The sequence below is a fragment of the Chrysemys picta genome, chromosome 2 (assembly GCF_011386835.1).
Source record: "Chrysemys picta bellii isolate R12L10 chromosome 2, ASM1138683v2, whole genome shotgun sequence".
NCBI lineage: Eukaryota > Metazoa > Chordata > Testudines > Emydidae > Chrysemys > Chrysemys picta.
Window position 1 is genome coordinate 272,438,580 of NC_088792.1, and position 1,153,433 is coordinate 273,592,012.

General features: G+C 42.9%; 4 protein-coding genes and 1 long non-coding RNA gene across 28 annotated transcripts; 1 reads left to right on the top strand and 4 right to left on the bottom strand.

Annotated features, from left to right (window-relative positions):
- Positions 1-15,263: 15,263 nt before the first annotated feature.
- Positions 15,264-125,505, bottom strand: LOC135981824 (uncharacterized). Of its 2 annotated transcripts, none has more exons than XR_010599010.1 (4): positions 125,365-125,505; positions 124,175-124,238; positions 38,291-38,343; positions 15,264-15,750 (listed from the first exon to the last, which is right to left on the bottom strand). It is a non-coding gene; the product is annotated as an uncharacterized LOC135981824 (long non-coding RNA). The 2 variants fall into 2 exon arrangements; XR_010599009.1 differs by lacking the exon at positions 15,264-15,750 and adding an exon at positions 32,204-37,867.
- A 71,925-nt stretch (positions 125,506-197,430) lies between these two features.
- CYRIB (CYFIP related Rac1 interactor B) lies at positions 197,431-354,661 on the bottom strand. 11 transcript variants are annotated; one of them, XM_065586140.1, is made up of 13 exons: positions 354,247-354,661; positions 273,778-273,857; positions 260,494-260,530; positions 241,019-241,101; positions 223,857-223,978; positions 220,464-220,569; positions 215,454-215,590; positions 206,553-206,630; positions 205,903-206,019; positions 204,135-204,214; positions 202,845-202,971; positions 201,438-201,508; positions 197,431-198,231 (listed from the first exon to the last, which is right to left on the bottom strand). In XM_065586140.1, exons 4-13 carry the CDS (start codon positions 241,089-241,091, stop codon positions 198,168-198,170), a joined length of 975 nt encoding a protein of 324 aa, XP_065442212.1. In that variant the 5' UTR covers positions 241,092-241,101; positions 260,494-260,530; positions 273,778-273,857; positions 354,247-354,661; the 3' UTR covers positions 197,431-198,167. The 11 variants fall into 11 exon arrangements, with proteins under 11 accessions (XP_065442212.1, XP_065442215.1, XP_065442218.1 ...); XM_065586143.1 differs by having other exon boundaries at positions 260,498-260,530; positions 354,247-354,557; XM_065586146.1 differs by lacking the exon at positions 241,019-241,101 and adding an exon at positions 242,105-242,187 and having other exon boundaries at positions 260,498-260,530; positions 354,247-354,381.
- A 4,720-nt stretch (positions 354,662-359,381) lies between these two features.
- On the top strand, positions 359,382-363,597 carry LOC101951039 (elongation factor 1-alpha-like). Of its 2 annotated transcripts, none has more exons than XM_005288827.5 (7): positions 359,382-359,754; positions 359,912-360,091; positions 360,756-361,052; positions 361,441-361,591; positions 361,913-362,169; positions 362,546-362,780; positions 363,263-363,597. In XM_005288827.5, the coding sequence occupies exons 1-7, from the start codon at positions 359,479-359,481 to the stop codon at positions 363,379-363,381; spliced, it is 1,515 nt and encodes a 504-aa protein (XP_005288884.4). In that variant the 5' UTR covers positions 359,382-359,478; the 3' UTR covers positions 363,382-363,597. The 2 variants fall into 2 exon arrangements, with proteins under 2 accessions (XP_005288884.4, XP_065442210.1); XM_065586138.1 differs by having other exon boundaries at positions 359,417-359,754; positions 362,546-362,724.
- A 5,501-nt stretch (positions 363,598-369,098) lies between these two features.
- Positions 369,099-706,407, bottom strand: ASAP1 (ArfGAP with SH3 domain, ankyrin repeat and PH domain 1). Of its 11 annotated transcripts, XM_008165162.4 has the most exons (32): positions 706,191-706,385; positions 682,869-682,978; positions 607,527-607,613; positions 596,136-596,265; positions 516,697-516,769; positions 502,519-502,664; positions 497,048-497,122; positions 496,664-496,713; positions 489,843-489,972; positions 488,935-489,020; positions 486,237-486,312; positions 480,160-480,246; positions 474,108-474,208; positions 469,985-470,054; positions 459,362-459,449; positions 454,993-455,041; positions 442,379-442,542; positions 440,485-440,618; positions 432,089-432,180; positions 430,299-430,485; positions 428,049-428,134; positions 423,998-424,113; positions 423,630-423,697; positions 420,782-420,889; positions 412,614-412,842; positions 399,637-399,690; positions 395,311-395,472; positions 388,576-388,642; positions 384,048-384,106; positions 380,994-381,496; positions 377,138-377,260; positions 369,099-372,769 (listed from the first exon to the last, which is right to left on the bottom strand). In XM_008165162.4, exons 3-32 carry the CDS (start codon positions 607,583-607,585, stop codon positions 372,695-372,697), a joined length of 3,447 nt encoding a protein of 1,148 aa, XP_008163384.1. In that variant the 5' UTR covers positions 607,586-607,613; positions 682,869-682,978; positions 706,191-706,385; the 3' UTR covers positions 369,099-372,694. The 11 variants fall into 11 exon arrangements, 10 of the variants coding, with proteins under 10 accessions (XP_008163384.1, XP_065442202.1, XP_065442204.1 ...); XR_010599012.1 differs by lacking the exons at positions 682,869-682,978; positions 706,191-706,385 and adding an exon at positions 648,736-648,956 and having other exon boundaries at positions 381,073-381,496; XM_065586130.1 differs by lacking the exon at positions 682,869-682,978 and having other exon boundaries at positions 706,191-706,407.
- A 199,582-nt stretch (positions 706,408-905,989) lies between these two features.
- ADCY8 (adenylate cyclase 8) lies at positions 905,990-1,084,995 on the bottom strand. Of its 2 annotated transcripts, XM_065586150.1 has the most exons (18): positions 1,083,302-1,084,995; positions 1,037,414-1,037,563; positions 1,006,121-1,006,251; positions 1,000,682-1,000,793; positions 986,263-986,390; positions 975,887-976,045; positions 969,676-969,946; positions 960,627-960,824; positions 953,641-953,741; positions 941,984-942,185; positions 937,463-937,552; positions 935,056-935,228; positions 929,314-929,395; positions 921,849-922,007; positions 918,498-918,644; positions 910,934-911,026; positions 910,209-910,323; positions 905,990-906,496 (listed from the first exon to the last, which is right to left on the bottom strand). In XM_065586150.1, exons 1-18 carry the CDS (start codon positions 1,084,193-1,084,195, stop codon positions 906,009-906,011), a joined length of 3,693 nt encoding a protein of 1,230 aa, XP_065442222.1. In that variant the 5' UTR covers positions 1,084,196-1,084,995; the 3' UTR covers positions 905,990-906,008. The 2 variants fall into 2 exon arrangements, with proteins under 2 accessions (XP_065442222.1, XP_065442223.1); XM_065586151.1 differs by lacking the exon at positions 960,627-960,824.
- Between the last annotated feature and the right edge of the window lie 68,438 nt (positions 1,084,996-1,153,433).

Here is a 1,153,433-nt window from a genome sequence, read left to right on the forward strand (position 1 = left end):
CCTTTCTTTTCACCATTCATTCAAGCAAAAAATCGTGCTAATATTTGTCTGGCATAAGGTTTTGCAGACCAGCAAACCTAAGCAATTTGTAAAGAAGTAATTAACTTCCTTAGAAATTGCTTAATTTCCTAATCATAAAAACACAAAGTACAAATAGCACAAGCTCTCTCATTAGAGAAACGACCTTGCAGCTCTCTGCATTGTCATTCTGCTAGGCTAGGCTGTAATCATTATAATTTAGAGTCCTAATCATCATTCTTTACCCACACCTCTCTAAAGCAAAATTCCCATTGGACCAAATCCTCAGTTTCAGGCGAAGTGGTGTAAATCTGAAGTAGCTGTTGAATTCCAGGTGTGAGAGCAGTATTCTGCTCACTGACTTCAATGGCAATCTTTCCTGAGTACATTGTGCTGTCCATGGCCCTGTCTGTTCTTTATTAAACAACCATCTACCTGTTGCTGATTATCACATTCTACTCTGCCAGTTTCACCTGTTGTCAGGAATCCAGCACAGAAGGCCTCTAACTGGGAGTCATTGAAGACATGAATTACCCTGGGTACAACAATAACATATGGAGAGTGAAACTTAGCATCCTTTTAAAGGCTCCAACTGTGCAAAAGCTAACGCGAGTAACAGGGAATAAAGATCTCTCTCTGTGGGAAGCTGCAGTATTGTGGCTGCAGACGCTGTTTCAACTGCCTTCTATAATGGACTGTCATATTCCAAGGGTTTGTTCCAGAGTCTTGTCTTTTGTATTCCAGTTATTAGTTATTAGTTAATGCTTGTGTGTGAATTGCCTAATAAGGGCGAAAATAATTCTGATGTAACTCCTCTGAAATTAAAGGAGTTACACACCAGGGCAGAATATAGTCCACACAATCTCCTCATGGGTCAGAATCCATCACTCTTATTCCTGCTGAGTAGAACCTATCTCCCAGAGTAGTTCCATTGGTTTCAGTGGGACTTCTTGCAGGGAAAGTTAATATTCATAATTAGTACAGGGCTTTGATTCCTGTTTCTATGGTGCCATACATTATTTGTTTTAATATTGATTTTTATTTTTATATTTGTCTTATGGATTTCTGCCTATGTAAGAGGTACATTTTAGGCACATCCTAAGCCACTTGACAAAAAACAGAATGACTGAGCAATTTATTAACATAGAATCGTAGGACTGGAAGGGACCTCGAGAGGTCATCTAGTTCAGTCCCTTGCACTCAAGGCAGGACTAAGTATTATCTAGACCATGCCTGACAGGTGTTTATCTAACCTGCTCTCAAAAATCTCCAATGATGGAGATTCCACAAACTTCCTAGGCAATTTGTTCCAGTGCTTAACTACCCTGACAGTTAGGAAGTTTTTCCTAATGTCCAACCTAAACCACCCTTGCTGCAATTTAAGCCCATTGCTTCTTGTCCTATCCTCAGAAGAACAATTTTCCTCTCTCCTCCTTGTAACAATCTTTTATGTACTTGAAAACTGTTATCATGTCCCCTCTCAGTCTTCTCTTCTCCACACTAAACAACCCAATTTTTTCAATCTTCCCTCAAAGGTCATGTTTTCTAGACCTTTAATAATTTTTGTTGGTCTTCTCTGAACTCTCTCTAATTTGTCCACATCTTTTCTGAAATGTGGCACCCAGAACTGGAGACAATACTCCAGTTGAGGCCTAATCAGCGCGGAGTAGAGCGGAATAATTACTTCTCATGTCTTGCTTACAACACTCCTGCTAATACATCCCAGAATGATGTTTGCTTTTTTTGCAACAGTGTTACACGGTTGATTCACCTTTAGTTTGTGATCCACTATGACCCCCATATCCCTTTCTGCAGTACTCCTTCCTAGGCAGTCATTTCCCATTTTGTATGTGTGCCACTGATTGTTCCTTCTTAAGTGGAGTACTTTGCATTTGTCCTTATTGAATTTCATCCTGTTTACTTCAGACCAAAATAAATAGTAGGGCTGTGGGAGAATGCAGTGTCCTTAAACAAATTTTCCACTTTGTGGTCTATTTGGTAGAGGTGATCTCTAGTCTGCACTCCTCAAAAGGCACAGAACTGAAAATATTATAATACTGTGTTTTCACCTACACCCATCTTTCTAGAATGTCCAGTGCACTGAAATGGATTGCACAGGACTAATGTACTCTACAGCAAGAGTAAATAGAATTTTCTTTCCTCTAGGGTTCCACAGAGATTCATTTATAGGCAGTAATTGGTCCAAAATTCCACCACACATTTTAATGTTACCAAATCCACCATTCTGCTAGTTACTTACATTAGTCTACAGTGAAGCATCAGCTGATCTTTAATATCATAATGTTTACTGAGACTGTTTAGTCTCTATATTTATCCAGACTGCACTCCTGCCCATCAGCTACGCTTTTCTATGTCTCAATGTTTGAATCCCTCAGATAGAATTCTCAAACCCTGTTTTGGAGATGAAGGACATTGTGCTAAAACTGAGTCCTTGGCCTTGTTAATTCATTCACCAAAATGCTACTGTGTAGGATAGCCAGGGCAGAATGGCCTACATGCTGTACCACAGCACTGGCTGAACTTGAGTGATTGAGGAATAAACAATCAGAGCAATTTGTTGATTTAAATGAGCACAAGTTATGCTAAACAGTGGTTTACCAATATATCAGAAGTCTAATTTACTGTGTTCAGAGGCACATATTACTCAAGACGAAATGGAAGTTCTGAACGCTCTCAGTTCTGATGAGCGCCATATGTTTTTTATTGAACAGCTAAAGAATAAGGAATCCAAATATCAATTAGCTGTTAACTTATACTTTACAGAATAATCCCATTGATTGTAGTGCGGTACAAGCAAACCTCATTGGTGTAACTCAACGTTTCAAAGACAGCGATACAGTTGTAAAAGTACAAAGGCAGTTAAGTATTATTACTGGGTATCAGATACCCGTAAATGTGTAGATTAACCCAATATGCACCTTTAAAAATCAGTTAGAACATTGCCAGATGTTCAGGCAAATGACATAAAATTACAGTACAAAGGTCTCTAGGAACTTCAGCCAAGAGTGTTTTATGTCAAAGTTGCCTTTGTGTGCATGTGTATGTACTTATAACTAAAAAGGAGTATTTAATGATGAATAAGGAAATGTGTATATGCCAAGTTTTATGCAAACCACCTCCCGTATTTACTGAAATTGGTGCAACAGCAAGTGGCTCTGACAGGTAACCAGTTAGCATGTTAGGATGCTCTCCTGAGAGAGCAAACAGATTAGCGTTTCTCAGCTGAGACACAGTATGAATTAGAGGGTCAGGTTATATTGGTTTTAGTTTATGGACGTGTCTGTTGTATACTTAGTGTGTCTTGGCTCAGGCTGGAATTATTCTCTGGGAACGGATGGTACCTACTGGACGGAATAGCTTGGAGGAGGGATAGATGAGTCTCTTTCTAATCTTTGGGCTTCTTCAGTTCTGGAATTCTAGTATGAGCTCATCCAAACTTTGAACTAAAGAGATGATAGAGAATGAACCAAGCAATCGATGAAGAGGCATCCCCCATGAGCGTTCCTGCTAGATTTACTGTTCCAATTAGCTGTTATTACACATGTGAACCACTTGAAATTAACTGTGATAAGAGCCTGTTGTGGAGTTTACTAACTGCAGTCTCTGAGAGATAAAATTTGGGGTCCTGCACTGAAATTACCTGTTGATTTATTCATTTATCAAGACTCCTGAAATAAGCATGTCTAATTGCCCTCTTTATTAATACTTCTAAGAATGTTTAGAATTTTACTGCCATTTAAACAAGAGTTCCAAAAAGATACAGTATCAATTAATGGTCTTGTTAAAAGTCAGATGGTATTTTTACAACACCAGCAGAACTCCCTGTTACACATTAGACACCTTGGAACAAGTCTTAAGTGCCAAGAAGAAAAGGAGTGCTCATGTTTTTATTTGGAAAGGTCCATTGCAGTGATATGCTGCCAATACTTTAACAAGGGACTCCCACAAGAAATCTCTTCCTTAGCCTAATAAACCCCTTCTATCAGGGGTGTGTGGGCTCACTCAGGGAAGGGGATGAAGGACAAGGGAATCCATTCCTTTATTTTCCTTTTTAATTTTTTTTTTCATAACCCCAATGAAAGAGGCAGTTCTACTTGCCAAACAAACTGGTACTAAATGCAATCGCTGGAAATGTTTATATTTTTCTTCTACAATATGCTGAGCATACAGCACAGTGTTCCACTTCTCCAGGGATCAGTGAGATGGCTCAGGAGAACTGCACAGCTAGCCAGGTGGAATTAATGTACATCATCCCTACCTCTTCCTTCCCACCCCAAACACTCACCAATCCTAGGAGGGAGATTCTGAAAATGTAATACAGGCTGAAGCTATATGAACATTTGCATGGGCATGTCACCATCATTAGAGGGGAACCCCAGAACCACCATCAGGTGGGGGAAGCCCTTGGCAGCTTGATTCCATGAGCGCAACATTGCTTCAGAGTCTGGGCAAAGTACTGGTGCAAAGTCCCAAAGCCTCTTTTAAATCCTCTGAAATCTGAGTTCTGGGGACAGAGCCCCCTTGTTCATTCCATAGAGGAGCAATCTCCACTCACACACACATTTGCACCCCATGGAACCTTTCTCTGTCCCTAACCACTTACTATGTTTTTTCTGCTGGAAGGGAAAATCCTCCCAACCCCTAATTACTTTGGGCCTTATTCAGTACTACTTCTTTCTCAGGCACCACTCCTGTTCAGCTGCAAGGGGAGGTCAGTGAGATATTTACAAAGTAACGGGACTGGGCTTTGTACAGCAAATTTAATTTAACAATCAAATTCATGTCGTTTCAATATTGGCCAATGAAATCCTGCTTATGTTTACTTGAGACAGTTTATTGAAAGAATACTCTGAAATTTAAATTGCTGGATGCAGTAAGACAATTGAAGATAATTTTTTTCCCTGTGAGCTGATCATGTAAACTTCCATGAGCAGTTAAAGCCAGAGATTCTGAATAAGTCACATGATATTTGAGAACCACTTAAGAGATGGCAGTAGGAATAAACCAATTCTTGTGGCCCTTCAGGGCAAAGCAGGCAGTAAGTTCATGTACAACCAATATACAGGTAGGAACAAGGGGCCAGGTCCTCAGCTGGTGTAATTCAGAGTAACTTCATTGAAGTCAATAGAGCTCTGGCAATGTATGGCAACTGAGGATGGGGACCACAGTGCAGATGTCCATTGTGCTTTCCCACTCTTGTTGCACAACAACTTGAGAGAAATGTATGAGAGAGAAGTAATTCTACAAATGTGTTTAGTGTGGGGGAAGTAGGGACGGTTTTGCATTAGCCGCACCGTCTGGGCCACCAAAAAGAGGTGGCTGTAGGATTTATGAGATTATGACTTTGGTGGAAACAGCTGTTCAGAGAATCCCACATGAGCTAATTCAGTTTCTTATCCCCTACTATGCATACAGACCCCAGGATGTTTGTTGTGCAGAGTGGTTATTTTTATTATTCCTCTGCATGCAGTTATAAGATGTGCCCTATTCCTCTTCCGTTTGGTTGCATTTACTACGTTAAAAAAAAAAGACAAGATTATAACAAACGATCGGCAAATAAACCTCCCCTAGAGTAATGGGAGCAAGCCTCGTGGCTTAAAGGAACTCAAACATACCATCTCTTCCCAGCCATTTAGCTGAGCACTCTGGGCCTGAGCCAGCAAAGTACTTGAGCCTGTGTGTAATTTCAGACACATGAGTCACCTCGCTCCAGTGGTACTACTCATGTGTGTAAAACTCAGCATGTGCTGAAGTGCTTTTGCTGGGTCAAGGCCAGGGTGCTCTGCATCTTTCAGGAGCGAGCGCAGAAAACTTGAGGGACTTCCTGTCCAAACCTTTATTCAGGCAAAGCCCCTGGGTAAAGCAGTTGGGCCTTATTCTTCAAGCCGAGGGTCACCAAACGGTGATTCTGATGGACCAGCAAGCATAGGTGGCGAGTTATATGGGTCCGTGGTGCCCGTGTTCCACCAGTATTCAGGAACGTGGGCCCAGCTCCACCAGTGTTTGGACTTGTATTTTCAGAGCCGTCCCATCCATAGAATGGACCGGGGCAACCGCCTTGGGCCCCACACTTTGAATTAGGTCAGTATAAATACATCCCTTCGTGGATAGGGCACTGGACTGGATGCAAGGATTTTGGTTCAATTCTCGCCCCTGCTACTAGTTTTCTGGGTGACTTTGGGCAAGTCAGATGCCTCCCATGCCTCTGTTTCCCTATCCGTAAAATGGGAATAGTGATACCTCCTTTATAAAGCAATTTGAGATCTACAGATGTAGGGCTCATAAGAGCTAGGTATTATTACCATATACCAGTACACTGAATTGTAGAGAGAAATGATTTGTCAGAGGTCAGATAACAAGTCAGTAAGAGAAATGGGAATAGAATCCAAAAGTCTTGACTATTAGACCTCTACTGTAACTACTAAATAATCCTTTGCAGTACACACTTTACCTTGAAAACTTTGTGTTCTAGTTTATAGCATCCAGTACAAGCTCTAGTTTTCGCTATAGTGATATGTGAATTTTACTTTTTAATGAGTGCAATTTATCTAAAATTTCACTTAGTTTTTAAGTAATTATTTCAGAAATCCTAATTACTTTAATGGAGAAGTTTTCATCTGTCACTTAAGATATCATCATCTGACAAGTGAATAAGAGAGGCCTGGTGTTTGTGAAATTCCAGACATTGTCTGTATTTAATTCAGTTGAAGCCGCATAATACTTGGGACTAGCTTGTTAAGATGTAGAGAACAAAAAAAAAAAAAAATTAACTAATCGATAGCTGGAAATGGAAAAAAAGTGTCATGTAAGGAGAGCTTCTATAACAGCTCTGAGCAGTTAGAACAACAAGCCGCTAGTTGGCCATGTTCAGAAAACATATATCATGGAATCATTGTCAGAATCCTATGTTCCTAATTCCTGCCAAAACCTAAAAATTGCCAGTCTACAATTACAGCTGAGAATCTATTCGCAGAAATAGGCCCCAGTCCTGCAATGAGCTCTGCCCAGACAAACCACTGCACTGAACTCCAGTGACTTCTTCAGGGCTTCATGCAGATAAAAGGGTGGGATTCATTGCAGGATCAGAGCCATAAAGCAAGGTTCTGTGACATGCTCGGTACGCTCAACCCTTACTGAAGCTTCTCTTATTGGGTCACACCTCTAGTCATGGTTTGCATCATCCTCATTGTTCCACCACCTACGCCCAGACTCAAAAAACGTTCCATGGCCTTCTCCCACTATCTTGTGCCTTCTTCCACTGCACCTCCCAATCCCAGCCTTCACCCTCGCCTCATGCACTCCCTGTTTCTTCCACAAGGCCCAGTGGTATAAACATTGAAAAATGATCAGATTAAGAATGTGAAAAAATAAATGCAATCCCATGCATACAAAAATCACGAGTAAGGCCCTCCAAATCATGAGATAATAAAATAAATGTTGGGGTTTTATTTACCTTCTGGTTTTTGAGTCTTTAGTGGGGTTCAAGCTTTTCCCTTCAACCACAAAGGCCAGAAACTTGTTTTATTTAAAATTAAAGCTGACATTTTCACATAATCACGTGACTCCAGGGGCTGGGGCTTTTAAAAATTGCCTGATATCATGATACCCATGATAAAATTGCAAGAATGGGCAACACTGTAAAATTGTCTACAGTGACTCTTTCCTCGGTGTGTCCCAGTGCACCTCCTCCCTCAATGTCGCGCTTGCAGGTTATAAACTCTGAGGCAGGGACTGTCTTCATTTTGGCTGTACAGCACCAAGCACTTGGCTGGCACATAAATAACAGCCACAATGTGAGATTAGGCCATTTGGCACCTAGTAGGATGAAGCCCTCCTCCCCTTTCCAGAGACCCTGCAATATGAAATCACTTCCTCCTAATGCCTATATTGTATTCTGAGGACCCCAGATATGCACAAAAGCCTCTGTTACAGGAAGTGACTCCTCTCTGCCCATTTGCTCTTTAAATAAATGTCTCTCAACCAGCAGGATTTAAATGGAAGCCAAATGGGGCAAATTGCACTTGGTTCCCACTGCCTGGCTCAGTCGAAGCATGCTGAGTAACTAGTGGTCTGTGGAGTGGTGGTCTACAGGGAGCTGGCTGGTCATGTGATACTCCTTCTTTCCAGCTGAATGAGACAGAACAAATGAGAGGAGGAGATGCCACAAAGAGCTGAAGCAAACAGCGTGACTAACATTTTCAACATGACTAAATGCTGCTTGCACTTGCTTGCACTAATACCCTCCTAAGGCTGGCCCGTGCATAGCAGTTGCTGTAATTTCCAGAGGGATGTGACGTTATTACATATGGAAGAGGAGTAGGTCTCTGCAGTCACCCATGGGAGAGGAGGTTAGCTTCGGCAAGAAAATGTCACAATTAATACGTTGCCCACACTGCAAAAATTTGGGAACCCCCATACTCTCGATTTTGGTGCTGTACAAGTACATTAGCTGATAGCTAAATACCTTGGGCCTAATTCACTGGCACATCCTGGTGGCTTTGTATTGCTCTAATAGCACAAAGAATCTGTAAACCTGGGTTAAGCAACCATTTGTTGTCACTATTTAATTTCTGTATTACTGTAGCACACTTGAGGTTGGGACCGGATTGTGCTAGGAGCTATACATAATAGTTTCTGCCCTGAAGGGCTTACAGTCTAAATAAAGAACACAAATCAGGGGAAGATAAGTAATTATCCCTGTTTTACATATGGGCACTGAGGCAGAGATTGAGTGATTTGCTCAAGATCACTCAGGAAGTCTGTGACAAAGCTTACAACTGAACTCAGTTCTCCTGAGTTTCAATCCAGAGCTGTAAATGCAAGACCAACTTTCCATTCCCCTAGTGGGGAATTCTCCAGTGGCATAGTGCCTCCCTAGCAGGGAGTGTGGCCAGCAGGAAAGGGACAATGCTATTCATGAGGTTGTGGGAAACTGGTGCAAAATGGAGCAGCCCAGAGAGTGCTCTAACATGCACCAGTAAGCAGACCTGCCCAGAAGAGTCTTCAAATCAAGGGAATGTAAAGGTTGCTTTCAGCCACCTTTGCATCCCAACCTGGGCTTGTGTTAAGCACTGTTTGGTTGAACCAGAGAATCTGGTCTCTTCTTTCCTGACTCACATTTTCACTCTAACATTTAAGCTTGAGTGCTGCTTTTAGAGATTTGTACATAGCTGCATATTGTGCCAGGAGTCAGGACGTCCTGACATTAGTCATGACAGCAGACTCCCATCAGACAGCATCATTTGCTGTGAGTGTGGTCAACATGAACCCAGAAAAGTTCTGCTCCAACAGCCAAGGAGATACAGGAGAGCAGATCATTAATTATTCCCCTTCCCTCAGAAACTGAACAGGAAAATAAATAGATAAGCATTGTTGGACCCACCGCAGCAGAGCCTTCTGGTGAGTCTATCCATTCAGAATTCCTGGAGCTTCAGCTCCTAGCACCTATGTGACAGGTAAAGATCAGTTAATGCCCCTCTGACAGAAGATCACTGGTTTGTGCTTCTTCACTGATTTATTCTCAAGTCCTCTTCTCTATCATTTTGTATTGCTCTCTCATAACTTAGGATCTTCCCTCCCTGTGTTTTATATTTCCTGTTACTGTCAGATGTATTTATTTCAGATTCATTTTTTATGAACACCTCATCCTTCCTTCTATAAGATCATCCATTCCTCTCCCATCCCTCCCTCCCTCCCACAGTGCTCTGTTCCTACCTCCCAGGGCTCCTTGATAATAAGATCTCTCAGCAAGTTAAGGAGTCTTCAATTAGACTGTAGCTTTCTCTCTAAGACAGCAATCATAGAAGAGCCCCAAGAGTTCCAATTTCTCCTCCTCCTGTTTTGATGCACTGATTATCCTCTTGTCGGATCAATAGCTCATCTACTTCTAGGGGTATTCTAGCACTCTGATGCTAAATTAAAACAGATAGAATCAATCCTCAGTTAATTTCCCCAACCAAACAATTTATCTCTCTCTTCTGGTCCTCCGTGTGGCTAGTGTGAATTATATAATACTGACACGCCATTAGGCCTCCCCAGACAAAGTAAGCGCTGTTATAATGCTGAATTACCCTTTTTATTAATAAGTCTCAAATGTGACGAACAGGGGATTTGTTTTAGAATGTTGCATAGACCCTGGCTGAACTTGTTCCAACACCCAGGCCTGGTACTGAATAAATCTCTAATTAACAGTGGCTTTGGGTTTTTTTTTAAAGTACTCGAGGTATAAATTTGAGAGTGGTTTTAAGCTTAGTGTAAAAGAATATTGCCGTTAATTATTTCAGATCAATTGTTATGCTAATAGTAAACAATTGCTTCTCTCCTTACTGTAAATTAATATACCATAAATAACGATAAAGGAAGACACTATGTAACAGTCTTACAGGGAGCACCAAGATTTAGTGCTTAACCCGCTTTTAGAGATGTGGAGTTTGATTCTCCACTGCCTTGGATCTTGTGTAGTGCTTAAGTTCTTCCCTAAAGCACCTGCTTAAAGTTAAGTAGGTGTTTAAGTTGCAATGACGGCAACAAGACGTAAGCACTTGCTTAAAGTTAAACAAGGACTAAAGTGTTTTCCTGAATCGGGGCCTGTGTGAGAATGTGAGCTGCAGAGGAAACTTTCAAAGCAGAGAAGTAGGGCCGGATTTTCCATGGCTGGCCCACTGTGTAGTCATTTACATCTGTACAAAGGGATAGCGAATTGTATTTATACTATTAGCATCGGGCTGAGTGGAAAATTCTGATTTGGTAATGTTTTACCCCCACTTTGCACAAGTGTGCATGGTGGCGTAAATCGGTGCAGCTCCATTGAATGAAGCAATTCTGATTTACACCAGCTGACGATTTGGTCCACCAGGGCTGGGGCAGTGAAGCATCATGCCCCAAATCACCTAATTTCTCCATTGAACATTTAGGACTGAACCGTTCTCTTATTACACATGTGAATCGCTGGGGTCAAACCCTGACTTAGACCAGCTCAGGGTCTGGCCTCTGGGCTCTTAAATGTCATGATCTTACAGGTCATCCAATCTTTGGCATTTTGGCCCACTTCTATTTGATGGTTATCTCCTATCTGGGAAGCACTACCCAGCTCTTCCCTTGTCCTGAGGCACTTGTTTGACTCCATTACAGGTTTATGCGCACAGGGGGTCTTGTTTCCCCTCAACAACTGTGGATGCATAATTCTTATTAATGTCAATCAGAGAGGAGGAGACTAGTTCTGAGCTCTCAAAAATCACAGAAGTCCATGATGCAGACAGCAGAGAGCAAAATATTTTGATTTTGCTAAGTCAGTGCTTTTCGGTTTTAGACTCTACTGTATAGGCAGCTGTCACACTCCCGGGCTGAGCTGAGCTCCCTCTCCTGCATGCTTACCAGGCAGCTGTGTTCAGACCCATGCAATGGATCCGTGTGCTTCTAAGCTCCCCTGGCTTTGGGTAGGCTCCAGCCAGAGTCTGGCGTCTCAGGGTGTGTCTACACTGCAATTAGACACCCATGGCTGGCCCATGCCAGATGACTCGGGCTAAAGGGCCCAGGCTAAGGGCCTGTTTAATTGCAGTGTAGACAGTTGGGCTTGGGCTCAGGCAGTGGTGCTGGAACAATCTTTAGAGGGGGGGTGCTGAAGGCGGAAACCATGTATGTGGGTTGTTATTACTACTTCAAGCCAGGGGGTGCAGTAGCATGTCCAGCACCCCTAGTTCCAGCACCTATGGGCTCGGGCTGCAGCCTGAGCTCTGGGACCCTCCCACCTCGCAGGGTCCTAGACCCTGGGCTCCAACGCAAGCCCAAATGTTAAACAGCCCCTTAACCTGAATCAGCTGGCATGAGCCAACCATGGGTTTTTAATTGCAGTTTAGACATATCTCAGGTGCAATCCTAGGCACAAACTCTCTGTCTGGTGCTGCTTCTAGGGAATGGGACCCTGTGGTCCAGATGCCTTGGGCCTCCACGATTGGTGCTGACCTCCCAAGACACCGTAGTGGTTCTAGCACACCCTCCCCGGAACTACACTCTCCTGGATACTCTGGTTTACAGTTTAACCTTCCCGCCTCCTTGTTCTGCTCAGTGAGAGAAAGCTTCCCAGAGCAGGCCTTGTTCTTTTATAACTTTCCACTCCCCTTTGTCACATGACCCTCCTGGGCAACCTCAAAGCCTATGTCACATGATCAAGATTCCGCTCCAAGTGCTCTTTTGTTTAAAGTCTGAACTGAAAAAACTGGTTTCGTGCAGCTCAGCCACCCTCTCTGGAATCAGCTCCATGTGTGGCCAGAGTAGACCTATTCAGATGTTAATGAGACTTGACATTCCTGCAATCGCTGTCTAGATAGAGTCTGTGCAGTATGTGATGCAGTCCCTTTTAGCAAATGGCTGATTCAATATACATCAAGGCATTCAATGACACAGCAATTCCATAAAATCAGACGGAATTCAGAAGTTTTACACAGACAAATTCTACAAATCGTCACAGTAATGAAAGCATTTCAACTTGAGAATGGAGTCTAATGATCAGAGCAGAGGGCTAAGAAGTATCGGTCACTGGCACATTGTATGGTTGTGATCAGAGCACTTAACTTCTGAGCTCCAGGTTCCCCAACTCAGTAAAATGGTTTCAGTCACAGGCCCATCACAGAGGTGGTGTGTGTGTGGTGTATTCAGATATGCAACTGTAATACCTTTTTGTTTTCTTTGTGCTGCACTTTTAAATAGCTAATGTCTCTGCTGTCTGGTGATACGGACAACCATTTTGTGTTCAGTTCAGTGCAGACTGTTACAGAGAAGGCACGTGCCTTGTGATCTCTCACATTTGTTCTTTTAATCTAAACTAAAAACCATTACAGCTGAAAATATGAGAGTCTACTCTTTGTATGAAGCAACATAAGACTGTGAGACTTTGTGAGCCACTTGTAAAGTATTTTGAGATCGGAGATGCAAAGTATTAGCATTATTGCTGTTATTTCTAGACAATATTCTATAATGTTGACTTTTCCCAGCATGTCTCGGATGCTTACACCACTTCTAAGCTCCGTCACATGGCCTTGTTTCTCAATCAAGAGAGAGAGATGGATATTGTGCATTCTAAAAGTAAAATAAGGTTTAAATTTGCTGTCAGAACTTTAATTAAAACACTTATAGATCAACTTTACCATGGCAAATTGTCTGTGCCACTATTACTATAGCAAGATGAATGTTAGCTGTGAAAACAGGCAAAGTGCACTCCCCTAGACTAATGTGTAATTTCATAGCCATTGATTTTTTACTTTGAAAATTCTCCCACATGCTCCTGGGAATTGGAACTTGTTACAGGTGACCTGGCAGCAGTGTTAGCAATTTTTTAAACCTTTTATGAATGTGGGAGATCAGTTCTTTGGCCCATTCAAGTTTTACCTTGGCCGTCATGACCCATAAATACTCACCTTCCTGGTTCTGAGCTAAAGGCTAATATATGAATGACTAGATTTAAGAGATAATAGTTAATTTACAGCTTTGACCTTTTGGGGTATTGGAGAACAAAAAAGCTTTTTAAAAAAAAAGACTATGGGGGCTAATTTTGCAGTCAGTCTGAGCACAAGACGTCCACAGAATTTGGGGGGATAAAAAGAGAAGGCCACGACCTCACCTGGTGTAAATCAGTTTAGATGCATTGACTCCAGTAGTGCTGTGTTGACTTACACCAGCTGAGGTGTATTCTGAGACTTCCGAACATAAAAAACTGCCATCAAATTGACAGCATATGTTCTGTAGCATGCAACTCTTACTTAGAATGGTTGCAGAGGTTAGTAAATGGACACGCTCAATGAGGAAATTAACATTTTTAACAAACTCAAAGTTAGGCTGAGCACTGCACAGTCTTTAAAGTTTTTGTCTTCACAACCTCCCTGTGATGTAAGAAAGCACTAATATCTCTATTTTACAGATGGGGTACTGAGGCATAGAGAGGCTGTGTGACATGCCCAAGGTCACACAGGAAGTCTGTGGTAGCGGAGGGAGTTGATTGGCTAGCATCCTAAGCAGTGGCCCATCCTTCTTCTCCAAGAGAGTTGACTTTGTGGCTTTCTAGTAATGGCTATGCCTGCATGACTCTCCTCACCAGTAGTAGCTCCCTCTGATCAACCACAATGGGGCAATTAGGAGGGAAACACAGGGGTCAAGAATGGCCATAAGAAAGGGAGATGAAAGAGGGAGGAAAGAATGATTTTTTAAAATATAAAAAAAATGGTGGCCCTTTTTGGAGGGGTGCTTATTGCTTCTTAATTGTACGGCACTGAGGTACCATGGTGATGGACACATGACAAGTGCCTGTCGCTGGACCTCCAGTTGTGGTCCAGCTGTAAAGTATTAAGTAGAATGGCTGTAAATTGTGATTGTGTAATTGTGTTCATGCTGTCGAGAACTGTTAAGAAAACATGTGACCAACGAGGGGGGGCATATAATATCTGACCAAGCTGCGGCTGGCATGGGACTCGAAGTGGGAAGGAGGCCTGGATTTCTGGGGGAGCAGTTTGACCTCTGGCCTAAATCAGAGCAGGGTTGCTTTATCTTACAGAAACTTACAATGGCCCCATTTAAAGTCTTTGGGCTGAATATAAGGGTGTCTGAGTGAAAATTAATAGCTTGTGATATACAGAAGGTCAGACTCGGTGATGTGATAGTCCCGTCTGGCCTTAAATTCTATGAAACTATGAAATACCGCAAGGCATGCAGGAGCAGTGTATGCTTTGGTCACGCCCCATCTACCCCTCAACATGTTCCCGCTGTTAGAGGGGCTGGAAGGGGATAGCGTAAAACCAACGACACCAGCTTTCATACCACCCAGGAATTCTTGTGTTCCAGTGGGATCTCCAGCTGGCCACATGGGCCAGCTTGAAGCTTGCCTTGTGCCCCAGAGTGGTGCAAAGAGGCCTCCCGTGGTGCGAGGCTATGTCCCTCAGTACATACCAAAGTGCCTCACTGACGAACATGCAGCACATTTTGGGCCTGAGTCTGCTCCCATATACACCAGTTTTGTATTGGTGTAATTTCAACCCCCTGATTTACACCAGCATGAGATCACAATCAGGCCCAGCAATTGTTTCCTAAGGAGCTTCTTTACTGTCCCTGATTCTGGCCCGTTGGAAGATGGCAGGAGAACCAGGTGAGAATACGGTCATCCAGAAACCCGCCACGGGTAAATCATGGTCCTTGTTATTACAGAGTATTTAGGGAATTTTTATTTATCATTTGTATTGTGCTAGTGCCTAGAAGCCCCAGTCGTGGACCACGACCCCACTGTGCTAGATGCTGTACAAACACAGAACAAAAAAAGTGGTCCTGACCCTCAAGAGCTTACAAGCGAAGTATAAGACAAGAGCGACAGGAGCATACAGACAACCTACAGAATAGTACCAGGGAACAAAGAGACAGTGTTAGTCATCATGATTGGCAGTGGCATCTGCTGAAAGGGAAATAAGTGTTGTGCTGAATGTGCCACTCATGTCACTGTCTAATCTCCTGGGTGGAACTGGCTAGAGAACTGTACATACAGATACAGGGCGCTCACTTTTTTTTTTCCTCATGATGATAAAAAGGTTCAGATCTGTCACCTGATATCCACATGTAGACAGAGTTTTGGCAGCTGCCAGAGATGGTGCATGCTGAAGTCTCAGATCTTCAGGGCAGCTGTTGTTTCTCCCTGGCTCAGGTTTGTGGCCACCGTACGTGTCCTTTGTTGTACTCCTGTGCAGTATTAAAGATGCAATATTCAGTAGGGGCTATTATTGATGCATATGATTAATTGTGTGCCTGTCCAATGACTACGATCTGATCAATCAATGTTTCCAAATACTGCAGTTTTTGAAATATTGTAATCCACTCCTACCTCTCCCCGAAATCAGATTTGTCTTTTAAAATCATGCTAATTTTCACTGTATATTTTTAAGGACAATTACCTATTCTACGTCTTATTGCTTAGCCTAAGTACACTTGATGGGGCTTGATATTGGAAAGCGTGCAAAAGTTATGTGTAAAAGTAATGCATAAAACAAGCAAGCAATAGCTACCCTCTGGGTTAATGTGCTGTAGCAGAACACAGCAATTCTGCTGAGTCCCACAAGGATTAGCCCTACAAAGTATGCAGCTAAAGATGCTCTTTGATACCATGCAGAGCAGGTTTTCCCCAGCACAGGCATGCCTTTCCAAGCCTGTAATATGATTTAACGTATTCAAATCAATAAAGCCTTTGTTGGGAAATAGAACTCTGTGTTCTTGTGGTGGTCACTCATGACCTCACCATATATATTTACCTACATGTCATGCAGTGAAAGAGAAGCAGCAGGGCCCATAACCCACAAGGCTGCACCCTATGATATTTAGGTCTGAATCCGGGTTTGGATTTCCCCTGTGTTGTCTCTGCTGGTCTATTTAAAGCCCCAGTTGAATTGCGGGATGATTGTCAAAAACATTAAGGCTGATTTACGGCCAACCCGTGGAAAATTGCGGAAAAGTAATAATGGACCTTATTATTTGCAGTAATAAAGTCCATTATTACTTTTCCATGATTTTCCGCAGTCAGCTTCCCAGGGCTGAGAGTGGGGAGTCCAGAGCTGACAATAGGGGCTCCCGCTCACAGCCCTGGGGCGGCTGTGGCTCCCGCTGTCGAAATTGCGGTGAAAGCCTAATATTGTGGAATCAACAATGTCCACAATATGGCAAGTTAAGTAGGACCTTAGTTATATTTGTATTACAATGGCGCTACAGGACCCACTCAGGAGCAGAACCATCTTATTGTGCTAGACCTTGCACAAACACATAGTAGGTGGCCGTTGCTGCCTTAAAGAGCTTACAGTCTAAGTAGGAAAGACAGACAGAGGAAAACTATTATTCCCATTCTACAAATGGAGAACTAGGACCCAAGAAAGACGAAGGCCCAGATCTTCAAAAGGTATTGATTTCAATAGGAGTGAGACACCTAAATACTTTTGAGGACCTGGGCCTAAGTGACCTGTCCAAGGTCACACAGAAAGTCTGGGACAGAGCCAGGAATTGAACCCACATATCCTGAATCCTAGGCCAGGATCCTTTAACCAGAAGATCCACCTTATTTCTTGGTCTCTAGTGGCACAGATCACCACTGGGCTTTTCCTTGGCTCTGTGAAGCCATAACACAAAGTGAGGAAGACTGCCATGTTTCGGTTCTTACAAATGTCCCATATAAGGACCCAATTCTGCACCCCCTCAGTTCCGTGGAAGTTGTGCCATAGACTTTGATGGGAGTAGGTCCGGCCTGAGGCCCAAAATGAACTCTTGGAGGTTGTAATGCTTAGACAATCACACATAAGCATTGAGTTAATGGAGGACAAAGTGGATTTGTAACGGACGCAGGGTAAACAGTTGACACCAAGTAAAACAGGGGGGCAATAAAAGGGCTAAACGGTAGCTCTTCCAGCACAGCCTCTCCTGGGTGAATGGTGAAGCAGTACCGTGCCCCAAGAGTCATTGTACCTGAAGTGGGATAGTACTTCCCAGTTCAATCACTGCACCACCAGCTACTCTCTGTGCTTGAGTGCAGGCTGTTAAAAGGGAGGGTGGCTCTTTCCCATCTCTCCTTACCACTATTAGTAGTATCCTCTCCAACATGGATATCAGCCTCCTGCTGTCTTGAACCCCATGCAACAAAAGGGCTTTAGTTGTGCCCAGCCCTTGCACTGGTGCACAAAAAAGGCGGTGCAATTTACCCTCTTTGCCTCGCACGTTGAACCCAGGCTGGGCGTGATCTTCTCTTTTTATATTTAATTTGTTCTTTACTTTGCCAGGTAATTAATTGTTAATCTCAGGTAACTGTTTATTAGCAGTGGTGTTGGGATTGGGATTGGGGTAGAGTTTTGAATGGAGCAGAACCAAATGTAATTTGCCATGCTTCTCCTGCAGACAGACCACTAGTTTTCTGCATTAGGTTTGGGGGTTTCAGTTAAATCAACATAGATTTTCCAGAGCACTCCAAATGAGCATCACTCTTACCACTTGTCTTGTCCCAGGAACTGGAAAATCTTACTCTAACAGCTACCCTGCGGGAACCTTCCCATCTGTCAGCTGACAGCAGGCATATAAATCTAAGTGCAAAAATAAATAGCTAGCTTTCATGATTCATGCACACACAAAACTCAGCCAGCAGCCTGAGGTTTTGGGTGTACATTGATGGTGGGAAGGAGTCAAATTCCGAAGTGGCATTTCTATGCTCTGAAATCATCAGCAAGATTTCTACTAAAGTTAGAACCAAGCCACCCTAGTAATAGTTCTGATAGACCGGCCTGTAATTTACCCAAGTCTTGTCTGTTTGATTTACACACAGGCCTGCATTAGTGCCTGATCCTGCACCACTGAAGTCTGTGGGAATTCTGCCATTGACTTCAATGGGACCAGGAGCACAGGCTTAAAGCAATGTACCTCCGTTCCTCCCGCAAGCTCCTGGACCCGTTGGGGGAGTGCACATCCCTTAAGATGCTGAGGCCTGAGTTGATTGGGCTTTGTCACATGGTTGAGGTCACATGATCTTTCTACAGGTTCCCTGATTGGCTGAGCCTACCCCATGCACTGAAAGGGCCAGCAGTAAACATCCTGATTTGTTTTCACAGACCTATGTGGGAAAGAGGGCGGAGGCTCCAAAATGAGGGAGTGAGGTTTTTTTTGATATTCGCCAAAGATGCTGGATGTAGTTAGCATGCTATCGGTCCTCCCTCAAAGACAGAGGATCCCCAAGGGGTAGATAGGGTGCAGGTCCTCCTGGGAGAAGACAGAATGGTGTGGACATGGATGGCGCTAGGCCTGTGAGGGCCTCTATAGGTTTAGATATATTCAGAGGTACAATGTCTGCTATCGTCGAGGAGTGTGGCCTAGGGCCTCACTTCCTTCTGTGCCACCTGCCAGGGAGCTAAGTAAATGGCATAAGGGTTTCTGCTCTGGTGTATTCTTCTCCAGAGGTCGAAAGGCTTTAAGAATTGCATCTAATGGAGAGCTCCTTTGCCTCATAAGGCTGCAGCCTTAAAAGTCGTAACAGAGCCCTTAATGCCATATCTGTTAAACTTTAGTAGGACTATTCCAAAGTGCATCCAATTGCACATGAGCATAACATTTCCCCAAACATATGACGAATAGTTGAGCCAGGTCAAAAAAACACTCTCCCCATCCCATCTAGAACCTCAACCTCCAGCCATCATCCATTTCCAGAACTGAATTTGCATCTAACTTTTTATATTCCTGGAATATTTAGATACATTTATTTTCTGTAGGAGATTTTGAGCCCAAGTGCCCATTACACCATGAAAATAGCTAATCTTGTAGTATTACTTCATGGTCAGTGAGAATGAACAGATGATGTAGCTGTATCATTTGATAATACTCTTTCCATTCCACTAGTATAGGGGTAGGCAACCTTTGGCATGTGTGCCGAAGGCGGCACACGAGCTGATTTTCAATGGCACTGCCCGGGTCCTGGCCACCGGTCCTGGGGGGGCTCTGCATTTTAGTTTAATTTTAAATGAAGCTTCTTAAACATTTTAAAAACCTTATTTACTTTACATACAACAATAGTTTAGTTATATATTATAGACTTATAGAAAGAGATCTTCTAAAAACGTTAAAATGTATGACTGGCACGTGAAACCTTAAATTAGAGTGAATAAATGAAGACTCGGCACACCACTTCTGAAAGGTTGCCAACCCTTGCACTAGTATCTCAGGAGGCTGTTAAACAACAGCTACTAAAGCTAGACATTTTTAAATCGGCAGGTCCAGATAACTTGAATCCAAGAGTTTTAAAAGAACTGGCTGAGGAGGTCACTGGATCATTAACATTGATTTTCAATAAGAACACTGGGGAAGTCCCAGAAGATTCAAAGAAGCTAATTTTGTGCCAATATTTAAACAGGGTAAATAGGGTGACCCAGGTAATTATAAACCAATAAGTCTGACATCGATCTCAGGCAAGATAATGGAGCACTTCATACAGGATTCAATAAATAAAAAAAATTAAAGAAGGATAAAATAATTAATGCCAGTCAACATGGGTTTATGGAAAATGGATCCTGTCAAACTAACTTGATATCTTTTTTGTTATGGGATTATAATTTTGGTTGATAAAGCTAATAGTATTGATGTAATATACTTAGAGGTCTGTAAGCTATTTGACTTGGTACCACATGACATTTTGACTTAAAAAAACTAGAATGACCAAATTAACATGGCACACATGACATTGATTAAAAGATGGCTAACTGATAGATCTCAAAATATAACTGTGAATGGGGAATCATCATCTAGTGGATGTGTTTCTAGTGGGGTTCCATGGGGATCACTTGAAAAACATCGCAGAAAAACATCATTGATAAAGTTTGCAGATGACACAAAAATTGGGTGAGAGGTAAATAATGGAGTGGATAGGTCACTGATACTTAGTGATCTGAATCATTTGGTAAGCTGGGCACAAGCAAACAATATGCATTTTAATATGGCTAAATGTAAATGTATACACCTAAGAACACATAGGCTATACTTACTCAATGGGGACTCTCCTGGGAAGCAGTGACGCTGAAAAAGATCTGGGGGTCATGGTGGATAACCAGCAGACCATGAGCTCCCTGTGTGACACTGTGGCCAAAAGAGCTAACGTGATCCTGAGATGCATAAACAGGAGAATCTGGAGTAGGAATAAAGAGGTTATTTTACCTCTGTATTTGGCACTGGTATGACCATTGCTGGAATAATGTGTCCAGTTCTGGTGTCCACAATTCAAGAAGGATGCTGATAAATTGGAGAGGGCTCAGAGAAGAGCCACAAGAATGATTAAAGGATTAGAAAACATGCCTAATAGTGATAGACTCAAGGAGCTCAATCTCTTTATTTTAACCAACTGAAAAATTAAGGGGTGACTTGATTGCAATCTATAAATACCTACCTGGAGAACAAATATTGATAATGGGTTCTTCAGTCTAGCAAAGAAAAGTACAAGAAGTTGAAGCTACACACATTCAGACTAGAAATATAGTGTACATTTTTCATGGGGAGTGTAATTAACCATTGGATCAACTTACTAAAGGTGCTGGTAGATTCTCTAGCACAGAATATTTTTAAATCAACATTGGATGTTTTTCTAAAAGATCTGTTCTAGGAATTATTATGGGGAAGCTCTATGGCCTTTTCTATACAGGAGGTCAGATTAAATCATAGAATCATAGACTTTAAGGTCAGAAGGGACCAATATGATCGTCTAGTCTGACCTGCACAACGCAGGCCACAGACTCTCACCTACCCACTCCTGTATCAAACCCTTAACCTATGTCTGAGCTATTAAAGTCCTCAACTTGTGGTTTATAGACTTCAAGGTGTAGAGAATTCTCCAGCAAGTGACCCGTGCCCCACGCTGCAGAGGAAGGCAAAAAAACCCCAGGGCCTTTGCCAATTGCCCTGGAGGAAAATTCCTTCCTGACCCCAAATATGGCAATCAGCTAAACCCTGAGCATGTGGGCAAGACTCACCAGCCAGACACCCAGGAAAGAATTCTCTGTAGTAACTCAGATCCCACCCCATCTAACATCCCATCACAGGCCATTGGGCATATCTACCGCTAATAGTCAACGATCAATTAATTGCCAAAATTAGCCTATCCCATCATACCATTCCCTCCATAAACTTATCAAGCTTAGTCCTGAAGCCAGATATGTCTTTTGCCCCCACTGCTCCCCTTGGAAGGCTATTCCAGAACTTCACTCCTCTGATGGTTAGAAACCTTCGTCTAATTTCAAGTCTAAACTTCGCGATGGCCAGTTTATATCCATTTGTTCTTGTGTCCACATTGGTAGTGATCTTAAATAATTCCTCTCCCTCCCTGGTATTTATTCCTCTGATATATTTATAGAGAGCAATCATATCTCCCCTCAGCCTTCTTTTGGTTAGGCTAAACAAGCCAAGCTCTTTGAGTCTTCTTTCATAAGACAGGTTTTCCATTCCTCGGATCATCCTAGTAGCCCTTTTTTGTACCTGTTCCAGTTTGAATTCATCCTTCTTAAACATGGGAGATCAGAACTGCACACAGTATTCCAGATGAGGTCTCACCAGTGCCTTGTATAAAGGTACTAACACCTCCTTATCTCTACTGGAAATACTTCACCTGATGCATCCCAAGACCGCATTAGCTTTTTTCATGGCCATATCACATTGGTGGCTCATAGTTCTCCTGTGATCAACCAATACTCTGAGGTTCTTCTCCTCCTCTGTTACTTCCAACTGATGCATCCCCAGCTTATAACAAAAATTCTTGTTATTAATCCCTAAATGCATGACCTTGCACTTTTCACTATTAAATTTCATCCTATTACTATTACTCCAGTTTTCAAGGACATCCAGATCTTCCTGTATGATATCCCAGTCCTTCTCTGTATTGGCAATACCTCCCAGCTTTGTGTCATCCGCAAACTTTATTAGCACATTCCCACTTTTTGTGCCAAGGTCAGTAATAAAAAAATTAAATAAGATTGGTCCCAAAACCGATCCCTAAGGAACTCCACTAGTAACCTCCCTCCAACCTAACAGTTCTCCTTTCAGTACGACCCGTTGTAGTCTTCCCTTTAACCAGTTCCTTATCCACCTTTCAATTTTCATACTGATCCCCATCTTTTCCAATTTAGTTAATAATTACCCATGTGGAACCATATCAAATGCCTTACTGAAACCGAGGTAAATTAGATCCACTGCAACAGAGGGTCCTGTGGCACCTTTAAGACTAACAGAAGTATTGGGAGCATAAGCTTTCGTGGGTAAGAACCTCACTTCTTCAGATGCAAGACAGTGAGGTTCTTACCCACGAAAGCTTATGCTCCCAATACTTCTGTTAGTCTTAAAGGTGCCACAGGACCCTCTGTTGCTTTTTACAGATTCAGACTAACACGGCTACCCCTCTGATAGATCCACTGCATTTCCTTTGTCTAAAAAATCTGTTACCTTCTCAAAGAAGGAGATCAGGTTGGTTTGGCCTGATCTACCTTTTGTAAAACCATGTTGTATTTTGTCCCAATTACCAGTGACCTCAATGTCCTTAACTACTTTCTCCTTCAAAAAATTTTCCAAGACCTTGCATACTACAGATGTCAAACTAACAGGCCTGTAGTTACCCGGATCACTTTTTTTTCCTTTCTTAAAAATAGGAACTATATTAGCAATTCTCCAGTCATATGGTACAACCCCTGAGTTTACAGATTCATTAAAAATTCTTGCTAATGGGCTTGCAATTTCATGTGCCAGTTCCTTTAATATTCTTGGATGAAGATTATCTGGGCCCCTCGATTTAGTCCCATTAAACTGTTCGAGTTTGGCTTCTACCTTGGATGTGGTAATATCTACCTCCATATCCTCATTCCCATTTGTCATCCTACCATTATCCCTAAGCTCCTCATTAGTCTCATTAAAGACTGAGGCAAAGTATCTGTTTAAATATTGGGCCATGCCTAGATTATCCTTAACCTCCACTCCATCCTCAGTGTTTAGCAGTCCCACCTCTTTCTTTGTTTTCTTCTTATGTACCTTAAATGATCGCAATGGTCCCTTCTGGCCTTGGAATCTATGAATCTATGACTCTAAAATCACTATTCTCACCCAGGCTGTGACTGCACACACAGATTAACCCCTTCTATGCAGAATTATCCAGTGTTCACACACAATTGCAGTTTTGCATGTACACACCTCACACAGTCAGTTGTGCCTCAAAATTGCAGAGCAGGCTTGCTCACTTTGTATATATTTTCAACTTCATCTGAAATGTTTCCATCTAGAACTGATTTTCAAAGGCGTCTTACGCTTTGAGACTCAATATGAATGTTAGGAGTAAATCCTGTTATTTCATGCCTGGGCTCAAGGCTTTGCTGAGCAGAGAAATACTGTGGCTGATTAACCTAAAGCCTGGTTCCTTTCCACATTTTCACCTGAGTCCTCTCCTTGAGCAAATACAGTCCAGCTGCCATTGTGCCTATATCAATATAGGTTAGCTTCTAGTCTATAATAAATAAGAAGTCAAGGAGAAGCAAGGAGAGGCTCTGGCTAGATTATGATAGTCTTATATTAAGCAGATAAGGCGGGTTTACTGTGACTATTACCTCTATTGGTATTTCCTTTGACTTTTGACCTTCTTTGATGCAAAGGCTCTGGTCTCCTCAAAGCCAGCTGCCTCTCTCTGAAGTGCCCATAGTGTAACGTGATACCTGAGGAAATGGTACCGAGGGTAATTAAAATGTTTGTTGACTTTGGTACGGCCCACATCAGTGAAGCTGTCCATAGGAAGCCAGTATTTACTTGTTGATTAAGTGCCGAACAATTAAGAGACTAAGGCTAACAGCTTGGTACATAAAGCCATCAGCTGTCCTAGAACTTAATGCTTCATTTCCCAGGTGTCCACTCTTTTCCCCATGGACTAAAGCAACAGTCAGTAGACCTGGGTATGCACAATTGAGGCTGACAAGGGCAGGAAATAAACATCTATATATGTATCATTTTTTTTTTATTTTGTAGAATACAGTGAGCATAGTACATCGTTCAGTGAGACTCCAGAGATAAGCTATAACAACTTTTGAGTGTTTAGAACCTTGTGGGATTGGGCCCCTTGGTATCTATCTGATGGATATTTATTTAAATCACACACACAACTACATTAAAAGAACATTAAGGCTGCAAAGTCAAAAATTAAAAGTTAGGAAATACCAGAATTAAAGTTGCCGGGGCAATCTTATTTTGGCCCTTTTATGTGAATGCATTATGATACCGCCTTTGCTGCACTGGTGCCTGGAGCCGCCCCTGATTACAGAGAAATTGAACAGCATGAAATCCTCCACACTGCTCTATGGAGCAGGCCCAGAGGCACTGGAAATCTACAATACAATTCCAGTGAAAGCATGAAGACAACCGTTGACCAATCTGAATTTGAATAGTTAACACATGGACTAATTAGAGACTGAATTATTTGTGGTATAAATGATAGCCAGGTCAAACAAGGTTATTGCAGAAATGGACTTGTCTTTGCAAAGAAGAGTAGATATTTGCAAGGCGAGTGAAAACTATACTTCCTACATGAAAGTGTTAGCAAGAAACAAATGGAATGAAGGGAATCTGATTTAAAATGCACAACCAGGCATAAAGACACAATGCAAAGGTAAATGAATGGCTTAGACCAGATGTCCTTGCAGAAAATGTGACAGCAGTCGCAACATGACACGAAGTTCTCCAGCACCGGGGGCCTGGGGTCATGCATGAAATAAAGGAAACCATTCTTCAAGTGTGTTGCTCTCTCAGCACAAGTTGCAGAAAAATACAAAGGAAAATACATGCCTGAACACATACCTGAAGGACAAAGTTATACTGTAGGAGCATAGTTCTTTGAATCTTAGTTTAGAAAGCAAGGTTCTCCAATAGATTTGTGACACTGGAAATAAATTAAAAGACATTGCAGCTGAGTGCAATGTAATTATCATCTTTAATTAGTATATCACAGTAGTGTCCAGAGGCCACAAAAAAGATCAGGCCCCAGTTATACTAGGCATTGTAAGTGACCATCCCTGCCCCAAAGAGCTTGCAGTCTAAACAGACAAGAGACGGGAAGGGAAACAGGCACAGAGAGAGGAAAGAAGAGATTTCCCCCCCCCCCAGTGTATTCTGGGAGGATTTTAATGTCTCCTTCCTCTGAAGTATCAGAGATGGCCACAGCTGGAGATGGGACACAGGATGGGGAGGGCCAGGGCTTGGAGGTGTCACTGAGTATTCTCTCTCTCGGGTGCTGCTTGTCTGGCTGGGTCTTGCTCACATGCCCAGGGTCTAACTGATCGGTATATATGGGGCTGGGAAGGAATTTTTCCCCAGGTCAGATTGGCAGTGACCTTGGGGGGGTTTCACTTTCCCCTGCAGTGTGTGGGTGTGGTTCACTTGCCAGGATTATCTGGATGTATCTCATTTAATCATTTCCTTGCCACTGCGGGGCCCTTGGGCATTGGTGAACTTTGGTCCCGCCTATTCTCTGCCAGTCGCACACAATAGTCTAGTCTCCTGGGGGCTGTAATACTTTGGTCTCGTTTTGGTTGTTGGGTTTAGCGTGCAGGTGCTGAGTGGCGCTGGTGGCCTGTGATAGACAGGAGGTCAGACTAGATGATCTGGTGGTCCTTTCTGGTCTTAAACGCTCTGACTCTATGAAGTGACTTTCCCAACGCCACATGCTGGTTATTAGCAGAGCTGGGAATAAAACCCAGATCTCCTCACTCCCAGCCCAGTGTCCTGTCCACTGAACACCCTGCCTCTTGCTCTATGCACAGCAAATGTAGTCAGAAAGACTAATCTTTGTGCATGTAGCAGGTGCAAAACAAACCCATCCAGCAGAGCCACATTGGCACTTCTCCGTAAGGACAGACACCACTCAGCTAAGCTTGAAACAGTGGAACAGGATGGCTTGTGTGCTTCCGTTGAAGACAGTCATCTAATGCAGGTAATTAAACAGGTGCATAACTTGTCTATTGGCCAGAATGCAAAAAATTGTCTGAAAGAATTTGATGAGATAGGTGTTCAAAGGACTGGGATTCACTAAGCATAAAATCTATCATATTGGTGGATTCCAGTGAGCCACAAAAATACATGCACCACATTTTAGCACAAGTGAAGGATTTATCTAGGTCCAGAAGATTCAGATCACACCATCCTGGGTACCTGCTGGGAACAGCTGAGAAGGTCATGCCTAGACTTCAAATTTCAAGAATATTTTCAGTCTCAGGTGCAAGCCAGGAGTTTGGGCCGGCCCAATTCAAGATAGAAAGGGTAACACTGTGCACCTTCAGCTCCCCTCTTTCATAGACAGAGGGGAGATTTTCAAAGGCCTATGAAAAACGAAGGACCCTTTCCTCCTTAGAAGTAGCTGCTCTAGATCAGGTCTGAGAACTGGGTCTGCTGGGCAGAAGGATGCTCTGTTTACAATCTGTGATGTACCTGTCCTGTCAAAACATAAAGGGCTTCAGTCTGCAGGGATGTCACTTTGCTCTTGTTGGTATCAAGACCGTGGGTGTTATCTGGGGTTCTCTGCTCAGTGTTCCCCACCCCCACCTCCCGGATCTCTTGTTTTGACCATGTGACCTGCTGCCTCATCCCTGTTTATCCATTCTTTGTTCTGGGTATGTACTTAGGTCCTGGGTCCTCTCCCTTATCTGAGAGGGTGGACTGTAGAGATGGGCTCTGCTCTCCAGTCCCTGGATTTAAATAGGCCGGCACCAGTCCTTTCCTCAGAGCAGCGGGCACTGTCTGAGGTTCTCTGCTCAGTATCCCTTTCTGGTTCCTCATTGCAGTACCAACTCCCATACCTGCCCCTTTCTATTTTTCCCAAAGAGTAAGTTGGTTTCCATCCTTCTTGGTCTCTCTCTCCTCCTCCTCTTCCTCAGGGTAACCCATGAGGCTTTTGTGGCTGCCTTCCCAGGTCTCTCTCTCCTACTAAAGTCAAAGAAGCTAAATTTACTACGAATATTTTTTAAAAGTTAGACACATTTGTATTGTTGTACAGCATCTCCCCCTTCCCCCACTTCTAAACCACTGGACCCTTTTCATGTGCCAGCTGCTGCCCAAATAATTCACCACTGAATTTTCACACAACAACCCTGGTTGGTCAGAGCTGGGATCAACAGGCTGTGCAAGAATGGAAGTAGGCACAGAATTACTATTGTCGAATCAATCAGCATAGCTGTTTGTTCTAAATTTGTTTAAAATGTTTCGTTTACTATTAGAAGTTGGCCAAGTGGTTTAAGTATGCACGTCTGACAGCAAGGGGGGAAGTGGGGGAATGAGATGTTCCACACAGTTGCTTGAATGTACAACACTCCAACCGTTCTCTGATCTCACCTGTGGAGAGGCATTTCGACTGAAGTCAATGCAGTTGACTGGCAGGTTAAAACCAGTTGGCGAAATGAGAATCTAATTCCTACTGTTCAACGTTCATTGGAAAGTGAGGGTCTGTATTGACCTCTGCTGAAATGAAGGGTGCAAATAGCATCCCCCTACCCCAATGAGAGCCGTTGTGAATGACTCTTTCTGTAACCTTAGTTGCCGGGTTCTTTGTTTCCAACGTAAATAATTTTGAGCAATACAACGAAAGAGGACACTGGATTTGTGTGGAACATAGGTAGCTTTGGGATTAGAATGAGCAACATCTCTCCAAAGTGAGGCCCTTTTGAGAGCTGTGTCAGTGAAGGGCAAGAAGTGTATTATTCTCAGCATCCCCTAAAGCTTCCACCGTGGGAGGGTAATGTTAGCTTGTAGCTAGGACTCCATTAGAACCTTGCCAATGGAGGCTACCTGAGGAATATGCCAGTTTTCCAGTCCCACCAAGTATGCACCAGCACCTTTCGGCTTCCTGGGTCTTGAATTAGGCCCAGGGTACTTATATGGAACCATTGTGTCTACAAGGAAACAAACTGAGATTGAATGTATTTATTTTTAAGAAGACTTTTTGCTATACATCCACCTATCAGGAATCAATACCTGCCACCCGTTGAACATTAGTGAATGAAGGTCACACAGGTTGTTTTGATCGGTGTGATTAATTGTATATGGTCAGTTCAAGTATATACTGTCACTGGCCAAAGGTGGCAATAATGCAAATTGGTCAGCTGGGAATAAACATCATTCATTCTACATGACATGAGGAATAAAGGGCTATTGATGGCTATGGATTTACAGAGCATCAAAAGGCTAACTTGGGTAAATTTTATACTGATGTAGCAATAATGGTGATCAGTTGGGGTTTAAACAGCTTCCTAGAGATATGATTAAATAATTAAGATGAACGGCAAACACATGTACCTGCTGGCTGGCTTGCAGGTACCATACATAGCACTACAGCTCAGTAATAATTGACCCAGTGAATAGCAAGGGCTGTATGCACCGCCTTTTATCATCACCTGCAATTCCTGTTGAAGCCCAGGGTAGTTATGGGGCAGAGACCATCTTTTTGTGCTGTGTTTGTACAGCACCTAGCACAATGGGGTTCTGGGGCACCTAGGTACTACCACAGTACAAATAATAATAATAAAATAAGTTTCCTTTGTAGACTGAGGGTTATATGTGGTTCTAACCTGTACTGTATTTAGTGTACAGGCATCTGTTGCTAGATTTTTCTCTTGATTAAGGCTATGTCTATACTTAAAAAATACAGCGGCCCAGCTACAGCACTACAGTGTAGACACTTACTATAGCAATGGGACAGGTCCTCCCATTGGTGTAGGTAATCTACCTCCCCGAGAGGCGGTAGCTAGGTCAATGGAAGAATTATTCCATCGATCTCATGCTGTCTACACCAGGGGTTAGGTCGTCTTAACTACATCACACAGGGGTGTGGAGTTTTCACACCCCTAAGAGACGTAGCTATGCCAATGTAACTTTTCAGCGTAGACCAGCCTTAGTACAGATAATCAAGTGAGACCTAATCTGGGCTCTTTACATCCAACTACATTTATTTTATTTTGGAATTGTGCCGTAAATACAAAGGACCTTTACCCATGGCACAAGGTGCCTAACACTTATCTAAAATAACAATCATAACCAGTCATGAATTACCACACTGAGCATAACAAAGCATGATCTCCTCACAATCTCCATCCTAATCTTCCCCCACTCATTTGTTTCTAGGGAGGAGCCTGGGAGAAGAGACCAGGACTGTAGCATGGCTAGAAGGTTGACAAATCTGAGGTCTAGAAAACCCAGGTTGGAAGCGAATTCTGAAGTGTGGGAGCTGTCACAGGGAATGCCCCTATCTATTAAGCCAGGAGAGTGTATGGGGCAGGGAGAGGGGATCAAGTGCCTTGGGTGACTGCAGCTGTCATGGTATCTATCACACAGGGAGAGAGGCAGTTTCTAGAGCAGCCGGGACCTAAACCATGTAGGACTGCAGAGACCAAACCCAACACCTTAAACTTCAAGTGAATTAAACTGTTTCACAAATATTTTTTTCCTCATTCTCCCAACCCCCCTTTTTTGGGGGGGGAAAGGGGAGACAGCCAAGGAGAAAAGGGAGAGAGTGTTTAAAAATACCTTTGGGCAGGATTCTGGGAACCTCATATCTTTACTCAAGACTTCTACTCCCTATGTTTCATCCTCTCCCATCCTGTACTACCTAATAAACAGTGTCCCATCACCCAGTTCAATGAAGACAGGACACGTGGGCACAATGAGCAAAAGCTGAGATGGAAGCTCTCCAAGGGCCTGCTCCAAAGCCCTCGGGAGTCAATGGAAATCTTCCTATTGTCATCAGATGGCTTTGGATGAGATCCTTACAGCCTGTCAAGGCTGCTTCTCCACTTTGAACTTTAGGGTACAAATGTGGGGGCCTGCATGAAAACTTCTAAGCTTAACTACCAGCTTAGATCTGGTCCACTGCCACCATCCCAAAGCTAATTCCCTTCCCTGGGTAGCCTTGAGAGACCTTCACCAATTCCCTGGTGAATACAGATCCAAACCCCTTGGATCTTAAAACAAGGAGAAATTAACCATCCCCCCTCCTTCCTCCCACCAACTCCTGGTGGATCAAGATCCATCCCCCTTGGATCTAAAAACAAGGAAAAATCAATCAGGTTCTTAAAAAGAAGGCTTTTAATTAAAGATAAAGGTAAACATCATCTCTGTAAAATCAGGATGGAAAATAACTTTACAGGGTAATCAAACTTAAAGAGCTCAGAGGACCCCCCTCTAGCCTTAGGTTCAAAGTACAGCAAACAGAGATAAACACTCTAGTAAAAGGTACATTTACAAGTTGGAAAACAAAGATAAACTAACACGCCTTGCCTGGCTGTTTACTTACAAGTTTGAAATATGAGAGACTTGTTCAGAAAGATTTGGAGAACCTGGATTGATGTCTGGTCCCTCTCAGTCCCAAGAGCGAACAACTTCCCAAACAAAGAGCACAAACAAAAGCCTTCCCCCCCACCCCCCAAGATTTGAAAGTATCTTGTCCCCTTATTGGTCCTTTGGGTCAGGTGTCAGCCAGGTTACCTGAGCTTCTTAACTCTTTACAGGTAAAAGGATTTTGGCGTCTCTGGCCAGGAGGGATTTTATAGTACTGTACACAGGAGAGCTGTTACCGTTCCCTTTATAGTTATGACAGAGCCCAACAACAAAGTCTGTAAAAGCGGGTTTAATACTCTTTGCATTTTCTGACTAGCTGAGAAGTGACTCAACAAGCAGTGCTTGAAAAGGTCTTTGGCCATATATAACCGCGTGATCTTACAACACTTTTTTTCCCTTCTACTAACAATAGGAAAAGTGCTATGTAATATAACTTTCCAATGGGATTGGCAAACTTTTTATATAATTCAGTGATGGAGTGTGTCCCCTGGTTATGATGAGGACCTGGGAATCAAAACGCCTGGGTCCCATTCCCCCACCCCACAGGGGTGTATAATAAAACAGACAGTATAACAGAGTTGGAGTTATACTGGTGTGAGAGAACAGGGCCCATGGAGTCTATTTCTGATTGCATCTGGCTTGCTGTGTGTTTGCGCAAGTCACTTAACTGCTTGGAGCCTCAATTTACCCATTTGTAAAATGGGGATAAAAGTACTTATCCTTAACAGAGTGTTTTGACAGTTTAATTAACTAATGTTTATAAAGGGCTTTGAGCACCTATGATGGAATGTGCTCTTAGAGTGGAAAAATGATTCTATTACCCTCAAAAACTGGAAGTGTTAAGAAAGCTGCACAACTTTTCATGGCCTATGGGAGGAAGGATAGCTCAGTGGTTTGAGCATTGGCCTGCTAAACCCAGGGTTGTGAGTTCAATCCTTGAGGGGGCCACTTAGGGATCTGGGGCAAAATCAGTACTTGGTCCTGCTAGTGAAGGCAGGGGGCTGGACTCGATGACCTTTCAAGGTCCCTTCCAGTTCTAGGAGGTGGGATATCTCCATTAATTTAATATGCAACTAAAGCTGCCTGAGCTTGCCTGATAGACTGACATGGGGCCTGTGTTGAGATTAGATCCTTGCTGTAGGCACAGCTCAGAAAGCTCACTTCTTTCTTCTTCATGGCAACAAATGTATATCTAAATATCCAAATGCAGCTATTGTGCAGGTGATATGTACTGAGAATGAAGTGCCTTGTGAGACAGTCTTGTTTCAATTCATATTTTATTCACTGAATATTTTCCAGCTAAAATACAAGCAACATAAGAAAGCAAGTCATGGAATAAAAGATCATTGGCTCAGTTACTTGACAAGGGAAAGGCTTGTACTAACACATCAAATAAGTGCTGAACAGTGTAGTCAGTGTTAATATGTGGCTTTGAAATCCACGATCAATTTTTGCATTCTCTATTATTTTGTTAACACGGGTCTGTCTAGGTATTTATAGCTCACTTGTCACTGCCATACCAATGTCAAGGAACTGAACAAATATTGTCAGTCAGAACTAAAACAACTTGCCCCATTTAATCTATCTACCTACCTAGATCAGCTTTAGAAATTTACCAGCTAAGGCACAAAAATGTCTCATTCCCTCCTCCCTCACGTCCTTTTTAGCCTGAGACTTGATGATGGCGAAAAAACAAATGATATTTTATTCACCCCAAGTCAGTGGCTTAGTTGAACTTTGCAAGGCTAATATAAGTATAGCTCATGCAGGCATCCTACAATATCTACTCATCATAGCAAAGATTAAAAAGAATTAGTTGCTGTCCAGTAGTTTCCTCTCCTCTCTTGGTTAGGTCATATTTCGAGGAGTTCTTTGGGGAAAGACAACTTAGAGAAGGAAAATCTCACTGGCCATGTTAAAGACCCCTCTGCTGGGGTAAGGCCTTCACTAAGAGGTAGCCAGAAAATTTTTCTTATCATGACTTTAACTAGCATCTCTAGTCTGTGAGTCACCCCACTGGCAGCAGATGACATTTTTTCTTGCTTCAGTCACATCTAAATCAGTGAAACAGGGATGAAGTCTTTCTGCAGAGAAGGAGCGTGAGGTGCTGGTTAAATCAGTCTTGTAGTTCCATATAGCTGTGGTTGTGGATTGGCAACATGCACTCTAGGAATATGCAAGGTTATGAATGCCTTTTATCTCATGTTTCATTTTGCGAGACTCCATGATGCATATGAAATGCAAACACTTTATCTCTGTAGCTTCTTACAGTAATAAATTGAGTTCCCTCCAATATTCCACTGTCATTTTATGGATTCTCTCTTTTTAGTATGGTTCATTCAGGAGTGCAAACTGAAATTATATTGGATATTAAGAGTGTTAAAAGTCAGCCACAGCTCAGGTGCGTCTTTCTGATATTTCAAAATTAAGGAGAGTGTGCCATCTAGAGGGTGAGGCATTTTGATCTATTTGGAAAGTGGTTCTCAACACTGCACATTACAAATTAGGTGAAGAGAATTAGACCAAACAAGAAAGCGGTCTGATGGTTTCTTTCTGACTGAGTCCTGGAGGAACAGTAATTTTCTTATTTAAATTGTGTGAGCTGAAATACCCAGTTTAATTAAGCTGCGTAGATCAATGGCTTTCACATTTAGTGGAGGACAAAACTTGCTAAGAGAGTGTACACATTTGGAGCAGATACAGTAGATTCAGAATATTGAGAATCATGATTATGACCTCTATGTGTTAAACCCATAAAGCCTAATCCTGTGAGGTGCTGAGTGCGGCTTGCTGTAATTAAACTATTCATCTTGAATCTCCTTGCACACACACTCACAGACAGGCACAGTTCTCACGTATTAAAAATGCTGCACAGAGAAAACAGATTCAGAGATACCAACATCCCACTGAGGGCCAGGTACAAGGTCATGAGCAACCTCAGCTCCCATTTAATTCCAATCCGGCATACTACAGTTCCATTGAGTCTCAGGCTTTTGCCCTTCAAACTCTCTTTTTTATTCTGAATACTATATGTTAACACCGGAGAAAATGTCCATTGTGCTGCCCTGGGGACCCTGGACATAGGACTTATTCGCTGCCATTTATCAGCATTGTAGTGGTGGACACACAATCAAGAGACCTAGTGTCTCGGCTTGACCTTGCTGCTTGTTAGCTGGGTGACCTGGAGCAGGTTATTACACCTAAATTTTCAAAAGTGGCCTCTAATATTTGGTGTCTCCATTTTTGGGTGACCAACTTGTGTCATCTTAGCCTTGGTGCTCAGCAGCTACTAGTACATTTGAAGTCAGCAGGAACTGTGAGTATCTGGGTAAAACAGACCCAAGCTATCTCAAACTGAGACACTCACTAGTAGCCACTTCTGCAAAATGTGGCCTTAATCTCTCAAATAAACTTTGCACTAACATTGCCTTAAGATATGTTGAGAACAGGAACTATTATAAGTCACCAACACTTACCTCTGCCTTCCATCCTTACTAGGCAACCCTCTGCTAGCTAATAGTTCTTGCAGAAGTTTAGTCGGGTGACCGTGCCAAACCTTGCTAGCAGTGGAAACTTTTCACAGAACCCAAGTCTTGCTTTGCACCCAGAATGCAGGGAATACTCTTTAGCTCCATCGAGTGCCACTACAAATTTCCTCCATTCACTGTATTCTCGCCATGTTGGACGTGAAACGAGCTTTCTATTGCTACTTTCCACAGACCATTCAAGGCACATTGATGAGGGGTTACTTCCTGCTGCTTCTCATAAGCATGCAGTTGGGAGAGGAATGCAGTCTGAGCACCTGGAGTCCCCTGAATTCTAATCCCAGGTCTAATGATGATTCTGCAGCACTGAGCAAGTCACTCAACCTCTATGTTTTGGTTTCCCCGCTTGTTAAATGGAGATGATATGTCCCTTCCTCACCAGGGCATTAGGAAATTTGTTTCAAAAAAGCTTTTCAGGGGAAAAAGCAATAAGGGCCCCATCCTTGGGGGTGAAATTTCCCCTTGAAATCATTTTCACTCTTTACTCAGCATTAGTCTTTAGTTCAGACACAAGTAAACGATACAGCGTAATTCTTCATGGCAAAACAAACACATAAAAACAAACAGTGCAGATCAGTCCAGTCCTTGGAAGGGCTGAGCACTTCAGCTCAGAGAAACTTTTCTTCCTCAGCACTTTTCTGTCTTGTGTGTATTGTGATCCAGGCGCTAGTGTATTAGGTGGTGCCTGTATTATTTTCATTAAACAGTTCCTAAAACCACCAAGCAACCTGTGCTTGCAGTCACTTGGGGGTGGAAGAGAGGGGAGACCAAAGCAGCAGATCAGTGGGTTTTTCATGACTTTGTCAGTTTTACTGTGAGGATCTTATGTGAACCACTCAGATATTAGTGTTCCATGGATGCTGGCTTGTATGCAAAAGGAAACCTGCTCTGGATACAGTTTTCAACTGCTTTCATTCTTGCTTCCATGGTTTTTTAGTCTGCTAACTTTGCAAGCTTGTGTTTGCATTCTTTAAATCTCCTAGCATAATATGGCATCTCTTTCCATACTATGGTTTCAGGCTACTGCTTGTACTATGTCACAGTCTGTGCAGTCCTAAATAGAAAATCTTCCTGCTTTCGTCTGTCACTTAGCATAGCAAGGAGTGGCATGTATACACAAGGCAAGCAGGTGTGGGCCTGACTTAAAGCAATGCCCTCCCCCCCCCCATGGATTTAGGGTAGTGCTTTGCTGCTAGAGGTGCTTTTTTGGGATGAGACATAAGCCAAGGTTCTGAACGCTTGTGGCCATTACAGATTATGGGCCACTTTTTGTAAAAGCGAAGCTGTCAGATTTGTGCCCTGGCCAGTTTCTGGCTGCACTGATGTATTGCCCATTTTCATTTGCCCTCCTACTTCAGTTAAACACCAATGAGCCAAATTCAGAAGTGAGTCTGAGGGGTAGTCTATATTAGAAACGGTGCACCAGTGCAACTATATTCATGTAAAATCAATCTAGTTAGGCCACTCCAAACAACTCATGTAGGTGTGATTAAACTGATTTAGCCCTTGCTTAAATCAATTTACTTTCATTTGGCATTTTACCAATGTAAGATAAATGGACTTAAGTGAGGATTTAACTGATTTCAGTGCAACTTTGTGAGTGGTTTGCACTGGCGTAACTAGATCTATTTTATTTCCTTTAGTGGCATTGATACAAATTTTTAATGTAGGCCAACAAAGAACTTAAACATGTGCTTCACTTTAAACATGATGCCCATAGTTCCATTGACTTCAATTTCCACTATTTTAAAGCTCACTCAATTGTAAACTACAGCCACTTGGAATCTCTTGGACTCCATGGGCCAGATGCAGAGACCAGTGGAGAGGAAGTGTGAGACAAAGGAAGTTCAAGTCTGAGCTGCTGTAAATTACAGGAAGGGCTAAATTCTGAGGTCACTTATGCAGCTGTAAACCAGGGCAGAATTGAGCTCTAAGGTAGAAGGTACAAATCACACAAGCTTGGACTCCTTTAGACTCACAGTCATGGCCTACAAATATCTACATGGTGAGGACATTTCTGTTAGTGGCTGGCGCTTTACTCTAGCAGAAAAGGGCATAACAAGATACAATGGCTAAAAGCTGGACAAATTCAGACTAGAAATAAGATGTTCATTTTTAACAGTGAGGATAAATAGCCATTGGAACAACTTACCTATGGATGGAGTGGTTTCTCCATCACTTGAAGTCTTTAACTCAAGACTGGATATTGTTCTAAAAGATACGCTATAGATCAACCAGAAGTGATGGGCTTGATGCAGAAATTATTGGGTGAGATTCCCCGACCTGTGTTATGCAGGAGGTCAGACTAGATAATCATAATGGTCCTTTCTGGCCTTAAAAAAATCACTGACCCCTGAACCATAATGGCTTATTAGAGTATAACTCACTGTCTGTGCCAACCCCCGTCACCTAGCACCAGCACATTTGGTTGACTGGGTCTAAATGTCTGTTAAGGAGCTGTACACTTGCATGATAATGGTTCAGAAGAAAGGATTGGGGCAAAAACAACTTATCAGGAAGTTGTAAGAATCGAAGTTAAACTAGACCACTCTAACATAGATCTTCTTATAATCCTTCATCTCCTTTCTACGTAAGCTACATCAGCTTCAGATCCCGTACACTAATTTACACACTAGTATGTGGGACGCTCAGAGTGTGTCCTAAAGATTCCTAACTTAAATCAACTCATACACCACTTCTGAATTTGGCTCAGTCTGCTTCCTATCCAAAGTGTTGTGTAGTGCTGATGTGTGCAGTTATACACCTGCTGCATCCTAACCTGGAAGTGACAGCACTTCATTGTGTGAAGCAATTCCTGTCTCTGTTATTAATTAGTAGTAGTACTATTTACTATTTGTATTGAGGTAGCCGCTAGAAGTCCAGCCATGGACTAGGGACCCCGTTGTGCTAGGTGCTGTACAAACACAGAACAAAAAGACAGTCCCTGCCCCCAAAAGCTTACAGTCTAAGTATAATCGTACTTTCTACAGTGTTTTGAGAGTGAAAGGGGCTATGTAAGAGAAAACTGTTATTTATTATTAATGGGCTTCTGTCACAAGAATAGGTATTTCTAAAGTTCTGAGATAAAAGAACTCTAATGATGGCTTTAAAGGGTGTTTTATTTTTTATTAATGGACTTTAATGAGACTGCGAAATAGGCTGGATTTCTCAGCCTCAGCTAATATTTTGCAGTTGTAGCCTTAAGTCTATTTTTTTCAATTGAAACTTCCAGAATGTACACTTTCTGTTCAGCTTTTGCAACTTCCTATGTGAATGAAATATCCCCTGACCAGAAAACCCTTCCACATCTCTTTCAAAAATTCACCTCAGCAAATGTAACATCCTCACCAGAAGGAAACTCAGCTCATAAAACATTCTACTGCTTTCCTTTCTGTCTGGCTTTCTTCAGGCTTCATTCATAAAAGAGAAAAAAAAGAAAAAGTGACAGTTGATTCAGAAAGTTGTAAACACTCATCCCTGGCTGAGGTGTGGATGGCTAGTGTTGCATATCTCTAAGGACAACACATGTCTGTCTTTCATACTTGACAAATCATAACGGCCACTGTTATCAGCCTACAGTAGCTTCCAAATTCCTACTTGTCACTGAAATTCTTAGAAACCATGACACTGTGAGGGGGAAAAAAAACCACCAATCATTCTTATGTGGCAAATGTTCAGGTCCAATCCTGCAAACACTTGTTCAGGTGAGTAATCCTTGTGAATGCAAGTTGTCTTATTGAAGCCACTGGGACCTGAATAAGGGTATGCAGGACTGGACTATCGATCAAGGTCTTTATAACAGCTCCCATTAACTTATTTATTATTTGTATTACCGTAGCAGCTAGAGGCTCCAAGCAAGATCATCAGAGTTCCATTGTCCTGGGCACTGTACAAACACAAAATAAGAAACAATCTTTGCCTTGAAGAGCTTAAAAGACAGATAAGGAGAGTATTATTAGCCCTGTTTTACACATGGGAAAATGAGGCACAGAGATTAAATGACTTGTCCAAGGTCACTCCGAAAGTTTGTGGCAAAGAATTCAGCCCAGCTCTCCTGAGGCCCACTCCAGTGGCTTGATTACTTGATCCTCTTCAGCACCATCTGTGTGGAGGCTTTAGGGCCTGGATGTAGTTAGGCCCGTACGTCCTTGTTTTAGGCGCCCAGTTTTGTTTCTGCCTCTGAGCATGCGCATTGCTGCCTCCCTCAAGTTACTCGGCCACCTATCTCCCACCTAAGCCCCAGAGAGATTTACCAGCCAGGGAAATAGAGGCGTTTGGCCCAATCCAGTAGGCATCTTCTGAGCACACCTACTAGATTGGGCCTTTTAAGCAGGTTCACATAATACAGCCGGAGAGAGGGGATGAAGAGGACATGCCTCGTAACTTTTAGCCCAGTGGTTAGGGTACTCATCTGGAATGTGGGAGACCTCCAGTTCAAGTCTCCCTTCCTCTTGAGTGGGAGAAAGGATTTGAATAGGGATCTGCCATCTCTTACATGAGTGTTCTAACTGTCGGGCTATGGGATATTCTGATGTATTCACCCATGATCTGGGAGACCCAGGAGCCAGTCTCCCTGCTCCAATGACTCTTTACTTGAACCAGGAGTGTCCCATGCACTAAGCGAGTACTCTAATCACTTGTCTAAATGTTATAAGAGAGCTCTCCGTCCTCAACTTCTTGCTAAAACAGCATAGGCGCCTAACTCCTGGAGAGAGTTCACAGCCAAGACTCACTAGCAGACACACACATCTCCCTAAACCCCGCACTTAGGGGTCTATCTCCTTGAGGGGGTGTGCAGGGATGACATGGTATTTACCGGAGGTAGTTTTTACCAGGTGAAATCATGGTTTTTACCACCCTGGGAAAAACTAGTTAGTCCCAGTTTAAGGCCTTTTTCTATTTTAAAAACTCTTTCATTAATGCACACCACGTTACACGTAATTGTAGCTACATGTTCAAATTGTGGTTACATAAGGCAGTGGATTAATTTAGGGTTGTACAAATAAAAAAGTAGAACTGCAGTGGGCGTAATACTAACATGTAATTATAACATTGAACAGCGGAATGTCTGTATACATTTTGGTTCGATATTTTCTCAAGGAAGTTGTACATGTCATGACTCATATTTCAGTTTTCAGTATTATACAGGCCAAAGTCAAAGCCATTCAATGATATGAAAACGACAGTAATGCAGAGTTGTAGGCTTGAAGCATGCAGCATCACTGACTACCTTCCGTGGTCCTTTTGGCCATGCAGCATTCTGTAGCAGAAGATGCACTTTGACATACTGGATAGACCGAGCCTATTCCTCAGTTTTGAATGGTGGTATCCAAAGTTTGAAGATTTATTCTATGCTTGAAGCAATTCCCCCCCCCCCCCCCCAGTTTCTTGGGCTAAACCAGGTTCAAGCCAATTTTTACTAGCAACCTGTGCTGAACAAGTTTTTCACAGGAAATTGCCAACCCCAGGGTTGTGGTTTAGCACACACCTTTGTCATTGACATCTTCCATTGGCTAGCTTAGGCGGCTCCTTGCCTGGCATGCTGGGATTTGTGAATCACAGTCAAAGGCACCTATCTTTCCCCATTCACTGTATAGGATCCTGGGTGCCTAACTTTGACTTTGTGAATCACAGTGATTTTTCTAGGTGCCTGAGCCTCAGAACACCCAACACCTTTTGTGCATCCTGTTCCAGGTCCCTTGCATTTCCCTACCTCCATATTCAGCTGTGTGACTCCAGAAGAGCTGTGCTGACAGGGCTTCCATAGCTGGCAACTGGTTCTGGGTCCGTACCCTAAGGGGAATTTCCATTATGATGGTCATAATGGGGGTGGAGGCTAGAAAGTCTCTGGGTATATTCTATTTCTGCTGTGAATGCTAGTGAGTTCAAGGGAGTGAGGGTGATGCGCACATCTCCCTGCACACCAGCAATACACAAAATTAAAATGTGTTCTCAAACACACCAATGTAATTAAAAGTGCTGGGTCTATGGGAGCAAGAACTTCTGACTAATGCTACCATGCATGATCCCATATTGCACTAAGATAATGGGGAAGCAACGCTGGCAAATATTGTCATGCATTTCCCAATCAGCGCCAAATAAATTTTGAGCCAAACCTGCCAACATAAAAGACAGGGACCGTTTAAAAAAAAAGGAACCCTTTCTCAGCAGTAATATGAGGATACTTGATGATGAGAATGTTACCGGGAGCGCACCAGACAGTCAAGCAATATGAGCAATGCCTTCGTTCTGGATTTATGTATGCAGGTATGGTGGATGGGAGGTACTGTAGATTGGTGGTTAATAGCATTGTGAGTTGAAAGATCTAACTACTATTCCCAGCTCCACCACTGCCGTGCTCTATAACCGACAACTGAGCACCAAAGCACTAAAATTAGAGATCACTTTGGAACATACGGGCCTAAAACCTCTCTGTGCTTTGATTGCACTATCTGTAAAATGGGCATGATAGCAGTTCGCAGGAGTGTTGTGTGACTGAACGTATTAAGGTTTGTAATGTTCTTTGAATCGATGGCCAGATGATGCAACAAGTTATCAATATACTTCCTACATCACTGCTTTCCACATTTGCTCCAACTCATCATCAGAGCAGCCCTGGGCAGAAGCAGCACAGAGCATGTCAGCAAGAGCAGAGTTAACCCTGATTAGCTATTGCTGCAGAGAGGGGGGAGGAGGGGTGTTGCAGACTTTGCTCCACTAGCTCTGGCTTCTTTTGAATGAGCTGGGACTCTCAGCAGGCACCGGGAATTTGTGGAATGTTGAACAGCAGGATTAAGCCATATAACTCACAGACATGAATGATATCTAGGAAGCTGGAACCCCACAGATAGCAGTTTCTAATTAGGCCCCAGAGCTGGCAAACAGCCTTGTCATTCTTGCTGGCAGAGAGGAAGTAGGAATTGTTTGCCTTGCACTTCTAGGGTCCTAGTTTTCATTGAGAAAAATGAGAGTGTGTTTGGTACCTGATAGATTATCTTTCACTGGACAAAAGTGTAGCTCCCGGTGGTTTTTTTATTTTTTTTTTTCAATGACTTCACTGTCCCACTGACTGTAAGGTTACTTCCCTTCCTCACCTCACTGGATCCTGTCACAAGTTTCACATTCTGAATAAAAAGCAGAAACTGCCGGGCTGAATGAAACCACTTCTTATTTTCAGTGTTTAGCGTTTCCAACATCCCCACCCCCACATGGCCTGTTGTTCGTTTCAAGATCTGAAACCCTTCCCTCATGGTCAGGAGCTACTGAGAGAGCTAAGGTAGTTGGAAGTCTTTTATGGATTTTGGCCTGAATGCACAAAGGGAGTTTGGTGTTGTGATCCCTCAGCATTGTCACGCCTAACTTTTAGGTGCCTAGAAAATCGCTGAGATTCACACAGCCTGAATTTGGCACCTAAACTCCTATACAATGAATGGGGGAGAGAAAGAGGCACCTTAGAGTGCGAGTCACAAAAGCCAGCATGCTAGGCAGGGAGTTGCCAATGGGAGATGCTGACCAGATGGGTGTGTGCTAAAGATAGGTGCCTAAATCCAGGCCTCTCTCATCGTGGGATTCTCAGCTGCTCTCATACTCTCTTTTAGTATTAGGCACCTATGCTGTTAGCAAGAAGGCTAACGGGGAGGGAGAGGAGCAATAGCTTCCTTGTAAGTTTTAGCCCAGTGGTTAGGGTGCTCACGTGGGATGTGAGAGACCCCAGTTAAAGTCTCCCCTCCACCTTAGCAGGATAAGGGATTTGAACAAGAATCTACCACCTCAACGGGTGTGTGTTCTAACCATTGTGCTCTGGTATATTCTGATGTGGGGCTCCTCAGGCTCTCCTGAGATGGGTGCACTCTGGAAAAAGAATTAAGGCATCATTGGAGCAGGGGGACTGGCTCCTGGGCTTCTCACATCCTGGGAGAGTGTGCTAGAGAGTCATTCTCATGCTTCTGTTTTCTCTCTCTCTCTCTCAAATGACTCTGAAAGTGAGTGAGGACAATAGACCAGTGGTTAGAGCACCTGAGAAGTGGTACCTCCCAACTCCCTTTTAGGTTGCGAGGAGACTAGAACTGGGAGTCTCCCACATCCCAGGTGAGTACCCTAAACACTGGGCTAAAAGTTACAAGAGATCTGCTGCCATCCCCAGCTGTTTTGTGGGAACTCACCTGAGGGGTCTGATCCAATAGGCGCCCTCTGAACACGCCTACTGGAGTTGGCCCCACATGCAACTTCGGTGGAGGAACACCTACCTTCCCCTGGTTTGTGACTTTCTCTGGGGCCTAGGTGGGAGATGGGTGGCCGGGTGTCTAGAGCAGTGGTTCTCCACCCAGGGCCCGCAGACCGCTTGCAACCCAGTTGACACATAGCTGCGGCCCATATGACATCCTCAGGGCCATACAGGTACTGGATACGGCTACTTAACAAATAGAGATCTCCATATCCAGCCCACAATGGTAAATGGGTTGAGAACCACTGGTCTAGAGGGAGGCAGCAGTGCACTGCCCAGAGGCAGACACATAGGTGCCTAGGGAACTTTTACTGTAAAAACAGAGGTGCCAAGGGATTTAGGCACCACAAGGTTCAGCCGGAGTTTTGTGTATCGCTGTGGTCCCAATACTGAAACTCCAGCACCTAACTCTTTTTGTGCATTCAGGCCTTTGCTCCTAGAAATGCTTGTGTGGTTCTCTGTGACCGAGTATCTGCGCATAGGTTGAAACTGTGCTTGTCTTGTGATACATAGGAAGGGCAGGACTGTGGCATTCAGCCATGCCTGTGTTGGGGTGGTGCATCAATGGCTGCTTTAATCTAGACACAGGCACCTTGCCTCCAGGAGTGCTTGGGCAGCACAGGTCTCAGCAGTTCCGGGTATGCTCTAAAAGCCATCCTGAATTCTCCCCACAGTTTTTAACAGTAGTAAAATGGCTTGAGTCTGTTCTTGCTTACCCCAGGTTTACATTGGTGTAACTCATCTGAATCATAGAGTTTAAAGCCAGATGGGATCATCAGATCATCTAGTCCAGAGGTGGGCAAACTACGGCCCACAGGACCCTCCTGCCCGGCCCCTGAGCTTCTGGCCTGGGAGGCTAGCCCCCAGCCCCTCACCCACTGTTCCCCCTCCCCCGCAGCCTCAGCTCACTGCACTGCCGGCGCAATGCTCTGGGCAGCAGGGCTCTGAGCTCCTGGTGCAGCACAGCTGCAGAGCCAGGCCTGACCCGGTGCTCTGTGCTGCACGGTGGTGTGGCTGGCTCCAGCCGGGTGGTGCAGGTGCCTGTCCTGGTGCTCTGGGCGGCGCAGCTGTCGCGTCGCCAGCCACCAGTGCTCCAGGCAGTGCGGTAAGGGGACAGGGAAGTTCGGGGGGGTGGTCAGGGGACGGGGCGGTCAGAGGGCAGGGAACAGGGGTGTTAAATGGGGGCAGAGGTCCCACGGGAGCAGTCAGGAAGGAGAGGGGGGGTTGGATGGGGTGTCAGGGGGCAGTCAGGGGCGGGGGGGTCTGGGGGCGGTCAGGAAGAAGGGGTGGTTGGATGGGGCAGGGGTCCCGGAGGGGCAGTCAGGAATGAGAGGAGGGGTTGGATGGGGCAGCGGGGGGCAGTCATGGGTGGGAGGTTCCGGGGGTGGTCAGGAGATGGGGCAGGGGGATGGATGGGGCAGGAGTCCCAGGGGGCCATCAGGGGGCGAGAAGCAGGGGGGGTCAGATAGGGGGCAGGGGCCGGGCCATGCCTCCCCTAACCGGCCCTCCATACAATTTCCAAAACCCGATGCGGCCCTCAGGCCAAAAAGTTTGCCCTAGTCTGACCTCCTGTACATCACAGACCACTAACACCACCCAGCACCAGCACAATAAACCCAGCAACCAAAATGAGACCAAAGTATGACAGCCCACAGGAGACTGGACTATTATGTACCACAGGCAGAGAGTAGGAGGGACTGAGGTGCACCCGTGCCTGAGCTCCCTGCAATGGCAGGGAAATAATTGAGGCCAGATTATCCTGGCAAGAAACCTACACCCCATGCTGCAGAGGAAGGCAAAAAAGCCCAAGGTCACTGCCAATCTGACCTAGGGAAAAATTCCTTCCTGACCCCACAAACTGTGATCAGTTAGACCCTGAGCATGTGAGCAAGAACCAGCCAGCCAAGCACTTCATTGGAGCTACTCTGGACTTGCACCAGGGCAACCACACACCATCTCCCTAACGCAACCATGAAAGGGGTTTCTTTCCCCTTGTCCCCCGCCCTCCGAAAAGAGACCTAGGGTGGGCTTCACAAAGTATTTAGGCATCTTACTGTCAACAACTGGCTGGCTGCTGGCGGAACCAGCCACTTACCGAAACGGCCAATAACAATGCTGCAGATTTGACACAAATTGAATCAGAAGATGGGGGTGGGTGAAAATGAGCTCAATGGAATGTCAGGAGAATCAGCGCCTGTGTTAGTACGAGCAGGGGCAGGCCCCTAGTGAAGTGAATGATCACTATATGCAACTCTTTGAAGGGTAAACACCAAGGAGGGAAAGGAATTATCCAGCACGGTACACAAGTGAATAACTAAGAGAAAGGGGTTTAATTTAAGAATGGAAGAGTTTGATCTGAATATCAGGAATAACTTCCTGAAAGTGAGGAGTCCTTGACTGTAGAACAATGTCCCAAGAGAAATGATGGAAGACACACCTCTTATGTTGCCCCTCCCCCGATTATTTATTCGGTGTTTTGAGTTTATTTGTATGGCACTACTAGCATTCTAGGCACTTTGCAGGCACAATGAAGCTGTGCTCCCTGCACTGAAAACATTACATATAGTCAGTAGGAGAACGTCGGACAGGGTTTTTTTTTAATAAAATGCCTTTTTTTTCCATCAGAAAAAGCTGATTCATCAAAATCAAAACTTTTGGTGGAAACATTTTGGGTTTGACAACATTTTCTCATATCTGCAAGGGAGATTCTGTAAGAGAGAGAGAGACCCCAGAATAGCCAATAGCCCAGGGGTTAGGGCACTGATGTGCGGGAACCAGATTCAAATGGCTGCTCAGAATCCGGCAGAACAAGGGCCTTGCACATAGCTCTCCTAAAGCACAGGTGAATGCCTTAACCACTGGACTGATGGCTAGTCCAGAGGAGGGTTCTCCCTGCATGCTTTTTCACAAAACTATTTGAAAGGGCTTATTTTACGTCTGTCGTGGCACGAAAACAAATTTCAGAACTGTACAATTTTTCACAAAACAGAAGTTTTGCTTTCCATCCACTTCTAGCCAGTATACAAACTTGCATCAGGCAGAAAGGGAAAAAAATGAAGAGTAATGTGCTTGAATGGGAAGGCTAAGTACAATGTCTTGTTAATTTCACAATGTGTGGAGGGGCGAGAGGGGATCTGTGCACATCTTTTTCTGTTACTTAAGGCGTGAAGCTCTTTAGGGTTTACAAATCATGTACAATTAAAACCATACTGAATAAAATGCTAACGAGTGCAGTGTAAGGAACAATCCAGCACTGCCAGTGAGATGGATTAGATTATGGACAGTAATAACTCTTCCATCTCTAATGTTTGTGAGTCGATGGAATACGTGGCGTGGTACCAATTAAACATAGAGGCCTGATTCTCATCTTTTTTTTACACTGATGCAGATCCGCTAACTGCAGTGGAATTACTCCTGGTTTACACCATTGTAAGTAAGAGTAACAATTAGACCCAAAGTCTTTCAGTAAGATTTTCCAAGCAAAAGCACTTGCTCTGCAAATACTGATGATTGGCATTTAAGTTATATACCAAAGGGGCCACGTTTCATATTCACACTCTATCCTCAAATCCAGTGTCAGACTGCAGAATACTATCTTACAGTGAATACAAAGGAGGTTTAAAGTACTAGGACTTAGCTTTGTAGTGCAAAGCTGGCTAACTGTATGTCTATAAGGTAATACCTAGGGCACAATCCTGCTGTGGAATATATTCCCATACACTTTGCTAGACAAACTACTGCAATTATGTATGTTCAAGAGTCAAATTCCACTGTGCTTCTTCTTATTTATTCTTTGTATTACCTTAGTGCCTGGGAGCTCTAGTCATGGACCCCTTTGTGCTAGGCACTGTATATTAACTTTGAACCTGTGTATAGCCCACTGAAATGAAGTGTGCCAAGTACGTCAGCACTGTTCAGGCCTGAGCCCTTATAGAACAGCATCCTGTTATGAGTGGAGAACGTCTTTCTTGCACATAGAGATTGTTCTCCAATTTTCAGAATAGTAATTCTGGCAGTCAATATGCTTATTAGCAAATGACTGTTCTTTATTGGTACTAAATGAGGCTCTTAACCAAGCTGAAATGTGGGAATGTAACAGTTCATTTACAAAGTTATCCCAGGAGAACACAGATAGTCTACAAAAATACACTGTTTATATTCAGTCCATTTAAATGAGTAAAAGGACAGCCCTGAGATTATGCACTGAATTTACATGTAGACTGGTCACACTTAAAAAGCGGCCAAATTGCCTCAAATAACTAAATAACATTACCTTACAATACTGCAGATACGAGGTACGCTTTATGCTAAGTACAAGGAAGTAGGAGAAATACTGCAAATACTGAGATAACCTTATCTGTTTAAAGTGAAACTGGCATATTTTTAAGGGTGACCATTGTACAGAGCATAGCTCTTATGGGGGAGAAAAAACATGATGTTCATTTTTTAAAAAATCAGTTAAAATTATTGGTTCTTGGCTTTCTACTGTTAATATTGCTAGTCCCTCTGCTCCAAGTCAGTCAACTGCCATCAGGCAGATTTTCTTTCTCCAATTTTAGGACATTAAAAGTCAATGGATCAAGTTCATCCCTATTGTCTCTACTGATTTCAATGGATTTACACTAGGGATGGACTTGGTTTGATATGTGAGGGGATCCAATTACACAATTGCTTTTATCCGTCCAAAAAACCCTGTAAGATGAATGATTTTTCTAATCAAGCACATATGAATTAAAATAAACCAAAATGATAACTTCCTATGGCCAAAGTCTGCTCTTGGATATGGCATACTTGATTCACCTCTCAGCCACCCCAATCTGGCACTAATGTGCAATGCAACATACAACCCATTTGAATATAAAATGCACCATTTGATATTATCAGTCTTGAGTAACCATGCAGTTAGTCAATGGCATCTAATCTGTACACATTTCTACTTGCAAAATAATAGATTAACAACATTCCTATGCACAATTACTAGGAGAACCTTGCGCCTTGTGTCATAGTCTTAAATGTCTGACATTTCTCTGTAGGAAAGGAGGGATGTCAATGGCTAAGAGTTAAAAATCAAAGGTTAACTCCTGAATAGTAATGTCACTGGGAATTGCAGATGCTAGGGATTTAGTCCCAGGTCTTTGCACTTTTTATCTACAGAAAGAGCCTGATTCTAATTTGTATCAGTCTGCAACGAGTGTAACTCCACTGACTTTATTTGAATTACTGCAGATTTACAATGGTGTAAATGAAAACAGAATCAGGGCCTTCATGTAAAAAAAAGACTTGTATGTAAAACCAGAAATAACAATGACATGACAGAAGAAAATGTCAAAATCTGCACCGCTTTTTAATACAAGTTATTAACAAAAGTTGAGTGATTAAAAGACTGCTCTAACTAGCAGCGAACGATCACTGTTATGTGTTACTTCAGCTACGACATCTTTCTTCAGCTGTGCGTGGGAAAGCCAAACAAATGAAAATGAAGATATTTATTTACACAGCATCCCCAAGAGTTGGCATGATTGACAACACTGTACATAAAGGTGCTAACTCACGAATCAATTTAACATTTCTTGACTGCAGTGCAATCCAAGGCAAGTCTGAATAGAAGTGGAGAGGAGGTGTGGGTTTTTGGGGCAACAGCTCCCCCTAATGATTTCTTGGGTTTAGTCTGTTGCTTTTGGTTTTACTGACTTAAAATCGAATTTGAAAATTTAGGAGCTGTGTCATTAAGATCCAAGTGAAGAAAGAGAGCCACTTACAATCCAACCTAGATCCAAGAGGAACTAGTGTTATTTATTATCAACAACTGTTAACAATTAGTAATGTAGGAGTATTTTAGTAAGTCATTATTTAAATAAAACTAGTTAGTAACTGTTTTTTTTTCATTGATGCCTTATCCAGCTATCCAGGAGAAGACTAAGCATGAATGGTTACCAGCACTGGTGAGCCTAGAAAGCATTTGGCCTTTGAAACCAAACCACAGGAATTAGCTGTGGTTGCAGTATTTAGGCATATTAGCTTGAGGGTTATGCAGTACTTACACTAGAGAGGGTGAGCAGCTGTTTCTAAGCAATTCTGGTCAAATTCTGCTTGGTTACAATTGTCTCCAGTGGCGTTTCCCTGGTGATTGGAAATTTGGCCCGCTCCTCAGAACAGAAACACATTGTTTGTGTCACTGAAATGCTTTTCTCTCCTCTCATAATCTCAATATAACACTTTAAAAGCCTGATCGGGCTCTATTGAAGTCAATGGGAATGTTGCCATTGAGTTCTACGAGAGAGTACTGAGACTCAATTCTCCACCAGCAAGTTTCTTTAGTCACAAGTCCAAGAACTATAATCATAAAGATGAGTTAGTAATTTGCTAGCAATATGTCAAATGTCATGTCTCGACTCCTGAGGGAAAATGCCCACGTAAACCACAGCACAAGAAACCAAGCCCATTGGTTTCTATTTCTTACTCTGGCAAAGGCTTGGGGAATCTCAGAAGTCTCCTTTAGTAGGAGACATTCAAGCTCTTACCCTCTCCTTCCCCCATGCTGGAAGAAGCTGTTTGGCTGCACTCCACATGGTGATCATCAGGTAGACATTTAGGGTCTGATTCTCCACTGCCTTGCAAATGGTGTAGTCATTTACACCAGTGCAGAGTGGATGTAAAACTCTAAAACTGTGATCTGGTAGCACTTCACACTCAATTTGCACAGGCATAAATTAGTAACAAGAAGCAAAGCAGTAGAGAATCAAGCCCCTACCCTGCAGCAAAAAGTGATAGCTAGAGACAAATCCCTGAAACTTTTACATATATCAAGCAGCACTTACTCACATGAGTAATGCCATTTACCTGAGTAAGTGCTGCTCCATTTGCACAAGAGTTACAGAACCAGACTCTGATTAAGTAAAAAAGGAGGAAAATTGCTACCTGAAATACACTAGTGTAAGCTCCATGACCCCTATCTTTGGCCAATTTGCTGAGTATAGACAGCAGGACTGGGGATTTAATTAGTATTAGCAAGTTGCCTAGATAGCAGTTAACTAAACAAAAGCTTGCATTTAATGTGTGTGTGTGTGTCTGTGTGTGTGTGTTAATTGAAGATTACATGCTCTTTTTCACTTAATTTACACTGGCTGGAGGAATTTTCCTCCAAATTTCCAAAACAATGCATTTTTGAGAAGAGACCACTCATGGAAAAATTAATCACAAAAGGATAATTTTTCCAAATTTCATATGGGACTGAGATATGCAGATTAATAATAGAAAAGACATCCTTCTCTGCAGCATTCGGTACCAAGAAAATCCTACAGAGTCCAGTGTCCAAATACCCCATCCAGCTACTCAAATCAGTCCTTACCACAGGCAACTAAATTCCCATTTGATGTATCTAGATTCCACTTTGGGATTTGGCTGTCCTGTTAAGGTGCCAACCTCTGAAAACTGAGGCCTTGGCTACACTGGCGCTGTACAGCGCTGCAACTTGCTGCGCTCAGGGGTGTGAAAACGCCCTCCCCCCCCGAGTACAGCGAGTGCAGCGCTGTAAAGCGCCAGTGTAATCAGAGCCTGCAGTGCTGCACGCTCGCTCACAGCGCTGCAAGCTACTCCCCTCGGAGAGGTGGAGTACTTGCAGCGCTGCGAGAGAGCTCTCACAGCGCTGGCGGCGCGACTACACTCGCGCTTCACAGCGCTGCTGCAGCAGCGCTGGGAAGTCCTGAGTGTAGCCAAGGCCTGGGACTCTGGTATTATTAACCCTTATATTCACTAATCCCAAATTCTTCACTCTGTGCAGAAAGTTCTTTTTAACACCATGTGTGATAGATGTTTGAAAACTAAGAGGTCACACTAGATGATGATAATGGTCCCTTCTGGCTTTAAATCTATACAAACATGATCCCATCAATCATGGACTAAAGCCCATTGATCTCATGTTTACCTTTTACACCATCTCCAGGAAATCCTAACCAGCTGCAGTGAGTGACACTGGATGGAAGACTCCTGCAGAGAAGGCTGTAGTGTCCATGTCTTTTGGCTGTCCCTAACAAATGGCACTGCCCTCAGCAGTAACTTGTACAGAGGCAGCAGAAAGAGAAGCTAAACAAAGGGTCACAAATGTCAATAAAATGCTGCAAAAGAGCAGAACTGAGATGGCTTCTACTGGAGAGTCACACACAATGTTTTGACTGGGCTTCTGAGAGGGAAAGGCAGTGATGTATCATGGGAAAGGCAGTGATGTATCATGAAGTAATTTGTATTATGATGAAAACCAAAAAAATAAACTGACATAATTTGAAATCATAACATCCCAGATTCTGTTCTCATATTTGTAAAAGAAGGATTACTTCAGAGTGGACATTCTAAGAAGCTTGTCTTTTACCATTAGTTGATATCTGTGATAGTCCCTGTACATAGAACGTGGGATTTCTGCAAATATAATAAACTTTTACATGGCTAAATTGACAAATGCAGCTTTTTAAGATTGCCCTCTGCACACAGCATATCTTATTATTCATTACTCACTGAGCACTGTCAACGTGCTAGGTGCTGTTCGGTGCAGAGTAAGCGCCCTCCTTCACTCTGGATTGGATGGGCAATGCAATGCAGATGTGGAATACACCTGATGATCAGAGTCTAGTCTCAGAATGGTGCAAAATGTTATTTTTTGCTTTTCGTTTTGTAGATCGATTAGTGATGAAAGCTTCTTGGACCTATACATTTTGGAAGGAGTTATAATAAATACCTGAGAGACACAAAATCTGTTGTTATTCTAGCTTCTGTTGAACAGTTGTTTGTTACATTCCCTTCTCAGAAGGGTTAATTTTTCTTAACTGCTTCCTTCAACCACTGGGCACAGATTAGGGGGAGCCACAAAGGACACAGTTGCAGCTCTCTGGGACTGGGGTTAATACCCACCCCAGGCTACCATAAAGCCACCTGAATTCATTGGAGCTACAGCACTGTCCTACACCAGCTCCCTGAGAGGTAAAAATAGCTGTGGGATTGGAGAGGCTCCCCATGTTTGTTCTTTGAGGTGCACTCCCAAATCCACCTGAAAACCAACACACTTGGCAGTCAGAACCGGCCACTCCAAATCACTTGAACAGCTCTATTGCAGACAAAATAAATCACTCTAGCAAGCTACACATAACCTGGAATGTTGGGATTTTCCAACATGTAGGGCCAAGTGCTCCGCTGGTGGCAAATGGCATGGCTGCACTGAAGTCAATGGAGATGTGCCAATTGACAGCAGCAGAGAATCTGGCCTGTAGAATAGTGAAAACAATGTATGACTCTATGGAGTCGCATAGATGCCTCGCCTAAAACATTTCTAGCCTCCTCTGCCCCTCCAAGTGCTCGCACATATGAGAATGTGCTAATTGGCACTATGGGCCCACATAATGACCATAAAAATAGTTCATTAACCACCCTCAGTGGTGCTAAAATAGATCAGGTATCAGCAGCAGCACCAGCAGAGAGACAGTAAATCCATATATCTATCTAGGAGGGCCCCCATTGTTGTAGTGCCTGAAAGTCTAACCAAAGTCAATGGGTGTCTTTCCACTGATGTCCATGGGCTTTGGATCGGGCCCTGTCTGAAGAAAAGCTGTGGTGATAGTTACGACTACAGCTGAACACCATAAAAAGACTAAAGACTTTTGTTCTTGCTGTTCTAGTAAATGGCGAGAACTCCCAAACAAACATTCCCTTCTTCCCATTTGGGAAGTAAACACTATCAGAAGGGCAATAATCACAACAGTTCCCCCTTCACATGTCTCCAATTTGGATGTGCCTGTCATTTAAAATTTCCCATTCAAAAGTCTACACTTCCTCGAAGCCTGGTTGCTTGTTACATTAAAGCCAAAGATTGTGTAAGCTGCAACATTCAGCTCTGGATCTGAGTTTTCAGTACCCTCAAGCTCCAGGGGTGTTTAGTTAGACCCCTTGGTTTAGTCCATTATAAAGGTAAGAGCCATTTTCAAAATTCAGAGCTATATCTGAATTCTGGACTTGGACCCCCCTCCCCCACAAAGGTTGGTTTAAGTAGTAACCAGTTACATTTCTCTGGCAAATCTGAGGGCAGAAAACAGGCATGTCACTGAAGATTTCACAAGTTCACCCACTTCTGCCAAATCCAAGAACAAAGCACAAATTCACCACACTTCAGTACATGAAAACAGTAGAGGACACAGTGTGCCTGTAAGGCACTGACTCACACTGGTGACAGGGCACAGTTGCATCACCCCACTGGGAGCTGTGTGAGGCATGGTACCCCAGAAAGTCACAGACCACCCTGGCATGCACATGCCTGCTACTTCACCCCGCTTAATGGGGTTCAGTGTACATTCCTCTTCATGGCTGACATCCTCAGCTGGCCAGTACAGAGGAGGGAAAAACTATGGCTTTGTCTCCTCCATGCCTGTTGTAGTGGCTGATGCCAGAAGTAGTCCTTGTGCTTAGTAGACTAAGGGTACGTCTACACAGCAATTAAACACCCATGGCTGGCCCAGGTCTTCTGACTCAGGCTTCTGGGACCTGGGCTGCAGGACTGTAAAATTGCTGTTCAGACATTTGGGCTTGGGCTGGCGCCCATGCTCTGGAACCCTGCGAGTGGGGAGGGCTCCAGTCCAAGCCCAAATATCTGCACAGCGATTTTTAGCCCCGCAGTCCAAGTCCCACAAGCCCAAGTCAGCTGGCCTGGGCCAGCTGCGGCTGTGCTGTGGGTCTTTGAATCCAGTGTGGACATACCCTGTAAGACCTCAACTCTTCCACCCACTCATGGGAGCGTGCATGTGTCCTGAGCATCACTGGGCATTAACAGAAAGGGACAGGTTTTTAAAGGCATTTAGGTGGCTAAGGATACAAATAGTGCACCCCATGGACTTTTCAATCTGTATCTTTCGACACCTAAATGCCTTTAAAAATCTGACCCAAAGAAACACAGAAAGTTGTACCTTCATACATGATTTTTTTATTATATTTTATTTAATCAATCCCCTCCCAAAAGCAAAATCCTTGCCTGCCCCTGGAACTGGATCGTTATCTGGAAACCCAGACTTCACAGAAATGAGCAACATGGCATTTGTAATGAGAACAAGACAAACAAAAACCAACTGTGAACACTTTAGTGCCACTGGAGCCATTAACCTGTGTGGCGTGTAAAAGGAACTGGCAGTTCTGCCTCTCCTCATCCGGGAAACAAAGCGAATGACGCTCCATATCAAGCCGCTCGCCTGACCGTTACATCAACTTCAAGCTTCTTTCTCACTCTTGCCCAGAAACTCATTACATTATGTAATTTATTAAGTAGGCAACAACTGTGGTTATTTCTTTGATGGAACTGTTCAGCGTAACTGTAGAGTAACAAAGAAGAGCCAGGGAAAAAATATCAATTAAAGGATGGTGCAATCCCTCAGGATGACACACCACAGAGCAGCTAAGAAGTTGCAAGGAAGAACTGTAGATGCAATGGAAGAGATGTGATGACATAAATGGCCCCAGAGTCTTCAGGTAGCTCTTGAAGATAAGGGTGGTTTCCAAGGCCTGAGGTTTGGCGTTATATAGAGAAGCTAATGCACAAAATGTCTCAGGGAAATAGAGCAAAAAGAATCTAAGATGCACTTAAAGCAAGGGTCTGCATAACCCAAATGGATTCCACATTTTTAAGGAGGGGAGAAGGATGTGTGTGGTTCTGCACAAACAGTTCTGGCCTGGTGCCAAATAACTCAGCTAAGTGAAAAAGTCAGATCCACAGATTAAGTGGCCAAAAAGAAAAGATGGTGAAAAGTGTCCAGAGGAGTACATGGTGAAATCCTATTGCCATTGACGTCAATGGCAAAACTCAGTGCGGCCAGGAGTTCACCTACTATTTGTGACCTGTATTGTGATAGCAACCAGAGGGCCCAGCCAAAATCAGTGTGCCATTGTGCTGGGCACTGTAGAAACACATACAAAGACCCAATCCATGCCCTAATAAGCTTACAACGCGAATGGGTGAGCTATGAAGGGTAGGGAGAGAGGGATTGAATCACATATACACAATTTTATAACCATATATGCATTTATTATTGTAAGTGTAGCTGGCAGTACTGCCTTTTATTAAGTTTATAAATAAAGTGTTAACTATCCTCATGTGTCTGTCAACCTAGCAGCCACTAATTGGCGTATTTCTTATAGTCATTGCAGCAGAGGGAGGGTGTTGAGGTGGGATTTAAACAGCAGAGGCTAGTGGCCTTACGGATGAGTTACATGCTGAAGGTGTAATATGGAAGAAGGCAAGCAGACCTTTTGTCAAAAGCATTTGAACCACAAACTGTCTCACAAGTTGGTGAAGACCCAAAAAATCTGTAGCAAAACCTTGTTTCATTCCCACAGAGGGGCTGTGATTTAGCTCAGGTAGCTTTCATAACATAACGGTTTTCTTTGTGGAAATATTTGAGCAATTTCCCGCAAACTCGAGCCACCATGCCAGCCTTACAGCATCCACGCTGTTGTCTAGATGCTTAATTCACAATACTGCTGTGTGCAAGCGGTCTGGTTTCTGACTATCTTGGATAAGAGTAGTCGTGTAATTCCCACAAACCACAAGTGACAAGGTGCAGTGGGAGATTGGAGGGAACTTGTTTCTTCTGTTAGTAACCACAGGAGTTTCTCTAAGTCTCTTGTGGTTAATTCCTAGAACAGGAAGTTGGAGAAACTTTAGGTACAGGGGACTCTGGCTCCCAGTTTGCTGTGCCCACCCATCCAGAGGTCAACTGATTAGAAGAGCTCTCAGAGTTACATAATGACATTTCAGGGTTGGCGTGGGGCCCCTTCAGAGCGAAGTTCTTTTTTAAATAGAAAAAACATAAGAAATAGAATTTTCTCTTTGTTCTCTTAAGCTTCTATTTATTTATTCATTTAAAATAATGTTAAAAACACCATTCAAGGGGTCTGGATACGCTAACACATCATTAAGAATACAATAAAACACCATGTGCATTAATCATTTCAACAGGAACTCAGCTAGCCAGCCACTTACAGAGACTCCTTTCTATTCCTTCATTGCGGGAAGCATTCCTTCAGTCCTTTCCAAAATCCCTCTCAAACCAATGTCTTGCAACATGACTCAGATTGGTGGTAGGGCCTGTGAAGGGGCACACCCTCACTCTAGTAGAGAGGAGGCTAACAGGCTCTTCTGGGCTCAGCCAGCAGGAATCAGGCGCACCTGTAATGCTTGCTCAGCCTGAAGGGAGGAAGCTTAAAAAGGGAAAGGCTGCACAGAAAGGGGTGGTGAACAGGAAGAAGACTGCTGTACCTCAGAGACTGCTACCACAGAGACAGATCAGCCAAGAGGGAGACAGTTGCAGACCTCACCACTCCTGAGGCTGCACAGACCAGATATAAAAGTGAGGTGACCCAAGACAGGTCAGACCCTAGTCCTAATTAAAGACACTATACCATCTGAGAAGTACTTGTGGCACCTTAGAGACTAACAAATTTATTTGAGCATAAGCTTTCGTGGGCTAAAACCCACTTCATCGGATGCATGCAGTGGAAAATACAGTAGGATGATATATATACACAGAGAACATGAAAAAATGGGGGTTGCCATACCAGCTATAATGAGACTAATAAATTAAGGTGGGCTATTATCAGCAAGAGGAAAAAAAAATTTGTAGTGATAATCAGGATGGCCCATTTTCAACAGTTGACAAGAAGGTGTGAGTAGCAGTAGGGGAAAAAATTAGCATGGGGAAATAGTTTTTACTATTGTGTAATGACCCATCCACTCCCAGTCTTTATTCAAGCCTAATTTAATGGTGTCCAGTTTGCAAATTAATTCCAATTCTGCAGTTTCTCGTTGGAGTCTGTTTATGAAGTTTTTTTGGTTGGAGAATTGTGACTTTTAGGTCTGTAATTGAGTGACCAGGGAGGTTGAAGTGTTCTCCGACTGGTTTTTGAATGTTATAATTCTTGACATCTGATTTGTGTCCATTTATTCTTTTGCGTAGAGACTGTCCGGTTTGGCCAATGTATATGGCACAGGGGCATTGCTGGCACATGATGGCATATATCACATTGGTAGACGTGCAAGTGAACGAGCCTACTGTTACTCACACCTTCTTGTCAACTGTTGAAAATGGGCCATCCTGATTATCACTACAAAAGAAGAAGAACTATCGGGGCGCCAAGTGGCCAAGGCCATTGTGAATGAACAATTTATAACGATATTACCCATGAAAGGCAGGGAATGGGTGTAACAGCACCACAGCATCAGATGTGGTGTGGCTAATGGAGGACTTTGTAGAAGGATCACTAGAGGCAGAATCCCCCAAGACATTGGCGGCACAGGGGACAGACCAAAGAGAAACCCAGGAGGGCGAACCCAAACCAGTAACAACCCCTCTGAAAGATCCGACCCCCAAGGAAGTCCTCCCAGATGGTCAGACCGCACCTTAGACCAGGGATAGTCCAAGGGGGTCAGGCACAGACATAACACTGCCAGTGGGACAGCCAGGCACCTCAAACAACTGGTATAGGACTCACAGACCAGGGTCCAGGCACTGCTCCACAGCCAAGTTCACCCCCACCTTGGAAAGATCCTGGAAACACCAGCCCAATAACTTGCTAATCCTGTGGGCAGACAGGACCTATGAAGAGGGAGTGCCCTCTTATGGAATGTGAATATGCCAGGGGTTGGATGGCAGAATCCCACGCACAGAAAAAGATTCCCCCTAAATTGAAAGTATCAGTGATGGTCCAAGGAAAGAGGGTTCAAAGACTCTTGGACTCTGGCTACAGCCAGATGATGGTTCAAGCCTCCAAAGTAGGAGATGTCAACACCCCTAAAAATACAATCCACCTGCAATGTATGCATGGTGAAGTCAAAATGTGCCCCAGCCAATTTTTACAACTGACAGTGGGGACACATACCACAGTAATAATGGTAGCGCTTGCCAAAAAAGTTGATCTACCCCATAATCATAGGCCGATGGATGTGAAGAAGATCCGATGGGATAGGAAATGTGAGGAAGCTTTTAGTGAACTGAAAGGGTGACTATGCTGGGCACCAGTACTCTTCAGCCCCGATTTTATTTCCTGTGAATTTGTACTGCACACAGATGCCTCAGACATTGGACTCGGAGCTGTGGTCTCACAAGACTTCAGAAGAGAAGAACATCCAATGCTATACCTGAATTGGAAGCTATTCCCTAGAGAAAAGGCCTACTCAATTATTGACAAAGAAGGCACTAGTGATCAAATGGACTATGGCTTCCTTCAGGTAATACTTGTTGGGTAACCTTTTCTCCTTGATCATGCTCCCCTACACTGGATTCACCCCATGAAAGACATAAACCTTCATATAATGTGATAGTACCTTGAGCTACAGCCCTATAGGTTCAGAGTGCAACACCTGGCTGGAAAGAACCACGCTAACGTCTATTTCTTTTCATGGGAAATAGGTGACAGAGACAATCCGCCCCACGACTGCCTTTCTAATTAGAGGGGTGGGGTATGTGAAGGGGCACACCTTCACTCTAGTAGAGAGAAGGCTAACGAGCTCTTCTGGGCTCAGCCAGCACTAATCAGGTGCACCTGTAAGGATTGTGCTGCGTGGAGGAGGGAAGCTTAAAAAGGGAAAGCCCGCTACAGGAAAGGGGCGGGGAGTGAACAAGAAGACCGCTGCACCTCAGAGGCTGCTGACCACAGAGCCAGATCAGCCAAGAGGGAGACAGTCACAGACCCCACTGCCCCTGAGACTTCATGGACCAAGTATAAAGTGGGGTGACCCAAGAGGAGGGGCTGGAGGCAGACCCTCATCCTAATTAAAGACACTAAACCAGCTGATAAGCCAAGCCTCAAAAGACTACCTAAGAGACAGACCACCTTTGTCGTTCTTCTCTTTTACTCTGATTCCCCTCTCCATCAAGGGAAAGAGATATAAAAGGGTTTTGTTTGTTTGTTTTTTTGCTGCTTTGTTTTGGTTGGAGAACCCCTCACTGCTACAAATGGGGGAAGGACATTGTAAACAACGCATACTGTGGTAGCGCCCAACCCCACACAGTTCCAAGATGGGGAATAAATTCCAGAGTCCTCCTAGAGAACACCCTGCCTGCTGACCCCGCTCTTTCATATTGAGGGAAATCCAGTAATGCTGATGGCAGCTGTGGCACGACTGACTTAGTGCTTGTGAAAGAAGCTAAATTAAGAGCTGTAGCAATTGAAGCTTTCTACATGAGTGACATTCTTATGTAAGCAGAGGGCCAGTGTGATGGCCACCATCCTGGCTGATGCCCTGAGGACTGAAAAGGAACTTCCTAAGATAACTGCATGAGCTGCTATAGCTTAAACCAGGGGTAGGCAACCTATGGCATGCGTGCCGAAAGCAGCACGCGAGCTGATTTTCAGTGGCACTCACATTGCCCAGGTCCTGGCCACCGGTCCAGGGGGCTCTGCATTTTAATTTAATTTTAAATGAAGCTTCTTAAACATTTTAAAAACCTTATTTACTTTACATACAACAATAGTTTAGTTATATATATTATAGACTTATAGAAAGAGACCGTCTAAAAACGTTAAAATGTATTACTGGCACGCGAAACCTTAAATTAGAGCAAATAAATGAAGACTCAGCACACCACTTCTGAAAGGTTGCCGACCCCTGGCTTAAACTAAAGAGCCACAACTCTGAAGCTGGCAGTTGACACAACTCTTATCCTCTGTGTATTAGCACGGCGGGGGTACCTGTACCACACACACTCACTAGCACAAAGCCTATGCAACATTTAATCCCCCTAAATGGGGCTGAAGTAGGATTGAAGAAGTGCTGGCCCGCCACACACAGGTGAATTTGGGTCTTTATCCATCCAACATGTACTATGCAGTATGGGCAACTGCAGTGAAAGCAGACCTGGCCCACATTGTACAACTAGGAAGCCTCAGTTCTGATGTGAAGAGGCCACCTGTAGGTGGGAGAGGAGAATTCAGTCTCCAAGCCCATTTGCTTCTTGGCCTCTCTACCCAGACTGACTGACAACAAAGGTTCAGAGGGCAAGGTTCAGGGTTCTCGTTGGATATGGGAGCTGTAACAGAACAAGTGCAGTTGTTCAGAGCTATCATAGCATGGCAATAATATTTTTACAACCCGAACACTTTTCCACATAACTCAAATACCACTGAAGGGATTTTCCTCAAACTTTCCACAATGATTTATCTTACGGCAGAGGGTAAGCATGGAAAAACATCATATCAAAACAGAGTGAGTTCCCTTCTGGTTTCTTTTGTCTGAGGGAATAGCTCTTCTAGAATTATTTCAGGAATTTAATTTCTGCTAGGAGTAGATTGAGTTAGTTTTTTCAGTAATGCCATTGCATGAGGAGGGCCATTAGTTGCTCCGAAATAAAAGCAGAACACAACTAATATGCCATAGCAAGTTGCTAGGCATAATGTTGTTATGAATACCCTGCACGTAGGTGATTGAGAAAAGTTCCCTCTTACCAGAGAGAAAAAGATAAACTGCTCTGAAAAAATGCTGAACTGCATCCTAATGGAATTCTTGTGGAGTTATATATTACAGCCACACAGATGCCACACCAATTCATCATGATTAATGTTATCACAGTGAATCCCATGGGTTCCAATAATGGTTGGCCACTTATTGTGAAGTGTTGCTGAATAGTTATTTTGCTCCACGTGCTAAACACTGAAATCCTTTAAACACCACAGATGGAAGATGCTGATTACATTCACCTTCGAAGCATGCAAATATTTTCTCTCTCTTTTAGCTACTAAGGCACATGTATTTTCCATGGAGTTCTCAGGAAATTAGCCACACAAATCCCATCAGTTGTCATGAGAGTTGTGTAACCAATTCTTCAATAATCACTCTTAAAAATAAGTCATGTTCTATAATGTCAGTATATTGGGGGGGGGGGGCTAGTGCAGATGTGGAATATGACAGAATTCAGTGGTTGATACCTATTTGTCTGACCCTTTTATTGACATAGCCATACTATTATGTCTATTACGGTACTGTATAGAGACCCCCAACATGCTAGGCACTGTAGATACACACAGTAAGAGACCGCCCCCGCCCAAACAGCTTACAATCTGAATAAGCAAGACAGGTATAGTGTGAGAGAAGTAACAGAAGAGTGAAGTGACTTGCCCAAGGTCACAAAGCAAATCAGTGCCAGAGCCAGAAATAGTACCCAAGTCTCCTGAGTCCCAATACGCTGGGCCACATCGCTAAGACCTTCAAGTCATTCCAGACAGACCTTATACATAGGGCAGTGGCGGCTATAGTTTCACTGCAGGGTTACTCTGACATAGTTGAGCTCCTAGGTAATAATGTTTGGGTGGTGCAAAGTGGAACCAGGATAATCCAGAGTGTAGCTAGTGTTTGCTGGGGTAGTGGGGTCAGGGGGCTGGTCAGTAATTCTCCCAGCGGAGCTCAGGTGTGTTTTAAATCTGTCTTCCCTCCTCCAGGCAGAAACAGCAAAGTCAAGCAGAAACAAAAACACCACCTGCCTGTGCTAGGTGAATCACCCCTTCTTAGTAATTTATATCTCCCTGTCCTGTATTTTCTGAATTCAGCTAAGCCATTTAGAAAGTTCCTGGATCCGTTGTCATCTGTTAAATAAAGGAAAGAGTGAAAAACGTGGAATATGACCTCAATAAACCTGTTCAATACTAAGGTAGATCTATATTGATGAATGCTCGAGCACTGGCCTGCCACTCAGGAGAGCTGGATGCACAAGTCACTGAGATCTACCGATGGAAAGTGCTGAATGAAAGGCAGGAATGGTGATGACGACGACATGTTTGAGCAGCTTGTTACGCAACTTCAGCTACGTGAATAATGTCACTGAAGTCGACATACTTAGATCTACTTACGGTGGTATCTTCACTGACGGCTGATGCTGTCCCGTAAACTCCGCCTGCGCCTCTTGCCCTGGTGGCGTACCGGAGTGGACGGGAGAGCGCTCGGTGGTCGATTTATCATGTCTAGACTAGATGCAATAAATCGACCCCCCACTGAATCAATCGCTGCCCATCAATCCAGCGGGTAATGTAGACAAGCCCTCATCAGTAACATGGCCACCTCCACTCATGCTGATTAGACCCCCCACCCTTCTCTCTCTCTCTCTCTCTCTCTCTCTCTAACCATGCTTTGGGATAAGCTTCAGAACAAGCACTTATCTGAACTAAACCTTCAAACCATTTGATTATGTTAAGAAATGTGGAATGGCAGAACATGCAGCATTGTAGACACCAGAGCTTCTTATTACAGCTCATCACCTATTATCAATAATAGTGACATACAAAATGAAAACAAGAATAGGTTTGGCATGGTAGCTTACAGACAGGTTTCTCAAAAGGTTTAAGCACAACCTCACATTACAATACAAGGAATAGTTGTTTTTTTAAAGAACGTGCTTTTCAAAACAAGTAAATCAAGAAATGTAAGTGTCACGAAAGGGAGAAGTTCAAAATTTGTCTTAAGGACTGAGCCAATAACCATTACAGTGCTTAAAATACCCATAACAAGATGGACGAGGCAACTTGAGAGTACGTTTCCCCTAGTGTGTCCATAGCTATGTTTACAGCTGCTGCTGTCAATATCAAAGTATTTTCTTCATGAAAAATCATAATCACAGCCAAGGAATATTTCTTATTCCTAGATCTATTATTGTAATGACTGGAAAATAGCTGGGTAAATAACTATCCTCTCAGATTTTCAGTAATTACTTAAGTAACTCCTCATAAACACAGGAATAGAGAAGGCACCATAGAAAGTATTATACACACCCTTCTACTTCCCATGGCCAGTGTCATCTCAGTCACAACTAATGTGGTTTTTAACTATTCAACTTAGTAGATGAGTCAATGGAGCTTTTGAAAGAGTCTTTGAACCCAGAGACTAATTAAGAGGACGTTCCATCAGAGGAACAACAATGCATTCTACCACCATCAAATGATCCATGTTTAGAGATGAACATGGACTCACCTACCCCCCAGGGACAGTGATAGACTGTCAAGCCAAGGAAGCAGTCAGTCAGATAGTGCAAGACTACCCCCTGCTGCTCATTGAAGGGATTGCATTAGTAACATATAGGCAATTTTTTTCACCCTACCAGACAGAGAAAAACGGTTACTGTAAGCAAAGAAGAGGAAGGTGCAAAAAACAGTTGGGAAGTGAAAGATTTAAAAGGATTCAGTCAAACTTGCTTTCAATTTCAGTTAGTTTTGCAATGGTTATTTTTATAATCTGAAAATTGCTCTGCACAAGTACTTTCGTTTTTCAAATATAAATTGGCAAATATGGTTGGCTTTTTTGGATTTGCATTTATTCTCCTTTCTTCTCTATTAATCACCCAGATAAATATCCCTTATCAGGTGAAACAATACAAGCATGCTAGAAGAGTGATTTCAGATGTCTTTTGCCAATTTTGTACTGCCTTTTGTGAAAATAAAGGAGGCTCTACATTTATATATTGATTTATCTTCCCTGCTGTATTATATTCCCTCTTCTGATTCTTAATTCAGGCTAATACCTTGCATTTCTTCAGTGCTCTTCATTCAAAGAGCTCAATGCACTTAGGTTAGTACCTTACTCTTCGAATAGTCCCACAGGGTATTGCTTCATGTCAATAAAGGCATCAGGATCTCGCTTTTAATCAATTAAGACGCAGATCATCCTTGTGTAGTAAGGAAGTATTATTAACCTATTATTCCAGATGGTGACACCGAGACACACAGACAGGTGATGGATCGATCCCAAGGTCCAAATGAGAATGTCCCACTGTGACTCCCACTGTAGTCCTGTGGTTTGGGTACTTACCCAAGAAGCAAAGAGGTGCTGGTTCAAACCCCTTCCCTGAGAAGGGATGGGCATCTCAATCTCTTAGGGGGAGGGATAGCTCAGTGGTTTGACCATTGGCCTGCTAAACCCAGGGTTGTAAATTCAATCCTTAAGGGGGCCATTTAGGGATCTGGGGCAAAAATCTGTCAGGGATGGTACTGGGTCCTGCTAGTGAAGGCAGGGGACTGGACTGGACTCAATGACCTTTCAAGGTCCCTTCCAGCTCTATAAGATAGGTATATCTCCATATATTATCTTTCCCTTGTCTTCAGTGGACTTTGAATCGGCCCTATGACTTGTCCAGACATAAAAAGTCTGTAGCAGAGATGAGAATAAAAGCAAGCTCTCGTGAGTTCCTATCCTATCCCTTCCATAACATTATATGGAAAGGCCCTCCAATCAGTGATTATGAGCTTGATTTTATATAGCAGCTTTCATCCAAATTTTACCATTTGTACCACTCATACATGTGCAACCAGACTTTGTCCAACATCAATGTGCAGCCTCTTCTGGAGCATTTGTTTACCAGCACACAGCAATGCTACACAGCTGTTTATCGGCCATACATTCCCCAACCTTCATACAGTACAGGGTGGAGCCAAAGACCATTAACTTTGTGAGGAAGAGTTGTAGGAGGCAGAGCTGATAGAAAATTAAACTGTATTTTCTCTCTCTCTCTCTGTCTCTCTCTCTCTCACACACACACACACACAGACACACACACACCCCCATTAACATCTGCCCTATTTAATTAACATAGCAGACATCCTGAATGTATAAAAGGGGAATGTGGCCTGATGAAAAGGGAGGCATTGGAGAACAGACACTGTATACTACATGTGGACTACAGTCAATTGTTCAACTTGTGGCCCAAGAAGCATTGTAACATTAATATACTGAACAGGGTGAAGTAGAAGAATAACACCTACAATATGTCAGTCACGAACCTAGTGATCAACGGAACAAGAGCATGGAGCCAGTTCCTTACATGCAGTTGGGCCCTTCCTAATCCTGTGGTGCTTCAACCTCTGTGCAATCTGCAGCATACATACGTGCACAGCCACAGGACCTACTGCCCAGTGCAACTGCTGTCAGGAGCGGCGCTAGGCTTTTTGGCACCCTAGACGGGGGTCCTTCCACGCTCCCAGTCGTCGGCAATTCTGCGGCGGGGGGGTCCTTCCGCACTCCCGGTCTTCGGGGCACTTCAGTGGCAGGTCCCGGAGCGAGTGAAGGACCCACCGCAGAATTGCCGCCGAAGACCCGGAGCGCGGAAGGACCCCCCGCAGCCGAATTGCCGCCGAGGGCTGCAAAATGCCACGCCCCCAAATCCTGGTGCCCTAGGCGACCGCGTAGGTCACCTAAATGGAAGCGCCGGCCCTGACAGCTGTAATGTCACATCACTGCCAACAAAGCAAAGATCTTTGCTGGTGACACCTTCTTGTGTGTGTGTTTTCCCTAAGAAGCAGAAGACCTAGTTCTAGGACATGAAGTGACGAGTAGCCCTCATCCATTTGGAAGCACAAGGAGGAAATTTAAGTGAGATGAATTCAAACTGAAATTTAAACAGGACGCAGAGAGTTAACACATCTACTTTTTTGGCAACTTTAACAACCGAGTTTAACAACTGGTCAGGACCTCATTTTTGTGAGTCATCTAAAAATTGGCACCTTCACCAGCCCTCTCCTTGTAACACTATACTGCAGTGTTGGTTCTTTGCTAATTCTGGGTAAAGAGTTCCTTTCTGCTGAATCATTAACTCCAGCATCACCTAAGCTTTCACTAGAGATCGTCTATCTGCACTCTCACCTCACTTGACCCTGCTTAGATTGTGAACTGATATTACCACCAATAAGGCAGTGTGGTTGCTAGGCGGAGAAAGCTCATAAGGTTAGATAGCAAACTGATTTCCCTCACAGAATATGAACTATTACAATTCCATCGCCTCACTGGTTGTATAGTACTTGTAACAAGAGCATTAAAAATACTTTGCTGATTATGCTAATAGTGGAACATCTCATTCTGATTATCAAAGGTCTGATCCTGTAACGTGCTGAATATCATCAACATCTCCCTTCCTCCCCCATGGCTTCAGCATTCACATGAGGTGGATCCAGCCCTGGTATTTTGTGATTCTCCTCAAATGCCATGCCAGTGTGTCTGTCAGAACTCACTCTCTGCAACTGCATCTTCCTGCCCCATAATGAGTCATTGAAAAGGGCAAGCAAACTAGGGCTCTGCTGAATACCAACTAACCATGAATTGCACTACAAAAAGTGAGGTAATAATTCCCTTGTGTCAAAGTATCAGAGAAAGACATCTGCTAGAATGATCCATCATGGCAGGCTGATGTTAAGTCTAAGACCAAGTAAACAAGCAAGCGAGGCCATCCTGTTATGTGCCTCAGAGTTTCCAAAAAAAAATAATAATAAAAATTCAAAGGATACCTGTTTACAGTCCAGAGATGTTTTTGTTGGTCTTAGAAGCATTGTTATGACAAGAAGGAATGTGCAGCAGAAAATGAGACACATGGCATAATCTCATGGTTCATTTTCTGCAACTAGAGGTAAGTAGTAAAGAAAGGGTCCATTTTCATCGAGAAACTTTTCTGTATACTAGAGTATTTTGTTTATTATTTTTATTGATTGATTCTGGGTAAAATTATCAAAAGTTCCTATGTGATGTTGGCCCATATCCTCAAATGTGTGTAGGTGCCCAAGTTCCATCTTCAAAGGTGATTTTGGCTCTCTAGGTAACACTATGAGGCTTCGGTGCCTAAGCGTGCAATTAAAAACCCGCAGCTGGCCCATGGCAGCTGACTTGGGCTCACGAGGCCCAGGCTAAGGGGCTGTTTAATTGCAGTGTAAATGTCCGGGCTTGGGCTGGAGCTTGGGATGTAGGACCTGCAAAGATGGGAGGGTCCCAGGGCTCGGGCTGCAGCTCAAGCCGGAACGTCTATACCACAATTAAACAGCCCCGTAGCTCAAGCCCTGCGAACCCATCAGCTGGCATGAGCCAGCTGTGGGTGTTTGCATTGCAGACATACCCTGAGTCACTTAAGCACCTTTGAAATTTTTATCCTATATATTTATAATGATGGTATAATATCCATAATGTGCTCAGCACTGTACTGTAGAAAAATCAAGCAGTACCTCCCCCGAGGATTTTAAAATCTAAAAGACAGGCTCACAGAAGATGGGCCATACTGGGAAATCCAAAGGTGGGGATAACTTTAGATGGCATTTTCCCTTCTTTTGTTTATAATTATTATGACTTCATTTCTTATGAAAAAGTGGGGGATTATTTTCATTCTATATAACTTTCATTCTGACTCTAGTGTTAGAAAACAACACACAGTGGCCAGTCTTTTAGCTTTAGTGAGTAGGGAATAAAGACAAAGACTGTGTCTACACTAGCACTTTTGTTGGTAAAACTTTTATCGGTCCAGGGTGTGAAAAAACACGTCCCTGACTGACATAAGTTTCACCAGGAGAAGCACCGGTGTGAACAGCACTACATCAGCAGGCGAGCTCTCCTGCCAACATAGCTACCGCTGCTCATTGGGGGTGGTTTAATTATGCTGACGGGAGAGCAGCTACACAGGAGACCTTACAGCAGCATAGCTGCCGCGGTACAGCTGTGCTGCTGTAAGGCCTGTAGTGTAGACATAACCTAATTCTATGTCCTGGTTAGTAGTAATATTTAGAAGGGGGGGGTGAGTGGAATCAGTAAGGGCTTGTCTACACAGGGATACCCAGAAAAGTCAATCCAAATTAACTAAGGATGTGAATTTAAAAGTGCTTAGTTAAACCACATGAAACCTCTGTGTGTATCTCTCATTCTGATTTAAAGTGGCCTTAATTCAGTTTAACGTAATTGAAGTGAATTAAAGTAAACCAAATTAAGACAACTTTCATGCTAAGAGCGCCCACACAAGGGTTTCATGTGGTTTATCTAAACCACTTTAAATTCACACCTTTCATGAATTTGAATTAATTTTCCTGAGTATTCCCTGTAAACAAATCCTAAAACAATATCCAGGTTCAGAACAGTGTAGTTTTCACAGATTCACCAATACAGGATAAAGAGGGGAGGTGTTCATCAGCTTCAGTGAATGAAATGCCGAGGAATGGCCCCCTCCTTTATCCTATCTGTCCTAATTTAGAAGTCCCCAATGATCCATAGTGAACCAACTCTGGATTTAGCCTCACGTGGGTTTTGCGTCAGCATGCACATGGGACCCTACTCGTTTTACAGTTAGTTGATGAAGAGCTCTGGTTTCCAGCCAACTCAAGACATGTGGGTGTGGTTAGCATGAGTTTCTCTCATGACAGTGTACCTATTTAGAGTTTTAGAACTGCACTATGCATGTGTTAGCGCTCAGAGAGTTTGAACTCTCACAACCTCCCAGACTGAGGACATGCCCTCTCTTAACCTTACTGCAGAGCAACTTGGGTTTACAATTCTTTAAATCATGATGTAGTCACTTTTTCATTCCTTGGAGCAAAATAGGGAAGTAAAGGGTATGTTCCACAAACTTCAATACTACTTTGCATTTTTACTGAATCGCAAATTGCTTTGTTAACGAATTGTTAGCTGTTATTTATTCTGTGATAGCGCCTAAGAGTCCCAGTCATCGCTCAGGACCCCATTGTGCTAGGCTTTGTACAAACACAGAACAAAAAGACCATCTCTGCCTCAGAAACCTTACAAACTAAGTAGAAGACAAGAAGCAACAGACAGACAGACAAGCGGGTACAAGGAAACAGTGAGACAATATTGTCCTCACAACAGCCCTGTAAGGAGGGCATTATTATATCCATTTTACAGGGGAAGGGGGGGGGAACTGAAGCACAGAGAAGTAAACTCACTTCCCAAAGTCACAGAGGGACAGATTCTGTCACTCCTGAGTAATACTTTGCTCCTCAGATAGTCCCATAGAATTCAGAGGGACAAGTCCAGGGGGAAGATACTGCTCAGGGATAGAATCAAAGCCAAGAACAGAACTTATGATAATTCTTATGCCTTAGCCACTAGACATGCAAAACTCAACTGGACCTTAACTGTGGAGCTGCAATAATAGATATCTGGTACAGATATAGCTACGTGGAGAGAATAAATGTTAGTGTGATGTAGTAGAAAGGTTTAGTTGGCAAGAGTTCGGGATGATGACATCACTTACAGGTGGTGAAGCACAACAGAATTAGGCAGGTCAGCACAAACAAGTGCCAGAAAAAAAATCTATACCTCACAGCACACCTTTCTCTATTATAGGTGGGGCTGGTAGCCCTACCTATTATTAAGATTGCCCAACACTTTCCATTATAAGACCCTGTTTTCAGTTGCTTATAACTTTGCCAGGCTTTAACTGTCTGGTCTGGGCTGAAATTTTCCATGCCTCACGCTTAATTTGTCGGGAAAATTTAACCCTAAACTCTTCAGCACCTTTTCTAAGAACAGCGTTAGCAATCCTATGCTTTGGAGAAGGGACTTGAATTTTGTCAGGAAGTGGCCTTTGTGTTAGGGACGTGCCTTTTGCCATCCCTATGAAAATCTGCCCAAGTGATAAGCCTTTGAAAAAAATCACATTATACAAATGATAAGTAGAGTCTTCTTAGCTACATTCCCTGAAGTTTCTGTCCACACTGGGCATGCTGCAGCTCAGGGCTGAGCAGGACTTTCCCTGCAAGTACAGCTCTGAGTTACTGCAAACCGTGCCAGGTTTGGGCATTAGAAACGAGAACGGGGAGGTTGTCAGTCATGTGGACCCAGGCAGCATGGAGGAAGAAGCTGCCTGATTCACATGCATAGGGGAAAGAGCCAGATCTGTGGGGTGAGGGGAGGTAGATTGGAACAAGTACCTGTGGGAAGAGAATGTAACTGGAGGCTGGAAGCGGACAATGGGACTGGCTGGCAAGGAGTCTCGCACCAAGAACAGGGGGAAGGGACTGAGACTGAGAGATTGGGGGTGGAGGGAACTGTGACTGCCTAGTCAAGGAAATTGGAACAGAACTAGTGGGGCATTGGGAAGAAGGGAAGAGGAGAGAGATCTGACAAGGAGACAGGATACAGGTAAGAGAACTGGGACTGGTGGCAAAGAGACTGGAACAAGGAACCATGGCGGGATTGGACACAGAGATTGGAGGAGGAGCCCAGCGAGGGAGATTGGAACTGAGAGCCAGTAGGGATAGGAAATGTGGGCATGGACTGGGACTGGAGGCCAGGGTAGAGGAAATAAATAAAAATAAAATAAATTAATGGAGATATCCTATCTCCTAGAGCTGAAAAGGACCTTGAAAGGTCATCAAATCCAGCCCCCTACCTTCACTAGCAGGACCAAGCACTGATTTTGCCCCAGATCCCTAAGTGGTCCCCTCAAGGATTGAACTCACAACCCTAGGTTCAGCAGGCCAATGCTCAAACCACTGAGCTATCCCTCCCAGATCAGTTGATGAGCCAATGGAGGGAAGGCTAGAGCTTTGAGTGGCTGGCCAATGAGATGGGGGCTGGGACACTGAGCCCAGATGGGGAGACTAATGCAGTGTACACATACCTCGTGACAGACTGGGCAAGGTGACTGGACTTGGATGAGAAGTCTGAGGAATGGAGTCCAAGACCGAGAAGCCGTGGAGAATCAGATTGGGACAAGGAACCAGAGGTGGGGAAGAAACCGAACTGCGAAAGGCCAAGTTTGGAGAGGAAAGGCAGAAGGAGTCAGGTTGTGGGAAATGGCCAGAAGAGACTGTGCCCACTAGAGAACATTCCCATCTAGAGCCTGAAATGGAACCTAAGATTCCTGAGTCTCACCATTCTTTTGCTGAAACCCACTGGCAAAGACTCCCATCCCTCTCTAGTGCTGGTCCATAGAGAGGATGACAACCCACTACTGCTATCAGTTACTCCTTTAGCTCAAGAGTCAGAGGTCTGTGCAGCAGCTCTAAAGGTTCCAACCCTGCTGATGGTCCATGTGGGGCTCAACATGATGCCACAGAATGGAATTTCTAGTTTTTTAGTTTGCTTTTTAAAAACCTTAAAGATTATCAAATGAAGTCAATGGGAGCAGTATTCAGCACCTCTGAAAAGTAGGCCTGTGACCATTGAAGCACCTGACTTTACAGGTGAAGGGACACAAAAATAGTCCCAATAAAAATCAGATGCCTCAGTGGTCACTCAGCCTGATTTTCAGAGGTGCTGAGCACCTGCTTTTCCCATTGACTTCATTTGAGACTCTGGTCGCACACTTTTGAAACTGCGGCCCCAGGAATCCAGTTGTACTGGACATGCTGGAGGAACAGAGCCGCAGCAGAAGAGCATGGATATCCTTTCACTGCCCTAGGACCTTGTTCCCTCCCTCTGACTTTAGGTCTCACCTCAAGGAAAAGTTAATTTCTGTAGAAGGGTTGTGTAGAAGGAAAGTAAAGAACTGTGTAGCCAGGAGAGGAAGGTGGGGAGCAAATGAAATGTGTTCAGCATCACTGATTTCTGTCAGAAGACGTGAGGCAGGGATTAATGAGGCCTCCTTTGTGTTGGGAGGGGTTGGTGGGGAGAAGAGGTGTTCTGTACATTGAAAGTGGTTTTCAAGGGTTAAAATAAAGGAAAATATTTAAAGGGGTTCAAAAATGCTATTTTTATTTTAAAAAAATGTAAAAGTTACTTTTATATATAATTTAAATGACTGTAGACAGTGTTAGGGTATGTCCACACTACCCGCTGGATCGGCGGGTAGCAATCGATCTATCGGGGATCGATTTATCACATGTAGTGTAGACACGATAAATCGATCCCTGATCACTCTCCCGTGGACTGCTGAACTCCAGCTTGGCGAGAGGCGGAAGCAAAGTCGATGGGGGAGCCGTGGCAATCAACTCCACGCCGTGAGGACGCGAGGTAAGTCAAACTAAGATACGTCGACTTCAGCTACGCTATTCTCGTAGCTGAAGTTCCGTATCTTAGGTCGATAATCCCCTCTAGTGTAGACCAGGCCTTAGTTATATACAACTCAGGTTAGAAACAGCTACAAAATAGAAAAGGTGAAGGTCAACTATCAATCCTTAAAAATTAGAGAAAAAGCAAAGGCTAGGAATATTAAATACCAATCAGCCAGGCCAGGGTGACACATTTAATAAACAAATACACGTGAATAAAAGCGAGTGTTAAAGTGACAGCCTTTCAATACTAAAAAGCTGCCCTGGGTCTGATCCTCCATTGCCCTGCAATTTCTGTAGTCACTTCCACCTGTGCAAAGAAACTGTAAAATGGGTACAAAACATCTTTTGGATCTGGTAGTATTTTATAACCACTTTGCACTGATGAAAATGACTGTGCAAGGAGCAAGGGATCAGAGAATGAGGCTCCAAGCCATTAAAGTCCTAAAAACCAGAGCTTCCTATCACTGGTGATTTTTACTAGCTTCTCAGTGGGACACACTACATGTATTTCTAGCCCCGGAAGACTTTGGGATAACAGTGTTAAGTTGTGATATTACTATGAATCAATAAGTTATTTTACATCATTAATTATTAGTATTTATTCCCTGAACACTCCATAGGGAACCACATGATGTCCAGACATATAAAAAGCTATGTTCCTGGCCCCTAGAATCTTAGGCCCAAATCCTCAAAGGTAGTTAGCCTAGTCTATACCTAAACTTGCTTCAATTTAACTGAATCAGTTTCTTAGATATAGCTAAACTGCTGCAAACCTTGGTATGGACAATATTAAATTGGTTTAAAAGTAGCCTAGATCCATTTAGCGTAAATTGATTCCTTACGGAAGTAAGCTAAACCAGCATGAGCCACTCTTAAACCATTGTAAGATTATGCACAGAGGGCTTATTAAATAAGTTCTTATTTTTTAAAGAAATGAATTTGAAATGTATTTATTGTGGCTGGTCAAAAATGAATTTGCAAAAATTTCCAAATTGTTTTCAATTCAAAGGGTTCAAAATGGACCCATTTTTCTATTTATACCTTTTGTACCTTTCTTGATTTTTAAAAATATTTTTCAGTGTTTTTCTTTTTTCTTTTTTTCCCCAGTGCAAAAACAACAACAATTTTTGAAAATGATTGTGGGGAGCTGAGGGAAAAGAATAGGAGGAAAGAAAAGAGGAAAGAGAGAAAAGAAAAGAAGGGAAAACCAAACAATGGAATGGAAATGAAGCATTTTTAAAAGTACTGAAAGATTTACTTAAAAAAACAGAATTTTCACACAAAAATTTGAAAATGGAAATTTTTTTGAAAAAAAATCAATTTTGAAAGAAGCAATTTGGGGGCAAAATAATTCTTGTTTGAAAAATTTTAACCAGCTCTAGTCCCACAATTTTGCTACTTGACTCAATACTTAGTTGCAGCTGCCTATATATTTATAGTTTATATTAATAAATCGACCTGTATGACTTTTAAAATCCTGTCAGATAAATGCTTTTTCATGTGTGTCTGCAGGTCCAGCGTGTGTAGGAAGTGCTTACGCTATGTAGTTGGGCACTATAGAAACCCCCTGGATAGACAGTTAATTGTGCTGAAACCAAAAATAGCAATATCTGTAGTAAGAACCAAACGATGAAGGGAAAGGTTGATGCAGAGAGGTGCTTAGTGCCTGTGCTTAGCACCAATCAAGGTCAAACCTAAAGTAGTTTGCAGCTGGGGACTCCCTCTACCTGCCCCATCATCCTCATATACAAATCTAGGAATCAAGCTCTAGGAATCAAGCTTCCCTGACAAGTAAAGAGATGGTGTGTGAGAGAAACAGAGAGAGAAGAGAGAGAGCATATTGTGCCTGTTTACATCTCTGCTGGGACGATCAAGGGTGTAACTTCTTTCTAATGACAGGAAGCTGCCAGCCTCTTATGTAGTGGACAGTTTAGATAAGCTGAGTGACTGGTGGGCTCCAAGTAGTTTGGTTGGGAGCAATATTTGTGTTTTCTTGAGAGGCTGGATGTTATCCGTGTCCTTCCTCGAAATTCATTGTTTGTTGTAGGGCTAAAGTTAGTCCATGGTTGGGGTGGTCTGGTCTCTCTGTTGTCATATGCTTGTTTTAAACAGTCCCTTTTTTCCCTCCGCTAGTTGTGAGGAATCAGACTCAAAGGGGTTTGCATTGCAGCCTGCTGATGGTAGTGAGCAGATGAAGACAATGGTTCAGTGAGATGCACAAGCTCAGACCTTACTGAAGTAGCAGAATACTCTGCTGGTTAAAGCACAGTATTAGCAGTCAGAATACCTGGCTCTAGTCCTGGCTCTGCTACTGAGTTCCTGCCTAAAGTCATCTCTGCCCCTCCTGACTGGTTGCTTGACCTTGGCTTGTGAGAGGAGTTGAGGCAATCTTTAAGTGTACGCTTCTATATTACATTCCCACCATATCCAGCAACACTTTAGCTCTATTCCTTATATTTTCTCATTATTCTAAAAGCCCCAACTGGTTGTGGGAAATGCAACATGCAGTATCTTTGTTCTTTGTTCACATATTAGTAAGGATTTAAAAGTATCAAAAATCAAACCCAAAATTCTATCTCAAGCTAACACACAGGCCTATATACTAACAGGTATATTTCAAGTGTTTTCATAAAAGAATGATAATAAGCAAATGTTATAATCTTGCTTTGTTTCTTAACATTTACTTTTGGTTTGACAAATTTTACCCAAGCTAAGCCCATATTTCGCATTCCAAGTTCACTTAAAAACTCACATTGACTTCAGTCAGGTGCTTTGCATGCCAAAGAACTGTAGGATGGAGTCACCCAAATATAGTCTAGTTGTGGACTACATTGCCGTATTTACAGTCTTGTTCTGTCTTCTGCAAGATTTAGAACTCGCCATGACTACACCAGCCAAACCTATCCCAGATGCAGGGTGACAGCACACTGTCTCCTAATGGTTTATTCTGGCCCTTGTTGCACCTACTTTCTGTGGGATGTGGTGTCAGTTCCCCTCCCAGGCCCATGGGCTTCCTTGTAGCCTTAAATATACCATTCAGCTTAGCTAACTCTTGTACCCACATTGTTCTCCTTTCTATACATTTTTCAAGTCTCTGGAGCCTGACTTTTAGCATATGCTCCACTTTTTGGTAAGTGCCTATTTACATGCTCCTGTCCTGACAACAACATAGACATGGTCTACACTAACGAGGTAAATCAATCTAAGTTATGTAAGATACGTAACTTAAGTTGATGTAGCTTAGAGCGACTTACAGCGGTGTCTACACTGTGCTATGTTGACGGAAGACACTCTCCCATTAACGTAGCTTCTGCTTCTCAGGGAGGTGGAGTACTGAAGTCGATAGGAGAGTGCTCTCCCATCAACTTATCACGTCTTCACCAGACCCACTAAATCGATGCCCACTGCATTGATCACAGCAGTGCCACTTTATCCCGTAGTGAAGATAAGCCCATACTTGTGGCAACGCAAAGTAGCAAAGCAACTGATTTGAGATATATGTCTGCAATGCCAAATCTTAATTACATTTGCGTAGCAATATTCAAAATGACTTTATATACTCCTTGCAACAGGCAGACAGACAGACAGATGTGAAACCTGTCTTACGTGAGCATTCAAGGAAACTATAAAAACTGGTGTCTTAATGGAGCTCATCTCCAAATAAAAGTAAAGCAGGATTGTATAATGGGGGTACTATGTAATTATAACAACTATTTGTCTAATGGGAGTGAACCAGATGAATTTTTCAATATTGATATTAATTATTAAAGAATAATAGAAAAACTTAACTCAAAGCAATTCACTCATCGATAACTGAAATGTTTTAAAGTGTACTTTTCTTTTCTTGCCTTTTATTTTCTGCAACCTTATTACAGAAAAAGAGTCTGACACTGTATGTCCCAGTAGTGGACGAGCCCTCCCTGAAGCATTTGTTTCTTGATACATGGTGGAACCAGTAGCCTGAAGCTAAAGGAGAAAAGTTTTAGGCTAAATATTGGGAAAATATCTTAATAGTCATACCAATTAAACTGATGAGATACGTGTCTGAGGCACCATCACTACACATATTCAGCAATGGGTTATAGGAGACAGTAGTAGATGTTAGCCTTGCAAAAAGACAGAGTGGCCTCATATGACCCAATTCTCTAAGGTCTCAGTCATGCACCATTGAAGTTAACAGAGTTTTGCCACTGACTATAATGGGAGCAAGAACAGACCCTAAGGACCAAAATCTAGAGAGATGCTGAGTACTTCTAACTGGTGCTAAAGTCCATGGGAGGTGCAGATGCTTTACAACTCTCAGGATTTGGCCCATAAGACAATAATCGGAGTCCTAATGCACTGGATTTGGGGAAACACACCATCAGTAATAAGAAGTGAGCATCTGATGCAGGTGTGTATAAGGTACATTCATTTCAAGGATTAGCCAACACTGAGTAAGACAGACACTGAAATTACCTCAACACCTTGGAGGAGGTGCTGTTTTCTCACTGAATTACTGCTATCACTTCAGCCTTCCATGTCCTTTAGTCTTTACCAGTCATTTTTGATGCCAAGCCAAGTGGGCAGGGGGGGAAGAGGGGACTGTTAAGGAGGGCTGACGGGGGCAGCAACCTCTTAATTCAGTTAACGATTGCAGGAAGTGGTTTGTCAGTTTAGAGGTAGTCCCTGCTCAAAGCCAGTGCCCTTCTCAGAAATGAACTTGCACTTCTCTAAAGATAGATTGTGCAAAACACCAGGGGGCCCTCGGGAATCTACAGCCACAATTCCCCAGACAAGGAGTTCCAGAAAAGAATTGAAATGGCCCCACTTTGTGCAGCTGCTCTGTGGACTAAACCAACGCTCAGTGGAGCGGGTCTCTTATGCAAGTTCTCAGGTTTCATATCCGCAGTGACCAAATTTTGTTAAAAATACAGCAGCTGCTCATGTCACTTTTTTCCATGTAATCTTAACTGTAACTTCCAACTGCACATGCATTTGCTGAAATTCTGTGATATTAATGAGCTGTTCGCAGAAAGTGTGGAAGATTCCAGCTTTGACTCTGAAGAAACAGGTGCTGATTGTGTGATAGCCAAATAGATTAGATAAGACAGTTTGCAAACCATAGCAAGTAATCAATCCACTAGGTGATGTTCAGAACACACTACTGGAGCAATGTGACTGGTCACCTGTGTTCGATTAGAATTGCAAAAAAATAGGCACTTGGTATGAAGAGAGATTGTGTCTTAAGGCAACCACTCCAGGGATCCCCTTTGAAAATAAGGAGGAGATGATTGATATGAGAAAGTATTAGGTCTTCTAGTCCATCCTCCTTGGAAATGCAGAATGAGTACCTTCATCATAGTCTAAGCTAAATACTTCTGTTGTGAGACTATTGCATTCATTGCTAAAGAATTGTTCCTGATAGTCCATTTAATGATCAAATTGTGTTCTTACATAGTGGGGTAAATCCAGTAACTCCATTCATTTCAATAGATTTACTCTGAATTTACACCCGGATGCCTTGAGAGCAGACTCATGCCCTACATTTTCCTTTATTAATTTTCATCTCAATGCTCCTAGATAGTTATACCCCTCCCATTATGACACGTTAAATATATGAACTGCCATTCTGGGTCAGACCAGTGGTCCATGTAGCCCAGTTACCTACCCATGACTGTACTGGCAACATCACAGGAAGAAACTCTGGAGCAGGCCCAGGGAACATCTCCTCCTAAACCCCATTACTTAGAGGTTGATCTAAACATCCCCGCTCTCTCGCTCTCTCTCACCTTGATTTTTATCCGGTTCAAATATTAGTAGATGGTTATCACATCTCAATGACAGTGGTGGTATAGGTGTGAATTACTCACCAGTTGCGCTTCTGCCTATCCAGAATGAATTTATTTGTTGTTTTTCTCCCCATGAGAGTATTTTTGCTCTCCTGCAGCCCAAAACATGAATGCAAAAGTTTTAAAAATTAAAACTTAAGGGTGGGGGTGTTTTTAAAAGTTAAAAATTGTAATTTAAAAGTTTTTAAACAGTGTAAGATAAAGCTGGCAGACCAGATTTACAGCAGTATAATTCTACTGGATCAAATTCAGGGGTGAGTCTAAGATAGTCATAGAAGGATTGAGCCCAGGGAAGCAAGGACGAACACAAAGTTATATAGTCCTTTTAAAAATCTGACAGCCAGTTCTGCTCTCAGGTACATCAGTGTAAATCTCGAGTAATTGTATTGACCTTAACAAGTTACTTGAGATTTCTACTGCTTTAACTTAGAACAGAATTTTGCCTATGAACTTGGTTGCATTGCAAACTTCGTTGCATTGTAGAGTAGTGCAGAGTTCTGCTGCTTCCTACCCTTGGACTAGAAGTCCAGTCTTTACTGGGCTTTTAGCTATTGCCAGGCTGAGAACAAGCATCAAAATGTAGATCTGACTCCTGAATTTGGAGGCAACTTCCAGTGGGGATAGTCCCTCTGCCCACCACCAGCTTGTTACTCTTCTGGTTATATCCTCTCAGGGTACATCTACACTGAGAAAAATGATGTGTTCTTAATTCAGTTTACCTAACCCCCGATAACTAACTTGGGTTAAAACAGCAGCGAAGACATGGCAGTAGGCTTTTCACTTAGGTCAGCAGCCCCTGTTCAATCAAGCCTCTCAGGCAGCCTGAGGCTGAACTCAAGCGGCTAACCAGATTTAAAAGCCAAGTTGCTGCATCTGCGCTGTTATTTTAACCTGAGTTAACTGACCCAAGTTAAAAGCGGAGTTGCTATGTCTGCACTGCCATTTTAACCCAAGTTAAGGGTGCACCTTTTTTTTTGCAATGTGGAGAGACCTTCACTGTGGCTGAAGAACTAATGCATTTTCAGTTTCTCCTTGCAACTCCAGCTTTTTGTATGCAGTTACATCACCTCTCCTGAGCCCTAATCCCTGGTGGCAGCACTACACAAACAGGCTGACTCGGTCCATTGACATTGTGCAGAACTGGCCATTAGACATTTTGCAGGGAAATAGAGACAAATACTGTGCCAATAGATTTTCTCTCTAAAATAGCGAGTCTCAGTGCACTTTGATATAAGGATTTCATAGCAATTCATAACCATTAAGTAAGCCTCCAAATTAGCTAATTAAAGCTACCTTCACTCCCTGTGAAGCAGGTATTAGCATATCACTTCCAAGCCTGTCTCCCAACTTCACTCTTTTGATCCCTCAAATCCCATACACATCTACCAGGAAACTGTTCAGTCACGAGCCACCAAAGATACCTGCCCCACATCACACTGGTAGCTGCACCACCACTACTGGTAGCCTGCAAACTTGCACTCTACATCTCCCAGAGAGGTTCTAATAAAAACAGCACCAACAACAAGTCACTGCATTCACTGAAAGCTAGACTGTGCATTTCGTTACTCCTCAAAGGGGCTAATGCAAGGAAGTGTCAATAACATAGCTGAGGGTTGCACAACCTCCCCTGCAGCTGTGAGTCTTTGAATCAATGGCTTGTCTGCTACTGTTCACTCCTTCCATAACCTCCCTGCCTTCTTATGGAATAATTTAGCTTTTGTGATAACTCATAAAATAATCATATGTTGAACCACTGAACACTGGGATTTTCAGGGTTCTGTGGTGGATGAATCAGATGAATGAATGAGTGTTCTCAGCCCTTCCATGTCCAGCTTTGCTAGTCAGGGTCTGCTCTTGCATTCCTCACTCACCCAAAATTCCCACATTAGGCCCCAGTTGTGTAATTTAGCCAGAGATTCTCCCCTTCCCCCTGCATCCTCTGTACAACAGAGAGCTGGCCACACAGCAAGAGAGGAAATGAACAACATCTGGTGAGATTCCTCCCTCTCGTAAGAATTGTGAGCGAACAGCTGTGTCAGGCATTTCATCCAGCTCTGGAAGAGGGAAAGAAATCCCTTTACCACCCCCCCTAATTCTGGCATTTGCACTGGCCCTGAAAGATAATCTTTGGATTTACTTTCCTGAAAATATACTGGAATTGTATCCCATGTAGGGAGGACATCCTTGCTGTGAATATATATTTGTTTTTAAGGCGGGGGGAAGTTTGTTTAAAAAATATATTTAGTATTTTGTTATATTTCTAGTGCATTTAAGCCCCATTCTAACAAAGCATTTAAGCATCTGTGTAACTTTACGTATGTGAGTCATATCATTGGATTCAATGAGACTACGCACATGTTTGAAGTTACACATGTGCTTAAGTGCTTTGCTAGATCAAGGCCTCAGTGCTGATAAAAACTGCTGGACTGACAGTCCTGGAACTTGGAGTCCCCTTCTTAGTCACAGAATGGACGCAGGGCAGCAGCAGCAGCCATCAGACAGGTACAGCACGGGCAATAGTAAGGCAATTTTCCTCTCTCTGCCCAACCAATATGCCTCCACCCTGACTCGGAAGGACAGAGCTAAGTCTAGGGTTGAGAGTATTTCACTCTCTGTGGCCTGTTCAGTTCCTGGCACTGCTGACACTGCCAACAAGTCGCCAATTAGTCCCAATGGCCATGGTAGTTATTGTGATGTAGGCATTTGGCCACGGAGACCCACCACTTGATTTCATATGATTCACCAAAGAGTCATTAGAGAACAATGATGAGCTCGCACGCTACCTCGGTCCTGGGACAGTTGAGTGTCAGGCCAATCCCCCAGTGTAGCCTGCAGCCGCTGGAATTATTCTCAAGTAAGTCAGCGGCTAACAGCCCCAATGGGCCACTGTGCTAGCCAGAGGTCAGCAGAAGTCTCAGCCATCTTTTCTCTGGCCACACTGCTTATGCCAGGAGCAGGTGCTGAGGAGCAATGTAGGAGGTGTTACACTGGTTCTACACCCTGGAGGACCTCTTCACTGCTGGGCAGGCTTTCGGCCTAGATTCCACTAGTGTTATGGTGCAAAGCAGAGACTCTACACCCACAGTCATTACCAACCTGACCTACTAGTTGAACTGAAAAACAGACAAATACATTGGACAGACAGACAGACTTTGGGCCAAATCCTGGACCCTACAAGCAGACCAAGTGTCTAGTCTGTGTGCTGGAGATCTACACAGGGGCTGCAGGCACACGCCCAGCCCTGTGCTCTAACCACTACACCACATTGTCAGGGATACCTAAAGGCAACCAGCTAGTTAGGTTATCTTGATCGTCATCATTTCCCCTCCCCCCCGTCCCAATATCATCCCAGTTGTCTTTCATGTTTAGATCTGGTCATGCAACTATTCCAGCCTGGAAAGAGAGAAAAACTCGGAGGAAGAAGGGAAAGGAGTTTTTCAGCACCACTGAGTGGGCCAACATCGTTGAAATCTGAGCTCTATTGGCATGGTGCCTCCATGAGGAAATGTGGACTGCAATGTTAGATCTCCCCCTTTCCCAGCATCAGCCACCCACACCTACAGACATATGCAGAGCCCCCACCAAAATGGTGAGATTCATTACTGTAAAAGGCATGAAGAATTTAGATTAACAAGAGAAAGAGGGAGGCAGCTAATAACAGGCAAATATGTAATCAAAGGAAGTAAGCTGTGTTATTAAGATTAAACTATAGACCAAAGTTTTGCCAATAAGCCGTGTAACAGCATGGGGTTATGATTTCATCATCCACGTTGCATGATAGCAGATAATGAATAAAACATTTGCATATGGGTTCAGACAAAATATTACTGTCTGGGTAAGTATACAAATGTCTCACATCTTCACAGGTTTTTTACTTGTGAATGCAGAGTTAAAGAAGGGGAAAATAGCAATGACAATAAAGCATACTTTTCCATCTAAAGTAGGAATTGAGCAACTAATCAGTGAGAGAATTTAAGCAGGGTGTGTGTTTTTGTAAAGTTGTCACTTTTTTATCCTTATTATTTATTTTAACAGCATCTGTCTTATACAGCCCCTATTACTATAGTGCCTGAGTTCTTCACAACCTCACTGGGAGATGGGCAGTGCTTTTTTTGCAGATGGGCTACTGAGGCACTGAGAGGCTAAGAGACTAGCCTAGGATCATACAGGCAGCCTGTGGTAGAGCAGGGAATTCAATCTAGGTCTGCTAAGCCTTAGGCCAAACATCCTAACCATCAGACCAAAGCAGCCTTCCTTCTTAAAGGAACCACACAATGTTCATGGCAGAGAAGAAAAAAATGCCAAAAAATAAAAACTCAGACACACAGGAGCGTCTGCTCCAGCCTGCCACAAATGAAATTATTGGGTGCTTGTTTTGTTTTAATTTAAAGGTGAAATATAATTTGGATTTGTGCCTCCGTCCTGCAAGCAATTATGCACATGTGTAGCTGTACTCACATGAGTAGGCTCTCTGGTTTCAATCGCATGCTCAAGTATTTGCAAGACTGGACCTTAGTTTCTGCTCAGACTGAAATGACACACAGAGCATCTGTAGTAATCACAGGATGGCTATGTTGAGGGGTGGCGAGTTGATGAGAATTAACCCCCTTTTGCTGCTTCCTTCACTTGCCACTTGCCCTGATTTTTGCGTCAGGGAAATCTTGCATATCTTGGACTGGCTTCAAGCTGTGCAGGCCAACACGCAGCCAAGAAATGAGGTTGGTCTATATATAAGACCCAAAAAAGAGTCACCAGTTTGGGTTCACATGAGGTTAGGACAATGTTTAACATATTCAATTCATAAGGGTTTGCATCTCCTGAATTTTGCTTTGAATTTCAGGAACTAAAAATCACAAATAGAATCTCAGCCAAAACCACATTTTACATGATTTCCACCCAAAACTATAAATCAGCTCATCAGAGCCACTTGAAACTTGCTCAAAATTTTGCCTAAATTGGCTTGAAACTTGGTGGGACTTGTTCAAAACTCAACCTAAGCTCTCCAAGAGGTTCGGAAACCTTGGTAAACCTGCCCCAAGGATTGGGGTCATAATTGAAAGTGAAACCAGGGCAGTTTTCTTCCGCCTGCACATCCAAAGGAGGACAGAACTCTTCAGTCTCAAACCGCAAAAGGGAAAATAAAAGTTTCCCAATGTCTGTTTTGGGAACTAGCGATAAAAATACTTTGTATAACAAAGCTCTTGTCGATACATAGTCATCGTCCAGGTTTCAGCGCTGTCAGATCAGGGAGATCTATCGCAAACTCTAGAATACGCAGGCAGATGGTAAGTAGACTGTGCAGATTCACTATTTCCCAAACCTGCATTGAGCGGAGGGATGTCTCTTTTGATTGCTGATACTTTCTCTCTTTCTGATTGACATACAGCTAAGAGAGGTAAATATTCTGCATACAAGTAGGACAAAAATAAATTCACGGAGGAATAGGATGACCAAACAGCAAATGTGAAAAATCGGGATGGGGGTGGGGGGTAATAGGAATAAGAAAAAGACCCAAAAATCAGGACTGTCCCTCTAAAATGGAGACATCTGGTCACCCTATGGAGGAACGAGGGCTTCTATATTGCAAGCTGCTTAGTACCCTCAATGTCCATTGAATTCAGTGAGTGTTGAGATTGCTCAGCAAGTGCCCAGCACCTTACAGATTAAAACCTCAGAAGCACGTGCATTACTCTGAATCAAGGACTGTGTGTGATTTGCTCTGCTAGTCTCTGAAAATCTAACTTGAGTCACACATGTAAAGATAATGCTCAAATTTGAATGGGTAAAAAAATCCACTAACAGTTCAGAAGCTTCCAAACTACAAAATGTTTTGTTTGTGTTATTTTTATCAGCAGTGTAGGTCTGTGTGTTATTGGTGTGTGTGCTTTGAATAAATCACCTTATTTATTATTCAAATGAAAAAAAAATGCTCAGGCTCGCTCCTCCCGCCCTTCCTGCACCCACCCCCAGTGTCCCCATTATTTCTAGTCCAAAGATTATACGATACAAAAGTAAGGGTATTAAAATAATTCTGCTTTTTTTTTTTTTTTGCAGTGTTGTTGTAGCTATGGTGGTCCCAGGATATTAGAGATACAAACTCTTCTTCAGGTCTGGGAAAGGAGAAGACCTCCCACTTTTTGAAGCAGAGCCTGCCCCCTTCCAGTCCTCTTCCCCACCCCCCGGTCAGGTCAGCAGCTGGTGGAGCCCAGCTGGGGAGCTCAGGTAGTTGTGGGAGCTGCATGGACCCTTCACCTGCCTGCAGTGCGGGGGGAGAGGGGCTGAGAGCAGCCCCCGGCCTGTGTCCCCACCCCCCGGGCTTCCCGCCCAGCCCAGGGCAGGTGCAGGGTCTGCAGCTTCGCACTAGCTCACCACAGCCGTCCGCTGGGCTCTTACTCCAACCTGGCTCCAACTGGGGGTGGGAGGCTCGAAGCCGCAGACCAGCCATGGAAAGAGCTGCGTGGGCAACTGTGGAGAGCTGCAGACCCCCCACCTGCCCTGGGCAGGGTTGCTTGGGATGGAGACATGGGCCAGGGGCTCCTCTAGGCAGGCCCCCCACCCAGGGCAGGTGAAGGGTCCGCCGTGGCTCTCCACAGTTGCCCACACGGCTCTTATCATGGCCAGGCTGTGGCTCCGAGGTCCTGCCCCCCGGCTGGAGCCAGGTTGGGGAGAGCCACGTGGGCAGCTGTGGGAAGCCTGGGTCCCTCCACATGCCCTGGGTGGGGGACCTAGGGGGATAGGTCCACGGGCAGTGGGCTGCTTTTGGCCTCACCCCTCCCTGGGCAGGGGGACAGGGGAGTGGGCTCCCCAGCCCTGATCCAGCTTCCAACGTGGCCGGGGACAAGGCCTCGCCCGGGGGGGGAGGGGCAGAGGAGGTGGGGGCAGGGCCTTGGAGGGGTGGGGTCTCCAGCCACCGGTCCCCCCACTTTTGGGGATGCTCCCACTCCCTTGCTCTGTGTAGCTTGAAAGCTTGTCTCTTTCACCAGCTGGAGTTGGTCCAATAAAAGATGTTATCTGACCCACCTTGTCTCAGCTGCTCTTTGTTATTACTAGAAGTATAGCAGTGAGTTAATGACTTAGTACCACATGGCATTCTGATTTAAAAAGTAGCACTATACTAATTCAGTGTAGTACACATTAAATGGACTAAAAACTAGTTAATGGATAGTTCTAAAAAAAAAAGTAATTGGTAATGGGGAAACATCATCAAAGGTGTGTATTTCTAGTGGGATCCCACAAGAATCTATTCCTGGCCCAATGCTATTCAATATCTTTACCAATGATCTACACCAGTGGTTCTCAAACTTTTTTTTCCGCGGACCACTTGAAAATTGCTGAGGGTCTCGACGGACCACTTAATGAGCTTTCCAAATGTTGTTTGTACCGTTAGCTAACTATTGTAAAGCGCTTTGGATAAAAGCACTATATTAAAAAAAAACTTTATAATAATAAACGTTTTTTGTTCTACAAATAAAAGCACACAACCCATATTTTAATATCAGTAGTCTTACCTTTCTAATGCGATGGATGTGCCCTCTCTTCCCCACCATGGCAGACCCCGAGCTGGGGCTGGGAAGGAGGAGGGTCTCTCCCTCTCTCTTACACTGCAGCAGCCCCCAAGCTGGGACTGGGAAGGAGGGCCATCTCTCGCTGGCAGCCGCAACCCTGAAGCTGGGGAAAGTCATCTCTTTCTCTGGCCACTGCAGCCCTGCACATCCCAAATTCCCCTCACCCCCTCTTCTCACCCCAATGCCCCCTCCCATCCACACCCTATTCCCCCCAAGGCCACCACCTCACCTTACATGTGCGTCTTCTCCAGGGTCCACCCACCTAATTAGTGGAGCCACGCCTGCACGGCTCCACTAATTAGGTGGGTGGGTGTGCGGCCGCCCTGGCACGCACCCTAGAAGGAACTATCCGCGGACCACCTCAATGGAGCTCCTCCATGGACCACAGTTTGAGAACCTCTGATATAGAAGAAAATATAAAAGTATGGATGGTAAATTTGTAGACGACACAAAGATTGGTGGAATGGTAAATAATGATGGGGACAGGTCAGTTACACAGAGTGCTTGGTAAATTGGCCTCATTTGAACAACACACATCTTAATATAGCCTATGCAAGGTCCTACACCTAGTAACAAACAATATAGGTCACACTTACAGTATGAGGGACTGTATCCTTAGGAGTCATGGTGGATAACCAATTGAAAATGAGTTCCCAGTATGATGACGTGCTTCGATGTATAAACAGGGGGATATTGTGTAGGAGTAGGGAGCCGGTATTACCTCTGCCTATTGCACCAGTGAGACCATTTCTGGAATAATATGTCCACATCTGGTGTCTACAGGTCAAAGAGTTTGTTGAAAACCTGGAAAAGGTTGAGAAAAGAGAGGCAAGAATGATTCAAGGCCTGTAAAACCTGCTTTACAGCGAGGCACTTCAGTTCTGTGGGAGTAGAAAGTTGGCAACCCTAGTTAACCTTCTCCTGGACCAGTCAAATAAACTGAAAATCTTAACACCCTTGCCCCTCCCCTCCTCCAAGGCCCCGCCCCCTGCTCACTCCACCCCACCCCTGTCGCTCACTCTCCCCACCCTGACTCACTTGCTCATTTTCACTGGGCTGGCTCAGGGGGCTGGGGCTAGGGATGCGGGCTCCAGGGTGGGGCCAGAAATGAGGAGTTCAGAGTGTAGGAGGGGGCTCCAGGCTGAGGCAGTGGGTTGGGATGCGAGAGGGGGCTCCGGCTGGGGGTGCAGATTCTGCAGTGGGGCCACAAATGGCAGGTTCAGGGTGCAGGAGGTGGCTCCGGGCTGGGGAAGAGGGTTGGGGTGTGTGCGGGGGTGTTGAGGGCACTGGATGGGGAGCCAGGGATGAGGGATTTGGGGTGCAGAAGGGGGCTCTGGGCTGGGGATGAGGGGTTCGGAGTGCAGGAAGGGGCTCTGGGCTGGGGCAGGGAGTTGGGGTGTGTGGGGGGGATGAGGGCTCCAGCTGGGGTGCGGGCTCTTGGGTGGGGACTGAGGGGTTTGGGGTGCAGGAGGGTGCTCTGGGCTGGGACTGAGGGATTTGGAGGGTGGTAGGTGGATCAGGGCTGGGGCAGGAGGTTGGGGCATGGGTGGGGTTTGGGGGTGCAGGCTCTGGGCGGCGCTTACCTCAAGCAGCTCCCGGAAGCAGCAGCATGTCCCCCCTCCAGCTCCTATGTGGAGGCACAGCCAGGCAGCTCTGAGCGCTGCCCCATCCGCAGGCGCCGCTCCTGCAGCTCCCATTGGCTGCAGTTTCTGGCCAATGGGAGCTGCGGGGGTGGTGCTTGGGGCGGAGGCAGCATGCAGAGCCCCCTGGCTGCCCCTACATGTAGGAGCTGGAGAGGGGATATGCTGGCTGCTTCCTGGGAGCTGTGTGGTTCAGAGCCTAGCAGGAAGCCTGCCAGCCCCGCTGTGCGGCGCCATCAACTGGACAGTCAGCTGACCGGAGCTGCCAGGATCCCTTTTCAACCGGATGTTCCAGTCAAAAACCAGACACTTGATCACACGCCATAAGTACCTACTTGGGGGGAGGATTTCTGATAGTAAAGGGATCTTTACTCTAGCAGACAAAAACATAAAAATTTCCAAGGGCTGGAAGGTGAAGCTAGACTGCTTCAGACCAGAAATAATGTGTACATGGTTAAGAGTCAGTGCAATTAACCATCGGAAAAACTTAACAAGAGAAATGTTATATTTCCCATCACTTAAAGTCTTTAAAAGAAGACTGGATCTCTTTCTAAGAAGTGCTATAGCTAAAACAGAAGTTCTGCTCTTACCCACATGCTCAGGGTCTAATTCATCACCAAATTTGGGGCAGGAAGGAATTTTCCCAGAGGTCAAATTGGAAGAGATTGGGTAGGAGTTCGCGTTCTTCTCCAGCATGGGACATGGTTTGAATTAGAGTAAATGGTGGATTCTCTGTAACTCGACATCTTTATATCAAGACTTGAGAACTTCAGTAACTCAGCCAAGAGGTCATGGGCCTGCTACAGGGGTGAGTGGGTGGGTGAGATTCTGTGGCCTGCAATGTGCAGGTCAGACTAGATGATCCTGCTAGTCCCTTCTGGCCTTAAAGTCTAAGAGTTTATGATGCAAGAGCTCCTTGGTGGAGTCAGGTGGCACCTTAAAGACTAACAAATTTATTTGAGCATAAGCTTTTGTGGGTAAAAAACCCACTTCTTCAGATGCATGGATGAATCTGAAGTAGTGGTTTTTTACCCACGAAAGCTTATGCCCAAATACATTTGTTAGTCTTTAAGGTGCCACCAGACTCCTTGTTTTTGTGGATACAGACTAACACGGCTACCCCCTGATACTTGAGCTACTTGGTGAAATTCTATATCATGTGTTATTCCAGAGGTAAGACTAGAAGATCATCATCATCCCTTTTGACCTTAAAAATATATGACTATATTAATCTATAAAGAAAATGCAACACTCAGTGCATAATTCTTGTGTCAGTTTAATGAAAGATTTTCATGGAACAATTTATTAGGGTTTCTCCAAAGCTCACTGAAGTCAGTGAGAATATTTACATTCACATCAATGGGAATTGTATTGAGACCTTATTTTCTGTAACAATCACCATTGCTTGAGCTGTTTTCATATTGCCTTTTAATGCAAAGATTCTCCTTGGCAGTCCCATAATGTTCTCATTTCCTTCAGGTGTGCAGATTGATGACAGAACCATGCTGAAATAAGAGCTAAATGAGGTGAAAATATATCCCATAAAAACTCCCATTAAAGAGTTTAAAGAGAGCCTTCCTACTGCTCCGACTTGGATAGCTCTATTTTATTCCTTCCAGGAAACAGAAAACCCTTAATCCAGTAAGAATGCAGCTAGAATCAAAGAGCAAGAGGTGGCATTAGGTTGCAAGAAGAAGAAAAAAAAGAAGAATTTTACAGCACACTTGGAATGAATGGGATATCGTTATAGCCACGGCATAGCTCCAGAGCCCTCAGATAGAGAGCAGAGCGGATATGAGAGAACAATACAATAAACTGGCAATCTATGAAAAAATCCATGATCAAATAGCACTGGGTTACCGTAATGTAACAGACTATTGAGTGCCTAATGACCCAGACTCCATTAGGAAATATATGCATAAAAGAAGTACATGAACTGCTTGTATTCAGCCATAATTAACTAAGAAATTTGAGAGAAAGAATCAGCTTGAGAACAGCTCACTCTCAAACAAAGACTCCGTCTCATCTGTAAATCAGATATAATTTATTCCCCAACTCCATCTCATGTTATTTATTTTCCTTTTTTTAAAAATCATATCCTGTTCAGTATAGCATCCCAGATTATGGGGAAGTGATGGTTTGTGTCAGGTACAGTGTGTGAATTCCACAGCATAGCTTAGACTACGTGAATGGTTGTATGGTTCTCTGTTCATGCTTGTTTATCTTCAGTTTCAGTGCAGTGTATCTGGCTGATTTTTTTTATTGCTATGTTAATGCAAATGTAGTAGGTCGCATTCTGCTCTCATTTACCCTGTGCAATGCTACTAAAGTCAATGCAAGATAGAGAAGAGTAAATGAGGGCACAATTTTGCCCTAGGTCTATGTTTTATGGTATCTGCACAATAAGGTGTAATATACACATGTTGAATTTGCTATATTTTCATATATACATGCATATCACAATAGAACCATTCTGGGACAAATCCTGAAAGGTACTGAGCCTCTGACAACTTCCTTTCAAGTCAATAGATAGGGGAATGCATAACAGGACCTCAGCACATCTCAGCATTTGGGCCTGTGTCATTTTTCATGTGGTGTTGTCCAATGAGAGTTTTTCTTTGCACTTAATCTGTTTTGTGATTTTCTTATATTCATTGATGTTGCTAACACAAAGAGACAAATACATAGAGTTCATTTAGCATCCAGAGACACTCACATTCAAATAGATATTGACTGGCTTGGAAGCCAATAGCAATACAGGACCAAGGGGGAATATAGTTCCCCATCGATTGACCTGAAGTTGGAGGTTAAGAGGAACATTATATAATGAAAAGAACGTGAGCTAACATGATGGGACGAGCCTGTAAAACAACATTTTCCTTCCACACCCTGTGATCACACCACTATGCCTGGAATCAGCCTTTGGATTTGGGGGAGAGTCTTCAAAATGATTCTTTGCTTCCTCCTAAATTTTCAGACAGCCATCGGCCATGTCTGCTACAAGCATACAGCCAAGATGCTCATGCTGGGATCCATGCATAGTTGTTAACACTTACTTTTAAATGTCAAGGGACAAGTCTCCAGGTCCCGGATAATAAGCCCATTGAAGTCAATGGGAGTCTTCTATTGGCTTTGGATCAGGCCCTAAATGAGCTGTTAGGGGAGAGGTGGCAAGGGAAGGGTGGCGGCTGGGTCCCCATTCACCAAATGTTAGATTTTCTCTGTCTTCTTCTGCAGTTATTTAACTACAGAATCCAGCAACACAAACACCATAATACAAGGGATCAAGAACCCAGCCCTTTGCCTCAGATGTACAGAAATACAAGAAACTACAACCAAATAAAGGAGCGTATGTTAAATAGAAATCACCAATCCCCTTAAAAGTTCTGCATGTGCTTTGTTTATTCACTTCCTCCCATTCTTTATCCCCTTCCTCTCCTTCCCTTCTCTGACACAGTGTATGTACCTAGGCACCACTTAGGTTCCCCTTAAACCTTATATTGATCCCTTGACCTGGCTCTTGTTTTGGTATGTTGCAGCTGCATAAACCTACTCACAGGAGTAAATCAAGCAGTATTGGGGCCACAAGGCAGCAGCAGGTGATATTAGGAAATTGAGCTCAGTTGCCTTTCATAGAAAATGTCGTCCCACCATGAGGCCACACTGCAGTCCCCATGCAGGTGTGCCTGGAGTACAGAGAGGTGATAAGGTGCCTTTTCTCCACTTTAAGCCCCACCATCTCTGCCATGCAAGGGCTACAAGTGCAGTCCTTTCTGCATGCAGGCACTGCTCAGTACTTGCTCTCAGAGTCCTGCCTCCCAGCCACTCTCAATGGCCAGAGTTGCTGCCTGGCCATGGAGGGGAACATGTGCTTCCTCCTTGCAGGAGTTTAACATTAAGCGTTCTCCCTCTGCATGCCATGCACCTTGGGAGGCATCGTTTCTCCCTCAAGTCCTAATGCTTCCTGGTGACCTTGGGCCTGCACTTGACATAGGACTGTGGCCTAAAACCACAATAGAGCCCATAGGAACTTGGTGTATAAAAGGCTTCCATTTCATAGAATTCATTCTCTGCTTTAAATAAGTGTTTGCAGAGCAATTCCATTGTGAATTTCCTCCCCCCCCCCCCGCCCCCGTCTTAATTCCAGGGTTGATAAAAGGAACTGCAGCCCCACCCCTCACCCCCTTCCCAACTGCCCTGGTTTGGACCAAGCTGTGCTTTGGCAGCAGAAAGGCTCTCATCTCCAAACAGATGAAACCCCCCAGTTCAGTAAATCTGACATATCACACACTGTGGGAACAGAGGGATTGACAGAGGGTTACTCTGTGCTGAGGATTCTCTGGTGTGATTGTTCTCTGTCTAACTTTAGAGTGATAATATCGTCTAATTATCGCTAGAGTGATCTGTTCTGAGGGTGTTTTTTTACTTACCCCTATGTGTGCCCGGGTCTTTGGGGATTCTAGGTGTGTCTATTGGCTGCACTGTAGACTGAGCTTCAAACATATTAATTACTCGTTTGGGTGCTAGCATCTACTGTTGGTGGATTTTAACTCCCTAGATATCTTAGCTGTGATTTTGCAGGGTGGGGAAATACATACTGATCTTTTCTCCAACATCCCGAACCTATGCGTGGACTCTTCCCTGTCCTCAGATCCAAGAGATGAGGTGCAACACTTTGAAGATATTATCCTGAGGTACAAGAGCCAAATCCCCTTTTCTTGCCACTGATTCCACGCTTGTACTCAGCAGCTCCTTCCCATCCTGCGTCTCAGAAAGATGCTACGGTTCTCAATCATCCTTGGCTGCCACATCATCCCACTATGCAAACTTGTGACATTGCCAGGGATCCCTGCAGCCAAATGATGGGAATGCTATTTCCTGCCACAAGAAACGGAGCTGCTGCAGCAGATGTTTAATGAGTACCCTTTCCCTAAGATTTGTGCTGACGAGGGCTGTGTAATCAGTTTGCATCAAAAAATGACTGACCTGAACTTTTACTCAAAAGTCAAACTAACTGACCTAGAGATTGGTTTGAGAAACTGTGAAGTTTGCACTGAGAGCAGAGGTTTTGGACACTGAAAGATTAATACACAAATGCAGCACTACTCTGACAACAACATTACAGCACAATGCACAAGCCCTTTCATGGAATGCCTTAAAAATAATGCTAAGTTATCACAGCACAACAGAAGCACAGTGAATATAATACTAGCATATAATAAACAAGACTCAATTCATGGTGAAGGTTGCTGGCAGTGGTAATCCCACCTGTAGTAGGGGCACAGTGATGCGAACTATCCACAAACCCTGCTTTGCCAAGGTAAGGCATAAAACATTTGCATAAATTCTCCAGATTTCTGAACCTCCTGCTTGAAAAATTATTACACAGGCAGATATTTCTCAAACTGTTTGTAGCAAGAATTCCATCAATTCATTTGGAATTGGCTCATCAAGTTGTATGACTGGTCCCCTGAGTTAAGTGATATTTTTTCTGTTATTTGATGTGATCACTTACGCTTTTTAAAGTACAGCCTCTAACCAGATTTGTTTGCACCCAGAATGAATTTCATTCTGTGCCAAACTCATCCAATTCTTTGATTACACCTCAGTTTTGGGCCCAAATGTTGCAGTTCGGGAAACATTCATACAAACAAAAACATTCATTCGGGAAAAGCAAACAACAAAGGGAATATAAACAGGCCAGATCTGTTGCTAATTCAGCAAGCTGTGGGTGGACAGGTTTTTACATTATTCCACCAGCTCTCATATGTACAATAACATGACATCACGTGAACCTACTACTATCCTAGGGACTGAAGCATAGCCCATTGAAGACAATGGGATTCTTTCTATTAACTTAGTGCATTTTAAATCAAGCTCTTAGTTAAAACTGTTGAATTTTTTGTTTTGTTTTATAACCCTTCTTTGTAGAGCACAAAGGATTCCTACCCTGAATTACTGAGTGGTGATATAGGGTGGGAATCAACCCCATTAGGCACCCTTTTCTTCTACCAGCTATTCTTCATGTTGTATCGCCCTTCAGAGGCTGATTCTTCACTATGACGCACCTTTTGCAGCCATCCACACCTGTGCAATGCAGGTGTCAAATGTTACCAACTCATAATGCCAGCGTTTCCCCGTGCACACTTTGGGCCTGAACCGCCATGCAAATAATTGAGGCACTCGCTTCACTTTAGATTGATTGATAAAATGGAATCAGACAAGATGAATTTTGATCCCCTTTTATCTTTGAATGCTTCGTGTTATGAAAGAGCATTAGATAACATGTCAGGTAATGTATCATGTCACATTCCATGACTGTTTGATGCCATTTAATGCAATACATTCTGGCATGTCATGATGTGATGACACAAAATGAGAGAGAAGCCAAACTGGCAGTACCTGTTACCCACTCTTAACCTTTAATCAGTGAAAAAAACAAAGCCAGATTCTGGTTGTCCCATGATCTGCTTATTCCCTAAGTTTAAAAATTAAGAAAGTTTGTGCTGGGCGTTCTTCAGTCCTACGTCATTATGAAATGTTGAGATGGCCAAAGTATCTATGCTCTGGACTTCATCAAAGATTCAAGAAAAGAATCTGAGAAATCGTCTGAAAAATGTAAATCATTGTTCCCAGAGTGTCCAACTGAGCTGATATTCTGTGCCTAATAAACTGCAAAGCCACAGGTGTAAGGAACCATAGGAAAGAAAAGGCAGGAGAGATCAGATGGAAGTACCTAGTATAATGGGGCCCTGGTCCACTTGTGGTGCACCAAACAGAAGATCTGTACACAAAGGCCATGCATAACCAATGCAGGTTTGTGAGTATTGGCGCAAGGTGAGAAGTAACAAGCAGGACAAGGGAGTAACCTAACGGTTAATGGGCTAACCCATTAACCTGCCTTAATGGAAGCGCTGCTGGCTGCTGCCAAATTAGTCCTGCCTAGTAGTAGGAATAACGTCTAAAAAAGAGGAACACAGAGCTAAGGGTCTCCTTAACTTGACGAAGACCATACCTGAGACCAATTAGACAGCAAAAGTCACTAACATGACACCAAGCTCCCTGCTCCTTTCCAGAACCACCCTCAGACTTAACTTTACAACTCCCCATAACATTCTTAGCAGAGATCATCTCCACCCACATCATTTGGATCTTATATCCAAATTTCAAACACCTTGCCATTGGGGTGAGTTCAGAGCCAGGATTCTGATTCAGCTTTTTCTCTATCGAAATCTAACATACGCTGTGCCCTCTTTTACCAACTACACTGCATTAGGCAGTACCCTTGAGAAATCCACCTATTGGTAAGAATGGAATGTCAGAGGTTGCTCCTCTTTTCTCCTCACTTCTCTTCCTTCTCCATTCTTTGCTTCCTCCACTGATCCTGCCTTACAGACACCTCGTTTTTGTACCTTGACTTTATTGCACTTCGCTGAGCTTTGAAATTACACCCCTAGAGGTAAGTAGGTGACACAGTGGGCAGTATTGGTAGGGAACATAAACAGAACTAAAGAAACAAGACAGGTAGTAATGATTATTAGGATTACTATCAGTGATTTGTATTCCTGTACTACTTAGTAGCCCCAACCAGGATTGGCACTAGTGATGGTCAGAAAATGGGTTTCTTTTTTTGTGGAAAAATTTCAACAAACAAAAATATGTTTTCCATGGAAAATTTTGACTTTTAGTCAAACAACTGAAAAGTTTGGGGCTGAAAACTTTGGTTTTTGAGTTTGGGGTTTTTTGATAAAAGCTGAACATTTCCTCAGAAAAACTTTTATCTTGCTACATGTGCACAACTTAGCTCTGAATATCACACCTGCATTGAGGCAAACAATATAGCTCAGTGTGTGAAAAAGATTTTAGAACTCAGATTGTAATATTGGCCTGACTTTGTCTTGGTTTGTTCCCACACAATCTTACAGAACTCTGGAAATAAACTGTGTAATGGTATATTTTCGTTAATCATCTCCACTGCTGTAGAAACATTACACTATCTGCAGAAAATGTTTAGCTTACAGTGTGAGAAAGTGAGAGAGAAAATCTCTAAAGTGTCTGCCATTAAAAATGGCAATGAGCATATCTAGTTATATCATTTAACAGCTGGCAACTACGAATATGATATGGCAGATCACAGCTAGGCTGGACTTACAAAGTCCATTTTGTTCAGAGCTGAGCAAAATTGCAGAGATTCCTTGCGAGAAAAGCTGAGGGAAACACAGAGTTGGCCAAAGATGTGTTTTCTTCTGTTGGGATATACATTGCAATTAGTATCTTTATTTCATTCTGACATATTCTTCCATGAGTTTCTTTGGTGGAGCGAAAGAACTAGCCAGTCTCCAGTAGAGCTGGGGACCGAACAAATTTCAGAAGAACGCCATGTAATCACATAAAGAAAAGTGCTGAAATGATGCAATCAAATTCCAACATGATGGGATTAAAAAAAGACATCTGAGAACCATTGTACCAAGTCAACAGAGCAACTGGAGGATTTAGGATAAAATATCTGTGACTGGGATTTAAAAGATGGTTGTGAGCAAAAATATATACATCAAATATTTTCAGTACAGAAGAGGATGTGGACCAGACACGTGATTCTTGGACAGAGCTAGTGACATAGCTCAAAGCTTCAGGATTCTTGAAAGTGGTGGACTTTCTGGGCCACACCTCTGTGTCAAAGTGATGAATGAGCTAAACCAAAACAAAAGATATTCTCCCATCTCTGAGCTTTGGAGTGATTCAGAGCCAGATCAGAACTTAGCAGCCAGGGCCTGCCTGTCTGTTAAAGATCAAGGTGTTTTCAATGCCCAGTATTTTATACAAATCGGGTGTTGCTTTCTGTCTCCTGGAGTGATACCATTGCAGCCCTTGGATGGTCAATGTTTGGATGCCCCCGTTGTAACAAATGTAACTCACATATTCTCACAATGGCTTTCTAATTCAATTTGATCTGAAAATTTTCGTTACAAATCATTCAGTTTTTATCAAATAAATGGTCCATGATTTAAGAGTGATGATCATTCTTATTATTTAATATTTAAATTACTGTGTAAGCCTGGCGTGACATGGGTAATTAGACGTGTGAGGCCCTATTTTTTAGGAGACAGGATTAGGGAGGTAAATGAATCAGCAGGCTGGAAAACAGAATGTCAGTAGTCGCTAAAATAAGGGGGAACACTCAAAGAACCATTTACAATGGACAAGATAACACTGGATACCATAAGTCAGGAATGTAAAGATGAGGTAAAGAGTAAGTCATATATGGACAGTGAGCGGACAGAGCATACAGGGATTGGCTCCAACAAAGTAACCAAGTTAATCCCAAAACGTGTGGTGCAACGTATAGTAAATGCAATGTAATGTGTAAATACATATAAAGGAAGGGGTTTGCTGTGTCACTTTGGATGTAAAATATGCCCTGTATCCACGCCCTACGCCTGCGTCTGATCACCTCAGCATAGCTTTGCTGTATGCCAAATAAAGGAACCAGAGTAATGAGACTGGAGTCCAACTGAGTTCTTGAGAAACTGAGTGGAAGAGGTGTCGGGGGAACCCCAACATAAGGTAGCATTCAAAGACCCCCAGCCAAGATCTGGATCCCATTATGCTCAGCGCTGTACAAACACGTATGAGGACACAGTCACTGCTCCCAAGACTTCAAAAGCTAAGACTAGAGTTTGACTTTCTCACAAGAGCCATGTGAGGGGCAGTGTGTAGCTGCACTGCCTCAGGAGCAGACCTGGAACTAAGTCATGACTCAGAGTGTCACAATCTGCAGTCCAGGTTCCCCACTTAGTCCTAGGGAGAAATAATCTGCACTAGCCCGATACTTGGTACAGATTACAGTTCTCCTACACTGAGGTGCCCTTCCCCATAATCTCTGCCCACCTCCACAGGCGGGAGAGTAGCACCCCCATGGAGTCTGATATCCCAGCTGCATCCCTGGGCAGGGGACCAAGAGATGCCTTATATCCCCTTAATTCTTGCATCACAGCCTCAGACTAGTGACAATCTAGCCCTAAGACAACAAATGATATGTGAATGGGGAGAGAGAGACACTCCGATATATACCGTGTATTTTATATATCACACACACACAAACTTGCAATTCTGAAAATCACAATAAATAAATGAAGCACACATCATCTATCCCCATCTGCCTCTCAACTCCTGTATAATATTCATATTAGTAGCGTTATCCTCTCTTTTAGCTCCATACCCAAATTTGTTTTGGCATTGCTGCAGTGTTCAACAGCACATCACCCAAGGGTGCGCTGCTGGAAAATTAACTTATGTAGTATATGGAATACAGTAAAACTGTGAAACCTTAAAGGACCTATACTGTGCATATTAGAATATTAATCAAACTAAATCAGGAGCCTTTCAGTTGTATTGATTTCCTTTTATGTTAGGTTTTTAAAAAAGTGAAACTGATCCTATTGCAGCTGAATGTCCTGATCTTACGTTCTGTTCCTAGGAATCAGAAACTGGTTGGAAGTGTTTGCTTACGTAGATCATACAATTACCTGAATCTCAGGGATACCAATTACTGTCCTTGTGCTGCTGGAAGTTCTGCCTCTGGAGGAGATTGAAATCAAGACCTTGCCCATCAGAGCAGCAGCATAAAGCCCAAGAAAGAATACTCACATTTTATTGTATCGAATCGTATCAAGGTGGACTGGACTTTGTGCACTGAAATATACCATACCTTCCAGCTGCAAGGAAGTAACTAAAACCTGATCACTGTTTCTGCATGTCTGTTCTCAGGAAGGTCTGGTTGCCAGCATTAACACTGCAATGGATGCCAGGATTTCAATGTAAGGGAACACTTAAATTACATTACAGGGGTCATTTTCTTACAAAAAGTTTGATCAGCTTCTGATTCATTATAACCAATTCAATCCTACCGTTCAAGTTTTCTGTTTGCAAAACTTTTCAAAAGGCATTGGATTTCCTTAGCTTGATGCTTCCTTTGTTTTTATTTATTAGCAGTCATACTTACTAAACAGCGTGTCACTTACTAGCTGGTATGACACCTGTGAGTTAGAAATCAAGGTTGAGATTCTCAAAGCTGCCTAGGGAATGTGGATGCTTCATTCCCATTAGTTTAGAGGGCTTTAAAAACCTCCATCTTCCTCAGTCATTAGTTAATATAAAGAAAGAAGAGATCCAGAGTTAAATTCTGCTCAATGTTAGATCAGAGTGGAGTAACTCCACTGAAGTAATTTTGATTTTATAAATGGAAAAAAATAAAACAATATGGACCAGATGGTGAACCCTTGACTCAGAATAGTGAGTAGTTATTCACTTCGGGCCAGATTCTGATGCCCTTACTCAAGCTGAGTAGCATCGTTCTCCTCATCTAGGCCCAAAGAAGTGGGCCTAGATCTAGGCCTACTTGTGGAGTGAGGTGCTAGTCAATATATCAGACCTTCCCCATAAACTGTCCCGCTGAAGTGAGTAGGTTTACCTGGGTGAGTAACTGCTCACTAATAATGGTTCATAATCCGGTGCTAAATAAGGGCCTGATTCATAGATTCTAAGGCCAGAAGGAAGCACTGTGGTCATCCAGTCTGACCTCCTGCATAACACAGGCCATAGCATTTCATCTAGTAATTCCTGCAGTGAACCCAATAACTTGTGGTTGAACTACAGCACAGCTCTTAGAAATATTTAAAGACTTCAAGTGACAGACCTTACAGTGAGTAGCACCTACTGTACCTTCCACTGAAATCAAGGGGCTGTGAGTACAGTGAGGTATTATTCAGTGTGAATACGGGTGGCACTGTTGGGCCCTGACCAAATAACTGACATCAGTATCCAGCTCTCACTCGGAGTTCCACAGGAGGGAACTTACAATACACCGGCCCTGATTCTGCAATCCTTACTGTCCGAGACAGTGCTGCCTCGCTCAAGGACTACACAATGGAACTCCGAGCAACAAGGGGTGCCAGGCTGCAGGGAACGTGGCACTCTTACATCAGAGTCAGTGCTGACCCCAGTGCACCAGCATGACGCTAGGGTTTGGTGAAGCAGTATCATAGACTCCTTGTACAAATAAGGGTTGCCAGGGTGGACCATAATCTTTTATATCACTCAGATTCTGCTACTTTGATACACATTGAGGAGCAAGTTACCCAGCCAATACTCCCATTGACGTTCACGGGACTCATGGAGAAATGTGCTACTCAATGTGAGCCATTAGTGTTTTGATTCATATACTCATAGCTTCCAAGGCCAATAGGGACCATTGTGATCATCTAGTCTGACCTCTTGTATGACACATTCCATAGACCCCCCCGCCAAATAATTCCTTTTGGAACTAGAGCACAATTTTTCAAAACTTCTGACCTTGATTTAAAAATTAATGGATTGACGTTATAACCTCCAATAGGTTTCCTCCGCCCCCACACTATTGCAGCCCTAAGGGTGGATTGTTCCTGGAGCAGGAATTTTTTCCATCCTTGTGAGGCTCAATTATTTCCCACACAAGTTCATTTTTTTTATTTTCTTACCTCATCATTGGGAGCAAGCCAAGCTAGTCTAGAAACTGACGCTGAAAGAGCCAGAGTAGAAATGGCAATAAATAAACAAACAGGGATGCCTCCTCCTTTCATCCATTCCTCAAAGCCTCACAAAGACAGGTCATCACTGAAGATTAAGCCTTGGAGTTCAGGGGACCCAAAGGCTGAGGTCAGCCTCCTGCTAGGATCCTTCGTCTTGTCTTAGCTCTTCATGGCTTGGGAAGTAGATGCCATCTCTTTCTGCCCCCCTACCCCCCGACCTTCTGCCACATACAGGCTTAGGCCGATCTTTGAAAATTAAGGGAAAAAAGAAAAGGAAAAAACCTCCGGTTCTCAGCTTCTGACAAAAGATGAGATTAAAGTGTTCCTGGACAAGCCCAATAAAAATGGCTGAGAGGAAACCGTGACATGAAGCAAATGCAAATGGATCAATCATTCAGTCATTTCAGCTGTCTTTCACTAAGACATCTGCAGAAGAAAGAATTGTAGAAAGAGTGAATTTTGAAAAGGGGGTCTCTTCCTTGCCTTCCTCCTGTTAAAAGCAGCCCCATACAATGGCCTTTCGACTGTAGTTAAAGAAGCCATATGTAGGGGCAGAAGGTGGCTCATAGGATACTGTCAATTTGGGGGAGGCTTATGAAATCCACAATAGGAATAAAAAGGATTTTCATGTTATTTTTTTTTAATTCAGTAAAGAGAAGTTTGTTTTTCTAAATTTAAAACATTCCCTAACATTTTGTGAACCAAAGCATGTCAGTGTAATACACCACTCTCATGATTTGTATTATAGTAATACCAAGAGGCCCCAACCAAGATCAGGGCCCAGTGTGGTAGGTGCTGAAAACATGTGTAGTAAGAGAGAATTCCTGTTCCAAAGAGCTTTCAGTCTAAAAAGACAAAACAAACAAAGAGTGAGAGAAAAGAAGTTATCATTATGGTTACCGGTATTTTCCAGATGAGGAACAGAAGCACAGAGAGATTAAGAGCCCAGAGCAAGGTAACAGAAAGTTTCTGACAGAGACAAGATTTGAACTCAAATTTAAAAAAAGAAAAATCAGTGTAATGTAAGTTCTTCAAGGCAGGGGTTGGGTCTATGTTCCATTGTGTTTACTGTGTGGGCCATATTCCAACATCCTTACTTACAAGTGAGTAATAGTATCTTATTCTGAAACCGCTGGACTAATTGTGGAGCTATATATTCATAAATTCTCAGGCCAGAAGGGATCGTGATTGTCTAGACTGACCTCCTGTATAACACAGGCCATAGGACTTCCTTGAGTTAATTTCTGTGTGAACTAGGACAGATCTTTTAGGAAAAAAAAAAACGTCCAATCCTGATATTAAAATGTCCAGTGATGGAGAATCAACCACAATCTTTGCTAAACTGGTATTTCCTAATGTGTATACAGTAAATCCATCAGAATCTGGCCATCCGTTTATAAAACACAGTGGAACTGTACAGCATGACATAAATGATTTTTCATGACAATGTGGATGTTGTGGCTGGGGCTTGGGCTGGCTGTCCTAGTCCAAGCCCACCTGATCACCTGGGTCGGAGCTTGGGTGGTCAACCCATGCCACTGCCTGTGTCACAACATCTGCACTGCTATTTTTAGCGCTTTAGCTTGAGCAGAGCTAGGATGAGTCGGTGCTGGGAGGCATGCTCCCAGCTACAGCGTTTACATACGCTTTGACACTAAAAATTCATTTTAATCTGTGGAACCTGCTAGACGTCTGCAATGTCATTTGCAGCAGCAGCTTTCATTTGGATTAATCATTTGCTGACTCTGTTCCCTTGTGTTTAATTGTCTACTAAAAATCTGACAACAGTTAGGCAGAGCTGAGACCACTGCCAGTCATGCTGGCCAATACTGTCTTGTTGACTCTTTGTGCTCCCATCTGTCTGTCTCTCTCCATCTGTCGTCTCTTGTCTTATACTTAGATTGTAAACTCTTTGGGGCAGGGATGGTGTTTTTGTTCTGTATTTGTACAGCACCTAGCACAGTGGGACCCTGATCCACAACGGGGGCTCCAGGCACTACGGTAATACCAATACTGTAATTATTCCTATTCAGCCAATTGACTTTTTTTGGCTGCAGCAGCACATTTACACATTGCACATATTCGGGGAGGTGGTTGGATTAGCCAGCTTCTGAAATCTTCAGACCAAGTGTGGATGTCTTTCGATGGGTGTGTCTACACTGCAACCAGAGATGTGCTTGCACTCATCCAGACATGCCTGTGCTAGCTTTCATGTAGATAGCACAGCTAAAGATACCATTGAAGGTGTGGCAGCACAGTCGTAATCTGGGAACATGAGTCTGTACCCAGGGTTAAAGGTGGGCTTGTACTCACTGCACCCCCACAGCTTCACTGCTATTGATAGCCATGCCAGCTAGATTAAAGCTAGTTTGGGATTGTCTACGTGAGCTGCCATCACACTTCCAATGGCAGCACAGATGTACCCTAAAAGGTACGCACAAAGTACACCACCGATTATTGGGACTGATGAGGGAATTAATAGGTGAAAGCCAATGATGGACGGTTAGGCAGTATGCTGCTAAGATTTACTTGTCCGAGTTTGGGTTGGATGCATTCCTTATAAGTAACAAAATTATCAGTTGAGGTTTCCAAAGCAGACTAAGGGCTTTAGCCATGCAACTCCCATTGAAATTGATGAAAAGCACAACTGTGACATTTCTACTGACACAATCTAGGTATTCGACACTGCCACGTGACTATGGGATATTCTGAATATTGGCAATTAAGATGTCACCAGCCACTATGCCAATCCCATTGTACAGAAACCATTAAATCTACCAGCCGGCAACAACTTTCATTCACTATCGACTTGGGCTGCACGTGGACTGATGGGAAGGTTGCTCTATCATATTACCAGCCCCTTAATCCATCATGTCTCAGGGGCCTAGTTCTTCTCTCTCTCATCCCAATGTAACACCATTGAAACCGAAGTAGACAGCCTGGATTTTAGATGAGTACGTAGAAGGGAAAATATTAACAAAGCTGTGATATTTCAAAAAGAAACGGGCACATTAAGGAAATAGTGTTGTGTCACAGCTAAATGTGAACCAAATTCTACATTAAAGGATTTTGCACAAAGTGTACTAGCAAGCAAGAGCCATTACACTTTCTGTTCCCCTGAGTATCAGAAGACCCATCACATGCACAGCAACAGTTATGTAATAGGAAGCAATCATTTCCGGCACTTTCTACATCAGCATATTATATAATGAACACATTGATGTGGCCCTGACCAACGACTAAGCCACAGAGGGATGCAACACTGGCAAGTAGATTTATAGCTTCTTTTTTTTTTTTAATGGTTTTAGTTCCAATAATACTTTGCCTTTCTACTGCACCTTTCACCCAGAAATACCCAAGTGCTTTGCAAGCCTCCCCTCATTTCACTTTGCAACATCCCCAGGCAGTACAGTACATTGATATTAGTAGCCCTCTTGTATGGAGAGATAAACTGAGGTAAAGAAGGGAAGAATGGTCTTGTGACTAATGCGCTGCATTGGGATTCAGAAGAGCTGGGTTCATTTTCCAGCTCGGTCACAGACACCCTGTGTGACTTGGGCAAGTAACTTAGAGCCAGATTTTCAAAAGTATTTAGGCACCAAGAGATGCAGATAGGCACCTCGTGAAGGACCAAAAGGACTTACACACCTAACTGCCATTTTAGGTCCCTAAATCCCAGATTCAGGCCCCATTAGGATTCACAAATCCCCCGTTCAACTGCCCCGAAACCCTGTAGGCACCTAAAACCACTTGGCACCTAAAATTTTGCAGTAAAAGTTCCCTAGGCACCTCTGTTTCTGCCTCTGCATATGCTCACTGCAACCCCATGCCAGATGTCCCGACGCCTATGCCCCAGAGCAATGCACAAATGGGGAGACGTTAGACATTTCTCCACCTAACTCATCTGTAGGGTCCAATCCACCGTTAGCGTGCTCAGGTTTCACTTACTGGATCGGGCCCCTACAGACAAGCTTACACAAAACTGTGAAAGGAGCCCCTCCCTCATAATTTTTAGCCAGTGGTTAGGATGTGGGAGTGACCCAGTTCACGTCCCCCAACCACATGAGGGAGAGATGAGGTTTAAAGAGGGATCTTCTACCTTTCAGGTAAGCATCCTCGCCACTGAGCTATAGGCTATTCTGATGTGGGTGGCTGTTGGTTGCTGGTACACTTTGTACAAAATTCTTTACTGTAGGATTTGGTTGGCATTTAGCTATTACACAACACAATTTCCTTTGCATGTCACACTTCCTTTTGAAATATCACATCTTTATCAAAAACTTCCCTTCCATTTACCCCGCTAAGCTGTTCCACTGTGGAGAAATAAGTACAAAAAATCATTGAAGCAGTGGAGTCCTCTAACCACTTGGCTACAGAGTCAGTATGTTGGCTTGCTCTCTCTAGCTCAACAAATCTTTCATTGTTTATCCACAGTGCAAGGGCTTCAACACTGGGCCAGACAGAGAGCAAACCAGTATGAGAATGATTCTCTAGCCTGCTGGTTACAACACTCGGATGGGAGGCCCAGGAGCAAGTCCCCCTGCTCCAATGAATCTTTTTAAAGATATTTATCCACAGTGGAGCAGCTTCAACTGGAGAGACATGGGGACATGAGAGGTAGTAGATCCCAGTTCAAATCCCTTCTCCCCCTCAGGCAGAGGGAGGATTTGAACCAAGGGTTATTCACATCTCAGCCTTGTACCTTAACAACTGGGCTAAATGTTATGTGGGAGCTCCAGGTCTGCCTCTTCCTCCCACACCTTGCTACAATGGCATAGGCACAGCACCAAGAGAGGGTTTGCAGCTAAGAAGCCCAAGCAGAGGGAGACTTAGGGCTGGTCTACACTAGGGGGTTGGGAACAATCTAAGATATGCAACTTCAGCTACGCTAGTCGCGTAGCTGAAGTTGAAGTATCTTAGTTCGACTTACCTGGCAGTCCTCATGGTGGCAAGTCAACCGCCGCGGCTCCCCCGTCGATGCCGCTTACTCCTCCTGCCAAGGTGGAGTATGGGCGTCGATTCGGGGATCGATTTATCGCGTCTAGACGAGACGTGATAAATCGATCCCCAATAGATCAATTACTACCCACCGATCCGGCAGGTAGTGTAGACGTACCCTGGGGTACCTATTTTGAGAGAGGAGCAGGGCTTAGCACACACCCCTAAGCTTGGCATCTCCCATTGCTAGTTTAGGTGAGGCATTGCCTAGCATGTCAGCTTTTGTGAATCCCATTCTAAAGCTCCTACCTCTCCCCATTCGTTTTATAGGTAGCCGAGGCGCTGAACTCAGTGTTTGTGAATCCCAGTGATTTTCTAAGCACTTACGTTTCCTTTGTGAATCTAGCCCCGGATGAGGTTTTCAAAAGCACCTAACCTGGTGTCTAACTCCCACTGTTTTCAAAAATCCCATTAGGCACCTAGCTGCATCTTTAGGGGCCTAAATACCTTTGAAAGTCTAGGTCTTAATGCCAAGGGCTACTCACGTGTTTACAGTTACACACATGCTGAATCCAGGTCATAAACTCTCTGTGCCTCAGACCCCTCCCCCTCCCAGATTGTGAACTGGATACAAAAATTGTCTTTTTCATACCTTTTACCTGTCTTATCTACTTAGATTGTAAGGTCTTCAGGGCACTGACTGTGCTTAGAACAAGGACCCAATCTCAATTGAGGCCTCTAGATGCTACTGCATTGCAACTAACTGATATTAATAAACTATAATAAAATAAATAATCATAATCATAATTAATAAAGCAACTTGCCTTTGGGATGCTGTCATTATTTAATAGACAATCGCCATTTTGAATAGGGCTAATCTATCTCTTGCAGGGCACCAAAATGATCCCAAAGCAAAATTAGGCCTGACTCCATGTCACAATAGCATAATGGAACAAGTTTCTCTCTGTCTGTCTCAGGTACCGTAGTATCTGATTGTTCTGTTGGAGAAGACTGTGAAGCAAAATGTAAGAAGTAGCCACCCTTGCAATCCAAGCCCTGCATAAAATACAGTCCGGTGTGGTGGCAATATATATGGATGGTCAACTACACACATTGGTCCCAGTCCTGCTCCTAGCAAAGTCAACTGAAATTTGCTATTATTGCCAGTGGAAGCCAGATTAGGCCACTCAAAAAATATCATTCCTCCCACTTGGCTAACAACCAGAAATGTGTGAGTTTTAGTATTTACATGCAATGACAGCATCAAGTTTGACAAGAGACAGAGCAAAAACAGAGGGCAGGGCCGGCTCCAGGGTTTTGGCCGCCCCAAGCAGCCAAAAAAAAAAAAAATAGCCACGATCGCAATCTGCAGCAGCAATTCGGTGGAAGGTCCTTCGCTCCAAGTGGGAGTGAGGGACCGTCCGCCGAACTGCCGCCTAGGGTGACCAGATGTCCCGATTTTATAGGGACAGTCCCGATTTTTGGGTCTTTTTCTTATATAGGCTCCTATTACCCCCCACCCCCGTCCCGATTTTTCACCCTTGCTGTCTGGTCACCCTACTGCCGCCGAATAGCTGGATCTGCCGCCCCTCTCCGGAGTGGTTGCCCCAAGCACCTGCTTGCAAAGCTGGTGCCTGGAGCCGGCCCTGGCAGAGGGGCTTTGATTCTGGAAGGCAGTTTCCCCCTTCCCCTCCTCCCCCCTTTCCTCCCACCCCCTCACCCCGCAGAGTCCCCAAGGTTAGGCAAACTATTTTCATATTTGGTTTGCGAAGGCAGGACTCCCGGAAAATTGCATTGTTTTATGTTAAAGATGCATTCACATCTGCTCACACACCTCTAAGACATTTACAGGTGATCTCACCCCCCTCTCGGTCACATTAAATGTACCGGACTATTCCAGCTAACAATCAAACCCTTCTGAAGGAGCAATGCTTATAGACCGTGCAGGCAGGATACACTCTTAATTGGTTCCCACACACCACTGAGTATTACTTGGGCTCATTGCTGCTGTGTGATATAACACAACACATCAGAATATATTTCCACTGGTGCCTGCTGATAATGTGACATGGGAAGTTTAAAATGTATGCGTCTGAAGGACATAATAAAGTAATGACAAAGAGGGTGAGCCCAGCGAGTTAGATGTGCTTTTTATATTGTACATGCAAAACCAAACCAAAATTAAGACAGGCCTAGATTGTGGCTCCACCAAAGTTTGGAAGATGGAATGGCCTGTTGCACAGAGGGTTGCCGTTGATAGTACATCTCTGAATAATAAATAATAAAATAATAATAATAATAGGAGCTGTGGGTGCTCACATCACCCTCTGACAATCAGATCCAAGGTGACTCAAACAGGGCACCCAAAGATGGAGGAAGTCAACATCAGAGGCTGCTTTTGAAAATGTGGACCTGAATGGGACTCCATTGCTCTGGACCTTGTGTAGCCATTTACATTGCGTATGCCAGCATGTTCAAAGCATGTGTTAATGCTGCCGGTTCAGAGTGGCTGTGCTTTTACACTCCTTTGGGACAGATTTTGGGCTGAGGTGGAGCAATGCACAGTGCAGCTCAGGAAGGGATGGTTGCAAAGGTGGCTTTAAGCCAATCCTTGTGCTCCTTTCATCATGGGGCCATCCTGGCATCAGTCCAGTCCCTGGAGGGAATTAGAGCAGCCTGAAGTGGCCATTCTTGTGAGTGAGGAAACTGCTGGGTGTAAGGAAGTACTGACAATGCCCCCCCTTCCCCAGCCACATCCGCTACACTCACAGCCAGATTGAACAGGTGGATTAGAAACCACTATGGCGATTCTGTGCCACCGGAATTTTCCCCTAGCCTGGGGGGACTTCCCCATTGGCTGGCTAGGCAGGCTTTAGGGCTGCATTGCCCCAGTGGATGAGCACAAAGCTTAGTGTAACAAAGCATCAAGCTCTCTTTTCACAGGTGTAAGAGGCTGATCCAAAACTCCCATGGATTTCAGTGGGTTTTGGATCAAGCCCTGCATTACTAAAGGTAATGCAATGGAGAATCAGGCTCAGGGTGTTTCTAATGCTGGCCTGAGGTTATATGGAGCTTCCCGTAAAAGCCAACCCCGCTACACACACACAAAATCACTACCTACTTTAATCGCTGCTTGCCTAGGAAGCTTGGATGCTTAAGAGCCAACCCTACCACTTGTTTTAAATGTCCTTTGCTATTTTTAATTTGGGCTTCCTGGAAGTTGTTGGGCTGACAGCCCTGGTGATCCACAGGACAGGACTGTGTGATCAGCAGCAGTGGCAACTTCTTTCCGTGACCCTGGAAACACCTCCAGCAATTAAGGGCATAGTTCACTTTCTGCAGCTCATTTAGTCCTTGGCCTCTCTGACGAAGCTGCAAACAGTGCTGCTAATTAGTGTCAATTTTGCTGGTGGGTTTTGTGACGGGGACACTTGTTTGCTGGGAGATGGACATAGACCACCCAACTCATTTCACGTAACCCAGCCGACAACTATTAGAGTATAATCTTCATTTACGACCAATCAGGGGTGGATACAGACCAGCAGCCTGGAAGTGAAAAACGCTATATCCTATTACCAATCCCTTGAGTCACCGGCTCAAGAATATTCATTTCAACTGTGGTGTTGATTCTCCATTCACTGATGCCAGCATAAATCAGAAGTAACGCTACTGAAGTCAGTGGAGTTACACTAATGTGAGAGAGAGCAGAAATCCACGCTATTCTGGGCTGTTGTTGAAAAGTTCTGCAACTGCGAAGTGTAATTCGATTTAGCTGAAATCTCTAATGATTTCCAGTCAGCCCTTTTCATGTCAAGTCATCTGTGCAGGATAGTTTTATAAGCTGATAACAAAACATAACTGGAGGCCAAAACACCCAGCTTTCTGTGAGGTTGGCAATTTGTAGCATGAAGCAACAAGAGGAGGGGAAGTGTTTATTTTATCTCATGTAAAGATTAAGAACACAGAAGTTGCCAGACTCATCCACCTCAGGGGCACAACAATGAGCAGAGGTTGGCTTTGGTAGCCTCGATTTGCATATTGACCCCTACCCCCATGCTGTCCCTGCCTGCAGATGGCTACAGTCAGCTGTCAAATGAGAGAAGATTGGGCATTTCTTATGTGTATTCAAGTGGCACCTCAAAAGCTCAGACAAACACATGTATTTTCAATCAGAAGGCACACTGCCCAGCACTGGCTAAAAACTTGGCACTATGAAGGCTTTTCAGGGTCTCCTCATCTCAATCAAATACGAATAATTCTGTGCCAGGACCCCTTCCCTTACAACCCACCCGCCCCCTCCCCCGCCCCAGCCAATTTAACAAGATTAAATCAGCAGATTCTACAGACATATAACAAGGCCTATAGAGATTACTCCTAAAACTGACAGAATTTAATCAACAATGAGCACCTTTTTGTAGACTCATGGGGCTATCCCCCAGAAGTCTACAAACAGTAGAAATTTTTTTTCTAGTAAATCTTATAGGATGGTCCAAAATACCAAATGTTATAAGAATTTTTCATAAGGATCCCACAACTCTTCACCTAGCCGGGACTTAGTGAGATGCTGGATAGCTCAGTACAGGTTGCGGGTCTAGTTTGGGAACAAGAATGTACAAGGTCTTGTCAGTGGTCCAACAGCCCGGATCCCCTTAATATCCCACACTACACACAGGACATAGATTGATTGTGCAATCCTATTTAGCCAATCTTTGGGGAACTCCCCCCCAACTCACCCCTTACATCAAATTCATTTACACTGACTTTATCACCCCCAAATACACGCCTGAGTTACTTTCTCCATCACTCACCTGAATGTCTTTAATTCCTCTGAAATGGGTTCCCCAAAGTGAGTTTGTTACAGACATTAATTCCCTCCAGTCTAAATACCTAGAGCCATTTTAATACATTGTCTTCTTTATGATTATTAATGACAATGACCAAGCACAGCTGCTGATCTCAGGTGTCGGAAAATTGGAGACACAGTCTCCAACCACGCATGTCCAGATCTGCACGCTACGCAGGCCTTCTGTGTACGATCTGCCCTGCCTGGTGTGGAGAGAGGGGGAGGGCAGCTTGGCCTCTCCTTGGGCTCCCCACAGAGAGCTCTCCAGGAAGGGGGCACACCTGACTACATCACCCCCACAAGTTCTAGATCTGGGCTGCATAACAGTGTCCATGGAGCCCCTCTACATTGATGACTCACCCCACAAGGTTGGAATATGTTGTGGAGGGTCCCGGAGGTGGCCCTACCAAGGGTGAGTCTGGTAATAAGGCTCCGTTGAAGCAGCACTTGCAGGGAAGGGGGTGAAGCGGATCCATAGCCCTTGAGGATCTGGGGAAATCTGTGTGGCTTGTGAGTGAACCCACATCTCCTTCCACAAGGGGGCAGCCGCCCTTCCCCAAGTTGTGCCTTTTAGCATATAGAAAACTTGACAATCCTCCTCCATCTTCTCTGGAGAAGAGGGAGAGCAGGCTGCTTTAAATTCCCTCAGGAGTGGCTCCCAGTTAATCGCTCTGCTCTTTGTTCCCGAAGGGCTGGCAGCATAAGCTTGCACTACACATCCAGCTCTCCATTATGATTAACTCCTCAGTCACAGAGCGGGACATAAGCATTCATCTCAGCAGAGCCAAACGCAATCAGCGGCCAGCACCCCCAATGCCATTTATCACTGCATTTTACGTGGATGAAATGAACAACAGGTGTCACTTGTGCGTGGGAAGAATGATTCATTAAAGCCGCACATTCTTAAAACCACTAGGTTTTTTAACGAAAAGCACTAAAACCTTTTTGTTTCCCCTGCAGGGCCAGCTCTCCCATCTCCCCACCCTGCCCCTCAGTCGCCTCTTTGAAAGGAACATGAGGCCACAGAGTGTGCTGCATCTCCACGAGGCACAACTCACACATGCCCAGCTCAAGGGGATGTGGTGGGTTGGGGCAAAGGTGGCTTTAGGTTACCTTTTCACGCTTGGGATTCTGAGCTGATGGAGGGCTGGTGCAGCCTACGGTCCAACTTAGAGAAACATCAGGAATGGCTCTAAGTTACAGCAGCCCTGACTGGACTGCCTATGGGCACCTCCATGACTCAGGACTGCCCAGAAACCCTGTAGTAGCAGGCTATGGAGACTCCAGGCCCTGCCCCATCCTGACACAATGACTGCCACAGGTGCCATCCTACACTGAAGCTTGTGAGCAGGCCTGTGTAAGGTTGCCATAGGCAACCCTACACAGTGTCTGCACTGGGGTAAATCTCCCCCAGCTGGTAGCAGTCCTTGTACACCACCATAGCTATATAGAGAGGCTGCAGCAGGGGAGAGAATCCCTCCTATGTTCACCAAAAATGTCAGCTCTGGAGCCACCTTCAGAGCCAATCCAATTGCAAATGTGTTTCAAAGAAAAAAGCAGTTATCAGCAGAACCAGGAAGGTTTCCAGATCACTTGTAGACTTTAAGTCACACCCATATACCTCCCATACATATCCAAAAAGTCAGCCCTGTCCTTTGTCTGATTGACTTTTAGCAGTAGAGTAAGTGAAATGGAAAACAAGAAAGAACAAAAGCAAAGTTTCCATGAGAGAGAGAAAGAGCGCAGTGTGTGTGTGTGTCTTGCTCTGTTGAACTGCCTCCCAGAACTATGGTCTGTAACCCGTAGGCAAGGAAGGCCTCTGCACATTCCAAGGTGCAGTAGACAGAAAACAGGGTCATAGTCCCATCTTGCAGAAGTTTCCCTCTGAAAAGGAGTCACCTGAAAGTGAGAGAGAAAGGGAGTGAGAGCATGCCTTTAAGAGAGAAACAGGACCATAGAAAGAGAGCAAGCCACGCAGGTTGGGTCTCTGCCTGCAGCACTGAAGTCCATAGGAATTATTTGTACCCAGCAGAAAAATGGGGCCCACAGCAAGGATGGAGAAGCAGGTACCAGGATGGAGAAGAAAAGGAAGAGAAGATCTGTGGCAAGAGGAGATCCCAGCTCACAAAGAATTTCCACTGGGTCTACTCAGTCAAAGGGCTGCAGTTGCAATTCTTTTTTTATGTCTTGGTCTTTATGCCACAAGATGTGAATTAATCCGTTTACTCATGAAAGTGGGAATTTTTTTAGTTACATTATGAGAAATGCAAAAAATGTTTCTGTGCATGTTGTGACAACTAAACAATGGCCCTTATCCTGAAAGCAGTCATGCACATGAGTAATTTTATATCCACAAAGGATCAGCACCAATGGCTCTAATTGGGATATCACTTACCCTACTTTTAGACCTGCACAGCTCCACTAACTTCAGTTACTCCTGATTTACACCGATGTATATGAGTTCAGAATCAGGCTCAATGGTTCACAAAACACTCAGAATGTTTTACAAAGTACATAAAGCGTCAGACCCCTAAAGCTCTCTCCTGTTTCCAGAAAAATCTAGGTTGATTTTTCTAACTGATTTCTCTAATTTTCTAACTGTGTACTGTACAATTCAATGACACTTGTTAGCATGACAAACTATGTAAGTGTTGCCTAAGTGTAAGACAAAGTGAGGCCTCTCATGGGTCGTCTGACTCACGTGGGATAGAGGTACATGCCGTGTTTGGCGACTTGATCCCTTGGATCCATTTGTGATTACTGTCTGCTCCAGGGACAGGTTGTTACTTAGCATGATGCCAGCTCTCTCTCTCCTTTCCCCAGCACCAGCAGTATTTCCTCATCGCTTCCTTATCATAAGAATTCTCTTATGGTTCCTGATAATTTGAGGAAACACCTTTCTCGCCCTAGAGCAGAAAGGGCATTTCACTGTGGTGAGACACCAGTGAGTGTGATAATATTTGATAGTGGGTCTAGGAGTTCCTAGAACAAAGGAGAGACGCTATTTTTGTAGCGCACACGTGTGCAAATGTAAATAGAGTGATTGACCTTTCAGTGCTATGTATCAATAAGCTGGGGTGTTGCTTGAAACAGTTGCGTGGCTCCTGTTCTCAAAATAACTAACAGACAAGGCCTAAAGATGCCTGGAAGTGAATTTAGCTCCTAAACTCAGATTTTCTAGTACTCAGAATAATACATTAGTCTAAATATCAGGGTCACATCTATCTGTCCCTAGCTTCTTCTGCATCCTCCATCCTTGTGGCACAGAGACATATGTAACTTTTATCACAAACTGTAAAAGACCTGACATTAATGGGAAACTTTTCACTGGCTTCAACTGGATTTGGACTGAGCCCTAAATGTGATGACATATGCTTTATATGCTTTTTTTTTTTTTTTAATGAGCATACAGCTGCCTTATGTACATAATAGGTGAGGGGAAATATTTTTTAGGTGAGTTGTCAAAGGTTAACCTGGATCTCCAACAAGAAAATATGGTTGCCCCACTTGTTTGCAGCCATAAATAATTAGCCATGGGCTCTGTTCCGATGTGTATTTCTGGGCACTTAGTCTGAGAAAAGCCAGAACGGGAATTTAGCAAAACAGTAGGCTGAATGGGCAACTCATCCTTTTGGTATGGACACAGAACCAGAAGTGAAAGGGTGGCTTTGCTATTCAGCCTCGTGGCAGACATCTGAACAAGGCCTTGCACTGGGGCCCGGCTCTGATTTCACGGAGCCTGGGTTCACTCGGGTGTATTTCCACTGATGTTGGTTTCCTTGCCCCTCCAGTGCACACAATTGAAAGCATGATCAGGGGTCAGGTCACCCTCTTCCCACCGGGAGTCACGAGGGCTCAGCCTGTCTCTGGCACCAAGGCATGCACTGCCACACCCACTCTTGTCAAGGAGGTTTATTAACAGAGGTAATCAAACAAACAGAAAACAGTCTTATCTCAGTCCTTGGCCCCGGGGCCACTCCTTCCAGGGGTCTCTGGCACTCCTGCTCCTGGCAGCTTCCCACCTTGGTCAGCTCTGCTCCCTGCGTGGAGCAACACCCTCCGTCCCTGGCTCCAGGGACCCACCACAAGCACTAGCTCCACTCCAGCATGGCTTTCCCTCCCCAGAGCTCAGCCTGCCTCAGTCAATTCCTCCTCCAGCTGTCCACTAGCCGCCCTTAATAGGCCCAGGTGTAGCTCAGCCCTCTTTAATTGGCTGGATTGGATTTGCCTGCTCTTGTCCAGGGGAGCTGGGCTTAATCTAGCCACAGGGTCCAGCTACCTCGTAACAAGGGGGCTTTATAGAGTGAAATACCCTCACACTGTACCATCAGTGGATGTGGAAGAGGCTACAGGGCTCACCCCTCAACCTGGTGGATCCCCAGGGCCCTCTCTACAGCAGCCCTGTGCCTGCCTGGCGATGCAGCTCTATTTAATCCATCCTCCCAAGGATTCCCACCCCTAGCCACAGTGGCCACAAAATCTCCAGTGGGCTCTCTGGGGAAGGTTAATATAGGTTGGGGGCAGTATAACCTATTCTGCCTAAAAATTGGGGCAGGAAGGATGATGCTAGCAGGCAACACAAGATCTGCTGTCCCTCCCAGGCTCCACCACCCCCATACGCAGGCTGGAGGATAAGTAGAGATAATACCATGAAGACACCTACGCCACTTTTCCCCAGGAACAAGCAGAGACCCCTGCATGGGGTGTCCCCTCCTTGCATGAATCTCACGTGTGTGTGTGGTGGGGGTGGGGAGGGAGACAGGTGAATGATCCAGGCCAGATCAGGCCTGAGGTGTTTAAGTGCAAGTCAGCAGCTGTCTAGTGGGTCACAAGTGATTGTGTTGTATCTGGCTAGGAAAAATTGGATGTTCTAACAACCTGGGATGATCCAGAACACAAACCAGACAAGTGAAATACAAACACACATTTCCCCCGATGCAGTAAACGCTGGAGGACAGCGTTTTGATTCATTTCCCTATTCATCTGAATAACGCCTCGAATAACAAGCCTGCATATCTCGATCTTCCATTTTCCAAAATTCAGGCTCACCCTAGCCCCCATCAGACAGCAGCAGCTGCTTTTGCTGAGACACTAGACAGCAGGCAATTTCTCACGGGATGATGATGATGAAATCAGCTGTAACTGTCAGGCCTGCCTTCCCATTCAAATGCCTATGCTGCCATCTACAGCCTCTTCTGCTTCTCAGGAGACTTTGACTCGTAAAAGAACGGATGAGAGAAGAATCCTAATTTAGAAGCAGAAGGCATAATCGTGCAAACCCTGGCTCTCATTGGGCCCGATCTTACTCCCATTGACAGTGAGGGTGAAAAGCCTTTTGAGTGCTTAAATTATTCGTTGCAAACCATTTAACTTGGGAATGTAGGTGGATTTTGTGCATGTGCACGTGTGTTTGTTTCATAATTAGCCGATAAATTAGTTTCCTGGATATATAACCTTTAGGATCCAGACCCACAACTCATTCTATGGCTAAGCAAACTCCTCGCTGCTTATGGTAGAACAATATGCGGCGGGGGGTGAGGGGGGAGTTCCACTCCATAAGAGAGCCTCATTTTCACACGTCCATATGTTTTATTAAGGGAGATAGAGTCTTATGACTAGGGATGTAATAAAGTAATAATAATAAATACCTAGCTCTAATATAGCACTTTTCCTAAGAGGTCGGTATCATTATCCCCATTTTATAGGTGGAGAAACTGGCACAGAGGGGAAGTGACTTGTCCGAGGACACTCAGCAGACCAGTGGCAGAGCTGCTATTGAAAACCAGGTCTCCTTGTGAGGCTACACCACCTCCCTGTGGCAATGTATGTTTTAAATAATCTGATTCTGCAAATGGATACATTTTCATAGATATATAATAAAGGATGATCATCCCGCCCCTTTCCCCCTCCCCCGTTGGGACTCAGTTGGTATCTTGCAGAAATAACATTCCAAGGTAATTAGAGTAACTATCTATTTGATAGCCCTAGTAAAGAATGGATGAGTGCGTCTCACTTTGCCATAGTAAACATTGCCCTTTCTTGCTGCAAAAATGTAGCCAGCTTTTTTAAAGGTCGCTGTCTGGTTAGAAATGATGGGGCAAATTTACACTTGATGTAACTTCAGTGAAATTAATGCATTTACAGAGGGATTAATTTGGCCCTATCCATATTGGGAAATAAAATGCCCTTACCTGTGGGGTAACAATTGGTAATAACGACTTTGATCATTCAAACTGAAAAATCAAATTTAAAATTTTTTTTTTTTTTTTTTTTTTTTACAATTTATGCTGTTTATTTCGGTGTTCGGGGGGGTTGTTTGTTTGTTTGTTTTGTGGTTTGGGGGAGGTTGTGTTTTGTTGGGTTTTTTTGTGTTTTACACACTGGGACAGTGAAACTAGACCGTTTTACTTTAGCATCAGAGTTTCTAGTTAAATTCACTTTCAGGGTGTCTTACAAACGGACAAAGAAATATTTGTTCTTTTTTTATAGCGCTGTTTCCATGTTGAATCTTAAAAAAGAAATCATAGAAATATTGATGTTTCTATCTTGTAAAACCTTCTTTGGGGCAAAATTTCACCAGTCAGCATCCTTTTAAAGTCAACGTTGGTGAAACTCTTTGAATGAACTTCTGTGGCCTGTGCTATACAGGAGTTCAGACTGGATGATCTAATGGGCTCTCCTGGCCTTAAAATCTATTCATCTATGTAACTTGAAATCTCACCATGATTAAAAGTAGTTGCAGATACTATCCCCTAATTGCCCGGTCCATGTTTGTGCTTTGCCACCACTTTTCCTTCATTTTAAAATAGTGCTGTGATTTTTAAGTTGATGGTATCCCTTTAAATACAGATGTCTTTTTAAAATTTTTATATTCTTATATGTTCTTCACAAAACAATAGTGTAATACATTGGCGGCCCCCTAGGACTTCAGGGTTCTAAGTATGTTGTACAACAAGTCCATTCACAACTTTGTAGATGCCTGATCCTCCTGCTTCAAAAGCACAGCCCTCTACCACTTGAGGAAAAGGAGAACTGCTGTGAGCTGATTGCAGTATGGGACCTATGACACACAACAGAGCCATTCTAATTTCATCCTGTAGATGGCAGTGGTACACATACACACTAACCAGCACATGATTCTGTCTACACAGGACACGTTCAATAGTAATTTGTATTAGTGCGTTAGGTATAATTTTACAAAATAAGTACTTTCCCTTTTTGAACAGCTAAAACGAACCTCCATTTATTTTAAAGGTACAATACATAAAAATAAAGAATGTAGACTAGTGAACTGATTAACAGCTACAGGCACCAGACACAATGCCTAAGAAAACCTTTGATTTTGTGATGCTAAATATCATGTTTTCTTGGTTGGCAACACAACCCCAGATCCTTATTAAATGTTCACTGTTCTGGATCCACAATGAATCTGTGAATCAAGGAAAGCCTGGGGCCAAAGAAACCATAAATTGCTGTGCCATAGGAGACTCCCACTAGGAATTTAAACACAATTCACAGCTAGAGTTCACAGCCTGTCAATCACATCTCAGGAATGTGGCAACTGGTCAAAGAAATGCAGAATTAGCTACAGAGCTGTGAAGCCCCATCACATGAAAGGCACTGCCAGTTCGAAAAGGATTTCAGATTCCAGTCTCACGAATGGAATTTCAGATGACTGCACCACACTAGGTGGCTGGAGGATTGTCACTAGAGAACTGAAAGGAAGCCAGTGTAGGAAATGCATTTGAGAAGCAATTAAAGTGACATATACAGTACTAATGAAACTAGAGCTTTGAAATATTGTAATGTGTGTTTTCTTCCAAACTGTGCTCAAATTATTCAGAGGCTTGTGAAAAAAGTACACTACATGCATGCATGTGTATGTACTCAGCACTACCGTCTACTGCAGAGGTGGCCAACTGGTGGCTCCGGAGCCACATGTGGCTCCTCTGAAGTTAATATGCGGCTCCTTGTATAGGCACCAACTCCTGGCTGGAGCTACAGGCACCAACTTTCCAATGTGCCGGGAGGTGCTCACTGCTCAACCCCTGGCTCTGCCACAGGCCCTGCCCCCACTCCAACCCTTCCTGCCCCCTCCCCTGAACCTGCAGTGCCCTCGCTCCTCCCCCTCCCCCCCAGAGCCTCCTGCCTGCCATGAAACAGGTGATTGGGAGGTGGGGGGGAGGTGCTGATTGGTGGGGCTGTCAGTGGGTGGGCGGCACTGGGAGCGGGCTGGGGGAGCTGATGGGGGGCTGCTGACATATTACTGTGGCTCTTTGGCAATGTACATTGATAAATTCTGGCTCCTTCTCAGGTTCAGGTTGGCCACCCCGGTCTACTGGATGGAATATGTCTGACCTGCCCTAACTTAATCCACATATGTATTTTCATGCTGGGATTTTCTAAAGCATTGGTCTAACCTCTGGTCCCATTCCAGCGAATGAGAGTTTTACTACTGATTTCAACAGGAGCCGAGATAGGCCAGTGCTGAATGTGTTTGAAAAATCCCACCCTTAATGTTTATTTTTGAACCATCTCTAGATTTATAAGGGGCCCCTTATGTTTTACTACGCAGCACAGAGCGGAGAAAAAGTCCCATAACCCCATGCAAATAGAGATAGAAGGGACTGAACAAAACTGAACACTGGATATGCATCCCCTTCCAGCAGAGGTGGCAGCCACACCACTAGACAAACTGTGACAAACCATGTGCCCAGTGGGCTGTGTGGAAAAGTCAGCACAGCTAGCCAGAGACAGTGGGAGTCATGGGACAACTGGGCTTCCTGATCAAATGGCAAACAGAGGTGGAGCATTAAAGTGAATACAGCCTGAGACAACACTGATCCACACTTCCAATCCATGCGACTCTCCCATCAGAAAGGTCACAATGCACACCCCTGCTCTATCAGCCGGTGGCAGCATGGGAACCGAGACAAACATATTACCAGTGCTGGAATGGGAAGGAAGAGGAGTTAAGAAGCAGAAGGCTCCCCACTTTTGTGTGGTCTCTGCTGTCTTTTGGGGATCTTTCCCAGCATGTTCTTTGGAGGACAGCCCCTTGACCCTCCAACAATAGAGCTAACCCAGCCCCACCTGGGGAGCAACCTGCACAGTCAGGAGGGAGAGTTTTTGAAACAAAATTAATTGTTTTTACATACTTTTTTTAAAGTTAATAAAAGTCCAAATCAGAATGAAATGTTTCCATTCTATTGAAACAAAAACATTTCCAGTGACCCAAAACAATGTTGACATCTTTGTTTTTTGTTCATTTTGGAAGGCAAGAAATTTCTAAATCACAGCATGATCCATGAAACAGGAAATCTGGTTCCTGCCTGGCTCTATCTGTGCATTCAGTGACAAATTCTGGAGCCCCATTGAAGCCTGATTAAAGCAACCTCGTGCAAGGAATCTCTATTGCGGCAGGACCCTCTCTCCCATAGTGCTCAGAACTTCGGAGCAGTCACTCTGCAATGACTGCTACAGCTGATGGGGTCACAGTAGCATGCCCCTCCACCTATCCACCCCACATACCGAGTTTTGCATCCATGTCATCAAAGTCCCACTGGCCTTGACCCCCTTCCTTTCCTACTGGCCTTGACCCTCTTCCTTTCCTAGTCAACCTCCTGTCCTGCCTTCAAAATGTGCCCCCACCCTTCAGCCTTCTGTAGCCTTTGGAACAGTGGAAACAGTGCAGCTTCTCTGTGCAGGGCGAGCAGGATTCCTCATGGAGGACTGGGGGCCTACCTAGGGAAGGTGTGATCTCTATGCTCATCCATAAACATTTCCCCTCCACAATAGTAGAGGACTGGTAACAGCAGCTGCAGGGGCAACTGCAGCTGTGAGGCAGCTCCATTGACACTCTTTGTCCTATCAGAGGTGGTGAAAAGATTCCCCGGGTCTGTACAGAACTCCCCTGTACCATGCCAGTGTAGATAGACTTGGTCTGCGAACATCCCTCTGACTTGGCACCAACTGTATTACATTTGCCTATTGCAGCTTCTACCAGCTGCCCTTTAAAGTGAGAATAAAAAGGCCCAGCATACACAATCCGATTTTTCCTGGTCATTCATGCCACTAGTTTTCCCCTCCCCTTTCTACCCCCAGTGCAGGGAGCTAGCTCCTGCATCCTGTTTTTCAGGACACTTTTCTTTTAGAGAAGAGCCGCAACAGAACCTCAAGAGATCTGGATTCATGGGCGGCTCTCAGCTACTACTATAATGGATGCTATATAGCTAACTAGCTAGAATCCCATATCAGAATTCATCCCCTATGGCTTTGGTTCCAGGTTGGATCCAGGACTGGAAGGGGCCCGTTTTGCCAACATGCCGCCAAAAATTCTCATGAGATATCAGGCTAAGATTGCAAAAGGTTCATAGATCACCAGATCTTGAAAGATTTCTACCATTTGCAGCCAAACTCTTGTGAGGACAGCTTGAATCTGAACCCAGATCTTTTTCTTGCTTTGGCCAGACACTTGCCGTCACAGTATCCAGACACTTGCCTTCACAGCTCACCTGTCTACTTTCTTCTGCTAGTGGGCATGAATGTTTTTAGGCCATCCCTGCCAGAGGCTGACTTGATTGCGGCCAAGAAGGCCTCATTCCCAATCAGATCCTATGCTCCATCTTGCTCTTTTCTGTTTCTTTCAGTTGCTACCAGGAGTTTCTTATCTGAACCATGAAGGAGTTTCTAGTGTCCCGGTGATATGAGCAGTTAATGCATTTTCTGGGAACCCAATGGTGAAGTGTGTTTTTCAAGGACACGCCTCCTTCCAAATACAAATTCTGTGAATTAACCACCGGGCTGTTTATCGCTTCTGGCCCAGCCCTGATCAATGGCGATGAGTCTGACAGACTCTGACAGTGAACGTCTGAGCAATGCCATCAAGCACAACGGGCCCGGATAGTTTCCAACTCGGTGGTATAAGTCAATTGGGGAGCGTTCCTACTAGCCACGTCGCCAGGGCCGGGGCAGTGCTGAATAAGCTGTGGAATTCAGTGTAAAAGGAACAGATAGGATTCTTAATAGGTAATTATTTCTTGTGTAGCAGAGGTATGGACAGCGGAGGGACAATGCAAGACATCAACACCAGCCTTTCGGCAGAATGAGGACAGTATCAGTATACAAAGCTGGCCCTGCCTCACTGCCCAGCGTGCCCCCCTTCGTGGGGGTGTTCTGGGATCCAATCCCCGGTGTGAATGCCTCATGTCATGGCAGCAGTCTGTGACAGGATAAGCAGCAATGTCTAGCAATGCAGATGCCCCGATCCTCCATATAAACTCCCACACACGTGCAGGGCCGGCTCTGGCTTTTTGGCCGCCCCAAGCAAAAAAAAAAAAAAAATCAGGGCAGCCAGAACGGCAAAGCAAAAAAAAAAAACCTGCGGCGCGGCCGGAGCGCGGGTGCAGGGGGACCAGCTGGGGGGGGAGGGGAGGGAGCGGGCGGGAGAGAGAAAGAAGGGGGCACCCAGGGCTACAGCAGGGGCACTGCCACACGGTCCCTCCCGCTGCGCCGCCTCCTGCCACCTGCCGCGAGGGCTCCGCTCCAGTTGGCGGGGAGGGAAGGAAGAGGACTGCCCTGCAGGGCGCTCTGGTTCTCCGCGCCGCCGCCCCCTACAGGGCAGCTGGAGCGGAAAAAAAAAAAGCATCCGTGCCACCCTAGGATTGGGCAGAATGCCGCCTCGAACAATCTGCCGCCCCAAGCACCAGCTTGCTCAGCTGGTGCCCAGAGCTGGCCCTGCACCCGTGTACCCCACTCCCTCACAACACAAGCTCTGGAAAGCAAGGGAATTATGGCTGCCGTCCCTATCAGCACAATATCAATCTCCAGGTGTTAACCCAGTACCGTTAACACCCTCTCTGCCACATTCAACTTCATTTCACCAATACTAGCCCCTTCGTTGCACAAAAACAACAAAAATGATGCTGCGGTGTACAGACTTAGCACCAGCACGGAGTCCCCCCGAGGGATCAGAACAATGGAGCCACATGCCCACAATGGGACTGGTGCACATAAGCCTTTAATTCCCACATGACATCCTGCAAAAGGTGCGCATGTACTGACATTCACACATGCACACTGTCTCAAAGGGAGCAACGGGCACCAACACTTACTCCTGTGCCACTGCAACTGAGTTCAGTGGATTCTGCACGAAAGTAAGCAACTGCCTGTGCGGTTTCCTTTACTGGACTGGGAACCTAATTTTCTAGTTCAAAGCATTAATATGTTAGCACACAATCAGTCTCCAGACACTGCATGCAAGCCCTGCTTAAATCCAACTGGTACTTTTCTCCAGGCTTGGTAGCCTGAGCACAGGCAATGGATCTACTGATGTAAAGTTTGCTTTGAAATACATTTTTTCAGTGTAACAGTCACTAACAACAGCAAGGTGGATGACCCTGCTGTCTTGGAAAGATTAAGCTGCGTGAAATTGCAATCACTCTGTCATGACAATATCTTGTGCTGACACAGGGGGCCTGAAAAGGCAGTTCTTAGCACTGGCCAGTTAAGCTAAGTTCAGACAAAGGTCAGCTCTGAGGCCTATCAGAGCACAAGAAAGGAGCTAATGCCAGAAGCCAGCCCTCACTCATAACAGATTCCAGCTGCTCTTGTACCGACCCCCCCATTTCTGCTGCTTGTGGGGGGACATCTTCACATGTGCTTTACAGAAGGCAAGGTCAAGTGGGTTTCTGAAAATGAGGTTCTCTAGATGTCAGAGGCAGGCAGGCTTGTTAAATAGAACAGAAGAGCTTCTGTCACTTGACTGGCTGCAGTCAGTTTGAGGGGTTAGATGGATAAGAATGCCATCTCCACACAGGAAGAAACCCTGGTCACAGATCCTGGTCGCCTACAGCGGAGAGGTACATTTGTGACCCTGGAGATTTGAGAGTTACCCTTTCTTCGTTCAGAAGTTAATGGGATACACAAGCAAAGCGTATGAATACATGATCTTTAAAATGTCGTCACAGTTTAACTAATTCATCTTTCTTGTTCCCTCTGTGATGTAGGCACCGGGCTCTCGTTTCTGTTTTAGAGGTGAGAAACCTGAGACAAGGTGGTTAATGGTCTGGTTTTCATAATCAGGCCACCGGTGATTTACCTTCCCCAGACTATATGAAAGTGTCCAATGGGACTTTGTTGCCCAGCTCCTTTAGGCTCCTTTGAAAATCACAGCCAAGTCTCTTTTCAGTGAGGTGCCTAGATATTCTCAAGAGCTCAGAAAACAGTGTGGCCCCCTTCTTCTGACACCAGTGCCCACTCTGACACAGGTGTCACCCCTGTGCTGAATGGTAACAGATGTCTGGGGCCTTGCAGGTTGACTTCCCACTGGAGGAGAAATCAGTGATGCAGAGTCTGGGTACATTCTAAGTGCAACTTGCTTTATTTACACATATCCACCAGTCTTGGAATGGTGGTGGTCAAACAGCATGCAGGGCAATTCTTTCTGTCAGGAATCTCAGCCCAACACCAATGCCCAGTTCCCAAAGAGGAACTCTGCCTCCAGAATTTACTCTAATTGGAACCCCAGGCTAAATGCAAACTGTCCTGCTGCTCACACAGTATCCCCTCTCCCAGAGTTGCTTCTACATAAAACCTTGCATAAGCCAAAAACTGAGACCACAGCGTGTCTTCTCAAGAGTCAAAACTTGCTTGCACACTAAGAAAACAAACTAGGAAGACCATGTATGCTACTTGGTAACACTTGTCATAACAACAATAATCATGCTTATTCCATTGATTATTTAAACAGGTTGAAAAATATGACCCACTCCATTGACTACACACATTTATTTAAAATAGTTTGAAGACCTCAACATGCTCAGAATTTTTGAATGTGCCCACAACTGACAGGGTGAGTCTTGGGCTCATCTGGCTCTAAGCACATAAGCTTAGCAGCCGTTCATTGAAGTCCTGGCTTTGCAGATGACACAAATATGATCGATGAGATGTCAGGCCCCTAAGGGACCTCATGCTTCCGGGTGTTAATGTGCAACAAAGGCTTAATGTTCAGCGAAAAAGACAAGAGAAAACTCAGCTCATATGGCCACATGCATGTCGGCATTTGACATCTGACCTTGTGTGACAGATACAGGTCAACAGAAGTTATCTTTTGGGATATTGGAATGTCTTTTGGATGAATGTAATAGCATAGATTGTCTTAACTTCTCAGCCCACCGACTAACAGGATCTTATCTGGTACTGCAAGAAATTGTTTATCTTTACTGGAGGAGTGGAAACAAGCAGACGCTAAACTAAAACAGATTTTCCCACTCTGTTGCACCAGTTCTTTGGCAGCGTAACTTCATTGTAATGAAGCTGGAGAGTTAGGCTTAAAATCTTCAATCCAGTCCTCGACACGCCTCATTACTTTATGGCACCAGAAATGTTCAATGCCGTTGGCCCAGTTGCAAGCCTGTACCTATGTCATACTATAACAGATCCACAGCTGATGTAAATTGGCATTACTCCATTAACTTCAAGTTTAAAACTAAAGCCTAATGATTGTCTGGTTCCGAGTGGGGAATAATTACTTGGCTAGATCCTCAGCTGGCGTAATCAGTGCACCTTTATTGAAGTCAATATACTATCCAAAATCAGAACAATGGTAGTTTAGGAGATGTTTATATTTTAATGGACTCTTTTCCTGCTCCCATTCAAATAAACAGTGACAAATCCTTCTTAAGATTGCTGTGAGTAACCGGGGCTTTGGGCAAGTGGTTGATACTGTGCAAAACATGTGCACAAAACTGAAGCCCTGCAGAACTCTCTAATTATGTTATAAAGTCAGGGCCCCATTGAGCAATCCGATTCTCATGGGTGGCCCCTTATGCCCATGCAGAGTTCAACTGGGGGATCGGGGCCTTAATACTTAGACAAAAGCCTCACCAAGTTTTGCAAATTATTTGAGTGACCTGTGTCCTAAGTGAAGTAAAACTGGGCCAATTTACAGTGTCGAGTGGAACACACCACAGTTTTTCACTGAGTTAAATTATGAGCTTATTTAAATTGGAACCCAAAGCAAAGCTCAAAGGCTGGCAGGAGCTGGCTCTTCTCTTCCAAGAGCAATTAAATTCAGCTATATCGCAGAAGGAAAATAATTGTGCGCTGCTAATATGTCTAGTGCAATTTTGTTACCATGTGACCAGACAAAAAGTCTTGGTTAACTAGTGAAAAGTATGTGATCTTACAAGAAAATGAATTGTGCATATTAATTATTATGATGTTGTATTACTGTAGCACTTAAGAGCCCGCTGTACAAACACAGAACAAAAAGACAGTCCCTGCCCCAAAGAGTTTACAATTGCGGGATAAGAAATGAGACAACAGGTTGAGACAGACAGATGATACTTACTCCTGCCTGGAGTGTAGGGGACTGGACTAGAAGATCTCTCGAGGTCCCTTCCAGTCCTATGATTCTAGGAGTATAAGGTAACAATGAGACAATCTTGGTTGCAGCAGCAGCAGCCTAACTGTTGTCAAGTGTGTTGTAGAAATAAGGTTAAAGGAGAGTTAAGGAAAAATATGGAACACTTCACAAATGTGCATGTCATATAGAATATAGTTTGCTTGCAGGGAAGAGGGATGGTCTGGAGACTAAGGCATAGAAGTGGGAGTCAGGAAATCAGGCTTTTCTTTCTATCTTCTCTGTCAAATACTTTGTGTGTCCTTGGGAAAGTTACATAACCACTCACTGCCTCAGTTTCCCCATCAGCACATTGAAGGTAGCAAGACCATACTGCTCTCACAGGTATGTATGTTCGTGCAGTGGCCGTAGCTACAGCAATGAGTGCCGTAGAAATGCCAGTAAATAAATACAGAGTAAACTGGTATATAGCTTAAGTATGCAGTAGACTGTCACCAACTTGGTAAAACTATTGCAACACAATGGGATACAAGCAGAAGGTGAAAAAAGGAATGTGTTATGCTCATTTTGACAGCACATACACTGAGGTCCCTACCCTTCTTTGTATGCATCACATAAGGACAGCCATAATTGTCCTGTGCTGAGTGGACCAGAGACTGCCCTGTGTGTTCCTGGGGGTGGGAGGCGGCGGGACCATGGCCTGTGAGGAGCAGACGACACCATTACAGGAGTTGGTGCAGTCTGTACATCCCTGCACCTCACCCCTGCAACAAGATTCTGTTGATGGATGTATAATTCATCCCCCTGCTTCCCAAGAGGTAACGTACCTCTGCACCAAACCTAATGTACAGCTGAGCCTTAAAGCGATCTAGCCCTAAAATTAGAGGGATACATAGAAGATTAGCATACACCCTAAACAAATCCCAAAGTGTCACCCACAAAAATAAATGTTTCAAGAAGAGAGGAAGAAATAAGGGTTACATGAGTCGTGGGCAAAGCACAGCTGTGTCCATTTAAAATGGAATTTGGATCCACACTTTCATTTAAAGTTTACATTTGTAGTTGCCCCTTAGTTTGCATCCAAAACTGGAAGAGACAGAAATTTGCACATGCATATGTGGGGGGAGGTGGGGAAGGGGGAGAGATAGAATGATCACGAACAAAACATTTTTCCTTACCTGCCTTTCCATTCATCATGGGCTGGTTAGGAATAATGCAGTCCAATGCCACAGAAAGAGTTTGTAAAGTGCTTATGAAAAGGTCAGAGGCTGTGCAACGCTTACAACTGCAATAAATAACTTCGGTTGACAATTTTTGCCCCACTACCCATGACTAACTGTGATCAGTCCTGTTCCCACTTATAAAACAAAACAGTTGAGCAAATTATTTACCTGGAAAGTAGAGGTGTGGGAACAGGTTCAAGAAAGAGAGGTCAAACATTCAGTTTGCCAAAATAATCATTTCCCAGTGTTAAGACAATCGTCTAAACCATATAGCAGACTCTACATATGCTCATTGGATCTTAGCTAAGTGTGTTCAGCATGCGGAATAGATTATACTCCATTTAAACAAGGTTCCTTTTGCATTTGTACATGTAATTAAATACATGATAAATCCGTATGGTTTGGGTGAATTTGTGAACATGTCATTTTAGTAGAGCTGGTGGAAAAAGGGCAATTATTTTTCTCAAGATTTTTTTTTAAGTGGGAGAGTGGAGTTTTTTTGTTTGGTTGTTTGGATATTTTGCTTGCCTTTTTTTTTTGTTTGTTTGTTTATTAATTTCTCACAAAAAGGTTTTGGTTTCACAATGAAAAATGAAAATCCAAATAGCTTTTTGTTTCTGAAAACTATTTCTGACAAAAAAAAGTCTGGTTTTGGTCAAACTATTCAGTTTTCAAAATGGACATTTTTGTTGAAAAATGTAACCAAAAATGTTTCCGTTTTTAATTTTCAGATATTTTGTTGAAAAACCTGAACATTTTGACTTAAATTAAAGTTTTCTCCCAAAATTGTAAATTTGGTCAAAAATTCATTTTATGATGAAAAAAGGTTTGGATGAACAAATTTGGACCAGTTCTAGATTTTATATATAAAGGGCCAGATTTTCTTCAAATGCAGGTCTCCAGTTTTTGAAGGCAAAAATTGTGGTTGGTAAATAATTGCAGGTGTAATTTTGTGAGCACAATTATGGTAAGTTAACTGACAAAGTCACTAATTTGCAGGTTACAAATTGTGAGTATGAATAACTGCAGCTGAAAAATTGTGCCTGTAAAAACTTCATTGGGGCTGGGTTGAATATTTGGCTTTGTGTCTGTATATGTGTATGGTAAACCATTTCAGAGGCCAGGACAAATTTGCTCTCCTTGCTTTTATAGCCCTCTATGCATTTGCTTCAGACTAACTTAAGGCCTTTGGGTGGGATTTTCAAACCCACAACAGTGAGTCTCATAATCCGGGTAAACTGACTTGGGCTCGCTGGGCTCATGCCTCTGGGCTAAAAATAGCAGTGTAGACATTCCCACCTAGGCTAGAAGCTGGGTTCTGAAACCCGGCAAGAGGGGAAGATTCAGAGCCTGGGCTCCAGCCCGAGTGGGAACATCTACGCTGCTATTTCTAGCCCCATAGTGCAAGCCCTGCAAGCTTGAGTCAGTTAACCCGGGCTTCGAGACTCGCTGCCGCAGGTCTCTTTGCAGTGTAGACATACCCTAAGGCATACAAATTAGGTGCTTTGGAAAACTTCACCTTTTTGTCTTGGTCTGCTCCCCTCTGCAGTACCTTTGGCCATCTAACCTAGACCTCCTCTCCGTCCAGGCACACAGTCTCCCCACTCTTCGGGCTCACTCCTACAAGGCACAGAATACGCTCTTCCTGATCCAACAAAGCACTTAAGCAACAGAATAGCCTCAATGGAACCAATGGGACTATGCCTCGGTTTCCCCCTCAGTAGACCCATCTGATGAAAAGCACTAGGAACCAGGGCTTATTATTATCACTAATAAAAAGAAGCATGACCTTAAGTGCTTTGCTGGATCAGTGCTTTGCTCAGCATCTGTCAGGATCCGGCCTTTAAAGCAATAACCTCATCTTATGCGGCTCCTGCTCTCTGGAATAGCCGGACTCTCTCTCTCTTCATCTCGTTGTAAGTTTTGCTGAAAATATACATGTTTCTGTGCCCATGCCTCTTAATTTGTCCCTCTCCATTTAAGGTGGTAAATTCTATAAATCAATACTGCAAAGCAGTTAGTTTGGGATATGGTTTGTATGAAAGACGCTCTATCAAGCCGTGCTGTTGTGTGTCTCTTCGCAGGTAATATTTTGCCATCTCCAGCAAACGATTTGCAGCTACTGTATAAGCAATGTCCAGTTGCTTGCACTGGCACAGGACCACACATTCGCTCTCTCTTTCTCACTTTAACAAATTGAAACCAGTGGGACACAAAGCAAACATGAGCTGGGCTCCCATTCACTCACGAAGGTGCCAATAGTATTTAATGGGCTCAGCCCAGAGCAATCTCTTTAAAGTGCACTTTATATTTTTTCCGTTATCCTGCAAGCTTTGTATTTCAGTAGCCACCAATGAAGTAAACAATTACATTGCCAGCAAGCAACCACTGCTGTGAACTGAAATCAGTCCATGACTTTAAAATATATATCAAAGTGTGGAAAGACATCTCTCATTTCTGGACGTATTCCTGCTTTATGTGGGTTCACTTCCAAATGTAGGAGGAATGTGTCATGGAATAAGAGGCTGAGACAAGAGTTCACAGCTACTCTAACAAGAGTTAGGTCCATCTTGATAGTTCCTCTGAATTACACCTGTCCTGTACTTTTAGAGTGTCCCATCTGAACATTCAACTCCATTGCTTAAGCAGGAAGGAATATGCCATTTCACCTCTTTAAACACATACACTCAAACAAATACACCTGCTTAGTTACCTGTTCATATATATATCCCCACCAAACACACCCTTAAGTAGTTCTAAAGCACCTGTCACCTTGGGGCTCATTCACACACTGATGCCTGATAGAAATTAAAGTTTGCAGAACCACATGTTACTCCACCATAGAAAGAAGTACATTGTACAAAAAAGTCACGCCTTGATGTTTGCAGTACACTGTGCATCTGAGCTTTATTGTTTGCATAATTCAGGACCTGATCCTGAAATTTATTCAAGCGTTAAGCACCCTCATCTCCAATGAAGCACATCGGGCATAAATTGTATTTGTTTACATATTTCTGATGAATCGAGGCTGCTATCACATATTTCCTCTTACCCAATGGGATGTATCTGGTGATTCCAGAGTAGGTGGACCCTTCCCATCGTTAACACCTACCCACCCAAACATTTCCCAGATAACACTGTACTGTACAAATTGATTTCCTTTCTGTGGTGAGCTCAATTCAGGGGCTCAGTGGGGCTCCTCATGGGCTATGGGATCCACCCATGTAGACCCTATTGCAGATCAGACCCTTATTTGTTTCAGTAGAGTGCATAGCACCGATTGCCCGTTACTACCGGAGGCATTCATACACAGTTATTGCTATTCACACGGCTGGGGCACTCAGAGACAGCGCAGCCACTGCTAGATCGGATCTTTGTGGTGTGAAGATTACCACACCCTCGTGCAGCTTGCTAGCCAAGATATAGGGAGGTGGAGCCGAGATGCCACCTCCTTTCCCACCAGCACAGAAAGGGAGTTGGGATGGAACAGCCCCTGTGCTTCTCCATGCACAAGGCCTGCAATTCTGCTGGATCTTTCTGTGGCCCACCTGAGAGAGGAGTGGGAAGATTTCTTCTGCCACCTTATGCATACATGTCAGGGCCACGAAAAATCTGGCCCTTCATACTACATGACTAACTACAACCAAAACAGTGTTCTGTCTCCTCTACCATAGATTTAAAGCAACTCCACAGATTTTTGCCAAGAAGATTATTGTTCCTGAGAAACAGGTAGCACACCACAAGCCCCCCGGCAGTAGGTTTCCAGCAGTCAGGACAGTAAATGATCAGTGGAAGAACTTACAGGAATGTGTGAAGTGGATATTTCCAGTGTGCCTGTAAGTACCTGACTTAACAATAGGCCAGAGTGCTACTAGGCATGGTGTCTGAGAAGTGCCAATTCTTTCCTGCTACTGAAATTCAATGGCACAATACAAACACATGCGTTTCATATGCAACTTGATGCCATCCTGGCTGCATTAGCCACAGATCCCGGATTTCATGAAACCTGTCATCCGTCCTCTGTATGACAAGTAACTAAAATATAGCCAGAGATCATAGAGAAATGTTAGTATTAACAGGTAGGGAGGTTGATTACAAACAAGCAGTTAATTTACAGGCTAAGGCTCTGTGTACCATGTCAACCTTAAGGGTTAATTTTCCTTTAAGAGGTACAGAGGCAAAGTAAGCCCCTGGCAACCCTGGGTCACAATCTCTGCTTTCATATGCTTGTAAATGATCAGGTAGGAAACCACTACCAGGAGGATATTTGTCTCCAAGGCTACGGTTATCATCATAGGCCTATTGGGTGTATGATACTCATCTCCCCCTGTGTCTGCTACAGGCGCCTAGATAGAGGGACTTAGTCCTTTAGCTCAAGTTTGGGGGCTGTGTCTTTTAGCTCTAGAAGTTTCAAATTCAACCTCTGCTGACATCCAAGATGACAATTGTTACAGCTAATATAATAATTGAATAATCCTACCTGATGATAAATTCATATATCCCCGCTGGAAAGGCAACCTGTATATGTCCCATGGGCTTTATACAACCCCCCCCACACACACACACACACACACACACACACACACACTCCAGTCAGAGCTCCTGAGCATGAAGATTAAGGAAAAGGCTGGCCTGGACATTTCAAGGTGTGACAATTACTATAGCAGTTCTCTTCTCAGACAGCCCGTGATCAATTCAGTCAGACCTAGTAACACATACAGTACAATATCTGGCAGCACTCATGTGGTGTAGGCATTACCCAAGAAAAATCAAAGCAATGGGAACAGACTGACTTTCTGGATATTTTAACTACTGAACAACGCAAGAGCGGAGGGAGGATGGGGAGCTAATCAAAAATATGATTCTGTTGTGAGATCCAGGCCTGGAAAGCAAAATGCATCATCTAAGAGCTCTTACCAAAACCCACACCTCTCTTCTTACATCCCTGGCACTGATTTATTAATGAGACACCATGTCCTGGGGACAGTCACACATGTGTTTCACATTGCCATTGGTTCTGTTTCCCACACATCTCTGCTGTATGTGACCATTTGAACTTGATATTTTACCACACAAAACAAATTCCCTTCAGCATTCTAATAGCTGGTGTCCGAAAGAGGTGGACTATGTGACTTAGAGTTTATCAGAACCAGCCAGCCATACCAGCGCATTCTTTTACCTTATGTTTTCTGGACTAAATTAGATTTGGATAGAGGGGGGAAATGATATAAACAGCCTACACCTTGGCCTAAGATCCCTTGTTTTGTCTTCATCTGCAGTCTGTGGGGTGTGCTTAATACAGACAATTAGAGTCAGTAAAGAGGCTTCTTACAGCATGGAAAGTAGGCCAAACATCTCTTTGATACACATTACAGTTAGATTTAACAAGATCCAAATCTGCCACTGCGCCAACTTTAACCTTCTCTTGCTGTACAAAGATCTGGTAAATGGGGGGATCAGTAGCTATCTACGTTACTTAGATGGCACCAGTAGCACAGTATCTGCGCACGCCATGATCTTTAACATATTTGTCCTCACACCACCCCTGTGAGGCAGGGTGGGGCTAGGATTCTCATTTTGCAAATGGTAAACTAAGGCACCGAGCTGCAGCAACAGGCCTCAGAGCCTGGGTCTACAGACTTGAGCTTGCACTACAGACACAGAAACCTGGTGAGGGGAGTGGGTTTCAGACTCTGAGCTCCGGCCTGAGCAGGAGCATCCACACAGATATTTTTAGTGCCATAGCGCAAGCCCAAGTGGAGAGATCTAGGGTCTGAGACTAGCTGCCATGGCTTTTTTTTTTTTTTTTTTGCCATGTAGATGTATCCTAAGGGCATGTCTACACTGTGATAAAAAAAAAAACATGGCACCAAGTCTCAGGGTATGTCTTCACTACCCGCCAGATCGGCGGGTAGCGATCAATCCAGTGGGGATCGATTTATCGCGTCTAGTCTAGACGCGATAAATTGACCCCCGAGCACTCTCCCGTCGACTCCTGTACTCCAGCGCCATGAGAGGCGCAAGCAGAGTCGGTGGGGGAGCGGCAGCAGTCGACTCACCGCGGTGAAGACACCACCGTAAGTCGATCTAAGTACGTTGACTTCAGCTACATTATTCATGTAGCTGAAGTTGCGTAACTTAGATCTATCCCCCCACCCTAGTGTAGACCAGGGCTCAGAGGCCAAGCTGACTCAGGTTTGGGCTGCAGGGTTATACAATTGCAGTGTAGATGTTCCGGCTCAGGCTGCAATCCGAGCTCTGAGACCCTGCCCCCTGGTGAAGCCCCAGAGCCTGGGCTCCAGCTTGAGCCAAAACGTCTACACTGCAATTTTATAGCCCGTGTAGCCCCAGCCCGAGTCAGATGGCCTGGGCCTACCGTAGCCATGCAGCGGCTCTTTGGTCGCAGTGTGGCTATACCCTTACCCAAAGTCGCACTGGAAGTCTGTGGTTGAGCCAAAAACAGAATGCAGTTCTCCCAAGAGCCTTAACCACATGACCCAGGCTCCTGACTTTTCTCTCCATATTTATTGCTGCCAGCCTCTGTGCTTACTCTTGCCTCCCAAAATAGAAAGTAATCCATATAGCCTCCTCTTTGCCCTCTCTGTCCAGGCACTGTTACAGCGTGTCAGTTGATATACCAAATGCTCTGTAAAGGAGCATACCATTAGCTAGGGATTGAATTCACTGAGGTATTATCCAGCCCTGGAATTCCAGGACTGCAGCATTGCCAGTGCCAGCATTCCAGTCTGCAAAATTTCAGGCTCTGGATCCCAACGCTGGAGCTCAGTCAGAAAATAATTATATGTTGGCTGGCTGGCTTTGCAGACTAGAAAGCCAGCTCTGAAATCTGCATGCTGAATTATAAGAACTTTCAAGATCCCAGGAGAAAGTAAAACTGATCCTGATACCCCAGGATTGAAGAGTCTCTATAATATTGCATGCCCTGCTGCAAACAACTGCTCACCTGTTTTACTAATCAATATATAATCCATGAACGAGGACAGGGGTAAACTCATGCAGATAGATAAGGATGGAGAAACAAAATCTGGGAAAGCATGAGTTTTGCAGCCATGAAATAATAAAGAGGGCACAGGGCCACTCATCCCTGCGTAACCCAGCCTATGCGCAAGAGAAAACTTAAGTAGTAACAAGACAAGAATACTGCAGTTTTCCAACACTGCTTTGTAGCATGGGTGGAAAGTGTAATACACTGGTCTAGCAGGACAGATTCCTGAGGGATTCTCCTTTAGAACTTCAAGTCTGAGTTTCCCAACAAAGAAAAAAAGACCTTCCTCTTTTCCTTAGCTGGATAACTGTTGTGTAAAGTACTTAGAAACATGCAAGAGGTTATGGGTACAACTGCAGCTAGAAGGTGTAATTCCCAGCTCAGGTAGATATACTCACATTGTCTTTGTGATCAAGTATGCAAAAAATAGCAGTTTGGCCATGACAGCACATGCGGCGGCTCAAGCTAGCTGCCTGAATACAACCCCATCTGAGATCTTAATTACATGCTTGGTTGGCTAGCCCAAGTTACCACCCATGCCACCACAGCCACACTGCTATTTTTAGATGCTAGCGCGGAGCAGAGCTAGTGCATGGATACCTCCCAGCTGCAGTGTAGACATACTCAAAGGAACAGATCCTCAGCTCATGTAAATTGTCACAACTCCACTGAAGTCAATGCAAGTCTGGCACTTTAACCAGATGGGGAGATAAAAACACTCATATTGATGCTGGAGCGGGGCATAAGTGTGTTTGTGATGTGATGAAAAGTAGATATGGGCACTAAGGGCTGGTCTATGCTACCGCAGCAAGTCGACCCAAGTTCCGCTACTTCAGTTATGTGCATAACGTAACTGAAGTCAATATCGCTTAGGTTGACTTACCGCGGTGTCTACACTGCATTGGGTCAATGGGAGACGCTCTCCCACCGACTTCCCTTACTCTTCTCGGGGAGTTGGAGTACCAGAGTTGACCGGAGAACGCTCTGCAATTGATTTAGTAGGTCTTCACCAGACCTGCTAAATCAACACCGCTGCATCAATCGCAGCAGTGCCAATCTACCTGTAAATGTAGAAATGGCCTAACAGAAAATCGGTGGTAGATGGAGTGCCTCAACGAAATAAATACGTCATTAGAAGTATTTCCATATTTTCCAGAGATTTTCGGGGACAAAATGTGATCTGATAAATCAGAGAGAGACTAGTATATCAAAGTGGCCAACACTAGCGAGATGGGAGACAAACTTTCAAAGTGAACTTTGAGTTTATATGCAATACTTTATAAAATCCATGGTTTGTTGTCCCTAACTCCAAGAGGAATTATCGGCCAAGCTTGCCAGGCCATACACTCAACAGCATTTCTCTATCTGTTATATAACACAGTAACTTTTGAAAACTGTTTCTGATAAATTCCAAAGTTTCCAGGAATATGCTAGGGATCATTGGGCAGAACCTTATTGATTTTGAGGAAAGTCAAAAAAACAAAGGAGGCATAATGGGGGATTTATTGAGCTTCGTTCCTCTGGTTAGCAGAGCCACAGCTTCAAGCACCTCTGCAATTGTCTGTAGAGCAAAGAACTGGTTGATGTCACCCATGAAGGTCTACGAGTATAACAATAACCCTATCTCAGGTCTGTCTATTCTGCCAATGAAGTTTAACATGCAGACACCCTGAATGACTTAGTTATCTCCCAATCAGAAAGAAGACAAATAATAATGTAGGGGGAAGGGTGGTGTGCACACAGAACCTGGGAAGGGGTGGAGGACCCTGGAATGTGGGACAGGGGTACACAGGTCTCCTGCTACGGGGGTGGGGGCCAGAATACAAGACTCTGTTGTGTGGGAGGGATGAGAGAATGGGGAGCACACAGAGCCATTGATATGGAAAGAAATTGGGGAGCCCTTGCATACATCAGAGGGGATGCTGGGGGCACACAGAGCCATGCAGGGAAAGAATACAGGACCCTGTTGTATAGGGGGACAAGGGAAGGAGGTATGGGGTGAGATTTGGGGACCCTGGCAACAATAGGATTGGGCACACACAGAGGCTTGATTGGAAGACTCTGGCATGTGGCAGAGGAGGTATTAGAGGGCACACAGAGCCCCAGGCATGAGGGTTGCACTGAGTGGAGTTGCAGGGAGTCCCTGAAATAGAGGGAGATGGGCCACCATTCCAGAGATATAGTGGGGAGAATGGAGAGACGCAAGGAGCCCGTGGTGTGTGCAGAGAGTTCAGTCAACAGCAGCTATGAAGTGTGCGACCTCCTAGTGACTAACAAGCCTCTGTGATGCTGAAAAATCTTAAATCCCACTAAAGACACCACTCAGCACCTTACAAAACTGGGTCCGTAATTAGTAGCCATGTTATGGCTGGGAAAAAAGTCCAGGCAGCTATTACTATAAATAAATTAATGGAGATATCCTATCTCCTAGAACTGGAAAGGACCTTGAAAGGTCATCAAGTCTAGCCCCCTGCCTTCACTAGCAGGACCAAGTACTGATTTTGCCCCAGATCCCTAAGTGGCCCCCTCAAGGATTGAACTCACAACCCTGGGTTTAGGCAGGCCAACGCTCAAACCACTGAGCTATCCCTCCCCCTGCTGTAACATTATTTCTAAGATATTTTGAAATACATCCAGAGGGAAATCCTCTTTTTGGGGGTGGGTGGAAAGGCTGAGGTTGGGAATGGACTAGCAAGACATATGGGCAGCAGAAAATGACAGCATCTGAGAGGGGGTATCTAAACCTGCCATAAAGTGGAATGCGCAGGAGACATGCAGAGTAGGGTCACTGATTGTCTGGGGGAAATGATTTATTTCCCTCCCCCACCACAAATTCGGGGCCAAAGCACCTCAGCTGGTATAAATCAACCAAGCACCTTTGACTCCAATGACTCCATGCCAGTTTACACCAGATGTGGATCTGACCCAACTGTTTTCAGTCTAAGTGCATCTTGACAATGTTATATGAACGTTCAATAAAATGTTTTTTTTAATTAACTTATTATGTATCCCTCCATTCCAGACCATGTCCTATTTTGGAAATGTATTTAAAACTCTGCTTAGCAGTTTGCGGTCGAGTGTCTTGCTGGGACAATGGAATTTCCATGAGCATATCAAATAGAGCTCTAAACATTTTCTTCTTCTGCCTCTGGATTTAAAGATTGCTGGCTGATTAATAAGCAGAGAAATCCTCTTACCTGACTAACTGTAAAAGCAATACTCTTCCTTTGCTTCTAGGCTTGAGGGTTATTGCAAGTGATCACATCTTTAAAGGGAAAAGTCAGCTGCAAAGAAACCAGAAATCACAAAAGGTTTCAATTTTGTGCTTGCGTATGTGTGCGTGTCCACAGGGCTACAGGCTGCATGAAAGAGAAATGAATGAAGTAAATGACACCAGTCCAAAAGGGACCAATTCTCCCACACAGCTCTGAATCAACAGGAAAGAAGTGTCTCTCCTGCTGCTCAGTTATGCTACTTTGAAAAACAGATTTTTTTCTCCCAGAGAGACAATTTACTGTGATCCTTGAGGATGCCGGTGGAAGATCCCCATGAGCACATCGCTGGCTGTATCAGCTACTCTTCAGTGTTCTGCAGATGTTGCACGTTCTTCTAAAGCTAGTGCTGTTAATAAGCTGGAGCATACATACACCTCTACCCCAATATGACGCTGTCCTCAGGAGCCAAAAAATCTTACCGCATTATAAGTGAAACCGTGTTATATTGAACTTGCTTTGATCCGCCGAAGCGCTCAGCTCCGCCCTCCTGGAGCACTGCTTTACTGCATTATATCCGAATCCATATTATATCGGGTCACGTTATATCGGGGTAGAGGTGTACGTGTAGTTAACTTATAAGCAATGATTTGAATATAGGCCCCGATTCAGCAAAGCACTTAATCACATGCATAAGTACTTTGATGAATCAGGGCCATAATAATGTAAAATCCTCAAACAGTAACAAATGAGTGAAGAAGGTTTCCCAATTAGACTAGTTTCTGATAACAATATGTTAGGAGAGCAAGGCTCAAAGGGTTTGTACATGACAGCACAACCCCATCATAAACTATTTGAGGTAAGCATATGCAATAGAGAGTCATCTTGGACTGGGAGTCATAACTCTGGGCTCCAGTAGCCATTTTGCCATTGGCTCATGCGTGGCCTATGGTAGGTCACGGAGGCCAAATTTTTTAAAAGGCATAACTAGGGCTGTTGATTAATTGCAGTTAACGCATGCGATTAACTCAAAAAAAATTAATCACGATTAAAAAAATAATCGTTAAACTGTTAAACAATAGAATACCAATTGAAATGTATTCCATATTTTGGATGTTTTTCTACATTTTCATATATATTGTATTCTGCACTGTAATTGAAATCAAAGTGTATATTATTTTTATTACAAATATTTGCACTGTAAAAATGATAAACAAAAGAAATAGTATTTTTCCAGTACTGTATTCATGCAAGTATTTCATACAAGTACTGTAGGGCAATCTCTTTATCATGAAAGTGCAATTTACAAACAGATTTATTTTTGTTACATAATTGCACTCAAAAACAAAATCATGCAAAAAACTTTATAGCCTACAAGTCCACTCAGTCCCACATCTTGTTCAGCCAATCGCTTAGACAAACAAGTTTGTTTACATTTACAGGAGATAATGCTGCCCGCTTCTTATTTACAATGTCACCTGAAAGTGAAAACAGGCATTCGGATGGCACTTTTGTAGCCGGCATTGCAAAGTATTTACATGCCAGATATGCTAAATGTTTGTATGCCCCTTCATGCTTCAGCCACCGTTCCAGAGGACATGCTTCCATGCTGATGATGCTCGTTAAAAAAATATTATGTTAATTAAATTTGTGACTGAACTCTTTGGGGGAGAATTGTAAGTCTCTGACTCTATTTTACCCACATTCTGCCATTATTTCGTGTTATAGCAGTCTCAGATGATGACCCAGAACATGTTGTTCATTTTAAGAACATTTTCACTGCAGATTTGATAACACGCAAAGAAGGTACCAGTGTGAGATTTCTAAAGACAGCTACAGCACTCGACCCAAGGTTTAGGAATCTGAAGTGCCTTCCAAAATCTGAGAGTGACAAGGTGTGGAGCATGCTTTCAGAAGTCTTAAAAGAGCAACACTCCAACACGGAAACTACAGAACCAAACCACCAAAAAAGAAAATCAATCTTCCACTCGTGGCATCTGACTCAGATGATGAAAATGAACATGCGTCGGTCCGCACTGCTTTGGATTGTTATCAAGCAGAACTCATCATTAGCATGGACGCATGTCCCCTGAAATGGTGGTTGAAACATGAAGGGACATACGAATCTTTAGCGCATCTGGCACGTAAATATCTTGCGATGCCGGCTACAAGAGTGCCATGAGAACATCTGTTCTCACTTTCAGGTGACATTGTAAACAAGAAGCGGGCAGCATTATCTCCTGCAAATGTAAACAAACTTGTTTGTGTGAGCAATTGGCTAAACAATAAGTGGGACTAAGTAGACTTGCAGGCTCTAAAATATTACAGTGTTTTATTTTTGAATGCAGGGTTTTTTGTTTTTTTTTACATAATTCTACATTTGTAAGTTCAACTTTCATGATAAATAGATTGCTCTACAGTATTTGTGTTAGGTGGATTGAAAAATACTATTTCTTTTGTTTTTTTACAGTGCATGCCCCCCCCCCAACTTTTTAACGTGGGCATACTTGGGAGGGGCAAAGTGTGGTATTGCCCCCCTAAACTACAAGCCTCAGGCAAGCGTGGAGCGGTGCCGGGAGCACCCCCACTGCAAAGCGCAGCCCCTGCCAGCACTGCTCCAGGCTTGCAGTTTTGGGGGCGGAGGGCAACGACATTCTTGAATTGTGGACACCAGAACTGGGCATGGGATTCAGCAGTAGTCACATCAGTGCCAAATACAGAAGTAAAATAACCTCTCTACTCCTACTTAAGATGCACCTATGCACACTGTTTATGTACCCATGGATCGCATTAGTCTTTTTGGTCATTGAGTTGCACTGGGAGCTCATGTTCAGCAGATTATCCACCATGACCTCCAAATCTTTTTCAGAGTCACTGCTTCCCAGGATACATGAACCCTATCCTGTAAGTATGGCCTACATTCTTTGTTCCTAGATGTATACATTTACACTTAGCTATTTTAAAATGCATATCGCTTGCTTAGGACTGGCTTTCCAAGCGATCCAGATCACTCTGTAACAGTGACCAGTCCGCTTCATTATTTACCACTCCCCCAAATTTTGTGTCACTGGCAAACTTTATCAGTGATGATTTTCTGTTTTCTTCCACGTCATTGATAAAAATGTTTAATAGCGTAGGACCAGGTCCTTACAGGACCTCACTAGAAATACACGTACTCAGTGATGATTCCCTGTTTACAGTTACATTTTAAGACCTATCAGTTAGACAACTTTGAATCCATTTAATGTGTGCGTATAATCTTGATTTTATATCTTTCTAGTTTTTTTATTCAAAATGTTGTGAGGTACCAATCCAAACATCTTACAGAAGTCTAAGTATATTAGATAAACACTATTATCTTTATCAACCAAATTTTTAATCTCATCAAAAAAATATATCAAGTTAGTTTGACAGAATCTATTTTCCACAACCCCATGGTGATTGGCATTCATTATATTACCCCTCCTTAATTATTCATTAATCAAGTACCATATCAGCCACTCCATTAGCTTGCCCATGACTGATGTCAGACTGACAGGCCTATAATTTCCTGAGTCAGCCCATTTACTCTTTTTAAATATTGGCACAACATTAGCGTTTATCCAGTCTTCTGGAACTTCCCTATTGTTCCATGTTCCAAGACATATTGAAAATCAACCTTAATGGACAGGGAGCTCCTCACCCAGCTATTTTTAAACTCTTGGATGCAAGTTATCAGGACCCACTGATTTAAAAAATGTCTAATTTTAGCACCTACTGTTTAACATCCTCCTGAGACACTAATGGAATGGAAAGAGTGTTATCATCTTCATATGATATAACTACATCATATTTTTTTCTAACTACAACTTTTCTGGATTATTATTGACAATTCTAGCGTTTCTGTCTAGTAATGGACCAGTACCATTGTTAGGATTATTTTTGTTCTTAATATACTTCAAAGACTCATCCTTATTGTCCTTAACTCTGCTGGCGCTACATTTCTCCTTGTGTCCCTTTGCTTCCTTTATCAATTTTCTACAATTCCTAGCTTCTGATTTATATTCATTTCTATCAATTTCCCCTTCCTTCCATTTGTTATATTTTATTTTATTTTTATTTTTCATAGCTGTCTTCACCTCCCTTCTATATCAGATCATCTTTTTGGCATCTAGTAGTGTTCTAAAATAATTCTCAATTATCATTCACATTTTTCTGATTAAATTCTTCCTCCCAGGTGATTTGGCTCATAAGTGTTTTCAGCTTTTTAAATTGGCACTTTAAGAGCACCAGGTTATACATATTACTTATTTGGACTTTATTCTGTTTTCACATTATAAATGTGATTGAGACATGATCACTTGTACTTAAGCTACCATTAATCTTTAGTTCTGAGATCAGTTCCTCTTTATCTGTCATGTGAAAGGAATGGTTTCAAAGAATTTTTGAACTCAAAAATATTCAAAAAGATGTTTCAAAATTGTAAAGACATTTCATTTCAACATTTTTAAAAACACACAAAAAACAGTTTTCCTGTTCAAAAATACTTTTTGTAACAAAAATGTAAATTAATTAATAGTAAAAAAATAAAATATATTTTAAAATGGACAAAATTGACACAAAATATTTTGATTAACCCAAACCAATTCTTTCCCCCTTCCTGGATCACAGAAATTTGAGATTTTGACTTTTTCCCAGTTGAGAATGGGAAGATTTTTTGTGATGTCTCAAAAATTCTCACAGGACAGGAAAACCATTTCCTGCCAGCTCTAGTCCTTCTGTGCAGGCAACTCTCCAACTATTCCAACTTATCGGTATATTTCAAGACCTTTATGCCTTGTCTACACTAAAGATAATTTATATGTTCCTCTAACATACCTATAACATAACACATGTCCATAAAAGTGCTCCAGAATGGTAGATGGATGCCAGGATTTCCCTACACTGCCCAATGGGGTGTAATTCCCCCCACCCCCCGAATTTCCCCAAAACCCTCCCCCCCACAGTGGTCAACTAGTTACATGCAGTGTTGCCAATTTAGTCATTGGTTGGAAATTTGAATTGAAATTGAAACATTAATACAGACTTTAAAAGCATATACAGTTTATGATAAAATATTTGTACCTGAAAAAAGTATAATAGGTTTGAAAAGTATGAACAATGAATAGTTTCTTCACACAGCTGTTGTTTTTTCTGCCAATGTTGGCTCATTCATTTCGGCAATGTTGGTCAACCTTATAATTTCAAATGATGATTTGTAAGCAAGGTCTGAATGAGCTCTCCCCTGACAGCTAGTGATGAGCCAGGGGAAGGGGGAAGGCTTCAGGACCAGACTGTATTTACATGAACTCACCTACTCTGCCTAGGTATACAGCCGACAGAGCTGGGTTGCCCAAATGACCAATTTTGGCTGGTGTTGGGTTACAAATCACTTTAGTCTTGAATGTGGGGCTCATGAAATGTTGTTATCCTTATTGTATGAGTAAAGGGCAGCAGAACTGTACTTAGCCTGTCCTGATTGAGGGGGACACCCTCAATGCATCATTTCTGCCACAGCTGAGCCCTGGCACCTCTAGGCTCGGCCGTTCATAGCCCTGGGACCTCTGGACTTGCCACATCAGTTATGAAAGTAACAAACTTGCTTGAGCCCTGGCACCTCCTTCATTACAAATTAAGCACTGGTCACCCTCAACTGAACTGCACTCGCTAAGCAAGGGGTTTGGATGGCAGATCCCACTGGAGGTGGCGCGGGGGGACAGAGGTTTTGCTTGGTGGTATGGGCTATGCCTAAGAGACACATGCACTATTTGACTTGCCCCTCTCCCCTATTTAAAGATAGAGCTTATTAGGCGCCATAGAGAGTCTTTTGTTTTGTTAAGTGACCACTAGAGCTGAAATAATTAATAATCTGGTCTAAGTGTTTAGACCTGCTGCAGCTCAGCATTTCTGTGGAAAAGCCAGCCCAGCCTGCACTCACTGTGAGGTTCTCCCACTGAGAGCTGAAATCACTGAGAGCTGGGTGGAACGTCAAGAGACTGACTCGCAGGGGTCACAGTGGCAGGTGGCAGCAGAAGGTGATGGCGCAGGGCCACCAGCGATGGAGTGGTAGAACAAATGGTGGTGTGACAAACAACAGAGCCCAGAGTGAGCGGCCAGAGCGAGTGGCGAGCAGCTGCAGGAATGAGCGAGGTGCTTTTTCCCCTGCACCCTCCCAGGATGGGAGGTGAACTCATGCAAAAGCACCTCTGAACTCTGGGTCTTCACTGACCAAAGCAACAACTATGAGTGGGGTGCGGTAGAGGGAGAAGGGAGGGGCACATTAAAGGAACATTTGTTTATTGGACTACGTTTTAGTGACTTTGCTCCAGAATGCTAAATTTGTGACTGAGAAACTTATGTAAATATACATTTCCTAGTAGGCCAAGATTTTTAAAACGCATTACTTGCCAAGGTCAATATCTCACATTGTTCCTATCTTGAGAGGTCGTTAGCTTGTGGAATTTCTGTACTAAACATTTTTATTATATTATAATTAATTTTTACATAAGAACGGCCATATTGGGTCAGACCAATGGTCCATCTACCCTGTCTTCCCGCAGTAGCCAATGCCAGGTGCTTCAAAGGGAATTAACCGAACAGGGCAATTATCGAGTGATCTATTCCCTGTCGTCCACTCCCAGCTTCTGGCAAGCAGAGGCTCTCAGAGTGTGTTGTTGCATCTTTGCCCATCCTGGCTATAGCCATTGATGGACATATCCTCCATGAACTGATCTAGTTCTTTTTTTAACCCGTTATAGTTTTGGACTTCACAACATCCCCTGGCAAAAAGTTCCACAGGTTGACTCTGTTGTGTGAAGAAGTACTTCCTTTTGTTTGTTTTAAACCTGTGGCCTATTAATTTCATTGTGTGACCCCTAGTTCTTGTGGTATGTGAAGGCGCTTATTCACTTTCTCCACACCAGTCAAGATTTTATAGACCTCTATCATATCCCCTCTTGGTTCTCTCTTTTCCAAGCTGAAAAGTCCCAGTCTTTTTAATGTCTCCTCATATGGAAGCTGTTCCATACCCCTAATCATTTTAGTTGCCCTTCTCTGTACCTTTTCCAACTCCAATATATCTTTTTTGAAATGGGGCGACCAAAACTGCACGCACTATTCAATAGGTGAGCAAACCCTGAATTTATATAATAAAAGTGGAGGAGCTTGGTTTGCCAGACAAATCAGCAAAGCCAATGCTGACAAACTACGTGAAAAGGCTGCAAAACACCAATCCTCTGGACTGCATCGACATGCAGAAAACCTTATAAGCTAGTCATTGTCAAAGCCAAGTTTAGAAGTACTTAACGAGGATGTGAAAAATGCTGGAGACACAACACAGTTTATTCAAACAAACATGGCTGTGGCATCATACTTTCTATTTAAGCAAGAGATACCACACACTACAAACTGGAGGCCAATGTTAAGTGCATTGTCATTTGTTAATCCTGAAGTTGGACACTGGTTCTGACCAAGACCCGCAAATGCTCACTATCTTTCTGCAAGAAATTCAACTGACTGGTTAGAAGCATGCAGTGCAACACTGAAAGACTCAGCAGGTCAAAAAGTGAAGAACTCTCTCACCACATTCAGAAAGTGTGCATATATGGCTGATGAATGAACTGATGCAAATGGGTATCATGTTATCTTGATGTCAGTGGTAGGCCAACAGATGAATTTCTAGATGTTCAGGTTATAGAAGACACATCAGCTGCATCTCTGACAACCCACCTGTTAGAAGAATTAAATGCTTGTAAATTGAGTCCCAAAGAGATGGCTGCTTGTGCATTTGATGGAGCTGCAAACTTCTCTGGAAGACATAGAGGAGTACAAGCTTTGCTCATTTAAAAGTGTAACTCTAAACTCTCCTATACACACTGCAGAGGTCATCTACTCCAACTAGCACTAGTACAAGCAGCAGGATCTTCAAAAGGCATTTAAAAAGCTATAAATTTAATGTCTTCATTATACTTTTTTTTTCAGCAAGAGTCCAAAAGGACTGAACATCTTGGAAAATATAGACGATACACTGGGACTGAAGTTCAAATTAGTCCATCCTGAGAAAACCTGCTGGCTTTCTAGTGAGCGATCCTTGGCAGTTGTCTTAAAATTACTGCAACCATTATTATTGGCTTTGGAAAATATCGACCATGATGGGACAGATCTAAGTAGTGAGGCTGGTGGACTACTTTTGCTACTAAGTTCAGAGACGACAATCGCCATTCTCTCATGTAAGTCTACTGTTGAAACCACTTGGGCCATTAAACAATGCCATCCTGTCATCTGCTCCAACAGTAGCAGAATTCTGTCCAGCAATGGAACCTACACTTGGATCAATCAGAGAGATATCCATTGAAAATGTACTGAAAGAAGCAAAGACTTCAATTCAGAAGTTGACTTATTGGGGCACTTATATTGACTTCTTAAATGAAGAGGGCAAGAAGTGTTAGTTAAGCCAGCTGAAAAAGTAAAGTACACGGACTTGATTCTTACATCTCTACAACAGCAACTTCGGTGTTCTATCAACCTCTACGTAGTTTTTATAGATGCCTGTCTTATAAAACACCTTCAGTTGAGTGGAGTGAGGCACTACCAGCAATGGGGCTGCCATGTGATCAGGAAAGAATAGAGAATTTGAACACAGAGTGGAATATCATACGATGAATGAATGAAGATTTAACTTCAACTTCTTCTTTATCATCACTAGAGGTTCGACCCATTTTTTGTGCTATGTTTCCTGGGATGAAAGAAGTAGGAATTCATCTCTTTCTAGTCCCAGTCACAACAGCTACAGCTGAGCAACGCATTCTTTTTCCTCATTGAATAGGAATTTTGTGTTCTGAAAGAAGTCACCTTCTGCCTGATCATGAGCATATCATGAAGGACTGGAAGTACTGGACACATGAGAAGCCACCAAAAATGAATGCACTGCATTCAAAAAGTTCATTAACAGAGTTGTGCAAAGTTACAACAAGAAACCAAGAAGGATGTAGATATAGTGCTTCATAGTAGTTGTGTGTAGCCAACTTTAATTTGTGTGATGATTTAAAAACATGAGTTAAATCTAATAAAATGGTCGTGAAACATTTTTCAGCTGTACTGTGGTGCCATACAGCCCCCCTTCGCCTTCACTGTCTCTCCCCTCATCGGTCCTCACACACACACACCCCGTATTTTTCAACTCCCCCCCCCAGTTTCCATTCCTGGGGAAAGCACGGGACAGGTGGTCACACCAGTACTATGAGTAACCTTGTTTAGCACAAAGCTAAGCACCTTGTGGTCTTCCACTTTACCAACCTGAACCGGCACAGTGCCAGTACAGAAGACAAATGCTGGCCTAACAGCCCCAGAAGTGCAAATAGTTTTCCCATTGCTATCCCACAGTGCCCCAGGCTAGTCCACTTTCTACAGCATCACAACACCGCCATGAACTAGATTAATACCAAATTATCTTCCCAGTTTTAGAGATAACCTCCTTGTGCCACAGTTGAACTAAGTGACAGAGCCAAGGCCACATAATCAGTATCAAAAAAGGAGACAGCATCAAAGCTAGGAATAGAATCCAGGAGTCCTGACACCAGACCATTACTTTCCCACTGCCTATGGAGAAGAAACCCATGAAGATTCTCTGCTCTCTTTATTTTATACTTCTGCAGCCTCTTAGTATACTGACCATCTCAGGGCTACTGCAGAAAACAAAACACAAATAAAATTACTTCCCCATGCAATACAGCTTGCAGCAATTTTTCATGAATTATGAGTGTCTATGAACCTTCCTCTTCCCATGGGAAGCATAGTAACCTTGACCATCAAGATGTCTACAGAATCACCCAGAGGCTTTATATACCCTGGATGTAGGCGGTCCCTTGAGATTTTGTTTCTTGCAGAACTTCCTCAATGCCTTTTGGCAACACAAAAAGTTCTAATGCTATACATCTCCGCGTCTTTGATCATCCTCAAATTCTAAGACGGTTTAAAAGGAATCAACAGCATCAGCATGCATCCATTTGTGGATGTAGAACGCGAGCAGCGGACAGTGCAATTTATTGTGGGAGGGGCCAGAGGGGTTGAATTCATGAATGACCCACCACGACGTCAGAGGCGTCTCAAAACGTTGTTAAAGAGAGACTAATTCATCTCATTCTGCAATAATGGCTGTGCCTGTGCAATCACAGTGCCATTTTACAATGACCCAAACATTCTATTTTGCTCATCTTAAAGCATGCAATTTGTACTCTGTTCACTTGTAATATATTTGACTGAAAAAGAGAAGCTCATTTTCTGAAGTGTCCATCATACCAGTACCGTGTTTGCCAGGTGTGTTGGGGCTGCTCTGGTTTCACATGGTGAATAATAAGGAAAAGTAATAAATGGTTTTGAGGGTTTAATATCTTCAGGGGGTTTTTTTCACATTAGCCTGCATGTAGTAACAAATGTCAGTTACACCCTACAGACTCAGACCAAGAAAGAGATGCAGAGAGGCAAAATCCAAGTCCATATTAGCTTTCTATGCACATCAAAATATGCAAAGACAGCAAAATTTAGGGTTGAGTAGGACGAGGAGGACTGTTCAGTTTGTGGGTTCCTGTTTGCAATAATGACAATGTGTGTGTGATTTTCTTTTCTTCTCTTGAGTTTGAATACACAGTTAGCAGATGCTTATTTAACTCACTTCAAGATCTTGGCAGAGAGCCTTAATTTTTTTCAGATGATAAGTGTAGTTAGAGTGGATCTACTTAATCACTTCAGTAAGGACAGAATGACCCACACTCAGCTTCTGATCTGATTTATAAAACAATTACATGAAATAGAATAAAGTAGTGGGCTGATACGATGGTGGTCCACATAATGTTCAAGCACAAGACTCAGAAGAGAGACAATGCAGCCTAACTGGACGGCACAGAGTAAGGATCCTGCCTTCCCTGTAACATCAAACCTGTATGTTAAAGTCACAACATTAAATTTACAACTGTAGAAACCAGTTCAAGCAGGGAAGGATGGGGTAAAATGGAGCCCAGCTGTGCCATCCTTGCCTCCAGACCCAGAACTATGCAGGGGAGACCCTCACAAAACTATGAGGACACTCGGACTCATACAGCGTCCATCCACGCCTCCCAAATCATCGTAGTTCACTCTGGGTGTGTGCTTCTCCCCTTTCCCCTACCCTGTGTCTGTGTAGTCCATCTGGGCTGTAATATCTTTCGGGCAGGAACTGTCTCTTATTCTATGTTTGAACAGTACCCAGCACAAAGGGGGTTCGTTCTCAGCTGGCCACTAGACACCGCCATAATACACACGATTAATCAGTTCATTTCACGCTTCCTTTTTGACAGGCCTATGTGACCAGTTTCCCTTCCTGCTGACTCGGAGACTGGTTGCTCAAAGAGCGGAGCTTCCTCAATTCCCACTCACTTTAGTAGGTATTGAGAGCCCTCAAACACTTCCGGGAGGCACTTAGTACTTTGTAGTATTGGCCCCCTACTAAACGTATTGTTGACATTATTCCAGTAGGCTAATGCATTCATCCAACCACAGCAGGGTGTCTCCCAGGCAACGCTGAGGATCTAGTTTTAAACAGACCTATGCAGATCAAGTGCTTTGTCTTTAGCAGAGAGACAGGAATATTTAGTAAAGGTGATTTTCATGTCTTTTGTTACCATCCTTTAAGGAATCCATGGCCACATACATATGAGGACCACACTCCTCAGCAAAACAATCTCTTTGGGTGTGTCTACACTGCAATTAGGCCAACAGCAGGTGTTTATGTCAGCTCACTCGGGTTCATGGGGCTTGAACTGTGGAGATGTTTAATTGCAGTGTAGATGTTTGGGCTCGGGCTGGAGCCTAGGGTCTGTGACCCCACGGGTAGGGAGGATTCCAGAACCCGGGCTCCAGTGCAAGCCCAAACATCTACACCGCAAATAAACAGCCAGCTGACACAGGCCAGTCGTGGGTGTTTAACCACAGTGTAGATGTATCCTTGATGCCTCAGTTCCTCATCTGTAAAATGGAGCTAATATAATACTTCCCATGTCTGTCTTATCTATTTAGACTGCAAGCTCTCTGTGGCAAGGAATGTATTTGTACAGAACCTAGCACAATGGGCCTCCAATATTGGTTGGAGCTTCCAGGTACTGCTATAATATCAATAATTAATGATACTACTAGGAACAAGGGGAGGAGATTGAGTATATAGGCCCAAATTCAGGAAAACACTTAAGCACGTGCTTAACTCTAAACATGCACATGAATCCAATTAAATTAAGCACATGCTTAAGTGCTTTGCAGATAGGGATTACTCTCCGGAATAGGAGCTATAATTAGGAGGATAAAACACAAATAGCATGTGCATTGCGCCTGCCCAGTGAAAGGAAACAAAAGGGGCTTTCTGCGTGAATGGGCTTTGCTGCCCATCAGACACCAGATGATGAGCACAGTACAAGAACCAGAACTGAACTCATTTCAGTGAAAACAACTACATTTACTAAGCTTTTGCTTTTCAAAAATGACAGTCACAAATATTTACCAGCAGCAGGGGTGTTCTCCTACAAGCTCTTACTGAAAACCTGATCTTCCTATCTCTTGAATAACATCCCTGATTCATGCACTGAATGCTGCTTCCGAGCCTAAATCCATTGATCCTTGACTAACCGGAGAGACTGTGGCTGAGCGACACACAGCACGCTCTCTCCAGTCTGATCCAATGGAAATATTCTCATGGACCACAATGGATGCTGCATCAGGCCTTTATAGTCCAAGGGGTGAGCCCCAAAAGCTGGGAATTTAATCCACGTTTCCAACATGGCACAGTGCACAGCATTGCTAGCCAATTTTTCTGGTTTCTTCTTTATCTGGTTATTTACTTCTGAACTGTGGTAATAATCCCATCTACAAATTCTTTTATATAGGTTCATAGGTTTTAAAGCCAGAAGGGGCTATTAGATTATCTAGTCTGAGCCCCTGTATACCACAGCCCATCCCATTTCACCCCGTCACTCCTGTCCTGAGCCCGCTGTGCGGGATGAAGGAGAAAATGTTGGGTTTTCTTCCATGTAGCTAAAACCAATGAAACTCCTTGTTCCTAAATTCCAGATGATCCCTTTAGGTGCTTTCATTATTGAATCGCCAGCTCATTTACCAGGACAAACCGTGCGTTTTGGTCCCTGCACAAAAGAGCAGCATCTCCAACCAAACCTTGCAGCCCAAGCGCAGTATAATTAATTCAATCTTCCACTACTCAGATGTTCTCCTGACTGAAAAATCAATTCTAATAAGGAGCCTTGGGGGAAAAGTGTGTTGCTGTCTGGTGTCAAATGGACTAATTTTAACCTGCTATCTAATGACTTTCAGACTAACAGGCTTTAAAGAACCTACAAAGCCAACAAAGAGGTTTTTAAGTGTCCCTTTCCCAAACAGCATTCTCGGCTGATGAAGGCATCTAAATGCATGAGGATGCATTTTTATTCCAGCTCAGTCTCTCCATCAAGAATACTGGGTGCAAAGACTGAAGTGCCAATTGTATTTTAACTTTGTCAGCCATTAGACCCGGGTGCAGAGAAGAGCCAGGTAATGCAGATTTGAAAGACCAATCTCAGCCACTCAGAAACACTAACAGGTTCTGAATTCATTGCAACCTGTGAGGAAATTGAGCTTGGTGTCAATGTGTGCTCAGTGAATAGATCTGCTCCCTGCACAGTTGCAGCCCAAAGTGCACATAAAGTGTTAGGCTATATTTAAAAGAGGGTGAATAACAACATGACTTTTATCCACAACACCATTGCTTAGTATCCCTCTACTAGCTCCCCCATCTCCACGGCATCAAACAAAAGCTCCTTGTCTTCGCCTTTAAAGCCCAGCATGATTTGCGCCCCCCCCCCCATCAGATCCACTAGCTTACCAAGTCCCAGTCCTGCTTAGCCACTTCTCACTCGAGCACCTTTGTGCTTCTTCTCCTGCTGCCTACCCAAGTGTGAGGCAAACTCCCCCGGCAAAATCTGTGAAGCAGCCACATTTTATCCTCTTTCAAATCATTCTTTAAAGCCCACTGTTGTTGTGATGCCCACAGATCACTCCGGCCTGCCATCGGTTAGGCACGTGGCAAGCGGTGCCATTTTGTTCTCTGCTAAACTCTATTCATTTTATTGTTACCTGAGCCTTCCAACTCATTGGTTTGGTTTTTCCACCCCTGTTGTGAGCTCTCTGGGGTAGGGACTGTCTTCTTTGTTACATGTCTGAAGAGTGCCTTGCACAATGGGGCCTTCATTGTCAAGGGAGGCTCCCCGTACCATTAGACTATAAATAAATAACTATTACTGTTATTACAGTCTATCCTCACTTTGAATACTGCCTTCATGTTTGGTCACTTCATCGCCAAAAAGGGCCTAGCTAAAAAAGTCCAGATAAAAGTAATAACAACAATTAGATGCATGGGAGAGAGGGAGTCATTAATTTACTCCTGCGCGGTAGATATCATCCTCATTTTATTACATGAAAAAACTGGGGCACAGAGAGATTAAGCAATGTGCCCAAGTTCCCACAAGAAGTGTGTGGCAGAACTAAAAAACAGAACTCCAGTCTGTTGGCTCCTAATGCTGTGTGCTAAGTGGGAATTTTCTGTAATATTTTTATGAAGCCTGTTTGTGCCTCAGTTTCCCCTATACAGAGTAATGTTACCCAGTGGGTGGGAAAGGACTCTTTGCTCTCAGGGCAGGCTAAGAGTCATAGGTATGAATGTCACCTTACTGTCTGGGTCACTGGGAAAAAACTAGCCCAGGCCGACCTCATATTAATGCAGAATCCGTGAAGACAACGGCAAAGCCAGTCACCAAGACACTGAGACCTAGCAACCAACAATCCAGAGGGAGATGGCATTCCCCAAGTCTCAGCAGGGAAGCTGAGTGATATTCCCCAGCTCAGGAACAAAGAACTAGAGAGGAGTGAGGTAGGGGGGATAAGTGTTGGCTGATGGCAGGAGTCAGGGCTCTCACCTGGGATCTGACAAAGGAAGTCAGACCGAGAGACAGACAGAGATTGAACAATGGAGATCACTACAGGTTGGCCGGGCTCTTCACTAAGCAGAATACACCTGGGCTATACTTTAACCTTCCTTTCTCTATGCTCGCTTAAGGACTTCCTATGCTGTGTTCCAGTCGACTAATAAATCCTACATTTTGACAACTCTGTTTGAGTGTCACTGCAAATGCTTGCTGCCATCTCCAGAACGAACTGAAGTGAAATGAGACCCCCAGCTGAAATATTGTGAACCTTGTTTTATTGTGTAATTGTGAAAGTGTACTAGTGTTTTAAGACTTGAAGAGTGTAAGTAGCGACTAATAAAGGACATATTTAAGGAGACGGCAGAGATATCTATTGAACCCCTATCTATGCACCAATATAAAAGAAATACTGTTACTTCTTTTGCCATGCTTAACACATAATGTTTGATGACTTTCTACAACTGCGGAACATAGACGTTTGCTCTCCCTACTACTGTTTGTTTTCCCCTGTAGAAAATAAAGGATGCCCCCAAAGAAGCCTGCAGGAGCTCAGTATTGCAATCTGGTTTGCAGCAAGGGGCAAATTTGATGGGAAAATATCTGTAATAGAACATAGACCTGTTGAACTAAAGGACTAGGGTTAACGTTCTAAGGCTGTCACCTACTGTAACACAATTTAATACTGGTCCACCCAATGTTGTTGCAGAGTTCAAGTTTCTTGATAATACATTTCAGTTATTTTTTAAATTTAAAAGTTTCTATACAGTTAGAGGATATGATTTTTTGATTTGCTTATATAGGGCATGAATAAATACAGATTTATAGATCATAGCGTGCCAATTTATCGTCTTAGATAACAGGGATAAATCATGTGTGCAAATTGTGCATCAAAGTCGTGAAATGGGCTACAAATGCAATAAAAATAAGGTATTCAAAAGTTTAACAAATGGAGGGGGGTGCTGAAGATGCTCCTCGCCTATGGAGCCATTTGGTCTAGGTCTGGCCCTGCCAAGCAGTCACACCTAAATGCCAGCTAGAACAGATTGTTTAGCATAAGAAGTTAGCATGTTTTAAAATGGACCATTCAAGGTAGAGTGCCTACAGCGACACTGCATACACTCAGGACAGCAAGCTGTGTTCCTTCTTTTTGCCGGAGGGGAAGGTAAACCTGTGCATATGGACTTTACTTCGCCCTTCACAGATTCAAACACAGCTCATTGGTGCTGCCAATTTTCTCCACTGCATAAAATCTCCTCCTGATAAGCTTTTCTGAGTGGTCTCTCATGCTGGCACAAACAGGGCATGTATGGCATTTTGGTTTGTCTGAAGATCTGAGGTTATGGTTAACTTCTGACAACAGTGAGGTTTAAAACATTGTAAAAGAACAAGTTAGATTTTTCCTCTTGGCAAAGTCACATGATGTGATTATGATGTAGCAGATACTCGTTGCATAATGGTTGTAGAGTGCAGCCGTATTTCAAATCAGAACTGTTTGGTTTTATTCCACCTATGGTAATAAACTGACCAGTGTGTGTGTGTTTTCACACTGCCGTCTCCTAGTTATTAAGCTGAACTTCCTAGTTATTTGTCACAGGTCCTATCCCATTAATACTTAGCAAAGATATTCCTCAAGCAGTGAAGGCTGTGTTCATAGAGCAGAAGGATTAGATTTGAGTAGAGATGGCTGGGAAATGGTTTCACATCCCATGAGAATATTTGAAATTTTGAAAAAAATATGTCCCACCCGGAATCGGGACAAAAACCAAAAATCTTAAACATTTTTGCAAACCAAATATCAGCTCAGATCAACTGAAATATTTTGTTTTAACAATGCAGAAACATTTCGTTTTGATTTCAAACTTTTTTTATTTTTTTTTACTATAAATTAACTTAAATTTCAAAACAAAGTTGTATCAATTTCAAAAAATTAGAATTTCTTTGTTTAGAAAATATTGAAAGTCAAGGGTCTTTTGATAATTTTGAAAATATATTTAAAATTTTTTGTTTAAGAGGGAAATTTGTTCCAACCATTCTTTTCCCGCGAACAGTTTCAGTTTCAACGAATCTGCATTTTCCAAGGGAAAAGCCTTTCATCAAGAAATTCCCACCCCGCTCTAGATCTGAGGTTTAGCCCCACTGCTGCTGTGAAGCTCCAAGTGTCCAGGACACAACAAGTATGAGCTCAACTATGAGCTCCAAGGTGACCTCTGGCCAGGGCCGGCTCTACTGTTTTTGCCGCCCCAAGCAGCGCGCCAAATTGCCGCCACGGACGGACGGGGCAGTCCGTGTGCCGTTAGGGCGGCATGCGCATTTCCGCGGCGGCGGCAATTCGGCGTCAGTTTCTGTCTTCAGCCGGAAGACAGAAGCCGCCGAATTGCCCCCGTGGGCAGCTGAAGACAGAAGCTGCCGCCGAATTGCCGCCGCCACAGAAACGTGCGTGCCGCCCTAATAGTACACACATTGCCCCCGCCGTCCGCGGCGGCAATTCGGCGCGCTGGTCGGGGGCAAAAACACATGGACTGCCGCCCCTGGCAGATTGCTGCCCCAAGCACCTGCTTGGAACGCTGGTGCCTGGAGCCGGCCCTGCCTCTGGCTACTTGCTTAATGCAATCCCACTAAAAGGCTAGAATGCTGACTGCAGATCACAGCAGTGTCTGTATCCAATCAGTCTCTTTCAATCTCTCCTGTTGGAGCCATTCCACTTTGTATAAATATTAATTGAGCCAGAAATGAAGATTGACTCTATAACCTGGTGGGTAGGAGCCCTGCGCTGACTGATTCAGTTCAGAGACCTGAGCTGGGTTCTCCCACATCCAAGAAGACTGTCCCAACTACTGGTTATTCTGGGGCCTCTGTCTCTCTTGTTTTTTCACAACAAATTTCAAAAGGCCTCATTTTCCTTCTGCATTGGAATGAAAACAAACTTCAAAACCTAGCACACTTTTGCAAAACAGAATTGTTGTTTTCCAGCCAACCCCAGCTACTGCCCCTAATGCACGTTGTGGGTCATGGAGAAAAACAAATACATATTCTGTGGCAGCCACTTCTTATGCCTGATGGCCTTACAATGCCTAGCCCATCATGACAGAGTGGGAAGAGGGTTAGGCAGGGGCACCACACAGCCTCACAGTTCAATTCTCTCTGAGCGAAACCATAAAATACCTTTTCTTCTCCAACAGGAAGCAGCTCTTTCTGTAGCATTGGGCTTTGCATTGTAAAGACACTGCTGGCCATGCAGCACTCTAGACTATTCTAGCTATTTCTTCATCAACAAAAAAATAAAATAAAAGGGGGGGGTTGTTATTACCACATGAGAACTAATGTGTGTTAGCTCGCCCACACTAAAAACACAGCAGGCACAAGTCGCTGCAGTTTTTACCCTGAGGTAGACGAGGCAAGGTCAGCCCTGGGCAGAAGGATAACGCTGACCTTGCTTAGTTACCTCATATTAAACACTGCAGGTTTCTTGTCTCGACTTCCGATTTTACAAAGAAACAACTATCACACATTAGGTATCCTGGTGTACGAACTCCGTCGTTTTGTCAGTGAAGACAAAGACTTGGACATAATGAACCAAACCTTTTCTCCAGTGCAAACATCAAAGGGGGCTGGACACAATCCAGCCCATGGTACAACAGACTGGTTGGGCCTGATTCTGAGTTCCCTTGCACTGGTGTCAGTCAGAAGTCAAGAGAGTTATGCCTGATAGGAAAGCAGCATAGGATGGGAATCATGCAGTGTGTCTGTACCTTTCCGTAGGTATAAATGGAAATGCACCAGCTGCTGTTACTAACCGGACCTTAGTGCTGTTTCTTTCAGTGACGTTACATCTCAGAGCTTCAGGTTTCTCGACAACCCATCTTTGCGGGATAAGCCTTGTGTCCTTTTGTACTTGGCTTTGAAAAGGCCAAGGAGGGAGGGAGAGTGGGGCATTTTCTTCGCTCAGTGCCAGCACTGCTTTCTCTGGACCAGTATTGCTGACAGAATCCTGCTGGGGTGAAGGAAGGAAGGAAGGAGGGAGAGACAACAGAATAGCATGAAAGGAGAATAGTGGAGCAGAAACGGCAGCAGAACCTCACATTAACAAAGGTACCTGCTATATACCTGGCTGCAATGGCGAGACTCTGACTGCTAAGCCCAGGCCAACGCATACAGAGACCATGAGGTAATGTAAACAGGTTTGAGGGAGGTGGTAGACTAATGTCAGATACCTTCCTATACCGCAGCTTACTGTTCTGCTGTGGTACACACCAGAGTTGAGACTTTACATGCACACACACACACACACACACACACAAGTTTAAGCTGATAAGCGAGTCACACAAAAACTCTAAATCTATATTTTTATCTCTGTATGTGTGTGTGTACATACATGCATAAAGTTTACCTGTAACCCTTGAAACAAATGTAAATGTTGTCAATAGCAACTCTTTTTAAAGACAACACTTCAGTAGCTTTCCCTCCAGGTTAGTACTTGTTACTTTCACAAGTTCAAATATAAAATATAATTAGGTGCACAAATGTACATGCACTCCCCTAGGGCTCGTCTCTGGGTGATTTACCGTTGCCAGGCTCTGTGGAATGGTGTCCAACCCCTCTGTAGAGCACACAAGCTTCTTAAAGTTGAGAAACAAATGATAATCCCACAGTTTCCTTCAAACTTCCTTTGAGTGTCTGCAAGGACAGGCTGCAGCAAAGCCTTGTCCTTTTCATTTCCAGTGGGTGAGTGAGCCTGCTGTCTAAATCCCACAAACTGGTAAGCCCTTGGTACACAATCATTACAGCAGACCTTTGTCATCCTCACCCTGCTTCACCTTACTCCCACTCCTATTTATGAACTCTTCCCCCTCCCCTTGAGCACCCATGGGTTCCACTATCAGGGACTGGCTCTGAGTGTGCCCTTCCAGGCTGCTTGCCCACAATGGAAATCATCCAAGTAGTTTCAAACAGCTCATGAGCAGGTTTAGGATTTGCCACACCCAATTTCTGAATGATTCTGGCTCATCCAGTGGAGTGGCCTCACCTAGCTCTGGCAGTTTGCATACACAGAGTCCTTAAAACAAAATAAGAAACTGTATTTTCCATACTGTTTTTTTCCCTTATTTACACTACTAACTCCTGAAATGCAAGCGTATGGGTTATAGTAACACAGCATGCTGCAGGCAGTTCTAGGCATTCTGTTGGGTAGGGAGCCTGGAAGATACTATTAGGTCATAGTATAAACTCAGCAGGCAGAATATTGCAGTAAATACCTATTGGTTTGTTACAGTGGACTTTTACCTCTTCTGTACCCTGCTAGAACAAGACAATGGCCCAGACTCTATGAATACATTATTGGGGGAACTTTTCCTGGCCTATTTATCTCAATTTTTATTTGGGTTTCCCCATCAATGAATTTTCACTGATGTTGAACAGAGGGAAACCCCAAACCCAGGGGAATTTTAAATGAAACTGTATTAGTGCCATTCAACCCGTCCTCCCTACTCCATGAGATATGTTAGCAAATTCAGAGATAGGAAGAGCATGTAAACAGTATTTCTAAGGCCTGGCAAAGGACTATGGAGGAGATTTTCAAAAGGAGCTTAAGAGAGTTCAGCACCCAATCCCCATTGATTGAGATTTAGGCATTGGAGTTGCTTGAATATCTCAGCATGCATAGAATCATCTAATTGTAGGACTGGAAGGGACCTCAAGAGGTCATCTAGTCCAGGCCCCTGCACTCAAGGCAGGACTAAGTATTATCTAGACCAGGGGTAGGCAACCTATGGCACGCGTGCCGATTTTCAGTGGCACTCACACTGCCCGGGTTCTGGCCACTGGTCCAGGGGGCTCTGCATTTTAATTTAATTTTAAATGAAGCTTCTTAAACATTTTTAAAACCGTATTTACTTTACATACAACAATAGTTTAGTTATATATTATAGACTTATAGAAAGAGACCTTCTAAAAATGTTAAAATGTATTACTGGCATGTGAAACCTTAAATTAGAGTGAATAAATGAAGACTTGGCACACCACTTCTGAAAGGTTGCCGACCCCTGATCTAGACCATCCCGATGGGTGTTTGGAGACTTTTAAGAGCAGGTTAGACAATGACAGAGATTCCACAACCTCCCTGGGCAATTTATTCCAGTGCTCAACTACCCTGACTGTTAAGAAGTTTTTCTAATGTGTCCAACCTAAACCGCCCTTGCTTCTTGTCCTATCCTCAATGGTTAAAGAGAACAATTTTTCTCCCTCCTCCTTGTAACAACCTTTTATGTACTTGAAAACTGTTATCATGACCCCTCCAGTCTTCTCTTCTGCAGACTAAACAACCCACTTTTTTCAAGTTTCCCTCATAGGTCATGTTTTCTAGACCTTTAATCATTTTTGTTGCTCTTCCCTAGACTTTCTTCAATTTGTCCACATCTTTCCTGAAATGTGGCGCCCAAAACTAGACACAATCCTCCAGTTGAGGCCTAATCAGTGTGGAGTAGAATGGAAGAATTACTTCTCGTGTCTTGCTTACAACATTCCTGCTAATACATCCAAGAAGGTTTGCTTTTTTTGCAACAGTGTTATGCTGTTGACTCATGAGTAGGGCTCTACCAAATTCACAGTCCATTTTAGTCAATTTCACGATCACAGGATTTTAAAAATCATAAATTTCATGATTTCAGCCATTTAAATCTAAAATTTCACAGTGTTGTAATTGTTGGGGTCCTGACCCAAAAAGGAGTTGTGCAGAGGGTTTTTTTGCAAGGTTATTGTAGGGGTGATTGTGGTACTGCTACCCTTACTTCTACGCTGCTGCTGCTGCTTCCTTCAGAGCTGGGCAGCTGGAGAGTGGCGGCTGCTGGGCGGGAGCCCAGCTCTGAGCCGACACCAGCAGCAGAGCAGAAGTAAGGATAGCCTGGTATGGTATTGCCACCCTTACATTTGCGCTGCTGCCTGCAGAGCTGGGCCTTCAGTCAGCAGCCGCCACTCTCCGGCCGCCCAGCTCTGAAGGCAGCAGCGCAGAAGGAAGTGTGACATGATATGGTATTGCCACCCTTACTTCTGTACTGCTGTTGGTGGGGCGCTGCCTTCGGAGCTGGGCACCTGGCGAACAGCTGCCACTCTGTGGCTGCCCAGCTCTGAAGGCAGCACCAAAGTAAGGGTGGCAATACTGCCACACCCCTAAAATAACCTTGCAACCCCTCCTGCAACTCCCTTTTGGGTCAGCACCCCCAATTTGAGAAACACTGGTCTCCCCCATGAAATCTATATAGTATAGGGTAAAAGCACACAAAAGACCAGATTTCACGCGGGGAGACCAGATTTCATGGTCCGTGACGCGGTTTTCATTGCTGTGAATTTGGTAGGGCCCTATTCATGAGGAGATCTGTAAGGCCTTCTATCCACCAAACACAGGACAGCAGCAAAACCTTTTCATACTTTTATTAAAACCAGCTCGCAGAGGTCTTCCCGGGGGTATGTCAACTCATCTAGATACTTGCCAAGACAATGACTTGTTTATACTGCTCCATATACTAGATCAGTGTTTCTCAACCTGGGAGTCGTGATTTATTCGATCATTATATGGTAAAATGAGAAAGTAAGCAATTTTTCAGTAATAGTGTGCTGTGACACTTATGTATTTTTTACGTCTGATTTTGTAGGCAAGTAATTTTTAAGTGAAATGAAACTTGGGGCATGCAAGACAAATCAGCCTCCTGAAGTGGGTATAGTAGTGTTGAGAACCACTGTTCTAAAGAATATGCAGATAGGCAGAACTCTCTCCCGTCACTCACACATACATAAGATGGATATCAAACACTGATTGGGCAATGTTGCAGAATTGTATTGACAAGACACCCATTTAATTTAACGAGCTATTTCAGTGTTGGATTGTAGCTCTTTTTCCTGCATAAGTTTGGGTTCTATTCCAGCCTCCAGCTCTTTTGAGGTTAGCCCATCATTAACAATCTAAAAGTCCCATTGACAGTGTCCCCCTCATTCAGGGATGGAAGAGATCCCGTGTAACGAATTTTGACAGGAATTGCAGAGAGTTAGGTCCAGATCCTTCAGGGGCATTTAGGCACCTAAGTCATATTGAAACTAACAAGGGCTTGTAAGAGGATGAGGGAGGGGTATCTTACCCATTCAACCCTACCACCTCCCCTCCCAGAAGAGTCTATGGAGGTGGTTTTCCGTAATAAGAATCCAAAAAATGTCAAGGAAGATTTGTTTCATCAACACAGAGCCTGTTTGGGCTCCTCCCTTAGGGGAGAAGGGGACCCAAAAACAAACTTAAAAGGGGAAATTCCCCAATCATTCAGAGTCCCAAAAAGCCTGTCCCAGGGCCTGGCTCTTACCTCAGAGCCTGGGTGAGCAAAAAAGATTTCTTCACAGAGTCTCTCATATCACTTCTTTTGAGGTGACCCGTGCCGGGTTTGGCTTGCAGCTGCCTTGCTCACAGCTGAGTCCCTTGCAGCTTCTCAGAATCAGTCTTCCCTACCCCGCACTCCAAAACCACTTCAGCTCTCCTATGAGGAACCTTCCCCAGGTGTCTCTGGCTGGCTCATTTAGCAAGCCTGCTCCAGGCTTCAAGTCTTCTGAAGCAGCTCTTTCACTTCTTTGCTTTGAGGATTTGGGCCCTTGGCACCCAATTCTCACTGAATGTCAGAGGGAGCTTGACATTGAGCTCCCATAAACTCTTCTGAAAACCCCAGACATTAAGTTAATCTTGGAGAACTTCAGTGTCCATTGACTGACCTTTGTAACACATGCCTGCCACCCTCTGCTACTGGAGTTAGTGGTTAACTTATTTTGGACAGAAGACATCACCCTTTCCAGCGATGCTTGATTATCTTCAGGTGACATTACCTGAGAAAAGTATAAATAATTTTGAGCCAATGTTGAAATGCCAGACTATATTGACATTTTGGGCATCCTATGGTCTGCAATTAAATTAACAGAGTGTTTGGATGTAGCCTTAATGATTAAGCATTTGGGGGCCAAATTCAGAGGTTAACCGATTACATTAATTGTTAAATTGTGTGACTGACATATTGAATGGGCTGAAAAAATGTGAAATTATACCAATTTAGGCTCCTTTAATTTCATTGTGGCTTAGTCTATGCTAGAAAACTTTTCTAATACAGCTGTACCAGCATATCCTCCTAGTGTAGACATAATTTATACTGACAAAAGAGGGCCAGTATAGCTTATACCAGTTTCTTGAGTGAAATAAATTCTAACATCAAAAGGACTTTTTGCAGTATAACTGCATCTACACTAGGGCTTTTGCTGGTATAGAAATATTAAAAAAAAAAAAAAAGAATCACACATCTAACCAACATTTCTTTACCAGCAAAAGTTTCTTCTGTGGATCTGGCCTTAGAATCACCTTTAAATCTGGCCTTTTGTGTGTAACAATTTCCAGCTCATGGAGAAGACGTGTATTCCCATATTATGTGACTGAATTATCCCAGTGTGGTTACAAACCCTTTGTTCCTGTGGCATGGAGTAAATTATTTACTCCACTTAACTGTTCATTAAGGAGTAGTTGAAAAGGTATCTGTATTTGCCACACTGAATTACCAGCATCAGAAAATTAAATGATTCCATATCACAGATTCAGGGTATTCTTGTTCATTTAAGTTAAACCACTCGTCGAACACGTTTGGGCAATGGCACTGCTTCTGCAGCAGAATAATTACTACAATTGTCACAAATTGGTAACTCAGTGGGTGACAGGGTATAGCACCATTCGTTCAAAAATGAGCTACACAATCCATGCAGCGCTTTAAAATCATCTCCTTTGCTTTGCTGAATAAATATAACTGGAAGTCTTACACTTTATCCTACTTGCTGCGAAGCTTAACTTCTTGTTGTTCCCAGAGCACTTTGGTACCCACTGAGGGAAGGTGCTCCAAAAGTGCAAAGGATTATTTATTCTTATGACTATTCTCTCTTCAGTTTGTTTCATAGAATTCTCACCCTGCTAAATCTGAAGACCTTAAAAGCAACCTGTCATGGGGCGCACCACTCACCGCTGTCTGGCGCCTCCTCCTCGCCACTTTGGGGATTAGCTTGAGGTAGAGGACTTCCTTCCACGGTTGCTTTCCCTCATCTTGACTGCTGTTCCACTCTCTCCTGGATCTGCAGTTCTCGCCTCCTGACTGGGCCCTCCGGCCAGGTCACTTAAGTCCTCCCCTTCCGGGGAATCACAATCTTTCCTGACCCTGCTGTCTTTTTGGTGTCTCCCACATCCTTAACCACTACCCAATGGCTGTTGGGGTGGACGGGACCCAGGCCCATCCACTGCTAAGGGTCCCTGCCCAGGAACCCTCTGAACCACAGTCACCTACTGCGTTCCTTTACTTTGACTACCACTGCATTTCTCTAGGCCATTCCCCTGTGACCACAGCACCCTACTCAATCCCAGCAGTGCATCCGGATCTCCTTCTCTACTCCCCAGGTCCCTGCCTGCACTGCTCTGTCCAAGGTACTACAGGGTTGCAGCTTACTAAGGACACAAGTTCCCAGCAGCCATTGATCCTGCTCTGCCCTGCAGCTCTGCTTATATGGGCCTGCTGGGCCTGGATAGGCTGCTTCTCACAGCCCACCCCCCCTCCTATTGGTCGCTTCCCTGCCCGGTCTCCCTAGGCCTCTTAACCCCTTACTTGCCAGTGTGGGGTGGACGCCCCATTACACAACCATCAGGCATATTCAGCAGGCTGGTTTGCATCACTGTATCCCAACTCTCATCTGAGCTGTGTTTTCCTTGCGTAGCTCAGGGTTCAGTATGCACAGCAGGCCTCTGGCAGATATTTACTATATTTTAAAAAACAGTCTATTATAGCCTGCGCTGATGAATTTTCTGCTACCGGTGAGTTGGGAATTCAGTTACCCAGAGTTTCCCTGCTGGTTGCAAAACATAATGGGCAGATTTCCACAGCAGCAATGGATGAGTCAGGCAGAAGGGGACAAAATGTTCCGCAACCCTTCCCTGCCACTATACACAACAGCGCCTAAGCTGCCACTGCAATTAATCATAAAGCTATCAGCACCTGGAGCAACTTCTCCAGTGAGCCATTTCAATTATGGAGGCAGATAATAATACCAGTGAAAACACACAGGAACAATGTACTACAGATGAGTAAGAGAGCCTGCCTGGGACTAGCTTAGCATGTCAGCCCTTTTCTTGTTGTGAAACTTAGGAATCAGATTAATTTCATTACAAGCAGAAAGCTATGACTAGAAAAGCAGTATGGTCTACTGGGTAAAGCCATGGCCAAGCACTCAGGAAACTTGGGTGATATTCCCAGCTCTGACACTGACCAGCTATATGACCTTGACTGAGTCCCTTCTGCCCTCTGTGCTGCTGTTTACCTTTCCACTTTCTGTCTATTTATTTAGATTGTTTAAGCACCTTGAGGCAGCAACTGTCTCTTACTGTGTGTACGTACAGTGCCTAGCACAAATGGACCTTGATCTTTGTTGGCATTTATAGGTGCTACTGAAATGCAAATCAATAGTAATAAAAGTCACACAATAACTTTTTGATACTCGTTTAAAAGGTTTTGTATCAGTATTTTTAATTTTTTCCTACCAGCAACCATTCCACATTGGCTAGTCACATTGTTACACCTTTGGCTCCATTCAAATGCTTTGGCTTCTGTTCCTGGATTTCAAAGTAATTAAGGGATATTCATGAATTAATCCTCACACTATTAGAAGTGAAACACGACTGTCCCACTTTTCCATCTGGGGGAAACCAAGGAACAGAGTCAAAGGCAACAGAAGAAGTTAGTTAGTTTCAGAGCAAAGATTAGAACTCAAGGGGTCCTGGTGCCCAGCTGAGTGTTCAGACCATTAGATCATCTTAAATTCTGTAAACTGAGGTAGAAAGGATCCTGAACCTGCACCGGGATCCACATGGGCAGATCCCTGAAGCAAGGAACTACGCCCAGGTCCTCAAAGGTATTTAAGTGCCTGACTCCCTTGATTTCAATGGGAATTAGATGCCTTTATACCTTTGAGGATCTAAAGAACATTCCATCAGAACAATTTAACTTCCAGACAGAGGACTGGAAAAAAGGAAGACGGATGCTCCTTCCCCCCAAGTACTTAGCACAGGATGTTACTGGAGATGATGGCAACAACTGGAGATGATGGCAACAACTTGGTGCAACCTTTATTCCAAAACTTGTGTCAATACTGGCTGTAGAATAATGGGCTGTGCAAGCAGGTGCTATACTTTATTCTCTCTGCTTATTAATTTGGTAATGCATAAGGACAGTCCTACTTCAAGCTATACTTAGCAGCATGACAGCAATCAACTATTTATGCTTCAGACATGCATAAATAACACACTATGAAGCATTTATCGGCCAAACTGATTTTTCATGAGTATACGCATCTGCCCATAGGTATCTGTGTCTATACACTGGTTGCATTAAAAGCTGTGTTTTGATTGTGCCTAGTTTGCCTACCGAATCGGATCACACCTCCTCCGTGATCTGTTCTCATCGTTATTTACCACCCCACCAACCTTTGGGTCATCTGCCAACTTTGTTGGTAAATATTTTATATTTTCTTCCAGGTCATTGAATATTGAAAAATATCGAATAGCACTGGGCCAAGAACCAATCCCTGCAGGAGTCCATTGGAAACACCCTCACTCATTGATGACTCTTCATTAGCTCTATCTGCACGCGCACACAGGCACACACACAAATGAGGGCTCTCTTGGAAGTTTCACCTTTGACTTCAATGGGAGCAAGATTGGGCACTAGAAGGTTGAATATGCCAGAGTTTTTGCTCATTCAGTTTAACAGGAAATGTTCTCACTCAAGCAGGGTTTTGCTACAAAGGAAGATGATTCCAATCAAAAACCCTGTACAATACCAGAGGAGAAGTACTCACCTGTGAATTCTGAACCCACTCCCAATTTCCTATTATTATTGCTGGGAACACCAAGCCTCTGTCACTGGAAGAGCAAAGATGCCACTCCAGATATTGTTGAAAATTTACCGAGCAGCATCATGTCCAGCAAAGTAATTAATACAACCCTCAATTTGGCTTCATATGTATTTCATCTTAGTAAATCATTGGGCCAATAACTTTGACAAGGCCATTGTATTTTCCTTATTGAATTTAACTGAGGCAGCGGTTCTCAAACTTTTTTTTTCTGGGCCCCCTTTTGAAAATATTTCAGGCTGTGACAACTCCCTGCCCCCCCAAAAAAGTAATAGCAAATTACTGTACAGACTCACAGGAGCACTAAGTGAAGCATGGAATCTTTATTCCTACAATCAAAGGCTCCGAAGCCTCTCCAAAAATGTAAAGCAACAGTTTTAAGGAATAAATACGTGGAAATTTAATAAACATGTTTTCTGAAAAAAAAAATAGAAAAGAGGATACAGTTTGGGGAGCTGGAAGCCTTTTTCAGTGATTGTGGCAATAACAACAACATTGTCCAACCTGTGGCAATACTCATAGCATTGTCCAAGGATTGTGGCTTTATACACAACTATGTGCAAACAAGTATCTAGACACTTATTGTGAGGGATTCTGATGTTTTGATAGGGATACCACACGTCTGGGTTTTCCTGGACATGACCTCTTTTTTGATCCTCCAAACTCCATCCGGGCGGATATTTGGAATATGAAAAACTTTCCTGAGAGTCTACAACCACTTCCATGGAAGTTATGGGAAATGATCTGCTGTTAACAGAGTCCTACAAAATGTATACAATCCAATGTCCCCACAAAAGAAAGGGTCTTCAGCCAACCTCTGGTCTCCTGTGAGTGGCACATCTTTGGCTCAGGGCTTATAATTTCTCTACCCTCTCCTCCTTTCCAAGGGAGGGAAAAGGGGTCTATGTCCCTTCCATGAAATGGGTTGTTAGTACAGGAGCCCAGGCCCTCCCTCTCCACTGGGCGATCAAATGCCTTACCCATGATCAAAGGGTATTAGATCAAAGGGGTCTAGTCTTAGGGAAAGGCTGGCCTCTCCTCTTAGGCCTGGGGTAGTTGCTGCTAGCAGAATCTCTCTGCAACCTGGACTCCTGTTGCAGCCTTATTCAGGATCTCCTGAGGTAAGTCTCTTGTTCTCTGCTGTCTTTCCCCCTTCTGAGCTGTCTGGCTCTGTGAGTGGTGTGTCAGTGCAAAGCTGCCTGCCCTAGCCAAATGGGGACGGGAGCATGGCTCCGACTCACTCAGCTGAGCAGGGCTGTCAGTCCACTCTCCTGGTGTCCAGTAACCTGGACATCTTCTCTGTTCTCTGTTGGTAGGGGAACCTAGGCCTACCTCCTCCACCGGTTCCAACTCAGGGCCCTCAAGCTAGACAAGGAGAGTCAGGGCTTGCTGACTCTGACAGTCCCCTGAGCATCTTCCTACTTTCCCTCAGGCCTCTGTAGGCTCTTCAGTCAGTTGGCCTGTTTACCCCTTTCTGGGGTGTTGTCCCTGGGCAGCTCTCTAGCAGTCTGCTGACAGGAGTTCCTTTCTCCTGCCTGCTCACTTGTCTTTAGCCGCCCCGCCCGTTTGCTTCCCAGCCCTTTTCTCTTCCCATCTGCTGTTAGCCGGGCCAAACACCACCCACCCCATTGTAGGGGGAGCTCCTGCCTCCATTCCCTCAGTCTTCCTATTACAGCTGTTCCTTGGCAGCTTCTCTTTGTCAGGTTTCTCTTTCTTGTTTCAGTGCCGGTATTCTTCCATTCCCATTGGTGGCTACACGGTGGGAGGAACCCTCGCTGCACCTCTGGTCCAACAGAATAGCAGGGCTCCCTCCGGTGGATGGAGTATCTTGGGTGCCAAGGCAGGGGGGTTGATCCTAAATTGGGTTGGGGGAGAAGGAGAGAGAGAGAGACTCATCCAGATGGGGTCAATCTCAGAGGAGTTGCCGAGTTTCAGCAGGGGTCCCTTTACCAACTGGGGTCAGTCTCAAATGGGAGGAGGCTCATTTCTTCAGGAAGCCCCATGCTCAGCTTCTATCAGTGTCACTCTTCTATTGGGTCCCATTTCCCAACTAGGTTTCCTTACCTTTCTGGTGTAGCAGCAGCTGGTAGAGCCAGTAAATCCCCTCTCTGGCCTGCTGGCTGATGTTCTTGCCTGGGTCACTGATGAACAGACCCAGATGAGCCACGAGGTTCCCCATCTTGGGGAACTGTGCTAAGTTCCAATGGAAGGGAGAGGAGAGGGGGCTGCATCAGCATTCTACCATCAGCTCCCAGTCTCCCCTGGACCAGGAGACTCCCTTCCCCAAATCCCTCTGTAAGAGACACTGTGGGAAAGGAGCTAGAGCTAGATCTTAGTTCCTTCTGCCCCCAAAGGAGCCTGGAGCAAAGGGATGTGGAGAAGGGACCTAAGACCAGGCACAAACCTGGCTGGAGCATGGTACAGTGCATGGTCCCCTTACAGGCCCATTGTCACCACTAAACCAGGAAAAGAAGGATGGCCCATTGGGTTGCAAGCTAGGAGGACAGATTGGAAAATGGATCATCCAGTCTCTCCTTCCCAGTACTCCCCAACACTAAGGTAAAATTGCCCCCTGCCCCTCTTCGTCGTGCTCACCTCCAAGATGTGTTGGAGCCTGTCTGTGTCTGGGGACTCTGCCAGAGGGTCTTAGCATGGCAGCCAGGAGGTCTGCCAAGATCTTGTGCAGAGCCTGCAAAAGAATGGAAAGCCATGGGTCAGAGTTAGGGAAACTGGGGGAAATTCTCCTCCCTGTCAATATCCCACTGCTCGGGGTATCAGCATTGAGATTCTGAGAGGTGGGAGGCTGAGGGGTCCCAAAGGATGGCCCAAGTCACCACCAGAGGGGATCACTCTCAGAGAACTATTCCAGCCCCACCTCTTTGTGAGGGCCTCCTACAATGAGAGCAGCATTTCCCCAGCCCACCCCCCCAAAAAAACCCAAATCTACTTGGTGGAGGGAGGGAAGCAGGGAAAGGGGGAAAAGAAGCAAGAGAAAGAAGAGAGGGAAAGAGAAAAAGAGAAGCCAAAAAGGACAAACCCCAATGTCCCCAGTGATTCTATGGGACAGAGTCCTAGGTGGGAAATCAAATTCTGCCATCTTAACCTAGTGATTTCTTTGCCTAGAATTCAGCTGGCACCAGGTGGAACAGACTGAACGGGAATGAACAGGTTCCAAATCTCTCTGAGGCTCTTACCTTCTAAACAGGGACTACAAAATCAGTAGTAAGGCAGGAGAAAACTCCAAAGAGGTTCCTCCTCATGCTCACGTATGTGAATCATAATTCTCTCTCAGTCCTCAAGTCCCCTGCAGCAAAGCAACGTGGGTCTCTGAGGTTGCCCCTTCCCTGCACCTCTGTCCTGCCTGGCTGATATCAGGGTCTTTCTGTGAGGTCACCACCTCCCTACCACCTTTGCCCAATAGGCTGAAGTCCAGCAGAAGGCCTTAGTGATGTCACTGCCACTGCCACTGCCACACCCACCCCTCTCCAGCCAGGCTGATGTCCTCCCCCTGGCCAGCCTCTTTGGAGATTTGAGTTGCTTCCCCTGGCTCACCCCACTCAATGACTGTGGGTCAAGCTGGCTGCACAGTAAAGCATCAGAGACTGCTCCCCATGCCACACTCAGTTTTTCACAAATTAGTAGATTTTAAGGCCAGAAGGGACCATTAGAGCATCTAATCTGACCTCCGGTATGTCACACTAGCTAGTTTTTGACCAAAGCACATACCAGAAAAGCATCTAGTCTTCACTAGAAGACATCAAGAAATGGAAAATCCACTATTTCCCTTGGGAGTTTGTTCCAATGGTGATTCATCCTCACTGTTAAATATTTGTTCCTTATTTCTAATATGAATTTGCGAGGTTTCGCCTTCCAGACACTGGGTCTTATTATGCCTTTCTCTGTGAGATTAAAGATTGAGCTCTTTCAATAGCTCACAAGAAGGCATTTTTCTCCAGCCCTCAAAACACTTTATGGCTCTTTGCTGCCCCATCTCCACTTTTTCAATGTCTTTTAAAAGTATGGACACCAAAACTGGATGCTGTATCATCTCCCTCCTGCACTCACTATTCTGTTTATATGTCTAAGGATGGCTTTAGCCCTGTTGGCCACGGCACGGCTCAGGGAGTTCACATGGAGTGGCTTGCCCTGTATTGCAGCCTTCAACTACCTAAGGGGGGTTCCAGAGAGGATGGAACTCAGCTGTTCTCAGTGGTGGCAGATGACAGAACAAGGAGCAATGGTCTCAAGTTGTAGTGGGGGAGGTCTAGGTTGGATATTAGGAAACACTATTTCACTATGAAGCACTGGAATGGGTTACCTAGGGAGGTGGTGGAATCTCCATCCTTAGAGGTTTTTAAGGCCCAGCTTGACAAAGTCCTGGCTGGGATGATTTAGTTGGTGTTGGGTCCTGCTTTGAGCAGGGGGTTGGACTGGATGACCTCCTGAGGTCTCTTCCCACCCTAATCTTCTATGATTCTATGACCCCTACATCCTTGTCAGAGTCACTGCTTGCCTGGATACAGTTCCCCATTCTGTAGGTGTGAGCTGCATGTTTTATTGCTGGGTAGATGACGTTGCATTTGGTGCTGTTAAAGCTTGTTTTGTTTGAATGGGTCCAGTTTACCAAGTGATCCAGATCGCTCTGTATGACTGCCTTGGCCTCATCATTATTTACCACTCTGCCAGTATTTTGTCACCCACACATTTTATCAACAGTGATTTTATGTTTTCTTCCAATTCATTGATAATAATTATTTTTAAAAATTAGTTCTTGAGAGCCTCTTCAGGCCCTTAGTTCCAAGTACCTTCTCCCTACAGCACAACGGGGAAAGCCCATCCAGCCCTGCTGTTACATAGGGGCTAAGCATAGAACAAACAGATGCTTAGGAGCTGTGTTCTCCATAGGCTCTGAACAACACATGGTGGTCTTGTAGTGTAGACATGCTCCAACTGTGTCTCAGTCTCTCACCCTGTAAAATGGGGATAATAAATGAAACCTTGATTCTCTCTCTTTTATAGCTGGAGAAACAGAGGCACACAGAGGTGAAGAGACTTGCTCATGGACACACCACCAGGAATAGAAAATGGCAGCTCTTCTCCATATCCCTTAACTCCACATCACTGCAGAAGAAAGATATTCTGTTAGCCATCTGGCTCGAATGCATGTGGATGTCTTTCCAAAAGTCGTGCTCTGGCTCAGTCACATGTTATGGGTTTGATGGAGGAACCACTTGGTGACAGTCTGTGGCCAGGTCAGACTAGCTGGACATAATGCTCCTTTCTGACCGTAAAATTTATGCATCTATACATTTTCCTGCTGCTAGTAAGGTAACTCTGGTCATATTTTCTATCATTCACTTTCAGTTGGAATAATAAAGCAATATTCACAAGCAAACTCTACGCAGGGAAGTTTATCCAGCATTGGCTCCTAATACATAACACCAAATTAGCCTTCTTCCTGCCTCCTTTACCACCTCCTCCCCCACTCTCTCTTCTAATGAACTACCAGCAATTTGCATTAGTACAAGGTAGAAGCAGGCAGAGTTATATAAAGACAGCGTGGGAGAGAAAGGGTGAGTTAGCAGCAGCTACAGACTGATTATAGCGGCCTCTGTTTCTCTTTATTAATGAACAATCTCACAGAGGGTTGCATATATGTAGCCCTGGAAGAGCAATTCCATGTTGTCTGCATCCATAGAGTAGTGTGCTGTTGTAATATTTCACAGGCTAAACAGCATCAGGGTGGATTGGTGCTTGGATAAGTGACCGCTGAAGAGAACAGTGTGCTGTTAGGAGTACTGTGGATGTTTTAGTAGGAAGGAATTCTGTTGAATTAGTTTGAAATAATTGTCCCAGCAGGGTGCTGTTAGACATGCAGCTTTTTGGAAGAGATGGAAAATGATGCTACTGACCTCGCTGGTGATCAAAAATCCTAATCCCAGTCGCCTGGCCAGATGCCAATGTAAGAAAGCTCCAATCTGCCTACCCAAACCCCCTTTGAATATAGTATGCTTTGTTAAATACCTGTCTTCAACAGTTTTTCAACAGCTCATGTTAATGCTGCATAACTATCAGCTTCCACCCAAGAGGTAGCTGCATTTCAATAGAAGATAAAATGGTTCCTCTTTTATTAATCTGATTCAAAACCCAGTGAAGTCAGTGAAGTTGACAGAAAGACTCCCAGTGAGCGTTAGCACAGGTCCTATATGCATTAAGGAGCGCCTTATGAGATCACAACCTGATCAGACCTTTCCAAGAGTTACTTTGTATATGAAGAGCCTACTCTAAAGGCTAATCCTATGGTAAGGCATTTATCAGCCTTCTGAAGCTCCCTTGATTATGTCTGGAATGGATTTCAAGGCAGCGAAAAAAGCAAAGGATTCTGGAGTTTAGACACTTCTATGAAGGGCTTCATTGTAAAACAGGAAAGAGAATGTAAAGAATATCCTACTCCTTTAAGGGGCGAACACAAATACAACTGGCCTTCTCTAAGGTGTATGAAGCCAAGAGCAGAGCAAAAGTCTAAAGTGCGTGTGGCCCTGGTCCCTTCTCTTGCCTATTTCCTAGAGATTCTACCACCATCATTTTTCACTGCCAGATCACCGTACAGTACGTTCTTCTTACAGCGCGGGGCGGGGAGAAGGGAAGAGGATAGAAGAATTAAATCCCCACAGCTGGCCAAGCTTTGCAACCCTACAAATCAAGTCATTCAGGACATTAGAGAGTCATGGTCAGGGAGGTAATATCTTTTATTGGACCAACTTTCGGTGGTAAGAGAGACAAGCTTTCAAGCCACACAGAGGTCTTGAGGAAAGATATGCCAAGTAGCAGGGCCGAATTTAGGGGCAGGTTCTAGACCTCTGTAGGATCACATGGAACCTTCCAGACTTTCTGAGAACCTCCTAGAATGTTGTCAGCCATGATCTCGTGGGTATATAAGGGGCAGGGTGTCGCCCGTCAGTCAGTGAGATATAGGAACGAACTGAAGTGAGAGCCCTGCTGCGATATTGTGAACTTTGTTTTATTGTGTAATTGTGAAAGTGTACTTGTGTTTTAAGACTTGAAGATTGTAAGTGGCGACTAACAAAGGACATATGTAATGAGAAGCTGGAGATAGCTATCAAACCCCTATCTATGCAACACTATAAAAGAAATACTGTTACTTCTTTTTCCAGGCTTAACACATAGATGTTTGATTACTTTCTATGATTGCGGAATATAGACTTTTACTCTTCCTAATACTGTCTGTTTTCCCCCATAGAAAATAAAAGATGTCCCCAAAGAAGCCTGCAGGAGTTCAGTATAGGAAGTGAAAAGCTCAATTGCAATCTAGTTTGCAGCAAGCGGCAAATTTGATGGGAAAATATCTGAAACAGAACACCACAGACCTTTTGAACTAAAGGACTAGGGTTAACATTCTAAGGCTGTCACCTACTGTAACACTATTTAATGCTGGTCCACCCAGTGTTGGTGCAGAGTTCAATTTATTGATGTTAGTACGTTTCAGTTATTCTTAAAATTTAAAAGTTTCTATAAGCTTAGAGGAAATGATTTTTTTATTTGTTTATGTATGGCATGAATAAATACAGATTTACAGATCCTAGTGTGACAAATTTATCATCTTAGATGACAGGGATAAATCACGCATGCAAATTGTACATCAAAGTTGTGAAATGGGCTACAAATGCAATAAAAAATAAGGTATACAAAGTTTAATAAATAGAGGGGGGCACCAAAGACACTCCTCGCCTGTGGCACCATTTGGTCAAGGGCCATCTCCCAGATAGTGGCAACTGTTGTGTAGAGAGGAAGTAGACTGTTTACCAGTGTGTCATCTCAAAATAGGAATAAATGATGTGATAGTAAAAAAAAAAAAAAAAGACAGTCTCTTTCTACACTGCAGCTCTACCAATGGTAGTATCAGTGTGCAGGAAAATGCACACAAATCTTCCTACCGCATACAAGATGCATGAGCAACATGTCTATCATCTGCACTGACACCCGAAGCAATCCCTAGTACACACCTTCCTTTGAAGCTTCTGGCTTTGACCACTGTTGGAGACAAGTTACCAGAATAAGTGGACTGATGGACTGTTATATTTGTTCCTACAGTTGCTTCCAATTGTTTACAAGCAATGTGATATCTAATTACATGATTTCTCTACTGTCGTGTTAACATTTTAATTGATATTAGTACAAGCAAATGCAGTGAAGTTTCTTTTAAGGAACCCACAAATCAGGTGGTTTTGAATCAAAACGTTGAACAAATTGTGCTTGAATTTTTATGGTTAGTTAAGTGATCATTTCAGACATGAAAAGAAAGTGTTTTTCCCCAAACCAAACCACCAAAGGAAAATTGCTGCCACAAAAAGAGAGGGAGGGAAGAAAGAAATATGGTGGAAAATGCAAAATGTTAACGCTAAATTAATTTTCATTTCTTTCAAGAAATATACTTACCTTTTCCCAACCAACTCTACTCTCAGCAGTGACATGCATTATCCTCATTTGACCTTGACACAGCGCCCCAGTGTCCCCCATGACAGCTCTTGTCCATAGATCCATCCCTTGTACAGCTGCACTCCCATCTCATGGCCCTCCAAAGAGCCCTACTCTCCTTATGGCCCCGGTGTACAGTCCAGATTGCCACGATCCTCCCACACTCCACAGCATGCCTGCCAAATTCATTTTTAAATGTATATGTAGATCAGCGCAGGTCCTGGGTTAGTGCAGTTTTCACAGCACCTGTTTTCAGAGCTGTGCCTAACCTCACAATCTAGCCTCAATGAATAGTAAGACAGTGTGGAATAAAATGGCAGCGGGAGGGGAGGGGAGAGAATCCACCCACCGCACAGTATCCTGGGTTTTAATTTTACCTTTCAGTATGTATCTGTGAACTTCCGTGGATGACTAATTACCCAATTTCTTCAAAAACGCCAGTTAAAAGCACTGATGAATTGATGTGATGCCCAACATTTAGAACAAGTTAAAAACTTTGCAAGAACACAGCAGTAGAATTTCCCCCATCAAAACTTTTGGGGATTTACTTCGCGGCCGTATCCCTTTGCGGAAAGGGTGAAAGAAACCAAGCTTCTGTCCGTCAAATCCGTTTTAAACTCAGAGAGCCAGACTAATAATATCCGTATCTAGTTTATCAGCTAGATCTTTTGCCTTATAAACCTTAAACACAGAGTCTATTGCCATGTGAACATCCCACAGGAATACTATTTCATTCTGCGTGTGCCTTGCTATCACACAAATAATGCTGCGTTTGACAGAGCGACTCATGCCAGAGCTTGTGAGTCTAATCCCAGAGGAACTGAGGCCTTTTGCAACAGCTCTGTCTACCAAGGAATTGATAATTAAAGTTTCACTCTCTTAAAAGACTCTTCATTTCGTGACTTGACGCTTTATGTTGCCTTCAAGTGACTTCTGAGAGGCTGAGCTCAGACATTTGGAGAACAATTCAATTGTCTCCTTTGAAAATCCTGCTGATGTAAGAAACTACAACATACAACATCCCAGCTGCAGGAATTTCCGTCCCTGAATTCTGAATTAACCCACGTTCTTTGTTTGTGGCTTGAGGTGACACTCCCAGTGCACAAGGGAACCCCCTTTTTTATCTGAAATGGTCTCCAGAACCAAGGATTTAGATTACTAAGAAATCATTATTTCTGACTTCTTTACCTACTTGTAGCATTTACTTGTAGCATTGGTTTGGTAATGCAAAAATTACAGCACAGGTTCGATTTCATTTTGTGTCCCAGTTCGGTATTGAGAGCTGCCCAGATTTTAAGCTCGTGGTGATGCAGCTTAGTCTAGTTGATAGGACCCTAGACTGACCACGGGCAAGTCACTTCTCCTCTCTGTGCTTCTGTTGCCCCACACACCCTTTGTATGTTTAGAATCTAAGCATTTTGGGGCATGGGCTCTCTTTCACAACGGGTTCTCTAGGTACTTCTGCAAGACAAATAATACTACTGGCATATTGACTGATGAGAGTCAGTACTACACAAACATATATATCAAAGACTCACGCTATCCCTTATTGGTGAGTCTCCATCCAGGCCCTGGCATGCTGCCACGGCTCTTCCCTCTTTCTCTGCACAGTGAGACCTGCCCTCATGACAGAGGTTTATTGTAACCCCAGCTTCACTGGAGAGCAGAGACTGTGAAACTGGAGGATCAGTGAGCTTTTTACAGAGGAGGTCTTGGCCGGGTAAATTGGTACAGTTACTTAAAAGCAGGGCTGGCTCCAGGCACTAGCGTTCCAAGCAGGTGCTTGGGGCGGCAATCTGCAAGGGGCGGCAGTCCGTGTGTTTTTGTCCCCAAGCAGCACGCCGAATTGCTACTGCTGACAATGGGGGCAGTCCGTGTGCCATTAGGGCGGCACACGCGTTTCCGCGGTGGCGGCAATTCGGCGGCAGCTTCTATGTTCAGCTGCCCGCGGCGGCAATTCGATGACAGCTTCTGTCTTCCAGCTGAAGACAGAAGCTGCCGCCGAATTGCCGTCGCCGTGGAAACGTGCATGCCGCCCTAACGGTGCACGGACTGCCCCGGCCATCCGCAGCGGCAATTCGGCGCGCTGCTTGGGGCGGCTAAAACACTGGAGCCAGCCCTGTCTAAAAGAGGTGATTCAGTGCCATATCGAAACCCCAGTCAGGAAGACCGGGATCTGCACAACAATCTTCTGTATTTTCATCAATGCCAAGAGGCACATTTGGAACACCATCATCCAGAGTCCAATAGGTCCTATTTATCGTGTGAAGGCCACAGTTATGTTGTAATTCCATTACAGTCAGCAACATCATATGGAAAATATACATATGGGGATCTTTTTAATTTTCTGTTAATTTCCCACTTCCCTTTCCCAATTACTTTAGCAAACTAAAAACTGGGTTCTATCAGCCATGTTTAGATTCTAGCCCCACAGAAGCATCCCATGAAACTGAAAGATGGCAAACGCAAAACTGATACAAGGACATTTTTTTCACACAATGTTCAGTGATCCTGTGGAACTCATTGCCACAGAATATCACTGACACCAAGAGCTTAGCAGATTCCTAAAAGGATTAGCCATTTAGATAAATAACAAGAATGTCCAGAGTTGGTATAGTAAATATTTTTAAAATAAAGTGGAGGGGATATAAATGCTCATGATTCATGTCTACCTCTAACTATTGGGCATTAGGAGGAAATGTACCCTGGCTACAGGTTATCCCTTAATTGCTTAATGCAGGATTTCTTGCACCTTCTTCTGTAGCATCTGGCACTCACCACTCAAACACTGATCCAGTATGACAGTTCCTATGTTATTAGAAAAGTAATTGTAACTAATCATTGTCTGCTCCAAACATCTGTATAGATTCAGTCTATTGTACAAGTGAGGTGTGTGTATTTTATATATATTATGTGTAGTCTCTAGTGCCCTCTACTGGAGAATGACAGACTGTCTTAGCTACCATAGGAATGTTCCTGCACAGAAGTCTGCAATTCAAATCCTTTAATGGTGCTGCATAAAAGTGGAATGTTTAAAGCCCATAATGCAATAGTGTAAGTGACCAACCACAACCTATTACAATACACTGAGACCTCCACTTATTGTATGATAACTTGCTTACTTTATTATTGCTTTATCTCATCCTCCTCCATTTCTTTATCTGATTCACCTAGTGCATCTTGTCATTACCTGAATGGTGAGCTCTTTTCTTAATGCATGGCTGTAGAGAGACCAGAACAACGGGGCCCCATATGGTTGGGACTTTTAAGTGATACTTTAATACAGATAATAATAATAATGAGACCCTGAGGCATAACTGACATCTCCTAGGAACTACTGCAATGCAAATAAATAATAAAAGTAATTTTACATTTTCTTCATTCACAGTCCCCCAGGTGCTTGTCTGCATGTGCATTACCCACACTCAAAAATCAAGATACAAAATGTTTCTTAGAAGTATTTCCTAGAGAAGTTGTGCAGATGTTGCTGGGGTTTCTGAGCTCGACGCGCTAACATTTGTTCTGAATTCCTGGCTTTATCAAAGCTTCAGATGCTGCCGGTATCAGAACTCCGCTCGCCTGCTATCAGGTTTCATCTTCTATTATATCCCCTTGAGTGGGGTGGACCTCATTTCTAAATGTCTGGAATCTTCATTCTGAACAGGAAACAGCACAGACCGACCAAATTCCAATCCCATGATATAACATTTCTGAGCCACTCCTGGTACGGGTTAGCGGAGCACTGAGCTGCTCGCTGTAAATGTAAAAATACTGCTAGGATTAAGGATTCCAAACTACTTGTATACAATCAAAATCCAGTGTCACTTACTGTCAGGATACTCCTAGCACCCAGGCAGCATGAACCCAAACTGGACATGTTGCATCAGGCTATGTGCAGTGATTAATGATTTTTGAAGGGCTCAGGATGGAAAAGAAAGCAGGCCGAATCCCAGAGCAGAATGTAGGCCCTCAGCAGTACAGAGTTACACGGTCTGGCTAGGGTAGTTCTGAAGAATGCATCTCCACAGTACCTGAGATCATCCTATCACTTAAATTCTACATGGATGGGCACCACAGGACACTTTAAGATAGCTGGAGAGTATCTGAATGCCGAACGGAGTCACTTAGTTTCCCATAGTACTCCCCAAGATGACATCATAGCTGATTCTTCCCTCTCCCAGCTCATAGAAGAGGGCCTTCTGTGATTTGGGCCTGAAGGTCTTGGTCTCCCACTGGCTGGGTCTCAGGCTTTCAGACTTGAGCCTCCCATTCGACCAGTTCTTCACCTTCATCTTAATAGTAAATGGAATTCAAATGGTCCTGAATGGTGTATAAATTATTTCTGAGCATAAAATACCTTTTAAATGGCATTACACAAAATCAGCACCCTAAAAAGTTTCCTTAGACCAAAAGCATATCAGAATCTGAGCTCTGCCGGCACCTTGTCAGCAGTATCAGCAAAGAGGCCAGGGATGAGTGGGCAAAAAAAGATTGCCCCTCCAGGTCAGGGTGGAGGCCTTTAGGCAGCGTACTTTGGGGTTGTCTATCCAGCACCTTTCATAACAACAAAATCCACTAGATAAAAACTAAGTAACATATCCGCTTAACAGAACACTTCCAAATGACTTACAGATCTGTAGATGCTGACACAGAGATATTTGATTTTTTTTAAGAATATGATTATTTTAAATGGTCTTGTCACTTTACAATACAGACCTGGAATTTGTCTGCAGCACCAAGAGCTCCTCATTTGCAGAATCAGAGAATGAAGCAAGTTGTGGCACTGTGTTGAAATGAGGAGGAAATAAAGACAGTGATGGATCACGGAGCCTCTGAAAGGAAAAGTTGCACTATAGTAATTTATGGGAGGGAGAATTCGTAGGTGGGACAGCCACTAACAGAATGGTGGCATTTAGCCAGTAAAAGATCGCTCACTTCAATAGAACTCTACTGCCATCTTCAGGACAGTCAGTTTCTCTCCACTGCGAAATAGAAATTTATTGAAACTTTGAGTTGTTGTTTTTTTTAAGCTATTTTTATAGGCTGGAGAAAGCTTTTATTCCAACACTATAATTATTCCTGTTGCATGTTATCAACGTTTGTTAGATCATGCTTTTGTTCAACACTCTCCAACCTCTGAACTCTAACTGCCAGAAACTAGTTAGGAATCTTTTGACTTAAATTGAATCACAGATTCCCAGAAATCTGAGATGGGAAAGACCTATTTACGTCATCTAATCCAGCCCATCCCATGATGCACTGTCCTCCCTCCCTCATATCAACAGCAAACAACCCAGTGTTTTTCAGGCTGTGACGTTGCACTCCATATGTTTTATGGAAATATGCTTATGAGTGTGAATATGATGTAACTGGAATATGCTTTATGCAAAAGGTCTCTTGTAAGGTATCATTACAAAGCTTATAATCTACTGAGTGTGTTCATCCTATTTATATTCATGTATCATTCTTGTATCTGAAACTAGAAATATAAAGTGTAACTTTGCAGATATGGGATGATGAGCAGTGGCTGCAGAACTTTCGAATGCGGAAGGCCACCTTCCAGAAACTTTGTGCAGAGCTTTCCCCTGCCCTGCAGTTCAGCAACACAAAAATGAGAGCTGCTCTGACAGTGAAGAAGCTAGTTGCAATAGCTATTTGGAAGCTTGCAACGCCAGACAGATACCGGTCAGTGGGGAATCTATTTGGAGTTGATGTGCTCCAAGTGTTCAGGGCCATTAATCGACTTTTGCTACGAAGGGTAGTGAGTCTGAGAAATGTGCAGGGCATAGTGGATGGTTTTGCCATGATAGGGTTCCCTAATTGTGGTGGGGTGATAGATGGCATGCATATCCCCATCTTGGCATAAGAACATAAGAAAGGCCGTACCGGGTCAGACCAAAGGTCCATCTAGCCCAGTATCCTGTCTACCGACAGTGGCCAAAGCCAGGTGCCCCAGAGGGAGTGAACCTAACAGGCAATGATCAAGTGATCTCTCTCCTGCCATCCATCTCCATCCTCTGACAGACAGAGGCTAGGGACACCATTCCTTACCCATCCTGGCTAATAGCCATTAATGGACTTAACCACCATGAATTTATCCAGTTCTCTTTTAAACTCTGTTATAGTCCTAGCCTTCACAACCTCCTCAGGTAAGGAGTTCCACAAGTTGATTGTGCGCTGCGTGAAGAAGAACTTCCTTTTATTAGTTTTAAACCTGCTGCCGATTAATTTCATTTGATGACCCCTAGTTCTTGAATTATGGGAATAAGTAAATAACTTTTCCTTATCCACTTTCTCCACATCACTCATGATTTTATATACCTCTATCATACCCACCCTTAGTCTCCTCTTTTCCAAGCTGAAGAATCCTAGCTTCTTTAATCTCTCCTCATATGGGACCCGTTCCAAACTCTTAATCATTTTAGTTGCCCTTCTCTGAACCTTTTCTAGTGCCAGTATATCTTTTTTGAGATGAGGAGACCACATCTGTACGCAGTATTCGAGATGAGGGCGTACCATCGATTTATATAAGGGCAATAATATATTCTCAGTCTTATTCTCTATCCACTTTTTAATGATTTCTAACATCCTGTTTGCTTTTTTGACCGCCTCTGCACACTGCGTGGACATTTTCAGAGAACTATCCACGATGACTCCAACATCTTTTTCCTGACTTGTAGCTAAATTAGCCCCCATCATATTGTATGTATAGTTGGGGTTATTTTTTCCAATGTGCATTACTTTACATTTATCCACATTAAATTTCATTTGCCATTTTGTTGCCCAATCACTTAGTTTTGTGAGATCTTTTTGAAGTTCATCACAGTCTGCTTTGGACTTAACTATCTTTAGCAGTTTAGTATCATCTGCAAACTTTGCCACCTCACTGTTTACCCCTTTCTCCAGATCATTTATGAATAAGTTGAATAGGATCGGTCCGAGGACTGACCCTTGGGGAACACCACTAGTTACCCCTCTCCATTCTGAGAATTTACCATTTATTCCTACCCTTTGTTCCCTGTCTTTTAACCAGTTCTCAATCCATGAAAGGACCTTCCCTTTTATCCCATGGCAGCTTAATTTACATAAGAGCCTTTGGTGAGGGACCTTGTCAAAGGCTTTCTGGAAATCTAAGTACACTATGTCCACTGGATCCCCCTGGTCCACATGTTTGTTGACCCCCTCCAAAGAATTCTAATAGATTAGTAAGACACGATTTCCCTTTACAGAAACCATGTTGACTATTGCTCAACAGTTTATGTTTTTCTATGTGTTGGACAATTTTATTCTTAAATATTGTTTCGACTAATTTGCCCGGTACAGACGTTAGACTTACCGGTCTGTAATTGCCGGGATCACCTCTAGAGCCCTTTTTAAATATTGGCGTTACATTAGCTAACTTCCAGTCATTGGGTACAGAAGCCGATTTAAAGGACAGGTTACAAACCTAAGGCTAGGTCTACACTACCCGTCTGAATCAGCTGGTAAAAATCGACCTCTCGGGGATCGATTTATCACCTCCCAGCGGAGGTGGGAGTAAGCGCCGTCGACGGGAAGCCGCAGAGGTCGATTTTGCCGCCGTCCCTACAGCGGGGTAAGTCGGCTGCGATACTTTGAATTCAGCTGCATATCTTAAATCGACCCCCCCCCCTTGTAGTGAAGACCTGCCCTTAGTTAACAGTTCCACAACTTCACATTTGAGTTCTTTCAGAACTCTTGGGTGAATGTCATCTGGTCCCGGTGACTTGTTAATGTTAAGTTTATCAATTAATTCCAAAACCTCCTCTCGTGACACTTCAATCCGTGACAGTTCCTCAGATTTGTCACCTACAAAAGCCAGCTCAGGTTTGGGAATCTCCCTAACATCCTCAGCCGTGAAGACTGAAGCAAAGAATCCATTTAGTTTCTCCGAAATGACTTTATCATCTGGCACCAGACCACCTTGCCAAAGAGTACATAAACTGAAAGGGATACTTTTCAATGGTGTTGCAAGTGCTGGTGGATCACAGGGGGCATTTCACCAACATCAACATAGGATAGTTGGGAAAGGGTCATGACGCACGCATCTTTAGGAATTCGGGTCTGTTAAAAAAACTGCAATCCGGGACTTTCTTTCCAGACCACAAAATTAACATTGATGATGTTGAAATACCTATAGTTATCCTGGGGGACCCAGCCTACCCCTTGCTCCCATGGCTCATGAAGCCATACACTGGCTATCTGGACAGCAGTATGGAACAGTTCAACTATAGGCGCAGCAAGTACAGAATGGTTGTTGAATGTGCCTTTGGTCATTTAAAAGGGCGCTGGAGAAGTTTACTAACAAGGTTGAACCTTCATGAAGAGAATATCCCATAGTTATAGCTGCCTGCAGTGTGCTCCATTATATTTGTGAAAAAAAGGGGGGAAATTTTCCGCAGGGGTGGGCAGTTGAGGCAGATTGCATGGCAGCCATTTTTGAGCAGCCAGACACCCAGGAAATAAGAAGAGCACAGCAAGGGGCGCTGCGAGGCTTTGAAAAGCCATTTCAGTAATGAGGCACAGTAATGTGAGCTGCTTGTCTGCATTGTGCTTTCCGAAACCTTCACCTGCCTTGTATCACTGTCCCTGTAAAGCCAATGCCCCACCCAAGCCCCCTGCTTCTACTCAATAAAGAACATTTACTTCTCAAATCCATTTACTTTATTTAACAAACATAAGTAAAGAGGTAGAACAGAAAGGTTGCAGGAGAATCCCGTACCAATGTTGACTGGCCCAATCCGGGGCTATGAGGATAATCCACGCCCCGTCTGCCTTTACCTTCTGTAGGACCCTGCCTATCAGGGGGAAGGGCGGGAAGGCATAGAACAGGCGGCCCAACCATGGAATTAAGAACGCGTCCGATATCACCCCTTCGCCCTCTCCCACACTGGAGCAGAATCGTGGGCATAGGCAATTCGGGACAGTGGCGAACAGATCTACCTGGGGAGTGCCCCAGTCTAGGAAGAGCCGCTTGGCCATCTCCCTGTGTAGAGACCACTCGTGTTGTTGGGAGAAAAACCTGCTTAGGTGATCCGCGAGTGTATTGCGCTTGCCGGGCAGGTGAAAAGCCCTCAAAAGGATGTTGTGGGCTATAAAGAACTCCCACAGGAGCTGGGCTTCCTGGCACAAGGCCACGGAACGCGAGCCACCTTGCCTGTTGACATAATACATCGCGGTCGTATTGTCTGTGAGGACTCTGACCACCTTCCCCACTAGGTGCTGACTGAAGGCTACACACACCAGGCGCACCGCCCTGACCTCCCTGACATTTATGTGCAGGGACAATTCCGGGGGTTACCATCTGCCTTGGGTTTTGAAGCTCCCCACATGGGCTCCCCATCCTAGGTCCAAGGCGTTGGACACCAGATCTAGTGAGGAAGGGGGTTCCCTGAAGGGGATACCCTGAAGCATGTTGCTCGGAGGGACCCCCATTGCAGGTCAGCCACTACATTGGGTGGCAACGTGACGACCTTGTCCGGGTTGTCCCTGGCCTGGGAATACTGGGAGGCCAGCCAGAGTTGGAGGGGCCTGATCCTGAGCCTGGCATGTCGTACCACGGAGGTGCATGCTGCCATATGGCCTAGGATTTGAAGGCACACCCGTGCCATCATCACTGGGAAGGCCGTGACCGAGGCGATGAGACCTTTGAGCATCTCAAACCAGTCCCGGGGGAGGGAGGCCGTGGCCCCCAGGGAGTCTAACAGCGCCCCTATGAAGTGTATGTGCTGAACTGGGACCAACATGGACTTTTCCTCGTTTACCACCAGGCCTAGACCCGTGCAGGTGTCTAGCAGGAAGGCCATCTGCATCTGCACCTGGGACTGAGACTTGCCCTTGAGCAGCCAATCGTACAGGTAGGGGAAGATCTGCAGCCCGTTCCTTCTGAGGTGGGCTGCAACCACCGCCATGCATTTGGTGAAAACCCTGGGGGCCGTAGAAAGACCAAAGGGAAGGACCGTAAACTGGTATTGGTCTGTCCCCACTAGGAAGCGGAGGAAGCGCCTGTGGCCCTTGAAAATGTGGATATGGAAGTACGCATCCTGGATGTCCAGGGCTGCGAACCAATCTCCCGGGTCTAGGGAGGGAACAATAGAGGTCTGGGACACCATGCAGAATTTGCAGCGAACCAGAAACTGGTTGAGATTCCGGAGGTTGAGGATGGACCCGAGTCCATCTTTCGCCTTTGGGAGCAGGAAATACCGGGAGTAAAACTCTTTGCCCTGGAATTCCCGAGGTACCCTCTCCACCGCATCCAGGGTGAGGAGGGGAGTCACCTCCTGAAGTAAAAGGAGGGCATGTTCCGGGTCCCCCGGGGCATCCCAGGACAGATGATGGGGCGGTGAGATTGAGTCGAACTGCAGTATGTAACCCTCAGAGATAGTACTGAGGACCCACCGGTCCAATGTTATATGGGACCAATGCACTCTGAAGGCCGATAAACGGTTGCCAAAAACCAACTTTATTAACTGGGGGGTTTCCCTGGCAACAGACCAGGTGGCCCCCCACAAAGAGTCAAAAATGCCTCTTGCCCTGCCTCTTGCCCTTCGAAGGTCCAGGGCGCGGACTCCACCACCAGTGAGTTCGGGGTAGGGTGAGTGTACAAATACTCATTCCCCTTTGTTGGCACAAAGTATTTCCGCTCTGCCTTCTTGGAAATGGGCGGCAGAGAGGCCAGGATTTGCCATAGTCCAATAGAAATGTTGGCTACCCCTTGGTGAAGCGGTAGAGCCACGTGGCCCGGTGCCGAGGAAGTCACGATATTAAACAAATTGTCCGACGGCTCCTCCATCTCCTCCGCCTGGAGCTGGAGGTTGGTGGCTACACGCCGGAGGAGCTCCTGATGAGCCTTGAAATCCTCCTCAGAAGGAGGGGAGGTGCCGCTATGGACTCGTTTGGAGCCGACGAAACGATTGGCACGGCCCCGAAGGCATCGGGTGGTGCCGGTAGGCCGCACTCTGCGTCTGGGCCCGGGTGTGGTGCCGGTGGTTCAGTACCTGAGGACTGCTCTCGGTGCCGAGGGCGCTTGGGATGCCCCAGCCACGGAGCGGGGTCTCGGCGGTGCCGGCGCCTGGGGCCACAGTGCCCACTGGCACCACTGTCCTTGCCATGGTGCCCCTTGCCACTGAGCCGTCTGAGGTCCTACCGGGGTTACATGTTCGTGGGGGACAGTGCGGCCCGGGGAAGGACAGCTGGGAGCCGAGGCGGAAGTGACTGAAGAGCGCACGGTGCCGTAGGAGCGGCTCGATTGATCCCGGCCATGTCGGGTCCGGCCCCGGGATTTAGACCTCGACGACGATGAGACATACACGTCGGAGGTGCTATCTCTGGAGTCCCCTCAGTGACCGTGGCTACAACGCCTTGGTGCCGGTGATTGTCGGGATGCACTCTGAGCATGGCGTGCTCCGTGGTATGATCGGCGATGCCAATGGCGTCGAGACCTGCTATCACTGCAGCTGGACGAGGAGCATTGACGTTTTCTGTCCCAGCGCCTGCGGCCCCCATGGGCCAAGGAAGACTTCGGCGACTCGGTCCCAGGCGACTCCGACAACAGAGTGGAGGTCTGTCGCGGGCTACGGGAAGGCCCCGCGGATCGAGCAGGGACCTCAACCTCCGACCTGGCCAGTGAGGGATGGTGGGCGCCCAACGGCGGCTTCCCTCAGGACCGGGGCCCCAACTCAGGCGGCCCGCTCGGTACCAGCATGACGAGGATGTCGCGCGCTGCCTGGGCTGCCTCCGGCATCGACGGAATCCTCAGCGTCGGGAAGGCATGCGCGGACGGGGCTGGACTACTCCGCTCCACACAAGTCGGAGGTCTGGGTCCTGAGGGGGATCATGGGCTGCCCAACTTGGGTCCGGCCTCACCCCTGTCCTTGTCTCGGCGCCGCTGGATCTTGCCCTGTTTTTTGGCAGGGGAGCGGTGCCGACTGGTGGATGGGGCTTCGCTCCGCACCGAGGACGTTCATGCTTAGTCCGGGGCTTGAAGGACTTGCAGATTTTGCGGTGCTCACTTATGTGAGCCTCGCCCAGACAGCGAAGACACTCGGAGTGTGGATTGCTTCTGGGCATGGAATTGCGACAGGAATCGCATGACCTGAAGCCTGGGGCTTGGGGCATGCCCCGAGCCAGGCCACTAACTGTAGAACTACTAACTGTCGAAGATCGTACCTAGGGTTACCATATTTAAAAAATAAAAAAAGAGGACACTCCACAGGCCCTAGCCCCGCCCCTTTCCCACCCCCAGCCCCGCCCCAACTCTGCCCTAACTCCCCCTCCGCCCTCCCAGCCACGCGAAAAGGGCTGCCCGAGCGCTACCGGCTTCATGGTTTGCCGGGCAGCCTCCAGACCCTGCGCCCCTGGCCGGCGCTTCCCCAGCGCAGCTGGAGCCCGGGAGGGGAAGCACCCAGCCGGGGGCGCAGGGTCTGGAGGCTGCCCGGCAAACCATGAAGCCGGTAGCACTCGGGCTTTGGGCAGCCCCTATGTCTCCAGACCCTGCGCCCCCGGCCAGGCACTTCTCCTCCCCGGCTCCAGCTGCTCTGCTCCGCCCCGGACTCAGACTTCGGCTCTGTTTAAGAGCCAAGCTGCCCGAGCCAGCGCTACCGGCTTCGGGCAGCCCCCTTGACTCCGGACCCCAGCCACCGGCTGGGCACTTCTCCTCCCCGGCTCCAGCTGCTCTGCTCCGGCGGCGCAGGGTCCGGAGGCACGGGGGCTGCCCGAAGCCGGTAGTGCTGGCTCGGGCAGCTTGGCTCTTAAACAGAGCCAAGGTCTGAGTCAGGGGCGGAGCAGAGCAGCTGGAGCCGGGGAGGAGAAGTGCCTGGCCAGTATTTTTCCCAGACATGTTCGGCTTTTTGGCAGTTCCCCCCGGACGGGGGTTTGATTGCTGAAAAGCCGGACATGTCCGGGAAAAACCGGACATATGGTAACCCTATCGTACCACTAAGGAAAGACGCTGCAGCAATGCTGGAGCACAAGTTCCGACTACCTTCACTGGCGGCAAGAAGGAACTGAGGGTGGGTGGGAGCACGCAGCCCCCTTTATGGCATGATATAGAGGTGCCACTCCAGGGGTCACAGCGGGGCTCCCCCACTACGGGTACTGCTAAGGGAAAAACTTCCGGCACCGGTGCACATGGCAAGCACGCACACCTACTGTGGAATACACATGAGCAATCACTCAAAGAAGAACAAGGAATACATCTTATGATTTAGCAAGACATGTAGGAGCCTGCCTATGGACAGAGCTCTAAGGGCTAGTCTACACTTGCAATGCTAAAGCGCTGCCACGGCAGTGCTTTAACGTGCCTTGTGTAGTTGTGGCAGACAACTAAAAAACCCACCTCCACAAGAGGCGTGGCTTCCAGCGCTGGTGCACTGTCTACACTGGTGCTTTACAGTCCTGAAACTTGCTGCGCTCAGGAGGGTGTTTTTTCACACCCCTGAGTGAGAAAGTTGCAGTGCTGTAAATTGCCATTATAGACAAGCCCTCAGGCTTCCAGACCATGTGCTGGGCAGCTTGTGTTTGGAACAAAGGAAATATAAGCTGTCAAAGTCAAGCTGTGTGGCAAAAGACTATAAAATGCAACTGCATCTTCTCCATATTGTCTTCAGTCCTGCTTCTTGTCTTCATTCTTGCTTATCTCTGGCATAACCTTTCTACAGAGGAAGCTCTGAACAAAGGACTGAATGACCCATCCAAGCTGTGGGTGTACCAGAGGGACTTTCAAGCCAGCAAACTCACCAATACTTCTAGGAACCTGATATATGGACTTTGAAGTGTTTGTATGTATGTGACTGTTTTACAATTTAACAACTCTCTTCTTGTTTTTTCTTTTTTCTTTATAATAAACCTTTAGTTTTAGACAGTAAAGGATTGGCTGGCAGCCTGGTAGTTTGGGTAAGACCCAAACCTATACTGACCTGGCAATGTGGCCGAGCCTTTGGGGACAGAAGAACATTTTGTATAGTGAGCAGAGTTTTTTAAATAACCTCTCACTGTACTGGACCTAGGTGCTGACTGGGAGCCGAAGAACTGGAATGCAATAAAGGGGCTGTGTGATTTCTTTTTTGCTTCTTGACAACCAGTGTGGGGGATCAGAAGCACAGCTTGTGACGGGTTGGGGAGTTTAGCTTCAGTGTTGTCCACAAGTTTGGGGAGTATCTGCTCTCCCTTTTGCAGCCTGTCCTGCCCTAGGCACCCTGGGTCACACCATTGACTTAAATTGTAGCTGTGAGTGCTTAGAACTTCTACAAATCTGTCTCCATGTATCTCGCATTAGGCACCCCAAAAAGGAGAAACATACAATTAGATTATTTATTGACATTAGAAAATGAATGAAAAGTTTGGTTTAAATGATTTGCCCAGCATCACACAGGAACTCTGTGACAGAGGTGGAGATAGAACTCACTTCTTCAGGGTGTCATAAAATAATCTTATTTATAGGTTCAGAGATTCCAAGGCCAGAAGGGACCATTGGGGTCATCTAGTCTGAACTGTATAACACAGGCCATAACAATTCCCCAACTTCACTAGTTCATCCCTTTAATGCACCCAACATTTTCTGGTAAATAAAATCCTGATGTGGTTTATGAGCAACAGAACAAAGGCAAAGATGAACATTTGTTTTTCAATAGCATTACTGGGAACAAATGATCCCAAAATAAAAACTAAGGGCCAAAACATTTTTAACCCAGCCTCCTTTTGTACACACACTATTGTGTTTTTAGCACATTTTTAAGCACTATCACTTGCAGTCACATAAAATAGTCTTAAAAACACATGCAGAAGTGTTTTCCTGTGCAGAGGTGCAGCTGTAACAACCCACTGTATGTGTCACTGGGGCAGCGATGGCTCCAGGCACCAGCGCTCCAAGTGCGTGCTTGGGGTGGCAAGCCGCGGGGGGCACCCTGCCAGTCCCTGCGAGGGTGGCAGTCAGGCAGCCTTCGGCGGCTTGCCTGCGGGAGGTTCACCGGTCCCACGGATTCGGCGGCAATTCAGCAGTGGGTATGCCGAAGCCACGGGACTGGCGGACCTCCCGCAGGCATGCCGCCGACGCCGCAGGACTGGGGACCTCCCGCAGGCATGCCGTCGAAGGTTGCCTGCCTGCCGTGCTTGGGGCAGCAAAAAACCTAGAGCCGCCCCTGCACTGTGGAGGTGTGAACTCTGGTTCTTCGGCACTAAAAAACATGGACCCATGCCACTTGAACCAAAGGAGTAACTCTAGTGGCTGGCAGACGTAGAAATCTGTAATCCTATCATGTGGACTAAGCCACATAATAGAGGGACAGAGGCCACATACTGTACTGGTTATTCATGCATGCAAATGGAAAGCATGCGGTAACCATTTAAATGCTGGTAGTTGCAGTCTGCTTGCCCCCTGTTCCAAAGTCAGTGAAATACACCTCAGATAGCTCTAGGATTAACAGGAACAACTTGCATAAAGAAAATATCATTTGCAAGAGGCTGGCAGCAAAGTGCTGAGTGCCGAACCTGTAACTCAGAGACACCAACATGCCTCCAGTTCAGAAGCTGAACAGCTGAGGCAGGCCTGCCAGATGGGAGAGGGACTAGCAAAATCAAAAGCATGCCAGTGGTAATCTGTCTTCCCAGCTGCATATGCCAAGAGCAATCACAGACCAGAAAGGTTGGAAAGAGAAAGGAAAGCTCTAATTATTCTCAGACTGCAAAGGAATGATGTTTAAAGGCAGAGATTGGAGGGAGAGCAGAAACTAAGAGCTGTCCAAAGCAGTCAGATTTAAAAGGCCTCATTGTTTTAGTCAGTACTCTTTCAGGCAGCACAGAAAGAAAAACCTGATACACTGTTAAATCCTTAAACCATAGCTTCCCTGCTGGATTTACTCTCTTCTAATGTCTCAAGCCTTCTATAATGAGATCTTAAATGGGGCTGACAAATTATACTTTAAAACATGCTCTCCAAAGAGGGGTTTCCTCAAATATGCCTTATTTCCAGTAATAACACGAAGCAACAAAGCACACCAGGGAGTGGGATTGTGTCTCCTGAGATTATTACTGGGTAACATTCATTGTGACAAGGCAAGAGGCAAAACTAATTGCTGCTGATCCTTGATGGTGGTGAAATCATCAGGATGGCAAGCTTTCAGGTACCCACGATGCGATTTCAGCTGTGCTGTCAGGAGGGCCCATGCACACATCACACAGAAAAGCTCCGGGTGACAAGCTAAAGGAGTAGAAACCAGGGGTCAAATCCATCTGTGGGGTAAGCAGTCAGTGTAGTGGATTGGATTTGATTCATCAGCTCCTCAGCAGGTGTCAATCAGTTCAGCGCCACTAAGGCTGCCTACAGAAATACTGTTCTGCTCTTCTATAAACCCTTTCCCATGTATCATGTATGCAGTGTAGAAGAGACAGTTCCCTACCTGTGCTGTAAATGTAGTTCTTCTATTCTTCCAGATGTGAGTGAAGCCATGTATACCACTCAGGTGCATGCACACACCCCACTCATCAAAGCCAGAGAACTTTGCTTAGAAGTACCCTTATGGGAAGAGCTCACACTCTCCAGCCTTCGAGCCCCTCCCTATTTAAGCAAGCACCACCCCAATCTCCCTCAGTTCCTTAGCACCCAACATTAGGAGTTGGGACTGATACAGAGGGGATGGAAGGTGGGTTGAGGAATAAGTCTGCACTCCCATCTCAAAGAACAGGTACCCGTCTTTTCTTCTTTGAATAGTTGCAGACATGTATTCCACTCAGGTGACTCACAAGCAGTATTGGTAGGAGGTGGGGCTTGGAGTCTACTTAAAGAGCAACTGCAGAGCTGCTTTCCCAAAATTTGCATCTGATCTAGATACTGTCGTAACAGCATAATACTTGGTAAAAGTATGTATGGAAGACCACGTAGCAGCCCTGCTGCAAATCCTCAATGTTGAAAAGTCACTGAGAAATGCAATCAATATCACTTGGGCCCTCGTCGAATGAGCTCGTAACCTCTGTGGAGGCGAAGTCCAAGCTATCCCATACCCCATTGTAACAGAAGAAATCATTTGCGTGGAGACCGCTTGACCATTCATAAGAACATAAGAATGGCCCTACTGACCGTGGCCAATGCCAGGTGCCCAGGAGGGAATGAACAGAACAGGTAATCATCAAGTGATCCATCCTGTGTTGCTCATTCCCAGCTTCTGGCAAACAGAAACTAGGGACACCATTCCTGCCCATCCTGGCTAGTAGCCATTGATTGACCTATCCTCCATGAATTTTTCTAATTCTTTTTTGAACCCTGCTATGGTCTTGGCCTTCGCAACATCCTCGGGCAAGGAGTTCCACAAGTTGACTGTGCATTGTGTGAAGAAATATTTCCTTTTAATTTGCTTTAAACCTGCTGCCTATTAATTTCATTTGGTGACCCCTAGTTCTCGTGTATTGAGAAGTAGTAAACAACACTTCCTTATCTACTTTCTCTACACCAGTCATGATTTTCTAGACCTCAATCATATCTCCCCTTAGCCGTCTCTTTTCCAAGCTGAGAAGTCCCAGTCTGATTAGTCTCTCCTCATATGGAAGCCGTTCCAGACCCCTAATCATTTTTGTTGCCCTTTTCTGAAACTTTTCCAATTCCAATATATCTTTTTTGAGATGGGGCAACCACATCTTCACACAGTATTCAAGATGTGGGTGTATCATGGATTTATATAAAGGCAAAATGATATTTTCTGTCCTATTATCTATCCCTTTCTTAATTATTCCCAGCATTCTGTTTGCTTTTTCGACTGCCGCTGCATATTGAGTGGATGTTTTCAGAGAACTATCCACAATGACTTTCAGATCTCTTTCTTGAGTGGTAACAGCTAATTTAGACCCCATTATTTTATATGTATAGTTGGGATTATGTTTTCCAATGTGCATTACTTTGCATTTATCAACATTAAATTTCATCTGCCATTTTATTGCCCAGTCACCCAGTTTTGAGATCTCCTTTGGTAGCTCTTCGCAGTCTGCCTGGGTCTTAACTATCTTTAGTAATTTTGTATCATCTGCAAATTTTGCTACCTCACCGTTTACCCCTTTTTCTGGATCATGAATATGTTGAATAGGACGCGTCATCTGATCTGCAAAGGAAACCAAGTTGAGGCAATGAGCAAAATTGCTTAGTTCTTTCATATAAAACATCAAGCAAAATCTCACCTCCAAGGAAAGAAGACGTTGTTCATCGTATATTGTCTGGTTATGATGAAATTGTTCTCTCACTTTAGGCAAAAGCTTAGGAAGAGACCGCAAGACCACCTTATCTTTAAAAAGCTAAAAATACAGAGGGTCCGCGATTAGGGCCTGCAGCACATTAACTCTACTCGCGGAAGTCACGGCCACAAGAAATGCTGTCTTTTGGCACAGGAGACACAGAGAACAAGTTGCCAAGAGCTCAAATGGAGGACCCCGGAGGACACAACCCAGTGTTAAGATCCCACTGAGGAATCACTTCCTTCACAGGTGGAAAGAGACGAATGACCCCTCTCAGAAATCTGATTGCCAGCATGGGGGGGAGGGGGGGAGAAAGCTCAGTTGTTTGAGCATTGGCCTGCTAAACCCAGGGTTTGAGTTCAATCCTTGAGGGGGCCACTTAGGGATCTGGGCAAAATCAGTACTTGGTCCTGCTAGTGAAGGCAGGGGGCTGGACTCGATGACCTTTCGGGGTCCCTTCCGGTTCTATGAGGTAGGATTGCCATGAAGTTTGAGGAAACTGATTTCCCTTGGACCAGAGGATGAAACATTGAAATTGCCACCAAGTGACAGGCCAGAGGACTGAAGGTGTAACAGGTACTACAAAATGTCCCAAATGCAAGCTTGCATTGGTTGAATTCACTGGGCTAGGGGTGAAATAGAAAAAAGCTTTCCATTTAGCCAAACAGGTAGCCCTAGGGCTTGCTACTATTAAGTAGTACCTATCGAACAGCTTCTCAACATCACTCCTTTTCCTTATTTAACTGCAGCATCCATGCTGTGAGGCACAGAATGTTCAGGGCTGGATTTGAAATCTAACCATGATACTGAGCCAGTCAATCGAGATAAGAAAGAATGGTTGGATGAACAAAAAGACTCAGGTCAGAAAAACATTGCCTTGGACAACCATGTGTGATCAGAATCAGTCTGGTATGATCCATCCTCAACTTGAGACTGACCAGAGGGATGATTGGGGTGTTTTTTTTTGGGGGGGGGGGGAAGCATACATCAGCATCAATCCCCAATTCAGATGAAACATCAGTAAAGAAACCTGGACTGAGACCATTTTGAGAGCAAAATTTGTGTTGTCCTTTGTTGCAAACAGGTTGATAGCAGGAATGCCCCATTCTCTGAAAATGGACCTCACCATACTGGTCTTCAAAGACCACTCGTGATTCTGGGAGAAATTCCTGCTAAGATAATCAGCCAAGTGATTCTGTAATCCTGGGAAACAAGCAGCTGTGGGAATGATGTTCTCTTTGATGCAGGCCTGCCAGAACTTTATTGCCTCCTACCTAAGTTGGATGGATCAGGCACCTCCCTGCTTGTTCACATAAAACATTTCAGTGTTGTTACTGGTGAGTATATGAATTGTACCCTTGATCTGTGCTCAAAAAGTCCTGAACACATTGTAAATGGCTGGCAGGATGTCTCTATGAAAGGTGCTTCCCGCTCTGTCCATAAACCTTGAACCTTCAATTCCCCCAGACGGGCTCCCCAGCCTGTGGTGGAAGCATTGGTAAGTATTGTCCTGGTTGGAGGAGGACAAACAAAGGGAACACCTTTGCAACGTTGACCTGATCCATCCACCAGTCTAAGGAGTCCAGGACCGGCAACTGCATCTGCACCAAACTGTCCAATGACTGATGACTTAGGAGATATACCAGTTTCAACCAACCCTGAAGAGAACCAAGATGTAAGCTTGCCGTGCTACGCCATGTAAGTGCATGTGGCCATACAACCTAACAGCTTCAGGCATACCCAGATCGTAGCTGAAGAATGAGAGCAAAGAGACAGACACAGGTGACAAATTGCTCAAAAACATTTGTTCAGTAAAAATACCCTTTAACTTGTAGAGTCTAGTAGGAACCCAATGAACTCTGTTTTTTAAAGTTGGAATTAATGTCGACTTTCCCTGATTCAAAATCAGACCCAGAGAACCAAAAAAAAACATAATGTGAACTGGAGATGCAAGAGGACTTGTTCTCTGGACTTGCCCCTCACCAACCAATCATCCAGTTACCAAAAAAAACCATTAATTCCTTTTTTTCTGAGGTATGCTGTCACCACAGCCATGCATTTGGTAAAAACACATGGAGCTGAGTATAGCCCAAAGTGGGGCAGTGTACTGATGGCATCGACCTACCATAACAAATCTCAGAAACCCGTGGCTCAGAAAAATCGCCACATGAAGTAAGCATCCTAAATATCCAGGACAGCAAACCGGTTGTTGTGATTCAGCGTGGGAAAAATAAAAGCTAAGGTTGACCATCTGGAATTTCATGTATTTGATGTACACTTGTTGAGACCGTGGAAATTGAGAATAGGGCTCATCACTCCATTGGACTTGGGGACCAGGAAGTACTGGGAATAGAATCCTTTTCCCTGATGCTGCAGGGGGACATCCCGTATAGCTCCTGAAGCACACAGAATCTGGACCTGCTGAAGGAGCAATGGCTTGTGAGAAGGGATGTGGGAGGGGAGGTGGGAAATGAGGGATGTGCAGAAATTGTATGGCATAACCCAATCTCATGGTGCTTGGGACCCAATTGTCCATAATTACTGTGTCCCAAACACTATAAAAGTGAGACAGCCTGTCCCTGAACTGAGGAGATTGGGATGGGGAGGTCACAACTGGAATGCTGTCCAGGAAATGACAGTCAAAATGGCTACTTGTTTAACATTGCTAGAGGTCAGGTTGGCCGGTTAAAATGGACCCAGAAGGTCTTCTCCTCTGTGACCTATCACTCTTCCTGGAGAAATCTTGCTGCCCAACAAAAAATGGAGAAGTCTCAGAAGAACTGCTGTGAGCAGTATTGCTGCTGTTGTTCCTGACCTCCATAATCATGTCTGTTTGGGGCTAGGGAATAAATCCCCAATTAATGTAATGTAGGATGGGAGTCTTTAAAAGAATGTAAAGTCTCAGCAGTTTTGTCAGAAAACAAAACCCAACCAAGTCTATGCTCTGCTGAACCTCATGAACAACACCGGAATTCTATAACCATGAGGCCCTTCTCATAGTCACAGCTGATGCCATAATATTGGAGAAAGCATCTGCCACAACCAGAGCTGATTGCACTGACATTTTGGCCACCAGATGGCCGTCTGCAATGAACACCTTAAACATTTTCCCGGAGTATTCTGGCAACTTATCAGTGAATTTGGACACAGCATCCCAACTGATGAAGTCATATTTAGATAACAATGCTTGCTGATTTGCCGTGAGCACCTGTAATGATGAAGTTGAATACATTTTTCTGCACATCAGCTCCAGCCTCTTAAGAGTCCCTGTCCTTACGCGTGGACTTGCTTCTCCCCCACTATGATCTATTGTTTGCTGCTGCTACAAGAGTTAGGGGCTGCCTGGGTATAGAAGCACTTGAAACCCTGCATAGGGACATAATATCGTTTATCAGTACACATTGCTGTAGGTGGCAATGAAGCTCTTCCACAAGGACTTGGCTCCAAAAGAGCTTCATCTATCTGGAGAGCTACACACTAACATGAAAATCAATGTGGAGATGGAGGATGGAAGAACAGTCAAAGACTTAAGTACCGAAAGAGACATCACACTTCCACTCAGCAGCGGAGCAGATAGTGATACTGAAGCTGGAATCTGAACCGATCCTGAGGATGAGGTCTGCACTGAAAGTATTGTTGGTCCTGACGATATCGCCCTCAACAACAGATCCCTCAGTTCTGAAAAGAAGGCAGACCTGAACGCTGCATGCTGCACCTCTGGTGGTGCAGAATATGGTACCGGCAAACAAGACAATTCTGTGACCAGATCAGATAGCGCTGAGGACACAGCCAAAGCAGAAGAAGCCATGGCAGCTGAGTGCTCCTGGATCATTGGAGAATCGGTAATGGATAGGCAGAGCAGGTCTGATACTATCTGGTATACCAATGGCGCAGAGACAGTCTGTGCTGACACCAATGTCACCAGTACCAGACTCAACAGATGCCCCATGGCTAGTACTAGAACCAACACTACAGTGTCCAACTGATCTTGATGCAGTAACGAGGAGCAGTTAGATGGCTTAGCTCCATCCCAAGTATCTGAGGAATCATGGTGTCAGTCACCACTCCTCTTAGAAGACAAGGAGGAATCTCTTCGAATCCTAGAATGGTCTCAGTCTTGTGAGACTTCTTCCTTGGAGAACCAGAAGGAAAGCAATCCCTCTCTTCCTCCTAAGGGAATTATCAGAGCCAGGGCCTGGAACAACATCTCATATTGCTTTTGAAGAGCTCTGCAAGTCTACATAACCTGTGGAGGTTCCCAGTGACAAAGTGGGTCTCGAGGCCTGCTCCAGAAAGCACTGCTTGAGGTGCAAGTCCCTCCAACTTGCGTTTTCTTCTTGAATGACTTGCAGATGGAGCACCTTTTTTTTTTTTAAATGTGCCCCCTCCCAGGTGAAATAAGTACCCAGTGTGGGGGTCGCTATGAGGAATAACCACCCCACACGGCAGGCAATATTTAAAACTTAGTGAGGTCATTACACCAGGCTAAAAACTGCTACTGACTACCATTAACTAATAAAAACTTAAGGGTACTGCTAAACTGACTTACTATATACAACAACTCCAGAAACTCTGGACAGAAAGAAGCACGAGGTAAACCCCACACAGAATGCTCTGACAGGCCATGGGAGGTGAGAAGGAACTGAGAGGACTACAGGGCAAGAGGTTACTGCTAAGCAAAGTTCTCCAGCTTCGGTGCACTGGGTACTTGCAGATCTGAACGGAACACTCATCTGCAACCACTCAAAATAGACCTCAGCATTTTTCCAGTGGCAGCTGCTAAAAAGAATCCTGAAAAGCAACAGAGTGAATAGCCAGCTCTTTGTAGATGTCTTACACTTTGCTTTACTAAGGTTCTTGGGCAGCAGTACAACCAATGAAAACAACAACAAAAAGTCTGCCAAAAAGAAAGAGCAATGTTGTTGGAATGTCATTCTAATGCATTTTTTCTTAGCTTTTCCAGATTTATGTCACTGAGCTATCAAGGAAAACAAAGGCAATAAGTAATCTGGTATTATAAGAAAAGGTCATGGATTGTTCTGAGAGAATGTGTCGGCTCTTTCAGCAAGAAAGAAACTAGGGGAAAGTATAATGAGTTAAGAGCACTATCTAGCTGGGATGGAAGGAGATGCAGCAAACACAGTTAGTAGCAAAATGATCACTTGAGGGCCACAGCTTCTTGTTTCTATCACATTTGAAGGGCCATCTCCTCTTCCCATGTTGGGAAAGAATTTCTATAGGACAACCATGCTGCCCTGGGGAGGTTCCAATAGGGACCAGGCAAACACAAAGGAAGGTGCTCCTGGAGAAGGGGTTGCTTTTGCCTTTTGTACCATTTTCTGTATCACAAAGTTTTATGCCTGCACATTGCATCTTAGGGAGAGGATGAGCCCCATACTCTCCATAATTGGATGGCTGCTATTGACTTATTCATGCTCTTCTAGCTAAACAGTCACGATTAGGGACTTCACTCCTCCAAAGAAATCTCATTGTTTTGGTTCTGCTGTGACCCACAGATTACAAACTCTCTCCAATATTTTGTTGTATGACCGTTTTGCAACTTTCTTCTCATCTGAGAGCAAAGACTGCATAGTATTTTTTTGAATGCAGGTCTCCTGGTAGGAATCCCTGACATCTAGTCATCAGTTTAAGCCTTCCGATGCTTGGAACAAGCTTCCTTCGACAATCAATATGCGGTGTGTGATGGGTCACCTGAGTCGCATGGTATTTCTGCCTTTAATTGTAAGACAAGATGAGAACAGATGGTGAAGACCAGCCAGCAGATACTATTATTCCTGCACAAACACCCTTGTTTGCATGTGGATATGGGCATTCGTTCAAAACCAGCCATTCCCCAAGTATCTGTATTAACAAAGACTTGTTCATGTGAATGTTCACAAACATGAGGTACAATCATAGTCAAGCTAACAATAGCTTTACAGATTTCAAACTGCTATCAAACAAAGCTTTTGATCAGTTCAAACAGCTTTAGTCATGAAAATTTTCTAGATATTTTCTACAGAATAAACTTTTATTTTTTAAAAAAAAGTGTTTCAATCCCTTCTAGTTGGGAAGGTTCACAATATAAAAAGGTACAGTTATGTTAATTAAATACTACATTTAGAATGTGACATTTGTGAAGTTGCCAATAAGCACGTATAAGGGTTAAAATTTGAAGGATTTTTTTAAAATGAGAAAAGAGTTTATTCTATGCAAATGCCTACTTTAATCTTTTGTAATGGCTGAGCCATTACAAACATTGAATCTATCTCCCCTTGTAAGTATTCTCACACTTCTTATCAAACTGTCTGTACTGGGCTAGCTTGATTATCACTTCAAAAGTTTTTTTTCTCTTAATTAATTGGCCTCTCAGAGTTGGTAAGACAACTCCCACCTGTTCATGCTCTCTGTATGTGTGTATATATATCTCCTCAATATATGTTCCATTCTATATGCATCCGAAGAAGTGGGCTGTAGTCCACGAAAGCTTATGCTCTAATAAATTTGTTAGTCTCTAAGGTGCCACAAGTACTCCTGTTCTTCTTTAATCTTTTGATAATTTTGCCACAGATTATCAAATATTAAAACAATCTCAACTAAACACTCTCCATTCTGCCGTCCCCATGAGTACTGTCTTCTCCATTTCAAACAGATTTTAATTTTGGGGCGGGGGGAGACAGGATGACTTCTGTGTTTTGAATAGTGCTAGCACACGCACTGTTTAAATTTTAAAAAAATACACATTGTAAGTTTTTTCCATTGTTCTTTACTGGGAGAGCACAAATGACTATGGGACACAGTGAAAGAAGACTGTGATGTTTTGGGCTGCTCGGTTAAAGAAAAACTCCTGGACTAGCTGAATTAACATGATTTTTTCCCATCCCTCACTTGTATGATTGTAATGGGATTAGGAAATAACCCATATCATACTATATATTGTAAATCAGGGATCATGTTAGGCTTAACTAAGCACTGATTCCATTTCAGGTGATTACATGTAATGAAACAGCAGCATAGTTTTCACTATATAAAATGTATATATTTACTTTTCTGGTAAAAAGCCAAAAAAATCATGGAGACGTCTCACTCAAAACACTGGTAAAACAAACCACGCTTAGAAAAATGAAAGCTGATTTTTATTATTTTATCCACAGCCAATCATTTGACATGAACATGCATACGTAATTTTGCTACGCACACACCACATTTTTTAACGTTAGTTATTAAAGGTTAAACATACAACATACATCCTTACAAAAATGAGTCAAAATGCAAACGTAACTTTTAAACAAAACAGTCTTTACTTATTTAAAAAAACTTTTGTGTTGAGTACCATTTTGTACAAACACAGTTAATTTAAACAAATCTGCTTTTATGTTTCCTCATGGTTGCACATGAAAATAAGCCGCAATAGAAAATGAAGTCATTGAGGGTTTTTTTAAATAGCAGAAATAGGCAGTTTTGCCATGCAGAAGAAGCAATATTAAATATTAGTTTTTCAAAAAAAGAAAAAACCACAAGTTTAAAAATATTTAGTTCAAGTCACAGAACTTTCCCCAGTACAGAGAAATCCAAACGCAACGCATAATTAGCTGCCACTTAAGGATGGCTGTTCTGAAAAGTACAAATACCTTCCAGAATTGATCATTTTCATTGATTTGGCACAGAAAAGAAGTCTGAGCTTACTTAAGAACAAGAAAGTGATTAAAAAGGGAAAAGAGGAAGAGAGAAGAAAATAAAAAGCAAGAACGAATGAGATAGTAGTTGCAATCACTAAAAAAAAATCTGTGCATCTCAGTCATTGCAGAATACTGTCTTCTGTTTACAGCAGGTGCTAATTCCAGGTAATTGTTATTGCAACATAGATTTAATTTGCTTGGAGGTAGTCTCATCATTCAAATGCTTTGTTGTGTACCTAAGAATGAAAAAGAATTTTTTTTTTACAAAAGCACATTTACAATTCTGTTCTTCTACAATAGACAAAGCAAGTAATTGACGGAACAATACCAAATTTATTGTTTAGTTACAGTAAACCCTCACCAATGATTGGGAGATCTATTTATGTACTTCCTAACTAGAAAAGTGCAGTAATTCTCATTGAAAGTAACATATTTCTATCTAAATTTATAAAAATACTAAACAGATAATGTTACTCAAGATTATGTCCAACTGTTCTGTTACTAAAGGAGATTTTAAATGGATACGTACATGGATTTGGGTAAAAACCTCAGATCTCCTTTGAGTTGGATAGACTAGAATCAGTAAGGAACACTGACACATTAGAGACTGTTAAACTGTCAGTCAATGACATCTAAAATGTGTAGGTCTGGACTGAGATTAAGGTTTGATGATGATGCTCTACTTGAGTAAAGACATAAGTTTTGGGAATTTCCTACTGTAAGCAAATGGCTACTTATAGAATTTCTTATTCCTGAATTCTGTTTAATGCAGTAGATAACACTGAACTAAACATTTATATTTACATAGTTCCTATATTTGGAAAATGTGGAAGAAACATTTAATATGGGTAAATGGCAAGTATTTAAGTGAGACCATTGTATGCGTGAATTACTACAGGAATTATCTAAAGTGTGTTTAATCTCATAATTGATAATGTATATGTGCTTCAAATTAGGTGGAATACAAGGTAACAGACATTTAAGTGTATTTATGTGGGGACTGTTCCTGTTCTATCATCACTGGAGGAAAACTGAATTTAATTCCTGGTCTAAAACGCTTTTCTTTTCTTGTACCCAGCTCGCTCGCCTGTCTTTTCCCTTTAATTTTATGTTCACCAGATAATTGTTTTTTGCTATTTATATTGGTTATACCAGTAGCTCCTTTGTACAGTATGTTCTTTTTTATTTTTATGATTGAATGTACTGAAATTATGTTCAAGTGTTTTGTTGATGAGTGGGGGCATGCTTCTGATTCTTTCCCCCATCTCAGGACCTGAGACGCTCATCTTCTGAAGCCCCACCTCTGGAGTGTCAGAAGGTTTCTGGAGGTGGAAGGAATGGAGCAGCCACTAAGCTGCACTCTTCTGCTGACGTTCTCAAATTTCCAAAGTAGATTTTAACAATGATTCAAGCAGCATGAACATTTAGGGGCCTACCTCCCCCACTTTAAGGCTGCTACCATGCAACCCTTGCTGCTGCTAGCTCTTTTCTCAAAGCAACAGGACAGCTGCACAGAGCAGCTTTCAGGACATCTGATGATTGGGGGCTGGGGGAGGAGCTGGCTTTTCCACAGGGGACAAGAGGAAATCCCCACTGATGCAGCATGAGTTGGAGGACAAACTGAAACATCTTACTCATTTTGGACATATTTGGCACATCAAAACTTCTGACTACAAAATCTGGCTAGGATCCTCTAATGACAATGAATCCAGCAGATATTTTTGGCTCAAATTTTCATTCTGACTGCAAGTTGTGCACCCCTGCATAACTAAAGAATCTACTATGCACTGAGGTGCACCATTTCCCCAAGTATCTATCTATAACAGGGGCGGGCAAACTTTCTGGCCTGAGGGCCACATCTGCCCCCATTCAACCCCCCTGTTCCCTGCTCTCTGACCGCCCAGACCCCTATCCACACCCCTGCCCTCGACCACCATTTCCCCAAGTATCTATCTATAACAGGGGCAGGTAAACTTTTTGGCCTGAGGGCTGAATTGGGTTTCCAAAATTGTATGGAGGGCCGGTTAGCGGAGGCTGTGTCTCCCCAAACAGCCAGGCGTGGCCTGGCCCCGCCCTCTATCTGACCCCTCCTACTTCTCACCCCCTGACGGCTCCCCCCGCCCCCCCCGGGACTCCTACCGGGCAGGAGGGTCCCGTGGGTCGGATGTGGCCCGTGGGCCATAGTTTGCCCACCTCTGATCTAGAAGGTCAACATCAGAGTATTTTCCAGTTCTATGCAAACACTGGCCATTGTTTATCTTTAAACAATAGGAGAATATTGTACACAACCAAGTTTATTATCTATGTATAACACCCCAGTTATTTCATATTGGATTTATACTTTACTAAACTCACATTTAGACTACAGCTTAAATTTATTCCTGTAATTTAAATTTGTTATGCTAAATTATTAGCCACTTGTCTGCCTGTGATTCTACGTTACACAGATTTTGAAACTGGTTACTCTGATTTGTTGTTGTTGCTATCCTAGTGAACAAATATAGTGGTGCTTTCTTCCTAGGGCAACTGTAAACACAAACGAAGTCAGATTTCAATCCATTCTAATAATGTACGTTCTGCACAATAAGAGGACTAAGGTTTTCGGAGATCCAGAAGGATTATACTTCCTGACATTCTATAACAGATTTAAAAGTAGCCATACTTCAACAAAAAAACTTCAGAAACACTTCAAAGAGAAACTGCAGAAATAAAATTAGTTTGCGAATTTAACACCATTAATTTGGGCTTCAATAGGGACTGGGAGTGGCTGGCTCACTACAAAAGCAACTTTGCCTCTCCTGGAATTGACACCTCCTCATCAATTACTGGGAGTGAACTACATCCACCCTGATTGTATTGGCCCTGTTAACACTGGTTCTCCACTTGTGAGGTAACTCCCTTCTCTTCATGTGTCAGTATAATAATGCCTGCATCTGTAATTTGCACTCCATGCATCTGAAGAAGTGGGTTTTTTACCCACGAAAGCTTATGCCCAAATAAATCTGTTAGTCTTTAAGGTGCCACCGGACTCCTTGTTATTTTATCCAGTGATAACTCTCACCTAACGTACACAGATGTGCAGTTAGGTGGCTAACTGACTATGGAAATGGGCAATACAAATGGTATATGAAAGTTCCATGTTAGTAAATGCAAATTTTGAACCAAAAAAACACCATAAAATAACATGATGAACAGCAGGTAAGCTCACTGGCAGTCGGAACCACGGAGCAGGGAATGAATGGGCCTGAAGACTTGACTATTGTTTTACCCACAAAGGTAGTCAACTTCATGTTAGGATCAAGGCACACTAGTGAGGAAGCCTGCAGAACAGAGGATCATCTTTTATCTGTTATATTGATAGAAGACTTCATCATCCAGGTGTCTCTGTTTAGCACCTTCTAAAAAATTCACGTTAAAATTGTTTCAAGTTAAAAATAAGTACCTGAGAGCATTTAGAAGGCCTTCTACGCTGTTAGGAGGCTGGTCTTTAAGGACTTTGATGCATCCTTTCATCTGGAAATTAAAACAAGTTAATACTCTATATCATGTGAACGCCATATAAAAATAACTTGCAAAAAATATAGTTCCCCAAGGCCTAACACTTAACTACTTTAAAGGACTGCAGAGAAAAGTACAAATGTACATGTTATTCTTCTGGATATTAGAAAGGTAGCAAACATCTAGGACTCTGAAATCTTCCCTTAATGTACAAAGGCTTATCTAGTTATTTGCCATCACACTGAGAATTCCACACATCTACAAGCAGTGGAATAGCTACATCAAAATCCGCTGTATTGAACTGAAAGACTTTTACCTTAAGGACAATATAAAAGGTTTCACAGGGTTTTTTTCTGGTTTGTTTTTAAAATTAATACTTGTTTTGTCAGTGTGCTCAGAACAATACAGAATAAAAAACCCTGACCCTGGTCCAAGTTCCATGGGACAATATTTCTTTTGATGCATCTACTACACATTTAACAAATAAAATATACATGCAGTAGTATAAATCCAACAGAACATTTCAATTACAGAACAAAAGGGGGCAAAGCTGAAGGTTGGAGGACAGTGCAACCAATCCAAGTTGGTTTGGATGATCAGGAGGGATGAAAAATTATGTGGTCAGGGGGGACACACTGGACCTACTAGCCCAGGGGTTGGCAACGTTTGGCATGCGGCTCGCCAGGGTAAGCACCCTGGTGGGTCGGGCCAGTTTATTTACCTGCTGACATGGCAGGTTCGGCCAATCACGGCCCCCACTGGCCGCGGTTTGCCGTCCCGGGCCAATAGGGGTGGCAGGAAGCTACGGCCAGCACATCCCTCGCCCGCGCCGCTTCTTGCCGCCCCCATTGGCCCGGGACAGCGAACCGTGGCCAGTGGGGGCTGTGATTGGCTGAACCTGCCGCGTCAGCAGGTAAATAAACTGGCTCGGCCCACCAGGGTGCTTACCCTGGAGAGCTGCATGCCAAACATTGCCGACCCCTGTACTAGCCTTTCATTTGCAGATATTCTAACCTTGGTTATTTAAATGATAGATACATTGTGTAAATAAAGTATAATATTGTTTCTGGGTGTTATCTGGATTCCACTGAAATTCACTTTCTACCTTAACTCTTAAGATGCCTTTTTGTGCATCTGAATGTATATTGTGGATTGCTTGCTGTGTGACATCATGTATACGGTAGGCTGGTAGTATATGCCAACCAATTAGGAGCATCCCAGAATGTACGTATGCTTGTTATTGATTTATTTGGATTCAGAAAATTCATATTACAATGGGGGGGGGGGAAGAGAGAGTCTACGTATAACTTTGGTTTAAACATCCAAAAGCTATGAGCAACACAAAACTTACATCAATTTTTGAAGTTTTGGCAAAGGCGCCCACTGGATGCACATGGTCGTAGAGTATGATGACACCCACCATTACCCTCAGACAGAACGATACTGTTTCCTCATTTGTAAACCTGCTTCTGTACTCACTGGAATTTTAGAACACAAAAATATCTATTATTATATTAAACACCAAAACTGGCCTTGGTCTTTAACACTGGAAAAAAGGTCACTTAGGAGGGGAACCTTCTAAAAAAGGAAAGTTTCTTCAGAGAAAAATGCAACTATTTTCCACCAACACAGAAGTCAAACCATTGCTTAGAAAGCCCATTATTTGGAAACTGGAAGAATAAATCTCTCTCAAACCCAAACTGGCATATTGCTGTTAATTTCAGGATTTTTTGTATTAGCTGTCTTGGCTTCTTCCAAACAAGCGAACATTTAGTTTATACCCAAAGAAGAAAAACACAATTCACTTGTGATGTATGCATGGAATAAGGATGCCAAGTCTTTATGAGCAAGGCTTAACTGCTTGTCTGTCAGTGGCACAAATTGTCCCTGAAGTTCAATGTTTGGAGTCCCTCCTTATACCCTCCAATAAATCGTGCACTGTGGTATTCAGCCCAGTCCTTGTGTTACTACTCCATTCCTGAACAGCTATATCAATAGGAGCCTCTTCAGATCCGGGAACAGCTGGCTAGAAAAACTTAACACACGTTTGACTTTTCCTTCACCTGCCAATAGTTTGTCACATTTACAGTAGACTCAAGTAGCCCAAGCCTGCAAGTTGTTATATTCAATATGCAAACAAGGACCCAGGCAGTAGACTTGGTGGAGCCACCATTCACCCATTGAATTTTCCTTTCATGTAGTGGTTAACAAAACAGGAAAGAACCATTATGTGCATTGCTCAAGCCATTTTTCAAAGCACGCTCTAGGCAAGTGTGCTCAAATTTTTATATTTTCCTGAATTATGCATGACAAAGGCATTTACAAAGGTACTGAGAGATCTGCTAACTTTCATACCCATTCTACTTTTAAATATTAAACAATATTCTCAGAGAAAGTAGACAACGGGATGTGTTTAGTGCATGAGACAAATAAGCCATAGCAAGGCTAGAAAAATGTTATGGAATGTAGTAAAAAAATATATATATATTTGGCTTCCATTTTGTTGATTTTCCTATTTTTTCCCCATTCATTTTATGCATTATGGATTATGCCTTACATGCATACCTATATTTTCTAGACACGCTGTGCACAAGAGGCCTATAAATGAAGAACTGAATTTTGTCACTCAGCTCATACTTACGGGGTTTCCAACATGACTCTGCACACACTAGCCATGGTGCTTAAACAATCTGTGGTATTTTCGATTGGTAAATTTTTATTCTGTGAAAGGAGAAATAAGTAATTCTATTCAGTATATTGAAAGTGTAATACTGTAAAACCTAGTACAATTCGAGGTCAGTGAGCACTACCTTAGACTGAGTGCTCTAGTTTAAAAACACACCCACACCCACATCTTTAGGGGTTAAGAAACACTGCAGTACTGGTAAACCTAGCTTTACCAATAAAGCATTTACAATCAGTTGTTTTAAAACCATAGTGATTATACCATTTCCACTATTACAGACACCAGGCCTTATTATAGTTTCCATTTTTACATAGAACTTCTCATTGATTTTTGGGGAGTTTATTTTTGCTATATTGATTTCAGTGGGGAGCTTAAACAGTGGCATGACAGGTCCATTGAGAAGGAAGAAAAATGTGACCTTAAAATAAGATTCTCTGTCTTTGACTGGAGATCATTATGTATTACAGTATTAAAAGTACATTATTATTCATTTGAAAAAGTAACATATTTTGTTTAAAAAAACTGTATACACCTCTACCCTGATATAATGCGGCTTGATATAACATGAATTCGGATAGAACGCGGTAAAGCAGCGCTCCCGGGGGACGGGGCTGCGCACTCTGGCAGATCAAAGCAAGTTTGATATAACTTGGTTTCACCTATAACGCAGTAAGATTTTTTGGCTCCCGAGGACGGCGTTATATCGGGGTAGAGGTGTAGTTTTAAAAACAAAGGTTGATTTTTCTTAGTTGCACATGGGAAACTGTGGTAATTAGTGAGCCAAGTCAATAATAGTGGTGTTGTGGATATCATGTCAGATACGTCAATAGGTAGTTCCAGGACAAATGGGAAAGTAATTGGATACTTTGATCATATTCCATAACAGGTTCAAGATTTATTCTAACACACTTGTGTATCTAATCAAGTTTATGCTTGTATTGTTGTAATTACATTTTAACTTCTATATTTACCAGAATAAAGCTCTCCTGGGACACTCTCTTCAAAAAAAGCACATCACTTCCTTTTAATTTGCTGCTTAATTTCAAGCAGAGATATTCAAGCCCAATTTGTTTCACTCTTTGTTTCCAGAAACCCTTTTCAAGTATGGATATATGATTAGAAAAAGTGACTAAAAATGCAGATCATCAGACAATGTAACCAAAGGCACACCACCACCACAGGCATGTTTTTACTAGTAACAGTATAGGCACAGGTATTGGACAACAGCCTACAACAGAACTGTGGGAAGGCCAGCTGAAACTTATTCTACCATGCACAGCATCAGCAAGACTGGCTGTATCTAAATTTCTTCCGATTGTGTAAAAGGCAGAGATTCAATTTACAGATTGTAAATTACAGGCTTGTATACACGGTGCCAGCAAAGCCCAGTAGAGGGTTGTGATTTGTAGAGTGTGCTAATGTGCTGCACTGTAACTGCCCTGTGTAGATATGTAGACTGCTGGTGTGCTCTAAAAGGCACCTAGTTTGTGTTAACGCAGTCCTGTGCGGTTAGAACACAGAATTTTAGAGTGATCTATAAATCATTCCCCTCTATCGCTCTGGTGCACTTTGCTGAGCCAGGTAGACAATCCCTAAGTCTTCAGCAAATTGCACCTGGGACAGAGATTCCCACAGTAACTTCTTAAGAGTTGTCTTTCAGAGCATAGCTGAATTTTACAGTGCAATATCCAAGTCAAAGAAAAACCTTCTCCCATATGCTTACCTCTGACACAAATTTTGTCGTGGCATCACTTAAGGTTTTCAACATTGGCGTCGCTTCAGCATAAAATAAAGACATTCTGTTTGCCAATTCGTTATTTACTTCATTTTCACCCTCTGCCTATAAACAAAGATACAAAATTATATGTACAGTAAAAGCTTTGTTATCTGGCATGTTGGGGGAAAGGGGGTGCTGGTTAGTCAAAAAATCCAGTTAACTAAGAGGGAGGCAATTTGGGTGTGGGAGGGGGTGTGGGCTCTGGAAGGGAGTTTGGGTGCGGGAGGAGGCTTGGGGCAGGGGGCGTGGGAGGGGTTTCAGAGTACCAGATTCGGGCGGCTCCCAGCCAATGGGAGCTGCAGAGCCAATGCTCAGGGTGGGGCAGGGCAGCGTGCAGAGCCGCCTAGCCACGTCTCCACTTCTGGGGAGTCATGCGGAGCCAGGTAGGGAATCTGCCGGCCCTTCGCCAACTGGACTATAAACCAGACTTTCAATGAAGATCAGAAATGCCAGTTTAGAGAGCTTTCCAGTTGGTAAAGTGCCAGATAACACAGCTTTTACTGTAATTGTTTGTACCGTAAAAAACTGGATAAATAGTACTAGAAAGACAAAGAATTGAGCATTTAAATGTTTTTTCACTTCTAGAGGTTACCTACTGGAACATTATTAATCCTCATACGGCTCAAAGTTCTTCTGTAGTAGCTGAAGTCATTCTGTATAGCAGGATTTGTCATCTACAAAAAGTGAGAAAATGAATATATTTTAGTGACAGATGCTCAGTTAGGAGCCGACAACAAACTTTATGGAGATATAATACTAAGAGGTATAGAGCACACTCAACTGTCATTGAAGTCACTGGAAGTATAGAGCACCCAGTACCTTGCAAGCCCTGGATGTCTTTAGAACAGAGGTTCTCAAACTGGAGGTCCGGGGGGAGGGGCACAGAATGTATTGCAGGGGCATGAGCTTTATGGGGGGGAAAAAAGCTTACTGTGCACATTTAGAGCTGGGCAACCGGAGAGCTGCAGCTGCTGGCCGGGTGCCCAGTTCTGAAAGCAGCACAACTACCAGCAGCAGCACAGAAGTAAGGGTGGTATGGTATAGACACCCTTACTTCTGCGCTGCTGATTGCGGCGGTGCTACCTTCAGAGCGGAGTGCCCAGCTGCAGCTCGCCGCTCTGCCTTAGGAGCTGGGCAGCTGGAGAGCAGTGGCTGTTGGCCAGGTGCCCAGGGTAGGGGAGTGTAAACTACTACAGACCCAAAGGAGGGGGTAGGATTAAATAAGTTTGAGAAGAGGAGGTTACTCACCTTGTGCAGTAACTGAGGTTCGAGATGCATGTCCCTAGGGGTGCTCCACTCCAGGTGATGGTGCGTCCCTGCACATCTGCTTGGAGAATTTTGCAGCTGTGCCCATACAGGTTGCACGCACATGGTGCCTGCCTCATGTGCCATTGGCACTTCATCTAGCTTGCGCGCAACCCGGAATCCTCAGTTCCTTCTCTACTGCAGAGTCTACTTTAAACTCCGAAGTAGAGAGGAGGAGGATGGGTAGTGGAGCACCCACAGGGACACACATCTTGAAGAACCTCAGTTACTGCACAAGGTGAGTAACCTTCTCTTCTTCTTCGATGATGTCCCTGTAGGTGCTCCACTCCAGGTGACTGTAGAGCAGTGCCCTCCTAGGATTGTAGGGGCTTTGGAGTTGGTAGGATAATTGCCGATAATACAGCTCAGCCCAACCAAGTATCTGCCTTAGGGCCTTGTGAGATTGCATGATGTTTGGCAAAGGTGTGTTCGGAGGCCCCAGTGGTGGCTTTGCATATGTCTATAATTGAAACGTTTAGGAACACTACTGACACTGATATGATCTAGTAGAGTGAGTCTTCATCCCTGCTGGAGGTTATGTGCGCCTTTTAATTGATAACACAGGTGAATGCATCCAGATATCCATTTAGAGAGTCTCTGTGTGGATATGGAGGTACCTTTAGAGCTTTCTGCGATGGATATAAAAAGTTTTGGTGAAATTCTAAATGGCTTGGTTCTGTCCAAGTAGAAAGAAAGCTAGTGCTCTTCTAATGTTGAAGGTGTGCATCTTAGGCCTGGTCTACACTAGGGAGAGAGAGGGGGAGGGAGGAAATCGATCTAAGTTATACAACTTCAGCTATGTGAATAACGTAGCTGAAGTCGACATACTTAGACCTACTCACTGAGGTGTCTTCACTGCGGTGAGTCTACTGCTGCCGCTCCCCCATCAATTCTACCTATGCCTCTCGCGGTGGTGGAGTACAGGAGGGCGCTCGAGGGTCGATTTATCGTGTCTAGACTAGACACGATAAATCGACCCCTGCTGGATCGATCATTGCCCGCCGATCCAGCAGGTAATGTAGACATACCCTTAGCTTCAAACATGTTCTTGTATGGTTTAGGAAAGAAAGTTGGAAACTATACAGCTTGATTAATGTGGAAGGATGCATGTACTTTGGGGACAAATTTAGGATGGGTTTGTAACGTGATTTTATCTTTAAAAAAGTTCATGTATGGTGGATCTGCCACAAGTGCCCCGATTTCTCCCACATGTCTAGCTGATGTGATTGCTGTTAGGAATGTCACTTTCATGGATAGGTATAGTAGGGAGCAGTTTGCTAAAGGCTCAAATGGTTTCCGAGTGAGGGACATTAAGACCAAGTTTAAGTCCCAGGGTTGTGTGAGTGCTCTTACGTCTGGATAGATGGTTTGGATGCCCCTGAGGAATCGCTTGGGTGAGCAAAGATTGTCGTGTCGTTGATTTTTTTGGTGAAAGGAGGTGATACGGCAAGGTGTACCTTTATTGAGCTGATGGAAAGGTTGGATTGTCTTAATTCCAGGATGTAGTCTAATATCAATGGAAAAGGTGCAGATGTTGCATTGGTTTGTCTGGCAGTGCACCATGCTGTAATCTCTTCCACTTATATAGGTAGGTGCTGCGTGTGGTATGTTTTCTACTGTGGAGTAGCACCCTCTGGACCTGTTGAGAGCAACTTAGTTCATCATTAGAGAACCATACAGGAGCCATGCCTTCAGATGTAGCATCTTTATGTTCAGCTGTTGCATTTGGCCCTCTCATTGTGTTAATAGGTCCGTCCAGAGAGGGAGTGTGATTGGGGCACATGACAACATCCGTGTTATGTATGGATACCACACTTGTCTTGGCCACGTGAGGGCTATTAGGATGACTCTGGCTTTGTCGGTCCCTTTTCTTCCCTGTATTACTCTGGATAGTAATGGTATTGGTGGGAATGCATAGAGAAGGTCTGTGTTCCACCTAGTCAGGAATGCGCCCCCCATCGATCGCTTCCCCAGACCTGCTCTGGAGCAGAATTTTAGACACTTGGTTTTGCGGGCAGTCAAGAACAGATCTATTTGTGGGTGGTCCCATTTTCGGAATATGCATTCCAGTATCGCATCGTTTAATTCCCATTCATGGTCCTGGTGAAAACGTCTGCTGAGTTCGTCTGCCGTGGTGTTCTGGCATCCAGGTAGGTAGGAAGCTGAGATATCAATATTGTGTTGGATGCACCAATTCCAGAGTCTCATAGCCTTGGTACATAGTGAGTGTTATCAGGCTCCCCCTTGCCTGTTTATGTAAAATATGCAAGCGATGTTGTCAGTCATTATTCTTGTGTTTTGGTTTCTTATGAATGGTAGGAAGTGGAGGCAGGCACTGTGGACAGCACAAAGTTGAAGCAGGTTTATGTGTAGCCTTGTCTCGGGTGTGGACCATAAACCCTGAACTGTGCCATGTTGCATGTGTGCTCCCCACCCAATTAGGGATGCATCCATTGTGATCATCTGTGATGGAGGATCTTGTGTAAACAGGATCCCCGAGCAAAGGCTGTGTGGTTGAGTCCACCAGGCTAGTGAGTCCTTGACCTTGGGAGGGCATTGTTAATCATATGTTTAACCTGTGTTTGTTTGGTCTGTAGATGATTGTTAGCCATCCTTGCAGGCAATGAATGAGCAAGCATGCGTGTTTGACCACACACGCGTATGCTGCCATGTGGCCCAACAGTGGTAGGCATGTGTGGGCTGTTCCGCACTGTGGATATGAGTGTCTTTATCATGTCGAATCTGTCTCGTGGAAGTGATGCCTTCACCGTCACCAAGTTGAGGTAAGCGCTGATGAATTCTAACTGTTGAGCTGGTTCTATTGTTGTTTTCTTTTTGTTTATTTGTAGACCAAGACTCTGGAAGCAATCTATCATTGTTTGGGTAGAGCGAATGGCGTCCGATCGAGTGTGTGACTTCAAAAAGACAGTTGTCGAGGTAAGAAAATATTATTCCTTGTTTTCACAGGTACACCGTTACTACCACGAGGATCTTTGAGAAGACGTGAGGCACTGTTGACAGGCCAAAAGTTAAAACCTTGTATTGATAGTAGTCTCTGTCCTAAGTAAATCTCAGAAAATGCCTGTGGGCAGGATGTATGCTAATACAAAAATAAGCATCCTGCAGGTCGATGGCTGAAAACGAGTCCCCCTGCTCCAGCGCTGGTATTATTGTTGTTACAGTGACCATCCTGAACCACTGCTTTCTCATGAACTTGTTCAGTCACCTGAGATCGAGAATAGGTCACCATCCCCCATTTTTCTTTTGTGTTAAAAAATAGTGGGAGTAAAATCCCTTCCCCGTGTTGTGCGGGAACAGTCTCCACTGCCCATAACTGGAGGAGATGATATACCTCTTGGCATAGCAAATATTCATGAGAGAGGTCCCTGAAGATGGATGGGGACGGTGGGTGGGTGGAGTGTAGATATAGGAAAGGAATGGTATAGCCCATTTGGATGACTTCTAGGGCCCATTTGTCCATGGTGATGGCAGCCCATTTCAGGTAGAATGGGAGCAAAACTGTCTCCAAATAGATGGGTGGATGGCGTAAGCACTGGAATGTGGGAGAGGTCTTCCAGATCCTCAAACAAGCCTTCAAATTTATTAGAGGCAGTAGGTTTAGATGCCGCTGGTGGTGATGGACATCATCGTTGTGGTCTCTGTTGTTGTTGTTGTTGGTGTTGTTGCTCGTAAGGCCTCTGGTGTTGCTGTGTGTATTGTGTTGGGGCAAGGCCAGATGGCTACAGTAAAGTAGTGAGGAACAGGTATGTTAGCCCCAGGCTAAACAAATCCCTGGTACCATGGTAACCAAATGGCAGTTGCTCCAGGTTAATCAAGACACCTATGGCCAATTAAGATCCTTCTAGAAAGCAGTGGAGATAGCTAGATTGATTGGGACACCTGAAGCCAATCAAGGGCTGGCTAGAACTAGTTAAAAGCCTCCCAGTTAGTCAGTGAGGCGCGGGTATCAGGAGCTATAGGAGGGAGCCGCGCTGTTGGAGGAACGAAGCAGTACAAATCCATATCAGGTGCAAGAAAGGAGGCCCTGAGGTAACGGTGAAGGAGATAATGAGTGGGGACTGCTATGGGGAAGTGGCCCAGGGAATTGTACACGTCCTATTTCCAAAAAGTCAGCTACCATAGCTGCTAATTTTAGGGTACCCGGGCTGGAGCCCGGAGTAGAAGGCGGGCCCGGACTCCCCCCTCCCCTCCCTGATTAATCACTGAGACTGGGAGACAACAGAGACTATGCGAGGGAGGGTTGCTTCTCCTCACCTCCCTTGTTAGCTTATGATGAAAATGGCTCAGTTAGCTGTGACCCTTGCCTCTAGAGAGAGAAGGGCTACGTGGAGGGTCACAGTGAGCCTCTGAGGCTAGCAAAATCCGCCAGGAAACGCAGGACCCATGGAGTCAAGGACAGAACTTTGTCACAGTATGTTGGGTATCTATTCCTCTGATATGGTTGATACTTGTATTGTCTCCTTCTTGTGGCAGGTGTATGAATGCAGAGGGACTGGAGAGTGGCCCGAGAGTCCTTCAGAGTGTGCATTACCTCATTGGTTTTGGCTGCAAACAATTTTTCTCCATCGAAGGGGAAATCTTCGACTATATTTTGCATCTCCCATGGGAATGCTGAGGAGTTAAACCATGAGGCCCGTTGCATGACCACAGCTGTAGTGGTGGACCTGGCGGCCATGTCAGCAATGTCTAGTGAGGCCTGTAGAGCCGTGCATACAATCATCTGTCCTTCAGAGACCGGAGATTTAAATTGTTGCCCCTTTTCCTCTGCGATCTTCCTAATAAAGACCATAAATTTGCCATAGTTCCTGTGGTCATATTTGGCAAGTAGTACTGCGTAATTTGCCACTCTGACTTGAAGCATGGATGAAGAGTACACTTTGTTGCCAAATAGGTCTAACCTCTTACTCTCTTTATCATAGGGTGGATCAAAAGTACTGTTGTTTACCCCTTTGGTTGACTGCAACCAGAGAGTTGGGTGCTGGGTGTGTGAATAGAAATTCTGATCCCTTCGAGGGAACATAATATTTTAGATCCGCCCTTTTGCAGGTAGGAGGTATGGTGGCTGGAGTTTGCCACACCATCGTGGCAGATAGCCCCATTGATTGGCAATGCTCTCTTGGAGGAGTAAGATGTCTAAGATATCAGTTAGCTCATGTTGAGTTTCCAGCACTTCCTCCAGAATAATTCTGAGCTCACTGACAACTCTTTTGAATAAGTCTTGGAAGTCATCCACCATGGTTGGTGGTGGAGGCATAATAGCCTCGTCCAGTGAGGAGGATGAATTGTTGTTGGTTGGCGAGGCATCGGGAGCACTGTCTTCTTCTTGCTCTGCCATGGATTCATCTGTCTCTGTCACTACAGTCTCTGAAGGTGGAGGTGAGAATCTGGCGTCTTCCCTACATGGGCGTGGCACCTGCTGTAGTGTCTTTTGTAAGACCCCCCCAGGAGTTCCAATATGGCCAGTGACTAGGCTAGGGTATGGCTGGTGCCATCCATGGGTGGCTATACTATGGTGGCATGTCATGAGCATATGAGGATTGTGGTCGTAGGGGTCCAGTAGCCATAGTCCTGTAGCTCAAGAATAACTGAAACTTAACTTGTCTAAACTCTCCTAACTCATTAATTTATCTAAACTTATCAATGTGAAATGAAGGTTTTCATCGGGACTGCTGAGCTCCGTGTCAGGCCAGGGATGGTTGAGAAGGAACTGAGGAGTCCGGGTCGCGCGCATGCTATATGACTCGCCAACGGCGCGCGAGGCAGGCACCGCGCAAGTGTGACCTGTACTGGCACTGCTGCAAAACTCTCTGAGAAAAGGCGCAGGGATGCACCATCGTCTGGAGTGGAGCACCCACAGGCAGATCTCTCGAAGAAGAACCACTGCTTTAGAAGTACATAGAGCACGTAAGATTTCCTGCTTTGATCTACAGAAATTTTCAGAATAAAAACTATGTGAGAGAAGAGTGGATGTTCTGATCTGCTCCAGTTTGCCAGCCTTATTGCCATAGGATTAGACCACTATGTCTAGACCATTGCTACTTGGTTTTTGGGAAACTACAGGTACATGGAAAATCAGATAGATAGATACATACACACATACATTCTTATCCTATCTATCTATATTACCAGAGGTAGAAACTTTCTCTTGATGAAGAGCTATGTCAGACTAAAATGGGGACACACGGAACCACAGAAATGTAGGGCTGGAAGAGATCTCAAGAGGCCATCTAGTCCATCCCCTTGCACTGAGGAAGGATTAAGTATACCTGTACATGGTTGATATTAGTCTTGAGCAACTGGAATAATACACGTCTTTAGGACTTGTCTGCATTACAGATTTTTGCACCTGCAAAGGAATGTTCAAGTAAACACTCTGTGCAGATGCACTACACCAGGATGACTTACTCCCGGAGGTAAGTCACACACTGGCATGCACCTCACTTTACAATGAAGCGGCACATGTACACTGTCGGGTTTGCATTGGTGTAGAAACAATGGTACAAAAATCCCTAATGCTGACAAGCCCATAGTTTGGAAAATATCCCCAGTGCACAATTACTTGTGGACAAAAATAAACTTGGTTCCAGGAGTATTTTTTGTAAAGCCAAAATTAAAATTGGTATTTGGGGGCTACTGATTCCACATGAAGATAAGAAAACAAATATTTTTTATTATTTGTATTATAGTAGCAACTAGGGACCCCAAGAAAGATTAGGCTCCATTGTTCTAGGCACAGTACAGCGTTAGCAGGTCTTCACTAGACACGCTAAATCAACCCCTGATGCATCGATTGCATCTATTGCCAGAGCATCAATCCTGCGGTAGTGTAGACATAGTGTTACAGACTGTACTTGCCTGAAGAATTTACAGAATTATTGATGGGTCTTGACATTTCCATTATGTTCAGACTTCATTATCAGGATCTAACACATTATCATTAATATTTATGGCAAGTAAAAATTCTGTTTTCGTGTTCAATGTTAGCAGGCAGTTTGAAAATATTCAAAACAGAAAAATGAAAGGGATTACATTTCGAATAGGTTTTGTCTCCCAATATTTTTAAAGTCTATTTTCAAAAATTAAACCTGGAAATGGATCAGGCAAAAATAGTTCTTGTTCTTTTTCAATCAAAAACAAAAATATACAGAATTTCAAAAATGTTGTTTACCTGCTTACATGCAATAATTTTTAATTTAAAGGCAAACAGTTTGAGATTTAAGCACAATGAAAGCACTCTCTCTGTAAAGAAATCACAGAACAGATATATATGGAGGAAGTTCGCTTCATGCAAACTGTCAAGAGCCAGGGAAACCCACAGACCATCCATTTCAGTCATAAGTTTCCTAGCTTTTATTAATTGCTTTCTTCTCTTTTAATGTTCGTTAAATATTTCTTCCATGTACTTAATTATATTAACTATTTTCAGGAACATGGGGCCAGATTTGAGGCATGCAGCTACTTTGTACCACGCTGACAGTGTAACCTGAATCTACAATCAGTTTAATCAGCCCAAGGGGATTTCACCTGTGTATGGGTGAACTTCAAATGGCAGAGAGCCAATTTATGGGGCTCTTATTCTTTTGACCACTCTTGACATTGCAGGGAAAGAGGCATGGTCAGATGAAAAGGTCATGTGCTATACTAATCCTCGGCTGCATTTTCAGTACCCTCTAGCTGTTGCAGCCTGATGTTAAAGTAGCCATAAGGGGACCTAGCCTGCATACAGCTGCAGCAGGACCAGGGGAGTGAAAAAAAGTGAGCTTTAAGCTTTCTTTGCCCTCTCCTCACCCCTGACATTTGACTTGTGCAATTCAACCACATTCCAGAATCTGGCCCATGAGTGTTGACAATTATATACAACTTCTATTGCACTAATGAAGCAATTCTCAATATTTCCATTATACTTGATGAATGCTAGCATTCAATGAAAGAATTAACTTTTCATGATCTAGATAGAGTATCTGAGGATTTTAAGTATTAAGAAGCATCACAGAGGGACTGAAGCAAACATCATTCTTTTTACAGATAGGGATATCAAAAGTGATTAAGAAAATTGCCCAATGTCACACAGAGTCTGTGGCAGTGTCTGGAATGAAACCCAGCTTCTTTCAAACCTCAGTCCTGGGCTCTTTTTAGTTGAACTGCCTATTTAAAAATGCATGGAAATTTACCTTGAGCTCATCAAATCGGAGTGTGAAATGAAGAATTTCTGCAAACTGCTTAGCAAGAGCCTGCTCTCGCTCCAGGTGCTGAGTTGGTGAATATGGGGTGCTTGTCAGGGCTCCCAATAGACCTCGCAATCCTGCTTCTAAATTAAGAAAGAAAATCAAAACATGTGAAAGGGTATCTGCTTCTACTATACATTAGTAGTTGACTTAAAGTGCTAAAATGTATGGTAATTCCATGATCTAAAGTGATTTTAAGATCAAATACGTTATAATTGGTTTTCATGGGGCATTTATACTGGAGATTACCCATGAATTGCTATTGATACAGAGCTTATATCTGACTGGATTCTACAGTAAACTAATTTTTCAAGTTGTTACATGACTACATTCAGTTTTTGTTTGAAATTGACTCTACATTGATAATGTCAGTCAATATTTCTATATGAAAAGCTATTCAATGTTAAGGAACAGAAATTAACAGTGACGACAAAATTTCCCTATCTTCAAAGGCCATATTAAAAAATTGGAAATGCAGCTAGTAGTTAAAGAGGCCAAGCAGTAATCTCTTAAAATTTGACAGGATATGTTTTATTTAAACAAACAAAAAAAACCCCACAACAACTGTATCATGAAATTATCTACTTAATTAAAAGATGCAGTTCTAAGTATCTTTCAATCCACTAACCCAGAATGGAGAACTCTTCTGTCGGTTGAATATCTAATGAAGAAACTTTTAAACCTTAGCAGTAACAAGTGAGAAGAAGTTAAGTTAATAAGTGGTCAGTTTCCTATGTTCTTTAGGCATGTTTATGTAGACCTTCAAATGTTTTTGCTCTACAATTTTTTTCGGGGGTTGGGGGAGGTAGGACTGTGAGATGAGATTGCCTGAAGAATGCAGAGTTTACCTTATTCATGAAATATGATCCTGCACTTAGCACTGATTTGCTAGTAATTGTGGAAGTGATATATACTGTTCAATAGACAGAGCCACCACAAATAGTTCTGAAAGTTCTATGGCTGACGCAGTTCCAGCTAAACATACAAGGGACACTTTGATATATTGGATAATTACCATTTCTTAATACTGTAGTTCAAAGGGACATTCTGAAATCATCTCTCTCTCACCAACAAAAGTTGGTCCAATAAAAATATTACCATCTTGTGTTTCTAAGGCCTGTAAAACTAAGTTAAGATTTCACTTTTTAATGGATTATATTTTTTCATTGTCAGGTGCAAGAAGATGCTACATTTTCTTGGAGACCACAAGAGGTTTCCAATGACTGTATGCTAACATACAAGGAAAGTTCATGGAAACATATTCCTGCAAGAAGCACAGTATGGTGAGGATGACATATTTTATCCTTCTTTTCAGTGGTGTAACTGGTTTGCCTCTACAACAGTGGGCAACAGAGCATGTTTTAAAGTAAGTGAAGCACCTCCTAGAGGACAATCAAACACAATTTGATCTGTGAATCCCCTCTAAATTTTCTTACTCAAAATCTAAAGTTGAGTGAAGTGATGGTTCCATGTGCAGCACAGAAATCTGAAGTAAGTGGAATCTCTCAATGGGATTTTGATGGGAAGTGCTATGGCACATTCCATATAGTGTCTTGGACCTGTTTGGTGTTATGAGTTACTTTTGAACTTAGCATAGTATCTCTGATCATGATCTTGAAACAGAAAGATATTGGTAGGAAAGTGCATAGTAGCTGATCAAGCCATGTTTGTACACAGAACATCTGGCTTTTGCCTTGCTTCTGTAGAAGCACATTATGAATGGGCATTAAATTGTAATTCAGTGATGTACTCTCAAGTATACCAATTTACTCACTATCCGATATTCTTCCCTGGCAGATGTGTCACTCTCCCTGGGAGAACTGCTGACCGCTGTGGTACAGAGTATTCTTAGATCTCTCTCCCCTTCAAGGTCATGTAACGAGTCTCCACTTATTGAAGAAGGAGAATGGACTTTGTGAACGCCTCTGGTTCTACCTTATTTAGCTGGGCAATTGTCATCACATCATACGCTACAAGATGTTTGTGCAACATGCTCTTTAATAGTTTTTATTGTCAGTCAGAATGTTGTGAGTTCTAGTGTTTATGCTCATCTTTTTCTCCTGGCAAGATCAAATGCCCTGCGCTGAATGCTGTCTAAGATGGACTCCTCTGTGCAAATAAGGCTTGCAGGTAGTTCCTATGTGGGAGACAGTGGTGTTACATCCCTGACCATCCCGGCTAATAGCCATCAATGGATCTATCCTCCATGAATTTATCTAGTTCTTTTTTGAAGCTTGTTATAGTTGTGGCCTTCACAACATCCCCTGGCAAAGATTCTACAGGTGGACTGTGCATTGTGTGAAGAAATACTTCCTTTTGTTTTAAACCTGCTGCCTATTAATGTCATTGGTGACTCCTAGTTCTTGCATTATGTGAAGGACTATATAACATTTCCCGATTTATTTTTTCCACACTAGTTAAGATTTTATAGATCTCTATCATATCCCCACTTAGTCATCTCTTTTTCAAGCTGACAAGTGCCAGTCTTTTTAATCTCTCCTCTCATGGAAGTTGTTCCATACCCCTAATCATTTGTGTTGCCCTTCTTTGTATCTTTATCAATTCCAATACATCTTTTTTGAGATAGGGTGACCAGATCTGCATGCAGTATTCAAGATGTGAGTGTACCATGGATTTATATAGAGAGGCAATATGATATTTTGTCTTATTATCTAACTGTAATGAGGCAGCGTGGCCTCCCTCCGAGCAAGAGGGGGAGGAAGCACCCTCTGTTCCCAAGTGGGCGGAGCCAGTTCTGACTCACCTCTCCCACTGGAAGGGGGTTACAGGAAGTATAAAGGGTGGGGCCTCCAGCTCAACTGGTGCTGAGACATTGGGGAAGGCAGACAGATCCTGTTCTTTTTTGGCCACTGACACTGCTGCCGAGCCCAGCGGCACCCTGCTCACTGGGGAACTTGCATCCACCATGGATCTGCCAGGACTGCTGCTGGCCACCTACCCAGACGAGACGGAGGACGCGCCGCTGATCTAGGTACACCCCGAGGGGAGGGGAGGAAGAGGCCCAGAGACAGCCGACCTCCGTCGGGCTGTAGATCTGCCTGAGGCATGGTTGGTGTGTTGGGGCTGGATTTCCCGCTGACCCAGCGGTGGACCACTCCGCCATTGTTAGGACCGTGGGTCGGAGTCCAATGCAGTAGGGAGCACCCGGACCCCGCCTGCCATCCCACCCCTGGGGTGGCAGCCTCCCCACACCAAGTCCAGTGGCCTGTGTTCGTTGGTCGCACACCAGAGCTAGGACGCCCAACTACTGGATTTGCTCCGGCTCTGCATTAAGAGCCCTGAGCTGATCAACTATTGGGTTGCTCTGTCCCTGCTTCAAGGACTCAGAGCTAAGTGACTGCTGGGTTTGCTCTGGTTCCTGCCAAAGGGACCCACCCCACCTGCTTAAGAAGTCCAGGGGTTATAGACCGTTGCCTATTTAGCCCCCCACCTAAGGCCCCAGGCATTCACACTCGGGAGAACCTGTTTCTGCCTACCGGCCAGAAATGATTGCCTATCTGGGGGTTTGGCCCCGTTAGGCCAGTCAGGACATTAACACCTAACTTGCTAATTACCCTAAGAGTAAGCAGAGATCCCGATGGCGTAGTGAGGCAGTGTGCCCTCCCTCTGACCCAGAGGGGGAGGGACGACCACCCTTGACTACACTAACCCTTTTCCTAATGATTCCTAACATTGTTAGCTTTTTTGACTGCCACTGCACATTATGCAGATGTTTCCAGAGAACTATCCATAATGACTCCAAGATCTCTTTCTTGAGTGGTAACAGCTAATTTAGATCCCATCGTTTTGTATGTATAGTTGAGATTATGTTTTCCAATGTGCATTACTTTGCATTTATCAACATTCAATTTCAGCTGCCATTTTGTTGCCCAGTCACCCAGTTTTGTGAGATCCCATTGTAACTCTTTGTAGTCTGTTTTGGATTTAACTATCTTGAGTAATTTTGTATTGTATGCAAATGTTGCCATCTCACTGTTCATCCCTTTTTCCAGATCACTTATGAATATGTTGAACAGCAAAGTACCCAGTATTGACCCTTGGGGATATCACTATTTACCTCTCTCCACTGTGAAAACTGACTATTTATTCCTACCCTTTGTTTCCTATCTTTTAAACAGTTACTGATTCACGAGAGGATTTTTCCTCTTATCCCATGACAGCTTACTCTGCTTAAGAGCCTTTGGTGAGGGACCTTGTCAAAGGCTTTCTGGAAGTATAAGTACGCTATATCCACTGGATCACCCTTGTCCATGTTTGTTGACCTCCTCAAAGAATTCCAATATACTGGTAAGGCGTGATTTCCCTTCACAAAAGCTATGTTGACTCTTCCCCAACAAATCACATTCACCTATGTGTCTGATAATTCTGTTCTTTACTATAGTTTCAACCAGTCTGCCTGGTACTGAAGTTAGTCTTACCAGCTTGTAATTGCCAGGACTGCCTTGGGAGCCATTTTAAAATATTGGTGTCACTTTAGTTATCCTCCAGTCAACTGATACAGAAGCTGATTTAAATAATAGGTTATATACCACAATTAGTAGTTCTGCAATTTTATATTTGAGTTCCTTCAGAACTCTTGGGTGAATACGATCTGGTCCTGATGACTTATTACTGTTTATCAATTTGTTCCAAAACCTCCAAAAAGACATCTCAATCTGGGACAGTTCCTCAGATTTGTCACCTAAAAAGAATGGCTTAGGTGTGGGAATCTCCCTCACATTTGCAGTGAAGACTGATGCAAAGAAATCATTTAGTTTCTCCGCAATGGCCTTATTGTCTTTGACTGCTCCTTTAGCACTTCAATTGTCCAATGGCCCCAGTGATTGTTTAGCAGGCTTCCTTCTTCTGATGTACTTCATTTTTTTGCTGCTACTTTTTGAGTCTTTGGCTAGTATGAAGGATATCAATTCATTAGTTTACCACCTTTCAACTTACCTAGCCTTTGAGAAAATTCATAGAATTTCTTTAGCTTGCCTACTAGTGGAACGACTGCACCCCATGCCTTCTCCTGCAATTTTTCGTCAGCGGGATGCTGTATTGCCTTGAAAATTGAACACATAGATAAAGAAAAAAAAAGTCACACCTCGCTTAACAACAGGAATCAAGACTAGGAAAGTTTTCTTTCATTCAAAATATGTATTAAAAGAGGTTGATCAGTGGTACTGATGGAAAACAAAAGAAGGGAGCATTATTCTTTAGATTGTGGGAAGAGAACAGTTTCTCCCGACATTATGGTTGCAACCAGTGTCCTATTATGAGTCAGATTTTCATTGAAAATTATAAACTGGTGTCTTTCATCACATACTGTACCTGTTATGCACATTCTTTACACATACACAATGTGAAAATAATTAAGCACACTTTATTATCATAATACTTTATAGGATGTAAACACTATTATACAATTACTTATATGTAGATGATTTTTAAGTTGCCTAAAATCCAAAAAAAGAAACAATTTACACAGTACAATCTACTTGTTCAAAATAACTGCTTTAACGGGATACTCCAAGGGAATGAGTTTAGCCTAGTTTAATGATCATGGCTAGTACACAGAGTTAGTTTCAGCTACAGCAATCAGTATCAGGTAATGGGGAGAGAGAACCAACCACCTTTAGCTCATGGAATTTTTATACAACCAAGTCAATACTCCTGGAAGAATATGACACCAGGGAAAAGTGACTAGACATCTCAGGTAGTTGAGATTTTTTGGTGTTCTGACAGTAGCGCTGTGTCAGAACATTTCATATATAAACATACTATATTAATTGCAGTTAGCTTTGCAGTATTTTGTCACATTTTATAGGAAAACATCTGTTCAAAAAATTAACTGTATAATTGAGTTCTAGAATATTCAACAATGTCAATCAAGAACTACATTTGCTTGTATTTGGAATTTTGCTTAAAAGAGGAACACTATTCAAATATTATCTGACCCTATTTGTACTTTTCAGATCATATAATGAGAAATTCAGATATGTTATTTCATGCAGAATTTTATTATAAACAGTATATTTAATTCTATAAAATTATTTAGAAACATTTTACTGCAGTAAATATTAAAGTTTAGAGTAATTTCCTTTCTCTCCAAAACTAACAGGAAGCATAATGCATGCAAACAATCTTATTGATTTTTTTCCCCCCCGTATTGTAAGGTATTTGGGGAATTTAATTTTCTTTTAAAATGTTTCCTAGTCTTAACCTTCCCTTCCCAGTCAACTTAGATGAGAAGTGTACATATATCACATATATCTTAGAGGAAGGATACTGAAATTTTGAAAATAGACACTCTTGGAAAGAGTTGCTCTGTAAGATACCAACAGGCAGGAAGTTTAGAAATTCTAATGTTCCGGCATAATATTTGTGAACTGATACACTTATTTTCATGTCTAATTTATACTAGTTACTACATTGTTTTACTTCTTGTTCACTGTTTTCTTACATGTCTTGCTGCAAACCTTGTGTTTCAGTCATTACTTTTGAACTAATTATTATTTGTAAAAAATGTTGGCTGATTTCTAACAGGGTGGAGGTATAAGATGGGAGTTTTTGTATTAACACTCCACTTCTCTCTCCTTCCCTGGTTCTCATCATTGTGGACTCAGATTACTCAGTGGTGTCCCAATACAGTAACTCCTCACTTAAAGTCGTTCCAGTTAACACTGTTTCATTGTTATGTTGCTGATCTATTAGAGAACATGCTCATTTAAAGGTGTGCAATGCTCCCTTCTAACGTTGTCTGGCAGCCGCCTGCTTTGTCCACTGCTTGCAGAAAGAGCAGCCGGTTGGAGCTGGATGGTGGGGGCTTGGAACCAGGGTGGACCGGCAGCCCCCCATCAGCTCCCCTAAGTTCCCTGTGCAGCAGCCGCCCAGGAGGCTATCAATTGCCGGGCAGTTCAGCTGTCCCTCCCCCCACAGGGTACAAATATTTGATAATGGGCTCTTCAATCTAGCAGAGAAAGGTATAACACAATCTAATGGCTGGAAGTTGAAACTAGACAAATTTAGACTGGAAATAAGGGATAACTGGAATGGCATAACTTTTTAACAATGAGCGTAATTAACCATTGGAACAATTTATCAAGGGTTGTGGTAGATTCTCCATCACTGAGAATTTTTAAATCAAGATTGGATATTTTGCTAAAAGATCTGCTCTAGGAATTATTTTTGGGAAAGTTCGATGGCCAGTACTACACTGGAGGTCAGACTAAACTGTCACAATGGTCCCTTCTGACCTTGGAATCTATGAACATTGAGGTTGTGCTCAGCTTTGCATTAAGAGCTGTTCAGGTCTGCAAAGTTTGACTTTTTTCTAGTCTATATTTCTTTTAAATAAGTTGGACTTAAGAGCAGACCAGAGAAGTACCGTGTGGTGCCTTTTTAAACTCCACTGATGGTGATGTGTATATAAAATTAGTTAACAGGTCTAGGCCATTTCCACAGACCTTTAGTTACTTGCAGTAAGATTACCTCTGCAGAAGGGTTGTCATATTGGCTTGGCTGTGGACAACTATAGGACTTCATATACTTTTGGGGCATGGTGCATCGAGCTGAGAACTATGAATTCTCTCGGAATGTGAGGACTTCCAGCTCCACCGTTTTATTGGAAGCAAGGAACAACTGGAACAAGCTATTAGAGAGGGAAACCACTACCCCAAATCTGATTCTAGTTCAGATAGGACTATTACAATGTATTATGGGGGCATTTCTTGTCTCTCAAGATTTGCACAGCAATTTTTCTCAGCAAGCAAAAAGATGGCTCCAGCCCTGCAAACTCACCTATGAATCTGAAAGGCAAGTTATGTTCTTTCTGGCTCATGCATTATTATAAGTAATATCTGCAATTTCATCTTAGTTAACAACCCTTACATGTGTGGTCAGACAAAATCTTCTATAGTCTCCAACAGCTGTGTTAGCTTGCAGTGGTAAACAAGAAATAAAAAAGTTGTTTTAGTCAGTCAAGTCAGCAAATGTTAATGAATACACACAGAAAGCAGATCTCTGTCTCAGGTTAGTGACCCAAGATCCAGCAGCAAGAATCCTGTTAAGATAAAAGCTTTTGAGGAAACATCTTTTTATTACTCAACTATGTGCATTTAATATAAAAGTTATTGAAGACAAATATGGTAGCCAGTGATTTTTTTTTTAAAATCACATTTTAAAGTAGAACCATACTTCAAAGTAATATTTTCATTTCAGATTATTAATACAATAGTTCCTGCCAGAGAAGCTGAAAATCAGTGCTTATCTATCTGTTCCGGGTTATGTACACCAATAACACTCTATAGAATTGTGTGTATGATCACAAAATATTTAACAATGCTTTACCTCTCGTATTTCGTGGCCAGCTCCTCTGTATGACTGTAAGTCTTCCAGGATTCCTTCTGCATCCTTTAGCACTACATTCACCTGATTATAAATTTCCTTTTCAGATTCTGTAGGCTGGGCATCTAAACAGTAGGAGAGCATATTAAATAATTTAACTTAGTGAGTTTTTAAGAAGTCCACCATGATCTACAGGACAAAGTTCCTAATGAATTCTTGTATAACTAACTATTATTCCATTTACTGCATAAAGCTACCACGATATCTCTGAGAAACTTTACAAAGATAACTACAGTCATGTATATTCCCCCATCATTGTTTGGATTTGGAACCTTTCGTGTATGAGGTATACAAGCAGCAGGGATGTTAAAACCTTCCAGATTACCACACATTATTAACCATGGTTAGTTACCATTTTAAGGGTTTTTTATTAAAATTTACAAGTTTTAATATGTTTTTATTTATCAAACCATACTATGATTTATTTTCACCTTTAGGATGCAGTAGGAACTCAGTGGAAGAGCCATAGGTGAGTTATGGAAAGACACACTGATTAAGGATACACTAAAAGTGTTATAAAACAAGGTAGTCTTATCTACTTTCATTTTTAAAAAATTGCACGCTTTTATATATTTTAAGTTTTTGGGAGCAGGAACTGTATTTGTGTGTATTCTTTATAGCCCTGTGCCCGTTCTCAGTTCTGAATGTATTAAAATATAAATGCCGATTAAGGGCCAGTAATCTAATTGGTCATGAGAAGATCCATTGTAACTGTCTCAAAGACAGATGCAACAAATTGTTAAAGCCACCTGTGCAGACTCTCCTGTATACTGTCTATAATTGGGATATATTGTTATCCCACATAATAGGATAATTAAATCTCTTTCTTTCAGATACAAGACACTCTCCATCTCTGGGTATCATTTAAGTAATGTTATATTTGCCTAATAAACAGAAAAATAATTCATAAGAACAATGTATGTTTTAAGAAATGTAACATTTTTGTGGTCTAACAAGTTTTTTTTTTGTTTTTTGTTTAAAATATTTAGGAGTATCATCCCTAATCCAAACGTTTTATTTCATAAATTATTTATCTGAGGTGAGATCAGATTGTGAGAAAAAAATTTATAAAAGAATACAATTTTGGATCCTTTTATATCCCTAGCTGGTAATTATGCTGTCAGAAAGAAAAGCTATTCAGACCAATGAAACCGGTCATTACTTCTGAACTCTGCAACTGTAACACTGACACTATTTCTTAGCTAGCTACACTGGCAAAATGAGTTAGGAAATGGTAAATTAATCTAAAATTTTCAAAGTACAAAATCCAGGTAATTATACTGACCAAATAAAAATTATTTTTCTAGGAAGGATTATCTGCAAACAATTGATCACTAATGCTTATATTTCATGCTTTAGGTGCAGCTAGGACTGTAAAAGTTTAATGTAACTAATCAAAACCACATTAAAGGTAAAATAGTGTCAAGGATCTTCTCTCCATGATGCAAATGTATAACTCCCGTGAAAGTTGATGGAAGTTGCGCACATCCGTTAATTTTACACATTGTGGAAAACGCTCCTAATGCATGGATCATGACTGAACAAAAAGGTTACACACACATTGTCTTTCTGGTTTTGGTATATTCAGTTTTGTTAAACCACAAAAATAGGACATCTATGTTAAGTGTATAAAAATGGGGCATTGTTAGCAAGTGCACCTAAGTAGACCTTGCAACAGTTTATTAATACTTAACATTTCAATATTAAGAAGTGTCTGAACACAAGGAAGCTTGCTGCTCCCTTTCTAAAAGGAAAAAATAGCACCACATTGATTAGGCCTTGACTACAGAAATAACTGGCCAACATTTTTGAGACTGTCATAGAAAAGTCAGATTTATAATTTTGAAAGCTGCTGAAGACTGCTGTAAGAAATGAAGATAAAAAATGGGGGAAAATAGCAGACAGGTAAGCAGCAGTTTATTATTAATAGTTCATGTACAAACATGAAATGCTACAGTACATGAAATACTATAGGACAGTACAGACTAATATAAAGCTCTGTAGCATTCCAGAGTATTTGCATGGTTAAATAATTCAATCAAGACTTGCCACTTTGGTTCTCTTATACTGAATACATCTCCTGTAACCTTAAAGCTTTTCCATTACTCTTCCTTGCTTCACCCTCCTTATAAAGGGTGCTCCTTCTAGATACTGACAGAGTAGAAGAAGGATTTGTGAAGATACTAGCCAATGTCAGAAATTCTACACAGAATGGATATGCTGAATTGATGCATTAGGGTAGATTATGCTCTTCATTTCTGAAGTCATCTGAGGTGACACCACCTAGATATTCATCTCTGGGGATTGGAAGTAGAGCTGTTTCAGTTAAGGGTCTCTGGCTAAGGAGCTTGTTCCCTCAGGATGGTTCAGGCAGTGAATGAGGAGAGGGAAGGATATTTATGCTGCAGTTCATTTTAAAGACAATCATTTAATGACTGGTTGAATTTATCTAAATCTAAAATTTATTTAATCATGCACCCAGAACAGGATGAGGGGTTGATACAATTATTCATTCTAAAGCAAAGCTGAAAGAACTCCCACTCTTGCTTATATAACAAGATCAGGATTCTATATTTCCCTTGTAACACCTGATGACAGCAAAAACATCCAAAGCTCTCTGAAATGTTTAAACAGTTGAGGTCAATTGTTTCTGGGGGAAATTACAACCTTAGATCTTTCAGGTAAACAGGCTAACTTCACCTTATACTTGCTGTTACCAATGCAGTCCTGGGATGCACAAACAGGGGAAACTTGAGTAGTAGAGAGATTATTTTACCTCTATATTTGGCACTGGTGTGACCACTGCTGGAATACTGTGCCCAGGTATGGTGCCCATATGTCAAGAAGGATGTTAATAAATTAGAGAGGACTCAGAGAAGAGCCATGAGAACGATTAATGTATTAGAAAACATGCCGTATCGTGATAGACTCAAAGAGCTTAATCTATTTAGCTTAACTGAGAGAAGGTTAAAGGGTGACTCGATTACAGTCTACAAGTACTTACACAGGGAACAAATATTTGATAATGGGCTCTTCAATCTAGCAGAGAAAGGTATAACATGACCCCATGCCTGGAAGTTGAAACTACACAAATTTAAACTGGAAATAAGGTGTCAATTTTTAAAGATGAGAGTAGTTAACCATTGAAACATTTTACCAACGATTGTGGTGGATTCTCCGTTACTCAGAATTTTAAAATAAATATTGGATGCTTTTTTAAAAGATATGCTCCAGAATTATTTTGGGGAAGTTCTATGGCCTGTGCTATACAAGAGGTCAGACTGGGTGATCACAATGGTCACTTCTGGCCTTGAAATCTATGAATTTACGTTTCTAAATTAGAAGCTAGAAAGACTGGCCCATTTATTTCAAGCAACTGATGAGTTCTTTTAGAGCTAACCTTCAATGAATTTTAAAATATAATTGGTATGGGAATGCACTAGATTCAATATATATCTAGGAATTCAGAAAAACTATACAGTATTGCATTGAAGTAATAAGAACTAGTAAGAATATGAGCGCTGTCACACGGGCTGAATAGTGGTTGAAGGACAGTACATAAGAGTATGACAAACAGTTTATCAAATACCGGGGATGTGGGTGCCCATTGTAGTGCCAGAAGTGAATCTAACTTAAGAGGGACAAGGATTATTTAGGATAGTTTCAACAATGAAATTGAGCAACAAATAATTTACGCTGCATATCAGTAAACACTTCCCTAATGTCAAGTTCTATTGCACTGTGAAATATTCTCCCCAGAAGTAGCAGCAAAGGAGCCAGGAAAGAGAGCTGTAAAAAAGGGGAGGTTAAGTAGGAGTTCGTAGGGGAGAGAAAGAGAGAGAGAGATGGGGGGGGGAGGGTTCCCACTCTTCTTGACAGGAACTTAGGAAGGAAAGCTATGACTGCTACAGAGACAGCAGTGCTAGTGACCCAAAGAATGGAAGAAACAATTAAGATGAGTGGATGTGGAAGCCATGGGATTTACATTATTCTGGAGTGGGTATCTGGAAGCTGCTTTGCTTGTATAAAGCGCCACCTGAAGATCTGAGGTTTGGAGACGCAGCTAGAAACTATGGTTCAGTTTTGAAGGGGATTGGAGTGTATGATGAAGGGAAGGAGAGAGGAGGCTGAAGGGAAACCTCAAGACTTGGAGATGGATGCTGGACCACTGTGAGGTAGACTGCTGGATGAGGAAAGTGGCCAATGAAAGCATGCGACTATGAGAACAAGGCAGAGGAAAAGATTGGCTAGAGCAGTGGTCTCCAAAGTGGGGTGCGCGCAACCCAGGGGGTGCGCAAGAGGATCCTTGGGGGTGCGTGGCAGGAGGAGCGCTTTTTGGGGGGAGGGAGACTCTGTCTATTCAGGCAGGAGTCCGAGCGGCTTTTTTTTTTTTGCTTCATCAGTTCGGGTGGGAGTCCGAGCGGCTTTTTTTTTTTGCTTCGGCAAAAATGGTAGAGCTGGTGCGGCAGGGGGTACGTGCTCAAAATTTTTTTTTACTGATAGGGGTGCGCAATCACTAGAGAAGTAGAAACAGATATGAGGAATAGCTTACTGAGATGGAAAATAAAATGGAGAGACAGGCAGTAACAAGATGAGAGAGCAAGGAAGAGAAGAGCTCCCTCCATTTTATTTATTTATTTATTTTAGCTAATCCTACAATAAGAGGGAAAGACAATGGAGATAGCCAGAATTCAGAGTCCCAGAAAGAAAGAGGATGATGCACAAAAGACTGCAAGTGAGAAAAGAAGACAAGAAGACTTGCTGCTAGAAAGAACAGAGAAGGGGGAAGGCTGGAGAATCGCACCCATACCAGAAAGGGGCAGGTCTACTAATTGGGGACTTCCTACTAAGAAGAGGAACAGACAGGCCTGTAACCAGAGCTGATCTCAAGAACAGAAGGATGTGTTGTCTGCCAGGAGCTAAGATACAGGACGTGGTCCTGAGGCTAAAGAAGATCCTAATGGAAGTGGGAAAGAATCCACTGATTGTCCTTTATGTCAGAACAAATGATACTGCTAGTCTTCCTTGATGCATCTCAGCAAAAACCTGTGCCAGGCTGGGGAAGACACTTAAAGAAATGGAGGCTCAGGTGATCTACAGTGGGATTCTACCTGTCCCTAGAAAAAGAGAGAGATGAGACAAGATTATGGTTATCAACAAATGGCTTAGCCAATGGTGCTATAAGGAGGGCTTTGGGACATTCAGCCACTGGGAGGCATTCACAGACAGAGAACTGTTCTTATGGGATGAACTCCACCTGAACAGAAAGGGAAATAACTTCTGGGATAGAGTTGGGACAACTGATAAAAAAAGCTTTCAACTAGGAATCTGGGGGAGACAGTTGGGAGATACTCATTATCTCCACACGTGATGCTAATACTGAATGGTAGGAAAATTAAGTAAAAGATGGAGAAAGGAACAACAAAGGGTAGGAAAATAGGCAACAAGAGGAAACAGTGTCAATATGAATGAAAACAACAGTCAGGTAGGCTGTAGCTAGTTGGGCAAGGAATCTGGGTAAGGCCAAGCAGAAACAACTAAGATGTCTGTACACCAATGCATTGAACACAGGTAACAAAATGGAGGAATTTGAATTACTGGTGCAGGAAGTGAAACCAGATATTATAGGGAAAACAGAAACATGATGGGATAATAGTCGTGACTGGAAAACAGATATTGATGGGTATGTGCTGTTCAAGAAAGACAGAAATAAAGGGAAAGGAGGTCAAGTAGCATTGTGTATTAATGACGAGGTAGACTGTAAAGGAATTAAAAGTGATGGAATGGAAAAATGGAATTTGTTTGGGTCAAAATCACTTTCTTTCCCAAAGGTAACAAAAGCTCCAGTAGAATAGTGCTTGGGGTCTGCTACAGACACCCCCAAGATCCAATTTGGATATGGATAGAGTCCTCTAATATTTTTAATGACATAAATACTACTGGGAATTGTGTGATTATGGGAGACTTTAATTTCCCAGATATAGATTGGAGGACAAATGCTACTAATAATGGTAGAAAACAGATATTCCTGGATGTGACAGTTGACAGATTTCTTCACCAAATAGTCATGAACCAACAAGTGGAGAAGCCATTTTACATTTAGTATTGGTAAATATTGAGGAACTCTCAGAAAAAAGTTTCCTGCTTTTCGTAACTGTTGTTCTTCGAGATGTCCTGCTCATGACCATTCCATTCTAGGTGTGCGCGTGCCCACGTGTGTGGGTGTCGGAGATTTTTTGCCTTAGTAGTATCCATAGGGTTGGCAGCGGTGCCCCCTTGAGTGCTGTGCTCATGCGCTGGTATATCAGGCGCCGCTGAATCTACGCCCTCTCAGTTCCTTCTTGCTGGCAAATCCAATAGGGGGCAGGAGGGCAGGTAATAGAAAGGACATGAGCAACATATCTCAAAGAACAACAGTTACGAAAGGTAGGTAATCATTTTTTCTTCTTCAAGTGCTTGCGCATGTCGATTCCATTCCAGGTGACTCACAAACAGTGCCAATGGAGGTGGGTTTGGAGTTCATGGTCTTGCAGCACTGCCCTGCCGAAGCCAACATCATCCTGGGCCTGCTGGGTCAGCGCATAATGGGACGTAAATGTGTGGACAGACGACCAGGTAGCCGCTCTACAGGTCTCCTGGATCAGCACCTGGGTGAAGAAGGCTGTAGATGATGCTTGAGCTCTAGTCGAGTGTGCTTTAACTATTGCCGGTGGAGGCACACTCGCCAGCTCGTAGCAGTATCGGATGCAGATTGTGACCTTTGTTCCTGTCTGCCATGAACAGCTGCGTTGACTTACGGAACGACTGTGTCCTATCGATACAGATGGCCAGTGCTCTCTGGACATTCAGGGCGTGCAACCTGCGCTTCTCTTCTGATTTATGGGGCTTCAGAAAGAAGACTGGTAAAAAAGTGTCCTGGTCGATATGAAACTGGGAAACTACCTTGGGCAGGAACATCAGGTGCAGTCGCAGCTGGACCTTATCTTTGTAGGAAACCATATAGGGTGGTTCTGACTTAAGTGCTCTGATCTCAGACACTCTGTGGGCAGACATAACTGCCACCAGGAACGCAAATTTCCAGGAGAGAAGGAGAAGAGAGCAGCAAGCCAGAGGTTCGAAGGGAAGCTCCATGAGCCTCGACAGCATGCGATTCAAATCCCTGGGAGGGACAGGATCCTGGACGTGAGGATAAAGATGCTCCAGACCTTTCAAGAACTGGGCCTTCATGTCATGAGCGAAGACCGACCTGCCTTGGAACAGAGGGTGGAAAGCCAAAATAGCAGCTAGGTGGACGCTGACTGACAACAGGGACAAGCCCTGAAGTTTGAGGTGCAGAAGATAGTCCGGAATCACCTGCAGCGAGGCCTGCGAGGCCCAGATGTGCTGATCCGAGGCCCAGCACATGAATCTTTTCCACTTAACCCAGTAGGTCGCTCTGGTGAAGGGCTTTATGCTACCCAACAAGAACTGTTGCACCCGGGTCGAGCATTCCTGCTGTTCCACATTTAGCCATGCAGCCGCCACGTTGTCAAGTGCAACATCTCCAGGTTCAGATGCGGGAGACTGCCATGGTTCTTGGACAGTAGGTCTGGCTTGAGAGGGAGCCGCAGCAGCTAGGCTAACGAAAGGTCCAGCAGCATCCCGAACCAGTGCTGGCGAGGCCACTCGGGGGCTATCAGGATAACCCTCACCCTGTCCTGTTTGATCTTCACGAGGACTCTGTGGGGTCAACGGCACTGGCTGGAAGGTGTACATCAGGGCTCCCGGCCACGAACGCAGGAAAGCATCTGACAGGGAACCCTTGTCCATCCCCTGGAGTGACCAGAACACATGGCATTTCCTGTTCTGGTGGGACATGAACAAGTCCACCTGGGCAGTTCCTCACTTTCCCCTTGCCCAATGATCCATGGCCCTTGTTGCTCAGTGCCAGGGAGCCATGCTTTTTGGTCTTCTTTTTGGACACCAGCAATGGGGAATGGTGCTAGGGGTGCACTGCACACCGAGGCCGAGGTACTTGGCGAGTCCTGGCAGGGCTGCACGGAGGTCGGATGCAGGGCAGACTCCCTGAGAAGAGTCCGTAGCCAAATAGCCCGCTCCTTTTGTGTGCAGAGCCAGAAGTTTTTACAAATTCAGCACTTCTCTCTAACGTGTGATTCCCCTAAGCACTTGAGGCAGCTGCCATGGGGGTCACTTACAGGCATAGGTCTGTTGCAGTCCACGCAGGGCTTAAACCCAGGAGTCCGGGGCATGCACCTCCTGGGGCGAAGTCCCTGCTGGGACCCTAACTGCTAACTACACTTAACAACTACTTAACACTAACTACTATAAACAAACTATTTATAAGGCCCTAAGGCTCGAAGTCAGTAGACGAAAAACCGCTAGCCCTTGCAAGGCAAGAAAAGGTGCTCAGACTAACTACCACGGGAGGTAAGAAGGAACTGAGAGAGCATAGGGTCAGCGGTGCCTGATATACTAGCGCATGAGCGCGGCACTCAAGGGGGCGCCACTGCTGACCCTATGGATACTTCTAAGGCAAAAATCTCCGACAACCACGCACGTGGGAGCGTGCGCTCCTAGAATGGAATCGACATGAGCAAGCACTTGAAGAAAAACTGCTTGTAGAAGATAATCAAAGCTATGTGCACACTACCACTTACTGTGGTATAACATACGTCACTCAGGGGTGTGACTAAGCCACCTCTCTGAGCGACGTAAATTACGCCAACCTAAGCGTCGGTGTGTACAGTGCTATGTTGGTTGGAGAGCTTCTCCTGCTGACATAGCTACTGCCACTCGCGGGGGCTGGAGTAATTAAGTCGACAGGAGACCTCTCTCCCATCAGTTTAGAGTGTCTGCACTAGCAGTGCTACAGCGGTGCAGCTGCACTGCTGTAAGCTCTGTAGTTTGGTCATAGCTTTAGTTCAAGTGATCAAGAGTTAATTCAGATTAAATTAAACAGAAGGATAAACAAAACTAAGTCTTCAACTAGGGTCCTTGATTTCAAAAGGGCAAACTTTAAAAAAAATTAAGGGAATTAGGGAAGTGGACTGGACTGAACTGAAGACCTCAAGGATCTGACTGTGGAGAAGGCTTGGAATTACTTTTAATCAAAGTTGCAGAAGCTATCTGAAGACTTCAGAGTAGCAGCCGTGTTAGTCTGTATCCGCAAAAAGAAGAACAGGAGGACTTGTGGCACCTTAGAGACTAACAAATTTATTAGAGCATAAGCTTTCGTGGACTACAGCCCACTTCTTCGGATGCATATAGAATGGAACATATATTGAGGAGATATATATACACACATACAGAGAGCATAAATAGGTGGGAGTTGTCTTACCACCTCTGAGAGGCCAATTAATTAAGAGAAAAAAAACTTTTGAAGTGATAATCAAGCTAGCCGAGTACAGACAGACAGTTAGATAACAAGTGTGAGAGATTCAATGTTTGTAATGGCTCAACCATTCCCAGTCCTTATTTAAACCGGAGTTGATTGTGTCTAGTTTGCATATCAATTCTAGCTCAGCAGTTTCTCGTTGGAGTCTGTTTTTGAAGTTTTTCTGTTGTAATATAGCCACCCGCAGGTCTGTCACTGAATGACCAGACAGGTTAAAGTGTTCTCCCACTGGTTTTTGAGTATTTTGATTCCTGATGTCAGATTTGTGTCCATTAATTCTTTTGCGTAGAGACTGTCCGGTTTGGCCAATGTACATGGCAGAGGGGCATTGCTGGCACATGATGGCATATATCACATTGGTAGATGTGCAGGTGAACGAGCCCCTGATGGTATGGCTGATGTGATTAGGTCCTATGATGATGTCACTGGAATAGATATGTGGACAGAGTTGACATCGGGGTTTGTTACAAGGATAGGTTCCTGGGTTAGTGGTTTTGTTCAGTGATGTGTGGTTGCTGGTGAGTATTTGCTTTAGGTTGGGGGGTTGTCTGTAAGCGAGGACAGGTCTGTCTCCCAAGATCTGTGAGAGTAAAGGATCATCTTTCAGGATAGGTTGTAGATCTCTGATGATGCGCTGGAGAGGTTTTAGTTGGGGGCTGAAGGTGACAGCTAGTGGTGTTCTGTTATTTTCTTTGTTGGGCCTGTCTTGTAGGAGGTGACTTCTGGGTACTCGTCTGGCTCTGTCAATCTGTTTTTTCACTTCAGCAGGTGGGTATTGTAGTTTTAAGAATGCTTGATAGAGATCTTGTAGGTGCTTGTCTCTATCCGAGGGATTGGAGCAAATGCGGTTATATCTTAGAGCTTGGCTGTAGACAATGGATCGTGTGGTGTGTCCTGGATGGAAGCTGGAGGCATGTAGGTAAGTGTAGCGGTCAGTAGGTTTCCGGTATAGGGTGGTATTTATGTGACCATCGCTTATTAGCACAGTAGTGTCCAGGAAATGGACCGCTTGTGTGGATTGATCTAGGCTGAGGTTGATGGTGGGATGGAAATTATTGAAATCATGGTGAAATTCCTCAAGGGCTTCTTTTCCATGGGTCCAGATGATGAAGATGTCATCAATGTAGCGCAAGTAGAGTAGGGGCGTTAGGGGACGAGAGCTAAGGAAGCGTTGTTCTAAGTCAGCCATAAAAATGTTGGCATATTGTGGGGCCATGCGGGTACCCATAGCAGTGCCGCTGACTTGAAGGTATATATTGTCCCCAAATGTGAAATAGTTGTGGGTGAGGACAAAATCACAAAGTTCAGCCACCAGGTTAGCTGTGACATTATCAGGGATACTGTTCCTGATAGCTTGTAGTCCATCTTTGTGTGGAATATTGGTGTAGAGGGCTTCTACGTCCATAGTGGCCAGGATGGTGTTTTCTGGAAGATCACCGATGGATTGTAGTTTCCTCAGGAAGTCAGTGGTGTCTCGAAGATAGCTGGGAGTGCTGGTAGCGTAGGGTCTGAGGAGAGAGTCTACATAACCAGACAAGCCTGATGTTAGGGTGCCAATGCCTGAGATGATGGGGCGTCCAGGATATCCAGGTTTATGGATCTTGGGTAGCAAATAGAATACCCCTGGTCGGGGTTCTAGGCATGTGTCTGTACAGATTTGTTCCTGTGCTTTGTCAGGGAGTTTTTTTAGCAGATGGTGTAGTTTCTTTAGGTAATCCTCAGTGGGATCAGAGGATAATGGCCTGTAGAATGTGGTGTTAGAGAGCTGTCTAGCAGCCTCCTGGTCATATTCCAATTTATTCATGATGACGACAGCACCTCCTTTGTCAGCCTTTTTGATTATGATGTCAGGGTTGTTTCTGAGGCTGTAGATGGCGTTGTGTTCTGCATGGCTGAGGTTATGTGGCAAGTGATGTTGCTTTTCCACAATTTCAGCCTTTGCACGTCGACGGAAGCACTCTATGTAGAAATCCAGTCTGTTGTTTCGACCGTCCGGAGGAGTCCACGCAGAATCCTTTTTTTTGGAGTGCTGGTAGGGAGGATTCTGTGGGTTAGTATGCTGTTCAGAGGTATGTTGGAAATATTCTTTGAGTCGGAGACGTCGAAAGTAGGATTCTAGGTCACCGCAGAACTGTATCATATTCATGGGTCTGGAGGGACAAAAGGAGAGGCCCCGAGATAGGACAGACTCTTCTGCTGGGCTAAGAGTATAGCTGGAAAGATTAACAATATTGCTGGGTGGGTTAAGGGAACTACTGTTGTGGCTGCTTGTGGCATGTAGCAGTTTAGATAGTTTAGTGTCCTTTTTCCTTTGTAGAGAGGCAAAGTTTGTCAAAATACTCAAAAACCAGTGGGAGAACACTTTAACCTGTCTGGTCATTCAGTGACAGACCTGCGGGTGGCTATATTACAACAGAAAAACTTCAAAAACAGACTCCAACGAGAAACTGCTGAGCTAGAATTGATATGCAAACTAGACACAATCAACTCCGGTTTAAATAAGGACTGGGAATGGTTGAGCCATTACAAACATTGAATCTCTCACACTTGTTATCTAACTGTCTGTCTGTACTCGGCTAGCTTGATTATCACTTCAAAAGTTTTTTTTCTCTTAATTAATTGGCCTCTCAGAGGTGGTAAGACAACTCCCACCTATTTATGCTCTCTGTATGTGTGTATATATATCTCCTCAATATATGTTCCATTCTATATGCATCCGAAGAAGTGGGCTGTAGTCCACGAAAGCTTATGCTCTAATAAATTTGTTAGTCTCTAAGGTGCCACAAGTCCTCCTGTTCTTCTTTTTATCTGAAGACTGCATCCCAAGCAAGGGAAAAAAATTGTAGGGAAAGGCTGCAGACCTAACTGGATGAACAAACACCTTAAATAGGTTATTAAGAGAAAGCAGAAAGTCTACAAGGAATGGAAGAAGGGATGGATCAGCAAGAATCTCTTGGAGGTCAGAAAGTGTAGGGAAAGTGAGAACTGCCAAAAGCCAAGCAGAGCTTGACCTTGTGTAGGAAATTAAAACCAACAGTAAAAGGTTCTTTAGCAATACACACAAAAAGAAAACAAGGAAAAAAGGAGTGGGACCACTAAGCACTGAGGATGAGGTGGAGATTAAAAATAATGTAGACACGACCCAACACCTGAATGAATATGTTGCCTCCGTTTTTAATAAGAGTAATGAGGTGCCTGAGGACAGTGGTAGGGTGACTAATGGGCATAAGGATATGGAAGTAGAAGTTACCACATCCTGTGTGGAAGCCGAACTCAAACAGCTTAATGGGACCAAATTGGGGGACCTGAATAAAGTCCATCCAAGAATATTAAAGGAACTGGCACATGAAATTGCAATCCCAACTGGAAGGATTTTTAATGAATCCAGGACCCCGGGGTCATACCTTCTGATTGGAGAATTGCAAATAAAAATACCTATATTTAAAAAAAGGAAAAAGAACACTTATCCAGGAAACTACAGGCTTCTTAATTTGACCTCCATTGTATGCAAAGTCTTAGAAGATATTTTGAAAGAGAGAGTAGTTAAAGATATAGAGATAAATGGTAACTGGGATAAAAAGAACGTGGTTTTACAAAAGGTAAATCATGCCAGACCAACCTGATTTCATTCTTTGAGAAGATAACCAATTTTCTAGACAAAGGAAATGCAGTAGATCTAATCGATCTGATTTTCAGTAAATCATTTGATACAGTTCCACATGGAAATTAGTTGATTTGGAGAAGATGTGAGAACTGGTTAAAGAGAAGACTACAACAGGTCATACTGAAAAAGAGAACTGTCAGGCTAAAGGGAAATTACTAGTGGAGTTCCCTCAGGGATCCATCCTTGGACAAATCTTATTCATTAATGATCTTGGCACAAAAAGGGGAGTGTGCTAATGAAATCTGCGGATGATACAAAGTTGGGAGGGTCAGCCAATACAGAGGAGGACCAGAATATCATACAGGAAGATTTGGATGACCTGAAAAACTGTAGTAATAGAAATGGAATGAAATTTAGTAGCGCAAAGTGCAAGGCCATGCACTTATGGACTAACAACAAGCTAGGGATGTATCAGTTGGAAGTGACAGGGAAGGGCAAAGACATAGGTTTATTGGTTGATTACAGGATGACTATGAACCACCAATGTGATGTGGCCATGGAAAAGGCTAATGAAATCATAGGATGTAGCAGATGAAGTACCTTTTGTAGAGATAGGAAAGTGTTATTACCATTATACAAGGCATGGGTGAGACCTCCTCTGAAATACCGCGTGCAATTCTGGTCTCCCATTTTTAAGAAGGATGAATTCAAAATGGAACAGGTGCAGAGAGAGGCTACTACGATGACCAGAGGAATGGAGAACCTATTTTGCCAGAGGAGTCCTAAGGGGCTTGGCTTGTTTAGCCTAACAAAAGAAAGGCTGAGAGGAGTGATAAACACCAGGGAGGGAAAGGAGTTATTTAATTTAAGAGCCAATGGTGGCACAAGAACAAATGCATATAAACTGACTGTCAACGAGTTTAAGCTTGAAATTAGATGAAGTTTTGTAACCATCAGAGGAGTGATGCTCTGGAACAGTGGGGGCAAAAAACCTAACTGGTTTCAAGTTTGAGCTTGATCAGTTTATGGAAGGGGTGGTAGGATGAGATTGCTCAACGGCATATGGCCCATCCACAACTGCTATTAGCAAATATCTCCAATGGTTGCAGATGGGACACTAGATAGGGAGGGCTCTGAGTCACCATAGGAAGCTCTTTTCCAGGTGTCTGGCTGGTGTGTCTCACCCATATGCTCAGGGTCTGATTACCATATTTGAGGGTCGGAAAGGAATTTCCGCCCAGGTCATATTGGCAGAAACCCTGGTGGGTGGGGGTTGCCTTCCTCTGCAGCATGGGCCATAGGTCACTTTCTGGCTTTAACTAGAGTAAATGGTGGATTCTCTGTAATGTGAAGTCTTTACATCAAGATTTGAGGACTCTGGATTCTATTTGTTTTTCATCTTTACTTGTTGAGTACTAATCAATATTTGCTCTTTTGAAGCAATTACACCAACCTATAAGGTGCACTGTCATCACCCTCTACTGCCTTGTTCCAGCGGCTCCTGTATGTGCTTTCACAAATAATCACACCATACTGTCCCCACTATAGCTCTGCCCGTTACACTGGTAGTCTTATAATGTTGGTGCACAGTAGGGTGACCAGACAGCAAGTGTGAAAAATCATGACGAGGGTGGGAGGTAATAGGTGCCTATATAAGACAAAGCCCTAAATAGCGGGACTATTCCTATAAAATCGGGATATCTGGTCATCCTAGTGCACGGACATAAGTAGAAAACAAAAGGCCACTATTGGTTTTCAGATATTTAAGGAGTATTACAACAATGCCAAGTTTAAAACCACCAGTGTTGCAACACACTGACAATATCTAAAGGGAAAGCCAACAGCCCATCATACCAACTTCCTTGATATTCTCTTAGCAATCTCACTGGCTTTCAGAGAATGCAATCAGTGAAATCTAGCACCAAACAAAATTAAGTCTGGAAGTCTCAGAGACTGGCGTACAAATCCATACTACATCTTTCAGGTTCAGCATGTATCCTTAGAAACCCTCATGGAGATTAACTTTGTGCTGTGTACTGCATTATCTGATAATATGGGTGTTAAACAACTAACCTTTTCAAGAGGTCATTGTGAAGTGTGTTTATAGGCCTGAATTATACGGAACGATGACCCAAAAGTAGCTTGTTTTGTAACACTGATGGGCCAAACAAACATAGCAGCTAGCAAATTTGTATTTAATATAAAGCTTCCTCACTTGCCCATATAAAACACATTCAGTTTATCAAAAGATCAAGTGCCAAGTCTTGAAGTATAAGATCTTGACTGTATCAAAGCCAAGATTCTGTAAATGCAAGCCATCTGAAACAGAACAGAGAGAATAGAGAGAGGCATGGACACAAAGTACAGCTGCAGAACCAAATGCAAGTTCAAAATGAACAAAGTACATGACCTAAAATTCAGCCATAATATAAGCTGCTTCATTTGATTGCATATGTAAACGCTTTGTGTCAGCAACCTGCTTATCCCCATGCCAATTACCCTTTTTCATGCTGAAAACATGCACTTTGCAATAGAACTGATCATTTTAAAAGGTCAAAACATTTTAAAAACTTAGCACAGATTTTTATCACATTTTAAGTTTGCGGATGTATGATTCTTACCACTAAAGTAATTTGATGAAGTGCTAGTAAATAGCCTAGAGCGTGTGGCGTGCATCTTTATTCCAACATTCTGATACATAACTCAAAAGCTCCAACAGTTAATATATTATCCTGAGACTACATGATAATTCGTAAAGTATATTAATAATATTAAAGAATTTAAACCAAAGAAATTATACATAATAGGGAACTATGCCAAGATAAGGAACGTAAATAATTCAGGAAAGTCAATACTTGTAAACTTCAACAATAAACGAAAGACAAGGTTAGATTTAATTATTCTTCTACTGTTTTAAAGATTAAATTTAAACTTTTTAAACTAGTTTTTTCACATTAAAACCAATACAACCAAGATGGCATTGTTTGGCCAAAAAGGGGAAATTAAAAAAAAAATGGAGAGTGCACTTCATATTTGCTCTATATCAATATTTGCTCTCAATATTTCACTTACATATTATTGATTATATTTTACTAAAAGGGCAACCTTCTTTCCCCACAGATTAATACCATTAGTCTGCTTTTTTCATGTGCTTTGGTGCACATCTAGTAAGTTAAATAGCAAATCAGTTAAACATGCATAGTAGCAGCCAATAACACTTACCTGCCATTCTTAGCCCATATTATGTCATGCAATGTGAAGCAAACAAAAAGCAGAAATAATCAAAAGATATGTGAACCTTTCAGGACATTTGGCACTGATCAGGAAAGGAGATTTTTTTCCTTGCTAAAAATTACAGAAGTTCTGCATGTGGATCTGGGGTTGTTTTTTTTTTGGTGAACTGTAGGAAGCACTTCTGTGCCTAGTCAAGTTAGGTTCACATGTAATGTACCTTTTACATGCTGCTGTTAGAGAGTTATGAATGGCTTTTGTGAACTGATTAGCATGGTTAGCATACCAATGATTGTTTCAGTGTGTATTGGTATAGTGTGGAAGAGGGGATTCACATTAGTATTCTAGTTCTGGAATCTGTAAGCAAGTTTTGGCAAGTCATTCTACGATTCTTTTTAAGTTATGACATTTTGAGAGGATTATTTACTTCTATGTACTTAAACGGTTTTGGTTTTTTTTAAAAGGGATGAACGGACCATTATATATGCAGGCTCTTCAGCTGTTTTGCAATTAGTGAAGTCTCAAATTTACAAGGCATAACCTAAGGGGCAGATATTTTCTTTAAAATGTATTAATGTCTAGAAAAGGCACAAAAACATATCAGATCCCTATATCAAAAGCATTATCTAATACAAACTCACTTCTGGCTTTTTTTTTTTTTTTTTTGTTGTTGTTAAGTTAAGCCTACCTTTGTTAATCTAAATATAGTGGGATATAGACAATTATTTTATTTTCCAATTGTTCACAAAAGTATTCATAACTCGGTCATGCAAAGTAGTTAGAAGGATAGCAAAGTGAAGACATACGTTTAGAATGAGACATAAATGCAGTCTACTGCAGGCAAAGAGAAATAGATATATAAAATCATCTTCTCACTTTCAAAATCAAGGAAAAAATTTGGCCCCTGCTCAAGGTCTGTGCATGTCAAAACTTTAAGAAGGTTCCCCATGTTAAGGTACCTGTCAAGACAAGAATGAGAGAAAAGAGAATATCCCTTTATAAGAAGGAACAGCCCAAATGTAGTAGAATGAAGGTGGTGGAGGTGGGGGGAAAGTCCAAACAGTTCCATCAGACATAAAACCATCCTTCAGGCTCCTGCTATGGTGCATGCTGGTGGAGGGTGATCCCCACCTCCAAGGATGTGGATTTCCTGTAAAAAGTGACAGACATGTGTCACCCACATCTTCATAGTCTCTCCTGTGAGAAAGAAGAAGAGCTCCAACCGAAGGCCTTATAAGTGAATAAATTCCATCTCACTGAGCCAGTGTCCTGAGCAAGTGTCTATGTCTTCAAGGATAAGTATCCTATATGCAGCACGGCTACTATGTTAATGTTGACTCAGACTGTGTTTGATGATGTGGAGGGGTGGAGAGCTTTATTTTTTTCCCTTTACAATTTTGTTAAAGGAGAAACATCATAGAAAGCTGCATCCGGACACTTTTTTCATTTCAGTTTAATGTGTACAAAAAACATAGCACCATATGTGATCCTAGAGATCCTGTGATCTTTAGGTAATGCATCTGAAAATTAACAGGTGCGACTCCCAAATTCACTTCCATTCATGAATTTAAATCTTGGGTAAAAACAATACTAGCCCTGCTATGAATGAACAAGTTGGAATCAGACAGGGATTTTACTGTTCCTTCATACAAGTCTGTAAATTTCACTAAGGCACACTGACAGAATTTTTCATTGTATGGCTAGTTGATTTGCAGGCAGATGAAAGGACATCACTGACCAGAGAGACCCAAAATGATTAAGCACATGAAAATCAAGAATTACACAGTAGCATGATGGTGGCTTGGCTCTACTGAAAAAAAAAAACAAAACAAAACATGCAACCCTTTCTCAGATTGTGCTTTTGCAACTGATGTTCCCTTCACCTTCACTGTGGTGGAGGGCACACGCAATCCTACTGTTACCATTTTAAATGCACCAGCTGTGAAGGGCTGAAAGACTTACTTTCAAAATCCAAGAAAAAATGTGCTGCATTGTGGTCTATGTCCCTGGTTAGCACTTTAATGAGATTACCCATGCCAGCAAACCTAAAAATAAAAATGGCAACATTGTTTAGTTCCAGTAATAGTTTCCTTTTCTTAAGCAGAGGACTGGGGTCCATTTATGGCTGGCTCCTTTGTGGTTTCATACATGTGCTGATTCACCAACTTGTGGCTTGGACAGGGCTAACATGCACTTTGTGTAAGTGCCATTTCACCTATCCAGTCTCAGAAAGAAGTGGTTAACGAAAAACAAGGTGGCAATTATACAGAAAAACTAAATTCTGCCATTATTTGTATCCAACTATGACAAACATATGTATCCAACTATGGAAGAGCAAGGAATAATTCTAGCATTGTAGTTGCTTAATGCTGAGTAGTGTGTGATTTGCAGTGTCCCATGGGGTGGTCAAAACTGTATCACAGGCTGGGTGGAATCATGGTGTCCATTATAATACAATTTTCTTCCTCCCTCTAAAATCCAGAAGAAATGCAATTCTGGCTAGAAATCTAGTAGGAGTAATCTGCAGCAAAGGACAATTCCCCCTCCCCCCCAAAACTGAAGTTAAATTGACAAGCCAAGTAAGTTAAACTTTATTCCCCCAAAATATGAGCTAATCATATCTGAAAGATTCTTCTTATGCTTCTCTGCTGCATCTTAGCTAAAACAAACAGAGTGAAAGAAAGATTAATTGTGGTTTATTAGATTCATCTAGTTGAGACATAAATCCACATGATGAAACCTCAAACATTACCAGCAAATTTTAGAAATAATTAAATGCTTAAGTAGGAATGCCAGAATGGCCCATCATGAAAGGGGAGCATTTTCAATGCACATCAATAGTTCTAAGACCCACATATAGCTCACCACCACCAGCCTGCAAACATGCTTTGGCAAGATCTGCAGAACAGCAATGAGCATGAGCCAACCTAAATTCAATGGGGTGCTTTAACAATGCTGCCGCTACAAGGCCCAAATGCCAATACTTACTACCAGAACTATCCCATTTCAGGAGCGTCACTAAACTAAAACATGTGAGATGTGGATTTCAAGCACTTAAAAATAAAAATGTTAAACTAAGGCCAGATCAATAGTCTGACTTATGGGTTCAAATGGAAGGAGCCAGGAAGGAAGTTGATTGATCTGCAATTCAGTGAATGCACTTGTATAAAAATCACAGAAATCCAGTGTTTTTCATTAAGGTGCTTTAATTTCTTTAATCATGGCAGCAATGTTTATTTGGAGAGGGAGAACACAAGACAATTCACTCTGAATTATTAGTGACCTGTGGAGTACACGATTGAAGCAGCAGCCAGGCAAGCCGTTGGATCTCATAGTGCTTGGAATCAGGATAAGGAATGTGTGTAATTTGGAAAGAAGTCAACTAAAAAGACACTGGAAACAGGCCCACTACTCCTATCCATCTGATTAGATAGTACCCCAGACTGCATCAGATGATGTGAGAAGCAGTGGGGGGAAATTAATCCAAAACATGCGCAAGGGCATAGGTGTTTTCTACGAGCTCTACTTACAGTGTTTTGTTTATATAGGGGTAACAAAGCAGTTCAGAAGCCGTTTACAATAAAGTCAGACAGAAGGAAGGCAATTATGAAATTGTTGGACAGTAATGAGAAAATCTCTCTCCATAGCCAAGATTTATACATGCTGCCCAATTTTAGCCACTCTCTAAAGTCCTCAAAAATAGGTCACATGCACCTCAAATTTTGAAAGTCTGATCCATATTTTTGCAATATGGAACTTGAGAAGTCAAATAGCTGGTAATAATCTTTTGAAAATTCTCCCTCTCCTTTGTGCCATATACCTCATATCAAAATACAGCTTATCTTAAAAACTCCATACGAAGTTTATTTTTAAGATCTCAGCAAGATATAGTACTCAAGACCAATAAGGGGAGCAATAGGGGGCAAAAAACCTAGCTGGCTTCAAGATTGAGCTTGATCAGTTTATACAGGGGATGTTATGGTCAGACTGACTACAATGGCATGTGGATAATCTGCAATTGCTAGTAGCAAATATCCCCAATGGCTAGCGATGGGATACTATATGGAAAGACCTCTGAGTACTACAAAGCAGCGGTTCTCAACCAGGGGTCCACGGGGCCCTGCAGCTGAAGCCCCGATCCCTGGCTGTCCCCCAGGAGGGCTGAAGCTGGGAGGCGAGGTGCTGAAGCCCTGATCCCCAGTGTCCCCTGGGGGGCTGAAGCTGGGAGGCGGGAGGCTGAATCCGGGAGGCTGAATCCTGGAGCCCCGAGCCCTGGTGCTCCCTGTGGGGCAGAAGCCCTGAGCCCATGGGCAGAGTTGGGGACATGTAGGGCACTGCCCCCCCAAAAAACTGCAGCACCAGAGCACGGCATTCCAGGGGGCAGCTCCACACCTCCCCCTCACAATCTCCTCTCCCCGCTCCCTGGCCACGTCAGAGGCAGGAAGCCGGAGCCGGGTAGGGTAGGGCAGGGCAGCTGCTGCTCTGGCTGGTGCCATGGAGGAGGCATCAGTAGTGTTCCCTCCTCTCCTGCTGGTGCTCCAGGTTGAAGTTGCTCCTCAGCTCCCAGCCCCCTTTGCTCCCACAGAGGCAGCCGATAAGAGCCCGCCTGGGTGGGGAGACCCGGCTCCGTAGCTGGCAGAGCCCTCCGGGAACAGGGACTGTACGGGAGTCCTCCCAGCACATAGCCCCTAATACCTCTCTCCCTATACCCTGAGCTACATCCTCCCTGCACCCTGAGCTGCCCCCTACCCACACACAGCCCCTAGCTATCCCCTCCCTGCACCCTAAGTTGTTTTCAAACTTTTTGAGCTAAGCCCCCCACCTTTGAGTTATAATTTTTGCCTGAAGTTAAGACAATAATGAACATGTATTTTAGTAGGTTAAAGTACCCCCAACCCAAGGTAATTTTTTGGCATTTTTGGCTCTCAAAAGCTTGTTACCATAGAATAGATTAATTTATTTCCCAGCTTACTGAAAGGTCACCAAGATCTCTACAAATATCACTACAAATGGTTTCCTACTGGTTAATATCTCATTAGAATTTGCTACGTTTCAAAGAAACACAAACTTGATAGTTACAAAAGTAAACATAAGCACTTATTGACACTTCTGAAAGTCAGGTCACTTATTCAGGTGCCTAAATATGGACTCAGAAGCCTAACTTTAAGCACCTGTTTAGGAAAATCTTGACATTATTTCAGCAATGTAGTTAGACTCATGTTTTGAGGTGTTGTTGAGACGGATTGATTTTTTCCTAAATACACACACACTTTCACAATGCTCCTGGCCAAAACATCTGAGCCTGTCACAAATTTTTGACTTTTTCCTCAAAACCCACTTGTGAGGCAGGGAAGTAAAATGAGGATAACTACTACATGCTTACCTCACAAGTGTATTCTGAGTACATATTCATTGTTTGAGAAGTGCTCAGATACTACAGTGATGAGCACTATAAATAAAATGAATTCATCCTTAGAGTTTCAGATGGGGAATTAAGACAAAGTGTAACTTCCCATTGTCACACACAAAGTTTGTAGCAGAGCCAGAAGTAAAACTCAGATCATCTTCTGAATCCCAATCTAGTGCCTTAGTTAAAAAATTATTCCTCCTCTCAAATGCTTATGTTGCTGCATAACTTAGGACACTTTTGTTACCTGCTCAAAGAGAAACAAATATTTAAGTTTAACTATACATAATAAATATCCTTATGCACATCCTTAAGCCACCCAAAAGTTCCCTCCAATACTTTCAGTTCTAAAATTATATATATTTTTGTTTTCTGACTTGTTTTGTTTTGGGCCAGACATTAGTTACAGAAGCAGGAATTTTCTGCCATCATTGCAACCACATGGTCAGATTAAGTGGGTCTGCGAGAGTGTACTGCTAGGTTGAGAAGATAAATATTCTAGGAAAAATCTATAGCCATCATCTGAGGGCAGTTTTAAAAATTGTGGACTGTTCAATAAAATCCCTTTCTCTTCCTAAAATAAGCTAGAGGGGAAATACAGTTTTGTGCCTAACAACTCCTCAGTCACAAGTGTCTTAATATAATAGATTTTCATTTCCTGCAGGAATCTACTGTTCCAAGTTTCTTTTCTAGGAATAAGGTTAACAAATAAAACTGTTGCCATGCTTCATTGAAGCCCTATGGTGAAATATCACAGAACACATGCTGGATTTATAAACAGAAATGTGATTACCTAAAGGTAAACTGCTTAGTGCACTTTTCCCACAAAAGAGAAGCACACATAAGGAATTCATCTTTCTCAATTTCTACTCTGACCAAATATAGCCAGAAGTAATGTGCTGCACAAATACAATGATGCCTGGACTTGTCATTTTGTGCCAGTTAGAATTTAGAGATGAGCAGACTTCTCAGACAATGAATTCATGAGTAAATAGAGCGTTTATAAGATATATTTTAACTATCAGCAGAAAAAAAATCTTTATATAGCATTTGCTCAGACAACCATTATGATTCCTTATGAAAGGCCTAAAACTATATATATTTTAAATTTCAGTTTAAAATTAGAAGACAGATAGGCTTGGGAACAAATGTTCGTTATTTAGACACTAAATAGTATCAACTAAATGAAAAATTGTTACGCAGAAACAAAAGACAGTCAAATCAGAAAATATTTGGTTTTGCTAGCTAGTTTCAGAATAAATGTGAAAAAAATTACTTAAGGCTCCCAAAAGTTTTCATAGTATATGAAGTCTGGGCTCTTGAAAGAAAGTAATGCTTTCTGCATTTCATAACAGTGGATTATGACCACAACTCCCCACTTTGAATTCTCAAAAATTTAAGCCATCTAGTAATGTTCAGAATATTTCCTGATCAACTAATTTTCAATGCATCGAAAATATAGTATAAAAAAGGGGGGGGGAACCTAATATACTTCAATACATAGGAAAGGCTAATTTGCTTTTTAATAACTGTGTGCCTGTCTTATGAACAGATAGGAGCTTGGAGTTTACAGGAGCACCAACAGCCCTAATATAAATAATTTAGACAAAGGCCCAAATAGCTATGTATTCTGAAGAAAAAAAGGAAAGCCTTACCATCATACAACAGTGAAAAAAATATACTGTATTCAGCTTTCAAAAGAAAAGGCTGCACCCAATTTAAGTGCCCCAAAATGCAGTAATTACATGCTCAGTTCAAATACTGATATACACAAGGCTAGGCAAAGTTGGGCTAAATCAGTTCCTTGTTGATTGATCTCAACAGAAAACTAAGGAGTTACAGGAAATGGCGCTGGTGATTTGAGAAATAGCTTTCTTCCTTCCATGTCTGCACTGATCCAATGGCCCAGAATGGGATTAAAAGACACTATGCTACCAAAGGCAGGGGAAATGGTTTTGGATGAGATTTGCAAGGAGTGTCTTGATCATTAGGAAAAAATTCCTTGTGCTCTTTATAAAGTCTAGAGATATGAGTTATGGTCCTGGCCAAATTCAAACAGTTATATTTCAACTACTAAAATATCACATCACGTTTTACAAAATACTGTGTTCTTTACTCTTTCTTTTCTTAATGTGTGTGTTTGCTAAATATACACAGTTGTTTTGTTTCACCCTAAGGTAGATTCTATAATGGGACCAGTGATACTCAATTTGTCAAGTGTTTTGGGATCTATTAGGATGAACAGTGCTATTATTTATATTAGCGTAGGACCATGGACCAGACTCCCACTGTGCTAGGTGCTGTACAGAGAAAAAAGATGGACCTTAGCCCAAGTTGCTCATAATCTAAGGGCTGGTCCACACTAAGCCCCCAGTTCGAACTAAGATATGCAACTTCAGCTACATGAATAACGTAGCTGAAGTCGAAGTATCTTAGTTCGAACTTAAAGGTACTTACCACGGGTCCACACGTGGCAGGCAGGCTCCCCTGTCGACTCCGCCTACACCTCTCACGGAGCAGGATTACCGGCGTCGACGGTGAGCACTTCCGGGATCGATTTATCGCGTCTAGACAAGACACGATAAATCGATCCCAGAAGATCGATTGCTTGCCGCCGAACCAGTGGGTAAGTATAGACGTACCCTTAGTAAAAGACATGAGATAAACGGATGCAGACCGGGAGAGAAGGGGAATACAAAGAGTCATCATGATAACAGTGGTCTCAGCACACCAGCAGCCTATATTATAAATAAGTGCAACATTTCTTAAGCCAGTACTGGTCACTTCTGAAACAGGATGTACCAGCAATGCCTGTTCATAAGTAGATTTGGAAAGATTAGATTTTTATCAGTAAATGTCAGTAAATATTGATTTCACCATACACTCACAAACCAACAAAAAAAATTCCATCGATAATAACTGAAATTTACAGATAGGCAAAGTTAGAAAGATGTTACTTGAGAATTTGATATAAGGGTATTTAGACATGTGATGCTGACAACTTGTGTTTTATAGGTTGCAAAGATTTAACTTTTTGAATCTCAACATCTGTCTTCATTAAATAATTGTCTGACCCGCCCATAATTTCCCACAAATTTGAAAATGTAAAATCTATAAAAAGGAAAAAAAAAAGGCTTTGAACCCATAATTTTGCACAACTCAGAACATTTTAATTGATAAAAATTGAAAAGAGCTTAAAAAAATAAACCTATTACCCATCAAAATTATTTAAAAAAAATTTAAAATTGAATTCTGCCAAGCCTCTCCATAAGAGATACTATCTATCATCACTGAACTTTACTTTTTTTAAAAATAGCAATTACAGAAAAGCCAGTCTTGCAGAGCTATGTAGTGCTGAAAGGCATCAAAAGTTTCAGAGCTCTGTCCATTATAAGGCTAACTCCTCTCGTTCTAAGTGAAAAGTTGCTGAGCTGCACTTTGTTGAATTTGAGCTTGAGTCCATCATCATATGACAGTTCAATCAATTCTTTCTTTTCCTCAGCTGAGAAGCCATCTGGCAAGGTGTCTTCTATTGAAAATAGGTCTCTGATCCTTACCTGGGCACCAGGCAACTTGAGCTCCAAGCTGCTCTTATTCCCAGTTCCCCTCCAGTTCCCCCTGAGCCAGAGAGCTTTGCCAGTCCCACTGCAGTCCCTGGAATCTCTGGAAAGTCTTTCCTCATGTGCTGATCTCAACTCCTTCCCGGGGTTCAGGGGCCCCACGGCCCTCCAACTTGGGCTGTATTGTGATTCTAGGAGGCTTCCATCCCAGGGAGCCTCTCTCCTGACTCAGTGCTCCCCTGCAATTGTCCTCTCCAAGCTGTCTGCCTTCTTTCTCCTCCTGGGAGTCACCTAACAGCTGGGTTGTATATTAAAGGAGGTAGCTACCTGATTAACATCTGGCCCATTCTCCATCTAGTCTGCTGCTCCCTTGAAGCAGATCTCTGTTTCTACAAAGGGTCTATATATTATGGAACAGGGATTAGCTGGCCCTGGGTTCCAATACTCCTTAAAGGGGACAGTCATAGTGTACCACTTTCAACAAGCTTAGGTCTCACAGTTTGGGGACTGCAAATGTATAGCATAACTATCATACTGTGTGTGAAGATCTGCAACACCAAGTTTTTGAGGACAGGTAAGAATGTCATACAGGCCAGAATGATGTCTCTGAACTAATCATGTGATTTGGGGACCAAGTTCCTTGAGTCTGTAGGTGCTCCAAATGAGCTCTCCAACCTGTCCCTTGGGTTCCAAACACTAAGCCAGCTCTGCAATAATATGTTGTGGTATTAAGACCCTCTAGTCTGTCTGACATTTCACCAGATAATAGACTGGTCTGAGCCAGTGCTGAAAGTCTGGCAAGTGTCATCAAATCATGTACATGAATGCCAGCATGTGGCCTAGCACTGCAAGACATGTTCATATTGTTGTAGCTGGTTATGACAACTAGAGAATGAGTGAAAGCTTGTAGTGATTGGAACCTGCCCTTGGGCAGGTATTCTTTTTCAGATCTGGAGTCAATCGAGGATCCTATGAACTCTATCATATGTGCTGGGGTAAATGATTATTTTCAGTTCTCTAGAAAGCTCAGCTGGATGAAAAGGGGTAGAGCACATTACAGGTTTGTTACTGCCTCCCACTATGATATACCTGTCATCTGGCAGTCCTCCAAGTATGGGCAAATGCGGACTGCTACCACAGCAAGGCATTTCATGAAGACCCTGTGTGCTTTGGAGAATCCAAATGGCAGTGCCTTGTACTGGTAATGATTTGACTCCACTGTGATACCCAAGCACTACCTGTGGGCTGGATGGATGGCTACATGGTAGCAAGCATCCTTTGAGAGCCACAAATTAGTCTTGAACCTGACAGGAATAAAAAGATTGAGGCAACTGCTACCATCCTGAAACTGAAGTGGTATATACATTTGTTCAGTCTCTTCAAGTCTAGGATAGGACAAAGACTCCCCGTTTGTACTTTGGAGGAAAGTACTAATGAAGTAAAAACTTTTCCATATTTCTGTAGAATCTCTTCTACGGCTCCTAGATGAAGTAACAAGGGCACTTTTTGTAATAGGCTTTTGAGGGAAGGGAGATACATGTGGAAGTGAATAGGATAAGAAGAAGTTACTCACCTTGTGCAGTAACGATGGTTCTTCGAGATGTGTGTCCCTATGGCTGCTACACTGTAGGTATATCTGCCCCCCCACACCTCTGATTGCACATTTCAGGTGTTCAAAGGGTGGTCTAGTTAGGGTCTTTAGAACTAGACTGAGGTCCCATGTTGGAGTTTGGTGTCTGGTGTGCAGGAATAGTTTTCCTATGCCCTTGAGGAATCTTCATGTTTCTGGATGGGTGAATACCAAATATCCATCCACCTGCTGGTAGAAGGCCATTATGGCCCAAAATGTACTTGGAGTGAGCTAAGAGAGAGACTAGCCCTTTTAACATCTAGTATATAATGTAGGATTAAGGGAAAGGAGGAAGATGTCAGAGCAACTTGTTTGGAACTGCACCAAATTTGGAATTGTTTCCACTTTCGCAGGTAAGTGCGATGAGTCATAGATTTCCTACAGTGTAGTAACACTTCCATCACCTCCTTGGAGCAGCAGCTCTCTCTGTGTGGGAACCACAAGGAGCCAAGCCTGAAGCCGGAGGATCTGTAAGTTGGGCTGATGGATCTGTCCATCATTTAGGGAGAGTAGGTGAGGATTGGGTTGAAGAAGAATTGGAGGACACATTGCTAGCTATGTCATGCACGGGTACTACACTTGTCTCGGCAATGTGGGCACAATCAGTATAACTCTTGACTTTTCCTGAATTATTAATAGGACCTTCGATATCAGTGGGAATGGAGGAAAAGCATATAGCAGGTCTCTGCCCATTGAAGGAGGAAAGTATTTCTTAGGAACTGTTTCCCCAGTCTGGCTCTGGAACAGTAGCGGGGACATTTCTTGTTCCGGTAAGTAGCAAGCAGGTCTATTGTTGGGGTTCCCCATCAACTGAATATGTTGTGAAGCACTGTTGCGTTCATTTCCCATTCATGATCATGCCCAGTCCCCAGAATCACGGGGGTGTTCACCTCCAGCTTCCCTCTCAGCCCCACCCTGTTCCAGTAAGGAGTCAGACAGTGACCAAGATTGCAACCTCTCTCTGGCCTCATACCTCTAGCTGCCTACTTCCAGTTATTTTTACTGATTTAATTTACAAACTTAACTCAATATTAGTGAAAACTGAAGTTCTTATTTTTTTTAAGATCTCCTCAGCATTACTGTAGATTAGAACCTCAGAGTTAAGAGCAGCAGAGTTATGAACTGACCAGTCAACCACACACCTCATTTGGAACTAGAAATACACCATCAGGCAGCAGCAGAGACAAGACACACAAAAAAAGAGGCTGTGTGTGTGTGTGTGTGTGTGTGTGTGTGTGAATAAAGTACAGTACTGTGTTAAAGGTAAACTACTAAAAAAATAAAGGGAAAGTTTAAAAAAGATTTGACACAGTAAGGAAACTGTTTCTGTGCTTGTTTCATTTAAATTAAGATGGTCAAAAGCAGCATTTTTCTTCTGCATAGTAAAGTTTCAAAGCTGTATTAAGTCAATGCTCAGTTGTAAACTTTTGAAAGAACAACCATAATGTTTTGTTCAGAGTTTCGAACATTTCAGAGTTACGAACAACCTCCATTCCTGAGGTATTTGTAACTCCGATTCTACTGTACTTTTTTCTGTTGCCACAAAGCTAGCAAGATAAAGCTAGAGAGAAAATAAATGCTACTACTTAATCACTCAGTCCACAAAACTCTGACTATCCCTGTGAAGCTGCCCATAATCCCTCCTGGTACTCAAGGTATTTTTCCCAATGCTTAGGCCACTGGAACAGGTTGTGGGAAACAGAAGGGCTAGCTAAGAAAATGGTTTCAAACTTGACCTACTTTCAAAAAATAAGACATATGGAATGCCACATTTGATTACAATGATTTGGCCCATTACAGCCTTATGGGGCTGTATGATGCTGAGTGCAATGTCAAGATCAGACAAGCGGAAAGCAAAGGCATATTTTCAAAACAAAACTCGCACGCATGCCCTTCTCATGCTGAAAACACCCCTGACAGATTTCAGTTTTTTTACTGAATCCAGAGGAAATTTAATACAAGTACATGATTTAACCAAATTCCCAAGCATTACAGACTGATTCTCTGAGGGGAACTGTATATTAAAGTACTTTGCTCTCAACGGGTGAACAACAAAATATATGCTCAATGAATGATAAACCCCGTTTTAGTATTTATGTAAGAAAATATGAGAATCAAGAATGGTGCCAAATGTAAAAGATGTGAGGTATAAAATTGCCATGCTTTTAACTCAGATAATGTACAAATACAGGAAGATATATTTGTAATCAATGAGGCTGTTTAAAGAATAAATCAACTCATCTTTGTAGAGGTAAAAAAGAAAATACTAAAACATTCCTGTGATGGTTTACTATTTGCATTTAAATGCACATTAACACTGACAGCTATGATGTTTAAAATCAATAGCAATGTTCAATATATTTAAGGTGTTGTGCTTAATTACAACCAGTTACCTTAAATCCAGGCTCGGTATTCTGGTTGAGCTTCCTCTCCCAACCCTCAGACATGCAAGAATACATACCATTAAAAACATGAAAACCATTTATTTTCTTTGTTGGGAACTGGATCCTATGGAAGTTTTTAAGGCAGGCAAGCATTTGTAACTGAGCATCCCCTCATCCCTTCAGCGTGCTGTTTGTTTGGCCTCTGGAAAAACAGCATGCTACCAGTTGGAAAGACACATTCCACAACATCACATACCTGATAGACCACCCATATCACAATAAAAAGGGCAGAGACTGACAGACAGCTGGAAATCAATTTGGCAACTCTGTCTTTTAAGGCACACTGAACATGTTTTTATTAGAATGTATCACAAATAGATAACCAGCTCTTCCCTGCTTAATGAAGAACAGTTATTTTCTGAATATATGATGTCCCAGAATTAGATTAGTCAGCTAATGGCCTGAGCATGACATCAGAAAGTAGCTTCCCAATTGGTCTGAATTATTTGCTTTCTTCCCTCATGAAATATACAGTTTGTGATTGGGAGGGAAGAGAAAATGGGAAGTTGGGGTTATACTCTGAAGCTTCACCACCAATATTGTGGAATTCAGAGGAGCTAGCTACATTCAGCCTTCAAGGCTGATGGCAGGCTCCAGGAATGCAGAGAGATTTGTAGGCAATCATACTAGTTAATCCTTTCACAGAAAGGGTCCAGAAAGATCTTAATATTTTACTTGGCTCTAAATGCAGTCCACATTACTGTCCCAACTCCATAGCTATTTCCCCCCCTCTCCAATGGAGCCATATGAAGGAACAGGAATACTAAAAAATGTAACCATCTCCATCTACTGAAACACGCTGAATACTAGTATTATAGATGTTACCTAATGAGGTTCGCCTAAGGGAACTAAGGATCTAACGTTGTAACTCAGGGACTGCATTGTGCAAACAAGCTTTAACGTCCAGCTTGGAAAGGATTATTCCAATAGATTTTTAGTTGAACATCTAGCAGCTATTCAGACACTTCTACAAGCTTATAAATAAACTGCTCAACTGCTCATTGAGAATGCTCAATTTATAGAGTCGAAAAAAACCAGACCCCTACTAATGTTTATAGATACTATTAATTTAGGCTGCGTAACCACTCAACAACAGAGATGCAGGTTTAAAATCCAATGACAGAACAGCTCTCGTGGAATTTTTATTTATTTTTTAACACGGAAAAGATGTAAATTTAGAGTTATGGACATTTACTTATTTCAATGCATGATTCAGATTTAAGAATGGAATCTATCATGAATTTCATATGAGCAACTCAGAAATCTATTTATGCTTTAGCTATTTAATAAACAAATTACTTAGAGCATATTTTACTGTTTAATATTCTCACCATGGAATTTAAGTTTTGTGTATTCTTTTCCATGACTGACATCTAGTGGTACCTCTTAAAAGAACCACTACAAGAACTCCATAATAGTTTTCACACAGACCAGTTTTATCTTGGAACAATATTCTACTAAACTACAATGTTTTTCCATAAGTGGCCCTTCAATTCTGCAGTTAGAATAGTTTATGCATTGTTCTTTGACAAGAAAAATATTGCATTCACTGAAATTAAAGCAGTAATGGAATAGGGTTCACAAAAGAACTAGGCAAATTCATGGCGGACAGGTCCATCAATGGCGTCCCTAGCCTCTATTTGCCAGAAGCTGGGAAATAGGTGACAGGGGATGGATCACTTGATGATTACCTATTCTGTTCATTCCCTCTGGGGCACCTGGCATTGGTCGCTGTTAGAAGACAGGATACTGGGCTAGATGGACCTTTGGTCTGACCCCGTACGGCCATTCTTATGTTCTGTTCAAATTGTTATCTATTTGGAGTGTTCCTCATAAGAAGTTTGACATCAGATTATAGGACTGCACAGCTGAGCCGTTCTTTACTAATATCGGAGTTGTGAATAAGTTTCCTTCTAATTTCAGAGGAAAGTAAAACATTTGTTTTTACTTAAACTATTTTGATGGGAGTGACATTTTTTATAGTAGTATTAATAGTCTCTCATGTGGCAGAGTTTAGGGGTTCAAATCACGGACCTTTCTTCCCAGGATCTCCTCATCATTTGCCAGCGGAAATGGCTTAGTGAGCAAAGCAACACCTAGATTCCCTGAAATCATAGTTTCAAAGTTTTGGCAGGATTGATTCCACTCCCTTCATTTTGAAAGAAAAATGGAATATCATGTTCTTTCTTGTGTATGAATCACTGATGAGACCTTGAGTTGAATATGGTCTATTCTGTGCAGACACTAACGATTCTGTGGAACTTTCTTCAAGAATTGGAGAAGTGGGGGCCAGCGGAAGGCCTCATGTACACAGGGAAATTGGCTAGCATAGACATTGCAGAATAAGAAAAGTTCACCATGTAGACAATGCTGCGGAACAGAAGTCACTTTTATTCTGGAATAATTACTACGCTTTGTGAACTGACTTACCCACAGCCAAAAACTGGATGCGGTTCATCTTGGAGTGTGTAAATCCAGGGTTAAGACAGACTTGACTATTAACAATGTACTTTTCCTTTTCATAAGGACATGAGCTAAAGGATGTACTCTCTATCTTACCTCCAGATTTCTGTTGGTTAGGTGTTCCAAACACACATTTTGCATTTAGTTTTGTATTTGCATCATGATTAAGTTGTATTTTTTTTTAAGATGAAAAAGTTATTCGCCAGTCCTTAATAAGTTAAACAGTTTGTACTGAAAGATAACAGATCTAAATAATTCTTAGAATAAATAAATGGAAAAGAGGAAACAATTTTTCAAAGTTGAGTTCAATGCCCGGTGTAAACAGTAGTAATATTACACCACCAGTCTTAGTTACAGCACATTTACATTCAAGTGCAAGCAGTCTGTGCCTTCAGGTTTCAATCTTTCAAATAAAAATTCTCTTGTAGTACTACATCTCCACCTGGAGAGGTCATTCATTTACAACTTGACCTTGCAGACCAGGGGAAATACTCATCACAACATCAGAGAAACAATCATCATAGTAGATTTTTCTCTGCATATCCCCAGGCATGCAGTTCCTCTTCTTCTGCACGGTACACTGTGTCAGCCAAGATCCTGAAATCACTGGTACCACCTTGTGACATTAATACATTTGTTTCCTTTCAAAGACACTTAAAATTTCTTCATTCTATTCGTGTTTTACACAGTCATGGGAAAAGTATCAAGAAATTCATAAATAGAGCTGCAAGACATATTAAAAATTTTGCAAGGTGCTTTGGAAGGCTCAGTGATTTAGACTGGGATACAGACCTTCACCCTTGATCCAGATCAGGTTAATAGCCAATGAGAGAAATCAGACCTGGTCAGTAGATTTGAAATAAATTGATGGGTTTAGTATATTTTCTAACGGATGGGTGTCCAAGGTTATAGAGCCCATACTACATACTTGATAGTTACAGCTGTAGTGTTAGCCCAAAGGCCATACATTAAGTGATTAAGAATACCTTCTTCACTTTTAGAAGTGACACCTTCACAAAAGGGATGAGGTGGGAAAGCTTGCCTTTTCTGTGGCTAAATTTTGTAATTCTCAGTGCAAGGATTGTCTTACTCTCTTTGTAAAGTGCTATGCATATTTACTGTGTTTTACAGCAGTAATACAGGATTTTCTATTTCAGGGCTGCCAGTCTAGCACCTTTATTGAGCACTAACCACTCCTTTAAAAAAAATCTAACACTTTCACATCATAGGTTTATCCATTTAAAGTTTCAAACTTACAAATTTTTCCTCAAGACATCATTCAGAAAAAATTTCAAATGTTTTCACTCTGAGATCTATTATCTACTGATTTATTGCATTTTTAGTGTGAATTTCACTTATCTAGAGGAGAGGAGTCATTTAATAACTTTTATTCCAACCATATCTTCTTGGAATCAGCAAAACTCCCAGGAGACTTAACTTTATTTCCCCACCCAAATGCCAGTCTAAGTGCCCAGCTATCCTGACGCTAGATTGTGACCTGAACATTCATATTGCCTCAGGTAAAAAAATGTTATTGGAACAGTGGAAAGTACATGAAGGTTTCTGTCCACAATGCCTCACTAATCCTGCGATCTGATCAAGTAATGCAAACAGTGTGTTGTTTCTATGCACCGTAGCTAGAGAAAAAGTATTAGATAAAACTACAGCAAAACAGGAGAAGATTCTTCAAAATAAATGAAAACCCTTAGTTCACTCTTACCAACCACCATCACAGATCAAAATGGTCATGACTGTGATATCGATAACCACCTATTTAATTATGTAAATACCTCGTTTCCGTATTCTAGCTCCCAGTCCTAAGTTTTGTTTGTATATCAGCCCAGTAAAGAAGACACATTCAGTATTCGAAAGTTGTTTTTCTATACATTTAACTATCAACCTTTGAGAGTTAACTAGGAAATATACAGGCCAGCTCCAAGGACAAGAGAGCACTTCAGCTCCTGTAGCCTTCAGAGCCAAGAACCTGAAAAGGTGTGGTTCAATTTTGGTATTGGAAGTCCATCAGATTGACTTGTAGAAGGTCTCCATTTCCAGCATACCTACTAAGTGCAGTCCCATTTGTTTGGCAGAATTTGGATGAGACTGAGCCAATACATCATGATAGATTCCAGCTATGATAACTGTTGACAGAGGCAGCAGGTTACGTTTGGCTCCTGGAAGGATATTGCTTCCATTCCCAAAATCAAAATTGGAGATTTTCAAATACTAAAATAGCTGCCACAAATCTTTGGGGGACTCAATATGAGGATTTTGAGGCTCATACTTTTTGCATCCATAAAATAGGGCAAAAGCTACAGGGATAAAAGCCATCCTTTAAAATGTTGGCCCAACAGTACTCCACTTTTTAAATTTGGGTTGCAGCTCTAAAAGAAAGACTTCATCTCCAAAGGAAGCCAGTGTTTTATTGATTAAAATATATGAAAGCTTTGAAAAAGAGTAGAATTAAATGGGAACACTAAAGATTTTTAACACTTGGACTTTCATATTTATACTTTAGACTCTCAGGAAGCCAATTTATGTTCACATTTAGACCTTGCATAGGCCATGTTTTTCCCCACTGTCATAACTGCCAAGAACAAGTATAGGCACTTTCACTGTCTTATCTTCAGTTGACAAGAACATAGTTATTGGCTAATACTATAGGAATTAATTTGCAACATTATATTTTGAGAGGTTTTGTTCTTTATTTGATATGGCAGCTCACTTACTAGGAGTCTGGTCCTTGGACCGTGCCAAGTCACTACCATGGAGGGCAGTTTACACCCTTCTTCTGTAAAAGACTTCTTTACGTTTCCCTGTATACATTCTAAAGCAAATATTGAACAAGTTCTCTTGACCTACATATATTACTATTTCCTCATAATCCTAAATTCCACCTACTTGTGATCTTGTAGACTATGAAAATATTCTCTGCTTTGGATATCTGATTTTTAATAAGGAGACAGCCAATATCAGAACTTCCAGGAATCTCACTCCAAAGCACTTAAAATTACATTTAGAGGCGTCAGCGATATATCAAACCTTCTTGTAAAAAAAACGTGAGACAAGTATGCAGACACAAAAAGGTTTAACCACCTTTTGATGTGTGGACAATGTATATACATAAAAAGCTCTTTTCCATCAAGAGGAGAAGAGACTATAAAAGTCAACAACTGAAAAAAAAAAAAAAAGATCAGGAAGCTAGGCACGGATGAGTTACCAAATATGGGGTGAGAACACTCAGTTACTTGCATGGTCACACATTACTGAACTGAAGTCTCCCAGGAATTGAGATGAACACTTAACATTTGAAATAAGCAGATATCTAAAAATCAGTTAAATTCCTCGCCATTACTATATTACACTGCGCACCAATCAATTAGTTCACTAGTGACTATGTTTTTACAGTATTACTAGTAAGAACTCAAAACCGAAGCTGAAGAATGGAAAGGAAAGATGGACTTATGGTTCAGGCACTGGACCAGGACCCAGGCAATCGAGGCAATTCCTAGCTTTGCCACAGACTTCCCATGTGACATTGGGAAAGTGACATATCCCTCAGTGCCACACTTCTCTATATAGAACAATCTCATAAACTATGTTCCTATCCCCCTACATTCTCATTCCTTAAATAAGACAGTTAGTTTCACTGGCAATGAAGAGACTTCTTGACACTACTCCCAACACTAATCAGACAGGTGCAGGTAATTTTCCCCCCTGTGATTCAAACACTTTCTTGATGATGCATCAAAACTAAGAGGTAAGGTTCATTTTTCTTCTGTCCGGTGCCAGTGGTATCTTCTTCAGCATCTCTAGCTAAGAGACAGCCAGCACTGTTGGCACAACACCAGATAAACATGGAGGTGCAATACAACGATGTTCTATGTGCTAACTTATATGACTGCAAGACAAAAAGCTAAAAGGGGTGTGGACTTTATAGTGCACACCCCTTTCCTCATTTCACAGAATCTTAAAAAGGTGGTAGAAGATGTTGCTTGTTTTGAAGATAAAACATCTGGTTTAGGAAAGATCCTAAAGCAGATGCAACTGTAGCCACATTAAGAAAGCATTTTTAGTGTGTAGCAAAGATCTGAAGCAATTAGTTTTCTCTTTGTGTAGGTCTTCCAAAGAGTTTAAGAAACACTGCCCTTGAAGGTCATCATCATTTTTAAAGGCTATCAATGATTTACATGCTCAGAGCCCATGTTTCTTTAAATGAAAGCTATTTCGATGAGCTTTCTTCAAGTTATCTTCTTATTCCTTCACTGTTAATTAAGTTGAAGACTGTGTTAGGATGTTGAAGGAGCAATGCAGAAGCAAAAGACTCCTTTATCTGTTTTCTCCCTGGCAAGATGCTGTATAAAGTGAATCTCAATGAAAACAATTAGTAGATCAAGCATATTTATACTCTCTCCTACCTTCTGAAGGTTAAAAGTAAGACAATGAATAAGTGAGAGAAAAGGTAGGTGGGGTAATATCTTTTATTGGACCAACTTCTGATGGTGGAAGATAAGAAGCTTGTATCTTCCACCAGCAGAAGTTGGTCCAATAAAAGATATTCTTTCATCTACCCTGCGACCAACATGGTTGCCATAGCACTGCAAACAACCACGAATAAGTTTCAGGCATTCTTTTCTAGTCTGAAAATCTAAGTAATTCCCAATGAGCTTTGTACATTTCTAAAATTAAAGTAGCCAGTTGGAGCTTTTCCTTCAAGATACAATTAATGCTAGCTTAACAATATTCTTCCATTTGCTATCTTTTAAAAGCTTATAGTTTTAGTTCCCTTGGCCAATTCTCTCCCCACCAATGCACTTACACAGTGATAGATAAGTTACAATTCTTACCTACAGCCAGTGCTGCTCTCTGTTTTTGGCTCCCCGTCTGTAAAAAAACAAACATACATTATGAAATAACATTTTCTGCATCTAGATTTTATAAAGCATTTTAATAAATATTAAATGGTTATAAAAGCCTACATTTAAGATGTTTAACACACACCACCTAGCTTTATAAAAAGAATATATATCTGTTTGATCCACTGTACTATTCTCTTTTGAAACTGTTGAAAGTATAGAACACCAGCGGTGAACAGTACTGAGACCTTTTACAAGTGTGGGGGGTTTTTAACCAAGGGCTCAGTACCACATGCTAGTTCGTTTCACTGATAGATATCAGAATAGACCAAGCAGTTCTGATTATTTTGCAACTCGGATTCAAAATCTGTTTTAGAGGCGTTTGCTAGCTTTAATGTAGCCATTAGTACACATATGCCATCATTATGTTAATCTCTAGGCTCTCAATACAAATAAAGGCAAAAGTTTTCAAATACTGTAAGAGCCTGAGAAGCTTTAAAAGACACTAAATATCATGAGACTCTTCTGAAAATAGAACATCAGAAGGTCTGGCTCCAGTGCTCAGAACATGCTTCTTTTAGGAGTCTGCACCCGTGATAAATAAATCAAAGGGTTACATCTGTGCAACATCAGAAAGCATGTAGTCTTTTGATGAAGACAGTAATATGAGCGACAATTAAAGTGAAGCTAATTCCATTTTTTCATCTTTTAATACAAATTTTACTACTTCATCTGCTATAGCATCAAAAACTCCTAATCCAGGAAAGTCTTCAGATGTTCATCAAATTGGTATTAAGACATTTTTGAACAGAATGTCCAACGACCAGAAAAACAAACCTGACTGTATGTTTGCTAGAGCTATTTATGCTAGCAATACATAATGTCATATGGCTGAAAATCCTTATATGCTAGAATTTTTTCATAAGTTGTATCTAATTTACGAAGTGTCAAGTAGGAAATGGTTGCAGGAAGTCTTCTGAATCCCAAAATGGACAACGTGAAAAAGAGTTGGTGTTCTTATTGCACAAACTCCTCACATGTCTTTAGTGTCTGATGGATGGTGCAACATTCACAAGGAGAATGTAAGCAACTTCATGGTGGTAATTCCACAATCAATGCACAACTGAGTTTCATCGCATGGCTCAATATATTGCTGACCAATTAAAAAATGTAATCAGAGAACTTGTCCATTGAAGGTAATTTCAGTTGTGACGGACAATGCAGCTAATATGAAAGCTGCCTGGCTCTGTTAATAAATCAGTATCCAGACCTTGTGTGTTATGGATGTGCTGCCCAGATAATGCAGCTTTTCACTGGTGATGTTAAAGATCTGATAACTTTCTCATCATGTGTCAAAAGTGAAAAGCATTGTCAAGATTCTCAAAAAACAAACATTTACTAGAAGCCATTTTTCATCATCACTTAGTACAGCCCTTGATTTTATCCACACTGAGTGAGCCATGTCATACTCAATAGGAAATCTCTATTAAATATCTCAAAGATGCAAGAAGGCTCTTCAATCAGCTGCTGTTGAAGAACGATGAGCTGGATGATGCCCCCAAGTATCCACACTCACATTCTTGATGACAGTAGCTTTTGGATGCGAAACTCAAAATTCATTTCACTGCTTGAACCCATAAGCTCAGTCCATTCAGAATATGGATAATGATAGTTCTTGAATGTCAAGAAACATATTTGTGAGAGTACTGAATACAATCCACTTACAAAAGCTAAAGAGAAAATGACAACAAAATAATATTACAGAAAAATCAAGTGATCACTCCAATACATAATGTTGCCTACCTTCTGGAGCACATGTTCAGGGCCAAGACCTTTCTGATGATGTATTTGATTCACACTGTGACCTCGTGGTGGCTTTTGCCAATTTAAAGGAAATAGAAACTAGCAATTCTGATGGAGGTAGCAAATTATAAAGCAAAAAGTCATAAAACAATTTGAAATGCAATCCCAGCAGTTGAATCAAAACAGTTTGCTCCTTCATCACGCTGGAAAGGGTTGTGTCCTCCATGCTCTTTAACTACAGTGGCAGAAATTCTTTTTAACACTTCAGTGTTCAACTGCATATGCAGAAAGAAACTGGTTGGTTTGGGGAACCATCCATTCAAAAACCCAAATAGACTGAAGACCTCCACTACTGGGAAACTGGTGACCATGAATCAGAATTTATGATTAGAGAAGAAAATGGCAGATGAAGATTTAACTCAGTATTCATCTGATGAAGAACAAGGAGATACTGATGACGTCAACAAAGATATAGACAAAGCAGTTGAAGCAGATAAAGAGATGATAATGAAAAACAAGATGCTTGAAGAACTGGCCCACCACTTACCTAGTATAATTATCATCAAAGAGGCTGATAAAGGAGGTGCTGTTGTCATCATGAACAGGTCTGACTACCAGAAGGAGGCTGCCAGACAACTCTCCAATACCAAATTCTACAGGCCACTTTCCTCAGATCCCACTGAGGAATACACTAAGAAACTGCACCATCTACTCAGGACACTCCCTACACTAACACAGGAACAAATCAACATACCCTTAGAGCCTCGACCGGGGTTATTCGATCTACTACTCAAGATCCACAAACCTGGAAATCCTGGACGCCCCATCATCTCGGACATTGGCACTCTCACTGAAGGACTGTCTGGATATGTGGACTCCCTACTCAGATCCTACGCCACCAGCACTCCCAGCTATCTCTGTGACACCACTGATTTCCTGAGAAAACTACAATGCATTGGTGACCTCCCAGAAAACACCATCCTAGCCACCATGGATGTAGAGGCTCTCTACACAAACATCCCACACACAGATGGAATACAATGATCCCTCACTTTCACAGACCTTGGGAGGCAGGCCAGTCCTCGTCCACAGACAACCTGCCAGCCTTAAACATATTCTCACCAGCAACCACGCACCGCACCATAACAAACTCTAACTCAGGAACCAACCCATGCAACAAACCTCGATGCCAACTCTGCCCACATATCTACACCAGCAACACCATCACAGGACCTAACCAGATCAGCTACAACATCACCGGCTCATTCACCTGCACGTCCACCAATGTTATATATGCCATCATGTGCCAGCAATGCCCTTCTGCTATGTACATTGGCCAAACTGGACAGTCACTACGCAAGAGGATAAATGGACACAAGTCAGATATCAGGAATGGCAATATACAAAAACCTGTAGAAGAACACTTCAACCTCCCTGGCCACACAATAGCAGATGTAAAGGTAGCCATCTTACAGCAAAAAAACTTCAGGACCAGACTCCAAAGCGAAACTGCTGAGCTCCAGTTCATTTGCAAATTTGACACCATCAGATCAGGATTAAACAAAGACTGTGAATGGCTATCCAACTACAGAAGCAGTTTCTCCTCCCTTGGTGTTCACATCTCAACTGCTAGCAGAGCACCTCACCCTCCCTGATTGAACTAACCTCGTTATCTCCATACTGATTTATACCTGTCTCTGGAAATTTCCATTACTTGCGTCTGATGAAGTGGGCATTCACCCACGAAAGCTTATGCTCCAATACTTCTGTTAGTCAAAGGTGCCACAGGACCCTCTGTTGCTTTTTACAGATTCAGACTAACACGGCTACCCCTCTGTTACTAGAATAATATGTACATTTAAAAAATGCCTGGTTTCTTTTATAGTTCCTATGTTTGTTTTATTTCTGTTTAATTTTTCTTTTGTAATTCTTCAGTCTTTACTAACATTCACATTTAAATGCTAACCTAACATTTTGTAATTGGGCATAAGTTTCTAAGGCCAAGCCTACTAGAGACCCTGAACTCCTACTCTTTTTTGTTACTGTTCTAATAAACTAATGGTTTAAAATATTTGACCATTTTTGACCAGTCAATCGACCAATTATTTTTGGACCAGTCAAATGCCCAACACTCAGCAGGGAGATTATGATAACCTTCCCTTTCCTATCATTCTTCCTTCTTATTGATGTGTTTCTTGCAGTCTGACTTCCCATTCAGACCAAAGAATGAACTAGAATGTTAGTCAGCTTCTACAGCACTTCAATGGAGTTGTCACAGCAGTTGACAAAGGATTCTAGGGAGCGCATATGGCTATTAGGAGGAGGAAGCAGTGAACCATTTGGGGTACACCACCCTCCTTTAACAAAAGAAAACTGTTCCTCAAACAACCTATGGTTTCACCAAAATCAGGAGACTTAATATAAATGACAAATCTGTAAACATAAGAACTCTCTGAGCATCAGACATTGTATCACTGTAAATAGTAAAAGCTTACAAACCTCAGCTGAGGAAACATGGATTGTGCCCAGTGTTTTGGGGGTCATTAATGTTATACTGGGAACTGCTCCTGCCAATCAAGTCAAAGCAATTCCTGTATCTGATCATACATTTAGTTAATTAATTTATGACATGGCTGAAGATGTTCAGGAACGGTTTAGGAGAGTACAGGAGAACCAGTAATTTTCAATATAGATGAAACTACAAATGTGTCTTTTGCCCAACTTTTAACATTAGCCAAACATTAGCTCAGTCTGAATGGGAAGTATCCATACATTAGGACTTCTCATTTTAAAGTCCACTGATAAGAAGATGTGCTAAAGGATAAAAAGAAAATATTTACAGCTTTCCAACAATCAGTTCTTGCAACTGGGTTGGACTGGCATCAGTGTTTTACTATTTGATGGTGTCCAAGCTATGCCAGGAAAACAGCTACCTGACTAGAATCCAACTTACTGCACTGCAAGCCAATAGGACATGTTCAATTCAGCAGGAAGCTTCAGAGATAAAGAAGATTCCAGTGAAATTGAAAGAGATACCTGATAAGCTACTAAAGTTGTGAATTGAAGTAAAAGCATCAAGGCATGCCTCTTCGCTATTTTGTGTGCATTCAGCAGCCCCTCTACTACATCAAAGCTTGCTGGCTTTGAAATGGAAATGTTTTGTAATCCCTTGTTTAAGCTCAGATATCATGCAAAGACTTTCCTTGATGAATACGTCACTGATCAGCATTGGCTTGCATTGAATGTTTCTCTCCAGAGATGTGAGATGATGTGTGTTTTCTCAACTTGGGTAACATGGCCACCCTGACCTTTCCACATTGGTAAATGGGAGCAGCCTTGTCTAGAGGGATAAGGAGGACTCAGAGTAGTCCCTATACAGAAAATGGGGTCCCAATATAGAAAAGGTTGAGGAGCACTGTGTTAGTGATTTGCAGAAAAAGAGCTTCCTTTAATTTTAGTTCATGTCCCCTAGTTTTGAGATTAGAAAGTTAATACATTTACCTATATAAACCCTTTGGCATGTTAAAAAAGTAAGATTTGATATGAAGAGTTCAATAGCTGAATAACTATGGTTATTAGCACACACAATTACCCTGTGTATCTGCATAAACTATGAGTCTAGGAGCAGAACTGTGCATGTCACATGTTTAAAGTCAGGCCCCTAGAGGATAAAGGAACCATAAACCTGCATAGGGCTTATTATGAAAAAGCAACAGCACTTCCATAGTTAAAATATTAACTAATCCTATTAGAGTCCTTTTAGCTACCCACCACCCAATAACTTTGGCTTGAAAATTGCCATACTTACTCTGAAGCCAAAAAAGCTATCAGATTTGCTACAAAATTGGAAGGAGACTCAGACATTTGTTGCAATACAGAAAAGTACAACGTTGTTATGAACTGGGTGAAACCTTATAGGTTGGGTTAAAACCCCATTGAAGTCGATAACTGAATGGTGGGTTCACATCTAATGTAACTGTAAACATAAGGCCCCCCCCCACAAAAAGTGTGCATGAATCCACCCAGGAGCTTTTGGGCTGAGTATTGTTTTGATTAAGTGTACATGGGAGTAAAGCTAGGGAGCATGCTTTTGGGTCTGGTGTTGACTAAGGAAGCTTGGAGGGCTGGAAGCTAAGAAACTGCTCCTTTTGATCTTAGTTCCTTCTGTGTTCAGAGACACAGGACTTTGTACATTCCTTGTAAATAAATAAGACTGCATCAAGGAAACACCAGACTCCAATTTCTACCACCACCTGGAACATCTCCAAGCCTCTGAACTTTGATTAACTGCTCAGTCAAAAGGAGCAACAGTATCAAAATTACTTCTTAAAAACACAAAAAGCTATAAAAATGCTAAGAATGGAGTAATTAGAAGTTCAACAGAAAAAAGTGACCAAGAGCTCTAGAGAAGAGAGAGATTCTGGAATATAGTACTACAGGAAGTCTCAGGTTAAAAGTCTGCAGAAGGACTGAAAGATAAATCTTCTATGCATCTGATGGCAAGATAAATTGTTTGCATTATGATATACTATTTCCAGGAGCATGTACACCACACATACTAGTAGGAAAGTACACCTGGAACTAGGGATGTAAATAACGTGTAAAAGCAGTAACCATGTAACCGATTAAAATTCTATCGGTTAAACATTTAACTGGGGAACTGGGGGGTAGGGTGCTGCAGCACCCCCATGTTTTACATGGGGCCCCACTGCTAGCCCTGTGCCTGGGAATCCCTCTTGGCACGCCCGGCAGCCAGGCGTGCCAGCAGAGTCCCGGGTGCAGTGGCAGCTGGGACCCCAGCTGCACGGCTGCTGCCAGGGTGCAGGGCCAGCCTCTGGGGTGCTAGGTGGGGGAAGGCCAGCCTCTGGGGTGCCGGGCAGTGCCAGCAGCCAGGACCCCAGGCGGAGTTTAATTGTTAGCAGAAAAATACCAAGTGCTAATTATGCCCAGCTCTAGATGAACATATCCAAATTTATACAGTTAAACTAAATGGAGTCAGTTCCAAATATGAAAATAGCTGCTTACGGTATAACCCAAACTATGACTTATAGTTAAATACCTTATTTAACTCTACTCCTATGTGCTATTCCCAAAAACACACCTTTATTAGAAAAACAGTAACTGAGTATTATTCATTCTTAAGGCTCCTCAAAGTGCTACCAAAAAACCCCAGACATAGCACAGTGAAGTGCAGCAAAGTATGGGATATATGTTGGCAACCATAAACATGGCACTGCACAATAGCGGAGAAGGAAAATTATGGCCAAGGACACAAGACAACGATGTACTCTTATGAGCAGTGTCATGGAACCCTGAATGCACAAATAGGAGCTCTGTATTATTTCCATCCCAAATATGCTCAAATGGTAAATTACATGGTACTCAGCCTACTGTGAAAAGATGAATAGTTTAAATTCACTGCATTGAAATATAATTATGTGCTTCCAAGGAGACTATTCCAGATCTGAAGCTTAGATCACTAGGATATCTCCTGTAGCAGTACATATGCTACTTTGCTTTTAAAGAACACTTACTTTTAGACACTACATGGGTGTGGTGTTTTTTCAAATATTAAAGGATTTTATTACAACAATTTAGAACAAAAAGGAGCTCTTATTCTTTGGAATTTAAAGGAGAATAAACTACAAAAAAACAAACTAAAAAAAACTAAAAATACTTCAGTTGAATCTAATTTGAACATTTGCGGTTTAAAATGATCCAGTGTTTAAACATTTATCAACAGTGGAGCAGTCTGAATGAAAAATTAGGGCAAAAACCTCAAGGGTCTTACTGTTTCTCCTTGCTTCAAGAATTGTCTCTCCCCAGTGCCTTCTATGACCTGACTTATTATGGGGAGGGGGGATGAGGAAGAATCAGGTTCAGGGGGATGATCCATGTGGTTGAATCTCCTCATTAGCCAGCTCAGCCTCTTCTCTGCCCAACCTAGCTGCTCTAGGCAGACAGGTATGAAAAGGGGCAGGGACGGGGTGATGGTGGTGGATTGGATAGGAAGCTAGATGAGCCAGCCAACAGTCCTAGCTGAAGGGCTTTCACCTGGCCATAAAGACAGGAGCAAAGCCACTGAAGGAAACAGCAAGGTGGAGTTAGGATTCAAGAGTTGAAAGCCAGGAAGATATTTTTCTGTCCACCTGCAAGCACAGGATCATGACCCACAGGTTGGCAAACTCTGCTTTAAGCACACTACACCAGACAGACTAACCACCAAGAAAACATCTGACATCATAGCATACTACTGAGCATGTGGTTAAGCTCAACTGCAGGAGTGCGTCAACAGGACATCATACTTATGTCTCACATAACTTGCAATTGAACACATGGAGAGTAGCTGCATTGCCTGGGAACTAACAGCATATGAAGATTTTACTTCGTTTTTTTTCTAACTCATTCTAAGTAGGAACTGTTTAATTTTCACTGTTTAAATTTTAAAGAGGCGTCCCTACTTATATTTGAATATTACGACTCTAAGCAAAGGTTTGAATTTTCAAACATTTGGTATAACACTATTCAAACATAATTCCTTCTAGTTTAAAGACTGCTAAAAATGTGCTCCCACACTAAGAAACCAGAAGACAAAGTCTGCCCAAAATTAATTTTTAACACTGAGATAGACAAAAAATTTACGAGTGGAAATAACGACAGAACTGCAGCAGGACTGTGGGGCTAAAGTATGCAGTGAATTAGTATGGAATATGAGCCATATTCACCTCTAAGAGCAGTCACAATTGAAAGTTAAGTCACTTATTTGTGTAAATATCAAAAATTCATCTTCCATCCCAGGACCTCTGAATACTTGTCAAATCCTTGGATAAATTCTGCTCCTCTTATTACATAATCAATCCAGTGACTTCACATATACTATTAAGGGGATGAATATTTGGCTTAAAAATTGCCTCACTACCCTAAGGAATAGGTAAGTATTATTGTACACATTTGACACATGGGAAAATTGAACCAAAAATGGAGGATTTCCGAATGTATACAGTGAGTCAATGACAGTGCCAGGAATACAACACAGAGTTCACCACTTTAGCTATTAAACCAAAGTCTCAGACTCAAATCCATTATATTAATTTAGCACATTTATACATCAAGTAAAAATGCTAGAGAATGCAATAGCAGGGCTGCTGCAGGTGACGACTGGGGTACATTGATGCAGCTGTGTGTTGACTACATCTGGTGTTCAGGGCTATTAATCCCTCACTTTTAGAGGCACTACTTTCATTCAAGGTTTTAAATATACCCACTATGACAGTATCAATAGCACAAGTCACATCATTAAACCAGTACAGTTGTGACTAAGGATATTGTTTGTACATTCAGTGCCTACAAATATACCATTGTTGTTTGACATATTAGATGAACACCAGATACATTTATTATGTAGTTTACAATATTAACTGATTTACAGAAGTACTACATTTTATTATAGAAAATAAGAACAGCACATAAATATGCCTAAATCTTTTGGGGTTTTCCCGGTGCTCAGCTCAGATACCCGCATTTCTATAAAATGTGTGTGTGCTGGAAAGACGTTCAAAATTATTACAATGCAAATGAGCAGGCAAGTGTTTTATGGTAAATCTTTTCTAAAAATAATCCATGCCTTTAAAATTTACAAGAAAATTGCTTCCTATCATCCAGCTGCTATGAAGCATTTTGATTTAAATTCAACCAATACTACAAGAACCATACAAACAAATCAACTCCACAAGCTGTCTACATAAAATAAAGTATTTTTTATGCTTCATTGTATTAGTGTCCTAAAATTTGTATTGGTGTCCTAAAATACTATCAGAGAGGATTATTTCTAACTTGTCATGCTAATATAAGACAAAGTTCAAGTGGTTTCACTACCCTGGGAAATAAATATAACATGGGATTTTCCACATATTTCTAGTATGCAATACTATCATTCTGTAGCTTGCTGGCATGACTTTCAGTGAAAAATTATTGTGTGTGGTACTTTGCAACAGAATTTGAAATTCTACAATTAGTATAGCTTACTACATTTTCCATCTTGCACAAAAATTGAGGGATCTGTGCAATTCAGATTTCCTTGATGATAAAATACGTGCTCTAATAAACAATTTTTAAATATTGTTCATCTCTTATTTAGAATCTATTTCCTGATTTACTAAAAGGAAATATTTAATGTTATGGTGTAACAATAAAAGAGAGCCTCATGTTATACTTCTGGCAACACAAATGGATTCTTCTTTTAGTTCCCCACCAATTAAGCCAGAGAATTGTCTCACAAAGTTATCAGTCTAACTATACCTCTACCCCAGTATAATGCTGTCCTCGGGAGCCAAAAAAATCTTACTGTGTTATAGGTAAAACCGCGTTATATCGAACTTGCTTTGATCCACCGGAGTGCGCAGCCCGGCCCCGCTGGAGCGCTGCTTTACCGCATTATATCTGAATTCGTGTTATATCAGGTCGCGTTATATCGGGGTAGAGGTGTATATGGAAACTCGTTATCATATGCAAGATTGTGAGTATTGGACAACACTCACAACATCCGTTCTGAATGAGCTATTTTGCTACTTTTTTTTTCTTGTTTTAATTGTTTTGGGGAGAAAGGGAAAGAAGGAAGGAAAGGGAGGAAATAAAGGCTTGTGCTAGACTGAATGCAAGTTAGAAAGTGACCTACAACAATTTTTCACAGCTAAATAAGAAGGGGTTTGTGCTGAATACTTCAATTGTTTTGGAAAAAAGGACATTTCACACACAATTTAAAAATTTCAAAGGAAAATGGTACACTTTAAAAAAGTTTGTTTAAAGAGTCAGCACACAAGTTGTAAATGTGTTAATCCTTGATTATTATGCTACCAATGCTAGGACACAAGCTGCATAACATGTTTAGAGCAGTTTGTACAATGCACCATAATAGATCAGCACATATACTCATCATTACAAATGCACGAAACTTCAACTATTTCTGGTAAACTGGCTACATAAAAACAAATCTTTAACAACTTCTAAAACGTGGGCAAGTCACAGGGTTGCAGGTGATGAAATAAAGCGATTTATAAAATGATTACAAGAAAGAATGACCATTCCTGGATTTATGCCCTCTGAAGTAGGAGACATAATTACAGAGATCACAAGTATTCAAAGAGGAGGGAGCATCTTTTCCCCCAATTAATGTCCATAAAATTCAACCTTCTATATTCTACATAAGTATCAGCTACTACATCAAGTAAACAAGGAACAAACATATTTAAGATTCATGTATAATTTTGCAGAAAATTAATCTTAAGCAGTGGTTCCCAAACTGGGGTTTGTGAACCTCTGGGGGTTTTTGAAATGTTATGGGGGTTCTCGGGAAAAAATTCCCTAATGACGGACAGAGCTGTCCCTAGGGACTCCGGGCAGCATGGGGCCAGCAGCCCAGAGCCCCTGGACTCCCAAGAGCTAAGCAGATCAAAGCAAGCATATCTATCACACTGATGAGATTTAAACTTCAGGACTCCTTATAAAAAATGGAAAGGGAGGTGGATATTTTTTGCTATTTTTAAAATTAAATAGGCAGCTAGTCTTGTTTTTAAAATTATTATGAAGAACAAGTTTAAGCTTTGTTGTAACATGCGTTGTTTGCGTCGACTGTTCAAGACCTGAATGCTTGTGTAGGAGGACCTCTGAGTTGGCTTCTTAAATATCTTCATGCTGTTTCACATCGGATACTCCTTAATGAAACATAGGAGCCTTCTCTAATAACAGGCTTATTCAAAGTGATACAAGCTATGAAGGTGAAATGTTGGAAGAGTGTGGCCGTTTTCAAAAAGTAATAAAAATACTGTAATGATAAATAATAATTACCAACAACTAGTGTGTAATAAGCATGTTATAAAAACAAATTTTATATTTCCAAGATCACGGCTTTTATAATTTATACTCAAGTAAAGGAGAAAATCCCTGGAAATATTCATTTTTAGGAGTGGGTTCGTGAGACAAGACATTTTAGTGAAAGGGGTTCACAGGTTGTTAGAGTTTGGGAACCACTGATCTTCCTCTCCATCCCACCTATAGTAAAAGTTACCCAACCACTTCCCATTATAAAACTCTTTTCAGTTGCTTATAATTTTGCCAACCAAAATCTTTGAGCAGAAATTTTCCATGCCAAGTGTCTGCCCCAGGCTGATTTATTTAAGTTTCAGCTAAAATGGTTCATCCATCTGTCAGAATGAGTTCAGGGAAAAAAGTTGTTTTGCCCTCTCTTTCATCCTGGAGATCTTTGCAGTACAGTGTCACCATTCATTCCTGTCCATGGCTTGCTCCTCCAATAAATCCAGACTGGTCACCTTCCTGCACATGATGTCCCACCATGTAGTTGGTGGTCGACCTCTAATTCTTATAAGTGTTCCAGTGAGACGCTTTAGAGCTTCTACGCTAGGCCAGGCGCCTTTCTCTCTGTTTCTCCTCCACCCTAATCCTAGGCCCAGTTGTCCACTCTCCCTCTGGATTAAAAGACTCCCACAATCAGCTAGTTTACTTTGTCCCGTAGCTCAAGCAGTAGCAATCTGTGCTGACATGCTGAAGGTTCAGGATTCAAACTCCGGTGCTGGATCACAGTGAGGGGCTGTTACAGTTGTATATATAAGAGAATTTGTTTTTACCATTTTTTCTTTAAAAAGCCTCAGGAAGTTGCATATAACACACTACATTTAAAGACTGTTATTTAGGTTGCAAAGACAAGACACTGAAAAGTTAGGAAATGTCAGCTTTACAGTTGCTTGTGCAATCATAATTCTGCCCCCTCATGCCTATGCATTATCATATACTCTTTAATTACATGATCACATACTATTTTTGCCACAGTGGCTCATTCAGTACACAGGGTGGAGACACAAACAAACAGAAAATACATTTGCCTGTGCAACCTTATTTCTAACTTACGAGTGTTTGACTAAATAACTTTTTTTAATGCAGTTTTTTGTATGTGATTTATATCTACACTACAGGAAGGGTAATATTTTGCCACATACCAGTAGACATGTGAGGTTTGAGGCCAAATATCAGAACAATAGAATACCTAAAAAAAACTGAACTGTTTATCTTCTTAAATATAGCTATTTTATTCTCCACCTCTGAAAATGCATTACAGATTTGATATTCCAGCATTAGTTTTATGTTACTACTTCAACTATGCAATCTTTGTGCAATGCGTTTTGTATAACAGATGTTCAGAGAGATGCAAGATGTCAGGGGTCTAGGGAATGTAAAAATTAATCTTATCAGGCAGACTCTAAAAACAATAAAGGAATAGTTACTATTATTTAGAAAACCCACCACCACCTAATAGTTCCCAATATAAAGGGTTGAGTGTCAGTGGATAACACATTGATCTTTAAATTTAATTTGGATTCAATGAAGTGTAAAATGCTATTCTTTCACTAAAAGGAAGATAATTAACAGTGTACAAGCAAGGACACCTGAATAAATATTTACCAGTTGATGAGATCTTCTTGAGGTCTTAATGGAAAATTCCAACTCCTTATGGAGTTGATGTAGCAGCTTGTCTTCAGAACCTGAAGAGAGAAACAAAATTAAAAATAAATGGCACATGGTCTAATTCAATAAAAATACCACAATTAATTTTTATAAACTGTAATGTACAGTAACAAAATTAAATTAATTACAGGTTGTCAACTATTTTCATGTCAAGGAACCAATATAATTATTCCATCTTAAAAATAAAACACAGACGACATGCAAAGAGGGATAGTGAGGTATGGAGGAACCTTGTTCCTGCCCTAAGCAACGTCTAACAGCAAGGGAAGAATTTGGACTCAGAAGAAATGCAAATAAGAATCATGATATTTTAAAGTTGTTCATGGAAGTGGAGCAACATCGTGAAATCCTTATCCTACAAATACACATAACTTGAGTGTGACGCAAGACCACAGTTCCAGCTATCTTCAGTTGCCTCAGGAATAAAACTATAGGACAAAAACATTGAGGAGGCCTATGTTATTTCAAGTTGGATTGGTAGTAAAATTGTACAGTACTGAGAACCATTTAAGTGATATCAGAAAACTGATTTTGAAATACCAGCTACAAGTTATACACCTGTGAGATGACTATCAGTTTCAGTGAACTGACAACTTCTTTTTACAATAATTACTCCATTTGTAAGTCAGAAAACTACTGTATCTTGTAAATGATCTTGCTCAAGAGATTTCAATTGCCAGTACACTAGACTATTGCAGTAGCTACAGGTAAACTCACAAGTCTCTGACTCATGATTTAGCACAGGATGTTTGATAATGGGAACTCTCCCTCACCAAAATAAAAAGACAGGTTTCAGGGTAGCAGCCGTGTTAGTCGGTATCCTCAAAAAGAACAGGAGTACTTGTGGCACCTTAGAGACTAACAAATTTATTAGAGCATAAGCTTTCGTGGGCTACAACCTATGCATCCGAAGAAGTGGGTTGTAGCCCACGAAAGCTTATGCTCTAATAAATTTGTTAGTCTCTAAGGTGCCACAAGTACTCCTGTTCTTTTCAAAATAAAAAGAATCAAAAAATTCAAGAAAAGAATTTTTACTAATTAGTTCCATGAGTCACCACAGGCAGCTGGTGAACCACTACAGTACCAGCAGCATGAAACAATCTGTGGCATTAAATCTGAGCATTACCCAGTGAAGTTACTATCAGTACAAGACAGCTGACAGTTTAACAAACACCATCACACAATAAAGTGTAGTACTCCTGGTTATCAAATCTCATTTACAACGTAGTATATCTTTCCATTAAACAGATTTTTTTCTATGTGCTATTTTACTGATAAGGCTGATTTTACAGCAGTAAGAATGACAAATACATTAACACATACGTTTTTATATTGACTTTTTCTTCATGAAGACACTCTCAAAATTACTCTAATACTCCCCTCTTTGAAACACTGAAGTTTCAAGTTTATATTCGGATTATACAGGCCTTAAGTTTCTAATTTGGTTTTATATAGGGACTCTTTATACAGGCCTCTTGAAAGCACTCAAAATAATGACAAATACACACACACACACTTTTTGGCATAGCAATTAGATAATGGACAATGGATTGGCAACAGATTTATCTCTCACTCTTGCAGATTTACTAGGCCTTTTCACCTTTGTTATGATCTTAAGAGTCTAAAAAAAATATCCTGGACATTTAGTTTAGTCATGCATAGCAGACACCTCAGGGCAACTGAAATAGTTAAAGAAACACAATTAAAAGAGAAAGTTCATAGTTTCAGGCACAACATCTAACCTCAGAATCACCCTGCCATTTGCTGGAGTTTAAAAAAAAAAAAAAAAATCAAATCACATTTTCCTATTTTTTAAAATCTGCCCCCCCTCGTTGTTGTATTCAGCCAGTGAAATAAAATGTTATGCTTTTATGCCCCTGTAGTAAAGTCAATTATGTGCCACAATGAAGAATTCTTTGTGCTAACATCAGAAAAATGCATTTTAAAAAGCAGAAGTTAAACAAGTCCGAATATTCTATTATGTGACCAAGTTCAGCTTGACTCATTAATCCAAGTTATCATCAACATGCTTTTGGTTCATTGTGTAGGCATAAAACTACGTTCAATATTACATTGTATGAGATCAGCTACATGACAAATGTTTTCTACATTAGTAAACCTGGACAACCTGTAACAACAAGTACTCAACACAGAACAAAAACATTTTGTTTTACATGTAAACTAAGATTTATTACATACTCCTGAGGGAATTCTGCGCCACTGCGCAAGCACAGAATTAATGTCCCCTGCAGATTTTACACTTTCCCCACAGAAAAATTGATTCCTGCATCTATCAGTGGTGAAAGAACAGGTTAAAAACTATTCAGAAAAACTGGATATGAGTCCCTGGGTCCGGATCTAATGCATCCGAAGGTGTTGAGGGAGTTGGCTGATATGATTGCAGAGGCATTGGCCATTATCTTTGAAAACTCGTGGCGATTGGGGAGGTCCCGGAAAAAGACAAATCTAAATATAAATCTTTAAAAAAGGGAAGAAGGAGAATCTGGGGAACCACTGACCGGTCAGCCTCACCTCAGTCCCTGGAAAAATCATGGAGCAGGTCCTCAAGGAATCCATTTTGAAGCACTTGGAGGAGAGGAAGGTGATCAGGAACAGTCAACATGGATTTACCAAGAACAAGTCATGCCTGACCAACCTGATTGCCTTGTACGATGAGATAATTGGCTCTGTGGATATGGGGAAAGCGGTGGATGTGATATATCTTGACTTTAGCAAAGCTTCTGATGCGGTCTCCCACAGTATTCTTGCCAGCAAGTTAAAAAAAGTATGGATTGGATGAATGGACTATAAGGTGATAGAAAGCTGGTTAGATCGTCAGGCTCACTGGGTAGTGATCAATGGCTCAATATCTAATTGGCAGCCGGTATCAAGCGGAGTGCCCCAGTGGTCTGTCCTGGGGTCGGTTTTCTTCAACATCTTTATTAATAATCTGGATGATGGGATGGATTTCACCCTCAGCAAGTTCACGGATGACACTAAGCTGGGGGGAGAGGTAGATACGCTGGAGGGTACAGAGTGACCTAGACAAATTGGAGGATTGGGCCAAAAGAAATCAGATGAGGTTCAACAAGGACAAGTGCACAGTCCTGCACATAGGATGGAAGAATCCCATGCATTGCTACAGGCTGGGAACCGACTGGCTAAGTGGCAGTTCTACAGAAAAGGACCTGGGGATTACAGTGAACGAGAAGCTGGATACAAGTCAACAGTGTGCCCTTGCTACCAAGAAGGCTAACGGTATATTGGGCTGCATTAGTAGGAGCATTGCCAGCAGATCAAGGGAAGTGATTATTCCCCTCTATTCGGTACTGGTGAGGCCATATCTGGAGCATTGCGCCCAGTTTTGGGCCCCCCGCTACAGAAAGGATGTGGACAAATTGGAGAGAGTCCAGCAGAGGAAAACGGAAATGATTAGGGGGCTGGGGCACATGGCTTACGAGGAGAGGCTGAGGGAACTGAGCTTAGTCTGCAAAAGAGAAGAGTGAGGGGTATTTGATATCAGCCTTCAACTACCCGAAAGGGGGCTCCAAAGAGGATGGAGCTAGGCTGTTCCCAGTGGTGGCAGATGACAGAATAAGGAGCAATGGTCTCAGGTTGCAGCGGGGGAGGTTTAGGTTGGATATTAGGAAAAACTATTTCACTAGAAGGGTGGTGAAGCACTGAAATGGGTTACCTAGGGAGATGGTGGAATTTCCATCCTTAAAAACTTCTAAGGCCCAGCTTGACAAAGCCCTGGCTGCGATGATTTAGTTGGGGTTGGTCCTGGGGTTGGACTAGATGACCTCCTGAGGTCTCTTCCAATGCTAATCTTCTATGATTCATGACAGACTAAGCCTGCTTGCCCAACACCTGGATTGGGGAAGGGTGGGGGTGCATGTGGAGCCATATAGATGTGCTAATATATTAGTAAGGATTCTATTGTCAAAAACAATTTCCTGAATCTTTTTTGTTATATGTTACAGACATAGTTGCTGACAGGTATTTTGAAATAAATTACCAAAATACACTGCTACCCCAGTATAACGCGACCCGATATAACACAAATTCAGATATAACGCGGTAAAGCAGCGCTCCGGGGGGCGGGGCTCCGCACTCTGGCGGATCAAAGCAAGTTCGATATAACACAGTTTCACCTATAACACGGTAAGATTTTTTGGCTCCTGAGGACAGCGTTATATCGACATAGATATGCAATTGAAAAGGTGTGATTATATTGTGTTGCTTTGACAAATAAAATATGCAGAATTTTAAAATATTGTGCACAAAATTCCCTCAGTATATTACAGGCACTAGTCCATAGTACTACTGGGCTCTCCCAGCCAAAGAACAGCTTTATTTTTTAATTTTGGTGCCAGTTCTCTCTCTCTCAGAAATAGGAACTCATGCACCAAATTTCACATTAAATAATTTTTCAACCTGAAGATTAAAATTACCAATTCTAATCATCAAAAGAAGTTTGGGGGAGGGATTTTCTAGATTAATGGATTTATTGTGCATGTTAAGGAAAAGCCAATTTACAGACAAGACAAAGTCAGGGGCGGCTCCAGGCACCAGCGCAGCAAGCGTGTGCCTGGGGTGGCAAGGCCGAGGGGGGTGGGGGGTGGGAGGAGGAGGCATGCCGGTCTTTGCGTGAGCAGCAGTCAGGGAGCCTTCGGCGATGTTTCTGCGGGAGGTCCGCCAGTCCTGCGGCGGGTATGCCGAAGGCGTGGAACCAGCAGATAACCCGCAGAAACGCTGCCGAATCCACATGACCGGTGGACCTCCCGCAGAAACGCCTCCAAAGGCTCCCTGACTGCCGTGCTTGGGGTGGCAAAAAACAGCCTGGACAATCAAAACAGCCGCCCCTGGACAAAGTTATCCAATTTTCACCAATATATAGGAGGCACATTTGAGATGTAGCAGGCAATAGTACAAGAAAGGTAGAGACAGAGAAAAATCATGTATTAGATTTGGGTGGCCTCAACAACTTCCATCAGCAAAAACACAATCTGCACAGAACGAAAACGAACACACTGTATGACAAATAAACACAATTTGCTGTTCTGAATATTTTGTTGTCTGAAGCATTGATTGTTGCTGCCCAAGAAACTGATGATCTAACAGAGTGAGCTAAGATACTTTAAGGAGTTTTGGTGTCTAAAGAGTTCTGAATAGCAGCCCTGAAAATTATCTGTTATAACGCTCAGTTGCATGTTGACAAAGCTCTGAGCAGCAGAGGTACTGTAGCAGTCTGCAGACTCCGAAGATGACATGGCATCAATTTGCAATTAGGTCATGTATGACTGGTTATTTGCACAGCCTTAAAAGCTAGAATTTTTCTTCTAATAAAACCTAAATTCCTGCAGAAACACATGGCTTAGATCCCTTTATGCTAACCAGGAAAAGCATCTTACTGACTACTGGAGAATGGATTTTTCAGGTTTTGCTTGAATGTATCCCTTTAGAAACTAGAACACTTCTGTTTTGAATTTAAATTGGAACAAGGAACTCATTTTTACCCTACTGCCAATTTTTTCTAACATTACTTCATTTACCTTAGCTCTGATAAGATTAGTGTATTGCTATTTAGATATTTTAAAAATGACACTGGAGGTTGCATGCAAAATAAACCTTAATTAAAAAAAATCAGTTTTCAATCTAAACATTCTCCTGCAATTAGGAACACAATGTAACAAAGGAAGAAGTCAAACTGAATAGACTGTTTTGATTGTCCAGGCTGAGTTAATTGCAAAAAAGTCTACAGTACTTTTGATAACATATTTAAGGAAAATCTGTTAACCTGTAGTATCTTTTCAAATCAATATTTAAGTGAACAGAAGGAATTTTTAAAAAATATAGGTTAACATGGCATTCATTCAGTAAATCAAGAAACTGTTTTGTAAATGTCACAAAAAGATTAGACATTTATACGAATTAAAACAGCAACTTCATATTACTGTAGGTCAAAGATTATCAATGCTGTATTCCAGGGCATAGGCTCATTATAATAAATTGATGCCCAGAAGAAATCACCATCCACCCCTCCTCCAAAAAACCCAGTTGTATAGCAACACATAGTTAGTTGATATATGGTGTTTTTACACTTTTTTCTGAAGCAGCTAACATGGACCTGGTGGGAGTCAGAATGAATTACTTAGACCACAAAAGGTCAGAACTATAATTATGTTTTAATTAACTTTTTTAAATTGGTAAACCAGTTACTAATTTCTTAATAAATTAAAACTACACCTACAATATTGCAAAAAGAAGAACAGGAGGACTTGTGGCTAACACGGCTGCTACTCTGAAACTCTACAATATTGCATTTACTTATTTTAATTTCTTAGATTAATTTGAAGTAGTAAAGCTCAGGCTAATTATTTTGTTACTGCAAGTTCATCCCGTTTTAACAATTCAAAAGTCAGCTAGTCACGTACTCTAGATTCTTGCTTCCTAATGAGCTTCACTAAAAAGATGTATGTAGATTACAAAAGTGGATGTTTGCAGGCGGTTCATCTTTTCAAAGCAAATATCACAATTGCAGTTTTGCATAGCTTATATATAGTGTTAGTAACGTAAGTCTCCCTAATTCTCATTCTTCGTGATCGGTCACGTTTCATGTTTAGTGTGTTTGTAGTATCAAAGTGTCTGTCCAGTACAGATCAGCATGGTCAGTAGTTGGAAGCACTCCCTGAAGGATTGTTTGGTCTGTGGGCTGTTGCCATATGTGACAGAGTAGAGACTGGAGATCCTTCTAATAGATGAGGCCTTGGTTCCATGCTCATGCTTTAAGGCTACTGATGGATCTTTTTACCTTAGTCCTCAGATCTGAGCCTTCAGTCAGGTGGAATGAGGATCACTCAACGGCATAGATTTCTTTTAGCTGGCACAAGGCTTAAAACCCGGAAACTGAGGCATACCCCAGTACTGAGCATTGATACCATGTGACTAAGAGGGAACTAACGCTCCAGGAAAAACATAAGAACGGCCATACTGGGTCAGATCGAAGGTCCATCTAGCCCAGTATCCTGTTTTCCAACAGTGGCCAGTTCCAGGTGCCCCAGAGGGAATGAACAGAACAGGCAATCATCAAGTGATCCATCCCTTATCGCCCATTCCCAGCTTCTGGCAAAACCATGAAATTATCTAGTTCTTTTTTGAACCCTGTTATAGTCTTGGCCTTCACAACATCCTCTGGGGCAAGGAGTTCCACAGGTTGACTGTGCAGTGTGTGAAAAAAAATAATTCATTTATTTTAAACCTGCTGCCTATTAATTTCATTTGGTGACCCCAAGTTCTTGTGTTATGAGAAAGAGTAAATAACATTTCCTTATTTACTTTCTCCACAGCAGTCATGATTTTATAGACCTCTATCATATCCCCCTTAGACATCTGTTTCCAAGCTGAAAAGTCCCAGTCTTATTAATCTCTCCTCATACGGAAGCCGTTCCATACCCCAAATTATTTTTGTTGCCCTTTTCTGAACATTTTCCAATTCCAATGCATCTTTTTTGAGATCGGGTGACCACATCTGCACAGTATTCAAGATGTGGGTGTACCATGGATTTATATAGAGGCAACATGATATTTTCTGTCTTATTATCGATCCATTTCTTAATGATTCCCAACATTGTTAGCTTTTTTGACTGCTGCTGCACATTGAGTGGATGTTTTCAGAGAACTATCCACAATGACTCCAAGATCTCTTTCTTGAGTGGTAACAGTTAATTTAGACCCCATCATTTTATATGTATAGTTGGGATTATGTTTTCCAATGTGCACCACTTAGTAAGTGATGTGCTGAATTCTGCACCAGGTTTAATTCATTTTTGGTCTCAGTGCGTAGCCCCATTTACAGGACATTATAATGATCTAATCTTGAGGTGCCAAAGGCATAGCTACACATAGCAGGTTCTGCAACAGAGAGACTAGGTTGCACTTGCAACTACACCTGACAGGTAGAAAATCGCTGTTGTCCATAGCAACTACCTGAGTACCCAGGAACAAACCAAAAGTTCACATGCCTTAAACTGTGCACCTATACTCCCTCTATTAGGAAGGCCAAATACAACAAGCAAGAACTTCTTTATAGCACAGAAAAATTTGAGAAACTAAATTAAAAACAAGAAGTAGCCTTTGAATGGGAGACCCCACATTTTGCATTTTTAGGAAACATGCAAATCTGAAAAGAGTAAAAGAAAAAAAACTTCTTCAATTAGGAAGAGGTTCTTTAGGTCAGGAAACTGTGTTTGGGTTTGGTTTTTCTGTTGAAAGCCAATGTTTGTTTCTATTTTTGGGAGGATGTTGTAGTTCAGAGATCAGCAACCTTTGGCACGCAGCCCATCAGGGATATCTGCTGGCGGGCCAGGCCGGTTTGTTTACCTGCAGCATCCGCAGGTTTGGCTGATCGCAGCTCCCACTGGTTGCGGTTCGCCGTTCCAGGCCAATGGGGGCTGTGGGATGCGGCGGCCAGCACATCCCTTGGCCCACGCCACTTCCCGCAGCCACCACTGGCCTGGAACGACAAACCGTGGCCAGTGGGAGCTGTGATCAACTGAACCTGTGGATGCTGCAGGTAAACAAAACCGTCCCGGCCTGCCAGCCGATTTCTGATGGGCCGTGTGCCAAAGGTTGCTGATCCCTGTTGTAACTGGTTCAGAAGATGCCTTGTTACTTTCTATTTCTAGAGCATGTTTATTCCAGCCTTCTCAATATCAGAGTGTAGAGTTTGTTTCTAGATTTAGAGCACTGGAATTCCACAAATGAATAGAAAATATCCATGGCATCAATTTTATCTGACCAATGATTAGAGAGGTAATCTTAGATAATTAACTGTTCTGAGATCTCCTATGCAACAGCTGAAATGGGCAATCCTGCATATCTAACATTACAAGCCCTTAACTAGATCATTGCTAGCATGAGCCAAAACAAGCACTGCCTACTAGGGAACTATTTTCTTTTCACTGCCATTCATGAACTTTTGCAATTTATCATAGACATGTCATATGGCAAAAGCATTGCAAAAATATAGAATGATTTATAAACACATATACTGTAAGCAAAACTCCTAATAGATTTTCTTCTACATGAGGGGCACTCTTGAGGTGCCTTGGCCTATTGATAAGGGGCAGAAGAAAACAGTGGATGTGGATAAAGTTACATGACCTTGGATCAGCTCCTCACCAATGTAAGTATAGTCTCATGACTCTCGGTAAACTGGAACATTACCAATTCGTGGCTAACACAACCATCACTGAACAGGCCAAGCTGAGGAGAATGACAAAGCAGGATCATTTAAAAAAAAAAAAAAAAAATAGAACAGATGCACTTTTTATTTAAATTAAAGGTAACTAAATAATAAGAAACTTATATTTTACATGTACTACAGCTTAAGGCATAGGACTTAGTCTGGCACTTGAAAGTCAACAAGAGGAATTGAGTCCATATGATGGGCCCACACCAATCATGAACATTTTAATTTTCTACTATCTCTGGTAATATTGTCTGCTTAAGAGCATGGCAAATGTCAGGTTGGTTTACATTCAGTGTAGTTGTAAGCTGAATTGGTCTCAGGATATTAGATAGACAAGGTGGGCGAGGTAATATCTTTTATTGGACCAACTGCTGGTGGAGAAAGAGAAACAAGCTTTTGAGTCGTACAGAACTAAACTCAAATTTCATCTTGAGATACTACTGTACTATATCTGTTTCACAAGGTATTTCCATGTGTACATGATTGCCAGCAACACAAATGTCAAATGGAGGAATGACAAGTCACCAGTTACAATGAACAGAAGGGTTACTTTACACAGTAATTTAATGCAAATGTTCTTCTGCTACTAGAATACCTTTCTGAAAATATTTATACCTTGCCTCTTTATAAAGAAATCAAGTCCTCCCTTCTTCAATGAGTATTTGCCTACACAGTGACGATTCATCTATCCAGTACCTCATTGTGCGTTTAGATATACAGTAATATAAGTAAAAGCACTTAGAAATTGGTATTTGTACCTTTTACCAAGCACTTAGATGTCTTACATCAACAAAAGATTTAAAAGAAAAAGACAGGCTACCAATAAGGGAACTAGAGTCCTATCCCCAACATTTATCAAGCCTAAAAATTTTCCAAAAGTTTATCCAAGTCATTCTCGATCTTGGAGAACGCTGGAGGGAGCATGTTCCAAAGCCGAGAATCGCTGACTGAAAAAGTGCTTCCAGACACAGAGATTAATTGCAGCGGCTCTAAAAGAAAGCTGCAGTCGCAACGCCTTACACAACAGTCGCAATGCCTTACACAACAGTTTTCATTCAGGCCTCTCTGTTACCAGAGAGGCTTGACTACTGCCATATTGCTAGCAATACAAATGATGGTTTTATGGTAAAAGCACTGAACTGGGACTCTGGAGACTAATACCACAACCTTCCTGTACGATCTCTGGCAAATCACTTCAGTTTTGTGTCTCAGCTCCTCATCTTTAGTGGGACCAATGCCACTTCCTTTCTTTGTCTTGTTTATTTAGATCACAATCTCTTTGAGGTAGGGATTGCCTCTTATTAGGTGTCCATGACAATATCCAGCATAATGGGACCCCCAATCTTGGTGGAATCTCTATATTACATGTTAATAAATAATGATGGTGCTGACTAAAAAACAGGACTGGTTCAAGCTTGTAGCTAGTACACTCAATTGATCTGACTACAAGTACTAATTCCGTTGGAGAAACAACAGAACTTTAAAGATAGACTCCATCTCAGATTTCTCTAAACTCAGTTTATTAGACCAATATATCACAAATTACCTTCATATCCCATGCTACTCTTAGTCACCTAGGTACAGATAAACCAGAAAACCAATCCTTTGCTAATGAGTAGTCAAAACAATCAGACGCTTGTTGGAAACTCTGGACCTGGACCTGCAGACAATCTGAAAGTTAGCACTCAATGGTGAAAATGGTTTTTGCACTGCTGAAAACAAAATTGCCTCTGCCTTTTTCTTATACAAATATAAGCATCTGAGACAGAGCACCAAACAATCCTAGGCAGTAATAGAAGAAAATACTTTGCTAATGCACCATGGGAAACTTAGAAAGTTGGACAAACTTAAGAGATCAAAAATGTGATGAAACTTTTTTTTTTTTTTTTTGGTAGGAGTGGGTAGGGAGAGAAAAAAATATATATATTGGGAATAAAAAACTTTTGTTTGCAAACTCTGCTGGAACCCTTACTATAGCACCCATCTCTGGAAGCAATTCCTACTTGACACGATAGGCTCAGATCTGAGGACTAAGGTAAAAGATCCATCGTAGCCTTAAAGCCTGGGCATGGAGCCAAGGCCTCATCTATTAGCAGGATCTCCAGTCTCTATTCTGTCACATATGGCAACAGCCCACAGACCAAACAATCATTCAGGGAGTGCTTCCAACTACTGACCATGCTGATCTGTACTGGACAGACACTTTGATTTTAAAATTTTATTAAGATGTTAAAAAAAAATTGTGAACAGAGTTTGAGCATAGAAATTTCTGGTTATCAGGGAATAAAATACAGATTATCGAGGGTGCAAAATTTGGCTTAAGATCAGGTGGCATGAAACACACTAAACCCACCCTTACATTATGGACTAACCACCCAAAGCCATCGTTAATTTGCTGAATAAACTAATACAAAGGTAGCTAAATTTTAAACTAAACGCTACTAACTGTAAAAGTAGTCTAGTTCCATGACTATTCTCACAGGCCAGAAAGTAGGGAACTGCGGATGTGTCAAGTGGGCCTTCTATAAGCTAGAGTTCGTAGTCATCAGATCCTAACTAGGTGTGGTACAGTAACTCCTCACTTATCGTCATCCCGGTTAACATTGTTTCGTTGTTACATTGGTGATCTATTAGAGAACATGCTGGTTTAAAGTTGCACAATGCTCCCTTATAACGTTGTTTGGCAGCTGCCTGCTTTGTCCACTGCTTGCAGGAAAAGCAGCCCGTTGGAGCTGGCTGGTGGGGGCTTGGAAGCAGGGTGGACTGGCAGCCCCACTATCAGCTCCCTTAAGTTCCCTGTGCGGCAGCCGCCCAGCAGGCTATCAATTGCCAGGCACAATTCAGCTGTCCCCCCACAGCCGTGTGCTGCTCCTGCCTGCTTGCTGTGCAGGGGGTGTGTGGGGAAGAGGGGTGCTAATGTCAGGGTGTACACACACTCACACTCTTTTGTCTGGCGAAAAAAAATTCTCTGGAACCTAACCGCCCCTATTTACATTAATTCTTATAGGGAAACTGGATTCGCTTAACATCGTTTCGCTTAAAGTAGCATTTTTCAACAACATTAAGCGAGGAGTTACTGTACTGTTATTGACAGTTCTGTGTCTTGCAAGGATGATGCACTGTTCCTAAGGTGATGCTGCAATGGCAATATTTGAAGAAGCACAGATTTTTTTTTACCGAGATTATACCATATCCTAATTATATTATTAGGAGAGAACTCACAGCAAAAACAGGAAGCCAATTCGGGGAAAACTAGCATTCACACTGAGGAAAACACCATATTAGTAACTCAATTTATCTAATCTTATTAGTTCCTTTTACACATCTGCTTCGAACTAGCAAAGAAATGCATGGAAGGTAGTTGAACTACACGTGGTACAAGAAGCAAGTTCTGAATAACCCCATGACAAAGGCAGATACAGTTACAATGTTGGGCAATTCCTTTATCGGATATGTAAGTGGCATGCAATAGCTGCTGAAGCAGCCTGCTCCGCCTAAAATATTACAAGTGCTAGTGCTTCAGACACTACCTTTACTACTCAAACATCCTTCTGGAAAAAAGTGTACTTGTGTATAGAAGAAGAAAAAAAGACCACTGGGGGACTAGTTAACATGGATTTCCTAAAATAATTAGTCCAACTTATGTCTACTTACAGCACAACTATGTTATCTATGGCAGTAGTTATGAACCTTTTTCCACCCAGGACTAAAAAAAAAAAAAAAAAAAAAATTCAAAATCCCATATGTCTGTGGCCAGAAGAGATTGTGGGTCAGGGTCATGGCAACTAAGCACAGCTTGTTTGAGGTGCTGGGAGAAGATCTGCTTCTCCCTCCTCCACTGCCTGTGGTGTTGTGCTCCAAGAAGGTTACCCTTCAAGTTACTTTAAGAGATGGAGTGTCACACATTGGAGTTTGGCAAAGCAGCAGGGAAGGAGGGAGTAAGCTTCTCCTTTCCTCCCATTCTTCACTCCCACTGAAACCTACCACCTGTGTGAATTTTACTGGATTCAGCTTGTTTCTCAACTAGAGGAGTGCAATCTAGTGGCGACCCCTTGTCACTTACCTTCAGGTTAAACCTTACTGCTTAAGGAGCACTGATCTATAGGAAGAAGTTTTAAATGTAGTCTCTAATTTCAGATTTTGAGCATGGTGTCAAATTTAAAAGTTTGCATGAAAATTTCTCTCTGGCAGAATGGTATCAGAACTAAGGTAGGTTGGGGGCTTCATTCGCCCACTCCATCCAATAGTCAGATGGAAAAAAAAAGGCATAACTATTCAGCACCAGAAGACAGACATTAAACAAACAAAATCCTGAGAGTACATTTAATAAGATTGTTAGGTTCAAAATACCACTAACCAACAACCATTTTTATCATCCAGTCTCAGAATTCTAGGGAAGGGGCAGGGAGAGAGAGGAAAATTTACCTTACCTCATTTCAGTTCCAACCCCTTTTTGATAATTTTAAACCATCTTTCTTTTTTATCCTTCTGACCTACATATAGTGGCAGATGTGTGAACATTTAACTGCTTCCACATAACTGACTACAATTTTACCCGAACAACAGAAACCTATAATGGGAACACAGGAATTCCCATACAGGATCAAGTCCAACTTGCTGACAGTGGCCAATACCCAGATATTTGAAAGGAAGCCCTTTATTCTTAACTTCCTCCAGAACCCTTGGAATTATATCATCTGCTCCTCATGGCTTGTTGCAAATTTTAGCTATTCTCTTGCCACCGCAGTCTCACAGGGCTTTGACTTTATTCCTGAACAGTAGTAGTTCAGAGAAGTATATGTTCAATATTCTGTAGTAAAGACTAATGTTCCTGGCAAGTAGGGAGATTCTAACTTTTATGATTAAGAAGATAACTTTCCAAATGTGCATCAATACATTGCTAGTTTCCTGGGGCAAACTGATTGAGTGATTAAAAAACTGCTGCTCATAGCTTTGCTAACCAGCAACAGAGTTAAGGTAACAAGACCTGGTCAGTTTCACTCCTGTCATTAAAAAAGCCGTGGGCAAAAGTAAAAACTACAGTAAAAGCTTTGTTATCTGGCATTTTGGAGGAATGGGGGGTGGGAGGGGTGCCAATAAGTAAAAAATTCCAGTTAACTAAGAGGGAGTGAGTTTGCGTGTGGCAGGGGGCTCATGGCTGGGGATTGGGGCACTGGAACTGGGTGGCTCCCCACAAGTGGCAACATGTCCCTGCTGCTCCTAGATGGAAGTGCGGCTAGGCGGCTCTGTGTGCTGCCCCCACCCTGAGCACTGGCTTCACAGCTCCCATTGGCCAATGGGAGCTGCGAGGGCAGCACCTGCGGGCAGAGGCAGCACGCAAAGCTGCCTACTGTGTCTCCACCTGCAGGTGCCACCCCCACAGTTCCCATTGGCCGCGGTTCCCTGCCAATGGGAGCTGCGGAGCCAGCACTCAGGGTGGGGTGGGGGCAGCGCACAGAACCGCCTAGCCGCACCACTGCCTAGGAGCAGCAGGGATATTTCACCACAAGGTGAGCATCGCCCGGATCCGACACCCGGCACCCCCTCCTACACCAAAACTCCTTCCCAGAGCCCACGCCCCATACACCCTCCTGCACTCCGAACCCCTCGTGGCCGTTCCTCCACCTAGGAGCAGCAGGGACATGTCGCCGCTTCCAGGGAGCCACACAGAGCCAGGTAAGGAGCCTGCCGGACATTCAATGAAGATCAGAACCGGATATTCAATGAAGATCAGAAATGCCAGTTTATAGAGCTTTCCGGTTGGTAAAGTGCTAAATAACACAGCTTTTACTGTATTAAGAATGTCAGTTATTACCACTAGTGCTTGGGAAAGCTAGGAAAGAGAGCAGCAGGCAGCATTGGAACTATTCACAGGAGGAGTAACTAGGCTGGGGGGGGGGAAAAATTTAGCAGATCCCTTGAAGGAATCCCAGCACCTTATGTAGCTTGACTTCACCAGGACACAGCCCCAGGTTCTCACTGGCAAGCTTTCCAGCCCTCTTCTCAGTCTTTAACATTAACCTGTAGCTAGTAGTCTGTTTAAAAATACATAAAAAAAATCTAAGTCATAGACTCATAGAATGTCTGGGTTGGAAGGGACCTCAGGAGGTCATCTAGTCAACCCCCTGCTCAAAGCAGGGCCAATCCCCAAACAGATTTTTGCCTCAAATCCATAAATGGCCCCCTCAAGGATTGAACTCAACCCTGGGTTTAGCAGGTCAATGCTCAAACCACTGAGCTATCCCTCCTGAACACCATAAAATCTGAAGAAGGAGGAAGTGGCTGTTTATGGTCTTTCAAGAAGAGAAGGGATTACAGGATGAGGGCCATAATGCTTGGCTTTTTGTTTTGTGCACTGGCAGCTAGGATCTTTGATATTTCTAGAAGCAGTGTCAGAACAAAATATTTATTAATTTGTTAAACTGAGCCAGATTAAGGAAACTATAGTAGGCTAAAAAGTCTGCCTGCAATTATCTTTGAGTAAAAGGGAAAGGTAATCTATAATCTAACCATTGTTCCAGATTGATGAACAGGCAATCTAGTTTCAGTCTTGGGACATTCCTTAAAATCTTAGTCTGGTTTTAATACACCAGAGATACCCACAAAGAAGAGTAATCTGAGGAGAAACTACCCGTCAAACATTACATCCTTCAAGCAGAGAAGTATAAGGATGAAAACCTAGACATGTCATTTCTGTACAGACCTTGAAAGTTAGTACATCATCTTAACATGGAAAGGCTGCCTTGCCATATGTGAAAGAATAAGCTTTGATTAACTAAAAAGTGAGCATTCAGCTGAAAAGATTCCTAAACATGAAGAAAGAATCTCACTGTTTTGATATCCTAAAGCACTATCTAGAAATGTAACACACTTAAAAAGTTGGGCACTAAGGCCCCCATTCATACATATTGCCACTCACATTAAACGTAACTGTTTACAGATCCCGCCTTATATCCATCACAAAGCATTACTTTAAAATGCTGTCTTTTGTTGAAGTTCTTCCTCATAGGAATGCATCTTTTAAAAGTCACCTGAAAAAGTAAACTTATCTAAATCCAGATTGAAGTATGTAAAACCACTCTACAGAAGTCTATCTTCACACATCTGGAGATCCGTGGACCCAATTCTATCAATTTCAATGGATTTTTTTTTTTAAGACAAAGTAAGTTTCTAGCCCTTACAGTTGCAAAGGTAACCTTCCACACATGGAGTATAAATTGATTTAGTGACAACTTCTTATGTCAGTAGATGGACATTAACAGTATATCTCCAACTGCTCATAGCTTTCTCCAAGTTCCAGCAAAATGAAAACTTCATTCTGAAGCATGAACTGGAGCTATTCACTGAAGAGGAAATAAAGAAGGTGGGGTGAAGTAGCAGAGACACATGCCCATCACAACAACTATGAGGATATGGGATTAGAAAAAGCAACACCTCAGTTCTCCTCCCATCCAGCAATGAGAGGGAACTGTGATGGAGCTTCAGATTTATCACACACCTATTAGTGAGAGGTGACATGAAAAATAAAAAATCCCTGAGTGAGATCTAGGGACAAGCCTTAAACTTACACATTTCTACTAACGTCAGTCTGGCTTCCGTCAACACCTGTTTTAGGAGGGTTTTGGTTTTTTTGGCTTTTTTTTATACTCATGAAATTCTCATACATTTATGAAACCGCAAGCTAAAAGCTATTTTTAAAGCTAACATATAAATATGATTTAACATAATATTGAGGGTTCAGGTTCAAATTGCAAAACCTAGGGAATTCAGAAATTAAAGCTGTTATGCTAACATCTCTGAATGTTGCATGAACAATTCCCAACAAACAAACCAGCCTTTAACGCAAACTTATGGAAGAAATGAAATACGATGAACACTTGTGTTACTTGAATGTAACTGTAAAAGATTAGAGAAAAATCCTTTAGTTTATTTGCTTTATTACATACAAAAAATGTTATGAGCCTTAAGTTTGAAAAACACTCAAAAGTTAGAAAATGCCAGAGTTAAAACTGTACATGCAACCTTAATTCTTCAACCTGGGCACATGATTTAGTATGTAGTCTTTTGTTACATGATCAACAAAATGATTAGGGTTACGAAGGGCAACAAAAATTATTAGAGTATGGAACGCATTCCGTACGGGGAGAAATTAAAAAGACTGGTACTGTTCATCTTAGAAAAGACATGACTAAGGGGGGCTATGATAGAAGCCTACACATTCATGAATAGTGTGGAGAAAGTGAATAGGGAAGTGTTATTCACCCTTTCACATAACACAAGAACAAGGGGTCAACCCAATGAAACTGACAACAGATTTAAAGGAAATAAGTACTTCTTCACAAAACAACCCAATCAAACTGTTGCCAGGAGATATTGTGAAGGCCAAAAGTATAAGATTAAAAAGAGAATTAAATAAGTTCACAAAAGATAGTCCATTGATGACTATTAGCCAACACGGTCAGTGATGCAACCCAATCCTCCAGGTGTTCCCAATCCTTCAACTGCCAGAAGGTGGAACTGGATGACAGATAGGGTGATCAGATAGCAAGTGTGAAAAATCAGGACAATAATAAAAATAATGACAGAGGATGGATTGCTCAAAATTGCTCTGTTCCGTTCATTCCCTCTGAAGCATCTGGCACTGATCAGTTTCAGAAGACAGGATACTGGGCTAGATGGACCATTGGTCTGACCCAGTATGGCCATCCTTATCTTGTTCTTATCTTCTGTTCTTATCACAAGAACTCTAAATTTTCAGTCCTCAGTTATTTAAACAAGACGGTCAAATCTAATTCTAAATTTAAAGATAAAATGATTTTGTTATAAAACATTTAAAATAACACAGTTCAAGAAGCAGGCCCAATTTACAATGGAGGAGAGAAAATATTCTCTTTTCTTATAGAATAATCATTTGAATATATCTATTTGGTGTCAGATCTACTGAAGAGATGATGAATGAACTAAGATTAAACCACATAAGAAAAAGAGGTTTTGTCAGTGCACAACTGAACGGGCTAAAAGAATGTGCTAGAACAATGTGTAAATTTTTTCAATCCCACACAGCACTGAACACAAAACTATACCAATTACTCAATGGTAGCTATCACAATATTCTGCGGTACAGTTTAAAAGTGCAATTATTTCATGTTGTACTGTCTTTGTATATATGTATAGGAAGAGCTGAGTATGCACCAAGATTGAATTTAAAAAAAGAAATCAAGCTATCATATTAATAATGTTCCCTCTACCAAATCACTTTAATGTTTCAATTAAGATTATGCACTACATGTGTCAATAATTTGTAATCTCAAAGAGATACAGCAAGTAGCTTTATTTTCATATGAATAGGGAACCACTGCAGAGGCAAACTATCCATTTCCTATTGGTTATCTCATTAAACAGAGCACGGTCTGCAGAGACTAAAGAAGGCAGGCCAGTGCATACACCTTGAGCTTCATTGAGACAACTCAACGGGTCAGTACAAATACACCTCTACCCCGATATAATGCGACCCGATATAACATGAATATGGATATAGCACGGTGAAGCAATGCTCAGGGGGTGGGGCGGGGCTGAGCACTCCGGCAGATCAAAGCAAGTTCGATATAACGCGGTTTCACCTATAATGCGGTAAGATTTTTTGGCTCACGAGAACAGCGTTATATCGGGGTAGAGGTGTACTTGATACCTACCACATCATTAGGATGCAAAACAGTCTCTTTCACAAGCCAAACTCCTGAAAGAAGTCAGAATTACACTAACTTTCCTACCCAAAACATTTCATGTTGAAACTGGTACAAATCTGAAACAATGTATAAATTGACATTACTGCTTGAGCCAAAATGCATGAGTCAGGTTAACTTTAGAAGCTCTTACTAGTTAGCAAAACAGTATAGAATGAGGATAACAATTTCTATGGCTACTTTTAAATATTACAGTAACAAACTTGGGGCAGAATGACAAGGTAGCACAGTCAAAACTATCATTCAAGGGAGAGTATAAGAAAGACTACTTTCATAAAATACTGTGTTTTTTAACACTATATCTTGATTACTTTAAAGTAACAGAATAAGATTGAACTAATTAAATGGGTTCTAGAAATCAGCAGTTCTCAATCAGGGGTCCAGGGGGGCCACAAACTAGTTTCAGGGGGTCTGCCAAGCAGGAAAGTATTAGACTCACTGGGGCCCAGGGCAGAAAGATGAAGCCCCACCACCTGGGACTGAAGCTGAAGTCTGAGCAACTTAGCTTTGTGGGGCCCCCTGTGATGTGGGGCCCTAGGCAACTACCCTGCTTGCTACCCCCTAATGCTGGCCATGGCTTTTATATGCAGAAAAATAGTAGTTGTGTCACAGGTGGGCCAGGGAGTTTTTATAGCATGATGGGGGGGGGGGGGAGAAGGGGCCTCAAAAAGAAAAAGATTGAGGGCCCCTACTATAAACATCAAGTTGAACACTACTTTGTTAATAATCCAACAGGGCATAAGCAATATTTGATGGAAAGGGCAAGGACTGACACCAAAGATTAAAAAGTTAAAGAATTTAACCCAATGATATTATTTCACAAGTTGCCCCTCCATTACTGAAGGACTGCTTATCGAAAGCAAAACTTACAAGATTGGAGTTTGTGTAAAGTCAGACTCAGAACCAACAAATGCCAACTCAAAACTTAAAAAACTTAAACCTCTTGGACAGCTAAAAACAAACATTCCAAGCAATATTTACTGCTGGAGAAAACAACTGTATTTGGTCTCTCTTTTATGAAGCATAAATATGACTAGTAACTTTGGAAAGAGGAAGATCAAGATCAAGATCAATACACTGAAATTTTGATAGTTATATAAACATAAGATTTAAGTTTTCACACTACTTGAAAAACTTAACAAACAGGAATCACTTCAACCAAATCAAGTGTAGCCCATCTCTGGCTGCAGAAAGTGGTATTTCTAACTGTAAGTGGTCAGGATTTCAAGTTAAACTTCATGCAACAGACAGAGTCAATAGCCAGGCTTTATATCATCCATGTAAAGAGCAGCAACTAAAATGGTGGTACGAAAAAGTACTCGTACAGTTGAGTGGAATGCTGACATCTTTAGAACGTAATCATTTGTTTGAGAGTGAGCAGGCAATCCATTGTCCAGTGACTAGTATACTAAAGTTCCAATCTTGATTGGGACCTTTAGTGTGATCATAAAGTAACACCACATCAAATTTGGTGATGTGGCAGTGGCGCCAATTAGGAGGACTGGTGAGGACATATGCCCCCCCCTCATCCCCAAAGGTTTTTGCACTTGCTCAAATTTCCATAGATCACAGAGCCCTGGGGTGGGGGGGGCATGGCATAGCCTGACCACTTTTAAGCAACAGTCCCATACTAAATCAATCCGTCTGCTGCCGGAGCAGTCCAGAGTATTGCTCCAGCTTTGTGGTTGTAACACCACTGAAATTTGACCTAGCCCATCTGTCCAGATAGAGTAACCAGGCCAAATGGTGTTGCAACCTGGCGCATGGGGAATCTGTTCCTGTACAGCATGGCGCAGGGGAGTCTGCTGACAACTTGACTCATGGCAGCACTGGCTCACACACTACAAGGATAAGAGAGCTGGGAGACTCCCTGAGCCAGGAAGACACTGCATCCCTGCAGGAGGTGCAGCGGGAGGGAAATGAGCAGGGCCTGGAATGGGTTCCTGCCAGGGACGGTGGCAGGGACTGGAATTTCCCACTCCCTCCTCCCCGCCCCCAATAAATATCTGACATGGCGCCACTGTTGTGAATTGGTTTGTTGTTTTATTTAAGGGAATGGGAAGTAAATGTTCACTTTTCTTCCATCTAATAGAGCTATTCAGATTTAAATTAACAGCTTTGTCTGGTATTTTTAGTGCAGTTGTATTCTATGTATTCAGAGTTCTTTTCTGACTAATCATTAAAATAATATGTTATTGGTTTTTAACCCTGTTGGCCTTACAAAGCCAAACATAATAGAGCATGAGCATGTCAACAGAATTGCTAGATTTGGTTGCAGAATTGTTATTGCTGATGTGGGGCAAGAGACACTCAGTTTGACTTGTAGATAGATCCCTGTATGGGTTTGCAGGACCTGGCAGCAAAACAAACCATGTTTAGTAGATCTGATATGGAAATCAATTAAACCAACATAGAGCACCACACTACCATTTATACAAATCATCCTTCAAAATCAAACAGCACACATTAAAATGACAATCAATCATTTGGCATCCTTAGTGACAAAATAGCAACAACTGCCACTGAACTGATTAGGTGGAAAATGAACTTCTTCCCAAGTGTTCCTACATGAAAAGAGAGAACGATTCAACTTTACATCTAGTATGCTTCAGTTATCTTGTCAATAGTATGCAAGCTCATGAGCCTACTGGCTCCATACACTGTTTTGCCCGACATATTAAGCAAGGTAAAAAAATTTTAAAGACTCACTCCAAACTTGAACAAATTGATCTGTAGCACTGAGCAGAATGGATTCCAAGAGTGAGTGCATGTCCTACTTAGAAGATAAGAACAAAGCCAACATGGAGTGAGAACTGCAGCACTTCAGACAGAGTCCTGTTGAACAGGTGAGATTTGTACACGAACATGTCATTGCATGACTATTCTAATGTGTTTTTAATTTCAGTTAAGGGCCTTATTCTTGGTACATCTAGATTTTTTTTTCTTTTCACACCTAAATATTGGCTACTGATCAAAAAAGACCCCCCGCCCCCAAAAAAGGAAGGAAAAGAAGATGTACGCAAAGAGAGTAGTATCTTGATCTAATCTACTTTCTGAATTTTGAGTTTTACGCCTGCCAAATTCAGTATAAAATTATTGGACACATTTCAAAAATATGTTTCAAAAGGTGATATTTTACATACCTGAATATGATATGAGGAACAGTTAAAATTCACTCAAACCCTGCAGGGCAGTAAAGTGCAGAGCTTTCTGTATTTCAAAAGCACAACAGCAGCTCAGTCAATTCTTGGCAGACACACGGAGTATAAGAATCTCTTATATCCTGCACATGGTGTCAGCCTTGGACTCATTCACATCTGAGTAGAGAGTACTTTCACGGTAGAATTTTGACTGAGAAAGTTTACACAAAGAGATAAGAACTTCAAATAGTAAACCACTGATTGAAACAACATCCAGTATTTTGGAATACTGCCAGATGGCACAGTCTAGAAAAAGTCTTGTGCTGACACATTGAAAAGGTGGTCAATTTATTTTTGGGATGAAAGGAGGCTAATCCAACACTAGTGCTATTTGTACAACAGATTAACAAACAAGCAAGGATTTAGGAAAGTTGCTTAGCCACTGTACCTATTATTCTTTAGCTAGCCGGCTAGCTGTAGGCAGAATAGCATTCTACCAACAGAGAGAAGAGTTCCTCTATTTTGTTGCTCACAGTTCAAGTTTCGTAATCTGCACACAGGAAGTATGGGACTTCAGTTTCATTCTGCTTCAGAGGATGGAAGGAAATAACCTGTCCCTATACTTAAATGGAAGAATGACAAGTATTGGTACAGAGGTGAAATTGAGTTTTATTAAGGAACTTAGTAATAACACTCCCCCTTGCCCAATGCCCCCAACATTCCTTTCCAGATGGGGTTAGCAAAAATTTAAGCTGATGAGAATTCACTATTCTAACCAGTCTCAAACCACAATTGCTGGGAAAGATGTCGTATACTGGAGCATATGCCATGGATTAGGCCCGTTTGTGGATTTGTTCCTCACATTCTTTAAAGTGGAAGTTGTGTAATTTTGCAGTCTTATGCTCCATTTAAACTACTGCAATTGGAGGAGTTCATGTTTATATTTCTAGTGCTGCAATTAGTGACCTTACAGATGACAAATCCATAAAACTAAGGAAATCCATACACAAAACTATAATTTAAACTTTTACTTGGAGAAATTAGTTACAGTGGTATTAGTTCTATTCAGTAATAGTGCCATTGTTGAAAGCACTCTGCAACAGTTTGCCAGAAGTTCAGTTTCACATTTCCTTCCTTCTACAAGAAAGAGTCATATCCTTAAGTCTGTTTCCTTTTTAGAAAGCTAACACAAACTATATTACAAGGAAAACAAGTAATCTGTAATGAGACATTCTGGTGTTCTAGAGATCACACAGCACTACGAGGAATATGGCCTTTTACATCCGAAAGTTCTTTAGCTACTGCTCGTCATTCCAAACCTACATTACGATAAGATTCCACTAGTTAGTACTCATTTCTCAGGTCCAAAAGTGGCACTCCACTGTCTGCAGCTGCTCCATGAACACCACTAGCAACCTTGAATTGTTTTTCGCTATATCCCTTAGCACAGTGTTCTCAACCAGGGGTACACGTGCCCCTGAGGTACAGAGAGGTCTTCCAAGGGGTACATCAACTCGTCTAGATATTTGCCTAGTTTTACAACAGGCTATTTAAAAAGCACTAGTGAAGTCAGTACAAACTAAAATTTCATACAATGATTTGTTTATACTGTTCTATATACTATACATTGAAAAGTAAGTACAATATTTATATTCCAAATGAATTTATACTCACATGTAAAAATGAGAAAGTAAGCAATTTTTTCAGTAATAGTGTGCTGTGACGCTTTTGTATTTTTACGTCTGATTGCGTAGGCAAGTAGTGGAGATGAAATGGAGCTTTCTGCCATATAGATGAAACTTGGGAATACGCAAGACAAATCAGACTCCTGAAAGGGTTAGGGCCAGCTCTAGGATTTTTGCCGCCCCAAGTGAAAACAATTTTGGCTGCCCCCCCCCCCCCATTTTTTTCTTACCCCACCTCCGGCCACCCCTCAACTCCGCCCCTTCCCCAAATCCCCAGCCCTGCCTCCTCCCCCCAGGCGCTCAAGCCTCGGAGGGAGGAAGGGAGGAAGAGGGAGAAGCAGCGCGTGCGCCGCGGCCACTCAGGGTCTGATTTGCGCGCCTGCAGCCGCTCGGGATCTCCCCCTCCCTCCCGGGTTTGAGAGCCTGGGAGGGAGGGCGAGCAGCAGCAGCGGAGGTGAGTTAGGGCGGCCGGGGCACATTTTTAGGGGCGGCATGGCCTGCGCCAGAATGCCGCCCCTAAAAATGTGCTGCCCCAAACACCAGCTTGTTTTGCTGGTGCCTAGAGCCGGCCCTGGAAAGGGTACAGTAATCTGGAAAGGTTGAGAGCCACTGCCTTAGCAAACTGTCCTCAAAGGAATCTTCATGTCCCCCGTTGTGGCAATACTTCTTGTGGGTCTGCAAATACAGGAGAATTGCATGTCCTATACTTACATGTTCACGAGAATAGTGCATAGCTCCGCAGGCAGACACCGAAAAGTGATGCATGGGTTTGAGAGATTTTTTAAAAAGGCATCTAAAATAGACGATACGTATGGCTTTATGGGATGGAGAAAGTTGCATGCTGAGATCTTTACCCCTAGCTCCCAGAGATCCCTAGGTGAATCATTTATATCTCAACACATTGCAAAAATTTGCAAAAAGGAATTGTGCCGACAACGGCACATGGCACACTGGGATACCTACCCACTGGTGCACTGTAGTTTGCATCAACATAAGCACTCCTGGCAAGTACATGCAACACCAATGCCAGCAGTCAATTATGCCAGCATACAAAGGATATATGAACTCGGGCAGCTGTACACAGACATAACTTGCATCGACCAAAGTTTGTAGTGTAGACGTTGCTTTAAAAAAATAAAAAACTATATGGCAGGAAGCTTCATTACAACGATCAAAGAATTCTTTTTTATGGGCTACACAAAATAATTACTATCCTTCACAGAGATCACAACAGTACTTTATGAGCTGAACTCAACAAAACAGATCTCTTGTTTCTAGACACCCTTTCTAAAATATTAAAGCTTACACATATTTGTAAAAGGTTTTTCCAATCGCTTTGGAATTTCAATGGCAGACAGTGAAGCTAGATCAACAGAGTCTCACTTTGCATCAACTCTGCCAGAATTACCATCACTATGGTGAAGATGTGAGGGACACTGACAAGTCCAAATCAACAGAATTGTAGGCACTGGAAGAATCATTAGGCCCACAGTTAAAACATGGATTAGTCCCCTCCCCAGAAAGACAGCTGACCTGTGTTCCAGGGGTGCTGTAAATGGAACAAGGCAGTTTTGACACCATAAACAGATTTACACTCATCTACATTACAGATGTTTTTTAAACCATGTAGTGACATTGCTGACTCCACACATGACATGATTCACATATGACTCCTATCCATGCTCCATAGCTGCTCACAAGCACGGCTGTAGAACAATAAGATTCCAAATGCTGATCTGCTGCATCAACCGGACTGCCTAATTGTGTTTGGGCATGTCGATTACTCTATTCTAAATCCTCTGGATCAGTGCAGAAAGACACCCTGAAGTGCACTGTACAGTTCAAAGACACCTACAGTCCTCTGCTCTTGACTCCAGCAGCTAACATAATACTTGATGGCTCCCCTGGTTTCCTGCACAAACACTGAACAGCACACAAGATATGTACTAGCAAACACAATTTTCACATGAGTTAGCCGAAACCATTCAGAATCTGATTGAACATAACACTGGGCATTTATACAAGTTATTTTTATTACCATTATACACCGCTACCTCGATATAAAACAACCCGATATAACACAAATTCGGATATAACGAGGTAAAGCAGTGCTCGGGGGGGGGGGGGGGGGGGCTGAGGCTGCGCACACCAGTGGATCAAAGCAGTTCAATATAACGCGGTTTCACCTACAACGCGGTAAGATTTTTTGGCTCCTGAGGACAGCGTTATATTGAGGTACAGGTGTACCAATAAACTTCTCATTGAGTGATTAAATGTCTTCTGTTTTGCAAGGTACAGATTCAGTAAATACAAGGAGCAGGATTATCTTTATTCCAAAAGAGCGTAATAGTGGTGAGAGAATTAACTGCTAAGGTGCTGGTCTAGAATGTGAGGACATGGAGGATTTGCCTACACGGTGTTTTAAAATCTGCAGCAGGTTGTCTTACCACATCTTAGAGGTAGACAGGGGACTAAAAGAACCAAAGCCCAAGAAACCAAGAGCAAGTTCTCCTCAAATTTAAAACGTTTAGGACAATTAAAGGGCAAAAGACAAAACAGATTTTCAAAACTATTCCCATTGACTGAAACATGATTTGTTTGTTTTTTTTAAATTAACAGCAACTTAGCCTTGGGCCAATGCACAGAAAACAAAACATTATAATACATCTTTAAAACAATTATAAAATATTAAAATACATTCAGATTAAAAAAGACAAACCATTATTCTGTGTATAAGCATCTTGCCACTTGCCTTTTAGCAGCTGGCTGTGACTAACAGTATCCTAATGCAAGAGGACAAGGGGCTTATTAGTATGTGATAGTGAGTTTCAGCTGGCCTGACCAGTTCAGTGTGCCCTAATTCATAAATGTCAAACTGATGTGTGTCATAAGAAAATAAGAATGGCCCTACTGGGTCAGACCAATCCATCTAGCCCAGTATCCTGTCTTCCAACAGTGGCCAGTGCCATGTGCCCCAGAGGAAATGAACAGAACAAGTAATCCTCGAGTGATCCATCCCCTGTCGCTCATTCCCAGCTTCTGGCAAACAGAGACTAGGGACACCATTCCTGCCCATCCGGGCTAATAGCCATTTGATGGACCTAGCCTCCATGAAATTATCTAGTTCTTTTTTGAACCCTGTTATGGTCTTGGCCTTCACAACATCCTCTGGCAAGGAGTCTCACAGGTTGACTGTGCATTGTGTGAAGAAATACTTCCTTTTATTTGTTTTAAACCTGCTGCCTATTAATTTCATTTGGTGACCCCTAGTTCTTGTGTTATGAGAAGTAGTAAACAACACTTCCTTATCTACTTTCTCTACACCAGTCATGATTTTATAGATCTCAATCATATCTCCCCTTGGCCGTCTCTTTTCCAAGCTGAAAAGTCCCAGTCTTATTTATTGCTTCTCATACAGAAGCCGTTCCATAACCCTAATCATTTTTGTTGCCCTTTTCTGAACCTTTTCCAATTCCAATATATCTTTTTTGAGATCGGGCGACCACATCTGCACACAGTATTCAAGATGTGGGCATACCATGGATTTATATAAAGGCAACATGATATTTTCTGTCCTATTATCTATCCCTTCCTTAATTATTCCCAGCATTTTGTTCGCTTTTTTGACTGCCACTCCACATTGAGTGGATGTTTTCAGAGAACTATCCACAATGACTCCAAGATCTCTTTCTTGAATGATAACCGCTAATTTAGACCCCATCATTTTATATATATAGTTGGGATTATGCTTTCCAATGTACATTTCTTTGCATTTATCAACATTAAATTTCATCTGCCATTTTGTTGTCCAGTCACACAGTTTTGAGAGATCCTTTTGTAACTCTTCAGTGTGCCTGGGTCTTAACTATCTTAAGTAATTTTGTATCATCTGCAAATTTTGCCACCTCACTATTTACCCCTTTTTCCAGATCATTTATGAATATGTTGAATAGGACTGGTCCCAGAACAGACCCCTGGGGGACACCACTATTTACCTCTCTCCATTCATACCTACCCTTTGTTTCCTACCTTTTAACCAGCTACCAATCCATGAGAGCACCTTCCCTCTTATCCCGTGACAGCTTACTTTGCGTAAGAACCTTCGGTGAGTGACCTTGTCAACAGCTTTCTGAAAATCTAAGTACACTATATCCACTGAATCACCATTGGCTACATGCCTGTTGACCCCCTCAAAGAATTCTAGTAGATTGGTGAGGCATGATTTCCCTTTACTAAAACCATGTTGACTCTTCATCAACAAATTATGTTCATCTATATGTCCGACAATATTGTTCTTTATTATAGTTTCAACCAGTTTGCCCAGTACTGAAGTCAAGCTTACCAGTCTCTAATTGCTGGGGTCTCCTCTGGAGCCCTTTTAAAAAATTGGCATCACATTAGCTATTCTCCAGTCATCTGGTACAGAAGCCGATTTAAATGAAAGGTTACAGGCTACAGTTAGTAGTTCTGCAATTTCACATACAAGTTCCTTCAGAACTCTTGGGTGAATACCCTCTGGTCCTGGTGACTTATTGCTGTTTAATTTATCAGTTTGTTCCCAAACCACCTCTAATGATACCTCAATCTGGGACAGTTCCTCAGAATTGTCACCTAAAAAGAATGGCTCAGGTTTCGGAATCACCCTCACATCCTCAGCTGTGAAGACCGATGCAAAGAATTAATTTAGTTTCTCCACAATGGCCTTATCGTCCTTGAGTGCGCCTTAAGCACCTCGATCGTCCAGTGGCCCCACTGGTTGTTTAGCAGGCTTCCTGCTTCTGATGTACTTAAAAAAAAAAAAATTTGCTATTACTTTTTCAGTATTTGGCTAACTGTTCCTCAAATTCTTTTTTGGCCTTCCCTAATTATATTTTTACACTTCATATGCCAGTGTTTATGTTCCTTTCTATTTTCCTCACTAGGATTTAACTTACACTTTTTAAAGGCTGCCTTTTTGCCTCTCACTGCTTCTTTTATTTTGTTGTTTACCCACGGTGCTCTTTTTTGGTTCTCTTACTATGTTTTTTAATTTGGGGTTTACGTTTAAGTTGAGTCTCTATTATGGTATCTTTAAAAAGTTTCCACGGAGCTTGCAGAGATTTCACTTTTGGCACTGTACCATTTAATTTCTGTTTATCTAACCTCCTCAATGTTTAACTAACCTCCTCATGTAAGGTATCATTAGAAAACTAACACCACAATGATCATTAGTATTCTTGGATGGTTTCTGTACAGTAAACGCCCAAGGGACTATACAAATATAAAGGAAACATGGAACTAAAATACGTTTTGTTAACCAGATAAGTCTGGGGAGTGAGTAAAAAGGTTTCTCCCAGACAAAGGACAAGCCAATGCCTCCAGCCAGGTGACAGAGTCAATTAGTAATTACACATCAAGTAGCCATTCATTTGCACTGAAGAGGGCAGGAATAGATTGATTTGCAATTTTGCAAACACCAGCACCAGAAGAAACCAGCATGGAACTTCTTTCCCCACCAGACTCCATGTTTCCTTACTCACAACTCAAATGAATTTTATTTTGTGGGGTAACCTTCAGAAAGATCCATTCCAAAGGTTCACTGGAGGGAAAAGTGAAGGGCAAAAAACCTCAAGTTATCTTTCACCTAGAAAGACAAGGGGAACCAGCACTCTGTACTTCTGTCAAAGGTTCTGACTGAGTGTCAGTCATGCTGCACAAAACGGAGGCTGTACCTTGCTAGATTAAGTTTTAGACTTTTAAATGAGTGTTTTTCACTTTTATTTTCTTGTAACCATCTGTACCTTTATTTCTTTTACTTGGCATCACTTAAAATCCTATCTCCTTTTGATAATAAACTTGTTGTACTTTTAATTTAAGCTGGGCTTGAATTGAAGTGATTGTTAACTCTGGATAAAATGATAAATTGTGCATTCGGTGTCTTTAGAGGAGCATATGAATCTTATTATTTCACTGAATGATCCAGGAAAGGGCAGAGTAGGAAAATTCAGGAGTAGGAAGATGCTGGGGTCAACTTGCCAGGAGTAACAAAAAAGATGGTGGATACCAGAGTGTGGCTGGGGCATAACAAGCAGGATGCTGGAATCAGAGTTGCTGGTCCATGGCTGCTTATCAAAGACACAACTCAATATATGCTCGTATGCTGGCTGAGAAGACCCAGACAAGGGAGATCCAGCAGCAGTGCAATTTCAGGCACCCAGAGTTACAGGGCAGGCAGTGACACAACCCTCACTGGTCTGGACTGCACCCCAGAATGTGACACTGACCATGTAAATAGGGTAGGGGTACCATATTTCCACAATCAAAAAAAAGAGGACACGGGGGGGGGGGGGGAGGGAGAGGGAAGAGAGGCCCCGCCCTAGCCCTGCTCCTGCCCCACCCCCATCCACTCCCTCCCACTTCCCACCCCGACTGCCCCCCTCAGAACCCCAACCCCCCCTGCTTCTTGTCCCCTGACTGCCCCCTGCTGAGAACCCCCCACCCCTAGACCCTGCCTGTCCCCTGACTGCCCCGACCCTTATCCACTCGCATGGGTGGCAGGGTTGTAGAAATTTTGGTGGTGCCCAGAACCCGCCCCCACCTGCCTAAGGCTCTGGGAGGGGGGTTTGGTGGGGGGGAGGAGGTCTGGGGTGCAGGTCCTGGGCTGAGGATTAGGGTACAGGAGGGGTGCAGGGTGCAGGCTCTGGGATAGAGTTTGGGTGCTGGATGCAGGCTCCGGGCTGGGGCAGGGGGTGGGTGTGCAGGAGGGGATGAGGGGTGCAGGCTCTGGGATGGAGTTTGGGGGTGGGAGGTGGTGCAAAGGGAGGAAGTTTGAGGGCAGGAAGGGGTGTGTGGGAAGGGGGAGGGGTTTGGGAGGAAGTTTGGGGATAGGAGGGGATGCAGGGGTGAGAGCTGTGGGGCTGAGGATGAGGGGTTCATGATGCAGGAGGAGGCTCAGGGCTGGGGCAGAGGATTAGGGTGCGGGGGATGAGGACTGGGGCTGAGGGGTTTGGGGCGTTGGAGATCAGGGCAAGAGCAGCCTGTCTTCCCATTAGTGGATGGGGGACGCTAGGACCCGGGGGCAGCAGACAGCAGTTGGCTCTGGCAGTACAAGCAGGCAAGGGAGAGGCAGGCGGGGGGGCCCGCGTGGAGGGGGAGTGGCGGGGGGGGCCGCGCGGAGGGGGGGCGGGGACCCATCCAACACTCCCCCTCTCCCTGACTGTCGTCCTCCCCCGGACTCCCCTTACCATTCTGGCTCCACGTGTTTGTAAAACACGCTGCCGGGTGGGTCGGTTTGTGTGTTACACAGGGCTGCAGAAGAGGGAGGGGGGAGCAGGGGAAGTATCTGGGTAGAGGTGTAGTAATAAGCAACTGGGATATGGCAATTGTGTCTAGTTCAAATGTCACCTTGGTTCCACCTGTTAAAAAGACTGATGGGTATGCCAGATAGTTAGTTTGTATAATAACATGCTTAGTAGGACCTTTATAGCTCTCCATTTTCAATCCATGGAGACAACTTACTTACAAGGCTGATATACTAACTAATGAAATGCAACCGCCTCTATCCATGTGGTTTAGGGCAGGTGGAAGAGGTCGTAGAAAAAGGTATCCAGGACAAAACCCACAGAAAGCCATTTTGACCTCAAATGACAATACAAATTACAATGTAATAACTAATGGAATAACCGCGTTATATCGAACTTGTATCTTCTATTCTTGACTTCATTAGGGATTTCACATTTTTAAAGTTCAAATCTAATAATTTCCAATTCTGAAAGGCCTAGAGTACACACACAATCTAGTCCTGCCATCTCCAATTTGCCCCACATACGGTCCCTATCAAGAGAATCAAAGGATGATTTTAGACTGACAAAAGCTGCATACAATTTTTCCCCTTAGAAGGCACATACAGTATACTCCAAAAACCCTATTATTTGAACCTCTGCATTATTCGAATTCCTTCCTTGTCCCACAGAATGAGACACATGCTCTCTGCAGCATGTACCTGATGCTGGAGGACAAAGAAGGGATGTGGAGAATGCAGAGGTTCAGATAATAGAGCAAATACCTCTGGCCAGGATTGCAAGGAGGAGGAAGAGGATGAATCCCCAGCTGCAGGGGAGGTTGCTGCGGTACCCTGTAGCAGCAGAGCTGAAGAGGGCTCCCTGTGCTGCTGTAGGGCTGGTGAGACTTGATCCCTGCATGAAAAAAGCTCTTTTTGGTAGTCAGAACAATCTGTAAATTATGTAGGATATTGTTTAATACACTACAGGATACACTTGCATCACTAAGATCTAAAAATTGAAAAAAGTTATATTATTTTGAAATTGTCAGATAAATTATAGCATTCTTTCGATGAGCCATAGTTGCATCTTTCAGCAAAGGCTATTTGCTAAAGTGGTACACTGTAAATGTCCTCATTTAACTAAATATGTTAACAATTTAGAATTGAACAGTTTGCCGATAACTTTTTTGCTCAGCGACCTCTGGTTGATTGGAGTTCTTAGTAACCATGAGATTCCAGCCCCGCCATGGAAAAATAGAGCCTGCTGTCACAGAAGCAACCTTCTACTGGTTTGGAAAGAAGAAAAGGGAATGAAATCTTGTGCAGCAAGGAGTATATGTCAGATGGATTCTACCATGGGCAGGTCTGCCCTGACAGTGAAGGGATCGCTAGAAGCACTAATGTCATTAAACAAGAGAAGCATTACCACCATCCATTATCCAAATCTGTTAATATTCAAGGTTAGAACTACTACTAGTGATAAACACTATGTTTGAGAAGGTGGAGACAGAAAAAAAAAGGAGGTCAGTGACAACGGAAGAGGAAGAGAAAGATGTGCAAAAAGGCAGTTTCCTGCTCAAGGGACACACTGTCTCGTCAGTTAAAAACAAAAAACTGTCCTAAATACAAGTCAAATGCAATGTCAGAAATACAAAGAGCAACAGGCCAGATTAGAATTCTCTGATCCAAGATAAAATTGGAACATAAGCGCTACTTTCCAAGTGTTTTCTAATATATTAAAGAGACAAAATGGTTGAAGTAATCTCTTTTATTGGACCAACTTCTGTTAGTGAAAAAGAGAAGCTTTTGAGCTACACAGAGTGAATCTTCCGGTCTGGGAACGGAACTCAGAAGATATGTCTACACTGCAAACAAAAACCCACAGCTGGCCTGTGCCGGCTGAGTCAGGCTCACACAACTCAGGCTGTTTAATTGCAGTGTAGACTTCCAGGCTTGGGTTGCAGCCTGAACTCTGGAACCCTCCCACCTTGCAGGGTCCTAAAGTCCAGGCTCCTTCCCAAGCCCAGAAGTCTACACTGCAATTAAACAGCCTCACAGCCCGAGTCAGTTGGCACAGGCCAGACATGGGTAATTGCAATGTAGACATACCCAAAGTGTCACAGCTAAATACAAGATAGAAAAGATTGTTTAGCATAAACAGTTAACACATATTCTAAGGGACCATTCAAGGTAAAGTGGCCCCTTAATACCACTGCAGACCTAGGACAAAAAAAGGGAGGTTAGTGGGTCACAGATTGTTGTAATAAAACATAAATCCCATGAAAGACAAGGTGGACCACTTCACCTTGAACGGTCCCTTAGAATATGTGCTAACTACTTATGCCTGTTCAATCTTTATTTAGCTATGACCATACATTTCCCAGCTCTAAAGAAGAGCTTTGTGTAACTCGAAAGCTTGTCTCTCCCACCCACAGAAGTTGGGCCAATACAAGATATCATCATGTTGTCTCTAATATCTTGGGACCGAGACAGCTATAACACTACTGCATACGTAAATCCTAATGTCTTTACTGAGTTCATGAGTCTTAGTGTTTAGCAAAGTTACGAATTTAAGCTCCCAGGCTCATCTTTTGAAGGTCTTGAGCAGGTTTCCTTTAAGGACAAGGACTGAGAGGTCAGACATGGAGAAATCGTTTTGTTTTCTGTACTTCTGTTAGTCTCAAAGGTGCCACAGGACCCTCTGTTGCTTTTTGTGAAAAGTGTTCACCCACGGATGATATGGTGTTTTTGTCTTTTATCATTTTTCTGTGGCAGTTCATCCAAGAGTGTTGTGAATACCTGGTTTTACCAACATAGTTGTACACCACATGTTGCACAAGGAACGTGTAGGACCCACTGATATTGAAAGATGCATTGGGGGGGGTATTGATCATTGTAGCAGTGGAGATATGTCTGAAGATTTTGCATTCTTTGTTATGGAAAGGTCTGATGCTTCATTGAGTTAATGGGTCCTGGTCTACAGGGAACTTGCTTTGGCTGATGAGCATGGCAACACTGGGGGGTTGTTTGAAGAAGGGGTTTAGGAAAGATTTCTTTGAGAATGAGTTGTAGCTGTTTAATGAAACCCTGTATGATTCCATTGTGGGGTGGTGGTGACAACGAGGGGTTGTGTGGTCAGAAGGTTTTTCCCCCCTATATTGAAGCAAGTTCTCTTGGGGTATTTGGGTGGCTCGTTCCACGATGCAATCTACATCTCTGGTGGAGCTTCCTTTTTGGTGAAGGTGGTTTTAAGTACGTTAAGGCGTGTATCCTGGACTTTCTCCTCTGAGCATATTCTGTGGTATCTGTGGGCCTGTCCGTAGATAACAGATTTCTTGCTGTGTTTGGTGTGGTTACCGGGTCTATGATGGTAGATCGATAGTGAAGGTAGATTATATTGTCATTGGTGGAATATGGCTTCATGTTGACGGACTTCTGAAATGAAAACCCATATACTGATAGAGAGATCATAGTCTTGGTGTAAGGATGAGGCCTTTTCCTGTAGCAATATTGTAAGGTCTGAGGCTTTTTTCTTCAGCCATATTAGGAGGGCAGCAGTCATGAGCCACGAAGCAAAAAGTCACATCCTCACATTCCATCTAAATTACATTAAAACAATGTAATATCGGGTTATTAAGAAGGCGATCCTGCCTAACAGTACCCACCTTCGCCACATAAAAAAACAACTTCAGATGGTTAAAGAAAACTTTGTTTGATAAGTGATTTCTTGCCAGACAGAATGCTAACAGTTGTGACAGTAAAATCTATTCTTCTATTGTTTTGCATTTATGGTCCCTACTTCTCTATTGTTTATCTCAGGGGTTGGCAACCTTTCAGAAGTGGTGTGCCCAGTCTTCATTTATTCACTCTAATTTAAGGTTTTGCGTGCCAGTAATACATTTTAACCTTCTTAGAAGGTCTCTTTCTATAAGTCTATAATATATAATTAAACTATTGTTGTACGTAAAGTAAATAAGGTTTTTAAAATGTTTAAGAAGCTTCATTTTAAATTAAATTAAAATGCAGAGCCCCCCAGACCGCTGGCCAGGACCCAGGCAGTGTGAGTGCCACTGAAAATCAGCTCGCATGCCGCCTTTGGCATGCGTGCCAGAGGTTGCCTACCCTTGGTTTATCTGTATGGTCTCTGTCTGGTGCTTTGATTGTTTCTGTCGCATAACTAATTTTGCTAGGTGTAAATCAACTATGGTGGTTGAGTATGACTGGATAAATAACTATTTTATAATGTGTTAGGATTGGTTAGAAAATAGTTTAGTAAAATGATTGATTAAGATATAGCTAAGCAAAACTCAAGTTTCACTCTCTAAACTGGGGTCCAAAAGGAAGTTCTTTGGAACCAACTTAAGGACACAGCCCCAAGATCAGAGCTGTCAGATCTCGGCACCCTGCAAATCACACCATGCAGAAGCTGGAGTCCCCCGATGACCTAATCCTGACTGGCCATCAAGAAAAGTTCACCTGCCTTATTGGGAGTGGTGAGCATTGTATGCTTAAAGTAACAGAGGGTCCTGTGGCACCTTTGAGACTAACAGAAGTACTGGGAGCATAAGCTTTCGTGGGTAAGAACCTCACTTCTTCAGATGCAAGTAATGGAAATCTCCAGAGGCAGGTATATATCAGTGTGGAGATAACGAGGTTAGTTCAATCAGGGAGGGTGAGGTGCTCTGCTAGCAGTTGAGGTGTGAACACCAAGGGAGGAGAAACTGTTTCTGTAGTTGGATAGCCATTCACAGTCTTTGTTTAATCCTGATCTGATGGTGTCAAATTTGCAAATGAACTGGAGCTCAGCAGTTTCTCTTTGGAGTCTGGTCCTGAAGTTTTTTTGCTGTAAGATGGCTACCTTTACATCTGCTATTGTGTGGCCAGGGAGGTTGAAGTGTTCTCCTACAGGTTTTTGTATATTGCCATTCCTGATATCTGACTTGTGTCCATTTATCCTCTTGCGTAGTGACTGTCCAGTTTGGCCAATGTACATAGCAGAGGGGCATTGCTGGCATATGATGGCATGTATAACATTGGTGGACGTGCAGGTGAATGAGCCGGTGATGTTGTAGCTGATCTGGTTAGGTCCAGTGATGGTGTTGCTGGTGTAGATATGTGGGCAGAGTTGGCATCGAGGTTTGTTGCATGGGTTGGTTCCTGAGTTAGAGTTGTTATGGTGCGGTGCGTGGTTGCTGGTGAGAATATGCTTAAGATTGGCAGGTTGTCTGTGGGCGAGGACTGGCCTGCCTCCCAAGGTCTGTGAAAGTGAGGGATCATTGTCCAGGATGGGTTGTAGATCACTGATGATGCGTTGGAGAGGTTTAAGCTGAGGACTGTAGGTGATGGCCAGTGGAGTTCTGTTGGTTTCTCTTCTGGGCCTGTCTTGTAGCAGGAGGCTTCTGGGTACATGTCTGGCTCTGTTGATTTGTTTCTTTATTTCCTTGTGTGGGTATCGTAGTTTTGAGAATGCTTGGTGAAGATCTTGTAGATGTTGGTCTCTGTCTGAGGGGTTGGAGCAGATGCGATTGTACCTCAGTGCTTGGCTGTAGACGATGGATTGTGTGGTGTGACCGGGGTGGAAGCTGGAGGCATGAAGGTAGGCGTAGCGGTCGGTGGGTTTTCGGTATAGGGTGGTGTTAATGTGGCCATCGCTTATTTGTACGGTGGTGTCCAGGAAGTGGACCTCCCGTGTAGATTGGTCCAGGCTGAGGTTGATGGTGGGGTGGAAGCTGTTGAAAGCATGGTGGAATTCCTCCAGGGTCTCCTTCCCATGGGTCCAGATGATGAAGATGTCATCAATATAGTGTAGGTAGAGAAGGGGCATGAGTGGACGAGAGCTGAGGAAGCGTTGTTCCAGGTCAGCCATAAAAATGTTGGCATATTGTGGGGCCATGCGGGTGCCCATAGCGGTGCCACTGGTCTGGAGGTATATATTGTCACCAAATTTGAAATAATTGTGCGTGAGGATAAAGTCACAGAGCTCCGCAATAAGTTGTGCTGTGTCATCATCAGGGATACTGTTCCTGACAGCTTGTATTCCATCTGTATGTGGGATGTTTGTGTAGAGAGCCTCTACATCCATGGTGGCTAGGATGGTGTTTTCTGGGAGGTCACCAATGCATTGTAGTTTTCTCAGGAAATCTGTGGTGTCACGGAGATAGCTGGGAGTGCTGGTGGCGTAGGGTCTGAGTAGGGAGTCCACATATCCAGACAGTCCTTCAGTGAGAGTGCCAATGCCCGAGATGATGGGGCGTCCAGGATTTCCAGGTCTGTGGATCTTAGGTAGTAGATAGAATAACCCCGGTCGGGGCTCTAAGGGTATGTTGATTTGTTCCTGTGTTAGTGTAGGGAGTGTCCTGAGTAGATGGTGCAGTTTCTTAGTGTATTCCTCAGTGGGATCTGAGGAAAGCGGCCTGTAGAATTTGGTATTGGAGAGTTGTCTGGCAGCCTCCTTCTCGTAGTCAGACCTGTTCATGATGACAACAGCACCTCCTTTATCAGCCACTTTGATGCTAATGTCAGGGTGGTTTCTGAGGCTGTGGATGGCATTGCGTTCTGCACGACTTAGGTTATGAGGCAAGCGATGTTGTTTTTCCACAATTTCTGCCTGTGCACGTCGGCGGAAGCATTCTATGTATAGGTCCAGACTGTCATTTCGACCCTCAGGAGGAGTCCATGTGGAGTTCTTCTTCCTGTGTTGTTGGTGGGAGGGTATCTGTGTATCAGTGCACTGTTCAGTGTTATCATGAAAGTATTCTTTGAGTCTGAGACGGCGAAAGTAGGCTTCCAGATCACCACAGAACTGTATCATGTTCGTGGGGGTGCTGGGGCAAAAGGAGAGTCCCCGAGATAGGACAGACTCTTCTGCTGGGTTGAGTGTGTAGCTGGATAAATTGACGATATTGCTGGGTGAGTTAGGGGTACCCCTGTTGTGGCCCCATGTGGCCAACAGAACTCCACTGGCCATCACCTACAGTCCTTAGCTTAAACCTCTCCAACGCATCATCAGTGATCTACAACCCATCCTGGACAATGATCCCTCACTTTCACAGACCTTGGGAGGCAGGCCAGTCCTCGCCCACAGACAACCTGCCAACCTTAAGCATATTCTCACCAGCAACCACGCACCGCACCATAACAACTCTAACTCAGGAACCAACCCATGCAACAAACCTCGATGCCAACTCTGCCCACATATCTACACCAGCAACACCATCACTGGACCTAACCAGATCAGCTACAACATCACCGGCTCATTCACCTGCACGTCCACCAATGTTATACATGCCATCATATGCCAGCAATGCCCCTCTGCTATGTACATTGGCCAAACTGGACAGTCACTACGCAAGAGGATAAATGGACACAAGTCAGATATCAGGAATGGCAATATACAAAAACCTGTAGGAGAACACTTCAACCTCCCTGGCCACACAATAGCAGATGTAAAGGTAGCCATCTTACAGCAAAAAAACTTCAGGACCAGACTCCAAAGAGAAACTGCTGAGCTCCAGTTCATTTGCAAATTTGACACCATCAGATCAGGATTAAACAAAGACTGTGAATGGCTATCCAACTACAGAAACAGTTTCTCCTCCCTTGGTGTTCACACCTCAACTGCTAGCAGAGCACCTCACCCTCCCTGATTGAACTAACCTCGTTATCTCCACACTGATATATACCTGCCTCTGGAGATTTCCATTACTTGCATCTGAAGAAGTGAGGTTCTTACCCACGAAAGCTTATGCTCCCAGTACTTCTGTTAGTCTCAAAGGTGCCACAGGACCCTCTGTTGCTTTTTACAGATTCAGACTAACACGGCTACCCCTCTGATACTTGTATGCTTAGTGTGTGCATCCTATTTTGGTGATTGTTAATAAATAGCGGTTAAGGATATCACTGTGTAAGGCTCTTTCACTGGTAAAAGACCCCGTAAACCAGCAAAAGATTAAGCCCTGAGCTCTAGGAACTAGGAAAAGAGGGGGTGCCTAAATCAACCAGGTTACACCTTAAGCTCTAGGAAGCAGGTAGATCTGGGTGTCCTAGAATGTGCACCTTGAGCCTAGGAACTAGGTAGAGATAGGGTATCCTAGAGTGTGCGGGTAACAAATTTAGGGTAAAGTTTGGTGCCTTATACCTTGAGCCCACAGAAGGGTGAACGTGGGTGCCCTAGACTAGTGTGTGTGTAAGAGAATTTTGTGCGGGTAACATTGGTAATTAGTGAAGTGGGAATTAGCCAAAATTTTAAGGAGGAAAAACATTATAGGGAATGACTAGATGACTTAAATAAAGCCACTTTCACTAGATGCCCCTCTGGAGTCAAGGAGAGTGCAAGGAAAGAAGATAATCGGTGCTTATGAATTACTGGAGAAAGGGAGGGAAAGCAGATTTCTTAGCTAAAGAAGAAAACTCTTAACTGAAAATAAAAACATTTCTAACACTTTAGAAAATTGAATAAGCCTAAAAAGGTTAAGAAATGTGTGAAACACCACGAGGAGCAAGAAAGCTGCGAAGTCAGCTATGTTTAATAGAAAGGAATTAAACAATAAGCACAACATTCAGTTAATATAATTGCTTACCTCTGCTACATGCAGTGAAGAAAAAAATCTAACCACCTTTCCTCTATATAGTGTTCTGTCAATAACAGTGTCAAGGATAATTTAATTCAGTTTTTGATGGTGGTATTTAAGGCCATCGTTGTCTTACAATAGTGCTACAATACATTGAATTGCTAAGCCATAATTGTATGTTCATTGATAAAAGTGACGTTATTAAAACTGCAAAATGAGCTATATTCAGTCACTAAGCTATCTAACAGGACTAAAGTAAATGCTTTATTTTTAGGAAAGCTTGATTTTGGAATCAGGAAACAAACTGTTGCTCTGATCATTAAAGCTAGTGTTTCCCATTTGAAGGAAGCTTTTGATCACATTAATAAAAGTGCTTTTGCAAATTAAAGCATTTTAATACTGAACACTTGACATGTTCTGAGTAAGTTAAAACTATCTTTTCAACAATCTTGAAAAAGCTTGAATTGTTTTAAGTTACACAGGATGCTTTTTTAGTTCCCCTTTTTGAGAATTTACACATACATAAACAGGACAAAATGGAAAAACAGTATGCAAACCATTTTGTCAATACTGCAAAGGCAGCAAACATGAAATTTAAGGTAATAAAAATGAACCAAATGCAAACTTAGTGTAAGTGTCATAGTTTCAGCAATGTAAAGGGTATTTTACAATGAATGCACACATGCCCTTTCCAGAGTGAAATGACTATTGCCCTCACAAAATTATCACAACTACATGACTAGAGTCCAAAAGCAAAATCTCTCTTACATTTTCAGCAACCCCCTTTTTCTGGAGTACTATTAAGTCATACAAATTTGTAGAGTAACTAACATCCAGGAAATTTAACATTTTATTCACATGCTTTACATAAGAGCTCAAATTATTGTCTGAGACGTAGTAATTATTTTATTTAGTTCTTTTTGTCCTCAATTGACACAGGTACATGCTTTCTTATGGGCGTTCTATACATAGAAGAGCAACTTTATGTTATTAGATTGACAAGAAGAATGCCATACCCTGCAGCTTTATTTCATACTTTCATTCTCCTACGACTATGTGGAAACAAGATTAGTTTGTTTTGATTTGCTTTTTAAAATCATGACATTGTTCATTCTTAATGCTACCATACTCATTTCATGCCTGACTCACCCAGAACTATCTATGTTTCAACATGTTGCTTTTTATGTTCCTCTATAAACATGTCATTACAATCCCTCACTTGCACTAAAGAGATTTAAAAAACACATAAATCCACCCATTGAGATAAAGATAGGAAGAACTGACAGAGCACATAACTCATAAAAAGCCTAGAATGGTAAGACCAGAAACTAGAACTTGTGGCTCTCACATTGAATTGTTTATATTTTTCTAACCATACTGCTTTTTACATGAAGTTCCTTAATTTGAAAAAAACACCTTCGTCTGCCACAAATCCAGTGTCAGATATCAGTAACCAGCTATGCTCAGAGATCCAGCATAGAGGTAAATTTTTCATAGCAAAACTACAATTACTATTACCCCCTATTTCTCCAATAGGATAGTGTTATGCTTTTAAAACCATTCACTAGCAGTGTGTAGGAAGCTTTCACTGGAAACTGTGAGGGTGTAAGCCAGTTTCTGCAGCGTTTAATCTTTTATGCAACCAAATTTTTTTAGCCTGTAAGGTTACCAAGATAACCTTCCAAAAATGAACTGAACATAAGTCTTCCCTGTCACTGCTCATAGTTCTGCCAAGTGCAGTAGACTGTAACAATATCCAGGTCAGTTTCATGTGTTGTTTAGAATCCTGTGACCAGAAGTGAAATTGTTAATAATCATGTCAATTTCACACAAATGCTTCTGAGCAAGGAACAATAGGACAGCAACAGAAGACACTAGAGTTACTCACACACAAAGAGAGAGGACCCAGAAATGAAGGATGTAGGAGAAAACCAAGCAGAGGCTCACTGAGCTTGATTTACATACAAAAAAGCCATGTTGAAATAATATTAAGATTGCAATTTCCTAGTTTAAAAATACCGGGGGGTGGAGGGGAACAAAATAGAAATTCCATCACATCACATCCTACTGATACCCATATGGTTCATCAGCAGGGTTGGAACCTTTGGATTCATCACACAGACCTCTGCCACTTGAACTAATAGAATAACTGATAGCAGTAGCAGGTGATCACAAATTGGAGAAATGGTCTGAGTTAAACAGGATGAAGTTTAACAAAGTGATCCACTTTGAAGAAAAAATCAGTTTCACACATACAGAATGGGAAGAGACTATCTAGGAAGGAGTACGGCAGAAAGGGATCTAGGGGTTATAGTGGACCACAAGCTAAATATGAGTCAACAGTGTGATGCTGTTGCAAAAAAAGCAAACATGATTCTGGGATGTATTAACACGTGTGTTGTGAGCAAGACACGAGAAGTCATTCTTCCGCTCTACTCTGCTCTAGTTAGGCCTCAGCTGGAGTATTGTGTCCAGTTCTGGGCACCGCATTTTAAAAAAGATGTGGAGAAATTGGAAAGGGTCCAGAGAAGAGCAACAAGAATGATTAAAGGTCTTGAGAACATGACCTATGAAGGAAGGCTGAAAGAATTGGGTTTGTTTAGTTTGGAAAAGAGAAGACTGAGAGGGGACATGGTAGCAGTTTTCAGGTATCTAAAAGAGTGTCATAGGGAGGAGGGAGAAAACTTGTTCACCGTAGCCTCTTAGGATAGAACAAGAAGCAATGGGCTTAAACTGCAGCAAGGGAGGTCTAGGTTGGACATTAGGAAAAAGTTCCTAACTGTCAGGGTGGTTAAACACTGGAATAAATTGCCTAGGGAGGTTGTGGAATCTCCATCTCTGGAGATATTTAAGAGTAAGTTAGATAAATGTCTATCAGGGATGCTCTAGACCGTATTTGGTCCTGCCATGCGGGCAGGGGACTGGACTCGATGACCTCTCGAGGTCCCTTCCAGTCCTAGAAATCTATGAATCACCCTCACGCCCCAGGCTTCTTGCCCTGACTTCCAGCCAGGAGCAGAGTCCAGTCTCCTAGCTCACCAGGGGAGTGGGGCAGCTGGGCTCTAGCTGCCCGGCTTTGTCAATTTCATGGCTTCTCTGTGAAATTAACAAGAACCATAGCCAACAGCCAATGTAAGGAATACAGTTTCTAAAAAGACATTGGGTCATCCTAACTACACTGATATAAGCCCTACGCTTCTTGTTGAAGTTTTATTATGTTGTCATACCAGGGCAGTTACATCGGCGGGCGGAGCATTTCAGTGCATACACTTCCACTGTTTTGTCGACAAAAGTCACTTCTGTGGACAAAGCTGTGTAGATTTCAAGTCCCAGATGCAAAACATGGGAACACTAGAGCATTTCAAAGAAAAGGTCACCAGAATTTATTTATTTATTTATTTTAAACCATAGGCTAGACATATATTTTACCCTAGTCTCACTCTCAGGAACAGCTGAAGTGTTTTAGATGAATTTTTCCTGAAAATTCAGCCTGACACAGACACCAGGCATGGAAAATTTCAGCTCAAAACAGAGTTTGGAAAAGTTTTAAGCAATTGAAAACAAGGTCTTATTATGGGAACTGTTAGGCAACATTAATAACTGATGGCACTACCAGGCCTTCCTATAATAAATCCCCGAACAGTATACTTTTATGATCCACATTTATCAAAAAGCCACTATGATTAAACAACTGACAACTTAATTGCTTAAGACTAATTTCATTATTGTTAAAAAAAAATGAAAACCTTAAAAAAAATAAAGCTCCCAATAAAACCATCATTTATTTTCTTGACTATAAAAGATACTGCAAAAACTTTCATTGACACTCAGACAGGAGACTTCTACTGGCCCACATTACTTTATTGCACTACCGCTAACAGAACACTAAGCAATTCATTCAACCATTTATTCAACAGTGACGTAAAAATATTGACAATTAAGCATTTTTAAAAGGTAATATCACAATGAAATGTCATACAGCAGACTCTCCATATTGATTTTAGCAAAGTAAGTAAAGATTCAGACATATTGTATGTTTAAACAGGGGAAATGCTTTTGTCAAATACACAGCAACCTTGGTTTACTATGTAAATTTGAAACAGGAATGTTTTTCTTTAAAAAAAAAACGTTTATGCCAAACTCTAAATTACTATTCAGCTACATACTGTGTAACTTAAGTCATAATGATAGGCAACAATTATTAACAGATTATGTATTTAAGGTAAACCTTTAACTGTAACATTTTATTTCTTCCAGGTGGAGAATACATCTCATAAGGTTCTAAAGTGCTATACAAGTTTAATGCACATTTTATAATGCCATACACGCTGCCATAGCATTTCCAAGGCTTGCTATATTTTGAATGAATACAGTAAAGTGACAGATTAAATTTAATTTTATTTTGGACTCTGATTTTGGTAATCTTTCACTGGCCAAGTGTGCATATATTTCCATAGTTATTCATACCACATAGCAATACAAGGCTAAGATAAGTGGATAAGTACTATACGTGCTTATGGTGCCTTCCAATTAACCTCAGTTACCTACATTCATAGAGACATTGCGTTAAAATGCAGCAAATTAAAGTAGATGGAATTTTAGCCCACTGTTGCACCCTCAGACACAAAAAAAGGCCAATTTGTTATACATGGAAGGAGGTATAAAGACACTAGAATAAAGCTCAAAACTCTAGACCAGGGTTTGAAAAGTCAATTCAGTGTAGGGAGTGGGAAATATCCCCTAATGAACATGAAAATGGAAGCTAATTTCTTAAAATTAAGTTCATTTAAAAATGGATTTTAGCCGTTAAAAGTCGCAAAAATAATCTTCCCACTATAAACCTGCGCAGGTCTGCAGACAGACAATTAGAACTAATGGTATTTGGTGCAGTAATCACTGTAATAGTTCCAGAGATAATAAAACTAGCTTTGTATCTCAGCACAGGTTAAGAGACAGAGAATGCCTCCCTTGACCAATAGTAAGAAAGACTACAGTCCCTCTTTCCCCAAAAGGTTCTGTAAGGACAGGGACCTACTGTAAATGTGGGCAGAGGAAGAATCAAGAGACCTGAAGGATGCCAGGCATGACTGCAAATCCACTTTGTCATTTTTCTTTATGTTCAAAATTACATCTTTGCTTGATCAACCTACTTCACACAAAAAACCCCAAGCCCTTTCATCGAGTCAGCTGCTGCTCTACTGTAGCTTTCGGGAATTACTCGTTTATTTCCGTGTAGCACATATCAGAAAAAATCCTTCACGTTGCCAGTTCATGCAACTCAATCCTCAAGTATACCAGCAAAAAGAGAGGATTCTGACAACCAGCAGACAGTTCTGTACAGAACTACAGAGGTCTCAGAGCTGACTTTAGGAGTCAGTTAAGGTATGACAATGGAATTCATTTACAGGATTTCCCATGTTAAGGAAATGCTAAGGCATTTAGGATAAAACATTTTTCTGGGAAAGCAAACTATCTAACCGACTTTCTCATACGAGAAAATAATTATGCCAATACTATAATTTTGCCTGATGGACAGTAATGCAGTACGGTAGTGGTTGTTGACGGAATTCAGCTTTCTAATTAAAGATACCATCTGCCATCAAAACCAGACCTCCGGATTTTGGGGGGAGGGGGGGTAGAGGCTGAGGGAAAGGAATGTTTTTGCATAGTACATTATTTTTGTGGAGGTAGATCTGAATTAGCTAAGGTGAATTTATCTTACTTTCGGCAGCAAACAGAAGTAAGACACTATCCACCAGCGAAGATTTTGTATGGTACTATGAAAAGTGCGGCAGGTCAGTCACCATTTGTTAACTATGTAAGTTCATAGTAAACATAGGCATGACAAAAAAAGACAAAACTAAGCATATCAATCACACTGATGTGTTCAGTTTGGAGAAGTTACATTTTCGTGAGGCTAAAAAGGACACACGACACCTTAAAAGAAGATAAGCTAAGCAAGGTAACAAAAAGCCTGGTAAGTAATAATAAAGTTATGTTTTTACTATTCCCACAGTTAACCTGATCCAACGTACCAAACACTTTAAACAGGATCAGGAAAACCCTCATTTAAAAATATTAAATCTCCATCAACACTTGCAATAGTATATAGAGGAAACCATGACCAAACCAAGGTAAAGGCCATGATTACTTGGTTACAACTTTTCTCACTTTCCTCTACTACTTACAGGGACATTATCAACTTACACTTGTGCCTGAAAATATTTTACCTACTATTGTTCAAGCGAGAAAAACACTTCTGTTTATGCTTTTGGCCTGCCTTATGTAACTAGTGTCATTGTTTCTTCTATGTGGGCATTTTTTCTTTGTATGAGTCTTTCACACTGAAGTTATTCAAGTAGGCAAGATGGAAGAAGAGCTGTTTGAAGTTTCAGGAGAGAAGCTCAATCAAGAGAATTTGTGTTCTTGAAAAGTGTACTTAAGTATCCTGGGAGAAAGATCTGGAGAACTGAAAAGAAGAACTCAAGGCGACAGTGAAAGAGGTGGTAGGAGTACTGTAGGACCAGCAATTAAGTAATAAACGGAAAGGAAAAGTGTATACTGCATGTGTTTGTCCCTGCCAGCTCTATGGTTTGGAAACGGTGGGACTTACAAAGATGGAAGAAAAGAAGATACAGGGAGTAGAAAATAATATCCTGAGAAGAATGGCAGGCAAACAGATGGTAGACAGTGTACATGGAAGAAATTAAGAGGAAGATTAACTTGGGACTCTCAGTGACAGGCTGGAGAGCACATGCTGAGGTGGCCTGAACATGTGATAAGACAGGGAAGGAGGACAGGACAGCAAAAAGGGACATGAAAGACCAAAGATACAATGGAAAGACCGTCAAGAGAAGTTTGTAGGGGAAAAAAAAAAAAAAGACCTAGGAACCTGTGCCATGGACTGGAAGGACTGGCAAAGAATTGTGGGCACCTTCGACCCCAAGCAAATTGGACAAGGAGTCAACGTGGGTCTTTCACGTAATAGGGGAAAGAAATAGATTATTAAATACAGGAAAATGTGACAACCCATAAAAATTGTCTAACAAAAGGGAAGGTGTAATACCTATAAACATTAGCTGAGCAATTTTAAAATTGACTATATTCAAGTTGATAGAGATAAGTAATAGAGCAGGGGTTGGCAATCTATGGCACATGTGCCAAAGACGGCACGCGAGCCGATTTTTAATGGCACGCTGCTGCCCGCCGGGGTCTGGCTCAGCCCGCTGCCGAACCCCGGCAGCGGGCCAAGCCGGACCCCAGCAGGCAGCAATGTGCCATTAAAAATCCTGCCCGACCCAGCCCACTCTTCTCCGCCCCCCGCCTACCACTCTCTCTGGCGGGGACGGGAGCAGAAGCAAGCTTGGTCCTGCCGTCCGGTGCTGTAGGGCAGGCTCCGCAAGCAGCCAAGCTTCCCCCTCCCCCGCCTCTTCCCTTAGCGTGCTGCATGGAACCCCGTCTCCTCTCCCTCCCTGCCGCCGCTGGCCCTTGCAAGGGAGGGGAGAAGAGCAGCCCCAGCGCCCTCGCTGCTCAGACCGGTAAGGAGGTGGAGAAGAGGCAGGGGGAAGGAGGGTAGGAGCGGGGCATATCCCTCCAGCCCCCTGCCATGAGCCGCTCAGGGGGCAGGGAGCACCCCCATGATCCCAGCCCACCCACCCCCAGCCCTTTGCCCTGACCCCCGCAGCCCCCTGCAACCGCCTCACACCCCATGCCCTGACTCCTGCACCCCAGCTCCCTGCATCCCCCCCACACCCCATGCCGACTCCTGCACCCCCTCACATGCCCCCAACCCTCTGCCCTGACTCCTTCACCCTCCACACATACCCAGACCCCACACCCCCCTGCCCTGACTCCTGCACTCCCCACACCCCCCTGCCCTGACTCCTGCACTCCCCACACATACCCAGCCCCCCCACACCCCCTGCCCTGACTCTTGCACCCCCCACATCCCTCCCCGAGCACCAGGTTGGTAGCAAGCTGAGCGGGGCCAGTGGCTGGGATCCCAGCTGGCAAGGGGCCGGCAGCCAGAGCCCCAGACCGGCAGTGGGCTGAGCCACTCGGCCCGCTGCCGGTCTGGGGTCCCGGCCCCTGGCCCCGCTCAGCCCGCTGCCGGTCTGGGGATCTGGCTGCCGGCCCCTTACCAGCTGGGGTCCCAGCCGCCAGCCCCGCTCAGCCCGCTGCCAACCTGGTGTTCTGGCTGCCAGCCCCTTGCCAGCCAGGGTTCCGGCCACAGGCCCCGCTCAGCCCACAGACGCCCTAGGTGAATGGAACCCCAGGCTGGCAGCGGGCTGAGCAGGTCGGCGGCTTAAGATCAGCATTTTAATGTAATTTTAAATGAAGCTTCTTAAACATTTTGAAAACCTTGTTTACTTTACATACAACAGTAGTTTAGTTATATTATATATAGACTTATAGGAGAGACCTTCTAAAAAACGTTAAAATGTATTACCGGCATGCAAAACCTTAAATTAAAGTGAATAAATGAAGACTCGGCACACCACTTCTGAAAGGTTTCCGACCCCTGTAATAGAGCATAAAAGGACTAAGTAATACTTAAGTCTCTAAACTACTTGGGTTGCAATCTATAACACAGGCACGATACTCTTCCTTATGCAACTTTATTTTGTATCTTTATGTTATTCAAATGAGACTTGAAATTAGCTTGAGTTGAGACAGATAGATATGCAGGTGGCTGCTCCAGATGGCAGGAGCTCCAGAAATAAAGCCGGCAGCCACTCAACCTTGCTTTGGGGTCTGTACAAGTTTTCTGTGGATTCTAGATCTCAAGACCATACATTTTAAGAATCTGCCTGAGCATTCTGAAATATCATTACATCCCACACTTGCCACATTCTCCCCCCGCCCCACCCAAACAATCAGTAAGAGTTTGCATTATCTAGGGGCACACAAAATCAAAGCAGAAGAGTTTCCTTTAATGTGAAAAATATTCAAACTAAATACATTTTTTCAAACAATTATAATTATGATAATTTTAACTAAATACTTCATTTTGGAATAATTATAAATGACTTCTAGTATTCTCCCTCATTCAAACTATAGTTTAGTATCCTATTATGTGTAATACAGGTCACTACGTGCATCCCCATTTTCATCTGCAAATGCTAGAACTGATTTTGCCAGGTTATTGCAATATGCCATACTTCCTTGGCATGCACAGAACATAGCACATGGCAGTATGGCATTGTTACAGCCACCTCTCGTCGATTTACAAGGTGCACTGCTCTCACAGGAGCACTTGATTAACTTCAAAGTGTCTGGAGGAGCAAGTGCAGCATTCTGCAGAGGCAACTGTGTACTTGTACTCAACTAATGCATTCTGCTTGCTTCTGTAGCTATGCTAGATCTTGCAACAGTCTTTGTGCTGACACCATTGTACCTGTAGAAGACAAAGTCTATATCACCTGCTGCTAACTTGTGTTCAATGTAGACTCTGAACCTTGTCAAAGTCCTTGATGATATCACTTGCTGGCCAGTATAATACCCAAAGAATTATGGAACTTCAATGACTGTGGAGATAACGTCTTGTGAAGTATGTCTAGTTGACACCTCCATCTGCAGCTACTTCTTTAGTTTAGACTTGGCCTTAGCAATCCTGTAACCACAGTCAATGAACAGGGACATTGGTACAAGAAGCCAGCTCATGTGACAAGATATTCTTGATGTGACCCTTTTGAGAATTTGCTTGTAGGCCTATCAGTCTTGAATAGATAAGGTTGGTGTCAAATACCTGTGTTGGACCAACCAAGGTGTCTCTATCATCCTTGGTATTGTGTTACAGAACCAGGTGGGCTAGCTATGTTCAAATTCTTGCATTTGTTATGTGTCAACTGTGCTTCACCTACACCAACTGATGGTGGTGCCACTCTAAAAACAACGTTTACTCTTGCCTCCGAGCGCTTAGGGGGATCCAAAGGATCCACACACAGTTCTAGCGTCTTACTAATGGCTTCTCTGTCCATTGCATCTGCAGCAATCCTTGACCTCTTGGTGTAGCTCTTGTATTGCATTCGGTGTATGTTTGGTTTATAATCTGTTAATGTCTTTCATTGTCCAGTATTTGAAAATTATTTGTCATGAGTGAATACGTAAGAACTTGTTGAGTGAGCATACTCAGAGTACAAGAAGAATATACCTCATGTCTCAGTTCGGGGAGGGAGGTGATGTTCCATATGTTTTGTATACACTGCTAGTACAGTTAGCTACAACGCACACAACAAAACACTAGTGTGACATTTTCATTAAAAGTAATTGCAATTCAATAAAAGTGGTTTCACTGTCACGTGAATCAGGAGGGGGTGATAATAAATGCTCATATTTCAGAATGCTCAACAGTGACAAAGTGTCATCAGGCAGTTTCTTTTTTATGTAGGGTCTTAAAATACGAAATACACACACACACACACACACACACTATGGACACTAAAACGAAATACTGCCAAAAACTTGTATTTGGCTACCAGTCTCAGTTCTTGAGTGTGAGAAAGTATAATAGGGTAAGTTTAAAACAGGCCCTGAAATTAAATTGAATCTCATGAAGCTAATGCTAGGATTCATTTGGTCATGCTACTTTGAATTCATGAGAAAGTGAAGAGTAAATTTCTGCATATGCTGGAGAGTGGAAACCTTTGGTGAGCCCGAAGCAACAATAGTGCAAGCAAAAAGAACTGAAGGTGTAGATGAAGATTATAGCAAGATTTTCAGATGTGACGGAGAATACTTCATTTGCCCAAGAGAAGTATTCTGCTAGATAAAGACCGCGAATAAATAATTAAAATAATTCAGGTTTATTATCCTCCAAGTAACTAGAAACCACCACTAGTGTCCCTCTAAACACTATCTTCTAAATGGCAGAGTCAATTTCTATCACTGTATTGCTCAATAATTCATTAGTGCTCAATAGGAATATTCCCTGCCTCTCTGTGTCTTTACAATACCAAAACCCAGTATCTGTCCTGTGAGTGAGGTCTACGAACTTTGTTCAGGGTATTTGCTGTTGTATCAAAACTATCTCCATATTTTCCCTACAATATTTTTAACTTGCTTTACCATGATTTATTTGGATGGCATAGTCACACAATGGTCCACTATAGTTAAAGACAACACAGCAATTTTTAGAGGAGGAAAGCTTTTGGGGCAGAGACCATTTCTTACTATACAAGTGCACAGCACCTAGCACAATGGGTTCTTGATCCAATTAGAGCTTCTGAGCTTTTTTTTAAACACAAATGCATTTAATGATAAGAAGAATACCTTACTAACAGCTTTCTGCTTACTTACACCCGCATCTTATAGTTTGACTTAGGTAAAAAGTTTTTCACTTTCTTATTAAACACTTGTTATTGGTATGGAATAGTACCTCTATGCCATCCCAAAAGTGGATGCATTTTAGTGGTGAAGCAACAGTGTCTCTGCAAAGCACTCTGGAATCATTCCTCGTAAAGATACTAAAGAAAATGGAACCCTGAAAAACCTCTTAAATCTGTGCATTTTGGTAAAGAGCAATTTACCAGGCAGAGCACACAACCAGGAGGATATTTGGATTCAAGTTCTAGCCCTGCCAATAATTTACTATGTGACCTTAGATAACCATTTAATCTTTCTTCCCCAGTTCGCTACCCACCCCAATTCATAAAATGGGGATAACGCTGTCCTAACTCACCGGTATATTGCAAGTCTTACTTCATTAGTGTTTGTAAAGTGCTCTGAAGTACTAAGACCATAAACAATTCAACAATTTTCCAGTTTTGTGTAAAGAGACAGCATGTTCAATTCATAATAGGAGAGAGTATGGAGTAAAATGTAATGTAGGTGAGAATATACCATGACTGAAGTTACAAAATTATTTTCCTGTGTAATAGGGGGAGGATCAATGCACAACTGAGAACAACAATACTTTGCACTTACATAGCACATTCCATCAGAGGCATTAAAAATGGTGTACAAGTTTTAAATGAACAATGAGACTTCATCATTACAGCAAAACACCCTGACATCTGTCAAACTATTACTGCCATCAAGGCCTAGGATGCTGATGAAGTTGCATAGAAAATGCAAAGGGAGAAAAATACCAAGAAACTTCACAGCAGCAGTCTACATAAAAATATTTTAGCTGTTAAAAAAGTCACTTAGTATTTTCATGAGCAGTGATTCAACTGCAAAGTGACAAACAGAGGCTCTGAATTACATTTCTTCCACATATTCTTAAATCAAGTAAGAGAAAATTAATGTCCTGTGAACTGGATTTTATCATCAGTTCCATTTATTAAATTTTTTTTTTTAATTATTACTTTCCTTTCATGGTTTAGGAATTCACCTGAACCCTAGATAGAATTATAGCCCTGTGAGTCAATCACCTACTACTACAGATAACATTTTATTATGCTGTCTAAACTTCAAGATATTACCAATACTACCATAAATCCACAATGAGTTATGTATTCTAGATAAACCATTGCATATTTTAGTCTTAGCTTTTTAGAGAAACTAGATATCCCTTCAACAAGCTTAGCCTTAGAGGTCAACAGCAAACGTTCATACTATTCTTCCATTACTACAAATCCTGAAATGATCTATGTATCTTGGATTCTGTGGTGTGACTACAGTGCCCCAAATGCAAACGGGTTCAAGTGAAGGCCATTTAAATTAAATAGAAAATGAGGTTAGGTCACTAACTACTGGCACAAGTAGACAACTCCATTAACATCGATGGAAATGTGTCCACTTACATGAGTGGGGAAATTGGCCAATGTCTGATATTTGGAAGGGAAAGAAGATTAAATCCTTTGGGAATGGATAGATCTGGGGTACCTTTTTATACATGACAATTTATACAAACTAGTGCAGAGGTTTCCAAATTCTTTTTTGCTGAGCCCCTCTTCATAGATTCATGTCCCATGCACACACCCCTCTCAGGGGAGGGGTGCCCAGTACCCACAGAGACTTGGGGGGAGGGGGAATGCGGAGAACCACTGCATTCCAGAGGCAAAGTAATCATAGATCAACATGTGACTACTGCAGTTTCTTGCATAGTCAAAATACTGATTTAAAAAAAAAATAAGAGGGATGAACAATTACACACCCCTGCTGCCTCCTCTAAGTGTCATTATTAAGTGCCTGCAGGGCATACACGGAAATAAAGCAGGCAGTGGAGGAGAGAGTGTCCAGGCAGACTGTATAGGATGATGAAGACAGTGATGAGCCTGGAAGCCAGTAGAGTGAGAAAGTGATGAAGGTATGGTTGAGGGTGTGAGAAGAATGATAGGAAGGAAGAGAAAGAAGCCAGGTTTAAGGGGAGAGTTGGATCAATGTGTGAGGAAGGGAGGAAATGAATAGAAGGATTAAGAACTTTGATAGAATACTCAGTGAAGAGAACACAACAGGAAGGGATGAAAGAATTGGAGTTCAGTGAGGGTCAGCGAGAAGTGATGGGATTTGGTCACCAGTGTTTGACTGAGAGCAAGGAAGCAGATGCTAGGAACCGGGCCCCGGGCAATAGGTAGAAGATCAGTGGAGAGAGAGGATAGATGACTGGGAGGTTTGAACATGGGGTTAAAGAGTGGTCTGTGATGGAAGAACTGGCCAAGAGGACAGTCAGGGAAGATGTAACTGATGAGAGTTGGCTGGAAAGAGGAAAAAAGAAGCTGAGGGAGGAGAACTAGGGTCAGTGTGGGGAGTCAGGAGGAAAAAAGTAGAGGGTAAGTAGCTTAGGATAATTGGCAGTGGAGCCAGCAGGGTGAGGCAATAGATGGAGTCAGTGGGGCAGTTAAAGGAATAAGAAGGAGCACAGTTGACTTAGGATGGAAGGCAGGTGTGTTTGAGTGGGGGGTGTTAGAAAGTGCATGCATGGATAGTGAGAATAAGGAGAGTGGGGGGTCCTGGTCAGCAGGGAGATGACGTGGGAAACAGCAGGAGGGCATAGGAGAGGAATGAAAGGATAGGGCCACTAAGAAGATGGTGGGGAAAATCAGTGTGTATATGTATGGCAGGGAAGAGCCAGCTTGGGCTCAGGGAGCAGGACATAAATGGAACTCAGGGGACAGGGCTGAGGCCAAGTGAGGGTGATGAGGCAGCTGAGGTAAGGAGTCAGTGAGGCAGGTATGGAGAACAGAAGGGGGGCAATGGGGAAAAGGGGGTGAAGCTGAGGTCAGGGGAGGACAGTGAGGGAGGTGGGTATAGGGAGTAGAGGGGGTTGGTGGGGGGGACTGAGATGAGGGAACAGGGTTGGGGAGCTCAGTGAGAGAAGCAGGTATGGGGAGCAGAGGGGGTTAGTGGGGCTGAGGTGAGGGAGCGGGGTCAAGGGCAGAGAAGGTCAGTGGGGGATGGGCGGGACTGAGGTGAGGGAGCAGGGTTGGGGAAGATCAGAGAGGTGACAGGTATGGACAGCACTAAGGTGAAGGAGTGGGATCAGTGAGGGAGGCGGTTGCGGGAAGTAGAGGGGGTCAGTGGGGGTAGGAGCAGGGCTGAGGTGAGGCAAGGGAGTGGGGTCAGGGGAGGTCAGTGAGGGAAGCAGGTATGGGGAGCAGAGGGGAGGTCAGAGAGGTGACAGGTATGAGTAGTGGAGGGGGTCGGTGGGGCTGAGGTGAGCTCTATGACAGAGGTGGATTTGGGGAGCAGAGAGGGTTGATGGGGGCGGGGCTAAGGTGAGGGAAATGGGGTCACGGGAGGTCAGTGAGAGAAGCGGGTACGGGGAGCAGAGAGGGTCAGTAGGGTGGGGGCAGGGCTGAGGTGAGGGGAGGTCAGAGAGGTGACGGGTACGGGGAGCAGAGAGGGTCAGTAGGGTGGGGGCAGGGCTGAGGTGAGGGGAGGTCAGAGAGGTGACGGGTACGGGGAGCAGAGAGGGTCAGTGGGGTGGGGGCAGGGCTGAGGTGAGGGGAGGTCAGAGAGGTGACGGGTACGGGGAGCAGAGAGGGTCAGTGGGGTGGGGGCAGGGCTGAGGTGAAGGGAGATCAGAGAGGTGACGGGTACGGGGAGCAGAGAGGGTCAGTGGGGTGGGGGCAGGGCTGAGGTGAAGGGAGGTCAGAGGTGACGGGTACGGGGAGCAGAGAGGGTCAGTGCGGTGGGGGCAGGGGAGGTCAGAGAGGTGACGGGTACGGGGAGCAGAGAGGGTCAGTGCGGTGGGGGCAGGGGAGGTCAGAGAGGTGACGGGTACGGGGAGCAGAGAGGGTCAGTGCGGTGGGGGTTGATTATCGCGGAGCGGAAGGAGTCGGGGCGAGGACGCAGGTCCCGGGAGGAGTGGCGGCGCTTGGAGGGGGAGGGGCGGGTGCCGAGGTCACTGACGACGGGAGGGGATGGGGGAGCTGAGACGAGCCGCCCGCTCCGCCCCCGGCAGCTGCGCCCCGCCTCGCCCGCCCCTGACACTCACCGAGCCGCCCCAGCGCGGGCGTGGATGGACCCCGGAGCCGCCTCTCCCCGCTCGGCTCGAGGCAGCGCTGCGGCCGGAGCCCCGCTGAGGGGACGGACCGATCTTGGCAGCACCGGGCCGCCGCAGGGAACAGGCTGCAACCACCAGGGAGACCGTGCGGGCGTGCGAATGACCCGGATGTACCGGGGGCAGCAAGCAGGTGATTGCGCCTGCGCGCCGGTGACCTACACGCTGCGCATGCGCATGCACCTGCCTAAACTTTGCGTATCTCGGTCTCTGAACTGGTTTGGAAAGTGAGGCGGGCGGGTACGGCGACTAGTACACCCTCTTAAAGGCACAGCGACACCATTTTCGGCTGCAGAGGAAACCCACAGGCTGCTACCTATTAGCCTTAGCCTCCCGTCCTAAACTACCGGCATGAAGGCCCGAGGGGCAGCTTTGGGGCTGTGGAGTGCCCTAGCGGGGCTGGTCCCTGGGGACACTCGGGGCCTGGCCCTTTTCCAGGAGGGGTTCCTCCATCACCCCAATTCAGCCATCCCAGTGCCTGCTTCTAGGGGAAGGAAGTAACAGGATTTCTACCACATCCAGCGAGTTTCACATGAGGCCTGCAGGCCCCCAGCTTTGTCCCACACCTGCTCAAAGGGGCAAGGAGTCTTTGGCAGCAAGGTGCCCACCTTCCCCATTCCTGCAGGACCCTTGGGGGATCAGCCGCATGGGGAGAAGCCAAGCGCCCTGCGTCTCTGACAGACCTTATTCCAGTGCTGTTTAGTGCCTGCGTGGGGAGCACCTTGTATAACCAGGCCTTGCTGCTTTATGGAGGGTGACCAGAGGTGCTGATTTGATAGGAACAGTCCTGATAGTTGGGGCTTTTTCTTATATAGGCTCCTATTACCCCCCAGCCCCTGTCCCACTTTTTCACACTTGCTATCTGGTCACCCTAGCTTTGTGGGGCACCTGTGCACTGGCTTGATGAGCCAAAGGCAGAGATTTGCCTTTGTTGGCCCTAAGTAAGCAGTTCCCCAACTGGGAGTCCCACCATCAGCAGAGGGGGGTTGTGGTGATCCCCAGTGTGCAGAGGATGCCATTTTGCTCCACACAGCATGTCTTCATATATATGGTGCATGCAAGGTATACCCGGTGTGACCTCGCCCACACCATGTGTTCAAGGTCACAGGTGTGGAGGACACCCTTGTGTAGAGCAAAATAGCATCGTTCATGCAACATGACCTAGCATGGGTCATGTTGTGTAGAGGACACCATGTTGCTCTTCAAAATGCCATTCTCCATGCTGTCTGGGTCCCAGCCGGAAATTCTTCATTAAAATGAGGTTGTGCATCACACATATTTCTTCCCAAATAAATCGGATTGCAAGCTCTGGGGAAAAGGCCTAAATCCTGCAATGAGCTCGGGGCAGGCAGGGCCCCATGCTGGTGGGGGTGGGGGGTAGGGTACCATTGCAGAATTGCTGCCACAGTGACCAACCTAGCCTCCCTGTCTACTTGCAGTAAAATACAAAGCACATAGTAAGTAGAGTTTTAAAAAAAAATGTACTATTTTTTATAATTGTTTTAAAAACTTAAATGCCTTTTTAAAAATCTTCACAGCTACACAAACACCCCTTTAATACTATTTGCATGAAAACCAGTTCTTTGTCTCCTAGGAGTTCACTTGCTCTTTTCTGATTGTTCCTTGTTTGGAGTCATGAACATCCTTTTTTGACACAGTTACTGTGGAAATTGTTAGGTTGTCCCACACTGTGGATTAAGAGACTTCACATGTAGGCTAAGCTGCAGGAGCAAATGAGCGAAACAGAGATCCTGTTTTCTGGGCAGCAGCCACACAACAGGGGAAGAGATCTTATTTTTTTCTGATATCCAAGTAAAACATTTCTTTCAAAATGTTTCCCCAGAGGCCTTAGCTGGTCTTTAGAGTGGCTACATCTTCTGAAGCCAAACACTCTTTTATTATTTAAATTTGGCATTGTTGCATTACTAGCTCTATAGAGTGGTGGCCACACAATAGAATAGGCAAGCTGCCTTTAATGCCAAGAGTCTCAACAATGATAATTTCAAGGCTGCTAGCTTCTGTGCTGCGATGAAACCGTATGAAAATCAGGACAGGTGGGCAAAAGGACAGAAGTAGTGCAATGAGAAAGCAGGTGGCTGGCTCTAAGGCTTTAGTGGTTTGGGTATTCATAAACACAGCATTAAGATGAAAAGAAGCACTATGGGCAGGGGTGATTTGTTTTAGAGCAGGGGTGGGCAAACTATGGCCCGGGGGCCGCATCAGGCCCTTCAGACATTTTAATCCGGCCCTTGAGCTCCAGCCGAAGAGCGGGGGCCGGGGCTTCCCCCGCTCCAGGCGAGAAGCGGGGTTGAGGGCTTGCCCCGCTCCGTGCATGCCAGGTCTCCGCATGGCTCCTGGAAGCAGCGGCATATCCCCTTTCCACCTCCTAAGCGTAGGGGCAGCCAGGGGGCTCTGCACACTGCCCCCACAGCTCCCATTGGCTGGTAACCGTGGCCAATGGGAGCTGCAGGGGCAGCTCCTGCGGACAGGGCAGCGTGCAGAGCCTCCGGGCTGCGCCTCTGCGTAGGAGCCGGAAGAGGGACATGCTGCTGCTTCTGGGAGCTGCTTGAGGTAAACGCTGTCTGGAGCCTGCACCCCTGACCCCCTCCCGCACCCCAACTCCCAATTTCGTGAGCATTCATGGCCTGCCATATAATTTCCATACGCAGATGTGGCCCTTGGGCCAAAAAGTTTGCCCACCCCTGTTTTAGAGTAACCACACTGAAAGCTAGGAGGAGTGTAGCCACCAGGAAACTTAACTGGTTCAGCTACTTCCTCTTCAAAAGAGAGGAACACAAGTTTAATGCTGGAACTGTCAATAGTAATGAAAATGGAGTTCCCCTCAATCCCACTTTAGTAGAGAGAGTGAGGAACAGAAAACTCAGAGATTCAGATCATAGATATGTACTCACTTTATTATTACCATTGCTTCTGGCAGGACTAGTGCATATGTCCACTCATGCTGCTATCCATACTCTGATATACTATACAAAGCTTCTACACAAACTGGTAGGAACTAAGGGGTGGATCCACAAAAATACTTAGGCACCTAATTCCCATTTTTAGGTACCACTGCAATCCACAAAACTGCTCGGCTGTCACCTAACCTTGTAGGCCTCTACACTCACTCTGCACCTAAGTTGTTTTTTTTTTTTCCTCTGGGCACCTACACTGCAGCTTCACTCTAGGTGCCTCTATTCTGCCTGAGCAGGCTCACTGCTGCCTCAAGACAGGTGTCTGAGCACCTAAGCCCCTGAGCGATTCACAAACCAGGAAAGATTTGGCTGCCCAAGTCACATGTGGGGGCCTGATCTAGTAGGCAGCCTCTGAGCATGCCTACCGGATTGGGCCCCTCGGGCAAGTTCACACAAACACAGAATGACTGCCCCCTGTCCCCAGGCTCTTTCTCTGGCCCATTTAAATATGTCATTGTTTAATTAAAGCAGAACAACTTGAAGAGGAGAAATTGAGGGAGACTATTCCATAGCCTAGGGAGAGGCAATCACCTGAGAGGTGGCAGATCCCTGTTCAAATTCTTCCTCCTTGGGAGGAGCAGGGGACTTGAACTGGGGGCCTCCAACATCTTGGGTGTGAGCACCCTACTAGGTCAAAGGTTCTAAAGGAGGGCCTCCTCGCCCCTCCCCAGCTGTTTTGTTTCAGGTTCCTCATGCACCTCAGACAGCCAAGCACCTATCTTCCCCCAGTTCATGGAGCACTAGCAGAGCTAGGTGCCTCCCTGCAGCCCAGATGTAAATACCTATCTGAGAGGGGCAGGGCTCAGCACACACACCTCTGGTTGGAGTCTCCCATTGACTACTTTAAGCAGTTCCCCATCTAGCATGCTGGCTTTGTGGATTGCAGTCTAAGGCACCTATCTGTCTTCATTCATAGTACAGGGAGCTTAGGTGCTGAACTCAAGCTTTGTGGATCGCAATATTGTTCCTGTGACATTCTGGGCCCCTAAAAGTTAGCACCCTGACGGTCAGCATTGCAATACCTAAGTCCCTCCATGGATCCCACGCTTAGTGCTGTGCCTGGATACGTGGACTCAGTGCTGGGCAAACTAAAACCTTTAATATATATTTATAGTGGATCCTTGGGCTCAGAGTGGCTGCTTTATGGTGCACTGCTTGGCATACTTCAACCACAAAACCTGTCCAAACAGCGTAGGGAGGATCACTCCAGTGCAAGGGTGATCCTCCAGTGACAGACAGCCAACATGGGGGCTTCCATGCCACAAAATCCAACCTCCTGCTGCAATAGGCATAATTAGAGCAAAGGAGAAGTTAGCATGCCCCCTGGGCTATGCTGATCCCGGGCTTGGTTTTTGGTCCTTGTGGCTACTAAAAGCCTATGTACGAGCCAAGGGAAGGCTGTTCTAAAACAGCACAAGAAAGAAGAGATTCACTGAGCAGCACCAAGATCAGGGAAGCGCAAGGGATTTGATTTGTCCTCCATGCAGTTTGGATGAACCTAAGAATTTAGCCCATAATGTTCTCTGCTGCCCTCCTATGCCATTTTTTCTCCAAACTAGTTGATAAAAGTGGTGGCTGATAGGGGGTATGGGTACCATCCATCCTGAAATGCGCAAGTCAGTCTCAGATTTTCATGGATCAGTCTCATCCTACAGCTTGTAGAACCTTTAAAAAAACCCTCATATTTAGGGGCCAATCCTACTCCCACTGATGTCCAAGCCATCAATTTCAAGGAGACGCTGGATCATGCTTTCCGTTTGGGTTGCATGCAATATCATGGTTGAATGGTATCGTTATCAAATGACCAGATCCTGTCGTATCCTCATGGTGCAGATAGTTTGTCCCATTAAACACATGTAAGATCACATAACCTTGCCTGAGGGTTGGGGACTTGGGCTATTGAGGACATTGTAAGCAGAGCTGACAGAAGAGCCCTATTGAAACAATAGAAAGGTTTATTATAGTACTTCCACTGGAGTTTGCTGTTCTCAGAAGCTGTAACAATCATGTGTCCCAAGTTGGGCACTCAACTGAATTACTCAATATTAGCGGATACTGTCAAAAAGTAATCCCTAATGACTACAAAAAAGCTTTGAATACCATTAATTTTGCCTCAGATCTTAACCCCAAGTGTTCCCCTCTAGTATAAATGCCTCTGAACAGCTTCTTATTACAATAATAGTAACAGAGACCAAGACAAGACCACGCTTGCCAGTTAGTATCACATAAATGGTAGATGGCAATTGTTGCTGTCAGCTGCTTCATACAGCTGAACATCTCCAAGTTTCTTTTTATTGTACAGCACAACTCCAATGTAGGAGTCTGAAGACAGATCTGACAGTGAATTTGTGGTTTTACTAATCTGCTCTAAAATGTTCCCCAAAACTAATAATTAACTTATTTTTAAAATGTATATAAGTCCCAAGCCCAAGGGAGCCAGGCACCACGAACAGTTACTATCATTCTATTACTTTTAATTTTAATGGCAGCCTAAGGGAGAAAGTCAGAAATAATAAAAAAAGGGAAGTTCTCTTTTGTCATTTGTACACAGCAATCACAATCTGGTGCATTGTCCAGTAGTGTTTATCCAGGGGGCCCATTAAGTTTTCCATTACGTGTCTCAATGTGGAAAGCAGGCTTTTCCCCATATCCGGAGGTTTTTTTCATGGAGACAATTTTTTACTGTAAAATCTTAAGAACGAAAGACAGCAGTTACTTTTGCAGCAATCCTTTGTTATATGGGAGCAGTTCATATCACCTTCCTGCTACAGATAAAACGAAGGTTATGTTTTCCCACTTTCAGATTTCTCTGCTCCAGTCACCGTGTCTAACAGATGGGAGACTACTGAAGTAGTTGTCTTCGGACTGTATTGTCCTTTAAGGCTTTACAGTTTACACATGTAATTTCAGCAAGTACAAATCCTGCAATATAACAGATATTACCTCGCCAACCTTATCTCTTCAGAAATATAAACACTTAACAAAACATGAATCAACTATGTAAATTTAAACACGTAGAGACAAAACAAAATGTCAAGGTCAGATTGTCCTATGCTTACAAGAATGCCTATAGGGTTTTCCCCAATATAGTAACAGTACTTGACATTGTGTGTAGCCATTCACCCCAGGATATCAAAACGCTGTTTTTAAAAAGTGGCTATTATCTCCCTAAGACAGATGCGGAAACTGAGGCACAGGGAAATTAAGCAATTTACTCCAGCAAATCAAGGGTTAAATTGGGAAAAGACCCCAGATCTCCTGACTGCCACTCTCATACTTTAACCACCAGACTACGCTGATTGCGTCAGTCATTTCTTTTATACAATTACTTGTACCAAATGATTAGGGCAGTTCCCAAGTCTGGTGTGGCCAAGGCCCGAGGACAACGAATACAGTACATCCACAGCTAGTGGACAGTTCCTGAAAGTCAAGAGATACCCGAGGGTACGATGTTGGCCCATGATCAGAGAGAACGCTGATATTACAACAATACAGCTTCTTTGTTGTGATATCATCACTGCCTGTCTTCTGCATTTCTGCCTGCCCGTATGTGGTGGGGGAGAGAAGCAGACAAAAATTGGCAGGTGTTGAAATTGCACTACAAACAGGATTGTAAAATAACGATCAAGGAAGGCCAGAAGAGAAACTGCAGCTTTTAATTTAATTGTACTTTGTCCCCATTATAAACTAGAGCAACATCCCTGTGTCTTTGATTAGCTTGTGGAGCGGAGTACAATGCAGAATCCCTCCAGTAACTAGGGGGACAGATTATTATTGCACGGGAGGGTAATTCCTCATCAGATGTGCCACTGGGTTCTGAAAGCTATTGGTAGCAAAAGTGAAGTGCAAGAGTGAAAGAGAAACCAGTTTAAACAATGCTCTAGACAATTCAGCATTGTCCAACTCCGGAAGCAGTGGCTAGAAAGAAGAATTCAGAACTACAGGACCTTTGACTAGGTTCAAACAGAGGCTCAGTGATTCATTTTGGCTACAATCAGCAAGGGTGTGTTCCAAAGCCCACTCAAGTCAAGCCCACAAAAGTCCTTTCACATCAACAGCTCCAAAACTCTTTAAGCATATGCTTAAATACCCCCTATTCAGCAAAGCACTTAAGCAGGTGCTTAACTCACATTCAAGTTTCTAGATTTAAGCACATGTTTAAGTGTTATGTTGAATAGGAATGGACTGCTGAATCAGGGCCTCCGTGACCTCAGGAATCTTACTTGACCCTCCCTTCTGCCTTGGTCAGTTCAGCTGTAAACTTTGGTCAACAGCAAGGACCTCACCCAAAGCTAGATATTGTGGCTGTAGTGGGTTTTCATGTCTAGCCATCCACTCTCCCCCTTATAATAGTCTGAGTCAACAGTATTCCAACTAATGAATATATTCACTGTTACAGGCAAGGAAGAGACAACATTTTAAAAAGACAGGACTAATTACCCTCCACCAGAAAGAGAAAACTATTTCTATAAATCCTGCAGTCCTGATGCAGGCAAACTCCACTGATTTCAATGGGAGTTGTGTTGGCCTCAGGAAAGTAGGATCAGCTTTTAATTTGATTATGTCCTTCGCTGAAATGTTGTTGCTTTTTTAATTAGGTGCTGACTTCATCCATTAATAGAAGTTATTAGAACATCATTCTATGCATAATTGTTTTGACTGCGTCTAGTTGTCCTCCAGGGACATAGTCAGAGGATTACTTTAATTCTGCTCCGCTGTTTTCCCCTCTACAGTTTCACTTGCAACATCTTCTTTAGATCACATGAGCATTCAGAACCATTGTTTTTCAGTGGTAGACTAGCTAGGTGACTTAGTTAAAGGACCTCTGCTAAATGGCTGGGGAGAAGTATTTTCTAGTGCCAAGTCTAAAAGTCAGCATATAAGCACAAAATTCACCAAAACAATAATAGGCAAAGCCAGTTGTAACATGGGCATGAAACAGCAGTTCTCAACCTACGGCCCAACCAGCACACAGCTGTGGCCCATGTGACATCCTCAGGGCCATACAGGTATTGGATGCGGCCCACATGGGTAAATAGGTTAAGAACCACTGAATGGATTATGTAAGGGCCTGATTCTGCAAGCTGTTGTGTGCCCTCAACTCCTATTCACTTCAAGTGGGACCAGAGGGTGCTCAGCACTTCACAACATTGAGACTTGTTTCTGCCACTGTTCTGCTTCTGTGCCTTGACGTCAATTTGAAACACTCCCCCATTCCGGTCTTTGGATCCATCTACACTGCCCCCCCACACACACACACACTACCACCCCCAAAAATGTGCTCTTAACCGGGTTATCTAACCTGTTTTAGCTATGTCGAGTTAAAAGAGCAGTGAAGCCAGGGCAACTCAGCTTTTAACTCTCTTTAGCAGTTTGAGTTCAGCCCTAAGATTTCCTAGAGGCTTTAACTCGAGCTGCTAACCCAAATGAAAAGCTGAGTTGCTGTGTCTTCACAGCTACTTTAACCCAAGTAACGCAATGCAGGTTGGCTAACCCATGTTAAGAACTTTTTTGCGGTGTTAACATACGCTGTGTCCTGCTCAGAGAAGTAAAAGTGATGGGTTGATTCGCCAAAACCTGACATCCAAATGCATTTTCATTTATAATCTGAGCAGGGTTGAACACACAGCTTCTAAATGGTGGGGGAAAAACCCTCACAGACATTAGTCAGTGTCACCAGCCATGTGTCGATTTTTAAAATACACACAATATTCAATGCAATTTACATCAATGTGCTGCTAAGGGTCACCATCTAAAGAATACCATTAATTGGTGTAGGGAATTTTTAAAATAACCCCCAGTTTTCTATTAGACCAGACCATCTTCTCAACACAAGATCATTGTATCATTTTTCTGCAGATTATGGAATCCCAAACCACCACCACATAGTATATTTGGATTGAAACATAAAAAAGCATGTATTATTCACTATCTGTCCCAAGGTATCCAGCAAACTAGAAGCACAGACAGCCTAATTCTGTACTCCCATCACAGGCAAAATGAGTTTCACCTGCATAGGGAATATGGAAGCAGGTCCTTTTCGTGTCACATGATCCTTGCCAGGTGTCTCGAGGACAGACAGAACACAGAGTCAGGCCCTGATTCAGTCAAGGACTTGAGCACAGGCTGGACATTACAAAAGTGCTTTGTTCAATCAGGTGAGAATAGCAGAAAGGTGGTGTGAAGAGATGTCAGACTTCTCCATCTTCCCCTTCTTTCAGAACTTGAGCATAACGTCTTTGAAATCCTTACTACATACTAAACTTAAATCTGGCATCAAATTCAGCCCTTTAAAGTTTACAGTCAGAAAAGCGACTAAAATAGACATTGATATTCCATTTTTTGAAAGCTTAAGTATATTTAATAGAAGAGAAGATTTTTCTGATCAGTCTATAAACTCCACATAAGAGCTGAAAAATTATGCTGCATCCTTTCTGATTTTTTATCACCCGCAATAAAATTTATGCAGTTCAACCTTCGGTGAATTTTTGCTGACAAAGCATGAGGTATAATAGAATCCAGCAACTTCCCCTCTGCAACAGTGTTGGCTCTGTGTATATGCATTATCATGTAGTCTTTAATTACATGATAACATATCGTAATCCTAAGAATTTGTAACGGACTTCAGCTAGAGACTTTACTGCAAATATATCTATTCATTAAAGTCTTATTCCCTATTCTCTGCAAGTCTTGGTGTTCCCTACAATAGCGAATAATCTGAAATAGCATTTGGCAAATTCTGTTAGCGGAATTAATGACCAAACAACCCTTCCAAAGATTGATTTCTAAAGACTGAAGGGGAAAAAAAGGCACACACGGAGCTTTAAAATAAATGGATTCAGAATTACAGTTGTATGGATAATGTTCCTTTCCCGGTACAAAAGGAGAAAAATGAATATAGGCCCTTAGCAACTCAAAGATTTTTGTTCTATTTAAAGATGTTTACTACACAGCTTGGGAACTGCATTTCTCACTTTGAAGCAAAGTTATTCATTAATTGATAAGTGTAGCGACTGAACGTTGCCGTCAATCCAGAGTTAAATATTTTACACTTTTACCTTTAAAAACAAAAATGCCCTATTAGCTTTACTTGGCTCAAGAACAACACATGGAACTACTCTATTATTAATAATGTTTCCCCTTCAATAAAGCTTTTTGGACCTTTACTACTGTCTGATGACCTATTCATTGATATGTGGGGATCAGAGTACAATAAATTAGAGCACAACACTATTCTTTGGGACAGAATCCAAAAATAAACATCTATTTGATATCAACCCAAGGGATTTCCTAAGGGAATGAAAGCACAAGTCATCAGTGGTTTAGGAAATGAGACAAATCCATGTCTGAGGAGCAGATGCCTCAGGAGATTAGCAATGTGACATGGAGCCTTTCTCCTCTAGGTCATCAGTTCATATCCAGTCCAATAGTGACTGGAAGCCATTAAACATCTAATAGTTTTTGGTGGTCTATGTGGCACGAAAGTGGGATTCCTAATGGACAGATGTTCACATCACAAAGCCACCAATATCCTCATTGGGAGTCTCAGCTAAAAGGAATAAAACATGATAGACAGAGACTGAATGAACCACATAGGAGGTCTAGGGTAGAGGTACACTGATAGGATGTAGTAAGGTACCTTGCAGTGGCTGAGATGTTGCCAGAGCACTTCTGTTTCCAGGGCTGCCAGTCTGACTTTAGATTCCTTGCCAGCACTTAATTAAATAAAATAACTACATTTTAAGGCACTCTATTTTAACCCTTCTTCACTACCTTCGTTAGGAGAACATGGGGAACCTGACAAAGAACTTATCTCCAAACTTAGCACCCACAAATGGCATCCAAGCCCATGTCTACTGGGTCTCAATAAGTCTTGGAGAAGGAGGAGGAAAGGGGATGTGGTCTGCAAAACAAGATCATGCGTTATTCTTACACACAGTTCTGCAAATCCTAAGTCCCCAAAATGCTACATGCTGCACGTATCTAACCACATTCCAGGTCTGCTAGAGGAGACCAGAAGCAACATATATAGAGTGCCTCCCTGGGTATTCGTTAGAGGTGACAAAAGACCGCTGAGGAAGAAAGCTGGGGCACATGGCCTGCAGCACCAGGTAGGATAGCTTGATGGGCTCATTCTGGCACCATGCCCTTTTATCTCTGGATCTCAGATTCCTCCAATACTAGCTAGGGGATGCAGATTCATGGAATCTGCTGCTACCAGCCCTGAATTCAGGTGCATTTTCATACCCGCATTTCAGTTAATGGCTCCTTCACAGCACCTGGCAGTGACAACGTGGCCCAGTTTTACTGTATATTCTATTAGGGAGCAAGCCCATAAAGTGCCCAGGTTCCCTCAACTCCCATTGAATAAAAGGTGAGTTGAGTGTGGTAAGTCCTTGCATGATTCGACTCTTACTGAGCGGGTCAGTTCTGAGTACAATGGACTTAGGTACACTTATACAATACAGATGTGGGAAGAGTTCTTAAATCTATGATTGTTTATCATTTGAATTCTCTTCAGATTTACTTTCAGATAGTGATTCAACAGTTTACATTTAATTCCACCAGTCTAAAACCATAAACCTTAGAACTTTGTTATAAGAATTGTGTTCAGTGCTGCAAATGAACCATAATATTTTGTGGGGGTTGGAGGTAGGAATTCTTGCTCTTTAATAATTTGCACTGTACTTGTAGTGAGAAGTGAAATGACCTTTTCAAGAATATCAGAAAACTATCCAGCAACCAATGTTGCCACCCCCTTAAGAAAATTTCATAGGCCAGGGGTGCTGAAACAATTTGTATAGTGGGGGTGATGAGAGCCATTGAACCAAACTGTAAACCCTGTATATGATGGAAACCACTTCAAGCCAGGGGTGAAGAACTCCTAGTTCCAGCACCTATGTCAAAGGCTGCTTTTTGAACTATCATGCAAGCATTTCTCAGTAGAAAGTCATTCAAGTATCTCTAGAAGATTGGACGTTAGTGAAAAAGATCCCACTTTAACACTGCTCATTTCTCCTCCTTGTGAGAAGCAACTCCCTTCCTGAGGCTAGCCTCTCCAGGATCTGCAAGATTTGCTAAAGACAAATTCCCTTTGGCATTGTGGTCCAGCAGATACAGTGCTGGACTGGGTGTCAGGAAAACTGGATTCTATTCCTGACTTTCCCACTGGCTTGCTGTGTGACCTTGGGCAAATCACTTCACCTCTCTGCTGCTGTTTCTCCACCCACCCTTCATCTATTTACATTGTAAGCTCTCCAGCACAGAGGTTTCTCCCACTATGCGTTTAGACAATGCATAGCAAAGTAGGACCCCCAATCTCTTTTGAGGCCTTGAGGCATTAATATATGTAACCCCCAAGGAGATTACCTACATTCCTGGGGCTCTGTCTGCAGGCAGCTCAGGGAGAGGCCCACGGTCCCTGGTAGGGAGAGGGAGCCAAGGCAGATTCAGAGTCTGCCCGGCAACCAATAGGGAGTGAGATGCCCCTCCCAGGGAGTTCAGGAAAGGGGAGAAGCCATTTTTGAGTCAGTCTGGAGCCAGTCAGGGCAAAGGCAGAACTGGCTGTGTGGGGAGCTGGTAAGTCTCAGGCCTGCATGCAGGCTTCCCCCTGAGAACTGGCTTCTAGGGACCTGACAGCAGAGCCCTCGGCTGGGCTTTTCCTTCTCCACTGATGAGTCCCAGTTTGTAGAGTTTTGCTGGAAAACTTCCCCAGCCAGGCTGAGTTCGCCCTCCAGCTCCCTAGGTGAGACCGGTCACCACATGGTCAGCTCTGCTTTGGCTGCTAGTCCAGGGCTGCTGCCTGCTGTGTGTGTCTGGACGCTGGGCTAGGAAACTACAATATGGATTTTAGTACAGTTGTGTAATCTGCACCTTGAACCCTGCACCCCTTTGTGGTGAAGGGAAATCCTGGGACCAAAGCAGCCTGATTCCTGCCTGAAGAGGATCCCTGCCAGCATACAGCAGCCCCTCTGCAGTGACTGAGGAGTCCAGAGTCATCTCTGAACCTGAGGCTCATTCATGGAGTTTGTAAGTGCACCATCTTTTAGTCAGTCAGTCAGGGAATTTGTTTTGGGGACCCCCTACTCCCTGAACTGTGTCCTCAAGCCAGGGAGTGAGGGTTGGAGGATTTTATAACCTGCTGCATATTAAACCTGTGAAGGGATTTACCACCACCTCCCACTTGTGGGTCCTTTGGACTGTACTGAACCGCGTCAGCCACACTGCTAAACCACTGCAGAGAAGATGTCATGGTCATAGGTCATCAAGGGCCCCAACAAAGTACACGTACCAACAGGACACTTGCTACATCAAGTCACGTGACTGGGGAAAGTCACGGGTATTATCAGCGTGGGCACCGGTGACCCTAAAAATAGTGTTCTACCCTGTTATATTTGTCTCCAGCTTAATATAATTATTGTGTTGAATATATTGTATGTGTTTGTGTTATTTCTTGGAAGTCTCCAACTATCTGGCAAGTAAGTGGGGATTACCCTGTGGTTAAAATTTTCCTCCCAAGCTGTCCTGGTGACCCTGCCAGGAAGGAGCGAGGGGAGTGGAGGCACCGCCAAATAAATTCATAGGAAAAAATAAAGAAGATACACCCTGCTGAGTGGGTGGCGGGATCCGGAAGAACCCAGACCTGTCCCTCCAAATTTGTAAGCAGATTGGCATTAAAGAAGGTAACTGGGTGGAGAGGGGACACTACATATAAATAACAGCAACAAAGAACTTACAGTCTAGGGTGGAGAGAGGGAGAGTAGGATGAGGAAGGGAAGGTTTGCTGTAACGGGATCACTTGGTTACTCACGTTTGGTCCCAGTATGTACACAGCTAGCTATTTCAGTGCATTATCATCTATTGTAATGCATGCAGATGCTGGTGAAATGGGGTAAAGTTACACTGTGGTAGGGGAATTTGTCCTTCAAAACACCCTTAGTATTAATGGCAGATTGATCAAGCAATTTAAACTCACAAGGGATACAAACGCTTGCTCAACTATTTTCTCTTTTTGAAAAAAAGAGTCCAGGTTTTATTAAGCCTTTTAAAGGTCAACTGTATAGGAGAGAAGATGGGTGATGAATGTTTGTTTAAGATACATATTAGATATAATTTCTCATCTGTTTGCTCAGGAGACTAAAGTGACTTTATAGAAGTAGATGGTCAATATTTTAGAGTTCTCCATTTTATGTGTTTTGAGCCTGAGTTCTGCCATTATATTTGCAATAAAAGTCTACAGGACAAAAGAAGACCTTAAGGTAACACACTGTATTTCAGTGTTCTTTGTATTTAACCTTTTGTAAAAAAGGTGTCTCTTTCAAGTTGTAGGTGATACTTTTATTGATTTCAAGGTCCTAATCTTACAAAGATTTACACATGTGCTTAGCTAGGTGGATAGTCTTGTTGAGTTCAGTGGGAGTGCTCCTGTCCAGAAGTCTTTGCAGGATTGGGGCCAAAACTGTGCTAAACAGGAGTTTAAATTTATTTATGGTTTTGTTTTTTAAGAAGTGATTTGGTTTGTGAGCATCTGAGGGCAGATACTAGTCTGCCTCTTCTGTTTGGAAAGTGCCTAGCACATATTGTGGATACTACAGGAGTTAACTCGTCATAACAAATGGCCATAGCACAGCAAAATACCAGCACTTAGCTAATTCGTTCCAAAATCAAGAGAACCCTATGGGCTGGAGCGTCAGTCTGCAGTCTAGCCCAGAGTAAGGAGGAGGGGGTTATTGTGCTGTCCCTAGAGCAGCCTGGGAGGGAGACTGTAACTTGTGGAAATCACAATCTTCCCTCCTGGTATCACTGCAGCTTTAGGGATGGAGTCAACTGTGACAGGACTAGACCTAGCACGATGGGGGGAACATACATTGTGACAGGCACTGGGGAGGGTTCGGGGGGGGGGAGGGAAGGAGAATGGAGTCAAGGCCCCTCCCACCTCTGCCTCTGCGCAAGGGGGAACATAGAGGTTTAGAAGAGCCTGCTCCCCCCACCACCACCACCGGAAGCAGTGGCACAGCTCAATGGCACAAGGGAGTAAGGCAATATCTTATGCGCCGTCCCAGTGTCCAGGACAGGCCACGATTTAGCCCTATATCAGCTATCCAGAAAGCCATTGTATACATCTTTCCCTCCACAGCTTGTCTTCCCAGCAGAAAGAGATGCTGGCTACACCAGTTTCTGCTCCACAAAGCTTCCCCGATGTGTGACTGCAGAGCTGCCAGGAGGCAGGGATATGGCAACAGAGCAAGCCTTACTATGTATTGCCTATTATACTACCATTAAAAAAGAGCTCCCACTGTCAGTTAACGCATGGGGACTGCAGCGACTCACAGGAAATGGATCAGCCCAGTCCACTGAAGCGTAGGCTTCTGACCTGCTGTTTCTGAGAAGATACTGCCTGAATGTCCCCTGCTGCTGGAGCCAATGCTCTGTCCCAGGAGCTCAGACAAGGACAGGTGCTGAATTTTAGCACATCAGGTGGAGTGTAATGACTTGTTGTGAACCACATGCACAACATGCTGCTGCTTGAGTCAAAGCCACTTCAAGTTCCTCTCTGGCATTCATGTTGCAAAGAAGGCTGTTCCCTTCTCCCATGGGAATACATAAGAAGGATTTGCATTGCTTAGAATCATAAAAGGAAGTTACATTGACCGAGAATGGTACTTTCCTTGCATTGTGCACATAGGCTCATGACTGCTAGAGATAAGTGGAAGGGGAAGACCCAAAAGCCTATGCACTATGTAAATGATTCAGAGGCAGTTAATCCCTAAGAAAATGAGAACCTAGAAACACCACAAAGTCCACAACCACTAGGCAACAAGCTATGCAAAAATCCATGGAGCAAACTAAAGTTCCTCTTTGCTGCCTTTAACAGCGCACTCTCTCCAGCAGTTCTGGCCAAAGTAGAGAACACTGGACTGAATCCTGCATTCCTTGTGCATTCAAAAATCCCAGTGAGGTCCAAGGATATCGAAGGATTGCAGAATCAGGTCCATTATATGCGACGGGTCTGTAGAATCAAGCCCATTATATTCAACGTGTTCACTTGAGCAAATTCTTCCTTTTCAAGCATCCCGGTTCTCCTCCCTTGTCCCCTAGAAGTGGCTGAGCTACCATGAGAGTCTATGGAGAGAAATAGTCTTGATGTTGTATTGTTTGCACGAGAGATCAGAAGTGTCCAGTAGTAAGACACACATACTAGCAGTCAACGACAAAAAGCATTTTCAATCTGAATATAAATGAAGAGCGCAAACTACTGTGAGTGGCTAGGTCTGGTAATACAGTACACCAAGTAAGGCCCATCTTTTTGTTCTTTGTACAGCACCTAGCACGATAGGGACCTGGTCCATGACTGGGGCGCCTAAGAGCAACAGCAATACAAATAAATATTTTAGATGCACTAAGATTTATATTTTATACACACACATTTATCTGGTAAACACTAATCACATAAACAGAAAAACTGGAGGTGGACCTGAACTAACCCCTCCCCCCAAAATCTCAGGGTGGGTCTCCTTCCCTTCTTCCGCCCGAAGTTTTCATGGTGTTTGAAACCCACCTCTAACAGAAATTAATTTCAAACCAGCAACCACTGCAAAGATACTTGGTTCCAATCCTTAAATAGATATTTGAATAGCTTGTTCATTCATAGGGAATCTTACTAATGTTCTAATTTGATAAATTGTCTTTGGCAATTGCCTGTGGATATTTGTGATACATGGAGCATATTAACAAGAGAATGTTGCTCCTTACAGTAAATATTTCTTGAGGCCTCAACAAAAGCAGAGTGCCAGATGAACCTACTAATGGACAATAGATCATATTTTGGGGACATGGCCAGACCTTTAGAGGGAGCGAGCTAACTCAGGAGTCATCTGCAAACACAAAACGGCAGCTTCTGCCCCCATTCAGTTTGTTAGTGGCAAAAGGTTTAAGGAAACAAGTTTGGTTCCGTGACTTACTTTTTAACATGAGGCTGGTGAAAGGTTCCAGCTCTGAAAACTAACACCCCCCCCCCTCCTGTTTATGCTGGCAAAGGACACAGCATGCTCCCTACCATCATGTTTCAGCCCTGACCTGGAGTTGTGTGCTATAAATTACAAATTCATCCCTGCCATAACTCTATTGTCTCCAGTGGAATTACAGTAGGGGTTAAAATGGCTCTACGTCATCAGGAGTGCACAGAAGAAGAGCTCCTCCACCTGTTGGCTGCAAGGGGAGGGAGGGATTTGGTGCTGCACCTCACAGCGCAGAAGGCTCAGCCCCGGGGAGGAAGACCAAAAGATGGCTTTAAAGCCACCTTTGCACGACATGAATTCTGGGCTGGCTGGAGGCCAGTGCAGCCCCCAGCGTAAGTTGGAGCTACCTGCGAAGCTGCTCTAGTTTATGGCTGCTTATGGAGCAGGCCAGGCTTTCTGTAGCAGTCAACAAACCTCCATCATGACGCTTATGCCAAAGGCTGCCAGGAGGGCAATCTAGGGCTGCATACGCTTGCACCACAGAAATTATCCCCCTTGGTTACAGTGACTGTCTGACTTCTATATATCATCAAAATGGCCTTACTGGGACTGGAGTGGAGGCCAGAATAGGCCAAAGAGTATTTTACATTGCCTAAATAGTTTACTGGTGCAATAACATTGTTAGGTATTCGTGATAGACTGTCTACACCTGAAATAGAGAGTCTTCTCTCTCATTATGTGAGAAAGGGCATCAATGTGAACATCGTGATTGAGAAGTCAGCCCTCTGTGCAAACTTTTCAAAAGGGCTTTAAGATATTGTTTAACTTGATTTCCAAGTGACCCTTAACTCCTTTAGGCAGGTTGGGGATATAAGGAAAACTCCCAGAGGTGGAAGATCTGTAATGGCATGGCTGAATGAAGCTAACGTTACCTACTGGGTTTGTTTTTTGGTTGACTTTCAGGTAGTTATTAGTTCTTAGAGTCCAGCTCTTGGGCTTCTCTATGTCATGTTAAAGGACACGATTCTAGGAATCTTTGTCCCCAGAGGTCCCTTAATACAAGTATCTTGTGGAGTTAGTAATAGAGCTTTGCTTTAGGTTTGGTGTCTGGCAATGGCCTCCAATTGTTCTGTTGGAGGTAAGTAACAGCCCTGAGACTCTAGAGGAAATGTCCACCACTCTCCAGCTGGAAGGATGTGATAGCAATGCAAAACCATGGAGGCTGAAGGAAAGATATATAGGAGAGCCAACTATGTGTGTGTCGGTGGGAGGGGGCAAAAATCCAGAAACCTCTAAGAGAAGCATAGATTTGAGGAAAGATATAAAAAGGAGCATCTAGACACTGCCAGGCCTTCTGAAACTTTTTGTAAAGATACAGATCTCACCTGAAATCCAGTTACTCCCTTGCCAACATAAATCCCTTAATGTTCTAGACAACCTACTGCCAAGCATGTAACTAACCGTGGAAGCAATTGTTCAGCAGTGCTTTAATAATCTGCATGTTCCCTGAGGTTATAATTTAGTACCTTCAAATAAAGCAGTTTAAAATAAATAGTGCAAAGAAGAGGAAGTATACTGTATTTCCAGAGCAGTGAAACAGGAAGTCCAGCTCTGCTGTCAATTTTTGATAAGTCAGTAGTTCCTCCGTTGAGATTTCTTACCATCAGACATGGCAATGTTACAAATTTAGGACATGACTTCCAGTTGATCTGACTTCATTATTCTCTGTGTTTCAGTCACTAAAAGCTTCCTTCCCCTTCTGGGTTCACGGCTCCTGGGCCGTGCAGTAGTAAGGCTTACTGTAGGTCAGTGGTTTTCGACCTTTTTTCATTTGTGGACCCCTAAAAAATGTGAAGGTGCAGACCCCTTTAGAAATCATAGACATAGTCTGTGGACCCCAGTGGTCTGTGGACCACGAGATGAAAATCACCACTATATATTCTTTTTTTCTTAAAGGGCCACAGTCAAGATTGATGGGACACAAGTTGACTGACATAGTCCCATTTAGACAATTTGTAGCTCAGAAACTCAGATTGAAAGTGGTCAGTTTTCTCACACAGTTGTCCCACTAAGGTCAAATGGGTTGACTAATATTAGTAACTGCTGACCAGTATGGGTAAGAAGTTAATTGTGGTCCTTTTTAAACACGCCTTTGCTACTGCCACAAACAGTGCATGAATTACTATCCATTAACAGCACTCAGAAAATCGTGTTTAGCTTTATTTAGCATGACTGGTTTGAATTACACAGAATTGAAGCTGAAAAGCAAGTCCTTTCTGATGGAACCATTGGCAAGAGGGGTTAATTTTTAGATCTACTAATGCTGATGTTAAAATTTAAAAAGAAAAAAAAAGTCTTGCAAATAGTTTATGTATTCTGATTACAATGGACTGAGAGTTGTTTGTATATTGGTCCCCACATTTTGCAGTGAGTGATTCCAACTTTTCACAGTCCCCTTGGCAGTTACTATAACTGACCTAAGTATTTTGGAGGCATAGAGTGCATCTTAGCTTCTAGGGTTACAGTGATTATTGCTGACAGATTCTTTGTGATATTGCAACAAATTAGGTTGCAGGTTAGGTTTCCATAATACCTCTAGCATCTATATTATTGCTTAAATACAGAGGATTGCAGTCTAATGGTCTGAGAGCCAAGTGGATTCTGAGTCTGGCGGAGCTTCACTCTTACTGAGTCTCTCTCAATAAGAGCCAGGAAGAGAACCCAGGAGTCCCGATTCTCAGTTTTCTACCCTAGCTAGTAGATTTTATATCCTCCCTTTTCTAGGCAGCAAACTTTGAAAAATAAAGGAGAGCTCGCACATTAGGTACCATGATAATAAATACAATGTAGATCGACAAGAAGGAGAGATTTGTTGCAGTACTTTTGCAAGTAAGATGGGTTTTGATGTGCTTTTCGTTGTTAGAAATGCAGCACAATTCAATACAAACTTCATCAAACCAAAGGAGCCAGTAGGAGCAGGAGCCACACTGATGTATTAAACACATCCTACAAGGATCCTTCAGCATCTCTTGGGTGGAAAGATCCTAGAAGGGTGAGAACTTTGATATTTAAATGAAGGGGGAGTATAAGAGTATGTACCACAAAGAGCTTGTGGCACCAAAAGCAAAGTTAGCTTATGCCACGCCACAAAGGGTCTCAGATAGTACAAACCTATCTTTGCACAGAAGACGCTAAGGCAAGGACACTCCTTTTCCACTGGGAGACAAAGGCTCATGTTGCTGAATCCAAATTCCTGCTCCAGCAATTTCTAATGCATACGTATTGTCAGTATAAGTTTTCCAGCATTCTGAAGCAGTCCTAAGGCCCAGAATTGTGCTCCTATGGAGTTAAAGAATGAGTTGGTCATCTCAGTTCAGTTCCTAGTGGAACTGTACATCTCCATTACAGAAGCCACCACCACACTTGGCGCTTCCCCAGCAAAGCAGCGAAGGACTGTGCTTAGACACTGTAGTGATGAGTGCCATAGAAAAACCTACACATTAGATGATGAGACAGATCTGGCACACAGCCTGAATTAGCTTTGCACCGTAGGCCTTCTAGGTCAGGGTTGAGGCACAGTGACAGGGCATGGTGGGAAAGATCCTCAGTTGGTTGGCCTAGCTCCAATGAAGCTATCACGGCTCCAGTGATGTGTTACTCATGCGGAAAGGGGGCAAATCTTGGCCACTGGAGCTAGGCCAGTTTACAGCAATTGATAATCCAACCTATAGTATCTAATAAGATGTTCAGTGATATTTGTAGACAAACAGAATGAACTTTCCCCCCCACTCTGGTGAAGTGAGGGAAGAGATGTATTTTGTTACATGCCCACTGCAGTGCTAGGCCATGCTGCTGCAAGGCACTGAGACCTCTCCCCTTCCCCGACTTCAGTGTCCTTAGAGTCTCCCAATCATGAAAAGAGAGAATTTCCATTCAGAATTTCACTGGAGCTAGGCTGACTTATCCAGCTGTGGATCTGACCCTAACAGAGTTCCAGAGTAGCAGCCGTGTTAGTCTGTATCCGCAAAAAGAACAGGAGTACTTGTGGCACCTTAGAGACTAACAAATTTATTAGAGCATAAGCTTTCGTGGACTACAGCCCACTTCTTCGGATGCATATCAGAGTTCCGTGCACTTTAGCAAGAAATTCTCCCTTACACTCTCCAAAAACAAAACACAAGAAATACCTTGTTTGGGCCTCAAATAACTTGGTATCTGCCATTTATCCTACAGTAACTTTCACGAAGAAGAAATAACAGTTCATTAGAGTGACTATGGCCTTTCTACACCCTGCAAGTTGCATTAACTTCTAACTGGCCGCACTAGCTAAACCTCTTACATCTCTATCTGGCCTGTTCATATTTAGAGGCACAGCAGTAAGGCCTAATTGTTTTTTCTCAAGTCTTCCCATGTCTAAGCCTTATTCATTGTGCTGTTTGTATTATAGAAAATCCATTACATGCTCCTTACCAAGCAATGTAAACTACAGATCTTGTTTAAAGAAACATACTCCAGACCGTATCAGCAACGTTTTAAAACTGGTCACGAGCCTGATCCTGTTTCTACTGGACCCAGCGAACTCGTTGGCATGCTTGTTTGAGTAACATACCCCAGAGCTGCGATTACTTCTCTCTCTTGACACTGGAGAATCTGCATAATAGACATTTCACTGTTCCCACTGCACAACTGCTTACTGAAAGGCTTCTTGCACCTTCCTCTATGAAACCTGGTACTGGCCACTCTTATAAATAGCAGACCAGATGGACTATCTGGTCCAAACCAACATGGTAATCAAATCCCAGATCCCTTCAGAATTTATTTCCCCTTAGAACAAAAAAAAAAAAAAAATACAGGGTTAGTGATCCTGCTGTGATGAAAGCAGAATACCCCTTGATGCTTCCTATTCCTATCAGGCAACTGATGAAATGGCAAACACAAGACCTATTCCTCTTATCTTGTTAAAGGGACTTTAAAGAATGATCCATTTATAGAAAACGGCTCATTTATTCATTGGGAATCAGAATATGAAGTTCTAACCACAAACCAGGCGAATAAACTAGCTATAATTATTTTGTTAATTTCCTCTGTATTTCACCACCATTCCTTTTGAAATGCACTGGAGCTTCTTCCCTAGGAAAGAGAGGTGGCTTTTGCATACTGAAGTCACGCTTGCAGCTCACACCCTGCTGCTGTCCGGTCTCAGACAGGGAAGTACAAAGCCTCAAAAGCAGAAGTGCTTTTCTTCTCACAGGCCAGTCCAATCCATTTTTGGCTCGCAGGCTGAACTTCTAGCTGTGTTAGCCAATAAACAGGTGCAAGATTTGCATTAACAATAACAGATTGAAAGGTCTCAAACCCGGCATCTGCTCTAACATAAGGGGATAATCTGCTTTTATTCAAAGGAAATGTATCCAGATCAGTCAGTAATAAAATGGCCCTCCAACATCATGTCAGTCACTGCAGTCTGATACTTGGATAATCACAAACAGCCTCCGAGGAGCATGCACACACCCATGCATGCATGATGAAACATTAGCCTGCAACTCCTACCAACTGACAAATGGCAACCTATTGAATCACCAATTAATAACGCTGGGCTTCAAACTAGGATTTACTGGAAATCGCAGTGATTGAAACTAGGAACATTATCCACTCACTGGTGTTTCCTTGGGACTGACATTTGCTGTCAGGTAGGTAAACAGAATTAATCCCATTTTACAAGTGGGGAAACTGAGGCAGTCAAGCCAAGTGACATTAAGGTCACAGAGGGTGTCACTATCAAGGTTAAAAGCATAATTCAAATTCCTGCCCCCCAATCCTATGCTTAGACCACTAGGACATCTTCCCCATAGAAGACTATGCCTCTTTAAGTCCTATCTCCGCTGACGGCCCCTTTACAGTCCGATTCGTCTGTCATGTCAGCTGGTGTAAGTCAGGGTAACTCCACTGACTTCAGTGGAAACATGCTAGTGTAAAACAGGTGTAACAGAGGAGAATCAGGCCCCAGGGATCTGCAAGTGGATAGGTCCAGCCACTCCCTTCTTTGTAATTTACTTATTTGAGCCGTGAGCAGTCCCCATCAAATCCACTCTAGTGCCAATGGCCAAGCTTTCCATTCTTTGTACCTTATTTTATTGCTTGATCAACAAACTATACAAATCAATAGCCCACAATCCTTAGTTATTTTAAGCCCGAGGCCGGGAGAAGAAAATCCCTTTATTGTAAACAAACCTTTTGATTGACATTTGATTATTTGTGTATTTATGAACTTGCTTTTTTGCCATCTCCACTGAGTGCAGACAGCGAGGGCTCAGCATTTTGTAAAGATGCTCTACAAAAAAAAATCGATTGACTTGAATGCAGCAAACCCCTTTCTTTCCCTAACTCTGCCAGTTCCTCTGAGAAGCTCCCAAGCCATTCTTCTCCTAGTCTTCACTCGCCAGTTTTGAGAGTTTCAAACAAACGGTCTAAATGTCTGAGATCACATTCCCAAAAAGCTCTGTCTGAGGCACCTCCCCTTACTGCTCCAGCAAAAAGGAAAACTACTGGTTTGATTACTTAGTTTTATGCATCGTTTGCCATAATCCTACTCAACCTCCTGCACATCATCTGCCTTTGCCCCCAGAAAACTCTGGGACTTTTGCAATGAAAAATAGAGCTCTCCAGGTGGACATTTCAACATGTCACGGTATCCCCCACTCTAGCTAAGTTAATACTCTTTGAAATCCTCTGCTAAAAAGGTGCTGGAATAATATCGGGTTAATAAAGCTGCACGAACACCCCAATGAGGTGGGTAGATTTGAGCCCATGTTGCAGCCAAGAACACGAGAGCACTGTGACGTACCCAGGCACTGCAAATAAGAGGCAAAGCCAAGAATCCCCAAGAGTCCTGAACCGAGGCATAGACCTACTCTTCCAGCAGATAGAGAAATTTTGAACTCGAGTGCCAAGTGTAAGAGAAAGATCACCATGCAAGCCCAGGGGCTGCTTGTTTGTCTCTTTTTGGAGGAGGAGGGAGTCACGCCAGTGCCATAAAAAGAAAACCTTTCCACATCAACCTAACAGCTAGGGATAAAAGAGTTCTGGGTTTCCCCTATGTGAAATTTCCACCACTCTGACATTAGCAAAACCTCTTCCATCCATCCCTCCCCGACCCCACACCCAGTGTGAACCCAGAGAATTAAAACAAGCACCACACTAGACCCCAACCTGCATCCTGTGCACTTACAGTTGACTATGACCCCTTTCCGTCACCACCAGTTGTCCCCAATCCCCCACATGGGGGCTGGAACTCAGAAGCCAGCTATCAAAGGAACACTTCCTTTTATTTCCATTATAGCCAATCGAGGACTAGGAGCAAGGGATGGAGCAGGAGTCCTCATTCCTGCTAAGCAACATCTCCTGAAGGTGATGTTTTTTGGTGAAAGCAGCCCCACATTCAAAGTATCCCCCTCCTCCCAATATCATGGTATGTGAAGTACTTAGCAGAGAGGTTTGTATGACAGTGGTAAAAACAGAACCGCCCCCATCTCTTTTTCTCTCTCACACAAACCTGAAATAAACGTTTTTTAAAGCTGAAAGAGGAAGTCTCCCTTTAAGACATTAACACGATGAGGAAGTAGGAGAGTTCAAAGATCTTCCCCCCCCCCACGCCCCAGTTCCTCAAGGGTGTAGCAGTTGCTTTCCAGCCCCAAATTACACAGAGATTAATTAAACCAATGGTTTCGCCCACCACAATAGACCTAGCATTGGAAATAGCCCTTAGGTGGGGGGAGTCCCACACTCATCCCCAGGGCATCCTCACACACCTAATGAGCCATCCTACTCTCGGCCCTCAGCTGAACTATAGCCCGCCCATGTCAGATTGATTGCGTCTTCGGCTGGGTTTGATCCCAAGCCACTACACGTCTGGCCCCCCATGGACAGCCCATCTGTGCATTGCAGAGGCATGTGGAACTGAGGGTGGGGCAGGGACATTCTCGCCACTGCTTTTTTCACCGCATCCACCCAGGAGCGAAAATAGTGTGCCTGGCTCGGCTTCTCCCGTTGCTATTTCTTGCGAGAGGTGAAGCCCTTCATGCATATGCATCGTGTGGGGAGCGTCTCCATAGGGCGGCTCGGTGACGGGTATGGAGAACAAACATGCACACACCGGCGGATCTATAAACGCACATCTGGGGGGGGGAGACTTGTTTTCTCCTTGCACCTTATTTAGACAGATGAAGCACCATCACCTCCCCGCAAAATGCCAGCCCTCTAAATAATCCTTCGCCACACAGAGCAGCTCCCTCCCGCCCCGCGCTGCAAGTGAGCGGAATAGAGCCGCAAGATGCAATCAAGCGGATCGCACGGAATAAAATAAGGTCACGGTACCTTGCGCTGGGAGCGGAGCAAGGCGCGAAGTAGCCGCTGGAAGAGGCAGCAGCTGCCGCCAAATGCCAAAGGAACCTCTGGTTTCTGCACCAGTAACAGGCTGCAGCCCAGGCTTCCGGGTTGGTCAGTTTCAACGTCACTGCCACAGGTTTGCAAAGAGGCAGCGGCAGCGTGAAAAATAACTATAAAAGGAAGAGACACACGGGGGAGGAAGAGGAAACCCTGTTTACCTTTGAAAAGCTCAACTGCCCTGCCTGTCAGAAAAAGCAGATTCTTTACTAACCCTGCAGGGATGCACATGAGCTGGTCGGGGCATGTGCAGAATGGAAGCAGAGATCTTCCCCCCCACACACACATCTCAAAAAGCGGGGAGCGCTCACGGTGGTGACCTATCACGCTAAGGATTTGATCCTGCAAGCTGCTGAGCAACTTCTGGAAATACAAAGCACCCTAAACGCCCACTGGGAGTTGACTGGCACTGAGCACCTTGCAGGATGGTGCTGTGACGTTTAGTATTTGTAAAGCACTACCAGATCTTCACATGAGAAGTGCAATAGACAACATCTGTTTACTGCTGGATTTATTTCACCTGTAGTGATACTATGGGTGATAGTCAAGTCCATTCATTTTCATTCATTGTTTCTCAGACAGAAGAATGACCCACACTGCAGCCAGACTCTGATTTTTTTCCACTCACCTGAATGCACCCACTGAAGGTCTGATTTTCACAGCTCTACCTGAAGCCAACGAGCCTGATTCTCTTCTCTCTTACACTGGCCTAATCCAGTAACTTCAATGGTATTGCTCCTGTTTTACATTAAGGTGAGAGGCAAAATAAGCCAAATGAGAGTGTTTAGCAGGGCTGAAAATCAGGCTCTAAGCATCCTTGGAAGGTGGTTCTTGTGAATGGGACCACCAAGTCATATGTGTAGTGAAAGAATAGCATTGCCTGTCATGGATTCCACCCAGTAGCTACTCCTCTCATTACCTGTCAGGCTACATGCGACATGCTTGCAGGAGTTAATATCCAGTGAGCAGAATGGGGTTGAAATAAACCCCATCTTTCAGACTCTTAAGCGCAAAGCTAATTTTATGGACATGGGCTCCAATTTAGGAGAGCCCCTAAGCATGTGATTAAGTTCATCCCTATTAAACAAACACTTAAGTTTGTGCTCAACTTTAAACATGCTTAAATCCTACTGAAATCAATGGTACTTAAACTTATGCCTAAACAGAAGCATTCGCTTAAGTATTTGCTGAATCGGAGACAGGAGCAGCCCTGTTGAACTCAATGGAGTTCCTCACCTGTATTAAATTTGTCACATGTGTTAGTGTTTGCAGGATCAGAGCTGAAGGCAATCCGAGGTTTAGTGCTGGCTTTACAGAGCAGCGTTAGAGACTCAATTGGCTGGTTTTGCTGTTGACAGTGCTCGTGCTATAAATGTCAAGTCTTTTTCGCATGCTTGAGTATTACTGCCTTAGCACTAAGCCAGAATACAGTGCTGGCATAAGTAAATGCTACAAGTGAAACCACAACTGAAAAGGAAGGATTATGCGCTAGACACACCAACACGCAGGGGTTAGTGCTTGAATACAGGCAGTCACCAATGAGACACTAGCAACTGCAGCCTGCAGTTTTAATTTTTCTTCTCATTTATTATACCCTCTTGAAAGCTTTTCTATTAAAGAAATATTGACAGCCCCCTCTGGCTTTTCCTCTCTCTTCTGGCAGCAGAAGTCAGAGTAGCTCTGTACAGCTTGTTTCCTCATGTCTGCTCCAGCACAATGGCTGAGGTAACAAGGATCACGCAGAGCTCTAGAAATCCAGGAGAATTCTATCATGTCACCCTTCCTCGTGGAGCAGCACTTTGCTCCTTACATAGTCCCACTGATACAAATGGGAGCCACAGATGACTCCTTGTGAGTATGGGTGGCAGAATCAGGCCCACAGTTTGTTAATTCATTGTAGCAGACAAATTATCACAAAACCGTAGCCTTGTGGGAACAGCAAAGAAACAACCTTCCATCAAAATATTTCTCAATTCTGCAAATACTTATGCACATGCTTAATTTTAGGTACATGAGTATTTCCATTGACTTCAGTAGGACCACTCCTGTGTTTAAAGTTTAGGGTTTGCAGGACCTGTTGGATATTCTTTTCTGCATTCAAAATAAAACCAAGGTCCTGTCTGTCTATGGTAGTTAAGAACTTCATGGTACTTCCCCCCCATCCCATCCCCCAACCAAGAACAAGGATGTCAGACCCCAGCATCTTATTCTGATGCCAGTTTCTTAATAATACTACAACACTCAGAGGCCTTGATCAGGATTGGGGCTCTATTGTGCTCGGCAGAGCACACACATATGCTAATAGACAATCTCTGCTTTGAAGAGTTTACAATGTTAGGCCTTGATCCAGCAAGCCCTGATGCAACTAGTAAGTATACACACATGATTAAATTTCTACTAAGTAAAATCAGGTCTTTATATAAGACAAGACACAGGAGGATGTAACCAATCCTGTGAGAGAAGAACAGGCTTACAAAGATAGGAATGTGTGGTTAGAAACACTATGTTCACTGTGAGTTGGTTTCAAATCATTTAAAGAGATTTTTAAGAAGCATTAACAATATATGAACAAACATAGAAGCTATAAGTAATACCTAGATTGTAAACTCTTTGAGGTACAGAGCTGTCCTCTTACAAGTCTGTAAAGTGCCCTGCACACACCTGGTGCTATATAAATTATGCAAGATTTTTTTTAACATGGATAAGGCCACATATTTTCCCCTAATCTTCTCTGATCATTTTGCTGAAACTTTCCAAAAACAGTTCAACGTGAGGCAGATATCTGGTATGGAAAATTTCAGCCCAAACAGTTAAAGTTTGGCAAAGCTATGTACAAGTGAAAACAGGTCTTCTAATGGAAAGTGTTAAGGAACCTTACCTATAAATGTTGCTACCAGTGCTGCCTATAATAAGAATAATTTACATGGGCTCTGATCTTGCAACAGGTGCAGCCCTTGTAGCTCTCCACTGACTTCAGTGGGGTTCTGCAGTTGCCAGTATCAGCCCATGTGGATCCAGTCACAACATCCGAGGCTAACATTCATAGTAAATACTTTCCCACACTTGCAAACTGCCTGTGTATCATTCCTATATGGTCCCTTTCACCATAGTATCTGAGCTCATAATCGTGAATGGACCTATCCTCACAACTCCTCTGTGAAGTAAGGAAGAAATATTATTCCAATTTTACAGATGGGACGTGAGGCAGAGAAGCTAAGGCTTAGATTTGCAAAGGTACCTCACTCCCATGGATTGCAATGCCAATTAAGGACATAAATAGCTTTAAAAATCTTGTTCACTGTCACACTAGAGGGAATTGAGCCTGTCTTCCAAGTTCTAGCTCAGCATCCTAACCCCTGGACCATCTTGCTATATGAGCAGCTTGCAGTATCAGTACCTTGGCTATGAAAATTAAAGAGACTAAGGTGAATAGTCTGTACTTGATGCTTCCCTAGTTTACTCAGTTATATTACTTTGATACCATTTGCATTACGGTAGCAGCCAGGAGCCCTAATCATGGACTAGGACCCCCTTGTGCTAGGTGCTGTACAACACAGAAAAAACATAGGATCCCTGCCCCAAAGAGCTGCCAATCTATATAAATGTTAGCAGTAGATTGCATTTAAAATGTGTAAGAAAGACACCGTCATGGTAAAATGACATTTTAAGAAACCTCTTACACATGGGGGGGAGGGATAGCTCAGTGGTTTGAGCATTGGCCTGCTGAACCTAGGGTTCTGAGTTCAATCCTTGAAGGGGCCACTTAGGGATCTAGACAAAAATCAGTACTTAGTCCTGCTAGTGAAGACAGGGGCCAGTCCCTTCCAGGTCTATGAAATAGGTATATTTCTATAATTTATGTTAGAGCTTTAACATTACAATAATGTTTCCAATGTAGTCTACTTCCCACATATGCTCTTTATTTCATATTGCACTTTCATTGTCTCCAGCTTGGAAAATGAGAATAGGGGAGTCAGTTGTTCTTTAGGTCCCAATTCTGCAATCAGTTCCATGCCGACAGACCCATATCCCCACACAAGGCCCACTGACACCGAAGGGTAAGAACAGGACCTTTGTTGTGTTCATCTTCTAGGTCTATGCATTAGCACACTGCATCTGTGATTGATGGCAAACACTGCAGGGGACTGCTGAAATCCAGTGACAAACCATCTTTATTAAAAGGGTAAAAATATCCCAGGAACTGGGGTCCACGATTATTTAAAAATGTAAATATTGGCCTGAAATTATGTCACCTTTTAATACCAGAAAGAACACATCGCAGTGCCTTAATATGGTTATAGCACAGAGAATACTCTAGCAATACCCAAGGAGGAATCTGACTTTCCATGAAATTCTAGCCTCCTCTGACTGAAAATCAACTACTGGCTGCCTATACAGGCGACCAGTGGGCTTTGGAAGACTCAATTTCTTTTACTTAATTATAATGATGACATCTATAGATGTCAGGAGGTCAGACTAGAGCAGGGGTAGGCAACCTATGGCACACGTGCCGAAGGTGGCACGTGAGCTGATTTTCAATGGCACTCACACTGCCCGGGTCCTGGCCACCAGTCTGGGGGGCTCTTCATTTTAATTTAATTTTAAATGAAGCTTCTTAAACATGTTAAAAACCTTATTTACTTTATTTACAACAACAGTTTAGTTATATATTATTGACTTATTGAAAGAGACCTTCTAAAAACGTTAAAATGTATTACTGGCACACGAAACCTTAACTCAGAGTGAATAAATGAAGACAGGGCACACCACTTCTGAAAGGCTGCCGACCCCTGAACTAGATAATCATGATGGTCCATGCCTTCAGGCCCTAAAGTCTCTGGGAGGACAGTAGGAACAGCCAGTGATCATGGGGGAGGAAGACTCATATAACCTGGAAAAGTCCCCAGTGAAGTTGCCTGTGAGAAGAAGATCCAGTTATTCTCGTTGGGAACAAAGGCAGGGGCAGCTATTACCTGGGGCCAACTTGGCAGGGTTTGAGCTGGTTTTCTCTTTTAAGTAACTTTCTATCTACATGCTCACTCCGGAGCACTGGCCGAACACGGGGACACGAGACTTGCGCCGTGGGGGGACGCTGCTCTCTGGGCAGAGGCACCCGCACAACACAGGGCTTCAGAGGGGCCTGAGAGCCCAGCGGGGCCTGAAATGCGGCTGAGTCCGAGGGGAGCGGCCTGGCCCAGCAGGTGCGGGCCCGCGCCCATCAGCGCGCCCTATAAAGGCGGAGCCGGCGGCAGAGGCGCCTCCAGCGATCCCGGCAGGATGGGGGAACCGGAGCCGGAGCCGGTTCGCAAGACCCATATGAACATCGTGATCATCGGCCATGTGGACTCGGGTAAATCCACCACCACCGGCCACCTCATCTACCAGTGCGGGGGGCTGGAGCCCCGGCTGCTGGAGAAGCTGGAGGCCGCGGCTAGCCAGGTACACTCGCCCCCTTCCGTCCCCACTGCGGGGTCGCCCTTCCTCGGGCGCCCAGCGCAGACAGCCCCTAGCGGCGCGGCTGCAGGCCCGGGGGCCGAGCCGTCCCCACGCGGGCCCGGCCCGGGCGCCCTGACCGCCGCGCCGCTCCGCCCCGCAGGTGGGGAAAGGCTCCTTCAAGTTCGCCTGGGTGCTGGACAAGCTGAAGGCGGAGCGGGAGCGGGGCATCACCATCGACATCGCGCTGTGGAAGTTCCACACGCGCCGCTTCTCCGTCACCATCATCGACGCGCCGGGCCACCGCGACTTCATCAAGAACATGCTGACCGGCACCTCCCAGGTAACGGGGCCGGGGCAGCCGGGGCCCCTCCCTCGCCCCGGGGGCGGTTCGGCCGGCGCACCGGGCGGCGGAGCGGCCCCCATTCTGCCTCGGGATGAGCTGCGGGGCGGTGTTTCAGGGGGCTGGGGGGCTGCAGCCCCCTGGGCGCACGGAGCGGCCCCGAGCTGAGCTGGGGGTGGTGTTACGGGGGGCTGGGTAGGTTGCAGCCCCCTGGGCGCACGGAGCGGCCCCGATCCGGCCCCGGGCTGAGCTGGGGACGGTGTTACAGGGGGCTGGGTAGGTTGCAGCCCCGCCGGGCGCCCGGAGCGGCCCCGATCCTGCCCTGGGCTGAGCTGGGGGTGGCATTACAGGGGGCTGGGGGTTGCAGCCCCGCCGGGCGCACGGAGCGGTCCCGATCCGGCCCCGGGCTGAGCTGGGGGCGGTGTTACGGGGGGCTGGGTAGGTTGCAGCCCCGCCGGGCGCCCGGAGCGGCCCCGATCCTGCCCTGGGCTGAGCTGGGGGTGGCATTACAGGGGTCTGGGGGTTGCAGCCCCGTGGGCGCAGGGAGCGGCCCCGATCCGGCCCCGGGCTGAGCTGGGGGCGGTGTTACGGGGGGCTGGGTAGGTTGCAGCCCCCTGGGCGCACGGAGCGGCCCCCATCCTCACACGGTCCCTCTCTGCCCCAGGCGGACGCCGCGGTGCTGATGGTCTCGGCCGCGCCCGGGGAGTTCGAGGCCGGCGTGTCCCGGCAGGGGCAGACCCGCGAGCACGCCCTGCTGGCCTATACCCTGGGCGTCAAGCAGCTGCTGCTCTGCGTCAACAAGATGGACCTGACCGAGCCGCCCTACAGCCAGCGGCGCTTCGAGGAGGTGGTGCGGGGCGTCAGCCTCTACCTGCGCAGGATCGGCTACAGCCCCGCCGCGGTGCCCTGCGTGCCGGTGTCCGGCTGGGCCGGCGAGAACGTCACCCTGCCCAGCCCCAAGGTGGGGGATCCATCTGGGCATGGGGTGGGGGAGCCCAGGGCAGCTGCTGGTGGGAGGGACCCATGTGGAGCTCGGCTCCCTGGAGGGGCTGCTCCCTTCCAACAGAGCTCTGGGCCCTCTGCCATGCCTAGTGGGAGGGAAGGAGATGGGCTCTGCCTCCTGGGCCAAAGGTGCCACGCAGTTGGAGGTGTGGATGGCAAGGCGAAGTGCTGAGTGCTGCAGCCATGGGGGGAAGGGACAGGCCTACGGTCCCCCTTTAGGGTGAGTCCAGGGGGAACAGCCCCTCCCGTTGAGGCGAACAGCCAGACCTTGGGTCCCAGCCCCAGGCTGCATTTCCTTTATCCAAAGGCTGCCAAACATCTCCTTGGCTTCTGTCTACCCCCTGCAGATGCCGTGGTTCAAAGGTTGGAAGGTCAAACGGAAGGAAGGCTTTGGGAAGGGGCAGACACTCCTGGAAGCGCTAGATTCTCTCCTGCCTCCTGTGCGGCCCAGTAACAAACCCCTGAGGGTGCCTCTGCAGGACGTCTACAAGATCGGAGGTCAGTCCAGGCAGGAATGGGACCCTGGATATGCTGATTTACAGTTGGGTTCTGTATGGTGGTCTCTGAGGTGATGGACTGGCCCTCTGGGGGCAGGGCCCAAATCCTACATAAAGCATACTGAGTGCTGGTCTCTTGGCTATTCTGGCCTTAGTTAGTGAAGGCTCAACTTCATGAAGGAAACACTTGAGGGGACTCTCCCTCCTCCATCATCCTCGCCAGGATACTCCACCCTCCCTCAAACTAACTGGTCTGCTTGCTGTGCTGGTTACGGGCTTTCCACAGTCAGCTCTGACTGACTCTTCCCCTGTCTCCTCACAGGAATTGGCACTGTACCAGTGGGGAAGATAGAGACCGGCATCCTCAAGCAGGGCATGAACATCTCCTTTGCCCCTGCAAACCTCTCGGCAGAGGTCAGAACCATTGAAATGCACCATGAGCCACTGCAGGTGGCTTTTCCTGGTTACAATGTGGGCTTCAACATAAAGAACATTGCAGTCAAGAACCTGAGTCGAGGCCATGTAGCTGGCAACTCCAGGAGTGACCCCCCAGCAGCAGCAGCCCACTTTACTGCTCAGGTGCAGAGTCTTGCTTCTATGGGGCTTACATGGTTCATAGGGTGTTGGCCCTTCATGTGTGCGCAGCAGGGAGGCTACAGTTTGAGGGGTGTGACCTCTGGTAGCACCACTGGGAGGTCTGGAATAGGGGTGTGCATGTGTGTGAGGGGGGGGGGTCAGTCAGACTGGACTCTGCAGAATACAGTAATTGCTACAGACATTCCTCCCCAATGCTGGTGTCTGTTGGCTTAGGCCGCTTCTAGCAGTATCTGCTGCCCAATTTTGGGGGCACTGCTCTCCATAAATGTCTGGGCATTTAAAACTGCAATGAGAGGGTTGGGAAACTCCTAAAGCACAGATCCTTTGTTCCTGGAACAAACCCCTCCTTTGATCCTAGGTGATCATCCTGAATCACCCTGGCTTTATCAAGGCTGGCTACTCCCCAGTGGTAGACTGTCACACTGCTCATGTCACCTGCCAGTTTGCTGAGCTCTTTGAGAAGATTGACCGTCGATCTGGGGAGAAGCTGGAGGACAATCCCTCCATGCTGAAGTCTGGAGACTCTGCTACTGTCAGGCTTGTACCTAAGAAGCCTCTGTGTGTGGAGAGGTTTTTTGACTATCCCCCTTTAGGCAAGTGTCTGAAGTCAAGTCACATGGGAGATACCAAGGAGCTCTACTTATTTGCTACTAATCACATACATGAGATGTGATGAGTCACCTTAGCTAAACCCTAGAAGCTTCCATTTCCATGATCTGTTTATCATGGTCTGGTGTATTTTGATGGACTGGGCAGGGAAGTAGAAGCTGACTGTAAACTGTAGACTTCAGCTAAGTAACCTAAATAAACAGACTGTTACTGCACTAAAGGTAGCCTAGCAGTCTGAACTGCTTGAATTGTAACACTTGAGTCCAGTCATGGACCAGGTCCCCATTGGGTTAACGCTGTACAAACACAGAACGAAGATGGTCCCTGCCCCAAAGAGCTTAAACCTAATTATAAGATGACAGATGGGGGTAGGGGGCTGGAGGAAGTACCAAGTGACTGCATGAATATAAGCAGTAGCGCCGCCTTCTTAGTTTGAAAGGCAACTAAAATATTAACTTCATTTCAGGTCGCTTTGCAGCTCGGGACTTGAAGCAGACTGTTGCAGTTGGAGTCATCAAATCTGTGGAAAAGAAGCCTGCGGGTGTCACTAGAAAACAGGCGCAGAAAGCTCTGCTTATTAAATGAAATGGGTTCTTTTTTGTTTGTTTAAAACCAATTTAATTGAAAGAAACCTTTAATGTAATAAGGTTAATTTGAGATGGCCGTTTGTTTTGCTTAACTCCGAATTGGGATGATTGTTTTATGGTTGGTTCAGAGCCAGCAACATTATTTGAACATTAAAAGCCTCTTCATCTCAGAGGCCTGCATCTAGTTTAATAAAGAAATCATTTGAGAGACACAGCTTGGTGCCTCCTTCCTTATTTTAAGCTTCTAGAAAAATGTCTCCACTCTCCAGCTGTGGAGACCACAAAGGCAATCTGAACAGGTCTTCAGGACCACTTCAAACTACCACTTGCATCTATGTAAGTAGGCTTGACGGGTGGCCACAGCTTCAGGAGTCTCAACTACTTTAGAACACTCGGCAAGCCAGTATGAACCTCAGGGACCTTCTATGTAAAGGGCTCTCCACTCAAGAAGCAAGCTTGCATCTACTTGTGGGGGAAGCAGTAGCAAGAACTAGGATGTGATTCTAGAGGTTAGTGCTTCCATGAACAGCCATGTAAACTTTCACTAGATGAAAAGGAAGGTAGGATTAGATTTAAACTAGGGCTGTCAGGTGATTTAAAAAAAAAATTGATCGCACTATTAAACAATAGAATACCATTTATTAAATATATTGGATTTTATAAAGTTTCAAATGTATTGATCTCAATTACAACACAATACAAAGTGTACAGTGCTCACTTCATAATTTAATTACAAATACTTGCACTGTAAGAAACAAGATATAGTATTTTTCAATTTACCTAATACAAGTACTGTAGTGCAATCTCTTTATCATGAAAGTTGAACTTGCAAATGTAGAATTATGTACAAAAAATAACTGCATTCAAAAATAAAACAATGTGAAACTTTAGAACCTATGCATCCACTCAGTCCTATTTCAGCCAATGGCTCTGACAAACACATTTGTTTACAATTTGCAGGAGATAATGCTGCCCATGTCTTGTTTACAATGTCACCTGAAAGTGAGAACAGATGTTACCATGGCATTGTTGTAGCCGGCATCACAAGATATTTAGGTGCCAGATGTGCTAACAATTCGCATGTCCCTTCGTGCTTCAACTACCATTCCAGAAGACGTGTCCATGCTGATGACTGGTTCTGCTCAAAAACAATCTAAAGCAGAGCAGACCACTGCATGTTCATTTTCATCATCTGAGTCAAATGCCACCAGAGAAGGTGGTGGATGATGATTGATTGTTTATTTTTGTGGTTCGGGGTTTGTAGTTTCCGCGTGGAGTGTTGCTCCTTTAAGACATCTGAAAGCATGTGCCACACCTTGTCCCTCTCAGATTTTGGAAGCACTTCACATTCTTAAACCATGGGAAACCTGTCCTTTGGAATGGTGGCTGAAGCATGAATGGGCATACAAATGTTTAGCATATCGGGCACATAAATACCTTGCAACACCAGCTACAAAAGTGCCATGCAAATGCCTGTTCTCGCTTTCAGGTGATGTAAATAAGAAGCAGTCAACAGTATCTCCTGTAAATGTAAACAAACTTGTTTGTCTTAACAATTGGCTGAACAAGAAGTAGGACTGAGTGGACTTGTAGGCGCTAAAGTTTTAGTGTTTTGTTGTAGAGTGCAGTTATGGAACAAAAATCTACATTTGTAAGTTGCATTTTCAGGATGAAGAGATTGCAAGTGAGTATCTGTAAGAAGTGAATTGAAGAAAAATCATTTTTGCAGTACAAATATTTGTAATAAATATAAGGTGAGCACTGTACACTTTCTATTCTGTGTTGTAATAGAAATCAATATTTGAAAATGTAGAAACATCCAACATATTTCAATTGGTATTCTATTTAATTGTATTTAATTAACAGTCCTAGTTTAAACATAACTAGGGCAATTTTAAGAGTCTTAATTAAGAGGACTGTCTAGGAAGGAGTATGGCAGAAAGGGATCTAGGGGTTACAGTGGACCACAAGCTAAATATGAGTCAGTGTGATGCTGTTGCAAAAAAAGCAAACATGATTCTGGGATGTATTAACAGGTGTGTTATAAGCAAGACACGAGCAGTCATTCTTCCACTCTACTCTGCGCTGGTTAGGCCCCAACTGGAGTATTGTGTCCAGTTCTGGGCACCACATTTCAAGAAAGATGCGGAGAAATTGGAGAAGGTCCAGAGAAGAGCAACAAGAATGATTAAAGGTCTTGCGAACATGACCTATGAGGGAAGGCTGAAAGAATTGGGTTTGTTTAGTTTGGAAAAGAGAAGACAGAGGGGACATGATAGCAGTTTTCAGGTATCTAAAAGGGTGTCATAAGGAGGAGGGAGAAAACTTGTTCACCTTAGCCTCTAAGGATAGAACAAGATGCAATGGCCCTAAACTGCAGCAAGGGAGGTCTAGGTTGGACATTAGGAAAAAGTTCCTAACTGTCAGGGTGGTTAAACACTGGAATAAATTGCCTAGGGAGGTTGTAGAATCTCCATCTCTGTAGATATTTAAGAGTAGGTTAGATAAATGTCTATCAGGGATGGTCTAGACAGTATTTGGTCCTGCCATGCAGGCAGGGGACTGGACTCGATGACCTCTCGAGGTCTCTTCCAGTCCTAGAATCTATGAATTGACTTTTTTTCCCCTACCGTATCCTTTAGGGTTCTCTTTCAAAAGTCTTCCTTAATTTTAGTCTTGAAGAGGCCAAACTCTTACTTCTGGCCCCCCATAGTGTCAAATGCCAGAGAAACTGAACCAGCCTAACAAGGTGGTATTGTACTTTTACAAGCAACACTTTGTTTAGTATCCCTTCTAATCACGGATATTTTTTTACCTAAAGTCCAGCCTATGGTTCTCACTAATGGGTGTAATATGGCTTAGATCAGAGGTCCCCAAAGTGTGAGGCATGCTCCCTAGGGGGGACATGGAGGAGCATCTGGGGCAGGTGTGGTATGGCAGAGTCCAGGCCAGCCCCCAAAGTGGTGGGGAGGGAACACCACCCAGATCTTCCCCAACTCCTGGCCCGGTCCCCAATCTTGGCATGGCTCCATTCCTGGCTATGGGTGGACCCACACCTCGCTGCCAGCCCCCACTGCAGCCCTGGCTCCTGGCCCCCGATCTGGCCCCCTTACTCCTGTCTGCATCCACCCACGGCTGGTTCCTGGCCCTGGAGCAGGGGCAGGGCATGACCCTCAAGTTTGGGCCTGCTGGCTTAGGTGTTCTTGGAATAAACTTAACACAAGATATTTTGCATAAGTCTAGCATCTTTAGTTTTACCTGTGATCTAGTACAGTTAATCTTTCACAGCCGTTAACCTAAGATAACAATCTCCAACTTATGCACCTTTGGTACAAGCCTACTTGATAAAGATAGGCACATGGGGCTAGACTAATCCTCCACTCTTGGCTAGGAAGCTATAGCCGGGATTGTTGCCTAGTCTTGCAAGGGGGCTTTTCTGATGTGGCAGGAGAGTAGTTAAGGTTTTGTAGGTGCTGATCTGATAAGAAATGGAATCTTCTAAACTATCTACAAATGCAGACAAGTTTAAAATGCTTGCAGTCAAACTTTACTGATGAGCCTAAGTGAAAGAGTGGTTCTGGTCAATTTGTAGTTTCTAGACCAGCTGCCATTTGTCCTGTAATCATGTACGTTAAACCAGTTGTGCATTAGTACTAAGCTAATTTCTTGTTTATGACAGGTGCAAGGAAGTAATATTACACTAACAGCTGTTTAACAAGTGTTAATGTTTAGCTTTAATATCTCAACTTAAAGTCACCACCAAAGTCCACTGGTGCAAGTTCCCACTAACTCTGTGCTTATCACACATACTCTAGAAACATAAAGTTGAACTAGCCAACACTAAGCTTTAAGCCTATAGTTGTGCAATATTAGCAACTTCTACAGTATCCTGAACCTGCAGCATCTAATGGACCTTACATTCTAACAAGGGCCAAGCAGTCTCAGGGCCTCTCCTGTGTTTTGCAGTATAGCAATGTTGGTGTATTTTAAGTAGACTTACATGTCACAAATTAGTGTCCAAGTAGTCAGTGAATTTTTAGTTAGGGCTTAGATATATCTATCCACCAATTAACAGTATTTGTGTTTCCTGAAGTTGAAGAATGATTAGTGCTCACTGTGCACATGCCTTTAAACAGTTGAGGGCTTTCCCTTGACTACACTCCATGGCCATACTTACTTTCTTCTTGTTCTAACTAGGCCATTTGAAAAGTAGCATATGACTTACTACTTTGGGGGAGGTGGCTTGAAGGATTTATTTTCTTACTGAACAACCTCCAATATTGAATTGCAAACTTTTAACCCTTTATCTTTCAGTAGGTAATCTGTACAATAGGCTTTAAGTGAATACAGTAAATATTAAGGATTAGATTTAGTCTATATTTACAGCAGGCTTACTGCTCAGCAGCTGAACCTAATCACTGATTGCTATTGATCAGCCAATCATGGTTCAGCTTAAAACTTCCATTTTCTTTGCTGGTATTGAATAGGGTAAGCAGATCATAGAAATCTGAACAGCAGCCCGAGGAATTTCAGTGAAAAAATATTAGCTCTCTTGTGCAAGGAGAGGGCAGGCCTACTTCAAAAATTGAGCTCTAAGCAAGAAAGTGCCTGTACTTTTTTGCTGCAAGAGGATTCAAAGACCCTCTGCACCATCTGTCAAAAATTCTGTTCTTGCATTGGAAATGTCATGTTGGGCAAACCCTGTTTTGTTTTGGCCAAGGTATGGGAGGGATAACAGAATTATGACTGTTTAAAATTTTGTTAAAATACCTACTGAACTCAAGAGCCCAAACTATTAGGGAGCACAAGTCACTGTGAAAGAGTCAAACACTGCTTTCCTTTGAGTTAAAGGATGAGAGAATGTCAACCCCACTGTGTGAATAGGTCAGGGAAGTAGCAATTCAAGGCTATTAAAAGGAAATGTCTTATATAGGCTAATCAGTGAGACCAAGTGTCTAGCACAGTGCAAAGATATTGTACATTTATATGGATAACAAGTGTCCAGAGTTATAGTAAATATTGAACAAAAATTTTGCAAGAGATGCATCCTCATCCTGCCAGGTGTAGTCTCTCTCATTATTGAGGGTTAGAAGGGAATTTTTTCCTATGAGCAGGTTATCCCATAATTACTTGCTGCAGAGGTTCTTGCATCTTTCTCTGAAGTAACGAGTTACTGGCCACTATTAGGATAATTGGAGCACAGGAATTACCATACAGCCTCAACCCAATTTACCTAACAACAAAATAGAAATTTGATATCTCAGGCTGGGGGGAAAAAAGCAGAAAAAAAATCAATTCTTTTGTATAGATGGAAGAAAAGTGATTTTTTCCCCTTTGTAAGTCACCTTTACTGTAGATTCATAACCAATTGCTTCCCTTAGAATCCTAGCAAGCCCTCCATCCCCCCTGTCCAAACCTCTCTAATATCTCTGAAGTACTGTTTAATGGGAACCTTTCCCAGGGCATTACAGACTCTAAAGGGAGAGAGGAAATAGATACCACACCAGAAGTTCCATAGTAGTTGGGTTTCCCTGTTAAAATAATCAGCTATGAAATAGTTAAAAATAATTTCAATGACTGCTGGGCTCCAGATATCAATGTGACCCAGTATCTCTGAAAGAGCTATTAACTTTCAGTCTATCTGCAGCCACAGAAAGATGGCACCCTATTAGGGCACGTTTTAAATTTTTTCTTCACAATCAGAAGGGCTAGTCATTTTTTTAAATATTAACACTTTATTCTGCAGAAGCTGATGGGGCCATCAGAGAAGCTTAATTCCACCCATGAAATAATGAGTGTATTTTGATACTAGCACATGGTAGCTAAAAGTTTTAGGATAAAACTAAGTGCATTCATATTTAACAAATAGGTTACACATATACATGTATTATCAACTTAAAGAATACTTATATTGATAATTCAGCTCTCTACTCAATAGCTTAAAATGAGTTCTCTCTCAAAAGCCACCTACGTGAGATGTAGACTTTCCTCCTACAGGAGATTCCAACTGACAAAAGGGCCTTGTTCAGATGTCTGGGATCAACTGAATACATTTATTTCAAAGCAATTTTAAATATTAAAAAAGTAGAAATTAACACATACAGTACTCAAAAACTGTCACATTTAAATACATGTGAATAGACAAGTGTACTGATGTTTGATCTTAACATTCAAATGAGAAGTCAAAATTTTAACTACTGGCACTACCAAATCTGGTTTCTATACAACATGTTGATGTACTATGTAATAAAAAAATAAATAGCAATTGCTGTTCAACAGTAAAATAAGACATCATTTGCAGAACATCCCCATCCCATGGAAAAAAACTAATTATTAGCTATTTGTCTATAAAGATCTAAACTTTCCAAATACTATTTCATGTACAAAATTGCAGATAGTGGCTCATTGAGTTTAAATATAATATTGTACTTAAACTCAATCAATATAACACACAATGTATTTTTAGATTTCCTATGACCCACAATAAGCCAGGACAAACAGAACTCTTGTTCCTGATGGAACTAATCTCATGTTAACAATGCCTATGTATACTACTGCAAAGAGTGTACAAAAGAATAGACATTTGCTTCTACATCATTTTACATGTCTAGGTTTTCCTTATATGGTTAGCTTTTACCAGATTATTTTGAGATCACTTAAAAATACACTTGACCACAAAAGTGAATAGTTTTTCTTTCTTTAATGCAACTTAAAACATTGTATAATGGATAAAATGGAATGCTAAATAAACTCAAGTCCTGACTGCCTTCCATAAAAAACAGTACAAGTCTGAAATACTGAAACTGATAACACTGTGGATTAGATGTGAGCAGGCTCACTCACCGGTGTATTTGCTTTTGAATACACTTTTGTCATGACACTGATAAAGCAATAGTTTAAAAGCCACTTTCCAGTAACAGTTGATAAATATTTTGGAATATTTTTTCATGCAAGGTTTATTTGATATTTAAAGTTTTCATAACCATATAAATAGAATTAAATATTCACTGACTACAGCCTTGTAAAACCTGCACTAAAAATGAAAACTTTCAGAAGGTTTTTTTGAGTTGTGCTTTTATGAAATGAAAAATTGTCCCATGTAGCCAAGACTGTCTGCTGTAAAATATTAGTAATATGTACTGTTGCCAAAGTAACATTTTAAGCAATATAATACCAGTTCTACAAATGAAAATCATAGAACCTGATCAATATAGTTATCTGATCACAGACAATAACAATTTCATTCTGTTCCAAAATTAAAAATGATATAGAAAATGAAGTAAATTAAGGTTTTTAATAGTACATTAAATGTTGTGATTAGAAAAAAAGGAGACTAAGTGAATTAACTGCAAGGAATGTGTTTTTCACTAATGCAATTTTGTAACAACTCTGACGCTACCAGAAGTCAAATGCATCCTTCCAAAGACTTATTAGAAATTAATTTTATGGTAATGTGTTTGTTGGCTGGTGCTTGGAGTTAAGACTATGAAATACAAAGATAGTTTAATGAAGACAGTTAATATACAACTTGATACTAGTGATTCGTTTCTATAATTAATAGCCTGACAAACTGCATGAAAGGTTAACCTTTCACTCTGATTTTCTAAACAATTTTTTATACTGTAATAGTTTAAATTTATCCAGACAATAACATTGAGGAAATTTTACACTCGTTAATTATAACCTTCAGCAAAGCAGAAGACATTTTTTTTAAATAAGTGATTTTCAAAGGGAGCCAATTAGCTATAAATAAATACTGTTGCAAGCTCACATTTCAATCTGAATAGTTATCAAATTAAAATGTTCTTTTGTTTCAACTTAGCTATGTGACTACAGTACTATTCCTGTACAAAGACAGGTTTCAAGTAAGATTCTAAATCAGTGGTTCTCAACCTGCAGGCGGCCCAATTAGCACACAGCTGCGGCCCAGCTGTGTGCTAAAGGACGCCGGGCCGTGCAGCTGGGTCTGGGTTCCCGGCTGCCTGGCCGCCCAGCGTGGCGGAGTCCGGGCTGCCTGGCCTGGGTGGGGTCGACATCACTGGCTAGTCCTGTGTGGCAGGAGTCCGGGGCTGCTGACCGGCCCCGTACAGTCTGGGGTCCAGGGCTGCCGGCCGGCCCCGCAGAGTTCTGGATCCGGAGCTGCTGCCCGGCCCTGCAGACTTCAGGGCTACAGGCTGACCCCATGGGGTCTGGGATCAGGGGGCTACCCTACGGGTTTGGGGTCCAGGCTGTTGCCTGTCTGCCCAGCCACCCGGCCGCGCACTGCCCGGCTCTGCACAGCAGGGTGTGGGGTCCCTGCCACCTGGCCCCCTGCCCAGGACTCCACTCCTGGCCCCACTCAGTGGAAGGGTCTCTGGGCGGGAGGTAGTGGGTCTGGGGAGAGGGGGGCTGCTGTGGTTCTCAACCTGCGGCCCAGGTAACACATTTTGGGCCACATATGCAGCCTACAATGATAAACAGGTTGAGAACCACTGTTTTAAATGCATGCATAATATAAACAGTGTAATATTTTCTAGAAGTCCTTGGTTACTAAAAAATCAGTGAAAAACCTTCAGCAAATTTCACATACATATAAGGAAAGACAGTATGACTAATTTTAATCAAAATAAATTTTCAGATGGAAGTAATTTGTAACTGTCTTAAAGTGAGGTAATATCACAGGGAAACTGCAATCAGAGTTTGGCATAGGTCCACATAATATAAACATGAAATGCTGTATGCACACCATAAAATGCTACTGCTTTTCTGTAAAGTCAGTGAATATTTCTTTTGCTTTCAAACTTACATTTAACTGAACACTTTCTTTAATAAATACCAAAGTGGGCTTCATAGCTGTAAACTGTGTACACTTAATTGTAGGTTGGTTTTTAAGTGGGCCAAAACCATTCACTTTGAAAACAGAATCTTAACTCTGCTAATTATATAATTGAGAATACTGAGTTATTAGGAACAGTCATTTCTACAAAGTTACATGGTCGATGGAAACCTATGTTTGGAAAGCTGGCAGTTGATACACATTTTTAACAGCATAGACAGAGATGTAAGTGCTAGATGCCAAGGATGGCTTCAGCAAACCCAATAAGGCATGCCAGGTTCCAAGGCTACCATAATACTGGCAAAGGCAGAATAACACAGTATATTTACAATACATATAATTCACCTCATGAGGTGAACCTTAAATGAATTCTTATTTTGTAACAGCAGCGATATATACAATTGTGCACAGGATTACAGGGAGGCAGCAGCCGTTAGCTTTGGCTAAAAAGCCTGTCTTGCATGAAGGATGTGCAATGCTCAAGTTTTGAATTTTATTAATCTGACAAAATGTGCACAAAGGACACCGGGAAGACTCCTTTCCTCTCTGGCTGTCCTTCGACATGGCCAATCTGCAACAAAGGAGAAAAACATTGTGGGTTTCTCGCGTACTCCATATAACAAAACACTGTTCCTTGTGCATATCAGTACAAGTCTGGTGATGGTTCTTGGACATTTCACAGCATGCCACCTAAACCCTTGCCAAGGAAGCTACATTTTGATGTATGTTACTCTTCAATATCTCCCACTGTCAAAAACAGACATCAGAGTTTTATTTTGTTTTATTTGGATTAATATAATCCTCTGTCTACCTTGATTACAACAATATTTGGATATGTAAAGAGATCAATAACCACCACCAAACATTGTTGTAACTGGGATAAATAGGGGGACAAGTTAAATGAACTAGAACAAAAGGATCACAGTTGGAATGGGACATCTGGAAGAGTCACATATTCCACTGAACCAAACACAAAGAGGAGAGGTTCTCTTGGCTGTCAGATTAACCTATAGTTATACTGTATCTTGTAAGAGAACTGAATTAATGCTACAAACTCACTCCAGAATGAGGAATCTTGGGACTATCCTATCTTAGGAAGCTGACTGTGGATGAGAAGAGCAAAAGAGAAATCTACAAGTTTGCTAAAAATGGGAAGTTACCTGGAATAATTCTATAGAGGTGGGTAGAAGAAATCCTAGCAAAGCATTACATACCAAACATGGAAGAGGAGCAGGTAATAAAGGCCCCACCCCACAAGCAAATTGGAGCATCAATGATGTCTGTCACTCATGTTTACAAAAGGAACGATTCAACAAATTTCAATAACTTGGAAATAAGGGGAACAACCATACCACACACACCAAATTTGTACTGGAAAGAGTTTGCAAGCAATCCATAGCATAATATACATTCATAAAGAGGTATCCAAGCAGTTTCAAACCATGAATAAGTCGTCATCTTGTGTGTGGACATTTCACAAACTGGAGAAAAGCTAAATAATTTTTCCACTACACATAGTCTGCCCAACTCTAGTTAACAGTATCAGAACAGCATGCCTTGCTTTATCATGCAGTCAGTGCTTTTCTAGCTCTTAATACTTCTTTCTAGATTGAAGATTTACCTTCTGGTTCACTGTTTTCAGAATAGTAATATGCCTCTCACTGCTCTATAGGTTACCAAAATGGAGAGGGGCAATAGGTGAGCCTATTGTTACCCCCTATGGAGCCCAGAGTTTGAAGCAAATGGCCCAACAGCCCTCATCCCCCAATCCCAGAAGCACCAGGTGATTCAGAGTCCTCCTTGGAATTTCCCAGGGGAATGGCCTTTTAAGAAGGTTCCAGCATCCTTCATGAAGGAGAGACTCAGCAACCACTGCCAACAGTGTCAAAAGACGGGGCAAGGGGACAAGCAGAGGCTACCTCTCTCCAATGGTGCTAAGACTTTGGGGGCACATGGCCCCAGCAAAAGCCTTCTCTTTCCCAGCAGTACAAAGTGATGATTCGTTCACAGCCTTGGGAGCCCTGATGAGGTCCACAATTCTGGAGTTTGTCAGTTGTTTTGGGGTCTTGCTAGATTGACTTGGGTGTGTGTGGAGGGATAACTGAGTAAGGAGTCAGGTAATGGGCAGGCCTCAGTGTAACCTTCCCAGCCTCAAATTGTAGTTAGCACACCTTAAACTCCATAAATCATCAGCATACTTTCTGCCTTTTGTACCTGACATCTACAGGACTCATCCCTGTCCTCTGAAGAGCAGTAGAAAATGGGACCCTGATTCTAATTGTGGCCTTTGAGTGCTGCTGTAATAACACCACTGCCACAATATCTGAGTTCCTGCAAGCCATTTCCACACTCTGAAGATAGGCAAAATCAAGAGTTATCAAGTTTACAAACGGAATGGTCCAGAAAAGCCATAATAAATTCAGAAAAAAATTAGTGCTCCCATGTCATTACACAAATTAGGTAAAGTATCTCTGCTAGAGATTTGAATTGCCTAAGGCACAAGTCCTGCATTATTAAGGAGATGGAATAGATGACATAATAGGTCTTTTCAGTATCTAACTTCTATGACATGTCAATTTCTTCTTGGTTCACCTTGTTATACCTACATATGGACTGCAGAATATACAGGGCTCAATTAAAAATAAAAAAGACACTGTTCAGTGGTTTTTTGACAAAAATAGGTATTTTTGTTTGCAAAAGATGCATTGACATACATAGATGCAAGTGTCACACTGGGAAATGCAATTGTGCATACAGCTGCATCTTTTGCAAACAAAACCTTAGGTACACATTTCTGAAAATTAGGCATTATTTTAGCACTATCCATTGTTTTTAGCTTCCTACAATCCAAAAGCTAAATACATTGATGAAAGAGAATGAATGGCAACCTTAACTCCAAATTTCCTTTTGTCAGTCTTCACCTTTAAATAATGCATATGAAATGTAATTTTTTTTTAAAGAATATATAAATAAATTAAAGCAGATAAAAGAAATGTTTCCACATATACTGTAAGTGAATACTCGATGTTGGAATCACGAAGAGAAAAGAGCCATTAAACTGTTAGTTTGGCTTTGAATCAAAGACACATAAGTGATTAATACATTAGAAATCTGCAAGATGGATGGCCCATGACATATAAGATCCTCTTGTTTTTCAGTGTGAATGGAATTGTTACTACTGACATTCACAGGACATACAACATATCTATCCATTTATCAGTGATTCATTGTCAATACAAATTAATGAGGCACATCTATTGGCCTAATTATAACTGTGTGTCCAGACAGATAGACAATATAATGGACAAGTTCGATAAATTCCATTTTCAAGATCTGAAATTTCAGGATTATGTGGACATCCAGCAGACCATTTTCTGAGATTTCACAACTGTTTACTGATCTTTATTTTGACTGTATGTAATTATACACAGATTGGGAGAACAGCCATATGTAGCAGTGCAGTTACCTGCATTAGCATTGTAAGAGAACCTCTGTTTCCCTTCCCCGCTGTTTCCTCACTGTGAGGAAAAGAAACTAAAAAAAGCAAAATGTTTTAGCACCTTCCATCTGGGCACCAGTCCTTTAATATTTTGTTCTGAGTCTGAATTCTGACAGGAAATCCAATCCTAAGAATGGGTGTCTGCATGTAACTCCCTGTGAAGCATAAAATAATTGGATTTCTCAATGAAGTATGATTGGTCTGATGTTCAGGAGCTTTAAGTAGGTAATCAGCGAGAAGAAACACTGCGTCTGGCCCAGACCCGAGACATTATGGACAGCACTGCAGCTGGACTGGTGCACTAACACCTGCTGGGACAGTGCAGCAGTCGGAATTGCATTTTTATTGGTAAAATTTGTCTCATTTCCCTTCCTTACAGCTGCAGCCTCGGGAAGCAGGATTCACTAGGGCTTGGGAGGAAGCTAGCAGAGGATGAAAGAAGGATTGGGCCTCAGTCTAGGTTTGAGAAACCGTGAGGTTAGCAACAGATTGAAGATTGGATCAGGTCCAGGAACAGAGAAGCAGGGGAGAGGGATCCCGGAGGAAGACAGAGGGTAAGACAAGGGTAAACTGCAGAGTAAGGACAAAATTGATCAATTGCATGTAATTTTGGAGGGGAAACCAACAGTGCATGGGATTAATTACAACAATCATATTCACAGCAACTATTGTAACTAGCTTAATGTTGCTGGTGAATTCAGACAAGAACCACATTTTATCATTTATCAACAAAGATACACACAGTGTTTAAATGGAATGATTTGCAGGGGTCAAGAGGGGAAATTTGAGTCTGCCTCATTTGGTGGAAAGCTTCTGAATTCCAAAGGCAACAAAACATTGCATTTCAGAAGTATCTCTGAGGCGGGCAGGGATAGTTTTAGCAGTATCCAGGGAAGACTGTCTCCCCACAAAAGCAGGTAAATTCCTTGCCTGCACACACCCATTCTCCTTCAATTTGAACGCTGGATGCAAGTTTACATAAATGCGGTTGCATAATTTTTTGACAAAAGATGCAAACATTAATGCAAATTATGTACAACACATGGTATGTTGTCACTGCCCAGTTAGTTTCCTCTAGTCTAGGGTAAAGGAAGGAATCAAATAAAACTGGAATAGCAGCAGTACAAGAATCAAAGAGAATATAAGGGCTCTCAGTAAGTTCAATCATCTGAAAACCTATGAAATGGGGTCAGTTTTTGCTGCTGTCCCTAGTAGTTGCTAACACCATTAAGAATGGGTGTCTGCATGTAACTCCCTGTGAAGCATAAAATAATTGGATTTCTCAATGAAGTATGATTGGTCTGATGTTCAGGAGCTTTAAGTAGGTCAAATAAGGTGTAGCATATAGAAACTATGAGTAAGCTAGCTGCTACTCAGCTGAGAGTAATGCCCAATAAAGTGTCAATTATACAGAATTTTCATAAAAGCGGAGATACATACCCACCACTCTTGGTCCTCTTCACCAGTTACTATAATTATTTCTCCTTCAACAAATGTAAGCTCATCATCATTGTCTGCTTGACAGTCATAAATGGTCTTCACTCTCCTAACTTTGTTTTTCCCCTAAAAAGTAAATACAATTTTAGCTGAAAGAGCTGAGAAAAGGAATAAATATATAGAATTTAAATTTTGGGTTTTGGCTATGATTTATTCTACAAATCCAGTGCATTTTACCCATAGTTTGTATCTCTGATTGCAGGGGGAACCCTGCCTTCCTCATCTCCCTAGCCCATCATGCCACAGTGCCTTGTTTCATCAAGGTTTTTAAACAACTATATCAATGTTAGAAAACCTGACATCTAACTACTGCCTAATTAAATGATTTAGGCCCCACCTATACTTACTTAGACCAGAAAATAGTTTTAACAACGGTTCTGACATGGTTTTAGTCTATATACACTATCCCTTTAACGTGTATGAGAATTAAGAATAGGGCAAAACCAAATTGAAATCCAGTCGCCAATGAAATTCAGAAGGATAGGGGAACTGAGGAAGTTAAAGAATTCAAACCCCAGCATCTATACCTCTACTAAAGTTTTGGTTCCAGGTCCAGTGCAAAACCAAAATGAACCTATTCTTTGGTTCTGGAACAGACACAGACTAAATCTAGCAAGACAATATTTTCATGAAAATTTAACTCAATGGCAGCAATTCCAGATGAAGATCTACTCTAAGATGAGTGGCACTATTTTGGCCTGATCTCTCATGAGAATGGCTTGTGTTAACTATTCTGAACCCAAACACAATCAGTAGGTCTGATTCTACCTTAGACTGCCAATTCAGATCCAAACACTGCCCCTCTCTAGATGCACCCTGTTTTTCTGGGAACCGTGTAAACAGTTTCCAAACTTGACTACCTTGGAAGTATATGATCTGTTATTATACATCACATTTCAAACAACACTCAAAGACTAAAGGAAGGCAAACGATGATAAAAGCTTCAGAAAGCAACAACTAAGAAGAATGGTAAGCAAACCATGCAAGCTTAGTCCATAAGACAATGTGAGACTCAGAAAAAATAAGATTGCGGTGGAGATGGTACTTGTTTGCAAATATATAAAGGAATGTTGAATAAAAGGGAAGGGATCCATTAGTCAACACTGGACTTAATATGCTGTACTAAAAATCATATTAAATAAACTTCAAACCAGTTAGGCAACAGAGCAAACTATCAGGAGAGGTTGACAGTCACCATTAATAAATACCCAAAGTGAAAGTAGGCACCCAGATCCTAGTGATATTTATACACCATGAATAATGAAATCAATCATGAAATGATGCAGGGGAATGGACTTTTTCCACCAACTAGACTGTATTAATTTTTCTAGTTCAAGTGAATTTCTACAGAAAGTTAGATTTCCATACATGTCTCAAGTTATAAAGATGTGAGGGAAAGTGACTGACATTGCTCCAGGTAGTCCATGCTTTATTATTAATACATGGGTGACATTTTAATAATCTGCCCACTTTAACTCATTAAAGTGATGGAAAGGTGAATGCCAGCCTGAGGTGGTATATATCTCTGGAAAGGACTATGGGGTGGATTTTAAAGGAATGTACATTAAGAGCATAGTTTGGGGTTGTGATCTGTAAAGAAACAAGTATTTTCAAGGCATCTAATTTTTGCATCAAATGCAATTAATAATAATTTTCTCCCTTTATGCACCCAAATCTGTCACCCCATCCTAAAATGTCCCTGTATCAAAATATTCAGGAAGAGGTTTTGGTGCTCACAACCCACAATAATAGTTGCTGCTTTGCTAATTAATGGACATGACCCCTTCAATTTGTGCTCTCATTTACATCCCTGGCCGCCCCCCTTCTCTCTCTCCTTCCCTCCCCCTGCTAGCTGGGGCACATCTGCAGCACAGGGAGTCCCCCTGCACCCTGGCTCCGGCCGTGCAGCAGGTTTTTTTTTTGCTTTGCCGTTCTGGCCGCCTCGTTTTTTTTTTTTTGCTTGGGGCGGCCAAAAAGCCAGAGCTGGCCCTGGTGACTATTAGTACTAGGCGTAGTTTTAATGATACTGAGACCAAATTTTATCTTCAAATCCCATTTAATTCCTTAAATATTAGTGGTACTTTGTCATACCTACTGTATGCTTCTGAAATACCCGATTCCCTCAGACTAGTAAGAAACAAAGACTATCCCACAGATATTGGTGGCTGTCCTCATAGGTGTTATGTGGTGATGCAGCATTCCATCATCTTGTGGTGACAGAACACAGCAAGGGAACCAGATGAGACATGTATTTGAAGAGTTCACGTCTCTAAGCAGCTCCATTGTCAGCCAAACATATGAGTGTGAGCATGCATGCACAGAACCTGAAGCAGCGCAGACACACATTTCTGGTGCTCCCTCCTAATTTCTATATCATTTAGATTAAGCCAGAACAGCGAGTCTACACTGATGTAAAAACAAATATAAACGGAAGGCCCAGCAGTTCATCCTCAGAACATTTGGAAATATCTAGTGTGATTTTCTGTATTTTAGAAGATATTAATCAAAAGATTAATGGGTTATTTGCCTCTTTCCTCATAGAGGGAAGAGGGAGCTTGCAGTAGTGAGTTTCCCCCCTCCCTTTAAAGTAAGTGAATAGGCAACTCTTGGCTGGGAGACCTCTTGTGGTCCTTCTGCTGTCCCACCTACTGGTAGGAAAGCAAGGAAGTCCAAAAGACAAAAACTTCTGTTGATCTCACTTCAGATTACTCTGACTGGTGAGTCCCTGTCTCACCAGTCAGGCAGGAATGGTGAGCTGAAGAGAAAGAGTATGCTCTCCTAAACCCAGGAGAGGAGGAGGAGCTCTCCCCCTTCATTCAGCAAAGGAGAGGAAGCTGTGTATCCTACCTCAACCATTTGCATACCCGGCTTGCTGGATAAAAAACACTTCCTCTATTATTTTTTGGGTAGTTCACAGGATGAAAACCTTATAAAAGTATGTTTAACACCTCTTCTTTATCTACTTGGATTGTGAGATAAACAATAAAGGCAACTCTACAAGAATATCTAGTGTGTAGCCCGAATAAGTGTCTTAGTAAATTAGACTAGGATAAATTGTTCCTACTATACCTAAGTTTTTTAGATGTGAATTACATTGAAGTGTAGTGGCGAGAACTCCAGACTGGGTTCCAGTTCTGTTCCCAGCTTTGCCACTGACTTGCTACATGACCTCTGGCAAGTCAAAATTTCCCTCTGTGCCTCGATGGGCCCTTCTGTAAATACAGTGATACTTATGCACCTTTGTTAAGCATATAGGTGCTAAATATTTGAATTATTACATTGTCAACGTTGATTTTTTGTGGTTGACATTTTAAGTTTTGTAACAATTATTAAAAAGGAAGTTTAAAATAAAACCTATTAAACCCTTTTTTAAATATGTTCAAAATCAAATATATGTCCCAGTTATTTTATGTGTAGGAAACAGAGAGCAAAGAATTAAAGACAGAAAGCTTTACAAATGTTTCTAACTCCTTAATGCACAGAAAGCCACCACTTATTGCAGAAACATAATTTGCACCCTTAACACTGCCAAAAATACTCTGGTGAATTTAAGTTGAGTGCCTTGCTCTCAGGCATGACCTTTTATGTTTTTGTATTCCTTTCGGCATGCAATAGGCTTTACCATCAGAAGCATTATCTGTTGAAACCGTTCAAAAGCATCCATCTGTGCTCAAATTTGTGAGCTGTCACCTGTTTTGTGCACATAACTAAAGTGCAGTCTTTTTGCAAATTTAGCTTTAGGAGAACTTCAAAGCTTGCCATGAGGCTTTCAGCATGTTGGAATACTAGAACTACCCACCATATTTATTTTCCTGGGAAGCGGCACTGGGGTCTCTGGCAGGGTATGTGTCACATCATTAGAATCTTCAGATACTTGCTTTTGGACGGTATCTCTAGAGTGTACATTTGGAGAAAGATCTATGGAGTGAGATTTCTGATTTGCCTCTGAGGGTTGAGGCTTTGGTGATGATTCTCCAGCTTGAGTTTTAGCCAATACCTCTCCTAGCTGAGGTTTTGGAGGAAGGTCCTTCATTTGTGGCTTTGGCGGTAAGTCTCCAAGTTGTGGTTTTGGTGGCAAATCTCCTAGCTGAGGTTTTGGGGGTAGTTCTCCTGGTTTTGGGGGTAGTTCTCCAATTGGAGGTTTCTGGGCGAGTTCCACAGGCTGAGGCTTTGGGGGCAAGTCTCCAGGTTGTGGTTTCTGTGGTAGATCAATCGACTGTGAAGACTTCTGAAAGATTTCCAGGTGTTGATTAGATCTATCTATTGAAAGATGATGACTGGTTTCTATTTTTCTTAGTGCCACTAAAACAGAAAGCAAAACCAGGATATTTTCACATGTATTTCATGGACAGACAGAAAATCTCATTTCCCCATATTACATTTAAGAAGAATCTGAAATATGCAAGACAACTTCTTTTCTTCTAGAAAGATTTATTTCCTTCATACAAAATGTAGAAAGAGAATTTCTACTTCAGGCTAACTCCAAGAACAGATATCTACAATGAAAGAAGCTAAAAAGCTCAAAACCTAGCAGTTATCTTCAATAACTGAAGATGTCAGATATACTCTGAGTTACCTTTCACACATTTTAAATAAAACACTATTTCCCAACAGTTGAAATTAATAAGCAATATTATATTTGTGATTTAAAAGAAAGGATTGAAATTTAAAAAAATGATATTGCCTTGCAGTTTATCTACAAGAGGTGGAAAATACGCAGGTCCTTTCAATCAACATTTATTTTTACATTTTCTTAGTTTCACTGCTCTTTCTTCCTTAGACTCTTCCATTAAGTGTGCCAAGCAAAACTCGACTGGCATGACTGTACTTAGCTATATTATACAGGTATATAGGTATGAAGCCTGATACTGAGAGAGTAAGTACCACATCTTTTTGACTCAGAAAAAGGGATAATTTCATACTGTGTTAAACATTTGCTTTAAGGTCAAGCAACACTGTCAACACATTTAAACCTACCACAAAATAATATCACACATATACACTATTTATAATATAACCTACTACAAAAACACATTCACATTATATATGATGATCCTGATTTTTAGATGAGAATTGTGCCCACATTACTACAAGTAAGAGATGATTTAGTCATACATGTACATAAGAATGACTTCTACACACGTGATAACACATATGCAAATAAGGCACAAATTAACCAGGTTCAGGCTGAAAATCAGGCCAATTTATTTTAACTGCACTCCTGATATTAAATACATTTTTTTTAGCCCTCCAAAATGAGGGCTTCAAATAAGACAGAATATCAGATTTGTTGCTAGGTAACACACGCCTCAGAAAGGCTGGAACAACCACGTGCTATGGTTTGAGAGTTCTGTATATGGCCCAAAAGTAATTTCAGCCCATGATGACAGTCAACTCTAACCTAACTTTATACTAAGTGACTATTGACTTCTTTTGCAGTGACACCTGTCATCTCAATGACACCTTAAAAGGACACTGTTGAACTGAATTAATTTTCTTACCTGTAAAAAACTGAATTTTTAAAATTTGCATTTAGTTTTTGCCACTATAATGCTTTGCATTTCTCTTATCTTGCAGAATGAAGTTAGACTGGCCAGATTCATTCTTTGATTCTCCTACTTTGGAACAATACAGTTGTAATATCCATTGACACACACACACACACGTAAAATTGTGCTATATTGTATATGCTTACACTCAGTATGTTTGCTCACATGTGCGTGTGCGCGCGTGCAGGGGGGTATGTGTATTTCTCTGGTTTCTCCAGTTCTTCAGTTAATTCTGGCACATCACTCAGAGAAAGAGGCTTTCATTGACCACCTTTTCCTCCCAATCTTCTACTCTGTTTGTTTCTCAAAATGGTCCACTCTACAGACTATGTTTCAGAGTGGTAGCCGTGTTAGTTTGTATCAGCAAAAAGAACAAGGAGTACTTGTGGCACCTTACCGACTAACACATTTATTTGAGCATAAGCTTTCGTGAGCTAAAGCCCACTTCATCAGATGCATGCAGTGGAAAATACAGTAGGAAGAAATATATATATCTATATAAAAAGAGAACATGAAAAAATGGGTGTTGCCATACCAACTCTAATGAGACTAATTGATTAAGGTGGGCTATTATCATCAGGAGAAAAAAAACTTTCAAACAGTTACCTTCCTGTCAACTGTTTGAAATGGGCCATCCTGAACTTTGACAGAACAAAAAGGGAAGACTTTTAACCTCTCTTCCTGGCCCAGAACAACTAGAATAGGGGGATGTTTTTCAAAAAGAACCGAAGTGACTCAGGAACCTGAAGCACATTTTCAGAAGTGACCTAAGTTCCATTGATTTTCAAGTAACTTTTGTAAATGGGATTTAGGCTTCCAAGTAACTTAGACAATTTTGAATTTTTTTACCCCTAGATCTGTATTATTTAACATTTATATTGCAGTAATAACACCAGACCCCAATCAGTGTCATTGGTCTATTGTGCTAAGTACTGTACAAATACATGTGAATATGTGGTTCTTCTGCAAGGAGCTTATGATCTTGGAATAAATCAGTAATGAAGGAGGACAATGCAAATTCACAGATTCTTACTGATTTTCCTCCAGGTTCTGCAGGATTTCAGCTTTTGCACTAAAATATATGTTTAGTTTTTTGACAACATCCTTGCTGATTCAGGAAGCAAAATCCCTATAGATTTTGCCAGAATTTCCAGATGTTTTGTCCCATAAATAAATGTCTTTTGCTGAAAACACCAAATTTATGAAGACCCTTATGATTTATCATCACTTGTTTAATACACACACACACACACACACACACACACACACTTCAACTATGTATACATCTTTTAAAAAGGTCTTACCTTTTTGAGGTAGTTTAGGAAGAACTCTTGGGCCAAGTGCAGTCTTTGCAGACCCCATGCTAATCAACAGATATGAACTATCAGTACTTAAACTTACTGAACAATGAGTTTACTGTGTCCCATTTCTACTGCCCACCCACTATTCAGAAAAAAATATATAGTAAGAGTTTATGCATAGCCAGGACACACAATGTTGTCCATGAAATAGCCCTGAAAGGCAAAGCAGTGTTGGCAGTGGGCTTGGATTATTCAAATAAAGGAAAAAGCTGTGCAAAGCTTACACATTGTTAATACTGCGTGGCACATCTGTTCCATGGATAACAAGGTGTGCATACATGTATATTTAGAAAACTGCTTAAATTGAGAGGGCAATTCAACGGACAGATTTTGTTTAAAGAAGCAGCAATAAAAGCACAAGTCAAGAACTTAAATTAACACATTAAAATAACCATATTAAGTACATAGGTAATACAGTCCAAAAGCATGCAATTATGGTCTAAGATAGTCTATCTTTTGCTTTGGGTGCTTCACAGTTCACCCCATGTGTATACTATTGTAATACACACACCGTAGCTAGAGTATCACTATCTGTTATAGATAAGTTTGCCAAAACATTCCATCTGTTTTTTCAGTTGTGGATAACTTTTCAAAACCTTTACCAATTAAGCTCAAGTTTTTCAAGCTGGTCTTGGTCCAAGGCTGAAACTTTTAGAAAGTCTGAACAACAAAATTTGAGTAATTTGTATACAAGGAATATGAAAAAATACACACTCCCCAATAAAAATGCCTTATGACATTTTCTTGAACCCAATTTGCACAGAAACAATTTGGGGATTAAAAGATTAAATTTAGCAGGGAGATAACTCTTCTTGATAAATGTCTTTGAGAATTCTGGTAAAAACTGGTTTTGATTTGGTTAAGTTATGAGACTCTGAAAATTGCATTTTGTGCATGCTTCATAGAGAATGAAAGAGATTTCACAACCATGTGCCAACATGCCAAAGGAAGGCAGATTGCTCTCCGTCAGACAGATCCTCAGCCAGTGTAAGTTTTCATAGGTCCATTGACTTCAATAAGGTAGAGCTCCATATGAGTCCTACTGTTTTTACTCCATATTAAAATAATGAGTGAATGAAGCAAAGCTTTGATCTTCCAGTAAATGTTGCTCAGGGAAGTGAAAAATGAATTAAGCAATTTTTAAAGAAATTATTTTCCTTGCCCCTCTACTCTTCCTCCACTACTACTTAGTTCTCCTTTCCTCTATACTTCCCCTTTACTTGACACCCTATGTGAAAGTGCCATCTGACATGATAAACTGACAATGAACAGCATATTTGAATCATTCAACAAGTGAGATCATTTTCATGGATTTTTTTTATACAAGGACTGCAGTGTGTTTAAATGTGTAGTTTATTCAATAATTACTGTAATTTTTGTTTTTTTCTAAGGGTACACCACTTTCTGCACAATCATAGAATTATATCAATGCTTCCCTAAGTATAAAATTTCCACTTCAAGGGGTTACATGTTTTAAACTGGTAAATATGACTGGTATAGTACATATAAAAAGAGTAGTATTTTGCATTTAACATGTCATACGTGTCTAACATACAAACACAAGAAAGACAACAAAAACAATGTTCTAATAAGTTCCCACTATGAACCTTTTTTTAAGATCATGCATAGATGTTATAAGCATTAGACATATTCAGGAGAATAATTCAAGGATAAAACCATGTTGCAAAGAGATACAGGAACATAATCTCCTTGTGTGGTATAAAACTGTCCAAAATATACACTATTAAGAAGATGATGAAGGTGCATAATTTAAGAGATTATTATGGTTTTGAATATGGTCGGTCACCTTATGGAACATTCCACAAAATTAGAGTCTGAATCTTACATTTTAATAGAGAAAAACCACTGAACAAATATATTATCAGATTAGGGGATTTAACTACTGTATGTTAGTGAGCAGATACTGTTAAAATTGGAAGGGTTCCACTTCCCAGCTGACCCAAACACAATGGCTGACCATGTTAGTTCAGGCTACTGACCTTATAAAAGCATTTGCCTCATTAACTCAATATATTCCTAACCAAACTACTATTTGGCCTGTGACCAGACAAACACTGCCAAGAAAAGGGAAAATTACTGACCTATTATTCTGCTTTTCTGAAGCTATAATTCTGACAAACTTCTCACTTCTGGGTCACAGCTCCTTAACATGAGACTGTGGAACTCCACAAGCTCTTAAGTGTTATGGCACTTAAGGACAATGGTAGCAAGGTGGAAAAAAAAAAGCCACACTCTCAAGTGGCTGTCCTGCACCACCATGAGTTGAACTACTGCCTCAGGAATGTTTAGTTATTTCCAGCTGCCTGGGAGGCGAAGAACACAGAAAAAAGCAAGCCAACCCGGAGTTATAAAAAAAAAAAAAAGCCTAAAAATAAAAATCAAGGTGCAAAAATTCAGTAACACCTCAATAAAGATTAATGTAAAACAATGAGGACAGATGATCAGTTGAGTAAGAATCTTGTCAGAATATTTTTCAGTAAGCAGAATTCAATCAATCCTCTGATGCACAGACAGCCTCAATTCTGGCATTTGTTAACCTGTGAGTGTTTGATTTTGTAACATGAATAAAGATTTTTAGATGTAGTTTTCTACGTTTTTTTTTTTTAAATTAAAGAAAAATAAAAAAAAATTATGACATGCAACTTTAACAATCACATCACAACCACCTCCAAAAAACAAGTGGTCATCTGTGTTTGAACTTGGGGCTTCGCAATCAAAACTCAGTCCTCTATCACTTTTGCTAAAAGAGCAACTCCATTGGCTGGCAGTAGTTGAAGGGTGCAAGTTAAAAAAGTATGGATTGGACGAATGGACTATAAGGTGGATAGAAAGCTGGCTAGATCGTCGGGCTCAACGGGTAGTGATCAACGGCTCAATGTCTAGTTGGGAGCCGGTATCAAGCGGAGTGCCCCAGGGGTCGGTCCTGAGGCCGGTTTTGTTCAACAGCTTCATTAATGATCTGGATGATGGGATGGACTGCACCCTCAGCAAGTTTGCAGATGACACTAAAATGGGGGGAGAGGAAGATATGCTGGAGGGTAGGGATAGGGTCAAGAGTAACCTAGACAAATTAGAGGATTGGGCCAAAAGAAATCTGATGGGGTTCAACAAGGACGAGTGCAGAGTCCTGCACTTAGGATGGAAGAATGCCATTCATTGCTACCGTCTGGGGACCGATTGGCTAAGCAGCAGTTCTGCAGAAAAGGACCTGGGGATTACAGCGGACAAGAAGCTGGATATGAATCAATAGCGTGCTCTTGTTGCCAAGAAGGCTAACGGCATATTGGGCTGCATTAGTAGGAGCATTGCCAGCAGATTGAGGGAAGTGATCATTCCCCTCTATTCAGCACTGGTAAGGCCACATCTGGAGCATTGCGTCCAGTTTTGGGCTCCCCACTACAGAAAGGATGTGGACAAACTGGAGAGAGTCCGGTGGAGGGCAACGGAAATGATTAGGGGGCTGGAGCACATGGCTTACGAGGAGAGGCTGAGGGAACTGGGGTTATTTCGTCTGCAGAAGAGAAGAGTGAGGGGGGATTTGATAGCAGCCTTCAACTACCTGAAAGAGGGTTTCAAAGAGGACGGAGCTAGGCTGATCTCAGTGGTGGCAGATGACAGAACAAGAAGCAATGTTCTCAAGTTGCAGTGGGGGAGGTGTAGGTTGGATATTAGGAAAAACTATTTCACTACGAGGGTGGTGAAGCACTAGAACGGGTTACCTAGGGAGGTGGTGGAATCTCCATCCTTAGAGGTTTTTAAGGCCCGGCTTGACAAAGCCTTGACTGGGATGATTTAGTTGGTGTTGGTCCTGCTTTGAGCAGGGGGTTGGACAAGATGACCTCCTGAAGTCTCTTCCAACCCTAATCTATGATTTTTTTATGTTCCAGCTAGTATAGTGTTATTTTTTGCATTGATTCATAATGCATCAAATCAGTGGGTTATATATGCAAGAGTAGCTTATATTACAGACAGTACATCCAAATGCACAGATCAGTCAGACTGAGAAATATGTGGTTAAATGAATGAGACTTGTATATATCATATTAGGGAACCAGGTTCTGTTCCAAGCTACGCCAAGAGTGAACTTGTGTAATCTTGTGTTAGCGTATGGTAGGGGCACGAGACCTGGCTCAGTAATGAGGGTGGTGAAGTACACAGAATTATTTAGCATCAGCAGAAGACACGAGAATAAAACTCCTGGATCACAGCCTAGTGCAACTTTTTCTAGTTCCAATGGTATTTTGATGAGAGAAAACAGCAGCAGCATCTGCTGCCACAACTTCAGTTCTGCGTGGCTGCTTCAAACTGATTCAAGAGGTTTGGCAGAGCCTGAGAGCAAGAATGCATTGTATAGTTGGAATATTGAGAAAATTAACAGGTGATCTTCCATAGTTTATATATTAGCCACATCACGCACAACTTTACTATATGCAAATACATAAAATCTTACCTTGACTGCTGAGACATTCCCTCAAACTTGTTTGCAGTCTTAGTTGAGGGTGGACCCAAATCATTACCTAAGGGGATACAAATTCCTTAGACTTTTTAAAATGGAGAATAAAAGAACAGAAACATGTAGGTAGCGGCAGGGCCGACTCCAGGGTTTTGGCCGCCCCAAGCAGCCAAAAAACAAAACAAAACAAAAAAAGCCGCGATAGCGCTCTGCGGCGGCAATTCTGCGGGAGGTCCTTCGCTCCCAGTGGGAGTGGGGGACCATCCGCCGAATTGCCGCCAAATAGCTGGATGTACCGCCCCTCTCCGGAGTGGCCGCCCCAAGCACCTGCTTGCCAGGCTGGTGCCTGGAGCCAGCCCTGGGTAGCGGATATCATCATATAAAACAAAAATATGCAGCTTTCCCAATATTTTCCATATAAACCTAAGTATATTTAAATGAGTATTTTTCATTCATAGATTCAGAAATTTTAAGGCCAGAAGAGACCATTAATATAATCTATTCTGATCTCCTGCATACCATATGTTTGAAAAACTGTCATTGATAGCATCTATCTGCTGGCAAGAAAAAGCAAATCAGACTATAATAACTACTTCAAAGCATTTATTTTGTCTCTGAAACAATAAAAAAATACCACACAACATTGTCCCTCAACAATTTTGTTGGAAGGCACTACAAGGAAAGGGCAAAAAAAGAGCAGCATCTTGCTTTGGAAGTAACACACTCTTTTGTAAAAGCCATCATGAATTAGCCCTTATTCACACAACAAATATTGATTTTGTAAGGATTGTTACATTATTCTAAGAAACAGTCCATTTACTCAATTCTGCCAGTAAGTGGAGGAAGAAAAAATTGAAGTCAGAATATCCGAACCTTGAATATCAAACTTGGCTGCATAATCACTAAAATCTCCAAGTCTTGAGCAGTTGCAATTACAGTACCTTCTCTGTATAAGGGACCCAATTATCATCAACTCCTCCTACTATAACCCTATTCCTGAAGATCCTTAAGTGTGACATTAAAGAAAATAAAATTTCATACAGTAGAACCTCAGAGTTATGAACACCAAAGCTACCAACTGACCGGTCAACCACAATCTCATTGGGACCGAAAGTACGCCATCAGGCAGCAGCAGAGACCAAAAAAAACCAAAACAAATACAGTACAGCACCGTGTTAAATGTAAATTACTAAAAAATAAAGGGAAAGTTTATAAAAAATAGATTTGACAAGATAAGGAAACTTTGTGTGCTCTACCCTGTGATTAGATTTGATGGTGATCTGAGGTCTCTGCACTGCAAACTGGCTTGGCAAGCTCCACATCCGATATGAAGATTACGTTGAGATTTTCAAAACCATTCAGCAACAGCCTAATTGAGCTTCTGAAGTCAATGGTAAAGAAACTCCCATTAACTTCAAAAGGGAGCAGAGTTAGGCTAATCCTGAGCATTTATAAAAATTCCACTGTTAGAGTAGGTGGGCCCCAAGGCACAGTAACTCAGAAAGCGTTGGACAATGAAGGATTTTTATATCAATAAAAAAGCCTTTTTTTGTTTTGTTTTTTGCTGAGACCTGCCTGCTTGAAGACAAACTGTCCAGCTTGTAGTTGTAGGAGAAAGAATTTTCTGAGTTCTACGAAGCAATTTCACTCAGAACCAGAGTCAGAGAATCTGACTTCCTGACTGACAATGTTCAATTAGGGGCCTGAATAATTAACTGAACTATCCATCTAGTAATGAAAGCTTTAAAAGAAGAGTTTTTTTTGTTAGTTTGTTTTTCACTAGCTCTAAAATCTCGAAGTGTGTTCTTTGTGAGGGTCCCAGACTTTGGTTTACCGGGGAAGTGAAGGCAGCTATAAAAAATAAAATATAACAAATGGAAGATATGAATATAAATCAAAATTATTTAGAATTGTAGAAAATTGATAAGGGAAGCAAATGAACATAAGGAGAAAAGTATGGCCAGAAGAGTTAACAATAAGGTGTTTTTGAAATATATTAGGCAGGGCTTTGGAGCTGTGCTCGGGCTCCGCTCCAGCTCCAGGCAAAAACCTGCAGCTCCACTGCTCCGGAGCTGCTCTGTGCTCCACTCCAAAGCCCTGATATTAGGAACAAAAAGAATCCTGACAACGTATTGGTCCATTACTAGATTGAAATGGTGGAATTATCAATAATAATGCAGAAAAGGCAGAAGTGTTCAATAAATATTTCTGTTCTGTATTTGGGGAAAAACTGATGATACAGTCTCATCACATGGTGATGATAACACATTAGTATCTCTGGAGGATGTTAGCCAGAAGTGTAGCCACTGAATTTGACATTCTTTCCACTTTGTATGTTCAAACACTGTCAGCTAAAACCCAATCATCACATAGCTAGAAATAGTTTTAGGACCGTGAGAGGCAAGGCCGTGCAGCTGCATGTTTGCAGTTCTGCTAATCAGAATGGGAGGTTGGGACAAAGAGTTAAGCTTCCATGAAAATAGAAGGAATATTTCGACAGCCTTGGTTTTAGGTGCCTCTGACGTGTAAGTTTTATTGTTATGACTAGAAATGCTTTCGTGATAAGAATACTGAATTGTTATTGGCTGTTGCTATGGAAATTGTTAGCCTATTAGGGGCTATTATGATTTATGTGCTTTGTCTGGAGCAAATTTATAAAAAGTTTAGTTAGAAAGTGATCTTTGGAGCAGTCAGAGGAAGCTTTTTCTTGGGAAAGGATCTGACACCTAAGTTCCCCAGCAGCTAGACAGAAGGAGGGGGCCACCTGAAGCCTGGCTGCTGATTTCTTGAAACAATTTCAGACTTTTTGGGTAACTATAAATGTTTGGAATACTCCGAATTTACTGGCACAGTAGATATATACGTGTGTGTGTGTGTGTGTGCGCGTGCACGCTTGAGACCTAATTAAAAAGTAGTTTTAGGTAAAAGCATTTTGGTTTGTATCAATCATGTATCAGACGGAGGAGGTGTGCCCCCATTGATTTATTCCTGACATCACCTGGAGGGAAACAGTTAAATTACCACTGCTTTGGGTTCTGAAAACTCAGGGTATCAGAAGCTACTAAAGTTAGATGTTTTTTAAATCAGCAGGTTCATTTAACTTGCATCTAAGAGTTTAAAAGAGCTGGCTGAGGAGCTCACTGGACTATTATGTTGATTTTCAATAAGTCTTGGAGCACTGAGGAAGTTCCACAAGACTGGAAGAAGGAATATGTTGTGCCAATTTTTAAAAAAGGTAAAGGAGATGACCCAGGTAGTTATAGGCCTATCAGCCTGACATCAATCCTGGGCAAAATAATGGAGCGGCTGATACAGGACTCAGTTAATAAAGAATAAAAGAAGGGTAATGTCCTTAATGCAAATCAACATGATTTTACGGAAAATAGATCCTGTTAAACTAACTTGATAGCTTTTTTTGATGAGATTACAAGTTTGGTCAATAAGGATAATAGTGCTGACGTAACATATTTAGACTTCTCTAAGGCGTTCGATTTTGGTACCACACAACATTTTGATTAAAAAACTAGAATGATATAAAATGAACATGGCACACATTGAATGAATTAAAAATTGGCTAAAATTGTCTCAAAATATAAACAGGGAATTGTCATTGAACAGGTATGTTTCCAGTGGGGTCCCAGAAGGATCGTTTTTGGCCCTATTCTATTTAACATTTTTATCACTGACCTGGAAGAAAACATGAAGTGATCACTGATAAAAGTTTGCAATGACACACAAACTGGAGGAGTGGTAAATAATGAAGAAGATGGGTCACTGATTCAGAGCAATCTGGATTGCTTGGCAAATGGGGTGCAACCAAACAATATGCGTTTTAATATGGCGAACTGTGAATGTATGTATCTAGGAACAAAGAATTGTAGACCATACTTACAAAGTGGGGGAATGACTCTATTCCTGGAAGCAATGACTGAAAAAGATTTGGAGGATAATCAGCAGAACATTAACTCCCGGTGTGATGCTGTGGCAAAAAAGCTGATGTGATCCTGGGATGCGTAAACAGGGGAATCTTATGCAGGAGTAGAAAGGTAACCTTATCTCTATAGTGGGCACTGGTGCGATCGCTGGTGGAATACTACACCAGTCCTAGTGCCCAGAATTAAGAAGGATGTTGATAAATTGGGGAGGGTTCAGAGAAGAGCCACAAGAATGATTATAATGATAGACTGAAATAGCTCAATCTATTTATTTTAACAAAGAGAAGTTTAAGGGGTGACTTGATTACAGTCTATAAGCATCTACCTGAGGAACAAATATTTAATAATGGGTTCTTTAATCTAGCAGAGAAAGGTATAATACAATCCAATGGCTGGAAGTTGAATTTAAACAAATTCAGACTGGAAATAAAGTGTAAATTTTTAACAGGGAGAATAATTAATAATCGGAACAATTTACCAAAGGCTGTGATGGATTCCCCAACGCTGACAATTTTAAAATCAAGATTGGATGTCTTCTAAAAGATATGATTTAGGAATTATTATGTGGAAGTTCTATGGCCTGTGTAATATAGGAGGTCAGGCTAGATGATCACAATGGCCCCTTCTGGCCTTTCAATCTATGAATGCACTCCCCACTTTGTCCTGAAATAGCCCAAGGACGTGCTTCAGGGCATGCTGCAAAGCCTCTCTTCACTTCTCAAGTTTTTAAGAAAGCAGATGAATGTAACAGAGAAGTATATGAAACTTTCACTTTCATTGGGCTTTTTCATCTCTCATACTGGAATCTGACCTGAGTCTCAAATACAGATGACAGACAAATCAGTACTGGAATCAGACTGGGATCTAGTGTAAGCCCAAAGGTTGCTGACTGGACTAATTATATGGCTTTTATGTTTGTCAGAGATTTTAGCTTTAGAATAGGACAGCCATAGCAATCTGAGTAAAGTGTGAGTGACCCATTAAACATTTTTTGGACCTAAATCCTAAAGTTAAGGGGGCTTAGGGAAGTCCTGCCAGCTGGACTCAGTGCAAAGTAAAATCACATGGGCCTGAGATGCATTGTGTCCAAAAAGCTAGATTTGGCAGAAAAAAAACATTTGGGACATCTGTGATAGTCACTTGGAAATACCCCAGAAAAATACATCAATCTGTATTTACTTGCAGCAGTATCAAATGTTTACTGCACATAGCATTATGCTGACAGATACCGACGACTGCATCAATCACAAGACTTTGAGAGTGGGTGTGAACACATCCTTCAATCAATATAACTGTCAGGATAAATTAATCTGAACCCCTCCCATCTAAGAAGAAATGGTGTTGACTGGAAAAGGCATTTTTTGTTCAGTGGCCATTGGACTGAAACATCTCTCTTGGTATAGATTTTTTTTTTTTTTTTAAAAACACTGACTCAATGTATCATCAGTGCCAGACACTTTCACTAGTATCTGTCAGTAATGTCTACAGACTCTTTTAAATGGTTGATCAAAATATTAAATGAGGTTTGATTTATTGTCTCTTGCATACATGCATATTTACCTATAATAAAAACAAAAACAAACCAAAAAAAGCAGGTGTTGTGAATCTGCCCAGGAATTTGGACTGTGTGGGCAGAGAGTTTTGCCGAGTATTGTTTGTGGTCTGTGTGTATGTAGGCAGAACACAGAGAAACTGAAAACAGACCGGACAGAGAGAGACGCAGAGGAAAAAAAACGAGAAAGCCCAGCAGTAGCCGGCGAGCACAGCATGACACTGGAAAAAGCGAGGGAGTGAGCTTTTGGGTCTGTTAGCCAAAGAGGTTGTAACGTAAGAAACTGCTCCTCTTGTTCTTGATTCCTCCTGCGTTCGGAGAAACAGAGATTTTGTACATTCCATGTAAGTAAACAAGATTACATGAAAGAAAATGCAAGACTATCAATTTCTACTAGTCAAAGTCAAACTCTGACTAGCCAATCTGGTTGAAAAGGGGGAACCATAGCATTTTGCTTTACACCAATTCCTCTTCTCATTTTTTCTAAGCGCTTCTCTTCACGTACTGTACAATGCTGCTGGTGCACCCTGTAGTGCTTTAGTGAATATGCTACTATGCCAACAGGAGAGCTTCTCTTGTCAGCATAGTTAATTCACCTCCCTGAGAGGCGGTAGCTATGTACATAGTGCTGTCTACTAGGGAGGGGAGGTCAGTTAGGTCAGTATAACTATGTCGCTCAGAGGTGTGGATTTTTCACCCCTGAGCAATGTAGTGAAACTAATATAGGCTGTATTATAGACCTGGCTTTCAGCTAAAGAAGAATGTGGTGTGCTGGGGCTGGTTTTATGAAAGGTGGCAGCTTTCCCTCAGAAAAGATTTGTCTTTATCATGACAAAGGAATTCCTCTAAGAGTGTCAGCTATCAGGAGTAGGCAGGATTTACAAATAGAAGCAGAAGATTGACTGGGCTAGTTAGTCTTTACTATGAAAAGAAAGGGCCTATCTGGATAGGTCTGTAATAAATGTTTCTATAAAGTTTTTCTCAGTAAAGTATCCTGTTATACAAATACTTAATCTGTTTTTTACATCCTCCTACTGGCAGAAAGATGTAAACCCTGCAAGTCTCTGGACTGGTACAGGCAACATCACAGAGAGCCTGGGGACTTATTTGAGGATAGAACTGTTCTGAAATTCCACAAAATATAGCAGCAATACCAACAATGGAAAGATATCACTGACTAAGAGATGCAAGTAACATACATCACCCATCTGAAGTTTTGTTTTATTTTGCATTTCTACAACTCACCCCAAGGAATTGGGCCCTTATTCTGGGGTCCATGAGGTAGCGGGCTTGGTGGGTCAGAGAGGGTTCTTTTATGTCCAGGGGGTGGGGGAGGTGGTCTCTTCTTGGAAAGAGTGGAGCTGCCACTGGAGGGTTGAGTGCTTAGAGGAAGGGTTGAAGGTGGACCTGTAAAATTAACAAAAAATCTTTTTACCAATACAGAATGTGTAACATCAAAATAGCACCGAAGAATTAAAAATCAGAATATAGTAAAATGGAGCAAAGGACTGAAAACAAAAATAAGCCATGCCAAAACACTGTTGAGATTAATGACATACCCATCACCTTTTAGCCATTTTAATTGTAATTGGACAGTATGCAATTTGACAATAAATATACATATATTTTAAAATGTACATTCACATAAGGTTAATCACTACAGGATTTATAATTTTAGGCATTGTTAAAAACAGCAGAAAATGTTTTAAATCTTTATAAACTATTTATTGAAGATAAAGTACTTCAATTAGGGTTTAAGAATTACTATTTATAAAATCTCCATTCCACAATGAAACAACAAACTAAATCTTTTAGCATGCTGTCACTATTGTAGATTCAGAGATTCATATCATAGCTAATGTGACTAACAAGGTTTTTACAATTTTTTTCCTTTAGCAAACTTTCCTTAAATGCTGAGAAACAGGTTTCTGAAATAAATTCATTTTTCTATTGTTAATTGCTATTGTTTTTGTGTGGATTAAATATATAGTGCATGACAAAGTGTTAAACCTAGAGGATAAGAAACAAACATTACAAAACCCCATTATAAACATATATAATAGTACACTGGCATTTGTTTAGAAGGCTCAAAACACTCTTGCAGCTAATAAAGTAATAATGCATTTTTGGGCCATGATCCTGCAAAGAGCTCTGCATGGGCCTTTGGCTGGATAGAGCCTACTAGTCCGAGACTCTGTTCAGATGCAGGGATCTTCCCACATAGCACTTATTGCAAGATTTAGGCATTAAAGATAGCATCTATGAATACTTAATCATTCCTCCATTCAAAACATGTCTACATATACACTGAATATTACTTATGATTTAAATAATAATATGGTCTCTTGTTTAAGTCACAGAGTAGAACCTTGCTAATTTGCAGTTTGCTAATCTATATACCCCATAATTTGCACACAAGCAGTGCTGTTTCCTCCCCCCAGAAAATACAGAGCTCTGAGTGGATATTATGAAGACTATGTTACTTTTACAAGTGTACTGCAAAACGTGTATGTAAAAATAATGCGAACCAAATTACACGTCAAATGTGTGAACAAATCATTATAAATTTTGCAATGAATTATCCTTGCTATTTTTTTTTAAACTTATTCACCAATTCAGTAATTTGCAAGTCTCCCAGACATTAGTGCAAATTAACGCACTTCTTCTATACTGATTTTATCATTTAGTTTTTATGTGAATAACTTCTGTATCTTTTAAAATTTCAGTATAAAAAAAGCTAAAATATAGACAGTTTTGGTGCTATAAATCTGGATTGAGGATCCTGTAGACTTGTGCAACACAGAAGCTCTTCATTTTATTTTTTTATGAATGATTGTGTGAAGTGCTACAAACCAACAGCAGCTCAAAATATAACCTTAGAAGGACTTCAGTACTCATTGTGCTGCTACTAACGCTATTCTAAATTCACAGTTAATACAACATATTTGTTTGCTACACAAGGACAGAAGAAAAGAGGTAATTATTTGAAATCTCCACTTTGGAGCTACATGTGCTGACACATGGATCTGATAAATGCAAACCACTGAAGTTCTTACAGTTTTACCCCATCACTCCCTAGTGACCAATTGATGGAAGTGCATACCGTCTTTATCAGTCACTAATCAGAAGTTTCCTTCCAGCTGAACTACAGTACAAACAATCCAAGTTTCATTCAAAAAATGGAGAAAGTATCCTGAATTGGCACTGTATACTCTCATTTAAATTAAGGCAACATAAAGCTTCAAACTCTAGTGGAAGTAAACCGAGTAAGATCTCTCTCTTTTATGCAAAACAAGAACTTGACTAAGAATAAATATTTCAACAACCAAAAGTAAAATTAAATAGAAAAAACTTGTGACTAAAACTTAGATAGAGTGTACACATTTTTAATACCTCATGATACTAACATGTAGAGTGACCAGACAGCAACTGTGAAAAAACGGGACAGCGGGTGGGGGGGTAACAGGTGCCTATATAAGAAAAAGTCCCAAAAAACAGGACTGTCCCTTTAAAAACGAGACATCTGGTCACCCTACTAACATGTCTATAGATATCACAGAAAGAGTTTAAAACTTTTATAATTTTATAGTTTTCAAAGGTTCACATTCTAACATGTGAAACTTATGGATGGTACAATAGCAATAATTAACATACAACTCCTTTCAGTAGAAGCATTTCAAATCACGTTGCAAATTTTAAGACTTGCAACATACATTGTAAGGTAGGTAGGTAGGGATAGCTCAGTGATTTGAGCATTGGCCTGCTAAACTCAGGGTTGTGAGTTCAATCCTTGAGGGGCAATTTAGGGATCTGTGGCAAAAATCCGTCTGGGGATTGGTCCTGCTTTGAGCAGGGGGTTGGATTAGATGATCTCCTGAGGTCCCTTCCAACCCTGATATTCTATGATACCCATTTTATAGATGGCATAAACAGACACAGAGAACTTTTGCCTAAAAAACGGTTACATTGTTGGCTTGCAGAGACCACTGCCTATCATACTGACTAATTCTGTCTCATTGTTTCCTTTTTATTCCCTGTGTGTAGCCATTTGTGGTCTCTTTTCTTATACTTAAATTGTAAACTCCTTGGGGGCAGGGACTGCCTTTTCGTTCTGTGTTTGTACAGCAGCTAACACAACGGGGGTCCTAATCTATGACTAGGGCTCTTAGCTGTTACAGTAATACAAATAAATAATACTAATACACACAGTGACTTTCCCAATGCTAAAAATCCCAACCACTCTCCTGCTCTAATCACTAAACAACAACCCTCCTTTTAGGAAAGTAGTGGGTAACATTTACCAAAGATAGTTTCTTTTCAGAAAAATAAGGAATATAGGGAAAATCATCTAAAATATATTCAGGGCAATAACTAGTTTCAGAATGACAGAAAGGCAAATTGTTGGATTTTCAGGAAACACTTTTGAGGAAAAAATGAACTGCAATCTATAATTTATTACTGAAACAGGTGATAGAATCAGGACCGGCTCCAGGCACCAACTTCTCAAGCAGAGGGGCGGCAGGTCCAGGTATTCAGCGGCAATTCAGCGGATGGTCCCTCACTCCGCCTGAGAGTGAAGGACCTCCCGCTGAATTGCCGCAGCAGATCGCGGCCTTTTTTTTTTTGTTTTGGCTGCTTGGGGCAGCCAAAACCCTGGAGCCGGCCCTGGATAGAATGATACTAAGGTCTGTAATGATAGGTTTAGTACAGATTGAACCACTCTAGTATGGCACCCTTGGGACCTGACCGGTGCCAAACCAGAGAATATGCCAAACCACAGGAGGTCAATGCAGAGTGCCAGCGGGTCTCCATAGGTGCGGGAAAGCAGGGCTGCAGGGGGTGCTGCAGCACCCCCAGGCATTGCACCCAGAGTGATCCCCCGCCCGCGATCCCCACTGCCACCCGGGGTCCTGGCCGCCAGCCCCCTCCACGGGGGCTCTGATGCTGGTCCCAGGTCCTCCCCCTCCCTCCCGGGGATTGAACGCTGCGAATCAGCTGTTCGCGGTGCTCTGGAAGTGCTGGGAGGGAGGAGGAGGAATTGGTAAGCACGGGACTGCTGGTGCGCGAGAGGCTCAGGAGAAGGAGGGCAGAAGGGGGAAGTTGGCACTGGTGGATGCTCCACACCCACTATTTTTTCCCCGTGGGTGCCCTGGACCACCTACAGAGTCGGCGCCTATGCCAGACCACAGATGTTGCCGGACCAGGGAGTGCCGAACTAGAGAGGTTCAACCTGTACTGACAGTAATATTTTTATCTGCCCTGTAACTATCAAAATTCAGAATAGCATAAAGTTACACAAGATAAATTAGAAAACATTTAATAGAATATGTAATTTAAAATTAAATTTTCCAGCCTTAAAATATTTATCTATGCAGCAATTAAAAACATTCTGTGGTAAGTTACAATAATTGTAAGAGACCCGCAATTAACAGTGTGTGTACTTCAGCTTTTGTGGAGTTAGTACATGTTCTACATATTAATTTGTGTACCAGTGACAACATGCAAAGCTGTTACCATCCATCAAACAATTTTTTTTTATAGTGGGAGAACCTAAAGTATATATATTTTTACCACTGCATGAGAGGTATGGCAGAACCAGTATTCCAGTTAATGGTAGGACACGTACTGCAAAGGAAAGTGATAAGTTCGTATTAAAAATGGTACTTTCATAACATATATTGCTATTTTTTCCAAAATTCTTATGAGAAATATAAATTGCTCATTGGTATTATTTAAAAGCTCTGTTTGATTAGATTAATCATTTCAGACAATATCTTTTCTTTACTTATCAAGCTCTTACTGCCAACATTTGAGAAATTCTGATCATAAGCACACTACTACTCTTTAGGGCATGAGCAGAATAAACTGACTGAACATTAACTATACACTATACTTACAACAGTCAACTCTAAATTTGTCCTGTAAAGTGAGCCAAAACCTACAATTAACAACTTATATCAAGTTACTTCAGAGATTTTCATATATTTATAAGTGCGTGCCATCAAGTCTCTCTATTAAAAGTACTGGAAAATTAACAGTATAGCGAATCAAGACTAACAAAACAAGATATAAACAAGAGTGAAATAGCTCGTTTTACCTAAAATCAAAAACACAAGGCTCTGAAATACAACAAAACACATAGCTAGAAGCACTTTTCTTTAAAAATGAGTTGTGTATGCATTTAGTAAGGAAAGACTGTCATAATATAGTCTAAAAGCATTAAAGTCAGAGCTGTGCTTTCAATGTGTATGGGTTGACACACTGTGTTTTGCTCCAAGTTTGGAAATCGAATGCAGCAGCTCAAAATCCAAACAGACCTAAATTGGAAGGTTCTGATTAGGTTTTCTGATAGAAACTGGCAAAGCCACTTAAATTATCTTAATTTTCACCTAAAATTGTGAAAATGACCCATATTTGCCCCGAACCTTTACAACAGGACTAGAAGAACTAGCTGGCACCATTAGCCTGAATATTGGGTGTGTCACTAAACGTTTGCAGAGATTTAATTAAGATCAGTGAAACTAATGTGTTAAGCCATGCTACTCCTTGGCTGTCATTACAAAAACAACACACAAACCCTGCAGACCTATCAGACAACTGAAGCTTGTCAGAATTATGGAAATTGAACTTTAACTGACTTCCTCACTAAGTATTACTGAGGACTTGTTTTTACGTGAGAAAGTTGAGCCAGTTTAACTAAAGATGTGCTTTTTAAACCAATTTATTTGAAGTAGACACATTTATTTCAGTAGTACTTGTGGCACCTTAGAGACTAACAAATTTATTAGAGCATAAGCTTTCGTGGACTACAGCCCGGATGCATCCGAAGAAGTGGGCTGTAGTCCACGAAAGCTTATGCTCTAATAAATTTGTTAGTCTCTAAGGTGCCACAAGTACTCCTGTTCTTCTTTTTGCGGATACAGACTAACACGGCTGCTACTCTGAAACCTGTCATTTATTTCAGTTTAAACCAGGCTTATTTTGGTTTAGTTTAAATTAATTAAGTAATCAGTTTTAGCTAAACCAAAATAAGCCAACCTTTTAACAAAATAAGAATGTCCATGCAGGGGTTAACACCAGTTTAACATAAATAGGTATACCTATTTAACTTCAACTGGTGCAACTTTATCACATAGACAATGCCTAACCTACCCTTTTTCCTCAATGAAATGTGGGGAGCAAACACATCAACTTCAGCAGCTTTTAAAACTCCAGCTGAAAAGTTAGCAAACCAAAAGACCCAGTCTTACATTAACTAATATATGTAGAAATATAAAAGTAACTTGCAAATACATTAGCTAATACACACACACAAATGGACATACTGTAATTTATAAACCCATATACGTGTACACAGTTTTAAAAAATAAACCAAGTTAAGTTTTAGACACCAAATGCACTAAAAACCATGGGTAAGAGGGGGCATTCAGTACATAAATGATTTTTAACTTGCCTTCCTTCCCCCACACTGTAGGCTAGAACAGGGTTGAATTAGCTTATTTAAATGAAAAAAAAAATGCTCCATAGTTTGTGTGTACAATGCTGGTTTTGCTAGCAGTTGTGAGAAGGCCTTGAAAGAATATGGCTTAATTGGAAAAGCGAGGCCTGAAAGGTAACTGAAAAATAAACGGAAGAAGAAACCCCAGTTATAATATAGATAGTTAATAATAAGAAAAAATTGTGCACATTGAACCAGCAATGACCCCAAACTGGCCCCAACATGGTTTTTACCTAAGTTAGTAACAGGCAATGCCATCACTGGTTTATGAAAAGGGTACAAAAGGGTGAACTCCTGAAGTGTCATTGATAGTGCAAGACTGACTAAATTGGGTCTAATACTCCTGGGTTTAGCCCGTTTGTAAATATCTTGATCAAATGCTTATAAATGTTTTGTTACTATTTGGATGTAGTAAATTGCTTATTATTCAGGCTTTTTAGGCATGTTTAGAGCAATTGTATAAATACGATCAACCTTTGGATTTAATAAAGGAATTTGCAGTTAAGTTAGTGTCATCGTAATATCCCCTACATAAATAATAATAATTCCAAATAATTCCATTGTACACACAAACACACAAAGCTCAGATTTGCTGGTTTCCAGTTCACAGTGACATCTCAGCAAACACCATGGAACCTTGCTACTAAGGAACTTCACTGGAGAATGAAGCCAGCTTACGAAGGACTAAAGTATACAGCATGCTTTGGAAAAAATTTATTATATTTATATCCCAAAGGATACAAAACAATATTAAGAAACTTTTCAAAACGATGCCAGTTGCTAAATAATGGAACCCAACACCTACCTGTTCCTTACAGACTGGCTCCACGCTCTAGCACAGTCCCATGGTAGCTGTTGGAACCTTACAGCAGACAAGGAGCTAATGAGATTAGATTTGGGGGGAATGGAAATAATGGGAAATAAAATAAGTTTAAAATCATTTATGGACTGGATGCTCCTCTTACTCTTGTTATATGGGGCACTCAGCCCATAAAATACACTAAATATATTTGCAGATCACCTGTAATCAAATGGATGTAATATGTCTAAAATGAAAAGCAAAAATAATTTTTCTATAAAAATAACCATACATATTAAGGTGGTAATTTAATAGACAAAGCTCAATGATGGCAAATTAAGAGAGTAAGGAGGATCTGAAAAGGTAAGGTGATGCATTTTTTTCCTAAAGGGGGAGGGAAGGTGAGATCTAAAAATCAGTACCAACACATCTTTCTCTTCTTTGAGGGACAGGTAGCAGAGTCTAATTTTGTTTAGATCTATTAAATACTAAAATAAAAAACAAACAATGTTTAGGATAATTTATAGTACATTAGTAACCACTTTGAAGGTGATATTTCTATATTAGTGTGTGTTCTCAGTGTCTTACATATTAGAGTATTTGGACTTTATCTACTATCCTTCTGATCCAGCCCAACCTATTCATATAACCACTGGTGAATATGAATTTATACATAAGATTTTTTTCAATTGATGAAATCCTCTACAAGTCCATTAGCATGTACAATGATGTCAGCTGAAACTGACTCACTACACTGCATCTACTATGACTAGAGAGAAAGGCTGGTGTCTCTAGCAAGCTTAGACTGGTTTGACAGTTTTGAAAGCAAAGAAACATAATAGTTTAAATTTAACATTAACTTCGCTCAACCTCATTCACACTCTTACACCATCAGTCTGACATTACCTGCTCTCTAATGCTGGATCATAATGTAGGAGTCTGTGTGTAACAGTTTATCATCAGAAATATGCCGGTGTCCAAAATCTATGGTACAGTAATATGCTCTTTCAAATACATACATTTCTGTTTTGCTTGACTCATAGACTTTAAGGCCAGAAGGGACCAACATGATCATCTAGTCTGACCCCATGTATACTGCAGGCCACAGAACCTCACCCACACACTCCTATAAATTGTCCATTGCCTCTTACTGAGTTACTGAAGTCCTCACATATTGATTTAAAGAATTCAAATTACAGAAAATCCACCATTTACTCTAGTTCAAACCGAGAAGTGACCCGTGACCCAGGCTGCAGAGGAAGGTGAAAACCTTCAAGGGTCTCTGCCAGTCTCACTCTGGGGAAAAATCCTTCCTGACCCCAAATATGGAGTTAGACCCTGAGCACGTGGTCAAGACCCATCAGCCAGACACTGGGGAAAGAATTCTCTGTAGTAACTCAGAGCACTCCCCATCTAATGTCCCTTCTCCAGCCATTGGAGATATTTGCTAATAGTAGTCATGGATGGACTATATGCCATTGTAGACAACCTCATCATATCACCCCCTCCATAAATTTATCAAGCTCAGGCTTGTAACAAATTAGTTTTTTGTACCCACTACTCATCTTGGAAGGCTGTTTCAGAACTTCACTCCTCTGACTGTTAGAAAAATTTGTTTAATTTAAAGCCTAAATTTGTGATGACCAGTTTATAAGAACATGTATATGTCAACACCAAAGATTTACATCACTGCAACATACATAATAACGGCCATACTGGGTCAGACCAAAGGTCCATCCAGCCCAGTATCCTGTCTACTGACAGTGGCCAATGCCAGGTGCCCCAGAGGGAGTGAACCTAACAGGTAATGATCAAGTGCCATCCATCTCCACCCTCTGACAAACAGAGGCTAGGGACACCATTCCTTACCCATCCTGGCTAATAGCCATTAATGGACTTAACCTCCATGAATTTATCTAGCTCTCTTTTAAACCCTGTTATAGTCCTAGCCTTCACAACCTCCTCAGGCAAGGAGTTCCACAGGTTGACTGTGCGCTGTGTGAAGAAGAACTTCCTTTTATTTGTTTTAAACCTGCTGCCCACTAATTTCATTTGGTGGCCCCTTGTTCTTATATTATGGGAACAAGTAAATAACTTTTCCTTATTCACCTTTCTCCACACCACTCATGATTTTATATACCTCTATCATATCCCCCCTTAGTCTCCTCTTTTCCAAGCTGAAAAGTCCTAGCCTCTTTAATTTCTCTTCATATGGGACCTTTTCCAAACCCCTAATAATTGTAGTTGCTCTTTTCTGAACTTTTTCTAATGCCAGTATATCTTTTTTGAGATGAGGAGACCACATCTGTACGCAGTATTCAAGATGTGGGCGTACCATGGATTTATATAACTGCAATAAGATATACTCCGTCTTATTCTCTATCCCTTTTTTAATTATTCCTAACATCCTGTTTGCTTTTTAGACTGCCGCTGCACACTGCGTGAACGTCTTCAGAGACTGCGTGAACGTCTTCAGAGACCCACCATGACTCCAAGATCTCTTTCCTGATTAGTTGTAGCTAAATTAGCCCCCATCATATTATATGTATAGTTGGGGTTATTTTTTCCAATGTGCATTACTTTACATTTATCCACATTAAATTTCATTTGCCATTTTGTTGTCCAGTCACTTAGTTTTGTGAGATCTTTTTGAAGATCTTCACAGTCTGCTTTGGTCTTAACTATCTTGAGCAGTTTAGTATCATCTGCAAACTTTTCCACCTCACTGTTTACCGCTTTCTCCAGATCATTTATTAATAAGTTGAATAGGATTGGTCCTAGGACTGACCCTTGGGGAACACCATTAGTTACCCCTCTCCATTCTGAAAATTTACCATTTATTCCTACCCTTTGTTCCCTGTCTTTTAACCAGTTCTCAGTCCATGAAAGGATCTTCTCCCTTATCTCATGAGAACTTAATTTACGTAAGAGCCTTTGGTGAGTGACCTTGTCAAAGGCTTTCTGGAAATCTAAGTATTGTATACTATGTCCATTGGATTCCCCTTGTCCACATGTTTGATGACCCCTTCAAAGAACTCTAATAGATTAGTAAGACATGATTTCCCTTTACAGAAACCGTGCTGACTTTTGTGTGTTCTTCTGTGTGTCTGACAATTTTATTCTTTATTATTGTTTCAACTAATTTGCCCAGTACTGATGTTAGACTTACTGGTCTGTAAGTGCCGGGATCACCTCTAGAGCCCTTTTTAAATATTGGCGTTACATTAGCTATCTTCCAGTCATTGAGTACAGAAGCTGATTTAAAGGACAGGTTACAAACCATAGTTAATAGTTCCGCAATTTCACATTTGAATTCTTTCAGAACTCTTGGGTGAATGCCATCTGGTCCCGGTGACTTGTTACTGTTAAGTTTATCAATTAATTCTAAAACCTTCTCTAGTGACACTTCAATCTGTGACAATTCCTCAGATGTGTCACCGACAAAGAACAGCTCAGGTTTGGGAATCTCCCTAAGATCCTCAGCCGTGAAGACTGAAGCAAAGAATTTATTTAATTTCTCTGCAATGACTTTATTGTCTTTAAGCGCTCCTTTTGTATCTCGATCATCCAGGGGCCCCACTGATTGTTTAGCAGGCTTCCTGCTTCTGATGTACTTAAAAAACATTTTGTTATTACCTTTGGAGTTTTTGGCTATCTGTTCTTCAAACTCCTTTTTGGCATTTCTTATTACATTTTTACACTTAATTTGGCAGTGTTTATGCTCCTTTCTATTTACCTCACTAGGATTTGACTTCCACTTTTTAAAAGATGCCTTTTTATCTCTCACTGCTACTTTTACATGGTTGTTAAGCCACGGTGGCTCTTTTTTAGTTCTTTTACTGTGTTTTTTAATTTGGGGTATACATTTAAGTTGGGCCTCTATTATGGTGTCTTTGAAAAGTGTCCATGCAGCTTGCAGGGATTTCACTCTAGTCACTGTACCTTTTAATTTCTGTTTAACTAACCACCTCATTTTTGCATAGTTCCCCTTTCTGAAATTAAATGCCACAGTGTTGGGCCATTTGAAGTGTTCTTTCCACCACAGGAATGTTAAATGTTATTATATTATGGTCACTATTTCCAAGCAGTCCTGTTATAGTTACCTCTTGGACCAGATCCTGCGCTCCACTCAGGACTAAATCGAGAATTGCCTCTCCCCTTGTGGGTTCCTGTACCAGCTGCTCCAAGAAGTCATTTAAAGTATCGAGAAATTTTGTCTCTGCATTTCGTCCTGAGGTGACATGTACCCAGTCAATATGGGGATAATTGAAATCCCCCACTATTATTGAGTTCTTTATTTTGATAGCCTCTCTAATCTCCCTTAGCATTTCATCGTCACTATCACTGTCCTGGTCAGGTGGTTGATAATAGATCCCTACTGTTATATTCTTATTATAGCATGGTATTACTATCCATAGAGATTCTATGGAACATGTGGATTCATTTAAGATTTTTATTTCATTTGATTCTACATTTTTTTTCACATATAGTGCCACTCCCTTTCTCCCCCCGTACGACCTGTTCTGCCCTTTCGATATATTTTGTACCCCGGAATGATTGTGTCCCATTGATTGTCCCCCACTCCACCAGGTTTCTGTGATGCCTATTATATCAATATCCTCTAACACGAGGCACTCTAGTTCACCCATCTTATTATTTAGACTTCTAGCATTTGTGTACAAGCACTTTCAAAACTTGTCACTGTTTATTTGTCTGCCCTTTTCTGATGTGTCAAATTCTTTATGTGAATGTTTCTCATCTGATCCGGCCCATACTTTATCCTCTTCCATCCTCTGCTCCTGACTAGAACCTAGAGAATATCTATCAATAGACTCTCCTCTAAGAGAAGTCTCTGTCCGATCTACGTGCTCCACTGCAGCAATCGGCTTTCCCCCATCCCTTAGTTTAAAAACTGCTCTGCAACCTTTTTAATGTTAAGTGCCAGCAGTCTGGATCCACTTTGTGAGATCTTGTACTCAAATACTCTTTGTCATGCTGAGGACTTAGTTGGTTTGGAGGAAAAATTATCTAGGTTCCTCTGGAAACTTCTGCTCCAGATTTTCCCCTCTGCCAGGGTAATAGTTACTTCCTGAACACCCTTAGTGTTGGTAGCAGCCACTGGATTGCTATGGTGGCTTCAACAATGAGAGCTATTGTTTCCCCCAATAGCTCCCCACCAACAAGTTTTCATGCACAAGATGTCCATTTAGGATGAAGCTATTCATGATTGTAACACAGCTTCCTTGTAGCCACCAAATTGGAATCCATTGCTCAACAAAAAGGACATTAAGGATCTGACCAGGACAGAACTTGTGATGTCTTACTCCAAGCTAGGGTCATACCTTTAGACAACAAGCCACTTTTTTGCCACAAAGAGGGCATTCTTTGCTAAATGTATGAAGAACCTGTGATCTGAAAGGCTATAGCTGAGATTTGAAATTGCTGTGCATTGTCATCATTCCTATGGCCTATGGGTCTTTTGGAAAGAAGTCCCCTTCTGAAGATGTGGCTACATCTTTGATTGGTGGAGCTACTGTTGCACCACCTTAGGCTCCCCAAATTTATAAAACTTCTTTCATATAAACATTTTAGATTAACATTTGGTTTAATCAGGTGCCTTCATTTGGCTCTTATGAGGCCCTCAAAGGAGGCATTAACAGGAAAGCTTGTATCTAATAATGTTTGAAGGCGAAGATATGTTATTAATATTAATGAGTTCCTTGCAAGCCACTGACTGACACCCTGTCCTGAAAAAATCTTGTAGGTTGGTGGTATGTTTTGTTGTTTTGCACATGTGGTACTTCTTCCCCAGGCTGTTTACAGAAGGGAGGCAGTACATTATTCATTCTGACATAAGACTGCACAACAGAGAAGGTTACTGGTACATATACTTCAATTGTGGAAGTAGCTTGCTAGATGTCCCTGGAAGGCTAAAAGGCTGCTGCCTGCTCCCCAGGCTGGCTAGCATCCAAGAAAGTATTATACTAGGTTGCTCCTACTAGGATAATTTTGAAAATGGGAAGGGATTTTTTCATTTAACTCCCTGTAATCCCATGATGGTGCAGTTTTGTGGGGAGCCTCTGTTCTGGTCACAGACTGCTTGAAATGCTCCTAGGGCTTTAATGTGGAGCCAGCCTGTGGAGAGAGAGAATCTTTCCTGCCTTTCAGAGTCTGACCCTCTTTCCCTGGCAGAGCAAGGCTCAATCGCAATTAGGCTTCAGCCTGAGGCAGAACTGCATAGGAGGAACACAGGCTTCTCTGCATGTCCAGAGGGCATGGTGGAGTGGCAGTGAGCATGGTAAAGAAGACTGTCTGTGAAAGAAACTCTGCATATGACAAAAGCCCCAGCAAACACTCCCTCAGGAAGAGAAGACAAAGGAGGAGGAGGCTAACCCCATATTTCTTCCCCATTTGTTCATTACTAGTCGTCATCACTGCCTTGTGAAGGACATATTTGCTTCTGTCTTTCTGGGAGCCTATGGGATTTACAGGACTTACCCCTGAGTACCACGATTCATAGTGGGAGCAAGGAGAGCTGTGTAGGAGCCCTGCTTCTTTTCCCAGGGAGCTGAGGACCCACTTCACTATCTGGGAGGGATTCTGGATCCTTTCAGGATTTTTCCCACTCCAGTCCAGGTCTGTTACAAGACTTATCCCCTAAGCTGACCAGATAGCTTTCTCCTCATCCTTAGACTCTCTCCCCTAAAGCTCAGAAGCTCCTGATCAGGCTTTTCTGTGCTGGAGTTGAGAGACACTGGGGCAGGGTTGGGACTCATCTTGCTGGTCTGACTCTGAACCCCAAGCCCAACCAGTGCAAAGGTCGGCTGGCCTGACTCTGAGCCCCATGCCCTAATAATGCAATGGTCAGCTGGCTGGCAACTGGCAGGTCATAACTGTAGATCTTGTAAGTGCTGCCTCATGTAAGGATCACCGCTTAGATTTAAGTCTGGTGTTTTTAGGACAGCTCTGCAGAGGAGTCTAGCAGGAGGTGCTGCAGTAGCAGATCCAGGTGGCTGAAACCACTCTGCTGCTATTCATCTCATTGAGGGGAGGAGGGAGATAAGTCAAAACGGCATGAAAAATAATAATAATAATAATAATAAAGGCTTTAAAACTAGGGTTACCATTCGTCCGGATTTACCCGGACATGTCCTCCTTTTTGTGCTAAAAATAGCGTCCGGGGGGAATTTGTAAAGCACTCACAATGTCCGGGATTTCCCCCTCCCCCGGCACAGCAGAGCGAGCGGCTGGGAGGGCTGCAGGAAAGTCCCGGGCTGGACTCCGGAGCAGCTGGAGAGGCGCTCCGCCCTGCATTCTGAGCAAGTGTCTCAGCACAAAGTGCAGCCCTCCCCTTTTGCAACTGGGAGCGGTTTCTGCCATGCAGCGTAGCAAAACGGGAGCGAGAGCACTTTGTGCTGATACAAGGGCAGCTCTCCCCTGCAACCCGGTCCGGACCAGGGACTGGGTTTTGTTGTGCAGGGCCAGGGACCGGGTTTTGTTGTGCTGGGGAGCTTAGCCACGTGTCCGGCTCGCACAGAGCCCAACACCCTGTTCTGAGCAGCAGGGTAAAGGGGGGCAGGAGAAGGGGCAGGGAGGTTCTGGAGGGGGCAGTCAAGAAACGGGGGGGGGCTTTTTGGGGGGAGTGGAGAAAGTTTTGGGCAGTCAGGGTACAGGTAGGGGGTAGGGTCCTGGTGGGCAGTTGGGGGGGGGTCTTAGGAGGGGGCAGTTAGGGGACAAGGAACAGGGAGTCTTAGGTAGGGGGTGGGGTTCTGGAGGGCAGTTAGGAGCAGGGGTCCCAGGAGGGGGCAGTCAGGGGACAAGGAGCGGGGGGGTAGGGAGCTGGGAGTTCTGGGGGGGAGCTGTCAGGGGGCAGGGGTGGGGAGAGGGATCGGAGCAGTCAGGGGACAGGGAGCAGAGGGGTTTAGATGGGTTGGGAGTTCTGGGGGGGGCTGTCAGGGGGCAGGAGTGCGGAGAGGGATCGGAGCAGTCAGGGGACAGGGAGCAGAGGGGTTTAGATGGGTTGGGAGTTCTGGGGGGGGGCTGTCAGGGGGTGGGGAGTGGTTGGATGGGGCGTGGGAGTCCCAGGGGTCTGTCTGGGGGTGGGGGTGTGGATAAAGGTTGGGGCAGTCAGGGGACAAGAGGCAGGGAGGCTTAGATAGTCCTGGGGGGCAGTTAGGGGCAGGGGTCCCAGGAGGGGGTAGTCAGGGGACAAGGAACGGGGGGAGGGTTGGGAGGTCAGGGGGGGCGGGAAGTGGGAGGGGCAGGGGCGGGGCTAGGGCGGGGCTCCTCCCATCCTCTTTTTTGCTCGCTGAAATATGGTAACCCTATTTAAAACAAAATGGTTGGGAGAAACTGAACTACCAGCTTGCTCCATCACCGGAGACAGAAAGTCTGGTGGCCTTAGCTGAAGGGTGGGGCTTAGTCCTGGAGCCTCCAGCAACAACACTGGACCACCTCCGAATTCCACAGGAGGGGGAGCATTAGCCCATGAGTAATGGATGAAGACAGAAGCTGTGTAACAGAATGGCAAGGCTAGTTAGGCAGTCAATTGGCAACTCTCCTATATTTAAAAAAAAACAAAAAAACAAAAAAAACCAGGAAACACTAAAATCACCAATACATGACTAATGCTGCCCTTGGAACAGTATTTCCCAAGCATGGTATCTGAATCATGCAACTGGTGTTCTATAAAGCAAACAGAGACTACTGCGTCCAGTGTCACGCTGTACATTTTAATGAGATCTTTTCTTTATTCCTTTTGAAAATTGAAACTAAAGTAAGAGCCAAGAAAATGAAATGCAAATAGTTATGTAACAGCTTTGTAACTCAAGGGGGCAAATTCACTTAAGGCTTTTCGCCTCACATTATGCTGTTAGCCACTAAGGACATTTTACATAAGTCTAGTTTAAAAAACAAATAAAAATCAAAATAAAACAAACAAAAACAGTTTGTCTCTGTATAAGCTGCAGGAAAGAAAAAAGTAGAAAACTTGATGGTAGCAAAGCTTCAAGATTAGACTTAAGTGAATTACAGAAAACTAACAATAATATTCCATAGTTGAATAGCCCACTCCAAACCATAATGTTATGAGTATGGTATAAATGGATTAACAAACTATGAACATCTCTTACAGCAACAATACATCAGGTATGAAAAAAATCTTCAGGACTAATATAGTTGTAAGAGATTCTCTTCCCTTTGAAACACTATTATAAAATTTATTATTTCATCACAAAAAAGGCAACATTAACTATCTCATGGCTTTACATTAAGTGAACATGATGCTGATTACACAACTTTGGGTACGTCTTCACTACCCGCCATATCGGCGGGTAGCAATCGATTTATCCGGGATCGATATATCGTGTCTCGTTAAGACGTGATATATCGATCCCCGAACGCACTCACCGTTGACTCCGGAACTCCACCAGAGCGAGCGGTGGTAGTGCAGTTGACGGGGGAGCCGCAGCCGTTGATCCCGTGCCGTGTGGACCCCAGGTAATTCGATCCAAGATACTTCGACTTCAGCTACGCTATTCACGTAGCTGAAGTTGCGTATCTTGGATCGATCCCCCCCCATAGTGTAGACCAGCCCTTTAGCACAAACCCGTAATTCTTCTTCATAGATAATCCTACAAGACCAAGCGGTAGTTTCACTCAGTGAAGACCTGGGGACTCTTACTCAGTTTTAAAGTGAATATGCGGTTTGCTGGACACCTGGTGGAGGGCTTAGGACCTTCCCTTCCACTCCATTAGTGCTCAGCAGATGGGGAGTCTCGTATGATAAGTGGGGACCTCACCAGCCTGCTCATGGTCTGGCTGTCTTCTCTGCCAGAAGCTGCACAGCATTTTAACCTGAAGCACCACTCATTAGTTACCAAGATGCACCAGATTTGAGATTTTTGATTGGGTTCATGTCTAGTATGTACTATTAAAATACTGGGTTTAAATAACAAGCATAACATGAGCAGCATTATTTCTATATAGAATGAATTAGCTGCTTTTTAGAAAACAAAATTGTAGTACATATTTGTTATTCTTAACAATTCATGTTGGATGCAACTTAAATACAAATCTACTGTAAACTTTTCATTTCAGCACTGTAAAATGCAAGCTTTCAGTATGTGAACTTAATCAGATTAAAAAGCATTATACAATATGAAGGAAAAGCACACTAAATCTTGAAAGAACACAAAGTGTTCAGGTTGGTTACGATAACCATTGAACAATCATTTTTGTGAACAGACTTACCTTTGCCAGCATTTCTAGGAGGGAGAGGAGGAGCATCTGCTGTTGGAGAAGCTGGAGAATCTGTGCTTGTAGAGACAAAGATCTGATTTGTAAAGGCTCCGTAGGACAGTCTTTGTTTGTCTCTAGGAGTGCTAAATCCAGGCAGAGTCATTTTGTCTTGGGGGGAAATACTGGAAGAGTGACAAAAGCTCTGGGGTCTTGGAGACCGTTCTTTCTTTATAGGACTAGGCTATGAAAACAGAGAAAAATTACATTATAGCACAGATTTAGTATAGGAGGGACAATATATTCATCATATAAACATTTTGGAGTCCTGTAATTCTCAGCTTTGTTATCTTTTTTACAATACTATACAAAATGTGAAAGCCACTGTGTATATATACAGGAAGGATATACGTGTGTGTGTGTATGATTAAATACAGATAAAATATTTGTATGATTACAACAGAACTAGTTCCTGATATACATATAAACAGATACCAATATGACTTCCTTGCTTATTGTTAGATAACTTAAGCTCATCCCCATAAAGTATCCTCATTCGTGAAACTCCCACTCCTTTCACATAAATTAATGGCTGTGGCTTTAGCAGATTAACATTTACAAGTTGTAATTAGATTACTGGCACTGAAAACTATATATATGTAGTGCTATACAGTTATGCTATTCACCTAACTTGGCTTTTAACAAAATATTATTTAGTAGGTAACAGTAAATCTTCAGTTTGAATTGCACTTAAAATCCTGGCCCAATTGAAGTCAAGGGGGAAGACTACCAATGGGGCCAGGATATTAATTTAAAATTACATGTGATGCTAGAATGAATTATAAATGCATAGAGAAATAAAGGAATAACTTTTCAGGCAAATAAGTTTGGAATGGTTACTGCAGTAGCCATTTACAAGATGCTATATTTTCTTTTCCCAACATATGTGTCATTTTCTATTTTGAAGATCCCTAAGGTCCCCATTTTTGGTAATAATGGGGCAACTTCCAACAGTTTTAGTGTATTTCTCCTCATATCTGTGTGAGGTAGGGAAGTACTATTATCCCCATTTTACAGATGGGGAACACATCACCCGGAGCAATTAAGTGACTTAGCTAAGGTCACACAGGAAGTCTGTGGGAGAGCACAAAATTGAAACCTGGTCTCCCAAGACCCAGACTAGCACTCTAACCACTAGGAAATCCTTCCTTTTGCCCTGAATTTGGTTCTTTCATCACTCCTTTTCCTAGAACTGTGCAACACAGTTCTTGAAAAACAAACAGGTCTTTGTTGATGCAATAAGTAAAAACAAATTATGGATTTGTAGAAAGTTTATTTAACACAAAAAGTGCATCTTTTATGAATTAAAAAAACCTAACCTATTTCAATTTGGAGGCGGAAAAATCAGCATCAAAAAGGACAACTATATTGATTTAATTAAATTCATTTTCTTCTGGCGGCTACAATTAAAACTGAAAGTAAAAATGGGCAACTTTTGTTTTTAATTGCATACATGCATTTTACATTAAAGATATGTCCTATCTTCAATGTGCATATTTTAACATCTATGAATAAACATTTTAATGAAAGAAGAAATGGTTACCTACCTTTCCGTAACTGTTGTTCTTCGAGATGTGTTTCACATGTCCATTCTACTGAAAATGTGTGTGTGCCTCAAACACAGTTGTCAGAACTGCGGTACTCGTCGGGTAGCTCAAGCACCCTCTGTCACCACAGAGCCACTCCCTCCCAGTTACTTCTTATCCGATAGATTCCAACAGAGAGGGGAAGGAGGATCAGTCATTGAATGGACATGTGCTACATATCTCGAAGAACAAGTTACAGAAAGGTAGGTAACCCTTTTTTCCCTTCTTGGCGTGATTCATTCTGCTGTAGGTGACTCACAAGCAGATTAACATGGAGGCGAGCTTGGAGTCTATCTGAATGACTGTACAACAACCCACCCAAAACTGGCATGATTCCTGGACCAATGGGAAATGGAATAATGAGCAGCAAATGCGTGAACTGATGACCAGGTTGCTGCTTTGTACATGTCTCAAACAGGTATTTGCGCTAGGAAAGCTGCTGAAGCTGATTGCACTCTAGCTGAATGAGCCATTGACATTAGCTAACGGGTAGCAAAACAAACGCAAGAGGAAATCTAGGAGGAAATCTTCGGAGTGTAGCCAATTTACCTTTCACTCTGTCTGCAACTGCTACAAATAACTGTGCTGAGAATCTAAAGGGTATGATGCAGTCAAGTGGATGGCTAATCCCATCCTCAGATCCAGTAAACGAAGCTTCTGCTCATGTTTATGCTTGTGAAGCTTCAGGAAAAAAAGTTGACAAATAAACTGCTTGATTAAAGTGGAAATTGGAAACCACCTTTGTAAAGAATTTGGGTGAGGTTGGAGGTAAACTTTATCCTTATGGAAAACTGACTAAGAAGGTTCTGAAACCAAGGCTCTCAATTCACCGACTCTCCTTGCTGAGGTTATCGCAATCAGAAACACCATTTTCGTGGAGAGGTGGAGTTGGAAGCAAGTCACAAGAGGTTCAAAGGGAGGTCCCATTAATTTTGTTAGCATGATGCTGAGATCTCATGGGGAAACAGGTTCTTACACCCGAGGGTATAATCGGTCCAACCTTTTAGAAACCTGATAGTTATGGGATTGGAAAAAAGCAATCTATTACTCACTGGAGGGATGGAATGCTGAAATTGTTGACAAATGTATTTTAATGGAACTGTCAGACCTTGATGTTTTAGGAGCAACAGACAATTTAAAATATGGTTAATGGAAGCCTGCACTGGAGAGAGACTTTTCTGTTGAGACCATATAGAAAAACATTTTAATTTGGCCAGGTAAGTATGTCTAGTTGAAGGCTTTCTGCAATTCAAAAGCACTTCCTGAACATCTTTCAAGCAACTATTTCCACTATGCTAGCCATGAAGCATCCATACTGCCAAGTGGAAGGCATGTAGTTTGGGGTGGAGCAGATGGCCATGGTCTTGAGAAATCACATGTGAATTCAATGGAAGAGGTAGAGGAGGCCTCCCTAACAACACTAGTAGGATCGAGAATCAATGTTGCCAAGACCACGCTGGTGCTGTTAGTATGAGGCAAGCATGATCCTGCTTGGCCTTGAACAGGGCTCTGAGTAGTAATGGTATCAGAGGAAAGGCAGAAAGTATCTGTCAAAGACCCTGAGCTATGACCCCCATAGGAACAGAACTGATGGCACTTTCCGTTGGCCTTTGTTGCAAACAGGTCCATTTGGGGAGTTCCCCCACAGCTGGAAGATGAGCAAAGACCTGCTTAGGTGATTTGCCAATATGTTCTGTTCTCCTGGAAGGTACGCAGCTTCGAGGTGAATGGAATTGGTTATGCAGAACTCCCAAAGTAGAACTGCCTCCTTGTACATTTGGGACAAATGTACCGCTCCCCGTCTGATTACATAAAACAAAGTTGCTGTGTTGTCTGTTAAAACTAGCAGATATTTTCCCAGAATACATGGATGGAAGACCAAGTAGGCTAGATGGATAGCACATAGATCCCTGAAGTTTATACGCGTCCTCAGATCCTGTGACAATCAAAACCATTGCGTTTGCAAGATTCTGACGTGTACACCACAATACAGGGACGAGGCATCTGTGACTAAAATGAGATTTAGTTGGAGAAACAAAGGGAACTCCCATACAAACGTTGCAAGGGACTGTCTACCAGTCAAGAGAGGACAAAATTACCACTGGAATGTGAATCACTCTGTTTAGACGATTTTGACAGGGGACATACATTGAGAAATGTAACCAACCCTGAAGCCTCCTGAGGAGGATTCTGTCATGCTGTACTACATAGGTATGTACATATGCTGCCACGTGCCCCAAAAGTCTGGGGAAATGTTCACTGTGGTAACGGGATGTGCTTTTAGATCTAAGATGGTCTCTGAGTGTTTCGAACCTTGAATGGGGCAAGAAACACTCTGGTTTTTGTAGCATCCAGGAGTGCTCTGGTAAACTCTATTCTTTGCACAGATTTTAGAATTGGTTTGTCCAGACTGAGTAAGAACCCCAGTGCATTGAAGGTGGACTAAATGATGGTCACACTGGACAGCACTTGAGCCTCGGACTGGCCTCTCAGCTGCCAGTTGTGCAGGCAGGGGGAACACACAGATTCCCAATCTCCTCAGATATGCAGCTACCAGTACCATTTGCTTTGTGAAAACATATGGGGCTGAGAGTCCGAATGGAAGTACCATGAATTGACAGTGTCCCATTCACTACAAACCTGAGAAACTTCCCATGGTCAGGACAGATCACTCTGTGGAAGTAGGCATCTTGTAAGTCAAGAGCAGCATACCAGTTGCCCTGTTCCAGGGAAGAAATGATGGAAGCTAGGGTAACCATATGGAACTTTATTTTCTTCAGGTACTTGTTTAACTCTCTTAGGTCTAAAATAGAACTGAGACTGCCTTTTGATTTGGGAATAAGGAAAGAGCAGGAATAAAAACATTTTTCCCTGAGGAACTTTCTCTGTGGCTCCCACTAGAAGGAGAGATTGGATCTCCTGCTGATGAATGGTCTCATGACTAGTCCCTGAAGGAGTTGGAAACGAATGCAGGGAATAGCCCAGATCCACTATGCTTAGGACCCACCAATAAGATGTGATGTGAGTCCAAGCATGAAGGACTGGCAAAGATAAGGGTAGGACCAGATTGGCTTATAAGTACCGGTATGCTGCCTTTGAAAAACCTGTGAAAATGCATATTTAAACTGGGCCGCTGGTTGTCACAGATGACTTGGGGGGCTGTAGCCTCCTGTAATTTCTGCCTCTTTTTCCGCCGCAGGTCTTGGGGCCTCAGGTCTTCTGATACCTGTGAGCCTGATGGGTCCAGAACTGCTTCCTCTTTGTCACCTGTGTGTAGATTCCAAGTGACTTCAGTGTTGTCCTGGAATCATTTAGGTCAGTGGTCTCCAAAGTGGGGTGTGCGTGGCAGGAGGAGCGCTTTTTTTGCTTCGGCGTGGCAGGGGGGTGAGTGCTCAAAATTTTTTTACTGATGCGCGATCAAAAAAGTTGGAGACCGCTGGTTTAGGTTATGCAATCTATCGTCCATCTTTTCCAAAAAGCGGGACAAACCGTCATATGGCAAATCCTGGATGATGTGCTGTACTTCAGGAGAGAGACCAGAAGATTGCAGCCATGAACACCTCCTTACAGACATGGCAGATACCATGGATTGAGCTGCTGAGTCCACCGCATCCAAGCAATCCTGAAGAGATGTTCTTGCCACCAGCTTACCCTTCTCTATCACGAGAGTGAACTGCCTGGAGTCCTCCAGTAGCTGTCTTTAAATATTGTGAAGTTTTATAGACTCATAGACTTTAAGGCCAGAAGAGACCACCATGATCATCTACTCTGACCTTCTGCACACTGCAGGCCATAGAACCTATCACCCACTCCTGTAATAGACTCATAACCTCTGGCTGCGTTACTGAAGTCTTCAAATCATGATTTAAAGACTTCAAGTTACAGAGAATCCACCTTTTACACTTGTTTAAACCTGAAAGTGACCTGTGCCCCATGCTGTAGGGGAAGGCCAAAAAAACCCAGGATCCCTGCCAGGGGAAAATTCCTGAGCATGTGGGCAAGACCCACCAGCCAAACAGTGGGGAAAGAACTCTCTGTAGTAACTCAGCGCCCACACCATTTAGTGTCCCATCATACCATCACAGCCCCACTGGAGATATTTGCTACTAGCAGTTGCAGATCGACTACATGCCATCGTAGGCAGTCTCATCATACCATCCCCTCCATAAACTTATTAAACTAAGTCAAGCCAGTTAGGTTTTTTGCCCCCACTGCTCCCCATAAGGTGAAGTCATAGTGACACAGGGGAGCTTTCTGGTTAGTAATTCTAAGCAATAGGCCTCCTGTCAAATAAAGTTTGCAACCAAACAAATTCAGGCTCTTTGATTCATTACTCTTTGCTGCTTCTTTCACTCATTAGCTAGTGCCACAACCAAAGAGACTGGGAGCAGGTGAAATCAGAGATGTTCAAAACCCTTAACAAGGACATAGTGTCTCTATTCTGCCTGTGGAGGGAAGAAGGGGTCTGCCAAAGTTTTTTAACTGGTCCAGAATTGCTTCATTAATTGGAACTGCCACTCTGGAGGGCTCCACAGATACTAATATGTTCACTAGCTTGTGATATTTTTCATGGACCACTTCCACTTGACTGTCTATTTTAAGCAGTCCTTAGTGAGCCTTGTAATTCTCTGGTTGTGGAGAATCACTCGCCGTCTCTAAAGCCTCACAGGGTGATGAGGAAGAAGACGCACCATCGGTACACAGTGCAATGCTGAGGGAATGGCTGATCTGCCTCTTGCAGTGGAGGTGCTGTCTGAGCAATTTCCAGTTGCTCAGTACCGCTCCCGGTACCGGGCACCAGAAACCATTGTCTGTGGTGCTGATGATCTCTGGGTACTCTTGAGGAAGTCAACTCAGACAGGTGAAGAGAGGGCTTAACAGGAAGGGGGGACACCCCACCTTCCAGAATGGCCACTGACATAGTGGTGGGCCCCATGTTATGCAGGCCATTGCCCTTTGCGATGTGCCCACTGTTGGGACTGATGTGACATCCACGGACCTTAAGGCTCTTATGGAAAGTCAACTGCCTGTCTGGTATGGGACACAAAAGACCCCACTTCCAAATCAGACTCTGAGTCCCGTGATAATGGTGGAATAGAACCCAGGTGGACAGGACACAGGTAAGCTGAACCAGGGGACGGTGGTACTGGGGATATTAACAGTAGCTTTCCCCTGGAATATACAGGCCTTTTAGGTACTGGAAGTGGCATTGGCACTGCATGGTCTTGAGAAGCTGGTGCAGAAACTATAGTCACCAGTATCAGCTGAAACTTCCGGCATCGCCAGGGACACCAATACAGAAAGGTTAAACAATTCTCTGGCAGCAGCATTATGCCTCTGGCATTGTCGATACTGGAATTGGGTCTTGAATCCAGTGTATAGGAACATCAGGGGTTGGCCTCGACAGACCTGGCACAGGTTCTGGAGTTGACAAATATTCCCCCTTTGTAGTAGAGGAACACTCTGGGGAATGCTCTCCTCAGTATCCCTCTCAGAATTCTTGCTTCTAGCTGGCCTCAGTACTAAAGGTCTTGCTGTATGAGGTACTATGTCCTTGGAAAATCTGTCTCTTCTTCAGTTCCGGAGACACAGAATGTAGCACTGAAGTCATCTCAGGAGGCACAGTGCGTACCGAAGTTGCTGTGCTCGGCATCTGATGGCTCTCATGGAGGGCTAAGTGCCGCTTCCGTAAGGAGACACTTAGGTCTTGCTGCTCTATCTTTTTTAAAGGCGAGGTTTAAACCCTCTACAAATGTGACACTTGTCACTGATGTGGGACTCCTCCAAACATTTTAGGCAGCTAGGGTTTGGGTAGGGTGACCAGATGCCCCTATATTATCTGGCCCATCCTGATATTAGGGGCTTTGTCTTATATATGCAACCTATTAAACCCCTGTCCCAATTTTTCCACACTTGCTATCTGGTCACTCTAGGTGTGGGTCACTAACCAGCATCAGTTTGGCTTACAACGGGCAGGATTTGAATGACAGAGAGCGAGGCATGGTTCTAGCCCTAGTCCTGGGCCTGAGAATCAAATTTGGTCCAAAAAGACCTAAAAATTTAAACTTAAGACTAGCATGAACTATACACTATATCTAACTAACTACTAAATGAGAAACAGACTATATACAAAGAATGAGGGAAATAAACTTGTGATAGCAAGACTGGGAGCACTCCAACAGCTGTCACTGGTGGTAAGAAGGAACTGAGGAGGGTTGGGGGTGGCTTCACATTCTTACACAGCATGCAGTGCCGCACGGCAACAGAAGACACTCAAGCCACCCTGATGGGTACTGCTGAGAGAAAAAGTTTTCCGATAACTGTGCACTGAGTATCCTACAGTGAAATGCAGATGTGCAATTACTTGAAAAACTGGGACAGGATAAAGATTTCAGCATTAGTTTCAAATGGCTAAGTAGCAACTACTGAATTTCATATTAAATTTAAATTAAAAATATTTTCTTACATTGCCACAAAACTAGCCAACTTTGAGAACTTCTTGGAAACCCATGTCACACATTCAAAATTCACTTTTACCTTGTCATCTAAATCATCATCACTTTCATCAATTTCTTCCTGTCGAAGGTTCCACTCATACTCTACATGTACATGTGGATTTAGCTTCCCTGCCTTGGCTTGGGAAAGCTGAAAAGCAAAAATGTAACAGTATCAAAACGCTTATTGTTTTGTCAATCTCTGCTTCCTATTCCAAAAAGTGTGCAGTAAGAATTTTTAATATTTAAGAGTTTGAACAAATGGCAAAAAAACACTGTTTTAGTTTTAAACCCTTCTCCCTTCCCCAAAATTAAAATCACAAAGCCCAAGAAACAAAAACATCCACATAAACATTTAAATCAAATTTTCTTTAAAGCACTTATTAACCCATGGGAGTCGTCATATTTGACTTAAACATGCTAATACTTTTAACACAACAGAATGTCTGTATAAAGCAGCATACATCTGGAGAGTTCCTCTAAAAAACAATTTCCCCTTTTCTGTACAGCTTTTCAGGCCAAACTATTAGAGATTTCTAGTTATTTTTGTGTGTGCCATTTGAAGAAAGGAGCAAAGTAAATTTATAAACTGACACTTTCCTGTCTATGTACTTAGATGGCCCCCATCACCGTTGTATCAAAGCACCTTTTAAGACCAATATGAAGTTGTCATATCCTCCCCACACACACTACCACCTACACATGGAATGTCCTCCGAACTCCAGCTGGCCAGTCTATATGACTCGCTCAAACCCCACGCAGAGACCCATATCTTCTGTGCTGACCTTCAAAAAGCAGTTTATTGAAATTATGGGGGAGAATAATAAAACCTCTTATCTACTCCCTCATACTTCCCACTATGTGTGTGTGTTCTTTCACTTATTTCATATTGTAAGCTCTTTGGTGTTGAGGCTCTCTTGCATCATACAACAACATAAATAATAATTTGTATACTTACAAAGCACTGCACAGGGGTTAGGACATCTTACTTAATTTAACTTAATGGAAATTGTGTAGTTAAGGCTCCAATCTACCCAAAGAAAGTTTACCCATTGATTTATCTTCATCAGCACAAATACTTTGACACCATAACTTTTTACTTTATAGTTTACATCGATATTAAGTGTTGCCATTTCCTTTCAATTGTGAACTTAGTCCCACTGTCAGTTTTCAAAAGAAATAGAGAATTTTTTCTCTCCCCCAAATATGGAAAAATATAAAAACACATGAAATGATCAGTCTTATTTTTAATTAACCATGACAGTCTGAGTAGGTACTTGCAGGATTTCAATTACAATAATAAGCAAATGTAGTGCTGCTTAGTTAGATCCTCGATTTTAAAGGGTCATTAATGGCATCAAAAACTTTTTACTGTCAAACTGCCCCATGTCAACAAGCTAGTATATCTGATGGTTTATTGCTAAGGTTTTCATAGAGGGTACATTTATTACTACACAAAACCATTGTATACGCAGTCACAAAGTTAGCAGCCAGCCCTCACAATGCTGTTGTGCAGTAGCTCTTCTTTTAATGGATAGTGTGTCTGCAGCACTCGAAAGAGCACTGTGAGTAGCAGAAGTGATAGTATCTACCAGATGACTCAGGCTCACTGAGCTCAGGTTAAGGGGCTGTTTAATTGCTGTGTAGACATTTGGGCTCAGGCTGCAGTCTGAGCTCTGGGATCCTTTCACCTCACAGGATCCTATAACCCAAGCTCCAGCCCAAACCCAAATGTGTACACTGCATTTAAACAGCCTCTTAGCCCAAGCCCCAAGAGCCTGAGTCAGCGGGCACAGGTTTTTAATGGTAGTGTAGACATATCCTTAGAGGCCAGAAACATTTCAGCCAGTTTCTTTCAAAAGCAAGAAGGAAAAATTACTTACATGTTATTCTGCTTCTCTGAAAATGTCACCTTGCAGAATTCTCATTATTGGGTTTCTGGTCCAGAGGGAAATTCCCCAAGTTCTAACACTTCTGGCCCTTTCAGATACCTGTAGGTCTACTCAATGGCATTGCCCAATAAGAAACTCCTGTTATGTTCCCCTGGAACATTCTGACTGCATTTAGCAAACGAGTTCCCCTACAGGAGATGTCTAAGAGTTTTAACCATCGCAGCTCCAGCTTACTTCTTCTGTAACCCACATTGGGTGCTAGTTATCCTTACTTTCACTCACTGCACCTTAGTTTTTTGTTCTTTAGGAGCTCAATATTGATTGTTTCTATTTCTCATTTCAGGATTTCTGAAAATGGAGATGTCTAATTACTCCATCAACAAATACGTTCTGTGCTCCTGGCAGCAAATCTGAGGGGAGACCCAGACCTGACAAGCCTTGATATGTGCACCATCATTTTACTGGCCTGATTTGAGGTCCTGGCAGAAAGGCTGAGAGGGAGAACATGTGTCCCATGACATACAGTGAGGTGCAGCCAAGAGGTCTCAGATTGGGGAAGAGGCCAGAACTGAGAAAGATGCACAGCTCCTAACCTGGATCTATAAAAGTAAGCGCTTTAGCTGTGTGGGTTAAAATAGCTAAAACATTTCTTGTAGAAAGCATGCTTCTTCACTAACCAGTCATAAAGAAACTGGCTGGAATGTTCTGAGGGTGAAGCATATCTAGTAGGGAAGAGCCTTCAAGCTAAGCTACTGAAGACCCAGAGAATACCAAAAAAACAAAACAAAACACCACCTTAAAAGCAAGGTAATTTCCAGCCTGGAGATATGAAATCCAGGAGTGAGACTCCTGCATAGACAGTATCTTTAGAAAAAGAAACTTCTCTTCTTTAATTTGTGACAGTATTTAATTTTAAATATTTTAATAATTTCTGATTTATCTTAATTCTGCAAATGTTTTGAGATGTTGGGTGCTTAAAAAACAAAGTCTTTTTCTTACCAGTTCTTCACACTGAGTAGCTTTCAGTCTCTTTGCTATGTCCAGAGCTGTGTCTCCAGCTTGGTTTACTATAAAATAAGTTAAAAAGCGGAATAATTTTATATATACATTATGCTGTAAAACCTCTCTGGAACCATTCATTAAACTTGCAATTCTTCAAAAGAAAATATTTGAAAAAAATTATTTAAAGCCTATTTCCTAGCTGAATTCCTCTCTCAGTCTTCTTGATAGGGTTATAGATATGTGTTTAACACAATTTTCATTTTTGCTTGGTAAATCAGTTTTTACACACTGGTATACAAATAAAACTGGTTAAACTCATATTATAGGAACCAAACATTTCAGGCATCACATATTAGCGAGCTTACCTATATCAATAGTTGGTTTGCCTCTCAAAAGCAATTTCAAACATTCAGGTTTATTATATATACTGCAGTAGTGTAGAACTGTATTCCCCAATGCAGTTTGTTTATCCAGGTTTCCACTAAACAAAGTAAAGAAAAAGATGAGAAAAAAAATCACATACATGTTCAACCCCAAATTTGTCATCTGTATATTGTATCTTATTATGGACAACATACAGAACTTCTTCAAAGCAAAAGTGTATTTTAACAAGTAACTCCCCTTTTCAGTCTAACAGTAACTCTTGTTCTGTGTCTGCATTGCTTTCAGTGAAATATACTGTAGGAGTTGTGTGCCTAGGCAGGTGGCTCCAGAACCTTTTTTGAACAGTATCTGAAAGTTATAGGGTATGCATGTTTTCTCTGAGCCGACATTCCAAAGCCCAAGGGTATGTGCCCCGCTCTTTATACAGGTATCTTAAGTTCCTCTCTATTCACCATCAAGAGTGGTCAAACCCAACTCCTCTTTCTCAGTCATGTTAAATTATCAAATCTAACTTTGTATCTTAACAAGTACTTTATATTTAGGGCTCTACCAAATTCATGGCTGTGAAAAACACATCATGGACTGTGAAAACTGATCTCTCCCATGAAATCTGGTGCTCAGCCGACGACTCTTACCCTACGGAGGGCTCCAGCTGTTAGTCCCAGCAGGCATGGGGAGGGATGAGTCTTCCTCTTCCCTTGCAGGGGCCGCTCCCAGGGTGCATCAGACCCACCTCCAGGAACCTCCCCCAAGTGCAGGAAGCTCCGCAGTTCCAGCTATCACCTCCTCCCGGTGTAGGGAGAGGCTGCGGCTCCTTGAGCTGTCACCTGCCCCCACTGGAGCAGGAGACTCCCGGGAAAACTGGACATATGGTAACCCACCCCCCATACCCTGCAACCCTCACTTCTGCGCTGCTGCTGCTGGTGGTACCGGCTTTAGAGCTGGCACCCAGCCAGCAGCTTTCCTCTCTGGCTGCCCAGCTCTGAAGACAACAGGGCAGAAGTAAGGGTGGTAATCCCACGATCATCCTACAATAACCTTGTGATCCTTCCCCTTTCATCCCCCGACAGCCTTTTGGGTCGGGACTCTAAGGGTTACAACACTATGAAATTTCAGATGTAAACATCTGAAAAAGTGAAATTTTGACTAATTTTAAAAACCCCTGGCCATGAAATTGACCAAAATGGACAGTGAATTTGGTAGGGCCCTATTTATATTGTTAAATTTAGTTTAGGTTGAAAAGTCACAGCATTTCTTTTTCTTTTTGACCATTCCATTCCATTTCTGGTAGTTTTGTGTCACCTAGCACCTTGCCAAAAGTTGTGATCTTGTTTTAAAACAAGGACTGATATATGCCCCTCTTTTCCTTTGATCTTCCCACATATTTTTATCTGAGAGTGTTAAGCCTGATGGTGGCATACCATTTCCTTAGTGGGACTCTGTCAATGTCAAAAAGAGAAAATCTTCATTAATGCATTGTAAAGCCACTAAAGATTTTACACATGTCAGAAGACTGACATTTTTTTGGAATTTGGCTCCCTTGTGCATATTTTGTATTTTTTATTACTGTCTGCTCCACACAGTGACTAGAATAGAATCCTCATCTCAAGCTGAGAGACCTGCACGTTAGCCTTTGCGCTGAGGCAGCCTTTATTACTGCTGTGTCTAGCCTGGGCAGCTGGGCTCACTATATAATCAGAACATGAAGCAGCAGAGAGGCTTCCAACTTCTTTATTGGAAGGGATAAGAAAACCAATCCCCATCCTCATGAGGTAGCAGGAAGATTAAGCAGGAGTCATCAAGGACCAGCCCTCTTTCAGAGGCCCTCTTCTTCTTTTGCTGGAAGCCCCTGCCTGAAAACAGGGACTTGGAATGAAAGTGTCCACTGATACTGTGTCACTAGCATGACAGGATAATACTCTTCATCATTTCTGGACGTTTGAGTTTTAATATGTATATTTATGAAAATCAAAGAACAGCCTCAGGGCAGATCTAGACTACTGCTTAAGTCGATCTAACTTATGTCTCTCCCTCCCCATCCCCCCGAGTAATGCAAGTTTCGCGCTGTGCGCTCCCTCCAACATAGCTTCTGCTTCTCACTGAGGTGGAGTAATTATGCCGATGGGAGAGTGGTCTTCTGTCAGCATAGCGCATCTTCACCAGCGGCACAGCTGCACTGATGCAGCTAAGCCGATGTAGATCTATAGTGTAGACTTGTCCGCAGAAAATTATAAATGATTAGAAGACAAATATATAAGGTGGCTGACCAGTGTTGTTCATAACAAAGAACCAGTGGCTGGCTCTTTTTGTTGGAAAAGTGCACTCCAATTTTGAGTTTAACATGACAGAGTAATAACTGACAAAAAAAAAATCTGGCTATGCAGATGAGAACATTGACATAAAAGATCATCAAGTGAAGATTTCATAACTAAGCAGAATCAGTTTAACTAATCATTGTGTAAAGTATCAAACCATCTGCAAAAACCAACAATGATAATTTGCACTTTTAAAGCATTTTCCAATTGATGGTCTCAAAGTGCTTTGCAAAAATTAATAAATTAACCCTTAAAACACTTCTGCAAATGTAGGCAAGTAACATTTATTCCATTTGACATATGAGAGAAGTGAAGGGTCAGAAAGGTTGAGTGACTTGCTCAGGAACACATAACAAGTCAATGAGAAATCTAAAAATGGAACCCATTTCTGACTTCAAGACCTGTGCTTTAACCACAAGACTAAGTTTCCTCTCTTATACAGACTATATAAAGTGTGAAGTAGGTACTTGAGTTACTGGAAAGGGGAAGGGAAAACATGTATAATTCAGACTGTATTCTGAAGGTTAACAGGAAACATCAGCTGTGTTAGAAAAAACAGGCTGTGATGAGCCAACTGATCATCTCCTAGACCTTAATTACTACTACTGTGCTAAAACCCACAATTTGACAAGACAGCAGCAGCTCTTTGTTTTCTTCACTCAACAGGAAATCATTAAAAGTGACATAGGATCTATTTAGTCAGCTCATTGCACACACTGTGAAATCTCATATCAGAAATAATCATGCTGCATTGTATATGAATTGAGTTTATTTCCTTTAGAGTGTGCATTTTCACTAAGTTTTCCTTGCCCCTGTCATCACATCCACTCTACACCATAAAATATCTCAACAACCATTGATAGGTTGAAAACTTGCTACTTAACACTGCTACGCCATCTACAGTAGAACCTCAGACTTATAAACACCAGAGTTACAAACTGATCAGTCAACCACACACATCATTTGGAACTGGAAGTACATAATCAAGCAGCAGAGACAAAAAAACCCACAACTGTTTCTGTGTTTGTTTCATTTAAATTAAGATGGTTAAAAGCAGCATTTTTCTTCTGCATAGTAAAGTTTCAAAGCTGTATTAAGTAAATGCTCAGTTATAAACTTTTGAAAGAACAACCATAACATTTTGTTCAGTGTTACGAACATTTAAGAGTTACGAACAATCTCCATTCCTCAGTGTTCATAACTTTGAGGTTCTACTGTATTGCATTTTCCATAGTTTTAAACCTATTAAAATGTCCATCTTTTCCTAGGTTACTTTAATTCTTTTACTTCTCATTTTCTGAGAGAAAAAATGTCTATACCTTTGTTTTCACTGTCTTGATTTCCTTGAATTAAATTTTGGAAGCTTTCTTGCCATCTCTTTTCCGCATTATCTATTTGCATTGATTTTCCTTTGTCATAAAAGTTCCCTCAGTATTTTCGCTTCCCCCCTCCCCGACTCTATCATATAGTGTCTCTTTTCCTACATAGTTCATGTACCTAATGTTCATGTTTTTATTCTTTTTCCCTTTTTTATTGCTTTACAACACAAATGTCAACTCAAGTTAGTAATTCTATTCAGATGCAACATCAAAAATATACTAAGTAGTATGATCATTAATAAAAAACTCCATACAAAGCAATGTAAATGATGAGAATGATTTTGAATTGGTACATTTGTCATTAAAGTTATTCTGGTTAACAAGTGAGCAATCCATACCAGTTTTGTACAAGGAAGTCAACCAAATGAAGAGAGGTTTGGTCAGCAGTCCGGACGGCTAAATGAAGTGCTGTTTCACCTGGTTCCTAAACACATGAAAAAATGTACAAGATTAAACACTTTTTGACTCTCTTCTGCAAAGATTATCACGGTTAATCTCCTGCTGAAATATACTTCAATCACTTATATTTGTTTCTCACTCTTTATGGGTGCTTCATTTCCCAGGAAGTAATATCCCTTTCCTTTTGCTCCCATTAGTCTCTCCAACCAGCTTTCCTTTTGTATCAAGTCTGGTCTAACGATTGTGCACAATCCTGAAAACACTAGTAACCATTACTCCTAGTAACAACTGCAATTAGTCCCTTCTAGCAGGAGTATGTCCTCTCCCCATAAGAACTTGTAATACTGGGTCCTTAGACCGTAAGCATCTTCTGGGTAGGGAACCATATGCCTGTACCATATGACTGTAAAACTATGCACAACAAACTGTGATACCGGTGAAAGGATTTGATTGATAATGGTGAAATATACAAAGACAACAATAGAAGCCAAAAATTTCAAATATGAGTGCATGAATTTAGAGTCTAAATCAAAGCATTCTGATTTTCAAAGGAACTGAGCACTCAACTCTCATTGAATTCGATAGGAGCTGCGAGTGTTCAGGACTTCTGAAAAAAATCAGCCATTTTCCTATTGAAGAAAACAATGTTAATAGAAATATTGTATCATGATCAGCACTTAAGAAAACAGAATTACTATTTCATAATATACAACACACACAGACTTGCATGTATTAATGCCACCACCTTACATTTCTTAAGAATATTGTGCATTCAAGTTAGTCACTTTAAAAGGAATACACCTTGCAAGAATTGTGTGTCATTTTAATAGGGTGTAGTGTAGCTGCGCCTGGAATGTAGACCAGGTCATCAAATCGCTACTCTTTTATAATGTATTTATCAGACTGCTCTCTGAACATAACAGACACTCCTAACATTTAAACTATAAAAAGAACAGGAGTACTTGTGGCACCTTAGAGACTAACAAATTTAAATGAAATTGATGGATTTCCACTCCATACGGCTAAATGCAGTACCTTGCATAATGACAGGTTTCAGAGTAGCAGCCGTGTTAGTCTGTATCCGCAAAAAGAACAGGAGTACTTGTGGCACCTTAGAGACTAACGTTAGTGGTGTCACAAGTACTCCTGCTCTTTTTGCGGATACAGACTAACATGGCTGCTACTCTGAAACCTGTCATTTAAACTATAGTATAGAAAGAAAGAGAAAATATGCCATCATTATTTATTATTTCTTTTCCGGTAGTGTCCAGAAGCAGCAGTCAGGATCAAGACCTCTTTCTACTGGGCACATTACAAACATATAAAGATAATCCCTACTCCAAAGAGTTTACAGTCTTGATAGGGACAAAATGCAACTATTGGGTGCCGACAACTTCAGTAATAGGAATACCAAGTTGCACATACTAGCTATATTCATAACTTACAGGCTTCAAGGGTTTTTTTTTTTAAAAATACACATAAAATAAAGATTTTAATGGGCCTGTACCAAGCTATCCGCTGAGCCATTATCATTAAGTATCTTACTGTCTGCATTACAGAAGAGATGATTTTTGAGAAGTGATCTGAAGGAGAACAGATTAATGGCTTTGTGAATAGATTCAGGGAGGGTAATTCAGTGCACATGGAGCAGCAAAGAAGGTGCTTAACATGAATGCTGGAGGCTGCCACTATTGTCAGAGTAGAGGCATCGATTCACAACATGACACAGTCTGATAAAAAATAAAAGTTGGCAAATAAGAAGCTGAATTATGAACAGCCTTGAAGGTACGGACCAGAAGTTTGTGTCTGATGTGGAGAAAGGTAACCTGTTGGAGGGACTCAAAAAGGGGACACACATCAAAAATGATTAGGGAGAAATGTGGATGCCCCTGAATACAATACTCAGATCTGGTCACCACATTATTTACCTTTCAGACTTTTAAAATGTACTAGACTATTCTTTAAGCACATATACAAACATTCATAACAAATCTTTTAAACTGTACAGGAGAAGGCAAGAGAAAATACACTGACAGGAGGATAAGCCAGATCAGCTAAGATCTTTTTCATCTATGATTCTAATAAACGACATTCACCCATGTACTTATAAGTTATATCACTATTTTAATGGATGGCTTCCAAAAATAATGTTCTTAACTTACTCAGTATTGTTTATCGGATAAGCTTACCTGTCCAGGCTCTAACAGTGGCTCCATTAGCTCTACCCCCTCTGCATAGACTTGAATTAGTGCAAGTAAATCCCTGGATCTGACAGCCTCAAGTAGTTCATTCAGTTTAGCTGCTGCAGATGCACAAGTCTTTCTAGAAAACTTATGATCTACATACTTAGCAGTGATATATTCTTTACGTGCAGTCCTGGGGGGGGAAAAACAGAACTTGGTCTAGAATTCTGAGCAAAAGGGATCTCAAATGGACTGATTTTAAGCTTAAAATCAGAACTCTGCTTGCTTAAACTGAAAAGTCAGGACTGACTGTATAGAAAAAGATCTGATAACCCCATTTTATATATAATAATTTAATCACTATGCATGTGGCACACTATTTGCAAAAAAGAGGTCCAAAATGAAGTAAACAAGCATCTTACAGTATCCTGCCTTTTCAATAATACATGAGGTACAGCCTTTGATTTTGGGAATTCAGTTTAATTCAAAACTGAAGATACAGAAGACAATTTTCATAATAGGAAGATACATATTAGATGCATCATTTTGTTCAATTGTTCTTCATAATTTTTCTTGCACTATTAATAATCAAAAGACCAAGAAAGCAGATATATATATATGTACACATGTAAGATGCATCAACAAGAAAAATTATGAAGAACAATTGAACAAATTGATGCATCTTGCATGTATTTTCATATTATGAAAATCCCCTTCTGAGTCTTCAGTTCTGAATTGAACTGAGTTCCCAAAATCAAAGTGTGTAACTCATGTATATATATATATATATAGGCGCCAGGAAATAGAACATGATAATCTAACAGATTTTTGCCATTACTATTTCTGTGAGTCTATTTGTTTAAAACAAGGGTTTTCGCCTTTCTGACCATCATCTACTTGCCTTATAGTAACTGAACTGACGATATAAAACTGAGTTTACAACAATTATTTCCAAGGCAATTGAAATGTATTGTAAACAGAGGATTATGACTTCGCTGCATAATGAAGGAGAAGAAGGGTTGAGAAGAAAGCTCTTTTTCAAACTAAACATCTTCCATAAAAGTAAAGGGAAAACCAAAATTACTGTCCAATTACTGCTGTTTGTAGAAATGCCCTTTTTTCAAGATTTCCCTGGTATGACAATCCCACTTTAAAGTTAAAATCCAGATCCCAGTTAGTTTAGTGGCTGGTATGCATTCTATGGGACCTTATTTCCCCTGACTGCAATGATCATCTGGTCTTGCACATTTACAGAATAACTAAGCCACTACTTCCATACTCCTCAGGAGCTGAACTTCTCTGCATGACCTCCTCCGCCAGGCAGCAAAACAACACGAGTTCTGCTGCTTAGCTAGCCCCCACACCAGAGGAAAATGGGTCTGGATTCATCCATAAATTAATATGAAAAGTTTTATTATTAGTTAATCCATTAGAGTTTATCACATAAGCATGAATTACAAAACCAAACAAGCGTGGAAGATTCTGTAGCATATTCTAAGGAGACACAACCCATCACGTATGAACACTGTAACTGCCTGTGAAGTAAATTCAAGAGCAAATTTAAAGAGAAATAATGACTAGAGAAGGGATTTGGAATTCAGTAATGAGAAATTTAACAGTCAAGATTGGCAGGTGGAATGAAACAAAATTTTTTGCCATCCTCGGACAGCTTTTTCTTATTTACCTTCTCCCTTGACTTGATTATAGTTTAATATATCTCACTATGGAAAATCTATCTACACATATATACTCCATTCCAACTGTATAATGGGGAAGTGTTCATGTTCAGTACTTACATATCACTTGATGGAGTGGGTTTGGGTGAAGGACTAGGTAAACTCCCTTCCATTATATCATTAAAACAATTATTTCCTACATTCTTGGCCAGCTGTAGCAAAAACAAAAGCACGTGTTTTCATAATTTGCTATTGGTCTCAAATATTCAAATAAAACTTTTTTTGAAACAGTGAATTTTTCTTATTATTAGCAGAGGACAGTACAAATAACGAAACGCAAAATAAATGTATAGTGTTAAAGTTAAACGTAGGCGACGTCTACATTTGGAACAGGGTGTGCAATTCCCATCTCAAGCAGACTTAGTCGTGTTAGCTCTGATCGAACTAGCACGCTAAAAATAGTGGTAGCAGTTGCACAGGAGAGCCATGCCGAGTACAAATGTGCCTGGACCCTGTGGGTATGTACTTGGGCTAGCCCATTCTGCCACTTGCCTTGCTACTATGGCTACACTCCTATTTTTTAGCACACTAGCTCAATCAGAGCTAGTGCAATTATGTCTGCTCAAGACGGGAATTGCACCCCCAGCTCTAAGCATAGGTATAGTCTTAATGGATTGAAAAATATTCTTGTTACTTACCTTACAGTAACTGGAGTTCTTCAAGTGGGGACCCTATGTGTATTCCATGCTAGGTGCACATGCGTTGCATATGCCTGAAACAGGAAGATTTTTCATTAGCAGTGGTCGTTGGTCCACATCTGCACCCTCTGCCTCCTCATGCTCTGAATCAAGAGCATATGAGGCGGTGTGGACTAAACGTCTCTTCAATTCCTTTTGTACTATGAATTACCTTAGGAAAGAATCCAGAGGAGAGGGGAAGGAGGCAGGGTAGTTGAATACGTATAGGGCCCACACATCTTGAAGAACTCCAGTTATATAAGGTCAGTAACCAGAATTTCTTCTTTGAGTGATAGTCACTATGTGTATTCCACTTTAGGCGGCTCATAAGCAGTCCTTATTGAGGAGGAGGAGGAACTCTGCTGTATCACAGATTTCAGGATCGCTGTGCTGAAGGATGCATCTGCTGAAGATGCTTGTGCCAGGGTGTAATGCCTAGTAAAGGTATGCACAGAGTCTCATGTTGCTGCTCTACAGATTTCCAGGAGGACATCCTGAAGAGATGCCACTGAGGATACCTGGGCTCTGGACGAGTGGGCTCTGACACTGTGGAGGAGCTATTGCAGCCAACTCATAGCATAGCAGGATGCAACCTGAAGCCATTTAAGAAGTCTCAGTGAGGAGATATCCTTTCATATGTTCAGCAAAGGAGATGAATAGTCTAGGAGATTTCCTGAAGGGTTTTGTCATCTGCAAGTAGAACACTAAGGCTCGACAAACATCCAGAGAATGGAACTCCGTATCTTCTCTGGAAGGTATATGACCTGATTTAAGTAGAATTTGGAGGGAATCTTTGGAATTAATGTAGGGTGTTACCTCAAAGAGACCTTATCCTTATGGAACGCCCTGTAGGGACGGTATACCGCCATAAGAGACCCAACCTCACCAAACTCTTCTGGCACACATAACTGCAGTCAGAAAGGCCACCTTTATAGACAGATGAAGAAAGAAGCAGGAGGCTAAAGGTTCAAATGGAGGATTCATGAATGTTGCAAATATGAACAAAACTGAGGTCCCAAACTGAAGTAGGTTTTAGCACCAGAAGAAAGCTTAAGGCCTTTTGAAAAACTCACTGTCATAGAAAAAAGAACAAGGAGTTCTTGTGGCACCTTAGAGACTAATAAATTTATTTGAGCATAAGCTTTCGTGGGCTAAAACCCACTTCATCAGATGCATGCAGTGGAAAATACAGTAGGACGATATATATATACACAGAGGAAATGAAAAAATGGGTGTTACCATATTAACTATAACGAGAGTAATCAGTTAAGGTGAGCTATTATATCATATCATACAGTGGGTGAAGACCAAAAAGTTCTCCACCAGAGGAAGGAAGGCATTAATTGTCACCAAATGCATTTGCAGCAAGTTGAGGGACAGACCTGATGTTTTTAAAGAAAGAAGGTAGTCCAGAATGGGTAGTATCTCTGAGCCCTGCGGAGATACAGTAACTTCTCACTTAAAGTCATACCGGTTAACGCTGTTTCGTTGTTATGTTGCTGATCAATTAGAGAACATGCTCATTTAAAGTTGTGCAATGCTCCCTTATAATGTTGTTTGGCAGCCACCTGCTTTGTCCACTGCTTGCAGAAAGAGCAGCCCGTTGGAGCTAGCTGGTAGGGGCTTGGAAGAAGGGTGGACCGGCAGGCCCCCATCAGCTCCCCGCTCCCCTAAGTTCCCTGTGCAGCAGCCGCCCAGCAGGCTAGCAATTGCCAGGCAATTCAGCTGTCCCTCCCCCACTGCCCTGTGCTGCTCCTGCCCTCTGCCTTGGAGCTGCTCCCAGGAGCCTCCTGCTTGCTGGCGGGGAGGGGATAGGGGTGCTAATGTCAGGGTGTCCCTCTCCTCTCCCCCGCTCCTGTACCCCCAGCTCCACAGAGCGGGGAGGAGGACACACGGCAGGGCTCAGGATGAAGGGAGCTTGCTGGCAGCAGCTGCTATCTCAACTTGCTGATCTCCTTAAAAAGGCAATGTACTTAGAGTGGGGCCAGTGTAATTAAAGGGGCAATGCACGTCTCTCTCTCTCACACACACACACACACACACACACACACACACACACTGTGTGTCTCTCTGTCTCTCTCTGCCATGCTGTCTCTCTTCCCTCCATTCTTGCTGCCTTGTAGAATGTGAGGCTACATTAACAACGTGTTAACCCTTGAGGGCTCAGCCGAGTGCTAGTTCATCATTTAGCAGCAAGGCATTCTCTGGGAAATATCCCACCCTTTGACTTCACCACCTCAACCAAACTTCATACTCATCATTGCTGTGTACCGTAATAAATTGTTTATTTAAAAAACTTATACTGTGTGTGTATATATATACATATATAAAATATAGTCTTTTGTCTGGTGAAAAAATTTTCCCTGGAACCTAACCACCCCCCATTTACATAAATTATGGGGAAATTAGATTTGCTTAACATCATTTCACTTAAAGTAACATTTTTCAGGAACATAACTACAATGTTAAGCGAGGAGTTACTGTATCTGATGGCGTTGGCACAGATGGAAAAATCTCTTATTTTGCAGCATAACATTTTCTTATAGAGACTTTCCTGCTATTATTAAGGATGGATTTTACTGCCTTAGAACATGAACTCTCTAAATTCATCATCCATCCAAATACCGAGCTATTAGACAGAGGGATGCTGGATTAGGATGGATGGTCTTGCCTTTGTCTTCAGTCAGCAGATTAGGAACAGCTGGTTTTGTATGCATGGACTTGAAGCTATCTAAAGGATGATCAAAGCTACCTCGGCCACCAGGGTGCTTCTAGGATTATTGATGCTGTGTCTTGCTTGATTTTCCTCAGGATTTGAGATAAGCGGGGAATGAGTGGGAGAGTATACATTAGCATCTCCTATCAGCATATCAGGAGTTTTGTCCCTGAGCTGCTCCAGAAGGGTAGTCTGGGCATTTCTTGTTTTCTTCGGACACAAAGGCATCCACAAAGGGAATTCCCACTGTCAGATGTGCTGTACCACTGAGCTGTGAAGCATCCAGTCATGGTCTCTATGGATGTTCCTGCTGAGGCTGTCCCGTAGGATGTACTCCCACGGGGTTCACTGCTGAGAGACAGATCTGGTGTCTGATCAGCTTGATCACTTCCATGCAAAAAGGCATAGATTTCACTCCTCCCTGTTTGTTTATATAGTATACTATAATCATAGTCTTCGTGGGCTAGAACCCACTTCATCAGATGGTACATCTGATGAAGTGGGTTCTAGCCCACGAAAGCTTATGCCCAAATAAATTTGTTAGTCTCTAAGGTGCCACAAGGACTCCTCGTTTTTTTTTTACTGATACACACTAACACTGAAACCTATAATCGTAGTATCTCACATGACCGGAACATACAGGGTATGGAATCTTTTGCAGGCTTTGTGTACTGCTCGCAGTTTTTTGTGAATCTTGGATTCTTGCTGGGTCCAAGAGCATTGAACCATGTTTGCCCAGATGCACACCCAAACCCTAAAGGGAGGTATCCATTATTTGCTTCTTTGTGGATGGACAGGAAACAAAGGGAACCCCTACACACACAGCTTCTCTGTCTTCCCATCAGATGAATGATGTCAGAATACTGTGGGGAAGTGAGACTTGCTTGACCAGGCTATCCCTGTTCAGAGCATAACCACACCTGGAAACACTGGAGATGGAGCCTTGTAAAGGGAGTCTCATAGGTACAGGGCCATGTGGCCTAGGAGGATCAGGCAGGATTGCACTGACATCTGAGGGCTCAATCAAAGATAGATGATGAAGTCCCTCAGAGCTTGGAATCTGTCCTGGGGTAAGTATGCTTTGGCTGTAATTGAATCCATAGCTGCTCCAATAAAGTCTATAATTTACATGGTAATGAAAGTGGTTTTTTCTAGGCTCCCTAAGGATTGAAGGACACTGACAAGGGATACATCATTGACTGCACTTCTCGGTATGATCGACCCCTGAGCTGCCAGTTGTTGAGGTAGGGAAATATTGGAGTGACCTGGTTATGAAGGTATGCCGCCACAATAGATAGTACACCTTTGTGAAAACCCTCAGGATGGTTGAGAGACATAAGGAAGTACTCCACATGGATAAAGGTTTAGGTCCACTATAAAGTGCAGGAACCTCCTGTGTGCTGGACAAATGTGTATGTGGAAATAGGTGTCCTTTAAATTGAGAACTGCAAACCAGTCATCTTTCTTCAAAGAGGAGATTAGAGAGGCAAGATGACCATTCTGAATCCTTAACAGTGGATGAAGACATTCAGTTGTCTGAGATCCAGAAAGCGTCTCCAGCCTTTCTTCTTTCTGGGGATCAGGAAACATCTTGAACAAAACCCCCTTACCCTATACTGAGGAAAGACAAACTATATAGCTCCAGCTGGAGCAGGGAGTCTACCTACTGTCTAAATATTCTCCCATGAGAGGGGGTGCCTGAAAGGAGACAGGGAGGGATGTTTTCTGGTAAGGATGAACAGAAGTTTTATAAGATATCTGGTGGTGACAATTTCTGGGACCTATTAATGCACCATGATATGATGCCATGCTGGGGAGAAATGGGCCAGGTGGCTACTGAATGATGTGTGGGTGCAGGAAGGCTGGTTTGTGACTCTCAAGGGTCCTGTCAAAAAGATTTCTTGGCAGGAGCCTGGGGCTGGTGAAAGAATGACAGAGACATTCTGTCTGATGCACTGCACTCTGGTGCTTCCTGGAAGGCTGATAGGCCCTTTTGTAGTAAAAGAGCTGAGAAGTGGGACATTGCTTATACAGTGGTTGCGTGGAGTATTTTCTCCAAGGTGCTAGAATGCATATACCCAGGAAGCAGAGAATTGCATGACGTCCTCGCAAATATGTAATGACTCATCCATTTTGTCACTGAACAGGTGGTTGCCCTCAAAGGGAAAATCTTCCAAAATGGCTTGAACTTCCTTTGGAAACCCAGAGGACTGGAGCCATGAAGCTTGTCTCATGACAGCAGAAGTCGCCATGAAGTGAGAAGTGGTGTCTGCTGTATCTAGAGAAGCTTGAAGGAATGATCTAGCTATCACCTGATCCTCATCAATCATGGCTTGGAAATGCGATCAAGCTCCTCAGGTACGTAGTTTGTGAACTCAAAAAACTTCTTATAATTAATAAAATCATTCTTAGACATCAAGACTTGATAATTTGTAATGCAAAATTGTAGGCTAACCAAGGTGAAACACTTTCATCTGAAGAGGTCTACTTGTTTCATGTTCTTGTTGGAGGCAGCAGACTTAGGTTGGTGTAGTCTGTTACATTCAGTGATGGCCTATACCACTAGAGAGTTCGGTGTGGGGTGTGAAGGTAAGTTTTTCGTCCTTTTAGAAAGAACAAAGAATTTCTTCTCCATTCTTTTCAGAGTGGGGGGGCACATGTGACTGGGTTGTGCTAGACCTTTTTTGGCCAGCTCTAATATAGCCTCATTGATTGTAAGTGCCATCTTGCTAGGGCCTGCACTCTGAAGGATATCTAGCAACTTACGAGTGGTATCCTGAACTTTTTCCAGGGGAATCTGGAGTGCTTCTGCAATTCTCCTCAGGAGATCTTGGAACTGCTTAGTCACCGGATGGTGATGGCGAGGCAGGTGCAACCACCTTATCAGGAGATGAAAACAAAAACGCTATTGGGGAGAGTAGGTCTGTTGGTTCAAGCTGCTCCTCCTCCCCATGGTGTTCCTCAGTGGGCAGGGGTTCTTCCTTATGAGGGGACTCCTGTCTGATCCTCTGTACCCAGGAGGTCTTAGATGCAGATCTCAGTGTGAAGGACCATATGGGTAAGCAGGTGGTGCTATGGGGAAGGATACCACTGGCCCTGAGCTGGGCAGGGTCCTGTGGGATAGGGTGGGTGCTCAAGAGCCTCTGGAACCTCTCTTGGGGGTAATCTTGTATCTTGGTACTGTCGGTGGACCCACTGTCTCAGTCTCAAACTTTCTGGAAGAATATGAGTCCTCAGATTGCACTGGTGGAGCTGCTGGTACCAGTTATCTTGTAATGCCTCAGCGGATCATAGGTACCAGCAAATGACCAGCGATGTGAGAAACTCTCTGCTGATTACTGGCTCCGAGAGGATTGGTGACCCCAGGTCAGAATATTCAGCCAGGTCATCAAGCACAGTACATCCAGTCCTTGAGGAAGGTGAGCAGGAGGAGCTTCTACCTCTTGGCAGAGCCAATGGTGCTAATTTAGATCAGGCAGTGAGAGCTGGTACTGCTGAATCCTTCTTCTTGCTGTGGGACAGTACTAGCCGTGTGGGCAGCTGCCTTCTTTCCCTCACCGATGCTGATGCTGGCCCTGGCCCTTCAGCAGTTGGTAGTGTCAGAGCACTCTTGGTTCTCAGCACTGACGAGACAAGCCCATGCTTCCTGTGAGCTCCTGACACAGCCACAGCAGGGTGCAGAGTCCCACCAGACTTTGAGGCCACAGGGGAAGAAGTCCACTTCTTGGATCATGACTTGGGAGGGGATTTCTCTCGTTTTTTGAGAGAGTGCTCCCAGATGCTCTGCCTCCTAGTCTGTAGCTCTTCCCCCTGATGATCTGGAGTCTGCTAGCACTATGGCTGCATGGGTACAATAAGGTGCCTCTGGCCAATGCACAGAGGGGTCTGATGACCCAATGTTGAACTGGATCATCAGGGAGAGTTCCACCAGGAATCTTCTGAATTGCAACACTCGATATTGCTGGGTTCAGAGAGGAAATGAATGACAGATGCTGCACTTGGAATGGATAAGGCAATAAAAACAAGTATTGTGCAAGTCACTAACCAGGAAGACCCACGGGCAGGCTACACAGGACTTGAAACTGGGGATCTCAGGCATACTAAGTACCCAAAATGAGGGGTAAAATTCCTACTAACACTATCTAGCTAAATACTAAAACTAAGTAACTAGAAAATGGTAAACTATTTACAAAAAACTGGAATTTGAAGCAGGAACATTAGCAAAATTATAGACACTTGGAGAGGTTCCATCTCAGACAAGGGGTGGTAAAAAGGAACTGGAGAGGCGGTCAGTCAGCACCACCCTTTATGCACTCAGTTCAGAGCACAAGGAGGCAGAGGGTGCAGGTGTGGACCAATGAACACTGCTAATGAAAAATCTACTGGTCTCAGGCACAGGGTGTGCATGCGCACCTCAAGTGGAATACACATAGGGACCATCATTCGGAGAACTTCAGAATTACCTTCTCCTTAAATCCTAATAATTTGTACATGTTCTCTCCCCCCCACTCATAAACACTTTTCACAGTTTCCTATGCAAAACAAATCTTTTTCTAGGTCAAACATATTTTGTTTGAAACATGTCAAACTTCACTTTTGTCTTCTCCTACATCCAGTTCACAGCATCTCTTATCAGTGCAGGATCTTTCCCTCCAAATTACAGTTTCATTCAATGCAATTTAATGGCAACATTCTGCACTCTCTTATAGATTGCAATTAGCTTCCCTTTCTCTTATCATGCAAAGATTTTGTCAGTGGCTTTTGATTCAGGATCAAGACTACCTAACGAAAGGTAATATTCGAAGTATATCAATACTGACAGCAGCAAATAATACATCATTAGGAAAAAAACTTGATTCACTAAGAAAATAAAATTGATAAATGGACAAAAGTATAAGTAGTACAAGATAAATCCTTCTCCACAGTACTAGCAAAATGTGAATATACATTTTTCTGCAAAATATGTCCTTTAAAAAATAAGTAATGGTACATTATTCTATATCTGGAAGTATCCCTTATATGCTGAGTATCTGACTAAAGATATAAAAACTACAGAGACTCACCAAGAGTTCAGACGTTCCTAATTTGTCTAGTTCCAAAGACTGGATTCGAGAAATATGAACACCCATTTCCCTATGTATTCCAGAACACTCTATACAGGTTAAAATGCCCAGGTTCGTTGACAACCAAGTTGGATCTGTAGAAGAGGTTGAGAAATAAAATACTCAGCAAATATTAAAAAGAGTGAAAGTTATATTCTGTAAAAACCAATATTCCTCAATGAAAATGACTCCTCTTAACAAAAGCAACTTAATTATGAATATCTCATGCTTTTTTTCAAAATTCATCACCAAACTGAACCAAAAAGTTAATAAAATGCATTTTTCCATGAATCAAATTAAGTTTGTATATTCTAAAAATCCACCACCTATCTACAAACATCTAGGCCAAAATTTTCAAACCCAGGTGCCTAAACACATATTTAGGCACCTAAATGTAGTGCCCATCCCCCATATTTATCCATTTTGGCCTTAATTTTTAATGCTCAAAGTGTATTTTTTCATAAAGGATTAAATTAAGAAACATTTCACTATGGATGGAATGGACATCCATAGAGGTAACCTTTAAACTATAGGGCTGGCCCAGAAATAGTGCTCTGCACTGCCATGTGAGCATCCCTAAGTTTAATACCCAAATAGTTCTCACATCATGAATGTTGCAAAATGAGCATGTTCAATGCGTGACAGTTGTTTTTTTTCTTGGAAAACTTAACAGCAACAACATGGGCAGATTAGACAAGAAAGACAAGTGGTTCAAAATGAGCCTCATTCAGTCTTCCTTGACCAGATAATTAAGTGCCCACTACGTGAAGTCTTGAGTCAAGAGTTTAGAGCAAAAAGAAAGAGGAGAGATGCTTGGGACTTCATTAAAAATACAATGTGGCAAAGGTTAATAAAAAATGTTTCCCCAGATTTCCAGAGATTTAAATTATAAACTACAAACTATTTATCATCTTTCAGTATTTAAAAAGCAGTATTTTTCTATGGTTGCAATATTCTACTTACATATCTATCAATCTAAGCATTTCTAATGTACCCATCATTGTAGAATGTAGCTACAAGTATAATATTGGTATCTGTTACCTGCCAGAGATATTATTCTTCTATCTATCCCAGTCCTCCATTCTGAGGAACCTCCTTATGATATGAAAGCAGCAGCTATCAAGCAGTATAAACTTAGTAGCCCAACAATGATTTATAACTCTTAATTGTCCTCAAGCTCAGACAAGGGAAAATGACTGACCTGTAATTCTGCTGCTCTGAAGATATCATTCCGAAAGGATTCTTACTCTGAGTCTTTGCTTCCTGGCACAAGACTGGGAAAACTACCAAAGCTCTGAAGATTTTTGGCACCGATGGGTAAAAGGATAAAGCACAAACCAGGACACCCTATTGACAGTTGTGTCAAGCGCTTAGCTTAATTGCAAACCAATAAGGGGGTGGTTTGTGCATCGCCCTATTACCATTGTCCTTAGGGTCCAGAAATTTTAAGATTTTTGGCAATTCCACGCATCTCATGCTATGAAGCTGGGATTCAAGAATAAGACTCCTGGAGGATTACATCTTCCTTAATCACTGCCTAAGCACGACTCACTTCCAAGTAGCTTACAAAAACAGTGATGCCAAGCAATTTCCATTCCATTGCAATAAGGATCTGGAGAGAGTGCAACAACATCAGCAGTTCAAATCCCACAATGGGGCTTGAACTGCTGAAACTGAGTGCAGATAACACGCAACAGTGATGAATGAGACTTAGAACACTTGCTCTTTTAAACTAGGGTTGAAGGCTAAACTACATATTGCTTAGAAAGTTAATCTGCACTCTAAAAACTTTTTTAAAAATAAGTTATTTTGCTTGAAATAAGACATTTGGTGACATTCATGTAAATTAAGATACCTGGTGATCCACAATCACAACAGACTTCATTTCCGGGTAATCTCTGTATATCATCAATAATGGCTTTTGTTAGATCCTCTAAACTGTTTTCCCCTGTGCTCTGCTCTCCGCGGAATGCCATGTTTAATGCTTCTTCTTTACTGTTAGTCAATACTGATATCCATCTAGTATAAAATGAAGGGTTTTTATGAAGATTGTTTTGCAAATACAACTTTACCTATAAACTATAGCAAGCTTGCAGGTGAAAGAACAGGGTAGACGTGGAGGGGAGGCAGTATACTGGGGGAGAGACTGAAAAGAAAGACTGGGGGAAGGGCAGAAGTAAAACAAAAATGAGAGAAGGAGGAACAAAGTAAAACAAGGGGAAAAGATTTTTAAATTGCTCATCAAAAAGTGTTTGAATTAATGTACTGGAACAATGTGTACCATCATATGTAATTCCTGGTTTCTGCAAGTGGGTTAGAGCCTGGGAGTGGATAGAGACTAAGGGCCAGATTTGGAATGTAGGTACCGAGGTACTTTTGAAAATATCAGTAGGCGCTTATCTGCATCTTTAGCCACCTAAATTCTTTAAAAAATCTGGCCCTGAGTTTTTCTCTATAATAGCCCATATACAAGGACTATGAAGGCCAAACAGACGGGACAGGTCAGAAGTAAAAATGGGACAGGATTTTAGAAAAGAAGAGGAAAATAAGAATAGAGAGTAATGGAGTAACAGTAGTGGCCAACATTAAGACTGTAACTGGTAAAATGTGATCTTACAGATATCAACCTGCAACTTAGTCAAGTTAAAACAAATCAACAGAGAGTTAAAAGTTGTTTCAGGTATTATACCTGTCCTGAGTCTACCCACGGATTTTTAAGGGTTATATAACAACATTTTTAAGAGTGTATTTCTCTCACTTCCTGTTGTGTGAAAGATTCAAACTAAGAGGGGACATTGACTAACAGCTTTTACAAGGGAGTTAGAAAAAATGGCTACACATTAAGTGCTGTCTAATATATCAAATGAGAAAGCTGAAAAAACAAATCAAAATAAGAACAAAATCAATTTTTCCCCCCTCCAATCTCTTTCAGCTACAGTAATTGTTTGTTACTTGGAGCTAAAGCAGATAAAATAGCACATTTCTGTCTAAAAATGCTCTAGCTCCTCTTAACCAATTTCCTGCTTAGATATTTCAACTTTCTATACTCAGTGTGTGATTTTTTTTTCCAGTGTGCTGTAATGTCTAGGTTCAACTGAATGGATTGATGATGAAACTTTAGACTTAATTTCATAGTTTCTAGATTGCAAATACTAACACATGTGAGTAACTTTAGAGACATAAGTAGTTTAATGGGGAACTCATATGACTAAAGTTACATCATAAATGTTTGCAGAATCAGGGCCTGAATTTGTATTTGCACTCACATATGCCCTTTTTTGTTTTGTGATTAATGCACAAAAGATGAATCTGGGAACAAACTGTCTTTCCAAAGAACTTGCAAAGGAAGGTTAGTAAAAGCAAGCTTAATATGTCCCCTTCCCTCCCCCTGGGAAATGTAAGCATTTCCAATATTTTCCCTCTATAGTTCTGTGTATGGAAACATGTGCCACACATAATCTGAATTTGTAAAGTAAAATATATAAACACACTCTAGGTGGCAGTCATTTGCAATTTTGCTGATGAAGACCAGTTTGAGAAAGAAAAAGGAAGTATTCTTGGTTTCTGATATTAGCATAATCCAGATAAATTTAAGTAATGTACAAACTGAAATATTTGTTCATTTAGAAATTGGCAACTGGCTTAAAGGACTTGTCAGCAGCTACAGTTATTATAGTTCCAATTTAATTGCAATTAGGATAAATAGATTAACATCCAACCTCAAATGTACAATAGCAATTTAAAAAATCAACTTTCAATCACCATCAGAAGTAATGAAAATTAGAAGAAAAATTGGATGTGTGAGCTGACCACAGGTTTGATCTAGAGTTTCAAGCATTCTTTTATTTACTACAGTTACATACAGCAATAACAATTCTCTTTTTATTCCTTTTAGTCAAGGAAATGAAAAATTCCATATAGCTGCACCTGACACAATCTCTGAAAAATTCAGAGCACAAAGTGTCATACTGTGTGCTGTAGCTAGAGATTATCAGCAGGGCCAATTTAACACAAACATTCATGCCATTTATATAACAAAATTGCTCATTAGCACTCCAAATGACAGAAATATAATATACACATTATCCACTGAAGAACAACTCCCTCTCCCAAAACCTCAAACCAGTAAAATGGCATTTTAACCCAATATGATGATATTACCAAGTGTCCTATGGTTCTCTATTTTAATCATAGCTTTGTTGTTTTGTACAGTTTCTGTTTGAAGTACACAGAATGCTTCTGCTTCACTGTATGAAGCCACTGGACTCAATGTAATATGCAAAGATGATCAGATATAAATTTGTAGTGTTAATGAGAATCAGTTGCACAGTTGTCCAATCTTATTATAGGCCAAGGTTCTGCAATCTCTACCACAATTAAGTAGTTGTCCAGCTTCCATGTTGTTTCTTTTCCTCAGGTGTCTAGATATTGGACATCTTTCTGTTTTCTCCGAGGACTCCCTTATTGCCCACAGGTTTCTGTCATTGGTCTGTTTTGGGGGCAGCGTGCTGAGCCAAGTAGCCTGCTAGGCTAGACTGAGAACTTGCTAATGAGGTTCTAGTTTGCTATCCTTTGATTCCTAATCCCTTTAGGATCCCTTGACAAGATGGCAGGGCTAATTCAGGGAGAACAGGAGTTCATAAAAACAGCTTCTAAGCAACTAAAGGAATTAGCAAACAGGGAAGTTTTGCAAGGGAGTTGAGAGAGGGACTGTGGGACCCAGATACACCTAATAAAAATCCTTTAAACTTAGTACAATAACCCCCCCCACACACACACACACACTCACAAAATAAAATAAAATAAAATAAAGAACAAATAAATCCTGCAAGTCTAAAAATAATACAGGCAGAAGTCCAGCAGTATAGTGAGGGGCTATCTATTTTTTTGCACTGAATGCAGCATGTAGGACTGCATACGTGTACATTCAGTGCAGGCCTTCAGAGACAGACTACGGGCTCTTGAGACCAGAGTGGCTGAACTGGAGATGCTAAGGGAGACAGAGAGGTACCTAGAGAAGATTTTCAGGGACACAGCAGTGTGGTCCTACCCCCAACCTGATAGCCTTTCTGCTGTTAAGGAGGATGAAAGTCTCAAGGAAGGAGAACATCAAGCTGGAGCAGAGGAAAACATTCCCATAACTGGGTCCCTCCTTCCAGATAATGTCCTGGTATCCTCTCGCACTGAGGATACCGCTCCGGGTGAGGGGACCCCAGTTATTAGGAAGAGACAAGTAATAGTAATGGAGGTTTTAATTATTAGAAATATAGACAGTTGGGCTTGTGATGTTTGGGAGACTGGCTCAGTGAATTGTCTGCCGGATGCAAAGGTTGTGGACCTCTCGAGACATCTAGATAGACTTATGTGCCATGTTGGGTAGAAGTTGGTGCTCATGGAACATGCACGTAAAAATGACATAGGGAAAGGTAGGAGAGAGGTCCTGGAGGCCAAATTTAGATTAAAATCCAGGATCTTCATGGTCACATTCTCTGAAATGCTTCCAGTTCCACATGCAGGCCCAGAAAAACAGACAGAATTACAGAGTCTCAATGCATGGATGAGATGATGGTATTGGGAAGAGCAATTTAGGTTTATTATGAACTAGGGAACCTTTTGGGAAAGGAGGATCCTATCTAGGAAGGATGGGCTCCACTTAAACCAAAATGGAACCAGATTGCTGGCATAAAAAATTAAAAAGTTATTATAGGAGTTTTTAAACTAAGGGCTGGGGAAAAGCACATGATTTGGACACAGAAGCACACAGTTTCTTTAGGGGAAAATTTATTAAAGGGGATACTCTATATCCTTATAAAGATGAGAGAATATAAGTTGAGAAAGTACAGATAAGAACTGAAGAGAAACTCTGAAATGAAAAAGAGTCCCACTCAATTACATCATATGAAGCCAGACAACGAAATATTGACAAATTTTAGAAGTGCTTGTGTACCAATGCAAGAAGTCTAAATACTAAGATGGGTGAACTTGATTGCCTGGTATTAAGTGAGCTATTGATATAATAGGCATTAAAGAAAGTTGGTGCAAAGATGATAATGGGACATAGTAATAACAGGGTACAAAATATATAGGAATGACAATTAGGTTGCGCTGTTGGGGGAGCGAAGGAAAGGAAGCATAGAGTCAAATATAGTAAAAATCTTAAATGAATCAAACTGAATTATAGAATCTCTATGGATAGAAATTCCATGCTTGAATAATAATAAATAATAAACAACAATAATAAAGCAGTAGGAATATACTATCCATCACCTGACCGGATGGTGATGGTGACTTTGAAATGGTCAGAGAGATTAGAGAGGCTACAAAAATAGAAAATTCAATAATAATGGGGGATTTCAACTACCCCCATATTGATTGTCACCTAAGGACCAGATGCAGAGATATAATTTCTAGACAGCATCAATAACTACTTCTTGGAGCAGATATTCCTGGAATACACAAGGGGAGAGGCAATTCTTGATTTAATCCTAAGTGAAGCACAGGATCTGATCCAAGAGGTGCATATAGCCAAAGAAGTTACTCACCTAGTGCAGTAGCGATGGTTCTTTGAGATGCATCCCCCAATGAGTGCTCCACTGTAGGGGTCCCTGCGCTGCTGATCAGAGAATTTCAGTAGCAGTGTCCACTAGCTCCCCCACCCCCACTGTCTCTCCTTGTGCCTTGCCATGAGTCAGTGCACGGAAGCTAACCCCCCCCCCCCCCAGTTCTTTCTCTACTGCAGACTCATTGACAAGAACTCCAAAGTAGATGGGAGGAGGGTGGGTTGTCCTATCCCTGCTCTGGTGAGCAGTAGCATGGACATTTCTTGTTCAGGTAGGTGGCAAACAAGCCTGTGTCAGCATCCCCCACCGCCTGAACAGACTGTGAAGCACTACTGGGTATAGCTACTATTCATGGCTGTGCGGGAATTTACAATTGAGACTGCCATTAAGTTTTGTGTACCTGGGAGGTAGGCCGCTGACAGCGTGGGAGATACACCAGTTCCATAGTCTCATCACTTCCGCACAGAGGGAGGGAGACTGGGCTCCATCTTGTCGGTTTATGTAGAATATACAGGCAATGTTGTCTGTTAGGACTTTCATGTGTGACCCTCTGTTCAGTGGGAGGCAATAGGCGCAGGCATCCTGACCACTCTTAGCTCGAGGAGGTTGATGTGGAGGGATATCTCCACGGGAGGTCACTTCCCTTGTGTTGTAAGGCTGTTTAAATGTGCGCCCCACCCTACGAGGGATGTGTTGGTGGTGAGAAGCAACAAGGGAGGATTCTTCATGAAGGGGATCCCTTTGCTAATGTTGGCTGGGTCTAAGGAGGATTTTACCCTGGTGGGCAGTGCCACAAGAGTTGTGGGCAGTCTGGCTGATATTTATGGACTGTTTTGGACAGTCTCTGTGAGTGTAGCCAGAAAGAGTAATCTGTGCTGAGGTAGGAGGGCCCTGGTCAAGGTCGGCGCCTATAAACTCCAGGTGCTGTACTGGAGTGAGGGTTGATTTCTGGGCGTTGATCTGTAGCCCAGCTCTGTAAACAAGTGCATTGTGGATTTGGTGACTCGGTGAGTCTCTTAGAGAGACCAGGCTCTGAGGAGGCAATCATCCAGGTAAGGGTAAATCATGATTCCTTGGCAACATAAGCAGGTGGCCACTACTGAGAGAATCTTGGAAAATACTCTCGGGACCAAAGATAACCCGCGAGTACCCTGTGATGGTAGTGATCTCGTCCCAGGGTGAATCTGAGAAATTGCCTGTGAGTCGGAAACATTCAGATGTGAAAATATGCATCCTGGAGATAGAGGGCTGAAAATCAGTCTCCCTGTTCCAATGCTGGAACGATCATTGCTAGTGACCATCTTGAATTTCAGAGCTTGGACAAACTTGTTGAGAGCACTGAGGTCTAATATGGGTCTCCAGCCCCCTTCCTCTTGGGTATTAGAAAATACTGAGAGTAGAACCTTTGCCTTGTAGATGTAGGTACTGGTTCTATGGCTCCTAACTGGAGGAGACTGCCTACCTCTTGTCGTAATAAACTCTTGTGAGAAGGGTCCCTGAAGAGGGACAGGGAAGGCTGTTGTGGAGGGGGCAGGGAGACAAAATAAACAGAGTACCCATGGTGAACAATCTCTAGGACCCATAAGTCCGAAGTCATATGCGCTGCCAGATGGTGGCCAAAAGGGTGGGTAGTGATGGTAGGTTGTAGCAGTTGTGGAGAGTGGACTATCGGCACCTCAACCAACATGTCAAAATTGGTGTTTAGACATGGAAGGCTGGGATGAGGAACATTGCTGACCTGACAGTTTACATCTGAAGAATTTAGTTTTCTTTGTGGCTCATAGTATCATTGAGCTGGGCACTGGGAAGTTTATGGCTTACGCTGGAGCTGTGGACTAAATTTTCTCTTTTGTCCGGGTGTGTAAATGCCCAACATATGGAGAGTGGCCAAAGAATCCTTCAATGTGTGAAGGGCGGCATTGGTTTTCACCACGAAGAGCTTAGTGTCCTCAAAGTGAAGATCTTCAATGATTGCCTGCACCTTCTTTGGGAAATCCAACAGGTGGAGCTAAGAGTCACATTGTATCACCATCACTATGGAGATGGATCTGGCTGTAGTATCAGCTGCGTTTAGGGCAGACTGTAGCATTGTCTTTGCTACTAGCTGCCCTTCTTGGATGATGGCCTTAAATTGTTTGTGATGTGACTCGGGCAGCTACTCAAAAAAATTGTTCAATTTTGAGTAGTTCATGCAATCGTATTCCCCTGTAAGCACTTGGTAGTTGGCAATTTGAAACTGAAGCATGGCCAAGGAGTATATCCTCCTGCTTCCAGTTCCTATTGTAGGTAGTGAACCTCATAGGGTGTTGATGGCCATGAGAATTGATAGAGTTGGGTGGAGAGTGGGAGAAGAGGAACTCTGTTTCTGTAGGCCAGGATGTACTACCTTTTGTGTGCTTGCTTGCAAGTCGGCGAGACCGATGCTAAGGTCTGCCATATGGTTCTTGTGGGTCAAGAAAGGCCTCATTGATAAGGAGGCCTATTATTGAGGATGAAGTGGAGGATGTCCAGGAACTTGTGGTGTATGTCCTTGACTTCCTCCAGAGGTATCTAGAGAGAGTCAGCCACTCTCTTAGCAAGGTCCTGGAAGAGGCGAAAATCATCTGCCAGGGATGGTGGGGGAGGCATGACAGCCTCATCTGGGGAGGAGAAGAATATAGTTTTTGGGGTCGCCTTCCCCTTGACATCACCCTCACACTCCTCCAAGATTCCTTCTGGGGGCTCTGAAGCTCTGGAAATCACAGCAGAGGAAGGGTGTCTCGGGGGCTTCTGGGTGGGACTAGAAGCCTGAGAGCCATGCGGGTGGAATGCAGCGCAGGGATCCCCATATGGCCACTAGGGTGGCGGTGGCATGGAGTCTGGTGGTGGTGCCCATGGATGTCCGTACCAGGATGGTGACAGTGGGGATATATAAGAATATGCCTGGAGGACCTGCTGGTATCGGGCACCACAGGGGGCTTGAGATGAGTACTGAGATATCCCCTTCTCTGGTCCGCTATCCGAGTCCACATTGGAGAGCGGGGGAGCATGGCAAGGCAGCAGGAAAGACTCCCATGTCAAGCGGAGACTCGGTGCGGAGGTCCAGTGCCAAGGAGAGACTCTGGTACATCAGCTAAATGGAGGTCCCTCGAGTGCTGGAATTCCAGTGGTGCCGACTGGCTCAGTGCTACTAACGGAAAGATATTCTCTGAACTGGTTGTTCAGGTACAGGAAGAGGCATTGGTATAGATGGGACATGACACACCAGTGGTGCCTTGGAGTGTTTACTCCTGTCCTTCTCCTGAGGTGCTGTTGACTTGGTGCCCACGCCCATTGGGTCTGTGGGCGCATCAATGGTACCTGCCGCTATAGTCTTCCTTGAGCTGTTGGTACCAGGTTTGGCCCGTCTCGGTGCCGATGATACTGAGCATGTCAGGGATGGTTTGCGGCTAGCTCATGGACCACTGTGGGGACTTCCCACTCTCTTTTTCAACTTATAAGAGGGGTTGGTGGCTGATTTCTTCACCCCATGGCCCTTTAATGTTGAGGGCCGTGGGGAAGACTCACGTCTTGGCGTGGGTCCAGAGAAGGTCTCAGAGCCGCTTCCACGAATATAATCTTTTGCCTTAGCTCTCTGTCCTTGTGAAACCGAGATCTGAGCTACTGGCAAAAAAGTCCACTTTTGAATGTGTCCTTTCCCGAGGCAATGAATGCACCGTGAGTGCGTCTGCAATGAGGATAGTCTCATTGCAGGAGAGGCACTTCTTGAAGCCCGAAGAACCGGGCATGCCTCATTTGGGGGGAAGGGCCCCAACAAGAAGGGTGGGAAGAAAGAAAATAAATTCTATCTATACACACACATCTATATCTAGCTACATATAAGTATAGATATATTTTAGAATATAAGGAAAAAATAAAACACTAGATTACTACTAAAAACTAGGCTCGAGGCTACAAAGAAAGCATGAGGTAATAGTCGCTAACGGACTGCTAATAGCTCTGTCTCTAGTCAGGTGCGGTAGAGAAGGAACTGACGGGCTAGCCTGCGTGCACTGACTAGCCTCGTGGCAGGGCATGAAGTTCTCTGATCAGCTGCGCAGGAATACAAATACACCTACAATGGAGCTCTCATACAGTGGAGCACCCACAGGGACACTACTTGAAGAAGAACCACTTGGTAATAGCAACCGTAATGTAATTAAATAGAACATCCTTGGGAGGAGGGGAATACCAAAGGAATCTACCAGAGTAGCATTTAACTTCAAAAAGGGGAACCACACAAAAATGAGGAAGCTAGTTAAATGGAAATTAAAAGGAACAGTAACAAGAGTGAAATGCCTGTAAGCTGCAGGGAGACTAATTAAAAACACCATAGTAGAGGCTCAAGCTAATGTTATTCCCACAGCATTCTTCTCCCCGTCCCCTGCCCCGCAAAATGGCAAGAGGACCAAAAAAATATAAATAAATAAAAAAATGCCACCACGACTAAACACCAGATCAAAAGAAACAGTTAGAGGCAAAAAGGCAACCTTTAAAAATTGGAAGTAAAATCCTACTGAGGAAAAGAGAAAGGAGCATAAACTCTGGTAAATCAAGTGTAAAAATGTAATTAGGTAGACCAAAAAGAGAATTTGAAGAGCAACTAGCAAAAGACAAAAACTAACAGCAAAAACTAACAGGAAGCCTACCAAACAATCAGTGGGGCCACTGGATGACCGAGGTGCTAAAGGAGCACTCAAGGAAGACAATGCCATTGCAGAGAATCTAGATGAATTCTTTGCCTTGGTCTTCACTGCAGAGGATGTAAGGGAGATTCCCACATTGGAACCATTCCTTTTAGGTGACAAATCTGAGGAACTGTCCCAGATTGAGATGTCAATAGAGGAGGTTTTGGAATAAATTGGTAAATTAAATGGTCACCCTGAACAGAAATTCACCCAAGAGTTCTGAAGGAACTCAAATACGAAATTGTGAAACTACTAATTGGTATCACTTAAATCAGCCTCTCTACCAGATGACTGCTAATTGGATGATAGCTAATTGTAATGTTAATTTTTAAAAAGGCTTCAGAGGCAATACTGGCAATTACAGGCCAGTAAGCCAAACTTCAGTACCAGTCAAATTGGTTGAAACTAGCAAAGGACAGAATTATGAGACGCACTCATGGAGAATACTCAACACAGCTTTGTAAAGTGAAATCATGCGTGTCAGAATTCTTTCATGGTGTCAGCAAACATGTGGACAAGGGTGATCCAGTGGATATAGTGTCTTGGGCTTTCAGAAAGCCTTTAACAAGGTCGCTCACCAAAGGTTCTTAACAAAAGTAAGGAGTGATAGGATGAGAGGGAAGGTCCTCTCATGAGTCAGTAACAGGTTAAAAGATAAGGTAGGAATAAATGGTCAGTTTTCACAATGGAGAGAGGTGAATAGCAGGGTCCCCCAATGCTGTTCAACATATTCCTAAATGATCTGAAGAAAAGGGGTGAAGAGTGAGGTGGCAAAATTTGCAAACAATACAAAATTACTCAAGATAGTTAAGTTCAAACCTGACTGTAAAGAGTTACAAAGGGGTCTCACAAAACTGGGTGACTGGAGAACAAAATGGCAAATGAAATTCAGTTGATTAGTGCAAAGTAATGCACATTGGAAAACAAGCCCAACAATACATATAAAATGATGATGTCTAAATTAGCTGTTACCACTGAAGAAAGATCTTCGCGTTATCAAGGATGGTTCTCTGAAAACATCTGCTCAATGTGCAGTGGCAGTCAAAAAAGCTTACAATGTTAGGAACCATTAGGAAATGGTTTCATAATAAGACAAAAAATATCATAATGCCACTATATAAATCCATGGTATATCCACACCTTGAACACTGCCTGCAGATCTGGTTGCCCCATCACAAAAAAGATATATTAGACTTGGAAACAGCTGTATCACCGATCAAATCCGCAAAATTACACAGACATATGTAATGCTATTTGGGTCACTCATAAGTACTTGCCCAAAACACACAGCACTTGAATAAGCAGAACTACAGGAATTTGTTGTAGTTTAGAGTGGTTTGTATTTCCAAAACAAGCAATATGTCATTAGTTTTCATCAACTTACTACCTCTAAATCCAGTAAACTTCTCAAGGCTATTTGTAGGTCTAATAAGTTCCATTTAGCAACAACAATATTAAAAAAAAATACTCCAGAACAAATTAATTCTCTCAGCTACTGAAATTGAACCATATTCTTTTATTTTGATAAAACGTACTGAAGCTTACAGGAAATAAAATCATTGTGGGATCTCAAACTAGTCTGACAAAATAATCAGAGGGGAAAATATCTGCTGTAACAAAATAACTACTTTAAATGACTGGGTCTCAAAATGCAAAGACTAATAAAGAAAATTAAATATATTATAGCTTGATCTTTCAAATAAACTAATATAATAAAAGCAAATGTATGGCAAATATTTCAAGATCAATTGTGCATCAAGTACATTGCTGACTAAATATTTTAATTAGTTTCTTCTCACGCAACAAATGAAGGGAAAATAACATGGTGCTTCCCAACCAGACAATGTGCAAAGTCAGCTGTAAACAAGACAGAACAGTCATCTCTCACAATCTGCAGGACTGGCCTAAAGCTTTGAAGGATTCCATGTGCAATGTGAGGCTCCTTCCCTGCTCACTCTCTGTCTGTTAAGGGGCCTCTAAACCACTGCTTCCCCATGTCATCTACTTCTCCACCTGCCAATTAGCTCTAAAGGCTTCTCAAATACAAGACAGCAAGCATACAAGAAGCAATCTGGTGTTAAACTAGAATACAGATGAGCAGGTAAGGAACAATGAAGCTGAGAGGAGGGAGGCAGGCAGGTACCAGACCTCAGTCTGGGCATTCCACCACCAGCTTTCTTCCTGGAGTTGTCAGGTGGCAGTGCAGTGCAATGTTCTACAGCAGTGGTTCTCAACCAGGGGTATGTGTACCCCTGGGGGTACTCAGAGATCTTCCAGGGGGTACATCAACTCACCTAGATATTTGACTAGTTTTATAACATGCAACATAAAAAGCACTAGCAAAGTCAGTACAAACTACATATACAGACAGTGACCTGTTTATATTTCTCTATATTCTATACACTGAAATGTACGTTCAATATTTATATTCCAATTGATTTATTTTATAATTATATAGTAAAAATGAGAAAGTAAGACATTTTTCAGTAACAGTGTGCTGTGACACTTTTATATTTTTATGTCTGATTTTGTAATCAAGTAGTTTTTAAGTGAAGTGAAACTTGGGAGTACGCAAGACAAATCAGACTCCTGAAAGGGGTACAGTAATCTGGAAAGGTTTGAGAGCCACCGTTCTACACAACCACACTGCTATCAAAGCCCTACGGCTACCAAAAGCAATACGCAAAAGACAAACAGTGGAATGTGAATCAGAGAACACTAGAAAGTAAGGGAGAGTTCTGCATTGGTAGGTAGATGGATAAGTCTATTGAAATAATCTATGGGGGCAAGTAATGGCATTAATAAAGTAACTAATAGAAATGACTAGATTCAAAGTATATTAGGACTCAAAGAGAAGGTATTTTATGTCTCCCATTTCCAGTACCGTACTCTACATCTAAAGTGGCAGATGTATGGTTTTTTCTGCAGTGAAAATGGTGAGATAGGGTACAGATAATTATTCTACTGTCTTCTCCCCCTCTCCCCGAGTTTGTAGGCTTCAAACCTTTTGTAACCCTTACCACTCTTCACTCTGATGAATGGCAGTTTTCACGTACGACTTTCAGCATAGCAAAAAATCCAGGGAACAAAGGCATATAGCGTTTTTCCACTAATTGAACAAAAGTAGTTTTGCCAGTGACACATTTTGCATATTTCTAGATACAAATTTAAAAATAACTTCATGACAGTGTAAACATTCTTACGCTATATACTCTTGCTCATCCTCCGCCTGAAAGTGGTATGTTCTGTTATCTGAAATACAAACAAACAAAAATCTTTCTAATGTTGAACACATCTCACAGATTTGAAATTAATTTTAAGATGCCAAAACAGCATCTGTTACCAAAATATATTCAGCAAGTAAGGACATATGTTAACATAAGTCAGTAAGCCTATGACAGCTCTATTTTCAGTTACTAACTTTTTAATAAAGCAACAGAACTTTTTAAATAAAGAAACAGAATTGTTGACAGTATAAGTCATTTGTATCAAATGAGGGTCTGGTGACAGATATAGTTAATGGAATACAGAAGAGTTGAGGCAGTACAGTTTTTGAGTTACATTAAATTCACTTACTTTTTTTTGTACAGCCAGCATATTTTATTCAATTTTATGCCACATCTTAGTCAACTTGTTGAAAACAGACACCCCTATTTTTATAGAATCCATAGAAAAACACTATATGGGCCATATTCTGCCTTGTAAAATCCCCTTTGAAGTAAAAGGAGTTGCACAAGACAAAACTAGGGCAAAATTAGCCCAAAATAGGTACATTTTGTTTGGAAAAAATAAAATCAATACGAAGAAAATGTTATTGTTTTTATCAATATCAAAATTAATTTCTATGACTAAGGCTAGGATTTAGTCATGGGTATTTTTAGTAAAAGTCACGGACAGGTCATGGGCAAAAAACAAGAATTCAGGCCCCGGATCTGTCCATGACTTATACTATAAACACCCCGACTAAATCTTGGGGCAGCTGCTGCTGCGGGGGGGCGCACCCCAGGGGACTTCTGCTGTGCAGAGCATGCCCAAGGGGGCTGCTGCTTTGTGGGGGGCAGGGGCACAGCTGCTCTAGCCACCCCGGGGACCGCTACTTAGGCCGTTGCGGCTGGCTGCGGAGCTGCCCGAGCGGCTGGCTGCAGAGCTACTCCAGCAGCGGCTGCTGTGGCTATCCCCAGGGCCACCTGAGCAGCTGGCCCCGAAGCCAGCTGCTTCGGCAGCCCTGGGGTCAGCCACACTGGCCGCTGTAGAAGTCAAGGAGGTCATGGAAATTCAGGGAATCCTGACAAACATGGATTCCTATCTATGATACAATGCCAGATAGACAGGCACAGGTATTATTGAATGGTTAAAAGCAACAGAGGGTCTTGTGGCACCTTTAAGACTAACAGAAGTATTGGGAGTGTTAGCTTTCGTGGGTAAGAACCTCACTTCTTCAGATGCAAGTAATGGAAATTTCCAGAGGCAGGTATAAATCAGTATGGAGATAACAAGGTTAGTTCAATCAGGGAGGGTGAGGTGCTCTGCTAGCAGTTGAGGTGTGAACACCAAGGGAGGAGAAACTGCTTCTGTAGTTGGATAGCCATTCACAGTCTTTGTTTAATCCTGATCTGATGGTGTCAAATTTGCAAATGAACTGGAGCTCAGCAGTTTCTCTTTGGAGTCTGGTCCTGAAGTTTTTTTGCTGTAAGATGGCTACCTTTACATCTGCTATTGTGTGGCCATGGACGTGGAAGTTTTCTCCTACAGGTTTTTGTATATTGCCATTCCTGATATCTGACTTGTGTCCATTTATCCTCTTGCGTAGTGACTGTCCAGTTTGGCCAATGTACATAGCAGAGGGGCATTGCTGGCACATGATGGCATATATAACATTGGTGGACGTGCAGGTGAATGAGCCGGTGATGTTGTAGCTGATCTGGTTAGGGCCTGTGATGGTGTTGCTGGTGTAGATATGTGGTTTGTTGCATAGGTTGGTTCCTGAGTTAGAGTTATTATGGTGCGGTGCGTGGTTGCTGGTGAGAATATGCTTAAGGTTGGCGTGTTGTCTGTGGGCGAGGACTGGCCTGCCTCCCAAGGTCTGTGAAAGTGAGGGATCATTGTCTAGGATGGGTTGTAGATCACCGATGATGCGTTGGAGAGGTTTAAGCTGAGGACTGTAGGTGATGGCCAGTGGAGTTCTGTTGGTTTCTTTTTTGGGCCTGTCTTGTAGCAGGAGGCTTCTGGGTAAATGTCTGGCTCTGGTGATTTGTTTCTTTATTTCCTTGTGTGGGTATCGTAGTTTTGAGAATGCTTGGTGAAGATCTTGTAGGTGTTGGTCTCTGTCTGAGGGGTTGGAGCAGATGCGGTTGTACCTCAGCGCTTGGCTGTAGACGATGGATCGTGTGGTGTGTCCGGGGTGGAAGCTGGAGGCATGAAGGTAGGCATAGGGGTCGGTGGGTTTTCGGTATAGGGTGGTGTTAACGTGGCCATCGCTTATTTGTACTGTGGTGTCTAGGAGGTGGATCTCCCGTGTAGATTGGTCCAGGCTGAGGTTGGTGGTGGGGTGGAAGCTGTTGAAATCATGGTGGAATTCTTCCAGGGTCTTCTTCCAATGGGTCCAGATGATGAAGATGTCATCAATGTAGCGTAGGTAGAGAAGGGGCGTGAGTGGACAAGAGCTGAGGAAGCGTTGTTCCATGTCAGCCATAAAAATTTTGGCATATTGTGGGGCCATGCGGGTGCCCATAGTGGTACCACTGGTCTGGAGGTATATATTGTCACCAAATTTGAAATAATTGTGCGTGAGGATAAAGACACAGAGCTCAGCAATAAGTTGTGCTGTGTCATCATCAGGGATACTGTTCCTGACAGCTTCTATTCCATCTGTGTGTGGGATGTTTGTGTAGAGAGCCTCTACATCCATGGTGGCTAGGATGGTGTTTTCTGGGAGGTCACCAATGCATTGTAGTTTTCTCAGGAAATCAGTCACGGAGATAGCTGGGAGTGCTGGTGGCGTAGGGTCTGAGTAGGGAGTCCACATATCCAGACAGTCCTTCAGTGAGAGTGCCAATGCCCGAGATGATGGGGCATCCAGGATTTCCAGGTTTGTGGATCTTGGGTAGCAGATAGAATAACCCCGGTCGGGGCTCTAAGGGCATGTTGATTTGTTCCTGTGTTAGTGTAGGGAGTGTCCTGAGTAGATGGTGCAGTTTCTTAGTGTATTCCTCCGTGGGATCTGAGGAAAGTGGCCTGTAGAATTTGGAATTGGAGAGTTGTCTGGCAGCCTCTTTCTAGTAGTCAGACCTGTTCATGATGACAACAGCACCTCCTTTATCAGCCTCTTTGATGATAATGTCAGGGTGGTTTCTGAGGCTGTGGGTGGCATTGCGTTCTGCACGACTTAGTTTATGAGGCAAGCAATGTTGTTTTTCCACAATTTCTGCCTGTGCACGTCGGCGGAAGCATTCTATGTATAGGTCCAGACTGTCATTTCGACCGTCAGGAGGAGTCCATGTGGAGTTCTTCGTCCTGTGTTGTTGGTGGGAGGGTATCTGTGTATCAGTGCGCTGTTCAGTGTTATCTTGAAAGTATTCTTTGAGTCGGAGGCGGCGAAAGTAGGCTTCCAGATCACCGCAGAACTGTATCATGTTCGTGGGGGTGCTGGGGCAAAAAGAGAGTCCCCGAGATAGGACAGACTCTTCTGCTGGGTTGAGTGTGTAGCTGGATATATTGACGATATTGATGGGTGAGTTAGGGGTACCCCTGTTGTGGCCCCATGTGGCAGGTAGGATTTTAGACAGCTTACGGTCCTTTTTCCTTTGTAGAAAGGTGAAGTGTGTAATGTAGATCTCCTGTCTTATTTTAGTAAAGTCCATTTGTGTGGAGGGTTGGTTATTTATGGAAGTCTCCAGGTTGGAGAGCTCTTTCTTGATGTTTTTCTATTTGCTGTATAGGATGCTGATCAGGTGGTTCCTGAGTTTCTTTGATAGTGTATGACATAATCTCTCACTGTGGTCTGTGCAGTACGTAGATAGCAATGGATTTTTCACCTTCAGTCCATTTGGTATGATGTCCATCCGTTTGCATTTGGAAAGGAAGATGGTATCTGTCTGTATTTGTGCAAGTTTCTTCATGAGGTTGAAGGCTATCTTTTATGAAGGAGATGAAACTGAAGTTCCACACACAGTATAGGGGGTATTTTGAACAAAGACTGATAGACTGTTAAAATTGGAGAATAATTACCTGACTGAATCTAAGCAAGCACGTTCACGTATAGTTGCTACTCTTCATAACAGTTAATTTTGTGCACAGTGCATCTTATGGTTTGCAACGGATACAGAGTATAGATATTAGAAAACTTTCTATAGGAAGATGTATATAGTCATGGTCCTTGAGTCAAAATCAGACTGGATCCAAATATCCACAAAACTTTGTAGAAGTTTGGATTAGGAGCTTAATTTTGCACTTCAGACTCATTACTAGTTAAAATAGAACCTTGTAATTATTTTGGTAAACAATAACATTCCAGCCAATGGACTAGTTGATAATGAATGGTGTAAGTATTTATTCACTTAAAATGTCACATACGTGATATCAGATCAAAAGACTTCTTATCTTCTGCATTTGGCTTCACCTGGCAGGTTAGTAAATTCAGTTTGGCAGGTTGCCTGTTGGACTAAAGAAAAAAAAATTACCTATAGCAGTCTTGATTTAGGGCCCTTTTCCCACTGAAAGGTATTTTTTCCATTCCTTTTATGTATGGCTATAGTCAAATTTTTGTCAGTATGGATGGAGTAGTACAAGAATAACATAAGCCCCTTTTTAGCAATTCATTTTTTTGGTAATTTCAGAAGTGTCTGAAGAAATTAAGATTTTTTTTAAAAAGTCCCAATATTAAACACAACAGGAAAATTAAACAACACAAAGATCCAATTGTTATAATTAAGCATTTTTGTGTTACATAATGAATACATATATAAATGCTTACGTTTTCCTTGCATTTTATTTCATTTCATACAAGTAATTGAAAATAGCTAAAAAGTAACAAAACTATCTTGATAAATATACACACACACAACATAAATACACACATTTCCCTTACTGGTGTCATTTCTTCAACTAACTGGTAAAGAGGAGGTGAAACCAAATTAACTATGCAGGCTGGCTCTGTTTTTCCAGCCAAGTTTGGTGGTTGAGGTGAATGTAGGCCCTGTGTAAATACAGAAGGGATTATTGCTGACCACTGCTGTAGTAAATGTGTTCATAATGTGCTTTGTTAAATCTTTTTCTATATTTTCACTTACCTGACTGTGGCTCTGGTTCAGGAAGGTACTTAAGCATATGACTAGCTTTAATGTATCCATTGACCTCAACTGACTACTCACATGATCAAAGTATGTTTAAGTACCTTCCTGAACGGGCTAATATGAGCACACAGGAAGCACAATACATCTTTTCATTCATCTATACTGAAACTCTTCTGTACCCAAATCCTCAAGAGCTAGCATCTCTGTCAGCTTTCAAAATACTCCTCAGGGTAAGTACAGTAAGTTAGTTTAAATAAACCTTGTTTGAGTGAACTACCACCAAAAAAGTTTTGGTTGTCCCCTGAAGTCCTAAATATTGTAAATAAAATAATGACCAGAAGAGCTGCCACCAGGCTTATGGTCATTAAAAAGTGGTATTAAATGTGAATGCTCAAGTCACATGTAGAGAATAAGGCTTCAAATCAAATGCAAGAACAAGTTAGGGGACCTTCAAGAAGCATATTACATGAGTCTCAAGATATCCACAGTTAACATCCCTTTCATCCCCCATAGAGCATGCAAGCAAAACTAAAAAAAAACAAAAAAAAAACTGGGTACAACTGGGTAATCTTGGTTTTGCTGATGACATCCTCCTGCGTTCAACATATTGCTTAATGGAAGAAAAGACGCAGATTTTGGCAGACACTGCAAAACAAGTTTATCAACAAGAGGAAGACAAAATATTTGGCTATCAATGTCCCGAGAGCAACCATCAGAGCAAAATGTGACACTAGAAGAAGTCGGTCATTTTACATATCTAGGGAGTGAGATGTGCAATGATGGTGACACCATGCTAGATATCAAGCAATGAATATCAAAAGCAGCAATCAACTTTCACAAACTTGAAAAGATTTAGAAAAGTAGCACAATTGGCACTGATACAAAAATACAAATTTTTTACCACCACCAAGTCTGTCCTCCTTTACAAAGCAGAATTGTGGAAATCTCCAGCAGAAATTGATAAGAAGATCAACTAATTCCAAAGTGAATGCCTGTGGAAGATCTTCAGAGGCCATTGGAAAGAGTTTCTTGCAACATCAGAAACCAAGTAGAGTAAATAAACTTAAAGCACCAAACATGGTAAGAAAATGACGATGAACATATTTAGGACACACTTTAAGGATGCCACCAACATGACTTCCACATCAAATGGTATTATGGACACCACCTGGGAAGAGAAAAAGAGGGCAATCTAGAGAAACATTACACGGAACAATAGAGAAAGAAGCCAAATCCATCCACAATCAAGAGGCCTGAACAATCAAGACTAGCACATCCTCTGTGGGGCTAGGGTTTTTCGGGGTGGGCACTGTCTCCTCTACCCCAACCTCCCAGCAGGTCTCATGCACTGAGCCCGGTGCTGCCACATGTTGCTCTGAAGTGGCGGCAGATGAGTGGTGCGAAGGGGGCATCGTCATCACCAGCATGCCCAACGCACTCCAATAAGGCCACTGACCGTGCTGTCACAGTGGCGCCGTAGATGTTGGCGTAGCCTCAGGTGGCCAATCATGCTGGTGGGGCCTTGGCGAGGGCTGAACTGCCCTTCGGTTCCAGAGAAATCATCTTCCGGTGACCATGGTGGGGCCGTCGCTGCCTGTGTCTGCCTGCTGACCGTCGCCATTGGAGACCCGTGTTTGGAGTGGGACGATCAGTGCTGGTATCGAGAGGACTGGTGCTGGGGGGACCAGAATCGCGACAGGTAGTGCTCCCATGGGTCAGGCGACAGACATCTGAGCCGAGAGGATGACCAGTGGGAGGGCGAATGGTGCTGGTAGTACGGAGACAGGCGCCTCTCCCTAGGCAATCCATGTTGAGACTGTGGGCGAGCCTCAGAGCATCTTAGCTGCAACACTGGAGATCTGCGGCGCAGAGATGGAGAGTGCTGCCTTGTCTTGGGGGATCAGCAGTGCTCCACTGCCCTCTGAGGGGTCTTAGCAGCTGGCTTGCCCTCGTAGGGAGCCTTTGCCACTTCCTGTGGCATGCGGGCCTCTGCTCTTTCCGTGCCGTGGGGAGTTTGGGTCCCCTACCGCTCCCCGAAGTCGGTGGTGGATCCTTTAAGGGGCTAAGGGCCCCAACCAGAAAGGCACGTCCAAGTGGCTCCGGAGTGGCAGGGTGGCCTGAACAGTGTCCTTTGCCTGATGCCCAATGGCCTTTCTTGCCCAGTGCCGGGGAGCCGTGCTTCTTCGTTTTCTTTCCAGGTACCAGCAACAGCGAGCGGTGCCGGGGGTGCGCTGCACACCGAGACCGAGGCACTAGCCAAGTCTTGGCAGGACAGCTCAGAAGCTGGACAAAGGGCAGTCTCCAATGAGGAGAGCCTGCAAACGAAAATTTTTACAAATACAACGCTTGTCCTTCACATGTGATTCCCCAAGCACTTGCGGCAGCTGATGTGAGGGTCATTTACAGGCACAGGCTTGTTACAGTCCGCACAGGGCTTAAACCCCGGAGATCGGGGCATGCCATGCCTGGGGCGAAATCCCCGCTGGGATTCTAACTCCCAACTATACTGACCATCTACTTAATGCTAAATACTATAAACTACTATTTACAAAGCCCTAAGGCTTAAAGTCAGAAGAGACGAAACTGCTAGCTCTTGCTATGCAAGGAAAGGCTCTCCAAATAACCAACCTGATATACCGACACATGAGTGCGACACTCAAGGGAGTGCCACTGCTGACCTTACAGATAGTGCTAAGGCAAAAATCTCCGATGACCTACTGCACACACCTAGAATGGAATTGACATGAGCAAGCACTCAAAGAAGAAACAAGCTATTTCCCGGCAATGTCCCAAACTTTGCTTCCCTGCAGCTACTCTAAAAGCCTTCGTTTTAAGATTTATTTGGCAGCTCATCTATTCCTATCCAGCTAACTCACCTTACATAGGAAGTGACCAGCATAATAAGAATTTTGCTCTATGTAATAGGTAGCAAGAAATAACTAAGTAATAAGAGAGCTGTCATCTTACCCTGGGCATTGATCAAAAAGTCTCTGGTCTTGATGGGGGTACAGAGTCTGAATTCCCAAGTGTCTCACTGAACACAGATGTCTTGAATGGTAGCTCCATGCTCTGTGCTATCAGACTGGCTTATTTAATTTTTTAGGGATAGGGCTGGAAATTTACAGTAGATGAAAAAACCTGGCATTTATAACTTGTATTGTGGTATCAACTAGACTCTTCAATCAGATCAGGGCCTCACTGTACTAGGTGATGTGCAGTTATACACTGAGAAGACTATTCCTGCCACAAAGAACTGGCAATCTCACTGAGAGCTTGCAATCTAATTAATATCATCACTAGATCCAGACTTAGAGGCAAACACTGTGCAACTGTCTCTCAAAGCTCTGGCAATGCCTCTCAGTCCGGACCTGCAATACCACAATTTTAAAATATCTCCCTTTGGCAAAACACATGCTAAATGGCATGCTAAGCACATGCTAAATGGCAAAACAAAAGCCATGAATATTCTCTGATGATTATATTTTCACAGTGATATGGATTCCAAAGCATTATATAAACTTTAAACTCTTTCAAAATCCTGCCCAATATTTTATATATGTTATTAGGGCCTCTTAAGCTTTGGGATTTGGACAGACACCCAAAAAGTTTGGATACTTACTTGACCCTAATAAACTTTGCCCCATAAGCACCCACATTCCTATGTCTCCAGACAAACTTCTATCCTCAAAAGGTGTTCCTTGCCTTCAGTTTTCTTGGGTGAAGGAGGAGGAGGAGAGGAAGCCAGTGGGCAGTTATCTCCTCTCAATGGCATCTTTTAGGGGAAGAGGGAAATTATGCGGGCCATCCCTAGAATTTCAGGGGAGGATGGCACATCCATAGCTGCTGGGAATCTTTAGTGGGAATGTCATGCTTGCTTGCTTCCTTCCTTCATAGGGTAAGAATTTGGCTCCCCACTCTCCCAGCCACTTCTGGGAATGGAGGGGTGGAGGAAGTATGGAGCTTCCTCCACCTTTGTGTCCTTTATCTACTACCATCTCTGCAACCCCATCCAGGATTCTCTAGTGGGCATCTCTCGACATATGAAGAGAAGTTCAGATTGTTCTTGGCCTTTCAGTTTCCAGTGTGGAGGAGGATCCTGTGAGAAGAAAGCATCTCCAGTCTCAAAGTGGGAAGGGTTTGGGGGTTTCCTCTCTCCCCAGGTTACTTGTGCATGCTTCCCTTCCCCTGAAATCCCTGTGTCCTGGTCAGCCCTGAGATACCTGAAATGTGTATGAAATAGAGAGACCACCCTGAATTACTCACTAAAACAATAACGTGGAAAGTTGGGATTGTGGACACAGGAGTGGCTTTTGCCAGTGCCATGGTTATTCATAGAATATCAGGGTTGGAAAGGACCTCAGGAGGTCATCTAGTCCAACCCCCTGCTCAAAGCAGGACCAATCCCCAACTAAATCATCCCAGCCAGGGCTTTGTCAAGCCTGACCTCCACTGGGCAGCTGCATAAAAGAAGAACAATCATACTTCCAACCCATTCAACACTACTGCAGACCCTAGTGTTGGGAGGCCAATATTTATTTTTATTTTAAAACCAAGACAGATGCTCTGCACTGCGCTCCAGAATATGGAGAAGACCTGGCCAAAACAGGCCAACTGGAGCATACATGATATAAAAAGGACTCTTTGGCTTGGTTTGCACTCTTAAATGGAATGTCTCACATATTAGTTCAACAAAAATGCTCAAAAAGATACATTTTATTGCTTTACCTTTCTTCTTTCGACCTCTAAAACTGACAAGCTTCATAAGATTTATTGCCTTCTCTTTTTGGTTATAGATTACATTTTTAATTTGACGCATGAAAGTCAACTAAGGTGGGGGGGAGGAGGCATTAATATGTATATTACATGCACAGAAAAAAGTATGTTGAAAAGGCGGTGTGTAGTAAACATTTAAATACAGTAGGCGGGAAAGAGAAATAATGGATCATTCATACTTTCTGCTGAGAATGAAATGATCACTGAATGTATTTGATATTTCTATGCCTACTGATAAACCCTTGGATTATGACATAACTACAAAGTAACTACAAAGTAACTACAAAGAACTGACTGCCCTGAGAAAAGATGAAACACCTTGTTTTGCTTAACTACTCCTGAAAAGAAAACAAACTGCATTACCGATACAGCTGTATTTGTTCTTATGACAGCGTTGGCTTCTTTATCTGATTTCAACAAGTCTGAACTTTTAATGGGGACAATTTAATTATTCTCCCAATGTAGAGGATTTTTATGATGCCACCAAAATGCATAGGTATCTAGATCACAAAAGCCAGCACTATAAATGGCACCTTTGTTGCCAGACACAGCAGAGAGACCAAGCTTAAGATAGCTCAGTCTCCAAGCCTATCTTCTTATCCCTAGAGATAATCCTTTTAGGTCAGGACTGATGCAGTAATCAGCAGGGGAAGTTTATGCTGCTTTTCTAACATGATGCTTCCATTCTGTAGAGTACAGGACTTCAGTCTCCAGTGCTGTCAATTACAGACACGCCTTGCTGCTACAAGGAGTGAGTGGTTTGCGTTCCAGGTGGAACTGGAGTCCCTGCTGAAGTAAGACAGCCTCTGCACCATCCTTTATTAAGGAAGAAATTCTGGTTTAGCAGAGTTGAACAAAACTTAACTGAACCACCAAGTCATGTATATGCACAGGCCTGAAGTTTTCTTAATGCTGTAATATTTTTCTTCCTCACTTTGTTTCCTTCCATGTCTCATCATATCCTAAATTTATTGTACTATAAAGCACCTAGCATGTTTTTGGATGCTGTAATAATAGTAATCTAACTTTTATAGTTGATTGCAGCCATTATCTCATGAAAACAAGTTATACAAAAAATATTGTATGTAAAATAAATCTCATAGCATTTTGGCCTTATTGCAAATTTAGTTTTCTACAATTTCAAGTCTGAGGGACCTATATTTGAGTGTTTGCAGGGGAAGAGCCATTTTAGGTTTACTGAGTTGGGGGGGGGGGGCAAACAGGCACAGAACTCTCTTGGTTTATAAGAATTCTGTAGGATATAGTATTTGGGGGAAGATCTCAGGGAAGGAACATTAACTATCTTGTCTTCATGTCTTTGAAGGGAAAGATGTCAGCCGTCAAATTTTGCAACTTGCTATCTCAACTAAAGGAGGTGATGACCACTAGGAATACAAGTATAAAGATTAAGGAGGACAAGTCAATCAGTTCTTGATCTCTATATGTATTACAATTGAAGTTCAGCATGACAGGCACTTGTCACTTTAGCAAGCAGAGTCTCCTAGTAATTTAGCTAGTTAGAATCTGAGTAACAGCCTAATCTTAACCAATAAAAGTAGCTAAACCTGAAGAAAGTTTCTTAATGCTTAGTCTGTGAAGGCTTATTATGTTTTACGTGGATTACAGTTATCACTTATGAAACAGCATTAGTTTGTTCTAACATTTTTACACACCTTGAGAGAAAGTTTTCAACTTTACGAAATCTGTAATCTTCCAAAATATGGAAGCTAGAGAATTTAAATTTCTCTAGAACAGCAATAAGGGAATTTGCTGTGGACTACTCATTACAAGTTGTGATCAGATATCAGATTTAACATTGTACTGGAACTAACTTTGTCCTTAGGTCAACTGTAAGCCTCAAGTCAAACAACTCCTGAAAAAACTACTCTGGATCAGATATGGGGGGACAGTTTGAAATCAAATACCAAGCAGTAAACAGATTAATAATAGTTTACTTAATAGGCTTAATTCATACCCAATCTGCAATCCAAATTATTGTGATTGGTTTTTGGTCTTTATACCCATTTCACCAAGAGTAATTAACAATTTTTTGGAAGGATTTGCGAACTGGTTCACTGAGGAAAAACTCCTTGCAAATAACGTCCTTCATGACAGAAATCGTAAGGGTTCATTGTGAGGAATTCTGAGAAATCATTTGTCATCCTGTGAAAGGACTTCTAAATAAAACAGACCCCATAACTAAGAAAACACATGAGGATAAATGAACATACTGATATTCTTACCTGAATATGAATCAGGCATTCTTTTGTGCCTTTCCCCCCAAAAGATAATCATAACATATTTCTCTTAAGTTAGTGTTTGCAACTAATTTTTATCCTGTTGCTTCATTATCAATTAAAAACTTGCAAAATCAGGAGAAGGCACTGAGGCTCCTGTAGCGATTTCCCTTTCAGGAGCTATGACGGAACTATTGTAATTTAGAGAAGTGTAAAGGAGGCTCTGTCATTTGCTGAGTTATCGGGGATACTGGTGAAGATGCACTGTGCCAGTAGCAATGTGGCATTTGACGAGTTTTCAACAATGCCAGTACAAGTAATATCAGCGTATGAAGCTGTACCAACATTGGAACACCAATCCTGTATTATATGTCATCTGCCAAGATGATATTAATCTAAAGAAGGGTGGTATATTATAATAATAAATAATAACAACTAATTTAATCTGTTTTACAAAGCCCCTTACAACATTCACAAATTGATTTTATAAATTAAAACACACACACACACATCTCACTTCACTTCACTATCAATGAGGTAGAAGATACCAGTAATTTAACAGCATTCAACAACTCTTCGCTTCAGTAAAGCAAAAAATATCTTTAAGGTGTTTTTGTGTAGGAAGAATGAAATTAGCCAATTGGAAATAATTAAAAGTCACAATAACACCCCTTCCAATACTTGTGAAAGATCTGGAATCTGTAGTGACCTGAAGTGGTAAAGACCAGGTTTTACACCTCATCTGATAGATGGCACCTCCAGCAGCACAATGCACTATAAACTTAACAATCGCTTACAGGGAAAAGTGTCACCTTCTGTTTCACCAACACCAAATTCATAGATTCAAAGGCCAATAGGGACTATTGTGATCATCTAGTCTGACCTCCTGTATAACAAAGAGCATAGAACTTCTCCAAAATAATTCCTAGAGCATATTTGTTAGAAAAACACGCAATCTCGATTTAAAAATTAAACTGTTCCAATTGTTAATTAAAATTTAAAAATTATGCCTTATTTTTAGTCTGAATTTGTCTAGCTTCAACTTCTAGCCACAAGATTGTATAATACCTTTGTCTGCTAGATTGAAGAACCCATTATTAAATAAAAAGAACAGGAGTACTTGTGGCACCTTAGAGACTAACAAATTTATTAGAGCATAAGCTTTCGTGGACTACAGCCCACTTCTTATGCATCCGAAGAAGTGGGCTGTAGTCCACGAAAGCTTATGCTCTAATAAATTTGTTAGTCTCTAAGGTGCCACAAGTACTCCTGTTCTTTTTGCGGATACAGACTAACACGGCTGCTACTCTGAAACATGCCATTATTAAATATTTGTTTCCCATGTAAATACTTATAGACTGTAATTAAGTCACCCCTTAACATTCTCTTTGTTAAGCTAAATAGATTGAACTCTCTGGATCTATCACTATAAGGCATCTTGCATCATCTTTTGTTCTATTGAGGTTCTCACATCATACCACCATTCTAGCTGAACACCCATCCAAATACCAATCAGTCCTCAACCTGCCTAATTCAAGAGATGTGATGAGATCATTGCCCGAAGTGGAATGGAAGAAGTTCAAGCTTATAAATCAAATCATAGACTCATTTGTACGTGCCAGGGTATATCCAGAATAAGATCCCAAGACAAACTTTGCCTCCTTTATGGAGTTTGATTAATGTTGCACAGAAGTCTGAGCAGCATCCCCACTTGCTACCTGAACACAAAAAGTGAAGAAAATATTTTTATGTAGCAGCCTATAGGAGAAGGAAAAAATAGTTCAGCCAAGAACATAATTGGTCTGGCTGACAATTACAATAATCATAGGTAAGATGAACATGTAATTCACGAAAGCAATTGAGGATGTGATTCCAGCTGTTAAAACTGGGTGCGAATGTTCCATTAAAATATTTGTAATTAGTATTAGCACCTCAGTACAAATGTATTAAATGACAATTCACTTGCCAAGGAAAACATTTTCTTAGTTAATCTGTTGTAACTGCCCATGGACCAACATTATTCGGCACAAAACATTTAAGGGCCATTGAAAGCAATGGGAATCTTTCCTAAATCTCCAGAACAGGTGAAAGTGTTTAATAAATCAATACATTAATCCGACTGTTGCACCCCACTCATATGTAACATAAGCCCCAAACACTTGGCAACACCTCTATTCCAATTGCTAGATAGGCAAAACAATGTGATATTTTATAAATAATATTAGACCATATAAATAGTAAGTAAAAGTTGCAGTTTATGGGGCAAATTTTACTACTATTAATGTGCAAAGAATAAGATGTGCTCTTTAATATTGTCTGTTGATTTCAGTTCTTCCCATCAAGTCCCAGGCACAGCTAGATGCCTCAAAGTTAGCAACATTTCTAACAAAGTAAAACTAGAGGTCTTATTTGTTGTGAATAATTTCTCCAACAAATTTTGCCACTTGCCAAATAAATTATTCACAAATACATTTTATTATTGAATTAGCTCTAACAACAAGCTGTTTAATTTAAGTCCAGGTAAAATCTTAAAAGGCTCCTGCAGCCTAAAACAGTTCAGCATTTACTTTGGAAGTTAGTGTGTACAAAAGAACAAACATAACAAAAAAACCTATTTCATGCTAGATTTTTTATTATACACAATATAGAATATTAATTATATGTTACCATTCAATCAATCTTTCATGTTTTCATTTATTTTGCTTAACTGAATGGTTTTCAATTTTTCACAAATAAGTGAACAGGCATTAAATTATCTAGGTAGAAGAGGTATTTATGCACCATACTTTAAATAGTCACATAACAGATCTATATTAATTCAGTCAATAGATTCACAGGGATAGAGTTCATTGAATTCACTATGACAATAATGGAGTATGAAAAAGTCAACTTACTGTTGCATGTGATATGGTAAGAATTCCATTTTTGACAGTGCACTTTCTTCTCTGCCATACTTTCCTTAGCCTAAACAATAACAGGACAATATATCAAGAACCAAGAATAATTACTGCTCTTTTTAGTATGCCTGTACAACAAACTTGGAGGACAAACAGAAGTTAAAGAAATAAACACGTTTATTATTGTTTAAATTTTAAATAGATTAGCAAGCCAACACACTCTCCAGCAAACCAACTGATTTAGGTAACATTTTCAAAAGTGCTTAATTCCCCCATTTTCAAAAGAGTCTTCAGCCCTTAGGAGCTCAAGTACAACTGATTTTCAATTAAACTTAGGTGCCTAAGTACCTAAATCACTTTTAAAAATTTTATCACTACTCTTTATGCTTTACTACATTAACTGCATTAGTTTCATAGATATAAGCTTTTAAATAAAACGAACACCTAATTTCACTTTTCTGACCAGGTGAGCAGAATTCTTCATGTAAAATAATAAAAAAGTGACATCATCCAAAGCTTATTTGGCTTAATTGAAATTTTTCATTTATGTCTTCACTTTTTAAAACAAACAAAAAAACAATTTTTACACTATATCCACCACAAAGTTAACAATTCATGTCCCTGATTTATCTGACTGAAAGGTCATAAATTAAATTCTCTTTGAAAAAGGTGTTTGTACATTAAAAGGCTTATCACTCTGTCTGATCATTCATGTAGTCCGCATGCTTCTAAGCCTATACAGTACTTTAAACTGATTAAAATAGAACTACAGTAGGATTCTAATCAATGTTTTTAGGATTTCTCTGAGTTAAATTCTCATTTCAATAGATTATGCTTATATGAATTCTATTCTCCAACTCTTCCTCATCTCTTATATGGGATGGGGAGCAGGAAAAACCTCCACTCTAGTAGCAATTAAGGCTTATGCAGTTTTGATGCTGTGCATTTAATATTTTTCAGAGACAGAAAACAATTATTTGAATTTGTTCCACGAAGGTTCAAAGTAGAAAACTGGATCCTCTCCCATCAAGACATTTCTGTATAAAAGCTGTGTTAGCTGGCTATCTTCACTCTATGTTCCCTGAAGAAGAGATGCTGTTCAGCTTCTACTTTTTTCAGTACTGAGGCTTTTATTTTTATTCATACCTTAAATCACTATCTAGAAGAGGAAAACCAAGTGGTCCCTGAACTTTTATCAGCACCAATATCTCATTCAAGAGCACTGGGACAGTATTACAGACTTTCCTACCTGCTTTTATCTACATTGCTCTCACTTGATTGATATAGGAGGACTTGTGGCACCTTAGAGACTAACAAATTTATTAGAGCATAAGCTTTCGTGGACTACAGCCCACTTCTTCGGATGCATATAGAATGGAACATATATTGAGGAGATATATATACACACATACAGAGAGCATAAACAGGTGGGAGTTGTCTTACCACCTCTGAGAGGCCAATTAATTAAGAGAAAAAAAAAAAAAAAAAAAAAAACTTTTGAAGTGATAATCAAGCTAGCCCAGTACAGACAGACAGTTAGATAACAAGTGTGTTAGATAACATGCTTCATGATAACACTTGTTATCTGTCTGTCTGTACTGGGCTAGCTTGATTATCACTTCAAAAGTTTTTTTTTTTTTTTCTCTTAATTAATTGGCCTCTCAGAGGTGGTAAGACAACTCCCACGTGTTTATGCTCTCTGTATGTGTGTATATATATCTCCTCAATATATGTTCCATTCTATATGCATCCGAAGAAGTGGGCTGTAGTCCACGAAAGCTTATGCTCTAATAAATTTGTTAGTCTCTAAGGTGCCACAAGTCCTCCTGTTCTTCTTTTTGCGGATACAGACTAACACGGCTGCTACTCTGAAACCTTTGATTGATATAAGTTCTGTTCCTGCCGTGCTATTAGATTAAGAGGGAGTAAATGCACTACAGACTGGACTGGTCTTTTAATGACTTCACCTCTCTAATACCTAGGGCACCAACGTACGTTATCTTTGGGAAGAAGGCTGGCATCTACAGACAGAAAACACTGGCAATAAAGAATTTGGATTATGATTTCTAACATTTTGCATGACCACACAATGTTTAATTTTTTCAATGAATAAATTACATTAATAGTTAATTCTGGCCTGTCTTCCCATTCCTCACCCTATCTTCACAGCTAATACAAAAATTGTTAAAGAGGTGACATTGCTATAATCTGTTTTATATAATTTATGTACGTTGAAGAAGACAGCAATGTCTAAAAATTTTGGAGCATGAAAAAGAAAAAGAATTATTGGTTGACAGATCACACACACACAGTGGCTGTGCCTTTTTTGTCACCACAGAAACAAAATAAGTGAAGCTAACAAAAGAACCACAAAGATGAAATGTAGGTAACAAAATGAAGGCAGACTGTTCTTTCATAATAATAAAATCTTAAAACCTTAGTGCTAGAAGGTTTACTTTTCTGATGCCCTAGCACTGAAAATGACTCAAGTTGTTAAAAAACCTTCACATTGCAGGTCTGACAATTTTTCAGATTTCAAATGTTAAAGTTTGGATTTTTTTCTAACTCAAAAAGGTTTGGTTAAAATATTACTCATGTCTGTAGAAAAGTGCAGTTATCTTCTTACAGCTGGTTTAATAACCTATGTGAAATGACTGGTGATATCAGATTAGTTAAAAGCAACAGAGGGTCCTGTGGCACCTTTGAGACTAACAGAAGTACTGGGAGCATAAGCTTTCATGGGTAAGAACCTCACTTCTTCAGAGGTTCTTACCCACGAAAGCTTATGCTCCCAGTACTTCTGTTAGCCTCAAAGGTGCCACAGGACCCTCTGTTGCTTTTTACAGATTCAGACTAACACGGCTACCCCTCTGATACAGATTAGTTAAGGATTTTAAAACTACAAAGCCTTTTTTTTTAAATTGCTTTATTTGTAGATATTAATGATACTTAGAAAATAAGATATGCATGAAACCTGTATGTAAGATTCTGCAAGAAATTCCAGTTTATAGTTTAATAAACATTTTTAGTAACTTAACAATACAAAGAGAGCCTCTTTAAGGTCTTGGCATAGGGAAAAGAGTTAAGGTTACATTTTTAAAGTTACATATGCATTTCCTGATCTTTGAGTGCTTTATTTTTTCATCCTTAATGCTATATTCAAATTTATTGAAGTAATAACTTTTCTGGTAAATAAAATATAAATATTACAAATTAAAGCTCTGAACCTAGCAAACACTTGCTCATTTGTATATGCCCTCCATTAGCTGGCCAACTGAAGCCCATGAAACATCTCTAGTGAGTACAGGCTTGCAGGTTCGGCCTATAAACTACTATAATTCTTTCCATTTTCTACAGATACACAATTTATATTCTATTTTATAGTTAATGCAGTGAGCCTGAAAATAAGAATTTCAAATCAAACATTTATAAACCAAAATGTTCAATTTTTAACCATTGTATTTTTATTTATAAACGGTAACATTTTCTGAAGTGCCTCACTGACTTAAGAGCGTAAGTCCCATTTTAAAATTGAGCAGCTCTCAGAGAGAGTTAGATCCTAAGGACCTAAATCATTTTTGAAACACAGACTTAGACTCTTACGTTTCTAAGGTGCTTTTGAAAACTTTACTCAAATGGCCCAAAGGAGCATGGCTCAAAAAGGGTTAAAATTGTGTATATAGTGAATTGAGAAGTATCTGAATCTAGTAGTTTATGTTCAAATGTAGAAATTCTGGATTTTCAAGAACACTAAATGATATCAAATGGGGTAAGTAAACAACATCTTCTGCACATCCAATGGGACGAGTAGTAAAAATTTAACACTGAAGTTAATCACAGTTTTACATATCTCCATGAAGCGTGATTCAGATGTTTCTATGTTACACACCACATGGGGAGCTTATGAATTGATATACCAAACAACACTGACTTTTTATCTCTGAATAGTTTTCATAAATTCTAAGTTTTAACAATGTCTAAAAAGAAAATAAGCACTTCACAAATGAGATATGCAAGCATTCTAATCAGTAAATTAAGATAATTCTTTTAATCATGTATGTTATTAAAATTTACAAGCTCAAAAAAATCAGTGCATGTATTATATACTCCAACTACATACCCATCACTCTTCTTTAAGAGATAACCCTTCTTCTCACTTCCATACTCTTTATTTCCCTGAAGTTGATGCATACTGTATCCTCCTTGCCTGCTCTGGGAATCCTATAGAAGGGGAAAAAAACATTAAAAAAAAACTTTAATGTATGTAATAAGATCTCACACTGATTGTAGTTTACTTCTCCTTCCCTACCTCCCCCCCACTTTATGTAATAACAGATTTTTTCAAACAAGGAATCCCAACTAAGAAGTTTAATAACTAGTTATGGACTCTTACATTACTTCATCATGCATTTATTGTATATCCAAAACTCCGAATTTTGAGTATACAAAGAATGCAGGTGTGTGTCCCAAGGTAATGAAGGAATTTAAAAGGCTCATCATAAATTGCTAAAGGAAAGCAAGTAAGTTTTACATGCACAATTATATATGAAACAACACCACTAATTACCCTCAATTTTAATTAAGTTTAAAAATACACATGGTGTACATATTTGTTAATAAATGGAATCTTCCCAAATAAATTAAAAAAAAAAAAACCTAATGAAAGAAACAAGTAGGGTGATAAAAATGTCATCAAATTCACTAGAAAAACAAAGGCTTATTAAAACATTGACTTACTCTCCTAGCCTTCGATCAGGAAAGGCAAAAGCAACATAGGAAAGAAAAAGCAAAGAATTTAAAAAGAGAATTAATTTTGGAAAATAACGTGCTCCTGAACATATATTCTGCAGCTTCCACATTTAAAAAGTCAATCAGCAGTCATTCTTGCAAATGGCACTAATTAGTAGGAAGAAACAACACAGTTCTTTGTTTAGACACTTATTAGCCTTTGCTTGCTAAGTAACATTAGAGCATGGTAAAATAAGTACATGTTTCTTTTAGTGGTTTGAAATTAAAATATCTTTTAATATTGAACTGGAACATGGAAGGATACCAATAACATTGTTGTATGCAGTGTTGTTGTAGCCATGTGTCCCAGGATATTAGAGAGACAAGATGGATGAGGTAATATCTTTTATTGGACCAACTTCTGTTGGTAAGAGAGATAAGCTTTCTAGATACATAGAGCTCTTCCTCAAGTCAGTTTCACAGTTAAATACAAGGTTGAACAGATAGCACATATTCTAAGGAACCGTTCAAGGTGAAGTGGCTCTTTAACACCCCTGTAGTCAGGACAAAAAGGGGTGTGCTGCTGGTAGACCAGCTCTTGCCAAGGCTGCAAGTATCAGCTGAGCACTGACAAATTCATAACTGGAAACCAGACCAGTTTACCCGTATGTTAGTATTGTTCAACATAGGTGTTAGACTTGTAAGGATATATTTAGGGTTTAGACTCTATAAAATGGTTGTAAGTTGCTTGTAATGTCTGTATCCCATGCTATAAGGCAATACAAAAGTTTTGTTCTATAACTGTAAAAATGCCTGCTCTGAACTTGTGAACTCAGACAGGAGAAGTGTTTCCCTTGTCCATCAAGGAGGACTAGCAAAACTAGGCAATTGTGAAGCATCACAATACAAAGATTTGGCTAATGGCCCCCTCACATCCATAAAGGTGCAACGGGCAAGGAAGCTCATCTCATCAACATGAATTCTGAAAGACGAAAATAAAGATAGCTGACATGAAAATTCTTCAACTCTTTGCTGTTTGGACTCTCAGAGGGCTGAAGCTAGGAAACAAAAAGCAGATATCTCCAGGATCAACCTGGGTTAGCCCTAAAAGACATTCAGTGCTGACAGATTACTATATCTCTGTCACCTTTTGGAACCATAGACTGTAACTCATTTGTATTACATGTTGCCTACTTTAACCTGTAAATAACTCTTGTCATTTCTTTTTTCTAGCTAATAAATCCTTATTTAGGAGTTTACTATAGGATTGGCTACAAGTGTTGTCTTTGGTGTGGGATCTAAGATACAAATTTACCTGTGGTAAGTGACTGGTCTCCTGGGACTGGGAGCAACCTGAATATTTTATGATCTTTGGTGCAAGTGACCATTTATCACTAAGTACAGCTTGCTTGGGTGGCAAGATAGTGCACCAGGGGACTGTCTGTGACTCCATGGTAAGACTGTTAAAGGAGTTCACATTTGTTATTGAGTTGGTGAAATCTAATTCTAGAACATACCCCCAGTTTGGGGTGTCAGCCCTGGTTTTTGACAGTCTGCCCTGAGGTTGACACTCACGGTCGTGCGCCACTCCAACACAATGATGGGGGGGTTAGCGGGTTACAGCTTCTTGTAGTAAGCCATAAATCCAATGTCTTTATTAAGAACATGATTTTTAGTGTCTAGCAAAGTTACGAATTTGAAACCAGACAATCACTATGCTCTCAAATGAACTCACACAGGAGAATGATAAAAGACAAAAACCCCATATCACCTATGGGTGAACACTTTTCACAAAGCAATCACTCTATATCTGACCTATCAGTCCTCATCCTCAAAGGAAACCTGCAAACACTTTCAAAAGAGGAGTCTGGGAGCTTAAATTCATAACTTTGGCAGGGGGAAGAGGGCGTCTAATGTCAAGGTGTCCCCCTCCCCCCTGTTCCTGGCCCCTGCTTACCCCATCTCCATAGAGCAGGGGGGAGACACTACAGGGCTCAGGATGGCGGGAGCTTGCTGGCATCAGGGGCTGTCTCAACTTGCCGATCTACTTAAAAAGGCAATGCACTTAGAGTGGGGTCAGTGTACTTAAAGGGGCAATGCACATCTCTCTCTCTCTCTCATACACAGGTGAGAGTCTCTGTCTGCCATGCTGTCTCCCCTCCCTCCATTTGTGCTGCCTTGAGAGTGTGAGGCTACATTAACAACAATATGTTAACCCTTGCGGGCTCAGCTATTCTAGTTCATCAATTAGCAGTAAGGCATTCCCTGGGAAATATCCCACCCTCTGACTTCACCACCTCAACCAAGCTTCACAATCATCATTGCTGTGTACAGTATTAAATTGTTTGTTTAAAACTTATACTGTGTGTATACACATATCTATATATATATATATATATCTTGTCTGATGAAAAAAAATTCCCTGGAACCTAACCCCCCCCTATTTACATTAATTCTTATGGGGAAATTGGGTTCGCTTAACATCGTTTCGCTTATTTTTCAGGAACATAACTACAATGTTAAGCGAGTTACTGTATTTTATTGGAAATTTTCTTCATAGATGCAGTAATGCAAATTCTAGTGCATTTGAGGCCTATAAAATAGATTGAGGAATAGATGATTCTGCAGCAGAGCAATGTCAAGAGACACTGTCGGTAAACTGAAATCTACAAATCTTTTTATTTCCATAGAACATCTCAGCTTCACTTAAGTAGTTATTAGGGATTGAGGAACTTGGAAAAAAACATCCTTGTCTTACAAAATTTTTTAAATGATTTCAAAACACCATTTGGGTGTCAATATCTATTCAAACAGAACTTTTTTCCCTGAAAACAATTTATACTTTCATTATAGTAAATGCCTCCCCTGAGCTCTCTGAATATTTGAGAATAATGACCTTCCTCCTTTTACTTTACCAAAATTTAATTTTAAAAGTGTGTTTATCTTTTATTTAAGTCTGAGGGCTTGACTCATGGTACCTGCAACTGGAATAACTAAATCAGTTTTAATTTACATTTTAGTTAGTTATTTTGTGTGGGAAACATACTTTAGAATAAAAGTGCTATATTTCAATGGAACTTGTATTCATTTTTTGCCAACTTAAATTTCACTGAAATAAGACAAATTTAGTCAGAAATAAAAGTGTGCACACAAAAACATGCAATGAAATACCAAAAGGTGTGAATTTACAGCTGATTGAGCTATTCTGGTTGCAGTTAGCACGTAAACAAGACCTTAGGGAACATTTTGGGTGAAATACTGATCTTACTGAAGTCAATGGGAGTTTTCCTATTGACTTCAATTGGACCAGGAGTTCACCAATTGTATGTGTGGAATGCTCTCTCTAGTGGATTATCCTTTCGATCCATTGTCTATGTTTCATAATCCTTTTGTTTACAAAAAACATGTATGAATTCTGGGTGTTAAACATGCAATACCCAGTGACTCTATTATAAGGAATACATACAGGAGCGCAAGTTGCATTTTTAAGTAAGCCTCTCAGAGTTTTGAAAACCGTCTTGAAGATAATGGCTCCTAGCACGCTATAAATTCAGAAAGGTAGTCCATATTTATTTTTTATATCTCAGTAGGATTACTAATGCTATGAAATTATGAAAACAACACTGAGCTGTTTCAAATTAACTGACAAACAACTTTAAAACTGGCATACTAAAACACATGATTATGTATATTTCAGGAATGAATTACTATGCTCTGTTAACATGTTGGGATTCTGATGTCAAATGTTCCTATATCTTTTATTAGGGACAGAACTTAAAATAAAACAAGAATAAATATTTCTGTTTCTAGATTTCTTGATAAAATTATTTTAAAATTGATGAACATTTTCCGTTAATCCACTTCTGTTAATGAAGCCAACAATTCTAAAATAACACTTAAAATGTGTTAAGTATGAAGATGTGGAAAAGAATGACTGTCTTTTAATAATTTACAAAAATACTAAATTATGAATGTACATCTGACTTTAAATAAACCCTCTGAGAAGTCATATCACAATCTACAGACATCAGCTAAAGAATTTCAGTGTGCTACCTACAAAATTAACAATATAAAGTATATCAAAAATGGTCATTTGTTCTGGTTACCAATGTCCGCTATTTAACATTAGCAATACTGCCCAATTATAGGATCCCCACCAAGGCATTAATCTTCATAAGTATCTTATTAGAGAATGGGGGGTGCTCATGTATTCAATTACAAAATCATCTGCTCAATCCACTGATCACCATTTTTAGTACCCTATGTTTAAGAACAAAAGAAGATTATTTGATAGAGTTTTGCATTTTTTTAAACTACTAAAACTGAATCATGTTCTTCACTGTTTTGGAGAAAATATGATCAACACTTCTGCATTTGATTTCCCTCAGGTTATTTTTAATTTTATACATCTATATACCAGCTGATGTTTAGATTTAGACTGAGCAGCCAATGAGGTACAACACTAGTAGCCAGCAAGGCTTTGTATTACACTGGCTACCAGCATGGTACATAACTGGTTACTCCAGAGATGGAGAGCTTTAAAAACACTACAGTAGAGTGCAATATAAGGGCTATACTATAACTATATTAAGTAACTGAAATAATTGATCATAAAAAAGACAGAAAACTTCAGATTCCTAATGTTATTTTCACTGTGTGTGTCAATTAAATATTAAATATTTCACATTCTTAATATAGTTAGATGGGGGATGGATATTTGTTATTTTTGGCCCTTAATAACATTAATTTAAAATTTACTAAGCAGACCCTCTGCTCAAATTGTAATTAGAACGCTTTCTCTGCAACTAAGAATACAAAACATGACTTTAAGAAATCATAGAAGGAAGGCATATTTATTTGCATGGGGTTTAAGAACATGGTTGGGTCAGGTGACCCTGTTAGGAGTAACCGCCATATAGACCAAACTTCATTATATATATGTCCTGCTGCTGTTATCAAGATGTGAGATGAGGAGGATCTGGACCAGCCTTATCAGTAAACATTTTCTTTTGAAAAAATAAAGTTTTTATTTTAAAAACGGGTTTATATTCTTTCCCATCTTTAGTACTATAGCTATCACAAAATAAAATGGCAGCAGCATGGGAAGAATACACAAAGGGAGAACTCATTTTTATCTTGAAATATTGTTACTTAGCATCATAATATTGCACAAAAGCAGTAGTATGATTTCTTGCTGTTCCTTTTGAGGAGCAGAAGGGGAGGGAAGGGTCTCTTCTCACATATGAAATCTGACAAATATCCAAAACCTTGCTCTGCATTCATATGTATTTGGATATTCTGAATGTTATTTTTGTTGAATAGTGTTCGAGAAACAAACAAATTGTTCTGCACAAAGAAATTATGCCTATATAAGCCAGTTTTCAACTCAGACTTCATACAATTTACATTCTGCCAGAGAGTAACACACATGTACAATTACCTACCTCTTTCTGATCAAGCTGTAAAGAGGATTTTATCAAGTCTCGGAGTGCAGTAAGCTGTTTCTTTTCTTCGTCTTGTGTCTGCTTTATCTGTAAAAGGAAAAATTACTGGTGTTATTTCCTTTTCTAAAAGCAACTTTTACCTTCAAAGTTTTAATTCACCAAATTCAGCACTGTGATGGGATATATTTGGCCTTCATGGCCCCTGCTGGAGGCCCCGCTGCTCTGCTACACTTGCCCCAGGAAGCAGTGAGATAGAAGAAGTGGAGCAAAGGGGGGTCCTCCAAGCCTTTCTGGTAAGGCCTCACTGAAGCAGCCATGTTGGGAGCTAAAGAAACCTGGTCCCCCAAGGTCTAAAAGGGGTAGGGGCAGCCAACCCAATCAGAGCCCTCAGGCTCAGATTACAGGAGCGGCAGGGCCTTAGCAGGTCATCCTGGCTGAAACCAGAGAAGTGAGGAAGAGTGCTCCTCTATGGCTTGGAAATAGAAAAGAACCTAAGGACACTGGCCCTGAAATAGGGCTGGAGATAAAAAGGGTCTGGTAGGAAGAGGACCAGAGAAATAGCAACGGATTAAAGCAAGCAGAAAGTGGCTGCTGTGTATAGGGTTCCTGGATTGGGACTCAGAATAGTGGCTGGGCTTGGGTTCCCCTACCAGCCACAGCTAAAGTATAAACCCCAAGAAGGGAACAGGCTTTATTTGGGAGTCTGAACAAACAGCCCAATTTAAAGTGCCCAGAGCCAGGGCTGAAGACCTTAGCGAGGGCAAACAGACTGTTTAGTTATTGGGCTCTAATACCCCAGAAAGTGTTCATTCAGACTTTGTGACCGGGTTGGAAAGCCAAGCCACTGAAGGAAGACCCAATAAGGTTGGCCAGAAGCCTGTAGGGAGCACCAGAGATAAGCAAAGGACTGTGATAGCACACCCCGCCACTCAGAGCTGTTACAGTCACCCATGAAAATTGAACATGTAGTAGTCTGCTCCTTATGTATTTATCCTCTATACACATATACCTCAAAAGCAAGCCAAAGTGAATGTATATTGAGAAATAGCCTCTTCAGTCTCCGCAAATGGATAGCATGTACTTTCTTGCCATATGTTAATGGTTCATTATAGTGAACACAACCAAATTAGTCTCTGAAATCTTAATATTTCAAATAAGCTTGGTTTATAACTGGACTGGAAATGGAAATAGTTTCATTCAACCACATACATACAGTCTGGGAGCATGTGTAATTCTGTGGGCAGAGGTAAGGGTGATGTCATCTGATTTGTAAAAGTCTACAGAATCTCAGCTTCAATAATGTCAACTTCTGCAGCATGATAGAAGGGAATCGCTGCTATCCTGGCTCTCAGGTCGAGGTCCGCCAGTTGGGTAGAAATTTTGATAATACAGTGTTGTTGGAAATAGGTTGACCTGGGTATCATTCAAAAGCCCTTTCTCCCACAAAAAAAATGGTACCAAATATGACAAATCCTAGAACAATTATGTAAATATATATTTAAGAAAATGTTTTAAAATATATATTTTTAAAATTATACTTTAACAAAGGCATGTCAAACATGCAGTCCTCACGAAATTAAATTGTGGCCTTTGACTGACAGTACTGTGTTATCAGTTAATGTCCAGAACATACCTGCTAAATTTTTTTAAGGTTACAGATTACTCTAAATGGAAGGAGAGCTTCAAGTTGATTTGCCATCATCAACAAAACAAGAAGTGGTTCCGTGGTATTGATTATCAGCTTTATTTATTATGCCAAAAGAGTTGTAATGAGGCACTGGTTAAGACGTCAGCATCCAGCCAGAAATTACTGGAATTCATCTGCAAACGGTATGCATGTAGTTACATAACGTATATTACATAACATAATTAATTACAATCCCAAAGTAATTTATTACAAAATCTTTATTTTTACTTTGGTCTTGATCCTCTTTAGGCATTAATGGGAAGACAAAGAGTACTGACTAATAGCTGAATCTTTGGAGAATATAACTGTGGAGGATCTGGTTAAACACAATGCTTGGTGGCACTTTAAATGCACCCATAACCTGAATTTAGCAAGGCTGGAGAGGAAGTACATTGAGCATCAGGAAAAAGTTGAAGATGCTGGGATATGTGCCAACTGTGGGCAAGACTCACCTTATACTAGTTCCCGTGGCACATGCTTCGAGAACACCTGCTTCTTTCTCTGGTAAGCTGGAAGCCCAATGGCATCCATTAAGTATAGTTTCAACACATGAGACAACTGAGAAACTATATGAAGTAGTCACCCTTAGCGAGAACATTCCCTGGAAAATAAAGTTAAGTGGCTGCATTGATCCAAAGGACACCCACACATACAACACTGCCTATCACATCGACTATGCTAAGAATGTATGTAAGGTGTTGCATCAAAAGCAACAGAAACAAATACTGGTTTTACCACTGCAAACTGTACAACTCAACTAGAGTTCACTAATTGCCTCACAGAGGCTCTAACGAATGGGAAAGTGGTGGCGATGGCTGATGCACAAGCTAAATAGAGAGAAATATGTGCTTTGAACGGGATTGAAGAGGAACAAATATTTAGCAGAAAGGCTTTTAGAGCACTTATTGAAGATGAACTGTGGGCTACGAACACTGCTTTTTGCAATCCTATCCACAGAAATGAATCTCAGCACATATCCTTAAAAGCTGCAAAAGAAGTGGTACTATAAAAAGCAGGAAAAAAGAGCTGATTTCAACAGTAATATGAAGACTCTGCAGCTGCTAAAATTTTACAAAAAGGCATTTCGTCCTGCATGCAGTATGTTGGAGTTTCAGGGACCCATAGACGATGCCAAACCTGAATAAGAGGTATAGAAAAGTCTGACCCTGACATATGGGAGAAATTTTGAAAAGGAAATTTGGTTGTTAGAAGGTTGGCTCTTGGCCACTTCTGTCCGCATGGGTCACATGATGCCCTAAAACAAGGAAACAGAGCTATGAAAGTCGTCGGGGGTTGGTGGGCATAACAGTATCCAAATGCTCTTTCCTGTTTTCCTGACAATCCCAGAACTCCATCGAATTTAAAACGAAACATTAAGCATGGCTGAGATGACTCCCCAGAAGTAACCAAACATCATCTAGACTCATTAGGTGCTCTTAAATGTCAAGAAGGGTCAATTTTAAGGCTACAGGATGATCTTACTCTCACTGAAAACCGATTTGCATATGACAGACCGGAGCTCATTAACATCAAGTCTTCAGTGATGAGATTACTAAAGATGTCAGTCGAATGAATACTCTGGGTCATGATTTGTATGAAGCCTTCAAAACCCAAAGAATTATCCAAGGCTTCATCAGTCCATCGACTCCAATCAAGAAGAATAGACTAAATCTGTCATCAAATGTAAAGAAGACAATCAGAGTGAAGTTGGCAGGGACTATTATAGAGCTAAACACAGACAGGTCATGTTGTGTCCAGGTCTCAGCCTGATACCGATCTATGTGAGACTTTGGGAAAGTATGAGTTTTCCATGGTACCACGACTGATGATTGAATGCAAAGAAAAAATGCATACGTGCCAGGAGAAAAGCAAACTAATGCACAACTTGCATGGTCTTTCTAAGCAACACCTACTGACAACATGACTGGTGCCTTATGCCAGCAAAGGTATCAATCAGCATAGCAATGGTAGATGGTATGGCTGAGGTACAAACCAGAAACTTAACATCTGCTGAAGTTTGACCGAACACTTCATTATCAGGCCACAGAGAAAATACTGGACCAATGATGAAGTCCACCTCATGTTTGACACGTATGAAAGGAATCAATTATAAACATTACCAGAAAAAGAGATTCCATGGTACTACATGTGTCCAATTAAAAATCATTGATTCCACAAACATCTCCAACATCACAATGAAGAAGCAACTGTCTCATACTCACACGAAGGACAAGTTAACCACATACCTTGCAGAAAAATGCTCCAGCATGTGAAGAATTACTCACAGAATTTAGTTGCCTCATGGCATAACGAAGCTGATGCCTCACACTGTTCAGTGGAATTTCTTTGTAGTTCAATGAGGATGACGACACTAAAATTATCTTGCATGCCATCAATGCAACAGAGAGGTACTACTAAACTTCAGATTTTTGCACAATACACAGATTTTCTAGTGCTCTCTGTGAGAAGGTACCCAATATTTCTCCAAGAGTCTATTTTTATGCATGCTGCTGGGAAACAGAATCACAGTATCTCTCTCCAAGATGTGTTCCTATCACTTGAAACATTAAAAGCTGGCGTGCTGCCAGCATTCATATGCTGAGTTTACCATTTCAAGACCAAGATTATGACACTTGCAGAGCTACGTTGGTGGATATTGTCTAAGAAGCAGAAAGAGAAAAGTTGCCACTGACAAGTGGTACATTTATACCTGCTACCAAAAGGGAAAACTATCAAGTAATTAAATGGTTTCGGGATGATCAAGCGCATCCAAAATTACCTTCCCCTATTGGGCATGGATGGGTCTTGGAGGATGGACTGATCACATCAGTTAAGTATGAAATACCATGCATTCTTGAATCAACTCTTCAGCTAATCAAATGCTTGTATACAACGACCAGATGCTCAGCACCCTGCAAATGTTTGGCCAGCAGCTTGCCTGGCATAGAGATGTGTGAGTATGGCATGTACAAGGATCAGTGTGACCACATAGCTAGCAATGAGGCCCTAGACAAGGACAACACTGATGAGGAATACATGTTTTCAGTCCAACATGTCCAGGCTAGCTTCTCTAGAATTACCAATGATTAACGTCCTTTTTATGTAAGCAATACATCCCTGTGTTGAAGTATAATTAAAATATGTTGGGGTTTAAACATTTTCTCAAATACATATCTACATATGTATGTCATGTTTGGCATCATTGTGTTTGTGGGAGAAAGGGCTTTTGAACGATACCCAACTTGACCCATTTCCAATGAAACTTATCAAATTTCACCAACTGGAGGATCTGGGAGCAGAAGTAAGTCTCCCCCCCCACACCATTACACCACAGAAGGTGTCACCACTGAAATTATGATTCTGTAGATTTTTACGAATCAAATGACACCTTCCTTACTTTTGTATCATTAACTTGCTCCCAGAATGAGATTTTAATATATTATGCCCCCAGACGAATAAACTACAAAAGCAAACGGGATTACCAGGGGTATGTCTACACAACAAAAACAAACAAACCAATCAACCAAGCTGCGGCAGTGAGTCAGAGTGTTGATCAACTGACTGGGGCTTGCGGGGCTCATGCTACAGGGCTAACAATAGTAGTGTAAATGTTCCTGTTCATTCTGGAGCTCAGACTCGGATACCCTCCTCCCTTGCTGGGCTTCGGAGCCTGTACTCCAACCCTAGCAGGAATATCTACGCTGCTATTTTTAGTCCCATGGTGAGAGCCCATGAGCCGAAGTCAATTGCCCAATGATCTGAGACATATTGCCACGGGGTTTTTTATGCCATGTACATGTACCTTATGACTTCAGATTGTGAAATACAAAATTGCATTGGTGACACTGAGCTCTAATTCTGTATCACTTTTTGCCTCCCAATCAGCAATCATAATTTGCAATATTAGTATTTGAGAGATTACAGAACTATACAATTCACTCATCAAAAGCTGTGTTGTACACAATTCCAAATTAAGTCTGTATTATCAAACAGTCCATTATGAAAACCAGACTCTCATAAAATTTGTGCTATATTAGTGAATATCTGATGCAAGGATACCCATCCAGTACTATCCACATGGTTCAATACTCGAAACCTCTATTTGCAGCTGAATAGATAACTTCTTCCTCTCAAAGTAAATCATGGTATAACTTCCAGAATGCAAAGGTTCTGGGGAACAGTTAGTACCATCTAACAACTAAGATAGCTTGTCCCAGACAGTTGATGCTTGAAGGAACACTTTTTTATTTTTACAGTGTAAATGTGAAGTTAGATTATACTTTTAGCTATTTAGCTATTTCAGTTTACTGATAGCACTCAGGAAAATGTTTTTGCTGGTTCATCTGAATTCTGTCTATTTTCAGACATTACACTACCTGAAATTACTTACATTATATAAGTCAGCAGCCAACTTTTCAATATACTGTTTCAATTTATCAGCAGTTTTCAAGCCATCTTGGAAGAAACTACAATGGAAAATACTTGTGATTTATCAGCAATACATGAACTTCTTGTATCAAAAATAATTGAACTTTACATTGAAAATTATATACAACTTACACCCACTCCTCCTTCACACAGAAACAAAAAATATTCCTATTTCATAAATTACTTTACATTACCACTTGTCTGAAACCATCTGATGGAATATAGTTTCCATATAGCTCTAATTTTAAAGCACTTTAAAGATCTGAATGTTATATTTTAATTCTTTACAAATATTCCTTGCTGCGTGAATATACAGTATGCCTAAATACATGTTATTTTACAATTGAGTATCAGAGGGGTAGCCGTGTTAGTCTGGATCTGTAAAAAGCAACAGAGAGTTCTGTGGCACCTTTAAGACTAACAGATGTATTGGAGCATAAGCATCCGTCGATGCATCCGACGAAGTGGGCATTCACCCACGAAAGCTTATGCTCCAATACATCTGTTAGTTTTAAAGGTGCCACAGAACTCTTTGTTGCTTTTTACAATTGAGTTAATCTTGAAACTGCTTTTGCATACAATTTTGATTTGGTTTTAGCATTTCAGACTTTAGAGTATACAGTGGTCATGTAAATAGCAAGTTCACACAGTACACACACTGCAAAAGCCTACACGTATGAGTCTCATAAAACTCTGCAAACGTCATACACATTCACCCAAACTGCATTGCTGGATTCATCAACTGACAGCTAGACATAGGACATACAAACCACTGTAGATAAACGCAATTTTAATCTCTGTCAACTAAGTATTTATTTTAAATGGAAAGCTCTGGGAAACAGTCCCTAATCTATCCACCAGAGAGACAAGCTCTTAATTAGTGTATTTCTCTCAAGATGTCAATGGCACACTCTCCCTTTCTACTTCTGTCAGAAGAGATTTAACATTGACTTTTACCCCTAGATACCAACATCAATAGAGATAAATTTAATTGTTCTATTTTATTACTGCTAGTAAACATTTTTCTCTTAAGCAATTCCCATAATCTCTCTCTCTCTCTCTCTCGCATCATAGCTGCACATAAGATCTCTCTCATCTTGTGCATCCATTCAAGACAAAAGCGTCTTAAAGTCTAGTTTTGGTAAGTCTGCCTCTGTGCTCCCATCTGTAAAAACTGATATAATGTACCACTTATCTCACATGGATGCTGAGTGAATTACTTGTTTGTAAAAGGATTTTAAAGATTAAAAGTGCTATGTAAATATTAATTATTATTATGTAGATGTAAGCAAGTTACCTGTTCATTACATTCCAGCTCCATCTGCTTTGAGAGTTAAAATCTGCTTCCTACACAGCACTAGAGGGTTATGCTGCCTTTTCACTAGACCTACCTCTCTCTCTGGTTCTCTCTTTTCTTTTTGAAGGAAGCAGTTCTTTACTCGCCTGTGGAATCTCTATTTAGGTTGGTCACATTGTAGTCACCATCTTTCCACTTGGAGGAGGACTAGAGAGAGCCGTATTTGGACCAGTCAAAGCTATTCCCTAATTAACCTGATGGATCACTGTTGAGCAATAGAAAAAATACCCTAAACCCTCTCACTCCCACAGAGTGAGAAACTCGGAACAGAAATGAAAGATACAAATTTGATATGGCCTTACAAAACACTATCTTCAAGCTCTTTTACTAGTAAAAATTATGGATACACATAAGAGAGATAGCACATATTCTACTGCAGTCCAGTCACTTTACCCTAGTGATATTAAATGGAATACTTCACAGTTATGCTGAAAATTTCTGATGCCAATAAAACAAAAACAAAAAGAAAACACAGAAGTAAAATCTGTGAGAAGGGCGACTGCTGAAGTATTTCAACATTCTTTCTGAAAAACTGAATATTTACTGTAAAAATGTGCCTTGTTTTTTAAATAGCTACATTGAATAATTCAGTAATTCATTGCTTATAATCAAATATAAAAGATATTTGGTATTTGTTCAGGTTCCATCTTAAGATAATCTGGTGGCAGTTTCAGTTGTATTCAAAAGTTATTTTACAGTTGGTACGATTCAAGCGAATTCACGAAGAACTGAAGCAACGACATTAAGAACCACTATAACCCAAATTATGTTTAGATGGTTAAGTTTTCACTACAGTGCTTCAAACAGCTTGGGGACTAAAAAATGATAGCAGGTTACACCTTAGTTTACTAAAAATATTGCAGAATACAACAAAGTAAAGATAAAACAACAAGGAAAGCGGCTGCTCTAGATTCCTTGTGTATTCCAGGTACGTAAGCATATTACTTTGCCCCCATAAAGACTAGTTAATCTATTTTTTAAAAAATGAATTATATTGATGTTTTAAAATCAAATTCAATGGGACGAGGATTTGGCTCTCAATTCATAGACAGCACTGATCATTAAGTATTCAGAATGGCTCAATTTAACAGTCTGCTTGGAATAGACATTACCTGGACTTGAGTTAAAGCTAGGCAATGTTCACATTTTTGTTGTCAGATTTATTCTGCAGGAAAGTGTCAAATGCTTCAATGATCCACCATCAAAAGACAGACACCATCAAGACAATGTAGCAAAAGGAGGCAGAGAAACACATTTGTTTAACTGAAATATTGGATTTAATGATCTAAAGCGTTATACTTACTTGCACTGTGCATGATAATACTTAATAAGATTCTGGAGAAGGTCCACCCCTTTTTTTGTCTTGATTTCATTAACCTTAATGAGATACTGTAGAAATAAAAACAGAACTTGCTGATGATATTTGTATGTTAGATCTTCAGCTATGTTCAAACAGGAGAGCTTCTGTCTCCAGTCTGATCAACTAATTCGATAATGATCTCTGTGGTTGCTGATTTACAGAACATTGAACCACACAATGATTAAAACCTGAATATACAAAATAAATTAGTATGTTTTTAGAACTCCCAAATGAACTAATTTTAACAATTTCTAATACAAGTTTGCCATTTGCAGGAATTTTTTTTCCTCTCAAATTGTAGGAAGACATGCCTTTTCATGACATCACATTTAGTGCATTCCTTCAAAATAAGAATGTTATCAAATGCTAATTGATTGCTCCTCAAATTAAATATAAAGAGAGCTATTTTAAAAGTTACTAGTACATATTTTAGAAGCAATCATCATCAATTAATATTGATTGAACTAACATGTCAGTTTAACAGGCATCACCAGATTCTCAACCAAATATTTCCTAATTTTACAAACAATATATCAGAAAAGACATCCTGAACAGCAATCCTTTGCACCTAAAGACCAAGAAAGCTATTTTGCTTACTATGCTTTCTTTAGCCCGAGATCCTTACTCTAACAATCTAAACAGAGGACTGAAACTCAAAATGAGATAATGGCGAAGCTATGTCTTGCATAGGATTTCCAGAACAAGAATCTTTAATGTAGTTCAGCCACTTGACAGCCAAATGCATTTTCCAATTCCACCACCAAGAGAATTTCATCACCCCTCTTTAATAGGATCAATAGGGCACTTTATTAAATATGTCACATAATTAAATGGTGAAAGTTGTTTCTTACTTCGCACATCTGCAGCTGAAATAGTCGCCTTTCCTTCTCCATTTCTTCTGCTATCTCAGCTCCTGTTATCTCTGTTCTTATCATCCCGTGCTGTTTTGCATGTTCTCTTTTTTCCTTTTCAATTTTTGTGCTGCAATTATAGTTAAAATAGATTTCAGGAAACTTATTTCACAGTCATGAGATCTACTACTTTTACTAAAACATACACTGTATAACATCATGATGGCAAAATAGCCACTCCGTAAATACACATTCTCCCATATTTTTAAGCTCTACATATTTGAACAAGTTCCCTCAATACTATCTTGTGATTTGAGAGAACTGACTTGCAGATGAAATGCTGAGATCACTATTAAGCGAGCCATCAACGAACTGAATGAGAGACCAGAAGACTGTGGTGTAATAGATACTCCAAAATGTCCTGAATGCAGTCCAGCATTGGCTGAACTCTCCACTTGGCCCAATAACCTGTAATAATAGAAGACTTCCTAATGTTAAGCAACATCTGTTAAGCAACATATGTCAAACAGCTTCTGAACATTGTTGCTCCCTCCTCATCTACTCATGCAACATCGACACCATGAGATGCAGAGCACTAACTTGACCATGGTGCTGAGTCAGTAGGTCGGGATGAAGCGGAAGTAATATGGGAGGCTGAACCAACAGAACTGAGAAGGTCGGACAACCAACATTACTTCAGCCAAGCTGGAGCAAGGAGAATCATTTTGACATGATCCAACTTCAGCTTTAGAATGACCTTTATGGTGACTGGGATTGGGGAAGAGGGGAAGCATACATCAAAGCTAATCCCTAATTGAAGTGGAAGGGGTCCGTTTGGGAGCCTGGGATGAGACCTGCTTGAGAACAAAATTGATGGCACTTCTTGTTGTCTCTTGTTACAGTAAGATCAACAGTCAGAATGCCCCATTCTGCAAAGCTGGACCTCAGCACACAAAGGTTGCTTCAGAAACCACTCATGCTCCTGGGAGAAATTCCTACTGCGGTAGATCTGCCAGTTGGGTATGGCATGACAGATACGTTGCTTCAGTTTTCAGTAAGGATAATGTGGAGTTTGGGGTAGCGGCTAATGGGAATGAGAATAAGGAAGCAGCAATTACCACATCCGGAATGAAAGCCAAACTCAAACACCTTAATGGGACCAAATGAAGGATGGATAATCTCCGTCCAAGAATATTAAAGGAACTGGCATATGAAATTGAAAGCCCAATAGCAAGGACTTTTAATAAATCCATAAACTCAGGGGGCGTACCCTATGACTGGAGAATTTGCAAATACAGTGCCTATATTTAAGAAAGAAAAACATAATGGTCTGGGAAACTACAGGCCCATTGATTTGACTTCCATTGTATACAAGGTCTTAGAACAAATTTTGAAAGAGAGAGTGATTAAAGATACAGAGGTAAGTGATAATTGAGATAAAATTCAACAGAAGGTAGATCGTGCCAGACCAACCTGATCTTTCTTTAAGAAGATGACAGATTTTTCTAGACAACGGAAATTCAGTAGCTCTAACCTCCCTAGATTTCAGTAAAGCATTCGATACAATTCCATATGGGAAATTATTAGTTGAACTGTAGACAATGGGGATTATAATATGAGAATCGAAAGGTGGGTAAGGAATTGGTTAGACGTGAGACTACAACAAGCCATATTGAAATATCTGCCTGGAGGGAGATTATTAGTGGAGTTCCTCAGGGATCCGTCTTGGGACCTGTGACAGAATCCCCAGGGTACAACCTGGAACTGGGGTATCGCAGTGCCCCCTTAACTCTCCAGCCTGGGCTGTCTCACAATACTTTGCTAGTGACAAGCAGAAAATCCCTCTACGTACTGTTATCACTCTGCACAACAACGTGTGTAGCCCCACACCCAGCCAGATTGCATGAATGCTCCCAGAGCCATTCACGAATCACACAGAGAAAGGGACTAGCAAATCTCCCAAGCCCACAGCATTGCACCCTAGACTGTATTGTCTTGCCCTGGTCAGATGCCTGACCAGTATAAGTTTATTACCCAGTCTGCCCCTCCCTTGATGTGGAGAGGACACACACTAGCCTTTGTCACCTGAGTTGAAATTTCCCAAGCACTTCAACTAAAACACACTGTTTTGGGTAAAATATAAAATAGATTTTAAGTGATTATAAGTAGCGGGTACAAAAGGTCAGAGATAGTTCCAAAGAAAATAAGAGGTAAGCGCCGAGTCTAAATCTTAAACCTTATTAGACTAGGCAGTATTTGGATCCAGCAGTTTTCTCACCCCACTGGATGTTACAGTTCTTAATACACAGGCTTTCCCTTTTAAGCCCGGGACTAGTCTCCTCAGTTGAAGTCTTTATCTTCCCAGCATTCTTGTCACTTCCAGCATAGGTGAGAGGAGAGGAGAAAGGCAAAAGCACATTGCCACTGTATTTTATATCCTCAGTCTGTGTGTCTGGAAAACACTAGCCCAGACACATCCTGGTGTGCTTTGCTAAGTCACAAATGAGCGATCCCCCATTGTGTGATGCTTGCACACAAGTGTGGGTTCTGCTGACGTCTGTTCTGTCTTTGTTTACACGGTTGGTCATACTGCCTGTGGGGTTGAGAGTATGGTGTTGACCGGAATCTCTGATTGTAAAACCTGCCCTGTTTCTTTTTGTTTGCAGGTACATAAATGCACAGGGTTTTTAAAGTTGCCCTTGAGTCTTTTAGGGTTTGTAGTGACACATCAGTTTTGTCTGTGAATAGTTTTTGACCCTCGAAGAGTAAGTCCTCGACCGTTGCCTGAACCTCCCTCAGGAACCCGGAGAGATGGAGCCAAGATGCACGGTGCATGACCACAGATGTCGCAATGGATCATGCTGGCCATGACTGCAGAATCCAGGGAGGCCTGTAGGGCCGTCCTGGTAATAAGAGACCCTTCGTAAATGATCGCCTTGTGGTTTTTTTTTTTGTCATCTGGAAAATTTTCAATAAATTCGGACATTTTGGAGAACACATTGTGTGTGTATTTTGCCAGTAGGGCTATATAATTGGCTATGCGGAACTGAAATATAGCAGAGGAATAGGCTTTTCGTCCGAAAAGGTCTAACCTTTTCCAATTCCTATCATACGTGGTCGTTCTGGACTGGTGTCGTTTTCCCCTTTGGTTGACCACCTCCACTGTTAAAGAGTTTGGTGCGGGGTGTGTAGATAAAAACTCAGCCCCTTTAGCCGGCACATAGTATTTTTGGTCAGACCTCTTATATGAGGGTGGTGCTGTAGCCGGTGTCTGACAGATTATTTTTGCAGCCTCCATAATAGCATCATTAATTGGCAGGGCTATCTTTGCTTCTCGGGATGCCTGGAATATGTCTGTGAGATTATGTTGGGTTTATGATAGTAGTTCTAACAAAAGGTCTAGAGATTCAGCTACCCTTTTGAAGAGGTCCTGAAAGGATTTGAAATCATCCCCCATAGTGGTGGGTGGTGGCATTATGGTTTTGTCTGGTGACGAAGATGAGAGGTGAGTAGGTGGCGAAGTTTCATGTTCAGCTGTGTCCTCAGGTTCTTTAGTCTCTTCCTCTTGTGTTTCTGAGGGTGCTGGGACAGTTGGTGAAGGGGATCATGCTGTTCTGGACCTAGGCAGGCTAGGGTCCTGCGGTGTTGGGCCCTATACATTGCCCACAGATTCCAGTATGGCCAGTTAGGTGGGAATGGTATGGGGGGCAGTGCCCATGGGTGACCATACCAGTCTCGAATATCTGCAGGTGGTTGGTGGTGAGATGGTCCAGGATTGGGTGAGGAGTGGCAAGGAGTATATATTACTGCATCATCCTCTTCTTCCTCATCACTGGAGATAGGAGGGACTAATCCACAAGGAGTATTCAGCTGAATTGGTACCGATCTGGATGGGATACCCTCAGTACCGAGTAGAGGAGATTCAGGCGTTGAGGCCAATATCAGGTCTCATGTCTCATGAATTGCTGCAGGACCGTGAGGCTCGGTGCCGGGGACGGCATTATGGATGGCCTGGGAGTATGAATTGCAGCTGCCGGTGCCGAGGATTGAGAGCTATGCGGTATATGTACAGCAGGTGGTGCCATTGTACTGCTTGGTGCCGAGGTCTTCTTTGGCTCCGTGGGTGCAGAGCTGGAAGGTTTCACTTTACTGTGTGAAACTCCATTTGAGCTTGCCCACATAGGGTCTTTAGTTCTTCGGGAACTCTCGGTACTGGACGTTCCCGGTGCCTTACAGTCTGGCGATCTTGGTGCCGTCGGTAACGGGGAAGATTTTTCAGTTGCAGATTGTTTTCTCTTAGGCGATTCTCGGTGCAAGGATGTCTGCAACCACTTTTTGGTAGCCTTTCTTGGAACAGGCTCCTTGGCAGCCGTTGTTGAAGCAGAACCCCTGTCAGAGGCTGCCGCTGGCTACCGTTGGCCAGTGCGTGTCCTGGACTCTGGGTCCGAGGCTGGCCTGTGGGATTTCTCTATCACAAGGTGCTTAAGTTGGAGATCCCTGGTTTTTCTTGCCCTGGTTGTCAGCTTTCTGCAGTGTGGGCACTTCTGAGTAATGTATGTCTCGCCGAGGCAGCGGACACACTGTGTGGCCGTCAGAGACCAGTATGGAGAGTCTGCAAGTCAGGCAGGGTTTAAAATAGGTCAGCTGGGCATGCCTGAGAGAGTCGGTCTCTTAAAGAAAAAGAAAAAAAACAGGGATAAACCCTGTTTGAGGCTATAGCTGTCTGCCTGACAGAGAGACAGGAGTAGACAGGGAAGGTAAAAGGAAAAATATTGTTTTTTTGAATGAAAGAAATAAAAGAAATTACAGTAAGGCAAGGGGATACGGTAGCTAACTACAGCTAAACTAACACTATCAAGGAACAACTATGAACTATCTTCTGTTAATCCTATATGAGGTAAGAGGGGGAGCTGCTGATCGCTCCAACTCAAGACAAAGGCAGTAGAGAAGGAACTGAGGGACAGTTGGCTGCACATCGCTATGTAACCACTTGGAGCACCAACTGGGCACAGCTATCACAGATTTCCGATTACAAGCGCAGGGCATCAAGACACAAAGTAGAGCACCCAGAGGGACACTCCTCGAAGAAGTAGAAATTTTTCCATCAGCCCTGGAAACTCAGCTTAGGATCTCACAGACAAGCTGTGTTCTGTTTGGCTTATGTATCACCAGAAAAGCTTCTATATACCAAATTCTGCTCTTAGTGACATCTGCACAACCCAAATGGCCTTAGCAGAGTTCCATAGGTATCACGGAATGTAAGAGTTGACCCAGCAATTGCAAATGTATACAGTCAGCTATTCCATTGAAAATATATGGGCCAGAGAAATATTCAACATATTTATGGAAGAGTGAGCCACAGCTCTCCGGAGCTAGCAGGAATAAAAAGTAATTTCATATGCAGATGTGACTGAATACACAGTTTAGTAAAAAAACATTTTTTACTTGGACATTAATCCTTTTGCCTTAGATTCCTCTGGAAGATGAGAATATTTATTTACTAATTTACAAGGATTAATATTTGTAATGAGACTTTAATATTAAAATATCTGGGTTCAGTGCTAAAATTATGTATTTAACATTAATAAAAATCAATCATTCTCTTTTTTTTCCTGCTTACATATAAACTATAGATAGAGAGCAAGGCAAATAATGTGATGAATAGGAGAAACATAAGGAAGAAGATAGATAAATAGAGTAATAAAGCGTCCCTTAATCACATTATTAATCCCAACATGAAGTGTACACTAATTATTGTCAACGAAATCACCACTGCTGACATCTATCCAAAATAATATTGTTTAAAATTATATCACTTATCCAACCATCCTTTTAACCTTGTCCCAGGGTCTACAACCACTCTCAGTAAGAGACACTGAATTTTTAATATAACACTCCAAAATCTAATGCCAATCCAGAACTCAGTTCCATCACGTCTACCCTTGAATGCACTAACAGATTATCATGGGCCCAGATGCCTGAATTATGCACCAAGAGATGGGTCAGAAATAAAACTACCACACATTGAGTTAGGGGCATTATGAACTGAAGCGTCCCAGAGGTAAAGATGATTTGTCCTTGTAAACTTATTTAAAATTAGTTTTGCATTACAACTAGTATACATACCTAAAATATTGCAAATGTATGATTTAGTAATTATTTTATTTGCTTTTTCATTTCTGACTATTCATCACTTCTTATAACTAATATTCCTTCTGTATACACAGACTATTTTATCCTATTGTATACTGCTTAAGACTAGAGTGTGTGAGCAGCTGTTTTAAGATTTTTTTTAATCTATAACACCTGTGTCACATGTCCACAGAAGTTTTATTGTATCTGCCGTGTCTAGATATTATATATATGGTGTATAGTTTGTATGTCTGTATACCAACTGAAAACATACAGTCCCAACTAGAATATTAATGGCTTGATCAGCAACCCAGTCTTCTTCCTTATTCCAGAGGAATATTAGGCATAAGGTATAACTCTTCAATGGAATACATAAAAGCTTGAATTTCCATTAACACTGAAGTTTATATGTCTAATGTGATGTTCATGGCATTGAGAATATACCCATTCTTAATCCTTCATCTTTACAGGTTCATCAATGGTAACAATGAACAGTTCTGAACAAGAATGAAAGTCCAAGAATGTTAGTGACCTGCTACATAAGTCTGAGTCATCTACCAAAACTAAGATAAATGGCAGATAGCCTCAGTATTATAATCATCAAGGTTAGAACATAAAAGGTTTCCCTTCTCTGACAGTAAAGTGTTTTCTCTCTTTGTATGAATTATGACAAAATGAAGAATACTTACAATTTGGTCTCATAATCCTTCCAGGCTTTGTCAAAAGGCTTTTTAAGATCCTTAGGAAACAGAAAATGCACTTAAAATATGTTTATAAACACTTTTAAATTGTAAGTTTAAAACTAAGATATCATTCCAAAAATCATAAATGACATTTTTAAGTCTCTTCTTTTAAATCTTTTCAAATATTCCTTTCTCACGGATCTTAAGACAGATATGAACCACACATTTTCCAAATGGAATTTTAATCATGCATTATACTTAGCAGAATCCATGCAGATATGATGAGAATAAGTGCCAACATAAGAATCTGGATGCATGGATGGATAGTAAGAAATCTAGGCAACCCTGAAATGTTTCCCTGAAAGTACTCTAGGTTCGCTGAACACTTACCCCTTTAACTCCTTTCAAGTCTCCTTTTAAGAGAGAATCCAAAGTGAAGATAACATTGTGGCTTAAGCCCTGGAGCTAAGAAAATGAAGAAAAAGCACTAGTTGAGTTTAAAGAAACTCATAAATATCATGATTTAAACAAATATGCTGCACACATATTTTTGTTTCATTTCACTATCTAATGTAGCTGAACCTGGGGCAAAAAAAAAGTTCCACACTAATAGCAAATTCAGATCCATAAAGAGTTAATCAACATGTACATGGATGGAAACAGAAGCATTAAAAAATATAGGAAACTTATGGACATTCAGGGAAACATGAAAAGTGAAATTAAAATTCACAGATGACGGAAGTCCAGAAAACAGATCAAGGTAATTTTCAGTTTCCCTAACAAGCAATAGAACATTACTTGGGGAGCAATTTAAGAACATAAGAACAGCCATACTGGGTCAGACCAAAAGGTCCATCTAGGCCAGTATCTTGTCCGACAGTGGCCAATGCCAGGTGCCCCAGAGGGAATGAACAGAACAGGTAATCATCAAATGATCCATCCTGTCGCCCATTCCCAGCTTCTGGCAAACAGAGGCTAGGGACACCATCCCTGCCCATATGCTGGCTTCTGGGTCAATAAGGCTTTTCTTACAGTTCACCAAACAACAAACAAAAGATATGGAGCAATTCTAGCTTATCAATTGTTGCTTTTAAAAAAAAAATAAATAAATAAATAAAACCACAACTCAGACATGAAAGGTCATTAGCCAACTTGGGCTCCACAGGGCTGAAGGGAAAGTTCCACAAAATATAGCAAAAAGTGTATTTTAAGTTGGCATGTTTGTTAATTTAAGGAAGTTTGAAAACAATATCCTAGAATGTGATTCTGGGGATGATCACAGCCTCTGAAAGATATGCCTGGGGGGAAGGATCATGAACATGAGCTACTGCTTAGTTATTGATATCTTCTTCATCTAATACAGTTTGTCAGCATTCTTTCAAATCCCATCCTTTTTATGACTCACAGATATTAGAACTGATTATTATCCTTGAATTCAAAGTGGTTGCAATTCACATGACATACACTCAAGCATCCTGGAAGGAATTTCTTTACAATGGTCTTGAGTTATATGTCAGTAAAATGAAATACATACATTCTAGCTTTTCATATCCATACAAAAAGTTTGTCCTCACGTCACTAAAAGTAGCTTGGAGGTGTTTCAAAACTTGGAAGGGAGACCACACAGGAGTGAGACTGGTTGTTCAATAAGTGGGGTTCCTTCCCCAAAGCAGTAATGCAATTAATGTCTCAGCATATTTTCTATTAAACAATACTGAGGCCCTTACTATTTGCAGTTATTATAAGATACAAATATATTTACCCCATTCTCCCCAGGGTAAGCATCCTAGTGGGCCGGGCCAGTTTATTTACCTGCTGACGCGGCAGGTTCGGACGATCGCGGCCCCCACTGGCCGCGGTTCGCTGTCCCGGGCCAATGGGGGCAGCGGGAAGCCGCGGCCAGCACATCCCTCGGCCCGCGCCGCTTCCCACTTATGATAGTCTGGTTTCTCCAGTAAAATGGAAGCTTACTTAATATGTCCTTTTTATGCAGTTTGTTTCTCTTATTTTTTTCCCTAACATATCAATTAAAAAAACTAGAATGCTCTGAATAACCTGGAAATATCCCACATTGTAAAGAAAAAACTTATTTGTGCTCTTAGGGGCATTGTACCTCAAAAGTTTTGACACTGCTTATATTATATTCATTATGTAAATATCTCACTCTTAACTGTGTTCTTTATTAACATGAAATTAGTTATATGCCGATAAACATTCCTATTTATCATTTCCAAATTTCCTAACAGTCATTCCACCATGTTATCCATTATTTTTATATATGGGGTTGGAATTTTACTAAACAATTCATTTACGTATACTCTCTCATCACTTCCTACCCTCCAGCTCTAGTGATTTTGAAATGCCTTAAAGGCTGTATAAAAAGTGGTACTCAGGACTTTCTGAAAATCAGACCTTTAAGATGTTACAAAAGTTGGGTACCCAAAAATTGAAACATCCAAAATCACTATTCACTTCTGAAAATCTTGACCAAAGTCATCCTAGTCTCTCCTTTTACATAAGTTCTCCAGATCACTTAGCATCCTAGTTGCCCTTTTCTTCAACTCTTCAAATTAAATATGCAAATGTAAAGGTGATAATCAGAACTGATTTAAAATACTTATGGTTACATTTTCTACCCCCTTTTAATGCACTCTAGCATACTATATACCATATTAGCCTTTGTGATGGCTGCTGTACACATAGTCAATCTTCACTAAATACCTATGACTCTCAGATCGTAGTATCTGAGGGATACTATCTAATGTTAATCCATGAAAATCCATAAGAAAAATATATATAAACTGATTTTATTGATGTGTGTTGCTTTGCACTTACCACTAACATTTCAACTGTGCCATTATTTCTCCCATATCTCCATTCACCTAATTAACTAGCATACTTCTCAATATTGCTTTTGATTAGAGAGTTCATGTGGATCATTTTCTGATTCTTTGACTCTGGGTAGTATTTTTTTTTCATAACACATTTGGATTTCCTTTAGAAATCATTCCTGCTAAATTTCATTTTTGGTCTCAGATTCATTATACATCTTATAATTATGAATACTCTTTCTTGTGGTAGTGAATGTAGTGGTCAGAGCAGTGGACAGCATAAGAATTCCTGGCTTCTATTCCTAATTGCTATTAATTTGTTGTGTAACTCTGAGCAAGTAATTGAACTTTGCTGTGTCACTTTCCCAAAACATCAGAGTTGTAGTAAAGTTTAATTGATTCTAGCTTTTGCAAAGCACTAATATCTTTGAAGTTCTGAGTATTATAATCATTTCTCAGTGTTAATTTCCTCCACTATCTTGTCCAACCATAAAGACTGAAAAGATCCATCTGGAGTTCCTCAATCCTCCTTTGTTCATTTCCTGCCCTTCGTTCATCAGTGCCTTTAAATTTAGCTACTTGAGACAAAATAATCCTGCCATTTATTATGTTCCCTAACACTGTTTTGACTTTGAAGGTATCTATCTCTAGATTTAGCAAAACTTCCCTGACAAAATTCCTGAATCTAAGGTGTGAATATAGAAAGAATTATCAGCATGCAAAAATGAGCAAATTTTAATTAAATAATAAATCGCCAGATAAACTCAGAAAAATGTTGACCACCTTCAAAATCTTGATTCTTTTGTAGCTTTTATATTGCCAAGTTACCAGAGCCTGCAGCTTCCATGTTTAAATAAAAAACTTGGCCTTTTTTAAAAGTAAGAGTCTCCAGGGATATATCAACTTTTAGGGATATACTAATGTTACATGAGCCAGTGATCAGAATCCCTCTGGTATTTGAATTTTGCAGTATTTGAAAGACCATGAACCAAAGGGGAAGTCATCAAAATAAGGAAATGCCCAAAACCTCTGAAAAAGCATACATTGCTACAGTTTGCAGGGATCTGAATTTAAAGGAGAATCTTGGAAGTATTTGAGTCTAGATGCCATTGGACAGACTTTGTCAGCACTCCAAACATTTTTTAAACTGAATAGTAAGTGTCTGGATGAAGATTCCATTCCCTTGATGCACACGTCTTATTAACTAAATGTTACATTGAGCTGCTCTGAAAGAATTACGTTGGAAAGTACTCTCTATCCAATGCGACCGTCTGCTATTTTTAGAGGCATTTCTATAGATAAAACAATAGTATTTTAAGCCCAGGTTTATTTTGTGTATGAAATCCTATAGAAGTCTGCTATAGTGCATTCCTGAGCACAAGTTTACAACTACCAAAGGGAGACAGGTTCAATGGAATCAAAGTAACTGGAAGAAATACTTTTCAAGAAACAAGCATGATAACACTTCCATGTTATCTCAGCCTAACTGTGGACTTTAATGGGGAGTGAAGAGAGTGTATGAGTGCAAGAGAAAGTTCTACAGAGACTAAAGACCAAGTATATTGATCTATTCATATTCTCAAAACTATAAGAGAATCCTGTTACTTATGAATAGGGCTCTTCCAAATTCATGGTCCATTTTGGTCAATTTCACAGTCAAAGGCTTTTAAAAATTGTCAGTTCCATGCTTTTAGATATTTACATCTGAAATTCCATGGTGTTATAACCATGGGAGTCCTAACCCAAAAGAGGCTGTGGAGGAGGTTGTGAGGCTATTGTAGTGAAGTTGCAGTATTGCCACCCTTACTTCTGCGCTACTGCTGACAGGGGCACTGCCTTCAGAGCCGGGCAGCCGGAGAGCAGTGGGAGGTGGAGACAGGAGGGTCGCATGGTATGGGGGGAGGGTCATCACTTTTTGGGGTTGGCAGGGCCAGCCTTATGGGTGGGCGACCGCCCATGACCCCATGGTCAGGGGGCGCTGTGGTTCATCTCCCCCCAGCCAGCCAGTAACCCCAGAGTGCTTTCCCAGAGTCATTGGGGTGGAGTAGGGGGGTTAGGTTATCATGTCACAACTTAAGACATAAAACTTGTGGTGGATGTCCAATGCAGGGATAGTTATCAGATAAAATGAACTGGAGAAGAGTTTGAAGGAGAGCATCCCTTCTTGAAGCTGAAAAAGTGGGGTTTGGGGCTCTGGGCTCCTAGGTCTCGTCAGAGGGGAACCAACCACACTCCTTTTCCTGGTCCCCCGTTAAGAGAGCTGAGGAAGAGGGTTTGGGGCTTCTCTGTCTGGATCAGCAAGGAGCTGACCCCCACCTCCTCACACTGTACAATTTGTTGCTGGGCACTCCCAGCAGTGAACAAATATATAAGTGAACAAATCTATGGTCGAATTAAACCACATCCATGGCATCCTGTCTTTCTTCCAGCGTGGACAGACAAATGAGAGATGTTGATTTGCAGAGAAGTCAGATAGGATTCTGATTTTCTTTGAAGTGAGTGGTTCTCTGCCAAGAACCCTTATTTTAAATGGACCTGCTAGCAAAGAAGTGAGTGGTTTAACTTTTTTGCAAATTGACTTAGTTTCTGGACTAGGAAAATTTTAACCATTAGTATTATTATTTTAAATAGGCAGGTTTATAGACAGAAATTCTGACAGATCTAGCCTTCTTTAGGATTTCTATACAGACCCCCGTAGGAATTATAGAGGATTGTAGGATTCTTCCAGTCACTTAATTGTGCATCAATTCACACTTTCATCATTCCATCTGACTAGACATTACCATAACCAAATACAGTATGTGTAATATGTATCTTATTCTTTCCAACTGTTTTTGAAGTGTAACTGTAATTGAGGTTATTTCTGTAGTACACGTACACTGATTTCAGTTTAAAATTAGCTGATTTGTTTACAAGACAACATTCTGATGAATATTTACATAGTTAATCAAATCATCAGGAAAATAAAGGTGCTTTATTGTACTTTGTTTTGAATCATTTTATAAAAATAACGTATTTAAAACTCCTTACCAGGTTTTTCAGCAGCGTTGATAATTCCTTAGTAAGTGTTGAAAATTTAACAAAAGCAGTGCCAAGATCTGGGTTATCCCGACTTAAAAAATTACTTCCAAATTTATCTAATACTTGTGCATAGTTCTCTTCATTTTGAACATGATCTGAAAAGAGAAGTTCAAAATTAGCAAGTTTCTTTCCTATAACTATCTATTTTAAATCTAGACTTTACTACAGAGTATTAATGAAACCAAACTGGTGAATTCACAAATCAGTACCACTGTGTCAAGAAAAACAAATTACTGCATTTACTGAAAACTGGTTATTTTAAAATTAAAATTAACATATAGTCGGAAGTTATTTTTATGTCACCATCTGAATTTAAGGTCACATGTAATGACAATCAATGAAATACAAAATTTATCAATGATTAATAAAGTAATATAACTGAGAAAAGTATGATAAAAAGCTATGTAAGTAGGAACATTAGCTTGTTTTTCAGAAAGTATAAATATCTTCTTTTTTTGTGAGATGTATTGAAATTTACTTGGGAATAAAAATCAAAATGAAGTTATAGCTACTACTATTAATAGGAGAATGTTTAATTACAAACCAAACCATGAAGTCAATAGTATTAGAGGTATAAATATGGGATATATTTGACCCCCAATCTGTAGATTAAGCAGAAGAAACGGCCCTCATGTTTTGTATTATTCATAATAGAATGTTAGAATTTATTTTTCTAATTGTAGATCTCAATGGAAAAGAAAATATATTACTACAACATATCCACGAGGAATGTTATATTTTAATTTTGAAACACTAACTGCAAATCAAGGATATCAAGATGCTTAGACAATTTTGAAATGACCATGTTTGGATGTCAGAACCAAACTATGAAGCTAATCTATAGTTAAAGAAAATTATGAATAAAATCCTAAAATCCTAAAGAATAAGGAGATTCTGAATTAAGAACCATCACTGTGTATTAACACATTTTCTATTTCTTTTCTCTTCCTCTTTCCCTGGCATCTCTCTGCCCTTCTTTCTGCTTGTTTGTGTCTCCACAAGTAAGTACCACTGTCGAGGAAAAACTCTCACTATGTGCCCTTTAGGGTAGCCTTCCAACTACCCAGACAACACAAACTACTATACCAAACATGAACAAGTAATAGTGTTGAAAAGGGACACCTTGGTATACCAGTGCATGCAGAAGGGCAGGTTAAGGGGGCAGAGTTAAGACTGAAGTATATGGTTTGTGATGTATGGTAGCTAGGATAGCGTGTGTCTGTGGGTAACTTAAGTTTTAATTTCCTTGATTTTGTGGTTTTGAGTAAGATTGTGATGAGTGTTTTGAGCCTGAGTCTGATGAGTCATTTAAGATAATTACCCGAGTCCTAAGGGCCCAGCCAATCCATAAGCAAGTGTCTAGCCAGGTGACTCCAATGCAGGTATACAGGCTCCTAATGAAAGGAGCAACTCCAGTATGCTCAACATTGTTACCTTGTTGGGGATACTCTACTTGCTACTTCTGACAGAGTACTCCTGCTCGCCTCTGCCCCTGTTCCTGCCTCAGCTCCTATTCCAGCCACAATTGATGGCCTGGCTGTCCTGATACACATATGGTATGTGTAGCAATCTTAACTGTTTCCCAACTGTGTTTTGTAAATTAACATATACAATCTCATACACCTTAAAAACTATTTCTGCTGTGAGAAAGTGTAAATTATTTGCCTGGAGCAATTCCGGAGAAGATCTTTAGTCAGCTATTATTCAATTCTATATTTTTTTATTGCCTTATCAACAAAACAGCTGAGCACCTTCAGGAATGCATAAAGCAAGGTGACTAACATCTGTGACATGTGGTTCATTCTCTCTCATCCTTTCTAGAGGGGGAGAATTGTATGCGCTGTGGAGAGTTTTGTTTGGGAAGACTTTTCTCTTTCTCGTGCTTTTTAAAAAATGTGTATATTGCTGTGTGTTTATGTTTCAAAGAGCAAGGTAAAAGAAGTGCACCCTGCACTTGGAGCAGGTGGTGGCAAGGTATGTGATGGCCCTCTGTTTGGGTGGAAGTTTATTTCACAGTCTGGGACTGGCCATGACAAATCTGTCTCCTGCACAGAGTTTTAATTGATCTTTTAGATATCCTGGGCCCAGGCCACTAAGTGCCTTTTAAACACAGATGGAGACTTTGAAGGATAGGTTAACATGTGCTCACAGTAGTTTGTCTTGCTCAGTAAGTGTACTGTAGCATTCTGTACTAGCAGGAGTTCTAAGGGCCAATGATTTCACTTCCAGGTATAATGCATTGCTGAAATCCAGATGAGAAGGGCAAAAACATATATAAACAAGGCCGGGTCATTGTCAGCCAGGATGGGTGGGATGTAGTTTCCTGGACAAACAGAAACACTATTTGTGGATGCTGTAAAGAGAGAGCTTAGCATCAAAGAGAAATCTAAAAGCACTCACGAACTACAGATTGAGCTGACCAATTATGCGTGTTTATCTTCAACCAAAGGGGCCTGTACCATGGCTGAAAAATACTCAAAGTCCCTTCCTCTTCCCACCAGCATATCCCCCATCTTTCTCAGTTTCAACCAGGTCTTCTTCATCCATGAATGGATCTTATCCAAGCACTGGGCCATCTTGCTAGTAATTGCATTGTCACAGACAGTAAAGGATAATTAGAGTTCTATCATCTGCTACCACTTGAGTCCATGTCATTTTACCAGTTAATCTAGTGGCTGCGTGCAGATGTTGAACAGGACCAGCAAAAAAACTGATCCTTCTGGAATTCTACAAGTGAGAGGTCTAGTGACAAAGGTGCAGTCTCCCATTTCTACTTTTCGGGCATGAAAGGACTTAAAACTATTTTAGAGCCTTCTACTGACTCCTTTCTCAGACAAGACAACAATATCTATAGGTCAAGAGAAGGATGAGAACAGATGTCTACCCTCCATCCATTGACAGCAGGAGATCATCCATCAGTGCCACTAAGGATGTTTTAATCCCACATCCTGACCTGAATTCAAATTATGCTGGGCCTAGGATATTGCCTTTAATCAGAAGAGCTTGTAGTTAGTCCCGGGCTAACTTCTCTATAACCTTGCTCAGGAACAGAAGTTTTTTTAATTGGGCAATAGTTAGAACAGATGTATCCAGGGTGGGTTTCTTCAGTGTTGGTCAGACTATTGTACTCTGGAAAAAAATGGAAGAGAAGATTACTTCCCTGAATGAGGAAATGGCTATTTCAGTTATGAGTGGCACCAGCTGCCTATGACTCTCTTTCACCAGCCAGGAAGGGCATGATTCACACGTCTTAGGTTGAGATTCTTTCGAAGTATCCAATACTTCTTGAGAAGCAAATGTATTTAAACTCTGAGTATACAGTTACACTAACTTGTGTGTGTTTTTTCTGTTTTTGTTTTTTAAAAATCTTTAAGAGTCCAATCCTGTAAGTCTAATGTTCTTCCAACAATGTTTAATTTTTTCCTCATTTGCAATTGTGGTAATGACACATCTCACTAAGCTCCTTTTCTGTCTTTTTATATTACTTACTCCTGAGTGAATTCTGTGCCAAAAAATAAAAATTCTGTGTATAATATTTTAAAATTCTGCAAAATTCTACAAATTCTGCTCATTGGGGGTTTCAAGGTGCAGGAATAATGGGCCTCTGCAAGGGGATCTAGGTAAAGGTGGTTGGGGCTCAGCAGCGGGCATTCGGGTGCGGGGGGAGTGGGGCTTGGTGTGGGGGGGTAAGTAGGGTATGGGTGCAGGGAGCTCATCAGGGTGGTCCAGGTGTGGGAGGCGGTGGGGCTTGTTGGAGTGGGGGTTCAAGTGCGGGGGGTGATTTGGGTGCATGGGGGCTCCGGCTATGGGGGGCTGCAGGGTGCCCGTACAGTAACCCTTACCCCCACGGCTGAGGAGCAATGGAGGCAGGAAGTGGTGGAGCTGTGCAGAGCTTCCTGCAGCCAGGGGAGCTTTCTGGGGTGGGTTTGACCCAGCCCCAGCTGCTCAGTGCAGAGGAAGAATTCGTCCCATCCTCCCCAGACCAGCGAGAACTAGAAGCAGACCCCAACGTATGATAGGAGCCACCAGCCAGGGCGTCCCCTGCGCCCCGCCATGGTGATTTACTGTCCTGCCAGCTGCTCCGGATGCCCAAAATGGTGCACCTGCGCTGCTGGGGAGGGTGCGTGACCACTCTGGTGGCTTCCCTTTGTTACCCTGTCAGAAGTCATTTTTCTGTGGGAAGCAAAGAAATAAATGGTGTAGAATTCCCTCAGGAGTAATTACTTTAAGCCTCCAATACTGGTTTGTTCAACATTTCTTTATTAGGTTCCCATCCTTACCATGTTTGAGGCTTTAAAAACCCCACACACATTATAGACATACCTCCCAGAATTAATTTTCTCTAGTGGGAGAGATAGGGCTATAAATGCCAACAGGAATTGTGTTTACTTCAGATAGTAGTACAAGTATCATTTTCTCCAAGTTGTAATTTTTGTCTGACAGTATTTGAATTACAGAAAATAAAGAATCACCATTTAATTTCAGATATAAAGTTGAAATCTTCGGGTACTGCAAAATACTATTTTTCTGTTGACTTCCACACTTCACTTTTAAAACCATGAATTTCACCACAATCCATGTGCATTATCCCATGATGCATGAATCATCTTAGATACTAAAAAAACTTGGCAGAAAGCCTCAAAAGACTTACACTTCCAAACCCTTTAAAAAAATCTGCCAAGTACTAAGTTCCACTACAACCAGAAGAGAAAACCAAATGTCTTTTCTTAAACTCAGATCAAAATTATGAAATTGCTCATGATCTTTTAACTGTATGTTGGAAATAAAATTTTACAGTGTACATTTATAATTAATTTACATACCATTGTCCTACTTATTGCAAACACAAAAATTAATGTTGTCAAATGCCCAAAGTTTTCAGTCATATGATGTTGTGGATTGACAAATAGTAAACTATGTTTTTAATAAGACTACATCTGTTCTAAAAACTTATGCTTTTAATCAACTATCTTGGCATAAAAACCAAAGAAATCATTATGCAATAATAAAATGCGTATTTTTTATGTAAAAGTTATTCTGTAAATATGCACAAGAGATCTCAGCTAGGGAAGAGTACTAGCTGACTCAATCCTGGCCTAATGTGTCACAGGGTTTGTTCTGGGGTGGAGAAAGAATAAGGGAACCATAGAAGTCAGAGAACAAAAAGGCCCAGTAGTTCATTCTGTTACTCTCCTTGCCAATGCAGGATTTCTCCCTACAGTATATTTCTTAGTACTTTGTTCAATCTACTTTTAAAAAAGGTGGGGGTAATGGCTACTCAGAACAATACCACACAGGTGTTGGTATCAAGCTTTAGATCAGACTATTACCTTTACCCAGGCAAAAGGATATATGCTTCCCCTCCCTGTCCCAGTTAGAAAGGGGAAGGAAGAAAGAGGATCGTTATCCCAGAATGAATGCGGGGAAAGCCCTCAGGAATCTGAGGTAAGAGACAACACACAAGTGCAAGTGAGACTATTTTCCTGTAAGGTGAAAAATTTAAAACACATGAAAAACTGACACACATTCAAAAGATACAAGATACAGTTCTACAAGAACCTACAACCCTATTTATTTTTAAACCTCCCTCCCTCATTCATCCTCTTGCTAGGTACACTATTTCCCTCCATGATATCATGTTTTATCTCACTATTGGCCTGATCTTGCAAACATTTCTGTGAGTAATTGTACTGGTTGTCTCAATGGAACTTTGCTTAAAAGGAATTATTCAGATGAGTAAAGTGATGTATGTACATGTTTGCAGGATTGGACCCCTAAATAAGGTTCTTGGCAATGATCAGGGCTTTAAACCATGCACACGTGACACTATGTACAAATGATAAATAAGTAATTCTGCACTTCAGTTTCAATGGAAAGACTATAAGGAAAAGGGAATGTCAGATTCACCATAGCATGCCACAGAATTCATAAAATTCTCTAACCCATTCATTGAGTAAAATACCATTTTATTTATTTTAAGATTACCAAGGTGTTAAAACATTTGAACAAGCTCAGCTTTCACAGTGCATACAACAATCTTGATAACAGTCGGAAAACTGGAAGTAGAAACAACTAATATGCATAAATGATTTTCACTTCAATAATAGTCTGTTTTATTAATCTTCACAAGGCAATGCACGTTTTTGTACTGAACAATGCAATCAACAATGAAACTAAAGTTTATTTGTGAAGATTAAGGAAACAGACTGAAGTGCGTTATGTACCCAATTCTTGATACAGTACATAAAAAAATAGCCTTCCTGCACTGTGTGGAAAAAACAATGGGTTTACTGAATGTGTACTAGGATAGTAAAACTCTTCAGTGAAGTCCAGCACTCTGGTGCAGTGATAAAGAGAGACAACATAGTCAGGGTGACCTGATATACATGAAGGAAGCCCTTCTGAATATCTGACCCCCTGTATCTAATGGCAAAATGTTATTTTATAGCAAGCTGGAATATAATACATCAGTTTTGTTTGCAGCGTTGTTAGAGCTGTGTTGGTTCTCAATATGCCAATCTCTTCATTGGCCACCTTGGGGAAAAAATTCTGAAAAAATACACCACAAAACCAATGATATATCTGAGATACATCAATGTTTTCATCCTCTGGACAGACTACTCAGATTTCAACCACAACTTCAATAACTACCACCCATCCATCAAACTCTCTCTGAAACACTCCCACATGAACAATCAGATTCAACAATGAAACTGTACAGACAACTATGTATAAGAAACCCACGAATCACTACACTTACCTCAACAGATCCAGTAACCACATCAAACGCACCAAGAAAGCCAGGCACTCAGATAGCACAGAATATGCTCCAAGGAAAAAGTCCAAACCAAAGTGGAACCAGACTTAAACCAAAGTGGAACCAGACTGCTGGCACTATACATTAAAAAGGTTGTAGAGCAGTTTTTAAACTAGGAGATGGGGGAAAGCCGACTGCTGCAGAGGAGCATGTGGATCGGACAGAGACTTCTCTTAGGGGAGAGTCTAATGATAGAGAATCTCCATCTCAACACCCCACACTGTGGCATTTAATTTCAAAAGGGGGAACTATGCAGAAATGAGGGGGTTAGTTAAACAGAAGTTAAAAAGTACAGTGACTAAAGTGAAATCCCTGCAAGCTGCATGGGCGCTTTTTAAAGACGCCATAATAGAGGCCCAACTTCAATGTATACCCCAAAATTAAGAAACACAGTAAAAGAACTAAAAAAGAGCCACCGTGGCTTAACAACCATGTAAAAGAAGCAATGAGAGATAAAAAGACTTCCTTTAAAAAGTGGAAGTCAAATCCTAGTGAGGCAAATAGAAAGGAGCATAAACACTGCCAAATTAAGTGCAAGAATGTAATAAGAAAAGCCAAAGAGGAGTTTGAAAAACAGCTAACCAAAAACTCCAAAGGTAATAACAAAATGTTTTTAAGTACATCAGAAGCAGGAAGCCTGCTAAACAACCAGTGGGGCCCCTTGATCAAGATACAAAAGGAACGCTTAAAGACGATAAAGTCATTGCGGAGAAACTAAATGGATTCTTTGCTTCAGTCTTCACGGCTGAGGAGGTTAGGGAGATTCCCAAACCTGAGCGGCCTTTTGTAGGTGACTAATCTGAGGAACTGTCAAGGATTGAAGTGTCACTAGAGGTGGTTTTGGAATTAATTGATAAACTTAACATTAACAAGTCACCGGGACCAGATGACATTCACCCAAGAGTTCTGAAAGAACTCAAATGTGAAGTTGCGGAACTGTTAACTAAGGTTTGTAACCTGTCCTTTAAATCGGCTTCTGTACCCAATGACTGGAAGTTAGCTAATGTAACGCCAATATTTAAAAAGGGCTCTAGAGGTGATCCCGGCAATTGCAGACCGGCAAGTCTAAAGTCTGTACCAGGCAAATTAGTGGAAACAATAGTTAAGAATAAAATTGTCCGACACATAGAAAAACAAACTGTTGAGCAATAGTCAACATGGTTTCTGTAAAGGGAAATCGTGTCTTACTAATCTATTAGAATTCTTTGAAGGGGTCAACAAACATGTGGACAAGGGGGATCCAGTGGACATAGTGTACTTAGATTTCCAGAAAGCCTTTGACAAGGTCCCTCACCAAATGCTCTTATGTAAATTAAGCTGCCATGGGATAAAAGGGAAGGTCCTTTCATGGATTGAGAACTGGTTAAAAGACAGGGAACAAAGGGTAGGAATTAATGGTAAATTCTCAGAATGGAGAGGGGTAACTAGTGGTGTTCCCCAAGGATAAGTCCTCGGACCAATCCTATTCAACTTATTCATAAATGATCTGGAGAAAGGGGTAAACAGTGAGGTGGCAAAGCTTGCAGGTGATACTAAACTGCTAAAGATAGTTAAGACCAAAGCAGACTGTGAAGAACTTCAAAAAGATCTCATAAAACTAAGTGATTGGGCAACAAAATGGCAAATGAAACTTAATGTGGATAAATGTAAAGTAATGCACATTGGAAAAAATAACCCCAACTATACATACAATATGATGGGGGCTAATTTAGCTACAACAAGTCAGGAAAAAGATCTTGGAGTCATCGTGGACAGTTCTCTGAAAATGTCCACGCAGTGTGCAGAGGCGGTCAAAAAAGCAAACAGGATGTTAGGAATCATTAAAAAGGGGATAGAGAATAAGACTGAGAATATATTATTGCCCTTATATAAATCGATGGTACGCCCTCATCTCGAATACTGCGTACAGATGTGGTCTCCTCATCTCAAAAAAGATATACTGGCACTAGAAAAGGTTCAGAGAAGGGCAACTAAAATGATTAAGGTTTTAGAACGGGTCCCAAATGAGGAGAGATTAAAGAGGCTAGGACTCTTCAGCTTGGAAAAGAGGAGACTAAGAGGGGATATGATAGAGGTATATAAAATCATGAGTGATGTGGAGAAAGTGGATAAGGAAAAGTTATGTACTTATTCCAAGAATACAAGAACTAGGGGTCATCAAATTAAATTAATAGGCAGCAGGTTTAAAACAAATAAAAGGAAGTTCTTCTTCACACAGCACACAGTCAACTTGTGGAACTCCTTACCTGAGGAGGTTGTGAAGGCTAGGACTATAACAGAGTTTAAAAGAGAACTGGATAAATTCATGGTGGTTAAGTCCATTAATGGCTATTAGCCAGGATGGGTAAGGAATGGTGTCCCTAGCCTCTGTCTGTCAGAGGGTGGAGATGGGTGACAGGAGAGAGATCACTTGATCATTGCCTGTTAGGTTCACTCCCTCTGGGGCACCTGGCATTGGCCACTGTTGGTAGACAGGATACTGGGCTAGATGGACCTTTGGTCTGACCCGGTACGGCCTTTCTTATGTTCTTATGTCCAAGATACATACCTTAACACACTTAAAACCACCTTCACCAAACAAGGACACTACACCAAAAAAGTGGATTGGGTCCTACATGCCTATGGCAACATGTCATGTACCTCATCCAGTGCACTAAATGCCCCAACAACAACTATGTGGGGTGAAACCCGACATTCACTCTCGAATGAAATTGCACAGAATAATGACAAAGACAAAAACGCCATATCACCCATGGGTGAACACTTTTTCAAAAAAGGATCACTCTGTAGCTGACCTCACAATCCTCCTCCTCATGGGAGCTTAAATTTATCACTTTGCTAGACATCAAAAATCATGGACTCAATAGAGACCCTGGTTTTATGTCTCATTATAACAATCTGTAATTCACTAAACCTCTTTTGTCCCAGGATAGCAGAGGTGTTAATTGCCCACTTCATCCTGAACGGTCTCTTGCAACCCGTGTTAACTCCTTATGCTAAACAATCTGTTCCACCTTGCATTTAGCTGTGACACCCTGTTTACGTTTCCCAGACCTGAAGAAGAGCTCTGTGTAGCTCAAAAGCTTGTTTCATCACCAACAAAGTTGGCCCAATAAAAGATATTCCTTCACCTACCTTGTCTCTCTTATATTACATCAAAACTTTCAACTATCAATGTTTTCCCAAAAGCAAGTACCCACACTTAACTTTAATGTGCCTTTCAGAAACAGTGTGGGTTTATGAAACTTTGCAGAGGATATTCACTTTATGGAGCTATAATTATAGGCTAGATTTTTCTTTTTCTAAAGTATAGTATTCTTAAGATATCTTCCCTTCCAGACAATAAAGATGATGAAAGGTCTCTCACCAAGAAACTACACTTTACAAGAGGAACCTACCAAACAAACAGCAATCTATCCTATATATCAATTTGTTCCACTTCATGTTTCTTTGTAGATATATTTTTTAATGTAGTCTGAACTAATTCTATAGTTCTGCTTCAATTTGTACAGGGGGTCTATCCATATCAAATTTCTCTGTAGATATGTTTGACAAAAAAACCTTGGTTCACTTTTTTTTTTTTAAATGAACATAAAGAATTAGGAATTTTCATCAGCAGGACTGTAGGACACAAATAATGAAAAGAAGGGGAGAAAGTGAGAAGGGTAGAACAGTTGAAGAGTTGAAACAGGAATTATCATTTTCCTTCTTAGTATTTCCATGATCCATCTATGAGCACCAGGAGAAGGCAAGAGAAGAGATGTACCAAAAAAAGGACAAAGCCCTGGCTAGGATGATTTAGTTGGTGTTGGTCCTGCTTTGAGCAGGGGATTGGACTAGATGATCTCTTGAGGTCTCTTCCAACCCTAATATTCTATGATTCGTAACTATGTCAAGGAAGAGCAGCACTGATCCAACTCATTTTGAAAGATGTTTTATCAGCTAGTACACACAGCTCTAACCCCTTTTCCTAGTTCTCACTTTTCTCCCCCACTGTAGCACAAAAAGCTCCTTGTTGGCTGGTGGCATGCTGAGATTAAAACATCTGTCTCATTTTCTTCCTCAGTGGGAATGTGAAATAAATACATTAGTTAATTCCTCATCTTACTACTTTCCAGTTCCACTTAAAATTATTTTCTTGCTGCAATACAATTTAAAATATCTTCACATTTTTAAACCAAACATGTGGTCCTTTTTTGTGGACCACACAAATCCATAAAAAACTGAGATGAGAACTGCAAGAATTAGTTTGCCACATACAGATGCACGCACCATTGAACATTTTTCCATTGTAAATTATGTTGCATTCTTGCTTAAAGCCTCTCTATAAATTAATGGAGATTAGCTTTTGGAGATTAGCCATTCAATTGAATTAATAGGAAAAGGCTATTGAAAACTTACACTATTAGTTATGATGCAATTCAATGGCACTAAAATTCAACCGAATGTTATTGGAAAGCTATCCAAAAAAATTTTCCACTGACTTCAGGTACCATCTTCAGTGAGACAAAAGATAGCTTCCAACTCACAAATCCAATCTGACTATTCCAGAAGTACCTAACAAGTTGGAGGGGCATCTGCAAAAAGCTTCTCAAACAGGTTGGTGTGACGTTTAAACTGACTTGAATTCTTTTACTAACAGAAGAAAAATCTCTTGCCTTTAATGTTTCAACAGTAAAGATGATTTGTGATACACACAAACATTTGAGCTCTTCTTTCTCAGAACCCTTCAGAATCTGGTATGAGATTGTAGTGGGGCAGCTGCCCCACTCCCACAGAACAGGGGTTAAAAGAAGCCCTGGAGAGGGCTGTGGCTGGAAAAAGCAGTGAAAACAGCTGAGGGCATGGCTGATCACAGGTGTGGCCAGCTCAATTAGGGCTCAGCTGGCCCTGATAAGAGGACTGGGGGCCAGGCGCCAAGGGAGTCTCTCTCCAGCCCTGGAGGGAGAAGGGCTAGCTGCCTGAGAGGAAGGTACCTGAACTAGAGCAGTGCTGGGGAATAGGGCAAGGGAGCTCCAGCCTGGTAAAACTCCAGGCTGCAGGCCTTGTTGAAGGTCTACAGAGGTAAGGGGCTGCAGAGATACAGCCTGGGAATAGGCAAAGGCAGCAGGTCCTGCACACTTCCAATGATGAGTGGCCATAACAGACTGCAGTCTGCCCTAGTGAGTGGGGGCTAGATGATGACTGGCAGTAGCTACTGAGGCAAGGTGGGTTTAGAGGGTTGGGGTTCCCCTGGGAGGGAAGACCCAGAAAGTGGAGGTACTGCAGAGGGCAGAACCCCAAGGTAAGGGGCATTGGGGTCCGGGAGGGACACAGGGGCCAGCGGCAGGCGAGACATCGGCCTGCAAAGGGCGCTCCATATGCTGGAAAAGAGCTAATTGCCAGACGACCAGCAGGCAGCGCCGTGCTGATGAGTCCTGCATCACTACAGAGATCTAGACTCCCCTGAATAAAAATGTGGATACAGACTAACACGGCTACCCCCTGATACTTGACTCCCCTGAATGTCACTGTTCATATAACCGTACTCCGAGAGTAGTTATTAATGGTTCCCAATCCTGCTGGAAAGGTATAACAAGTGGGGTTCCGCAGAGGTCTGTTTTGGGACTGGCTCTGTTCAATATCTTCATCAATGACTTAGATATTGGCATAGAAAGTACGCTTATTAAATTTGCAGATCATACCAAACTGGGAGGGATTGCAACTGCTTTGGAGGATAGGGTCATAATTCAAAATGATCTGGACAAATTGGAGAAATGGTCTGAGGTAAACAGGATGAAGTTTAATAAAGACAAATGCAAAGTGCTCCACTTAGGAAGGAACAATCAGTTTCACACATACAGAATGGGAAGAGACTGTCTAGGAAGTAGTATGGCAGAAAGCGATCTAGGGGTTATAGTGGACCACAAGCTAAATATGAGTCAACAGTGTGATGCTGTTGCAAAAAAAGCAAATGTGAATCTGGGATGCATTAACAGGTGTGTTGTGAGCAAGATACGAGAAGTCATTCTTCCGCTCTACTCTGCGCTGGTTAGGCCTCAACTGGAGTATTGTGTCCAGTTCTGGGCACCGCATTTCAAGACAGATTTGGAGAAATTGGAGAGGGTCCAGAGAAGAGCAACAAGAATGATTAAAGGTCTTGAGAACATGACCTATGAAGGAAGGCTGAAAGTATTGGGTTTGTTTAGTTTGGAAAAGAGAAGACTGAGAGGGGACATGATAGCAGTTTTCAGGTATCTAAAAGGGTGTCATTAGGAGGAGGGAGAAAACTTGTTCATCTTAGCCTCTAAGGATAGCATAAGAAGCAATGGGCTTAAACTGCAGCAAGGGAGGTTTAGGTTGGACATTAGGAAAAAGTTCCTAAATGTCAGGGTGATTAAACACTGGAATAAATTGCCTAGGGAGGTTGTGGAATCTCCATCTCTGGAGATATTTAAGAGTAGGTTAGATAAATGTCTATCAGGGATGGTCTAGACAGTATTTGGTCCTGCCATGAGGGCAGGGGACTGGACTCTATGGTCTCTCGAGGTCCCTTCCAGTCCTAGAATCTATGAATCTATGAATAATAAAATTCATTAATGGAGATTTTGTAAAGTACAGACTTCAAAAGGGACAAAATTTCATGACATATTTGCATTCTAGCCATTCATCCAGGTCCTTATATTGGTGCCCATTATCACTGTATCCAAGTTCCTCTAAGGGGCAAAAAATGGCCAATCTCCCCTCCCTCCTCCCGCTGCTGACAAGACGCACAGTGTTTTCATTTTCTGTACATTATTATTTAATATAGGAGAGAGAGCGATGGTGTAAGGTTACTAATGTTGTGAAGCTTGGGCAAAAGGGTAGGTTTTGCATTTTAGTCTGATAGTGAGGAAGTTAATGGTCGTTCTCATTTCATGTGGTAATAATCTTGATCCAGGGTTCAGTCTCCTGCTGTAACAGGTCTCTTCTGGTCAACAGTTTTGCTGTTCCAGTGGCATGTACTTGTTATGAGATGTCATGGTAGCACAGAATGAGAAAAAGTCTCTCTCTCTCTCCTCCCCCCACCCAGGAAGGCAGGATCAGTTCAATAAGGAGCTTTGGGGAGGGGGTGGGGGGGGGAAGAGGGAAATCAGGATGACATCCTTGAAATACACGGTTTCCAATGAGGTGTCAGGGGGACAGAGGTGTACTTTCAGCAACTTGTATTGTGGAAGAGGCAGGCATCACCTACTCTTTAAGCTTAATATGCAACGAACAGCAAAGCAAACTTTGTAAACATTATTTAATACAATGGTTTAGATTCTCACGTAAGACCAAAAACCACTTACCTTGCCCAGAATTATATATTGCTTTTACAGACTTTTTCACTTTCTGTAGTGCAGTTCTGTCTTGATCCAATGCCTGTAATAAAAGAGAGATTGTCAAAAAAGACAGCTCGTTATTGAATAGCATCATCCAATTTCATAATATTTCTTAGTACATATGAATAATTTCAGGGTCTGGAAGCACTACAGATGCACTGTGCCCAGCCCTCTGGGAAGGTCTTAGGTCACTCAACCCCTTCAAGTCAATTAAAGAGCTGAATTAAACATCTCTGAAGGGAAACTTATCCTGGAGAGCTGAATGATTGTGAGAGAACTAAAGGACAGCTATAAGTTGATTAAAGCTTTGTAAAAGAATTCTGTCAACTTGAAAGATAGTCAATTAAAAAAAAGTAAATTACAAGTCATGTAGGTATTATAGCTGCCTGAGTTCCCTGCCAATTTCTATGGTTTAAGTCATTTCACTATTACTCACACAAACAAAATTGACTATTCAGAGGAAACAGTGAAATTCTCATTCGGTAATTTTTGAAGTTAGCTGTTGTGATATTAGGTACAACATTTTTAGATACAATTCTGACTTTTCAGGCTGACTGTGTTCCTCTTAAAAATAAATTGGATACAGAGTGATACATTTAAAGAAAAAACAAAACAAAACTAAGAACCTGATTTTGTAAACACACACAACTCCATTATTTAAGTGGAACAATGCATAAGAGTATTATTATTCAAGTAAATAATTGTCCTCAGGTTTGGTCCCTAGATTTAGAACACAGAAGCGTCTCTAGACTGCAATACTTTCAAGGTAAACATTAGTCAATTTTTTTGACTAAACTCCTGGCCCAATTGTTTTAAACTTATAAAACTTCTCATGAATCCATTCACAACCTATTGAAAAGGATGAAACAAGTTAATATACTTTCAGAAAACTTTTCTGTGAAAGCTCCAAATTAAAATAAAGTCAAAGAAATAAATTTGTGGAGTAAGAAATTTTAAAGTCGCACTAGAGCTTCTTAAGACAGTCAAGGCTCATTCCCTTGTAAATTTAGGTATTGGGCACACTAAGCACTTTACTACATATGTTTGCTTACATAACTCATCGTTCATAACTAAGAGAATAGATACACAATAGAAGTGTTTAAATTGATTATTTTGGACCACTAAAGACAAAGGGAACTGTGACGGGTTGGACCACAGAAACCCCCTCTCTGGGTTCCCACTCCTCCTTCTCAATGGAAAAGCACCAGGTTAAAGATGGATTCCAGTTCAGGTGACACGATCACATGTAACTAAGACTTCATTACCCACTTGCCAGCACACACGTATACAGGAAGACTTACAAGTAAAACAGAGCCATCTACAGACAATTGTCCTGGTTAATGGGAGCCATTAAGATTCCAAACCACCCATTAATGGCTCACAATTTGCATAATTACAATAGGACCTCAGAGTTATATTTCATATTTCTAGTTTCAGATACAAGAGTGATACATTTATGCAAATAGGATGACCACACTCAGTAGATTATAAGCTTTGTAATGATACCTTACAAAAGACCTTTTGCATGAAGCATATTTTAGTTACATTATATTTACACTCATCAGCATTTTTTCATAAAATCATATAGAGTGCAGCGTCACAGGAACAACTTAGTATCAATTACTACCGTGTTAGGTTTACATTAATAAATGTTCAGTTAATACCCTGCATTTTGGCAATGCACTTGGATTCGGATTGTTACCTAAAATTTAAGGTGGCTCAATTCTGACAAAGCAAAATAGTTATAGTTCAAAGATATATAAATCACAATAGTAAAAGATAATATATACAATATTTTATGGTTTTAATATCAATTTCAGAGCACATTATGTACTCGATTGAACCAATAACTTATTTGCATTTAAAATACAGTTAATTTTGACAAGTTCAAAATCACAAAATTGGCAATACGATCTCTTTTTATACTGTTTTTTTTTCATTTCAATTCTATCAGAACAATGGATAAAAATACAATTTTACATAGACACAATTTTTGTCTTTAGTTACCGCGAGGAATATTTTATCTTATCATGCCTATACACTAGGATGGAAACTAAAAATATTTAAAATTGTAAAACTGACGAAGACCAACACTAAGAATGTTTTCTCGTTGTTCTTGGACAGATCTTATGGTGGTACAAGGTGTGTAGAAGCTGACCTTTGCTGCCTCCCCAATGGCAACCAAAACTGGTATTACCATTCCCATACAGCATAAACCACCTCAGCAAGTACGTATCTTGAATGTCTAGTGAAGTTCTAATCAATGTCAACTAGGATGATGAGGGCTACTCAGAAAAGATAGTGTAATTCTTCACTTATTTAGCCACTTTTTAGTTTAGATTTTGGAATTTCAGCATTAGAATTTTTTTTTTTTTTGGTGCAAAATACAACTGTTGATGTGTGAACTAGAAGATATTTCAGTGATAAGTTTGTGAAGAAATCTGATAATACTGAACCAAACAAGACACTCAGGAAGAAATTCAAAGTTTAATTTGGAAATTAGATAAAAGAAAATTTGACCCTTCAGACGTGAAACCTAATTAGAAAACTAGACAAAATTCATTCATTGGGGTAGGTTTGCATTATTTATGGAGTATCATCACTGAGCACAGCAACATATAGAGGATGACATCTCTGGCCTCAAGGAGCTATGAGCTTAATCAGACTGACAACATGGGTCAGTTTTGTACATTTATACTTTAAAGTATCTCTATTTGAACAAATCCTGTCTAGTTTAAAATATACCATATATATCAATTCAGGGCAGAATGTTTGTACAATGCTTTACACAATGGGACCCCAATTCTAATTGAGGTTTCTGGGTCTGTTACGGCAACAATGATCATACCTTCCTCCATTAATAATTTCAAAACAAGGCCCTTTTGTCCCCAAATATGTTAAACTCTTACATTTGATGTGTTAATACTTTATTTAATTTTTATACTATATTATGCTTCCAAGGAAGTTGTTATAAATATACAGAGTGCAATTATGTTGCACTCCAAGTTTCAAATTAATTTTTATTTATAAGTATTGTCTTTGAAGGGGCTCAAATGGAAAGGAGCATCTTTATATTCCCTACTAGTCCAAAGTATGTGTGTGGCTATATATATATATATATTTAAATATTCCAAGCAGATGTATTTAGAATAGCTATTTTACAGACAAAACATTACAGTATTAAAATATTTTTATTCTATAAAATAGGAAGTTCAAAATATAAAATTCCAACAAGAGCTTCACACTGGGTAGATTCATAAAAGCTTTATTGCCATAATTGGAGATTAGTAATGTTATGGCATTTTGAATGGTTTGAAATGAGTGTGTAAAAATTGTAGATTGTTGTATTTAAAGTACTACTGTAGGAGGTCAAATAGAAAATATTATAATCATGAAGATTACATTTTAAGTCTATAATTTAGTACTCCGGAACTAAAGTTCAAACCAACAGAAGCTCCACAAACAGTTTTACTCTTTCATCTAAACGCATTTAAACTTCATAATAAAATAATAATTACAGGCAAACACAGTAATTAACTGCAACTGAACTAATAGAAATATTATAACTACATCTAGATCTCAAAAATGGCATCTCAATCTCTTTGACAGATATTTAAGACCTTCTCTTAGGAGAAATAATGTATTTAATTGAACTAAAACAAGTGTCATTGGTACTCTGCTTCTGTGGATTAACCAATGTTAATTTGGTACATTATAATAAATTTTTTCCAAAACTTCTATCCTTCAGGTCCACCTGAATTTTATATGTGCATAGCACTTTAGCAAGTGGATACATTTTACACTAACTGATATTGATTCTTCTGAAGGATAAATGATCTCTATTGCTCCCTTTTTTTTAAAGCCACTATCCTGTGTGAGATCACTTTTGTTGTCTTTCAGGAGAACACTGCCAGAGTACTGACATCACAAATAATCAGAGCTGTGAGAAAAACAATTGGTCCCATCAAATGAGGAAAGCTGATGTAAACCAAGCACCTTTTACTACAGATTATTATTAGTAATCCTATGGCAAAAAACTATGTTAAGATTTAGATTGCTTGGGTTGATATGTCACCCCTTATGCAGAATGCTGAGTTGAGCAAATATAGAACTACTGAAAACAAAGAAATGCACAGTTAAGGCTGTTCACGCAACCTATGCAATTCTGCACAGAAAAGATGCAGACTGCACCCTGAAAGCAGTCATATCCCTCAAAGTAATCCATAGATGTCACAAATACCCTTGTACAAAAGCAGAACTACCTACTGCCTCCACCATTCAGTACAGATACACCTGATCCAGACCACACTCACTTTACCTGGAGTGCATGCAGATAAATGTTTAGACTGCTCTCATATACACACAGCTCACTACTACAATACCCTTTGCAATAAAACCCCTGTGCCCTGCTAATTATAAAATGTACTCAAGGCTTCTATTTTGGGGGGTTTATTAATTTCATTTTCCAGGGTTTATTTTTTTAGCAATTTTCATATTCTATGGGGATATCCAAAAATCAAAGGGGATACAGATACTGAATGAGAAGATTTTTTTTTTCAGGTACTTCCCAACCCAAAATTCTTGCCTAAATAGGATCTACTTTAATTTTTATTATATGTCATTATATATGTATAAAAATTACTTACATGTGAACTTAACCTTTTTCTCCATGTTTACTGAACCCTATTGTTTAGTATTTTGTGTGTGTCCCTAGTGCACTTTAACGTAGTAAGAGCATTTATGTTAAAGCACACTAGAAAATATAATGTGCTAAAATCTCATTTTGTGGGCAAGTTAGTGATAGAAAGGTAAAGGAGATGTCACTTGACTTGTAAAAATCTACAGAATGATAATTTCAATGGTGTTCTCCTCTGTGGCATCACAGGGGGACTCACCCCACCCCAGCTCCAGGACCACCAGTTGCTGGAAATGTTGATAACACAACATCATCAGGAATGGGTCAAGATGAGTATAATTTGAAAGGCTCTTTCTGCCACAAACACAGTGGTGTCAAACATTAAAAAAAACCTAGTACAGTATATAGATATATATTTGAGAAAATGTTTAAAATCGTTTTTTCAATTATACTTAACACTGCATACATAAAAGAAGACACTCATCTTTGGTAATGCTAGAGAAGTTAGCCTTAACATGTGGGACTGAAAACATTTATTCATCAAAGTCATCATCTGTGTCCTCTCAGAGCACCATTCCTAGACAATGTTGTCAACACTAATCCTTCTCCACGCCACACTCGCACATCTCTGTGCAAGGAAGACTGCAGGCCAAACATCTGGAGGGTTCTGAACATTTGGTCATTGCACATGAGCATTTGATTTGGAGAAGGATTGATTCAGGAATGCATGGTATTTCAGATATAACTAGTGTGATCAGTCTCTCCTCCAAGACCTATCTGTGCCCAATTGGTGAGGGTAGTTTTGGACACCCTCAATTATCCTGGAGCCATTCCATTATTTGATAATTTGCCCTCTAGACAGCAGGTATAAATATACCCCTTGTCAGTGGCAATTCTTCTGTCTGCTTCTCAGAAATCATCCCCCCAGTGTAGCTCTACAAGTATCAAAGACAGTCTTCAAATGGCAAACTCGGCATATGAATGCCTCCAGTGCATTTATAAACTCATCAGTGATTTTCTCAGCCATTCCTAACATCTTCAGAGCAAGGAGAGAGTCTCTGGATGCTGAATCGAATGCCTTCCAGTAAGATTAATTAGTATTTTCAGCCAACCTTCCAGTAATGTCACATACTGAAAGGACATGCAACTTGGTAACGCACTGGCTTTTAATGTTCCAAGTGATAGGAACACATTTCTGAGGGATATACTGTGATTCTGTTCACCAGCAGCAGGCACAAAAACAGAATTGTGCGGAAGTATTGGATAACATCTCACATACAACACTATATGTGTCTTGTGCAAAAATACAGAGTTTAGCAGTACCTCTCTCTGTGGCATTGATAGCATGCAAGGTAATTTTAGTGTCAGTCTTCTCATGGGAACTACAAGGAAATCCACTGAACAGTGTTAAGCACCAGATTCATTATGCCATGCGATAAATAATTTTTTTGAGTAATTCTTCGCATACTGGAGCATTTTTCCTGCAAGGTATGCAGTGAACTTGCCCTTCATGTGAGTATGAGACAGTTGCTTCTTCATTGCAATGTTGCAGATGTTCACAGAGTAAAAATATTGCACATATGCAATACCATGGAATCTTTTCTTTCTGGTAATGTTTTAATTGATTCATCTACATACATGTCAAACACAGAGTGAACTTCATTATTGGTCCAGTATTCTCTCTGTAGCCTCATAATGAAGTGTCAGTCAAATCTCAGCAGATGTTAACAGATTCTGGTTTGTCAAGAGCTTGTACCTCAATCATACATCCACAATTGCTACACCGAAAGACCTGTGCTGGCATAGGGTACCAGTCACGTTGTCAGTAGATGCTGGCTTAGGAAGAGCATGCAAGTTGTGCATTAGTATGCTTTTTACCCAGAACATACGCACTGTTCCCTCTCATTCAAACATCAATTGTGGTACCATGGAGAACTTCTACTTTCCCAAAGGACTCATGTAAATCAGTATCATGCTGAGATCAGGACACGACCAGGAGATGAGCAAACAATGACCTGTCAGCGATTAGCTCTGTAATAGTCCCTGCCATCTTCATTCTCATCTTCTTTGTATTTTGAGCACAACTTTAGTCTATTCTTGATTGGAGCTTATAGACTGATGGAGCCTTGAATAATACAAGTCATGACCCCGAGTATCCATTAAACTGATACCTTTAGTTATCTCATCACTGAAGACACCTTTCATCATGATATTAATGAGCTCCAGTCCGTCATACGCAAATCGGTTGCCAGTACAAATAAGCTCATCCTGTAGCTTTGAAATTTATCCTTTTGGCATTTAACAACACCTAATAAGCCTAGATCAGGGGTTCTCACAACAAAATTTTGGTGGCCTCAGAGTGTGGCCCTGAACATTCACTGAGTTTCCAGCCCCCACACTGCAAACAGAGAATGCATCTCCCTAAAGTCTTCACTTCCTGGTATTCAAATGTTTCTAATGCCATTACTTCCCCCCTTCCTATCAACCAACTCAAATGCAGTGCTTGCAGCAAATGTTACAGTGGAATGGTGTTCCTTGTCACTTTTTGGAGTAGTTGGAGAGTGGAGTTTGTGGCATGGCTGGTGAGAGAAATCATAAACAAGGTTTTTGTTCCAAAATATTGACAGTTTTATATTTTAGAGAAAGATCTTCTGAATGCTGTCCAATAGATAAACCCCAGCTATAAGAAACAGTTTTTTTTATAGATTCCAAAGCCAGAAGGGACGATTATAATCATCTAGTCTGACCTCCTGTATAACACAGGCCTAAGAACTTCCCCAAAATAATTCCTACTTCATATTTTTAGAAAAACATTCAATCTTGATTTTAAAATAGTCAGTGATGAAGAATCTACCACAACCCTTCGTAAGTGGCACTAATAGTTAATTTCTCTCACTGTTAAAAATGTACACCTTATTTCCATTCTGAATTTGTTTAGCTTCAACTTCCATCCATTGGATCATGTTATACCAGTTTCTGGTAGATTGAAGAGCCCATTATCAAATATTTGTTCCCCATGTAGTTACTTATAGTCTGTAATCAAACTACCCCTTAACTCCTCTTTGTTGAGCTAAATAGATTGAGTTTCTCAAAACTACCACTATAAGGCATATTTCTAATCCTTTAATCATACTCAAGGCTCTTCTCTGAACCCTCTCAAACTTATCAACATCCTTCTTGAATTGTGACTACCAATACTGGACAAAGTATTCCAGCAATGGTGGCATCAGTGCCATATACATAGATAAAATGATATCTGTACTCCTTTTCTACTCAAGATTCCCATGTTTATGCAGTCTTGGATTGCATTAGATTAGACCTTTTGGCCAAAGTGTTGCACTGTGAGCTCATGTTCATCTGTTTCTACACCATGACCGCAAAATCTTTTTCAGAATCACTGATTCCTAGGACAGAGTCCCCCATCATGTAAGGATGGCTATATTTTTTGTTCTAGATGTACACATTTACATTTACCCATATTAAAACCCATATTGTTTGGTTACAACCAGCTTACCAAGTGATCTAGATCACTCTGTATCAGTGACCTGTTCTCTTCATTATTTGCCACTCCCCCAATTTTTGGGTAATCTGCAAATTTTATCAGTAATTATTTTGTTTTCTTCAAGGTCATTAATAAAAAAGTCAAATAGCACAGAGCCAAGAACTGATCTCTGTGAGACCCCACTGGAAACACATCTGGTTGATGATGATTCTCTGTTTACAATTACATTTTGAGACCTATCAGTTAGCCAGCTATTAAATACATTTAATGTATGCAATGTTAATTTTATATCTTCCTTTTTTTTTTAAATCAAAATGTCATCTTGTAACAAGTCAGCTGCCTTGCAGAAATCTAAGTATATTACATCAACACTATTAATTTTGCCGACCTTGTAATAACATAAAACTTGTAATCTCATTAAAAAAAAAAAGATATGAAGTTAGTTTGACAGGATCTATTTTTGATAAACCCATGCTGATTGGCATTAATTATATTACCCTCCTTTAATTCTTTATTAATTGAGTGCCTTATCAGACACTCCATTATCTTGTCCAGGATTGCTGTCAGACCTATAATTATCCAGGCCATCCCATGTACCCTTTTTAAATATTGGCACAACATTAACTTTCTTCCAGTCTTCTGGGAGTGTTCGTTGTTCAAAGATTTGTTGAAAATCAACATTGACAGTCCAGCGAGCTCCTCAGCCAGCTCTTTTAAAACTTCTGAATGCAAGTTATCCAGACCAGCTGATTTTAAAATGTCTAGCTTGAGTAGCTACAGTTTAATATCCTAATCAGATACTAGTTGAATGGAAAGAGTGTTATCATGCGATATGACGACACCATCTGTTTTTCCCCCAAATGCAGAACAGAAATATTTCTTGAACACTTCTCCATTTTCTGCATCATTATTTATAATTCTACAATTTCCATTTATTAATGGACCAATACCCATTGTTAAGCTTCTTTTTGTGCCTAACATACTTTAAAAACTCTTTACTGTCAGAACTTGTAATGTTTCTATTCCACATCCACATATGCCAGTCAGCCATGAACCCTTCCATTTCCCTATTAATGTTCATCTAATATTTATTAATTGGTTTGCATATTGTCACTGCAGCAATTATTCAGACACTCAGGCAAATCAGAGCAAACTATCACAGCTCTTGAATACAAATCTCTGATATGCTCCCAATCTGCTCTCATACATTGTATGAGGTGTACACCAGGAATAACGCCCAGATCATTTCCACCCGAGTGAACCACGATAATGTCCAGTAGGTCACAACCTCTTAAATCACCAGTTAGACACTGCAGAATCAGCAATACTTGATGCCAATGCAGGCCACCTCTCTCTACCCAAAGCAGTCAGCAATCCCCATGTCAAGCTGTGCTCCTTGATTTCCCACAAACTTCTGCAACCTTGTAATCCTGAAACTGACCAAAATTCACACATTGGCAATCCTGGTAGCACATGTATTCATTTCCCTGAGCGGTCAAGGTAGCTGCAATGTCAGTTCCAAACCTCCACACTGTGTGTCCTGGGAAACACCACCTTAATCTGCCCCAAGATCAAGAAGTAGCCATTTGTCCCTCTCCTACCAACACCAAGAGTTACTAAAATACAGATTTTCTTAAACAACCAATCCAAAATTTGCCTATCATCTGACTGAATTTCTCACCTCCACTGCAGACACAACCCCTGTTCCTGTCCCCTGCTCCCGACCCTCAGTCTGCACCCACAAATCCTCTGCCTCCAGTTCCTTCCCACCCAATATAACCAAAATTTTGGTTAGATTGGCTACTGACTATTCTGTGTGCTCACACTAAACCTCTCCATAAATTAAATGTTATATTATAACAGATGCAACTTGTAGCAAGCATCAGGAGTTATTAAATCTTTACTGCACAGCTGTACAAAGGTTCAGACTAGAAATATCAGTGGTGGAGTATTCACTGGGGCAATGGTGTCGGCACATTCCCTCAAACTACACTGGCAAGCTTAAAGTGGCTGTATAGAAACTCTCACTATTTTTTTTTCTTTATTGGCGTATGCATAGTGTAATCCTTCCAGACTGCACATCTATGTAAGTGAATTGAACATGTTCTTAAATACTGTCCACAATTGTGGTCCCCCAAAGATTTAAGTGGTGCTATGCATTACTTAGGGTAAAACTCAACTCGCTGCAGCCCTAAAACCTCTTCCCCTATTCCCCCATTCTTCTGCCCCCTAACACACCTTTCTCCTCCCAGGAAACATTCACATGTTTAATTTTTCCCTCAAATGCTTTGATTACAATGTCACAAAATAAAATTGTCACCCATGACTCACAAATTGTAGCAACCCCCTCCCACTCAGTCCAAATCTCTTTTTATCTTTGTGGGGACTTGTGATAAACTTATCCTTAGTTATGTTAACTGAAGGATGAATTCACAGCAATCAAACTCAATGAGGTCTGTGATCCATCTACTCATTAATACCGTTCAGTTTAATAGCACTCTATAACAAGGAAACTGGGTTTGGTGGGGGTGGGGGTGGGGAGGGATGTAACTCAGGAACTCCTCAGTCAAATGACCCCCAAATTTGAATAATTAATGCTACCCTGCAACTCCATGCACATCAAATTTCAAAGCAATCTGAGTAATTATTTGGATTTTAGAGCTTTAAAGCATATAAAATAGCAGGAATGAAAAACCTCTAGCTGTTTTTCTCTATTGGCACATGAAGACTATAAAATTTATGTTTTCTTAAATGTCAGTCTAATTTTGGGTCCCCAAAAGATTTAGTGGGTGCCATGCACTACCTAAGTTAAAATTTGACAGACTACCTTGAACCTCCTCACATCAATAATTTCATCTCTAGCTCGTGTGCAAACCCCTCCCCCTCAAAACAAAACTATCAACTTTCTGAAAAATAGGAGAGAGGGGGGGTTATATCTCCACAACCACTACCTTAAATGACCCCAAATGGGTCACTAAGCCTACCCTACATTTTCAAACATACTGATTTCAGTTACAACACACAATACAAAGTGTACAGTGCTCAGTTTTTAGTATTATTTTGATTACAAATATTTGCTCTGTAAAAAAGATAAACAAAAGAAATAATATTTTTCAATTCATCTCATACAAGTACTGTTATGCAATCTCTTTATCATGAAAGTGCAACTTACAAATGTAGAATTATTTTTTACATAACTGCACTCAAAAACAGAACAATGTAAAATTTGAGAGCCTACAAGTCCATCATTCCTACTTCTTGTTCAGCCAATCACTACGACAAACAAGTTGGTTTATATTTATGGGAGATAATACTGCCCGTTACTTACTTACAATGTCACCTGAAAGCGAGAACAGGTGTTTGCATGGCACTGTTCTAGCCAGCATTGCAAGGTATTTATATGCCAGATATGCTAAACTTTCATATGCCCCTTCACCCTTCGAATTGCACTACAGTGCAAATATTGGGAATAAAAATATTACTATAAAATGAGCACTCTATACTTTGTATTCTGCATTGTAACTGAAATCAATGTATTTGAAAATGTAGAAAAATATCCAAAAATATTTATAACACCTTAGTTAAAACCCAATATATTCTTAGCATCTTTTCAGTTCTGTTCAGTACTTTTTGCACATTGTTTTCCTTTAATTACATTCCTATATCTAATTGCATTTCCGTTGCTGGAACAATTATTCAGACTGTTCCAAGGTTTTTTTAAAGTTTGATTACTGTATTTTTCTTCCCCCATGCCTTTCCTGTTTACTCTGTTCTCCAATTTAACTATCACCTGCAAACCTATAAAGCTAGTTTTCAGTATGCTCACACAGCACATTTAATATCAACCACAACACTTTGAAAATGTGCAACACAAAAGTTCTGAGCAAAGACTTTCTGCCCCTATTTTACACACTGAGACTCTGAGCCACACAATGAGTGAACAGCAGAGTTTTGATTGGAACTTTGCACCAAGCTCAATTCAAGTGTATAGCATGTATCAAACAGCTTAATATTCATTCTCCAGGTACCAATAGAATTTTTTCCAGCTGGACAAAGTTGATCCTTGGCAAGCCTCTCTCATTACTACAGTTCTAGTTCTCTATTCATTACTGTGGCTCTTTCGACTCCAAGATTCTTACTTTAGATCTCATGCAGAAGCAAGTCAAAGGATTTTTGCTGCTTAAAAATAAAGTATAATATTTGCAAGTTCAGGCTGCAGGCCAGAGTACGGGAGAGCTGTTTGAGGAGCATCATTCAAAGGTGTTTGCTTTTTTCCCCATACTTTGTATGCCTAGCAATAGGTACTACATAAATAAAAATTATCGACTGAGTATCCCTCATCTCTCATGACAATAATACAAACCCTTAAAAGAATCCTAGAAAGCTAGTTAAGCATGACACCCATGCCTGAACCAGGGCTGGATATATTAAATCTATCTGCATTTTCCCAGGTGTTCTTCAACCACATCTTTTAAGATACTTGTAAGGTTTTCCCCACAACAGATGTTAAATTTAATGGTTTGTAATTTTCATAGTTGTTTCTTGACCTTGCCTCCCTTGGTTTTCCTTAAAACAATGTTTCCCAAACTTTTACTAAGGTGACACAACAACTGCATTGTCTTTTTTTTTTTTTTTTTTGCATCCCACTATTACATATATGCACTCTCTTAGCAGCACAACCCTAATCCTGGCCTAGTTCCAGGGGGCGGAAGGGAGTGGAGAGCAAGCCCACCCTGAACTCATCCCACAGCAGTGGCTCCCTGCTCTGGGCATTGCAACCAGGAGCAGAGGGTCTCTGCGCCCATCCGATGTGACCTAGATGGAGGCGTTGCCAGGCCAAATTTGAGTGAGTGGCGTTACAACCTGCCACAAACCTTCATCTGGGACAAACCTGAGTGGTGCTGCAACACCATACACCAATTTGAAATGCCTAGAGCAGGGAGTCTGGCTCAGTCCCATGGAACATGAGCCACCACTGCAGGATGAGTGTGGGGCAGGCTCACTCTTCAACCCCCTCCGGGGTCTCCAGGGTCTCCCAGGCCAAGAGAATTGTATGATTGCCTAAGGCACCGTGACCCACCTAGAACCCTCCTGTGATCCACTGTGGGATCGGACACACCATTTGGGAAACATTGACTCAAAAAACGTTTGATACTTTCTAATCCTCGTGATCACTTTTAAGGTTCTCCACTGAAAGTTCAATGGTTTCCTTGCTCAGTTTCATTAAACGTGTGTTGATTTAGGTTACCTTGACCCTGTACTTGGCGCACTAAGTTCTTGTTTTTATACTCATGTACAATACCCAACTACTAGTCAATCATCCCAAGAAAACACACTCCTGACTTCAAATCTCCACCATAACTCTCTGAAGATTAAGAACAAATTAAAGAACTATTCAGAATCATAGAATCATAAAATCATAAAAGATTAGGGTGGGAAGAGACCTCAGGAGGTCATCTAGTCCACCCCCTTGCTCAAAGCAGAACCAACACCAACTAAATCATCCCAGTCAAGGCTTTGTCGAGCCGGACCTTAAAAACCTCCCTAGGTAACCCATTCCAGTGCTTCATCACCCTCCTAGTGAAATAGTGTTTCCTAATATCCAACCTAGACCTCCCCCACTGCAACTTGAGACCATTACTCCTTGTTCTGTCATCTGCCACCACTGAGAACAGCCTAGCTCCATCCTCTTTGGAACCCCCCTTCAGGTAGTTGAAGGCTGCTATCAAATTCCCCTCTCCTCTTCTCTTCTGCAGACTAAATAAGCCCAGTTCCCTCAGCCTCTCCTCATAAACCATGTGCCCCAGTCCACTAATCATTTCCCTCCGCTGGACTCTCTCCAATCTGTCCACATCCTTTGTGTAGTTGGGGGGGGGCAATGGGATGCAATACTACAGACATGGCTTCACCAGTACCAAATAGAGGGGAATAATCACTTCCCTCGATCTGCTGGCAATGCTCCTACTAATGCAACCCAATATGACGTTAGCCTTCTTGACCACAAGGGCACACTGTTGACTCATATCCAGCTTCTCATTCACTGTAATCCCCAGGTCCTTTTCTGCAGAACTGAAACTTAACCAGTCAGTCCCCAGCCTGTAGCAGTGCATGGGATTCTTTCCTCCTAAATGCAGGACTCTGCACTTGTCCTTGTTGATCCTCATCAGATTTCTTTTGGCCCAATCCTTTAATTTGTCTAGGTCACTCTGGACTCTATCCCTATCTTTCAGCGTATCTACCTCTCCCCCCAAACTTAGTGTCATCAGCAAACTTTCTGAGGGTGCAATCCATCCCATCATCCAAATCATGAGTGAAGATGTTGAACAAAACCGGCCCCAGGACCCAACCCTGGGGCACTCCGCTTGATACCGGCTCCTAACTAGACATCGAGCCGTTGATCACTACTTGCTGAGCCTCGACGATCTAGCCAGCTTTCTATCCACCTTATAGTCCAGGGGTCGGCAATATTTCAGAAGTGGTGTGCTGAGTCTTCATTTATTCAGAAGAGGGGGGAGGGATAGCTCAGTGGTTTGAGCATTGGCCTGCTAAACCCAGGGTTGTGAGTTCAATCCTTGAGGGGGCCACTTGGGGATCTAGGGCAAAATCAGTACTTGGTCCTGCTAGTGAAGGCAGGGGGCTGGACTCGATGACCTTTCAAGGTCCCTTCCAGTTCTAGGAGATGGGATATCTCCATTATTCAATTAATTAATTAATTAACTTAATTCACTCTAATTTAAGGTTTCGCGTGCCAGTAATACATTTTAACCTTTTTAGAAGGTCTCTTTCGCTAAGTCTACAATATATAACTAATCTATTGTTGTATGTAAAGTAAATAAGGTTTTTAAAATGTTTAAGAAGTTTCATTTAAAATTAAATTAAATTAAAATGTAGAGCTCCCCGGACCAGTGGCCAGGACCCGGGCAGTGAGAGTGCCACTGAAAATCAGCTCACATGCCACCTTTGGCACGCGTGCCATAGGTTGCCTACCCCTGTTATAATCCCTTCATCCAATCCATAGTACTTTAACTTGCTGGCAAGAATACTGTGGGAGACCGTATCAAAAGCTCTGCTAAAGTCAAGATATATCACGTCCACTGCTTTCCCCATATTCACAGAGCCAGTTATCTCATCATACAACGCAATCAGGTTGGTCAGGCATGACTTGCCCTTGGTGAATCCATGTTGACTGTTCCTCTCCTCCAAGTGCTTCAAAATAGATTCCTTGAGGACCTTCTCCGTGATTTTTCCAAGGACAGAGGTGAGGCTGACCTATCTATAGTTCCCTGGATTCTCCTTCTTCCCTTTTTAAAAGATTTATATTTATATTTGCCTTTTTCCAATCGTCCGGGAACTCCCCTGATCGCCATGAGCTTTCAAAGATAATGGCCAATGGCTCTGCAATCACATCAGCACCCTCGGATACATTGCATCCAGCCCCATGGACTTATGCATGTCCAGCTTTTCTAAATAGTCCTTACCCTGTTCTTTCACCATCGAGGATTGCTCATCTCCTCTACATGCTGTACCACCCCGTGCAGCAGTCTGGGAGCTGACCTTGTCTGTGAAGACCAAGGCAAAAAAAGGATTGAATACTCGAGCTTTTTCCACATCATCTGTCACTAGGTTGCCTCCCCCATTCAGTAAGGGCCCCACACTTTCCCTAACCTTCTTCTTGTTGCTAACATACCTGTAGAAGCCCTTATTATTACCCTACACATCCCTTGCTAGCTGCAACTTGAATTGTGCTTTGGCCTTCCTGATTACACCAAAGCACAATTGGAATTGCAGCAAGCAAGGGATGTGAAGGGTAACAAGAAGGGGTTCTATAGGTATATTAGCAACAAGAAGGTGGTCAGGGAAAGTGTGGGACCCTTACTGGATGGGGGAGGCAACCAAGTGACAGATGATGTGGAAAAAGCTGAAGTATTCAATGCTTTTTTTGCCTATTTATTTCCTTATCTTCGTCATCCATCCCTCTCCATATTATATAAGCTCTCTTCTCATTTATGTGACCCAATTATATCTTTTATCCTTCAAGTGTAGATAGCTGAAAACTCTTTAAATACTTTGCCTTTTCAATATATTTTCTGCAATTTTTTTCTTTAATTTATATATTTTAATCTTTCCCAGTTCCTGTACATCTGTACATTTAAAAAATATTCTGCATTTAGCTCTTATACTGCTGTCCTTTACAGCCTTACTTAGCTACAAGGTTTCTGATTGACCTTTTACAGTAGATTTTTACAGTTTACTAGAATTAATTTTCTTTGTCCTATTACCAATAGCATATAAAATACTTCCTGCTTTCCTCCCCTCTAATGATTGTACATTCATTACTGAGTTCCACGTTATCTTTTTTTTAGTTCACTTCATATTCCTTCAGAGTCTATTTAGGTTAATGCCCAGCCTACAGGCTCATCAGCATTTCAAACTTGATATTAAAATCACTTGATTTTAAGTTCTCTCCAGTTTCAAAAGTATCATACCTGGTTTATTCCATTTATTAGGTACAGCATAGACTGACATGGCTATATTATACAACAAAGCATCAATCCAGCGCTACATTCATGATCATTGTTCCTTCATTTTCCCAGTAAGTAATTAGGCAGTTAAACCTCAATGACCACTACAATCACTGACTAACCTTTTCACAGACCTCTTAAAGCACTTCTTGGCCTACATTCTCAGTCTGTTCAAGGGTCTAAAGCAACACCCAAACATCACTTTTAAACTGTTTGTCCTATCAAATTGTCAGATATAATTTCTCACCTTTTATCTATGTTATACAATCATTTTTCTGACTGCTTTTCCCTAGCTTTTGTGTATTGCCTGTATCCTGATCATTTATATTTCCCACTCTGATGTCTTGAAGTAATGTCAAAGACTTAATTTAAATCAACACATTTTTGACTAGTAAAACTTAAAAGTTTTACTTCTCTTGTTGCAAATTTGTTCTGGATTTTTCTAATGTGGAAAATAGTAACAACAAATTATTAAAAAGACAGTTTCCAATGGTGAATAATTTAAATTTTAATTACTTCTTCCTAAAAACAAAATATGCTAGCGTCACTGATGGCAGTCCAATGAATTCTTCTGGCAGCAAACACCACAAGAAGCCATTACAGACCCCTTGATTGAGGTCATATATATATATATGTATATGTGTGTGTGTATGTGTATAATATATATATATATATATATTATACACATACACACACACACACACATATACATATACACACATACACAAAGAAGTGTATGCCTACCATTTGCTACCATAATAAGTGAACACAGCACAACAGTAGTTACAATATTTAATATATGAAGCACCAGAGGAATGATTAACACAAATAAAATACACCTACAAGTTAGAATAAACACCAGAATACAAGCTTTAAAGGCTAAACGTTGAAAAGTGACAGCTGAATTACACAAAATGTTGAGTTGCTCACCTGAAGTTACAGGTCTGATTGATTTGGGGACGGGGGAAGAGGGAGATGCAGACAAGATTTTTAGGGAAAAGTTATTGTTGTTTTGTTGCTAGGTTTTTTTTGGAAGTTAAATATGCCACTATTGACCACTCCACCATGCAAACCCCTTTCCTTTTCCCCCACAGCAATCTATAGCTTCAGTTCCAGTGATCTTACATGTCACCCTCTCAGGTTTCAACTCCTTTCCTCCATGTAAGTGAGCAGTTTAGTGATAAGTAAATTAAATTGGATAACTGACCATTTGCAAATTTTTTTATACACCTTACATAAAAGTTTGCCTTCAACGGGGATTTAAAATGTGTGAAGGGTTACAGGCTTTGCAAATCAGCTCAGAAAGTGTGTTCCATACATAACAGTCAGTATAGAGGAACACACAGAAATAGTTGTGGCCGAACTGAACAAATCAGGTGTTGAGACTGGTATCACTTGCAGATCAGAAAAAAAAAGTTGTGGGGAGTGGAAGGCAAAGACACACAAATGAAGACTAATCCAGTTTTCAAGTTTAAACTTTCAAATATAATTTCAACTAAAAAGGTCTAATTCAGGAATAAAATGTTACCATTTGAATTTGATTTTAGAAGTATATGCTTTCCTTAATTCTGATACTTAAGGAAGAGTATAGTACAGAATTTAGCACTTATTAGTTTTGCACATGAAATATTTCAATTCAGCATTTTCCTGCTATGATCCAGATATGTCCATATTTGCCTCACTAATGCGGGACCTCACCAGCCCTCACACTATTGTAATATAAGTCAAAATTTTCCAAGGTGGATGCCTTAAGTTAGACTCCTAAACCAGTGGCCTGGATACTCAGTAATTTCCATTGGCTGTAAAGAGAGCTCATGCCAAGGCCCATAGACCTCAAATGAACACTGACCACTATATAGCTGGAAAGCAGACTCGCTTACCTGTGTGTTGTTAGAACTGTTAAAATAGTTATTAAGCTTATAAGAATGTGTTTAGTGTAGGGCTGTCAAGTGATTAATACCATGATTAATCGCAATTAATTTTTAATCGCACTATTAAGCAATAATAGAATACCCTTTATTTAAATATTTTGGATGTTTTTTACTTTCAAATATATTGATTTCAGATACAACACAGAATACAAAGTGTACAGTGCTCACTTTATATTTATTTTTTATTACAAATATTTGTGCTGTAAAAAAACAAAAGAAATGAAAAATACTAATTCACCTAATACAAGTACTGTAATACAACCTCTTTATCATGAAAGTTGGACTTACAAATGTAGAATTATGTACAAAAAATAACTGCATTCAAAAATAAAACAATATAAAACTTTAGAGCCTACAAGTCCGCTCAGTCCTATTTCTTGTTCAGCCAATCGCTCAGACAAATAAGTTTGTTTACATTTATAGGAGATAATGCTTCCCGCTTCTTGTTTACAATGTCACCTGAAAGTGAAAACAGACGTTCACATGGCATTATTGTAGCCAGTGTCGCAAGATATTTACGTGCCAGATGCGCTAAAGATGCATATGTTCCTTCATCTTCAACCACCATTCCAGAGGACATGCATCCATGATCCAAAGCAGTGCAGACCGACGCATGTTCACTTTCATCATCTTAGTCAGATGCCACCAGCAGAAGGTTGATTTTCTTTTTTTGATGGTTCGGGTGCTGTAGTTTCCACATTGGAGTGTTGCTCTTTTAAGACTTCTGAAAGCATGCTCCACACCTCATCCCTCTCAGATTTTGGAAGGCACTTAAGATTCTTAAACCTTGGGTTGAGTGCTGTAGCTATCTTTAGAAATCTGAAATTGGTACCTTCTTTGCGTTTTGTGAAATCTGCAGTGAAAAAGTGTTCTTAAAACGAACAACACGTGCTGGGTCATCATTAGAGACTGCTATAATATGAAACATATGGCAGAATGTGGGTAAAAGAGCAGGACACATACTATTCTCCCCCAAGGAGTTCAGTCAAAATTTAATTAATGTATTATTTTTTTAACTAGCATCATCAGCATGGAAGCATGTCCTCTGGAATGATGGCCGAAGCATGAAGGGGCATACAAATGTTTAGCATATCTGGCACGTAAATACCTTGCAATGCCAGCTACAAAAAGTGCCATGCGAACGCCTGTTCTCACTTTCAGATGACATTGTAAATAAGAAGCCAGCAGTATTATCTCCCGTAAATGTAAACAAACTTGTTTGTCTTAGCGATTGGCTGAATAAGAAGTAGGTCTGAGTGTACTTGTATGTTCTAAAGTTTTACATTGATTTGTTTTTGAGCACTGTACACTTGGTATTCTGTGTTGCAATAGAAATCAATATATTTGAAAATGTAAAAAAACATCAAAAAATATTTAATAAATTTCAACTGGTATTCTACTAACAGTGTTATTAAAACTGCGATTAATTTTTTTAATCACGTGCGTTAACTGTGACTAATTGACAGCCCCAGTTTAGTGCTTAGACTTTATGAAATGCTTATAGGATGCTGCACTTGTAGCTGCTCTTATAACATCTGTACGCTATGTTATACGGTTATATTGAATGTTTGCATTGTAAACTTCTGTAATTGTGCAACTCAAACAGAAAAGAAGCATTAAATACAGTAAAATGCTGGCTTATTACAGAAGGTGTAAGTCCTGCCCATAAGAAGGCCCACTGAAATCAAATGAGCCATTGTTAAACATCAAAGAAAAAAGGACATACCACGTATGTCGGCAAAATTTATGTTTCTCAGAGGTGTGAAAAAAAACACTCCCCCCGAGCTACATAAATTCCACCGGCATAAATGGTAGTGTGCATAGTGCTACTCACCAACACAGCTACCACCATTCATTGGGGGTGGTTTAATTATGTCGATGGGAGAGCTCTCTCCTGTCAGCATAGAGCGGCTACATGAGAGATCTCACAGTGGCGCAGTTGCATTCGTACAGCTGTGTTGCTGTAAGTTCTCTCGTGCAGGGGTTCTCAATCTTTTTCTTTCTGAGGCCCCTCAACATGCTATAAAAACTCCACGGCCCAGCTATACCACAACAACTGTTTTTCTGCATATAAAAACCAGGGCCAGTATTAGGGGGTAGCAAGGAGGGCAATTGCTCGGGACCCCTCACACCATAGGGGGCACTGTGAAGCTAAGTTGCTCAGGCCCTGGGTGGTGGGGCTCGGGGCCCTGTGCTGCAGTCCCGTGTGGTAGGGCTTCTGCTTTCTGCCCTGGGCCCTAGTAAGTCTAATGTCAGTCATGCTTGGCAGACCCCTTGAAACCTGCTTGTGACCCCTCAGGGGGCCCCAGACCTATGGTTGAGAACTACTGCTCTAGTGTAGACATAGCCAAAGACTTTCTTAATTGCATTCCTCCTGCCCCCAAATGAAGAGGAGACCTGCATGAACTCATCCCATCAGCTTGAACTCTGGGAGGAAGGAAATAATCTGTGACAAGAAGAAACTTAGGTTTTTATACTGCTTGGACTCTGAGGGGCAAGGATTACTAAGCATAACCAAAAGATCTCCAGTGCTTGGCCTCAGTTAGCCCTAAAGGACATACAGAGCTTGCTTATTACAGCAGCTTCTGTCACCTTTTGGTACCTAAGACTAACTTATTTGTGTGTGTCTGCTTACTTGCTTTAACCTTGTAAATAACTAATTTCTTCTTAGTTAATAATTCTTTGATTAGTTAATTTATTATAGGATTGCCTATTAGCGTTGTCTTGTAAGATCTAAAGTCTTGTTGACCTTGGGTAAGTGACCAGCCCTTTGGCATTGGGAGTAACCTAAACACTGTTGTGATTTTTGGTGTAAGGAACCCAGCTACCACAAAGGCAAGCTTGCCTAGATGGTAAGATAGACTGGAGTACCCAAGAGGACTGTCTGTGACTTCATGTTAAGGCCAGTATAGTGCTTGAGGAGTTCACAGTTGACACTTGGTTGGTAAAATCTAAGTATAGAATTCACAACCAGTTTGGGGTTTGTGCCCTCCGTCTTAACAGTCTGCCCTCAGATTGGTATTCATGCTCTTGAGCTGACTAAAGGAGTCCAGGATTTTTAAAAATCAGATTACTGATTTAGGTTTGTAATGATGCATTCAGGAACTTAACTTTAGGCACCCATTTTTGAAAATCTTGGCAATAACGCTTTGGCAAGCAAAGTTATAAATCACATGGGTCACTCCCTGCTGCAGACCGTTGGCTCTCACCACAATGTCACATACACGTCCACAGAGCCCTCCCCATGCAATGCCCCATCCCCTCCTGGTCCTGAGGCTGACAAAGTGCTTGCCCTGAGCTGAGATGTGGCCAGCCAAATAAAATGATTTGGCAGGCTGGATATGGCCCCAGGGGGCACCAGTTGCCCATCCCCTAGATGTTGCACAAAATGGAAAGTAAACAGTTGTCACCTTTTGCAGGAACTGGACTGTTTCATTTTTAAAATCACTGTTTTAAAATCGCTGCAATATACTACACAGTGAGCACAGCAGTAAAACCCCATACACACATCTTGGAGTTCCAATAAACATACATAAATCAAATAGCTGTTCAAAAACAATTAACATAATTGCTAATGCAAAATACAGTACTGCAAACACCTTGTGACATGTTCCACAATATTCTTTCCTTCTGATACCAAGATGCACCACCTAATTCAAAGTCACTGTCCACTCATAAACAAAACTGGTATTTCTCATTCTACTGCTGATGCAGAGAAAATATTATTCTTATAGCTGAAAAAAAACAACAGTGTAAATGTAGCCAAAGAAAGATATAGTTGGCTCATTAATGGAGAAAGAAGACTGCCTGCCAAGAAGAATCAGTTGACATGAAGAGACTGGTTTTAGCTAAGAGGCAGTCAATCATTAATTTCAAAGGATTATGACAATAATCTGTTCTCTTGCCACCTCTTCCCCACAAACAACGCAGGTATAACTTAAACCAAAAAGTGACAATACTGTGGTAGACAAGTACTGTACTTTCACACATCTTATGCTAAATATGCACATTCACTTGCATGTAGTTTTGTTGTAACTTTGTTGATCCCAGGACATTACAGTGACTCACCAGGGTGTTCTCTGCATTGTTCAAGAATGGTTAAACGAACACCCAAGAAGTGAGACTGTGCTTGTTTGGTGGCGTACTGAAGCAACAACAACATTTAGCATAAGGGGGAAAAACTATCATTTTTGTGCAACATTCCAAAGCACACATTCTCTGTTATCAAAAATACTGATGCAAGGAGAAATGAAAACAGCCATATTTTTGCTTCTGTTCAACTAGAAACATATGAGTGGAAAGTAAATGTTGGCAAAAGAAAGAGGCAGACATTAAGCAGCATGATAACTAAAATTTTCCCTAAAGGTTATGCAGTAACCAAAAATTAAAAACTAATTAAAACCTACATGATACAGCTCTCATCATACTTGGAGCTATACAACAGAAGAGACACCAGTGGCCAAGATTTTCAGAAAAGACTCATTTTGATTACCCAACTTGACACCTTATAAAAACCTGATTTTCAGAAAGTACTGACAACCAGCCTCTGGAAAAAAAAAAAAAAATCAGGCCCCTCTAAAATGTCTCAAGTTGGGCACTCAAAAATTGGGTCTTCCAAAATCACCAAACACTTTTGAAAGTCTTTGCCAAGGTGCCGCTATCGATTTCTCCATCATGCGCTCCGTCTGCCTCCAAAAACTCAAAATGTAGTTACTGTATGTAGAGTCAGCCATGTTACCCAACTACAAAAAATTTTAAAAGAAAAAAAAACTGTAGTTATGATGGGTCCAATATTAGATAAGTTTAGATACTGAAGTATTTCTAGTGAAGAGAAAACAAACGAAGAGATAGTATGCTGAGAATCTGTAAATCTTAAAATGACTCATCTACTGTTCAAAATGTCCCATGGGTGTTACTAATATCACAGCTTCTCACTACAATGAAAGACTAACAAAAACTGAATCAGATCTTTATACTGAATTAGTTTCAGTGACATTTTCAAAAGCTCCTAAGAAATTTCAGAACACAATCCCAGTGACTTTCCATGGGACTTGTGCTCCTAAGTCACCTAGGTACTTTTGAAAATTCCACCCTTTTGCCATTTCTTCCCCCAACTATCCAAACACAATTGCTACATATTGCCTAGGTTTGGCCCCATCTGTGTTGGCTGTGTAAGAGGTCAGTTTGGCTGGAGGAATGTTTAAAGACTGAAGACATGGGTGTGAGTGAGGCCTTAGTGGAGCCTTTAGCGGAGCCTTTAGCCAGCGAGAGGGAGCATGACTCCAGTCTTAAGTAGTCTCTGCAGAAATAAGGCAGCCCACACCATACACTTGGGAAGGAGATAAGGAGTGGACTGAGGGGAGCTGCTGATGGGTTACAAACTCCACTCAAACTGGCAAAAAATCCTAAATCACTTGCTAAGTTCCAATGCTTTATACAGCGTGGAGGAAATAAACCCCGATACTTGATTAAGAAAAAAAAGTGCTGTCTCCAAATTAATATGCTCTTGATCCAGCACCCATGAAGTCAATGGAATACTGCCATTGACTTCAATGGCATCCTTATAAAGCAAAATTAAAGGAAATATTGTTTTAGTGCCCTGTATATGACATGACATCTGGTATCAGATTGTACCTAGTGTGCTTTCCAAGATATTGAATAACCTGGAAAAGACAAGAAGGTAAGGCCATTTCTGTCAAGGAGCCACTACTTGGAATACTCCTCTCTTTGTATACTCACTATAATATTTCTAATATCTTTTCAAGTGACACTCAAGACGTCTTACTTTGCTTTCATGTTTAAGTATGAGGAAGGATTCTTTTTTCCATACCAGATTTTTCAAAAACCATTCCCAAAGACTTCAGTGCCTTAACATGTGGCAACGAGAATGAAGCTTCTAGGTTTCCCCCCTCTTCTGACTTTTCCAGATCTCAAAACACAAAACAATTATTTATGTTTTAAATTTTATCACAAAAAATAAAAACAAGAAAAACTATACAATACAAATCAGCCTTTAACCTTTCAAACATGAAAAACTGCAGTTCAAAGGGATGTATCCACCTTATTGTTTACCATTGTCTTCAAAGTCTTGCACATCTGTGGTCCTTTCAATCATGCCTTAGTCTAAACTAAATAATAAGTCTCTCTGTGCAGGGACCTTGACTTTGCTTCTGTTTGCAAAGCAACATGCTCACTTACGATGCTTTAGAACTTAAAATATGTTATTCAATTTAGGAACCATGGCGTCCACAAGAATAAAGGCAAAGTTCTTTGCCTTTTTTGTCATCTCAAATTTTGGTTAGCATGATTACACCTCTACCCCGATATAACACGACCCGATATAACATGAATTCGGATATAATGCGGTAAAGCAGTGCTCCAGGGGGGCGGGGCTGCGCACTCTGGCGGATCAAAGCAAGTTCGATATAACGCGGTTTCACCTATAACAAGGTAAGATTTTTTGGCTCCCGAGGACAGCGATATATCGGGGTAGAGGTGTATCATTTTCGTAGTCTTCATGAATCAGTGTATTAATGGATATATAGCAAAGGGTTAAAAGCTACAGTTGTGTAGGTACAAAGCAACTGCAGCTGAGCAGTTTAATGAGTTATTAAGTGGATGGATATAAATAGTAAGAAAGGAGTATGAATGCTGGGGGAACTAGTGAAGGAACAGTACACACAATTCTAATCTGAAATAAAGATAAGTTTTCTTTGTGATACAGACTTTCTACAGCCTTTGTGCTGTACTCCGTTATACTGTCTCAGATTCCATTGGAATAGCATTATATTTGAAAAGAGAAGACTGCAATGTACTGTGTATCAGAGTGGTCTGGCCCCTTTCAAGAGTAAGGGGGCTCTGGGCCACTTCATTTCATGACATGGCCCCTTTAAGGAACAGGTGTTTATGGAAGCAGCAGACAAGCCTGCAAATGGGGACCAGCTGGCAATCAGGGAGTTAGCTCCTGAATGGGATAAAACCCAACTGCTGGTGACATGGAGAGAAAGGGCTACAACCTGGCCACTGATAGGCTTGGGAAGTTGGCTTGAACCATTGTACAGACCCAGGAAGGAGGGCTGTGGAATCACATAACCAGGGAGAACATTAGGGCCAAAGGAAACTGTAGATTAGATTTGTGACGGATTCAGTCACAGAGACCCCCTTGGGACTGTCACCTGACGTACTGAATTTACCTCGGAGCCCATTTTCCCTGCCAGCTTGGGACGCCGGAACCTTGCCTTGTTGCTAGTCTGCTGCAATACAAACCCAGGTCTGGTCCACACCACCAAAGCTGCAGACTTTAACCAAAAACTGCTCAGCAGGTCACCTGCCTCCAGCACCCAGATACCCAGCTCCCAATGGGATCCAAACCCCAAATAAATCCGTTTTACTCTATATAAGGTTTATACAGGGTAAACTCATAAATTGCTGCCCTCTATATTACTGATAGAGAGATAGACACAGCTGTTTGCTCCCCCAGATATTAATCACTTACTCTGGGTTAATTAATAAACAAAAGTGATTTTATTAAGTATAAAAAGTAGGATTTAAGTGGTTTCAAGTAATAACAGACAGAACAAAGTAAATTACCAAGCAAAATAAAACAAAACATGTAAGTCTAAGCCTAATACATTTAAGAAACTGTTTACAGGTAAATCTCACCCTCAGAGATGTTCCAATAGGCTTCTTTCACAGACTAGACTCCTTCCTAGTCTGGGCCCAATCCTTTCCCCTGGTACAGTCCTTGTTAGTTCCAGCAGGCATTTTAGGTAAAAAGCAGGGACTTTCTCATGACTGGGTCCTCCTTTGTTCTCTTCCATCCCCCACCCCCTTATATAGCTTTGGCACAAGGCAAGAATCCTTTGTCTCCCTGCATCCCCACCCCTCCTTCTAAATGGAAAAGCACAGGGTTTAAGATGGATTCCACCATTCTTCCTGGGCTGGCTTACATGAACACAGGAAGGCTTGCAAGTAAACAGAGCCATTTACAACCAATTGTCCTAGTCAATGGGAGCCATCAAGATTCTAAACCATCATTAATGGCCCACACTTAGCATAATTACAGTAGTACCTCAGAGTTATACTTTATAATTCTAGCTTCAGATACAAGAATGATACATACATACAAATAGGATGAACACACTCAGTAGATAAGCTTTGTAATGATACCTTACAAGAGACCTTTTGCATAAAGCATATTCCAGTTACATCATATTTACTCTCATAAGCATACTGTGACAAAGTTCCTCCTCTATCTTGGTGGGTCCTGCGCTTATTGGCGGATTTTCTTGCCTCAGAGATTCACCATGTGGGTTGGGGAACAGCCCAGAGACCTTCCCCTCTGGAAGAACCCACAATCCAGGTCAATTGGGAAGTTTGGGGGGGAACCCGGGCCCACCCTCTACTCCGGGTTCCAGCCCAGGGCCCTGTGGACTGCAGCTGTCTATAGTACCTCCTGTAACAGCTGCATGACAGCTACAACTCCCTGGGCTACTTCCCCATGGCCTCCTCCAAACACCTTCCTTATTCTCACCACAGGACCTTCTTCCTGGTGTCTGATAATGCTTGTGCTCCTCAGTCCTCCAGCAGCACATCCTCTCACTCTCAGCTCCTTGCACCTCTTGCTCCCAGCTCCTCACAGTCGCACCACAAACTGAAGTGAGCTCCTTTTTAAAACCCAGGTGCCCTGATTTGCCTGCCTTAATTGATTCTAGCAGGTTCTTCTTATTGGCTCCAGGTGTCCTAATTAGCCTGCTTGCCTTAACTGGTTCTAGCAGGTTCCTGATTACTCTAGTGCAGCCCCTGCTCTGGTCACTCAGGAAACAGAAAACTACTCATCCAGTGACCGGTATATTTGCCCTCTACCAGACTCCTGTACCCCACTGGTCTGGGTCTGTCACAATACTCATAAGCATATTTCCATAAAACATTATGGAGTGCAATGTCACAATATTACTTTAGGCTGCGAGCAAGTTATTTGGGAGAAGCAAGAGGGAACTCAGAATGGTGTGCCTTTACGGCCATCCAGGGCTAGGGGTGCACTCTAGGAATGGCACCCTGCCACATCCTAGCATTAGTATAATTAAATTACTCATCCATTGTCTGAGCATCCAGACATATGAAGCAACCTGACTTGGAAACCTCACTACCTGTCTGTCCCCTTCTCTCATATCTTGGGATAATGATCCAGTAAATACGAAGTTAAAAATTTACTATAAATACTACATACACCTCTACCTCGATATAACGCTGTCCTCGGGAGCCAAAACATCTTACCACGTTGAGGTGAAACCATGTTATATTGAACTTGCTTTGATCTACCGGAGTGCGCAGCCCCGACCCCCTGTAGCACTGCTTTACTGCGTTATATCGAGGTAGCGGTGTACAATAAAGTCACATAAAATAATGTAAATATGTTATACATTCACATTCACTATCATTGATTATAAACTTTACTATGCTCAAAAATATAACCTATTTCTTCATAGTGAGCAAACTCAATGGGGAAATACTTAACAGCATCCAAGTTAAACTGGATGAACAATGGGTAAACCGATATGTGAGAAATTCCTTTCTAGACCTCACAAGCTACATTAGAAGAGTACGGTTGCAATGTCAAGCATTCAATAGTTAGGAAATGCCAGAATCAAGATTGCCTGTGCAACCTCAGTTGATCCCTCTTTTGCGTTTGCATTATCATCATGTCTTTGGGAACATGCAATTAAAGACTATCATAATCCATACTCACAAGACAGTTGCATACAAATTCTGGCATTTCTTAATGTTTGAGTACTTGACTTTGCAATCTTAATAATGTTCTTTCAAAGTAGCTTTTTGGTGTGATTTCCTAGATATTTTTTAAAACAAAAACAAATTCAATCCTGTGGCATCATATTGACAACCACATGGTTCGAACCACACATCCTCTGCTATTTCATCTAATGGGATAAGTGGTACAATATGACAAAATATTACTGCTATGTGGAACAGCATGAGAGGGGGATGGGACTCTTTGCGATTGGGTTTTAGAGATATATGCTGACAGCACAAAATGGTAAGACCTAAGAATTTTGGGTTCCATTACAGATTCTGGAGGGAAAAATGCACTACTGGACACAGATTGTGCTCATTCCCACCAAGAATGGCTCCTCCCATGGCATCCCCTCCAGCCTGTTCCTGCTCCAGTTCTGTCTCTTCCCCACCCCCGGCTCCTCATCTTAGTCCCATTTTCCTCACCTAGCCAGACCCAGTCCCTACTCCTCAGTTTTCTCACCCCAGTCTCAGACTATTTGCTCAGCAAGTCCTTGTCTCACCACACCCCCAAAGACTGCCTAATACAAACCCAGTCTTTCATGCTTCACCCCAGGGCTCCGAGGGCTCAAGAGTACTTTCCCAGTAATTGCGGCTCACAGCTGCTCCAGGCAAGACCATGCCTGGGCACCTGAACTGAAAACAGTGAGCCTGTCTCTCCTGTAATTTCAATGACCCCATGCTGGGCCCAGACAACATAGAATAGGAGCCACCTGACTAATGCAGTGCTGAGAAGACCACTGCTGAACTGAGGGGGAAGGAATGGTGTAGTTTTGGACAAGGAGCCTGGTGAGATTAGGCTGGGCGGGGCTGGGGGTGGTCCATTACTAGATGGAAATGGTAGACTTATCAATAAAAATGCAGAGGAGGCAAGAATTCAAAAATATTTCTGTTCTCTTATTTTGAAAAAAAAATGAATCATTTCATTATCTGATGATGGCAATGCTCTTTCCATTCCATTGGTATCTCTGGAGAATGTTAAACAGCAGCTACTAATGTTATACATTTTAAAAATCAGCAAGTCTGGAGAACTTGCATCCAAAGCTTCTAAAAAAGCTGTCTGAGGAGATTGCTGGACAGTTTATATTGGATTTCCAATAAGGGAAACAAAGGGGAAGTTCCAGAAGACTGGAAGAAAGGTAATGTTGTGCCAATAATTTAAAAAAGGGTAAAAGGAATGATCCAGGATAATTACAGACTTATCAGTTCGACGCTGATCCATCCCAGGCAAGATAAAGGAGTGGCTGACATAGGGCTCAGTTAATAAAGAATTAAAAAAGAGGGTAATACAATCAATGCCACTCTACATATGGAAACTAGATCCTGTCAAACTAACATGAAATATATATTTTTGATGGGATTACAAGTTTGGTTGATAAAGGTAATAAAGGTGTTGATGTAATATACTTTGACGTCTGTAAGGCATTTGACTTGGTACTGCATGATATTTTGATTAAAAACTAAAATGATATAAAATTAACATGGCACATATTAAATGGAGTACAAAAGATATTACAAGCATGTAGAGACAATATCAGAAAGGCTAAGGCACAAAATGAGTTACACCTAACAAGGGAGAAAAAAGGCAGTAAGAAGAGGTTCTATAAATACATTAGAAGCAAGAGAAAGATGAAGGAAAGTGTAAGATCTCTTCTATGCAGGGAAGGATAGCTAGTAATGGATGACATCAATAAGGCTGAGGTGTTTAATGCAGTTTTGTTTCAGCCATCACTAAAAAGGTATATTGTGACCAGATACTTAAACACAATTAATGTTAACAACAAGAGGGAAGGAACACAAGTCTAAACAGGGAAAGAATAAGTTAAAGAATATTTAGATAAGTTAGACTACTCAAGTCAGCAGGGTCTGATGTAATTGACCCTAGGGTACTTAAGGAACTAGCTGAAGCAATCTCGGAACTGTTAGTGATTATTTTTGAGAACTTATGGAGGACAGATGAGGTCCCAAAGGACTGAATAATGGCAAATGCAGTACCTATTTTTAAAAAGGGGAACAAAGTGAAACAGGGGAACTATAGACCAGTCAGCCTAACTTTGATACCTGGAAAGATACAAATTAATAAAAATCCAACTGTAAGCACTGAGACAGTTATAAGTAATAGCCAACATGGATGTGTCATGAACAAATCATGACAAATCAACATAATATCCTTTTTTGACAGGTTAACTGGCCTAATGGATGGGTGAAAGCTGTACACTTGATGTATCTTGATTTTAGTAAGGCTTTTGACACAGTCCCACATGACATTCTCATACACAAACTAGAGAAATGTGGTCTAGATTAAACTACTATAAAATGGGTGGATAACTGGTTGAAAGAACTACTCACAGAGTAGTTATCAATGGCTTGCTGTCAAACTGGGGGGACATTGTCTAGAAGGTCCCACACTAATTAATATTTTCATTATTGACTTGGATAATCAAGTGGAGAGCATGCTTATAAACTCTGCAGAGGACACCAAGCTAGGAGGGGTTGCTTGCACTATGTAAACCACAGGAAATAGTTGTCCTACTCTACTTGGTGCTGCTGAGGCCTCAGCTGGAGTACTGCATCCAATTCGAGGAGGCACACTTTAGGGAAGATGTGTCCAGAGATGAGCAACAAAAATGATAAGAGGTTTAGGAAAACTGATCTATGAGGAAAGGTTAAAAAAACTGGGCATGTTTAGCCTTGAGAAAAGACTGAGGGGGATCTGATAACAGTCTTCAGATATGTTAAGGGCGGTTAGAAAGAGGATGGTAATCATTTGTTCTTCATGTCCCTATATGGTTGGGCAAGAAGTAATTAGCTTAATCTGCAGCAAGAGAGATTTAGGTTAGATATTAGGAAAATCTTTCTATGAAAATAGTTAAGCACTGGAAAAGGCTTCCAAGAGAGGTTGTGGAATCCCCATCACAGGAGGTTTTTAAGAAAACACTCAGAAACCTTTTAGATCTAACTTTAGATTAATGAGGGAACACATTATGAGACAAGAAGACTAACAAATGAAGCTGGATTGAGTTAATATAGGCAATTCCCAAAACTGCTTAAAACAGTAAGCCTTTTCCTGTGTGAAAAAACAATTCTGATAAAGTGGATCAATGAATCCCCACTACCATTCTGGAAAGTAACACTTCCGCTAATCCTGTTCATGGAGAAAAAGGGCAAGAATAAATAGTAAAGTTTTCCAAAGGTCCTGAGACCATTTCTAAAGTACGAGAAAACTTGAAAGATGATAAAATCAGAAAGGAGTGAACTTGTTTGGGAATTATTCCACCCCACGATATAGCTCATAGCAAGCTTACAGATTAGAAGGAGATAGGTGTCACTTTGCAAGGGGGATAGATGGGTTGGTCTTTTTTTTTTTCTTTTTCTTAAATGTATCATTTAGAAAGGCAGGAGGAAATCTGGGACACAGAGTGGAAACAACACTATAATGGTTCAGGAGTTTCTTATGATTCCATATTGGAGAAGACTGTTTTGTTTGTCAGGTTTCACTGATTGCTATTCAATGGCTTTCATTCTTTTGTTATGTACAACTTGAATATATAGGTTACGTATGTAAGCATATACCAAATAAAATATTGATTTAAAACAATGAAAATATCAAATATTAAACTCCATGTTAAAATGCATTTAGAAGTGAAATTTTCTGCATTTTGGTCAAATGTGATCTGCACAGTGTAAATCAATCTAATGAACACTTTTCACTTAACAAAGCTGTTACGTAAGCCAATAAAAGAGGGGGGGAAATGGTTTAATGCAGAAAACTGTGATGAAATACTTAGTAATTGGATAATTCTGGGTATTTTAACATGTTTTTAACCATTACATTCACTTCTGGTAATCTTCCCAGATTTTAATTAATAACAGTTTCTACATGAGAATTTTTCTACAGTTCCATTGCTTTCCTGATGAAATGCATACACATACTTTGTAAAAGCTTTCCTGATGCAGACCATTTACTTCAAAACACAATACTCGTTTTCTATTAGAGCCAAGGGGTTTAGAGCTATAACCAGCAATCAATTGTTTTAGCATTTCTCTTATGCATCAATCTGCTGTACAACTTTTGCTGCTGTGTTCCCCCTTCCCCTGCTCCCAACTTGCATGCTGGGTTTTCCTGCTTCCTTTTTTTAAAAGGAAGAGGAGAACGGGAGAGAAGCAAGGAATCTTTTAATCTCACTATCGAATTCAAACTTAGTTGAGCAGGAAATCTGAAAATGTATTTCAATTACCAACAAATAAAATTTGCACAGTCACCCTCTCTATACACACCTCTGTATAAACATTCATCAATACTTTTTTCTTTATAGATCTTGGGTGAAATCCTGCTCCACTGAAACCAATGCGAGTTTTGCTATTTTTAATGCAACTGGATTTCACTCATTGTCTTTTGCCTTAAAATTAAATGTTAGAAGTCCCAACAGAAAAAAAATATGTATTGATTTTTCCAGGTTCTTTATTTATATAAATATTGAAAATAAAAAAAAATTGTGTCAAAACTCAAAATCTAGCAGATGACATGCTGATGAGCATGAGGCTTTTTAAATAGTTGAGTAATGGATACGTTAGAGCAGTGGCTCTCAACCAGGGGTACATGTACCCCTGGGGGTATGCAGAAGTCTTCCGGGGGTACATTAACTCATCTAGATATTTGCCTAGTTTTACAACACGCTACATAAAAATCACTAGCAAGTCAGTATAAACTAAAATTTCATATAGCCAAAATGAGAAAGTAAGCATTTTTCAGCAATAGTGTACCGTGACACTTTTGTATTTTTATGTCTGATTTTGTAAGCAAATTGTTTTAACGTGAGGTGAAACTTGGGGGTACGCAAAACAAATCCGACTCCTGAAAGGGCTACAGTAGTCTGGAAAGGTTGAGAACCATTGCTTTAGAGCTCTCCGGAAGGGAATGTGGTCTACTAGAGTGGGCATAGGACTGAAAGCCAGGTTCTTCCAATTCTAATACCAAATCTACTCACTGTGAGGCCTTGGCCAAATTTCTTAATCTGTGTTTCCCCAACTGTTAAAGAGAAATAAGGCTTAGGACATTTTGAGGACAGTTAGTTAATGTTCATGAAGATCTCTGAAGATGTACAACTGTATGTAAATATTGTCCAAGTCAAATGAAAATGGTCCCAAAAATCCTTAAATTTAAGTCTTTTTTTTAGTGAAATTCTCTCCATTTCAGAATTACACAAATGCTAAAGTTAGTCCCCTAAGGAGTAGTCTTCACATAACCAACTCACTGCTTTTTCTGTAATTATTTCCCTGTAAATGTTTCACCAGTGACATCTTCTGTTTTTGTAATCTGCATCATCCAGTCTCTAAGCAATTTTGTTAAATCTAGTTTAAGGAAATTTGATCGCTACATGTCTGGACCAAGACTCTAAGATCATTAATATCAACAGCTAATTCAATTACCAAGAATGGAGTATGAGAACATTTTAAAACACAACTTCAGTTGCCAAATTGTACATTGGTATTGCTTGTTGAAGACTCTTGCAATATATAAGCATTGTGTGCACTACAGTTAGGTTCTGTGGGATGAGCTATGGAAAGTCAACATAACTTTTTCTTAAGATTGTGACAGTGACAAAAAACATTACCTTACTGTTTGCAGGCTTAGTTGTTCCTTTTTAATAGAATTATTAGACAAAAACAAAATAACTATGCATTTACAGTCTACAGAGTTTAATATCCTTCACAGATAGCAGCTTTTAAATGACAAGATTAAAATTTACTTGAGTTTCATGTAATATTTGCATTGCTACTGTTTTAAGTAATTTGGTACCACAGCTTTCCAGAGGCACATGTCAGAAACTGTTGTTCAGGTTTATCAGTCATTTACTGAATTTCTTTTTGGAAGCACGGAATTTAAACTTTTTATTACTGAAAATGTAAATTTATTATGATGTATACCAGGGGTCGGCAACGTTCAGCACACGGCTCACCAGGGTAAGCACCCTGGCGGGCCAGGCCAGTTTTATTTACCTGCTGACGCAGCAGGTTCGGCCGATCGCGGCCCCCACTGGCCACGGTTCGCCATCCTGGGCCAATGGGGGCAGCGAGAAGCGGCGTGGGTGAGCGATGTGCTGGCCGCGACTTCTTGCCGTCCCCATTGGCCCGGGACGGCGAACGGCGGCCAGTGGGGGCCGTGATCGGCCGAACCTGCCGTGTCAGCAGGTAAATAAAACTGGCCCGGCCCGCCAGGGTGCTTGCCAGGGTGCTTACCCTGGCGAGCTGCATGCCGAACGTTGCCGACCCCGATGTATACTATAAGTTTAACTTGATTGGCAAAGATTACTTTTTGTTAACTCTAGTTCATTGTAAATATCAAAACAGTTAATCCCAATAAAAGTAATTAGTACTCAAATAAATTTAACACTTTAAATCTCACAGCCCCTTTAGGTGCTCAGCTACCACAGTGATGGAAGACTGTGGGGTTCCATGCGGAGCGGATAAAGCACACGACCAATGTGGTTGCAAGCTGAATCCGAATCTGTTTATTACAAGCTTTCTTTTATAGTTTTTCTCAACATTACATAACACAATTAGGCTATAATCACACATCTACGGATTGGACAAGAAGGAGAATCATGTGTTTATCACATGTATAGCCCCACACCGATTGGTTCAACCGTTCCTTACATAAGGCCATGATTTGTTTACCTCATCTTATATAATCCTAGACCACCAGGGGGCCTTACATAAGGCCATGATCATCTTATATAATCCTAGACCACCAGGGGGTCTTACATAAGGCCATGATCATCTTATATAATCCTAGACCACCAGGGGGGCCTTACATAAAGCCATGATTTATTACCTTGCAAGTGTTCCATCGTGACCCTTACCTCCTCATGGAACTTTCCATTAGGTTGGTGTAGGGATGATACATTCCCACAGAAGACTTTACAGAAAGTCTAGACAGATTGAAGTACTAACAGTAATAAATTAGTAGGTTGAAAAATTAACTTTAAAATCCCAGTCACTATACACTGCAAAGAAACATTTCTAAACAGGATTTGCATTCCTTTTAAATGTTAAAAGTGCTATACAAAACAATTTGTTCAAACATCTATTAACCCTGATTATACAACATGAGCAAATGGAAAACCAACCACCACCTCAAAACTGCAATACCATACTAAGATCGCTTTGCTTGTAAAGCAAAAGTTATTTTAACAATGATAATTTCTGATTTATATAACACAACGGCTGGTTAAATAATTTTAAAATTCAAAAATGAACAATTCATCTTCACTGAATTAATAGTTTAAAATTAAGTAATTAATTAATAGTTTTAAATTAATTAAAAATAAGAGGTTCTGCATATATTTTGCTTGTACTGTAAAACAGCCTTTTTATGGTCAAATACAGACTGTACAAAGCACAATGTATACTGACCATATAAACCAGCCTGTGTGTGGAGCAGGAAGTATAAAAACCCTCTATTGTACCCTGCAATATATGATATTTTCACATGGAAGAGGAATGATTGTCAGATACGAGAGATGATTGCAAGAAGCCTTGACAAAATATAAATTTCATCAAAGGAGTAGCCTTAAGTAAAGGCTCATCAACTTGCCACAGGGAAAACAGAAAATAGCACTTGTAAGGTTGAGATTCAAAAGTTATGGAGAAAAGTTTCTAATTTTAACTATAAAATAAACTAAGTTTACATATTACTTATTAAAAATCCAGCTCAGATCTAGGTATTTATAATTACAGGTACAGTTAATATATTATAAACAGATATACCAGATTTTAAAAAATTCACACATCTTTACTTAAATGAAAATAATTATTGCTTTTATATGCTATTTGAAGTTTATAGAAATGGGATGTTTTCAAATTAAGCTGCTGCGATCGATGCACTGGGGTTTGATTTAGTGGGGCTAGTGAAGACCCGCTAAATCGACTGCAGATCGCTCTCCCATCGACTCTGGTACTCCACCGCAACGAGAAGTGTAAGGTAAGTCTCTCGTTGACCCAGCGCGGTGTAGACACCGCAGTAAGTCGACCTAAGCTATGTCGACTCCAGCTATGTTACTCACATAGCTGGAGTTGCGTAACTTAGGTCGACTTACCCCCGCAGTGACAAGGCTAAGTATCAAAGCACCAGCTGAAGTAGATTTAAAGACTGATTTCGCAAGGCATATTTGTCCATAATTTAGGACTAAAGGTGTATATTCTGTGGAAGCACAAACTCAATCACAGACTTGCTTTTATATAATACTAAAGAACCACAACAATCAATAGGCCTCTGAGGCTCAGACTTAAGGTACAGCAGTGATATTCATAGGTGTTCATTTTCAAAAAGGCAGAAGAGCAGAATGGTTTAGGTGACTGAATATTAAAGGGAACTGGACATAAGTGGAGGCACTAAAAAGCACCTGACAAGTCAGTATGCAATAAAGAGTCGCACCAGCTAGCCAAAAAGCTGGACCAGCAGCTTCATGCTGGCTTTGCACTGAAAAAAGCATTCTGGCAAGTGGTGGGTGAATGAGGCGCAGAGGGCTGGACTGGGTGGGAAAAGCTGCAGAGCCTGGTATGTGAAACAAAAGAATTGCAGCACACTGTTCACCAGGGTCCCAATTTTAAACTCTACCCAGAGTTAGGCACCTAAATCATTTAGGCTTAGTTAAAGCTGTTAGGATTTATGCACCTAAACAGTGATTTTTATGTCTAAAACAGGCTTTTAGCTGGCAAACTATAGGTGCAGAAGTTTGGAAATTCAGCTCCAATTGATACAAAGTTGTCATGCAGGCAACAGTAGATGTAATTGTGTCTCCCTCTAGTGGCTAGTTCTAGAAATAATACAGCCTACCACCATCTGACATACAAAGGAGTTCTTCTGTTCAAGCCATAATGACTTGTGCTTTTAGTGCTTAAAACAGAGTTCAATCCCTAATGACCGCTGTTGAATTCATATGTGAATATGGCCACAAACAATTACACATGGACATCTTACAATACTTCAGTTTTCCAAGGCAAAAGTTTCTCTATTCTATAAATCAGTTGTGGCCACAAGAAGGAACTTTCGTAATACCTTATTACAACTCCAAGTATTAATTTTCTTTAAATTACAAAGACATTACATTTATATATGGCAATCACTCTGGGGTGTAACATCCCAATAAAAGAGTACCTCAAAAATACAATGTTCAGCTAGACCTAAACATGCTCAATCCATGTACAGGCCATCATGAAACCTCTCCCAGTCCTTGCACCAAGTAGAAAACAATATCTTACATTCTGAAGATACACCTTTGCAGTGAATAGGTATCCTAGAATTAATAAATTACACCAAAAGGTGCACTTCTAATTTGCTAAGCAGTAATCAATAAGAAGCTACCCAGTCAGCCAGGGCTTTGGAGCTGTGCTCCGGCTCCGCTCCAGCCAAAAACCCGCAGCTCTACTGCTCCGGAGCTGCTCTGCGCTCCAGCTCCAGGCTCCGCTCCAAAGCCTGCGGAGCGTCAGCAACAAAGACTCCAAATCTGAAATCTCCTCCTTAGCTTTTTGTCAAACAGTGCCCAAAGATTATCTTTATTTATTTATTGGGGGTGGGGGGAAAGAGCTGGCACTTCTCTCCTCATTGACCATCAGTCAATGCCACAGCTGTGGAATTGTATTTTCCTCTTTTTATAAGCCACTATCATAGAATCATAGAATATCAGGGTTGGAAGGGACCTCAGGAGGTCATCTAGTCCAACCCCATGCTCAAAGCAGGACCAATTCCCAACTAAATCATCCCAGCCAGGGCTTTGTCAAGCCGAGCCTTAAAAACCTCTAAGGAAGGAGATTCCACCACCTCCCTAGGTAACGCATTCCAGTGCTTCACCACCCTCCTAGTGAAACTATCTCAACCAATTATGCACCATTGAGAATTTCAACACTAATAGGTTATCATGCCTACAATAATTATGAATACTGTCAAGAAGAAAGGTGTGGTAAGCCTGTATGGTAACATTTTTTACTAGAAATAAAGCTTTCTAATGGCAAACCTGAGGAACCACCAGTATTCAGCTATCAAGATGTTTAGAGATGTGGAGAAGTTAAGGAAATGTTACGGTGATCGTCCTTTGAGGTCTCCTGTGCCAGTCTAGATATTGGGTTCCTCCCAACTAGCAGACAAAGAGAGAGCATTTAAGGACATTTGTTAATGTCATGCCCTCACACTCAGACAGCCTTCTGTCTTCATCTTAATATTTGGAAGTAGTAACAAAAAAAGTTAGACTGACTCTGTTCTTCACTAACCATTAACAGATAACATTAATAACAGGACAGATTATTTCTGCTCTTCAAAAATACAGTCACTATGATTTTTCCTTGTGCAATCAAGCCTCCTATTTTACACAAAGTTATGAATACCTTGCCTCAGCTACTGAATGCAGCATAACTGTGAATATTACCATGGTGTCACTACAAGAATTCTGGACTCATCCATCCATTGTCTAGAATAGATAAAGTTATTGTCCTAATGTAACAAAAAAATTATTTTACTGGAGAACCATGATTAAAGTTAATTAGAGTTCATATTAAAGATCAAAAGGTAGGACAATTAAACTTACTCCAGGAGGATCATATTTCTGTAATAAAATAATAAAATGTGGTTCCATAAAGCCCACTCAGTTGAAATAATAGTATGTAAGCACTCTAGACAAACTAGACAAAGCACACATTTTAATAATTAAGGTTTACTTCAGTGAAACCCTCCTGGAGCACTGATCTCCCTGAAGACACACCAACAATTCATACTTCTGCGGAAGCTTAGAAGAAGCAGTATTTTACAAATGGCTATTTCCATGACTGTAAAAAAGTCAAGTAGTACCTCAGTAATTAAAGTCTTTTTCACAACTAAATACAATTTTTATTTCACTTTAGAATAGGAGAAATAAACCACATCACATACTTTAATGGAAGAACAGGAATATAAATAAAAAGTCCAGTTTCCAGAGGCCAGGAGGCATCTTGCAACATTTTTCCTTTATGCTTACAGGAATGATCCCTACTTTCTTGATGCTGAAGTTTTATACATTTTATTTTCTCTGCGGTATATATTTTAATTTTTCAAGAACGCACGTACTGTACACTTCATTTTCTACCAGTAGCGCTGTCAGGAACTGGGCCATTTAGCTATGATGTTAGCTTAGCTGTAAACTCAAGCTCCTTATACATGTCAACATATATATATTTGTGTGAAGTCCAGCAGTTGGATTCTGTTAGCAATGTTCAGTTTGTCTTTTAAAAATAATGAGCTCCTAAGAGGCTGTTCTACCTGCAGATAGAGGTGAAATTCTTGTCTCTCCCCCTCCCCCTCTCACAATAGCAGAGAATTTCGTTAAACAACATATAGTTGAATATGTTCTTTACAGTATCACAGTATTTTCTAACGATATTGTTCCTGTCTTAGTCAGCAACAAGACATACAGAAATATGCTTTGTACACTAAAAGAAGCACAGCCATCAGGTTGAAAGTGTATTTTTCTTTATTACCTAATGCTGAGATTGCAAATATTTAAAACCTGGATAAGATACAAGTATGTACTTACTAACTGTAAAATTTGTGATATCTTAAACTATAAAACAAGTAGACTGATTAAGATTTTTTATATACAAATTAAGGATGTCAAGTATCAGGCGGTAGTCGTGTTAGTCTGTATCCACAAAGGATGGTGTTTCAATGTATGGATGTGCTAATTACAAATTAAATCTTTTCCCCCCTCCACTATAAATCTTAAAGTACATATTAATTTTCTGAATTTTACAAATGCTATGCTACTAAATATTTATATAAAACACTTCTTTTGTAATTTTTTAGTTACAATGAGCAAGTGATCATAAAATGTGACCGCTAAGGATCATAGAATTGTAGTCCTGACTAGACTCTAATTTTCAGATCATGGGTAATAAAAAGTTGAGACTATCCACTATGCTGCCTGTTCAGTCTGTGGTAAGAATTTCTCAAAATTACAGAAGTAAAGGTGGGAGCTTATGGTAATTCTGGTACTCTGTTCCTAATAGAATCAAAGGTGCACTTCTGTTTTTTGGTAAAAGAAGTGGACCGTGTATGACACATTTTCTTAGAATTTCTCAGCAAGTTTGCAGATGACACTAAACTGTGAGGAGTGGTAGATACGCTGGAGGGTAGGGATAGGATACAGAGGGACCTAGACAAATTAGAGGATTGGGCCAAAAGAAACCTGATGAGGTTCAACAAGGACAAGTGCAGAGTCCTGCACTTAGGACGGAAGAATCCCATTCACTGTTACAGACTAGGGACCGAATGGCTAGGAAGCAGTTCTGCAGAAAAGGACCTAGGGGTTACAGTGGATGAGAAGCTGGATAGGAGTCAACAGTGTGCCCTTGTTGCCAAGAAGGCTAACAGCATTTTGGGTTATATAAGTAGGGGCATTGCCAGCAGATCAAGGGACGTGATCATTCCCCTCTATTCGACATTGGTTAGGCCTCATCTGGAGTACTGTGTCCAGTTTTGGGCCCCACACTACAAGAAGGATGTGGAAAAATTGGAAAGAGTCCAGCGAAGGGCAACAGAAATGATTAGGGGACTGGAGCACATGACTTATGAGGAGAGGTTGAGGGAACTGGGATTGTTTAGTCTGCAGAAGAGAAGAATGAGGGGGGGATTTGATAGCTGCTTTCAACTACCTGAAAAGGGGTTCCAAATAAGATGGATCTAGAATGTTCTCAGTGATACCAGATGACAGAACAAGGCGTAATGGTCTCAAGTTGCAGTGGGGGAGATTTAGGTTGGATATTAGGAAAAACTTTTTCACTAGGAGGGTGGTGAAGCACTGGAATGGGTTACCTAGGGGGTGGTGGAATCTCCTTCCTTAGAGGTTTTTAAGGTTAGGCTTGACAAAGCCCTGGCTGGGATGATTTAGTTGGGAATTGGTCCTGCTTTGAGCAGGGGGTTGGACTAGATGACCTCCTGAGTTCCCTTCCAACCCTGATATTCTATGATTCTATGAATACTTTTTTTGAATTTGGGAATAACCATATTACAACCAAATATCATTTCTGAACTTCTGATACCAGAATGTTCTTTATCCATCTTCAAAAAATGACTTCAGAAAATCCAATAAAAATTAACGTTCTCATAAGGCTGAAACATTTAGTCCCACACAAAATTATAACTGTCAATATACAATTACAGCTTGTATTAAACAAAAAAAAGTCAATGTGTCATTCCCTCCAACCTTTTAGGTAAGATCCACAATTTCAAAATGATTGTGGGCATTAGAATGATAAAGACAAATTGTTTATATTCTGGTGATTTCAGTATAAATTGAAAGGAAAAAGAGTGGATAGATCAGGGTGTGATTTGGCAACTTTAAATGGTTTACGAAAGGGAATTACTGACCCAGCATGTTTAACTTTGCCCACTGCACTGTATAAAATATTTTGAGTATCCTCCCTTGGAGTTCTTCCAATATAACAAAACCAATATATGCTATTATAACACAAATGGCCAAATGACTGACTAGGTCTATTTAAATTTGTAATACAGTGTATGTTAACTTAAAGGTTTTACAATGAATTATATTAAATATGAATGCATTTGGAATACATTGAATTAGCAGTGAACGCAACTGTTCTGGATTTCATGAAAATATTTGATTAACTATCAAATAAATGGATTTATAAAAGTCAGTTCCCAACTTCTCTTTTCACTGTGATTTTAGTGACTCCATCCAGTCTTCATTGCAACCAAAAGAAACTCACTGATTTAATACATGTAACTGTAAGCTGAGTAGTAACGGAAATATTTCCAATTTGTTTAGTTCTTCCACAAAGAATAGTGAATTTTTCATGTAAAAATTATCTTGGTGGCTTCTTCCCTGACATAAATTGCATCTTTATAATATAGTTTTCCTTGATACATGTTCTAACACATACTGTTGGAAGGACCCCACTGCTTTCCAAAGAAACATTAAGTTCAATTCTCTATCAATCCTGTTGATATATGCTAGCAATGTAGTGTTGTCTCATTTGATCAATACAGGAAGTTACTTATGCCCTTCCCAAGAGCCAAGAAACCTCCTAGGGTTGACGAGCAACAGTTTTCTTAACAGTATTATTGGTCCCCTAGAATATTCTCTTCTATGTACAACCACAGCCCAGTAGATAGAAACATAACACTGTCCCAGTTTGGATCCCCAAGGAACTAGATTTAGTTTGGAAAAAATAGTAATCACACTAGTGGTTATGTCCCACTTTCGGTCTTAAGACAGCTCAACTACGTAATATCAATATAATGGGGTCTGAGTTCTTAATCTGTCTCGGCCTACTGTGAACTACTGGTAGCCAACTTAGCCTTGCTGTTAGAGTCAATCCCTGTTGATTTGCAGCTAATCTATTATCTTTCAAATTCTCCATCCTCATTAATGCTATATTGTTTGGACTTTTTTTAAATGATGTGCTGTGCAGAATGCTAAGAACTGTATCTGACTTGAACTGAAGGCAGAACACAAATAGAGAGCAACAATGGAAAATGATGTCGTGTGCAATGGTGCAAAAAATCCTGTGGGTGATTAGTATTCTGCATGAACAACAGGGAAAGAGTAAGAAAAACCAGTTCATTCACATATGAGGAATACAAACACAAGATAACAAAATAGAACTGTTCAAGGTAGAAATAGGTTGCACCCTACTTTTTAGAAGGATCTGTATCAAGGCTATATGTTTAATCAATATATACTGAGAAACGTGCATATTCTTAACAACGGCAAGATTTGTTATTGACAGAACAGGAGAAGTCAAACAAGAGTTTAGATATGGTTTAGTTTTAATACCTGTATGGCTCAAACAATTCAATGCAGTTTTATATGGTAGACAGGCAAATAGTTCTAGAAACTACAATCAAATAGGAAATCTAATAGAGTGCCAACAGTTGTGGATAACTTATGTACAATTGTGCACGCAAACCTATGACACATTTAGCAGTAGTCATAAAAGAGTCAAGAAGAATCCTGAAAATACATAGCAGATGAATTCCTTCAGTGAAATATAACTGTAGCAACGTACTCAGGGAGGAAAAATTGAGTACCGTGCAAGTCAAGAAAATTTTTACTACAAATAAAAGAAGTGCAGTGGAGGGCAACCAAACATTTGAGTATACACAGTAAGTAAAAGGGGAGGGAACACAATTACACAGGAATTCAGAGCTTAGAAAAATAGGGAAACTCTATTGAAGATCTTGAAAGGAACAGGATAATGTATTTGACTAAAACAATTAATTCGAAGTTCAGAAGTTATAGACCACAGAGTCACTTAGAACAGTTCATGTAGATTTTCCTACACGAAGGCTGGCTGGAATACAGGACAGACTGCCAAAATCATCAAATGTTGCAAGATACAAAAAGTGATATTAGTTTATTTCTTGTCTAACAACATCAACCACTGACTAAGCTGAATGCTTTTGACCACAAGTATATTATATAAAAATATAGTATATTTGTGTAATGTTACACCTGAAGCTTTAAATACACAAATTATAGGAAATGAGAAAGTTACTTACACCTTAGAGTAACTGGAGGTTCTTCACTGTGGGTACACATGCACTTCATGTACTTGGAGCTGGAGAATTTTGAAAGCACCGTCCACTGGTCTGCACATAAACTCTGTCTCATCCCCTGCTTCCAAACAAAGAGATAAAGGGCGGATGGAACAACTGCCTTTCCAGTTGCTTCTCCAACAAGAATCAAAGAAGATCCAAAGTAGAGGGGATGGAGGGCGAGTACTGGAATACAGATAGGAGCCACACATCTCGAAGAACCTACAGTTACTATAAAATAAGTAACTAACTTTCTCCTCTTCTTTGAGTCCTGGTCCCTATGTGTATTCCACTGTGGGTGACCAAAAAGCATTACTCAAATAGGAGGAGGGTGCGAGACTGTAGATGGCAAAGCTGAGAGGACTGCTGTTCTAATAAGATGCATGAACAGAGGAGTCCTGTACCAAGGCATAGTGTCTAGCAAATCATTAGACTGAGCTCAATGTAGCTGCCTTACTAATATCAAGTAGAGGCACCACTTGAAGTGATGCCATAGATGTTGCTTGCACTCTTGTGGAAAGAGCTCTTGCCCCATGAGGAAGGGGGAAGATTAGACAGCTGACAGCAGAGAAATATAGTGCCTGAAATCCATTTCAACAGTATATAGCCTGAACCCTGACCCTTTCTACTATGGCAACAAATAGTCCAGTGGAATGTCTGGTTGTTTTCATTCTCTGCAGGTAACAGGTTAAGGCTCACCAAACATCAAGGGAACAGAGGCTTCTTTCTTCTGAGGATGTGTGAGGTTTGGGGAAGAACACAGGTAAGTGGATAGAATGGTTCAGGTGAAACTCAGACTACTTTGGGGATGACTTTAGGGTGTAAACTTAATGAAACCTCATCCTTATGAAATATAATGTAGGAAAGATCAGCCATCAACACCCCAAGCTCACCAGCCCTCCTGCTGAGGTGATGGCTACTAGGAATGTGACCTTCCTGGCTAGGAAAGACATGGTGCAAGAAGCCAACTGTTCAAAAGGCTGCTTAGTGAGTACTGAGAGAACAAGGTTCAATTCCCATTGAGGAGCAGGCCTTTTTATAGGTGGAAAAGTTCTGATTATACTTTTCCAGAATCTGCTAGACAGAGTGTGTGTGAAGACTGAGTTGCCCGGGAAGGCGGATGGTATGCACTGATTGCTTCCAGTGGATCCATAAAGAACTGACAGACAAACCTACCATCTTCAAGAAACGAAGATAGTCCAGAACAAGATGAATGTCTATGGCATTTGGAGAAATAAGTCTTTTATGTGCCCAGAAAGAGAAACACTTCCAGTTGGCTAGATAACATTTGGCTAGTGGAATCCTTCCTACTATGAGAAAGGATGGTCTGCACAGATTCAGAACATGATTGCTCTAAGGACAAAAAACAGGCTCTGCAATGAAGTGACTGTGGGTTGGGATGCCTAATCTTGCCATTCCCCTGAGTCAGGAGATCAAGAAACATAGGAATAATGATTGGTGCCCAATACGACACACATAGGAGATTCAGGAACCAAAACTGCCTGTGCCAGCCAGGGGCAATGAGAATAACTCATAACCTGTTTTGCCTAATCGTGTGCAATACTCTAGGTAGTAGTGGTAGTGGAGGAAAGGCATAGTTCAAATCTGACCTTGTAAGGAATAGTGCATTGCTCTCTGAGGGGTGACCCAGGGCTTCTCTGGAACAGTACATGTTGCAATTCCTGTTTGTCTGGGAGGCAAACAGGTACCTGGTGGGAGGAGTCCCAAACTGAACAAAAATATTGTTCAGAAGCTCCCACTCATGATCAACAGCAAAGTGTCTGCTGAGAGAGTCTGCTAGCACATTCTGGTTTCCTGGGAGGTAGACTGCCGACGGGGTAATCTGATTGCCAGTGCATCAGTTCCACAGAGTGACCGCTTCTGCGCGCAGGGGGGCAGATCTCACTCCTCCCTGTTCACGGATGTGAAAGACAGTAGTGACATCGTCTGACATTATGAGGGCATGGTGACCTTGAATGAATGGGAGAAAGGTTTTGCAAGCCGTTCAAACTGCTAATAGCTCTAAAACAGGGGTCCTCAAACTGGGGGTCAGGACCCCTCAGGGGGTCGCGAGGTTATTACGGGGGGGGGGGGGGGGTCATGAGCTGTCAGCCTCCACCCCAAACCCCGCTTTGTTTCCAGCATTTATAATGGTGTTAAATAGATAAAAATGTGTTTTTAATTTATATGGGGGGGGAGGGTCACACTCAGAGGCTTGCTATGTGAAAGGGGTTGTCAGTACAAAAGTTTGAGAACCACTGCAGAACATTGGTGTGCATCCTAGACTCTCAAGAAGTCCAGGTGCCTTGCACTGTACAGCTGTCCCTGAGAGCTCCCCAACCCAACAGGGATGTGTCAGTAATAATCATCCTGTCTGGTGTGGAAATGAGGAAGAGAATGTTGACAGAAACCTGACAAGGATTCTTCCACCATGATGGGGCAATATCATTTTGGTGGGAACAGTCACTATGGTGCTCACGGACTGTCAGTTTGGCGAGTACACAGTCTGAACGAAGGTGGAGTCTTGCAAGAGGCATGACATACGTGCATGAGGCTGAATGGCTTAGGGGAGAGGGAGAGAGAGAGGTCTTGCCAGGCACTCTGGGGTTGATTATGATCTGGTCTATAACAACGTTCATAGCCTGCAACCTCAGCAAGTAAACCCTTGTCATGATGGAACAAGATTAGGCAAAACAGATGCCCTGATGAAGTATAAAGTTTGTGCTAGCTGGTATAAAATTACCATCTACATTTAAAAGCACAGAAGTCACAAAATTGCATATCCATGACACAGATATCAAACAAGTGAAGGTAGAGGAAAATAAGGGAAATTAATTCAAATGGATTTTGATAAAATTTCAAAGTGTTTTATATAAATATTATAAAATACATTAAAAACTATCAGAGCAAAATCAGCAATAATTATTGTTGGCCAGAAGTATTAACTAACATAATTTAGCTGTGATATTTCATTAGGTAAAATTGCTGTTAATATAAAATCGTTAAAAATAAAATGCTTTCCTGTACTGAAAAGAAAGGCCCACAATACAGTGATCACAATATACTACCATGGTGAGTGCCTTTGACATGCATTAGTAATAAGAGGAAAAAAGTATTTAGGAAACAAGTCCCTATTTGGAATTCACACCCAATCAGGTTGATAATAGCATCTTACTAACAGGTTTTTGGAAAACTTCCTTGAATTATGGAGCTGTTTAATTTCCATCTAAAAACCCTAAATTTAACAGTAACTGGAATAATTTAGTTGGATATTTTTTAAATACTTGAAAAACTAAGGAATACAATTCAATCAGCTAAATGCATGTATTTGTCCAAGTTTTATTGAAAAAATAGTCAGTTTATATTTTACTGCACAATTTCAAATATTTGCAAACCTGTGTACATGAAAACTCTTAAACCATACTTTATTTTAGGGGGAAATCTTTGTGAAATTAAAAGCTAAAAATGAACACTTTTATTACTGTATCAAGTGTTGCCCTCTAATGCAGGAACTAATAAGTTTGAGAAGTAAGACAGAGGCCTTTTCCTGCTTGAAGAGTTCTCCATCACTTGCAATTTTTAAATCAAGACTGGATGTTTTTCTAAAAGATATGACCTGTGTTATGCAGGGAGGTCAGACTAAAGGATAACAAAGGTCCCTTCTGACCTTGAAATTTATGAATCTAGTGAAGTCAATGGCAAAATGCATAGTTCTAATAGGACCAGCATTGAGACCAAGTATTTGCCTGACTGGGTAAAACATAACATAAAAGCTGTTTGTTTTCAGGAAAAACTGCTGATGTGTAATTTGGCACGCTGAATTAGAATTGTTTTCTCAACATATTGCAAGTTAGAAGGATCCCTGTTCAAGGGACAGTCACATGGTGTCCAGTCTTTCAGAATTCAGAGACTTTTGTGCAAACCTCTGACTCAATCAAATGCAAACCTGTCAAGAGAACACACGTACTTTGTACACAGATGATTTGCTTTTCCTTTGTTTGTAAGCAACTTCTTCCACTGTCATACAGACACACCTGCATTAGATGTCCTGGTAAGGTCATCACTACAAACAACACAAATAAATCATTCAACCAATTCATCTGACTGTGTTAAGCCTGGATATTAGAGAGGCAAGGTGGGAGAGGTAGTATCTTTTATTGGATCAACTTCTGTTGGTGAGACAGTCAAGCTTTCGAGCCACACAAAGTTCTTTTTCAACGACACTTCATTAAGCCGAGGTGGTCATATACTCAGGAGTGTTCTCTACTGGCTTTTGTATGTTACCATTCCTGATGTCCGATTTGTGTCCATTTATTCTTTTACATAGAAACTGTCCACATCAGCCACACCATCAGGGATTCATTCACCTGCATATTTACTAACGTTATATATGCCACCATGTGCCAGCAATGCCCCTCTGCCATGTACATTGGCCAAACCGGACAGTCTCTACATAAAAGAATAAATGGACACAAATCAGACATCAGGAATGGTAACATACACAAGCCAGTAGGAGAACACTTCAATCTTCCTGGACATTCTATAACAGATTTAAAAGTAGCCATACTTGAACAAAAAAACCTTCAGAAACAGACTTCAAAGAGAAACTGCAGGACTAAAATTCATTTGCAAATTTAACACCATTAATTTGGGCTTGAATAGGGACTGGAAGTGGCTAGCTCATTACAAAAGCAATTTTGCCTCTCATGGAATTGACACCTCCTCCTCAATTATTGGGAGTGGACTACATCCACCCTGATTGAATTGGCCCTGCCAACACTGGTTCTCCACTTGTGAGGTAACTCTCTTCTCTTCATGTGTCAGTATAATAATGCCTGCATCTGTAATTTTCACTCCATGCATCTGAAGAAGTGGTTTTTTTTAACCAATGAAAACTTATGCCCAAATAAATCTGTTAGTCTTTAAGGTGCCAACAGACTCCTTGTTGTTTTTGTGGATACAGACTAACACGGCTACCAATGTTTGGCCCTTACTGCTCACAGGATGGTTACAGAAAGTGTTCCGGTACCATTTACAATGATAAACCCAATTATGTTATATTTAGCCAACTGAAAGTTTAGGCAAAAACAAGTAACTAGAAGTTGAAGCCAGATGCATTCAAATTAGAAATAAAGCACAAATTTTTAATAGTGAAGGTGATCAGCCAAGAGAATAAACTACCAAGGTAAGTGATGGATTCTCCATTTATTAAGGTCTTTAAATCAAGACAGGATGCCTTTCTGGGAGATATGCTTTAGTCAAACAAGTTACTGGGCTCAATGCAGGACTAACTGGATGAAATTTTATGGAAAGTGGTATAGAGGAGGTCAGGCTAGGGGATCTAGCCACGATGGGTAAGGAATGGTGTCTCTAGACTTTGTTTGTCAGAAGGTGGAGATGGATGGCAGGAGAGAGATCACTTGATCATTACCTGTTAGGTTCACTCCCTCTGGGGCACCTGGCATTGGCCACTGTCGGTAGACAGGATACTGGGCTGGATGGACCTTTGGTCTGACCCAGTACGGCCGTTCTTATGTTCTCCCTCCAGACCGGGCACTTAGGCTTGCCGTCCCCCTGCAATTCACTGTGTTTATCCCTGCTGGTCTGGCCTCAATCCAGCACCTGCAGTTCAATGTCTCTCAGGTACAACACCAGGGTTACCAGCAACCAGCAAGCTTTCACAAAGCACAGTACATTACAGAAAAAACATATAATAAAACAAAAACAGTCTACAAGTTTGCTAAGCTTACCAGGCTTCACTCATCTTCCATATGGATACCCTGGCTGATTCCGGTCCTTTAAACCAGTGGTTCTCAAAGCCGGTCCACCGCTTGTTCAGGGAAAGCCCCTGGTGGGCCGGGCCAATTTGTTTACCTGCCGCGTCCACAGGTTTGGCCGACCGCGGCTCCCACTGGCCACGGTTTGCCGCTTCAGGCCAATGGGGGCTGCAGGAAGTGGTGCGGGTCAAGAGATGTGCTGGCCGCCCTTCCCACAGCCCCCATCAGCCTGGAGCGGCGAACTGCGGCCAGTGGGAGCCGTGATCGCCCGAACCTGCGGACGCAGCAGGTAAACAAACCGGCCCAGCCTGCCAGGGGCTTTCCCTGAACAAGCGGCGGACCGGCTTTGAGAACCACTGCTTTAAACCCTTCCAAGCAGGCTTTTGTCCTCTTGGTTAAAATCTCATGACCGTTTTTGGACTCTCAACAAGTTCAGGCTGCCCCTTTATAACAAACTCTTTTTCTCCTGGGCCTCTTGAACTCAGTCTGAACCGGTATGTGCAATTCACTCAAGGGGTGGTACGTCTCTTGAGTTGTTTATGTGTCCCAAGAACTGCAGTAATCACCTCTCACTGAATTTAGTTCTTTGGGAAACTAGATAAACTCTCCCTCATGCAGCTGGCATACAATCCCTACCTCACAAAAACACATGACATTATAGATACAAAAATCTCACTAGTCCCCTGGCACATCTCAATATAGTAGTCTTTTGAAGTTTCCATGCTTCCAAGGCCTCATATGTATCACAATGCTTCTCTTCAGTCTTACCACACAAACAGTGGTCACATCCAATGTCAGCTCTTGCATGTGCTCTGCTCCAAATTTCTTTCCAATGCATAGATGGTCAATCTGGGGAATTCCAGATTATTTTATTCCCACACAAAGATGTCCATTGCATTCCACCAATTATGAGCACTGATACCAGACACAGTTCTACTAGACTTTCACCATTCTGATTTTGGGAACCAAGGCTATGCTTGCCCATTACTTTCTCAATTCTGTCATCCCCAACCTTGATGTTGAAGTCTTCTGTTACTAAACAGATAACATGCTTGGGAATAAGGTCAGAGTTTTTGGGCAACTGTAGAATTGATCTTTGATCTCATCATTGTAGCTGTCTGTCAGTGCATAACATTATATATTTTCATTTGTATGCATTGTCCATAGTTTTCAGGGTAGAAGAAAAATTAATTATATTTTTCTACAATGATACAAGCTGCTTACAATTTCCTTTAATGGAAAACCAAATCAACCATCCAAAATTATTTTGAAAAGTGATTTGTAAGGAAATTACAAACAAAATTATAAAGTATGCTAAATTTGTGAGTGATACAGAGAACTCTCATAAAAAGACAAGTCTTCTGTTAGACAACAGGGAGTATTTTTGCTGTTTTTATGGTCGGTGAGACAGTAGCAGAGGATAAGACAAGAAATGGCTAGCAACAACTGCCACCTATGCAAACCCCAGTTCAAAGTCAAAGGAATCAGGCAACCAGATTTTTTTTTCCCCCCAAAGAAAAAGTACTTTTTAATAAAATAGGACTGCTGTGGAAAATATAGGAAGAATTTACCCCTTAAATAACTCATTCTACTAGGGCTAATATGGTAATTCTCTGCCTTACCTGTGCATTAAAGGATATTTCAAGTGCTTTCACATCAAAAGTGTCAGGCATGAGGGCCTGCAACAGAGTCAGTCTCCACTTTGGGCAACCTAATGAGCACAGCTGGCCTGTAGCAGGCTCCTTGATTGGCAGGAAAAGTAAGCAGACCCACTCTTAAGCCCAGCAGCAGCAATTCTGCAGCTGCTCAAAGCTTTTGCCCTTGGCTCCTTCTTGTTCCCAGCCGTGCCTCACTCCAGGTAATCCATCTCAGACACGCAGCTCCTATTCCTCGATACCAACTCCTGCCCCAACAAATAGGCTTGCCTCCTGCTCCAATCACTACACCTGACCACTCAGATCCTGGTCTGTACATCTTTGCAATTCAACAATATAAAGAAATTATACCGGGGTGGATAAAAATCAATGATTTAAAAAAAATGTTTTTTTAATCGGATCTTTTTTATTTAAATTGGATTTTTTTGATAAAATGCTTTTTGAGGAAAAAAGATAGTTGTAATTAAGATAGATTATAGCTCAAAGAGATCTCATCATGAAATAGGGATTATCAATTTTAATTCTATAGCATAAGACAATATATTCATGTAATGTTTAAAAATAGTTTTGTAAATGAGTTCCTATAGTTCACGGATTAGGGACCCAATCTTATGGCTTCCAGGGGCTTCAGTATAGATTATTTAGGTTAATCTTTCTGTCTACCCAATGGGACTCAGTGTTCAGTCTAGAACATACCACCAGAGATTAGTTTTGCAGTTCTCAAACAGTGGATTTGTGTCTCCACAGATAACATGCTTGTTAACAGCAAAAATGTTTTTAAATAAACAAACAAATAAATAATATATAGAGGTGAGAAATAACAGACCTCAACCCTATTGTCCCTCTGCAAATTTCTGTACACAGAGTCAATCCCTTACCTCTTTCTAAAAGTGTAAAGTTTCAAATAGTTCAATGAATAGAACATTGTTGGGGGCGGAACAGATCTGGACAAGGAGAAGAAGTCTGGAGATAAATGTGAGAAGGGAGGGACAGGCAGTAGAAACAAAAGTGAAACTGTCTGAGCAGAAGTCTTGAGGTCTTTCTGAGTATAGCCTTCATTGATTTGAGATCTACCATACCATTCTCTCACTAGAAGGGGAGAACCTATGATGGCAGCAGGCCGTAAAAGAGACACAGTTTGGGAATATTTTAATGAAGTTCCTCTACCTGTGGGTAAGACAGGCATGCATGCAAAATGCAAACGGTACAATAAAGAAATGCAAGGCCTGGTTGCCCAAATGCAACAACAGCATGAGAAGTGTTCCTTCTCAGGAGGAAGCTGCATTGAAGATGATGAAAGGAACATGTCTGAACATGCAGGATCTTCAGGTTGGTAAACTTTTTTTATTTCATACTTTTTTCTTAAGGACTGCCTCTCTTCCTTCTGGACTATTCTTAAATTCTCACGTTTGAGCAAAAAATATAGTTGTTACTCTATGGCACTATCATTTTAGACACAGTTGTGATAAAAAATAAATAGCTGAAATAGGCAGATCTTCCTTTTACAATTTCAACTTTAAATTAGTACTGAGTGTCCATGAATGCAACGAGTAATACTAAATGATCAGTATGGTAATAATAATTAAATAACTGCATTGACTTATTTTGTTTAGGAGAATCCATCCTCAACCTACAGGATTCTGAAGACTATCCACCTTCAAGATCACCATCATTTTCTATAGTTTCAGAGTTATCTGCCAATGATAGTGTTTCAGTCACATCATGTATGTCACATAGCTACAGTATATCATCTATAGCAAAAAGAAAAAAAAATCTCCATCATCCAGAAACAACCAGAGATAAGTTTGTGATAAGAACCAGCAGATTACAAAAATTGGTAACTGATGAAAACATTGCCTGGTTTGTTTATGCAACAAACTCTCCTTTCCGTATGATTGAGAACCCACACTTCATTAACATGGTTCAGTCATTAAGACCAGGATACAGTCTACCCAACAGAGCAGATGTTGAAGGCAAATTGCTGGATAAAATGTATGAAAGAGAAATTGAGCAGGGTGCAAAAGGTCTAGAGGGTGAAATTGTTAACCTGAATCTTGATGGGTGGAGCAATGTCCACAATGATCCTGTTGTATGTGCTTGTGTGACAACAGAAGAAGGGAATGTCTTCCTTACAGAAACAACAGATACATCAGGAAATGGACACACAGCAGAATACTTACAAGTAGCAGCAGTAAAAGTTATAACAAACTGTGAAAAAAATTCCAACATCTAATATGCAGCTTGGGCACAGACAATGCTGCAAATGTATCCAAGATGAGAAGAAATTATTTAGAAGAGAGTCCCAAGCTAACCACATACGATTGCAGTGCTCATTTGATGCACCTTCTAGCCAAAGACTTCAGTGTTCCAGAAATAAAGGCTAATGTTGTTGAAATTGCAAAATACTTCTGTAACAACCACTTTGCAGCAGCTGCTCTGAAAAAAGTGGGAGGAACCAAGCTAACTCTCCCACAAGACGTGCGATGGAACTCAGTAGTGGATTGTTTTGAGCACTATATCAAGAACTGGCCTAATCTGATGACAGTTTGTGAACAAAATCGTGAAAAAATAGATGGCACTGTCACAGCCAAAGTTCTCAACATTGGGTTTAAGAGAAATGTTGAACACATGCTGAGTACCCTGAAGCCTATTTCTGTAGCCTTGAACAAAATGCAGGGAAATAGCTGTTTTATTGCTGATGCTGTTGAAATTTCGAAGGAACTGAGTGAGATCTTAAAAAGAGAAATATGTAATGACAGAGTTAAATTACAAGCATTAAAAAACCGAATGAGACAAGCACTATCTCCAGCTCATTTTCTTGCAAATATTCTCAATACTCGGTACCAGGGTCAAACCTTAACTGCTGAAGAAGAGGAGTTGGGTATGACATGGACATCCAGCAATCATCCCTCCACAATGCCAACTATAATAAACTTCAGAGCTAAGGGTGACACATTCAAGAAATATATGTTTGCTGAGGATGTTTTAAAGAAAGTCGCACCAGTGAACTGGTGGAAGTTACTTAAGCACTTGGAGTTAGAGACTGTTGAAGTGAAAATCTCACTTTTAAGAGCAGTAGCTCCTTCTGCTGGTATAGAAAGAATATAATCTTCCTTTGGACTAATTCATTCCAAATTGAGAAGTCGTTTGGGACCTGAAAAAGCAGGAAAGTTTGTTTTTCTTTTCCAGATTATGAACAAACAGGAAAATGAAGGTGAAGACAACTGAGTTAGCTGCAGAAGCCAATATTTTAAGTTTCTCATGTTGACCTGGCTCACATAGTCGATTTAATTTTTTTTAAATATTTCATTTAATTATTTTAGTTAAAAACAATTTTAAGAAAAACAAACCTGATTTTAAAAAACTTGACTGTTTAACTAAATTCAAAAATTCATATGCTTGTTTTGTTAAAATATTATATGTTTGCTGTTGAAGAAAAAATCCAGAATACATAATGTTGTTGTTTTAGTTAAATAAAACACTTTAAATGTCTGTCTGGTGATGTTCTCCTGAATTGGAGATAGTTCACCTCCCAATGACTTCATAAATATCTCCTTCAATTACCTTTGGTAAATGAAATAACCAAACAATCATTCATTTTCTGATACAGCTGTAAAACTAAATTTAAAAGTTTTCAAAATAAATCACTTTAAAAATGTATAGTGTGTACCTTCCAAAAATGAAACCTACATCTATCTCTGAGTTGTGAAGAATATGTATTAAGGTTATAACAACCAACAAGAATGCAATTTTATGTAGAAATCCATGATTAAATCAAGTCTTCCTGACTTTAAATCAAATCCACCCTGAATTATACCTGTAGATATTTCAAGCTTTCTATGGTTATGGCCTGCCCTCACTTTGTTTGAAGGCTTTCCTTTTAAAGAGACAGGAAGAAAAAACAACAACATTCTGTTCTCTTTCTTGTCACTTTGACTCTTATGGCCACAATCCTACCTTCCCAGCATGTAACATTCCAAAGCATGGTCTCCTCACTCACCTCAGCCTAGCCCCCAGCATCATAGAATCCAGCTAACTAGATATGGGTCAGATTGGAACAGATCCCCATATAGCTACCCACCAACAGCAAGAGCAAGCAGAAGGAAACTGTCCACCCCACCCCAGCAGGTGGAAGCCAATCAGCTGGCCCATATTGACCACTCACTGTCCAATGAGAGTAGGGTGGGTGGGTCAGGCTCCAGTACCCTGATGTGATTTGAGAAAGTCCCACCTCTACCCCAATCCCCACAACAGAGGGAAGGTTTGAGGGAGGGGCAAGAACAAGAAAGAAGCGGCACCCTCCACCTTTCCCAACATCCCCACATATGCTCATTGCAGGCCATCAGGAGGAGGAACCAAAGGGAGTGTATAGCACAGACCCAGCTGCTCCCACTTGAGATCTTGCCCTCCTCACCCAGGGAGGTGTCCCCATTGCTCCTTGACCCATCAAAGATCCACCCCAATTAGCAAGTGACCAAAAAGAGGGTACACCCCTTACTTCCTCCCTGACTATTTTAATTGTGTGTTGGAAGAAAGGGGAGGGGGGAAAATAGCTACAAATAACTAAGGTTTCTCATGCTATCTGTTCCTTCTGCCCAGCAATGCAACTAATGGTGGTTAGCTGGAGTCCTATTTTAGATTCCTGAGTAAGAGCTTGCTCTTTACATTTTGGCAATCCCAATTTTCACCATCTTTGGACGGAGAATTAAACCCCAACTCACTGACAATTCCACCCATAAAATCAATACCACTACTAGTCTTGCAATGTTTTAACAGTTTCCATTTCCTGTGTAACAACTGTTTGTGGTTAGTATGAGAAGCAACAGTGAGTGAATAAAACAATTTAGTAAACTACTGTTAAAGAAAAAAGGTCAACTGTGACCAAAAACTGAAATGCCCACTCAGTTACTGCAGCATTTGAGTATCAGAGGGGTAGCCGTGTTAGTCTGAATCTGTAAAAAGCAACAGAGGGTCCTGTGGCACCTTTAAGACTAACAGAAGTATTGGGAGCATCTGAAGAAGTGCGGTTCTAACCCACGAAAGCTTATGCTCCCAATACTTCTGTTAGTCTTAAAGGTGCCACAGGACCCTCTGTTGCTTTTTGCAGCATTTGAATGTGTATATCAGAACCAACACCAATCAGGGATCATTTAAAACAAGTATACCTTGGTTAAAACAAGACAGTATTTGTCATCTTACTGTAGTCTTATGACCTCATTTTAACAACTGACACCTGTAACAAAATAAATTTCCTTCAATGCTCACCATCTCAGCAAAACTAATATCTGAAAAAGTGTTGACGTTTCCCATTTTTACTTTTAGAAAGCCTTTAGAGAACTACAAAACAGCCATCTCTAAATTCTCACTAGGGACAGAATACCATAATGTGAGATTCATAATCTGAGATCAGTGCAGCAGCTTTCAGTTAAATGTTAATAGTGCAGTACACATCTGATATATAATATTGAGATGGTGGAGTATAGGTTCTGCAATGTTTTTGTTTTAACAGGTAAGAGAAATAGCAATTGCATTGTGGAAGCATTATTCCTGTTTTACTTAAACATATTCCCCCAGGAATCACTGTTCACTTTGTTCACAAGGTACAGCTGCCAGACACTCAGATAACATCAGATAACACCTCTGGCATTCTTTCCGCAGTAGGAACACTAGAAGTAGCTTCCTCAGAGCTCTGACAATTTCCTCAAAAAAAGAAACAAGAAACATCTTGATCTTTTCAAAGATCAATCTGACAAACAGGGACACTGACCATGACAAAATGTGTTCACTAGTACCATTTTTCAAATTGTTCTGTAATGCCATTACTGTACATCATTCAGACAGTATTTTCACAATGATCAAAACTTACTTTGTAGTTTTCCCATACCAAAGTTTTCAATATTCAGGTCAATATTACATTTACCTTATTGGGATGCCTTATATCCACTCTAGGAATAATTTTTTAGTACAGAGTCAAAAAGTTACAGATTTATAATTTGTTGTTAAATGAAGCATTCACAAGACAGTTCTGTACCACTGTCCATACACACTATACACACTATACACAAACTATGTTAAAAGAACACTAAGGTTGCAAAGACAAGCATTCTATAGTCAGGAAAAGCCAGATAAGATTAATCCTACAACCTTAATTTGATCCCCTTCTGCATATTCATTATTATACAGACTTTGATTACATGATCACATACCATTTTTTCTCCAGGACCTGCCTCATTCAGTGCACAGGATGGAACGTGCTAAAGTAACAAACAACTATTCAATAATTTTGTTTTCTCCTCGTTAATTAATGGATGGTCCAACACCTGTTTTACTGGATCAGAGCAGAACTGGATCTTGTCCACAGACTCAAAGAAACATTGCATTGGTTTATATCTGGAAGCTTCTCTTCACAGCTATAATTCCTATAATTGATTGTTTTCTTTATAAATGAAAATTTGAATTCCACAGAATTTGATGGCTTAAGCTACCCTACTTGCCAGGGAGAGCATCCCTACTCACCAGTAACAAATGGATTTTAAGCCCTGCACTGCTACATACTTTAATTTGAAAAGATTATAGCTCAGAACCAACTTTTTTCCCTTTTCTCTGTTCTCAAGATATATGTTTTTAAATGGTTTTAATATAAGCATGAAAAGTGTGTTTTAATGATACTATGACACTTAGTAGCCTTGCTTTATGCCCTGAGCCACTTCGATTAGACAAGTTGTATATATGCGTTCCACCTTTAAAAGAAAAACATCTGAAGGAACTATGTTCTTCTGAAACTGGGCAATATTACAAATGTTAAATACGATGATGATAAACACATTTTCTCTAGCTGGAATTCAAAATTTAAGTGATACTAATTATTATAATTTGAATAAATTACATAGTCATTATAAACCCACCTTTCCCAAATCTAGCAATCCTCAAAGGTACCCTCAAAGATACAAGTCTTTTTCAAAGTGACATTAAAAATGTTCAACATCAAGTTCTTAGCAGTGTTGCTGTAGTTGTGTTGGTCCCAGGATATGAGAGCGATAAGGTGGGTGAGGTAATATGTTTTATTGGACCAACTTCTGTTGGTGAAAGAGACAAGCTTTTGAGCTTACACAGACTCTTTTTCAGGTCATTACATCAACAGAAGTCGGTCGAATAAAAGATATTTCTTCACCCACCTTATCTCTCTGAACATAAAGTGCATGGTGCAGCACAGTATAGTGGTTATTGTTTTGAAATTTTATTCACTGAACAAAAGTCGTGAAAGATATTCCAGTAAAATCCTTCTGAACTAAAACAAGTTCTTTCCCCATCATTTACGCACAAACATTTAATCACTGTGTATAAAACTGCAGTATACTAATATTTGCAACTACAAAAGATTAGGTCGTCACCTGGATACTGAAACGATGTGAATATGAAACAAACATTTTCTTAGCTTGTATTCAAATTCAGAAGACAAGGGGCTCAAATACATCAACTGTCTGCTAAAGTCATTAGTGAAATGTACTCACCTTGTGCAGTAACTGAAGTTCTTTGAGATGTATGTCCCTGTGGGTACCCCACTTTAGGTGTGTGTGTGTGTGTCAGTAGGCTCATAATCAGAGATTTGTTGTAGCAGTGCCCGGTTGGGTTGCACATGCACGGTCCCCATCTAGTGCCTCTTCAGGTGGTTATTTGGCGCTGTGCGACCAACCCCCACTCTGTTCCTTCTCTACTGCAGAGCATTCAGTGTAAAAACTCTGAAGTAGAGGGTAGAAGAGAGGGTAGTGGAGCACCCACAGGGGGACACATCTCAAAGAAGCTCATTACTGCACAGGGTGAGTACCCCTCTCTTCTTTGAGTGATGTCCCTGTGAGTGCTCCACTTTAGGTGGCTTTAGAGCAGTGCCCTACAGTGGAAGGAAGGGGCTTCGGAGTTTAAGTGATGGTAGATAATACGGTGAGACCGAATAGTGCATCAGAAGTTGAACACTGTTCTAGTGCATAATGTTGTGTAAATGTGTGGGCTAATGCCCAGGTTGCTGCTCTACAAATGTCCGTAATGGGCACATTGTTGAGAAATGCTATGGAGGCCGACAAAGCTCTGGTGGAATGCACCTAGGGAATGTCTCTAGGGAGTTGTAGGTCATATCAGTGGTAACACAGTTTGATGCAATCTGAAATCCATTTGGACAGCCTTTGTTTAGATATACACCTTGAAAAATGTAAAACTACAACACTGCTTGAAACTTCATGACTATTATTTTCTAAACTTCAAGAAGATGAACATTGCTCACTGTTCATTGATGGCGATATTAAGGGACTCTGCTAACTTCAAACTCAAATATTTGAGTACACCAGCTACCACTGAACTAAAGAAAAATAAATCTTTTTCTCTGTGCATCCCCTTAAACTAATATTCGCTTCTTTAGGAACATTCTTAAAGATGCAGATTGCAGCATCCTCTAAAGATCAACAAGTTCAGGCTGCTGTTGATCATGGGTGCTATGGCAGGAATAGATTCCAAAGGAAAAATGCCTTCAAAACATCCTGCCAGCAGCCTCCCTCACTTATAATGAGGAAGGCCAAGCTCAAGTACCTCTGCAGAACTCAACTACGGATGGCTTGGAAAGAGAAAAATGTCCTAGTTGAGAGACTACATAAGACACGCAAAGCTTTATAGGTCAAAACTAATACCTTTAGATTGACTCAAACCCACAGACAGCTGAAGTAGACCAATATTCATAGCAGAACATTGTTTAGTGAGTAGGCTGCCACCCTCTGTACTCCTGGGGAAATTCTGCGTCACTTTCCGCAGAAAATGGTTTCTGTGGGGAAGCAAAGAGAAGCTGCACCAGTGCTCACTCATCCCTCCCTGGCAGCTCAGCTGCGTCTGCTCGGGCAGCGGGGGGAGAGGTAAATCATGGGGGGAAGGGGGGGGGGAGTGTCTGGGGATGGGGAAGGGGAGGGAGGAGGACAAAGATGGAGTTCCTCCTCCCCATCCCTGCACAGAGCAGCTGGGGCTGGGTCAGATCAACCCTCAGAAACCTGCACCATGGGGGGAGGGAGGGCTCAGTGTCATATATTATACAAAAATATAATCACACCATTTTCAATTATTTTGGTTATTTCAAAATACTTGTCAGCAAATAATTGAAAATGGTGTTATTATATTGTGTTATTTTGACAAATAAAATATGCAGAATTTTAAAATATTGTGCACAGAATTTTTAATTTTTTGGTGCAGAATTCCCTCACAAGTAACTCTGCAGTAGCTTTACCTTCCAAATGAATTGAAAAGTGTAGCCCCAATAGAGTTTACTACATGCAATCTAGTGTGGAGGTGACAAAGGCATGAATAACTGTGTTCAAGATACACTTTAATGGTCAGAAGTGCCTAACGGATTGATTAAAAAAAAACAGTAATACCACCAAAACTTGGAGTATCAACAAATAAATATGCAGCAAAAAAAAGACAGATATCCCACATTCCTATGCATCCACTAATATATTTGTAATATGGTACTATTTCCCGCTAGGCAACAGAGGTGTCCTCCTGTTTATATTTCCTGGATAGTCTACTGACTGCAGGAATCTTACACCTCCTGATATCCCTCACTGTATCTGTGTAATTGGGATTATAGATGGTAAACTAGGGTATTACTGTCAATAACTTATTAGCAGAAATAAATTCTACAAGAAATCACAGATGAATGCAAAATAGCTAATGGGAGAGAAAAGGTAAATTCGGTACTCCTTCCTATCTACCCTCTCAATATAAATCAAGGAAATATACAGTAGAACTGAACAGAAATAAACTTGAGAATTTTTTTAAATTCTCCCTCTTCATAGACACATTGAATTATCCTGTGAAATATACTGCCACAAAATATCATGGAAGCCAAGAACTTAGTAAGATTCAAAAAGAGGATTAGTCATTTATATGGTTAGTGAGAATGTTCAGAATTAAAGCAGCACAGTTTAAAGGGCGCTGCTCTGCTGCAACATGTTGCCCAGTTCAAAAGAGAAAGAGGAATAAAACTAGACCAAAGACTCTAAATGAGTCTGGCCAGCAATTAGGCTCTTCTGCTAGTCCAGTATAGTAACAACAGAAAGTCACATTTATAACAAATTTATAACCAATCATGCGAAAAATGCTGTCTGTTTAGAAGAGAATATGCTTGAAGCAGATGTACTATGTTGAAATACACAAAGGATCTCAAATGGGAGGTGGCTAATGACGCTGTTATAAATACACCTCTACCCCGATATAACGCTGTCCTCGGGAGCCAAAAAATCTTACTGTGTTATAGGTGAAACCGTGTTATATCGAACTTGCTTTGAACCACCGGAGTACACAGCCCCGCCCCGCCCGGAGTGCTGCTTTACCACGTTATATCCGAATTCGTATTATATCGGGTCGCGTTATATCGGGGTAGAGGTGAATAACTGTCCATTATCAAAGATGTTAAATTCAAAATGTGGGGTTAGTCTGTGAAACATCAAAGTTAAAATAAATTGCACTCTTTATGTTTTACTTTGCCAATATAAAAGCAGTATTACAGCGTTCCCACCACAGAATCACTCTAAGAGCAGCAGCGGGTAGCAAAAATAAAGTCATCACTATCTCAGGCTTATGCACATGTTAGTATAGATAGTTCATGGGGAGTATCATGCCAAAGACAAATTTGAATAGGCCATCACAACAAGAAACTTCAGAAAGCTTGCTTTTGTCTTTCCCAAAGAAAGCCTACAAAGAAAGGTCTTTTCCATTTATAACTTTGCATGTGTGTCCAGCAGCTAGTTTTTCCCCCCTAAACTGACATGACCTCTTTTTTTCCCCCCCCAACATTGGACCATTAAAATACTGGAGTTAATCATGTTTGGAAAATTCTTCTAGTGCTTTTTTGCCAGGTCTTATCTCCAAGATTGCTTGCCTTAGACCAATTTTGCAATGGAGAAAGGCAAATTGAAGATATTCATGGAGAATTTAGAGACTCGTAGTATCCAAGACCTATACCACAAACGTCTGGCTAAATCATGTCTTCCAGAAAGGCATCCAGATTTCACTTGAAGACATCAAGATGAAGAATCCATCACTTCCCTTGGTATTTTGTTTCAATGGTTAAACATCCCCATTGGCAAAAATTTGAGCCTTATTTCCAATTTGAATTTCACAGAATCATAACCTGCTCTTGAAATTCTCCAATGATGGAGATTCCACAACATCCCTAGGCAATTTATTCCAGTGCTTAACCACCCTGATAGCTAGGAAGTTTTTCCTAATGTACAACTTAAATGGCCCTTGCTGCAATATAAGCACATTGCTTCTTGTCTTAGCCTCAGAAGTTAAAGAGAACAATTTACCTCCCTCCTCCTTGTAACAACCTTTTAGGTACTTGAAAACTTATCATATCCCCTCTCAGTCTTCTCTTTTCCAGACTAAACAAACCCAGTTTTTTCAATCTTCCTTCACAGGTCATGTTTTCTAAACCTTTAATAATTTTTGTTGTTCTTCTCTGGACTTTCTCCAATTTGTCCACATCTTTTTGACTATGTTGCGCAGAACTGGACACGATACTCTAGCTGAGGCCTACTCGGTGCAGAGTAGAGTGAAAGAATTACTTCTTGCATCTTGCTTACAACACTCCTGCTAATACAGCCCAGAATGGTGTTTCCTTTTTTTGCAACTGTGTTACACTATTGATTCATATTTAGCTTCTGATCCACTATGATCCCCAGATTCCTTTCCGCAGTACTCGTTCCTAGGCAGTCATTTCCCATTTTGTATGTGTGCAATTAATTGTTCCTTCCTAACTGGAGTACTCTGCATTTGTCCTTACTGAATTTAATCCTATTTACTTCAGACCATTACTCTAGTTTGCAACCCTGCCCAGCTTGATATTGTCTGCAAAATTTAAAAGTGTACTCTCTATGCCATTAACTAAATCACTGATGAAGACACTGAACAGAACCAGACCCAAGATCAATCCCTGCAGGACCCCAGTCTATATGCCCTTCCAGCTTGACTGTGAACCACTGATTATTCTCTAGGAACGGTTTTCCAATTAGTTATGCACCCACCTTATAGTAGCTTCTCTACGTTGTATTTCCCTGGTTTATTTATGAGAAGGTTATACAAGATAGTATTAAAGTCAAGATATACCTCATCTACTGCTTCCCCCTATCCACAAGACTTGTTACCCTGTCAAAGAAAGCTATTAGGCTGGTTTGACACGATTTGTTGTTGACAAATCCATGCTGACGGTTACTTATCACCATATTATCTTCTACATCTCTGCAAATTGATTGCTTAATTATTTGTTCCATTATCTTTCCGGGTACTGAAGTTAAGATGACTGGTCTGTAATTCCCCAGGTTTCCTTATTTCCCCTTTTTATAGATTGGCACTAAATTTTACAGTCCTCTGGAATTATTCCAGTTTTCCATGACTTTTCATAGATAATCACTAATAGCTCAGATATCTCCTCAGTCAGATCCTTGAATAATTTTGGGTATACTTCATCAAGCCCTGGTAACTTGAAAACTTCCAACTTGTCTAAGTAATTTTTAACTTGTTCTTTCCCTATTTTAGTCTCTGGCATTCATTAAGTTAGATGTTCAATAGCTTGGGGGGAGAGATAGCTCAGTGGTGAGCATTGGCCTGCTAAACCCAGGGTTGTGAGTTCAATCTTTGAGGGGGCCACGTAGGGAACTGTGGCAAAAACAGTACTTGGTCCTGCTACAGAAAGCAGGGGGCTAGACTTGATGACCTTTCAGGGTCCCTTCCAATTCTATGAGATAGGTATATCTCCATATAATACTAAACTTTTTGGTTAAAAAAAAAAATCATTTAGCACTTCTGCCATTTCCACATTTTCTGTTATTGTTCCCCCCCCACACACACACACACACACACACCACCATTAAGTAATGGGCCTACCCTGTCCTTGGTCTTCCTTGCTTCTAATGTATTTGTAGATTGTTTTCGTGTTACCCTTTTTGAATCTAGCTAGTTTAATCTCATTCTGTACCTTGGCCTTTCTAATTTTGTCACTACATACTTGTGTTATTTGTTTATATTCATCCTTTGTAATTTGACCTAGTTTCCATCTTTTGCAGGATTCTTTTTTGAGTTTCAGATCATTGAAGATCTCCTGGTTAAGCCAGCGCGGTCTCTTGCCAGACTTTCTATCTTTCTTACACAGTGGGATAGTTTGCTTTTGTTCCCTTAATAATGCCTCTTTGAAAAACTGCTACCGTTCTTAACTGTTTTTCCTTTCAGACTTCCTTCCCAAGGGATCTTATCTACCAACTCCCTGAGTTTGCTAAAGCCTGTCTTCTTGAAATCCATTTTCTTATTGTGCTGTTTTCCCTCCTACCATTCCTAAGAATCATGAACTCTCTCATATCATTATCACTTTCACCCAAACTGCCATCCATTTTCAAATTCTCAGCCAGTTCTTTTCTAATGGTCAAAATCAAACCTAAGACAGACTCTCCCCTACTGATTTTATCCACCTTCTGAAATAAAAAATTGTCTCCAATACATTCCAAGAACTTGTTGGGTAATCTGTGCCCTGTTGAGTTATTTTCCCAACAGACATCTGGCTAGTTGAAGTCCCCCATCACCACCAAGTCCTGTGCTTTGGATGATTTTGTTAGTTGTTTATAAAAAGCCTCATCCACCTCTTCTTCCCGGGCAGGTGGCCTGTAGTAGACCCATACCATGACATCACCCTGGTGTTCTACCGCTTTTATCCTTATCCAGAGACTTTCAACAAGTCTGTCTCCTACTTCCATCTCAACCTCAGTCCAAATTTATACTTTTTTTTATATATAAGGCACCACCTCCTCCCAGTTTTCCCTGCCTGTGCTTCCTGAGCAAGCTGTACCCTTCTATACCAATATTCCAGTCATGCATATTATGCAACTACCGTATCAACCAAATTTGAAATCTTGAAGAATGAAGTCAGGTTTGTTTGATGGACCTGACTTGCATCTGAAAAAGTGAGGTTTTTTTACCCACGAAAGCTTATGCCCAAATAAATCTGTTAGTCTTTAAGGTGCCACCGGACTCCCTGTTGTTTTTGTGGATACAGACTAACATGGCTACCCCCTGATATTTGATGGACCTATTTTCTATAAAACCATGTTGACTGGTATTAATTATACTCCTATGCTTTAGAAACTGAATCTCATATCAGCTTTTCCATTATTTTCCAGAGAATGATGTCAGGCTAACTAGACTATAGTTACCTAGGGTCATTCTCCTTGCCCTTTTGGAATATTGACATTACCTTAGCACTCTTCCAGTCCTGCAAAATTTATTAAAAATGTCTCATCAGGCCAGAGATTATCTCAGCCAGCTTTTTTTTTTTTTTTTAGGATTCTAGATTTCAACTTATTCACGGGAGGTTGTGAGGCCAAAAATATAACTGGCTTCAAAAAAAGAATTAAATAAGTTCCTGTAGGATAGGTCCATCAATGGCTATTAGCCAAGGTGGTCAGGGATGCAACCCCACACTCTGGGTGTCCCATAGCCTCCGACTGCTGGATGCTGGGAAATGGACGACCTGGGCTGGATCACTTAATAATTGTCCTGTTCTTTTCACTCCATCTGAAGCATCTGGCATTGGCCACTCTCAGAAGACAGGATACTGGGCTAGATGGACCATTGGTCTGACCCAGTATTGCCAATCTATATGAAAATAATAAATCCTACACACATTTCCTTTCCTCAGTTTCCTCACCACTCCAGAACATTCTTTGGTCCAGGGTGAGAGTACTGTGGGCTGTACAGAGTCCTCCTGCTCAAGTGCATGGTTTGTGTTCTGAAACATGGAGCCTTCTCCCTCCCAGCTCTTCTTCTGACCTTGTCACGTGCCTAGCTGTTATTAGGTTGCCATTTCCTGTATGCATTATGGAAAAGGCAAGTTTTGAGGAAAGACTTGAATGCAAACACCATGGTGGTTTTATGGATTTTCACTGGGCGCTTCTACCTGATTCAGATTACAACCATCTCAATATTAACCTGTCCTGATGAGACATCAAGTAGTTGTCAGCTGTCAAATATTCAGGCAGCACGACGGACAGTGCTAGAGGATGCTCATACAGCAGAAGCTGCTGCCAGTTTTCGGGCCCATCAGCACCCTTTATGAGGGCATCATGACATCAAGCTTGCTACAAAGCTGTGGATTTATAGAACAACAGTTTTATGCCAACTCTGTCGGATGGAAGTGAAATATGGGCACTAAGGAAGGCTGAATAACACCGGATTGATGCTTTCAATTCCCATCATCTCTGCCAGCTGCTCCATATCAAGAGGCAAACAAGAACAACAGATCAAGAACAGAAAGGAGGAGATTTGAAGCCGAACCCAGCTATTCCCTCTGTCAGCAATGGTTCAGTTTCAAAAGCTTTCTTGATATAGACATATTATCAGAATATAAGACCAACAAATTATGAAGCGTGTGTACCAAGGAATGCCACTAAACACCAGTGATCACATAGGTATCAAAAGCTTCAGTGGCATGATAAGATTGCCAGTGATGGATAAACTGAATATATAATCAGACTTAAGCACCTTGCCAAAGACTGATTCAAGTGGCACTCAATTTGCAAGGAGGTCATGTCCGTTTTGAGATTTGCCATGATGAGTCTCCTCACTCATGACAATATTCTGTTTGTGTGCATCGTTGTCTAAGAGGTAGAGAATCAGAGGGGCAAACAGTGAAGGAATTTCAAGAGGGAGTGGGACAGTCACAGAAATAAATTGGGAAGATTAGCATAGCAACATTCTGAATTGACTCGAGGAGCGGAGGTTGAAGGCATAAAGGCCAGAGGAGATTACAGGGGTCAATGCGCGAGACAATCAGGGTGTGGGCAGAAGTTTTGGCAGTGTGGCAGAGAGGAAGAGTCAAATCTTGGAGATGTTGTGTAGTAGGAAGAAGTGGAAAGGGGAAAGAAATTGTATGAAGTGAGATTATAAAATAGGAGGGTTGATTAAATGGAAAGCTACAAGGTTGTTTTAGATGAGGTTAACAGCATGAATAAAGCTCTCACACCAACAGTAGCAAGACTAAGGAGCAGAGCATGGAAGAACCAAATGCTCAGTGAAAGACAATCAGGGAGGGAAGAGAGACAAATAAGGTCCATGAGGTAGGCTGGAGCATTTTTTTTAAAAAGGAGGCAATTCTGAATTAGATCCTGAGAAGTTCAAATTATAACCATATAAAATAATTGAAAAACTTTACCAATAGCTTAAAAGCCCTGCAATATTAATGTAAGGTTAAAACATTGATTTTTGCATCAATGCATCCGAAGAAGTGGGCTGTAGTCCACGAAAGCTTATGCTCTAATAAATTTGTTAGTCTCTAAGGTGCCACAAGTCCTCCTGTTCTTCTTTTTTCTTTATTATATTGCTCTTTAATTATGGAAATATTTCTACTGGTCTTACATTTTATGAGATCTTGTTTTTACACAATTTAAATATTTCGGCCAAATATAAGTTGAACACCCCTTTAAGAGAACACCTCTTCTTGTAGGGTATCTGTTTTAGTTCTCCAGACTGCATGGTGAACATTCCATTGTGGCTTGAAAGCAGCAAGGCTTAACTTAACAGCAGAGCACCAAGAAGCACTTCCAAATGTGCCATTAATTGATGAGCACACAGGCACACTCCTGTATGTAGGGAGTTCCAAGGCAGCAGCAGTACTTTCCTGAACAGCGTATGAGCTACTAAACAGCACTAAGGGGCACTTTGGAAGGTGCCCCTAAAAAATGAACACATACAGTAAAAAATTAAGGCAAGTTACTTTGCCCTACCTGAAATTTTGACTTAGAACCACTATCTTTACCCACACCAGACATTTGTTCTTAAGATGGAATCAGCTGGGCTTTGTTTGCTTGTTATAATCCAGTATTTCTGTTTCTATTGGATCATGGGTAAAACTGATGACGTAGTATATGGATATGCACTGCAGCTTGTAAATATACAGAGCTAAGTATCATTCACTGCATTTTTGTGTGACATGTAATTATAAGTATGTGACAGGATTTAGCAGCCTCTTCCCTCCCTCAATATTTCTGATATCCTGATTAGAAGTCACTCTTTTAAAAAACTTGTATGAGCGCTGTTCCTGTTTCCCACTTGCTTTAGAGAAATCACATACCTGGTTTTACTTATTTGGTGTGGAATTAGCTATGCAGTAAAAAATAATTATCCTGAACTTCTTTTATGAAGCAAAGAGGATTTTGATTTCCTGTGTGGCTCTTTTTGGATGTTTTGCTATCAAGAACATATGTACTAAAGAACTCCTTTGAAACTTAAGTATAGCTTAGTGTTTAAACTTAGCTCTTACATAACTAACCACAAGCACTGCCACGATACTGGACTGCTTGGTAACATACTACAAACTGCAAAAAGGCTAGAAAAGCTGGCTTTAAATTTTGTACTATTGGGATCCTTTATAGCCATTATTTTAAGTAACTTATTTTGGATTTCAAATTGGAACAAATTAGAAATTTATGATTTCTGTTACAGTAGTGCAGGGGGAAAGCGTGTGCTTTAGTAGAAATAAAAGTCAAAGAAAGATGGCTTTCCACTTTAACCAGTGACTCAAAAACAGACTTCACAGTGGTTTCAGAACAGTAAATTGTAATCAGCAAAGTATGTATCACAGAATACAAGCAGTTGACTTAAAACCTAGGCTTGATCTACGCTACCAACTTACGTTGGTATAACTACATCAATCAGGAGTTTGGAAAATCCACACCCCTGAGCGACACAGTTATACCAACCTAACCCCTCTCCCAGCACTGTAAGTGTAGACAAGCCCTTAGTCAACTTGAAATCTAGTGCTTGGTCTTTCCTCCTCTCTCTCTATACCCCATCAGCAGGCAATCTTCTCCACTCACCTGGTTTCAACTGCCACCTTTTATGTCAATGCCTCACTATGCCTGACAGTCCCTCTCTCTGTCAAAACCCACATCCTAGCTTGTTTTTCTGATCTCATTTTCATTTTCCTGTGATTATTTTAAACTTAACGTGGCCCAGGCTGAATTAATCATTTTCCTTCCCTCCCCACCCCACATCAAACCCTCACCAGTTCCCCCTTCCTCAGTGTTAATACCAACAATCTTCCAGTCACTCAGCCTACAACTTAAGTGTCATCTTGGACTCTGCCCTGTCTCTAGAACCACACCTCCATATGGTATCTAAATCTTGCCATTTCTGCCTAAACAACAATTCAAAGGATTGGCCTTTTCTCTTTGTCCACAGTGCCAAAGCTCTTATGGACCCTTACCTTGCTTCTTGACTGCAGATACCTCGTCTCCTTCAAGTTTATTTGATCTTTGCAATTAGGTTTCACTTATTACCTATACAGAAAAAATCTTCCCAGCCCATCATTCTGACCATGACACTCTTTCTAAGTTTCTCTACTTGTTTTCCTTTCTCTACCACATCAAATACAAGCTTCTCATCCTTTACTTTAAGGCCCTCCACCAGTTAGTTCCACCCTTTCTGTCCAGTCTAATAATTTATCTAACGTCAGCTGCTTTGTTTGCTTTTTTATTGCTTTGTCCAGTTGCCCCATATGCATCTTTACACTTTCTTCAATTTGCATGGAATGCCTTCTCCAAAATTATCCGTAAAGGCACTATCACAGTTTCAGAGTATCTGTACCTATATTCCCACTCTGTGATCCCTGAAGGGCACCCACAGAAAGGTTTCCAGCTCTCCCTTCCACCTTTTTGGGCACAGACCCACATCTCACTCCCTTCTGACTGGGGATTTTAAGGCTGCACTAATATCTCCAGCAAGCCAGACAGCCTAAAAAGGCCAATGCCTGCACTTTTGCTTTCTCTCTGGGGGCTACAAAGAATGTACCACCCATAGTTATAAGTTACCACACTGCTCCTTCTAAGCAAGCATTTTTATTCTTACTGTAAAAGCATTACAGAAAAAACATATTAAAACAATAAAAGCAACTACACACATGCTAAAAAGCTTACCAGAGATCACCTCCAACTTATTCCCTCTAAACTCACAAAAGGGTTTTCCCTGTGGCTACATGTGTCTGACGAAGTGGGTATTCACCCACAAAAGCTTATGCTCCAATACATCTGTTAGTCTTAAAGGTGCCACAGGACTCTCTGTTGCTTTTTACAGATCCAGACTAACACGGCTACCCCTCTGATACTTGACCCCGTGGTTATAGGTTCATTTGTCTTAGATCCAGAACAAAAGCTTGGCAGATCAGCCATTTCTTTATACAGATCAGGCCTGGTAAGCAGCAGACAATGACCCTCTCCTTAGGGCTTGCCTGCAAAAGGCTGGGTTTTTGCATAACTGGAGTTGGGGAATTTGCATTAAGCTCTCCCTATGGGTTCCCCAGGAAATTCACTTGATGCTTACTGTCCCAAAAGTCCATACGTGACTGGAACATTTTAAATATAATCTTTTGAAGGTATACATTATCCCCAAAAGTGAAATAGTTGTGGGTGAGGACAAAGTCACAAAGTTCAGCCACCAGGTTTGCTGTGACAGTATCAGGAACAGTATCCCCAATAATCACATTTGGGGACAATGTATACCTTCAAGTCAGCGGTACCCGCATGGCCCCACAGTATGCCAACATTTTTATGGCTGACCTAGAACAACGCTTCCTCAGCTCTCATGCCCCTACTCTACTTGCGCTACATTGATGACATCTTCATCATCTGACCCATGGAAAAGAAGCCCTTGAGGAATTCCACCATGATTTCAACAATTTCCATCCCACCATCAACCTCAGCCTGCCTGGATCAGTCCACACAAGAGATCCATTTCCTGGACACTACAGTGCTAATAAGTGATGGTCACATAAACACCACCCTATACTGGAAACCTACTGACCGCTATACTTATCTACGTGCCTCCAGCTTTCATCCAGACCACACCACACGATCCATTGTCTACAGCCAAGCTCTAAGATACAACCGCATTTGCTCCAACCCCTCAGACAGAGACAAACACCTACAAGATCTCTATCAAGTATTCTTACCCATCTGCTGAAGTGAAGAAACAAATTGACAGAGCCCGAAGAGTACCCAGAAGTCACCTACTACATGACAGGCCCAACAAAGAAAGTAACAGAACGCCACCAGCCGTCACCTTCAGCCCCCAACTAAAACCTCTCCAGCACATCATCAAGCATCTACAACCTATCCTGAAGGACGATCCCTCACTCTCACAGATCTTGGGAGACAGGCCAGTCCTCGCTTACAGACAGCCCCCCAACCTGAAGCAAATACTCACCAGCAACCACATAATAAAAACACTAACCCAGGAACCTATCCTTGCAACAAAACCTGTTGCGAACTCTGTCCACATATCTATTCAGGGGACACCATCATAGGTCCTAATCACATCAGCCACACTATCAGAGGCTCATTCACCTGCACATCTACCAATGTGATATATGCCATCATGTGCCAGCAATGCCCCTCTGCCATTTACATTGGCCAAACCGGACAATCTCTATGCAAAAGAATAAATGGACACGAATCAGACGTCAAGAATTATAACATTCAAAAACTAGTCGGCAAACACTTCAACCTCCCTGGTCACTCAATTACAGACCTCAAAGTCGCAATACTCCAACAAAAAAACTTCAAAAACAGACTTCAACAAGAAACTACAGAATTGGAATTAATTTGCAAACTGGACACCATTAAATTAGGCTTGAATAAAGACTGCGAGTGGATGGGTCATTACACAAAATAAAAACTATTTCCCCATGCAAATTTTTTTCCCCTACTGTTACTCAAACCTTCTTGTCAACTGTTGGAAAGGGGCTATCCTGATTATCAATACAATTTTTTTTTCTCCTGCTGATAATAGCCCACCTTAATGGATTACTCTCGTTCTGGTTGGTATGGCAACACCCATTTTTTCATGTTCTCTGTGTATCTATATATCTTCCTACTGTATTTTCCACTGCATGCATCTGATGAAGTGGGTTTTAGCCCATGAAAGCTTATGCTCAAATAAATTTGTTAGTCTCTAAGGTGCCACAAGTACTCCTCGTTCTTTTTACAAATAGTCAGTCACTCTTCAGAAAAGTATTTTTGTATTACTGCTACTTCGTCCTCCCCATGTCCCAATCCCTCTCCTCCACCCACTCATGCACACACGTGTTTGTTATACTCACTTTAAACATCTTAAATTTCAGTCCTGAATATTCAAACACTTATGTATATGAGTAGTCCCACTGAACTCAATGGCTTTGCTCATGGGCAGAGTTACTCATAAATGCCTTCATGATCAGGGCCTCAGACTTTAAGTCTTCAAAGCACCAACTTCTTAGTTTTTAGAAGACTCTGTCATGTTGGGCACTGACTTGGTTAGGACCTCCAGGCATTAATGTAATATAAGTAATTAAAAAACTACGTTAAAAGAACATTTAGGTTATATTAAGGCAGGTGTCCTGTGGAAAACATCTGATCATGATAATTAAAGACTATCATCATATTAATTGAAGTTATTAATATTAATTTAAGAGTATCATAATATATATACTAGGGGACAATCTTAATTTTGGAACTTCCTAATGCTGAGTGCTTGATTTTGCAACCTTACAAGCAACTGCAAACATGGGTCTTATGATGGAAAGTATTACGCAAAATTAGGCAGCTTCCATATGAGGAAAGATTAAAAAGACTGGAACTTTTCAGCTTGGAAAAGGGACGACTAAGGAAGGATATGATAGAGGTCTATAAAATAATGACTAGTGTGGAGAAAGTAAATAGAATAAATAACACTTCCTTTTCTCATAACACAAGAACTAGGGGTCACCAAATGAAATTATTAGGCAGCTGGTTTAAAACAAACAAAAGGAAGTATTTTTTCCAAACAACACAGCCAACCTGTGGAACTCCTTGCCAGAGGATGTTGTAAAGACCAAGACTATAACAGGATTCAAAAAGAACTAGATACATTCATGGAGGATAGGGCTATCAATGGCTATTAGCCAGGATGGGCAGGGATGGTGTCCCTAGCCTCTATTTGTCAGAAGCTGGGCATGGGCAACGGGGAAGGATCACTTGATGATTACCTGTACTGTTCATTCCCTCTGGGGCACCTGGCATTGGCCGCTGTTGGCAGACAGGATACTGGGCTAGATGGATCTTTGGTCTGACCCAGTATAGCCATCTTATGTTCTTAACTATAGGCATGCTATAATGTCTAACATACAGAGCCACATTACCTATACTATAATGAATTTAAAGTTTTAGCACTACATGAGCTTTGTAGTCATCCTCGCATTTTTTGTCATTTTACAATCCTATTTTTTAATGTCTTTCTAAACTAAAGCAGAAAGTGACCATCAATACAAGATAAACAAGTTTAATAAAAAAAAATTCACCTTCCTGTCTCATCTTAGATATTACATTTAACTGTAGCAGAGAAATTTTCAGAACTTTACTTCTTTTAAGTTGTCACATACTGTGCTGTAACTGGGGACCATGAAATACGCTAGTCCCAGCCTATTTGATTAAATATCTATTCACTATTTTATTGATGGAGAGTGTATTAGTTATATTGTTTCTACAGGAGAAAAAGCACTATTAACATTTGTATATATAGATATGAAATGTTCACAGTGCTTTTATGGTATATTACAACAAAATTCTACCAGAGACCAGAATAGACAGCAAAACATGTGAAACAGAAAATTATTTTGGCACTCATGTTTTGTAGTTACCCAACATCACCTTTCATCCCATCTAAGCAGTTCCTAAATTTGCCTACAAATATGGCTTTATGAGATTACTACTACTGAAAAATCATTCAGGCCTGAGAAAGTGCTCACAGTTTTTAACTTCTCTTTACTACTATTCAGTGAAAAGTGATATTTAACTCAAACTGTAAGAGTGCTACAGAAATTTACAGTAAAGTAGCCATTGGAAGCAACTGTTAGTGGTGAAGGCTATATGTCACAAGCTCAAACCCAGACCAGGTCAGTAGTGATGGAAAATCATAATCTCATATGTTCCATTCTATATGCATCCGAAGAAGTGGGCTGTAGTCCACGAAAGCTTATGCTCTAATAAATTTGTTAGTCTCTAAGGTGCCACAAGTACTCCTGTTCTTCTTTTTGCATAATCTCATGGTTGTTTAGCAGCCCAAATAGAGTGAGTTTGGAGTCTTGGTCTAGTTTTAATATGCAAGTGACCATATGACAAACCCCACCAAAAACATATTTAGTGCACCAGCTGTCAGCCTTAAAAGAGAGGCTAAAGATTGTGTGGTCATGATGACTGAGTTACCCCTTCACTGCAGAAGTCTTCCTCCAGTTTAGGATTGAGGCACATTGGCAAGGTAGTGAAGAGAGCCTTGCATTGCTGCTGCACATTTGGAACTTATATATGGAGATATACCTATCTCATAGAACTGGAAGGGACCTTGAAAGTCATTGAATCCAGTCCCCTGCCTTCACAAGTACTGTCCCTGACAAGTGTGTGCGTGTGTGTGTGCGCGCGCGCCCCAGATCCTAAATGGCCCCTTCAAGAATTAAACTCACATCCCTGGGTTTAGCAGGCCAATACTCAAACCACTTAGCTATCCCTCCCCCCCAACTTGTACCGTGAATAGTTGTTTTCATTCCCCAAGATTCAAATAAGCTGGCACTTTTCACAAACACTGAATTCACATATTACTTTTAATGTTTCAGTAATTTGGTTCATGGGGCTATTTGATTTAAAAGCATGCTTTCCAAGAACAAAACTGAGAGGCTACACTTGAACAGATCAGATCAACACTCACAACTAGTGCCCATATACAATCCTATCCCATGTCTTCAATAACTTGTATATTGTCCTGTGGTATGACTACATACACCCAAAGTTCTAATGGCCCATCAACTTTGTATATAATTTTATTATATATAACTATTGTGCAAAACTCTCATAGAAAAATAAAGTTACAATGATAGCTCTGACAAGGATATTTTTGTGACTTTAACATTATGTCAAGAAAAATCTTTGTAGGAAAATACCAAAACATTCCAAGTTTTGTTCAACAAAAACTATCACCATAAAATTTAATTTTCTCCCATTGGCTCTTAAATCCTTCATTCTCCTATTGATACAAAACATATGTAAATATCAGTAACACCCATTATTTTAGCTTTAGTAGGAATTACCACATAATCCCCATTTATTGATGAAATAATTATTTTAGATAATCTCAGATACTTTAAATTAAACCACTAGCTTATATAATGAGTCCTGCAATTCTCTTTGCATGTGTTACCTGATAAAATACTTTTTTACAAGTTTTTAAGATTCAAGCAGTTTTGATTTAAGAGAGCTCACATGGTCTCTTTTAGTTCCCTGACTAGATGAGAACTCACAAGATAAGGATTTTTTGCGGAAACACTTGTGAAATTTAAAATCTGTTTTCCATTAATATTCTATAATATTCTCCTAAAACAGACTATACCTTAAAACAGACTTTCCTGCCAGTAAGTTCATTTACTAGAATATTGCAAAATGCAGTCTCTCAAAGTGAATTTAAGAATTTGAACTAATATGTGCTCAACATTACTGACTACAAGGGTTCCATGCTCTGTATCAGTGTGTAATTGCTGCTTTCTCCCTGACAGAATTTCACATTACATTTAGTTTTAACTTAAATATGATTTACAGAGAAAACTGAAATACACAAGAGTACTTCACAGAGTCTTTCTTAGTCTTCTGATGTTCTCTTTGAAGAATATGCTCACATTTTCTTCTTAGGGCCTTCTGCTAAAAATTTACCAAATTATAGCATACATATATTGGTGTCTTTTGATAACAATTTCTTCTCTAATTTTTCACCTGATACCAGACTTAATATTGCCATCCTATCGAATCTCCAATATCCAATGAAGATAGCTTCTGGAATCCTTACAAGGGGATCAGGTGGTTTCACAGTTTCTTTGAGAGTGTGTGACACAGTCTCTCAGCATAGTCTGTGTGATATGTAGATTGTAATGGATTTTTTACCTTTAGTCCTTTTGGTATGATGTCCATCTGCTTGCATTTGGAAAGGAGGAGGATGTCTGTCTGTATCTGTATGAGTTTTTTCATGAAGTTGATGGATTTCCACTCCATAGGGCTAAATGCAGTGCCTTGCATAATGACAGGTTTCAGAGTAGCAGCCGATCCCCTTGTAAGTATTCTCACACTTCTTATCAAACTGTCTGTACTGGGCTATCTTGATTATCACTTCAAAAGTTTTTTTCTCTTACTTAATTGGCCTCTCAGAGTTGATAAGACAACTCCCACCTGTTCATGCTCTCTGTATGTGTGTATATATATCTCCTCAATATATGTTCCACTCTATATGCATCCGAAGAAGTGGGCTGTAGTCCACGAAAGTTTATGCTCTAATAAATTTGTTAGTCTCTAAGGTGCCACAAGTACTCCTGTTCTTTTTGCATGATATGAAAGGAGTCACAAATGAATACGTATCAGTGTACTAAGGCAGTTGAATCAGCTACACTCTGGCTTCTTGCATGGGGGAAAAAATACATGAGGAAACCCTAGTTAAGCTAGCCAATAAATTCCATTACCCTTTCTCCCACTTAAGTAAACAGGCCATCAGTTATGACATGAAAATGAGGAATTCACATTTCAATGATGTCTTATTGGCACTGACTGTGAATGTGGAACAAATAAAATCAGAGCAGTTTTGTCACTGTCTTAATGAGACAGAGTGCTGATGCAATTGTTGATTGGAAAGAAGGTAGGCATTAAATTAATTTTGGGAGGGCACTACACAGAGTTGGTCATGTCTACAGGTTTAATTCTCCAACTGTGGATAAACCAAGTTTTTAAACAAAAAATAACGTTTAAAAAAAAGTGAGAATGCAGAGTTTCCCTATAAAGTCTTTATACGGGCAATCCACCCATCTAAGCTTTTCACTTTCTTTGCAAGCCACCCCCATGCCCCAACTTCTACGACTTAAAAATCAAGTTAAATATCTTTTAAGTACCCAACAGAATAGTTTACTGATTTGCCTTCTCCTCCCTCTGCCCCCTGAATAAAGACTTTCCTAAAATGTTAGTGGAACTTCAAAAGAAACCCCATTTGAACTTAAATTGCTGATTTATTAAATAAAGCATGCAGAATATATATATAGTTTCACAAAAAATCCCCAAACTATCAATTCAAATATACACAATGCTCATTACTGATCCTCTTATAAAAAAGTCAATGTGTAAAGTAATGTATTTCACCAAAACAGATATTATATATTCCAAAGGTCCAAGATTTGTACTATCACTACATAAATAGTGCAACATATGGCATATTAAACTTATCTATTCTGACTGCTGAATAGGGTCTCCTACCTATTTTGTTTTTAATTGGAAAGTCACAACTGAGACAGTCTGTATATTTTTCTAATTATATAAATGTTATATTGTATTTGAAGTACATCTATACTTATACTAAAAGTTGTCAGTGAAAAAGAATACCACTGTTGGATTTAAGCAACTCTATGAAATTTTACTTTAACTTTATCACTGCCTTTGGAGATTTAGCTTTCAAAAACCATCATCTGTACTACCAAACATATAATAATGGCTATCCCTATTTCAGGCTGTTGAAAACAGAAGGATGCAATATTGTCAAGTGAAGAACAGAAGAAACTAGATTTCTGACAATTGTACAAGTGGGTACGTCTTATGAAATGATTCATCTTCAAGTGAGAAATAAGTTATATTAAAGGCTGATCACTGCCACAGATTTAAAAAGAAATGGGATGTTAATGCAATTGTATTTATCCAGTAATTCTATTACCATTCTATTACCTAATAAGTTATTGTAGAAAAGAATAGTTCCACTATAGTTTTGAACATAGGGCACATTAATTAATTGTAATCTTATAGAATTACGTTTTGTATTCACAAGACTACCAAAAGAATGTCATGATTAATACTATTCCTTTGCATACTACGCAAGACATTTTGTCTCCTATTAGCACTCAGCAAAATTTTGTAATATAGAGAAAATCGACACAATCTATCCTCTAGTCTGTACTTAGCTCTTGAAACATTGACAAATGTGAGTTGAAATGTTAAGAAAATCATCATAGGGGACTGAGAGCTGTGAACTTTCAAACTAAAGTAATAAACGTTTCACTTCGTTTATATGGCAATATACTATGAACTTTGACCTAATATAGGGAAGAGAAGGTTTTACATTGTCTTTCTTTCATTAGTTTTGTCCCTAAAATATCACCTACGCTTGTCCCATTCATCATAAAAACATACTGAAAATCATGATGTCACAAGTGACAGATGCAGATCACAAGATGCAACAACGCCATCTCTGCAATTACACAATATGTCCAGTTTCCTCTGAGTACCCTCCCAGTTGCTCAAATAGGGGAGTAGGTTTAAGTACCAATAATATATGTATAACTTCAGGCTGCTAGGTTGAATGTGATGAAACCAAACTGACAGTTCTATTGCATCATTTTGCTTTCCCTTGACTCAGGGTTTCTTCCCAACTTATCTTCTCACCCTGCATTCATCCCTTCACCCTGCCTCACTTCTGAAGCAAATTTCCTCTGCAGTTTTCGCCGAGCCATCACATTCTTTGCTGGTCCCTGCCAAGCAGAATGGATCTACCACTATTCTGCCCAAGAAAATACAGCCTCCACTCCTCCAACCCCAGACAATTCTTCTGCTGCCACCATCATCACCACCACAGAAAGGCAAAATCTGTGCGTGTTGTTGGAGAAGTTCACGCAGCCTTGAGTGTTTGACACATACAGGTTCCAGATCTCAGAGGTTTAAAAGGTGCGTTGCGTGCACGTGAAGGATGAAACCTGACGGCAGGCTACCACCATTAAAAGAATGACTGAAAGGAGATATATACATGCCACCACCTCTGGCCCCGTGGCTTGGGGGTGCCACTCTCCCTGTCCCACTACAGTTTCTGCGGGGCGAGGCGGGGATTCTTTACCTCCTCCAGCAGCGTGACCGTGTTCCTGCAGTTCTGCAGCCGGGTAGTGAAGCTGGAGGTGGTCGGAGAGTTGTAATCCTCCGTGGTCTCCGCGATGAACTCGGGCACGGTGATCTGGTCCGGCATGATCCTGCCCGGAGGGGGACGAAGGAACAGAAGGGGAGAGGGGAAAGAGGGGGTTAAATATAACACAGAGAGACACGGAGCATCCACCAGCAGAGCCGGAGAGGCAGGAACTCCTCTGCCCTGCCCCCAGCTCCCTGCGGACGGGGGGCTCCCTCCGGCGGGCTCAGCCCCTGCCCGCCCGCTCCGGGAGGGGGTGCTGTGTGGCCAGCTCGCCCGCTCGCGCTCGGGGCTGAGGAGGCGCCGCCGCGGCTCTCGCCCGGGGACCCCTGGCTCGCCGCTGTCCCGCCTGCCCCGGGGAGGGGGCTGGGAAGTTGAGCACTAACTTGTGCGGGCTCCGGCTGCGCCCCCGGCCGGGGGGGGAGCGCAGGGGGAGGAGGAGAAGGGGCGGCGGCGTTGGCGGCTCCGGGGAGTTACTCGGGCTCCAGCCGCCTCTGACAGCCACTGCGTGAGTGACACTCGGCTCAGCTACCCTCCCTCCCGCAGCCGTTACGTGGGCAAACAAGGAAGTGCTCTGCGCCTGCGCCGAACTCGGCCGACACACACGCGCACGCGCGGCCACGGCGGGGTGCGCGCGCCACCCGCAGCAGCCCAGCGCGAGACAAGAGGCCGCGCTCCGGGCCCAGCTGGAGCCGCGCGCGCGCGCGCGCAGGCGGCCTGTCTGGGTTAGGACCTTGAGTTTAAGACCGGCAGACAGATTGAGGGCGTCGAAGGGGGGAGTGGCTTTGCTCCTTCCACGGGCACCCGCTGCTGCTGTTAGCCCGGGCTGGGCATCCCCCCCTCTAACGCAAAGCAACACCGGCGGCATTGCCCTCCGTGCAATGGGGAGGGCTCGGTGCCGGCTCTCCTGGCTGAGCAGTCGGAGCCAGCGGCTTTGTCCTGTGCTGCTGGAAATAGACATCGGAGTGAATGTCTGCGCAGCGGATGGGGGGATGCTATTCTTTGTCTTGTTGTTTGCAGTCAAAGCACAAACATAAGACAGCGGGCAAGAGCTCAGGAAGGAGCGCCTGTAATATAAGTGATGCACAAAAAAAGCAGATGTAGGACCGATTTCAGGGAAAGGGCCCACAGCTTTCTCCTTTTCTCTGACACGACAGATGGTCTTCCTTTACCAGCCTGACCCATGCTAACTATACCCATCCATATAGTCTAGTCCCCTCCTGCCAGAATTGAACAATTATTCTGTATGACTTAAACAGCCCCATAAGATGATTGCGTAAGGAGTGTCATCTCGTGTTCATGTTCTGACCAAACATAAGAACAAGTTTAAATTCCAGCAACATCTTGGCACCAGTTAATATGATTGTCACCCAGTAAGGCACAGATCAATGAATTGCTAGTCTAGTTCCTGGATGAATCCCAACCTATCTAATCAGCTGAAGATAAATTTCAAGGGCAAGGCTGTAGTTTTTTTTTTTTAATATCCATCATAGCCATCACATTTAAATGCTTTTGCTGTTTCTGGCACTCATAAATCCTTGTGCTGCAAGCATTTTATGATGGGGGGGGAGGACGGGGCAAATTAAGATATTTCATATCTCAATAAAATTATGTTTCTGATGAAATAGTCCAGACAAGCTGATTATATTGATTTTCTCCCCCCCCCCCCCAGTTTTCTCCCTTCTCCACTTTTCATTGATAGTAAGACATATGGGACACCTGTTTACACGATCACAAAATATAAACAATACAATACAATTAATTACATATGTGAATCCTTGAAAATTATGCTACTTTCAAAAAGAGAGCTATACCTGTATTTTTAATACTGAAAAGACTATTGTATTGCATAGATCACCATTATTCCCACCTGGATAAATCAAAACAGCAGGAATAGCCTGACATTTTACAAAACCATAGAAAGGATTCCTGGGATACACTTAACAACGTCACGTCTAAAGTTATATAACCCATAAAACTTTCAGAGGGGACATTTTTAAATACAGTAATATTTCTAAATAAGGTAAAATACATTTTCTGCACTGTTTTTCCATGTAACTTTAGGAATTAAGCCGATGAAAAGAATAGTGCTTTTTAAAATTTCTCTTAAATTTTTATTTCTGTTTATGCCTTTAAAAAATAAAGGCTTAGGTTCAAGAGGCCTAAATAATCATCAATCGCATCTGCTGTTTCAAACAGATTTGTATATTATGCTGCGTGGAGCCCCCCTCTTCCTATGACCTGCCACAATAAGAGATGAGCATTGAGAACCAGGTAAATGCATGTATTCTTAAAAACTTCTCTAAAATGAACATTGTGTAGTTGTATGTGCCCATGTCAAAAGTTTCTTCACAATACTCCATATAAGTAACCACACTACAATAAAACACACTTAGGTTTTAAAGTGGATTCGCAGGTAATCCTAAAAGTGTTCCTACCTTTAAAAAAAAAATAAAAAGCAATATAATACTGCAATTTATGGATAAATCTTAAAACCAGAGGTATCTGATTTGTGCCTACCCATAAATACATGTTCTCTGTACGGTTTACATCCTTTCTCTGCCAGAAAAATATGAGCACTGCTGAAACAGTCCTGCTTGAAGAAGTTTCTTTCTTTGATCATAGTGCCTTAGCAGCAGCCCTCCATGTGTATTTATTCACATGGCCTGGCTTTTCCCCACATAGATGTAAGGGCTGTAAGACTGAGCCCTACATCGAGGAGGAGCACTCACTCTCATGTATTTTTCACTAGTAAAGCTGGCAGGGTCAAGCAGCTGGATAGCACAGACTTGCTGGGAGAGACTAGCATTGGAAACTGAAGTGATGATATAAGCTTCTGAAAACCTGCAACCATTGAAGCCGTGGAGTCAGAGTCCCTGGGCCAGATCATCCAGGCAGCTGAGTGTTGCATTTGTGCAGCTGACAGGATGATTAGGCTCTGGTTATATGTTCGGGGGGGGGGGAGATTTTAAAGAGAGAGTGAGAGAGAGAATTAAGAGCCATAAGAAAAGTAGGGTTCAAATTTTCCCTAGAAAAGGGACTTATCCAGTAAGATACAATGTTCTCTCTCACCTCCCACTGAATTCACAGGTACTGCTCAGTACTTTGCAGGATGAGGCCAAGACCATTCAAAAACAAAACACACACACACACACACACACCCCCACCAACAATGGACTAACAATAACGGGATTGTAATAAAACAAAAAAATCATGGAGCTGTTTTGTAACCATGTTCTCTTTGAAGGTGACCAGCTGTTGTCCCTTTGAGAGAGCCCTGGGACTTGCTCACAGATGGATTACAAGTAGCACATAGATCGTAGCTGTCTGCTCTTTCTAGCCTTTTTTGACATTTTCGTTGTAGCCTAAGGCTTTCAATTCTGAATATCAGTGTTGAGATGCTTGTCACAACTGCCCTCGTGGAAAGTCCCTGGTGGGTACAGAAGGCATCAGCATTTATCAAAAAAAATGTTTGAGCTCTTGCTTCAAAATGCTGTAATTCCACTGCTTGGGTGCTTTCTGAGTCCATGTTTAATTAATGAACTCTTTCAATAGGCTGTTCTTAACAAGACAGAAAAAAAAAAGTAAGTCAACTACAGTATCTTTGGTCTGGTCTTGCAATCAACGTGCCTGTGTAAATGGTAGGTGTTTATCACTGATGCTATTATTATAAATAATTTGTATCACCACTGTTCCTGAGGCCCAGTGCCCCATTGTGCTACACACTGAACAAAAAATATAACAAAGAGATGATCCCTGTCCCAAAGATCCCCATTTTAAGACAAGACAGTGTGAAGATACGATTACTGTGAGGCAGTTATGACCAGTGTAATAAACAGCAGTCACAGCATACCACTTGCCTCACCATTGTGAAGCATTTTGGAAACCTCATGACATAGGTTGGTTTTTAGGAGAGACGGAAAGGAGGAAAACAGAGTGTGTTACAGATATTTACAGGGAGTTCTTACCATGTCTAATGTAGTGGCATTAGAAAAAGCACAAGACTGTTTATCCAAAATGTTGACAAATGGGCTATCAAGGAGGATAGTGTTGGTGCAGGGGGAGTTTAAATCGCTGTAGCATGTAAGAAATGATGGGTAGTGCCGGAGTACTCTAGAAGGGCCTTAAAGTGAAAGACAGTTTGTGCATGATGCAGTGGAAAAAAACAGAGACAGGAGGAATGCAAGAAGGGAGATGAGATTGAATGAGCCAGGAAGGTGATCTTTACAGCAGTGTTTTGAATGGATATAAGTAGGGCATGAAGGCCAGAGAGGAGGTTTCAATAGTCAAAGTGCAAGAAGAGGAGGGCCTGGATAAGTGTTTTAGCTACGTGGATGGAATGGAAAGGCTGGATGTTGGAGTTGTTATACAGGAAGAAATTGCACCATTTAGACACAGCCTGCATCTGATGGTTTTAGAGAGAGGGATGTCCAAATTATAAAACAAATTTCCAATTTGCATAATTGTATTCTTCAGTTTCAATCAAAAGTATTCAATATTATTCTTCTCCTCTTGTTCTAATCTATTGTACAGTGTTGCTCTATGCTTAAAACAGCAATACCATTTCATCCCAGAGGTGGTTGCATTTTCATAGTGAATTCTTTGATATCTCTCAGGAAGAAAAACTTTATATACATAAAGTATTATGGTTATATATGTATAGGTTAAGTCTCATAATAACATGCAAAGAACTTCCTCTACCTTTAAGAGGAAATACACATGTATATCTATGTGCATTAGAATATCCAGAAATAACTCTAAAATTGCAACTGTTATAATTTTGGTTGAATGTTGAGCCTGCAGATAAGAACAATCTGCTAAATAAAGTTAAAGCAAGGATGAATTTGGCTTGTTATTTGCAAGTATGGTATCAGCTGTACCAAGATTCAGTACATATTTTTTGTAAATAGGTCGCACATAGCTTGAATGTTCTTTTTATTTATTATTTACATAAGGATATGTAATATCATCTACTTTGTACTTCAGCTTGAAATGTTTTGTTCAGTTCAGGAGCAATTTCACCTTCAGAAACAGTGTCCTAGTACCAGCATGTTCAAGCAGCTGACTCAACCTTGTGTGAAAGGTAAGGAAAATGCATTTTAAATACAGCATGTTTATACTTTTAATCTCATATGAAATGTACCATGTACTCACAGTGAAAGGCTAAATCTATTTTAAACGTTGAAGCCTACACCACATATTGACAATGGTACTAATTTGCTATAAGGAAACCTATATGATAAATTGCAAACTGCCTTCACTAAAGAGACTATGGGATAGGACATTTACAAACAAATTTTTGGCACATAATAGTCGGGTGCCTTTACAATCAAAGAAAGCAGCTGTCGCTCTACTTCACAAACTATTTACATACTAAAAAACAAAAATCTGATTGATATGTGATTTTAAGTTACAGCATCCAGCAGCGTGGCTTGTGGAATACATAGGCTGCCTCAATGTTTTTTTTGTTACTCCTGTGTAGCTGTTTTCAATACTGGCATCAGCTGACTTCAATTTTCAAACTGACAACTTCAAGTATTTTTCTTTACTTGGTATTTAAAATTAAATAAGGAAACATAGGCAACTATCTTGGAAATTACTATTTTGGTTTCAGAGCATATTTTCAGTAATAGCGAGGTAAACAAAAGGCCCTTTTTACAGTCTTTCAATATTAATATGATAGGAAGAAAGGATCCATTGTTTTCCCATTATAGATGACATTTTAGTAACACTAAGTTCTGTCATTTTAATACTATGTGTTAATGAAAAAGATCAAATAAAAACATAACTGATTATATATTTTGCATGTTGTCCACTTTATCTTTAATATCCTGTGATAGGGGCTTATGCTAATGGTGGATGCCCTCAAATAGCCGTGTCAGAAGGCAGCTGAAAGCAAAAACCCTGAAAACTAAGTAAAGCATTAAGTTACATGCGATTAAGCTGACTAATTTGCTGATTCAGTTGTGTCTTTGTTTTTGGTGTTGTCATGCAAGATCAAGAGTCATACAGACAAACGCATAATGGCATTCCAGACTCATAGTAACAACAACAAGCAATGGTCTATTCTTTGGATCCTCAGGATCCTGCCAAAATAAAAACAGAGCAAAAAGGAACTAACACCAAGTGGTACCAGGATGATGCCACAGAAGATGTTCCCTTGTTATTACTGTAGGTGTGTTGAATATTGTATTCTTTGATTGCAGATGCGCCCTTTAAGAAACCCTCTCTAATTCATAGGAAAGATAATTGTGGGATGGAGGGAAAGAGCTTAGATTAAACAGGGCTTTCCCTTACCTTAAAGAATCTATAGAAGATAAAACCGCAGAGTATATTCCCTTGAAGGGCCCTATTTATGGAGGAAAAAATCTTGTTAAAGTTGCTTGCTGGGAAAACAGCCATGAGTTGAGCTCCTTGGTGTATTTGTCTTCTGGCAAACTTGACCCTTGTCTGGACTGGAGTGCAGATAGTAAACTGTGAAGGCCACCTAAGCAGTGACAAGTGCACTGCGGGACAATAGTGGAAGGATTGTTCCTACTGGGACTGTTATGCTTGCAACCCCCATAAATTGCAACCCCCCCTGCATTGGCAAAGGCTAGCACAGCAAGGAGCCACAAAATGGATACTCATCCTTGAATCAAATTTGTTCTGAACCATGGTGTGTAGCAGACCTGCTCAGGCTAAGGAGTTGGCGGGGAGAAATGCAAATACTGGTTAGCATGAGTATCAACAAGGCCAGTGAATTGCATTTGCATAATGAAAGGGGAAAATAATATAACCCTCAATCTGGTCCATTTCCTCTTTGTATTAGAAAAATGATAGCAACAGGTCTTGAAAAAGGGCAGAAGTAGCCAGGCTGAGTTTTCAATATGAGAAACAGTGCTGACTAAAAAGAGAAAAAGATGTGGCAAAAATTAAAAGATTTCCGGGCAGCTAGTGCAGTAGGCTTCTCCAGAATCAAAAACTGAAATAGTTCTTCAAACCATATTGCAAACATTTAAATATTTTCTGTCTGTTACAGAGGGAGCGATTATGCTACATCCCTATCTAAGCAGGTCTCCCAGTCCTACTGGGGCAATGAAACAAACACTGAAGGTAACGTGAGTTTTGGCTGCCTAGAGCCTGCAGGTTCAGGCCAAAATGGAGAGGCAGTATGGTCACTGGATAGGGGATTGGGCTAAGAGTATGTCTACATGCCAGCTGGGAAGTGTAATCTTAGCATATGTCTACATGAGCTAGGATTACACTTCCCAGCTGGCATGTAGACACATGCTAGCTCCGGGGTTGGCAACCTTTCAGAAGTGGTGTGCCGAGTCTTCATTTATTCACTCTAATTTAAGGTTTCGTGTCCAGTAATACATTTTAACATTTTTAGAAGGTCTCTTTCTATAAGTCTATAATATAGAACTAAACTACTGTTGTATGTAAATTAAATAAGGTTTTTAAAATGTTTAAGAAGCTTCATTTAAAATTAAATTAAAATGCAGAGCCCCCCCGGACCGGTGGCCAGGACCCAGGTAGTGTGAGTGCCACTGAAAATCAGCTTGCATGCCACCTTCAGCACGTGTGCCATAGTGTACTAGCCAAGTAGAGCTAGCACACTAAGAATAGCAGTGTGGCTGCAAAGGCACAGGCAATGGCTTGGACTAGCCAGCTGAGTACCAGCCTGTCCAAGGTCCTTTTGTAGCTAGCTTGAGGTGCCACCCAGGCTGCCGTGGCCACACTGCTATTCTGAGCATGATAGGACAAGCAGAGCTAACGTATGTACATCTACCTGAGTTGGAAATTATACCTCCCAGCTATAACGCAGACATACCCTAAGGTTACATTCTGCATGGCAGCTGGTCGCGTGCTTTCCAGAATGCTAAAAATAGTAGTGTAACCAAGGTAGCATGGGCAGCAATTCAGGTTAGCTGTCTAAGTATAAGCCCTGGGTACGTACTTGGGTGGCCAGTCCAGGTGGCTGTGCTACCTTTGACTACACTGCTATTTTCAGTGTGATAGCTCAAGCAAGCCAATGCTTGTCTCTCTACTCATGTTGGGAAGCATGCTTCCAGCTGCAGCATAGACATACCCTAGGAGTGAGTAGGTCTGGTTCTGTAACTGAACTGCTATTTCACCTGGGGCAATTCACTACCTTATGCCTCAGTTTCCTCACCTGTAAAATGGGGATATAATGACATTCGATTCCTGAGTTAAACTGCTTTGAGATCTACAGATGAAAAGTACTACAAGAGCAAAGTCTTATTATTTATTCATTTTATTATAATGTTATTTAAAAAAATATTGCTCTCAGATCGAAGCATTTAAGCACTGCTTGTCTAGATAAACAAAAAGGACTTGCAGGCAAATAAAAGGGCTATTTTCCAGATGAAGTTAGTGATGTGCAGCTGTAAGACACAAACTTCATTACTGTTTTAACCAATTCCAATCTAATAGTTGTTGTTGTATTACAGCAGTGTCTAGTGGTTTAATGAAGATTGGGGTCCCATTGTTCTAGGCTGTACACAAATACATAGGAAGATGTGTCCTAAAGACCTGTTTTTATAAGAACTTATCCTGTTAAGACCCCAATCCTGCAAACATACACATCTGTGGGCAGGGGTGGTAAGTTATGGGCCTGTGGTGCCTGGGCACCAGCAATATTCAGGGTCCGGGGGCCCAGCTCCACCAATGTTTGGGGCCGGGTCTCTCCTCTGGCCCCGCCTGCCCCCCCACGCACCTCCCCCAAGTGTCTCCCGGTTCCCACTTGCTGCCCCTGCGTGCCTCCCCCGGTCCCTTGTCCCAGCACCCCAAACTCATCCCCAGCCCTGTCCCACCCCAGAGCCCGCACCCCCAGCCAGAGCCCTCATCCTTCTGCACCCTAACCCTCTGCCCCAGCTCCGAGCCCCCTTCTGCATCATGAACCCCTCATCCCAAGCCCCACCCCACAGCCCTCACCCCACATCCCAAACCCCTCATCCCTAGCCCCACCCCACAGCCCTCATCCCTGCACCTCCTCCCTCTGCACCCCTCCCACCCCCAAACTCCCTCCGAGCCTGTACCCCCTCCCTCAGCACCCCTCCCATCCCCAAACTCCATCCCAAAGCCTGCATCCCTCACCCCCTCCTGCACCCCCACCCCCTGCCCCAGCCCAGAGCCTGCACCCAAACTCCGTCCTAGAGCCTGCACCCCCACCCCCTTCCCACACACCCCTTCATGCCCCCAAACTCCCTCCCAGAGCCTACACCTCTCACCTCCTCCTGCACCCCCACCACTTGCCCCAGCCTGGAGCCTGCACCCAGCACCCAAACTCCATCCCAGAGCCTGTACCCCAGACTCCCCTTCCCCACTCAAACTCCCTCCCAGAGCCCAACCTCTCATCCTTTCTGCACCCAAACTCACTCCCAGAGCCTGCACCTTGCATCCCTCCTGCACCCCAATTCCCTGCCCCAGCCCAGGGCCTGCACCCAGACCTCCTCTCCCCACCCAAACTCCCTCCCAGAGCCTTAGGCAGGTGGGGTGGGGGGAGCTTGGGAGGGCAGGTTCTGGGCACCACCAAAATTTCTACAAACCTGCCACCCCTGTCTGTGGGTCCACTGAATTCAAGCAGATGAAATCCAAGAGATGGCTTATAGTGTTGAGTGAACACACTTGACTGCTTAATTTCTTAAATGGCATATCATTATACTGATGATAAAATGAGTCTACAGATATGAGAAAGTATAGGAAAGGCCCTCCAACCACTACATTTAATGATATGTCTGCATTTCCTTTATATAAACTCTATTTCCAGGGATTTATAACTCACTCAAAAATAGTCACTCCAGACTTGAACTTGGCATACAAAGTTTCAACTTGGAGCAATTTTGTTGTTGCTGTTATACATTTTTCCAAAAAAATAAAATAAAATCTGTTTTGTCTGTTCAAAACCTGAAGCATTTGAAGCATGCCAGTTTCAGAAAGCAAAGAGGTCTGTCATCACTCAGAGGTTTGACTTTAAAATGAAATCCTGGGTGTTTACAGTCTACAATATAGATTAAGCCCTGCTTCTATTTCTAAACTAGAACAGGGCAGCTGGATAGCTTAGGGTATGTCTAACCTGCAATAAAAGACCCTCAGCTTGGCTGTCGCTGGCCCAGGTCTGCTGGCTCAGGCTTGGGCTTTGAGGCTATACAATTGCAGTGTAGTCGACTGGGTTCAGGCTGGAGCCCGGGCTCTGACACCCTGGAAGGGGGAAGGGTGGCCTTTGAAACATTAGTTGAAGTTTTTTATGCCTTAATTTTCCTAGCTTTTCATGAAGTCCTATTTTTTTTAAATAGGAATAGTCTGAAATTTGTTTTAAAATGATCCTAAATCCAGATTCAACTAAGTATTTTTAAAAGCATGTTATTTACCCGCTAGGCCATGCCAGTTTATTTTTTAAAATCATATGCAGTAGCAAACTTTAATAAATAAACTGGCATGACCTAGCAGATAAATTACCTGCTTTTAAAAATGCCTAGTTGTATAGCTGCATGCTCATAAAAATATGGATTTAGTCTGATTTTTAGGCTATTCCAGTTTACCTTGTGATATGAGCTCAATCAACCCCACTCAGGGCTCTAAAGTAGACTAAAGAATCATGTGTCACAATAGCTGGATCTAATGAGTGAAGGGAGGCTCAAATTTCAGCCTTAACCCTGAATTTTGTAGTCGCTGTGGGTTCAAGTAAGGATCTCCAGGCAATCTGAATGTAGCTTATTGTCGTTTAATGAAGCACAGTGCAAACTTTAAAACAGAGTACTCACCATTCACAGACTGAATAAACAAAAGCATATTTAGACAACTGTGTGCTGTTCTACATTCTACATCACCAAAAGGAACCAGAGTCTGCTCTTTAAAACCCCCACACAAGTCCTAGCAGCACTGCACATGCCTTGCAGGCTGATTTCAAATGTGTGCTATTTTAAAAGTTAAATGAGCGTTATTCACCAGATCCGCAGGCACTTCACGAGGTACAAACTGCTACTTTTTAGATTCCTTTCGCTAAGCAGCTTTGAAATACATCTATACAATGCAAAGTGTAATATTTTATACATATTAATATTTGCCCTATTGTGTGTTTAAAGTTTTAATTTTCTAAAAGGGATTATTGAGCAATGCTTTTGGTCTTCCCCTGAAAAGCACCTTTTGTGATTAGTCCAAATTGGCAAAAAAAACAGAAAAGGAAGAATTGGCAAATATTGCAACTGGTATCACCATGAACCAGTACCTGGGTTGTTTTGTTTGTGTGTTTGGTTGGTTTTTAAAGGTAGCAAATACTAGAAACCTATTATTTTGACCTAAAATGTCATTTTGCTTTCTTACCGATTCCATAATGAATCTCTTGAAGAAAAACTTGAAAGCCTGGAGGCTGAAGATCTCATGTCTCATCTGTCACCACAAGAAAACTACCTACATCAGGAGAAAAAGTGAGAAAAGTAATTAACAGTGAACAGAGCTATGGAACTTGCAAGGTCACTTTTTTAAACTTTAAGTTTGAAACAGTGTCCAAAATCTCTGAATGCCTCAGTAACAAGACTCACTGTCAAAAAATTCAACATAAGTTACTTAGTTACTTTGCAATAAATAATTATACTTGTTTTATTGTACTTGATGTTGCAAATTTTCTCACAAGACACAGACCCATTAGAAAATAATTGAGGTAATATTAGATATTGCTAAGAGAGAACTTCTTCAGCTTACCGGGAAAAAACTTTATGCATAGAATTTGGCAATTATTTACTTAGCTGTATTATAGGTGGGACTGGTAGCACTACATAGAATTAAGGTTGCCCAACATTTCCCATTATAAGACCCTGGTTTGGGTTGCTTATACCTTTGCCAAAGTTTAACTCTTTGGGCTGAAATTTTCCAAGCCTGGTGTCTACTGTGGACTGAAATTGTTTGGAAAATTTCAGCAAAAACAATTCAGCCATTTCTGAGAAAGAGACTAGGAAAATTATATTGTTTTACCTTGTTAAAAAAATTCTTGAGACCTTTGAATAGAATCATAGAGTATCAGGGTTGGAAGGGACCTCAGGAGGTCATCTAGTCCAACTCCCTGCTCAAAGCAGGACCAATTCCCAACTAAATCATCCCAGCCAGGGCTTTGTCAAGCCTGACCTTAAAAACCTCTAAGAAAGAAGATTCCACCACCTCCCTAGGTAACCCATTCCAGTGCTTCACCACCCTCCTAGTGAAAGAGTTTTTCCTAATATCCAACCTAAACCTCTCCCACTGCAACTTGAGACCATTACTCCTTGTTCTGTCATCTGGTAACACTGAGAACAGTCTAGATCCATCCTCTTTGGAACCTCCTTTCAGGTAGTTGAAAGCAGCTATCAAATCCCCCTCCCCCATTCTTCTCTTCTGCAGACTAAACAATCCCAGTTCCCTCAGCCTCTCCTCATAAGTCATGTGCTCCAGCCCCCTAACCATTTTTGTTGCCCTTCGCTGGACTCTTTCCAATTTCTCCACATCCTTCTTGTAGTGTGGGGCCCCAAACTGGACACAGTACTCCAGATGAGGCCTAACTAATGTCGAATAGAGGGGAATGATCACATCCCTCGATCTGCTGGCAGTGCCCCTACTTATACAGCCCAAAATGCCGTTAACCTTCTTGGCAACAAGGGCACACTGTCGACTCATATCCAGCATCTCGTCCACTGTAACCCCTAGGTCCTTTTCTGCAGAACTGCTTCCTAGCCATTCAGTCCGTAGTCTGTAACAGTGAATGAGATTCTTCCGTCCTAAGTGCAGGACTCTGCACTTGTCCTTGTTGAACCTCATCAGGTTTCTTTTGGCCCAATCCTCTAATTTGTCTAGGTCCCTCTGTATCCTATTCCTATCCTCCAGCGTATCTACCACTCCTCCCAGTTTAGTGTCATTTGCAAACTTGCTGAGGGTGCAGTCCACACCATCCTCCAGATCATTAATGAAGATATTGAATAAAACCAGCCCCAGGACTGACCCTTGGGGCACTCTGCTTGAAACCTGCTGCCAACTAGACATGGAGCCATTGATCACTATCCGTTGAGCCCGACAATCTAGCCAGCTTTCTATCCACCTTATAGTCCAATCATCCAGCCCATACTTCTTTAACTTGCCGGCAAGAATACTGTGGGAGACCGTACCAAAAGCTTTGCTAAAGTCAAGGAATAACATGTCCACTGTTTCTCCTCATCCACAGACCCAGTTATCTCCTCATAGAAGGCAATTAGGTTAGTCAGGCATGACTTGCCCTTGGTGAATCCATGCTGACTGTTCCTGATCACTTTCTCTCCTCTAAGTACTTCAGAATTGATTCCTTGAGGACCTGCTCCATAATTTTTCCAGGGACTGAGGAGGCTGACTGGCCTGTAGTTCCCCGGATCCTCCTCCTTCCCTTTTTTAAAGATGTGCACTACATTAGCCTTTTTCCAGTCATCCAGGACCTCCCCCGATCGCCATGAGTTTTCAAAAATAAATAGCTCTAGCACCTTTTGAGCAGACTTGAAATTTGGCAGGGGAAGGGGTGGTGGTGGTGATGGCATTTGTGTCAGTAATGTACCCTGCCTGTGAAAATCTGCCCAAATGTGGCCAAGTTATAAGGGTTTGAAAATTCATAGTTTGCACATTTAGTAGACATATATTTAACTTTAGCTGCTAGAAATCTCTACATATTGCATCCTTTCTGAGCATGCGCCTGATACTCAAAGCTCCTAGTGCTAATCGGACTGCTCATACACCATCCCCACACAGTACCCAAGCATGCTCCATCCCCTCACAGTTTCTACAGGACTATACATGTGCCATCCTGGGGCTACAGGGGCTAATCCAGGCTTTCCCTGTAATACCTGCTCCAGGCCAGGGACTGGAACTGAGAGCAGGGAGCCTGTCTCTTCTGTGCTCTCAGTGACACCTCCTGCTCCACCTGCACTCAGGAATGTGGAGGAGGAACCGTCTGATTTGATTACTGAGGGGATAAAAGCCAGATCAGGGGAGGAGGAAAACAATGTGACAATGTGACTAGTGAGACTTGGAGTTTGGTGTGGGGGTGGGGGAGGAAGATGAGACTGCGACTGGATGGACAGAGAGACTGGGACAAGAAGCCAGGGAGGAGGTGGAAACTGAGGTTAGATGAGAAGCCTGAAGGGTAAAATAGGGCTGGGACCTAGGTGCGGGGGAAGGAGGAGGAAGAGGAAAGACAGATCTGATGTGAAGCAAGAGAAGGGAACTAGGACTGGCTTGGCAAGGAGAATGGGACTGTGCGGGGAAGGAAAATAGGACTGGGACATGGAGCCAGGATGTGGAATAAACAGGGTCAGGTTGGAGGGAACAGGGCAGAAAGGGTCAAGCTTGCAGGGAAACAGGAAGAATCTGTGCGCACTAGAGCGCACTCCCCTCCAAAATCTGGAACGGAAGCCAAAAATTCTTGAGTCTCACCCTTCCCCTGCTGTCATAAAATATTTCTGAAACCCACTGACAAAGTGTGTGGCTTCTCTCCCCTCTAGTGCTACCAGTTACTCCATCAGCTCAAGTGGCAGAGGTCAGTGTGGTGGAAATAAAGATTGCAATCTTGCCTATGAAACATGGGTATCAGTATGATGCCACATGATGGAATTGCTGGGTTTTTTCAGTTTGCTTTTTTAAAAACCTAGCGAAGGTTAAAATAAAGTTAAGAGCATTTACATTGTGAAGTCAAGCTCTCAAAAATTAAGACATGCCACATTTAAGGTAGCCAGTGCCGCCTTGGTCCCCTTGTACATATGCATTATGATAGTCTTTAATTGCTTGATCATAAATATACTTTCTTCATTCAATGAGTCTCCTTTTTTAAAAAAGATATCTTGATATTCCCAGCTGACGTATTTCCCTAGAGACTCTTGTATTTTCTTTATGGGTTTTGTACTGTTTACTTAGTATTTCCAGACTTGTTAGTCAGGTCTATAATATTGCCAACCGCAAACATTAAAAAAAAAAAAAAAAATCACGAGTCAGGCCTCAAAAAAGCATGAGATCAGCTTTAAAATCTTGAGATTAAAAATAATAATTTGGGTGTTGTGTGAGAGGCTTTTTTTGTTTCTTTGATTTGTTTTGGGGTTTTTTTCCTCCTACTTTGAGTCTTTAGGGTGCACTTACATCACACTTTCAAGATTTCCTCCACTCCACTAAGGACTAGAAAAAACTTACTTTAAAGAAAAATGAAATCTTATTTCCTGGATTCCAAGGTGCTGAGGCTTTAAGGAAAAAAAAACCAAACATATATCACAAAACTTACAATAAAATAGTGTAAAAGCGGCAAAGAGTCCTGTGGCACCTTATAGACTAACAGGCATATTGGAGCATGAGATTTCGTGGGTGAATGCCCACTTTGTCGGATGCATGACAAATAAAATAGTAAGAACTGGTGTACGTAGCCTTTCATGGCTGTTTTGTTTGCTGTTGTCTAATGTCACAGCACATCTGTTCCTTTTAATGATATTATGCCTTGCCTTGATCGTCACCTTCATTTTTATAGGTTTACACCATTTAAATTGAAATAAAGTTAGTTCAAAACTACATTGTCTCTCAAAAGTTTCTAGATCAAATGTGGGCCAGGTTTACAGGTATCCATCGCTAATCACTTATATTAATGATTGAAGATAGCTTTTCAGTATTAGATTAATTTCTCAAATTCATAATGGGATTCAATTTTCCCATTTCTGCCGTAAGAAGGTATTTAAGATCATGAAGAAACAAGTATTACTTGAGTTGTTGAAAGCTGTTTAGTTAACTCTTCCTGATAACCATACAAGATCTTAGTGGTTCAGAACAGTTATATTCTCTCTGGCTCTGGCTTGACTAAAACACTGAATTCACCTCTGGACACCTTAGTGGTAGGGTTATGGGGGCAAACTGAGTGGAATGCAGATAAACGCCAGAAAAATGATTATGAAGTTAGAAATACAGTTGGTTGAAATTTGATAAAATTTGGGGGACGTTGGCAGTGTCGTTTATTATACAGTGCATGCGTGAGCACGTGTGCTTCAAGTTGGCAGGATTGACTGGTGAGAGAAGATTACAAGAGCTAAATATATAGCTTGGCTCACTGGAGGAAGAATAGTTCAGTGGATAGGGCATTAGTCTAGGGCAGAGGTTCCCAAAGTGGGCGATACCGCCCCCTGGGGGGCGCTGGAACGATCCAGGGGGGCAGTAGTAGCCTCGGGTGCAATTGGGGGGCGTTGAATAAAAATAAGGGGGCGGTGGAAGCATAAAGAAAGAATATAAGAAAATTTTGAAAAACCGTTCGTACATGTTTCATCTGTTGTGTAACAGAGTTAAAGTTGTAGTGATTACTTTATTTTCCAAATAAATTCACAAATTATAACCGATCAGGTGTCAAGTCCGCCAACAGCTCTTAACAAGCAAGTGTTGGCAGGCGAGCGTGTCGCGCATTGTCGGGAAGTCCAGCATGCATCGGCAGGAATATGTGCGTGTAATGACTTGTTTACAATACGATACTATAAATAGGCGACATGTATGAAATCTAATTTAGATGGTTTCTTAATTGTGTAAAAAGCAGTTAACAATAGTGCAATAAGTATTTAAAATTTTTATTCATATTCAATACCTTCGATCTTTACGGATTACGGATCACATACAAAGCAAATTGTATTATTGTTGTTTCAATAAAAGAGCAATTTACACGTGAGTATTTTTATACATTTTCTTACATATCTACCGTACGTTTCTGTGTCTCTAGTGCTTACTAATAATAAAATCGTAGCAGGCTTGTGGCGGTACAGTACTATTTGAAGTGTACAGTCAATATATTTGTCATTTTTTATTACAATATTAATGAAAACGGGAATGAATCGTAAAAAAACTGTTAACTATTAACATTTATTTATATCTATCGAATCATCTGTGTTAATTGGTAAATAAGGCGTGTGTTAATAAGGAACAATTATTTAAATAAGGGCAAACTAAATTAAAACTATTAACTGATTTTTAATTGCATATTGATTATTTTTTAATTAATTATTTCTTGATAAATTTAGTTTGATATTGGACAGTTTAATATCAAATACCTATATCTAATGCTGAGCAAAGAACAAAACCCAGTTTATTAGTTTCATTAGTATTTTAGTTTGGTTGTCTTTTGCCATCTTACGCAAAAACCACTGTATACCTGATGTCGTGGGCGATATTCTAATAACACATCTTTCTTTACTATATTGTAGGACGTAGGTAGAAATATAGATACATAAAAGAACACAAATTTGTCACTGCATCTTTCTGTTTGTTCGCTTAAAGAAGGTAGATTTCCAGGGGGGCGCTGAGTAATTTTTTTTCTGAAAAGGGGGGCACTGAGTAATTTTTTTTCTGAAAAGGGGGTGGTAGGCCAAATAAGTTTGGGAACCTCTGGTCTAGGGGCTTGGGAGACCCTTGCTCAGCGCCATGAGCTGCCACAGACTTCCTGTGTGACTTTGGGCAAACCAATTTGGGTCAGATGCACAAAGGTATGTATGTGCTTACATGCCCTGGATAGCTAGACAACAACAACTAAGGGGAGACACAATCACAGTTGATAAGTATCTGAGGGACTCTGATTCTAAGAAGAGGAGGAGGATTGCTCAAGGAGAGATGAAAGAAGGGAGCATAATTAAGTGAAATGGAATGATATTAAAAAGATAAATTAAGACTTGATATCAGTTAAGATGTACTAATGACAAAAGTAAATTCCAAATAATTCTACTGAAATCAATGGTACTATTTACATGCCTTGCTAAATCAAGGTCTTAGATTATAAGATAGTCTCCCAACTGAAGTGGTGGTGGTCCTGTCCTTTGAGGCAGTTAGATTTGATAAAGTGGTAGAAAATGCAGATGAATTATAAGATTGGAATATATAAATTGAGAGGCCATGCCAAGTGTATGCAGTGGTGGTCATGAAAGAAGGTTTGGGATCATGTGTAGGAGAGAAAAGGATCCAGAGATATGTTTCTACTCTTCAGTTATGTGCATCTGAGGTTGTTTACAATTCATGTATCATCAGCCATAGGTAGTTTAATTACTTGCTCTGGATTTTTTTTCCTTCAAAAATAATACAGAACCCAAACATAATATAAACTTTGCATCTCTAATTAATGTTAACCAGCCTATTTTCAGGGAATGTTTGAACTTGGGTTAACTAAGTAGAAAAACTGAAACAAGCAAATGTTAATATTGTTTCTACAGTCACTGATGTAACAATAATAGTAGTTGTACACCACCAGGCTGAAAATCAACTCCCTTTATGTCCAAACAATAGAGTGAATCACAAAATTCTGACCTTGATATATAATGTGATCATGTAGTAATTATAGCCCTTGTACTTTCTGTATAAACAGACTACATCAGTAAATGCTGTGAAGTACTGCTTCTTACTGCAATTTACAGAAAATGACTGGGGTGATAGTATGAAAACTATGAAGCTTTAAGATAATACAGGAGAGAAAGATCTTATTTTCTGCAAATGAAAAAAGATAAGCTGGTTATTTGAACTACATGGGATCAGATTATTGTTGCCATCTAAATTCTGTTGAAAAGCATGGCTTACAAATTTAAAGATGACAAATATATATAATTCATAAAGGTCAGTGCGGCTATTTTCATGTCCAAAGCATAGAATTAAATCCTCAATCCATGCCGTAGCTCACATGTTCTTGAATAGCACTGTGATGAAAGAAAATTCCTTTTATTTCATGGCAAAATCTGCCATAAATTTGTTCTCTTTGTGTCCCCTCTGTGCAAGCCAAACTAGATATAACAAACAGATGTTCTTCAGCGTCACCTTAAGCTCTGATTTGGATAACACTACTAGCATGCACGCTGATGTGTTTTACTGAGACAGCGACAGTATTTGTGGGGAGTACAAATGACCTTGGGCCTGATTTTCAGAAGTCCTGCACACCTAGCAGCTCCAGTCGGACCTCAAATGGAAATGTGAGTGCTCAGCACTTTGTGCAATCAAAATTTTCGATTAATTTGCACACTGCTGAATACTGAATAATTAAAATAAATAATAATAAAATCATCATAATCACTTTCCTGAAAACAAGGCAGTACAGTTGGAAGTTCTCAGTTGGAAAGTCTGTTCTCCCCTGGATGGGTTGCTATTTGAACAGTGGTAGTTGAGCAGTTTCTGGAGGCTGCTGGTCTGACTGGCCGTCCTTTCTGCCTGATGTCAGATAATCCAATAAGAACACTAATCACAAGGCCACTCCCAAAGTCCCTACTCTGATGCATTTAAGACAGCAAAGGGGAGCACACAGCAACAGGAACAATGGTTTGGGAGCCACTGTTCCCTTTGCACAAAAGTTCCCTGATGGTCTAATAAGGAAGCTGTTCCCAAGAAGAAGAGATCCCACCAATGAATGAAGTGGAAAAATGGAAAAAAAGAGAAAAACAATTCTGGGAGGCAGGTTATATTATTCATAGATTCAGAAATGACCCGTGCTTGCCAAAAGTGGGGTGGGGAAGAGTGAGGACTGCCAGCTTCAGCAGTGTTACGGAGCATGCTCACCCAATGTACAAGCCAAACAGCAAATCTGCAAGAGGCATGTGATCCTGCATGCTCCCCCATGCCTTGCCTCTGCATGGTTTATAAGGCCAGAAGGGACCATTCTTATCAAGTCTGACCTCCTGCATAACACAGGTCATGGGACTTCGCTAAATTCATTTCTGTTTGAACTAGGGTATATCTTTTAGAAAACACACCCAATCTTGATTTAAAAATTCCAGTGATGGAGAATCCACCACAATCATTTGTAAGTTCTTACATTGGCTAAGTATCCTCACTGTTAAAAATGTGCACCTTATTTCTCACCTGAATTTATCTAGCTTCAACTTCCAGCCATTGTATCTCTTGTTATGCCTTTGTCTGTTAGAATGAAGAGCCCTGTATTATAAAATTTCTGTTCCCCATGTAGGTATTTGAAGACATTTTTAAGCCAACAGCTCTGGATAACTTGTATTTGAGAGTTGTAAGAGAGTTGTCCAAGGAGGGACCATTAATATTGATTTTCAATAACTCTTGGAACATTAGGGAAATTCCAGAAGACTTTAAGAGAGCTAATGTTGTGTCAAAATTTTAAAAGGGTAAATGTGACAACCCAGATTACTACATGCCTGTCAGCCTGACATTGATCCCAGGCAAAATAATGAAATGATTGATATGGGACTTGATTAATAAGGAATTAAAGGTAGCTAATACAATTAATGCCAATCAACATGGGCTTATGCAAAATAGATCTTGTAAAAGTAACAATGTTTTTTTAGGTGATGCTAGAAGTTCAGTTGATAAAGTGTTGATGTCATATCCTGAGACTTCTGTAACTCATTTGACTTGGTGCCATATAACATTTTGATTAAGAAACTAGAACAATACAGATTTGACGTGGTACACATTAAATGGACTAAAAATAGGCTGGCAGATCTAACTTTAGTAGCTACTTTTTAACATCCTCAGTTACTTTTGGAATGGAGAGTACTTAATCATCAACATAGGATATTAAGGAGTCTCAAAGAGTAGCAAAATAACCCCACAGGGCATTCTGACACTACAGTGTGATGCGTGATCATCATTTGCCAAAACATGGTTTTGAGACATCAGCAGGGATGAAAGTAACTTAAAGGACTTACCGGTATGCCAGAGTCCTGAGCAGGGGGCAGGGCCTCAATCGGAAGAGGCAGGGCCTTTAAATCACCACCGGAGCCCCTGGCCACCGCCGCTACCTTGGGGCTCCAGCAGCAGGGCTCGGGCAGTGATTTAAAGGGCCCGGGGCTCTGGCCGCTGCAGGGAGCCCCAGGGCTCCTGCAGCGGTGCTCTGGTAGCAATTTAAAGGGCCCGGGGTTCAGGCCGCTGCTACCGCAGCAGAGCCCTGGGCCCTTTAAATCGCCGACGGAGCCCCTAGCTGGCGCCGCTACCCCGGGCCTCTGGCAGCAGGGTTCTGGCAGCGATTTAAATCACTGCCCGAGTCCCGGGGCTCCCGGCTGGCACCGCGACCCCAGGGCTCCAGCAATGGGGCTCCTGGCTGGCGCCACTACCCCAGGGTTCCAGCAGCCAGCCTCTGGTGGTGATTTAAAGGGCCAGGGGCTCCGCTGTGGTAGTGGCAGCTGGGAGCCCTGGGCCCTTTAAATCACAACCAGAGCCCTGGGCTGCCACCGCTACCCCAGGGCTCCGGCAGCAGGGCTCAGGTGGCAATTTAAAGGGCCCAGGTCTCCGGCCGCTGCCGGTAGTCCCGGGCCCTTTAAATCACCAGCGTGGGGAAGCTGCACCCTGCCGGTACGGTCGGCAGTGTACTGGCTCTTGCCGGCACGCCGTACCGGACCATAACGGCTTGCTTTCACCTCTGGACATCAATACAATATTACAACATATATTGTATTGAAATGTTATGGTGTTCAACTGCAGTTGGGTTTTTATGCAATTTCATTCAAAGACAGATTTGCTCCAGGACTCAGATATATAACAAAGATCCATATAAGTATCTAGAGAAATGGACTCTCCTGCTCTTGAAAAGCGAGTGCCATTGCCTTCCACTATTTGCGCGATGGTTTCAGGATCGCTGTATCCGTGTACAAGTTAAGCCTCTGTTTCATATACATAATGATCTTTTTCAGCATATCCTACTCTATCCTTCAGCTCTTTCTTGGGCTCACAGAAGAGTTCTCATTTTGTTGGAAGTAGAAGCTTATCAGTATGTCTGCTTCCTTTCTTTAAGTCTCTGAAGCGCTTCCATTAATCTCATCACTGGCACTTTATATATTTGATGACAAGGGAGCCATCAGCAATCCAATATTTTAAGTAACTTACAATTCCCCTCTTATGTCCAGGAGAGGTTAGTGATAAATCAGGATGTTTCCCCTCTGTCAAGCTGTCTGGAGTGGCTCATGACCATGAGTGCCAATCTCAGGACAGACTGAGAAGAAGCAGGGCACAAACCCAAAATTGGTTTTGTGGTCTATAACTAGATTTCACCAGCCAAGTATCAAGTGTGATACTCCTCAAGCTCTGTAACAGCCTTAACATGGAGTCACAGACAGTTCCCTGGGGTACTCCAGTCTATTTTGCCACCTAGGCAAGCTTGTGTTTCTGCTAGATGGCCCTTACACCAAAAAAACCCAACCCACCACAATATTCAGGTTACTCCCAGTAGCAAGGATCACTCACTCATCCCAGGTAGTTATTTCTCAGAGACAAGACTTGTAGCCAATCCTATAATAAATTACCTAAAGGTTTATTAACTAGGAAAAAGAAATGCAAGTTATTTACAAGATTAAAGCAAGTAAACACACATTACACAAATGAATGACAGTCTTCAATTTCAAAAAGAAATAGAAGCTGCTGTAATGAGCAAACTATATGTCCTTTAGAACTAACCCAAGCTAAATAGCCAGGATCCCTTGCTTATGTTTAAAAATCTTGCCTCCTCCCTAAAGTCCATGCATCTTAGGGCAACAATTTCTTCTTGACAGGGACTTTTATTCCCTTCCTACAGAGCTCAAGCTGATGGGATGAGTGTTTGCACATGTCGTCTCTTCATAGGTGTTGGGGACAATCAACAAATCTGTTGTCCATTGATGTTCCACAATGGCTTCTCTGGTGTATGTGGGCCTTCCTTTATTAGAGAGGAGATGACAATTCTTGTGGCAGACTAGTATTTCACTGTTGGTAATGCTTCTCTCCTGACAGTGGGGGGTTTACAGTTTTAAAGCAAACACCTTTATAGTTATAAAGCAGATACTTAATCTTACTTATAACATCTGTACCCCATGTTATCAGGTTATATTTAATACATGCAACATCCTACAAGCATCTAATAAAGGCTAACCACTAAATACATTCTTATAACTATCTGTTTTAACAATACTAATACACAGGTGATCCAGCTGGTTTCCAGCTATGCATGTGTCAGTGTTCAGTGAACCCTAAGGACCCTGGCAAGAGGTGACACCTACGCTGCCAGAATCACCCTCCACCACTGTCAGCTCGGTAACAGTATAATGATTTATTCCATGTATCAGAGGGGTAGCCGTGTTAGTCTGAATCTGTAAAAAGCAACAGAGGGTCCTGTGGCACCTTTGAGACTAACAGAAGTACTGGGAGCATAAGCTTTCGTGGGTAAGAACCTCACTTCTTCAGATGCAAGAAGAAGTGAGGTTCTTACCCACGAAAGCTTATGCTCCCAGTACTTCTGTTAGTCTCAAAGGTGCCACAGGACCCTCTGTTGCTTTTTACTCCATGTAGAGTCTGTAGAAATTAGGCCTGCATACTCTACATGCATTGTAGATGAATACCACCAGTCTGGATGTTGTGTAACTTCCACCGCTATTGATTTGTAATATTAAAACAGATATTGTGGGCTGAATTAAATAGTAGTAATTTCCTAAGTGTCTTTGTGGGACAGACATTATAAAAATTAGAGACAATTAGCGCCATCTGCAGCTATGTACAAGGTAATTGTGCTCCCTTATGAAAAATTAGGGGAGTCTGAACTGCAGGTTCCCATGGTCCTCCTGCCATGATTTTTTTAACTCTGACAGCAGCTCTGCAATGAAGCAAACTGCATATTTCTGCCCTCAGCTCTCACTAGCTAAGAGCTAATATGGTCCCCACACATTGCCACAGTATTTGAACACCCCACAAATGTTAATGAATGTAGCCTCAGAAAGCCCCCTTTGAACTACAGAAGTATTATCCCCAATTCATCTCCAGGGAGTTCAAGATCACACAAAGAGTCTAACAGAACCAGGAATGGAACCCAGATTTCCTCACGCTTTGGCTACGTTTACACTACAACAGCTGTGCCGACACTAAGCTGATAGGCGAGAGCTCTCCTGTCGGCTTAATAAACACCTACCTCTATGAGAGGCGGTAACTATCTCATTAGGAGAAGCTCTCCCACCAGAGAAGCTGTCCACACCAGTTCTTAGGTCAGTAGAACTTATGTTGCTTGGGGATGTGGATTATTCACACCTCTGAGCAACGTAAATTATATTGAAGTAATTTGTAATGTAGACATAGGCTTAACCACAGGACCATATTTTGACTACACCCATGCTTGTGTATTACACTGTGCCAACCCATTCTACCTCACTGAGCCTTTCTTAGTCTTCTCCCACTAGCATCTGTCTCTTTTTCATGCTGCCCCTTATGTCTCCCTCCTCCTGTGTGCCAACCAATTCCACTCTCCTACTTGGAATCCCACCTAGAATCTCACATCTTTTGGCTAGCTTTGTATTGCTGACAATGCTTTCCTTTAATATACAAAAACTGTATATCTATACCTCCAGATTCCTGGTAATACAAACCATGTGGCAAACTTAAACAAAAGACAGTTTTTAGACCCCTTCCGACCTTTTCTTTGTGTCTGTGCCCAATCTTACGTTGAGTTTCCCCTACTCCATGACTAGTCCCCTTGAAATCAAAGTGACTACTTGCACGGTAAGATATGAATCAACTTAAGTAAGGAAGATGTAATGAGGCTTTTAGAGCCTGATCCAAAGTCAACGGGAGCCTTTACATTGTCGTCCATGGACTCTGAGTCAGGCTTTTTAGATTGTAAGCACTCTGGGGCAGGGACCTCTCATATCTGTTTGTAAAGACCCATGCACACATGATGCTGTAGTAATAAATAAAATAGTAATGTATTATAAAACAGGTTTCAAGTGCCTTCAGCCATTCCTTAACCTCTAGTAATCCCGGTCTCCACCTTCCCTGCAACCTTCAGAACCACTCCAAGTAGCTGAAGATGACATGAGAAATATTTAGTGTTTTCACAGAGGCAAGAGAAGGGGTTTAGAAAATGAAAATGAGATACCATAATAGAATTTCTGACTTTCCAAGCCAAAAAGCAATTGTTCCGTTGCATATAACTTTGGGATATCTTTGCACTTTCATATCAAGTAATCTACACAGCTAATATTTCAGACTTATTGTTAATTCCTATTTAAGTTAGTCTTCCCTGGCTGTAGAAAAAGTATGTTTATATTTAAAGTAACCTTTGGACTAAGATCAAACATTGAATGCTTCAACCGCCAAAGAAAATCTTTTCAGAAAATTATGGAGAAATTAAAAAAAAAAAATTTATAAAGGAATTTCCATACCAATCTTATCTATAGGATGCACTACCATGAATGCTATATTATCCATCTCCATCTGACGGATAGTGGGAGGCTTAGTTCATTGATGTTTGGAAGAGCTTTGATCTTCTTGGATGAGAGTTATTACATGAATATAAAATATTACAAAGTAATATAGCGAAGTATTATAAAGGCTCTCTTTTTGCCAGGGGAGCAATGAATTCCATTATTTTCATGGTTTTGACATTTGGGAGTTTTTGTGGGTAGGATAGTAAACAGCTGAACTAAATGTCACTCAGAACCTTAAGACCTGCCAAGTTAAATCTTGGGCTACCTGGGGTTGGGGACTAGAAAAGAGAAATTCTTTCAGGATACCCTTACTCACATCAAGCAGCACACTGCTGCTGTACAGGAAGTCCCACTGATTTCAGTGAGATTTTTTTCTGTGATTATGTGTTCATCTGTGTCACTAGAGGGATCACAAACTCTGGACCTTAAGGGAGCCTCAATAAGCCCCAATTTATCAGCATACTAATACCTACCTTAAAGCATATGAATAGTCCCATTTTGTTCAGTGAGAGGATTATTATACACTATGCAATGTGAGCTAGCTGTGTTTGTAGAGTATGTGTGTGTGGTGGGAATCCTTTAGGCCTCCCTAACCCTGCTGTGGAAGTGGAGCCCAGCAGCTTGTGCTGAATCTGTGCATAGCTGACAAATGCCAATATTTAAAAAAGAAAAAAAAATCCTGGACATGTATGGGATCATGGTGTGGACACAAGACAGAGCAGGATAAATGAGGCCAATTAACCGTATAGGCTACATGTGGAGGAAAGCAAATGGAAGATGAAGTTCAGCTTGGAAGGAGCAGGTTGAGTCTGCATAAAGAGATGAAGCTGTGACCAGAAAGAGGCTGAGGCAGGGGGCTGACTGGAGCTGGAAACAGAGGCTGAGAGAGAGAGAGAGAGAGAGAGAGGTTAGAGGTTATGTAGGGAAAATACAGGAGAAGCAGAAAGGGATGAGGTGTGGCTTTAGATTTGGAAGAAGAAAATAAAAAGAATAGAAATATCTGTATTTGAAGGCTACATGGCTCTGGGAAGGAGGATAAAAGAGTTTGGGGTGCAAGTGGTATTCTCATCCATCCTTCCTGCTGAAAAAAGGCCCAGGCAGGGACTGTCGAATCATGGAAGTAAATGCATGGCTATGCAGGTAGTGTTGGCAAAAGGGCTTTGGCTTCTTTGACAAAAAGCTGATGTTCTAGGAAAGAGGATTACTGTGCTGGAATGGGCAGCATCTAGCAAATACTGGGAAGAGCATCTTTGGACATCTGGCTAACCTGATAAGGAGAGCTTTAAACTAGGTCTTATGGGGGATGGTGACAAAAATCCAGCCACTGCGCATCTAGGCTCAAGTAATGAAATCAAGGGGAAGGGGTTAAGTTCTGGAGAAGGGACTAGAAATCACAACCGCATTAAAGAGGAAAAAGAAAAGCAACAGGGCAGTCTGCAAACTATCTTTGATGCCTATATATCAATGGAAGGAGTACGGAGAACAAGCAAGATGAACTGGAAGTCATGGTATTTGAAGAAAATCAGTTATGACTTAATTGGCACTTCAGAAACTTGGTGGGACCACTCCCATGATTGGAGTACCAGCATTGAGAGAAATAGCTTGTTCCAGAAGGATAGGTATGGGGAAAAAAGGAGGAAGCATCGTGCTGCCCATCAAGAATCTATACACTTGCTCCGAGCTCCAAGAAGAAGTGAGTGAGACCTACTGAGAGAGAGTCTCTGAATGATAAAAAAGGGAAAAGAATAATAGTGATGTCATGGTGTCGGGGAGTCTATTATTGACTACCAAATCAAGAAGAGGAAGTGGATGGGGCATTCTATAATCAGGTAACAAGATAGCTAAGACACATGAGCTAATATTAATGGGGTATTTAACTTCCCGGATATCTGTGGCAGACTATTACAGCAAAACATTATGTCCTGTGTAGGGGACAATTTTCTGAATCAGAAAGTTGAAGAAACAATTAGGGAATCATCCATTTTTGATCTGGTGTTGACCAACGGGGATGAATTAGTTGCAAACGTGAAGGTAGTCGGGAACTTGGAAGGAAGTGATCATGAACTGATAGAATTCAAGATCCTTTGGAAAGGAGGACATGAGAACAGCAAAAACAAGGACACTGGACTTCAGAAAGGTGGATTTCAACCAACTCAGAGAAATAGTAGGCAAAGTTCCATGGAAAGACCAATTCGGAAGAAAAGGAGTCGAAGCAGTTCATGAAAGTTGTAATATTAGAGGCTGAACATCAAGCTATTCCTGTGCAAAGGAAAGATAAGAAGAGCCACAGGAGGCCAATGTGGCTGCAGAAGGCACTTTTTAGCTATCAAAAATACATACAGAAAATGGAAAGAGGGGCATGTCACCAAGGAAGTATACATGGGAATAGCGTGAGTATGTAGGAACAAAATCAGGAAAGCCAAGGCAAAGAACCAGTTACAGCTGGCAAGAAATGTTAGAGACGGCATTAGAGAGCTGGTAACAGAAGATGATAGGAAGGCAGAGCTGCTAAATGTCTACCTTGCTTCAGTCTTCTCACAAAAAATAACATGAGACTGAACGACGCAAAGTTACCATAGACAATAAAGGGGAAGGAACGCAGATTGGGATAAGAAAAGAACCTGTCAGATCTTCTGACTAATTTGAATGGATTCAAGTCAGCGGGCCATGATGCTATTCACGCCATGGTGCTGAAGAAATCTTGGCGCCACTGGTAATAAGATTTCCAAACTCATGGACGACAGGAGAGGTCCTGGAAGACTGGAGAAGGGCTAACATAGTGCCCATCTTTCAAACAGGGGAAAAGGGAGGAGCCAGGGAATTAGAGACCTCGATACTGGGAAGCTACTAGATGTATAAGACATTCCATTTGTGAATACCTGAAGGGTGAAGGGGTAACCACTAGCATCCAGCATGGATTTACTAAGAACAAATCATGCCAAACCAGCTTGATTTCCTCCTTTGACTGGGTAACTGGTTTAATGGAGGGGAGGGGGGAGGGGGGAGGGGGGCTGGATGTACTGTTGCAAAAAAACAAAAACAAAAAACAAAACAAAACCAACAAAAAAAAAAAACCACAGCAAATGCAATTTTAGGTTCCGTTAACCGAGGCACAGCATGCAAGTCATGGGAGGTAATAGTACTGGTTATGCCTCAGCTGGAGTACTGTGTCTAACTATGGTCACCAATGTATAGAAAGGATATAGAGAAACTGGAAAAGATACAGAGATGAGGGACAAAGATGATCAAAGGAAGAAGCAAAGGCTGAAGGAACTGGGTCTGTTTAGTTTGGAAAAGAGGAGATTAAGGGGGGACATGATAGCGGTCTTCAAATACTTAAAAGGCTGCTATAAAAAGATGGAGAAAAGTCGTTCTGTCTTGCCACCGAGGGCAGGACAAGAGACAATGAGTTCAAACTACAGCCTAGCAGATTTAGATTAAATCTCAGGAAAGACTTCCTAACTAAGAACAGTAGGACAATGGAATAGACTGCCTAGGGAGGTTGTGGAAGCTCCTTCACTGAAGGTTTTCAAAAGGAGGCTGGATAGCCATCTGTCTTGGATGGTTTAGGCATAACAAATCCTGCATCTTGGCAGGGGGTTAGACTAGATGACCCTTGGGGTCCTTTCTAGCCCTATGGTTCTATGATTCTAAGAAGAAGAAGCAGACAGGGATGGAAAAGAGAATAAGGAAAAAGGATCAACATTTTATAATTATCAAATCACTGGCTGAAGATGTAAAGATAGAAGATGTTAATCCTTTGAAAACAGTAGAATGGATTAGGCAAAGTAGTAGAGAGATATTAAGAGCTAAAAGAATGTAGGCTGGAGATTTATTAGTAGGATGTGCACATATGGAACAGGCTGAGAAACTTCTTAAAGCTACACTTGTAGGGAAAATAAAAAGTAATTTGCCAGCAACCTAAATTTGTGACAGAAGCAAGAGGGGTAATATATGGGGCTCCCCCAAACATGATTGAGGATGAAATTAAAAGGGCTATAGCCAAGGACCAAATGTTATTTGTTAAGTGACTGATTAGCAGAAAGAGAACACAAACTATCCACAGCTGCCTGAATAGCATTTAAAGGTGCAATGCTTACCCAGTTAGATCAGTATAGGATATTGATATCAACCCTTCTGGGTTAAACCACATATCCTGGCCCCTGTCTGTATGGGGAAAACAAGGTGTGGTTAATGTAGAGGAGACCACTTGTATGATGGCTGTATGGAAGGAACAGAATTACAATGCAGCCATTGTAGGGATAAGCACAGTACAGCATACAAAGGGTTTGTAGCAGCGGAAAAAGCTAGAGCTACAGAAAGCTAAAACTATCACACAAAAAATGCTGTGCAGAAGCTACCAAAATATATTCACAGTGGAATGTGGAGAAGGAAGAAAATGCCAGTGAGGGGAAAAAAGCTACTGGTACCACAACATGCAGTTCAAAGCAGAAAAGATAATATAAAAGGAACAGATGAAGATGTACTGCCTGTAGACAAAGAGAAAATGTATAGCATTTATTACTGGAAATGATAAAGTGCACTTTACAGACAGAGAAGGAGACTGAAAATAAAAATAAAAGTAGCAGAAAAATATTTGCATACAGGCATTCTCTCGATAGACTGCATTCATGCAATTTTAAATGAAGGTAATAAAGTAGTTTAAACACGATTCTAATGTTTTTTTGCTGGAAGGCACAGTTTAAAAACACATGGTCAGGAATTAAAGAAAAGTGGTTTTGAAATTAAACAAATTTAACATGATATGTGTACAAGAAACATAGTTAGTGAAAAATTATGTTTAGGCTGCCAGGATATGATGTAATCAGATGTGAGAGAAATAACAAGAGGAGGAGGGATCTGTATACTTCTAAAGGAAGGCCTTAGTTATACTGACATAGAATTACAGAATTTAAGTTTTGAGATTCCACTGCAGAATAACAGCACCCTTATACATACACCTCTACCTCGATATAACGCTGTCCTCGGGAGCCAAAAAATCTTACCGTGTTATAGGTGAAACTGCGTTATATTGAACTTGCTTTGATCCACCAGTGTGCGCAGCCCCGCCCCCCCCAGGAGCACTGCTTTACCGTGTTATATCCAAATTCGTGTTATATCGGGGTAGAGGTGTATCTTTAATGTTTACAAACCATGTAAAATGTTAGTTAATGGTGTCAAAGACCTGTATGTTATTTGTGGAGACTTTAATAGCCATAATTAATTATGGGGAAGCAGGAAAACTGATTATAATGGCAAAAGCTTGGAATAGTTCATTGACATGCACAACCTGGTATTGCTCAAAAGGTGGATGGAACCTTTTCATGTTTAGATCTGGGAATTGCAACAAGCAATATAGCAAGTAAATGCATCTGGGAAACCTATAAAGAAGATGGAATGGGAAGTGATCACTTCCCTATGCTAATTACGTATCAAGGCCAAGGTAACATTGAAAACACTGAAGGAATTCCTACCTAGAGCCTTAGAAAAGCAAACCGGAGACTCGTTAAAAGTAAGTGTGCTGAGTAACTAAGTACCAATTGAATAAGTGATAATCTAGAGCAGGGGTCTGCAACCTCTCAGAAGTGGCGTGCCGAATCTTCATTTATTTACTCTAATTTAAGGTTTCACGTGCCAGTCATACATTTTAACATTTTTAGAAGGTCTTTCTATAAGTCTATAATATAGAACTAAACTATTGTATCTAAAGTCAATAAGGTTTTTAAAATGTTTAAAAAGCTTCATTTAAAATTAAAATGCAGAGCCCCCTGGACTGGTGGCCAGGATTTGAGCAGTATGAGTGCCACTGAAAATCCGTTCGCGTGCCGCCTTCAGCACACGTGCCATAGGTTGCCTACCTCTGTATTATAGACTTATAGAAAGAGACCTTTTAAAAACATTAAAACCTATTACTGACACGCAAAACCTTAAATTAGAGTGAATAAATGAAGACTCAGCACACCACTTCCGAAAGGCTGCCGACCCCTGTCCTAGAACAAAGGCAATGATCTTCACAAAAAGGAAGATTGGGGAAAAATTGAACCTATATCTCTATACAGAAAAGATATGGGTAGTTAAAAGTTTTACATTCTTAAGAGTTACATTCGATGGCACACTAACTTAGAAGGGTCATATAGATAATATCAAGACTAAATGTAAACATAGGATGAATCTGCTTAAAAGTATTACTGGGAACAAGTAGGGCACAGATACAAACATGCTGATGCTGTATAGGGCATTAATAAGTCCAGTTATAGATTATGGATACTAAACCTTTAATTGAGCTTCTAAATCAACACTGAAAAAGATTAGAACCTATCCAAGCTCAAGCTCTTTGAATCCCAGGTGGTCTGAGTATTACGACTCTGCTGTGTGCTCTGCAGGTAGCATTTGGAGAAAATGCTTATAAATTTAAGGATGCAATGGTTAACCATAGCCCAAAAGGTTAAATCTCATGGAAATGCTGAAGATAAGAGTACTAAATAAATACACTGATGGGAATTAAGTAGACAAGAAGTAACTGGGTGCCACAAACTCCCACATACTAACAGGGTCAAAAGCTGGGTAAAAGACTTGGGTGAAGATGGAGATCTGGAAGAAATTAAAATGGTTAGTCATGGGAAATCAAACTATAGCTGGATGGTTATCCCTCCAATTGTGGATTTGGAATTATACTACAAAACAAAGAAGAGCAGGACCATAAAATATGACTACTAAGATTTATGAGTTTATACATGGTAAATGGGGTCAGAGTTGCCAAATCTATATTGACAGCTCTAGAAATGACAACACAGGTAGAGTGGTAAAGGCCTTTTGTATCTTTGAATTTGTAATTAAGAGATCTGAGACTACCCAATTTTGTGCCATTTTGACAACTGAACTGGTGGGCATACTGTTGGCACTGACCTGGATAAGGGATGTACACTCAATGACTGCTATTTTACCTGACTATTACAGTAAGTAACCTCCACTACTTCAAGTGCTGTTCCTTATGTGTATTCCACGCATGGGCAATTGGCAAGCAGTGTTCAGACTGGAAGCGGGTGTGAGGAAGCTGGTAGCAAAGATACTTGCAATTCTGCAAATCCCACTGCTGCATCTGCAGCTGAGGTGTGAACTAGAGTTTAGGGTGTTGCAGATGTGTGGCTAGGACTCCAGGTGGCCACCCTGCAGCAAGATGTCAGACAGGGATACCATGGAGAAATCTTGTGCTCACATGGAGTGATCTGTGACACACCAAGAGGGGGATGGATGCATCCCAAAACCTACTTAGAAATCCTCTTGGAGGATATGGGTTGCCCAGGCGATCTCTCTGCTATGGTGATAAAAATTCTTTGTGATTTTCTAATAAGTTTGGTTCTTTCCAGGTAGAACCCCAGAGCATGCCAGACATTGAGGGAGTGAAGTCTCTTGTCTTCAGAGGGACCATGGGGTTTTGGGGAAAGAAACAAGTAAATGCATCATTTGTGCCTGAGTTCCATATCAGTCAAACTTGCAGAGAAATTTGGAGGGTAGTCAGAGAGAAACCTTTTCTTTGTGAAACAATGTATAAGGAGGATATGCCAACATGGCTCCAAGCTCGCTGACCCTTCTGGCCAAAGTGATAGCCACTCAAAATGTCACCTTCATGGGCAGGTGGGTCGTGGCACATGTCGCCATGGGTTTGAAGGGCAGACCTGTGCATGAGGATCAGGATGTGTTTAAGGTCCCATTGAGGTGTAGGTTTAAGCACTGGTGGAAGTGATAATTCTGATGGGAACAATCACTTTGGAGTTCAAGGGTCCTTGTTCAGTTAGTAGATCAAGTGGAGCCAAGCTTGCAGACACTGCAACAAGTGCAGTCTGGCAAATGGTGTCACATAGGTGCATGTGGCCATGTGACCTAACAATGAAAGACACTGTAGTTTGTGGTCTGAGTAATGCATGAAATCAGGTTGCTCATTGTATGAGACCTGTCTGAGGGAAGGAATGCTTTTGCAGAGACCGAGTCCAACATCACCCCTATAAAGTTTGTCCTTGTGGGAAACAAAACAGACTTTTCTTCATTTATGCAAATGTCTAGGGCTTCTAAAAGTTGTATGAGAAACCTTGTCACTGACCTGACCTCCTAGGAGACTGGCTGATGAGGAGCTAATTGTCTAGGTATGGAAACACCATATAGCTTTGGCACCTCATCTGGGCTGCTACCACAGAGAAAACCTTCATAAATACTCTGGATGCTGTAGCAAGCCCAAAGAGGAGAACCCAAAATTGGAAGTGTTCCTGGCCAATCATAAAACTCAGGAACTTCCTATATAATGGGTGAATGTCCATGTGGAAATACACACACACTACATGTCAAGAGCCGCAAACCATATCGCTTCCTAAAGGGAGGGTATTGACACCAGTTTTATTGATGCTAACATCTTCCAGAATTTCAGCTTTCAAATAAAGATATTCAGTTGAAGGTCCAGGATGGGTCTGCATTCTTTGTCCTTTTTGGGAATTAGGTTATACAGGGAGTAGAACCCCCTCCCATGGTAATGAGATGGGACGCACTATTTCTCCTCGGTGTAAAAAAGATTCCACGTCCCATTGAAGAATCCCTTGTAAGAGTGCTCCCCAGAGGGGGACCAGAAAGGGAGTGTGTGAGGCAGGAAGGAGAGAAACCTCTATGGCGTATCCCTGATGGATAATCTCCAGAGCCCAACTGTCCGTAGTGAATTTGTTCCAGTTGTGGGTGAAGAGTGTAAGACAAAGGAGATAGGGTAAGAGGTGGGTAGCACCAGGTACACAGGTCTTGACCAATGTGTCTAAAATGACTCTTGCCAGCAGTTGAGAGAGAGAGAGAGAAGGAGGCTGTGGCAGTAGAGGAGGCCAAGAAGCGAGGCCTCTGAATCCTCTGACATTTGCATGGAGGTTCAGCTGGGAACTGGTAATAAAGTGCATGAGGAAGTGGCCCTGCCATCTCTGGTGTTTCCTCTTGAGCTCTGCAGTATAAAATCCCCAGGGAATGCAGAGCTGATCTTGAGTCCTTTAGTGAATGCAGGGGTACACCCATTTTCTCATTAACGAAGCTGGACTCAAAGGGGAGTCCTGGATGGTGTTTTGGACATCCCTAGGAAACAAAGTTCTGAAACCTGTGTCTGCAGCATCCACTGCAGCTGGAGGGCTACTTTTGCCACTAGCTTCCCCTCATCTAAAAGTGACTGAAATTGGGCCCTGTCCTCCATGGGAGGCTTATCTCTGAAGTCTGTAAGCCTGGAATGGTTATTAACATTGTATTTCACTCACAAAGCTTGGTAATTAGTGGCACAAAATTGCAGGGCCCCGGAGATTACTTTTCTTTTCAGGAGGTCCAGTCTCAGAATTTATCTGTCAGGGTGGCCCTTTGATAGTGTGAACGAGCTCTTTTTGTAGCTGCCTGTACCACCTATGCATTGGGGGCAGGATGGGAAAAGTAAAAATTCAGCTTCTTTGGCTGTTTTCTGTGCTGGGGCACAGAATTCTGGAGCATGCCATATTGCTCTGCCTAGTTCTAGTTTGGCCCCATTGATCAGAAGGGGCACCTTACTTGGTCCCTGAGGTTGCAAGATGTCCAGGAGCAGAAGTGACAGGTCCTGGACCTCCTCTAATGGGATCTCTAGGTCATTGGCAACTGTATGTAACAGCTCCTGGTTCTGCCAGTGGTCATCCGCCAGAGAAGGCGAAGGAGTGACCGCCTTGTCCAGGAATGATGAAGAGGCACCCGTTGGAACCATTAGTACCTGAGGCTCTGGCTCTTTGTCCTCATACATCGATGGAACTGGTTGGCAAGAGGGAGAGGAGCAGTATGACTCTGAGAGGAGCCTGGGCACTTGCCATAGGAATCCCACAGAAAGGCCAGAAAGAGGGATTGATTGGTTGCAAGGGATTCCAAGAGAATTGGTACCAGTGGTCCCTGGGCTGGGGGCATTGTAACCAGAGAAATGTCAAGCATAACCCCTCGACTGTCTGTCAGGGATCGAGTATCTCCACGAAGATACCAGTGCAGCTACCTCCCCTGACTCAGAGTCCGAGAACTGTTCCATTGGTAGAGGTGGCACCATTGGTACCGGCGCATTCCTACAAGATGGTTGGGAGATGGGACTGCTTCTGGGACATTGATATAGACTCCTTCTCCAGAGTAAGGAGATTCCTCAGGAGGGCAGGACTGGAAAGAAGTGAAGACTGAAGGATAGATTCCTCCTTTATCCACAGTGTTATGTACACCTCCATACGGCTTGGTTTCTGAAAGGTTCCAGCAGTCAAGTCTGGTGCATCTGCAGCAGCTGGATGATCTTTAGATGAATAAGGCAATACCAACAATGGGTCCAGACCAGTACTCAGACAGAACCGGCTAACATCTGTCCTTGTGCTTCAGTATCAAGGAGACTGATAGAAATGACAGATTTCTTTTTATGCACCTTACCCTCCAATCTAGCGGTCTTCAGTGGAGCTGGTTCCTTGGGTTCTGTATGTGACATCTCAGCTGACCTGGACAGGCTCAGGGAGGAAGTACACTTGTTATGGACAGTCCTCAAAGGGGATCTATCCTTGTGCCCATGAGAGTGCCCTCTAGAAGAAGACTCCTTGGACTTAGATGCTGAAGGCTCCGCTCCAAGGCACTGGAGGGGCACTGCTGGTCAGTTGAGGCTGATGTACAGGGGAGTCTCCCTGGCCCAGATTGGAGAGGGGCCTTCTCCAGCAAGTACTTCATAGGTGAAGCTCCTGGGCTTCTCGAGTTCTGGGTGGGAAGGAGCAACAGATATTGCACTTTGCAGAGATGTGCCTCACCCAGACAGTACAGGCACCATTGATGTTAGTCACTGATGGAGAAGGAGTGAGGGCACAAGATACATTCTTCAATCCTGGGATTCTGGGCATAGTCCTGGACCCAGGAAGGGGTTCCCCAACCAGGCAAAAGAAATTACTCCATGCTAACTAGCAAGTTAAGCTATATAACTATTTACAGGTATTTTCTTTCTTTGCAGGTTATGCAATGGAGTGAAGGAGGACACTAATCTGACTTAGGCCATGGTGTGGTAAGAAGGAACTTGAGAGCATCGACCTGCACTGCCTCTTATACCCTCAGTCAGGAGCGCAAGGAGAGCTACTGCACATGTACAGGTCAACAGAAGAATCTGAAGAATTTTTGGACTTAGGCACGTGATGCCCATGTGTACACATAGGGACCAACAGTCAAAGAACTGGGGATGCCCAAGCCCCCAGTGATTGGAGGATTTGTTTTGTACTCCAGGAAATGTTTAGCACCACAGCAATTTTCAAACTTTAATTTTAGTAACATGTTTCTCAGCTCCCTTTCAACTAGAAAATTATTATTAAGTCCATTTTGCAGATGGAGAAACTAAGGCAATAAAGGTTAAGTGACTTTACCAAATATCAAAGAAGCAATAAGTGTCAGAACCTGTATTGGACTGTAGAAGTACCTTGGACTCAATGTTGTGCCTCATCCACCAGGCCACACTCTCTCTCATGTTGTTGAGATGTCTTTTAGACCAGCTTAGTAGAAGAGTTTTCAGCATTTGTAATGATAGCTTGTGTGGCACTGCCCTCCTTCCTCTGCTAGATTCGGAAACTGAACAAAATGAACTCTCCCCCAAAAAGTCAAGGGACCTGTGACCATGAGCTTTCACCCTACCCCAACAATCTAGCCATGCACAACTGTAGGAGAGAATAATCCCTAGGAGAACGCTTTGTTAAAACTTGCCATTGATTTTTACAGAGCTAGTCATTGGTTTACAGTTTCAAAGCTATCTTTGTAATAAAAAGGCTAAATTTCATTTTTTAAAAGTGGAATGCTTAGATTCTCCTTTACATTCTAAGTGTCCCATTGGTCCATTTAGTCCACAAACCTGTTTCCAATGGTGGCTAATCCATGCTTTACAGGAAGGTTTAAATACCTCCCAAATGAATAATTCTGGAATAATCTATCCATATGGGAAGTTTTTTCCTAATCCTATCAGTTAAGAATTGGTTTATGCTCTGAAGCATGAGGGTTCATCTCCCTTAAGAAAATGGTTTTAACTCATCAGGGTAACTGGGGATGTAGTCATTAATCATATGGACGGCAAATCCTTTTATAAAAACTCTTCTGAGCTCTTGTTCAATGATATGTTGTGGCCGTATCATCTTCCCAAAGGCCAGCTCTTCAAACGAAGAGAATTATTATCAGTGTAAGACCATCAAACTAAACCTTCCTATGTGCTCAAAAAACAAAACCCCAGTGCTTTTTAAACTCAACTCAGATTTTCACAGGACATAGCTGATCCACTTTAACACAGTAACACCATTGCCAGTCATTCATCTCCAGCCAAATTTTGATTTATATTTAATTATAAAGATTGCCTTACTGCACATCTTTGCTCATGCTTCTTTCAAGAATAGGTTATCCTGTCTTTCTCCCAGTCTCCTGCACTGGGAACACTATACAAGAACGGTACAGACGTGAACAGAAGTCAGAATGTTATTCCTCCTGGAACTCTTCTCCTGTCTCACCATCACCCCTCATTAAAAGAGTGGCTAGGTAGGGCATTGTGATACTGCAAACATACGCAACTTCCAAGAAGAGAGACTATTAGCAGCCTAAACAAGAGGTTTTTTAAAATCTATTGTTCACTGCAAAGGTCACACAATAACTGACATACATAGAATCATAGAATCTTAGGACAGGAAAAGACCTAGATAAGTGCTCTAGTCCAATCCCCTGCATTCATGGCAGGACTAAGTATTATCTAGACCATCCCTAACATGTGTTTGTCTAACCTGCTCTTAAAAACCCCCAATGATGGAGATTCCACAACCTCCTTAGGCAATTTATTCCAGTTCTTAACTACCCTGAAAGTTAAGAAGTTTTTCCTAATATTGAACCTAAACCGCCCTTGCTGCAATTTAAGCCCATTGCTTTTTGTCCTATCCTCACAGGTTAAAGAGAACAATTTTTCCTTTCTCCTCCTTGTAACAATCTTTTATATACTTGAAAACTGTTATAAGAACATAAGACCGGCCATACTGGGTCAAACCAAATGTCCATCTAGCCCAGTATTCTGTCTTCCGACAGTGGCCAATACCAGGTGCCCCAGAGGGAATGAACAATCATTAAGTGATCCATTCATGTCCCTTCTCAGTCTTCTCTTCTCCAGACTAAACAAATCCAATTTTTTCAATCTTCCCTCATAGGTCATGTTTTCTAGACCTTTAATCATTTTTGTTGCTCTTCTCTGGACTTTCTTCAATTTGTCTACATCTTTCCTGAAATGTAGCGCCCAGAACTGGACACAATACTCCAGTTGAGCATGAAATAGAGCAGAAGAATTACTTCTCATGTCTTGCTTACAACACTTCTGCTAATATATTGCAGAATTATATTTGCTTTTCTTGCAACAGTGTTACACTATTGACTCATATTTAGCTTGTGATCCACCATGACACCCAGATCTCTTTCCACAGTACTCCTTCCTAGGCAGTCATTTCCCATCTTGTATGTGTGCAACTGATTGTTCCTTCCTAAGTGGAGTACTTTGCATTTGTCCTTATTGAATTTCATCCTATTTACTTCAGAAAATTTCTCCAGATCATTTTAATTTTAATACTATCCTCCAAAGCACATCCCTCCTAGCTTGGTATCATCTGCAAACTTTATAAGTCTACTCTCTATGCCATTATCTAAATCGGGGTGGCCAACCTGTGGCTCAGGAGCCACATGCGGCTCTTCAGAAGTTAATATGTGGCTCCTTGTATAGGCATCAACTCCGGGGCTGGAGCTACAGGCGCCAACTTTCCAATGTGCCGGGGGGTGTTCACTGCTCAACCCTTGGCTCTGCCACAGGCCCTGCCCCCACTCCACCCCTTTCTGCCCCCTCCCCTGAGCCTGCCATGCCCTCGCTCATCCCCAGAGCCTCCTGCACACCACGAAACAGCTGATCGGGAGGGGAGGTGCTGATCGACAGGGCTGCTGGTGGGTGGGAGGCGCTGGGTGGGGGAACTAATGGGGGGCTACTGACATATTACTGTGACTCTTTGGCAATGTACATTGATAAATTCTGGCTCCTTCTCAGGCTCAAGTTGACCACCCCGATATAAATCATTGATGAAGATATTGAACAGAACCAGACCTAGAACTGATCCCTGTAGGATCCCACTCGATATGCACTTCTAGTTTGACTGTGAACCAAACCACTCTCTGGAAATGGTTTTTCTCCAGTTATGCACCCACCTTATAGCTCCATCTAGGTTATATTTCCCTACTTTGTTTATGAGAACGTCATGCAAGACAGTATCAGAAGCCTTACTAAAGTCACGATATACCACATCTACTGCTTCTCCCCAATCCACCAGGCTTGTTATCCTGTCAAAGAAAGCTATTAGGTTGGTTTCACATTATTTGTTCTTGACAAATCCATGCTGACTGTTACTTATCACCTTATTATCTTCTACATGTCTGCAAATCAATTGCTTAATTATTTGTTCCATTATCTTTCCTGGGTACTGAAAGTAAGCTGACTGGTCTGTAATTCCCCAGGTTATACTTATTTCCCTTTTTATAGGTTGGCACTATAGTTGCCCTTTTCCAGTCTTCTGTAATAATTGCCATTTTTAATGACTTTTAAAAGATAATCACTAATGGCTCAGATATTTCCTTAATCAGCTCCTTGATTATTCTACGATGTATTTCATCAGGCCTTGGCGACTTTAAGACATCTAACTTGTCTGATTAATTTTTAACTTGTTCTTTCCCTACTTTGCCAGTGAAAATGCGGTAGGCTCAGAGGCTATTCACCATGTTTGATGTCCAACCACTACTAATCATTTAGGTGAAAACTGATACAAAAGAGTAATTTAGCACTTCTGCCATTTCCACATTTTCTGTTATTGTCCCTCCTCCCACCCCCAATTAAGTAATGAGCCTACCCTGGCCTTGTCTTCCTCTTGCTTCTATTGTATTTGTAGAATGTTTTCTTGTTACCCTTTATGTCTCTAGTTAGTTTAATCTCGCTTTGTGCCTTGGCCTTTCTAATTTTGTCCCTACATACTTGTATTTGTTTATATTCATCCTTTGTAATTTGACCTAGTTTCCACTTTTTGTAGAACTCTTTTGAGTTTCAGATCATTGAAGATCTCCTGGTTAATCCAGGGTGGTCTCTTGCCAGACTTCCTATCTTTCTTACTCAGTGGAAATATGGTATTGCACAACCACCTGGGAGTGCTTTAAACAGTTAAAATCCCACATGTGCATCCTCTAGTACTTAAATGTGAATGAATATGCAATAGAGGCAGCTATGTAGCGCTATGTAGCTAAAGCACCAAGTTGTTGTTTGAGGATCTGGATTCCTTTTCTGCGTAAATTCACAAACTCATCTGAGTTTGGAGGTTTCTTCCAAGTCACTATCTCACTTGTATATACACCACAGTTTGGCTTAGTTGGCAATTCTCACTCAGGAGAGGCCCAGAATTTCAAAAGCAGAAGTGTTGTATGTTAGGACTGAGATACATTAACAGACTTACGTGGAGAAACAGACAAAAGTTTTCAGTCTTGGGTAGCTTAAGCTAGGTTCTTCTACCCATATATAAGCACCCAGCTAAATAGCCTGACTTTCAAAGGTGCTAAGTACCTGGAGCTCCCCTGGAAGTTACTTATTTAGGTACCTAGCTTTAGGCACCAAAGTTTTAAAAGTGGTTGGTTTAACTTCTAGCCATGATGCCTGGCTCTAGCAAGAATGGCACCCTTGATACGGATACACAAAGTGAAGCATTACTACTACAGATTGGCCAGATCCACATTCATGGTCATCAGAATACTCATTATGACAAATTTCTATGGTTTTAAAGTTCCTTTTGGATGTTTTTCTCCCAACCTGTAAAATACCACATGACATACAGGAGCGCCACCAGCTTTTCTGCCGCCCTAGGTGGCGGAAGGTCCCGCCCTGAAATGCCGCCCTCCCCCCCACAGAGGCAGCGGAAGGTCCCGACGGCGAAATACCACCGCGGTCGCCGCACCCCAAATTGTAGCGCCTTAGGCGACCGCCTAGATCACCTAATGGGTTGTGCCAGCCCTGCATACAAATAACATCCTCCTTCCCCCCAAGGAAAAGGAAAATGTCCCTACAGACTCAAACTATAAACTCAACATACAAGTAGCACAAAAACCTATTGACTAAAACTCCGTTTCCTTGATATCAGGGTGATCCTAGTTCTTATCCAAGGGTAACTGACTGCTCAGTGTATGTATTGTGCTTTGTGCTTGATCTACAAAGGATGAGAATCTGTTGCAGCTCTTAGCTTATGAGCCTGGCTTTCTTGCTTAAGTGGTAAAGATTCATGGTTTCTGCTCAGAAAGGCCCCAGTTCAATTCCTGGTGTCAGCCAACATGGTGCCCGTCACATAAATGAGAGCTCATCTGGGATATGAGCTGTTGAGAGCCTTGACTTACATCCTCTGGACAGAAGAAGGGCATGTAACCCACTGCTGGGTATGTATTTTCCCCATATGATCCACAGCAGATATGGGTTTGCTACAGAGCCTGATTATTTAAGTCAAACTGTAGAGATTAATGTAGAGGTCCCTGCACCAAGATGGTGGCCATTACACAAATTCATTGAGATATCAGTTTCCAACAGCCTATGCACTTAGGGCTTAATTATCATATATACTTTAGGCTACTCTGGCAGTGTTAAGGGTCCCTAAAGTGGGGAGAATTGCCCCTGGAGAATACCCTCTGTGCAGGGAGCCAGTGTAAAACTGGCATAAATGCTCTACACCAACCATGATATCTTTTGCTCCCAAGCACGACATCAGGGATAGATCAGAGGACTGTCAGGGGCTCAGCCAGAGTGCACAGCCCTATGGCTATTTTATACTTCCCATGGGACATAGGGGACCCTGGGAAGAAAAACATAAGTTAGATGTTGTAGGGTACTCTAACTCACTTTTGATGCCAGGTAGGGTCCTGCAGGGCTCCAGTATATTAAGGGCACAAAGATGATTTACAATCACCTTTGCATCCCTGCTCCTAGTGCAGGAATGGAGGAACCGATGATCAGGCCTTTCAAGTCCAGTATTCTCCATAAGGAAATTGGTCCAGTCCAGTAAGGAAATTGGTTTCAGCTGAGCTCAGATACATTTGTCTTTCTAGGCAGTGAGTGCAGATAACAGCTGTAGATCTTCTCTTCTGCCAGAGCCAGATTTAAACCGTGTCCTTACCAAAAGCTGGATGGATTGCTTCTGTCCATCCCTTCTCAATTATACACAACTTCTTAAACATACAAAACAATGATCATGTTCATCTCATATGTGTTTTTGAGGACAAGAGTTCTGATGAAGATCTCATTTACCTTTGTGTAATTCTGGAATAACTCTAGTGAATTCAAAGCAATTATTCTACTGTAAAAGAGATCAGAATTTAGGCATGAGTGTCTGTACCTATTGTGACAAAGTTCCTCCTCTATCTTGGTGGGTCCTGCACTTATCGGCAGATTTTCTTTCCTCAGATATTCACCATGTGGGTTGGGGAATAGCCCAGAGACCTTCCCCTCTGGAAGAACCCACAGTCCAGGTCAATTGGAAGGTTTGGGGGGGAACCCGGGCCCACCCTCTACTCCAGCTTCCAGCCCAGGACCCTGTGGACTGCAGCTGTCTATAGTGCCTCCTGTAACAGTTGCATGACAGCTACAACTCCCTGGGCTACTTCCCCATGGCCTCCTCCAAACACCTTCCTTATTCTCACCACAGGACCTTCCTCCTGGTGTCTGATAACGCTTGTGCTCCTCAGTCCTCCAGCAGCACTCCCACTCAGCTCCTTGCACCTCTTGTTCCCAGCTCCTCACACTTCCACCACAAACTGAAGTGAGCTCCTTTTAAAACCCAGGTGCCCTGATTAGCCTGCCTTAATTGATTCTAACAGCTTCTTCTTAATTGGCTCCAGGTGTCCTAATTAGCCTGCCTGCCTTAACTGGTTCTAGCAGGTTCCTGATTACTCTAGGGCAGCCCCTGCTCTGGTCACTCAGGGAACAGAAAACTACTCATCCAGTGACCAGTATATTTGCCCTCTACCAGACTCCTGTACCCCACTGGTTTGGGTCTGTCACACTATTTAAAATCTGTACATTCAATATAAACACCCAGTATATTGTAGGAATGGTAAAATGTCTTGACAAATGACTCAGTCATTAAGTGTAGATACCTTTTTATATGGATGTATAAATACTGAGTTGTGCTAAGATCTGAGTCTGATAAGCTTCGCTGCGTACTTGGCTATGATTGTTACTGGTATGAACAGAGATAAAAAAGCACCTGCTGACACATTTAATTATTAAAGGAAGTGCAACAAAGACATGCACCTGATAAGATGGATGGGCCAGATCATTTACACCAGCTGAGGAGCTGGTGGTGTTTTATGAGAGATTTACATAGTGATGAAATATATTAAGTGCTTTGGGTTGTTAGGGATCTAACAAGGGTTTGAGTGCAGGGGAGAAGCAGCAGTTAGTCACATCACACATGCTCCATTTATGACAACATGCACTCAGTGTTATGGTGTAGTCCAAAATGCTAAGGACTGCTGGTTCAGCAGGTTAAAACATTCAGCCCTTTCTGAGGCAGGGACTAAACCGGCTGGTTCAGCCAGGTACTGCACAGTGGGTGCACTCACAACTGGCACAGCCGTGCTAGCATGTGCAAAAGAACTACTCTCCTGCATGTTCCACTGGCATCTAGGAGCACATGGAGGATGCACCACCTATTTCACACATACACCTCCTTCCCTGCTGGCTGCTGCAGCAATGCACAAGGAGAAAGACAGGAGGCAGGGCCAAGCTGCTGCTGCTCTGATGTTTGTGTGCCCAGCCCCATCTGGAGTCTGAAGAACCAGAACTGAGATGGAGCTGATTGACTGGAGCTCTGCTTTCCTCCAAATTCCCCACTATCACTGAGTGGAAACATGCTTCCTCAGACTACCTAGAGAAGACCAGCGCTCTCACACCAGTTACAGAAGACCTGATCCCCCACACGAGCTAACAGCAACTTCCAGTAGTTAGAGAAGATCCATCCACTTCGATAACCATTCCCCACCATTAAAGAACATTATTCTGCAAATACACAGCCAGAGGTTGCAGGACAACCTGCCTGCCTTCATGTGTTGCTGGGGAGGGAGAGGAGGGTGGATTGAGGGATACTGGGCTAGGAGTGGGTGTGGAAGAACTGACAGACTGAGGGGAAGACCATTAACTTTATGGATTGTGATGGGAGAAGAGTAGGGAGCTGATTGTTTGGTTGAAAACCAGATGGGGAGAAAACATTATTGAAGTACCACCTCTGCAAGCTGGTAAATTGTATTACTCCCATTTTATAGTTGGAATTGTAGAGGATTGCTCAAGTTCACAGTGTCAGAACAAGGTTACACTGGGAATCTCAAATCTCTTTCTTGTGGTTCAAGCACTAGGCCATAGTATTAGGGTTACCATATTTCAGCGAGCAAAAAAGAGGACGGGAGGAGCCCCGCCCTAGCCCCTCCCACTTCCCGCCCCCCCTGACCTCCCAACCCTCCCCCCGTTCCTTGTCCCCTGACTACCCCCTCCTGGGACCCCTGCCCCTAACTGCCCCCCAGGACTATCTAAGCCTCCCTGCCTCTTGTCCCCTGACTGCCCCAACCTTTATCCACACCCCCACCCCCAGACAGACCCCTGGGACTCCCACGCCCCATCCAACCACTCCCCACCCCCTGACAGCCCCCCCCCCCAGAACTCCCAACCCATCTAAACCCCTCTGCTCCCTGTCCCCTGACTGCTCCGATCCCTCTCCGCACTCCTGCCCCCTGACAGCCCCCCCCCAGAACTCCCAACCCATCTAAACCCCTCTGCTCCCTGTCCCCTGACTGCTCCGATCCCTCTCCCCACTCCTGCCCCCTGACAGCTCCCCCCCAGAACTCCCAGCCCCCTACCCCCCCCCCCCGCTCCTTGTCCCCTGACTGCCCCCTCCTGGGACCCCTGCTCCTAACTGCCCTCCAGAACCCCACCCCCTACCTAAGACTCCCTGTTCCTTGTCCCCTAACTGCCCCCTCCTAAGACCCCCCCCCAACTGCCCACCAGGACCCTACCCCCTACCTGTACCCTGACTGCCCAAAACTTTCTCCACTCCCCCCAAAAAGCCCCCCCCCCCCCGTTTCTTGACTGCCCCCTCCAGAACCTCCCTGCCCCTTCTCCTGCCCCCCTTACCCTGCTGCTCAGAACAGGGTGTTGGGCTCTGTGCGAGCCGGACACGTGGCTAAGCTCCCCAGCACAACAAAACCCGGTCCCTGGCCCTGCACAACAAAACCCGGTCCCTGGTCTGGACCGGGTTGCAGGGGAGAGCTGCCCTTGTATCAGCACAAAGTGCTCTCGCTCCCGTTTTGCTACGCTGCATGGCAGAAACTGCTCCCAGTTGCAAAAGGGGAGGGCTGCACTTTGTGCTGAGACACTTGCTCAGAATGCAGGGCGGAGCTCCTCTCCAGCTGCTCCGGAGTCCAGCCCGGGACTTTCCTGCAGCCCTCCCAGCCGCTCGCTCTGCTGTGCCGGGGGAGGGGGAAATCCCGGACATTGTGAGTGCTTTACAAATTCCCCCCGGACGCTATTTTTAGCACAAAAAGGAGGACATGTCCGGGTAAATCCGGACGAATGGTAACCCTAATAGTATAATTTTCTTCTCCTCAGACTGGAGAATGGATATTAAGAAACACATGTGGTCTAGGACCAACTGAGCTGGAAGACCACCTCTCTTCCCATGTCACACAGCCACCATTGTGTTCAGCAGTGGTGCCAGAGCTGGAGATTATATAACAGAGAGGGAGCAGCTGGCAGGGCCTCACTTCCCCTTGGTCCAAAACAGTGCTAGTTGGTAAACCTTCATGGCATGCTTCAAGGTACATTTGCTTCCTGAGCTGAGAGATGTTGGGAGGACTTTGGTGGGAGAACATACAGGTTGGAAACACATTTTTAGCTGCTGGGTTATGATATAGGTTCCTTGTTGGGCAAAGGGAGGTAACTAGAGTAGCCAGTCTGTATAGCTGACTTCTTAAAAAATGTGCCTGTCAAATAGCACGTAGACTCAGAGCAAAGGATAGGAAGTCCTGCCTATAGCATGTGGGTCTGCATTATAAATAAATGAAAATTGAATACAAACAAAACTCCTGTTGCAGGGGAGTAGTAGCAGTCATTGGTCGTAAGATTTCTCATGAGTCTCTCAACATAGAAAAATTTTGCAATCTTAAGTTTTAGTGGTTTAAGCCGGTGGTTCTCAAAGCCGGACTGTCGCTTGTTCAGGGAAAGCCCCAGGCAGGCCAGGCCGGTTTGTTTACCTGCCGAGTTCGCAGGTTTGGCCAATCACGGCTCCCACTGGCCGCGGTTCGCCGCTCCAGGCCAATGGGGGCTGCGGGAAGGACAGCCAGCACATCCATTGGCCTGGAGCAGTGAACTGCAGCCAGTGGGAGCTGTGATCGGCCAAACCTGCGGACGCGGCAGGTAAACAAACCGGCCCGGCCCACCAGGGGCTTTCCCTGAACAAGCTGCGGACCAGCTTTGAGAACCACTGTTCTAAATGCCTCAGCCTATGTGGCGCCCACTAGAAAGACTATTCCACAACTATTCTTGCATCTGAAGAAGTGAGGTTCTTACCCACGAAAGCTTATGCTCCCAATACTTCTGTTAGTCTTAAAGGTGCCACAGGACCCTCTGTTGCTTTTTACAGATTCAGACTAACACGGCTACCCCTCTGATACTATTCCACAACCTCACCTTTACTAAGCTTTGTAACAAATATTCCTCAATTTCAGTTTGTTACTCTGCCTCTTATTCCCTTTATGAAGCTGCTGTCCCTCTTATGACAAACAGCCCTCTTTCTTCTCTCCCTATTTTATTTCCTGTTGTGTGTTTCACTGTGACATGCCAAGCAGAAACACAATATAGCTTTGACATAGGAGAGCAGCTGGGCCTTGCCCTAGTAGGCAGACGGAAGATAAGTTCCAAAGGATAAAATGAGTGCATTTTATCAGGAGCTTTGTCATGGGATGTGTACAGCTTCCTGGCCCAGTATTACAGTGCAGCTAGCAGAACCAACAAACACTCCTTTCCTGTTAATATAATTAAAGGCTGCAAATGTTTAGAGACAGGCTTTTTTGAGTTAGCCACATGCTTCAAATTGTTAAGTGGTTAACCACTAAGCACCCCCCACTTCACAAATACCTGTAGACCAGTTTGGTGAGTGGGGGGAGGAGGTTTCCTTCGTTTGTTTTCAGTGAGATGTATTAGAAAGCAAAGCAAATCAGTAGATTCCTCTTGACTTTTAGAAATAACTAGCAGCCACTGAGAAGCAGTAAACACTGATCGTTGTCATTGACAGTTTGTTCAAATTTAATGCTGGTGAAAGTTGCTTTGTTCAACAGCTCTAAATAGTAACATGCTGGGCCAGATCCTCAGCTGGTGTAAATTGGCAAATCTCCATCCACTATCCCAGTTAAAAGCAACCCAGGATCTGCACCCTTTCCGTATCCACAGTACACAAACGGAGCATGCATCTGCTTCTTGACATTGACCTGACCTGCTTCTACTCTGACTTAAACACAGGCCACCTATCAGGGTGAATGACAGTTCATTCTTTGTCTCCCTTCAATATTTGGTGCCCCTGATGAGCATGCCAACACGAGAGACAGTTATGGTGTTGTGGGATTTTGTGTGTGATGTGGACATCTACTTGCCAAGAACTATGCTGAAAACACCCACTGATTCCAAGAGACCAATGCCACCTGAGAGTTTGACGATAGCTGGTAAACAGCCATTAAATGGTGACAAATTTTGGCCACTATGGCCATGATCCAAAGCCCACTGACATCAATGGCAGTCTTTCTACTGACTGCCGTGGGCATTGGAGCAGGTCCCGTGTGCCCAGTTCTGTGAGGCCGGGAAGTATCCTCGAGTGCTGTAGGAGTTGGGGGTGGCACTTCATAAGATCAGACCCAATCAAACTAGGAGAGTTTTGTGCTGGTGACCTATGACACAGCTGAAAGGTTCTAGCTCTTATTACCAATCATGTGCTGTCTGGGTCATCCAGTCTCCCTCGAATACAGTGGCAGGGTATCTGAACCTGCATAGGGATACAGCATTCTTCTAGGAACTCATCCCGTTTCTGGGTGCTAGAACCCTGCATAAAGATGCAGAGTAATTTCTGCTAACTCACAGTGGTAGATTTTTTTTTGTAACTCCAGCCAAGGTATAAGAAAATATAGCAGAAGAGTCACTCTCTCTAGAGTGAGAGAATAGGCACTGGGACACGAGCCCTGCTGGGGCTAGAAACAAGCCATGCTCAAGTAGGGGGAGCTTGGTTAGTGGGCAGAATACCAAGACTGAATTTATTCCAATCGGAGTGCTAATTCCATTCCTTTTATTCTGACCCATTGTTTTAAGACTACATATTGTGTCCTTCCCTCCCGTGCATCTGAGGTACCTCAGCTTCGTAAAGCCAAAAAGGGGACTTTGAATCAGAGGGCGAGAGAACAAGCACAAGCACACTGGTGTATTTGGAACTCTCTCCTGAGCTCCACTGGGCCTACTTTAAATCTGGGCCGATTCTCGTTGCGTGACAGAAATATTCCATCAAATAAAAAATCCCTTTCTTTTTTGTTGTGGGTTGCAAAGCCATGGAACAGATATTTGTGCAATGAACCCAATCGTACAGGGAGACAGTTTTGCAAAATCAGCTGCCTTATTTGTCCAGGCAGATCCCACGGTAGCACATACAAATGCATGTGGACAGTTGCCCCCTTGTGTGCCTGAAAGGCCCACAAGTGTGGGAATTTCACCTGAAGTTTGGGTGGCCATTTAAAAAGGGTTTTGAAGAAAGCGTTTGAGAAATGGTAGAAAAATGACTGAAGATTAAAAATGCTGTGCGGGCCAGAAGAGATCCAAAAATCACATCCTATTCTTTTCCCATAAAACAAAGGGGGCAGGAAGGGTTAGAAGCTTTTAATGTGAGAAATGATTTAGTCGAAATAGTTTAGTTACTCTGGCCCATTGATCGTCTGGGAAAAGAAACATCATTGTATGTATTAAGTTGACTCTCCAGTACGCTATGCCTGTCAAAACTGTTTACTCACTCTTGCCAACAACAACAAGAAGCAAAGCAGGCGGCTTGGCAGGCACAACGGTGAATGGGAGGCACAGAATGAGTGCATGAGTTGAGGAGCGCCTCATATATGCAGAAAGGAGATTGTACAATGGGGTCTGTAACTGTAGAGCTTATTGGTGGTCATTAGGAATAGACTAAAAAGACCTGAAGGAAATATCTCCAAGGATAACAGGGTGGTTTGCTCTCGATGTCCATTCAGCCAGCGGCGTATTATCGCTTAGGCCGACAAGGCCTAGGGCAGCAAATTTGCAGGGGCAGCAAATTTATAATAGCAGCATTTTTGTAATCGCGGCATCAGTGACGACGCGATTCTACCAATCATAGCGCGTATTGAAACCACCAATGACGGCGTGACGCCATTTAGTAAACATACTCGCGAGAATCCTAAACTGCACCGGACCCCCCACTTGAACATGGTTTTGGATCCATGCGTGGTCTCGCGCTAGACAGACGCGCGTTCAAGCGAGGGTCCGCTGTATTTGTAATTTAATTTATAATAAAACTTGTAAATGTTCAATTATTTTAATGTTATTTAGATTCATTTTAGTTCAAACGAATTTGTAAAAAAACTACAACAAGTTCATATGGGGCCAGGGGCGGCAATTATTTCAGGGCCTAGGGGCGGCAAAATCCTTAATCCGCCACTGCTTCTCTGCTGATTGTCACTGAGAAAATTTCAGAGGGCGAGTTACCATGGTGCTTATTGTTATGTCAGCAAATGGCCACTGGAAGCTGGACCAAGGTGACCACATTAAAAAAATAAATAAAAAAAACCCCTAATATAATAATCACTTTTAGTTAAGGGGACATGGCTTGGTGCAGCTAAATAAATAGAGCGCTGAACAAATTCCCAAACTCCAGACCAAACTGAACTTTAAAACGTTGTGAGGTTTGAAATAAAAAAAGAAAGTTCACACAAGGAAAAGAAAACACATACACAAAGAAATAAAGGTTGTGCATCTGCATTTCCTCTTTCTGGGTGTGGGCAGAAGAGGAAACACCAAAATATCACTAGAAAGGCTATACTCTCAGCATTTCCAGCTTAACCCAAACCAGAAACACTGGCATTTCTACAGAAAATCCTGCTCTTATGACACTGCCAACCTGATTTTCAAACCCAAGAGATTTAATTGGGCTTGGAAAAGTCCCCATGTTTCTTTTCAGTAATTATCTCAACTCATTCTCTGAATTTTCTGAAGATCACCTATCATTAGTGACACCTGGACTTGGGCATTTAGCCCTTTGGTATTGCTAGGAGTTTTGCAGACAGAACATCATAGTCTGGAGATGAGGATATCCCCCTCTATTCTGCTTTATTTCCAGTCATGTATATAGACAACCAAAGTAGGGTACAGCCTTTAATGCACAGCAGAACACCAAAGGTCTAGTCCTGCACACCATTACTCAGGTGAGAAGTCCCTACTCATGCCTCTGTTGGCTCCACGGAGCTACTCACATGAGTATGGGTGTCTGGGAAGACTTAAGTTGGGGGGAAGGATAGCTCAGTAGTCTGAGCATTGGCCTGCTAAACCAAGGGTGGTGAGTTCAATCCTTGAGGGGGCCACTTAGGGATCTGGGGCAAAATAAGTACTTGGTCCTGCTAGTGAAGACAGGGGGCTTTCAGGATCCCTTCCAGCTCAATGAGATAGGTGTATATGTTCAAAGTACACAACTTTGGAAGAGAATTTCAACTTTCCATGTGTAAAACACTGGCTACTTTCTCTTCAGTATCACAAGTAAACAATCAAAATGGCATTCTTACAAGACTGATGGAAAGAGAAGTGCTTAATCCTGACAATCTCACTCACAAAAGCCTCCTATTGACATCAGGGCTTTGTATAAGAACTGCAGGATCAGGACTAAGTTTTTGCACAGGAAGGGGGAGCACCAAAATAAAAACAAATGTGTTTAGAATCCCCAAGGACTCCACACAGTAAGATTAAAATGCAGAAGTTGGTGAGCACTTTCTTTCAGTTTGTAAATGGAAAAGTATTTTCCCACTAAAATACCTAGAGAGTTTTAGTTTTAACATGGCTTGACTGCCCTAAACCTGCAATAACATACATTAAAATTCAGGGAGATTTCAGTATTCCAGTGTGAAAACAATGCTGAGGTGTAAATATCTCAAGTAAACTTATTACACATAATTCCCTCTAGCACAGATGCTCCCTAATATCGAAACAACTTGAGGCCATCTAATCCCCCACCCCCACTAAAAGATTTTTGAATTAATTCAAATAACTCAGAAGTGTTGAGTGTAACTAGAGCACTTATTTGAGGACAGTGTAAAATGAATTTCAATAGTTCAGTGCCTAGGAGTCTGATTTGCCCTTTTCGTTCTGGCAGAACTTGCACTGGATTTCTAGAAGAGATTTGCCTGAACAAGGACTACAAGATTGGGCCTTAAGTGTTTCCTTTCAAATGCTGACTCATTGACTGTGAGACCATCAGACCCGCTGAATTTGTGATCAGGGTTTAATTAAAAATACACAAGGCTACTATCACTGCCATGCACCCTAGTTAAATCATAAGCCATGTCTTACGTTTTGTTTTAGTTGCACAATTCATTTGCTATAAGGTATCTTTCAGCAATTTTGCTACAGACAAAAAAGAAGCCCCTTTTTGGCCTCTAGCAATACAGCTGCACTAAATACATTTTTGCTTCTATTACAAATTCATTTGAAAAGGCAATAGGAAAAAAGTGTCTCACTGATTCTTTTAAAAATTTAAAACCAAGTTTAGATTCAACATGCAAAAGACCTATGAGGAATACAATTAAAAATACAGCCATAAAATTCCTATTTTAACAAAAACCTCTGATTCACTCACTCCTTTCTAAGATCAAAACATTGTGGTTTACCAAGTAACTTATATATGGGCGCAATCCTGAAAGCCCTTGCTTACATGTGCAATTCTTAAAGTTAATCAGGCTACTCGTGAGTAAGGATTACTTGGAAGAACAAGGATTTGCAGAATCAGGCCCTATATATTTTGTTCAGGTAAATAGCATGCATTTACAGGGAATTAAAAAATGGACTTCACCACTATACCCCACACCCACTCCCAAAAAGTCCTATCTCCTCAGTTTCACGGATCTGTTTGTTGTAAAGTGATTAGCAGTCAGATTCAATGGACACACAGTCCCACCTTGTCTTTGTCTAAGTACTGTACAGTACTAACCACACCTAAATTTAGCATGCTGCAACTTACCAGAACTTGTGCAGTTTGAATTCCCATTCCAGATTTGTTCCTCAAACCTAAGGCCATTATTCCATTTTAGGCTAAAACATCCTCTCCCATGGGCCGCTGAAAGAAACCATGTTTCTTCAGTTGTTATTTCCAGTTAAAAACAAAAAAATCCAATGTACAGTGGTCCACAGACTTCTGGAGACTAAAAGTTTTGATTTCCATCCATAAATGTCCTGAGCGGTGAGGACACACAGGCACTACAACTGGGAAGAGAGCAGGAAGGAAAGCCTACCATGTGAGCACAAAGAAACCCCCCCACAAAGTCTGTTCAGTGGACAGCACTTGGGTTGATAGCAAGGATTTCAGGAAATCCAAACACTTAACAGGAAATCTGATCACTGGATAAACATTCCATAATCTCCACAGATACAGTTAACATGCTGCGTCTCCAGTTAACCCTTACCCTGACGACTGCTAAAACTGAAATCTGACATTCCTTGTAACATAATCTGTCTAGTTGGGTTCAAAAGTCTAAAGGGTTCCTCATTATGTGTTTGTCTGAGCAAGCAGAGCTCTGTTGAGACTCCTTTTTAGCCTATTGTGGAGGATATTTTTTCCCTCTTGCTTTTGATCTCTACATGGTGACATTTTACTTAAATTGTGCAATTTTTGTTAGGTTTCAGAGTAGCAGCCGTGTTAGTCTGTATCCGCAAAAAGAAGAACAGGAGTACTTGTGGCACCTTAGAGACTTTGTAGTCCACGAAAGCTTATGCTCTCATAAATTTGTTAGTCTCTAAGGTGCCACAAGTACTCCTGTTCTTCTAATTTTTGTTAGGTTAGTATTCCTCATTTGAAAAGTAAATTATATGGCAGCCTTAGTCTGAAGCAGCAGGATAAACCTGTCTGAATGTCTGCATGCTGCTAACCATGTTCACCTAGTAGTCCTCTATTTGCTTTATTTCCATCTGTGTTTTTAGTTTTTTCTTTCTTTTGCTGTAACATCAGATTTATACAGCCTTCTATGTGTTACCTTACAGGTACCATTTGATGATTTTATTATTCTGTTGACTGAAGCAGAATGGAGGAAGGACAGTTTAAAAACATGAGAGAACTCTTAAAGGAACAAGGGATAATTTTTTAAAAATACCTTTACTATACTTAGTCAATTACTTGAAAGCCAAACTCTGCAGCTCTTAGCCAGGATAAACCAGGGGAGTTTTGCCTAAATAAAGACTTTGCTCTGTCTCTTTTGGTTTACTTTCCTATGTAGCGTGAAAACAGCATGTTGTATAATTTTCTCATGGGGTTTTTGTTGTTTCCTATAGTTTTTTAACTTTATTGGATAAAATCTTAATTAGGACCCTGAGCAGTTGTAGCTTTTAAAGACCCATTAGAACTTTGTGCAAAAGTAGGTGCATAATTGTCCCCTGGACCTGCAAATGCTTATGTGTACACTTAATTTTCAAACATGAGTAGTCCCATTGAAGTCAGTGGGAATATTCACATGCATTAAGTTAAGCACATGTGTATTTGCAGAATTGAAACCATACTATGTTTTCTGAAAGAGGCCAGGTGCAAGTTTAGGTGACTTTCTGGTGTTAATAAATTCTAAAGGCCAGGATCTACTGCTAAGAATGCCTTGCCCCCATCTCCCTTGAATCTGTACAGGGCATATGGCATACTGGAAAGCAAGAGGATATCCCTGAGGTATCTGGACTCTCCTGCATTCTTGAGGGCTTTGTACAGGATAAGTAGCATCTTGAATGTCACTCAGCCAGTGAAAGGCTTTGGACATAGGAGTAATATGCACTCACTCGTCAACCTGGCACAGAGGGTGGATACCCACATTCTGCAGTAGCAGAAGTATCCTTTATGGGAAGTCCCAGGTATAATATCTATGTGTTTGCTTCAGGTATTTTTAGGGTGGCCATTGTTGTAGTATATAGGCACCAAATAAGAAACACGCAGTGATATGACTGAGGTGACTTCCTCTCCAACTTTTTTACTGGCTCCTGGAGGGAAGACTTTGGAGGAGGTACCAGGAAGTCAGTCTGTGTACACATAAGAACGGCCCTACTGGGTCAGACCAAAGGTCCATCCAGCCCAGTATCCTGTCTACCAACAGTGGCCAATGCCAGGTGCCCCAGAGGGAGTGCATCTAACAGGTAATGATCAAGTGATCTCTCTCCTGCCGTCCATCACCACCCTCTGACAAACAGAGGCTAGGAACACCATTCCTTAACCATCCTGGCTAATAGCCAGTAATGGACTTAACTGGATAAATTCATGGAGGTTATCTTTTAAACCCTGTTATAGTCCTAGCCTTCACAACCTCCTCAGGCAAGAAGTTCCACAAGTTGACTGTGCGCTATGTGAAGAAGAACTACCTTTTATTTGTTTTAAACCTGCTGCCCATTAATTTCATTTGGTGGCCCCTAGTTCTTATATTATGGGAACAAGTAAATAACTTTTCCTTATTCGCTTTCTCCACATCACTCATGATTTTATATACCTCTATCATATCCCCCCTTAGTCTCCTCTTTTCCAAGCTGAAGAGTCCTAGCCTCTTTAATTGTTCCTCATATGGGACCCGTTCCAAACCCCTAATCATTTTAGTTGCCCTTCTCTGAACCTTTTTTAATGCCAGTATATCTTTTTTGAGATGAGGAGACCACATCTATACGCAGTATTCAAGATGTGGGCGTACCATGGATTTATATAAGGGCAATAAGATATTCTCCATCTTATTCTCTATCCCCTTTTTAATGATTCCTAACATCCTGTTTGCTTTTTTGACTGCTGCTGCACATTGCGTGGACGCCTTCAGAGAACTATCCACGATAACTCCAAGATCTTTTTCCTGATTAGTTGTAGCTAAATTAGCCCCCCATCTTATTGTATGTATAGTTGGGGTTATTTTTCCCAATGTGCATTACTTTACATTTATCCACATTAAATTTCATTTGCCATTTTGTTGTCCAATTGTTAGCCAAATGGGCTCGTTTCCCCCTGGAGCTGCCCAATTACCCCAAGGAGGCACGGGAGTCGAGAAGACGGCTTCAAGTTCTTTACTGATCAGTCAGCTGAGCGGGTGTCCCCCTCGACTCATGCCAGAGGGAGGAACACACCTTACAAGCACAACTGGGCTTCTTTTATACAGAGAGACAAACAACTTAGCGTGTCTAAATTCTGCTAACCTATGCATTGTTTAAATTCAGTTCTAGTAGTAATCAGGATACATCTGTTTAGCTTCCCGTCCTTCACATTCCTTTCCCAGGGTCCGTCCAACCCCCTCCCCTTTTCCATATATCCTTCTATACATCCTGTATACATGCAGCTTCATGCATGGGAAACGACAGTGAGAACTGAGATAAGCATGTTTACTGGGATAACAAGCAGAAGCCGAGATAAACATGTTTTTCGGTTTTTGGGCCTAACAAGATTCCCCCCTAAAAAGCATTTTGAGAGCCTTATGGCCCCCAATCCTCAGCCTTCACCGGCTGGTATAGGGCCATCATTTGTTGGTGTATAATTTGATTAGCCATTCGTCAGACTAATGCAACTACACAGGGAGCTAAGCAAGCTAGGGTTAATAGGGTTGTAATAAAGAGTACAAAGAGAAGAAGGCCTTCTCGGAGCCATCCCAGTTGCGGTAACCAGGACATGAACCAGTCCATATTCCACCCACCCCATGTTTGGACCGGGACATGGGCTAGCTTCCTCATTTCTTTTGTTAGCTGTTTTACCGCCTTTCCATTATCATCTATTTGTAAACAGCAATTAGATTAGTTTAATTTTGCACAAATTCCCCCTTCTTCTGCCAGCAAATAATCAAGAACTAGATGGTGCTGGTAGAGCGCATTCCTCATCTGAGTGGACTGATCGGCCAAAAGATCAAGAGCTGCAGCCGTCTGATTAGTTATTATTTCTAAAATGGCTTGCAGCCTAATTATCCGATTTAAGTTGTAAATGGGCTCCCTTGCTCCTGAGATCCACTCATTAGGATTCCATGTAGCTGGACCATAATGTTTTATAATTTTCTCAGGGGGCCACTCCTGAGCCCCCCATGTTTGGGAGCTTCCGGCGGTCAGGGTGGAATCCACGAACCGCCTTTCTCTAATTAAACCCTAATTTCCAATTTATTTCCCTGCATCTGGGGTAATAGAAAGAACAAGGGTCTTATATATCCAACATAACATATCCCAGACCAATTTGGAGGCAATCTTCAGTAGGCATAGGACCCGCAGATCCAATAATGGCACTTTAGAGCCCAGGTTCCATTAGCAAAGGGGCCATTCCAGGTTTCCTCATTCTCATCGTCCTTTAGATGGTCAAAATATAAAGGATTACCTGGCCCTAAAGGTCCCCCTACCATTCCATTAGCTGAACTGCAATAATCACATCTCCACGCCCCAGCTCCTGCTTTCCAGACTCAATCGCAGCCCCATTTTGGCTGATTGGTGCTAGACCAGAATTGTTTAAAACCCCATACTCGAGTTCCATTCTGATTCTGCCATGCCCATTGAAACCACCGTACCACATGGTCCTTGCTAGTGGTATTGTCTACCTGGCAACTCGTGAATAGGGCGTCAAAGAACCCATCCTGTCCTACCGCCCTGCAACCTTCGGCCGTAGGGTAGTATTGTTTGGAGCATTTCACCCAACTATTATTGGTGAGCCTTACATGGGTCTGGTTCCATTGCCCCTGATATTTAGAACAGTCATACAGATGACAATAAGGGTCCCAACAATCAAATCCTGGGGATAGAGTCCAATCACACTTGCTTTCTCCCAAGTACACTCCCTCCCGCCTTGTCCGATTAAGGCAGAGAATACCCATTCCAGAAGAATACAGTCGCCAGGGGCTACTATCCTCAGTCCAAACCCCCGTTCCATCGTGGACTATACTCAAATTGCTGAGCCACCATTTGGGCTGTACAGGCTGGGCTACCCAAGGCCATTCATTTAATTCCCCTGGGCCTCCGCATACCCAACAGTTACTGAGGTTTATGGATTTTGCTATTGTCTCCCCCGCAGCTGTAAAAACCTATTTTCCCAACCATAATAGTGGTGGAAGCACATAAACAAAGATATTAACAATAATTTCATTATCTTTTTCTAAACAGTCCCTTTAGTCCGTCCAAGTACTGATACTCCCAGGTGGAATCTTCACCTGTGCCACCCCGGGCGTCCGGAGCCGGGGCGGGCAGAGGGCTGGTGTCCTCTTCCGCTAGTTCAGTCTCCGGGTTAGGGTTCAGAAACCGCCTTACCCGCGTATAGTGTGTCCATTTGTCACTCCCAAGAACTTTGACTGCAGCTTGGCTGATGAGCGAGACAGTGTGCGGGCCGTCCCACCGTGGTGTAAGGGGGTCACGCTTCCACTTCTTGATGAGGACCTGATCACCGATCTGGAACGGGTACACGGGCTGGTCCAAGGAAAGGGCCTGAAAAGGCACCGCGTCGATGCAGCTGTAACAAAACAGATTGCAACCCAGAGACCTGTTTCCATAAACAGTCCTTCCCCATTTCCCAGTTTACATCCTCCCGGAACCCCGGGATAATGGTGAAAGCTTAAGACCCTTACGTGGGGCCCTTCGAATGCGGGTAAGGGCGAGTGGTAACGCATCAAGCCACTTTAAACTAGACTCTGTGCCTAGTTTAGTGAGGGTATCCTTGAGAGTTCTATTCATTCTTTCCACCTGTCCCGTGCTTTGCGGCCTCCAGGGTGTATGCAACTTCCATTGTATACCGAGTGCCTGGGACACCTGTTGCAAGACTTCAATACAGTCATGAGTGGGGCTGGTCTCATAGGAAACCCAAGGGTCAGGCAATAGGGTAGCTAGGTTGAGGGAACTAACTGTTCTAAAGGTTAAGTTAGGGGCTAGCAAGGGCCCTACCTCATATCTAGTATGTCGGCTAGGGTTTAGATGCTTTTCCCCAGCGCCTGTTCCCAGTATCTGAGGCACCCCGTGGGGGACCACAACTTTAGTGTCTCCACCCAAGGTTAACTTTTCGGCTTCCTGAACGAGGAGGGCGGTCGCTGCTACGGCCCGTAAACAGGCGGGCCACCCCTTGGCGACAGGGTCCAAGACCTTTGAATAATATCCAATGGGTCGCCAGGTTGGTCCTGACCTTTGGCACAGGACTCCAGCTGCCACCCCTCCTCTTTCATGAACGTATAGGGTGAATGGCTTCCGGGAATCTGGGAGGGCTAGAGCGGGAGGCTGAACCAAGGCTTCTTTAAGCTCTCGAAATGCTTTTTCCATTTCCCTGGTCCATTTCCAGAGGAGCAGACCTTCTTTAGTTAAAGACTCATATAGTGGTCTGGCTTTTCCCCCATAGTCAGGGATCCAGAGTCAACAGAAGCCAGTCAGTCCCAGAAAAGCCCTTAATTCTCGGGGGTTCCGGGGTTGAGGGCTGTTAAGTATAACCTGGATTCTTTCTTTACCCAAACTGCGACTCCCTTGGCAGAGGTGGTATCCAAGGAAGGTGACCTGCTGCTTAACCAACTGAGCTTTTTCCTTTGATACTTTATATCCCTGTACCCCAAGGTGATTGAGGAGCTCTACAGTTTGCTTCTTGCAGACTGTCTCTGTTTCAGTACTCAAGAGCAGATCATCGCAGTACTGAACTATGTTACATGAAGGGTGTTTAGCCAGGAATGGGGCCAGGTCCCTTTTTAGCTGTCTGCCAAAAATCTCTGGTGCACAGGTGAGTCCCTGTGGGACAACAGTCCAAAGATATTGGGCCCTGTAATGGGTGTCCGGATCCTCCCATTCAAAGGCAAACAGTCTCTGCTATTAACTTGTTAATTTGTTTTAGGTCCTGGACCAACCGATACTGCCCATTAGGCTTAGGCACCCCCATTATTGGAGTATTGTATGGGGACGTGTCTTCCTTTAACCACCCGCACTGCAAGAACTTTTGAATCAGGGGTTTTAACCCGATCCGAGTGGTTAGCTTAAGGGGGTATTGTCGAATTCGGACTGGGCTGCTTCCCTCCTTAAGGGAAATATGCACCGGTGTAGCATTCCTGGCTCGGGCCACGCCTCCTTCCTCCGCCCAGACCTTGGGATTTACCCCCTGCAGCTGGCTTCCATCACTTCCCTTACATTCCAGGGAGTGATCTCTAGCATTTATGAGAGCCATCTGGTAATTAGAGGCTTGTTGCTTAGGGATTCTGACTTCCATTGTCCCATTATCGAATGAGATCTCCGCCTGTAATTTAGTGAGGATATCTCGTCCGAGCAGCGCTATGGGGCAGGAGGGACTGCAAACAAACTGATGGGAAATTTGACGGTCCCCTATTTTTACTAGGAGAGGCAAAGCTTTTTCCAAAGCTGTAGTTTGTCCCTCTATCCCCTGGACTATGGCACGTCCCCGAGCTCTATCTCGGGGAGCCTTATTAAGGGGGAGCAAACTAAGAGTGGCCCCAGTATCAATAAGGGCTTCAATTGGGCGGCCCTCCACTTTAATTTTTACTGTGGGATCCAGGCTGGCAGCTTGTGCTGTCAGGAGGGGCCGCTGGGTTCCCCGACCCCCCTATGGGGAAGACTCCTCCCCTGAACGTCCTGTACTGTTGTAGAGGATGGGAAGGGACGGGGTTTTATCTTTACGTTCCTTTCCCATGGCCTGTCACCGGGGGCATTCATTCTTCCAGTGCCCCTCTTTCCTACAGATAGCGCACTGATTTCGACCCAGGCAGGGGCCCCGCCCCTTCCCCGGTGGCCCTGGCCGTCCCTTAACTTTGTCCCCCCTTTCTTCATATCCTTTCCTTTGGGCCATGGCTAAAACGTGGGCCCCTTTCTTCCGAGAACGGGGGATTCTGTTGCTTCCAATTATATAGATCACTAGTGGTAAAGGGAACATATACCATAGTGAGATTACCCTCAGGGGCAGAGGGAATCACAGTCCGCGGACAAGATTTCTTAACAGGGAAACAGGGTTTCCTAACAGGGGCACGGGCCATTAAGGTTTTAATAGTTTGTGATCTACATTTTTGCAACCATGGGGGATGATTGGCCACAAGGTCCTGCCAAATATCTATATAGGGATATTAGTCCCAATGCCCATCCCAGGTCACAATGCTATGTACTGCTTGTACAACCCCTGGTTTGAGCGTCCCTCCCTCGGGCCATTCCACCCCGAATGTCATCCATTCAAGAGTACAGAATTTTACAAGCTTGTCTTTACATAATACAATTCCATAATTAGCCTGGCGTCTAAACGCCTTCCAGTTATGCAGCATACATCCCAGGGGTGTCCAGGAGAAGGTGCTTTGTCCGGACCCCATTATGCTTTACCCAGAGTTTTCCGAGACAGAGATATCAAGAGGGGGAAGAGGTATAGATCTAGTTCTAACTCAGATATCTGCTGGGTCACGAGGTTCGGCTGACCCCCCTTGCAATCAAGATATCCTGGTCATCGGGTTTCCCCTCGCAGGAGTCTTGGGGCGGCTGAAGTCAGCTTAAGCCTCAGACCTGTCAGCAGCACTCACTCATCTTTCACACAGATCCTTTAATCAGTTACAATCTCGGTTTCCAACACACCATTAAGAGGAGAAACAAGATTACCCCTCCCAGAAACAAGAGTAATCCCTGAGGTTGCTCCAAGTCCCAATAATTGTTAAAAACGGCTCATGGACTTGTGGAGTTAGTTACGTTACTCATTGGCCGTTATTTGCTTACCCTTTAACCAAAAACACAACAACAAGACATTTACAAAGCTACAATAATGTTAACATACCTTCCCGTATACAGGCTGCCTAGGGGATTTCCACTGTCCAACCCACACCTCGGGGGCGTTATTCCTCAAACCCAGGAGGTAAACGCACTTACCGCCCGAAGTGGCCGCGTCCGGCAGTCAGACTTCCCCTCCTTCTGAAGCCGTCTTGCTTCCATGTCCTTCAGAGTTCTCTTCAGAGAGGACGCAGCCGCCCCGGCCGATTGTGACGTTCCGAGGCCCGAGCAAAGCAACAGCTCGAGGTGGCCACTCCTCGGAATCGCCCTCGGCCGTCGGTCAGTGCCCTCTACAGGGAGAGAAGTCCCGGCGGAGTCGCCATTTGTTAGCCAAATGGGCTCGTTTCCCCCTGGAGCTGCCCAATTACCCCAAGGAGGCACGGGAGTCGAGAAGACGGCTTCAAGTTCTTTACTGATCAGTCAGCTGAGCGGGTGTCCCCCTCGACTCATGCCAGAGGGAGGAACACACCTTACAAGCACAACTGGGCTTCTTTTATACAGAGAGACAAACAACTTAGCGTGTCTAAATTCTGCTAACCTATGCATTGTTTAAATTCAGTTCTAGTAGTAATCAGGATACATCTGTTTAGCTTCCCGTCCTTCACATTCCTTTCCCAGGGTCCGTCCAACCCCCTCCCCTTTTCCATATATCCTTCTATACATCCTGTATACATGCAGCTTCATGCATGGGAAACGACAGTGAGAACTGAGATAAGCATGTTTACTGGGATAACAAGCAGAAGCCGAGATAAACATGTTTTTCGGTTTTTGGGCCTAACACAATCACTTAGTTTTGTGAGATCTTTTTGAAGTTCTTCACAGTCTGCTTTGGTCTTAACTATCTTGAGCAGGTTAGTATCATCTGCAAACTTTGCCACCTCACTTTTTACCCCTTTCTCCAGATCATTTATGAATAAGTTGAATAGGATTGGTCCTAGGACTGACCCTTGGGGAACACCACTAGTTACCCCTCTTCATTCTGAAAATTTACCGTTTATTCCTACCCTTTGTTTCCTGTCTTTTAACCAGTTCTCAATCCATGAAAGGATTTTCCCTCTTATCCCATGACAACTTAGATAGATAGAATGCTTGCTGCAGTTACAGTATGTCTGTACATAGATCACTTAATACAGTGAAAGTTTCGTTTTAGAAACATGCTGTCCTCATATGACATTCAGGGCCGGCAAGAGCTGCAAGCCCCGCCCCCCAGGAATCGAGCCGCGCCGCGGGGGGGGGAGACCCGAGCCGCGCCGCACCGCGAGGGGGGGAGACCTGAGCCAAGCCGCGCCGCGAGGGGGGGACGGGGGGGAGACCCGAGCCGCGCCGCGCCGCGAGGGGGGACGGGGTGGAGACCCGAGCCACGCCGCGCCGCGGGGGGGGACGGGGGGGGAGACCCGAGCCGCGCCGCGGGGGGGGACGGGGGGGAGACCCGAGCCGCGCCGCGGGGGGGGGACGGGGGGGAGACCCGCGCCACGGGGGGGGGGACGGGGGGAGACCCAAGCCGAGCCGCGCCGTGTCGCGGGGGGGGGGGACGGGGGAGACCCGAGCCGAGCCGCAGGAGCCGCGCCGCGGGGACCGGGTCGGGCCGGAGCCGACCCCAGCCGCGGGGGCCGGGCTGGAGCCAAGCCGGGCCAGAGCCGCTGGGGCCTGCGGGAACGGGCCGCGCCTCCCCGGAGCCCTTCTCGCGCCCCCACCACCCCAGCTTATCTTGTGCTGCTGGCCCGCCCTGCTTCTTTTCAGACTTCCCACGAATCTCTGATTCGCGGGAAGCAGGGGCGGGGAGAGGAGCAGGGGGCGGAGCAAGCAGGGGAGGGGAGGAGGGGGAAGTGAGCTGGGGGCGGGGTGGACAGCTGCAGCGCGGGGCCCTCTTGGCGCGGGGCCCAATTCAGCCGAATCGGCTGAATCGGCCTAAAGCCGGCCCTGATGACATTACCCAGCACATGGTATGCAAAATATGGTGGCAGCAATCAGTCTAGTGCAATGGTGGTTAACCTTTCCAGACTACTGTACCCCTTTCAGGAGTCTGATTTGTCTTGCGTACCCCAAGTTTCTCCTTTTTTAAAATACTTGCTTACACAAGCAGACACAGCATACTATTACTGAAAAATTGCTTACTTTCTCATTTTTAACCATATACTTATTAAATAAATATTGTACTTACATTTCGGTGTATAGTGTAGAGAGCAGTATTAACAAATCATTGTCTGTATGAAATTTTAGTTGCTACCGACTTCGCTAGTGCTTTTTATGTACCCTGTTGTATCACTACGCAAATATCTAAATGAGTTGATGTACCCCCAGGGGTACCTGTACCCCTGGTTGAGAACCACTGGTCTAATGAGACCCACGGCAAGGAAGAGTGTGATTAACAGGCAAACAAAACAGTACCTAGAAACTGAGCAAGCAGGCAGCATGGAGGGACTCAGACCACCAAGAATGCTGGATTTCCTGACAAAAACCTTGCACAAGCATAGAAGCAAGAATTGAGTCTGTATACAGAGCTGATCATGATGAGAAAGTGACTGTAAAACTAGCTTTTTACTGTCTCATTGGGAGCATGGGAGGAAGGATGAGAAGTTAATAAGATCTTGTTGAAAAAAACATTTTGACAAAAAAATTCTGATTTTGAAAAAATGCCATTCTCAACTAAAACATTTTTATTTGAAAACTTTCACCCTTCTCTAGTAAGAAGGGAATTGGGGGAGGGGAGAGGGCCTATAATTTGCAGCTACTAATGTCTGCTATAACTCTGTCAGAGATAGACAAATGTTCTTCTGTGGGACACAATTCACTCATGATGAGCAAAGACAAAATAATAATAAAAAAGGACAAAATAAAAGAAGCCATCCGACTTGAGCCAATTTCATTGTTCCCTAACTGCAAATGGGATCGTAGCTACCTTCATCTTACGGCAAGTAGTCAGGCCTAGAACTGTTTGGAAAATTTCAACAAGAGTGAAAAAAATAGTTTTCATTGAAAATTTTCCATAGAAAATTTTGACTTTTCATCAAGACACCCAAAGTCGTAATATTTTCAGCTGAAAATTGCAAACACAGGCAGGAGGATTGCTTTTCTGATTAAAAATTAGATTTTTTTTGTGTGGAAAGCACAATTTTCTTCAGTTGAAAATGCAATAATCAATCTGGAAAAGAGTTTTGATTGAAATGTTTAGGAACGGGCCTAATCAGATAGAGAGGAAAGGGTAGAATGTTAGCTGAATGATAAAACTGATAAAAATAAATAAGGAAAAAGTCAGCATAATGAAAAGAGAGCAGAACAAAAGCTTGAAACTGTTGCCAGCTGAATTACTGTAGCTGAAAACAGGGTAAGCCTCCTTGAAGACCACACTGCTACAAGCCATCCACTATCACAGACACAAAAGAGCCAAAAGTTTTATTGAATACAGATGTGAAAATCCTTGCCACTAAGTTAGAAAGAAACACATACTCTCCATAACATGCCCAGATCAGCTGGGCTTTATACTTGGTTTGTTCCCTAGCTCTTAATATGCTTAAGTGCTAAAGCTGGTGAAAATAATTCAAAATTTTCAACAAAATGCTCTAAAAATGACTAAATTAAGTAGATGTTTCTAATTCAGTGACGTTCAAGATGATTTAGCTCAGTATCTGAAACAGAAAACACAACTCTCCTAATTAATTATCATTGAAGGTTTATTTGACAAAAATAAAAAAAAAATTACTAACATTTAGTTAAATCATCAAGTCCCCAAATTCTATCATTTTCAGTGTTGAAACTGCAAGACATATTGTTACAAATAGTTGGAAGATGGCCTTTTTTCTAACAAAAATTAACAAAAACAGTTTCCCTTCCTATTTTCATCCAAATTCTTTGAATTTGGGGGGATTTGTCAAAAGACTGAAAATCTAAAAATCAAAAACACACACAAAAAAAATAATCCCAAACTTTTTTTGTTTTGGGATATAATTTTGCATGTTCATCACCAATTAGTTATGATGTGGTGTTTCCCCCTTGAAAACTACTAACTTACTCATGTAGTTAATTTACTCTTTTTAGACCTCTGAATTTGGCCAGACATATTTAGTTGGTGATCCCAGCCCACTAAGCGACTGCTAGAAGCTGGATTCCACTGGAATGCTATGAAGTGTAGAAACACTTTCCACTTTCACTCTGTGACCATATACTGGATTTATAACAACACACACTTAAACTCAGGCAAACTATTACAGAAAATGACTAGAAAACACACAGATTGCATGAACACTAACACTGCTTAACATCACAAAGTTCAGCAATTAGCTGCTCTACAGACTTCTTACTGTGTTACAATAAAATATTTGTTCATAACATCTTTCAATTTCTAAGATGTTTGCTTAGCCATCTACTATGTTATTCTCCTTCCTAAATGAGCAATCAAGGAGGTTTACTTTTAAGATTAGCATCCCTGCTGGAAGCATTTTGTATTAGCAAAAGCACCAAGCCCTCCTCATACAACAGCACACCATGTGCTCTTATATTAAACAACAAATGTTACCACTTTCCCCACTGTTCAATCAATGAAATACAACAGAAGCAGTGTTCTAACAGGTTTAACACCACTTTGGTACATTTATTAATTAAACAATTAACATCTCTCAGCGTTATGGAATAGCAGGAATTAGAAACTGATTAACAGACACTTGAGCCTTGGTGACTATTGCAAACTGCACCAAGAAAACAAGAAGATAATTTGTTTCACCACTGGAGGTTTCACTAAATATCATAATTAAAGCTGATCAAAAATGGTAAGTATTTTACATGAAAATATTCAAAATGTTTCCTTTCTAACTGTTCTAATTTTTCTGTGAGACGCAAAGATTGAAGATATTTCAGCTTTAATTTTTTCTCCCCTCCCTTTTTCAGTGGCAAAGGAGAAGAGGAAGGCGGGGAGAGAAGGAAGCAGAGTGGGAAACTGCACTCCCACACTCCCTACAATTTTCAGGGGATTTGTTCATTGGAAATTTTCAAAACAAAATGAAACAATTTTCCATTAAAAGTGGCCATATTTCAGAGAAAGTTTCAAACTAAACATTACACTATCTTTAGTCATAATATAGAGCATAGAACCACAATCTGTCTTAAACTGTCTGCCTTTTTTGCTTTAATAAACAGCTGCCAACTATAGACTCACAAACAGACTTCCACACAGCTTGAGTTCCTGCTTTGTTTGCCAGGGATCAAAAACCTGTCTGGAACTCCACACAACCTACAGAGACATGTAGTAGTTGAATTAAATACTGCAAATGAACACGTCATAATACAACATATTGCTAAAAGCTTTCTAGCAACGTAAGGAAATTTTAAAAGTTGGGTACAATCACTGTTCGTCTGCATCGTTCATCTTGGACTTACAGCCATGCAGAAAAATCAGGGAAAATATTTCATACGACATCCTGCGAATTTCAGGCCATATGTGTGTTTTCCTTTTGTCACTACACTGCTTTTTGCCATCCCTCACAAGAACTGGTAGAAAAAATGGCTCCTTGCCATGCTGCCATTGGCTGATTTTAGAGAATTTAAATTACAGTTACAGTATTGTAAAACTCCAAGCATTCAAAAATTAGGACTCAGGCCCTAAACAAATAATGAGTTTTTTTTAATCTCATATATTTTAAGCCAAACGTTGGGGTTCTTTCTGAGCCCAGTATGGTGCACATGAGCCTTGTTTTCAAGGTTTACCCCCACAACAGTGAAGGCTAAAAAGTCTAAAAAACAAAAAATTAAAACTAAGATTCTCATTTAATCCTTTGATTCCTGGAGCAGAGGCTGTAAGAAAAATGCCAAATATCATGAGACTTGCCATGAAGTTGTAAGAGTTGGCAAATATTAAAACTTCATATGATTCCGTTTCAAGGCAAATGTATAGCAGAGAATATCCCTTACCCCAGAGTTCAGTGGAAAAGAGGAAAGAAATGTCTCTAGAAAAATGAAAATAAAATTCTAAGTGCAATTAGGAAATGGCTTTGGAAATGGATAAGGAAGATAACATGATCACTGACTTTATACGTACAACTAGGAAGCTTATATTAAAACATAAAACAATTAATTCTGTGCATTTGCAACAATTTTATGTGTTTGCAACAATTTTAGCTGATACAGTTTATATATGTGTGGTGATGCATACATAGGTGTTTAGAACCTGAAGCCAGCTGGTCCAAGAGAGCATTAAAAGGTGAGAAAAGAGTGAGGAAAAAGTGCTGACAAACAGCAGTGAAAAATACTAAAGCAATGTATTGCAAAGTTGCACAGACGTGACAGGAGCCAGAAAGGGGCCCAGGACTGTCAGATAAAAAGAGTTAAAAGGTGAAGTGTCACAAAGGGTACAAGTGGCGTGGCAGCACACAGCCACTTCCTCTCCTGTAACCAAAGTGCTTGGGACTAGAAATCAGCCCATAGAGTTGTGGTGTTCCAGGAGAGAAGTGAAATAGAACAATCACAGGGACTGTCACAGAATCATAGAATATCAGGGTTGGAAGGGACCTCAAGAGGTCTCATCTAGTCCAACCCCCTGCTCAAAGCAGGACCAATTCCCAACTAAATCATCCCAGCCAGGGCTTTGTCAAGCCGGGCCTTAAAAGGACAGGCTACTCAGCAAGACAAAAGAACCGTTGCTCTTTTTTGGGGTGCATTTTGAGAGAGGCTATGTCACAGTAATGTGCATTGATGGCTCCTCACTGCTTTCTTGTCCTCATTATACCTGGGTTATAGGAGTCTGTTACTTAGTCAGACTTGGAAATCAAAACAATTCTGCAGCAGCTGTTTGGTGCCCAGGTCTTCATTATGTGTCTCTCTGTGTAGATGTGCTTGCGTTCACCAGCTGAAGCAGTGACACTGGCTTGGCGGAACTGCATCCCAGTGCCCATGCAGGCAGCCTGTGCTGTGTTATTGTCTGGGGCTTTCAAGCACTGCAGTATATTATGCTGATTGCACATCTGTTTTAGCTACACAGCACAGGCATGGTAAAGGGCCATAGGACACAAAGCGTGAGTTAAAAGCTCCCTCTGGCTGCTTTACCTCCGCCTCCATTATTATCTGGGCTAGCATGGTTGCTAATGAGGGAGACAATGCTACACTCTGCCTCCTCTTTGTGTGCATGTCTCCTTTTCAGATAGCTGCATCAATTTCCCCACAAGCACAACACTTTAGAATAAAGTTCCTATATGCCCTTGGCTGTTCCTGAGAGCAGCCATGGAAATTGTACCCACACAGCCCTTCTGATGCAAGTTACCCCATCCATTGAAATGATGCATCTTGCATTTTTCCTCTCACTCACAAGTAGTGCAAGTGAATGGACAACTGGACTTCATTTAGTGCCTTAGTGACCAAAGGTCATGTCACATCTTCGTTTCCATATCCTGGAAAGGAAGGATAGTCCAGTGCTTAGGGCACGGACTAGCACTTAGGTTCAAGACCCTGCTCTTCTACAGGCTTCCTGAGTGACCTTGGACAAGTCACTGAGAAAACTGATGTGCAGAGAGACTAGCTGTGAAATAGGGGTAACATCACTTCCCTGCCTCATGGCAGTGTTGCGAGAATAAATATATTAAAGATTGTGCAGTCTCAGATACTAAGGTGATGGGGGCTATGTACATAAGCAAAAAAAATGAGATGTCTAGAACATATACACTTATAGTAGGAAATGGTTACACTGGTTTCTTTACTATATAGAACATTAAAATGTATTGCAGAGGATAGACTGGATGACATCTTTTCCCTCTCCTATGCTTTGTATGATTTCAATCTGAACACTTGATTTTGTCTCATAAAACATTCTGAGAGTTTAGCAGCTTATAAACTCTTGTCTAGGAGACGTTTAAAGTGGTTTCTTGATTAAATTAGATCTAGAATGGATTTAGAATCAACAACCATTGCTGTCTGCTTTGTAAGGAGTAAGGAGGGTTAACTTCTTTGGGAGGAGGAGCTGTACCTAAAAAAAAAGAGAGTTTGCCATTGAACACAAAGCTAGTTTGAAAAACTAAGATAATTTGAAACACATGTCCCTGGCTACCTAAGTACAGCACAAACTGCAAGAGAGAAAATGATAATAAAAAGACATGGAATATTTCAAAACATAATTAGGAAAGTCAGAATTTTACAACATAAGAGTTATTGTATCTGAAATATTGTTCTGCTTTGTTAACGCTTTAAAAATGTAATTTTCTAAAGACTTTCTAGCATAGTGTGAATTTATAATACAATGAATATGACAGGTATGTTAGATGATAGAGTTCACTAAAATATTCTTCTTATGCAATACTATCTGAATATGGATGAGACAGAATTAAACAGTTGGATACCTTCTTTTAGGCACAAAATGCTGTGAATTAACTAACTCCCAAAAATAACATGCCTTCACAGTTGCTTTTCAATGAACTTTTTTGATACTACTTGGATGTGTAACTTTTTTCAGTACAGCAATAAATCTATTAATGCACATATTCCTTGTCAGGCTAAAGTTTCAGAAACAAGACAGGCACAGTTCCCTTCACACCTACACTTTTGTTCCGTTTGCATTCTTTCGGTTCTAATGCTCAGAAAAGAACTAGATAACACTTCCTGGGTAGTTAAAACCAGAGGAGGCAGCAAAATGTGTGAAAAGCTCTGCAAAAGAGTGATGATTCAATATACACTGTGACATACACTCAGAACTGTACAAAAGCCAACATGCCTCAGCCCTGCAAGCGTAGCTGTAAAACCCACTCTGCAAAACCTCCAAGGCTTAAATATCATGTTACAGTACCACATTCAAACACCCACTTGCCAGAAGACGCTGAAATGTATCAAACAATCCAGAATCCCTGGAAATCAGAGATGAGCTGCGCTATGAAGGCAGGAGAAAGTCTCCATGAGCTCCCAAAACCATGCAAGTGTTGCCTAGGACAGCATGAATGCACGATGGTATTTCTGTACTGACTTATGCTGATTTTGCAGGGAAGCAGGCACACGCTCTTTGTCGGATATGCTGACTTTCTCTACAAACCCACATGTACTTCTAGTGTTTGTAAAGCTAGGACTTGACTGAGGGGGTGCAGCAGGAGCAGGGTCATAATGCAGTGTATACCAATATTAACAAATGTTGAAAGAATATTCTTAGGGTTGCAAAGCCAAGCACAGAAAGTTAGGCTATTCCAGAATTAAGGCCACAGAGCTGTAGCAGGATTCACTTAGGGTCCAGAAGGCCTAGTGGGCAGGCCACAGTTCAACAGTCCCCGAAGTCCTGGGGGTGGCCTGCTCAGGCAATCTGGGAGTCTAGCAGTCAAGTTACAGTCCATCCTTCTCCAAGTTACCCCAGTCAGAGAAGGGGCAGAGGAAAGGTAGTGGGAACCCATCCCTTTCCTCTCCACCAGGTGCCAGCTCAGGGCTCAACAGGAAAGAGGTGAGGAGCATCTCAGCTCCCTCTAGCTAATACCCCAGACCAGCTTCCCCGGGCCACTTCCTGCCACCCCTGTCTCTCCTCAGTTTGGGGCAAGGTCACAGCACTCTGCCTCCTTCCCAGAAGAGGGTTGCTCAAGCAGTCTCAACAATTCAGATAGTCAGCCAGGGCTTCACAGCTCCCTTCTTGGTGTCCAATAAGTCTCTCTTGTAAGGGAGAGAAAAAGGGGTCAGGCCCCTACTGCCCAAACAGGCCTTACCACAGTCTCTCCCCAGTGGAGTCCTCTGTCCTAGAAGAGGCTGACTGCTTCCTTTCTGCAGGCAGCCTCTCTCCCTGCTTGATTGTCAGAGTCACCTTTTAAGTCAGCCCTTCAATGTGCAGGAGGCTCTGCAGCTGCTGAGGGGTGGGGCTTTCTGAGCTCAGTACAGCTCCATCACTCCATTATTAGCAGGTACATTCACTGCACAGAGCTCTGCCACAGTGTAACTGATAGAAACAGTAGGTTGTCATCCTCGGTGTGGACCAGCATTAGAGAGAAATGGGACATTTTGCCAGAGGGTTTCAGAGATATTTTCCGATAGCAGAGGAATGGTGAGCTTCAGGAATCTTGGGTTCCATTCAAGATTCTGAAGGGGAATCTCTCCATTACCTCCAAGTGTGTCCCCTCCAGCCTGTGTCTTCCCCACCCCTGCCCCCTCATTTCAGTCCCATTTTCCTCACCTACCCAGTCCCCGTCTCTACTCCTTAGGTTTCTTATCCCAATCTCGGTCTCTTTACCCAGCAAGTCCTAGTCTCACCCTTTTGGAAATGCCATCTCAGTCTCCTCGTCAATCCTCATCCCCAACCCTAGCCTCCTTTACTGGCATGTGCAAACTCAAGTTTTTCAAAGGCTTATAACTTGGCCAAAGGTTGGCAGATTTTCATGCGGACGGCAAAAGGCACATCCCTGACATACAGGCCAAATTTCAAATCCCTGCTCAATGCATAGAGGCACTAAAGCTTTCCAAAGAAAAGATCACCTGAACTTCTTTAATATTGGGGAAAAAAATAATGTATTTTCCCCCGGCCTCTTTTTCCAATAACAGCTGAACCTTTTTGGTTGAAATTTTCCAAAAGCTTTGATATGAGGCTGACACGCAGCATGGAAAATTTGAGCTCAATGGTAAAAGTTCAGCAAAGTTATAAGTGTGACAGATATGGCAATTTCTTGCCATATCTTGGGGAGATCTTACTGTGCCAAGTTTAAGTATCTTTGTAGGCCAGGGATTATATGTAATTCCCTGGGCGAGGGTGACCACAGCTCCTCCAGGAGCTAAGAACAGTGAGGGATGATCAGACAAATTCACTCAGCGAGTAACACTCCAGAGACAGGCTCGCCTATACTAGTTCAGACTAGATTCTCCAGAGACCAACGGACAAAGAAAGTACTTTTGGATAAATAGGCTGAGTTTAAACTGACTCAGGGCCTTCTTTCTGACAGCAAATGGGCTGGAATTTCTGTCCAAGGGGGGCTCCAGTCCATCCTGTGAAGGTTTGGAAGGACTTTGGCCTATGGAGGCCCCATAAGATGGATGGGTGACCTCTGTTAAGCTTATGAGCATGTGTGTAGGTTCTTTTATTGTTTTTGATATACTTTCTCTGTAATTATTTCACTTTAAGAATAAATGAGCTTGCTTAGAAAGAGCTGTATGGTAACTTATAACTGTGGGCAATTACAACTGTTTGTAGCCTCTGAGAAGAGAGCAAAGTGCAGATGCAGGCTTGTTTAGGCAGTATGGCTTGCTGGGATTAACACAATGTAGGCAGGGAACTATGCAGCCTTGAAAAAACCTGGTCAGGAGGGAGAGAGATGTGGGTCTCTGCCCAAGAGAGGTGATGGCTGAGAGCTGGAAGCTGAAAGGTGGGTGTCCTTGTTGGACCATAGAGGTGAATTACCGGTGCAGTTTCCCTGAACAGTGACAATAAGCCACTGAATAAAGGGTGTTATAATGGGAAGTGTCAGGCAGCCTTAATACTAGACAGTGCAACCAGCCCCACCACTAACAGAGCCTGATCCAAAGCCTGTCAAGGGGAGTCCTTCTATGGACCTTAATGGGCTTTAAATAAGGCCCCTAAGTCCTTCACTGCAGTACTTCCCATTGTAAGCACAGGGAATATCACAAATACTGCGGTGCAGTAAATACCCATTTTAAATTATTGGCATAATCTCACATAGTCACATTTGACACGTCAGACACTCTGCCAATTCGCACGGCTTTTCTTTGACATGTGGCACATTAGCCATGGGAGCATATGGTCCTGCATTTTTTGTGCTATGTTTGTCTTCTACTAGGATCTGGGTAAATCCATTCTCTCATGAAAAATCTGAAGAGAAACTATGTAGGGCAAATGGAAGTTAACATTGTTCTCTTATGCTTGTGGGATCTTTGAAAAAATCCGCTGAAATTGGCAGGCTATATTTTACTGTGCAAATAGGATATGGAAACCTAGTTGCGCTCCAACAGACATTCTCCAACTTTCCTATAACAGGCCCCACATCTTACTACTGAGATTGTCTCCTGGGCACCTCCCACGATTGCATAACATCCCTATGGCAACTTATGTTACATGGAAAAGTCATATTGAGAAAGTATTTTGTGTCTTCCTTTAAAGCTGTCTTTAAGGTAATAAGAGTATTGACCTTTTTGAAAAAGTTAACCACACTAATGTTTTTAGCTGTTTATTTAATCTCTTCCCCTTCCATTGGCTTTGTTTCATTCAGCTCGAAACCAGGAAGAAAGCCAGCATACCACCTGAGCAGCGAGCTCTCTGGTAGATAACCAACAAGTGGGCCAGGAACCACATTCTGGGAACCTCTGTGTTAGTAATTTTCTGCCATACTTTGTTGGTGTTCTGCTTTACCAGTTGTTTACATGCAAGTTGCTTACAAGGTCACACATTTATATTTAATAGGCAAAATAAAAAAATGCTAATTCAACACCAATGCTTATCCAATGGAGGGATGTTCAGCTGATTATAATGCCTTCCCCTGATGTACTTGACTGCATTTTTCCAACTCATTTACTTCCCTGATCACATAAACAACAGGATGGCACTGGGAACTGAACTTTGACACCAAAGTCTGCTGTTACTGCTACTTGGATGCTGCTGCTCCTCTTTCTCCACAGCTGGGTCGGATCCCGGATGGAAATGTTTATTATCTCATCTTTGAAGAAGAAACATATTAAAAAAGAGCAGCTCTATTTACAGTGGGAAGGAGCTTTTTTTTGCCTATCAGTGTGATAGCGTGTATAGCATTAACATATTCTAACTGCATTTGGAAGTATCAAATTGTGTCTTAAGGTAAACAGATTTACATCAAAGTGTAACTTGAAATACATTGTATTTCAGCACTTTTTAACATCTGTGCAAGAAAAGTTTGAAAAAAAGGCAAGATATATTTATTTATTTGGAACATAAGAATGGCCATACAGGGTCAGACAATGGTCCATCTTCTGACAGCGACCAGTGCCAGATGCTTCAGAGGGAATGAACAGAGCAGGGCAAGTTTGAGGGATCCATCCCCTTTTGCCCAGTCCCAGTTTCTGGAATTTGGAGGTTTTTACGGACACCCAGACCATGAGGTTGCATCCCTGACTGTCTTGGCTAATAGCCATTGATGGACCTATCCTCCATAAACTTATATAATTCTTTTTTGAACCCACAACATCCCTTGGCAATGAGTTCTTCAGGCTGACTGTGTGTTGTGTGAACAAGAAGTAAAGAAGTACATCCTTATGTTTGTTTTAAACCTGCTGCCTATTATGGGCAGGGCCGGCTCTAGGATTTTTGCCACCCCAAGCAAAAACAATTTTGGCCGCCCCCCCCCCCGTTTTTTTCTTACCCCACCCCCGGCCCCGCCTCAACTCCGCCCCTTCCCCAAATCCCCAACCCTGCCTCCTCCCCCCAGGCTCTCAAGCCTAGGAGGGAGGGAGGGAGAGGGAGAAGCAGCGTGTGCGCCGCGGCCACTCGGGGTCTCCCCCTCCCTCCCAGGCTCTCAAACCTGGAGTGAGGGGGAGATCCCGAGCGGCCACAGCACACGAAACAGCTGATTCGCGCGCCACTGCTCCCCCTCCCTCCCAGGCTCTCAAACCCGGGAGGGAGGGGGAGATCCTGAGTGGCCGCAGCGCGCGAATCAGCTGTTTCGCGCACCGCCGCCGCTCGGGATCTCCCCCTCCCTCCCGGATTTGAGAGCCTGGGAGGGAAGGCGAGCAGCGGCGCGCGAGCGGCAGCAGCGGAGGTGAGTTAGGGCGGCCGGGGCACATTTTTAGGGGCGGCATGGCCCACGCCAGAATGCCGCCCCTAAAAATGTGCCGCCCCAAGCACCAACTTGTTTTGCTGGTGCCTAGAGCCGGCCCTGATTATGGGGAGGGTCTTTGAATTACTACAGAGAATTCTTTCAGATGTATCTGCCTGGTGGGTCTTGCCCACATGCTCAGGGTCTAACTGACTGCCATATTTGGGATTGGGAAGGAATTTCCCCCTGGGTCAGACTGGCAGAGACCCTGAGGTTTTTTTTGGTCTTCTTCTGCAGCATGGGGCCTGGGTTACTTGCAGGTTTAAACTAGCGTAAATGGTGAATTCTCGGTAACTTGGCTATGATTTGAGGACTTCAGTAACTCAGCGAGAGGTTAGGGGTCTATCACAGGAGTGGGTGGCTGAGGTTCTATGGCCTGCAATATGCAGGAAGACTAGACTATATGATCACAATGGTCCCTTCTGACTTTAAAGTCTATGAGTCTATTTTCATCACCTATTTCTTGTGTTATGTGAAAGGGTAAATAACACTTCCCTATTCATTTTCTCCACATCATGCATCACTTTATAGATCTCTAGCATATCTCCGCCCATTAATAATCTCTTTTCTAAACTGAACAGTCTGTTTTTGTAATCTCGCCTTGTAGGGAAACTGTTCCATACCCCTAATAATTTTCATTGTCCTTCTCTGCACCTTTTCCAATTCTAATATATCTTTTTTGATACGGGGCTATCAACACTGAAGACAGTATTCCAGGTGTGGGGTGTACCATCGATTTATATTGTGGGATTATATTTACTGTTTTATGATCTATCCCTTTCCTAATGGTTCCTAATATTCTGTTTGCTTTTTTCACTGCTGCTACACATCGAGCAGATGTTTTCAGAGAACTTTTTACTTGCAGAAAATGCAAATGGACAGATTGGAAATTTCAGAATTTAACGGAACACAAATCTGACATCAGCTGTGATTACACAGGGATGAACATTTTAATGCCTGGAAACCCTACTGAGCACTCTATATAGATGGTACTTGTCTGATAGTGAAGGCAAAATTTTAAAATCTTGGCAATCATTTGGATTTTTCTGCTGTCTGTCATATCAGGCCATATAGAACAATCTGGCAGAAGTGAATAATGTGACAGTGGCTAGGAACAGGACTCCAGTAACAACAAGGAGTTCCAATCACCTGATGCTTTCCCTTTGTGGGCATCTTGGCTCTCCAACAGAAAAAGAAGGCTATTGTCAGCGTTTTAATGTTAATTCATAATTACAGAAAGAAAAGCAGCATAGGAGAGCTGTAACATTCAAAACATGTCTGCTGTGGTAGATTAAAGCAAAACCATATGTGCTATGAAGTAAAAGACCCAGGAGTAAATTGCTGGAAGAAATGCAGAGGGGGCTTTTTCTCACTTGGACATTCTGGTCAATTAAAGTTTGTTATCAATGGAGCGCTGAGGAAGGTCACTTCACTCTTCTCTCTGGTGAAAACTGATTTACATATGCCAGGAGAAGAAAATTATCGAAGGGGATAAATAACATTTTCATGAAAAGGTAAACTTGACATAGTTCCTACTACTACTCAAGTCCCCAAATCCTGTTCTAAATTTGGTCTTGATGTTGTTGAGAGTTTGTGTCACAGAGCAAAGCACAGAGGGTGGTGTGTAGTTTAGAAGTGAGGAGGCCAGCCTTATATAGAGAATCAAAAAATTCCCAAGTGGATTGTAGATGTGTACAAGTGTTTGCCAGGGTTCGACCCTCTCCAGGGCGGCGGGGAGCCACACCGACTCACTACCCACTGGGGCTAGGGTACTCTGTCTGGCTGCAGGGTCTCTCCGGCAGCTAGGGTGACCAGATGTCCCGATTTTATAGGGACAGTCCCGATATTTGGGGCTTTGTCTTATAGAGGTGCCTATTACCCCCCACCCCGGTCCCGATTTTTCACACTTGCTGTCTGGTCACCCTACCGGCAGCCCTTGCAATCCTGAAAAGATACAGTCAGCCCGACCCTGGCTCAGGGCGGGCACCAACGTTATGTCAGGGCTCAGACCCTCAGTCAGGGTTGAGCAACTGTAAACACAGTATCTAAGCCCAGGCCCTAGGTCAAGGCGGGGCAACAAACACCGAGGCAAGAGCTCAGGCACTCAGTCAGGGCTGAGCAACGGTAGTAGGCCTAAGCCTCCACAGGCATGGGAGAGGGGGAGACTGCCACCCACGGATCGGGTGGCAGGAGGGACGCAGGCCCTCCCACTCTACTGCGTCCCAGCCTGGGGCCCTAGCAGTGGCAGAAGGCCCGCTGCTTGGTCAGTGGGGATCCTGGCCGCAACACACTGACATAGGCTCTGGCAGTGCTGCAGCCAGACTGGGGTCGGCTGCCTCCGGGCTACTTCCACACTCCCCCTCTGGGCCTACCTGGGGGCTGGTGTTGGCCTCGGGGAGATCCTGGAACATGGGTTCGTCTGGCCAGGGATCATTCGGTAAGTCCGGCAGCTCCTCCGGATAGTAGGCGCAGGGCAGGCCCGCCGGCTCCTCTGGGTAGCGGGTGCAGGGCAGGCCCAGCGATTCCGGGTGGCTGCCCCGGGCCACGGAGGTTTCCCAGCCCCGAGCTAGGCTAGAGACATCTGGTCTCTCTGGTGGCTGGGGCCTGACTGAGCTCTGAGGGCGAATCTTTGTACTCCTGGGTCGCCACCTGACCCCCGGAGGGGCGGGCTCAGAGTTCCCTAGCTCCGCCCACTCCGGCCTCTGGATGGGCTCTTCCCCCTCCGGGGCGCCGGGGAGCCACACCGACTCACTACATCCCTCAACACCGCGACACCTTTGAGGAGCAGTGGGCGCTGTCTGGGGTTCTCTGCTCAGTGTCCCCATCCGGCACCTTGATTTTGAACCTTTGACCGTCACTCCACTCCCTGTTTTTTCATTAGTTGTCCCAAGAATTTAGTTGGTTCCTGGGTCCAATAGTCCCTCCCGCTAGGTTGGGGGAGGGGCCTTTAGAAGTGGGCGGGCTTGCCCGCCCACCTCCCAGTTGTTTCCAATAAGGACTCACTACACCCCCCCCTCAAGTCTGGCTCCCGCTCTTCGGGGCCAGACCCTTCCGTCCCCCCTAGGCGGGATAGTCTGCGTTTGCATGTTCCTTACTGGCCCTATGCTGGACAGTGAACGCATAGGGTTGCAGGGCCAGATACCACCGCAGTAATCGGTCATTGTTATTCTTCATCCTTATCAACCATCGGAGGGGGGCATGGTCCATGACTAGCGTGAACGGCGCGCCAAGGAGGTAGTATCATAGGGCGTCACAGGCCCATTTTATGGCGAGTGCCTCTTTCTCGACCACGGCATAGTTCTTTTCACAGGGGAACAATTTTTGGCTCAGGTATAGAACCGGGTGGTCTTCTCTGTCAATTTCTTGGGATAGGACGGCCCCCAGCCCTACCTCTGAGGCATCCGTCTGCAGGATGAATCCCCGGTGGAAGTCTGGGCTGTATAGGACCGGCTCCTGGCAAAGTCAGGTCTGGAGGGTCCGGAAGGCATTTTCACAGTCTGGGGACCACCGCACCTGCCGGGGGCTGTCCTTTGTCAACTGTCCGGTTAAGGGAGCTGCGATGGATGCAAACTGGGGGATGAATCGTCGATAGTACCCGACGAGTCTCAGGGACTGTCGGACTTGGCGTTTTGTGGTGGGGGTCGGGCAGGCTGCCAGGGCTTGTACTTTCCCGACGAGGAGCTTTACTCATCCTCCCCCTACAGTGTACCCCAAGTATGTGGTCTCCTGCCATCCGATCCAGCACTTCTTCGGGTTGGCTGTCAGTCCCGCCTGCTGCAGGGCTCTCAGGACCGCCGCCACCCATTCCAGGTGGTCTTCCCAGTGCCGGCTATATATCACGACGTCATCCAGGTAGGCTGCCGCATAGTCTTGATGGGGCCGTAGAAGGCAATCCATTAGCCGCTGGAACGTCGCCGGGGCCCCATGGAGACCAAAAGGCATCTGGGTGAACTGGTACAGTCCCGTAGGAATGGCGAACGCGGTCTTTTCCTTAGAGGGGTCATCGAGCGGGATCTGCCAATACCCCTTACTGAGGTCGAGGGTGGTGATGAACCGGGCCTTGCCCAGGCAGCCCAGCAACTCGTCCACACGGGGCATCGGATAGGCGTCAAACCGTGAGATGGCATTCACCCGTCAGAAATCTATACAAATGCGGTGGGTGCCGTCCGGCTTGGGTACCAGGACCACCGGGCTACGCCACTCACTCTGAGATGGCTCAATGACCCCCAAGGCCAGCATGGCCTGTACTTCTTCCTCCACCTCTTGGCGCATCTGGTACGGCAGTGGTCTGGTCGTTTCTCGGATTACTTTCCCTGGCTCCGTCTGGACCGAGTGATAGACCAGGGTTGTGTACCTGGGTAGGGCCGTGAAGGTTCCTGGGAAAGCCTGCAAGAGACACTTGGCCTGCTTGGCTCAGGCTCGGGCGGGTAAGGATTAATCAGCAGGCCCTCCCGCTCCCGCCACGGTTTCAACAAGTTTACATGGTACTGCTGCGTCTTCTTGCGCCGGTTGGGCTGGCGGATATCGTAGGTGACAGGCCCCACCTTCCGAGCTACCTCGTAGGGTCCCTGCCAACGGGCCAGTAGCTTCGACTCGCTCGAGGGCAGGAGGAACAGGACCCGATCACTGGGTTCAAAGTCACACACCTGCGCCTCCCCGTTATAAGTCCGTTCCTGCCTGTCCTGGGCGGCCTTTAAGTTTTCGCGGGCCAGGGCCCCAGCCTGAGCAAAGTACTCCTGCAGCTGGAGGACATATTGCAGGAGGCCCTGGGTTGGAGAGGGGGACTGCTCCCAGGTTTCCTGCATTAAGTCCAACAGGTTCCCGTACAACAGTTCAAATGGGGAGAACTTGATGGAGGACTGGGGTACCTCGCGGATGGCTAACAGCAGGGGAGGGAGCAACTGGTCCCACCGGTGTAGCTCCTCCGGGGGGGACTTCCGCAACATTTCTTTGAGGGTCCGGTTAAATCGTTCCACCAGCCCGACTGTCTGCGGGTGGTAGACAGAGGTCCGTAACTGTTTGATCCCCAGGAGCTTGCAGACCTGCTGCAACAGGCGGGAGGTGAAATTCGTGCCTTGATCCGTTAGGATTTCTCGGGGCAAACCTACCCGAGCGAAGACCTTCACCAGTTCTCCAGCGATGGTCCGGGCAGTGGTGCTCCGCAACGGAATGGCCTCTGGGAAGTGGGTGGCGTAGTCCACGATGACCAGGACATATTGGAACCCCAACGCACTTTTGGGGAGGGGGCCCACCAGGTCCATGGCCACCCGTTCAAATGGTGTTTCCATTATAGGCATGGGGACCAGGGGTGCCCTGGGTACACGTTGCAGAGCGGCTACCTGGCACTCCAGGCAGGAGCTACAATAGTTCCTCACCTCCTGGTGAACACCGGGCCAGAAGAACTGCGTTAGAATCCGGGCAAGGGTCTTCTCCTGGCCCAGATGTCCCGCAGCCGGGATGTCGTGTGCCAGCTTCATCACAGCGCGCTGGTGACACCGCGGTTCCAGCAGCTGTGTTTGGGGCTCCTTTGTACAGGAGTCACGGTCCACCCGGTAAAGACGGTCCCGGCGTAGTTCGAAGTGGGGCCACTGGGTCGCACGTTGGGGGTCGATGACGGTCCCATCGACTGCCGCTAGTTGTTCATAGGCCCCGCTAAGGGTAGGGTCCACTCTCTGGTCACGGCAGAAATCGGTATGGAGGAGGGACTCAACCTCGGGCCCAGGCCGGGGGTTGTTGGCTTCTCTGGTTCCTGCCTTGGGTTCTGGGGTCCCGGACTCCTCTTCCAGTAGGGCCCCCTGGGACTCTCCCTCCAAGGCCGGGGTTGATCAGAGGATCTCCTCAAAGGCGGGCCAGTCCCGCCCCAGGATCACCGGGTATGCCAGTCGAGGGGCTAAGCCAACAACGATTCGGCGGGTGACGCCAGCCACTGTTAACCGGACCCAAGCACTAGGATACGGCCGGACATCCCCATGGATGCATTGCAGGTGAATTGTCCCCAAGTGGGGTTCCGCCTGGGGTCCCAGAGCCTGGCGAACCAGTGTTTGGCCGCAGCCTGAGTCGATCAAGGCCTGGGTGGAGTGGTCACCGACAACTACCGGGACCGTGATCTTCGGGGCCTGTGGTAGCTGGGCCCTCGTGTCCCCTGCACAGACCTGACCGAAGCTACAGTCCATGTCCGTACAGTCCCATTGCAAGAGTCCCGACTTCCCACAACGGAAGCAAGGCCCGAGTTCAGGGCGACCGCCATGGGAGGGGGCTCCCCTCGGACTCCTAGGGGGACTCCGGGGAACCCTCACGACGCTCGGCACAGGGGTGAACGGTCCAGACTGAGGGGAAGGTTCTGGGCGTCTGGGCCGAAGTCCCGGGCGGGTCTCGTGCCCGCGACCCAGGTTCCGTGGTCCGGTCAGGGCGTCCCCTCTCCATTCGGTGTTCGGGCGTTCTGGTCCAGGGTTCTGAACTTGGAGGGTGGGTCCCACTGGTGATTCGTCCACGAGGAAGTCTTCCATTAGCGCGACGGCCGCAGCTAATGTCGCCGGCCGGTGGCGGAGCACCCAGGCCCGTCCTCGCGTCAGGAGGATGTGTACAAACTGTTCGAGGATAACTTGTTCTGTAACCTCCTCTGCTGTCCTTGTTTCTGGCTGTAGCCACCGCCTACATGCCTCTTTCAGAGCTTGGGCCACCAGCCTGGGTCTGGTGCCCGCGGGGTACGTTTGGCTCCGGAACCGCTGCCGAAACATCTGTGGGCTGACGTCTAAAGCGTCCAAGATTGCGGCCTTCACCTGGCTGTAATCCCTTGCATCTTCCGTAGCCAGCCCCCTGCATGCCATCTGGGCAGTCTCTGTTAGGTAGGGGGCCAGAAGGGTGGCCCATTGGACCTGGGGCCACCCCGCGACCAGCGCCACCCGTTTGAACGTTACCAAGAACGCCTCAGGGTCATCGTCGGGACCCATCTTGGTTAGTCGTACCGGGATGGCGGTGCGGGGCGACCCAGCCCCGTCCCCTGGTTGCAGGTCTACGGGGTGCGGCATCACGGTCACAAGTTGCTGCAGCCGGTCTCCTAGCTGAATGAGCTGCTGCTGCTGCTGGAGTTGGGCAGCGGCATGCTGTTGTTGATGCTCGAGCTGGGCAGCTGCCTGCTGCTGCTGCTGCTGCTGAACGTGGGCGGCCTGCTGTCGCTCGTGACTCTCGGCCAGCAGTTGAAACAGTCGCTCCATCTCCATGGCTCTTTTGGGGAGTTTCTCCCCCAGGCCCTTCTCACAGAGCCAAGGGATCACTCCCCACTTCTGGTACCACGTGTACAAGTGTTTGCTGGGGCTCGACCCTCTCCGGGGCGGCGGGGAGCCACACCGACTCACTACCCACTGGGGCTAGGGTACTCTGTCTGGCTGCAGGGTCTCCCCGGCAACCCTTGCAATCCTGAAAAGATATAGTCAGCCCAACCCTGGCTCAGGGCGGGCACCAACGTTATGTCAAGGCTCAGACCCTCAGTCAGGGTTGAGCAACAGTAAGCAAAGTACTTTAAGCCCAGGCCCTAGATCAGGGCGGGGCAACAAACACTGACGCAAGAGCTCAGGCCCTCAGTCAGGGCTGAGCAACGGTAGGCCTAAGCCTCCCCAGGCATGGGAGAGGGGGAGACTGCCACCCACGGATCGGGTGGCAGGAGGGACGCAGGCCCTCCCACTCTACTGCGTCCCAGCCCGGGATCCTGGCCGCAACACACTGACATAGGCTCTGGCAGTGCTGCAGCCAGACTGGGGTTGGCTGCCCCCAGGCTACTTCCACACTCTCCCTCTGGGCCTACCTGGGGGCTGGTGTTGGCCTTGGGGAGATCCTGGACCATGGGTTCGTCTGGCCAGGGATCGTTCGGTAAGTCTGGCAGCTCCTCCGGATAGTAGGCGCAGGGCCGGCTCGGCGGCTCCTCCGGGTAGCGGGCGCAGGGCAGGCCCGGCAGTTCCAGGCGGCCGCCCTAGGCCGCGGAGGTTTCCCATCCCCGAGCTAGGCTAGAGACGTCTGGTCTCTCCGGTGGCTGGGACCTGACTGAGCTTTGAGGGCGAGCCTTTGTACTTCCGGGTCGCCGCCTGACCCCCGGAGGGGCGGGCTCAGAGTTCCCTAGCTCCGCCCACTCCGGCCTCCAGATGGGCTCTTCCCCCTCCGGGGCGCCGGGGAGCCACACCGACTCACTACAAGATGACAGAATGTAATAGAGTAATTCTGTCAATGAGTGGGTTAGGAACTTTTTAATTTGTGAATTATAGCCGCGAGACACCTGTTGTACTAGTAGTACAAAAGAGGGGGTTGTGGAAGCAGAGAAAGAACTGACAGGAAGGGGATGCAATGCATGACAGTTTGTTAGCAAGAGTTAGGCTAACTGTACCCCTAATAACGCGAGATTTGTAGAAGCGAGGAATGTGTGAGGCGAGTGGGAAAGAACTGTGTGAGAAGTTGTTGCGACCTTGTGTAGATAATATGGAATGTAGACTGAGAGTCTACATTAGTGAGCAAAACAAGATATCAGAATGACCTATGTATAAACAAAATGCAACTGTTGCTCATTATTGTCTGTAACAAAAGGTATAAATGCTTGCTGTAATTGTTTACCTGTTGAGAGACCTGCTTAGCTCTCTCCCTCTGCGCAATTGTGAGAGTTAATAAAGCATCTGACTTGCTGTACCTAAACAAATAGTGAGAACTCTGTTTTTCTCCGACACACCTTAATTCCTCTTTCAGAGGAACTTCAATCTATTGACTGTTGGAACTCAGCTTCCTGGCAGTACTAGTGGGTCTCGCATTCCCTTAGTTTAGTCTCTAGTTAATACCATATTACTATGGTATTAACTAGATCATACTGAGTAGTACCTGATTTCAAGGAACTACCTGCACAGTAAGCTAGCACTAAATGTGAGTAAGGGAGGCAGAGCTGAGTCTTTATATTGCACTTGTTCCCCAAGGGAATCCAAATCCTTTTATGTACACAGAAAAATCACTTTGCTCACCTTCAGGGTGGAATGCAACAGATATTTATCAGTGCACAGAAACACTACATAACTGTTGAGGCCAAAAAGTGAAGTAGAATATCTTATACAATAGGAATCTACACTGGGAATTTAGGTATGTAGAATGAAGTTGCATAAGTTGGACATTGGCCAGAACTCTGGGGCTAAGAAACCTACTCTCACAAGAAGTGCCATGGGGTTTTTTTTGTGGCCACAGTGGACAGGATGTTTGTTTTCCATCTCCTCTGAATGACAGCATGTCCAAAGGCAGAATTTTCTCCTAACACCATGCTTGGGCTTTTGTTTAGGACTGATTCAGAGGAAAGGGTGCCACTTAATGAATCAGAAAACCGTTTCCTTCAGTACTTGGGTTTTTCTTGGAGTCTTCCCAACCCAGTATTGAGCCACCTGCTTAAACAGTGAAATCTAACAGGATCTCAGCACAAGATGAGTAGCTACAGGTACTGCACTGGGGCTCCTTCCTCATCTATGACTGCTATACCACTTAGGCCCTGATCCAGCACACACTTACACACATTTTGAACTCTACACGTGTGAGTAGTCTCACTGAAGTCAATGGGATTACTCATGTCTTTAAGGCTTTGCAGGATCAGCACCTTTAGTCTGTAAGTGCAATTGCTTGGCTTAGCGCAGTGAATCTATTTAACAAGGTCGTACCCAATTTGGCATCAGAACATGCTGATGCCTCAGTTTCCCTTTCTTGGTCTTCCCAATAACTGTACCCAGCTCTCATATGAGAGAAATAACACCATTGTTGGGGGAACTGGTTTATGAAAACATCACAACAGTTCAAATGTTTAAGTTTACCTTAAACCAAAGCAAATCTTTCCCCAGCTCCTTTCAGCCCCTTTTTAGGCTCCCCAAACCCAGCTCCTAATCACCTTTGTCCAGCTTGTCCTCATCCGTCCCTCCACAAACGCAAGTTGATGCCACACCATTCTATTCTGTTGCAAGCACATTCTTTCCATTTCTGGCCAAAGAGTTTTGTCATGGGATCATCTCCTAATACCTGGTGTTTTCTCAAATATAATTTTTCTTTAGATTGTTGCTCCTCTTATGGTCCCTGCTCCTGCCCAGCCTATCCTATGGAGAGCTTCCTGCCCACAACTGGAGGTTACTCTAGCCAGATCTTTGTATCTGGCTCATGTGGAGAGCCCCTTCCTCAACCCACTCTAACCTTGAATTTCCCCTAGAGGCACCTTCCTGGAAGCCTCTTCCCTTCTCCTTACTGGATCAGGCACTCTTTTATAGAAAGTCCCACCCCAGGGATGCTATCAAGTGATCTTGGTCACCTGACCCAGCTGCCCTGCTCAGATAACTAGGCACAACAGCCTAAAAAGACCAGCCCTACCTGTGAACGTCTACCTTTAAAAATTCTTCTTACTTTTGTTGGTGTTTTGTGCAGTAGCTGCTGCCTTTCAAACTGAAATCACCTTGCCTTGTTTGTTTAAACAAAGAAATAAAACTTTGAAGTCAGTGACTTTATTATTTTAATAAATAACTAATTTTTCAAGGGCCAAACATATTATATATATAAAATACATATATATACACTTGGAAGAAGCAGTCTGCGGAGGGACAGTGAATTTCTTTTGTTTAACTATTCACTCTCCCACTAGAGACCATTTATGCCAAGTTTGAGCCTGGAGCAAATTTTTATTGCTGAGTTGCAGTAACCCCTTGAAAATAGGGGTTTATAATGGAAACTCTGACAAACCCATAGCTAGAGCTGCACTAGCAGCTGTTTCTGTAATGAAAGGTCTGTGCAGAGCAGGGACCAGAGAGTGAACAGCATAATATGCTTTGTAACTTGCAAATATTAGAAATGATTGTGAACAGTCCATAAGCCATGTTGGTGTCACCTAAGATTAGAGCAATCATATGTGTCTGTGCAGCACACATACACCTCTACCCCACTATAACGCGACCCGATATAACACGGGTTCGCATATAGTGCAGTAGCAGCGGTGCCTCGGCAGTGCTTTAAAGGGTCCGGGGCTCCGGCTGCTGCCGGGAGCCCAGGGCCCTTTAAATCACCGCCGGAGCCCTGCCGCTGCAACCCCAGGGCTGCAGCAGCGGGGCTTGGGCAGCGCTTTAAAGGGTCCAGGGCTCCGGCTGCTGCCAGGAGCCCAGGGCCCTTTAAATCACCGCCGGAGCCCTGCCACCGCTACCCCAGAGCTGCAGCAGTGGGGCTTGGGCAGCGCTTTAAAGGGCTCGGGCTCCCCGCAGAGGCCGGAGGCCGGAGCTCTTTAAATCACCTCCGGAGCCCTGCTGCCCGTACCCCGATATAACGGGGTTTCAGCTATAACGCGGTAGGGATTTTTGGCTCTCCACGATTGCCTTATATCTGCTATCCCAGAAAGCTTTGCTACTCGCCCCTTCAATAGTATAATTACAATTATTTGTATAGCCTCTCACAGTGACGTGATTCAAACTGCAAATGCTGTAGGTGAGAACTAGGGTAACCAGATAGCAAGCGTGAAAAATCAGGACACTTTCTTTTTTGGGAGTGGGGTGGGTAATAGTTGCCTATATAACACAAAGCCCCTAATATCGGGACATCTGGTCACCTTAGCAAGAGCTGAATCTCTCTCTCATTTAGATTTGGGCAACCCTATTGGGGCTAACCTGGTGTAAAAGAGCAGAAATTTGACCCACTAGGACAGATTCCCTACCTTATTCCGGTCCCTTTGTGCTGTTCAGGCTCAGATGGTGCAGAGGGAGTGAAGACTGGCTGCAGATCGCATCATGGCAATTCCCCTTCATGGAGGCATCCTCAGCAGGCCTAAAATGGAAGAGTTACTCCATCTCTCTCCCTGTGGTGGGGGAAGGGAATGGAGTAGCCGGAATGCAATGCATTCTGGCTGTCCCCAGCTGGCAGATTGTCCTCTGCGGACCATTGCCAGCTGGCACAGGTCAGAGCAGGTCATGGGGGTCTGGGCCTGGGGTCAGACAGAGAATTAGGGAGTTGTAATCAACTTCTTGACAGCTCTCCCTTCACCCAGCAGAAGCAGAGAATCTGGCCCACAATCATTAAATAGTTGAATTTTAACTTAAAATGGAATAATTAAAAAAAAGGATAGCGTTAACTTACAGATTTACCAAAAAAGGAGGTTTTAGGAGATTTGTTAAAAAGTTTCCTGTCAGAGCTCATTAACTGGAGATCAGAGTAATTAATTAGATCATCAGTTCCTGAGGATGTGCTTGACAGTGCTGTGGAGACCCCAGGAAGCCAGCTGCATGCCACGAGGCTCTCTGGGATTTCACAGGCAGGATACAAATGAATGTACATATACTTGTTCCCAACTGTCTTCCTTTATACTATCCATGTTCTGTCAATCTGGTATGCCCAAATTCCTTTAGAGTGACGAATAACAATACTATATAATTAAAGCTCTGCCATGTTACCTACCCATTTATTCGCTGCACCCAGAAAAAAAGTCAGCAGTGTTGCATTCATCTTGCTCACTGTTTTGAGAAAAAGTGACACTGAAACCATTACAGTCATGCATCAATACTCAGGGGACTGATATGTGTAACTGTCAGCAGAGTTAAAGGAAATTATCCTTGTAAATCTCTCAGGCAGTGATGGGGAAACAGAGCCCTGTGACTATATCAATGTAATTCTGGTATCACTGGCATGTTATTTTCAGGGTGGATTTAACTTGAAGGCATATGGGTTCAGCATTGTTTGCTGGAACTTCCTGTCTGGCCTCCCCAACTCTCATATTACTTCCTTCAGTTCATCCAAAATGACCATTCTTGCCTGTCACTCCCCACTTTGAGCCTCTCACTGGTTTCTCCCTAGCCACTGCACTGAGCTTTAATTTCTCAGCTTTGCCATCAGGTCAACTCCATCTGACCCTGCTTCTCAGATCTTGTTTCTACCCTAGAGGTACCATATTGATCAGATTCCTACTCTTGGATCACAGCTCTTTAGTGCAATGCAGGTCAAGACCAGACATGCCAAACCCGTGAAAAAAACACAGAAATTGGGCTTGTTTTTCGCTTAATTGGCTTGTGAGTTGCTTGTTGGGTAGTTTTTGACTTGTGGCTTGTTCCTTGTTTGCCTTGTAGCTCGTTGTAGCTTGTTGCTTCTTTTTTTCGATCGGCTCCCAGCAAGCAGGGGCAAGGGGGAGCAAGCAGGGGGGAAGAGAGTCAGGAGTGCGCAGCAGGCCCACCACAGTCCCAGACTGCATGCTGGGGGGATCTAGTCACATAGAGTGTTAGGGTTTTTAGGGATTGGCTTGTTTTGGCCTTGTTTTGAAATGGGATTAGCTTGATATTTGGCTTATTGTGAAAGTTGGGCTTCTTATTTACCGCGTGAAAGTTGGCACCTGTTGTCAGGACTCCTTTTTCTTTCAAGGACTATCGCTCTTTTAGTGCCTCATTCGGTACCACAGTGCCCCCATCTAGAACATTCCTTTTCAGTTCCTTTCTGACCATGCTCGTGTAACTCCCCAGTCAGAACGGCAGCGATCACTGCCATTCCTGTGGACTCTGGGTCAGTTGGCAGAAGTTTCTGAATCCTTTTTATTGACTTTTCCCCTTCATCTCGCATTCCTCATGCCCCTGACATCTCCTTGCAGTACCAATTTCCCCTTCAGTGCTTTTAGCTTTGGAGCCAAAATTGTATTTCAACTGTCAGTGCCTCTTTGAGGTAAAGAGTGTTTTTTTGGCTGCCATCACAGGGGTCAACTTTCTTATTTCCCTGGAGGCGCTCGACCCCCGCTCTGCCCCAGACCCCGCCCCCTACTTCACCCTTTCCCCCAGGGCTCCACCCCTTTCTGCCCCTTCCTGCCCCACCCCCTCCTGCGCTGTTCCACTCCCGAGCGTGCCCTGCCCTCGCTCCGCCCCCTCCCCACCAGCACCTCCTGCCCGCCACTGAACAGCTGATCTATGGCGGGTGGGAGGGAGTGGGAGGAGCTAATCAGCAGGGCCCGCCAGTGGGTGCTGAGCACCCACTATTTTTTTTCCGTGGGTGCTCCAGCCCTGGAGCATCCATGGAGTCGGTGCCAATGGCTGCCATGGTTCAGTTGTCAAGGATTTCAGTCACTGGCCTAATTTCCCTCAGGTAATGTTCCTTCAACATGCAGTACGGCTCATAGTTTCAAAGAGTTTAAGGACATTAGGGGCCATAAGATCATCTAGTCTTACCCTCTTGTATATCAAAGGCCATTGCTTTTCACCCAGATGCCCCTATATTAAGGCTAGAGACTTTATTTAGACTAAAACATTTCAATCCTCAGGAGACTAATTTGTGTGCCACATGGAGAGAGCAGGAGAGAGGAAGGGAGTGCAGGGGACTGGAATAGAGGTCCCTTCCAGTTCTATGATTCTATGAAGGTGCCACCAATGCCCTGGGCCCCTGCAGTGGCAAGGAACTGATTAGGAGAGGTAAGCCCAGGTAACCACAACAGGCAAATCATCCCCGATGCTGCAGAGGAAGGGGAAAACCCCCAAGGCCACTGCCAATCTGACGTGGGGGAAAATTCCTTCCAAACCCCAAATCTGGTGATCAGTTAGACCCTGAGCATGTGAGCAGGACACACCAGCTAGGCACCAAGAAAGGGAACTCTCTTACCACCTCAAGGCACCAGTCTACAGGTCCAGTGTCCCCGCTCCAACTGTGGAGAATCCCCAATGCTTCAGAGAGAGGTGGTCACCCCATCCCCAAACTCATCTAGCCAATTGTGCATTAGGGGGGAAAACTCCATCCAGTCAACAGCCCTGATGCTTTACAGGCGTTGTTGACTTCTCTACTTGCCATACTTCGATGGAGATACCATCAGGGTGCAGGTGCAGTCTGCCTGACTCAAGCCAGCTATGTTTGGTGTGACAAATCTGGCAGAGTTATGACTAGCTCAGGAGAGGGACAAACAATAGAGTTGAGGGTATAAATACAGACAGAACACAGCGAAACCAGGTCTGGGATATGGCAATGATATGAGGTGAATGCTATCTCAAATTGGTATCTTTAGCAACCAAAATTGCTACAGGGTGGGAAACCACCCTCTTTTCTCCCATATACAACTATCTCACCTCTTAATAAGGTTGGGAGCCTACATTGATATTCTTAATAGTGACTACAGTGTTCCTAACTGGATTTTTAAAAAGGAATTACATCTACTAGAAGAATATGGTGTTGCCCAATGTCTGTTTCTGGGACCCAGGAACTCCTACATTCTAATCCCAGCTCTGACATTAATTCTATGAATAACTTTGGGCAAGTCAATTGAGTTCAAATTTTAGGCACCAATAATCAATGACCGATTTTAAACTTTTATCCTTAAGCTCTCAACAGCTCAGTCCACACATCTGAAAAATGAAGATTACACAGACTTAATGTATAGGGGTGTTAATAGTGGTAAAATACTTGAAGATGTAAATAACTGTAAAAGTGCTAAATATATTATTATGAGTAGACTCACTAGACATTGAATTCTGCATTTTCCATGAATATGGGATAATTACATTCACCCTGAAGGAGAGTGCTAGGTCACCCCTAAAATATGGAATCAAATGACATTCACTACCTACATATGGAACATTCCATTTATTTTTCCTTGGGCAATATCTTCTCTCATGCTCAGTACTTTAACTTCATATTTCATTGTCTGACTTCTTCACAGCAGGCTCTGCAGGTTGTCAGAGAAATCTGAGTGAGATGATTAAATTCATTTTTTAGCTATTTGAAATCTTGGTGAACTTCCAGTTGCCAATATGTCTTCCTCACTTAGGCATAGGTATGAACAGTAGATTTTTTAACCACATGTATTAATGTACTCTTTGAAGTTTTAATTTTATGTGCATTCATATTTTTAAAAATACATCCGTAAAAAGATATATTTACAATGCAAAACAAATGACCATATATGCAAAACACATCACAATGACAAGCAAGATTGAATATCACCTACTAATTCAGGAATGGCAACGACTGCTAGAATAAAGGATACATTACAGTTTCCATTTATACTAAAATGACTACACAAGGTGCAAGGCTGTGGAGAATCAAGCCCTTGGTGTCTTACATTTTAGATCATCTTCTGTAATTAAATATTCTAATTGGTGACTATGATTGATGGCTTGGATCCCCCTTCTGGGATGCCACCTGATGTACTGGGGTTTCATTGAGCCTCTCCTGCTCCACCAGCCTGGATTCCCTCTCCCTGTTTTGCTGAATTAGGCTCTGTGGCCTCTAGCAGCGCACACGCGCACACACACACACACATGTAGGACCACACCCAGCTGCAGACACAGACTGAAGCCAGCTCCGTGTGAGAGGATTCACCCAGCACTCATGTGCACACTCCCTTTGGGGACTAACCCCAAAATAATACTGTTTTGCGCTCTATAGAAAAATCTGCACAGTCCAAACCCAAAAAAATTCGCCCTCTCCCTCAATGTAAAGAGAGATATGCACAACTTCTTGTCCCCCACAGTTAGAAATTGCACAAACTGGGTTTAATAATAAACAAAACAAATGTATTAACTATAAAAGGCAGATTCTAAGTGATTATAAGCGATAGCAAACAGAACAAAGCAGCATACTGAGCAAATAAAACAAAACACGCATACTAAGCTTAAGATCTTAAAGAGACTGGTTTCAAGAAGTAATTTCTCACCCTAAATGTTATTTTAGGCAAGTTGCAGAGTTTCTATAGCTTAGAGTTCCAGTTATTTCCTCTTACAGACTGGATCCGTCTCACTCTGCACCCACCCCTGCCTTTCCTGTCAGGTTGGTTCCTTTGTCTCTTCGTTACTTTCAGCAGTTTTTCTTGGGTAGGCAATGGAGGAGAGCCCAGATTAACCCCCTCCCTAGCCTGAAAAGGATTTATCTAAGGCGGGAAACCTTTGTTTGATCCCCATCGTCCTACAGAGGAAAAGTACCAGCAGTGTCCAAGGTGGTATTTTGTATCAGATGATCTTATCACCTGACCTGGTAGTGCCACACCTGTGTCCCAGGATGCCTCTCAGAAAGGAGAGAGATTAGTATCTTCACAGTCTTATTGTTTCTTCCTCAAGGCTGTGCTGGCTGGTTGTCTGGTGGGTGTCTCCCAAATACACACAGTTGTAATAGTCAATATTCCTAACTTTAGAATCAGAAATGATGCATGCATACAAATTGGATAATCACATTCAGTACATTATAACCTTTCCAATGATACCTTAGATGAGCCATCTTGCATAAAGCATATCTTAGTTATGCCATATTCATATCATAACCATATTTCTATGAAGAATATGGGGTGTAACGTTACAGTGACATCATCTTGGTTGATTATATCATTTTCTTTCACAATTTACTGTACTGATACAATTGATGGCAGCAAAATGGCTGTAAAATATAAAGACCAAGAGTGAATTCCTGGCTCTACTGAAATCAATGGCAAAACTCCCATTAATTTTATAGAGGCCAGGATTTCACCCCTGTCAAGGCTCCTTCCCCACTAGCAGCTCTTAACTACCAGCTTAGATCTGGTCTGCTGCCACCACTCCCAATGTGCTAATTCCCTTCCCTGGGTAGCCTTGAGATACTCTTCACCAATTCCCTGGTGAATACAGATCCAAACCCCTTGGAACTTAAAACAAGGAGAAATTAACCATCCCCCCTCCTTTCTCCCACCAACTCCTGATGGATCAAGATCCAACCCCCTTGGATCTAAAAACAAAGAAAAATCAATCAGTTCTTAAAAAGAAGGCTTTTAATTAAAGAAAAAGGTAAAAATCATCTCTGTAAAATCAGAATGGAAAATAATTTTACAGGGTAATCAAACTTAAAGAGCCCAGAGGACCCCCCTCTAGCCTTAGGTTCAAAGTTACAGCAAACAGAGGTAAACACCCTAGCAAAAGGTACATTTACAAGTTGAGAAAACAAAGATAAAACTAACACGCCTTGCCTGGCTGTACTTACAAGTTTGAAATATGAGAGACTTGTTCAGAAAGATTTGGAGAGCATGGATTGATGTCTGGTCCCTCTTAGTCCCAAGAGCAAACTCCCCCCAAAACAAAGAGCACAAACAAAAGCCTTCCGCCCACCAAGATTTGAAAGTATCTTGTCCCCTTATTGGTCCTTTGGGTCAGGTGTCAGCCAGGTTACCTGAGCGTCTTAAACCTTTACAGGTAAAAGGATTTTGGAGTCTCTGGCCAGGAGGGATTTTATAGTATTGTACACAGGAGGGAGGTTACCCTTCCCTTTATAGTTATGACAACCCCAGATTTTGATTTTATAGGGGCCTCTAATCCCATCAAGTGGTTCTGGTGACAGGGCTGGCTCTAGGATTTTTGCCGCCCCAAGCAAAAGCAATTTTGGCCGCCCCCCCCCCCCCGTTTTTTTCTTACCCCACCCCCGGCCCTGCCTCAACTCTGCCCCTTCCCCAAATCCCCAGCCCTGCCTCCTCCCCCGAGGCTCTCAAGCCTAGGAGGGAGGGAGGGAGAGGGAGAAGCAGCGCGTGAGCCACGGCCACTCGGGGTCTCCCCCTCCCTCCCAGGCTCTCAAACCTGGGAGGGAGGGGGAGATCCCGAGCGGCCACGGCGCGCGAAACAGCTGATTCGCGCGCCGCTGCTCCCCCTCCCTCCCAGACTCTCAAACCTGGGAGGGAGGGGGAGATCCCGAGCGGCCGCGGCGCAAGAATCAGCTGTTTCGCGCGCCGCAGCCGCTCGGGCTCTCCCCCTCCCTCCCGGGTTTGAGAGCCTGGGAGGGAGGGCGAGCAGCGGCGCGCGAGCGGCAGCAGTGAAGGTGAGTTAGGGCGGCCGGGGCACATTTTTAGGGGCGGCATGGCCCGCGCCAGAATGCCGCCCCTAAAAATGTGCCGCCCCAAGCTTGTTTTGCTGGTGCCTAGAGCCGGCCCTGTTTGGTGATGTCACAGACCATCAGAATCAAGTGAATTGTGAAAATTAACTGTAATCGTCTCGCAGTGCAGTCCAAGTATCTTCTCTCCCTCTAGATATTCCTGCTGCATACAGCATGAAAATATTTAAATATTTTTGATCTACTGAAACTAATAATTGCAAGAGGAAGATTAGTTAGGGCACCCTTAGGCACTGAGTCATAAGCGTTGCATTTTGAGGTAGTCTAGAAATAGCCATTCCAAAAGTGTGACGGTTCCCACTCACTGCTGTGATCAAACATGGATATAAACGTTCCTCTTGAATCTGATCTTTATTTTACAGTATCATTATCAAACAGCCCAGATAATGGATTCAATTTTTAAAGCTGGACACATGCAAATGGCATTTATGCATTTGTACGTGTCTAGCTTACACATGTGAATACACAAATGTGCATGCACTCATGTATTTGCACATGCACATGGCCAGCTAGTTTCCTAGTTTGGCAACAGCAGAAGCCAATACCTAATCTAAATGTTCTTGCATATATACATTAGGCATATGCAAAATTCAGGCTCTGTTAACCTCTCTGATGGCTTTTAGTAATTTGAAAGTTCAATTATACTCATACAAATAAATCTTGGTTAGAGATGGGTTTTAATCAAAAGTGTGGAGCTAAACACTCCGGGACTCCCAATTTGGCACAATCATGATAATTTTGAAACAGATTTCTGTTTTGGCTAGAACTGTTTGCTCATTTGTTTAATTTTAAAAAGCGGAAAAAAAAAAATAAAATGAGAAAATTTAAAACAAACTTCAATACCTTCATCTCTCTCTTATGAAACATACAGTTTTTCGGATACAGTTGTGTACATGAGATGTAAATAATTGAACTCTGTATATTTTAGTTCCTAAGTGACTGAAAAGTGACTTCAAATTCTTGCCCCATTGGTGCCAGAATAAACTGATATTCTCTACCTAGTTGGACAGTCATTAACTAAACAGAAATAACTGACAGATCACCCTTGTGTAAAATTGCTACAGAATTTAATAGGGATGAGACCAGGGAGTTCTAAAGATGGGGGTGGGGTATAGAAATTGTGGAAAAAACCTATTGAATTTAACAGAGATCATTTTCATTCTATAGAATTCTGTACCAGGGTGTAATTCCTATTATAAATATAGGTTGGTTTAAAAAAATCTATAGAAAGGTTATTGAAGAAACAAGTTGAGTGAGGTAATATCTTTTTTGGACCAACTTCTGCTGGCAAAAGAGACAAGCTTTCGAGTTGCACAGAGTTCTTCTTCAGGTCTAATTCAGGTTATAATTTCCTATTAAATTCTACAGGACTTTTCCATGGGGGATTGTGGCAGGTTAACTACAGTATACAGTATCTGCTAATAGAATTATGGCTCTTATGTGTGACAGACTGGGATGCACCAAGAACATTAACCAGGGGAAAGATTTACCATACTAATTTCCCCCTACTGTTACTCACACCTTCTTGTCAACTGTTTGAAATGGGCCACCCTCATTACCATTACAAAAGTGATTTTTCCTCCCTTGGTATTCTACTTTTAATTGAATTGTCTCATTAGACTGACCCCCCACTTGGTAAGGCAATTCCTATCTTTTGACGTACTATGTATAGACCTGCTACTGTATTTTCCATTCCATGCATCTGATGAAGTGGGTTCTAGCTCACAAAAGCTTATGCCCAAATAAATTTGTTAGTCTCTAAGGTGACACAAGGACTCCTTGTTGTTTTTTTATTATTGGCAGTGTCACTTAGAGCAAATCCTTTCTCAATTTTTGATATTCTAACTACTGCACTCAAGCTGTAATCCAACACTTAAACATATGCCATTCAGCAAAGCCCACTCTTAAGTCCCATTCAGGTCAATGGAACTTTAAGCATGTGCTTAAGTTAAATACACGTTTAAGCGCTTTGCTGAATCACCGTCTAAAGGCCTGCTCCAAAGCTCACTGAAATCAATGCTAGACTTTCCATTGACTTCAAGGTGCTGTGGATCAGGCCCTGAAAAAAATATAGCTCCCATGTATTAGGAGATAAGGAGTGTGCTGTTCAGGATATTTATCTTTCCTAGTTTGCAGTAAGAGCAACTACGACATACAAGTCAGAGTTAAGAGAGGCATCTGAGTAAAGCAAGGGTTGTGTCTGGGGGACTTCAATGAAACTACACTGATTTGCACCAGCTAATGGTCTGGCCCTTAGTTTCCATTCCACAGTCCAGTCAATATACCATCATTCTCACATAATAAATTCACTTAAGATATGAATTATATGAAGGACATGGATACTGTGTATTTTAAAAATAAATAAACCAAGCCCCAGGTGCCACCAGCATTTTTTAATACCAGTGTTTAGCTGAAATAATGTTAACTGATTATGCTGAATACATAGATGTAGGAGAGAACGCCAGGAAAGCAATTAATACGTGTGTAGGGAATGCTAAGGTGAAAAGTATTACAGAGAAGCTTGTGCTACTGTATGTGACAGCAAAGTCCTGGCCTGTATAGAATCATAGAAATGTAGGGCTGGAAGGGACCTCAAGAAGTCATCTAGTCCATCCTTCCCAGCACAGAGGCAGGATTAAGTACACCTATCTGTGTATCAGTAAAGCAGAGGATGACACATATCAATTCCTCTTACAAACAGGAAGTTAATCAAAAGTTTTATATATCAAAAAGTCAAACAAGGAAACATCCATCTTTATATGTAAATGTTAATAGAGCTTTGTAAGTAGAACAGGGGCAGAGAAGAGAAACTCCAGGCCATAGAGGATTTCAAGATTTCAAAATTTGTCTTTGTTCCGATTCAGAACATAAGCCCAACATTTCAAAGCTCTCAGCCAAAGAAAATACAGATTTTTTGCTTGATTGAAATGTTTCCAGTTTGATTTTTTTATTTTGTACTGTAATCTATAATATAAACCAAAATATAAAAAATTTGAAATGAAAAGTAGTTTCAAAAGAAAAAATGAAAATGTCAAAGTAGAAAATGTTGATATTGTTGGAACTTTTCCCCCTTGTTTCTCTGAAACAAAACTTTCGCAAAATCAACATGATTTTGTGAAGCGTTTTGATTTCAATGGAACTGCATTTTCCAATGAAAAACTCTTCCACAGATGTTTTTTCTGAGCAGCTCCACATGTAAGAGTGCTGGGTTTTGAAACTTCAGTACTGTATTGCCAAATGGACTGTTAATGTTTCTTCCAGCAGCTTACTTGCATACTGCAGTACAATTGGTTCAAAGTAGCCTTTAACCACAATGGTGTTCATTTGGTTAGTCAGAGAAATGATGACGCATATAGAAATTTAGCTAGAATATTTTAAATTATTACAAACCTAGAGATGGACCTGAGGCACAGAGTTCAGATTGAAATTTCCCCAAAGTGTGGAAATAAAGCCCTCCTGGAATAACATGCTTTCTATTGTGGGTAGTTCAGTGTAATATGTATGGGCTAGGCTCAGTCCAGGCTTATGCTGGGTTAGTACACAGGACTGCAGGCAATGGAAAGTTGACCTGCAGACTTTGAAACATGGGCAGTGCTAGATGGCCAGGGGAGGTGCTAATTCAGTACAACCCCTCAGCAGCCTTTGCTGGCAATAAACCCCTGGCAAAATTCCAGTGACGGAAACACCTGCATTGTTCTGGGATTGAATCTTCCCTAGGAAGTAGTGGATAAGGCTAGCATAGGGAGGTGCAATTTATGCAGTCAAAGATGATAGGCAGAATTATTAGCTTTTGCTGCTATCTGGGCATAAGAGGTAGTGAATAATCCATCTTGACTATTAGGCACACACAACACGTGCGTGGGTAGCCATTATGGACTCTCATAGCCAAGGGCTGCAAGACAAGCTGCAAATATGTACACAGTAAAGCTTCATCTATTTACAAACCTTAAAATCAGCAATGGCTTTGGATTAATGGACTATCACTTTCCCCAAACCACAGCCCCCTAAGATCCTGCATTTCAGGAGAGACAAAATCCTGTCACAGTACCACAAGCGGCCATTTTTGATGCACTCCTTAGATTGCATGACTCCTGGTAGGCATTTTAATATGTTGAAGACCTATATTTTCAACTGAAAAGCATATTGGAGCATTGCATGTAGCTAGAAGCATGGCCTAAGGGAGAACATTTCTTGTGGAGGAGGGACGGCACTCATATCCTAGTGATCACAAGGCTTGCTTATTGTAATTCACGTTCTGCTTGGCTTCTCCATTGCTTGCAGCTGGTTCAGAATGCAGCAGATATTTGATTCAGTGTGGGACACCCACAAATGAAAGCACCCCAAATCAAAGAATCATAGAATCATACTGGAAAGGACCTCAAGATGTTTTCTAATCTAGACCCCCACAGTCAAGGCAGGACTAAGTATCATCTAGACCATTCCTGACAGGTGTTTGGCTAACCTGCTCTTAAAAATCTCCAATGATGGAAATTCCACAACCTCCCTAGGCAATTTATTCCAGTGCTTAACCACTCTGACAGTTAGGAAGTTTTTCCTATTGTCCAACCTAAACCTCCCTTGCTGCAATTTACACTCATTGCTTCTTGTCCTATCCTCAGAGGTTATCGAGCACAAATTACCCCCCTCCTCCTTGTAACAACCGTTTAGGTACTTGAAAACTGTTATCATGTCCCCTCTCAGTCTTCTCTTCTTCAGACTAAGCAAACCCATTTTTTTCAATCTTCCCTCATAGATCATGTTTTCCAGACCTTTAATCATTTTTGTTGCTCTTCTCTGGACTTTCTCCAATTTGTCCACATCTTTCCTGAAATGTGGCACCCAGAACTGGAGACAAGTTGAGGCTTAATCAGTGTGGAGTAGAGCAGAAGAATTACTTCTTGTGTCTTGCTTGCAACACTCCTGCTAATACAACCCAGAATGATGTTTGCTTTTTTTGCAACCGTATTACACTGTTGACTCATATTTTGCTTCTGACCCCCAGATTCCTTTCTGCAGTACTCTGTGGTAGGCAGTCATTTCCCATTTTGTAACTGATTGTTCCTTCCTAAGTGGAATACTTTGCATTTGTCCTTATTGAATTTCATCCTATTTACTTCAGACCATTTCTCCAGATCATTTTGAATGTTAATCCTATCCTCCAGAGCATTTGCAACCGCTCCCAGTTTGGTATCAGTGGCCTCTAAATACATTTGATCAGGGTCATTACAGTTAGCAGCAGGGCTACTAAGGAAACCTGAAACGGGGCCAGACATGCCCAGCACTAAAGTAAGAAAAATACATTTCAAAAGAGAAAGCTGAAGAGAGTCCAGCTGCTTCATTTCATGGCAGGAATGAGCGCTGAAGGGGCCAGCAGGAACCGTAAGAACAAAACCTATTTGCTTTTGGTATGTTGGGGTAGGCTTTGTTTTATTTAAACTCGATGACTCTGACCATTGAGGGTATCAATTGGTCTCTCTTGATTAGGAAGCCAGAGGTCAAACAGTGCCCCGTGCAAGCAAGCCAAGGTTAAATCATTTTTTGGTTTTTGCTTTCTGAAGGTCAGCATGTGTTTTTCCCATAAATAGCACCAACTCATTCTCTCATGAGCAGAATGATGTGCCAGGCAAATCAGAAGTGGTCTCTCAAAACAACTGCACATCCCCAGGCAAGGCAGCTTTGTAGCTTCCATTGTCATTCGGGTGGCTGTTCTCTCTGGGCCTGAACCTGCCAGGGGTTGAGGCTCTCCCAAGGGTTCCTAAACACTCCCCATTCTTGTTGACTCCCCAGAACCTCTTGGATGTGCTCAGCATATTGCAAGACCAAACCCTGTGTCAGTGAGTATGCATGGGTCTCTCTCTCCTCCACTTCTCCTGCATCACTGACTTCTCTGCCTCTACCTCTTTCTCTCTCCTCCCTTAGGGAAACTGTGCTTTCAGTTCAGTAACTGGCCACGAGCAAACCAAGGAAAGGTTTTTAATTGGGTTTGGTACTAATCTACTTCAATTTGACTGTTTTCACATCATAACTGACCAAAGCCAGAATGTATTAATCAAACCAAGCTCTCCAGCTCCATGATACAGCCACTTCCCTTGCTTCACAGAGCAGAGATGAAGTTTGAATAGGCAACGTTGGTTGTATGGGCCCAAGCACCCCCTAAACATATAGTCAGCGTAACGACATAAGTGCATCTGAAGGGAACCTGTGTGCTCACTGATGCTTTTGCATTAAGAGTCATTGTCAGCTTCTTCTGTGAGTACCATCCCTTCCCTACCAGAAAACCCCTGCCGTCTTCCAATGAGTGGCATAGGGTGGATGCGGATGTAGAGGAGGAGATGCCTTGACAACTTTTTACAGTCGAACAAAAGAAATCTAAGCCTCCCCTCCAAATAGTAAAGCAAAGACTGGGGACACATTGTCTGCCAAGAAAGCAGTTTATACTAACTCATCAGCTCTGCCCAGAGACAAATGCCAGCTAGAGCCCAGCGACCAAACAAAAAACGGTTTCTGTGAATAAACATTCATTTGGCATGAAGTCTGACAAATCCCTCTATCATCTGTGTGCAAGCTTCCAAACAAAGGAGTAAAGCCGCAGCCTGTGTTAAACAGCACCAATATAACCATCATCCTCATTGACTGGGGACAGTCATTTCTACTCTTTGGGTGTGTCTTTGTTCACTCCCTTACACAGTCCCTCAGGAACACAGCATCTGTCTTAGAACCAAGCCTAAAAGGCCACACAGACTAGTTTTCACTAGCCAATAGCATTTAAATCACTCATGTGACATTCCCTGAGTCAAGACATGCCAACACCTTCAACATCGACCAGATAGATTTCTCCATACTACATGCTGAACGTATTCTTGATGACTGAATAGATACAATAATTAATACAGGTTGTGAGTCAAATCCCCAGCTGGTGTAAACTGGCACTGTTCCATTGAAGTCAATGGAGCTAGGCGGAATTGGATCAAATGAGATTCCAGCTCTAAATATTCATTCTGTTTAGCACCTTTTATTTTATAGGCTCCCAAAATAAGCTTTACACTTACTTCTAAAGGGATTACTTCATCCACCATAGCAATGGAGGAAGAATGCAATAGCTGTTTAACAGTGCAGCCAACACAACAGAATAGCTTGGGACAGGAATTGAAGATACATAGTGCTATCACGGAGGGAAATTTTGCTCCAGTGTGCCCGATTGCAGTGGAAGAAATACATCTTCTTGAAGAGAAATGGTGTTTTACTGGGAAAAAAAGGAAAATATAAAAATTACCTTTAAATTTTCAATTGGTGACAGCGGTTAGGTTTGTGATTCCCTGAGATCACACTATTGCAAAGGGTCTGAAAGAGACCGATGGCTCTTCAGGGTAGAGACTGCGCCTTCTTTCTTTGGAAAGTGCCTAGCATATTGTTGGGGCTATTGAAGATAAATATTAATAAAATAAAGGGATAAGATGAACATGTGTTTGTTCAATAGTTTCTAATAAAATTAACACGGCTGCCAGTGAGTTCTGTGCCCAGTTGCTCGACAGCAAAAGGGAAGAAATTAGCACATTTTGAAAATGCCGGTTGTTAATGGCTAAAGTGGCATGCAAACGCACCACTAACCTGAGAGGTGACAGATGTTAAGCTGTCATATGAGAGAGGGTTCTTTGCAGGCCACTTGGATTTCATTGTAGATTACAAAATAAATGCAACATTAGTTCCTGTAGGGAAGTTTTTCTTTCCTTTGTAATTTATTCTTTGTTCTCCAGTAAGGCAGAGCTACTTTTGAAGGAGCCCTTCTTACGTCCCTAAAATACCCTTCGACTCACAGAGTTAAGGGTGTGAGTGGGAGGTTGTCAGATGTTCGGTAATCAATACATTGAATTAAATGCAGCTTGTTTTGAGGCTCTTTCAGAGTTATCCATGGTACTTATGTGACCCTCCCTTGCTGTGGTGCCTGAGCACCTCAGAATCTGTTAATGTATTCATCCCCCCAACGCTCCGGTGAGGTAGAGCAGTGCCTACTCTTCCTAGGTGGGAACTGAGACACAGAGGGTCAGATACAGAAAAGGACTTGGGTGCCTAACTGACACTGTAGGTGCCTAAATCCCAGAATCAGGCCCTCCTGGTTTTCACAAAGCCTCCACTCAGCTGCCCCAGAATCTTGTAGGTGACTAAATTGATTCAGCACCTACACTTTTGCAGTAAAAGTTTCCCAGGCACCTATGTTTCTGCCTCTGAGTACGTACACTGCAGCCCCACGTCAGACGTCCCGACGCCTGCACCCCAGACCAATGCACAAACTGGGGGAAGATAAGCATTCCTCCACCTAGCTTGCCTATAGGGCCCGATCCAGTTAGCGTGCTTAGACCTCCCCTGCTGGATTGGCCCCCTACAGAGAAGCTTACACAAAACAGTGGAGGAGGAGAACATCTAGCCAGTGGTTAGGGCATTAACCTGGAATGTAGGAGACCCCTGATTCAAGTCCCTCCCTCCAGTTGAAGGGGCAAAGGGATTTGCACAGGGGGCTGCCACTTCAGAGGTAAGTGCCCCAGCCACTGGGCTATGGATTGTTCTGAGGTGCGGCTCCTTCAGTCTCTCCCGTTGAAGCTGTTCCACTGCAGATTAACTAATGAAAGGATCATTGTGGCAGAGAGAACACAAGCAGGAGCTTGACTTGCCCTAACAGCCAGCCCTCCTGCTACAATGACTTTTTAAAATTAGCTCTGCACAGTGGAACAGCTTCAGCAGGAGAGAGTGAGGGAGCCCCACATCAGACTATCCTGTAGCTCAGTAGCTAGGTTCTCGCCAGAGAGGGAATAAATCCCTTCTCCCCCTCAGGTGGAAAGGGGCTTGAACTGGCAGTCTCCCACGACCTGGGTGTGTAACTAAATATTGCTCCAAATGTTAAAATGGGGAGGGAACGCCGCTGGCTTCTTGCTAAAATGGCCACGAGAGGGTTTGCAGCTGAGAATCCCACGCAGGAGATGCCTCTCTGCAGCCTGGACGGAGGTGCTGGTCTCCAAGAAAGGGGTGGGGGGTGGGGCTTAGCACTCCCATCCTCAGCTTGGCATCTCCCATTGGCTAGCTAAGGTGAGGCTCTGCCTACTGTGTTGACTTTTGTGAATCCCAGTCTAAGGTGCATCTCTCTTCCCATTCATTGTATTAGGAGCCCAGTCCCCAACCTCAGGCTTTGCGAATCCCAGTGATTTTCCAGGAGCCTAAGTTTCTTTGTGAATCTAACCCTAAGTGACTTGCTCAAGGTCACACAGGAAGACTGTGGCAGAGCAAGGAATTGGTCTCCCAACTTCCAGACCACTGTTCTAACCCCTGGATCATTCTTCCTCTCCAGCCAGATGCAACTGTAATTTCCTGTCTGCTCTGCATAGATGTTAGAGAACTCAGAATGAGGCTTTTTGTAAGAGTACTTCTCATTGTGCAACTGTTGGACTGTTCACTGGTTGGTCACTTTTGGTGATATCTTAGATCTATGGCAAGATTCCTAACTCCCAATGGAAGTAAATAGGATTTAGGCACCCAGCTGCCATTTGTATCTTTGCAAATCCCTCCCCTATAAGTTGCGAAGCATTCTGGAATCTTTCAGCAAGAAAGACAGACTATAAATTAACAAAACCCACAGTGCCTTCACTGACAGAGGAAGCGGCCTTTCTTTCCATGTCTCCCAGATGGGGTCAGAGTGCTGGAGAGAACAATCTAGGTCTTTATTTTTGGCTCTTTTGAAATGTCTGTAGCTGCTCCCACTGCAACTTTCCATGGACCTTCATGTCTTTAAGGCACAGCAGAGTGAGGCCTGTACAGTTTATTGCACTGAATGCAGCTGTTATGATTGCCTGCCTTGTGGGCAGGTGGCATATGTGCACATTCAGTGCAAGCAACTCATGGCCCTCAGGGACCAGAGTGGCTGAACTGGAGGAGCTAAGGAGACAGAAGTACATAGACCAGACTTGCTGTTGAGGAGGATTAAAATCTCGAGGAAGGAGAACATCAAACTGGAGCAGAGGGAAATAATTCCATAGTTGGGACCCTCCTTACAGATGGTGTCACAGTATCCTCTTGCACTGAGGATACCCCAGTTATTAGGAAGAGACAGGTAATAGTAATGCAGGATTTGATTATTAGAAATATAGATAGCTGAGTTTGTGATGACCAGGAGAACTACATGGTGAATTGCCTGAGGACCTCTTGAGACATCTATATAGATTTATGTGCAATGCTGGGAAGAAGCTGGTGGTCATGGTGCATGTGGGTACCAGTGACATAGGGAAAGGCAGGAGAGAGGTCCTGGGGTCCAAATTTAGGCTGTTAGGTAAAAGATTAAAGATTACCAGGACCTCCATGGTAGCATTCTCTGAAAGTCTTCCAGGTCCATGCGCGGGGTCAGGTAGACAGGTAGAACTGCAGGGTCTCAATGCATGGATGAGACAATGGTGGTTGGAGGACGGATTTATATTGACTAGGAAGTTGGGAACCTTTTGGGAAAGGAGCAGCCTACACAGGAAAGATGGACTCCACCTAAACGAAACAGAACCAGATTGCTGGTATGTAAAATTAAAAAGTCCTTGAGGACTTTCCCTAAGGTCTGAGGGAAAGCCAACAGGTGTGGAGGAGCACACAGTTCGGACAATCACATTAGGTAGGGGAGGATTTATTCAAGGGTATACACTATCTACTCCACTAACCATGTGCTTACATTTAAGCATGTAATTAAGTCCAGATCGGTGGGAGTTAAATGCTTCAGTGCTTAAATGACTGAATAGGATGCTTTTCTGAACCGGAGCCGATATTTTTGTAGTATGGTACATCTGAGGATCTTCACTCCTTTGTACACATTTGCTACAATGGAATCTACAGTACATGTATGGCTCTGTAAATGTGCTGCTCTATTTGACTTAAAATAAAACCCAACTAATATATTTACATACTTAACCTCTCGGAAAAAGGAGTTCTGGATAAAAACTAGCTGCCACATGGTGTGGTTGAAAAACCAAAGCGCTTAATTGTTATGATAGAACTGGATTCAGAAACAAAACACAGATGGCAGAAAGAGCCTGCCCAAATTTCCAAACATATCGCCTGTCCCTGCACTAAAGCACTGTTTATTTAAACTCTGCTGTCGTGCATGCAGTAGATCATCAGACTTAACTTTCAATTTCCCTTGCATTAGTCAGTTTAAATTAGACTCTGAGGGTATTTGTACACTGCAATTAAACACCCATGGCTGGCCTGTGTCAGCTGACTTGGGTTCACAGGGCTCGGGCTGTGGGGCTGTTTAATTGCAGTGGAGACATTCAGTCACGGGCTGGAGCCTAGGCCCTGGGACCCTCCCTCCTTGAGGGGTTTCAGAACCCAGGCTCCAGCCTAAGCCTGAATGTCTATAACCACAATTAAACATCTCTGCAGCTCGAGCCCCACGAGCCCGAATCAGCTGACACAGGCCACGGTTGTTTAATTGCAGGGTAGATATGTCTTCAGGGTCAAATTCTGCTCTCAGTTACAAGGGTGAGACGCCCATTAAAGTAAGTGGAAATTGCTTCTATGTAGCAGAAAGCAAAATTTGGCCCTTATGGCCAAAAATTAAAAAAATAATAATGGTGGGTGCTATCATTTGTGCGTGCAAAATATGCGTGCAAGAGTACAAGCAGATAACTGTGCATACAAAGTATACAGCTGCATGTGTAACTGTTTATTGGCACATATAGGTCCTAATCCAGAAAAGTGCTCAATCATGTACTTGCCTTTAAGCAAGAGAATGGGGCTGCTCATATGCTTAACGTTAAGCATGTGCTTAAGTGCTTTGCTGGGTTAGGGCCATTATGATTTTTTTTTAACATGCACAATTTAGGAATCAACAGTTGCTCATTTAATTTTAATATATGGTATCTATGGCAATTTAAAAAAATTCTCACTTAAGTCATTTAGGGCTATATTGTACAAGCTTTAGTCTTTCAGGTACACTTTATCACACGTATAGTCCAATTAATTTAAAGGTGGCTACTTCAGTGTGTAAGTGCTCATTAATGGAAGGGTTGCATGATCTAACTCATGAGGGCCCGATCCCAAGCTTGCTGAAGTCAGTGGGAGTCTCTCTGTTGATTTGATTGGGCTTTGCATCAAACTCTTACTGAGCAATCAACATATGAAAGAATCTAAATGCTTTAGATAAAGATAATTCAATGATGTAACACACTGTCACTAATTGGCTCCAAGTACCACGCAGCAGCACCCCATCCAACGCATCTAAACAGGAGACAAATGATCAGAAATAAAATGATTCTGATAGGATAATTTTTTTAAAAATTGACTTCCTGTTGTCTGGAGTCCACCCAATTCCTTCCTCCACCAAGTACTACTATCATTATGAATCACCATTATAGTAATGTGCTGGTTCCTCAATGCGAGATCAGGGCCCCATTTTGCTAAATACTGTTCAAAAATATAGTAAAAAGACAGACCCTGCACCAATAAAATTGCAATCAGGATAAGACAAGATGCAACAGGTAGATGATACAAGCCAACAGGGTGTGTGGGGGGGAAGTAATTAACAGTAAAATATGCTTCTTTTGCCCAATAAGCAGCAGTCTCAGCTCACCACCTGCCAACTGGAGACAGGCCATAAGTAGCACATAGTATCCAAGCAATATCCACACCCTTAAATATAGGGGGGATTCTGGTCCAGACTGGAATTTTCCATCTTAGACCCAAACCTATAATGGGTCAAAGAGAAATCCCAGATCTGAAGAGGCCTGAACTCTGAGAAAGTTCTGCTTTGGATCTGACTCCAGATTCAAACTCCTTGACTCAGGCCCCATCTTTACATCCAAGTCAGTGCAACTACCTATTGCTATAATAATGGGGTCCTCTCTCTATGTCATCCCTATGCCATTCATTCCACATAGCAACATGGCTGAAGGAGCCTCTGTAAGCCCAGGAGAGCAGCAAGTGCTCTTCCATGGATCAGTTAACGAAAAGGCTCTTTGCCTTCCAATCATGCCACCTCCATAGTGCCCCGATGTTCACTAATCTACAAAACAAAGCACTGAGTCCACTCCTGATTCTTAGATAGCTGGCATCACAGTGAGATGAGCTGCTTAGTAACAAAGCATTGCTTTCTGGTTAGACATATTAAATGTAGCGCAATAGGGATGTGATATAAGAAAAAGAAAACAGTGACTCAGAGAATATTAGTTGATTGGGTTCTGTTTATGATAACAGTAATTGGGATCATTAGTAACAGATGGAGGCTAACTGTCGATATATCGAAAGTCATTTGATCCTGTTGAGTGCCAAGTGAATAATTATTCACATTTGTAATTTGTTTTATCTACAGAACAAGAACCATAAAGAAAGAGGATGCCCTCTGCAATGGCCCTGGCACAAAGCCTGCATGTATACTGCAATGGGACACATCTGTTGCTAAGGGCTGGGTGTGAAGTCTGTTAGCTTGTGCAGATTAATTCACATGGTGCTTTGGAAAGTCGGCGATGTGATAGATGTGGTATGAGGGAAGCCTATATTGTTACAGGCTGAGATCTTCAAAGTTGACTAAAGGAGTTAGGTGCCAACTCCAAAATTCAATGACATCTAATGTCCTTGGGCACATTTGAAAATCCCTCGTCATAGTGTCTGCAACACCAGAACCTTAGAATGAATGGTGGCTAAGGGCAAAATCTTCTGTCCCAGGGAAATGCTGAAGAAGTCCTCAAAGGCCGTGAAACAGATTTGGTTCTGCTGTGCTTATGGGGCCTTGACTGCAGTAGAACCATGAAGAAGGGCTTCGACTCCTCTGCCTACCGTGCAGCATTGCTCTGCAGTAGCACCCTGTCAGGTGCTGTGGAAAGAGAACTGGGGGGGCCGGCTGAACCATGGAAGGGGTGGAGGTTTTGTGAATGGATCCTTAATTCCATGAATCACTGGCCAAAACACATCTTTAGTGGCCACATAGTGGGCTACAGTAGTGTTCCATACCTTCCACATCTGGACTGAGTGGTGGTGGGAGGGAGAATTTCTTCCATCCCAATACCTCCAGAGGTCCCATGCTCAAAAACCACCTACTTAGGCTTTATCCATGAGACTAACCTTTGGCCCCGAGAGTGGAAGGTTAGTATAGTACAGTAAGCAGAATGTTTGCTATGTGTGTGCACCAATTGTACATGGTACCATATTCTGCTTTGATAGAATTATTTTCCAGAGACTCAGTTGCAAGGCTCAAGGCCCCAGATTCCTTGTCAGGCATTTCCAGTCTCTATAGCCCTGTGTCTCCTAGGAAAATGGATGCCAGTTCTAGCCCAGCCCCTTCCATTTGTTACTGGGGTCCCTGTTCTCTGCCCCATTCAGGAGGAAAGTTTCTGTGTGACAGATTTTTGACAGATCCATTTTGCCTGAGGTGTGGGATATAAATGAATGCCTGGATAGGATGCTCTTTTCCCCCTCCCATCTGCATGTACATTCCAAAATTATCAATACAATCTTAGCAGAATAACATCCTTTTAATGATTGGGAGGAAGAAGAAATGAGCTCCAGCCATTAAGCGCTAATTGAACAATTGCTACTTTTTAGAGGACTGGTCTGGCACCAAAATACTTGTCTTACCAGTTGTGGGGGGATCATGAAAACAATTACTCGAGTTACAACTGTGTTCACTCATGCTAGACATTTATTCAACTTCCCTTACCAGTACTACACGGCTATAAGCTGTGTAGTTAGTAATACAGGAGCGGGACACGTTTATCTTTGGGAACATAAGCCAAAAAGTTGATCACTTCTTTTTCTAAGAGAATACCACACGGGATATCTACCCAGATAAATCCCATTAGCAATAATGCTATTTTTAATGCTCACATAATGCACTTCTAATAACAATAGCTAGGGTGCACAATATGTAGCACTTTTCAAGCATGAACTAACTGATTCTCCCAAAACCAGTGGGAAGTATGTAGGTCTCATACCCACCTTACAGGAGGGGAAGTAAGGGCTCGTTTCTGCCATTCAGCCACTAGCTCCCATTAGAGACGGTGTTTCCCATGGAGCAAAAGGGGAGTGCAGCCACTGCTAATCTCCTCTACAGTCAGTCAGATCTGCTGGCTGGGGTGTAGGAAGGAGATGCGGTGGTTAGTGCCACTCATTAGCCTAGTGTGGGAGGAAGGACTGCAGTTGTGGCTAGCCCCTTCATGGGGGTACAAGGTGGTAGGTTTCCTTACAAATTCCCAACCCCACTGTCCTAAACTGGGGCCAGACATAATCTAGCCCAGACAGGTTAAGCATCTTGCCTGATGTCACAGAAGTCGTCATTTGCAGAGCCATGATTAGAAGGCAAGGGTTCCATGCTGTAAGTCCTGTGCACAGATCACTAGAGTACTCTTCTCTCCTTAAAGTGCAACCGTGCCTTGTTGTATTTTGTGTCTTGTGTTGATTTAAGATAGTCAGCACATACAGTATGCGTAATCACTGTCAGAGCCAAGTACGCTGCGATTATAGCAATCTCCGTGTTGATAAATGGAAGTGTTCCAGCAATGCTGAATGCAAATTGTTGACACACACTCTACGTTATTTCAGCCCCTCTGAATTTTTTTCATGTATTCTATTTGGGTTTTGTCTTTCCACAATACCAGTTGCTACCTCTCCCTTCTCCACTGCCACCTTTAATAAAAAAAAAAAAAATCCAGCTCTGCTCCTTGTTTATTTTCATATCCCTCTCCTGTGCACCAGTAGGAGATTCTGTATAAGCACAAAGCAAACGGAGTTCACTGCATGTCAAAAAGTGAAGCTCATGTAGAAAATACGTTATGCAATTTTTTCTCTCCCTAAGCTGCTTAAACATTGTGGAAACAACACATTCCAGTAACTTTTTGGAAACAAAGCCCTGTGATTGAGAGAATGCACAGCAAGCAGTTTACACATGCAGACCCTATGTTTTCTCAGAACTGGTTCTTTTGTTAGATTATGGTCAAACGGAATCCTTTAGAACTGATGTATCATTAGAGGCACACATCACTCATCCCAGCCTCCTGATTATTTCTTGTAGCTAGATGCAGAAATCAACTAATTTAAATTTCTTGAGAGTCACCATTCTCAGAAATGCAAGCAGGGTGCCTAGCCTATGATGCTATTTATATCTTCTGCCTGAGTAAAATGAAGCACAATTTTAAAATTTGTAAGGGTAAGTGGATCTGATACTTACATGGACATGCTCCTTTTCTGTTGTGAAGCTCTTAACATTTCTGTGTGTAACGGGATTTACAAAATCCATCTGTTTGCAAAACCAGCATCTCCAAGTGCATTCAGATTTGTAAGTCACAGCAGGTGCATAAACTGTGGCTGACTCATTCAGCATACAGATTGACTATAATACTGCTCCGTGTTTCCTGCTACTGACACAGAGCACATTTTTGCTTCTCAGAACATTCTGAAAAGCCGATTCCAATTTGCCAGGTCAGATAATTCAGAATTTGAAATAGTTGAATCAGTGGATTCTGTAGGGAAACTTTCAAAGTAGGAGTGTAGCTAAAAGTGATATGCAATATTCCTTGGTATTTCTAGAGCTCCATCGAGGAGATGATCTCTGAGCGCTTTATAGGTATTAATGAATTAAAGCTACAGCATTCCAGAGTGCTAGGTGATTTCACGATCCCTATTGTACAATGGGAAATGGAGACACAGAAAGGTTAAGTGACTGGCCTATAGTTTGACTGTCTATGATCCAGAAAGCTTTCTACAGCTTGCTGGAGTGTGCACACACTGCTAACCTCCCTGAAGGGGTCAGGTACAACGTACTCCACCAGCCCCCCATGTAGCCATGACTCTGCCTTCTCTCCACCCCATTTGCGGGTTTGGGTAGCCCTGGGGATGTAATTAGGGAGCAGTAACAGCAATTTTGCTTAGCCTTTATTTGGGGTCCTTGTAGGGTGGAGGGAGAGGCACCTTCCTTCCCTCCCCTGCATAGGGGAAGCTGAGATTTAGCCCTTAGTGATTCAGGGCATGAGATGAGAGAACTCCTCTGCCAGATATCCAGCTTTGCATTTGTAGTTAGGGACACTGACTTTTTCAACTTCCTCAGAGGGCTGGTCGAAAAATAAATGTTACTTAAGGCACAGCAATGGTGAGATCGTGCCATTTTGCTGATTTTCTAAACGGACCGTTCCCCCAACTCACCCATATTTTTCCATGGCATTTTTTCAACTCATTTATTTTTGTTTTCAATTTTGAAAAAAAAAATCCTACCATGTTAGGACTACATCGACCAATCAAAATTGGCAATAGACCCCTGCCATCACAAAACAAAAGCAAGAAATGATAAACAGAAGAAAAAAACATAAATAAAAGACGGAAAAAGGGTTGTAGAAAAATGGAAACTTTTGAGAAAAATCAAAATATTTTTGGCAAACTTCCAATTTAAACATAAGCAAAAGCCACGTTTTGTCAAAACAGTTGTTTAAATGAATTTTTTTCATTCTATGAAGTGTTACGCACTGGTCTCACCAGAGTCAGGATCATGGATTCAATTGGGGGGGGGCAAACTACAGCCCGGGGGCCGCATCCGGCCCTCCAGATTTTTAATCTGGCCCTCAAGTTCCTGCCGGGGAGTGGGGTCAGGGGCTTGCCCCACTCCATGCGGCTCCCGGAAGCAGAGGCATGTCCCCCTTCCGCCTCCTACACATAGGGGCAGCCAGGGGGCTCAGCATGCTGCCCCCACCCCAACCACTGCCCCCGCAGCTCCCATTGGCCGGGAACTGCAGCCAATGGGAGCTGTGGGGGCAGCACCTGCGGACTGGGCAGCATGCAGAGCCACCTGGCCACACCTCAGTGTAGGAGCCGGATGTGGGACATGCTGCTTCTTCTGGGAGCTGCTTGAGGTAAACGCCGCCCAGAGCCTGCACCCCTGACCCTCTCTTGTGCCCCAACCCCCTGCCCCAGCTCTGATCCCCCCTCCCACCCTCTGAACCCCTTGGTCCCAGTCCGGAACACCCTCCTGCACACCCAACCTCTCATCCCCAGCTCCACCCCAGAGCCCATACCCCAAGCCGGAGCCCTCCCCCTCACCCACACCCCAACCACCTGCCCCAGCCCAGAGCCCCCTCCTGCACCCTGAACTCCTCATTTCTGGCCCCACCCCAGAGACCACACCCCCATCCGGAGCCCTCACCCCCTCCCACACCTCAACCCCAATTCTGTGAGCATTCATGGCCGCCATACAATTTCCATACCCAGATGTGGCCCTCAGGCCAAAAAGTTTGCCCACTCCTGGATTATATTGACCAGGAGTTGATCAGCGTGTGACAGATGTTATGATTCTGGATTTATTATCCAATCTACTTTGGGCCAGATCCTGATCCTATTCAAATCATTACCACAGACAAGATGTGGTTCTTCATAAACACCACTTAGAGTTCCCTTTGTTAACACCCTCTTCCTGTGTGCTAACCACACTCAATATCTCCTTACAAACCGTCCCTCAAATCACACTTTTCATCAAGCACCAGTAACTACTAGGCTCTGCCTGTTTGTCCTAGGTATTTATCTGGCCTTTCTGACAATAGCATCAGTGACTGTGACAAATACAAAGAGAATTCCACAGTGGACACTGCTGTTTGCCTCCCCACATTCATCAGCATTGCTTACTGTGTTTTTGAGAAAAGCAACAGAGGGTCCTGTGGCACCTTTGAGACTAACAGAAGTACTGGGAGCATAAGCTTTCGTGGGTAAGAACCTCACTTCTTCAGATGCAAGATGTCTTGCATCTGAAGAAGTGAGGTTCTTACCCACGAAAGCTTATGCTCCCAGTACTTCTGTTAGTCTCAAAGGTGCCACAGGACCCTCTGTTGCTTTTTACAGATTCAGACTAACACGGCTACCCCTCTGATACTTGACACTGTGTTTTTGAGGTTTTCTTCCACTATTATGGGAAGATTTTGGCAAAAGGGTGAGTCATGGGCCACATGCTCTGAAAATGATCATGCTTGCAAGGACTCCCTTCGCTCTTCCTCTAGGTGGGTCTAAAGGCAAGAGGAAACTTTGATTGGGAATTCTTTATCTCTTGTTCTTGAGGGATCAGCCAACAGAACCGTCTGGATGAGTCATGACTGGAGAGGCTGACTCAGATATAGCAAGTCCTTAAAGATGAAGAGCTGGTCCTTGAGTTGCCACCTGAAGTGAACTGGAAGCCAGTGGAGGGTATGACGTACTTGTGTGATACACTCTTGATATGTTTTGTGGATTCTGTGTTCTGCACCAGGCTGAATTTCTGTGTTGTCTTCACCTTCAGCCCCAGATGAAATGAGTCACAGTAGTACAGTCTGGAGGCGATGAAACCATGTAACACTGTGACTAGATGCCCATGCAAGAGAAAGTTGTGAAGTTTTCTGTTAAGCTGAGATGGATGAAATCACTTCTTAAAACTGCTGCTACCTGGGGATGGGAGTTTAGAGATGGTGAGTTCAGTATGACCTCAAGGCTTTGTCCTAACTGATGACAGTTAGGTGGAGGGCAGATGCCTTTGACAGGGGAAGTGAGCACCACCTTTGTTTTTCCTTTTCCAACAGCATCACTTAAAGGTTGTGTTTGGGTTCAGTTGGAGACAGTGGCTCTTCTTCTGGGTGTTGACTTCTTACAGGCTCAGGGATACCTTAAGGACTTCTTTGATTATGTGTTTAGAAATGAAATATATAGCTTGGTGCATGACAAAATACTCTCTGTAAAAATAAATTAAAAAATAAACCAGATTTAAAACAAACAAACCCCCCCACCCCCTATCAGGTTGTATATAGTACAAATCACACAATCTTTTACTGTTGAAACCTCCCTTCATTCTCTCCTCTCCTTTGTTCAGCCTAAATTAGCTCTTTAGAGAAGGTACCTTGCCTCATTATGCCTGTAATATGCCATGCACACCTATGATAAAGCTGTAACAAATAAATAATAATCAAGGCCCTGGATACGCCATAACGAGCTTGACTTAAATTCTATGGCAAGGCACCTGGATTCTGTGGTACTTCTAGGCAGCAGATCGGAGAATCTGCAGTCACTTCATATCCTTTAAAACGGAGGGGGGTTTGGTGAATTAAATATGAAAAAGAATGCAATCAGTGCAGTATTTCTTGTCTTATTTAAATTATGGTTATTTTAGGCTGCCCAAAGTGTTTCACTTTTCATTTTCAATGTGCTGTAAAATTTTGTATTGAAACCACATAACTGCATTGCAGAAACTGTAATGAGGGAAGCTGGAGATTTTGGTCGTAGGATAAGGGATAATTGAGGCTTTTGGCAGCTGGGAAGGTGCGAGAAGAAGTTTGGGTTTTTGGGAGCTATGCATTATCATGATGTTTCCATTGGTCCATCATAGAGATAGCTAATAATGTTGAAATTTACAATGGCATCATTAGGTTTCAGAATCAAGACACCAATGCAAGTAATCTGATAGCTCTGGATTGGTTCACGTTTGAAACATTTTTTTCTCAACCACATATGCTAGAAATTTTATTAATTTAAAAATTAAAGTTTAGGTTATGAAGCCCAGTTCTCTGAGAGGGGTGGATTCTGTGGTATACACAAATGGCCAGGGAACTGCAGAATAACTAGGGTACTTATAACAGTAATGCACACAGTGTATTTAGTATTTTGCCCCCAGGTACAGCCTGGACTTTTTTATGAGAGTGGAATTAAGAGATTGGACTGAGGTAGAAAGTTTGGTTCTGGATCTAAAGTTTCCTCAGAGGGGGTGGTGATGAAGGGGGTTCTCATTTCTGGAATTTTGACTAAGGTCCATTTCTCAATCAAACCTTTGATATGGACAGGAGAGGTCACCATTTGCCTGATTCTCCTCTCACTCATACTAGTTTTACACCAGTATAACTCTAATGACTTCACTGGAGTTTCTTCCTGATTTACACCAGTGTGAGTACCAGGACAATTAGGTCTCAAATTTTCATTCACCACAGTGAGTCTCTGATAATCATGCATTGCAGTAGCCAGGCAAGGAAGCTGACACTTAAGAGCTGTCAAGGACACACGGGGCACTGCATAACCTTGTAGAACTCTGCCTTGCATTCTCCCGCCTGGTTTATTTTGGACTTCACTGTTGCCAGGAAGAACTGCAGTGGGGTTATACAATTTCTAAATCAAATGTAAAACTGTAGAATAAATTTCAATCCCAGCACTGTGCTTATCACAGGCACCACCTGCTGTTAGATGTGTTTTCTGAACAACACCCTCGTGGCTTAATGTGTATTCAGATAAGATTGAGTTATTTTCTCTTGTTATTTCCCACTATGAAAAGGTGTGCTTGAGGATGAGAATGATGGAACATGATGGATACATCAAAGGTGTATGTCACGTTCCTGAACTCCAAAGGGCCCAGTCTATCCTGATTGCACTTTCCACAGAAAGAACTGAGAAATAGGGTTTTTACTTGTTGACCATTTCATCCAGTTTTCCAAACTCCTCTTGTGTTGTCCCTGCTCTCCAATGTGTCCCCTTAGGGGTTTTTTTGTAAATTGGTGAAAGTGGCCAATACTTCTCATGCATGTTGTTCTGATTAAGGCACAGACAGCTTGGATTTGATTCTTTTTATTTAAAGACTATGCCCCCAATCCTCAAAAGGTATTTAGATTTCTAACTTCTAATGAAATCAACAGGAGTTAGTCATCTTGCAAACATAGCGTCAGTTGACAATTTTAAGCTTTTCTTTACGACTGCAAGGAATAGGGATTTTCTTTCTTTTGTGGCATGAGATGGATTATGCAGCATATTCCCCAGCTGCAGAACATACAGAGCCCTGGTTATTGCTGTGGGAGGAGGAGGAAGGGAGGGTTATGAAAGCAGGGGAAGCAACAGCCATGTTGGGAATTGGGGAGAAGTTGATTCAAATCTTAAAAGTTTTGATTTCAGTTCAGGCCTTATTCATTTCTGAGCTGAGTCGCTTGTCCCTTCCTCCGGCACTCTTCTGCATGAATGACAAAGTACCATGCAGACTTTCCCATTTTCTTTCACAATTTTCCATTGACTCAGCTACTGAGTAGGAAGGAATTCCAAGCATTGTGTCATCCATTATGCCCATATTATCTGTGCATGGAAAAAAAAGATCTCATTTCCCATCTGGGGCATCTCTATTTAAAATGCTTCCAAGCTCCTGATTACTGCAGCTCTCCAGGCATGCATAGTTCCAGATATTTTCTGTAACTACACTATATATTCTATGATTCAGTCTCATGAGACGCACAACATTTTCCATGGCAACTACAGAGATCCCATTCTTCTTAAAGATACATTCACTAATAGAAAATGAGAAGTTGAAAGGGATAATATCAAGTAGTTTAAGGATATCTAGAACACAGGTGGGCAAACTAGGGCCTGGGGGCCGCATCTGGCCCTCCGGATATTTTAATCTGGCCCTTGAGCTCCCGCCAGGGAGCGGTCCAGGGCTTGCCCCGCTCTGGCGCTCCAGCTGGGGAGTGGGGTCGGGACATGCCCCACTTCATGCGGCTCCCAGAAGCAGCGGCATGTCCCCCCTCTGGTTCCCACGCATACTGGCAGTCAGGGGGCTCTGCATGCTGCCCCTGCCCCAAGTGCTGCCCCAGCAGCTCCCATTAGCCGGGAACTGTGGCCAATGGGAACTGCGGCCAATGGAAGCTGCAGGGGTAGCGCCTGTGGATGGGGCAGCATGCAGAGCTGCCTGGCCCCGCCTCCGCATAGGAACTGGAAGGGGGACATGCTGCTGCTTCTGGAAACTGCTTGAGGTAAGGACCACCTGGAGCCTGCACCCCTGGCCCCTTCCCACACCCCAACCCCCTGCCCCAGCCCTGATCCCCTTCCTGCCCTCTGAACCCCTCGGTCCCAGGCCGGAGCACCCTCCTGCACCTTGAACTTCTCATTTCCGGCCCCACCCCAGAGCCCCCACCCCCAGCCTGAGCCCGAACCCCCTCCTGTATCCCAACACCTAATTTTGTGAGCATTTATGGCCCACCATACAATTTCTATACCCAGCTGTGGCCCTTGGGCCAAAGAGTTTGCCCACCCCTGATCTAGAACCTGTCACAGGCTGACTGGCCCTTTAAAGCCAGCTGGGCTCAGCCGTGCCACCAGCTGAAGGTGATCATTCATAAGGCCAGCTGTGAAAGGGTCAGGACAAAGACTATAAACAGAGTGCAGAACTCAATTAAGGAGGAGGGACCCAGGAGAGCATAACGAGGAGAGTTCCCTCTCTGATCAAGGCCTGGGGAAGCCAGACTGGAAGGGATCCAGAGGGAGCAGGTTAGGGTCCTTTGGGGTAAACCTTGAGATAGGGCATGTAAGAGTCAGGAAGATCCCTGAGGTAAACTGTCAAGAGTCCCTGGGTAAGGGAGTTGGGGGTGGAGGGAGGAGGAGAATCCTGCTGGACAAGCAGCAGCAGAGTAGGAACTCTGCAGGGCCCAGCAGTGGGGGCAAAGAAGACTTTAGAGTGGCCCAAGAGGAGCAGAAGAGTATTAGTTTTAAGATATAGTTGGACCTTTCATTACTGCAGAAGGGATTTAAATGTCTATTTGACTTAGCCAGAGAACACCTAGAGAGAGACACACAGGAGAAGACTCAGGCTGGGAATGGGTCAAGAAAGTAGCCACCAGAGGTGCCAGAGACGAGGATCCCTTGGAACACCATTTCTAGGCCTGAAGGGGGCACCCGAGAGGTGAGTGCACACAGAACCCTACCAACACAAAACACTCCATCAGACACACGATTCTCTCACCAGGGAGAGGATGAGAGGAAGAACAAACCCCATGTGGAAGATGTTAGTTGCGTTGCCCCGTGCACTATTGGAAAGGCATTCAAATGCTATGATGAGGAGAGCAATGCAAAATCCTATGTAGGACAGAACCAGTTGGGTAAAAAAATTAATTTGTCCATATTTCAACCTTCCCACCTGTCCAAACCAAGTCTATGAACCATCTTTAAAGTGTGTGTGTGTATGTGTATATGAGTAAATATATACTCATTAGGCTGAGAAATGAAAACCACAACCTCCTTTGCTCAGCTAGATAGCTCCATCTTCTGTAAGGGTATCTTCCCAATGGTTATCACCCCCCGCACCAGTCCCCATCAACCCTCTCCACTTTAGAATATATCCATCAAAGCTAACGTCTTCCATGAGGCCCATCAATATTAACTCACCTACTACATTAGATATAAAAACAGCATTACTTGAAATGCATGAATTGTGTACAGCACAATTGTCTGGTTGTTGTCTGTATTTGATTTCAATAGTAAGATCCATGGGGCAAAAATAGTGTCTTCTTTTGTTTCCATAGGGCTCTGCATACACTGTCAAGCACTCCATACATAACAAATAGTAATTATAAAGGGGCAGCCACACCAGGATTATTTCATTACATAATAAGCATCTCAATACCAGAGAGGTAGTGACAAATGGGAGGGAAGTTCAGAAAATAGCAACAAAATCGGCAAAGGGACCAGAAGGGACTCACTTTTGATGAAAAATCTAAGTATTGTTATTGAGAGAGGATACAGAAGGGGCATTGATATGTCTTGAAATATGTGAAGGGTGAAAAATGGAGAGAGAAGAAATTGTCGGGTGGGACATGGAAGACTATCTAAAAGACATAGAATGAAATTAAGAAAACCTTCCTGATGATAAGAGCTGCTAGTCTGTGGAATAGTCCAGCTCCCAAGGAAAGTGGTAAAAGTCTCTTTGCTTGGGGCATATGGCAGACTTGTCAAAACACGACTAGACTGTGTACTGTAGAAAGCACAGTTCTCCACTGATTAATTCATTCTGTCTGTCCAACTTTAATGTGTGCGTCACTGGAACCTGCATTGGCTGATGTCCTAACAGGTGTGTAATCCTTGAAGCCAAAACCTCCACTGATTTCAGTGCGACAGGTTTGGGTTCTGAGTCTATTTCTCCTCTCACCGACCAGATCCTTTGAATACAAACTTCTCCACATTACCTGTACCAATATCTCCACCTGGATTGGGAGGGAGCCATAAAATAAAACCCTACCAAAACCAAACACTACACTGAACACACAATTCAGCCCCTGTGGAGAAGATGAGAGAGCAACTTTGTAAACCAGCTTGAGATCTTCTGATGAAAAACACTATATAAGAGCTAAGTATCATTATTAGTCGGAAATTAAAAATGTTCAGCTTATGATGAACAGTAAAAACTCCTCCGCTTCTGTCCTAACTTACCATTAATCACAGAAAGTCCTCTACATTCCATTTGTTTACAATTCATGATTCCAAGAAATAGAAAGGAAAAAAAACCACATTTGTAATTATTTATGTGGAACCTAAATTAAATTACAAAGTTTTTTTCTCCCTTTACAGCAGCAGTAAACTAAGAAACTCTAATCACTGACTAGTGGCAGAATCATTGATGCTGCTCTTGCCCAAATAAGAAAGTGAAATAAAACATTAAGCAGCTTCCGTCCAGGAATCTGAAAGCATGTTACAGACAGGAATGAGGTAAGGTAGCGTTATCCTGTCTTTACTAATATGGAAGCTAAGATGCACAGAGACTATTGCATACTCAATATGATAAGATAATTCAGGTGTCCCCTACTAGTACATGTCCATTTTGAGGCTACAAGGAAGTTAGGAGCCTAAACACTTTTACGGATCTGGGCCCTAGAACCTGGTTTTCAGAGGCGTTGTGTAACTGGAGTTCCCAATGAATTCAGCTAGATTGGGGGATACATATCTTCTCCTGAAATTAAGTCCCATCTATTTTAGGTATTTATACAACTGCCACTACAGTATCTAGGCATCTTACCGTCTTTTCTTTTATCCTCCCAACCACTTCCAGGTAGGGAAGTGCCATTATCCCTGTTTTACAGATGGGGAACTGAGGCCCAGATCATCAAAGGTATTTAGGTACCTGACTCCCACTGAAATCAATGGAAATTAGGTACCTAAATACCTTTGATGATCTGGGTCTAAGGGATTTGCTCAGGGTCACACAAGAAATCTAGGGCAGAGTAGGGAATTGACCATGGGTCTCCTGGGTCCCAGGGTAGTACCCTAACCCCTGGCCCATCCTATCTCAACATAAGCATCCAGCAATTGAGGCACCCCAAAAACTGGACACTTTGGAAAATTTGAGCCTTAGGGTATGTCTACACTGCAAAAAGCAAAAACATGGCAATGCGTCTCAGAGCCTGGGTCAACTGACTCAGGCTCCAGGGGCTCACATTATGGGGCTAAAACTAGCAGCTCAGACAGGCGTTTGACCTCTGAGACCCAGCCCCGTTGCTGGATCTTACAGAACTTGGCTCCAGCCTGAGCAGGAACATCTACACTGCTCTGAGACTTGCTGCTGCTGGCGATTTTTCTTTTTGGCAGCGTAGCCATACCCTTAGTGAGTTGCTCAAAGTCACTGTGATGGGGTACACAAACCCCCACACTGGACACCAAGGGGTTAAGAAGCTGCTCTGGGCCCAGCCGACCCCATCCTGCCACACCTGCAAGAGATGCACAGACTGGGGGAGGAGTTAAAGAGAGCAGAGCAGCTCACGTGTGGGCAAAGCAAGGAAGAGAACAGGCCTTCAATGCTCAGTGCCTGAGGAAATGGCTGAGGGAAAGCAGGAGCTTCCCTGACTATAACTGCCTGAAGGTCCCTCCCTGAGGGAAGGGAAGGCCTGATCCTGATACACCCTGAGAGGGAGGTGTGCCCCCTCTCATACTAACTCTGTATATTTGTGTTAATTCCCCTGTCTTCCGACTTGGAAATGATCTGGCCAGAGGGCCATGTCATGGGATGAGGCTGGCCACCACAGAGACGGAGCAGCCAGCTGCAGCAGACCCCAGTGGTGAGGGAGAGCTGCTATGCCATGCCCGGCCATAAGGAGGCACCAGCAGCGAGCTAACCTCTTCACAGTCACACAGGTGTGTGGTTGGGGGCTAGCAATAGAACCCTAGCATCCTGACTCGCAAGTCTATACGTTCCACTATCCTTCCTTCCACTCACAATGGCTCTAGTGCAAGCACACCAAGGGGAAAATCATCAGTGGTTGCTAACTGGAAAATAACACCAGTAGCAAAAGCAATTTTGTTTCAAAGCTTCTAGAACACTGAAAAAGAAAAAGATAAACTATTTAAAACAAATACTCCCCCGCCTCCCATTAACTGGGATTTACTGTGTCCCTCATAACAAATATGTTTTCCAATACGCAAATTTTATTTTTTCCTGATAAATGTTGGAATTAAGGTTCAGATCCTTAGCTGTTGTAAATCAGCGCAGCTAAGATAGCTGAGGATTGGGCCCTAAACTTTTCTCCTCTTTAGGAAATTAAGGAGAGATGATGAAGAAAGCAGCATGCCATGGTTACCAGGCTAGCTGCACTGCTGTCCCTTCTCAGAGTCTCTCTGTTTGCAATCCCCACAGATCCCAATCCCCACAGGCCTTTAACTCTCCTGCGGTGGAACACCATAGTTCACCCATTCTAAGACCAAGACCTGGGTTGCAGCCAGGTACACAGTGTTTAGGGAAGTAGACTTAAAGTAACGAAGAGGCCTACCCACACAGTCCCTTACCAAATTTAGCCTCTCAATTGTTAGCTCAGGTAGGTTTCTCTCTTATTCCCTATTGCTGAGCTGGGAGAACCAGCCTACACTCTTTGCAGCCTCGTCTCTTTCTCAATCAGATTGTTAATTTTTTCTCTGACACATCCTCAGCTCACCCCAACCCCCTTTCCTTTCTGCCAGGGGCCTTTTTATCAGTCAGGGCCTTTTGCTCTCAAGTTTAGCCTTGGGAAAGGTACTTCATTGTAGTCTGGATGGAGTCAGCTATTATCTTAACTCCTTTGAAGCTGGGTTCCTGATAGTCTGTTTTATCTGTGTCATTGTTTTACCTTTCCTGGGTTCTTTAACAGACTCCCTTTACAGCCTCTTTTGATTTAACTCTGTGCATTCAGGCAGGTAACAATCCCAAATGGAACAGGGAAACAGTCACACACAATAGTCATAAAAAACAATGCAAATGTTTTCCTAGTTTGTCCCACAGCACATGGTCACTTCTGGAGGAAGCTTTGGCTGCCAGGGTCAGTTGGAGAACGCGAGAGTGCGTTTTATGAGTGCATTTCTATGTAATCATTTTGTCACTGTTACAGTCCCTGTAGCAAACGGCATCTCCTGCTGCTTCCCAGATTAATTAGTGCGTGTACAAAGCACTGCATTAGTGATAAGTATTATTAAGGGTTTGCAGTCAGCACAATCAGTCACTTTGAAGGTTTTCCTCCATCTTGTACTCTGTCTTTCCATACACACTTGCCTGAACTGTGACAGCTAGATCCTACACGCTGCTGTCCAGAAGAGCAAGTAGATAGTGACAGGGTGGGATCTCTCTGTAAAGCTAAGAATACTGGAAGAGACAGCTCGGTAGCATACCAGTTCCTATATCGTGGCCAATGGAGTAAAGTCAGCCAGTTGGGGGGTGTCCAGCCCCCAGCTATGCTGGCTAGTGGCACACAGATGCTAAGGTGATGGGTAAATATTAATGGACAGATGGACTATGCTGCTATGCATACTGTAATCAGCAGCACATGTGAGCCCTGGGTGCTTTTCAGAGCAGTGCATCTCCCTGTGCATCCCCTTGTATCTAGCCCCGGAAAGCATGATGCTAGGGACAAATACACAACTGCTACCTCCTCTTTCCGCCTAGCAGTGCTAGTCAGAGCCACATTACTTGTACAAGGCCATGTCATTCTTCATCTGGGGCTAGATCATCCCCCCCTGCATGGGTGCAGGCATGTGTAGGCGGAAGACATAAGGAGCCTTTTCCTTTCTTGTGCACCCTGCTCAGGAGCCAGGAATCATCACAGTCCCTGCACCTGAAGTCTGAAGTACTGGCCAGAGCTGCAGGCCAGCTGTGCAGAGGGAAGCAGGTTGCACTATCCTCCTAGAGTTGGGAAGGTGCGGCTCCATATCAGCCCCTCCACAGCATTGTGTAGGGATACTCTTGGCATTTGTCACCTTGTGTATAGGATATAAACTAACTTGTACATGAACGTCCTCTCCTAGTACTCATCACCTTCACTGACACAGAGAACAGAAGGGTGTTTAGCTGATCAGAAACCATGTCTTTATATAAGCTGCTGTTATCTCTGCATTTCTAATGGAATGCTGGAAGAAATGAGGAAGTAGTTACATGACCTGAGGTTCCTCTTTTTGGTTATATAGGAATTTCCTGTAAGACTGGGTTTTTCCAGAGCAATGAGTTATTCACCCTGTGCTTATACATCTGTCAGCTTGTATTGAGAAACTACTTGGAGAAATAGAGAATAATCACAGGATATACACTCATCCAGTACCCGAAAGATGGAAGAAACTCATATGAATGTAGAGGTTTATTACTGTCTAATGTGGAGTCTGTTAGTGTAACTGAAGCTGGGAAATTCGAGATCTGTTTTACAATTCCTGCTGCTTTTAATACATATAATATGTACTGCACAGTTCATGCAATGTGTATTTCTTAGGGCTAATTAATGCTATTTAGTGGCCCGAGTGTTTCCATTCTAAGCTTCTATTTTAAGTCCTTCATATCTCTCTGAAACTTTCACCTATTCGGCTATAATTTTCCCTGCCTGATCTCTCTATGAAGGTGAATTTATTTCAGAAGGTTGCACTCAAAAAATGGATCAGCTGTCTTTGAGTCTGAGAAGGGGAAAAATACACTTTCCTTATCATAAAAATGTTGAGAGCAAGAAGGTTGCATGATTAAGCACTCAAAAGCCAGGAAATGCTAAAAATCAAGCTCACTTACACAACCTCTCTCTGCCTCTTTGTCTATAACCATCACGACAGTCTTGAATTGCATCATCACATGTTATACCTCAAATAAAAGACCTAGTGGAAAACATCTTGTGTTCCCCTGTGGAGCCAAGCCTCATTCACTGCACATTTGGCTTGTGAATGACTTTCATGAACTCTGCAGAAGAAGCCTAAAAAAATTCAGTGGTGGGGGGAGGGGAACTACATTGACATTAAAGATGCAGGAAATGCCTATGTTAATGTTGCTTGTTTAAGCAAAATGCTTCCCCCTTGTGTGAATATATATAATATAGTCCGTAATGGCATGATCGCACGCTATTTCTCATATAATGAACTATATCATACTATTTGTTTCTGGACCCATCTATACACATCTAGCATGCATGCACCATGTACTACTCTCAGCTTGCCAGAAAGAGTCTATGGGTGTCACATGAAATGTCCATCGTGAGTTTTACATATAGTATGCTATGTATACTTAAGGAACACTGCCCTGCACATGTGTGCTGGCTAAATCTGCCTCCTAGCTAACTGCTTCAGCCCCTGAATTGCACCTAAGGAAGGCCATCTGCTCATTGAAACGGGAAAGTACAAGACATGGGTGCTGACAAAACTATCAAAACACATACTGAATCTTGCAGAGCAGAGAGGTTGTTATATGGAAAGTCTAGGTTAAATAAGAGATATTGAACCATTCTGACACAGGAATTAGGGTCAGGAGAGAAGACTGATAAAAGCAATACACAAGAGTATCTGCAGCTAACCAAGTGTGACTCAACTATTTAAGAAATAGTATGTGATCAGGCAATTTAATTCCATGTCACTGTGCATAGGCACTGGGCTATTGACCCTTAAGTATGGCATTGACTGAGTTTAGAGACCTGGATTGTGCAATCTTAATGTTCTAGTGATGTTTGTTTTTCTTATGGTGTTTTGTCCAGAGGTCCAGAACCACAAAGGTAGTTAAATCCCAGACTTAGGCACCTAAGTCTCAGGTTCAGGTGCCTAAGGGTAGGTCTACACTGCAAAGGAAAACCCACAGCAGAGTCTCAGAGTCTGGGTCAATTGACTTGGACTCACAGAGTTCAGGATTCAGGCCTAAAAATAGCAGTGTAGATGTTCTCTCTCGGGCTGGAGCCCAGGCTTTGAAACCTGGTGAGAGGGGGAGGGTCTCAGACCCTGGGGTCCAGCCTGAGTGAGAACGTCTACCCTGCTATTTTTAGCCCTGCAGCCCAAGCCCTGCAAGCTTTCATTATCTAGCCACAGTGGAATAGCTTCACCAGAGAGACTGAGGGAGCCCCACATTAGAGTATCCCATGACTCTGTAGGTAGAGCACTTGCCTGAGAGGTGAGAGACCCCTATTCAACTCCTCTCTCTGTCTCTGTGCCTGAAGGGGGAACTGAATCTGGGTCTCCCACGTGCCAGCTGAGGGATCTAACCACTGGGTTAAAAGTTATAACGTTGGTGCCCCTGCCACCTGCTCTGCCTCCAGCCATTTTGCGAGGAGTGAGTCAGGCACCTAACTCATTCCTTTGACGCTTCCTTAGAGCACCAGAGTTGTGAGGAAGTCCCGTCTTTGCCTGCAATGGCTCAGCTCTCTGATTACGCCAGCCACTGGCAACACTGGCTCCCTTCAAAGCCTACGCAGGCTCTGTTAGCGATAGGCCCACTCTAACCTCCAAGCATCTCCCTGGAGCGTCCAGCCCCTGTTCCACTGGATGTTCACAGTATTCACATATTATCTGCTCTCAAAGAGGCAGTAGACACCAGTTTCCCTTTAGATCACCTGGAAATGTTTATAGTGAAAACAAGTAAAAATGTTTTAACAAAGACTAGAGATTCAAGAAGTAGCAAGTGAGAGTATTGGAAATAGATGGTTACATGTACAATAAAATCATAATAATTCTACAAGAGCCTAGACTTAATTAGTAAGTAATTAATTAATAACCGTCTTAACTAATGAAGTTTATCTCACCCAAAGATATTTTCCAGCATTTTCTAGCCAGGTTGGCTGTGCCCTCAGTTCGTAAGACAGAACATGCAAGCAGTTCATCTCCTCAGTGAAGGATACCCTGTGTCCCCTTGCATTCTCCTGATGTATCAGATTAATCCTTTGATCTTAGTCATAAACAGGACACCCTCCTGCTGTGTGTTCCTTTCTGTAGATTTTGTGATCTCTTGTCTATTTAACAATCTTGATTAGCTGTTGGCTCAGTATGCAAATAGACGTATGTTGTGAGGCACACAATACATAGTCACCAGACGTAGAGATAAGTGTCTACTTCCCCCTGTCTGACCAGAATCATGTTTATCACCTTCTGAAGATCTACATTAACTCACAAACCTTAAGAACATAAATATCTTCTGTGTAAACATCTCACATTGATTATAATGGCCAGTGCAAAGCTGGCTATGGTAGAGATCTCATATGCCACTTTTTAATGCATTATTATGCATATATCTGAACCAAAGGATCCCTGTAAAACTATGCATCACCTGTGCCCTCTGCCATTTGGCATCAAGAAGTTCCTGGGTCACAGTGCCTTAGGTTCCTAAGCCTTATGGTTCCCATTCATGGATTGCCATGGAGAGATCCTGCAGCCTGGATTTAGGTAACTATTTCTGAGAGAGTGGAGGGTCTTCGGACATACTCCTCTCATCAGCATCTCCCGTGGGCTAGCTTGGGTGGTTCCCTGCTAGCACGCTGGCCTTTGTGGATTTCATTTGAAGGCATCTCTCTCTCTCCATGCATTGTGCAGGGAGCCTGGGCACCTAACTCAGCTTTGTGCATTGCACTACTGTTCCTGTGATCTTCTGTCTGCCTAAAAGTTAGGCGCTGTGATGCTCAGCATTGCAATGCCTAAGCCCCTTTGTGGATCTGGCTCTTAGGGCTGGTCTACACTGGTGGGGGGGAATCGATCTAAGATACGCAACTTCAGCTACGTGACTAACGTAGCTGAAGTCGAAGTATCTTAGATTGACTTATCTGGGGTCCACATGGCGCGGGATCAACGGCCGCAGCTTCCCCGTCGACTACGCTACCGCCGCTCGCTCCGGTGGAGTTCCGGAGTCAACAGGGAGCGCGTTCAGGGATCGATATATCGTGTCTTAACAAGACGTGATATATTGATCCCCGATAAATCAATTGCTACCCGCCGATACGGCGGTTAGTGAAGACGTACCCTTAGTTACCACTTAGCAGTGCCTCTTCTTTTGCTGCCATAAAACGGGGTGGTGTGGAGAAAGAACCCAAATTCCCTAGCGACAAATGCCACCATGACTTGGATATCAAATAAGTTATCACAGGGAGAAAATTTATGCAACTGATTTCAAAACCTGCCTCCAAATTCTGCACATAAACTAAAACCTCCTAACGTGGCCAAACCAACTAACAGGACAAAAATGAAGGCAGCTGAAGGGCAGAGTCAACCATCCTGGAAGTCAAACCTCTTTCCAGGCTGTCTGAGTACTGCAAACCCCAGGCTTAGACTCTTCTAGCTAAAAGGAAGAGACATAGTGGGAAACACCCAGAAAGGTTTAAGCTCTGAATATAACTCCCAACACCTGCAGATCCAATCTTCTCCCCATACTCTAAGAACATACAAAGTCCTTCTGAGCCAGCAGCACGATTACTAGCAAATTGTTGGATGCGTGTTCCAGTGCGTATCTGTCGAGCCCAAACTCACAAAAATTCAGATTCACTCCTGTAGGCACTAACGGCTACTTCAGAGCTCACCACTCTCCACTCCAGGTGCAAGGCACGCTTCTTTGAATTTGCCCTTAGAAATAAATGCAGCTGGACTCTACAGCAACAAAGAGCACACACCCAAGTTTCCCCAGGGGCGAAAAATAGAGAAGAAGCTACATGTGACAGAAGCTGATCATGCTACTGAAGGCAGCCTCCTTGAAAGGAGCTTAGCTATTGCTGTGGTGGCCACTGTATGAAAAACAGAAGAGGACTAGAGAATACGCTTGGTTCTGGCAGATCCTGAATCCCCACTTAGCCATTTCTCTGGCCCTAGCCTGGAAGGAACATTAACAAGCTGTCTTTGCCCACATGGTTAAAGAGATCTTTGCAAACTGCTGTGGTATTTTCTTCTCTCCCTTTGAAATCAATGCGTCTGAGGCTGGCTCGCTCCTCTTATGGCAGCTTGGTTTAAAAAGATAATATTAACACATCCAGTGCATTGACATCATCTGCCAGGCTACATATGAATTAAAACACATTCATTCTCTAGCTGTTATTTAGTTAGTTCCATATCAGGAAGGAGAGGAAACATTTATTTTTTTAATGATGTCAGACTATTTTTAAAGACCATTTCTTGGCTGCAGAAGGGTGAGGGGAAGATAGAAACATCTCTCTTTCACTTGTTATACATCGGGGAGGCTGGCTCTATGCATATGACGATCAGAGAAACCCTGTTCTGATGGAAACTGATCTAAAAATCCTAGAGGACTTAGGACCCTGAGGATAGACAGCTTGCTGCAGCAAGGCTGCCTGCAAGCAATTAGCTTCTGCTAGAGCTGTGGTATTTATTTCTCTCCCTTTGAAATCAATGTGGCTAGGGTTGGCTCAGCTGCTCTTATAGCAACTAGGTTTAAAAAGATAATAATAACAAGTCCAGTGCATTGACATCATCTGCCAGGCTACATATGAATTAAAACACATTCATTCTCCGGTTGTGAAGTTATGTAGTTAGTTCCATACCAGGAAGGAGAGGAAACATTTTTTTTTTTAAATGTCAGACTTGAGTCCCAGGGTGGCTGGGGCAGGAGCTGCTGCTGCCATAAGACACAGTGATTAAAACAAGATGATTTTTATCCAGACCCAGCTCTGAAACAAATTGTTTAAAAAGGAAGTTTACTTAGAACTCAGTAGTACTTGGAGTTCTTTCCCATTTATTCCTCCACACGTAGAACCCAAGCCCTGAGCTTTGGGAGTTCCAGAAGTCTTTCCGTGCCCCTAACCACTGCATGGACCACAGACCTGAGCATTCAGTGTGAGGATAAGAGGCCTATTGCCCAGACACCCCTCTTTTCCTTTTCACCTGGTCCAAATCTAGAACAACTGAGGCAGGAAAGGAGGGAGGCTTTGTTTAGATCTGCATAGTCAACGCATTAAGAGAACATGCCTCTTTTATGTATTTGCCTCTGCATATTCCCATTACAAAGCAGGAGAAGTTCCTCAGGCACAGGATTGAGGAGTACAAATTAAAAAGAGATGGAAGTATTATCCGCCGTTATCACTGAGAAGTGAGCCATGGGTCTGTCCCCATTATTCAGAGAATAGGTAAAGATATGAATTGAGCTCCAGGAGGAAGCCTTACAAATCTCAGGTATCATGTAGCCACAGTGTCAAGGCAAGCCATAGCGGCAGCTACACTTCAAGGGAATGAGCTCTAAAATCCTGTGATAGTGACCCTTTTGCCTGCTTATCAGAGGTTTAATTTCAGCCAATGGATCTACTACGATTGACACCTGTTGAGGATCTAGCCCTCTGCTGTGTCTTGTTCCTTAGTTATTCTCATGGAGTAAGATGTTGGCTTCTAGCCACTTCAGCGCCACATGCTTTCATGAGCCTTTATACTTCCAGATACATCCTACTTTGTGGTGGTGTATTCTCATGCCTTCCAATCGGTGGTATATCTGCTCCACATCTTTGCATGCAGGACAACATTAATCCTCCTCAGATAGTAAATGACTGTGCAGCAAGCAACAGTTACAAGTGTATTCTGCATGGCTCACTTTTGTTTCACAAATATGATGTGCAAACATCCATCATGCAGGATATTATTAGAGTTCCTATTCTTTGCTGGAAGGCACATGACATTTTCCACTGTCTGGTTATTGCCCCAATAGAGTAAAAGGTGATAGTAAGCAATATGTGATAACATACATAAAGACTGGATCATTCTGCATGTGCCCAAGGAGGCCTAGTTAAGTTTTCGGCCTTAATACTGGCATTTGCTAACTTTTAAGAACTTGACTTTGCAACTTTAACATTCTTTTAATACTTTTTAAAAAGGTCATATATTTATTGAATTGGCTAGTACATATTTGCACAATTTCCCACTTCTGCTCTAGTTCGTTACAGTACCTGTACTACAAAAGCAGACTCTCTTTTTAAAAATCAAAAAGAGTTGGGGCTTGTGCATTTGATCACAGGTCCTGAGTTCTATCACTCTCTTCAGGAAGCTCTGAGTGGCTGTGGTCTGAAGCACAATGACAACCATGAATTCTTAAGAGTGCAGATTTCTTCCGTCCTTCTCTCTATACAAACACACATACTTTTCCTGCATTTCCACATTCTGGCTGACAGCATTGCACAGACCGGCACCGAGAGCTGATTGCTCTCCTAGATTTCACCATCAACAGACTTTGAATTGAGGGTTGTCCAGTCCTCATAATTGCCATGATAGAGGAGATGGACAAAGTGGAAGGAATAAAAAATAGGAGCAAACGGTAGACTCCTGAACAGTGCTGAGAGGGAGTGGAGAAACAGATATGGGGTACATCTACACTCAAGCCGGAAATGTACTTCCGTGGGTAAATGTACTTGCACTAGCTTGGAGCAAGCTAGTGCACTAAAAATATAAGTGTAATAATAGCAGCATGAGCAGTGTGTGTGTTTTGAAGTTGTCTAAAGATCTTGTTTAGACATTTTCCAAATGAAAAGTTCTGTTTCTCTGTTCAAAACTACTTTTTGTTTCAAAATTTAAGTAGAGTCATAGTAAAGAAGAAAATGTTGGGGAAAAAAATGGTTGACGTTAAAATGAAATGTTTCAATTGAGCCCAACCAAATTTTTGTGTTTGGATTTTTGGTTTGAGAAAACATTTGAGACTGGTGTTTTGTCCCAGTTTGGGACTTGGTATAATTTTTTTGCAAAATCTCAAGTTTTTACAGGATGGGAAATTTTTTTCCTACCCAGCTCTTACATATGGAAACGGAGGCACAAAGGGCCCAGAGGAGAGGACAAAGAAGTGCTCAGATACCCGGGTCTTTTATTCCCGTGTAGATGTATCCTCAGAGGCAAGAGACAGCAATTATCAGGAGAAGCCTGGGGCATAGCGGTCACTCCTATCAGTCAGGTGGAGGCAGGGAAAGTCCCTATAGATATATATACAGACTTGCAATTTGTATATACACACACTTTACACCTCATCCAAAGCCCACTGAATTCAATGAAAGACTAGCTGCAGTGACCCTTAGTACATTCCAGGCTGATATTCAGCCTAAAATATACCCATCGCTCTTATGAATATGGCCTATTTTAAATTGGCAAAGAATTAAAAAAAAAAAATTGAAGATAGGCCAGAAGTGAAGTGTGGTTTGTTTGAAAAATTGCAAGATCTTGAAAACCAATTACTTTTTTTATTTGTCTCCAGAGTTTTGAAGTTGCAGAATTGGGCACTACTGTGATGTTGCAATTTGTCCTTGCATTAGTAAATCAGATGGTGCTTGTAGAACTGCCAAGTCTGCTTCACTGTTGGGAGAGAAGCAGTCAGGGAGTGAGGAGGTAGAAAACCAGCTGTCAGCTGTTAGTTAAAATGTACAATATTGTTATCCACAACTACTGGGCATCTGCATTCCTAATAACAGAGCTCTATATTCAGATGCTTTTCTAGCTTTTACCACAGCAACACCTACAGTATAAAAAACATTCAAACATATAGGAAACCAACCACTTCTGTTGCTTGTGATATGACCATATATAGTCAGGTGTGCTGGAACAATTTGTATAGTGGGGGTGCTGAGAGCCATTGAACGGAACTCTAAACCCTGTATATAATGGAAATCACTTCAAGCCAGGGAGCACCTCCAGCACCTGTGTATATAGTATAACAAAGTAATAAAATGGAAGATTCTTAAGACAGACAAAAGAGAAGGGCTATTTTCCTCCATGGTGCTGGCGGTTTGGGTACATCTGGCTGGCAGTGGAGACAGTGCCAAATAAAACCCTTACTCTCCCTATGGGAGGGGTAATTACTGACTGAGTCCCAGATAATTTGCAAGACAAAACAAAGCTACCAAACTATTTTACAAGATAAGAGATTCAAAAGTATTTTGGTAAAGGGAGATTCTTCACTGCCTGGCTGTCAGTTAAATCACTGGCACCATTCCATTCATCCCTTTGAATGTTATGTCCCATCAGATGGGATGCCACATAAACTGATTTCATTCTATACTGCGTCAGTTACATGGCAGAACACAAACTAACATGGCCCAAATTTACACCCCTCCACTACAGATAGAAACTTCACGTATGTGTTGCAATTGCTACAGGGCTGTTTACTCCCACGATATAACAACTTTAACACATCATTAAAATGTATACCATACCAGAGTCATTATTTTAGGGATAACATTAACAAATTGTCTAAACATTAAATACACATTTCAATTAAATATGTGCTGTGCATACCCTGGATTAATGTGGCACTATTATAACTGCATATGCATATAGAAAGGGAAATTTCTTTGCGCACAGAGTAATTTCCATGGTGTTGGGAGCTTTTCCTGGTCTAAAGAGAAAACAAAAAACTAAAGAGTGCTGAACTTTTAATCAGAGATGAACCAAAATGTACTCAACACCCCCCCAAACTTTGGGATGTGCATAACCTGGACCTGGATCCACATGTGAAGCCTGGTCCATTTCTGCAATTTACTCCTGTCTACACAAAGTTTATCTGGTTTCAAAAATGGTTTTGCAAATCAGGCATCCAAATGTCAGGGCAGTGTGGAGTGAAGTATATCACCACCACTACAGTCAGGGCCATGGTTATCCTGTGGCTGAACAGAGGATTTCAGTTTCTAGAGCTCTCAGTCTGGTATGTTTCACCAGCATTAAATTGCTTTAATGTTGTTTCTGGTTTCTTAAATACAGTTAGCACATTCATCACAGCATTTTGCCTTTTCCTCTTGTTTGGTTTTGTTCCATGCCTAACTTGGTTGCGTGGGTTTCTGCACTTCTCCTAGCGGTCCTTTGACTAGTGCTGTGACAAAGCCTCCAGCTCATTGCTTGCATAATAATAGCTTCAAATATTTATACAACACCACACGTTTTTAGTTCCATGATACAATCACTGAGTCTACTTCTGTGCTATCCGCACAGAATGTTTGGTGCTGGATCAGAGGATGAGCAGATTCACATTTCAGTTCTATATCTATATATATTGTTTAATATTTCCTCTTTCCATTATTATCTTATTCTTTCAGCCTAACTTCCCCCTCTTTAGCAACCTCACCAATTCTATCCCTCATCCCCTTTAACAACCAAACCTCTCCCTGGGAGAAAGAGAGAAAAAAAATACAGAAATCGGCTTGTATTCACTCACAGATGTAAAAGTACTGTGGTGTTGTATGTGAGGTAAGAACCTAGATAGACTGACAGCCTCCTTATCAGCTCTAGGATCATGATGTGATTGAATGCCAGCCTTTGAACTACTTGAGTGCAAGGTGTGGAGACACCTTAATGCTGGTTGCTGTGCTAGAAACTCCAAAGGAGGCATGTTTCATGGACAGGCCTCCATCTGCACACAGGCTAGTGGTCCAAACCGGGGTGAGCCCGGCTGCATCTTCGAAGAGGTTAATAGATCCAAAGGCTAGAGGGATCATGACGATCATCTAGTCTGACCTCCTGTTTAACACAGGCCATATAATTTCCCCAAATTATTCCTAGAGCAGATCTTTAAGAAAAACTTCCAAAAGTAGAAGCCACTTCTAAGTACACTCTACTGGGCCCCCACAAGCACTGTACCTGCCTCAGAGTTCTGATGACAGAACATCTCCACTCCCTGCTCCTGCATGCCCTCCTTAATGTGACTTTAAAAGCAACAGTCCGGCCACGATATATTGTGTATACATAAAAACAATGTTAACTCAACCCCTCCTCCCAAAAAAGAAGAGTCTGTGAGAACCTCACAGATCACATTCAGGATGTCAGAAAGCTCCCTTAGAGGAGGTGTACACACCTATACAAGGGTTGGGTGTGTTCATGTTGGCACATTTTTCCATTGCTTTATACCTTATTTGAAATCTTACAAGAGTGAAATCCTTGGGAACTATCCATGAGGATCCTCTGGTCCTTCATTCTGGGGACAACAATTTTACTAATACTGTGCATTTATTTCCTATGGTGTCTTTTGTCAGGGAATTTCAAAGTGCTTTGTAAACATTAACCCCAACCCACAAAACTGGCATGAGGTAGTATACAACATTGGGTGCGGGGGGAAGAGGGGAGAAACACACAGGGAAGATAGGGCCCAAGTTTTCAAAAGCAGCCACTAATTTTGGTTGCCTCAATTTTTGGATACCCAACTTTACAGACCTAGCTGGATGCTTTGGAAAATTCAGGCCTAAGTGAGTTGGCCATAGTCTCAGTCATTGACAGAGCAATGAGAAGAACCAAGGACTTCTGAATTGCAGTTGCCTGCTGTTTACTGGACCACATTATCTTTCACATTAATCGTGTCATCCCAAACAGGTGTTGGTGTTGTGATCGTTCAGAGCTGGATGAGACAATAGAGGCCTGGTGTGTGGGTTTGCCTCTGTAGCACCTGCTCATGATCTACTGGGGTAGTACTCACCTGGTCGCAGGATCTCTGGGGGGGATGGCCACAGTCACTCACATGGACTGATGTAGCCAGTCCTTAGTCCTGCAGCCAAGGCACAGTTCTGTCCTACCCCTTTGGAGTGGTAAAGTCCCCAAAAACAGGAAAAAACAACTCAAAACAGGGGAATCTGAAAAAGCTTTCAGTGAGACCCTGCCCTTCTCTTCAGAGCTTGTCTTCAAATAACCAGTATTGTGGTCAGTCTCTGGGGTCTAGCCATCCCTTCCATAGGGAGGCTTGTCCAACTGGCAAGCTATCTCAGTCTCTCACATCAGGAGAATAATATTGGGGGATTTCAATTATCCCCATATTGACTGGGTACATGTCACCTCAGGACGGGATGCAGAGATGAAGTTTCTTGACACCTTAAATGACTGCTTCTTGGAGCAGCTGGTCTGGAACCCACCAGAGCAGAGGCAGTTCTTGATTTAGTCCTAAGTGGAGCACAGGATCTGGTCCAAGAGGTGCATATAGCTGGACCACTTGGTAATAGTGACCATAATATAATTAATTCAATATCCCTGTGGCAGGAAAAACACCACAGCGGCCCAACACTGTAGCATTTAAATTCAGAAAGGGGAACTACACAAAAATGAGGAGGTTAGTTAAACAGAAATTAAAAGGTACAGTACCAAAAGTAAAATCTCTGCAAGCTGCGTGGAAACTTTTTAAAGACACCATAATAGAGGCTCAACTTAAATGTATACCCCAAATTAAAAAACATAGTAAGAGAACCAAAAAAGAACCACCATGGCTAAACAACAAAGTAAAAGAAGCAGTGAGAGGCAAAAAGGCATCCTTTAAAAAGTGGAAGTTAAATCCTAGTGAAGAAAATAGAAAGGAGCATAAACACTGGCATATGAAGTGTAAAAATACAATTAGGAAGGCCAAAAAAGAATTTGAAGAACAGTTAGCCAAAGACTCAAAAAGTAATAGCAATTTTTTTTTCAAGTACATCAGAAGCAGGAAGCCTGCTAAACAACCAGTGGGGCCACTGGGCGATCAAGGTGCTAAAGGAGCACTCAAGGACAATAAGGCCATTGCGGAGAAACTAAATGAACTGTTTGCATCGGTCTTCACGGTTGAGGATGTGAGGGAAATTCTCAAACCTGAGCCATTCTTTTTAGGTGACAGATCTGAGGAACTGTCCCAGGTTCAGGTATCATTAGAGGAGGTTTTGGAACAAATTGATAAATTAAACAGCAGTAAGTCACCAGGACCAGATGGTATTCACCCAAGAGTTCTGAAGGAACTCAAATGTGAAATTGTAGAACTACTAACTGTAGTCTGTAACCTATCATTTAAATCAGCTTCTGTACCAGATGACTAGACGATAGCTAATGTGACGCCATTTTTTAAAAAGGGCTCCAGAGGTGATACCGGCAATTAAAGGCCTGTAAGCCTGACTTCAGGACCAGCAAACTGGTTGAAACTATAATAAAGAACAATATTGTCAGACAGATGAACATAATTTGTTGAGGAAGAGTTTTAGTAAAGGGAAATCATGCCTCGCCAATCTACTAGAATTCTTTGAGGGGGTTAACAAGCATGTGGAACAAGGGGATCCAGTGGATGTAGTGTACTTAGATTTGCAGAAAGCCTTTGACAAAGTCTCTCACCAAAGGCTTTTATGCAAAGTAAGCTGCCATGGGATAAGAGGGAAGGTGCTCTCATGGATTGGTAACTGGTTAAAGACAGGAAACAAAGGATAGGTATAAATGGTCAGTTTTCAGACTGGAAAGATGTAAATAGTGATTCCACCAGGGGTCTGTTCTGGGACCAGTCCTATTCAACATATTCATAAATGATCTGGAAAAAGGGGTAAACAGTGAGGTGACAAAATTTGCAGATGATACAAAATTACTAAAGATAGTTAAGACCCAGGCAGATTGCGAAGAGCTACAAAAGGATCTCTCAAAACTGGGTGACTCGGCAATAAAATGGCAGATGAAATTTAATGTTGATAAATGCAAAGTACTGCACATTGGAAAGCATAATCCCAATTATACATATAAAATTATAGGGTCTAAATTAGCTGTTACTACTCAAGAAAGATATCGGCATCATTGTGGATAGTTCTCTGAAAACATCCACTCAACGTGCTGCGGCAGTCAAAAAAGCAAACAGAATGCTGGGAATAATTAAGAAAGGGATAGATAATAGGACAGAAAATATCATGTTGCCTCTATATATATCACTGGTACACCCACATCTTGAATACTGTGTGCAGATGTGGTCGCCCCATCTCAAAAAAGATATATTGGAATTGGAAAAGTTTCAGAAAAGGACAACAAAAATTATTAGGAGTATGGAATGGTTTCCATATGAGGAGAGATTAATAAGACTGGGACTTTTCAGCTTGGAAAAGAGATGGCTAAGGGGAGATATGATTGAGGTCTATAAAATCATGACTGGTATAGAGAAAGTAGATAAGGAAGTGTTGTGTGTTGTTTACTACTTCTCATAACACAAGAACTAGGGGTCACCAGATGAAATTAATAGGCAGCAGGTTTAAAACAAATAAAAGGAAGTATTTCTTCACACAATGCACAGTCAACCTGTGGAACTCCTTGCCAGAGGATGTTGTGAAGGCCAAGACCATTAAAGGGTTCAAAAAAGAATTAGATAAATTCATGGAGGATAGGTCCATCAATGGCTATTAGCCAGGATGGGCAGGAATGGTGTCCCTAGCCTCTGTTTGCCAGAAGCTGGGAATGAGCGACAGGGGATGGATCACTCGAGGATTACCTGTTCGGTTCATTACCTCTGGGGCACCTGGCACTGGCCACTGTTGGAAGACAGGATATTGGGCTAGATGGACCCTTGGTCTGACCCAGTAGGGCCATTCTTATGTTCTTATGAGAAGCAGAACTTCTCTCTTATTCCTGGTCAGCCAGGTTGCCTCCTTTTAACTCCCCTCTCCATGCCTGACATCTGCTGCAGAGGTGGCAGGATAGAGCCAATTGGGTTCACAGGTTCTTCTTAACTCTCTCTTCGCCAGTGTGGGGGTTTGTCTGTCCCATCACAGGCATTTGCTGATTATTAGCACTAATTCTGCTTTTTAGATCAGGAGTTCTGAGGGTTGTGTATTGCAAGTGCTCACTCCTCTCTCAGCCTAAGTGTAAGGGAATGGTCCCGCTATTGTGGGGAACTTTCCTGGCTTCTGCACTACCCCGGTGAAATGGTCTAGGTCTAGCGGAAGGATCTGAGTCCTCGCTCCCACTTGAGGACGCCCCTTCCACTCTCCTGTCTTGCAGAGTCCTCGTAACCCCAACAAGGTTGGGCCCAGGATTCCAGGGGGGCTCGATCCCCAACCCTGCTGTGGTCACCTAGGACAGGGGCTAAGGTGTCCCCACTCTGGGGTACTCTCTCTGCACTCGACACTTCCCTGACCCACTGATCATTACATACAATTTAAAGCAAATACAAGTTATTTAATCAACAATTAATTTAAAAAAGAATAAGGAAAAATGGGAAAGGTTAAAGGAAAACACATCGCCCCGCTCTGTGGCAGGGAACATGACAAACAGTGTCTCTGGAATGTCAGGGCAGCTCACAATCTGTTCCTTGTAGGTCCCAGGCCTCCTTCTCAGGCCCTGGCTGTGCTGCAGGGATGCTGCAGGTTGGACACTTGCTATGGTGGTGGCCACACACCTCTGGGTGGTGGGACCCTTCTTCCCAGCGTCAGCCCCCCGGCGGGTTAAGATCCCCCTCCCAGTCTAGCCTGCAAGGACCCTTGGCTGGGGGTATCTTTCTGCACTGGGCCCTTTGCCCAGGGTCCCCCCTTGGCTGACCCCAGTTGCTCACCGCACCCGACTCCAGACTGCTGCAGCGCCAGCCCCCGCTCCACTGTTCTAGCTCCAGCTCCACTCTGCCTCAGCACTGATGCTGCTGCTCTGCCTCCAGCCCCCTGGGCTGCTTCTCTGGCCCTTCTGGCTCTGTGGCTGAAGCTCTGCTCCCAGCACAGAGTCTGCTCTGTAGGCTGCTTCGGTGACTCTGCTCCCAGCTCTGGGCTGCTTTTCTAGCCCCTCTGGCTGGCACAGCTCTGCTCCCAGCTCCGCTTGGGCCCCTGCTCTCTCCTTAGCTCGGCCCTACTCTGTCTGACCCAGGCAATTCCAGCTCACACGGAGGACGGAGGACGGGACCCACCCTGGCCTCCTGACTCCCTGATTAGCCTGCCCGTCCTGTCAATCAGGCTGACCTGGAGCACTGGCCTCTCCCCATTCTTTTAGTGCTGGGAGCTAGCCAACCAAAACACCCCCACTAAATGTTAGTAAGGGGACAAGAGTCCCCTGACATAAGCATGCACTTTCCATTGTAAATCTGAGCTCCAACAAATAGGGGCAGTGGGAGATCCATGTCCACTCTCCTATCGTAACACTATCACCAAGGGAACAGCCCTAACTACAAAGTGTTACTTTAAAAATGAAATGCATGTTTTGACATCACAGAGCTGCATGACAGCTTTGACCCATCCACAAGGGCACCAAGGTCTTAAATCACACATACTTCTCTTGCTCTCTCTCTCAGAATTTAAAACTTACGCTGCTTTTATATTATTTGTTGACATAATAGCCAGCTGCAAGGACTTATGTGACTTTATGCTAGCTGCAGACATGAGAACTGGAACCTCTTTGTGCTCTAGCAGAGTGGATTCCAGAGGCTATCATCCCTGTCTATTGGCTGTTGGATCCGGCTCACCAATAGGTTCCACCTATCCCACAGTTCCATGCAAACTTTCAAAGGTTGAAAGGAACTAAAAGAACAAAAGAAATATGATCTGGAATGGCTATGGGAATATTAATAGTGATAGACAGGAAATCTTCATGCATCATTCCTTTTAAAAATATTCTCTTTTAAGAAGCAGATTTCATCTTCACTGCGGATCTTCGCCATCTCCTTTGCTCTTAAGCAAAATAGGCAGTCATGGATAAGTGGGAAGTCCTCTCATGGATCAATAACTACCGGGAATTAAGTAACTGGTTCAAAGAAACAAAGGGTAGGAATAAATGGTCAGTTTTCACAGTGGAGAGAGGTAAATAGTGGGGTCCCCCAAGAATCTGTAGTGGGTCCTGTGCTGTTCAACATATTCATAAGATCTGGAGAAAAGGAGTAAGCAGTGAGGTGGCAAAGATTGCAGACGATAACGATCTTGAGTAATTTTGTAAGTCCAAATCTGACTGCAAAGAGATCTCACAAAACTGGGTGACTGGACAACAAAATAGCAGATGAAATTCAATATGATAAATGCAAAGTAATGCATGTTGGAAAATATAATCCCAACTATACATATCAAATGATGAGGTCTAAATTAGCTGTTACCACTCAAGAAAGAGATCTTGAAGTCGTCGTGGATAGTTTTCTGAAAACATCTGCTCGTGTGCAGCGGCAGTCAAAAAAGTGAACAAAATATTAGGAACCATTAGGAAAGGAATAAATACTGAAAATATCATAAAGCCATTATATAAATCTGTGGTACACCCACACTTGGAAAACTGTGTGCAGTTCTGGTCACCCTGTCTCAAAAAAGATATTAGAATTGAAAAAAGTAAAGAGAAGGGCCAGAAAAATGATTAAGGGTACAGAACAGCTTCTGTCTGAGGAGAGATTAAAAACACTTTATATGCATCCGAAGAAGTGGGCTGTAGTCCACGAAAGCTTATGCTCTAATAAATTTGTTAGTCTCTAAGGTGCCACAAGTACTCCTGTTCTTCTTTTTATTAAAAACACTGTTCATTTTAGAAAAGAGATGACTAAAGGGGAATATGATAGAAGTCGATAAAATCATGAATGGCATGGAGAAAGTGAATAAGGAAATGTTATTTACCCCTTCACATAACACACAACCAGGGGTCACCCAATGATATTAATAGACATCAGGTTTAAAACAAACACGAGGAAATATTTCTTCACACAATACACAGACAACTTGTGAAACTCATTGCCATGAGAAATTGTGAAGGCCAAAAATATAATTTGATTTAATAAAAGAACTAGATAAGTTCATGGAGGACAAAGTCTATCAAAGTTTGCGAACGATACCAAGCTGGGAGGGGTTGCAGGTCCTTTGGAGGACAGGATTAAAATTCAAAATGATCTGGACAAATTGGAGAAATGGTCTGAAGTAAATAGGATGAAATTCAATAAGGACAAATGCAAAGCACTCCACTTAGGAAGGAACAATCAGTTGCACACATACAAAATGGGAAATGACTGCCTAGGAAGGAGTACTGTGGAAAGGGATCTGGGGGTCATAGTGAATAACAAGGTAAATATGAGTCAACAGTGTAATGTTGTTGCAAAAAACCCAAACATCATTCTGGGATGTATTAGCAGGAGTATTGTAAGCAACACATGAGAAGTAATTCTTCCGCTCTACTCTGCGCCGATTAGGCCTCAACTGGAGTGTTGTGTCCAGTTCTGGGCACCACATTTCAGGAAAGATGTGGACAAATTGGAGAAAGTCCAGAGAAGAGCAACAAAAATGATTAAAGGTCTAGAAAACATGGTCTATGAGGGAAGATTGAAAAAATTGGGTTTGTTTAGTCTGGAGAAGAGAAGACTGAGAGGGGACAGAACAGTTTTCAAGTACATAAAAGGTTGTTACAAGGAGGAGGGAGAAAAATTGTTCTTCTTAACCTCTGAGGATAGGACAAGAAGCAATGGGCTAAAATTGCAACAAGGGAGGTTTATGTTGGACATTAGGAAAAACTTCCTATCTGTCATAGTGGTTAAGTACTGGAATAAATTGCCTAGTGAGGTTGTGGAATCTCCATCATTGGGGATTTTGAAGAGCAGGTTGGACAAACACCTGTCAGGAATGGTCTAGATAATACTAAGTCCTGCCTTGAGTGCAGGGGACTGGACTAGATGACCTCTCGAGGTCCCTTCCAGTTCTATGATTCTATGATATTAGCCAAAATGGTCGGGGATACAACCTGATGCTCTGGGTGTCTCTGAACCTCTGATTGCTAGAAGCTGGGATTGGACAACAGGGGATGAATCACTGAATAACTGCCCTGTTTTGTTCATTCCTTCTGAAGTATCTGGCACCAGCCACTGTCAGAAACAGAATACTGGACTAGATGTACCATTGTCTGACCCAGTTGACTATTATGTTCTTATCTCACAAGGAGAACAAAGTGAAGTGTCCTTCAAAATCACCCTACAGTGCCCCAGTATCCTTTGTATTTACATTGCCAGAGCTTAGGGACAGCCCTGTCCCTCTCTACATCTGCAGAAGGCCCTCTCACAGTGGATTTGGTGCTATTTCATTTGCACGAGTCTGAGGCAGAAATTGGGCAGCCTGTCTTGTAGTCAGTGGCAAAACTCCTATTGACCTCAGTGGGGCCAGGACTTCAACCCTTCTGCCCCTGGAGTGAAATTCTCTCCGTGCCAATACAAGGCTCATGCACCACTCAAGTCTCTCTCAAGACCAGTTTTGAATTTCACCCCAATTAGGATGCTGTTGTTCCTCCTGTCTGACACACAGGAGCAGCACAGAGGCCGTTCAGGCCTAGCGGGTCCTGCCATGCCCGTGGAATGGTATTGAACACGCACAGAGTAAGAGACATGCCCTGTCCTTCAGCGCTTGTTCTGTCCAGTCTAATTTGAGAAGAGAAAGAACAAGTGAACTGGACAACAAGAAAGGAAGGGGGTGAGAGAGGATGAAAAGGAAGATCAGATCATGTGGTTACTGATACGGGGTCGGCTACTCACTGCTCAGGGTCGATTCCTTGTCGTTCATCTGGGGAATTAACTTGCCACTGTCCCCAACCCATCCTGCATTTGCTCAGCCCATTGCCTCAGTGACTTGCTCTGTGGCCCCTCCCTCAATAGTCAGGAGCTGCAGCATCTCTCCTTCCTGGCTTAGACCTTCGGCCAAGTCACAAGCATTCTCCCCTTCCAGGAGATCAGAATCTCTTTCCACGAAGTCTAGGCAGACTGCATATCCATATGCCACCCCTGCAGCAGCTGGTAGGGGAACCCGGGCCTGTCCTCTATTATGGGTTCCAGCCCAGGGATCCTCAAACCAGCAGCTTAGGTCTATGCTATGTCAGACTTTACTGCTCCTTCCCTGGACTGCTTCCTGCACTGCCCTTTTCAGTCTCCTATTCCCCCTCCTGTATCAGGGAGTGTGTTTGCAGGCTGACCTCACTGCCGCCCCCTCTAGCCTCAGCTCCTAGGCTTTATAGAATCCCCTCCTGTTTCTGCCTTCATTCTCAATGAGTGTCATCACCCCTTAGCTCCCCAGCAGGTGCAGCCTATGGCTAATTGGCCTCTCTTTCCACCTTTCAGTGCTGGTGTGGGGAAAATACCCCATCACAATGACACACACAGTTATTCACAACTAGGTGGCCCCTGATGGTTCCAAATCACCATAGACTTTAACTAACTAACTAAATAAAATTGGCTATCCCTGATTGACGCAAACTGCAACCCTCACTGGCTGACTGATTTCATATAAGCATCACAGCAGAGGCAGGTCTTGAGGAGAGGGCCCTGGATTCATTAATTACTTCAGGGAGGGTGTCCCACAGCAAGGACCAATGTGCAGAGGCAGCCGTGGGAGAAGCCGACAACACAGGCAGCTAAAGATGAATCAGGCAGCTCACTGACAGAGTGGAGGAGTCGGGGATGAAACCATAAAAGACAAGATTGGAGAAATAGGGAGAGGCAGAGTTTTGCAGCTTGATTTTGATGCACAGAGGGCCTCCAAATTAAAGCACCCAGCTATCTGCGTCACTGCCTGTGAGAAAAATGTGACTGATGTAAAAATACCCACCTAGTGAAATGCCCTGATATATACTGTACATTGTGAAACAGCTTCACTTCGGACGGGAGAGGGAAGGGAAGTTTCAGAAATGGTTGCTGTTTGCAGCAAAAATTACAGTTACTACTTATTGGAAAAGTGATCACCAAATATCCCTTCAGTACCATGGCCATGGGATAACCTTGTGATGTGAGAAATAACCTGCCAGAAAAGTGACACAAATATAGACTATTCTGCTGTCCTGACAAGCCTTTCGCAACTGCACTAACCAAAACCATGAAGGCAACCAAACCAGCATAGTCTAGCATCATGTGCCTAGAATGATCAAGAATGGGATGGATAACAATAACCGGACAACGGTAATACTATACTATGAAAGTTATTCAGCAGTTGTTACATTTGACTATTGAGTACTAGCGCCTGGGGTATGTTCACACTGGAGCTGGAAGGTGTTATTTCTAGCTTGAGTGGACATACAGGTGCAAGCTCTGATTGAATTAGTGCATTGAAAATAGAAGTGTAGCCACAGCAGTGTGACTGTGGCAGGACAGACTAGCAGCCAGAGTACGATCTCCTCAGAAACCCTATATATGTGCTTGGGCAGATATGAGCAGCGACACAGCTTGCTACACTACCACTGCTCATGTTACACTTCTATTTTTTGTGCACTAGCTCAATCAGAGCTAGCATGGGTACATCCACCCAAGCTGGAAATTACACCTCCAGCTCCATTATAGAGATCCTCTAAGGCTACAAGAATGGGAGGTGAGGGTAATCTGAGCCTCACATATGGGTAGGATTATTTGCAAAATTTTTGTACCCAAAACACACGCTTTTCAATGTGTGTTTCTCCTGCTTTGCTGCAGAATAAAAACGGTTTCCCAGATGGGGATCAGGACCATCTGATTCTGCTGTGTTATAGGTTTTGCGAGGGGTTTGGGAGAGCTAAGAGTGGAATTATTTGCATTTGAATAATCAATTCAAATTTACAGACTCAAGTCATCTTTCTGTGTGTGTCTTCCTCTGAAATTCTTGTTGTGCACTTTGTAAACTGCAGCGTGTATCTGAACAAATTGTAGATTGGGCTGCATTTGCTGGCTTGCTCAAGGGTTGATCATCAGTCAAGAATTGCTTTACTGCTTCCTAGGAAGACCACTGCTGCTCATTGGGTGAGAGTCTGCCACCCTTCTTCTCTTTGTGGTGGAACCTTATTCCCTGACTAGCTGCACTAATTTCAAGGAGACTACTTATGAAGTAAGGTAATTCACAGGAAAGGGTGGCAGAATCTGGCCCTAAAAAACTCCATCTTCTTCCTTTAAGCCAGTTAGGTTCTTGGCAGTGCCAGCTTCTAATACTTCTCCCATTGCTATCGCTACATTGATTCAATGCATTCCAGAGTGCCTGCTGTTGTGCCTTGGGGGAGATTTTTTAATTGTTCATCATTGTAGTAAAACACAAAGCCTCCCCCTAACCCACATGAGTACAGCACGCAGCAAAAATTTGGAAGTGGAAGGGGAACTACTAATACTGTAGGGAGGATGGGAAATGCCTTCTGCAGGTGCTCCTGTGCTGAAGAATAAATGCTGTGAAATGTTTCAGTGCAGTTACTGAGCAGTCATTATTCTGAGCAAAGAGCAGACAGAGATTTAGAGCTTCGTTCTCCTCTCGTGTATATTGGTGTACATTAGGAAGAGCTTCATTGGTTTCCAGGGAGCTACACCGACATAAAGTGACACGTGACTCAGGCCCGGGTGTAGTTTAAAAATGGAGGGCCTGATTCTCATTTACATTCAGACCCTCAAAGGTTTTTAGGCATCCAACTTCATGCAGCTTTGAGGTGGGTGTCTATTAAAGTCACTCCCACTTTAAGGCCTTTTTGCACTGCCAGGGATCTTAGTGAGAATGATCAACAGGCCCCAAAAGGAAAAGGCCCCTTAGAAGGTGGATATTAATAAGCTCCGTGCACTGAGGATGTCTGCAAACAAAATATTCCAACGGAAAGGATTTGGGAACATCCTAGGCTGTGTAAGATGGATGCAGGGTTTTAAAGCAGTTACAATTTTCTACTTTTTACTTGCTTTCAAACCCATCGCAGGTGTCAGTAGGACTGATCCTGCTCTTAGTTCCACCTGTGAAAGCCCACTGAATGTACTGCAGTGCTTAGATAATACAATGCTGGGTACCAAGATAGACAGATGGATAATTGGAAGCAGAATTTGGGCCATACGTCACTGGAGTCATGTTCTTGATCACTTCTGGGTGCACCCATTTTCTTGAAATGCTATCACGTGGTGAGCATACTGACTGTTAAAGTAAGAAAAATGATGACACTGGAAACCAGAGGGATGAAATCCTGGCACCACTGGAGTCAATGGGAGTTTTGCTATCCCAGTTGTTCTCCCCACAACCTCCTCCCCTTCTGCACTAACTGTACAGTGAGCGATGAGAAGAGCTTGCAATGGTACCGTGTGGAATGGAAAGATGGCTTCCACCCTTTCGCTGCCATGTGAGTGAGTCTTCCAAGGAATGACAGACTCCCTCCCCCATCACCTACACAGGCTAGGATGGAACAGAACAATCCAGTCTGCTGCTGGTGCTCCACCCCTGTTGGAACTATGCCACTAATCCAACAGGCCCTTGTGTGATGCTCTAGCAGATGTTTTCATAAGATTTGCACTGTTTAATGTTTGAGTGCCAGATGCTAAATCAGATCTCGGTTATGGCAGTATCTTATTCTGGACACCATCTGGCCAGTATCTATGGCCCAAACCAAAATCCTACATCAAAATATGCAGTGTTTGAAATCAGAATTTGGGGGCTTAGGTCCGTCTCTAGTACCTTATTTATTAAGTGACAGTGGTCATATAAAATACAGACATAGCATCAATCTGAGTTGTTTTCCCAGTTGCCATACTGGAATCTTTAACAATCAATCACTGTTTTTTACTTGGAAACAATGATGACCAGAACTGTTAGCAGCTCACTAACCAGTAGGCAAACTGCACTGAGAACCTGACCACTGGAAGCAAGTAAAATCTTTGGGCACTTTGACATTCTGTCAAAACCAGAAAAATTTTAAATTGACCACAGCATGAAAACAAATTTACAGAAGCACCAGGTTAAGCAGTTGCATCCAAGTGGTTGGAGACTATTATAGGCTTGACGAACTTCCAGAACAAAAAGCTGTACACAACAGCATTGGAAAGCACAAGACAAGAAAAGCAGATGTTCTCAACTCCTACTTTCTTGTTCTCATGTGTTGACCAAGTGCATCTCATGAAACAGACTATGTCATAAACCAGGGTTAGGCAAAGTTCACTCCATGTGTCAAATATGGGGCATGGAGTTCTACATGCAGCTGCTCTCATTTTTAACAAGGAGACTACAGCTTCAGACATCCAGTAACCCATGGAAAAGACCACTCGGATGAAGATGGAACACTGCAGACTGGCAGGGACCTGTGATCTATCTGGGATGAACCTCCTTATTAAACTGGGGGAGGCTGCTAGCTGCTCTATTTTATACATATTAATTGTAGTCCTTAGACTCCTGGTAAGTTATCGTAACGGTTCTCAGCTGGGTTGAATGTGAGAAGCACTGTCATTCAGACCATACCAGAATGCAGAAGAGGCTTATGGAAATGCTAGTAGTCACAGCAGTGAAGGACATGCCACAAAAAATATTAGCGGCCTGTTCTTGAGGGCAGATGATGATTTTTTTTCAGCATAAAATTGCCATCAGGTCAGAGATAAGGCTATCTCATCCAGGCATTCTCTCCTGTATCTGGTCAGTCAAATAAATATCAGCGAAAAATACTGAAGAACAAAGAGGGCAAATAGGAGAGGTCACGTGGCCAAAGAGAGGCAAGATGGGCTAGTGATAGGATGTGAGACTAGACATCTGGGGGTCTGTCTATTCTTGGTTCTGCCACTGACCGGCTGTGTGACCTTGGGCAAGTCACTTCATCTCTCTGTGCCTGTGTTTGCCCTCCCACCTTTGTCTGTCCTGTCTGTTTGGATTGTCAGGTTCTCAGGACACACACTGTGTCTCATTTTGTTTGTACAGGGCCTAGCACAATTGGCCTCCAAGTTCAATTGGGACCTCTCTGCACTAGTGTAATACAAACAAATAAACAAACAACAACAAATTCTGCTCATAGAAACACTGACCACTGGTTGGAACTGCCCTTGAAGTATACCCTTGAAAGGACCTACTCCTTCTAACCCATTAGGATTTAGAATCTTCTAATAAATTCACAATCTACAGCTACAAGATAAATTATACAATCAATAGGACGTAGTATATTTCTTGTAACCTACAAGCTTTTAGTTATATATAGATTTTATTTCTTGTGAATGTTTTATTCCTTATACATCTTTTATACATTTTAATTAAAGATAAAAATTTCTTTAATTAAAATATCTATAGATACAAAGGAAAATATTTGATTGGAAACTGTCAGGTCAAATTTGCCCCCAGAATTAGGTTTGATAAAATTCAGTTTTTTACAAAATGAAGACCAATTGAAAAGCTTCTATGATTACATATTTCAGAGTAGCAGCCGTGTTAATCTGTAGGAGGATGCATCCGAAGAAGTGGGCTGTAGTCCACGAAAGCTTATGCTCTAATAAATTTGTTAGTCTCTAAGGTGCCACAAGTACTCCTGTTCTTCTTTTTATGATTACATAAAAATTTCAAATCAAAACAGTTTTTTTTAACCAATAAACCTTCTTCTGCAGTGAACATCACAACACTGTGCTAATGCATGAGAAAGGGAGTGGAAAGTTCTCCAATAAACTGACTATGAACAATAGTCAAACAATCTATTTGCATTGTCTAGGCTGAAATGCAAAAGTAAACAAACAGCATCAATTATGAAAGCAAATTACATTTTTAAAGTTTGTCCAGGTCTAATAATGACAAACCTCATAGCTTTCTGTTTAAGACATAAGTGCCTGATCCTGCACCCTGGAATTCAGTGGGAGCTCCGCCATTGACTTCAGTGGGTACAGACTCAATCCCTTAATGAATGAAGACTCACAATACCCTGTTGCTAGATGAGAAGTCTGAAGTGCAGAAGAGCTGTGACTTACCCAAGGAAGTCTGTGGCAAAGGCCTGATTTCCTGACTCCCATTCCTTTGCTTGAGCCCCCATGTCACATTAGATCAGGCAAGGAGTAGGAGAATATGGACAGGTAAGGTTATGCCAGGATGTTACTGATGTGCAGAGGAGGCCATGGCAGGGCACAAACAGCCATTACGTCAGCCCTGCATGATAAGGGACAGGCATAATTGCAGCCCCAGTATTGAGCTGGTTAGAGGGATTGTTGCACAGCTCCCCAGGGTTACAGAGCACCTCAGAGGGGGCAGGGAAAGGCAATGGGGCTATAACCCTGCTGTGAGCACATCACCCTGCAGCGTGGGACTGGTGCAGTCAGGGAATTAAGTAAGTGTAACCCACACTCATTCAGGTAGGGCACTGTCTCTTTCTATTGGTGGTTGGGCCATATATCAAAGTTGATGAGCCTGCTTCAGCCTTGGCTAACAGAGCTGGGTATTTTAGCTTAAGCAGTAGATGCTTTAAGATCCAGGAAGAGTGATGTAGGGCATATTTCCTTCTACACGCTAGGCAGCTTGGAAGGAATTTAGGCCTACTTGGGGCAGGATTCCTCCCCGAGCTCCCTCAGGGTTGGTGCAGCTCTGCTCTGTCCCTATATGCCACCCTGACAGTGGGAGACTCTGGGAGAAGAAGCTGTCCTCTCTGGTAATGATCTTGTTCTCTTCCTGACTCAGAGGAAATCTCCAGCACAGCTGGTGGTCCTGTGATAGAGTGAAGGAATATTGCTTAATGAGAACCTGCTGGGTTATTAGTCAGCTGCATGATGTGGTTAGTCAATAGGCTAGAAACACTAGGAAGTTTAAAAAGGCAAAATCATGACTGATCTTAACCTGGCTTAATAGGCAGTTAGATGTGTTTGAGCAATAGGGGGATGAGAATGAGAGAGAAGTGAGGCTTCTAACTCCTTGCATAATATGAACCATAAGATCCACATAAATGACTGTATTTGTAATATTTTTAGCACCATTACGGATGCCAACAGTGTTTCCAGCTCAGTAGCCAACACCTTCCTTATGTGTTATTGTACACAATCTGTGTACACAAACAAGATGTACATTCGCCATCTCAAAAGTTAGACAGGGATCTTGTGACAAGGCTGGGCTTACCGGCGGTGCCACCTAGTGGTTACAGCACTGGGTCCCATCTCTTCCCCCATCTCTGGCATCCCTTGCCAGCAGTTGCTCCAACACTGTGGCACTCCCTGTTTCGTTAGGTAGCAACTTGGCCCTGTGGCCAGGTCACCAATCAAGTCCATTTCTTACAGGGTAACAGAGTGCAATTCTATATATATAGTCCTACATCCCCACAAAAGAAAGGCTCTTCAGGCAATCTCCAGGCCCCTGTGGGTTGCCCACTCTTGCCTTGGGGCTTAGACTGTCTCTTACCCCCACTCCCTTGTCTCAGGGGGAGGAAACGGGAAAAAAGGATTTGTGCCTCCGTCATGAGAGGGTGGTTGGTAGGAGAGCTCAGGCCTTCCCTCTCTAAGGGGCTCTGACCCAGGGCTCCATCACGAGAGGCAGAGATATCAAAGACCCAGTGTTTTGGGTCTGCCTCCCTGGGCCACTTCCTACCACTTACCCCTGCCCCCCAGGCTAGAGCATGGCTAAAAGCCTCACAAATGATCCTCCAGAGGTTAGAGCGAAGAGTTCCCTAACACTAGGGCCTGGGGCAGCTGGCACTTGCCGACCTTTTCCCTGCATCCAGGATTCCAACTGTACGCTTATTTTGGCACTTCCAAGATAAATCTTTCCTCCTCGCCTATCTGCCCCCTTCTGAGCTGCCTGGCTCTCTTTTAAGTTGCTCCTCCAGTTCAAGTAGGCTTTGCAGGTCCAGCAGGGTGGATCTTCCTGAGCCCAGAACTGCTCCTTAACCTCTTCTGTCCCAGTGTGAGGTTTACACACCCCATAACAGATCTGTAAAGGAAAAAATAGAAAGTGGGCATCTGACCTTTTATGTTTCTTCATGGTGGCCCAAGAAGAACAGGGTTTCACACTTTGGAAATTCGGGTCATACGTACCCTATTTTTTTTTTTTTTGAAAGATGCTGTGGAAGACTGGAGATCTAAGAAATGTGTGATGCTGGATCTGCTATGCAAAGCAGACTCTGTTATATGCTAACAGCTACTTAATTCCAACGCCTGTAAAATGCGTAGGAGAGAGAGAGATGCCTTTGTTAAAAATTCAACAACCTGGCCTCAGAAAATTCCTATCTGAGGACTTATCTATATTGGGGATATATGTACCATGTTAGCTATATCAGTGCAACCTTCAGTGAAAGTGTGCTGCTCCACGTAACATGGAACTTCTGTAACCCACACACCTCCTGGATGTGGTGCTCTGTCCCATGTAGTGGCACTGAGACCACTTATTGATTAATAAGTCTGTTACAGCCTTAGCTAATAGCCACGTGGCTTTTAGCTCATGCAATAGAGGCTCCTACACTAAGCTCCAGAGGTCTCAGGTTCAATCATACCCACCGACAACTCTCGTCTGTTAGCATTACAATTGCACCAGTGTGGCTTATCTTGGTTTCAAACTAGAGTAAACTGCACCAGTGCAGTACATCCACACTGGTGGTTTGCATTGGTGATACAATACTGGTGCAGCTATGCTGGTATAAATAACCCCCTATTATTCAAGGATTTTCAAGGAATCTCCCAGCAATACTAGGGAAGACTAGACTTGAAATTCATGATCCTTCTAAAGTAATAAATAAAAATACACCAAATTTCCTGGTTTTCCTCTTTCCTCTGCTACCCCCTGCCACCACCTTTAAGGGTTTGTCTATGCAAGAATAAAAAAAGGGCACAAATGCCAATCCCCTATCACACACATGCCAACTGAGCATGGCTCCATGAGGAATGTTGGATGCCAAACAGACTCCCCTTTTTAGTGGAACTATGGAGCGTCAACTCTGTCCAGGGCTTTTTAACTATGGTGATGAGGGCACTTGTCTCTTTAAATCTAATTTTCTACTTTCAGCAGATCAAGCTATTGACTTTAATTTATTCAATGCATGCTGGGTAGTAACATGAGTGCACTCCATGCTTGTAAAACTAAATTGGCTCTTTATAAGAGAGCTATGTACAGATATGTTGCAACAGCAGCTAGCATTCTATTCATGTGCACACAGACAGCCTGCCTGCCTGGTGTCTCCTCCAAATTCTTCCCTCCTGCAATCTGTGCTGCTCCTCAAGTTCCATGCAGGTTGCCATGCATGGGAGAAAGTGGTTTGGGAGAAATAAATTTTTGGGCATGTTAGTAGATAGCAAATTCAAACAAATATTCTGATAACCAGTTACTTTGCATTCATTAATGTTCTAGTTACAGATGTCATAGTTTGCAGATGAATGTGAAAGAACATTTCCTAGTTGCAACATATGGAAAGCAATAGGATATATTAGGGCTGTCAAGCGATTAAAAAAATTAATCGCGATTAATCGCACTGTTAAACAATAATAGAATACCATTTATTCAAATTTTTTTGGATGTTTTCTACATGTTCAAATATATTGATTTCAGTTGCAACACAGAATACAAAGTGTACAATGCTCACTTTATATTTATTTTTGATTCCAAGTATTTGCACTGTAAAAAAACCCAAAAGAAATAGTATTTTTCAATTCACCTAATACAAGTACTGTAGTGCAATCTTTTTATCATGAAAGTTCACCTTACTCATGTAAAACTGCATTCAAAAATAAAACAATGTATAATTTTAGAGCCTGCAGGTCCACTTAGTCCTACTTCTTGGTCAGCCAATCGCTCAGACAAACAAGTTTGTTTACATTTGCAGGAGATAATGCTGCCCGCTTCTTGTTTACAATGTCACCTGAAAGGGAGAACAGGCGTTCTCATGGCACTCTTGTAGCCGTCATCGCAAGATATTTACGTGCCAGATGCACTAAAGATTCATATGTCCCTTCATGCTTCAACCACCATTCCAGAGGACATGCGTCCATGCTGAAGACAGATTCTGCTTGATAACCAGCAGAAGGTTGATTTTCTTTTTTGGTGGTTTGGGTTCTGTAGTTTCCGCATCTGAGTGTTGCTCTTTTAAAACTTCTGATGGCATGTTCCACATGTTGTCCCTCTCAGATTTTGGAAGGTACTTGAGAGTCTTAAACCTTGGGTCAAGTGCTGTAGGTATTTTTAGAAATCTCATATTGGTACCTTCTTTGCGTTTTGTCAAATCTGCAGTGACAGTGTTCTTAAAATGAACAACATATGCTGGGTCATCATCCGAGACTGCTATAACATGAAATATATGGCATAATGTGGGTAAAACAGAGCAGGGGACATACAATTCTCCCCCCAGGAGTTCAGTCACAAATTTAATTAATGCATTTTTTTTAACGAGCGTCATCAGCATGGAAGCATGTCCTCTGGAATGGTGGCTGAAGCATGAAGGGGCATGCGAATGTTTAGCATATCTGGCACATAAATACCTTGCAACGCCAGCTACAAAAGTGCCATGTGAACGTCTGTTGTCACTTTCTGGTGACACTGTAAATAAGAAGCGGGCAGTATTATCTCCTGTAAATGTAAACAAACTAGTTTGTCTGAGCGATTGGCTGAAAAGAATTAGGACCGAGTGGACTTGTAGGCTCTAAAGTTTTACATTTTTTTTTTTTGAGGCCAGTTATGTAACAAAAAAAAAAAAATCTACATTTGTAAGTTGCACTTTCACAACAAAGAGATTGCACTACAGTACTTGTATGAGGTGAATTGAAAAATACTATTTCTTTTGTTTTGACAATGCAAATATTAGTAATAAAAAATAATATACACTTTGATTTCAGTTACAACACAGAATACAATATATATGAAACTGTAAAAAAAATCCAAAATATTTAATAAATTTCAATTGGTATTCTATTGTTTAACAGTGCAATTAAAACTGCGATTAATCGTGATTAATTTTTTTGAGTTAATCACGATTAATTGACAACCCATATATATATATATACAGAGAGAGAGAAAGAGAGAGAGAGAGAGAATGTAAATATGGTCATTGAATAATAGGAATATTTTATTTGATTTTGAACAGTTAAAAATATGCATGACATTTTATGAAATATGACCCTGATAAGCAAAAGGAACACCATAACTTCAGAAACACTTCTATATAAATCTTGACACTAGCTTCAGTCTCTAACCTACATTTCTATAAAGAGCAGTACAAACACATACAGAACTGGAGGACAGAAACCCTTATAGATAGCTTTTACTACCTCTCATTTTATGAAGTCTTTTCAAAAGTCTGTAGTTAGCAGTTAGAATCAACCTCACCCGCACCCTGTTCTCCACTAGGTGTAGATGTGACTCACAAAAGGGGGCTGAAAGACATCAGGTAGATGTAAGAAAAAGCCCACTCACATATGTTAAATTAAAGAGAATAAACATTCATAAGAAACAGCCCTCCAGCCCAAAATGTCAAGAGCATGTGCTTTTGTTATTGCCCAAAAGAGGATAATACATTCCCACTTAATGCAGTTCTGTATGTAATGATAAATCAGTGATCACATTTTCTAAAATTAACCTAAAAGTATATATATACACATATATATTGTGGTAATGTCTTGATGCCAACCAGGGCAGGACCCCATTGTGCGAGGTGATGTACAAACACACATACAATTATTATAATGATTATTTGTTATATGTATTACCATAGTGCCTAGAAAACTTATTCATGGACCATTGTGCTAGGCACTGTACAAACACAGAACAAACCCTGCCCCAAAGTGTTAACTCAAACTACTTGCTCCAGAGAGACGAGTGCTTAAAATGCAAGACATAACAGAAAAATGAGAGAAAACTAGTGGGTTGAGAGAGGGTAACAAAAATAATAAGATGTGCACAATTCTTAGCCAGTCAGGAACAGCAATCATAACATAACATTTGTCAAGTATTATAATCCCCATTTCAAGGTCATGGTAACCGAGACATGGAGAAGTTAAGTGACTCACCTAAGTTCACATCAAGAGTCTGTGTCAGACTTGAGTCTAGAGTAGAATCCAGGCCCCCTAACTCTCCTCTTCTTTAACCCCTAGACCACATTGTCTTCATGTTAGTTAAGGAACATTAACATCTGTAACTGGGTTGAACAGGAGGAGGAAAATGAATTTCTGAACAAAGCAAACTATTTGGGCTTGCTAAATAGAGCCTACCACAGCAATGGACTGAAGGAAATGTCAAGAAATGTAGAGGAAATTCATCACTGGCAAATTACAACTTCTGCAATATTACTAATGTGGTTAGATGTTTGGCTGCGTGTATGTGTTTTATTGTGTGCTGCCCCAGCTCTGTGCAGACAGCCGGCACAGCAGACCTCGAGCAAACTGCCCAATTGACCACAAGATCCATTAAGGTATGAAGGCACCAGGCCAGGTTTATTGTTGACGAAGCATGGTAATAGCACCTGACAGACTCTACGAGGATATTAAGAGATGTATGCCTGTGACAATGGATGCAGCTCAGTGAATGGCGGGACGTTCCATTCCCCTCTCGTCTGGACAAAGATACTCTTGATATCGGAATGTGTTTGCGTGAGTGCTCTGTGCTTAGCACTTCTTAGGAATGTGTATTTCTGCCATATCAGCCCTGTTCTTGCCAGATTCTGTGAGCAGGTCCTGCCTAATCCCAGGCCTCTGATACTAGGGCTTATGTCTCAGGCTCTCTTTCTACTACAACTAGAAAAGTGGGGCCTGATTAGCCCATTGTTTAAGAAGTCAGATTAAAAAGTTTGAGTTCTAAAGAGGCTATTGAGCATCATGACTGAGTCCCACTTGCCAGAGGCGTAGCGAGCGCCCTCCGTACCCTCCGACCGGAGGGGGCCCCGCAAGGAAGGGGGCCCCTAAAAGTGGCAAAAAAAATGTAAGATATAACTAGGTAAGTGACATTTATTGACGCTATTGCACAATCCATGTCGGTTTTACTGATAAAGCCGTGAAGTTATTATGATATATCATAATGCTATTGGCTACATCAGTTGTCTGTCGGTCAGTTTCGAATTTTAGTTGGACCCATTCAAAGAATGTGTATTTGCGTCCATAATGGCGGTCGGCGGATAAATGTTATTAATTTAGTTGTTTAATTTTTTATCGTTTGAAACTATTCGTTTCCAATGCAGAAGCGTGCTTTGTGATGTCTAAGAGAACATATAAGAGCGGAGCTAGTAAACGAAAGGCAGCAAAAGATGCCGAGAAGGAACTTGAGAAAATTCCAAAGTTGTCAACATATTTTGCACTGCAATCCAACGTACAGGTACAGGCACATGAAACGGACAGTGCTAGCAGCGACAAATCGTATCCAGAAGTATCCAGAAGTGCTTCAAGTGAGGTCAAAGGTGAAGCCAGTTGTTCTACCAAACAAACTGTGACAGATATTCCAGCTGCTGCCGGGAAAGAAGTATCTGAATCTGAACCACTGACTGATGATCCAGGAGACTGGCCGTCTATAATATCGGACAGGCAAGTGTGTGACATTGCTGCACGTGGCCCACCACAGCAGAATGGAAGTTACGAATTTCCATTTAACGAGGAAAGACGGAGGTTCACAAGTACTCATTTCTATCGAACCATGGCAAATGGCGAGAAAATAAGACGTTCATGGGTAATGTACTCAGTTCAGAAAGATGCCATTTTTTGTTTTTGTTGTAAATTATTTGGCACTGGCGACATACCGCTACGTCATGGAACATCTGCTTGGAAAGCACTGTCAAAAAGACTTCAGCAGCATGAAACAGGCAAACGTCATCAAGACTGTATGGTGAAATGGTTTGACCTTCGGTCAGGCATAGTAAACCGTACATCTATTGACCAACTCGAATTGCAGGCTTTTCTGAAAGAAAGAGATTTCTGGAGAAATTTTGTCAAACGCATGGTTGATGTCATTATTTTCTTGTCCGAAAGAAACTTGGCATTTCGAGGAAGTAATGAAAAGCTTGGCGATCCTTCGAATGGCAACTTTTTGGGACTGTTTGAATTGCTTGCAAAGTATAATACTGTCCTCAGCGAACTTTTACAGAGGATTAAGAAGGCAGAGACACATGTTCAGTATCTCAGTCCACAGATCCAAAACGAGCTGATTCAACTTGTTGCCAGTAACATTCAAGAGGCCAACATAGCGCAGCTTAAAAAAGCAAAATATTATTCAGTTATTTTGGACTGTACTCCCGACGTGTCACATGAAGAACAGATGTCTGTGGTGTTACGCTTTGTTGAATGCAACAGTGAAGATGGTGTCAATATTCATGAAGCGTTTGTTGGTTTTCTTAATGTTCATGATACAACTGGCGAGGGCTTATTGGAAGCGTTTCTTGAAAAGGCAAACAACTTAGGAATAGACATTGATGACATGAGAGGCCAAGCTTATGATAACGGCGCAAATATGAGAGGAAAGAGTAAAGGAGTTCAAGCCCGCATGCTAGAAATAAATGACCGTGCCTTGTATGTACCATGCGGAGCTCACACTTGGAATCTTGTGATCTCAGACGCGGCAAAGTCATCGAAATATGCCGTTGACTTTTTCGGTCTGATTAACAGAATATACATTATCTTTTCTTCTTCACCTTCACGTTGGGATATACTTCAAGAACATATGCCAATATCTGCTAAAGGGTTATCGGACACTCTTTGGGAGTCGAGAATTGATGCTGTGAAGCCATTGCGTTATCACCTTGAAGAATTGTGCAATGCTTTGTCATCTTTGCGAGAATATGCGCTTGAAAAGAAAGATGGCAATACAGCAACAGAAGCCAGTGCGCTTTTAGACCATGTTACTACGTGGCCTTTTGTTCTGACTGTGTACACGTGGTACGATATATTATTTCACGTCAATAAAACCAGCAAATTAATTCAGTCACCAGATGTGTCAATTGACGTACTGCAGGCAGAAGTCGGTGCTACAAAGAAGTTTTTGGAAGACTATCGAAATACAGGATATATTTCTGTGGTCACAAATGCACGTGAAATAGCAGAGCATATGGGTATTGAGCAGGTGTTTCCAGAAACCAAGGTGCGATGTAAGAAGAGAATGTTTGATTACGAATGTGCTGATGATTCGAGTCATCTTTCTGCCGAAGAAAAATTCAAATCGCAGTTCTTTCTTGTTCTCACTGATCAGGCCATATCTTCTGTTTCGTCGCGATTTGACCAACTTGTGGAGTGGTATAAGTTGTTTGGATTTCTGTACAACGCTAACAGCCTGAAGCAGTGTCACAGAGAAAATGAACTGGAGAATCGCAGCAAAAATTTTGAAAGAAAAATGGGAGACATTGATGCGAACGAACTCATAATTGAATTGAATCGTTTTATTTATATCATCGAGAAAGAGAGAGGACTTGTCACGGCAAACAATTTTTTAACGTACATGTACAAGAACAGCCTTCAGGAGATATATCCGATTCCGAATCTTTGCATTTGCATCAGAATTCTTCTGACCACACCAATTACTGTCGCTGGTGCTGAAAGGAGCTTCAGCAGAATGAAACTGATCAAGAATATCCTGCGCTCAACCATGACAGATGACAGGCTTTCTGCGCTTGCAGTTATCTCAGTCGAAAACAAGATTGCCAGATCTCTGGACTATGATGCATTGATTGACCAATTTGCGGAGAACAAGGCTCGAAAGAAGCGCTTTGCGTAAATACGGAATACATGTATACTGTAGGCCTATGTATACATAGTAAGGCATTTGATACGGTCTCGCATGATATTCTTATCGATAAACTAGGCAAATACAATTTAGATGGGGCTACTATAAGGTGGGTGCATAACTGGCTGGATAACCGTACTCAGAGAGTTGTTATTAATGGTTCCCAATCCTGCTGGAAAGGCGTAACGAGTGGGGTACTGCAGGGGTCTGTTTTGGGACCGGCTCTGTTCAATATCTTCATCAACAACTTAGATATTGGCATAGAAAGTACGCTTATTAAGTTTGCGGATGATACCAAACTGGGAGGGATTGCAACTACTTTGGAGGACAGGGTCATAATTCAAAATGATTTGGACAAATTGGAGAAATGGTCTGAGTTAAACAGGATGAAGTTTAACAAAGACAAATGCAAAGTGCTCCACTTAGGAAGGAAAAATCAATTTCACACATACAGAATGGGAAAAGACTGTCTAGGAAGGAGTACGGCAGAAAGGGATCTAGGGGTTATAGTGGACCACAAGCTAAATATGAGTCAACAGTGTGATGCTGTTGCAAAAAAAGCAAACATGATTCTGGGATGTATTAACAGGTGTGTTGTGAGCAAGACACGAGAAGTCATTCTTCCGCTCTACTCTGCTCTGGTTAGGCCTCAGCTGGAGTATTGTGTCCAGTTCTGGGCGCCGCATTTTAAAAAAGATGTGGAGAAATTGGAAAGGGTCCAAAGAAGAGCAACAAGAATGATTAAAGGTCTTGAGAACATGACCTATGAAGGAAGGCTGAAAGAATTGGGTTTGTTTAGTTTGGAAAAGAGAAGACTGAGAGGGGACATGATAGCAGTTTTCAGGTATCTAAAAGGGTGTCATAAGGAGGAGGGAGAGAACTTGTTCACCTTAGCCTCTAAGGATAGAACCAGAAACAATGGGTTTAAACTGCAGCAAGGGAGGTCTAGGTTGGACATTAGGAAAAAGTTCCTAACTGTCAGGGTGGTTAAACACTGGAACAAATTGCCTAGGGAGGTTGTGGAATCTCCGTCTCTGGAGATATTTAAGAGTAGGTTAGATAAATGTCTATCAGGGATGGTCTAGACAGTATTTGGTCCTGCCATGCGGGCAGGGGACTGGACTCGATGACCTCTCGAGGTCCCTTCCAGTCCTAGAATCTATGAATCTATGAATAATATGAACCCTGCATATTGTATAAAATAAATACCGCATTCCAGTTTCTGCATTGTAAGGGGCCCCGCCCGGACATATGTTCGGAGGGGGCCACGTTCTTTGTTGCTACGGCCCTGCCACTTGCCTTACTGGTCGGAGTAGCTCTGGCACAGCCCTGAGGCAGGAGGTGCGTGGAGCCATGCTGCCCCATCAGGAGACATTGTTCCTCAGGGAGGTATAGTGTCTTCTGGACCTCATTACTGTACAGTGGCACCTTCAGGGTGTTATTATGCACTCTCCTGTATTTCCGAGCAGCTCTGGTAGCTGGTAGGGAAGTCTGGATGGGACCACTTCCTCCAGGGCTGGTGGAACCAGGGGGCAGTAGGACTAGCACCCCACAATGGCAATATTGTGGATGTTGATCTATGTTTTTGTTGCTGTGCCTCATTCCCTGTAAACTGTGTGCATGTGCAGAGAAGCAGAAACGCGAGCCAGATTGAGACGGGCTGGAGCAGCCACCGTGGTGCCCAGGATCGGGCCAGGGAACAGATAAGACGCCCTCTGGGCACTGAATCTCAGTAGCGCTCCATGCAGAGCATCCACTCTAATCTTCCCTCCCTACCCTGCTGCTGCTGACTTCCCACTGCTCCCCATATGGAGCACTCTGCTCTGCCCCCTCATTCAAAGTAAGCTTCCATCATCTCTGATTTCCTACCCACATCTGACTAGTACCTTCAAGAAGCCTAGATAGGAACTGTTCCTTGGCTAATGTAGGGCTGTGGCTGCGACTGGACACAGCTAGGATGCACAAGAAGGTGGCTTGCTGTTTCTGCCATCCCAGGGGGCCACAATCAGGCCCACTGACTTCAGTGAGATTATTTGCATGAGTAAGGCGAGCAGAAATTGGCCCTATGTCAAAAATTAGTCAGCTGTGATCTTCTTGAATTCTCTGCGCTGTTCTCAGATGAAATGGAATACGTGAAAGGATGATTATTCTCTGATTGCTTGGTGCATGACTGAGTGCCTCTTGGAAATAATCCAGCGTGATTTACACCAGATTCTCTGCCTGTATCAAAAGAAAAAGAAGAGGAGGGAAAAGGTCGAGTTAAGTTTCCTTCAAAATGTACACAATGTATTGTATATTTGTCATTTGTAATTATTCCTTACTAGCTATGGATGATTTGTATGGCTCCCCAATGTCTGAAGATTTGCATGTACTGTAATTGCACTACATATGCTTCTACTACTGTAGAATCCAGGACTATCCTTATAAATTCTGTTTTCTGAACTGGGGAAAAGATTGACTGGTTCTTCTTGATCAGCAGACTCGGAACACTGAGGAGGGATTGGATGCTGTATAGACTGACATATACTTGGAGCTTGGATCAATCTTATACCAACCAGTCATCCAGGTAAAGGAAGACTTGCACACCTGCTTTCCTTAGGAATGCAGCTTCCATCGCCCTGCATTTTGTAAATATTTGTGAGGCAGCAGACAAGCCGATAATGGATGTTGTTGACCAGAAACCTTAGGACTTTCCCATGGCTTTGACAGATAGCCACATGGAAATATGCATCCTTCAAATCAAAAGCAACGTATGAATTACCGGGATCCAGGTAGGCTAGGGTGACCATGTGAAACATTATTTTCTTTTAATATTTGTTCAAATTTGGAAGTCCAAGATGGGTCTGAAACCTCTTTTGCCTTTGGAATCAGGAATTAATGTGAATAGAAACCCTTCCCTCAGTGAAAAGGGAGAACCTCTTCTATAGCTCCCAAATTAAGAAGATATTGCACTTCTTGGAGAACATCTTTGTGAGAGAGGTCTCGGAAGAGGGACAGGGAAGGGGATTTGAGAGGGGAGAATGAAAATAAATTGCATGGTATATCCCTGTTCCACATATTGATTTGAGGTAATATGGGACCAATAGGAAGTGGGATAACATATTGGAAAAAATAGGAGAGGGAGAAACTGGTACATCATGATCTGGTACTCTGTCTCCAGCAAGGCACTCAAACAGTCTGCTTGGAATTTCCCAACTGTCTTGAATAACTCAGTGAAGAAGAAAACTGCTGGGGAGGTGGTCTTTTCCAGTGGTTTTCCCCTCATTTTCTAAGGTCAGGCTGCTTATGTGTGAAAGACAGGTATCTTTGTAGAGAGTAAGGCCAGGATTGCTTTCTTTTAGGGAAAAGCATGTAAATTCCCAACAACTTCAATGTGGCTGTCAAATCTCTAAGACTGTGGAGCATCTCATCCGTCTTCTGTGGGAAGAGTGTAGGACCTTCGAAGGTGAGATCCTGGATCATCTGCTGGACATCTCATGGGAGACCCAAGGACTGATGCCATGAACATCTATGCACAGATATTGCAGATGCCATGGCTCTGGCTGCCAAATCTGCTTTATCTAAGCATGCTTGCAGAGAGGTCTGAGGCACCAGCTTGCCCTCGTCTAACTAGGCCTGGAATTCCTGTCTGGCATCCTCTGGCAACTTGTCTGAGAACTTCAGCATATTGTCTCAAAGGGGGAAGTTGTATCTCGCCAATAAGTTGGTTAGCAATACAAAATTGTAGACAAGATATGGAATAAATTTTCCTACCAAAAAGGTCTACTTTCTTCATGTCTTCAGGCCATAGAACTGGGGAGGATCTGGAAGTGGGATGCATGTCCCACGGGTTTCAGTAAGGCCATGGGTGTGACATAGGACCCCAGCCATGATTGCTCCAAGGATCCATGTCTCTGGACCATCTCTGGAATTCCAGTGGGTACCAGCAACAGAATTCCCACAATGAAGGTGAAAGGGAGTGTTGTCATCTATCCCAGGAGCGAGGGGCATAAGAGCTGACCTCAGACTCCGAGGAGGACCTGGAGTTGCCTGACCATGGTGGTTCTGTGCCAGAGGGTACCAAGGTCCTGAGGCTTCTTCCCAGAGATATTGGCAGTGGGGACAACATTCTGGGTTTATCCCTCGACTGCACTGGGCAAGAAAGCACTGGATGCTCCAAAGGTCTAGCCCCTCCTGGTACTAAGGGCTGAACTTGTCTCTGAGATAAGTCCATAGCTAAGGCCCGAGGCTCCACCTGTACTGGCTGGCTTGTCTCCTGGACCATCAGAGGGTTAGACACTAAGAGGCAGGGTAGATCCTATGCGGCTACATAAGCCTCTGGCCTTGCAGTACTGAGAGATTTAGTATTGAGAGATGTTGTTTTTGCACCGAAGAAGTTGGCACTGTGGTGGGGGTTGGTCTCAATGGCCATGATACCAGTGCTAGAGTTGACGAAGCTTGATGAGAAGAGGTCGGTACCAGAGATTGTGTCTTCCCAGAGGAAGCACTGCTCTGTTCTCTTGATTGTTTACTGGTGGACAGTACCAGAGACCTGGATCTTCAAGTGAAGCCAAATCTTGGCTCCTTTGATGAATGGTCTGATATTCCGTGCTTCCTTCTAGGCCCTGGAGAAAGCGACTGGTGCTGAATTTCAGACACCATGTCGGAAAGGCACTCCTCACTGATGCCAAACTATTTGGTGTCCGCCCTGAGAAGGAAGGTTCATAAGGTGGATGCAGGGTGCCTCTATGAGGATATGGCACAGTCTCACCTCACTGTCCTTTTTTGTCTGGAGTTTTAAGTCCCTGCAAATCTGGCAGCAGTCTTGAATGTGCCTCTCGAGGCACTTCAGTCAGGTGGAATGAGGATCACTCAACGACATAGATTTCTTCTAGCTGGCACAAAACTTAAAACCTGGAGACTGAGGAATACCCCAGTACTGAGTATTGATACCCTGCGACTAAGAGGGGACTAATGCTGAAAAGTCCCAGTCTTTTTAATCTTTCCTCATATGGCAGCCATTCCATACTCCCAATAATTTTTGTTGCCCTTTTCTGAACCTTTTCCAATTCTAATATATATTTTTTGAGATGGGGCAAATACATCTGAACTCAGTATTCAAGATGTGGGTGTACCATGGATTTATATAGAGGCAAAATGATATTTTCTATCTTATTATCTATCCCTTTCTTGATGATTCCCAAAAGCTGTTTGCTTTTTTGACTGCCGCCGCACATTGAGTGGATGTTCTCAGAGAACTATCCACAATGACTCCAAGATCTCTTTCTTGAGTGGTAACAGCTAATTTAGACCCATCATTTTATATATATGGTTGGGGATTATATTTTCCAATGTACATTACTTTGCGTTTATCAACATTGAATTTCATCTGCCATTTTGTTGCCCAGTCACTCAGTTTTGTGAGATCCCTTTGTAACTCTTCGAGTCTGCTTTGGACGTAACTATCTTGAGTAGTTTTGTATCATCCTCAAATTTTGCCACCTCACTGTTTACTCCCTTTTCCAGATCATTTATAAATATGTTGAATAGGACTGGTCCCAGTACAGACCCCTGGGGGAAACCACTATTTACCTCTCTCCATTCTGAAAACTGACCATTTATTCCTACCCTTTGTTTTCTATCTTTTAACCAGTTACTGATCCATGATTGGACCTTCCCTTTTATCCCATGACAGCTTACTTTGCTTAACAGCCTTTGATGAGGGACCTTGTCAAAGGCTTTCTGAAAATCTAAGTACACTATGTCCACTGGATCACCCATACACTAGTACAAAACATACACTAATCTAATCCTAATGAATAACACTAACTTAGCTATTTACAGAAAGGAAGATAATGTCCCTGTAAAAGGAGAAACTTGCAGTAGCAAGCTGGTGAACTCTGACTACCAATCCTGGGTGGTAAGAAGGAACTGAGGGGAGGTCTGGGGTGGCTCCACCTTTTATACCATTATGCAGTGGCATGAGGTGGCTACGGGTGCATCCGCCGCCCCAATGGGTACCGCTAAGGAAAAAATCTCCGACTCTGGTGCATTCGGGGCACACACAACTTAAGTGGAGTGGACTTGTGCAATCACTCAAATAAGAATAGTCAACGCTCCTTAACCAGTCACTTTCCATCCCTCACCCCCATCTCCCTCCAAAAACAGAAATGCCCCCCAAACACAATCCTTCTCCATCCCAGTTCTTTTCCCCTCCCCTCAGGACCAACAGTACTGTTAGCAAGCCCCCCCTATTTCTCCAGGTACATGGTAGGGATAGTAAGCGAAATTGTCAGCGTTCAGGAAATTGAAGCCTAAAATGTGTGCAGAAAGAGTGGTGGAATGCAACAGCTCAACCACCTATTGTATAAAGGACATACGAGACATGGGGTTATCACTAGGGCTGAGAGTTTGTCATGGAAGTCACAGAAGTCACGGATTCCATGACTTTCTGTGACCTCCGTGACTTCCGCAGCAGCCAGTCATGGGCCATCACCAGGGCCGGCGCAACCCATTAGGCGACCTAGGTGGTTGTCTAGGGTGCAAACATTTGGGGGGCGGTGACCGCGGCGGCCAGATCTTTGGATGCCCCGGTTGTCGGCGGTATTTCGGGGGCGGGACCTTCCGAAGCCTCTGTCAGAGGTGGCATTTCGGGGGTGGGACCTTCCGCCGCCTCTGTCAGGGGCAGCATTTCGGGGGCGGGACCTTCCGCCGCCTAGGGCGGCAAAAAAGCTGGTGGCGCTCCTGGTCACCACCACGCCCCAGCAGCAGCAGGAGTTCGGGTGGGGGGCTCAGGGCTGGGGGTTGAGGTGCGGGCGGGGGTGAGGGCTCTGGGCAGTGCGTACCTCAGGGGTCTCCTAGGATGCAGCGACATCCCTGAGCTCATAGGGGGAGGTGCGGCCAGGGGGCTCTGCATGCTGCCTCTGCCTGCAGGCACCACCACGGTTCCCGGCCAATGGGAGCTGCGGAGCCAGAGCTTGGGGAAGAGGCAGCATGCAGAGCTGTGTGGCCATGCCTCTGCCTAGGAGCTGAGGGATGTTGCCTCTTCTGGGGCGGTGCGGAGCCAGGTAGGGAGCCTGCCTGCTCTGCCAACCCCCACCCGCAACACCAGTGCAGGATCCGGGCTGTGCGCAGCTGCCTGCCCCCCCAGCAACTACATACCCCCACAGACTGCCCCCCGAGCATGCGCCGCACCCCTGGGCCTCCCCTCTCCCCAAGATTTAGTCAGGGGTATATAGTTAGGGTGACCAGATGTCCCGATTTTATAGGGACAGTCCCGATTTTGGGGTCTTTTTCTTATATAGGCTCCTATTACCCCCTACCCCCGTCCTGATTTTTCACATTTGCTGTCGGGTCACCCTATATATAGTACAAGTCATAGACAGGTCACAAGCCATGAATTTTTGTTTACTGCCTGTGACCTGTCCATGACTTTTACTAAAAATACCTGTGACTAAAATGTAGCCTTAGTTATCACCGATAGGCAAAAATCATTGTTAAGGTAGAGTTAGGCTGTCACATATAAATATCAGAACAGCATGAAAAGTATTTTTGACTTCAGGCGTGATTCTACGCTGAAGAGCGACTCTGCGGGAATGTCACTGTTGAGTTTTGTGCTCATTGTTTCTCCGTGACTTAAGATCAAATGTGCTCCTTTGTCAAATAAAGAGATTTTTCCTCCCTAGCTGCCAGTTCTGGAAACTCAACATGAGATCTAATAGTCAAGATGGGTTCTTTCCTTCTCACACATCCCCACCACTGACACAGGGCTCTACAGGCAATATCAGGCCAGGTGCAACCCTTTGGGTGTTATTTTCATGGCCCTGCTTTGCTCAGTCACTTATGCCAAGTTGGTGTCACGTGCTAGCAGATCAGAATGACAGTGCTTTACACTCACTTTGAAGTGCTTTAAATGACAATACAAGGTGGAAAGCAGCAGAGAATCAGGCCCATTTCTTCAAATGATGTCCTAAAATGATGTTCTAAAAAGGACTTTTTAGATTTAATTCAAATTTGACCCCAAAATGTCTCCTCTGGTCTGAGACTAAAACACCTGAAATGTCAGTCTGAAAATGGTTATTTCTCTCTTGCTTTTTGATCAAAGCTGGGACAGAGAAGTGGAAAGGAGGTTCAAAATCAGGTTTAGATTGACATATGTTTACACTTATTATGGAAATTGCCTCCATAATCAAGCTCCTTCTTTTGCTCTTCTACTTTTTTTATTTTGGATGGGCCACAAGCCATGCCAAAAAATACCATGCCAGCTCCAATTTCTATGCTTTATTAGGTCTCAGTTGACATGACTAGACTGAGGGATATATGCACAACTCTCATCTGCTCCTCTGGAGTGCCTCCTTAATCCCCTCCTCTCCTTTATAGAATCAAAACCATACAGGGATAAAGGAGAATTATTTCTACTTTATATATAGCCAAACAAAGAATGGGGTAAGAAGGCCAATACATGGGAGTGTCTGTATTAGAACACTGGTTTTCATCCTGCATTCCGTGGACCCCTAGGGGGTTTGCAGACTATGTCTAAGATTTCCAAAGGGATCCACATCTCCATTCAACATTTTTTAGGGGTCCACAATTGAAAAAAGGTTGAAAACCACTGTATTAGAAAATTTGCAGTGGTATAAATAAATTGATTCTGTTATAGCCGTCTAGCCAACCCCAGTTAAGATGAATTTAAATTGGTTTAAACCATGATTTTACTGATTGATCTTAATTCAGTACATTAAAGGATTAAGCTACATTAGAAGTTTAGTGTGGGGAAACAAAGGGTAACTAACTAAACTGATGTGTAGCCTCTGTGATGCATATATTTGTTCAAACTGATTAGAATTTTTAGAAAAAGATGTTAATTATTGCACACAGGGCTAATATCTTATAGATACACTTTTCTAGTGGTTAATTATACTCACTGTTAAAAATCTGGATCTTATTTCCAGGTTGAATTCGCATAATAGAATTAATACCTAGCTCTCTTCATCAGTAGATCTCAAAGTACTTTACAAAGGAGGTCATCATCATCCCCATTTTACAGGTGGGGAAACTGAGGCACAGAGTAGTGAAGCAACTTGCTCAAGGTCCCCCAGCGAACAGGTGTCCCAAATTAGCAGAGAACCCTGGTCTACTGAGTCCTAGTCCAGCAGTCTAGTCACTAGGCTCCTCCAGCACCAGTTTGCGCTAGTTCCCGTTTTTTTCTATTCAAATGATTAAAGCCTGAGACAGCAGCATGTTTCCCACCTTGCCATTCCCCACACCCATCTGGTTCTATGGCTAGCAAATTCTTGGATAAGGAAAATCTAATAAATTGAAAAAACATACGGGCCTGCCTTTCTTCTTTTTTACACCAGTGTCAATCAGGAGTAACTTCACTTAAGTTAAATGGACCAAGGCCTCAGTTGTTGTAAATCAGCAAAAGCTCAATTGACTTCAATTGAGTTATATTGCGGTAAAGTTGGTGTAAATGACAGAAGAGTCAGGCCCATGTACTTATTGCATTGTTGCATGTTGATTTCTGGTAGACAACCACCTGAAGCCAGCCAGTCATTGAGTATCTTACTGCCTGCTCAGAATCTGATGGAAATAAGAAATGTGTATTTTCTGTCCTTAATGAATGGAAGCCCTTTAATACAGGGGCCACTCAGCTCTAGTTGAAAGCTTTAGGATGTGTCTGGCATATATCCTGAGGCAGTAGGAATTAGTCTACTCCAGGTAGAATGGTTTTCTGTCACTTGATCAGTCTGAGTTGGTTTTTGAAGCCAGGCCCACAGGGGGAAGAGGTGCTGTATGAGAGATGAAATCCAAAATCAAAGGGAAGATGAACATCTGTGTACGTTCTGCAGGGACTGGACTTGTGTGTGCATGTGCCATATGTGTGTCAGTGGGTGGGTAAGGTGGAGGTTTGAGATATGGCAAAGGGAGATGAATGCAGACTACACCGTTCTTATTAGAACAACATGGTCAAGTGCTTTTCTTGGAATATTTAAAGTGTATTTCTGTTCTGAAAAATGAATGTAAAAATGGCACTTCTTTATTTCAGTGTTCTGCTCCCAAGGCATATTCAGTCAGAGTTGCTGGGTTTAGTAACACACATAAGTTTTAACTGATTTTTATTCCTACTAGCCCAGAAGAACAAAATAGAGAGAGAGAGAGTGAGCTGGGTTCTATCTTATCTTTTGCATCATCAACAGAATTGTTTACTAAGTTGCAATCATGGATACCGGTGTAAACTCATGAAGGAAAGGAGGTTGCAGAGGTGCAACTGAGGGCATGATCTGAAGACACTAGGATTGCATGGGTGTAACTAGATACCCAATTTGACCGGTAGGACCTTTGTTTCTATTGCCCCTGGAGGTAGGATTGCCAACTTTCTAATTTCTGAAAACTGGACCCTCCCTTCCCTGTCTTTTCCCTCAAGACCTTGTCCCCTGCTCCATTTCTTCCCCCAGGCCCTGTCCCTGCTCTGCCTCTTCCCTTGAGGCCTTGCCTCCTGCTCGCTCCTCTCCTCCCTTCCCCCATCACTCACTGCTCCCCCCGACCCTCTTCCTCCTCACTGGATCCTCTCCACCTCCCTCCCCCCCAAAGCTGGGCTCCCTCTGTTCCAAGGTTGGGGTGGGCACTATACCTTGATGCAGAGCCTGCTGCCTGCCTGCCCACGAGATGCAGGTAGGAGGCGGTCCTGGCTGAGCAGGAGCTGGCAGGGGTTGATGACCTGGCACTGCCCACCCCCGGCCCATGGTAACCAGACTTTTGGTGTCCAGTCAGTACATCTGAGCGGACACTGCCAGGTACCCTTTTCGACTGGTTAAAAACCAGGCACCTGGCGACCCTTCTCGTGGGAGGTAGCTAGAAACCAGCTTGAATCTCCAATCCTGGGTAAGTTTGCAGGGTTGGTAAAAACAGAAATCCTTGAAAAACAATAACTGTGGAACCCCACAGTGCCACTTTCGCAGAGTCACTTTCAGGCTAGAAGTGCAGGTGAAGATCCGAGTCTGTAACACAACTTTGACAGTTTACAAATTTAAAAGAAAAATCCTCTTCCCCACCCACTGTTGTCCTTCATTGGCATCCACATTATTTCACTATTTTCCTGGGTCTCAGTAGTGGCCAGAGCTGCTTTGTTTTTTCTCCTCTGGTGCACTGTTGCTGTGGTTCCACCATTTGATGGTTAGCTGAATATGCGCACATCTGTGTGACCAGTCATGCTTAAGTAAGCTGTGGTGCATGGCATTCATTTCTTCTCTTCTGCATACGTGGAGAGCTTTTGGTAGCTCAGAGCTGCTATAGAGAACTTCAGGTTGCTAAGTGCAAATAGAGGTTGTCTAAAATCTCATGGCTGTAGATTTGTGTATTTAAATATAAGATATTGAGGATGAAATCCTGGCCCTGATGAAGTCTGTGGGAGTTTTGCCATTAACTCTGATATAGCACCTTTCATCGGTAGACCTCAGAGTGCTTTTCAAAAGAGGTTGGTATCATTATCCCCATTTTAGAGAGGGGAAAACTGAGGCACAGAGCATGGCAATGACTTGCCCAAGGTCACTTGGAATGCCAATGGCAGAGCCGGGAATCATACCCAGCTAACATGAATCGCAGTGCATGTTCTGTCCCCTGCGATTGTACCACCTTTCCATCAACTTCAGTGCGGGTCAGGATTTCATCCTGAGAGTCCAATAAATCAGCCCCACTGGAATTTAATATAGGTAAAATGTGAGGTCTAGATAGGTTGACATTATCTGTTTACGTCTCTTCAGCAACAAAAAGAAGGAAATCACCAGCTTGAAAAGCTTGTTTCTTTAAATACTGCCCTCAGGAAAGAGAGACATTATTAATAGGAAATAGAGAGACGTAGGGTTGGCAGGCACCTTACAGAATGCCCCTCATTACTGCCTTGTGGCACCCACACTATTGATGTCTTGTGTCTTTTGTGAGCCCAAGCCAAATGACTTGTGGGGATGGGGTTGATTCACCTAAACCTTAAGAAAAAAAAAAACTCGCCCACAAGGACTTCTTTCAAATGCGTGTTGGTTTTGTGGGTATACCTTACACATAGCAGAGCATACAGTAACGCAGCTGAGCAGCCAGAAAGGTTTGTGCTCCAGGGGCAAATTTATCAGTGGTGCAACCTCATGGACGTTAAGGGAATTACAACAGAGAGGAATTTGGCCTGAGGAGCAGTCTATTTCCTAGTTGGGGAGAACTGGTTGCTTGTATCCTAATCTAATTTAGTAGCTGCGGGTCCACTTCTGAACAGAGGTAGTAGAAGGCAAAAGCGCAGCGGATAACTCAGATGTCTAATACTGTTTCCAGAATTCTGGAAAGCAACTGAGTTCAAACCATCCCTCAAACTATTTCTCAGTGATTGCTCTAGTGTGCTCTGTTTTAACTCCTGTTCAAACACATTAAACCCCTTTGCTGTAAGAGTGCACCTAGGCTATTACTCAGAATCATTGCTCTCCGGTTTGGCAGGTCAGGTGTCAATCAATCAGGTGTCTCAGCTCAATGCCATTATGTCTGTTTCTGCCCCCCCCCAGATAAGAGCGAGAGTCTATTTGCAACTCAAAAGGATGCTCATTCTAATGCCTTACATTTCAAAGAAGCATCTGCCTCTGAAACAATATGTGCTGTATACTTCCTAGCGGAGGAGAAAATCTGGCATCAGTCATAACCTTAGTTACTGGCTGTTAACCCAATTTGTTATTCTCTAAGGTGCCACAAGTACTCCTGTTCCAATTTGTAAGGGCATTGAGCTAGTCTGCAGTGGTTTATAAACCCAAATGCTGCTTTCCATCTCAGGTATTAATTTCAGCAAGTCACTAGTTTCCTATCTTTACCACTATTTGCCTCAATATTTAATTTCCATGAAGTCCGTGGTCCTGGTTCACCTCTCATTTATCCCAGCATAAATCAGAAGTCCACTGAAATGGGCCGGATCCTTAACTGCTGTAAATCAGGGTAATTCCATTGTCCTTAATCTGAGTATTTTGCCCAGCAGAGTTACACCAGTGTACGTGAGACAAGAACTAGGCCCTTGGTTTTTTTTCTGTTCTCTGTGATCTGGCACAAGGGTCCTTGCCCCAGAGTCCCTGCTCTTCTGGCCAGGTGACTTTCATTCTAGCTCCAGCAGTGCTTGTTGCTGTCCACACTTCTCTCACTGTGGGTACGTCCACACTACCCACCGGATGGGCGGGTAGCGATCTCTCTATCGGGGATCGATTTATCGCGTGTAGTGTAGACACAATAAATTGATCCCCGATTGCTCTCCCGTCAACTGCTGAACTCCAGCTCGGCGAGAGGCGGAAGCAAAGTTGACGGGGGAGCCGCGGCCATCAATCCTGCGCCGCGAGGACGCCAAGTAAGTGATTGTAAGTTGATCTAAGATACGTCGACTTCAGCTACGCTATTCTCATAGCTGAAGTTGCCTATCTTAGATCGATCTCCCCCTCCCCCCAGTGTAGACCAGGCCTGTGATTCTCTCAACACTTTCTAACCAACTCATTATTTTAGTGGGAGTGATGTAGCCAGTCAAACGTGCCCCAATGCTGGTCCCAGTTTTAAACAGAGCAGATGGAAACTGTGGGCCTTTGTTAAATGAAATAATAGGAGAACTGTGTGTGTTGCAAACAGGAGATGAAAAAGAAAAACATCAGTTCTCTTACTGATTGTCTGAGACCTAAGGCATCTCATTTAACTTTTCTTTGCTTCAGGAATAAGGACACACCTTATGGCACATTGTGATGCTTAATAAATTTCTCCAAAAGTGCTTTGAGACCCTCTGCTGAAACACACTATGGACCACATTCTACCATCCTGATTTATGCTCCTTGTGGAGTGAGGTACCATTCGGCATGAGTCAGAACAGCAGAATACAGCCCTAGGGAAGTGCAGTTATAACGTGGACTTTGTCATGTGTTTATTTAAAGGGAGCAATCTCCCAAAGTAGCTTAAAGACGACTGTGGCATTTTCAAACAGAATGCTGATGGCACAGCCATAAATCCCCTGGAATAATGGGATTTGTATGGGGGAGGTGTCTAATTTCTTGCATAATAAACAGATTTATGAGTGACAGATGTGGATAAATAATGAATGCTTCTAATTCAAGATAAAGGGCTGCCTAAGCACAAGAAAGAATGGAAGCTCTCACAGCAGCTGGATGAATTTTAAACACCATTTAGAAACACAGAGGTTAGAGATGAAAAAAGATGCATTCAATCATCCAGTCCTGCCCAGGCACTTTAATTTGTTAGTATTAAAGACTTACCATTCTGCAGCCACCCCTAAAAACAGAGGTTGGCTGAAAACAAGAAGTCAAATCACTAATAAAATTCATGCTCCATTCGAAGTGTTCTTTACCGCTGTTTCACTATGAACCTTCAGACGCAGACATTGCATCCTCATTGAATGAACTGATACACAAATCAAACTCATCCGCATTTGTAAGACTGAAGAGTACATAATGAAGAACATTACGCAGCAAAAACAATTGTTACAAGAACACCACGTTTTTGACAAATTCTCCGAAGCATATAAAGTCTGACTTAGGGCAACCTCGATCCGTATCATTAATGGGCTACAGCACATATGGTAAAATCATAGGATTATAGAAATTAGAGATGGAAATAAGCTGCAGTTATTAGGTCACCTCTTTAATCTCCACCCAATGCAAGATCCTTCTCTATGGTATATTTTATAGTGCTTTGTCTAGTCTACTTTTAAGATCTATTCTGCATCGACACAATCTATAATTAACTTGAGGAACTCACTACTGAAGGGTATTGTTGACACAAATAGCTTAGTATAATTTTAAAGAGGTTTAGACATACAGTAGGATAAAGGTACAGAGGCTATTAAGTATATTGGCTCACTGGGATTGAGTCAGGAAGACAATTTCCCTAATGGTGTAGGATAGCCCAATTAGATGTATTATGGGGAATTATATTAACATCTGAATCGTCTGGTTTTGTGCACTGTCATAGACAGGAAATCAGACTTATCTATCTGATTGGGCTAATGTATGGGCTTTTCCACAGTATCCACCCGCATAGTATCAAAACTACTAGATGGATCATGGGTCTGCTCCAGTATAGCGGTAAATCTAAATGCACTGATGTTACAGAGTGAAGAGTCTGATTAAACAGGCGGTGTGCTCATCCCGATGCTTGTGGGGCTGAGGAAAGGATGCCTCAGACCAAGCCAGCAGTATGTGGGTCTGCTGCTACTATTGCAGACTATGGACAGGAGTAGCAGCTTCATGCAAACTCCTATCACGTGCAGGTTTGTGAGCATATGGATCAAGGCAGCTCACTGGCCATTCCCCCCTATCAGTTCTTTGGACCAAACGCAATGTGAATGGAACACTTATGGTTCTTCTCTTTCATCCCCGCAAGGTAGAGACCACCAAGCCTAGACCCAGCTCTTGCACTGATCAGCGAGGATGCATGGGATTCACGTTCTAGAAGCAGAGCATTCAGGTTTACATGAGGCTCTGTGTAAGGCTTCTAGACTTGAGTGTGATTGTGACAATGTTGCTATCCTAGCCTTCATGTCCTGTGCAACACTGATCCCGCCTCTCTCTCTAATCTTGTCTCCTTACACATTTTCCCTCTCTCACTTCACCCCACCCTGTCCAAGCAGAAAAATGTGCTGCTTTCTGTTTCCTTCTCCAATTCTTGTCTTCGGGCCTTCATCTGCACAGCTCCCTATACTCAGGAGCGCCGCCAGCTTTTCTGCCCCCCCTAGGTGGCGGAAGGTCCTGCCCTGAAATGCCGCCCCCCACAGAGGCGGCGGAAGGTCCTGCTGCCGAAATACTGCCGCAGTCGCCGCCCCCCAAATTGTAGCACCTTAGGCGACTGCCTAGGTCGCTTAATGGGTTGCGCCGGCCCTGCCTATACCTGTAGACCCCTTACTAGCCCAATCTGCCATGCCCCCCACCTACTCCTCCAAGACCTTCCTTAAAATGCATCTCTTCTAAGAGGCCTATAAATCCTAGTCTCTGTACAGCTAATCTGACAGCCAGTCATTGAAACACTACACACAACTCATTTAAAGAATATAGGCCAAAAGAGTAGAACTAACAAGATATTTTAAGTCCATGCATGGCCTCCATTCTTATAGTATCTGAGTGCCTGACAGTCTTTATTGTATTTATCCTCACAATGTCCCTGTGAGGTAAAGTGAGAAAACAGAGGCAGGAAGTGACTTGCCCAAGGACACAAAATAGGTCATGGGTAGAACTGGGAACAGAACCAAGGTTTCCCAAGGCCCAGGTTAGTGCTTCTTCTGGAGAACATGGGCTCAACTTCACTGCTTGTTCATGCCACTTTTCATCACATCCCAGCTCCTGTCTTTCATTGTATGTTGTTTGTTTAGATTGCAGGCTTATCAGGGAAGGGACCGTGTCTTCCTGCCTGTATTCAAAGTGCCCATTGCTTTTTGCGCTAGAAAATAATCAATAACAAAAATATTTTCTCTGAAACATATTTAACATTTCAATTAAGATTTTCATATTTTAATCTGTTACTTTGCAATTATTCATTTTCACAATGCAATTAAACTGGAGTTGATCATCTAATGTTAATTTCAGACATTTCTACAGCGATGCCCACAGCAAACTAACCAACTAAGATTCTTATACATTTTTATATTAAACTCTTTCTCAGGTAGTCATGCTGTGTGCTAGTATCTATTGAGTTCCTGTGTCACTGTGCTGAGATTGCCTCTGTTCTCCTTCCCCCAAGCTTCCTACGGTTTTGTTAGCCCTCCCCTGCCTCCTTATTTTTCTTGTGTCATGATTGAAATTAGGCCACCATCCTGCAAGTTACTCCATGAGGCAGACCCCTGTTCCCACGCCAACCCTGCTGTAGGCAGTGGTGGTCTCCCATGATAGAGCAACTTGTATGATGGGAGCCTTAATTTGTAAATTCTTCAGGCTAGCGTATTATGGCAACACCTAGAGGCCTCAATCAAGGGTGATGCCCTTGAGATGATCCCTACCCCAAAGAGCTTACAGTCTAAATAGGCAAACTAGACAAAGGTTGGTAAGCAAAACAGGGGCATGGAGACTAGTGAAGTGCCTTGCCCAAGCTCACACAGCAAGTCACTGGCAGAGCTGGGAATAGAGACCAAGTCTCTTGATTACCATATACTGTACTTGGGCACTGAAAAGCAATAAACAATAAAAAGAATCATGCATTCAAAGGATAACCTTTTACAGTTTCTTTAAGTCAGGGATTGGCAACCTTTGGCCCGCGGCCCACCAGGGAAATCCACTGGCGGGCCGGGACGGTTTGTTTACCTGCAGCATCCACAGGTTCGGCTGATTGCAGCTCCCACTGGCCGTGGTTCACCGTTCCAGGCTAATGGGAACTGCGGGAAGCGGCGTGGGCCAAGGGATGTGCTGGCTGCCGCTTCCCGCAGCCCCCATTGGCTTGGAACAGTGAACTGTGGCCAGTGGGAGCTGCGATCGGCTGAACCTGCGGACGCTGCAGGTAAACAAACCGTCCTGGCCCGCCAGTGGATTTCCCTGATGGGCCGCGTGCCAAAGGTTGCCGATCACTGCTTTAAGTGGATTATATTTGAGGGTTCCATTAAACAACAACAACAACAACAAACCCTCTAATAAACCAACAACATATAGGCTGATGTGTGCTTATAACTTATGATCAGGAAAAATAGTTACCACTGAAGTGATTTAGGGTTAGTAACATAGACCACCTACACATTATTGGACTGAAAAATGCTGTGCTCCAGTTTTAAAAATACTTCTCTGAGCGTAGCCTGCCTGCCATATGGCTGCAAATGTTGCTTTCTACAGTACATCCTAGGAAATCCAACTGCCTTGGAAAGATCATATTTCATTTGATGTCGCTGCTGTGTTTATAAGAAACAGAAGAAAAATAATGAGCTGATGGCAGAAGATGATTTATCGTTTTGTGCTTCAGAGTGGGATTAAAAACCCTGCCTCCTGGCAGACAGCCTCTTGCCCTGCATCTTTCCACTTGTTTTCAGCACAATAACAAACACTCTGAGGGAACGAGGATAGAGCTGCATGAGTTCTCCATTTAGGAAGGGTTGGGTGCTGGCCAGACATTGTAAAGTGATCTTTGACTGTATAATCTATGAGCAGACAGAAGCATTTCCATTAGCCCTTTAAACTGCATTTTACTTGTAAATACATTTTGCTTTTTGGTTTAGAATATTATTGCTGACTTCATGCATAGTTGAAGGAGATGTGCCAACATGCTGAATTGGTTATTTTACATATGGCCAAAGCCTGCATTACTGGTTAGTAAGAGTAGCAAATAGTAGGCCTTGGTATGTGAGTTTCCTGGAGGATTTGGTAGGAGCTCCATACATCAGGCCAGATCCTGGAGTTAAGATGATTTACACCTGCTGAGGCTCAGACCTATGGAAAGCCTACAGAATCAAGCTAAGTATTTTCACTAGAGATGGAGAAAACCCTGCTTTTAGGTTGTGTTGCCCATAGAGAGAAGGTTCAGAGTTTGTCTCCATTTTAGCCAAACCCCAAATTTGGTGGGGATGAGAAGGATGTTGGATAAACAGTTCCAGTTTGGGGACAAAATTTTCCAAAGTGGCTAAGTCCAAATGACTTTCAATTAAACTTAGGCTCTTAGATGCCCAAGTGACTTGAGAAAATTGGATGTGGGCTACTGAGTCATTTAGGCACTTTTGAAAATTTGACTATTCATCTCTTTCTTTTTCAGACTGAGTTGTGTGTGGATTTGATTTGACAAAATTAAATCAGTTGGAGGTAACTCAGCTCTTGGTCTCATTTTGTCCAGTCCCCTAGAATTTGGGTAGTTCCGATAATTGGTTTTAGTCTTGTTTCCTCTATAATCTGTGCTACGGCTGAAGGTGTTTGTGAACTATGTGTGGAGAGCATAAAAGAAATTAGCTTCACACACTTCTGCCATATGTCTGTAAGCAGCAGAGAGCACTGAAGGATCTTTTCCAAGATCTTTGCCATCATTGGAATAGGGAGAAATATTTTCATGAGTCCCAGGATTGGGAATCTTAGCTGACTTTTAGGTGCATGCCTTCTTGACACTTCTCATTCTTGTCCTAAATGAATGACTTGTTGGCTGTTTTGCGCATGAACAGGCACTAAGGGATGAAGACGACAATTCTTGTGCCTCCTCCGAAATGCTATAAGCCCATCTTTGTCTGAAAAGCCATAGAATGCAGTATATCCACTGCTTTCTCAAACGAATTTGGCTGATCACGGCAGGTTTCCTTTTGCTAGGAATTCTCTCAGAAAGACAGAGATTTTTTTTTCAGTCGTGGCATTGGCAAAACAGGTAAAACAAATGATGGCCTGAGTGTTCAGGCAATGCTCGTCTTTGCCACTTGATTCCACGGTTCCTCAACCACACTGAAGATGGTGTTGACTGGATGAATGAAATGCAGTTGTATTATAAAGGACCTGCTTTGCTGCTATGGACCCTTGAAAAATAAACATTTCAAAACTGGGAATGAGAATGAACATAGGAATAGCCAGACTGGAACATGCTCAAGGTCCATATGGTCCAGTATTCTGTCTCTGACTGTAGGCAGCACCAAATGCTTCAGAGGATGGCACAAGAATCCTGCAGTAGGCAGAGGTGGGACAATCTTCCCCCAGCATAGATCTCATCCTGATCTCTAATAGTTAGAGACTGGCTTAAGCCCTGAACCATAAGGTTTAATATCCCTTCCAAATGGCCTTTCATCTCTAGGCCATTGGTCCAAACCCAGACCAGACTGATAGTGTTATCTAATGCCTGTTCAGTGGCCTCCAGTAAATAAGTATGTAAATCACAAACTCTGCCACCACAATTGGCACTTCCTGCCCCAGTCTCAGCAGAAGGACCAAGGACTGAAAAGGCATAGAGACTGAATTGCCATCTTACTCCTTAGTGGTGTTCCCAACAGGTCAGAGCTGAGACATATGAGTCGGGGGCAGTGTGGGGAAACTTGAGGAGAATTGAGAAGCAGTGTGGTCTATTATATCGGATACTGGACAGTCAGTCAGAAGACCTGCTTCTAGCCTTTACTTTGCCACTAGTCTGCTATGTGACTGTGGGCAAGTCACTTCTCACCTCTCTGTGGCTCTATTTCCCCTCCTTCCCTTTGTGTATTTAGATTGTAGACTCCTTTGGGCAGGATTTTCCTCTTTAATGTGTAGCACCTAGCACAATGGGATCCTGATCTCAATTGTGCCTTCTCGGAGATACTGTTACACAAAAAATAATTGCTGCTGTCTCTGCTACTGACTTGATGGATACACAGAGGATTCAGCCTCCGGGGCTTTCAGTCTAGTAGCTTGCATAAACACGGAGAATTGATTTAAATAATTTTTTTAATAGAAGCATGTTGTGCCCAGCTAATGAGCTTAACAATTAATGCTCAGTTACTTTGGGCTTGCTGAGATGGTGTTTCTGGTCAATAATCAGCACCTAGCGTAAAACACGGTCCAAAAACATAGTTCAAAAAGCATTGCCACCAGTAAAGGGGAGAGTATGTGATTACCTGAGTCAGTGATTCAGCTGACAGCTATTTTAATGAACTCAGATAAATGACCAAGAACTGACCAAAATGGAAAAGACAAAGGAAAAAAAAGACTTCAAGCAAATTTCTTGTTACTCACTAAAGGTCTCCCATTATTGTCATTTAATGAAAGACCTTCCTACCCCTGGAATATTCCAGCCCCAGCCCCTAGCATTGCTATAGCTAGGGTTGTGGGTGCATTTCCTTTATAAAACCTCTTTTTTTCCCAGGGGTTTATAACTCAGCTGTAAAAAATTGCTTCTGGATGAAACTTGGCAGAAAAGGTCTCATTCCAGGCCAGGATTTAATGTTTTCCCTCCAGATTTTCAGAAAGGGTTTTTTTGGGGTCAGATTTAAACCACAGGAGTGAAAGGAGCGGTGGGGGCAATATTCCATACAGACAGCATAGAAGATGACTGCCCCTGGATGCTTTTATTGTGCTCCAGTAGTGCTCTGTTGTTTCTTTAACGAAATGTGGGTGATAACTGCATAATGTGGCATAGACATTTTTGTACACGTATTTATTGCTGCCTGGAAAATGGCTGAGTCACTTCTGCTTGAAAATTGCTTTGCTGAGCTGTTTTCTTTTCCTCTGGTTTTGCTTAGCTCTTTTTAGTGCTAACATTTAAAAAGAAAGTTAAAAATAATGCAATACTCTTTGGGCCAGGGAATGGGACTATGCATTTATAAATGACTGTATGCTGCCTTTTGATTACTGCTATAATATAAATAATACAGAATATATATATGAGAATGTTGCTAATGTAGTAATACACAAGCAAAGAAATCATACTTTGGATGACTTATAATTGGTATCAGAGTAGTGCCTGCGGACCCACACTGAAATCACGATCCGCTTGTGCTACGCATTGTACAAACACGTAGGAAGAGACATGCCTGCCTTCGAGCACTTACAGTCTAAACAGATAAGAGAGATGAAAGGAGAAACAGAGGCACAAAGAGGGGAAGTGACTTCTTCAAGGTCACTCAGCAGAGCCAAGAATAGAACCCAGCTCCCTTGGCTTCCACTAGACCCGGGTGGCCAACCTGTGGCTCTGGAGCTGCATGTGGCTCTTCAGAAGTTAATATGCGGCTACTTGCATAGGCACCGTCTCTGGGGCTGGAGATACAGATGCTAACTTTCCAGTGTGCCATGGGGTGCTCACTGCTCAACCCCCTGCTCTGCCCCAGGCCCTGCCCCCACTCCACCCCTTCCCCCAAGGCCGCTGCCCCTTCCCCTGAGCCTGCCATGCCCTCGCTCCTCCCCCTTCCCTCCCCCACAGAGCCTCCTGCGCATGCGAAACAGCTGATTGCGGCAGGCAGACAGGAGGCGCTGACTGGTGGGGCTGCCGGCTGGCGGGAGGTGCTGGGGGCTGGAGGGCAGGAGCGGATGGGGGGCTGCTGACATATTACTGTGGCTCTTTGGCAATGTACATTGGTAAATTCTGGCTCCTTTTCAGGCTCAGGTTGGCCACCCCTGCACTAGAGTACTCTTAACCAAATATAAAAAATACATGGAGATATACCTATCTCATAGAACTGGAAGGGACCCTGAAAGGTCACTGAGTCCAGCCCCCTGCCTTCACTAGCAGGACCAAGTACTGATTTTGCCCCACTTCCCTAAGGGGCCCCCTTGAGAACACTGGTCTACAATTTTTAAGAAGTCGTCTGCTTCAGAGATAAAATGTGCTATTTATTATGTATTTTGATGTGCTGAATTCAAATATGACAATTAAAACAACTGATTGGCTACTGTTTCTAAGATATTTAAGTTTTTACATTTTATGTCTATGTATATTGTGTAGATAGTAGAGTTTTAATCATAAATTGTAAACCTAGGTCTTTTCATGTGTTTATGGTTGCTTTACATGATAATAGTTCACCTGTCCTGTTTATGTAACACTTTAAAAATCAGCAAAAGGGTTATATAAATAAAATTTATTATGAAACAAAAGGCAAAAAACTATTATATACATAGTTTAGTCTTATTCAGTGTCTACTCGGCGCTTCTTGGCTTGTCTCTTGTATTCATTAAATGGAGCATCTCTTGTCCAGCAATAGTCTGCAAGCATTGATGGGCTCCATTTGCCCTGATAGCGTTTCTCCGTTGTTGCAATGTCCTGGTGAAATCGCTCGCCGTGCTCGTTGCTCACTGCTCCGCAGTTCGGTGGAAAAAAATCTAGATGAGAGTGCAAAAAATGTATCTTTAGTGATATGTTGCAACCAAGGCTTTTGTATGCCTTGAGGAGGTTTTCCATCAACAACCTGTAGTTGTCTGCCTTGTTGTTTACGAGAAAATGTATTGCCACTAACTGGAAGGCTTTCCATGCCGTCTTTTCTTGCCACGCGGTACATGGTCAAATGCATCATCTCGAAGAAGTTCACGAATCTGAGGACCAACAAAGACACCTTCCTTTATCTTAGCTTCACTTAACCTTGGAAATTTTCCACTGAGGTACTTGAAAGCTACTTGTGTTTTGTCAATGGCCTTGCCAAAGTTCTTCATCAGACCCAGCTTGATGTGTAAGGGTGGTAACAAAATCTTCCTTGATTCAACAAGTGGTGGATGCTAAACACTTTTCCTCCCAGGCTCCAATGACTGTCGGAGTGGCCAATCTTTCTTGATGCAGTGGGAATCTCTTGCACGACTATCCCATTCGCAGAGAAAACAGCAGTACTTTGTGTATCCAGTCTGCAGACCAAGCAAGAGAGCAACAACCTTCAAATCGCCACAAAGCTGCCACTGATGTTGGTCATAGTTTATGCACCTCAAAAGTTGTTTCATGTTGTCATAGGTTTCCTTCATATGGACTGCATGACCAACTGGAATTGATGGCAAAACATTGCCATTATGCAGTAAAACAGTTTTAAGACTCGTCTTCGATGAATCAATGAACAGTCTCCACTCATCTGGATCGTTAACGATGTTGAGGGCTGCCATCACACCATCGATGTTGTTGCAGGCTACAAGATCACCTTCCATGAAGAAGAATGGGACAAGATCCTTTTGATGGTCATGGAACATGGAAACCCTAACATCACCTGCCAGGAGATTTCACTGCTGTAGTCTGGAGCCCAACAGCTCTGCCTTACTCTTGGGTAGTTCCAAATCCCTGACAAGGTCATTCACTTCACCTTGTGTTATGAAGTGTGGTTCAGAGGAGGAGGATGGGAGAAAATGTGGGTCCTGTGACATTGATGGTTCAGGACCAGAAGTTTCATCCTCTTCCTCTTCCTCGTCTGACTCAAGTGAGAATGATTCTGGTGCATCAGGAACCGGCAGTCCTTCTCCGTGGCGTACTGGGCGTATAGCTGATGGAATGTTTGGATAATGCACAGTCCACTTTTTCTTCTTTGACACACCTTTCCCAACTGGAGGCACCATGCAGAAGTAACAATTGCTGGTATGATCTGTTGGCTCTCTCCAAATCATTGGCACTGCAAAAGGCATAGATTTCCTTTTCCTGTTCAACCACTGGCGAAGATTTGTTGCACAAGTGTTGCAGCATATGTGTGAGGCCCACCTCTTGTCCTGATCTCCAGTTTTGCAGCCAAAATAAAGGTGATAGGCTTTCTTAACCATAGTGGTTATACTGCGCTTTTGTGATGCAAAAGTCACTTCACCACAAACATAGCAGAAGTTATCTGCACTGTTCACACAAGTACGAGGCATCTCTGCTCACTTTGGCTAAACAGAAATGTGTCCCTTTGCAAAATCAAACACTGACAAATAAGAGAGCACGACACTGTATGATTTCTAGAGCTGATATAGGGCAATTTGTTCAGCAGAGTGATGTAAGCTTTGTTATGATTGCATCATCCATGACTTCTAGGAATAACATGATGCAATTCATATCATGTGTGATGCAATACCAGCTTCAGATTGCATCATTCATTGTTTTGCCTAAAAAGCAAGTACTGTCCAAACCCAGTCATAGATTTATTCATAGATCCAGTCAAAGATGTATTTTAGTCATTTCTGGTTTAAATTGAGATCCCTTCCCTTTATAACTCACTTATCCTCCGTCATTCCCAAGTCAAGGGTCGTATATACTGACCCAATAGCATATCTTGAAAACTAGAGCCAATCAACAATTTTAAGCATCATTTTTGTTCTCAGTGACCCAGAATTAGTAAAGTTTGACTACATTTATTTCAGAAGCATTTTGGCTGTAGAGGAGTGGAATTGAACTCACAACGCTGGGTTTAGCAGGCCAATGCTCAAACAACTGAGTTATCCCACACCCCTATATTCATACTGTAAGCACTATTTTAAAAATCCTTGTACAAAATATGCCTTGTAAGGTATCATTCAACATTTAATAACTTTCTGCTCAGTAATATCATGATGAAATGTATGTAGCAACAAGTCTGGGAAGTTGGTAAATCTATTTCTCAAAGACAAAGAAAAAGTTGACGCCTCTAGCCAAGTGTCTTCAAAGCTGATGGGCCATCACCTCTCAAATGGCCATTCTTTGGCAAGGAAAGGGGGCAGGAACAAACAGATCTGCTTCTTGACAAACAACAGCATAACACCTCTTCTCTACCAGACTCTATGTCTCCTTGCTTTCAGCTGGAAATAACTTTATCAAGGAGTCAACCTCAGGAAAATGCACTTAAAGGGTGACTGAACTATAAAAATGAGAGGCAAAACACCCCAAGTTATCTCTCACACTATCCATCTCTCTCTTTTCACCTAAAAAGACAAAAGAAACAGCCGTTGGACCTTGGAAGCAGATCCTGGGCTGAGAGTTTGGTCAGCAATGTTACTGGAACACCCGGTAAGGGACTTCAACTTGAACCAAACCTAGTTTGTTAAGTTTGGAAAGCGTTCTATCTTTATTTTTCTTGTAACCATTTCTGACTTTAATGATCATTATTGTACTCATTTAAAATCTACCTCTTTGTAGTTAAATAAATTTGTTTTGTTCTTTAATCAAACTAATCCAGGGTTGTGATCTCTGTGGGTAATTCCAAGTAAAGTGGAAAATTGTTGTATATTGACCCATTAGAGGGGCAACTGATCTCATATATCTTGGCTGTCCAGGAGATGACTGGATCGTGTAGAGCACCACTTTTGGGGGAAAATCCAGGATTGGGAGTGTGTTGGGATCACCCTGCATGTGATAACAAAAGCTGGTGGAAGCCAGAGTATGATTGATATGTGCTGACAGGCTGCTGGGGTCAGAGCTGCTGGACCAGGGCTGTAGATATACACAGACACTCAGGGTGTGAACTGCGTGCTAGCAGGCTGTTTGTGAATGACCCAGGTTGGGAGTTACAACACCAAACCAAACAAGGTTGCAGGGCAGGGGTGACACAGCCCCTCACTGGTCTGGATTGCACCCTGGAATGTCATAATAACACTGCCACTCACTATATATTATACTAATATTGCATATACAGAAAACACCTTTGTTAACAGAGGGTTACGGTTGTCAAGCAGTCAGAAGTTAGGAAATGCCAGAATTAAGGTTGACAGTGACACCTGCATTCGATTCCTTTGTGCATATGCTTTGTGCTGAAGTTCTCGCATTTCCAAACTTTGAAGTGTTTGATTTTGCAACCTCTTTGAATAAAGTATTTTTTGGATGTCATTTCCTAATTTTTTTAAAAAAGGGGAAAAAACAGAAATTCCATCACGTGGAACTATACTTGGGTCATAAGCATGATTCAGCTCTTTAGATCCACAGCACAGACCTCTGTCATTTGTTAAAGGTAGCAAGTAGTAAGCTGTTATCCTTTACAGCATTACCAACCTCAAGCCATCAAAAATCATGAGCCAGACCCTCAAACAACATGAGATTTTCTTAAAAAAAGATTTTTAGTCTGTGATTTTCAAATAAACCATCCTCAGCTCACATGCCATTCATGGGTGGAAATGTACATGCATCCAGAAGAGAGAGCCTGAAGTAGAAAACAGCATTGGAGGCGGGGAAGTAGGGCGTGGAGGGAGAAGGGGTGGGTAGAGTGAGAGAGAGAGAGAGGCTGTGCTGTAGCCAAGAAGAGAGATCATATCATAGTAGTAACTGGAATGAGTGAGAATTACTCCCTACTAGTGCATCTGGAAACTTTGGCAGCCACACTTGAGTGGCTTTATAAAATGTCAGGCTACGTGACTAGGAGCTGCTTTGCTTTTGCTATTTACCACAGCAGCCCAATTACTGATCTTAAAGAAAAGTTTGACATTGTTGATTATCCTGATTTTGAGTTTCTGATTAATTTTTCCCAGCACCTATTCTCACCTCATTGACCATGATGTTACATTTGGGAAAGGAACTGTCATTTACGAATGTTGTATGAAGTCTAGCACCATGAGGCTCTGACTTGTTAACCTCTAAGCACTGCTACTGTATTAGTGATGAATAATAACAGCCTCCCATTTCCCAGATTGTGCCAGCCATCACATGAGACTGGGTGGATCCTCTGATGCTGCCAGTAGTGACCCAAAAGCTTGAATGCCAACCTCAGAGCAGACTGTTAAGAACCAGTGCAGAAAACCCAAATTGGTTGTGAATCCTAACCCTAGATTTCACCAATTATCAAATGTAAGCTCCTCAGACACTATAACAGCCTAAACATGGAGTCACAAACAGTTCATCTGGGTACTCCAATGTATCTTGCCACCCAGGTGAGCATCCCTTTGTGACAGGTGGGCCTTTACACCAAGAATCACAGCAATATTCAGGTTACTTCCAGTCCCAAGGATCAGTCACTTACCCTAGATCAAGTGCACCTCAGATCTCACACTAAAGACACTTGTAGCCAATCCAATAATACACTATATAGAGATTTATTAAATAGAAAAAGCAAACAAGACAGTTATCTACAAGGTAAACATATATACACAAATAAGTTACAATCTTAAGTTTCAAAAGATAACAGAAGCTTCTATAATATGCAAGATCTATATATATTTTAGGGTTAACCTAGGCTAAGCAACTGGGGATCTCTTGCTTATGCCTAGAAAACCTTTCTTCCCAGAGTCCAAGCAGCACAGAGATAATTGTTTCCTTCTGTTTGGGGTTATTTTTTCCCTCCTTCCACGTGCTCTGAACTGCAAACTCAGTTGACAGGAGGAATCCACTTGAAGAAGGGGAGGGAAGAACAACAAACATTTTTTGTCCCTTTTAACATCCCACAATAGATATTACCTTACAATAGGGGATACAGAGCTTGTAACTTAGATTAATGCATGCAGAAATGCACAAGCATTTAATAAAGTCTAAAAACTAAAACACATTCTTATAATGCTAACACCTATTTTAATAGTACTAAGACACAGGTGAGCTAGGCTGATCTCAGCCCTGTAGTTGTCAGTGTTCAACTGAGACATGGGGACATTGGCAAGAGGTTGGCACCTGGTCTGCCAGCATCACAGATGCCCATTACATTTTCTCCTGCACTCTTTGCATGTGGTACCTTAGTAATCAATCTAACTCAAATGGCCTCATGTGTCACTCTGGCAGCAGAAGGCTGTATCAGCGCTAATATCAAGGTTAAAAATAAAGAAAGGACCATTAGTTCAATGATCATTCTAGGCACGCAGAGCAATTGCTCTGTTGGCTGCCAGCCACACAGCTCTTGTGGCAACAAACAGTACTCCCCCCTAAGCAATCCCAACAGCATTGCTTTCATGTGGGCTGAGAAGGTAAGAAAAACCAATTAGCAATATCATGGGATATTACTCAAAGCCAAGTCTAAATGTGACTTTAGATACATCTTTATTAAAGACTAACGTAGCTTGAAAAAAACTATAAAACTCATTTTTATAACTGCTAATTTTTGGTGGTATTCAATCAAAGGGTACAATAGTATCCTTTGATGCAACATAGAAATTATTTATTTCTATTGTAGGAGCTCCATTGGACCCCGAGCAGGGATTAAGTCTTATTGGGCTAAGCACTGCACAAACAAAATATACATAGACCGTCCTTGCCCCCAAGAGCTCAGAGACTAGGATTTGGACTACACACAGCAGGTGAACAAGCAGACTAATGGAAGGACCATGGAAGAGCAGAGATTTATGTGATTGCATGAGTTAGTAATCTTATATAGCACAATGTGATGACTGTTAGCATCACTGTCAGCTGCCATGGTGAGGGGTCTGGTTAACACCCCTGGACATTCTTTTTATTTATTTATTTTGTTTTCTTTTTCAGGAATTTTGAGTAATTTCATTGTATCCATTTTATACACACAGTGGGTGAGGGGGGAGGGTGTTGGGTCTTGCCCCTTGTGGGGAGAGGCCCTGGATGTATGTGCAGAGCGAGCCTGTCCCATACTCACCGCACAGCGGAGGCGTCTGTCCCATGGGATTGGGCCCGGCTGCTCGCTCTAGAAGTTTCAACCTGATACACAAGGTTGTAGCACTGCCCAGGTTTGGCCTGGAAACCAGGCCAAATTTGAACGAGTTCTGTTGCCACCTGGTGCACGGGTTCGCAGCAACACTCACTCAAATTTGGTCTGGCTGCCCTGTATCATGATTGGCAGCTGTGCCAAACCTGAATGGCACTGTGACCCCTTGTGCCAGGTCACAACGTTTGGAGCAGGGAGGCAGGCCCAGCTTGGCAGGAAAGGAGCCATCACTAGGGGCTGAGTTTTTTGTTTTATGGCATTTTATATGTTGTTTTTCTGTTTTAGTTCATATTTGTGAAAAACATGGACCGCTACATGCAAGATAAGAACCTGACTAGACAGGTGTATCTAGTGGTTAGGTCAGGAGGCCAGGACAGTTTCTAGGTTCGATTTCCAACTCTTGTTGTGTGACCTTGGGCAAGTCGCATTCCTGTTACCAATGGCTAATAGCAATACCCGGCAGGCGTGTTGTAAGGTTTATTATAAGCGGTGCTATGTAAGTGTCAAATATCATTCAATCCATTGGGAGCTGGACCAGCATGCTTCATTTTTTGTTTATCTACAATGTGACTCAATTGCATTTTAAAATAAATATTTCATTTCCCTCATGCCATAAAGTAGAATGTAAGGAATAATATTGCTGTCCATTTGGGACTGTTTAAACTCATATATAATATATCTGTTGGATAGTTACACTGTTTTTAACACCGTTTGCATTCGGCAATGTAAGGGGAATCATTTAGAACGATGAAAGACACTCAACTACTCCCCTGAGTCTATCTTTGAATTTTCATACCTAGTTGTTTTCATTTGGTCAGAATTTCATTCTTCTGTATGTGGTTTATATTTTAATGCAATACACATTAACAAAATCACAGCTGGTGAAATGATCTGGACTGACAGAGTCTCCCAAAGAATGACGTGACACTTCATAGGCTATTAGGATAGTATGTATGATAACCATATTGGCTCCAATGACATTTGCTAAGATTGCACATTGGTTTGTAAATAAGATCAGAAGTGTTTTAATCGTGTTGGTGGACTTCTGAATTTCATTTCGAGTGTATAATACATATTTCCACCATTGATTGTAAAATCTGCGAGGTGAACCTTACTAAAATAAGGGAACAAATATTGGGGGAGGGGAAATCAAACCTGTAAGTGTCTACATGGTAATGGACCTATGAGTTCTTATCAGCAAAGATTTGTAAAGAACAAAATTATGCCAAGCAATGACATGGAACATGCCTAGGGTTACCTAGGGAGGTGGTGGAATCTCCTTCCTTGGAGGTTTTTAAGGCCCGGCTTGACAAAGCTCTGGCTGGGATGATTTAGTTGGGAATTGGTCCTGCTTTGAGCAGGGGGTTGGACTAGATGACCTCCTGAGGTCCCTTCCAACCCTGATATTCTATGATTGTATGCATACACAGAAGCATGCCTCTGATTGAGCTTGCTACTGCTGCCCTTCTGAGCAGAAGTGTTTGAATTAGGGTCCACTTGGCTTGAAAGAGCAGGGCATTATTGATGAAGGGGGCTCGGTTTTGGGAGTTGCTTTCACCTTCGATCTTCCAGAGCCTGGAATTGTTAACCTTCTGGGTTTGGAGTGTGACAGGAAGCAGTGTTGGGCAAGGCAAGAAGTGCCACCTCTGGACAGATCCTCCAATCTTCCCCCAGGCCATGCCTGGGGGCTACAGAGGGACACTTAAAGCATTAGGCTGAACCAGTCTTTGCAGCATGTTTCTGTAGCTGAGCCAGAGGAGGGGATTTCTTTCCCTGTGCTCAGAACCCCACCAGCTACTCAGAGATGGGTGCTGGGTCCCTTGTTGTGAATGTAACTAGATTTAGGAAGCTGCAGGATCTTTAATGAACCTGGTTTTGGTGATTCATTGGCTGTTCACTGTAAAACTGGATATTTATCTTGGGGAAAAAAAGGCCTGTAGTCTGATTCATTTGGTTGCTGTTGTTTAAACAGACCCACTGATTCAATATGCTCAACAAGCATAAACCTTCTCTCAGTTCCAGAGGCAGGAAAACAAGCAGCAGGAGGCCAGCCCATCTCTATGCTTCAGGGTCGATGTAACTACATTTGTCACTGGGGGCAAGCTCCTTGCCGAAGAGCAAGCATAACCCACCCATGATCTTAACACTGTCTGGAGGTAAAAGCTCCACCACTTCTCCTTACCCATTTTGTATGTTCAAGTGGAGAGCAGCAGGCTATGGAGAGCCTTGCTTGGGGCTGAAAATGAATAAATAAAACTAATAAACAATGGAATCCGATCCTCTGCTTATAATGAGATGCACATCTTCCCCGCTCTTAAATATCCCTGCTGCAGTTTGGTTTCTGCTGATCTAGTAAAACAATTCTTTAACTGTACCAGGGAGACATTGACTGGTAATCTGTTCCCTAAACGGATTGCAAAACACACCTACTACTGTGTCTCCTGTTCCATTTCTTGCAAGAAAGTTGCATGTGATTAGAAACAGGCAGTGGGAATGTGATGTGAAATGGGTATTTTGTGCAGAATTGCGGCATCAAGCCCATGCTCTTCCACATCTACTTGAGCAAAGTTGAAGTGCCGAACTTAAAGGCATGTTTAATGGCAACGGTGATTCGACTTCAAGCCAAAAATAATCCCAGAGAATGGATATCTGGATTCCTGTAGTACTCAGCATTTTCCAGATGGTTGAAAATGACAATTGGTGTCTGGGGCGGGGAATGTCAGCGGTGAAGCCCCTCGCAAGCTATTGAAATGTCAGTCTTTATTAGGTACAAAATCCCCATTATCACTGTGTAATTCAGAAGAGGAAGCCAGCCATGCAGCTAAATTTGTGGCATACTTCAGGGTTCCCACAATGGTTATTTTCTCTTTAAAATCAAAACCCAAGGTGAGGGTTTTGTTCCCATAACATTTTGCCCTGCTTTCAGCAAACCTAATGCACACAGTAAGGTATGCTTATCAATTAGTATTGATTTGTTTTTCCTTGCTCTTGAAAGGAAAGATAAACAGTATGGCCTAAGTACTCAGGTATACTCGTGGGGGAATTCTGAGCCACTGCGCAATGCAAAATTTTGCATAAATTAACATTGTGCGCACGGAATTTCCTTCACCCCCCCCCCCCCAGAGATGGGCTGCAGTGCCATTAGCTGCCACTAGGAGCCACTGGACTTGGCAGAGCCCAGATTGCACATAGAAGACACGGCTGTGTGTGGGGGGTGGGGGTGGGGGGAGAGAGGGTTCCTGGCAGCTGCAATTTTCAAGCACACCCTGAGGGAAGGTGAGGGCAGTGTGCAGGAAAAACTGTGCAAGCCTGGGATGGAGCATCAGGCTGTTTCTCCCTCTGGATCCCTGGGCTCTGGGAGGGGGAAGGGGACAGGTGTCTGGGGAAGGCGGGCCCTGTGGCTGGGCTCTGGGGGGGATGGGGTTTGGATGTATTGGCTGAGGGGATCCTGCAGGTGGGTTCTGGGGGGTCGGGAGGGTTATGGGTGTCTGCCCCCCGGCTGGGCTCTGGGGGGGGTAGGAGGCAGAGAAACAGGAACTGGGTTGTCATAGGAGTTTCTTCAACTCTTTATTCCTGGGGGGAATTTTTGTTTGTGTCTGTATTGTTACAGATATACTTGCTGACAGTTATTTTGAAATAAATTACCAAAATAATTGAAACTGGCATGATTATGTAGTGTTATTTTGACAAATAAAATTTGCAGAATTCTACAGAATTTTAAAATATTGTGCACAGAATTTTTTGGCATAGATTTTTTTTTTTTTAGTGCAGAATGCCCCCAGGAGTAACAGGTAGGATGTAAGAGGGTGGTCTGCCCCTTTAAGGAGCGGAGGACCTGGAGCCAACCAGCCCTCTTCTGAGGTGCAGCCCTTTTAAGAACAGGTTATCTCCTGTGGGAAGGGGGACTCCCTGGCAGATAGACTCCCAGTAGAAGGACTGGGAAGAGCTGTCAGGAGTGTGGAGTCTCTGGCAAGGAACCCCCGGGGAAGGTGGAAGGCAGCTGTTGAATTTATGCAGAACTGTACTTGGAGTTTGCTGAGGATTGTTGGTGCAGACAATAAACTGGTGCCGTGCAGAAAAGTCCTGAACAGGCTCTGGGTGTAGAGTTGATCCTTCCTGGGAGGAGACAGCTCAGCAGCTTACTTAGGAAAATATCAGTTAAATGTTGAAGGTACAGGTACAGGATGGTATATACAGAATAATTTGTCTGTCTAGGTGTCTACAGAGAACCCCTCACTGGCATATCCTGAGGAATAGCAAACATTCCTTAGCATGTGCGCACTTGTTGCCAAGAAGGCTAACAGCATTTTGGGTGGTATAAGTAGGGGCATTGCCAGCAGATCGAGGAACGTGATCGTTCTCCTTTATTCGACATTGGTGAGGCCTCATCTGGAATACTGTGTCCAGTTTTGGGCCCCACACTACAAGAAGGATGTGGAAAAATTGGAAAGAGTCCAGCGGAGGCAACAAAAATGATTAGGGGTCTGGAGCACATGACTTATGAGGAGAGGCTGAGGGAACTGGGATTGTTTAGTCTCCAGAAGAGAAGAATGAGGGGGGATTTGATAGCAGCCTTCAACTACCTGAAGGGGGGTTCCAAAGAGGATGGAGCTCGGCTGTTCTCAGTGGTGGCAGATGACAGAACAAGGAGCAATGGTCTCAAGTTGCAGTGGGGGAGGTCCAGGTTGGATATTAGGAAACACTATTTCACTAGGAGGGTGGTGAAGCACTGGAATGCGTTACCTAGGGAGGTGGTGGAGTCTCCTTCCTTGGAGGTTTTTAAGGCCCGGCTTGACAAAGCCCTGGCTGGGATGATTTAGTTGGGAATTGGTCCTGCTTTGAGCAGGGGGTTGAACTAGATGACCTCTTGAGGTCCCTTCCAACCCTGATATTCTATGATGTGGGCAGATTGAAACACTGTAGGACTTGAGATCTATTACCCTGCATGTAGTGTGGTCATTTACATTAATGCAAAGTGGATCTAAAATGCTTCCTAGTGTAAATGCCTTCCTTTGGATAATTCTTGGAAAGGTTTCTCCTGTCTTTATTTCTCTTCATTTCCCCCCCATCTTCTGTCTGAACCCAGTTGTTTTTGAATGGCTCTTGGGGGAAAGCAATGTCAGGGTGATTGGTCCTACACCAGCGGTCGGCAACGTTTGGCACGTGGCTCGCCAGGGTAAGCACCCTGGCGGGCCGGGCCAGTTTATTTACCTGCTGACGCAGCAGGTTCAGCCGATCGCGGCCCCCACTGGCTGCGGTTCGCTGTCCCGGGCCAATGGGAGCGGCGGGAAGCTGAGGCCAGCACATCCCTCGCCCGCACCGCTTCTCGCCGCCCCCAATGGCCCGGGACGGCGAACCGCGGTGAGTGGGGGCTTTGATCGGCCGAACCTGCCGTGTCAGCAGATAAATAAACTGGCCCGGCCCGCCAGGGTGCTTACCCTGGCGAGCCGCATGCCAAACATTGCCGACCCCTGTCCTACACCTTACTCTGACATGGTGAGATCCTTGACCATCCTAACATCTGATAGAAATGCGTGCCATCAGGGCCGGCTCCAGGCACCAGCGTAGCAAGCAGGTGCCTGGGGCGGCCAATGAAGAGGGGGGCAGCACGTCCCGCTCTTTGGTGGCAATTCGGCGGCAGGGCCATCACTCCCTCTCGGAGCGAAGGACCTGCCGCCAAATTGCCACCTTAGAATGAAGTGGCGGTAGAGCTGCTGCCGATCGCGATCGCGGCTTTTTTTTTTTTTTTTGGTGCTTAGGGCAGCAAAAATGCTAGAGCCGGCCCTGAGTTCCATAGCCAGGAGCCCTGCTCCTATAATCTCCTCCTTCTTTCTGTTAGCTCAGTCGCTCCAGATAATCACATGGTTATAATCAGACATGGTCATTGGAGAGAGCTAGCCTGGTCCTGGCCCACCAAGGGCCTTGAAAACTGGATTAAATTCTTAAATTGGATCAGCTTCCAATTTTCCTTGAAAGAACTCAAGGAATTTGCATGAAAGAGGGAGTTTGATCATCACACCTTCTCCCCAGCATACCCATAGAGTAATGATAAAGTAGAATAAACTGTGAAAACATGGTTTGTTCCTCCAGTGTGGTGTGCAGAGGCCTGGGCTGATGTGATCTTACTGCTCTGTGCTGTCCAAGAGATGGGTCAATCTGGAGTTTATTGATGGCATTTACTGTCAAACTTGAGTACAGCCCATTGCAGTAAGTTGAGCCTGGAGGTGACAAATTCATGGATCACGTGGCAGCTTCTTGTTTGACAGGGATGGGTGTAGGCTCTTGTCCAGCTGCAGATAGCAAAAGGCCTTTCTGGCTACTCAGTCTGTTTGGGTCTCCAGAAGCAGAAGGAACCCAGAGCCTTTGTATCATCTTGACTGCACTGAAATACTCAGGCAAAAAAGGTCTCAGTGCCAAACAGAAAACTCCAAGCATGGAACCAAGGTTCTTCCAAGGACTCTGAAGACTGACACCCTATCAGCACTCCTGGGGAAGCAGAAACCAAAGCGACACTGGACCACCAAAATAAACAGTAAATAAAAAGAACTGGGTCTGAATGGAAGGCCAGGAGGGACACACAGAATGTACTCCTGGAGAAGTCACAGCCGGCAGAATCAGAAGAGCTGGTGCAGTGGCTGGAGAGGCATTGATCTTGCTGGGAACAACTTTTACTCCAGCTGTCTCAAAAGACCTGACTGGATGGACCTAAAAGCAGTGCAGGGTGACCCAGAAACCAGTGGAAACCCATAGAGATTGGGGAATTCTGCCTCTCTGTGTGAGACAACCTGAGAGCCAGGAAGAAGATATCATAAGAGAGGTCAGATTACAAGGTAAATCATTTCCCCTTATTCTCTACTCTCACTGTTAAGGCAGTATCCTGCGTGCCTCAGCAGAGAGGTGAGTGAGGATGCTTTATAAATAATAATAAATGAAAGAAAGATAGAAATCTATTCACAAAATGGAATACCCAGCATGAAACAAAAATTCATTAAAAATGTATGACCAGAGTAATAAGACCAGCTCTCTTTTGGCACAGGCAGCCTGAAGAAAAAGGGAGCAAGAGAATTATATCACAGAGATGAAAAGCAAGGAAGGCAGAAAAACTATTGCTAAAAAACATTAGTTTTAAGGCTTATAATCAAGAGCTGTATAAATCTGAGAATATTAAAGATCTGGGATGACAAAATGGGTTGTCGGATGATACAGATTTAATTGAGAAGAAAGAAAAGACTAGATGCAAAAATTATACATCACAGAAAACGAAGAAAGCAATGCAAAGCTTGGAGTGTGAAATCTGTCTTCTGAGAAAAATTAACAGATGGAATTCCTTGCCAAGAGGATAGAGCCCAGAGAAAAGATATATACAACTATTTGGTGACAATACACAAATTACAGCGCACGGTTAGACTCAAAGGGATCTCGCATGATAGTTTAGGGTAATGTTTCCCAATATTGTGAAAGCTGAGGCCCCTTTCAGAAAAATGAAACCAATTACACCCCACATTGTAGCATTGCTGTGTGTTATTAAAGCTTTCACATGCCTACTACCTTTGACAAGTTCTTCCCCCATTTAGGAAACAGTGGTATAGCTCTCCATAATATGATACTTCTTTTTCTCATCTCAAAGCATCTGTACAGATGGGAAGCAGTAAGGCGTCGCCATTCATTTCTGTCCACAACTTGTTCCTCCATTAAGCTGAGCCTGGTCACGTCCCTGCATACAATGTTCCCCCATCTAGTTGGTGGTTGACCTCTAGGTCTGACTGCCCTTGGCTGTGTTTGCATTATTTCCTTTGACATCCTATCATCTGTTTGTCTTCTACAGTGTCCCCACCATCATAATCTTTTTGATTGCAGCCAATCCTATTCCCTGACTTCACATCATAGTCTACTTCCAGTTTCTTCATTTGTTGTAAAATCATGCCACCGTACACCTGCCATCTTCCAAAGAACTCTCATCTTTCCTGCATCCAGCCTCCTGATGTCTCTTTTATTTAATGCAGCTGCTTCCAGACAATAGAGCAATACGGTTAGTACACTGGTTTGGTACATTTTCACTTTGTTACTCTAACAGGGTTCCCACTCACTGCTTGTGCACTTCCTTGCGTTTAGGTCTAGGAATGTTGCTTTCACTGTGGCAGGTGCCCCCTTGCTGTTCATTGATTACTCTGTGATAGCCAATTTACCAGAAGAAAAACTTTCTGGCCAGGTCACCATTTAATCCAGGATTACCAAATCCAACAGGACCACTGTGCAAATGCCAGCTCCAGACAGTGTTCAGCCCCAACAAGGGGCTCTGTGCCACTATACCAGTGGCTGGCAAGGACACCTGGGCCCGCCTGCTATATCTGGTTCCAGCCCAGGGACCAACAACCAGCAATCCAGGTCAGTCCCTGGGGTTCTTCCTATCTTCTTCCAGTCTTTCTATCTTCTTTCCTATTTCTAAGTTTACCACAGTAGTTTACTGTGGCTACTGTACCCCTCCTAGCCTTTTGCCAGACTCCTTACTCTAGGGAAGGATCTCAGGGCTTACTCTCTCCCGGGCTCCCTCCTTGCCCCTGATGACTTCCATCCTCCCAGGGAGTCACTGCAGCCTCCTTTCCCTGCAGCCCCCTTCTACTCTCAGCTTCCTGGCCTTATAGTACTGTCCCAGCCCTTCCCCACTGGGCTTCAGTCTCAGTTAACCTCGGCCCTTCCTCTCTCAGGTGATGCCAGCTAAACTAATTGGTCTCTTAGGCCTTTGTTAACACTATCAGGGCTGGTGTTGGGTGCACTCCCCATCACAGCTACCAAACATAATGGTTTTATCAGACCATAATTTCGTCAATTTCTGTGCAGCGCTTGTAGCTAAAGCACATCTCTTTTTAACCTAATCTTTGATGGTTCCATTAGCACTGATCAGCCATCCTAGGTACACATAAGATTTTACTTGTTCTACGACTTCACCACTGCGGCATTTCAATACTTTATCTATTGTCCCTTTTCTAAGATGCAACCACTTCTTCTTAGCATCTACTGTAAGTCCAAGTCAACTATCCCAATTTTCCAAGAGAGTCAAGAGTATCATTATTAATTCAAATGTCTGCTAGTTGTATGATATCATCTGCATAAGATGAAGAGTTTAACTATAGATCTCCCCATGTCACACCTCCAACTCACCTGCCATTCTTAACATCCAATTTAAGGACATGATGATTCCATGCTCCTTTGTCTTAAATCAAACTTTGACTTGAACCAACTGTTTAATTTTTAACCAATTCTTATGGCATGACAGGAGTCTTCATACATAACTTCTATAATTATCCTATCTGGAACCCCATATGATTTTATTACTTTCCATATTGCTTCCCTATCTAATGCCTTTGTGAAGTCAAAGTGAAAAAAGCAAGTATTTTAATCCCCATTCTTTCTTTTTTGCCATCAACTGTTGGAGCATGAATATCTGGTCAGTGCATCTTCAGTCTAGTCTGAAGCAGTACTTTTTGTTGCCTACTACTTCCTCTAAAACGGGCCTTACTCTGTACACAATTACTTTCATCTTGATTTTCCCTTGTATTGACAATAAATGTATGCATCTATAATTATTCAGTTTGGCAGGATATCCTTTCTTTAGGATTAGTGCAACTATTGCCTTTAGCCTATGCGACAGACCCAGACCAGTGGGGTACAGGAGTCTGGTAGAGGGCAAATATACTGGTCACTGGATGAGTAGTTTTCTGTTCCCTGAGTGACCAGAGCAGGGGCTGCACTAGAGTAATCAGGGACCTGCTAGAACCAGTTAAGGCAGGCAGGCTAATTAGGACACCTGGAGCCAATTAAGAAGAAGCTTCTAGAATCAATTAAGGCAAGCTAATCAGGGCACCTGGGTTTTAAAAAGGAGCTCACTTCAGTTTGTGGGAGGAGTGTGAGGAACTGGGAGCAAGAGGCACAAGGAGCTGAGAGTGAGAGGGTGTGCTGCTGGAGGACTGAGGAGCACAAGCGTTATCAGATACCAGGAGGAAGGTCCTGTGGTGCGAATAAGGAAGGTGTTTGGAGGAGGCCATGGGGAAGTAACCCAGGGAGTTGTAGCTGTCATGCAGCTGTTACAGGAGGCACTATAGACAGCTGCAGTCCACAGGGCCCTGGGCTGGAACCCAGAGTAGAGGGCGGGCCCGGGTTCCCCACCCCCCTCAAACCTCCCAATTGACCTGGACTGTGGGTTCTCCCAGAGGGGAAGGTCTCTGGGCTGTTCCCCAACCCACATGGTGAATCTCTGAGGCAAGAAAATCCGCCAATAAGCGCAGGACCCACCAAGATAGAGGAGGAACTTTGTCACACCAGTGACAAACCAGTGTCACACCATCTGGTACCTCCTCTTGCTCCCATACCCTCTTATATATTTTTCCTAATGCTTTGATAGCACTTATCCTGCTGGCTTTTAGCAGCTCAGCTGTTATATTGTCTATTCCTGCAGCTTTCCCATTTTTAACTGCTTCATTGCTCTTTCTATTTCTTCTTCAGATGGTGGTTCAGTGCTGACATTCATTCTGCCTTGCAAGCTGCCCTGATCACTTAGTGTTTCTAGAATGATTTCATATGGATGAATTACAAGGTTCAGCACTTTTCAATATGCTTCTTCCATACTTCCAGCACCTCATCTGCACTTGTTGTCAATTCACCCATACCCTTTATTATCTCGTGTCATTGGCCTTCCATACAATTGTATTTCTATACAATTTAACCTTTTTGTATCTCATTTTCTTATATTGTTTTCTTGATGCCTCCTCTAGTTGTTGAGCCTCTTCTTTCCAGAGATTTTGCTTGTCCAATCTTTGTCATTTTTAGCCTCATTGTGCCACACTTTTACTTCTGCTTTTCCAGGAGTCTTGGCTTTTTTACACTTTTCCTGTAATGTTCTTGTTGCTTATCCGGCTTTTTCTTGTTTGCTTACAACTTCTAATAACATTCTCTGCTCTATCTCATATTGGTTCTCTGAATATTTCCCATCCAGTCTGTAGTCAGATTTCTTCTCATTGCAAATTGATGGCCTGAAAAGCTCTCCAAGCATCACCTTATATGCCTCCGCAACAGAGGTAGCGTTTATATTATCAAGATAAAATTTGACTCCAGTTGCATTTTTTTTCTTACACCTTAGCTTAATCTTAATCTTTCCCATTAGTAGTTCATGATCACTGCCACACTCAGCACGTATATACACCGTAACACCAAACAGTGACCTTCTATATCAGGGATCGGCAACCTTCGGCACCCTGGCGGGCTGGGCCAGTTTGTTTACCTGTTGCATCCCCAGGTTTGGCCAATTGCGGCTCTCACTGCCTGCGGTTCACCATTCCAGGCCAATGGGGGCTGCGAGAAGCCACGGCCAGCACATCCCTCGGCCTGCGCTGCTTCCTGCAGCCCCCATTGGCCTGGAACGGCGAACTGCGGCCAGTGGGAGCCGCGATCGCTGCAGACGTGGCAGGTAAACAAACCGGCCCAGCCTGCCAGGGGGCTTACCCTGGCTAAAGGTTGCCAATCCCTGTTCTATACCTTCCACTGATAAAAGTGTGGTGAATCGGGTTTTCAGTTTGATCATATGATGAGTTCCACATAACCTTGTGTATGTCTGTGAGGAAATAATCTGATTTTGCATCTCACACAAGTTATACTATTTTGAGAAAAACCAAAATCCAGGGTTTTTTAACAAAAAATAATAAAATACAATGTAAACCTTATAGATTCAGAGATTATAAAGCCAGAAGAGATTATTAAGATCATCTAGTCTTACCTCCTGCATAACACAGGCCAAAGAACTCAATAATTTCTGCATTAAGATCATAACATTTCCATGATAAGTAATTACCATTTTCCACAAGTTCTATCCACTAGTCTCACTGGCTTCCCTGCTGTTTGTTTCTGCACACAGGGAACACTTGCAATAGTGTCCCTGACAGACTGGTTTTACATGCTACCTGAGTTGGTTTAGATGGATTTACTAGCATAGGTTATAGCTATCACTCAAAGCTGAAAAATGCCAGCTGTTGATTTCTGGGGGTCTTCTGCAACAATAGTTTATTTTTTTTCATGTTTTCTGATGCTTTAAATAAAATACTTATTTTAAAATTATGGTTTGTGTGTCAAATTCAGATTCCCATGATGTGTAGATTCTTCTAGACTCATAGGCCAAAATGGACGATTACGATCATCTAGTCTGATCTCCTGCAGATTGCAGGCCACAGAACCTCATCTACCCACTCCTATAATAGGCCCATAACCTCTGGCTGAGTTACTGAAGTCCTCCAAATCCTGATTTAAACACTTCATGTTTCAGAGTGTCCACCATTTACTCTAGTTCAAACCAGCATGCCTCTTGCCTCAGGCTGCTGAAGAAGGTGAACCCCCCGCCAAGGTCTCTGACAATCTGACCTGAAGAAAAATTCCTTCCTGACCCCAAATATGGTTTTTCATAGATTCATAGATTATAGGACTGGAAGGGACCTTGAGAGGTCATCGAGTCCAGTCCCCTGCCCGCATGGCAGGACCAAATACTGTCTAGACCATCCCTGATAGACATTTATCTAACCTACTCTTAAATATCTCCAGAGACTGAGATTCCACAACCTCCCTAGGCAATTTGTTCCAGTGTTTAACCACCCTGACAGTTAGGAACTTTTTCCTAATGTCCAACCTAGACCTCCCTTGCTGCAGTTTAAACCCATTGTTTCTGGTTCTATCCTTAGAGGCTAAGGTGAACAAGTTCTCTCCCTCCTCCTTATGACACCCTTTTAAATACCTGTAAACTGCTATCATGTCCCCTCTCAGTCTTCTCTTTTCCAAACTAAACAAACCCAATTCTTTCAGCCTTCCTTCATAGGTCATGTTCTCAAGACCTTTAATCATTCTTGTTGCTCTTCTTTGGACCCTTTCCAATTTCTCCACATCTTTTTAAAAATGCGGCGCCCAGAACTGGACACAATACTCCAGCTGAGGCCTAACCAGAGCAGAGTAGAGCGGAAGAATGACTTCTCGTGTCTTGCTCACAACACACCTGTTAATACATCCCAGAATCATGTTTGCTTTTTTTGCAACAGCATCACACTGTTGACTCATATTTAGCTTGTGGTCCACTATAACCCCTAGATCCCTTTCTGCCGTACTCCTACCTAGACAGTCTTTTCCCATTCTGTATGTGTGAAATTGATTTTTCCTTCCTAAGTGGAGCACTTTACATTTGTCTTTGTTAAACTTCATCCTGTTTAACTCAGACCATTTCTCCAATTTGTCCAGATCATTTTGAATTATGACCCTGTCCTCCAAAGCAGTTGCAATCCCTCCCAGTTTGGTATCATCAGACCCGTTAGACCCTGGGAAATAATTCTCTATAGCAACTCAGAGCCCTCCCAATCTAGTGTCTCATTTCCAGGTGTTGGAGATATTTTCTAATAGCAGATGTGGATGAGCCATAAGCCATTGTAAGGCAACCTCATCATATCATGTCCTTCATAAACTTATCATGCTCAGTCTTGAAACGAGTTAGTTTTTTTGCCCCCACTACTGCCCTTGGAAGACTGTTCCAGATCTTAACTCCTCTGATGGTTAGAAACCTTCACCTAATTTCAAGTCTAAACTTCTTGATGGCCAGTTTATATCCATTTGTTCTTGTGCCAGCATTGGACCTTAACTTATATAACTCCTCTCCCTCACTAGTGTTTATCACTCTGATGTATTTACAAAGAGCAATCCCATCTCCTCTCAGCCTTTGTTTTATTAGGCTAAACAAGCCAAGCTCCTCAAGTTTTCTCTCATAGGACTTGTTCTTCATTTCTGTGATCATCCTAGTAGCCCTTCTCTGCATCTATACTGGCTTGAATTAATCTTTTTTAAACATGGGAGACTAGAATTGCACACAGTACAGTATTCCAGATGAGGTCTCACCAGTACCTTGTACAATGGTAATACTTCCCTCTCTCTACTGGAAATATCTTGCCTAATGCATCCTAGTATTGAGTTAACCTTTTCCGTGGCAACATCACTTTGGTGACTCATAGTCACCCTGTTATGGACCATGGTGACTCATAGTCACCCTGTTATGGACCAGTACACACCTTTCTCATTCTCTCTATCTCTTCCAACTGGTAAGTCCCCAGTTTATAGCAAAAACTCGTTAGTCCTTAAGTGCATGACTTTGCACTATTAAATTTCATCCCATTTCTATTACTCCAGTTTTCAAGGTCAAGCAAATTTTCTTGTATGATAGTCAGGTCCGCCTCCATATTGGTAATACCCCCCAACTTTGTGTGATCTGCAAATTTTATTAGCGCACACACACTTTATGCCAAGGTCATTAATGAAAATGTTAAATAAGATTGATCCCAAGACCAATCCCTGAGGGAACTCCACTAGTAACTTCCCTCCAGCCTGATAATTCACCCTTCAGTGTGACCTCTTGTGGTGTCCCCTTAACCAGTTCCCTGCCCACCTTTCTGTTCTTGTATTAATCCCCATCTTCTCCAAATCAATGAATAATTTCTCATGTGGAACTATATCAAATGCCTCACTGAAATACAGGTAGATTAGACTGACTGCATTTCCTTTGTCCAGAAAATTGGTTATCTTCTTAAAGAAAGAGATCAGGTTGGTCTGGCATGATCTATCTTTTGTAAAACCATGTTGTATTTTACCTCATTTCGCCTCCTCCCTCTTTTGTTACTTTATTTAAAGAAGCACACAGAATCACATGCTGCCGTTGTTCCACTTGATCTATAGCAATGGTTCCCAACTTTTTTGGGCATCAATACCAGTTTACCACAATAAAACCAGAGGCTGTACCAGCCAGTACCTAATGCCCTCTCTTCAGTTGCACATGCTGTTAACGCATGATGGAGCTTTGCAATCACAACAGTGCAGCGTGGAGAAGCCTAAACACTTTTGGAGTTTGTAACTGAGTGAGAGCTCCAATCAACCAGCTTTTAATCACACAAGTAAGCCCTGAGCTCAGGAGCAAGGAACTTAGAACACTGGTCACTAGAATCTGTAATATTAGCTCTGATAAATGGTTAGGTGTCGATGGCTTTTAAAGTACTAGTAATCCATTCTTCCCTCCTTTGCTCTCAAAAAACAGCACTGCAGAGTCCCCTGCTGGGTCCCCCTTCATGTGCCACTGCTCATTTCTGAGTTTTCTCAGGAGGATAGATAAATATTTTCTTAATAAAGTCAAAGCCAGGACTCAATCTGCCCACATGCACACAACGGATTAAACCAAAAGGAATCAAGACTAGTAATGCATTACTTCAATGTGAACTTCAGAGACAAGTCCTCTGGTTTCCAAAATGCTGCTGTAATTCTTTAAGTGGATTAAAACTTATTTTTTATGTGATAAAACTAAACCTAGCGTCTGCTTGGCCTGGGTGTTGGTCTCAGTGTGACCCTGTAATTTCTTACTTAGCCAAGCTGCAAAAACTTGGGGGTTAGCTGTGGTCACATTATATAATGCAACTTAGGTTTGGATTTAGAAGTTCAGAGTTATTGATCTGACTTAGAATCGACACTGAAAAGCTTGAGAAATTAAAGACTGGAGACTAGAAAACTGTAGAGATGAAGGTTTTAAAAATTACAGCAGAAGTGAATTGCACCAAGGATAACAACTCCTGTCCTTAGGTCTCTTCTCATTGACACTTGATCTGCTGAGGGTCTGGCAAAGGCTTTTGGCACGGCCTGCCAAAGAGTTCTCATGGCAGATTTTTGGGCGGCATGTGGATTGTGGTTGGAGGTGAGCACAGAAACATCATATCAGATTTTACTTCAGAGACTTCAGGTTTCTGCTACAACATTTTTTTCAGTGAGTCTGATAGAAATAATCTAACACTGCATGACCAGTAATATGTATCCAGCCCCTTCAGAAGTATCTCCTTCAGTCCTACAGCCTGTGTGTAGTCAAAGGAAGTCAGTTCATGGGAATAACACAAGGAGAGCTAAAAAATAATGGTGGACAGACTGGTGTTGTAAGTGAAGAATTTGAAATACCTAGACTTCTGGGAACTAGGAATTTGAATTTCAACATGGGTATCACTGATAGAACATTTCACATGCGCCAAGTACCTTACAAAGAGATTAATTAGGGTTGTCTCAGCTCTTCATCTTTCTAAAGCAGGTAAATGGAATTCCATGGAGTTTACTCTGTGTTATTCGTTCAGATGAGACTGAGGCTGAGACCCTGCCTATTCTGAATGGATGGTGAACCTTTTAGTACCACAGTCCCATCAGAGTAGATAATTTCCCACAGAGCTACTACAACACATCGGTTTATTCTGACTAAACCACTGCAGCTACCACTTCCTGCGGAATACAGTTCTGGATCCAGATGGCTGAAGCTGGCAATAACCAAGAATGCAGGCATTGGTGAGTGTTTTTATAGGTCTGCCTAGAGACCTCACTCAACATCTTGGCCCCATTGTGCTAGGAAGACAGGAAGGGTACGTCTTCACTACCCGCCATATTGGCAGGTAGCAATTGATTTATCCGGGATCGATATATCGCGTCTCGTTAAGACGTGATATATCGATCCCCGAACGCGCTCACCGTCGACTCTGGAACTCCACCAGAGCGAGCGGCGGTAGTGCAGTCGATGGGGAAGCCGTGGCCGTTGATCCCGTGCCGTCTGGACCCCAGGTAATTCAATCCAAGATACTTCGACTTAAGCTACGCTATTCACGTAGCTGAAGTTGCGTATCTTGGATCGATTCCCCCCCCAGTGTAGACCAGCCCAAAGACACAATCCCGGACCATAGGACTTTACAACAAAACAGGTGAGACAGACAAAGGGTGGGAGGGGAAACAGAGGCACGGGAGGGTCAGTGAGAAAACTGGAGCTGGAACACTGGTCTCCTGCCTCCCAGCCTAGTGCCCTATCCGGTCGATCCTGCTGCCCACTTCCTACTCTTATACTGAGTGTGTGTGTGTGTGTGTGTGTGTGTGTGTGTGTGTGTGTGTGTGTGTAAGATACCATAAAATGCCAAAAATATTGGGACAGAGGAAAGCGAAGAGAGGAACACAATAAAAAACACACCCAGTACAGTGCAATTGATTTGCTGTATATCTGAAGTAGGGAAAGATTTCAATATCAAATGTTTGAGGGAAGTAAAAAAAAATGTATATTTCATTTCTCAGGTGCTTTGTTTTATTGCCTTTTCTCTTATCTTGCATATTTGTTTATTCATTTATTTGCAAATTATTTGTCATATCTACTTGTCCTAGAAAGGAGCCAGTGATCTCTGTATAAGGTACATCTCACCAACACTGGTTTTACTCCAGCATCACTCCATTGAATACAATAGAGTTAATTTCTGATGTATCCTAGTGCAAGTGAAATCCTAATAGGCCTTTCTTGTATAATCTTTCCAGTGATTAATTATTTTAAAAGCTCATGCTATCAAGTCTATTTTGGGAGAAGGGGAAAGAAAGGGTTGTGCTGTATTTTCAGCTTGTGTTATGCTCACTAACATAACGATTAGTGGAAATGGGAAATCATGAATAAATAAAAATTTACTGAAGGTCTCATTTTTGCTTCTTTAATATCCCTTTCTGATCTAGAGGATAGATTTGATCTAGAGCCAAATGAGAGTATGCATTCTGATCACCTCTGAAATGCTTGGAAGGAGCTTCCAGCCCTCATCTCTTATGCCTGGGGCATTACATTGCCTTCTCTGCAGGACTTGGCTGTCTCTCAATAACTTTTAGTTAAAATAATTGCATCTTCTTTCTTTGTATTGTGATTTTTAATGACAAGTAAATGGGAACCCAACTGGAAAAACGCCCAGGATGAAATTTGCTGAATACAGAGAAAGATCCACTGTATTGAAGAAAAATACATATTGATTAATATACTGTACAACTAATAATCAGTGACCAACTCCCATTTGATTCAGCAGTCCAGTCTTATTCAGCAGAGAATTTAAGCACATGCTTACGCTAAATCAGTGGGACTTAAGCATGTGCATTCCTGAACTGGAATGGATTTAAGCACATGCTTAAATGCTTTGCTGAATTGGGGCCTAAGAGAATTTAATTGTCAGAAATAAGACATTGACTTACTGGCCAGGTGCTATAGGTCCCAATCCTGCGAGGTGATGAGCATGCTTATCTCCCAAATCAGCTAATGGGAATTATGAACACCCAGCCCTTTGCAGGACTGGGCTTCTGAATTTTCACACTGGGCACCAGCCAGGTGGATGCAAATTGGCACAAACATTGTGGAAGAACATAGGAATCTGCCATCATGATAAAATATTTAAGACTCGTGCACTGCAAGAGTCATCCTTCACACCAGTGGAATAACACACTCCGTTTCTAATTCAGCACAGACTGTCTAGCTACCAGTGACTTGTACACAGTAAATGTTAATCTTTACATTCTAGACACTCCCCAAAACTTATTCCTTAAAGTGAGTTGTTTGGATAGTCTTTATCTCTGGGTTCTTTTGGAGCTGTCACTCTTTTCAGCTTCAAAGTTCTGTTTGTTTGCCCTCTGTTAAGCTTACCTGAAGAAAAATCAATAATCTATTCAACTCAGGTTAACCCTTCATTATAATACATTGGGTTATATGCAAATGCATATATATAGACACACACACATATATATATACGTCCCTAACCTCCGACTGCCAGCAGCTGGGAGTGGATGACAGGGGATGGATCAATTGATAATTGTCATGGATACCAGTGACTTGTACAGATAGAGACTGTAAGATTAACATTTACTCTGTACAAGTCACTGGTATCTAGATAGTCTGTGCTGAATTAAAAATGGAATGTGTTATTCCAAAGCTGGAATGTATATACGGTGTCACTAGCAACACCAACAACACCAAGAGTGTGTCTGTCAGTTGCTTGTAGTAAGCCTTTGAACAGATGCTTGTGTACTTATGGCACTGTATAAATATAAATAAATAATAGTAATTAATGCCATGGTTTTGCCTATTACATTCATGAAAGAGTGACTATTAACTTTTTCACGGGTGGAGGGGCTTTTGCAATACTGGAAAATACAGATGAGTATAGGTGTTTAGTCTGTGTATAGGTGGGCCTGTAGCTAGGAAATGAAGTAGATTAACAGCAGAGGGGAAGCTGTGCATCCAAAGTAGAGAACATAAGAACAGTCAGACTGGGTCAGACCATTGGTCCATCTAGCCCAGTATCGTGTCTTCTGACAGTGGCCAATGCCAAGTGCTTCTGAGGGAACGAACAGAACACGACAATTATCGATTGATCTGTCCCCTCTCATCCACTCCCAGCTTCTGGCAGTCAGAGGCTACGGATACCCAAAGCATGGGGTTGTATTCTTGACCATCTTGGCTAATAACCTTTGATGGACCTATCTTTCATGAACTTATCTAATTATTTTTTGAACCCAGTTATAGTTTTGACCTTCACAACATCCACTGGCAACAAATTCCATGGGTTGACTGTGCATTGTGTGAAGAAGTACTTTGTTTTGTTTGTTTTGAATCTGAGTCCTATTAATTTCATTGGGTGACCCCTGGTTCTTGTATTATGTGAAAGGATAAATAAAACTTCCCTCTTCACTTTCTCACTATTTTATAGACCTCGATCATCGCCCCCTTAGTCATCTCTTTTCCAAGCTGAAAAGTCCCAATCTTTTTACTCTCTCCTTGTATGGAAGCTGTTCTATACCCTTAATCATTTTTGTTGCCCATCTTTGCACCTTTTCAATTCTATTATTTCTTTTTTGAGATGGGACAACAAGAAAAATTCACAATATTCAAGATGTGGGCATACCATGGATTTATATAGTGGCATTATGATATTTACAGTCTTATTATCTATACCTTTCCTAATAGTTCCTACCCTTCTGTTAGCTTGTTTGATTGCTGCTACATTGAGCAGATGTTTTCAGAGAACTATCCACAATGATTCCAAGATCTCTTTCTTGAGTGGTAACAGCTAATTTAGATCCCATCATTTTATATGCATAGTTGGGATTAGGTTTTCCAATGTGCATTACTTTGCATTTATCAACATTGAATTTCATCTGCCATTTTGTTGCCCAGTCACCCAGTTTTGCGAGATCCCTTTGTAACTCTTTGCAGTCTACTTTGGACTTGACTATCCTGAGTAATCTTGGATCATTTGCAAGTTTTGCTATCTCACTGTTTACCCCTTTTTCCAGATCATTTATGAATAAGTTGAACAGCACTGGTCCCAGTACATATCCACAGGGAACAATGCTATTTACTTCTCTCAGTTCTGAAAACTGACCATTTATTCCTATCCTTTGTTTCCTGTCCTTTAACCAGTTAGTGATCCAGTTCTTATCCCATTACTACTTATTTTGCTTAAGAGCCTTTGAGGGAGCTTGTCAAAGGCTTTCTGAAAGTCCAAGTATACTACATTCACTGGATCACCGTCGTCCACATGTTTGTTAACACCCTTGAAGAATTCTAATAGATTGGTGAGGCATGATTTCCATTTACAAAAGCTGGGCTGACTCTTCCCCAACAAGTTGTTTTCATCTCCGTGTCTGATAAGTCTGTTCTTTACTGTAGTTTCAACCAATTTGCCTAGTACTGAAGTTAGGGTTACCAGCCTATAATTGCCAGGATTGCATCTGGAGCCTTTTTTAAAAATTGGCATCACATTAGTTATCCTCCAGTCATCTGGTTCAGAAGCCGATTTAAGTGATAGGTTGTATACCACAGTTAGTAGTTCTGCAATGTCATATTTGAGTTCAGAAATCAATTATCTCCCCTGTTCTCCCTGACTTGCGTAAGCCGTGCTCCCCCTCCTTCCTGTATGGGGTGAAAGTTCTCCCTCCTGTTTCCATCTAGTGTGAGCATTTCCTGTTACACCCCCTGGTTAGTATTGTTCCTGCACTTTGAATACCATGTCTGCACAAGCACTTGAGCTCCCAATGCTGCCACTATGCGAGGACATATTGTCTTTAACTTTAGCAGATACTAGTAAGTGTGTATGAAGGCTGCTCTGAGCCCAGACCTTTCTCCCCAGTTGCTGTATGTCCCCCCCATTCACTACCACCATTCTGTTTCTCCTGACTTCTATTTCAGGTAGGCAGACAAAGCCCAAAGGCCTATTCACTTTTCAGGGCTCATGACGGGGATAGAGTGCTTGAACTGCTCTCATTTCTACATGCTTCAGGGTTGGAATGTACAGTTTGCTTTCTGCTGCCACACAGACATTTATGAAGCAAAGCCAGTTCAGGTGCTGTAAATTGTGTTTTGTGCCAATTCCTATACATGCAGAAGCCTGTGAGAAGCTTGATACATGCTATTTCTTTCTTATTAGCATCATAGACTCAGAAAATGGCAAATAATTACTTAGTGGGAAAATAATGCCAAACATTACCCACATCAAATTACTCAACTATCCCTAGGTACAATGAGGTGGTGGCAGGTACTGACTATAGAAGACCTGCTTTTGTCTGCTCAGCTGCCAAATAGGTCAGTTGCCACTACAGGCATAGAACAGTAGAAATACAGCTACCAAAAATGTATTCTCCTTGAAAAAGTCTGAGGTTCACTCGCTAGTGCTAGATATTAGAGATAGGCCAAAACCTCAGATCCAACACGAATCTCTGAATTTGGGAGCATTAGAAGAATCCTTGTGGCTGTAACCAATTCATTACATTCACCACTAGGGTTGCAAAAAACAAATGCTCATTATGGGTATAACCTTGAAAAGTATTTGATGGCCTCAACGCTGATGGAAATCAACAAGAATTGATCCAGTACTCAACAACTCGAGGAGATGCTGAGCACCCTCAGTGAGTTCACATTACTGCAGAATATTACAGTGTTTTACATTATAGTATCCTTTAAATAAAGCAGGCATGCAGGATCGGTATTTTGTTGGGACCCTCTCTCCCTTAGCACTGATGAGAAGTGGGAGCAGGAAGAATGCTCAGAGATGGCTATCTGCTTATATGAGAAGGAATGGCACCATCAAAGTTCTGTCTTTGTCTGCTGGTTGGGAGGAGCTCTAACTCAAGTTCCTTGACTGGCAGAGAAGATCGAAGAGCGAGGGGAGATTTGCTACCAACTGTGGAGACGGGTGCTCTGCTCATAGATATGATCCAAAACGGCCCATTGATGTCAATGGAAGTTCTTATGCTGACTTCAATAGGTGTTGCATCAGGTCCATAAAGCTGTGTTATCTTTTGGCCTGACAAAGAGACAATTCAAATAGGATTTTCCTTAGTGCCTTTGCAGCTTCTCAGAGATGCTATGGTTCATCACTCAACTGTATATTATAATGTTTCTTTATAGTCAGATTAATCTGCATTGAAAAACTCCTTTAAAAGGTAGATTCTTGATTGCATGAATGGCAGCGGCTTCTTGCTTAATTTGCAATAATGAAATTGTACATATTCATAGATATGCTGGTCATTTTGAATACATGCATTTTCAATACTTCTAGTGATGCTTCCATAATGCATGTACTTGAAGAGCCTGAGTCTCGGTCACCCTTCACTTTGTGTAGGCATTTACACCAATGCAAAGTGGATGGGAAATGCTGATCTGGCTGTAGTTTACATCAGCTTTGGACAAGTGCTAGTGCTAACCCGACGTGCAGGCCAACAGGGAATGGAGTTTGTAGAGTTTGAGTCTTTTTTAAGTTCAGTAATTTTTTTTCTTCATTACACATGTGCAACAAGACCTCTCGAAAAATCAGTCAAACCCTACTGTAATCAGGCATGGACTCACCCCTGCAGCACCTCCTGCTGGTTGTCTCAGGAATTAGCTCACCCAGCATCCAGAGCGTCCTCTGCAGGCCAGATGTCCCACCTGTCATTGGCCCCCCATGTCCCTCCCAGACCCCAGTGTCCTTGGCTTGTACCCCCCTGGCAGTACCCCACTGTCTCTCTGGGTCTCCCCACCCCCTATCCCAATGTTGCTTCAGTCATGGCTACTGCCAATCACCATCTAGCCCCCATACCCTGTGGCAGACTGCAGTCTATCAGCCAGTCATCACAGGCAACAAGGGGTTTGGACTGGCTGCCTTTACCCACCCTCAGGCTGCCCCTTTGCAACCCTAATACCTGTATGGGCCTAGGACCAGGCCCTGTAGCCTGGGGAGTTGCTGGCCTAGGGCTTCCCAGCCTCCAAGGCCTTTTCCTAGCCCTGTCTCATTCTAAGTTCCCAGGTGAGCTCCCTGCAGCCAGGCCTATCTCTCTCTCCTGTCAGAGGGAGACTCCTGAGTCTCTGGCTACCCTGGCCTTCTTATAAGGCCTAGTTGCTCTGTTTGGGGCGTGGCCCCAGCTGCAGCCACTTCCCCAATCAGCCGGGGTTTTACTCATTTTTACAGCCCCAGCTCTCTGCAGGGCTTTTCCAACCCCTTCAGGGCTGGAGCAGGTGTTCATCCCGCTACACCTACATTTAACCTAGTGAAATTCCACTAAGAACAAATTCTCATTTACAGTTAATGCTTGACTAATAGAGTGCATGCCAGCTCATAAGCAATATTAAGAATCATGCAGGAGGCACTAGATGAACATTGATACACTTTTCTCCCCCTCTCTTCTGTTTAAACACCTACAAATTAAATTTATCTAATCTGATTTTTTTAGTTTTTTTTTTCTTTAAAAATTGTGTGTGACATTTATTCCCTTTAGGGTGGTTACTAAATCGATAGGCCCTGGAGACGGAAGCTTTCTATTTATTACTCTACAGAACAGATGCAACAGCACTCAAGACTTCCTGCTAATGTGACTCAACCCTGGTGGAGGGACCACCCTCCTGGTTTCAACGGGTAGCCCTGTGTTAATGTAAATTCATTGCCCTCTCTGCCATGACTGCCGGTTATAGTGATTCTTTTTGCTGTGAGGACTCACTTCGTAAGTGGATTAGTCTATTTAGGTTGTTAAATTACACCTATCACTGTAGTGTTAGGACATCCTACAGAGCAGAAAATAAATCAGGGTGAGTCATCCTTGGTCTCTTTTCCCTCCTCACTTGTGAGGAGTAGTTTTGGATTATATTTGTTAATTGCTACGATTATTTTAAGTTATCTGTTGCTGTGTGGGGAAAATAAGGCGGAAGAGGGGAGATATACACTGGGACCAGAAGGCAGCCAGATTTTTGGTCAGTCTCATCACAGCTCCTGTGCCTGTAAGTTTCAGAGCCATGGTCCAGCCAATGAGAAAGCCCTGACTCTGGTGCAGGTGGACAGTTCCATTGTTCTTGTGGAGTGGAGCTGTTCAGGGACATGGAGATCCTAGGGGTGGAGGTGGTCTTGTAGGAATCCTGGGCACATTCCATTGAGGCAGTAAGGATAAATGCTGTGAACTTAAACTTGGCTTGATGTTCAATAGGAAGCCAAATAAGTGAGCACAGCTTGATGTGTTCTCAGTGACCTGCACTGCTGAGGAGGCAGGCTGCTGTGCTCTGCATCAAATGAAGATTTTTTAAGAGTTTGTGCTTTCCCATGAAGTTACTGAGCATTGCAGTAGGCTAGGCTAGAGGTCACAAAAGATGTCTATGGCTGGAGTTTGGGTGATGCATAAAACACAAGAAAGGTTGGGGTGTATGGGGATTCCCTAGGTGAGGGCTACGGAGGAGCAGTCTTCTATGTCCACTTTCTGCACAAAATCCCAACCATGTGAGTGTGGACTAAGAACACCCCCTCCTCCGAGGCCAGTAACTGGTAACAACATTGAGTCACGATATCCCAGAGTGAACTTGAACCTGAAATGTAGGTCTCTGTCTCTCCTATAGTAATATTGCTTATTTTAAAAGCCCAGCCTGAGTAAAAATCAAATGTACTTTTTTTTTTTTGGCTGGGAAGAGGGTTGGGAGTCCTTTGGTTACCTGTTCATGCCCCAAGTATTCCAACTCAATAGCTATTTTTTCTCCAAGGCACCATGTCTCTTAGGTTGAGGAGGGATGGATGGGGTTTCCTTGGAAGCCAACCTTAGCTAGAAGGGTGAAAATGTGCTAGCATAAAATTAAAGGCTTTTCAGCTCAAGGCCTAGTTCCAAGCAACTGTGAGAGAAGTACACCCTATGTATATAAATATCAACGAGACTTCTATATTGTGCCTTGATACTCAGTTATGCACCATCTATCAAAGGTGTTAAAGAGACAAAGAGAGCGAGAGGAAAAAATCCTCCAATCGAATAAAACAAAAAGTCACTGATCAAACCTGAATAACTCCTGTCACTTACGACACCCACATCAGAGGAAGAAATTAACACCACCTGACAGAAATCCCACATGTACAAAAAGCGAGTAATGCGGGAGAAGAGGCACAAAAAAGGGATGAATATTAAAGTAATCAGTCAGAGCTATCAGTCATCTCCCGCTTCTAACTATGCATGGAATGAAAAATAAAATGCTACAGAGAAATTTTTATAGGCTGAAAAGCAGCTGGGATACTCTAGAGAGATGAGTCAAAGCTTGGGAAACTGTGAACAGCACATGAAGAAGAGCTCAGCTTTATCAAACATGGATGGATAAATATCAGTGAACAGAGAAATAATGGATGAATAGATGAGTAATGGGGATAAACAGTGATTTAAAAGAAAAAGCTTGGGTAATAAGAAAATCAGTGCTTGCTAGGGAGCAACAAAAAGAGGCTGAAGCCAGAATACTGACAAATATTTCTGCTGTCCGAAAGTCTGATAGAAATTGTATTTGTCATTTTCTAAATGATTTAAGACAATTAACAGCTATGTGCAAGAGGTGTATAGATTTCCTCTGCTCCTGGGTCCAGCCAAAAGTGGGAGAATTAGAGAAGGCCACTTATCTTGAAGAAAAATGAAAAGTCCAGAGAAGAGCAGAAGAAAAGAGAAGAGGTCCGTTACCAAATTATGGAGAAGTGAGAAAGCACAGCAATTGTGGACCACAAAGTAATATTTCAGATTATTGAATGTCCCTGTAACTAACCGGTATATGTTTTGGTGTCTGTCCTCCCTTGATGGTCTGGGTGTATAAATTGTATCACTTCTCTCTACAGGTTGGAATGAGGCCAACATGCTCAAGTGTGTGTGAAATCATGTTGCCCTCTAAGGGCTCTATACTACTTGCAAATGGCTAACTACTAGGGACAGGGAGCAAGTGTGTCCTTACTAATAAATACTACATAGGCTACAATACTATCATCTCCGCAGTGGGCACGGTCATGTTGTCTTCTATGGGCTGCAGCCTACAGAGGCTATAAGCCCTAATACTTTTACATAAAAGTAAATATTTCACTAGTTACTACTAGTCTCAAAGTCTGCCCTAAATCACAGACAACTCACAAGGCAGATGAGGTTTAAGGCACATCCGTTTCTATAGCTCACAGTATTCAAGCAAGTGATGCAGCTAGTATCATGTCCAACCATCTTCGGATCATGTACCCATTTTACAGTTAAGTGAACTGGAAGCAGCCTGTCAGTGTGAGGTCAAGTGAGACCCAGGCCCACCTTAACCACTCAGCCACTGCTCTTCTATGAACTAGCAGTGTAATATGTTTTATGTATATATCACATATAAAAACTCTGCTCAAAGAATGTTATTTAGATTACAAAATCAATCACCTGAAAGTTAGCAAATGCTAGATTTATGGTTGCTCTTGTGCATCGAACCTGTGCACTGAATGAGGCAAGCGTGGACAAAATAATATGTGATCATGTAATTACAGACCATATCCTAATAATGCATATGTGCAAGCAGGGGAACTATGGTTGCATGGGCAATCTTAATTCCAGCATTTCCTAACTTTGGAGTGCCTGACTTTGCAACCTAAATGCACCTAGTGTTTTTGTTTGTTTGTTTGCTTGCTTGTTTGAACGACAAAGATAAAAGCCATTATGTGTAACTGTAACGGTCTCCCTCCTATGCATCATCAACAGGGTTTATACCCTGAGCCTTCAGAATTGTAGCATAGACTACTAGTATTGAACTACAGGACTAACTACAACAGGTGGCACCAGGAGAAGGCTTTATCCCAGAAGGAATGGGTCACTGGTGCCATTTGGATCCAGAGAATGGCCTGGGGGACCCTGACCTGGCTTTCTTACCTATTTTGGGAAATGAGAGCACCGGCTCCATGGGGTGCCCCCAAGGGGCGGGGAAATGCGTTGCTGAGGCCATGTGCTGGGGGTTTACTAGCGGAGCTTGGCTCCTCTGTCTCTCCTTTACCCTGGGAGGCTGGGTAGCTCCTGCCCCATGTGTTGCCCCCTGTGCATTTGTGTATGTGTATTTGTGGTGTGTGTCGGGGAACCTGGGACCATACTCTGGGCCCAGGTGGGTTAAGGGGACAGCCTTGCTTGGAGCACTTTCTTACCCCAGCGGGAGTTGGAGTAGCTCCTGGAACTGCTCTAACCTATGCCAGCTAGCAGCAGTACCAAAGGGATGGCCAGCTGAGAACTGCTGGGACATAGCAACACAACAACTGTGTTTTGTTATACCCTCAGCACAGCCCCTAAACCAGGACAAGGTGGGACGAGAGGAGCCTTTTCACACCATCTGAGAACTCCCCACATGGGGAGAATTCTCAGCTGGCCAGATATAGCCTGTATGTGAGCAACAGGCTATATCCAGCAAAGGGGCTGGATTCGGGGAGAAAATTGGGCACAGAGCTTTCAAACTAAGAATAGCTTCTGCAGAACCTATAAACAATGTGAATCATTTAGAATGGGGACTACCTGGTATTAAAAATTAAAACAAACAAGTAAACAGAAAAGCAATATAGTCTGCCCCTGCCCTACTATTAAAAACACTTTATGACCTGAAAATCATACACTGGTTAATTTTGGCTACACTCCCTCTACTGAATTACTCTGCACATACTGGCATCTGTCTTGTTACTCACTGCATTAGTTGTCACCAGGGGATTCTGTCTTTATTTTCTTCAACAGCTTTTGAGTGGGTTCTTCAACTGAAGTAATATACAAACTTCCCTGCAATACTTGTCTCTTAAACCCCCAGGTGCTGATAGGGTGAACTTTAATATCTAGCAGCTTGGAAGGAACTGCCACTATGTGGCATTATCTGAGTGAAAGCCCATTAAATTACCATGAAGATAAAGAGAACTTGCAGCTTATTTCAACATAGCTGTGGTGGGGCGATTGCCCACACTCAGAGAGGGTAGGCTGCAGCAGGTCTAGGCGCCTGCGCAGCCGCCCAACCAATCAGGAGAGGGCTTACTGGGAGCCAATCAGAGTGCAGATTGGAGCCAGCCAATCAGAGCCCGGCGTAGCCATATAAAAGGCTGCCCAGAGCAGGAGCAGTCAGTCTGTCCCAGGCCTTCAGAGGGGAAGGTCTGTCTCCAGAGCTGGGAGGCCAGCACCACGGACAGCGCAGTGCAGGCCAGCCTGAGTGAGTGGGAGAAGGCCCTACTCCATAGCCTGCTAGGCGGCAGGCCTGGGAGGAGGAGGCCTAGCGTAGCGAAGGGCTGTTGGGGAAGCGGTCCAGAGGGATAGTCAGAGGAGGAAGGAGAAGGAAGACAGTGAGACTGTCACACGAGGGCCTCTGGACCGGGACTCAGAGTAGTGGGTGGGCCTGAGTCCCCCCCCCCCCCTTTTCCCCCTTTGTTTGCTGTGCCACGCACAGCCACAGGCCGCAGGGAGCGGCCGGTCAGAACCACACCAAATCCTAGACCGTGAGGATTGGACTAGAAGGTGTGGGGCTGTTGTTTACCCCCACCCCCGGAAGGGGGTGTGATTGGACAAAGGGGCACTGTCGGAGGGCAGTGCTCCGGAAGAGGACGCCGACGTCGGGAGCAACGCAAGTCCGTGCACCCCACAGAGGCGAGACGACAGGCGGAACGCCACCCAAAGAGGACGCTCTACTGGCGCAACCCTAATTCCCCGAAGCGGCCAGGAGGAGGCGCCACAACGGTGAGCTACCGACGCTGTCACACGTGGTGGAGAATGCGGGCATAGCGGTCCGTCCCTGATACGAGGGGCCAGCGCCAAGACTGCGGACTATTGCCCAGAGCAGTGTCTTGCGCAGACAGACGGTCGACCCGGATTGTGGGTGCGGACCCGGACCCACCAAAGGGGTCCAGAGTGAGGGGATTGAACCGGGAGTAACCCGCTGAACCCCAACATGGAAGCTGAGAAGCTATTAAAATGGCTGCTAGAGAAGCAACAAGAGCAGTCGGCCCAGCAGCACCAGCAGCAGGTGCAAATGCTGCAGCAGATGACCACTCAGCAGCAGCTGCTGATGACTCAGCACCAAGAGAATCAGCAGCAGCTCCTCCGAGAGTTGGCCACCCAGCAGCGGGTGCAGCAGGAACATTTGGTGCAACAGATGGCCGCACTGTTACGGCCGGCAGGAGGCACCCCTGCCGCCCCCATGGGAACCGGACTGGGGGATACCTCAGGGGCCCTACCGATACGCCTCACCAAGATGGGGCCCGAGGATGACCCAGAGGCCTATCTGGTCACATTTGAGCGGGTGGCGACTGCTGCCCGGTGGCCCTCAGAACATTGGGCCACGTTACTAGCCCCTTATTTGACGGGGCAGGCTCAGGCCGCATATCGGAGCCTCGACCCCCGGGAAGCGCTCGAGTACGCCCGAATCAAGGCGGCCATCCTAGACCACGCCGGCATTAGCCCAGAGACCTACCGACAACGTCTCCGTAAGGAACAATATCCTCCGGGGGCTCGACCCCGCGCTGTAGCCCAACGCATCCGGGACCACTGCTGGAGGTGGTTGAACCCCGAGGGCCTGACGGGACCCCAGGTGGCGGAGCTCGTGGCCTTAGAGCAGTTCACCCAGATCCTACCCCCGGGAGGGAGGGCCTGGGTGCGACGGCACCGACCGGCCACCCTCTCCGCAGCAGTGGCCTTAATGGAGGACTACTTGTCGGCCGAGGGGGCAGAGGCGCCACCCCGAGCAGCCGAGAGCCTTGGTCGCAAGGGCGGCGCAGGGAAGGGGAACTCCCGTGGGGCGGGAGCCTTCGGACCACTGGCAGGCAACAGCCATCGACACCAGCTACCCCCCAACCCGGAACCCCGACCTAAGTTATTACCGATGGCGACTCGGAGGGAGCGACAGCCCTCGGAGCGAACAGGCCCCCCCGGAGGAGGCCCAAGCCCGGCCGAAACCCGAGAGAGGTGCTGGGGCTGCGGTCAAGAGGGACATTTCCGACGAGATTGCCCTTTTATGGACTGCAGCTATGGGCAGGCCTGGATGGCCGGACAACGGGCACGGAAGAACGGGGTAAGAAAGTTGATTGTCCCAGTCCAGGTTGAAGGGAATCCCACCAATGCCCTCGTAGATTCAGGGTGTAGTCAGACCCTCATACGAGAGGGGCTGGTCCCGAACCTCAATCTTTCGGGGCCCCCGATCTACCTGCAGTGCGTGCATGGAGACATCCGCCAGTATCCCACAGCCTGGGTCAAGATGGGAGTAGGCGGCCGAGAGGAGGGTCTCCGAGTAGGAGTGGCCCCTAGGCTGGCCTACCCGGTGGTGTTGGGACGAGATTGGCCCGGCTTCGGAGAGGTCCTCCTAAGATATCAGCCACCCAAGCCCCGACCAGACAGGACTATAGCACCGGGAACGGGGCTGCTTGGGAGCAGGCTAAGGGATGACCCCGGCGAAGGGACCTCCTCGACGGCGGAGACCCCTGCGAGTTGTCCGGGAGACAGACCCCGTTCGGTGGAGGACGCCCGGGTAGAGTTAGAGCGCGACGGGGACTTCTTACGTGAGCAACGGGAAGACCCAACCTTAAGCCGAGCCTGGGAGCAAGCCACCAACCCGGTCATTGAGGGGGACGGGACGCAACGGATTCCGCAGGGCCCCCGCTTTGAGGTATGGCAGGATCGCCTGTACCGAATAGCGCAGGAACCCCAGACCCAGGAGACGTTCCGTCAGCTGTTGGTCCCCCGGAGACTGCGAGCCGGTCTCCTCCACTTAGCCCACGCGAACCCTTGGGCTGGACACCTCGGACGCGAGAAGACCCTACAGAGAGTGGCCCGCCGGTTTTTCTGGCCAGGCATCCACCGGGAAGTGGCAGACTTTTGCGCCTCATGCCCAGAATGCCAGCGAGCCGGACCGAAAGGGGTAGCTCCTGCACCCCTGGTACCCATGCCAGTCGTGGGGGTACCCTTTGAACGGATCGGGATGGATCTCGTCGGCCCCCTTGAACGAAGCAAGACAGGGAACCGCTTTATACTAGTAGTCGTGGACTACGCCACACGCTATCCCGAAGCCGTTCCCCTAAAGACAGCGACGGCACCGACCATTGCGGGTGAACTAGTAAAGATTTTCGCCCGGGTGGGGATACCCGGTGAAATATTGACAGACCAGGGCACCAATGTGTCCTCCAAGTTAATAGCTGAGCTATGTCGCCTCCTCCATATCCGGACCCTCCGGACATCGGTGTACCACCCGCAGACCGACGGCTTGGTAGAGCGGTTCAACGGTACACTAAAAGCCATGTTGCGGAAGTTTGTGGAGGAGGACCCCTCACATTGGGACACCTTGTTGCCGGCCCTGTTGTTCGCAATAAGAGAGGTACCACAGGCCTCGACGGGGTTCTCGCCCTTCGAGCTCCTATACGGCAGGCAGCCCAGAGGGATACTGGACCTCCTGAAGGAGGAGTGGGAAGCACAGGAAACACGGGTCCTTGGGACCACACAATACGTGCTACAGCTCCGGGAGCGACTCCAAACGTTAGGGGCCTTCGCCCGTGAAAACCTGGAACGGGCCCAGACAGGTCAGGAGCGCCTCTATAATCGAAGGACTAGAGGGAGGAAGTTCGCCCCAGGCGATAGGGTGTTGCTGTTACTGCCCTCTTCCGAGTCGAAGCTCCTGGCCAAATGGCAGGGTCCCTACGAAGTGATCCGACGAGTGGGACCAGTCGATTACGAGGTCAGACTACCTGGTCGACGTAAAGAGACCCGTATTTACCATATTAATCTCCTAAAGGCCTGGAAGACCCGGGAAGCCATGTTCATCGGCCCGTCCACCCCAGAGTCAGAACTTGGACCCCTAGCAGGAGATCTTCCCGACCCCGGACCGGCTGTGGTGGGGTCAGGCCTCAACCCCAGACAGAGAGGACAACTGCAACAGACGGTGGAGAAGTTCTCAGATGTATTATCGGCCCGCCCAGGCCGGACGACCCTAATGAGTCATCATATTGCCACAGACCCCGGGAAGAGAGTGACGGACAACCATCGACCGTTACCCAAGAAAATGTGGGATACCGTCCGACGGGAGGTGGAGACTATGTTGGAGATGGGAGTGGTAGAAGAATCGACGAGTGAGTGGCGAAGCCCTATCGTCTTAGTACCGAAACCAGATGGGGCGACCCGGTTTTGCATCGACTTCAGAAAGGTCAACGCTATCTCTCGTTTTGATGCCTATCCAATGCCGAGAGTGGATGAACTGTTAGAGCGCCTCGGAGGAGCCAAGTACCTGTCAACTTTAGATTTAACTAAAGGATATTGGCAGATCCCACTGACGCCAAACTCCCGAGCGAAGACGGCCTTCCCTACGCCCTTCGGCCTCTTCCAGTTCGTAACCATGCCGTTCGGCTTGCACGGAGCAGCAGCCACGTTCCAACGTCTGATGAACAAGGTCCTCCAGCCCCACGACCAATACGCGGCGGCGTACATCGACGATATCGTGGTTTATAGCCTTGACTGGGAGAGCCATTTACACCACCTGGCAGCAGTGCTACAAGCCCTCAGAGCGGCCGGCCTGACAGCTAACCCGGCGAAATGTCACTTAGGCCAAGAAGAAGTGACCTACCTGGGATACACGGTAGGAGGGGGGAAACTAACACCCCTGATTAGCAAGGTACAAGCCCTCAGAGATGTACCCACCCCCACGACGAAGAAACAAGTGCGTCAGTTCTTGGGATTAGCTGGGTACTATCGTCGTTTCGTACCAGACTTTGCATCTATAGCCGCCCCCCTGTCAGACCTAACGAAGAACTCCCAGCCTCGACAGGTACAGTGGACTACGCAGTGCGAGCGAGCCTTTAACACGCTCAAGGAACGGCTCACTCAAGAACCAGTACTACGGCACCCCGACTTCACGAAGGAGTTTATTCTACAAACAGACGCTTCAGAAGTCGGCCTAGGTGCAGTACTCTCCCAGGAAGTAGACGGGGAGGAACACCCAGTACTGTATTTGAGTCGGAAGCTGTTCCCTCGAGAAAGACACTTCTCAACAATAGAGAAAGAGGCCCTGGCAGTGCGGTGGGCTATCGACGCCCTCCGTTACTATCTGCTAGGGAATAGTTTTAAGTTAATCACAGATCACGCCCCTTTGCGATGGATCCACAGCATGAAAGACACGAATGCTAGAATTATGCGGTGGTACCTCGCCCTTCAGCCTTACGACTTCCAGGTGCTCCACCGACCGGGTAAGGCCCATACTAATGCCGATTTCTTCTCCAGGCTAGGGGAGGAGGGCGAAGAATCGGATCAGGGAGGGGGATCTGTAGCGAAGGGGGTGGTCTGCGAGGGGGCAGCCAAGCCCCCATCCAACTGCCGAGGTCCTAGACAGTCAGCCCTGACGGCAGAGAATCCGTCACGGTCGTACGGGGTGTGTCCCAAATGCACGGAGAGCGTGAAAAGAGGGAGCATACCCCAGCCTAGGCAGACGGTCGTGGGAGAAGAACCCTTGCGGGAAGCCCCGGTGGAGGACCAGCACACACTCCTGGAACCGCCGGGGACTGTGACTTCTCCAGATCGAGAGGGAGCCTCGCTGTGGGGAGGACCAGCCGAGGCGGTGGACCACGAGACCCGTGGAGAATCAGGGGACCCGTGGGACACTCCGGCAGCTGAACGGATAGGAGGCAGCTTCAGGGAATCGACAGGCTGGTACGTCGGACCTGGTAAGCCTCAGCGTGTTTCGGTGGGATCCCCCCGCTGAGGCGGCGGATAAGCCGGGTTGCCTGGTAGCAAAGACTAATTTCCGTGACTTTGGGGGCCAGTAGGCCATGGGGTCCCGCGACAAGGGCTATGTTTCTGGACTGTGAGCCGGTAAGCCAAGCCACTGTGGGATAAAGGCTAAGTTCCGAGCTCCTGAACATTAGGCCGATTAGGATATCCCACCCCCCCGGGAAGGTTCTTAAGGGGGAGGGTGTGTGGTGGGGCGATTGCCCACACTCAGAGAGGGTAGGCTGCAGCAGGTCTAGGCGCCTGCGCAGCCGCCCAACCAATCAGGAGAGGGCTTACTGGGAGCCAATCAGAGTGCAGATTGGAGCCAGCCAATCAGAGCCCGGCGTAGCCATATAAAAGGCTGCCCAGAGCAGGAGCAGTCAGTCTGTCCCAGGCCTTCAGAGGGGAAGGTCTGTCTCCAGAGCTGGGAGGCCAGCACCACGGACAGCGCAGTGCAGGCCAGCCTGAGTGAGTGGGAGAAGGCCCTACTCCATAGCCTGCTAGGCGGCAGGCCTGGGAGGAGGAGGCCTAGCGTAGCGAAGGGCTGTTGGGGAAGCGGTCCAGAGGGATAGTCAGAGGAGGAAGGAGAAGGAAGACAGTGAGACTGTCACACGAGGGCCTCTGGACCGGGACTCAGAGTAGTGGGTGGGCCTGAGTCCCCCCCCCCCCCTTTTCCCCCTTTGTTTGCTGTGCCACGCACAGCCACAGGCCGCAGGGAGCGGCCGGTCAGAACCACACCAAATCCTAGACCGTGAGGATTGGACTAGAAGGTGTGGGGCTGTTGTTTACCCCCACCCCCGGAAGGGGGTGTGATTGGACAAAGGGGCACTGTCGGAGGGCAGTGCTCCGGAAGAGGACGCCGACGTCGGGAGCAACGCAAGTCCGTGCACCCCACAGAGGCGAGACGACAGGCGGAACGCCACCCAAAGAGGACGCTCTACTGGCGCAACCCTAATTCCCCGAAGCGGCCAGGAGGAGGCGCCACAACGGTGAGCTACCGACGCTGTCACAATAGCCAACAGAAAATGTAGGGCCCAATCCTGTAAATACTTTCACATGTGATATTTAGGCTGTGAGTTATTTGGGAAAAGGACTCTTTTCATTTTATGCGTGGACAGTGCCAAGCACAATGGGACACCAGTGCCTGACTGGGCCGCTAGGCACTGTCGTAATACAAATAAATAATAACTAATAGAATTGAGCTCTTTGAGTCTATCACTACAAGGCATATTTTCTAATCCTTTAATCATTCTCGTGGCTCTTCTCTGAACGCTCTCCAATTTATCAACATCCTTCTTGAATTGTACGCACCAGAACTGGGCACAGTATTCCAACAGTGGTTGCACCAGTGCCAAATACAGAGGTAAAATAACTTCTCTACTCCTACTTGAGATTCCCCTGTTTATGCATTCCAGGGTTGCATTAGCTCTTTGGCCACAGCGTCACATTGGAAGCTCATGTTCAGCTGATTATCCGCCATCCCCCTCAGATCTTTTTCAGAGTCACTAATTCCCAGGATAGAGTCCCACAGCTGGTAAGTATGGCCTAGCTATTCTTTGTTCCTAGAAGCATAATAAAATAAATAAATAAATATTATTAATATAATTTGAGTGACTTTACTCAGTTCAGTGTGACTATTCATATAAAGAATATTACTTCTTGGTGTAAGTGTTCGTAGGATCGGGATCTTGGTATATTTGGTCTGGACGGCTTCAGGCCTTAGGAGTGGACAAGGGAGCCTTTTATCTCTAGCTCATGCATTCAAACCCAACCTATGGCTGGGATGACCAAAATTTGTTAATACATGGTGGTGGGGAGGTGGCCTATGAAGAATCAACCGACTTCTATCAGGCACATCCCTGGGTGGTGGATAGGGGACCATCCTGCCAATGCAGGACAGCTGCAAATACCCAATTAGCAGTTGCAAACCATGTGGTCAGGGCCGGCTCCAGGGTTTTGGCCGCCCCAAGCAGCCAAAACCAAAAAAAAAAAAAAAAAAAAAAAGCCGCGATCGCGATCTAAAAAAGCCGCGATCGCGATCGGCGGCAGCAATTCGGCGGGAGGTCCTTCACTCCCAGGCGGAGTGAGGGACCGTCTGCCGAATTGCCGCCGAATACCTGGAACTGCTGCCCCTGTCCGGAACGGCCGCCCCAAGCACCTGCTTGAGAAGCTGGTGCCTGGAGCCGGCCCTGCATGTGGTGGCATCTCTCAGGAGGGGTGGGGCTGGGGGTAGATGATGATGTGGCTACCTCTATAAATACCCTATGATGAAGACATCCAGGTGAGACAAAGCTGCTTTAAAGTATGACTTGCCGGGGTAGGTGTGGTTCATTAGTCTCCGTGGGCAGCCTAGGAGAAGGGAAACTCCAATTTTAAACCAAGGGTGTCAGGCTTGGATAGCCAATCTGTAAAGCTCATCTGATAAAAATGCTCATGTGAACTCAGGGGTACTCAGTGGACCTTAGGGAGACCAGCTTGAACCACAGCCAGATGTACAATAATGAATTTTGGAAGAAGGCTGTAAAAGTCACTGACCTGGTATAGGGAAGTGGCAAGGAAGAAGAAGAGAGAGGTGGCCTACGTGAAACGTGCTAGGTAGTTTCAGCAGGTACAATGCCCATCTCCCAAATCACCACCACAATTGGCACTGCTTGGCCTCATTGTGTCAGTCCCAGAGCAAAGGTCCAAGACAGAATGCACCATAGAAACTGACCTATCCCTTTCTTATAGAGATGGTCTCTCCAGATCGGTGCTGAGGCAGGTTAGTATGGCAAAGATAAGAAGCTTACTCAGTGGCTGCTCATGCTGTAAATCTTTAGAGGACCCTGCTCTTGCGCTGTTGATCTGCTACAGTTCATCTGTGCTAAATTCTTTATGCAATAAAAAAAAAAAAGGGGAAAACCAAACTCGCAGCAGGCTAATTTCACTGATCATTTTAGAATGCCAAACCCATATGGTCTTGATTATTTATATAGATGTGTGTGTATATAGTTTTTTTTATCTAAAAATAACAGTACTCAGGACAGGAAGACATATTTGTGCAGATTATTTTAAAATGTAAAAGATGCTAATCTGTGAGATAAACTTCAGCTGTATAGCACACCGCACAGGGAACCCCTGGAGAATATGGCTGTGTGCCAGTCTCTGGGTCCTAGGGACTGGTAGCTCCCTCTTGTGGTGAGTGAACATGGAATTTGTATAATGGGGTGGATGAAGTGCAGCTTGCGTACCAAAGGTATCCCATGGAAATCTACAATGTGGTTGCCCTTTTCTTGAGCATGGAGGTGAGTCCTACACAGAGGTACTAGAACTAGGGGTGCTGGGGGTGATGCCACACCCCCTGGCTTGAAAGGGGTTCCATTATATATAGGGGGTATATAAAGGGTTATATCTATATCTATATATATATATAGGGTTTACAGTTTGGTTTAATGGCTCTCAACACCTCCACCTTACAAATTGTTCCAGCATTCCTGGCCCCACATCTCATTCTGCTATGTTTTGCCTTGATCCTAGAGGAAGGATGCTTAGATGAAGATGGTACCGTTCATGCTAAGATCTATATTGCCCCAGGGATGAACTTCTGTGTTAAAGATGAGGCCTGTTGCAATTTGCTCCAATTTTGCATGTGTCTCTAAGAGCCCTTGCAAATCTTCATTGTGCCCCCTGACCTCAGAGGAGTCGGACACCTCCAACCTACACACAGCTACTAGAACTGTCTCTTGGATTATGTATCCGTGACTGCAGTACAACATCCACCCTTAGCCTCAGGGCCCCCAGGCTGCTACAACTTCACACTGGAAATAGAAGGTGAATAATCCCATGTGCCATCTTGCTGTGATATCCTAATCCATAAAAAATCTCAGTTCACCAAGCCAAGAAACAGTCATCTTGAAAATTAAATGCTGGCTTAGGGGATGCCTGTACTGCTGCAGATCTGTGGACAATGAGAAGGAGAGTCTAAATGAATAAGTAAAACAAAGTAAGTATGGAGTTTTCCACCTAAAACCCATGGTATGATGTGGCCCAAGGATTGTTACGCTGTCTTTAGTGCAGGCATGAAGTGCCTAGAGAGGAGCTTTCAAGAGGACACCATCAGATCGGTTTAGAATCTAATTTCAGCAAGTTTCAGATGAGTCAAAATGTTTATTTTTTAAACATTCCAATGAAAACATTTTTGATTTGAGTTATTCCTCTGCAATGTTTACAAGCATTGTATCATTTTGCCAGCACCTTGGAGCCCCGTTGTGAAATTGACTAGTTTATTTTTATCCTCAATGTGGAGTAAAATATAAAAAGTAAACAGAGAGCATAAAAGAGGAAAGGTAAATTATGTTCTTGAAATTGTTTCCATTTTTTTACGCTGTGGTGCTCTTAGGAGCACAGAAAGGAAAATTATATTTTAAAATCAATGATCATTAGCCTAACAATCTCTCCCTTGCCGCTAAAAATCGGAGAAGTACTTATGTACTTTCAAACTGCATCATGTGAAAGATGACTGCAATGTTCTCCCATAAAAGGTGAATAATACAATGGAGTGTTAATTACTCAATGATGTGTACACACATTTGAGGAGAATGGGAAATAAGCAAGATGAGCTAAAAGCCATAGTAACTGATGCAGAGTATAACCCAATGCAAATAATGAAACTTGATGGGATGAGCCCCAGAACTTGAAAGTTACCATAGAAACACTATGGAGAAGACAGGATGATACAGTGGGACTGATTGCCCCCCTCCCACAGAAATAACTATGGGACGGGGCTCTGAGAGGAAAGTAGGTTCCACCGTGGATCTTTGCAGAGATTTCCTGGGTTCCCTGACCTAGGGATTTGGGTTTTTTCCCTCAGCCCTCTAGGAGATGCCTGGATCCTGCACACAGACTCGTCCTCCTTGCCAGGGGCTACTTCTTGAATCCCTATATAAGGGTGGGATTGCCTCAGTATGGAAAGCCACATTCTTACCCTCTTCATCAGCCCTAAGGAACGAACTGCCTGGAGGACTCCATTCACGCGTAGAACTCTAAAGCCGAGTCGTTGAATAATATCATACTCCCCTATGATAATGAGCTAATTTTCATTTAAAGCAACCCCAAGGCCTGCTCCTGCTCCCCCTGAAATCAACAGGAGCTGGGCCATTGAGTTAAGTGGGAGCAGTGTTGGACCCTCATTTCTTTCATACTCACTGTATCCCCAAAGGCCTTCAGAGGATTAAATAATTCACATACAGAGTTAATAAATAATAACCGAGGGACAGAGGAACTGCAGGGGTAGGCGAGGGAGGACATCATCATTTATGTATAAAGCTCCCCTTGCATCCAGACTCTCCGCCCTGGGGCTTGGCGCTGTACACATAATAAAGCCTGTGAAGCCATAATTAAACATTGCCCCATTGAAGTTCAGACAGGGAAAGTGAATGAGAAGAGTATGATGCACACAGTGATGGGAGGGAAAAGGGCTAGCAGGGGTCATTCTGAAAAGCTCCTTGGGGAGTGCGGGGCCTGTAACACACTAATTGTATGGTAGGCTGGGGGGAATTCCAGAGGGGAATGAATTCCCCATCCTCAGGCCTGCCCCAGCAAAGGAACAGTCACCAGCTGATTACGGCTTAATCCAGCAGATGCTCGGCACTTGGAATATTCCTGTAGACTTCTGAGTGAACAGGGCTGGATTCATTGTTGCTCTACAGCTCCTTGCTAGGCTGGTGCACAGGGGCCACACACAGGGCAGACAGAAAGCCGCCCCAGGACAGCGCACTTGTAGGACAGCCACAGAGGGGGCTCCACCAGTTCTGCACCAGAGTCTTCAGAGCTTCCAGTGCAAAGGGGTGTTCTGTTGAGTGCATGTCAGTGCAGACCGCAGGTGGAACAAGGGGGATGGGGTAGTTGCTAGTAGAAGCCATTTGAACACAGGGGCAACTTAGAGCAGCTCCCCTCCCCCGCATGCCACCCCCCCGCATCAACTTCTGAACAGGAGAGGCGCAAGCCATCTCCAGTCTACCTGTGTGCCAGCACTCACATGAGTACAGGGATGGATCTGAGCTTGCAGGATCAATGGGCTAAGATGCGATAGTGGGATTCCTGACATCAGATGGCAGGGGAGTGCAGATGCAAGGAGGCCTCACACATAGCAAGCGCTAGGTAGCCGGATATTTTCAGATGAAGTTTGAAAAGAGATGGTGAGTCAATCAGCCAGACAGATAGAAAAAAAAAGAGACTCATTACTGTTCATTTCTGCATCTCTCTCCAGCATTTCATAAACTGCTGAGTGAAAATCAATGTGTGTGAATTACAACATTTTAAAAACTGTATGGAAAGAGAAAAAAATGCTATGCAGCCGATAATGGCTGAAAAGACCATTTTACGGCCATGGCCACAGGGCTTTGGAACAAAGGAAAAGGTTTTCTTTGTGGTGTTCAATAGAGCTGAATATTTTAATCACCCCAGAAAACTAAGATTTGTTGACATTTGCAAGCTTTGCAATTGCATGGCTAAGATTCTGCATCTCCCACGTTGCTTTCTGAGTGTCCAGATTTGAGAAACAGCTCTGTGTTCATGAAGTTTTAATGCAATGCAATGTACACAATGGGAACAGGAGACTCATTAGTCAGCTGTGGGCATCCCATTTCTCTTACTGTATGCACCCCTATTATTAATCTTGCATCCTTGTTCAGGGAACACTTGAAATTTTGCAAGAACAGGATGGAACCCAAACACAAGCCTGCCCAACCCCTTGGGTCACTAGTCTGTGGCACCGCCCATGCCACAATGTCCACACTACTATTTTTAGTGCACTAGGTCTAACACAGTGGTTCCCAAACTTGGTTCGTGGCTTGTTCAGGGTAAGCTCCTGGTGGACCGTGAGATGCTTTGTTTACCTGATTGTCTGCAGGTACGGCCGCTCGCAGCTCCCAGTGGCCGCAGTTGTTTGTATCGTTAGCTAAGTATTGTAACTATTATAAAGCGCTTCGGATAAAAGCGCTACATTAAAAAAACAATAATAATTAACTTTTTTTTGTTCTACAAATAAAAGCACACGACTCATATTTTAATATCAGTAGTCTTACCTTTCTAATGCGGTGGATGTGCCCTCTCTCCGCCGCTGTGGCAGCCCCCGAGCTGGGGCTGGGAAGGAGGGGTGTCTCTCCCTGGCAGCCGCAGCCCTGGAACTGGGGAAAGTCACCTCTTTCTCTGGCCACGCAGCCCTGCACGTCCCAAATTCCTCCCACCCCCTCTTCTCACTCCACTGCCCCCTCCCAGCTACCCTCTATTCCCTCCCAAGGACACCACCTCACCTTACATGTGCGTCTTCTCCAGGGTCCAGGTACCTAATTAGTGGAGCACGTCTGCACGGCTCCACTAATTAGGTGGGTGGCCGTTCATTCTCTTGTGTGCGGCCGACCAGGCACGCACCTTTGAGGGAACTATTTGCGGACCACCTGAATAAAGCTCGGTCCGCAGACCACAATTTGAGAACTTTTGCTTTAGAGGATTCGTCAGTACATTGTAGCCTTGGGATACAAGGCCTCATCTCCTTCATCTCATTTATAGACTGTGCCTCACTTGAACTGAGGTAAACATTTAGCAATTTGCCTCTCTGTATGCCATAAATGTCTGAGTTTTGTAGAGAAGCAAACACAGCACATATTCAACTCAGTCCCTGACATAGACATTTTGCAGTAAGTCCAAAATTTCAACAGTTTGATTTTTCCATTTGTCTCTGTTCAATTGGCATGACCCTCTTTGAAGAGAACGTTAATATTTTGGAACCAAACCCTGTGCCTGCTGAAATGAATGGGAGTTTGGCCACTGACATCACTGGGACTAGCACGTGGCTGTTGATTCATGATACAGAACTATTTCAGTCTATCTTTGGTGCTTACATAGCCCCCCGTTATGGTAGCATCTGAGTGCCTTGCACTCTTTAATGGATTTATCCTCACAGCAAGATTCTGCTGTGCCTCTTAAAGACGTCACAGAACACGCACAACACAGTGGGAGGAGGAGCTAAAGTGTCTTCAAAGTTACTTTTGTGCCTTCCTGATCCTGGGTTGCTCCAGGGTCTGGAGTTGCCCTGCCATAACTCAGACAGCACGAGGGGCCTACGTTACAGCAGCCTTCCCAGGCTGCTTCATTGTGCGTACTGTGGCCGGCTGAATCAATGCAGTGTGTCTCCCAGGGCCCTATCCTTGAAACAGCCCTGCTGCTCCCAGCCCTGCCACCCCTATGTCAGGGCTTGTGGAGGGTCTTCAGCAGGCAGCATTATGGCCCTCCTGCACATGCCTATGTGAGGGGCATCTTCCCCGCGGCAAACCTGTGCTGATGGAGCCTGTTTATGCCACACTGAATCTTGTACTTGGTCTAAAGGAGCTGAAGGAGGGGGGATGCAGGTCCAATCCCCATTGTTTACTTGAGAAAAAGATAGACCTAATGGGTAACTCCAGTTCCAAAGCCTTTGGGATAGTTAGGATACAAATCTAGGTCTCAGTCCTGTTTTCAGTGAAGTCAATGGCAGAGCTCTCATTTGTTTCACTGCGGCTGGCTTGAGCCCAGGGTTACAGATAGGTGCCTTGAAGCCTATCATAACATTACAAAAGGATACTGAAAATGACTAGTCCCATCTTTGGTAACTTTGGATTTGGATCCAATTCGCAATCAGTATCCTGCAGCTTGGGTTCATCTCTGATTTCAACACAAGAATTTGAAAAGCTGTTTTCACTGGGAAAACTCCAAAATACTGTGTGCTGAATGAAAAGCATGTTGCCCATGCAAAAAGCAACATTTCTTCTCTGTGAGACTCAGTCATGTAGATTTTTGACACACATTTGCTTTCTCAGTGATAGTTCACCACTTTAATTATGTAAAAAGCATAAGTGCTTTTCATTAACTTGCAGAGTTCAGTGATCGTGAATATTTTTAACATAATCTAATTCCAAGCAAATAATTACATGATTCAAACGCTTTCTAAAGAAATCAAATAATACTTTACTAGATAATTTCTTGTATATCAGGGTTTTTTTGCTAATGGTTTATCTGCTTCAGTGATATCCCAAACAATGCCACCTTGAGATGGTTTAGAGATATGACAATGGTAACAGTAGCACTAAGTATCAGGGGGTAGCCGTGTTAGTCTGTATCTACAAAAACAACAAGGAGTCTGGTGGCACCTTAAAGACTAACAGATTTATTTGGGCATGAGCTTTCGTGAGTAAAAACCTCACTTCTTCGGATCCGAAGAAGTGAGGTTTTTACTCACGAAAGCTCATGCCCAAATAAATCTGTTAGTCTTTAAGGTGCCACCAGTAGCACTAAGGGAAGATATACAGTTATTTGGTATTGTAGCCGGATCTATAGGTTATAAATAAAAATTCCCAGTTATCACTTTGAGGGTTGACAGGTTCTTGGCCCAAGATCAGGCCCAGTGTTATTAAAATTATTATATAGTTGGAAACCCCGATGTGCACAGGTGCAACACTCACACTCTAGGAACTCTTTTATATTTACAAATAAATAATTTATTGATACGTTTAGCAAAGTCACACACACTCTAACTCAGTAAGGTAGATAGAGATAATACAGAAAGTACATCTGAACATCCATACTCACATCATCCCTTGCAGAACAACCTGAAATGTTAGCTAGTATCTTCCTCATCACTGTCACCTTCCTCATCTTCACCAGTGGTCATTATTCTGGCCCCTCCCAAGGGCTACATCTCTCTATCTCCTGCCCACAGACTGGGATGCCACTTTTATAATATGTGATGCTGATGTTACCATGTCTAATGCATATTCAAGAGCATATGCTCTTCTTTATTTGTATTTCCTCTCCTTACCAATGTTAATGTGTCCTTCTTCTGTAGGTTAGTGTATTTATGATTTCACCCCATTATCGTATATGTCAATTCATTGCTGTGGCACTCTTGCGATCGGAAGTTCTATCCAAAACCTTCCAGAAGCGGTGTCAGTTCATGTTTCTGTGGTTGGCTGATGTCATTATGGACAAAATTCTCCCCTACACTCTACTTCCAGTTCCTCAAACTTATGAGTTACCTAAATTTATCTATGCCAAAGTTCATTGGCCTCAAGCCCCATGCTAACTGCTGAAGCCAATGTCTTACAGGATACAAACCTGTAGGTTCCTTGCATTACTGCTGACTATAATAAAGCAGAATATAAATCAAAGCAGTGAATAGAATAGAGGTAAGGAAACGCACTGGGCTACAGTATCATGGGTGAGGATAGTGCCAGGGACTGTAGCCTGAACCACAAGATTATCCTCCTTCCCTTTAAAGAGAGCTTTACAAGATCCTATGGCTATGGTATAGACCACAGCTGAGAGCTCCTGAGGCCGAAATGTAATTGTGAGCACCCATCGTGACCCATCACAGAGAATTCTTTCCAGGCATCTGGCTGGTGGGTCTCATCCACATCCTCACGGTCTAACTGATCTCCATATATAGGGTTGGGAAGGAATTTCCCCCAAGTCAGATTAGCAGAGACCCTGGGGCAGGGGGCAGTTCACCTTCTTCTGTAGCGTGGGGCACGGATCACTTGCTGATTTGAACAAGAGTAAACGATGGCTTGTTTGTAACTTGACGTCTTTAAATCTAGAGCTGAGGACTTCAGTAACTCAGCCAGAGGTTCTGGACCTGTTGGAGGGTAAATGAAGTTCTGTGGCCTGCGATGGGCAACAGGTCCCACTAGATGAGCATGGTGATCCCTTCTGGCCTTGAAGTCTATGAGACCCAGTGCGATGGGAAGGTTCATACCCCATTCAGTTCTGTTCCACTCACCAGACAGCAATTTTTTGTGATCAGCAATGTCTTGCATTGCTCCGCCCTACTATTGTATCATGTCTTTCTGTACAGCACAAAAAACAAATTCTGGAATGCTCAGTTTATTGAAAATCTGGCAATTACTTGCAAACAAGCTTTCATAAAAATTATGTTTGCTGTGAAACCTCCATGCAGTACTCATTTTGTTTTCTAAATTCATAAATTGGTCTCTAAAGACAGCCACTGATTAATCTCCCCAGGGATGATAATTATTACTATTCAGGCTACTGGTAGCTGTACATGGTTAAGTGACAATGTTTCCATTTTGGACACCTTAAGGAGAGGTTGTAACTCAGTCTATTGAATTTACATTCACCCCCAAATTAAAAATCATGATGTCAGGCAAGGCACAAGTTTTAAATAATGGTTTCTGGTTTCACAATCTTGTATGTGATCCTCTAACTAAGTGCTAAACTAAACCAGCTCCAGGCTCTATCCCAAAGTTAATGAAGCTTCACAGCAGCTTGCAGAGGTTAGTAAGTGTTATTATATTCAAATCGCTATGTAGATAAACTGAGGCACAGAGAGGTTAAATGACTTGCTCAAGTGAGATGTAAAGATGTGAATGAAACCCAGGAGTCCCTTTCCCTTAGACGTCTGCTCTAACCTTGAGATGACATGTTATGTTCCATACGTTTGGGGTACTGAGGCTCATGGAATGCTCAGCAATGCAAATGGAGGTCTTTGCCTGTGATGGAGCTTAACCCCATCATGTGTAAGGAAAGGGAAATGACCTAATTAGTTATGCTGGGAGGTGATTAATTGCCTCCTGGCCGGAGGAGGCAGACCTAGACTGTATAAGGAGCTGTGGGAGTTCTGCTGACGTGACAGACCCAGAAGGGAGGAGGTAGGGAGAGTTCACTCTGTATGGGAAAGACCAGAAGGAAGTTCTGATAGTCTGGAATTGGTTATGGTCAGGAGGCAGAACTACAGGAGTAGGGGTAAGTTCTGTGGTGGGGCCCTAGAGTGAAGAGAAGACCTGGGTTAGGATCTGTGAGGGTAGACACCCATGAGGGGTGGAAAGCCAGATTAAGAGGTATTTAGAGTCCCAGCAGGGAAACATCTGGGGGGGGAGGGAGGGGTGTCAGTATCCTGATAAGGGGGAAGAATTGAAGTTGAGCCCAGGAGAGGCAAAGGACTTGTTGTATGGAGTCCAGGCCAGGAGGGGCAAAGTTCCTTCTGTTTAGAGCTGAACCTTGGAAGGGGATTGAACTGTTGTGTGACTTGGCCGGAGGGCTGAGGTATAGAAGACCCAGAGAAGAGGTTGGCAGGGACTGGTGGACATAGTGAGGAAAGCACCTACCAGAGGGGGTGTTGGAATCAAAGTCCCTGCAAAATCACATCTGGGCAGGAGTGGGTGGTCTAGGGGGAAGAATGCACACTTACATTGCCCTGTTTTAAGAGACTTCTAATGTTCTGCAAAGTGTTGTTGCAGGAAGTGGGACAAGTAAATGAAAAATGAAGATGAAGCTAGTTCTTTCACACTGGGTGGCAACAATGACAAGTGGACTGGCCATCTCTTTGAGGCTGTTTATTATTTTAGACCCTAACCTGCATCCTACAGAAACCTGGTGTTTTCTATCACTATTTATTACTGTAAGTTACTGACATGAGCGATGCTGATTCTGGAGTCTGAGGTTATAGAAAACTTCATGTGTGTCAAAACAGCACATTGTGCACCATCACAAAAGCCCTGGTCTGCTATTTTAAAGTGTGTCCTTTTAGGAACACATTCCACTTGGCCAGGTTGACATGGTATATCTAGGTTCATTGTATCAGATTGAGAACTGGGTCTGTATTCTGAGAAGAGATGCTGTTTATGTCCCAATGTGTTCAGTGTAGTTGGTGAAATCTCATTGATTCCACTGAACTTAGGAGAGGTTAGATTTTCATAATGGCAGGTCCCTCAGGGCCATTCGCATGTCAACCCCTTTGCTGATTTGCATCTGAAGGATGCTCAAAGCCTTGGGGGAATGGAAGTGAAAAAGAATGGTCCTTCACACTTATAGCATCTGTCATCTAAGCATCTCAAAGTGCTTTGCACCACAGGGTAAAGTTCTGCTATTCTCACTATTTTACAGATGGGAAGATCGAGGCACAGAGAGATGAGTGTTACAGGGCCCTTCTTTAATTAAAATGCATTTGTATAAGCTAGTGGTTGTATGCAGCTTTTGTAGTGTTTGCTGTATAGCCCATTTGCATGCATCACTGGCTAGACAACCTCATTCTGTGCACTTGATATTTATCTTTTCATCCTACAATTCAAGCAGTGCTCCCCAGAGTCTGAAGTTGGCCTTCAGTAATGATTGCAGACTTAATTCTTCATGATTCATTGCAGGAAAGATTTATGTGATTGACAGATTCACAGCAGGTCATATGGACAATCACACAATTTATGACTATGAACAAGGTTCCTGCTCATTTGAATTATCCTCAAACTAATTGATTGTATTATTATTTGTTTTCAAATGGTACCTAGAAGTCCGAACTGAAATCAGGGCCCTACTGTGCTAGATGCTGTACATACACATAGTAAGAGACAATCCCTGCTGAAAAGAGCTTAGAATTTAAATACATGAGATAGTCAAAAGAAAGGAAATGTTAGTATCCTCATTTTGAGGCACAGAGAGATTAAATAACTTGGCTAAAGTCACACATAGTTTATGGCCCAGCTGGGAGTTGTATTCAGGTTTCCTCATTCCCTGTCCAATGTCATTCCCACAAGACCCATCTTTCTTCCCAAAAGATTCAATTTATTCCGCTACTCTGTCTTTTGCTTTTATTTCTTATAAGATGTTGATTTTCATTGTATAGTGCAATTCTTAAATAGAATGGAAGATTTGTGAACACCAGTGACGACAGAAGAATAATACAAAGGAACCTGGACAGGTTAGACATATGAGACAAAAGTGAGAAAATGGGATTCACCTAGGAAAACCGCAAGCCATCATAATGCATTGGGTGGAAAATAATCCTGAACACAGACATTATGGTGATGGTGGACAGCAAGTTTAGGACATGTCTACACTAGAAACGCAAGTTGACCTGTTAGGTCAACTTACAACCACTGCAGTAATTACTGCATTGGTTCATGTCCACACTGCCCTTCTTTTATTGGTAGTGCATGTCCTCATCAGGACACTTTCACTGACTTAAGAGGGAAAAGGCGGAGGGCTGAGAGCCTGGATTCTCAGCTCCCTGCTGGGACCTCAGCTGCTCCCTGGGCTCTTGGCTCCCCGCTCCTCACCACTGGGAGCCTGGCTGCCCCCTGGGCTCTCAGCTCCTCTCTTCCAGCCAGGCTGCACCCTGGACTCCCCACTTCCCATGGGGAGCACGGCGGCTGCCCCAAGGCTCCTGTCTTCCTTCCAGGAGTCCAGCTGTGGGCGGGATCAGGGAGATGAGAGTCTGGGGGAGGAGGCAGCTGGGCTTTCAGTGGTGGTGAGCGCGGAGCCGAGAGACGGAGAGGCAGCTGGCCTCCCAGAGGCGGAGAGCCAGGAGCCTTTGGGCAGTACCAGGGCTCCCTGTCCAAGCTGGTAACATAAGCATCCAATTAAGAAGAGAAACAAAGAACTTCATTAGCCTCTGATGGCCTCTCCTACCAACCAAACAATACAGAAGAACTGGTTACATGGCCACAAACACTAGGGATGGAAAAACCTTTGATTCACCCTAACCACCTTCTCTGGCCCATGCACATACAGACTTTCACTTGTGATGAAAAAAGATGCTTTAAAAGTCTTTGCATGACACTGGCACAAATGGCTATTTTTTTCTTCCATGGTCATAACCTTTGGGCCCACTTCCCATGGGTCTCAACGGAAACTCAGTGCAAGGAATGAAGTAAAAATATAGTCCCAGGTGTGGACCCTTTTTCCACAGACCCAAAAGGACTCCTGAAATTCCTCACTGTATCATGATGAGGCTTAATTGGCACCAGAAGTGTTTGCCCAGCAATAAAAGTCAAATAATTCATCTGTAAACATTTCTTCAGTGCCCAGGGCAAGAGGCATTAAAAATACACAATGGAGGAGAAAGTGGTCAGCCTGGGTGTCATGAAATCCACGTCTGGAAATGCCTTTAATCCAACGAAGGTATCTCCTGTGGACTGGATTTTTTTGAGCACTGACCAATAGAGGATGAGTCACATAGAATGAACAACATAAGACTAAAAGCTGTCATCATGCTTATTCTGCCCCAGGGCTCCAGAAAAGTGCATAGATAAACAATAAATTATTTTTCCTGAAGGGCAGGCAGAGGAGGAACAGAAACGTCAGCTATGAACTCTTTGAAGCGGGAAATATTATTCACAAGACCGAGCTGTTATAAATAAACCAAAACCACATAAAAGCGGCTGAGGTTATGTAAGGATCCAAGTCTAGTCCAGCTGTGTAGAAGCTGCAGAATCTGGATCAAATGCCCTGAGCTGAAATCAGAAATGTGAATTGCCAAGTGTATCTGACACAGACCAGCAATTACGCTAAATGATAATACTGCACTTAATGGTGGAGCATAAGGAAATACAGATAAAGGCCCTAGTTCTCAAAGACTGTAAGCACTTACTTAACTCCATCTGCATTCAGCAAAGCACTTCAGCATGTGGGGCTGTCTCCAGGCACCAGCGAAGAAAGCAGGTGCTTAGGGTGGCGAATGGAAAGGGGCGGCACGTCCGGGTCTTCGGCGGCAATTCGGCGGTGGGTCCCTCAGTGCCTCTCGGAGCGAAGGACCTGCCGCCGAATTGACGCCGAAGAATGAAGCGGCGTGGTAGAGCTGCCGCCGAAGTGCCCCTGATCGCGTGGGATGGCAAAAAAGCTGGAGCCAGCCCTATGCCCCACAGACATTAATGGGACTTATGCATGTGCCTAAAGGTAAGCATGTGCTTAAGCGCAGCCCTGAATAGAGATACCTTCCTGAATCAGGGCTGAAATTAGTAAATTCATAGGTTTATAGATTTTTTAAGACCAGCCTAGATCATTATAATCATGTAGTCTAACCTCCTGCATAACACAGGCCAGAGAATTTCACCCAGTGATTCCTGCATCAAACCCATAACTTTTGGGGGAGCTACAGCATATCTTTTAGAAAGACTTGCTTTAAAGACTTCAAGTGATGGAGAATCTACCGCAGCCATAGGTAAGTTGTTCCAATGGTTAATTATACTCTGTGTGTGTGTGTGTGTGTGAGAAACTGCCTTATTTCAAGCTTGGAATTTGCCTGATGTGATAACATCACCATGGTCCTAAAAAACATATAGCCCATATGTATCTACCTGATGTTAGAGGGTAGATTATAGCCATGTGACATCATTACTATGATCTCCCTGTGACCGGGGCTCTGTGGGCTGAGCCGGGATGCCCCCATTGGCCCAGTGTGGGGTTGATATACACCGTTGCCCAGTCGTCGGGATTTCCTGCTAATTCAGGGAGTTGCAGCAAGGTGGGCTCCGGTTCTCTGGTGGGGCCACGTAAACAAACAGTCCGTAGCCCGTGAACCTCCGGGCTGGGACCAACAACCACAACTGGAGTTCTGGCCCCTGGGACAGGGCAGAACAACAAACAGTCTGTAGCCCCCGGGCAGGGCAAAACAAACAAGTAATCTATGGCTCCTAAGCCTCATGACTGGGGCAGGCAGTAGAATTGGGGAATCAGCCCCCTGGGCAGAGCAAAACAGCAATCAGTCTGTGGCCCCTGGGCAGGGCAAAACAAACAAGAAGTCTGTGGTAGGGGTGGCCAAATGTACTGATTCTCTGAGCCGCAGAGGACAATCTTCAGAAGTTCGAGAGCTGGGGTGCACCTGGGACTTAGGGCTTCAGCCCCACTCCTGCTGAAGCCCTGAGCCCTGGCAGGTGTGCCCCGTGACCCCTCCCACAGGGCAAAAGCCCCGAGACTGCCCATCCCTGCCGGGCAGAAGCCCCTATCCCACCACCCTGCTGCAAGGCAGAAGTCCTGAGCTCCCTCCTCCTAGCCTGGGAGGTGGAGAATGGGGGGGCTTGGGGGCTGTGAGCTGCACTTTAATGGTAAAAAAGCCACATGTAGCTTGCAAGCCACAGTTTGGTCATCCCTGGCCTATAGCCGCTAAGCCTCTGGGCTGGGACGTAGAGCAGACAGCAACCATGCCTGATCATAGGGGAACTTGGCCCTCCCCCTCCAATGTGTTCCTACCCAGGGTCCTATGAAGCCAGGGAACTAGCCGTTACGGGTTCAGGCATCGGCTTCTAGTACCTTCCCTGGGTCACTTCCTACCACAAGTTGCGTTCTGGGCATCTCCTCAGCTGGCGGCGGCTTGGTTTCCCTGCCAGTCTCCACAGTCAGCGAGTTGTCCGCAGCGTAGTCCGGGTCTTCGGGCTCTACCGCCTGGAGTGTCACCGGTGCCTTTACAGGAACCTGCTGTCCACATCCTTCCTCCTCCACAGCTAGCCCCGACTGAGCTGGGCTGCCTCCTTTGATCTGGCTCTTCCAAATGGAGCACCCACAGCAGGGGAAAGGCGGCGTGGCCTCCTGGGCCCTCAGTGATTGGTCTGTCCCCGTTGACCCAGTGTGGGATTGGTACACCCTGTCACACTCCCCTTAGGGCATTTTTAGGGACCGAAATGTTATCAGCTTGTGTAATAAAGGCTTTATAGGCCACAAGGCCTATTAACCAGTCCCCACCCCATCTCATCTCTGCTGATATTTAAGCTGTAAGCTTCTCAGAGCAGGGGTCTTGCCTCCTCCATATGTAAAGCATCTAACACATTTAGGGTGACCAGATAGCAAGTGTGAAAAATCGGGACGGGAGTGGGGGGTAATAGGCACCTATGTAAGTCAAAGCCCTGAATATTGGGACGTCCCTATAAAATCGGGACATCTGGTCACTCTAAACACATTGTTAATTATAATAATTAATAACAGCCTTAATTGTGCCTGTGATCCAGCATGCTGTAGCCCTAAATCAGGGTAGCATTCACAGAGAGACACAAAGCAAATACATGCACTGTATTACATTGGGAGCTGCGTGGGGCCATGCCTGCGGACGGTCAATGTAAACAAACTGCCCCGTGGCCCGCTGGCGGATTACCCTGATGGGCCGTAATTTGCCCACCACTGCCATAAAGACTCACATTTTCCTCAGCCCATATTCTTGCAATAAGCAAAGTATGAGCTACAGGATTGCTTCTACAGAGTTAAAATTCAACAATATGTTACAGACACCAACTATCAAGTCTGATCAAAGAGTCTAAAGCCATTGGAAAAGAGGTTGCATATATTATATATGAAGTGTCTGCTGGGTTCCACAAAGTGCCATGGGGGTCTAGTCTATCAGTGAGCATAGAGAACCTCTCATTAACGCTAAGGAGGAGGAAAACATGCATGTGGCTGGAGACTATACTCCACAGTTGCATTTTGCAGGGACAACTAGTTTGCAGGTAATATCAAGTGATCTGTTCACCTCTACATTGCACAGTGCCAAGTACCCTTGATGGCACTCAAGAAACAATAGATCATCATAGACCAGGAGCCTTGACATTCCATCTACCCTGCAAGGCAAATGCCAATTAATTAAGACTGAGCTTCTGTGGGGGAAAAAACCACCTTGGTGAGATTGTTACCCCTGCTCTGGTCCCGGTATACTGCATACACCCTATGGGACTGTCCCCTCCCTCAACAGACTGAAGAAGGGATTCCCCCGCCCCCCACTCCATTTTCTTGTCTCCTTCCTCTGAAGCATCCAAGATGGCCACGGCTGGAGATGGGACTTTCGGCAGTGTGGGCCAGGGCTCTGAGGTGGCACTGAATATTCTCTCTCAACTTGGCTGGCTGGTTCTTGCTCACATGCTCAGGTCTAACTGATTGCCAAATGTGGGGTCAGGAAAGAATTTTCCCTCAGGTCAGATTTTCAATGTCCTTGGGGTATTTTCACCTTTCCCTGAAGCATGGAGTGCAGGTCACTTGCTAGGCTCATCTGAGTGTATCTCACTAAAACTTTTCCCTGCTATTGTGGTAGCCTTGGGGATTAGAGTGCCTTGGTCCCTCCTATTCTCTGCCTCTAGCACATCATAGTTTAGTCTACTGAGGTCTGTAACTAATTTTGGTCATTGGGTTTAGTGTGCAGGTGCTGGTTGGTGTTGGTAGCCTCTGATATTCGGACAGTTGGACTGACTGATCTGATGGTCCCTTAAACTCTGACTCTATAGACTATAACAGGTGCAGAAGAGTCTCATTTTCTCTCTCCCTTGCGAGACAAATGGGATGAAATCTGGCCCCGCTGAAGGGAATGGGAACATAGCCAGGATTTCACAGGACAAATGTTATGGCCGTGGGACTTTAAGAAACAAACCATTGCACAGCTGGCTCTGTGAAACGCATCTCAGAAACAAATCTACTAAACAAATGTAGCAGGTTTGAGAAGGTCACTGCCAGCCTCAGACATGTTTTGAAAGAGACCCCTGCTTCAGTATGGGATGATGGAGCCGTACTGGAGATGGGCGAACCTCGTGGGCTTTGTTCTTTTTGCAGACTGCTGGAATGAATTTTTAGGTCGACAAAAACAGTTCAAGGTCACAGATCTTTCCTCCACTAAAGGTTGAAACAATTTCAAAACAATCAGCTGTTTTTCTAGCTGAACAGAAGCTTTTAAAACTAGTCCTAGGAGAATCTCCCCGGAACAAGGGTGCCCTGTGTACTAATACTGCATTTCTAGTTGTTTTATTAGACTTTCTCCCTCCCAGCTTCACGGCTCCTTCCCTTGCTCTGTCCACTTTCTGCTCCATTTTTTCATTGGAAATCTCCCTCCTTCCCCCCCTGCTCCTTTTTAAATGTCTCTCCTGAGTACAGCATGGATGCAAGAATATCAAGTTTGAGTGACATTTTTAAAACCACCCTGTTCGAAATTAGGCACAATGAGTTTGTTCATCCCAGGCCAGTGCATGACTTTACAGATTAAGGCAGGATGTCATGATGCAGGAAAGAATAGGGTGTGGATGTTATGTGGTTGTTATATTTGGGAAGGAAGTGACTGCTCTCTGGCCTACAGAGATAATAAATAGCTGGAGAGTCCTGCATCTTGAGTCTTCATAATAGGTATAATAGGTGGGATATGCATGGTGCAACTGTATCAGTTCTCTGTAGAAATCCCGTTTATTTAAAAACTAACAAAGCTGCAAAGCAGGGAATAAAATATGTGGGTTGGAAGGGGTGAGACTGAACGAGAAAGCTGATACAAAGCCCACTGGATCAGGCCCTGCAGGAAGGGAAGGTTATTCTTTGGGATTAGAGAATAAAGATTAAACAGAGTGGCCCTATGCTGATGAGTTTGCCTGTGGATGGGCCCAGGAGAAGGCCCACTGTGTTTTACACAGCACCCAGGATGCTGCCGAATGGAACAGTGATTTGATACTCTCATTGTTTTTTGTGCTACTTCTCCCCCGTGGTCAATTGCCCATGGAAGTTAAGACCGAGGATGAAAATAAGTCATTTTTTTTCAGATAAAATAAAACCTGGCCTAGAACCTCTTCTTGCAGCACCTTTTACCACTTGCCTATTGTTATTGAAACTGGTAATTGCTAAGTATTATTTACAGGGACAGATCCAAACCCTGCTTAGTAAACTGTTGGCGAGATCCATTTAGATTTAGTTGGACCCAACCCCTGGATCTGAACCCCGGAGAAGGTAGAGAGGTATTTTAGAATCTAAGCCCAGATCTGGAACTGGAAGACACGGCTGAGCACTATTTACCTAGAGCTAGACTGCAACTCTACAGTCAGCTCTGAGTAGCTGCACTGCCTCAGGAACAGACCTGAGACCAAATTGTGACTTAGAGACAAACCTTCCTCCTGAGCTCACCACTTGTTCCGAGGGTAGTGATATCCTATCTCCTAGAACTGGAAGGGACCTTGAAAGGTCATCGAGTCCAGCCCCCTGCCTTCACTAGCAGGACCAAGTACTGATTTTGCCCCAGATCCCTAAGTGGTCCCCTCAAGGATTGAACTCACAACCCTGGGTTTAGCAGGCCAATGCTCAAACCACTGAGCTATCCCTCAGTGACGGAGGAATCACTTCACACCTTTTTATTGAAGAGTTTCCTTCCTACATTGCATCTGGCCAGCGAGCTGGAGTGGCGGAGCTTGGGTTCCTCCAAGTCTCCCTCCCCCCACCGCTTCCCTGCCTACTTACTCACAATGGCATGTATCAGGCAGGTAGACCTGCTCCCCCCCTGGCTGTAGTAACACTCTAAACTGGGCTAAACAGGGAGAAAGGAACACCTTCTCTCTTCCCTTCCCCCCCCCCCGCCCTTAGTCTCTTGCAAAGCCAAGTAATGGCGGTGACCATTTAGCCCCTATTGCGCTATCTCAAAATTCCAGAGCCAAACACCTTAGGACTGCAGGTTAGAAACCCAGGGCTGAATTTTGCATCTCAGACCCACCTCTTTGTAATTTAACGGATCTGTATTTGCAGAGTGAGTTTTATTTTATTTTGCATGTGTATTTATTTCTCTTTTGCTAATAGCCTGCCTTCCCCTCCCTTATACATCATATGTGATGGCTAAATCTTAGCTCTGTTTTTTAAGAGACTAGAGCGTGAGCTGGCTTTGCAGTGCATTTGTTCCCAGATCTCTCAGGCCACCCTCTTTCACCAGCACTAACATTCATTATACAAAATATCAAGAGTTAAAGAGACCAGAATAACAGTTGTTTTCCCAAATGGCCTAAGTCCCCTTTGAAGAAAGCACCTGGTATTAGCACAGTAATACATTTAGAGCTAATGAAATATAAAATGCACTGAAACTTATTTAGCTCCATATTGCTTCAGCAGAAGGGAGATTTAATTCATCCTGCACCAGGCTACGAGCTATAAAAATAATTATGGGAGTTATAAAAATCCTCATGCTCTGCCTCTGAATGGATCAAAAATGTAAAGCAAAAGATGCTGTGTGCATAAAACTGGGAGCAAGGTGATCTTAGTTCTGTTCTAGCTTCCCAGTTGATCTTTGGCAAGTCACTTAAAATCTCCACACATCAGTTTGCCAATTTGTAAGAGGGGGAATCAGGATAATAATACTTCTGTACCTCTCGTGTAGTATTGCAAAGCTCAGTTCATTGATGTATGTGAAGGGCTCTGAGATCCTTGGGGAGAAGGTGGTGATAAATATGGACTATTATTAATATTATGAAATAATAGACCAAAACATTTTCCTAGATGCATTTCAGTCGAGCTCAATGTTCAGAAGCTATGCCCATTGAAATCACTGACTGGCCAGCTGGTGTGCTGTGACTGCTAATTATTACACTGTTATAACTGTCAGTTACCAGGCAAAATGATTAGGATAAGCTTTGATAAATGCCTGAATTCTTGGATGTTTGTCTAACCCCAGAGGTTCGGTGTGAGGTCTGACCCACTTCAATAATGAAGGTTTATTAATAAATATTGAAAGGCAATATATCAGATACACAAATCTCTTCAGAGCAGTCATGCCCAATCTTTTCAGCATCAGGGATGACAGATTATTTCATAAAGGTCAAGGGGCCACAATCAAACTTGGGGCGGGGGGGAAGAGTTTCTTTCTGTTTTCCTTCCTTTGCACTGCTCAGTGTCAAATCACACCTGCCTAGGGAGCAGCAGTGGGAGACAAAGCCCCACCCTGTAATGGGGTGAGTCAGACACTTCTGTTTAAAAATCGCCGTGCGTGGTTCAGAGAGGACAGTTGTCTTTCATCTTCCAATTACAGGGTTGTTCTGAACACAGTTGCCCTTGAGGGTCACAGTTTAGAGACTACAGGGCCACATGTTAGGTGCAATAGCATATTGCTGGTTGAAATTCAGAATTCCCCTTTCTTGGAAAAATGCATTAAAATCAATGCAGCTCTTTCCGACATAAAACTGTTTTGATGAAAATTTTCTGACCAGCTCTACTTAGACCCTTAAGGAAATTTTTTGCTTGGTCATATATATTATCCCATTGCTCTCCCCATATTATACCTAAGAACCTCATCCTTCCAGAGCATGGAGTACTTAGAAGATACATTCAGCTGATACTTTACATCCAGAAGATATAGTCTACAAAAAGGGTTTGAAATGTCAGCTTTAATCTGGCACAGTGATTATTCTCTCTTGGTAAAGTAACAACGAGGAAAGAGAGAGAGCGCAAGGAAGGAAACCATTAGAAATAATAATGGAACAAATCAGCTTTTCTTTATATAGAGAAAAATGGGCCACAGCTTGACAACGTGCTGTTTATTAAATACAGTTTTACTTTCATTCTGTTATTTGGTTGAAATGTTTCAGAGGCTCTAATGAATTGGCCAGCTGTGAATTGAACTTGTCTGGTAGGCAATGCCAAATGCTTCAGAAAGAATCATTGTCATTGGCCCAGATAAAATGCATTCCCCTTTTCACTGTGTATAGTTTTTCTCTCTTGTGGCTTTTATTTTTCTTTCTTCTGCCCATTGAAATTAGAGATGATGAGATGATGAGTTAAACACCGAGTTAAACATTTTACACAATATGAATATTTTGACCTATTTCAGCCACGATGGCTTCTCCAGAACTGATCCTGGGCTATGTACAATGTGCCCTGTCTAGAAGGTAGTTCAGGGTCATAATAATACTTAGTTCTTGTAAAGCGCTTTTCATCTCTGGGTCTGAAAGCATTTTGCAAAGGAGGGTGTGTGTTATTAAATCAATTTTAAAGATGGGGAAACTGAGGCACAAATCAGTGAAGTGACTTGCTCAGGGTCATGCAGTAGGTTAGTGGCAGAACCAGGAATAGAACCCAGGTCTTATCAATCCTACTTCAGTGTGCTAAGGCTTACAATTAGAGGGGTCCAAAGTGAAACCAGGCTAGAAAGGCCAACAGGCTGTGGTGAAGCTGAAGCTGTCCTGATTTACAGTAGCTGAGGGTCTGGTCATTCAGTACACAGCAGCATTGCCTTTGTGCAGCATTGTGAAGGCCAGTTAAGCATGATTCCGCTCTCCTGGTTGTGTCCAGTTGTTTTGTGGTTTTTAAGGTTTATGCCTCCTTGACTAACAAAAGTATTAAATATTTTTCCATAACAGAGCAGGTAAATGATCTAGAGTTGCTCACGTAGGAAGTAAGATGGGTATGGATGTCCTAAGGTCAGGAGACCCTTGGCTGCTTCAATAAGTTGAGAACATTACTGTATTCCCTGCCTATACTGCCTGTGTTTATTTTCAGGCATGTAATGCCAACGTTGGGGAATATCTTCTGCAGTAAGGTGTGTGTGCACATGTTTATCAAGCAGTATCTCCCATGTTACAAGTGAACTCAGTGATGTACTGAGCTCCAGTGAGCTTCCAGTGGGCAGGGGTGGGTTAAGAAGTTAGTTTTGAGCTATAAAATCCTGAATGGGTTGTGGCCTGGCTTCCAGATTGACTCTCTCCCTGTGTGAAGATATGGCACTTTGTGATCATCAAGGGCACTTGAGCTCACAGGCTTCTGTTTGAAGGGAGGGGAGCTGTGGGCAGGCTGTCATCAACGAGGGTCCCTCTGCTCTGGAAATGGCTCCCCCTAAAGACTGACAGAGCTTGGAACTGTTGGTGGAATAGGGCCTGCCTTCAAGGGAATCTCTTCTCTAAAGGCCAGATTCATGGCCCTGCTGGTGTGAAGTTCCTATTGAAGTGCGCCACCTGGGTCCACAGGGACTCCCCAGCAGGCACTGAGTCAGGACAATTGGCTGAATACCGACCTCTGTGAGAGCTTTCAGAAGAGGAAGCAAGTCAGGGATGTTGCTGGGATTGGGAGAAGGAGGCGTGGCTGGGGTGTTTTTGAGCCTTAGCTATTTCCAGATGCCCTAATGTCCCATTGATCATTGGCAGCTGAGCCAAGTGTGCTCAAAGCTTCTGAAAATCAAGCCCTGAATAAATTAATATCATTTCTACCCCTTTGCAAGCCAGTTAGATCTGGGGAACAAATCGTGGATGATTTGAATTCTGCCTCCAGGAGGCAGGCTTACAGTGCAGGGTCCCAGGGGTCTACACTGGACAGAAAGCAGAATCTGGCTCATCCAGTCAGTAGCTCGGCTGAGATTAGAAGCCCAGGTGCCCGCTGACCCAGCACTTTACTCACTCCTCTTGGCCACATAGGGTTTAATGTCTCTTTTAAAACATATTTGTTATTATAGAAAATAAGAATTGCCAGACTGGATCAGACCTGAGGGCCAACTAGTTCACGATCCTGTTTCCAATATTGGCCACCACCAGATGCTCCAAAGAAAGGTCTAAGACCCCTACAGTAGACAGCTTTGGGATAATCTATCTTCCACATTACATCTCCTGATCTCTACTAGTCAGAGATTGGCTTTCTGCCTGAAGTATGAGGTTTTCTAGCCCTTCTACATTTTTGCTAGCATTATCTATGACCCCACTAGCTATTCTTGATAGTCATAAAAATGTCCAATCCCTTTATGAATCTTGCTAAATTCCTAGCCACAACTTCCTCTGGCAAGGAGTTCCACAGTCTAATTATGCATCGTGTGAACAAGTATTTCCTTTTATCAGTTTTGAATTTGACACCTTTACCTTCATTGAATGTCCCCATGTTCTTGTGTTATGAGACAAGGAGAACAGAAGTTCCCAGTCCAGCTTTTCTAGACCATTCATTATTTTATATACTTTTTATCATGTCTCCTCTATTTCATCTCCTTTCTAAAGTAAACAATCCCTGTCTTTTCAATCTCTTTATTCCTATGAGAGTTTGTTCATTCTCTTGATCATTTTCATCATCTTCTACCAAAGCAGCGAGTTTGGTATATGGACATGTTTTATTTCCAAAAGGACAGAGAGGATACATCAAAATACAGCTGCTGGTTAATAATTGTATCGGCTAATGGGAGAGTTCACAGAGGCATATTTGCCCTCCATGTACATATTTGTGCTGGCCTTGTCTTTTTGCTCAACTGCACTGGCTCTGTGCTGAAATTAATGATACTTTCCATGGGCTGCATGTCTGCAGCAGCCCTGAGAAAGCAGAAATGATTTATTTAGAAAAATCCTTTCAAGAAACAGGGGAAAGAAAAAGGTGAACCAGTGGTTCAGAATGTCCTTGTCTTTTCTAAGGGGAAGAGAAAAAAACAATCTTGTATAGCAGAGACTTGGGTGGCCCGAGTCAATTCTCTATTTAATAACAACAATGAGTGTATGTTTGTCTCTGTGCAGTTCTTGGGAATGCAGGCTGATTGTCACCAGAGAGGCTCTAAAAATATCAGATCAGCTCTTCAGGCTAATGTCTTTTGAAAGACAGCAAGCTTCTCTGTGGGACCCAAGAGAATAAAATCAGATCATAGGAGAGCCCAGCTCAAAGCTACAGAGCGTTACCGCTCTGTATAGCTTGCTGAATGCTAGCAATTTAGACATGGAAACAAATCAAAAACATGAAGCCGTAAGTTTTCCTTCTGGTAGGTGGGTGTAGATGAAAGGAACAAACAAGATTCACAGTCCCTGTTTCCTCTTTCATTTATGCAAACTTTGATCTCACATCTCTCTTTCAAAAACTGCCCAAGTGACCTGTTTTTCTTTCCCTTTTCTTGGCTTTGGAGAGAAGCCTGCTTTTTAATGCACACTGTAGATATAAAAAATGAACTGGTGCTAAAAGGGACACACTGTCAGCTTATGCTTCCATGTTTTGGGCCCTTTGGTTTTGTATCGATTTACACTGGCTGAGGATTTGGCCCCTTGTTGTACCAATTAACATCGATCAATGAAAGCAGTTTATTCAAACACACATTTTTCTCTCCTTTTAATATCGTTTATTTCTTTGGAGCCTTTCATGTTGCTTTGCATATCGTTGATGTCACTGTTTTCCCTCCAATCACCACACAGCTGCCCTTCTTTATGTGCGTTTTTTGAACAACAGGATGGGAGAAAAGAGCATTTTAAATACATGAGGGAAATGATTGTAAAACCAGAAAAATTGGAAGGGGAATGGAAATTTCTTTAAAATCATTAAAGATAAATTATTTTTAAATTGAGAGGTCCCTCTAATAACCTTTAACAGTTTACTCCAGTGCCCTGAATGAAAGGTATCAAGTTATACATATGGGTGTGACTATTTTAATACCCAGGTTAAACCTCAGAGCATGCCCAGTGTGAACTAGAAGCCTCAGTAGACTCACACTGACCAGAATGATTGTGCAATTAATCCAAGTGCTGGGCCTTTGCTCCATCCAGTGTGGCTGCTTTTATAACAACCTCCTGCATTGGTAGCCAGTGGGGTTTGAAGCTGGAACCTTCAGCACTGCTACATAGACTGCTACCCCTTGAGCTAAAGGACTAACTCTCTTTGGGTGATACCAGTCAGCTCTGTGTTCTTGGGGAACCAGGGAGCAGTATCCAGCCTGTCTGTCTCATGAAGGACACCTCCCCCCTACCCCCATAACCAGGGCTGGCTCCAGGGTTTTTGCCGCCCCTAGCAGCGCCCCCCCCCCCCAAAAGCCGCAGTCGCGATCAGCTCTACCGCCGCCGCTTCAGTCTTTGGCAGCAATTCGGCGGCTGGTCCTTCGCTCCGAGAGGGAGTGAGGGACCCGCCGCCGAATTGCCGCTGAAGAGCCGGACGTGCCGCCCCTCACTGTTGGCTGCCCCAAGTAGCTGCTTGCTGGGCTGGTGCCTGGAGCTGGCCCTGCCCATAACCTCTGCTTGAACCAAAACCGATCAGAAGAAAGACTTACAGAAAGCAATGAAAAGGTGGTGGGAGACACACCTAAACCCCTCCTGACAAGGGTGACAAGATTAAGGCAACTCCCCTAGCCTTATCTGCATCAAAGATGGGACAGGAAGGCATCTCCATTAGCATACTGAATGGAGAACAGAGATTCCAAGGCAAGAACCGCATTGAACTCTGGGACCAGAAAAGCAGGGAAGTACAGCATCATGGGGGATCTCTGCTCCAGATGTTAATGAACTTACACCTGCACACACCCAGTTCAGTAGTTATCAGACCAATTCTAGTAATGAATCCTTGATTGATATCCAAAATACTGAAGCTGCCTAATTGCATGGTGAGCTGCCTTGAAGGAACATCACCCATAGCCAGGAATAATCAGTTCCTATTGTCTAGCCTAAAGAAAACCATTGAGTTTACCCATAAACAAATCTAGTGTTCTCCCCTGAATCATTGTATTTCCCTACAAAATCCCCTACTCACACTCAAGTAAGTGTTCTGATGCCTGATCCAAACTCTGCATCAGTTCCACCGGGACTTAATCTTCTCCTGACTGATCATGCTGGGGGCTCTGCCTGTCTCCAGTACTCAGGACCCTGAGCTACCACCATCACCTGGGAACCCCGACCAGTTCAAGCTTCATGGAGTGGTGAGACCCCAGCTCTCTCTCTCTCTCTTCTACCTCAGGTATAACTTTTTAACCCTGACTTGTTTGATCAGTTTTGTAATCTTTAATAATGTAACTATGTAATGTCTGTTTAGGCTCTCCTTGTGTAGCTATCACTATTATTCAGTACATTACTTTTATGGTTAAGCTGGTTGCTTCCCTCCCTCTCTCTCTGAACTTTACTCTTTTGTGTTTTGGCTTCCCCATTTACTCTGCAGCAACACTCCTCTTACCTAAGCTAAAGATCCCTGTAGCGCCCAAACTACTGTGGAGTTTACTCATCAAGTGGGTTACTACCAGAACAATTGTAACGTGAAAGTGGGGATAGGTGCATGCTGAACCTATGACATACGAGGATGGCAGCTTGAAAGTGCTGCTTCACCCAGTTTGCTGAGTCCAGGGGCATATAAGGGGTCAGCTTGACACTGCTGACTGACCCGGTCCACTCAAACTTGCTCTGTTAGTGTGTGTGTGTGTGTTCATCTGATTCTGGGGCTGGAGGAACCTAGCCCTGGGGAACCTAGGTCCTGCAGGATAGCTCCATTGGGAGGGGACTTGCAGAAGGGAGGAGTAGAGCTCCATATGAACACACAATTGACACAAGCAGTACAATGATAGAATTACAGACCTCCTCCTCCCCCGAAGAGTAACCCTAATGAATGAGCATAAAGTAACAGGCACATCTGGTAACATGGGGTTTGCAGCAGTAGGCTGTTTTCCTCTCCTGGACCAGCTACAAGGAGGGGATGTAACACACACTTTACCTGTGTGTTACACTTATCAAATGTTATGTCCCCCAGCTAGCAATCACACCTGTGCTCAATTATTTCCGTAGGCAGAATTCAAGGATCAGAGATGGCCTTGAAGAAACAGTGCATTCCGCATTTGGGCTTATGACTAGCTTTGCTTCAGATAGGTTATTTTCTTTTCTGTGTACTAATGAGTACCTTGTCATTGTGCAGTAGCGTAGAAAACAGGAGATTTCGTTGAAGGGAACAGCAGTGCATGTATATTTAGTAAGAGGGCAGCCTGATATATGGTCCTAACCAAAAGTGACTAACGTATTCCATTAACGGAACAGGAGATTTTTGCACCGGTGGTTATCTAAGCACTGCAGTTCCCAGAATTGTGCTGACAGCAATGAATGGTGCTGCTACAGCACAGACAGCGATGTAAACAAAAAGGTGGCATGTTAATTTCACCTCCATTAAAAACAGGGGAAAAGCAAACCATCAGAAAGCAATGTTGGCATACATGAGGTGCCATGGCTAAGCTTCTAGGAGGGGATGACAAACAGTGCAGAGCAATGAATTAAAGGGACACTGTACCTATAAACGGTGCCTTTAATGCAAGGATTTCCAAGCACTTTACCAATATTAATTACGTCTCCCACATCTCTATGAAACAGGAAAGTATTATCACACTCACTTGACAGATGGGAAAGGCAACAAGGGTCTATGCCTCCTTGTGTCAGTTAATTGACTCCACAGATCACTTAATCTGCTGGGAACTTGGGGTGGGGGCAAATCCCTTGGAATAGGGAATACCTTCATGGTGCTTTCCTCCACAGCGCTGCACAGCTCCTTATGATGGAGCCATGCCACCTGGGGCTTCCCTGACTGCTGCCCACCCCTGGAAACCCCCCTTCACACTCAGTCTGCTTTACCCTGCAGGTTTTGAGGGGAGAATCTGACACCGCTCAGACAGCTCCTCAACCAGTCCATGTCCCTTCCCCCATGTCCCACCCCTTCTCAACCTGCACGGCTAGGAGGAGTGGGAAGCAGGGCTGGCATCCCCCCTGGTGTGGAATCCTCTAGCCAAGATCCACAAACGCTGCTCATGGAAACAAAAGGGAGCATTTGGCCAAGAGGGATGACCTGAGTTACCCTAAGGCATGCATGGAGCCAGTGGCAGAGTCAGAAACAGAGCCAAAGTGTCCTGACTCCTAGTCATCTGCTTTAGCCCCTAGATTGCAGCATTGATAGCATCCTTTAAAATACTGCAATGCAGTCCGAGACGATTCTTGCGCAGAGAAAGCCTGATCGAAAGACTAAATGAGCCAATGAGAATCTTTCCATGGACTTCAATGGGTTTGGATCAGGCCTACAGTATGTTATTCTTTGTCACATTATCATAGTGTTTTAGAGAGGTCCGGACTCAAATACTGTTCCCAGGGCCCATCAACCAGTCTGATAAAAAGCCACACATACTGGGGTTGAATTTCAAAGATGCCGAGCACTTGTACCTCCAGATGAAGTGCAGAGATTAAATTAAGGGAGGGAGAAGGTAAAGGTCAGAGCACCTCCCAGTCCTCTTATCACGGTACACTGAGATCTCTCCGTCCTCTCTGGTTGGTGGTGTGATAACTCCCCCTCCTGATTCAACCTACTTTACCCACAGACGAAGACAATGGAGAATTGCAGGGATCTCTGAAAATCAGGTCAGCTATATCTCAGTGAAAGGTCTGCAGTGACTGATGCAAGCATAGATTTTAGGAAGAGACTGGTGTGTCACAATAATTTCATCAAGTCATCCATCCCCCGCAGAAACATCACAGGCACAAACAGCTATGAACACGCTTTTGAACTGCTGGCAGTAGCATTGCCCTCCCCAGGGAAACAAGAATAGGAATCTGGGGGTAAGAAGACAGGGTAAAATTCTGGCCCCAGAGCCGATGCTTTGTTCACACTTAATTCACAGGAATTGGTGCAAAGAGCTAAGCAAGAGGAAGATGCACAATTCAATATGAAATGCTCACAGGTAGTTTTACTGAAAGAGGTTTGTTCTGGTGTTACAGCACAACAGCTGTCAAGATATAGTTTTTCTCACGCCTCTGTCATTTACACGAAATTGGGATAAAGGTAAAAAGCTGTTTGCCTGGTAGGCAGTATGAGTTCAGGTCTAGCATCACAATGCAAGCAGTATGCAGGCAGCTGGGATGAATGCAGGATCAAATCCCACTTTAACAGAGGGCGTTGCAAGAGCCTGCCCGCACTTCCTGAGTCTGGCTCCTTCTCATGCTCAGCCACTATGTGTCCACTGATCTCACTTAGTGAGAGTTATAGGCATTTCTGTTGTGTAGGAAGCTGCCTCCTGAGATTTTTTTTTAGCAGGATGCCACAAGTAGCTGCATTACAGCTAGGTAAAGGCCAGGAGCCTAGGTCAGCAAAGGAGTGCACAGTTCAGCAATGTGCTGAACCAGACTTGAACAGCTCTCTGGCTCCCCCTAGTGAAGTTGAGTGGGACTACATCTTCAAACATACCCAGTAGCGCAGAACTGGACACACGATTGAAGTTACAGATGCAGTCGTTGACTATTTTTTATAGATGGCATTCAACAGGAAAGAAAGAGAAATGTCTCATACTAACATATTTTCCATAACCCTATCCTAATTAAATCAAAGAAAGAGCCTCTTTTACTACTGAGTAACTTTTGATTAGGGCTGTCAAGCAATTAAAAAAATAATCACGATTAATCGCACTGTTAAATAATAATAGACTACTATGTATTGAAATACTTTTTGATATTCTCTACATTTTCAAATATACTGATTTCAATTACAACACAGAATACAAAGTGTTCAATGCTGATTTTATATTTATTTTTATTACAAATATTTGCACTGTAAAAAACAAAAGAAATAGTATTTTTCAATTCACCTAATACAAATATTGTAATGCAATCTCTATCATGAAAGCTCAATTTACAAGTGTAGAATTATGTACAAAAATACCTGCATTCAAAAATAAAACAATGTAAAACTTCAGAGCCTACAAGTCCACTCAGTCCTACTTCTTGTTCAGCCAATTGCTCAGACAAACAAGTTTGTTTACATTTGCAGGAGATAATGCTTCCCACTTCTTGTTTACAATATCACCTGAAAGTGAGAACAGGCATTCACGTGGCACTGTTGTAGCCGTCATTGAAAGATATTTATGTGCCAGATGCACTAAAGATTCAAATATCCCCTCATGCTTCAACCATCGTTCCAGAGGACATGTGTCCCTGCTGATGATGGGTTCTTTTCAATAACGATCTAAAGCAGTGCAGACCAACACATGTTCATTTTCATCATCTGAGTCAGATGCCACCAGCAGAAGGTTGATTTTCTTTTTTGGTGGTTCAGGTTCTGTAGTTTCCACATCGGAGTGTTGCTCTTTTAAGACTTCTGAAAGCATGCTCCAAACGTCATTTCCTCTCAGATTTTGGAAGGCACTTCAGATTCTAATACCTTGGGTCGAGCGCTGTAGCTATCTTTAGAAATCTCACATTGGTATCTTCTTTGTGTTTTGTCAGATCTGCAGGGAAAGTGTTCTTAAAATGAACAACATGTGCCGGGTCATCATACAAGACTGCTATAACATGAAATATATGGCAGAATGTGGGTAAAACAGAGCAGGAGACATACAATTCTCCCCCAAGGAGTTCAGTCACAAATTTAATTAATGCATTATTTTTTTAATGAACATCATCAGCATGGAAGCCTGTCCTCTGGAATGATGGCCAAAGCATGAAGGGGCATATGAATGCTTAGCATATCTGGCAGGTAAATACCTTGCAATACCGGCTACATAAGTGCCATGCGACCACCTGTTCTCACTTTCTTATTGTAAATAAGAAGCTGGCAGCATTATCTCCCATAAATGTAAACAAACTTGTTTGTCTTAGCGATTGGCTGAATAAGAAGTAGGACTGAGTGGACTTGTAGGCTCTAAAGTTTTACATTGTTTTGTTTTTGAGTGCAGTTATGGAACAAAAATAAAAATCTACATTTGTAAGTTGCACTTACATGATAAAGAGATTGCACTATAGTACTTGTATGAGGTGAATTGAAAAATACTATTTCTTTCGTTTGACATTTTTACAGTGCAAATATTTATAATAAAAATAATATAAACTGAGCACCATCAACTTCGTATACTGTGTTGTAATTGAAATCAATATATTTAAAAATGTAGAAAAACATCCAAAATATTTAATACATTTCAATTGGTATTCTATTGTATAACAGTGTGATTAAATTGCAATTAATCGCGATTAATTTTTTTAATCATGATTTATTTTTTTGAGTTAATCACATGAGTTAACTGTGATTAATCAACAGACCTGCTTTTGACCACATCACCCAAGATCTGATCCAACTTCTGTACAGGTCAATGGAAAAAATTCCCATTGACTGAATGTCAGCTGGATTGGGCCCCAAGAGAGCAAGAAAAAAAAAGAGAGATTCAGAAAGAATCCTTCAAATGAAGCTACTTTAAACTAAAAAAAAAAAAATGTTTTCAATATATTTCTTTTTTTCTTCTTTCATCCAAGATCACATGAAATTTGAGTTCGTGTTAGAGCGTGTCAAAGAGCCTCGAGATAGAGCACATCAGCCCTAATGCAGTGAAGCACTAAGCATGCACTTAAGTCTCATTGGTAAATGCTCTGCTGAATAAGGATGCACTTAAGCATGTTTAGATGTTTTTCTGAGCTGGGACTGAGACCCTCAGCCATACCTCCAACTTCCTCAAATGTACCTCAGAACACAAGAAGACCCACATTCATGCAGTTGTTATTGTGCAGGAAGCCTTTGTCACCTTTCTATTGTGTATTCACTACAGCACTTCAGAAATTGGGCCAGTGAGTTTCAGCATGCATGCAAGTTTCTTTCCCAGCTGGAGCTCTTAACCCAGCAGTTTCCCTTCACTGGCAAATCTGCTCAAATTGAGAACCAAATGTCCAGTGCCTAGTTTACATTCATCAGGTGAACTGTTAAGCAGAGGGGGATTTATAAATGTGTCCCTGGACTCAGGAAACATCTAATTTAGCACTGCATGAATACTGCAGAATTCTTTCTTAAACCTCAAAGTCAGAACTAGCAAACGGCAGGGTCACAGAGCCATGTTTTTGAACTAAAGTCCCCAAGAAAAACCCTTCTGCTTGTTCTCTTGAATGCATCTGTGTTCTAAACAAATCATCTCAAAAGCTATTGTATACCACTGCTTCAAATCCAGCACCACTGTCTCCTCAAATGAAGTGATGAGAGCTGGCAGGACACTGCTATTGTGGTAGCATTTGTTTTCTATGACATCTGATGAAGGCAGACTAAATGTGTCTGATTCGGATCTTACATATGCTGGTGTAACTTCCTTGGCTTAGATAGTTACTCCAGTGTAACAGCAGAAACCAGCCCCAGGTTTCTGAATATATGTGCAAGTGCTGGTATTTATTCACTCCAGTTATTTTGGAATCTCTCTCTTTTACGTTGATGACAAGAGTGATGTGTTTTTAAATGTAAATTTGCAAGCAATGGGCCAGATTCTGATTTCACATATACCATGTTATTTCAACGGGCTGACTCCAGATTTACACAGGTGTAACTGAGAGCAGAATTTGGCTAAAGATGTACTACGGAAATAAGAAGGAGCAAATTGTGCTGTCACTGAAATCAAGGGCAAATTTCCCATTTAGCAGGACTGGGTCCAGTATTGCATTGGGCCAAATATGATGCAGGAAAATACACAGTTTGCCTTACATTTCTTATCTGTAATCTCTGCAAGAGGGGAAAGTGCTGATACTAAGTATAAACTTATTTAAAACAACCACAGAAAGTAGTCAAGGGAAAGGTGGTGTACTGTTTATAAGAGGGTTTGTTGCGATAGGTTTACTGTAAAAGGTTTTTTAAACCCAAGGCACTGCATGGCTAAGGCAATGTGTGTAGTGGGTAGAGCAAGGTAGGATCCCTGAATTTTAGTTCTGGCTCTGTCACTGACCTAGAAGAAGCCACTTAACTGCCTCGTGCCTCAGTTTCCCTATCTGTAGCATGGGCATAATACTTACCTCACATTGATGTTGACATTGTGAGGCCTAATTAATATAAAATGCTTTGAGATCCGCCATTGAAAGGTGTTGGAGTAGCACAAAGTATTGTAACAAATTTATGGCCATCTAGAAAATTCTTGGTTGTCACTATGCTGCTAGCATTGGCCACCTAGAATGCCAAAGCAAAATCAGGGATAGACCTCAGATTATCCTGCTCCAAAAGCACAAGCTTCTACCATTTGAACCAAAGGAGACAATTCTGATTCCATCTCAGAGAGGGCAGTGGTGTACACACACACACACACACACACACACACACACACACACACACACACACACACACACTAACTACCCGGTTCATGATTTTAGCCCCAAAAGTGTTTAGCAGCAATGAAAACATAAAGTCTGTTTGTCCAGAGAAATTCAGAGTGCCTTAGCAAGACACCTGTGGAAATGACACTCTCTCTTAGAGAATAGGTAGGTCATTGTAAGGAAGCAGCAATAACTGCAGTCTGCCTGAAAACAAAGACTAACCTAATTGCCTTCTATGACGAGATAACTGGCTCTGTGGATGAGGGGAAAGCAGTGGACGTGTTATTCCTTGACTTTAGCAAAGCTTTTGATACGGTCTCCCACAGTATTCTTGCCAGCAAGTTAAAGAAGTATGGACTGGATGAATGGACTATAAGGTGGATAGAAAGCTGGCTAGATCATCGGGCTCCATGTCTAGTTGGCAGCCAGTATCAAGCAGAGTGCCCCAAGGGTTGGTCATGGGGCCGGTTTTGTTCAATATCTTCATTAATGATCTGGAGGACGGCATGGTTTGCACCCTCAGCAAGTTTGCAGATGACACTAAACTGGGAGGAGCGGTAGATACGCTTGAGGGTAGAGATAGGATACAGATTGATCTAGACAAATTAGAGGATTGGGCCAAAAGAAATCTGATGAGGTTCAACAAGGACAAGTGCAGAGTCCTGCACTTAGGAAGGAAGAATCCCATGCACTGCTACAGACAAGGGACCAAGTGGCTAAGCAGCAATTCTGCAGAAAAGGACCTAGGGGTTAGAGTGGATGAGAAGCTAGATATGAGTCAACAAGTGTGCCCTTGTTGCCAAGAAGGCTAACGGCATTTTGGGCTGTATAAGTAGGGGCATTGCCAGCAGATTGAGGGACGTGATCATTCCCCTCTATTCAACATTGGTGAGGCCTCATCTGGAGTCCGGTTTTGGGCCCCACACTACAAGAAGGATGTGGAAAAATTGGAAAGAGTCCAGTGGAGGGCAACAAAAATGATTAGGGAGCACATGATTTATGAGGAGAGGCTGAAGGAACTGTGATTATTTAATCTGCAGAAGAGAAAAATGAGGGGGGATTTGATAGCTGCTTTCAACTACCTGAAAGGGGGTTCCAAAGAGGATGGATCTAGACTGTTCTCAGTGGTACCAGATGACAGAACAAGGAGTAACGGTCTCAAGTTGCAGTGGGGGAGGTTTAGGTTGGATATTAGGAAAAACTTTTTCACTAGGAGGGTGGTGAAGCACTGGAATGGATTACCTAGGGAGGTGGTGGAATCTTCTTCCTTAGACGTTTTTAAGGTCAGGCTTGACAAAGCCCTGGCTGGGATGATTTAGTTGGGGATTGGTCCTGCTTTGAGCAGGGGGTTGGACTAGATGACCTCCTGAGGTCCCTTCCAACCCTGATATTCTATGATTTTAAGGATAGAAACTTAGAACTTCTACTGTTGGCCTGCAGTTCCTGGGAGTTAAAATAGACAGAGGTATGTTGGTGGTGGTGTTGATGTTGATGTTGGTCCTGCTTTGAGCAGGGGATTGGACTAGATGACCCCTGAAGTCTCTTCCAACCCTAATCTTCTATGATTCTATGTTATATTACGCAGACATTTGCATATGCATTATCTTTGTCTCTGCCCTTTGACTAAGTTATAGTACATGATCAGTTATCAGTTTAGTATTAGCTGTGTTCTCTGTCAATTGATAATGTCCTGCCCTCTTGTGGGAATGGACTGGATCCAAGGTTCCCATACTTCTATCTACTATGATCTTATAACCAGCTACTCAGGACTTCATGTGAAGAATATTGGACTTGTCTTCAGGACTAAAGTTTAAACAGTTCATGAGCTACAAGGTGGGATTTTATAAAATCACTTGGCATTGGTCTAATTCTGCCCTACGGAAGTCAAAGTGAGGTTTCTATTTGATTTCAGTGTAGTAAAATTAGATCGACACTGAACGCTTTGAAAAGCTCACCCAAAATGAGGAAGAAAGGAAGAAATAGACACAAATGCCAACTTTATCATGCACTGTATTGGCCTCCCTTTATTTCCATTGTACAGGACTGTGACAATGCAACACTAGACTCAATGTGCACCTTCTATCCAAGGATCTCAAAGCATTTTACAAGCAATAATTAACACTCCCAGCCCCCTTTTTTGGGAGGTCTGATGTTACAGATGGGAGAAACTGAGACACACTGTAGTTATGCAAATCCTCAAAGTCAATCACCTAGTCAGCGGCAATGTTGGGAAGAGAACCCAATCCCTTTCTCCAAGCGCTATGGCCCAGAGCCACACAGGGACCTTGGTACCTAAACCCCAGATTTACACACTACTGAGATCCACAAGCCTCTGCTCAGTTGCTACCTAGCACTGTAGGTGCCTAAACTCAATCCCTGCCTAAATGCGTGCTGGAAAAGTTCATTAGGTGCCTAGATTGCTGCCTTAAAATCGAGTGTCTAGCATACTGCTGCTGCAGGCAGCATCTGGACATCTAAGTCCCATTGTGTTCCTCAAACTGTTGGGAGATAGGCGTTCCCCCTCCTATCTCACCTGGGGGCCCAAGCCAGTAGGTGTGCTCTGAGGGCTTGTCTACACTACCGCATGGGGTCGATCTAAGATAGGCAACATCACCTACGTGAATAGTATAGCTGAAGTCAATGTACTTAGATCTACTTACTACAGCGTTTTCAGCTGACACTCCCATGTAGATTCCTCTTGCGCTTCTCGTTCTGGTGGAGTACCGGAGTCAACAGGAGAGCACTCAGTGGTCAGTTTATCACATCTATACTAGATGCAATAAATCGACCCCTGTTGGATCGATTGCTGTCCACCGATCCAGCGGGTAATGTAGACAAACCCTGACTGAGCACACCTAGCTCCACACAAAACAGGGGAGGTGGGGGCCTCCCTTAATACCCATAGCCCCATGGTTAGGGTACTCACGCCAGATGTGGGAAATCCCAGTTCAATTTCCCACTCTGCCTGCTAAGAAGGAGGAATTTGAACTGGGGGTTTCCATCTCTCTTGTGTGGGCCCTAAGCACTGGACAATGGGATGTTCTGATGTGGGTCTGTCTTATTGAAGCTGTTCCATTTTGTAATAAATAATGAATTGTTGATTGGGCCAGGGACAGAGTGAGAATGACTCTATAGTCCAGTGCCATGTCTACACAAAGTGCAAGGCAATGGAGAATCAGGCCTGTGATGGTCCTTGCTCGGGGGTTGGTTGGTAGGGTTGTGTCAAGTTGTGGTCAGGGCTTAGGCTCGTGACTTGAAGGGAAGTTATTGGTAGGGGAGCCTGGGCCCTCCCACTCCACCAGGCTCTGACCCAGGACCCTTTGAGGGCTAACAGTGGTCTGACAGCGAGGGGGCTGATTAAGGCTGCCCTCCCTGGACCACTGTCTATCACCGCCCCCTTGCAATTGTCCCGAAGTCACCATCTGGGTTAGGTGGCAGGAAGGGTATCTGCTCACCACAAGACACCATCTGGCAGTTACATGTAGCATGGTGGCAGATTGCCTAGGGAGGTTGTGGAATCTCCGTCTCTGGAGATATTTAAGAGTAGGTTAGATAAATGTCTATCAGGGATGGTCTAGACAGTATTTGGTCCTGCCATGCGGGCAGGGGACTGGACTCGATGACCTCTCGAGGTCTCTTCTAGTCCTATAATCTATGAATCTATGGTAGCTTTCTCTCTTTTGGGCAGCAACTGCCTCCTCCGGAAGTGTGGCCCACCCTCCTGGGCCAGCTCAGTCTTAGGGCTTTCCCATGCTGGCATAGTCCAAACAAAGTAAAGGGGAATTAACAAAATTCAGAGTCCATATGAGAGGGAGCAGATCCTCCCTTCCCTCAGGGAGGAATCTTTGGGTAGTTGTTGTGAGGAGAGATTCTGCCTTTCCCTTCACTCAGCTCTCCTCTGATGGAGCTTCAGGTAGCAGGTCTGCTCTCTTCCCTGGTCTGCCACAAAATGACCCACTCCCCTGCCTTTTAACTCCTCCTCCACTTGGAACATTTCCTACAGGTGTGGTAGGGCCGGGCTGGCTGAGCCCGCAGCAGTTCCTTAACCCCTGTGTGGGGTATGGATACTCCGTCGCAAAGCCTGAGGGTGAACATTTTCAAAAGCGGCCACTAATTTTGGGTCCCCCAAAACACAGACAGCACCCAAAGCAAGTGGCTACTTTGGAAAATGTGACTTGTTAGGAAGCTTTACAATGTTTGTTATTGTAGTAAGGATACATCTGTCCAATGAGGTTCACTGCAGGTTTAAGGTTAACGAGGCAGGAAACATGAGGTAAGGAAAGGAGGGGTCTAGGATCTGGGGTTTGGTATCAGGAGAGCTATTTCCATCTTGCTCTGGTTAACAGGGCCGGTTCTGGCTTTTTTGCTGCCCTAGGCAAAAAAGCCACCCGCCGCCCCCACCCCCCAGTGCGGCAGGGGAGGGCGCCGAGCCCGGCTGCGGGCCTGCAATCCCCGAGTGGCCGGAGCGCTGGGAGGAGGGTGGAGAGCCCGGGCTGGGGCTCTCTGCTCTCCCCGGTGGCCAGAGCGCCGGGAGCAGGGCGGAGAGCCCCCAGCAGTCAGAGCACCGGGAGGAGGGCAGAGAGCCCGGCTGGGGCTCTCTGCTCTTCCCGGCGGCGAGCCCGCCGTGGCTCTCTGCTCTCCCCGACCGGCCGGAGCGCTGGGGGAAGGGCGGCGAGCCCGGCCAGGGCCCCGCTCTCCCCGACCGGCCGGAGCGCTGGTGGGAGGGCGGCGAGCCCGGCCGGGGCCCCGCCATGCCGCCCCCCTCCAGGCACATGCTTGGTGGGCTGGTGCCTGGAGCCGGCCCTGCTGGTTAAAACACTTTTATGAAATGCTAAACAGAGGAGGATGGAAACAGCTCGTCTGATGCTCTACCACATTTAGAACCCAGCCAAAGCCTCTGAAGTGTAAATAATAATACAAATAATATTTGGCACTTACATCGTGCTTTAATGCACTTTCCTAACATCCACCCATTAATCCTCATACATAAGTATTTTACAGATGGGAACGCTCAAGCAAAGAAGGTGTATAGGGGTTTGTAGCTAAGCTTATAAGGAGCTTTCTGGCTCGTTCAGTAGAACATTCAAACTCTGCTGTAGCAAGCACTTGAATTATACCCTAATGCAAAAAAAAAAATGGTTTTCTGTGTGTGCACTCAGACATGCATATACTGACCTATATAAGTACACATACGCACTCACACACAGAAAACAGCCTGAGACTTAGCACCACTTTACTCTCCCAGCTGTTGCCTAGTATGTGACAGATTAGAAGGTGAGAACTGCAAATGCATGTGCTGTTTCCGTTGTGCTGCACAGAACCCAGTAGCCTCTTGTCACACTGTGAAATAACAATATAATGGCCATCAGCAGGGGGAAAGCAAAGACTGGTAAATGCCCATGTGAAGAAAACCAGTAGGTAGTTTAAAATGGATTCATTGTCTCAGTGAAATAAATTAGAGTCTGACACATGAGTTGGGGTGGTAACAGTCTCACCTGGTTAATTGTTATTTAATATAACAGTCTTAATTTTTGTTTTAAGATATGAAACAGTAGGTCACTTTGTATTTTCTATACAGGGGCACCAGCATGGCTGGTAGTTGTGCACAGCCTGAGCCCATGGCAGAAGAAGAAAGAGACTGTATTTGGGGGAGAAGGGTGTTTCTTTGAGTAGTGAGGGAATACCATCACCACATATAAGCAGGGCCAGCTGGAGAGGGAGCAGGCATGAGGTCCTCTGCTTAGCCTGAAACTTTGACAAGCCCTGGACCTACTGAAGGGGTGAGATCAGAGTAGGGGTGAGGTGCATCCTGGCCTGCGGGCACTTTTTTTATTTGTCAAAGATCTGTAACTGTCTAGTGCTGTTAAGATTAACGCGACTGTGATTAAGAAATTCCTGTGCTAAGCTTGTGTTTCCTTGCTTTCCTGTCACATGGTCCCTGAGGGGATTGAGCAAGAAGCCCAGAGTGATCACACTCTGAGGCAGCATGAGCAAGCAATTGCTGGGTGGGGTAGCTTACAAAGTCCGAGGCACCAGTTTCAGGGTCTAATGGGCTGGTCTGTGGAGTCCCAAGAAAGTGCTTAGACCTGGGAGTGCAGCCTAAAAACCCAGAGATAGAAACAGCAACTAGGCTCTTCCCAGACCCACTGGGCTTAGAAGCATGTGGAACCCAGTGCTTGGGTCCACTTGCAACAGACTGGTGTCCATATAGTGCAGTACTGGGTCAAGCTGTGACAACATGCTTAAATACCTTGCTCAATCAGAGCCTTAATGCTGACTGCTGCATGAACTGACAGCATCCCTTTAATATGATAATGCAAAAGAATCAGGCTAGACCCTGAACAGTGATGAACACCCTTTTGTGGGCATTGACAGCTTCTCCTGAACATTGTTTCAAATTAGCAGACTGTCAGTTATGCTGCAGGATCTCCTTCCTTGGATATGCTTAGCATATTGTTTTCTCTGACATGTGTTGCAACGTAACAATTAAAGTGCTAACCTCTGAGAGCAGCATCCTATTGTTTTCTATACAGTAAATTTCCTCACCCTCAGTTCTGCTGTCACTTAGCAACCGGGAAGATAACTGGTGAAATTCTCAATATTAACTTGTCAGAGAGATCAAAACAGAAAATACACACTGAAAATATTGGGGAAACAACTTCATTCATTTTTCTGATTTCAGCATCTTTGAGTGGCAGATGCACAGGAAGCTGCTAACCACAGCACAGCTCAGTGCAGTCTAACGATCATAGAATATCAGGGTTAGAAGGGACCTCAGGAGGTCATCTAGTCTAACCCCCTGCTTAAAGCAAGACCAATCCCCAGATAGATTTGTGCCCTAGATAGCCCCCTCAAGGATTGAACTCCCAATCCTGGGTTTAGTAGGCCAATGCTCAAACCACTGAGCTATCCCTCCCCCCTACATGAGTTCTGTGCAGGTGGATCTCTACACCACATGGAGTCCATTCATAGCCACTGGGGTTCAGCACAGACTCTGGGGACTGTCTGTGCAAGGCTCATTGCAGGACTAGGGTCTAATTTGCTCAGCACAGTACCAGCAACAATGCAAACTAAGGTCCTGAAACTACAATTTGATCTGCACAAGCAGACCATTTTGCTCACATGTAGCCCCACAGAAGTCAATGGTGCTCCACCTGGGTGCAGGCATCTGCCCACATAGATCAGATTGCAGAATCAGGGCCTAAAACAGAGAGGCATTGTGGACTAGTGGCCCTGGACTGGGACTCAGGAAAATTGGGTTCTCATGGATTTTTAAGGCCAGAAAGGACCATTATGATAATTTAGTTTGACCACCTCTGTAACACAGGCCATAGGATTTCCAAGTAGTTTCTGCATCAAGCTTTCTGGTTGAGCTAGAACATACATTTTAGAGAGACAGCTAACCCATATTTATAGACTTCGAGTGATGGAGAATCCACCATGACTGAAGGCAAAATATTCCAATGACTAACTACCTCCACTAAAAATGCACACCTTATTTCTAATCTGAATGTTTCTAACTTCAGACTGGGTCATATTAAGCCTTTGTCTGCTAGATTAAAGAACCCTCTCCTCTCAGAGATCTTTTCCTCATGTGGGTAGTTATAGACTATGAGCAAGTCTCCTCTTAACCTTTCATTTGTTAAGCCAAATATGTTGAGTTTCTTCAGAGTCTCAATGTAGCACATTTTCCAGACCTAACATCATTCCTGTAGCTCTTTCCAGCTTGTGGAACCCATTATTTTTTAAGTGTCAACACCACAACTGGACGTGGTATTCTAGGAATAGTCTCACTAATGCCACACATGGTGGTAATGTCAATTCCCTGCTTCTACTTTTGCATTTGCTCTGTTAGCCACAGCATCTCAGTGTGAATTCATGAGTAGTTGGTTACCCACAGTGACTCCTAAATCCTAAACCCTTTTCTGAGTCACAGCTTTCCAAAACATAGTCCCCCATCCTAAAAGTACATTTTTGGTTCCTATGACCTTGCATTTAGCTGTATTAAAATGCATGTTGTTCAAGTGAGCTGAGTTTCCCATGCAACACCATTTCACCAATTTTTGTGTCATCTAAAATCTTTATCAATAACGATGGTATATTTTCTTCCAGATCATTGATGAAGATATAAGAAGAGATCCCTTGGAACCCTACTAGAAAAACTCCCATTGGATGATGATTTCCTGTTTACAATTTCTTTTTGAGATCTACCAGTTAGCCATTTTTAAATCCCAGGGCTGCCACTAACCTACTGTGTGACCTTGGGCAAATCACTTCCTTCTCTGTGCCTCTGTTTCTAATCCTACCCTTTGCCTGTCTTGTGTATTTAGACTGTAAACTCGTTGAGGCAGGGGCTATCTCTCATCATGTGTACATACAGCACTTAGTATAATGGGGCCCCATTCTCAGTTGGGGCCTTTATGCATTCCCATAATATAAATAATAAGGAAGTTACTTACTTACATGTTTTACAATTATTTTCTTTTGCAGTTTTTCATAGATGAAAAGTTTGGATTTTCCCATCACACTTCCCCAATAGCACACCCATTTGCCAAATTCAGCCCCCCTCAGATGTCAAACTAAGAATCTTTGGCTATATTGACAGGTGAGTGGCAAAATATAGAAATACTCCGCTCTACATATAACTCAGAATACTAAAAAAGCAACATGTTTCTTTAGCAAGTAGCCAGATTTCCTCCCTCTCCTGCAACAGCCCCATTCTCATGAATTTTTGTGCAGAACTCCCAATAACATCCACGGATAACATGAAAGAAGAATCTGGCCCTGAGTTTGTGGAGATGTAAGAAATCTGAGTGTGTCTACTTTAGAAAGCAGGAGTTTAAATGGGTAGGAAGGATGATGTATCTCGGCTGAGAGACACCTCTGTTGCTGCAATCTTGGAGGAAGGTGGGGTGCAAAGCTACTGAGTTTTGTTTTAAGAGCATATGCAAACTGACGTTTTCTGCACATTTAAGATTGCGATCCAGCTGAAAAATGGCCATTTCCTCTGGCAAGCAAATCTTTTCTGGGTAAAATTCCACTGTCCAATCCACAATCCAGGATGAAATGTGAATTTACAACAGTTTAGGGCAGGCAATGAAGCAAAATACCTCAGTCACTTGAACTGCAGGCAGAATTCAGATAGGCATTTAACTACTCTAGAATTCAGCCAGGACCCTGGTGTTAAACATCTGTGCTCATGTAAAAAGTGCCAACTGAAGCAATGGTGAAGGAGGGGGCCTGTGTTATAGGATATTAGAGGGACACATTGTTGCTGCCTATAGAGCTGGCACTGCTTCCAATTGTTGCTGGAGTCTGGACACTCTTTGCTGGATTTGTTCAGGGTACTGGAGTTCAGAGGAAAGGTAGAAAAGTTTGCACTGAACATCAGACTAATACTAAGAAGTGTACTTGAAATTCCCAGCATTTAACAATAATCAAGTGGCCTGCTTGCTATGTAAATTGCTAATTATTATAAATGCCCTGTGGTCATTTTGGTGTTACTCTGGGTACAACAACATCTTTTGTGCTTTTCAGTTTGTGGGTTTTACAACCCCAACCTACAAGTGCTCTCTAGCAGATTTGGTGGTACTCAGATTCAATAGTGCAATATGTGTGACTAGTTCAGATTGCAAATGCAAAAACCTTAATGCACAGATGTGGAATTCCCACAACTGGAAAGGGTTTAAGAACAGGTAAGTCAAACACCTGTAAGAGAAGGTCTAGATCCTGCCTCAGCACAAAGGGCTGAACTAGATGACCTCTTAATGAGCCTTCCAGCCCTACTTTTCTGTGATCACTCAGGTCAAAATTAATCTTTCATTTTGATGAGGTTTCATTGGTAAATAAGGTGACATCTATGAACAAAGAGAACCTTAACTAACCCGAAAGGAAACTATTCATATCAATTAGTAATAACTTATGTTAGTTGATACACAGCTCATTTGGGAAGCAGTGGCAGAATCATTGAACTTCAGAGTCCTCTTCCACACCTTATGCCACAGGACTCACTTAAAGAGAGGCAGAATTTAGGCCAGGCAATAGACATCTTCAAAATGTGGCTGTTGGTCAGTAGTAACCCACCTCCTGTCTACACTCTAAGCCAGGGCTCATACTCAGGTTCCTATGACCCTATAGGGTGGAGGGTCTGAGCCTGAGTCAAGCTGGGATCCAGGGTTCAAGGCCTATTGCTTTTCAATATAAACATAGCCCCACTGGACTTCTGCTCTGGGAGTCCATTAAAAGTATCCCACAATCCCATGGGTCAACTTTCTTTGTCCTCTGGACAGTCAAGTTTGGTGGACAATCAACTTTTCCCACACTGCACCATGAACAAAGGGATAGAGCAGCCACATTTTGGGAGGACGCTAGGAAGTCTGGGATATGGGTGGTTGGACTTAGGCCCCCATAATGCAGCATAGACAATGGAGCCCCAGGTTGGGACCCAGGGTTCAACAATTCCTAACCTGGGGTTTCAAATAAGTGTAGCTTCTCAAGCCCTAGGTTAAAAAACCCAGGCTCTGCTAACTTGAGTTTTATTAACACTGGGCTTACATTGCTGTGTAGACATATCCTTAGGAGGCCAAGGAACATGGCAAGAAAAGTTTGACAACTGTCAGAGGTGTTCAAGAGGACCTGCAGCACAAATTCCCTGTCCATTGGGCTGGATGAGAGCTCAACACCAGAAGCAAAGCTATACAGTGATAAGAACTGCTTCCATGGAAGACTGACCTGACACTATTATATAATGTCAGGTTTGGAAGGGATCTCAGGAGGTCATCTAGTCCAACCCTCTCCTCAAAGCAGGATCAATCCCCAGACAGATTTTTGCCCCAAATTGCTTCCTCAAGGATTGGACTCACAACCCTGGGTTTAGCAGGGCAGTGCTCAAACCACTGAGCTATGCCTCCCACCCAAGACACTAGATTAAAGGCTCCCTCTATAGGGGAATCTGTATGATTTCTGGAAGGGGCTGAGGCTGCCCAACTGATGTCAGCGAGAGCTTGAACATTCACTGCTGAAGTCAGTGGATCTCTGCACAGGTTAATTACAGGATCAGGGCCAGACTCACCCACTTCCAACAGTAGCTAACTTGTCTCGCTAAATGATGGGAAGGGGCCAAAATAGGCCATATCACTGTGAAAATAAACAAAAAGACTAAAAATAGCATACTGCACCCCATGGCTCTACATAGCTAAAAAGTCAGGGGAGTTGTCAGAGCACCGTTTGAGGCCCCACACCCCTGTGAGGTAGATATTATTATTCCCATTTTGCAGACAGGGAAACACAAGGCACAGAGGACTAAACTGACTTGGGAAAGGTCACGCAATGTATCAGTGGCAGAGCTCAGAATGAAACCCTGATCTCCTGTCTCCCAGTTCTGCACTCTAATTAATCGATCACACTTCTGTCCATGCAGGAAATATGCAAGCTCACTTGCTATCTGGGAACCTGATGAACTTCGGCTTTCAAACCATTGCATCAGAGGTGAAAAAAAGAATACAGCCCTTGTCGTGGCTGATTTTTATCCAGTAGACAAGAGAAAAGAGACTACTGACTACATATGGGACCACAAGGCAATGTGAAGTAGTCAAAGTCTGATCAAGTTACAAAGGAAAACAGGTTCACTGTCAACTTTCTTGATTACCTTCCATCAGAGACCAGTATGAGCTCTATGTGCTTGAACTGTACTGACTAGATTAGACACTTTTGGCAGTGCAAAGTGCTGTGTTGATAACTTTCCAGGAGCCCCAAGGGTGCAGCTAAATTGCACATATGTTTTCATAAATTTACATTCATTTTAGTGTCAATTTGTATTCTCCCCACGATGCAATTTGCATAAAAGAGACATATAGCAATAGATAAAGCACAGCTCATTACCCTCTGAGCTGGGCATTTTGCTTGCTTTTTCCTCTCTCTCTCTCTATCATCCTCTTCCTTATTCTCATAATTAAGGTTAAGATTTTGTCACGGTTATTTTTAGTAAATGTAACAGACAGGTCGCAGGCAACAAACAAAAATTCACGGAAGCCATGACCTGTCTGTGACTTTTACTAAAAATAATGTTGTGGGTGGGGGGTATTGCCAGGGGGATGACTGCAGCTAGAGCCGGGACGGGGACAGAGAACCAGAGTCCTGTTGTGGTGGTGTGGGGGAGAAGCGTCCAGCACCCACATCTGAGCGACTGACAGCTCGGGGCCTCCACCGCAGCCCCAGTGGCTCAGACCTCCAGGGTCCCCGTTGCCTGCGCCCGTGGTGGCTGATAGCTCCTGGGTCCCTGCTGCTTGTGGTAGATGACAGCTCCATGGTCTCCCCCACTGCCTGCAGTGGATGAGAGCTCCATGGTCCCCCCCATGCTGCTGGGAGCTCTGGGGCCCCCCTGCTGTCCACTGTGGCTTGGGGCTCCAGGGTCCCTGCCCCGCTGCCTGTATCACCTCAGAGCTCTGGGGTTCCCCAACCATCTGTAGTGCCTTGGAAAGCTGGGGTCCCCCCCCCCCCACCGCCTGCAGCACCTCAGAGCTCCAGCTTCACCCGCTGCGCCTCAGGACTGGGAGATCCAGGGCCCCCGCTGGCTAACAGTTCTGGCCCGGCTGACCCAGGGCTGAAGCGGAAAATGTCACGGAGGTCTCTGAAAGTCACAGAATCCGTGACTTCTGTGACATAATCTTATCCTTGCTCATAATATTTTTCTCCCCTTTTCCTTCTTTGTTAGATTTCTCCCTTCCCTCAGGTTCTCTCCTCTCCCTCTGTTTTACCATCACGTTTTCCCCCTCTCCATCCTGCCTCCCCATCTCTTTCCTTTCCTTTCATTTTCTTTTCTGTCTTTCTACTCCACTCATTATCTTTCTCCCCCCTCCCCCCAAGCAGAGTGGGAACCGGGTTGTGAGTCACAATCTGGTTTCTGGGCTGCGCACAACTATGCATTGCTCTTTACTCAGGATACCCCACAGCCCCTCAGTTCTCCATCTCCGTTAGCAACCTCTGGCTGTGTCTGACTGACCCATAGCAGCTGCACAGTCGGAAGAGAGACCGGGCTCCAGTCTAGGCCCACGGCTGCTGACCTGTGCTGGGCTCTGTTTTTGTACATTCCAGCTATGCAGGAAGGAGTGGAACCCACTCCTGTTCCCCTGAGATCACTGGCTGTGGCAGGCAAGGTGCTGGTACAAGTGGCCACCTATGAAGTGGGGGCTGGGAGGCAGCAGCTGGGGAGGGACATGGTTGGCAGGGGACTTACTGAGCAGCACTGCTTGTGAAACACAGCAGCCCCTCTCGACACCTTGGGAATTTGTGTGGCAGCCCCAGGCTGGTAAGCAGCCCCCATCGCTCAGCCCAGGATTCTTCATGAAGATCAACAGTAAAGAAAATCTTATCTGGTGGCAGTCTTCCCCTTGATGCCATGCTGGGCTTGAGTCACGACAGGGGGACAGAGTACTCCTATCATGCTGTGGTAATGGAACCAGACACTCCACAGTTGTCATGGCAGCCTTGTGCTCCACCTCCTCCTGCAAGCTCCCCCTAGCATGCTTTCCTGGGCCTGCTGGTATCATTTTCCAGGGTGTCCCAGATTTCTGGCAACCAGTGATCACTGGCCCTCAGAAGAATATAGAGGCTTCCTCCGTGAGCTGCTACTTTGATTTGAGCTGCAAGCACAAGGAATTTAAAAGTGCCTTTGTCTTGTTCACTAGCCTCTTGTGATGCTCAGAGCTGGCCGAGGAATTTTAATATTTCCTGGATGTGCGTTCTTGAACTGTAACGTAATTAAAATAGGCATTTCTGTGCCCTTTGCTGTGGGCTGCCCTTTGGTTGAACAGTGGCTTCATTTGTAACACCATCAGTATAGGAACCCAATATCAGAGTTTGGAAATCTGCTCTCTCCTGCTTTGATGCTGGTTTAACATTAAAGGAAGAACATCTGATGTTCACACACTAAACTTTTTCTTTAAATATTGAACATCAAGGGCTAAATTTGTAACACAATCCACTAAATCTCAGCTGCTTGACTCCCATTAAAGTTAATTGGAGTGGTGGAGCTAAACCCTAGCACACCTTATTCATATTTACCCCTAAAGGCCTTCTTCCTTGTCTGAAAAGATCTGAACACGTTGCACTCAGTAAGGCTCTAGCGGGCATTCTAACATCCCATGCCAGATAACTGACTGTGCCTTTTGCAATTTGCATATTAACTTTATGTCGTGCAGTGCATATGAAAAAAGACAATTGTGCCACGCTGCAGGCACTGGGAGGCGATTGCAGGAATTAAAAGATAGGGTTTTTTAGTTAATTAATCCAACATAACTAACAGAATATGGTAATCTAATATAATTAATATGAAAAATAACTGATCTGATACTTTGAGGATTCAATGTATTCAGATCTTTGCTACAGTGCATGTTTTATATGTATTTTATGTTTTATCTAAGATAGGGGACAGGATCTGCTCTCCTTTATGCCTGAGTAATCTATGGGATCAATTGTGACCTTGCCACAAACTGTGAGTAAAAGGCAGTGCATAGTTCTCCTGTCCCAGGAATTAGATTGCATGACTCAGGATAACAATCTGGTTCCCATCCTGCTCAGGGATTCTATAGCGGGTGCACTATAAGTCTCCATCCATGCCTAGTCAGCTATGCTAGCCTGAACACTGTGTGTGGGAGGAGACAAGACTCCACATCCACTAACCCGCATGGGAGGGAAAACAATGGCCATCCATAGGCCATTCTACATCCCACTCTGCCACTTGTGATAGGGATAGCCAGATTAGAAAAATAGAGAGACACTTTATGCCTCTTTACTCCTGTGCTTGGACACTCAAGACAAGTTGCAACATTACTCTCAGCAATTTTCAAGGGGGCAGAACTCAGTTCAAGGGAGGCTTATGAGCCAAATTCTGCTTTCAGTTACACCAGCGCAACCTAACTGATTTTAGTGGGGATGACTAGGTATAACTGAAGGCAGACTTTCACTTTACATGGCAGAGATCTTGTGTTTAGACACCTCAACAAAACTTTTCCTCTGAGTAGGAAGAATATAACTCAGCTTGCTAAAGTTACTTTAATAACAATAATTTTTGCTACAGCTCTTTGAAAAATTACTGATGACACCGGAGCCAATAAGCAAACAGATAAAATATAGATCTTCTTACTGAAATGGTCCTATGAATATTTCTAACCAATTAATTTATTATTTATATATTAAAATAGGATTGATTACTGGTCCTGGGTTCAAGTAGAGATGGGCAGACAGGTTCAGAAAAAGCGAGAAATCCCATCTGAATCACAGTCTATTTGTAAAATCAACCTTGAACTTGTAGTATTATAGGTTGTCACTAAAATATATTGGTACCAATAATACAATTTTTGTTTTATCTTACTATGTAGGAGCTGTATCTTAGAGAAATGCTTATTCTTAGCTGTGATGCAGTTCTTTGGCTATTGAACATATTACCAATGGATTCTGTTGTCATAGCCTGAATCTTTTGGCCTAAATATCTTTTCTTCTGCCTGTGGCTTATACTAATTCAAGCAAACCAAACCAAACCTTTATTAAGGTTCTGAAATTTATTTATTTATTTTAACGTTCAGGAAATCCCATAAGAGTCAGATCTTTCACGTATTCTTGGCCAGTTTTGCAAATTCAATGGTTGGAGAGTTTGGTAGAGTTTCAAGTAAGCCCCCCAACTTCTGCTTACTTAGCTGAACCCAACCCAAACGTTTAATCTTCAGAAATTGTCCTGCCATCTCTAGTTTCAGGTGTATTGTCCTTGTGCTGTTAATTCTTGCATTTATAGTGATTGGTTATAGGAAACAGATTTGAAGATGGATTAGAAGAATGATCAGTTACTGCTTGTGGTGGCCTAATGCAAATGTGCTATGGATTATTTTCTGACATCTTGCAGCTAATTGAACGACAGATTTATGACTTAATAGACTACAGGAGTTGTGATCTTATATTACCTGGTTAGGGTTGTCTCATCAGGATTATGTTAATATAAACTATATAAGGAAATGACTCTGATTGATCCTGAAACAGGTAGATATGCAGTGTTGGCTATCAGCCACTTTACTTCCAAATAAAATTGTTCAAAAACTACGGATGTGTTGAGGTGTGTGATGTGAAGCTCATGTCTTCTACACACCACCTATAGCGGGTGGTATTGAATATGCACATCCTATTTGCTTTACTCATGCAAGAGGTCCCATTGACATTGATGGATACAGTTCCCAGTTCTGCCACTGGCAGGATGGGTGACCTTGAGCAAGTCACTTCTCTTCTATGTGAGAGGACCAAAACCGCTCCCCCGCGCCCCTCTTGCTCTGAGTAGGAAGTAAGTTACACCATCCCTTTAGGGTGTGCATCTTCTTTCCCCCCTCTGTCAGCTCCGCTGTGATGGCTGAAGGATGTGGGGAGCAGAGCCATGGATCCACCCACATAGCCTCTGGATAGAAAGCAAAACACAGACACTGGCCAGTTTAGGTAGTCTGAATTGATGGGAATATCACAGTGTAACCAGGAAACTATGCAGTCTGAAAAACTCCTGGCCAGGATGGAGAGAGACAGATAGTGTCTGCCCAATAGCAGTGACAGCGGAGGAGTTTGGAGCATAGAGGGGTGCACTTTGTGCATGAAATGGAAATACAGGTGCAGTTGTCCTGAACCCTGACAAATTCTAGCCATTATTATACCTTTCTCTGATACACTGACAAGCCCATTATAAAATATTTGTTCCCCCAGGGACGTATAGATTGTAATCAAGTCACCCCTTAACCTTCTCTTTGTTAAGCTAAATAGATTGAGCTCCGTGAGTCTATCACTATAAGGCATGTTTTCTAATCCTTTAATCATTATTATGGCGCCTCTCTGAATTCTATCCAATTTATCAACATCCATCTTGAATTGTGGACACCAGAACTGAACACAATGGTTTCACCAGTGCCAAATACAGAGGTAAAATAACTTCTTTAGTCCTACTTGAGATTCCCCTGTTTATGTATCCAAGGATCAAATTAACACTTTTGGCCACAAAGTCATACCATGAGCTCATGTTCAGCTCATTATCTACTATGATCCCCAAACCTTTCTTCAGAGTCACTGATTCCAGGATAGAGTCCCTCATTGTGTGATTATGGCAACACATATTGTTTGCTTGCCTCAGTTTACTAACTGATCCAGATTGCTCTGTATCAGTGACACCCTCTTCATTATTTACCACTCTCCCAATGTTTGTGTCATCTGCATACTTTATCAGTGATGATTTTATGTGTTCTTCCAGGTCATTGATAAAAATGTTAAATAGCATGAGGCCAAGAAAAGATCCCTCTCTGACCCTATTAGAAACTCACCTGCTTGATGATGATTCCCTGTTTGCAATTACATTTTGAGACTGATCAGTCAGCAGCTTTTAATCAATTTAATGTGTGCCATGTCAATTTTATATATATTTTCTTAATCAAAATGTCTTGCATCAACTCAAATGCTTTACAGCAGCATAAATATATTATGTCAACACAATTACCTTTAGCAACCCAACTTGTAATCTCATCAAAAAAGATAAAGTTAGTTTGAGAGGATCTATTTTCTGTAAACACATTGTGGGTGTCTTGCTCTCTTCCACTTCCTGGTGCAGCTGTATTTGGGATAGTCACAACTGAGCTCTCTATTTGTGACTCAGATCTATAGAGATGGCACACTAAATATATATAAAATAGGTTAGATTAGATAAATAAATGGATAGATAGCTAGATTAAAAAATGCACTACTGTAGCCTTGCTGTAGCCATGTTGGTCCCAGGATATGAGAGACAAGGTAGGTGAGATAATATTTTTTATTGGATCAACTTTTGTCGGTGGAAATGTCAGGGACTAGACCAGCTAGGAAAGGCTGCTGGCCTTATCCCTGACTAACTGTGTTGCTAGGCAGCCAATGAGCCAGCTGCAATGCCTTAGAACTCTCAGAGTGGCCACCACCCCCGACCTCCGTTTCTGGCATTTTGCTTCTACCCATCCGTTACTGACCCTCAGCTCATTTCCTGGTGCCCATGCACACTTGACCCAGCTCTAACCGGTAGGCTGAATTCTCACCTTTACCTCTAGGCCTGACTGCTCATGGTCTGGGTGGTACAAGTTTTTGAGCTACACAGAGCTCTTCTTCAGGTTTCCTTCCACCAACAGAAGTTGGTCCAATAAAAATATTACCTCTCCCACCTTGTCTCCTTCATACTGTAGTCTGTTATTTTTTAATATTATAATATTAGACAGCATCTGTCTGAAGAACCTCAGCCATTGGATAGACCACAGGTCAGAGCCACTTCTCTAGAAATACAAACCCTTCTCCCATTTTAATTAGTATTTCCCATTCCTTCCTGTTGCTCAGCCTATGTTAAATTGTTTGGCTCAGTAACTGCATTAATTGTACTCACTCTTTTATCAGATTACAGACCTTCTCATTAGCCTATCCATAGTGAGTAAAATTGCTTCCAAAATTGGTCCTTCCAATTCTCCATTCTCTGCATAAAATATTATGTTCCATTGGATTTCTAAGGTGTTCACCTAAAACCAACCTTTCTTTTTCAAGGACATTTGACAAAGCAAATGGCAGATGCTTTCCTACCTGTGATGTATGGGGAGGGGTCCTGCAGTGAGGTTGAGTAAGGCATTACCTCTTCAGCAATTAACATGAGAGGGAAATGGAATCTATTCCATCTAAAGCAGCAGCAGAGTCAATCCCAGTTGATTAGATGGGAAGGAGTATAATTGCCGTTCAAGTGAGATATTTCTGCTGATTGCTAACTACACAAATGTTGGTGGTGGAGGTAACGACCTGGGGTTTAACACTTCGTAGATCTTGTGCACTTTAAGTGAGGTATAGCTGTTAAATTTATAATGACAACCTATGTTATTTTTTTTCATACTGTACCTATAACAATGTGCGTAATGCAATTAAAGTGTGTTGTTAAGTGGCCCTGTGTTGTCATGCAGGAGAACCAGGCTTAGTTCACCAACACTAGCAGTAGGGGAACACTCAGCCTTTAGGAGCCAGAATGGGGAAGCAACCACTCCAGCTGATCTAGAGGGACTGGGGGGCTCACCAGCCAGCTCTCCTTGACCAAGTCCAGATTGCTGTAGTAGGAAATCAATGGGAGTTTTCCTTAAATAAGGCCTGAGAAGAAAAATGGTTCTGTGGTTAAAACACTGGCCTAGGACTCAGGAGGCTGGGTTCACTCCCTGCTTCTGCCATAGCCATCATGTGTGACCTTGCAAGGGTCACTGAACCTCTCTATGCCTTAGATCACCAACTGTAACCGTGGGATGTAATACTCTTTCTCCCACCCTGCATCTTGTCTATTTCAAAAGTAAGCTCTCTGGGACCATCTCTTACTATAAGTGTGTACAGCACCTTACACAATAGGGCCCCACTCCCAGCTTTGGCCTCCAGATGTCACTGTCATAGACACAACTGTGAACCCATCTGTAAGGTGAAGTCTCCTTTTCCAGTATATTCATATAGGTTTTGTTCTTTACAGAGGGTTTGCTGAATAAAACGAAACTCAAATCTCCCCTTCTCTACAGAGGATAGCAATTGTAGTCTGCAGAATGGGATAGTTTTAAACCTGATTTTGCACCTCTTCTTATCAAGGGTGGAAAATTATGATGTGAATGTAGGATAATGGGAGATGAACTTTTTGCAGGAGCCAGAATTCAATGTATTGCATGACGTTCTGCTGGCGGACCCACATAACTGGCTCTTGTTTGACTCAGAAACAGAGTGTTAATAAAACCAAAAAGAGGTGACAATTTTAGTAAAGGAAATGCATTAACGCTAACTCTGAAATTAAACAAATGCTGCAGGAGGGAAAAGGCAAAGCAGGAAGATAATACGACTATATCTTATGGACAGTTATAATATAGGGCTTGAATGTGCCATTTAAGCCCTGCCCTGCACAGAGGTCAATGCAGAACTGCCCTGGCCCAAGAGGAGCAGAATGGGCACAGACACCATGCACCCACTGCCACACCCCCTTGGAGGTTGCAACCTGCTCTCCTGTCTGTGCAGACTGGTTCTGCTAGCCAGTGTGTAGGGGGGTGGATCCATGCCTCAGCATGGCCCTGCAAAGGAAGCAGGGAGGCAGTAGCTGGTGCACTCTCCAGAGCTCAGGAGTTGCAATTGTGTCTGAGTCTTTCACGAGCCATGCATGGGGTTGCGGGAAGGCTCCTTATGGGCTCCTTCCCCCTCTGTGCACCTGAGTAACGGTCAGCAAGGTTTTTAGCCCATATAGAAGCAAATAGATACATATTGGGTTAACTTCTGTTCTCACTTACCCCAGTGAGAATTGGGTGTAACTCCACTGAAATCAGTGGAGCTTCACCAGTGTGAACCTGGAGTAGCACAACACTGTAGCGAATCAGGTCCACAGAATTCAAAGTGGGATTTGTTAATCCTCTTAGCGGTGTATGCATGTGGTTTCATATGAGATGTTTAGACACAATAAATACAAATGTTAAGCCTTAACCTCAATCTGTTTATAGCTATTCATCTAGGACCCAATCAAGCTGTGGAAAGAGTCATTTTTGATTTTAATGGGACTGGAATTGGGCACTTAGTTAGTCCTTAAGTGAAAGATTGTTATTTACTGAGTGCTGGCAGTATGTGCAGGGCTGTAGAAACTGGGAGGAAATCATGATCCCTGCCCTGAAGTGCTTTCCACCTCAATACTGAAATGTCTTCAGGGATAGGCTCTTGATGCTGCATCTCAGTAATGTGGCTCTTCCCATCTGTTGGATTAGCAATACAAAATGCACATCCTTAAAAGAGCTGCTGTTGGTTCAGATCCAGTCGAGAGCGTTCACATGGTCAGTTTTGATTGGGGACCACCATCCTGTTCAGCAGTGTCATCATCTTTGGTTTAGCGACAGCAACAAAAGACTCTCCCAGTGTGCCATCAGTGCCTGAGGCATATGCTGTGGCATGTGATCTGCTGAGTATCTCAGTGATGACTTCGCCAGTCATTCAAGAAATATCTTGCCTTGTACTGATGGACACTTGTGTGGATTTGCTGGCAACCAGAGTTCAGCCCTGAGTACTGTGGGCACCTCTGGACACTGTAGTACCCTCTTGTACTGTGCTATCAAGAGCCAAGGTGGCTATGACTTCCCCAATGCCATCTTCTTCAGACTCCCATCACCACTCCCCAGCACTGAGAGGCACTGCATCTCCCTGGCAGGATGACTCGCGTTTGTTCTCTAAGTCAGAAGTGGGATCTTATGTGTCACAGGCACGTCATGTAAGCCATCACTTTCCTCTGAGGGGTTTTTATCCCTGGTATTCAGTGGTGTCTCCGCATTGGTCAGCTAGCAGGGAGCCACGGTTGGGCTCCTGTGCCTTATCAATGGCTGTACTGAAATCTGTGGGGGTTTCCTCTCCACACCCTCCCCTCTCTACCTTCTCCAGTAGATGTTTCAAAAATGCGCAGCAAGAGCTGTGGGCAGCTGCTCCCAGTACCGAGCTCAGTGAATCCCCCTTTGCACCCTTTCTAGCTCAAGTGCTTTTACTGGACATTTGTAGAGCTGCGACTTGGTCTTCAGTACATATTTTTGCATCTCATTTATGACAGCTCTCAACAGTCTAGAGATAATGCCACATTTGGATGTACAGTCCTTCAATCATTATTTAGGTAGACTCTAATCCCACCTAGTGAGTCACCTGAAGTAGAATGGGCATGTGCAATCACCTGAAGAAAAATGGTTACTAACCTGTTCTGCAACTGTCGTTCTTCGAGATATGTTGCACATGTCCATTCCATGAGCTATCCTCCCTACCGGACGGATTCTAATATAGAGGGGAAGAAGGAATTGAGGGGGGCCTGGGCTGGCTCTGCCCTTTATTTCATGGCCAATTGTGCAGCACCATGAGGCAGTAGAGGGTGCATGCACCACCCTGCCAGGTAATGCTAAGGGAAACATTTCTGCTTCTAGTGCACTGGGCATGTACATATCTGAAGTGGAATGGACATGTGCAACACATCTCGAAGAACAAAAGTTACAGAACAGGTTAGTAACTGTTTTAGCCAGCTAAAAACTTATGTGTGAATCTTTCTTCACAGCAATTTCTCAGCAGATGGCACTGTCTGGCTGAGGAATTTTAAAGGATGGTATTTTTTCCTAATGTTTTCTGTTCATTACAGCTAGCAACAAAATCAACTAGAATTGGCTGGGAGGTGCAGGGGGGAATTGTGAGCAATTCAGAAATTATTTCCTGGCCTTTTATATACCAGTTTAAACATTTTTTACTTTCTCCTTTGACCAGTGAGCAAAGAATCCATGAATCATTCTTTGTATAAACCTGTATCCCAGGGCTGTGTTTGTGTTGTTAATTATACTCTTGCCTAATTAGAGTAGGTGGCTGAATTAGGCATCTTCTCTTATGGATGGCTATAACACAGACCATTTCCTCTTCTGAAAGTGGTAGATGTGTAATTATGTAGCGTTTCTTCAGGGTATGGAATGTTTTCTCATCACAGAGCTGGGAAGTAATTCCATGCAACTTTCTACGTGGGTAGTGATTGTGTATAAATGATCTTTCTCTCATTTGACAAACGTTCTCTCCCCGCTTTAGTTTCCAAAAGCATGAAATCAGGTAGTCCATAGACCAGCACCCCTGAGAAATAGCTGTTATATCTGAGTTGAATTTTTAAACCAGCTAAAGCTCTATAGGCCCTAACATCCAGTGGGTCCCCATACCCACTCCTTTAACTGCCTTCAATGATATGCTCTGCCTAGAGACTGAGATACCTTGCCTCTGTGACCCAAACAACCTCCCAAATGCCACGTAATTTTCTCCAGTTGGCCATCTATAACCCTTCCCATCTGGAGAAGGAGAACAGCAGATTTGCCCCCATCAGCCTTCTACTACTGCTCAGCAGATTCACCACAGTTTAGAACCAGTGATGCTGAGCCACTCTCCACCCACCTGGGAGCAAACAGATGAGTAACAGCACTCAATCCCATGAGCCTGGACCCAAGGTCCAAGTACCCCATCTATGGATCTATGCATCTCTTACTTCCCCTGTTCAGGTACGTGTTCTGATTCAGAATCTAACCCTAGGAGAATTAGCTAACACATTACTAGACCCATGATAGCTTCTTCTGAAAAATCATGGACAACTAGGATTGCTCTGAAAAGCTAGAGAAAAGTTTTCAAACAAGGAAAGAAGAACGATCCTGGCAATTAGCGTCCCTTCCATTGAACTTCTATTGCTAATAAAATAATGAAACAGTACTGCAAGAAAGAGAAAAGCGGGTAATGGTACCATGAGCAATCAGCAGCCAAATGCATTTTCTTGATTGCTTTTTGCTAGAATGATAAAGGTCTGCCACCCACAGCACCCATTGAAGTCAAATCTGTCTCAGGATGTAAGTGGATGAAGGGAACACAGTCACTGTAATGGATTTGGATTTTAGGGAAGCATATTGTGCTGTCTCTCAGGAAATCTTACTCAAAAAGTTAATTCAAAATGTCTTAATGGGACCACTGGCATGTGGATTGAAAACTGGCTGGAAGTAATAAAACGGTAATATTTTGAGGGAGTTGGCTAATGGGGTACCATTAGAGTCAATCTTGTTTAACGCCCTCATTAATGGTCTGGGAGAGTGAGTAGGCAGCATGTTAATGGAATTCTCAGTGACTATTAAATTGGAAGGAAATGTGAACACCAGGCAGAAGAAAGAACTAACACAAAAGGACAAGGAGTTGTTAGCAGGCTGGGTGGGCAGAAAATAAAATGAGATTCAATTTACAGAAAAGCAAGCTAACTGATCTGGGGGGAAATAACCTGAAACACATACTGATCTACTCAATGAGTAGGGGACACTTGGGAATCATTAATGCTGAGAGAGACCTAGATGAAACTGGACAGCAAATTAGATACGACTTTGCAGTATATACAAAATAATTAGACCACTGAGCACAGAGGTTCTGGTTTCTGGTGTTACCATAATTGGGATGTTGGGTTCAGTTCTGGGCACCACGTTACTAAAAATAGATTTTCAAATTGAGGGGGTTTGGAGGAAAGAAACTAAAATGAGCAGGAGATTGCAGGAATTGATCTATGAGGAAAATTTAAAAGAGCTATACTGGCTAAGTGATGACTAAAGGGATACGTAAAAATGGCTACAAATAGCTGAAAATTGCAAGACCTTTGAACCTACCCTCTTACTCTTCGTCTTTCTTGTTTATTTAGACTGTGAACACCTCAGGGAAGTGTATACTGCCTTTTGCTGTGTGTCTGTACAGTGTCTGGGCCCAACTGAAATTTGGGCTTTTAGGTGCTGCTGTAATACCAATAATTCATCATCATCATCACCATCACCACCACAAAAAAGTATCTACTTTTCTATTGGGGCATCTATTATTGACACTTCAATTCGGGAAGGAATTTTCCTCCAGGGCAGATTGGCAGAAGCCCTGGGGGGTTTTCACCTTCCTCTGCAGCGTGGGGCATGGGTCACTTGCTGGAAGATTCTCTGCACCTTGAAGTCTTTAAACCATGATTTGAGGACTTCAATGGCTCAGACACTGGTTTGATACAGGAGTGGGTGGGTGAGATTCTGTAGTCTGCGTTGTGCAGGAGGTCAGACTAGATGATCATAATGGTCCCTTCTGACCTTAAAGTTTATGATTCTATGATTATAAAATTGTAACAGCCTACTACATTCATGGACTATTAATACACTGGTGGTGTATCTCCAAATTCTCTTTCCAGATCTCAGGAGCAGACACAGAAACAGCACTATGTGGTGAGTAGGAAAGACGGGGCCCAGCTGTGGCCAGCCCTGCACCCTAGTACCCAGAGGCATGCAGTGGTGTCCTCTCTTCTCTAGGGGCATTAAGATTCATACAGTTCCATCTTTTCCCCTAAGCCATATGGTCTTAGCGAATCAAAACTCTGGGGAGGAGCCAACCCAGGCAGTGAGAGAGATTTTCACCAGCAGAGCAGACACAGAAGCAGCCTCGGTAGGGACCCTTGGATACTGATATCATAAGGCTGTTTCCTATAGTTTTCCCTCTGGACATTCTCTCCCCTGCTCTGACTGGCTGTGTGCTCAACTCCACCTGCCTCTTCTCATGCAATCTCTTCACCTCAGGCTCACTTTAGCTGATCTCCATTCCCCCACCTTCCTTCCTTCACTCTTTTCCTTCCCTTGTCCTCCGAGCCCTCCTCCTCTTTCTGTCCCCCACTCCCTTCTTTTGTTGTCTCTCCACTTAGCAATCATCTCCCAACAAAACCCCACCCTAAAAAATTAACAAACAAATATCGCCGCTCTAGTGTGACAATTGCAAACTATCACTATTCTCTTCAATTGTACGTTCTGTGCCTTTCCCCAATCCTGCGTGTGTCTTGATAAACAGTAAACTCTTTGAAGCAGGGTCCGGCCATCACTCTAGCCCAGTGACGCCTTGTTTTCTGTTGCCTCTTAGGCACTATTGTAATAAACATAACTAAATAAAACAAAACGAGTTTGTTGTTCTTTGTGAGCAACAAAAACGAGAGGTATTGCAAGAATGCAACTGTGAGAAGGATAATGGCTTTCCCAGCCAAAAATGATAGTACAATGCATTACATTTTGATAGTTTCTGTTGTCAAAACCTAAACCAAAGCAACCAACAAAAATCAAAACAAAAAACACACACCCCTTGCCCAAGACCTTTGGAGAGACGTATCTTTTTTTCCTACTGATTAAGGTTATTTTAGTGTTCCAAGATGAAATAATGTGGCGAATTCACAAGGCACGAATAAAAATGGTTGTTGGTACATTTTGGCAACCAGGACCCATCTGCTGGTATCTGAATGACTAGAGAGCTGAATAGGTTTGCTCATTACTAAACAAACGTGAGGGCTTGCTTCTCCACGGTCTTGTCATTTGCTCTGTGCAGAGAGGGCTCTGTCATTTGCTCTGATGGGGCAAGTGAAGGAAAAATTCTGACACGACAACATTTGCATCCACGTTGCACAGGGGTAAGGACTACACAGTGTGCAGGGCAGTGGAGAATTGGGACCCTAGGATATTTTTCAAATGACTTTGCCCATAATAGTAAAGTTCACAGGTTGTGCCTTAAATTCGATATGAAGAAAAAATAATTAAATTAAGGGCTAGATTCTCTGTTCTTGTAAACAAGCGTAGCGCCAATGAAATCAGTGGAGCTGTGTCAGTTTACGCCAATGGGGGATGATAATTTACATACGCTGAGAATCTGGTCCTACATCTCTTTGAATGCCCACAGTACACTTCAACACTGTAGTTAGTTTTGCTCTTCATACACAGTGTGTTTGTTAGTAAGGAAAACAACAGACCCTACCTGCATTCAGAAAAATGTTTGGAAGTGGTGGTTTATATGAAGCAATCACTGCTGTCAACAGACTATTTGCTGCTGGCATGTGCTTGGTTTTGTTGGCTAGTACCCTACTGCGTTTCAGATGTGGATAAAGAGGGTCACCAAAGCTCAAAGAGACCATATAGGCTGAGAGATGTAAATGGGTTGGAAGTTTGTTATTTATGTTGCAGTAGCACATAGAGTCCCTAATCAGGCCTCAATGCCCCATTGTGTTAGGTGCTTCACAAATGAGTAGAACAAGGACAGTCCTGCTCCAGAAAACTCACAGACCAGGACAGACAACTTGCTATGTATGTTGAAGTACAGGCAGATTGAGGATTTAATGATTTTTTTTTGTCCCTCTGCCTCCCAGCCAAGCACTCACTTGGCCAGGCTAAAATTTCCAGCATTTTCCCCCTTTGAAATACAGTGGCAACTCATCAGCTAGTGAAGCAGTATCGCTCCAGGGAAGTCAAAGGAGCCACGCTAATCTACACAGGCAGAGGATCTGATCCACAGCATTTACCATTTTTTAAAATGTGTCTTTTGTTGTTGTTTACAGAGCAGGGACTGACACTGATTCTTCCACACTGCTTCTGCCTCTTGGGTGAGCCACTTTACTGTTATCTCTGCTCACTTCCCACGCCCTCTGGAAGCCCACTCACTTCTGTCCATCTGTCCACAGGCCTTCCCACGGATTTCCTGATCCCCTTTAGCTTGTACATTGGGCAGTCAGGCCTACCTATCTCTGGGCTGAGCCCTGGGAGACTCCATTTTGAATTTTCATGAGCTCAGGATCACAATGCTCACTGGATAGCGTTGAACCCCAGAGTGCATGAATATTAAAAACAGACACATGAGGAACTCAGCACAGAGGAAGCGGCTCTGATTCTATTCACTTGGAAGATAACACATGCACTAGCACCCTCTGCTGTGTAAGCACTAACACAAAAGGACACTGCTGGTGCCGTGGAAATGTCCTCTGGGCAATGCATTACTCTAACCAGCAACATCTGGTCTATTCTAATCTTGGGTTTGCTTCAGCAGAAACTGTAAGTCAGGCTCAATTGTTCCCATAGTTTTTCTGGTTAGAGAAACGGCCACTGGATGATAGGGAAGTACAAGACCACCAAAATAATTTTCACGTGGGACCAAAACTTGAATCTGGGCCTTCCAGGTTCATACACACCCCCCTCCCATGACCACCACAAAAAGGAGAGCTCTAAAGTGGGTCTGAGGTAGATTATTGTGAGAGGTCATTATTAATGTATCAGAACTAGCTCTCTGAACCCTAACTTTTTTTTTTTAAATGAACAAATGAAGTTCCATCATCGGACGGTGGCGGACTTGCCACTTCTTGCTGCAGACCCACTGTAAGCCTTGCTGACAGGCTACACAGCCAGAACCTGGGTTCTTCAGATCTGAGCCACCACTGCCCCACATGAACTGCTTCTAATAGTGTGACGCGCTACCTGGGTTTTGGAAAATTCTTAACTCCGCTTCCTAAAGATTTAGGTTTTAAACATAATGTGACAGACCCAGACCAGTGGGGTACAGGAGTCTGGTAGAGGGCAAATATACTGGTCACTGGATGAGTAGTTTTCTGTTCCCTGAGTGACCAGAGCAGGGGCTGCGCTAGAGTAATCAGGAACCTGCTAGAACCAGTTAAGGCAGGCAGGCTAATTAGGACACCTGGAGCCAATTAAGAAGAAGCTGCTAGAATCAATTAAAGCAGGCTAATCAGGGCACCTGGGTTTTAAAAGGAGCTCACTTCAGTTTGTGGTGCGACTGTGAGGAGCTGGGAGCAAGAGGTGCAAGGAGCTGAGAGTGAGAGGGTGTGCTGCTGGAGGACTGAGGAGCACAAGCGTTATCAGACACCAGGAGGAAGGTCCTGTGGTGAGAATAAGGAAGGTGTTTGGAGGAGGCCATGGGGAAGTAGCCCAGGGAGTTGTAGCTGTCATGCAGCTGTTACAGGAGGCACTATAGACAGCTGCAGTCCACAGGGCCCTGGGCTGGAACCCGAAGTAGAAGCTGTACCTGGGTTCCCCCCAAACCTCCCAATTGACCTGGACTGTGGGTTCTTCCAGAGGGGAAGGTCTCTGGGCTGTTTCCCAAGCTACATGGTGAATCTCTGAGGCAAGAAAATCTGCCAATAAGCACAGGACCCACCAAGATAGAGGAGGAACTTTGTCACAATAATGATAAAAAGGCAAGGTAACCCTCCCCCCCCAAAGTACCACATCACTGAACTGACACTGCACCCATAAAGCCCCAAAGTCCCACAAGCTTTTGTAGCACTTTGTTTTACTGAGATGATGTAAAGTCCTTCAAGCCCCACAGGTTTATTGCAGTTTATTGTACTTTCTCTGACTGTGCAAGCAGGAGGCAGCCCTGTAGCTCACCCAGTGTCGACTGCATTATTAGCTTCCTGGGCCACCCTGTATTGGGTAATAGCATTTGTTTACTTATAAACCGAGGTTACGCTGTAGCTTTCCTCAGCCGAGATCGGACCTGTTAATGGACTACAATAAAGAACCTATTACGTCTATATTGTAATACATCATTGCAATTGCTTTTTCTAATTCACCAATACAAAATTATAGTGTTTGCTTATGGTTCCACCTGGGAAACGCAGACAGGAATGAGGCTGCCCAGGGGATTGACATAATTAATCAATTAAGAGTTTTCTATTGTATCCAATATTTTAGTATCCAAGGGCCTGACCTTAACTGTATCACAGGTCAGTTAAATCTGCATAGTGCGGTTTATAGTATACTCCATGGTATTTTCTGCTCCCCTTCCCTCCTTGGGTAGGGGTGACTCTGCTTGGGGAATAATATATTATACTTTGTATTATCATCATTATATTTTGGAAATACTTTGCCAAAGGGAAGGATCTTGCAGGGAGCGCTGACAGTGGTCAAGTCTGTCTTTGGCTCTCATGTGTCCTATCAGCTGCATTGTCCCAGAGGAGCACAGCTGTTTTGGAGATTCCTGGGTAGAAACACAGTCACTGATGATGAAATTCACCTCAGTGTACAAGACCTGTGCACCACATGAATCCCACTTACATTCTCAAAATTGATATTCTTCAAACTTGACTTGCTTTATAGGTCTCAAGGAGACTGTAATTTCAATTGGGTGACTCTCTCAAAGACAATGACGTTCTATGAAGTCTCTGTTCAACTTGTTTGCCAATAATCCGGCATATATAGTCTGTATCACATATAGGAAAGGGGTTCTTAGTTTTCAGAATTTGTTTTAGTTAATGGATAATAACAATTAGCTGTTAATCCTTTGCCTTATTTATTTTTCCAAGACCTCCTCTAATTCTCTGACAGGTGTGAGATATCCTGTCTCAAGATGTGTTATTTGATACACAGGTAACTTAGGGGACCCTATTGTTATGCCTCAGGTTAGGAATAGTTCCCATGTACTTCATGGGAGTCACCTTAGTATGTCACAATGGGAATTTCATTTTGACCTGGTCCATAGAAAGTAAACTGCTTCAAAAAATCACATAAATGATGGTCTTGTCTCATTCCAAGACACCTAGTTTTTTCTGCTGGTTTCATTCATCATTTCAGCTTTTGCCACATGGAAGCTGACACTCAAAGGGAAAACTCAATGGGTACAATCCATGTGAACCAAAACAGAAAGTCTCATGTAGCTCTACACCCATTTTTTTTCATCTCAGTAAAGATGACCAGGTTGAATGAAGCCTTTAGCTTTGTTTCACTAGGCATTTTATCAATTGTTCCACAAGATGGCAGCAAAGGAAAATTGTTGTCCAAGTCCGGGACAAAGGCACACAAGGACATGCAGCTTTCCAACTGTGATTAAGACACTGAAAATACCATTGTGATAGAACCATGAATGCTTGTGGGAAGCCACCTGGTGAGAGAGATTTATTTATTGTATATGCTTTCCAAGCTTCCAAGTCTACGAAGAGCTAAATGAAAGTTACTCTGTATTACATTAAAGATATACCCACCGTTCATGTGATACAGTGCAACAGCTAAGCTCTGACACCTGGGCTTTGAGGTCCTGATTTCAAGTGTTAATTTTTGTTCCCCCGCACAATACATTTAACCACAACAATAGCTTTCTAGTCCTCTATTTTTATGTGTATTGCAGTAACACTTAAATGCACCAACTGAGATTTAGCCCCTTTGTGATAGGCACTGTATATGCACATATAATCACTGCCCTGAAGAATTCACAGTCTAAGTAAACAAGATAGGGAGAAGATGTGAGAGGAAATGGTGCTGCAGAGAGGTGAAGTAACTTGCCCAGGGACATACAACTTGTCAGTAACAGAGCTGGGACTAGAACCCAAACAGCCTGATTACCAGGCTAGTGCCCTATCAACTAGACCATACTACCTCTCTGGTGGTTTACTATATCCAGCACAATGGGACCATGATCCCTGCCGGAGCTTCTGGGTGCTACCAGAATATAAATAAGGACCATATAGTGGCATATTTACTCACACTGAGTAGGACTTTACTTCATGTGAAGTTCCACTGAATTTAACGGGAGTGTTGGTGGAATGTGGCAATACCCAATGTGAGTAAAGGTATTGTATTCTGTCCATAGTGAGGAGTCATGGTGAGTTGATGGCTTGACACAGGAAAGGAAAAGGAGCCGAGGAGCACTGGAAGGCTAAGGGGGACGTAAAGGAGGAAATTAAGATTTTTTTGCCTTTCTCTATTTATGTCTCTCTCTCGCTATAGGTCAGCCAACTGATGAAAGAAAGGTTAGATATTTCCCTATGTAGGAAAGGGAAGCCCTAACAAATTCTAAATAGATGCAGAATTTTATTATTTCCCTAGTGATAGATATGTCCCCCAGAGACTAGTAGAATGGACTCCTCTGTAGATCACTGTCAGGTAGATGTGATCAGTAAGAATCATTACAAACCCTCATGCCTCAACTCCCATTGTGGCCATCAGCCCTGAGTCCTGGTTGCTCTTGGCTAACCACTATGTAATTGCATAAAAGCTTTCTTGGTACATCCTCATGATACCAGCACACCCCTCCCTCCCATTTAGTCTTGCAGAAATCTAGTTGTCTGCCACATTAATGCCTACCAACGTGGTCTGCTGGAATAAAAGGAGTGACTCTGACTCTAAATGGCTGCAAATAATTTATTTAGGAGCCTCAAGACAACACTGACAAAGATCAATCCCATTTTGTAGAGATGTACACATTTTGTAAGATCAAAAGAAAAACACCTAATAAGTAAAGGCATAAGGCCAGGTTCAAATATCCTCTTATTGTTAAACTGGGTGTTTAAATAGTTACAGTACTCTATTCTGTACTGCAGAGCTTTGATATGTACTGTTTGGATGGTGGAGTAGGAGTGTTTTTTAAGCAAACGACCACAAAGTACCACTCTCCATTATTCTAAGCTTGTAGAATAATGAAAGAATCAATCAAGCAAATCTTGATAACAGTGACAGAAAATAGATCAAAATCCTCGTGAGTCTCTCCTGAGATTCTAAAAGGATTAGGCTCCTCAGGCAGGAAGTCTTTTCTTTACGGGTTTCTTTAAGAAATAGGTTAAGCAAAAACATATAGTCAATTCAACAAGCTGGGCGGTAAAACTACATGTCCAAGAGGTCTTGGCTTCCAAGTCTCTTCTAAAAGTCACTTGTGAGTGTTATACCTAATGCCAACATGGGTCTATTAGGTAGGAGTGTAGAGGAGGCGACATTGTCTAGTGGGTTGGACACTAGACTGGGAATCAGGAATCCTTACGTCTTCCCCTGGCTCTGCCACAGTCTTGCCCAAGATCACACAGCAAATCGCTTTAACTCAGGGTACGTTTATACCCAGCCGCTAGTTCGGCGGCTGGCAATCGAACTTCTGGGTTCGACTTATCGCGTCTTGTCTGAACGCGATAAGTCAAACCCGGAAGTGCTCGCCGTCGACTGCGGTACTCCAGCTAGACGAGAGGAGTACCGTGGAGTCGACGGGGGAGCCTGCCTGCCGTGTGTGGACCGAGGTAAGATCGAACTAAGGTACTTCGAACTTCAGCTACGTTATTCACGTAGCTGAAGTTGCGTACCTTAGTTCGATTTGGGGGGTTAGTGTAGACCAAGCCTCAGTGTGCTTTTGTTTCCTTTCCCTCTGTGTCTGTCTTGTCTATTTAGTTTGTAAGCTCTTCATGGACTGTCTTACTACAGATATATTTTTCAAAAGTGCCTAAGTGACTAGGACACCCATTGTGCTAGGTTCTGTACATACACATAGTATAACCTTTTCAGAATCACCTACGTGACTTAGGAGCCTACCACCCAATATGTATGTACAGTGCCTAGTACGCTGGGGCCCCAAATTCATTTGGTGTCTCTAGGCACTACTGTAAAAAAATTAGTAGTAAATAACTATAACAACATGCAACCTCCAATCCAGTGGAGTATAACAGAGTTGCATATATGGGAGGAAAGCAGATTAATAGAACTTTACAGGGCAACTACTGTCAAGTAGATTAGGTCCTGAATTTAGGTTGTGAAAGGAAGAGTTTTATGACATGTAATGTAGAGGAAAATGTTTTCATGATTTCCTAATATTGTAATTTCAGTGAAAATAGTTTTTAATATAAACTGTCTGCGGCAGTGCTGGAAACCAACGAAATCCACAAGGTGAAACTGTCTAGCTAAGTTTTATTTCCCACACTGAACGAGCATTCCAAATTATAGAAGCTTTTCGTGGTAAAATAATTTACAAGGTAACACCATGTGTGTGTAAGCTTACACACTGCCTCAGAGTATTGCGGTGAAGATTGGTCCAGAGTTGTGAGAGTGCAGGCCTGATGTACAAGACGAAAACACACCTATCAGACAATTACAGTCCAATGAGTTTTAGTTCCTAATGAATCCAAAACCCCAAAGTGATACTCAGACAACCCCTCCCCCTGTATTGTTATATATTATTGTTCTTCATTATTTGTTATGTGTTGGCACCATGACTTGCTGCTATCAAGGACACAGATACCAACATGATCCCTGTCTCAGGCAGCTTGGAGTCTACAACCACAAACTGCAGACAAGACATACTGGTGATTCAGATGAAGAAGTTACTTTAGATGATTCTTTCTTCCTCTCCCCTCCCACCACTGACTTCCCTCACTCTCATTTTCCTCCCATTTCAATGTGATTTTATTTTTATTGTGATTTCACATCAAAACCACAAATTACCCAAGGTTTAGGTTTGAAACCATAAATTGTCCAAGGATAGTGTGATGGGAAGTCCACTCCACACAAGACTGAAAGGGATTCAGGTCCTGTACTGTGTGCAGGTAGGCCAATTAACTGCCCAGGCTGCACCTGGAAGAGGAGCCAGGGAGCAGGGTATTGATTAGACTTGGGGCTAAAGTGGACAGGAGGGGGCCTGTATAAAGCTCAGGAGCTGAGAGCAGAAAGAGGCTGCAGGGAAGTAGTCTGCAGTCACTCCCTGAGAGGAGGGAGCTTGGCCTGGCAAACCCAGCGGGGGTTGGGGAGGGGGGGGAGTCAGAAGGTAGAGCTATGAAGTTGGAAGGATTTCAGGTAGGGTGACTAGATTGCAAGGGTGAAAAATCGGGATGGGGGTGGGGGGTAATAGGAAACTATATAAGAAAAAATCCCAAATATCGGGACTGTCCCTATAAAATCGGGACATCTGGTCACCCTAATTTCAGGGGAAGACTAACACAGACTGGGACCAAGCAAGTCACTGTTGCTAGAAATAGCATCCCTGGACTAGAACCTGGAATAGAAGATGGGCCCCGGCTCCCCAACCAGCCACTGGAGGAGTGGCATGGTCAAAGCAGTGAAGGGAAGATGGCCATTTTGTATAGCAGTACTTTGATATTCCTGGGAGGAGAAACATGCATAGTGACCTGGCCAGAGGGCCAAATCACAAAGAAGCAACACCCTAAGTTGCAGAGGGTGCAAGAGGACGACAGGAAAGACACCACCAGAGGAGGGCGCAATGCCTGGTCAAAGCTAATCCCCCGGAGGAGGCACCACTAGTGGTGAGTGGAGTCCATGATAGATAGCTTTAAACTGGGCCCCAATTTCACTAGAAAGGTTCATAGAATTTATGTAACCTTCTGGTAAACCTAAGCAGAACTATGGGCTTGCAACAAATCCTAAAGGCAGATGAGTTCTTTGGGGTTTTAGGTTGCATTGTAATCATTTTACACAGCCATTAATGCCACAGGGTTATTTTTGGACATCATCAGCCATGCTTGTTCATGAGAGAGAGAGTGTGCTAGGCTTGAAAGAACGGTGTTTGATGCTTATTTGTAAGATGTTTGTGCTACTCAAGAGCTACTTAAAAATGATGCATATACAGCACTGAAACTGCCGACCTGTGTGCACATTAGCAGCCTGTACTGATAAAAGGAAGACAAGTGCTACTTAGAAGTGTCACAGAAAGGCGAGAAATAGGGAAAGCCATTGGAAGCGACACTCTCGCTGTTCACTGAACAAATGAATCTCACAGCAAACACTGAGAGCATTACTAATGCTAGCAGTTTTCCTCTGAGAAGTATTAGGATGGATTTCTAAATGAATCTGAATGTCACAGTCAGCAGATGTGGCCATGTTTTAATGGCATTTTTTTAGTGCATGCCTGCATATTCCTTGACTTGTTTCAAGGAGCATGAGCATGTATTATTATCAGGGCTGTCAAGTGATTATAAAATATATCATGATTAATCGCGCAGTTAAACAAGAATAGAATCCCATTGATTTAAATATTTTTGGATGTTTTCTACGTTTTCAAATATATTGATTTCAATTTCAACACATGCAAAGTGTACAGTTCTCACTTTATTTTTGATTACAAACATTTGCACTATAAAAAACAAAAGAAATAATATTTTTCAATTCACCTAATTCAAGTACTGTAGTGCAATGTCTTTATCATGAAAGTTGAACTTACAAATGTAGAATTATGTACAAAGATAACTGCATTCAAAAATAAAATAAAGTAAAACTTTGGTGCCTACTCAGTCCTACTTCTTGTTCAGCCAAGCACTCAGACAAACAAGTTTGTTTACATTTGCAAGAGATAATGCTGCCCACTTCTTGTTTACATCAGCTGAAAGTGAGAACAGGCATTCACATAGCATTTTGTAGCCGGCGTTGCAAGATTTTTATGTGCCAAATGTGCTAAAGTTTTATATGTCCCTTCATGCTTCAACCACCATTCCAGAGGACGTGTCCATGCTGATGACAGGTTCTGCTCAATAACGATCCAAAGCAATGTGGACCAACGCATGTTTGTTTTCATTATCTGAGTCAGATGCCACCAGCAGAAGGTTGATTTTCTTTTTTGGTGGTTCAGGATCTGTAGTTTCCGCATCGGAGTGTTGCCCTTTTAAGACTTCTGAAAGCATGCTCCATACCTCGTCCCTCTCAGATTTTGGACGGCACTTCAGATTCTTAAACCTTGGGTTGAGTGCTGTATCTATCTTTAGAAATTTCACATTGGTACCTTCTTTGCGTTTTGTCAACTCTGCAGTGAAAATGTTCTTATATCGAACAACATGTGCTGGGTCATCATCTGAGACTGTTATAACATGAAATATATGGCAGCATACAGGTAAAACAGAGCAGGAGACATACAATTCTCCCCCAAGGAGTTCAGGCACAAATTTAATTAATGCATTATTTTTTTAATGAGAATCATCAGCATGGAAGCATAGTGGCCAAAGCGTGAAGGAGCACATGAATGTTTAGCATAACTGGCACGTAAATACCTTGCAATGTTGACTACAAAATTGCTATGCGAACGTCTGTTCTCATTTTCAGGTGACATTGTAAATAAGAAGCGGGCAGCATTATTTCCTGTAAATGTAAACAAACTTGTTTGTCTTAACAATTGGCTGAACAAGAAGTGGGACTGAGTGGACTTTTAGGCTCTAAAGTTTTACATTGCTTTGTTTTTGAGTGCAGTGAGGCAACCAAAAAAAATCTACATTTATAAGTTGCACTTTCATGATAAAGAGGTTGCACTACGGTTCTTGTATGAGATGAATTGAAAAATACTATTTCTTTTATCATTTTTACAGTGCAAATATTTGTATTCAAAACTAATAATATAAAGTGAGCACTGTACATTTTGTATTCTGTGTTGTAATTGCAATCAATATATCTGAAAATGTAGAAAAACATCTAAACATATTTAATAAATTTAAATTGGTATTCTATTGTTTAACAGTGTGATTAAAACTACGATTAATCGCAATTATTTTTTTTAATCGCGATGTTTTGAATTAATCATGTGAGTTAACTGCTATTAATTGACAGCCCTAATTATTATGCAATTAATGACCCTCATTTTTCCTTCTCCAAGCATTCTAAATCTTTTCTCGCATTTAGATTTTTTGAAGCACAGCTGAGACCTACATGTGTTTGAATTCATCTCTAACAGGAGGAACTCTCTGCACCAGTTGTTTAGATCCAGGCCTCCATGTGTGTAAGCACAAGCTTGATGTATGAGTACGCATATAGTCTACTATGGCTTTTCTTCAGAGCCTCTCAACATAGTATCAAGCACTTTTGGGGTCTAATCCAATAGCCATGAAGTTGAGTGGCCGTTGATTATGCCCTTTGTATACATTTGTATACACAGGTACTGGATTTTAACACGTTTGCGCACCTGTGTTAGATATTATGCAGATGGGTGCAATAGAAAAGCCCATGAAAGGTAATTTTGATGACCCTATTGCAGTTTGTGGAGACCAGCAGCTTTAACAGCCTCCCTGATGGCCTATGGACATCATATAATTCAAATTGTCACATTCCAGGGTGCTTGGATTTAGCTGGCAAACAAGGGCCCAGCATAAAGGTGGCCAGATATAGTCACCTTAGTGGCATTTTTAAAGTCAGAAAGAATCAGGAATGTGAAGGAAAGCTTCTTGCAAAGGTTTCACAGTGAGCAAGAGTTACTGGGTTCATGGAAATGTAAGCAGCCATGTTGGAAGCTTGAATTGGGAGGAATGGGAGAAAGCCTCACTTGAATTGGTGGAGACAGGCAGTAGAAGTCTGACCTGGGTCAGCTCTTATATTCAGACAATTGAAACAAGTCAGTCTGAGCATAAAGCTGAATGGAGAGGGACTGCAGTCCTCAGTGACAGTATGGGACACCTTTCCATGAATGATGGTGAGAAGTGGGATGCTAACAGCATTAGATGCTGGTGTGATTAAAAATAGTATTTGCAATTCCACTAGCCGGGATAGAAGTTTCAAGAACTGTTATTCCCTCCTGTTTCTGATTGTAGAGTGAAAAGTAGCTGAGGCCAGGAATGAGTTTGGTTTCATGATACAGTATTGAATGATTATTTATTTCTACTATTCAGCAATGGGACTCAGTGTTGCCAGGACAAGCTTAAGGCAATCTGGGGCCCTAAACACACTCTATATGGAGCCTGTCCTTGGTCACACCCCCAGACTATAGCCACACCTCCATGTACTGGGTCCCTACATCTTCTTGAGGTGGCAATGCCAGAGGCCACCTACACAAAAGTATTGTGTTGGAGTGCTCACTTTGAGCAGGCACCAGGGTTCCTTGTTTACAAGTAGCTTGGGGTGTGTCTATAGGTGAGAAGATTCAGACACCCTCCACCCCTTGTGTGTGTGGGTCCCTTCTGACACCATCACATCAGAACTGAGATTGGCCCGTGACAGTGAACCCCCTCCTTTATCCCCTCATATAGACCCCTGGTGGGTGGCACAGGGTAATGTGTTTCAGGGTTACTAATCCAATAAGATGAATGGAGCCATTCACATCTCCCCGAGCTATTGTTTCAGACTGCAGACTCCAGCAGACATTGTGCTGACACTTCTTTAATATTTTGAATGTTTTCTTCAGAACTGCTATCAGAATCTGGCCCTGGGTTTTGTAGATAAAATAACCCAGTCAGTCAGACTTAGAATCCCACTAGTTCCACCTCACCCCAAATCCTTCCTCCTTGTCTGCAAAGAAGAAAGATGGAAGCAGGGCAAGTCATAAATAAAAATGCATAGACAAGAAGGACTCATCATGAGTTCTAAGAAAAGCCCCAGAAGAAGCCTGATACTAAGGGAGGGGAACCTTAGCTTTGGCCTGATCCAGCCTGAATCTTTAGCTGGCTGATGGGAAAAGTCACCTTGGCTGAGAGCAGTTGCTGAAGTTAGCCCAGGAGGTACCTCATTCCTAGTTCATTAAGAGTTTTTCTATGGGTAATAACACTCTATTGTGTATCTGTTGGCTTCCGATTTTGCCAATTAAGTTGGCCAAAAGTGGGGTGACACTGACACCCATGCAACCATATTAGGAGTCTGGCAAAGAGCTATCCATGGCAGCCTTTTGGTCAGCTTGGAGGGAAACTAAAGTAGGCCTCATTAGATTCAGTATAAAGGTTTTAATGTCTTAACCTGAAGGATCAGACAATGGCCACTGCAAGAGAGAAGTTAACAGATGAAGATCATGATAGATGGCAATTCCTAGCTTGCATCCTCTCCTGGCACTTCATGGAGCTTGGTGACGTAAGAGAATGACACAAATTAATTAGTTTCAAAGGGGAGATTTCCCAAAGAGCCTGACAGATTTAGGAACACTGATCTGCTCCCTTCCACTTTTAAAAATTTCCCCCTAAAAGCTTAGTGCATGAGTCTGATTTCAGGTGCCAAAGGAGCTTGGGAGCTGTAGTGAGACAAGGCCCATTATGGAATAGCCTGGTGAACTCAGAACATTTTTAATAGGCTTAAAGTTCTCTACAAGTATGTCACTTTTTTCCTGAGGCAAGAGAAGGAAGAGCAGTGTGATTTGGATCTGTGCTGAGCTGATATACAATTAATAATTCAAAGCAGCAGAAGCTTTTATTCTGCCTTGATGCTTCGCACTGTCACTTTCATCAATAAATACTCTAGCCTCTGTTGTTCGGCAGGAATGGCTAATCCAAGTGACATACTATGCTTTATAAATATTATTTTTGTCTTGAGACAGATTTGGCTAACAGTGCAGTTCAGACTTTGCCGGGAGAGAAACAATAAGACAAATAATTCTCTAATTCCCCTAATTAGCCACCGTGACAAGTACAGGAAACACATTTTTAATTATGGATTGCGGTTATGTAATGTTTTTCTTTTGGAAGGATCCTTTTGAGCATCTAAAAATAATCCCTCCCCTTCCCCCAACCCCAGGAGAAGATTTTCTCTCCACTCTTCTTTTACTGCTTTCGGTACTCTGCAGCAGCCATTTGTGGCCTTTGCGACACAGAAGATTGCATAAGCCATGGAAGACTGCATAGTTATTTATACCGCACCAGATGCACACATGCTTATTTGCAAATTATTGAGACATTTAATAGTAATGAGATATGGCACTTACCTATCACTTTTCATCCACTGAACTCAAAGCACTTTAATCATATGGGAATATATTAATACCCCCGTTTGGCCAAGGTCACATCTTGGGTCACTGTCAGAGAGCTGAGAGTAGAACTCAGATCTCTTGGTCTCGTGTCAAGAAAAGATGGATCTTGCTCTGAGGATCTTAAAATCTAATTAAAACAGATTACATGGAGAATTGTCACAATACACTATAGAGTGGGTGAAGGGAGTGAGAAGCTGGGGGGTGCTGGAGGAAACGCAATTGGAAGAAACAATTTTAACTTCTCTTCTGATATTTAGTTGTTAAGGTCTTGATGTGTTCTTAAAATTAATCAGCCAGAACGGGGTGACAAGCTCCATGGGTGCTTTCCCTAGCAAGATGCACAGAGTGAGCACTGTTTGCTAGGGGGTCTGCACACATTACTTACATGGAAAATGTCCGCCATTTTAGCACTTAGTGATGCTGAACATTCCTTAGGCTGTATATTTTGCTTCTATAGGCAATGGTCGGTCAGCCCACAGGAGCCAGCCATGGACTGTAGTGAAGAGATCAGGCTAGATTCATGGAGTTTAAGGCCAGAAAGGACCATTAGTTCATTTAGTCTCACCTCTGTATCACACAAGTTGTCGTGGAGTGTGGGGGACTCAAGGCCCTGTACCCCGGGCTTCCTGCGATTCACCATGACTCTCAGCCAGCCAGTAAAACGGAAGGTTTATTGGATAACAGGAACACAGTCTACAGCAGAGCTTGTAGATACAACCAGGACCCCTCAATCAAGTCCTCTTGGGGAGTGCAGGGAGCTTAGACCCCAGCTTGGGGTTCCCTGCGTTGCACCTCCCAGCCCAAAACCTGAAGAACTCCCAAAACCCTCCAGCAGCTCTCTCCCTGCTCCCCTCTGCTCTTCCTCTCCTTTGTTCCGTCTCAGGGGCAGAAGGTGTCACTTCTCCCACCCCCCTTCCTGGCTCAGGTTACAGCTCAGGTAGCTCAATGTAACTCCCAGGCTACATTCCCAGGTCAAATCCACCCTGCTCCCTGCTCCGTCACACAAGCACAGAATTCCCTCCAGTTATCCCTGCGTTGAATCCAATAACTTGTCTTTGACTGAAGCCTCTCTTCCAGAGAGGCATCCACAGTCTTGATTTGGAGACTTCAGAAGATGGAGAATCCATCACTTCCCTTGGTAATTTGTTCCAATGGTGAATCATCTTCACTGTGGAAAAAGTTGTATCTTATTTCTAATTTGAATTTGTCTGGCTTTAGCTTCCAGCCATTCCTTCTTGTTATGCCTTTCTCTGCTAAAGTAAAGAGCTCTTTTGTATATGATATTTTCTTCCTGGGAAGGTATATGGAAGGTAAATAATAAGACAGAAAATATCATAGTGCCTCTATATAAACCCACATCTTGAATACTGCATGCAGATGTGGCTGCCGCATCTCAAAAAAGCTATATTGGAATTGGAAAAGGTTCAGAAAAGGCAACAAAACTGATTAGGGGTATGGAGAGGCTGCCATATGAGGAGAGATTAATAAGACTGGGACTTTTCAGCTTGGAAAAGAGATGACTAAAGGGGGATGTGATAGAGGTCTATAAAATCATGACTGGTGTGGAGAAAGTAAATAAGGAAGTGTTATTTACTCCTTCTCATAATACAAGAACTAGGGGGTCACCAAATGAAATTAATAGGCAGCAGGTTTAAAACAAACAAAAGGAAGTTTTTTTTCCACGCAACGCATAGTCAACCTGTGGAACTCCTTGCCAGAGGATGTTGTGAAGGCCAGGACTATAACAGGTTCAAAAAAAGAACTTGATAAGTTCATGGAGGATAGGTCCATCAATGGCTATTAGCCAGGATGGACAGGGATGGTGTCCCTAGCCTCTGTTTGCCAGAAGCTGGGAATGGGCGACAGGGGATGGATAACTTGATGATTACCTGTTCTGTTCATTCCCTCTGGGGTACCTGACATTGGCCACTGTCAGAAGACAGGATACTGGACTAGATGAACCTTTGGTCTGACCCAGTATGGCCGTTCTTATGTATTTATACACTGTAATGAATTAAACGAAATCCAATGAATCCCTTAATTTCCCATAAACCTTCCATCTCATTCAGTCAGGCTTGACATTGGCACTACACACCAGCAGAACCTGTTTCAGAACCACACAGAAACTGAGCTGTCAGGCTGGTAGAGCACAGAAATGAGAGCTCCTAAGCAGTTATGTGGCAATCTTAGACGATCCCTTTCCCTGTCGGAGTAGCTGACAGCCAGATGAGAGAAGCTGTAGGGTGGCAGTGTGCAGACTAGCCAGTAATACTTAGTGAAACCCACCTGGCATTTTCAAACTTGAATGCACAGAAAGGAGGGGGAGGCAGGATCAGTGAAAATGTTTAGAGGGGTAAAGTCCAGACAGTCTGGTTGAACTCCTAGCCAAGTGTCTGAGGAAAGTTGGGGTACTGATAAGAACTAGCTGTCTGAAGCTTAATTCAGATCCGATTGAGGTTATGCCGGTGGGTTGGGGAAAGAGAACGGAAGACATGGGAGGCTGATACCTCAGTTATTTGCCTGCCACTCACTTCTTGTGTGCATTAGCAATCTGGGAGGTAGTGCTGGATCGCCATCTCCTGTTGGATGTGCACACTGCAGCAGTTGTCGTCATTGTTTTTTACCAGCTTGTGCTTGTTCTGGAGATTGCATTCTTCCAGATGTGGACCTTGCTGCCAGGCTCAAGCCTTACCATGACAGAACGGTTGCCCCACATAGCACCCCAAGAGCCAAAGAAACCCAAATTTGCTGACCTTCCAGGCACACTGCAAGGCCTGTCTGTTTGGGCAGGATGGCTGGGGCTTAAGGCAGGTGAGGGTGGGTGTGTCTGGTGGGGAAGTGCAATTGGGGTTGTAAGCTGTATTGTCACATGCCTAGTGATCAGCTGGTGTGTGTCAGGATGGGAGGAAGCGGTGCTCTTGCTCTGATTGGGTTTTATTTGCATTTCCACTGTTCTTGTCTCTTTGAATTCAGACTGGAATCTGAATGAATAAATAAAAGGGAAGCCATGAAATGGCATTTTACAGCCAGGACACAGGAGCCATTTAAAAAAAAATTGGGTGATGGATTGGTTTGCATGGAAACTGAACTCCTCCTGTTATTCACACAGCAGGCGCTGAACAGCATGGGAGAACAGCACCCACATCATCTCCCCGATGTCCCTCTGCCTTCATGGAGAGTGACTGCCAACAAACGGACCGGTTGTGTTGGTGATGGTGGCTTTCCTAGTGCCTTTTCACACAGTGACCAAGCCTGATACAACCAAGTCATTTCACTGAGGCCACTGAACAGCCATCATCCCGTAACAACTTGCAGTCAATGGGCTAGACTAGAATCAGCCACCTAGAAGTGCTATCTGAGTCCAGCTCCCTGTGTACCATCCAGGAGAGGTATTCTCTCTCCTGAACCCGGATTAGCCTCAATAGCCTATGGCTAGCACTTTGGGGAGCTAGTATTTCTACTCAACATGGGTGAGGATGTGTGTCAAAGTATAGAAAATAGTTTTGTTTTTTTTTTAAAGAAATAGATAACTAATGAAACTGATCCTTAACTTACTGCTATGAAAATCTCAGTATCATTGCTGCTGTGTGAGAGCAGGTAGAACGATGAGAGCTTTGTTGCCAAAAGTTGTTACCCAAACCCCGGTAAGAGTCTTCATGTATTTTTTTTACCGATATCCCACTGTCTCAAGGCAAAACTGTGCTGAATTGTGTTCCTCCCCCAAATCCAAAGGGAGCTCTGCTTAAAAGAGCTTCAGAGATACATTAATTGTGAAGGAGCGAGGCCTTCGGCGCATCAATTTCAGCATGTTTATTAGGCGGTAAAAGGGGAAAATGAAAAAAAAAATGATTATGAAAAATGACTATATAAAGAAAAGGGCTTCGCCCATTAATGTGACATACCCCAAGTAAATATTACCACCAGTGTGGCTAATTAACACAAAGTGCCTTAAATTCTAACCCAAGTACAGCAAGCTTCAATGACAAGGGGATACTGACATGGAGTTTTTAAGCATTCTTTATGTGTGCTGTCTATTGCATTGTAATCTTTCCCCCCCACTGTAGTGAAGCACGGAGCTTCAAAGACTGCAAATGCCCATCCATGTCACTCTGCCATTGGATGTCAACTGACAGGAATTCCCAGCCAGCTTTGCAACTACAAAGCTCTCCATGTACCAATGGAGAAGCTTAATGTGGCTCTTTTCTGTTCTAACCATTTCATTACACCTCTGCCAAAATCAAGTCTCGGGTAGGACTCTCTGCTTCTAAGGTGACAGCTTGACAGTGTCCATTATTAACTGCCATTGAAAACAGGGAGGCACTGCATATTTATGACATGGAAACTCCTTGGAGCCCCATGCTGCATAGAAAAAGGAGGTAAATTCCTATGGATACCAAAGGGACAGATTAAATGAGACTGCCACTCAGAGGAAACTTTGCTGGCTGTTTTCAGATGGGCATGTGACAGTGAGGTAATCAGGAATGAGTGAGAAGCTGTTACATACACAACAGCCACCATTATTAAGTCAGCATTTATGCAGGTACCACGCTGTGGTATCTGACAGCTTGTCTAAACCGTGTAAATTCCTGCATGCATTAGCGTGTGGCACACTAAGGGCCCATGCTAGACCCTGCCAATACACACTAAAAGTTCCCTACTGTGCATTAATGTAGTCCTGTTTCAAAGAGTACTACATTAACTCACACTGGAGACCTTTTAGTACATGCCAGCAGGGTCCACATAGGCCACTTAGTGTGCAACACACTAGTGCAAAACTGGAATTTACATCCCTCTAGCATGTACTAATGCTCTGTGTAGAGAAGTCCTGAGATACCACAGTGTGACGGAGCAGGGAGCAGGGCAGATTTGACCTGGGAATGTTGCAGGGGGGTTGCAGTGGGGATGTGGGACTTCCCTTGAAGGAAGCTACCTGAGCTGTAACCTGAGCCAGGAACGGGGGTGGGGAGAATTAACACCTTCTGCCCGGGAGACTGAACAAAGGAGAGGAGCAGCGGGAGGAGTTTTGAGTTTAGTTTTCGGTTGGGGCTGGGTGGTGCAACGCAGGGAACCCCAAGCTGGGGTCTAAGCTCCCTGAACCTCCCAGAGGGACCTAATTGAGGGGGTCTGGTCGTACCTACACGCTCTGCTTGAGACTGTATTCCTGTCCTTAAATAAACCTTCTGCTTTACTGGCTGGTTGAGAGTCGCAGTGAATCTCGGGAAGAGGGGTGCAGGGCCCTAACTCCCCCACAATCCGCAACACACAGTTCATTGCTATGCTAAGTATAGGGAAATGAAGGATTGTCTACATGGGAACATTCAGGGAAAATTAATCCAAATGAACTAAATGTGTGAATTTAAAGTGGATTCGTTAAACCACATTAAATGCTTGTGTGGATGTTCTCATTCAGAATTCAAATGGCCTTAATTTGTTTTAATTTAATTAACTTCCAAAGTGAATTACAGTGTGCACACAGGGATTAAGTGCGGTCTAACTAATCTACTTCAAAAATTAATTTGGATTAATTTTCCTGAGTGTCCTACTACTCTCAAATCTCACTTTGTGATAAATGTCTCTGTAGTGGTGAGTTGTATAGCATTTTCACCTCTTCTTGAACTTTGAACATTAGATATGGTATTATCGATCAACCAGAAGGGACCTGAAATATTATTTTAATATGCCAAACACTGCAATTTTAGCCCCAAATTTGCCCTTTATTAAAGTGGGTGAATGACCTTACATTGTAAATATATACACATGGAGGAGTGTAAGATCAATGGTCCAGGTAGTTCAATATCCTATTTGAGTCAGTGATCAAAACTGGATTCTTCAGAGGCTGGGAATAACTGACCATACTGCAATTCATTGTGTGTTGGTTTAGCAGATGCTAGTCTTATTCCTACCAATAGCTAATCTTTTTTAAAGACAATTTCTGAAGCTATATGAAGCAATGTATTGTTATGGGAGATGCATCCAAACCAAAACTCTGGATTCAAACATGCCTAAACTTTGGGTAAATTCAACTCCAGCTCTATATTGGGGCTTGAGCTCACCTCTGGTATTTACGAGGGTGCATATGCCTAGTCATTGCCTACACTGCTTGCATATTGGACTTATTGTTGTACTTATTGTAGGCTGCCATTGGGTAAGTCTTTGATCCAAAGACCATCACAGACCTAGTTAAAGCCAATGGGTGTGGCTAATCCTCCTTCAGTCTCAATGGAAGAAGCAATCAAGCCCCACTGTGTAGAAGAGACAGCTACAGACAATAGAAGCACTGGCCCGGGCACACGGCAAGTCAGAGCTAAACTATGTGGTCTGAGGGATTTCCCCGATTGCAAATACAGGGGTGAGGCTGTTGGTTTTGCAGCCTGTTTGTGTTAGAAGCCAGCAGAGCTTGGGAGTCACGGAAAGGTAGACTTGGGAGTTTCTGAGCAAGGAAACTGCCTGCTGCTGTTTGTTCCTATTGTGTCCAGGGAAACAAAACTTTTGGGACACTTTTTGTACACAAAGATTTCACCAAAGAAATGCTTGACTCGCATCATCTATTTCTCAACCTACCAGAAACAACCCTATAAGGCCCCCAATATTGGCTAACCTCTTGGGCCAAAGATCTCATGACAATTTGCCTGCATAGCAACATCCTGTACTACTACTAAGCCTATATGTCCACAGAGAAAGACTTAAGTTATGTACTGGAATGTAGAAATCAAGTATGTGGTCTGGATGGAGCCCTCCTTCTTTAGCAGTACCTGCGTCAACAGACAAGAAACACTGACGATAGATATAAATGTTGTTACTGGTTGGATGTAAGATCACAAGCTACAATGCTATTGACAAGTTATAGAGTATATCTATAAAACAGTGCATAGGTAATAGCTAGTGTTTCACTTGTAGCCTTTAGGCCAGTGGTCCCCAACTGGTCGATCGTGATCGACTGGTTGATCCTAGAGGATCTCCCAGTCAATCACGATCTCCAGCGGCTCCCTGCCTGTCCCAGCCCCACGCTGCTCCCAGAAGCAGCCAGTGTGGCCCGACGACCCTAGGGGCGGAGGGGGGCGGAGGTCTCCCTCTGTGCGCTGCTCCTATCTGCAAGCACCACCCCCGCAGCTCCCATTGGCCAGGAACGGGGAGCTATGGCCAATGGGAGCTGTGGGGGTGGGGCCGGGGCAGGCAGGGAGCTTGCCTTAATGGCAATGATGCTGCGTCGCTGACTGGGAGCTGCTGGAGGTAAGTGCTGCCCGGCGGGAGGCCGCACCCTAACCCAAACCAGCCCTGATCCCCATCCTCGAGCCAGCACCCCATACCCCCTCCTGCACCCCAACCCCCAGCCCTGACCCCCCTCCAAGAGCCAGCACCCCCACCCCTCCTGCACCCCAACACTCTGCCCCAACCCAGAGCCCCCTCCTGCACCCAAACTCCCTCCAAGAGCTTGCACCCCTCACCCCTCCTGCACCCCAACCCCCTGCTCCAGGCTCAGCCCAGAGCCCCCTCCAACTGCAAACCCCTCAGCCCCAGCCCAGAGCCCGCACCCCCTCCTGAACCCCAACCTCCTACCCCAGCCCAGTGAAAGTGAGTGAGGGTGGGAGAGAGCGAGTGACCGGGGGGGTGGGTCGGGATGGAGTGAGTGGGGCGGGGCTTTGGGGAACGGGGGATGGGGGCTCGGGGAAGGGGCAGAGTTGATCCTGAGTTGCCCTCAAATTCAAAAAGCGATCTTGGGTGTAAAAAAGTTGGAGACCACTGCTTTAAGCTATCATATTTGCATAAGTCACAAGCAGTGTAATCGGTGGAATAAGTAGGATCCATCTAACATAGACAAGTAACCCCAGACTGGGATTTTTTACCTGTGACAGTCACAGTCACTAGCATATTATTCCATGAGACTGAACAAATTTAGCCAGCACTTTATCTGTGTGACACAAAGCTAAGACTTCATTAGCAAAGAATTCTGCTCGGGAATAAAGCTACGCTAAGGGGGATTTTGGAAGGACTAACAAAAAAAGCCAACCATGCCTATGCCAAGAAGCACCAGATTAAAAACGCTCTTATCCTCACATCTTCAGCATAGATTCCTGTTGTCTAGTTAACACCTTCCTCAGGCTGGAAATTGTCACGCCAAGGGTTGGCAGCATTGACAATGAGCAGGAGAAAACTCGTCCATCAGGGACATGTGTGTTTAGCAAGGATGAAATGCCAAGTGAACCACAGGAAACACTGATCCATCCACGTTGGTAGGAAAACTAGTGCCTAAGGAAAAAGACAGCTGTTTTTTAAAGCACTGTTTAAACCTGCCAAGACTTGGTTCCCGAGTGCTGCAAACGCCGCATTCAATGTGAAATTAGTTTAACTATCTCAGGGCTTGTCTGCACAGTGCGGATTATGGGGGTGCGTGTAGCAGTGCACACTAAAATATTGCACTCCAAGATGTTCAGGCCTGGGCTACAGCCTGAGCTTTGGGATCCTCCCACCTTACAGGATCCTGGAATCTGGACTCCAGCCCAAGGCCAGATGTCTACACTGCAATTAAACAGCCACTTAACCCAAGCCCCATGAACCCGTGTCAGCTGACATGGCCCATTTGCGGATAGCTAATTGCAGTGTAGACGTACCCTAACTGCCCCTGCTAGCATGAACTAAAAGGAACCTAGTTCACATTAACATAGTGTAGCCCATACAGCAATTATAGCAGTAATCATCAGAGAAAGGGGTAAGGACTTGGTAGCAGAAATGAGAGATTTATAGGCCTATACCTATAAGAATAGCTTATGCAGTTAGCTTACGGCCTTATAGCGTGAGTAGTTAGGATAAGTAAGTAGCCGAACAGTGACCTTGAGTCACAAGATGGCATACGACTTTGTTTATTGTTTTTCAGTAAGCACAAGTGTTGCAAACTGATGGCAGGTAACTGCAAGAAGGCAGTTTGTACCACTTTAGAATATTTTGGAGGGACACAACAGCAGATGCCAGTGTTAGACTATAGATATTCAGGCCTGCCTGTAAAGGCCTATACCTTTAGGTGTATTTTTATCACTTAGCAAGTTACAGGGGTATAAAAAAAAAGACTCAAAATCACAGTCGGCCTGTGTCTGGGCCTTCTCTCACTGTGACAGTCTGAGGCCTGGTTCTTAGGCTAAAGCCTTTGGCTAAGCAGCAGGGGCAGCCATAACCTGGGAAACGTACGGTCACATCCTCACATCCCAAACCAGTCACACTGAAATAATGGGGTATTGGGCTGTTAGGAAGACGATCCTGTCCCATCACCACCAGATAAGGAAACAGATCTTAAGATGGTTAAAGAAAACTTAGTCTGATAGCATCCTGTCAGGCAAGAAATCACTTATCAATGGTTGCGGTTGTGAACTTCTCATTTCTGTATGTTTTATCTTTATGGTTCCACTTTTCTATTGTTAATCTGTCTGGTTCTCTAATTGTTTCTGTCTGCTATATAATTAATTTTGCTAGGTGTAAGTTAATTAGGGTAGTGGGATATAATTAGTTAGAGACTATGTTTGGATTGGTTAGTTAAATTTCAGTAAAATGATTGGTTAAAGTATAGCTGAGAATATTACTATATAAACTGGGGTCAAATAGGAAGTGGGTGGGGAACGGAAATTGGAATTATGCTTGCTAAGTGGGGGGAGAACGGGAATAGGGAATGGGGAACAGGGATACAGGCAAGGCTCTGCCGCGTCAGAGCCAGGAAGAGGAGACTGGGTAAACGTTCTGTGGCATCAGAGCTGGGAAGGGGGACACGGGGTAAAGGCTCTGCGGCGTCAGAGCTGGGAAGGGGGAGATGGGGTAAAGGCTCTGTGGCGTCAGAGCTGGGAACGGTACACTGGGGAACAGACTCTATCAGCGTATAAAGATAAGCCCGACTGGTGTGAAGGGCTTTGGAATATGCTTGCTTGGAAACTAACCCCAATAAATATCGAATTGTTTGCACTTTGGACTTCTGGTCTTTTACTGCTTGCTGTGTGTGTGACAAGAGCCAGGGAAGTGGGAGGGTGAAGGAAAGCCCTCTAACAGCCTAACTACAGGTAAGCATAGTAACCTAACTGACATATATATTAATGAGTTTAACTTAACTAATATACTAATCTATGGGATAGGACAGCCCAATAGTAGGAGGGTGAGGAAGTTAAGCTATGGTACAAGAGAGAAGAGCTAGGCATACCTACGCATACACAACCAGTCACCTGGACATTACTCTACATTTCAAGCTACTCTATTTACTAATTCTACTGCTGTATACACGGGAACTGCAATTTGGTGTTTCCAGAAAGGCTGTTTCCTGCCGCTTTGCTTAGTGTGAATTTTTCACATTTTTACATTCACATCACAGCTTGCTTTTAAAAGTGATTTTTAGTGCTGGTGAAAGGTGCCAGATTGGCAGCTCTGGAGAAAAGACTCCTCTGCTTATCTTGTGGCAAATATGGATAGCAGCAGGGCAAGCTTCCCCTCTCCCCACTAAGATGTCTCAATCCTGGCACAGAGATCTACATCCAGAGGTAAGAAGGGTAGTTCAGTCTTAATTCTCCGTCTCGGGGGGCCTGGATCAGCATTCATGTCGTGCTCCCCGGCAGTACCCAGCCTCGGTGAGGCTAATGATCCAACCAGTGGACTAAATTCAGTGATGAATCCTGGGCATGTACCACCTGAGGCATGTTGTGCATAAGCTAAGAAGTACTTGGCCTCTTTACAGACTGTCAAAATGGCACAGGAGCCAGCAAAGAGAGCTGAAAACAGGGGCGTTAAGCCCTGGTTCCATAGGGGCAGTGTGAGTTCTTGAGAGTGTTTGCTGGTTTGTAGAGGATGGTAGGGGGCAGTGTGTTGTGACAGAAGCAAAGCCTTTGATTACGTCCTGATTGGGGGTGGGAATTCACTGATCAGGCTCCGATAAAGGCAGCCAAGCATAGGAGCCAGCCAACCGAACTAGAAACGGGAATTCGAGTGGGAGTTTGTATGGGGAATCTGGGTGAGAGTGTCTGGTGTTGTGTTTTTGTTTTGTGTGTGTGTGTGTTAATAGTTACATAGGAGGGAAGACTATGAGAGCCATAGTGGCAGCAATGGTAGTGACTAAGGAATGAAAGAAACAATGAAGTTGACTGGATGTAGAAGCTGTGGGATGTACATTATCCTGGAGTAGGTATCTGAAAGATGCTCCATTTGTATGAAGTGCCGCCTGTTAAATCCGATAGAAGAGAAGACATGAGGTTTGGAGATGCAACCAGAAACTATGGTTGAGTTTCAAAGGGGATTCGAGCAGATGATGGAGGGAAGGTGAGAGGAGGCTGAAGGGAAAACTCAAGGCTTTCAGATGCAGGCTGGTCTGGAAAACTGTGAGGCTAGACTACTGGAGGAGGAAAGTGGCCAGTGGAAGCATGTGACTAAGAGAATAGAGGCAGAAGAAAAGACTGGCTAGTGAAGTAGAAATAGAGCTGAGGAACAGGTTTCTGAGTTGGAAACTGAAGGGGCATGGCAGGCAGTAACAGCAGATGGGAGGGTAATGAAGAAGAGAAAAGGGGAAGAGACCATTGAGATAGCCAGAGATCAGATCCCTGGCAGGATAGAGGATTACTCACAAAAGATTTCAGAGTAGCAGCCGTGTTAGTCTGTATCCGCAAAAAGAAGAACAGGAGGACTTGTGGCACCTTAGAGACTAACAAATTTATTAGAGCATAAGCTTTCGTGGACTACAGCCCACTTGAAGTGGGCTGTAGTCCACGAAAGCTTATGCTCTAATAAATTTGTTAGTCTCTAAGGTGCCACAAGTCCTCCTGTTCTTCTTTTCACAAAAGATTGCAAGTGAGAACAAATGACAAGAGGACTTGCAGCCTGAAAGAACGGGTTGGGGAAGGCTGGAGAATCGCACCGACACCAGGAAGAGGCAGGTCTATGTGACTGGGAACTCCCTACTAAGAAGATCAGACAGGCCTGTCACCAGAGCTGATCCAGAGAACTGAAGATTCTGGATAGTCTCGCTGTATAATCTCCATTCAAGAATATTAAAGGAACTGGCACATGAAATTGCAAGCTCAACAGCAAGGATTTTTAATGAATCTGTAAACTTGGGGCTTAGACCCTGTTACTGGAGAATTGCTAATATAGTACCTATTTTTAAGAAAGGAGAAAAAAACAATCCAGGAAACCACAGGCCTGTTGGGTTGATCTCAATTGTATGTTAGGTCTTGGAACAAATTTTGAAAGAGCAAGTAGTTAAGGACATAGAGACCAATGGTAATTGGGATAAAACACAATATGGTTTTACAAAAGGTAGATCATTTCAGACCAACGTGATCTCTTTCTTTGAGAAGATAACTGATTTTTTAGACAAAGGAAATGAAGATGATCTAATCTACCTGGATTTCAGTAAAGCATTTGATACAGTTCTACATGGGAAATTATCAGTTGAATTGGAGAAGATGGGAATTAATATGAGAATTGAAAGGTGGGTAAGGAACTGGCTAAAGGGGAAACTACAGTGGGTCAGATTGAAAGGTGAATTGGCAGGCTGGAAGGAGGTTACTTGTGGAGTTCCTCAGGGATTGGTCTTGGGATCTATCTTATTTAACATGTTCATTAATGACCTTGGCACAAAGAGTGGGAGTGTGTTAATAAAATTTGCGGATGACACAACGTTGGGAGGTATTGTCAATATGGAGGAGGACCGGAATATCATACAAGAAAATCTGGATGACCTTGAAAATAATAGGATGAAATTTAATAATGCAAGGTCATGCACTTAGGGACTACCAACAAGAATTCTTGCTATAAGATGGGGATTTATCAGTTGGAATCAACAATGGAGTGTTATTACTATTATACAAGGGACTGGTTAGACCTCATCTAGATTAATGTGAGTGATTCTGGTCTCCCATGTCTAAGAAAGATGAATTCTAACTGGAACAAGTACAAAGATGGACTACTAGGATGATTAGAGGAATGGAGAACCTACCTTACAAGAGGAGACTTAAGGAGTGTGTCTTATTTAGCCTAACAAAACAAAGGCTCTCTATAACTACATCAGATGGAAAAATACGAGGGAGGGAGAGCAGTATTTAAGTTAAATGCCAATGTTGGCACAAGAACAAATAGCTATAAACTGGCCATAAATGAGTTTAGACTTGAAATTAGATGAAGATTTCTGACCATCAGACAAGCTATGTTCTGGAACAGCCTCCCAAGGACAGCAGTAGAGGAAAAAAAATCTAACTGGTTTCAAGACTGAGCTTGAAGGAGAGGATGTTATAATGAAACTGACTACAGTGGCATATGGCCCACCTGTGACTGCTAGTAGCAAATATCCCCAGTGATCACAGATGGGACACTAGATGGGGAGGGCTCTGAGTTACTACAGTGAATTCTTTCCCAGGTGTTTAGCTGGTGGGTCTGTCCAATATGCTCAGGGTCTAATTGATCACCCTATTTGGGGTTGGGAATGAATTTTCCCCCAGGTTAGATTGGCAGAGACCCTGGGGTTTAAATTTTGCCTTTCTCTGCCATGTGAGGCATGGGTCACAGGCTGGTTTGAACTAGAGTAAATGGTGGATTCTCTGTAACTTGAAGTCTTTAAATCAAGGGTTGAGGACTTCACTAACTCAGCCGGAGGTTGGGTGGATGAGGTTCTGTGGCCTGCGACCTACATGAGGTCAGACTAGATGACCACCATAGTCCCTTCTGGCCTTCAAGTCTGCTAGTCTAAAAGGAGCAGCAGTTGAAGTGGTGAGTTTTGTGATGTGGACTAAACTGAGACTCACTCATTTCACACAGGCCAAAGAGCCATCAGATGGTAATGCTGTAGACCTGGTGTGAATTTGAAGTGATGCTCACAGAGATGAAGGACAATCTTGTGATTAAGGCAGTGGACTGGAAATCAGGACATCTGAGTGCAATTCCTGGCCATGCCACAGGCTTCCTATTTGACCTTGGGCAAGTCACATGACCCCTCTGTGCCTTAGTTCCCTCCCCATTTGGTCTATTAGTTCTCTTTAGATTCTAAACTCTTCCCGGCCGGGATTCTCTTTTATCAGGGGCTTGTGCGATGACTAGCACGATGGGACCCTGATCTTAGACTGGGCTTCTAGCTTACTATGGTAGTACAATGGATAACTAAAACTAAGTAATGACTAGAGGTCTCTCAGTCCATTACTAATTCCTGAAACCGCTGGTGACTTACGTTTCGCACGAACGTTGTACCAAAAGGAGGAAAAATCATACTTGTTCTAAAAAAAATTAAACCCTTTTTATTTGTATATTTATTTTATATATAAAAGAAATTAAAAAAAAGAACACAAACAAAATGTTTATTATGGCAATTCAGTTTTGTCAGAGCCCTCTGCTTGGGCCACTGCCTCTGGTCCACTGGAAGTTAGCAAAGTCCGCCGGTTATAATGTCCCTTTATGATGCCAGTGTTATTGTTCTCATTAAGGATTTGCTTCTGTTTTTGCCTGTTAAGAGACTGTACAAGTCCTAATACAACAGCCGCTAAGGAATACTGTCCAGTCAGTTTTCTTGGTTGTAAGATTAAAGGGTTTGGTTGTACTCTTCCTAGAAGAAAATATGTTTTGATTTTTCCTTCCTGTTCGCTGATACCTTTGACGTAAATCTCTCCTCGATAGTCGAAAGCAAATCCCTTGTCTTTCAGGATTAGATACGTTTCTTCAGGCACTTGTATTCTGCCGCTTACACCCGTGCTGTCCATTCGACTAGCTAAGTTAACCGTTTTGCCCCAGATATCATATTGGGGTTTCTTAGCACCGATAACTCCTGCTACAACAGAGCCATGGCTAATACCTACAAACAAGATCAAATCAAGAGGAAACATAATTAGACAATCAGGCAAGAATGTTTGAAATACCAAGTTTGCAATTATGCTTTAGACGTTTGCTTCAGACATATTCTTTGCTGAGTTTTAGGAAAAGGGTGGAAATAAAGAGAAATAAGGACATAAAACATTGGAACTTCTATCTGGATATTGATTGTATATGGTAGCTATCACTGTATGATGTGAATATCTGTGAACTATGCATCACCTTGCCACCAATAAACTTGGTACCGTACAAGGGCTCAGGACTAGCTCTTGTTCCAAATAGGTTTGCCATCTTATGGGAGTTTGTCCTGCAAGACAAACTTGTTACTATTACACTATCAGGATGTGACAGCCTCATATTGTTACTTCCCATGAAAAGACATCACAACATCATGATGCAATTGCTTAAAAATGTCATAGTTTCTTAACAGCTTAGCATTATTTGGGAAAGCTAAAATTGTCCTGCAAGCACTCCTAGTAAATTTAAGACAAGGGGTAATGCTGTAAGATTAAAAGGGTCTATATGCCTATTTTAAAAGTAAATTCAGTACCGGTGAAAGGTGATAGATACACAGCTCTGGAGAGAAATTGCTGTAGAAAGAATAGTAAATATGGCAGGCAACCAGCTTGGCTTAACAGTGAAATCCTTGCTGATCTTAAACACAAAAAAGAAGCTTACAAGAAGTGGAAGATTGGACAAATGACCAGGGAGGAGTATAAAAATATTGCTCAGGCATGCAGGAGTGAAATCAGGAAGGCCAAATCACACTTGGAGTTGCAGCTAGCAAGAGATGTTAAGAGTAACAAGAAGGGTTTCTTCAGGTATGTTAGCAATAAGAAGAAAGTCAAGGAAAGTGTAGCCCCTTACTGAATGAGGGAGGCAACCTAGTGACAGAGGATGTGGAAAAAGCTAATGTACTCAATGCTTTTTTTGCCTCTGTCTTCACGAATAAGGTCAGCTCCCAGACTGCTGCACTGGGGAGGAGGTGACCAGCCCTCCGTGGAGAAAGAAGTGGTTTGGGACTATTTAGAAAAACTGGACGTGCACAAGTCCATGGGGCCGGATGCGCTGCATTCGAGGGTGCAAAAGGAGTTGGTGGATGTGATTGCAAAGCCATTGGCCATTATCTTTGAAAACTCATAGCGATCGGGGGAGGTCCTAGAAAAAGGCTAATGTAGTGCCCATCTTTAAAAAAGGGAAGAAGGAGGATCTGGGGAACTACAGGCCAGTCAGCCTCACTTCAGTCCCTGGAAAAATGATGGAGCAGGTCCTCAAGGAATCAATTCTGAAGCACTTAGAGGAGCGGAAAGTGATCAGGAACAGTCAGCATGGATTCACTAAGGGCAAGTCATGCTTGACTAACCTAATTGCCTTCTATGATGAGATAACTGGCCCTGTGGATGAGGGGAAAATAATGGACTTGCCAGCAAGTTAAAGAAGTATGGGCTGGATGAATAGACTATAAGGCGGATAGAAAGCTGGCTAAATCGTCAGGCTCAACGGGTAGTGATCAATGGTTCCATGTCTAGTTGGCAGCTGGTATCAAGCGGAGTGCCCCAGGGGCCAGTCCTGGGGCCGGTTTTGTTCAATAACTTCATTAATGATCTGGAGGATGGTGTGGACTGCATCCTCAGCAAGTTTGCAGATGACACTAAACTGGGAGGAGTGGTAGATACACTGGAGGGTACAGATAGGATACAGAGGGACCTAGATAAATTAGATGATTGGGCGAAAAGAAATCTGATGAGGTTCAACAAGGACAAGTGCAGAGTCCTGCACGTAGGAAGGAAGAATGCACTGCTACACACTAGGGACAGAATGGCTAGGCAGCAGTTCTGCAGAAAAGGACCTAGACGTTAGAGTGGACGAGAAGCTGGATATGAGTCAACAATGTGCCCCTGTTGCCAAGAAGACTAATGGCGTTTTGGGCTGTATAAGTTGGGGCATTGTCAGCAGATCGAGGGACATGATCATTCCCCTCTATTCTGTATTGGTGAGGCCTCATCTGGAGTACTGTGTCCAGTTTTGGGTCCCACACTCCAAGAAGGACGTGGAAAAATTGGAAAGAATCCAGCGGAGGGCAACAAAAATGATTAGGGGACTGGAGCACATGACTTATGAGGAGAGGCTGAGGGAACTGGGATTGTTTTGTCTGCAGAAGAGAAGAATGAGGGGGGATTTGACAGCTGCTTTCAACTACCTGAAAAGGGGTTCCAAAGAGGATGGATCTAGACTGTTCTCAGTGGTACCAGATGACAGAACAAGGAGTAACGGTCTCAAGTTGCAGTGGGGGAGGTGTAAGTTGGATATTAGGAAAAAAAATTTCACTAGGAGGGTGGTGAAGCACTGGAATGGGTTACCTAGGGAGGAGGTGGAATCTCCTTCCGTAGAGGTTTTTAAGTTCAGGCTTGATAAAGCCCTGGCTGGGATGATTTAGTTGGAGATTGGCCCTGCTTTGAGCAGGGGGTTGGGTTAGATGTTCTCCTGAGGTCCCTTCCAACCCTAATCTTCTATGATTCTATATACGGACAATGACAATGCAATCTTCCTCACATTGCCTGATCTGTATGGCTCAACCTTGATGTGGAAAGGCCACCTCTAAGGGACCACAGTTCTGCTGGGTATGTTTTGGGCTTATCCAGTAATGCAGTCTCCTATAATGACTGTCAGGTACAGGCACGTTACTGCTGTATCCAATACATACAGCCCATCACTTTTGTGTCCCATCCTAAGGGTTTCATCCAGGATGCCAGGTTCCCCATGGCAGCAATTCAAAACCACTGGTGATCCTACAGGTCTGGTCAGAACTAGAATTAGATTTTTGTGAAAAGCCAAAAAACAAGTTCCCATACTTAGAATAAACTCTCATTTCTATTTTCGAAGGAGAAGCAGCTGAGGCAAGGAGATTCAATGAAAAAAGACAAGATGAGTCAGCATCAGATCCAGGATGAGCTGTAGTTGTTCCTGGATCCCAGTCTAGTGCTCAGACCGTCACACAATGAGCCTCTCTGTCAGATTCATGCGAGAGTGTACAGAATGTTATCATCCATCAGTACAGTAGCTTGAACAAGAGATTATAAACATTATAAAAAGAGAACCAGAAGATTCTCCTTTAGGCTAAGTAGTAGGAGCCTGTATTTTGGGAGCCGGAGGGTTGGATTTGTATCCCTGCTCATGATTGAAGTCAATGTGACCACAGAAGACAAAATCGCTGGTGGTATTGAAGTTCTGTACATCCACATGATCAATATACAATGTCCTTGCAGGTTATAACAGGCTGCAGGTTTAAATCAAACATAAGGAAGCACTTCTTCACCCAGTGCACAAGCAACCTGTGGAACTCATTGCCAAAAGTATAACTGGGTTCAAAAAAGAAATAGATGAGTTCATGAAAATAGGTCCATCAATGGCTATTACCCAAGGTGGTCAGGATGCAACCCCATGCTCTGGGTGTCCCTAAACCTCTGACTGCCAGAAACTGGGACTGGATGACAGGAGATGGATCACTGAATAATTCCCTTGTTCTCTGCATTCCCTCTTAAGCATCAGACACTGGCCACTGTCAGAAGAAAGGATACTGGGCTAGATGGACCACTGGTCTGACCCAGTATGGCCATTCCTAGGTTCTTATGTATAAAGGGTGTGTGCTTGCAAAAAACAACTCACTTTATTTCAAATGCTTGCACTGTACTTACCGATGCGGAGTTCAAAGTTGTTGAACGAATGTTTGTTGATCTCCTGTATACTTTCATTCAAAGCTATGGAGAAGTCAGCCAGAGCACACAAATGTCCCCATTTGTCTTCACATTGCTAAGAGTGAATTAAAACGGAATACATTAGGTGTGTTTTGCATTTGCTATAAAACAACTATCTCCCCAGAGCTAAGTATGTGAAATCATAATTCATAAGAGCAGTCTCATCATACCCTATTAAATCTCAGTGAAGTGGTTCACTGTTAATGGAGAGGTAATACATTCCATTTATGGTGAACTGCTTACACATTTCAGTACAGAGATGCCTTGCTGTGAAATATTGTAGCTGCTTTGCTTGAAATCAGGAATTTGATGGGTAATAATGGGAATAAGCAGGAGGTGGGACTTCAGGGGATAAAGTTAAAGCTGGGAGGGCATGAGGAAAGAGAAACACAACTTGGTTTAGGAGGAAAAGTAATGAGAATGGGAGTCAGGGGAATAAGGGGAGAAACAGCATTGAGAATGAAAGAAGAAAAGAGGAGAGAGAATTCTTCGAGAACAATTGTGATTTTCATTCGCTAGAAGTTCCAAATATCTATTTTCTTCTAGTAAATATCACCCTGTGAGCATCTAAAAATGACACCAATATCGTTTACTTTGCAGGAATGGATGAAGATCATCACATTGACATCTCTGCTTGTTTTAAAAAGATTGAATTAGCCCCTTACCTGTTTTTCAGGTGATAATCCTGATACAGCCATGTATGTGCTGCCAATGGTTTTAATTTTTTCAATATCTTGAAATCTTTCTTCACCTAGTAACTAATGCAAATGAGACAAAAGGCTGTCACTTCTATAGTACCTGATGCCAAATGCTGTACAGTTAAATTGTACAAGTAAAAAGACCTAAACTAATAATTATTCTCACAGTTCATTGTAAGGAAGATCTAATTTGGTAGAGCATCTTGGGTAATTTACAATGGCACACAGTTCGCTTGAACTTCTTTGTACAATGAGCTTAAAGCTTTCAATGTTTCCATGCTAGATACTCACAAAATACAGTCAGTTAAACCCTGCTGTGCCCTGCAGGACTGCTTGGCACATCATATTATGGATAGTACAAAATACACACACTCAAGTCCAATTTAAATTCAGGCAATTGCTGCAGTTCCATCACACACATGAACACAGATATACATACATGTACACACACAAATTGACCATAAACAAACTGAAAAAACAACAACCAACCAGCACCCAAAATGTTACAAAATCTCCTTAATTCCTAGAGGAGAGTTCTCTCTTATTAGGCAAAACATTAACACCCTTATACTATATATCACTATGCAAAGTTCTTCCAATTCATGCGTCTGAGGTTCCCATTGATTAAAAGCTAAAGGGATTACTTTATTCAAAGCAAGATGCATACCACAAGCTTATCACAGATGACGTCCCATCAAACTAACCACATTGTACGTAAGTCAAGAATCTGGGGTCTTGGAAACATTGTATCTTGTTTATGGAAATCACACCACCTGTCTCTAATGGAATGGTGCACTGCCACCTATGCAGGGAATGTAAACCCATATGCCCTTCCAACCATGGAAAGGCCAACACCTGACCTACTTTTATTTTCTTCTATCTGCTTGCAAAGCCATTTATGTGCCTTTCCCTGCCCAAAAGCCAGATGCTTCAATGCTCTTTTAAAGAAAGGAATCACTGCTTGTAACGCAGCCTTCATGAGCAATCTGATGGCAACAGATCAGTGTGAACAGGCGTTGGGGGAAAACAATTTTGGTAAAGAAACAGATTTCATTTTCAGCTTCCAGAGTGTTTTTGTAAACTGCAGTGAGCAACACAGTAATTTAAAAAGCATGACAAATATCTGAACCGTGCTCTTTTCAGGCGCAAAGAAGCCATTGGCTCTTAGATCATTTACAGAGAATCTCTCAAGCTATCTTATTTTTTTCTTCTATTATTTTAAATACCCTTATATTTCAGCATTAGCCTTTTTATCAGCTGCTTCCATCCATGTTTAAAACAATGCTTTCATTTTCATTTTCTGCTCTGTGGCATCTTACAAAGATGGAGTTTAATATTGTGGGAAAATATTCAAATTGACTCAGTTCTTCCCCCCCCTTTCTGTGTTCACTAATTTGCCCAGGCAATTTAGGGCACATTTTCTAACACTAAACCTACCTTGAGCCCAAAAACTAATTAAGAGCCTGACCCCACATTCTTCACATATTCAGGGTCAGGGGATGTCATTGAACATGCAGAAAATGCAAAATTGGTCCTCAAGTGTACACATGCAATATTAGAATCATAGAATACCAGGGTTGGAAGGGACCTCAGGAGGTCATCTAGTCCAACCCCCACAGCACCAATCCCCAACTAAATCATCCCAGCCAGGGTTATGTCGAGCCTGACCTTAAAACCTCTCAGGAATGAGATTCCACCACCTCCCTAGGTAACCCATTCCAGTGCTTCACCACCCTCTTAGTGAAAAAGTTTTTCCTAATATCCAACCTAGACCTCCCCCACTGCAACTTGAGACCATTGCTCCTTGTTCTGTCATCTGCCACCACTGAGAACAGTCTAGATCCATCCTCTTTGGAAGCCCCTTTCAGGTAGTTGAAAGCAGCTATCAAATCCCCCCCTCATTCTTCTCTTCTGCATGCACCTGGGCATATTATGCAAGTACAATTTAATCAGTGAAGTGTGAAAATGTGATTCTGCAGTTAAATCATAATTTATATTTGTGACAGCATAATAATGGCTATGGCAAAAGACTGATATCATAAACACAGCTTAAATCATTGCAGCATAAAGAGAAAGGGAAAATGGTCCGTGAAGTAGAAAGCCCTTATTAAAATACCAAAACAAGTAATATCAGCACCAAGCCACCACTAAGGTGGTAAGCACCTCAGATTAAACTGATTAGATAGAAAATGAGATATCAGAAAAAATTGGCCTTTGATCTGCAATTTTCAGGGCAGGGACAGTGTCTATGTGTGCTTCTGTACAGCATACAAAACACTGAGGGCTTGGTCTTGGTTGTGGCTTCTGGGATACATTGAATAATTATAATAATATTCATCCTGGACTCCAAAAAGTGGTGCTATAAAAAGGCAGCACAGTGTCCATATAGTAAATGTGCCTGTCAGTGCCTCTGAGCATGTCTACAAACTAGAAAATCACGTACAACTGCATTCTCAAATGACATGTTGTCACACTGAAAGACTTCTCATGCCAGTCCAGAAGTCAACACCTCTCGGATCGCCCATCAGGGAGAAGCCTGGATAACTAGACAGGCCTTACAGCAGGTTCTGAAGGTCAACAGACTTTTGGAGTTTTGGGAAAAGCAAGTTCCAGAGTCACATGCCCCCAAATACATAAATTTGCAGCCAGACTATGGTCTGGCCTTATGTGACTGTACAAGGATATAAAAGGCAGTTAGACACCTGCCTCTACACCCATGTAAGTCCTCTTTGGACTGCTGCTCTAGGCACACAAGGAAAGCAGGGCTCCATGAGGCCACTGCTTCCCCCTCCTGTGTGGGGAGTTGGAGGAGAGGGGTAGGGAGTGGGCAGTCTTGAATTCATTCCCCACAATGTAGGTTATTTCTCCCCAGACAAAGGGCGAAGAGGGGCAGGATTGTGACTCTCTGAGATAGCGTACAGCTTCCCAGAAGCACAGGAAGCACAAAATGGCTGAAATTCAGCCAGAGAAGTCTTCTGTTTGTTTTTCTCTCCTCAACATAGATCTACTACCATGAAGACAGAAGATCAGACCATAGCAGTCCTCTTCACCAAATTAGAAAGCAAACAACACTCATCTCAGTTTTTGAGCATAGACAGATTGGTTTCCTCAGGCTGACTACACCCAGAAAAGTTCTCCTGATGCACACCACTCCTCCTTATTTGCAGACTGCTATGGTGGTGAAAGAGGTGGTTTACATCACAGCCACAGCACATGACTTAAAAGTGTACATGCAGCAATTGGGTGAATCCGGAACAGGATTTTCACCACTAGCGCTCTAACCTCCCTTCCTTCATGCTTCTTTGGCCACGGAAGGCGTACCAAAGAGAATGATGCAGAAGGACATTTAGAAGACACTGTATCTGTGTGTCAAGGAAAGAAGATAATTATATTGTCCCATCAACGTATAAACCAAATGGTTCAGCACAGTATGTTCCTTTATGCAGCTCTCAAACCCAACTGGGTGGGGAAGGAATATCAGCAGAAAAGGTCCTCTGCCCAGGTAGGTGCAAATCTGAGCCCTGATCTCAAACTGAATAAAGAATGGTTTGTTATTATTCAGTGACTCCATAATTAATTTGTTCCCCTCCACCTGCCAGATCTGCAAACTGAATCTAGGCTCTGACAGGCAAACTGGATTTGTTCCGGCTCACATGCCATCACCAATGACAACTACATTCCAGTTGCAGAATCTTTAATAGGAAACAATCCATCTCACTCTCTCTCAGCTGACTGGGGCAAACGGGAATAATAAGCAGTCACAATGGATGTTGGTCACTGAAGTCAGCAGCTCTGACTCCGAATACACGCAGGGTGCAGAAACGTTGACTAAGATGTCACCATTTTTCATAATCGCCCTTCTCGCTCTTAACAGCTGCTGAGTAAAGCAATTGTTTTTCACAATCTTTATATATGTAATGCTGAAAAGCAGCATTTTTCCAACACTAACAGTGCTGCTCCCAAGCTGTGCATCCAGATTTGCTCACAGGTCTGCAAATAAGGAGTAGGGTGAAATATTGGCAAGGAAGTATCATGCACACCAAGGGTGGGTCCCCTCCACCTTGTCCTTAAGTCAATATTTGCAAGAAAATGCTACTAGCAGACTTTCAGCTAGGGTAGGGTTACCATTCGTCCGGATTTACCCGGACATGTCCTCCTTTTTGTGTTAAAAATAGCGTCCGGGGGGGGGAATTTGTAAATCACTCAAAATGTCTGGGATTTTCCCCCCAGGCAAAGCGAGGTGCGGCTGGGAGGGCTGCAGGAAAGTCAGCCTCTCGCATGGGGCTCTGCCAGAGCCCTTCCCCCTGCAGCTTGCCGGGCTAGATTCCGGAGCAGCTGTAGAGCTCCTCCCCTCCCCCCCCCCCGTATTCTGAGCCGGCCGGGCCGTTTGCATCGGGCCTCGGCAGCTCCTCCTCCCCTGCAGCCCAGCGCCCCGCTCCGGCAGCACTGTGCAGGGCCAGGGACCGGGTTGTGTGTTGCGCTGGGGAGCGCAGCCATGTGTCCGGCTCTGCACAGAGCCCAACACCATGTTCTGAGTGGCAGGGTAAGGGGGCCAGGGGGCAGGAGAAGGGGCAGGGAGGTTCTGGAGGGGGCAGTCAAGAGACGGGGGGGGGGTCGGGAGTTCGGGGGGGGGCTTTTTGGGGGGGGTGGAGAAGGTTTTGGGCAGTCAGGGTACAGGTAGGGGGTAGGGTCCTGGGGGGCAGTTGGGGGGGTCTTAGGAGGGGGCAGTTAGGGGACAAGGAACAGGGAGGCTTAGGTGGGGGTGGGGTTCTGGAGGGCAGTTAGGAGCAGGGGTCCCAGGAGGGGGCAGTCAGGGGACAAGGAACGGGGGGAGGGTTGGGAGTTCTGAGGGGGGCGGGAAGTGGGAGGGGCAGGGGCGGGGCTAGGGCGGGGCTCCTCCCATCCTCTTTTTTTGCTTGCTGAAATATGGTAACCCTAAGCTAGGGGATGTTGCACAGCTGAAAACGGGAAGCTTAATGACTTATCTGACTTTTTGTAGTACATTTTGTTCTTGCGTCTCAGCCTTTCCTTCTTTTCTGTGTATGATCATTAACTCTTTTCAGTTATTCTCTCTTATTTACTTCCTTTCAAACAGCTGAGCTGCAGACCAGAGTCTAGCTGGAGTAAGCAAACTGCATCTCCACACTAGAAGTAGGTTAGCAGCTAGCAAGGGATCACATTATTTCATTTAATATCCACACCATAACCTATCTATTATACAGCTAAAGATGTCTGAGACTTAACATAGTTCCTCAATAGGCTCTTTATTAATCAGAGAGTAGGTGTTCGGGACTTGAACGTAAGATAACATTCATATTCTTGGTGAAAGAGACGTCTTTAGTGATCATAGCTACAGCAATATGATTATTCTGCCAAGATTGCACTCACATGCATGACAGGACTTCTTAAAATTAATTCATAGCATAAACTTTGCATTATCTTTGAGGCATAAAATTTGAAATCAGATCTACAAAGAAAAACAAAACCATTAATAAAGAAATATGGTGACAACTGGGTGCGAGCTTAGGTATAAAAACAGATATTTATACCTGTAAAGACAGCTATGCAGGAGCCTAGCAGGTAGCAAACCTTGTTAAGTAGCAATGATATTTCAAAGGTAATTATGTTACATAGGGACCTCAGATTGTGCCTCTTTATTCCTCCCGGACCACCTCTACCTCACCCCAGCAATTGCTGTGCCCCATCCAGTTCTGTGGACACATCCTCAATCTTCTCCTCTCATCCACCTCTTTATCCACGATGTCTATATTCAGCAAATGCCAGTGAGTCAAAATCCAAGATGTACCCACCACCAGTCTCCCTCTCTATCCTGGGAGAGGAAGGCGATGGTCCTGGTTTTGCCTCTTTGTGCCTCAGTTCCCCACCTGTAAAATTTGGATAACAACGCTTCTGGCACAGGGGCAATCTGAGGATAAATTCATTTAAAATTCTGAGGCGCTTAGACACTATAGTGCTGGGGGCCATATAAGAACCTAGAAAAATGTATCTCCCATACTCCATTCATGTTCTTATCACTCACACCCTCATCCTTTTCCTTTGGTGCCCTTTGGGATCCCATCCTTTCAGTAGAAAAGTATTGTGAGCCTTGATTGTATTCCCTCTCACTTTATCTCCTCCTGATACCCAGTTCAGTGTCACAGCAAGAGACAGCCATCCATTGTCCTTTGGTACTTTTCCCTGGTGGTCTCAAGATTGCCACTATTCCTACCCTTTCTGAAGATTCCTCCTTATTTGTGTCCATCCCCACCTTCTCTCCATCTGATCTCCAATCTTCTCTTTCTTAGCAAAATCCTGGAAATCCATTTTTTTTTCTGAGCGCTCTAATTTGCTTTTCCAAAAGCAATGCCCTGGATCCGCGGTGCTCAAGCTTTTCCACACTGAAACCAGGACCTCTCTCTCATCTAGCTGGGATCAAGAACTGCTGCCATTTAGCAATATGTGAAGGGCAGAGCGGTCGCAACCTACTGAAACTTGTTTGTATCCCCCAGGCGGACAGTCTCTATCCTTGGTAGTTTCCACTCTGGCTTCCAGCTGCTTCACAGTTCTTAAACTGTCCTTCTGCTCAAAGATCTTCTCAGGTCTAGCCCTGTTCCTTTTCTCTTCTAATCCTTCCTGACCGCAGTACAGAATTTGACACCATCTATCTTGACATCCCTATTAATTGATTGGCAGAGTTAGCAATAGCCTTGGACAACTTGCTTCCTGCTCTCACTCTGCTATCCAACTGCTCCTCTCTTGCAACTGGCAATGGTTACTTCTCTGCCATTAAACCTTAGGGGTTTGTCCTAGGCTGGCTTCTCTCCTCTTGTTTATCTTATCCCCCTTGGCGCCTATTCTGAAATCAACCTTCGTTGTCCTTTCTGGGGAAACGATACCTAAATATAGCCCTTTACTTTAAATCCTTTCCTCACAGATTATTAGCATAACTATGAAACTTAGTTCAGCTTAATATATCTAAACCTGTATCCTCCCTATCTGATCAGGCCAGCACCCTCAATCAAAACTCAACCATCTCTCCCATCCCTCGTTTACCATCTTCTTCCAAGAATCTGGACATTTGATTTGACACTGTTCACTATTTTTTCTTTCATATTCCTTGATCCATAAATTCATTGGCTTTAAAACAATGCCATTACTTTCTATATCTGGACCACTCCTTTCCCAAAACTAGTGCAGATAACTTCATCCTCTTTAACCATCAATACCAAGGTATAGTCTATATCTATATTATCTAGATGTATTGGGACAGATTCTGATTGCAATCACACAGGTGTAAATCCAAGTCACTCAACTAATTTCAGTCTTAACTTCACCCTACCGGTGTAATTAATATCAGTGCTTGGCACTTTCTGTAGAAGAAAAGATACAACTTGAATAGCAATTACAGTAAAGACCAGACACAAATATTGCAGGGACTTAGTAAATATGATTAATCAAATGTCAGACCTGCTGATCTGGGTGTTCGTTATTTAAAGTCCAGCAAGTCCCCTTCTCTATTAGCTGGTATTACCTCATCGAAGTCTGCAATGATTTCATTCAGCAAACGGAGACATTCCACTCCTTGGTTATTCATTTCAGTTTGAGAATAAAAATCAGCAAACCCGGGGATGGAAGCAAACATCACGCCAACAGCATCATAGGACTGAGAGTATAACTCCTAAGGGAACAATAGGGAAGAAAAACAAGTTGGAGTGGAAATGTATCCCATAGGTGGCAAAGGGCTGCGGAAATTCATTGTCTGCACTTCACAACTCCTGTCTCTATCTTTTTAAGAACAGCTTGACATTTGTTTAATGAACAGCTCTGCACATGGCATTTCATAGGTATTATTGAGTTCCCTGGGAGGAGGTTGCCAAGAAGATTGCCAACACTTGTAATTTTAGCATGAGGCTCTTGCAATATTTGGTGCTTTTCTTAAAGCCCCATCAGCTTGAGTCATGTGATTATGTAAGAATTTCAGCTTTCATTTAAAAGAAACACATTTTCAGCCCTCATGGTTGTGAAGAAGCGTTGGAAATGTGTATCTGCAAGGCTCAAACACCAGAAAGCAAATAAAAAGAACCTTACATTAATTATTGTGAAAATTTCATGATTTTTGAGCCACTCTCAAATTTTTTTGAAAGCTTGGGATTGGCAATAGTGCTGTTGTCTAATGGTAAGAACTGGGTTCTTGAGTTCTGTTCTTGACTTTTCTACTGACTCACTCTTTAGTCATCAGCACATCTCTCCTCTCTGTGCAGCAATTTACCCAACAATAAAAATGGGAACAACAACCACCACCCAGGGGCGCTGTGAGTCTTAATTTTTTCAAATTTGTAAAGCACTTCAAGTTCTTTGGAACACAGCTGACTTTCTTAACCCAGCCCCTCCTCCATCTGTGATGGAGGTGCTTCTGCAGGGACAGGGGAACCATACCACAGAGGTCAAACTCCCCCTGTCACAGCTGCAGTACTCAGAGTGGAGCCTGGGGCCCTAATTATGGGAGAAGAGACAGTGTGAGAATGAATGAGTGTGTATATATATATATATATATATATATATATATATACATACACATATGTGCTATCTCCCCAAGTGCTGTCTATAAAACCATTCAGCTGAGCCTTCCCTTGCTCAGTTGTTCTATTTTTGGTAGGAAGCATCAAGATAGAAATAATAAGTCCATGAGAAAGTGCTTACAGTACACATCTGGGGAGTCATTTTTTGAGAGCAGGAGAATTAAGTTAATAGCCAGACATGAATTACAAGATTGATTGTACAGTAATCTTCCAGATGTTAATGCCAGCCAGCTCATTCATAAATCCTCCCCAGGTATAATCGCTCCAGGAAATTGCCTTGCAAAAAAGCAGAGGTGGCAGCTGAAATACAACTGCAAGTGTATTGAATGCATCAGCATTGACCTACCAGGCATCTGGTTTCAAGGCTTCTTTTGAAAATTATTTTAGCACTGAATATGAATGTGTGTGGATGTATATTATATCTCAATGGTTCAGTAGGATGGAGCATGTACTCTCCCAGCAGCCATAGTATATTCATGACAGAAGATGGCAGGGCCCAGAACTGGAGTTTATTTCACACTAAAAAAAGTGCTTTGCTTTTGCTCTCTTTTTGACATATGCATACACACTTTCAATTGTGCAGAATAACATTGTGTTTTCTTAGCAATTTAATTCTTGCAGAATAGGAAATTCTCCAAGAGGTTAAACGCTTAAGTGCTGGGACATGTAACCTTTGAAGATGATGTCATCTTTTCCTAGTTGATACTTTAAAGCATAACTTTTAGAAAAAACGATGGCTTGTCCTGTCAGACCTATTTTGGCTACTTACATCTATTTTCAAAAAAGTACTGTCTGACAAGTGGGATTCTGAACCCATTTAATTGTACTGCAAATAGCTTATTGTTGGTATCTTGATTCTAGAACTATTTGTGAACTATTGGTTCATGATGCACAGTTCAAAGGTCATGTATATCTCCAATCCCAAGCCTGATTTCCATCGTACTTTAGAACAATGGTTCTCAAAGCTGGTCTGCCGCTTGTTCAGGGAAAGCCCCTGGCGGGCCGGGCCAGTTTGTTTACCTGCTGCGTCCGCAGGTTCACCCGATCGCAGCTCTCACTGGCTGCGGTTCACCGCTGTGGGCCAATGGGGGCTGCAGGAAGCGGCACGGGCCGAGGGATGTGCTGGCCGCCCTTCCTGCAGCCCCCATTGGCCTGGAGCAGCAAACTGTGGCCAGTGGGAGCCACGATCGGCCAAACCTGCGGACACAGCAGGTAAACAAACCAGCCCGGCCCACCAGGGGCTTTCCCTGAACAAGTGGCGGACTGGCTTTGAGAACCACTGTTTTAGAACACACTCAAGGCTTGTCTACACTTACTGGAGGATTGACACTGCGATGATCGATGCATTGACGGTTGATTTAGCATGTCTAGTGAAGACCCGCTAAATCGACCGCTGATCACTGTCTTGTCGACGCCTGTACTCCGCCTGATTGAAAAGAGTAAGGGAGTCGACTGGAGACACTCTCCCGTCGACATTGCATATTATGGACCCCGTGGTAAGTAGATCTAAGCTATGTTGATTTGAGTTACGCTATTCATGTAACTCAAATTGCATAGTGTAGATCGACTTTTCCCTTTAGTTAGACAAGGGCTCAGCTTGGCCCCTACTAATGTTATTGTGAAAATTTGACTTATTTCTGGTCACTCTCCTTTCAGACACACTTTCTCCCTTTTCTTTTTTTCTCAGATTTCCTTCATCCCTTGAGTAAACCCCTCTGAGATCTCCATCAAGGATCTCCAAAGCCTCCACTACTAGAAGCTGTTATTGTCTGTTTCCTCTGTCTCAGGGGCCTGTCCAGTGTAGCTCTGTATTCATTCTGATTCTTATCATATGCTTATTAAGTTTGCCGAGGCCCATTAGGATACATTCTTTAATTACATGGTCTCTATTGGTTCTAAAAAAACCCACCTGTTTCATTCAGTGCACAGGATGGATAGTAAATGAGGCAAACAGCGGTAAGAAGAGAAAGGATGTTCTCTTGGATTTAAGGGACTGGACTGACACCCAGGAAAGCTGGGTTCTGTTCCTGACTCTGCCACAAACTTCTTGTGTGATGTTGAACATGACTAATTATACATATGCATGAGCAGAGTGTATTAAGGTTGCACAGGTATTAGTTAATTCTGGCATTTCCTATCTTTTGAGGGCTTTGCAACATTAATGTTCTTTTAACATTATTTTCTGCATGGAATAAATAATGTCAGACAGAGGCAACAGCTTTAACATTCTCGCAGCATCCTAAAGGACACTATTTTTCTTTTGCCTGTTAGGAAAAAAGTATGAGAAACAAACGGATACGTACTTCGTTATCTCGATCCTTCTCCAGGAAGTGACGGGCAACATGACTTGGCAGAATATTTCGTAGCATATTTTCATTGTGTTCCCTTAATTCCTTCATTTCATTGATTTCTTCTTTTGCTTGAACACGCCACAGAAAGTCCAGGCGGGCTGTGTATTCAAGCTATAGTTATGAGGAAAGGCAAACATTAAGTCTGATGAGATAAACGCAGACATGGGATTGTAATCATGGAAGCCTGTCGCTACTACCTAAATTTCTTCAGTGCTATAGACACCAGAACTATGACTCCTAAGTAATTTTCTTTCTCCTATGAACAAATACCAGCATTTTGTCATGTATAGTGAGAACTGCAAAGAAATCAAGGGCCCAATAACATTAGTCATATTGCTATCTTATATTCAGTGGTTGGAACATTTCAATAAGTTATTTCCCCCTAGAACACATCTGCATTACTTAAAGAATGATATTATGGAGTCAGAAATGAGATAAAGTAACAGAATAAATAGCTAGGTTAACAACATATTCTTCTAGCTCCTAAATCAGAAAATATATTCATCTTTTTACGACTGTTTTCAACTGGAATGTACTTCACGAAAAACCAGAGCCAGGGTGAATAAGGATACTCTGCAGAGAGGTAATTTACCTCTCAAGGACAAGCACTCTTCTCTCATTGAAAAGAAGTATGAAAAGCCCAACGTGCTTCAAGAAGGACTTTCAAGTCTGAAACGGCTGAAGTGAGCTGTTTCTGCTGCTAGGGCAAATAGACATTTGCTTTTGGTTTTATATATGATAGTGGAAGCATATCGATTGTCTTGTAGATACATAATATTTCCATTTAGTAATGAACCAATACCATTGTTAGGACTCTTTTTCTTCCTAATATGTTTTTAAAAATCCTTCTTATTGTTCTTAAATGGATCCCTTTTGCTTCTCTTATCAATTTTCTATAAGTTCTTCCTTCTGATTTATACTCACTACTATCAACTTCCATTTTCTTCCATTGGTTTTATTTAATTTATTTATTTATCTATTTTTATAGCTCTAAACCAGGTTGTTATTTTAACCAATACAGCCTTCTTCCTCGATTGTCAGATTGTGCTTTTGGGGACATCTAACGAAGTTTTCTTAAACAATTCCCAATTAGTATTTACATTTTTACCAATTAAATTCTTCCTCCCAGCTGACTTGGCTCATAATTGTTTTCAGCTTTGTGAAATTGACCCTTTTAAAGCATCATATGTATATAAAACTGTTGTGGACTTTATGCTATTTGCATGTTATAAACATGATCTAGTCATAATCACTTGTATCTAAGCTACTCCAAGCCCAATCCAGCACATCAGTGATTAGCCTTTATATCCAGGCCAAAATCCAATCTGGATAATTTAATTTTCGCTATTTAAAATTCCCTCTTATTTCAGCTGGAATAATTTTTCTATGCCTCCCTTCCACAAAATGTCTGCTCTGTTCTACCCCAGAGTTGACTGTATGTAGGTTTGTGCGAGAGAGTGGTCTGTATATACAGGGTTATTAAATATCTAAAATGTAAGGTTATTTTTGTCTGTGAACAAATGGAATGGCCCCACTGTGGTGTTAATGAGAAAGGATTGTTCCAAGGGCTGCATCACTGCCAATCAGTTTTTTTGGTGTTGCCATGTGATTACTAGAAATGTGGCTACCTTCATTAGTGAGTAAAGAAAATAGACTGTTGCATGGGAAGCCAAAAAGCCCCAAACCCTAGGAGTGGAGATACCATCCAGCCTCTATGCATATATAATCACCATGCATGGTGGAAGCACAAGGTGCTAAGGGGTTCAACTCTCCGTTTTCTCAGTATTTCTAGTTTAGTTTATTTTTGGGACGTGGGAGTGTAGTAAGGACATCTCTTGAGGATGCTTGCCCTAAGAGCAAATAATCACATGCTGGACTAAAGAGATTCCAAGGACAGAGTGCTTGCAAATGTGCTTTCTCCCCTCTCACGACACTTGCAAGACCTTCCACTTCCCACTCAGTTCAGTGGAAAGACTCAATGGGAGATGGATCAGTCTCCAGAAGGGTTAGCCTGTACTCCAATGACAAGAGAGAGTTTTAACATTACATAGAATTTCAAAGCTTCCCTCAATTTTCCTTCTTCTCTCTTTCCCCTAAGATTCTTTTCCATTCCCCAAATTCTCTCCTGCTTTCACCTTTCCTCCCATGGAGCCCCTCTCCACATGCAGAGTTATTCAGATACTGAAGGGTCTGAGGATGGATGCTGGATTCTCCTCCATCTGCACTGATGAATCTCAAGCAGGTGGAGAGGAAGAGCTTCTAAAATAAATATAACTAAATTACAAGAAGCTCTTTACTGCAAGTATGTGGACTTAATCTCCCTTGGGATTAATTCAGTGGAGAGGAGTAGTGCCAATGGAGTAACAAGGTAGAGATGGTGAGAAGCTGAGATAATCATGTTTATTTTGTGGTTGAGAAATAGCTACTTAGGCAAATCAGTCCTACCAGCCAGAATGCAGAGCTCTGCAGAACTGAAATATTATCCCAGTGTTGTGGGTCATAAATGTATAGCTTTCCAGCACCCTGACTAGTGAAAATCCTTTCTTTTCAGTGTATTTCATAGCACCTTAAAGTGCCACATGTTGTGTTAAAAGATAAGCATGCTGCGCTCTGGTCACATTTTGCACTCTGGCCATATTGCAGTGTACTTTAAGGGAGAATCAATTATTGGCTTGGAATTTCCTCTCTCTCTCTCTCTATATATATATATTTATATATGGAAGGCTCAACGTACTCAGGAAAAGCTACCTGGAAAGATAGGGTAAAATTAATCCACTGACAGTAAGGAATAAATCTGGCCTAAAGCAACCATCTCTGCACTAAAACAAGCAGGGAGAGTAATTGGCTCCAGTTTGATAAGGACTCTTATAGGCCTATCTGGGGTGGAGAAACAGGGGGCCTTGATTCAGCTGTGGCTTGTTTGGTCCCTGGCTGCAGTTATTAAAGCCTCCCTTAAGCTGCTTAGGCAGAGTGTTAGAGGTAAAGTTAGGTCTAATAGATGCTTTAGCTGCTATCCAGAGAGCTAGGGCCCCAGAAGCATTTCCCCGTATGGATTTTGTCTAGAAACATTTTTCTCTTGTAGGGGACCTTGTACGTGATGTTCTATTTTTGATGTGTTTTTAAGGTATGTTCTATAAATAAATAGTTCTATGTAATTTGGGCTACATGATTTTTGAATGAAATAAATACTTCAATATAGAATAGCCACAAGACTGGGATTGCCTGAAATGTCAGAACAGTTTTCCTATACAACATGTCATTTCAAAATATTGCTGTGAGTCAAATGCTTTTAGAATATAATTTTCAGGCTAAGAATGCTTGTTTTCATGTTAAATTAGGTTCCTGGTATGGAAATATTTGATTTATGTTGATACCATGTATTGCTAAGGGAACTATTTTTAATTAGGGGTTTAGCATGACTGATTTTTCCAGACTTATTGGCTACACCAGCGATGGATTCTTCAGGAAATTCTCTCACCGTGACTAGACAGCCTTGCTCTGTCTAGATTGTATCTAGAAAAAGCAACTTAAAAGCCTGTGTGTGCAAAATTAGGGATGGACTTGAAATGAAGTTTGTGAAGCTGCATAAAGAATGGCAGACAGCTAACAATTCTGAAATGGAAAACACTCACATTTGTTTTAACACAAATCTCCTGTTTAATAAATCTTCCTAGAACAACATGCCTCAGCCTATTCTACCATAGCTGAGTGAGGAGAGGGATGAGAGACTGTTGGTGGGTAGCTTTAGCCAAAGGCATTATTTTCTCCTGCAGTCTAAACTTATGAACAGCATATGTCCTACAGGATGAAATTCTGCTGTATTTCCTACTCAGTGCTCATATGGAGATTTGCAGAATGCTTACCTTAAAAGTTGCTAATCTGTTTGCTTTATCCCTATCTTTAAAAAACTGGCATCTATTTCAGATGCTGCTGCAATGCAACAGGTTTCATGGAACATAGAACGATATTAGATACAATGGTTTTGGCAGGAACAACCCTAGGCCAAGGAGCACACCGTTATGGTGTCCCCTGGAAGTTGGTGTTCAGGGTGACCTCCCTGCTCGCCCTCCAGTAGAATCAGCCTGGGCAGGTACATTATTAAATGCACAAGTGGCTGCTTTCGTATAGGGCTAAATTCTCAGTGTTCCCAGTCCTTGTGCTTTGTGGTGCATTTCACAAATCTCCAGCAGGTGGATTCATGTTATTATCTGGAAACTCAGCTTTTATTTAAAAAATAGTAAGTTTCTAGCCTCATGGTTGCAGATAAAAGCTTGAAAACATGAACCTGAAAGGCTCCAAGAGCAGAGGCAAATCAAAAGAACCCAGAATTAACTACTTTTAAAATCTCATAATTTTTAAGCTTATCTCATGATTTTGGAATACATAGCTTGGCAATATGGCTTACTAAAATCCTGATCCTACATCCTTTTTCATTTCCTGAACTTGTTTCCTACATTCATCTTCTCCCTTTGGACATATTAAATCAATCACTTCACAGCATTTCCCCCCGTCCCTAAAATATTCTGAGCCTGGTTCCTTCATCATATCACTCCGGTTTTACACCAATGCATGCTGAAATCAGTGTCTTTGCTGCAACATCATACTGGAGTAGCAGCATGAAGAATCAGACTGTCGTGATTTTTATTTAGCATATTTGAGGATTTTTTGCTTTTTGTTACACTTTAAAGGTTTTTTATTTTATATATAAATACGAGAATCTGTTTTATGTTCTTCTTTGAGGTGCTTTTAATGTTCTGTTTCATCCACTTCTAAGACGTTCTTTCTACTCTACACCATTCAATACTATGTAATTTGAAAAACAAACAAAAAACCCAACACAAAAGCATTTACAATTATTTCAACCCCCTTTCTTGCAAACCCCCATTATCTCCATGTTTCCATAGTGATTTCCTTATTTTTATATATCTATTTCTGGAGAGCTGGGCTCTTTCTTTGACTTTTACATGCTTTCAATATATTGCTGAGGTGAGTGGAAGCTGAAATTAGGAGGCAGCAAGGAACACAAGGTGACACAGTGGCATATTATAAGCAGCATATTATTAAGGTTGCCTGATACTGCCCATTATAAGACCCTGTTTTCAGCTGCTTATAACTTTGCCAAACTATAGCTGTTTTGACTGAAAATTTTCATGCCAGGTGTCTGCATCAGGGTGTTTTGGGTTTTTTTGGAAAATTTCAGCCAGAATCATTTTATCCATTTCTGAGCATGAGGCTAGGGAAAAAGACATTTTGTCAATGTTAAAAAAAATGTGAGCAACCATTTTTGAAAGTTTTAGTGCATGCTTTTGTTTGGAGCAGGGTCTTGAAAATTGGCAGGGGGTGGCCTTTGTGTCAGCAGTGTGAATTAGGACAGGGACAGGTTGGACAGGATGGAGCAGAAGGGGTCAAAGCTTGGGGGAAATATGCAGAAGAGTCTGTGTCCATTAGAGAACACTCCCCCCACAGAGCCTGGAATGGAACCCAAGATTCCTAAATCCCACCATTTCTCAGTAAGAATTTATTAAACTACTGGCAAAGTGTGCTTCTCATCCCCTTCTAGAGCAAGTCCCCATAGAGGATGACAACCTACTAATGCTATCAGTTACTCCATTAGCTCAAGTGGCAGAGATCTCTGTGGTGGATCTAAAGGTTCCAGCCCTGCTGATATGCCACATGAGTGTCAATAAGATACCACGTAGTGGAATTTCTGTTTTTTTTTTTAAACTGGGAAATTACATACAAACAAACTATATTGAAAGAACATTAAGGTTGCAAACTCAAGTACTTTAAAAGTTAGGAAATGCCAACATGAGCATTTCCCATGCAACCTTAATTCGGCCCTCTTGTGTACATACATTATGATACTGTATTTAATTACATGATCACATGCTACTTTTTCTATGAATAAACGTCAAGATCTCCAGAAATATGAAGCGATTTAAAAACATCTAGGACCGTGTTCTGCCCTGATTTACAATGTGCAATCCATTCGCTTGTTGCAATAAGGTGCAAGTCAGGGCCAAATTTACACCTTAGTGTAGTCAGTGAAAGTAACTCTACATTATTGTCCAAATCCTAGTCTATGTAAGGGCTGGACTGAATCACAGGCCCTGCATTTGTGAGAGCACAAGGGCTGCTGCCAAGTGGTTTGTCCCTAGGAACAACTCCCTGGAAAGAGATTAAGAACATACAGAGCCATGCCTTCCCCATGCTCTCCTCTCCTCCCAGATGGCAGAGGGGAGTATGCTGCATCCCCTAATGGGCTGCAGCAAATTACCCCTCCCCCCACCAGCCCAACCAGGGAGCTCCAGGAGGCATTGCATCTTCCTGAAGCAGAATGACTCCAAATGCCACCCGCCCTCCCCGGGAGTGCTGTTCCTTCACATTGCTTGAATGCAGCACTGTGGCTCGATGCCACAAGTTAACCTTGCATGACTTGGGGTGTTCTAAGGGATTGATCATTCAGTAATTACTCAGAAAAAAACTTCAGCTGATGGGGGGAGGGGTAGCTCAGTGGGTTTGAGCATTGGCCTGCTAAAGCCAGGGTTGTGAGTTCAATTCTTGAGGGAGGCCACTTAGAGACCCGGGCAAAAATCAGTACTTGGTACTGCTAGTGAAGGTAGGGGGCTGGACTCAATGACCTCTCAGGGTCCCTTCCAGCTCTATGAGATAGGTATATAACAAGCCAAAGGAGGTTTCTCCCCACTGGTCTAGGACTGCCAAGCGTTAGCTGTTAACATTCCTACTGTATAACCCTGAGGCATTTAGGCTTCATTAGAGACTGACACCACCCTGGATTGGTTTTGCAACAACTTCAATGAGGTTTTACGTTTACAAATCCAGAAGCACAGATGGGTTCAGATCCTGGTCCCACCTTAACCATAACTCTCGGTTTCAGAGGCATCCTAGGTAGGAAGTCTGGCCCAGTGGTTAGGGCACTCACCTGGGATGTGGGAGTTCTGCACTCAAGTCCCAGTTACTTGGCCTCTCTACGGCTCCCTTTCCTATCTGTAAATTGAGGCTAACAGCACTTCCCTGTCTCACAGGGGTGTGATGAGGATGAATACATCAAAGATGATGAGACACTTCAATACTATGGCTACGGGAGCCATATAAGTACCCAAGATACACAGATGATTGCACATTTGGCCTCTCTCCATTATGCAGTGCATGCATAGCATTGAATGTACGAGTACATGCTGCTCTTACGAATCACTAAAACTGCACCGGGTTGGATGTGAGCCTTCTTTAATCAGTCTTTTCTATGGCTTATTTGACATTACATTATTAAAGGTCATATACTCAAGTGGATAAAAATATTTGCTTCAAATGGCAGCTGGTATTTTGAAAGTAATTATTGCTGCATCCTGCAATTCTAGTTTGTAAAGTGAGCAGTTACAGTAAATGTTTGCTTTACCTGTTGACCATGATAAAATACAGCTAAGAGGAACATTGCCATCAGTAGCAAGGATGCCTCCTTTGTGCCCAGGAAATCGGTTCTGGAAAGAAAAAAGCCCAAAGAAAAACATTATTATTGATCGATCAGTGTTTTATTTTAATCAGGGAGGGCTTTAATTTGGTAACCTACGTGCTTTTCTACAGTTTGTTGTGAAAAACCTTGGCATCTAAAAATATAACCAATAATAATTAATTCAACAGCACAAGACCGTAATTAAAATGTTCACTGTCTAATAACCAATGTGTTGAACGATTAAAGCGAGGCCTCCAATAGCAATCAGGAGATGCTAATCCTTCCCTTCCAACCGTGACAGAGAAGCCATGCATCAGTCACTCTCTTTGTGATGGTGATCCCAGTGGCAGCGGTACACAATGAACAGAATTGACATGATTAAATATATCCTTAAATGAGGTATGCACACTGCAGTCATCTCCCAATCCAGGCTTCAGAGCTATGGGCCAGGATGATCTGCAGCACCAAAACCCACTTGGCAATGAAGAAGGGGGTCTATCACAGAGTGTGTTATGGCTTTATGAGTCTCTAGTTTGCCCTGGTCCTGCTGGAGTTTAGAGCAGATGGCCCCAAAGGATCCATTACACAAGCTGGGGTGAGCACAGTACACTTCTGCTGCACCCCTAGAAACATCCTTTGGCTCCCAGCATGCCCTCTGTGCCAGGACCAGGGGACAGTACACAGGGTAGGAACCGGCTATGCAGGCTTTAGGCCAGCTGAGACCTCCTTTCACTGAAAGAATTCTCAGCTGGCCAGATACAATCAGCATCTTTTTGCTGGTGGAGCAGTGCAAAGGGTCTGGAAGAGTGGAGAGAATCTGACCCTGTGTCTGGGATTATGACCTACAATCCTAACTTCAGCCGTTACAATATTTTGCATGTGCCTAGCACCTTTCATTCAAGGACTTCAAAACATTTTACACACATCGACAAAGCCTCCCAACACCCTTTGAGGTAGATCAGTATTCTGTCCATTCGACAGCTGGGTAAGGAGAGGCAGAAATAAATTAAGTGACTTGCTCTAGGTGTCTGGAAGTCACTTGCAAAGCCTGGAATAGAACCCTGTAGTTTGGACTTTGTCTTCTACTTCTAATGATTCTCCTGACCTGACCTGGTGAAATACTGCAAAAACATTGTTTACTAGATCCGGCTGAGAGAGTGATTTGAGTAGAAGACAAAGTCAGGACTACTGGGTTCTATTCCTGGCTTTGCAAGTGATTTCCAGACATCTGGGGCAAGTCAGATAATTTATTCGTACCTCTCATTTGAATTCCAAGTGGCTGTTTGGTTAGATTATGCTGAGGGCCTTTTTAATCACTATCGATGAATATTCACATAAATAGGCTTTGTTCACCCAAATATCTGGGAAATGTCACAGTTAAAAAGTGAAGAAAGGTATTTGTGTATGAATAAAAGCAGACACCATTAATAATTTCTTATTCTCCTGATGTTTTAAATCCTCCTGTCGAGACTGGAAACAATATCGTTTGACTAAGATGAACAATCAAAAACCATGAATAAAAATAGCAGGACAGATAAAATGAACAGTTTATGAGCAACCCATAACTTATACAAACACATTTTGCTCTAATTGAGCAATTACAACTAGATTTGCAAAAATCAGCTGTGTTTGGAAATGATTTGTAAATAGAAAAGAGAGCTAAAATTATTGGATATTTTGTTAACAGATAACTTAATCATATCTATCTACCTGCCTGTCAGTCTATTCTATGGTAATTTTAGAATTGCAACCGGTACCTAGATCACTCTTTCTCTTATGTCACAGTGTTATAAAACAATGGTTACATGGTTCAATATAATAGGTTTTTTTTTTTTAACCTCAACATACTATTCATCAGTTTGGCCCAAAACTCATATTATCAACAAACTGAAGTCATCCCATGAAAATCCATCTGATAATATTTCTTGATGAAAAACTAGTATATTTTTAGTATGTTTAGAATATACTGCCTTTTTGTAAGAGTAAGCATCTCCTTAAATATGCCTTTTAGCAACCACTGCCCTGTAACAATTGGTATCTTCTCACTGTCATTCATGGTGCCTCAAGATTGTCAGGAAAACTGGTTTCTAATAGTAACACTCACTGTTAAGTCCCAATCAACCTGACCTCTTTTTAAAGTATCAGATGATTTATATTAATAATAGCATTTGTACATATTTTTCTACTAGATTTTTTTCCTAACAATCCAAGACTGGCTATGAACAAAGACAATTCTCTAATACATAACAATAAACCAACGGGCACACTGTACATGTCACTGTAGCTGAGAGTAATGTAGGCTGATAAATATCTTTGTAGTGCAAGTACATCTGTGCTAAATTGATTTGGATATATGACTATTTTCTCTGAAAACACAAAGATATCTGAAGAAAAATTAAAATGTGGAATTCTCTGGATTTGGCCCAGGACTAGTCAAAAATGTGCATCATCGCTGGCAATTCTATCACTTTATGAGAGCTCAAGTGGCACTTAGGCCAGATCTACACTATAAACTTACATCGATATAACTATGTCGCTCAGGGGTGTGAAAAATCCACATCCGTGAGCGACGCAGTTATACTGACCTACCCCCCTGGAATAGACAACGCTATGTTGACAGGAGCGCGTCTCCCATCGGGATAGTAGCATTTTCACTGAAGCGCTACAGTGGCCCAGCTGGGCCGCTGTAGTGTTTTAAGTGTACACCTACTCTCAAATACATAGGAACCCGAAGAAGCACTCCTTGCAATTAAGCTGCATTTCTTTTGGGAAGCAGTGGAATAAGCTTTCCAGTGAGATATATAACACTTCCTTCTAGCCCTGAAAGATCCAGAGATAAGGGTGAAATGATGGCTCAATGGTAATCGATGGGAATTCAGCTGTTTCATCTACACATTAATGTTGGGTATCAAAGACTACAGTAGGTAATTTTTAGAGATGGTTCAAATGTGGGGATTTGGAAGTCCTATTCCTGAGAAAATTCTGTGTCAAAAAAATTAGAAATCCTGCAAAATTGGCTGCACAGAGGTGGGAGATCCCTTCTCCCTCCCTGGGACACGGATCTCTGGGGCAGGCCCAGCCCTTGCGCTGTGTCAGGATTGAGTGCAGCCTCATGGCCAAGTCTGTGTCCTGGGGCGGAGGGACTGCAGGGTGATCTCCCACCGCTGTGAAGCCAGTCACCTGTGCTCCTCACTGCCATACTGGAGCCTTCTCATTTATTTATTGACAAATAAAATTTGCAGAATTTTAAAATATTGTGTGCAGAATTTTTAATTTTTTTGGCACAGAATTCCCTTGGGAGTAGGAGGTGCACATCCCCTGTGTCTTGGAGGGCTGGCTGAGGAAGGGCCAGTGGGGAGACTGCAAATCCACCTGTTTTTGTCCCCATGGGGCAAGGACAGAGCAAGAATGGAGGCTTTGGCAGCTTTAAAGTTACAGTAGCAGTTGTGGAGTACTTTGAGAAGAGTTTTCCTTCCCCTCAGGGCCAAACTTGGGCTACATGGGCATGGTTCAAAGGAAATATTTTAGCTCTTGGTGCATATGAGCACACACATATACTACAGGCGGTTCATATGGCCAGAGAGTTGCACAGAATATTAGAGAATCACAATACCACTCATTTGAGATTTGAAATGGGAAGGATCTACACACCAAAACAGTTACAGCTTGATTTTTTTCATTTATGAGACGTATATTAAGCCTGCCTTGTTCTATTCGTGCATCTTCTTCTATTGCTAGTTAATGAGATGTTTCCTGCAGCAAAGAGGTACTGACTTGTCTAGAAATGAGACGACTCAGGGTAAATTTTTTGTGTTTCTAAGGCCCTTTTGTCCCTTCATGTTTAATGACATGCCATTATATTCCTGGCACAGGACAGAAAATAGCAACACATGGCATGGATGAAAGGTAACTGACTGATTAAATTAGCCATCAGCAGCAGGTAGCTCAGAGAAAGAAGATCATGCTTAAATGTATCACCATGACATTTGATGCTTGTAGCTTATTATCAGTATTATTTATATTATAGTAGCTCCTACAAGCCCCAAAGAAAATAACTGCACAGCAAGAGAAAGTCTCACCCTGAAGGGCTCTGTCGAGGCTCACAAGTCTGCTCCTACATGTGAGCTAATGGATATAGTCCATTTAGCTCAAGCAGCAGCGGCTTCAGGCTTTAGATCTACTCGTTCCCGAGTTCAGTCCTTGCAGATGATCTGACTTATGGGTATTATTACACATGATCTAACCACTCAAGAGGGCTATAAAGTCACACTTGTGTTTGTGTGATTAACACATTCCATCTGCCCTGGGAAGCTCATGTTGAGAATACTGTACACAGTCCACAACCCCTGCATGAGCCACCTCACATAACGACTGCCCTGGCTCTCAGAGATTGAACTCTGAATCTAAAAGCACGCATGTCTACTGCTGGGGCCTAAAGGACCAGCTCCATTAACTCACAGGCAATAGCATAAACCTCTATAAGTGGCCTGGCCAGTAGAGTACAGCAAACACGCATACTGTGTTAATGTGGATTACCATTGCATTTTCTGAAGACCTCTAATGCCATAGTAACAAGTAAGCCTGACACACTGTGTCATCTGAAACCCTCAGTCATTGTGACATCACAGTTCTTATGCCTCTAACATTGTTAATTAGTCTTGTGGATGCCCTAAACGTTAACTCTTTGAACCTTAAAAAGTAGTCATACAAAAAATGCTGCGGCTTTTATCTAACAAGCATCCAAAGTACTGATAGCAAAGGATCACATTAACATCATACCTAAAGCAGCTTTGGTACATTTTAAAAAGGGTTCTGAAGAAAACACGAGCCACTTCAAAAAATGTTTAACATATGGTGTTGTCTGGAATCATTATAGCTAAGTTCAAACTACATTCAGCATTTCAAATCCATCCCTTCTTTCAAAACTCATTTCTAATACAACATTTTCAGCCCCGTTAAAATTAGATGTCAGGCACAACCTTAACTATGGGGTTGCTACTCCACCATATTATCTGAGGGAAGTACGTTACATACAATCTACACGCACAGACAGATTTTATATGTATATGTAAATTATGCTTAAGATTTTTGCATTTTCTCTTAATTGACACTTATTGCTAATTAGTATTTATAACTCCTGGTGAATATCTGGCGTTTACTTTTTCTTTTTTATTGTATAACATATGGATCAGTTATTGACAGTTGAAACTATTTCCAATAAACTTGAGACTATCACTCCAACTTCAATGCCTTGTTGGTTTCTTAGCCAAGAATATATTAATTCTTTCATTAACGGTTGTGAAACGCTTTGAAATGTACGGTTGAAGAGCACCATATCAGAGCTCAGTGTTATTATTATTATTCATTCAGGGCCAGATTGTGATCCTCTCTTCCACACTGAGTAGCATATTACTCCAGAAGTTGTTCCTTTGACTCCGATGGGGCTATTAAAAGTGGAAGGTGCTATTCAGCATGAGTAAGGAGATCACAATCCAATCCTTAATTATTAATGATTATTCAGGAAATGAAAGCAAGGATACAGTGCACACAGGGCTGTGCTTACGCCTGGTGAGTAGCACCTTACCACACTAGGAATCCCTTTTGGAGCATGGCACTACTCATTGTGAGGAAAGGTGGCAAAACCCGGCCCATAGAAAGTATAACAACAATGTAACTGCTATCACTTACTCTCCATTGTGATGAAAGTTGTCGTATCGCAGGAAGAGGGAGGCATAAACGGTCTCAGTCAGCAGAGAATAGATTGCGATCATAATGAGAAGCACTGCCAACTTCAGAACAGAGTTGAGACGAAGAAACACTGCACAGGTCACCATTGCCAGGACACCGGTAAAGACAAAATACTGAAAACAGAGAGCATGAGTGGTCAGTTTCAACTTTATGAAGGCCTGAATTTTCAGTGTTCACTAATTGTGATCAGAACTTTAGAAAATTCAGCCCCGTGTCCTATTTGGGCACCAAAAATTGAAGCATCCCTGCGATAATTTAGGCCTAAACATTTATGGGGTATATATAGTTAGTAATCGGTGCAAAATAACTACAGGTAGTTTATATGGAGATGGCCAGAGGAGGATTCCCTCTGTGCAGGAGAACTCTCTGCTTGCAGAAATCTGGCAGAGATGGCTCTGCCACTTCCTGTGCTAGCTACGGCACCCTGGGAAGGGCATTTCTCCAGCACAGTGGGGAGAGGAGAGGGCATTACACCTAGTTGCCCATTTGCAAATGGTCTCTCAGGGCATAAATTAGGTTTGCCCCTGGCAGTCCTTTCTTACACCAGGTCTGAGTGGTTCAGGATTATGGAGCCCCCACCTTGCAACATGCCCACTCCATGCTGTCCAAGTGAAGAATCAAACCTGAAGAGGTGCTTTGGTGTTGCAAATCCAGCAAAATTTCACCGCCCTCTGACAATGTGATGCCCAGAGCCTCATTCACTTCTCATTTTCTAGTACTTTCAACGTCTCGTTTTTCTTCATGACTACGCTTTTGTCAAACCATCCTTGCACTTGACGTTGTACATAGAGGAAAACATGGACCTGGCCTCGAACTGCTTACATTTGAAATGGCAACGTCAACACTTACAATCTGAACATTTTAGTGCCAATAAACCTCCAAAATATCTCATTAGGAATATTATGCAATGGTGCCGAATTGGGTATTTTCGTGTAATTTCTCTTATGCCACCTCTTTGCCCTCTCTTCTCCAGTAACATGCTGCCACCTAGAAATTAGTCGCATATCAATGGCAACATTATGACACTGCCATGTGACTCTTTTAGAGCAACATACTTGTTTTATCTACAACCAACCAGTTCAGTTCTGCTGATGTGTTTGCTCCCAATGGAAGGAAGAGTCCATATGCTTCAAAGGCACAGATTGGAAAGAAAGCTGCGGCAGTTGAGTCACTGAAGTTCTTTTTTGGTGTGTATGATTTATTAGCACACTCCATTGACCTTCTCTGACTTACATTTATTTTTGTAAAAAGAAGAACAGGAGGACTTGTGGCACCTTAGAGACTAACAAATTTATTAGAGCATAAGCTTTCGTGGACTACAGCCCACTTCTTCGGATGCATATAGAATGGAACATATATTGAGGAGATATATATACACACATACAGAGAGCATAAACAGGTGGGAGTTGTCTTACCACCTCTGAGAGGCCAATTAATTAAGAGAAAAAAAAAAAAAAAACTTTTGAAGTGATAATCAAGCTAGCCTAGTACAGACAGACAGTTAGATAACAAGTGTGAGAATACTAACAAGGGGAGACAGATTCAATGTCTGTAATGGCTCAGCCATTCCCAGTCCTTATTCAAACCGGAGTTGATTGTGTCTAGTTTGCATATCAATTCTAGCTCAGCAGTTTCTCGTTGGAGTCTGTTTTTGAAGTTTTTCTGTTGTAATATGGCCACCCGCAGGTCTGTCACTGAATGACCAGACAGGTTTCATTATGCAAGGCATTTATTTTTGTATTTTATTGAACCCAGGAATAATCTCTAGGTGCATTTACAATTATTTAAAAGTCTATAATGCAAACAACAAAGAAACATTGACAAAAGTGAACTCAAACAGGAGTTTGAGCCAACAACAAGTGTCTCATTCTCACTGTCTAAGATCCCGGTTTAGCCAATCACTCAGGCATCTCCTTTATTCTCATTACCTTGAATGGAACATAAGGATGTGCATAAGCGCTTGGCTCAATAGGGATATGAGTGAGCAAACAGGCCTCACAGGTGTGCTGATTGCAAAACCAACTCTTCTTTGGCCTTCGCCATAGCATAGGACTTCAAAATGTTATTTTGTCATAGCCACCCTAGTCTCCTAACACTGCATATGTCTGCCAAAGTTCACCTGCCTATGGAAGTGATCTGTGAGAACAATGCAAAGGGAGGGGCATTCAGGAACCATTGTATCAATAATAGAGGACAAAAACTGGTTGTAATGTCCTACAAGACCATCAGGTTGGTTGTAACTTTCCATTGTGTTTTCTACCAGCATGATCTACCAGTTTCTACCAGTTTTCTATCCAGTTGATAAACACTAAGATCTCAACAAGTTTAAATATAAACTCAGAAATACCTCAGGATAGGAGCAGATATCTGTAAAAGATTCAGAGGAATTGAAAGTCTGATTCTTAAAGGGTATTGGTTTGTCAAAATCACACCATAGCTGTGGATTAAAAAAAAAACAACAAGTTAGGGATGTATTTAAACTGAAGTTACCCACTACACTGTTCCCTGATGACCAAAACCCCCCATTGAGTTAGGTGGACATAGAGCAGGGAACTCTTTGGTTTCCAGGTGTCCACATCACAAAACACTCCACCACCACAACCAGGGCCGGCTCTAACTTTTTTGCTGCTCCAGGCAAAAAGGAGCGCCGCCCCGCCGTAACACCCCCCCCCAGCGCCTTGCCGTGCTGCCGAAACCCCCGAAGTGCCTCGCCGGGCCAGCCAAACTCCTGCCCCCTGAGCGCCGCGCCACCCAAACCTCCGGAGCGCCTTGCCAGGCCAGCCAAACCCCTCCCCCCCCCCCCGAGCGCCAGGCTGGGCCGCCCAAACTCCCAGAGTGCCTCGCCGGGCCGCCCAAACCTCCGCCCCTCCCCGGAGCACCGCGCCAGCCAAACCCCCGCCCCCCGAGCACCATGCTGCCCAGCCCCCCACCCCCCGGAGCGCCGAGCCGCACCGCCGAAGCCCCCGTTCCCCCCCGCAGCAACGCGTCGCCGGCGCTGCCTGGCCAAAACAAACAAACAAACAAAAAACCCTCGAGCGCCGCCCCGCCGAACAAAAAAACAAACTAACTAACACCGTGAGTGCCCCCCGCCACCCCAACATTGGCCACCCCTTCTAAGGTGCCGCCCCAAGCACGTGCTTGGTCGGCTGGTGCCTGGAGCCGGCCCTGACCACAACTGGCTCCCTTGCTAGCAGCCTCAGCAGAAAATCCCAAGGCTGAATGGGTAGAAAGATGTCTAGGAAGTCTGTGTGCAACTGTCTACTGGCATATAAAGCCCAAACTCATTTCACAAGATTAGATTAAGAGTAGATTAATTAAACATACCCACTTTACATGCATAGATAGATATTTTTGCACACACAAAAGTTATGCACCATTTTGATGGCATACACACTGCACTAAAAATGACAGTGTTGTCCTAGCAGATATGGGCCAAATTCCCATAGCTTCACTGGAAGTTTGGCTTGTGCATTCAAAAAACAGAATTTGATCCTAAGATTCCGGGAGTGATAAGGGGAATTTAGAGTGTTGTACTGGAAATAGATTTATCTGATACAAACTCAATAGATGTTTTAAATAGAGTATTTTAATTAACATATATAAATCAGCTAAAATCTAAACCAAATGGCAGTTTGAAATGCAATATATCATAATATAAAAACAGAAAAATTCTGTAATGATTTCATATCTTAAAAATGAAGTCAGAAGGAGTCACTTGTCACACCTGTTAATCCAGTCTGGATGTTTATTAGCAGGCTAATACTTACAGGCTAAATCCCCTCTCACTCCTGGAAACAGAGTTAAATAGTTTGTTTAATGAGGTCCGATTTCCTATAATTAAATTCTAATGACGTCTCAACTTGCAACTCTCCTATTTGTTCTTTTAATAACGGTGGTCTCAGCAATGCAGTACCATCCTCTAGGATATTTGTGCAATCCTCAGTGACAATTAATAGTTTATGTCTTATATAAGTTCACATGGCATTCGTTAGAGAATATCTGTTTGCACTATAGAGTCCATGAGAACCACTTTCGATAGCTAGTTAAAAATCTGCAGGCTTAGAGGTGGTATCTGAATATTCCACCAGGCATGGGTGAACCAATTTGGAGAAACATAAAACCCACTTGACCTTCTGATGAAAGCTTGAAGCAAAACCCAAATCTTTTTTGTTAGAAAGAATTTAATTATTTTTTTTAATTCAATGATCCATGCCCTTTTTAACTGGTGCTGTGAACTTAGCAGATGCATTTGGCTGCAAAGATGGAGTGATCTACGAGGTGAAATTCAATAGTAAGTACTAGGATCAATCAGACAGAACTCATGGGCATGCTGCAATACCCCTGTGAAATTTTGTATACCGTATATACTCATTCATTAGCTGAATGTTTTTGGTAAAAAAGTGATGCATCAAAGAGCGGGGGTCGGCTTATACATGCCACTTCCCGCAGCTCCCATTGGCTGGGAATGGTGAACCGCGGCCACAGGGAACTGAGGGGCTTCATGCCTGCAGAAACTCCAAGTAAACAAAACGTCCCAACCTGCCAGCGGCTTACCCTGATGGCTGGGAGCCAAAGTTTTGCAACCCCTGAAATAAAGGGTCAGCTTATGAAAGGGTCATACAGTTTTTGCTATTTTTACCTATCCATTTTGGGGGGTCGGCTTATAAATGAATGGGCTAATGAACGAGTATATATGGTATGTTTTCTCAGGCCAAATATGAAGCAACAGCAATACACTAGCTAGAAATGTTTACCACAACCGTACTAACTATTGGTACAATGGTAACACAACTATCATCTATTTGCCCATTTTAGAAGCAGAAGTCATATAAGATTAAATTGCACCATTCTCCTGGTAATAATCTAAATACCACACATGAAATCTTGGCCCTACTGAAGACAATGGGGACTTCATCTATAATGGTAAGAATCAGTGGTCACATTCTTCTTCCTGCCACTGTCCTTCCTACCACTGGCTACATGATATCACAAAGAAATCGGAAGGAAGCCATCGCACACCAATAACCATCTGTCAATCACAGTGGAATGACAACAGCAGAACACAGGACGGTCAAACCACAATGGTGACATGCGTAAGGATTTGTCTCTATGAAAAGTGAGCGTGTGGAAAGCTGGGGTGTGAATTTACCTCGCTTTAGCCTGCCACGCATTCACTGCCATGTGGAATCAGCTGCTGCGCACTAAAAGTTTCATAGTGTGCTTTGATCTACCCTGCTATGAAACAGGAGTAGATTAAAGTGCACTAGGGAACTTTAAGTGCATGGCAACAGGGCCCGCATGGACAGTTAGCATGCTGCAGGCTGGATTTACATCCCAGGTTGCTATGCACTAACTGTTAATATACACAAGCCCTAAATTAAACTCTTGGTTATTCATAGTCAGAGGTTTGACTTCAGCACACAAGACTTTGTGATTTCACCTCATTGTGGCAATGTTTCCCCATCTATCAAAATAGGGGGAAATAATAACACATGCCTATCATATGGTGGCTTAATTAATTATGTTTTTGGAAAGAGTTTCAGGGCTTTGTCTGGCAGGAGTTATAAAGATACAAATAGTAAAATCAAGCAGGTAAAGCACTTCAAGATCCTTGGTCAAAAGGTACTTTATAAGTGGAAAAAGAAGAACAGGAGTACTTGTGGCACCTTAGAGACTAACAAATTTATTAGAGCATAAGCTTTCGTGGACTACAGCCCACTTCTTCGGAAGTGGGCTGTAGTCCACGAAAAGCTTATGCTCTAATAAATTTGTTAGTCTCTAAGGTGCCACAAGTACTCCTGTTCTTCTTTTTGGGGATACAGACTAACACGGCTGCTACTCTGAAACCTTTATAAGTGGAGAGAATGATGAACATATTATAATTCACATAGTGAGATTTCAGCTCACCCTAGGGTGATCAGATAGCAACTGCGAAAAAACGGGACGGGGCTGGGGAGTAATAGGCACCTATATAAGAAAAAGTCCCCAAAAATGGGATTGTCCCTTTAAAAACGGGACATCTGGTCACCCTCGCTCACCCTGAGCGCAGACTTCAATGCTGGTTGGACTGGCTGACCTGATTATCTGACCCATTTATCTGAAGGTTGCTGGTGCCTCTGACGACCTTCAGATAGTCTGCGCACACTTGTATTTTTCAGTTACACAGGGCCCTTTTCTACAGGGCTCGTCACCACACAATCAAAGCACTAACACTTAGTATCTAAGCACAAATGCTTTACAAACATTGATTGCTTACTTTACAGATGGGTACACTGACAGAGAGATAAGCTAAGTGACTCACCAAAGGTCACACATTGAATAAATAGCCAAGTTAGGAACTGAAACTAGGTCTCCTGGCTTCTTGTCTCTTACTCGAACCACTGGACTATCCCACATTTGATCCATTCTTCCACTGGTAATGCAATGGTGTTTTCTTACGTTATCAGTCAATAACATTGCTTAGAAATCTAATTTGCAACAGAGTTGCAACAGATGAGAATCCTGTTACCTTTTATTTGTGATCATTATTTGGAATATTAGTTCTTAAGAAACCACATCATCACAGCAGTAGACCATAAATGGTTTGCAAAGCACGGGACATGTTGAGCAGAAAGCAGCAGACGGGATTTTAAAATAGATAATCCTCATAAGGGAGAAATAATTATGCATTTTAGAAAACCATATTTTAAACAACTGATTGAATTTCCTGAAGCGCTTCAGCTTTGTCTTTTATATTTAAATAATGGGTGGCTCATTACCACATTAGTTAGCAAGAAGAATAACAGGAAGAATGATATGATTTAATAATTCATAAAAAAGCTTTTCCGGTATACATGTACCACCCTCCCTTAGTCCCTCTGATGCTTACAATATTTATGATGGCTCCCAGAAAGTTAATCATAATGGATGCAAAAATGATCACATTCCTGGCCAAATAGGTCTCATTAATCCAGCAGCAAGTTTTCCGTAGCACTAGGGGTAAACATTTATAATCCTCTGCAGTGGTGATTAGAACAAGAGTGGAGTGCAGCATAATCAGAATGGAAAACTGAATGACCATTGGCATCATCCTGCAGGGGAAAAAATAGAAAACCCGACAAAATATTAAAACAATACCACTTAGTATTAAAAAAACAGACTAGTAAACTGCTAGTTAGCATTAGGAAATAAATACTAGTTAGATCACAACACATTTTCCCTTCTTTTTCCATCGTTTTTTTCTCTTAAAATCAGTTGTTCTAATGACTGGTACAATTAGCCCCAAGAAACATCATATATGCTGTGGACATCCCAATGAATACAAAGAATTGTTTATATTCCATATGGCTGACCATTACTTCACTTATTTTATTATCCCCGCTTGCTAAGCAACTGCTGTCAAGGCAACATTCCACTGAAATTACTACCGACATCTCTCTACGCACTGGGTGTTCGAGTGGTAGAAATATCCTTCTTTTCAGGCCTCAGTGCTTCTCTTTCAAGATGCTTTCAAAGCCAATCTACTCATGCTCTAGGATCCCAGCTCTATTCTTGTATAAGCTGGTAGTTATACAACTAGGCTGGTTTAGCTGTAGACAGTTTAAAACAATGTTCTTTTGCATATAGAGCTATGCACCGGTGTCTTAAAAATCTAGCACTTATAGCGTGGTAGATTTTAAGGTGAGAAGGGACCATTGTGATCATCTAGTCTGACTTTCTGCATAACACAGGCCACAGCATTGACAGAAAGGTAAGACTTACCTTGTTCTCTGTATCTACATTTTAATATTATGCCCAAGACCATAGCAGTTAAACACCATATGGAATTTTAACAATCATAATAATCAATCACTTGTTTTCATAGAAGCTCTTCAAAATACAGAGTACATGAAACTGTGCTCAGTGATCCTTACATTGGATTTAGTAGAGCAAGGTTAACTAAAAAGTGCCCTCTGGCATATGCTGCATGTATTGCTCTCTAGTCTGGTCCTTAATCAAGTACTGCCACATACACACCCCACCCCACAGCCTGTGATATAATAAATATTGTTATACTCACATGCATAAAGACCTATAGCTCCTTTCCAGTTCAATTTTGGATACCTTCTTCTGAATTGTTTAGTTTCTCTGGCTTAGGTATGGGACTTGAAATTAATGGGACTGCTCATATGCTTACAGTTAAGCAGGTGCTAAAGTGTTTTGCTGAATCTGGGCCAAAATGCCAGGATCAAGTTCTTAGAGTCTATATGCCATATTAGTACCAATTTCTGTCTTCCTTTATCTTTTTCACTCTTTGGGCTAGATTGTTATCTCAATGAAACCTGTGTAAATCAGGTGAAACTGCATTGAAATCAGTGGAGTTAAACTGGTATTGATGGCCAAAAATCTTCATTAACACAGAACTAAGGTTGCCTGTTGCTGCCTCATGCCCTTTCACAACATGGAGTGTGGCTAAATATAAACCTCTGACACGCCAGTAATTCCATTAGGGGAAAGCCTCCTGTAGTACAGAGGGCTTGGAGCGCTGGGCCTGGGGCAAAATCTGAGATCTGAAGCAAAGTCAGGCCATGTATTAAAGCAGATGCAAGTTCACTGTCCAGTATGTGAACTTGGCAAATTTGTTGCTAGTGTACTAGGCACTAGATATTTGTGTAATTATATTCCAGCTAATACCCCACCCCCATTCGCTCCTCTTTCCCCCTTCCTCCCTTGCTCACTGCTTCTCCCCTCTCCTCCCTCCCTGTGTGGGTCATGAGGGACTCTGCTGCCCCATGCAGGTAGGAGGTGGCCCTGGCTGAGTAGGGGCTGGCCCAGGTGATGACTTGGCGCCTCCCCTCTTCCCCCCTGCAGTAACTGGGCTTTGGGTGTCTGCTCAGTAGAACTGACTGGACACCATCAGGTCCCCTTTTTGACTGGACTTTCCAGTCGAAAACCGGAAACTTGGCCACCCTAAGTGAAGGTAACATCCCAGAGAGAAACCTTAGGGCAAGAGTGAAGTAACACAGTCTGGGGGAATTTGTGTGGAGTAAGTGAAGTGGCCGAGTGTAGGTCAGGTGTAGTTACAGCGTGGTCGCTAAGCCTGTCCTAAATGTGACTTTTGCCTTATTGAAGAGAAGGTTGTGACAGTTTCCATTGCAGTGCTCATGAACCCTGTCCTGCTCTGTGCTCAGTATATGGAGGGGTACTATGGTTGCTACCATGTCACCAGGGTCAGGTTTGGGCATTGCTCAAAGAGGGCAGTGTTAAGGTTGCATAGAAGGGGGTCGTGTGGGAGGCAATAGCTTAACTTTACACTTGCTCTTTGTCAGCTGTTTAAGTGAAGCCACCCTCCACCTCTCATCTGCAGACTCCTTCACTTGGGGGCATTAAATCCAAATCCAAAAAACCTAAGGACATTAGACCAGGGTGAGCAAATAATCAACAGCAGAAATAGATGTAAATAATAAGCACGCTACACGTACCCAAAATGAAATTTCCCAGATTTGGGGGTGTTTGGATTTGGTGTTCAGATGTGGCCTATACAGAGAAAGTTCTGAATTGCAAACTCCGATTTGTGGTTTGGGTCTTTTGCAATTACAAAGTGGCTAAGGGGGAATTCACCCTAGACTAGGAGGTGGAGGATTTGCAGATAGGAGGCAGCCCAGTTGTGCTGATGTAAGAAAAGCATATGAGGAGGGAGCTGGAACAGGCCTGAAACCTAAAACTCTTCATGGGGCCCTGAAATAGCTTAGTGCTGGCCCTGCTTACAGGTGCCTTGAATAGTTAAAAATATTTTTACATAATAGCCCGTAAATAAATGGCGATATCTATGTAAGAAAAGTACGTACTTCTTAACTAGGGCCTTGGCATGTTGAGAATGAGAAGTGTCCTGGAAAACAGACTAAACTAAAATGCTTGCTGATATTCAAAAGGAAATGTATGCTGTGAAAAAACCTAAGGACATTAGACCAGGGTGAGCAAATAATCAACAGCAGAAATAGATGTAAATAATAAGCACGCTACACGTACCCAAAATGAAATAGAGCCAAGCAGAGAACCTTAATCATGTCTATTATTAACGTTAACTTATATTTACTATCCATTTACCTTTTATAAAAATATTTTCATTTTCAATGTAGTAATTTAGCTAGAGTTTGCTGATAAGGAGATATTATACACTAGTTACATTCAATTGAGTCTTAAATTTGCTATTTGTACTATTTCTGATGCAGTTTTAATCATTCTGAAAAATGGTATTTATGGGACAATTGTTTTACTTAGATAGGATGAAATAATGCACAGCTTACAACATTATTCATCCTGGTCTGACACCTTCTATTAACATTCATGCGATAATCTCTGAAGTGTAAACATGGTGTAAGACTTTGAACTGGCAGGCAACTATTTCAGAATAATTTACTTTAGTGCAGGTAGCAGTTGGGATTCTCAGAAAGAATAGGATTTCATAAAATAGAGGTGTTACGGACAATAAAAATAAAGATACTTCTGATGAAATGTGCCTAGACAGCTAACTATGCTTTGTTACAATTTAATAACTTTTGGTCAATAGTGATTATTTGCAGTGACCCTCAACATAAGCAAGCAAGAGGGTAGCTTTTGATATGGGAAAGTTATTTTACAAACTGTTTTGGATGATTGGATGATTTCTGGAAAAAAGTTCTGATCTAGTGAACTGAAATAAGACTAACAACAGAGTTACTTTGCCTGACAGCCTTTCTGGTGGTTTTTATTATGGCATATTATTAATTGTGATTATTATTATTATTACTTAGATCTGTGAATAATGGTCACTACTATTTTTATTCTCATGCCGGTGTTTCCATTCTAAACACCTATTTTCCCCTGCACTGGAATATTTTATGTGAACTTAGTGAAGGAGATAGGTACTAGCCTATTTGATAACTAGGAACTAGTGAGTGGAGTTCACAAAAACAACAGCCAAGTGAGGGAAAAGCCGCAGAACCCAGAAATCAACAGATTGTGGGAGACAAAAACTGAGAAAACAGAGACGATGTATGAACTGTAGGGTCAAAATGAGGAATTCAGAGGTGGACACTGAGCAGAGAACCTGGATAATACCCACTGCTCCAAGCAGGAGTCCAAGGAATCAGTAGATGCTGCCCAGAGATACTCTGCCTGGATAGGCGAATGGCCCAAACACCAGGAAGAGAGAGAGAGATGCTCGAGATTGAAGACATCTATTTATCCACAGAGCACCAGCCGTGCAGCTTTTGCTACAGTGCCACACACATGTACTCATCCCTGACATGGGGGGACCACCACTGAGGATGGAAAGTAGTTCGGTCTCCAGAGTTCATTAAGTCCATTGTAAAGTGCATATCAGGTGAAAAAAAAGACCTTTTAAAACTAGATAAGAGTGTCTGACTAGGAGTTTACATAACAGAACATACAGGTCAGCTGAGCAAGTAACATGCATTTAGATGGTGGTCTAGGTAAATATTTGAATGGTTCAGCTTTGTGCAAAAAACGGCCTGTGACAGAGTCTCAGAGCCTGGGGGAAAAATCCTGGCAATAAAATATTGTTCTCAGGTTATCCAGGACCCAACTCCAGAGAACACTACATTAATCCCAGGCTACACCCACACTCACATGCATTATGCAGCAGTGAGATCCTTTCTGTCCAAGAGAAACTGACTGAGATCCCCTTTGGAGCTCCACCATTCCAGTCCTATATCAGCCTGAAAATGAGTAATATGTCATCTGTAGGGAAACACATGGTGTCTCTGGGGTGTACTCTATCGATTCCCCAGGGACCTAGCATGCTCCAACTCCTAATGAAGTCAATTGGAGTCTTTCCTTTAACTTTAATGGGAGTATGATCAGGCATCAAGATACCAGACCAAACATAAGGTTATGCCTACACAGCAAAAAAGACCCATGACACTGAGTCTCAGAGTCCGGGTCAACTGATTCAGACTCGTGGGGCTTGAGCTGCCAGGCTAAAAAAATCTGATTCATTCTGAGACTGAAGTTAGCCTTTTTCATGGCTGCATCACATTGGTGGCTCACAGTCATCCTGTGATCAACCAATACATCCAATTCTTTCTCCCCCATTGTTGATTCCAACTGATAAATTCCAAGCGTATAGCAAGAATTCTTATTGTTAGACCCTAAGTGCATGACCTTGCACTTCGCACTATTAACTTTCATCCCATTTCTATTACTTCAGTTTTCAAGGTCATCCATATCTTCTTGTATGATATTCCAGTCTACCTCTGTATTGGCATTTATTAACAGGCTCCCACTTTTGGTGTCATGGTCATTAATGAAAATGTTGAAAAAGATTGGTCCCAAGACCAATCCTTGAGGAACTTCACTCATAACCTCCCTCTGGACTGACAGTTCACTCTGTTTTATCCATTCCATCACTTCTAATTTCTTTATAGTCTATCTTGTCATTAATATACAATGCTACTCCACCACCTTTCCCTTTATTTCCGTCTTTTCTGAACAGCATATGCCCTGCAATATCTGTATACCAGTCACGACTACTAGTCCACCACGTTTTGGTTATCCCTATAATATCTGGTTTCACTTCCTGCACCAGTAGTTCTAGTTCCTACATTTTGTTACTCCAGCTCCTTGAATTGGTGCATAGACATCTCAGGTTTTTTTCTGTTTGGCTTTGCCTAGATTCCTCACTAGATTAGGTACAGTCATTTTACTGCTAGTATCACCTACCTGCTGTTACTGTCAGTGGTACTGGTACTATCTTTCCACTTGTTGTCCATTCTCCTGCCCTCTTGTTCCTTTCTTCCTTACTGTATCCTCTTTTACTTGAATTTCCTCCCACTCAATTTTAGAATCAGGCATGGAGGTTACAGGAGCATCTCCCAATCATCTCCCCAGAATTCCTAGTTTAAAGCTCTTTTAATTAGTTTTGCCATCCAAGAAGTCTATTACCCTTCCTCCTCAGGTGGAGTCCATCTCAGTCCTCTGTCCAGGAATGCCGCCCAGTGGTCAGACATCCTGAAAACCTCATTATAGCACCACTGCTTGAGCCATATGTTGATCATCATAATCTTGGCTCACCTTCACTCTCCTCCTCTAGGGACCCATAGAATCCCTCTGAAGATCACCGGAGTCTCCATTTTTTTAAGTGTCTTCCCCAGCCTGGCGTAGTCTTCCTTGATGTGTTTCAGTGAGAATCGAACTGTATCATTTGCTCTCACATGAAGGACAGTCAGTCGATTCCTTCCCACTCCCATGAGAATCCTCTTTGGCCTTAGGCCCACATCCTGTGTCTTAGCTCCTGGCAGACAGCACCCCTGTCTGTTCACCGGATCAGCTCTGGTAACAGACCTGTCTGTTCTTAGCAAGGAGTCCCCAGTCACGTAGAAACTACCTCTTCCTGTTGTTGGTGTGATTCTCCGGCCTTCCCCCTTCTGTTATTTTCTGGCTGCAAGTTTTCTTGTCTTTTGTTCTCACTTTCAATCTTCTGTGCATCATCCTCTAGCCTCCTGGGGCTTCAAACTCTGCATTATCTGTATTATCTCTTTCCTTCTTCTTGTAGGACTAACTGCTCTTCTCTTCTTTCTTGCCCTCCCACCTTCCTTTACTGCCTGCTGCACCCCTTCATTTTCCAACTCAGCAAACCTGTTCCTCAGGTCCCTCTATTCCTCACTTTCTTCATCCAGAAGTTGTCAGGGTCTTAATGTGCAGTAGGGCCAGTCTCCTAGCAATCCAATGAGCAGAGCTGGCCCTGATAGAAGCTGTCTCATTGACTGTCCCACCTGACTGGTTGAAGGAGTCAGCAGGCTGGTATTTAAGCTCAATAACAGCAGCAGTCCAATGGCTGCTCAATGCATTCCTCGCCTGCAACTGTGCTTGGTCCTGTACCTGCCTCCACTATCTCTAGTCTTGCTTCCACTCCTGCTCCAGCCTGTCCCTGCTCCTGCTCCAATCCTCAGCTCCTTCCTGACTTCTAACTCCCAGCTCAGACACTCAATGCCACCTTCTTACTGCAACTCCAGTTAACCCTTTGGTTTCGGATTTGGTTTCTGACCCCCAGCTAAAACTTCTGCTACACCTTCCAACTCTGATTCTAGTTAACCCTTCAGATTAGGCTTTTGTCTCTGACTCCCAGCTATGATACTTGACTGCATCCTCCCCATCTGGATTCAGCTCCAACTGGTAGGGTCTTGCTCCAACCACTAGGCAAAACAGCCCATGACTCAGTTGCTGACAGAAGTCTACCCTCACAGTACTCTTGTCCAGTTTGCATCTGCAAGTCTTGAGTTTTCTCCTCAGCCTCCTTTCTCCTTCTTCCATCACTCACTCAAATCCCCTTCTAAATTCAACCAGAATTTCTAGCTGTATCTCCAAACCTCGGGTCTTCTCTTCCATCAGATCTATCAGGCAGCACTTCATAGAAATGAAACACCTTTCAGGTATCCTCTCCAGAATATTCATCCCGCAGCTTCCACATCTGGTCATCTTCTCTACCTCTTCCATTCATTGGGTCTTTGTATCTCTCATAACCTTCCCTCCTTAACTCCTGTCAAAAAGGAAAAAAGCCACCCACACCACACCCACGTTCCCCCAAACTTCCCTGTTTTCAGCTCAGTTTGCTGGCTTCTGTGATGCTGGCTGGTGAGTTAGCTGCCTTTATAGGCTTGATGCCAGGAAGCCTTGCCCCTTAATCAAGGTTCAGCTGTAATGAAAGATTCAGCTTCTTTCACAACACACTGCCCCCTACTAGACTTTGCAAACTGAAAAACAAATGGAAAACAAGCCAGCAAACAAAAAAACACTCTCAAGAACTCACTGCCCCCAAGGTTTGTTGAGATCTCCAAGCTAAAGCGGAGGAGCTGGCCTAAATGACAAGCACAGTTCCAGAAAGTGGACTGAGGGAACTCCTGTCCAAAAGAGGGAGTTATTATCCACCTAAACCACAACCCCAACTCCAGAAAGAGAACGGGGGTTGAGGACTCCTGCTTTCAGGAGGGAAACCATAAGGATGTTCTGGAGTTTCGCCCAGTGGAATCGCTGAGAGCAGGGGCTCTCAGTAACAGACCAGGGAGAAGCCATACAGGAAATCCTCTGGAGAAGAGGACCGTAGGTTGTGAACCAGAGGAATGGTCAGTAGGAGGAGCATGGTAGGAAGCAGGACAGGGAAACTGTAAAGGGTTGGGAGAAATTGGCACCAACCACCTTATACAGAGTTCCTGGCTTGGAACCCAGAGGCTGGAAGTCTGGGTTCCCCTACTAACCCAACAGGAGAGTTCATTAAGGCCTTGAGCCAACAGGTCACATTCAAAGAGGCTAGGGACTATACTCCCTCATCTAGGGCAACTGGCCTCCTGAGATATTGGACTCTTCAGCACCCTGAAAGGAGAAAGGACTACCAATGACTCAGCCAAAGGGCTGAGGTCATGATGAAGGACCAATAAGCGGGCGAGATAGCAAGGGGTCCAGCAGAGGAGGGAAACTGAGGCAGGCTTGCTCTGTCATCCAGTTTTGCCACAAGGGGGTGCCGAAGGTGATTGCCAATGCTTCCGTACACACCAGATATGAGAATGGAACAAAGACTTTCCTTCTCTATCATGAGTGCATACAGCATATCTGAGAGTGTTAGTAAAGATGCTGAGTAAAGTATTTCTCATTATCATTTAAATAATGCTTCCCTTCACTTATTTCCAATAATTCACCAGAGCTCCAGCTTAGCAATACCTTTACGCAGTTACTCAACTTTAAGCATGCCTGCAATCCTATTCCACATTCAACACACCACTTAAGCATGTGCCTAAATCCCGCTGAAGTCAAAAACGTGAAGTGTTTTGCTGAACACGATGAGATTACTTACATGCTTAAAGTTCAGCATGGGCTGAAATGCTGTGCTAGAAATACAACGCCCAGATCTGTTTCCTCACCTAAATATTTTCCTCTCTCTTGTTCTAACAGACCTACTTGTTATTGCAGGGTTGTACATGATTATTTAGCAAATAGTACTATTATTTTGTATGCTTCGTAAAGAATCAGATTTTGTTTTCAAAACAAAATATACGGACTTTACAAATAAGCAAAAGTGGTATAAGTAAACATCCATCTTCATTAACTTTGAGAGGGATCTTTCAACTCCTGAGAGCAGAAACTTGCCCTGTGGCACAGTACTGAGTAAGAAGAGAAACCAGAGGGAAAGCAAAAAAGCTGCAGGGAAGAAGACTATGTCATATATGGCACTGGATTGGGTTGTGAGTATTAGCAGAAAGGAATCCATGCAACCAGACAGCATATCATATTTTGTTACTGTGGCAGAAGTGATTAAGGAGCAAAAATCTCCTATGAAAAGTAGGCTCCATAAACAAGCTCTGTCAATCCTATTGCATACGAGCAACCAGGAGAAAATCAAGCAGTCTAGACATGGTAGATTAATGTATTGGAAGAAGAAGGACTTTAAAAAACACCAACAGATTTTGCAATACCATTGGCAGCAATGCAGTACATCAGAAGCACCAACAAGCTAAATATCAGAGCTGGGAAATGCCCTGTTACATTCACGGGTGCCCTGGGACTCAGTGCGTAGAACATCTCATGTTCCCAATATCCACCTCGCTTTACGATACTCAGAGTAGATTATTTCTAAAGAACTGAAGATAAGAAACTGGAGATTATAAACTGGTCAAAATGAGCGAAAGGGGGGACATTTTGCAAACCATTGGTGGTTGGGTTTGTGATTCCTGTAAAATAAAAAAATAAGGGGTGTTTTTGATCCGTTAGAATTCTAAATTTTGTGGGAGTTTAGGCAAATTACTATACACATATTTATAATGTGCCCATCACCATAATATAAAGGCACGCTTAAGATCATGTATTTTTAAAAATTTTCACTGATAAATGAATTAAAAAGCACTTGTCCTAGGCTACAGGTACTTTTAATACTTATTAAAAGCACAAATCAGTTTAAGTCCTTAGCGCTTGTAAGGTTGCTATGGTTTCAAAGTTATCCTACAGGTGGTCAAGTTCATTTGTGTGGCTAGCAGCTGTCTGAGAATTACGTGCTATGTGCATCCGGTTCTGTAGTAGCAGCACCATTCACCTCATAGGAGACTGAGCTGTGTGACTTTTGGGGAAGTTAAAATCCTAGGGGTTTTGTATTGTAGAGCAGTAGATGCTCAACCTGGCTGTGGCATGTAGATAGACAAATGGGTGCACAATGCTTAGAAAAATGCTGCATTCAATGGCAGGAGATGCTGGACAAAAATGAGAGTCTGACACATTTGGTTATGTTACATGAAGTTCCATCATGCAATACAGATGGCCTAGTCATTCAAGTTACTGATCATCCGCAACTCCTATTGACTTCAGCGGGAGTTAAGAGCATTCAGTGCTCCATGAAGCCCAGAAAAATCAGAGCAGGAAAAGACCTACTAGGTTATTTACTCCATCATTCTTAACAGTATAAGATGGTTCCTGTCAGGATAATTATACATCACATCATACCATTTATAAAGTATAATTACGCAACTTACTAAGACATACTTATGTGCTGTGATGGAATGCTGAAACAAAAGCACTTTTTAACCAGTTACTAACCTACCAATAATTATTTACTAATAAGAAATTGTACCCATTCAGCATGAGCACTTTTTAGATTATCTGTAGAAACATGAGGCCATATTATGCTAATTTTTTAAAGTCAAACTCCCCATTCATTTCAATGGTACGTTCCACTTAAAACTGATACAGACACAGCAGGCCTTGTGGATTTCAATTCTCTCCGTCATAGTGAGAAGACAGGAGTGGTGCTAGGTCTCGAAGACAGCACGTTTTAAAATTATGTTACAAGAAAAAAAACATACATTAATATTTCCAAACTTTTCTTAGGAACTTTAGAATCAAGTTGCTTGATTTATGTTACATAAATGAAGGAAATTCTAGAAATAGTATCATCCTGGGTAAGGCCAGTGTTTTCCGTGAAATTGCTGCTATTACCATGTTTTCTTCTGAAATGACACTTCATTTCCAGACTTACTCTGAACTTCCAGAATCGCTGTTCAGAGGGTGGGCGGGGCACACAGGGTCACATCCCTCGCCCCTGATTTCTGCCCGGTGACACCAGACTCATCCTGAGGGCACAGGGCAGAGGCTGGCTATTGAGACTCGCTGATATCTTCTCCTCGTCTCACAAGGGCCTGGGCTCAGCAAAACTGTGGCGGAGTTTCCCCAGGGCGGGCAGAGGACTTGGTAGGGGGGTGTCGGGCTCCCTTGCCAGGCTGCAGAGTGGATGGCACTCGTATCTGCTCTCGAAAGCATCCACCTTGCTTCTACCCTGCTCACCTCCCCTGCACAGCTGGCTCTAGCCCTCAGTGCCCCACATTTTTGTGCTGTAAAGGATTATATATTGCTCATGTTTGTCGATACTTGTATTTTTGTATTAATATCCTGCATTTCCAAAATTTCTGAAAATATACAGCTTTGAAAATCCAAACTTATTCTGTTTTCATTGTCGGAAAACACTGGCCCTAATCCTGTGCTTTCCCCGTAATGCCTTTTAGAATTGTAATGAGGTCTCTTTGTATTTACCTTGTAGAAGGAAGTAAACTTTGGATTGCGGTGATAAATACAAGGACAATGAATGCACACACCAAGTTTGATTTGAACACTTCATCCCTCATTTGAGAATACTGGAATAAAAAATAAAGAAGAATGAATTAACGTTCGGCTCACGTGTCAGTTTTGTAAAGAGTGACATTCGTTGACGTTTCTGGGAAATTAAAAAGAGGATCGGGTACATTAATCAGCATATTGTGGTGGTGTTTTTAAAAAAGAAAGAAAATCATCATGTCATGAATGAGCCAATAAACCCCTCTCAGAAGGGGAGCAAACCCCAACCCTTTTGCTTTATAATAAAAAGTGTTTTTACATGGTTGCCTTTTTGTCTAAATTCCATGCATTAAAAAGCAAAAGATAGGGAGAGGACACAGGCACCAGGGGGATGAATATGATGTAGCTAGAAAAAACATAGTACTGACAGGGCAGTCCAAGCAGTAAATTCAGATCTAGATCTCTAATACCACACAATTCAGCAGTGTTTGGATACAAAGTTTTAATTGGGGACTCTTATTAAAAAGAAATGGAAGACGTGCACCAAAGTCAACAGGGGCTGCACACATAGATAAAGTTACACATGTGCGTAAGTGTTTGCAGGAAGGTCATTATGTTTTCCTTTTAAAATACTCAACTTTCAGCAGCAGTGAGCCCCTCCCCTCCGCTCACTGCCCCTGCTTATTCTGACTTCTCCAAAACATGGCAAGAGACCACTTTGTGATGGGAAGGGATCACAGAGTGTAATGTAAAGGTCAGTCTATATGTTTATATCTAGGGCCCTACCAAATTCATGTCCATGTTGGTCAATTTCACTGTCATGGGATTTTAAAAATCGTAAATGTCATGATTTCAGCTATTTAAATCTGAAATTCCACAGTGTTGTAATTGTAGGGATCCTGACCCAAAAAGAAGTTGTGTGTGTGGGGGGCGGGGAGGGATCACAAGGTTATTGTAGGGGTGATTGTGGAACTGCTACCCTTACTTCTGCGCTGCTGCTGGTGGTGGTGCTGCCTTCAGAGCTGGGCAGCTGGAGAGCGGTGGCTGCTGGCTGGGATCCCAGCTCCGAAGGCAGAGCCGTAGCCAGCAGCCGCACAGAAGTAAGGAGGGCCTGGTATGATATTGCCACCTTTGCTTCTGCGCTGGTGCCTGCAGAGCTGAGCCCTCAGTCAACAGCCGCTGCTCTCCAGCCACCCAGCTCTGAAGGCAGCAGCGCAGAAGTAAGGGTAGCAGGGTATGGTATTGCCACCCCTACTTCTGTGCTGCTGCTGGTGGGGTGCTGCCTTCAGAGCTGGGCGCCTGGCCAATAGCTGCTGCTCTCCGGTTGCCCAGCTCTGAAAGCAGCGCAGAAGTAAAGGTGGCAATACCATGACCCCCCTAAAATAACCTTGCAACCCCCTCTGCAACTCCCTTTTGGGTCAGGACCTCCAATTTGAGAAACGCCGGTCTCCCCCATGAAATCTGTTTAGTATAGGGTAAAAGCACACAAAAGACCAGATTTCATGGGAGGGGGAGAACAGATTTCACGGTCTGTGATGCGTTTTTCATGGCCGTGAATTTGGTAGGGCTCTATTCTTTAAATCTGTAATTTCCCCTTCACATGGCTCCCCCACTTCACCAAACCCATACATATCCTACTCTTAGAAGAATAAATTGTGCATGAAATTTGTGAATGGTGCTGGATGATAATATGGACAACCACTAACGCTACTTTTGTAATGTATGTGTCACTTGGGGTAGCATTACGCCTTTTCCCAGGAGCTTAACAGACTATGGCCTGAACTCTGTATTACATTTATCCTGTTCTCCTTTCAAATAGCGATAGTCAATATTCCAAATAACACACAGGTAACATAGAAACTTATGAACATGAGCATTCACTCTGCCTCTGCAGAAAGTGGGGATATTATTTTGCCAACAGCCCAACTTTTATACTGAAGACGCCTTGAGTTGCAAAGATGCCACATACTACCTGAGTCACTGCCACATACATTCGTTAGAGTTGTCTCCACATACTACCTGAGTCACTGAGCTATCAGCAGCAATGACATAACGGAAGTACTACAGAAAACTGGCAGGTTAAATTCAGCTGCTCTTTGTAAACACAAAACATGTCTCCTCTCAAATATAAAGCCCCATTTTCTTTCTAGTAACATGTGAAATACCAAGTTCCACACTCCTGAGTCAGGTAAAACTATCACCGGAGAAAGAAAGGGGTTTGCCTGCCTGAGCTGTATAGGACTGGGCCTATGCACTGCACAAAATTACCGAGGAAAGGTAATTTCGACTTTTTACAATTTATTATGAAATGAAAATGATTGGTTAGGGAAATTATAGAGAATTACTTTACTGCAGCACAAATACAGCATTTCCTGCTGTGTTTAAATTGATGTTGGAAGGATAAAGGCGTATGTGGCATAATTGTGTCTCGAGAAGGACCTGTTAACATTTCTAGGGCAGCACTGAGACCAATGGAAAAACATGGCACTTCAGTAGCAATTTCCATGTTCTGAGAGTTTCGAAGTCAGTCGGGGCTGGACTGAGCCTCGAGGCTCATCCGTCTCCAGGAGGAATGCCAGGAAGTCACTGTGACTCAGAGAGGCACAATTCTTCCCCGGCTCCCATCCGGCACTGTGCGTACGTAGCATAGCCCCTCCCCCCGCCCCCTGCCCAAACAGCTCTGCTCATTCCCCACCCCTTTCTGCCCACTTGCTCGCAACATCCAATCCCTTTCCTTCTGCATGCCTAGAGCGGTGGTCCGGGCAGGGACTGTGCAGCCACAAATGGCAGTGGGCACTCCACCATTCACGGCTGCAGAGAACCAGGGCATGAGCTGGCCTTAATTAATATTAGTGATGAGGATGTTTATTATCATTAGCCTGTAGAGGCCACAATGGAGTATCAGGCACCACTGTGCGAGGCATTGTAATGGAAGGACAGTCCCTGCCATTAAGAGCTCACAGCCTTCTGAGACGTTTTTGTAATTAGAACAGCCCGGCTTACACATTTTCCATGGGAACACTTTAAGATTCAAGTGTTACACTTCAGGGGGAGGGATAGCTCAGTGGTTTGAGCATTGGCCTGCTAAACCCAGCATTGTGCGTTCAGTCCTTGAGGGGGCCACTTAGGGATCTGGGGCAAAATCAGTACTTGGTCCTGCTAGTGAAGGCAGGGGGTTGGACTTGATGACTTTTCAGGGTCCCTTCCAGTTCTAGGAGATAGGATATCTCCACCCTAGGAACAACTTCCTCCTACATTCCCTTCCCAATGCAATGTAGTTCTCTGTAGGAATAACCCTTATGAGGAGAGGAATAACTCTGAGGCTAGGAATTCCCTTAGGGATACCTACATCTTTAGCAATGAGACTTTCTTGAGCACAATCTTCTCCCTGCTGAAAATTTCTCTGCAACACTCCCCTGATATATCTGCATGGGATTCATGGTAGTGGGAAGTTTCCAACTGACAAACAAGAAGTGCAGAGAAACACCTATTTAGAGGAGAATCATCCCAAGTAATAGCTGAGAACCTTTGTGAGCCATTAGAAGGCTGTCAGCATCTTCCACAGTCTGATGCTAAAACTTCAAGGATTCTTTAGCCATGTCTCTTCTGCTTTTGCCCATTTGCCACTATCCTGTTTGTGAAAATAGCTTAAAGTCCAGTGAGATATCAAGCGCTAATAGGTGACATATGCATTAGCAATGACTGGTCCATTTGGTGAAATAATTTAAAAAACACACTATTTGGGATCTTGCACGAATCCCTCCTAACAGCAATGAATCCTGGTGGAGTTCACCATGCATTTTATCTTTCCTTTCATGGTGATATCCTATTTTCTGACATAAAACTATGCTTGCCATCTCTGTGGAATCTACGTTCATGCAATAGCAGAGGAGAATAACAGAGGAATGGGGAATCTGCCACTGGAAGTAATCATAAAGGCCTAAACTGTTATAAATAGATAGGAATTATGCTACGTCACAACAAATTGTGCCACTTACACAAAGCAGGTGGATTCCTGAAATTGATGCTTTGCCTTTTGTGTCCTTTTTAACAAATCAAAGCTGCAAATTAATCCCTGCTGTGATTCCACTGACTGCAGTGATTTTATAATGGATGAGCGGAGATGCAATGTAAGTTCAATGCTCCATTTAAGACCCACTCAAACTACTGAAAATAAGCCTTCAATGGGACATAAGTGGTGCACAGTCCTATTGCCTATACAGTCGGAGTAATTTTTATATTTACTTGCTTGTCAATTGATCTGAATATAAGCCATTGACTCTCTGTCCAGAATGAACATGGCTAGCAAGTACGATGTTTTATTATTGACCATGGGGTTAATGCTAGTGAATCTATTGTACACGTTTAATATATGTACTCTCCAGGGAGAAATGCATTGACAACAAAAGAGAGGGTTTATTAGGGAGAAGTCAGTGCTGTGTAAAAGCACGAGGCTGAATGTGAGGACCCACAAGGTTTCAGAAGAAAGAAATTGGAAACATTTTGGAAAATATTTTATTTCTGAGCCGCTGCTGGCTTGTGGCAGCCACCGCACTGAACTGAAGGCAACAGGGAGCAAACTAAATCAATCAGGCATGGGGGAGCTGCAGAGTGAGAGAGGAAAGCCAATAAACCTGTGCCAGTTCATTTACTCAGAAGCACTGCGGAGAGCAACTAGAGGAGCTGATGTAGAAGGTCGTGGCAGACAGCAGAGAAGTGTTAAGACCTGGGGGGAAAGTCTGATTCTGGAATGAAAGGCAAGGACTGGGGAGAATGAGAGCTTAGAGAGAAAATATTTTGAAATAGTCTTGTCGGACTCAAATTTTAACCTGATAAAACAAGAGGAAAACAATTAGTGTTAAATTATAGTATATAGACAATCTAGAAAATAATTAGGGGCTGCCTTTCTAGAAATGTAGCTATTCTCTCCAGATATTATCTTGTATAACATCACTAACATCACCAGTGGTGCTAATTCTGCAATCATTGCACAGGGAAAACGGGGAGGACCAAACATTTCCTGCATGTCACTATAAGATAGTTCCACTATATTAGTAATCAAATGTACATGATGATTTGGGTTTCATGAACCTACTGGCCCCAGGCATACTTACTAGATTTATTATTTTGAGTAGCACAATTGGTGCGCATGGCACTTTGCACACATGGACGACAAAGCAGTCCCAGGCCCTCAAGAACTCACTGTCTAGCTTGTGATGGCATGGTTAGATTGCATCTTAGCAAGACGAATAGCTATGAGACCTCGGTTTTCCTCAGATTATTAGCTCTGAACAAACCAGATCAGATAAAATACTATCTCCGAATCTACTTCTACCCAATACTTGAAAAAAGCTGATTCAGAAAGTTGAAACTATTCCAGTTCACTTTTAAAAGAAGTTCTTCATTTTTTCATATTCTATGCCTGCTGGTTCTGCATGGGACTCGAAATGCTGATATACAATGGTTATCATTAAAAAGTCATAATTTACCTACAGTTATGGCACTGTGCTCTCTGAGGTATCATACTGAGAGCAACAGGTGTTGCAGCCACTAACAGATGCTGACTTTTTAACAGACACCTTTCTGTCATTTAGATATCATTTAACACCTTGTTAATATTTGAAATCTGACCTATGAGATGTGATGGGTGGGTTTTTTCTTACCCTGCTTAAACTGAATTTAAATTAGACCCCACATTTTCCATCTGGAATTTTCCTGTCATTGCTAATTGTGGAGTCTGAGTTGGCAGGCAGGTTTAACAAAACAATGCTCCTAACATAGGACTTGATTCTGGAAAATCCCCATTTACTTTGGGCAAGATTGAGGCTTTGCTCGTATTGAGTAGTAACTTACTTCTTGAATAGTCCTCTTTTCTTCAGTGGGATATTTTGCAAAGTAATGTACAATTCAATGACAGGAAGGGTTTCAGGAGGAGACGTTCCTACTTAATGAGAGCAAGGTCTGTCAGCAGAGTATTGCCTGAGTCAGGAATGTGGGATCAGACTCAAATTGCTAGTAGATGTCTATGGGACAGACCCCTAGCTGGTGTCAATTGTTATAATTCTATGGAAGTCAATGGAGCTATGTCAATTTACACCAGTTGAGGATCTGCCTACATGAGTTGAGCAAACGACCCTTGAGCTGTTGCTCAACGGATGTTAAAGCACTGATGGACAACAAGACTCTTCAAGCGTGCAATTTCCATGCTGTTTCTCTCCCTCCCCCTTCTCCAATTAGGCATATACCTGACACTGCTGACACTGAGCACTTTGTTATCCTCTGGGTTGATGAAGTCAGTTGAAATCAATGAAAAGAGCCAACACGATTAGCTTGCAAGAAACACTGGACGAGCTCGCTTTTCCATTTCCACCCCCCCTTTCAAACTGCAATCTATAGGTGCTTTTGAATGCAGACAAGAGACAAGATTCAGGTGGGATCATACTGCAGCTCAGAAGCAACATGAGACATGAGAAAACAATAGTGATCCTTCAAAAGTAGAACATTTCTTTAATTTGGGGCCTAAAACAAAGATTTGACAGAGTGGTTTTGACTCAAAATAAAAAATAGCAATTGACTGGGATTTAGGGTGGGATTGTATCACCAAAAAGACAGAATAGATCTCTATATTATCTCTCGCTTTTTTTTTTTTTAAGGAGAAGCATCATTTTATTAACGTGCTTGCTCCCAGTTTGTGCCAAAGCAGCCTGATTCGTAAAAGTAAGACTCATCATCAAATTAAAAAGCTGGCAAACATCTTTCACTTTTCTTCAAAAGCAGCTCTTGCTCACTAGTAGGGACTTGCCAGCTTTGGAACTGACTCATCAAGGAGTATAATGACCTTTGGTTCAATCATGTCTTCTAAAAACAAAACAAAACAAAGCTAGAACCTAGAGCTGTTGTCTCTAATTCAGTGGACATTTAAAACAATTTGAATTGGAAAAAAGCAGCTATCAAGACCCAGCTACCTTATGCTCCAGGCTGGAGTCTTTAAACATCAGTGAGAAAGGCTTGATATGCTCTCTTCTCAATTTATCGCCACTCCGTAAGTCGATGGTGTGCTCTATTCGCTTGTTAATTTCCTCGGGCCCAGACTGGACATGCAAAGCTTGTGCAAGATGGTTTGGAAGCAGATTTATTGAATTTCTTGTTAGGGCAGCCAGAGTCTAGGGGAAAGCACATGCAAACAGAATAAACCTGCTGGTCCCCTTGGGTTAAAAATGCAATGTTTTAGATCATGTTGCATTGCAAACTGTAACAGCATTCCATGCAATTCATTCAATGAAACCTACAGAAGTTTAAAATAACGTCTGTTCCACTAAACACATACAGTATAGTAAGTGGCTGCTTTTGTGTCATGTTTTGTAGGGGCTTTTATGTTTGTGGTTCCACTGAACTATATCATTCTTATAATGTTTCCAGATTTTGTTGCTGAATTATTTGTGAAATTCTTAGAGGATGGTGGAAGGAACCCACACCAACGTCTCAAAACAGGGAACTGAATTCAGTGGTCTGTCTTAGCAAATTAGAACAGAATTCACAGAAAATATGTAAAGGAGAAAAGACAGTGAAGTTACTGGATGTGTATAGTCAGGGAACAGATAGTTTGGAGGGGAGGAGAAAGAAGGAGAAACTTCCCTGTCTGCCTCACCATGTGCCTGTTTATATACTTTCAAACAGACAGTGAGCTCTCTCTCTACATTGGCATGTTCCGACCAGCATATGTAGAACACAGTTATGCCATATTGGTTAACATAATTCATATACAGCACTTTTCATGGTAGTAACTGCAGTAGATTTTTTTTGTAGATCATTTTAATTGTACTTTTCCATCACCGATGACGCAAGTGATCTCTGTGAAGTTTCGAAAAGGACAGATGGTGGAGATACTAAGACTAGTGTTTAACTTTGAGAACAGATGTAGAATTTAATTCCATGAAGTGAGTAACTCAACCCAGTGTAGCAATTCATTATGTGAACCACAAGACAGCAGATTGAATGGGAAAACTTAAACATTATTGTCTGCTATATTCCCAATGTTTAAAGAAATGCTAATGAGTAGAAGGGATATAAACTCTCAAACGTTAGGGTACAAGACAACCTCTAATTATTAGGGGTTAGGAAGAATTTTCCTTGTGGGCAGGTTAATTCACAGCTCCCTGTTGCAGGGCTCCTCTTATGTATCTGGTACTGCCCACTGCAGCAGACAGGATACTGGTCTAGATGGACCAGTGGTTTGAACCTATAAGGCAATTTTTATTGATTAGGAGACTCCATGTAGATAATGGAATATGGAGGCTTTCCCTGGTTCAAATTCAGAGCATGGACAGAAACTATCTTAAGCTGCTACCTTCTGATGAATGCTGAGTGGCACATAAGAACATGCGAGTGGTTTTAGCCTAACTACCAATGGATAAATATCCACCATTACAAAATACAGCTGTAAGTGGCAACCATTTTTGAAGTCACGGTCGAGAGGCCAAGGATCAAATAATCCTGAACAGTAAATTGCTCTCTTACCCTGCATAATTAGAAGAGAAACTTTAGAACACAGAAAGCCAAAAGAGCTTAACACACGATGGCTGAAATCCCTTCCCATATTGAAGTCGATGGGGATTTTGCTGTTGACTTCAATAGGGCTGGATTTCACCCTTTAAGTGTTTTGACAAGCCTTTTTACTTAGCCACAAAAAAGGCAGTACCACCAAATTTTTGAAAGGGAAATCAATTAAACATTGCCATAAAAACTTTCAGACATATCTAAGTCCCCATCTTATCCTTGGTATGCAGGAGTTAAGATGTATGCATTAAGGACAGATTCCAGTGACTTCATTAGGAGTCTTTCTAGAGTCACAGAGTTTCATGCCAGAAGGTACCACCAGAACGTCTAATCTGACCTCTTCTAAATCACATGCCAATAAACTCCAACTAGCCACCCCCACACCACCCCTATCAACCAGAATTAGATCAAAGTATTATAGCCCTCTGGAGCTTAAACTATTGCATGCCACAGGCAGAGGACAGGAAGGACCGAGGTGCACAAATGTCTGAGGCCCCAGCAGTGACAAGGAGTTTTTCAGTGATATATACCCAGATAATTTTGGCAAGTGACTCGTACCCCATGCTGCAGAGGAAGGGAAAAACCACAACCAGCGTCCCTGTAATTTGGTGTGGGGGAATAACTTCCCATCCCCACATATGGCGATCAATTTGATCCAGAGCATGTGAGCAAGAACCAGCCAGCCAAGCACCTGAGAGAGAGAATTTTCAGTACCACCTCAAATCACTGGCTCCCTCCGCCCAGCGTTCCATCTTCAGGCATGGCCCCTCTCATACTTCAGAGGAAGGAGAAAATAAAGAAGGGCCCTTCCTGACCCCACAGGTGATTGGGAGAAGCCCTGAATCATGAGATTTGAGATTTTAGGAACATAAGAAAATGTGATTGCAATGTGTTGTGGATCACACCTAATAACATCCTTTCCTTAGAGGTATATTAGTCGTTCTCCAGACTTGAAAGAGTTAATTTAAACTTGGGATCTGTGGTGAAGCTATTATGGATATTCTGATATAGGGATGGAGGCTTGAAGCAATGCATGGTTCTATATCAGAACAGGATCACTTCAGAGGCTGAAGCGTTTGGTCTCTTCAGAACTATGTCCTATCATTATGGCTCTGCTGGAAGAAGAGGGAGACAAGTGCCTGATGTTTTAGCAGGGTAACTCTTGATTATTTGGGGGAAATTATCTCACCGCACCTAACCTCACTTCAGCAGGTGACTAATTTTGCTCAATTTGAAGTGAAAAATCATGCTGCTTTGTTGCTGCATATATTAACTAATTGGTTTAGAACTACTGGTGCCTAAATATGCGACCTAATCACAACAGGGACCACAATGCAATTTGCAGTGGGACAAAGAGGGAACTGGATTGAAACAATCCGTATTTCTCTGGGAAAAAGAAGGGCAAATCCCAGCTGAACACGATGTAATCTGTCCATCTCTCACATACATACAAAGACACTGAAGCAAACAGCTTTTCCCTAATGGGCAATAAGAATCAAGTAATAAAAGGTTATCTGTGTGTCATTGACCAAGGTATGTGCTCTCATCCACTTCTGCCAGCACATCCCATGCTTTGTTTTGCATTTGCTAGGGGAGTCAATGTGGAATACTTGCCTCCCCACCAAGCCTATGATGCTGTCTGGTCAGCAGCTATATGGAACAAATACTGGTGATCCATATGTCTACTGAGGGCCAGATACCACCACCCTTATTCATCCAGAGTAGTTCTTATTCCTCAAGTAATCCCATTGAAACCAACAGGGTTATTTGCAGAGTAAAGTACTATTGAATATTAGTGAGGGTGGCAGAATCAGGGCTTAATGATTTGTTTTTCAATATTAGGGAGTGACATTGAAAGACAAGACATAGTGCTTTCAGTCACATCCCCACTGGCAGAGAAAGCATTGTATGTATAGTGGTCAACACAGAACAGTTCCACGTTTGCCAACAGATGCCATCCTGTAGAGTTATCACATTTATTTATTATTCTAAGTCTAGGGAAAAACTAGTGTCCATAATATGAGTGTGGTTAACAGCTGGCAAATGTATTTTTTTAAAGGCAACGGTTCTGTCTGTCTGTCAGATGCACAAATACGCATGCATGCAATGGTGTGCTCTAACGGTTTTATTGACCTGAGTTTGGGGATAGCCATCATACTCAAGAGTTAGGCCAACCTCCCAAATGAACAGCACTGACACCTTTATATCATGCAATGACGTATTCTATAAGATGATGATGATCAGCATTTATACTACAGTAGCACCCTAAGACTCCATTTAGAATCAGGGAACCAGTGTATGAGGCTCTGCTCAAACACAGATGAAAATGTGTTACAAAAGAAACAACAACTTTAGAAATGTTTCAGAGAGATTTGAAATACTGCATGGGAACGATATTTCACTTCCCTCTTCCTGTAAAACCCACGCTCCTTTAATATCACGAGTCCAGCTGTACTGAAGAGGAAAGTAATAATCAGGGCCGGCTCCAGGCACCAGGAGGTGCTTGGGGCGGCCCCTCGGGAGAGGGGCGGCAGGTCCAGGTATTCGGCGGCAATTCGGCAGACGGTCCCTCACTCCGGCTCAGAGTGAAGGACCTCCCGCCGAATTGCCATCGCGATCGCGATCGCGGCTTTTTTTTTTTTTTTTTTTGGTTTTGGCTGCTTGGGGCGGCCAAAACCCTGAAACCGGCCCTGGTAATAATGAATACATTTTTAGAAAACTCTAAGAATGAGTTAAATGAGATCATCCATGCGGATAGCACTAGCCCTTCCAGGGTGAGAGGCAAGTGCTGTATATCCCATGGGAAAACAGGGCAATATCCCCTTTCTAATGGCACAAAGCTCCCAGGTGTAGCCTTGCAGGATCACAGTATATCTAACCTTACCCCTGCAGTAGTCCGGGGTGAAATCCTAGCACTGTTAAAGTCATGGGAGTTTTGCCATTGATTTCAATGGAACCAGGATTTCATCCCATGGGGCAAATCAGCTGGAGTACATTATCATGACGATTTACATCAGCTGAGGATCTCTCCCTGGTGCCCATCCTGTACCTCAGACCAGTGTAATATTAAGGGAAAGGAGGAAACATTTCTCCAGTAGGTTGATTGGTTTAAAACAGGGGCTGTTTGATGTTGTCAAGAGATTTGGAATTATAAGTATGTCCCCAGGGAAGGTGTGTGTGTGTGTGTGTGTGTGGGGGGGGTATTAGTAAGCAGAGAACTAGTGAGGCAGACCAAAAGGCATGAATAATGCAGTTCAGCACATGGCTTTCCAATTTTTCTCATGCCTATTATCGCCACCCAAGTGAACTTATTATAATTTGTATTTCACACAAAACTTTTCCAGTTTGACAGTACAATGCATTTCCCAGTGTTGTTTAATGCTTCAGCTGGGAATCCTTATCTCGTTGAAATCAACAGCAACATTTCCATTTACTTCATTGTGATTAGGTTTTGGGCCTTAGCATGTTAACCCCTTGCAATCATATTACTTCAAATGTTTGGGTTATTTGATCAAGATCAAGAGGCTTGTAGTTTGATATAAAAGAGTTGCATGAGACAGGCCCATTACTTGCCAGTGATGCCTCTGGCATTTTTGCATAGACAGGGAATGCAGGTTTATGCCCAAATAATGTTGGAAGAAGTAATAGAATACTTCACACTAACCAAGGATTCCTTATTTTTTTTTTTTTTTTTGGTAACTGTAAAAATACAAGAAAAAACACTGAGTGAGTTTCAGGGGGTAGGTTTAAATCCTTTTGATTCAACGTATTCCAGCAGAACCATAATGCAGTACTAAATCTAATTACACTATTAGCTATATCCAATTAGCTTTGGAATTGGGATTGGTTTTGTTGTGTAAACAAAAAAGATCCTGAGTCAACTTAGTTATTTGGAATATAAAACTTGGCTAAGTGGAACCTTAGACAACTGCATACCCCCATGTGGTGCCAACAGAGTTTTGTTTTGCCTTCTCATTTATTAGCCAGAAGAAATGACACACTGGAAGACCTTAAGGGTTATGTTTTCACTATGATGCAATGCAAATGTAGGCAGGCTACTCATATTATCATTAGCTAAAAAAGATGGTGCATTCAAATTCCCATTCACTGAGCTGAACGTTTCCTTTTAGAACATGGGTTAATTGCTTGAGTCTTGTAGTGTATGACAAGACTCAGGTTCAAGTTCCACCATTAGATGAGCTCACATTGATGCCAGAGGGCAGAATCTGGACTTTAGAGTGAAAAGACCAAAAAGTGTGAGAGGGCAAAACCAGACATAAAATAAGATAAATTGAAAGCAGAGGGTGCAGAAATATATTAAAGTACAGGAAGCGGAGAGGTGAAATTTTAAAAAGTCAGTTTTCAAAATAAAAATACACATATTTTTGAAAAAATAGGAAGTAATGATTTTTTCCTATGGTCCATTTTGCCCATGTCATTATATATTCCTAGTCCAAGGGCCAGATTTACAAAGCTATTGAAGCAGCTAAAGACGCTCTATGTCAAAGTCCTACAGAACTGCATAAGCATGAAACAGCATTTTATAGAAATTATTCTAAAAATAATAAAATTGAATAGAGAGCAATATCCTTTCTGTAAGTTTCTTTTTTACAGTTGAGTTGTATGGCAGGGATATGAGTTTTTGTTAAACACAACAGGATGGTTTAAAATAACAAAAGACAGGTTTCCATTGTCTATTCAATCCTGTAAGACTAGTTCATAGGGGCTCTTGGCATCAAAATAAGAGGTTGGCACTAGGAATTGAATCTAGGTCTCCTGCACTTTATGACCCCTGCCCTTTTATGTTTGACTCCTGGTCTTTACAACAGTTGTTCATACTTCTCTAAAATCAATGGTATTCTTTATACATTGTTTATTAGATGCCTGCATTGGTAACAGTCACCAAAACAATCACTAGAATATGTGCATACCCCACAAATCTGTCAGACTAGCATTTTTGTAATTGCATCCCATTTCTGTCAAATTTCTTCAGAGTAACATCAGGGGCCATATTCTGCCCTTGGTTACAACTTCTGTAAAGCACAGACAGAGAATCCAATCCCACCAACTATCCATATACCACAGGGGCTGGAGAATCTCTCTGCGCTTTACAGAAGGGCCCAGCCATGCTAATACCTCCATTCCACTAGCTACACAGTCCAGGATATTGGGCATGGACTGAATTTCATTATGGCCACACACAACCTCAGCGTAATGCACAATCAAACCTAAGTCACAAGCCTGGTAACTTTAGCTTTTCTACATGTGTGTGATGTATAGACTGCTTACTTGGCCTCTAAATCAAATCTCATACCTCCACTCCACTCTCATAGGTCACCAGTCCAAAATAAATTAGGGGACAGAATATGAAATGTGATGAATTGGGGCTTGGAGGAGAGAAATCAGAAGAGACTCTAATCTGTCAGATTCTCACAGACTTGGCAAGACCTAGAATTAAGCCACAGGTTCCAGATGAGTTGAGTTACCCAAATCTTGTTGTAACTGATAATTTTTTAGTGAGGACATTTGAAAGGAACTGGCAAATACCGAAGCAGACCCAGTGCTTCGCTGTCGAACAGCTGCTTCTTGCATCTCCAACCTCCTCTGCTACAAGTGATCTTTCTGCTGATAATTAACATTATTAAATGCTTAATCTGTCCAAGGCTGACCAGTCCTTGGAGAAAGATACATATTACTAGCATAATTCAAAGATGCCATTTGATTTCTAAGATTATATTAGCTTCAGACCACTATTAATGAACAATAATGCACACTACATTGATTTTACAATTGAAAATTACATAATTGAGTCATGCATGCAGTGACTGGCTAATTAGAGCTTCTACCCAGGTAATTAATTGTTATATAGTAAAAATGATTTATGCTTTTAATACTGGGATAAATAATAGTCAATCAAAATAGGGAGAAGCCATCTTCTGTTGATTTAGATATGTTATGTTGCCATAAGGTGCAAATCCCTTTGAAGATACGTGCATTTATACACATTTCAGTAATTTTCATAGACTTTTTACTGGCTTGTTAGATGGAAGGAAGTCAACAATGGTATAAAACAATAGCTCTTTTTCTTCATTGTTAGCAACATGGTAAGGTACAGCTGAGAATATGGACAATGGGAGAATTGCCTAATCTGCAATTATTATTTGTTTGGCCTATAGAAATTGGAAAGGGAAAGAACAAGAAAAGGAGAATGTTGAGAGAAAAGTTAATCTTAGCAACATGCATGCACTCTTTCATTCCCAATGGAATGAAAATAGATATAAGCTGACAAAATGATGTGAGAGCTGAAAGGAGTCGTACATGCAGATAAGCAAATACACAGATACCCATGTAAAACGGATGTTTTATAATACAGCGAACTGTACCATGCACCATTTTAGTCTGAAAGGACATAGACTCTTCACAAAGAATTGATCACTTGTGAGGGTTTATCACTCTAGGCAAGAGACTGTTGACGAAGCATGATCTTCACGCAACAAAGCTTTAAGTTCTACAGACGTTTCAGACAACTAGAACTAAGTACATGCAGCAAAAGAAAGGAAATATCATGTCATTACAGATCTCTCACATACAAATGGAAGGCAACTCAAACTGATCTTGTTTCACTATGACTCATCAATCTTTCAAATGCAGTAGAAAGAGTGGTGTCTTAGGGCATTTTAACCTTTTCATCTTGAATTCTTTTTAAGCAGACAGGCATCATAACTGATTTTATGACTGTGACAAATGATTGGATCCCAGAATGCGTACACCTAACATGAAATGCTTTTGAAAAGGATCTGATTGAGAGCAATCTAGAGAGACATTTCTTTCATGTTATTGCTCCATACTTCTGCTTAGCTAGTCAAGACTCCAGTAATCCCCTGTTGGGGAACCATAATTACGTCCAGGACTCTTTTTTTAAGCTAATAAAGGAAGAATGTGAAGAATAGTGATACTGTTATCACAGGGTGCGTATTAGTCCACAGCTCTTGACTTTGGCTCATGAATCGCCCTGTGCTATGTTTGCACATCCCACACAACATACAGTCTTGTCTCGACTTTGACAATGAATACAGCAGTGCACTGAAACTATACTGTGTTAGCTAAATAGAAGTCACACATGGTGACTTGCCCATCTCGTGTCATTTAATGACATTGGTTTTACATTTAATTAACTGCTTTGAGGTTTGGTTCAATTAAAACTCAGCTGCGTAGTATTTAATTTTAGATGGACCCAAAAAACCAACCCTTGCCCCTCCCTGCCATGAAACCCTGGCATTTCCCCGATTCTGATACATAGGTTAATTCTGTCCTGAGGCGATTTGTTTAATCATCTGCAGTTGTAGTACATGTTAGAGAAAAGGTTAAAGATGAATTTGTTTCCTCTGAGGCTTCCATTATTGAGACGCATTCAAGCATGCTTTCATAGTCGATGACATTAAGGAAAGTTTGACTTACGTTCTGTTTTCCCACTATGTTATCAAATGGGAGTTCAGGGCTCCATGATCCTTCTGTAAATGTTGCCCCACTGTTTCTCCTGTCTGAGATGCTGACAGATTCTTTCACAATGTCTTCAGGCAAAGTCAACAGACTCTCCTCGGGCTGTTTTATTAAATAGGTCTCAATGTTATGTTTCCTTAAGAATTCGTTTCGTTCTTTACCGTGTCCTTCTTCAACTTTATAATCCCCATTCAGGCAGTCCAGAGTGGCTTTGGAGATGTGGATCCTCCTGCATGTATGACACAAGTGGTACTAGATGCTGATTGTGTATTTTGACAGGAAGGACTATCGAGAGCTTTATGTCATTATTTAACATTATAGATAAATGCTCTTTTTGGTACAACACATGATTTTACAAGAATTCAGCCTTATAAACTGTTACATTTTAGAGGTGCTGTGGAATCACTCACGATCCCCAAATTTCTTTATAAACACAGACTCCAGTACTGCAGTGGAAGCCCAAGGTCAAACTCTGGCACCAGCATGGAGCCCCACTCACTTCAGTGGGATTCCACGCAGGTGTAGGGATCGGCCCATGTTATTATTATTAATTATTTGGATTGAGGTAGCACTTAGGAGCCCCAGCCATGCACCTGGACCCCATTGTGCTAGGTACTATACAAACAGAACAGAACAGAAAGAGCCTCAAAAAGCTTACAACCTAAGTATAGGGCAAGGGACAACAAATGGGTGCAGACAGTTTGAGGAGGGAGCACAAGAAAACAATGAGACACTATTGGTGAGCATGATATGCAGTGGTATCAGAGCATCACCAGGCTAACCTGGATCAGATTGCAGGATGGGGGCTTTAATACCAGAGCCTGATGCCATTATGATGAGTAGTACTTTACTCCAGGAGCAGTCCCATTGATTCCCATCAGACTACCCCCAGAGTGAGGTACTATTCAGTGTGAGCTATGGCAGTGGTTTTCAAACTGCGGGGCGTGACCCAGTACTGAGTCGCAGAACGTAAGGCACTGGGTCGCAGCGGCTCTGGTCAGCACTGCTGATCGGGCTGTTAAAAGTCCCCTTGGTGGTGCTGCCTGGCTATGGCTGGCTAGTCCCTACCTGTTCTAACACCGCACTGTGCCCTGGAAGCGGCCAGCAGTAGGTCCGGCTCCTAGGCAAGGAGGTCACGGGGCTCCGTGTGCTGCCCCCGCCCCAAGCACCTGACTCCCCGAAACCTTTGCACTGCTTCTGAGAGATGCAGGAAATACGTTTTTGTATGGTAGTTTAAATGAGTTACTTGAAGTTCTGCATTAATACACCTAGTAAGGAATCTATTTGTCAAAAGACATTTCCTGAATCTTTTTTTTGGTCTGTATTGTGACAGACATACTTGCTGATGGGTATTTTGAAATAAATTACCAAAATAATTGAAACTGGCGTGATTCTATTGTGTTATTTTGACAAATAGAATGCTGTGTGCAGAATTTTTAATTTTTTGGAACAGAATTCCCCCAGGAGTAACATATGTAGGAGATACACAGAGCTAGATTTTCCAGTGGGGTAAACTGGCATTGATTTCAATGGCTCTGTACTGGTTTACACAAGTGCAAGCTCTGGCCCATAATATTTTCCATCTCACCTCTTTGCAACCCTAGTTTTGTGGCCTATTTGATGCCATTGCAGATTTATACTATGTAAAATCCTAGTGATAGACTTAGGAATTTGTGTAGTAAAAAGGGTTTGGGTTTAACCCTTTGTGTTAGTAACTACCTCCTGCACGTTGCTGATTACACTTAACTCCTCTGAAGTGCCTGGAAGTGAAGGAATCCAGAAAAACACAGAATGAGGAGCTATATATAATATGAAACATAATTTCACAATAAAAAACTCAAGAAATTTGAAATATTTATATCTCATTCCATTCAAAACCTAGGGCCGGATCTTCAGCTGATATAAATCAATGTCGCTGAATGGAAGTCAATGCATCTATGCCAATTTACCTCAGAAGAGGATCTGACCCATTATTTTTTCCAAAATGTCCACTGAGATTAATGGTCTCTAACAATAAAACGACTGTAAAAATTGTTTCCCAAAGGTAAGCAGCATTTGGCCTGGATTTGAAAAAACAAATAGTCTGCTATCTGAGAAACAGACTTTGTTTCCAAGCTTATAAATCCAAAAAGGCTAAATTAATTTAAGTAAGGGACTAAATACAAAGAAGAATAGAAAACAATACATTAGTTGCTAGGGTGACTATCTTTGTGCTAAGTTTTAGTCTAATATAATTTCGGAAGATTGCATTATAAACTCCTGAAATATGGGGTTTATAATGGAAACGATAACAGCGCTAAGTGGAGCTGTGATTCTGGCTATTGATTTAATATACGTACCGGGACAAAATATTAATAAACCAGCCGGTAGAGTCAAGAATGGGTTCTGCTTCCACCTTACAAGCATTTGACTTTTCTTCATTCATTTAAAATGTATGTTGAAGAGGCCTGATTCTGGGCTCACTTGAAATGTGTAAATCAGCAACACTTGCCTTGAAGTCAACAGATCGAACCCATTTTAGAAAAGGCAAGACCAGAATCAGGCCCAAGACTTTTGAACCTATTCATAAATAAGGGATCCTGAAAAACCAGTTATCATCTATGTTTTATGCAAGAACAAACAGGTTCATTCCAAGATGCACAGTGACACAGATCATGTCTTAGAAATAACAGCCCTGCCTTTAATACACAGAAAAGTGGCTCTAAAAATAATATTTTGGGATTCCATACGTATTCTCTATCAGTGGGTTCTGGATCAAATTTGCTCATTTTAGAGCATATCCACACAAACACTTTCTGCATGGCGAGCTTCAGAATAAATCTCCAGCGCTCCAGAGTGCCACGCACTAACTGCCCGTGTGTACTGTGCTTATGCACACTAAGAGGTCTCTGGCGCATATTGCAGTACTGTGGTTTGAAACAGCCATAGGTCAAAGTGCACTAGGGAACTTTTAGTGAGCAGCAGCATGGTCCCACGGGGACACTTAGTGTGTGGGACGCTGAAGCGCTGTAATTAACACCCCAGGTAGCTGCGCAGCAAGTGCTTGTGTAGACATCCCCTAAGAAACACAGAAATGATTGATCTTTCATTGCAGCAAACTGCATCTGAGATCTGAAAGTAAAGTTGTATTCTTTGTGCTCCGAGTCTTTAGGTGTGAAATTCACCTCCTTGCCAGCTAAGGGACAGGTTTCAATGTATGCACCACTGAAGTCCCACTAAGCCCCTCTATTGAGGGCCTAGGTGGGATTTATATGGTTAGGGCACTACCAAATTCACAGTTGATTTTGGTCAATTTCACGGTCATAGGATGTTAAAAACCGTAAATTTCATGATTTCAGCTTTTTAAATCTGAAATTTCACAGTGTTGTAATTGTAGGGATCCTGACCCAAAAAAGAGTTATGGAGGGGGGGGGAATCGCAAGGTTATTGTAGGGGGGTTGCGGTACGGCTACCCTTACTTCTGTGCTGTTGCTGGCAGCGGCGATGCCTTCAGATCTGGGTGGCTGGAGAGCAGCAGCTGCTGGCTGAGATCCCAGCTCTGAAGGGCAGCGGCGCAGACGTAAGAATGGCATGGTATGGTATTGCCACTCTTACGTCTGCGCTGCTGCTTTCAGAGCGGGGTGCCTGGACAAAAGTCACCACCCTCCGACTGCCCAGCTGTGAAGGTAGTGCAAAAGTAAGGGTAGCAATACCGCGACCCACCTAAAATAACTTTGTGACCCCCCGCCCTGGAACCTTCTTTTGGGTCAGGAACCCCAGTTTGAGAAACACTGGTCTCCCCCATGAAATCTGTATGGTAGAGGGTAAAAAACAGATTTCATGGGGGGAAACCAGATTTCACGGTCTGTGATGTGTTCTTCATGGCTGTGAATTCGGTAGGCCCTATGTATAGTGCATAGACTTTGTGTTGTGCAGTTTCAGCAAAGGGGTGAAATTCAACCCACTACAATACAGATTTGGGAAGCAGAACTTGGTTTGATCATTTTGCTAATGATGATAAGGCTGAGTATGACACAGCTTGTTCCTCCATATTTGTATTGGTTCTGTGGGGGTAACACTAATGAATATGTGTTTTGTCACTCCAGTGTGCACGTGTGACTCAGGCACATACAAATCATATATGTTGGGAAAGGAGGAGTCATTTTTCTGAGCATAACCGCTTTTTACAAAACAATACTTAGAAACCAATTACAGGCAATACCAACAGATTGGTAAAATGACTCATTTCCCACTGACTTTAAAGACAATTATTCTGCAGTCAGTATGGGGGCAGGGGTACTGTATCTGCAATATCTCTATTACAGCCTGGAAACATGGCTTTTCCATGTATTGCTTAAGGCAGATCTAGGTTGAAGGGTGTTCTAAGGCATTCGAAGACCGGACCAGCCTAGCACAACTCTCACTGCAAGAACTGGCAGGCACACTAAACTTCATCTGTTCCAGAACGTCCCCAGATGTTGCTTCTCTGCTCCAAGGTCCTGACCCTACATCATTAAAGTAAATAGGACTTTTGCCAGACACACCAACGGGAACAGGACCGGAGCTTAAACAGGGATTTCTGTGGCCAGCATGGCACAATTGCTTGACCCTAACAGATCTCCAAAATGGTAAGTAGTCTTGCTGCAAAGGGTACTGAGAGTGGTTGACTCACCACAGCAAAGATAGGAATTGTGCATCTCAAAATGTGTTGAGATGCAGGTCATATGAGGCAGAAATAACTTTTCAGCCCTGGGGTGAAGCAGACACCTCAGATGAAGAAACACTAAGCAGATGGATGGCAATAAGTAGATCCCTACATATACAATTGCTCCTGTAAAGGTCACAAAGCACAGATTAGCAGCTCAGAGCATCAAGTTAGTTGTGAACAATCCCTGCAGGGTACGTTTTCCAACACTCCATGAAATTAGGTTGACAGCTTATGAAAGATGCCACAATGCTCCCACATCTTGTGTAAAATCATGGGAAACTGCACCCATGTTCCTCACACCAGCATTTGGAACCAAAGGACTTAGGAGTGAAGTCTGCATGCTAGTCAGAAGAGAGAATCTTGAACCAAAGGTATCTGCATAAATCCAGTGTCAGATATGGTGTCACAGGGTGAGCTGGCCCTTTAACGGGTTTGGGCCTCACCCTCACCTGTGGCAGGTTTAACTCATCTCCTCAGGTAACGGGAATTAGTATAATGAGCATGAGAAGGGGGAACTCAGAGCCAGGTCTGCTAGAAAATATAATAGACCATTCAGAGGAGAGTCTAAAAGGGGCAGGAGGGGTGTTCCACACAAAGACACTCCCCATAGGGACCCAAGCGGAGGCCTGAGATGTGCAAACCTGCAAAGATCAGGAATCAGCTAGGAAGGTTGGAGTGAGGGGAGTAAGCTTGCGATGAGGGCCGGGACCAAGAATCCTGCCCCCAAGGACTATGATCTAGCTAGGAAGGCTGGATGTAAGATCTGTGTTGTTTTGTACCTTATATTAATAAACCAGACTCTTAAAAGGAAAGAATGATTGAGAAAACAGCTGCAGCGTGATTAACGGGGAAAGGAAGGAAACTGAGGGAGCAGCAGGGCCTGAAGCCAGACTGGGTAAGCTCTGCTTCATTCAGGAATAGCTATTGGCTGAATACTATCACTGGCCATTTGCAGAGGGCAACATTCCCTTTCCCACAGCCAGATCCACAACAACCAGGTTTGAAGGGCAGGCAAGACGGCAATGGAAATGAGATCCGTTGACCTTCCCAAAAGATCTGATCTGCATGCTGGGGGTCAGTTGGGGCAGTCAATGGCTATCTAACAGGAGGAGTTGGTATATGGGTATTTTGGAGGGAGGGATAGCTCAGTGGTTTGAACACTGGCCTGCTAAACCCAGGGTTGTAAGTTCAATCCTTGAGGAGGGCTCTGGGGCAAAATCAGTACTTGGTCCTGCTAGTGAAGGCAGGGGGCTGGACTGGACTGGACTCAACTTTCAAGGTCTCTTCCAGTTCTAGGAGATAGGATATCTCCATTATATTTGTGACAATCTTCTGACCAGCCTTTGCTAAGTGCCATTTTACAAATAGCACCAGAAGGATGCTTTAAACATTGCATCAAACCTATTTAAATACTGGAAAGAGAGTTAATTTGTCAAAGGCAAACAAAAATTATACAGCTGATGGGATCATTCTCCATCTTACCCAGGAATGCCGCCTGACTCGAGTTTGTTTGCAATATCCACATCCCACGACCAGACATCAAACTGCCACTTCCGTAGGCCCAGCACCCCACACAGCACTGATCCAGAATGTATTCCGATCCGCATGTCAATGTCATGCTTTGTTCTTGACCTAACATACCTGTTTTTGTTAAAGGGTTAAATACACAAAGAAATACAAGATCAGCTCATGCAATCAACTCCATAGAAGGCTGTAACTATGATCCATGTGGAAAAGTCACATCTTCACTGCATCGTAACAGCTGTCCTGCAGGCCTTGCCAGATAACAGGGCAGCTGCAGAACTAACATCATTCAGAGGTTTTACGTGTTTAAAAAATGTAGTCTATAAAATGCAACACCAATTTGGCATATAGGGATACTTGATAGCCATGCACAATTAAGAGATAACATTCTGGGTGGCAGAGTATGTGCAGTCATAAAATGGTTCTGAAAGCTGGATTATCATAGAGGTGCTTAATTGCATGCATGGTTTGATGCACACGTATTATTCCTATTTTGCAGAAATATAAAGAGAGAGAGAGAGAGAGAGAGAGAGAGAGAGAGAGAGATGTTTAAATGGAAGCAACTGTAGGGTCCACTGAGTCTTTTCCCAGAAAAGCGTAACTGAATATTTAACACACCAACAGAAACTATTACAGTTAAGATATACAATGTTCTCATTCTACCCTCCTCCTACTCTGAGTAACTCATTACTTTCCAAAATCTCCCTTTTCTGGCTGACATTTTCTAGGGTTGGTCTTCGCCCAAAGGTGAAATATTTGTTAGAGGGTTTGGACAAAAATGCTCCTTAGAATATGAAGGGATTGAAAAAATATATACTTTTCCCATTATAACAAAAATTCTTGGGATCTTTTTTGAGCGGCTCTGCAGTCAAAACGGCTGGGGTTGCATAGCTAAAATCTGGCATGGAAATAAGCCTTATTAAAAGAAGTATCTTGGGCCATGTCTACACTATGGGGACTATAGCAGCACAGCCATGGTGTCTTCGCTTTACCAGCATAAACGTATAGTGTGGATGCAGCCTACAGTGGGCTTGTTTGTCCATCGCTGTTGGAACACCACCTACCTGAGCAACAGTAGCTATGTTGATGGAAGCATTCTTCCATTGACCTAGTTGTGTCTCCATTGGGAATTAGGACAGCATGGATTTTTCGCACCGCGGAGTGCCATAGCTACGTCAACTTAAATTTTAAGCATAGACCAAGCCTTGGGGTGTGCTTGTAAAAATTGGTGAGGATTTGCCCAATTGAAAATTGTACCCTGCACACTCACAGAGTACATTTTGCACAGGGCTTTTCATGAAGCTCATACAATATGCAACTAATGGAGGTTGCATTATGTATTCACGCACTATCTTAGTTATGTAGCAAAGATGCCAACGCCCTGGCAGATCTTCTGAAATGTGATAGGGCTAGGGAGCATTACTTTGCTCTTTGTATGGTTTGCAGAAAGAAGCTCTCCTCTGATATGTTTTAAATGTGCCAGGCCTGAGGGAAGAGCAAAGTGCCTTCCCCAATTTCCCAACATACCAGGTTCACAAGGAGAGGCGCTTACTTCGGTAGATCCCTAAGGGGCATGGGACATGACATGTCCAGGTTGCCCATAATACAGATAGTTCCAGATTTAGGAACCTGCATGCACCATTGCCATTTTTTTCCCAGTCCAAGAGATATTGTGCACACAAAGCCAATGTTAAGAGACTGTTACAGTTGTCTGGAAAACAGGAAATGCCAGAGATAAGCTGCATAAACAACCCTCAGCTCTGTCCTGTTGTGTGTATGCATCATGGTAAAGTCCACTTTACAAAAATCGCCCTGAGTTGACATTACTAGGCAACTTTGTTAACAGTCTCAGAAAGGAAATTATGTGCTTGATAATCAGCTGGTTTAAATCAATGTAGCTCTACTGAAGTAAATGGAGCTCCACTAGATGAAGACCTGAGCCAAAAGATGGATTTACAATGATCTTACACTAAATTAGTACCTTCCTTTCAGACTGATTCCAATGCAGTGTACGTAGAGACACTAAACTAACTTTGCACCCCAGAGGTGGTCCTTCCAAGTGAGAGTTGAGGCACTTTGGCTGGGCACTGTGGAGCAGCTCACAACTAAGTTACCTGTGCTATACCTACTGCGAGGACAAAGAGAGTAATGTCTTCAGAGCTGTCAATCTGACACTATTAATGAACTCTAAATTTGCCTTAAAAAACCCCCACTACTGTTTGCACTAACTAACATCCTTGCTGGCAGTCTCGGAATAAATAAAGTGCACGGCAGGCTGAAATTTGCTATTTCTTCATACAAGTCCCAGTCCTGCTACCACTGAAGTCAATGGCAATGGTGCACGATCATACCTTAGGACAGACAAAGAATAAACAGAGCTATTTCACAATTCCTGAGCTGCACATCATAGGCTCAAATCTGACCTAGACAGATCATGTCTAGGGACAAAAGGATAAATCACTCGTTTCCATTCAATCCTTGGCCTTTGATTGCTGTCAACAAGGACATCAATGTAGTGTGTGAAATTGAGTTTCAAAAAGGAAGAGAAATTATATAAAAATGAGAGGATTCACAGAAAAAGCAATTCACCTTTATTGTCCTCTCCTGCACATTTTCTGAGAAAAACGATGACTATAATATGTTCCTATGCAGCTGTTATACTGCTAGCCCAGCACTTACTCGTCAGATCCAGACACCAGGAGGTCTCAGTGACCTTGGCAAGAGGGGTAGACTGAGATTTACACATTGAAAAACTATTTTTTGGCACATTTCCTCCAATGTATTGAACAAAAACATGTTTCTCTATAAACAAGAAGCACCTCTGGCTTTCTTACTCCACCAGCGTTTTGTTCAAACACGCCTATTGTGGCAAATGACTTGCCAGTGGCTCTTGGACTATTGTCTCTTGGGATTCTGAATTTTCCTCTGCACAATTTTGTCATTTTTTATATTTTATTTTTAGGATTTTCACCTTTTTGAATCCAGTGCCAAAACTGGCATCTGAAAGAACAACTTATTCTTCTCTAGCAGTTATTGACTGGGAATTAAGAGCAAATTTCAGCATGGCATGTCCAGAGTTAGGGCCTGGCCCTTGATCTTTCAATCTACAGTATCTATCAAATGTATGGGACTCCTTTTCAGCCTTCCTCTTCAGTCAACATCAGAGAGAGGAAAGAGAAAGAAGCTTTCTAACTTGAGAAGTGCCCATTGGGCACTGAAACGGGGCCCTGGCTGAAAGGAGAGTATATGGTGTGAACGAAGCCTATGAACACGTCTTGGAGTTACTGGAGAGGAAAGAGAATACCTGCATTTGAGAAGTGACTGTTTTTGTGTGGTTAGAGATTTGTTGACCAGCCAGACCTAAGCCTTGGAAAAGATAATGGATAGGCATTACATAATGGATAGAGCTGCTTGGAAAAATTCCAATGAAATAATTTTTCATTGGAATTTCCCGAGATGTCAAAATAAAAAAATTCTGCAGAGACAGTTTGATTTTGGCAAAACTCCCACTGACTTCAATGGGACCTTGAGGTTTTCTTCCTGGTCAGCATTCTCTGATTAGTAATTAGGTTCGGTAGCTGTTAATAAAAGGCTTTTCTGTGTGCATGAAGAATCTGAGCTGAAAGTCAGAAATTTGCCTACTTGCTGATTTAAGAATGCATTTATATATTGTCATACTTTCCTATTGCTACCCGAATACCAGATGCTTTGGAACTTTGGCCAATGCAGTTTAGTTTGTAAGCTCTCCCAGGCAAAGAAAACCTTGGGTGTAAAAGCATATAGTGTACTATTGGTGCTAGATAAAAAATAAAGCCATGATTTGTGTAAGCCTAACATTGTGAACATTATATATCTAATGGGATAGTAACTGCTTTTAATTTAAAGCTAAATAAGGTCTAATTACAAACAAACAATGAAACAAACAAACAACTTTTTGATCCGACTGGTTGATTTGTGGAAAATTCTCAAAAGAACTTAAGTGCTTTTTTCATATTGATATGAAACAGAAGTGGGCAAATGAATTGGGCATGTAGTCTATACAGGGTGATTCTGGGAACTGTGTTTTATTTGGAAAGGAAACTACTATTATTTGTATTTTAAAAGTTAGATAGCAGGATGCACTAAATTACCGAATGGCTTGCAAAATGTGGCTAAGATCCAAACACTCATAGGATAGAATACTTTGTAGATGGCCCTAACACAAGGTCAAGTAGCTGTCTAATGCAAAATTACACTCTGGGCCCTATATAATTTAGAGCAGCTTCAGGGATGGATTTACTCTGGAATTACACTGTTAGAGCTGATATGAGTAACATCACTATCTGTAGAGGTTCTTATACCATGCTCATCACTGAATGCCTATGAGCTGATATTGTAGTAATACACACTACAATAAAGTCATGGAATACATTGCAGTTTATGTGTCAGTATTCTCTAACAAAAACATTATACATTTGTATGCAATTCCACAAATTCAAGCATAAACCATTAGAAGTCTGAGCCTTTCCATTTTCTAATTACACTATAACACTGCATCAAATAATTACATTGCCATGCCATATTTCCAATTTTGTTCCTATTATTTTTTTCATAACATGTCTTAAGATGGTGGGTATCGGGGGAGGGAGGACATTTAAGAATTAAATTAGGGTAGTATTAACTATAAAACAAAAAACAGGAGCTATGTCAATTTATACCACCTGAGGACCTGGCCCTAGAGTTCTAAGCAAATAGTTGTGTGTATCTTTTGTTTTGTTCTGATGTCCACATTTCCCATTCCCTATCTTCACGGCAACTATGCTCATTTTTATACCAGCTGAGGATCTAGCCCTATATGATTAGCAAAGCCAACTAGAAAAGGCATCTAATTTTGGATCATTTGTGCTATGTCAGGGAGTTCAAAAACAACTTTTGAACATTTTAGTGCCAAGGCACTTTCTTTACCGTATGTAAATCACTCTCTGAATTCATATATAACAGAATAATGGGTAGGTGGGTCAGGTTTCTCAACAGACCAAGAGAACAGGTCAAAAAGCAGTTGTTTCTTGGGAAACAGCAGGAAATTTGGCAGGTCTGCTACTGAAATCATGCATAGTAGCTGCTTTTCTTGAATTAATGTTATGACTATTAGAGACTACGCATAGATAGACTGGTTTATAATGAAGACAAGCTGTTATACTGTTTCCAGAGTTGAGTTTCAGTTGTGTGGTGAGACTACTTTGGTCATAATAAATATTCTTTCAGCTGGCACTTTAGTGGGCAGGTATCCCAGACACTAAGCCATCCCAGACTCCTTGAGCTGCAAAATAAGTGTGTTGGTAAAGTTTGTTTGGATTTCCACTACTGTGCAGGGAGACCCCGGTCCCTCTGATGGCAGAACTGACACAGCCTCCCAACCTCCCTTCTCCTAGTGAACTAAGCCTCAGGAACAAAGAAATTCCAGGGGGGAGTTAGCCCCAGGCCCAAAGAAATTCAAGCCAGCTGAGCAATCACAGAAGCTGGTTCAACACGGACTGTTAGCCACCTCTGTTATCATAGATTTATAGAGTTTAAGGCCGGAAGAGACCATCTAGTGTGTACCATCCTGAATATCACAGGCCATTACATTTCACCCACTTAGCCCTGTATTGAGGCCAATAGCTTGTGTTTGGCCAAAGCGTATCTCCCATAAAGTCATCCGGTCTTTATTTGAGGGTGTCAAGAGATGAAGAATCCACCACTTCCCTGGGGAGTTTGTTCCAATAGTTAATCAACCTCCCTGTTAAATATTTGTGCCTTATTTCTAATTTGAATTTTTCTGGCTTCAGCTTCCAGCTACTGGTTCTTGTTATGTCTTTCTCTTCTCTCACTGCAAGGCATTTTTTCCCAGTCCTCAAATCAACATCCTTTGAAAAATGAGGACTGCAGAAGTGGATGCAGTATTCCTGTGTTGCTCTCACCATCCTCAGGCCGTTCCTTCAATTTTCACTCTGGATATTCTCTGCCTTGTGCTGATTGGCTGTTTGCTCTACTTCCCCTCCAGATGCCACTCTTAAGGTTTCCTCAGCTCAGCCTCACTCCCTTTGCCTTCCATGCTCCCACTCCAGCCTTCCGCCCTTATCTCCCAGACCTATCCCCAGCACCTTCCTCCCTTCATCTTTTCAGTTATCCAATCCTCTCCTAACTTAACCCCACCCATATCATTAACCCCCCATCACAAAATAAACCCACCAACCCTTGCCCCCTGTAGCACAGAACATGATATTTGGAAGCCACCACACTGTGCACTCTGCTTATGTGTGCCATCCCTTTCTCCTATCCTAGATTCTATTCTTGCTAGGTCCTCAGCAGCACTGTCTTCTTCTTCTGTTAAATTCAAGTATATCCATAGAGCTGCGTGGGAAGTGGTCAAAGCTTAGAACTGCCCAGCAGTCTGATTCTGGTTATTGGAACTTCCATGTAAATATTTTCCACCCTTCAAGAAAGGCTTGAATTGAACTAACTGGCCTAACTGTGTCTCTGATCTAATCTCCTGTGGAGTCCTCCAAATATTTTGTGCATAGAAGATATTTCTTTTGTGAAGCCTTCAGGAAAAGAAAAGACATCCCATAACCACCAAAATGTAACCACTGGCAGGATTTCGTTCAGACCCGTCATGCCAAAAATAAGCTCTGCAGGGGTCCGTTCAAAAGCCTTCAATACACACAAGTTTTTCCATTCTAGCCGTGAGAGTGATTTCAGTTTGGAATGACAGATTTTTGTAGGTAATGCCAGGCTGTCTCTCAAACATGTAAGAGGCAGAGTTTGCTTGGATGATGATGATAGCTCCCAGAAGGCCCCAGGGATATTGAAGTTCCACTGTGCACTGTACAAGCACACAGGTCCGGCTCCAGAGTTTTTGCTGCCCCAAGCGGCGAAAGAAAAAAAAAAAAGCCACGATCGCAATCGCGATCGGCGGCACTCCAGCGGCAGCTCCACTGCGCGCTTTCTTCTTCGGCGGGAATTCGGCGGCAGGTGCTTCCCTCTGAGAGGGACCCGCTGCCGAATTGCCGTGGAACAGCCCGACATGCCACCCCTTCCCCTGGGCCGCCCCAAGCACCTGCTTGCTGGGCTGGTGCCTGGAGCCGGCCCTGCAAGCACATAGTAAGATCCCCCTGCCCCAAAGTCTTTGTAATCTAGATAGACAAGACAGAAAAAAGGGTGGGAGAAAGGAAGAATGATCATTTCCCCCACTTACAGGTGGGGAACTGAGATACAGAGATTAAAGCTGGGATCTTTAAAGGAGCCTGTGAGAGTCTGGCCAGTTAATTTGGACTGGGATGGTCAAAAGTGCCTAAGGAACTTAGGCTCACAACTCCAACTGAATTTAACTATTACTAAACTTATTAAAACTATGATAAACTATATATTACCATAGTGACTAGAGACCAGCTGCTGGAGTGGTAAATAATGAAGAGAACAAGTCACTGTTACAGAGTGATCTGGATCACTTGGTAAACTGGTGCAAGCAAACAATATGTGTTTTAATATGGCTAAATGGAAATGCATCCAACTAGGAACGAAGAATGTAGGCCAAACTTACAGGACGCATGACTCGATCCTGGGAAGCAGAAACTCTGAAAAAGATTTGAGGGTTCTGGGAATAACCAGCTGAAAATGAGCTCCCAGTGTGATGCTGTGGCCTAAAGAGCTAATACGATCTTGGGATGCCTAAACAGGGGAATCTCGGGTAAGAGCAGAAAGGATATTTTACCTCTGTATTTGGCACTGGTGAGACTGTTGCTGGAATACTGTGTCTAGTTCTGGTGCCTACAATTCAAGAAGGCTGTTGATAAATTGCAGAGTGGTCACACAAGAACGATAAGAATGATTGAAGGATTAGAAAACATGCTTTATAGGATAGACTCAAGGAGCTCAATCTTTTTAGCTTAACAAAAAGAAGGTTACGGGGTAACTTGATTACAGTCTATAAATATCTAGATGTGTAACAAATATTTAATATGGGCTTTTCAATCTACCAGAGAAAGGTACAACATGATCCTGGGGCTGGAAGTTGAAGATAGACAAATTCAGACTAGAAATAAGGCATAATTTTGAACAGGGAGAATAATTAACAATTGGAACAATTTACCAAAGGTTGTGGTGGATTCTTCATCACTGAAGATTTTTCATCAAGCTTGGATGTTTTTCTAAAAGTTATGCTCTAGAAATTATTTTGGGGATGTTCTATGGCCTGTTACAAAGGAGGTCAGACTAGATGATCACATGGTCTCTTTTGGCTTTGGACTCCGTGAAAAAGCCTAATCAGTAATGAGGCCCCAATGTGCTAAATGCTGCACAAATATATAAGGAGACATGGGTCTCTGCCCCCAAGGAATTTACAATCATAGAGGAAAAGTGACCTATGAAGGACTTGGCAGAGGGTGTGCTGTCAAGTTTGTACAAATGACTTTATCTATATAAGAGAGACAAGGTGGGTGAGGTAACCTCTTTTATTGGACAAGCTTTTGATCCACACAGAGCTCTTCTTCAGGTCTGGGAAAGGAACTCCCAGCGTCACAGCAAAATGCAAGGTGGAACAGATTGTTTAGCATAAGTAGGTAGCACATATTGTAAGGGAGCTTTCAAGGTACAGTGGCTTGTTAACACCTCTGCAGTCTTAGGACAAAAAGAGGGGGTTAGCGGGTTACTACGCTGCATATATTTATATATACAACTGAAATACTTAATATTACTCATAGGGCTTGTCTTCACTACTGGAAGTCGACCTAAGTTATGCTACTCCAGCTACATGAATAACATAGCTGGAGTCGACGTACCTTAGGTCGACTTACTCCTGTGTCTTCACAGCGCTGTGTCAACGGGAGACGCTCTCCCCTGACTTCCCTTACTCTTCTCGGGGAGCTGGACTACCAGAGGCAACTGGACAGCGCTCTGCTGTCGATTTAGCGGGTCTTAGACCCGCTAAATCAACACCTGCTCTATCGATTGCAGCAGCGTTGATCTCCTCAGTAGTGAAGACAAGCCCATAGATAGCTTTTTTCCACCTATAATTTCCGTGATTTGTGCTTTATACTTTGGTTGTGGGACCCGAAGCAAAATACCCACCACACTCTGCAATATTTGGTCTGTTAGTTTTGTCGGCTCCCTTCCTAGAGATAAGTAACAGCAAGGTCCATTATTTAGTTGCATTTTTATTAATTATCTTCAAGCTCCATTTAAATTCAGGACACAGTAATATAGTGCAGTCTACCGTAACTCTCTAATTCCGTGGGACACATCAGGGATTAGGAAGGTCGGCAGGTGGAAAGGTGGGAAAAACCAGGAAATGGAACACACAAGAGGCTGGATAGGAAAACAGCAGTAATACAAGGAGGAGTTTTGGTGCAGGACTCACTGGTTTGATAAGGAAGGCCACAACAGGAGGAGCAATGGGAGAAGGATGCATTGGACCAAACAGTGGGTGGTTTTGAGGCGATGGGTGAAAAAGGCTGAGAATGCTTCTTTTGTAGCACTGGAAATTGGGCACTAGCGGGGCAAAATACTTGACTATAAATGGGCTGCTGAATTCAGTGCACATATCGGATCAAAATATGCAGAACTGGCACTAGGCATAAGCAGACTAAGCAATTGCTTTGGGCCCTGAGCCGCTCATGGGGCCCCCTATTAATTATTAGTATGTGTTGTGTGTGGGGGGGTGCTCCCTGCTTAGGGCTCCCAATGGGCTTGGATCACCTCTGAATACTGTACGAGATCAGAAACAAAGCTATCTACATACCGGAGGTTCAAGCTTTAACTAAAACTTTCATAGCTCCTGTGGAGTTAAGGGGCAACCTTAACATAATAAGCAATGCCTATTTAGCTGACGAATCTTATACCACTTATAAATTTCTCTCTGACCTATTATTCAGATAAAGCCATTGCCCCTGCTGTCTATTTACTGATCTTTGATTGTCAAAGGGATTATAGAAAATGAGCCAGCCTTGTTTTATCCTAAGCAACCTCATCTTAAAAACACTGAACATGAATAACTGCTAAATTCCAATTCCTCATCTTAAAAACACTGAACATGAATAACTGCTAAATTCCAATCTGTGGAAAGACAATGGCCATTGTCTCCTCCTCCACCTTCTTACTATCATCATAGATATTATGTTATAGGTTCTAAATCATAGTAAAAAAATAGTAAAAAAATTTCTGTCTTGCGCCAGTAAGTCGCCAATCCATTTCTGAAGCCAATGGGCCATCAAGACAATATTTGAAGATTTACTCTGTCTAGCAATAAAAATGCGTACATAACAGACCATGGGACAGTAGCAACAACACCAAAAGAGGACAACAAAGAAAAGAATTACCTGATAGTTTTGATCATGCTGAGTCCCATTTCAACACAACAGTGGGCATGGTCTTGGCGAGGTTCCGGGAGCCCAGAAACACAGTAGTAACAGTCCCCCAGGATCTTAATTCTAAGGCAATGATGTTCCTAAATTAAATGTATCAAAACAGAAAGATTTTTAGTAATGGGTTTGTATTTGCAACACAAGCATGGAGGTGGCGGTGAAAAAACATTGGAAGTAAATGTAAAAGGTTTTCACTATACTCGGTGTGTGTATGTGTGTAACTAATACTATCTTGATTTGTTCTGATTTTGAAAATTAGTACTTCCATTATATATAAATTACTTATTTTTTGTGGGTGTCTGAAGTTCTTATTGCAGGTGTGTGAAGTTCTTAGTAGGGTTGGGTAAGAAGCTAGGCAAAGGTCCCAGAAGCTGCACAGTGGGTTAATTAGAGTCTCACATTTAGGAAACCACAGAAATATATAGGGATTGATCTACACCATAGCGTGCCCTTCCACTGACTTCACTGGGCATGGTTCAGGCCCACAGAGAGGAACAACACATTCCCTGTCTGGGAAGTTATTGAACATTGGGGACGGGGAATAAACAATGTAGTAGGAAGGAATTCCCAGGGTTTTCCTCCTCTACCTCTGTCCCTTACAAACAAATCTGACAATATATCCAGCAATGAAATGTTGTTCATTACATATCATTATATTAAGAAAACAGTTTCTTAGTTTCTCATGAAGCAATTACTGAATGAATGCTACAGGCAATGTTTTGGAGCACCTCCACCCCTCTGTGACAGAGTGGTAGGTATGAAAGCCTGAGTCAGCACTCTGTTCACAGCCGCTCCAATCAGGGAAAGCAGATTGGAGTTTACTAAGCAGAAGTATGCCTAATATGTGGGTGGGGCAGGACAGAAAGGCTGATTAAGCCATTAGCCAGAGCCCACAAATAGGCACAGGAAGTAAGTAAAACGGGGGAAGCAGGCAGTAAGAGGGAGAGAGAGATTGCTCTCCTCTGCTTGTTAACAGCATTATGTATGTTGTGAAGATGGTGGGACTCCTTTATAAATAAACTGTATAAGGTGTTGGACCAGCACAAGGGTCTCTGCATAGTCTGACAACCGAGAGAGAAGCAGGACCAAGGAGGACCTGTTATACCCTCCCTTCAAGATTTTTGTTAAAGTGAAAAAACAAGTTTAAATAGTTAGATTTAAAGAGTTATTTATTTTGGTTTGGATTTCTTTTTTTTCTGTTATCTCTTCGTTCAGGTCCGCAAGGCAAGAAAATACAGAACAGCAAGACCTTTTGAATCTTATCCCCTGGAGCATTTTCCACTTCTTTTAAAAAAAAGTTTTTGCTTCCAATATAATTGCAGACATTCCCAGAGTTTGATCCAATACCCATTGAAGTCAGCAGACGCTCATTGATTTCAATGGGCTTTGGTTGAGGCCTATATTCCAAAATAAAATAAAAAACCAGATGTCATTGGTCACAGATACAGTACATATTTATTTGCATACCATCCAACTAGAAATGTTCTTCAATTTCAAGGGAAAATATAGTATTTCATCATATATAAAGATATTACTGGACTCTATAGTAATGACGGAAGCACCATATTATCCTGTTTTTACATCATTACTTTGGCATATCCTTTTCCAGTGAAACAGCACACAGAAACAACCAAGTATTCACGGGTTCCACTCTCCACTGTAGTTGATGAAATAAAATTCATTTTTACCAAATCCCCAACCCACCAAAGCACTTACAATTGTGTTCAATTGTAAGCACATGCTTACATGCTTTGCTGGATTGTGGTCTATGGTTGAGAGTCAATGTACTGTAATTGGAATTACAGGGTTCAGGGGTACAAATGTGGATATTCTAGAGCTGGACGAGACTTTTCATGATGAAAAGTAGTTTAAAGAATAAGTTCACTTTAACACCAGATGAGCGTATGTTTGTATGGTAGCAGGAAAGCCTTGCAGTAAAGAAGCAGACATACAAGGGAAGCAGTGTAGAGATTTCTTAAGCTCCTGCATTAACTACAAAATTTGGTCTCCTTTATCTATAATATCTATCCCTTTTCTCCTTGATGTCCCAAGCAACCTCCCAGGTAAGCTGTACTTCAATCAAAAGAAATGGAGTGAGAGCACAAAGGGGCACTAATAACATCGGGGACTGCAGGTGTCATACAACAGCAACTGCCAGTGCCTGCCATGCCTCTGGAATTGGTTATTGGCAAACTGACGGGGACTCTATGCTACCATTTACATTACTACAGAATCAGAGTGGAGTCTTGCAAAACAGCCTCGGAATATTCTTTTCAAATACTTAAGTGGTGAAAGTGACCTAATTACAGTATCACTTGGGACCAAAGCTCCCAGTGAAGTCAACTATCAGGGGGTAGCCGTGTTAGTCTGTATCTACAAAAACAACAAGGAGTCTGGTGGCACCTTAAAGACTAACAGATTTATTTGGGCATAAGCTTTCGTGAGTAAAAACCTCACTTCTTCGGATGCATAGAGTGAAAGTTACAGATGCAGGCATTATATACTGACACATGGAGAGCAGGGAGTTACTTCACAAGTGGAGAACCAGTGTTGACAGGGCCAATTCAATCAGGGTGGATGTAGTCCACTCGCAATAATAGATGAGGAGGTGTCAATTCCAGGAGAGGAAAAGCTGCTTCTGTAATGAGCCAGCCACTCCCAGTCCCTATTCAAGCCCAGATTAATGGTGTTGAATTTGCAAATGTATTTTAGTTCTGCTGTTTCTCTTTGAAGTCTGTTTCTGAAGTTTTTTTGTTCAATGATAGTGACTTTTAAATCTGTAATAGAATGACCAGGGAGATTGAAGTGTTCACTTACTGGCTTATGTATGTTACCATTCCTGATGTCCGATTTGTGTCCATTTATTCTTTTGCGGAGGGACTGTCTGGTTTGGCCAATGTACATGGCAGAGGGGCATTGCTGGCACATGATGGCATATATGACATTAGTGGATGTGCAGGTGAATGAGCCCCTGATGGTGTGGCTGATGTGGTTGGGTCCTCTGATGCTGTTGCCAGAGTAGATATGGGGACAGAGTAGGCAACGAGGTTTGCTACAGAACCTATCCCTGCTCTCCATGTGTCAGTATATAATGCCTGCATCTGTAACTTTCACTCTATGCATCCGAAGAAGTGAGGTTTTTACTTAGTGAAGTCAACGGAACCTTTGAGTATGCAGGGAAGGTGAAATCCACCCCTGAGTGTAGAGGCCAGAATAAGCTTATGCACCACATAAGTGTTACTGAAGCCCTCAGTGGGACTTGAGTGGTACATAGGCCTTGGGCTGGCCCTCTGTACAGGGGTGGATTTCAGAATGAATACAGGATCAGGCCCTTGCAGTGCAATGCATTGCTTTCGGAGTGTAACAAGGGATGTTAAAATGAAGTAAAGCTTCTAAAACTGTAAACATTATATCTGCTCCTTTCCTCCCCTTACACACACACATGCACACTATTGAACTACTAGTAATTCCAGATAGGGCTAAAGGGATATCTTTTCTGATTGGATTGGGACATCATCATTCCTAACACAGAGGTACTAAAGGTTAAATTCTGCTCAGAGATGTGACTCCAAGTCAAACAATTTTATGTCAGTGGGAGTTGATTAGTGATACCAGAACTCTTATCTTAAAGAGTTTCTGTAGCACCTTCCTTCTATGTGGTTCTAGGCACTTTATAATTACTAAAGGACAGATCCTGATACCCATATCCATAATAGTCCCGTTGATTTCAGATAGATAAATTATGACATACTATAATAAGAATTGTGTAATATTATACTGATAGGAGGCCACTGGATTAAGGTAATGGATTCTTGAACAGATTCTTTCCCACCGGGGACAATTACAAAATTGATCAGTTGATGATTCGCCATTCTAACAAAAAATGGTCAACTTCCGGGTAGCGAAAGAGTCTCTGAAAGAGTAATGCTTATTATGTATAGCTTGCTATCCTTTAGGGAAAAATCCTTCTAGTGATAAGCGTGTATGTGACCCTAATATGCCTGGTTATTCTTGAAATATCAGCCTGTTCCCTATAACACTTATTTGCCATTAACCAAATATCTAATCTGAATTCCACTAAAATCTCATGCAAAACTGGAACGATCTCAGTGGTTTGGATCTTGGTGCCTCATTAAAAACAGTGGGTGAAATCCTGGCTTACTTGATGTCAATGGCAAAGCTTCCATAGATTCTAATGGGTCTAGAATTTCACCTTGCATGTTGACCATCTGTTTAAAAAAAAAAAAACCCAAACCAAATTGTTGCCAAAAAGAAAAGTAATGTAGACAAATGATAAGAAATACACATCCTTACCTGTCACATGCTAATGAGGGTTTGTTGCATGTAAGTGTGAATATATGTGTGAGACCGAGGACATATTTTCTGCGAGTCGCTGGCTAGATAGATGTAGCCCCCTGCAGAATTACCACCTCTACTCTGTTTTACTGAAGCAAGCACCCGCTCTTTTTAAATCTCTCTTAGAAACGTATTTCTTCTGTGATGGCCACGAGTCAAGAATATTCAAGACCTTACCTGCCTTGTTTTTGTTTTATAAAACAAACCCTGAACTGAATCATTGTGATGGGCTCACTGTCAACGCGTGCGTGAGCTGAGTAACAGTGTCTCTGTGCTGCCCTCACCAATTCCTCCTGCCGTTTATTTCCTCCACTCATTGTCACATCTAAAATTTAGATTGGGGAGCGACCATGGGTCGGGTTTATTGGTTTATGGCTGTTCTGTGCCACTGGAGCAGTGCAACGCAGCAGGAGTATGGCTGTAAATTTGGACCCAACTTACTGATGCCTTTTGCCCAGCACGTCTCTCGGTCAAAGAAAACAACAACAAGGAATAACCTGCCCTGCCTTTAGTATTCAAGCCTATGGCTGTATACTAGCCTGATTACAATAGATGATTACAAAGCTGCAAGCTTATGTAAAGTGAAATCCAACATCATGCAGAAAAAAATTACTCAACTGCAAAATGATCAAAATGCTTTAAAAAAAGAAAGATGAACTGGTTAGAGCAATATTTCAAACCAGCAGTTGCTATTCTGCTCTTTGATGGTGTCTCATTCATCCTCTTCTGTTCCTTATGTTCTCTTCCTATTCCACGTCCCTCCCAGAACCCCAGAAATTCTTGTGAATGACAGGCAACACTGCTCAAAAAATACGCATTAGTATCACTCAGCCCCCTGTGATGAGCATTATTTTCTGTTGGTTCCAATTAGTGTCAAACTGTCTCACAGATACTGGAAAACTTCCTTTCCCTCTAAATCACAGTTTCTCATCTGATTTGAATGACAGTGTTTAGGGGCCTGATCCTGCCATCCTCATGCAAGCAAGACTTCAACTGAAGTCAAAAGCAGTTTTGCCTGAGTAAATTGAGCAGGATCATGCCCTAGATGATCAGTTCTTTCAGAGATCCTTAGCAGTTAATTGGGAGTTTTTTTCCCAATCCAAAGCCCCTTAACCCAGAGCAAAAGGGAATTTGCAGTCCTACTGTGAACATATGAGCTGATTATGACAGAGCAGCATGTGAATGATTTATGCTTTGGCTTATTAAAAACACCAGCAGTGACTGGAAAGAAAGCAAAGCAAATTGGCATAAAATAGAGCTGAAGAAATGAGTTGCTCAAATATCAAACCGCTGAAACACACAAACAGAAACTTCATTAACATTTCTTGTCTCCTCAGGCAGAAATTCTAAGGAAAAAAAATAAATAAAAAGACTGATCACATTTTGTAAAATAAACCCAGTTTATCAGCGTTCCAGCTGCAGTGAATTAATCATTCCACCCACTTTTCAAAGGAGCCCAAAATGTTCACTATCAACTAACCAAACATTCAGTTTTCACAATTATTTCAAGCTAGACTCCATATTCCATAAGTGAGGAATTGGGTGAGGTTGGAGTGCAGAACACAAAAAGTCCCTCAAAATGTTTGCTAGAGCAAAGGTTTCCAAACTCTTTTATAGCAGATTAATAGATCATAAGGTCAGAAGGGACTATTATGATCATCTTGGGTAACAGTTTCAGAAGCATGTAAGTGACTTAGGAACTGAAATCTCGTTTTCAAAAGTTGCTTTATGAGCCTATGTCCCATTGAAAGTCAATGACAGTTAGGTTCCTAAGTGACTCTTGAAAATGAAATGTAGGTGCTTTTGAAAATTTTGGCCCTCATCGAGTCTGTTCTTCTGCTAAGGCTTATAGAACTAATCATGTGCATAAAGTGAAGCATGTGTCTAAAGGTTTGCTAGATTGGGGCGTTATATGGATAAAATAGTTCCCTTGCTGACCTAATAGGCTTTTTATAGTCTCTAATGCTATAACTATATGAAATGAAAATGGTTCTAGAGAGCTTTTGTAGTGGATAATTAAGTATTGGACACTGTCGGAAAACCCCCCCTCCAGAATGACCTTTAAGAATGCACGACTTCAAAGAAAAGTTATAGAAACGAAAGGTTTTCTAAAATTGTCATTATATATCTACAGAACGGTGAATGAAATGCTTAGTTAAATGTCACTGACATGTACATTAGCAGTCCAATTAATTCTCCCTCTTGGTACAACATACCATTAATCTAACATGTTACTGTATGATGTTGAATTGTACTCCCTTATTTACATGTATATATGACGTTTAAATGGTCCCTTTCAACCAGAGATTCCAGAATACTCTACACCAACTACATATACAAGGATTCACCACAGAACAAAATGCAGCCACCACTGGCTGGAACACAGAAACTGATTAGTAGGGCACTGCAATGCTACACACAAGATAGGTTAGATGAGGAAGTGAAGAATACTGTATCCGGGTGAAACTACACAAGGAATTTTAAGAAGATTGTCATTACCCAAAATGGAATTTGACCAGGACTCCAACAACCTTTTGCAAAAAGTGTCATGGGACCTTTAATAACCACAAGTGCCCAGGACCTCTATTTTACACTGCATATGAAATATATTACCTCCAGTAGCATCACACTGGATCAAAGGGAAGAATGCCACTTACTAACTCATTAAGGTCATCAACCTATAGCTGAGGTTTCCATGGAGAACTCCCATCCAAGTAAGGAGCAGATTCCACCCGATTAGCACAGGAGAGCTGATGAGATCTCAAACGGACGAGACGAAGGCCATAAAACTTGCTCTTCTCCTTTAGGAGATCTGCTCTTACATAAAACCTATGCATGGTGATCTTTCATGATAATACTTTAATGTTTCTTATCAATGGGAACATACTTAGTTCTTATTAGGGATGGGTCCAAACTCAAACCCAGCATCTGAACACATGGGAATCTGTGTGAGTGTGACTCTGTGTGTGTGTGTGTGTGAGAGAGAGAGAGAGAGAGACAGAGAGACAGAGAGAGAGAGAGAGAGAAATCTGGATTCAGATCTGAATTTTGTGGTTTGAGCTCATCTTTCATTCTTAATGACAGTGAACTCGATAGCCAGCTGGTGTAATAGAAGCCTTCAAAACTACAACTATTTACACCAATTGAGGATCTGGTCATTTCTCTTTAGTTTTTTATATCTAAAACTGCATCTACACACAGACTACAGGGGCAGAGACATATGGCAAGCAATTTAATCTTTTAGGTCAGATAATAGCTTTTCTGAGATGGGGAGAGAAAAATAAATAGCAAATATAGCTATTGCTTCATCGAAGCTGGAACTTTCTTAGCCGTACACATCCTCAAAATGCAATCAATCATTTTTTTCCCTCCTCAGAATTTCTGCCTGAGGAAAAAAGAAATATTAATGAAGCTTCTGTACCAGTGGATTGATATTTGAAGAACGCATTTCTTCAGCTGTGTTTTAAGCCAATTTGTTTTGCTTTCTTTCCAGTTGCCACTTGGGTCTTTATTAATCATAAATCTTTTGCAAATGTTGGAGAAAGAGTAGGAGAGAGAGAAGTAGCTATATATAACGTGCTATTATATTTTTCTTCTAAACAAATGGTGGGCTGATACCTGCTATTAATTCAGTACAGCTTGTAGTGACAACAAAGACAATATGGAATTTGTTAATAATAGTAATAGTCATATACATCCACATAGTCCAGAATCATTGGCATAACTCAGGCCTAAGCCTTTCAAAAATGTCAAACAGCAGATGCTGCTTCTGTGTTCCATATAGACGAATCAGACTAAAAGACACAGCTAGTTAGCTAAACTAACCAGAAACTTGCTAAATTGTGAAGTAACTTCCTTTTTCATATTATCAGCTTTATACCTATAAGTCCATAAAAGTGATTCAGCAGATCAAGTTGCTATTTGACACAGTATTATAAATGTATACTGTTATTGAGTAAATATGAATTTATAAGGTGTCAATTAAAATTAAAGAAATGATATAAAAATGTAAAGTTATCTAAAGCTTTCTGTAACAGACCTCTTCATTTGAGGAAGAGTCATTGTCAAGCCAATCTGAGCACAGAGTGTATTGCAAATTGTTTGAACAATGCTGTCTATTTTACATAGAGGTGTGATCCATAAAGCACATCTTAAATGGACTAAGAACTGGCTAATTAACAGATCTCAAAATAGTTGTCAATGGTAAATCATCCTTAAATGGGGGTGGTTTTGGTGGGGTTCTACAGAGATCAGTTCCAGGCCCAATGTTATCCAATACTTTAAGCAATGAGCTGGAAGTAAATATAAATTCACTGCTGATAAAATTTACGGATGACACACAGATCGGCAGAGTGGTGTATAATGCTGTGGAGAGGGCAGTCATACAGATCTGGATCTCTTGATAGGCAGGACCCATTCAAACAAAATGCATGTTGATATAGCCAAATGCAAGGTCATACATCTAGGAATAAAGAATGCAGTGATTTTGAAAAGGATCTAGCAATCATACTGAGCAAACAACTGAACATGAACCCGCTGTGCAATGCTGCGGCAAAAATGACAAATGCAACCTTGGATGTATAAACAGAGGAGTAGTGAATAGGAGTAGGGAAATGATTTTATTTCTGTTTATGGCACAGGTAGGACCAATACTGGAGTACTGAATATAGTTCTGGTGTGCCCATTGTAAAAAGGATGATGAAAAATTGCAGAGTGCAGTGACGAGCCATCAAAATGATTCAAGGACCGGATTCTTACAATGAGAGACTTAAACAGCTCATTGTGTTTAGTTTATCAAGAAGAAGACTGAGAAGTGACTTGATTACAGTGTATAAGTATCTTCACAGGAAGAAAAGAGTGGGTACTAAAGGACTCATTAATGAAGAAAGAAATAACAAGAACCAATGGCTAGATGTTAAAGCCAGACAAATTCAAATTAGAAATAAGGCATAACAGTGAGGGTGATTAACTATTGGAACAAACTACCATGGGAAGTGGTGAATTCTCCATCTTGAAGTTTTCAAATCAAGACTAGATGCCTTGCTGGAAGTTATGCTTCAGTCAAACACAAGTTGTTGGGCTCAATATAGGAGTGACTGGATGAAATTATATGGCCTGAGTTATACAGGAGGTCAGACTAGGTGATCTAACAATCCCTTCAAGCCTTAAAATCTATTACATTTAAATTCATTCTTCAGTCTATACCATAGCTAAGAAACACAGGTCCAAAGAGGAGTGAGAAACCTCATGGAGGTAACAAGCTAGCTACATACTTAATCAATGTTAACTATCCTCACAAACTCCAAAGAGGTCAGTAGAATTATACTGATATAACTGACAACAGAATTTGCCCTGGTATATTTTACAGAATCTGTTTTTTTTGTTTAAATTTTGTAATAAGTATGCATCCACCTCACTACAACACTTTTTATGGCATGTGGGAACAGGAATTCATGAATGACAGAGATGTGGTTATACCATATTTAGGGCCAGGATTTTCAAAAGTGCCCCAGTGACTTAGGGGCATATCTCATTGAAAGTCAAAGGGACTTGTGCTCTTCATCACTTAGCTGTTTTTGGACCATCCTACACCAAAAGCCCATGGAAGTCAATGGGAGTCTTTGGTTTACCCTTAATCTACAATGAGATTATGATTGGCAGATATATGGCTCAGTCTGGACCCACATTGAGTAAAGTCGATTATCAAATAGACATGAAGTCAATGCAGTACTGGTCTGGAGTTGAATGGGAAGAACTTCATGCTATAGAGTGGGGAGACAATAGCCCTTCTCCTGACAATGCTGATGCAAATGAACCTGTAATTCAGTACTGGGCAACTCCCTATCAAGAAAATTGACAGTGTGAGAGAGTTCAGAGAACAAGCAACAAAAATAATACTGGAGTTCTTGAATTGACTTAGACTGAAGGAGCTAATTACCTATAGCTTGGCTAAGAGGTGGCTCCTGGAGAACATAATCATCTATGGATATCTGAAGGACGTTAGCACCATGGAGAGAGCAATTATTAAGGCTTGTCTGAGGAGGTATAACTAGGAGTCGATTCCTGACACTAAAGGTTAGATTGAGCTTATTATTTGCATTACTGTAGCACCTAGGAGTCCTAGTCATGGACCATGACCCCATTGTGCTAGGCACTGTACAAATCCTCAACTCAAAGATGACCCCTGCCCCAAAGAATCTTTTAGGCTCAGCCCTCTGTGAAAGGGAAGCATGCTGCCCTAGGAAGGAATTCTGGCTGTCCTCTGACCTGGAAAATAAACTGTGTTTTCAGAGTGAAGCCCACCTCCTCCCTCTTGCCTGTCCAGCTCTTCCTATCCTTCGCTGTCCTCTCTCTGCCCACTTAGCTACAGAAGGCAGGACAGACTGGGCACAGAGTCCTTGCTCTTCCCCTCTGCTCCCGTAGCGCCAATCAGAGTAGGTCTATGCAGCTGTGCAGGTCACTTTGGAAATCACGCTATCCATTTTGGTGCCTAGATGTGGACCCAGAAGCTGAAACTTTAGGCACCTAATTTTGAAAATCTCAGACAATGACTCTACTCCCTGTTCTGTTATTGCATCCTGTGTGACATCGGGCAAGTCGTTTAACCTCTCCGGGCTTACTTATCCTCCAATTTGCCCCAGTGGCTTCAATGGAGCTATTTTTGATTGACCTCAGGTGAGATGAGAAGCAGTTATGCTCTGTGCCTCAGCTTCCCAATCTGTAAAATTGGGATTAAACCATTTCCCTACTTGACAGTGGTCATGTGAGGATAAATTAATTAATTTTTGTCAGACACAATAGCGATGGAGGCCAGATACCTGGATACAAAGGCATTGTGGATTAAATATGGTTTAAGAAGAAATTAAAAAGAAGAAATCTATGCACATGAGGATGGAGACTGTTCCTGGCATATTGGGCAAATATGAAATTGTAAAAGAAATGCATTTAATACATTTGTGAAAAAATGTTATGTTTTAAAATGCCTTTATATTACATCAAATTTAATTAATTTGTGTGTTACACTTTTCCCCACCTGACAATTTACTTTCACTAAGTGATAAAGAAGCAATTGTGAGTGTTTAACCTGCATCAAAGACAAAACCAATTTAGCTCCTTTCACTTAGCTTGCTTTGGCAGTACAAATCAGCACCGCACAGCCAGAGAGTGGGCATTTTTTGTTTGTCTGCAAAACAAATATTGTAAGTAGATCTTAATGCACTGGCAATATGCTATTGCCCTGGTAATGGGCCAAAGCATTAATATACACTTGAGAAAGTACATTTCCTTTCCAGAGGGCAAAGGTTGGCTCAGAAATTACACTCAGTAATTGAGTAATAGAGTCTTACTTTTCTTGACCTTGATGTGCAAGCAAAGAGCCCATGCTGAGGATTGCATCAGTGTTAGGAGATGCACACCTGTCTCCTGAATAAGCACAATGCACAGGAAACTAACGAGGGACCTTATTAAAAGTCTTTGAGACAGACCATAATGTTAGTAATGTCGCTGTACCAGAAGCCCGTTGAAAAGCAGAAAATAGGGGAACCCTCCCAACAGAGTTTATAATAGGCGAGATTCTGCCACTCAGCACCTTTCTCTGCAAGAATTCCCATTGGTGAGCTAGGAGGGCAGGCCCTAGTTTGCTCATGTTGAATAGCACTGTGACCTTGCACTCTATAGGATTTTATTAAAATACGCTAACGAGTGTGAATATAATGTAACTGGAATATGCTTCATGCAAAAGGTCTCTTGTAAGGTACCATTACAAAGCTTATAATCTACTGAGTGTGGTCATCCTATTTGTATAAATGTATAAATGTATCTGAAACTAGAAATATGAAATATAACTCTGAGGGCCCTATTGTAATTATGCAAAGTGTGGGCCATTAATGGTGGTTTGGAATCTTGATGGCGCCGATCAACCAGGACAATTGTCTGTAGCTGGCTCTGTTTTACTTGTAAGTCTTCCTGTGTACGTGTGTGCTGGCAAGTGGGTAATGAAGTCTTACAGTGACATGTGATCATGTCACCTGAACTGGAATCCATCTTTAACCTGGTGTTTTTCCATTGAGAAGGGAAGGAGGGGACCCAGAGGGACAAAGGATTCCCGCCTTATGCAAAAAATATATAAGTGGGTGGAACAGAACAAAGGTGAGCAGCCATCATGAGGAATCCCCTAGCTACCTCCTGAGCTGGAACAAGGGCTGTACCAGGGGAAAGGATTGTACCCAGACTAGGAAGGCATCGAGTCGGTGAAAGAAACGCATCGAAACATCTCTGAGGGTGAGATTTTTATCTGTATTCAGTTTTATTACTGTATTAGGCTTAGATTTGTGTGTTTTATTTTATTTTACTTGGTAATTCACTTTGTTCTGTCTGTTACTACTTGGAACCACTTAGGGATCTAGGGGTTATAGTGGACCACAAGCTAAATATGAGTCAACAGTGTGATGCTGTTGCAAAAAAAAGCAAACATGATTCTGGGATGTATTAACGGGTGTGTTGTGAGCAAGACACGAGAAGTCATTCTTCCGCTCTACTCTGCTCTGGTTAGGCCTCAGCTGGAGTATTGTGTCCAGTTCTGGGCGCCGCATTTTAAAAAAGATGTGGAGAAATTGGAAAGGGTCCAAAGAAGAGCAACAAGAATGATTAAAGGTCTTGAGAACATGACCTATGAAGGAAGGCTGAAAGAATTGGGTTTGTTTAGTTTGGAAAAGAGAAGACTGAGAGGGGACATGATAGCAGTTTTCAGGTATCTAAAAGGGTGTCATAAGGAGGAGGGAGAGAACTTGTTCACCTTAGCCTCTAAGGATAGAACCAGAAACAATGGGTTTAAACTGCAGCAAGGGAGGTCTAGGTTGGACATTAGGAAAAAGTTCCTAACTGTCAGGGTGGTTAAACACTGGAACAAATTGCCTAGGGAGGTTGTGGAATCTCCGTCTCTGGAGATATTTAAGAGTAGGTTAGATAAATGTCTATCAGGGATGGTCTAGACAGTATTTGGTCCTGCCATGCGGGCAGGGGACTGGACTCGATGACCTCTCGAGGTCCCTTCCAGTCCTATAATCTATGAATCTATGAATCTATGAATCTGTATTTAATAAAATCACTTTTTACTTATTAATTGATCCAGAGTATGTATTAATACCTGGGGTGGGGGAGGGCAAACATCTGTGCATATCTCTCTATCAGTGTTATAGAGGGTGAACAATTTATGAGTTTACCCTGTATAGGCTTTATACAGGGTAAAATGGATTTATTTGGGGTTTGGACCCCATTGGAAGTTGGGCATCTGAGTGTTAAAGACAGGAACACTTCTGTAAGCTGCTTTCAGTTAAGTCTGCAGCTTTGGGGTACGTGGTTCAGACCCTGGGTCTGTATTGGAGCAGACTGGCGTGTCTGGCTCAACAAGACAAGGTGCTAGAGTCCCAAGCTGGCAGGGAAAGCAGGGGCAGAAGTAGTCTTGGCATATCAGTTGGCAGTACCCACGGGGGTTTCTGTGATCCAACCCGTCACAAGCACCTAATTCCACAAGTCACGCCATTGTCTCCAATGGGATTATATGTGGAGTTAGGTATTATCTAACATGAACAAGGGAATCAAAATGTGACCCGAAGTAACAATACTTGGTGAATATGATGGCTGGGCAAAGAAAGGCCAGTGACAATAATAAATCTTTGAACCTTTGCCCAACTCTTAGAATCAAACTCTAAATAAATCTTTGAGTTTTTTAAAATGTTCAGATCAGTCGATTTCCCTTCCAGTTTTCATCTTGGAACAGAAGGAGATGACTCTCTAGACATCTTGTAAGAAAGCCTGCTCTCATGAGATTCTCAGCCTAGTTTTGCAAACACATGAGGTTCAGATGAGCATATGAACTTTTGGATGCTTATCTGAACTGAAACCTAACTGCAGACCTTTGGAGCTTCACCCATCCCTAGTGGCTATGTCCAATCTCAGCGGGTGAGGAATTGTAGATGTAACATCACGCCCCTTTGAAAATGAACTGCATTTAACTCACGTGTGCTAGTCGATCAAATCTGGCAAAGAGTTCATTCAGCATTCGGACCAGCTCTTGTGCTGACAAGGTTGTGGAGAGGTTGGTGAAACCTTTAACATCTGCAAAAAGAATGCTAAACAAAGAAAGGGAAAGGATATTAATATTTCAGTCCATTTCTGCCAGTAATTGGCATGATAAATACAAACAGTAATCCTGTGTATAGTAATTAGTATGGACTCAGCATATGTGAAAAAGCAAGAGGCAAATAGCCAATGTCTGGCCAGGGTGTAATTTAAGGAGAGTGGGAAATTCATTAGCTCAGACACAGGGAAGGTACATTTTAAAGTTATTCTGTCTTTGCTATGGCCCTTACTCACTGGACTATTTGCAGTACAAAGAACTAGTATTAAAAGTACTAAAATATGAGCACAAAAGTACTAAAAAACTGCTTCATAAAAGAATGCTATAGTAATTTTCCTACTTTGTGTTTCTATAGGCCCTTTCATCAGAGGATCTCATATCACTTATAAAGCACTAACTAAACCTTTATATTTAGCATAATTATCCCATTTTATGAGTGAGGAGACAGAGACACAAGGGGGTTAAAGCCCAGATCCTCAAAGATAGTTAGGTGTCTAACGCCCATTGAAATCAATGGGAATTAGGCACTTAAATACCTTCGAGCACTGGGGCCTAAGTGACGTGTCCAAGGTTATGCAGCAAGTTAGCGTGGCAGAGCTGGGAACGGAGGGTACAGAGAATGATCTAATGGATAGAGCACTACACTGGGACTTGGGAGACCTGGGGCCAACACTTCGGTCAGCCACAGACTTCCTGTGTGGCCCATAGAGGTGCTGTGAGGATAAAATCCATTAATGATCATGAGGTGCTCAGATGCTATGGTGATGAGGGCCATATAAGTTGATAGACAGAAACCCAGAAGTCTGACTTCCAGTCTTCAGCCACTAGTTGACTCTGTTCCTCACTATATAGACTGGAACTTGTCTGTGTACACTGCCTTTCTTTCTGGGGACGCAGTGACAGCTTGACACACTTCATTCTTTGAGGCAGGGCTTCAGGTCTAGCTCAGTGCTAGACTCACCTGGGGGAACATAGGTTACTTTATGACTCTCCAATGCTGGGGCTGTCAGCCCTGCTCTAATATGTGCTCAGCAGCCAACAGCCCAAAGAGCCATTTCAGCAACCAGATAAGGACAGAGCAAAAAGGGATGGACCCCTGTCCTCTATTCCTACAACAACCACCTTAAATTTAAGTGTGCGGGGAGGGAAAAGGCTTTAACAGTCCTTAAGCACATACAGACACACTTGCCCAAATAGTCTGTTGTATCTAAGGCTATGTCTACACTACAACCTATGTCGGCATAACTTATGTCACTCAGGGGTTTGAAAAAACCACCCCCGGATCAACATAAGTTACACCAACATAAGTGCTCCTGTGCACGGTGCTTCTCCTGCTGACATAGCTTCTGCCACTCACAGAGGTGGTTTTATTATGCCAACAGCTTTCTCCCATCGGCATAGAGCGTCTTCACCAGATTCGCTGCAGCGGCGCAGCTCCATCAGTACAGCTGTGCCGCTGCAGCGTTGTACGGATAAATATGGCCTTAGATGCAGAATAAGAATTTCCCTCCAATTTCTGATCTAAGTATGCCAAAGCATAGAATTTGGAAGACGGAAACAAAAGACAAGGGAAGCAAGGATTTGTTTGGAGAAGAAAGTAAAATTCAACATGGAGTGTTTCAACTTGGCCCAGGACGGCAAATAATTTGAAGCAGACTTCATTAAAACTTTATAGTAAAATAACAATCCATGGTGCAGCTTGAGATTTAGCAAAAAGTAACCCAGCTGAAGAGATTCAGAATGTTTGTTGAATAACTAAATGCTACATCCTGACTGATGCAAAAATCAGATGATGATCAGGAAGAAGGTAAAATGTGGCTAAGGATAATTCACTGCCTCCCTAGATGCCAAAGCTACTGAAGAAATTGGATGAAGGTTACTAAGAGGCTGGAAATCTAAAGAAGGACTTTTCCTAGTAGGTTCTAAAAAAAAAAAAAATGAGGGGGGGGGGTGGAACATAAGTAATCAAACAGGAATGAATATTAGAAATTGACCTAAAATATATTGAAATATTTAAAAATCTAACATTTTTGTTCCTGATCATCATGATATTGTTACTACATATTTCAGGGAAAAACCCATAGGCATCTAATTTCAGAGATACTGAGCACCTGAACATCTCCCTGACTTCAATGGTTGTTGGAGCTCCGCATGGGGAGGCACTCTGTTGAATGGGTTGCAGGAAAAGAGGAACATACTTGCACACGTGGTAGCTATGTCTAGGAAATAAATGGTTTTGGCAGGAAATTATTAAAGAGATTCATCTTATGACAGAATGCCAGCGTCCTAGAGATCCCCTGACCTGCTTACTTAATGCTCCAGTAAAGGATACACACTTTCAACAGAATAACAAATTAATTTCTTTTTATAGTTAGCAGCTAGATTTTGTATTGCACATTATTGGAAAAACGTGAGCCCTTCTCCTGTGGAATTGTGGGGCAGTAAAATATGGGCTGTCCTTGTAATGGAAAAGCTTTCACACCAAGTATGTATGCAAGAGAAGTGCCCAAAAGAGAATAAGTATTTAGAGAATTGGTCACCCTTTCAAATGTACTCAGAAGAGGAGGGCTCCCAAGTAGGATGACTACCCATCCTGAATTGGGTGGGATGGTCCTGAAATGCAGAGGTCAAGTCCCAATCCTGCGCTGAATGACTCTGGGACAGCATTTGTCCCAGATTTCCTGCAGCACTGCTCCGTGCCTGGCCAAGGCTAAGAGTCTCTTCCCAGTGGAGGTGAGGGGAGCTGAGTTGGGCCTTAGCCCCCCCCTCGTGTGAGGCTCCGCCCCCTTCTCCTCCTCTCTCCCCCAATGCCCCACCCCTTGGCCAGGCCAGAAGCCGGAGCCGGGCAGTAGTAAGAGCTGCCCAGGGAGCCCAGGCTGCTGTGGGGAGCCCTGGATCCTCCCCCTGCCCTGGGTGGCACACCCCAGGGGGCAGGGACATGGGCCGGGGGCTCCTCTCAGGCATCCCAGCCCACTGTCCAGGGCAGATGAAGTGGCCCAGGCTCCTTTGGCAGCTCTTATCTCTGTCCGGCTCCAGCTTCAGGGGCGGGGGCTTGGGAGGAAGAGGAGGCGTAGGGGGCAGGGACTCGGGGGAAGAGGAGGCGGCAGGGGCGGGCCACAGAGGGGGTGGGGTTCACGCATATGTCCTGCTTTTGCCTTTTGAAAAAGTGGTCACTCTACTCCCCAGCTGGCAAGCCAGAATCTTTAGCCAGGTTCTTTGAATATTTACAGATACTGAATTAGTGATGTGTGATGTACTATAATAATGTTTTATTGCAACTTTGCCTTAATAAAAAGTTTTCTTAAAAAAAAAAATCAGGACCAAGGACAGCATTGAATAGTTGAGGTCTCTGTTAGCTCATGCAGAAAGAGACTAATGTCTACAGTTTTAAAGCACCCAGGGTTTGCTGTAAAGCAATAACCATTTTCAAGTGGGAGATAGGTGAAATATTTTCATTCTTCAACTCAAAACCTACAACCCTTTACTATCAGTGTTTAAAAGGCGGAGGTAGCATTACCTAAGTAACAACAATCTGCTTCCTATTTGAATTGTTCTACACAAACAGTTACTGTAACAGAGGATGAGAAAGGGCAAAAAACTAAATTTTTATTTAGTGCTGTGTAAACCTTTTGTAAAGGTTCCGGGTACCTTCAGCCACATCCAATACAATAATATGTGTGGCTTGCTGCCAAGGCCACAGGAGTGGCAGAAATTTGACACTTTGTAAAAGTTGAACCGGCCCTTCCAAAGTTATATAGGGGCTTCATTTAAAATGCACTGGTCAGCACCGCTGACTGGGACGTTAAAAGTCCCATTGGCGGTGCTGCCCAGATAATGTAGGCTAGTGCCTATCTTTTCCGACACCACGCTGTGCCATGGAAGCGGCCAGCAGCGGGTCCGGCTTCTAGGCAGGAGGGCCATGGGGCTCCACATGCTGCCTCCACCCTGAGCACTGGCTCCGCACAATGGATTTCCGGCCAATGGGAACTGGGGGGGGGGCGTGGAGCCAGACCTGCTGCTGGCCACTTCTGGGGCACAGCACGGTCCGCGGTGCATCCCGGCTGCACCGCTGACCGGGAGCCACTGGAGGTAAGTCCGCCCCCCAACCCTGCGCCCCAAAGTCCTGCCTCAGCCCTGAGCCCCCCCAAACCTGGAATCCCATCCTGCACCCCCAAACTCCTCATCCCCAGCCTCACCCCAGAGCCTGCATCCCCCAACCCAGAACCCCACCTCCCAGACCTGGAGCCCCTCCTGCAACCCAAACCCCTCATCCCCAGCCCAGAGCCCTGACCCCCTCCTACACACCAACCCCCTCATCCCCAGCTCCGTTGGGTAGTCTCCCCAAACCCAGAAACCCTTCCTGCACCCCAAACCCCTCATCCATGGCCCCACCCCAGAGCCTGCACCCCCAGTCCAGAGCCCTGACCCCCTCCCACACCCCAACCCCCTCATCCCCAGCTCCGTTGGGTAGCGGGCATCAACAATTTTTACTGCACCTTGAAACAGCAGTGGGTCAGTGAGTACTGCGGAACTTTTAGTGCATGGTAGTACCATATAGGCAAGCCCAAAGAGGGGAAGAGATTCTGTACACCTTGGGAGTGAAAGCTAACTATTGTGGTGCAAGTGAACGGTGGTTGTTATTTACTGACTCCCAGTGCTGGCAAGTGCATGCAAGGACTATTCCCACACCATCCCTAAGCTGTAGTTTTGTGTCCACTGGATGGAGCAACTTAGAAAAGAGAGAAATAGGAGGAGGAGAAAATGGTCATGAAGAAGCTTGATTGTATGAACACTGCAGAGAAGGGCCACTAATATGAGTTCAGGGCAACCACTTGGTAATCCTACACTTTTGACAGGGCCCCACAGTTTCTCAGATGATTTGTTAGCTTGCAGGGAACAAGATGTTCTCCTTGAGTAGAGGGAACATACGGAGGAAAGTTCATGCTGAACTTCCCACCCATTTCTTGGCAAAGCTTGCAGACCTCCACCTTGTGAGGCTGTCCCTGAATGGGATCAAATAAAGCTCTGGCACAGTTTAGTAATGAACAAATAAACATTTCCATGTGTTGCTCCCATGTGCTAAAAAAGGCAGTGTTCAATTTGAACAGCTGTTGCAAAGGCATCCAACCAGTCTGATAAATTAGAGAAGCCTCTGAAATACTTATCTGTTCAGGAAAAACAAAACTTCCTGGTATTTCAAATACCTGATTATTGAATTGATCGAGGGGCAGAAAAAAAATACAAAACAAAACCCAATCCCCTTCTCCCCCTGAAACTGATATCCAGCTGTTAAAATAAAAGATAGGCACCTTCACTCACCTGACATTCTCATAGCGGTGAATATAGATCTTATGGAACTGGTGCTGCAAGTGCTCATCTTCCACATTGGTCATGTCGTTAATCATCTCTAGTACAACAAATCGAGGTAATACGGAGAGCACCAGCCGTTCCTGAACAAAAGCAAAAAAATACAGGATGGGCCCTTTAGACTGGGTCAGCATTAATCCTTCACAGCAAAATGACAGAGCTCTGTATTAGGAGCTTCTACTGCACGTTTAAACTTAAACTGTTTAAACATTTGAACAGTTTTGCTGGATCAGATCCTCAGTCTTGACCTCTTTTTAGAAACTCCAAATGGGGTGTTAGGCACCCATAGGCACATAATTAGTTAATGTAACTACAGAGCAATATCTATTAACAAGTGCACGGTGAGGCCTGAATCCTGCTCATCTAGAAGTCAATGGGATAACTCACATGAGTAAGGAGAGCAGGATTTGGTCCCAAATGTGACCTGACAGCAGAAGTTAAAGACACAGTATAATATAATAAAATGCCTACTTGTGCCATAATCTAAGGGGGAGATCCTCAATTGCTATATCAGCATAGCTCCATTGACTTCAGCAGAGCCATGCCAATTTACACTAGCTGAGAATGTTTAGCTGGCACTCACTATAGAGCATATTTAGCTGGCAACACCAGCCTAAATTGTGTTACTGATTTGGATATCTGCAAAAGTCTTATGTGCCATCAGCCAGCCTTTGACTCCAGAGTGATCTTCATTAACCTCAATAAGAGATGGTGAAGAAGCTGGATACCAGCTATGAATTGATATGTATTTACAATACTCTTCTTACCCAAAGGGCCAGATTACGGTGGGTGCTTGTTCATGTTTGAGAGGGGGAGGGGAAAACACAAGTTGGCTGCTGGCCTTTGTGTCACTTCTATTGCACTAGTCCTGCTAATAGCGGCAGGGAAGCATTTGACCATAAGTGACAGCTGTTGGCTGAAGGAACAACGCTGACTGGAGCAGTGTAGTCCCCCACCATCTCCAACATTGCTCTGTACCTAATAGGCACAATCTGGCTGTACATGTTTTGTGGGTGGGGGAGTCTAAAGTAGATATAAGAGAGAGAGAAAATAACTTATTAACAATAAAGACATAGGGTAAAATTTTCAAATGAATCTCACTGATTTAGGAGCCCAAGACCCATGTTTCAAGAGCATCCTAGGCCAAGAGTTTCAAAAGTGACTAGTGATTTTAGATGCATTAATTTTGGGGTGCCCAATTTGAGATACATTAAAAGAGCTGGGTTTTCAGAGAGTGTTGAGCCCAGCCTTTGAAAATTAGTCTCCATTAAGATGCCTCAAGTTGAGCTCACATAGCTAATCGCTTTTGAAAACCTTTAAATTTTGGGGCAAGGGCGGGGCAGAGGTATTTGGTTTGTGTGATTAGAAAGTTGGCAACCCTAGCCCCAAATCACTTAAGCACTTTTGAAAATTTTACCCATAATCTCAGAAAGTAAGCCTAACCGTGTAATCACCAATGTCCAATGCTAACTAGTCCACTAACTGCTCGCGGTAAAAAACAACTCAACACACTCAACATTTAATATTAATAATTTTTAGACTGATCTAATTGACTAGGAACACACAGGAGTAGATTTATCTTTACTATTAGTTTATATAAAATAAAGCAGTTCAAACTGCCCAGCCTCCTGTCACAAATATAAAATTCAATTCAATGTGTCCATTATTTGGGTTACAGACCCTATCCAGATATATCCATTGGAAACAAATCTAGTGGCTTATCATAGAATCACAGAAGATGAGGGTTGGAAGAGACCTCAGGAGGTCATCTAGTCCAACCCCCTACTCAAAGCAGGACCAAAACCAACTAAATCATCCCAGCCAGGGCTTTGTCAAGACAGGCCTTAAAAACCTCTAAGGATGGAGATTCCACCACCTCCCTAGGTAACCCATTCCAGTGCCTCACCACCCTCCTAGTGAAATAGTGTTTCCTAATATCCAACCTATACCTCCTCCACTGCAACTTGAGACCACTGTTCCTTGTTCTGTCATCTGCCACCACTGAGAACAGCCGAGCTCCATCCTTTTTGGAACCCCCCTTCAGGTAGTTGAAGGCTGCTATCAAATCCACCCTCACTCTTCTCGTCTGCAGACTAAACAAACCCAGTTCCCTCAGCCTCTCCTCGTAAGTCATGTGCCCCAGCCCCCTGATCATTTTCAATGCCCTCCACTGGACTCTCTCCAATTTGTCCACATCCTTTCTGTAGTAGGGGGCCCAAAACTGGATGTAATGCTCCAGATGTGGCCTCACCAGTGCCAAATAGAGGGGAATAAACACTTCCCTCGATCTGCTGGCAATGCTCCTACTAATGCAGCCCAATATGCCATTAGCCTTCTTGGCAAGAAGGGGACACTGCTGACTCATATACAATTTCTCATCCACTGTAATCCCCAAGTCCTTTTCTGGAGAACTGCTGCTTAGCCAATCGATCCCTAGCCTGTAGCGGTGCATGGGATTCTTCCGTCCTAAGTACAGGACTCTGCAGTTGTCCTTGTTGAACCTCATCAGATTTATTTTGTCCCAATCCTCCAATTTGTCTAGGTCACTCTGGACCCTATCCCTACCCTCCAGTGTATCTACCTCTCCCCCCCACTTTGTGTCAGCCATGAACTTGCTGAGGGTGCAATCTATCCCATCATCCAGATTATTGTCTTCCCACTGTCAAGACTCCAGTTTAACCAGCTTTTGATCTAAAGGCTCACAAACAAATGTCACACTGTCTGGAGTGGCTCACAACGGTGAGTGCAAACCTCAGGGCAGACTGTCAAGAAGCAGGGCAAAACCCCTAAACTGGTTGTATGTTCTATAAGTAGATTTCACGAACCCAATCACTAGTGTGAATTCCTAAAGCATTATAACAGTCTTACCATGGAGTCCCAGACAGTCCCCTTGGGCATTCCAGTCTATCTTGCCACCTAGAGAAGCTGGACTTTGTGATAGATGATTGCTTTACACAAAAAATTATAACAATATTCATCAATATTCAACAATATTCATAATATTCATATTCATTTGGCAGCCTCCAAAACTGTGGAATGTTTTTTTGGGTCATAAATGACTGCCTTCAACTCCTCTGTAACCACCCATAACAACTGCATCTGGGCCGTCAGCTCGTCAGTTTTTCATAATTACCTTCAGGCCTGACCCCATTATTCATTTTCTCATAAAATTGCACATTTTATGCACATGTATGATATTGTCAAACATTTTAAGACTTCTATAGTTCAATTGATAGGATTCGGGGCAATCTTAAACCTTTTGAATACATTTCCTTTAAATTTCTTATACACCATAGGTTTCAGAGTGGTAGCAGTGTTAGTCTGTATCAGCAAAAAGAACGAGGAGTACTTGTGTCACCTTAGAGACTAACAAATTTATTTGGGCATAAGCTTTCGTGGGCTAAATCTCACTTCAGTGGGTTTTAGCCCATGAAAACTTATGCCCAAATAAATTTGTTAGTCCCTAAGGTGACACAAGTACTCCTCGTTCTTTTTACACACCATAGCATCAGCCTCCTCCATATCATTAAAAACTTCTCTTGCCTTCCCAGTTAATCTTGTCAAGAGGATAGGCATTCACTTATCCTCTGGGATCTTGTGGATCCCACATAGTCTTTCAAAGGTGGATAGGAACTCTTCTATACAGCCAGTCTCATTATAAATTGGGCAGGTTTCTCCCACTCCCTTGTGTCGTGTGGAGGCGGGGAGTATACTTGCTGACTGAGGAAGCTCCTTTTGCTGCTCCAGTACTCTGAGCTGCAATGTGTGAGCTCTCTCCTCAGCTTCTAGTTGTTCCATGCACAGGGACGGCTCCAGGCACCAGCTTAACAAGCAGGTGCTTGGGGCGGCCAAGGGAGAGGGGCGGCACCTGCGGCAATTCGGGGGCGGCAGGTCCCTCACTCCCTCTAGGAGCGAAGGACCTGCCGCTGAACGGCTGCCGCCGATCGCGGCTTTTTTTTTTTGCTTTGGGCGGCAGAAATGCTGGAGCCGGCCCTGTCCATGCATCTTTGGTGGGCTTTCTCCTCAATTTTAGGCTTGGCTGTGACTGCTGCTATATGTTCCATGTATCTGTGGTGGGTTCTGTCCTCAGCCTCTTGGATTTGTTTGGTCTCCTTGATCCACAGTTCCACCATTAGTCGCTAGCGCTCACGTTCTTCCTGGCCTGCCCTGTACAGCAGTTGAGCCAGTTCCACTGCAGCAGACTCTAAGGCATCTGGAGTAGCAGGGTGCTTGGATGCCTGGTCAGAACTTATGAGGAAAGCTCTTGGCTCCCCATCTGGGGCTTTCTTTTTATGGGATATTCTCTTCACTTTACATAACTTTGCAGGGTCTTGTGCCTCAGAATAATCACTTGCTCCTCTTTGTGGGTTTGCCGGGAGCAATCAATGAAGTCCTTGTTCTTTGACGTTTTACAATGGCCCATTTGGATTCAACAGGCCTTCCTGAGGGGCTGGAGATAACCCCTCCTTGTGGGTGCAAACCAGTATTACATTTTTGGTGATGTTTCCTTCCTGACTGGATTCACAGTTTCAGAGCAAAGTTTTACAGTTACAGAACAAACACGTAAGCACTGCCTTATAGCATGGGTTACAGATATTATTAGTGAGATTAATGCATGTCACCACTTACAAGCATTTCAAAGTCCAAAAACTAAACACATTATTACAAGTCTAATACCTATTTTAGTATTACTAACATACAGGCAAGTCAGAGTAGTTTCCAGCTATGCATTTGATAGTGTTCACTTGAAGCCTAGGGACCTTGGCGTGAGCTGGCACCTGGTCTACAAGCATCACAGCAGCATATTAGGACAAGATGAAGAGAAACATGCCGATTCTTTAAGCTGCTTATCACCAAATTTCAGCTGATGATGATGTTGGATGATATGAGACAAGGCCAGGGAATGCCATATACGAACCTGAGATCAGACAAACCCAGAGATGATAATGAGAGGAAGGATGTGCATGAAATATGCCCACCCATGCTACAACTGCAGAGTAAATAGACATAGGGGAACATGCATATCTGTATGGATTTTTAAGCAGCTTAATAATAAATAAATAAATAACTGTCTGACTAAGTAGTCAGTAATTGTCCAGGGCCACATCATGTCTCTAAGATCTGTATGCAGAGGGAATTCCAAAAATGTATCTCCCCTTTCTCACATGGTAGGGAGGGAGCAGCCACTTCTACAGATTGGTTCTCCTTACCCTGGATATTATGGGAAGATTTTTTAATGGGTTAGGCATGGGGACTGATCACACTGGGGAGCGGTGGTGAATAACCACATTGAGTGAACATCCTCCCACCAGCTCCCCTGGAAAGCACCCTCTCTGGTGGAGTATCATAGTGCAATTGTAAGCCCGGCTCCGACAGGAGAGCCAAGGGGATACATTCTCCTGTTAGAATTGATGTCCTAGGACCTGTATGTGAGAGGAGTATTGGCCCAGGGCTTTTAAGGTCTCCCACCACCACAGTGCCTTGTGACTGTGTATTTATAAGTTTCTTTTTGACTTTGTAGTTGTCTCGCCTTTAGACGTGACAGCTCACTGGTGTGTGAGTCTGTGGCTCTAGCAGGAAGGAAGGATGGGAACAGTGGTTAGGGTGCTAGCCTGGAATTCAGAAGCGCTGCATTCAATTCCCTGCTCTGACACAGAGCTCCTGTGTGAGCTTGGGTAAATCAGCTAACCGTTAAGTGCCTCTGTTTTCCATTTGTAATACTGGGATAATAGATACTTCCCTAATTCATAGATGTATTGTGAGGCTAAACACATTAAAGATTATGAGGTAATGGGGGCCATATCAGTACCTTAGATATCAGCATGTGTAGCTGGAACAACAATAGTGTTTGGAAGAAAATATATCCCATTATTACTTTTGTAAAATGACAACTGTCCAGCATTCTCCTTCCAGGAAGACTGACTTATTAGGTAGCAAACAATTCCCAGCTGCACTGAAAGCATATTGTGAACAAACAACCTTCAATTCAAACATCTTCAGTTCCACAGGTAAGCTGTACATTTAGCTGCAGAAACTAGAACACATATTATCAATACTTTATTTTGCTCTTGCTGGAAATAATGTGAATAATGTTCCACTTAAAGATGGTTGGTCTCTTCTTATCTCCCTGCATAAAATTCTAATGCAGATCATCACTGTCCGGTGCCGTCTTCTTCTCCAATCTGTCCCCTACTGAGTCTGCACCTAGAATTCATTGTTAAACCAGGATGACCTTCAGAATCTCTGAGAGCCCAGAGAAACTCAGAGGGAGAAGAAGCCACTCTACAGATGATAATATCTGTCAGTGACTTGACAGACATTCTTACTGGACACCCCACCTGTTGCCTTAGTGATGGACTCTGCAAACTGTGACCTTCATAGAGGTGGGAGTCCACATTTCCACAACTCTGTGCTGTTTATTTTTCCACCCTTCCCATTCAGAAATCCCAGTATCCTCACTTCCTATTTCGGTGACCAAACCTGCAAAAATATGCAATCAGTTTGAATTGCAGGTTCCAGAATGCACCTATGTAGTGATAGTTCTAATGCAACCCCACCATTGTTAATACAATGTTTCAGGGCTTCTCTGGACAGCAAATTTGGGGTCATTAGCTGATCAAAAGCCAAAATTTTCAAGGAAACAAAAACACTCTTGGTACTTCATGTCCTTAAAATACACTCTACAGAATATTTTCTCAGTGTCTCTTATTCTCTGAATATTATAACACATTGATCATCATGACTATATAATAAAACCCCTTTTTAACTAAATCATATCAGTCTTTCAGGCATCCAGATGATTAAAAAGTCTGACAAGTCCTCTGAAGACACTTGCCTTATAGTCAAGGCTCTTTCGATTATAAAATTATGTATTTTATTTCCTACTTTCTCCTTGTAGAAAGAAAATAGTACTTTGAATTCAAAGAAAAAAGAAAAGAAATCAAACAGAAGAACGGTTTATTATTGAACTACTTACTAATGCTGTGATAAGAGCAAATAAGAAAAGGCCATTTCTTTATAGACACAGAGACAAAGAAATAGAATATTCTTTCTTTCATGACAGGAAATATTTGTAACCCATTGGTATTCATTTGAGGAAGGTATCAAACAGTGGCTCCAGAACATTTTTTTTTAAATAAAGGACGGTTCACTTGACACACATTCAGCAAACCAAGAAAAATGTGCCTAACATATTTGATACTTTGACCTTCATCCTACTTATTAAGATACATTCAGTGGTCTTAGCTGCACAGAAAATCTGGCAATGACCCATAAAAAGAGAGATGATAATTTGTATGCCACCACTGTAGTCCTTTACTATAAATACCCCAGCACGTGCAGGGATATTGTCCAGATGCCAGCATGAATCCCATATGCAGTTCACACAGTATGCTGTATTGTATGTCATGCTACAGCCAAGCATTTTAAAATGGTAACATAATTATTGCATATATAAATTATGCAAAACAGTCAGTGATCGATTCCCCCTGCATATAAAATCCACCAGCTAATAATGTTTGTGGGCACCATCCTCAGCAGAGGGAAAGTTGGCTCTAAACCACTCTTATGCCACCCATGACCATGGTCCTGGTGGAGGTGCTGAACCAGTCCCATTCTGCACATCAGAGCAGCCGCAGTGCTGCTCAAATTCATACTATTTAGGGATCACTCCATTGACCAGGGATTGGTGGAGTGTATAGCATGCCATGTACTTCCCTTCTCTCCCCCTGGAACGTGCTCTCTCACCTCCATCTAACCCTGATATGCGTCTAGTCTATACAGCTTTATTACTTTGCACCGATGCATCAGTGCAAAGATATCTTGGCAGGTTTAAGGATATAATTTTCTGTGCATACTCTCCTTTATTTAAGGATCTCTCCATGCTTTTCAAACACCGCTATGAACTAGATATTATTATTCCCATTTTACAAATGGGGAAACTGAGGCACAGAATGATTCTATGACTCCCCAAGGTCACATGCAGATCAAGTGACAGATCAAGGAATAGAATGCAGAGTCCGGAGTCTTTCTGCAGTCTCCTATGCTTTGCTACTGGAACCACTCTCTTATTGTAAAATCTGTTCACTCTGTCTGTCTGTCTCTCTTCCCCTCCACTACCTTCCCTATTCACAATTCTAGTCAGTTCATAGTGGGTGGCACTTTTGGGATGTGAGCAATGTATGCCAAATATCTTTTTGGGATGCTCATGCCTGAGAGAGAAACCTAATGGGGAAGTGTCCTGAAGGCTAAAGCAGAAGGAAAGGGGACAGGTTCACCAGATCACCTTGTTGCATCCCCTGTTGCTAGCTGAGCAACTGACTAATAGGAGAGTAATAGTAATGATAAGAAGTTTGGAAAGATACAGGGCCTAATCATTCGAAAGAAAAGAAGTAATCACTATCTACAGCTACCCAAAGGGATGTTATAAAGGAGACAGGTCTCTTTTATCCTCAGTCCTTTATCCTTTAGTCAGTGAGGAAGGAACAAGAAGCAATGGACTTAAATTGGAGCAGGAAAATTTTAAGTTAACTAAAAGAAAAGCCTTCCTGGAAGAACAGTTAGACAAGGGAACAATACGTCCAGGCAGCTGAAATCACAATCAAAGACCAGACTTTATACCCATCTATTACCGAACTATTAGGGACATTTTAGGAAGCATGAATTAAATCCTATCACGAGAATGGGAAATTAACTACATGAGTTATTACAAGTCCATTTTGAGCCATATGATGCTAAGATTATTTTTATGCCAATGTCCACGTACTGTATTATGCATCTGCAATAAACTACACCAATCCCAATATCGGCCCGATGGCTGAATTGTAACTTTGGTGAATGGCATTTCTCCACTGAAAGTCAGGCCTGCACACTCCAGCACAGAATTTGGCCATTTGTATTCACAACCAAGTTTAACATCTCCCTGCTGAGTAATTAATACCCTTTAAAAATGTTTCATAAAGCCCTAATTAGCAAAAAAAGATCAGATCCTAATCTTGTGAGTAAAAATTCATTTGTATAAATGAATAAAGGAACAAACATCAACAAATATATTAATGGCATGGGCCCTGCGGGAGGATGCCAAGAGGAAGCTAAGCCCCACTGGGTTCCCTGTGGAATGAGTAAGTGATTCAACCCAGAGAGAACGCTATCTGGACCAGCCCCCTCCAGGCAGCACAGCTCCAACACAGTCATGCTGTCAGAGCTTCTCCTGGCTGGCTGCTAGGACTTCCTTCCCTTTCTCATCCTCTTCTTCATGGGCAGTTCGATGGCAGGGTCAGCACAGATCAAGGAAAAATTAGAAGGAACCTTTAGTCCCAGTCAGAAGATTTCCCCCTCCTTATTGCCAGTTTGTATCAGAATTTCCCTCTCTGCCTTTCCGTTCACACCCACCTGCCCAATATCTGTGAACTCAAGACCATAGATTAGAGGTGAGACTCTAGTCTGTAGGGAAACCACTTCACACTTGCAGTTTTTAAGACTCTTTTTGTCTCGACCAAATTTGCTTAAAAGAGGTAGTTAATGATATCAACAATGTAGGCTTACTTATCTAAAGCCTCTAGGTCAATAGAATAAGTAACCTTAACCTTTCCAAAGTACATTTGCCCATTTTACATTTTAGAAACAAGAAAAATTAATCATTTTATGAAAGAAAAAGTAATTATTTTCACAATAGCTTTAATTTTCAAAAACTTTTATGGAAAAAAGGGAGTAATCAACTCTCATTACAGTTAGGGACTCTGAACTGAAATTCTCACACTCTTACTTCATCTAAATGGATGGGCTCTTTGTAGCACTTCTTTACCATGCACTATGAAGACAATAGTAGGTGATTAATGGGATACAGAAGGAAAAGCGATATCTTATATGATCTGGTTTGTAGTTTTACAAGCTTGTCAATTAGTTTTTCTTACGTGCTGCTGCAATATGAGATTACAAGACATATCAACTTGCCTTTGTTTTGGATTCAGCTAGTTACCATTCCAGTTATTCAGTACTTGGCTGCATATGCCAGTTAGAAATTTGGTATACTCCTAGAGAAACACAGGGCAGTGTTGGAGCCTCTAGTTACATTTTTTTTTGTCTGGGTACTTGATTTGAGAATCTTTTGAAATATGGCAATTTGTGGCCTTTTTCAAAGCAACCGGGGTTTATAGGAGTTTATGCGCAGTAGCCTTAATACTGTGTATAGTTAATTAAAAGGTGCCATCGAAAATTTTATTGTTTCAAGGTGAGAAGACACAGTTTCTCCCACCATTTTTTCCTCTTGTAGGGGGAATATGTTATTTGACAGTTTCCTAGGTAATGGAGTAGAGAATGGCATGAAGTAGTAAACACAGGACATACTGGAGGAGAGTATGGCGCACGGCTGCCTTTTCTTTAAGAGCACTGTTTGATCTCATTGGCTCCTCCTTCTTTGATGGAGGCTAAAAAGGAATGGCTGATAAGTGCAAAGGGCTAGCATAATATTATGAAACCCTGACAGGTCTTGGTGATTAACATTATATCCTAAGTGTTGCTGTAATTCAGTTTGATACTGAAATACCTTTCAGTTTGATCATTTGGTTATGCACCAATATAGCTTGCAAAGTTTATTTATCAGGGTGTCCTCTTTGGAGCTGGAGCTCCCTGTAAGGCAGAAGGCTCCCTCTGGGGATTGAAGCTTATTCATAGAATCATAGATTCTAGGACTGGAAGGGACCTCAAGAGGTCATCAAGTCCAGTCCCCTGCCCTCATGGCAGGACCAAATACGGTCTAGACCATCCCAGATAGACATTTATCTAACCTACTCTTAAATATCTCCAGAGATGGAGATTCCACAACCTCCCTAGGCAGTTTATTTCAGTGTTTAACCACCCTGACAGTTAGGAACTTTTTCCTAGTGTCCAACCTAAACTTCCCTTGCTGCAGTTTAAGCCCATTGCTTCTTGTTCTATCCTTAGAGGCTAAGGTGAACAAGTTTTCTCCCTTCTCCTTATGACACCCTTTTAGATACCGGAAAACTGCTATCATGTCCCCTCTCAGTCTTCTCTTTTCCAAACTAAACAAATCCAATTCTTTAAGCCTTCCTTCATAGGTCATGTTCTCTAGACCTTTAATCATTCTTGTTGCTCTTCTCTGGATGCTCTCCAATTTCTCCACATCTTTCTTGAAATGCGGTGCCCAGAACTGGACACAATTCTCCAGTTGAGACCTAAACAGCGCAGAGTAGAGCGGAAGAATGACTTCTCGTGTCTTGCTCACAACACACCTGTTAATACATCCCAGAATCATCTTTGCTTTTTTTGCAACAGCATCACACGGTTGACTCATATTTAGCTTGTGGTCCACTATAACCCCTAGATCCCTTTCTGCCGTATTCCTTCCTAGAAGGTCTCTTCCCATTCCATATGTATTTAACTGATTGTTCCTTCCTAAGTGGAGCACTTTGCATTTGTCTTTGTTAAACTTCACCCTGTTCACCTCAGACCATTTCTCCAATTTGTCCAGATCATTTTGAATTATGACCCTGTCCTTCAAAGCAGTTGCAATCCCTCCCAGTTTGGTATCATCTGCAAATTTAATAAGCGTAATTTCTATGCCAATATCTAAGTCATTGATGAAGATATTGAACAGAGCCAGTCCCAAAACAGAGCCCTGCGGAACCCCACTTGTTATATCTTTCCAGCAGGATTGGGAACCATTAATAACAACTCTCTGAGTACGGTTATCCAGCCAGTTATGCACCCACCTTATAGTAGCCCCATCTAAGTTGTATTTGTCTAGTTTATCGATAAGAATATCATGCAAGACTGTATCAAATGCCTTACTAAAGTTTAGGTATACCACATCCACCGCTTCTCCCTTATCCACAAGCTTGTGTTTTTATATCTGAAAAGTGATACTTTGATCTGTAAACAATGACTTTGTCATGTAGCATGCTAGTAAACAAAGTGCACTGACCATTGTTGTGGAAGGACATTTTTGTTGAGGTAACTGTAAATACTGATGTGTTCTGTTTTTACTCACACGGTCCAGCCACTAGAGGGTGACACAGAGACATACCGTGTAAAGCACAGGCTACACAATAATATACATCTCTATGCTGCCTTGTTGGGGTGAAAGTTGATGTTTATTTTAGATACTGTCCAAAATTGTTATACTCCATGGGAGACAGTGTATTGCAAGGGAATTTTTACATAATTTTAAAGTAATGTGCATGTGTTTCTACCCTCCCTCATAATACATTCTGGTGTGATAATTTGTTGGAGGATTTTAGAGGATAAAAACAACTAGGAAAAAGAAGTACTTATGTGACAACACAGGCAATTCCTCAATTTAAATACTATACAATCTTCTGACATATCACCCATTGGGGACTATAGCCTTGCCTTAATAAAATTTAAAGTATACAACAAAAAATAGAATCCCACTCAAAAAAACAGATCTACTAAGGCTTCAAAAATCTGCAGCACTTAAAATTCCTCTTCTTGTACAGATAATTAGGATAAACAAATGTTTATCATCCTGCTTTTCATTTTATTTGGACATGAGTGGAGTTCCCTGTTACAAAGTCAATCCATATTCCAGACTAAAAGATCATAATGGTCCCTTCTTGCTTTAACATCTATGAATCTATATCTCATACCACTCCTTGACCTTTCTAGGATTGCTTTGATCCTGTTGCTGTTGAATGCTCACATAATTATTCTACATTGTTTGTATTCTTCATTCATTTAGATTTTAGATTCCCCCCCCATTTTGTTATTTTCTTCCTGTTTAAAAAATGACCAAGCATCTTGGATAATAAGTATGTTCCTTAAATAATATCAGTTATTGCAGCAAATAACAAGAAAAGTGGCAGAAATAAAGATTGGATGTCATTTCTTTTGCAGCCTAATATCATAGAATCATAGAATATAGACATGGAAAAGACCCCATAGGTTATATCCTACCATCTCCCTGCCAAAGCAGCAATACTCCCTATTGTTTATTTATATGTGTTTTGTCCAATCTTAAATGTCACAAGCAACAAGGCTTCCAACATTTCCCATGAGAGGCTTTTCCAAGGGCTAACAGAATTCACTATCAGAAAATTTTCATAGATTTTATAGAGTTTAAGTCTGGAAGTGACATTTATATCATCTAGTCTGACCTCCTGTATATCACAGACCACTACATTTCACCCAATTATCCCTATGTGGAGGCTGAGCATGTGAGCAAAACTCACCAGCCAAGCATCTAGGATTCCTGTACCACTTCCAAGCACTGATCCTCCATATCCGGTGTCCTATCTCATAAATCCATAGATCTTAAGGCCAAAAGGGACCATTAGAGATTAACTAGTCCAGGGATCAACAACCTCCCACGGGCTGTGGTTCACCGTTCCCGGCCAATGGGGACTGTGGGAAGTGGCGCGGGCAGAGTGATGCCCTGGCTGCCGCTTCCTGCAGCTCCCATTGGCCGGGAACGGCCAGTGGGAGCTGTGATTGGCCGAACCTGCGGATGCTGCAGGTAAACGAACTGTCCCGGCCCGCAAGCGGATTTCCCTCATGGGCCGCGTGCCAAAGGTTGCCGATCCCTGAACTAGTCTCATAATAAACCTGCTTAGACATTGTAATCAAGTCACATCTCAAACCAAACTTCTTTCTGATATGCTAAATTGATTGCACTCTTTAACTTTCTCACTGTTGGGCATTTTCTCCAGCGTTTGAATAATTTTTGTGGCTCTTTTCTGTACCCTCTCCAGTCTCCAGCTGTCCTATTTTAAATGTACTGTCTTAATTTCATCCTATTATTTCACTTTCACTGATAGTATGCAAGATCCTATGGTGTTAATGACAAATGTTTGCCAATCCTTCTGCCATCTCTGCTATTTGACTAATTCTACTGACATTGAATGCTTCTTGATATTCGGCCCAGGACATATAATTTCTAGATTGCTGGTCCGACTCCCGAGGGCATGTGGACATTACCTCAACTCTCTCTGCCCCCAACATTCTTAGCTGATGAAGCAGCGGCAAGGTTTCAAAACAGTCTACAATGAAATATTAACAGCACTACGTGCCAAGTTATTCTAAGCAACACCAATATTAGTATTTTACTATTTAGCTTTCATTGTTTTATAGTAACTACCATTGGGTCAAACCAACACCCCAAGCAGCCTTTGGCCAATATTTTCAAAAGTGACAAGTGATTTTGGCTGCCCCATATCTTAAGTACACACTTTACACACCTTCTTTTGTGGCTGCAGATGCTGTTCAATATCACCTAGAGAAGAAAATCATTCCTGTCCAACTGGCAAAAAAGGCATTATTTTACTGCTTTGGAAACAAAATGTAGCAAATGAGACTGCTGTAACTATCACAGCATTACTCTTCTATCTGTCCTGAGGAAAGTTTTTGCCTATGTCTTGTTGGGTCAAGACATTGATATCTTCAGGAGCAAGAGAAGACCGCAACAAGCTGGCTTCACTCCCAGCCATGCCACAATGTGCCACCTTATTCAGAATACACGAGAATTCAAATGCCACATTCACACTGCATTCATGGATATGAAGGCTGTGTTTGACTCTCTTGAAAGGGAATCACTTTGGCTGATCTTGAAACTTGCACATCTCCCTGACAAGCTCTGTAGAATGTTCCATCTCCTATATAATGACTCCCCAAACAGCGTTTTTGTAAGAACTGCCCTCTTTCAAATTACCCTGGGTGTTCAACAAGGTTGTCTTGCCAGTCCAAATTGTTTTAATGCTGTTATAGACTACATGTTTGATCAGACACTAAGGCTTTGTCTGCACTACGGGGGTAAGTCGATCTAACTTACACAACTCCAGCTAAGTCAACGGAGCTGAGGTCGACTTGCTGCGGTGTCTACACCGCGCTGGGTCGATGGGAGCCACTCTCCCATTGACTTACCTTATGCTTCTCTTTCTGGTGGAATACCAGAGTTGATGGGAGAGTAATCTGAAGTTGATTTAGTGGGTCTTCACTCGACCCGCTAAACTGACCCCAGTGCATTGATCACCGCAGCATCGATATGACTTAAGTAAATGCATTTTAGACATACACCTCGATGAAAAGAACCTGGTCAATGTTTATTTTGTTGATGACATAGTGCTAATTGTTGAATCAAGCTAGCTGCAGCACTTAAAACCTGGAAAGCTCAGCAACAAAAGTTGACCTGAAAATTAATGGGGTAAAACCAAAGTTCTTCCAGCTGGCATTTTTTAACGTTTCAGGCTGTAGGCTCTTGGTGGATGACCATCCAGTCGAGATTTTCAGTCATTTCCCCTACTTTAGCCCTGTTGTCAATAGCCTGGGCGGCACTGAGAAAGAACTTGAAGTCTGCCCTGCAAAAATGTCATCATTAATATGTGGGTAAGAACCTCATTTCTTCAGATGCATCTTGCATCTGAAGAAGTGAGGTTCTTACCCACGAAAGCTTATGCTCCCAGTACTTCTGTTAGTCTCAAAGGTGCCACAGGACCCTCTGTTGCTTTTTACAGATTCAGACTAACACGGCTACCCCTCTGATACTTGACATCATTAATATGGTGAGTCATCAAAAATGTCTTTTGCAAACCAAACACACTGATAAGTAGAGTAGTGATGCTGAGAATATATAATGCTTTGGTGGTCAGTATTCTGACCGAGGGGATTGAAACATGGCCCCTCACTATCAAGACTGAAAAGAAGATGGATTTCATCCAGACGAAATATCTCTGGAGGACTGAAAACATCAAATGGTATGAATTAAAGTCGAATGAAGAGATCTATTTTCTAAGTAACAGGGCCTGCTCTCTCAAAGAGTCACCAATACTCTCTAACGTGGTATAGTCATCTGCTTTAAATGCCTACCAACGTCCCTGTGAGAATCATCTTCAACTTTAATCCAATGAAAGCAGGATGGAAAAAACTCAGAAGACCTAAAACACAATGGCTAGATGGCATCAACAAACATCTGCCCCTCACAGGCATCCTACCCTGTAGAGCACCAGATTTGGTTCAGGATAAAACCTCATGGAGGTGCATAATATGTTTGGTGGCCTCTACACTGTCCAAGTGACAGCATGAGCACTAACCAAACTTTGATACATTTTAAAGGGACCTGATTTTCAGAAAGTATTGATTATCCATCTGTGATGGGGTGAACTCCTCATATTAGTCCTGCAAGAGCTGAGTAAACATGGCAGCTTTAGGCTGGAGGAAGCTAATCAGCTTACCGGTGCAGGAACAATCAGGACCTATAAAGCCAGGAGGAGGACTACAGACTGGGCTGCTTGGAAAGACTGCAGGAACACAGGCAACAGTCACTCCCTGGGAAGAGGGAGGAGTGTTTTGGGGCTTCAGGGAAATAGTCTGCAGTTACTCCCTGAGAGGAGGGTTCTTGGAGCTGGTACAACCAGAGAGAGAAGGGGAACCAGCGTGTAGGAAGCAGTCCAGGGAAGGAGCAGTGAGGCCAGAGAGAGGAAGCCCAGAACTGCTGAGCTGAGTTCCCTGGATAGGAACCCAGAGAAGAGGGCAGGTCTGGGTAAACCTACCAGCCACCCAAGGCATGGCATAGAATTAAGGAAGCGAATGGGAAGACTGCCTAGGACTACTGATGGACTGTACCCCAGAAGGGGGGAACGTTAAGTGACCTAGCTGGAGGGGTAAGTCACGAAGGAGATGCTGAGGGTTTTGGAGCGAGAAAGGAGCTGCAGACCAGAAGAAGAGACAGAGTGATGGCATGCAAACCACGGAAGGGGGCATCTAGCTTGAGAGTTAATCCACAAAGCAACCAGGAGGAGGTGCCAGACCAATGGTGGGTAGAGCATCACGCAACACCATCCTTTGAAAATCAGGCCCCTTTAAGGTGTTTCGAGGTGGGTACCTAAAAATTGAGGCAGCCAAAATCACTAGCCCCATTTGAAAATCTTGGCCTAAAGCTTTATGATATCTTGAATTATTCTAATGGTGATATAGTTATTGACTTGCCTTTGACTAGCCTGGTATGGGTCTCCAGAAAACTTTTACTGTTCACAATTAGCAAGGGCCAGGTAATCTAAGCAGTACCCCTACTTCACAGATTCTCTATGAATTCTAATGTTTTTCAGGATGCATAGTCAGTCATCTTCACCCTTCTGGAATGGTCTTCATGCAGCCAACTTAGGTGTATTTAGAGTTCTCAAAAGGTACTAGAATGATGACTGTGAACCTGGGATCCTCTATTTAACCATAGCCAGTAGAAATGCAGACTGCCTGGCCAAAGTGTCTCATCCCCGTCGGGCTGTGAGACTATTTCCATCTCCGCGCCCTTTCCATCCTTGGCCTCTCTACTGCGACTAGTCATTCTCAGCTGTGATAGTCATTTATTTAATTATTATTATTTTTAATTAGATACCTGTGTATTTGGCAGAGAACTGAGATGACCAAAGTCAAAGGCCACCAAACACCCATCAGACAGTAATCAGTCCGGCTCATTACTGACCTGTGCTAAGTTTGAACAAGTATTCGAGAGGTGACAAAACATAAAGATTATAATAAACAATTCTGAAACTATTTAAAGTGTGAGTATTATGTCTTCTTGCTCACCAACAGAACTCAGATAGGGTAAGCTTCCATACGCTGAAGCCCTAACCAGTCTTTTACCAATTGCAGTTCACTTGCACTGGTTGTACACTCATATCGCTCCACTGGCCTCCGTGGGGTTACTCCTTATTTACAATAGGCATGGGAGGTGACTAAGGCCTTTTAACTATTGATTGCAGCCCTTGTCTTAAGTCTCTGTTTGAAGGGAGGAGCTATGGGTGCTGCTTGAAGGATGGACTAGACATCATCAGAAAGGGCCAATGGTGCAGCCGAGCAAAGCCAAGAGAAACAGGATCTGAAATCTTATGGCAAAAGTATTCCCTTGGCTACTGCAAGTGGAAGCGTCAGACATTTCTGGGGTAGAGGATAGGAAGACGGGAACATCAGCTCTGTGACATGTTCCTTGGTTTCTAGAGAAGCTTCAATACATGTGAACGTCAAGGTTTTGGTTTCATGGGTCAGGAGGGAGCAGGGCTAGGGCGAGGGGGAAGAGGGTCACCCCCTGTGGCACAAGTGTACAAGGCTTGCAAAGCACAATATAACACTGGCCCAGTCCGCCCTTTAAGTTGTTGGCCTATCCACTGAGTGATTCTCCTTAAGCCTCAAAGTGGAAACTTGAATGCAGCAGCCACAAAGGACATTATGAGATCATGGCTCCTAAGGGAAATGTGCCACTGTAAGAGAAAGCCCTGGGGAACTGTGCAGAGGTATTAGGCTGGCCTACCTGGGTGTCTGAAGTTCTATGGATTTGGAGGGCTGCCCATTCCAACTAGAGCTGGGTGACATTTTTCACACTAAACGTTGTCAGCAAAAAATGCAGATTTGGCAACACAAGGAACATTTTGTGAATTGTGTCAATTTCACTGAATTGTTTCAGTCGTTTAAAAATAATGTTTTTAAATTAAACATTTAATTTTGACGTTTTCGAAGAAAAACATTTTGATTTTTCAATTCAACGTGACTTTTTGTATCAACATTTTCTTTAATTTTATTTTAAAAGCAATCAGAAACATTTATAAATGCTTAAAATTGAAATAAATGTTTCATTTGACTAAAACAATTTTTTCAACTTTTTGATTTGCCAAAAAGTTAAAAAAAAATCATTTTTGGTTTGATCAGAAGCTACTTCCCCCTTCTCCTGATTTTTCAGAATTGCTAGTAACTCAAAAAGTCTTATTCACCCAGCTCTAACCATATTGGGGGCTAAAGTTCTCCTCCACAATGGAATGGGCTCCACCTAAACCAAAACAAAACCAGATTGCTGGCATGTAAAATTAAAAAAGATTGTAGAGGAGTTTTTTTAAACTGTGGGCTGGGGGAAAGTCAACATGTGCATAGGAGCACACGGTTCAGACAGAGACACTCCTTAAGGGAGGATCTATTAATGAGGATTCTCTATGTCCTAGTAAGGAGGAGAGGGTGGAAGATGATCAAATACAGGTAGGATCTGATGAGAAACAGTCAAATGAAAAAGAGTCCCATTCAATTACATCACATAATGCAGACAGTTCAAAGTGACACATTTTATAAGTGCTTATATACAAATGCTAGAAGTCTACATACTAAGATGGATGAACTTGAGTGCCTGGTGTTAAATGAGGATATCGATATACTAGGCATCACAGAAACTTGGTGGAATGATGATCATCAATGGGATATATTAATACTGGGGTACAAAATATACAGGAATGATAGAATAGGTCGTGCTGGTGGGGGAATGGCACTACAACGGGATCTCACAAAACTGGGTGACTGGGCACAAGAATGGCAGATGAAATTCAATGTTGATAAATGCAAAGTAGTGCACACTGGAAAACATAAATGCCAACTACACATACATTGGGTCTAAATTAATTGTTACCACTCAAAAAAGAGATCTTGGAGTCATTTTGGATAGCTCTCTGAAAACATCTGCTTATTATGCAGCGACAGTCAAAAAAGCTAACAAAATGTTAGGAACCATTAAGAAAGGAATAGATAACAAGACAGTAAATATCATAATGTTAGTATATAAATCCACAGTACTCCCACACCTTGAGTACTTGAGCTGTTCTGATCATCCCACCTCAAAAAACATATATTAGAATTGGAATAGGTACAGAGAAGGGCAACAAAATGATTAAGGGTATGGAATAGCTTCCATATGATGAAAGATTAAAAAGGCTGGGACTGTTCAGCTTGGAAAAGAGATGAGTAAGGGGGGATATGATAGAGGTCTATAAGCTCATGAATAGTGAGGAGAAAGTGAATAAGGAAGTGTTATTTATCCCTTCACATAACACAAGAACCAAGGGTCATGCAATGAAATTAATAGGCAACAGGTTTAAAACAAAAAGGAAGTACTTCTTCACACAACACACAGTCCACCTGTGGAACTTATTGCCAGAAGATTTTGTGAAGATCAAACTCTAACAGGGTTCACAAAAGAATTAGATACGTTTCTGGAGGATAAATCCATCAATGGCTATTAGCCAAGATGATCAGAGATGCAACCCCATGCTCTGTGTGTCCCTAAGTGTCTGTTTGCCAAAAGCTGGGAGAGGACAACATGGGATGGATCACTCAGTGATTGCCTTTTCTGTTCATTCCCTGTGAAGTATCTGACATTGGTCACTGTCAGAAGACAGGATACTGGGCTAGATGGACCATTATTCTGACCCAGTATGGCCATTCTTATGTTCTTGTATTCTAATAATTGTAAGAAAACTCTGGCAGTTTAAGCTTAAGAAGTTTCCTGAAATTCCTTCATAGAGAAATAACTGGTCTTTTATTTCTATTTAATAATAAACAAACCCGGATCAAAGGCTTACTACAGAGAAACTTTATAAGGGGGTTAACATCCACCCTTTAAAACAAGTCCCAAATAACTGTGATTGGAATTTTTATTTATGATACTTTCTAGACCATTTCTGCAATGAAATATGAAGTCTCTGTGAATATTTTATAACCAATCTGAACTTTATTCTCATACCAGTTTAGAGGGATTTTTATATTCTTAGTATCCATATTAAAAAAAGATGACTTTGGAACATATAACCTTCTTAAAATATCCTTTCCAATCCCAACCCAATCTGCTCTTATTTTAAAAGTTGTAAATACTGACTGTTGATTAAAAACTAGAGCTGTAAGAGCTTGATAAAACCTGCATGACATGTAAGCTTCTTTAAAAACAAAAATTCAGAGCTCATCAGCCTACAGAGAGCTTTATTCAAGCAAATGGAAAAAAATTGAGACTGAGATTGCTGAGGGGGAGCAAGAAAAAATACTCCTGAAACTGGAGATGTTAGGGAAATAAATGGAAAGCAGAAAGAAGGAGCTTGCTTCTTAATCATGGCGTCAGCTTTCCATCGAATCCTCAATCCCTTTTCCTGCCCAGACTAAGCAAAACAAGGTAGACATTCAGCTCTCCAGATGGATAGGCAATGCACCACTACTATGTGTAACTAGCACACTGTTTAGTTTCTATATTGGTAAACTGTTAACAATCCAACAGGAGAAGAGAGATTTGGGGGGAGATTACAGATGGTTGTTCCACTGAGACAACAGATGGTGGGAGAGCGTGTGGGGGACAAATTGTTAGCACTAATCCTTTGATATTTCTAACCCTCCTCTAGCCCTGGACAAGGTTTCTTTACCAGCACAGTATCAGCAAGTAGATAAGAAGTAGATTTGGACAGCCTAGCAAAATTCCACTCACCCTGAGCAAGTAGTGTTTTGGGTGGGTGAGTGAAAAAGACATAGAGGAAACAAAGGTGTGAAGTAGGAGAAGTAAAATGGAATCTTTTCAACTGAACTTTGCTTGAAATTGTAGAATTCATAGGAATTTGTCCTCGCTTCCCTGAAAAGGGAGTCCCTTTCCACAACCTGGCAGATCCCCAGGGACTGCCATACTGGTTGTAACCCCTGGCACACTTCCCCCCCAGCTCCCATTGGAGCCACATGACCAGGCACTCTCATGGTCACAGCTGCCCCTGGTACCCTAACAGCCTCCCCAGAACAGATAGAAGACCAGCAGGCTGCTAAGTAATCTGCATGGTGTAGTCAACAGAGCCTCTAGAGCATTAGGCCTGGGCAAGACCTGAGGCCTGAACCAGAGACTGTGAACCAATGTCAGGCAATGTATTAAAGCAAATGCCTCTAAGTTCAATGTCCAGTACATGAACTTGGCAGAGGTACTGCTAACATTGCCAAAATACATTGAATATGTAAACACATTCCAGCAGGCTAGCACAAGTACACCCCAGCCTAGCACAAGATAGGATGGTCTGACAGAAGTGATGAATAGGGACGTCTTGTCTGAAACATCAGGAGAAAGGTACAAGGGGAGGTAACAAACATGTCACGAAACACGTAAGTTGTTTGTCTCGGTCTACAAATGTTGGGGTACCTTGCCTCAACTCTTTATCTGGCCTAGGGGGCAGTGGAAAGTCCCACCACTGACTGGGCTGGTCCATTGTCTCGGGCATACATATATTAGTATCTCTATAGAAGCTACGGGGTGCTATTACCATACTTTATCAGCAATAAACCTGGCTGAGCACCTTCACCGCTGAACGGAGGCGGTGGTCTTTCAGAGCAGTTCTATCAAGGTCTGCTGAACCAGTTACCTGCGCAGAGCTGGGACAGCATGCAGAGAGGACACACACTCATGCCACAGTTGACAACACATGGGACCAGAGTAGGGCAGTGTGTATTTCCCAGTTGCACCTTGACCAACTGCTTCTTCCTTTGACCCATCCAGTCTCCATCCCCTCCTCCATCACGTGCTCAATGAGACCTGCCTCCATGTGGTCCAGAGCAGTGGAATAGAAGGTCTGTGGCGGTGACTGAAGCACTCCCTTTTGCTTGTGCGGACTACATCCATACACAGAAGACTCCCGCCCCCTGTGGGTACACCTCGGGACAATAATGCAAGCATAGAAAAGGGCTGTTTTCTAAAAGTCTGGCTGATGCAATGGAGGAAGATTGTCTACCTAGAAAACAAAGAAGCTAACAACACTGGGTCTGTCTCCCTGCTGCCTTACTCCCTTTTTCCACTGGGATAGCTCCATTGGAACTGGCAGAACACAGTGGTGAATTATGACCCAAAGCGTTTTTTCTTTCCTTTTCTTCTTCAGGTTTCTAGACCTGATGAATTTTTCTGACTGAGTCTAAGCCAAATATCATCAGTCCCTGCACAGCAGTAATTGTGTAGCCCCGTGGGGGGCTCTTTTGGCACTGGGTAGGGAGTTTACATTTTATAAATCATTCAGAACCTGCTGCAGTGAGGAGAGTAACAAATACTTACCATGAGCGTAAACATACATATCCAAGAGACACATAGTGGGTTAAGCTGGTCATCTCAAGCAAGTGCCCATAGAGTTCTTACGCCACGAGACACCATCATGCATTCTGCATGCATCACACATTTCAGAGAAAAATATATTAGAGAGGCTTTTTAAATGTTTTATTGGCACACTTCTTCGTGAGCCTGATCCGAAGCCCATTAATGTCAATGGGATTCTTTCCAGTGACTCTGTTGGATTTTGAATCAGGTCCCATATCTCTCCAGCTTTACTTAATAAAATGAGTCTAACTATGTAGCTCTTGGGTGGAGAAGAAAACTTTAACTAACACACTGTAGTGACCTGCAAAGGTTAACTAAAATAGCTTTTCTACATATAATAAATGTTGTAATGTTGAGGTTTTATTTTGAGAGCTGTGCCTTATTTGGAAGAAGGAAGTCTCCCCTTCTACTGTGTCTATTTCCAGACTTGAGTCATGAGAGTTTGCACTAGTGCACATCTGAATTTTACCCACCCTTCACAATGGCAGCTTTCAGAAAAGCAAATTTTTTTGGAAGGGAAGGGTACAATTCTCTGGGAGATTTGTTTATTTTTAAATGGAGCTATTTAAAGATGGATTTATCTGACAAGTTTCCAGTGGAAATCAATTACTGGATAAAGAGCAGGTCAGGAAGATAAAAGAGTATCATTAATGCAATAATTATATGGACATTACCCCAGTATGTATGTGTGTGTTTATTATATGGTTCATTTGCATGTTAGGAACAGTGGATAAATAAAGAACAAATTTCATTTTCATCTCAGTGAAGCTTTCTACTCTGTCCTGGTAGCAAGTATACAAAACCTTAGCACTAAGGCAAACTTCACATCTGTGTTATGATTATTTTTGAAAATTGTGTAGTATATATTCTAGTATATATCCCACATTTCATTTTCATTGCCTTGCCATAATGAAAGCAGAATTACCTATTCTGTCTTTGAGGTAACACCAAGTAAGAAAGAAAAAAACACTCTATGTTGGTCTTTAAATATTCTGTTGACAAGATAAGTGGAGCACTGGTCGTAAATCTTTTTGTAATGCTCAAAGTAACATACTGGGCCAGATGCTCATCTTGTATAAATCAGTGAAGTCACTGGAGCTATGATGGTTTACACCCAGTGAGAATCTGGCTGACAAGATATGCTTTGTTTATACAAAGTCATCATGGGGGGTGGAGTTTTAACATTAGCATTTTTGTTGTCTGAAACATCCATAGTTTTCAGGCCCAGGTGGGTGAGTGTGTTTCACCATTCCATGGATGAATTAACATACTGCCCAGTATCATCAACCTGCTACATACGATTGCCTTCACAACTGTGGTGTAAGTAAGCCAATACGGTCAGGTTCGCTGTACCATTAAGACATTTATTGCCGGTATGCCATACCGGAAAGCCATATTCTGTATCCGCTGAACACCGTCGGGATCTCCCGGGAACCGCAGCAGCGAAAGGAGCAGAACAAAAGGCTGCCAGGTGGCCCCACGCTGGCAGCTCCTCTGGCACGGCTGTACCTGCCCCCAGCCCCACCCCCAGCCCTTCCACGCAGCTGCGTCTCCTGTCTGGGGTCTGTACAGCCCTGCCGGAGGACAGGGCTGGAGGCGGGACTGGGGGCAGAACAGCCGCGCCGAAGGAGCTGCTGGCGTCTGCTCCTTTCGCCACTGTGGTTCCCGGGAGAGCCCTGCAGTTCAGAAATCCATATCCACTGAAACTGGTACCAGGCACAGCGGGAGGACAGAGCCCCCACCCAGCTAACGTGGGATGGGGAGGAGATGGGGAGAGCACAGGGGTCCCGGGCTGGGGGTGGGGAGGAGTCATGCGGGGCGGGCACATGGGGGGGCACGTGGGGAGGTCACGTACCCCCCTTTAGCTGGTGTTTCCCTTTGTGTCCCTCCTACAAGTCACCTATGCATACCGGTAAGAGTTAAAATCCACTTGCACCACTGCTTCACCACAAGTTGTCTCAGCTATGTTACCTCTACTAGCTCATCTTTTGTTTTTTTCCACAAATATTCCTATTCGGGAGTCTTCACTAGTGATGTATCAGAGGGGTAGCCGTGTTAGTCTGAATCTGTAAAAAGCAACAGAGGGTCCTGTGGCACCTTTGAGACTAACAGAAGTACTGGGAGCATAAGCTTTCGTGGGTAAGAACCTCACTTCTTCAGATGCAAGTAATGGAAATCTCCAGTGATTCACTAGTGATGTTTCACTTTCTCAGTCCGGCTGTCAAAGGTTTTAGATCTTAATCAAAACCAAGCTGCAAACACAGATTTTATTTCTACGTGAAAATGGGAAAAGTATGGCCACAGCCTCTTCTTTGGATTTCACTGTCACATGTTGACCAGGTTTCTTGTGGTTTATCAAACAGATAGAAACAATGCCAAAGAAGCGTGCTACTGACTCATCATAATATCACTCACAACTAATGATGGCAAAAATTCTCCCCACTTAATTCTACTGCCATCCACATATCTGGTATAGGATAAGGGCCAGATTTGTAAAGATATTTTGGTACCTAAAGATGTAGATAGGTCTCCAATCAGATTTTCAAAAGCACCTAGATGCCCAATTCCCAATGAGAGTAAGACGCCTAGGCCCTTTTTAAAATTCCACTAGGCACCTATCTGCATCTATAGGCATCTAAGTACATTTACAAATCTGGCCTTTAGTGACTTAGGAACTTTTGTAAAAGAGACTTGGGTTCCTAAGTCACTTAGATGCTATTGAAAGGAGCATAAACTCTGGCAAGTCATAATTAAGCAGGCCAAAAAAGAACTTGAAAATCAATTAACAAAAGACACAAAAACTAACAACAACAAAAAAAGTACATCAGAAGCAGGAAGCCTGCCAAACAATTTGTTGGGCCACTGGACAATAAAGGTGCTAAAGGAGCACTCAATGAAGACAAGGGCATTGTGGAGAAGCTAGATGAATTCTTTGAATCGGACTTCATGGCTGATTATGTGAGTGAGATTTACACACCTACATTCTTTTTAGGTAACAAATCTGAGGAACTCTCACAGATTGAGGTATCAGTACAGGAGGTTTTTTTAACAAACTGATAAATTAAACAGTAACAAGTCACCAGGACCGTTGGCACTCACCCTAGAGTTCTGAAGGGACTCAACTATGAAATTGCAGCACTCTTAACTGTGGTATGTAAACTATTGCTTAAATCGGCCTCTGTACCAGATGACAGGAATTGCAATGGCAATGTTTTAAAAGTCTCCAGAGGTGATCCTGGCAATTACAGGCTGGTAAGCCTAACTTCAGTACCAGGAAAATTGGTTGAAACTATAGTAAAGAATAGAATTGTCAGACACATAGATGAACATGATTTGTTTGGGAAGGATCAACATGGATTTTGTAAAGGGAAATCATGACACACCAATCTATCAGAATTCTTTGAGGGGGTCAACAAGCATGGGGATCACCCGATGGAATTAATAGGCAGCAGGGTTAAAACAAACAAAAGGAAGTATTTTTTCACACAATACACAGTCAACCTGTGGAACTTTGTTGCCACAAGATGCTGTGAAGTCCAAAAGTATAATCGGGTTGAAAAAAGGAGAACTAGTTAGGTTCATGGAGGATAGGTCTGTCAATGGCTAGTAGTTAAGATGGTCAGGGATGCAACTCAATGCATGGGTGTCCCTAAGCCACTGACTGCCAGATGCTGGGTCTGGACAATAGGGGATGCATCACTCAATAATTGCCCTCTTCTGTTCATACCCTATGAAGCACCTGGCATTAGCCACTATCGGAAGACAGGGTACTGGTCTAGATGGACCATTGGTCAACCAAGTATGGCCATTTTTATGTTCTTATTGCAAATTTTACCTGAAGTCTCAGTAAAAGTCAATGGGATTTAGGCTCCTAAATGCTTAAGTCCCTTTTGAAAATATGGACACAAATCTGACATCAGGAATCATAATACTCAAAAACCAGTGGGAGAACACTTTAACCTGTCTGGTCATTCAATGACAGACCTGCGGGTGGCTATCTTACAACAGAAAAACTTCAAAAACAGTCTCCAACGAGAAACTGCTGAGCTGGAATTGATATGCAAACTAGATACAATCAATTTAGGATTGAATAAGGACTGGGAATGGCTGAACCATTACAAACATTGAATCTATCTCCCCTTGCAAGTATTCTCACACTTCTTATCAAACTGTCTGTACTGGGCTAGCTTGATTATCACTTCAAAAGTTTTTTTTCATTTACTTAATTGGCCTCTCAGAGTTGGTAAGGCAACTCCCACCTGTTCATGCTCTCTGGATGTGTGTATATATATCTCCTCAATATATGTTCCATTCTATGCATCCGAAGAAGTGGGCTGTAGCCCACGAAAGCTTATGCTCTAATAAATTTGTTAGTCTCTAAGGTGCCACAAGTACTCCTGTTCTTTTTAAGAATTGCATAATATGCAACAGATGCTACCACATTTAACTATCCAATTTCAGCACAGAGCTGCATGGAAAAAATGGAATCACCTCCAAAAAAACAGTGTGGGGGGGGAAAGCATCATTTTGATAGTTTCACTTTGAATTCGCACCGCATTCCATAAAAACAAGCTATGACTAGCAAAAAACTGTTTTTGCTGGGAAAAATGGCATGATTTCTGTGTGGAATTTATCTAGACGCACATACTACCAAGTCCTGCATTCCTCCATTAAAATACAAGTGCAACATTTGTATTCTAATAGATCTGCAGGTGCTTGTTAGAGGACCAATGCAAAATCCGCCAAACACCACCAAAACATTTAACGGCTTTATGCAGTCTATACTATGCTGGCCAATGCTGTCTCATCGTTTCCTTGTACTCTCCCATCTGTCTGTCTGTATCCATCTGTGGTCTCTTGTCTTAAACTTAGATTGTCAGCTCTCTGGGGCATGCACCTGTCTTCTTGTTCTGTAATTGTACAGCACCTAGCATAATGAGGTCCTGGTCTATGACCAGGTCTCCAAGGCATTACAGTAATACAAACAACAAATAATCACAAGTGTTTGTAGGATCAGCCCCTTAATGTCTGTGTGGTAAATATGCACTATAATCCCCATTTTACAGATGGGGAAAACAAAGAGAAAGATAGATGACGTGCCCAAGGCCATGCAGCAAGTCAATATCAGAATCAAGATTAGAACTCAAAATTTACAAGCAGCTTTTCTACTGCATTCCTATGCAGCTGGCCCCAGCATCACCCCCTGCATTTTGCCCATAGGAAGGAGAAGGGGAGAGACACAGCCAGAGTGTACTGTACTCTGGCAATCTCCAGCTGCTCTAAGGTTCCTTGGGGACCATTGCCATCTGGAGTAGTATCCAGCAGCCCCTAGGCTGCTCTAACTTACTTGGGACCAGTGCAGATGAACCCATGGAATCAAGGAGCTATCGTGGGATCCCTGTGTGCCCCAATCCACAGTGTTGTCCAGCTGACAGCACAGAAGAGAATCTGATCCACAGTGTACTGTGTATCTACTGAGCATGACCTCTATGTTTAATAATGACATTTTTATTCTGAATCAGGGTGGCTTTATGTTTCTCAAAGAACAGTTTACCCCATGGTATAGGGAGTAGGAGGACAGAGATTTTTTAAATGAGGGAGGGAATTTGGTGGCAAAGAATTGAACAGAAGGGAGCAGAATTTCAACTAAAAATATCTCCCTTTTAATCATCCCATTCACTCCAATGAAAGGGAACCCTAGGGTTACAGGAAACCAGAAGAGTTAAGCATGGCTAACATACAACAAAGATATGCATATCTTTAACCAGTTTACGTGAATGGGGAGAAATAAAACCAAATGCAGTATAAGCAGGGCTTACGGCCCTAGTAAATCAAGAGTTTTCTATGCTAATGAGGGACTCATTAGATAATTCTGATGACAGCTAAAGTAGAGAACATACTGATATGGTAAATTATGGCAGTTATTTTTTGTTACATATTTAGTGCAGTCCTTTGCTTCACGTCTGTACACATCCCCATCTTAAAATGACCATAAATTCTCAGAAATCAAAGAAATAAGCATGTATCTAGAGGGCAGGGCTGAGCAAAAGGCAGAATTTCCATCACACAGGAAATTCCAGTATTTCAACATTTGTGTTTATCCCAGATTGAGACAGACAGCTGAAATATCAAAATTTTTCATGGAACAAAATATTCCAAAAGATTTTATTCAGAAATATTGAAATATTTTGTTTTGACAATTTCAGTCAAAACACAATATTTTGACATTCTTGAAATCAGAATGTTTCAGTCTGGTTTTTAAACTGATCCAGTATATTTTGTTTTGAGAAACTTCAACATTAAATTGCATTTCCCAGTTGCGGAGCAGTGCCTCCTGAGAGTTATTGATCACCACTCACCTCCATGGGCCAGGCTCCCTGGACAAACTACATCTCCCATCATGCACCAGCAGTCATGTGACTCCAATGAAGCAGCACTAAGCTTGGTCAGACTTGAATCTGAGTTGCATTATGAGCAATGTAGTCCTTCAGGGAGTCAAAGCCATGGGAGAGACTAGGGACCCGAACTACAGTTCCCTTGAGGCAATATGCCATGATGGGAAATGCAGTTTGATATTAACTGATTTGAAACATTTTGGGTCAGTTCAACTAAACAGAATATTCCGATCTGTGTCTAACTGACCTCAAATTAATTGTTTGATTTTCCCAATTGAAAAATCAAAAAATTTTAGGAGAATTTTGATTTAGCAGAAATTGCCTTGTGCATTGAAAAATCATTCTGATGGAAAATTCCCAACCAGATATGCTACAATGCACTATGGAAGACAGAGGTCAGGCAGGATTACCATATTTTAAGTTTCCCAAAAGAGTACAGTGCTGGAGTACGGTGACCACCCATCCCGAAGTGGGTGGGACAGTCCTGCAATGCAGAGTTCAAGTCCCGGTCTTGGGCTGAATGACTCTGGGACAGTATTTGTCCTGGATGCCCCACGGTGCTGCTCCACACCTGCCCAAGGCTCAGAGGTAGTGCCAGGCTCTTCCCGGCTTAGGCCTTAGCCCCCCCACTCACCACAAGGCCCCGCCCCTGCCTCTTTCTCTCCCCTCTCCCCCACCCCTTGGCCAGGCCAGAAGCTGGAGCTAGGCAGTAGTAAGAGTCACCCAGGGAGCCTGGGCCACTGTCGGGAGCCCCAGCCCCTCCACCTACCCTGGGCAGTGCACTGGGTGGTGGGGACAGGATCCAGGGGCTGCTCTTGGGCACCTGGCCCCCCGCCCAGAGCAGGTGGAGGGTCCAGGTCACCCCACAGCAGCCCAGACTCCCTGGGCAGCTCTTACCATGGCCCGCCTCCGGCTTCCAGCCTGGCCAGGCAGCGGGGCCTCAGGGGAAGAGGAGGATCAGTGGGTAGGGCCACGGAGTGGGGTGCATGTATCCCGCTTTTGCCATTTGAAAAGGTGGTCTCCTTATGCTGAGGGGGGAGATGGGGAGAGGGAGCTGGAGCGGATACCTGCGGCAGGGTTACTCACTGGAGGTGGGGGGCAGTATCGTTCCCTGTCACAGTGGCAGGGTGACTGGTGCAAGCCCAGGATGCAGCGACAGCCATCAGTCAGTCCCTCCCTATGGTACCCTGCCCCATCCACAGAGCTGGGAGCCGCGCCTGGATGAGCAGGATCCCACAGTAGTGGATGCAGGGGCATGGACCAATCAGCTGTGGATACAGGGGAGGGACCAATCGGGAAGCAGACCAATCAGGGCATCTTTCTGAGCTGCAATGTCTTCTCTGCAAAAATTCCAGACATTTCCTGTTATTTGAAACATCTGCCCAACAGAGGACGGAGCCTCAAAAAAGAAGCAATGTCTGGGAAAACCCAGATGTACGGTAATGTACTGCAGAGATGAATGTCAAGAACACTGCACAACTTCTGGATCTCTTAGTGTAAGTTTGGCAAAAAGGGAAGGAAATATGAAGGAGAAAACCATTTACATACATAATAAAATCATTAGGCTAATTTCATTAGTGAATTAAATATCAACATAATTTATATGTTGAATGCATATTGGTCCTAAAACTAGTTTAAATGGCAATGGAGAGCAATGGCATTGATTTAGCATTTGGTGGGTGCAAAGCGAGTTTAACTGATACCCCCAGGAGGCAAAGTGAGGGGTGGAGCAGGAGAAGGGTGTCAGATAGAGTAGACTCCTCTGCACAAATGAGGCAAGGAAGAGTTTTCATGATGAAAGCCTTTGAGATGTCATGTCAGAAAAATACAGCAAACGATAGAGCATGATCCTCACTTAACCAGTATAAATCCATTCACATCAAGAGGTTACAAGCGTGTAAGTAAGAGGAGGCTCTGGTCCTAGCAATGTATCAGCTCCACTTTATACGACAGTAGCAGCATTTCTCTGGATACCTGTCTCTGGTTTTCCGTCTCTAGCCTCAGTCTTGCTTCTACACATCTTCTGGTCTCTAAGAAGGCTTGGCGCTGAGCTCTGTCTGATAGGTAGCTAATGAAGATTCCCGCTGTATTCATACACATAAATAACACTGCCTGAGCCGCTATCTGAAATAGACAAGAAAACAGGACTTTGATTAGACGACTGAGACAAAAATATCCATTTAAAAAGGAAAAAGACGGCTTAGAAGTCATGTAGGCTGTAAAACTAAACAGTTAAGAAAGTTAGTAGAAAAAAGTCTCTTGGATCTTAATTAAAGGTGTCAAACATATGAAACACACTCTGCCTGCAGGAAGAAATATGCACTATTTTGGGGGGCATTAAACTCTGGTTGAACCACGAATGATGCTTCCAAGAGCTGACTCACAAGGCGCTAGTCAAGCATGGTTACAAACACAATTAAGAATTTATTTTTCCATAACCCTGTCTGTAAAGGCAATTTTGTGATACACTTCATGGCTTGATGTGAGAAGTGAGCTACATAAAAAAGAACCACAAAAGGGCACATAATTATCCGTTTAATTATGAATTATTGTTGTTACTGTATTAGTATTATTGACACTCGAAACAACCTCATTATCAGCTGATGACAACAAACTGGCACGCATATTTCTGAATAACAAAAAACCCAAAACACAAACCCAAAGTATAAACAAATACTTGCAACATGGCTGTGGTATAAACAGAGGTCTCACTTCATCCCTCCCACATAAAAAGGCTAAGAAAACATTCTCCTCTCCTATAACTGTGAACTACACGCTTTGTGCTAATGGAAGAAGGGGGCATCCCGGCTGCTTCCTCTTCTCCCCTCCAGGCATGCCCCAAGCTAAAATAAACTTTATGGAGTAGTGCCACAGCTACTGTGAATTTGTCTTTAACTGAGCTATGCTGATTTACACTAGCTGGGGATTTTGCCCTGTGAGCACAATTTACAAAGTCACTGTGCTTCTGCTTGTTGTCTCACTTTCCCCCGGACCGTCACAAACTAAACCCATGGATCTGGTCCTATTCAATAGTTTTGTTAATGTCTTGGATAATGGAGAGCAGAGTGTGCTTATAAAATTTGAGGATGACACCAAGCTGGGAGGGATTCAGAGCACCTTGAAGGACAGGATTAGAATTTGAAACGACCTTGAAAAAATTGAGATTTGGTCTGAAATCAACAAGATGAAATTCAATAAAGAAAAGTGAAAAATACTTCACTTAAGGCTAGTCTACACTGGCAACGCTAAAGTGCCCAGCTCTCTAAAAAACCACCTCCACGAGGGACGTAGCTACGAATGCAGCTCCCGGCGCTGGTGCACTGTCTGCACTGTGCTTTACAGCGCTGAAACTTGCTGCGCTCAGGGGTGTGTTTTTTCACCCCCCTGAGCGCGAAAGTTGCAGTGCTGTAAATTGCCAGTGTAGACAAGCCCTTAAGAAGGAAAAATCAAATGCACAGCTACAAAATGTGGAATAATTGGGTAGGCAGTGGTACTGCTGAAAAGGATCTGGGGGGCATAGTGGGCAACAAATTGAATATGAATCAACCATGTGTTGTAGTTGAGAACGCCTATTATCTCTCTGGGGTATATTAACAGGAGTATTGTAGGTAAGAACAGCAAGTAATTGTAACATTCTCCTCAGCACTGGTGAGACCAGAGGTGGAATACTATGTCCAGTTTTAGAAGCCACACTTAAGGAAGATGTGGACAAATTGGAGAGAGCCCAGAGGAGAGCAACAAAAATGATAACAAGTTTGGAAAACATGATCCATGAGGCATGATTAAAAAAACTGGGCATGTTTAGTCTTGAAAAAAAGAAGACTATGGGGGGAGAGGGGGAAGGGGGAATGGACCTGATAATAGTCTTCAGATATGTTAAGGGCTGTTATAAAGAGGATGGTGACCAGTTGTTCTCCATGTCCACTGGATGCAGGACAAGAAGTAATGAGCTTAAGCTGCAGCAAGGGAGATTTAGGTTAGATATTAGGAAAAACTTTCTAATTATAAAGATAGTTAAGCAATGCATTATGCTTCCAAGGGAGGTTGTAGAGGTTTTTAAGAACAAGTTAGACAAACACTTGTCAGGGATGGTCTAGGTTTACTTGGTCCTTCCTCAGCATAGGGGGCTGGCCTAGTTACCTCTTGAGGTCTCATCCAGCTCTACATTTCTATGATTTTATAATCCCCTGATGGTAACCTAGGCAGGCCTACGTTTTTCAGTCACCCGTAACAGGTGCCTGTGTTTTCATCTAGTTTACCCAAATAATTTCTCCCTTTTCTTGAGAGAGTGTCCCTCTTTAAACTGCTACAGTCCTTTAATCCTCTTGTTCCCATATATATTCCCGTCTTGGCATTATCTCTTAATATCCCTTAATTGGTTGTGGAGAAGTGTTCATCCTGACCCATTCCTTTACCTTCCTCTTTGTTTTTCCTTATAGCCCCCCATTGAACTAAACCGATGGATCCATACTGCAGAGATATGTTTGTAGAAGATTTCAGTTTAGAGATGCTTCCTCATAAGGGCCAGTATTATGATCATAGGATTTTGGAGACCTGCCCTGGAGGCGGGAGTTGGGAACACCGCATGGCTGGGTGCAGCAGCTCACTACATAAGCTCTCCAGTTTGTTTTATTCAAGTTTTGTTTCTTTCTCATTCACTGGTTTGCTATTTAATGACCCCAAAGATGGTTACATGGTGTCAGAAGTGCTGAATGAGAAGGAAACCGCAGTCATTTTGAAGTTAACTCCTATGTTTGCAACTAAAAACAGAGACAAAGGGAAGCACCAGAGAAGCATGTGGGGCACCAGGCATGGAGGCTTTTGCATGTATTTGGTGAGCACAGTAGTAGCTTGACTAGCTTAAGAAAGAGAGGAAAAAAGACAAAAATGGATGTGTTGCAACCTCTTTCTTGTCTGCAATTGTCAGGCAATGTTGCAGAGAACTGGAAAAAATTCAAACAGAGATTTGAGTTATATGTAACTGCCATAGGGGCAGATGAGAAAAATGATAAAGTGAAATCATCTATCTTTTTGCATGTTGCTGGAGAGAAAGCATTGGATATTTATAACAATTTTAAGTTTGAAGAAGGTGGAAGCATGAAGTTAAATAAAATACTGAGTGACTAAATTTGAGGAACATTGCATGCCAAAAAGGAATGAAACCTTTGAGAACCATTTTTTACATGCATGCAAACAACTGATAACACCATTGATCAATATGTCACAGAATTAAGGAAACTCAGTAAAACCTGTGACTTTAGTGAGCTGACAGAGTCTCTGGTCAGAAATAGAAACATTTGTGGCATTAAAGACAATGTTTTAAGAGAGCAACTGCTCCATGAAGGAGACTTAACTTTAGAAAAAGCTCTCCAAATATGTGAAAGCACAAGTCAAAGAACTAAATTCACTCATGTTCTAAGTACAAAAGAATATAGCCAGAATAGGTCAAATCAAAGAGTGGAACCACTCACTATGAAAACCACTCTGAGGGGGAAGACTGAGTGCAGATGGATCACAGCATGGCCCCAAACTGTGTTGCCTTTGGGAAACTCTGTCATAACTGTGTGTGAGTGTGAGGGGGAGGAAATCATTTTGCAAAATGCTGTAGCTACCAAATGCAGAAAAGTCAAGTGCATCCCGCTCCACAAAGGTCTCAGGAGAAGGTCAGCACTGACTTCTTTACCTGGCAATCAAAGGATTATTTAATAGTCACAGATTATAATTTTCTGTATCCATAAATTTGCATACTGCACAGTACTAATAGTAAATCAGTGATAGCTAGGACGACCAGACAGCAAGTGTAAAAAATCGGGACGGGGGTCAGGGGTAATAGGAGCCTTTATAAGAAAAAGACCCCAAAATCGGGACTGTCCCTATAAAATGGGGACATCTGGTCACCCTAGTAATAGCTGGCATGAAGGGAATCTTCTCTAGATGTGGAATTCCATATGAAGTCTTTAGTGATAATGTGCCACAGTTTTTCCAGTGCAGATTTTAGGCAATTTGCCATAGACTGGGATTTTCATCACAAAACATCAAATCCAAATTACCCCCAATCAAAAGGTTTTGTGGAAAAGTCTATATGGACAGTAAATAATCTTATGAAAAAGACTTTTGAAAGTGGGGGTGATTTGTATAAAACATTACGGGTTTACTGAAGTACACCCCTGGAGAATGGCTTTTCTCCAGCTCAGCTGTTAATGGGAAGAAGGATCAGATCTAATTTACCAATTACTGATAACTTGCTGAAACAATGAAATCATATGGAAGATGAAAGAAAATCTGAAGTGGAAGCAGAAATATTATTTTGATAAAGGGCCTGAGGTCTCCCATCTCTTAACCCAGGTGATAGACTGTGCCTTAGGAATCACACCTCTAATACATGGGGCCAAAGAGTACCATTAAAGAACAGCTGCATCCAAGGTTTTATATAATCCGGACAGACCAGGGAGACACATTTCGACATAATCAAAGGGATTTACGAGTAATCCCAGAAAGTTCCAACACTTTGACAGTAGATGTGGACTCTGGCATTTCCCATCTGACTGATCCTTTATTGTCAGTGCACAAAAGAGAAACTGTCAATGAACAACAGAACAACTCACACTCTAATGAAAGGCTGATACTGAGAAAATCAGTGTGGGAGATTAAACATCCTAAAAAGACTCACAGACTTGCTAACCCACCTGGAGAAGGGGTAATTGAGGAAAGTGAGTGGTAAAGACCATGCTAGAGTGATATGCTAGTAACCTCTCCTCTCAAGGTTTATGGAAATATATTACATGGGTTGAGAATTTAATGCATGTGTTATAAGAGAGTTGTTAGCTGTTTGTATAAGATTGTAATCTGGAGATACTTCCTCATAAGGGACAGTATTATCAACATAGGAATTTGGAGATGTGCCCTGGAGGCGGGGGTTGGGAACACCACATGGCTGGGTGCAACAGCTCACTACAGAAGGTCTCCAGTTTGTTTTATTAAAGTTTTATTCCTGTCTCATTCACTGGTTTGTTATCTAATGAACCCCAAGATCATTACACAGTGAAAATCCCAATAACCGAGGGTAATCATAAATTAATACAGACCAGTTCCAATTCTGTTACAATCCCTCCCTCTCCCGACTTGCACTCTCTTGGGGGCCGGGGAACCAGTTGTTGTAGGAGTTCTCTCTGTCAGGGCAATTCTCAGCTGCAAGATTCTGATCCTCTAGCACCATTCAGGTGACACAAAGGAGCAGGAACCAGCGAAAATAAATTTGTCCTCAGTGCAGTGTGCAGGGAGCTCTGCCACTCCCATTAGTGTTACCCAAGCAGATTCCTACATGCCACACTGAAACATGCCCTCTTAATGTTACTTTAACATTATGTATATTAATGAGGTAATGTATTGTTAATGATAACAAATGGATAGATTTAAATAGAATAGAGGGTATCGAGCATCATAGGAGAAATTTGGATTTTGCAGAGGGCTTCCTCGTGGATCTGCCACTGCTTTCACTTTTGCTTTAAACTCTGACTGAATGCTTTATGTATGCTACAATAGAATTTAAATCCTCAAATGCTTGTATAATGTGTTCGTTTTCTTTTCCAAGTTTGTCTAGTTCCAGAGCAGATATCTCTCTCTCGTAACTGGACTCTCTCTCTAGCGTATGCAGGGAAATGTACAGTCAAACAAAGTAGATTGTTGGAAACTTTGCAATAAAGGGTATATTATTTTCCTTTTTTTGAGATGACAGTATTTCTGAAGAGCCATAAACTCCTGAAACCACTGATCTCTTAAACCCACTGAAGCCAATGCAACTACTCAAGAAGGAAGGCTACCAAAATCTGGTTCTAACTTTCCTAACATTGTGACACTGGGATACTACATCTCAGAGCTGCAGAGAACAGGGCATGAGGCACACGAACTATAACCCTTATGAGGCACCACATTCAGCATTTCAGAATCAAAACTATTTTGGTTTTCAAATGAAATATTTGACTTTCAGGTGTTTGGTTTTTCAGTGAAAAAACTGAAAATATCCAGAGAGCAGACATTTCCCACACATTTCATTTAATCAAAAACCCAATTTTCCATCAAAACACAGTTTCGACGGAAAATTTTTGACCAGCTCTAATACTGATCCCTCAGTACATCAAGCATCAAGTTTATTTAGAAACCTGGCATTCAACCCCATTCCTCCCCAACATACATATTCCAAAAAAGGTTGGCCAATTTACATTACACAGACAAGCATCTTACAGATTTTCAGAGTACAGTTAGTCCAGTTTTTGGTAGATCAACTGTATGTTCTCATAGGGCCAGTTCTGGCCCCTTATTCACTCGTACTTTAGTTCATAACTAGTTCCACCAACTTCAGCGGAATTGCTCACAGAATACGGGCAGTAGACTGGCCTTCAATTAGGTACAATGACTGCACGGTCTAATTTTGGACAAAGGGCACTAAAGAAAACATTACAGGTGAAAGAATGACTTATTTAGTTGGAGCCACTTTCTGCCGTCCTTACACAGAGTAGCCTGACTGAAACCAACAGAACCACTTGCAGAGTAAAGTACTTCTCAATGTAAGAATCTGGTCTTGTAAATAAGACTTGAGTCTTTTGCTGTTAGCGCCTCTACCACCCACACAACATGGCTGGTACCAAAAGGCCTATGAGATTTCCACTGAATAGCCTCGCCAATTTGTGATTTTATAAGCAGTGGACAACACCATGTCCTTTCTACTGTATTGGAGACAATAGATGCCAACACAGTAGGAATGAGAAGGTTAAAAAGAAAACCTTTTCAGATCAGTTATGAGTCTCTTAACCCTTCTTGTGTCTCCCACAGCCTTTGGATAAACAGATGCAGCTGGGCTATAAAGTGACATAAAAAGCCATGTACAGTGCTGGTAGACGTCAAATTATGGTACGGGGAGATCTGCATATTAGATATTATATAACTGCAAACAAGAAAGTATCCATCAACGCAATGGTTGGGGAGATATCATTATTGCAAAATCAGAGCTACTTCCACTGTGTGGGAGTCTCATAACAAGGGTGGATGAATAAAGAAGGTTACGCTAAAGTATCCACAGGTAACTAGAACTGCTGTTATAATTTTTACTCCCCATATCTCTACTTCCTATAAATCTAACAGCCCTCTATCACTCAGGAGATAATTAAGAGCTTGATTCACAAAGAAATCTCTTGTCAAATCAAATTAAATTTACATTTATAAAATGTCCTTCACGCAGGCACCTCGGGGGCACTTTACAAAGTCAATATAAAAACAAAGGCAATGCAATGTGAGCAAGCCAAGTCAAACACACAAGGTAAGTTTAGCTGTGAAAGTGGACAATGGTTCAATTCAATTCATTTTTGTCTGGTGCCTGTCATGCAGAGTATCTCAAAGTGCTTTGTTAAAAGAAATGAAACCCGATAACATTTGGAATATTTTTGGAAGCAGCAGATCTCAGCCCAAGAGCAATTCAAACACAGTTGGAGGAAGTGTTAGTCAAAGAAGGAACTACAGTAAATAAAGAGAACGGAAAAAGGGAATATTCATTAATAGGTCAGTGGGGTATGCCAGTCGGTTTGTGGGTTAGAGCTGAATTAATCACAACCACAGGCAAAAGATAGAGGAGGGGCTGATCTGAAGAGAGAGAGAGAGAGAGAGAGAGAGAGCGAATCAATGGTTCAGAAAGAAGAAGAAACTTCAAAACGGCACAGGTGGGAAAGTAGTTCCTAGCTACTGAAAACAGAGTTGATTCAGGAGTCACCACACTGACTTTTGTATATATCTGCAAATAAAAGCACTTGGTTCAATTTGACTTCATTTGCAGGGTAGTGTAATCCATTATTTGGACAACTGGCAGGTCGGAACAGAAAAGTTTGTGAATCCTGAAAGTTTTAGCATGACTAATGTTGCATCCAAAATTTCCAACCAGAACATGTATTGTTTGCTTTTTTGCTATTCATTATTCTCTTGTTTGAAAAGACTCAGTCATCCAAGCAGGGAGGATAAGCAATAAATGAATAGCCCATAATCAAAGACAACACTCTCCAAGGAGCTCATCATCTGAAAATTATTGATCCAAAGTTTCTGGTGAATATTTATGAATGCATTATAAAGATTATGAGAATCAGTTGGTTAGTGATTAGCTAATCAACAAGAGGGGAGTAGATAGGTGACAAACATTCTTCTTAATGAATAGTTCAACCAACTCTAGTTGAGAGTCACTTGGAGGACACAGGGAGGAGACGGAGAAGGGAGAGAGAGAATAGATCCAAGATTAGAGAGAGAAAGTTGACAAAGTCCATGAAGAATTTTGAAAACCAGAGGAGAATTGAAGCTCTCCGTCTACACTGCAATCAGAGGTGTGACTGCACCTCAGGCAGGCAAATCCATGCTCGATTTAATCTAGCTAAGGAAGCTTAAAATAGCAGTAACGAGGCAGTGAGAGAGACCCCAGTGCAGGCTAGCAACATGAGTACGTATCCAGGATTCCACAGCCTGCGCTGAAGCCTGTGCAGCTGCATCTTCACTGTAATTTTTAACTGCGTTAGCTAAATTAAAGCTAGCACAGATATGCCTACCCCATCTGAAATCACACCTTCTACTGCAATGCAGGTATACCTCAACAAAAGTATTTTATCCCGTATTGTAGCCAAAAACTCTAAAGTGCTCTGCAAAAGGACATGATCCCAAAGCTCTAGCATACATGATGAAACTGATGATAAAAGTCACTTAGAAGCAGAACTGAGACAGCAAACTGGTGCTGTGAGTAGAAGAAGAGGAACATTAACAAACAGAAGAAAATAGCAATTCAACAGCCAAACTGCTTCTGGAAGCCAAATAAAACCAACTGCAAAATAAACTACCACAGAACATTCTTAAAGGAGGAGAAAAATGTAAGGAGACAGAAGGTCCAACATGTTCCCAAAAGCAATTCCACATGTAATAACTTTATTCTTTTCCTACTCCATATTTTAAGTTTGGGTTGGTTCCAACAGCGCATTACAGAAGTTTTTGACCGAGGATAGGTAAGCAGTGGAAATGAAAGCTGTTGTGTTTCTTTAAGAATGTTTTCAGTATGTGCCATATAAAGCAGTGGTTGCTATGGTAATTATTATTGGTTAATTAGGTTTGATGAAGCATTTTGAATCATCATTAGTTATTAAATTAAAAATAGCTGTTTGCCACAAGGTTGTTTTCTTTAATAAAATAGTCTCCAAAGTCTCATTTACCCCCTCCCGTTGCAGCTCATCTGGGGTTTGGTTACTTCAGTGTAAGGAGAAATATTATTCAACATGTTCATTTAATATCACTTATAATAACTCAGACTAATTAATTAATGATGGGGGTTGTGATGTGCTGGACTGATAGCTATGGAGGCTGAACTCCTCTGCTTTGGATAGAACAGGAACTGTTGGCTATGCAAGCATCCCATCCCCATCTGATCAATGGGTTTTGAAAGGGACGCATCAGCACTTAAGAGGCCAAAATTATTCTTCATGCTTTTTCGGTTTTGGTTTCTCAGCGAACGCTGCCAAGTACTAACATCTGTGGCATTTACTTTTTAACTTATGGACCTGTCTCCACCAGGAACTGAATGGAGACCACCAACTTGTTTTGCAAAGGCCACTAAGCCGCTGACATAACTTTCAGTTAATACAGACTGACTCAGGCTTGATTTACAAACTTGACATAGGAGGAAAGGCTCCATAGACTATTATTAATCCCCTGCATCATCCAGGTCTTTTTATTTATGCACTCCCTATCCGTCGCCCCACGAAGTCACAGGACCTCCTGGTCAACCTCCTCCTGGCCCTGGTAAAAACGACCGTCTATAAAACCAGGGAGAAGAGGTTGGCCGATGGAGTCTTCTGTGACTGTGGGGCCTATTTCCGATCCTCCATCTGTTCACGTATCCGGGCAGAGTTCCTCTGGGCGGCATCCACTGACTCCCTTGACGCCTTCGAGGAGCAGTGGGCGCTGTCCGGGGTTCTCTGCTCGGTGTCCCCGTCTGGTTCACTTCGTTTGACTCTTTGACCGCACTCCTGACCCTGTTCTTTCATTAGTTGTCCCCTGTAATTTTTTGGTCTCCAGGTCCTGTGGACCCCCCCCCTTAGGCTGGGGGGGGATCCTTTAGCAGTGCGCGGGCAAAGCCTGCCCACTTCCTGGATCCCAATAGGATCATCCAGGCCACAGTTATACTACATGTTATATTGGCACTCATGTAAGGGATGACTGTTATGTTACACCCGTAATTGTTCTAGATGCCTCAACGAGTTTGCAAAGTAAATGATGGACTTCAGAGATGAGTGAGGATATAACATACCTGAGAGGGGCAGGTGGGAGAAAAAAGGACCCTGGTTACAGATATAAGACTTAGACTGTAAGCTCTTTGGGGCAGGAACAGTCTTTTTGTTGTGTGTTTGTACAGAGTCAAGCATGATGGGGTCCTGTTCCATGACCAGAGCTCTTAGGCACTAAGAAATACAAATCAATAAGAAGAAGAAGATTGGGAGGGTTGCTTCTGAGTCAGCTCAGTTTAGGCAAACACATGTCCTCATGGTTCCAATGAGATCCTTTGTTGGATTGTTAAGTGTAAGCACCATCATTTTTTGCAGGTATTACCTCTTGGAAATGTAATTTCTGGAAATGACAATTTAGTGCAAAAATTTTCAGAAGAGCTCAGAGCCAGATTTTCAGGAGCTCAGCCCCTGTTGTGCCCCTGATGGCCAGATTTTTCTAAAGGAGATCAGCACCCAGTCAGCCCTTATTTAGATGTGTATGTGGGACCTGAGTTCTTATGGAAATTCTGACCTCAGTGCTGCTAGTCAACAGGTAAGTTGTGGGTTCCCAGAAATACAAGTGTTCGTAGTGTGTATATAAGTATCAGCAGGGTAGCCGTGTTAGTCTGTTTCCACAAAAACAATGAGGAGTCTGGTCATGGCACCTTGAAGACTAGCTCCATGCATCTGAAGAAGTGGGTTTTTTTACCCACGAAAGCTTATGCCCGAATAAATCTGTTAGTCTTTAAGGTGCCACCGGACTCCTCCTTGTTTTAGTGTGTATATAAGTACTTCAGCTCCTTTCATACACAGGAACACAGCCTAACCTTGACTGTCCATTACAGCCATCGGTTCCAAAGGGGATTGTGCCTGCCTGTCCATATGCAGAATTTGCACCATACCCTGATTATCTACATTGAGAACAGGTGGTCTCTGACATTTTTTCCTTTTTTGTGCTATTGCAAAGGCAAACAAAAGCAACTCAAGGGCATGTCATTTTAATTTTTGTTGACAATTTAGAAAATAAAGCATATTTCCCCCCAGAACAATGATACATATATATGAAGTCAATTGTCATGTTTTTAGATCAAAAACAAAATTCAGAAATGTGCTTTGAATATTCACAGCAAGAGGCGTAATAGTCTGTTATGAAAACATGGCTATTTCCCTCTTGCGCTCTTCTATCGAATCCATCAGAAATGCAGAAAATTAAATGTTAGAGCAAATTGTTCATAGGTAACTCGAAACATGCAATTTAGCAGAGCAGCTGTCCACTTAAGGCTGGGCATTTGCAATACACTGCCCATACATTAGGTCTGGAAGGCAAATCATGTCCTATCAGCCACAAAGTGACAGCAAGTGACACAACCTGAGTGATGCATTGAGGCAGGCAAGCTAAAATGTAACCCTGATAGTGCCACTGAGCATCCCTAAATGCCAAGCAAATCACCGCTAACTCATTTTGAGCTAGTCTAGTATTTAGGCATATCCCTAGCAAAAGTACATATTTCTGGAGTTTTGACAAGTCTGTCTTTTCATAAAAAATGCTAAAGTGACCAGACATCAAGGACTGTCTGGGACGCTGGAAAGCTCGTGGCTACTCTCTGCACCCCCAGATAAATAAGGAAAGAGAGCAGACATTTTCCACACAACATTTCATTTCATCAAAAACCCAATTTTCCATCAAAACACAGTTTCAACGGAAAATTTTTGAGCAGCGCTAATACTGCTCCCTCAGTACATCAAGAATCAACTTTATTACTGCCCCTCCCCCAAGCTCCCCTTCAAGACAAGGGTGACTCTCCAGGGCCCCCAACCCATCTTCCTTTTCCTCAGGGGTCCTTATGCAAACCCCACACAATCTTTCTCATGCAATCTCAGCCGTACTGGAGGGTTGGTTTCTTTATTTACAAAGTTTCAAAGCAAACACAAATCAAATCTTCCACCAAGCCTTAAGCTGGGCACAGCCCATCCTCCACGAGGAACTGTCTCAGCTGGGTCCCGATCCCAGTCCTCGTCCCCATTCCCTGCCCACTCTTCCTTCAGGGACTACTGCAGGGGACCTTCTCTCCGGGCAGCTACTCTGCCCTCACTGACCTCCCTCTGACCCTTTATAGCCCAGGTGCGGTCCCACCTGTAATGCTCCTTTTTTTCAGAAATTGCTTTTGATGGCTGCGTGACCTCTCAGTCTATCTAAACCTCTGTCTATCCACCCATCCAGGCATATATATATATATATATATACAGCACTTATCACTATCGAGTGCAATCTGATGGCTATATCTTTTGTTCATTGTACGGGATGACACATTATCACCATCTGTTCACACATTTTTACATGGTTACAGGCATGCAAAACTCCCTATTTAAGGTGGGCAGTCTATTTTTCATCTGAATATTAATCCCCTTTCCATTCTGTCCCTCCTCAAACTTCTTCTAGGCCAGCGCATTTTGACAGAGCTAAAAAGGGAAAATTCGCATCCCTATTTCCCCCCCCCCATATATCCTTATTGATAGCTTTGAAACCCTAGCACATTTAGTAGCTTTTCTGCTTAGTTTAAAACATGACTAGTTAAATTTGTCAATGCCACTGACATGGGACCTGATCCTGTGTCAGCCTGCACTGAGTGGCAGAAAAAGTGATGGTTCTTCACATACCACAATCTCTTGCCCAATGGCTGAAGTAACTGTAAATAAGTACCTGAGGCAGCCAAAAGCAAACAGGATAGGGTGGGAGGCTGACACCTGCTCAGATATAGGGCTCTTCTCCCTCAATACCCATATTACTGCACCTGAAACAGCTGTGCCGGTTTCTCTTCAGCACCCAATCATCCCACTCCCAACTTTCAGACGTACAAGGCTCAGTCTGTCCCAAGAAGGGATACGTCACCTATCTTTTATTCATAAGCTGACCTGATGTAGTAGCTGCACAATTACTGTGCAAGACAAAGGCCAACATGATTCCATTTAATAGAAGCCACCTTCCTTTTAAAGGCATATGGAAAATTAATTATTTTTATAGAAGTTACAGCATTTAACCAAAGCTCTAGGCTAAGTGTCTGTGAAATAGGGAAGTACCTTCATATAATCATAGATGTTAGCGACAGGAAATTATTCTCCCTGATTTATACATACGGTACTATGCACACTCTGGGCCAAATGTTCAAAAGTGGTCGCCAATTTTGGTTGACTCAATATTTGGGTGCTCAGCTTTAGCCCCCTAGGGTTGATTTTACTGAGCACTCGCAACCCTAACTTAAGAAAATGGGTGCTCTGAATGCCCAGCACCTCTGAATCAGGCTGCCGTTGAAGCACCCAAAATTAGAGGTCACTTCTGAACATTTTCCCAAACAGTCTCCACTGCTTTGTCCATTTTAATGTTAAATAACTAAAGCAATGAGGCTTCGAGCACTTCCTTTAAAATACTATTCCACTATTATCAGGACTCCTGGAAAAAATTTCCACCAAAACGGGTTATCAAATGAAAATTGGGTTTTTGACTAAACAAAATTCTTCACAAAAACTGCCTGGGAACATTTTTTTTGACTTTTCATTCATAAAACCCCCAAAAGCAAACAAACAAAACCTGAAACCAAAACATCTTACCTGAAAATTGGAAAATGTCTATTTGGAAATGTTACCACACTACTTCCTGGGTGCTGTAGTTCAGGTCCCTCATGTCCCAATGCTCCTCTTTGGGCCATGTGCCCAGCAAGACTGCATTTCCTATGCTATATCATGGCCAGGGACTACCATGATACTCCAAGATGGCTCAGCAGGAAACCCACAGTTGTGAGTTTAATCCTTGAGGGGGCCATTTAGGGATCTGGGGCAAAATCGGTACTTGGACCTGCTAGTGAAGGCAAGGGACTGGACTCGATGACCTTTCAAGGTCCCTTCCAACTCTATGAGATAGGTATATATCCATATGAAAACCATCATGGGAGGTGTAGATTGGCCAGGAAGCCTGGTTTATAAAGGAGAAGAGAAGCATGAGGCACCACAAGTACCAACTTCCAAGAGCCACCATCAGCATTTCCAAATAATTTTGGTGGATTTGGACAAAAATTTTCCATTTGTGAACTTTTGTTGAAAAGTAAAAAGAAAAAAACATTTCCCAACCAGCAATAACTTTTATCTTTGACACTACGCGTATATACCGCACTTTTAGGCGGTTTCTCTTGATGTTCAACCTAAATTTTCTTTTTCTTAAATGCATCCCATTGTTCCTACTTATGCCCCACTTATACCAACCTAGAGAATCCTTCTCCCCCCTAGATTCATAGATTCCAGAGCCAGAAGGGACCATTGTGATCATCTAGTCTGACCTCCTGTATAACACTGGTCATAGAGCTTCCCCAAAATAATTCCTAGAGCAGATCTTCTAAAAAAAAAAAAAAAAAATCCAATCTTGATTTAAAAAGTGTTAGTAATGGAGAATTCACCACAACACTTCGTACATTGTTCCAATGGTTAATTACTTTCACTGTAAAAATGTATGCCTTATTTCCAGTATGAATTTGTCTTGCTTTAACTTCCAGCCATAGGATTGTGTAGTACCTTTCTCTCCTAGACTGAGTAACCCACTATCAAATATTTATTCCTCATGTAGGTACATATAGACTGTAATCAAGCCACCCCTTAGCCTTCTCTTTGTTAAGCTAAATAGGTTGAGTTCCTTGAGTCTATCACTATAAGGCATGGTTTCTAATCCTTCAGTCATTCTTGTGGCTCTTCTTTGAACCCTCTCCAACTTATCAACATCCTTCTTGAATTGTAGTCAGAACTGGACAGAAAATTCCAGCAGTGGTTGCACCAGTGCCAAATACAGAGGTAATATAACCTCTCTACTCCTACCTGAAATTCCCCTCTTTATGCATCCAAGGATTGCATTAGCCTTTTTGATGACAGTGTTGCACTGGGAGTTCATGTTCAGTTGATTATCCACCAAATTTTCTTCAGAGTCACCGGTTCCCAGGCTAGAGTCCCCCATCCTGAAAGTGTGGCCTGCAATCATTGTTCCCAGATGTATATGTTTACATTTAGCCATATTAAAATACATATTGCTTGTTTGCACCCAGCTTCCCAAGTGACCCATATTGCTCTGTATCAGTGACCTGTCATTATTTACTAGTCCCCCAATTTTTATGTCATCTGGAGACTTTATCAGAGTTGATTTTATGTTTTCTTCCAGCTCATTAATAAAAATGTTAAACAGCATAAGGGGAAAAACGGATCTCTGTGGGATCCTGTTAGAAACACAACTGTTGGATGATCAATTCCCATTTAGAATTACATTTTGAGAGGTATCAGTTAACCAGCTTTTAATCCATTTAGTGAGTGCCATGTTAATTTTATATTGTTCTAATTTTTAATCGAAATGTTATGTGGTACCAAGTCAAGTCCCATATCAGCTGCTCCATTGTCTTGCCCAGGATTGATTTCAGACTGACAGGCCTATTACCCGGGTCATTCTCTTTACCCCTTTTAAATATTGGCACAACATTAGCTTTCATCCATATTCTGGAACTTCTAAAGTGTTTCATTGAAAACTGAACACTAACTGTCCATCAAGCTCCTTAGCCAGCGCTTTTAAAAGTCTTGGATGCATGTTATTCAGACCTGGTGATTTAAAAATGTCTAACTTTAGTAGATGCTGTTTAACATCCTCCTGAGTTACTAGTGGAACGCAAAGAGTGTTATAATATGATATGACTAAATCATCTGTTTTTCCCAAAATACAGAACAGATATACTTATTGAACACTTCTGACTTTTCTGCATAATTGTTGATAATTCTACCACTTCCATCTAGTAATGGGCTAATACCGTTGTTAGGATTTTTTGTTGTTGTTCCTAAAAAACTTAAAAATTTCTTTTTTGTCCTTAACTATGCTGGCCATACATTTCTCCTTGGATTCCTTTGCTTCCCTTATCCATTTTGTACAGCTTCTGATTTATTTTCATTACTATCAACTTCCCCTTTCTTCCAATTGTTATATATTATTTTTATAGCTGCCTTCAGTTCCCCTCCAAACCAGATTGTTTTTTGGACAATATGGCCTTCTTCTCAATGGTGGGATTATGGCTTTCTGGGCATCTAGAAAAGTGTTTTTAATCAATTCCCAATTATCAGTCACATTCTTGGCAGTTAAGTTTCTTCAAATACATGTAGATAGTTATTTACAACCACTATCAAACACTGACTGCTATGCCACTTCAGCTTCAGTATTAGCTAAAATATAGTATAACAAAAACAGAATTAGCTGACCTATATTTCAACAGTCTGACAATTTTTTTGTTTTTTACTGCTCGGATGACAGTTCTAATTGGGAGGAGGATGTCAAAAGTGGGTGAGGGATAATTATGTTTGTGTGACTGACAGCAATCAATCTTTTCTTACACTATTTGTTATTGTTCTTTGTTCATCAAAAATATGTGTGTCCTGACAATTACCTGCAGTACACACTGCACTTCCCTCCCCACTGCAACTGCCAAGTCTCATGACCTATCTCATGACCTGTTCCTCTGAAATATCAAGTAGTGGCCATTGCTAGAGGCAGGAAGCTGGACTTGTCTAACCAGATCTGCAATAGAATGGAAAAGGAAAGCAACAGCAAAGCAATAGTGAGCTAGCATTTGCCTTAGGTCCGTCATACTTTTCAAGAAATCAAAAGGCTGCTATGAAGGGTGTTCCATCCCAGGTGAGAGTCTCCAGACATAATGAATGTGCCATCTGTGAAATTTTGATACTGTAACGCAGTTACTTACATTGCCTGCTTTGCCATAGCATTTGAGTGCTCTAAAACCTTGAATGTATTTCACTTCACAACACTCCTGTGTGGTAAGGAGGTGCTACTATCCCATCTTTACAGGCAGGGAACTAGAACAGACTAAGTGACTGGACTCAGGTCACACTTGAAGTCTAGGCAGAAATGAGAACTCAGCTCAGGTTTACTGAATCTCAACACTTAACCACAAGATCTTTTCTCCTAATGGCCTGCTTCTGATTTCCTTTACACCAGTATTAACTCAGGAGTAACTCAGATGAAGTCAGTGTAAAAATACAATGTAAAAGTATGTGTACAAGCTGAATCAAACACTTTTAGAGACGTAAGGCTCTGCTGGTCACTTTTTGTCCACAGTCCTTTTGAAAGTGTAGGAACTTGCTAAAATGTCTCTTTCTCCTTCACCACATATGAGTCCACTGTGTGCCCTTGAATCAGACCCGCTTACTTGAGAGACAAAAACAAGTGTTTTGCACTGTTAATGCCGTTAATTGCAGAAGAGCGTACAGGATTCTCTTCTTCTTTGCTCATCAGCTTCAAACTTGTCTGTTGAATTGTGATTATAGAACTGTGGTGTTTTGAAAACAGCGTTAAAGTTACAAGTGACCACTTCAAGCCTGAAGGGGTTTCCTGGTGCTGATTGCAGGCTATGAGACTCTGTGAGAAAGTGTGCAAGCTGGATATTCAGACGACTGACCGCATAAGAGCCAGCCTGGAGCTGTGCCTCTCTGCCTTAGGTAGCAGCCTGCTCTCTTGTGCTCTCTCTCTCTCTCTCTCTGCATTTGGTTGTTGTGTGTTAGAGTTCTGGATTCTTAGAAATAAGTAGAGTTCCACTGCAACCTTTCAGGAAGAGTATTCATCTTTTGTTATAACTCTGTGTGTATATGCCATGAATCTAACAAGGACCTCTGCCAGTGATGCTATAAAGCACAAACAGAACACAGCTTGGGTTTCATATCCCCGGAAGAGTTTGCATTGTCCGCAGTTAGATAAATCATCTTTTGACTTGTAAAAGTGAGACACTGTGATATGGAAATTATTGAAGAAGACAGCAAAATAAGGAACTCCATGATATCATTAGAGTCATTTTGCGCAGTACAATTGTGCTTCAAAGTGTGTTTCTACTCTGAAATGAAACTGTGAAAGTGGCACCTTTTTATTCAACAGATTGGCTCCCTGCATGTATTCAAAGTCACATTTGCTAGTTTTAATCTCAAAAATAAGTTTTTATTGCATTTTTACTCCTGTTCACCCTGCAGAGCCAATGCAGCTGAGAAAAGCGAGCTCAATTCTACTCCTTCTTGTGCATCATTGATAGAATGTTTAACTAACTTCCAATGGCAGGAATAATTTTCCCACTCAATTACACCGGTTACTGATGGAAGCATCTGAAGAAAATCAGGTTGCATAGGTGTCAATAAGGATATAATTTGGCCTGAAGAATCCATATATAATATTGGTAAAAATCCAAAAGTTTGACTTTCAGATTCCAGGTTGAATTTGCATGGCTGGCCGCCCAGAAATCTAGTGATCTCTTCATCACACTGTAAAACTTTTAGTACATACAGCTTACCTGCACATAAAATGGAATGTATTTACTCAGACCTCCTGGTAGCAAAATGGCAACTCTGTTCTGTTTCCCAGCGCCCACTGCTTCTGCCATTTTAAGACATTACATTTTTCTTTTTGCAATGGCTCTGAAAGTCACAATTAACATAACTAAAGAAATATTTAAAAAAAAGAAAAACAATCCCCCACCTTTTTTCTGTGAACTAGTCAGTTCCATTTGGAAATCACTGAAAAATTGTATTCCAACAATGTCATTTTTAGAGTCTGTTTTCATAGCAGATCTATACCCCTGGGGCTTCTCTACATAGCAAGTTACTGTGCTGGCCATGCAGTAATATCCCGTGTGCTATGTCCCGGAGAGTGGCTTGGCATACTAAGCTTTCAAGTAGTAGTAGGTCAAGCTGCACTCCAGAACTTTCACAGCACTGTAGCAGTGTCCAAATGGGATGTGGCCACACGGCAAGCTGATCCGCTGTAGATTCACACCATGACATCCCAGGCCGTAACTTGCCATTCAGACAACCCCTAAATAAAAATACTGACTGAGATTCTCAGCTGATCTGCAGCTGCTTTGCACCATAGCAGTCTGCAAACATGGAAGATCCAGGCCCCTAAATATTGTCCCTATCTACGGGAATAATTGTAATTGAATGGCATAAAATTGATGTAGCCCTCTGATGTACACATCCCCTTCCTAGTCTTGAGTATATAGACAGTCAGACCATGGAAAAGGAAGCATGGCTGGGGCATCTCTATGCCACACCAACACCCAGCTGCTGGAATGACCCTTAGGGGACATTGGTAGTTGACATAAATTAGAGAAGCTCTGTGGCTGGGGACCAGCCTGGTCCGAAAACTCTAGAATTGTTGCACTCCCACCCATCCAGAGCTGGGCTGAGCACAGCTCAAATGCAGCAAAAGATCTGGACCACTGCTTGCCAGGGTCACCTCAGGAGTTTTATTTACAGTGGTCAAATGTTCTCTTTAAAATCCTATTTGGTTTTGATTCTTATTATTTTTTTCTTTCTTTCTTTTTTTTATACGTCACAATTAACAACCCACCCGACAGGGAATGGGAAAGGAACACAGAGGCGAGTGGAAATATACTAGACACGACCCACAAGAGACTACAGCGCAGCAGCTGGATTAAAACTTTATCTCAGAGTTAGACAAAGATAAATGTTTTCCTTTGTGAAACCTGTGGGAGTTATATTGCTATTCGCCACGGTGGATGTTTCGATGTGATGAGCCATGAAAAGTTAGCCCAATACGAAAGTACAAAGAGTGCTGTGGGAAAAAGTTGACTCAGTTCTTTGCCAGACAGAATATGTCAGAGACAAATAACACAGGCTTAGATTTCTTCTACTGCTTTTTTTTTTTTTGGAAGAGAAAAAACACTGAGCAAGGCCTGATTCTGATCTCACACTGTGGTTAGCCAGAAGTAATTCCACTGAAGTTTATGGAGTTACTCTGGTATAAAACAAGTACAGGATCACAAGCACACCCAGATAACTACTGTGGACTAAATCCTGCTTGCTTTGCTCAAAACATAGGTTCATTTCTCCAGTGGGAGTACTCATGTGAGCAAGGTACACAGGAATTGGATCCTTCCCAACAAATTAAAAGAATATGGAGGTTAAACTTGGGAGATGCTGAGCATCTGCAGTTCCCACTGACATCAGTGAACATAAGAACGGCCATGCTAGGTCAAACCAATGGTCCATCTAACCCAGTATCTTCTCTTCCGACAGTGGCCAATGCCAAGTGCTTCCGAGAGAATGAACAGAACAGAGCAATTATCGAGTGATCCATCCCCTGTCATTCGATCCCAGCTTCTGGCAGTGAAAGTTGCAGGAACTCAGTACATCTCAGGATCAAACCTATTGCAAGATCCTTAGCTGGTGTAACTCAGCATCACTCTCTTAAAATGGAGCTATGTTGATTTATACCAGCTGAGGATCAGGCCCCATAGGCACACACGATAAGAGCAATCTACATTGCTGCTTTACAATACTAGTTCAATCAGACGTTAGAGACACAAAATCCTGCTTGTCCTCCTCACACAAAACTCTGTTGATATCAGAGAGTCTCTCTGCATGAGCAAAGCAGCTTTTGGTCCTCCAGAGAATATACAGATCTGTGCCCAAGCAGTAACGATACATAACTGCTGTTCTCGTGGGAAAGCATCGCTGATGAGCATCTGAAAAGGAACATTATATGCTCTTGGACATGCTGGGGAGCTATTATTGAGGGCTGACAGACAATGTTTAAGAGCTTCATGTCATTAAAAAAAATGGAGAATAATCTGGTGCATTGGATTTGTCAATGGGGTTTCAGTGACTGGGTGGAAAATTATTCCTTAACCTTTACAAATAAATCAAGCCAATACTATTACAATAAATTGCTTCTGCCAATTGGCTGATGTTTACAGGAAGTCAAGCAGTGCTTATGTATAAACACTATGAAAGGTGCCAGGTGAAAAGGGACTCCATTTAATTAAAATGGGATGATATATTGTTTAGGACTTGGGCAGTAACCCAAAGCCTGTTGAAATCGATGGCGACATGCCCATTGACTTCTACAGGCTTTAGATCAAGCCCTTGGGCTCTGTTCTGAGTCTCAGTTCACTGTCTATTGGAACTCAAGTGAAATAAAGTGTTCCTAATGCCCTTCTGACAATTCTCTTTAATTTCTCATGTTTGTTAATACTCAGAACGAGTGTTTCTCTGGAAGCATAAACCCTATGTGAGGCTTCCCAGGGATCCCCAGGGCTGTGAGGCACCTTGCTACCACCCACCTTTACCGTGAGGAAGCCCTGTCTGTGACTGCAAGGGGTCTGCTCCACAACTCCATTGGCTACAGGTAAGACAAGCACTACCCTCTAGGTCTACTCAGGTCTTGCTGTCTCTTTACACATTATCAATGGGTCCAGCCCAACCCGTGAGCCCTGCAAGTGTCTCCCTGGAATGTCTAGCCCCTTTTCCACTGGACACTCACAACATTCACAAATTTGCTGCTTCCAAAGAAGCGGTGCACACCAGTTTACCTGTTACATCTCAGATCACCACTCTGCTTAACACACAGCTCTTAGATATGTTTGTAGTCAAAACAAGTCAAAGTTTATTTAACAAAGTATGATGATTCCAGTGATGGCAAGTAGAAGTGCTGGAAACAAAGTATTACATATAAAATAAAACCATATCAGGCATTCTAGAACTTAGACATAATTAGCAAGATACTTTCATGTTTAATAAATTACTGCTCACCAGTACTTTCCAGCTAGCCACGCTGTGATCCCTTTTTCATGAGACAAGCCATCCTGTCAGCTTGTCTCCTAGGTGAAGGACCCACGCTCCTAGATATACCCCCACAATCCATTGCCTTTACTCGTAAACAGGATCCCCTCCTGCTGTTTATTTCTTCCTGTAAATTTCCTCTCTTGTAGATTTCACAATCTTTCACTGATGTAAGGTTCAGTATGCAAAAAGGCCTCCATTGTGAGACACACAATGCTCAATACACACATGACAGAGAGAGAAGCATTTGTTATGTCCTGCTTGACCTTGTCTAAGGCCATGTCTCCTCTACAAACTTTGGTCCTAAAGTCACTGCTGTCATATATTGTTTGTACGCGGGCACACTTGGCTCGTTGTGTTGGTGCTGTATGTATTCACTAGGAGTGCTTGTGTCACTGCACAATGTGGTGCCATCATGGGCAGGTATCCCACTGTTCAACTCGCCACCATCCAGCACACTGTCTTTTGGGAAGTTTTGGCAATGCATGGTGGGACAGAAATGAGTCGCACAGGGGTGACTCTGAGCATGGGGTCAATTTCCCAGCATGCAACAGTCTCCAGCCCATAAAGTAATCTATAGTCCATCATTTTCATGCCTTTTAAAAAAAACTGCACGAATCTGCTCGTCCCTCCTTGCTGTCCATCATCTCTGACAGAAACATGGAGCCTGCGCAGCTCTGCACTATTGTCATGAGCATTGCAACAGAGGAGGCACAATCCTTCAGTGTTTGCAGAGCCACAAGAAGAACCGAATCAGCGAGGAACATGACAATTTCTTGGAGAACAAATTGCTATGGGACATAGTGAGAGCCAATTCAAGGTAGATGATTGCATTCACAGAGCAGCTGCAGGTGGCAGAGTGCTGCTTCTGGGTCCGAGAAATGAGCACAAACTGATGAGATCACATCATAATAAGGTTTGGGATGATGAGAGTGGCTGCACCGACAGTGGAGAAGCAAGTGGCGATCGCTCTGTGGTCAGTGGGACATCACTTTGGATTTGGAAAATCCACTCTGGCAACTGTTGTCATGCAAGTGTGCAGGGCCATTAATCCCCTCTTGCTATGCAGGACTTCGACTCTTAGCAATGTGCAGGACACAGTCGATGGATTTGCATCAATGGGGATCCTGAACTGCAGTGGACAAATAGATGTCACGCATAGTCCTATTTTGACACCAGATGACCTTGCTACAGAGTACATCAACAGACAGGGCTACGTTTCTATGGTTATGCAAGTTTGGTGGATCACTGGGGATACTTTGCCGACATCAGTGTTAGCTGGTCAGAGAAGGTGCATGATGCTTGTATCTTTAACAACACAGTGCTATTCAGAAAGCTATAAGCAGGGACCTTCTTTCCCGACTGGTGGATTACCACTGGGCATGTTAAAATGCTAATAGTGATTCTGGGGGACCCAGCCTACAGCTCATGAAGCCACACACCAGCCATCTTGACAGAACCAAGGAAAGATTCAGCTACTGGCTCAGCAAGTGCAGAATGACAGTTGAATACACTTTGGTAGATTGAAAGTACACTGGCGTCGTTTACTCACAAGATTGGATCTCAGTGCACAAAAATCCCAATGGTTATAGACGTCTGTTGTGTCCGGCATAACATTTGTGAAGTAAAAGGGAGAAAATTGCCATTGGGGCCGAGAGCAGAGATGGAGCGGCTGGCTGCTGAGTTTGAACAGCAAGACACAAGAACTATTAGAAGAGCTAAACGTGGAGCTATATGACTCAGGGACTCTTTGAAAGAATACTTTAACACTGAGCCACAGTAATGCACTGTGGTATATTGTGCTCTACTGGGCCCTGCTGTTTCGAGGCCTGCTAGGAATTGTGTGGTGCTTGGTGTGCATTTGTGAACATAACAGTATTAATGCATCTGTTAATTTTGTGGTTTATGATTATTACACCTTGTTTGTCACTGATCCTATGAGTTGTGTCACACTGTACAGTAACAAGTAAGCAGGTGCTTTCTGAACTGCTAGGCCCTCGGCAGCATATGTTGTGAACTAATAAAGATGAATTATTTCCCAAATAACAGAATTTTATTCTGTAACAAAATCAGTGCAATGAAAAAACTGTGCAATTTAAAAGCAAACCTATTAAAACGTAATAAATTAATAGAACAGAACTTAGCAAGGGGAAAAAAACATTCATGTCCATTTTACCTACACATACAGCAACTGTGGCTTTCACAGGTCAACATATATGAAGCTGTGGTTGCCCTTAGTGTCTTCTGGAATGAAGTGATAGGGGTAGGGATGTGGCCCTGGATGCCTCATGGAACATTGATGAGGTTTGTAGGGAGGTGCTTTAATGAAGTCCTCCATCGATTGCAAAGGAAGGAAACCTGGCAATTGTTGAACCTGTAGGTCCATAAGAATGTGCAGCCTCTGTGTTTGCTGCCAGAGAAGCCCCATTATCATAGAATATCAGGGTTGCAAGGAACCTCAGGAGGTCATCCAGTCCAACCTGCTGCTCAAAGTAGGACCAATCCCCAGACAGATTTTTGCCCCAGATTCTTAAATGGCCCCCTCAAGGATTGAACTCCCAATCCTGGGTTTAGCAGGCCAATGCTCAAACCACTGAGTTATCCCTTCCCCGATTACATCCGGGCGCATCTCCCTCCCCTTTTCCTGCTGGGACTCCTGGGCCTTTCTCCTGTCTGCTATTTCCTTCTCCAGGCTGGCTGTGATGTTCACCCTCCAGGCCCTTTGTTCACAGTCTGATGCAGCACTGGCTTGCGGGATCTCATTGATCTCATCCCAAGTCCTCTTCTGTCTCCTCCTTATCTGGCTCAGGCCTTCCGCGGGTGAGGAGGGGGAACCCTCCCCGATGCTAGCAGCTGCAGATAAAACACAGAGGTAACACTATCAAAATAGTCACCATGGAAAGTGAAAGTTAAGATTCAGAACTCTTTTCCGTTTCTCCCCTTAAAGTTTTAAATAAGACGTGCTTATTGACACTTCAGCTTTGGAGTGCTGGTGCACCCCGCCACTCATAGCACCAGCCATGGTGAGTATGGCCCACTTGCGCTCAGGGGAATGGGGAGGAAGTTGCTTGGTTGCATGAAACTGAGTACAGGGCAATGGCGCTGAATACTGGCCCTATTTTCCACAGGCAGTGGTGCTTTTAGCTGATATCTCACTCCTGAGGGTAACAAAGGAAGAGCGAGAACGGCTGCTGCTGGCGCCCCAAAGCTGCCTGGCCGTGTGCTGCTAGTCTGTGTCTGCAGTCATACCAGCCAAAGTTATTGTGACTTGGAAGTGTCCTACACAGAGGAAGAAATAAGGCTGCCATCCCTAGACACCTTCGGCAGAGGATTGCAGAGTACGTCCATGAAAGTTTAATCGAGATCTCTGAGGAGGATTCAAGGGACAGTCCTGTGTAGATACACAAACTGCTCCACCTGGCCCCCCTTGCCTAACTCTACAGGGGAATGAAAAGCAAATAACAATTCCACCTCACTTGGTTGTTCTGCTAGCCCTTAATGAAAAGTTGATAGCTGTGTCCTGTTACATTGGGGGTGCCATCAGTACATCACAGTAATAGGAAATACAATCACACACTTACCCGGTCTTCCTTCTCCTGCAACGGGTGCGCCCGTGCTCGCCTGTTGGAACTGACTGGACTGCGGTGGAATCTCAAACAGGTCCTGGCTTGTGGCATAGCTGGATTCCCTGGCCGGATGTTGTCTCGGGTCCACAGAACTGGTGTTACAGCCCTGCTTTGGAACATTCTCTAGGAGGAGAACCTTCAGTGTGCCAAACTCTCTAGGGGTTTCAGTCTTCCTACAGGGTAAGCCAGGCGGCTTCAATGCCTCCTTAGACTGGACCTCTAGGCCTTCAGCACTCCTGCTTCACACCGTGAGCTCCGTTCAGTGAGTCCAACTATATAGACTCCTGATAGAGACTTGTACACTCCTCGGGGATTAATGTACCTGGCCAAGCATTTGCAGTGACACTCAAACAGCATTATCAAAACCAGTAGGGTTTTTTAGTCAACTGGAACACAGCATTGGGAGTCCTTTGGTTAACACAGAGAAATGAAGGAGAAAGCATAGTCCATTCTGGTCAGCCCAGAGCCCAGCCAAGCTGTAGTGACTCTCATTGTTCAAGCTTTGTGTTTTTCTCAGTCTGACCTCCTTGGTCTGTTCCCAGGTGAGAGCCCTGACTCCTCCCAGCAGCCAACCCTTATCCCCGCTACCTCACACCTCTCCAGTCCTTTGTTCCTGAGCTGGGAAATGTTGCTCAGCTTCCCTGCTGTGACTTGGGGAATTCCATCTCCCTCTGGACTGTTGGTTGCTAGGTGTCAATATCCTGGTGATTGGCTTTTCCATTGTCTTCTCAGGTGCTCCACTGATATGGGGACTAAAGGCTCAGATAGGTAGGCAACACCCACACTTATGTTTCTTAGCCTGCCCTGAGAGCAAACAGTCCTTTCCCACCCTTTATTGGGTGAAGTGCAGCATATTGTGGAAACTGAGGCATACATAGGATTCATAAAAATATTACAGAAAATTCCCACTTCATCCCACATCTCCCATTTCCTTCTCTACCTCCTCCACCTCCTCACTGTTCATGCCAGGGGCCTGTGACTTGGGTTCCCTGAAGGTAGTCTGCAGGGTGGTGGTGAGGTTCCCCCAAGTATGGGATGCAGCTCTTTGTAAAAGCGGCAGGTCTGCGGCTTGGCACTTGACTGACTGTTCATCTCCCTGGCCTTCTGACATGCCTGCTGCAGTTCCTTTGCTTTCATGTGTCACTGCTGCTCGTTCCTGTACCATACTCTTTCTCCTATATCCCTCATGCAATCTGTTCATAGATGCCGACATTTCTATGGTGGTCCGTAGCTGTGCTTGCACAGCCTCTTCTCCCCACAGGTCAAGGGGATCCAATATCTCCTGTCTACTCCAAGTGGGAGCACATCTAGAGCATGTTGCTGGCTTGCTCAGCTGGACAGTTGCACATGACGATGGAGAGCTGCTAGGTGTGCTCACCACGCCGGACAATCAGGAAAAGGCATTTCAAAAATTTGTGAGACTTTAAAGTGGAGGGAGGGCTTCCAGTCTTCATTACTCAGGGCAGTGGAGTTCACACTTGTGACCAAAGTTGTTAATGTCGGGCACTGTGAGGCAGCTGCAGGAGGACAGTTATCTTTAAAAAAGGGAAGAAGGAGGGTCCGGGGAACTACAGGCCAGTCAAAATTGGAAAGAATCCAGCGGAGGGCAACAAAAATGATTAGGGGTCTGGAGCACATGACTTATGAGGGGAGGCTGAGGGAACTGGGATTGTTTAGTCTGCAGAAGAGAAGAATGAGGGGGGATTTGATAGCTGCTTTCAACTACCTGAAAGGGGGTTCCAAAGAGGATGGATCTAGACTGTTCTCAGTGGTACCTGATGACAGAACAAGGAGTAATGGTCTCAAGTTGCAGTTGGGGAAGTTTAGGTTGGATATTAGGAAAAAACTTTTCACTAGGAGGGTGGTGAAGCTCTGGAATGGGTTACCTAGGGAGGTGGTGGAATCTCCTTCCTTAGAGGTTTTTAAGGTCAGGCTTGACAAAGCACTGGCTGGGATGATTTAGTTGGGAATTGGTCCTGCTTTGAGCAGGGGGTTGGACTAGATGACCTCCTGAGGTCCCTTCCAACCCTGATATTCTATGATTCTATGATCTGTGGTCACATACAAAGCAATGTACATTAATGGGATTATGAAAGTTAGAATAGGGCTATGAAATTAGAGGTGAGAGAATTTTGCAGCTTCGTGTGGCATTGGAACTGGGTGGATTTTTATTAACTCAGCACAAGAAAGAATTGAAGTGAGTTTGTGATAAAATTAAAAAAAAATGTGACTGTGTAAAAATGGCCTCTGCTTGTTTGGCATACTTGATCCCTGCAGTTTCTTTGCATTCTACAGTACATGCTGACTTTACTGAACAGAACACGTTTCACTACTTTTAGCAATCTATCATTAGTGGTATGGAAGAACCATCTGGAGCTTACCCTCTTTTTGCATCACCAACAATACTGTGGGCTAATTTCTCATTAAAGGTTGATCCAGGCTATCTTCAAACTTCATGTTACTTTGTGGAGTAAACCAAGCAGATTTGAACTAAACTGGATACCTCCGCCAAGCAAATTCTGGAGGCACAAACACTGTGCCTTCCTTGAGGTATGAGAGTTGAGAACACTTTTTGCCACAAATAGAATTCTGGGTCCATATCCTACATATGCGGTGACGATTAGCAGGGTCCATTGCAAAAGAATCCACTGCTGATGGAGATAGCCAGTGCCTCCCTTAGAGAAGGCACATTGCTGACTTCTGTAAAGGAAGCTGATGATAGAATTCAGCTCAATTTACTGCACAAAGTACCATGACGTTTATAATTGCAGCATCTTTATTACTGATCGCATAAAAAATACAGCTTCATTTCCAGATTCCAGCTTGAGTTTGTAGCAAGGGTAATTAGAAAAAACAGTGTGTTTATTAATTAATGTATTTATTCTCAATCTTTATATTGCACCTATCAGTTCTCTCTAGGTACACACAAACTTTAGGAAAACAGCCGATATTATTTTGATGTGTAAAGATAATTAATCTGATCGGAAAAGCAAGTTACGGAGAAAGAATAAACACCACAATATCATTTTTGCTGAGTCCTTTTTCCAAATGCAATTGTATTTTAAGGCCTTAAAGAGCACGTCTGAAAAGTGCCTAGATGCAAAGCCTGCAGACATATCACCATTGCTATGGTAATCAATACACGCCTATGCCCCAACACACCTTTCAAGATCCATGGGTCCTACACATGCCTATTACAACATGTAGTGTACCTCATCCAGTGCACCCCAATAACAAGTATGTGGGTGAAACCAGACAATCACTATGCTCTCACGTAGAAAAATGACAAAAGCCAAAAGCACCACTTTCAACAAAATGATCACTCCATATCTGACCTCTCAGTCCTCATCCTCAATGGAAACATGCACACCACCTTCAAAGGATGACCCTGGGAGCTTAAATCCACAATGTTGCTTGGCCACTTGATTTATGTAGGGTTGCCAACTTTCTAATCGCACAAAACCAAACACCCCTGACCCGCCCCTTCCCGAGGCCCTGTCCTATGCTCGCTCCATCTCCCCTCCCTCCGTTGCTCACTCTTCTCCACCCTCACTCACTTTCACTGGGCTGGGGCAGGGGGTTGTAATGTGTGGGGGGTATGGGCTCTGGGCTGGAGGTGGGGGCCAGAAATGAGGAATTCAGGGTGCGGGAGAGGGCTCTGGCAGGGGGTGTGGGCTCTGGGCCGGGGCAGGAGGTTGGGATTCGGGGTTAGGGTCCCGGCAGTGCTTACCGCAGCTCCCAGAAAGCATCCGCCATGTCCTTGCGGCCCCTAAGCGCATGGGCGGCCAGAGAGGCTCCGCACCCTGCCCTCATGCCTGCAGGTGCTGCCCCCCGCAGGTCCCATTGGTTGCGGTTCCCAGCCAATGGGAGCTGCGAAGCCGGCGCTGGGAGTGGGGGCAGCGCGCGGAGCCTCTCTGGCTGCCCATGAGCCTAGGGGCTGCAGGGACCTAGCGGCCACTTCTGGGACCCATGTGGAGCCAGGGCAGGCAGGGAGGCTGCCTTAGTCCTGGGCCTCCGCTGTGCCGCCGACTGGACTTTTAACGGCTGGTCGGCAGTGCCGACTGGAGCTGCCAGGATCCCTTTTCGACCGGGCGTTCCAGTAAAAACCGGATGCCGGGCAACCCTAGATTTATGGCATATTACAAGAATCTGTAACCCACTATCCCCTCCGTTTTGTGGTATGACTTGTAGTTGTTAATGGGCCACTTCACCTTTAATGATCCCTTACAATACGTGTTAATTACTTATGCCAAACAATCTGTTCCACCTTGTATTTAATTGTGAAACTCTGGGTATGTCTAGATTGCAATTAAATTGTTGGCCTGTGTCAGCTGACTTGGGGTTTTTTTTGGGGGGGGAGACGGGAGGGGTTCAGGCTGAGGGGCTGTAAAATTGTGCTGTAGATGTTTGGGCTCAGGCTGGAGCCTGAGTTCTAGGACCCCACGAGGAAGCCAAGTCCCAGAGCCTAGAGCGAACGCTTGTCTCTCTCACCAACAGAAGCCGATCCAATAAAAGATATTACCTCACACACCTTGTCTATGTAAACCTAACACTTTCTTATTCAGCAGATCTATGTTTTGTATTTTCAGCGTCGAATATTCTGAGCTTAGTGACAAAATGTTTTTACTGCTTTTTACTTCTGTGAAAAAACTCAGTAAACAGTAAAAGGGTTCTATTCCTTCTTGTGCATCACCAGCAGAATTATTTAATAAGTGCCATTTATTTACACATGTACAAATCCACTGAAGGCAACAAGGTTATGCAGATGGTTGAGAAGGAAAGGACCCAGCTTCACTTCCAGATCTCAGACTGAATTTGTAGGGCTGGCAGTTACTTTGCCATTTGGGAAGACACCAATCCACTAAACGTGCATAATTTTAAATACATGAGCAATCCCATTGATCTGGACCATGAGGTGGAAATCGTCTATGAAGTTACTTTTCAGAGAACTCCACTTTAAAATGTCTTAGGTTGCCATCACAGCCATCACTTAAATATACAATTTGGGAGTAATATTAGGCTGCTACTTAAGGTATTTTTTATAGGGCACTAGCCAAAAAATATGGCTGAAGTTTGAAAATGTACATATAAATATTGCTTAACGACGGAGGGACAAGTACCTTTCTGGCAGAAAAGAAAGTTGTAAGCTATTGAAGAAAATCAATTCTGAGCATGCTCAATGGGCATGGTAAGATTTTTAGAAGATGACTGAAGCCCCATTCACTTTGTATCATCACACAGGAAGTGATAACATTGCACATGCTCTTTTCTAGCTTGACAAGCACCAGGCCTGCCACTCTCAGTTGGTTACGGCGATGCTTTATAGGAAGGATATTGTAACTATTTCATTTTAACAAATACAGTAAATCCCTACCCACATTACCAACCCAAAAGCTGTATTTACATTGGCAATAACATGAAAAATATCACAGCTTCTTCAAAGTTGCGTCACTCCATATTTTTTGTTGCGTTTAGCTCTTTTCTTCAAATTTCAAGATTTCATTTAAAATAAAACTATAGTTCCAATCCTGATCCCTTTGAAGTCAATGGGAGTTTTGACTTTCAATGGTAGAAGGCTTGAGTCCTTAACAAGAACAAGACAAATAGAAAATACTACATATGGGCAATGCAGCCCAGTTACCATTGCTGTGGGAACCGTTAAGATTTGCATTTTTAATTTTAACTATGCCACCTTGCTCTAGCTACACAGTGCTGTTGGAAAGGGAAGGCAAGTAACTGACATAAGCAATGGTGCTTTAAACAGACACAAACAGTTTCTCACAAATCTCTGAATTGTGTGCTTGAAAGTGCCATGCCATCTTTGATAGGAACGATTGATTTTTATTTGATTTAAGATCTTATTTTCTGAAGGGGCAACTCTAGAGTTAATCAATAAATAGAGAAATAAAGAAGAGATTAAAAACATTATGAATCGAATTTCAGACGAGTCATCCTAGGAAATGTAAACTTTGCACTCCAAAGGCCGAATCCTCATTTACACTAATGAGCGCTGGCTATGTAAAGAGGCATTAAAGTGGCCATACAAGTAGTTTACTCCCATTGTATGGCCTCCTGCAGTGCCATGGGGCTGTAAAGTGGCTGTGGTATAAAAGAGTACCAGGTCCCTAAAAGAGAAAATCCATCACTATGGCCTTGGCTATACTTGCAGCTGTACAGCGCTGTGAGTTAAACCTGACTTCGTGCAGCTGAGTAGGGAAAGTGCTGCAGTTTGTCCACACTGACAGCTGCCCAGCGCACTGTTGTGGCCACATTTGCAGCATTTGCTGCGCCATTGGGAGCGGTGCATTATGGGCAGCTATCCCACAGAGCACCTCTTCCCATTCTGGCACCGTGGGTTGTGGGAAGGGGGCGTGGGTGCGGGGCATTCTGGGTCCTGTCCCAACGCCCCGTGATGCATCGCTTCGCATCCCAGAAGTCCCTTTGTTTCCGTCCACCTTTGCCGCCATCTTTCAACGGTTTCTGTGCAGCGCGATCTGTCTGTGGGAAATGGAGTCCCAACTGCTGAGGCGTATGCTGACGAGTCTCGCCAGCACGTCACGTTTGGCTGTCGAACTATTCCTTAAGATCCAAAGTGACAGTGAGAGTGAGGATGAGGATGAGGAGTCCGATGATACTATTGAGCTGCGTAACGCGTACAACACGAAATTGCTTGTGGCATTCACGGACATGCTCAGCACCGTGGAACGCCGCTTTTGAGCTCGGGAAACAAGCACCGAGTGGTGGGATCACATCGTCATGGAAGTCTCGGATGACGAGCAGTGGCTGCAGAACTTTTGGATGAGAAAAGCCACTTTCATGGGACTGTGTGAGGAGCTCGCCCCCACCCTGTGGCGCAAGGACACGAGATTGAGAGCTGCCCTGCCAGTGGAGAAGCGGGTGGCTATTGCAATCTGGAAGCTGGCAACTCCAGACAGCTACCGGTCGGTCGCAAACCAATTTGGAGGGGGAAAGTCGACTGTTGGAATCGTGTTGATGCAAGTTTTCAAGGCCATTAATCGCATCCTACTCAGAAGAACCGTGACTCTGGGTAACGTGCAGGACATAGTGGATGGCTTTGCACAAATGGGCTTCACTAACTGTGGAGGGGCGATAGATGGGACGCACATTCCTATTCTGGCACCAGCCCACCTAGGATCCGAGTATGTTAATCAGAAGGGGTATTTCTCTATGGTTCTCCAGGCACTTGTGGATCACCGTGGGCGTTTCATTGACATTAACACAGCTGGCCAGGAAAGGTGCATGACGCACGCATCTTTCGGAACACTTGGCTGTTCAGGAAGATGCAGGCCGGGACTTTTTTCCCAGAGCGGACGATCACAGTAGGGGAAGTTGAAATGCCCATTGTGATCCTTGGAGATCCCGCTTACCCATTAATGCCATGGCTCATGAAACCCTATACAGGGAGCCTTGACAGCAGCAAGGAATGGTTCAACTACAGGCTGAGCCGGTGCCGAATGACTGTGGAGTGTGCCTTTGGCCGTCTAAAGGGCCGCTGGCGATCTCTGTATGGGAAGCCGGACTTGGCCAAAAACAGCATCCCCGCAGTTATATCCGCGTGCTGTGCCCTCCATAATATTTGTGAAGGGAAGGGTGAAAGCTTCACTCAGGCATGGACCTCCAAGGTTCAACACCTGGAGGCTGAATTTGCACAGCCAGAGAGCAGAGCTATTACAGGGGCCCAGCGCGGGGCTGCAAGGATTAGGGATGCCTTGAGGGAGCAATTTGAGGCTGAAAACCAGCAGTGATATCTGGTGCCCTGCACGGGAGTGAAGTGCAGTAGTTCCAATCTTTAGGAATCAGTGCTTGCTAAGCAGACAAACAGACTTGCAGTGCCTGTTTATTTCCTGGGCTAAGGAGTCTTTTACTTTATGCAATAATAAAGAATGTTTTCAAAGCCAAAAAATCCATTTATTGAAAAGAAAAAAAAATTATTTATTGAAAAGAAACAAGGGGGTGGAGTGGGGAACGGTACAATCACAGATTCGCGTATGTGCTGTCTAGTGTGCTGTGCAGTGAGTGCTGCACTTCAGGACAGCTTTACTGCATGGTGATGGCAGCGGGTGGCGTGAAGAACACGGAAGTTGGGGAAAGTGGGTTGGAGGTGACAGTGGGGCACAACGGAAAGAGTTTTGGGACAAGGGCTGTGGGGGGGGTGGCATTTGCGTTTGCGGTACTGCTCCTCTTTCTGCATGGCTACCAGCTCCTGGATGCTTATGAGCCGATTTGTGCTTTGCTGCTGGTGCTCCGTGCTTTGCCGCCGGTGCACTGCGTTTTCCTGGTGGATCCTGCTTTCTCTCTCCCTCCAGTTCTGTGCTTTCTCGTTCTCTTTAATAGATTGCTGCATCACTTCTTGCAGCATGTCTTCTTTGCTTTTTCGCGGTCTCTTCCTGAGTCTTTGCAGTCTCTGAGCAGGCGATAAGAGGGACGGCTGAGGTCTCAAGGTTGATGCTGCTGTAGAAGCAAAATGCAACATTTAACAGAGGCAGCATTGTTTATACCAGACAGAGTAATGATTCCCCCTGCACTTAAGGAGTAGAAAACACACAGGGTCTACACAATTGCATAATTTTCCCGTCCGAAACAGAGCACACATATCCCATGGGAGCCTCAAAATGGTGAGTAAGGGGGACTGATTGTTTCAGGGCTGCACTGTCCTCTGGGTTTCTGTGCCTTGGGGAGAGCCAACAGCTTCAGGGGGCACCTACACTGAACACTGTCCCAACATTTTCCACAGGAGTTCGTCCTGGACGATATCTCGCTGCTGAGGGTGACCTGGGAAGCAAGGGAGGGTCTTCTACTGCAATGCGGCTTCCGCCCTGGCCCATATGCAGCTTGCCTGTGTGCAGCAATGGTCCCCCTGCCCCTCGCGGCACAGTGGCGCGGACACATTAGCCTGGCTAGGACAAGGACCACGGTGGCTCTCCCAATAAACCTGCGCAAGCGCATTGCACATGTTCTGGATGAGACATTCGAGGAGGTTACCGAGGTCAATTACCGCAATGTGATAAACCACATCAGTGCACTATTCCGCATCTAGGCATGCATGCCTAACCCTCCTCTCCCACAGAGCCCGCACCGAAAAAATTCCTTCCCGAAAATAAAAACGCTTACCGGGAACCTGCTCTTCTGTTTGTTCTCCACCAAGTATCGATCGCTGCGACTGGCTACCTTCCTCCTGGCTCAAGAAGAGCTCCTGGCTGCATTGCTCCAGGGATTCCAGGGTGTCTCCATCCGGCCCACCACCCTCACTCCCGTTTTCCTCCTCCTCCTCCTCCCCCTCCCCACCGGCTCTGAAGTGTCCATGGTGGTACTCGGAGTGGAGGTGGGGTTAACCCCAAGTATCGCATCCAGCTCTTTATAGAATCGGCAGGTCGTGGGGGGAGCACCCAAGCGGCCGTTTGCGTCGCGGGCTTTGCGCTAGGCACTCCGCAGCTCCTTCACTTTAATCCTGCACTGCAGGGCGTCCTGGTCATGGCCCCTTTCCATCATGTCCTTTGATACCTTCCCGAAGGTATCGTAATTCCTACGGCTGGAGCACAGCTGGGACTGTACAGCTTCCTCCCCCCAAATACTGATGCGGTCCAGCAACTCGCCAGTGCTCCATGCTGGGGCTCGCTTGGCGCATGGAGGCATGGTCACCTGGAAAGATTCGCTGATAGCACTCCACGCCACGCCGGGCTGAGCAAACAGGAAGGGGATTTTTAAAATTCCTGGGGAATGTAAAGGGTGGGTCACATGGTTGGTTACCTGAGGCCAGGGCAGTAGAGTTTGAACTGATGACCAGAGTGGCTAGAACAGGCATTGTGGGATACTGCCGAATACTTCTGGAGGCCAGTCACAGCGCATTGGGCGGCCACACTGGCGCCGCAGCGCTGCAGCGGCAGCGCAATATACGCTATTCCTCTCGGGGAGGTGGAGTACATACAGCGCTGCAACCACGGAGATACAGCGCTGCAAATGCCTTGCCAGTGTGGACGGGGAGTGAGTTACAGCGCTGGGGGCGGCTTTACAGCGCTGCAACTCGCAAGTGTAGCCAAGGCCTATATAATCAGATCTGCTTTATAAAGAACAAGGTCGTATTTAAACATTTTTTCTGAAATCACCCTCACTGCATTCTTATCTTAATGACTGTTGACACTAAACAGAGAGTAGTTCTTCCTGCTCTTTGTTGTGGAAGGGTGATATGTTTGAATGAAAGGTAACAATGAGGTGCAGAGAATGAGAATAACTTTGTGTAGTCAACAAGGTAATAATAAGAGTTTGGCACTTACATAATACCTTTGGCATGAAGTTCTCAAAGCACTTTGCAAAAACATTAATTATTTACCCTTACAGCACCCTGGAAGATGCATTTATATGTATGTTTGTAAATGGAGATATGGCGAGATAAAGAGACTTGTCAAGGTCACACACACAGCCTAGCAAATTCAGGAGTGGAACCCAGAAATCTTGATTCCCAGTCCCTGCTTAGAGTGTGCACGAGATACCAATACCTCCCATACAAGACCACAAATGTCTATCATAATAAATTAGACTTGATACATATTGGAATGACCTCCCCCGCCCCAGCGCCACGTTGCCCTGCCGAAACAACTCCCCCGAGTGCCGCACCGCCCTGCCGAAACAAGTCCCGCGAGCACCGCGCCGCCCTGCCAAAACACCACCCCTGAGCGCCGCGCTGCCCTGCCGAAACAACCCCCCCGAGCGCCGCGCTGCCCTGCCGAAACACCCCCCGAGCACCGTGCCGCCCAGCCGAAACACCCCCCGAGTGCCGCGCCGCCCTGCTGAAACACCCCCCAAGTGCCACGCTGCTGAAACAACCCCCCCAAGCACCGTGCCGCCCTGCTGAAACACCCCTCCGAGCGCTGCGCCACCCTGCCCCGCCAAAACAACCCACCGGAGCGCTGCGCCGCCCTGCCAAAACACCCTCCCCCCCCGAGCACCGCACCGCCGAAACAAAAACAAAACAAAAAAACCTCGAGCGCCGCCTGGGCGAACCAAAAAAAAAAAAATAATAATACCCCCGAGCGCCACCCCGCTGAAACAAAACAAACAAACAAACAAAAAACTCCAAGCGCCCCCCGCCACCTCAAGATTGGCCGCCCCTCACAAGGTGCCACCCCAAGCACGTGCTTGGTTGGCTGGTGCCTGGAGCTGGCCTTGCTTCAGAGCTGGGCAGCTGGAGAGTGGCAACTTTTGGTCAGGCGCCCAGCTCTGAAGGTGGCACCCAGGGGTGGCTCCGGGCACCAGCACACCAAGTGCGTGCCTGGGACGGCAAGCTGCAGGGGGTGGCCTGCCAGTCACCATGAGGGCGAAAGTCAGGCTACCTTCAGCGGCATGCCTGCGGGGGGGTCCGCCAGTCCCGCGGCTTTGGCGGCAATTCGGCGGCGGGTACGTCGAAGGTGCAGGACCGGCGGACCTCCCTCAGGCATGCCGCCGAATCTGTGTTAGCAGCGGACTTCCCGCAGGCATGCCGCCGAAAGCCTCCTGACTGCCGTGCTTGGGGCGGCAAAATACATAGAGCCGCCCCTGCTCTGAAGGCAGCGCAGAAGTAAAGGTGGCAATTCTATGACTGCCCTAAAATAACCTTGCCATCCCCTGCAACTCCCTTTTGGGTCAAGACCCCCAGTTTGAGAAATGCTGGTCTCCCCCGTGAAATCTGTATAGTATAGGGTAAAAACACACAAAAGACCAGATTTCATGGGGGGAGACCAGATTTCATGGTCTGTGATGCATTTTTGATGGCCATAAATTTGGTAGGGCCCTACACATAAGACAAAGACAATCACATACGATATAGATCTTCTTCATTTGTTTGAGTAACAGAGATGGGAAAACAAATAGTTGTTTCTTTAATTAATCTCTTTGTTGTACATTTAAGGTAGACAGTATTTTATAAATAATTTTCCACGCTATGTCTCTTATTCATGGAAAGACTTACCAAATTATTATTAATTATTTGTGTGTGGTTGTGCCTCAAGGCCCCAGTCATGGATCAACACAGAACAAAGAGATAGTGCCTGCCCTGAAGAACTGACCACCTAAGTAAATCAGCAGAGATTGGAGAAAAGGAGGAATAATAATGTGTCGGTGATGCAAATCTTTTCTAACAATATGAACTAGGATATCTCTGTAAATACTCTCTAAGGTGCCACAAGGACTCCTAGTTGTTTTTGTGTAAATACTGCAGTTCTCTCTCTCTCTCTCTCTCCGCCCTTGTTTAGAAAAATCAGAAATATTCTTGGTGAAATCCTGGCCCAATTAGAGGCTCCCATTGATTTAGTAAATTGGGATTGTACCCTCTAACTCCAAGAGGACTATGCATTTAGAAACAATGTAGGGTGTCTAAAGAAAAGAACATACTTTGGCATATGAAGTTGTAAAACAATGGGAAAAAATCAGGTAAAAAAAATCAAAAATTGCAGTAGATACAATGATCAAATCATGAAAGTCATGTTCACTTTGCATTCAGATTCATAATTCGAAACTGGTAGAAAATATGAATTAAATTAATACTAAGAGCACCAGGATGAGAAGACAAACAAATAAAGCCCCAAACCCTCTGGATTATGTGCAAGGGATGCAGTTTTTTTGCAGTAGCTGATAAAATGGCTGTTGCTGCACTTAAATGCTTCAGTGGTTTCTCAGAATGCCTCACTGCAGTAGTGGTTAATTAAACTACTCAGCAGCCCTCCTCTCAATTATTAAAAACAATCAGTCTGGAAGCACCTAGAGAATAATAGTGTTATAAGGAATAGCCAGCATAGATTTGTCAAGAACAAAAGGACTGCAGTAACTCAGACAGTGGTTATGGGCTGGGTGAATGAGGGTCTGCAAAGATTATGATGGTCCTTCTGGCCTTAAAGTCTGAGTCTTTCCTGCTAGGCTAACTGTGTGAAACCCTGCAGCAGGAGAAGCTGGCAAATGAAATGCCAATGAAATTCAAGGACTTCTTAAAATAGTTGCTTATAAACAAAACTTGCATGATGCAAAGTTATTGTGAAAGCAGGTGACAGTATGTTTCTGTAGTTTGCATTGTGCAACATGGTATTGGCTTCTTTGTTTGCTCTCTTGTCGTTTAGGCAGCAGCGCAGCAGCAGCATCAGATACAGATTCAGGTGTTTATAAAGATAAGATTGACATAATTTATTCCAAATGACTGAAATCAGAGCAAACCAATACATGGCAGAATGAGCAGGTTTCCAAGCATAAATCAGCGCTTTAACCTGGAATGTACTTGTAACGTTTTGTAGAAATGCTGAGTAATCGTGCTGGTTTTCCTCGGTAAAAATCAATCCTAGACTCCGATCCAAAGCTCACTGAAGTCAATGGGAGTCTTTCCATTAACCTCAATGGGCTTTAATTAGGTCCCTATGAAACTGCTGAGTGCCTTCCATTCATTCAGCACCTAGCAAGACCCCTTTGGGCATGGCTCCAAGCTATGCTGAATGCCAGCATATCAATGGGTATTGGGAGTGTTAGCATCTCTCTGGTTCAGGCCCTACACGCCAGACTGATCACATTTACTCTTGGCTTACAGCAGTGTAACTGAGATTGGAATCGATCTGTAAATGTTCAAGTATACATTGTACAAATAAATGATATATTTTGCATATGTGCCCCTGGCACTGGGCTAGATTGTAATATTACAGTCTGCCCTGAGTAGGTAGCTATACTGAACCAGGAGCAGACCAAATAACTCAGAGAACCATGCTTTCCTGGTCTGGAAACAAGTTACTTCACCCCATTCCATACAGCAGCTTACCCCAATGTGTGCCTTGCCAACTACTCTTGTAGCAACGGGTGAAGAGCCCAAACTCCTCCCACCCCAGGGCCTCCTCTCCTCCCACTTGCTTACAGGGGGAAGTATCAGTTGAATAGCTGCAGCTATTCCTCCTTCCAGGCCATGGCCAGATTCACAGGCTGGCAGGCAAGAATACAGGAGTGAGTATGGGGATGCTACCCTCCTTTAATCTCTTGCATATCTGAAAAAGGTCCATGCCAACCCAATCCATTCATGATCAATAACTACCTTGGTGCACTATGCTAGCAGGCAAGTGGTTTTTGTTGGAAGTTGCTATTTTAGCCAAACCAGCACATCCCCATGTTTTGATCATGGGGGAAAAAATCATCATCCGAGCGATTTTGACAATATTCTGTCAAAATGATCATACTAACCTCCACTGAAGGCAAGTGCACTAGTCTGCTGTTGTCTGAAACTCAGTGATAAAACTCAGTGATAAAACCAGGCTTCATCCATGTTCCTGCTTGGATTACTCCATTTCTGATGAACTCTCAAAATGCAATTAATCATCAAATTGTAAATATGACTAATGCATTTGTCCTATGTAGCACATTATTGCAGCTGCTCCAGAGAAAAGTATATCCAGTTCTAATCTAATTATGCTTTGACCCACTGATACCCTTTGGGATATAAAAAGAAACAAGTTCATAATCCAATCTAAAAAAATACAATCAGTTTATAAGTCACCCCAGGTAAAAAATGGCAGTAAAACTTGACAGTAAATTGTGCTATGAAGGAGGCTTTAGGGCTAAAGAGTGAAACAGTTTAATCGTTTTTCGACTTTCAAATTCAAATTGGTCTTTAAAACTATTTTAGACTAAAATATTTTAAAGGATACTGCCAAGGTATTTGGCAAAATTCCCACACTGATATCAACAATAAATTATTGGAAATTATGAAGGTAAAATGTGTTTACAAAATCTTTTAGCCCTGTTACACATGTATACTAGTTTGGTATTGTAAGGTTGCCATTTGTTATCTTTTTTTTATAACTCTGAAACATGTCTGGAAAAAAACCAACCCATATAAATCTAAAGAACTGCATAGCCTCTGCAAAGAGATTTATTAAGAGAAGGGTCAAATTTCAGGTGTAACTAATCTTAGTAGTGTTCCTTAACTCTTTTTAAAAGCCCTGTTTAATGTACATAATTTAGACTTGATCCTCCAAGCCATCAGTTTGAGTAGCTATTTCTCACATGGGTAGGCTCATTGTCTTAGGTGAGCAATGGTTGCAGGTGTGGAGCATAAAAATCCAGTTTATATATATGGCTTACATGATTATCTTGCAGCCTGTCAGAATTCATATCTATGGCATCATCTGCCTGTATTGTATATTAATATAAAATGCAGTGAATTGTTTATTCTCTATATTCCTGATGCAGATAATTTACTCTTTATATTTTGTAATCCAATAGAGGAAAACACAATCATAAATACAATACAAACAGACCCTCTCTGGGAATTCATTTATAGGAATGTCTGCAGCAAACTTCACCGAAGCTGACCGAATAAAATAAAAAGCATATAAAAATGAGAGTTATGTTTTTAGTGAGGTAAGGACTTTGAGGCTGATCTTGCAATCCTTACTCAGGGAAAAATTGTAGGGAAGTCAACAAAAGCTTTGCCTTCACCAGGACTACGGGATCAGACCCTCTTTGTGGGCTTTCAACATTGCCTGTACAGTTCTCAGCACTCCCAACTGGAAGTCAATGGAAGATGAGAATTCTCAGAATCTTCCAAGAGGTCCTGGGCATCTTGAAGAACTGGGCCTGAGTAGATCTAATTTTGTTTTCTTCATATCATTTCTCATTGCACTTCTCTCTCTTTTCCTCCCCTCCTCTCCTTTCCCCCTGGAAGTGCTATAAATAAATCATAGATTAAATAATATTTTGGAAAAGCAGTGGAGGAAAATTCACATAACCTCTTGAAAATGACTACTGGAGAAAATGGTGAACTGTGGGCAATATTTATATGCATTAAAATGTGTGCCTTCAATAACAAAAACCACAGCTACCCCAAAAGGCAAGCTCTGTGCGTCTGAAGTTCAATATTACTGAAGACTTTCAGCTGCATCTGAGTATATGCTTCTCAATAACAAATTTAATTAATTAGGATAAAGAGAAAACAGGACACATGCTATTTGACTTCCCTCTTATACCACTATAACTTCATTATTTTGATGGAGTTACTCCTGATTTACACCAGTATGAGTAAGAAAAGAATCAGACCCATTATCCACATGGATACTACTGGATAAGCTAATGAACTAACTACGCTATAGACCATGCTATTGTATTCAGTACTCTATGCAATATTTTCCCTGCATGAAATCCCCATTGAAGTCAATGGAAAAACTTCTAATTCCACAAAAACTCAGAATTTCACCTTCTGTCTTTTCCATCGTTCCTGGCATATTTTAATTCATGTAGCTGGTCTAATGTAGGTACCTACACACCTTCCTGTCTATCCAGATGGCTAAATTATTACAGCTTCCATAACATTATTAGAGAAACAACATGGGTGAGGTAATATCTTTTATTTTTATTTTATCTTTTATTGTCTCAACTGCCTTGTCTCGCTAATATCCTGGGACCAACACAGCTGCAACAACACTGCATGTAATATTATTAGATAGTCACGGGTCAGAGAATCTGATGTTTACAACCTGGGTAAAATAAACCATATGATAAAAGAGACAGTTTTATCTGGAAGATCAGGATAGCTGAATTCTCCTACAGACTTAATGTACGACCTTGGGCAAGTCATTTAAACTATCTGCACCTATCTGTAAAATAATATTGACAGTGTTATGGGGCTTAAATCATGAATAATTTTAAAATGCTTTGAAAGCCTCAGAGGGAAATGGCTATAACAGTGCAAAGCGACCCTTTGGGCTGTATCTTCCCATGTGAGTGTACAGAGCCTTGTATATTGTGGACATGATAAGAATAACAATACGAGTTATTCTAAACTACATGATAGGGCAGCCATCATATCACTACGACTTTATAATGTGCTGCCCCTATGCAATGAATATTGTTTAATGGTTTCCTGTTCCTTCACTTTACCATGCAAGAAATCAATACAGTGTACAAGGTAGATAATGTGATTTGAATTACAATTCATTGTCTTAGTGCAGTACCTGATTGCGTATTAGTGCAGTACTAGAAAACTTATTCTAAACTATGCCTTATCATGTAGACAACAGGTCCAATTCTGTGGGGGTACTGAGCACATCCAACTCTCATTTACTTCACAGGAGCTGAGGGCGTTCAGTGCCTTGCAGGAGTTTCTAAGCACCTGGCAGGATCATGCCCACCATTTGGACTGGCAGAGTGAAAGCCTATGGAATATCAAATTAAGCTGGGAGATGAGAGAAGCTGCTATTGGAAGTAACAAGAAACCACAAGAGGGAGCCAAATGAAAATGTTCTACATCCAAAAATAAAAAGGCAAAGGATGTTCAGCACCAAAAGCCAGAGGAGAGCGCCCAGTGTCAATAGAGGTCACACGCCTGCCAGCTGCTGGCTTTACTTACTGTTCTATTCCTCCTCCACTTGAATACAAGATCAGAAAATAAAATAGTCTGAACTATGTATTCTCTGAAACATTTTTTTTGATGGGGGGGGAGGGAGAGCTATAATATTCTTATATATCTCTATATTCCCTTAAATCAGGAGAATGCTTAGTGGGGGGACAAAGGGGATGGAAAGAAAAAGAGAAGAAAGAAGAAAAAGAGTGAAATGTCAAATAAATGTTAATATCCTTTCCACTGGCAGGGAGGTGGAGGATCAGGTCAAATCAAATATTCTAGTGGAGAAAAAAGTGCTGAAGCAATTTATAATTTGATAGTTTAAATAATTGGGTCTGTTAAGGTGTAAAACAGTACCCACGTAAGGAATAGTGTGGAGAATATTACCCGGTTCTATATCTTTAGTTCATAAAGACAATCATATAGCAAGTAGTTTATCATTTTGCACGGTTCAATAGCATTTCATTCATATAACTGACTAGGTATTGTGCTATCAAATAGAAGGGATAATTGGTATCTCTCCCAAGTCTATGTTATGAATGTTATATTATGAAATGTCTATGTTATGAATGACTCCCCTTCCCCCCAAAAAGATCAATTAGCTGCACTGAAATGCATGAAGCAGATTATACAGTATTACTCATAACAAAAAAAGATCATGGAAGTATATTTCTGTAAGTGTAACTGGATCGGGAATTTTTGAAAACGTGCCATAGACTATTATTTTGATTGTTATAAATACTCCTTTTTGTAATATATTTAATTTTATGCAGCAAAGACTTTACAGTACAGCACAACTAGTTCATATTCTAACAGCTAATGCCAAGTAAGACACTCCTGTATCTAAATCATAAAGAGCCTTGACATTAACAAGCAAAGGCAGCCAATCAGACCAGCGGTTACAGTAAATGAGTGCAATCAGAAATAAAGCAAGGCTCCTAAAGGTGCACACAGTGACCATCAGGTCAAGGATAAATAACTGAAATGGAGTAGCTGTAGTACTAAAGGACATAAGCAGAATCAACTGGCTGCCATAAGACCAGTTTGAGGCATCTGATTGCCAGGAGACCCATCTAGTCAAAACTCCTAGTGTAAGAATGTGCACACCTTCTACTTGCAGGTCTCTTACAGTCATGTGGCAACAACAGCAGAAGACACAAATGAGGCTAGATACTTTCTCCAAATAAGAAAAATGACACTATTTTGTGCTTTCCTCTGGCTGAGAACTCCCCCCTTGCCTCCCCTTTCCACTTTAGTCAGTCACGTTTACATGATAATCTGATCTGAAATACTGGGAGCGCGGAACCATGACATTCTAGAAAGGGGAAAAGGAGCATCTAAATGACTGAGTTCTGCATTGCTGCCCAGTGAGTGGGAGAAAAAAGCTTAGCAAAATGTCAGATTTCTCAGTTTCACAGGGATGTTGCAATTTTTAGTACATTGGTGTTTGTAAAGTGATTTTGAAATTGTAAGACAAAAGGGGCTATGGGAGTGCTAAGTAATATTAGTCCTTAATTTACTCTCTCTATCCTTCCTTCCTGCCCCTACGCAGTTAACATTTTCAGAACCGAGCCCCCGTTCGTGCCCGAGCTTGTCCCACAAGGGGTCTGTCAGCCAGAAAACAGCACACACAACCTCCACCAGGCAATAAACTCCCTGTCCTAAGTGAGTCCTTCAAAGTGCCCAGTGCACTTCTGTTTGACCCAGGAAGACCCACCTCTACCAGCAAACCAATGTTGGGTGGTTTGACTGTTTGGATGGCTGCCTAAGAACTGGATCCAAAGCCCTTTGAATTCAGTGGGAGTCTTTCCATTATTTCAATGGGCTTCAGCTCTGAGCCTCAGATGTTTCATTGCACACGAGGAGAGGTTAACTTTACAGCTTGGAAAAGTAGCTGCTAAGGGGGGATATGATAGAGTTCTATAAAATCATGAATGGTGGAGAGAAAGTAAATAAGGAAGTGTTATTTACTCCTTCACATAGCACAAGAACCAGGGGTCACCCAATTAAATTAATAGGCAGCAGGTTTAAAACAAAGAAAAGGAAGCCCTTCTTCATGCAACACACAGTCAACCTGTGGAACTCATTGCCAGGGGATGTTGTGAAGGCCAAAACTATAACAGGATACAAAAAAGAATTAGATAAGTTCATGGAGGATAGGTCCATCAACGGCTGTTAACCAAGAGTCTCTGTGCGTCTCTAGCCTCTGACTGCCAAAAGCTGGGACTGTACAACATGGAATGGATCACTCAATAACTGCCCTGTTCTGTTCACTCCCTCTGAAACACCTGACCCTGACCACTGTCAGAGGACAGGATACTGGGCTAGATGGACGATTGGTCTGACCCAATATGGCCATTCTTATGTTCTTGTAGAAAAGAAAGTAATTAATAACATTGCACACATTTCTACAACACTTTCCACGCCAGCTTCTCAAAGTGCTCCACGCACCCAACACCCCTGGGAGGTAGGGTATAATTTTGAGAGTGAGGAAACCAAAAGGCACAAACAAGTGAAGTGATTTGCTATAGATCAGAGCACAGCTGGGAACAGGCGTCAGCATGGCTGCCTCCCAGTCCCTGTGCTTTAACTACTGGCTCAGCGCTTGAACCGAGGAGGGGAGAAGTGACAGGGTGCCCCAACTCCCCCCCCCTCTCTCCCCAAAAAAGTGTTTCAAGGGGCAGCAGTGAGATATGTGGGGGGAGGGGCGGAATTCAGCAAACCCACCTCTACATCCCCCTTGCCCTAATTCAGGCGCTTAACCCAGACCATGCTCCCTCTCCTAGGGGGCTTTCCTACTTCAACCAATGTCTCTTATCTTTGTCCTTCTCCTCCCAGTGACACACATTTCAATGACTAAAGAAAGCAAGGGCTATTATATCCCCCCCCCCCGCCCCAGCACATCCTGGGGCAGAAGTGCAGGCTGGCTGCCACGTTATGAAGAGAGTACCTGGTTGAGGGAAATCACTGCCAGCCTAGGGATGACCAGCTGCATGACGAGCTGCAGGAGGGAGGTCACCAGCCCAGCCAGGATGGCCCAGGTGAGGGGCAGTGGAAGCATGCTGTAGGTGGCAAAGAGGGTGAAGAGCACGTAGCCGATCCCGTCGCCCAGAAGGCCACAGCCCAGGCCAGCGGCCAGGATCTGCGTGGCCATGGCCACCCAAGTCACCACCCCGCTGTACTGCAGGTAGGTGTAGGAGGTCGTGTCCTTCCTGACCACCACTAAGGCACAGATCACCACCTCGATGCCGGTGAAGAAGCCCAGCAGGATGCCCTTGATGGGGTCCATGGGGGCCGAGGCCAGGGTCAGGTGGAGCAGCAGCAAAGTCAGCTTGGTCAGCACGTCCAGGATGTTCATGACCACCTGGGACTTGCGCCGCTGGCCCAGGAAGTAGCGCTGGTAGAGGCGCTCCAGGTCCCGGGACTTGAAGGCGTTGCGCAGCGTGGGGAAGATGACCCCGCGGTAGGTGTAGCCCCAGCTGAGGAAGAAGTCGGAGTTGCTGGGGGCGCAATCGAGGTGCAGGAAGCCCAGGTCCCCGCTGCTGCTGGTGCGCTCCGGGAAGACTTTGGTGCCCCCGTTGTTGTGGCGCTCGGACGGGCGCCGCGGGGGGTAGGGGTGGTGGTTGGGGCAGCAGGAGTCCTGCGAGCCCAGGGCTTTGCCCCCGCTGCTGCTCCCGCCGCTGCTGCTGCTCTGCTCCTGAATGAAGCGCTGCTCGGTGATGTGGCGCACCGCGGTCTGCCACAGCAGGCGCTGGGGTCTGGCGCGGCCGCCGCAGGGGGGGGTCCTGTTGATGGTGTACAGCTCCTCGCTGTCGCTCAGGCACCGCACCTCGGAGAGCTCCATGGCGGCTGGGGGGCAGAGGCGGGGGAGGAGCGGGAGGGGGTGTCGGGGTGGGCGAGTGTCACATCGAGAGGCGGGCGGTTAGCGGAGGGTGGCAGGGCCGGGTCGCCCCATGCCTGGCGCGCCGGCCGCTTCTGGCAGAGCCGGGTTGGTCCCCTGCTGCATGCCGCGAGTCCGGGCTGGTTTATTGCACAGGGCTGGGCGGGGGAGGGAAGCGGGCTGGTTGGCTCTGCCGCCGGTTGGTTTTTAGCAGGTGCAGCCACGCCGCTGTGATGTCTGGCTTGGCACCGCGCAGCGCAGGGAGGAGGAGGAGGAGAGGCCCATGGACCGGCAAAGTGCCCCCCCTCCCGCCCCCAGGCTCAGCGAGGCAACGTCCCAGGGACGGAGCAGCCTTGGTCCCATCCAGGGACCAGCTGCTGGGGCACGGAGCGGTGCAACATGCACCCCCAGAGTCTGCAGCCCCGGCGGTCCGACCGGGCAGCTCAGCCCCCCGGGGGGCAGCTGTTACTCTCCCCGGGATTCGGGGCGCGGGGGACTCATTGACCCGCTGTCATCCCGAAGGCGCCGCTCCGCAGAAGCCATCCGGGCACGAGCGAGAGGAGAACAAAACAACCCAGCAAGGTCTTTGCCGAGGTCACTCGTGAAACCTAGAAGTGGGGGCCAGGCAGCCCCGGGGCACGGGACGGGCAGGGCAATGCGCGGTGCCGCATCCCTGGCTGGGCGGCAGCAGCGGCATCCTCCCGGGCGGGCTGGCAGAGAGCGGTTGCGAAAGGCAACTCCAGCCCAGCGGGACTTGGTTCTTTTTCTCCTGCGAGCGGTGACTTGCAGCAGCACATGTCCGGCTGGGGGGGCCGCTCCGGGTTACGGGGCTCCCTCCCCAGTGGAGAGACTAGGACCGGGAGCCATCGCGGGGCATTGAACAAAGCCAACCAAACTCTCAGAGCCCCGCGAGGAGCACCTCGGAGCGCGGGTTGTTTCCTCGGGACTTCCAGGCGAGCCTCCGAGCCTCCATTGGCCCCGCCACTTCCCACGGGGCCGGGGACAGAGGCGTGACCGGGCGCCTTCAGTTCCAGCTGCCCTCAGTGGTGAGTGGGGCAGCCGCGGTCCAGGTGTGGGACCCGGCCGGGAGAGAGCAGGGCGGGAGTTTTCTCGCTCTGAAAAGTGTTGGCGGCCGCGTGGACGAGGCTGAAAAACTCATGAGCTCTCGGTGCCCCTGGGCTTCATCCAGATCCCGTCCTTGCCGGCGGAGGTTAGCACGAGCCCTGCAGCGAGCGCGGCTCCCCTGGGCAGGCGGCAGGGTGAGCAGGGAGTGGAGTGATTCTCGCTGGCCGGCATTAGCAGCAGCGGCGCGGAGAGCATTAGCGCCCAGGATAGACAGGATTAGCGGAGTAAAGACCTGCTGCGGTGGCCGGGGCTGCCGCTGCTGCTCCAGCTGCTCCTGGAAGAGGCAGGCAGAGCCCTGCACGGTCAGCTGATGCCCAGTGACGTCAGGCCCTAGTCTATTGCGCTCCCCTTCTGTCCAGTGAAAGCAGAACCATCCCCAGTGCAGAGGCTGCAAGTCAGGACCTGCCCTGGATTGGCTCGGCTCGGTTCAGAGGCGCCGTGGAAGCCAGCCACTGACTCTCTTTGGCACTGAAGGGACTGAACTGAAGTGTTTGTTAAGTGCTGACAATGGAGGGGGGGAAAGATCAAGAAAACCAGCCCCATCCTCCCCCCTCTCTCCCTCCCCCCAAGAGCCTGCAGTGTAAAGAACAGGCACACAGAAATCAGCATGCACCGGGAAAGCCAGAGGTGGGTAGGACTTAGTGACTTCTGCTTCCCCTCCTCATTCTTAAACTCACTTCTGGTGGACATCATATAGAATAAATAGGTTTTAGGAAGGATGTCAATGACTAGTTCTTATTTGTATTACAACAGCCATCCAGAGTATCCACACACTCTGCACAGACTCAAGTTTGAGCCCAAATACCCCTTATCCTCACACACACACATCTTGCTGACTCAGGCCAGCAGCCCCCTGGACCTGGGTCCTAGGATCCATCAAGGACTTGCCCTTTTGCAGTGTGGATGCAGGTCAAGCCACAAACACAAGTCAGAAGCTCTGCATAGTGCAGTATAGACATGTTAGCATGGCTGGAAGACCCAGGTCCAGCAATTGTAAACCCAGATTAACAATGCAGTGTGGACAAGCAAACACTAAGTCCACAAGTCTGGCTCCCACAGACCTGGGTTTACAATGCAGTGTAGACTGCCCCCCAACCAAGTCTGAGCCCCATTCTGCTAGGCACTATACAGACTTAGAGCAACGAAAATACTCACAAAAAGCTTGGATGAGCAGTGGGCCTGGTGAACTAGAATGGAAGATCATTACACTCTTAGGGGAATAGGATAGGCAAATACACTGATATGCTGTGGGAGTGTAACAAATGGGACATCAAGGATTAATACATAATAATAAATAATAATAGAAATAATATCTGTACTCATATTGAGCAGCACTTCACTCCAAGAATCATCCCAATAAAACCACTGAGACTCCTTGAGGATGATCTGCTATTCAATATAAGAAGCGGTATCTTAACTATGGACTCATAATTATTATGATTAATAACAATCCCCCAAATCATAGTAGAAAAGGGATCTCAGGTCTAGTCTACTCAACTCAGTATAAAAATCACATTTTAACAAAGGAAACAGGGACAAACATTATAATATGATTTAACCAGTCATTTTCAGTTCAAAAACTGCATAATATGAAGGTAATATAAGAAGCTGTAAATTCTCTAATGTTATTTTATTAATATATTAATTCTCTAATTGTAATCTTAATATATTATAATGTTGGTTGCATTTTGTGGGTCAGATCCTGTTGTTACCTGAGGCTTTGCTGAACCCAAAGGTCCTGGTAACTTTACTCTTTGAGAGGCAGTGGTAGGAAATAAATCAATGATGGACACGGCTGTCTCGCTGATAGGTAGTTGATGCAAACAGGCAAACAAAAGTGCTTTCACTGAAAGTTTCTACTGTATTTACTCTCCAGCATAATCTAAAAGGGAGGACATGTGACCTGCCCACGTGTGTCCTCTGCCCTGTGCCCCCCCCCCGCCCGCCCTGTGCCCAGCCTGGGACCGCTGTGCTCTCCCTGCCCCATGTTACTGCGGGGTGGGAGCTCTGTCCTTCTTTCGCTGCGCCTCCCCCTGGATGTTCAGCCACTCTCACTCGCAGCCAGGCCTGGGTGGGGAGCAGGACAGAGCCGCTTCTCATGCAGCTGAAGCTGGCTACTCCGGGTCACTGACTCTGTGCAGCGCAGCAGCTGCCTAAGAGACCCTGGCTGGGAAGGCAGCAGCAGCGGTGGACCACCCCACACCCAGCCCCGGCTGCCAGGGACAGGGGTTGAAACGTGCTGGGGGAGAGGAGACTCTAGCTCACTCGTCACCTGTCTGCAGCAGCCGGGCATGGATGGGGGGTGACCCACCACCACCATCCCAGCTAGGGTCTCTGTAGCTGCTGCCGCGCTGTATAGAGCAGCAACCCTGAGTGGCCAGCGTGAGAAGTGGCTGGTCCTGCCCCTTCCGCTCCCACCTGGGCCCGGCTACCAGAGACAGAGGCTGAGCAAGCCAGGGGGCAGGCGCAGCAGGAGGACAGAGCCCCTCTCCCTTTCCCCCCGGCAGGCCAAGCAGAAATTGGGGGGGGGGAGGGGAAGGACACTTGATCCTGCATTCCCCGCCATTTGTCACCTATGCTCAAGACCCTGTGTAAATATGAATCTGGTAATTTGGGGTGCTATATTACCCTGCTGCGGAGAGGCAAGAGTCATCTATGGTCTTGAGGCGGTCTCGAGTGGGTGATTGTACACGTCCAGTGACCAGCCTTCTGTCTGCAGGGGGACTTGAGAGGTGTCCAAATGTTGAAGTGTCCACCATGCTCAGATTTCTTCCTCTTTTTATATCCAATTTGTTAGTATTACAGAGCTCGTTCATAAAAATAACTGCTGAGCAGAAGCTAAGTTAAGTGTGGAGTTTTCCAGCCTGTAATTTTCCATCAGTTAACCAGCTGTATTTCACATGGCAATAGTTAACAATTGCCAGACTTTCCATCTTGCAAAACCACAGGCTTCGGCGAAAAGCTCAAGTCTGGACGGCACAAGGTCATGTTTATTCCCCATAGTCACTTGCTTCCCCCTCCCCTCCCAGTCTGTTAGTTGTGCTAAGGCTGCTACAGAGACCTCACATCTGTTTTCAGCAATAAGCATAACAATTGGTATTCCAGCTGCGGGCAGTGGTAAAGAGCCAACTCATGCATTAAAGTCAGCAGCATTATTTACATGAATAAGGAGGGCATATTTTAGAACAAAACCTTGATCATCCATTTGTCAGGAGTGAAACCTCTCTCAGTGTATTTTCCAATTCTAGTGGTACGAGATAGCATAGTTAATAGCATTATTAATAGCTTATTGTACCTGCAAATATTTATGGCCTTCTGCTTCACACCTTCACTTTTTATTGAAGCTGATAAGAATTGCAAGCACCTCTGTGGAGCATAATTGTTCTGAGTCTGTCCCAAAGCTGAATTTATTCATTGGGCGTCTTTCCATTGATTTCATTGGGTTTTGGATCGGGCCCTTGAGTAAGTAACCCTGCGTTTTTTGTTCTTGTGGCCTGTTTGTTTAAAGAAAGCAATAAAACTCATACCCTTGTCAGCATTATAGATAATAGATGATTTTGGTCATAGTAGAAGTTTGACCCAATGAAGTTGGCCAAAATTCCCATTCTCTGCTGTTGTGAAGCATGCTATGTTCTAATGGGTTTCTACTGCACCCCAGAAGTAGCTACATTTATGCAGGGACTGATGTTACAACATTTACTCCTGCACAAAGTCTTTACTCATGTGAGTAATCTCATTGACTTCTATGGAAATGCTTATGTAAGGATTGCAAGACAGGCAACATGGTTTGTAAAAGCACTTGGGGATTTTTCAGGAAGGGTGACCTTTAGATATTGTTGAATATGTGCTGCTGTAAATTGCCTTACTTAAACCTTAATAGAGATTTGAAATAATTATTAAAAAAGAGAAAATGAATAAATAACATAAAATCCTCAGAGCAGACTAACTTTGTGTGTCCTCATTACCCACCTTGTCAACAACACTCTTCTTTCTTTTTCTCCAATACAATGAAGGAAATAAACTGGAACTTCTGATATTGCATGATATTCCCTTATTACAATCTGTGTATCCTTTTTCTTAGTTGCATAGTGTGGTATTGTAACCCACACACCTCCTGGGGAGCGATTGGGAGGGAGAGAGAGACTTAGTTAGCAGCTAGTTGATCTTTAACCTATGCAGTAGAGGCTCTCGCACTAAGCCCCTGAGGTCCCCGGTTCAATCCTGCCTGCTGATGACCTGGGTCTGTCAGTGTTAGAGTATATTTTCTGTATGAAAACATGAGGAAATAGATTAAAAACTGTAAACCAGTTAGTAAAAACACTAACTGATTGATGAGAACTGTGGTGAAAGAAAAGAAAGAGTGTGTGGATTGCAAGATCAGATAAAGAGAACAAGGACACATGGTTTAACAGACGATGGAAACAATTAGCATCCACTGGAGTTAACAGATTTTTCTTAGTGCAATAAAAATATCAATGGATTTTTTAAAATGTGCAAATGATAGAGCCAAATTATTGCATGCACCATGTAGACCATATGTTGGGTAAAAAATCTTTAGGGGAAAACCATCCTCTATTTTAGCTGCTTTACATAATTTTTAAGTTTCCATTTTATTTTCTATTGTAGTTTATGTATCCAATGCAGTAGCCCTTTCCTTAATCTCTTGATGAAATTGTCTCTCTCACTCTCTCCACACACACAAACACCAGAACAAAGACTAAGGCTGGGTCTACACTACCCGCCTGAATCGGCGGGTAGAAATTGACCTCTCGGGACGGGACACGACAATCGATCCCCGAATCGACGCTCTTACTCCACCAGCGGAGGTGGGAATAAGCGCCGTCGACGGGAAGCCGCAGAGGTCGATTTTGCCGCCGTCCCTACAGCAGGGTAAGTCGGCTGCGATATGTCGAATTCAGCTACGCTATTTGCGTAGCTGAATTTGCTTATCTTAAAGCGACCCCCCCCCCCCCGTAGTGTAGATATAGCCTGAGTATATGGACTTTGGGTGGGGAACTATGAAGGGGAAATTCACCCTTTAGCCTGTGGGTGGGGCAGGGAACAGCTGCTCTGCAGCCCCTCCTTGGCTGCTGTTCCAGCTGCTGATCTGGAATAACAGCGGTGATCCTTGCACACCTTCTATTTGTGGGTTTCTGGCCCCTGAAGCTGTATAACAGTGATCCTGGTGTCCACTAGAGCTGGTTGGAAAAACTCTGATGGAACCATTTTCCATTGGGAAATGCAGTTCTGTCAGAGTCAAAACACTTCTGGAAATTATGTTGATTAATTTAAGTTTCATTTAGGAGAATCCCTCCCCCCCGCTCCCCAAAAAAGTTCTGACAACGCCAATGTCCTGTTTTGAACATTTGTGGAACTAAACATTTTGATTTTACATTTTTAAATGACAGTTCATGTTTTAAAATGTTGTATTATTTTCTATATTATAATATACAATTTTTAAAAAGTCAAAATCAAAATGAAACTACCGTATATACTCGATCATAAGCCAGTTCGTTTATAAGTCGACCCCCTCCCCCCCAAGATGGATAAGTAAAAATGGAAACTTTTTATAACCCGTTCATAAGCCGACCCTATAATTCAAGGATCAGCAAACTTTGGCTCCCGGGCCATTAGGATAAGCCGCTGGTGGGCCGAGATATTTTGTTTACCTCGAGCGTCCGCAGCACGGAGGTAAACCTAAGTAAACAAAGTGTCCTGGCGCGCCAGCTGCTTACTCTGACAGGCTGGGACAGCAATTGGTGGGGAAATTTTTTTGAGGGGGAGAAGCTGGGGGTCAGGGGAGTAACCCCTGTAACCACCCCCCACATGACTGCACCCCTAGCCCGGGACCCCCACACTCTCTCCATCCCATCCCTTCCCACCTTATCTGGGGAGGGCCAGGGGAGGATGTCTCTGGCCTGGCTGGAGCTGCTTTGGCAGGCTGGGCAGCGTGGCCGCTGCCTGCTCCGGTGGGCCAGACCGGGCGCGCGGCCGCAGCATGTTCCAGTGGGCTGGGCCGGGCGGTGTAGCCGCAGCGTGATCCGGTGGGCCGGGCAGCGTGGCCACAGCCTGCTCTGGGGGGGCGGGGCTGAGCGGCATGGAGCTGCAGCTGCTTTAGAGGCTAGGGGGAGAGCAGCGTGGCCAGAAGCGGAGAGACTCTGGCCCTGCCTCTTCCCTTCTGTCTCTGCTGGCTGTGCTGCCTCTCCTTGCTCCCTCTGTTGGGGGGAGGGGCTGTGTCCCACTTCTCCCTTTCTATCCCCGTTCATAAGCGGACCCCCTTCTCTGGTGCTTCCCTCTTTTACTAAAAAAATTCGGCTTATGAACGAGTATATACGGTAAATGATATTGTAGAAGCAAAATGTATCAACAGATCTGAAAAGATTCATTAATTTATTTAATTTTCCATAGGACAGAATTTCACAATTTTCAGGTTTTGTTCCAATTAGGAAAAAAAGCTAAATTTTGAAATCTCAAAATACTGTGCAATATGGAATTTCTGTCCTCTGCACAGCTCTAGTTGCTACACCCAATCCCTGCCCCCACCCTGAGCGTAAATCCCTCTTCTAAATTGGGCTACATAGAACTGTCACACACACAGCCCTGCCATGACAGAAAGACTATGATTTCACTATGTTGATGGCCTTTTGCGGCTGTTGAACTGATGAGTGAATTTCACCCTTTGAGAACTGCTGGCCTGGACTTGATATTGCATAGAAATCCTTTGCAGAAGAAAGCTTTGTACTCAAAAGACCTCTGACTTCCAAGTTAATTGCAAATGAAGTCCAAAAAAAAAAAAGAACGAAAAAAAGATGTTGATCTTTTAACTTCATCACTCAGTGCGCCACAAATGTAACCTACAACATTAGGCAGTCAGCCTCTTCACAAGGACTGCAGTTTAAATTTGGCCTGAGATCCTGAAGGAGTGAGTGGAAGGAGTGATGCCCTGTTGGGAGAAGCTGCATTTGAAATCAATACAAGAAAAAGAGACTAAAATCTGTTAGGGGATTCAAAAGAAACTAAAAATATCTAAAGGAACACATGGGGGTTTTCTGTTCTCTTTTAGAAGGTAGTATCTTCTTTAACTGTTTCCTGTCTGATTAATAATAATAAATATCTAGCTTTTATATAGCATTTTTCATCGGTATATCTCAGAGAGGTTTTATTGTCATAGGCCTGGTCTACACTGGGGGGGGCAGGGGAGATCGATCTAAGTTACGCAACTTCAGCTATGTGAATAACTTGTTGATGTACTTAGATCTACTTTCTGCGGTGTCTCTCCCGTCGACTCTGCCTGCACCTCACGCCCTGGTGGAGTATCAGAGTCAATGGGAGAGCGCTCGGCAGTCGATTTATCGCGTCTAGACTAGACGCGATAAATCGACCCCTGCTGGATTGATCACTGCCCGTCGATCCAGCAGGTAATGTAGACAAGCCCATAGTATTAGAGATGTTTCCTGCTGATGTATACCATGAGTCTTACCAGAGTGCAATTAAGAACATAAGAATAGCCATATTGTTTCAAACCCAAGGTTCATTTTGTCCAGTATCCTGTCTCTGACAGTCAGTACCAGATGCTTCAGAGGGAAGCACGAGAACCTACAGTAGGTGGATATGGGACAATCTGCCCCACACAGGGGCCTCATCCTGGTCTTTAATAGTTAGAGGTTGGCTTGATCCAGGATAGTAGGTATTGCAGACAACTATACTATCTTGCATGAGTCATGGTTTTCATACGGCATTCATGCATTTGACTGTCCTTTCATAACTGCCTGCATCACAGGTAAAAATTTCTCTCTCTCTAACACACACATATATGACAGGCTGTTTCCAAATACCCTTTGGCCTAAGAGTCATAAGACCATGGGTTCAGGGCTCACCTGTTTTAATGACTGCTGTTAATATTTCTGTGCAGTTCACTGCCTCTATTGCTGACTATGATTATTATCTATATAATAAGGTTCTAGCAAGGATTGTTACTCTGTGTGCCAGTCTGAAGACTAGAATGTCTGTTGAGTCAATGTGAACTAATGGAAACAGTTACAAGCAGAGTTGAGAGTGCTTTTTGTTCAGAGTATCACCAGGTGCAATCATCACTGGCATATGTGGTCTGTTACCACCCCATTTTTAAGTTCTGAGCCATTTTGACTTTACAAATTACACCTGTGCAACAGCAAGGCATGTATCTACAGCATGCCAAGAGTCCTACACCATTGGGATATCAGACATAACAACCAATCAACACCCTAACTCTACAGCTAATGTGGATGCAACAATTTAATTGGTCCTATGAGGGAAACTGCACAGCTGATGGATTACTTGGCCCAAATGCCGCAGTTCTTCAAAACCACATACAACGATACAACCAGAGCCAGAAGACACAATAACCCCAAGCACACACAGCTCCTCACAGCAGCACATGCCCCTCATTGGCCACCTGCATGGACCAACATAAATCTTCCAGGATTGTCAGTCTGTGTTACTCAGAAGCTTAGAATGTGTACTGAGTCGGTGTGATGTGACGGAAACAGCTGCAAGCATGGCTGGGAGTTCTTTTTGTTTAGAATATCACCAGGTTCAGTCATCACTGGGATTCACAGTCTCTTGCCATCCAGTTATTAAGATACAAATTACACCTGAGTGACTGCATGGGCTTTCAGTGACTAGTAGATTTTTAACTCATTAGCAAAATGAGTGTCATGTCACCCTGTAAGGGATGACACTCTACCCACACAGAGTAGAACAATCTGCTTCCCCTACAAGTTACTCTCTTCACTCAAGTAGAAGAGATCTGTTCTCTGTATCTGACGGCCCTGGATTAAATCTTGCTGATAATCCATGTGAGAAAAAATAGTATGTGAGCATACAGTTAAGGACTGTATCATGTTCCCTCTGCATAAGAGGACAGAACTGAGGCTGCACGTTAATTCAGGTGTTTTCCAACTTTCAGCTTTAACATTTTCTAACATAGCTTCTCTGTATGTAATATAAACAAACATAAGACCCCTTCTTACTTAGCATTTATTGGATAACTAGATGCCTCCGAGCATTGCTATAATCCCGTTCTCATGTAGGTTATCACTAAAAGTCCAGTATAATTTATTAGGGATTAAATGTTGTTTCCCTCTAATGGATGATTGATGGCCCCTAACTCAGATGAGTTTGATGGGTCTCAGTTCCAGCTCCCATGTCACAAACTCACCAACTGCTTTGCACTACCTGTCACACTCAGCAAAGAGGCTAAAATTTGCGTGGTTCATGGAGATTGAGCTGCTTCTGATAACCAAAGAGGATATCCCTTCTCTTTCAGGTCAGCGGTGAGGCAGGCTGGTAGGGTGGGGAGTGTGTAGGAAGTTTGCCCTGCTGCTGCCCTATAGACCAGCAGATGACTTCTTTCACCTGGGCTGTGAAGCCAATGCCTTTCACCAGCAAGAAACCCACCCAATTTTTTCAGCTAAAGTTCATGGTTGTATGAAAATGATCAGATATGCACATTAACTCGTTAAATGATTTTCACACAATGTCACACAAAGTACTCTGGTGGCTGCAGTCTTAGCATTGCGAAGCCCTTATATCACTCTATATTATAAATGACACCTGTTAATCTTCTCATCTCCAGTAAAACTGCATACATCAGATGTTGTTAGGGGATGGGTTAAACCATGTTGTTGTGGCTTAAGCGTGGCCATTGCCTGACATCCAGGATAAATGTAAAGAAGCCATTGTAATCAGGTTGCTGAAACGAGGGTGGTTGCACCCCAAGACCCATGGATACATGGAAAATCTGAGCAGAAGCTGAATCCTGTGGCTCAAAGGTTTTACAATGCAGGAACTAGGGTTTTGTTTGGTGGAGCTGTTTTGGTTGACGTGTGCATCTGTGTCTGCATGTGTGGGACAGACACAGCACAAGTAGAGAGACAGAGACACAGAGAGAAGCAGAAAGCCAAGCAGACACAGACTGGAGACATGGTATGTTGCCCTGGGAGAAGCCTAGAGAGAGGTTTTGGGTCAGACTCTTGTCTGAAAGAGTTTGGTGATGTGAGCAAGGAAGCTGTCTTCTGATCTGAGATTTCTCCTGTGTTCAGAGAAACAGGACTCTGAACATTCCCAATCAGACTCCATCATCAATTTCTCCTCCCAGATGAAACAACTTGCAAGGCCCCAAACTTTGACTCGTCACTGGGGTGCACAGGGGGTAACAGTATTCTTAGATGGAACACTTGGAAGGAAGCACTGAAACTTGGCAATTGTTAGTCATTCTCTAAAATGTTATTATTAATATACATGGGCCTGACCATGTACATGGGCCTGACCCTTTGAAGTCACTGGGCCTGATTCTCAATTCTATTAGACTGGTTTTGAACTGGTATAACTCTACTGACTTCCTTGACATAAAAACAGTATTGCAGACTTCAGTTTTGGCAGGATCATTGACTTGTGCAACATTCCCTCAAAACATGAAAAATATTATTTCCTAGGTATATAGATTTGCCAAACTAGATCATATCATTAGTCTATCAAGTCTGGTTTCCTGTTGCTGGCAATGGCTGATATCTGATGCTTCAGAGGAAGGTGAAAAACTGGGCTATTTAGCCATGCTATTCCTCAATGGTGGAATTCCTTCCTGATCCTGAAGCAACCAGAGTGCACTGACGAATAAGATTTAATTACTCTGATCTTTTCATCCATGGCTTCAAATAATATTATTGGCTATAAATATTGGAAACTTATTAAGTTCAAAAGGTTAGGTTTGCTAGGAGCCAAGAAAAATATAGTATAATTGCCAAATATCTTAAGCAGGCAAGACAATCGGCAGGATCCAACAGAAAATCCAAACTTCCCTTTCAGAAAACTTGCATGCTTAATGTTTATAACTCCCATTGAAGTCTAGAGGCAAATTACGTAGCTTAACATCAAATCACATGCAGTGTAAATTTGATTTTTAATAATAATTAATATGATAGAGGTTTATTCTGCTCTCATTTACATGGAGAAGCCAATGGAGTTACACCAGTGTAAAATCAGGTTGAGATCAAAATGGGGTTAAGAGAACGTCTTTCATCCCAAAACACTTCACAAACTTTTGCTCAAACCTGCACTTCAGAAAGGAGTGTGAGTTTGAAGCTGATTTAACTAGGAGACTTCCAGACAAATATTTTACACTGCTGTGGTGCAGTTAGTTTGGATTAGCAGCATCAGAATCTTTTGATGCTTATCCTAACTGAACCCATGCAATACACCTTATTAACTCTTAACTCAATGTAAGCAGGGTCTGAATGAGTTCACCCCTGAGCTAGCTGGGAGGGGGAGAGACTTCAGGGGAAAACTGTATTTACATGAACACAGCTACTCTGCCAAGATATCCAGCAGATAGAGCGGTGTTGCTCAAAGTGATCAACTTTGGCTGGTGTTGGGTTACAAATCACTTTAGTAATGACTAAGGGGTAGTGAAATGTTGTTATCAGTGTTGTTGTCTTTATTTCATGCATAAGGATATGGAAAAATTGGAAAGAGTCCAGTGGAGGGCAACAAAAATGATTAGGGGGCTGGAGCACATGACTTATGAGGAGCGGCTGAAGGAACTGGGATTATTTAGTCTGCAGAAGAGAAGAATGAGGGGGGATTTGATAGCTGCTTTCAACTACCTGAAAGGGGGTTCCAAAGAGGATGGATCTAGACTGTTGTCAGTGGTAGCAGATGACAGAACAAGGAGTAATGATCTCAAGTTGCAGTGAGGAAGGTTTAGGTTGGATATTAGGAACAACTTTTTCACTAGGAGGGTGGTGAAACACTGGAATGGGTTACCTAGGGAGGTGGTGGAATCTCCTTCCTTAGAGGTTTTTAAGGTCAGGCTTGACAAAGCCCTGGCTGGTTGATTTAGTTGGGGATTGGTCCTGCTTTGAGCAGGGGGTTGGACTAGATGACCTCCTGAGGTCCCTTCCAACCTTGATATTCTATGATCTATAAAGGGAAGCAGAACTGTGCTTAACCTGTCCCAAATGAGGGGGTCACCCTCAGCTGAAAGGACTTTGTTAAGCTGGGGCTCGAATGCCAGACCTCTGTGAAAGTAAGAGAGGTGTCCAAGCCAGGAGGTGTGGATGCTCCCTAAGGGTCATCAGTCTGGTTTAACCTGTTCCTCCCCACTATTCAAAGATAGAGTTGAATAGGCTCCATTAGGAGCCTTTGTTATTTTAAGTGCTTAAATGAGAGCTGAAATCACTTGTGGTGGGACAGCATTTCTGCCCAGCCTGCTGAATGCTGAAAATCACTAAGAGCTGACAATCACCAAGAGACCAACCTGCAGATATCACAGCAGAGCGGCGGTGGCATTAGAAGGTAACTGACAGTCCGCTGGCGGGAGTGACGAACAAGTGGCCGGTGGGAGCGGAACGAGCAGCAGGTGGGGTGGCCAGCCAGAGCAAGTGCTCAGATGCCAGAGCAAGCACTTCCCCGAGTGGCAGGTGAACTCACACAGATGCACCTCTGAACCCTGGGACCTCATTGACCAAGGACAACTACTGTGAGTGGGGTATGGTGAGGGAGCACAGAGGAGCACAGTAAAGGAACTTTTAGTTGTGGAACTCAAGAACATGAGGCAGAAGACTCTGCCCCATGCACTTTGCGGTAGGTGTCCTGCTCACAGTTTTAGGTTTACGAAACCTGCTTGTGCCATTTTCCCTAATTAATGTTGGGTGACTTCTCTCCTTTCATTAATAGTTTCTTTTCTACCCTCAGATTCTGCGCTTGCAAGTGGGGAAGTATTGCCTCTCAGAGGCACCCAGGGGTGGTGTGTAATTTCCCCAGGTTACTGGGTGGGGGCTTGAGTCAGTGCTGTGTTGTATTATTGAAAAAACAACCCCTAGATATTGAACTTGGCCATGGTTGCTGCCGGCTCCACCTGGCAGAAGAGTTACATCTACACTGCTCAAAATACGCTACTAAAATGATACCTGAATATATTATCCTGTGATTTCTTTAAGGTCTTATATATTATTATTTATGTATACCACAGTACCACTGACAGGTCCCAGATCCATTGTGCTAGGCCCTGTACAAACATCTAGCAAAACGATGGCACCTGCCCCAACAAGTTTATGGTCTAAGGATAAGATGAGACGAGAGAACATAAGAGCATAAGAACCAAAGGTCCATCTAGCTCAGTATCCTGTCTACCAACAGTGGCCAATGCCAGGTGCCCCAGAGGGAGTGAACCTAACAGGTAATGATCAAGTGATCTCTCTCCTGCCATCCATCTCCACCCTCTGACAAACAGAGGCTAGGGACACCGTTCCTTACCCATCCTGGCTAATAGCCATTAATGGACTTAACCTCCATGGATTTATCCAGTTCTCTTTTAAACATTATTATAGTCCTAGCCTTCACAACCTCCTCATTCAAGGAGTTCCACAAGTTGACTGTGCACTGTGTAAAGAAGAACTTCCTTTTATTTGTTTTAAGCCTACTGCCCTAGTTCTTGTAATATGAATAAGTAAATAACTTTTCCTTATCTACTTTCTCCACATCACTCATGATTTTATATACCCCTATCATATCCCCCCTTAGTCTCCTCTATTCCAAGCTGAAAATTCCTAGCCTCTTTAATCTCTCCTCATATGGGACCCGTTCCAAACCCCTAAACATTTTAATTGTCCTTCTCTGAACCTTTTCTAGTGCCAGTATATCTTTTTTGAGATGAGGAGACCACATCTGTATGCAGTATTCAAGATGTGGGTGTACCATCAATTTATATAAGGGCAATAATATATTCTCCGTCTTATTCTCTATCCCCTTTTTAATGATTCCTAACATCCTGTTTGCTTTTTTGACTGCCTCTGCACATTGCGTGGGCGTCTTCAGAGAACTATCCACGATGACTCCAAGATCTTTTTCCTGATTCGTTGTAGCTAAATTAGCCCCCATCATATTGTATGTATAGTTGGGGTTATTTTTTCCAATGTGCATTACTTTACATTTATTTTGCCATTTTGTTGCCCAATCACTTAGTTTTGTAAGATCTTTTTGAAGTTCGTCACAGTCTGCTTTGGTCTTAACTATCTTGAGCAGTTTAGTATCATCTGCAAACTTTGACACCTCACTTTTTATCCCTTTCTCCAGATCATTTGTGAATAAATTGAATAGGATTGGTCCTAGGATTGACCCTTGGGGAACACCACTAGTTACCCCTCTCCATTCTGAGAATTTACCATTTATTCTGACCCTTTGTTCCTTGTCTTTTAACCAGTTCTCAATCCATGAAAGGACCTTCCCTTTTATCCCATGACAACTTAAATGAGTAGATACAACAAATGGATGGGGTGGTGGGAAACACAAGATAACAGGAAGGTGGTTATTATCAATGATCAGCAGTGGTCTCCACACACCAGCTGCCATTTATCAATTTTTTTGTAGGCATCACAACAGAGAAGATTTTTAACAGGGGATTTAAAGAAGAGCAATGTGGTGGCTTCGGAGATTTTTATGGGAAGCTCTTCTATTGCCCTGACTTTTTTGAATTTAATGTACACAAGACTATATGCACTTCTGAAAACGTCTGTTGGGGATAAAACTCTGAAGAAAACAACAGATACCATCTTCAAATGTGATCCTTTTATTTGAGGTGGAAAAAAGAGGCTGTAAAACAATACAAATGTAGCAAGATTACCTGTTCCATATTAATGTTTGATAACTGTACATTATATTACTATTTATGTGATTTATAGTGGATCATAATTTCCATTTGATAACTATTCAACTAAAGAATGATGTCAGGAAATAAATAACTCTAATGTGATTTAACTGCCAAGAACTGTAGAATTTTAACAAGTTTCATTTTCACTAATCTGTTTTGGAGATGTTACTTAGATGTGATCACACTTCTAGTCATCATTTGCAACCTCTGTACATAATGTATTGTGACTCATATTCACTTTTAAATTTAAAAGCTTGCTTTTGTCCTTCCTAATTTAAATTACCATATTGTATACACAGCTATGGAAAAACAAAAAAAAATCGGAGTTACTTATTTAAAGAAACATGGCCAGCCTACAGGGCTCAATTTAAGAGGGCTATCACGTGGTATGGGATTAGTTTATCTCTGATGGGCTTCTATACTACTACCTATTCATCTTTCATTATTTCAGTAGCCCAGAGCCATAGATCCCTGAATATTTATTCTGGTAACACTTCCTATTCCTTGCAATTCTCAGTATTTTGCGTGGACTCAACGGACAGGGCCAGATTCTCAGTTGCTGTCAAGACCCACTGAGCTCAGCAAAGAGGGGGGTTGGCATCCAGCCAGCTAGGACTCCTCAGTTCTCTAGTTGGTTCCAACCCAGACCCAGCTGAGCCACTTAATACTGAAATCAGTGCTGATCCCCAGTATAGTCAAGGCTGGATTCACCCATATAGGTGAAAATTACATGCTGCTGGTCATAGGGCAGCTGCACTGGAGGGATAAATCACCCTGCAGCGTGGACTCCCAGAGGGATATTGCTACCTTGTATTGCTCACAGGGCTTCAGGGGAGCCTCAGCAATATTGTTTGTTAGACAGAGGCTCTGTATCTCTCAGCCAGCCTGGACTCTTTCATTCCCAACCAGCTCCCCTCATGCCATCTCTGGGCCTCTTACTATAGTTGTTGTTGAGGCTGGGCTCAGAGCTTGGGGTCAGAGCTGGTGGGGGATGGGGGCGGGGGGTGCCCCGCTCAGAGGGGCTGTGCTTGGAGCTAGGGGTCAGGGCTGTGGGAGGAGTGGGGTTGGGGGGGTGTCTGGCTCAGAGGGGCTGGGCTCAGAGCTGGGGGTCAGGGCTCTGGGGGGGATGGGGTCAGGGGGTGCCCGACTCAGAGGTGCTGTGCTCGGAACTAGGGGTCAGGGCTGTGGGGGGAGTGGGGTCAGGGGGGTGTCCGGCTCATAGGGGCTGGGCTCAGAGCTGGGGATCAGGGCTGTGGGGGGATGGGGTCAGGGGGGTGTCCGGCTCATAGGGGCTGGGCTCGGAGCTGGGGGTCAGGGCTGTGCGGGGCTGGGGTCGGGGGGTGTCTGGCTCAGAGAGACTTACCATGCTGCTTACTTCCACCTCCCCCGTCTCCCGGAGCCTCAGCGCACCGCGTCCAGGAGCAGCCCTGGATAGCGCTGCAGCGGCGTGGCTCCACGGGACCTGAACTCCCGCCGCTTGGCATGGAGCTCGGAGCCCTGCCCCCTTACCACGCAGCTCCGAGCGGAAGAAGCTCAGGCCATGCCGCTGCAGCGCTGTCCAGGGCTGCTTCTAGACATGGTGTACTGAGGCGCCGTGGGATGGGGGAAGGCGAAGGCGGAGGCAGGGCTGGGGGGAGCCTCCATCATTCTCGTGGGGGCCCCTGCGGGGCCTGGGGCTTGGGGCAAATTGCCCCATTTGCCCCCCCGGGCAGCCCTGTGAAAAGGACCTTCAGGTAATTAGAACCTAAGTAGACAAGAGGGCATCCTATTAGTTCAGTTTAGCCTGTAGAATGCATGTTACAACGCTGACAGCTAATTCTATAGTAAATTAACTATAGGTTTATTAGCTAAGAAAAAAGAATGAGAGTTACTGAGAGGTTAAAGCAAGTAAAATATATGAACAGGTGAATCATAGTCTATAAAAGTGGCTCTCAACCTTTCCAGACTACTGTACCCCTTGCAGGAGTCTGATTTGACTTGCGTTCCCCAAGTTTCACTTCACTCAAAAACTACTTGCTTAAAAAATCAGACATAAAAATACAAAAGTATCACAGCACACTGTTACTAAAACATTGCTTAATTTCTGATTTTTACCATATAATTATAAAATAAATCAATTGGAATATAAATATTGTACTTACATTTCAGTGTATAGTATATACAGCAGTATAAACAAGTCATTGTCGGTATGAAATTTTAGTTTGTACTGACTTCACTATGCTTTTTATATAGCCTGTTGTAAAACTAGGCACATATCTAGATGAGATGATGTACCCACTGGAAGACCTCTGCGTACCCCCAGGGATACGCATGTCCCTGGTTGAGAACCACTGGTCTATAAGCCAAATGGTAGCAAAGATGTCATAATATGCAAGTTTCCCAAAAGTCTCTCAGGACTAGCCAAAATAACTCCAGGGAACTTTGTCTTCTCATTCAGTTATTCTGCCCTGTTAGAATCCAAACTGTCCAGAGATGAAGGATCTTTCTTTGAATCCATATTTATAGTCTCTTCACACAGAAAGCAAGCTGACAGCATCTCTACCTACGTGGGTTTTTCCTTTGGTAATGGTGAGTGAGGAATGCACTTAGAGTCCTTGACCTTGATTATCACACACAATGACCACTTGCATTGAAAATTAGTATTTTCTGTTGAAGTCCTTAAGTCCTTCATTAGCATGTCACAAGATTTCTTTGATAGGTTATTTAGTTACAGGAGATACACAGTGTAAATATTTGCTGTTACATTATAACAGGAACAGATAAGTGAAAATAACACAAATACCATTCTACTAGTTTTCGTGAAGTTTAAACATCTGAATACACACTTATACATTTAACACTTTGATTTATACTAACACACAAGTAGATTGGCCTGTGGCCCTGGATTGACCTGGTTTTCCAGCATCACAGTATACACCTGGAGTGGGTACTGGGCCCCCTAAAGATAGTGGAGCCGTTCCCTGAAGGCAGCCTTAATTGCTAGAAGCTCCTTGTTCAGGATTTCATAGTTTTGTTCTTTGGGGGTGAGTTTCCTGAAGTAGAAAGCACCTGGATGCAACATGTGTTGGGGACCAGGCCTGTGGGAAAGCACTGCCATGATCACTATATAGGAGGTGTCTGCTTTGATAGTGAAGGCTTGTGTGGGATTCAGGTGGAACAGTATGGGGGCAGAAGTGAATGCAAGTTTTAGCAGTTCACAGGGTGCTGAGCCTTGGGGTTCTGGTGGAACTTGATGTTCTTGCAGGGCAGAGAGGTGACGAGGGTGACTTGTTCCAAGAAGTCAGGATGAACCAAAGACAGAAATTAGCAAATTCCAGGAAATGCTTCAAGTTGTGAATATTTTGAGGTGCCATCCAATCAAGGACTGCCTTCTCCTTATGCGGGTCCATCTCAACACCTTCTGGAAACAAGAAACCCACCCAAAACTCTATGGAGCATAGGTGAAAGATGTACTTTTCCAGTTTGGTGTCGAGGCCATGCTGGCCTAGCTTTTCAAGTACAGAATGAACTTGCACAGTGTGCCGTTCTACATCATCAGAGAAAAAAATCAGATATACCACCACATATTGATCCAGTACATCCCAAAACACATCACTGATGAAATGCTGGAATGTGGCAGGTGCGTTTGTCAAACCAAATGGCATTACAAGATACTCAAAGTGATGATACCTGGTTCAAACAGTAATTTTCCATTCATCCCCCACTTTAATGAGTAGTAGGTTGCACGCCCCTTGGCAGTCCCCCTTGGAGTATACTTGGCAGCCTCCACATGGTCTCAGGGATAATTGGCAGCAGATAGCGATTCCTGATTGTGATTTGGTTCAGAGGCCAGTAATCCACATACCGTCAGAGACATCCATCCTTCTTCTTCAAGAAAAGTACTGACGCCTCAGCGGGTGAGATGGATTTGTGAATACATCCCTTGGTCAGGTTTTCTTTAATGTAAGACCAGGTAGGCTAACTTGGGCTCAGACATGACATAAATGTGCTCAAACAAAATTTTCATCTTGGTTGCATTTCTATGAGAAGTCATACTCTTGGTGTGGTGGAAGGAAGACTGCATTCTTTTTTTCAAATACATCAGCATAATAGCTATACTGGGAGGGAGAGCAGGGTCAGGTTTCAGGATCTGTGGGTGATCCACCCCAGTCTGAGTACCTTCACTTGTGGGTCCCCAGGAAATGGTTGTATGCTCCCTGTCCACCAGGTCTGGCAGTGATGTTGGCAAAACTCTAAGGGAAAACTGACCTTCAGTTCTGGCCACTGTATGTGTGGGTTATGGTGGACCAACCTGGAGATACTCAGAATCAAAGGAAAGTGCAGGGAGGGGATGACTCTGAATTGCAGCATCTCCCAGTGTCCTTGGATGGTATCCTCCAAGGGCATGGTTTCCATGACCACCGATCTAGAGGACAAGAGGGATATGTCAATTGTCTCTACCATGTTTGAGGCAGATTTCAGCTGTAGGAGAATCTTCAGGCTTTGGGCTATGTCCACAGCAATAAAGTTATCTGCAGTGCTTGAGTCAATGAGTGCCCACTGCAGGAGACTTTGTTGGGGATGCCCAGTATGTGTAACTCATCTAGAACTGGTATGTGTAGTATTGCTTGCCAGGAGCCAGCATGTGTTCCAATCAGGACCATGGTTCAGGACAGGGGGACACTTTGTTGGTGCACCCAGACTAGTCCACCTTAGTGGGCCTGAGCCAGCTCATTTCCCAGTTTTCTTTGGGCTGAGCTTTGCATGGAGCAGCTGGAGATGGCATGGCTTGGCTCCCTAAAATAAAAACACAGGTGGAGATATCAAAGTCTCTCCCTTTCCTCAGGGGTGAGTTGCTGGCGGAAGGTGGGGGAGTGGCAGGTCTACCTGTGTTGGCTCAATCTGCGGGGCTGGGCTTGATAACTAGTGGAGTGTTTGTTTCATTCCACTTCTCTCCACTGGGTGTTCCTACAATCAATTATCGATCCAGATAGTGACATCAATAAAAGCATCCAGATCTGCCGAGGTCTCTGTCTGAGTTAGCTCATCCTTGATTTCTTGTTGCAGATCCCACTGGAACTGATATAGTGGGGCTGCCTCATTCCAGGCTGTATCTGATATGAGCCTCTGGAATTGCCCTGCATAAGAGGCAGCTGTATCTTGACCCAACTGGAGCTTCTGCAGGGCAGCTTCTGCAGAGCACCACAATTGGGATCATCGAAGATGGTTGATATCGTTCACTGGAAGACCCCCCCCAGTTAGATAACACTGGACTGTCAGTCTTGAGTAATGGGGAGGCTCCAGTCCAATGCTTCTCCAGCCAGGAACCTGACTACCAAGCCTATCGTGGCTGCCTTGAAGGAGTACTTCTGCAAGTGAAGCAGGAACAGGAGATGGCACTGACTCATGAAGCCTCAAAAATATCTGTTGATCCCTGTTAAAGTGCACCAGTGGGGGGATGATGGGTGCTGGCTTGGAAAGTGGTGAAAAAAGGTCAGGTCTGAAGTGCAGCATCCTCAGAGCAAAGTTGGAGCACTTGCTACCACAATACTTGGTTTGCAGTGGCCAATTGCATAGCCTGTGTCTGCATCACTTGGTTGTCTGCCTGTAAAGCAGGCTACCTGCTCATGCGAAGCTGATGCTTCTTGGGGCAGCAGGTGCTCCATTGGATCCATGCCTGGCAGAGAGGTTAAGGGTTTGAGCAAGCGGTCAAAACGGGGGCATGGCAGGCTGACCTAGTGGTTAGAGCAGGCAAGGTCAGAGTGGGTGATCAGAGATACAGTCCAAGCCAGGGATTAGAGGCAGAATCAGGAACTAGGCCAGGGGTCAGAGCTGGAACCAGGAACCGAGCCAGGGGTCAGAGCAGGAATCAAAACCCAGGGATCAAACAAGAGTCAGGTCTGGTGCTATAAACAGCCAGGAAGTTTCTCAATTGCTCAGACAAATTCTTGTGCCTCCTTCTGGCTCAAATAGTATGGTCAGACCAATCAGTGCGCTGGTCATTGTCCCTAGCCAGGATCCTCATGGGCAGGAGTTTTGCTAGCTCCTCACTTCCCATAGCTCTGAGTGGGCTGCCTCGTGGCAACCAGGGTGAGTGGGCTACCTCAGAATCTATGGGCCAGGGTTAGAGACCCATGGGCCCTTACAACAGCACTCATAATGGATGGTGCTGTATCAAGCCAGGCTAGTGCACTCATTGTGACAGAGGAGAGAAACGTAAATGTTCATTTGTAATGCAGAATAATTATCACTTCTGTTGGGTGAAAAATAAATGTGCAAAATAATCCAGGATGCAAAAGTGTGGCTGACTCACAGCATCGTGGTCTCTAAAACATCAGGCAGAGCCTCAAAGGCAGCATGTAGAGACAGCTCCCCTTTGATTTTGAGAACAGCTCTTCTGTTTATTTGAGGGGTACAACTGGGCTGAATACTCAGATGGGGACTGCTGACCAGGGGAAACACATTCCCCAATCCTGGAGGCAGTTTTCTAATGGCCCTCCCCTAGGGATAGTTTAGAGCAGCCTCAGAGCTGCTCCCTAAGGGCTGTTACTTCAGCCAAGGTTTGCTGGGTCATGCTGAACTCCAGCTATATCCCCTCCTGACCACTACACTTGGGGGATCTGACCTGTGGTGGCACAGAGCCAGCTGTGTCAGCTGTAGTCCATCCTCCATTCTGGAAGAGTTTTCAGTTACCTGTTTAGGGCAGCTTTAAGTCCCTTTGTAAACCTAGCATTGGCCCAGAATCTGGACCCCTCATCTTTCACTTCACCTGAATCCTTAAATTATAATATCAGGCCACCTAGTGGGCAGGGACTGGACCACACAATTATTACAAAGAACAATTAATCCGCACTAACGGGATCCTGCATATCATTGATTAACCATCTCAATAATGCAATGAGGCTACAATTCAATAACCTGAGGGTCTGAAATGACACGAGCATTCTAACACAATCCATGAAAAAACTGTCCAAATTGCCCTTCGAACCTCGGTTCCTCAGTCACAGATTAGGGATTTCTCTTTCCCTGTGGGATAGTAGCCAATAGTTGTGTGCAGCACAAGTTTGCAGTGATGAGTTCTGGTTCCCACCACAGCACCAGCCTGGATAACTAGACTGGAACAAACTGGGAAGAACCTGCACTGGCAAAGGATTGGGCTGGATGGATGATCTAAGAGACATTTTCCATCACTAACATCTGTTATTTTAATACCTTTAATAGGTCTATTTGAGCTATTTGGTTGTAGGAACTCTTCTGACTGCTGCAATCAAGCTATCATCTGCATGTTTCCTTTATTTTCTCTGTGCTTCTGTGTTTCCAGTTGCCAAAGAAGAAATTAATAACATGATACACAAACCACCTGTATCCTGTCACAGACATGAAATATGGACAAACAGCTTCTTTCTGGCATGCATTATGCTATATTCTAATTCTCTTATCTATCAGACGATAGAATCAGAGAAGCCAGTGAAGGAAAAGACCAAAAATTTTCTCACCTTGTCCATCACCTGCCAATGGAGGCTTGTTCCTATGTCCTCTGTCCTGTCCACTTTTCAAGGACTCATGTGGTGGGTTATCTTGAGAAAGTCTCCCACTGGCTAACAGTCACTATTAGAAAGTTTCCTGACAGTAAGCCTAAATTTTTTTTTGCTCAGTTTCATCCCATTTTTTCTGATTCTACCTTGTCATCAAGGAATTCCTCTTCCTCCTTTCACCATCCTAAATACTAGCAGATGCTTATCAGGTCCTCCCACAATGTTAGTCTTTGTCTGACCTAGTGGTACAATATAATGAGTCAATCCCACCAGCCCTTTAATCATTTTGTTGCTCTTCCCTGAATTCCCTCCAGCAGGCTGATGTCTTGCTCGCTCTTCAAAACCTTAAAACTGAGTTGCAAAGCAAAGTCCCTGAAGAAGAGAGGATGCTGTAGTAAAGGCATTATTTTATTCCCGCTGTTCTCAAAGAGCTTCTTCCAATTAAGAAACGTGTCTAGTCTTTCATTGGTCTCCTTGATACACAGCAGGTGGAAGGGGGAAGTCAGTGTTAGAACAACAACAGGCCGTATGTACATATTTAAAACTCATATGTCTTCATATCAGAAACCTCTGACAGTTTCTTGGGACAACTCTTTCTCTATTCCCCTAACATAATTGCAAAAGATGAAGAAGAAAAAAAAAAGGCAAGCAAATTTGATTCGAGCTACAAACATCATTTTGAAACCTAGCTTACCTCTCAGAAGCACCGGCAGCATTTTGGAGGAGAAATGTTAACAATTTTAAGAAATATTTTAATAAAGAAAACATAGAGCATCTTACCCCCCCCCCACTTGAGTTTTCTCCTAATACAGAGGCATCTGCTTCATTTGGCCTGTTTATTCCAATCAATCATTAAAAAATCAAACTTGATGCATTTTATTTTGTTACTGGTGTGATTTGCACACCCAGCATGTCACTCCTTTCTTTGTGATGGTGCCCAAGAAACAGAATTCCATTTATAAGATCTGTCAATGGTTCACTTGCATGTAGGACTCATCCTCCCTTTCTGAAGATTGCAGCAGCCATCCCACTGACTAAGACATGACGATTTTTCTTTGGTGATCTTTCAGGATTTCTGCCATGTGTCAAAGGCATTATGCCATTGTTTTTCTGCACAAGCTATGTTGTTTTCTCAATGGCGATCTGACAACTGTAGAGCAAAGCAAGATTCTCTCTTCCCCTTGGACAGTGTCTCTCAAAATTTTGAAAACTTGAGAAAAATAAAATGCATAATGGTCCCTGCAACCTATATCAAATTATATTAAAGGCCTAAACATCTCAATGTATTCTTCCCCCAACTTAGTGTCATCTGTGAACTTGCTGAGGGAGCAATCCATCCCATCATCCAGATCATTAATGAAGATGTTGAATACTTGATGATTACCTATTGTGTTCATTGCCTCTGGGACACCTGGAATTGGCCACTGTCAGAAGACAGGATACTGGGCTAGATGGATCTTTGGTCTGACCAAGTATGGTTGTTCTTATGTTGTGTTATGTACATGTCGATAACTGATTGCACTACCTTTTCCATCATTTTTTATTATGAAATGTTGCCGCAGCACCTCATGGGAGCTGCAGTTTGGGTGCCTCATGTCCCCATTCCCCTCTACAGTCTCCTTTGTTGGGCTACATATTCCATGATGCACTGCAGTCTCTCCTCTAAGTGAGGGGAGGTGATGCATCATGATAATGGCATCTCCACGATGCATTATAAGAGTTGAAAAGCTGCTGACGAACTGGTTCCATAGGGGAGAATGAGAGCATGAGGCACCTAGTCTACAACAGCTATGAGGCAGTGCTGTAACAGCATTTCAGAACTGAAATATTTCCGTTTTTGACTGAAATGTTTTGGTTCTTGGGCATGGCAATTTTCAACAAAAAATCAAAACAATTCTACAGAAAGCAATTTGCTCTAAAACGTTTTCCCTTGAAACCCCAATTTTCCCTCTTAAAACGATTTCCAATGGAAAATTTTCAACCTGATAAACTTTTTGTATATATCAATATCTATAGTCTAGGGCAGGGGTTCTCAAACTTCATTGCACTGCCACCCCCTTCTGACAACAAAAATTACTACAGTACCCCAGGAGGGGGGATTGAAGCCTGAGCCTGCCCAAGCCCCACCTCCCTGGGGGGAGGGGCAAAGCTAAAGCCCCACTGCCCCAGGCCGGGGGACCAAAGCTGAAGCCTCAGGGCTTCAGCCCCAGGCAGGAGGCCTGTAACCAGAGCCCTGCCGGCCATGGCCTTGGGCTTTGGCTTTGGCTTTTGCCGTGGACCCCAGCAAGTCTAAGCCAGCTCTGGTGACCCCATTAAAACAGGGTCATGACCCACTTTGGGGTCCCGACCCACAGTTTGAGAACCGCTGTTCTAGGGGAAATTAAATATATGAATCAATATGGAGTTGTCTGTATTATCAATTGTATGATATAAAATATCATTTGTTAGTCACCTTTTGTGGCACGGGGGGAGTGGAAGCCTCCCAAGAGTACAGACAAGCAATGTAGGGGAAGGGAAAAGAGAGAATTACTTATGGAAATCTAGGGCTTGATTTTTAAGAAGCTGCACTCTGTGCACATGTCTAACGCTATGTGCTCATGGTTAAGTGGGTGAATCTAAACAGATTGTGCTAGCACTACATATTCAGTGAACTAGTGCACTGGCATGGAGTACATGTGCACAAAACATGTGTTTTGCTAAAGTGGCTGGGAAGGGGCATGGAAAACTGTTTGCATGGTTGCAGGTTTCAGCCTTGCATATCCAACAAGTCATAGGAGAGACTTAATCGAGGTTCCTGAGCACCAGTTTTTATGGCCTTTCCATTTAGGCCCTGCAGGGTAATAAATATTTCAAGAAAGAATATATCTAGAAGAATCTAGAATATATCTAGCTTTTCACTACAGACATACCAGAAACAGAGGAGTTGTATCAGAACAGATCCATGGCCTGATATATCTGCCTCTGTCAAAAATTAGATCCTTCAGAGCAAGGCACAAACCCTTCATAATGGCCCTTGGCAATTTTGCAAAACTGTGGTATGGGGAGATGAATGCCTCCCATCCTGACCTGGGCTCATGCTCAGTCTATGCCCTAAAGTGAATTGTTAGAAGTTTTTCATCTGAAATGTATGTTTTGTTTTTTCTTTATTTCAATAACTTTTAATCTTATCTATTTCTGGTAATTCCAGTGTTATGCTTTTCTTATCTGCATAGTCACGTGCAGTGTAGCTCATTGAGGTCTGGTCTACACTGGCGGGGGGTGGGATCGATCTAAGTTACGCAACTTCAGCTACGTGAATAATGTAGCTGAAGTCGATGTACTTAGATTTACTTATTGTGGTGACTTCACTGCGGTAAGTTGACGGCTAACGCTCTCCCATCGACTCCGCCTGCGCCTCTCACCCTGGTCGAGGGGAGAGCTCTCGGCGGTCAATTTATCGCGTCTAGACTAGACGCGATAAATCGACCCCCGCTGGATCGATCACTGCCCGTCGATCCAGCGGGTAATGTAGACAAGCCCTCAGTCTTTTTTTCTAATCTGAACTCCAGTACAATTGTATAGAGTTTACAGAAGTCAGCTCTTCCTGTTTCATGGTCATCCCAAGTTTCATATTCTTAAGCTGAATGATGGTAGAGTGAAAAGCTGTCAAATTCCTACCCTCTTTACACCCACATTTAGCACGCATGCCAGGAGGCTTCATCCACACAATTTGACCCAAAGGGTTGCCTGGCCTCTGCTATGTGGGTGCAAAGTTGATAGAGCCCATGGCAGAATTCCCTCATTCTATGTGTCTTACAAAAGTTTAGTACTTGAAAATATGACCTATAAGGGCAAACTGCAAGAACGTGAAGCTTTTCTACATGAGAAATTTGTACCCATTTATCTCGAGTCAGCTTTTAATCTGATACAGTTAAAAGGCTTCCTGGACACTCTGCAGTTTAGTTAAATCTGAACCTAATTCACTTTGCTCTGGTCTGCACTAGAAACGTATGTCAAGTATAACGATGTCACTCAGGGGTGTGGAAAATCCATCCTTGAGCAACATAGTTATAATGAGCTAATCCCCAGTGTAGACAGCGCTATTGATGGGAGGGCTTCTCCCATTGACATAACTACCACCTCTCAAGGAGAAGCTCTTCCATTGCCGTAGGTAGCATCTACACTAAGCGCATAGGTAGCATCTACACTAGTGGTGCAGTGGGAGATTGACCTACATAGCTATTCCGGAATAACTATTCTGCTATCGCTATTCTGCTATAATTTAGCTATTCTGAAATAACTCCCCCATGTGGAAACTCTCTTCCAGAATAAAAGTGATTTCACAAAGTTAGGTATAAAGTCACTTTTGTTTCTAAATAGACTCTGCACAGGGGGACTGTGGAGAGCAAGGGAGATATCTGTATAATTTTTTATGAATATTATATGTATCTCAATTTACCTTCTTGATATTATTCTGTCTGGTTATATAGAGTTAAATACCAGGGGGCTGTTAGAAAGAGCCAGCAGGATACAAAACAATAATAGAGATATATTTAGGGAAAATAACAAGGGTTCTTAAGAGAACAATGGGCGGGCTATTAAAGATGTACCGATTTGCCTAGTTCCAGCCAGGTTAACAGACTTATTTTTCCAAGGCTAGGTCCTAAGATCAAAAGGAGCTAAATCATTGAAAATCCCTGCTTGGAGAGGAGGAAGAGGGGGTCCAGTGGACAGGAGCTGCTTGGCTCAGGCATAGAGACTCAGGCATAGAGAAGGGCAGCATGTCTGTCCCAGCCCAGAAGTGGGTGTGTCTGCGTTAAACAGAAACTTCCTAAACTTGCAAGGAAAGGATGAAGTTTAACTGAGCCTAGATACATATAGGCTGGTCTTATTTTACACTAGTTGGGTGCATAAACCATATATTTGTTTTGGAAAAGCTGTTTTGAGTCACTTGTATCAACCTCTCGTTAGGGGCTATGTGGTGGGGCGGTGCCCCATGCCCTGAGAAAAAGGGCTGAACCAGGCCAGAGAGGCTGCGCGGACACGCAGCCAATCAGTGAAGGCCTGGGCAGAGCCAATCAGGGCAGGAGAAGAGGCACCAATCAGGACCTGGCTAGGTCCTATATAAAGGCTGCCTAGCTGAGGAGAGGGCAGTCACTCCCTGGCCAGCAAGGAAGAAGGACTGGCTCCTGATGAAAGGAGCAGCACTTTGGATAGAGCAGTGCTGGACAGGCTTGGGGGAGCAGATAGGAGCTCCAGCCCATTACCTGCCAGGCTGCGGCCCTGCTGAAAAGGGTCGAGGAGGTGCAAAGGGCCAAAGGGGACGTGGCCCAGGGAAACAAGGCAGGCAAGTGGGGAAAGAAGAAAGGAAGAGGGAGGCTGCCGCTAGAGGGTCCCTGGGTCGGGACCCAGAGTAGTGGGCAGGCCTGGGTCCTCCCCTTTCCTGCTTTGCACTGCATCTGGCTGTTGAGGAGAGGGGCCAATATAGACTGCAACTTGCCCCTGAGATAAGGAGCTAGACTACAGGGTTGTGGTTGGCCAGCGAGGCAGGTGCAGACAGAAAGACTGCTCTTAACAACACCCTCCCGGAAGGGGGTGAGACGAGACTAGACTAGTGGGCACTGCTGGAGGGCAATGTCCTGAAGTGGACAAAGACTGTCCTGAAGACTGCGTCCCCAAGCAGGGAGCAACGCGGGTCCCAGGGCAGCAGCAGAGATGATGGGCCAGACACCACGTGTCGTGGGTGCTCCACAACGGTCGAGAGCTAATTCCCGGAGTGACCAGCAGGAGGCCCCAGCGGTGGTGAGTTGAACTCCGTCAGAGGCTCTCAGAGGGAAGTGTCTTGCAGGTGCCAAATACAGTTGGGCCTGCAGTGTTAACATGATTGAGAAACAGGAAGTCTGCAGCCTAGAGATCCAATCTAAGCATGGCTGTACCATGGGGTCCACTCAGAAAGAAGTGAAGGAAATGAACCCGTTACTTGGCAGTGCGCTCAAGAGGGACTGCAAAGGGGTCTAAAGCACAGTTCAACATGTAACCTTGACCCGCAACAAGGAATTATTATGGACTAGCTACAGCATAATAGCTGTAGATCCAGTCAGTTATCCCATGCAGAAGAGCCCTTAATATAAAACAAAAGAAGCCACTCTTCTTTCAAAATAAATATCCACATAGCCTTTTGCACTGATTTAATTATATCAGTTTAACTTCACACTTTAAGTTATCCTGGTGCAACTTTCTCATGTAGAACAGCTCTTAGGTAAGCATGCTCTCTCTCTCTCTCTCTCTCTCTCTCTCTCTCTCTTTCTTCTAACGGTGCATCTAAACTGTGCTTTTACATTACTTCATTGGTGTGATCTCATGTGCTCAATTATCTCAGCAAAATTTGAGTTATTAAGGTCACAATGCTCTTAATTAATTGGTTGTACCACTTTAAAAATAGTCTTCCTGCAGTCTTCTGTGCTACAGATTAATGGCAGCCTCTCTGTGGACCCAGCGGTTTAAAGCGCGTGCTTTACCAATAAACTAAATGACACTGGCATGCCAGTGCTATGCTTAGTTTCCTTATTGCAGATGGGAAGATTTCAGAGAGCATTTCAGCTCTAATCTGGTGTCGTTTGGAAAGATTATGGGTGAAACATATGAAATCTTTCCATCTGCAATAAAGAGACTAAGCATGAAAGTGTGAGTCATTTGGGCTATTGCTGAAGAGTTTGCTTGAACCTGGCACGTTAGCAGAGAGATGATGCTATGAATAAAATCATTGCTTTTAAGAAATGGCTGACAAGGTCAGGGGTGGGAGGGAAGAGGGATGCACTGGGAATCTTTAATACCTGACCCCTCCAAATGACTGACCACGTAACCCTTAATGATCTCCCAATGGCAAAATTGAAGTTTGATCACACACAGCATTGTAATTTCCATGGGTAACTATTCATTGCTATTATATTCATGTCTGGCTGCAGCTGCCAAAGCTAAAAATGGAACACTGGATATTTTTTTTCCTGCAGCATGTTTTGATAATTAAGATTCTGATAATTAAGGCATTCCTGGGAGAGGGAGTGTGTGAAAGCTTCGCAAAGTCCAGCTCGCAGGTAAGCTTTCTCTTTGAAAAGCTTGGTTCAGGAGCCTACCTGCAGAGAGGACTTGTTCCCCAGTCCCCATCAACTGTGCCCCTCATGGTGGCCGTCCCAGGTCCCCTGCCACAGTGGTGATTTGAATGGCTGCTTTCCTTGGCAAACAGCACTTCCATCCTTCCAGCTGCACTTCTCTCTGCAGCCTTCCTATTTACCTGGCTTCGGCAATCAGCCTCTCACCTAGGATCAGAAGAGACCATTAGATCATGTCTGATGCCCTGCATAACAATGGCCCTGGCATCTAGTTAGTCCTGTATTGAATCCAATAACTGTGTTTGACTAAAGCATTTTTAAATCTTCACGAGACCCACATTCCATCTTTTCTTGGATCGCCCATGGCAGAAAGTTCCTTTGTGGCTCTCAATTTACTGTGAGCCCAAAGGAAATAGAGCGAGAGTCTTCTCTCAGTTAAACTATTGCAAACCTGCAGAGCTGAAGTGAGCGGCATTATTCTGTATTTATATGGGTGTCCTGGAGATCAGAATCTAATTCTCTGAGCTTAAAAACTAACAACGATGCCTCTGGTATCATGTGTGTTATTTTTCTCTATACACATGAGACCGGATTCTCAGCTGTTGTAACTTGCCATAGCTCTATAAATGTCAATGGTGCTAGATGGTGTGATGAACTGGAGCTATAGCTGTACACTTTACGAATTCTGGTTGATATTTGTGAGGCAGGATTCTGAAAAACTGCTGTATCACCTGTGCCTCTATGTATGTGGCTCCACCATTGCTTACAGGCCCTTAAGCAGATACACAAGAGACAAGGACAATAGGAAATAGTTAAGGTTAATGATGGTACTTAAACCTCACAAAGGATTATACAAAAAAACCTGGCTATGTCCTTATTAAAACCAGCTTAGCTGATTCCTCTGGAGGGAAGGGGGAGATAGGAGCAGTTGAAAGTTATGAGGAGGAGAACAAAAGTGGCCAGGTGACCAGGAGGAGTTTAAAGAAACACACAGGAACAGGGACCAGACAGGAAGAGGGAGCCAGGGGCAGGAGGGAGGAAGGTCACAGAAGCTGGGAGAGGGATTCCGGGAGGGAGATGTCACCCATCATGAACTGCCTCAGGGCGCAAGGGGGTAGGGGGTGGGCCTGCTTGCTTTTGTGAACCTGGATGGCCCAAGGATTCTGGATAACCTAAAGGACTTGGATTCCAGACCAAAGAATGCCCTGGAGTGGTGAGGATACTGAAGCAGGGACATGTGATTAATATTTATTTTGCATGATCTGTATTGTCCTGTGCTTTACATGATGAAGTGTAAAAAAAACAAAAAGATTTTAGACTGTACAAAGTGAATGTGTTTTAACTGCTTCACAACTACTGAGTGCCCTTGAGAGAATTGAACTGTAAACCAGAAGCTTCACGCCTTTGGGGTGGAGTTCTGGGAGAGTGTGGTGTGTTTATGTAACTGGGGTATCTTGGGGGTCAGCGCTGGCCCTGGAGACCCACAGTAGGTGGACTGAGGAGCCCCATTTCTGAGAAGGAGTAACAGAGAGTGAGTGCACAGGAAATATGCCAGAAAGGCCAAGAGAGGAATCTGTTGAGGCTCTAGAAGCTTGAAGCACCCAGGGGATCCAGAGGAACAGAGGACTGGATTCCTTTGACAGCACTGCCAGTGAGTGGCCAGGAAGGAGCGTTCACTAGGATCTCTGACACACTGAATTACACCAGCTGAGAAACTGCCCCCACCCTTGTATTTTGGTTGCATAGCTCCTTCCATTTAGGGTTTATCTTCAATATCCTGTACAGAGAGTTCTAGTGTGTATCCCATTAATAACCATCCTCCTCTATGGGACGTCAAGGACAAAACTTCAGAGGTGTAAGACTGGGCCTAATAATAAGAGTTTAGCATGTAACTTCATATGACTTTGAAAATTCACGGTAATATTTCAATTGATTTTTAAGGTGAGGAGACGAGATGACAGCAAGGAATTGGAGGTGACTCAGTGGATTAATGCATTAGTTTATCACCTCTGAAGACACATTTTCAAACACTGGGCCATACTCTCTACTGCTTTGCACCCTGTCTAGTCACTTACACTTGTGCAAAGTGATTACAAAGTGGTGTAACATGCTTCCAAATCAAAATGGTGGTGTTTTAAACCCACATTACACATGTGTGAATGACTACAAAAACTGCACAGTTGCACAGAATCAGACCCACTGTGATTGAATCAAGCCAGTGCTGTGTTAGCCCATCTTTTTCCTAGGTGCTAAATTCACCTACACATTGCTAACATGACAAGCCAGTAAACACTACAGGCCTGATTCTCTTTTTACTCAAATAGGAGTAAAACAAGAGTAACTCCACTGAAGTCAATGCTGTTACAATGATGTAAAACTGATGTAAGATAAGGATCAAGATCTTTTCTCTAGACATGGTCTAATAGAACTGATACGAATTTTCATTGGAAAATACCAGCTAGTAAAAACAAATTTTCCATGGGCAAAGGTCACCTCAACAAATGTTTTGACTCAAAAAATGTTGGCAAAAAGTTCTGAAGTTGTGGAAATGGCACATTTTGACATTTTAAAAACAAATTCTGGTTTCCCACTTCTCGATGACTTTTGTTTTGAAAGGTAAGCCAATTATAGGATGAATAAATAAAGTAAATAAATAATGGTCCAAAATGAAACAGGCATTTAAGTTGATCCAAACTGGAATTTGTGGCCATGGTCATGTGAAAACATTTGAGATTTCAACTTTTTATCTCGATTCAGGATGGAAACATTTTTTGTATCTCATAAAAATTTTGTGGGATGAGAAAATCATCTCCTGCACAGCTCTAGTGCCTCTAATTGGTTTTCAGTGGAACTTAAACTCCTAAATCACCTAGGTTCTTTTGAAAATTCAGCCCTACGTTCTAATATGGGCAGGCACCCTATGTTCACTGTATCAGAGCACCTCACAAATATGTTAATGGACTGATCCTCAGAACACCCCTGTGAGGCAGGGAAGGATTATCTCTTGAAGAGTGTATTTTTAAAAAAGCTAATAGTTTTAGTGCACGTTATATTGGACTAGTCTATTCTGGTTTCTTTGGGCATAGAGCAATGAATGGTAGCTTAAGCATTCATGGTGCTTAAGTTTTTCTGGTTAGCATCTGCTCCAGCTGCTGGATTACTAAAAATAATTATGCAATTCAGAATAAAAATAAAAGACAAGATTAAATTTGATTTATTACGTAGGCTTCTGGGAAGATTAAATTAAAAGCCATGTGAATTCTGGAGAAGTTGCATTAAGATTCTACTACAGTTCCACCCCAGATTTTTATTAAATGATGACTTGATAACACCCAAAATGAATCAAAATGAGTCAAACCATTTTACATGTAAAAATTAGATCTGGTTGAAATTTTCCAATATTTGAGTTTATGATGTTTTTCAACAAAATATTCACTTTTCAATAACAACAAATAACAATTTTCACAAAAATGTCCACCAAAATTTTTCAGGTTGACATTTATCAACAATCAAAAAAATGTAATTGAAAGGTTGAAATTTTTCAAAATGTCAAAAAAAGTTGAAAAATGTAAGATTTTTAAAATTAGCTCTACTAAAAACCTTACTTAATACACTTAAAAGATAAATGGGACAAATTCAGCAATCTGATTGGGCAACACACGTACTAAGTATTGAGGAAAAAGCTTTGAGCTCTAGTGATCTGAACATAACGCTTTTAGCCAGGAGTTTACAACTTCTAACCCCAGCTCTTATTTGGGTACTGTGCAAGTCACTCAGGCCCAATTTTCAAAAGTGGCCTGTAGTTGCAGATGCTATAATTTTCTGGTGCCCATTTAGATATTTACAGTTTGATTTTCAGAGTTGCTGAACTTCAACTGAAGTGACTGGGAGCTCTTGTCCTTGGTACCTCTGAAAATCAGGCCCAATGTTGCTACATTTGGGCACAGAGAACCAGCGGCATATGAAATTAGAGGCCAGTTTAGAAAGTTTGGCCCTTAACCTTTCTGCCTCAGCCTCCCCATGTGTAAAATGGGATCAGTGGGCCCAATCCTACTCCTATTGAAGTCAGGGGCCAAACTTACATTGATTTTAATGGTGCAGGATAAGAATCAGCAGTTACTTGCCTAACTGAAAGGGCTGTCATGTTATTTGGTTAATGTTTGTAGAGCATTTTGAAAATAAATTAAAGTGTTCTAGTTCTCTAGACAGGCTTTATTATAGACAAAAAAGTGAGTGCACACAACTTCAGTGACAAATACTGTGCCAAATGGAAAAACACAGGACAATATAGCTTTTTTATTCTTTTTAAAAATTTTATATTTTAAATTTTCCACCTTATAATAGCATATAAAACCCTTAACACATGGGCTGGAGATACTACTCCTCAAGGAATAGCCCTGGGCATTCCTCATTGTTTTCTTTTTTTATTTCAGACACTTTAAGTCATCAATCACTATTGCTTATATTCAGTGCAGGGTTCCACTTTATTAAAAGGAAAAGATTCTTTACATCATATTTTTCTCTCTGGGAATGAATTTTCCAACCCCAGATCACAATCCAATGACAGCACAGTCGAAATATCTCCAAGCGTTGCCCACATTTTTCAAACAAGATGTTTTTATATCATCGATTTATGGTAGCGATATTTCAGCAAAACAGAAGCTTGAAAAATATCTATCGCTGCCACTGAAATAGGCACTGTGTGGAGGTATTAGGGCCTGATCCAAAGATCACTGACGTCAACAGGAGTCTTTCCTTTGGCTTCAATGAACTCTGAATCAGGCTCTGAGTGCTGGTTTAGTTTCATACGGAGGAGGTGAGATATGGGTACAGACTGGAGCTCTGTCTCTCAGTTAATCCTGCACTGGTCAAGATTTAAAGTTTTCAAGTGACAGTTTAAGCCTCCCAGTGCAATGGAAACAGAAACAGGATTCTACATTTCTGCAACTTATTATTTTTTTAAATGTAAAAAATAAACTACAAGCTAAGTAGCAATACAGATGAGTTACGGCTGCAACACAGACATCAACAAGAAAAGGGGATTAAGAGTTATTACAAACTGCTACCCTTATAGAGTGGAGTTTACTTTCATGGTAGGATAGGAACTGCATAAACAGAGGAGAAAGCCAATAACACAATAAGGTTTAAATATTTATCTAGCCATACGGGGGTGGCATTTTTGTTTCTATTCCAGGAACAGGAGCCAGTATAAAAGTTGCTCATCCCAGTTTCAATCACCATTATTTTTCTCGTAATGAAGGAGGCCCACGCCCTTCAGAACGTGGAAGCAACTGGTGTCAATACTCTGAGAATAAAATAACAATACTTCGCACTTCTACAGCATCTTCCACTGGAGGATCTCCCAGCACTTGACAAACCCTCCATTGATTCAGTCCCAGAATTCACTACTGCCAGTTCACAGGTGGAGAAAGAAAGGCAGAGAGAGGATAAATGATATTGCGCAGGGCTAGACCGTCACTGCCCTAACTCAGCCTTGCAGTAAGTAATGAAGAGCAAAGACCCTCATTCCTTAACTCAAACTGTGACTCTGGGCTTCTGGGGCAGAGTGGGAATTACATGCCTGATACTCCTCCATGGAAACAGGTGAGTGGGAGGCTCCAGGAACTGAGGGGAGCACTAGTTCTGCTCCCCTACTCTGGCCAGAGTAGCGATCTGCTGCATGGGGCCGCTCTGTGAAAAGAAGTGAGGTAATTTCACAGTATATCATCCTGTCCTGTGGGTACTCTCCATGAAGGTTATATGTCTGCCCCCCTGCCAGCCCCAAGCATTCAAAAATCATGAGTCAGGCCCCCAAAAGTCAGGAGGTTGGCTTAAAAATCATAAGGTTTTAAAAGAAAAAAATTAACATTGGGCTCTTTTAATTTACCTGCTGGTTTTGAAACTCATAGGGTGCGCTGGGGATCACATTTTCTAGCTCTCTCCACAATCTTGAGAGCTAGAAACTTCCTTGTTTAAAAAAAAAAAAAAAGAAAGAAAAGAAAGCTGAGAGTTTCCTGTAGTTACATGATTCCAGCAACAGGGGCTCAGGAAACGCAAAAAAATATCACAAGAGTTGGCCACATTATCTCAGTATTACAGGTGGTACTATCCATCCAGGCCCCAGGCCTCATTCAGTTCAACCAGAGTCATTCGGCTAGCAGAGCTGGATTAATTCATCACTGGGCCCTAGGCAAGCATACACTTCTAGGCCCCTACTGTCTCATGAATATCAATAAACAGCTGTATGGTACACTCACCACAGCCGGGCTGGCCATGCTGTGAACTGGCCAGGACTAGTTGATGGAGGGGTGGCTGGGCTAAATTTGAGTGGCATTGCAACCTCGTGCGCAAGGTTATGACGCCACTCACTCAAAAGCAAGTGAAGTTCTTTTAGCTGATGCACAAAACTGTATCAGTGAGAGGAATTTGGATCTCAGGCATGTGCCTACTTTGCCTATGAGTTAATCTGGCCCTGTCAGCTAGGACCAAAGTTTACAAACCTGTTTTCCCTTTCAGGTCTGCAGGGTTATGGAACCAGACTATGATCTAAATCTGGCATTGATCTCCTGGGAGGTGTACCCAAGTGCCTGCTCAGACTCCCCCATTTAGGGTGACCAGATAGCAACTGTGAAAAAATGGGGGTGGGGGGTAATAGGCGCCTATATAAGAAAAAGTCCCAAAAAATGGGACTGTCCCCCTATAAAAATGGGACATCTGGTCACCCTACCCCATTGATTTCAAACTCTTCCTGGGTGTAAGGGTACATCTACACAGAAAAAACAAAAACAAAAACCTTATGACAGTGAGTCTCAGATCCTGGATGAATTGCCTTGGGTTTGTCAGGATCACTCTGTCAGGCTAAAAATAGCCATGTAGACATTCAGGATTGGGCTGCAGCCCGGGCTCTGAGACTGTCCCCCCTCACTGGGCTTCAGAGCCCAGGTTCTGGCCTAAGCCCGAATACCTACTGAATTATTTTTAGCCCCATAGCCCAAGACCCACGAGCCTGAGTCAGTTGACCCGGGCTCTGAGACTCGCTGCCATGTTTTTTGTTTTGTTGTTGTTGTTGCTGTGTACATACCCTGAAACTTTTCTAAGTGCAGTGCAACAGAGTATTACAGCACAAAGTCCCACTCCCATAGCCCGGTCTGTGTGCTCTGCACTTCATGAGTCCAGATTTTCTGTTTACACCCGACTAGCAATTTACTGCCGTGAGCTCAGCAAGTTAGAACTTCTGGTTACAGCGAAGCAGAATGAACGCTCCGGGGCCAGATCCACAAAAAGATGTTTAGGCTTCTAACTTCCAGTGAAATCAGTGGAAGTTAGGAGCCTAAATACCTTTTGGATGTGGGCCTGGGTGTCTAGTTTTGCTTTTGTGAAAGTTTGGCACATGTACAAGTTTCATTTCATCACAACAACCATTAGCTGCATTGGGTAGAAAAGACAGGATTATTGGCAGGAACCCAGCCCTGCCTGTGCTTTCAGAACACATAGAGCACAGAGGTAATTCCCATTTCATTTCAGAATCAAGACCAGTGCTGACACCAACATCAGAGAGGATGGAAAAATAAGTTCTACCCTCTTTTCAGCCTTCCCTCCTGAATGGTCTCTTGGTTCTTTTCCTTCCACTCATGACTTTGTCTCTGGCACTCCCTAACACCCCATGCTTGACACAGACTCTCCACTCTTCTTTGATGAAACATTATCTCCATCCTCCTTCAAACTCATTCTACGTTTAGTAAGGGGAAGCGATGGGAAGCTCCTTGTGCCCAGCGGATACTCTTCCTGTTAGATCACCCAGGGCGCTGCACTGCTCAGGAAAATGAGATATAAAATGAAGGTTTAAAATTGCTGAGCCTTCGCCCCGGCTGTATGGACCGTTCCAAGCTGTCAATTTAACAGATCAGCTTTTATAGAGGAAGGACTCATGTCCGGGCAGCTGCTTCAATGAACAGTCCCAACAGAGCACTAACCGGTACATTCAACAGAACCCTTTAGTGTATGAACTGATCCATAGAGCTGATAAGGCTAGTTACTGTGCCCCATCTAGAATTCAGACCTAGAGCCACCAGTCTGCTTCCCCTCTTGTTCCTGAGGCTTTATTGTTTGTGTTGTGTCTAAATAAGGACCAGATTGTGCCTGGCCTTTGCATAGGTGCCCAGCGCTGAGGAGAGTGCCTTCCCCTTTGTACACCTCACACAAGGGCTAGAGATCATAGTCCTTGCCCTGAGTAGTGTTGGGACCACTCCACCCATGCCACCTCGAGGAGGCTGTGATAAATGAAAGGAGTGGGGTAGGGGTAGCTCCCTTTTATGGACACCCAGCCTGCCAGTTAGCTATAAAATCCCTCTTAATAGTTGTTCTCTACTTGCTTTACCTGTAAAGGGTTAAAAAGTCTCCCTGCATAGGTAAAAGGAAGGGAGTGGGCACCTGACCAAAAGAGCCATTGGGAAGGCTAGAACTTTTTAAAATTGGGGTAAAAACTTCCCCTTTGTCTGTCTGTTGTTGTTCTCGGGGAGAAGCAGAGACAGGGCTGGAACTATACTGTAAGAAGTTTAGGGCCAGGTATGAAAAATCATCTGAATCATACCTAGAAACTACTCACTTGAAACCCCCAGATATGTAGTAGATCAGGAAATGTCTAGGAAGACACTAAAAAGCAACAGAGGGTCCTGTGGCACCTTTGAGACTAACAGAAGTACTGGGAGCATAAGCTTTCGTGGGTAAGAACCTCACTTCTTCAGATGCAAGTGCATCTGAAGAAGTGAGGTTCTTACCCACGAAAGCTTATGCTCCCAGTACTTCTGTTAGTCTCAAAGGTGCCACAGGACCCTCTGTTGCTTTTTACAGATTCAGACTAACACGGCTACCCCTCTGATAGGAAGACACTGTTAGGTTTATTTCTTTATGGCTTGTCGACTCCTCTGTGCTAACCTCAAATGCTTTTGTTTTACTTGTAACCTTTAAGCTGGACCTCAAGAAGGTTATTCTTGATGCTTAATTCTTGTAAGTGGATTTTTTTAAATCTAGCAATAGCCTGAGTTTTCAAATGTATTTTCTTTCTTTTTGTTTTTAATAAAATTTACCTTTTTTAAGAACAGGATTGGATTTTGTGTCCTAAGAGGTTTGTGCACATTTTGTTTAATTAGCTGGTGGCAACAGCTGATTTCTTTTGTATTCTTTCCCAGCTCTTCCGGGGCCGGGGGGGGGGGGGGGAGGGAGAGAGAGGGGCGGGATGAAAGGGCTTGATGATACCCTACAGGAAGGAATTCCCAAGTGCGCCTTCCTGGGTTCTCAAAGGGGTTTTTGCACTTGGGTGGTGGCAACATCTACCATTCCAAGGTCAGAGAAAAGTCATAACCCTTGGGAGTTTCATACAAGCCTGGAGTGGCCAATATTAATTTTTAGAATCCTTGCGGGCCCCCACCTTCTGCACTCAAAGTGCCAGAGTGGGGAATCAACCTTAACAGAGGCACACATTGTCTTAAAAGGCAGTGACAGGTGGAGAGGAGGAAGGGTCCTCATTCCACATGCCTAAAGAGCTGGCCAGGTGCATAAGGGGAGCAGGCTGTCCCATCTGGTTCCATAGCAAGGAATTCAAGAGGGGGTTGTACATCCTGGGTAGGACTGGGAAGGAATTTTTTGACAAAATAGTTTTTCATTGAAAAAAGCCAATTTGCCAAAATCAAAATTTTAGCAACAATGTATCAGTTTTGCTGAAACTTTTTTTGAGAAGGTTTCTCAGCTCCAGGATGGAATTTCTGATGTGTGTGAAAGAGAGGGAAACCAATTCCTCCTCCACACCGAAAAATATCCCATAGCCTAATGATTAGCAGGGACTTGAACATTTGTTCTCTCTCACTCTTGAAATCTCAAAGCAGTACCATGCACAAGGAATATATAACATGGTGTCAGCAGGAGGATGGAGAAAAAGGAGGGAATTTCAGCTGTCATAAAAAAAAGAATATGTGATTGAGATTGACAGTGAAAACTTTAACAGAAACAATTGACACCTTCAGTTCGTTCCTCAGAAAGAACCATCAACAGAGCAAACTCTACAGATGGCAGATGCAGGAGAAGAAGAAAAAGATTCAAAGATTCCAAACTGACCAAAGACAGTCTTTGCAAATAATGGACAGCCAGATGACCAAGTTGTTATGCATTTGGGTCATGGGATTAGAAAACCAGTATGATTCAAAGACACTTAACAGACTGATGAAAATGTAAATTTTATACTAGATCTCCTTTAAAGAACCCAATATCACCATTGAGTTCTTCCACCTTTCTCACCATCATGGTTGCCATGCTGTGGCTGAGTATGTTGTTGGTCTTCAAACCTTTGATCGCATGCACTCTGAATGCAAAGATTTTGTTGATGTAAGTAGTTTCTGTGGTGAACTAGCCCATACAGTTCAGAATACCTCTTGGACTAGTCATGGCTGTGTCAGCCAATTTCAGCTGTGGAAGGGGTTGAAGATGATCATAAGTCCCTTCTAATATGACGGTCATGTCTGTTCCAGAGTCATTCTTAAAGTCAATAGTCTTCATTCATTTTCACTCTCCAGGCATGCTCTGTATCATCACATGTGCTAGATTCCAGAAACAGCTCTACATTGTCTATAAGTCAGTTCCTAACTGCCGTAGTGTGGCAAACAGCTGCAAAATGTCCATATTTTGTGCATATATTACATCTTACACCTTTGGCTGGACACACATTTCTTGGGCTATGAATTTTTCCACATCTTGTGCATTTAGTCTGAAAGGTTTTGTAGTTAGCCTTCAGTGCCTCAGAGTTTTTATGATTACTTGTAGCACTCATGATGTGTCTCTTTGCAGCTTCTAAGCTAGTTTCTGGTTTGTCAGGTTTGGCAAGTTGCTCCTGTGTTTTGTTTTGCTGGGTCACTAGTTCATTCTGTTTTTCTATCTAAAGAGCCGTGTATAGACTTAAATCTGTGTTTAATTGTACTTGTTATGAAATACTTTTGTCTGTAAGCCCAATAACCAATTCATCTCTAATATTTTCATGTTTTATAGTCCCAAAATAACAGTTTCTGCCAAGGCATGCAAAGTTCTTATAATAGTTTCTGTAGATTCCCTGATTCTTGAATTCTCTGGTGAAAGCATAGCTTTTCATAAACCACATTTCTCTGAGGTACAAAGTATGCATCAAAGCCACAACCCTTTCATAGTCAACTTTATGACTATTGTCAGCAAAGGTACAGGATTTAAAGATATGCTCTGCCTGTATTCCCACAGCATAAATTAAAGACGATAGCTGAATGTCTCCAGTTTCTTTGTGGCGTTTAGTAGCAATGTGAAATCTTGCAAAATGTTGCTTTCAGTCTGTCCATCCTGAAGGTCTGTCAAAGCCAAAGTTCTCTGGGCCATTGAAAATTGGCATGCTGTTGAGATCCTGCAAACTTTGTTGTTTTCCCCCCCTTCTGTTTGCAAACTTTGTTCTGCTTTCCTTCTGTTTCTGTTCTCCTCTGGCAGCAGTTAGGCTACCTTTATTTCTGACACCATGTCATGTACTCTTTGTACATGGTACTGCTACTAGCAGGTCAGACTACTGTACCAGATTTGGACTGGCTCCAGATCTTCCATCATAGAGAGAGATATAAGAGGTGTGATCTCTATGAGATACTTTAAGGCAATGCTGGCTATTGCTATTACCAGCTCAGGTAAGGTATGATACACATGTCACCACCTAGTGGCTGTACATTAGTTTTAGCATTCCATCAGAGATGGGAAAGCCATTTCCCACCCAGCTCTAGTCCTGAGATACAACCCTTCTAAAGGCTTTGCATGGCTAGCTGCTCAGGGATGTGCCTAAATGGCACAGTCTACCCTTAAGATATTAAACTCCTAGGGGGCAAGACCTTTTCTTCCTATGCATTTTAAAAAAAAAAGAAATTAATGGAGATATCCCATCTCCTAGAACTGGAAGGGACCTTGAAAGGTCATCATGTCCAGCCCCCTGCCTTCACTAGCAGGACCAAGTACTGATTTTGCCCCAGATCCCCAAGTGGCCCCCCTCAAGGATTGAGCTCACAACCCTGGGTTTAGCAGGCCAAAGCACAAACCACTGAGCTATCCCTCTCCCAAAGCATCCATAAAGCACCACGCCCAGCCCTGTTGCATTCTCTCATTCTGGGGATAATTTTGTTCATCGAACATTTCTGTTAGGACAACTGCATCAAAGCAGTATTTTTGTATGTGGAGTGTATCCACTCACCTGAAGTCCTAATTGCCTGTAAGTCTCCTTCTAATTGATTGCTGTGGAATAGCAATTATGAAGCCACAGACAGAGGATTATGACTTCAGACAGGAAATAAACAGGAAATCCGAAGAATAAAGATGCTATATTCAGGCGAATCATCTTTCTAATAAGGAGACACATTGTGCCATTTAAGAACAGGCTTGAAGAGAAGGTGGGGGTGCATCACACAATCCCATAAACTCTGCTGGGGACACTGCAGAATGCACCATGGATATTTGGCTCCTTATGAAATCAGCTCTGCAGCTTTCCCTCTTCACTCCTTAGGGGTAATTTTGCATGCCCAGGCATGCAGGTTCCCTGTGCTCCTTTAAGCACACAGGCTGTGATTATCCCTGGCTCTTGTATGGGATGCAAAAAGGGGAAATGGCTCCTGCACCCTTTGCAGCTCTGCAAGGTTGGGATGATCTAGATCAAGAATACTGTTTCAAAGTGGGGTGGTCTGTACAGCAGGCAGCAGAGGATTTTTATGGTGAAATGAAAGGCTGGACAAGCAAAGAGGACCTTATGCTGCTGTCGAGGGAAATTATGCACATTTATTTATTCCCCACACTCCAGCTAGTATAACTAAGCTACTGAGGGAGACTGAGGTAGAACAGTGGACTGGGACTCAGGAGACCTGGATTCTAGCCCCAGCTCTGTCACAGACGTCTTATGTGACCTTGGGCAAGTCTCTCAGTTCCGCTTCTGTAAAACAGTGCTAATAATAACATTCTCTTTCTCCCATCCTTCCTCTGTCTTGTTTATTTAGACCATAACTCCTCAGTGCAGGCAGTTTCAATGTGATTTAGTAACTAGATAAGTTCATGGAGGATAAAGGCCCATCAGTGGCCATTAGCCAGGATGGTCAGCGACGGAATTCCATGCTCTGTTTGCCAGAAGCTGGGAGTGGACGACAGGACATGGATCACTCAATGATTGCCTGTTCGGTGCATTACCTCTGAAGCCACTGGCACTGGCCTCTGTTGTAAGACAGGATGCTGGGCCAGATGGACCTGACCCAGTAGGGCTGTTCTTATGTTCCTATGATTGTACAGAGCCTATCACAATAGGCCCCAAATCTCAGCTGGAGCATTGAGGTGCTAACATGCTACTTCTACTATTAATAATAATGAGTGACAGCACCACACCTCTAAAGCAAGATTTTCATTTGAAAGAGAGGCAGCGACTGGGAGCAATCAGAAACAGGGGGCTATATCAGTAATTGCAGTGTATTGTCCACTATGGGTGGCTGTAGCCCTGGGAGAGGGCTGGGGCGGGGTAAAAGCTAGGCTGATTGGGGGAAAGCAGCCACAGGTGGGGCCACGCCCCAATCAGGCCACAACTGGCCCTATAAGAGGGCCAGAGCCTGGAAGACATGTTCTCTCTCTAGCTTCAGAGAGAGAAGGACCTGGCTGCCTGGGAAGCTGAGGAGGGTACCTAGGGTGGAGCAGTGCTGGGGAAGGGCAGAGGGAGCTGGGGAGCTCCAGCCTAGCAAAACCCCAGGCTGCAAGCTTAGTTAAAGGCCTACAAATAGGTACTGGGGCTGCAAAGGGGCAGCCCCCAGATAGGCAAAGGCAGCAGGTCCTAACCCCCTTGCTGATGACGAGTGGTTTACAGACTGCAGTCCGCCCCAGGGAATGGGGGCTAGATGATGACTGGCAGTAGCCACTGAGGCAAGGTGGGGATAGAGAGTTGGGGGTTCCCCTGGGAGGGGAGACCCAGATTGTGGGTTACTGCTGGGGCAGAACCCTGACGTAGAGGGGCACCGGGGTCCAGGAGGGACACGGGGGGCCAGTGGCAGGTGAGACACTGCCCTGCAGAGGGCGCTCTGTGCTGGAAAGAGCTAATTCCTGAGATGACCAGCAGGAGGTGCCGCTCCAATGAGTTGTCACCCTGCCACAGCAGCCAAAAATTTACCACGGCTTCTGACAAAAATGTCATTCATTGTGGCAAGCCATAGTCATTCATCATGACAGCAAATAAGTAAATGTGCCAGGTAGTTATGGCACTCCCCTAGGCTCCAAGTTCAAGGTCCTGCTTCAATAACGAAGTATTTGAAGACAGTGGGAGACCTTCAACAAGAAAGACTGAAAGAATGACCCACCTCAGAATAGCCCGGGGTATTCTGCTGCAATGTGGGAGACCCAAGTTCAAATCCCTTCTCCATATCATGTATAGGGGACTGAGTGGAATTCAAACCAGGTCATGCTCCATCCTCTAACAATAAGGATAAGGAAGACATCTCCTCCTCTGGCCAGGGAATCTAGTCCTGCTTTTGCTTTTGTTAAAACGCCCAAAATAGAAATGAAAATTTTCAAATCTGTGTGAACAAAATGTTTTGTTTGACCCGACTCAAAATGTTTTCTAACTTTTCAATTCATTAAAAATTAAAAAAAAAAAAAAAAAAAAAAAGTGGTTTGATCTGAAATGAAACAACATTTTCTGTTCTTTTTGGGATATTTTAGAATTGCTAGCAAACAAAAAAAATCTGCTATTCACCTACCTCTACTCACAGCATCTTTCTGAAGTGAAGTAATATTATTGTCCCTATTTCACAAAGGGTAAACTGAGGCATAGAGCTTCCAAAGGCTAGTGAGTCAGTGGCCCTGGCAGGAAGAGAATTCCTAGTCCCTTTTTGACTGATCAGACCATGTTGCTAACGTGGGAGGAAGGATGGCTTTAGGTAAAGGCACAGGAGAGGGAGATGGGAGTCCTAGCAGTGACAAGTGACTTTCTATGGGTATGTCTACACTACAATTAGACACCTGTGGCTGGCCCGTGTCAGCTGACTCTGACTCGCAGGGCTCAGGCTAAGGGGCTGTTTAATTGCAGTGTAGATATTCGGGCTTGTGCTGCAGCCCAAGCTCTTGAACCCTCCCACCTCACAGGGTCATAGTGTCCAGTCTACATGTTGAAGTAGTAGTAACTCAAATATGTGGTTTCCCCCTTCAGCACCTCCACTATAAAAATTGCCCCAGCACCACTGTGCCAGACTGTGCCTAGCCCCTCACAGGAGAACATGCATGGAAGTCTTCCCTTCCTTCTGCCATCTATTTTCCTGGGAGTACCCTGGTTACACTCTTCTTCCATGAAGCAGCCAGTGGAGATGCCTGGCCACACATGGTGTAGGGAGCAAGTGGCATCCTGTGAAGAGGTGTAGCAGAGTAGCTTTTCTTCACAGTGCACAGTCAACCTGTGGAACTCTTTGCCAGAGGATGTTAAGGCCAAGACTATAACAGGATTCGAAAAAGAACTAGATAAATGGAGGCTAGGTCCATCAATGACTATTAGCCAGGATGGGCAGGGATGGTGTCCCTAGCCTCTGTTTGCCAGAAGCTGGGAATGGGCAACAGGGGATGGATCACTTGATGATGACCTGTTCTGTTCATCCCCTCTGGGGCACCTGGCACTGGCCACTGTCGGAAGACAGGATACTGGGCTAGATGGACCTTTGGTCTGACCCAGTATGACTGTTCCTATGTTCTAGCTGTCTCAACGTACCCGAAGCATGATGAGTCATTTTGTCCCCAACATACACTAGCCAACAGAGCGGACTGGCTGCGCTCAAGGAAGCCCGGTAGCAGTGAGTGAGCTGCCTCTGCATCTTTGGAAACATGTTCTCCCTTAGGCAGAATGCTCCAACTGCTCCAACTGCTCCCCCCTCCAGCTCCATAGCACCTTTAACCCAGGACTGTGCCTAATGGGCATGACTGAGTCCTGTGAGACTCATGGTGATTGCTTAATGTTTGTAACATGCTCTGAATTTTAAAAGCACCATGTAAGTGCTAAACGTTACTACCTATACAGCATCTCAGTACATTGACAGTCATTTTTGCTATCCCAAGTTCTGCTTGAAAAAGATCTTTTCCCTTCAGACAGGCCATCTTCTCCCTGCTTGAGCTGGCACTGAACCCAAAAGCTTCTGACATGACAGTTGATTGCTAGGGGAAAGCTTCTAGGCCACATCCACAACCCCTAACTTAGGAACAACACTGTGATCCACAAAGCTGAGTTAGGTGCTTAGGCTCCCTACACAATGAATGGGGAGCACCTAAGAATGCGATCCGCAAATCCCCCCCACGTGACAGGGAGACACCTAAGCTAGACAATGGAAGGTGCTGGTGAGAGGGGCATGTCCTAACCTGTCTCCCTCTCTCGAAGACAGGTGCCTCAGTCTAGGCTGCAGGGAGGTGCCTATCTCTGCCTAGCAATCCAGAAATGGGACCTGCTATCTGGCGTCAGGCGGTTTAGGTGCCTACCTCGTTTCTTGTGAGATTGTTAGGCACCTGCTTCACCCCCCCCAAAACAGCCAGAGGCGATAGTAGTGGTTGTCATGCCTCCCTTATAGCTTTTGGCCCCAGTGGCTACAATACTTACCTGGGATGTGGAAGACCCTTGTGTCACCATGCCTTAGTGGGTCACAACTCAGAACACCAAATTCAGGACAAGCTGCTGAGAAATAGGGCAGACACACTCCAAAGCTGGTGGTTATTCTCCCATAAGATATATCAAACTAGCAACAAAACTTCTGTCTCACCACACTGGCTAATAAGAAGTCAGTAATGCAGCCGCCTTAGGCATTCCAGTCCTGGATTCAACACCCAGACACTACACTTCATGATGAGAGGTTATTTAAAACCAATTTTATCAACCAAAGGATTCTTCTCATCCCAAAGGACCAGCCACATACCCAGGTAAATATATAACTCAGATCTTACCCAATAATCATGCTATTTCCAATCCTTTAGTATCTAATATCTAAATATTTATTTATAAAAAGAAAGAAAGGTGAGAATTAAAATTGGCTAAAGGAATCAAATACATACAACAGTTGCAAAGTTCTTGGATCAGGCATGAAGAAGTGATGGAATAAACTGCTGGCTTGTTAAGTCTCTGGTTGCTCCCAAGTCATTGGAAGGTCCTCAATCCCTTGGTTAGAAGCCCCCATTCATATAAATTCATAGTCCAGAGATCAGAGCAGGAAAGAGGCAAAATGGAGATGTTTTCGGGACCTTTTGTAGAAGGAAACCGATTGTTCTAGTCTGTGGAAAATTACAGCTAACAAGATGGAGTTTGGAGTCACATAGGCAAGTCACATGCCCTTGCATGCTCCACTGAGTTATAGCAGGGACGATCACCCATACTTTAGCTAGAACATTCACAGCAAAGTCCATTAGGTGTAGATAGGTGTCTTTCATGGTCCATTGTGAGTTAAGTGTTCCCTGATGGGCCATTCAATTTGAATAGTACCTTCACAATATGCTGGCTAAATACCTTGTGAGTGTTACCACAGGAGCAAACATTTGAAATACAGGTACATAATTAATATTTATAACTTCAGATACAAAAATGATACATGCATACAAATATGATTATCTTATTCAGCAAATAATAACTTTTCCCTAGACACCTTACTTGACACACTTTGTAAAAGATTTGTTGCGAGTATATAACAGTGGTAGCAATAGTGATCTACATGGTCATATTTTAATCATATAATGGCACACCCTGTTCAATTCTCCCCTCAGGCGGAGGGGAGACCAGATTTGAATGGGGGGGGGGTCTTCCACCTCTCAGAAGAGTGCTCTGAGTAGGGGCTATTCTGATGTGGGGCTCCCTCAATCTCACGCCTGTTGAGCCTGGGACAAAGAGTCATTGGCCCAGACAGCATGAATGACAATGACTCTGTAGCTTGATGGTTAGTGTACCTAGCTATGAGGTGGGAGACCCAGCATCCAGTCCATTTGTCTTTCATTATTTATACACAGTGGAACAACTTCAGCATCCCAGGAGAGTGCTCTGACCACCAGGATACAAGTTATAAGGTAACCACCACCACCACCTCCTGTTACTTTGGCCAGCATTTGAATACGACATGGTCTTGTAGGCGGCCAGTGATCAGGCCCCATGGGTGAGTCGGGCAAAGGAGTGCCTGTCTTCCCCCAGTTTGTGGCTAGCTGTGGGGTTCAGGCAGGAGACAGGTGCCCGGATGCCCTGAGTGAGGCAGCAGTACACATGCCCAGAGGCAGAAACGTAGGCACCTAGGGGACTTTTATAGCAAAAATTTAGGTGCCACGCAGGGCTGTACAGAGGTTTTTAGGGGCCTGGGGCAAAATCTGAAACCCTCCCCCTTCAAAAATACCAAGGCTGCAAAAATACTGAGGGGAGGCCCTAGGGATGGGGCATTGGGGGGGCAGGAGACACCTGCACTCTCCTCACAGTAGTGACTCCTGTCCCACAGGGCTGGGCTCAGCCCATGCCCTGGCTGTTGCGACTTTGTGCACAGCTTTGTAGCACCACACAGTTTTGGCCCTCTGTGGCTAGACCAAACCTGAGTGGTACTGTGACCCTGTGCACCAGCTCACAACACCAGTCAGTATGGGGGCCCTCTCAAAGAGGGGGGTCAGGATAAAGTGCCTCTTTTGTTCCCCCCCGGCAGCCCTGCCACCAAGTCAGTTTAGACACCTGCCAGGTTAGGTAGCAGCTGGTTTTGTGAAGTGCAGCAGTGCCTAAAAGTGGAACTTAGATGCCTCAGTCCGGGGTTTAGGTGCCAAAGTATCTTTGTGGATCAGCAGAAAAGGGCAAACGCTCTCAATGAAATGCAAATATATTTGATCATTGGTTAACCCCCTCCCCTCCCAACAACACAGAAATCTTATTTAAAAATGTGACTAAATAACTGGGTTTTCATTTACATTAGAGGGAGCAAAGTTCAGATCCAGATCCTGACTGAACTCCTGCAAAGGACCAGGCTATTTCAGTCAGAGGTTTTAATTCATGCCTTTTTTTAGTTTTATGTCACAAGATCAAATGAACACAGTGTCAGACCTTTACCTGGCAGAAATCAACACAGCTCCATTGAAATCAGCAGAGTTACTCAGATTAAAACCAGTTGAGGAGCTGGCCTGTCCAATCCCTGCAAACTCCTGCTAGGGTAGGGTTACCATACGTCCGGATTTTCCCGGACATGTCCGGCTTTTGGGGGCTCAAATCCCCGTCCGGGGGGAAATCCCCAAAAGCCGGGCATGTCCGGGAAAATCGGGACGGCTCGGTGGTGCTCGGCCGGGGCCTATTTGGCTGGTGTCGGGGCCGGTGCGGGGCCGGGGGCATGGTGCCGGGCCGGGAGCCGGGCCGGGAGCCGGGCTGGGCGCGCGGTGTCGGGCCGGGGTCCAGGAGCCCGGCGCGCGGTGCTGGGCCGGGGTCCAGGGGCGCAGGGCCAGGCCGGGCCGGGCGCGGGGCCGGGCGGGGAGCCGGGGGCGCGGTGCCGGGCCGGGGTCCGGTCCGGGAGCCGGGGGGCCGGGCCCGCGGGGCCGGGAGCCGGTCCGGGAGCCGGGGTCGCGGGGCTGGGCCCGCGGGGCCGGGAGCCGGTCCGGGCCCGCGGGGCCGGGAGCCGGTCCGGGGTCGCGGGGCCGGGGAGCCAGGGTCGCTGGGCTGGGAGCCGGGGTTGCCGGGCCGGGCCGGGGGCCGGGAGCCGGGGTTGCCGGGCCCGCGGGGCCGGGAGCCGGTTGGGGGTCGTGGGGCCGGGCCCGCGGGGCCGGGAGCCGGTCGGGGGTCGCGGGGCCGGGAGCCGGGGTTGCCGGGCCAGGGTCCGGGAGCCGGGGTCGTGGGGCCGGGAGCCGGGGGGTGCGCCGGGCCGCCAGGGGGTGCGCCGGGCCGCCGGGGACCGGCAGTGCTGGGCGGGCCGGGGGTGCTCGGCCGGGGCCGGCACCCCAGGGCCCGAGCCAACCCAGGCTGGAGCCGCCGGGGGGCCAGCCTGGGCCGCGCCTCCTCCCCCCACACTCCCCCTTACCTGCTTCAGGCTTCCCGCGAATCAAATGTTCGCGGGAAGCAGGGGAGGGGGCGGAGACTTTGGGGAAGGGGCGGAGTTGGGGCGGGGCGTGGGCGGGGCTGGGGGCGGGGGCGGGGCCCCGTGGAGTGTCCTCCATTTGGAGGCACAAAATATGGTAACCCTATGCTAGGGCAGCTACCAAAATCACCTGGGAATTTGAGTGGGAGAAAATGCAAGAAGGTAAGTGAATGATGCAATTTAAATGTGCAGTTATTGAACAATATGACAGAACTGGAAACTGCAAACGTGGAAATGTAGTAGCTGTAAATACTGCATGTGCAGACAAGGCCTCATTCTCCCCTGTCTTGTAGTCTCCTGTGCAAACCCAGTATAATCTGAGGCAAAATCTATCACGGAGGTGAGTGGAGAATTCTGATTTGTTAACATTTTACACCTACCTACTTTTGCTTTGCACAAAGATAAGTGACTACACAAGCTTCAGGCTAGAGGAGAACCCTGACAGGCTGTCCCTTTCACAAAACATTACAATTCAATGTGTGTGTGTGGGGGGAGGGGAATTGTTTAAATGGGGAGGAAGAAAAAAGCTACTCAACCTTTCTGTGGTTCAAAGCAATCTGAGCTGAAGAATTTTAGGAAATTAATGATAAAATATTTTTGAAGGTTTTTTTGATTCTCACAAATGAGCTGCTAATCCATAGCTCCAGGGCTGCCCAGAGGATTCAGGGGGCCTGGGGCAAGGCAATTTCAGGGGCCCCTTCCATAAAAAAAAGTTGCAATACTATAGAATACTATATTCTTGTGGGGGCCCCTGTGGGGCCCGGGGCAAATTGCCCCACTTGCCCACCCTCCCTCCCCCCCGGCGGCCCTGATAGCTCTCTTACTGAGACTCCTTCAGACAGGTTTTCTACTATATCTTGTCTCTAGTCAGATGATTCTGTGAAATACTATCCCATAGTGTTGCCTAGTGGCTAGAGCACTGCACAGGGACTCAGGAGTTCTGGGTTCTATTCATGGCTCTGCCATTGGCCTGCTGGGTGACCCTGGGCAAGTCACTTCCAGTTTCTGTGCCTCAGTTTCCCATCTGTAAAATAAAGATAATACTACTTCCTTCCTTGATCAAACATTTTGAGATCTACAATGGAAAAGTGCTATATAAGAGTTAGAAATTATTATTGCTCCAACTGCAAAAATTTTAGCTAGCAACTCTTAAAAAGGAGTCAGATGCTAAGGTATATTTCTATATCTAGCAAATAGAGGCAGTCATTTCAGTGGCTCATACTCACAGGACCAGATCTTTATCTCAGTAACACCAATACAAATCTGGAGTGACTCCACTTCCTCAGTGGAGATAATCTGGATTTGCACTGGGTGAACTGAGATCAGAATCTGGACCAAAATATTTTGGGCAGACTCGGTCTGCAGTTAACGCTGGAGTTCTCTGCAACAGATTATGATGTGGGCTACAGGCCCTTTACATTGTCGAATATAAAAGAAGCTTCTTTACATCTATGCACGCTACATGGACATTGGGTATGGGAGTGCAGGAGCAAGTGAGCATTCTGCGCCGGCTGCTCTCCAGCCAGAACAGGTGGGCAGGGTGTGGGCAGAACATTGGCACTGCCCTTCAAATAGGCCAAACATCTGAGATTAATTGTCAAACAAGCATCTTTGTGCATTCTCCCACACTGCCCCACCCCCATGGGAATAGCTTCCTGTGAACATCTACACACCCGCATCCTTATGCTCCTTCAGATCCCTTCTTCAAACTCTGCTTTACTGTGATGCATACCCCAGACTTGCTAATGGTGGGCCCATCATGCTGACTAGTAGTGTTTTCTTGTGCTCCCACATCTCTCTTTGTCTATATCCATTGTTGTCTCCTGTCTTGCACTTAAACTGTAAGCTCTTTAGCACAGGGACCATCTTTTTGTTCTGTGTATACAGTGCCTCACACAGTGGAGACCTGGTTCATGACTGGGGCTCCTAGGAGTTGCAGTGATACAGAATTAACAATAGCTGAGCTGGCCCCAGGGGTGCTGTAATTTACTGTTGGCATAGGCCTGCAGCGAATCACTACTTCCCCCTTCCCCAGAAGAAAAGCAGAAGCAGGAAGGGAGCTGTGCCTCGGGGAGGCACAATGCCTCTTGGGTCTATTCCTGCGGTGACACAGCCTGTGCATCACTGCTTGATGAGGCTTGGGCTGAAAAGGCACAGTCTAACTCTCAGTGCAGCTTTTATGAAATCAGTCCATAAATGAAATCAATAAAGTACTTTTCTGTCTCCTTTTGAAACATTGATCTTATTTGTTTACATTTAGGGCTTTATTATTAGGAATCAGGAAACGTTTAAGTTCTTAATTCAGAAACGGCTTCTCTGGGCCTCAGCTTTCCAAATCTGTTTTTGTTCTGTTTGCCTCCTAGCCGCAAGAGTTCCCGGTACATATCTGAGACTGTACAGCAACAACAACAACAAAACACAATAACCAAACGTACAGATGTCTGTAAGTGGATACGAGGGAGAGTAAAAATAACCCGGCCCCGCTCCAAGAGTGAGCCACATTCTGGCCAGCATGGGGAAGGTGATTTAACCATGCCCCTCCCCACAAAAGGGGATTGACATACTCTGCAAAAGCAATATAAATGTGTGGCTGTATTCTGGCTTTAAAATGTAGCCAATGCAATGATGCCTTCCAGAGTCTGCAGACAGGCTCCCAAAGAGCAAGGAACAGTTGCCAATAGAGCGAGGGAGCCCTTACAGCCGGATCACTATCCCCATCACAAAAGGAGATGTGGGGAAGTCCAGACTATTTTGGAGGAGGGGACTGGATGCCCCTTTGGGCTCTGTGAGGTAGGTTCCACCTTGGTGGGACTCAGCGGCTGCACTCTTCCTCTCCGCTTTTTTACTCCAGAAGTGACATGGGGGGGAGGGGGAGAGGGATTCTCCCAAGCACCATTCATTCATGACACCAAAATGAGTCACTCACAGTTGATTGTACAAACAATGGTAATGTGATTGTTCTGATCAGCAGTGAACTAGTTCACCACGTTGACATTCACATTAGCATCACTGACTTAGAGACAGGGGCAGATCACACCTCCCAGAGCCTTTGTTACAGGGTCTCTGTAAAAATGAAAGCTGAGAATCTGGAGAAGAAGACGGCAGCATCAAAAAAGTACAGGATTGCTCATCTGATGCAATCTGACCTAATTCTAGTTCTGATACTAAAAGAAAATATCATTAAAAATAGGAAAGGTGTGATTATAAAACCACACAAAAAAATCTGGGACTCAGGACCAGGTGTAGTATCTGAAACTACCGTTTTGTCACTTCTGTTTAACTGACTCTCTTTTCAGTTGATAGAGTCCCTTTAAACCATTTGACCAAACTGAACCTACTTTTCCTGCCGATGCTACTGCACAAGCCATTTGTTCAGCAAGAATTTAATGAAACAACAACAACAAAATTGCCAATCAATATATCGTAATAAACCGTTTGTCACTGTAGCATTGTCTTGTGGCTGTAGACAGAGAGTGACTTAACTAGAGCACTGGTCAATGGCAGAGCCCTGGGAAGATAAAACTATCCAGTGAGAAAACTTTTTGAAGTTTGACATCTGATGTATAGTGACAGCTTGGACCCATACCAGAGGCACTAAATCCAAGAGCTTCTATTCAGGCCCACCTGCCGCCTACACCCATACTGTGGGGATGTTTTTTAATCAAATGCTCTAGGGCAGAAAATGCTGCATAGTAAATTTTATGCTTTTTTTCATTGTGTTTCTGTGAGTCAATGATTTAACGGGGACATGGAGAAACTATGGCCAGTGGCAATCTGGGACCTGGGCAGATGAGCTTGTCACAGCCAAATAAATGAGATTTGAGGGTTTTTTTTTTTCCCAATTGACTCTTCCGTTTCCATTGCAGGAAAGAAAATGTAGGTAGGAAAACAATTACCACTGCAGGCTAGAAAATACTAATGTATTTGTGCAGGTACTTCTGATTTGGTACCTCTGCTTTAAGGTATATTCTGTTTTTCTTTTTCTTTTTTTTTAAGTATTTATTTTCTGATTGCTCCAGGTCACACACTTTTTAAAATAAAATCAGGAGGAATAAAGAAATAAGGACTGTGAACCCAAATCCTCCACAGGTATAAATCAGCATAGCAACTCCATTTAAGTCCATTTGCACCAATTTATGCCACCTGAGGTGACGACACTGCAAGAATAAATAGAGCTCTCTAGTCCCCGGAAAAGCTTTATTTAAACATCTACTTTAGTATTTCATAACTCTGAAAGCAAAATCGGCTTCAGTGTTTTGCAAACCTCTGGACCAAATATCACTGAAAACATCAGCTGGGACCTTACTACGGTCCTGTCTTGCTCTGTGTGAACATAACAGAGACCATGTTGGTGGGTTTTGTTTGTTTGTTTGTTTTTGTTTTTTTGTAAAATCTTGCCTCTGCCTCAAGTCATTGGGCAACATTTCCTTTCTCCTTGCTGTTGTGCAATGTACTGTATCCTGGTTATCTGCTTGACTGCTCCCAGCTGTCCCACAAATATTTGAGTTTTGTAGATTTTTTTAAGGCCAGTAGGCCAATATCACGATCTAATCTGAACTCTTGGGTAGCACAGGACGGCCATAGAATTTTACCAAGTGGTTCCTGTATCATCTCCATAAGGTTTGGTTGAGCTCAGTGGTGGAAGTAGAATTCATTTCTTAGTGGTACGCTGCACCAGCTAACGGGGGGATAGGGCACATGACCCTCCCCACGTGACCCCGCCCTGCCCCCAGCCTGTGGCCCTGCGCTCTCCCCCTTCTCATGATCCATCCCACGTTACCTGGGGCGGGGGAGCGCTCCCAGTGGGTGGACACAGCACAGCTGCTGTGTGGGCTACTAAGAGAAGAGGAGGGCTTGCTCTCTGGAACAATAGCCAGTCCACCGTCACACGTGCTTTGGGAATTGCCAACAGAAGCGCTTCAAACCAGCTACCTCTGACAGCAGAGAATATTTTTTTCAGACATGCTGGCAACTGAGCCCCACACCAGCAGCTCCTCTGGTGCAGCTGTACCGCCCCCAGCCCCACCCCAAGCCCTTCCATGCAGATGCATCTGCTAAGTCCTGTCCGGGTCTGTACAGTACCCAAGCTGGAGGACAGGGCTGTGGGGGCGAGGCTGGGGGTGGTACAGCTGCGCCAGAGAAGCTGCCAGCGTGGGGTTCTGCTCCTTTCGCCGCTGTGGTTCCCGGCAAGGAATCCTCCAGCAAGTGACCCTTGCCCCATGCTGCAGACGGAGGTGAAAAAACCCTGGGCCTCTGCCAATCTGCCTTGGAGGAAAATTCCTTCCCGACCCCAAATATGGTGATCAGCTAAACCCTGAGCATATGGGCAAGGCTCACCAGCCAGACACCCAGGAAAGAATTGTCTGTAGTAACTCAGATCCCATCCCTTCTAACATCCCATCACAGATCATTGGGCATATTTACCGCTAATAGTCAGATTTAATTACAATTAATTGCCAAAATTAGGCTATCCCATCTTACCATCCCTTCCATGAACATATCAAGCTTAGTCTTGAAGCCAGATATGTCTTTTGCCTCCACTGCTCCCCTTGGAAGGCTGTTCCAGAACTTCACTCCTCTGATGGTTAGAAACCTTCATCTAATTTCAAGTCTAAACTTCCTGATCGCCAGTTTATATCCATTTGTTCTCGTGTCCACATTGTTACTGAGCTTAAATAATTCCTCTCCTTCCCTGGTATTTATTCCTCTGATATATTTATAGAGAGCCCTCTACTATCAGAAATCTCCTCCCCATGTACGTAGTTATAGACTGTGATCTAGTCATCACTTAACCTTCTCTTTGTTAAGCTACATGGATTGTGGTTCTTTGATCTCTTCCAACAAGGCACGTTTTCCAGACCTCGGATGAACTAATTTTTAGTTCAGCATTGAGTTTATATTTGTCTGCCAGAAGGAGGCCTGCTACAGAATAGTCCTGAGTAGGGTTTAATATACTTTTGTATTAGAAAAATTATCATCTATAATGTTTAGAAACTCTAAGGCAGTTTACTAGTGTGAGTCCTCCAGCATACCTCTCCCAGATTGAAAGCATGTTTAAGTAATAAATGAATGAAATGCCTCATGGCCACAGGCTAAAACTTTCAGAGTTGGATGACTAAAAGCTCCACATGCTGCCCCCTCCCTCAGCACTGGCTCCGCAGCTCCCATTGGCCAGGAACTGTAACCAATGGGAGCAGGGGGGCCAGTGCCTGTGGGCACAAAGGCAACACACACTGCGCACAGCCGCCTGGCCACCCATGCACCTAGAGACCACAGGGACCTGGTGGCTGCTTCCTCGGAGCCGCAGTAAGCACTGCTGGGACCCCAGCCAGCCCAGAGTCCCCTCCTGTGCCCCAAACCCCTCATCCTCTGCCCCACCCCAGAGCCCACACCCCCAGCTGGAGCCCTCACCTCTTCCCACACCCCAACCCCCTCCTGTGCCTGAAACCCCTCATCCCTAGCCCCACCCCCAGCCAGAGCCCTCACCCCAACCTGCAACCCACAGCCTGGAGTCCCCTGTAGCACCCCAAACCCCTCATCCTTGGCCCCACCCCAGAGCCCACACCCTTGGCCGGAGCCCACACCCCCTCCCACACTCCGAATCCCCCAGCCCAGAGCCCCCTCCTGCATCCCAAACCCCTCATCTCCAGCCCCACTCCAGAACCTGCACCCCCAGCCCAAAGCCCATACCCCAGCCCAGTGAAAGTGAGTGAGGGTGGGGAAGAGTGAGCGACGGACTGGGGGGCAATGGAGCGAGCAGGGGCAGGGCCAGGAGAAGGGGCGGGGCAGGGGTGTTCGGTTTTCTGTGATTAGAAAGTTGCAACCCTATCCAGGTAGCTAAATAAATAGCCTGATGTTCTGAGGCGCACAGCTCCCAGTGAAATCAAGTGACGTCAACAGGGCCTGTGAGTCCTCAGGAACTCTCAAAATGAGGGCCATTTATTTTGCTATCTAACTTTAGGCACCCAAAATTTGAAACTTTGGCCTCAGTGTGAAATGGGCTTATAATAATGGCATTACAAAGCACTTTGGAACTTACACGGTCTATTTTATAGATGGAAGATGCTATTAACATTTAATATCTCCAATAATAAAATGCCTCAGTAGGATTATAATTATGCATAAAAAGCATGTACCATCAACCGACATAGCATGGACCATAGGTATAGTATGGACCTATTTGGTGCCCAGTGGTTTCACAACAATTAATAGAGCAACATGCACATAGCTTGTTGGATGCCATAGAAAATACAGCCATTAGGCTGGAGCATTGGTCCCATGCACTACAATTTACAAGAATTACGGTACTTGAATATACCACCTGTTGTCACAGGATTCCAAGGCACTTTACCAACGGGACAAATTATGTAGGAATTATTTCACTCACATATAGCCACAGCGATCACTAGGATGCAAAATAACTGCTTTTTAACAGTGCACAGTGCCACCACCCCGCAGTTGAGGGCAGGACATTAAGAAAAATACCATAGTGCAGGCACGTAAGGGGGCACTAATTGTCCAGCTATTGAGGGAAGTTACAAAGCGAGATTACGATGATACTGGGTCAGATCCCCAGCTGCACTTTTGAAGTCAATGGAGTCAGGCTGATTTACACCAGCTGAGGATCTGAGCCATGGGTTGAAGTCAGGAGTCTAATTTACAAAATAACAACACTAGCGTTTCACCAGCAGATATCATAATCTTTAATTAATTTTCATCAGAACCACGCTTGTGAGGTAAGGCAGTGCTATTATTCCTATTGGGAACTGAGGCACACAGAGGCTAAATGACTTGCCCAAGGTCACACAGGAAGTCTGTGGCAGAGCCTAAGTCCTAGGCTAGTGCTCTAACCACTGGACTGTCCTTCCCTTTTTACAAGCAAAAGATAAATTAGAAACATTCTCTCTCAACAGTAAGGTTACTCACCTTCTCCTCCTCAAATCCCTAAACTTGCTTCAGTGACCCCCATCTTCTCCTGCCTCCTGACTTTCCATAACCCCATCATTATTCCCTATCACTTTCCTCTGGTTCTCTTTCCTCTGAGGACACACATGCTCCAGCCTCCCCTCTTCTTCAGAGTCAGTCCTTGACCCCCACCTGCCTCTCCAAACTACTGTCTCATCTCTCCCATACTGATCAGACATAGTCTTCAATCACTGCCTTGGGTTTCTCTCCTTCAGCTCCTTCCTGTACTCTCTCCAGCTCCATCCTGTACTCTCTCCTATATGCCTCTTCAGTATGTAGCCTGGATAATTTTAGGGTGCAAAGTGCACCAGTCACAGGTAACAGGTTCTTTACTCTTGCAACTATATAAGAGATTGTTAATTATGAGATTGGTGAAACTCAGAAACAGAAACAAATCCAAGCATAAGTATAATTATACAAAAGCAGATATATATAACAAAACACCCCCTGGATCGTGCACACGTAGAGCCTTAGGCTGGTACAAGATAAAGCAATCCTCCAATGTTGACATACCTACACCCTTGTAGAAACTCATAACAGCAAAGATAGAAGAAAAAGTAAGAGGGCTTGTTCATACTCAGGCTTCTGCTATTTGGCCAGTCCTGGTGCCCAACCAAAGATGGGTCTGACAACCTTTTGTACATCCTTTTCCATTCCTACCACATGCCACACAGGATCATATCTGATCAAGTCTTAGTCCCAATTCATATGTTGTCTTCTGGGAGACCAATTTTAGGGTTCCAGTTGTCCATATGTGGTATTCTGGTTGATCATAATTATGTTTGATAGTTAACCCAATCATTTGTGTCAGTCCCTTTCCTAGTAGTTTCAATACATCAGTGCAGTTAGCTCTTATTGCAAAAAGTCTCTGAGATACTACCATGTGTTTGTTTGTGGTTTATCTATTTATCACAAACTGCATCACTAAACTATCTCAAGATATATACTGCTAATTTCTAGGCCTCTCTCTAAACCCTTAACACTTAACGCCTAAGGCCTATAGGTGAGCCTATTTTAATACATATATTTGGTTCTTCTACTTGCTGTTACAAGTTCAGTAACTTCCATTATTATTTTAGGAATGGTGTCCCTAGCCTCTGTTTGCCGGAAGCTGGGAATGAGCGACAGAGGATGGATCACTTGATGATTGCCTGTTCTGTTCATTCCCTCTGGGGCACCTGGCATTGGCCACTGTTGGAAGACAGGATACTAGGCTCGACGGATGCGTGGTTTGACCCAATAGGTCCATTCTTCTGTTCTTACCCCAAACTAAGGCCTTCCAAGATCAGATCTGGGGTCAACAGTTGACAGCCGCCCCCTTGTTGGAGTGATAATTATGATAATTACCCCAACACCATATTAATTAGTCATGACCTAATTTGGGTTTTACCGTGTCGTTTTTGAAAATGGGAACTGCAGTAATGACTATAGTTCTTAACGAAGGTGTTATAACAAAAGTTTGGAACAATGACAGGACACCCAAATTTCCCCTAATTTAGTCTTTGATTAGTTGCTATGCTATACTGTCCATTCACACTATAAATTATTGTTTCCGATGGCGTGTTCCATTTTATTAACTGTACCAGGCTTGACGAGATGGTAGACTCTGACCAACTCTGAAAGTCGTACATCTCTATCTAGCCACACAAAGGCAGAGGGGACACGTGGGGTTGCACGCAGGGTCACGTGCCTCCCTCCCCCAAATTTGCTGCTTAACTTATACTGAACATTCTCAGTAACACTGCTGAAGCCGGTTGCCATCACTCTGCCTCCCCCACTGTTGACAGGCCTGGGTTGTCTCTGCACACAGGAGTGATTACCTCAAACACACCTGCCTACATGCTGATAGCCATTTACAGAGCACCAGGCAGTATGCAAGGATCTCCACGTTTGGGTGTCCCGCTGGGAGGCAAATTCAGACATTCTTTGAAGTTGTCTTCTTCGAGTTGACCTACTGAATAGACAGAAGCCAATCAGTGAAACACATCCTTGCCTGGATCAAACACTAGTAAAAAAGCAGTGAATGATACATATGGGAAATAGACATACCCTGTTTCCCCGAAAATAAGACAGTGTCTTATATTAATTTTTGCTCCCAAAGATGCGCTAGGTCTTATTTTCAGGGGATGTCTTATTTTTCAGAAATGAAAAATGCCTTATTATCGGTGGATGCCTTATTATCGGGGAGGTCTTATTATCGGGGGGATGCCTTATATTACAACGAGAGGCAAAACTGTAAGTAGGCCTTATTTTCGGAGGATGTCTTATTTTCGGGGAAACAGGGTAGTACTATTCCCACTTAAATAACAGGAGTTCCGATTCAGGTATATTGTCACAAATCCAAGGCTTTGCATAATATTAAGAGAGATTTTCTTGCAAATAGCAAGACATCTAATTCCATCCTGTTCTAGTTTCAGAGAACATTTTGGGCAATATCAATTTCATAACTGTTTGTCTCTAATAAAATTAGGAGTTTTTCCTAGTTTTAAATCCTTTAGGAGCGTAGTGACTCTAAGACACATTCACCATAAACTAAACAAACTGTTGTTACCTCTATGCTAGCCAATGCTGCTAGGCTAACCCTTTATCCACAAGGAGTATAGAGTAGAAGGCTGCTACCTCTGAAATGCAGTACTGTTCATTATATTTTAATGTGAACATTTAAAAGCAATTGGGGCATGCATATACTGCACACTATTTATTCATTAAAATACATTAATGCCAGGTATTTGTGAGACCACTTGCTGGTTCAGATAACAAGATGGGGTATTTTCTTTCCATTTGATTGATTATAGTTTCAGAGTTTACTGTGGGCTTTTTACCTTTACCTTGTACCACCACATATTACATAACAACAGCCTGTTTCCTTTCACCTTTTTCCAGTTGAATACCCATTCATTAATAACCAGATGTGCACACAGGAGCGTTATGCATTACCAGTACAGTCTCATTAGTTCAAGTTACTTTGTCCCATTCTTTGGTTACAACATTTCCTTTGGTCTGGGACCTTCCGTTCTATAATTCTATCACAGTTGTCTTGTGCTGACATCAAGACACTGGAAAATGGTGTTTGCATCCTGCCCACATAACAGTGACATAAAGAGCTGAATCTCTGCTGATGTGGAATTGGATGTTGGTGCCAAGGGGAACATCGGTATTGACTGGGACAGAAAGGCCCTCGTATTCAAACGAGAACAAGATGTCTCAGTCCATCTTAAATCACTGAGGATACTCATAAAGAGGAGCAGCCCTAACCATGATCTGGGATTTTTCTTTGGCCTTTGCAATGCCACTTGACATCTGTGGGGACAGATCTTTTTCCTAGTTCAACTTTAATTGATTTGCACGGTGAATTGTTTGTCCAATGTTTTTGTCTTTCTTTTATACAATTCTTAGATTAGGAACTAGGTCTCTCTGATAGGAGAGATTGGTACAATAGTGACAGGTTGGCCCACAAATGTGCAAGAGCATGACCATATCCCACCCCCAAATCTAGTTCTCCTCCTTTGCCAGTTCGGCATATCGTGTAGAACTTGGGGTTTCTACAACAGCTTTAATTACCATTAGCAGAATCTGCCTATAATTAACAAGCCCAGGCACCTTAGCATATCAATCATAAATTGATCCAAGGTGAATCTCTCAAGACCAGATCAAGGGTCCACATGTGGGATTTTTCTGATCAGAAGTTACACATGCATAAGGATTTCAAGTCCGGCCGTTTGTATGACTGAAATTGTAGAGCCAGGTTTTTCCATCCTTACTTGTGTTTGAGTAGCCCCTTACTCACCCTGCTTTCAGTGGTGCTACTCACTACAAGTCTGGCCCTTACTCAGATTGCCTAGCGTTTGTTTGAGTGAGTAGGTGTGATATCTGCCATCTTGGCCAACAATGAGGATTGAACTGGTGACCTTCAGAGCTAAAAGTGTGAGTTTTTGCAACTTCAGATAAAAAAGACCCACTCTGTAATGGGGGCTGTAACAGACTCACATTCTCTATGGAGGGCGCACAGGGCATATGAAAAAGATTTCTTAAAGCTCTCCAGGGTTATTAGTCTTTGCTTGCTATACTGTCAGGGGATTCACAAAGCTTAAATAACCTTTGCATGAAGGCAGTTTAACCTGTAGGTATAATCTAGAGTAAAAGGACAGTGTGGAACTACTTTGTCCCAGGAAGGAACTGCAGCTCAGTGTCACAGTTCTTCCCCAGCTCCCTAAGAAATTATTGCAGCCCTTGAAAGGAAGCTTTGTACTCTGACGAGAGAGGGGGAGAAGGAGGTGAAGCCAAAGCTCTGCCTGCTTGCTTATGGAGGAAGTATCTGAAGAACAGGGGCTGTGTTCTGTAACCAGACCCTGTATCTTGGTAGAATAAGCAAGGGGATGAATGTGTACAAGAGCGGCGCCAGGGTTTTTGGCGTCCTAGGTGGGGGTTCTTCTGCGCTCCTGGTCGTTGTCGGCAATTCTGCGGCGGGGGGGTCCTTCCGCGCTCCCGGTCTTCGGGGCACTTAGGCGGCGGCTCCCGGAGTGAGTGAAGGACGCGCCACAGAATTGCCGCCAAAGACCCGGAGCGTGGAAGGACCCCCCGCCGCCAAATTGCCGCCGAGGGCAGCAAAATGCCGCCCCCCCCCAAATCCTGGCACCCTAGGCGACCGCCTATGTTGCCTAAATGGAAGCGCCGGCCCTGAATGTGTACCTCACCACTTTTACTTTCCCACATTGATCATGAAAGGTATTTAGGCACCTAACCCGCATTGATTTGATTTGAAACCAATGGGAGTTAGGTGCCTAAATACCTCTGAGTATCTGGATCAAGGCGACCTGAGATCTAGAGAAGCACAATATGGGACAGATTCTGCCACTTTTATGCATGATGAATAGCACTTAAGTTCAAATGAGATTACTTTCTGAGTATGGCCCTACTCATGATGAGTATGGGTGACAGAATCTGGCCTGTATTGTCATGGGTTCTTTCTGCCATCCTTATTCCCAGTGAGGGGTAGTTTCTACAGCGGCTAGCCCCAATTAAATCACTGGGGCACTCACAGAATTGGGCCCTGAACTACCACAGCTTGGGATTGTAATAGAGCCACATGCTCGGTCTCAGAGAGCAGGAGTCTGAACCTTGTCAGCGTTTCCTTTCATCATGAGGAGAGTATCAGTTGAGGGTTGTGGCATCCTGTGTTTGCCCCCTTAGGGGTGGGGGGATCATGCGAAGGTTTAATTGACATTTGTCCAGACTAATCAGATTAGAAGAGATCCCTGGGGCCTAGAAAGCAGTCAAATGAGTGCTACTTCTTAAGAGACTTAAAATAGGCAATGATATTAGAGAGCAGTTGGTCCGATAGTTGCAGGTAATACACCAGACATTGTTTTATGACAGAAAGTGGGCAGGCATCACTACTTCTGAGGGTGATGAAGGTCATGGTAGGTGACTCTGAAGGAGGGGCTCTCCATGCAGATACCTGGACAGAATTCCTCCCACACGGCTCAGTTGGGGACAGGGCTTTGTTGCCACTCAGAATAGGCCATTGTGCCCACGCTCTCACTGGAGGCCAGAAATCTGCACAGAAGCCCTGTGCTGTGGCACCAGCACTAACCCTTGATGGTGTTTCTGTCCCAGCACCCTGACAGTACAGCCCTACCTAGGGCTGCCTCCAGGCTAGATCATATATTCTTCCTAAGATCCCCTGGGAAGGAGAGGGGAAATAAGGTGTGTTAAACACTTGACTCATCCACCCTTCTTCCCAGCCAGCCCAGTCTCTGCTCTTTCCCACTGTAAGGGTCTCAAAACACCATGGCAGAGAACTCAATCATTTGGGGCAAGATTTTTCAGAAGAGCTCATGTCATATTTAGGCTCCTCAGTATGTGTCCAGATTGTTGAAAGTGCTAAGCCTGTTGGGTGCTGAACTCTTTGGAAACTCTCTCACTATCAGCATTTATTTACATTTTCCATCACATTGCCCAAGTAGCTTGTTTGGGTGTGTCTGAAGTTCTAGCAGCCCTCTCTGGCCCTAGCTAACCTAAATAGCTTTTTATCATCCAAAAATTCTCACCCCCATTTCCAGATCATTAAAATATACAATAAATAACACAGGACCAAGTACAGAACCTTGAGAACCCAGTGTTAACCTTCTGCCATGATGAAAATTGGCCATTTAATCTTACTCTTTATCTTTTCTCCTGGCCAGGTTTTCATCCATGACAATACTTTGTCTCTCACACGAGGACAACTTAGCTCTTTCAGTAGCCTCCTGTGTGGGACCTTATTTAAGATCTGCTGGAAATTTTAATAAATCGTTTACTGGTTCTCCTTTACCCACAACACTATTTACACCTTCAAAGAATTCTAAGAGATTGGTAAAACACAATTTTATATTGCAAAAAATATGCTAGCTAGTCCCTATTGTAATGAGTTAGGCGATGCTGAGGCAATGACATGTAGAATTCTATTACACTCCCTTTCTTCCGGCACCTTTGCTGTATCACAGGACAGAGTTCTGTCTTTTCAGGACTTTTTAGAAAGCATTACACAGAGTTAAACCTCAGGGCTATTGTGACAGATATAGCAATTTCCTGCAATATCCTTGAAAAACCTTATTGAATTAAAAGTTAAAATAGCGTTGGAGTCCATTCTATTAAAAATGCAAAGTTTGATGTATTATTATGGAATTTTATGTAACTTCTATGGGCGGAGATGTGATCAGTATAGACCCTGGTAAGTGTTATGAGCTTCAGAGGACTATTTTAAACAATGTGCCAGACAAAAATAAATTTATGGGACAAAGTTAGGTGGGCTTCCCAGGAAATCTCTAGGGAGCGGTGTATGCAAATGTACCCTTCTCTGCTTATGCAGGAACTCCGCCTTCTGAGTCTTCGCCCTGAGGAGGGGACTTTTGTCTGCTGATTACCTTTTCCCAAGGTCCCAAGATCAAAGACCGAAACTGTATAAAGGAGTGACTCAGACTCCTAGGTGCTCTTGTTCTGAGCAAAAGTTGTTATGAACTTGTGGACCACAGAAAACTCCTTGCTTTGAAGGACTGACTTCTACAAGAGCCCTTGTTGGAGTAGGGGTGATCTCTGGTAAGCGTATGGGTTCTTTTATTGTTTTTAATGTTTCCTCTGTAATGCTTTCCCCTTAGGAATAAATGTGCTTGCTTAGAAAGGGCGGTGTGGTAACTTAACTGTGGGCAGTCATACTGTTTATGGCCTGTGAGGAGAAAGAAAAAGCAGACCTGGTTAGGCAATCTGACTTGCTTGGAAATTCACAGAGTAGGCATTTGAACCAACAATATACAGGTGAAAGGCTTTGAAATCTCTCATGGTGCCTTGGCTGTGTATCTGATATTTCTTTGTAGTGTTTGGCCCAGAGAGAGAATAAGTAAACTACTGCTAACAATTGCTAAAAAGGGTATCCCTTAGCTCAAGTGATAGAAGCCTCTATTCTAGCAATTAAAGGGCCAAGGTTCTAATGCTGACTCCCTTGTGTGTATGACTATGAAGTAATAGTGCCTGTTGATTACAGCATGTGGATTTATTTCATTGTTACAAATCCCCTGAATCATCCACTCCTCCTTTGCAGTTCAATTTTATTTCAGTTTTAGAGGTAGCATTTGGAAAAAAAAAAAAAAAGCACGTCCTTTATTTCTTAACATACAGTTTCCTGTCAAAATATTCCTAGTTGGTTATGTATGAGATATGACTGAAAACAAAAGCGAGGCATGCCTGGAACTTTATTATTATAAAGACTTGTCTAGAAAAATTGCTAATTTTCAGTCTTCAGCTTATTATTGTTTTTAATAAAGTACCTGGAGAATTTCCAAATGCATACATGAAATTTAATGTCAGGAACTGCAAATAATGGGAAATTTCTTTGGCAATGAACATTTTATTTCACACAGGTTTATCTTGCACACAGATAATTGGCTAATCCACAGATTAATTTAGCAACACTATAATATGGATGGTATTATCTGAAGTCCATTAAATCTTACATGAGAACAAAGAAATCAAATAGTTATGAAAACTGGAAATTCAATATATTTTCAAATATGTGAATATTAATAAAACATGTGTGCATTGTGTCTTGTCAGCTCTTTCATTTCAGTTGAAGATGTTTTTCACAGTAAACCGCCACCCAGAAATATACAGTTTTGATGTGCTATTACTAGTTATTAAATATTAATGACAAGTAATTTTACTGTGTCTATGAGGAAGTGCCAATAGTTCTGGCTGAATGTGCAATATATTCAAAGAATCTATTATATTGTACCCAAAGGTTCCTTAGCATAACTTTTACAGTCCATTCTCCCTTTCCACTTCTTTCATACTACAACCAACCCATACTAGTTGAATAGCTACTCAGGAGATTCAGGATTTTGCAAGGATTTACAGTCCTTCAGGACTGCCTCCAAATCTCAAGTCTTGTAGCATAGTGCTACGGACGCTGTTGGCACTGCCAAGAACAGGGTGTTTAATAGAGAAATGAGGCCTAGATTCAAAGAGGCCAAGGACAGAAAAGACCATTGTGATCATGTAGTCCGACCTACTGTATAGCACAGGTCATAGAACTTCCCCACAATAATTCGTAGAGCAGATCTTTTAGAAGAACATCCAATCTTGATTTATAAATTGTCATTAATGGAGAATCCACCATGACCATTGGTAAGTTGTTGCAGTGATTAATTACTCCCCCTGTTAAAAATTTACTCTTTCCTTCCAGTCTGAATAGCTTCAGCTTCCAGTCATTGAGTCGTGTTAGACCTTTCCATGCTAGATTGAAGAACCCATTATTAAAATATTTGTTCCCCATGTACATACCTATCAACTGTAGTCAAGTCACCTCTTAACCTTCTCTTTGTTAAGCTAAACAGTGATAGACTCAAGAATGTTTTATAACCCTTTAATAATTCTAGTGGCTTTTATATGAACCATTTCCAGTTTATCAACATCCTTCTTGAATTGTGGACACCAGAACTGGACACAGTATTCCAGCAGAGGTCTCACCAGTTCCAAATACAGAGGTAAAATAACCTCTCTACTCTTACTCAAGATTCCCTTGTTTATACATCCCAGGATTTTATTATCCATTTTGGCCACAGTGTTGCACTGGGAGCTCATCATCACCTGGTTATCCACCCATGATCCCCAAATCTTTTTCAGAGTCACTGCTTCCCAGGATAGACTCCCCCATTCTGTAAGTATGGCCTAGATTCTTTCTTCCTAGAGGTATACATGTACATTTAGCCATATTAAAATGCACATTATTTGCTTGTGCCCAGCTTACCAAGTGATCCAGATTGCTCTGTATCGGTGGCCTGTTCTCTTCATTATTTACCACTCCTCCAATTTGTGTCTCATCTGCAAACTTTACCAGTGCTGAGCTTATGTTTTCTTCCAAGTCATTAATTCAAATGTTAAACAGTGTAGTGCCGAGAACCAATCCCTGTGGGACCTCACTAGAATCACATCTGTTTGAATGTTATTCCCCATTAACAATTATGTTTTGAGACCTATCAGTCAGCCACTTTTTAATGTGTGACATGTTAATTTAATATCACTCTAGTATTTTAAGCAAAATGTCAGGCCTCTAGTTACACAAGTCATCTCATTTACCCTTTTAAAATATTGGCACATTCGTTTCCTTCCAGTTTTTGGAACTTCCCTGGTATTCCAAGGATTATTTGAAAATCAATGTTAACAGTCTAGCGGGCTCCTCAACCAGCTCTTTTGAAACTCTTGGATGCAAGTTATCGGGACCTGCTCATTTAAAAATGTCTAATTTCAGTACCTGCTATATAACATCTTCCTGATACACTAGTGAAATGGGAAAAGTATTATCATATTATATGGCTAAATCTTTTTTTTTCTCCAAATACAGAACAGAAATATTTATTGAATCCTTCTGTCTTTTCTACATTAGTATGGATAACTCTACCATTTCCAGTAAGGGATCAATACCTTTGTTAGGATGCTTTTTGGTTTTGCGATACTTAAAAACTCCTCCTTATTGTACTTAACTGTTCAGGCCTTAGATTTTGCCTTGTGTGCCTTTTTTCCTTTGCCAATTTTGTACAATTCTTAGCTTCCAATTTATATTCATAGACCAATCAAAAAAGAGGTAGTTCTTGAGCCCTGCTATCGGCTAATCAGTTCCTGCAGGGGATGTTATTTTTCTGTTTTTAAGAAAAGAAAATAGGACAGGGTGACTTTCTAAAAGATACGCCATAGGCCAAACATAAATTGGGGGACTGATGCAGGAATTACTGGTGGAGGTTTTGTGGCCTGTGTTATTCAGGAGGGCAGACTAGATGATCCTTCTGGCCTTGAAATTGAACAAATCAATATACTTGATATAATCTCCCCCCGAATGGCAATAAGTAACCCTAAGGAGGAGGGGAAGAAGGATAGAAGCTGGGAAGTAATGACAGCGGAGGATGATGAGGCAGCAGAGATTAAAATCTCAGGCATTTTGGCTTCCCATCCATGGCATATATGTACCTCCACCATCCTGATGGCCAGGAAGGCCAGGCTGGGACTTCCTGTGGAGACCACCTTATCAGTTAATGTGGCCATCGCTTAACACCACCCTATACCGAAAACCCACCGACCGCTACGCCTACCTTCATGCCTCCAGCTTCCACCCCGGTCACACCACACGATCCATCGTCTATAGCCAAGCACTGAGGTACAATCGCATCTGCTCCAACCCCTCAGACAGAGACC

Coding starts and splice junctions, on each gene's coding strand:
- CYRIB (XM_065586140.1), bottom strand. CDS start 241,091: ATGGGGAACCTTCTTAAAGTTTTGACATGCACAGACCTTGAGCAGGGG. Junction 223,979..241,018: donor TTTTTTCCTTGATTTTGAAA/GTGAGAAGATGA, acceptor CCTACTGTTTAG/ATGCCCAGCCTACAGAATCT. Junction 215,591..220,463: donor TGAATTTTCTCAAAGGCTAG/GTAAGTTGAAAG, acceptor TTCTTAATTTAG/AAGCAGGATTGCGAGGTCTA.
- LOC101951039 (XM_005288827.5), top strand. CDS start 359,479: ATGCGGCTGAGTCCGAGGGGAGCGGCCTGGCCCAGCAGGTGCGGGCCC. Junction 360,092..360,755: donor TGCTGACCGGCACCTCCCAG/GTAACGGGGCCG, acceptor TCTCTGCCCCAG/GCGGACGCCGCGGTGCTGAT. Junction 362,781..363,262: donor TTTTGACTATCCCCCTTTAG/GCAAGTGTCTGA, acceptor ACTTCATTTCAG/GTCGCTTTGCAGCTCGGGAC.
- ASAP1 (XM_065586130.1), bottom strand. CDS start 607,585: ATGAGATCTTCAGCCTCCAGGCTTTCAAGTTTTTCTTCAAGAGATTCA. Junction 470,055..474,107: donor CTCTTAAAGAAGAGTGATGG/GTATGTAGTTGG, acceptor GTTATTGTTTAG/GCTAAGGAAAGTATGGCAGA. Junction 442,543..454,992: donor GATGAGCAAGAGTATATAGC/GTAAGAATGTTT, acceptor ATTTTATACTAG/ATGGATATCAGTATTGACTA.
- ADCY8 (XM_065586150.1), bottom strand. CDS start 1,084,195: ATGGAGCTCTCCGAGGTGCGGTGCCTGAGCGACAGCGAGGAGCTGTAC. Junction 953,742..960,626: donor ACTCCAGCCTGGAGCATAAG/GTAGCTGGGTCT, acceptor TTTTTATTCCAG/TATTCTCAAATGAGGGATGA. Junction 910,324..910,933: donor GATTATCACCTGAAAAACAG/GTAAGGGGCTAA, acceptor ATTCACTCTTAG/CAATGTGAAGACAAATGGGG.